General features: G+C 39.7%; 5 protein-coding genes across 10 annotated transcripts; all 5 read left to right on the forward strand.

The window, feature by feature from the left end:
* The first annotated feature begins 300,693 nt into the window (after positions 1-300,693).
* LOC137498948 (UDP-glucosyltransferase 2-like) lies at positions 300,694-351,210 on the forward strand. The gene is made up of 5 exons (XM_068226829.1): positions 300,694-300,851; positions 328,999-329,211; positions 334,764-334,945; positions 341,048-341,510; positions 351,157-351,210. The coding sequence occupies exons 2-5, from the start codon at positions 329,038-329,040 to the stop codon at positions 351,208-351,210; spliced, it is 873 nt and encodes a 290-aa protein (XP_068082930.1). The 5' UTR covers positions 300,694-300,851; positions 328,999-329,037.
* A 3,610-nt stretch (positions 351,211-354,820) lies between these two features.
* On the forward strand, positions 354,821-379,987 carry LOC137498894 (UDP-glycosyltransferase UGT5-like). Its single transcript, XM_068226634.1, has 3 exons — positions 354,821-355,037; positions 370,834-371,053; positions 379,449-379,987. The coding sequence occupies exons 1-3, from the start codon at positions 354,866-354,868 to the stop codon at positions 379,735-379,737; spliced, it is 681 nt and encodes a 226-aa protein (XP_068082735.1). The 5' UTR covers positions 354,821-354,865; the 3' UTR covers positions 379,738-379,987.
* Positions 379,988-439,730: 59,743 nt separating this feature from the next.
* On the forward strand, positions 439,731-801,587 carry LOC137498893 (UDP-glycosyltransferase UGT5-like). Of its 4 annotated transcripts, none has more exons than XM_068226630.1 (7): positions 439,731-439,847; positions 657,174-657,386; positions 674,959-675,140; positions 706,088-706,550; positions 718,716-718,938; positions 740,273-740,492; positions 798,933-801,587. In XM_068226630.1, exons 2-7 carry the CDS (start codon positions 657,213-657,215, stop codon positions 799,219-799,221), a joined length of 1,551 nt encoding a protein of 516 aa, XP_068082731.1. In that variant the 5' UTR covers positions 439,731-439,847; positions 657,174-657,212; the 3' UTR covers positions 799,222-801,587. The 4 variants fall into 4 exon arrangements, with proteins under 4 accessions (XP_068082731.1, XP_068082732.1, XP_068082729.1 ...); XM_068226631.1 differs by lacking the exon at positions 439,731-439,847 and adding an exon at positions 582,683-582,781; XM_068226628.1 differs by lacking the exon at positions 439,731-439,847 and adding an exon at positions 628,067-628,192.
* LOC136866741 (UDP-glucosyltransferase 2) lies at positions 458,067-581,378 on the forward strand. Of its 2 annotated transcripts, none has more exons than XM_067143850.2 (6): positions 458,067-458,243; positions 470,618-470,799; positions 494,849-495,311; positions 550,715-550,937; positions 556,614-556,833; positions 578,898-581,378. In XM_067143850.2, the coding sequence occupies exons 1-6, from the start codon at positions 458,070-458,072 to the stop codon at positions 579,184-579,186; spliced, it is 1,551 nt and encodes a 516-aa protein (XP_066999951.2). In that variant the 5' UTR covers positions 458,067-458,069; the 3' UTR covers positions 579,187-581,378. The 2 variants fall into 2 exon arrangements, with proteins under 2 accessions (XP_066999951.2, XP_068082734.1); XM_068226633.1 differs by having other exon boundaries at positions 556,647-556,833.
* Positions 801,588-808,815: 7,228 nt separating the features above from the next.
* Positions 808,816-974,487, forward strand: LOC136866144 (UDP-glycosyltransferase UGT5). Of its 2 annotated transcripts, none has more exons than XM_068226636.1 (7): positions 808,816-808,932; positions 825,929-826,141; positions 838,150-838,331; positions 894,881-895,343; positions 926,494-926,716; positions 943,757-943,976; positions 972,593-974,487. In XM_068226636.1, exons 2-7 carry the CDS (start codon positions 825,968-825,970, stop codon positions 972,879-972,881), a joined length of 1,551 nt encoding a protein of 516 aa, XP_068082737.1. In that variant the 5' UTR covers positions 808,816-808,932; positions 825,929-825,967; the 3' UTR covers positions 972,882-974,487. The 2 variants fall into 2 exon arrangements, with proteins under 2 accessions (XP_068082737.1, XP_068082736.1); XM_068226635.1 differs by lacking the exon at positions 808,816-808,932 and adding an exon at positions 822,176-822,396.
* Positions 974,488-1,047,058: the final 72,571 nt, after the last annotated feature.

A 1,047,058-nucleotide genomic window follows, 5' to 3' on the forward strand; every position in this document is an offset into this window, starting at 1 on the left:
TTAAATACTTGAAAAATTATTTTATCCTACTAAGCCTAGAGGGAAAGACGATAAACTTTTGTATATTTTAAGTTGAAATCGGCCTACTCGTTCAATATTTATAGGCGTAAAATTCGAGTTTAATTCATTTTGAAACTGACAATAAGTTTAGTTGAGGAAGTGAAATTTCAAGATATAAGAATCTTCCATTTCACACACGATTACAAACAAGGGTTCCACATACACAGCGATTACAAATTGAAGCAGTTACGGTTCAAGAAAGGAAAGCCGAAAATTACAAGCCTGAAAACACTGCCTTACAAATGAAATAAAAAATCTTCAATAATTTCATGACTGTCCAACCACCATTCCCCCAGAAAAACTAAAGGACATACAATATGGGAGTTATTACCGATGTCCCGTTACTGTGGGGCAAGGTTTCGTTACAAAAACTTTCGAACTTACCGACCATTCAGCCAGCTGCATTGTTATAGTTTTCTTACTATTACTAATGGGCTGACTTGATGAATTTAACTTATACATTTAAGACGAACACAAATAACCAGCCCCCGAGCCATAGACATTAACCAAATAAGTTAAAATCCCCAACCCGACCGGGAATCGAACCCAGGGCCCGCCGAAACGAAGGCCACTACGCAGACCACCCAGCCAAGGAGCTGGGAAAAGGTTTCTTTTGTCATCATCGTCACCCAAACTGAACAAGAGAATGACAACAATGACGACGAAACGATTGACTGTGAAACTTATTTTTCTAGGGCTGTTACCAAGTCCCCGTGGACGCCACTTAGTACGAATTTAGCCCAGTTTTACGGCCGGATGCTTTTCCTGGTGCCAAAAGTCTGTGGAGGGATGTATTTAATCTTGCATGTTTCTGTGGCGGTTAAGAAGAACAAGACCGCCAATCCCAGCGTTAGAAGAAGAGGAATTAACCAGATAAAATTAAAATTCCGACCTAGCTGGGAATTGAACCCGGGGCCCTTTAAAATGGAGGCTACTACGCTGACCATTCAGCCAAGGAGCCAGACTCATGATTGACTACAAATAAGTAACATAAAGTGATTTTTTATAGTAGAATATTATCTGAAAATCCACAGCCAGTTTCCAGTCATTTGACCGGGTCAGGAATGGAATGAATGAAGCCCCCATCTAGCGGCGAGGAATTGTGCCGGCTGCAATAATTAATGAATGACAGATGAAATGAAATGAATACTGCAGATTGTTGCTAGAAGGAAAGATGACAGGGAAAACCGGAGTACCCGGAGAAAAACCTGTCCCGCCACCGCTTTGTCCAGCACAAATCTCACATGGAGTGACCGGGACTTGAACCACGGAACCCAGCGGTGAGAGGCCGGCGCGCTGCCGCCTGAGCCACGGAGGCTTATCAGAATATGATCTGATTGGAGGAAACCTATGTTGTAGCTTCCTAATTTGTTCATTAAAGATATCCAGCCATCGAAAATATTTTTAAAAACTGTAGAATGCAGCTAATATAAACTGATTCCAGTGTACATTTTCTGAATAAATGTTTTAATATGAAAAATTACGTAACATTTCTAAGCCTATTTTTGATGGATTCGCACGATTGAAACAGGAAAGAGTCCTAAAGTACCGGCCGGCTTGCAGTACAAGCTGTTCTGGTTCTCGTTTTACGTGCTGAATTGCAGTAACTTACAGGTGGCATATGAAGGATGCTACATTCCCACGTGTCATACTTTGAGTGTTTCGTTCAGCGTTCAGTCTTGTGTGAGATGTGAGTGTTGTACTTTGGCTGGCTTACGATCGCGCGCGAAAAGATATTTTCAAGCCCTTGGTACTCCATTTCCAGGTCGACTGTTGATTTTGTTTTAATATTGATACGTGTTATATGTATTCTTTAAGGATCTAGCTATTTGCTTTACGTCGCACCGACACAGATAGGTCTTACGGCGACGGTGAGATAGGAAAGGCCTAGGAATGGGAAAGAAGCGGCCGTGTCCTTAATTAAGGTACAGCCCCAACATTTGCCTGGTGTGAAAATGGGAAACTACGGAAAACCATCTTCAGGGCTGCCGACAGTGGGGCTCGAACCCACTATCCCCCGATTACTGGATACTGGCCGCATTTAAGCGACTGCAGCTATCGAGCTCGGTTCATTAAGGATCTATAGCTTGTAAAATTTTCTTGGCATCGTCTGTTAAACAACAATCAGTCGGAGAAGTTCCTTCGCTTGAGTTTTGTACTCAACCGGCCACCCATATGTCTTCCAGTACCGGCCAATAGGACTTTTAAAGAAACAAAATGATATCCGTCTGCCTCTGTGGTGTAGTGGTTAGTGTGATTAGCTGCCACCCCCGGAGAGAGGTTTCGATTTCCGGCTCTGCCCCGAAATTTGAAAAGTGGCACGAGGGCTGTAACGGGGTTCACTCAGCCTAGGGAGGTCGAATGAGTAGAGATGGGTTCGATTCCCACCTCAGCCATCCTGGAAGAGGTTTTCCGTGATTTACCACTTCTCCTCCAAGCAAATGCCGGGATGATACCTAACGTAAGTCCACGGCCGCTTCCTTTCCTCTTCCTTGTCTATCCCTTCCAATCTTCCCATCCCCCAACAAGAGCCGTGTTCAGCCCAGTAGGTGAGGCCGTCTGGACGAGGTACTGGTCATCCTCCCCAGTTGTATTCCCAGATCCAGTGTCTCACTCTCCAAGACACTGCCCTTGAGGCGGTAGAGGTGGGATCCCTCGCTGAGTCCGAAGGAAAAACCAACCATGGAGGGTAAACAAATTAAGAAAGAAGAAAGAAGAACGAACCCACTATCTCCCGGATGCAAGCTCACAGCCGCGTGCCCCCAACTACACGGCCAACTCGCCCGGTACAGTGAGAACTAAGCCACGTACAGATTTAGCGACAGCGTTTCACAAAGCCCATTTAAATCAACCGCGAAGCGATCTAATTAGCTAACCCCAGCAGCTGATAAAATGAATTATGTTTTCATATTATTTGTCAGTAAGACAAGCCCTCTAATGCGCTTATACCCCGGGTCACGTTGCTTCTCACCATTCTGTATACAGTACTACAGCCACACAGATCATCAGACTGACTTCACATTCATTTAGGACACGGAACTCTAGACAACGATGTCTATGGCGTACATCTACAGGTGCGTCCACACCAAGATATTTACGTTAACTTTGTTAATAAACACTGTTAACCAACAATGTTCATGGACATTTTTGAATGTTAATATACGAAATAGCGTGATCGTTAACTTTTCGAGCATATTGATAAAACCGGGCGAGTTGGCCGTGTGGTGAGGGGTGCGCAGCTGTTAGCTTGCATCCGAGAGATAGTGGGTTCGAACCCCACTGTCGGCAGCCCTGAAGACGGTTTTCTGTGGTTTCCCATTTTCACGCCAGGCAAATGCTCTGATTGTACCTTAATTAAGGCCACAACCGCTTCCTTCCCACTCCTATGCGTTTCCTCTCCCATCGTCGCCATAAGACCTATCTGTGTTGGTGCGACGCAAAGCCAATTGTAAATAAAAAGTTGTGAAAGAAAAATCTTCAGCATTCCGAATGAAATTTTTCATTAACTTTTTGTGTTTTCGTTAAGATTTCGGTTCACACATGTGCAAGGACGCAATTAGAACACGCAACTTCGTAGCGCGGAATACGATGCTCTCTTATTTTTTTCTAAAAAATGACTCTCAGATCGCAAGCAAAAGTTATAATATACCGTGTTTTTAAAATTCTGTATGATATTGTTTTAGGTGTATCCCAATGTAGTTTAATTTCAGCTTCGCTCCTCGCTGAATAAGCTAACCTTCCACAATCACTTGTACATCATCAAAATAATACTATCTTTAGTAGGTTAAATGATTTTCTTTATTTCGTACCTTTACAAATTCCTTGAGATTGTTTTGTAAAGCTTCAAACACCTCAGACACATGACTGAAATTGCTTGTTTTGGGACTCTAGACAAATATATAAGTGAAATGTCAGAGTCACCAGTTGCTAGGAATCTTGAAGTTATACCTATAGAAAAAGTAGTCTGTCATTAATGGAACAGGCTTTCGGGAAATCTGTATCATTTCTTGCAATTTCTGTCCCCAATAACCGCCGACAAGAACTGGAAGTCATGTTGGGAAATTCTCAAGAAAATTTGGAAAGCCTGCTGCATCATGAATCAAAAGTTCAAGTGTTCTCTCTAATTTTAATTCTAAACGCCTTTCCAATATTTATCTTTGCCAGACTTTGCATGTATTTTCTTCTTCCTGACTCTATGGATCGTAACTTCACAAACAACTTTTCTGGTGAGGACAAAAGTTTAACAAAAGTTTAACAAAAGTTTAACAAAAGTTTAACAAAAGTTTAACAAAAGTTCGTTAACTAGGTTGAGAAATGTTTTCAACTTTGGTGTGGAGCAGGCATCACAAAGATACAACAAACAATCTGGTACTCCTTTAGGTTTGAATGTCGCATTGAGTGGCTCAGACAGTAGATTGGCGACCTTCTGAGCCTCAGTTGGCGCGTTTGATTTCGGCTCATCCTAGTAATATTTGACTGTGCTCAAGCACGTCAGCATCTTGTCAGAAGATTTACCAACGCAGAGATAAATATTTTCAGAGCAAAATTAAGATACATCGGTGTCTCCGAAAAGAGTAAAAGTAGCTGGCGAGACGAGATGCCATTATTATTATTATTACTATTCCTGATTAAATGCCGGAGACGGTAGTGCATTAGCCTTATGAGCCAAAGTTGACTGGTTGGATCCCGGATAAGTGCGGTGATTTTTGAAGGTGCTAATATATATTTGCTCAGATATTTTTACCAGCAAGTAACATAACTACTGGCAGAGTGAAAGTAGTTACGGGACCATAAAACCTGTTATATTATTAGCCTATTTTATAGGTTATTAGATTAATAAAATAAGTTTATGGGAACAACAGTTTGTAGCTAGACAGCGCGGTCTCCCCATCATCCTGTTGTACAGGCGAGCAGTTCTCTGCACTGACATTTTTCAAGTACACGCGTATCCCATTCTTCTCGCTTCGGCACGGGAGTCTGAGATGAGTATCTCGCTATCCACGGTCAACTCGGCATGAATGGGCTTCCTTTCTGGCGTCGACTCTCTCCATCGAGCTCCAATGACGCGTATCCTCGTGCCTTACGAGTGAATGGTGAACGGGTTCCGTTCCAAGTCAGCTGGGTATATAATCTGACCAGCCAGAGAGTCCAGCATCATTGTCAACGCACAGCCTAACACAACCCACATCAACATGTACAAGTTGGTAAGTAGCTTTTGTACCCAAACTACAGCTACAAGCTTAAATTTTAAAACTATACCAACTATCCATTTGCATTTTGAGCTTAAAAATACTATTACAGGAATCAATCAATCAATCAATCAATCAATCAATCAATCAATCAATCAATCAATCAATCAATCAATCAATCAATCAATCAATCACCACTGATATGCATTTAGGACACTCGCCCAGGTGGCAGATTTCCTATCAGTTGTTTACCTAACCTTTTAAATAATTTCAGAGAATGTGGCAATCTATCGATTTCTCATGATTTGGATATATATATATAAACAAATCCGCGGAGCAACAGCCCATTAAGACCCTTGTCCTGTCAAGGCGACTGCTGCCCAGCCAATCACCTGCACATACTGCAGTGCCACGTGTTCAGGGTGACATCTTCTTCTATATTGGTCGCCATCCTTGACCGGGTCCACTGTTTCTCGTATCAATTGAAACACTTGACTGACCGGGAATCGAACCCCATACTGTGGGTAAGAGGCAGACAAGCCAACAGTACAACACAGGACTGACTTTGCATAATATTAATAATAATAATATGAAGCCTTACGAATTGGCTGTGCGGTAGGGGTCGTGTAGATGTAAACTTGCTTTCAGGATATGGTGGGTTCGAAATAGAGGCGTGCATAGAGCGTAAATGAGTCTAAAAGCCATACGCCTGTATGAGCCTGAGACTGGGACTCGTCCAAATGAATCGACTCATTTGAGCCGATAGTGAGGTGACCACTACTCAAAATGTTTTCATTCCGTACCCTGAAGGGGTACGGCGGGCCTTCTAGAAGATTACGCCCTCTCCCAGGCCAAAGAGATTTCAAGAGGTGATTCGAAGTGCGGAGGAGATGAGGGCTTGGCGGGCGTGGTCTATAAATGGATCTGTCCCGGAAAACCGTTCTGAGGGCAGCCGGCGGTGGGAAACAGCCCCTCCGTCTTCCGAATTCAGAGCTGCAAGGCTAGTAAAACCAGTCGCTGTTGAGCCGGAGCCCACTTTGCTCGGTATAGTGAGACTACGTGAGTTTGAGCATCTTTGAACCGTGTCTGATCCTTCCGAGCTCATAAATAGTTTGAGCTATGCTTATTTGCTACGTATTATCTGACACTGTACGACTCTTTGGCTGAATAGACAGCGTACTGGCCTTCGGTTCAGAGGGTGCCGGGGTCGATTCGCGGACTGGTCGGGGATTTTAACCTTAATTGGTTAATTCCACTGGTTCGGGGGCTGGGTGTTTGTCTGTCCCCAACATCCCTGCAACTCACGCACCACACATTACACTATCGTCCACCACAATAACACGCTGTTACCTACACATCGCAGATGCCGCCCACCCTCATCGGAGGGTCAGCCTTCAAGGGCTGCACTCGGCTAGAAATAGCCACATGAAATTAATTTAAAAATCTGACACTAATAAACAAACAACGAAGTTCAAATAGCTCACTGCATTAGTTCCATTTTATTACTGTAAATCTAACAGTGCTAGCCTCAACCGCTACCCGTTCAACGCCACGTCTCTTTGTCTATTTACCCACCGCGTTTTGTACGGTATATTTTTTTAAAAAATATTTTGTGTTCATATATAAATATTTTTATTTACCAATATTCCGTAAATGACCGTGTTTTTGATAGTGCCTAAAAGTGTGCGATATAATATTAGATAGTATTAAAGCGAAAAATCGAAACCAATTTTTGCCACTTCAGTGTCGACATAAATAATTTTTATCACTCAGTTGCCAACAGCGCACGTATCTTCGAGCTTGATGAGTCCCACACGTGACGCTTTCTCTGACTTGGCTCAATCCCATTTCAAGCTCATTCGCCCCAGTCAGTCCAACGTGCTCGAGTCTATGACTTTATTTTGACAAACCGAGCTCAGTTAAGCCCAATAGGCTCTGAGCCTGTTAACAACTCTGTGGGCGTCAAAGTCCATGCTAGTCTCATGAGCATGAGCTTGTTTGAGCTTCCTTGGTTAGACAGGCAGTAGGCCTATTTGAGCCGCGGACCTCTTCCGGCTCTTTGGACGCAGAATATTGTTTTCTGTTCTTTCACAGTTTCACTACAGGGAAATGCCAGGACTGTTGAATTTTGTGCCGGCAGTTGTTTAACATGCCCAGTTCTACGGGGTTGTGAATTTCAAACACCTTCAGAACCCGTTGCCCTCGTCTGAGGTCGAAGACATTATCATGGGAAGAGGAGGACGACAGTTAAGCGGTTGCCGCACTAAGGTATCTTTAGTGTCTGTACTCCGAATTTCAGAAACAGGATCGTGGGTTCAAACCCGGCAGATGTAGTCAGTTTTTCGAAAGGCGGAATAAAGTCCCTTCGGAACTCCATGTTGTGCGATGATGGTTTGTAGAAGATCTCTGGTAGCACATCTGGAGTCTGCGCAAAAAAATGAATGAACGCTCAGATATAGGTCGTCCAACAGAGATCTGTTTCTCCGCCGTCTGGTAGAATAAAAATAATGTCAAAATTGACGCGCAATCAGCTTAGAAGGCGTTAAACCAAAATGCCTACAACGGTTAACTGAGGCTATAGATTTTTATTTATTTATTTATTTATTTCATTTATTTATTTATTTACACGATTGTTCCACTTAAGGAGAGCGATTGAACTCGAATACATGATGTCATCTTCGGGCGTTTTTCCTCTTCCCTTCCCAAAATCTCGTCATCCTCTCTGATTCTCCCTCTTCCGCTCCTCTGTCCACATTTTCCCAGATTGTCGTGATATTCTTGACTCAAATTTTACATTTGTGATTTGATTTCGACACTCAGTACGTTTCTCGAGATTCACTATGTTGATTTGTTGGAACTCCCTCTGAACCTCTTTTAGCCATTCCGTACCACGCTTACTCTTTGTTACGGTATTGAATAGTTTCTTTGCCGTTCTGGAGTTGTCCATTCTGTAAGTGTGTGCGTAAAACATTGCTAGACGTTTTCTGATTTCATAGAGGTCGTTCTGCGCTCTCTTCATCCAGAAGCCGTTTGCCTTGACTTGCCCCATAAATCTTCTGAAGAATTGTTCGTTCTTCTTTTTATATGTCCTTAATTTTAGAATGACCGTTGATCATCATCGTTTCAGCTGCATAGGTTGCTCCTGAAAAAATACTGTTTTATAGTGCTGTAAATGTATATCTATCGAAATTCTTTTCTTGTTGTAGTGAGCCCACGTTAGCTTGTAGGTCTTCTGTAGCTTGGTGATTCTTTGTTCATTGGCGATCCGGTATAGACCAGAGAACTGTACATTTTCACCAAGGTATTCAAAATGACTTACTTGTGAGATTTTACCATATTGTGAGATTAAAGGGGATTTATTTTCTGGCCGTCTTTCCATATACTGGGTTTTCTCATAAGAGATTTGTAGTCAGGTTTTATTCCGCCAAAGCGAGACACTTGACTATAATTCGGTTCTCTTTTTCCTGTCCTAGGACAATATTGAAAAGGATAGGAGATAGTTCGACCCCTTGTCGGACTCCAGTTTTTATTTCAAAATGCTCCGATATTTCGCCCATGAATTTCACTTTGGACACTGTTCCTGTAAGTGTCTCTTCAATGATGCTTCGAGTCTCTCTGTCTATCCCGAATTCATCCATGATTTTGAAGAGAATTTCACGGTCTACTGAGTCATATGCCTTTCTGAAGTCGATAAATGTAATTACTGTGTTTCTGCATTTCCTCATTTGTAGAATCGTCTTCAATCTCCAGATCTGTTCAGCACAAGATCGCCCTTTCCTGATCCGGCTGGGTAGTCTCCAATTAGTGAATTTGCTTGCAGTTCTATTCTGTTTAAAAGTGCTTTGGAAAGGATTTTGTAAGCAACCAGGAGCAAGGAGATTCTGTAATTGTTTATGCCCGTATTATCACTCTTTTTGTTAAGGGATGAATTAGAGCACATTTCCAGTCATCTGTCGTCCATATGTCTGAAATTATGTTACGAAGTTTCTGCGTTAGTGTAGGATCATTTAGTTTCCGAAATTCAGCAATGATCCCACCTTCTCCTGGTGCTTTGTTGCTTTTAAGTTGCTTGATGATCTCTGCTATTTCTTTGAGGTCGGGGACTTTTGAGTCCGAGTGTGTGAACACTGGAGGGGTGAAGATAAGTTTTTCTTCGGTTGGTTCGCAGTTGAGAAGGGATTTGAAGTATTGGGCTAAGATTTTGCAGTTATTTTTTGTATTGGTTTTCATTGAACCGTCGGGTTTTTGAAGCACACTCTGGGCACTTCACATCCCTGTAGATTCTCTCTAAACGTGTTGTAGAAACATCTTGAATTATTTTTCGTGAAATCCTGTTGCATTTCGCGGAGTAGGATGATATCATATCCTTGTTTTCCTTTCCTAATTGTTTTTGGGCATGTTTTTGAATTTGACGGAAGTTCTCACAATATTACTCGGAATTGTGACTGCTACACTTCTTCCACGCAGTTATGTGGTTGTCAGTAGCCTGATCGCAAATTCCCTTCCACCAGCCATGTTTTCTGGTGCGAGAGGGTTGTCCTAGTTCCGTGACTTCCTGAATTCTCTTTGTTATTTTCAGCCAGTCTGTTGATTTCTCCTGATTAATTTGCATGAACATTTATTCTTTGTTTAGTATCAATTATTCTAGATCAGGTTTAATCTTTTTAGGTTTGCCTTTTTGTCTTCTATTGGGTTGGAATTTCATCTTTATTTGGAAAAGATAATAGTCCGATTCAAAGGCTCCTTTGCGAGCTCTAACATTAAGAAATTATTTTGTTGTGTTCTTTGAAATAGCGACATGGACAATTTGGTATTCACCCTGTCGAAGACTGGGGGATCTCCACGTTGCTAATTTTTGTGAAGGTTTCTGAAATTGAATACACATGATTTTAAGTTCGAAGTTTCTGCAAAAGTCACTTAATTGTTCACCATTCTTGTCGGTACGCCTGTGCTATATATGGGTCCCTGTGGTATCTCTCGAATTTTCTTTCTTTACCTAGCTAGCTGTGCGTTAAAATCGCCTAATAAGATTTTCACATGATGCCTTGGTATTTTGTTCCTTCTTTCTTCTAGAGTTCCCAGAAATTTTCCACAGTTTCAGGGTCAGTCTTGTTGTGCTGATTTGTGGGGGCGTGCACGTTGATTACTGTGTAAGCTTTATTAGCTGTTTTAAAGAAAAGCAGAGAGATTCTTTTGTTGGGAGATGTAAATGACTGAGTTTAGTACGGAATGGTGTATGGCGAATCTGGTTCCAAGGTGAGGTAGTTTGTCTCTAACTTTTATGGCAGGTTTGGCCTTGTAGATACTGAAATTTTCTGTATCAAAGTGTCCTTCATCCGTGAATCGCGTCTCTTGGAGTGCGGAGATTTTTAGTCAAAGCTTTCCAGGATGTTGTTGAGTTGTTTTAATTTGCCTGTTTTAGTGAGGGTGTTCACATTAATTGTGCCAATAAAGTTTTTGCGTCTAGTTTTAAGAGTATGACAAAGTCTTGAGAAGCTCCTATTCTTCTCCGCATGTTATCCCTGATCCCCCAGAATCCGATGATCACGTAAAGAAAGTCTGTCGACTGGTGCCTCGGGTAGTGATTCTAAGATTGTCTCTTCCATCATGCGCTCAAGTTGAGTTTCGGTTTTTGTGGTGATCTCAGTACCACTGGTGTACGACTCGACTTTGAGTTCGAGAAGATTTTAGTGCAGCCGCCTCTACTGGAGGATCAGACGCTGACCACTTCGGCGCTTGTTACAAGTCAGACGCAATGTGAATTTTGCAGGATGTTATGCTTCATCCACCAGTTCTGCCGTACCGAGACCTACTCTCTCCCCCTTCACTACCGTTGAGGTCTTCACCGTAACCCCGGCAAGGGTCCATTACATGGGACTACCAGCCGGGTCAGCTGGGCCAAGGTTTTTTAAAGAGGTGTTTGTTGCTCCTCTATCACTCTCACTTTGCCCTGACTTATGACAGGCAGAGCCTGGCTTCCCAGACATTGGGCCTACGTTGGTGGGGTTATTATTATTATTATTATTATTATTATTATTATTATTATTATTATTATTATTATTATTATTATTATTATTATATCTAAAAAGCCTTAGAATTATGCTATAGGAATCCTACAAACGTTGTTCAGCTTATATTCCACACAAAGTTTTGTGTTCACATTCTCAGGAACATCCGTAACCATTCCAGTTTTTTTTAACAAAAGCTCTCGTCACTACAGAGAATGTTGATTACACCAGTAGAATTTCAACCTTTTTCTTGTTTATTTCAACGACAAATTCTTCCTGACCTTTTCCCAATTTATGTGGGTAGGCACTTGTTGCAAGTTTGGCCCATATTTACGATCGAATGCCCTTTCTCACGTCAACCATAAGTAGAGGAATGTATTCACTATCGTGTGTTTCTGTGGTGTGTTGTGTGTGTATGAAGGGGATTTTGTTAAGACGAAAACAAACACCCAATCCCCGAACCAGAGTAATTTACCATACGCTGTTATAATCTTCAGCCCAGGCGCTAGTCGAACCCAGATTCCTCTGAATTTAAGGCCAGTATGCTGACCATTTAACTCAAGAAGCTGGATGTTTATTTTAACGACATAAACCTGAATAACTAGCAAACCAAGCCCTCTGAAAGCTGAACAACATCATCCCAACATTGATTGAATTAATGTTCATGTCTGCAGGTTGTCTTCGCCCTGCTGGTCGCCACTGTGGCCGGTGGTTATATTCCTGCTCCAGCTCCAGTGGCACACGCTGTTCCAGTTGTTCCAGCTCCAGTAGCTCACGCTGTACCAGTAGCACCCGCCAAGACCAGTGTGTTCGGCTACACCGTGGACGTGGTCCAGCACGCCCCCACTGAAGTCAGGGTGTCCGTACCAGTTGTTCCCGCTCCTCCCCCTCACCCTGCTCCTGCACCCGCCCCTGTCTACTATACTGTCGCTGCCCCTGCGCACGGTCATCCTGCAGGACCTCTGCCCTGAAGATCAAGTTGTTGGATATGACCTAATCGCTCCTTTTCTGTGAATAATGATCCTTTGTTATATTTTGTTGATATTTAACGTGATGATATTTTGTTGGTAATAAAATGGATTTTGCAATAAAACTTCTGAGCATTGTGTGATTGATATTCCTATTCTCGGTACCCGTTTGTTTCATTTCGGAATTTTACTAGTCACTTAGTTCACTGAGTGGTTCCATTTTTTTTTTTTTTTTTTTTTTTTTGCTAGTTGCTTTACGTCGCACCGACACAGGTAGGTCTTATGGCGACGATAGGACAGGAAAGGCCTAGGAATGGGAAGGAAGCGGCCGTGGCCTTAATTAAGATTCAGCCTCAGCATTTGCCTGGTGTGAAAATGGGAAACCATGGAAAACCATCTTCAGGGCTGCCGACAGTGGGGTTCGAACCCACTATCTCCCGGATGCGAGCTCACAGCTGCGCGCTCCTAACCGCACGGCCAACTCGCCCGATAGTGGTTCCTTTGACACCGTAGATGTCGTAACCATAAAAACAAACAGATACATTAATATCCTAGTGACAAATGAGAAACCTCACTCTTGTGTACACTAACTGCACTAAACAATTCCAGACTGGAGGTAGGAGTATTTGGCGAGACATGGAAACGAAAAATTCGGGAATATACCGGTACTTCTCGTGAAATTGCTTTACCTCCCAGAATAATCTATGGGCACAGGTTCTTCATATTTTGCTCGAGGCATAAGGCGAAATTTCTCTCTTATTACAAAAATGCAGATTAAATCAAGAAGTTGAATGTTTAAACTACAATATGTCGGAAACATCTGTTTAAATCGCGGAACTAATAGCTAGTTAAACGCGTTAAGTGCGGCAACAGTTACAATTTCAAATAGGTCACGCTTTACCAGTTCTGTTCTGTTCTAGAAGCGCGTTTCTTTGGAAAGAAACTAACATTGTAACGTAAAAATGCATGGTACATTTGTAAACAATATAGTTTAGTGCCCATTGTATCACTTGGGTACTTAATTTTTAATTCAGGTAAACTACATTTACACTATCCAGTACTTTCTGTTGATACGATCTACCATGTCACTCAGTACTTCATAAAAATCAACATCACCTGCACTTTCTCATGGTGAATACACTGAGAAAATTCTCGTCCTAATTCCTCCAACCGCTGTATTTATCCACATCATTCCCTCATTTACGTGCCTAACATAAACTATGTTACGTGCAATGGTGCTCCTAATAAACTCACCTACCCCACATTCTGGCCTTCCCCTTTTCGTACTTGTTAAGAACACTTCACTATCTCCTCTGTCTTCAACTACTGTAGTTAACTCCTCTTACTCGAATACCATTTTTTAACTCCTAACACGTACAGACGCATCCTCCTTGCTAACTCAACTAGTTCTACATTTTATTTCCATTAGCCCCATCAATATTGACAGCACCCAGTCGAATTCATTCCACTTCGTTCGCCAAGTTATTTCCAATAATAACAATCATCATCATCATCATTAGTGTTCTGTCCTAGGGCAGGCCTTCACATGGCAGCCCTCCATGCAATCCTGTCACCTGCTACCCTCTTCGTTTTCTCATAATCGGCACCTATCCTTACACTATCAACTATCTGCTATCTTCTGTGTCCTCTTCTTCTTCTTCCATTGACCACTCCTTCCACAGCATCCATTAGTAAAGCATCTCTTCTTATCCGATGTCCAAGTTTCTTCCTGATTACCTTTAATATTTCATTCTTGTCTCCCACTCTTCTCAGCACCTCTTCATTTCTCACTTTCTCTACCCATTTTATCCCCTCCACCCTCCTCCAAATCCACATCTCAAATGCTTCCACTCTTATTTCTTCCCCCTTCATCAGTGTCCATGTCTCAGCTCCGTATAGTACAGCGCTCCATTTAAAATATTTCGCCATTTTTCTTCCTCCGGTCCCTGTTCGTGCACCCACAAAGGAGCCTCCCCTTCTTCTTCTTATAATAATAATAATAACAATAATAATAATAATAATAATAATAATAATTAATAATAATAATATAAGAAGAAGAAGAATAAAAATCTCTTCAGTGCGTCAAACTGAACTTTTTTATTGACAATTTTTATTTTATTACAATCTTCTTCTCCTACTTCTCATGCGGAGGTTGCTGGGCAGCATGAAAATAAGTCAATAGTATTCTTTTGGCAACCAGTTGTTGAATAGTTTTGAATGGTCTTCCTTCCTTTATGTTATCCAGGAGCGTTGTTCTAGGTCTTCCTCTAGGAAATGTTCCAATCACATTGCCTTCTAGTAAGGGGGCGCACCAACTGGAGTGTCTTACCAGGTGGCCTACGAGTTGGTTTCTTCTCTTCTCAATGGACTCCATAAGATGGCAGTTCTCCAAAAATAAGCATACGGTGCAAAACCCCGAGTTTTGCATGGACAATCATAAAATTGAAACAGTAAAAACTATCAAAATCTTAGGAGTTATGTTCGATACAACGTTAAGTTGGATACCTCACCTGAGAAACATTATAGATCATTGCTTACGAAGACTAAAGATAATGAAGATACTGGCAGCAAGAACGGGGAGGGGGGGGGGTCAGACCAACGGGTGCTAATGAACACGTACACAGCCATTAGTAGGGCTAAATACTACGGCAGCATTGTATACAATTCAGCAAGAATATCTTCACTCAGAAGCCTTGATTCCATCCAGTCGACAGTTCTTCAAATTGCTCTAGGAGCCTTCCGCACCAGTCCAGTAGCCAGTATTAAAATAGAAGCAAGTGAACTACCACTCACAATTAGGAATAGACAACAAAGTTTGACTTACGCTCGCAAGGTAGCAGCTATGACTGAATCATGCATTAAGTTGTATGTTCTGCCTAATAAACACCAAGGTATAAACATTAGGTCAGGGTAAAAACAACCACCTTTCAACGTCAGAATAGCCAAGTTTCTTGAAAAATTAAATCTTAATATCCCTCCAGTACTCCCCTCAGGCCATTGTCGTAATTTCTCACCATGGGAAATTACCCTTCGAACAATTACATTTGAAATAAACAACAGTGTCGACGACCAAACTGACAAATCTCAATTCCGTCAATTATTTCTCGAAATTTCTAATAGATGCCCAAAGCACAGTACAATCTATACTGATGGATCAAAATGTGAGGAAGGAAATGGTTGCAGGGTTATATATAATTATATATCCTAAACATACCATGCTATACCGATTGCCTCACTACTATAGAGCCTTCTCTAATGAGCTCGGTGCAATAAAGCAAGCCGTTTGGAAAACCAACACCAACAAAAACTCCTTCATAATTTTCTCTGATACAAAAAGTGCATTAAAATCAATAAAGAGTCCATCATCGAAACACATTTTTTTACAAGAAATACAACTGTAGTTTAACAAAATCATGAACAAAGGCAAACAAGCCATCCTGGTGTGGATACCCCCACACAGAGGTAATGGCATTGAATCCGCTGATTAGGCAGCTAAAGAAGCTACAATTACTACCGTGTTATGCCGTGTGGCCTCTGGAGAGACCTGGTACAGGTCTTTTGATTTGACTCCCGTAGGCGACCTGCGCGTCGTGATGAGAATGAAATAATGATAAAGACGGCACATACACTTAGACCGCGTGCCAGCGGAATTAACCAATTATGGTTAAAATTCCCGACCCTGCCGGGAATCTAACCCTGGACCGCTGTGACCAAAGGCCAGCACGCTAACCATATAGCCATGGAGCTGGACACAGTACTGATCTGCAATTAGTGCAGTCACCCAGGTGGCAGATTCCTTATCTGTTGTTTTCCTAGCCTTGTCTTGAATGATTTCAAAGAAATTGGAATTTTATTGAACATTTCCCTTGGTAAGTTATTCCAATCCCTGTCTCCACATTCTATAAACGAACATTTTCCCCGATTTGTCCTCTTGAATTCCAACTTTGTCTTCATATTTTGATCTTTCCTACTTTTAAAGACAACACTCAAACTTATTCGTCTACTGATGTCATTCCACGCCATCTCTCCGCTGACAGCTCGGAACATACCACTTAGTCGAGCAGCTCGTCTTCTTTCTCCCAAGTCTCCCCAGCCCAAATTTTGCAACATTTTTGTAACACTACTCTTTTGTCGGAAATCACCCAGAACTAATCGAGCCTATTTTCTTGGGATATTTTCCAGTTCTTGAATCAAGTAAGGGAAAGGGGGCGGGGGGGGGGAAAGATGGGGACGCTAAGAAAAAAGTAGTTCAGGTGCATTATACATGTTGATAATATATTCACAAATAGGTCCTTTTTGTTGCGTCACTATCTGTTTCTTATAGTGCACCAACATATTTTTTGATAAGTCAAACACAAAAACTCCACACACAAAAAATCGTGCATACTACCAATGTCCCGTCTTTCCCCACATATGGGGCAAGACGGGGTGGAGGTTTCTTTGCCTCCATGGTGCTACCACTGGCCTGGAAAATTGAATTTTTCAGTAAAAATTATACTTAAATTTGAATCTATTCCCATAACCTTGAATTACTAATATTAACGTAAAGTATTACACCATAATAAACCATCATAAGGCTCGTAGATAGCATAATGAGCAAGAATGCAATTTAAATTCATTTTTATGGTAAAAATATATGGATTTTAAATGGCCTATTTTTTTTCATATGACCTCCTGAGAGGCCGTGTGCAGGACTTTAAAGTCGACTCCTGTGGGCGACCTGCGCGTCGGGATGAGAGATGGAATGGATGAAGATGAATGAAACTAGGCAAGGGTTTCGAAGGAAGTGGCCGTGGACTGTCAGAAGGTACCGTCCCAGCATTGGACTGGTGTTGAAAACGGGAAACCACGGAAAACCATTTCAAGGACAGCCGACGGTGGGACTGTAAACGAGAATTCAATATCTGATCCATGATCTTGCCCACAACTGAAAGTAAGTTGCTTCCTTGGTAATTTCTTCACCTTGTTTTGTTTTTTTCTCGAAGAGTGGGACAATATCTGCTGGTTTCAATCTGATGACAGCTAATGGAAGGAACAAAAAACAGAAAAACTATTTAGCAACAAGTGGCATTATTTCCTGGGCTGCATCACTTCTCTAATTAACCTTTAAATGTCAGACAGCTCATAACATAAATCTACTTGTCTACTTTTGGAAAAGGCTACACTAATATCAAACTGAAATAAAGTAGGTACCATACCTTACATGAACACACACATACTGGAAGTGCAAAATCTGTAGGTAAGCTTCTCTTATTCACTTTAATTCTCTATTTAGTACTTCTTAAGGCAAACACGTTGAAGAAGGCCTGATTTCATTGGAAAGGTTTTGGAGAAGAAGTGGGTTTTCTTGTCTTTATTTGCTCTGTCTATCATTACATTCAACACAGACTATCTACTGAGAATGTGACTAGATAAGTATGACTTTCTGTTCATTGACATCTTAACTTTAAGAAAATCCTATTCTAATAACTATAAACTGTTACCTTGTACATCTGATATTGCCCAAGATTTGCTGAAGGCTTAAGTGTTGCCATTAACATGTGTAATTCTTAGAACAAACATATGTCAGAAGAGTTCTGGCATAAGAATACAACTGAAGATTGTGATGTCAGATCATATCTCCCAAATGAGTACAATGGGTTGATTGAAGTACAATGCAGTCATGAAAACTAAAGACAGTACCGTATTCACTTGTATTGGCCCACAGCAAGTGTTACCCACATGCTGTAGGGGAAGTGGTGTCAGGTCTATAGCTCAGATACTTTCCAGCAGAAGAAATATGACCTATAATAGTTCAGTCAGTACATTATTCGATGCCAAATGGGAAGGTTGCGGATAAATATTCATAATATTTCTTTTACACTCATCACAACTTTTCCTTAATAATTTATTTATTTATTTAGATTATGGCCCATACAATCAAGATGAGTACAGTAATAAATTATATACATATTTACTTACAAGAAAACAATGAACAAGGAAAGACTCCTTACAACTGAATGTCAATACCATTGATCCACTGTATTGCTTCTGGAGTTGCCATCAGAAAATCCGGTTTGCTGCCTGTGTATGCCCACATTTCACATTCTCTGACAATGTGGTATATGGTTTGTCATACAGCTCCCCAGACATACACGGGTGTCGGCAACTTGTTCTATTTAAACAACATGTCTTTGCATCTGACATGGCCTGTTCTTATTCTGTTCAGAACAGACCATGTTTTACGTAGTAGCTGGAATCCATTTGGAAGTTTGGCATTCGAGAACATACTGTGCTGCTTTCCATCGTCTTTTCACTCTGTAGTTGGGTTGTAGCCTCTAACAACCATGTCTAAGGCGTTACGTAAAGTTGGATGGAATGAACGTAATCTGTTTTGGTTTATAGTTTGTAGATCTTCATGTACAAGTAGATTGGGGTTCCGTAAGATTTTAATAAATTCCTTGATGAGAGCACCAATATACTGTATAGCTGGTATTGTAAATTTACTCATTTGGGACAAATATTTCTGGTTCCCTATGGTAATCAACATCTATATCATCATCCATAATAATGTTACTCAATTTGGAGTCAGAAGAAGTTCTGGTAATCTGGACGAGTTAATACAAGAGGGCAACGAACAGAAGTTCTCTCTCCTCTACCATTCATGTAGCACAGTCCTTCCATACATGTTAAAATGATCTTCAGAATTAAGGCGGAGCTCTAATCATACAAAAATAAGAAATAAATAGATATCACAGTTTCAATGACTATAAATAGTTGAAGATTAAATTATTCGTCTTCTACTTGAGTACACGTACAAGCACAAATTGATGCTTAAACACTTTGAATATTATTGGAATTATCATTAACATGTCTTTTTCCCTTGACACTCATCCCAAAGTTTAATTCCACGCTTCTCAGTGAAGTTTCTTAGTTGCTGATGGTGGCACTCACAAACAATGGGGTTGTTGGAGATGTCAAGTATCCTAAGGTAACGTAGGCCTCTAAATACCTCTACATCAATTTCGTTGATCAGATTGCCATGAAGACGAATATCCTCCAAATGAGGTGTTCCTTGGAATACTTCAACATCCAAACTTGTGATGTTGTTATCCCCAATCTCGAGGCGTTTTAGTGATTCTGATTTGAGGAAGGATTTCCCAGCTGGTAAACTAATCTTGTTTCCATTCAGCTGAAGATATTCCAGCTCTTCATTATCCTGGAATGAATTGGCATCGACAGAAGTAATTGCATTATAGGAACAGGATAACTGGACTAGTTTCTTTAGGTAACTTATGGCTCTAACATTTATTTTCTGAAGATTATTACCATTTATTACTAATGATTGCAGGGAAGGCATGCGTTTAAACATAACGTCAGGAAGCCTAGTGATGTTACAGAAATTCATTGACAATAGAGAAAGCTTTGTAATATTCAGAAAAGGAGTCATATATGGAATTCTAAGAGGATTAAAATCTAAAATTAGTGATTCTATATTTTGGGGGAAAATATTTTCTGGTATATTCTTTAACTGGGTATCATATATTCCCACTATTTTTAAATTATTAAGCCCTTTAAATGCATTAGGCTCAAGTTCGTTCAAGGGAGCATGGTTAATTAGAAGGAAATTTAATGAGGATAAGCCTTGGAAAGCATTGTTTCTCAAAACATCAGTGTCAACCATGGCTATGTATAGGCCTGTAGTATTTGTAGGTAATGAGAACAGTATTTCAGCCAGTGATCCATTGCTGCAGGACACCATATGCTGTCTATCGCATATACAGCTCTCTGGACAGGATGCTCCATGAATGATTTCTGCCATTAGAAGTACCATCGCCAGAGGAAATGCTATGTGGTAGACTCTACAATCCTATAACAGAGAGAAAGTAAGGAAATATATTACCAACATAGTTCATTTTCCAAAGTGAACAGTCAACAAATAACCCACAAATACAAAGAGAAATACAAGAACAAGCTGCAACAAACTTAGTTAAAATAGAAGTGTGGTAGTTCTTGCTTGTGCAGCGTGGGCTGCAAGCTCCGGGTGACGTTCAAGTAGTTGGGTGTGGCGAAGGCAAGCACGTCACATCATTCTGTGTGTATATTGCACCGTTTGGTTTATTAATGTTCCCGCGGTGACTTCCTCTTTTGCGCCGCTTTGGAGCATTAATTAAATATTCACCTGTTAAAATATTGCTCCGGCTACGAAATTCACAACATAGGGTCAGGAATCATACCTAGACTCTGTATTATATCATTTATGGATAATTTACATGAAAATAGGGATATCATGTATGAACAAGAGCAATAAAGATAATGTGCATATTCGTTTCTCAGGGTAAATTACTTCCATTATATTCCCATATACTCTAGATGAGTCGTAGGTTCCGTTGAAGAGCAGCTATATGTTCAATCAGTCATTCAGTTCTCATACATTTAAGTAATTGCCTGATCAACGCTTAATATTCGGCATAAACAAATTCAATTGATCCATATATTATCTTATTACTACGTACAATAAGTTACTTTAAGAATAGAAACGCAATAGTAATACTATATCTAGTTTATCAGCATGCTAATATATTATAAAGTGGAATCTCAGTACATCTATCGGCAATAAAGAAAAGAAAGTCGTACGAAATTACAAAGATCATTCTTAAATTCTTGACTTCTGAGATAAACATAGTTGAAAAATCTTTAAATTACCATTATATTTGTTTACATTTACGTTAACCTTCAATAATATATCATATTTTCAGTATTTAAGCTGATTTATGGGAAAAGGTAAGGACCAAAACTTTATTCATCAACGGGGAGTGGAATATCTTCCTGTTATTGCCGTTTGGGACTGTCTTTGGGGCATCATTTGGGTTTTCATCTTTCCTTTTGGTCTATTTGTCTGAATTTATTTGGATACTTGTTTGGATTCTCACTTCTGACTCATCACGTCACGAGATAAGTATTACGTTTGTTTAAATCTGGGTTAAAAAAAACACCAATACAGTTATTAACATTCCTATCATAGCTAAAATTGAGTAAATTAAAACTGTACACCATCATATGTACATAATAAACCAAATGTCCTTTACAGAGTGCCATAGATATAATAGTATATCAGTCTAACCTGCGAAAATCGTGCTGCGTGAATTCCTAATCATATGCCAACGTATTTACTTATATTCTCAAATATCTTTTCGCTGTGCCAAGATTTTGTCAAAGAAAACCGTTCTTCATATTAGCGTTGACGCGCTGAACTTCTCAAATATATATACATGCGAGACTCCATTTTATTATTGTATATTTACATTATGTAACGTATAATAAACAAGTAACCTATCAATACCTTCAGCTTGAAAATCACTACGAAACATATCATGTTTGGCTCAAGTCATACACTCAACTTAACATGGCCTGAATCCTTCACTTGCAGTGCTAATTCTAATATAAATATTACATGTAACACAGGAACTCGCAATTCAATCAGCTATCCCTTACTCATGCGACGAACAGAAAACGTATCTCTTCATAATAACAACATCTTGCCATACTATTATTCCATTTCCTTTATATACCTCCATATTTAAAAACATAATCACTTAACTCCATTTAAATAACCTCTGTGTTACGGTAGAAATACTTAATAGCCTGAATATTCTTTTACACACTGCAACTCCGTAATATTTCAACATTTCCTTACAATACAATTATCGTACTGGCCATGACTTCAACTCATATTGACCTCAAATATTAGGTTACGTCTCGTATCTCGCATGCATTCTCTACAACCACAACTGTTTTAACGTTCCACGGTCTGCTCGTATGGATTGGCACTAAACATGCACAAATGCTCAATCTGATCTTGTTTCCATTAACCTAAAATTATCTCATAAGCATCTTAGTTATACTGCAGAAATTGGCACATATCATCGGTTAATAATTGGCATTTATACTCTAATATCTGTTCATTGGCACTAAATCTCTTACTTCTAGCACTCCTGCACACATACGAAATATTTTTCATCAACTAATCTCAAATTCAATACGATGCAACTCATAATACTTATCTCGTAACGGGATGTTGCTGCTGGATTCCTCCTGGTCTAGGACATCTTGGAATAGGCAGCCATCGCAGTCCAAAGGTTACGTCATCTGCGGCTCCGGCTGGGAATCTTGGCTTGAGCTATTTTCATCTTGAGCAATCAATCCATCTGTTTAGGCTGACTCCATCTTGTCACCAGTTCTCATGAAATGACAAAACAACAAATACATGGTAGAATGCATATTTCACTGGTGATCAGTAGGTTATTCAATACGTATTAATTGCCTTGTGGTTCTCCTATTGGTCGTAAGTTTCTTAATTTGATAATTTCTTTAACTCGGCCTACTTTTCGTTAATTCTTTATCCTAAACAGATATTGTTTCCCACTTGGAAACAATAAATTATGCCTTCCTTAGCATAAATTGGCCGCTATAATATTGATTTCGGCAATGTTCGACTCGGCTGTAGTCTCTTTTTGCTTCTGAATTTGGCTGTTGCAATAATAAATATTCTTCTTCAAATCTTCGTTTTTCCTGCCGATATTTTGCAGTTAAAGTCTTCAACGATGTCTGTATATTATTACTTTAATATTTAATGTTGCGCTAATCTTTTTCTTCTCCTTCAGTAGGTTGTGCTGATCCTCTTCAACTCGTAACTTTTCTCAAGGTAGTCAAGAATCGGTTCAATTCAATTTTTTTTATGATCCTTCATTATTTAATCTTGAAACTCTTTTCTTTGCGACCGGTCGATATCGATTTACTATATCTCTATTCTGTGCATTTGCACATTGCCTGAAGCTATTGTACGCCATATTTGTCCACTGTTTCCATGACATTTACGGACGCAAATGTAACGTAATGGTATAATATATACAGGGTCATCCGTTTGGGATGTCAGAAAAGTTAAACGCTATACACAAGAAACTATGCACATTTATTGCTTGTTAACGGTACATACAAGTTAAGGGGAGTCTGGAGTTTGTGTCACAGCACATTAGCACTCAACATGTCCACAATTGCGCATGCGGCACAAACGATACCTCGAATCCATGTTGCGCCACGTGGCACGCAGTATTTCTGGAGTGATTTGCTGAAAGGCCGCTGTAATCTCCCTCCGTATGTCAGCCAGATTCTGTGGTCTTCGTGCGTACACTGTCGACTTGACGTAGCCCCATACAAAAAAATCTGGAGGGGTTAGGTCAGGTCTATTAGAAGGCCATGGGATAGGTCCACCACGACCGCACCAGCGATCGTTGAATATGAGGTTTAATTGTTCCCTCACTATGATAGCCCAATGCGCTGGAGCACCTTCCTCTTGATAGATAATGGTGTCCAGTATCCCATCTTGCTGTAATTGAGGGACCTCATACTGCTCGATCATGTCAAGATAATTGACGGCACGAACAGTCTCTTCCGCAAAAAAGAATGGTCCGTAGACTTTCTCAGAGGTCACACCGCACCACACATTCACTTTAGGGCTGGCTCTTTCGAGTTCGTATGAGACATGTGCATTTTCTGTTTCCCAAATGATGCAGTTATGCGTGTTGACTCGGCCACTCACATGGAATGTGGCTTCGTCCGTGAACATCCATCGTTTTGACCATTGATTGTCACCTTCCTCCAGCTCACACATCATCGTAACAAAATTGAGTCGAGCTCCGTAATTCAGCTGTGTCAATGCTTGCATGCGCTGCATACGGGATGGATGCATGTGAAGATAACGGCTAACAATCCTGTGACATGTTGTGTATGGTGTATTCTACTCTGCTGATAAGCGGCTGAGTGACTTTCGTGGACTCTGCGTCAGGGCTTGTCGAATATCCTCCTCCTTGTCGCTATGACGCCCCGTGTGAGGCATCTGTAATCCATTTTCCAAAAACATGTTGTACCATTCAACAATGTCCCGATGTGATGGGACATGCCTAACGTTGTACTGACGTCTGAAAGCTCGCTGGGTCTCCACTACACTCGAAAATTTGGCATACCATACGACACACTGAGCGCGTTGTTGTGTTGTAACGACCATCTTCACTCAACTCTGTATCAACAATGAGCACTGAGCGCGCGCGCTAACTTGTACCGCCTCTGTACCTGACATCTGGTGATTGCACTATGAACTACACTGCTGAATTGTCTCGCGGAAGTCATTGTTGCAAAGAGAGTCATTGTTAACTCCCATCATTGTCACGTACATTACAGAAAATTGCATAGATATATATGCATTAACACAATAGATATAATGTTATACTTTTCTGACATCACAAACGGATGACCCTGTATATGGAGATCACCGCCGTCTCAATCCTATATACTGCTTGCTCTATGGTATGCGGTTAACATGCTTCTCAGCGTGAGCTCTTAGTGTTACGGACCTCGGCTAGCAGCGCCAGCTAACGCACCCAACTTATCTCCGCATCCACGTTGTTGTGTTCCAGTGCGTTTGCATCGAGCATTTATGTATGTGTCTCTGGTTGTAAAATGATTAATTGTTGCGTTCCTCTCTGTATATCAAAGCAGGAAATCCAAATTCTTCAGGAGTGAGGATTCATGTTATCTCCCCAGTAAAGAACTTGGGGAAAATTGGCTTAACGCTATATCAAAACAAGGATCAACCAAGGGTATCAGAGGATTCCATCCGATTATTCTCGTGTGTGTAGACTGAATTTTAGAGATGGAGTATGGAGATAAAATATAAAACTAGAAGAAAATGTATTGATGCCAGAGAGCGTGCCAAGTCGGTCTTCGAATTATCTCCATCACGTGCACACCAGAAAAATAGCTCCACGAATGACTAGACAGCGACAAGATATTTCTTCGGAAGAAATCTGTGATGCAACAAGCTCTTCAACCGCAGGGAATACATTGGATGACGAGTACGAAATTCATGTGAACAACGATGTATCAATCCAAGTCAATATTCCTACGAGTAATTGATCGTCTGAATAAAGTAAAGGAAGCAGCCAAATACAAAGGAAAACCGACCGCCTTTTTAAATGAAATTCATAATTTTCGAAAGACAAAATCCGGGCAGTTAGAACAAATCACGCGGTACTATGTGGCGTGGGGAATAGTATCCAAAACGGTTACGAATATGGCAGGATCCTGGTCTAGTGTCCTTTTAGTTCAGAAATGATGACTGTAATGCCTTTCGGCAATACAATCCAGACTGTGTGCATTTCTATTAAAAACGTGAAAAACTGAAGTGTCTGACTAATGAGATGGCAGATGCTGTCTCGCTAACTGTAGTGGAATGTGTGTCTTATCTGTTACAAAATCGGTTATTTTATGTTCTCACTAGATGATTTTCTGGAGGCGCAATAGAAGTTATATTTAGTTCAGTGAGATTGGGTGGTGGATTTTTTCTTTCATTTTTTTTTGCTATTTGTTTTACGTCGCACCGACACAGGTAGGTCTTATGATGACGAAGGGATAGGAAATGCCTAGGAGTGGGAAGGAAGCGGCCGTGGCCTTAATTAAGGTACAGCCCCAGCATTTGCCTGTTGTGAAAATGGGAAACCATGGAAAACCATTTTCAGGGCTACTGACAGTGAGGTTCGAACCCACTATCTCCCGAATACTGGACACTGGCCGCACTTAAGCGACTGAAGCTATCGAGCTCGGTAGGTGGTGGATTTAATGACATGACGAACGCACGCATTATGTGCTGTAAAACGTATCCTCAAATCTGGTCATGAACAAAGGGTCAGTGAAATAGTGATAGAATTATTATTATTATTATTATTATTATTATTATTATTATTATTATTATTATTATTATTATTATTATTATTATTAATATTATTATTATTATTTGCGTCCACTGCAGGTAAATAACAGTAAGAAAAGGACTGAAAAGGTGCTCCGTTACTCGTGTCGAGAAAATTCTGAACTTTGTATGTACCATGCAGCATGGGATGATCCTAATATATTTACTGTAACTGGTAAGATTTTATGTATTTTACGTTTCTATATCTTAAGCCAAGCGCAAATGTGAAATGTTAATTTCTGTATATGCATTATCTTCTCAATTAGTTACATGTCAAGGATTAGTTTTCATTTTATATTGGCGTTACGGACCAACTCTCATTTAACCAACATGTGCTCTGGGTGCAGTAAGTGCTGCCATCTGCAATGTCGTTGTAAACGTAATTCTCGCGGCACTGAGCAGGCAGTATATAGAGATTGAGACGGCGGTGATGGAGACACGTAGCAGGGACAGCACATGGGCATGCCGGTCGAGCGACACCCATACACTTGACGCCGTACACGACGACTTATGATCAAGTAAAAATGTGTACCAGCTGCTGGAGGGAGTGGTTGTTGTGGGAGTTCCACTCCGGGACATAGTGAACCTGATTTACTTATAAGCTGAAGAATATTTGAGTATAATCAATTGGTGGACTTACAGGACTTGGTTTGTCATATATTTCTGCGCTTAGACTGCTTGACTTTTGGATAGTTTTCCTTTAAGACTGAAAGTTATCTTTCAACTAAAGCTGAATCATAGTGCTTATCTTGCCGGACTCTTGTGTAAGAATACAGTTTTGTTCCTTTTCGTTCTGATTATGTGCTAGAAAGAATGATCTAAGTTAATTCCAGCACAAATACTCTTGTAAGTTATGGTTAAAGTGATTTCTCCGTTGGAAGAAATGTAACGTGATTGTATCACTAATGTTTACCTGTTCAATAAACGTTTGTATTTGAACTGTAATACATAACAGAAAGCATCATAAAAAGGCGAACTAGACACCCAGAATAAGACACAATTAATGACTAAAAACCCAAGAAATACATATAACTGCTAGTAGAAATATTTTAAAAGTATACCATCGGAAATTGAAACCACTCCTGAACCAATAAGCCTGTTGGACTATACCTCGATACAAACTAACTTATCACTCTCATATAACCTCAGAAAGAGAGATGGTATTCCAGTACTGCTAAGAAGCGCAATACTTAGTATGCTACATACATACATATATCATCATTACAAACCGTTATGTCTTTCAGCGTTCAGTCTACAGGCCTCTGTGAATTTACCAAACGTGGCCACAATCCTCTATTTGCGACTTGTGCTGTGGTCTCATTTATTTCTGTACCTCTTATCTTTAAATCGTTCGAAACTGAGTCTAACCAACATCGTCTTGGCCTCCCTCTACTTATCTTACCCACCATAACATAGTCCATTATTCTCCTAGGTAACCTATCGTCCTCCATTCGCCTCAAATGACTCACCACATCAGCAGGTTTATGCGTACAGCTTCATCCATCGAGTTCATTCCTAACTTAGTCTTTATCTCCTCATTCCAAGTACCCCCTGCCGTTGTTATTACCTGTTTGTACCAGCGAACATTCTCGCTACTTTCATGTCTGTTACTTCTAACTTGACTTGACTTAATTCCAGTTGTTCCTTGTGGAACATAGGGCATCAACAAAGCATCTCCATCTGATCCTGTTGCCAACCAACCTCTTCACTCCTCTCCAGGTCTTGCCTTGTTCCATTGCCACCATGTATACAGATCTTCGCCACGTTTGCTTCGGCCTTCCTCCTTTTACCCTGCTGGTTCCAATCCAGTGCCTCTCTCTCAATGGCTTCATTCCTTTCCTCAAAGTATGCCCTATCCATTTCCATTTCCGCCGCTTTATCTGTATGGCCATCTCGGTTTCACCCGTCCTTCCCCATAGTTCATGACTGGAGATTACTTCCGGCCAGTAGATGTTTAGAATCTTCCTTAAACAGCGGTTGACAAAGGTTTTCAACGTGGAGGTAATCACTTTAGTCACTTTTCTAGGTCTCGGGCTCATATAGTAGAACAGCCTTGACATTACTTCGGAAAATGCGAAGTTTGGTCCTGACAGATATTTTGTTGTTCTTCCATACCGGATAGAGCCGAACAAAGGCACCATTTGCTTTTTGTGTACGTTGAGAGACATCCTGTACCGCTCTTGCATCTTTGGTAACTACACTGCCTAAATGAGAAGCTTATTTCCAAAAGGTACCAAATCCAAAAAATAAAATTTTACAGGAGAGGAAAAACGCTCAGAGTTTAAAATTTCAACTGAAAATTTATTTGACACTTATATTGTGTTCAGATAGAATAAATGCATTTTTATACAAATTATTTCTGTTGAAGCTTTTTCTGTTTAGGAAATATTCAAAGAAAATGATGGATTTGGTACTTCTTGGCTCTGAAACTCTAACTATCTTCACCTGAAAGACATAATTTTCACTGCAGTCATCAGCATTTTTTATAAAACTGACCGTATTTAGTTATAAAATAGTCAGATTTAAGGTATTTACAGTGAAGGCATAGATTATTTAAATAATATTAAATAAAACAATGAAAATGCAAAGTACCAGTTTTGAACTAAAGAAATTCTCTTTCTTCCCCTTAGCAGCATTCTCAATTTTCCTTCCACTGACATTCAGGAGGCTTCAAAATGTATCCCTACACACACTGACAACACTACTATCACTTCTAGCTTTATATTTAATCGTCATTTTCGTCGAAACACGCGTACATTGTGTTCTTTTGATTAGGCCTGTGCCTTTCTGGTGATACAACGAAGCAATAATTTTTTTTTGAGAAACAGCATCTTTATTCTCCCAGAAGGCACCATGAAACGCTACTATTTCTTGTTCTGTTGAATCACGGGCTCTACAAAACTCACCGACATTGTGGAAACAAGCAACACTCGCTTTAGTCTCGTACTTTTGCACTTTCGCACGCGTCTTCTTCCATTTATCTGGAGCTAACACCCTCTTCCTTGCTTTATTTACTTCTTCAGGAGTATCACAGTACTCATCTGAGATATCTGATTCCATACGTTTGAAAAACAAATAGCGCAGAGTAACAAAACCATCTTCGTAAGAAAACTGTCACTTCACGTCATGTGAACATAGCGCGGCCATTTTGCTGCTGTTCACGTGACCCAGAAATGGCCTCTCATTGGCTGCATGGATACGGTACGTATTGGCACATTTAGGCCACATGATTTGATACTTATTGGCATCAAACGCGATTTTTAATTCCCTGTTTGATATGGATTTAGGTCGTTTTGGCTATTTCTTTTTCTTTCATACGATGGAGCTACCTACCAACGTACGTTTTCCATCATAATCTCAATTTTGATTTTTTTGGAGTTTTCACAAATAGGTGAAACTATCCACATCCTCTTTAGGTTCATCACTGAAGACAAATGGGTCTAGTTTGTTGGTGTTAGTCGTTAGCGCCTTGGTCTTCTTTGAGTTGACCTTTAGTCCCACCTTTTTTCCTTCTTTTACCAAGTCTTCAATCTTTGATTGCATTTCACGATATGCCTCAGACAGGAGACACACATCATCAGCGAAGTCTAGGTCTTCCAGCCTATTAACCAATCCCCTCTGGATACCACCTTTCACATTTCGCGTTACTTTCTACATTACCGCATCAATCACCACCAGGAACATGGCTGGCGACAGGATACAACTTTGACTTACTCCTGAACGTACAGATATAGGCTCAGATGCACGTCCCTCATGAATGTCTCTGCATGTATAATCACGGTTGTTTCGTGAATGAGGTTGGTAATTTGTGATGGCACTCCATACCGCTTCACTTCCTTCCACATAGCTTCTCTGTTGATCGAATCAAAAGCTTTTTCGAAGCGCATGAACACAGCATAGAAGCGAGATGACCACTCAGCACACTGCTCCAGAATTATCCTCAAGGTGTTTATTTGGTCTACACACGAGCGAGGCGATCGAAAGCCTGCCTGTTCCCGTCGGAGCCTCAACTTGATATACGACTTAATTCTGTTCAGCAGAACCCTTGTGAATACTTTGCTAGGAATTGACAGAAGCGTAATACCCCTCCAGTTGTTACAGTTTGACGTATCACCCTTCTTTGGAAACTTCACCAACAACCCATACCTCCAATCTGTCGGCATTTCTCCATTAACCCATATCTTCTCAAACAGCGGCTGCAACATATTGGCAGTGGTATCCATATCAACCTTCATGACTTTTGCTGGAATATTGTTAACTCCTGCAAACTTACCAATATGTAACTCTCTCAGTACACGCTTGATTTCCTCCACTGTTGGAATGCAGATTTTAATCACTTCTAACTTATGAATAAAGTATCCTAATTCCACTCAGCTTTCGCTCCGTAAAGCAAAGTTGGTCTGAAAACAGACCGGTGTAAAAGTAGTTTAGTATAGTTGCCCGCAGAGAGCGGAACGAGTTAGACGTGCCTGTTTTGTCTTACGTACAACAAAAACACCACAGTGATCAGTGCACTTTTACCAGCAAGTCTTGGTAATATTTTCTGTGATTAGTTTTTTTTTTTGAATTAGTAAATTGTTCAGTTTGAAAGTAATCATGCAAAGCATTCGTAAAAATACACTGAAATGCAGTTTCCAGCGGAATGATACAAGGCCAACAGCAGCGGAAATTGCCGAACGAAAAAATCAGGAATTATTTCACAAAATGCGGGAATGATAAAGATATTTATGATGCATCGTGGCCTCAGTTCTACCGTCTACCAGTCCCCAATGGTATCCGACAAATAAAAATTCAGTTAGAACAGCAAATTCCATCCTTCGTAACCATAGAGGGGTACAGAGGACAAGTAACATATGAGGGGCAAGAAAAAACCTGTACTATAAGCAACGACCCGGATCACCTGCGTATTGACTGTCCCCGCCGAGCGGGCTAAGTTTTGAGACAGCCGACATCACTTGCCACACTATTTCGCCCCTGTGTCCCCACAACAACAGCAACCACTCTCCAATCTGACTTACAATTGACGAGTGGAGCCTTTCCTTCACTCGTAAACAGGTCTAACACAGATGACCTCGCCGCACTGGACTCTCAACTGCAATCTGTTGTAAACACCTTATTTGCTGGGGAACAACTTGACCCTGAGAGCGAAACGGCTGTTCATGTGTCAACAGATGATATGCACACGCTCACCACATCAGAGCCGGCTCCAAGTCATGTAACACAACACACTAAAGACCAGCACATGGATGTTACAGAGCAACCAGATACACAACTGAAACCAGATCATTCCACAATACAGGATGATCCCATTAAAATTGAAAATAGTGCCCAGTTTAAGTAAATAGCACGTCACACACAAGAAAATTAAATTGGCGGAGGAAGTTAACACCCCCACGATCGATACACCAGCTGATATATCAGAAAATTCCGATAGCTCTCTAACAACCAAAACACGTAAATGCCAATCGCAGCAAGTTAGTTCTAAAGACCCGCGGTTGTTTAAGGGAAACCAAACTTGCGGGAATCGAAATAAATCTAGTTCCACCAAAAGCCATTCGACCAAGAACAAGCAAGCATTGCAGCGTAAAGAGAAGATCGGTAATTGAAGAATTGGATACAGCTCATAGTTGCCAATTTACAGAATAATCTCCTTTCAACTCATCACAGTCACACTATGTTTCGGATCTACCGCGTGTTCACACTTTTTAGTCTCCTGGCCATTGTGTTTAAGCACCAGCACTCCACCTAGACCGATTCACCTTTTCATCCTGACGTTACCCATGCACATAGCACATGTGGCACCTACTTTCCAGAGATGATTCTGCATACGTTGCTACGGCAAACATCTGTGGCATTTTCACTAACACGAAATGGGCACTCATTAAGAAGTATATTGGAGACAATGACATTGATATTTTATTTCTCCAAGAAGTGTGTACCTACAATTTATATATATTAAGCCCATACGAATACAGTCTAACGCATTTTAGGGATTGGATTCGGTGACTCCCTTGTGTACAGGGTTTCACCAACAGAGCCAGTGTCAAACAAGGACTACTCTTAACGAAAAATGAGTTGTACGCAACAGTGAATTCCGTAACTACTATTCTCGTTACAATCACCACCGCCGCCAGTACCAGCAGAAGTAATATCGCCCTGACAAACATCACACAAATTCATCTGTCTGCAACTATGTGTACTTTTGAAGATATACCACCATCTATATCACGCCATCTACTCATTCCTCCTCCGCCAGCAGACAGAGACTCCAGCAGAGTACAATATAAACGCATTCATCCTCAACAGTCCCCGTAAAACGAACCTCCTGTAAGGAAGTTAGCTGTCGACACCACTCCAGCAGATTTCAACCGCGAATCACCAGCAGCTAATGACATTACTGCAGCAGCAGGCTCCAACCCAGGCTCGCAGCCAATGGACGCAGCAGCAATCAACACCGCTTCAGCCACCGAATTTCCTCCTCGGTTAAAAGCAGCCCGCGTAATAAATAATATCCCATCCATCCAACAACGCCTTCAAGGAACCCGGAGCTTCCTACTACGGAACCTAGTCCCCGAATTCGTACCCTCTCAGGCAATCTTTCGTGCCCTTCGTTGTTTCAGTATGAAACGAGAGGAGATTGCCAACATTCGACCAACCTCAAATGGTTACATTATCAAAATCAATGGTGAGGAGGCGGCCCACAAGTTGGTCAATTCCATAGGTGCCACTCAACTAGGTTCATCTACCCCTTTTCAACAGCTTTCACAATCCCGCACCAAAATTCTTCCAGCACCCCCCAACACAGTCCCTTTAGCTGCGTGATCAGAGGAGTCGACCCGGACCTCACCGATGATGTCATTCTTTATGAATTAAATGCGGAGAACCTCCCTGCACGGAAGGTATTCCGAATAAGAAACGCGTCCGGGCCGACCTTCACGGTCCGCATTTTGCTTCCAACAACTCAGACGTTGACCACCTGTTGAAATATAGAATTTCAATATTCAAACAGCACTACAGAGTTGAACCATCAATGGCCCCTCCACCCCAACCAATTCGCTGTGAGCAGTGTGTATTGCACCCGACGGGGGCATGATCCAAGGATCTCTGGTCAAGACTGGTCATCTAAATTGCAGACGAAATGCTATTTTGAGGAAATAAATCTTGAAATTAATAAATATGAACATCACTGAGACAGATGAAGAAAGTGTTTAAAATTCATTCTATAAATTTAGTATTTGCGATCTATTGTGCAACTTTTTCCTTTGGACAGCGGTGATCCCGCGGAAGAGTGAATCCTGTGACGTCATTGGTATGGCTGTGCCTGTGGTTCACCACGACGCAACTTGGGAGAAGTTATCCCCACCTCACGTTCAAGAAAAGGGGGAGAGGCGAACTTTTTCGAAGCGAAATATGAGAGCCATCTTTAAATCAGGTTGGCCAACTTGATTGTCTACGCTGTGAAAATTAATAAAATCTAAATTCTGGCGTCGCTTTTCGATCCAGAAGAGATAGTTATTGTACCGGGCGGTACACCTCCACGCCGCTTATTTAAACGTTGCGCCAGTTGAAACTCCCCTACTGGACGAAGTCTGAACTTTGTCTTATGTGTTAATTTTCAAGTTACCCTGAAGATGCCACTACTTGGAAATTTTGAAGTTTCTGAACTGTGTTGTTTTCGATGTATTTTTGTTTTGTTTGCAGTAAGAAGTGTGAACATTCTCTTCTAGAGGACACTACTAAAGAACTACAACGGTGCACCCTAGTGCGAAGTGAAAGAACTGTTTTTTTTGAGAAAATTTAATTTCAAAAGTTCTTTCTTTGCTAAATTTCTTTCAGTCATTGGTTAAGTTGGCAATATTAACCCTTTCTTTCCCCTTGTTCTGAATTTAGCCAATCCCGAATTTCTCGAATTAATTTTCCACCAATAATATGTTTCTTCTTCTTCGTATTGTGTAGGGGGTTTCTTGGTGAACCAATAAAATCCTTGTGGGAGGGTGTTCTCATTCCAAAACGCCTCGAACTTTCCACGAGAGTATATAAACTGCTGATTTTCGGGTCTCGGTGCCACTTCAGTACCATCTTTCAGTGTGTAAAGTACATAGCAGGGGGCGGGAAGCGCCTCTTTCTTCGGGGAGCAGTTCAACACCAAGGTAATGGCCTTTTAATAACTTCTTTTCTTGCTAGCTCAGCAGTTTAACTCTCGGGGCGGGTCCGAAGCGTTTCTACCATGTAACTTTCCCTAAAATGTAAAGACTCTTAGCCTCTATTCTCTTTCAAAACTACATATTGGGATAGAGAGTGCTTAACCCTCTCGATCTCCCACTCATATTGCATTGAGGTGAACTTATTTTCACAACCGTTTCTTCCCTTCTAATATAACGTAAATTGTTTCCTTCTAAAAGTCACCTTTTTAGTATGGGATTAGCCCTTGCATTAACGGCCTAGTGCCAAGTAGGTTTTAAACAAATGTATTAGGAGTGCAGATCGCCTCCTCTCAATTGTTATTTTAGAGGTCAGGTAATTAACCTTTTTCTCACTTAATAGACCTCAGTAGGTTGGGTATGTAACCCCTGTGTATATGTCCTTAGAGGACAACTTGAAGGTGGAGTTTGGTGTGGCCTTTGATAGGCTTAAAGTTGAGAGCGAGTGGCTCTTTTTCGAAAATTGAGTATTGTATGCCTCGAGGAGGCTTTACTGTGTAATTTGGAGCAAGTGCTCCTGGGCTTGATTGGGGTCTTCTGCCCCTTTGTTGAATTCTGTATATCGTAAAGTTGGGCTAATTGCTCTGAATTGTGTGTCTGGCTCTCGGAGCCCAAAATCCTGTAATTGTACATTCTCGATTAGTGGTTTTGCTACTCTGTACCTGCCATTATTGTTATTTCTTGTTTTTAGCTAAGAAAATATAACCTTGTTAAATTTTAAATTCACTTTAATTTCGTAGCCTGAGACCTGTTCACCCCCGGCACCTTCTTTTACCTCTAACTACCACGGAAAACTCCGTAACAAGTGGTAGCAGAGCGTGGTTGAATGGGTCTCAATTTAGCCCCTTTTGACGGCTAAACATTGTTTTGATTCGAACTAACAATTTTCTCAGTTGCAGGAATTTTTAAATTTTCCTTTTTCAAAATTGTTCTGTCATCATGCCCGGCCCTCGCGATGTTCTCCATCTTAACTATTTGCGCAAGGAGGAGTTGATCTATGAATTGACTATTAGAAATGTGCAATCTGGAGGCACGGTTGCGGTAGACACAAACAAGCATAGAGAGTCCCTTGATTTGCCCATTTCCATCCCCACTTTGGGAGAGAAAGAAATTGACGACTCTCTTTCCACGATCATCGAGAATATTAATGGGCTAGCATCTGTAGTTAGTTTTTTTTGACGAAAATGATCCTTCTCCTAATCAAATTAAGCGGGTGCAAGCCAGGCTATTTCATTTTTCAAATAGAGTTAACGATCTGTTGTCTCTGAAGTTGAATGACGTTCAGAGGAAGGAAGCTAGTACGGTGCTTGAAAATATTTCTGAATTATCTAATAAGGTAACTCAATTGTTAACTGGGGAAGTTCCTCCCAAAATCGATCAACCCACCACGGTGAATGTAGGTAGTGAGGAAGAGCCTCCTAAGGGAGAAGTCAATAGGATAACCGTTGGAGCTCAAACGATCTCTGCCCCATTGGACAACGAGTCTGAACGCTGTGCATCGTTGAATAATGTACGTTCTGAATTAACTTCTTTGCCACTGAAACCTTTACCTACTATGTCACCTGGGTTCAGCAGCTTGCCTCATCCATTGGCAATGTTGCTCAGAGATATCTCGAAGTTTTCGGTTAACACTACCAGTGAAGTTATTTCTTTCTTAAGGTTTTTAGTTGAATTTCAGGATCATGCCCTTGTTTTTTCTCTTTCTCCATGTCAGATTTTGCAAATCATCTATCCCTATGCAATAGGTATTCTCTCAGACAAAATAGTAAGAGCCATTGCCGAGAAATCATCTATTGAAGACCTCCACGCCCACTTGCTAGCTAACTTCATCCCGGCTAGGGCAAGGTCATCTCTGATTCAGAAGTACTATTATCGAGTACAGAGATTGGATGAAAATCTGGCTGATTTTATACAAGACATTAAGTTTTATACTAGGGTTTTTGCTCTTCATTTTCCTGAAGATCAGATTGTACAGGCTATTGTAGAAGGAATTTCACCATCCTATAGGTCATACTTGTGTTTCGCGGCGTGCCTGCAAACCTTCTCTGAACTTGAAGCATTGGCCGTCTCAGCGGAAGGAGTTAGATACGCCGATTCCTTGCGTGTCGCGAAAGAACCCCCTCCTTCGTTTAGTAATACTCGGCCTCCACCTCACCGATCAGTCACACCTCGTAAATGTTACGCTTGCGGGTCGCCTGACCATCTTCGGAACAAGTGTCCATTGATCAAATCTAGTAGGGCAAATAATGGAGCTGGCTCATCACAAGGCTGTTTTAAATGTGGGGCTTTCTCACATATTGCCAAGAATTGCCCAAATTCAAATAGCACCCCCTCCTGCTCAACTTCTGGTGCAAATTCTACCTATGTCACTAATAATAAGTGACTAGCGGCTTCGGCTGAGTCGACTAATCCATCTTTCCGAGGCTCAGCCCCTGGTAAACAGATCGAAACTTCAGGGAACGTTCAATCTGCAAATGCAACTTTTGAATGCCCCAAAGAGTGTCTTAGGATTGCGGCGGATACCCCCGCACTGGTCCCCTTTCTCAAAATTGAGTTAAATAATGAGCCTATAACAGCCCTATTAGATTCAGGCAGTGTTTGTTCGATTATTTCGGCTGAATGGTATGCAAAATTGAAATCTGTTTGTAAACTTCCTGACTATTGTTCCTCTTCGATCCAATATGTTTCGGCTAATCCATCTCCCTTAGAAATTCTAGGTTCTTTACAGGTCAAAATTCGTATTTTTAAATTTACATGGAAAATCAAACTGTTTGTGGCTAAGCACTTGTCTTGCCCCATCATATTGGGAGCGGACTTCATTTCTCACACTGGTCTTGTGCTCGATCTTCAGAGTAAGTCGTGCACATTCAAATTTGCTTCCAATTATAAAATCCCCTTGTTAAAATGTAATTCTGCGTCATGTTCATCTATTTCGCCTACCCAGGATGAGATGTTGTTAGACCTTAGACATCTACCTGAGGAGCAGGCTGATAGTATTCGTAAGTTGTGTCAGTCGTTTCCAGAGGTGTTCTCTGATACTCTTGGTGTTACTGACCTTATCGAATACAAAATTGAGTACGGATTCGATTCCTGTCCGTTTTCCACCTTATATACTATCTCCACCTAAAATGAAGGCTCTGAAAGAAATCATCGATCAGATGTTGAAGGATGGTATTATTAAGCCCTCTAAGTCGGCGTATTCTTCGCCTATTATTCTAGTCCCGAAACCCCAAGGGGGCTTCAGGCCTGTCATTGATTATAGGGCTCTCAATCGGAAGGTGGTGTTACAATCTGTGCCCCTTCCCGACCTTCATTCTTGTTTTTCATGGTTCCGTAAGGCCATGTTCTTCACCATCTTGGATTTGAATCAGGCCTACAATCAAATTCCCCTTGCCGAAGAGTCTAAACATCTTACAGCGTTTGCCACGGATTGGAATTTGTATGAATACAACCGCGTGCCTTTCGGGCTCCCCACGGGAGCAGCTGTACTCACTAGGCTGCTAGATAGGGTCTTCTCCGACATCAAATTTGAGTACTTGTATCACTACTTGGATGATGTCGTCGTATTTTCGGAGACCTTTGAAGAACATCTAGATCATCTGCGAGAAGTTCTCAATCGCCTCGTAAGGCTGGGTTAACTGTCAAGTTGTCCAATGTTGCCTTTGCTAAGCCCTCTATGTCATTCCTAGGGCATATTGTGGTACCTGATGGTGTTGCCGTCGATCATTCTAGAACACAGGCCATCCGTGATTTTAAACCTCCCTAGGACATTAAAGGTATCGCCAGGTTCATTGGCATGGTGAATTTCTTCAGGAAGTTTATTCCTAACTTCGCTAATAGAGCGGCGCCCTTAAACCTTCTTCGTAGGAAAGGCATCAAATTCGAGTGGGGACCTTCTCAACAAGCCGCTTTTGAAGATCTTAAATTAGCTCTCTGTAATGCCCCTGTCCTTGCTATGCCTGATTTCTCAAAGAAATTCATCGTCCAAACTGACGCGTCGTCGTCAGCAGTAGCTGCAGTCCTTCTTCAAGAGACTGAACTAGGGAGGCGACACATCGCCTATGCATCTAGGACTCTATCGGCTCAAGAAGCAAAGTATTCCATATATGAGCTCGAATGTTTGGCAGTCTTATTTGCCTTAGAAAAGTTCCGTCTCTATCTGGAACATGTCAAATTCGACCTGGAGACAGATAATCAAGCCTTAAGCTGGGTCTTAGGTAGGCCGCGTCGTACTGGTCGTATAGCCCGTTGGGCCACCCGAATCTCTGCCTTCCAATTCGATGTCAGGCATATCAGAGGTACCGAAAATGTTGTCACTGATGGACTCAGCCGTATGTTTTCCAACGACGTTGAGAACCATGAACCGGTGGATAGTTCATCTCCTCCCGAGTCCATGCTATCTGATGTTAATGTCATCTTAACAGATGCTCCCATGCTCTTTAGGGATACCGAGAAATACCAACGTGAAGATCCGACGCTGGCTCCGATAATGGAAACCCTTTCTTCTGGGGAACATGTTGTCCCTTATGTTTTGAGGAATGGTGTTTTATGTTGCCCATCGAGGCATGATAAGATGATGAAAGTTGTCGTTCCAGCTGTTCTTGTGCCTATGATCTTCAAGTATTATCATGAGACTCCATTAGGAGGGCATCTAGGCATCTTTAAAACTCGTGAGAAGATTCGTGAAATGTTCATCTGCGAGGGTATGGACGGTGAAATCCGTGAACTAGTAAAGGCTTGTAAATCCTGTTTGCTTAGTAAACCAACCATGTCCACCAAGGTAGGCCTTTTGTCTTCTCATCAAGCGTCGCGCCCCATGGAACGCCTGTATATTGATTATGTAGGACCCTTCCCCCAGTCGAAGGGAAATGCCAACAAGTTCATCTTTGTATGCGTAGATGGTTTTACAAGATTTTCCTGGTTATTTCCGACTAAGCTGGCTACCGCTCAGTCCACCATTACTTGTTTAAATTCTATCTTTGCTTCTTTTGGTCCGTGTCAATATATTGTATCTGATAATGATAAGGCTTTCACATCTAATTTATTTCGTGAATTCTGCTTTGACCTATCCATATCTCATGTGACGACTTCTGCTTATTACCCTCAACCATCTCTGGCTGAACGGGTTAATCGTAATCTCAGGTCCGCGCTTATTGCCTATCATCATGAAGATCATTCTAGATGGGACACGTCCCTGCATTGGTTAGCTTTTGCTTGGAATTCGGCGGTTCATGAATCACATACATTTACTCCAGCGTCTTTGATGTTCAAGTTTGTTCCCAACACGCCGCTCTCTAACCTCTGGTCTCTGAGTGACATTCTACCCGAGACAATAGACCCGGACAATATTAATGATCTTTGGAAGAAGCCTAAAGCCAATCTTAAAGTGTCTCATGAAAAGGTTAGGGAAAGATATGATCGTGGACGGAGACCCACCAATTTGAAGGAAGGTGACCAGGTGATGGTCAGGAACTTTGTTCCCGCGGGCAAGCTTGCCCCCAAATTTCATGGGCCGTGTATCATTCTCGATTTCCTTACGCCGGTTACGTTGTTATTAAGTAATCCAGCCACCGAGAGGATATTTAGGGTTCACCTGTCACAGGTGAAACCGGTGTAATTTCTGTGTTAACTTGCTTCATATTATTTTGAAAGAAATAGGAAGGTTATATATTTTTTTTCTCTGAGAGGTTTCACTTTTAGGCCTTCTGCCCTTGTAATCTGTTTCCTTTAAGCGTAATTATTTTTTGTAAACCTTCCCCGATCAGTTGAACTGCCATCCTGTCCTTGCCACGGCCATTACCACGCTCCCGTCTCCTGCTCCCCACACACTGTGGCTTATAAAATGCCATGGATATCTGCACGCCGCTGGCCCCTCAACCTCTCCACAAAGCCTATGCCCTCAAAAATGATGATGGTCCAACAAAATTCTGCCGCCTAGCTTTAATGTATCAGTGCCCCCGCAGCTGCGCGGCGCCGTGCCGCGACTGGGATAGAGGAAGGGCCCCCTCTACTCCAGCGAGGACGACAGGTGCACGGCGAGCCGGAGCCCTCCTCCCGGCCAAGGCTGATGTGCGGCGCACAACCTGTAACTGGCCCGCGACCTGCATGTTCACCGCGGGCGCGGCGTGCTTCAACACCACTGCTCCCCTCATAGTGCGGGCGAGCGGTATCTCAGGGTACTTGAGGGGTCCGAGCGGCCGCCTTTGGACGCAAGCTGCAACGGCCGGTCTGGCCATCCAACTTAATCAACATCGAAATATTTAATCAACTACATGGACATTTACTATCAGCAATTACTACACTTGGGAATTCAACAGCAATATTTGGTGGACTTTGAAAATTTTGCTTCACTTTCAAGTATTAAAAGTTTTTCTTCTGAATTCAACTTCTACAAACATAAAGACATTACTTCAGCAGTTACTACGAGAATTTTTGAAACTGGATCAAATCAAATTTTCACTATTTTGATAAATGCTTCTGCAATTAATCTCCATAGCAACATCATAACTTGGACCTTGTTTTCAAACAAAAGTTTATGTTCTTCCGTGTTACCCCCTTGGAGGAACTTTTGGGGGGGGAGGTCTGTACCGGGCGGTACACCTCCACGCCGCTTATTTAAACTTTGCGCCAGTTGAAACTCCCCTGCTGGACGAAGTCTGAACTTTGTCTTATGTGTTAATTTTCAAGTTACCCTGAAGATGCCACTACTTGGAAATTTTGAAGTTTCTGAACTGTGTTGTTTTCGATGTATTTTTGTTTTGTTTGTAGTAAGAAGTGTGAACATTCTCTTCTAGAGGACACTACTGAAGAACTACAACGGTGCACCCTAGTGCGAAGTGAAAGAACTGTTTTTTTTTTTGAGAAAATTTAATTTCAAAAGTTTGTTCTTTGCTAAATTTCTTTCAGTCATTGTTTAAGTTGGCAATATTAACCCTTCCTTTCCCCTTGTTTTGAATTTAGCCAATCCCGAATTTCTCGAATTAATTTTCCACCAATAATATGTTTCTTCTTCGTATTGTGTAGGGGGTTTCTTGGTGAACCAATAAAATCCTTGTGGGAGGGTGTTCTCATTCCAAAAACGCCTCGAACTTTCCGCGAGAGTATATAAACTGCTGATTTTCGGGTCTCGGTGTCACTTCAGTACCATCTTTCAGTGTGTAAAGTACATAGCAGGGGGCGGGAAGCGCCTCTTTCTTCGGGGAGCAGTTCAACACCAAGGTAATGGCCTTTTAATAACTTCTTTTCTTGCTAGCTCAGCAGTTTAACTCTCGGGGCGGGTCCGAAGCATTTCTACCATGTAACTTTCCCTAAAATGTAAAGACTCTTAGCCTCTATTCTCTTTCAAAACTACATATTGGGATAGAGAGTGCTTAACCCTCTCGATCTCCCACTCATATTGCATTGAGGTGAACTTATTTTCACAACCGTTTCTTCCCTTCTAATGTAACGTAAATTGTTTCCTTCTAAAAGTCACCTTTTTAGTATGGGATTAGCCCTTGCATTAACGGCCTAGTGCCAAGTAGGTTTTAAACAAATGTATTAGGAGTGCAGATCGCCTCCTCTCAATTGTTATTTTAGAGGTCAGGTAATTAACCTTTTTCTCACTTAATAGACCTCAGTAGGTTGGGTATGTAACCCCTGTGTATATGTCCTTAGAGGACAACTTGAAGGTGGAGTTTGGTGTGGCCTTTGATAGGCTTAAAGTTGAGAGCGAGTGGCTCTTTTTCGAAAATTGAGTGTTGTATGCCTCGAGGAGGCTTTACTGTGTAATTTGGAGCAAGTGCTCCTGGGCTTGATTGGGGTCTTCTGCCCCTTTGTTGAATTCTGTATATCGTAAAGTTGGGCTAATTGCTCTGAATGGTGTGTCTGGCTCTCGGAGCCCAAATCCTGTAATTGTACATTCTCGATTAATGGTTTTGCTACTCTGTACCTGCCATTATTGTTATTTCTTGTTTTTTGCTAAGAAAATATAACCTTGTTAAATTTTAAATTCACTTTAATTTCGTAGCCTGAGACCTGTTCACCCCCCGCACCTTCTTTTACCTCTAACTACCACGGAAAACACCGTAACAGTTATAATATGGGCATTTATTTAGAGCGTGTAATGTTGTTTTTGCTGATAACTTATGGATGGAGAAATAATATTTGGTTATATAAGCGTGGAAAAATACCAGGAGCCATCTGGTAATTGTTAAGACTATTAAGTCTATTAAGTCTATTATGGATCTGGTACCCCCACCCTCTCATGTGTAGCGGTGAATAGCCTTATGCTTGAAGAATGTATCCGTAACTGCTAAACCCATACCAGAACAGAAGTCCATCAAACGCTTCGCATTCCTATTGGCTTCCATATCTTCCCCACACTTACCAGTCACCCTTTCGTATCCTTCAGTTCTATTTCCAACTCTCGCACTGAAATCACCCATTGGCACTATCATATCCTTGCTGTTTACCCTGACTTCGATGTCACTCAGTGCTTCGTAAAACCTGTAAACTTCATTCTCATCTGCACACTCACATTGCCGTAGCCGTGTTGAAACACAGGATCCCATGAGATCTCCAAAGTTAAGCAACATTGGGAGAGGTCAGGAGTTGGATGGGTTGCCACGCGCTGTTGGTGAGGGGTAGGGTAATGGAGGAGCGGAAAGGAACTGGCCTTCCTACCGCACGTAAACTCCGGCTCAGGAGCACCTCTGCGGAGGTTCGGACCTGCCTTCGGGCAGAATAACCCTTACCTACACTCACATGGTGAATACACTGAGATAATTCTCGTCTTAATTCCTCCAACTGCCAAATCTTTCCACATCATTCGTCCATTTACCTGCCTAGCAGAAACTATGGAGCGTGCAATTGTATTCCTGATGAACAGTCCTACCCCATACTCTGCCCTTCCCTTTATAATCTCCTATCTCTTCCTCGCTATCTCCCCATATCCGAATATCACTTACTCCTAGCACATCCATATGCATCCTCTTTGCCGACTCAGCCAGTTCTACTTTCTTTCTTCCATAAGCCCCATTAATATTGATAGCTCAACATCGAATTCCATTTCGTTGGCCAAGTTGTTTCCAAGGAGTCCCTCACCTGTTAAATGGGAGTGGGACTCCATTACTCCCATAGGTCCGAGGCTTGCTTAAAATGTTCTGAGCTCGTAAAATCCGTGATGCAGGATGCTACCCTACTTATACATAATTCAAGTGAGGATCTCTTCTCTAACCGGTTAGGGACCACAGGTGGATTGTATAGACCTAGCCGCCTGAGCACAAGGAGGGCCATGACTCACAGTATGTCCGAGATGCCCACTCCCATTCCGTAGCAACTGATGTCCAAACTCTCAGGACCACTTACTAAGTCACCCAGCCATTGCCCTTGGTCCACGAACTAGGACGTGACTACAGTAACCCACACCATGCTAAACGAAGAATATCCTGAAGATCAGTGATCAAGAGTTTTCACATACAGCTCACAAACAGATGACAGAGGAGCAGGCACTGGAGTTTTCTGCCAATTATTCTCACAGTATGCTCCAGTAGATAGATATCGCAACAACTTTGATTGAGAAATAGAAGCCGTCCATCTTGCCCTACAAAATCTCATTCACAGAGTCAATTTATTTGAAAAAGCAGTCCTTCTCACAGATTCACTAGCTGCCATACAAGTGGTATCCTCAGATATCTAATCCCATTCATCAAGAATTCATGGCATTAAACATTTACAGGATGAGGCATGGAAAATTCCTCTTTTGAAAATGCAATAAAACACACTACATATTTCATTCAACTTATTGTTATTTTATGCCTACACACAACATTAGAAATTTGAATTTACACAGTTTTAAACACAATGTCTGTTAAATGTTGCCCTACATTGCCAATACACTGATTCAGTCGGTGTCTTCCTACAAGGATGTAGAAGTAGACAGGAGTGAAATACCAGAATACTTTTATCTAAATAACTAAGTCGGAGGTATGAGGTCAGGAATTATACACGATGAGAAACGCATGGTTGTTTGGAATCGACCCCTTGGTCATGGGTCAGACACCACTATTGATCTAACGAGGAAGGTAATGAACCAGTGGAGGACTGGTAGACCATTGGTAACGATATAAAATTTTACGTTTTAATCTTCTATATATATAAAGTAGCTTGTCCTGACTGACTGACTGACTGACTGACTGACTGACTGACTGACTGACTGACTGACTGACTGACTGACTGACTGACTGACTGACTGACTGATTCATCATCGCCGAGCCAAAACTGATGGACATAAAGAAATGAAATTTTGGGGATATATTCATATTATAATGTAGGTGCTCGCTGAGAGGATTTTTGGATATTCCGTCGCTAAGGGGGTGAAAAGGGGGGTGAAATTTTAAAATGAGTGTGTCTATATCTCAAAACTTTAAAAGTTTGCAGATGTGAAAATTGGTATTTAGAATCTTCTTTAAAAATAAGGAAACACGTATTTTTTTGTTTTCAGACAATCCCAATAGGAGGGGTGAAAAAGGGTGAAAAATGGGTTGAATGCCTTTAATCAGGATACCGCTACTTATATCTCAGAAACTGAAGATATTACAGACCTCAAAATTGGTACTTTCGATCGCTGTCAAAAATAAAGAAACACGTATATTTTTGTTTTTGGAAAATCCAATTAATGCGAGGGTGAAAGGGGGGTGAATTTTTAAAATGAGTGCATCTATATCTCAAAAGTTTTAAAGTTTAGAGATGTAAAAATTGGTATTTAGAATCTTCATTAAAAATAAAGGAACACGTACTTTTTTGTTTTCGGAAAATCCCAATAGGAGGCGTAAAAAGGGGTGAAAAATGGGTTGAATGCCTTTAAAGAGAATACTTATATCTCAGAAACTGAAGATATTACAGACCTCAAAATTGGTACTTTTGACCGCTTTCAAAAATAAAGTAACACATATTTTTTTGATTTTGGAAAATCCAATTATTGCGAGGGTGAAAAGGGGGGTGAATTTTTAGAATGAGTGCATCTATATCTCAAAAGATTTAAAGTTTAGAGATGTAAAAATTGGTATTTTGAATCTTCATTATAAATCAAGGAACACGTAGTTTTTGTTTTCGGAAAATCCCAATAGGAGGGGTGAAAAGGGGGTGAAAATTGGGTTGAATGCCTTTAAAGAGAATACTTATATCTTAGAAACTTAATATATTACAGGCCTGAAAATTGGTATTTGGGATCTACTTTAAAAATAAAGAAACAGGTATTTTGTCGTTTTGGGAAAATCCAAATAATGGGGGGGGGGGGTGAAATGGGGGATGAAATTTTTAAAATGAGTGTATCTATATCTCAAAACTTTTAAAGTTTATATATGTAAAATTTGGTATTTAGAATCTCCTTTAAAAATAAAGAAACACGTATTTCTTTGTTTTCTCTAAATCCCAATAGGAGGGGTGTAAAAGGGTGAATAATGGGTTGAATGCCTTTAATGAGGATACATATATCTCAGAAACTGAAGATATTACAGAACTGAAAATTTGTAAACGGGATCTCCTTTAAAAATAAATAAACACGTATATTTTTGATTTTGGAAAATTCAATTCATGGCGGTTAAACAGGAGTGGCAAATTGGGGTGAATTTTTTGAAAGACTATATCTACAGAATATCTGGGAAGCGTAAAATGTTACAGACATAAAAAGTGGGTATTTGGAATCTCCTCTAAGTGTAAAGAAACATAGGTGATTTGTCTTTGGAAACTCCACTTAAGGGGAACTAAAAATGGGTGAAATTTTAAAATGAGAATTTATACAGTATATCTCAAAAAACTTAACATGTTACAGAAGTGATAAATGGTAATTTTTTAATTCTATTAAAAATAAAGAAACGTGTATTTTTAGTTTTCGGAAATAACACTTGGGAAGTGGGGGGGGGGGGGTAAAAGTGACTGAAAATGGTGTTGAATTCTTTTAATTAGGCTACTGATATCTCAAAAATGAAGATGTTACACACGTGAAATTTGATTTTTGCAATCTGCTTTAAACGTAAACAAACACGTATTCTCGGAAAAGGGGGTTTGGGGGTTAAAGGATTGAAAAAATAATTGACTTAATTGCATGAGAATACATACATCTAATAAAAACTAAAGTTGTTACAGACGTGAAATTTGGTATTTTGATCTCTTTTAAAAACAAAGAAAAGCGCGTTTTGGGGGGGGGGAAACAATCTTGGGGGGGGGAGTGAAAAGGAGCTGAATTCCTTTCATGAGGACACATAAATCAAAAACTAAAGAGGTTAGAGTGGTGATAATTGGTATTTAGAAGATCCTTTACTATTAAAGGAACAAGTATTTTTTGCCTTAATATCACTTTGTGAGGGGGGGGGGGGAAGTGTGAAAGGAAGTTAAAAAAAGTGAATTATTTTTAAGGGGATACTTATATCTCAAAACTGAAGGTAATAAACGTGAACATTGGTATTTGGACTCTCCTTTAAACATAAAGAAACACACCTTCTTTTAATTTTTTGGGGGGTGGGGGTAAATAAACTTAACGGCGGTGGGGTGTAAAAGGCGGTGTGACCAATTGATTTTACTGTTCATAATGTACTTATAAGGAGCCTCCGTTGCTCAGGCGGCAGAGCGCCGGCCTCTCACAGCTGGGTTCCGTGTTTCAAATCCCGGTCACTCCATGTGACATTCGCGCTGGACAAAATGGCGGCGGGACAGGTTTTTCTCCGGATACTCCGGCTTTCCCTGTCATCATTCATTCCAGCCACACTGTCCAATATTTCGTTTCATTTGTCACTCATCGATCATTGCCCCAGAGGGGAGCTTCGGCAGCCGTCACAATTCATATTGTCGCCGCTAGATGGGGCTTTATTCATTTCATCCCTGATCCTGTCGAATGATAGGAAACAGGCTGTTGACTTTCGATGTACTTATTCTGATCATAAACCGATCATTTTTAATCTTTCCTGGGTTCTTTTTCAACAGCCATCTTTTCCTTCGGAGAACGTTCTTAGATTAGAGTAGATTCTCCTGGCATATAAATAAAAATTTAAACACATTTGAAATAAACGATAGGAATGATATTGACCGTCATATTGTTCACCTCTATAATAAGGTCACTAATACACGGAGGTATGTCATTCGTATCGATAGAAATCCCGCACACTTGCCTACGCGCGACAATGGTGCTGGTCACATTGTCAACAATGACAATGGCAGCAGATGTAATTTACCGCCAAGTAGCGGTCTTGCATATTGCTGTGGGGTCCAGAACATATAATAATAATAATAATAATAATAATAATAATAATAATAATAATAATAATAATAATAACAATAATAATAATAATAATAGTAATAATAATAATAATAATAATAATAATAATAATAATAATAATGTTCTGGACCGTCGTCACATGTGCGGACCACGCTGGAAACGGGTCCTGGACGGCTAATGACTAAGAATGCAGTTCGGCCACGGGTTCAGTAGGCTACCGCCAAGGCACCCAAGACGACACCACGACAGATCCCCTGAAGGATTTCATCCATATTAAATATGCTTATAGGAAAAGATGGCAAAGATTTAGGGACCCAACTAACTGGGTGGAATACCTGGACCTAGCCCGGGAAGTACGAAATCGTTTGCTGGAAAGAAAGATTGAAAAATGGGAGGAAACTTGCCGTAATCTATTAGAAAACGAGTCAGATCGCGAATTTTGGCGGATTCTCGCAGAAAACGGGTCAGATCGCGAATTTCGGCGGATTATATATCTAAAACAATAAGCATTCAATTATAAATTTCAGTATAATACCGTAGCGAAGCACGGGTATCTTGCTAGTCTATATATATAAAATAGCTTGTCCTGACTGACTGACTGACTCACTGACTGACTGATTCATCATCGCCGAGCCAAAACTACTGGATATAAAGAAATGAAATTTTGAGCATAGATTCATATTAAGATGTAGGTGCTCGCTAAGAAAGGATTTTTGGATATTCCTTTGCTAAGGGGATGAAAAGGGGGTTGGAATTTTAAAATGAGTGTATCTATATCTCAAAACTTTGAAAGTTTACAGATGTAAAAATTGGTATTTAGAATCTCCTTTAAAAATAAGGAAATACGTATTTTTTGTTTTCAGAAAATCCCAATAGGAGGGGTGAAAAACGGTAAAAAAAAGGATGTTGGATGCCTTTAATCAGAATACCGGTACTTATATCTCAGAAACTGAAGATATTACAGACCTGAAAATTGGTACTGAACCGACTTACTCTTCACTGTGATGTCAGTCTCTCTTCCAATCAACAACACGCCGGCGTTCAAGAAAATCCCCAGCTAGCTATGCCACACAACTCAGGGATTATCCTATTTAAAACTAAAATGTTGTATTTTCCTTTTTTAACGTGAATCCGACTGAGATACGCACCTCGAATATATCCGTCATGTTTGCCTGACTAACAGGTCAATAATTCAAAATACGATCAATCTTAAATTCCATTATTTCCATATGAAATTAACTTAAATTATTCTTATATCCTATAAATAATATTAATAAGTTAAATTCTTAAATACTAATTTTATTCAAAAATTATTTTTGTATTAATAAGCTGTTATTTAAATGATTCTTATGTACATGTAGGTATCTCATCAAAAATAAAAAAATAAATATTGACTTGAAGATATTACTCTCATTATTGGTTTACATTTCATTCACATTATTAGTATTTTTTTAACATCCACGGTCTCGTCTATTCTGATAATCAATTGTGAAGTGGAATCGGGAAACGGTACAAGTGCCATAAAATGAAAAATGCGGTTTTTTCACTAAAATTGATCTATGTGCCGTTGCCAATAATATGGAAAAGGATGTAAGTTGAACCAACCTCCCTTTTGTAGTTCAAACTCTTTCCGAAGGATAGAGCCTGATACAAGTCCAACGGCATTTTTGTAGGGAGTGATACAAGTGCCAGCCAGAAATTGTCACGAAAGCCACGGCAGCTGGGTTGTAACCAATCTTCTTAGAATAGTTGCTTACTTCCTTCTTGATTTCCTCAAAACGAGCCTCACTGTAAGGGGGGTTAGTAGAGACCATTTTTGTTAACATCTACAATCAGCTGCTTGACACCCAGGGTGAAAGCAAACAGAGCATATTCACGGGTTTGACCGTTCTTCGAGATACAAGTTTCGAATTCACCCATACCAGCTGCTACAATCAGTGCAGCACCGTCAGCCTACGAAGTATCCGTAATCACGTTCTTGATGAAATCTCTGTGTCCAGGAGCGACAATAATTGTAACATAATATTTACTAGTTTCGAACTTCCACAGAGCAATATCGATTGTAATACCACGTTCACGCTCAGCCTTCAGTTGTCCAACACCCAGGCATATTTGAAGGAACCTTTGTGTAAGAAATGTTATGAATGAACAATATTAGACCTACTTCGCTGTCTCATATATTTGTCATCAGTTGCATAATATAGTACGTTCTTTAATAAATGCCGTTCAGTGCAATAATATTCATTGTCGATATCGTGCTCCGTGCTCCTCACACTTGTATCACTTTCTAAAGACATTTCGCATGGCACCTATATCCTTCCCGAAAACTGTACATTTGTTGCACTTCTGTGTCTCAATGAGCAGGACTGTACTACACTGTTCTATATCATTATCTTTCTTTTAACCTAAATGATACCTTGAAATTGTCAAAATGTAGTAAAACATACCAGTTTCAACGTAATATAGTTTTCTTTAATTTCCCACGATTTTATTTTTTTTATTTTTTTATTTTGGCATATATATCGCCCCCCAGCTCCACTCCAGAATTATCTTCCTCAATTTCTCTGGGGAATTATATTATTTCAGGAAGCTCTCCTGACCTGACATGGATTACCTCCTATATCTCCTCAGTCTCATATATAAAAGAATTAAAATGATCAGTCCACTAAACTACCATAAAAATAATTCTATGATTCCTTTGGCTACTTCAAAATTAATGAACTGTTATATTAAGAATGAACTAACATGAAATTATCTGAGAATAGAACTCTCAAATTCTCCTTAAATATCAAATTCTAACTTGTTATTAAGTTTTATCAAGACTTTGAATGATTACATAATATTATGTTCTACATATGTACGTAATTATTAAAAGGTTTGTTCGGCCTTGTATTTAAAGAATGCTTCTTTTTGGTGTCTCATCCTAACATTATTTCATTTTTGTAACTGTATCATTAATAACGTAGATGGAGTAAGCAATGTTTCACATGTGTAGCTTTCAATTGCTACCTAGGCTGATATACCAATGAACATAAAAAAAAAAATATATATATATATACCTATATATGTTTGATCATACTTGGACATATACAAAATATTCCCTAAGAAATATGTAATAATTGTTCAATAAAATCTCAACAAGTTTATGTCTAGGTCAAATAAAGGTCGAAATGCTTTATAAATCCAATCATTGAGTGCTAATGGTCAAGGGCTACCGTTGATGAAACTTTCACACTCGCAAATAGCAATAACATAACAGTATGAAGACACTACTGTCAATGATTTACTGTTCCCACTTAAGTCATTTTAAATATTGAGTAACATGTAAAATTTTCTTAGAAAATGCCGTCATTATACTCTACTATAGGTTATCTAGGGTTATTTTTGAGGATCGTACGTTATTACCAATCTGCAAGTTCACTAACCAAATGTCAATAACTCAAATAATAAGACAAGCCATGTTACATATCCCTATATGCGTCAAATATATCCTGATCCATAGCTGCTTGAAATAAACGGACATCAATTCCTTATTCGTCGTCGTATTAATCACAATTCCACGCCTAATATCTCGATGCATATATTATTTATAACATTGACAAGTCTTACCTCAATATTCCCGACGTATATGAGCTCACCGTAAATATAAACATCATTAATTCTTTTCAAAGTACCGCTCAATTCACTACTTTCAATATCTCATCAGAATTCACATTATATGGATCAACAACTATCATTTATATAGACGCATACTTCTCTCATTAAAGTATGAAGATACTAGGCCTGCACCAATTTACATTAGGTAAAAGTTGACGTCGTATCCGTACGTTAACCTATAATTCAATATACTATATATTCTCGTTTGAAATATCTCATTTCACATTATGTACGGCAATATTCTTTGAAAGAAAACTAAACATTGCAAGCAAAGCACATCATTTGCGAGTGTTATCTTTCCTACACATGGGAGTGTTTATTAGTTTTGGAAGATTACCTAAATCCATCAGTTAAACATCAACATTGGTACATTCGCGCTGAAACTCGATATTGAGATCACCTCTCGAAGATATATATCGACCTAGCTCTCGTACAATCACCATCGACAACTTGATATCACCATATAACTACAATTTAAGAAAAGAAATTTGTGAAACTTAACTTAATCCATCTGCGTTTCTGGACTGGGATGGCTGCTTCCTGGTTCTCCTAGGACGTTCATCTCCGGGTTATCGCTGCATCATGACCGGGCTGCGGCCACGATCCTCGGGTCCGTAGGAATGGTTGGCGGGTTACCGTCAGACTCTCGTCCCATCTTCAGTTTAGCCGGTCATCACGTAGCTCTCGAAGACATGCATAGAACACATATTTGAAGACATCATTAGCTTCCTTAAACTATACTTAAGTTGAGCAGAGTAGGTTATGTAACAAACGTCAATATTATAATTTGAATGATCTTAAGAGGTATCTTAAGTGTTGCTGTGTCTTCACTAGACACATTAATTGATCGATTTTCGCTAGTTTATTCGGAACCTGCGCTCCACTATTTTCTTTGTTTATTCCCTTTTTTTTTTTTTTTTTTTTTTTGATACTCTGCTTGAGATTTCCGTTACGACTACGAAAAATATATTCTTCTGTTCTAGCTGCCTATCAATTCATACGTAAATCTCCTCCTGGCGACTTCATGCGATGTTCACCCGTTCTTATTGTTGTTTCTTCCAATTAAAAGTCACTGCATTCATTTAAATCACGGCCATTTGGATTCCACATGTCTGCACTTTCTTCTAAGATATTCATGGCCTATTTAATTCTGCACGCCTGTATATTACAAGTCGTATTTTCTGCCGCATGATTTCCGACACTTTATCGCTATTCACGGTAAAACGGCGATTTTAATATCGCGATTCTAAATGACCAGGGCAATGAAATGGTACAGTACTTTTGATCTCTTTTAAAAATAAAGAAACACATATTTTTTTGTTTTTGAAAAATCCAATTAATGGGAGGGTGAAAAGGGGGGTGAATTTTTAAAAACAGTGCATCTATATCTCAAAACTTTTAAAGTTTACAGATATAAAAATAGGTATTTAGAATCTCCATTAAAAATAAAGAAACAGTTTTTTTTTGTTTTCGGAAAATCCCAATAGGAGGGGTGAAAAGGGGTGAAAATGGATTGAATGCCTTTAATGAGGATACTTATATCTCAGAAACTGAAGATATTACAGACCTGAAAATTGGTACCTTTGATCTCTTTTAAAAATAAAGAAACACGTATTTTCTTGTTTTTGGAAAATCTAAATAATGGGGGTGAAAAGGGGGGGGTGAATTTTTAAAATGAGTGTATCTATATCTCTAAACTTTTAAAGTTTATAGACGTAAAATATGGTATTTAGAATCTCCTTTAAAAATAAAGATACACGTGTTTTATTTTTTGTTTTCGGAAAATCCCGATAGGAAGGGTGGAAAAGGGTGAAAAAGAGGTTGAATGCCTTTAACGAGGCTACTTATTTTTCAGAACCTAAAGATATTACAGACCTGAAAATTGGTATTGGGGATCCACTTTAAAAATAAGGAAACACGTATATTTTCGTTTTTGAAAAATCCGTATAATGGGGGGTGAAAAGGGGGGTGAATTTTTAAAATGATTGTGTCTATATCTTAAAACTTTAAAAGGTTACAGATGTAAAAATTGGTATTTAGAATCTCCTTTAAAAGTAAAGGAATAAGTATTTTTTCGTTTTCTGTAAATCCCAATAGGAGGGGTGTAAAGGGGTGAATAGTGGGTTGAATGCCTTTAATGAGGATACATATATCTCAGAAACTGAATATATTACAGAACTAAAAATTTGTATATGGGATCTCCTTTAAAAATAAAGAAACGCGTATTCTCGGAAAATCCAATGAAAGGGGCGGGGGGGAAGAATTCTAAAATTAATTGACTTAATTGTATGAGAATACATACATCTAATAAAAACTAAAGTTGTTACGGACGTGAAAATTGGTATTTTGATCTCCTTTAAAAACAAAGAAATACGCGTTTTGTGGGGGAAACCATCTTGGGGGCCGGGAGTGGTAAGGAGTTGAATTCCTTTCATGAGGACACATAAATCAAAAACTGAAGAAGTTAGAGTCGTGATAATTGTTATTTAGAAGATCCTTTACTATTAAAGAAACAAGTATTTTTTGCCGGAAAATGCACTTAAGGGGGAGGGGGTGGGAGAAGTGTGAAAGGAAGTAAAAGAAGCGAATTATTTTTATGGGGATACTTATATCTCAAAACTCAAGGTAATAGACGTGAACATTGGGGTTTGGAATCTCCTTTAAACATAAAGAAACACTCCTTCTTTAATTTTTTTTTTGGGGGGGGGGTAAATAAACTTAACGGCGGTGGGGTGTAAAAGGAGGTGAGACCAATTGATTTTGCTGTTCATAATGTACTTATAAGGAGCCTCCGTTGCTCAGGCGGCAGCGCGCCGGCCTCTCACAGCTGGGTTCCGTGGTTCGAATCCCGGTCACTCCATGTGACATTCGTGCTGGACAAAACGGAGGCGGGACAGGTTTTTCTCCGGATACTTCGCTTTTCCCTGTCATCATTCATTCCAGCAACACTGTCCAATATTTCATTTCATTTGTCATTCATCGATCATTGCCCCAGAGGAGTTCTTTGGCAGCCGGCACAATTCCTACTGTCGCCGCTAGATGGGGCTTTATTCATTCCATTCCTGACCCTGTCGAATGACTGGAAACAGGCTGTATATTTTTGATGTACTTATTCTGATCATAAACCGATCTTTTTAATCTTTCCTGGGTTCGTTTTCAACAGCCAACTTTTCCTTCGGAGAACGTTCTTATATTACAGTAGATTCTCCTGGCATATGAATAAAAATTTAAACACATTTGGAATAAACGATAGGAATGAGATTGACCGTCCAATTGTTCACCTCTATAAAAAGGTCAATAATGCACGGAAGTATGTCATTCGTATCGTCAGAAATCCCGCACACTTGCCTACGCGCGACATTGGTGCTGGTCACATTCTCAACAATAACAATGGCAGCAGATGTATTTTACCGCCAAGTAGCGGTCTTGCATCTTGCTGTGGGGTCCAGAACATCTATAATAATAATAATAATAATAATAATAATAATAATAATAATAATAATAATAATAATAATAATAATAATGTTAATAATGTTCTGGACCGTCGTCAAATGTGCGGACCGCGGTGGAAACGGGTCCTGGACGTTTAATGACTAAGAATGCAGTCTGGCCGCGGGTTCAGTACCGCCAAGGCACCCAAGACGACACCACGCCGGATCTCCTCAAGGATTTGTTCCATATTAAAAATGCTTATAAGAAAAGATGGCAAAGATTTAGGGACCCGACTCACAAGGTGGAATACCTGGACCTAGCCTGCGAAGTACGATATCGATTGCTGGAAATAAAGATTGGAAAATGGGAGGAAACTTGCCATAATCTATTAGAAAACGAGTCAGATCGCGAATTTTGGCGGATTCTCGCAGAAAACGATTCAGATCGCGAATTTCGGCTGATTGTATATCTAAAACAACATTCAATTATAAATTTCAGTATAATACCGTAGCGAAGCACGGGTATATTGCTAGTTTAATAATAATAATGATAGTACATGGCCTGTGGAAAGGCTTGGTGGTGACCTAATGGGAATCAAATGCATTGCGATGACGTCATAAACACCCATTCCCCAATCCAGGGGAATTAGAGTACGAGTAAGCTGATTGTAAGGAAACTCAGCAATTTGTCTGCGTACTTCAGTTGCGAGAGTGGTTTATGCAGTACCTGTTTCATTATACACGGTTCAGTCATTTTACAATAGCAACCCCACATTATCAGTCATGTTGTACACTGTAGGCTAATTTAAAATGAACTAAAATTCTCCCAGAATAATAATATTACTGAAAAACAAAATAAACGGTTGGTAAGATGTCTTGCACTTGCAGCAACAAACACATGACACCGCAGTACATGAGTGTCAGTTCGGAGTCTTCCCGAGAACTTCGAGTCTTTGAGCTCTCTCTCCCCCTCGTTAGCAGTGGCGAACTGACAGAGCAAGGTTTTGCACATCTACCCCTCGGCCCCCGCACCTAACTTATCGGACATTCAGCAGCAAGCCACGCGAGGTGGGTCGAGGGAAGCGGGACGCAGCGCCTGGGCTGTAATATCAGTCTCCGATGCCTTGAACTGAGAAATACGAGCGACATTTTTCACAAAACTTTCAATTTTTGTAAATGGAACTATGAGTCAGATGCTTACATTACAATACGCTTTAGATTTCCATCATTCTCATTTGAGTTTTGGGCTTCAGCGAGAGCCTTGGTAGCTCGTGGTATACGCCACTGATTAAGAGGATGAGATGAGAGAAGGATGCCAAAGGGGATGACGGAGGCACAGAGCCTGTTCAGAATCTACCCGCTGCAATAGGTGTGGTGGTCCTCACCGCCACACGGATTGTAAGATGCCTCGGGACCAGGCAAAGTGTGCCAACTGCCATGGCAGCCGTGCCGCATCGTTTCCTGGCTGCTCATTCATTAAAAGGGCAATTAAGGCGCACTATAAACAAGCACGCCACCTAACACACTCCAAGACACCCCCGACCCACCCTACAAACAAATGCAATTCTCTACACACTCCTATTAAACCCAAAGACTTTAATATTACTTATCTATACTCGTAGAGCGTACTGATGCTATGCGGAATATTGAACAATTTCGCGCATCGCCATGTTGTGGGCGCTTCAGCTTCGAATGCATGGCTAGCTCGTGGTAATGTTTACAGTCCCTTGCATGTTTCCGAATTACATTGTCTGTTAGTAGATCTGTTATAGTATTATACTGTACTAGCAAATGTACCCGTGCTTCGCTACGGTATTCTACACTGTATACGGATATCGAAGTAAATTACTGTGCATGCAGTAAATAATTCTTTTAAATGCATATCTCTTAGCGTTATCTGAGGAACAGTATGGGGAGGTCCCCATACCTTGTTTCCAATGCAAAGTGCGAATTGCGGAATTGTGATGATAACGGCAGGCTCACAATCGAGTTCGTAAGTTTACATTATAATGACAGGCCTCATTGCCTAATGCGGAGTCACAATCGTTTTGGATAGGTTTCAATACAATCGCAGGCCCCATTTCCTACTTCCAAACAGATTACACTTGAGGAGCTTTCATTATAATGACAGGGAACTTCCCTACTGCCAGTAAAAATTGAGTTGTGCTGTTATCATTATTAAAACAGGCCACTTTTCCTAATGCTAGCCAGCTTACTGCCAGTCACACCGAGTTGGTGATTTTCCATTAAAAGAGCAACCCACCACGCCTAAAGCCACTCACATTAATTTTAGATGGGTAGATTTGCTCATAATGTCGGGCACCCTTCCCAACAGCCAAACACAATCGGGTAGGGGAGTTTTGAACAAACTTGCATGCTCCCTTGGCTTCTGCAAGTGAAATAGAGAAGGGAATTATGATTTACAATGGTGGGCCCTCCTTACTAATGCCACTTACACAGGAGTTGGAAAAGGACTTTATGCCTAGTGCCAGTCAAAGTCGATGAGGGTAGTACTGATTACAATAGCAGACACACCCTTTCTTGATCGCTAGAAATCGACATCATTATACATATATCGACATACAAAAGTATATGCACGTTTAAAATATTGCAAACATTCATGTACAAATAAACTGCTGCTAAATGGTACGTCATATCGACAAACGGATTGTACCATAAGACGCCGTATTTAGTGGTCAAAATGGATGGTCCTATGATATTTTCCCGTATCTCATCTATTCATGCGTCAGGCTGAATTAGAAACGTTGAATAGGGTGAAGTTTGGGTAAGATTGTCTCAAAGTTCATTACTTTCGGATAATTATATGACAGATACAAACACAGCATTTGGCTCACATATGGCTACAGAGTGGGCCAAAGATAATGTAGAATTTGATGATTCTATCTTTCCTATAAGTGATTCAAAGTATGAATTATGCGTGTAAAAAGTGCAAACTTTACTTACAATTGAGAAATAGAGATAAATCTAACATGTAAGGGATAGTGATACGACAAAAAGTCATAGGACCGAAGTTGTAGATCACTCCCAATTGAACGGAGATTGTGCCACCCGTTATGTGATAGGACTTCCCGAAGGTCTGCATCATCATTAGAATTGCCTCGATATTTCGATATTCTTCGGAGATAAAAAGTGGAAAATTTTAAGATCTTGGAAATTTTCCGTCGGCTACAGGCTAAAAGATATAATTTTGCCCAATTTCAATTTTCTGGCTCGTCTGGCAGGTTGTGCCGCATTCTTGATTTTGGGAGAGGGCGATAAAAATGAGGACTTTCAGGAAACTAAAGCCAAAAAATATGCAGATGGTCATCATTACTCTTTAAACGGATATCTGTACGAATATTTCAAAAAATAGTCAATGTACAGACACACGGTCATTATGATTTTATTTATATAGATAGATAAGGAATCTGCTCCACGTACAAAACCGACCGTTCATGATATCTCCCTTATTAATCCTCCTATCGAAACGAAGGACATGAGAACCAAGTTTTAGAAATTGATTTGCATTAATATATATAGTAGTTTTCAAGTTATAAGAACTCAGAAAAACAAGCAAGCAGAAAAACCGACAAACCGACAGAGACCAAAACTTAAAAAAAAAAAAAAAAAAAAAAAAATGCGGATGGTCATTATTACATCTGAAACGGATAACTGTTGGGAAATTTCGCCAAAATAATCACTGTAAAGGCACACGGTGGTTACGATGTTATTTATATAGATGTGACGGAGTGATAATATATTGTCAAATATTTACAAGAAATGTAGGGGCGTATACACTACCGGTACGGTAGATAAATTGATCGGCGATATTAAAGGGAAGTCCGTTAGCCCTTACGTGTTGAATGGAAAGATTTTCAGGAGGGTGAATTCGTGGGCAGCCTTTATTTGTACAGATCGCTATCAGAAGGGATCTGGTATTTCTTTTCACATGTGAGTAGAAATTGAACTGTTATAAAATGACATTCATTTACCATAATTGAAAACTAGACAGGTTGCAGAAAGGTTGATTCAGAGAAAGTATTGTCATGAAATTTAGAATGTTTAGGCCTTTTCTTCTTTGCCATTTTCTTAGATAGCAGTTTAGAACTTTTCTTTTGCTACTTGCCTTACCTCGCACCGACACAGATAGGTCTTATGGCTACGATGGGATAGTAAATACGTAGGAAAAGGAAGGAAGAAGCAATGACATTAATTAAGGTACAGCCCCAGCATTTGCCTGGTGTGAAAGCGGGAAACCACACAAAACCATCTTGACGACTGCAGTCAGTTGGGTTCGAACCCACTATCTCTCGGATGCAAGCTCACAGCTGCGCGCCCCTAACTGTTAAGAACTAAACAACTGTTCTGGAAAAGCATACATATTTTTCACACAGACTGTGTGCCGGTATTACAAATTTGATAAACCTGAGTCTAGAATATGTAAGATATTATTGATAAAGCTTGATAAAACCCTTTTAATATTAGAGTAAGGTATTGTTTCAAATTATCTGGAAAAATTATTTATTGGTATCGTATGCCTTATGTTCTCGATTTTTGCACATTTGCTTTATAATAAAAGAATACAGTTGTTAATACGCTATTGCAAAGGAACCTGACAATATAAAGTATAAACAAAACTCATTACAATCTTGTTAATTCTAGAAAACTCTAATCAAAATAACTGTTTAACTATGATATTGATAATTTGCAAGTGCATTACATTCAACTTCATTTATTTTCTTTCTGGTGTAAATCGTGATGCTCATATTAGAGAAATAGTTAGAACTCACTTTCAGTTTTTATTTGTGCCCAGGTAATGTTAATTCAGTTTGAGATTTTTTCCAAGTTGCTTTACGTCGCACCGACACAGATAGGTCCTATGGCGACAGTGGGACAGGAAATGGCTAGGAGTGGGAAGGAAGCAGCCGTGGCCTTGATTAGGGTGCAGCCCCAGCATTTGCCTGGTGAGAAAGTGGGAAACAACGGAAAACAATTCGCAGGACTGCCGACAGTGGGGTTCGAGCCGATTATCCCCCGAATACTGGATACTCGCTGCACTTAAGCGACTGCAGCTATCGATCTCGGTAGTTTGAGTTTGTAAAAGCAGTAATATTTAAGATGATGATATTATGAGGAAGGCGTTACATCTTAAATTATAACATTCTTACTTCAGCCTAAACTACTCGGAGAAAAGAGACTAATCCTAGACATTCATTTTATTTTAAGAAATAAACAATAGGGACAGGCTAGCACCAGTGTAGCGAATGTCAGACAGCATTCAGTTAAGTCCAAATCGCACAGAAATGATCATTACAGTTCTACTCATCCAATTACGTTATTTCATATCCAAGACAAACCAAACCAAACTACATGGCACAACAAGCCCGAAAGGCCATGGCCTACGAAGCGACCGCTGCTCAGCCCGAAGGCCTGCGGATTACAAGGTGTCACGTGGTCAGCACGACGAATTTTCTCAGCCAATTTCGCACCTTCAGATAGCTCCGCAGTAATCACGTAGGCTGAGTGGACCTCGAACCAAACCTCATATCCAGGTAAAAATTTCTGACCTGGCCGGGGATTGAATCCGGGCCCTCCGGGTAAGAGGGACGCACGCTACCCCTGCACCGCGGGGCCGGCATTTCATAACCTGAAAACGATAAAAATATATCTGATTTTTTAGAAAGATTTCTGCATTCATGTAATGTTTAAACGATCTGTTTACAGAAATGAGTAAAATTTGTTCTAATGACTTATCATAGAGGAATGATAAGTCACGGAAAAATTTTGTTTCATAGGTTTTCTCTTGGTTGATATTGCTAATTCTTGCTATCAGTACAGGAGTTTTTAAATGTTTAATTAAATATTGTGTTCTCCAGTCCGCTGATAGGTACTTTTATCTCACGATCTGTAAACATACTTAAGTTGTAGACTGCTGTCAGTTGAACACGTCTTCGTATTTTCAATAAAGCTAATGTGTAAAACCTAGGTTTCCGTTACATGTATCTGTTCCGAATGTTCAAACATATCAGTTACAAACATGGCCCTTATATTAAAGTGTGCAATATGTTCATTTTTGAGGTACCGCTGGGCCTATATACTGTCTTCTTCTGTTTTCGGAGACTGAATCTCAAATATTTGTTTTCTTGTTTCGTTTCTGCCAACTAAGGACCACGTCATTTCAACTGTTTCCCTTGAGCTTTAATGTTGGCCCAGTACTCCTTCATTCGTATACGGTGTTGCTCCTTTTGTTCTTCCGTCCATGCCTTTCCAGTTTTCATCTTCGGCTTTGGTAGGAAACTCTGATGTTCTTGGAGTTTTTTCTTAAGTGGGACACGCTCCTGGATATCTTCAAATGAGATCCCAATCTCCTGCAGATCTTTCTGTACCTCACTGAACCATGCCCCCTTTGCCTTTTTCTCTTTGTTTATTTATATATATATATTTGTCAGTAGTGTATTTTTCAGTCTTCTTATTCATTCTGCTAAAGTTCTTTGTTTCATGGCAATCCAAAGGATTTGTTTCAATTGTTCAATACAGTGCAAAACGTGTTCAGTTTTTATACATAAGTACCTTTCGATCTTACCACAGACTTGATATTATATATACTTATTGAGTGTGTACGCGGTAGTCGGCGTAGGCTGTCATTAATTTGCTAGAGCGGGTGTTTTCGTATGTGCGAATTGTAAGTTAATGCAAGAATTCCCTACTACGATCTCCTCGCCAAGCCTAGAAGCGCCCACAACATGGCGGTGCACGCATGGAAATAACTGCCCCAGTCACGCGCTTCTGCGCAGCCAGCCGCGTAGGTCCTTGATTAAACCTACTCTCATCCGACAATAGACCACCCCCACGTACCCAACACAACGACCAACAGACCTAATCCCCCACTCCCACACCTACCCCAGGCAAGAAACAAACCTCCTGCCAAGCAAAAACCAATGTTCTCACTTCCTAACCTGCCAAACTTCTAGCCTTAACGTCCAGAACCAAAACAATGGCACTCCCACTAATCAGCACTTATCACCACCACTACTGAAGCACTGGAAACCAACAGGACACGGAGGTATGGTGCAACGCACATGCCAAAATCATGCTACTTTCAAAATTCCTTATCCATACTCACTCTAATTACTAACCACAGTTTATTAAATGTGTAGTCCCTGAAAAAATACAGATAAATGCCCTGTTACCAACTTGAGGTAACAATCGGGAGTGGTCAGTAGTTGGATGGGTTACCATAACAACACTAGCACATATCTGCAACATTAAATCTGTGTCAGCCATACTTTCTAACCAATGAATGCCCGAACGACCCATTTAAATATACCAAATAAAAATGGTATCCAATAAATAGTAACAAACTCATTAATTTCAGTACCAACTTTAAATTTAATTATATCTCAGTATTACACACCAATCTAGTTCTCATTAACAACAATTTAATTCGCTACAATTACTAAATACTTATTACTTCCCTAATTAAGGAGAACACATTAACGCTCTTACCTATGCAATATAGAAAGTAATGAACAACAAAACTAACAAAACAAAACAAAACAAAATTAAACTCCTAATCGGAGAACAGATAGTCTGGTTAACACGGCATACAATAAAGCTGCGGCAAAAAGGTAACACGGCATAAAGAAACGAAATACCTTTCGGCAATACAAAATTGGCACACCATCCACACCATGGGAAGGTTAGTAGCCTTCCCGTCATCCTGTCTGGGTCAGCAAAACCTGTCTATTCCCTTCCCCCTCCTACGCCACGCATCTGAGTAAGCAGCCACTGTCATTGAGCCATATTACAATATGCTCCACCTGTCTGCTCTCTCATTATCGTGACCTATCCTACTGTCCCCAGTTTGCTGATACAAACACACCGTTTCTTCAGTCTGCTGAGTTCGTGCTTACCTAAGTTACAACACTCACTATTTTGAATGATCATGTTCAACTGCCTCACAACAAATAAATCTACACACACCATGTCTTTACTTTTGATATATCTCAAATGACTTATCCGATCTCGTCTTCCGCTTTGAAACATAAATTTTTGACCGCACTTAAATTATTCAAATTCCTTCCCGTAAACCATTCCTTAGTCACCCGCCCAATAATTTTCCGCTCATCCCCCTGTTTAAGCAATTCTTGCTCCCGAACACTCAATAGCTTAACTGTCACAATCTCTGCTGCTTTGCATTCACCTACCAAGTGTAGGTCATTATACACATTCCCACGTAATATACACCGTAACTTGTCTGCACTTCTTGTCCACCCCTTATGTCTATACACCCCCAAAACCCACCACTATAAACATCTTCTCTCTGTTCTATCTACGTAATTAAGGTTTATCCTTGCGACTTGAATAACTTTATTATCTAAATAAACTAAGTCATCCTCTCTCTCTGCACTCCTCCAACTGACGCTGTCTTTGGATATCCTTAATCCGCCCTAAAATCGCTCTCTGTCTGCTATTCCTCTTTCTATTCCAAACTACCTTCCAGATGTAATCCACACCAATCCTATCTACATACTAGTTTTTGTCAGCCAGCACCCCGTACACATATTTTTCAGCTGTTACTGGTACGCCACTTGCAGTACAAAATCCCCTTCCCCTCTTTTCAGACGCATCCGGTAGTTTAGTGCCCTCTTTACGTATTTCACTTCTATATATTCCCCAGACATTAATATCGCTCCGGCATTCCCAGTACAATGCGGTAATTGCATTACCGTTTTACTAAATCTAAAGATAATTTGCTTTAACATTTCTCTTTTGTCGTCTAAACCCCATAATGTCGCTCAATACAGTACTCTGTTTAACACTTACGTCTTTAACATCAACCTTTTTATATTATAATTTACACCCGGGAACTTTGACTTTAGAATATTGACAACCGAAAGAGCTGCGTCCCTTTCTATTTCGCCCTCTTAATTTGGTTCTCCCACCCTCCTCTCCTGTTTATAATCCCTCCAAGATATTTCAATTTACTTACTTCTTCAATCCTCTCTCCCTGAACCACCCATTTCATTTCATTCCTCCTCCTCTTATTCTTACTCACGACCATAACCTTCGTTTTGTTTCCATTAATTTACAGGGACTACCTTCTTGCGTATTCCTCAACCATATTAAGACGTTTCTACAGAAACCCCGCCCTTAGAGCTAGAAGTTTCACATCATCGGCAAATATCAAATCTGGGACCTCCAACCCGTTTACTGCCGGCGCCGCCCAGTTATTTTAGTGACCTTATATAGAATGGCATTACTAAATAATAGAAATAAAATCGGTGATAATTTGCATCCCTGCTTAAGCCCCACTTTACATTCTATCTGACTGCTCACCAAAATTTCCTCCAATCTAATACAATAATATACCTGCTCGTATAACGCTTGGATAGCTCGAATGATCTTCCTTGAAACTCCCACCTTCCCTAGTTTTTATTTTAACGCTCTTCTACTTACCGTATCGAACGCCTTTTCAAAATCTATGACCGCTAGATACACTTTACCCCCTTTCTTATCCAAATATATTTCCAGGATCATTTTTACTGTCATTATACTAACTATCGCCCTTCTGTCATTTCTTAAACCACCTTTAAAAATTGTCAAATTATCAGTATCGACTGCTTTTACGCCCAGTCTCTTAATCTGTTCGCTAATACTCCTGCATAAACCTTACTCAATGAGTCCAGTAATGTAATTCCTAAACAATTCCTTGGTAGATTTTTGTTACCCTTCTTTTTATAAAATGTGCATATTATCCCTACTTCCCACTCTTTTGGACACCTTCCCCCTCCCTCGAAGACCCTGTCGAAAAGTTTAACTATGTCCTGTATCATCTGCCCGTACTTACCTATTTCCTTCCAGAAAACATTGCTAATACCCCTAAGATTACCTATCACCCTTATCACTTCCTCTCTTGAAATTTCTTTGTCAAGTTCATGTATCCGAACCTCTATGACTCTCCCGAAGGCCATTTCACTCTTCCCCTGATTCCTTTTTTCCTCCCATCCTAATAATTCCCGAAAATAGTCCACCCATTGATCGGAATAATACTCGGTTTATGAGCCCATTTCCCCCTTACTAATTTCATTTATTCTGTCTCACAATCTCTCAGTTTGATTCAACTTACACTCCCTATTTATTAACTTGGATTTTTCCCTCATCCAAAGTTTCTTCCTCTCGGCAATTTTCAGCTTGTATTCTTTTCTTAAATTACAGAACGTTTCTCTTTCTATACGCTTTCCAATCTTTCTGAATTCTTTTAGTGACTTCATGACTAACTTCCTTAATTCTTTACACTCCTTGTTGTACCAACCTTCTTCCCCCTCTTTTTCCTTCACGTGACTCTATCCTCTGTGCTACACTTTTAATTGGATGTTCAATTAATTCTAACGCCCTGTCAATCTTCTCTTAAAGCCTCCTCCAAACCACACCTAATTAATTCCAGCTCATTTTCTGTAAGGGTCTCTAATTCCTGTTTTCCTTTTCCGTCCACCTATGTTTAATATAACACTATCCCTTCTCGACACACCACCTTTCCTACCACCTCTACTTCTCCCTCGCATCTTTCTATCATCACCCAGGCCAGCCCATGATATGATTCCGCCCAGTCAAATACCTCCATCTCCTGAATTCTCTCTAACATGTCTTCCGAGCTCATTACTAAGTCAATAACACTCCCACTTTGTGCTGCAATGAATGTCAGCTTCCCCCCACCTATCTCGTTCCCATAAGCCATTCCAAATATAAAATTACCCTGAGGCGTATAATTCCAGTAGTTTTGACCCGTAACCACTCCTCTCTTTATCTGCACTTCGTCTTCCTCCCCTCATTTTCATCTCGTCCTCTTTGCTGTATAGAGGGCACAGTTCACCTATTTCAGCGTTCCAGTCACTAAATAGCAACATTCCGTCTTAATAAAATTTTCCTCCTAGGATACTTGTTTCCGATAATAATTCCTCAAAAAATCGTTAGCGTAAGCAGAGTTCTGAGGATGACAATGTGCAAAAACCATACATATCTTCTTTTCTCCCCCTTGTACCTTCCCCATACTAAACCTAATCCAAAATACCTCATCCACCTGAGTTTCAATGTCCTCTACTAGCTCACTAATCCCTTTTTATTAATAACACTATCCCTTCCGGCGTTCTACCCTGCTGTGCTCTTTTCTTCTGGACTTATACTTGACGTCATACCCTTTCCATTTTATCCCCTTTCCAAATTCAAGCCTCGCCTCTGAAAGCGCCACAGTGTCAAAGCTTTCAACCATTTTTATAACCACCTCATTACCTAGCTTGTTTAATAATCCTGCAATATTTACGAACCCTATCCTCCAATCTAGCTACAACTTACCATCCCGCCCCTCCCCATTTCCTCCCCTATTTGTACTTCTCGTTATCAGGGCCCTATCTCCTTCTACTTCCAAGCCTTTCTTTTGTAATTTGGAGCGTTCTTTGTCCTTCTTATGCTCAACAGCTTTACTTTCCCCCCCATAAATCACTTAAAGTCAAACTTCTCCCTTTTTTCAGGGCTTCTCGCCCTTTCATTTCATCGCGTGCACTTTTTTTTACTTTGCGCTTGTCCACTTACTGTTGAACTTTCCGATTATTGAGATTCTCCTTCTGACAGCACTTGCTGACTCCTCGCTTCTGCACCTACACTGCACTGTGTACTGACCCGTGGCGTGCGTTCCTCTCTTACCATGCTGCCCCACACCGCTTGCTCAGCAACCCACCTGTCGTCTTGCCTTGGTTCCATAATTTCTTCTTGCTCTAGCTTTTTATATATCTGTTGCAGCTTTGCCACCGGCCACCATCTCACCAATCTACCGTTGGATACCACCAGCTGTTGGCCCCTGATATGCGCCCTTATTCCTTGGTGTCTTGCTCTCATTAGATGCCTCCTTAATGCCTCTCCATGTCTCTTTTCACCCATATGTTTCGCCTTGTAGATTACCCGCGTTCCTCACGACAATTTCCGTCAAAAAATTAGATAGCAACTTCACATTGACTGGCGTATTCCCTCTCACTTTTCCCACCCTTCCAGCATCGTCTATATCCACTTCACTAAAGTTCATCTTGTTCTGTATAACTTCAACCACCTTTTATATGTCTACTTTGGTTTCTTTTACATTTTCCTTTACTGCATAAATGAATATGCATGTCTTCATAAGCTCCTGACAGCTGATTGCGTCTTCTTTCTTCGATTTCCCCACCTCATTTTTCAAATTTTTACCTTTCTCTTTCAATTTCACGATTTCATCCTCATTACTTCCCGCTTTAGCCATATTCTCCTCCGTTATCTCCTGTATCCATCTCTTCATATCTTCAAATTCCTTGGTCTGGTCCTGGATTAACTCCCTTATCTGTTCTATTGGACAGACTTCCTTCACCATATCTTTCACCACCTCTTTAATAATCTTACAACCATCCCGCCCCTCCCCATTTCCTCCCCTATTCTTACTTCTCGTTATCAGGGCGCTATCTCCTTCTACTTCCAAGTCTTTCTTTTGTAATTTGGAGCTTCTTTGTCCTTATCCTCAACAGCTTTACTTTTCCCCCATCAATCACTTTAACTCAAACTCAATACTCATATTTCCACTAGTATTTGGGCTGGGGTTTAGTTCCACGCCCCCAATAACTAGCAGCGCAGTTACCACAGCTGCAACCAGACCATCTCTCCCATCTTTCTCAAATCTCCCTTACACTCCACTCTTTCAGTTGTTTTCTTCTTCATTTGCCATTGCCATCTTCCTATCGCGGCCCGGTACTGTTCCACTCCAACCATTACTCGGCTCTCTCCACTCAGCACGTCCGCTTCCGTTGCTTGCATGAGTTAGACTGTACTTCCTTAACTAGTTTTCATCTAAATTCATTTTTATATAACTAGACTGGGTAAGGAGCGGCTAGACTGCACCGGTACCTGTAATTAATTTAAACTCCCCCACCCCGCAGGCTTAAATTATTAACTGACAATTAGTATCCAATTAGGCACTATCCGGCAGAGCTCTGTGACGTCGGTGGTTTCAGATTGGGCTTCGGCTTAAAGGTGGCCACGGATGGTCCGTAGTTCGACGGCTCTGCACTCCGACCGTCCAACCGAACAGAGGAGGGATGGCCACTGTTCTACCGTCACTACGTCTCTGCATTCGGGAGAAGGAGAGGGACCATTCCCCACCGTCGGCTGTCTTGAGAATGGTTTTCTATGGTTTTCCATTCTCCTGTACAAAGGCGAATACCGGCGCAGTTCCTAGTATAGGCCACGGCCGCCAAACTCCTCACCTTCTCCGCACATCTCCTTCATTGTAACAAATCTCCCGGCCTGGGAGATGGCGTCACCGTCTTCGAGATCCGTCGCCCACTTCAAGGGAGGAATGAAAATAGTAGTAGTAGTAGTAGTAGTAGTAGTAGTAGCAGTAGTAGCTCCGTGAGCTGTGAGTAAAATGGCTACCAACAAGTTGTCCAGCGATGAATTTTGGGAGGTTTTGCGAATCAGAAATTGAAGACGTGATACAGAAGCAGAAAGGTATAATTTAAAATTAATTTCAGGTATGTACAATTTAGTATGTATATTTTGTTTCTTCGCAAATATCGTCAACTTGGTTGTGTTACTACCACTAGGTCTCTCACCCTATCACAAAAGTGTACATGTTATGATTTTGTACGTATTACAAGTTATGAAGAAAAAAAGCCAACTAGAATGTGTAAAATCTGTTCAGTTACAGGAAAAAAGAACGCCGTTCTTCCGGTACGAAAAGGGAGGAACGTAGGGCAGCCGTTGTGATACCATCATTTCGGGTATGTGACATGATGAATCAGAACTGATGCTTGGACGGGGAAAATAGCCGATTTTTCAAAACTTCGGAGCAAATTTCCGTGCTAGGGATTGGGGCTTGCAATTGTTCCCCATGAACGAGGAATTCCCAGTAAGCGCGAGTCATAAGCTCGCGTTGATTACGTCCCTGCCCTTTGTACACACCGCCCGTCGCTACTACCGATTGAATGATTTAGTGAGGTCTTCGGACCGGTGCGCGGGATCTGCTTCGCGCAGTTTCCGATGTGTCTGGAAAGATGACCAAACTTGATTATTTAGAGGAAGTAAAAGTCGTAACAAGGTTTCCGTAGGTGAACCTGCGGAAGGATCATTACCGAAATTGTTTTTAACAAAAAAACATTTCGAGAAGGAGGAGTCGGACGGCCCCGCGCGGTCCTCTCCTCCGGCGAGGCTCCTTCGAGGAGCGAGACTCCTACCGAGCCCGCTGTTGCGAGCTCAGGCGAGTCCTGTTCGTACTGTGTAAGCGGCGGCCCCGGCCGTCGCCGACAGGGGGAGTGTCGCGGTCCGCGTCTCCCACCACGCAGACGTTCGGCATTGGGTACCTACCTCCTCGCTCAGTGGAGGGTACCCGTCGCGGCCTCGGCCCGGCGGGAAGGTTTTAAATGAACGCCACGCCCATGCTCGAAACACTTCTTAGCTCTGTGACGAGAAACCCATGATTATTTTGTCATTTACTCATAAATTGTACTTGTATGCGCTATAATGTCACTAAAACTTGCAACCCGGTCTGTATTCAAACAAAACGAGACCAGAATCTTTTAAATCGGTCTACACGTTCACTCGGTGGCGCTGCGAAGTGTACTGAGTGCTCAAAACACGAGGCCTCCCAAGAGGAAAGGTTACTTCACCTCACTAAGGGCCGTTTTCCCCAAATGAGTTTAAACTAAGTTTATTTTAATCTGGTTTAACTCTGAGTTTAAACTAACATTCATTTTCCCCATATTGGTTTAAACTTTGTATCAAGTTTAAGCCTGGCTCAGAGTTAAACCTTCTATATTGTTGGTTTAAACTGCTGTTTATATTCAACCTTCTTGACATTTTATTAACGTATCTGTGATTTTCCTAATAGAAGGGTTAGTTTTGACTACCAGTACTGCAGCTCTTTAATGAAAAACGTACTAAAATTATAACCTAGTATTAGCATTAGAAAAATGGGAGAATTTATTGAAGTCTTTGGTTAAATAGGAAATAATTTTGATGTGCAAGAGAGGTTAAGAAGCTGCGTTCCAACAAAAGTTTACAATCTTGGAAAATCGGATGTAACGGAGTTCTTTGATGGATTTATAATTCATAAGCGAACAGCAAGGATTGTCTAGTATCGAAGAAGGATTCATTTAAAACGTCAACTGCACGAAATAATGCTATTTCGCTAGAAGCAATGATTCTGGTTGCTTTAAGATATGATACAGCAGGCATTTTTTTCATTAACAACGGGGACCACAGACCTTAAATTGCAGTATCCTTATAATATTATATACTGTAAAATACTGTTGGTGGTATGAATACTGTAATGTGAAGCATAAAAATATTCGTACATAAATCGTGTCCGCGCTTCATTCGGTACCTGGTGGCTGTGGTCGCTAAAGCGTTAAGTCAGCATCGTCCGAATTCGTAAAAAAACGGTTCGAATCCAATTTGTCGAAAATATTTTTACCATCAGAATGTTGACCGGCACGGTAGGAGAGGCGGTGGTATACAATTTCTTAAGTGTAAGAAAGGGCCAAGAGCCCTAACTTCGCCACAGAAAATAAAGGCTTTATCTATCTATCTATCTATCTATCTATCTATCTATCTATATTTATAGGATCAGAAAAACAATAAAGTGTTTCATGCTTGCTAGTAAATTTGTAATAGAATAAATTTAGTTAAGAATGTTTCATCGTATCTATTGCCAGCATACCAGCAATAGAAATATTAATGCTATAGGGAGAAGAGTATTATGCATACAGTACGACATATCGCGAACTTGGTTACGTTATAAACGAATGTGGAATCAAGTAATACATCTCCAAATAATACATCCTCAGTGGTCTGTCTGCTGGATCCAAGGTTTGTGAGATTGATCCCGGCCGAGGGCGATGGATTTTGATAGGAGATAGATCCCGAGCATGCTTGGAATTTGTTTACTTGATATTCACATAAATGTTGATTTTCTGAGGAAAGGAATACCGTAGGCCTATTGCTGAAAGACCAGGATTTTAATATTTCAACGTTCCCGTGTGTTCCGTAAGACAATACAGACATCAAAAGACACGTATTAGGCCCAAGGTACTTGTTTATGGTAAAGCATGACAGATAAAAATAAGAAATAAAAGTGCGTTCCAATAAATTGTAGACAGCAATAGGTAAAATTATATGACACAACACTTCGCACAAATGTAAACAATTTATTTATCAGTAAAGCTAATATCCCGCCGGATTTGTTCATTATTCACTACGTACGATAGCATTAATTCGCCACAAACAGCTGATATTATTACAAAAATGTCGGTCATTGAATTACTTGGCTCTGATTGGCCAATTCCAATCGACCATGCCTTCGACTATTCCTTCAGTGCAGCCAACGTTAGCGCCAACGACAGCTCGCCCGTTTAAACTAAACGAGTGTCAGAAATTGGTGGAGAAAATGGACGCAACTTTAAACTAGGTACTAAAGTTAAACGGGTTTAATTTATACCAGGTTTAACTCGATTTGGAGAAAATGGCCCTAAATGTATTGTTGTGGCATTTAGCGGAAGTTTTGAGTTACCTAGTGCAAACAGAATATGGAAGGTATCACTTATGGTTTACCAGAAACAGCCTGTGATAGACAGACTGATTTTCGTTATTCCAAATTTCCGTGCATGCTGCGAAGTGAGACTTTATCACGTCAAAATTGAAGAGGTCCGACAGTACGCAGAATGAGTATATCGCTAAAAGAAAGATAGGGGCCACGAAGGGCGTGAAAATGAAAGACAACCTTGACTTCACAAACCTCATACCACGGGGTGCAAGATTTGGTCGAGGAAGATTGGATAGGAGAAATGAAAATGAGGAGCTGGCATAAGTAAGTGGAAGGGATCTCGGTTGCGTGGTCCTCAATCTAAGCTCCCATGTTGTGAGCTTTCGGGGAATTTACCCATTTTAGTCGTTTCTTTGGACAAGCACGGGATGTCGTGGATGCTGTATACCACTCCAAACAACAAGAGGGGTGAGGTACCGACAGAGCGCTAGAGTATATAGTAGTCATTACTTTATCCCTTATTTTACCGTTAACTTGGGCCGATGACCTATTTGTTAGGCCCTTTATACAACACGCATCATTTGTCGTTAATTTATTTAATTGATATGGATTTCGGGTTGGATTCTGGAATAGGATTGAATAATTATACAGACTGAAATTATTTATCAAGATCAGTATGGACATCATCAGTCTGACCCCTTGGGGAAATGTTCATTGTAACAGCTCATTTCAATCAGTCACTACTGATCTGCATTTAGGACAGTCGCCCAGGTGGCAGATTCTCTGTCTGTTGTTTTCCTAGCCTTTTCTTAAATGATCGCTAAGAAATTGGAAATGCATTGAATATCTCCCTTGATAAGTTTTTCCAATCCCTAACTCCCCTTCCTATAAACGAATATTTGCCTTACGAATACAGCCATTGGTTGAGAGGGCACTGGATTAGATTCTAAATCGCGCAGGCGATTTTGGCTACCACGTGTAAATTCATCCAACTCGGGGACTGGATATTTTATTAGTCTTAATACACATCTTCTCATTTCCAAACAATACACCATACAACCAACCACCACCGGAACATGCAGTAACGAATACATTCCTCCACATAAGGCTGGCGTCAGGAAACGCATCCGGCTGTAAAACTGGAGTGAATAATAATAATAATAATAATAATAATAATAATAATAATAATAATAATTGTTGTATGTCCGGCTCTCCCTTCTCGCTCCACCAGCCAGCTGCACGCGCGCCTGTGTATCATTCTGCTAGCTTCGACGCGCAGCCCTCAGTGCGCGTGCCTGACCATCGAGTGTACTATAAATAGGAGCTCCCTGCCTGCTTACTTGCCCACTTGCCCTGGTGTCCAGCTCCAGAATACACCCTACGTCGAGCACGGAGGCTACTCCTCTTGAAAATGTGCTTCGACCAGGTGGACTGAATTTCTGGCAGTACGAGGTTTCACCTCTGGTCACCGCTCCCTTACCTGTTTCCGCTGCCTATGTTCCGTAATTCTTTGACAAGCCGTTTTCATTCCCTAAGTTATGCAAGCTCCCTTAGTTTCGCTAGGTGGAATTTCTTCAATCAATTGAACTTGCTTTTTAGGAATTCAGGCACTTCAACAAACAAGGACTCTCAAAGACATTTATGTTAGTGTGCCAGATAGTTCTCGACTATCAACGTGTCAATTCACAAAGACTATCTTTTCAAGATAGAAGTGTATATAAAGACTGTAAACCTGTACATATTGTATAAAGACAGACTTTTCTCAAGATTCAATATTCCTTTTTGCTTCAAAATAAATTTCAATTATTTGTGTAAATATCATAAAGTGAAGCAATAAAAGTTGTGTTCTGTAAACTTCAACCTTGGTTACAACAATAATAATAATAATAATAATAATATAACATAAATTTCGTCGGCCCCGTGAAGAAAGTCATTGATACAAATCATCCCTAACCGAAATGAGTCGTCAGTAATAGTTAGGACGTTTAGAATTTACTAACCCTCTAAAGCCCGAATTTCTTATAGTATTTCATTTTTAATGAAAGACATGCAGTGTACAAAAACAGAAATATCAGCGGAATCGATGGCTTAGACGGAAATGTGCTAGTCTTCCGAATCCATGTTGGTAGCTTTGATCCTAGCTCAGTTCAGAGGTATTTGATGGTTCTCGAATACGTCACCTTCATGTCGATAGATTTAATGGCACGTGAAATAACTCCTTCAGGACAAGATTACAGTATCGCCGCGTATCCGGAAACCGAAAAAATTATAATTATTATTATTGGGAAAATGAGCTTGAATTTATGTGTAAGATAAGAAGTAGGAACAGAATCTACTTTTTCCAAACATACAGCTCAACATTGGTCATAATAGGCCTATTGTTTGGTACTGCATTCCAACAGTACGTAGCCTATGTTAATGCTGTAGTTTTATATAGTTAAACTGTTTTCAACATGGATTCTGTTTTTTACGTGATCAAAATAATTGGTTGTGATTCAATTTCGTTTCACATTCACGCACAACAATTATTAATTGCCATATTATTGTTAATATTCATCCTGCTCTTTGGTTCAGTGGTAAACGTTTTGGGCTTCGGTTCATAAGGCCCCGGTCTCGATTCCCGACCGAGCCGAGGATTTCAGTAGCGTTTCATTCTTAATTGATGGACGAAGACGAATGATGAATAACTATGCTTGATAACTGATGTTTCGTAGGCTAATCGATCGTTTATGAACCTACACTCGTCTTTTAGAACTCTGCATACTTCCGCTTTGCAGAAAAATCGAGTAAGAGATCGGTTTGCAACGTCCTCAATGCAATCAGCAGATGGGATCGCCTGATATGCCGGCAACAAGCTGAACACACCGGTAATTAAGATTGCATCTTAACCCCATGGCACAACAGCCCCAAAGAGCCATAGTCTACCAAGCGACCGCTGCTCAGCCCGAAAGCCTGCAGCTTACGAGGTGTCGTGTGGTCGGCACGACGAATCCTCTCGGCCGTTATTCTTGCCTTTTTGGCTCTCTAGATCGGGGCGACCGTTTCACCGTCAGATACCTCCTCAATTGTAATCACGAAGGCTGAGTACATATTGATCCAGTCCTCAGATTCAGATAAAATCGCTGACCTGATCGGAAATCGAACCTGGAGCCTCCGGATAAGAGGCAGGAAAGCTATCCCTACACTGGGGGGCCGGCGGCGCTTCTTACTCTACCGATTATTATTTTGTTTTGTACAGCACACTGTGGTAGCTTTTACAACTCTGCTCCTGCGTAATCTTCTGTTTTCTCGACAACATAAATCCAGTTTTTTGTTCACGTATGCTTTGTAAATTTCTCTTTTAATTTATGTAAGCAGTTTCATGAACTAAATAATTCTGCTTCCAAACATGCATAATACCGCCATTCCGTTAGAAATTGAAATTTTAAACAAGTCGCATACAGCTCACATTAAGGTCTAAGGTTCTATTTGAAATAAATCCATTATTTTACAAAATTATTATTTTCGTAATAATAAGTATGGATTGGTTTAACGTCCCATAACAATAAAATTATTATTATTACACTAGAGGATCCGGGCTGCTCCGCAGCATTCGTTATAAATAGGTCAGATACCTGTTCTTGATACGTCTGTCGTAGTCATATTGTATTGTCTGTCCTTTTCAATGGTTTTATGAACATTTAATAAGAAGCGCGTTATGCTATGCCACAGTTCGTAGTCAGATTTCATCCATTCTGACGTCGTCATGCCGTCTATTTGGTAAAAAATCTATCCATATATTCCCTTTTTTATCCTGCAGTTCTTGATGTAAAGCTAGTTATTGTGTCATAGAAGGCAATGCTATTTTAATCGCAGTTCTTCTATACAGAACTGCTATTTTGTGAGCTCCTAGGTCAGTCTCGGAGGAGCGTTTTTTGCTAGGCAGAGAATGGTTTTACGATACACAGCCTTCACTCTTTCTAGCGTAGCCAGGTTATCCTGCGATAGGTGTTCCAAGGTAATGTTTAAGGCGTATGTTATGATGAGATCTGTTTGAACGTAGACTTTTTTGTCTGAGCAGCATGTAGGTTAAGGAACGCTCCGCCATCTGTTGAAAATATTTGGAAGCTGGGAAAGGTTAGAGAATCAAAGCGTATCTAGCAGGGAGTAGTATTCTTCCGTGACAGAGGAACTACATACTCTCTGGCTTGACATGTAAGTAATCAAACATTGCTGCTTGCAATGACATTTCTAAGGATGGATATCACAAATACTCGCATCATAATATTAATGTTAGTTTCTTAGCAACGTATTAAAGTACAGAATGTGTTGCGGGTTAAGGTAAGCCTTCGCCTGCGATTATTGGAGCGATCATTTAATGATTTTATTTTATTATTCCTCATAGTTGACTGAACTTAGAGACCTATCAGTGTCCCATGATTCACCGGCAGGTAATTCCGGAGAGATTAAAACAAAAATGAAGCAAATCGGTCCAGTAGAACAGACGTACGGATTTGCCAAAGCTGCTTGTAATAAACTCAAACCCAAACCCCATGGCGCAACACCCCCGAAGTGCCTTGGCCTGCCAAGCGACCGCTGCTCGGCCCGAAGGCCTGCAGATTACGAGGAGTCGTGTGATCAGCACGACGGATCCTCTCGGCCGTTATTCTTGGCTTTCTAGACCGGGACCGCCATCTCACCGTCAGATAGCTCCTCAATTGTTATCAAGTAGGCTGAGTAGACCTCAAACCAGCACTCACATGCAGGTAAAAATCACTGACCTGGCCAGGAATCGAACCCGGGGCCTCCGGGTAAGAGGCAGGCACGCTACCCCTACACCGCGGGGCCGGCCTTTTGATATAATAATAATAATAATAATAATAATAATAATAATAATGATAATGATGTCACCACCAATTATACCTCCAACTACGCAATTTGTGTACTCTATCAAAACTACCCAATCAGTAGAAATTTAGAAGGCAATTCTAAGCAGGATATTGCTAAGGCACGAACATGCTGATGAGTAGAGCCCGGATTTCCATGCAAATGCATGTTTTTAAATAAGCTGGTTACAATTCTCAAACTTTACAAATATTCGTTTTATGGCTTAACGATTCCAAATAACCGTTCTTTTTCCGTGCATGTTTGCATGTTTTGGCCTTTTTAGGACAAAATTCATGCATAATGCATATTTTGAAGATTTTGGATTTAATAGCGAATATTTGGAGGTTTAATATTGCATAAAATGACTTTTCTTGTGACTTCGGAGCATATATAATGCTAACTTGCATGATTGTGCATTTTAGGAATGTTGGTTTGCAGAATTTGGGGCCTTTTTTCCACGTTATACAGAATGTCTATAACTGAGAAACGGAGAGAATGTATTCCTGGCATCCTACATGACAACCAAAATTAGCACATAATCCAATTAACCAAACACTTTCTTATCTGCTGCTTGAGTAAACAATGACGTAAGCCGGAAGGCCCCACGTCGATCTATGTAATTCTTGGGATTAAATTGTCCCAATTATACATTGTTATTAATTCGGCTAATAAATTGTGCATTTCTCAATGACGCTCATTTTTTCGTCTATGTTGGACGAACAAAATAAAACTTGTACCGCATTTCTGTGACGCTGCGTTACTGAGCTAGCAGCTGGTTTTGCACTAAACCCTCTTCCGCTCTAATCGTGGATTTTCCTACCGGGAACTCTCACTCGTCACTTTGTTATCGCAGCAGGCAATTGAGGAGATTCAAATGTGTTTGCCATCATCGCACGGAGAAGTATAGCTGCGGCAGCTAGATATAAGTTGAAAAAAGTGGTCCGTTCAAATCCTGATTTTGATTTGTCAAGCTTATATAAGACGTATTGTAGTGAAAATGCAAAAGAAGTACAATTTGGCCTCACTTTGTCCCAAATGTCTTCAATTAGCTATGCACTGTCACTTCTTGTGACGTAGAACTTCTGTGCTTAAGGATGTGCTAACAGATAAACGGACAAGCTTAAATCAAGGCAATTTGGAGAGATTAGTTGTACAAATGTTTCAAAAGGAAGTGAATTTTGATTGTGCATATTTCCAGTTTATCGTGCATGTTTTGCTATATGATAGTGCATGAATGCATGCATATTTTGAGATTTGATAGTGCATGGAAATCCGGGCTCTACTGATGAGAAATAAATTACGAATACATTGCTTAATAGACACATTTCCAGCCAAAGTAGCACCAAAACATCTCACTTTATACGATTCAGTATTCAGTTTACTAAAATTGTTTCCATGATATTATTATAGAAATAGGATCAAAGCGGTGTCTTCAAAATAGAACACTGGGCCTTAATTTGTTAGTAAGAAAGGCACGAATCTAGAACAATATATCATGTTATTGCTCTATAAGGTAGTAACGTAGACTATACAAAAGAAGCTGAAACTTACTGTCCTGGAGAACATGATCTCTTTCCAGTACTGAAGCGTGTAATGTTAGTTCTACGACTACTATGGTATTAAGCTATGCATGTATATTTAGCGTAAGTTATGGTTTATCAAACTGTGGGAGAAAAAAAGGCTGGCATTGGCCTATATATCGCTTCACAATCACCTTTGTCGTCATTGTATATGGGATGCAGTCTACGCTTCGTCGCTCACATGGCTGCTGCGATTTCCGTTCAGTAAATAATGACATGTTCCGCAACTGACCTTACTTTAATTCCTCTTGCTCAATAGCAGAAGTCCTGGACTGACAAAGGGAGGGGGATATAAATAACGGAAATAGAGCAGCATTGTACGGTTCATTTTTAATGAATCCTAGGAGGCCAGTTGCTAGCAAATGGCTGCCTTATGGTTGCTTTTACTGTGTAGTACCCGCCTGCTGCTATTTCGTGACGAATGCGGTATGTCAGCGTCTGTCTTTCAACCAGGCCAAAGGATATTGTACAGTACTGTAGCTTCCTTCGAGTCTCATATATATCAATCAATCTTCCCAGCCCAAACTTTGCAACATTTTTGTAACGCTACTCTTTTGTCGGAAATCACCCAGAACAAATCGAACTGCTTTTCTTTGGATTTTTTCCAGTTCTTGAATCAGATAATCCTGGTGAGGGTCCCATACACTGGAACCACACTCTAGTTGGGGTCTTACCAGGGACTTATATGCCCTCTCCTTTGCATCCTTACTACAACCCCTAAACACCCTCATAACCATATGCAGAGATCTGTACCCTTTATTTACAACCCCATTTATGTGATTACCCCAATGAAGATATTTCCTTATATTAACACCTAGATACTTACGTACAATGATCTCCAAAAGGATTAAAACTCAGAGGACTTTTCCTATTTGAAAAACTCACAACCTGACTTTTAACCCCGTTTATCAACATACCATTGTGTGCTGTCCATCTCACAACATTATCGAGGTCACGTTGCAGTTGCTCACAATCTTGTAACTTATTTATTACTCTATACAGAATAACATCATCTGCAAAAAGCCTTACCTCTGATTCCACTTCTTTACTCATATTATTTATATATATAAGAAAATATAAAGGTCCAATAATACTGCCCAGAGGAATTCCCTTCTTAATTGTTACAGGGTCAGATAAAGCTTCGCCTACTCTAATTCTCTGAGATCTATTTTCTAGAAATATAGCAACCCGTTCAGTCACTCCTTTGTCAGGTCCAATTGCACTCATTTTTGCCAGTAGTCTCCCATGATCCACACTATCAAATGCTTTAGGTCAATCGCAATACAATCCATTTGACCTCCTGAATCCAAGATATCTGATATATCTTGCTGGAATCCTACAAGTTGAGCTTCAGTGGAATAACCTTTCCTACAACCGAACTGCCTTCTATCGAACCAGTTATTAATTTCACAAACATGTCTAATATAATCAGAAAGAATGCCTTCCTGTATACTTCGAGTTGACACCGTACAGGCGACCTGCGCGTCTGTGAAGATTGGGCCCAAACTAGAATACATTCCAGTGATGTGGACGGCATACATGCCCAGTCCCCGAGCTATCAGAATTAAACAATGAAGATAAAATCCCGGACGCAGACGGGAGTCGAACCCGGAACCGACTGGACCAAAGATAATCTCGCTAACTATTTAGCCATAAAACCAAACCAAACACCGTGGCGCATCAGCGCCAAAGGGCCTTAGCCTATCAAGCGACTGCTGCTCAGCCCTAAGGACTGCAGATTACGAGGTGTCGTGTGGTCTGGACGACGAACCCTCTCGGCCGTTATTCTTGGTTTTCTAGACCGTTGCCGCTATCTCACCGTCAGATAGCTCCTCAATTGTATTCACATAGGCTGAGTGGACCTCGAACCAGTCCTCCGATCCAGGTAAAAATTCCTGTCCTGGCCGGGAATCGATCCTGGGCCCTCCGGGTAAGAGGCAGCCACGCTACCCCTACACTGCGGGGCTAGCATTTAGCCATCAGCCGGACAATAATAATAATAATAATAATAATAATAATAATAATAATAATAATAATAATAATAATAATAATAATAATAATAATAATAATAATAATACAGATATTCAGGAATATAATAAATATTAGGGAAGTAATAAAATACATTACTTATATTACATTGCATTACATACTATCCTCAGGTAGTGTTCTTCTTCTTCTTCTTCTTCTTCTTCTTCCACCGCTTTTTTTCCCCACATCTGTGGGGTTGCGGGTGCGATCTATGTCACACGTGTGGATTTGGTCCTGGTTTACAGCCTGATGCCCTTCCTGGCGCCCACCCTATGTAGAGGGATGTAATCAATATTGTGTGTTTCTGTGGTGGTTGATACTGTAGTGTTTTGTCTGATTACAATCGAGTAACTATCTGACGGTGAGATAGCGACCCCGGTCTAGAAAGGAAATACAAGATTCGTCGTGCGAACCACACAACACCTCGTAATCTGCAGATCATCAGACTGAGCAGCGCTCGCTGTTCTGTTGCACCATGGGTTTTATTTCCCTATCCCTCATATGCGCTATGTAAAAGTATTATTATTGTAAAGTATCGGTTCGATTTGATAGTGGCAGTGCCAAAAGAAGTGATGCATCAATTGCTGTCGTTTGCAACATCATCAAAAAATTAGGAGGCCATACGGACTGTCGCTTATGAATCGAAGCCAATTTGATAACTGTCTCATTTTCACACCAGGCAAATGCCGGGGCTGTACCTTAATTAAGGCCACGGCCGCTTCCTTACAATTCTTAGGCCTTTCCTATCCCATCGTCGCCATAACACATATCTGTGTTCGGTGCGACGTAAAACAAAATAGCAAAAAAAATTGATAACTGTCTGTCAATGAGCGGCAGGCCATGAAAAATAATTTATTTATTTATTTATTTATTCATTTATTTATTTATTTATTTATTTATTTATTTATTAATGTCTTTATTTGTGGCGAAGTTAGGGCTCTTGGCCCTCTCTTACACTTAACCACATTATGCGGCTATATACTGAATCCAAACTTAATATTCTAACTTAACACAGTGTATATAATATAATAGTAAAGTAGTATAATGGGACAGTTCGGCCGCCTCCGCCGCCGCACGCCTCCTCCTCCGCCGCCTCCTCCGCCGCCGCCGCCCGCGGGAAATTTGAATTTTGGCGGGAAATTTGAATTTTGGCGGGAGATTTGAATTTGTAAACAAAGCCACGTGCTTTTTGACAGCTGTCATCGACAACAACGCATCGCTAACCTCACTGCTGCCATCTTGACGGGCCTAAACCTCAGTAGTGCCAACTTAACCTAACTAGCATGAGGTAAACAAAGCCACGTGCTTTTTGACAGACAACAACGCATCGCTAACCTCAGTACTGCCATCTTGACGGGTCTAAACCTCAGTAGTGCCACGCTTTGAAACATGGCAATTCATACTGCTGCTCTGTTCCCAAGACTTTTAAGAATAGCTAATCCTAATACTGCTCTTAACGACGTCGAGCTAAGGATTGATTACGTGACCGTGACGTCACGACCACGTGCTCTTGTTTGGTAAACATAGCCACGTGCTTTTTTGACAGCTGTCTTCTTGACGAACCCTAACCTCACTTTGAAGGGCAATAGAGCGTCGCTAACCTCACTGCTGCCATCTTGACGGCGGTAAACCTCAAGGCTGCCACCTTATGCATGTTATAGCGCGGAATTTAAAATCCAACAACGGAACATTGCTAACCTCACTCTTGCCATCTTTACGGCGGTAAACCTCAAGGGCTGCCACCTTATGCATGTTGTAGCGCGGAATTTAAAATCCAACAACAGAACATTGCTAACCTCACTCTTGCCATCTTGAAAAGTTCAGTGTTCCAAACACTAGTTCGAAAAACGTTAACTCATCGCACCTCGGGGATTTTATTAGGTAAGACGTAACCCCTAGGTTCCATTCCTTGTTCTGAACATAAAACCATTTACCAATAAAGATTAATTTTCTACACTTAACAAAGTACAAGCGTTCTTGCTGATAGCGATCGATGAGGTTGTTGCACCTTTAGCCCTTTAGCCCTTTAGCCTATTAGCCCTTTAGCCCTTTAGCCCATTAGCCCTTTAGCCAAGGAATGTGCGGTAAACTAATCTTCTTAGAACAAAGATATCCCCTGACATGTTCTAAACACATGTTGTATCGAGTACAGTGTTTGGTTCTACTTATTGCGTGTTCTAAATACTTCAATCAATGTTTCGATCACATGATAAAGTTAACAGCATAGAGTGCAGTTTTCGATTCCAGCCTTGTTACGTTTCTTCTGTGATTTGCAAGTCTAAACATGCATAATGACGTCATCACTGCAGCACGCGCTTACTCTAGCTATCCCGATGCAGGTTTAAACTCGTTCGATAGAGCTATGCCTTGACATAAGAGGAGGCCTTAACAGCTTATGAAAAAGCACGTCGAATTTTTCAAATTACCTGCCACCACATTTCAAAGGTATGAGGTTTAGTGCTGTAAAGATACCTGCACGATGCAAAGCTAACTTTCTTCATCAGAGCAGCTACCATCTTGTGTGAGCACCTCTAGGCCGTATCATAAGCAGCTGTGTATAGTCACCGTCTTGTCACTGCTACCTTGCGCAAGCACCCCTAGGGCGTCTCATAAGAGCAGCAGCCATCTTGTGCAAGCGCTCTTAAGCTGTCTCATAAGAAGCTATGTATAGCCGTAGAATTAGATAGCTGCCAATGCCAAAGGGCCTAAGTAGGGATCGAACCGTCGATCTCATCATTAGACTATGTTTTTCTTATGCTCCTGATACTGCAAACCTAGGTATCAGGTAGAAAAATTTTATCCGTTTTCGAGATATTTAACATTTTGCATTTAAGCCCTAAATTTAATGAATCGAACCTGCACGGCACGTTATACTCTCTACCATAGCTAGATCTGATCATGTTACGAAGACTTGCTTCAATACAAGCTAAAACAGAGTGAATGCCATAGGGCCTAAGTAGGAACCGAACCGTCGATCTCATCATTAGACTTATGCTATCATGTTCCTCGTACTGCGAACCGAGGTATTGGGCGGAAAAATTTTGTCCGTTTTGCTCTACGATGCACCGTTTTCGAGATATTTAACATTTTGCATTTAAGCCCCAAATTTAATGAATCGAACTAGCATGACACGTTAGCCTCTAAGCTAAGAGCAGCAGCCATCTTGCGCAAGTACCCTTAAGGCGTCTCATAAGGAGTCGTGTATAGCCGCCATCTTGCGTCCGCCATTTTGCGCAAGCATCCTTAGGGCGTCTCTAGTCATCTTGTGCAAGGACCCTTAAGCCGCCTCATAAGAGCAACCGCCATCTTGCGCAAGCATCCCTAGGGCATCTCATAAGGAGCCATGTATAACCGCCATCTTGCGCAAGCATCCCAAGGGAGTCTATGTATAGCGGCCATCTTGCATAAGCACCTTTAAGGAGTCATGTATAGCCACCATCTTGTGCAATTAGCGCCGAGAGATGGCTGCTGTAGAATTTTTCTTTTTAAATTATCCGCCACCATATTTCAACTAAAGAGTGTAGCACTGAGGTTTGCGATGTAAGATGGCGGATGACAGCTGACAAAAAAGCGCGTGAGTTTGTTTACTAAACAAGAGCACATGGAATTTGCCGCCACCACACAGATGGCAGCACGGTGCTCTCTTGATTAAAGATGGCGGATGACGGCTAACAGAACTTTTCAAATTGCCCGCTACTACATAGAGGACAGCACGGTGCTCTGTAGATTAAAGATGGTGGATGACAGGTGATGAAATTGCCCGCATGATAGCAGCACAGTGCTCTATTGATTAAAGATGGTGGATGACAGCTGTCATAAAAAGCACGTGGCTTTGTTTACTAAACAAGAGCACATAGATTTTTTTCAAATTGCCGCCACCACATTTCAAAGGTATCTAGCTAAAGAGCGCAGCACTGAGGTTTGTGATGCAAGATGGCGGATGACAGCTGTCAGAAAAAAGCACGTGAGTTTGTTTCCGAACAAGAGCATGTAGAATTTTTCAAATTGCCGCCACCACATAGAGGGCAGCACGGTGCTCTCATGATTAAAGATGGCTGCTTGTCGAAAAGCATTTTTCAAATTATCCGCCACCACATTTCAAAGGTAAGTAGCTAAAGAGGGCACCACTGTGCTCTATAGATTAAAGATGGTGGATGACAGCTGTCAAAAAAGCACGTGGATTTGTTTATCTCACGCTAGTGAGGTTAAGTTGGTAGCACTAAGGTTTAGGCTCGTTAAGATGGCAGCACTGCGGATGACAGCTGTGACGAATTTACATCTACTACGATAAAGAGGGCAGCACTGTGCTCTATAGATTAAAGATGGCGGATGACAGCTGTCAAGAAAGCACATGGCTTTGTTTCCAAACAAGAGCACGTAGAATTTGCCGCCACCACATTTCAAAGGTAAGTAGCTAAAGAGGGCAGCACGGTGCTCTATAGATTAAAGATGGCGGATGACAGCTGTCAAAAAAGCACGTGAGTTTGTTTCCAAACAAGAGCATGTAGAATTTTTCAAATTGCCGCCACCACATAGAGGGCAGCACGGTGCTCTCATGATTAAAGATGGCTGCTTGTCGAAAATCATTTTTCAAATTATCCGCCACCACATTTCAAAGGTAAGTAGCTAAAGAGGGCAGCACTGTGCTCTATAGATTAAAGATGGCGGATGGCAGCTATCAAAAAAGCATGTGGCTGTCAAAAAGCACGTGGATTTGTTTATCTCGAGCTAGTGAGGTTAAGTTGGTAGCACTAAGGTTTAGGCCCGTCAAGATGGCAGCACTGCCGATGACAGGTGACGAATTTTACATCTACTACGATAAAGAGGGCAGCACAGTGCACTGTGGTTTAAAGATGGCGGATGACAGCTGTCAAAAAAGCACGTGGCTGTCAAAAAAGCACGTGGCTTTGTTTACCACGCGCCAGGTTAAGTTGGTAGCACTAAGGTTTAGACCCGTCAAGATGACAGCACTGCCGATGACAGGTGATGAAAGAGGGCAGCACAGTGCTCAAAGATGGCGGATGACAGCTGTCAAAAAGGGGCATAGGTTTGTAAAGCATTTAGAATTTGCCGCCACCACATAGAGGGCAGCACTGCTTAAAGATGGCGGATGACAGCTGTCAAAGGTAAGTAGCTAAAGAGGGCAGCACGGTGCTCTCTGGATTAAAGATGGCGGATGACAGCTGTCAAAAAAGCACGTGGCTGTCAAAAAAGCACGTGGCTTTGTTTACCACGCGCCAGGTTAAGTTGGTAGCACTAAGGTTTAGACCCGTCAAGATGACAGCACTGCCGATGACAGGTGATGAAAGAGGGCAGCACAGTGCTCAACGATGGCGGATGACAGCTGTCAAAAAGGGGCATAGGTTTGTAAAGCATTTAGAATTTGCCGCCACCACATAGAGGGCAGCACTGCTTAAAGATGGCGGATGACAGCTGTCAAAGGTAAGTAGCTAAAGAGGGCAGCACGGTGCTCTCTGGATTAAAGATGGCGGATGACAGCTGTCAAAAATGCACGTGGCTGTCAAAAAGCACGTGGCTTTGTTTACCTCATGCTAGTTAGGTTAAGTTGGTACCACTAAGGTTTAGGCCCGTCAAGATGGCAGTACTGAGGTTAGCGATGCGTTGTTGTCTGTCAAAAAGCACGTGGCTTTGTTTACAAATCTGTTGAAAAGCACGTGGCTGTCAAAAAGCACGTGGCTTTGTTTACCTCATGCTAGTGAGGTTAAGTTGGTACCACTAAGGTTTAGGCCCGTCAAGATGGCAGTACTGAGGTTAGCGATGCGTTGTTGTCTGTCAAAAAGCACGTGGCTTTGTTTACAAATCTGTCAAAAAGCACGTGGCTGTCAAAAAACACGTGGATTTGTTTACCTCGCGCTAGTGAGGTTAAGTTGGCACTACTGAGGTTTAGACCCGTCAAGATGGCAGTACTGAGGTTAGCGATGCGTTGTTGTCTGTCAAAAAGCACGTGGCTGTCAAAAAGCACGTGGCTTTGTTTACCTCATGCTAGTTAGGTTAAGTTGGCACTACTGAGGTTTAGGCCCGTCAAGATGGCAGCAGTGAGGTTAGCGATGCGTTGTTGTCGATGACAGCTGTCAAAAAGCACGTGGCTTTGTTTACAAATTCAAATCTCCCGCCAAAATTCAAATTTCCCGCCTAAATTCAAATTTCCCGCGGGCGGCGGCGGAGGAGGAGGCGTGCGGCGGCGGAGGCGGCCGAACTGTCCCATTATACTACTTAGTAATATAACTTAATATAGTCTAAAACTAAAAGATTACATCATAAGTCTAAAATTAGTTACATAAAAGTACGCATTAATCAGTTAAGTTTCGATTCCACGTGGTTGTGCAAGAAAAGTGATAACATGAACTCTCAAATGTTTAATGTTCTCTGCCGCATTATACTGTAATTTGCCACCAAATCTCAGCCCTGATGTCGAGACAGCATGACTGCTGAGAGATAAGATTTAATGACTGATAAGAGGAGGTGCTAATATACTGTAAGTACTTTTGTGTTAAGACAATGCCGAACCGGACGGCTGTCGGACAACTTACGGTTCAGAGTGCCCCATTCACTTATTTTTTAATAGAGAAACCAAACAAATGTTCAGTGCTCCACATGGCCCTTGTAATAATAATAATAATAATAATAATAATAATAATAATAATAATAATGTTATTTGCTGTACGTCCCACTAACTAATTTTTAAGGTTTTCGTTGATGCCGAGGTGCCGGAATTAAGTCCCGCAGGAGTTCTTTTACGTGCCAGTAAATATATCGACACGAGGCTGACGTATTGGAGCATTTTCAAATACCACCGGACTGAGCCAGGATCGAACCTGCCAAGTTGGGGTCAGAAGGCCAGCGCCTCAACCGTCTGAGCTACTCAGCCCGGCATGGCCCTTTTAAAATACCCTTACATTCTAATGCAGGGTGCATTTATATTCCTATTATACACTGTTAGGGCTTATAGAGGGGCTCTAGTAGATGTTGTTTGAGTCATCAGTCCATAGACTGGTTTAATGCAACTCTCCATGCCACCCTCTCCTGTGCTAACCTTTTCATTTCTACGTAACTATCGCATCCTAATCTGCTGTAATCTGCTTGTATGCCGGGCTGAGTAGCTCAGAGTGTGGAGGTGCTGGCCTTCTGACTCCAACTTGGCAGGTTCGATCCTGGCTCAGTCCAGAGGCATTTGAAGGTGCTCAAATACGTCAGCCTCGTGTCGGTATATTTGCTGGCACGTAAAAGAACTCCTGGGGGACTAAATTCCGGCACCTCAGCCTCTCCGAAAACCATGGGACATAAAGCAATTGACATTATTATTAATCTGCTTGTCATATCGGGTTACCCCTACCGTTCTTACCGCCTACATTTCTTTCAAAAAACATCTGAACAAGTCCTGGGTGTCCTAAGATGTGTCCTATAATTCTATCTCTTTTTCTCGTCAAAGGCCAACGGCCGTAGCCGTGTTGAAACACCGGATCCCGTGAGATATCCGAAGTTAAGCAACATTGGGCGTGGTCAGGAGTTGGATGGGTTGCCAGGCGCTGTTGGTGGGGGGGGGGGTAAGGGAATGGAGGAGCGGAAAGGAACTGGCCACCCTACCGCACGTAAACTCCGGCTCAGGAATACCTCTGCGGAGGTTCGGACCTGCCTTCGGGCAGAATAACCCTTACCTTACCTTCTCGTCAAATGTAGACGAATCGATCTCCTCTCACAAATTCGATTCAGTATCTCTTCATTTGTGATTCGATTTATCCATGTCACCTTCAGCATTCTTCTGTAACACCACATTTCAAAAGCTGCTATTCTCTTCCTTTCTGAGCTAGTTATCGTCCATGTTTCACCATCGTACAATGCCACGCCCCAGATGAAAGTCATCAAAAGCATCTTCCTAATTCCTATAGCAGTGTTTGAAGTGAGCTTATTTCTTTTCTTAAGAAATCTCTTCCTTGTTTGTGCTATCGAGTAGATAACATTCTGAATAGAAACCTATGTCCGAACAAGTCCCATGTCTTCGGACACTCCCGGCAGTAAAAGCCATGAAAATAAATAAATAAATAAATAAATAAATAAATAAATAAATAAATAAATAAATAAATAAATACTTCTTCTTCTTCTTCTTCTTCTACAGCTTTCCCCATACCTTGTGCGGTCGCGAACCGTGTAGCATAATGTGGATTTGGCGCTGTTTTACGGCCGGATGCCCTTCCTGACGTCAACCCTATGTGGTGGGTTGTAATCACTATTTCGTGTTCCCTCGTGTTTCTGTGGTAGATGGTAGTGTGGTGTGTTGTCTGAATATGAAGATGAAAGTGTTGCAACAAACACGAACAGCTAGTCTCCAGGAGAAGAATTGATCAGACGCAATTAAAATCTCCGACCCGGCCGGGAATTGAACGCAGGACCCTCTGAACCGGAGGTCTCAACGGTGACCATTCAACCAAGGAGTCGGACAGGTAGTGGTGTTATTAGTTCCATAAATTCCTCTTTGTCCCTGAACGGTCCTGATTCAACCGAATCAGAACCAGTTGGTGATGCATCGACATGCAGCGCTGGGCGGAAGTGCGACAACATGAATACTATCTGATACCGAGCGAGTTCTGGTATGTTTGAAATCTATTTCAAACATTTATAACCGCTTCTTCTCCCATAGTCATCAACATGCAGTCAATAACAACATAGGTAACTTCGTTACCATCCGAAAATTTTCAATTAGTATTCAATTAAAACACTTAAAGATTTCTTTCCTAACCGGGCGAGTTGGCCGTGCGCGTAGAGGCGCGCGGCTGTGAGCTTGCATCCGGGAGATAGTAGGTTCGAATCCCACTATCGGCAGCCCTGAAAATGGTTTTCCGTGGTTTCCCATTTTCACACCAGGCAAATGCTGGGGCTGTACCTTAATTAAGGCCACGGCCGCTTCCTTCCAACTCCTTGTCCTTTCCTATCCCATCGTCGCCATAAGACCTATCTGTGTCGGTGCGACGTAAAGCCCCTAGCAAAAAAAAAAGATGTCTTTCTTTGTCCGACTCATTGGCTGAATGGTCAGCGTTGAGGCGTTCGGTTCAGAGGGTCCCAGGTTCGATCTCGGCCGAGTCGGGGATTTTAATCGTGTTTGATTAATTCTTCTCTCGGAGACTGATTATTTGTGTTTTTCCCAACACTTTCCTCTTCATATTCAGACAACACACTACACTACTAACCACCATAGAAACACGCAATAGTGATTAGATCCTTCCATATAAAGTTGGCGTCAGGAAGGGCATCCGGCCGTAAAACAGGGACAAATCCACAAGTGCGGAGCACTTCGCAACCGCGACCCCACACGTGTGAGAAAAGCGGTAGAAGGAGAAGAAGAATAGGGAGAAGAAGACGATTTCTTTATTTCTTTCTTTCTTTACTTATTTCTTAATCCGTTTACCATCCAGGGATAGTTTTTTCCTCGGACTCAACGAGGGACTCCACCTCTACCGCCTCAAGGGCTGGAGCGTGAGACTTTGGGTCGCGGGGATACAACTGGAAAGAAGGACCATTGTCTCGCTCAGACGTCCTCACCCGCTATGCTGAACAGGGGCTATGTGGAGGGATGGGAAGATTGGATGGGATAGACAAGGAAGAGGGAAGGAAGCGGCCGTGGCTTAAGTTATGTACCATCCCGGCATTTGCCTGGAGGAGAAGTGGGAAACCACGGAAAACTACTTCGAGGATGGCTATGGTGGGAATCGAACCCACATCTACTCAGTTGTCCTTCCGAGGCTGAGTGGACCCTGTTCCAGCCCTCTTACCACTTTTCAAATTTCGTGGCAGTGCCGGGATTCCAACCCGGGCCTCCAGGGGTGGCAGCTAATCACGCTAACCACTATACCACAGAGGCAAATCAATCAATCAATCAGTCAATCAATCAATCAATCAATCAATCAATCAATCAATCAATCAATCAATCAATCAATCAATCAATCAATCAATCAATCAAGTGCGTTATTTCATTCCCACACCTCATAGAGGGGTGGGTGGACCGTCAGCTTTACGTGTAGCTCTTGGGCCATGGAGTGAGGAAGGAGAGCTGTGATGATGAAATACTTCAAGTTTGGTGTATGTATTGTACACACAATAAACTGAACTGAATAGGATAGAAAATACCTGACCGGCGCTGAGAGATAACCGCGGCAACAGGACGGACCCCAAGGGAGGCCCGCAGAACACCTCACCCAGGACAGAGACCCCACCAAACACCCCGTTTATTGATCAAATTGCATGGTACAGTGTTTACGTAATACAATGTTGGCATACAGACATGGGTAAATAAACAAACAAACAGAGAGAAGTGGTTGGCCTTGAACTTGCTTAGTCCTGATATGTAAACCAACAACAAGCCCTGAGGTCAATAACCAAGCTGTACTCTTAAATAAGGCTCTATAAGAAGGGTATGCTTAGCCGCCATTTTGGTTCATACATGCGCAATGGGCCATGTGATCAAATTCTATTTCCTCCTACGAGCGCTCGCTTCGTCACACTGAACGTGTTGCTTTTAATCACCGCGTGCATGGACAGAATAGTGCTATATTTGTGTGGATATTTCTTCTTTTTTTTTACAATTTGTTTTACGTCACACCGACACAGATAAGTCTTATGGTGACGATGGGATGGGAAATGCCTAGGAGTGGGAAGGAAGCGGCTGTGGCCTTAATTAAGGTACAGCCCCAGCATCTGCCTGGTGTGAAAATGGGAAACCACGGAAAAACATCTTCAGGGCTGCCTACAGTGGGGTTCGAACCCACTATCTCTGGATACTGGCCGCACTTAGGCGACTGCAGCTATCGAGCTTGGTGTAGATATTTCTTACATAATGTTCTGAACCTAATTGTCGTAATGTCTGTACTGATGGATACAAGTTGTTTGGATTCCCTTCTGATCTGCATTATGCCTCCACTGCCCCTGCTACACATTCTACCTCAACTGTTGACTTAAACGTGGATCCAGCTCCCACTGACATTACTACACCCCTTAATTCAGTCACTTTTATCATTCAATATTCAGTTCTGCCCCCCAAGTCCGGCAACAGGAGTTCAACATCCAAACACCACAGTTACAATATTTGTCAAAACTAACTTAATACGACAGAAATAATTTGTTTAACATTGGTGGTAGTACAACAAATGCATTATTGAAAACCAAGATCTGTGGTAGGCCTAAATGCAGACAGGTTTTAAACTATGAGCTTTCTGACTCAAGCTCTGAAACATTCGTATGAAATTAATTTATAATTGTGAGGTCTTCTATAGGGACTATAAGCATTATATAATGCAAAATGGTGCAAATCTTGTAACGGAGAAAATTTTGAATGATAAATGTACCAGTACATGTTCTCCAACGTGCTGTAATTTAAAAGAAAAAATGCTAGGCACTTCTTCAAAATTCGATCCTATGCTGCTGTGGACTTTAACAAGAATGTACGGAAACGAGGTAAAATGTATGAGACTGTTTCGGAAAAGAAGAGAAAAATATAAACACGGAATTAAATGTTACGTTTTGTAAAGACTGTAATAAAAGGGGACTGTAAATTTGTAAAAGATTAGCCTACTTACCATATCATTTATTTTTTTAAATGTGCTGCCTGAGCAAGTTAAGCAATGTTGCAATCCTTTGAAGTTTAAAAAGATGAGTCGTTTTGATAAATCATACTACTGGGCGCGCAGCTGTGAGCTTGCATTCGGGAGATAGTGGGTTCGAACTCCACTGTCGGCAGCCCTGAAGATGGTTTTTCGTGGTTTCCCACTTTCATACCAAGCAAATGCTGAGGCTATAGCTTAATTCAGGCCATGACCACTTTCTTCCCACGCCTAGCCCTTTCCTTTCCTATCGCGGCCATAACACTTATCTCTGTCGGTGCGACGTGAAGCAGATTGTGTAAAAAACAAAACAAAAAACAAACAATGTTGCCATTGATGCTTTCACGGCCATTACTTATAGACATGATATAGGTTTTGGGCTTTTGCCGTATCAAGAAAATAAGGTCATCAGAAGAAAATCTCGATTGTCCACGAGAGAGGCTTCTTAAACAACGAGCTTTTGAATTTAGGCGTTACAATAGAAGTGGAAATGGTTACGTTCATTCGTCACCAAATGGCCCCCGGATGGGGTACAGCACTTGCGTTCGAAGCGGAAGCTGACGGAACCATCAGAGTCAGTCTAAGAGGGTCATAGTGGTGGGGACGGAGCGGAGCGGAGCAGTTGTTGTGACGTCATCACCCGGTAGTACCGAGTAAACTACCGAGTGAATGTAATGTGGCGGCACGTTTAAATACGTTATTGGTATGGCAACGTAAATTCAATGCCTTTTCTCACAACATAACCATTTTGCTGAATACAGCAATGTTGCTTTCTGCTGGAGAAGCCGACCTGCTCATTTCATCCTTGTGATGCCTCTTGATATAATCCCACAAATTTGATATGCCACCACCCGTCGCGTAAATGCGGCCGCAAAATTTGCATTTTGCTTATTTTTATCACCAGTAATTTCAAAGAATTGCCATGCATCAGATGGTTTTCGTGGCATGTGTGGGACAATATTCTGTAAAAATTTATGCAATTCCTTAAATTTTCTAAAACATGAATACCATCTCAAAATGGGATTAAATATAAAACTAATGTCACAATTATTATCTACTATGCTTTGCATTATCTACAGAACACAACAAGCGGAGGAAATATAGCGCAAATTAAGAAACACAGACTGAATACAGGCATAATACTCTTACAAGGGGTGGCCACGACGTTCGGATCACGGAGTATCTTCAAACTTTGTACACATTTAGTAGTCCATTAGGACAAGATAATGTGCAAGTAGTAAGGTGTACTACTAAGGCGTTCTCGAGAAAATCTCAAGATAAATTTTCGCGTCGAATATGTACCGGTGCGTTGCGATCATGAGCGCGAAACGGTGGTGATCGAGTGGTTAACGTGCAAGTCCCGTAGACGCTGGCTCGCTGGATCGAGTCCCGCTTGTCGTTTTGTTTTTCAACACTGGTCAAATTCTTTCATATACATTACAATACAAAGTTAATATACTGAAAAAAGGTATATTTGCATGAACTTTTATTGGATTTCCAATGTTATTTGGCTCTTTACTAATGTTTATCATTACAAAAAATATCTTTCTTTCTTAATCTGCTTACCCTCCAGGGTCGGTTTTTCCCTCGGACTCAGCGAGGAATCCCACGTCTACCGCCTCAAGGGCGGTGTCCTGGAGCGCGGGAGTTTGGGTCGGGTATACAACTGGGTAGGATGACCAGTACCTCGCCCAGGCGACCTCACCTGCCATGCTGAACAGGAGCCTTGTGGAGAGATGGGAATATTGGAAGCGATAGGCAAGGAAGAGGGAAGGAAGTGGCCGTGGCCTTACATTAGGTAGGGGCCTACATCCCGGCATTTACCCGGAGGAGAAAGAAATGGGAATCTATGGAAAATCATTTCGAGGATGGCTGAGGAGGGAATCGAACCCTCATATACTCAGTTGACATCCCGAGGCTGAGTGGACCCCGTTCCTGCCCTTGTACCACTTTTCAAATTTCGTGGCAGGGCCGGGAATCAAACCCGGGCATCTGGGGGTGGCAGCCAATCGCACTAACCACTCCACGACAGAGGTGGACTACAAAAAAATATATAATATATAATTATCAACAAGTAAACGGCCCAATGCATAAAGTATTCCTGAAAATGTATGCCTGTCGTGATTTGTGAAATCCCTCATACCTGACAGTGAAATAGAGTAAGGTACCCGGAACTGCTTTGCACCTGGACGCTCTGACCTGCAATATATATGAAAGAATATGACCAGTGTTGAATAACAAAAAGTGAAAAGCGAGACTCGATCCAGTGATCCAGCGATTACGGAGCTTGAACGCTAACCACCCTACCGTCGCCACCTCGTGCTCGTGACCGCAACGCACCGGTACACATTCGACGCGAAAATTCTCATGCGATTTTCTTGAAAACGCCTGAATAGTACGCCTTACTATTTGCACATTATCTTGCCCTAATAGACTACTAAAAGTGTACAAAATTTGAAGATGATCCGTGATCTCAAAGTCGTGGACACCCCTTGTTAAACACGTGTCGTGCGCTACACTGTAGCGATGGGCATTCCGAATGAAAACTATCGAATTATTCGATAGTCTCAAACTACCGTTTCATTCGATAGTTTTCAACAACATTCGATGTTTCATTCGATCTATATGATACTGAATTCTCCTGGAGTAGTTGCTCCCACTTCGCTCAAAACGATAGTACGTAAGTCAAATATTAAGGAAACGACAGGAACCAATGCAATAGTACGATGTATTACGGTCTAGGAGAGCAACTATCGCGCGCGTATTTTAAACATAATCCAATGATGGTCCGTAAATATTATTCCCTCCATTACATGGGCAAAAAAAAAAAAAAAAAGTGCAGTTCAGCAGAATTCTGGAAGAAACACAAATCTGCCATGGAACTCTTATACACATTGTCACAGAAATATCTCACAGTTCCTGCAACATCTGTTCCAGCAGGAATAATATTTTCGAAAGCTGGGCAGATGAGTGAAAGAAGAAACAGGCTGAAAGCAAAACATTTAGATCTTTTAATATTCCTGAACAAAAATCTTTGGTTATAGGAAGACAGTGGTAGCCTAAGTGTCTGATTAATTATACTGCAAGTTTAACATGTTGTTTTAGTTATCCTAACCTGTTCTATGTGCACAGAATGAAAACATTTGATCTAGCTACTTTATGTACTTTTTACCATGACATATTATTAGCGACTGCACATATAAATGCTTATTTCTCTATTACATGTGTGTTTCATTTAGTTCGCGGTTTGGTTGTATTTTTTCATGTTAAAGTGCAGTTTTTAAAATATTATGTAAGTATCTGAAAATCTATAACAGCTTTGAAGAGAGCTATGTTTAACGGCTGTTTGCACATGTATATTGTTTGACATGATACCAGTTAAATAAATAAAAATGTATTTTACTGTACGTCCTCCTACGAAGAGAGATTGCCTAACCTAAAACTGACCAAGTGCACCATTAAATATTTCATATTAAAATAAGTAGGCCTACGTGGTCCCAGTGTCCATAATGTTATTAATGAGTATTCTATAAATTGTTTCTAATGATTAGAACAAATCTAGTGGGAGCCGAAATTGCAAGGATCAGAGTAAATATAAGACCGTATACTGTAAAAAGCGTGCATATTGCAGTAATTAGTAACTACCGTAACGAATGTCAGCAATTCGGAAACCGAATGAAAACTATGGAATAAAAACATTCGGTTGTGCTCCTGGACTATCGTTTAACAATCGATAGCAGGAAACATTCGATATGCCCAGCACTAATACACTGTGCTCTGGTCCTCCGCGAGTACTTGCAGCTGTAAGCGGAGAGGGTCGGTGGTGCGCTCTACCGCTACAACCGGATTACTCATCGGTAGGGCCAAGGCCAACTAGATATACAGGCCATAAGGCTCCCCCTCCACTTCGGGCGCTACGTCACACTAGTCGCCAGCCGCTTCACTTCTCGCCAGTGACTTATAAGCTGATCTGAACTTCGCAGCAGTGAGGCTATCGATGGTGTTGAATGATTTAAACGTGTGTGAACATTGTGAATTATGGCCACGTCGTGTTGTATACCTGGTTGTAGAATAAACTACAGTTCAAAACAGCCTAATATTTCAGTGTTTAAATTTCCTACTGGCGTGTTTCGGAAACAAAAGTGGATCATAGCTATCCATCGAACCGAATTCATCCCTTCAGCAAGCTCAGTTGTGTGCATAAAACACTTCGACGAAGTTTCGTAATTAGGGACGATTCCGTTAAAAGACCTGATGAGTCTCTTTTAACTGTATAACCTAACCATTTAAAACTCTCAAACGATGCTATTCCTAAGTTTTAAAATGTGCCTGCCTATCTGTATAAAAAATCTTCCAACAACGAGCAAAAATCCTATTCAAAGACAAGAAGAAATTGAAAAACGGGAAGAGGAAGGAAAGAAAGAAAGCTGAGGAAGAATATGACAGGATCAAGGACTTCGACGACGTTCAGGGTAATTTCAGTATTAAACGCAAATTAGATTTGGACAAAGTTTCCGTCAACGTTAACAGCCAAAGTCTGTATTTTCAAAATGTATGTGACTGAGCAAAATATTCCGAAAATTGGTACTTCCTTAACATTAAACGAGGCTCTTGATTTTAAATCCATTAAACATGATATTTTCATGAGTTATAACCCTGATATACGTGCATTAGGTGATGGGGGCAAGATATTAAAATGGTCAAATTAGAAAAGTATTTATAACTTCCTGTTTAGACCTGCTCGTAACTCAAAAGTGACTGTCCACGATAAAATAGAATCTGTACACAAAATCATCATCATCATCATCTGTTTACCCTCCAGGTTCGGCTTTTCCCTCGGACTCAGCGAGGGATCCCACCTCTACCGCCTCAAGGGCAGTGTCCTGGAGCTTCAGACTCTTGGTCGGGAGATACAACTGGGGAGAATGACCAGTACCTCGCCCAGGCGGCTTCACCTGCTATGCTGAACAGGGGCCTTGTGGAGGGATGGGAAGATTGGAAGGGATAGACAAGGAAGAGGGAAGGAAGCGGCCGTGGCCTTAAGTTAGGTACCATCCCGGCATTCGCCTGGAGGAGAAGTGGGAAACCACGGAAAACCACTTCGAGGATGGCTGCGGTGGGAATCGAACCCACCTCTACTCAGTTGACCTCCCGAGTGGACCCCGTTCCAGCCCTCGTACCACTTTTCAAATTTTCGTGGCATAGCCGGGAATCGAACCCGGACCTCCGGGGGTGGCAGCTAATCACGCTAACCACTACACCACAGAGGCGGACATCTGTACACAAAATAATCGATGAAATTGAAAGTGAAGTTAATGAGTGTATCATTACTGATAAATTATATTTTTTTTAAGGAACAGTTAAATATAGCCTTTGCAAAGAAAGTATCTTACTCCTGTATTCTAATAACATGGTTCACTTCAATATTTTTCGCATTTCCTGGGGCGTAAAAGAAGATAAGACAGTCAACGTTTCTTACAATGCCCCACTTGGTTATTCACAGTCTTTTACTGCAAAACTAGGCACGGGGAATTCGGGTATTTATGATTCACATTGGAATTACTTGAAAAAAGAAACTAAAATTGTTAAAGGAGCATGACATATTTTGTAACTTGTTGAATGGAGTCTACATAAAACGTGAGCTGAACTATAAAGGAGGAAAGGTTTTATTTTTGTTTTTGCTAGTGGCTTTACGTCGCACCGACACAGATAGGTCTTATGGCGACGATGGGATAGGAGAGGCATAACAGCTGGAGGGAAGCGGCCGTGGCCTTAATTAAGGTACAGCCCCAGCATTTGCCTGGTGTGAAAATGGGGAAACTACGGAAAACCTTCTTCAGGGCTGCCGACAGTGGGATTCGAACCCACTATCTCCCGATGCACGTTCACAGCCGCACGGCCAGATCGCCCGCTAGGAGGAAAGGTAGAGGGAGTTGCTTTTAGTAGTAAAAGCGGAGAAAATAACACTACATTAGCTACAACTGCACAAACTTTTATGTTGTCATCCAGTCTTTAAAAAAATAAAGACGTTGTTGATTTGTTTCCATGTAAGAACCTAATATGACATTTCTTAGAAGAACTAACTTTGCAAGTCTTTAAAGTATTAACAGATAGTCTTATAGCTTATAAGGTAGCATGCATAATTTCTAATAATAACAGGAAAATGTTTGAAAAGCTGTGCAAAAGCAATTTACAAACCACTTTTCAAAATCCATTTGACGAAACACACACACACACAAAATTGTTTGATACTGGTCATTTATTTAAAATCTTAATAAATAACTGGCTTAATCAAGCTGACAACTTATCCTGACTTTGACAAATGTCTGAGTCTATCTAGTGCGGCCTTGGCTTGCTCCTGCCCTGTATAAAAAGGTGTCGTACCAGACTCTTTTAGAGCTACAAAATGTAAACCTGTATACTAATGTTTTTACATGAGGATTCTCAGAGAAAAATTCTGACTTCGCTTGTCAACAATGTTCTGGAAAACGAAACTGTTTAAACATGCTGTGATTAAATAAATAGTTTTAAACATTTCGTTGACAGATGTATATACATCTTTTGTAATATATTATTGAATAACAATAGAAAAGTTACCGTAGATAAACTCATCACTGAGAAGAAGAAATCCTCAGGAAAATAAAAATGTACAAACTGAAACCTTAGGAATTCTTAGGTAAGTTTTAAGTTGCAGCTTAATTTCTAAGAAAGGTTTCAGGACTTTTGTTGTGAATTGCCATCATGCATTTTCCTAGTAACATTAAAACTTTTTGTATACGTATTATGCGTTCTAATCTTTTAAAGATACCGTGTTGAGTTACAAGTGACAGATGTCATCATAATTTTACGTAAAGAAATGTACATGTACTGCCCTTCCAGTTTTCTCCCCGCATAAAACTCGTGTAGTATACAAGCCTAAGTAAAGCCACAATTGAAGGAGTGTTCAATTTTATCGTTAAGGTAAAATAAATGAACAATATCATGGTGAAAGTGAGAGCGGGCCCTACACTGCCATGATGAACGCCAGCCACTAGTGTGACGTCACGCTCCGAGCCTTGTGGCCTGTCTATCTAGTGTGGCCTTGTTTCATCGGTATTACTCGCTCCGTCCCCACCTCTAGAGGGTCACATAACGTGTACGTAACATATCGTCGTTGCCGGGACAAAACCTCCTATGTGAAATATTTTAGCTTAGAACTTTGGCCGGTAAGGTTCTGTCATGTAAGGTGCAATATTGTGTGAATGTTGCCAAGGCATTCTCGTTCTTCATAGTGTATGTGCTACGGGTCAGTATACCTACAAAAATATTATCACATAGGAAGTTTTGTCCCGGGAACGACGATGTGACATAGACAGGCGTATGACATTGACACAAGCCTGGAATGAAACATCTGGCGATGAGGAACGTACGAATTTGGAAAACACCGAGACGAAATAAGAATAGTGAAGGGACAGGGAAGGGAACTACCTACATAAATCCTTAATGGCTGGCAACCAGGTATTACTTAATTGATAGCTGGTGTCCCTGTTGAAATTGTTAGGATTTCTACGTATTTCTACAGCTTCCCGTATAATCCTGGACCTGTAGTGTCTAGTGTGGGTAAGAGCTCGAATATCTTGGAACACGACATCATGACCCGACGATAGAGCTGGTTGAGACGAGTCTTACGTTGATGTTCCTTGATACGGTTACCGATGGACCGGCATGTTTGGCTGATGTGTACCTTACCGCAAGTACAGGGAATTTCGTATATCCCAGGACAAATTGTCCCCACTTTTACATCATTTACTTTACATTCAGTCGGTTTTCAAATATTCAGGATTCGCAATCTTATTTCTTACATTTTATGACGAGATAACCAAGGCCACATTCCAACTCCGATCGGTAGAAGTTACTCTTCTTTCAGGATCGTCACCCTCAGTCCGGGGGACCCTGTCAGCCATTAGGAAGTAAGGAGATTAGAATGAAAGGGGTATTAATCAGGCATTAGAGAACACTTTACAATGCAAAACTATTTTATTAAAGTAAAACAATCATTCATACTAAACATAATCAACAAATAATATACATTCACTCTTTGTAAAGCAGCAGTATCCAACAACATGGTGTTCAGGGCAGAGGCCCTTCAGGGTGACCGTGAGCAGGGGCGGCGACAGCATAGTAGATGGGGGCGGGAGCGGGGGCAGGATGAGGGGGAGGAGCGGGGACTACGGGTACGGATACCCTGACTTCAGTGGGGGCGTGCTGGACCACGTCCACGGTGTAGCCGAACACACTGGTCTTGGCGGGTGCCACTGGTACAGCGTGAGCCACTGGAGCTGGAACCACTGGAACAGCGTGTGCCACTGGAGCTGGAGCTGGGATGTAACCAGCAGAGACGGCGGCTACCAGCAGGACGAAAACAACCTGCAAAGTTATTATCACAATTCATGCTTCATATGTTAAGTTTCCTTTGAAGGGCATCGTTATCAACAACCTTCTATGCATAATGCATGTGAATTTAGCCCGGCAATCTTAATTGCTAAGATTTCTGTCATGGTGTAAATAATTAGGGAAGGAAGTGGCCATAACTATCCAATCATTATTATTATGTCCGCCTTCATGGCTAAATGGTTAACGTGCTGGCCTTTGGTCCAAGAGGTTCCCGGTTCGACTCCCGACCCGGTTGGTGATTTTTAACCTTAACCGGTTAATTCCGATAGTTTGGGCACTGGACGTACGTGTCGTCTTCGCCATACGAATTAATTATAGATAGGCCCCAGTTTTCATAGACGTGCAGGTCGCCTATTAGGCGTCAACTCGAAAGACCTGCACCAGGCCTCTCCGGAGACCACATGCTATTATTATTATTATTATTATTATTATTATTATTATTATTATTATTATTATTCTTTAATAGTAACATAAAGGTCTGGGTTTCAGTGATCTGAAACTAGTAGTTGTTTAAGAATCGTTAGTACAGCTGAACAATATAAGCATCGATATGAAGTGCATGGTGATGTAAATAAAAAATATTGAAATTGATAAAGCAGCACAGCGTGCCGTCATTACTACTGAATTCAGAAGTCAGATGGATTCATATCCCACCAACCATCCTTAATATAATTTTCCGTGTAAATTCTGGGAGGGTGCTTTCTAAAAGATTACGGTATCTCTGCACAATATCAGTCAACTGTCCGACTCGTTGGCTGAATGGTCAGCGTACTGGCCTTCGGTTCAGAGGGTCCCGGGTTCGATTCCCGGCCGGGTCGGGGATTTTAACCTTAATTGGCTAATTCCAATGGCCCGGGGGCTGGGTGTTTGTGATGTCCCCAACATCCCTGCAACTCACACACCACACATAACACTATCCTCCACCACACTAACACGCAGTTACCTATACATGGCAGATGCCGCCCACCCTCATCGGAGGGTCTGCCTTACAAGGGCTGCAATCGGCTACTAATAGCCACACGAAATTATTATTATTATCAGTCAACTAATCCCCACTAATATGTATTTAGGGCTGCCCCCCAGGCGGTAGATTCCTTCTCATATGCTTACTGTACATAGTCTTAAATTATTTCAGAGAACTTTGAGATTTGATGAACATCTGCCTTGGTAAATTACTCCAGCCCTTAACTCGTCTTACTACACATGAATATTTGCCCCAGTTTGTCCTATTAAAATATTCATATCACTATCTTTCCTACTTTTAAAATCTTAATTCAAGTTTATTCGTCTACTAATGTCATTCCACACAATCTCTCCACTAATAGCTAGGAACATAACATACTGCTTAGTCGACCAGCTCGTCTACCTACTCCTAAGTTCTCCCAGCCCAAAGTTTGCAAGATTTTCATAACACTACTCTTTCGTCGGAAATCATCCAGAACAAATCGTGCTGCTGACCTTTGAATATGTTCCAGTTTTTGAATCAACTAATCCTCGTAAGTGTCCCATATATTGGAACCAGAATATAATTGTGGCCTTAACCAGTGATTGTCCGACTCGTTGGCTGAATGGTCAGCGTACTGGCTTTCGGTTCAGAGGGTGCCGGGTTCGATTCCCGGCCGGGACGGGATTTTAACCTTCACTGGTTAATTACAATGGCCCGGGGGCTGGGTGTTTGTGCTGTTTCCAACATCCCTGCAATTCACCCACCACACATAACACTGTCCTCCACCACGATAACACGCAGTTACCTACACATGGCAGATGCCGCCCACCCTCATCGGAGGGTCTGCCTTACAAGGGCTGCACTCGGCTAGAAATAGCCACACGAAATTATTATTATCATACCAGTGATTTATACGGCTTCTCCTTTAAATTCTTACTACAGCCAAACTAACCGCATGGCGCACCAACCCCGGAATGCCATGGCCTACCAAGTAACCACTGCTCAGTCCGAAGAAGGCCTGGAGATTATGAGGTATCGTGTGGTCAGCACGACGTATCATCTCGGCCGTTATTCTTGGCTCTCTGGACCGGAACCGCTATCTCACCGTCACATAGCCCCTCAATTGTAATTACGTAGGCAGAGTGGACCTCGAACCAGCCCTCAGGTGCAGGTCAAAATCCCTGACCTGTCCAGGAATCGAATCCGGGTGTCCGGGTAAGAGGGAGGAACTCTACCCCAACACCACGGGGCTGGCACATCCTTACTACAACACCCATAAATACCCTCGTAACCATAATAATAATAATAATAATAATAATAATAATAATAATAATAATAATAATAATAATAATAATAATAATGGCTTTACGTCCCTATAACAACATTTTTATGATTTTCGGAAATGCCGAGGTGCCGGAATTTAGTCCCGCAGAAGTTTTCTTTCGTGTCTGTAAATCTACCGACACGAGACTGACGTATTTGAGCACCTTCAAATACCACCAGACTGAGCCAAGATCGAACCTGCCAAGTTGGGGTCAGAAGGCCAGCGCCTCAAGCCAAGCCACTCAGCCCGGCACTATATGAAGAGATTCGTAACTTTTATTCACAATCTTGTTAGTGTGGTTTCCCCAATGAAGATATTTTCTTATATTAACACGTAGGTACTAACAGTTCGATGAAGTTCCAACTTTTCTGAAATCATTTAAGAAAAGACTGATGATGATGATGATGATGCTTGTTGTTTTAAGGGGCCTAACATCGAGGTCAAGAAAAGACTAGTTAAACAACTGATATGGAATATGTCCCCTGGGTGATAGCCCTAAATGCAGACCAGTCGTAAACACATTTAAAGAATTGAACGACTGAATGAATGAATGAATGAAAAATCCCCATTTGGTACTTTCACTCTATCAACACAGTAATTTAAACTGAAAGGACTTTCCTCTTCGTGAGATTTACGACGACTCGACTCTTCACCCCATTTGCCATCATACCATCATACCATTGATCGCTGTCCATCTCATACTGGCTACGTCTTTTTACAGTCGCTCAGATAACCACCTCTGTGTTGTAGTGGTTAGTGTGATTAGCTGCAACCCCCGGAGGGCCGGGTTCGATCCTCATCTCAGCCATCCTCGAAGTGGTTTTCCATGGTTTCCCACTTCTGTTCCAGGCAAATGCCGGGATGGTACCTAACTTACAACCCTGGTCTCTTCCTTCCTCTTCCTTGTCTACGGCTTACAATCTTCCCTTCCCCCTACATGGGCCCTGTTCAGCATAGCGGGTGAGGCCACCTGGGTGAGGTACTGGTCCTCCTTCCCAGTTGTATCTCCCAACCCAAAGTCTCAAGCTCCACGACACTACCCTTGAGACGGTAGTGATGGGATCCCTTGCTGAGACCCAGTGGAAAACCAATCCTGGAGGATAAACCCATTAAAAAAGAAGGAAAGAAAGAGTGCGTCGTATTATATGCTCCTGGCTTTTAATATTTTATCAGAATTAATTTTAATTATTATCAAAATATAATTCAAAATCATATAGGTATAAACCTTTTGGATACCAACAACGAACAGTATATCCATCGATTGAATTATTTTTGGAAAAATGTACTTGCGGTGAACTTACTCAATACCTTATATCCACCGAGAATCGAAACCAGTCCTCGGAGGACGGCACCGCCTAGCGCTAACCGTTACACTATGGAGGTGGTTGCAAGAGGACTAAACTGACTACTTACCAGCTTGTACATGTTGGTGTGTGTACTGACGAATGTGCTGGACACTCGGTCATGTTAGGTTATATAGCTAGCAGACCAGGAACGGTATCCATTCACTTCACGAAGACACGCGCCATTAGAACGGTCAGCGCGAGTGAGCGGTAGAACACGACCCATTCATTCTACTGCAGTCTCGACCCTGAATTACCAGATATTCATCTCACTTACCGCTACGCTACTGTACAATATCAAGGATTTCATAAATGAAAGATTAAGAAGTCCGTGTAAAACCCATTCCCAGGAAAAAGGTGATGGTAGCGGTGATTATTGTTTCACGACTATTACTAGGCAACCACTGAGTGAGTTAGCTGCTTGGTACGAGCCACATTGCTGTAAATAATAATGTTATTGATGTTATACCCCGCTAACTACATTTACAGTTTTCAGAGATGCCGAGGTGTCGGAATTTTGTCCCGCAGGAGTTCTTCAACGTGCCTGGAACGAACCTGCTAAGTTGTGCTCAGAAGGCCAGCGCTGTACCGTCTGAGCTACTTAGCCTGGCACATTGTTGTAAAATGAGGGTTTAAACACCATTTTCCCCTGTGGGTAGGGGCGGTAGAATTACAGCCACGGTATCTCCAGCCTGTCGTAAGAGACGACTAAACGCGGCCTTAGGGGCACTTAACTTGAGGGAGCTGGTTGGCGACCACGGAGCCCTTAGCAGAGTCCTAGCATTAGTTCCACTTCCTTGTGCCAGGCTCCTCACCTTCATCTATCCTTTCCGACCTTCCTTGGTCATCTCTTGTTATTCTCCCACCTGACGGTATTACGTGCGGAGGCCTAGGGCGTCTTTCATTTTCAAACCCTTCGAAGCCCTTGTCTTTCTTTGGCCGATACGTTCATTTTTCGAAGTGTCGGACCCCTTCAATTTCTTCTCTTTGAACAGTGTTAATAGAGGATGGTCGCCTAGTGGTACTTCCTCTTAAAATCAATAAACACCACCCCGACCACCACCACCTTTGAACACTGTTATCGATAGCCCCAAAGATTCCAATTTCATACCAGGCAAATACTGGGGCTGTACCTTAATTAAAGCCGTGGCGAATTCTTACCCGATTCTAGCTTTTTCCTATCCCACCTTTCTCAGTTACTGCGATGTTAAACCATCAGCAAAATAAAAACAATAACAACAATTACGCAACCATCCCTTCTTAACATTAATCAGAGGAAAAGTTGAAGAGTTCCGATATTTCAAAGAATGAGGACATCGATAAGGCCTCGAAGACCTTGTAGGACTAAAACTGTCATCGGAAAGACATCAAGCTTAATTCAGTAGGGTCAGAAGAGAACAAGTGTTCCGGGCTGTGTACCTCAGACGGTAGAGTCCTGGCGTTCTGAGCCCAATTCAGCGGGTTCGATCCCGGCTCAGTCCGTTGGTGTTTCAATGTGCTCAGATAAGCCAGCCTGGTTTCGGTAGATTTAATGGCAGCGTCTCTAAAACCATAAAAAACTGTTAATGGGATGTAAAACAAATTATGTATTATTATTATTATTATTATTATTATTATTATTATTATTATTATTATTTGCATACATAAACCAAACCCAATGGCGCAACAGCCCCAAAGGACAATGGCCTACCAAGCGACCGCTGCTCAGGCCGAAGACCTGCAAATTACGAGGTGTGTATGGTCAGCACAACAAATCATCCCGGCCGTTATTCTTGGCTTTCCAGACCGGGTCCTCTATCTCACTGACAGATAGCTCCTCAATTGTAATCACATAGGCTGAGTGGATCTCGGACCAGCCTTCATACCAAGGTAAAAATCCCTGACTTCGCCATGCTATCCGTACACGGCGGGGTCGGCAAATTACATACAAGATACAGTATTATGCTTCATTATATCAAATGCTAACTTCCATCATTTATCTTGTTATCCTATGATTCTACTTGTTGAATAAAAACACTTGGAAGTCAGCAAAATTTCACACTCTGACGTAGAACTGTGGTCGCCAACATAAATCCTACCTGCTGCACTGCTATTCTATGTCCGTCCCTACTCACTGAACCTACTACTTACATCCAAAATCATTCGTAAGGCAATAGAAATCGCTAAACACCCCAAATTATCTCATATGGTTACGAGGGCACTAAGGAGTTGCAGTAAGGATGCAAACGAGTGGGTGTAAATGTCTTTGGCAAGACCCGAAAAGAGTATGGTTCAAGTGTATGGGACCCACGCCAGGATTACTTGATACGAGTACTTGGAAAGATCCAAAGTGTATTAATATCACTCATAATTAGTAGCGTGCCTAAACTTTTAACATTACGCGAACCGAAATAAAATTAGCACACGTGTTTCCTGTGTAAGAATGAGGATCAAAATATCAGCCATCGAGTAACTCGATGTATCAGCTGTTAAAACTGCTGCCAAACATATTTTTTAACGGGCAGAAGTCAATTAGATACGCCCATTCAAAACAAATCCCAATCTTTGACATGCAGTCTTCACAAACTATCCACTTCATAGCCGTATCGATGTTATAATCTAATGGTTTCGTAAGAAAATATTTTCCACCTAATCGATACCTTTCTTTGTTTCGCCTTTGGCAAATATAATATCATTAAGAAACAGGACATGTTTCGATCGCTTTGCGATCATCATCAGCTGCATATACAAAGGCTTAGATGAAAAGCATAATGCAAGCACATAGTTAAAACTTTGTTGACTTTAAAACTAATGTTAGTAAAGGACGTATGGGTTGGAGGGGGTGGGGGGGGGGTAATGTGCGACTGGAGGGACGGTTGTTACAAGGCAGTTAATTTAAAATAAATTAAAATCTACTATCTTATGAGCTAAAATGTCTTTGGTATCATTTTAAGTTCCGAAGGCTTAATAAAATCACTTATTGTTTAAATACTAGAAACTGGTGTTGTTATCTTGAAGAAATGTTTTCATTGAAATGTGCTTCTTCTTTACTTAGTTTTCTTCCTCGTCACTTTGTTCGTTCATAATCTGTTTACCCTCCAGGGTCGGTTTTTCCCTCGGACTCAGCGAGGGATCCCACCTCTACCGCCTCAAGGGCAGTGTCCTGGAGATTCAGACTTTGGGTCGGGGATACAACTGGGGAGAATGACCAGTAACTCGCCCAGGCGGCCTCACCTGCTATGCTGAACAGGGGCCTAGTGGAGGGATGGGAAGATTGGATGGGACAGGCAAGGAAGAGGGAAGGAAGCGACCGTGGCCTTCAGTTAGGTACCATCCCGGCATTTGCCTGGAGGAGAAGTGGGAAACCACGGAAAACCACTTCCGGGATGGCTGAGGTGGGAATCGAACCCACCTCTACTCAGTTGACCTCCTGAGGCTGAGTGTACCCCGTTCCAGTCCTCGTACCACTTTTCAAATTTCGTGGCAGAGCCGGGAATCGAACCCGGACCTCTGGGGGTGGCAGCTAATCACGCTAACCACTACACCACAGAGGCTCGTCACTTTGTACTGTACTAAAACGGTTGTTACTCTTGTTTGTCCTTTTTTTAAGTTGAAAGGGTGTATTCGCTGTTGGTTGAATTAAGAATTGAAATCATATACATGTCAGGTTGGATAGCTTGTTGTACCATCCCTGTCAAATTCACTTTCTTTACGTGATTACGGGTATGGGTCTGTTTCTACTGTCCTCGACAAGAGGATCAACCTTTTTAGTACAGTATAAAATGACGAGGAAGAAAACTAGAAGTCAAGTAAAGGAGAAGCACATTTCAATAAAAACCACCTCTTCAAATTAACAACACCAGTTTCTAGTATTTAAAAAATAAGTGATTTTATGAATCCTACGGGACTTAAAATGTTACCAAAGACATTTTAGGTCATAAGATAGTAGATTTTAATTTATTTTAAATTAACTCCCTTGTAACAACCGTCCCTCCAGTCGCACATTACCCCCCCCCCTCCACCCCTCCAACCCATACGTCCTTTACTAACATTAGTTTTAAAGTCAACAAAGTTTTAACTACGTGCTTGATTTACGTTTTTTATCTAAGCCTTTGTATATGAAGCTGATGATGATCGCAAAGCGGTCGAAACGTGTCTTGTTATTTTTAATGATATTATAAATTCCCAAAGGGAAAGCAAAGACAGGTATTGATTAGAAGGAAAATATTTTCTTACGAAGCCATTAGATGCAGTCTTCACTAAATCAGAAGCCTGACTTATGCCCATTCAAAACTATTCGGTCGGCCTACGCGTACAATGCATTAAGGTATGGGGGAAAACGAAAATGGCTAAAATCATGAGTTACGCTCCTTAAAAAAAAAAAAAAGGTTCTTATATTCCGAGCCGTTAGAGAACAGATGGTATGGGATGACATTAGTAGACGAATAAGCTGGAGTGGAGTTTTTAAAGTAGGAAAGATCATAATACGAAGATAAAAGTGGAATACAAGAGAAAACATTGCAGCAAATTCTCGTTTATAGGAAGTGGAATCAGGGATTGGAATAATTTACTAAGGGAGACGTTTGGTAAATTTATAACTTTTTGGAAATCATTTAAGGAAAGACAAACAACTGGTAGAGAATCTGTCACTTGGGCAGACAAGTGGTGATTGATTGATTGATTGATTGATTGATTGATTGATCGATTGACTGATTGATTGATTTATTGATTGACTGATTGATTGATTGATTGATTGATTGATTGATTGATTGATTGATTGATTGATTGATTGATTGATTGATTGATTGATTGATTGATTGATTGATTGATTGATTGATTGATTGATTGATTGATTGATTGATTGATTGATTGATTGATTTGATCTTTCTCTTTGAATCTAGAGGCCATGGAATGTACAGTACTTCTGACAGGATCTATCTGTCTTGAATCTAGTTGCTATGGTCTGACAATTGCCGTTGATTGGTAAAAGCGATAAAGTCAGCCCTTCGGTGAACGAACAGTCTTTCCCAAAGTCAAAAAGTCACTCAATTGGTAGTCATTAAGATAATGAGCTATAAAAATGCTGACGCATTGTTAAATAGCTGATTGATAATAATGTAACTTATGATACATCATAAATGCATTGGGAAATAAGTTTATGGACGTATGATAATCTTCATATGCGGTAAATTAATGATGTTTATTTAATGTGAGTAGGAAGTCGGAAAATATGAAATATTGCGACTCATCCCAGACAGGTCGACGGATGGTGTTCTGGTACAATATTTTGACTTTGGTTGAAGAGAGAGACACGCCAGATAGTAAATTTCATTCAGTTGTATTTACTTGTGATCGATGATAACTGTTACGGAGATATCCGTGGTAGGTAGAGGTGAAAGAAGGTGCGGGTGTGAATGGGTTTCAAGCTACGAATTTAACGTGCAATGTAAAATTAATTTAAAATTTAACTAGGTTATATTTTCTTTTCAAAAAACAAGAGATAACAATCATAACAGGTACAGAGTAGCAAAAAAGTAGGTACAATATTACTGGATTCGGGCTCAGTGCCCTTACTTCATAACTCTTGGGCAATCAGCCCCGCCTTACTCCAAAAAAAAATTAGCCAAGGGGCAGAAAGCCCCATTCATGCCCAGGAGCACTGGCTCCAAACATTACACATAAAGCCTGCACGAGGCATACAGAAACAAATTTCAAAGAGCGATCCGCTCTCAAAATTGTAAGCCTATCACAAGGCCACACCAAACTCTACCTTCAAGCTGTCCTCTAAGGACGTATTCACAGGGGTAAAATACCCAACCTACTGAGGTCTATTACATGAAAAGAAGGTTGATTACATGACCTCTAAAATAACAATTTGAGAGGAGGCGAACTTGCACTCCTAATACACTTTGTTTTTAAAACCTAATCTGGCTCTGGGCCGCTAACGCAAGGGCTAATCCCATACTACAGAGGTGACTTAGAGAAGAACACTTTACATTACATAAACGAAGAATAGTTTGAAAAAAATAAGTTCACCTCAAAACAAATGTGAGTGGGAGCTCGAGAGGGTTAGCACTCTCTATCCCAATATGTAGCTTTACAAGAAAAAGATGAAAAGAGTAATTACATTTTAGGAAAAGGTTACATGATGGAAATGCTTCGAACCCGCCGCGAGTGTTAAACTGCCAACCTAGCAAGAAAAGAAGTTATTAATAGGCCATTACCTGGTGTTGAACGGCTGAAGAAGAAAGAGGCGCTTCCCGCCTCCTGCTATGTACTTAATACACTGAAAGATGGAACAGAAGTGGCCCGGAGACCCTAAAATCAGCAGTTTATATACTCTCGCGGAAGTTTCTAGGCGTTAGGGGAATGAAAACACCCGCCCACAATGTTTTTATTGGATAGGACCCCGCAATCGATTCAAGTTGGGGGAAGATACATCTGATTGGATAGAAATTAATTTAAGAAATTCGGGATTGGCTACATGCAAAACAAGGGGAAAGAGAGGGGTATACAGCCAACTTAAACAATAACAGAAAGAAATTTAGCAAAGAACAAACATTTGAAATAAAAATTTCTTCAACAAAATAGTTCTTTGACTCCGCACTAGGTTGCACTATTGTTGATCTTCAGTAGTGTCCTCTAGAAGAGAAAGTTCACACTTCTTACTTCAAGCTAAACAAAAACACATCAAAAGTGACACAGTTCAAAAACTCAAAATTTTCCACGTGGTGACATCTTCTGAGAAAGTAGAGAATTAATAGAATAGATAAAGTTCAACCTTCCTCCAGAAGAGGAGTTTCAACTGGCGCAACTTTTAAATAAACGGTGTAGAGGTGTACCGCCCGGTACAATAACTACAATAGGAGACAACATTTGTAGTAGTGGGCGACTGTCAGGCCATAAATAAAATGGAATGAATAAGAACCGATCAACATGTTTTGTCTCTACCGATGACATGTTTTTACTTCTTATTAATTTACTTGGTTGGTCGCCTGGCTGCACGGGTAGCTAATTGTATATAGCCCGAGCGCATGTTTCAATGTTGGTGGTTTCGTTCACGACGTAACTTCTGTCCTAATTCTGTACGTCAGGGGTAAAGTATCGTCACTGTATTTACAGGAGAGCAGAAAGAAGCTGCTGAGGAGCTTATTTTGTAGGGCAGGTTGACTGGACAGTTCTGATCATGTTAAAATATCGTAAGAGAACGGCAGACCACATAAGGTTGAACTGTTACCATTGTTTATCGCTGGTATCTCCTTGCACATACGATAGTTTCACGTAACTTCTCTTCGTTCCTGCGAAACACACAGTGCCGTACCCACGAAAAGGCAGGTCCCAAACAGGTCACATACGATAAAAACCTAAAAATAATTGTTCTTGCATTTACGATCCAGAATTGTCCTGTGACAGGGATGGCGAACCTATGACACACGTGTCATTAGCCGACACGCGAACACGACTTCCATGGCTCGCCCCACAACACGCTAACATATTTGAATGTTTTAACATGTAATAAATAGGTCAAAATCTACAAACATAGCATATTTTAACATTTCGCTTTAATAAAGAAGTATGTCACAATTTATGGTATGGCCATATTTTAAATTTTTTTTTCTCGTCTAACTCATCAATTGCCACCAATGTTTTTTCTGTTCGCTCCTTAACAATTTGTATATTCACTTCATTCTAATCCTGTCTTTGTTCCCTCGAAAATCTTCATTTACGCCCTCGACTTGCTCCTTGATATCCACAATTCTAGCGCCATGGTTATCTGCGTGATTCTTGACCTGCTTCATATCCTCTCTAACCTTATCGATTTCCCTTTTGACGCTCTCGATTTCGCTATTAATGTGAGTTACATCTTGTCCAATGCTGGTCTCAACCTGATTCAATCGCTCAACTTTATTTTCGACTACGGTATAACCCCGCAGTTGGTCGAGCCTAACGGAAGAACGCGGATGGTCGAGGGTGAGCGCTCCGCTCACTGGAACGTAGTAGTGTACAGTTCAGTGGTTCTGAAGTCAAGGAAGATAATTCAGTTAGGTAGTGACTAATCCCCCTCATTCCAGATATTCCAACCAACACGTCACTACCAGCAGTTTACGGCCATTTACAGCAAAATTAATTTGAAAGTAAGAGCTGCTCTCACCCATCGACCAACGGTGGGTTAAGCTCCGAAACGGCATCTGTTTTGTTGCTTAATTCCCCCTTCTCGCACTGTTGGTGGACCGCCTGAATTTTTCCCGCTAGGTCACTGCATTTTCCTCAATTATCTTATTTGTCTCGGTACGGTTGTCTTCTAAATTAACCTCTTAAGTTCGTTCATTTGTCCTCAAAGTTCTTCAACTGTTCTTTGTATCCACAATCCCCTGCTTAATTTCACACTCAAGTGTCTTTATAACCTCGTTAGTTTGCGGGATCGTTCCCTTTATACTGTTCATCCCCTCACTAGTCTGCGCACTACTCTGCTCCATCTTATCCTCATGTGTTTTTAAATTGTCCTCCATACTGTTCGTCATCTCCTCCATCAAAGCCCTTATGGCCGCAATATCCATATCGAAATTCTCTAAGGTGAAACTGGACCATCCTTCGCTAACATCGGTGCCAACAATCCTCAACATCACATCCAAATTGGATGTTATTATTTTAACTTTACTTTCTTTCAACTTCATAAGAAATGTTAAATCAAATATGCAAATTAAGTCACCAAACGGCTGCACTTGAAGCTGCCTAACTACTTTTCTTAATCGGGATTTTCATAGATTTCAAACGTGACAATGGAAAATTTTGAAACTACGATTATGATAATAGCCCCTAAATTTATTTAATAAAGTTGCCGGTCAACCTACAACATCAATTGGGTTCGATTTTAATACCTACACAAGTGGTCTAATGCCAGTAAACTAACCCATGCCTTCAGCATTGAGGTCCATAAAAACAACAGACTTATCAGATTCTCAAACTGAATCCAAGCCAATAACTTACACTTACTGCCATTTTAAAAAAAGAGAAGCAGGCGTGAGGTTGGCCCTCCTCAAGCACGATTATCATAAAATTATGGAAATATTTCCTAATAGCAGGTTGCTTTGTGACAAGACACGCACCACTGGATAATATCCCTGAATAGTTTTGCCTTAAGAGAAACCATTATTTACACTTAACCTCACTTGTGGGAAAGTCGTTTTATTGTTTCCCGGGCTTCGAACACATCCCCTTTAACATTGGACACACCCCTGCTTAAGTTACCGTCATGGCTTCACCCAACTCACTGGACCAGGACTATGTTCTCATTCGTAATAACATTTAAACTTCTGCCTTAATGTGTCACTTATTTTTGTTAATATGGATAGGCATAACGTTACTTTTGGTTGCAGCTTAAGTACACCGATCCGGTAATTATATTATACCATTCACCCAGGGAACAGCTCCACTATGGTTATTACCAGTTCTGAGTTCTCTAAATTGAACGTATGCTCCTGCGTCAATACGTGGGCCATGCATACGAAAAACGCACATATCGCATGTGTTGAATGGTATGACTCAATATGTACAATAATAACACTGTGAACATATTTATTTAATAATATGCATAGAGCTGGGTACGAAGCAAGGGAGTCCGTTAGCCGGCGATATAGGCGAGCAACAGCTTAAACATTTTCCAGTAAACACCGTGCTGTTTGAATTCAAAGCGAGTCGCTGCCTTGGTAACTACGCACTCCAACCCCGTTCCATCTTTGAAATTCAAACGCCTCGAGCTTGGCGGAGGTTAGATTCGAGTATAGGAAACCCCTCAACAGCACTTCAGGATGACCAACTTCGACGTTGCTAGACTGGGACCTCAGCATTTACATACCTATTTTCGCCACTAAGCTACAATTCCACAGGCCCGAACTGCATAACTCTTGCATACGTATTTATCAGTCACTTATATGTGAGAACAATGTCTACTTGTGCTATATCAGAGTAGTATTATTTGAATGGAAAGTCGTTGGGCCGAACCAGAGTCCGTTACAGGCAACCTCAAATGTTTGCCGGGGGGTACACCTGCTGACACAAAGAGATAGTGAGTTTATTTAAAGACCTGTGGTGGGGGGAAGCAGCCCCATTCTTCTGTTGTACTTGGTGAGAACTGCTTTGTGCGCGAGTGATGAACGTTCTTTTTACCGACTAAAAACGGTTACAAGCCATGTGCGCGTTGATATTTAATCTCGAGCCGAAGTTTACAGGATAATTATTATATCCTAATATTTGATTCAAATACAATCGATAGACCAAGTGCGGTTTGGTACCGCGGATTTAATAACTCTGTTTATCCGAGAGTAATGTTTGCTCGTGACCCGCGGATGAGATAAATGTACATTCCGAACAGTGGCCAATATCTCATATCGGTAGGCGATCGCGAAATATATGTGCATCGTGTGCGCTCCGCTTATTTATTACCGCTGCGAAGGACTTAAGTTGATTGGGCTCAGTCCCTTGATTTAATGACGCCCCAGTTGGACTAACACTGGAGCGTAGGGTGCGCGAATTACAGTCTAGCATTACAGTCAACTTTGTGTACTCGTACACGCAAAGCGGTGAAGAAGTGATCATAATTCAAATATTCTACAGACTTCCAGGGACGTAAAGAAGACATCATGGCTGTACGTGGAGTCGACGCCAAAACCAATCAACCTCGGCTCACCGTCATCACGATGAGCTAAGCAGCGGAGACAGTGTGACCATGTGGGCCGTGGTGAATGGCACCTAATTGCACAAGATATGTACGAGAAACTATTTCTAGGCATGTTCCGATAAAATCTAATACATAAGGTCTGGGAATTTTACATTATGCTATTTAAATTAAATGTCAGCCACTTAGGCTGGAGATTTGTTTTAATTCAATTAACGTCAAATTTTGGCTAAGGCTGGGATGCATGTATTCAGCCCAGGCTATTTGTATATATATATATATATATATATATTAGTCAGATGGGATCTAAGGATGTTAGGAATTACGTCGTAATTGAATTTTGCTAGTGTGGTATTTTCTGTGTAATGATACACATATACAAGGCGAGTACAAGAAACGAATTTTTAACATCGTTGCGGATTGTTGAAAAATATTATATTACAGAGATTAGACCGAGTTGTACCATTACTTATTGAACTATATCATGACTTCACGTGTGCGGAATATTGAGCATTAATCACTGAGGCTATTCCCAATTTACTGGGCAATATTTCATTTAGAGTTATTCGGGTAAAAGTCCTTATTTTCTAACAGGTTATACGCCTTCTGCGTTGGTTATATTTACGGCAGTTTACAGTATAAATTCAATCAGGTATTTTCTATGCATGCGGAATGTACGATTTCAGATGGCACTAGCGCGGCAGTGACAATGTGTACTTCGTTAGGATATTAGAGGCTCATTTAACTTAGCAAGAAGGCGAGTCTGGGAAACTGGCATGGGATTGAACCAATGGTATGTGTTGTGAAAGGCTTGGAATGCGGGAGGGATGATTTTCGGGCCAAGTATATGTGATTAGGCGAGATATGCCTTGTTATTAATGGGAGCTGTGTCTGAACATGAAATAATTAGTTGGCAGTAAAGTTGGAAAGAATGCCTCGGTCGAACGGAGAAAGGAATGAATATTTGTTACCTCCCGAGGAGATGTTGTACGGGCACTGCCTTGCCCCATTGAGCTTCACTGAAAGTAAGAGTGCTCAGCTAACAGAGCTGTTTGTTCCCCTCATGGCCAGAGAATCCCGTTAAGTCTCCTAGACTACGACCTCTCTTGTCTGCGAATATTTGTTTTCATTATTACAGCTGTCCGACTGGAGACACGGAAATATGTGAGACCAATTGTGTCTGCTTGCAGACGCATAACCAACGCAGCCTGCAGATGTCGTGTTTGACCCCCTATGTCTTTAATTTATATAATGTGTTGTACACATATATTTTTCCTTTTTCCTATCCCACAGCTGTGTATTGTCGTGATCTTTGTGATTTCGAGGTCATGTGTTGTTTAATTTGGGTTTATCAGCTCGTTAGCTGAATTTTATTAATAACCAGTTCTGCCTGGTATATGTTTTGTATGAGCACGGGATCATGGTAGCTTCAGTGCTAGTTTTAAGCTAGAATAGGGAACCACCTTATGCCATAGTGATCTTTTTACACTGACTGACTGACAGTGACAATGCAACACCAAGGAGGAGTGGTTCGAAAGGGATGAAAGTTGGGAAAAAAACAGAGACGGCACGGATGAATAATTGATGTTTATTTCAAACCGATATGCAGGTTACACAATGCGCACGGCATCGACTCAGTAGGATGTAGGACCACCGCGAGCGGCGATGCACGCACAGAGTCAATAAGAGTGCGGATGGTGTCCTGAGGGATGGTTCTCCATTCTCTGTCAACCATTTGCCACAGTTGGTCGTCCGTACGAGGCTGGGGCAGAGTTTGCAAACGGCGTCCAATGAGATCCCACACGTGTTCGATTGGTGAGAGATCCGGAGAATACGCTGGCCACGGAACCATCTGTACACCTCGTAGAGCCTGTTGGGAGATGCGAGCAGTGTGTGGGCGGGCATTCTCCTGCTGAAACAGAGCATTGGGCAGCCCCTGAAGGTACGGGAGTGCCAGCGGCCGCAGCACATGCTGCACGTAGCGGTGGGCATTTAACGTGCCTTCAATACGCACTAGAGGTAACGTGGAATTATACGCAATAGCACCCCAAACCATGATGCCGCGTTGTCTAGCGGTAGGGCGCTCCACAGTTACTGCCGGATTTGACCTTTCTCCACGCCGACGCCACACTCGTCTGCGGTGACTATCACTGACAGAACAGAAGCGTGACTCATCGGAGAACACGACGTTCCGCCATTCCCTCATCCAAGTCGCTCTAGCCCGGCACCATGCCAGGCGTGCACGTCTATGCTGTGGAGTCAATAGTAGTCTTCTGAGCGGACGCCGGGAGTGCAGGCCTCCTTCAACCAATCGACGGGAAATTGTTCTGGTCGATATTGGAACAGCCAGGGTGTCTTGCACATGCTGAAGAATGGCGGTTGACGTGGCGTGCGGGGCTGCCACCGCTTGGCGGCGGATGCGCCGATCCTCGCGTGCTGACGTCACTCGGGCTGCGCCTGGACCCCTCGCACGTGCCACATGTCCCTGCGCCAACCATCTTCGCCACAGGCGCTGCACCGTGGACACATCCCTATGGGTATCGGCTGCGATTTGACGAAGCGACCAACCTGCCCTTCTCAGCCCGATCACCATACCCCTCGTGAAGTCGTCTGTCTGCTGGAAATGCCTCCGTTGACGGCGGCCTGGCATTCTTAGCTATACACGTGGCCTGTGGCACACGACAACACGTTCTACAATGACTGTCAGCTGAGAAATCACGGTACGAAGTGGGCCATTCGCCAACGCCGTGTCCCATTTATCGTTCGCTACGTGCGCAGCACAGCGGCGCATTTCACATCATGAGCATACCTCAGTGACGTCAGTCTACCCTGCAATTGGCATAAAGTTCTGACCACTCCTTCTTGGTGTTGCATTTGCTCTGTCAGTCAGTGTACGTATATCCGCAATAGCCGGAATGTAAATATTGTGTTATAGCTATTGTTCCAATGTATTAGCTTTTCCCGGTTCGTAATATGAACGATTTGCTTCATCGATGCCCACGGGCAAATATGGATGTCCGTACTTATCTAGTGAAATTACCTATATTATTACGTATCAACGTTTTTCCCTTGTAAATTAATATTGTAATTTAATTTTTGATTGAGGATCGTTGCCCGCATGTGTTTACCTTATGTTATTTTTCAGTGTAAAGTATTTCAATCACGCGTACATCGCAATTTACGACTATTTGAGGTCGACTTTAGTAATTTAATTTGAGATTTCATATTAGCATGGACTATGTTTATGTTTTAATGGATACAATAAATCCATCTTATCCCTCATTTTATGTTCTTATTTCAAGATATGTAACCATTTTTCCTGTCAATATACTCTTTAGAATAAGCTTAGTTAGAGTCTTGCTTTGCCCAGTTATCGAACGATTACTACGCGCTCTCCACCCCCCTGAGATCGAAAGACGGGATATGGTGCAATACAATGCTTAGGAAAATGCCGCTATTGACCATCACATTGGCAAAAACATAACAATGCCACGTGAATTCGATACCTGTGAAGAAAATGCCTCACAAAAATGCCAAAAATGCCAAAAATTGCCAAAAATTGCCCCACGCGGATTGCCAAATATTCACCTGCCCCCTACCAATATGGTCTCCGTCGTTAAATATACAGGGTCACTTACAGGTTAAAATCAAGTGGGCATCAAATTTAAAAATAACCTAGCGGCATAAAGGGTAGGAGAAAACGGGTGTGTAACAATAATATAATGAGAACAGGATTTTTAATGTTTAAAACAAATCGATGGGGTTTATTGAATCCTGATGAATATTATGAAGAATGATACACATATACAAGGCGAGTACAAGAAACGAATTTTTTACATCGTTGCGGATTGTCGAAAAAATATTATATTACAGAGATTAGACCGAGTTGTACCATTACTTATTGAACTATATCATGACTTCACGTGTGCGGAATATTGAGCATTAATCACTGAAGCTATTCCCAATTTTACTGGGCAGACAAAATCATAATACTCAAATGTAAGCAAATCTGAGTGCCACCTGAATTAACAAAAATTGATTTCCCAATGGAATAACTTTACATACTATAATACAAACAATACTAGCTTCAAAGGTCTTGGTTTCGGATCAAACCCTCACCCATATACACAAATTCGCCGCACCAATGGTAAACATAATTGACGACGCTGAATGACATCATAACACAACACACAATACACAATTAGCAAATTTATATATACAATACATGTGAAACACTAGTAATCTGTCCCAACATTGTGAGACTGCTGCACACAAACCCCGATTACTAGTGTTTCACATGTATTGTATATATAAATTGCTAATTGTGTATTGTGTATTGTGTTGTGTTGTCATTCAGCGTCATGACGTCTCCAGGGATCCTGGAAACCCTACCAATGATTTTATATGCAAGAACTAAATACAAAACAGAAAACTGGGCCGCATATTCCGAAGTCTATCTAAATAATCTGAGGAAATAAGTCAATAAGGACGTCCCGCAGGAACGAAAAAGCCAGGCGGGCTAAAAGTTCACGATGACGTCGAAGGCACACACAAAAAAAGTACTCTACAAGAGGCTCACTCGTAAGCACGGTCCACCAAGTCTGTCGAGCCTCCTAACAGGAGACGTGACGGCGGAACATCTTACAACTGTCAACGGGAGAACACTCGTCCCTTTATAATATCACTTTAACAACAAGTCGCAACATAAAATAACTTCCTATTACGGTGAGGTGATTCATAATCCATTTCTCAATTCATAAGCCTCCGTTATGTGTACCACCACAATCTACTTCAGAAAAAAACACACTGTGAGTCCTGACTTCAAAACATCCTAACTTCGTCGTTTGACGCAAGTGTTTGTACTTCCTTTACCTACGCACATAATTTTACACTCAGCTGGTCCGATAGTAATCAAACAAACGCAGAAATCTAAATATTAAAACCCCGGCTAATATTATTATTTATTATTATCATGGATCCTTAAAAATAGCCCTAATCTCTACCCGTCTACGCGACTTACATGATCATTAATCCGTAACTTATACTTAAGTCATGACGGCAGAAACACGTACGTTAATTAAAAAAAAGCTCAATGATAATTTCACGCGATTCAAATTGTAATGGGCCCTATAGTTATCGAAACACATGTTAAATAAACACAATAAAAATGAAAATAGTCCCTAGCTAAATATTTCATTGGTGGTCATGGTTCGGTTCTTTGGGCGATTCTCAATGCTGCATTTATTCTTTCACAGATTTCATGTACACTAATTCTACTCAGCATACATGATAGGACCGCCAGTTAAATACCAGCTCCCACCTACATCATCTATCCCAAAACTAATACAAGTAATCATTATACTGAAAACAACTACAGAGAGAAAAAACCAAATAAAATGAAATGAAAAGCAAATTTCCCCACAAATAAATCTACCCATATTTACAAGATAAGTTACTCTGACTTGTTACAAAAATCTGTGTGCCGTGTCTTGGCATATTTACAATTAAATAAACTAAAATCCCGGTCAGTTAATAGCCACAGCTTTGTAAAGAATTATCCATACCCCATTTATGTCATGCATACATGAATGGTATTATTCAGCCTTATTGTCCCTGGATAACACCTTGGTCAGCTAGGATGGCCCATCCCGTGGATTTAGTGCTGGTTCATGTCCGTGTTCCTCGTGGTGTAGGGGTTGCGTGTCTGCCTCTTACCCGGAGGCCCAGGGTTCGATTCCCGGCCAGGTCAGGGATTTTTACTTGGACCTGAGGGCTGGTTCGAGGTCCAATCAGCCTACGTGATTAGAATTGAGGAGCTATCTGACGGTGAGATGGCGGCTCCGGGCTAGGAAGCCAAGAATAACGGTCGAGAGGATTCGTCGTGCTGACCACACGACACCTCGTAATCTGCAGGCCTTCAGGCTGAGCAGCGGTCGCTTGGTAGGCCAAGGCCCTTCAAGGGCTGTAGTGCCATGGGGTTTGGTTTGGTTCATGTCCGTGTTGATGACCGTTGATTTAATCTGCTGGTTGCGATGGTTAACATCCATCGTCCTTGCCACTGGAAATCTTCAGTTATCTAGGCACAGATACACACACTTTTAATACTCGATCCGTTCGTCAGTGTCACCGCGCACAAACCGACCCGATCTCTGATGCATTCGTCCCGGAATTAAAGAAAATCAAAACAGGGTATTTCGGCATTTTCCGTGCAAATTATTCACTACTCGACTCCGAGTTAAACCCTGTATATAGACCGTAGCAGTGCTTGCATTATTACACGTCCCCCTTTTGTTCTCTCGGGTGACCGTCGTACTAATAATACTAACAAGTTTGTATGTATGTTCAGTCCGTCTGCGATTCCGCTGGGGGGATCCTCAACAGCTCTGCCATCAGCTGTCATAGGTGGCCTAGGCATCACTGAAGTTACGTACTATGGAAATGAGGAGTGAGATAGTTTCCCGTTGCTTTCCTCAACTAGCCAGAGTTGCTATTAGATATCAGTCTGCCAAGCCCACTGAAATGCATACACCAACCGACCCTATGAGCAACATTTTCACACCATGCACAGCAGGGGACTGGCTGCATTAGGATTGGCATTACTAGCATCGCTGATACCTCAGTCACTTTCATATTGTCAAAACCAAGGATAAGACGGAGACAGATCTATGAAAGTAACAAAATTGCTCTAGCCTATACCAGAAGACACAGTGCACTGTAAACACTAGGTCCTGCCAGCAAAGGCATATTAACAAGTTTACGATTTGAATTTTATGTTCAAGACTCGTCAGTTAAATTACGCACTTGATTTATCTCGCGTATTAATCCACTTTACACTCCACTCGAATTAAGCTGTTTTACCTATTTGATGTTTTAACAGTTCACAAGGCAAAAGAAGTCGGAGCTCGATCTGAACACACATCTGTCTCTCACGAGAAGATACCACGAGAAGAAACCACCGACTGCCCGGGGATGACGCTTCTACAGCCTTATATGAACTAAGATATTTTCCCTCTCAAAATTCATATACAGCCTGCCTACGGTGTATCTGCGGCATCATAGTGCGACAACCAGGTGACCAGTAATCATATAATATAAATGAGACATACCGGTGCGAAATCCGATCGTGTAAACTCTAGTAATAAGTATATTTCTCCAACTTCCCCTTCGCTCACAGGATTCCCCTTGTCAAGTGGGTGTGTAGACATAGAACACATGGCGCCAGTAACTTTACGTTGTTACGTAACCATCTATTCCTTCTTTTAGCAGTGGATTATTACCACAGAGGACGTCATACAGTCTTAATAAATTACCAAATCACGACCAGCTCTTTCGAATCATAATTCGGTGCCGTATTATAAATTTAAATAACTCTTTCATTATAGAGGACGAAGTTGGTCATGCTGAATTAAAAATGGCTCCCATTTTTTATGCTAAAAATGTACCTCTCCCACTCGGCAACAACCTGCGGTGTGGATGACTTCTCCTTATTTTCAGCTTCGAGATTCCCTCGCTCTTCCATACCCGTGGCGTCCCAAGCTTCGAGTTTCCGTGAACTCGCTACCATACAAAGAAATGCGCGTCCTCGTTGATCACCAGTCCTTGGTTCATGTCCCTGTCTGGTATGATACCAACCATTACCTTTGCTTAGTTAAAATTTTAGTCACCTTTCTTTTCTTTGCAGAACAACTACTACTCAGGTGAGTATTACTCGCGGGCACGGCACCACTGCTACTGGTCCTCGGCTGAGGTTTGTTTCCATGCATTGGTAGACTTAATTCAGGATATTTTGGTGCGTTCATTTCAAGTTTTGATTCTAAAAGCCTCCACATTATTGCATGAAGCTAACTGAAGAACAATACACTTTACTAATATTAATCAATGGAGTAAATATTACAGGACTCTTTCGGAGAACAAACCACGTATGAATTGTCTGAGCTGAAAAAGAGACTGACGTATACTCTAACAATAAAATGTGTATTGGCATTATACTGTAGATGTGAGGATTTGTGTTTGGGAAGGAAAACTTCCATTTTAAAGCCCACTAACCTTATAAAATAAACCCCTGCTGGGTAAGTATTGGGCCGGGATTTCAATCGTATGCCACCGCATTTACTCGCCGATGGGTATCTGTTGGCCGTTTCAACTTCACTTTCCATTGTAGTAAATGGCAGCGATATCATATGTTCTCCTCTTTGCTTTCTTCAAGTCTACTGGATTCTTCACTGGGCAATCTTTAGAAATGCGAGTTTGCCTAATCGATGCTGCACCTCTGCTTCCCAACACCTTCAAGGGTGCCGAAGGAGAAATTACAGTGAAAGGATTGCAAAGTAAGAGCGTAGCGGCAACTGTCTGGTTTTAGCTCGGAAGTTATGTATCAGATGTAACATAGAAGCAAATATCTTCCCGTACTTCTCCTCATCCTCGTCTGCTAACTCTTCATCAGATCCCTCACGAACATCAGGAGGCTCTGTATATTTCTAAACCTTCTTCTATTTCTAATCTATGATTTCTTACACACAAACTGAAAATAATGAAAATATTTTTAATGAATAGAAAACGTACCCATATTGGACTAGCGTTACTATAGATCTAAAGAACTCGTATCAGCCAGTTAATAAGTTCTAGTTGAAACTTCTATTTTATTTTTGCAAGTTGCTTTCCGTTGCACCGTCTTATGGCGACGATGGGACAGGAAAGGGCTAAGAATGGCCTTAGCGATCAGTGGCCTTAATTAAGGAACAGTCCTAGCATTTGCCTCGTGTGGAAATAGGAAAACACGGAAAACCATCTTCAGGGCTGCCGACAGTGAGGCTCGAATGCACTGTCTCCCGAATAGTGAATACTGACCGCACTTACGCGACTGTAGCTATCGAGGTTGGTCTAGTTGATACTAACAATACTAATCTCTTAAGATCTCTCAAGGCCACTGGTTTCTTTACTGGACAATCTTTAGGGATGAGAGTTTGCCTATTTTAGCCTGCACCATCGCTTCCCAATTCCTTCAGGAGTGCCAAAAAATATAGTAATAAACAAGGGTAATAATGAGATAGCTTTTCTTCTGCTTCAAGTTTGCTATATATAAACAACACGCACATCATCAACAATCACTGGCAAACGTTAAAATAACAAGGATGTAACTGTTGCTACTTGGTACAGTTGCACAAAACTTCAGTAGGTTTCAATAGGGAGCGTGCACGGCCGCTCTTAGCGCCTCTAGCGGAAGAAATCGGTAACATTTGGTGATCTTGTCTTGAGCGGTCAGTCCAGGCTGTGTAACTGTGGGTGTGAAATTGTGGTAGTAGTAGTGTATAAAAATGGCTAAATCAAATAGAAACTGTTGTGCAGTGAACTGCCACAACACACAAAGAAACGCGCATGGAAAAGGAATTACATTTCACACATTTCCTGGTCGTCCATAGGAATCGGACAGATGCAGGAAGTGGATTTCGGCTGTGGGAAGGGTAAAGCAAGTACAGTAGGCTATCTAATTTCATTTGTGACGTAAATCACACATTTCATATCACACATTTCAAAGATACCAGGTATGCCAAGTCAAGAACACGTTCATTTAAGTACACTTTGAAATATTACATTTCATTTCAATTGTGCATTACAGCAGATTCGTATGTTTACATTCATGTCGTTCCCAGTGCACATGTCTTGACTACGCCGAATAATAATAATAATAATAATAATAATAATAATAATAATAATAATAATATTAATAATAATAATAATAATAATAATCATCATCATCATCATCATAATCATAATAATAAATGTTTTATTGCATTTCAGTGCAGATAGAACTCCATCGGAACCCACCAAATGCTCCGTCATTTGCAGTGAACATTTTGTTGGAGGAAAGCACAGTAATATTGAAAATCATCCATCATATATACCATCTGTGTTTCATGAGAGCTATAAGAAGAAACCGAAAAGAAAATTTGATATATCCTGGTTTTACGAGTATACGAATGAAATGCTCAAATATACATACGTCTTCTAATCAGGAAACTCATGAATTTATTGCTAAAAATGAGTGTGAAAAACTACATAAGTCGGTGCAAGCAGCATTTGAGATTGAAGCAATGACTTTCGAATGCACTTGTGTTTTTAGTGGGAATGATGTAGGTACACAGTACAACTCAAGCACAGTACCTCTAAGTATTTCGGAAAAGATGGATAAAAGTTGTGGTCCCAACACCCCCTCTGGACATATGCGGAGGATTTCATGGATACCAGAGCATTAAAATTGAGAACCAGTTGAAGGATTTCACAAGTGTTTCATTTGAAACATTCACTTTTTTACTTTATTTCTTTGTTTCTAAAACCAAACCAAACAAAACCACATGGCACTACAGCCCTTGAAGGGCCTTGGCCTACCAAGCGACCGCTGCTCAGCCCGAAGGCCTGCAGATTAAGAGGTGTCGTGTGGTCAGCACGACGAATCCCCTCGGTCGTTATTCTTGGCTCTGTAGACCGCGGCCGCTATCTCACCGTCAGATAGCTCCTCAATTCTAATCACGTAGGCTGAGTGGACCTTTGTTTCTAAAGTGTCTATAAATATAAGTAATAATGATGTTTGTTTAATGAAAATGAAATTGGACCTTTGCTTCCTTGGCAGTCATATTTGGTGTACATCGGACTACTGCTGTGCGATTATTTTTTACTGCTCTCCGAATAGTCGAGAAACGCACTTCTAATTTTATTTTCTGGCCTAGCAAACTACCCGTGCAAAATACTTTGCCTCGCGCTTTTGAAACATATTATCCTGACGCACGAGTTTTAATAGATTGCAGAAACGCCAGCAAGAATAGATGAGAGATGTTACATGTATTCTTCGTACAAGTCATGTTATACATTTAAATTTTTATTAGCTGTGGCCCCGAACGGAACTATTGTTTTTGTTTCCGCTTGTTATGGTGGAAGAACTAGTGATACTTTTATTGTTAACAATTCAGGCTTCCTCAATCTTTTGAGTGAAGGGGACATTATATTAGCCGACAAGGGATTCCCAGGTTTTAAAACACAGTCACCTCATTCTTTACTTGTTATGCCGCCTTTTCTTCACAAGGGGAGATTTACAGAAGATGAAGTGTTACAAACTCAGAGTGTAGCAAGTGTACGAATTCATGTTGAAAGATGCATACAGAGGGTGAACATTTTCAAAATCTTGAAAAATATTCCGTATATCAGCGACATTGTTTACGTAGCTTGTGTGCGAGAAAATTTCTTGCCACCAACAATAAATAACGTAGAACTGTAACCCCTGGATATAATCCACTCGTATAAATCTATCTTATCAGAACTTCGCTTAGCAACATTACGTGTTATCTACTTATTCCAACTGAATTCCTGTTTATTTGCTTACCGGAAGCTTCCTGTCAATAGCCTGTCAAAAGCACAGTCAATTACACCGAAAATCTTTCTCCCGAAATTTGAGTTTTCACGGATTGATAGATACGAGGTAGTTACAATATTGTTATTAACTTCGTCCAGTGACAACAATATCAGGTTTAAATGTATTTTTATATGTACAGCATTGCAACTTCCATAGCATTACTTCATATTTATCTTGACGACAAAATGCAACGATACTTTTTGCCGTAACTATGAAGCAAGTCTCCAGCGGAACGCACTCTCACCGTATTAATTCTCGGAACTCCGCCAGAGCGCTCTGTTACTAGTACCGTGCACGCTCTCTATACCAGTTATACCACGAAAAATGTAAATTGATCTACGAAATAAGAAAAAGCAACTATCTTGTAGACTAAACATTTGGTCATTCTGGTACAGAATAAGTTTGTTTTATCCTGCTATAGACAATTATTCAAGAAAAATGACATTTGTGGACAATGTAGACTTGGTGAATTTTCTTCTTTGTTTTTCACTACATACAGCATTTAGAGCACAATTAAGTTCAATTAAACACACTCTGACCCATAATGTAGTTTCAACTGGTACTGAAGCTTACAGGAGTTTTGTGCAACTGTACCAAGTAGCAACAGTTACTTCTTTGCTATTTTAACGTTTGCTAGTGGTTGTTGATGTTGTGCGTGTTGCTTACATATAACAAACTTGAAGCGCAAGAGAAGCTATCATAATTATCCATGTTTATTATTATGAAAATGCAATAACCAAACAAACCAAATAGGCAAAAACCATATTGTTAAAACATGCACCTTGCCTTATTTACATTATTATCTTAGTTACTTTACAAACAAGTGCATTTGTAGAACAGAACAGAAATTAACGGGTAAAGCGTGACCTACTTTAATTCATAATAGTTTTCGCATTTAACTCGTTAAACTAGATATCAGTTCCATGATTTGTACAGATTTTTACGAAATATTATGCTTTATAATCTGCATTTTTGCAACAAGAGAGAAATTTCTGATTATGTCGTTCGTGAGCAAAATATGAAGAACCTGTGCCCATGGATTTATCTGGAACTTGAATCAACTTCACAAAAGGTGTATTACCGAATTTTGCGTTTCCGCGACTCGCCTAAAACCCCTGCCTCTAGTAATTTGGAATTGCTTAATGCAGTTGGTTCACAAGAATGAAGTTTCCCCTTGATCATCACGATATTAATTTGTCTGTTTGTTTTTATAGTTACGACTTCTACGGTATCAAAGGAACCACTCAGTGAACTAACACATTAGTACATTCCAGGTGTGAAATAAATGGGTATAGTGAGTAGGAAATCAATCACACAACGATCAGAGGTTTCATTGTAAATCCATTTTATTACCAACAAAATATTATCACGTTAAATATAACAAAGGATCATTATTCACAGAAAAGGAGCGATTAGGTCATATCCAACAACTTGATCTTCAGGGCAGAGGTCCGGCAGGATGACCGTGAGCAGGGGCAGCGACAGCATAGTAGATGGGGGCGGGTGCGGGAGCAGGGTGAGGGGGAGGAGCGGGAACAACTGGTACGGACACCCTCACTTCAGTGGGGGCGTGCTGGACCACGTCCACGGTGTAGCCGAACACACTGGTCTTGGCGGGTGCCACTGGTACAGCGTGAGCTACTGGAGCGTGGACTGGAGCTGGGACCACTGGAACAGCGTGTGCCACTGGAGCTGGAGCTGGGATGTAACCAGCAGATACGGCGGCTACCAGCAGGGCGAAGACAACCTGCAGACATTAATTCAATCAATATTATTTGAACTTCGTTGTTTGTTTATTAGTGTCGGATTTTATGTAACAAATAAATATAGCTCGTAAACATAGCCCATCTGCCAGTAAGCCTGCCTTCATGAGCTTGGTAGGATCAGACACGGCTCAAAGATTCTCAAGCTCACGTAATCACACTAGACCCGAGGCCCACGAGAAATACAAGCCGTGGCGCGCACGTCACGCATTGAACACCTCGTGACTTTGCCGGTTTGCCTAGACCTAGAGAATACATCCCGAGGCTGACGTGAGAGACTATAGTAGCGTGGTAAATATAATATGTTTCAGACGCATTTCAACCTATGAAAAGTACACTATTCAATTACAGATCAAATGAAACGTAGCGTTTCTTAATATCCTTGGTTGAACAAAAACTAAAAATCTTACTGCAATAAAGATATGCACACTCATAGAAAGCAAATATTGCTAATGTAACTGGTTAATGTACAAGTATATTTACAATAACAATCATGTTAGAAATCTTATTGAATCCAGAATTAAAGGTATTAGAAGTTACTTACTGTACAACTATTTTTAAATTACATGTTTAGACTTACAGTTGTTCCACTCCATATCTGGCTTCAACATCATACATAATTCGTAAGTTTTTCTACCTTTCTGGAAGTCCTTGGAACAACACGATTTATCACTCGACTTCTTCTCAAAATTATTGAATTTTGTTTGCACAGAGAGACACCCTTTCAAGTTCGTTTAGCAGTGTATTGTTAAGAGAACACTTACGTTCAGCTTATTTATGTCTGATTTCTCTAACTTTGTCATGCTTATCTTTTGAGCAACAAAGAACTGTTTTTCAGTAAAATGGCGTAAAATGCTGTACGGAATCTTTCACAAGTGAAAAGACTGTATGCCACACCAATCCAACTGTAAATACAACTCCCTCAGATGGCAAAGTTAATACACCCCTATCCAGTTCCTTAACAAAATGATATGATGAATCCACTTTAATTTCTTTACTTAGGTAAACCCACTACATATATCACAATTACAAAATTTTAACCTTTCTAGTGTACCAGCTAATAATTATAATTTAGTTTCTGTAAGGTAGGAGGATGCGATAAAAGCATTAAATCACATTTTCGAAGTGTGTTGTATGTGGGGACTCACTAAACAAATAAACAAGATGCTACTATCATGGTTCTGTTGCCATACTCTCCTTTATGAGGCCTGCGACACATTACATTGTTCAGCAGTAAGAACAATAAATTATTCATTCTCATTATAACTGGAAAGTGTTTGTAAAATTTGGATAGCACTCAACCTTATCCCTAATAGTAGGCACTATTTCTCCCTTTTCCACCTGTGACTTAATACTTTCTAAAGCGTTTATAGGGTTCAACGTCTTAATGTGCTTTAAGGGAGAATTTACAATAAATGTCAAATCTTCAAGTATAGGGATGAAGGAAGTAACAGAAGGCATTCCCCTCTCAAATACCAGGAGACAAATAAGTAAATCTCCTCATGCTTAAACATCACAGTCCGCTCTTTGAAATAAACTTGTCGGTGTCCTAGAAACAAACCAGTGTCATTTAGACACTTCACGGAATCCTCTGCAAGGTATATTTCATTGGATTCGATACTATTCGGAATAGCTGTTGTAAGATTATCCTCTTCTACACCAGCAAGACGTCTTACTTTAGGAGTTGACTTCGAACAATATGAAGGTGTATTCGTAAAAGAGTTGGCACAGCATTTTCGGTAAGTTTCGGAATTATTCTAGCGAAATCTTTCAATTCCTCCTTAACCGTAACCTTATCTACTAGAATTATGTACGACACATCAAAATGTTTTATGTATACTGTACCTTATTAACGTGTTTTTCAGTTTAGAAAAATCCGTCTGTATGTGACGAAGCCATAGATTACGGCGGCTTTCATCCGTCGGTAAATAAATGGTCCCTGATTTTTTCAGTTTCTGTGTTATAATTCGACTGCTGGTCGACACTACAGTGACGAGGCATTTTCAAGTTTTCACATATCTGCAAATAACTAGGATATTAATGTATTACCTCTAAATCAACAGCACTTAAGTTGTAATTTATCCAACATTTTAGGAACTCGTGTATTGCAACTTAACATTGCAGAATGGAGAGAACGTTGCGATTACATAACATTTTTGTTGATAAGTATTTACTTAAACATCCATATACAATACTTCCAATGTATGGAACTGTCGCATAACACCTATATATTCGACATAAACACAAAATCTCCTTAACGTACTTCCATAAATCACAATAAAGTAGCAATAACACCGTAAGACCATATGTGCTAACCGGCTTTACTACGCCAGTCCTCGGACTGGTCTAATCACGTGACTTCACCGGGCCATGGCCTGTCTTTCTCATAGGGCTTGCATTAGACCAGAGGTGCTCAGATGGGCGCCCGTTGAGGCTACCCCACTGCGGCCGGGCTGGCGTGACGTAAATGCGGGCAGCTTACGTAGCATGCATACGTCACAGTGAAGCGAGAGAGCGAACATACTTTGCATGGGCGTTCGATTGTGATTATGAAGCTCTCCTCCACTACTCATCGAAATGCTGAATGGGGTACAGTGTTTGAAATAAAACTCTACAATCGCAACAAATCAAAACGACCTTTTCAAAATATTTCGGTTTGATTTATACTGCACTCGATATTTTTATATATTTATTAATCCAAAGAAAACTGACACATTATCATTTTTGTGTTACAATTCACACAAGTACAGGTTTTAAGCGTACAAGCTACGATTTACGATTACTTGGGTGGGATAGATAGTATTTTCATTTAAAAATTAAAATTCTTGTTATTCATTAAGAAAAAAGTAATATAATTACGTAATTCAATAATGATTTTGCACAGTGTTGTAGTGTTGTGTGACTTTCACTGTTCAATTAATTTCTGAAAATGTATTTAAAATTTAAAAGGCGTCCGATGATAGCTAGCCTCTAAATGGGGAGAAGGAGTTTCATTACGAGTGAAGACATAGATATTTACTATCCAATAAAGTACAACAACAACAACAACAACAGCGTAAATATATCTACCAAATAGATAAGTGTATGCCTACAAATAAGTACACTCATTGATTTTATTCCCGGTAAGATGATTTGATTGTCGGTGAGTTTATCAGATTTTTTAAACCCAAACAACCACAAGCCACAGCTTACGCACGTTAACTCCGTATTTTATTAGAACTGTATCTAAACCACCTCTTAAGATGCAATAGTGTAAATTGTAACTAATTACGTACATTATAAAAATATTTGAGGTTATAGGCCAAACCCTTTATTGTATCCGGTCAAAATACATAAACTACAATGGACAAAAAATAACTTATTTCTTACAACGTAAATTGAAAATCAGGCAGATTCCTGCCCTCTTTCTTTCATTATTTTCTGCCTCCATTTCAAACTCGAGTATCGCAGCAGTGGTCGAGAGTGATTGGGAGGACTTCGCCCAACATTCACGGCCTGTGAAGTAGCCACGCCACTGTGGTTGAATACCATACGCTGCGCTCATCGCCTACCAGCCCGCCCACTTACAGTGTTGGGCACCTGCGGTACGGCATGCCCAGAGTGAGCACCTCTGCATTAAGGCGGCCATACACGAGCCGGATTTCCTCAAGGTTCGGCCTGAACAGTCCAATCCGTGAGGAATTCCTCGACGTGCGGGGTGGCGTCCTTGAGGCCGCGCTGGGTACAAAAGATCAAAAAATCCCAAACAAAATTCAATTCTTTTCCGCCTTGAGGCCAAGCAGGCCGGATTTTCCCAGTCTCTTGCTGCGTGTATGTGTTGACGGCAGTAGGTCTTGAGGATTTGTGAAGTGAAGTGATTCTCGGGAGTGTCTAGAGAACTTTTAACAGAATTTATACACATATACCAAAATGAACCTTTCTTGTGGCAAGTGAGTTCAAAAAATTACCATGATGAAAAATATTTGCAACACCACGTGAACAACCAACCACCACCAGTCAACCTGGAGTTGAACCTTGAGAAAATCCCCAAGGCCTTTTCCTTGAGGATTTCCTTGAGAATATCCTCTCCGTGTGTGGACGAGGGTTCGGTTGAGGAAATCCCAAGTAAATCCCGGAGGCTTTTTCCTTGAGGATTTCCTGTACGTGTATGGCTAGCTTTAGAACGAGCAAAGTGGGCTCCGGCTCAACAGTGGCTAATTTTACTAGCCTTGCAGCTCTGAATACGAGAGGCAGAGGAGCTGGTCACCATCGTCGGCTGCCCTGGGAAAGGTTTTCCGGGACAGATCCTCATATAAGCCACAGCCGCCAACCCCTCACCTACTTCGCACCTCAAATCAACGCTTCAAATCTCCTTGGCCTGAGGGAGGGCGTAACCCTCTAGGAGGTCTGCCGTTCCTCTTTAGGATACAGAATGAAAACATTTTGAGTAGAAGTCGTCTCACTATCGGCTCAAATTTGTTTGGGCGAGTCCCAGTCTCAGGTTCATGCAGGCAGTTACACGACCCCTACCGCACAGCCAACTAGTTCTGCTTTTTATTATTATTATTATTATTATTATTATTATTATTATTATTATTATTATTATTATTATTATTGTTATTAGTAGTAGTAGTAGTAGTATTATCCATTATACAACGTCAATCTTGTATTGTACTCTTAGCTAGCCTGCCTCTTACCCGCAGGACTGGGGTTCGATTCCCGGTCAGTCCAGTGTGTCAATTCTAATACGGGAAGCAAAGAGCCATGCAATATGGCAGAAGAAGCCACCCTGATCCACGTGACACTGCACTATGTGTAGACCATTGGCTGGGCAGCAGTCGCATTGACAGGCCCAGAGCCTTAATGGACTGTTGCTCCGCGGGTTTGTTTATTCTATATACAGTATATAAAAATCATGAAAAATCCATAAAATTCCAAATTCTATGTAATTATTTAAGAAACTGGTATGGAATCTGCCATCTGGGTGACTGTCCTAAATGCAGATCAGTCGTGATTGATTGATTGATTGATTGATTGGTTGGTTGGTTGATTGATTGATTGATTGATTGATTGATTGATTGATTGATTGATTGATTGATTGATTGATTGATTGATTGATTGATTGATTGATTGATTGATTGATTGATTGATTGATTGATTGATTGATTGACCCCGAAAAAATGTTTAATCTCAAAATACACATAGATATTTGGTATGGTCTTAAAAATCCAGCTTGTAGCTGTAGTTAAAATACAAAAAGCTACTTACCAACTTGTACATGTTGATGTGGGTTGTGTTAGGCTGTACGATGACAATGATGTTGAACTCGCTGGCTTGTTAGATTATATACCCAGTGGACTAGGAACAAAACCCGTTCGCCATTCACTCATAAGACACGAGGATACGCGTCATTGGTGCTCGAAGGAGAGAGTGAACGCCAAAACGTAGCCCATTCATTGCCGAGTTGACCGTGGATAGCAAGATATTCATCTCAGCTCCCTGATAGAAATGAGAAGCATAGGATACCCGTGTATTTGAATAATATCAGTCCAGATAATTGCTCGCCTTTACATCAGGATGATGGTGAGACCGCGCTGTCCAGCTACAAACTATTTTTATTAATCTAATGATCTACGAAAACCCTAATAATAAGTGGCCTGTCGCAGCAATACTGCGAAAAGGAAACTAAAAATAAAACTGATGCCCCAAGATAATTAAATACCAATTTTGTCAAAACTTTGACCCTGTGCCCTTTTAATGGTCATTGCGGAAGCAAGACATAATGGAAATTGCCTCGTTTTAAATTTGTAAGGCAGATTATTGTCAGTAGACACCTAATCAATCGTAGGTGGATAAATCACCTGATTTTTAAATCACCTGTAATGATTTCTAATTTTATAATATTATCATGCATTTCTCTATCATTACTAAACCAAAGGCCGTGTGCATATTTCTTATAAGCATTACAGTTGCACCAACGTTCAGTTTTAGTACACGTAGGTGCATTCCAGATGGCATAATGCAGTATGCTGCTTACGAAATTTGTCAGCATCACCATCTGACAACAGATTATCGACACTCTTCTGTTCCTTAAAATGTCCTATGATTAGGTCAAGAACGCCTTTATGCTATTGTAGTCATCATTGAAGGGATTCAAAACTGCTCTGTTATAAGCTGAAGATTTGAATTCTATACAACAGAAAACGTGACTTACCAATGAATCGTTACGAAGTCATAGGGAACCCTTATTGTATCATTTCGTATTTCACTTTTAATTTCATTATTTTCTAATTGTAGTAGCCATGCCGCAAATTCCTTTCTGGAAGGCTTTGCACGTTTACTTGTTTTTAAGTGCAATACTTTAATGTTTGGCAAGATTAGAAAATTCTGGATACACGCCTTAATTACCTGATCTCTCTCACATATAGATACCACAGGAAGAACTTGGTGACAACCCCCCCCCCCCCCCAAATATAACAATCTTACCACCCATTTCTTTTTCGTACCTCATAAAATCCTTTAGTAGGCGATCAATGCAATTTACTGCTAATGCAGGAATCATCTAAGCTTAATGAATAATGATAACGAAGATTTTCGCAAAACGTCTGCTTCTGAGCTGTTCCATTTAATACACAAAACTTAACTTTATGTTACTAAAACAATCAAACCAATTTGTGAATTGTCTTAGCATCTGGCAATAAAAAAAGCTGCAATTTCTTTCCATGCAGCAGCGGTTGTAATCTCAACTCTACTTGAATAAACATATGTTTCCCGCAGACTCCTAGAGATTCTAAAAATTATAGTTCTGACTTAATTTCATAGAGCCATGTATCGGACTAACACGGAAAGAATCTGCATAAATAACTTTCATAGGGGCATCTACGAGTGAATCCAATTAACTGAAACGAACAAAGCGTGGTATTATTCGAATAAATGTCTATTTTACGCAAGTAAGAGTCTTAATGAAATAAAAATATTGTTCTAGTAATCTTGAGATAGAAATCTTTCTTTTGGTGTACAATACATAGGCGTTATTATTGTGGTTTTGGCACAATATTGTCTTCAAATTATATATACCTACTAGCAAGATACTCGTGCTTCGCTACGGTATTCTACTGAAATTTATAATTGAATGCTTAAAATTTTATATATAATCTACCAAAATTCGCGATCTGAGGGCAAAGTTCCTCGAATTTTTCAATCTTTCTTTCCATAAATCGATTTCGTACTTCCCGGGCTAGTTCCAGGTATTTCACCCAGTCAGTTGGGTCCCTAAATCTTTGCCATCTTTTCCTATAAGCATTTTTAATAAGGATGAAATCCTTGAGGAGATCCAGCGTGGTGTCGTCTTGGGTGCCATGGCGGTACTGAACCCGCGGCCGGACTGCATTCGTAGTTATTACCCGGCCAGGACCCGTTTCCAGTGAGGTCCGTACATTTTGACGCCGGTCCAGAATATTATTGTTATTAGGGTGGGTGTTATTAGTTGAATTTAGGTTATTATTATTATTATTATTATTATTATTATTATTGTTCCGGGGTTTCCTGTGGAACGCAGAGGTGAAAGAAGGTGCCGGGGTGAATGGGTATAACTACAATGTCAAGAATTGAATTTAAAACGTAAACTGAAGGTTATATTTTCAAAACACAAAATTTAACAATTTTACAAGTACAAGTAGCAATCATTAAACAAGTCTAGGAAAGACAATTGGTGGTATAAACAGATCATGGGCTTCAAGCCCTCACTTTACTTTTCCTGAGCTCCTAGCTCAAACTTACAAAAGAGCACAAATTGCACAGGGCAGAAATCCCCTAATTCAAAAAGCACTTGCTCCCAAAATTACAACATCTAGCCTTCAAGAGACATTCATTAATCTTACAAAAACTTTGCAAAAGAGCTAACAACCTCTCAGTTTTCAAAGCCTACTCAAGGCAACATCAACTTACTAATTCTGGCCTCTGAAGGCACAACTTACAATAGGGAAATGATTATACAGGGGTATTTAATACCCAACCTACCGGGCCTTCATGTAAAAGGAATAACGGATAAATAAATGGCCCGAACAACAAAATGAATGGAGGCGTATACTAACACTCCTAGATATGAACACTTAAAACCTAAAGGGCACTAGGCTGATGAAACAGGGGCTATTCCCAAACTATGGAGGTGACCCGTATAAGAATAAATTTAAACATTACGGAAAGGAAGAAAACTAGTTACAAAACGTAGTCACCTCAAACCAAGATGAAGGGGAGCTCGAGAGGGTACATCACTCTCTATACCCGATTTACAGTTAAATATTTTATGAAGTTATTATATTAGCCGGCAGAAAGTTACATGTTGAGGAAAGAAGTTTACATGGCTAACGATTTCTGACCTTTCCCTCCGGTTAAACTGCGGAGCTAGCAAGAAATAAAGATGTTATGTGGCCATTACCTTGTCGATGTACTGCTGCCTGATGAAAGAGGCCGCCCGCCTCCTGCTCTGACACACACACTCAGTAAGATGACGATCGATTGGCCAAGAAACGTGAAAATCCGCAGTTTCTAAAACCTCGGAGAAAGTTCGAGACCATTTTAGATTAAACTAGCCACACCCTCTCATGTTTATTGGTCAATTTAAAGTTACACTCAAAATCGAAGAAGAAGAAGAAGAAGAAGAAGAAGAAGAAGAAGATTTCATTGGTAGAAAATTAGTTACAGAAATTAGGGATTGGCTAGATTCAAAACTGGCGAATGGAAATATTGCCAACCCAAAAATAAATGAACATCAATCAGTAAAAAAACCTATGAATACAAAATTTCTTTGAATTATTTCTTATACCTACCACCAGGGTGCAAATGATAGTTTTTTGGTAGTGTCATCTATGGGAGAATGTCCAAACTTCTTGTTGAATGGAGAACAAAACAAGTAGAAATTCACACAGTTCTGGAAACTTCACAATAACAAAATTAAATCGGATTTTAGTGGTGACATCTTCTGAGTAAAGTTCTAAGTTGGTGTAGTTTCAGTTTCACTGTTTCACCAATAGAGGAGTTCTTTTAGGCGCTAATTTTGAATGCGCGGCATAGAGGTGTACCTCCCGGTACAGACCTCCACCCCCGCACCAAGTGTCCTTCCTAGGGGTGACACAGAAGAATTCTTAACATTTCTTTCCAGTTGAAGAAAATTTTCTTTTTTAAGTAAATAGTTGAAAACATGTTTAACATCAGTTTTAGAGTGTCCTTGTAGTCATAGAAAGTTAAATACATGTGAATATTTTTGACGGCAAGACCTGCCGCCGCTGCCGATACCCAGTTGAGGTCGCCCGGACCCCTCAAATACCCTCAGATACACCTCTCCCGCCACCATGAGAGGGGTAGTCGTGGTGATGGTCGCCGTAGATTAGAAGTATATATACAGTCCCCAGATGAGTTGGCGGTAGGGGCACCGCACTTCAGCCTTTGCCGGGAGATGGACTCCGGAATCCCGTTCACAAGAGGACTTCACGGGAGTGGAGTGGGCCCGTACCAAACTTCAATTGCAGTACGGCGGCGAACGGCTGAGGGGGAACTGAAACAGGAAAATCTCGGCGACAGAGAAGTGTTGTTGGAGACTAGAGATCAGAGGGTACGATCTTTATTGGAGATGCTGAGGGGCGGGCGGCGTGGAAGGTGCTTGTATACCAATGGTGTGGATAAGCAGGAGACGGGGGCTTGGTAACAGCAGGAAAACCAGAGGGGAAGTTCGTACATACAGATCATATACAAAATATAATGGCATAATCGGGGCAGAAGGCCACGAGAGATTATTTAAAAATATATAACACTCAAATTCCTGCTAAATTTTAGACGCTATGAATATGGAAAAAACAAATTATAAAGGTTTAATCCGTGAGAGGTGGACTCTAAAGATCTTCTCTGTTGCTGGATTACTTACTAATAAAGCAACAGGAGTCAAAAAATCCAATATATGCACGGCCCCTGAAATCTGGGGGCAAGCTTGCCCGCGGGAAAAAAGTTTCTAACCATGACTTGATCTCCCACTTTTAAATTGGTGGGTCTCCGTCCACGATCATATCTTTCCCTGACCTTTTCATGAGAAGCTTTCAGGTTGTGCTTAGCTTTTTTCCATAGATCTCTAACATTATCGGGATCTATTGTCTGTGGAAGGATATCATTAATTGACCAAAGGTTAGAGAGCGGCGTGTTAGGCACAAATTTAAACATCAGAGAAGCTGGAGTTAACATATGGGACTCATGAACTGCCGAATTCAAAGCAAAGGCCAACCAATGCAGGGACGTATCTCACCTGGAATTAACTTCATGATGAAATGCAATGAGAGCCGATCTCAGATTACGATTGACCCGCTCCGCCAGAGATGGTTGAGGATAATACGCCGAAGTAGTTACACGTGAAATGGACAGATCAAAACAGAATTTACGGAAGAGGTTGGAGGTAGAAGCTTTAGAATTATCAGAAACTATATATTGACAAGGACCAAAAGAAGCAAATATGGTATTTAAACAAAAAATGGTGGACTGAGCGGTTGCCAGCTTAGTCGAAAATAACCAGGAAAATCTTGTGAAACCATCTACACACACCAGAATGAATTTGTTGGCGTTCCCCTTTGATTGGGGGAAGGGTCCGACGTAGTCTACATACAGGCGCTCAATGGGGTGGGACGCTTGATGAGACGATAGTAGACCTAGCTTAGTGACAAGGTGGGCTTACTAAGCAAGCAAGATTTACAAGCTTTTACAATTCTCGAATTTCACCGTCCATACCTTTCCAAACGAACATCTTTCGGATCTCTTCTAGAGTTCTGAATATGCCTAAATGGGTTCTCATGATAGTACTCGAAGATCATAGGTACAAAAACAGCTGGAACCACAACTTTCCTCTTTTGGTCATGCCTCGACGGGCAACACAAAACCCCGTTCCTCAATACATAAGGGACGACATGTTCCCCAGAAGAAAGGGTTTCAATAATAGGGGCCAGCACGGGATCTTCACGTTGCTATTTTTCAATATCACTGAACAACATGGGAGCATCCGTTAGAATGGCATTAACACGCGAATGTATGGGCGCGGGAAGAAAGGAACTATCTTCCTGTTCGGAGGTCTCCACATCGTGAGCAAACATGCGGCTTAGTCCATCCGCAACAACATTTTCCGATCCTCTGATATGCCTAACATCAAACTGGAAGGCAGAAATAATGATGGCCCAGCGGGCTAAACGACCAGTACGATGAGGCCTAGCTAAAACCCAACTTAAGGCTTGGTTATCTGTTTCCAGGTCGAACTTGACATGTTCCAGATAGAGGCGGAACTTCTCTAATGCAAATGACTGCCAAACTCAAAGTTCATAGATAGAATATTTGGCCTCTTGAGCCGATAATGTCCTAGATGCATAGGCGATGGCTCGCCTTCGGAGTTCAGTTTCTTGAAGAAGCACAGCAGCCACTGCCGACGACGAGGCGTCGGTTTGAACGATGAATTTCTTTGAGAAATCAGGCATAGCAAGGACAGGGGCGTTGCAAAGAGCTAATTTCAGGTCTTCAAAAGCGGCTTGTTGAGATGCACCCCACTCAAATTTGACGCCTTTCCTACGGAGTAAGTTCAAGGGCGCCGCTTTGTTAGCGATGTTGCGAATAAATTTCCTGAAGAAATTCACCATGCCGATGAACCTGGCAATACCTTTAATGTTCTTAGGTGGTTTGAAATTACTGATGGCCTGTGTTCTTGAATGATCGATCGAAACACCATCGGGTGACACAATATGCCCTAGGAATGATATGGAAGGTTTAGCAAAAGCTACCTTAGTTAACTTCACAGTCAACCCTGACTTACGAAAGCGATTATGAACCTTTTTAGATGATCAAGGTGTTCTTCAAAGGTCTCAGAAAATACGACGACATCATCAAGGTAATGGTACAAGTATTCAAATTTGATGTCAGATAAGACCCCATCTAGCAGTCTCGTGAGCACGGCTGCCCCCGTGGGGAGCCCGAAAGGCACGCGGTTGTACTCATACATGTTGCAATCCGTGGCAAAAGCTGTTAGATGTTTTGATTATTCGGCCAGAGTGATCTGATTGTATGCTTCGTTAAGGTCTAAGATGGCGAAGAACTTAGCTCTCCGAAACCAAGAAAAACAAGAGTGAAGGTCCGGATGAGGCACAGATTGTAACACCACCTTCCGATTTAACGCCCTATAGTCAGTGACAAGCCTGAAGCCACCTTGGGATTTCAGCACCAGGAAAATGGGCGATGAATACGCCGACTTGAAAGGTGGAATAATACCATCCTCTAACATCTGATCGATGATCTCCTTGAGAGACTTCATTTTAGGAGGAGATAACCTATAAGGTGGAAATCTGACCGGGATCGAATCCGTAACCTCAATCTTGTATTCAATAAGGTCAGTAACACCAAGAGTATCGGAAAATACATCCGGAAATGACTGACACAACTTACGAATCCTATCAGCCTGCTCCTCAGGTAGATGTGTAAGGTCTAACAACATCTCATCCTGGGTAGGCGTAACAGATGAACATGACACAGAATTACACTTAAGCAAAGGAATTTTACAGTTACTAGCAAATTTGAAAGTGCACGACTTGCTCTGAATGTCGAGCACTAGACCAGTATGAGACATGAAGTCTGCTCCTAATATTATGGGGCAAGAAAAAAGTGCTTAGCCACAAACAATTTAACTTTCCAGGTGAACGTTGAAGGTTGAGTCAAATGTTCCACCTTTACAATACCAAGATTCTTTATTAACTAATTATTTACATGAATTTTTTAAATATATCGGGACATGTTTTGTCTAACTTGTAGACATCATCAGCCGTAAAAACCTTTGAGAAAAAGCTACAAGGACAACGACAAAGTAACACATTAAAATAATTCTGAAGACCGAATATGTCATTTAAAATGGTGAAGAATTCAGAACAGTTCTGAGCATAGCACTTGAGAATACTGTTGACATTAAAATTAAAATTGTCCACATGGGATGATTCAGTAAAAACTTTGCGTTAAAATTCTTCCTTTTGTGTGCTGTGTTAACATATAATATTCTGTTATGCCGTGAAGGCTTGATGATTCCAGTAGGACAACAACGATGTGTAAGAATCTAGCGAGCGGATGTTAAAGCCGTCTTATTGGTATAATGTTGACATTTCTTGTTGAGAAGTTAGGTGGAATATTTGAACGTGATAACGTAATGTAGAATGTGCAGTAGAGGGCGCTAGAACAAGAATAATGGCTGTTGTTAGTATTGAAATAGGCAAGTTTTTGTGTCTTGAGATGTAAAGTAATGAAAGAATGAAAAATAAGAAGTGCGGCACATCTGATTCTTACGTTCTTGCTTGTCCGACAGCGACTAGTTCAGTGTGGATGACTATGGCTGACTAAGAGCGAGCTATGGATGTCGTGTGGGAAGGGAGCTGGTATGAGGGGAAATTAGGGGAAGGTTGGGATTAGTAGGCGGGGAGCTGTCACGTGGATGCTTGTTAGTGGGTTTGTCAAAGTAAGAACTATTGAGCAATGCCTCGAAAATTACGTTCGCAGTTTCTGAAATTTCATTCAAATTGTGAATAGAGTTGCATTTATGATCTATATTAATATAGATGTTTTCCAAAACATTGAGCAAAGTGCTTTTATTATGAAAATAAAGAATTTTTAAGTCCTGTTCTATGGAAGTGAAGGAATGATTAGACTCTGTCATATGAGTGCTCATGGCGGAGTACCTTCTGTGTTTAGCGGCATTGATATGTTCCTTATATCTGACTGAAAAGCCTCTTCCGGTTTGCCCAATGTAGCTCGCGGAACATTGGTTGCATTTTAACTTATATACGCCTGACCTATTATATTTATTCATAGTGTTGTTAATTTTATATTGGTTGTAAAAGAGATTAGTATTATTGTTGACTGTTTTAAAAGCAATTTGATCTTATGCTTCTTGAGGGTGTTGGTGATATCGTAAATCTTACTATTATTATAAGTGAATGTGGCGTATTTGTATGATTTTCTTTTTGTTTCTCTAAGCAAAGTTGAACTGGATTTGTTAGTAACTTTATTGATTATCCTGTCATGCTAAAACCATTTTTACTCGCTATTAAGCGGATCAAGTCAAGTTCTTTTTACGATTAACATTAGATAAAGGGACGTGAAGAGCTCTGTGGATTAAACTATAGAATGTTGCTCTTTTTTGAGATTCCGGATGCATTGAGTATTGCCGAGTAGTATTAATAGTTTGGGTGGGCTTCCTGAATATGGTATAAAAGAATTTGTTAGAGCTCGTGTTAATGGTAACATCTAAGAAGTTTAATGAATTATTGACTCCCGCTTCGGAAGTAAATTTGATCCATGGATCGACTGCATTCAACTGTTCAAGAACGATATCGCCGTTGGAGACGTTATGATCTATTAAAGTAAATGTATCATCAACAAAGCGTGTCCATAATACGATACCTTTAACTTTGTTAAGAATTTTGGAATTTTCCAAGTGGTCTAAATAAATTTCTGCCATTATTCCTGAAGCCGGGGAACCCATAGGAAGACTATCCTGCTTATAAATTTCTCCATTAAAAGTAAAATAGTTGTTGGAAGTTACAAATTCTAAAATATTTAAAAATTCTTCTATTTCTTGTATGCTTAATTTTCTGTGTTTTAGAAAATTGTCTTTGATGATCTTTAAAGTTTTCTTGACCGGTATATTGGAGTACATGGTTTTTTTATGTCAAATGAGTTCATTTTTTGTTGTGGCTGTAATTCTAGGTTTTAGTCAAATTACAAAATTCTATAGAATTTTTGATGGAGTTGGGATTTTCAAATTTGTAGTATTTCTTCAAGAAGTTATGAATAAACTTGGAAGTTTTGTAAGTCGGGCTGTTCCTGTAGTTAACTATGGGTCTTATGGGAATATCTATTTTGTGGACTTTAGGTAATGCTTTAGCTCTGGGGATACTGGGATTCATATTGATGAGTTTTTGAGAATCATGTTCAGTAAGAATGAAGGACGTTTGTTTCAATAATTGTTTGAAGTTCTTTTGAATATTGTTGGTAGGATCTTTTTTTATCAGTTAAAACAATTATCGGAGAAGAAGTTTTCAGTTTTTTGCACGTAAGTTTCTTTGTTCATAATAACTGTGTCATTGCCTTTGTCCGCTTTCGTGACTATTAGATCATTTTCGTTATCTTCTTTTTTAACCAGTCTATGGCTTTTTTGGGAAATAAAGGAGCTGTAGATTTGTTGACTTCAATTAAATTAGAAAGTTTTTTACGAATATTCAGTCTAATTTCTGTTTGGCTGTCAATTGGTAATTTTTGTATGGCGTTTTCAGTTTCAGCAGTGATAGCAATGGCATCTTTCAATTTAAAGGCAGTAGCCAATTGAATTTAGGGCCCTTCTCTAAAAATTTCGATATCCGAAGCGCTAAGTTGGGTATCAGAAAGATTTATAACCGGGTCATGGAACTTCACGTCTCCCGAGTCGGATTCGTTGATGTGCCTATTGTATGAAAGGAAGTTTTTATTGTGACTATTATTACGCAAGAGTGTGTTGTATTTGTTGTCTATAATGAAGTTTATTTTATGTAATTTCCAGGTGTATTTAGAAATCCGAATTTTGGCAAAGATGAAACCTAAAATTTCTAAAGGAGAGGAATTAGCCGAAATGCATTGAACCGAAGATGAACAATAATCAAGAAATTTACACACAGACCTTAATTTTGAATACCATTCAGCCGAAATTATAGAACAAACACTCCCAGGGTCTAATAGAGCCGTGACCGGTTCATTGTTCAACTCAATTTTGAGAAAAGGTACAAGTGCGGTGGTCTCCACCGCAATTCTAAGACATTCTTTAGGGCATTCAAATGCGGGGTTAGAAGAACTGCTACCGTGTTCCGAGCTTTCGGTGGTTTTAACGAGGGCTGAGCCTAGGGAAGATGAATTTGCCGACTCAGCCAATGACACTAGTCACTTTCGATTATTAGAGTTCGCGGGGGTTGCACCAGAAGTTGAGCAGGAGGGGGTGCTATTGGCATTAGGGCAATTCTTGGCGAGGTGATTAAAGGAGCCACACTCAAAACATCCTTGTGATGACCCTGCTCCATTCTTGGTCTGACTGGATTTTATTACTGGGCACTTGTTACGAAGATGATCCGTAGACCCACAAGCATAGAATTTTCGGGTGGTGAATGTTCGGCGAGGTTGAGGCCGAAAATTATTAGAAGACAGAGGGGGCTCCTTAGCGACTCGTAAGGTGTCGGCATACCGCACTCCTTTGGCTGAGACAGCCACAGCCTCTAATTCAGCAAAGGTTTGAGGACGCGATGCGAAACACAGATATGACCTATTGGTTGTGGAAATACCTTCAACAATGGCCTGCACGATTTGATCTTCAGGGAAATGAAGAGCGAATACTCTGGTGTAGAACTTAATGTCCTGGATGAAGTGTGCGAGATTTTCATCCAGTCGCTGTACCCTGTAATAGTACTTTTGAATTAGGGAAGACATGGCTCGAGCCGGAATGAAATTAGCCAGCAGATGGGCGTGGAAGTCTTCTATAGAAGGTTGTTCAGCTATTGCTCTGACTATTTTGTCCGAGAGGACACCTATGGAATAAGGGTAAATATTTTGAAGAATTTGAGAAGGAGAGCGAAAAAACACTAGATCGTGATCTTGGAATTCAACTTAAAACCTTAAAAATGAAATAAAACTTTAGTGGAATTAATAGAAAACTTAGAGATTCCTCTAAGCAACATAGCCAAAGGATGGGGCAGACTACTGACATAATAGGTAACGGCCTAGGGGATGAAGAAGCTTCAGACACAGCCTTATTTAAAAAGAATGGTAGAATGGATGTACGACGATCAGGCTCATTTCCTACTGGGACAGATGTTTGTTGAGTTGCCGCAGATTTTCTACCTTCTTCGCCCTTGGAAGAATTCTCCGCATTCACCAAGTTTATCGCAGGGGCTTGGTCGGTTTTGGGAGTAGCTGCCCCAGTCAACAATTGAAGAACTTTATTTGACATTTCAGACAGGTTTTCAACAAGGTTACTAGCCTCCTTGGCATGGTCTTCTTTTACTTTGAGAGACAATAGGTCCCTAACCCTATTATAAAAATGGAACAATCTAGCCTGTACTCTTTTAAGTTGGTTAGCCGAAGGATCACTCACTTCAAAAAACTAAGTACAGATGCTAGCTCGGTGGTGCTGTCGGTGATAGTGGAGAGAGCCTCATCAAAACCCTTCTCTCCCAAAGTTGGGATACTAATTGGTAATTCTAATGACTTTTAAAGCTTGGTGGTATCTGCCGCAACCGTGCCTCCAGATTGAACATTCCTGATAAGTAATTCACAAATTATATCCTCCTTGCACAAGTAGCAGGGATAGAGGACTTCGCGAGGGCCAGACTAGATTAAGGAAAATTTACAAATTTAGAAACTTTCCAGCGACCGGGAAAATTCTTAGAGTTCTAAACGGATACTATGATTAGCCGTCAAAAAGGGCTTAATTGAGACCCATTCAACCACGCTCTGCTACCACTTGTTCGGGGGTCTCCCGTGGAACGCAGAGGTGAAAGAAGGTGCCAAGGGGAATGGGTCTAACTACAATGTCAAGAATTGAATTTAAAACGTAAACTGAAGGTTATATTTTCACTGACTTAGCAAATGTCATGGGATAGTCATCTAATAGTGTGTGGGGCCTTCTCTGACCCTGCGAACTGCAGTGAGACGCCGTGGAAGTGAGTCGACAACTCCCTGGTAGTCCTTTGGACACAGCTGACACCAAATCGTTTGCAGGATCCATGGCACGGAGCAGGCGTTCCAGGACATCCCAGATATGCTCGGTAGGGTTCATATCGAGGCTACTGGGTGGCCATGACAGTCGTTGGACCTCCGCTGCATGTTCCTGGAACTATTCCCGGGCGACGTGGGAGCGATGTGACGGCGCGTTATCATCTTGAAACACCGCGGAACCGTCCGGGCGCTGGAGGGCCAAAAATGGGTGGAGATGGTCTCCGAGCAACTCAACATACCGCGTACCATTCCAAGTCTCTTCCAGAACATTCTGTACCAGGGAAATGCACCCCAGACCATAACAGAGACACCAGCGCCCTGGACCACACCTTCGAGGCAGGCGGGATCCATCGCTTCATGTGGTCCGCGCCATAACGGTACCTCCCATCGGCACGGTGCAGTTGAAATCGTGATTTGTCCGACCATATCACGTTACGCCATTGTTCCAGTATACATCTCTGGTGACTGGCGACAAATGCGCGTCGTTTTGCCCGGTGACGTTGGGTTAACAGTGGCACCCATGTGCGGCGCCGGCTCCCATACCCCATAGAACACATGTTCCTACGGATTGTCCGCTGGGAGACGTGTCTAGCACGGCCTGTGTTGAAGTGAGCCGTGATTTGTTACACGTTTGCCCGTCTGTCACTATTGACAATCCGTCTCAGATGTCACCGGTCACGGTCATCGAGGGTGGCTGGACGGCCAGTCGTTCGTCTGTTATGGACGGTGACACCCGCATTCAACCATTCACGATACACCCTGGACACGGTTGATCGTGTGAAGCCGAATTCCCGCACCACTTTCGAAATCGCACTTCCCATCCGTCGGGCACCGACCACCATACCCCGTTCGAACGGTGTCAGCTCACAACGACGTTCCATGTTACACCTGTCACGTGCACAGCCACTGCTCACAAGGTATCCTATACAACTGCTGCTGGCGCAGGGGGCGTGTGGTGCGCAGACAACACACCGGCGCATCAGTGCTCCGCTATCCCATGACATTTGCTCAGTCAGTGTATATAAACGTTAGCTGTTAGCTGTTGAAGTGTCAAGATGGCCGCTGGAGGAGACACGCGCAAGCTTAGTGCTGCTGCAGTTTGTGTTGTTTGTGTGGTAATAATCAGAATTGTTGCGCTTTACGGGTCTCTGCACGGGTCTGTTCGAGTTAAGGAATCGGTGTGTGCAAGTGAAAAAGTGAGTTCTCCTTTTGCATGGCTACTAGCAGAGAGAAACTACTACATTCCGGCGTTCTCTCTGACTGGATGCGCCATTTTCTAGACTTATAGGCGCCTCCCTACTAGCTCGGAGCCGAACAAGCCTAGGCCTGGTCGCTCAGCGATTAGGGGCTTGCTTTGCCTCCTACTACTGGCTGGAGATGTCCTCTTAAACCCCGGTCCCACCACCTGTGAAATGAAAACAGACATAAACATCTATTGTTAGAATGTGCAAAGCCTAAACAATAAGTTGTCTGATTGTGAACTATCCCTGCCAGACTTAAGAGAAGTTGACGTGATCGGACTTACTGAAACATGGCTCTCTTGGGCTAGTGACAGTGAACTACCACTCAGTGCTAATTACAGCATATTCCGTCGTGATCGCGCTACTCTAGGTGGTGGAGTGTTGCTAGCAGTGAACAGTGTTTTACCATGTAAACGAAGGACAGATCTCGAACGGAACTGTGAGTTAGTGTGGGTGGAGCTACTCTTTCCTCGACGCCCTGTACTTGTGGGATGTTACTACAGACCACCAAACAGCCCATTCAGTGACCTTGAACAGTGCCTGGACTCAGTCATTGCAACTCTCCCTCATGGTGAAGCAATTTTAATGGGCGACTTTAACTTGTCTATAAAGTGGTCTTCTCCAACTACCGGACTGTCAGCTAACAACTGTGACACATACTTTATAGACAGTTTTATTAATGGCCTCGGACTGAAACAGTTTAATATGTACCCAACCCGTGGGCCCAACACCCTGGACTTCATACTCTCCTCATTACAACTTAAAACAATAACCCCAGGCAGAAACGTTTTCCTGTGCGACCACTAGTCCCTCGATGCTACATTCCTCCTTCCCCACCCCTTCTCAAAGCCTCACAGCAGGACATCCTACCGCCCTACCTACATCTGGCGCCGTGCCGACTGGCCTGCAATGTGTCGTGCCCTGGAATGCCTTCCCTGGAGTCTGCTCGAAATAGCTGATATCGAATCGGCTCTTGACCTGCTGTACGACTGGCTGCTAGCTGCAATTAAAGACTTCGTACCTGCACAACGGGATACTACTAGCAAACAACACTGGATATCACAAGAGACCAGACTGATACTATTTAATAAGAGGAGAGCTTGGCGCCTGTGGAAAGACTTCCCTAACCCACACACTCACAATACCTTTGTTAAAATCCGCCGCCACGCGAGGTCTATGGTCAGAAGAGACTACAAAACTCACGTAGACACTGTCACTGAAAACGTCCGCAGCAATCCCAAGCGCTACTGGAGTCTCATCAACACACGGAGAAGGACGGAACGGATTCCTGTCAGCGTGAACCACAACGATGCAACAGCAGATGGCGCCGATCGCAATGAACTGTTCAACAGGTATTTCTTCTCCAACTTCTCCCCTCCCTTACAAAACCAACCGCTCCCTCCCGTTGGTACAGCTTCAAACAGAACCCTATCAAGCATAACTACCACACCAAGTGAAGTTCATAACCTTCTTCAAACTCTTCGTACCAACAAAGCTACCGGTGCCGACACTATAGGTCCTCTTTTCCTAAAAAATACTGCCAGCACTCTTTGCGTCCCTCTCTCTAAATTATTTAACAGATGATTTGCCGCGGGCTATTTTCCTCTTACCTGGAAACAGGCAAATATTGTTCCACTTCTCAAATCAGGCAACAAATCTAATGTTTCATCTTACCGACCAATCTCTATTCTCCCCACACTATCCTTTATTTATGAAAAAATTATACACCAGCGTCTCCTCGCATTTACTTTGCCGTATATCTCAACCAAGCAGCATGGTTTTCTACCAGGTGGTTCTTGTCTAACAAACCTGGCCACTCTGCATAGCTTTGCATCACACGCCATTGCAGCTAAATCACAGCTGGATATCTGCTACGTAGACATTTCGAAAGCTTTCGATTCTGTTGACCATACTCTGTTCCTCCATAAACTCTCCGAACGATTTAATATACATGGCAGTCTACTGACCCTTCTTGCTGGCTTCCTACATAACCGTTGGCAGAGAGTGGTAATATCAGGCACTTCATCCTCATGGTTACCAGTCACCTCCGGTGTCCCACAAGGCAGTACTCTTGGCTCCTTGCGGTTTTCTTTGTTTATGGACGATCTGCCGTCCGAACACAACAAAACAGCGAATACCCTACTCTTTGCTGACGACTGCAAGATATTTAGGGAGATCAGGAATCCAGCAGATGCAGCTCTGCTACAGTCATCGCTTAATGCCCTCTCGAACTGGTGCCGTACTTGGAAACTTATCCCCAATCCTCAAAAATGCAGCTACATGACCATAACACTGCGTAAATCTCCTCTACCGACATCATATTACCTACTCGACAAGCCCATCACCGTGGTTACGCAACAGCGTGACCTAGGTGTAATATTCGATACAAAATTACAATTTAAGACCCATATAGAAACATATACAACCAAGGCTATGAAATTACTAGGCATTCTCTATCGCTTCACAGAAATTTCTGACCCCGTTGCTCTTCGTCACTTCTTCCTCACGATCGTTCAACCTCTCTTAAACTACTGCTCTCCGATTTGGACAACAGCCGCCCCCTCCAATACCAAGCAGTTAGACAGAGCAGTGTCCTTCTTTGCTGCAATTGTAAGGAACAGAAACCCCAAGCTCAGAAATCTGTGTACGCAGCAGGTATTAATGGCAATTAATGTGTCACCGCTGCACATCAAGCGACAGGTAGCTGACCTGAGTTTCCTCCACGAGATCTTAAATGGACATTACCGCTCGGAACATCTTGTTTCTCTCTTCTCCCTCCGCGTTCCTTCCCGCTTCACCAGAACCATACATTCCCCACACTCAGCACTCAATACTTCAACGATCTTTCCTAATCCGCCTTCCAACACTCTTTAACAATATTAATAGGAGACAAGAGCTTGATATAGCATCAAATAAAAGTGTATTCGAGAGGTGTGTAAATAGTATCTTAAAGATAAGTTGATGTGAAGGGATTATACCGCCATCTTGACCCACGACGACTTGGCTATGAACATGGACATTCTCATGGTTTTCGATTTGGACAGTTATTAGTAGGCTGTGTACCTGATCTTGTTATATTTTATGTTTGTTATATTTTATTATGAAAGTTTACGTTTGTTAAATAGTCTGTTGACAGTGCAAGTGAAATTTGCTCAGTGTAGCTGTATCTTGTGCTTCGTGAATAAATAAATAAATAAATAAATAAATAAATAAATAAATAAATAAATAAATAAATAAATAAATAAATAAATAAATAGCCTATTACATCTCTTCGCGGTTTTTCTAATGGGCTTTGCAAGACGCTCTTACTAAATCTGCACGTGGCTTAGTTCTCATTGTCGATAAATGGTTTCAACCCCGTCAGATGTAATCCGATGTTTGAAGGGCAGAGAAAAGTCCAATCGCGGCATATAAACTATATTTTTTTCTTTTTTCCTTTCTCTTTTTTTAGTCCGATTACCATTGAGGTTTGGTTTTTCCCTCTGGCTCGGCGAGGGATCCCACCTCTACCGCCTCAACGGCAGTGTCCTGGAGCGTGAGACATTTGGTCGGGGATACAACTGGGATAAGGACCAGTACCTCGCCAAGGCAGCCTGCCCTGCTATACTGAACAGGGGCCTTGTGGGGGTGGGAAAATTGGAAGAGATAAATCAGGAAGAGGGAAGAAAGCGGCCTTGAACACAAGTTACGTATCATCCCAGCATTTGCCTGCAGAAGAAGCGGGAAACCACCGAAAACCGCTTCGAGGATGGCTGAGGTGGGAATCGAACACCCTCTACTCATTTGACTTCCCGAAGCTGAGTGGACCAAGTTAGAGTCCTCGTGTATCACTTTTCAAATTTCGTGGCAGAGCCGGTAATCCAACCCGGGACTCCGGGGGTGGCAGCAAATCACACTAACACTCGCTGCGTCCGAGGGAAAAACCGACCCTGGAGGGAAAACATATTACGAACGAACGAATGTAATATTGTGAGAAAACCGCAATACTAACGCCTATGTATCATACATCGAAAGAGAGGTATCCATCTCAGGATTACTAGAAAAATATCATTTATTTCATTGTCCTTTATTTGCGTATACTAGTCATTTATTCGATTAATACGATGCCTACGTCGTTGTAGTTAAATACGCCGACAGATCGCCCTAAGAAAGTTGTCTCTGCTGATCTTTTCTATGCCAGCCCGATAGAGCGTTCTGTATAAATTGTCTATGCAGATCCTTCCATGTTGATCCAAAAGGAGGCTATCTATCTATCTATTTATCTATCTATCTATCAATCAAAGCTTTCATTCCCCACCGCAAATGGGTATGTAGGATCACCTTGGCCGCATCTGTAGTCGAATCTGTAGTGCTGTTTGAATATTGAAACTCCATATTTGAATAGGTAGTCGACGTCGAATGCGGTTGGAAACAAACCGCGGACCTTGAAAGTAGGCCCGGGCGCGTTTCTCATTCGGAATACCAACCGTTCAGGTACATAATAATAATGTTATTTGCTTTACGTCCCACTAAATACTTTTTAAGGTCTTCGGAGACGCCGAGGTGCCGGAATTTAGTCCCGCAGGAGTTCTTTTACGTGCCAGTAAATCTACCGACACGGGGCTGTCGTATTTGAGCACCTTCAAATACCACCGGACTGAGCCAGGATCGAACCTGCCAAGTTGGGGTTAGAAGGCCAGCGCCTTAACCGTCTGAGCCACTCAGCCCGGCACCGTTCAGGTACGTTCTCCACATTTAATTCGTAAAGAATGACATCATCGGTGAGGTCGTTGTTGACCCCCCTGATCAGGCAAGTTAAGGTACTGTGCCTGGGGGATGGTGGAGGAATTTTGGTGTGGGGTTGTGAAAGCTATTGAAAGGGGGTGGATGAACCTAGTTGAGTGGCTCCTATAGATTTGACCTACTTCTGGGCCACCTTCTTGCCATAGAATCATATAATTAAAGTTGTAGGGGTCCGCTGTCTGTAATTCCTTTTGTTTTGCCAAATTTTCAGATATCTATCCGTTTTAGGTCAACTCAAGACCAAATCGGTGGTTTTTACTTTTCGTGTCTGTTTGTTTGTCTGTTCCACCATCACGTCGAAACGGCTGGATAGATCTCAACCAAACTTCATATTTAGAGTATACTCATCCCGGGGAAGGTTTCGATATGCATATCATTTTAAAATCTTTCAAAAGACGGGGGTTTTATAGGAAAACCACAACGGTTTTCCTCCATTTTCAATCATACTACTGGTTTTCTGTGAACTCTGTGGAGCGTATGTGAAAGGTTTCTTTATTATACACAACTTTTGTTATTTTCATGATTTACCTTACTCTTCAAATGACGGAGAAATTTACTATTTTCTGCCGATACCATGCTCTGCATTGAGTGACCGACAGACCGACAACGAAAATATGGGTTACCATGGCAACGTCTCTGACTGCTTGCCAGCAGGGAAGTAACGTATTGCCACTTTCCTCATCATTCCTTTAAATTCGTGGTTGTTCCTTGGGTAGAAAGCAAGAGAGTCATCAATCGGCAATTCTGCGGGATATTGGCGGAATATCATTGGAGGTTATAACCGTCCTCGAATAGCTTAAGTAATAACACAAATATTCATCCCATCCTCGAATAGCTTAAGTAATAACACAAATATTCATCTTCTTATCTGATTACCTAAGAATCCATAACTCACAGCGGCATAGTTTATTGAGAAACATTTGATTTTTCAATACATTCACTTGGTATTTACATATTTGTCGTCATCCGGATGTCCTGAGTTATAATCCATTTTCTATTAATTTCAAATTACTAAACTGTATTATTTTCTTCCTTTATTACCACGTATGTATGCGAGTGCTAATCCCGAATGCTGGACACTCTTTTCTTTGAGGAAATATTCTAAGCTATGCAAATGTATATCTTTTGGTCCAGGAAAATTCCGAAATATGGATGCAATTTTAACGACGGTGCAGACCTTCGTTTCGGGGTAATTGGTGGCTAATCAGTAAGTCGTATCACAAGTCAGAAAGCAAATGGCGTTTCATTTTGGAGAGATCTACAACTTTTGTCCTATGACTTTTCGTCGTATTTCTATCCCTAATACGTTAAATACAGCTGTATTTCTCGATTTCAAGTTGATTTTGTACTTTTACACGTATATGTTATCATTTGGCACACTTATAGGAAAAGTAGAATAATGACATTCGGCACGCACATTGACATGAACATTGGCCATGTTATAGCCAAATTTTATGATTCTAGCTGTCATGTGAGTATCAAAAATATAAAGTAGTATGTGAAAACTGTACAAAATTTCACCCTATTCAATGACTCTAACTCAATCCAACCCATAAATATAGGAGATACGAGAAGATGTCATAGGACCAACCATGTAGAGCACTGAAAGGGACGTCTGATGGTGAAGTCCGTTTGTAGATACATCGTACAGTTTCAAAGCAGTAACTATCGAAATAAAGGTCTGCACTTCTAGAGTGTGTCGGTACATTGACAATTTTGGCGAAATTTCCGTACAGTTATCCGTTTCAGGTGTAATAATGACCATCCGCATCTATTCAGTTTTGGTGTCTGTCAGTTTGTCTATAACTTGGAAACTACTGGATATATTTCCACCAAACTTGTCCTTTGGTAGGTTTTAGGGCAAATATTGTTTCTAAATCCCTGAATTGACTGGGGGATTATACGAAACTGAAACCGTGATTTTGCATTCCCTCAAAATATACACAACCAGACTTAATGTAAATTTACCTGCCTTAATGGAAGTTAATTTCTAAGTATTTTTTTCTCATGTGCATCATTTCAATACGAGGATTAATAAGGAAGATATCATTAACGGACCGTTTTCCGGTACAAGTCCCACCGGACTTAACTCAAGAGCGGGTGCGTGTAAAGCGTATTTTTTACAACTTGAAAACTACTGAAGATATTTGAGTCAAACTTTACATTAACATCCACCTGTCCAACGGTAGGTGTTAATCGTCAATAACATTTCATGTTCCCGGAATGGACTGGCGGTTTATAGGGAACCGAAATGGTGATTTTACTCTTACACAGTATATACAGTACAAGACCAACCTGACTGCAAATCGACCAAACTTGGTGGAAATACATTTCTAAAACTTTTTTCATGTGCATTTTTTCGACAGGAGGAATAATAAGAGAAATATCATAAACGGTCCGTTTTTCATTTAAGTCCAGAGGATATAGCCCAAAAGGTGTTGTACGTGGAGCAAGTTCCTTATCTATCTATGTAAATAAAATCGTAACGACTGTGTACCTGTACATTGACTATTTTGGCGAAATTTTTGTACAGCTACACGTTTAAGGGGGTAATAATGACCATCTACATATTTTTTGGTTTAGTTTCTTGAAAGTCGTAATTTTTACACTCCTCACCGAAAACCCAGATTGCGGCATAATCTGCCAGTCGAATAAGGATATTGAAATTTGGCAAAATTATACGTTTTAGCCTGTAACGGACGAAAAACTTCCAAGTTCTTTAAATTTTTCCCTTTTTATCCCGAAGAATATCGAAATATGGAGGCAATTCTAATGATGGTGCAGACCTTCGGGAAGTATTATCACATAACGGATGGCACAATCCCCGTTAAATTTTGAGCGATCTATAAACTTGGTCTTACGACTTTTTGTCGTATTTCTATTCCTTTTACGTTTGATTTTTGTCTATTTCTCGATGTTAAGTAAATTTGGACTTTTCACATACATAATCCATACCTTCCATCACTTATAGGAAAGATAGAATCATCAAATTCTACACGAAAATTGGTCCACCCAGTAGCCATATGTGAGCCAAATGCTATGTATGTAACTGTCACTTAATTATCCGAAAAGCAATGCAATGTGAGATAATCTTACACAAATTTTACCCTATTCCACGTTTCTAATTCAATCTGACCCATAATAGATGAGATATCATTAGACTAGCAATTTAGGCCGCTAAATCCGGCGTCTTATGGTACAATCCTTTCTCGATATGATGTACCGTTTAGCAGCACTTAATCTGTAAATGAAGGTCTGCAATATTGTAATCAAGCACATACTTTCGTATGTCGAACTATATATATTCACTGATGTCGATTTTTTAGCGTTCAAGGAAGGGTGTGTCTGCTATTGTAATCAGTACTCCCCACACCGACTTTGACTGGCAGTAGGAATGGGGTCCTTCTCCAATTCGTGTGTAACTGGCATTAATAAGGCAGGCCTACCATGGTAATGAATAATTCACTTCTCGATTTGACTTGCAGAAGGCAAGGGAGCATGCAGTTTTGTTCAAAACTCCCGTTACCCGATTGTGTTTGGGTGTAGGCAAGCGTTCCCGCAGTTATAAACAGATGTACCCATCTAAAATGTGACTGGCATTAGGCATACTGCCTGCTATTTTGATGGAAACTCATCAACTTGGTGTGACTGTCAGTAAGCTGGCTGGCAGTTGGAAAAGGGGCCTGTCATTATAATGATAACTGCACAACTCAATTTTGACTGGTTGTAGGGAAGTTTCCTGCCATTATAATAAAAACTCCTCAATTTTTAATATGTCTGGAAGTAGGAAAGGGGGCTGCCACTGTAACGGAAACTCCCCAAATCGATTGTGACCGCGCGGTAGGCAATGGGGCCTGAAATTATAATGTAAACTTCCCAACTCGATTGTGAATGACTGTAGGCAAGTGAGCCTACCGTTATCATCACAAATTCGTAACAAGCACTTTACATTGGAAACAACGTGTTTCTCGGAAAACGCTAAGAGACATGCTATTTTAAAACAATCTTATTTACTACATGTACAGTATTTACTTCAATATTCGTATACAATGCAGAATACCGTAGCGAAACACGAGTACATTTGCTAGTTTGAAAATATAAACATTTGAAGTTGGTCGAATGTCGGCAATCTCCTCTCGTTTCATTAAGGGTACGGAAGATGGTCTAAGAAGATCAGAATTCGGGGGCTGCGTTCCGGAGGAGGAAGATAATGGCCCCTTGTGGGCGTTGTTGGATGGATAGGATATTATTTATTAGGTGGGGTGTTTTTGAATGAATGTCAATCACACAGCGCTCAGAAGTTTCATTGCAATTCCATTTTATTACCAACAAAATATCATCACGTTAAATATCAACAAAATATAACAAAGGGTCATTATTCACAGAAAAGGAGCGATTAGGTCATATCCAACAACTTGATCATCAGGGCAGAGGTCCGGCAGGATGACCGTGAGCAGGGGCAGCGACAGTATAGTAGACAGGGGCGGGTGCGGGAGCAGGGTGAGGGGGAGGAGCGGGAACAACTGGTACGGACACCCTCACTTCAGTGGGGGCGTGCTGGACCACGTCCACGGTGTAGCCGAACACACTGGTCTTGGCGGGGGCCACTGGTACAGCGTGAGCTACTGGAGCGTGGACTGGAGCTGGGACCACTGGAACAGCGTGTGCCACTGGAGCTGGAGCTGGGATGTAACCAGCAGATACGGCGGCTACCAGCAGGGCGAAGACAACCTGCAGACATTAATTCAATCAATATTGGGATGATGTTGTTTAGCTTTCAGATGGCTTGGTTTGCTAGTTATTCAAGTGTATGTCGTTAAAATAAACATCCAGCTCCTTGAGTTAAAGGTTAGCGTACTGGCCTTCAGTTCAGATGCATCTGGGTTCGATTACCGACCGGGCTGAGGATTAAAGCAGCGTATGGTAAATTCCACTGGCTCCCTTTCATATACACACAACACACCACAGGAACACACGATAGTGAATACATTTCTCCACATAAGTTTGGCATGAGAAAGGGCATCCGGTCGTAAAAATTAGCCAAACCGGTATCAAGTGCATACCCAAATAAGTTGGGGAAAGGTCAGGAAGAAGTTGTCGTTGAAATAAACAAGAAATAGTTGAAATTCTATTGGGGTAATCAGCATTCTTTGCAGAGACGAGGGCTTTTGTTAAAACTAATGTAATGTTTATAGGTGTTCCTGAAAATGTGAAACACAAAACTTTATGCAGAATATAAGCTGAACAACTCCTGTAGGATTCCTATAGCATATATCAAAGGCTTATTTAGATATAATAATAATAATAATAATAATAATAATAATAATAATAATAATAATAATAATAATAATAATAATAATAATAATCCTTTGGCCTTGGTTAACCGTTGTAGGCATTTTGATTTAACGCCATTTAAGCTGATTGCGTATCAATTTCGACATTTTTTATTCTACCAGATGTCAGAGAAACATATCTCTGCTGGGCGACCTATGGCTGACTGTTCATTCATTTCGTTGGGTGGACTCCAGATGTGTTACCAGAGATCTTTTGCAAGCCAACATCCTACAACATGGATTTCCGAAGGGACTTAATCCCGCCTTTCAAAAATTCGACTATATCTTCTGGATTTGAACCCAGGATCCTGTTTCTGTACCCCGAAGTACATAAACTAAAGCTACCTTAGTGCCGCAGCCGCTTAATTGCCGTCCTTCTATTCCCAGGATCATGTGTTCGATCTCAGATGAGATCAACGGGTTTTGAAGGTGTTTGAAATTGAGAACTCCGTAGGATTGGGCATGTTAAACAACTGTCGGGACAAATTTCTACAGCCCTGACATTTGCCTGTAGTGAAACTGAGAAAGAACAGAAAACCATATTCTGCATCCAATGAGCCGGAATAGGTCCGCGGCCTGTCTAACCAAGGAAGCTCAAACAAACTCATGAGTCCAGGATGGGCTTTGACGGCCAAAGAGTTATTAACAGGCTCAGAGACTATTGGACTTAACTGAGCTTGGTTTGCCAAAATAAACTCACAGACATGACCACGTTGGACTGCTGGGACGACTGAGCTTGGAATGGGATTGAGCCAAGACGGAGAAAACGTCAAGATGTGACTCGTCAAGCTCGAAGATAGATGCGCTGTTCCCAACTGAGTGGTAATAATGATTAATATCGATACTGAAGTGGCAAAAATGAATTTAGATTTTTCGCTTTAATGCTATTTAATATTGTATCGCACACTACTATCAACACCATGGTCATTTACGTTACATTGGTAAATAAGAATATTATATTTACATATAAACATGAAATGATAATAAAAACATACTGTACACAAAAGGCAGTGTAAAAATAGACATAATATGTCGTGGAGATGCGGCGTTGAACGGTAACGATTAGGTTAGCACTGTTAGATTTACAGTGATAAAATAGAACTAAGGTACTGAGATACAGTATATGGACTTCATTGTTTGTTTATTAGTGTCGGTTTACCGGAACAGAGCCATTTATACGCCACGGCCGCTAACCCCTCCTCTCCTCCGCACTTCAAATCACCTCTTCAAATCTCTTTAGCCTGGAAGGGGGCGTAACCCTCTAGGAGGCCCGCCGTTCAAATGAGTCGATTTATTTGGACGAGTCCCTGTCTCAGGCTCATACAGGCGTATGGTTTTTAGACTCGTTTAGACTCTATGCACGCCACTATTTCGAGTCCACCATATCCTGAATGGAAGCTTACATGACCCCTACCGCACAGCTATTTCGTTCGGTCTCATATTGAAAATGAAAGCCGACAACCTGTTTTCCAGTCAATGACCGGGTCAGGGATGGGATGAACGAAGCCCCGAACTTGCGGCGAGGATATGAATTGTGCCGGCTGCCGAGGCCAGTCGCACTCCTCTGGGGCAATGGTTAATGACTGACAGATGAAATGAAATGATAGTGGAGAGTGTTGCTGAATGAAAGATGACAGGGAAAACCGGAGTACCCGGACAAAAACCTGTCCCGCCTCCGCTTTGTCCAGCAAAAATCTCATATGTAGTGGCCGGAATTTGAACCACGGTATCCAACGGTGAGAGGCCGGCGTGCTGCAGCCCGAGCCACAGAGACTCATTCGGCTTCATATTACTACTATACAAAGTCAGTTCTGTATTGTACAGTTGGCTTGCCTGCCTCTTACCCGCAGAACAGGGGTTCGATTCCCGGTCAGTCCAGTGTTTCAATTCTGATACGAGAAGCAGTAGACCCGGTCAAGAATGTCAAGCAGTATAGCAGAAGATGTCACCCTGAGCACGTGACACTGCAGTATGTGCAAACCTACTGGCTGGGCAGCAGTCGTCTTGACAGGCCAACGATCTTAATGGGCTGTTGCTGCGCGGGTTAGTTTATATATATATAGGTGTATGCCCAAACCATGAGAAATCGATAGAATGCCACATTCTTTGAAATTATTTAAGAAAAGAGTAGGGTAACAACTGATAGCAAATCTGCCAGCTGGGTGATTGCCCTAAATGCAGATCAATAGTGATTGATTGATTGATTGATTGATTGATTGATTGATTGATTGATTGATTGATTGATTGATTGATTGATTGATTGATTGATTGATTGATTGATTGATTGATTGATTGATTGATTGATTGATTGATTGATTGATTGATTGATTGATTGATTTATCTCGGAAAAATTATGTTTAAGCTTAAAATACAAATGGATAGTTTGTATAGTTTTAAAAATCCGCCTTGTAGCTGTAGTTAAAATACAAAAGCTACTTACCAACTTGTACATATTGATGTGGGTTGTGTTAGGCTGTGCGTTGACAATGATGCTGGATTCTCTGGCTGGTCAGATTATATACCCAGCTGACTTGGAACGGAACCCGTTCACCATTCACTCGTAAGGCACAACGATACGCGCCATTGGAGCTCGATGGAGAGAGTCAACACCAGAAGGAAGCCAATTCATTGCCGAGTTGACCGTGGATAGCGAGATACTCATCTCAGACTCCGAGGTAGAAGCGAGAAGAATGGGATACACGTGTACTTGAAAAATATCAGTGCAGAGAACTGCTCGCCTGTACATCAGGATGGTGGGCAGACCGCGCTGTCTAGCTACAAACTGTTGTTTCCCATAAACTTATTTTATTAATCTAATAACCTATAAAATAGGCTAATAATATTACAGGTTTTATGGTCCCGTAACTACTTTCACTCTGCCAGTAGTTATGTTACTTGCCGGTAAAAATATTTGAGCAAATATATATGAGCACCTTCAAAAATCACCGCACTTATCCGGGATCCAACCAGTCAACTTTGGCTCGGAAGGCTAATGCACTACCATCTCCGGCATTTAACCTGGAATAATAATAATAATAATAATAATAATAATAATAATAATAATAATAATAATAATAATAATAATAATAATAATAATAATAATATATATATATATATATTATATATATAATATAATATATTATATTATATATATTATTATTATTATTACCTTCGAATATTACTAGGATGAGCCGAAATAAAACCCGCCAACCCAGGCTCAGAAAGTCGCCAATCTACTGTCCGAGCCACTGAATGTGACATTCAAACCTAAAGGAGTACCAGATTGTTTGTTTTATCGTTGTTATGGCTAGTCCACACCAAAGTCAATAAACAATGTTAATGAAAGCCTTTCTCAACAGAGTTAACAAACGTTTGTTAAACTTCTTCAACATTATGTCCTCACCAGAAAACTTGTCTTTGAGGTTACGATGCATAGGGCAGGAAGAAGTGGCAAAGAAAAATATGGGAGAGGCATTTAGAATTAAGTTTGGAGAGAACACTTATGTTTTAACTTTTAATTTACTATGCAGCGGGCTTTCAAAATATTCTTGAGAATACCCCAACATAACTTCCAGTTCTTGTTGAAAGTAATTGGGACAGAAATCCCAAGAAATTATACAGATTCCCGAAAGCCGGTTACATTTTTATAGGTATAGGCCTAATTTCAAGATTCCTAGCAACTGGTGATTCGGACATGCCACTTATATATTTGTCTACAGTGTCAAAACAAGCAATTTCAGTCATGTGTCTGAGGTGTTTGAAGTTTTATACAACAATGTCAAGGAATTTGTAAAGGTACTAAATAAAGAAAGGCCGCCTCTGTGGTGTAGTGGTTAGCGTGATTAGCTGCCACCCCCGGAGGTCCGGGTTCGATTCCCGGCTCTGCCACGAAATTTGAAAAGTGGTACGAGGGCTGGAACGGGGTCCACTCAGCCTCGGGAGGTCAACTGAGTAGAGGTGGGTTTGATTCCCACCTCAGCCATCCTGGAAGCGGTTTTCCGTGGTTTCCCACTTCTCCTCCAGGCAAATGCCGGGATGGTACCTAACTTAAGGCCACGGTCGCTTCCTTCCCTCTTCCTTGTCTATCCCTTCCAATCTTCCCCATCCCCCGCAAGGCCCCTGTTCAGCATAGCAGGTGAGGCCTCCTGGGCGAGGTACTGGTCATTCTCCCCGGTTGTATCCCCGGACCAAGAGTCTGAAGCTCCAGGACACTGCCCTTGAGGCAGTAGAGGTGGGATCCCTCGCTGAGTCAGAGGGAAAAACCGAACCTGGAGGGTAAACAGATGATGATGACTAAATAAAGAAAATCTTCATTTAACCTAGTTAAGAGTATTATTTCGATGATATAGGCCTAAAAGTGATTATGAAAGGTTAGGTTATTCAGCGAGGAGCAAAGCTGGAAATGGCACTACATTAGAATACAGGTAAAACAATATCATGCAGAATTTTAAATATACTGCCGATTAGAACTTTCGCTTGCGATTTGATAGTCAAATTTTAGATAAAATAAGAAAGCATCGTATTCCGCGCTGCGAAGTTGCGTGTTCTGATTGCTTCCTTGCACATGTGCGAACCGAAATCTTAACGAAAACACGAAAAGTTAATTAAAAGTTTCATTCACAAAAGTTGAACATATTTTGTTTATCAATATGCTCGAAAAGTTAACGATCACGCTATTTCGTATATTAACAGTCAAACATATCCATGAACACTGTTGGTTAACAGTGTTTATTAACAAAGTTAGTGAAAACATCTTGGTGTGGACGCACCTTTAGATGTACCTGCATCGCAGACATCATGGTCTAGAGTTCCGTGTCCTAAATGAATGTGAAGTCAGTCTGATGATCAGTGTGGCTGTAGTACTGTATACAGAATGGTGAGAAGCAACGTGATCCGGGGTATATGAGCATTAGAGAGATGGTCTTACTGACAAATAATATGAAAACATAATTCATTTTATCAGCTGCTGAAGTTAGCTAATGAGATCACTTCACGGTTGTTTTTAAATGGTCTTTGCGAAACGCTGTTGATAAATCTGCACATGGCTTAGTTCCCACTGTGGATAAGTGGTGTCAAACCTGACATAGGTAACCGGATGTCTGAAGTGTGCAGAAAAGTCCAACCGCGGCATATAAACGATCTCTGATAAGACATTTGTTATTTTTCTTTCTTTCGTAATTCGTTTACCTTCCAGGGTTGGATATTTCCTCGGACTAAGCGAAGGATCCCACCTCTGCTGCCTCAGGGCAGTGTCCTGGAGCATGAGACATTTGGTCAGGGTACACCTGGGGAATAAGACCAGTACCTAGCCCACGCGACCTCATCTGTTATTCTGAACAGGGACCTTGTGGAGGATTAGAAGATTGGAAGGGATAGGCAAGGAAAAGGGAAATAAGCTGCCTTGGCCGTACCATCTCAGCATTTTCTTGGGGAAGAAGTGGGTGGGGGAACCACGGAAAATCATTTCGAGGATGGCTGAGGTGGGAATTGAACCTCTCTACTCAGTTGACCTCCCGAGGCTGAGTCAACCCCATTCCAGTCCTCGTGCCACTTTTCAAATTTCGTGGCAGAGCCGGTAATCCGGATGTGGCAGGTAATCACACTAACATTTGCTTTTTATCTGAAAAATTTAATAAAAACCAATTTTCAGCCATAGATCTCCCAACAGATCTCCATTTGTCTGCCATCTGGGAGAACAACATGGAACGTCGAAATTGACATGCAGATGGTTTAAATGGCATCAAGTGAAATGCTTACAACATTGCAGCTAAACCAATATGATTATTTATTTATTTATTTATTTATTTATTTATTTATTTATTTATTTATTTATTTATTTATTTATTTATGTAAAAGAGCTCTGGTGACACATTTGGTGTTTACCCGACAAAGTTCATTAAATCTCAGCCATAGACGCCCAAGAGAGTTTCGGTTTACTCGATCTGCCATCTAGTGGACCTAGAATAAACCGGAACGTCGAAATTGACGAGCAGACAGCCAGATGGCGTCAAATTGAAATGTCTGCATCCGGTAGCTGAGGCCACACGATTATTTATTTATTTATTTATTTATTTATTTATTTATTTATTTATTTATTTATTTATTTATTTATTTATTTATTTATTTATTTATTTATTTATTTATTTATTTATTGCTTCGTCGTAGTTTTAGAAAGCAACATATGCAATTTACAGTATTTATATAAGATACTTGGATAGGTACACTGCAACCCTCAATAGGAAGTATGTGCTTGAGAGGCACGCATGCATTTTTACTTTGTTATATTGGCAATATTGTTTTCGCTATTGGCGGGAACACCCCCGTAGCTTCATACAACTTCCCGGTCAGTCTTGTGGTGTGAGCCATTATTCATAATCACATTATGTGTTGAGTAATAACTGTGTTCTCGAATGTCACGGTGTCTGAGAGGTTCACACTTCCATTGCCGCACGTTTCGTTGCGTGTCTAATAGACACGTATTTCCATAAGTGCTACTTTTATTTCTGGTAAGTAGAACTACAATGCAACTATTTACCTTTTCTTTTAGAGATTATAATACGTTATAATTGCTGTAATATGTATTATATAGAAGGAATGGAGCAGATTCCGTCTACAACACGCAAAAGAAGATCTGAACTCTTGAGAGGGGATGATTCAAAATTCAAGGCCAAACTTGCTAGGATGTGGAAAGAAGAAGATGGAGAGGAAATGGATTTAGAGGAATTATTTTCTGACGATTCCGATTGTGATCCTTCATATTATTCAGAAAAAAAAGCCTGTAGTTCTTCCTCTGATGAAGAAGAATCTGTTGCATATGATATTTCCTGGACATTTGACGAAGAAAGTAACATTATTTCCACTCCTGTTTACAAAGGAAAAAACGGATTTTGTTAGGAATCAAAACAGACATATAAAGCTAGACGGGTCTCTCGCGATAGCATAATCTGGGAATACCGGGAATAACAAGGGTTGTTAGAAATTTATGTTATACTCCCATGATAGAAGATATTATTGGGCTTCGATTTTTGATGATGAAATGATACAACTGAATATGAAATGGACAAGTGTGAAATTGGAGCAGTACACAAACACGGTTGAGGTGCATCAGCAGAGTAATTACAGATCTACTGATTTGTATGAAACAAAAGTACTTATGGCTCTTTGAATGCTAACCTCCATCTGTAAGTCTGGGCACGAAGATATGTTGTAATTGTTCTCTACTGATTATATTGGAAGACCTATATTTAGAGCTGCAGCGTCAGTAAAGCGGTTCAAAATCATGTTACTCCGTTTGCGATTTGATGATCTTGAAACAAGGGAACTGCGGAAGAAAGAACACCAATCGGCACTAATTTCTGACATTTTCCCCCGATTTATTAATAGCTGTCAAAAATGATACTCCATTAGAGAATATGCTTGTATAGATGAAATGCTCACACCGTTTCGTGACAGACGTGCCTTCAAAGTTGTTATGCCCAAGAAGCCTGCCAAATGTGGTATAAAAGTCTTGTGTCTAACATCGTATGTATACAGCGCCTACATATACCAGGTGGCTCCCGGACGCCGTACTTTCTACTTATAAATGTCCGGTATGCATAAGAGATGTGTGGAGGTGTCTACCAACTGATTTTAACAGGGGAACTACTGCCAGCGGGCAGGTTACGTCAGAATATGAAGAGATAAGAAACAGAGTCACACTCGCAGCATGTTACTCAGCGCTGCCGGTCGAATGCATCCCTTGCATTCGTAAACATCGTTTTCGACCGCATAGTTCTAGGCTGGTGTATGGTACAGCCGCACTATATTTGCTGTCTGCATATCGGCAATGGCTAGTGTGATCAGCAGCGGTGAATACATAGACATTATTTTAAGCTGGACAACCTGGTCGGAATGCAACAGAAGCTCCAAACAGACGTACGCTTTCTACACACATATTTCGCCGAACAGTATTCGTTTTAGTTCCATGCAATCATCTTTTTTATTGAGTTGAATGTCTACACGTGTCTAAATTAATAAGTTATTAGATTTCATTTACAGCATCTTTGGCGTGTCTACAAACAGTAGCGGCGATTAGGGGGTGGGGTGAGGAGGGACAATCGCTCCCACCCGCACTTCGTAGAGTAAATATGACATTTATTCCATTTTAGCAAGCTGGAACTAGGAATTATTTTTAAAAAGCTATTTGTACAAGCCTTGTTGTCTTATATGCTAAATCTTTCCTTTATTGTATAGCGTTACGGCAAGTAGTGGAAACGTTGCATGTGCTGTGAGGAAGGGTAGTAGGGGTACACATTTTTGCCGAGGTCGTGGCCACGGAGTTATAATTCACCCGCTTGCCGCGCGCATTCGTTAGTCTGGCAATCTCTTTATTGTCTGTTAGTTTCTTAGTGTGTATTCAAATACTAAATGATTATTAATTGCATAATCATGCCGTACACCTATGTAATTGTACAGGACGATCTGGCCGTGGGGTTCCGGGCGCGCAGTTGTGAGCTTGCACTCGAGGGATAGTGGTTTCGAATCCCATTGTCGACACCACTGAAGATGGTTTTCCGTGGTATCCCATTTCCATACCAGGCAAACGCTGAGGCTGTACCTTAATTAAGGCCACGGTTGCTTCCTTCCCATAAGTTCTATCTGTATCGGTGCGACATAAAGTCAATTGTAAAAACAGATATATTTAATTGTACTTGTAATTTCAACGCGAGAGAATACCAACTTTACATTCATCGGACTAAATTATTTCGTTTGTTTTATGCTTTTTTATAAGTAAATGTAATTAATCAGCCCCGTGGATTAGGCTTATTCGTAATAATAGTTTTTTTGAGATTTTGATTCAATGCTGTATAATAAAATTTTCACCAGGTCTCACAAACATACTACGGGGCATTTACTTAATAAATAACATAACACAAAGAAATAACTTAGGAACGTTGGTATTATCTCCTGTTGAAATACGAATACAACTGAATATATTTTTTTTTCAATTGGCTTTACGTCTCACCGACATAGATAGGATTTATGGCGACGATGAGACAAAAAAGGGCTACGCGTGAAAAGGAAGCGACCGTGGCCTTAAATAAGGTACAGCCTCAGCACTTGCCTGGTGTGAAAATGGGAAACCACGGACAACCATCTTCAGGGTTGCTGACAGTGGGATTCGAAACTACTATCCCCCGAGAGCAAACTCAGAGCTGCACGCCCGTAACCCCACCGCCTCCTCGCCCGGTATAATTACATAGAAGTACGGCATGATTATTCAATTCAAAATAATTTAGTATTTGAATAGTCACTAAGAAACTAACAGACAGTAAAGAGACTGCCAGGCTGTTGAGTGCGCGCGACAAGTGGGTGAATTATAACTCAGTGGCCACGACCTCGGCAAACAATATATACCCCTACTACCCTTCCTCACAGCACAGGCAAAGTCTCCATTATTTGCCGTAGTGCTATACAAATTGGTTAGCGGCAACGAACAGCATTTTGTGCGTATTTCCGTCAATAATTATGTTAATAATTAAAGAAAATAAACAAAGGAATTAGCAGATAAGATAACAAGGTTTGTATAAACAGCTTTTTAAAATAATTCCTAGTTCCAGCTGGCTAAAGTGGAATGAAAATGTAATGTGTACTCCACAAAGTGGCGGTGGGGGGAGGGGGAGCGACTGTCCCTCCTCGCCACACCCCCTAATCGCCGCTACTGTTTGTAGACACGCCAAAGGTGTAGAAAAGGAAATCTAATAATGTGTTTATTATACACGTGTAGACATTCCACTCGATGGAAGATTTGCATGTATGAAACAAAAACTAATACTATTCGGTGAAGTACGTATGTAGAAGGCATACGTCTGTTTGGAGCTTCTGTTGCATTCCGACCAGGTTGTCCAGATTAAAATAATGTCTGTGTATTCACCGCTGCTGATCACACTAGCTACTGCCGATATGCAGACAGCAAATATAGTGCGGTTATAGCATACACCAGCCTAGAACTATGCGGTCGAAAACGATGTTTACTAACGCAAGGGGTGCATTCGACCGGCAGCGCTGAGTAACATGCTGCGAGTGTGACTCTGTTTCTTATCTCTTCATATTCTGCCGTAACCTGCCCGCTGGCAGTAGTTCCCCTGTTAAAATCAGTTGGTAGACACCCAACACATCACTTATGCATGCGGGACATTTATAAGTAGAAAGTACGGCGTCCGTGAGCTACCTGGTATAATGGTAAGGGATTTGACGGTGTTATACTGAACAATGAAGACAGACAAGTTAGTGTTCCTATGCTATCAGCTGTCCGAATAGTGCAACCAATAGTAAATAGTAACAGGAGTGTAACAGGTGACAATCGGTTTTCATCCGTAGAACTCGTCAGACAATTTACTTGCTATTATTTCTAAGAAAAGAGAAAGCAGGGAAGAGTGGGAATGGTACGTCAGGCAAGGTTTTTGTTGGTAAGGTGGTGTTAAGGCGTGGTGTTAAGGGTCAGAAGAAAACCAATTAGGCGGAATAAGAAAGAAAGAGCCTATATGTAAAACCTGACAAGACAACGTCAGAGCAAGGGATAAACATACGTAGATACACTGAAAAAAATAGAAATTCCCAATGAACTCTTGCCTTCAAAGAAATGGATTCAATGGTTAAATCACTCTACTGTCAGTAGTACCAAAAAAAAGAAGAAAGCAGTACTACTAATATCCAGTATGCATTTCTCATAAAGAGTTGAAGTGACGGGGAAAGCTGAAATGGTAGCCTTCTATATAACAGCACCAAGGGTGTCGTAGACACGCTCGACCATAATATGTACAAACTATCCATCTAATAGAAAATTAAGACGCTGGCCTCCAGCAGTGTTTACATTACTAAACTTAAATACAGTGAACAGCTGCATTCTCTACTTCTGCTTTAGAAACACAAAACGTTTCTCCAGGTACGGATTCGTCAAAGAACTGTCTGTAAATCTAATGAAACCTCATCGTGAAAATAGGCTGCTTATCTTCAATTTGGGGACAGACTTTAGGATTATACTTCACAATGTCCTTGAAAATACTCATAGGAGAAGGAAGATGCTTTTTTTTTTGCTAGTTGTTTTACGTCGCACTGACACAGATAGATCTCATGGCGACGATGGGACAGGGAAGGACTAGGAGTGGTAAGGAAGCGGCCGTGGCCTTAATTAAGGTACAGCACCAGCATTTGCCTGGTGTGAAAATGGGAAACCACGGAAAACTATTTTCAGGGCTGCCGACAGTGGGATTCGAACCTACTATCTCCCGAATACTGGATACTGGCCGCACTTAAGCGACTGCAGCTATCGAGCTCGGTAGAAGGAAGATGAACAAAGGCTAGTGAAGAGTGACAAATTAGAAAGAAAGAGGAAGTGCATTCTTTGTCCTTACCAGAACAACAGAACAACATATACAGTAAGTGCGTGAGTTGGGATAGGCCTGTATGCTTGGAATGCTTCTGAAAAACGTGTGTTGAGTGTTTGATGGAAGAACTAAAGCAATTGTGAACTTAAGTGTTTGAGGAATGAACTAAAACAATTGTGAATTTAAAGCCTGTCCCTAACATTCCTTTACATAATTCTGGTAGGTTTCCCAAAGGTCCACTGTAATGAATATTCATGAAAGTATGAGGTCTAAGTGTTGGAATCTTTGATCAATAGGAATTTTTAGTGAAATATTATTCACATTTTCACTGTACTAATAAATAAATGCACCACATTGCCAGAAAATCAATTGATGTATGGTTTTTTGCGCAACCGTTTCTGTCAGACATTTGTATTTTCAGTTAAGTAATTAAAATCATACCTATTATTGAAGGGTAATTGGGGACAGTTCCTGTTGCTTATCACTTTAAAGAAATACATTGTTTGTTGGCTTTCTTAACAGCCATTCACTTCCGCGCAAGTCACTGTAAATGTACCGTGTTGTACCACTTCACTGAAGATCAAATCAGATCATGACCCACACGACGAAACATAACATTAAATTTTAGGAAATAACGGACATATTCGTGCTCTTACACAAAAGATAAGGCTAGTTTACACATGACGACTATTGTTGAATGTTGGTGAATATAAAAACAGTGAACGGCTTGTCTATGGCTTCGACGGTTACATACCAGTTCCATCCGGAGTACAAGCATTTAAGATAGCAAGTAAAAATTCTGCTGGATAAAATGAAGGCGAGTCGTAATATCTTGGTACTCCTGCCCCTTTTTCTTCAGTCTTTTGTCTCCTCGTCGGAAGTAGAGATCACGCATATGGTGGGAATGAAGTCGATTAGATTAGCGCTATCACACTTCTGATATAACATATTGTGATTTATGCATGTCATTGTGACGTACATTTAATTCGCACTTCAAGGACACACGCAACTCCTATCTTATATCGTTCCCAATGATATTAGTGCCGATTCATTTCACGTACTCATGTATCGGTAACTAATATAGCTCTATTCAATAATTGTTATCTAACATGAAAGTCACGACCATACGGTTCTCAATGGTCAATGTCGCGATCTTCTGTTCACAGTGTCCCGAATTCGATTCCCGGTTGCTTAGAAGATTTTAGCCGTGTCTAGTTGATCTGACTCGGAGACTGGAGCCTTTTTTTTTTTTTTTTTTTGCCAGTTGCTTTACGTCGCACCGACACAGATAGGTCTTATGGCGACGATGGGACGGGAAAGGGCTAGGAGTGGGAAGGAAGCGGCCGTGGCCTTAATTAAGGTACAGCCCCAGCATTTGCCTGGTGTGAAAATGGGAAACCACGGAAAACCATCTTCAGGGCTGCCGACAGTGGGGTTCGAACCTACTATCTCCCGAATACTGGATACTGCGGAGACTGGAGCTTTCAATTTATTTAGACATAGGGTTGACATCAGAAAAGATATCCGACCGTACGAAAATAGGGCCAAGACCATATGTGCAACACAGTCACGACAAATTCCCGTTGTCTGTTGTCCATCTCACGATATTGTCGAGGTCTCTTTTGCAGTCGCTCACAATACTTTTACTTATTTACTATTCTATACAGTATACCGTCATACGTAACAAGCCTTATCTACCGACCTCGATAGCTGCAGTCGCTTAAGTGCGGTCAGTATCCAGTATTCGGGAGATAGTAGGTTCGAACCCCACTGTCGGCAGCCCTGAAGATGGTTTTCCGTGGTTTCCCATTTTCACACCAGGCAAATGCTGGGGCTGCACCTTAATTAAGGCCACGGCCGCTTCCTTCCCACTCCTAGCCCTTCCCTGTCCCATCGTCGCCATAAGACCTAACTGTGTCGGCGCGACGTAAAGCAACTAGCAAAAAAAAAAAAGCCTTATCTGTAATTCTAGTTCTTTACTCATACCATTAATATACATCATGCTTCATCTACTCTAATTCAATGAGTTCTACTTTTCAAACATATAGCCACCCCTTCAACCATTTTTATCTAGTCCATTAGCACTCATTTTCGTCAATAGTCTCCCACGGTTTACTCCATCAAAAGCCTTGAATAGATCAATAGCGATACAATTCATTCGATCTCCTGAATCTAACATATATGCTAAATCTTTCTGGAATACTACAAGTCGAGCCTCACTGGAATAACTCTTCCCAAACCCTGACTGCCTTCTATCAAACAAGTTAGTAATTTCGCCAACATGTCTAACTATCAGAAAGAGTTTACAAGCAACAAATGTCAAACTGACTAGTCAGCAGTTATCCGCCTTATGTTTCTTTATCACCTTTTCCTTTCTAGATGGAGGTTACTATAGCAACTCTCCATTCATTTAGTATAGCTCCTTCATAGAAATAGTAATCAAATACGTATTTCAGATACGGCACTCAATCAAACCCATTGCCTTTAGAAACCCTATCAATCCCAGCTGTTCTTCCAGCTTTCAACCCTTTTAAATTTCAGTACTTCACCAGTATTTTAGTCACCTCCTTAAACCAACATTATCCTTATAACCTACTAACTTTACAGACTGCTGACTGAATACTTTTGCACCGAGAGAGACACTTCCCTCGTTCATTAATTATTTCTGAAATGTCCTTCCTGAAACCTGCTTTTGCCTTAAAGTATCTAGATATATCCTTCCATTTTTCCCTAAAATTCATACGACTATACACTTCGTATAGGATAACAGGACAAAAGTTCAGTACTTGATATATCCAAGGATATCCTGTATTTAAATAATAATAATAATAATAATAATAATAATAATAATAATAATAATAATAATAATAATAATAATAATAATTACCGAGCTCGATAGCTGCAGTCGATTAAGTGCGGCCAGTATCCAGTATTCGGGAGATAGTAGGTTCGAACCCCACTGTCGGCAGCCCTGAAAATGGTTTTCCGTGGTTTCCCATTTTCACACCAGGCAAATCCTGGGGCTGTACCTTAATTAAGGCCACGGCCGCTTCCTTCCCACTCCTAGCCCTTCCCTGTCCCACCGTCGCCATAAGACCTATCTGAGTCGGTGCGACGTAAAGCAACTGGCAAAAAAATTAAATAAAATAATAATAATAATAATAATAATAATAATAATATGAAGGACATATTATTTTCTGTGTGAAGCTGAAACAAAGCGGGTTAGGGTTCAGAAGAATCAGAAGAAGAAGCTACCGGTTGAGAGGCAGTGGTTATATACGTAGGTACAGTAGTGTTAACCTCCACTCACTGCCGTCTTACTACTGATTTGGCGAGACGAGTTCTAGACACGAAGAACACCCGGCAGAATAGAGGCAAAACTGGAGCGAAAGTCACTAGCGGTCATTTGTGACAACGCTGAATTGGATCATCTGATAATCTTTGGTGCGGTTAGATAAGAGTCGGAATGTCTTCAGGTAATAAGTTTGTTGTGTCCGTCATAGACCGTGACTGGTGACTTGCTATTTACAAAGAAGAGTCTACTGTCCGCTCCGCAAATCATTTCACCGGTTCACGCGCCATACACAACGGATAACCCATTTAGGGCCACACTGTATGGCAAAGTCGTCACTGCATTATCGCGTTCTAATTTCGTGTCGAAAGTCGATATGAGGTCCGCCTCTGTGGTATAGTTGTTAGTGTGATTAGCTGCCATCCTCAGAGGCCTGGGTTCGATTCCCGGCTCTGCCTCGAAATTTGGAATGGGGTCCACTCGGCCTCGAGAGCCACCCTGGAAGTGGTTTTCTGTGGTTTCCCACTTCTCCTCCAGGCAAATGCCGCGATCGTACCTACTGTAACTTAAGGCCACGGCCACTTCCTTGCCTCTTCCTTGTCTATCCCTTCCAATCTTCCCATACCCCCACGGAGCCCCTCTTCAGCCTAGCAAGTGAGGCCTCCTGGACGAGGTACTGGTCATTCTGCCCACTTGTATTCCCCGACCCAATGTGTCACGCTCCAGGACACTGCCCTTGAGGCGGTAGAGGTGGGATCTCTCGCTGAGTCCGAGAGTGAAAACAACCCTGGAGGGTAAAGAAAGAAAGAAAGAAAGAAAGAAAGAAAGAAAGAAAGGTCGATATGAGGCATTGGGAATTCAACGGACGAATTGAACAAATGCATGGTTTGAGGGGGAAGAAATAGAATCATGTTATTTCACTCAGAGCCTCCGTGGCTCAGGCCGCAGCTCGCCGGCCGCTCATCGTTGGGTGTTCAAATCGCGGTCACTCCATGTGGTATTGTGCTGGACAAAGCGGAGGCGAGGCAGGTTTTTATCTGGGTACTACGGTTTTCCCTGTCATCTTTCATTCCACCAACACTCTCCTATGCCATTTCATTTAACCTGTCAGCCATTAATCATTGCCGCAAAGGAGTGCTCAAGGTTCGGAAGCCGGCACAATTCCTATCCTCGCCACTAGATGGGGCTTCATTTATTCCATTCCTGACCCGATCGAACGACTGTAAATAGGCTGTGGATTTTCATGTTTTATTAGGCCACTTCAATCGTGCGAATTCATCAAAAACAGACTTAGAAATGTTACGTACTTTATCAGATTAAAATATTTATTCAGAAAACGTGCACTTGAATCAATTTACATTAGCTGAATACTACAGTTTTCAAAAAATATTTTCAAGGGCTGAATATATATAACGAAGAAATTAGGAACCTACAACACGGGTTTTCCCCAATCTGTATATATGATATATAAAATAAGAGTTTTGTCTGTACATTGCTCAGAATTTGAAAAGAATGGTATTTCTGTATCGGTCATATCCACAGTAACAAGGAAATGCACTTTTTCTTTTCCGTAATGTCTGTCTGTCTGTCTGTCTGTCTGTCTGTCTGTCTGTCTGTCTGTCTGTCTGTCTGTCTGTCTGTCTGTCTGTCTGTCTGTATGTATGTATGTATGTATGTATGTATGTATGTATGTATGTATGTATGTATGTATGTATGTATGTATGTATGTATGTACACGCATCACTAGAAAACGGCTAATGAGAATTTAATGAAAATCGTTACGCAAAGTAGGGGAATACGTCGCTACAGTCTAGGCCAGGGATGGCGAACCTATGCCACGCGTGTCACTAGGTGACACGCGAACACGATTTCGGTGGCACGCCCCATGAACATAATAATATTTTATATATACGTCTTGTACTACAGACAATGCATATCTTATAGTGTTTGTAAGAAATAAATATCGAAAATCTAAATCCTAGTTCCATTCAGACGTGCAATATGGCAACACGGCTACACTGATAGGTCCGAAAGTCAAGTGAGCTAGTGTCGTTTTCTGGTGGTTTTGTATACGGGCATCACAAACATGTTTTCGGTGCCGAAAAGAACAGAAACTTAACAAAGGTGGTGACCGTATATTTCAAGAACTCTGGCCAAGAGAATTCGGCCTGTTAAAGAGGTGTGTTGCCTGTGTTCGAAAACAATAATTGTATCCCCCACATTTAATGTAAAGCGCAATTTCGAGACTGGTCATTCAAATGTTTGTAGCATTTCAAACGAAGAAAGAAGAGAGTTCGTTTCACAAAATATCGAACATTACACAAAGCGAACTAGTTCTTTTGTATCATCTTTCCGGCCAAGGAATAATATCAGTGCGGCTGTTTCTATCTGTCTCACTGCATAGTACAGCATGCATGGGAAACCGATTTCTGATGGTGAGTTGTTGAAAGAAAGTTTCATATTGACGTTCGACACATTATTTCAAAACTTCCCTAACAAACAAATAATAATTAACAGAAATAAAGGAATGCCAGCCAGCTGAACTGCTGTCAAGGATAGAAAAATAAAAATGAGTGAAGAAGTTTCGGAGCAGTTGAAAGCTAATTTGGTTAACTCCCACATGTATGTTTTGATGAAATCATGAATGTGACCTTACAAACAAGGATAGCCGGTTTTTTTTAAGATATCCTCATGGAAATGTGATGAGGGAGAAATTAGTTTAATTGTGAGCGTACAAACTACAACCTGCAATGGAGAAAGTGAAGTCCATTCGCAATATTAGTAATTTTGATTTTTATATCTAATAATATTTTTTTTACAATTTGTTTTACGTCACACCGACACAGATACGTCTTGTGGCGACGATGGGACAGGCTTACGAGTGGGAAGGAAACCGCCGTGGCCATAATTGAGGTACAGCCCCACGGAACATGCAATCAAATGTACCTACAAGATATATGTATAATAAATAAATAAATAAATAAATAAATAAATAAATAAATAAAATATTATGAAACATAATCGGGAATTTATAAAGGAAGTCGCCGGGGAGGGCGGGGGGTTGTAGGTTGTAGATATCCCCTAGTGGAAAACAACAAGTGGCACAGTCAACAGATGAGAATAATAAACCAGACTTAAAATGGCACACTAGTTGGAAAAGGTTCGCCATCCCTGGTCTAGGCTATAAATAATTTTATTTACGCTGATAGAAATGGTAGTTTAGGGTAAGGCCTAAAATTTAATTTTCAAATATTTATGTTATTAGTGGTCCTATCTTAATGAAAATTGGTATTCAAAGCCGACGAATAAGTCGCTATAATCTAAGCTATAAATAATTTTATTCACGCTGAGTGAAATGGTAGTTTAGGGGAAGGCCTAATATTTATTTCTCAAATATTTAAATTATTAGTGGTCGTATCGATAAATACCACATAACCAAAGTTATATGGAATTAAATTTCCGACCATTTATGTCTTATACATTTTTACCGTACCGACTGTGGTAACACAGATATTTATGGATTGTAATTTTGTTGCTGAGTCCATATCAACGCCGAGCGACGAGAAAATGGGTTAACAGAAATTAATGAAAATCGGTATATAGAGTCGGGGAATGAGAAATAACAGTCTAAGCTATAAATAAATGTATTCACCCTGGATGAAATTGTAGTTTAGGAGAAGGTGCCTAAAATGTAATTTTAAATACCCATGTTGTTGGTGCTATCGAAAAGTATTACATAACAAAAGTTATAGGGAATACAATTTCCGATCGTATATGTTTTAATCAGTTTTACCGTACCGACTATGGACTACGGTAAGAGTGGTGTTTCAGAGTCGGAAGAAAACTAAATGTGAAGACCTACAATATCAAAAACGCATAGCATTGATCAACAATAACATTACATTGACCATTGTTTGATGTGATGTTCTTTGTCTCTTTTGCTGCCTCTCAACTCCGATAGATGCGATTACTGCTGCGTACCGAGTATAACAGATTAGCGGGAAATAGCTGGAGAGTGTACGTAACACACAGGTTCATCATAGTATTCCAGTTATTCGATCCCTACTCTGACGCGCTGTTTTGAATGAGCAGTGTGTATACTTAAGGCAGAGGCTCACTTAGTAGTACTACTACTAGTAGTAGTAGTATGGCCTGGTATAGAATAACAATTTAGGCCTATTCCAAATTATAGCACCACAATTCACTAAATTCGATCCTGAAAAGAATCGTTTCTTAATTAAAGCTTATTCTTCTTTACTTTTATTAAATTCTACATTCATTTTATTCCAAATTAACACTGAAGAGTGGGTTTCTCCTCTGGCTTGGAGGAAAATTTGCCTCCAAGTCAGATAGATTTTTCCGCCGTCAGTGTAGTGAATTAAGATTTTCCGACTCATCGGGTACTCCTAGGAAACAGATTAGTAGAAGGACATAGTTTATGCCGTGGAAGTTTCCACTATTCGACCCCGTTCCTGCCGAAAAAAGACGAAGGATGTTCACGGATCACGGCTATCTGCGGCTTTGATCATTCCAGCTCTGGAACTTTGAACTATTTGATCGGAGGCGCAGTACTGTTCGTTAAAAGTGAGAAAATGTGCGGTTTTTCATTTGATCGAGTATTTTATATGATATCATTGCTTTTAATCGCTACTTTCCTACCGACGTTTTTGTAATGACCTACGTTGACTTCAGTTAGGAAAACCACAAGGTCAGTCTCTCTGAGAATCCAATCGCGTAGCGAAACACGGGTACATCAGCTAGTTCTGTTATAAAACTAGGCTAAATTCGTACTGAGTGCCGTCCACGGGTACTTGGGAACAGCCGTTTGAAAAGAAGATTTACAGTCAATCGTGTCGTCGCCACTGTTGTCGTTCTCTTGTTCAGTTTGGGCGATGGTGATGTCAAAAGAAATCTTTTGCCCAGCTCCTTGGCTGGATGGTTGGCGAAGTGGCCTTCGTTTCGGTGGGCCCCGGGTTCGATTCATGGCCGGTTCAGGGATTTTAACTCATCTGGTTAATTTCTCTGGCTCGGGGACTGGGTGTTTGTGTTCATCTTGAATGTATAAGTTAAATTCATCAAGTCAATCCATTAGCAATAATAAGAAAAATGCAACATTGTAGCTGGCTGCATGATCGATAAGTCCGAAAGTTTTTTTAACGAAACCTTGCCCCACAGTAACGGGACATAGGCAATAACTCCCTTATTATACGTCCTTTAGTTTTGCTGGGGGTATGTTGATTGGACAGTCTTGAAACGTTTGGAGCTTTATTATTTGTAAGCCACAGTTTCTCTGGCTTGTAATTTTTGGCTTTCCTTTCATGAACCGTAACTGCTTTTTTTCTTTAATTTCAATTTGTAATCATTGTGTATGTGGAACCCTTGTTTGTAATCGTATGTGAAATGGAAGATTCTTATATCTTAAAACTTCACTTCATCAACTTATTATCAGATTCAAAAGCATTTAAACTCGAATTTTACGCCTATAAATATTGAACGAGTAGGCCGATATCAATTCGAAATACACCAAAGTTTACCTGCTTTCCCTCTAGGCTATTTAGCATTTAATATTTAATAACTTGTTTTTTTATCTTCTACAGACGAACCTCAATTTTAAGGACACCTACAATGAAACCTTGCTATCTGATCGTAACCCAATTTTAACACGAAATAGCCCCAAATGTTCTTAAGAAGCTTCTGAAATTATAGAGGTTTTCTTTTTTTTAAATACAAAGTTATGAGTTTAGAGAAGATGCATCGTCTCAGTACCGGTAACTCTAATGAAATTATACTAAACGTCCTTACAAGCGTTCTGTTTAGTGATTTTAAGGGAATGATTATGGAAAACTTGAATCTATGCGTTGATTTTATACCGAATTTTACCTGATGGAGAAAGTATACTCGCCGTTCCGTTTACACAACGATTTCGGGCAGCCCCCCAGAATGCTGCGTTGCCACAAACGGTTCTGACACAACACTATACTCAATACTGCTCTTAATAATAATAATAATAATAATAATAATAATAATAATAATAATAATAATAATAATAATAATAATAATCCGCCTCTGTGTTGTAGTGGTTAGTGTGACTAGCTGCCACCCCTGGAGGTCCGGGTTCGAATCCAGATTTGATAAGTCGGTGATTTGACCATGTAAATGTCAATTCCGGCCCTTCGTGTGGTACACCATTGTAAAACTCTGAGACCGAGACTATGATACCGCAACGGTTGCCCTACAAAGAACAACCCTTTAAAAAAGTGATTCGAAGTCAAAATTGCGAGATAATTTCTAAATTTGCTTCACATCGACTTGTGAATGTAAATTCCGACTCATGGTGTATCTATCATTTAACAGAACATTTTTCGCCGCTTGTACAATTGCAGCAGACTAAGGGCAATTAGCGCAGTGTTTACACGGTATTCGAAATTTTAAGAATTATCAAATGTATGGTACTGAAACATTTGCTCGGGCAACGTTCTCTGTTACTACAATCCGTAAGGTCGTGAGAGGTGGCAACAGGATACTTTGTAGGGAATGTAAAGACGCTAATGTTCTGTCAATGTTTTCTTTTAAATATTAGTTTATTTAGAATAGAATAGAATAGAATAGAATAGAATAGAATAGAATAGAATAGAATAGAATAGAATAGAATGCTCCCATCCCCTAAACCCAGATCACTTGAAACTTGGGAGAGGGCGTTCATTTATTGCAATCAATTTTTGTTTGTGCATGCATTTGACTTTTCTTGTTTCAGTTTCTTTACTATTAATACATTATTTACCGAGCTCGATAGCTGCAGTCGCTTAAGTGCGGCCAGTATCCAGTAATCGGGAGATCGTGGGTTCGAGCCCCACTGTCGGCAGCCCTGAAGATGGTTTTCCGTGGTTTCCCATTTTCACACCAGGCAAATGCCGGGGCTGTACCTTAATTAAGGCCACGGCCGCTCCCTTCCACTTCCTAGGCCTTTCCTATCCCCTCGTCGCCATAAGACGTATCTGTGTCGGCGCGACGTAAAACAAATAGCAAAAAAAAAAATTAATACATTAAATTATACTTAAATCTAATAGTGTCTCTTGCCTGTTCTACTATTTCTTTTTTTACAATTGGTTTTACGTCGCACCGACACAGATAGGTATTCTAGTGACGAAGGGATAGGAAAGGGTTAGGAGTGGGAAGGAATCTGCTGTGCCCTTAATTAAGGTGTGAAAATGAGAAAACAAGGAAAACCATCTCCAGGGCTTCTGGCAGTGGAGTTTGAACCCACTTCTAAAAGTTATTACTTTTGCCTTCTTTTTTTTTCGATATCATAAAATGTTATATACTCTAGGACAAGCATGTATCCTACCCTTAATTGGTTAAGTTAGTGCTAGTTTTGTTTCCTGTAATTTTCTTTTGCATTATATATCTTAGAGTACAGAAAAATGCTAATGCTTTTCCTGGTGCATCCACTCTTTATTTAATAATAGTACTTTATATTCACCACCCAGATATTTAACCCTAAGTGAATCAATCTTCTTATATGCTCTAGAAGGATGAGCCTCTACCATTGACTCTCCACAAATACACAGCTATTTTTGATGGCAGGGTGAGAGTTCGTCTTAAAAATTGGCAAAACAAACAAAATTACAGACAGCGGACCCCGTACAACTTTATTTATATAGATGAAGTAATCAAATTCGTCGAGCAACCACTTTTACAAAGAGACAAGCTGTACCAGCGTGAGTGAATTTACTAGAGACTTTTCTCCTGAATACACATATTTGCATGAAACAAGTGAAAGATTTGTATATGAGCTATGTAATCGCCAATAACCGACTGTCCCAGACCGGTCAATTACAAGAGTTCTGTTACAGTACGTGGGGGCACAAGAAAAACAGCAATAATAATAATAATAATAATAATAATAATAATAATAATAATAATAATAATAATAATAATAATAAGAATCCGCCTCTGTGTTGTAGTGTTTAGTGTGACTAGCTGCCACCCCTGGAGGTCCGGGTTCGCATCCAGGCTCTGCTACGAATTTTGAGAAGCGTTACGAGGGCTGAAACGGGTCCACTCAGCCTCGGGAGGTCAACTGAGTAGAAGGGGGTGGGGGTCGATTCCCACTTCATTAAATAATAATCCGCCTCTGTGATGTAGTGGTTAGTGTGACTAGCTGCCACACCTCTAGGTCCGGGTTCGAATCCCGGCTCTGCCACGTTATTTGAGAAGTAGTACGAGGGCTGGAACGTGTCCACTCAGTCTCGGGAGGTCAACTGAGTAGGGGCGGGGGTCGATTCCCACCTCAGCCATCCTCGAAGTGGTTTTCCGTGGTTTCCCACTTCTCCTACAGGCAAATGCAGGAATGGTACCTAACTTAAGGCCATGGCCGCTTCCTTCCCTCTTCCTTGTCTATCCCTTTACACATTCCCATCCCTCGCCCCCCCCCTTCCCCCCACACAATGCCCCTGTTCAGCATAGCAGGTGTCTCGCGCTCCTTGAGGCGGTAGAGGTGAGATCCCTGGCTGAGTACGAGGTAGAAACCAAACCTGGACGATAAACAGTTTAAGAAAGGAGAAGGAATAATAGTGTTATTGGCTTTATGTCCCACTACCTACTTTTACGGTTTTCGGAGATGCCGAGGTGCCGGAATTTAGTCCCGTATGGATTATTTTACATGTCAATGAATCTACGGAAACGAGGCTCACGCAAGGAAACAGAAAATATTTCTATTCACTCTCCCGGTCATTTTACTAGTAACAGAGCTGTGCTTTGCATTCGCATGGACGAATATTCGCCAGGTACAAAGTAGGCTTTAGAATAATTATGCCGTCGTCGTTAATTGTTGCATATCAATACGGAGGACGTGAGTAGCGTAGCAGCTTAGTTGCTAGCTATCTGCCCGGATTGCTGAGATTCGATCCCGATCGATCTCGGGTTGGAATTTTCACATGGAAAGCCACATGACATCAGGAAGGGCATCGGTCTCAAATCCCCGGCCCAAATCAAGATGAGCCTGGGTGGCTCCAACGGCGCCCGAAATAACTGGGATAAGCTGAAGATGGTTTTGTGCGGCTCCGGTTTTGAATGGTCAATGCACTGAGCTTCAGTTCAGAGGGCCCTGGGTTCAATTCCAGACCGGGCTGGGGATATTAACCATTTCAAAAACGTGTCATTAATTCCGCTTGCCTGGGGGCTGGGTATTGGGGTCCGCCTTAATTCACATATTCTTTTACATACAATATATCACACTAAACAGCATCACAGAAACACGCAGGGTTGGCGTCTGTAAAGACAATCGACCGTAAAAATTGACTAAAATTCCTACAAACTACCGACTCCACGTAACATGGAAAAGGTATAATATGAAGAATTGTTAAATATGAAAACAGTGAACGGAGTGTCTATGTCTTCGACGGTTAGATATCAGTCCCATCCCGAGTACAAGCATCATTAACAGCAAGTGAAAATTATGCTGGATAAAATGAAGACGAGTCGGAATAATTTGGTACACCTTCCCGTTTTACTTCAGTCTTCGGTCTCCTCGCCGGAAGTAGAGATCGCGCTACACAAAGAACCTTCTATAAATAATACTTACTGGAGCATTATCACTCGACCTTACATATGGTTGGAAAGAAGTCGATTAGATTAGCGCTATCACACTTCTGATATAATATGCTGTGATTTCTGCATGTCATTGTGACTTACATTTAACTCGCACTTCGAGGAAAAACGCAACTCTTACCTTTTATCGTTCCAAATAATATTAGAGCTGATTCATTTCGCGCACTCACGTATTAATAACTAATATAACTTTATTCAAGAATCGTTATCTAACATGCAAGTCACGACCATACGGTTCTCAATGGTCAATGTCGCGATCTTCGGTTCACAGTGTCCCGGATTCGATTCCCGACTGAGTATATGATTTTAGCCGTGTCTAGTTGATTCCTCTGACTCGGTGAATGGAAATTTCAGTTTATTTCCACATAGGGTTGAGGTCAGAAGAGATATCCGACCGTATAAAAACAAACGTTTCACACAGTCACGACCACTTCCCGTTGTCAGCTGTGAGCTCGCAGCCGGGAGATGGTGGGTACAAACTCCATTCTTGGCAGCTCTGTAGATAGTTTTCCTTGGTTTCCCATTTTCTCACCAGGCAAATGTTGGGGTTGTGCCTTAAGTAAGGCAATGGCCACTTCCTTGCCCTTTCCTATCCTTTCATCGCCATAAGACCTATCTATGTCGGTGTGACGCAAAGCACCTTAAAATAAAAGGTTATTTATACCTTCTGTAAATCATGACATATAAACACTTCCCTTGTTCATTAATTATCTCTGAAATGTCCTTCCTGAAGCCTGCTTTTGCCTTAAAGTACCTATACATATCCTTCCATTTTCCACTAAAATTCATGCGACTATAAACTTTGTATAGGATGACAACATAAAGGACTAAAGTTCAGTACTTGATGTATCCAAGGATAACCTGTATTTAAATAATTATAATAGTAACAACAATAATAATAATAATAATAATAATAATAATAATAATAATAATAATAATAATAATAATAATAATAATAATAATAATAATAATGGACATATTATTTTCTGCGTGAAACTGAAACAAAGCGAAAAAGTAATACTGTTAACTTAGGGTTTAGAAGATTCAGAAGTAGAAACCACAGGATGAGAGCAGTGGTTATTCAGGTACACTAGTGTCAACCTGTACTCACTGCCGTCTTACGACTGATTTGGCGAGACGAGTTCTAGACACGAAGAGCTACAGGCAGAATTGAGGCAAAACTAGAGCGAAAGTCACCAGCAGCCGTTTGTGACAACTTGGATCATCTGATAATCTTTGGTGCGGTTAGGTAAGAGTCAGAATGTCTTCACGTAATAAGTTTGTTGTGTCTGACACAAAAGGACGAGTCTACTGTCCACTCCGGAAAGCAGTTTCTCGGTTCTAGTGCCATACACCTCGAAGACCCCATTCGGGTCTTACTGTATAGCCAAAGTTTCACTACATTTTCGCGTTTTAATTTCGTGTTGAAAATCGATATGAGGTATCAAATACAAAGGGCGAATTCAACAAATGCATGCTTGGAGGAAAAAATAGAATCATGTTATTTCAATTGGAGCCTCCATGACTCAGGCGGCAACACACCAGCCTCCCTTCGCTGGGTTCCGTGGTTCAAATCACGGTCTCTCCATGTGACATTATACTAGACAAAACGGAGGCGGGACTGGTTTTTCTCCGGGTACTCCGGTTTTCCCTGTGGCATTTCATTCCAGAAACACTCCGCAATGTCATTTAAAATCTCCTGTCAGTCATTAATCATAGCCACAGGGGAGTGCGACAGACTTCGGCAGCGAGCACAAATCCTATCCTCGCCGCTAGATGGGGCTTTGTTCAGTCCATTCCTGACCCGGTCGAACGACTGGAAACAGGCTGAGGATTTTCATGTTTCATTATTTCAGTCGTGCGAATTCAGCAAAAACGGACTTAGAAATATTTCGTACTCTCTCAAATTAAAATATTTATTCAGAAAACGTACAGCGGAATCAATTTCTATTAGCTACATTCTACAGATTTTAAAAAATATTTTCAAGGGTTGAATGTCTATAGTGAACAAATTAGTAAGCTACAACACAGGTTTTCTCAAATCAGATATTATTCTACACTGACTGACAGAGCAAATGCAACACCAAGAAGGAGTGGTCAGAATTTTATGCCAATTGCAGGGTAGACTGACGTCACTGAGGTATGCTCATGATGTGAAATGCGCCGCTGTGCTGCGCACGTAGCAAACGATAAATGGGACACGGCGTTAGCGAATGGCCCACTTCGTACCGTGATTTCTCAGACGACAGTCATTGTAGAACGTGTTGTCGTGTGCCACAGGACACGTGTATAGCTAAGAATGCCAGGCCGCCGTCAACGGAGGCATTTCCAGAAGACAGACGACTTTACGAGGGGTATGGTGATCGGGCTGAGAAGGGCAGGTTGGTCGCTTCGTCAAATCGATACCCATAGGGATGTGTCCACGGTGCAGCAACTGTGGCGAAGATGGTTGGCGCAGGGACATGTGGCACGTGCGAGGGGTCCAGGCGCAGCCCGAGTGACGTCAGCACGCGAGGATCGGCGCATCCGCCGCCAAGCGGTGGCAGCCCCGCACGCCACGTCAACCGCCATTCTTCAGCATGTGCAAGACACCCTGGCTGTTCCAATATCGACCAGAACAATTTCCCGTCGATTGGTTGAAGGAGGCCTGCACTCCCGGCGTCCGCTCAGAAGACTACCATTGACTCCACAGCATAGACGTGCACGCCTGGCATGGTGCCGGGCTAGAGCGACTTGGATGAGGGAATGGCGGAACGTCGTGTTCTCCGATGAGTCACGCTTCTGTTCTGTCAGTGATAGTCACCGCAGACGAGTGTGGCGTCGGCGTGGAGAAAGGTCAAATCCGGCAGTAACTGTGGAGCGCCCTACCGCTAGACAACGCGGCATCATGGTTTGGGGCGCTATTGCGTTTGATTCCACGTCACCTCTAGTGCGTATTCAAGGCACGTTAAATGCCCACCGCTACGTGCAGCATGTGCTGCGGCCGGTGGCACTCCCGTACCTTCAGGGGCTGCCCAATGCTCTGTTTCAGCAGGATAATGCCCGCCCACACACTGCTCGCATCTCCCAACAGGCTCTACGAGGTGTACAGATGCTTCCGTGGCCAGCGTACTCTCCGGATCTCTCACCAATCGAACACGTGTGGGATCTCATTGGACGCCGTTTGCAAACTCTGCCCCAGCCTCGTACGGACGACCAACTGTGGCAAATGGTTGACAGAGAATGGAGAACCATCCCTCAGGACACCATCCGCACTCTTATTGACTCTGTACCTCGACGTGTTTCTGCGTGCATCGCCGCTCGCGGTGGTCCTACATCCTACTGAGTCGATGCCGTGCGCATTGTGTAACCTGCATATCGGTTTGAAATAAACATCAATTATTCGTCCGTGCCGTCTCTGTTTTTTCCCCAACTTTCATCCCTTTCGAACCACTCCTTCTTGGTGTTGCTTTTGCTCTGTCAGTCAGTGTATTATAAAAATCGTAGTATGTTACTTGTTTGTAGTCATTCATGCGTCGGACTCATGGGCTGAATGGTCAGCGTAGTGGCCTCAGCTTCAAAGGGCCCCGGATTCGATTCCCGGGCAGGTCGGGGATTTTAATTTTGTCTGGTTAATTCCTCTTCCTCTAACGCGGGGGTTGGCGTTCTTGTTCGTCTTAACCGGCACAGAAACATGCAAGATTGAATACATCCCTCCACAGACGGTTGGCGCTAGGAACAGCATCCGGCCGTGAAACTGGGCTAAAGTCGTATTAAGTGCCGTCCATGGGTACTTGGAAAAAGCCCAGGAAAAGGAATATTCACAGTAAATCGTGTCGTCGTTCTCTTGTTCAGTTTGGGCGCCGATGATGCCAAATTTTTTTTTTTTTGCTAGGGGCTTTACGTCGCACCGACACAGATAGGTCTTATGGCGACGATGGGATAGGAATGGCCTAGGAGTTGGAAGGAAGCGGCCGTGGCCTTAATTAAGGTACAGCCCCAGCATTTGCCTGGTGTGAAAATGGGAAACCACGGAAAACCATCTTCAGGGCTGCCGACAGTGGGATTCGAACCCCCTATCTCCCGGATGCAAGTTCACAGCCGCGCGCCTCTACGCGCACGGCCAACTCGCCCGGTATGATGCCAAAAGAAACCTTTTGTCCGTCTCCTTGGCTGGACGGTCAGATTAGTGACCTTCTGTTCGGAGGGCCCCGGATTCGATTCCCGGCCTGGTCGGGAATTTTAACTTCATCTGGTTAATTTTTCTGGCTCGCGGGCTGGGCCTTTATGTTCGTCTTTAATGTATTAGTTAAATACAGCAAGTCAATCCATAATTAATAAGAAAAATACAACATTGTAGCTGGCTGCATGATTGATAAGTACGAAAGTATTTTTTTTTACATTTTTTAACGAAACCTTGCCTCTGTGGTGTAGTGGTTAGCGTGATTAGCTGCCACTCCCGGAGGCCCGGGTTCGATTCCCGGCTCTGCCACGAAATTTGAAAAGTGGTATGAGGGCTGGAACGGGGTCCACTCAGCCTCGGGAGGTCAACTGAGTAGAGGTGGGTTCGATTCCCACCTCAGCCATCCTGGAGGTGGTTTTCCGTGGTTTCCCACTTCTCCTCCAGGCGAATGCCGGGATGGTACCTAACTTAAGGCCACGGCCGCTTCCTTCCCTCTTCCTTGCCTATCCCTTCCAATCTTCCCATCCCTCCACAAGGCCCCTGTTCAGTATAGCAGGTGAGGCCGCCTGGCGAGGTACTGGTCATACTCCCCAGTTGTATCCCCCGACCAAGAGTGTGAAGCTCCAGGACACTGCCCTTGAGGCGGTAGAGGTGGGATCCCTCGCTGAGTCCGAGGGAAAAACCAAACTTGGAGGGTAAACAGATGATGATGATGATGAACAAAACCTTGCCTCACAGTAAAGGGACATCGGTAATAACTCGCATATTGCATGTCCTTTAGTTTTGCTAGGGGGTATGGTGATTGGACGGGCATGCAATTTTTGCTGATTATTTTTCATTTGTAAGGCAGAGTTTTTCAGGCGTGTACACTTGTAATTTTCGGCGTTCCTCTCTTGAACTGCAACTGGTTTTTTTAAACAAATTTCTAATTGTAATCGTTGTGTATGTGGAACCCTTGTTTGTAATCTTGTGTGAAGTGGAAGATTTTTATATCTTAAAATTTCACTTCCTCAACTAAACTATCAGATTCAAAATCATTTAAACTCGAATTTTACGTTGTCTGCCTCTGTGGTGTAGTGGTTAGTGTGATTAGCTGCCACCCCCGGAGGCCCGGGTTCGATTCCCGGCTCTGCCTAGAAATTTTAATAGTGGTACGAGGGCTGGAACGGTGTCCACTCAGCCTCGGAAGGTCAACTGAGTAGAGGTGGGTTCGATTCCCACCTCAGACATCCTGGAAGTGGTTTTCCGTGGTTTCCCACTTCTCCTCCAGGCAAATGCCGGGATGGTACCTAACTTAAGGCCACGGACGCTTCCTTCCCTCTTCCTTGTCTATCCCTTCCAATCTTTCCATTCTCCGCAAGGCCCCTATTTAGCATAGCAGGTGAGGCCGCCAGGCCGAGGTACTGGTCATCTTCCCCAGTTGTATCCCCGACCCAGGGTCTGAAGCTGTAGGACACTGACCTTGAAGCGGTAGAGGTGGGATCCCTCGCTGAGTCCGAGGGAAAATCTGACCCTAGGGGGTAAACCGATAAAGAAGAAGAATTTTTCGTCCATAAATATTGAACGAGTAGGCAGATATCAACTTAAAATACTCTATTATCTCCTTTCTTTCTAGGTTTAGTAGCATAGAATAATTTTTCATGTATATAATTCTTCAGATATTTCGACGGGATCGGAAAATAACTTGTTTTTCTACCTTCTACGGATGAACCTCCATTTTAAGAACACCTACAATGAAACAGTGCTACCTGATCGTAACCCAGTTTTAACACGAAATAACCCCAAGTGTTGTTAAGAAGCTTCTAAAATCATAAAGCTTTTCTTCCTTAATAAAAGTCAGTTTAGTGAAGAGGAATTTTCTCAGTACCGGGAACTGTAGGAAGTTATACTCATCATCGTTACAAGCGTTACACAAGATTGACGAAGTGCTACATCCCAAGCCAAAAGAGAGATTGTCACGTGATCCTCGTCTTTTGGGTCTGACTTTCTTTCCATACGTACAATCTGTCACGGATAGAATTGGCAATATTCTCAGAAAGTGAAATATCAAGACCATATTTAAGCCCAATATCATCATAGGCAATTGTTTGCGATCTGTCAAAGATCCCATTGGTTTAAACTGCGCTGGAATATATATGATTCCTTGCTCCTGTGGATCGGTTTATGTTGGCCACACGTGTAGGAAGGTAGCAACAAGGCTTAAAGAACATCGCAGGCATTTACGTCTTTGCCGGCCAGAGAAGTCTGCTGTGGCAGAACATGTCATACATAATGACCATCAAATAATTTTTGATGCAATTTCTATAATTTATAAAGAGAAATATTTTATTCCTAGAATCATTCGTGAGGCGATAAAAATTGCCAAACGCGCGAATAATTTTAACAAAGGTGACCGCTATATACTGAGTAGATCATGGCTACCCTCCATAGTTAGCTCGTCAACATCTTTCTCCGCGACTTTGGAGGCCCTGGAATGAACTATATTTCTAACAAGGTCTCTCCATCTCGAGTCTGGTTACTATGGAGTGACAGTTGCCATTATGCTTTGTTACTGCTCTGAAGACGATCGTGGTCGCAGGATCGAAACGCGTCAGCTGATAATTGTACACGACCTAATATCCCCAAATAATTATCATAATGTCATTTAGTGGTCGTGAAAGTCTACGTATTAAGGTCAGTTTAGTGTTTTTGTAAAGAACGATTTTGGAAAATTTGGATCACGCGTTGATTTTATACCGAATTTTACCTGATAGAGAACACAGCGATGTCGGACTGGCCCCCAGAGTGTTGTGTTGCCCCAAACACACCACTATACTCCACCGGGCGAGTTAGCAGTGCGGTTAGGGGCGTGCAGCTGTGAGCTTGCATCCGGGAGATAGTGGGTACGAATCCCACTGTCGGCAGCACTGAAGATGGTTTTCCGTGGTTTCCATTTTCGAACCCATTCTCTCCGGAATACTGGGTACTAGTCGCTCTTAAGCGACTGCAGCTAACGAGCTCGGTCAGCCAAGTTTTCGTTTATATGATGGATTAGCTGTCGCTTCTAGTGAACTCGCTCTAGTACATCCACTTTGGTCCTCTTTTCCCGAACGTCACCAGCACCACCTCTTAAAGACTTATAATCTTTTTACGTCACCTTTGTTCAAGGTCCAGGTTTCGCCACAATATATAGCAAATGGCCACACGTATGTATTTACAAGCATTTTTCTTAAACTGTGAGACATGTTCCGGGCGTAGAGCTAACCACTCTACCCTACCGAGTGCCGAGGTGACGGATGGTGGAAGCCTTACCTGCCACCCCTCCAAGGGCCTTCATGGCCTGTATGGAGATGACTTTGATTTCTTGCTTTGCATTTGAGAGACATGTTGCGATGACACATCAGAGACTGTTTATCACGAAATGCCCGTTTCACCATGGGTATGCGACTACTGATTTCAGTTTCGTAATAAAGATCCTCTGTTATAATCTATCCAAGGTATTGAAACGGTTTACAGGGCCTATGACCTTAGATGTTAGACCCCTTTTAACAACAAGCATTATCATCATCAAGCAAAACGGTTTACTTGTTATGCTACATCTTTATTATGGTAACATGCAGCATCAATGGGTGTTTACTTATCGTCAATTTTTTTGCCGTTTTGAGATTTTCATACCAAAGTCCACTTGTATTTATTTCTGCACCCCCCCCCCTCCCGAATTGGAGGCTACGGAAAAGGCATAGCGTACATGAAAAGTGTTAGTGACAGGTACAAAGGTAGAGTAAAATATGTTGTTTATAAAGAATAAGCACACCATGTTATACCTACTACTCAGTAAGATTCGTAGCAATCAATATTTTGAAACCCAAAGGAACTACTTATAGGACAAAGATATAGCTAATAAAAACTATTGTTAACGAGTCTTCCAGGGCCGCTAACCAAATGTCCTTAATTAATTGGTTATACAAATTAAATATCTTACAAAATTTGTGAAATATGTGAGTAGTGGTGCCTCTTTCTCCTATCATCAATCCTGATCTCTATGGAGTGGAGGGATATATTTCTCATTTTCAAGGAGTTCTGTCGGGCCACATTCCCGTGATGTTCACGCAAACAGACATAAATCAAACTGAACCCACCTTCGACTTTTGTATACATAATTCGATATAAAAACGAAGTAGAGACAAAACTTTTAAGTGTATGGAAAACATTGTAATTTTATTAATTCAGTTAGTAAGGATAACCAATCAAGAGCTTTGATGCACGATACAATTCGCCGGTTATAAGAACATTTCACAAATCTATTCATCAGACGATAAAATACTTTGCAGTTGAAAAGTAATTGTACCTCTCTCTCTTTGAATGTGTTCCGGTGAGTGTGTGATCGTGCTAAGAACATAAAAAGTTAATGGTAGCAGTCTGACCCTGGTCCATGGAGTATATATTGTAGGTAACTCGAGGTACTGTCACATTCAGTCACTGCAAGACAAAACACAAACACACCAACATGTACAAACTGGTGAGTATTACAGAACAATATGGCACATCTTAAGAAATTTACTGTCCCGATACGACAGTTTATCATAAATCATAATCATAATCACCTTTCTTGAAGGGTTGTGTATCTTAGCTGGTTCGAAGCTTGTATTCTAAGCCGAAGATTGTTAGTTCGAAACCTGGCACAGTCGGTCGACTTTTAAATGCGAAAGATCCATGTCATACATTTAAGTAAGGATTTCATGGCACAATGTCGATAGTATTCTGATATTCTTAATACCTATATAATTTATATCTTGGAGAGGAACAATGTCCGATCTGGAAGATTATAATTTCGTTCTGCTTGTAACTATGAGTATTCCTTTCGTTTAAAAGTCATAGATATTTGTTCTTGAATAGATTAATAACTCATTTTCGAATTTACTGCGCTTTTTCCTACTTAATACATTGGATATAGAAAACGCATGCACCCGAGGTAACTATAGAGGCGCTAGTTCAGGGGGTTAGGCGTTTACATTTTGCTTGGAAGAGCCAAGGTTTTATTCTCCTTTAAAGGCAAGATTTTAGGATCAGTCTGCTATAATCCACGTTGCTCCGGATCTAGTTAACCACTAGTAACTGGGACCTTACCTCCTTCAAGCGTGTTATTTCAGGGTATACGTTGATAGAGACCTGTGAGTAAATCAATATTGATTATGCAATGGCTACTACATCAATGTTCACGGCTCTATGAAAAAACTTGACATGGAGTTTTCTATACGTACAGTATTTCACGTTACATGATAGCGAATTGCTCAGTATATGTTAGAGGAATGATGGTCTAGAGCAGGGATGGCTAACCTTCACCGACTAGCGTGTCAATTCAGGTCTTGTTCATTACTTCTTACTCTCTTGTGTGCCATGGGTTATTTTTCTATAAAATTATCTTGAAAACCCTCGTCTAACGTCATTAAGGTATTAGATTAAATTACATGCAAATCAATTTGACTGAAAGTTTCATGATTTTTTAAGTTGCACCACCAATCACTATTGATCGACAACACCACCTAACGATAGTAAAGAAAATCGACAACACGTCAAAGCAAAAACTAATTCGATAACGTGAATAGCTTTCGAGTGGCTGAATTTCAAAGATCGTGGTAGTAGTATTACTAACAGCGGCACTCTGGCGCACGCCGCGTGGTAGTAATATTACTACCGGCGGGCGCATAGAGATGATCACGACCACTAGATGGGCTAGTCTGTACCTTGAAGATACTGTCTATCGGGTGTTAATCGTGCCTGATGATGTATTAAAATACATGGCCTGAATTCGTCGGGGTTTACGCCTCCTATGCAATTTTGAACTTTGAAAAATTAACGCCGCTGCCCTTAGAAACAGTAGGGATACGGTCAAAAACACCTAGATCTGTCTAGTCTATGTATGTACGTATATTTAATATCTGTAGAGAGGTACGGTCTGTCTTCGTAGATAGGTGTATCATGAGGAATTAGTCTCAATGGACAGGAGTCTGTTTTGGACGGCTCGTAGCACCCTGATGTAAATCATGGAGACATGATTCGCAACCGTTCATAAAGACGGGCCTTCGTCCACCTCTAAATAATGGCACGATGATGATCCACCCCTGCCAAGCGCTGGACGGGGAGATCCCATCAATCTGCAATCAAGACAATGTACTGTAAAACCTCCCTGAATATTCTTGTGTCTTATAATATAATGTATGCTATCCACTTACTCAGTTGTGTTCTGTTGTTCACAGGTAGTCGCTGCCCTCTTGGTCGTCGCCGTGTCGGCTGGCTACATCCCCGCTCACGCTCCTGAGCCAGTTCACCCCGCTCCAGTAGCCTCCTCCAAGACCAACGTGTTCAGCTATGAGGTGAACGTGGCTCCTCAGTATGAAGTAGTCCACGCCCCTGCTCCAGCCCCTGTACATCACGCCCCGGCCCCCGTGCTCGTAGCCGCTCCAGCTCCTGTACATTACGAACCGGCTCCCGTGCTCGTAGCCGCTCCAGCTCCTGTGCATCATGCCCCCGCCCCCGCACCTCATGCCGTAGTCTACGCCGCTCCTGCTCCAGTCCATGGACACGGGCCGGCTCCTGGACCCTACGGACTTCCTTAAAATCGCATCTCCAGCTGACACATTCCTCGTCATTGCAAATGTTGTTAATTTTATTGTTGTGTATTAAGATTGTTATGTATGTGTGTTATTTGTGCTTGAATGTAATAAATATTATCCGCATCTGAAAAGTGTGCTTTAAAATTTATCTTCATATAACCGTACTAACGTGTAAGGCAATGTCATCGTTAGCACTTAGCAGTATATTGGACCATGAAATAATATAGTACATTGTAGTAAGCAGTTTGGCCTACGCTGAAGACTTGGTCTTAATGACAGATTGTGCCGAAAGCCTGCAGTCTAATATCTTGGAACTTGAAAATAGGTGCAATGAGTATGGTATGAAAATTAGCTTTTTGAAGACTAAATTGATGTCAGTAGGTAAGAAACTCAACAGAATTGAATGTCAGATAGGTGACACAAAGCTAGAACAGGTAGATAATTTCAAGTATTTAGGTGTGTGTTCTCCCAGGATGGTAATATAGTAAGTGAGATTGAGTCAAGGTGCAGTAAAGCTAATGCAGTGAGCTCGCAGTTCCGATCAACAGTATTCTGTAAGAAGGAAGTCAGCTCCCAGACGAAACTATATTTACATCGGTCTGTTTTCAGACCAACTTTGCTTTACGAGAGCGAAAGCTGGGTAGACTCAGGATATATTATTCATAAGTTAGAAGTAACAGACATGAAAGCAGAGAGAATATTTTCTGGTACAAACAGGTGGGAACAATGGCAGGAGGGTACTCGGAGTGATGAGATAAAGGCTAATTTCGGAATGAACTCGATGGATGAAGTTGTACACATAAACCGGCTTCGGTGGTGGAGTCATGTGAAATGAATGGAGGAGGATAGGTTATCTAGGAGAATAATGGGTATGGAGGGTATAAGAAGTAGAGGTAGACCAAGACGACGATGGTTATATTCAGTTTCTAACGATTTAAAGATAAGAGGTATAGAACTAAATGAGGCCACAGCACTAGTTGCAATAGTGGATCGTGGCGATGTTGAGTAAATTCACAGAGCCTTGCAGACTGAACGCTGAAAGGCATAACAGTCTATAATGATAATGTATGTATGTATGTATTGAACTCTTTGGTCCATATTGAGGGATACCTACCTTTCTTACCTATCAGCAAAGTTCATGAGATCTGTCTCTTGGGTCGTATCGGGTTCTTCGTCACTTCCTGAGGTAAAGGTAGGGTTCAGTAATTCTAATCTATCTACTGGAATGAAAGGTCTATTTAAGAGATTCCTATTTATTCAGGAAAATTCTGAAGCAATCTGATATGTCAACGGGGTCATAGAAGTCAATTGTGTCTACTGGACACCACAATCATTTTTACATAAAGGTCAGAACACTGGTGTGAGGCTTTAACGTAACTGCCTGATGGGCATTCTTACTAGAAACCATTGTCTCAATTATTAATTATTTAAGAAAGGAAAGTCTGGAAATCCTTAAATTCGGCTTCCATGTGAGACCACATGTACCATCATAGTGATTCGTTATGGTCCAGCCCTCGTAACACGAGCTCTGGACTCTGGGTATAATTAAGGCAGTCCAATTGGTGTGTGCCACACAGTGGTTCTACGGCATGGACCCTTAATTGAATCGATGTGACCTGCATCTATGTCATGGACCGACATCTAATCTTCTAAGTTACTTTAAAGTCATTGTGGATGAAGACCGCAAGGAAATGAGGCTACAATGGCATATGGCCCTAATCTAAGTCACTGAGGTTGATGACCCCCTGACCATCCAAGTTTCTAGGCTGAAGGCTAAACACAATTAAGTTACATCGGTTGATGACCAAAGTTTCCACTTTACTATCCCCAGCACATTCACTGCTCAGTCAATCAAAGTTCAATAATTACAACAATAGCAATGCTCACAAACTGTGTGGCAGTAGAATAGAATAGAATAGAATAGAATACTCCCATCCTCCAATTCCGGATCGCCTAGAGCTGGGGAGAGAGCATTCGTTTATTGCAATTCCTTGAATTATGATACATGACTTACAATACCCTCTTACAATTGTTGGCTGTTACTATACTGAATATGAATTATTTTGTCCTAGACATTAACAATATTATATAGTCTAGGACAACATGTATCTTCCCTACCTTATCTTACTAACTGAACGAATTATTATTTATTACGTTATAACATTAAAAGAAAAGTTAGAATCAAAATGACAAATTTACATTGAATATATACTACATCTAACCTAAATCTGTCTGGTCACGACATCCCCCCTGGTGAGGAACTCCTACCACCCTTCCCAGGGATGTCACGACCAGACCCGTCTCATGAGGCTCCGAAATCGAAACCTCGTAGACCCCTTAAGTTGTCGATATTGTTTCCTCACCACTCCTTCGTGTGACAGCCCACATGTGTGCGGATGACCTAGCTCAACATGTAGGCTGCCTCGCCTGCATTCCACTGCCGAGACGGAATCCATACTCGGCTCATATTTCGCTGACTGATTGTCAACTTGTTTTCTCTGGTTTAATACTGTTCACACCTTACTCTAATCTACACGTGCAGAAGTACTGAGTCAACACTATGCTTGAGATAGGTGGGCCTATCTCCTCCTCTCCCAACTCTACTATACTACAGCAGCCAAAACCAACTAACAATCCCAGAGCAAACTAAAAACAGGCTAACAAACAACCTCATTGTAAGGAAGTGTGTGGCAGTAAAATCCATTTCCTTCGGATATGTCCCCTTAATCGTTACTTTACATTTAAATATTCCCCAGAAAACAAACTAAAAATTTCCAGAATGCATCTCCACGTTATTCGCTTGATTAAAGTTATTTCAAAATGCGGTTTCACTGAATTTAATAATTAAATAAATTTAAATGGTCTAACAAAATGTTAAAGAACAGTAAATTTTATCTCCGCGGACTCTGGTTTCTTCACAAATTCCTACGCAGCTGTGATGTGAATTCAATCTTGTGATATTTATCTGGCTGGAAAAGAATTGTTACATAATTCATGTCCAGTTATATATCTTCTCTCATGATTTCACACTTTAAAATCTAATCTAGTTCTAACCGTTATTAACACTTGGGTATCCTAATAATTTACGTACAAACCAAATAACTCGCCATATAATTACGATGTCATCTCTCGTCATACCATTTATGAATTTTGCACACACCTCACAGACAAACCAATCGTCACAACCATCGCTCTATATTTTGGACAACCCTGAATTTAGTTACTCTGTTCCTTAGACTCAAAGTTCGTGGTTTCAAATGTTCATTACGTCCCCAATTACAGTATTTCACAATACTCAGATCATTACCGGCTATGAATTTCAACTAAATCCAGCATTTTAACGTTTTCCCCGGCCGAGAATACAGTACAATCTCAATTCCACGCCTGTCCCGTTATCACAGCTGAGGCCTCTCGTCCCCAAGTTCGCTTGGCAGTAACATGAAACACCTGGTTTGTTCCAGTTGACTGGCTTCTCAAAATCACCTTTTAAACTCTGCCGACACAATTAAACAAATACGATATTCTAACCAACAAAATGCACAGATTATGCTTCAAGATGCCCACACTAATTATACGCGTCGCCAATTAATACCGCTATGGATTTCTATGAATTTCTTTCCATTCCCAACATTATAAAATATACCTCGGGCTATCGTGTCCCGGCTTCAATGACAGGACTCTAACCTGATTCGCACATCTCATCTCAACTCATATAAAACATTCCTCGGGCTTCCATGTCCCGGCTTCAATGACAGGACCAACCTGATTCACAAATCTCATATCAACAAAACTAACCTCTGTTTCCCAGCTCCACAATTATCATCGACAAAGAACTGGAATAAAATCCTTACTAGAAATCTCCACGCCTAATATCGCACAATGCATTAATCATGAATAACTTCGCATAAAGGATATCGTATTTAATAACTTGATTTTTACGAGAAAATGACTGAAACATTCTACTAGATCTTTTATTGTCAGTCAGACACACTTTAAATTGGGCCTAGAAAAACGTTTCTCTCCGTGACCAAATTCATCACCCTAGGTTCTCACCCGACAGCGCGCTTCCACTCGATTGAAAATGAGTGACCATGGATTTCTATATTATTAACTCAAATTGCAGTCAGGAAAAATTTTACGTCGAATGAACATCTTAATTTAACATCACAAAATATAGGCAGTACACTCTCACGGATGACGATCTACATTGGACGTGATATCACTTCGAAACCCTATTCAATAACTTTTACAACATTATACGGCACTCGCAAGACTTCAAAAATTTACCCAAGCGAAAAATAAAACAAATGACTCTTTTAGTCGTATTCTCACATTTACAAAACTTAGTAGGGGTGACCACTGCGTCGTATATCCCCATTCAAATACACTTTTAGAGATCATGGGACAAGATATAAGAGGTAGTAAGATGGAAAGTCACCTACCTCATGTAGTCACACCATTGTTCGTCATAGGGCTCACCTGCGACCCTGGCATTTTATTTAGCCATTTTTACATTCATGGCTGTACAGATCATTATGTTTCTTCAGGTTTCCTGGAATAAAGCATAAAAAAAAGAAAATACCCTTCACTTGTTTGCTGAGCGCACACGATGGACTATAATTATTTTCGCACACGAATTACTTAATCACATTAGAATTTATTCAGTACTTTGACCGTCCTATCTGGTACATTTATTTCACTCAAGAAAACTATCTCCTCATGGAGTCAAGACCTAGCCATAATGGCTAAAATCTGCAGTTGAACTCAGTCTACTTTCGTTGTTTGATTTCGCAGAGCAGCTCAACAATTTTTCGTCCGCTTTGTATCACAAATGCCGGAGAAGGAGACTTCGTCATGGCGTCCCTTCATATTTATAGCAGTTACCCCCTCTCTTCGGATATCTCCCTTCGCCGCCAAGAAAATTTCTATAGATTTTCTGACTTAACTAAACTGTAATTTCAAGAGTTTTGAAAGTGACTACATGCTTGCTACATTTCCGGCGGTAGTGTTCATGGACATTTAAAATGTATACGGGTTCGATTTGTGAGACGATTGACCTCCTTTGATAGGCACTATATTTTTTTGACTTGGCTTGGATCACGCCATGTACACGCGCTTTGAAATAGTTCACAAAAATGACTTGAGATTCTTCCGCCGTCGACACGTGTGGCTGACGTCACGTACCCCAGAGCGTGGGACCGAAGGTAATCACCCCCTCGTCACGTGTCAGATCCATGCTATCAAGAATCCAACTTTTAATTTAATTGTTAATTTATTCATAATGTTCTTAGGGCACAAAGGTCATGGGTTCAGTATGTATGTATGAAGTTCAGTTTTCTTATATTTATTGACACTGCTGATGAGATGATAATGCTTGTTGTTTAAAGTGGCATAACGTCTAGGTCACCGGCCTCATTTATCGACACGAACATGCTTGGAAGACAGTCATAAAACTATCGTTTTTAGGGAGAAAACATCGGAGTTTTCAGCCTTCCTTGACATCCTCCGTGGGGCGCAACAATCGATAGGCACTGTTTCTAGCATCATGGTTAATACTTTAATAATGTCAGAGAGAGTAAAAGAAAAAACAAAATACAATCAACATATTCAAATCTCAAAAAAGTTTTCATAACTCACTATATTCTCAATTTCACCGTCCCGTTGATCTATAAGATCAAACTAATTGCCCACAAGTAAGGGTGTTTAAACATGCCTTTACTAGTTTTTATATCTACCACTCCGATCGGTCCATCTTTTCCCGGATGAGTTTTGGTCACAACAGCCATCTAACATTGACGTAGGGAGGTTGTATCATCCTTCAGCAACACGATTTCGCCCACTTGAAGATTGGTCTGGACAGATTTCCACTGAAAGCGTTGTTGAAGTCTATGGAGATAATCAGTGGACCAACGCTTCCATATCTGGTTCAAGAAGTGTTACTATTTTTCCCACCTGCACAGACAGCTTAGGTGAACATCATTCAGATCACACTGAGGGAAAACTAACAAAGGAGGACCAATTAAAAATGACCAGGAATGGGAGTTTGAGAGTCATTAGAATCATTTTATAATAAATAGTTAAAGGTCTTCAGTTCAAATAAGTTTCAGTCTGACGAAGTAAAGTTGATAATTCTTCATATGTGAGCATAGTAGTACCTACTGACCGTCGTGCACTATCCTCTTTAACTATCGGTACATCAAGTGATCCAGGTCCTAGTTATCTAACGGATTCTGAAGAGTGCATTGTTGCAATATTTTCTTATACACTCGTGTTATTATGAATTAACCAGAAATTTGAATTAACACGATGCGCGACGGACTGCAAGCAATAGTCGTTGTGAATTGCGCTAAAAATGTCTCGATAGTCCAGGCAATAGAGACCATACAGGGATCTCACCTAGAAAAAATCATGGTAGTTCTGTAAATTGGCTTACATTATCTATTTTGGGTCGGTGAGTTGGAATGTTGGTTATTTCTGGTCTTCGGGAAGTAAGTTTGTATTAAAAACTTGCCTCGATTTGCAGTCATAAAAATTCTAGAACCCTACCCAGTCGTCTTTTAAACATTACCAAAGAATCAACTGTGTACATTTAAAGAGCGATGCACTGCAATGGACAAATCAAATTGTATTAAATGTAAAATTTAACAGAATGCTGATTGAGTAAAACGTTTCGAACAATGCAATAGATCTTCATTGTGTTGATTGAGTAGTCAGTCAATTGTCCATCACTACTTTCTTCAGCTTTAACGGGTATCTCTGAGATCTCAAGAGACACTCGGACTCATTTTGCGTTTTGGTCGGAAGATTTCCATCGTCACATATTTTTTGAAATAAAAATTCCCACCCGTATCCCACTGAGATTTGAACCTCTTCTAAAACTTAATTATTTTATTTTAGTCCCTCCCTGTGTTGTGCATCATTAAAGGGCAGGCCAGAGAACAATGTCGGTTCCTTTTTTCTTTGCAGTTTGTATTTTCTTGGATACTAAATACTTCTTCTGTCCAGTTCTTATCAACATTTCCGGAAACTTAATGAATTCTGATGGACAAAATTAGGCAAACACCATAATTTCAAAATAAATGAAATTGATATATTTCCATAAGTTCTGACTTTAAGACCCAGAGCACTCTTTGTTTCTGCATTACATGGATGGACACTGTATATTTTGACTGAGTTTCATCTTAATCAGGAGCCATCAACTTAGTGTACTCTGGCGTAGACTTGTCACTCGCTTCTCCGGGACTATCCTTCAAACGGCAAGTGTACGGCAGGGGAAGGAGGAATTAATTACTTGATAACAGCGTCTTTCCGCCAGGCAGTCAACGATTGAATCGGTACCGTAATTTTATCAGATAAAACTACAGCAAATATGTTTTACTTCAAAGAATAGAATATTACATTGATCTTCATTTTGAAAAATCAAAACATTATATTCGTATTAGAATGGTTTAGGACGAGGTAGCCTTTTTTGTTTTATAGTTATTGTGAGAGTGGAAACACTGAAATGCTCTGTGTCGTAATACTCTATCTTTAAAAACCGAACTCGAAAGTATGCTTGGGCCGTGTTATTCTTCTGTTCAGCACTCTGCCTGAATGATCAGCGTAGTGGCCTTCTGTAAGAAGGAACTGAGTTCGATTCCCAGCGATTTCGGGGATTTTAATCCTAAATGGTTCATTCCGTTGGCTCGGAGAATGGGTCTTTTTGCTATTCCCAACATCCCTGTAATTCACAGACCATACACAACACTGCTCTCCACTACGGTATATGCCACCCATCCTGACCAAAGGGCTGCACCAGGTCATTAGGCATATCTCATAGTTATCGATGTCCCAGTAACACAAACCTGCCACGATGCACGACACTGAATGAGATCTCTCTGCCCGCATATAAAAACATCCCTGCTCAGTCGTCGTCGCGGTGCCCAAAATAAAATATCATACCAGTTGACGATGACTGGTCTAAATTGAATTAAAAAATTCTGCAGGGGACATTTTGTCAGCGGCTTTACTTCACACTAGCATACAAGTTTAGACGACACTGGTTCAGAAAATTGCCAGAAATGGGAAAGTATTTTATTTATTTTATTTATTTTCATTTCAATATAGGCACCTGAGCCAAGGCTCTACTTGGTGCAATACAAATAAATGACAATGGCAGCTATATTCACAATCTGATTACAAAAAAAAAATACAGTAAGTATATAATTTAACATGGTGTAAGAGATGAGATAGGACAAAGCTTCCTAGCTGTGATGTTGAATAAATGCAAATGAAAACCTACAACCTGTTCTCCAGTCAATAGCCGGGTCAGGGATGGAATGAAAAATGAAGCCCCATCTTGCGGCGAGGATAGGAATTGTGCCGGCTGCCGAGGCCTGTCGTAATCCTCTGGATCAATGATTAATGAATGATAGATGTAACGAGATGTTAATGGAGAGTGTTGCGGGAATGAATTATGACAGGGAAAACCGGCGTACGCGGAGAAAAACCTGTCCCGCCTCCGCTTTGTCCAGCATAAATCTCACATGGAGTGACCGGAATTTGAACCACGGAACCCAGCGGTGAGAGTCCAACCCGATGCCGCCTGAGCCACGGTGGTTGTTAGCTGTGGTGTTAATTAATGTAAATACCGAGCGAGTTGGCCGTGCGCTTAGGGACGCTCAATTGTGAGCTTGCATCCGGGAGATAGTGGGTTCGAACACCTCTGTCGGCAGCCCTGAAGATAGTTTTCCGTTGTTTCCTATTTTTACACCATGAAAATGCTGGGTCTGTATCTTAATTAAGGCCACGGCCGCTTCCTTCCCATTCCTAGGCTTTTCCTGTCCCATCGTCACCATAAGACCTATCTGTGTCGGTGCGACGTAAAACAAATGGCAAAAAAAATGTACAATCTCCTGGTATTTGTCTGGTGTGAAGAGTACAAAAACATTGAAAATATTTTCCAAGGTTTCTGACAGAAGGATTCCATCCCACTAAATACCGAAGGCAACCTCACACATACAAAACCATACCGCGCAGGTAACTCACCCAATAAGTGGCTTTCTTAGCAAGTACCTAAAAAAATGTAAGATAGGCTATTCGCAATGAATTATGAAGTGATTCGTGACATTAAAAATCAACGACGGACACTACAGCCCGTTTATTATAAGGCCAGAAAATCTCGTCCACCGAAAATATATTGGGAATGCAGGAAAGTTCGCACAAAGGAATGTAGAGCTCGTTCTATTATTACTGGAGGGAATGAAGACGTTTTGGTATTGCAGGTCACGGTCCAGTCACCGGTTAAGTGACACCATCTATATATATATATAAAATCAGAGTTTTGTCTGTACATTGCTCAAAATTCGAAAATAATGGTATTTCTGTATCAGTCATGTCCATAGTAACAAGGAAATGCATTTTTTAAATTTTCGGTAATGTCTGTCTGTCTGTCTGTCTGTCTGTCTGTCTGTCTGTCTGTCTGTCTGTCTGTCTGTCTGTCTGTCTGTCTGTCTGTCTGTCTCTCTGTCTGTCTGTACACGCATCACGAGAAAACGGCTGAAGAGAATTTAATGAAAATCGGTATGTAAAGTCCGGGAAAAAGTCGCTACAATCTAGGCCATAAATAATCTTTTTCACGCTGAGAGAAATGGCAGTTTAGGGGAAGGCCTAAAACTTAATTCTCAAATACACTGACTGACAGAGCAAATGCAACACCAAGAAGGAGTGGTCAGAACTTTATGCCAATTGCTGGGTAGACTGACGTCACTGAGGTATGCTCATGATGTGAAATGCGCCGCTGTGCTGCGCACGTAGCGAACGATAAATGGGACACGGCGTTGGCGAATGGCCCACTTCGTACCGTGATTTCTCAGCCGACAGTCATTGTAGAACGTGTTGTCGTGTGCCACAGGACACGTGTATAGCTAAGAATGCCAGGCCGCCGTCAACGGAGGCATTTCCAGCAGACAGACGACTTTACGAGGGGTATGGTGATCGGGCTGAGAAGGGCAGGTTGGTCGCTTCGTCAAATCGCAGCCGATACCCATAGGGATGTGTCCACGGTGTAGCGCCTGTGGCGAAGATGGTTGGTGCAGGGACATGTGGCACGTGCGAGGGGTCCAGGCGCAGCCCGAGTGACGTCAGCACGCGAGGATCGGCGCATCCGCCGCCAAGCGGTGGCAGCCCCGCACGCCACGTCAACCGCCATTCTTCAGCATGTGCAAGACACCCTGGCTGTTCCAATATCGACCAGAACAATTTCCCGTCGATTGGTTGAAGGAGGCCTGCACTCCCGGCGTCCGCTCAGAAGACTACCATTGACTCCACAGCATAGACGTGCACGCCTGGCATGGTGCCGGGCTAGAGCGACTTGGATGAGGGAATGGCGGAACGTCGTGTTCTCCGATGAGTCACGCTTCTGTTCTGTCAGTGCTAGTCACCGCAGACGAGTGTGGCGTCGGCGTGGAGAAAGGTCAAATCCGGCAGTAACTGTGGAGCGCCCTACCGCTAGACAACGCGGCATCATGGTTTGGGGCGCTATTGCGTATGATTCCACGTCACCTCTAGTGCGTATTCAAGGCACGTTAAATGCCCACCGCTACGTGCAGCATGTGCTGCGGCCGGTGGCACTCCTGTACCTTCAGGGGCTGCCCAATGCTCTGTTTCAGCAGGATAATGCCCGCCCACACACTGCTCGCACCTCCCAACAGGCTCTGCGAGGTGTACAGATGCTTCCGTGGCCAGCGTACTCTCCGGATCTCTCACCAATCGAACACGTGTGGGATCTCATTGGACGCCGTTTGCAAACTCTGCCCCAGCCTCGTACGGACGACCAACTGTGGCAAATGGTTGACAGAGAATGGAGAACCATCCCTCAGGACACCATCCACACTCTTATTGACTCTGTACCTCGACGTGTTTCTGCGTGCATCGCCGCTCGCGGTGGTCCTACATCCTACTGAGTCGATGCCGTGCGCATTGTGTAACCTGCATATCGGTTTGAAATAAACATCAATTATTCGTCCGTTCCGTCTCTGTTTTTTCCCCAACTTTCATCTCTTTCGAACCACTCCTTCTTGGTGTTGCATTTGCTCTGTCAGTCAGTGTATTTATATTATTAGTGGTCCTATCTTAATGAAAACCGCTATGTAAAGTTCTAAAATAAGTTGCTACAATATAAACTATAAATAATCGTATTTACTCTGAAAGAAATGGTAGTTTAAGGAAAGGCCTAAAATTTAATTCTCAAATATTTGTTATTAGTTGCCCCATCGTAAATAAAATTGGTACGCAAAGTCGGGGAATAAGTCGCTACAATGTAGGCCATAAATAGCTTTATTCACGCTGAGCGAAATGGTAGTTTAGGAGAAGGCCCAAAATTTAATTCTTGAATATTTGTGTTATTAGTGGTCTTATGGACAATTACTATATAAATAAAGTTACATAGTATTGCATTTCCGATCATTTATGTCTTATACATTTTGACCGTATCGGCTATGATAACGGTGATATTCATGAATATTGATTTGTGTTGCTAAGATCATATCAGCGCCGTCACAAGAAAATGGGTAAACAGAATTTAATGAAAATCGGTATGTAAAGTCGGGGATTAAGGAATTACAGTCTACGCTATAATTCATTTTATAAGACGGCCTTATATTACAGAGTCGAAAGAAAACTGAATGTGAAGGCCTACAATACAGAAAGCTCATAACATTGGTCAACAATAACATTACATTGACCATTGTTTGTTGTGATTTGCTTTGTGTCTCTGTTGCCATTCATCTCCGATAGATGGGATTACTGCCGTATACCGAGTCTTTTTAAGTTTGCTCTACGCCGCGCCGACATAGATAGGACTCATGACGACGATGGGATACGAAGGGGCTAGGAGTGGGAAGGAAGCAGCCCCTACGTTAATTACGTTACAGCCGTAGCATTTTCCTGGTGTAAAAAAATTGGAGACCATGGAAAACTATCTTCAGGGCTGTCGACAGTGGAGTTCGAACCCACTACCTCCCGGATCCAAGCTCACAGCTATGCGCCCCTAACAGCACAGCCAACTCACCCGGTCGTACCGAGTATAACAGCCTGCCTGAAAATTGGCGGGAAGTAGCTGGGGAGTTAGATAAACTTCTGTTACTACTTATACGTAACAAAGTGGTTCATCATAGCATTCGAGCTATTCAATTCCTACTCTGAGGCACTGATTGGAATGAGCAGTGTGCATATTTAACGGAATAATGGCAGAGAACTGTTCACGGCTGTCTGCGGGCTGGTCATTGCAGCACTGGAACTTTGGACTGTTAGATCGGCACCGTAGTACTGTTCGTTAAAAGTGAGAAAATGTGCGGTTTATTAATTTGATCGAGTATTTTATATAGCATTGCTTTTAATCACTACATTCCTTCTGATGACTTCAGGTAGGAAAACCACAAATACAGTCTTTCTGAGAATTCCGTAGCAAAGCCCGGGTACATCAGCTAGTTATGAATAAAACAGATTCCTCATCGTTGAAATACTATTCAAACCGGAAAAAAGAACTTTATAAGTTCCCTCAACTCTAAATATCAAAACAATATCATTTTATGTTATAGATCATGTTACTAATCAATAAGACCATTTATTTTGGTAGCGATGGAAGAGTAATTCAATCGACTAGCTCTGGCTACGCCCCTTCACTTCTGATTTGCAGTGTTACGTTTATGGTCACAGAGAATCGTTCATATATTAACCTTTAAGAAAATCAATTGGCACGTACGGGAAAAGAGACAGTCAAACAAGTATTCTTACGTACAGTATACAATAAATTATTGCAAAGCTTTTAGGATGTGTTAACAAAAACACGTGTTTCCAATCCATTTACCTGAAAGTGCACCTTTGATTTATAGATTCATAAGTATAGACATTTCAAAGCCGATCGAATCATTTTCATTTCCCTGTGTAGACGTATATATACCAGGAAGCCGAGGAGTATATCCTTTTACAACATTGGTCGCTGCAGTTACTACTGGGCCTTCCACATCTGGTAAGTTGTGACTGAATACTCAGATTATGTTCCAAGTAGAATTTCTTGGATTAATATATGAATAACATCCACAATGCATGGTGGTCATTGATTAGGTGTGGATCGTTTCCAAAGCAGCAAGTAACATTATCTTTATAATAATTTTAACACGTGGCAAATACAGTCCCTGGTGGGTCGTGGCTTGTCAAACCGCCTGCTGCCCAACCAGCAGATATTGAAGAGCCTCTTGGTAAGCGTGGTGACATGCTCAGTAGTATAGCTTGAATTTCATCAACATATCCGCTGTCTCTCGTATCCACAGCTTCTCACTTGGTCTCGCGAATCTGGGCGAAACCCATTCCAGCATTCAGTCCAGAAATATATTTCCTGGACTGGTCGGATTCGTACTGTACCTTTCCAAGGCATCAGTACATGAACCAGTTACCATTGTTCATAAATATGACGTTAGAATGGAGCACCATCGGTGAGCCTCGAACTCAGCCCGGTTGTCGAAGCTTCACCCTCCCCTACTAGAATAATTCGCTAGCCGAGCCGGTATCGCATTTTCGGGTCTGTGGACTGTCCGATGGGCGGTAAGTTCTTTAGTAATAGTCTCTATAGTAGGGGGGAAAGTTAATTATGAGAGGAATACCATTTCATTACTAATGAGAAGAGAGACAATATCTTGTATAACAAATTTTACTTATACTAGTGAAACACATTATCTACATGAGTATGCCATACAAACACCTTACATATAGTAACTTGGGTGATCTTGACGTTCAAATGTTCGGTAGTCTTTTTCTACACTTCATTATACGTTTAAATATTCAAACTTAAGAAGGCGTTCCCTCTCGAACTATTACACTACCTCAGACTTAGAGAGGCGTTTTCTCTCAAATTATTTCACTCTACGCTTATATTACATCACACACATATTTAATCATTATGGACACACCCCGCTGTAAATCTGTTTACCTGCCAAGAATTAATATATTCAATTTGCATCAAATTATGATATAAGTTTGCTAGTATCGTATGAACTGAAATAGGCAATTTACACTCCCAATCCTTTGAAAGTCGCGTTACAACCCTTCCTTAAGTTAAACGTTGCCAAATATGCAGTATAATAAACACGCTCATTTCATTAGGATTTTATCGACACATATATCAGGACATTATTTACTCAACGATGTTACCTATGGACAAGCATTTAGCGACTTCAATACCAAAACATTATATACATATCATTATAACACTTCATGCAAGAAAAGGACAAGAATATATACATTTCACATGCACACAATGGATTACAGGTGGCCTTATTCACCTGCCGCTTGTGACAGTAAGCTTTACTGTCTCCTGCAATGAACTCAGGACCTTCTGAGACTGGGTATATCTGACCTGGAATTCCCTACACGCTGTGAATAATTAAAGAAATAAATTGGAGGGGTCCTTCATTTAATGCTCATCTGGAATCACCGCGACGTTGATAATACTTAAATCCATGCACGTAATCGTAGCACCGAGAGGCACGAAATAGCTGCTTGTATCTGTTTACTTTCAGTGTAGAAAACACTTTTCTTCGTCCCTACAGCCAGGCTCGTAAATCTATTCAACTGATGGCCTTCCAAGACCCATTTCTAAAGGGCGGGCGCTGGGCCGCCTTCATACAATGACTTCGCGGTAAACGACCTTGCTTTCTTTTCCTCGAGCCACAATGGTCTCACATTCAATATCGGCTATGTCCGTCCGTAATTAACATATTCACAACACGAGATCCACTTCGTGTACATTACTAAAGAGTTCCAAGGGAACTTCACATTTTCATTTCACACTATATATTATGGCTACAGCCTGTTCACCCATTTCATTTCTCCTCTCGGTACATTGACTACGATGCAGATTTATTGATGATCTCCTGCCACCAGGGCCCAAATTAACTTGCGCATTCGCGAACTAATTAGCGATGTAAGATACCCACTGTCTCGATGCCTTGTTCCAGGTGCCTTAGTTACTAATTAGGAGGGATCTCTACCAGGTGAAGCGCACCAAAAAAATGAATCACTGAAAAATATTGATGACTCGTATATGCTATGGAAAGACGATAACTGGAGTCATTTTTACAGAATATTTAAGCCTTCTCTACTTGACAGCGCTTCACACTTAATTAAGCCAAGGTCCTTATAATTACGTCATGCATTATCGAACCCTTATACAAGGATGGAAGTAAAATATGGTCGTCCCAAAACCATGATGAAAGTATTCTATAAAAGACTCAAATAAAAATGAAATTATAATTATTATCCCTCTGAAATGGCGTGCTTGGAGTCTACGTTACATCTATTTTGCTAGTTGTTTTTTACGTCGCACCGACACAGATAGGTCTTACGGCGACGATGGGACAGGAAAGGTCTAGGAGTGGGAAGGAATCGGCCGTGGCCTTAATTAAGGTACAGCCCCAGCATTTGCCTGGTGTGAAAATGGGAAACCACGGAAAACCATATTCAGGGCTGCCGATAGTGGGATTCGAACCTACTATCTCCCGGATGCAAGCTCACAGCCGCGTGCCTCTACGCGCACGGCCAACTCGCCCGGTACGTTACATCTAAGTGAAAAATCTACATATTTACAATGGGACACGACCTTCAAAGATATAATTACTTGGAAATGTACTCAGCCTTCTGGATACCACGTTCACAGCTTTACAGGAGGGCATTCCATGGGCTTAGGCTGCTTGCATCACGTCATCGGCGATGTGAAGACCCATGATGACTTCCTGGCAGGTCATACACATGACAGCGACGTTCCAGACGTTCTCAGCTACCAGGCGAAATTCCGGCAAACAGCTAGATGACTCGTTCACTCCGGTACACAGGCAAAATTCTGGCATTCAGCTGGACGTCGGCGTTCACTCCGGCGTTCTCGTAGACATGTAAATGAGGGGATATTGTCTCAAGTGAATGCGTTAGTTTGTTACACACCACAATTTGAACATATGGTTGGATTTGCTCAATAGCACGAGCATTCCAACCCAATGTCGGTAATGTCCCAGAAGCCCGACATTAATCCCTTCTCATTTATCTATTCTTCTTTTAGGCAGCGATTATAGGCCCAGAAATTTCACTAGTTTCCCTAGAAACGACAGTGGTTAGGCCACTAATGTATTAGCATTCTCGTATTCATGATACTAGTTCAGGCCTGTTCTAATGCACTTAGCCGTGAGTCGAGCTCTCAACTGCACTACGGATTACTTTAACGTGGCGCTGTCCTCAATTAGGTCTACACTGAGCCGTTCACTGACTTTCTTGGTAATTCATATTGATATCAAGCACGTTCGCTCCACCCACTTCGCTAAGTACGTCCCTATATATGTTAACTGAGCCGTATTAATTTAGACACATAGGAGGCTCGATGTACGACCTTTTCTACACACGGACATCGGTTATTACGGTTTCGTACCGTTCCTATTTATTAATTTGAGGCACACTGTACACGCTAACATCTCACTCAGAGGGTGATTATTTCCACATACTCACAGACTTTGATGAATCACTGTATTACACTGCTCAAATTACAAGATTATTTCTTCACAAACGACTCACACACAAACCACGACGAAATACTACCGTACTGGCGCTACACTGAAAATGCACTTGGTAGTGTCTCCTTCTCAGCTCTTGAATATATAGGCGCGCTACGCTAGAGACCCGAATGCTGAGGGTGGGAGAAAAAATGCAATCCTTTCTCACACGTTGGTCCGTTAATACGCAACGTATAGTGACGAACAGGATATCAAAATGTTGCTCCTGTATTCCCATCTCCACTGAGTGACTGTTTTTGAAATAGCTTCGTAGATTCTCAAGCAATCTCAAAAGCGTCCTTTAGTCTCTGGCGGTGAATGATGACGAGCACAGGGGATTCCTTGTGTTCGCTGTCACGGTTAGGGTCCAACATCTGTTAGTCATTAAGACGCGCCCTTGTTTACAGCGTAGTTACCGCTCTGTCAGTTAAGTAGAGCACTTTCCGGTCTCATAATTATGCGTAAAATTCCCTGATTCAAATGAATGTTTGCGCTTAATTATCCATTGGGTATTTTGCGATTTATAAAAATTAACAGAAATAAAACAGCTGAACGCGATAAGTTGGCAGTGGTGGATGAGCGAGGAAAACAGGGTATAATGTTAGTTTTCACGTTGGATATACTCTCTGGGCTCAGCTAGTGACCTAGATTCTCTGTCACGTGATAACGCGTCTCTTTCATCTCGCTCGTGGTTGGAGTGAGAAAACTTCCAGTACAAGCGCTCTTGCACCGCCTTGCGCTAATTACCAGCAACTAGAGCTCGGTCGCGCGACTCTGGATACTGCAAATCGAGTCCTGGTGCGGGCAGAAAAATTCTAACTTGGGCAGTTTTTATCGCAGAATGACGCGGAAAACGGCATATTTCATCTCCTGGATATCATGACATACCATAGGTGATGTTGTGAACGGTCACAGTACCCACGAACACTGGGTAAGAGGCAAGTACCCAAAACCGAAGGCTGGCAACTTGTGTTAATTTAATTGACAAAATGTTAATCGACTGTCGAAGTTAAGGCCGTATATAACTGCAGATGGCAGGGGTGAAACTTACTGTTACGCAATATTTGCATAACAGCCGCCAGGCGGATGGTGACCTTAAGTGGAAGAGCCCACGATTAGTCCTTTATTAACAAACAAATTACACAGCTAATTACTTAGCATAACTTGATAATTATACAAGGCGTTACAACCCATTGAATTTGTAATTGTCTGCCGGGATGACTGTTGTTCAGAAAGAAGACTTGCAGATACTAGAGACCCACTTGTTCAACGTGTAGACATCTTCAGCCTATTCTCCTCCGTTTGTTCCACGAGGCAGAGTGAACACTCACTCCACAATTAGAATGACTGTTCGGGAATCGACTGCGGAGACTCCAGGTAAGAGGCGGGTTCACTACCCCAACACCATGAGGCTGTCACGTGTTATTGATACCATACCTAGGAAAAATGTTCGCAGTCTCATTTTTTTCGAAGCAAGGTACACTTCTCGGACAAATTTCTAAGTCTGTTCCGACCGGTGACCCATCTCCAGTTTACTTAAGAACATTTGTTACAATTCGTCCTCTGGAGCCTCTGGAGTAGACGCCAGCCTTATCTATACAACAAGACTTTTATTGCCTGCGGTTCAACTCTGCCCTAGCTGGTTTGTTTGTACAGTCATTCCAAATAGCAGAACTTTCCTTGCCTGCGGTTCAACTCTCCTTATGGTTTGGTTGTAAAGTCATTTCAGATAACAAGTCTATTCTTGCCTGCGGGTCAACTCTCTCCTTATGGTTTGGTTGTACAGTCATTTCAGAAAACAAGGCTATTCTTGCCTGCGGTTCAAACTCTCCCATCGCTGGTTTGGTTGTACAGTCATGTCAGATAACAAGTCTATTCTTGCCTGCGGTTGAACTCTCTCCTTATGGTTTGGTTGTACAGTCATTTCAGATAACAAGTCTATTCTTGCCTGCGGTTCAACTCTCTCCTTATGGTTCGGTTGTACAGTCATTTCAGATAACAAGGCTATTCTCGCCTGCGGTTCAACTCTCCCTTTGCTGGTTTGGTTGCACAGTCATTTCAGATAACAAGGCTTTTCTTGCCTGCGGTTCAACTCTCTCCTTATGGTTTGGTTGTACATTCATTCCAGATAACAAGTCTATTCTTGCCTGCGGTTCAACTCTCTCCTTATGGTTTGGTTGTACAGTCATTTCAGATAACAAGGCTATTCTTGCCTGCGGTTCAACTCTCTCCTTATGGTTTGGTTGTACAGTCATTTCAGATAACAAGGCTATTCTTGCCTGCGGTTCAACTCTCCCCTCGTTGGTTTGGTTGTACAGTCATGTCAGATAACAAGTCTATTCTTGCCTGCGGTTCAACTCTCTCCTTATGGTTTGGTTGTACAGTCATTTCAGATAACAAGTCTATTCTTGCCTGCGGTTCAACTCTCTCCTTATGGTTTGGTTGTACAGTCATTTCAGATAACAAGTCTATTCTTGCCTGCGGTTCAACTCTCTCCTTATGGTTTGGTTGTACAGTCATTTCAGATAACAAGGCTATTCTCGCCTGCGGTTCAACACTCCCTTTGCTGGTTTGGTTGCACAGTCATTCCAGATAACAAGGCTTATCTTGCCTGCGGTTCAACTCTCTCCTTATGGTTTGGTTGTACAGTCATTCCAGATAACAAGTCTATTCTTGCCTGCGGTTCAACTCTCTCCTTATGGTTTGGTTGTACAGTCATTTCAGATAACAAGGCTATTCTTGCCTGCGGATCAACTCTCCCTTTGCTGGTTTGTTTGTACAGTCATTCCAAATATCAAATATTTTCTTGTTTGCGGTTCAACTCTTCCCTCGCTGGTTTGTACAGTCGTTTCAGATAACAAGGCTAATCTTGCCTGCGGTTCAACTCTCTCCTTATGGTTTGGTTGTACAGTCATTTCAGATAACAAGTCTATTCTTGCCTGCGGTTCAACTCTCTCCTTGTGGTTTGGTTGTACAGTCATTTCAGATAACAAGGATATTCTCGCCAGCGGTTCAGCTCTCCCCTCGCTGGTTTGGTTGTACAGTCATTTCAGATAACAAGGCTATTCTTGCCTGCGGATCAACTCTCCCTTTGCTGGTTTGGTTGCACAGTCATTCCAGATAACAAGGCTTTTCTTGCCTGCGGTTCAACTCTCTCCTCATGGTTTGGTTGTACAGTCATTCCAGATAACAAGTCTATTCTTGCCTGCGGTTCAACTCTCTCCTTATGCTTTGGTTGTACAGTCATTTCAGATAACAAGGCTATTCTTGCCTGCGGTTCAACTCTCCCCTCGCTGGTTTGGTTGTACAGTCATTTCAGATAACAAGGCTATTCTTGCCTGCGGATCAACTCTCCCTTTGCTGGTTTGTTTGTACAGTCATTCCAAATATCAAATATTTTCTTGTTTGCGGTTCAACTCTTCCCTCGCTGGTTTGTACAGTCGTTTCAGATAACAAGGCTAATCTTGCCTGCGGTTCAACTCTCTCCTTATGGTTTGGTTGTACAGTCATTTCAGATAACAAGGCTATTCTTGCCTACGGTTCAACTCTCCCCTCGCTGGTTTGGTTGTACAGTCATTTCAGATAACAAGGCTATTTTTGCCAGCGGTTCAACTCTCCCCTAGCTGGTTTGTTTGTACAGTCATTCCAGACAACAAGGCTATTCTTGCCTGCGGTTCAACTCTTCCCTCGCTGGTTTGTTTGTACAGTCATTCCAGACAGCAAGGCTTTTCTTGCGTGCGGTTCAATTCTCCCCTCGCTGCTTTGGTTGTACAGTCATTCCAGATAACAAGGCGTTTTTTGCCTGCGGTTCAACTCTCCCCTCACTGGTTTGGTTGTACAGTCATTCCAGATAACAAGGTTTTTCTTGCCTGCGGTTCAACTCTCCCCTCGCTGGTTTGGTTGTACAGTCTTTCCAGATAACAAGGCTTTTCTTGCCTGCGGTTCAACTCTCCCCTCGCTGGTTTGTTTGTACAGTCATTCCAGATAACAAGGCTGTTCTTGCTTGCGGTTCAACTCTCTTCTCATTGGAATGGTTGCACAGTCATTCCAGACAGCAAGGCTTTTCTTGCTTGCGGTTCAACTCTCCCCTGGATGGCTTGTTTGTACAGTCATTCCAGATAACAAGGCTTTTCTTGCCTGCGGTTCAACTCTCCCCTCGCCGTCTTGTTTGTACAGTCATTCCAGATAAGAAGGCTTTTCTTGCCTGCGGTTCAACTCTCCCCTCGCTGGTTTGGTTGTACAGTCATTCCAGATAACAAGGCGTTTTTTGCCTGCGGTTCAACCCGCCCCTCGCCGGCTTGTTTGTACAGTCATTCCAGATAACAAGGCTTTTCTTGCCTGTGGTTCAACTCTCCCCTGGCTGGTTTGTTTGTACAGTCATTCCAGACAACAAGGCTTTTCTTGCTTGCGGTTCAACTCTCCCCTCGTTGGTTTGTTTGTACAGTCATTCCAGATAAGAAGGCTTTTCTTGCCTGCGGTTCAACTCTCCCCTCGCCGGCTTGTTTGTACAGTCATTCCAGATAACAAGGCTTTTCTTGCCTGTGGTTCAACTCTCTCCTGGCTGGTTTGTTTGTACAGTCTTTCCAGATAACAAGGCTGTTGTTGCTTGCGGTTCAACTCTCTTCTCATTGGAATGGTTGCACAGTCATTCCAGACAGCAAGGCTTTTCTTGCTTGCGGTTCAACTCTCCCCTCGCTGGCTTGTTTGTACAGTCATTCCAGATAACAAGGCTTTTCTTGCCTGCGGTTCAACTCTCCCCTCGCCGTCTTGTTTGTACAGTCATTCCAGATAACAAGGCTTTTCTTGCCTGCGGTTCAACTCTCCCCTCGCTGGTTTGGTTGTACAGTCATTCCAGATAACAAGGCGTTTTTTGCCTGCGATTCAACTCTCCCCTCGCCGGCTTGTTTGTACAGTCATTCCAGATAACAAGGCTTTTCTTGCCTGTGGTTCAACTCTCCCCTGGCTGGTTTGTTTGTACAGTCATTCCAGACAACAAGGCTTTTCTTGCTTGCTGTTCAATTCTCCCCTCGTTGGCTTGTTTGTACAGTCATTCCAGATAAGAAGGCTTTTCTTGCCTGCGGTTCAACTCTCCCCTCGCCGGCTTGTTTGTACAGTCATTCCAGATAACAAGGCTTTTCTTGCCGGTGGTTCAACTCTCCCCTGGCTGATTTGTTTGTACAGTCATTCCAGATAACAAGGCTTTTCTTGCCTGTGGTCCAACTCTCCCCTCGTTGGTTTGTTTGTACAGTCATTCCAGATAACAAGGCTTTTCTTGCCTCAGAGTCCTGCAGTCTGACCCACCGCGCAGCACTTAAAACCCACGGGCTCCGGCAGCCCAGCCCGTGCAGTGCCGTTCTCTTCTGACGCGGCAGCGTACTGACCCACAGCACTGGGCTCATACGACCCACCGCAGTCCACCGCACTGGGCGGGCTCAGTGCAATAACCTTGAGTACTTCTCCACAATAACATGCGCGCCGTGCACAACGAAATGTTCACGTCACATTACTATTCGGATCATTCACTCTACGATTTCCCGTGCGCTAATAACATACTTTAAAGTAGGCTAATCGCATTTCGAAATTAAACGGTAGAGATTTCTCCTGCACTGTAAAAATAATAATAATACTAATAATACTAATAATAATAATAATAATAAGAAGAAGAATAATAATAATAATAATAAGAAGAAGAAGAAGAAGAATAAGAATATGAATAATAATAATAATAATAATAATAACTGTACCGGCTGGTACACCTCTACGCCACACATTTGAATTTTTGCCTTAAAGTACTTCTCTGCAGGAGAAACTCTGAACTTTAAAAACTGGATCAACTCATAAGTTTCTCAGAAGATGTCACTACCGTAAATTTTGTGATTACGAAGTTGTTAATACTGTGTGGATTTTAACTTGTTTTGTTTTCCATTGATCAAGAAGTGTGAACATTCTCTTATAAATGTCTCTACCAAAAAACTTTGTTTATGCGCCCTGGTGCGGAGTGAAGGAACTTTTTTGAAGAATTTTTTTATTCATAAGTTTGTTCTTTACTAAATTTCGTTCTTTCATTTGTGGGTTGGCAATATTAATATTTTCTTTCCGCCCGTTTTGAACTTAGCCAATCCAGAATTTCTGTAATTAATTTTTAACCAATCGTGTCTTTCTTCTTCGATTTTGATGTGTAACTGGAAGCTACCCAATAAATTGTGTGGGTGTGGCTGTTTTATTCATGAAAGGTCTCGAACTTTACTCGAGGGTAAAAAAACTGCTGATTTTCTTGTCTCTCGGCCACTCGAACAACATCTAGCATAGTGTATGGAAGTGTAGCAGGAGCCGGGTAGCGCCTCTTTCATCCGGAAGCAGCTCTTCAACAAGGTAATGGCCACTTAACATCTTTATTTCTTGCTAGCTCAGCAGTTTAATCCGCGGGGAAGGTCAGAAACCTTTGCTATGTAATAAACATGTAATCTCTCATCGTTTTTGTAAAACTTCAAATATCTTTAACTGTAATTCGGGGATAGAGAGTGCTTTACCCTCTCGAGCTCCCCTTCATACTAGTTGAGGTGACTACGTTTTGTAACTGGTTTTCTTCCTTTCTGTAATGTCTTAAATTTTTCTATACGAGTCACCTCCATAGTTTGGGAATAGCTCCTGTTTCGTCGGCTTAGTGCCTCTTAGGTTTTAAAAGGCTTCGTGTAGGAGTGCAAGCAACGCCTCCATTCATCTTGGTATTTTGGGCCATTTACTTAATCTGTTTTTTTTTCCACTGAGGCCCAGTAGGTTGGGTACGAGATACCCCCGTTTCATTTGATCTAAGCTGTGCCTTGATGGCAATTTAGTGTAAAGCCGGGTATTACCTTTAACAGGCTTGGAAAACTGAGAGCTGGTCAGCTCTTTGGTATTGGAAATGTGCCTCGATCATCGTAAGCTCTATATCATAAAAAGACAAATTCAGCCCAACTCCTTTAATCTATACTAATATAATAAGAAGAGAGCAAGAATTGTGTTAGTTTGTGTATATCTGGAGGGTAATCTCAAAAACTACTGGAGCGATTCTAAAAATTATTTTTCTAATGTAAATATACATTATCCCTGAGAGACATGGGCTGTATTTTATTTTCAAAACAATTCGAGGTGGGGGAGACGTGGGAGATATAAAAATAATAGGCTAATATAGGCGAAATATCGAATTTGTCTTGCAAGGACGAGACTAAGCTCATTTTAAGCCCCTTGACCAAAAGAACAAATCTCGGTAAGCCCTACGGGCCAAAAAAACCTAAAACCTACCGTTATGGAGATATTGGCACCACACTACTCCTGCTCTCGGAATTGGATAAGGAAATGAACTGCCGTAACCATGGCAACGCCAGCTCCAGGATTCTACAGCAACAAGATTATGCGTGTACGTTTGGGCATAGCTGCCAACCAAAATTTGTACACATAATTCCTGAGCATATGTACAATATATCTCGAAAACTTAACGTGTTACAGACGTGAAGTGGTATTTATAATCTCTTTTAAAGCTAAAGAGATATGTATTATTTTGTTTTCGGAAAAGACACTTAAGGAGGGGCGGGGGGAAGGACTGAAATGTGAGCTGGCGAGAATTCTACAGTATATCTCAAACACTTAACACGTTACAGGTGTGAAAATTGATATTTTTAATATTTTAAAATTTTAAAAACTAAAAACAGGTATTATTTTCTTTTTCGAAAAACCACTTAACGTGGGTGGGGACTGAAAAGGGGGGTTGAATAAATTTTATTAGGGTACTGATATCTCAAAAACTGAAGTTGTTACAGACATAAAAATTGGTATTTAGAGTCTCCTTTAAGAAGGAAGATATACGTATTCTTTTGGTTTTGGAAAATCCAGTTTAGGGGCGATGATAGGACTGAAATATTAGTTGAATTATTTGTATGAGGATACTTATATCTAAAAACCTAAATATGTTGCAGACGTGAAAATGGGTATTTGAAATCACCTTTAAAAATTAAAAAAGCACTCATTTTGGGGGGGTAAAATTAACTTCGGAGAGGGGGCGTTGAAATAGGTTTTGAATTATTTTCATGAGGATACAAATATCTCAAGAACTGAAGATGTTACAGTCGTGATGATTGGTATTTTGGCAGCTCCTTTATCAATAAACACGTATTTTTTTGGTTTTCAGAAAAACCACTTAAGGGACGGAAAATGATTAAAAAAGCAGGTGAATTTTTTAAATGAGTACCTGTATATCTACAGTGTATGTCAAAAGCTTTACATATTACAGACATTGAACTTGGTACATGGAATGTCCTTTAAAAATAAATAAACATATGACTCTTTTTGTTTTCGGAAAACCCACATAGGTGGCGGTGGAGGAAGGGCTGATAAAGGGGTTGAATTCTTTTTATGCGGATACATATATCTCAAAACCTGAAGATGTTACAGATGTGGAAATATGTATTTGTAATCTCCTTTAAACATATAGAATCCTTTTTTTTTTCTTGAGAGAAGACGTTCTCGCGTGTACAGTTCTATGTCACATGGTCAACTCAGCCCCAAAGGGCAATACCACACACTTGGTTTACAAAGAGTTTCAGGGGTAAATGAAACTCAGTTTTTCAGTGAGGTTTTATACTTCAGGGATTTTCAGGTAATGTCTTAGTACAGTACCGAGGAACGATTACTTTTATTAAATTACGAAATCTACGCGAGAAGCCGCGGGTAACTGCTGCTGTGTACATAAAGTTCACTGCACATCGTACAGCACACAAAATTAACGTCTTTCCCATCACCGTCAACTGCAGGCTTGAATACCATCCAAATACGACTTTTAAGTTAGGATCCGGTTCAGAAGTCTTGTATTGTGCGGTTTTTAGTTCGTTTGTTCCTTCCTTTCTTTTTTTTACTTCACGAGATAGACAGAGAAGTTAAACAGAAAACCACAGCAAATTTGATCGGCTCTACTCGACCATAATGCAACGCACTCCGCTGACACGCAGTACACTGTACACATTGAAGCAGTCAGCCCATAGAACTACCACAGCGCTGTCCTTGGCTCACCGCGTACGAATGACATAGCGCTGGCCCAGACCGGTCCGTGCTAAGGCTCTATAAGATGGGTATGCTTAGCCGCCATTTTGGTTCATACATGTGCAATGGGCCATGTGATCAAACTCTAGTTTCTCCTACGTGCGCTCGCTTCGTCACATCGAACGTATTGCTTTAATCACCACGTGCAGGGACAGAATACTGCTATATCTGAGTGGATATTTATTACATAATGGTGGGTTGTTCTGCACCTAATTGCAGTAATATCTGTACTCGGGACAGGTAGTTTAGATTCCTTTCTGGTCTGCATTATGTCTCCACTGTCTCTGCTACACCTTCTACTTCAACTGTTGACTTAAACCTGCATCCAGTTCCCACTGATATTATAGACTACAGCCCTTAATTCAGTCACATTGATAATTCAATATTCAGTTCTGCCCCCAAAGTCCGGCAACAGGAGTTCAACATTCTAACACCACAATTACAATATTTGTCAAAACTAACTTCATATGACAGAAATAATTTGTTTAACGTTGGTGGCATTACAGCACATGCATTATCGAAAACCAAGATCTGTGGTAGGCCTATAAGTTATGCAGACAGAACTATGAGCTTTCTGACTCAAGCTCCGAAACATTCGTATTTTTTATTTGGCTGGTCTAAAGAAACCCAATTGTGAAGTTATGAAATTAATTTGCAACTATGAGCTCTTTATAGGGACTATAAGCATTATATAATGCAAAGTGGTGCTAATCTTGTACAGGAAATAATTGTGAATGATAAATGTACCAGTACATGTTCTCCAACGTGCTGTAATTGAAAAGAAAAATTGTTAGTTCTTCAAAATTCGATCCTATGCTGTTGTGGACTTTAATAAGAATGTACGTAATGGAATATTATTGTTTTGTAAATATTGTAATAAAAGGTCGTTTATAGGAAGGGGAGTTAGGGATTGGAAAAACTTACCAAGGAAGATGTTCAATAAATTTACAATTTCTTTGCAATCGTTTACAAAAAGGCTAGGAAAACAACAGATAGGGAATCTGTTACCTGAGCGACTGCCCAAAATGCAGATCAGTATTGATTGATTGATTGATTGATTGATTGATTGATTGATTGATTTATTGATTGATTGATTGATTGATTGATTGATTGATTGATTGATTGATTGATTGATTGATTGATTGATTGATTGATTGATTGATTGATTGATTGATTGATTGATTGATTGATTGATTGATTGATTGATTGATTGATTGATTGATTGATTGATTGATTGATTGATTGATTGATTGATTGATTGATTGATTGATTGATTGATTGATTGATTGAATCCCAGTTATTTGGGTGTGCTCGTCTTCGTACATCACATTTCAGCGTTATTTTTGTTCGAAGAATATTTTTCTTATTATTTCGACAACATTGAAAATAGCGCTGAATCAATTTTACGCAAGTGTGAAATACCGATCATATGCTATCAAAATCTCATATCACAATTTATATATCTTCGACACTGACCAATTACCACGTCAGGTTCCACGATTTAAGAATGACAGTAGCCTATATCAATACCACGGTGTACCTCATTTCATTTGACGGTACCGCAGCGCATAGCTTACGAACAGCTTATCCTACTTATCGATAATATAATAATAACAAAAACCGATTTATTAGTAATCTATTTTTCTAATATTTCTCCAGTAAGAGTACATGCCTCGTTTGTTTGTTTATTAAAAGGCAAATTATCAACGACCTTGCTTTTACAATCACCGTACAAGTAAAAATTACACAATAATCAACGAAGTATACTAATATTTATGTTGAATAACCGTTTGAGTAATACTGAGAATGAGTATTTTTACAATATGTTAGTTTAGTATTACTTTCTAGCGTGGGGAACAGTAAAAAAGAGGGATATACAAGGCTGAGGTGGTCAACTGCCTTACCAACGCAATGCAGGAATGAACCATAATGGCGGGCGAGCATACCTAGTCTTTAGAGAGCCCTAGTCCGTGCGATGACGTCATGGGCTTCTTATGTTCGAGCCTTTCAAAGCCCATTGCAGCCTACTGCCGAAGCAGCTCATAGCCTGGGCCTGTCTGCAGGACTCTGTCTTGGCTGTGGTTCAACTCTCCCCTAGCTGGTTTGTTTGTACAGTCATTCCAGACTACAAGGCTTTTCTTGCCTGCGGTTCAACTCTCCCTTCGCTGCTTTGTTTGTACAGTCATTCCAGATAGCATATAGTCGGACGTTTTCCTTCTAGCTCCTCATCCACGACACCCTGTAGGTGAAGATGGCAGAATACATCCACGGTATACCCTGCCTGTCGTAAGAGGCGGCTAGAAAGCAACCAGGGGCTCTCAACTTGGGAACGTGGGTTGATGCCCATGTTTACTTGTGTCACATTCCACACTTTCATCTTCCCTCTCTATCCTTCCTTGTTCAACTCTTCCGATCCCGGCGGTTTTAGGCTTGCGAGGCCTAGAAATTCTTCCATTTTAATGACTCTCACGGCCCTTCTCTTTCCTTTGGGGATACCTTCATTTTTCCCCTGACGAGTGTTAAAAGAAGATCGTTGTTCAGTTGTACTTTCTATTATAACTATAATCACCACCTCCCCATCCTCGTGTATTCTCAGCCACATTTATCATCATGGCCACGTTATTTCTAGAAATGGAATGACTAAATAGAGAACCTTGACGCAAATAATAGCACCATCTCCAGATCAAAAATAATTATCTTCACCGATGTGAATTCTTACTGGTGCTCCATATTCCAGGATTGACCTCACTCACTGCATCGCCTTGATACTTTGCAGTAGTTACATTCATCACAAGGTGCAATTATTATTTGTACGTTTCAGTAATAATACGCTTCCAACATGAATGTTTCATTTTTTGCTATTTTTACGGAAAATTCTAGATATACACGTGCCACATTTAACAAATTTGTCGAATCCTATACTATAAAGAAAATTACTATAACTTTCTTTCCCGCCTAATTTCTTTCTTATTTTACAATTGGCTTTCCGTCGCACCGACACAGATAGGTCTTATGGCGACGATGGGATAGGCAAAGCCTAGTATTCGGAAGGAAGTGGCCGTGGCCGTGGCCTTCATTAAGGTACAGCCCCAGCACTTGCCTGGTGTGAAAATGGGAAACTACGGAAAACCATCTTCAGGCCTAACGACAGTGGGGTTCGAAACCATTATCTCCCGGATGCAAGCTCGCAGCTGCGTGGCCTTAAACGTACGTCCAGCTCGCCCGATGCCTAATTTCTTACGAGACTAAATATTCGTCTAACAATCTTCACCGAGCTCGATAGCTGCAGTCGCTTAAGTGCGGCCAGTATACGGTATTCGGGAGAGAGTGAGTTCGAACCCCACTGTCGGCAACCCTGAAGATGGTTTTCCGTAGTTTCCCATTTCCTTCCCAATCCTAGCCCTTTCTTATCCCATCGTCGCCATAAGACCTATATATGTCGGTGTGACGTAAAATAACTTTAAGAAAGAACATTATCTTCACTTTGTTGTCCGTTAACTTTAGTCATAACTTACTCGGTGATGAAATAGGAAGCTCTTTGCCCGCTTTTGCACTGGATAGTTCTCACTCACGTTTAATAATCTTCTGTATCATTCCTTGCAGGACAATGTTACTTGCTCCAGTACCACACCAAGTATAATGAAGTCACGCAGGTACACACAATAATAATTGTCCTAAGGTTACATTCCAGTACAAGATATATCGGGATAATCAAAGCACTGCCACCACCATACATAACTAAGCTTCTCGGAGGAGTGACAGGTAAAGGTAAACCTCGGCACTAAGTGGAATAGAGTGGATAGCTCTATACTCGCCTGTCTATGCCCGAAGGAATGAAACTGGTATTCATTTATGGTAAGGATGAGTGAAACTCATGGCTATGTTTCTCACCAAAATTGTATAATTCATTTTTAAATGTTTAGACTCCTGGTGTTAAGTCGAATCCACGTCTTTACAGGTAGATAGAGCTGCCTTTATCGCCTCGGCTAGGTCACCCCTATTGTGATCGTTAATTTGCATTCATTGGTGGTCAATCTGCGGTATATCGGTGTAATTCCAGTAAGTGTAAGGAGATAGTTTTCTAAAATTTTAAATACAGTACTCTTTCTTGAAATAAGTTAGGTGCTCTTTGAATAACGAGTATATCAAATAGTATTTTAGTACTGTTAGTGGCTTTATGGATGAAGCTATGCGTACTGCGTACCCACCGGCTTTGGCCGTGTGGCTACTGAGACGAATGGAAAAGCTAGTAGAATGATGGGCAGGGCCTTGGAGGGAAAGATAAATTAGAAGGAGATATTATTGTTAATTATTTAATTATAAGAGGTTTGAAAATAAACGAGGGGTACTTTTTGATAAGTTTTGTTACGAGATATTGACCTGAAGATATTATATATGTGTGGTTTCTTTAAAGTGTAATGGTTTAAAATGAGATTATGTATTTTAATTCCTCGCTTGGCTTATAGTGCCTAAACCACTGGACCAGTTGAGATGAAACGTGGTATAAATCCGACCCTTGGCTGAATGGTTAGCGTGCTTGCCTTTGGTCACAGGGGTCCGGGGTTCGATTCACGGCATGGTCGGAAATTTTAACCATCATCGTTTAATTCCACTGGCACGGGGCTGGATGCACGTGTCGTCTTCATCACCATTTCATCCTCATCACGACGCGCAGGTTGCCTACTGGCGTCAGATCAAAAGCTCGGCACCTGGCGAGCCGAACATATCCTCGGACACTCCCGGCACTAAAAACGATACGCCATTTAATTTGGGTATACATATACAGTATTTCAAATACTTTTTTCTACAATTGGATTCACGTCGCACCAACACAGATAGGTCTTACGGCGACGATGGGATAGGAAAGGGCTAGGCTTGGAAAGGAAGCGGTCGTGGCCTTAATTAAGGTACAGTCGCAGCATTTGCCTGGTGTGAAAACGGGAAACCACGGAAAAACTATCTTCTGGACTGCCGACAGTGGGGTTCGAACCCACTATCTCCCGAATACTGGATACTGCCCGCACTTAAGCGACTGCAGCTATCGAGCTCGGTCCTCAGATATTTAGTTCAAATACAAGTGTATTCTAATTTTTCTATAATTAATGTTTCCTGCATGGCAGCCTTAATTACGGAACTTGTGCACATTTTACCCGCTAAAGAAACAAAATAATGGACATATGGTTTGCATCTTCACCAACTAAAGTCTTGCATATGCACTTACATATTTAATTTTCTACAAAAATGGCATATGCATTTTTTGTAACTGTAATAGATTTTCAGAAAAGTATGTGTGTATTTTCCAGAGCAACCGCCGGTCGAGCGCTGTTCTTGGTAGGTTCTGTTGATTCAAACTGGACACCAGATTATGCGAAGTTTCCTGCTTAAAAATTTCACGTCAAGGAAGGGTGCAAACTGAAGCCAATGTCATCGCACACTATCAGCTCGTCAACGACGGGTTATTCTGCAAGTTAAGTCAATAAATTTCAGGTTCAAATCAATGGTATCTTAGTTTTGGATTCACCCTGTATTTAGACAAAATTTGCAGGGATTTTGTGCAATATTTTTCCTGATATTTTACCAATTATTTATTCTTAAATAGCATTATGCCACAAAGTATCAAATGATATTAACATACTTTAAGAGAAATGGTGATGCTGAAACCGTTGTCACTTAGTACGATGGGCAGAAAGGTAATAGGTACCATATGTAAATAGGAAGCCAAGAACAAAATGAGGTATTAAATGGAATTCTTTTACGTGAGCACATCTATATATTAAAAAAAATTATGAAAACTAAAGTCAGTCAGTCCGGCCATTCTATCCGGTCGATTTCCTTCATTTTTGTTTTGACTTAAAGGTATTCATGCACAAATTTGTCAGCAGGTACTATAAATCACTTAACTTCCACCTTCCTCAAATTATTTCATTTTTTGAATTTTTTGTATCTTTGAAGCAATCATATCTTCGGTTCTAATTGAGGTACGGAGTTCATTTTAGCCCAAGAACACTCGGTGGATCAGGTTCTTTCATTTCAGCTCTTAACTATTCAAATTGGTTCATTCTGAGCAAAGTTATGAGTGCACATTAAATTTGACGTCTCATTTCTTCAACATTTTTTCTTATTGAACCAATCATATCTTTCGTTCTAATTGAGGTACGCAGTTCGTTTTGGTCTAAAAACGCTCAGTGGATCAAGCGCTTTCTTTTGAGGTAATAACTACTTACATTGGTGGATTATGAGAACAGTTATGAGTACATTTGTCTCCATGACGAAGATCTTTGGAAGACTTATTAATAGTTCGGCACGTAGTGTTGTTCCAAGGAACGTTTAATTCAATTTCTTTGTGTAATGTATTTTCAAGTGTTTTCTTGCACAATATTACATTCTATTACCACAGCAGATCATGTGCTTTATTTCATTAAGTCGAAACTTTGCAAATACATCCGTGAGGATAGTAACGAACAACAGCATACATTGTACATTGTGGACGGAGCCAGCGGTAAACTGCTAGTTATTATAAAAATTAATCCCAGAGAATTTTGTCCTATCTTCGGATTACTTTTCTGTTCCAAGTGAATCGACCCCTTTGAGTTTTCGAGAACTACCATGTCATTTGTGTGTAGATGTGATGTGAAATCGATACCACGACCTACAGTATGCCTTCAATTGATCCACCAGGCCGGGGGGATATTTGGCTGTGAAATAAAATTTAAAATTCTAATGTTCCTTTCTACAGTGAAGTGTGAAATATGACACATCACTCTCCGTATACAGCATTGAGCTAGGAAGTGTTTTCGGTTGATCATAAATGATTGCATGAGCGTTTCTTGCCCACAAGGATGACAAAAGGTAGCCTATATGAAAGACAATTGCCTTTGATCGAGAATTTAAAATGTCAGTATATTTATAGAATTCAATCTCAACTCTTCGTGTCTGAAAAGTCGCAGACATGGATGGCTTCAGAAACTCAGATGCAAATATCTGAAATATGGCGGATGAGAATATATGAAGTGAGGAATTCTGAAAAAAAAGACAATATCCAGGAAATGGTTGAAAAGAAATACGATATGAATGAGGGAACTTGTTCAAAGGATGAATTGAAATTGGGTGTAGCGCCTGTGAGGTAAGTAACTCGCGCAACAGGGGTCAACGACCTACTTTAAAACAAACCGACATAGAGTACTCCCTGCATTTTAGACAGCTGAGGGTAATGGCTCCGGTTTCCCTTCTAGAGTCGGCCGATCGCTGCCTTGGACTTGTTCCCAACCACTAGCCCGCCACTGGCCCTACATTTATCAATAGACCAGAGATCCAAAATTTCGTTCTGGTTACTGATTGGTTATAAGCAATCACATACTCAAGCATGCGCACTACTGTACACTTATACTTTGCGTTATTCATTGCGAGCTAATTTAAATCTGTAGCTCATGTGATCTCTATTATTATTATCATATTCAAATAGTTATTTACATGATTAATTAATTTTTATCCTAGTTACACGACAGTTGATATACAAGCATGATATTATAGAGGTCAGTAGCGTAACAAGGATCGTCCCATGGGAGGGAGAGGGGGCTGGTTATACTTACAAAATGATGATAGAACACAAAGAAGGTGCTTGCGAGCAGTGTTGCCAACTTAGCGGATTTTCCGCTAAATTTGGCGGAATTAGAAGACTGTCGGGGGAGAAATATATCATTTAGCGAACAGCGGATTTTTTGGCGGAATTCTAGATTTATTATAGCGAATTTAGTAGTTTATCCATTTTACGTTTTTTTTTTTTTAATTTGTACTCCAGTCTGTCTCCAAGCTATTCTGTATTTCTTATCAGGAGCTACCAGTAACATGAGGAAAACATGTTATTTTGATTTGATGTTATGAGATCATGGTATCATAAATATGTAATGCGTGGGAAAAGGGTACTTTTCTCTTAGCTGACGAATGACGACAGATAATGAAACTGTGAGAGAGTATGCTATGAAGAAGACCGTTTAATGAACTGGCTTGTTTTGTTTTTTCTTTACGTCGCACCGACACATACAGGTTTTATGGAGACGATGGGATAGGAAAGGCCTGGGAATTGGAAGGAAGCGGCCGTGGCCTTAATTCAGCCACAGCTCCGGCATTTGCCTGGTGTGAAAATGGGAAACCACGGAAAACCATCTTCAGGGCTGCCGACAGTGGGGCTCGAACCCACTATCTCCCGATTACTGGATACTTAAGTGACTGCAGCTATCGAGTTCGGTGAACTGGCCTGTTTTGTGTGTGGCCCTTGAGGTAGCGGATTCTCCTAGTTTGCACCCGGCACTAAAAAAAAAAAAAAAAAAAAAAAAAACCTACAAGTTTTAGCTCGTCGGCAGGGGGTTAATCCCAGTGAAACTCACAGTTCAGTTGAGTACAGACATTTATTATTATTACTAGCGAATGTACCCGTGCTTCGCTACGGTATTCTACAATGTATTCGAATATCGAAGTAAATAAGATTGTTTTAAAATTGCTTGTCTCGTAGCGTTATCCGAGAAAGAGCATGGGGAGGTCCCCGTACGTTGTTTCCAATGTAAAGTGTTTGTTACGGATTTGTGATATAACGGCAGGCTCACTTGCCTACTGCCATTCACAATCGAGTTGGGAAGTTTACATTATAATTGCAGGCCCCATTGCCTACTACGCGGACAGAATCGATTTGGGGAGTTTCCGTTAAAATGGCAGCCCCCCTTTCCTACTTCCAGACAGATTACAGTTGAGGAGTTTCTATTATAATGGCAGGCAATTACCCTACTATCACTCGAAATTGAGTTGTGCAGTTATCATTATAATGCCAGGCCCATTTTCCTACTGCCAGCCAACTTACTGCCAGTCACACCAAGTTGGTGAGTTTCCATCAAAATAGCAGGCCACTATGCTTAATGCCAGTCACATTTTAGATGAGGACATTTCTTTATAATGGCGGGCACCCTTGCCTACTGTCAAACACAATCGGGTAGGGGAGTTTTAAACAAAACTGCATGCTCACTTGCCTTCTGCAAGTCACATCGAGAAGGGAACTATTCATTACAATTGTAGGCCTTCCTTACACAGGAGTTGGAGAAGGAACCCTTTCCTACTGCCAGTCAAAGTCGGTGTGGGGAGTACTGATTACAATAGCAGACCACTCGATCGCTAAAAATCGACATCAGTGAATATATATAGATCGACATACGAAAGTATATGCGTGTTTACAATATTGAAGACCTTCATTTACAGATTAACTGCTACTAAACGTACGTCATATCGACAAAGGATTATACCATAAGACACGCCGGATGTAGTGGCCTAAATGGCTGGTCCTATGATATGTCATCTATTCTTGGGTCAGATTGAGTTAGAAACGTGGAACAGGGTAAAGGTTTTGTAAGATTATCTCACATTACATTAATTTTCGGATAATTATGTGACAGCTACATACATAGCATTTGGCTCACATATGGCTACTGAGTGGGCCAAGAGTTTGATGATTCTGTATTTGATATAAGTAATTGAAAGAATGAATTATGCATGTGAAAATTCCAAATTGACTTAACATCGATTAATAGAGAAAAATCAAACGTAAAAGGGATACAGATACGGCAAAATGTCATAAGACCAAGGTTGTAGATCGTTCCAAATAGAACGGAGATTGTGCAATCCGTTATGTCTATTCCGAAGGTGTGCACCATCATTAAAACTGCCTGCATATTTCGATATTCTTCGGGGATAAAAAGTGAAAAATTTAATGATCTTGGATGTTTTCCGTTCGTTACAGGCGAAAACGTATAATTTTGTCAAATTTCAATTATCTTCTTTTTCTTCTGGCAGATTATGCCGCAATCTGGATTTTGGGCGAGGCGGGTAAAAATTAGGACTTCCAGGTAACTTAACCAAAAATTATGCAGATGGTCATTATTACCCCTTAAACGGAAAGCTGTACGAAAATTTTGCCAAAATAGTCAGTGTAGAGGCACACAGTCGTTACGATTTGATTTATATAGATAAGGAATCTGCTCCATGTAAAACACCTTTTGGGCTATGTCCGCTGGACTTAACATGCAAAACTGACCATTCATGATATCTCCCTTATTAATCCTCCTGACGAAAAAATGCACATGAAAAAAAGGGTTTAGAGGTGGAATTCTATCACGTTTGGTCGATTTCGTCAATTTGGTCTTGTTCTGTGTATATTGTGGAAGAGTAAAATAACCATTTCGGTTCCCTATTGTGCCCTTTTCAAGGCAACAATTGCGGTGGATTTCTTCCTTCTTCTGTGCGCCGGCTGCTCCTGTAATAAATGACATTTTAATGATACTCACCGCTGCATGTAGACTCTTCTTCCTCAGTCGTGGACCGTCCGGATATCCCCGAAGATAGGCCACCCGTCGATCAGGGAGTGAGGAAATGAAAAGTAGGGGTAAACTAACTATAAATGACGGTACCCAAAGACTGAATTAAAATTTAAATGACAAACTGATTTATTGAATAAAGTGCAAAGTGCCAAAAATGAAAGTAAACTAAACTGGTGAAAAATGTAAACAAAGTGTAAATAAATAGAAGTTCAAAAAAGAAAATTAAAGATCTGCCTTACAATAACACAAATGTCTGCCTAATAAAATTGACTGAGGGTCAACCAAAATAATTATGTTCCAGATTATGTTGACACTGTCTTCAAGACGATGACGTGAATAAATTAAAAACTCTGGTCAGAAAATATCATCACATTTGAAGTACAGAATTGTATTACGTAGAAAATGTCACTCAAAAATAAATTAATGTAGTCGAATAATTAATTAATTAATTAATTACGTCATCAAATCAACACTGACTCAGAGGTGTTTATCAAATCTTTAAAACATGTGGCTAGTTGGGAAAACACCCAGCTTTAAAATAATCATGGACTGCACTAACCAAGTGTAACAAATAAGGAATAATTCAAAGAAAACAGCCATGAACATCGTACTTCATTTACCAGGTAACCACTGCCATATTCAAACACCTCGTGATTAAACCAAAGAAATTATTGAAACATGAACCTGAGTGTTACAACCACTCATCTAATTATTTAAACTTCACCTGCATGACTGTGATAGCCTGGACTTTTTTTTAAATATAACTAATCATTAGGCCAAGTGCCTCATGTTTACATTTCAAATGAAAGCGATCCTTGTACATTAAAATTTACTTAATTTGCCGCTGACTGTATTTCATTACGGATTCATTATTTGTGGTACCACTATTAGATGGAGGCAGATGCCATCTTATTTACCTCATTCATTTGCGGCAATTTCTATACACCTGGTTTATTAAAGATCGCTTCATTTCCTAATTAAAATGTAGTGGATTTTAAAGGTTTGGTAATTACTGAATGCCTGGTATGAGCATACCACTACTATGGTTTTGACTGTGACCTAATCGATGATCCGTTGTCCTAACACATGAAATCTTATTTACATAATTAAATCTGCTCATGGAGAAACACTGCTCCAACAAAGAAAAACACAGAAATCAAACTAGCCTAACTACACCTATCTATTTACATCAAATCAAATATAAATAATTCACATACGATCACATCCTACCAATAAACGCTAATAAAAGGTACACTCAGAAAGAATAACAAAACAAAACTAGATCCCAACATCGCTGCCTATTGAAAATTAAAGGATGAAATGCGCAAAAATGTCGGAGTCTACAAAGAAAAATTTACCCCGCTACGAGTAGCAAAAAAAAAATATTGTGAATTTGACGGCAATCTCTAACCTCAGACGACAAATGTCTGGCCATGATACTATCTAACCTTTATGGACAATAATCACTGCTATTCCATGTCATCCATGACACTACATGACTATAAAAAAAGAAAACACATTGACTCGTCGCTCTGCTCACATGTATTACGGCTAGCATAAACTGGCCTGTTTGCCGAACATCTACTTCCCTGGAATTATTTGACACAAATACAGGCTTCTGCCTACAATCATAACCCATGTCGCAACATATTTAACACTCTTGGTTAAATTATTCATCTCTCAATTCTATTTACTCATCATTAATCTCGACGTAGTACTTCATAATACTGCCTCGCTCGTATCCGGCGGGCGAAATATCTGTCGTGCACATTTCTATTTCTTACGACAGTTCATGACATGGTCCAAAATATCACATTTCCATTATCAACGTAGATCATCAGGGATATTGTTCATTTAGCTCGATCTCTCGGTCATTCTCTGCTTCACATATCACAAAATATCAGAGCTGACTCATCAATGGCTTCCTGGCACTCACTGTTTCTTAATTAAAAAAAAAGAGACGAGATTGCCTCTCAAAACACGGCTATTGAAAGATGTGTAACCGCAACTACACAGAAATAAATACTCGCGTCCACCAAAATCGTCGCAAAATACACGGTATAAGAACTGCCAGAAACGGTCATCTGAAGGATGATTCCAAAACATAAAACAAGCTGAATGCGCAAAATAGCAAAATAAGCATTAATATCAACTAGGCAGCGTCTACAAGATCACAAATCCAACAGAAATATCACTCAAAACCAATGATATAATAACATGATAATTATTATTATTATAATTATAAATCGGCATTACACTCATTGAGATCAAATAATATAGCATCCTAAATTGTCAAAGTGACATACTACAGAATAATCCATAACAATACGCAAACACATCTACATAAAGGATGTGCGCAAATGACCCTAGCTGATAGTGCAACATTATTATTATTATTATTATTATTATTATTATTATTATTATTATTATTATTATTATTATTATTATTATTATTATTATTATTATTATATTATCATAATGATTATTAAAATGTGAATTCTTTACAATCCTACCTAACAGTCTAAGCTACATTGATCATCGATTAGGCACGGTCCTACATATTTATTTACATTATTTATTGATGCTCATACCTGGGTGATGGAGGCATGTTGGCTCACCCTCCGGGCCCCGTCATGGTGAATTAGAATTCCATCTTGAAGCTGATGTGGTATTCCAAATTTTCACACACGCAAATTTGACACATTTTTATCATGCCGTTACACACGCTTACATTAACATAAACACTCGCATTTCTCGCACTCCAGTGAAGATTAGACGTTAGCAGTGCACGGACTCCTGACGTGAAGACGGAAGTTCCTCTCCGCTACCTGGCTGAAAAAATCACCTGCTGGTCTGCACACCGCTCTCTCAGCCTTTGTTTACATACAGCTTACCGATCGTTCACCCCTTCGGACCATAACAGTTTGCTCAAGGTCTTTACCACTGCGGCCTTCATTAAAGAAAAGTCATTCTCCTCCCTGTCTGCCTTAACTAGTTTCTCCCCGCAAACATCTCGCTTGCCAAAACAGCTCATTATAAGTGGTACAAGCAAGCTAAAGTACAGTTTCCAATGATGTGGAGAAATTTATGCTGATCGTCCTCCCAAAATGAAGAATAAAATAGCTTTCAAACAAATGTCAAACTACACGTGGATTAGAAAGGTTTTATGCAGCTACGCTGAAAAACATGGCCTTGTCCCTCTCGATTCGTAATGTGAGTTCATTTAAGCCAAGTGTTGAAAGTGTAGCTATTGCCTGTCATCTCTGCATAAAATTCAAAGCAAAGTAAAGTTTCTTAAAGTGTTCATTTCTAAAATGTTACTCTCCCAAGTGAAATACATGGCTCACTCGGAATGCCAACAAGTGTCTCTGATCGCTTTCTTACCAGCCAAAAGTAAAGCTCAAAGCTGACTAACTGAATTAGCTGACATACTCTAAACACACTGAAGATTCAACTAACCCACGAATACAGGATACACAGTGAAACACAGAGTCACACCGTCACACACTGTCACTGCCTCTGTCACTGAGAACGCAGATTCAACTACCCTGCTCGCTGGTTATGTAATGAGTTCTCCCCCCACCTTGAAAATAGTTCTGTAGAAGGGATGTGGCGTAGTGATCTAGCCCTTGGGAGCGCTTTATCCTACATCCGTAGGTTAAAGTTTCAAAATTTATGTACAATATCTTCCTAATTTCGGTCTGACTTACTTGTTATATTGCGCCGTGGGAAACGATCACAGGATAATCCACACGACGACGCGCGTCACCGGCGTTATTTCCTTCCAGCGAATGGCTCCTTCCCGCCATGACACTTCATTTCCTGGGCGATACTACACTTCCGTGTGAAGTTAAAATTTTATTAATTAGCCAATAATTAACCACACCTTCGCACTGATAAATTTTCCAATATTATTAGGAAGTCAGGACACTGTTTTTCACCATTACACCGGGCTTCAGATAGCGAAATACTGACTGTAGATTCCCGCTATGACAGGACATTCAAATTTAGAATTTTGTGATTGGCTGAGACTTTCGCGCTCTTCGCAGAGTGGATGCTTCCATTTCCTCCCGAGGGTTGGTGGGTGCTATCGTTGTCTCTTTGTCCTCCAAAGTAGGTCAGGCCTCAACGCGTGATTTTCTCGTGGGAAACAAGTAGAAAGTCGCCACTCCTAGGCGGTACCATAAAATTTATTGGATGCAGTACTCAGGGCGGTTTACTAGTTGCTCGTGCTCTAAGAAGAGTTTCGTGGATTTTCCTTGGCGACAGCCTGGCGCCAGAAAGTTCCTTTGTGACTGCTAGATTCACAGCCTACTGTAGTATCCCAATATGCGAAATATTCAACTTTTAATTTGTAAATTAATTACGTAAATTCGCTTATGGGTGCACTATAAACCGCCAGTCCATTCCGGAACATGAAATGTTATTTAAGTTTAAAACCTACCTTTGGACAGGTGGATGCTAAATACAAAGTTTGGTTCGAATGTCTTCAGTAGTTTTCAAGTTGTAAGGAATACGCTTTACACGCACCCACTCGTGAGTTAAGTCCGATGGGACTTGTACAGAAAAACGGTCCGTTAATGATATCTCCCTTATTAATCCTCGTATCGAAATGATGCACATGAGGAAAAAATTAGAAATTAATTTCTACCTAGGTAGGTAGATTTCCATTAAGTTTGGTTGTGTATATTTTGTGGAAGTGCAAAATCACTGTTTCGGTTTCGTATAAACCCCCAGTCAGTTCAGGGATTTAGAAACAATATTTGCCCAAAACCTATCAAGGACAGTTGTATTCTAAATGTGAGTCTTGGTGGAAATACATCCAGTAGTTTGTAGCACTCGAGTATATACGGCGTAATTAAGGAAGAAAATAATACAGTTAAGAAGGTTGAAAGTAATAGAAAATGGATTATAATTGAAGACAGCCGGATAACGACAAATATGTAAATGCCAAGTGAATGTATTGGAAAATCAAATGCCCCTCAATAAATTATGCTAGTGTGAGTTAAGGATATAATAAAGCGGTAACAGAGGAGAAATTTAGGTCCAGTGATTCTTAGGTAAAAAATAATATTAAGATGACCAATGGTGTTATTACCTAATCTATTCGAGGGCGGTTATAACATCCAACGATATTCCGCCAATATCCCGCAGATAGGCCGATTGACGCCTCTCTTGCCTTCTACCCAAAGAACAACCACGAACTTAAAAGCATGATGAGGAAAATGGCAATACGTTACTTCCCTGCTGGCATGCAGTCAGAGACGTTGCCATGGTAACTTGTAGGTTCGTTGTCGGTCTGTCGGTCACTCAGTGCAGAGCATGATACCAGCGGAAAATTGTAAATTTCTCCGTCATGTGAAGAGTAAGGTAAATTATGAACATAACGAAAGTTGTTTATAATGAAGAGACGTTTCACGTACGGTAAACTAAGTTTACAGAAAATCAATAGTATAAGAGAAAATGGAGGAAAACCATTCGGGTTTTCCTATAAACCCCCCGTCTATTCAGGAATTTTAAAATAATATGCATATCGAAACCTTTTCCGGGATGAGTATACTCTAAATATGAAGTTTGGTTAAGATCTATCCAGCCGTTTCGAATTGATGGTGGAAAAACCATTCAGGTTTTCCAATAAACCCCCGTGTATTCAAAGATTTTAAAATGACGTGCATATCGAAACCTTCCCCGGGATGAGTGTACTCCAAATATGAAGTTTGGTTGTGATCTATCCAGCCGTTTCGACGTGATGGTGGAAAAAACATTCTGGTTTTCTTATAAACCCCCGTGTATTCAAAGATTTTAAAATGATATGCATATCGAAACCTTTCCCGGGATGAGTATACTCTAAATATGAAGTTTGGTTGAGATCTATCCAGCCGTTTCGACGTGATGGTGGAAAAACCATTCTGGTTTTCCTATAAACCCCCCTGTATTCAAATATTTTAAAACGATATGCATATCGAAACCTTCCCCGGGATGAGTATACTCTAAATATGAAGTTCGGTTGAGATCTATCCAGCCGTTTCGACGTGATGGTGGAACAGACAGACAGACATACAGACAATCAGACAAACAGACACGAAACGTAGAAACCACTGATTCGGTCTTGAGTTGACCTAAAACGGATAAATATCTGAAAAATTGGCAAAACAGAAGAAATTACAGACAGCGGACCCCCTACAATTTTATTTATATAGATTATTATTATTATTATTATTATTATTATTATTATTATTATTATTATTATTATTATTATTATTATTATTATTATTATTATTACTAGCGAATGTACCCGTGCTTCGCTACGGTATTCTACATTGTATTCGAATATCGAAGTAAATAGTGTACATGCAGTAAATAAGATTGTTTTAAAATTGCACGTCTCGTAGCGTTATCCGAGAAAGAGCATGGGGAGGTCCCCGTACGTTGTTTCCAATGTAAAGTGTTTGTTATGGATTTGTGATATAACGGCAGGCTCACTTGCCTACTGCCATTCACAGTCGAGTGGGCAAGTTTACATTATAACTGCGGGCCCCATTGCCTACTAAGCGGACAGAATCGATTTGGGGAGTTTTCGTTAAAATGGCAGCCCCCTTTCCTACTTCCAGACAGATTACAGATTACAGTTGAGGAGTTTTTATGATAATGGCAGGCAATTACCCTACTATCACTCGAAATTGAGTTGTGCAGTTATCATTATAATGCCAGGCCCATTTTCCTACTGCCAGCCAGCTTACCGCCAGTCACACCAAATTGGTGAGTTTCCATCAAAATAGCAGGCCACTATGCCTAATGCCAGTCACATTTTAGATGAGGACATTTCTTTATAATGGCGGGCACCCTTGCCTACTGCCAAACACAATCGGGTAGGGAAGTTTTAAACAAAACTACTTCTGCAAGTCAAATCGAGAAGTGAACTATTCATTACGTTTGTAGGCCTTCCTTACTAATGACAGTTACACAGGAGTTGGAGAAGGAACCCTTTCATACTGCCAGTCAAAGTCGGTGTGGGGAGTACTGATTACAATAGCAGACCCACCCTTTCTCGATCGCTACAAATCGACATCAATGAATATATATAGACCGACATACGAAAGTATATGCGTGTTTACAATATTGAAGACCTTCATTTACAGATTAACTGCTACTAAACGTACATCATATCGACAAAGGATTATACCATAAAACACGCCGGATTTAGTGGCCTAAATGGCTGGTCCTATGATATGTCATCTATTCTTGGGTCAGATTCAGTTAGAAACGTGGAACAGAGTAACGTTCTTGTAAGATTATCTCACATTACATTACTTTTCGGATAATTATGTGACAGCTACATACATAGCATTTGGCTCATATATGGCTACTGGGTGGGCCAATTTTCGTGAAGAGTTTGATGGTTCTGTATTTCATATAAGTAATCGAATGTATGAATTATGCATGTGAAAATTCCAAACTGACTTAACATCGATTAATAGAGAAAAATCAAACGTAAAAGGGATACAGATACGGCAAAATGTCATAAGACCAAGGTTGTAGATCATTCCAAATTGAACGGAGATTGTGCGATCCGTTATGTGATCGGAATTTCCGAAGGTCTGCACCATAATTATAATTGCCTGCATATTTCGATATTCTTCGGGGATAAAAAGTGAAAAATTTAATGATCATGGATGTTTTCCGTTCGTTACAGGCTAAAACGCATAATATTGTCAAATTTCAATTATCTTCTTTTACTTCTGGCAGATTATGCCGCAATCTGGATTTTGGGCGAGGCGGGTTAAAATTAGGACTTTCAGGAAACTAAACCAAAAATTATGCAGATTGTCATTATTACCCCTTAAATGGAAAGCTGTACGAAAATTTCGCCAAAATAGTCAGTGTAGAGGCACACAGTCGTTACGATTTGATTTATATAGATAAGGAATCTGCTCCATGTAAAACACCTTTTGGGCTATGTCCGCTGGACTTAACCTGCAAAACTGACCATTCATGATATCTCACTTATTAATCCTCCTGACGAAAAAATGCACATGAAGAAAAGGTTTTGAGGTGGAATTTCATCATGTTTGGTCGATTTCCAGTCAGGTTGGTCTTGGAAGAGTAAAATCACCATTTCGGTTCCCTATAAACCACCAATCCATTCCGGAACATGAAATGTTATTTACATTAAAAACCTACCTTTGGACAGGTGGATGCTAGATATAAATTTTGGTTCGAATGTCTTCAGTAGTTTTCAAGTTGTAAGGAATACGCTTTACACGCACCCGCTCGTGAGTTAAGTCCGATGGGACTTGTACAGAAAAACGGTCCGTTAATGATATCTCTCTTATATCCTCGTATCCAAATGATGCACATGAGAAAAAAGGTTTAGAAATTTATTTCTACCAAGGCAGGTAGATTTAAATTAACGTTGGTTGTGTATATTTTGTGGAAGTGCAAAATCATTGTTTCGGTTTCGTATAAACCCCCAGTCAGTTCAGGGATTTAGAAAAAATATTTGCCCTATATTCTATCAAGGACAGGTGTATTCTAAATATGAGTCTTGGTGGAAATACATCTAGTAGCTTGTAGCACTCGCGTACATACGGCGTAATTAAGGAAGAAAATAATACAGTTAGGAAAGTTGAAAGTAATAGCAAGTGGATTATAACTGAGGACAGTCGGATAACGACAAATATGTAAATGCCAAGTGAATGTATTGGAAAATCAAATGCCCCTCAATAAATTATGCTAGTGTGAGTTATGGATATAATAAAGCGGTAACAGAGGAGAAATTTAGGTCCATTGATTCCTAGGTAAACAAATAAAAAGAAGATGACTAATGGTGTTCTTACTTAATCTATTCGAGAGCGGTTATAACATCCAACGATATTCCGCCAATATCGCGCAGATAGGCCGATTGACGCCTCTCTTGCCTTCTACCTAAGGAACAACCACGAATTTAAAAGCATGATGAGGAAAATGGCGATACGTTACTTTCCTGCTGGCATGCAGTCAGAGACGTTGCCATGGTAACTTGTAGGTTCGTTGTCGGTCTGTCGGTCACTCAATGCAGAGCATGATACCAGCGGAAAATTGTAAATTTCTCCGTCATGTGAAGAGTAAGATAAATTATGAACATAACGAAAGTTGTTTATAATGAAGAGACGTTTCACGTACGGTAAACGAAGTTTAAGAAAATTAATAGTATAAGAGAAAATGGAGGAAAACCATTCTGGTTTTCCTATAAACCCCCCGTCTATTCAAAGATTTTAAAATGATATGCATTACGAAACCTTCCCCGGTATGAGTGTACTCTAAATATGAAGTTTGGTTGAGATCTATCTAGCCGTTTCGACGTGATGGTGGAAAAACCATTCTGGTTTTCCTATAAACCCCCCGTGTATTCAAAGATTTGAAAATGATATGCATATCGCAACCTTCCCCGGGATGAGTATACTCTAAATATGAAGCTTGGTTGAGATCTATCCAGCCGTTTCGACGTGATGGTGGAACAGACAAACAGACAGACAAACAAACAGACAAACAAACAGACACGAAACGTAAAAACCACCGATTCGGTCTTGAGTTGACCTAAAACGGATAAATATCTGAAAAATTGGCAAAACAAAAGAAATTACAGACAGCGGACCCCTACAATTTTATTTATATTGATTATTATTATTATTATTATTATTATTATTACTATTATTATTACTAGCGAATGTACCCGTGCTTCGCTACGGCATTCTATATTGTATTCGAATATCGAAGTAAATAGTGTACATGCAGTAAATAAGATTGTTTTAATATTGCATGTCTCTTAGCGTTATCCGAGAAAGAGCATGGGGAGGTCCCCGTACGTTGTTTCCAATGTTAAGTGTTTGTTACGGATCTGTGATATAACGGCAGGCTCACTTGCCTACTGCCATTCACAATCGAGTTGGGAAGTTTACATTATAATTGCAGGCCCCATTGCCTACTAAGCGGACAGAATCGATTTGGGGAGTTTTCGTTAAAATGGCAGCCCCCTTTCCTACTTCCAGACAGATTACAGATTACACCAAGTTGGTGAGTTTCCATCAAAATAGCAGGCCACTATGCCTAATGCCAGTCACATTTTAGATGAGGACATTTCTTTATAATGGCGGGCACCCTTGCCTACTGCCGTACACAATTGGGTAGGAGAGTTTTACACAAAACTGCATGCTCACGTGCCTGCTGCAAGTCAAATCGAGAAGTGAACTATTCATTACAATTTTAGGCCTTCCTTACTAATGACAGTTACACAAGAGTTGGAAAAGGAACCCTTTCCTACTGCCATTCAAAGTCGATGTGGGGAGTACTGATTACAATAGCAGAGCCACCCTTTCTCGATCGCTACAAATCGACTTCAGTGAATATATATAGATCGACATATGAAAGTATATGCGTGTTTACAATATTGAAGACCTTCATTTACAGATTAACTGCTACTAAACGTACGTCATATCGACAAAGGATTATACCATAAGACACGCCGGATGTAGTGGCCTAAATGGCTGGTCCTATGATATGTCATCTATTCTTGGGTCAGATTGAGTTAGAAACGTGGAACAGGGTAAAGGTTTTGTAAGATTATCTCACATTACATTACTTTTCGGATAATTATGTGACAGCTACATACATAGCATTTGGCTCACATATGGCTACTGAGTGGGCCAAGAGTTTGATGATTCTGTATTTGATATAAGTAATTGAAAGAATGAATTATGCATGTGAAAATTCCAAACTGACTTAACATCGATTAATAGAGAAAAATCAAACGTAAAAGGGATACAGATACGGCAAAATGTCATAAGACCAAGGTTGTAGATCATTCCAAATAGAACGGAGATTGTGCAATCCGTTATGTCTATTCCGAAGGTGTGCACCATCATTAAAACTGCCTGCATATTTCGATATTCTTCGGGGATAAAAAGTTAAAGATTTAATTATCTTGGTAGTTTTACGTTCATTACAGGCCAAAACGTATAATTTTGTCAAATTTCAATTATCTTCTTTTTCTTCTGGCAGATTATGCCGCAATATTGATTTTGGGCGAGGAGGGTAAAAATTAGAACTTTCAGGAAACTAAACCAAAAAATTATGCAGATGGTCATTATTACCCCTTAAACGGAAAGCTATTCGAAAATTTCGCCAAAATAGTCAGTGTAGAGGCACACAGTCGTTACGATTTGATTTATATAGATAAGGAATCTGCTCCATGTAAAACACCTTTTGGGCTATGTCCGCTGGACTTAACCTGCAAAACTGACCATTCATGATATCTCCCTTATTAATCCTCCTGACGAAAAAATGCACATGAAAAAAAGGTTTAGAGGTGGAATTCCATCACGTTTGGTCGATTTCCAGTCAGGTTGGTCTTGTTCTGTATATATTGTGGAAGAGTAAAATCACCATTTCGGTTCCCTATAAACCGCCAGTCCATTCCGGAACATGAAATGTTATTTACGTTTAAAACCTACGTTTGGACAGGTGGATGCTAAATATAAATTTTGGTTCGAAAGTCTTCAGTAGTTTTCAAGTTGTAAGGAATACGCTTTACACGCACCCGCTCGTGAGTTAAGTCCGATGGGACTTGTACAGAAAAACGGTCCGTTAATGATATCTCCCTTATTAATCCTCGTATCGAAATGATGCACATGAGGAAAAAGGTATAGAAATTAATTTCTACCAAGGTAGGTAGACTTCCATTAAGTTTGGTTGTGTATATTTTGTGGAAGTACAAAATCACTGTTTCGGTTTTGTATAAACCCCCAGTCAGTTCAGGGATTTAGAAACAATATTTGCCCTAAAACCTATCAAGGACAGGTGTATTCTAAATACGAATCTTCGTGGAAATGCCTCCAGTAGTTTCTAGCACTCACGTACGTACGGCGTAAGTAAGGAAGAAAATAATACAGTTAAGAAAGTTGAAACTAATAGAAAATGGATTATAACTGAGGACAGCCGGATAACGACAAATATGTAAATGCCAAGTGAATGTATTGGAAAATCAAATGCCCCTCAATAAATTATGCTAGTGTGAGTTATAGATATAATAAAGCGGTAACAGAGGAGAAATTTAGGTCTAGTGATTCTTAGGTAAACAAATAAGAAGATGACTAATGGTGTTATTACTTAATCTATTCGAGGGCGGTTATAACCTCCAACGATATTCCGCCAATATCCCGCAGATGGGCCGATTGACGCCTCTTTTGCCATCTACCCAAGGAACAACCACGAATTTAAAAGCATGATGAGGAAAATGGCAATACGTTACTTCCCTACTGGCATGCATTCAGAGACGTTGCCATGGTAACCTGTAGGTTCGTTGTCGGTCTGTCGGTCACTAAATGCAGAGCATGTTACCAGCAGAAAATTGTAAATTTCTCCGTCATGTGAAGAGTAAGATAAATTATGAACATAACAAAAGTTGTTTATAATGAAGAGACGTTTCACGTACGGTAAACGAAGTTTACAGAAAATCAATAGTATAAGAGAAAATGGAGGAAAACCATTCTGGTTTCCTATAAACACCCCGTCTATTCAAAGATTTTAAAATGATATGCAAATCGGAACCTTCCCCGGGATGAGTATACTCTAAATATGAAATTTGGTTGAGATCTATCCAGCCGTTTCGACGTGATGGTGGAAAACCATTCTGGTTTCCCTATAAACCCCCCGTGTATTCAAAGATTTTAAAATGATATGCATATCGAAACCTTCCTCGGGAGGAGTATACTCTAAATATGAAGTTTGGTTGAGATCTATCCAGCCGTTTCGACGTGATGGTGGAAAAACCATTCTGGTTTTCCTATAAACCCCCGTGTATTCAAAGATTTTAAAATGATATGCATATCGAAACCTTTCCCGGGAGGAGTATACTCTAAATATAAAGTTTGGTTGAGATCTATCCAGCCGTTTCGACGTGATGGTGGAAAAACCATTCTGGTTTTCCTATAAACCCCCCTGTATTCAAAGATTTTAAAATGATATTCATATCTAAACCTTCCCCGGGATGAGTATACTCTAAATATGAAGTTTGGTTGAGATCTATCCAGCCGTTTCGACGTGATGGTGGAACAGACAAACAGACAGACAAACAAACAGACACGAACAATTTTATTTATATAGATTCTTTGAGATCGGATTTCTTGGCGGAATTTTAGCGGATTTTTAGTAGTATTTAGCGGATCTTGAAAATATAAGTTGGCAACGCTGCTTGCGAGTGTGTGGTGTGCACATGCATGAGTGTCTCTATATGGACACAGGTACAAGTGAATTATGTTCACAGAGCTCGATAGCTGCAGTTGTTTAAGTGCGGCCAGTATCCAGTATTCGGGAGATAGTAGGTTCGAACCCCACTGACGGCAGCCCTGAAGATGGTTTTCCGTATTTTCCCCATTTTCACACCAGGCATATGCTGGGGCTGTACCTTAATTCAGGCCACGGCCGCTTCCTTTCCACTCCTAGCCCTTCCCTGTCCCATCGTCGCCATAAGACCTATCTGTGTCGGTGCGACGTAAAACGACTAGCAAAAAAATAAAAATAAAAGAATTATGTTGATATTCAGATTGTAGTACCAGTACACTACAAACTCTTACGCTAAAATACATAACGAGAACAATACGATCAAAGTCAACAGTTTTACAGCGAATTTTATGATCAGATTACAATCTAAAGTCCAACTTTCGAGGCTTCTTAAAGAGTGTAGATTCAAGGGATCTGTTGCTTTTACAATTTCGTCCCTGTGAATGTTCAAAAGAGCCAACCCATTGAGTCGACTTTCACTTGTTTATTGTCAGTTACCATTCATTTTCTTTCGCAATAATTCCATCGGGGGGGGGTCTAACCCCCCAGTAGCTCCGCCTTGGCTACGCCCCTTATTTGAACATTTCTTTCTTTTGATTTGTAAAAGATCTTACGTGATAAACGGACTTCAGAACAAATATTGTAAAATTAGTACATTAGATAAGGGAAGATAATTTTTCGCATTTAAAGCACCAGAACCTAGTTGCTGATTTCTCAGTTTGCTATGCGTCACACCGACACTGATAGGTTTTATGGTTTTACGGTGATGATGGGATAGGAAAGGGCTAGGAGTGGGAAAGAAGCGGCCTTGTCATTATTTAAGGTACAGCCCCAGCATTTTCCTGGTCTGAAAATTGGAAACCACAGAAAAACATCTTCAAGGCTGTCTACAGCGGGATTCAAACCCGCTATCTCCGTAATGCAATCTCACAGCTGCACGACTCTAACTGCACGGTCAGTGTTGTCCGACTCCGTGGATGAATGGCCAGCGCTAAGGCGTTTGGTCCAGAGGAGTCCCGGGTTCGATTACCGGCTGGGTCGGAGATTTTAATCGCGTCTGATAAATTCTTACAGCTTGGGGACTGGGATTTTTGTTTGTCCCAACACTTTCGTCTTCATATTCAGATAACACATCACGACAGAAACACGCAATAGTAATTATATCCCTCCATACAGGGTGGGCGTCAGGAAGGGCATCCGGCGGTAAAAACAGGGCCAAATCCACATGTGCGACAAGTTCGCACCCGCGACCTGACAGGTTTGGGAAAAGCGGTAGTAGTAGAAGCAGAAAAAGAAGAAGAAGATCGTTGTAAATGTTATATTTCTGTTTTCAGTTCATTTTTACTGTACTCACATTTGATTTGTATTTTTGATACTAAATGACAACATCAACAATCAGGAATAATTTTTGATTCGTCCTCATTAATATTGATACTCAACAGTACGTACTTTAATACTTACAGTTTTCAATTTCTAATTTTCAGTTACAACATGATCACATAACAGCGAGACTTGTGCTGAACATCCTCCTGTGGGTGGGGGCGGTAGAATAACACCCACGGTATCCCCGGCCTGTCGTGAGAGGCGACTAAAAGAAGCCCCAGGGGCTCCGAACTTTGGAGCGTGGTTTGGTGACCACGGAGCCCTTAGCTCAGTTCTGGCATTGCTTCCACTTACTTGTGCCAGGCTCCTCGTTTTGCATCTCTTCTATCCGACCTCCCTTGGTCAACACTTGTTCTTTTCCGACCCTGACGGTGTTAGGTTTCCGAGGCCTAGGGAGCATTTCATTTCCACATCCTTCTGGCTCTTGTTCTTCTTTGGCCTATCTCTTCATTTTTCGAAGTGTCGGACCCCTCCCATTATTTCTCTCTGATTAGTGTTGTATAGAGAATGGTTGCCTATTGTACTTCCTCTTAAAACAATAATCACCGGGCGAGTTGGCCGTGCGCGTAGAGGCGCGCGGCTGTGAGCTTGCATCCGGGAGATAGTAGGTTCGAATCCCACTATCGGCAGCCTTGAAGATGGTTTTCCGTGGTTTCCCATTTTCACACCAGGCAAATGCTGGGGCTGTACCTTAATTAAGGCCACGACCGCTTCCTTCCAACTCCTAGGCCTTTCCCATCCCATCGTCGCCATAAGACCTATCTGTGTCGGTGCGACGTAAAGCCCCTAGCAAAAAAAAAAATCACCACCATCAGCACCACCATCTGCTGAACATTCCCACAAGGAAACTCTCAGTGTTACGGACGATTCATCTATCAAGCTTCCGGTTCTCCTGCTGAAATTTTCTTCATTTCCCTCCGAACATTATTACAGCGTACCGAGTCTGAAGGGCGCTTAAGGCTAATATGTAATGAAGCGCTTGGATTTCATTTCTTCACTATTAAAAAAAAAAATGCTTGCCGTGACGAACCAGGATGTTCTTACTGTAGTCTTAAGTGTCTGAAACAAAAAGAATATTGCTGTCATTTGAGTTTAACATAAGGATCTGAAACATAAATTGAAATTTGTTTGTTTGTTTGTTTGTTTCTTTCTTTCTTTCTTAATTTGCCTACCCTCCAGGGTTGGCTTTTCCCTCAGACTCAGTGAGAGATCCCACCTCTACCGCCTCAAGGGCAGTGTTCTGGAGCGTGAGACAATGGTTCAGGGGATACAACTGGGGAGTATGACCAGTACCTCGCCCAGGCGGCCTCACCTGCTATGCTGAACAGGGGCTTTGGTGGGGGATGGGAAGATTGGAAGGGATAGACAAGGAAGAGGGAAGGAAGTGGCCGTGGCCTTAAGTTAGGTACTATCCCGGCATTTGCCTGAAGGAGAAGTGGGAAACCACGGAAAACTACTTCCAGGATGGCTGAGGCGGGAATCGAACCCACCTCTACTCAGTTGACCTCCCGAGGCTGAGTGCACCCCGTTCCAGCCCTCACGTCACTTTTCAGATTTCATGGCAGAGCCGCGAATCGACCCCGGCTCTCTGGGGGTGGTAGCTAATCACACTAACCACTACACCACAGAGGAGGACAGTTGAAATTTCAAAATTAGTAAATTAAATTTAAATAATTATTTGTACACTGTATTTTATGAGTACGCATCAGGAAAATGGAATGGAAGGATTATCATCCATTGTATTTTTCAAAGTAGTCAAATATGATGGTCCTTATTAAACATCACTGTGAGGAATACATTAGTAAATTAATTGTGGTAATTTTCCGTTAATATGCAATTGTAAGAATGTTCATGGTTCGGATCGGTTATCATATTAAACTATGAAAAAACCAAACCCCATGACACTACAGCCCTTGAAGGGCCTTGGCCAACCAAGCGACCGCTGCTCAGCCCGAAGGCCTGCAGATTACGAGGTGTCGTGTGGTCAGCACGACGAATCCTCTCGGCCGTTATTCTTGGCTTTCGAGACCGGGGCCGCTATCTCACCGTCAGATAGCTCCTCAATTCTAATCACGTAGGCTGAGTGGACCTCGAACCAGCCCTCAGGTCCAGGTAAAAATCCCTGACCTGGCCGGGAATCGAACCCGGAGCCCCCGGCTAAGAGGCAGGCGCGCTACCCCTACACCACCTGGCCGGCTATTAAACTATAAGCTTTATCTTTTTATATATTATTATTATTATTAATATTATTATTATTATTATTATTATTATTATTATTATTAATATTGCCCGCCGCGTGGCCATGATCGTTAAGGCGTTGAAGTCTAAACAGTGTGACACCGTGGTTGCCTAGTTCGATTTCACTTGGTCGAAACAATTTGCACCATCAGGATGTTGGCCGGTAGGGTAGGGGAGGTGGCAGTAAACAATTTCTAATCACTGGATTCCGTGCCAAAAGCCAGTATGGAATTCCAAACCTCTCCGCAGTGCTCATATGGAGTGAGGGCATATATGACGCTGTTGATAGTGATTCGTCTGTCGGATGGGGATGTTAAGCCTTGAGCAGATCCCTTGGTGCTATTCGACATGAGTGGGCTATATGACGGCACCGGGCTTCACCCTCTCCCTTCCTATTATATATCACGTCATACATTTCATCTCATTAACTCCTCTCATGAAGTTGACGTCAGCAAGGGCATCCGGTCATAAAAACCCAACACGACAGATTCATCTCACCTCATACCCGACTCCGTAGAGAAACGGGACGAGGGTTGGACAAACAAAAATTATTATTATTTTTATTATTATTATTATTATTATTATTATTATTATTATTATTATTATTATGCCTTGATAAGGCGTCTAGTTTGTGTGGTCTGACATGCTGGTTAGCCGGCTCGAGGCCCGTTGGTCGGACAGATATAGTAAGTCATTCTCTCTTGCCTACCAACTTCTCTTCAGTTTTCTGTCTTCCATGCTGGACGATGATTTCATCTTTCCCCACGATCCTTGCAATACTTGACCGAATCTCTTTTGGAATTCTTGAATTAACCATTCTTTCTCTCAGAGCAAGTACAATCAGGGCGAATACAAAGCTGTATCTTGTGCTTCGTGAATAAATAAATAAATAAATAAATAATAATCGTATGGCCTCAGCTACCGTGTGCAGACATTTCAATTTAACGCCATCTGGCTGTCTGCTCGTCAATTTCGACGTTCCGTTTTACTCTAGACCCACTAGATGGCAGACAGAGTAAACCGGGTCTCTCTTGGGCGTCTATGGCTGAGAATTTAATGAATTTTGTCGAGTAAACACCAAATGTATCACCAGAGATCTTTTACATGCCGACATCGTACGATATGGAGTGTCGAATGGACTTTTTCCCGCCCTTCAAAAATCCAACTACCTCTGCCGGGTTTGTACCCGCTATCTTGGGATCCGGGCCGACACTCTACCACGGATCCGCAGAGGCAGATATATTTATTATTATTTATGTTCAACGCAGGTCGTGGTGTTTGGCTATCTTGCAAACGTGGAGGCCTTTCATGTCACAATATGACACAATAGTAATGTCTTTCATGAATACATTTAGAGTTTCACCAACAGCATTCTTTCACGTTGGCAAGAACTCACGAGGGATTTCCTATTTATTCTTCCTAAGAGTACTAGGCAATGTCAATCCATTTCTTAATAAAGAACTCTTATTATTTCCTACCGTACATTTGTTCAGGTTATTACGTACGGAACCAGCTCCGAATTCTTGTTATCGTTTCGTGTGTGTTATTTTAAAGGATGTTATTTATGTACCAAATATAACTCAACAGTTATTCATTTTACATAGCTGAATGCATTGCCGGATTAAATCTTATATGCGCCCGTAGGCAATTGAGCTCTTCGGGACCCATTGACAAGTAACTCGTACCAAGTACTTGATTTCGTCCCCAAATTTTAATAAAATAGGTAACAAAGCCAGACATTATCAAATAATTAAGTTTGTATTACATTTCAAATACTTTAGATGAAAACAATATTACATAATAATAATAATAATAATAATAATAATAATAACATGGTTCAGCCTCAGTGGCTCAGACGGCAGAGCGTCGGCCTCTCACCGCTGGATACCGTAGTTCAAATCCCGGTCACTCCATGTGAGATTTGTACTGAACAAAGCGGAGGCGGGACAGGTTTTTCTCCGGGTACTCCGGTTTTCCTTGTCATCTTTCATTCCAGCAATGCTTCTCCATTCTCATTTCATAGCATCTATCAGTCATTAATATAAATCACTTTGGGAGTGGCGACCCCATCGTACTAACAGCCTATATCTTTTTCATTCATTACATCCCTGACCCGGTCAAAGCCTGGAAAACAGGTTGTAGTTTTTTATTTTCAATAACATGGTTCAGCAATATAATACAGCACTACAAAACAGAAAAGAACATGTTAAATCTAGACAAACTAATCACTTTAAAAATTCTCTTTCCTCACTCTTTGAAATGAAATCATTCAAATTATCTCGAAAGATTGTTTTGATTCCAAGGTTTCATATTAGGTAGAAATAATGGCAAGAATATTTAGTCGTCCTCATGCCACTGAAGTTCGATGATAACCCTTAAGTAGTTTTAATTGAAAAATGTTTTTTCAGCAGAAGCCTTTATCATGAGACTCCTATAAATCCTCAATGCTGCCATGATATTTGGAAATATTGATTGCACTTTGTTTTAAATTGTGATGCTGTATGACACCGAAGGAAAACTGGTCGCTCGGAGCGTCCGTTTGTGTTAACTATGGTGACAGGTGTCAGCTGCAAGCTTCTTACCCTTCATATCCACACTACATGAACCTTACCCTTCATATCCACACTACACGAACCTTACTCTTCATATCCACACTACATGAACCTTTCCCTTCATATCCACACTACATGAACCTTTCCCTTCATATCCACACTACATGAACCTTTCCCTTCATATCCACACTACATGAATCTTTCCCTTCATATCCACACTACATGAACCTTGCCCTTCATATCCACACTACAAGAACCTTACCCTTCATATCCACACTACATGAACTGTATGAAAGACAAGTGCTATTCGCACGACAATCATAACTTTAAAGAAAATTAGCTCAATCCTGAAAGTGTATGACAACTTTCTGAAAATAAAACTAAATAATTAATGCAGTAGAGTCTTGCTCAACCGACCTTCGCTTATCCGACATTCCGTATTATCCGGCACTGGTAGATTTAATTTGAACTTTTGGTGGAGACTAAATTCTGGGACACCCGGTGTGGAGGGTGCGACCATGGGACAAGCACTGGTCTGACTGCTGGCGGTAGGAATGTTTTCTCAAGGAGAGGTGCAGCGAGTCTTCAGTCATTGTTCAGTGTAGTATTGGTTATGTGCAGATGTTATAGTTTTCGTATCCTCTATGCGTATGGCGAGTAAATGGAAGAAAGTGATTGTTTCTATGGAAAACAAGCTGAGTGCGTTAAAGAAACTGGACAAAGGGGAAACTCTTCAAACAGTGGTTTCAGGTTATGGTGTAGGAAGTGTTACAGCGGAGACTGGGAAACAAAGAGGGAAGAAATTTAAAATTGGTGCTCTACCAGAGCAACAAGCGATGCACTGAAAATCAGAAAAACAATGAAAGAGCCTGCCAGTATCTGGCCCCATTCTGCAAGAAAAGGCGGTGTATTTCCAGAAGGAGTTTAATGAAGTTGACTCTACTTTTATCGCCAGTGCTGGTTGGCTTGATCGGTGGAGAAATTGTACGGCATTAGGCAGCTTAATATCTGTGCAGAAAAACTGTCAACTAAATCTGACGAGATTGTGAAATTCAAAAAGGAATTTCAAGAAACATTTCTTGCTGAAGGATTAACCGGTGATCAGATTTTAAAATATTTCTTGCTGAAGGATTAACCGGTGATCAGAGTTTTAATTTTGATGATACAGGGCTAAATTTCAAGATGCTGCCGTCAAAAAACTCTCGCAGCCCAAGCCGAGACGTCTGCACCTGGCTACAAGCCTAGTAAGGAAAGAGTTATTGTTCTTGCCTGTAGTAAAGTTACTGGAAACTTAAAAGCAAAATTGCTTATGATCGGTAAAGCAAAGAAGCCTAGGGCATTTAAAACATTTCTGTTAATATTCTTCCAGTCCATTAAACGAATAAGAAGGCTGCCTGGATGTCTGTCATCATCTTTAAAGACTGTTTTTTACACAGTTTGTTCCAGATGTATAAAGATTTCTAGCTTCAAACAATTTCCCTATAAAATCTCTTCTTCTACTAGACAATATTCCATCACACCCAAATGAAGAGAAACTTAGAAGTGGGGACATCAAAGTCATGTTCCTCCCTCCTAACGTGACTTCATTATGCCAGCCAATGGACCAAGGTGTGCTGGAAACATTGAAGAAAAAATATCGGCGGAAACTCCTTTCATCCCTGATAGAGAAAATGGACAATGGCAACGACATGATAGAAAACTGGATAGCGCAGTCTTGGGAAGAAGTTGAAATAACGACATTAGCAAAGTCTTGGAACATATGGTTGAGTGAGGTTGAACATCGATAGGAGGTGGGACAAGAAGACATGGAAAACATTGTTCACTTACTGAATTACATATCCTGGATGTGAGGATGCTACGTCTCAAGATGTGAGTAAGTGGTGTGCACAAGAACAGCTGTTTGAAATATCTGACCCTGACATTATTGACTTTGTGAATGCTAACGAAAATGAGTATGATGAAGAAGAAGAAGAGCGAGACATTGCAGAACAAAAGGAGAAAACGATGACTCACAGTGAAGGATTAAGTGCATTGGAAATGGCATTAACCTACGTTGAGCAACGGGGGTGTTGATTTTCCGTCGATGGCGGAATCTCGCAGCAAGAAACCTGCTGAGTAGCAGATATTGTTGACAAATTTCTTTGTTAATATATATGGAACATTTTCGTTCAATACTGCATGTACTATACAATTGAATTGATAATTCAATAAATAGAGTATCGTAAAACATGGCATTGTTTTGGTAATACGGTATAGCCTTTCTCTTTGTTTTAGTTCATTTTCGAAGTTATTCTGTACTATCCGACATTTTCGGTGATCTGGCGTGTTCCAGGTCCCATGTAGTTTCGATAGTCCAGACTCTACCGTAAACATAAAATAATAAAGGATATTTAAATTAAAATGTCCTCATTCTTCCCCAAACTCTTGAGGTTGTTGAAAATGACAGAGAATACCTGTCAATACCTCCGAAAACAAAAAGAAATAAGTACAGAACTGATTTTGATAAGTGAATTTATAGCTAATACTTAACGGGAAATTACAGAATAATAAGTCTTTTGAAGGTAGTTCGCGGATAACCCAATTAAATACTATTTCATTTCACTCACCGAACGTCTCATCGTTGTAACTAGCATTATTATTATTATTATTATTATTATTATTATTATTATTATTATTATTATTATTATTATTATTATTTTGTACTTGTTGTTGTTGTTGTTGTTGTTGTTGTTGTTACGGGGTTTCTGTGTATGTAGGAAACAAACGACAGGGCCTAGGTATCTAGACAAAAACCACACAAAAATTTTAAATTTAGGATATATTTTCTGACTGTTTTCTTTTCTTAATAAGAGAAAATAACAAGCTAAGATTCAGAGCTCAACAATCGTTAATCTTAAAAAGGATAGAAGTAGCTCCCATTTTACAATTCAAGACTTTTAAATCTTCACAGTACCAACAGGTCCACACAAATCTTTGGCTTAATACAGAGGCTTAGACGTCAAATAATGATATCACCCTACAGAGGGAAATTTATATTTTAACTTCGGTTTAACACGAATAAGAAGCTAGTCTAAAACAAGGTTACATATAAAGGAGGCCTCGAACCCTGAACTACGGTTCAATATTCCGCATGATTTCACGTTCAATTTCACTATCTTTTAGTTAATTTGACACCCGCTGGCCTTTCTCAATAGGGAAACAACAACAGAATATATGGATCGGAAGGATCTCCAGAGAAACAAGAGCCGAAACTCATCCTAGGCGGCATAGAAAGGGAAAAATAAGAGGTTAATAGAAAAGTTGAGAAGAGAATGGAATGGGGTGCCGAAGTCACTCAAGCAATCTCGTGACATCACTTCCCATAAACCCCAATGGGTAGATGGCTCGCTGACACAGAGGATAAAGCATACTGCAGTGGTGACTAAGACAAGAAAGAAACGTAAACAGTAAAACACAAAATACAGTATATAATTTAGAACTTGGACTTACTTAGTCACCAGAAAGCAAAGTAAATGAGGAAAGCGGGGGTGCAGACTCATTTATCCTTAAATTACAAGGTATTTACAAGGGGGATTACACTCCGTCCGCAGAAAGCCTGGAAATCTACACGATACGAAACTAAATTAAAATTAGGGAGCCCTACATTTAAAAGTAAGGTAATCGCAGCACGCCCTAATAGTTACACGTTAGAGGAAATGCTGGTGTCATCCGTTGCCACACACAGTTAAATTCAAAGATTAGGTCAAGTACAACTGCCTATCTTACGTGCAGCGCCGGCCAGTCCGTCATCGCCGGGGAAGAGAACCCTACTTGTTGCTGCAGAGTTCAAGATCCAGATCTCTACATATTACAAGTTTACAGTTTTTATATGGTCGAGCTGGGCGCTGATTGGTTGATTTGAAATGAACATCCATAAACTTAGTGGCAACTTAGAAATAAATGACTTAAGCTTTCCCTTTGTGCCAAACACTAAACAGAAGCAATTCTCAACTAAGCTGTCGACAGAGGGGTTCGAACCCGCTATCTCTAGAATACCGGCCAGTATCCAGTATTCGGGAGATAGTGGGTTCGAACCCCACTGTCGGCAGCCCTGAAGATGGTTTTCTGTGGTTTCCCATTTTCACACCAGGCTAATGCTGGGGCTGTACCTTAATTAAGGCCACGGCCGCTTCCTTCCCAGTCCTAGCACTTTCCTGTCCCTCTGTTGCCGTAAGACCTATTCGTGTCGGTGCGACGTAAAGCCAATAGCAACTAAGCTGTACACAATCAAGTCCCTAGGGGGCATTCAAAATCAAAAGCAGTGACATCTTTTAATAAACATGAAAATTAGTTGTAAGTACTGTTCATTCAGTTCAGCCTGTCTCCGACAGACTTCACTGCCTTCAAGCGTTAGAAGTGTTGCCTATCACTAGGAAGAGGCCTTATTACTGCTCTATAATAATAATAATAATAATAATAATAATAATAATAATAATAATAATAATAATAATAATAATAATAATAATAATATTTTCTTCCCTTTTCAGGTTACTCTTAAAGAAGTAAATGAATACCGCTGCAGATATGTATCACTTCATATTTCTCCTCATAATTGCAAGAGGAACAGCAGGCTCTCTTACGCTACCGCATTTCACTGGTCTGACATCACAATCCACCGAAGCTGATTTGAAGCAAATGGCAGCACACATCAATGCAGCATTTGACGTTCATTTAAAAAATTATACTGTCCGTTTGACCATTGTTGTAGAACATTCTACAAGTGCCTTCGTGTATGAAAGCGTCTTCAAACACGTTACTTCACAAACTGCTGTTACCTTAATCTGTTATCCAGCAAAATTATTAGAACACAATTTATCAACTTACAAGGATTTCAACAAGCCAAGTGATGGTTTCATCCTTATTCTCCATCGTGCCAATATTAATCACTTCCAGGAGGTCATGAAATACATCAAACACACCTCTCTTTGGAATAATTATGCGCGAATTATCCTAGCATTTACTTGTATTGTAACAACAAATTTACCAGCCAAAATATTTTTCGATAACTGTTGGAGAGAAAAGATTCTTAACATAATAATATTATTATTTCAAAATGAGAATGTTTGTAAAAGAGGAGTTCACAGATGCAGATCCGCTCTGATGTTGAAAGTTCTCGGTTTCAATCCATTCCGTACACCAAAAAACTCAAGCTCTGTATTTGATATATCTTCTACCTGACTAGCAAGTGCTCACGCAACTTTTCCGGATAAGACGAGAGATTTGAACGGATATGCTCTACGAGCAAGTGTTGTGCCTATCCCTCATAAAGTAGTCCTACAGTCCTCCTCCCGTAGTACCGAAGTTTACACTGGTCCTGATGGAGAGATGTTCAAGGCTTTGTGTAAGTATATGAATGCTAGATTCGTATTTAAAACCAATCAAGGGCATCGTGGATTTATGGACCTAAATACTAGTACAAACACAGATCCATACGGTAGCGTAGCCCGGGGACTTGTTGACATCGTAGCTAGTTCAAGACACATATCTGACAAATGGAGAGATCTCATCACTCATACGTACCCACATGCAAGAAATGACTTGTGCGTGATTGTTCCCACTGCAGATAAATATCCACAGTATTTGCAAATATTTCTACCGTTCACTCCAGAAACTTGGGCTGCTATATTAAGTGCTTTGCCATTCTCCGTGATATGCTGGAGAATGTTGTTACTTAAAGATAAACAGAGGAATAATCACAGTATGAGCGACATATTTAGCTCTTTTCTTGGTATAAGCTTACCAACTCTACCTGTAAAACTCCCTCATCGACTTTTCTTCCTGTTTTGGGTACTATATAGTCTTGTAATAACAAGTCTTTTCCAAGGTTCCTTTACAAGCTACTTGGCTGTTACTAAGAATCTTCCAAATATTGATACTTTAAAGGAACTGGATCAGCTTGGATTTAGTATATTGCTAGTACCAACATTAAAAACTTATTTATCATCACAAGACGAAGAAGATATCATACACAAACTATTACCGAAGTTTATTTTGCTTGACAAGAGGCCAACGGAAGGTCTAATTAATAAGATACAAAAATCTAACCATTTGGCTACAGTTGTTGATGAAAGCTCTGCCATGTACACCATTAGATCCAAAAAGCATACTGAAAATGGAAATCCTCTATTACACTTGGTACACGAATGTATGTTTCCAAATTTCGTTGTTTATTATGTGACCAAAGATTCGCCATTCCTACCACGATTCAATATCCTCATCCTTAAGATGATTGAAGCTGGGTTGATGACGTACTGGACTAAGTTACAAGAGCATGGAAGTATGATCAAACAATTGTTTTTCCCCATACAACTAAAACACTCTTCTCCGCCGCCAATATCGCTCACAATATCACATTTGCAGACACCATTTCATTTTCTTCTAATCGGAATACTTGCAAGTTTTTCTGTTTTCTTAGCAGAAATCATAACTAAGTGTTTGGTGGGGAAGAAGCCAGTTCTTGATTGAAAAGATTACTTTGTGAAGATCAGAAATCAGGACAACTTCCTGTAAAGCACCTTTTAATCGCGCTCTATTTTCCTTAGGAAACGACACATCAAGCAATTCAGGTCAACGTCATTTAATAATAATAATAATAATAATAATAATAATAATAATAATTTTACGGAGTTTTCGTGGCTCGCAGAGGAATAAAAGGCGCCTGGTTTGAATGGCTGGACAAGGAAATACTTAGAGCAGTTTTAACATAACAAATTTGGAAGTTTTATTTCTTTCCTTTTTTAAAAAAATTGAGAGATACAAATTTTGAATGAATAACAAACATTAGAACAGGTTATTAACGAGCTTTTGAGTTCTAACAATATCGGAGACTTACAAGTCCGAATATCACCTAAAATACTTGCGATAATTATAAGTTTGTTACAGTTACATAGATAAGAGCAACATTGTTCCGGACAGGTTCAATAATTTAAAGGAGGAACATTTTCTCCTAGCAGTTACGTTACCAGGATTCTGAGCTCCAAAGTATCATAGTCTATCCTCGAAGAGGCAATAAGTTTCTTTTGATAAACTTAAATTACACTAGGCAACCCATCGGGTGACCCCACTTTAAATTGTTCGTACACAGTTGCGCCATGGAGGGCCTATCAATTACTCCGCAATAACATGAATTGCTGATCGCAAAACATAACCAAAACCAAGAAATAGTTACCATAAGGATAACGCCGAATAAGCGTAAATAGTAAAAAGGGAAGTTGCGCTTAAACGGCCTAAAACAAAAGGCAAGGAGGCGAAACAGTGCACTGCTTATATAAATTGATAAAATCCAAAGTGGTCTTATCGTCCAACGATACAGAGCCTAATTCTATACTAGCAGGGGTGATTAAAGGAGGGACATTTAAAGCCGAAACAAGATTTACAAAATGCTGGGGTGGAAAACTTTAGTCACCCAATGCAAAGGTTGAATGGGATACGACAGGATGTCATCAGTCTCCGTTCCCTTACATTATATACTGTATTTCTCAGTAGGGAACAGAACAGAGTCCTCAGACTTCGCCGATAATCCTACATTTAAACAACCAGTTAAAAAAACGGCATAAACCTTCCCCTCAAACTACCCGCAGGAGCTATCACATGTCGAAGTAAATTCTGTCATTACCTTGTGTCACTGGATGTTCTTCAAGCAGGCCTCGCCTCTGCCTCCTAGGCTTCCGTCAAGTCGCATTCCTAAGCACTGGAGCAAATCAGAAAAGCGGGTCCTAAAATGCCTTGTATTTATAGTTCCGTAAGGGGCAGCCTCCAGAACACTTTGTTGATAGGTTGGATTCCTGCACACACCCCCGGTCTTAATTGCCTAGAGAACATACTTACCGGTTTCTGATAAGTAGTTTACAATCGACCAGCTGACGTGTACTTCGGCACATAAAAAAGAAAATCCTCAGGAAAAGGCTTATCAACTCCTAGAATAAACATTACTCTATCAATTAGTTAGGTTTTAGTCCGGGAGCGGGATCTAAAAAATCGATTGTAGAGCCATCGAACTGTAGAAGACGAAATTCTTTGGTTCTTTACAAGTTCAAGTCCATTGTCATAGATGGCCATAAAGGTTTAAATAGCCGGAGAAGTTGTTCCCCTGGTACAACAATAATAATATACTCACCATCATTGTTACAACGTGTAAATGTTTTATGTTACTTACGAGCTGAGGATGAGCTAGGAGTATCCAGCAGGTCAATACAAAGGATCCTGTAGGAGAGGAGATGGCACCCATACAAGGCGCACGTACATCAGCAACTCTATGGAGATGAGTTTGATCGCAGGGTAACATATTGCCGAAAAATGGTTGAGGCATTACAGCAAGATGCACAATTTTTCAGAAATGTCCTGTAGAGCGATGAAAGGTACTTTTCGAATGATTCCATCATCAATAAACACAGTCTCCAATATTGGGCTCCAGCAAAGCACCACTGGGTTCAAGCAAAGCATATGCAACTTCAGTGGAGGGTTAATGTGCAATGCAGTATTCTGGGAGACTGCATAATTGGGCCTGATTTTATATCCCCTAGGCTCACCGGTTGGCGCTATCTGGAATTGTTAGAGACCGGTTTGTCTTTAGAAAACCTTCTAGAAGATATTCCATTGCAGCTGGTACTGCAACATTGTTTTCAGCATGATAGTGCACCACCACTGAGCCAGAAAAATGCTGAACAATATTTCAACTAGTTCGTGAGCCTTGTACTGCAGTAACACCTGAAATGTTGGGACGTGTCCATACAGACACTGTGAGACGTATGTGGTAACATTGCTGTTATTCGTTTCACAACATCTGAAACTCAGCACGTTGGCGCTCCTTCGAAGACAAGTGATTAGACATCCCATGCATCACTATTGCATTCGGGACATATGTAAGAAGAAAGCACGGTAGTAGCGGGCCGCCTGGTGTATATTGCGCTTCAATGTTTTGAGTACCAACACAAATTGCCGGCTCTCACAAACAACATGTGTCATACAACTTTGACACTCTACTCCTTCATGCACTGACACTAACAGAGGCACATTATCTTCCACAAACACACACTGCTGGAGTATGCATTGAAACTAGGCCACAGATTACTGCAAGTTGCCACGAGACGTAGAATACCAAGTATAGGGTCTCCCGTATAAAGTAAGACCGTCCAAGCGGCGTTTTTTACTCTCCGATACGTAAGCTATAGTATTGGAGGCGTGCGCATAGTTGTTGACATGCGCGGTCACGAGCAGTTTTAAAAGAGAAAAAGCTAGATTACCTTGGTGCGAATCTTGAACAGTCACCGAATAAATCACCCACAAAATTAGCGCTACAATTAACGGTTTCGGTTTCTTCTGCACACTCCGTTACACATCAAACTATACAGCTTTATACGGGCTCATTGTTTAGAACCTGCTGATCCAACCACAAGAGGGAGATATTGTGAGTGGCATCTTGCACCATTAAATGATCGTTTATTCGACCCACAGCTTATGTTCTTTTCGGATGAGGCCTGGTTTCATCCTAATGGTCATGTGAACAGTCATAAATCTCGCCATTGGTGTGCAGAAAATCATAATGGTGTTTATGAAGTCCCTCATTATGATAGGAAAATTGGTGTTTGGTGCGCTGTTAATGCAAAACCAATAATTAAGCCCGTTTATTCAAGACGACAGTAAACGAAGAGAGAGAGACCAAGATGACATTTTGACGTCGTTCTCCCATCAGTTAACGGAAGAAGAAAAATGGCATGGGTGGTTTCAACAAGATATTTTTTGTTTTCGCTATTTGCTTTACGTCGCACAGGCCGTGGCCTTAATTAAGGTACATCCCCAGCATTTGCCTGGTGTGAAAATGGGAAACCACGGAAAGCCATCTTCAGGGCTTCCACTATCTCCCGGATCCAAGCTCACAGCTCCGCGGCCATAACTGCACGATCAACTTGTCCGGTCAACAAGGTTCAGCCCCTGCTCATACAACAGAAGGTTCCCTTCTTAAAATCTCGGAAGTGTTTGCAGACAGAGTGATCAGTACTGGTCTATTTACCCCTCGCTCCCCAGATCTAAAACGGTGTGATTTTTACTTGTTGGATAAACTGAAGGAAAAATGCATCAAACAAATCCTAACACATTGAAGGAACTGAAAGAAAACATTACGAGTGAAATCAGAAGGGGCAGAAGTCACTCACATCAGCCAGAATGTGGTTACCAGTTACAATGCCTGTATAACCCAGGAAGGATGTCACTTCCAGCATTTTATATAAGATTGTATACGCACTTCAAGCACGGCGGCCGCGCGCGACTAAGTTCGGCTGAGACAACTGGCGTAGCGCAGAGTACAAAAACTGTGCATTCGGTCTTAGTTTATATGGGGGACCCTGTATATACTGGATCAGTACACTATCGTAAGAGTTGTGTAAGTATTTTAAGTAGTGCCAAAGGTTCAAAAGTAAAATGCTTCTAAGAAACTTTTTCGCTGGACCATGCCCTTTGGACGTATACACATTGCACCCAAACTGCCTTAGGCGATATGGTGGAATATTTAGTTCATAAATATATGGATAGAAACGAAGCAGCATTCGACAATTCTAGCAAGGACTGCAGAACTTGCCACAGCCCACCGACGTAGAAAATGTAATCCATAATAGCAGATTTTATTTTATTTTTTATTTTTGCTAGTTGCTTTACGTCGCACCGACACAGATAGGTCTTATGGCGACGATGGGACAGGAAAGGTCTAGGAGTGGCAAGGAAGCGGCCGTGGCCTTAATTAAGGTACAGCCCCAGCATTTGCCTGGTGTGAAAATGGGAAACCACGGAAAACCATTTTCAGGGCTGCCGACAGTGGGGTTCGAACCTACTATCTCCCGAATACTGGATACTGGCCGCACTTAAGCGACTGCAGCTATCGAGCTCGGTCATAATAGCAGAGTTAGAGCACGATTGGTTGGAGGGTTGTTAAGCAATTATGTCATGAATGCACTTAGCAAATTATTTATGAAAATTCTGGCCAACAGGTTACGGCCGTTTCTGGCAACCATCATTCAGCTAGGGCAGACGTGTGGCATTCCGAACAAGAAAATCACTTTTAATCTCCAAGCAATTAGAGATGTTATATTATTATGTTAACTGTGAGCACTCGCCGCTACACCCCGAAAACTGAAACTTTATCAATTTTCCACACATCTTTGTTCGACAGAGAAACCTGAGATGAGCGACTTGGAAAGAGGATAGCCGATATCCTCTGAATTAGATGGGTAGACGCGGTAGGATAATAGCTCAACCAATCAAATTGTTCCATTTTCAAGCACCGAATTCTCCCGCTGAGAATATTTAGTCTATCTCGGGAGTTTGTGAAATGTTGCACGCCAACTGGGCTTCTAATGACTGTGTCAGGGTGAATATAATTTTAGTGGGCTCATTTAAATTAATTACAACCAAATTGAAATACAGTCATTGTGTGCGACTGATCACATGTTGTAGGCATGGATAAAAACGGAAGTCATAAAGTGCCGCCATAAAACATATGCCTGACGTTTATTTTAATCGAGTCCACGCCAAGTGAATCACACAAAACAGTACGATCGTATACTTACTTTCAGCTCAGTACCGTGATACCTGAAAAATTGAGAACAACGGATATATGCTAATGACTTGTCGAAGTACGGGTAGCTACGAAGTCGGACCGAAGATTTATAACAGAGGGGTGAACCGAAACCTCAGTCAGTCAATGTGCAGTCAGTGCAGTCAATCAGTCAGCCTGCTTCAGTACGAGATGCCGTGTGGGTGTAATGTATTCCTTTGAGTCCAACCGACTAGAGTGAATGCCAGACGACCGACTATTCAGGACTTACATCAATCTAATTTGGAAATATAAGTGAATACTCACAAACTATATTTGTTCACTTTCAGTTGGGATAATAGGCTTTAAGTAGATGACATCCTTAGCTTAATAATGCGCCATTGCCTAGGACAATGTACGATCTCATAATACAATATGCAAAGTACATAACCGAGATAAAAGTAGCCAGTTCGTTCTAAAGACAGTTTAGTTGGAGAGGCTAAGTTTAGCAGGGACATATTCTTATCAGGTAGTAGAGGGAATATTTTGGTAAATAACTACCTCTTTAGTATTCACCATTCTCCAAGTTCGCCAGCCTGTCCTTGAGCTCATTATGAACACCCCGTTAATCTGACAGACAGAGGACATTGAACGAGAGGGAAAGGTTATGAACAAGTGCTAGCCAACCTTCTAGAACAGGTGTCCCGCGGACCGAGATTTTAAAGGTCCACTCCTTTTCCCGCAGAGTTGACCGGCTGATAGGAAATTATGTAACTGTAGGACAACTTCACACCACCATAATAGAGTGAGATTATCACCGGGAGTGTGTTAGGTTAACTATTAGTATTAGAGCATCGGATTAATATGAAGAAGAGTGTTACACGTGTGTAAAAATAAAGAGTGTGTTATCAGTGTATAATGAATTTTCCAATTTGGGTATAAACCAACCTTCACCGTGACATGGCTTAAAACCCTAGAAGGTGCCGCCAGGAAAGCATGACATAGCCTGATAACGCAGCTTGGATGATGTGTGCCATATCTATGAAATGTTGTTTTAATTCATCTGTAAATAATGAACTACATCCGTGACCACGCTGTCATCCAATGTATAAAATTATGTCAATTTTTAATCTTATTTTTTAGGAAGAACAGCTAAGATCGCCTTAAAAGTAAATGTTATGTCACGTACCATAAATTACGGGCATGTCCTGAATTAATGTTGAGGGCTCAGCATTAAGTCATTATCTGCTTAACCTGTATGATTTCATTACATTCAGGTTTTGTGTTATCTACTGTGTCGCTTAATAATCTAAAATTATATCTACCGTATTCCTAATTTCAAAGCCATATGAATAAAATAATAAGAAATAAAATAATAATAATAATAATAATATATTTTATTGCGAATGAAATTTTGGAGTGTTGAGTCGTGACGATAATAATAATTGTCATGAAATTTTGGTGAAGTGATTAACAATAACCATGTATGCAATTTCATGAAGTCAGTTAATAATAATAATAATAATAATAATAATAATAATAATAATAATAATAATAATAATAATAATAATACGATTGAGACTTACATGGGTTATTTAGCCAACTCTAAGTTAGGCGATTTACGAAGTATTCAACATAACGACAATATGGGGATCTTGATATCCATGGAAGAATCTGTTATTGATAGCCATAAGCCAATAAAGTAATGGGGAACTTCATAGAAATAATTGATAAATGTTTTGCGTTGTTTACGTAACAGTGAGTTAATTAATACAGTGCCGACAGGATGGATAGAAGTGAGCTGAGGTCCGAATAAAACGAAAAATATCCAGCAATAAGCAAATTTTGTCCAACAATGAGAAAGTAATAAGACCCCACAAGAGGAGGAAACTGTTACGTTGAGGTACCAGTGAAAAATTCTAGATTAACAAGTGACCTGCTACGCACCGTTATGAGAGCAAATGTCTACGAGTAAGGATGGAAAGAATATAAATAAAGCTCCGAGGATTTAATAAGAGAGAGACAGAAATTAGAATCTACGTTGAAAATAAGAGATGAAATAAAGAGAGAAAAGACGCTTTGTGATTGTGAAAGGCAGATTATTGCTTTAAATGCTCTGATACAGGTTATGAAGACCGTCATAATCACAACATCCAGACGCACTGGGAATGTTCAGTTGATATTTAGTTGATTCCAGTTTGCTATTTGCTTTACGTCGCACCGACACAGATAGGTCTTATGGGAGAGAAAAGGCCTGGGAACTGGAAGGAAGCGGCCGTGGCCTTGGTTAAGGTACAGCCCCTGCATTTGCCTGGTGTGAAAATGGGAAACCACGGAAAACCATCTTCAGGGCTGCCGACAGTGCGGCTCGAACCCACTATCTCCCGATTACTGGATACTGGCTGCACTTAAGCGACTGCAGCTATCGAGCTCGGTAGTTGATTCCAGATTGTGCCCCCTGATATGAAGCAGAGTTAAATGATACCCAATTATTTTATAGATTAAAATTACATCTATGGATAATATTAATGATAATAACATTAATAATAGTAATCAAATGATAAATACCTAACACGGTAACATTTTGCTACGAAGGTTAAATAATAACATTTATGTCCATGATATTTGCTTGACCTTTCATTTGTAATTTCATCAAGGAAGAATAATTCTAGGATATCTTACGAGAATCATACAGCCGGATGTATTTTCGTGAGGTAGGTTTTATGCCTATTTATTTCAATCTGACTCTTTGGATGATAAAGTTAAGCGACATTTCATACTAGTTTAAATTGTTACCGTGACCATGATATGAGATAATTGGATTTGGCCACACACCGTCCACCATAGCCACTGTGACGAGTGAAATCATCAGAATATTTTTATTAATACTCAGTCATTTGAATGACAGGTGCGGTCAGCATCTTAGAAGTAAATAATAGTCAGATTGGTACGTGATCGTATTGCTATGAGATATGATATGGGGTCTTCTCTTTCAGGAGTGTATTTATATGGTAGAATTAGGATAACAGAGGCTTAGCTGATTCTTTCTCGTGTCATTTAGTTTGTTTTATAGTCAACGTGGGAGGATTCACCCACACTGTAATGTAAGTATGAGGTCAGTAACCTTAAGGAAGGAAAGCAGCTTGGTTACCCCTTTTAAAAACAACATTTCGCTTACAGGTTCCATGCAAATTGCAACTGAATAACTAACTACTGAACAGACCTCTGTAAAATGTAAATAAATAAGTCTGCGAATGTAAAACCTTATTCTTTAAGGCATTTCTTTATCTGCGAGTCATGCAGACCCGATAGGGTAAAAAATTTGAGTGTATAAAATGCTAATTTGTAAATATTAGGTAGGTCTGTTCAGCTGATCTAAAGGAATAATGAATAATAAGTTGACCCACAGAATACATGTATACAACACAATCATCATAAGTGTTCATAAGTGTTTACAAATTGCTCATACACTAATCATACAGGCTATGTTAGCTCGTATTCAGTTCATATCCAACTCAGGTCAATTATGTAATGTAATAAGTTGATGTAATTTTGTTTGCGTATCCATCCGATACCATGTCATATGTTCGTTCATGCTAATTTAGATAATAGAAATATAACAGGGAGCAGTAAACTCCCAAATTGATGTGTGTTCTCAGGAAATACCTGTTAATTATTGGAGCAATTAATTTATATAATTCAGTGTAATTTTATATTATTATTTTAATTTTGGTTACTTTCAACTTAATTAGATACTACTTTAACACTGCTCAGAGTTACCTTATGTAATGATTATTTCCATTTAAAAATGAAAGTTAACTAAGGTTACCTTCAATCATTTAATCTATATGGAACACCTTAGGTGTCCTCAATCAATTTCAAATTAGTTAATTGTTTTAATTGATGGTGATATGTTAAGAGTATTTAGTTAAGATATTTACGGAGAATTGTTGCTTACGGCGTAACCTAACTATCGGTTCTTTTTCTACAATTTGAGTAAATTTAATGATTTTGTTGTCTCCTTAAACTTTTGGAATTTAATTGATTTCACAATTATAATAAAATCAATTAGTTAAAATGTAATCTTGCCCACTTACATTTAGTAACGATAGTATCCGTAGTACTTAATTTCCTTATGTACCTATTTAGAAGAATCTCGAACTGATGGCGCTCCAAGCAGATGAGAGTCTCAGAGCGGTAAGTATATTTTATTACAGAGCGCCGTGGAAGAACTCGAGACCAGATTACCGCCGCTTCAACGTTTCCAAGGGTACAATACAGTCTTCCTCTTCCCCCACTCCGTTTCGATTTGTCCAGGCATCAGACGAGTCTGTCCAATCACGAGCGAGAGATTTCCCGTGCTATGGTACCCATGTAGCTGCTTTCCGACCACACCCCAAGCAATCAATTTTGGATCCGTATTGCAACGTTTCCACCCCACGCCATTTGCCGTATAGAACCAAATGACTGCATGATAATCCCTAAAAAATCGGGATACCGCCATATAGCACCATACGCCAAAGCGCCTGATGAAAAGGGACCTTTTTAGTCTAGAGTCAAATGCCACCTCATCAGGAAGGAACAACAAAAAAATTTTCACAATGATGGGTGAGCAAATGCTCTTCCGACCGTGCAAGGGTCTACTGCACCCTTCCATTCCATAGAATCAAACCACCGACCTCCCAAGGCCATGGAGCGTTCGCGGCAGAAGATCAAAGAAAATAACTCATAACTAGCTTAAAGGCATAAATGAACGGAAGGAAACCTGGGATACAATGTTATTTGGCAAAATGACAGGCAGACAAAAGTTTAAATACCTATTTATTGAGCCTTGATAAATCAAATTATTTAAAGGTTGATCCTGAATATTTATAGTATATCAATGTTGAATATGCAATGTCCAATGGACTAAATACAAATTGTAAAGTGTCAAAAATTTTATTTCTCCTTTACCTCTTTCTTCTTCCCGACATGATGATAAATATTACATTATAATTTGTATAACATACTTTAAAAAATTCAGAAATATCCTTATAAATGCGACGGTTATCATTAATAACTTTCTTCACTATCAGAAGAAGCAATTATTTATACAACAAATTAAATTGAAGATAACTTGAAGTGGTCATCTAGCTAAATTAATTATATAACAAAAATAAACAAAGAATAAATGAATGCTAGTCGATATTATCCTAATCAAAATAAAATGACTGATTTCGGGTCCAGAAATCGAACCCACATCCCAATGAATCCAATGACAAAAATTACGAAAATAAAACTCGATTTGTCATCCACATAAAGAGTGAAACACGACTAAAAGAATGTATAAAAAAGGAAAATATGTACACATAATATGAAAAGAAACAATAACAATATACACATGCAATTGGCTGTATATAAAAAAAATATGTGACAACAAAAATCCATGGTTGCCTCAGAACTCGAACCGATGGTATCCAAGATGGCATCGACAAACGGGACAAAAAACTGCCTTTCTTAATTAAACATAGGGTCAACAAATAAATGATAATACTGGCGTTCCAGTTAGTTAAATATTATTATAAGATCATACATGGAAAATTAAAAGAATCCTTTAAACAATAATCGGTGTCGCACTGCCTTCATTCTAAGTGGAATAGCTCGAACAATACAGCATACAGTAATCCTCTACAAGGGGCAAGCCCTCTTCACTCTCCCCTGGGATCGTAAATATCCGGACGTCAAAGCCCTAGCAAATAATGGCCCGGTGTGGCAAAAATATCCTTTCAACATCTCAAGGTGAAAGCAAATCGTTTCCCTTGGAACACATATTTGTTAAATAATCTTATTTCATTATATATTCTCATATCATATTTCCAAAGCTCCACTGGCTTATAAATTCACTGTCCTGCCACAATTCTATAATACAATAATATTCCACTGTTCATTTTCTCATATTCACATCTTTCAACTTAGAATGACCGGCTTCGATTCCATCCGATTACAGAATACAGCCTAGGTTTTTCCTACATTTTAAAATTAAATCAATGAAATCAAATATGGATTTTAAACATATCCATAATGTTATTCTCATATATAGAAAGGGAAATATTCGACATTAAAGGAAAACGCTAATCTCAATAGGAGGGCGTCTGTTCGATGTCTAGGCATGTCACAAGTTACGCATATAATTAATACAGCCATCTACAAATATTTTATCATGCAAATTACGTGAAAATAAGAGTGCCTTGCTATCCTGATGTTAACAGTCGATAATCCATTTTTACAAGCATAATCACCATGCATTATCATAATAAGCTTGGATATCACGTAAATAAATTATATAAAATTACGGCTTGGCTCAGTGCCAAAACAAATCTACTTTCTATTACTTTTACCTAATCTAAGCACTCTCAAACTAACTAATATTTTATCATCACGTCAAATATATACATTACGTAAATTATATATATATATATATATATATTTAGATTCATGGAGTAGACTATTAATTCCATGAAATTAACATAAATGAATATGAAGACCACTCATAAGTTCTCTCTCTAATTAAAAAAATACCTGCAATTTACATGTCTAACCTAATTTACGTGATCCGCATAATGAATAACCGCGTATTTATTAAAAAAATATTTCATTTTAGTACTTATCATCATGTCGTAACAATCCAAGGTTCGGGTCCCGGGTAAGACCCTCATCTTCATCTTTTAAGCTTCCATGGAGTTGACGTTGGTCACGGGTTCATGTCCGTTGCTACTCCCGCCGAGCACGTTCATAATCCAATGGTTATCTTCTACACTTATAAGAGTTTTTATGAGATTAAGACTTGTTGCGTCACTTTAACACAAAAAATACAATTATTACACTATAATGAAATTAATACTTGTTGCATCACTTAAAAAGTTACAATTATACCGTTCTTGCGATCACATAACTTCAACTTTTTTTAAATACTATTGTTTGTAGACAATTACAATATTCTCGAAGATATAAACTGTACATTTAAGGTCTGAAACACTAAATAGATCAGAACACCATCAAACCGTAGTTCTGCTTTGGATCCTTCGCGTGAAGTGGATACTGTTGTCATCATCGCGATTCCTTTTATAAACTTTCCCCCTTCCATGCAAGAGACAGTGGATAATCCCCACTACTTTTTTTAATTAATAGTTCCATGTGTCGTATGACATCGGTAATACACTCAAACGTGTGACTCAGATTCTTAAGTAGTCTGGTTATGCGCGGAACCTGAATTGTTCGGCCATTTATTTAAAATTAATTATCAAAATAATGCCCCTACAATGTCCTCCATGAGGGTGCTGCGTACAAGGGACGCTTAGCGTGTTATATAATGCAACGATTGCGTATTCTTTCACACGTTAATATATTATAAAGAATTGGAATTTTGGCAGATGTCTATAATGAAATCATATAACATCCCGAGGTTTCCCATATTAAATATTATGCATGTCTCGAAATCTCATCATACAAATGCAACTCGCGAGCTGGCAACATCGTGTTCGGCCATTTTTTCAACGGGTGAAGGTATCATTATCGATTTTTCTGGCTTGACATTTTCTTCTCTCTCTCTCTCTATCTGTGTATTCTTTTAGTTAAGACGGAGTAGCGTTTAGCAGGCTACAAAGGTTGTGTAAGCATGTGCAATCTAATGCAACTTTTTGTAACAAGTACGAGGAAGCTTTACAAAGGTTTTTCACTGCCAAATAATTAATAAATAAATATGTACATGACCGATAAGGTCACAGTATCTAGCTACAGGGCTTACTTCAGGATATCCATCTCCCACACATGAATTCCCCGTATTATTCACTAAAACTTTCCCTGGATGTTTTTTTCCAAACCTGGAAACAGCTGTGTGTTTCCCAACTGCCTGTACAAAACAAACTACTTGTGTGTAATATGGAGACTTTACAGCTTCAAATATGACTACATTAATACACCAATAAAATAATAATAGCCGGGCTGAGTGGCTCAGACGGTTAAGGCGCTGGCCTTCTGACCCCAACTTGGCAGGTTCGATCCTGGCTCAGTCCGGTGGTATTTGAAGGTGCTCAAATGCCAGCCTCGTGTCGGTAGATTTACTGGCACGTAAAAGAACTCCTGCGGGATTAAATTCCGGCACCTCGGCGTCTCCAAAAACCGTAAAAGTGTAGTTAGTGGGACGTAAAACAAATAACATTATTATTAAAATAATAATAAGAATAAGTTGTGATAAGTACAGTGCGGGAGTGTGATATGTGTACCATTAAAACATTGTACACTGTAAGCGAAATTACGTAATTAAACTTAGTAATATTGGTATGTATGTTGAAACGTGCTATATATTTAATTTAGAATAAATAATATACAGGCACGTACTTACCTTAATTTATTAATTTAATTCATAGTACGTACCCTTCAAACGTCAATATAATGCTACAGCAGATGACCACGTGAAAAGTTGCGCCACAGAAATAATCTAATTTTTTCACGCTAGCCGGGCTGAGTAGCTCAGACGTTTGAGGCGCTGGACTTCTGAACCCAACTTGGCAGGTCCTATCCTGGCTCAGTCCGGTGGTATTTGAAGGTGCTTAAATACGCCAGCCTCGTGTCGGTAGATTTACTGTCACGTAAAAGAACTCCCGCAAGACAAAATTCCGGCATCTCGGCACCTTCGAAAACCGTAACAGTGGTTAGTAGGACGTAAGCAAATAACATTATTAATTATTATTTTTCGCGCCACTTTCAGATGGCACAACTTTTCTCTCCTCCGCTGTGTTCACGATGGCAGTTTTAACATTTCAAGTAACTTGGAAGTTGCGTGACTGTTTAAACGCAGCCACTCAACATTTCTTGAATTAATGGAAGTTGTATGGCATTTTAGTTGCATCGTCGACTAGTACCTTAACATATACATTTATTAAATCTATCAAATGAGGGCCTGAGGAAGGCAAGAATCAGCAAATGCTCAAATTAAGGAGGGGAGTTGGTGATGGAGCAGCCGTACATTAAGGAAGCCGCACGGAGCTATAGAGAGGTCTGAACTAGATTAGAACCCGGAAGGTGCACGGAGAAGTGGTCGTTCGAGGAAGATGTGGAGGAGAACTCTTGATGAAGGAGCCATGGAAGCAGGGAAATCCTGGAGTGAAGGAAAGAAGCCCGGCTGCCATTAGGACCGGATAGAGAGTCTTCACTGCTACCCTGTCTATGCGGTATTTAAATGAGCAATCTTTGACACACCAAAACATGAACTAAATATTCGAACGTTCATCTAATTTTGATATGAATGGATAAAGCACTCCTACTGAAGTCGTTGTACCAAATCTTATTCAGATCGGAGACCTACAGTTGGAAGAGTTTCCTTGTCAGTGAGGTAGTTGCTAACACAGAACATGATACATGGACTCACCTGCTCTATTCGAATCGGTGTCGATGTCCACAATCATACCCCACAGATCCTGCAGAACTACACTCCACTGATTTGTGACGAACCCAAGTAAGCCAGGCCGTCTCATCCAGCGCAATATAAGCACAGCAACAAACACGGCTATCAAAATAAGACAAACACGAGCAACAAAAACATCTGATACAATCTAACACAAGGATGAAAGTCCAGTTGGAACATAAAGCTCTGTCAAACACAACCTGAACTGGAAACTGAACGCACACCTTTCAATACTGAAGGGGTTAAAATGATAACAAAGGCCAGGATACTAGTAAAATCAGGAGAGGGTTGAGTCACAAGTATTCAACCATCGAGCCAGAGCGTTATTCAAGACCCTACGACCATTCGCACGCAATGGGCCGGTGAAATCTAAGGTGAAGCCACAAATCTTATGGATATAAAAATGACGAGGTTACGGGATCAAGAAAGCATGAATACAAATGGAACACCAATTAAAGAAGCTGCCACTTTGACAAACTCATCAAAAGCAAAACCATAACGTCCCTCAAGGGAGGAAACATACAAGCCATACAACGCAAGAGACCCGCGGGTACTAGGTGGTAGGGCAGGAGATAGACATTGGAGACCCTCTCCCCACCTCCATTGAATTTATTATGTGAAGAGACATGTATACCCTCATGGCGGTGCTGTTAACTTACACATCTATGACGCTAAATATACATGGCATAAAAACTGCAAGCAAACAGTCGCTTCTAAGACAATATAGGGTATTTGTTGAGCACATCCACCGGGTATGTGCGGTTTTTAACATACCTATAATAAAAACACAAATACCTTACGCCTTAGTACATGAATTATATTTCTTCATGACGTGTGAAGGAGCACCTATGGATAGAAATTATGCAGCCTTTACACCAAAACAAAAGTAATATAATTTTCTGTCCGCAAAATGAATCGTCATACATGTTGAAACACTGCCCTCAAGCACACACAATTTGAAAATAAGTACTTCGTGTATAGAACTATATCTATATCTGCTTGAAGCATTCGTTATATGGAGCTTACAAGGTTTGATGTGGTTTGGGCATCAATTTTCGAAAATTCCTTTCTCAGATGATCGATAAAATATTATTTTAATGAGCATGATCGCTTCTATACTCTCCGTTTCAACAACGCCCACAGGTTTTGCTATGGGATTGAGGTCTGAAGACTGTGCAAGCGTTGGAAGTTGCTCGAGAACATTATACAGCAGCCATTTTTGTTATAAGAGCAGTATACTTCGGATCGTTGTCTTCTTGAAAACCAAACTAGTCTTCAAGATTTAATTTCGCAACAATGGCCAGCAAATTATCACGGTGTATGTTCTTATATTCTATGGCACTCATATCATCTTCAACAACAACCAGTTCCCCCAGACAGTGTAGCTCATGCATCCTGACACCTTGACATGACCTTCGTCATGCTTCACAATTGGTACAATGTTCTTAGCGTCAAATTCTAAATGTGGTTTACGCCACACATACCTTCTCCCATCAGATCCAAAAAAGTTGAACTTGTTCTCATCCGAGAATATAACCTTCTTCCAGTATTCCACGTGTTTGTTGTGATATTCGTGAGCAAACTCCAGTCTTTTCACCCAATTACGCTGGTTATGAATGCTTTTTGTCACTCTGCCTGTTAATCTAGCTCGGTGACTGTATTTCCTTATGGTTTGAGGTGTTGCTTCCTTGCCTGTTGCTGTTGCGAGCATTCGGGCGCTCACGCTTGAGTTCTTGCGCGCTTGTTGTACTACATATCGCGAATCTCGGTAAGTTAGAGCTCTAGGAATTCCTGACCTTCGCATATTCGCCGTAGATCTTCTTCGTTTTTATTTGTTCACAACATCCTGGACAGCAGCTTGCGAGATGTTCAATTCTTAGCAATGTTTCGGTAATGGAAATTTAGTATAAGTATCTATATTTTCTCCAGATTTACAGTTTTCCAACCTTAATCTTCACAGAGAAAATAGCAAGAATTCAAAACCAAAAAAGACAAAAGACATAAAACATTGAAAGTTACAAATAAACCCTAATAAGCAAGCCTCCTCGGCAAAACGGAAAAATGTACAACCTAGTAGAGTTATAAAAAAACGCAGCAACAAGACATTTAAAGTTACCAATAAACCCTAATAAACAATCCTCCTCGGCATAACTGCAAAATGTACAACCTTTTGAAGTTATACAAAACATAACAACAAAGCAAAGAATAATAACTTGCTTCTCAAATCCTGGTTGAATCAGCAAGTTTTAATCTACTTCCATTCTACACTCCCCCGCCACGAGCTAGAGCTCAGCAATACGTTGTCCTTGAATCATACTGCATTACTTCTCTACAAAGCTGCCCGCTCCATGCCGCGACCTACCACACCGTACTAAGATCTTGATGATTCACACTTTTCATTCCTATAATCTTCTGAACCTTCTGCCTTAATTCTGTTTTACTTTTTACTTACAACCTAGAAACCCAGTATAGACAATGCAAGATATTTAAACATACAAAACCAGTCTCCCAGATTCTTACATACACACTCTCCTAATTATTTAATTTCATTTCCAATTTTCTCATTAGCCTACTTACACGACCACTTCATTTAATTTTTTACACATAACTTATTACAATACGTAAATACCAATTCATATTCCCTACCCTAATCCATTCTTTAATCACCCACACAATAATTTTCTTATCATTACTCTGTTATAAAGTTCTTGCTAACCTACACTCTAAAATTTTCACTGTCACTTTTTATTTTCCTTTGCATCACCTTAGCAAGTGTAGATATTTAGTACTTCCCCATATAATAAACATAATGAATTTTCTTTATTTCTAATCCCCCTTATTTTTATATAAGCACAAAATCCACCACAGTAACCCTTCTCTCACAGTTGAATCCACATTGCCGATATTTATACTTGACTAATCTTATTAAATATACTTAGGGATGCTCTCTTCCTACATTCCTCCATCTGTCGTTGCAGTTGAATGTAATTAACACTCACTAAAATCGATCTCCAACTTCTGCTACCCCTTTTAATCCAAACCACATGCCATATGTGTCCCATACCCAACCTTTCCACATACCGGTACATTTTGATCTTCGCCAGAAAGCCCCACAATGCTTACTTTTCAGCTGTTGCTTTAACCCCTTCCATCTCTTTAATCTCATCCAGTAATTAAGTACGCTCATCACACATTCAATTTCTATATACTCTCCACAAATTGCTATCGCCTCCGCATTTGCTGTACACTGCGGGAGTCACATCGACGTCTTAATAAATTTAGAAGTAATCTGGTTTAACATATCTCTTCCATCTTCCAGACCCCATAGTTCAACTCCATACAGTACTCTGCTCAACACTACTGTCTTGAACACTATCCTTTGGATACTATATTTTGTACCCGGGTACTTTGTCTGCAAAATCTTAACTGACAGAAGCACCATCCCCTTCCATTTTGCTCTCTTATTTTAATCCTCCCATTCCCTTTTTTGTTTATAAGCGCTCCTAGATATTCCAGCTTTTCGACCTGTTCAATCATCTCCCCCTGGACCACCCATTTCCTCTCCTGGTTTCTCGACCTGTTCTTTTGAACTACCAACACCTTCGATTTATTACATTTAATTTTCAGGGACCACTTCCTTGCATATTCGGAAAACGCACTTGAACTTCTCTGTAAACCCCACCCTGTCAAGGTCATTAATATCACATCATCAACAAAAATCAATCCCTGGATCTCTATATCGTTTACGACCGGAGATGCCCAGTTATTCCCTCCGTCACTTTTCAAAATGTAATTTACCAATAATAGAAATGAAATTGGCGATAGTTTACAGCCCTGCTGTAGTCCCATTTTACATTCAATCAAATCACTTACTAAATTGTCTTCCAATTTAATACAACAATAGACTTTATCGTATATAGCCTCAATAGCTCGGAAAATATTTCCTGAAACCCCCACTCTTCCTAATTTTCTACTAACGGGCTTCTACTCACTGTATGGAAAGCTTTTTCAAAATCGATGGCAGCTAGATATACTTCACCTCCTTACTTATTCAGATATTTATCTAGGATCCTCTTGACTGTCATTATATTATCTGTAGTCCTTCTACCCTTTCTAATACCACCCCGAAAAATTGACGGTATCGATCACTCTCTCAGTCTGTTCGCTATTACACCTGTATAAATCTTACTCAAGGAGTCCACTAAAGTTATACCTCTATAATTGCTCGGGAGATTCCTCTCACCTTTCCTTTTATAGATTGGCAAATGATCCCAGTTCGCCATACTTTTGTAAATCTACCACCCTCGAAAATCTTGTTGAATAATTTTACTACGCCCTCTAGCATCTGACTATATTTAGCTATTTCTTTCTAAAGAATTTATTGGTACCATTGCTTCCACCAGCCGACCTACTGTTAAATTTTCATTTCACTCCTTCTGAAAATTCTTTATCAAGCTCATATATCAGTATATCCCTCTCTGTATGACATTCTCTCCCTGTATCTTTCCATCTATCCTTCCCTCCTAATAATTCTTGGAAGTAGTCCACCCATGAATCATGGTCGATTTTCGGTTTGTCAACCCTCTTCCCCCTTATTAACTTTGTCCGACACCTTTTCAGGTTGCTTCATCCTATACTCCCTGTTTATTGTCTCTACTTGTTCCCTCATCCGAAATTTCTTCCTCTCAGCAACTTTAAGCTTGTATTATTTTCTTAATTTACAAAAATCTTCTCTTCTTGCACTCCCTCCGTGCTTTCTATATTCTTTTAGAGACCTCATGGCTCTTTTCCTCATTTCCTCACGCTCTTTATTGTACCACCCTTCTTTCCCTCCCATCTTTATTTTCACACATCTAGCTGCCCGAGCTACCATCTTAATTGAGTATTCAATTAATTCCAGCGCCTTGTCAACATTGTCTCCTCTCGATGCTACCTCCAATCCACATTTCATTAATTGCAGTTCATTTTTCTATAAAAGAATCTAAATCCCGCTTTACATTTTCTGCCCATTTATATTTAATAATATATTCTACCCTTTTGAACATTCCTCCTTTTCTCTCCTTCCTTTCCCACTCTCTCCCTTCTTTCCATCTTCACCCAATCCGGGGCATGGTGGGACTCAACCCGGTCCCCTATTTCTATCCTCTTAATTATCTCTAACATGTCTACCGATCTAAATACCAAATCTATAACACTTCTACACTGCGATGTAATATACGTCAGCTTCCCTGTCCTATCCCCTTCCCACCAGCCATTCAAAATATAAAATTTTCCCGCGGCATATAATTCTAGGAGTTTTAACCCATAAATATTCCTTCCTTTATCTTCGATACATCTTCTTCCCCTCATCATCAGCTTATCGTCCTTGCTGTATGTTGGACAAAGATCGCCTATCCTAGCGTTCCAATCACAGAATAGCAAAATTCCAACTTCTTCATATTTCCTCCTTTACATTTTCTGCCGATTCATATTTAATACACCTTCTACCCTTTTCAACACTCCTCTTTTTCTCTCATTCCTTTTCTTCTCTCTCACTTCTTTCCATCTTCACCCAAACCGGGGTATGATGGGACTCAACCCGGTCCCTTATTTCTATCCTCTTAATTCTCTCTAACAAGTCTACCGAGCTAATTACCAAATCTATAACACTTCCAATTATAAGTCCTCAAAAAATTAATTAGCGTATGTGGATCCCTAGGGATGACTGTATAGAAAAGCCAAGCATACCTTCTTTTCTCTCCCTTTCTCATTCCCCATATTCAACCTGACCCAGACTACCTCTTCATCTCATTTTCAATGTCTTCATTTAATTCATTCATTCATTTATTGAAACAACTATATCCTCCGGCGTTCTGCCCTTCGGCAACTCTTTTCTTTTCGATTTGTACTTAACCACAAGCCCCCTCCACGTTAACACTTACCCTTTTTCTAACCACGTCTCTAGAAGCGCCACAATGTCCAAACTTTCTACTAATATTATTACTTTTTTATTACCCACCTTACTTAACAATCCTTCAATATTTTCAAATCCTATCTTCCAATCTAGTTATAACCTAACCTCCCCTGCATCACCACTTCCTACCTTGTTTTTACTCTCCTCTGCCCTATTACTTGATTTATTTCTCAATATTATGGCCCACTCACTATCCACTTCCATTCCATCTTTTTTGGACATTTTGAGGCGCTCTTTGTCCGCGTTATCCTCTACACCTTTAATTTTCTTTCCCCATAGGTCCCTTCAACTTAGGCTCCATTTGCTCAAGGCCTCTCTTCCTTTCGTTTCTCCTCGCGCACCTTCACCTTTACCATGCACGTCCACAGTGTTGACGGAACTTGCAGATTCCTCAGTTTCTCCCTCCACCAACACCTGCTGAATTCTCGTTTCCGTTCCTGACCTCTGCCATGCGCCCACCTCTTGCCTCGTCAAGTCCCTCCGCTCGCTCGGCGACCTTTCTACCACCTTGCCTCGTCACCAAGCACTATTCTTGTTTAATCTTCTCATCCATTTCCTGAAACTTAGCCACTGACCATGTTCTCACCCATCTACCATTTGCCACAATCAGCTGTTGGCCCCTGATCTACGCTCTCAGTCCTTTGTGTCTGGCTTTCACTAGATGTCTCCTTAAAATTTTCAAGCACTTGCTACCTTCACTCCACAATTCTCTTTTCACCCAAACTTTCTCGCTTTGTAAATTCCCACCGTTCCTGACCACAATATCGGCCATCAAGGTAGATAACAACCTGGCCTTAATTGCCCTATGACGTATCACTTTGCCTACCCTTTCTACATCGTCAATGTCAACTTCACTGAAGTTAACTTTCATTTTGCTTAGTATTACCTCCACCAATTTATATACTATGTCCACTTTATGTTCTTTCGCTCCCTCCTGGACACCAAGTATAAGTATACATTTCCTCGTACGTTCCTGGCTACAGATAGCTTCCTCTTCCTTCAATTTAACCATCTCCTCTTCCAGATGTTTTACCTTCTTCCTCAATAGCACAATTTCTTCCTTATTAATTCCCACCTTGGACATTGTCTCACCTATTTTTTTGGATCCACCTCTTCATGACATCAAACTCTTTTGATTGATCCTGTATTATTTCCTTGATTTGGTCATTTGGCAAGTTTCTTTACCCCACCTCCTTAACCACTTCCTTAATGGCTTCGATGTCATTCCAACTGATAGTTCCACGTGTATTCGGACGGGAATTCAATTCCAAGCCACAAATAACTAGTAGCACTGCCACCACGGCCGCCACCAAAACCACCTCACTAATACTTCCAAAATCACCCTTGCACACCATTCCCTTTGTTATTATTCTCTTCAAACTCCTCTGCCATCTTCCAATTGCGGCTCGATATTGCTCCTCAGAAATCATGTGTCGGCACTCGCCACTCAGCACATTCGTTTTCACTGCTTGCTTAGGCTAGACTGGGTAACGGAAGTTCCTCTTGCCACAAGGAAACTACTTTTTTCCCTTACAATAGTCTTCAACTCACCCGATCGACGTCGCATTCCTGTCCACTATTACTTCCAGGCACTAATACTGACTATTATACTAGATACACGATGAATTATTTGCTTTCAGTCGTACTACTCCTACTACTACTACTACTACTACTACTAAAAGGTTTTCATTCCTCCCCTGAAGTGGGAGACGGACCTCTTAGACGGTGACACCGTCTCTCAAGCCGGGAGATTTGTTACGGTGAAGGAGATGCTCGGAGAAGCTGAGGGGTTTGGTGGCTGTGGCCTATACTGGGAACTGTCCCAGCATTTGCCTTAATGCAGGAGAACCGAAAACTACGGAAACCATTTCCAGGCAGCCGACGATTGGGGCCAGCCGTGAAGTCCAGCCCCGCCCCGTCTCCCGATTGCAGAGGCGTAGAGCCACGGTAAAACCGTGGGCACCCCTCCTCTGCTCGGCTGGCTGGTCAGAGTGCAGAGCTGTTAGACCAGCCGTGCCCACAAATTGGTATAGACCCACTCTGCATCTACCGACCGTTCAGCCGTCAGTTGGCAGCGTTTACGTACCATACATGACTACGATCTAATTGTATGGAAACTTTTTGTGTGCCGTTAAACAATGCTTTGTTATAAACCAGGGAGTATAGTAAGTGGACCCACTGTACGTCGCAACAAATTACGCCGAAATGTAGTGCACGGGTAGTGTTAGTATAAATCGCTTGCCGATAGTTCTCCTTTGTGTCCGTTTGAAACCGTACATGTATGAATACTTATTTCACCCACTGTATGTTGCACACCCTTCTACATTAAGGTCAATATCGCCTACTTGGACTCTTAGCAAATTCAGGAGGAATCAGCATACGTATTCATTATTTACTAATGTTGTAAACATCTATGCAACATGAGGTTCAAAGGTGGCAATTATATACGACAGAAAACCTCCCACTTAATATCAAAGAGGCCATATGAAGCCTGGAGGTGATTTTAATGCACAATTATCACCCCAAAGCCAAACAAGACAGCTCCATACTTGCCCCGCTATCTGGTGTAATATAATGGTTACTTCTAAAAGACACATGGGAAATGTAGCAGGGTAAACGAATTATTACTACACAGATTATAATTATGTTAGCGGGAAATTAAAAATGTAGTGGTGGTGATGGTAGTGGTGGTGGTTGTGGCGGTGGTGATTATTGTTTTAGGAGGAGGTTCAACTAGGCAACCGTCCTCTCTTGACACTAATCAGGGGGAAAACTGAAAGGGATCCAGTACTTCGAAAAATAAAGATATCGGTCGAAGGAAAACAAGGGCTACAAAGGGCGTGAAAATTAAACACTCCCAAGGCCTCGTAAACCTAATACCGTCGGGGTCGGAAAGGAACAAATGTTGACCGGGGGAAATCGAATAGGAGAGACGAGAGTGAGGAGCCTGACAAGTAGCTAGGAGCACTGCCAGCTATGGGCCTCTTGGTCGTAACCCGCGCTCCCATATTAAGAGCCCGTGAGGCCCCTTTCAGCCACCTCTTATGACGACGGGCAGGGGATGTTATTATACCACACCAACACAGGGCTAGGAATTAAAAGACCAGGTGAGGGAAGTTTCCAAACCTTCGGTCGTATATCTTCATAATGCAGCGAAATATGGAGGTTAAATTATTTTATTTTGAAGAATATTGACTTACAAGCAATATTTTCCACTGAATGGCAAAAATGGAAACGATATATACCCCGGTATAGGGATACTCTTGATTGGTGGTTGACAATCGTTAAACCTTGTACGATATGACTGTTGAAGACTGCCGTGCTGAGAGGAGAAGGCAGTTCAACTAAACGACAGAATTTCTTATAAATATTTGAGACAGTTACTTACGGAGGATCCTACAAACTCTGATATACATCGAGAAATAAAGGAAAGCAACAGCTCAGCTACCAATGATACAGCGAAAAGAAACGGAATATCTGAAAATTCAACCATAAGATCATCAACATTTTGCCAGAGAGTCCTTTTACTCCCTAAAATTACTTGAAAAAGAGGATGCCATCTTATTGGAACAGCTAACCGACACATGACGGATAGCCATGAAATACTAAAAGAAACCGCGGAGATCATTTCTCAGTCCTTGTACAAAACTCTCCTAACACCGTATATTACCATAAATTATTTACTTTGATGATATAAGAGGAAATAATTCTGCTTAGAGACAAGAAGGCTTGATTCAAGCCATCACCACAGAAGAAATCCATCAATCAATACAGGAAAACGCACCGAATATCTTCTGGGCCCAATGGTTTGCGGTAGGCATTCTGCATTACATTTTGGACCATTATTAAAGATGATATTGTTACACCATTGAATGATGCCTGTTGTTCAGGAAGAACAATTATAAGTTATTAACTGTGTGAAAAAAAAACAAATGCGTTTATTGAGGACGCAACATTTAAACACCAGTCAGATGTAGTACCAGGAAGATGTATAATAAAGTCTACAAGTGTCATTCGAGAGTTCACTGGTCAACAGTAAGGGGAAACTGTTAATATAATGAGATTTAGACCACGCATTTGACAGAGTAAACCACAAATATATAATTGAAGCTTTCACAGCTCTTGGCTTTGGCACGCATTTTACTACCCTCATGGGTAAAATTCTTAACGGAGGATGTTCGAAGGTGAACGTAAATGGTTATTAAACAAGGCTTATCTACATTCAAAGGGGAGTAGGACATGGGTGTCTGCTGTCTATGCTGTTCTTTTATGTCGTCCTAGAATCCCTGGTTAGCAATATACAACAAATTTCCGGTACCGAGAATCTAAATATTTTCGCTGATACAGATGACGTCATTCTATCAGTAGATCTAGTCCTCAAGGAAAATGATGGTAAAGAGAGATATTGCGGTACACATGTGAACCCAAAAAAGACACAGGCCATGCAGATTCGGAAGATGAACCGTGCCCAGGGGATTCTTGCGGAGTGTATTATATTTCCTCCAGATCTGTACAGATTCTGAACCTATGTAGCAAATAGAAATACAAATAGAAGAACAAGGCTGAAACATTAAAACAAAAACAAACAACGGCAACATGGCAATAATGCAATATAAGTTTAACAACTTCTTCAAGCTACTTGCTGGGTGAGTGTTCGCACGTGTTACTCTATCTCTCCTGACCTAGCATAAAACACCGTGTATGCTACTACCTCCTCCACGGGAACACATGCGCTCACCATCTCCCTTCCCCTCACACTGTTAGCCAGTAGTGGGGAAAACCTCCATTGTCCTGCACTGAGTCGAGTGATATTCTTCACCTTGCATGCGTCAGGATTACCCACTACCTAGTTCATTGTCTCTCTCCACCGGACGCACCTGAGATTTAGCTTTCAATGTGGCTGTACACCTACTCCTAATTCTGTTCAAAACCTACATAAATTTCCCGGACACATCCATTCTGTCACTAACCAATTTAAAAGCTCATCTCCATTACACGGTTGATCAATCAACTTCAACTGATGCTCAGACATAAATATACGTCTCTCAACAACTGTTTCCTTACATACTGTCAATAAATGAAAATCCTCTCTCTCATCACCATATAATATAAACATCGTATTTACTTTTAACTTAGTCCAACCTCTATTCATATATATTCCTGAAAACCACCATATTAAGCCTCTTCTCACCGCCCTGTTCACATTTTCGACTTTCATATTCATTACCTGGTTTACCGTCATGGATATCATTAGGGTAGCTCTCTTCCTGCATTCGGCTTCGAGCTCTTGTTCTGCAATATCTCTTGCCCTCTTAGTCACATGTTTTCAATAAACCCCCATCTCCTCTCCCATTCAGTATTATGATACTCACCTAAACCCAGTCGATCTAAAGCACTCTTCACCTTTTCAACCCAATAATCACCATAATTGCTCTTCATTTGAAACTGGTAAGCCGACTGCGGAATTAGGCCTCCTTCTCACAACCTGCACCAGTAACTCAGCACTATTTTTAAAATGTCAATCTTGGTATACTCTTTACACATAACACTTGCTCCTGCACTCGCGGCACACAATGGCAACCCCATAAAAATCTTGCTGAACTTACTCCCTGTCGGCTATAATATCCCACATTCTTTCTCCATCCCCCAAAACTCAGAAGCACACAGCATTAAATACGGTTCTTTGAATATAATGATCTACACCCCGAAATTTATTTTCAAACATCCTAATTACTGAGAGTGCAGCTTGGCCCTTCCATATGACCCACCTAATTTCCTCAACCTTTTCTGCTTATCATCACCCACAGATATCTAACCTTATCCACCACCTCTATTTCTTCCCCATTTATTGTCCATTCCATCCCCGGTTTCTTTTTGTTCCCTTTCCTACAACCTTAGTCTGGTCAATGTTGATCTTCAAAGACCATTTCTTCGCAAAACTGAAAACCTCGTTCAAGCTCTTTTGCAGGCCCCCAGCTGTCAACGCCAACAATAATACATCATCAGCAAAAATCAACCGTGGAATTTCTCGTACCCTTAGAACAGGACCGATGCAATTCCCCTCCCCACCGCTACGCAAAATAATCGTTAATAAACAATAGTAAATAAAATTGGCGACAATTTACACCCCTGTTTCAGCCCAACTTACGATTCAATCAATCCCCTAACGACCCCCTAATGCTACAATAAACTTTTTCATATATGCTTTTAATCGCTCTTCTCATCTTCACCCCAACCACTACCCTCCCCAGTCTTTCAAACACGGCCTCCCCCTCTCACTGTACTCTCACTGTATCGAACGCCTTCTGAAAGTCTATAGCTGCTATAAACAGTTTGGAACCTTCTTTTCGAACTAATTTATCTGTTATTGTCTTCACAGTCAGTGAATTATCTGACGTCCTCCCTTTTTAAAGCCACTCTGAAATATTGATAAAATAGTCTTCCGTTCACTTCCTCAACATAATAGACAAAATTCCCGCGTACACCTTGCTCAGGGAGTCCATCAGGGTTATGCCTGTATACTAACTGGGGTTTGGCCTCTCTCCTTTGATTTTATAGATAGGTCATACGATATCCTTCTGCCATTTTTCGGAGATTTCGCCTCTTCGAATACCTTGTTTAGAAATGTAACCAAATACTCCCTCATCTGTCTATTTTTTCTACTTCTTTCCAATAAACATTTCTTATCCCAATTCCCCACTTAGAGTCCTGTCCTTTAATTTACTTATCACTTACACCACCACCTCACCTGTTGTTCTTTTATCCAACTCTTGACTACTTCTCTCTCTCCCCCTTGAAACCTCATAGCCTTCTTCTGTCCATACCCACACTTCTTTCTCACCTAATAGTTCCTGGAAGTACTTCACCCATGTACCATACTCAATTTTAGGTTTTGATGCGTTGCTTGCACCCTTGTTAATTTTATTAACTCTCATCCATACCTTGTCTCCTTCCCTGTCTTTACACTCCCTGGTTAACGCTTACGTTTGTGTCTTCCGCCATGCCTTTATCCCTTCTACTAACATTTTCTTAAATTATTTTCTTAACCTGCAAAACTGTTCCCTTAAACCCCTCCATCCATTATTCCTGTACTCATTTAGAGCTCTCATCACTAACTTCATCTTCTCCTTACACTCTTTATCGTACCATCCCTCTCCCTCTTCCCTAATCGTCTTCCTGCATGCTTTTTCCACCAGCACTCCCCAAATAGGATATTCCAGTAACTCTAAAACCATATCAATATTATTGTCCTCTACTGCTACTTCGATCCCTCTCCTAATAATCTGAAATTCCTTATATTCAAGGTAGTTGTTTAACTTCGATTTGCCCTCCTCTGTCCAAATATACTTGGGAACTCTGCGACCTTTTTCATTCCCTTCTCTTTCTAATCCCCTCTCCTCCACTATCCCTCTCCTATTCACGATAACATATACCGCGGAATGATGTGATTCCACCCAATCAACTCCCTCTGAAACTTATTCTTATTCTTACTTACGCTTATTCTATCTAACATAGCTTCCGAACTAATTGCCAAATCAATAATACTTCTTCCGTCATTCATAATATATGTCATTTTTCCTTCCCTCTCACCCTTCCACCACCCATTCAGAATGTACAAGTTGCTAACCTCACATAATTCTAGAAACTTCTGCCCGTATCAGTTCCTCCCCTTTATCTTTACTTCTCCTACATCCCATCTTTACTCCCTATTTTCGGCGTTCCAGTCCCCTAACAAAATTAATCCATCCTCTTCGTTCTTCCCGCTAATGGTATTTATTTCCTCCATCAATCCTTCAAGAAAAAATCATTCGCATATATCGAGCCCCTCGGTGGATTGTATATAAAACCTAATCTCTCCTCCCGCCAAGTTAAACCAACCCACATTACATCTTCCATCTCACTCTCTATTTCTACAATTCGACCACTTGACTGTTCTTTAACTAATGCCGATATACCGTCTAGATTTCTTCCCCTCCTTCCCAGCTTCTTCCTCGTTATATTCCTTACCAAGAATCTTACAGCTTAATTACTACCCCCTTCAAAATTTACAAAGCCTATCTTCCACCCTAGTTACCTGCTACTCTCTCTGGACCACCGTTTCTCACCCTTATTTCTATTTGCATCCGCTATGTTAGTCGTTTCGCTTCTAGTTCTCCTCATTCCTTCTCTTTCCTCACTGCTTCCTTTTTTGGACGTCTTAGAAAATTCTTTGACCCCTCTCCTCCTGCTCTCTGTTTTTCTTCGCCCACAAATCATTTAGACTTACACTTCTAACCCTGCTCATTACCCCTCTCCGGCTTCCACCACCACAGCACTTTCCTGTGTCACTCTGCTGCCCCCACCTTTCGCCGCACGTTGATCAGCCTCTTCCTCTCATCTCCGGTCTTCTCTGCTGTCTCTCCTCTCTTCACACTAGACCTTACTCCTCTCCTCTCCATCAGTCATTATCGCGTCATCACCAGCCGGACCTCCTCGTCTCTTCTAACATCTCCCGCTACCGTTTGCATAACAGCCTGTAGACAGTTTTTGTCCATTTCCTGCAACTTATCAGCCGACCATTCTCTTGACTATCTTCCGTTCCCCACCACCAACTGTTGGCCCCTAATAAACGCTATCAGCTCTCCACATATGACTTCTTATCACTTTAAAATCTCTGTTCGCTTCACTGCCTATATCCTGTTTCATCCATACCTTATCTTCCTTTAGGTTCCTTAGAACAATGGCTGTCATCAGGGTAGATATTAATGTAAGCTTAATTGGCGTGCCACTTTTCCCTTTCACTCTTCCCACTCATTGGACCTCATCAGTATCCACCTCAATAAAGTGTATCTTCATTCTGTTCTGTACCATCTCAACCACTTGATAAAGTAGTGTCACCTTATCGTCTTTCGCAGCTTCTTCTACTCCATACACAAAAATATTCTTCTTCATTCGTTCCTGGTTTCCAACCGCTACTTCTCTCTTCAGTTTCGCCGCCTACCCCTCGAGCAACTGAACTTTCTTTCGTATTTCTTCCACCTCCGCCTCGTTACACTCCACTCTTTCTTTTACCTCTTCCACGTCCGTCGTAATGACTGCCCTAAGTCCTTTAGCTCCTTGGAATGATCTCTTACCATTTCCTTTAATTGGTCTACCGGACACGTCTTCTTTCCAGGGCACCTATTGGACCAAGCCCGAGCGCTACCTTCACTACCACCATCCCTGCCATCCTCCCCATTTTCTCTCCCTTCATCCTCATAAACAGTTCCGTTTTCTTCTTCCTCCTGCACTGCCAACTTCCATTCCTCACTCGATAAAGTTCCAATGTAATCCCCATACTTCAGCACTCACTCAGCACATCCGCTAACACTGCTTACTCAATCGAGACTGCTCTTCCGGTGTGTGTAACATTAACACAGAAATTACAATTTTAGGAATAACCAAACTTCTTTAACAGTACGCACAAGATGATCAAAACGAACTGAGCCGATGCTCTGAATTCAGTGTAAGAAATTAAATACACATCTTTCCTGCTGGAACGAAGAATAGTATACTTGAATGTGTACAGTCTAAGTAAAATTCAGTATCCCAGTCAAACCATTCCCATGCCTTGCCAAGCATTATTGGTAAACGAACATTATTCTGCTGTTGGTTGGTTCATTTCTAATAGATAGAAAATACGTCTTGCAAGAATCATCTTCCACAAACCACAGGGTGAGATGGAACTAATCGACGTCGAAAATAACTCGAAAACCCCATTCCTAAGAAGAACCTAGAGCTGCAAGGATTAGGGTATCATGAATCGAAAAATTTCCTCAAGAGATGGCGTAGTCTCCAACAGTGCATAAGCACATCAGCTTAATAAGATATCCATTTATAACAATTGTATACTTCCTCAACAGTGTTTATCCCCTAAAATTATGAAAGCAATACTGATAATCCACTGAAATCGGATATGCCGGAATATCTCAAATTGAATTCTTCCAGTCACAGCAAAATAAATATGGCATAATACCGACAGTCAGCAGACTTCAGAATGTTCCTATGATGGAGACAGATGTATGCACCAACTGTTAACATAAAGACTTACACAGACCTACGACCAAAATGGAACAAATTTAAACATGTGCTGCAATGCATCATCATTATATACCCTAACACTTATATCACACCATAATGGGTGATCCGCCCTACATTTAGCCTACAACCAACTCAATAGAACGGTGTCGTAGAGTTATCCTATGGTTGCTATGTGGACTGCGTACTGAAATCTTCTGCGCCTTGTTTTGAACTCGAAGGACTGCCCGAAATAGGTGACTATATTTTAATGTGTCTTCAGTGTCCTAAAAGCAGATGATATGTAGAGCAGCTAAATAGTGTTCTGTAGGTGTTAAGTGTTAGAAGTTCCAAGTGTAAATTATTTTAACTAAGGCTGAAGGCGAACAGTAAAAACAAAATTCTTAGACAACTTGATAAATGTTATTGAGGTGAACATTCAAATCTATAAAAATGTAAAACGGGGGAAATCATAAAGACGTATATAACTGCCATAATCATCCAGTTTAAAACCATGTTTATCATCTATCTTTACATAATTATCTGTGTAAATAAAACAAGACGGAATACAATTCTAAAAAGAAGATGGAATACAAAAACTGAGAGAAATAATGAGTGTCATGTGCCTCTTGACAGGCCTAACCAGTGCGTTCATTTCCCCTGGAAATGTCCTAGTATTCACATGGCATTGATTTAGAAGTACCTTAACTTTATCAAGCCTTCTACAATGCCTCCACATAAAATCAATTTGAAAATTGTAATTATTATTTTTAAAGGAAATTTGTACCTGAGTTCTAGCCTAGTAAATTGTAGTCTCATGATCGTAGGTAGCCCGATGGAAAGATCATAATGAATAAAGGAAAAGGTAATATTGTTTCTCTGTCAAGAATAAATCTAATATCTACTAATCCTAATCAACCTCAATGATGCGTTCACAGATTCTGCTGATAGTTGCCTTTGTGATGACGATAAATTAAGTCAAGTACGAGTGTCGACTTCTTAATAAAAGTGAGGTTTACCTTTTATACCCTAAAACTATTCACCCATGAGCAAATGTACGTGACATTACACCGCATGAAGACTCCACCCCATGTCTTGGTGGAGACGATGTGACATCAAAAGTAAACTTACTCAACTGCCGAAGTCTTCAATAAAAATTCATGAAAATTATATTTAGGACAAAAATGAATCGTAAATATTATAGACAGTTTCCGAAACTCTCACTCTCCCATGTAATTTCTTCACCTCCACTGTGTGTGCCTAGAGTATGACATGTGTATGCAGCATTCCACTAAAGAAGTGACCACAATACTTTCAGTAATACCGCAGACGTCAACAAGTTCTTTGGCCCACGTAATATGTTATAGTTTTGCTCGAAAATGAGTTCCTCAGCTATCCGCCCCAAAACGCGCCATCAAAATCATTTTATTTTCGTCCGTACACTTTCCACCTGAGCGGAAGAAGCGTTATGTATTTCTTGTCAACAAAAATAAAGAGATAGAATGGGATTTGATAATAAATGCCAGTTGTACAGTTATCACAATTATCTAATTTGACACAAACAATTTATTACGTATACGGATCTGTGAGCCAATATGTTAATGCTCCTCAGTATGGGATAGTGAAGGCTCCGTGGCTCAGACGGAAGCGCGCTGTTCCCTCACCGCTGGATACCGTGGTTCAAATCCTGGTCAGTCCATGTGGAATTTGTGGTGAGAAAAGCGGAGGCGGGACAGGTTTTCTCCGGGTACACCGGGTTTTCCCTGTCATCTCTCATCCCAGCAACACTAACCATTATCATTTCATTTCACCTGTCAGTCATTAATCATTTCCCCAGAGGAGTGCGACAGGCTTCGGCAGCTGGCACAATTCCTATTGTCACCGCAAGATGGGGGCTTCATTCATTCCATCCCTGACCCAGTCATTGGCTGGAAAACAGGTTGTAGGTTTTCATTTTCAGTATGGAATTGTGTGAAAACTCATAATGGTGTCCACTTTTTGGTATTTGAACGTATGTTGGGTATTCAGCCCGAAGGCTGGTTTCATCCTGTACAGCTCCACCAACAGCTGTCATACATAGCCTACGTGTTACTGAAGAGGCATACTAGGGAAATGAGGAGTGAGGTAGTTTCCCGTTGCTTTCCTCACCGAGCTAGGAGTTGCTGTTACATATCAGTCTGCCAAGCCCACTGAAATGCATGCACCAACTGACCCTATGAGCGATATTTTCACACCATTTATAAGAGGGACTGGCTGCATAAGGAACGGTATTACCAGAATCGCTCATACCTTGGTCATTTTCATATTGTCAAAGCCAAGGATGAGACTGAGACAGGTCAATGAAAGTAACAAATTTATTATAGCCCATATCAGAAGACAAAGCGCACTGTAAACACTAAATCCCTCCAGCAAAGGCATCTTTTGGTGTATATAAACTTAATTTCTGATGCAGGATGCTCTGAATAAAAGTCAGCTGGTAGATTCCACACATGTACGGATTTTTCTAAAGCTTTGAATTCCATACATGAAGCTTTGTTTACTACATTTCCAGCGTATGGAAACATTTTAAAAAGGTTTAGATTTACCGTATGAATTACGATATGCGTTTAAAAATAAAAGTACCTATCTCCAGTCCTTTCAATTCTTAATAAAGTGTCCCACACGGGTCTCTGTCGAGCTCAGTCCTCTTTACAGTGTTCACAGATACATTTGCTTATTAGGAACTACCTTTAATTTAAAACTCTTCCAAGTAGTAGGTAAGGAGATGGATGCTATCATAATAATAAAAATGAAAATCCACAGCCTGTTTACAGTCATTCGACTGGGTCAGGAATGGAATGAATGAATCCCCTATCTGGTGACGAGGATGGAATTTTCCGGCTGCCGAAACCTGTCGCCCTCCTCTGGTGCAATGATTAATGAATGAGAGATGAAATGATACTGGAGAGTGTTGCTGGAATGAAGTATGACAGGGAAAACCGGCTTACCTGGAGAAAAACCTGCTCCGCCTCCGCTTTGTCCAGCACAAAGTTCACATGGAGCGACCGGGATTTGAACCATGGAACCCAGCGGTGAGAGGCTGGCACGCTGCCGCTTGAGCCACGGAGGCTGCTATCATAATAATAACTAGCATTTACCCGCGGCTTCACCCGCTTTATTAATTCAACAGCTAGATGTTTTAACAATATTATTAACACAGTTTTAACATAAATTGCATTAATTACATTATTTCTTAAAATATTTTTACATCAAATGTCTAAAGTATACTGGGTTGGTGGATGGTACAAATGATATTAAAACAATACAACAGAGCTTCCGGATGAACTATATTATTTTTTGTCCTTCCATTTGGAGCTAAGTTGTATCGTGTGTTTGTTTTTCCACCCACGTACTATTGACCATAAGAGAAGTGCCGTTTCCGATGATCAAGTCCTACAAATTCAAGCGATCGCCCTTGTGCCTTGTTGATGCAGATATCTAAACTGAAACAAATGGGGGAACGGCAGATGTGTAAATTGAAACGGGATATCCGAAGTGATCATTTGAATCCGAGGAATTAATACCCACCCGCGGGATGTCCAGTCATGATGGTGTCTTTAATAATATTCGGCATCAGTTTCTTGACTGAGAGTCATATTACGTTACAGAGGGAAGGAGGATTCATATTCCTGAGAAGGATAATCGGTGCCACAATCATCCACTCCAAGATGTTGGAGGGTACTCAAGGTGAGACCAAGTTGTTCAGAAGCTTTGTCGTGTAGTTGACAGCCTAATCTGTATTACATCTTGTGTCAATACACTTGACAATTTGTAGAACACCGGGTAATTCTTGTAAAAGTAACTTGTTGATGACGTTGACAAATTCATTCCTTGGAGCAAAAATTGCTCTTTGACACAGCCATGTGTGATCGGTGAAATGCTGTACCGCCGGGCTGAGTGGCTCAGACGGTTAAGGCGCTGGCCTACTGGCCCCAACTTGGTAGGTTCGATCCTGGCTCAGTCCGGTGGTATTTGAAAGTGCTCAAATACGTCAGCCTCGTGTCGGTAGCTTTACTGGCACTTAAAATAACTCCTGCGGGACAAAATTCCAGCACCTCGGCGTCTCCGAAAACCGTAAAACCGAAATGCTGTACCCACCTATGACAAACGTTTCCGAACTCTGCGTACCGTAGATTTGGCTGGGCATCGCACACATACACACATATTATGGACTTGATTTGGCTTCTCGTGTCGGGGAACGAAGGTGGCTTCATACGCCATGGACTTAAAATGGCTCCTTCACTTGCCTTACCTTTCTTATGTACGTTGCCTAGCGACAGTAAATCTATGCATTTAATCCTGGTGGCAGCACGTTGCATTGCCATATGCCAACACACGTTTTCGGAAAGTAAAAGTCCGGCTTCGATGCTCATTCACACCTCCTTCCATCTACCTATGTTAAACATTTCATGTCTCTACGTGCACACACACATAGAGAGAGAGAGAGCGACTGTTTATCTGACATCAGCAAGTACATAAAGGGCAGGCATGTTTCGAATTGTCAAAACAAAGCCAGTTGGTGTGTGAACATATGATCAGGTGACAGAGAGATTGTGCGTGGCGATTGACGTTTTAAAAGGTGAAAAGTTAGATTCTTGTCTTAAGGAATGCCAGCCGTATGCTCAGCGTATGGCTGCACTAATCGGAGTAAGGTGTTGCGTTTATGTGGTGATTGATAATGTTCCCTTTCTGCGAATTATGAAAAGGCGGTCATGGGGTGCAAAAATGCCACAACTCAAAAAAACACGAAATCGGATTTATTGCAGACTGCAGCATATTTCGTAAGGTTTTTTTTATTATTATAGACTGCAGATTACCAAGATAGTACAGCATAATATATTTTTTTAAAAGCATTGCAGCAATAGTGACACGTCCCAAAACATCTAAGTCATGACTTCGGCAAGGGGAATGAAGGAGCAATTTTTAAATAACATTTTTTACCAACTGAACTCCTATCGAGCCGTTTAGTACCGCTTGCTCTTTATTCCATAAAATAATCGTAAGACTTCTTCATTTCACTACCAAGGGACACTTTGTAGAGCTACTCATTTAACTCAGAACTTGATTTTTGAATAGTGATACTGTTGCTGCCCATGAGTGAAGTGAGGATTTCTTGGTACCTGTTCGCCATTTTTGTTGCAATCTGATTTTGATTGTGCCGGGCTGAGTGGTTCAGATGGCCGAGGGGATGGCCTTCTGACCCCAACTTGGCAGGTTCGACCCTAGCTCAGTCCATTTGTATTTGAAGATGCTAAAATACGCCAGCCTCGTGTCAATAGATTTACTGACAGGCAACAGAACCCCTATGGGACTAAATTCCGGCACCTCGGCGTTTCCGAAACCGTAAAAGTAGTTAGTGAGACGTAAAAAAATTATTATTATTATTATTGTTGTTTTTGGTAGGGATTCGTAGAAGTTTGATATTCAGATTCTTACTTTGTTTTCTCCATATTGGTCCTAAAGACTATGTGTCACTCTCTATACCAGGCCTTTCCAACTCGAGCACTTAGTGCTGGGGCGCACCAGCGCTGCACTCAGCAGCACCGTTCCACTCCTTCCCCAACTACTCCACGCAGTACATTGCATTTTACATCAAGAACAATTATGTGCAAAAATCTTTCGCAACTTTAAATCTGTTATGGATACTCTGTCAAAATGTGTAAATTTCTGCAGAAAGCAAGGTTTGAACCATCGGCAATTCAAATGATTTTTAAAATATATCGAGACAGAATGTAGCGATAATCCCTGTTGTTGTATTGTGCCCTGGTTAAGTTGCGCGAAAGTGCTAGCAACCTTCTTTGCAATAATTGAAGAAATTTCTCTGTTCACACGGATGAAAGATTCTCCACAACCAACTTTGCGCAATAAACAATGGGTAGCTGACCTTATTTCCTTGGCGGACATAACGTCTTATTTAAATTATTTAAATATTTCATTGCAAGGGAGAAACACAATGATGAGCACCATATGTGATAGAATTAAGATTTTCAACATGCAGAGTTTGTTATGGAAAAGACATCTTGAAGCCGAAAATTTTGACAATTTTACTTCATTAAAATCATTACATTTGTTTACTTACGAAAATCTTGGAGACTATCAGACGTCGTTACAGACTTTGCACGATGAATTCAATGCCCGATTCAAAGAAATGAATGATATGGCACCTCAACTTGAAATAGTTATGACCCCATTTTCAGCGCGTCCTGAAAAATCGCCATCATATTTCCAAACGGAGATGATAAAACTACAGTGCAAAGCAATCCTAAAAGACAGGAACTACAACGGTGATTTAATTTCATTTTACAAAGGTGTTCATCCACAAGAATTTCCCAGACTTCATGCTTTTGCCTTAAAATTTACGTCAATATTTGGTACAACTTATGCATGCGAACAGATGTTTTCAATTCTTAAGTTAAATAAATGTAGAACTAGGACTCCTCTGTCTGATGCTGTCTTAGAGACTGTACTTAGAATTTCTACTGCCAACTCGATTGTAAATATCGGTTATTAGTTGCCGCAAAAACGATGTCAACCATCGACTTAAGCGCTACATGTACATTAAGGCAAACGCAATGTATGCACAGAATAAATTGTTTGTTTATGTGTTTACACAATAGTCATAAATAATATGGTTATCATAAGCTGCACGCTGACTTGACGACCTGTGGTTCTGCCTCTGCTACTTCCCCTGCTTCCCCCACCACGTCTACGGTGCTATAGCACAGCATCGGGGCCGGCCGGGGCCGGCCGGGGCCGTGAGAGCACCTCAGTTAGAATCGTTTGCTCTATAGCTTGCGCTTGTGCATTGGTTTTATGATGGACTATTTCAGTGAAACGTACAACAAGCATGGTAAGTACAGTATTAAATACAGTATTTTACTGTTATTTGTGAAATTTATGAAGTGTTTATTGTACATGTCAGTGTATTAATAATTAAAATTAGGTTACACTTCATAATGGACAACTTCCGAGATCATATTCCAGCTAGAAATACCAGTACGATACGGCAATGGGAAAAAGTTATGTCACCTGCATTATAATAAATCATTACGTTAAACAATTGTAGTGGTACGCAGAGGGGTGCAATACACTTTAATATATTTTCAGAATGAGGTGGGTTTTATTTTATTTTTTAATGTCCCACTAACACTTCGTAGGTTTCGGCAACGGGAGGATGGGAAAGGGCTAGTTTTGGGAAGGTAAGCGGTCGTGGCCTTAATTAAGTTACAGCCCCAGCATTTGCCTGTGTGAAAACGGGTAACCAATTCGCACTCTATTATTATTAATGCTCCAAGCTTTCGGCTAACGGTCTTCAATTTTGCACCCGTGATTTTACAATCCATATTTTCAAAATTTTTCGTCATTCGAGGGCCACATCCTCGTGCTTATGTCACCACTGACAAAATGGCGGACATTAGTTCAATTAGCTTCAGCCGGGCAGCGCTTCCCGCTCTGTCAGCTCGTTCCATGCACTGCAGGAAGATATAGCCTATTTCACTTCATTTCCAACTTCCAGTTTTTAAGAGAGGGGTTACCCGCCATTTTGCCTGTCTCTAACTGGTTCATTGACGCGGTTTGGTAATAACATGTAGAGCACTTCAATGAGAAAAATCACGCACGTGTGGAGAAAGATACTACAGCCTTTTAAGTTGTGCTATAATTTGTGAATTTTCTTCTTGCTGTACTTTCTAAGATGTTACGCTTTTCGTTACTTACGGCTGCAATTTTATTTACTTTCTCAGACTATCCGTGCAACAACCTGTGCTCGTTGGTTGCGGCGTAGGATATGTCTATGGCTGTCGTAAGAGGCCACTAAAAGGGGTATCCCTAGGATCTGAACTTGAGACCGCAGTGCCCCTAGACATGCCGGACAAAGCTTCCATGTACTTCTACCAGCTTCACCACATTCATCATTCTAACGGACCTCACCTAGTCAACCCTTGTAGTCTTCTCATCGACAGTATTTAGGTTGCGAGACCTAGCCAAACTTTTAATTTCCATAGCTCCCTAAACACAATATATATGCCCATTTCTTACTCTCATCCGACCGCAACGTTGTTAGGTTTGTGAGACTTAGCGAGTGGACTTGGCCCGGTTTTACTACCGAATGCCCTTCATAACACTAACCCTTTGTAGAAGGATGTACTGAATAATAACGTGTTTCTGCAGTGGCCGGCAGTGTGCTGTGCTGTGTGTGTAATTTGAAGTCTGAAACAGAACCCCATGAACTAAATAATACTATTATTGTTTTTGTGTCCCAATAACTACTATTAAAGTTTTCGGAGACGCCGAGGTGGCGTAATTTTGTCCCGCAGCAGTTGTTTTAGGTGTCAGTAAATCTACCGCCTTGAGGCTTCGTATCTGAGCACATTGAAATTTCGCTTTTACTGTTTGGGCTACTCATTTCGACGCACAGCTTAAAGCAGTTACGCTGGTTACTCAGTCATAAACTGCTCATCTCATTGGTATTATTAAATTACATGTATTCATTATTATTATTTGATCTGTTATGCACTGCTCATATCTTGGTTTTCTCTTCTATATTAATCCCTTAACAGTCCTTTTAATGCGACGCATCACAAATCGCCCTATTGATTGATTGATTGATTGATTGATTGATTGATTGATTGATTGATTGATTGATTGATTGATTGATTGATTGATTGATTGATTGATTGATTGATTGATTGATTGATTGATTGATTGATTGATTGATTGATTGATTGATTGATTGATTGATTGATTGATTGATTGATTTAATATAGCTTTATTTATGCATTTTCACTCGTTACGCTTTCTCAAAAACCATATTCCAGAACAATGCTACTTCTCCAGATCCTGTCTAGATAGATCACAGAAAATAAGTGTTTGTTTACCTATATTTTTCATGTCGTTGTGAAAACACATCTTTAGATCTCTCCGTTCCGTGTATTTCGCCACACATCCCCCATACACTAACAAACACTTTCGGATATCACGGACAGATTGAATATGGCTCCTGGTGTCTGAGACAGAAAATGGCTTCCTACACCATGGACTTAAGACAGCTCCTTGACTTGTATTACCTATCATACGTACGTTGTCTAGCCACAGCAAATCTATGCATTCAATCTTGGTGACAGAACGTTGGATTGTCATATCCCATCACGTGTTTTTCAATGGTTTTTCGTTCATAACTCACCAATGAAAGCGAAAATAAAAAATCCGGCTTCGAGGTGCATTCGGATCCCCTTTTATCTACCTATGTTCAAAATTTCGAATCTCGGTGTGCTGTAAATTTTTCTGGGCATCGCACATACACACACGCACACACACAAAACGCAAACATTTCTCTTTTGTTATAAATAGACTAACAAATGTACCCGTGCTTCGCTACGGTATTCTACAATGTATACGGATATCGAAGTAAATGCTGTACATGAAGTGAATAAGAATTTTTTAATTGGATGTCTCTTGGCGTTATCCGAGAAAAAGCATAGGGAGGTCCGCAGACGTTGTTCCCAGTGTAAAGTGCGAGTTGCAGAGTTGTGGTGATAATGACCGGCCCATTGTCTGCCGCAATTCACTATGCGTAACGTCAGTCACATTTTGATGGGTAAATTTGTTTATAATCGGGGGCACCTATACCTAATGATAAAGAGAATCAGGTAAAAGAATTTTAAATAAATGCACGCTCCCTTGCCTTCTGCTAGTGAAATCAAGAAGGGAATTATACATTACAATGGTGCACAGGCGTTGGAGAAGGACCCAGTTCCTATTGCTAGTTAAAGTCGATGTGAGGAGTACTGATTACAGCAGCAGACGCCCTCCTGCTGACAGTCACTATTGTTTGTAAAGTATTAATTACAATGTAAGATACACCCCTTTCTATATCGCTACAAATCGACTTAAATTAATAAATGTAGATCGACATACGGAAGTATATGCATGTTCACCTTCATTTACAGAATAACTGCTGCTAAACTGTGCATTCATATTGAAAAACGGATTGTATGAAAAGACGCCTCTGGCCTCATTTAGCGATCTAAACGGCTGGCCCTATGATATTTCCTCGTACCTCATCTGTTTAAAGACAAGATTATTTTAGAAAAGGTGAATAGGTTTTCACACAGTGAATTACTTTTCAGATACTTATGCGACAGCTTCAAACAGAGAATTAGGCTGGGTGGGCCAATATTCGTGTAGAATTTGACGATTCCATCTTTCCAATAAGTGAATCAAACCATCAATTACACGTGTACAAAGTGCAAAATTTAGATAAATCCAGAAATAGAGCCAAATTTAACATAAGGGATAGAGATACGACAAAAAGTCTTAGGACCAAAGTTGTAGATCACTCCAAATTGAACCGAGACTGTGCCATTCGTTTTGTGATACGACTTACCGTTTAGCCACCAAATACCCCGAAAGGAAGGTCTGCACCGTCATTAAAATTGCCTCCATATTTCGATATTTTCCGGGAGTAAAAAATAAAATGTTTAAACATCTCGTAAATTTTCCGTCGGTTACAGGCTGAAAGCTATAATTTTGCCAAATTTCAATTTTCTAACTCGTCTGGGAGATTGTGCTGCCATCATGATATGGGGGAGGGGGTAAAAAATTAGGACTTTCAGGAAACTTTTAAGCCCATGAAACCTATAGGTTATCGTTCTGGATAAATATCACCGACTGTGTTCTTATGCAGATTTGAAACTCCCAGCGTGTCCCTCTCAGAGAATTTTTGAGAATTTTAGATTTTTCTAGGGATCCTGAAGTCATCAGGTTGTCTGGTACCAAGTTTTAAGTTTCTAGGATGCCTAGAATGGTCTCATTAATTCACGTCTGTTTTCATTTTTATGCCTTAATTTTTGAGAATTTTAGATTTTTCTAGGGATCCTGAAGTCATCAGGTTGTCTGGTAGATCGCGTCAAACTGACTTCTATTTATTAATATGGATTATATTTCACCCGCTTCCGTAGTGGTTCTAGGAGCGTCTTACTCCCACAGTATGTTTTCCAGGTAGTAAGTCATACTTGAAAGTCATACTGGAACATACACACGTCTATTATCTTGGGCATTTTTGACAATTTATTTCTTCACCCTTTCTCACCCCCTATGCCAAAGGGGGCTGTAGTTGGACTTTAAAAATCCGGAATGTTACTATTCATCTCAGCGACTCGGAAAACTATGGATTAGGCAGTATATTCGATTATTATTATATCTCACTACCCCTCACCCCTAAAGGGGGTTAAACTTTGAGTTTCAAAAAATCGGGAGTGTTACTATTCATCTCAGCGACCCCGAAAACTATGGCTTGGACACTATTTTCAATAATTTTTAAATGTTAACCCCCCTCACCCCCAACCAGAAAGGGGGATGAACTTGGACTTATAAAATATCCGGGGTCTCACCATTCATCTCAGCGACCCCGACAACTATGGATTCAACATTACTTTCGTTTATTTTCATATATCACTCTCCCATTGCCAACCACCACGAAGGGGGCTGAACTTTAAACAATTCCGGAGTGCCATGATTCAAAACAGCGACCCCGAAAAGTATGGATTCGACACTACTACACACGCCCCCGCCCCTAATGTTTCCTGGGGTGTATTACCCCCACGTGGTTTGTCTCCTGATACTAAAATTCCGGAGTGTCATTATTCATCTCAGCGACCCCGAAGACAGTATTTTCTCTTATTTCTATATATCACTCCCGCATCCCCCCCCCCCCCTAACGAAGATGGCTGAACTTGGACATTAAACAATTCCGGAGTGTTGCTATTCATTTCAGCGAGCCCGAAAAGTATTGACTCAACACTACTTTCAATGATATTTATATCTCACCCCCTCGACACCCCCAACCCTAAGCGTTCCTGGGGTGTCCTACACACACGTGGTTTATCTTCTGATACTAAAAATCCGAAGTGTACAATTCACCTCAGCGACCCCGAAAACTATGTATTTGGCACTATTTTCGATTAATTTTATATATCACTTCCCCCCCTCGCCCCCCACGCCAAAGGGGGATGAACTTAGACTTATAAAATATCCGGAGTCTCACTATTCATCTCAGCGAACCAGACAACTATGGATTCGACACTCTTTTCGATTACTTTTATATATCACTCTCCCATCGTCCCCTATCACGAAGGGGGCCGAACTTGGACTTTAAAAAATTCCGGAGTGTGACTATTCATCTCAGCGACCACGAAAAGTATGGATTCAACACTACTTTTGGTGATTTTTGTATCTCAGCCCCCTTGCCCCCGCTTCTCCTAAGGTTTCTTGGGGTGTATTACCCCCACGTGGTTTGTCTCCTGATACTAAAAATCCGGAGCGTACAATTCACCTCGGCGACCCCGAAAACTATGTATTCGACACTATTTCCGTTTAATTTTATATATCACTCCCCACCGCGCCCCCACCCCAAAGAGGGATGAACTTGGACTTTAAAAAATCCGGAGTGTCACTATTCATCTCAGCGACCCCGAAAAGTATGGATTCGACACTATTTTCGTTAATTTGTATATCTGACCCCCCTTGCCCCCCCCCTAAAGTTTCCTGGGCTGTCTTATCCCCACGTGGTTTGTCTCCTGATACTAAAAATCCGGAGTGTACAATTCTCATCGACGACCCCGAAAACTATGTATTCGACACTGTTTTCGTTTAATTTTATATATCAGTCCCCCCTCACCCCCACCCAAATGGGAGCAGAAATTTGACTTTTAAAAAATCGGGAGTGTCACTATTCACCTCAGCGACCCACAAAAACTATGGATTTGACCCTATTTTCGATTATTTTCTTACCTTACCCCCCCTAACCCCCCAATCCTAAGGAGGCTAGAGGTGGTTTACCCCCACAGTGCTCGTCTCCGGATAGCAAATAATAAGTGTTCAAAATTTGATTGAAATTGCTCCAGTGGTTCAAGAGGAGATGTGTCATTTACACACATACATACATACATACATACATACATTTTTATATATAGTAATAAGATATAGATAATGTTAATAACAATCGTATGGCCTCAGTTACTGTGTTGGCGATATTTTCATTTTACACCATATAAAGCTGTCTGTGTGACAACTTCGATGCTGCGTTTTACTCTACCAGATGGCAAAAGAATCGGACTGTTGCGGGATCTAGGGATGAGGTTCTTAATTAACTGTGTCAGGTAAATACCAAATGTGCCACCAGAGAGCTTTTACATGAAGTCTGAATGGACAACTTTTTCGGACAACAAATATTCGACTACCACTGCCTGATTTGAACCCGCGACATTGTTTTAAGAGGAAGTTGAACTAGGTAACCTCCCTATTAACACTAATCAGAGGGGGTTCAAAAACGGAAGTTATCGGCCAATGAAAGACAAGGACCACGAACGAAAGATTCCCTAGGATTCGCAAACCAAGAGAGGTCAGACAGGTTAGATGAAGGTGAGGATCCTGACACAAGTAACGGGAAGCAATGCCAGAACTCAGCTAAGGGCTCCGTGGTCACCAACCCACGCTCCCAAGTTGGGAGTCCTGGAGCGACATCGGGAGGTTGACAGTCTACCACTGCTGTGCAGAGCGGTTGCCTATTGGCAGGCTGAGTAATAGAAACAATGGCAATAGTATTTGGACAGAGTTCAAACTTATCTCGCCAGTAAAAGACAAAGGCAGAGGTAGTCCGAGTTTTGAAGGGCGGAAGAAAGTCCATTCGACTCTCCATCTAGTACGATGTCGGCATATAAAAGATCTCTGGTGACACAATTGGTGTTAACCCGACAAAATTCCTTAAATTTCAGCCACAGACGCCCAAATGTGTTTCGTTTTGATCTGTCTGCCATCTAGTAGGCCTAGAATAAAATGGAACGTCGAAATTGACAAGCATACAGCCATACGGCGACAATTTAAAATGTCTGCACACGGTAGCTGAGGCCATACGATTATTATTATTATTATTATTATTATTATTATTATTATTATTATTATTATTATTATTATTATTATTATTTATATCAGTGTAACAGGCGGTCACTCGTTGTCCTTCTGTTCCCAAGATAGCAGATTCGATACCAGATGATAAATAATATCGCGAACCACATCTGAAACATATTTTCCTACTAGTGCTTAATCATACAAAATACGAGGTATTTTCGCAGTGATTTTATATACTTCTAACAATAATTTTTACGTTAAACTGCATAATTTCATGATAACCTGCGTTAATTTTGGAATGAGAGATAAACACTTTTCCGTAAATAAAGAACATGTTCTACTGCATCATACGCGACTCTAACTTTCATCAAATTCGCCAGGTATTTTCCGCGCGTCAGCGATCCCCATGGTGTTCAGGTAGCGTATCTGCCTCTTACTCGTAGATTCTGGGTTCTACACGTGGCCACTCTAAGGATTTTAATCCGGACTGAAGGCTGGAAAGGGGTTCACACAGCCTTGCAAGACCAACTAACGAGCTGTTTAATACGAGAGACCGAGCTCGATAGCTGCAGTCGCTTAAGTGCGGCCAGTATCCATTAATCGGGAGATAGTGGGTTCGAGCTCCACTGTCGGCAGCCCTGAAGATGGTTTTCCATGGTTTCCTATTTTCACACAAGGCAAATGCCGGGGCTGTACCTTAATTAAGGCCACGGCCGCTTCCTTCCAATTCCTAGGCCTTTCCTATCCCATCGTCGCCATAAGACATATTGTGTCGGTGCGACATAAAGCAAATAGCAAAAAAATAAATACGAGAGACAGTGAACCCGGTCAAGAAAGTCAGGTAATTCGGCTATGGATGTGATCACGCTTACCATGCGGTACTGTAGCATCTTCAGACCATCTTATTAGACAGCAGTCGTCTTGGGTACCGTCTTGCGCGTCACACTACCCTTCAACTTAAAAATCAATAAACCTTTTCATGCCCATAAAAACGACTTCTCAAAATTAGTCGGTAAGCTGCTTCCAAATTGGAAAATAACGTTAAATGTTTACATAAAACAGGCAGTAAAGGATATCAAAGAGGAATTTGGAAAGGGAATCACAGTCCAAGGAGAGGAAATCAAAACCTTGAGATTTACCGATGATATTGTTATTTTATCTGAGACTGCAGAAGATCTCGAGAAGCTGCTGAATGGTATGGACGAAGTCTTGGGTAAGGACTACAAGATGAAAATAAATAAGTCCAAAACAAAAGTAATGGAGTGGAGTCGAACGAAGGCAGGTGTTGCAGGAAATATTAAATTAGGAAATGAAGTCTTAAAGGAAGTAGATGAATACTGTTACTTGGGTAGTAAAATAACTAACGATGGCAGAAGTAAGGGGGACATAAAATGCAGATTAGCACAAGCAAGGAAGAGCTTTCTTAAGGAAAGAAATTTGCTCACTTCAAACATTGATATAGGAATTAGAAGGATGTTTTTGAAGACTTTCGTGTGGAGCGTGGCATTGTATGGAAGTGAAACATGGACGATAAATAGCTCAGAACGAAAGAGAATAGAAGTTTTTGAAATGTGGTGTTACAGAAGAATGTTGAGGGTGAGATGGATAGATCGAATCACAAATGAATAGATACTGAATCGAATTGGCTAGAGGAGATCGATTTGGCTAAATTTGACGAGAAGAAGAGATAGAATGATAGGACACACATTGTAAGACACCCAGGACTTGTTCAGTTGGTTTTTGAAGGAAGTGTAGGTGGTAAGAACGGTAGGGGTAGACCAAGGTATGAATATGACAAGCAGATTAGAGCAGCTGTAGGATGCAGTAGTTATGTAGAAATGAAAAGGTTAGCACAGGATAGGGTGGCATGGAAGCTGCATAAAACCAGTCTGTGGACTGATGACTCAAACAACAACAACAACAACAACAACGTTAAAAATCTCCTGAATGGCAAGAAATTTTAGAATTTGATTTACAGATTAAGGTCAAGTCAACAGGATGTGAAATCGCAATAAAATAGCTGGATTAATTGATTAATTTCTTAGCCCATAAGATATCAACATCAAAAATACGAATTATGTATCTTTCCGTGAATCACGTACTTGGTGGTGGCTGTGAATGTGGTGATTATTGTTTGAAGAGGAAGTACAACTGCACAAACACCCTTTTGTAATACCAGCCACAGAAAGAGTGTATGAGATCCGATTCTTCGAAAAATGAGGGTATCGGCAATAGAAGGCGATAGACCATAAAGAGTGGGAGATTGAAAGTCTCCGAACCTAATAGGGTTAGAACCTGAAGAGAACAAAGATTTAGCACAGAATTTCTGATATGAAAGTGGAAAATTGGGGAGACTAGAAACAATGCCACATCTAAGTAGGGCTCTGCAGTCATCAAACCACGATCCCAAGCAGGGTGCTTATGAGGCGTCCTTTACGATAGAATGAATTCTACCACCCCTCACCATAAAGGGCTCTTAAACTGGCTAGACCTAAAATGTTACCTCGTATAGGCCCCACTTATTTTATTAAACAGGGCTGCTCTCTGCACTGGTATCGTTACTTGACTGGAACGCGTTGTTGTTGTAAGACACAGAACATGTTTATTATCTTCTGGAGGGTCGTACATTATCTTATCTCTGGCCGATAAGGAACCACCTTGTTCTAGAGGTCCAGATATGGTTGACTAGTCCCACCAGTGTACAAAAGACCTCGGTTGACGCATACGTCATACACGTGATCGTTAACTATAGAAGTTGATATTTTACATCAGTGTGAATTAGACACCATCGCCCCAAGGAGCAATATCCGGGTGGCGTGCTGCTGCGACGTAGTATCGTACCCCTTTCAGATTACCAAGAACGTACGTAAATCCTTGGCTAACTTGGACTCAGAGAAAAAACACCAGCAGACTTCACTTCCTCAAAAATCTAAAGGATAAGGTAATACGCATACTGTTGACTAGTCCCACCAGTGTACAAAAGACCTCGGTTGACGCATACGTCATACACGTGATCGTTAACTATAGAAGTTGATATTTTACATCAGTGTGAATTAGACACCATCGCCCCAAGGAGCAATATCCGGGTGGCGTGCTGCTGCGACGTAGTATCGTACCCCTTTCAGATTACCAAGAACGTACGTAAATCCTTGGCTAACTTGGACTCAGAGAAAAAACACCAGCAGACTTCACTTCCTCAAAAATCTAAAGGATAAGGTAATACGCATACTAAATTGCGATAAATATTTTCTTAATAACAATAACATTGATGATGATATTAATTTTATTTATTCTATCGCTTTTTTCCACACCATGGTGGGGCCACGGGTGCGAGTTCGATCACACGTGTGGACATGGCCAAGTTATGAAGTTCCTAGGGGAGGGATATTCTCGTTATTACGTATTTCTGTGGTGGTTGGTAGGTTAGTGTGTTGTTTGTCAAAAAAGATGTGTATCTTAAGATAAAATCCAGCTCCCAGTTGCCAAACCAGAGGAATTAAATAGACGTGGCTAACACACGGCTGGAATTCGAACGTGAGACATTCTGAAAGGAAGGCCGTTAACGCTGGCAGTAGTATAATTGGATGGTTCTGCCGCAACCGCCGCCGCAGTGCTGCCAACTTAACCTTACTAGCGCAAAATTTGAATTGGTAAACAAAGCCACGTCCTTTTTTTGACAGCCACGTGCTTTTTGACAGACAACAACGCATCGCTAACCTCACTGCTGCCATCTTGACGGGCCTAAACCTCAGTGCTACCAACTTAACATAACTAGCGCGAGATTTGAATCGGTAAACAAATCCACGTGCTTTTTTTTTGACAACCACGTGCTTTTTGACATCTATAATCGACGACAACGCATCGCTAACTTCAGCGCTACCATCTTGACGGGCCTAAACCTTAGTGGTGCCAACTTAACCTCACTAGCGCGAGATTTGAATCGGTAAACAAACCCACGTGCTTTTTTGACAGCTGTCATCCGCCATCTTTAATCAACAGAGCACCGTGCTACCCTCTTTAGCTACATATCTTTGAAATGTGGTGGCGGATAATTTGAAAAATGCTTTTTGATAGCAGCCATCTTTAATCGACAGAGCACCGTGCTGCACTCTTTAGTTGAAATGTGGTGGCAGGCAATTCCACGTGACAGCAGTCATCTTTAATCAAGAGAGCACCGTGCTGCCCTCTTTAGTTGAAATGTTGTGGCGGCAACTTGAAAACTTCTACGTGCTATGGTTTGGAAACAAAACCACGTGCTTGCTTGACAGTTACCATCCGACGTCTTTAATCTAGGGAGCACCGTGCTGCACTCTTTAGTTGAAATGTGGTGGCGGCAATTTGAAAAATTCCACGTGCTCTTGTTTGGAAACAATGCCACATGCTTTTCTGACAGCTACCATCCGCCATCTTTAATCAAGAGAGCACCGTGCTGTACTCTCTAGTTGAAATGTGGTGGCGGCAAATTCGAAGTGCTTAACAAACTCACGTGCTTTTTTGACAGCTGTCATCCGCCATCTTTAATCAAGAGAACACAGTGCTGCACTCTTTAGCTACATATCTTTGAAATGTGGTGGCGGCAATTTGAAAAATTCTACTCGCTCTTGTTTGGAAAGAAACCCACGTGCTTTTTTGACAGCTGTCATCCGCCATCGTTAATCAACAGAGCACCGTGCTGCCCTCTTTAGCTACAAACCTTTAACATGTGGTGGCGGACAATGTTAAAATTCATTTTGACAGCAACAGTCTTTAATCAACAGAGCACCGTGCTGCTATCTTTATCGTAGTAGTAGACAATTTCTACGTCACAGCTGTCATCCGCAATCTTGCATCGCAAACCTCAGTGCCGCACTCTTTAGCTACTACCTTTGAAATATGGTGGTAGATAATTAAAAAAAATTCTACAGCAACCATCTCTCGACGCTAATTGCACAAGATGGTGGCTATACGTGACTCCTTAAGGGCGCTTACGCAAGATGGCTGCTATACATAGGTCCTTATGAGACTCCCTTGGGATGCTTGCGCAAGATGGCGGCTATACATGGCTCCTTATGAGACGCCTTAAGGGTGTTTGCGCAAGATAGCGGTTGCTCTTATAACACGGCTTAAGAGTGCTAGCAAGATGGCGGACAGAAGTTGGAGGCTATACACGGCTCCTTATGAGACGCCTTAAGGGCGCTTGTACAAGATGGCCGCTGCTCTTATGAAGAAAGCTGGTTTAGAGGCTAACGTGCCGTGCTAGTTCGATTCAATAAATTTGGGGCTTAAATGCAAAATGTTAAATATCTCGAAAACGGTGCATCGTAGAGCAAAACGGAGAATTTTTTTGCCTAACACGTAGGTTCGCAGTATCAGGAACATGATAGCGTAAGAAAAACATAGTCTAATGATAAGATCAACGGTTCGGTTCCTACTTAGGCCAATTGGCATTTGCTCTGTTTTAGCTTGTACTGAAGCAAGTTTTTGTAACATGATCAGGTCTAGCTTTGGTAGAGAGTATAAGGTGCCGTGCCAGTTCGATTCATTAAATTTGGGGCTTAAATACATTTTGTTAAATAACTCGAAAACGGTGCATCGTAGAGCAAAACGGACAATTTTTTTCTGCCTAATACCTCGGTTCCCAGTATCAGGAACATGATAGCATAAGAAAAACATAGTCTAATGATGAGATCAACGGTTCGGTTCCTACTTAGGCCCTTTGAAATTTGCTCTGTTTTAGCTTGTATTGAAGCAAGTTTTTGTAACATGATCAGGTCTAGCTATGGTAGAGAGTATAACGTACCGTGCTGATTCGATTCATTAAAATTGGGGCTTAAATGCAAAATGTTAAATATATCGTAAACGGTGCATCGTAGAGCAAAACGGACAAAATTTTTCTCCCTAATACCCAGGTTCGCGGTATTAGAAACATGATAGCATAAGAAAAAAGTAGTTTAATGATGAGATCAACGGTTCGGTTCCTACTTAGACCCTTTGACATTGACGGCTATCTAACTCTACAAGATGGCGGCTATACATAGTTTCTTATGAGACATTTTAAGGGTGCTTGCACAAGATGGCTTGAGACGTCTTAGGGATGCTTGCGCAAGATGACGGACACAAAATGGCGGCTATACACAGCTCCTTATGAGACAGCCTAGGGGTGCTCGCACAATATAGCGGCTACTCTTATGAAGAAAGCTAGCTTAGAGGCTACTGAGCAAGATGGCGGCTGCTGTTATGCATACGGTGGAGAGCAATTTGAAATTATACGTGCTCTTGTTTGTAAACTTCCACGTGCTTTTTTTACAGCCTTCATCTTTCATCAACAGAGCATCGTGCATTTATCTAGCACTAAACCTCATACCTTTGAAATGTGGTGGTGGGTAATTTGAAAAATTCTTTGTGCTTTTTCTTGACAGCAGCTATCTTTAAAGAATAGCGGCTATATATAAGCTGTTAAGGCCTCCTCTTATGTCAAGGCATAGCTCTATCGAACAAGTTTAAACCTGCATCACGAAGGCAGGAGTGTGGAGCGATAACATTATTATGCATGTTTAGACTTGCAAATCACAAAAGAAGTGATTGAAACATAACAAGACTAGAATCGAACACTGCACGCGATGTCGTTAACTTCATGATGTGATCGGAACATTGATTGAAGTGTTTAGAACACTAAATCAGTGATCAAGACTAAAATAGTACACTGTACTCGATACAACATGTGTTTAGAACATGTCAGCGGATACCTTTGTTCTAAGATTAGATCACCGCACATTCCTTGTAGGGTTAAAGGGCTAATAGGCTAATTGGCTAAAGGGCTAAATTGCAAAAGGCTAAAGGGCTAATGGGCAAAAGATCTAAAGGGTTAATGGGCTAAAGGGCTAATGGGCTAGGGTGCATCTCCTCTCTTTATCCGGGCTTGAGACCGGCTCTACAACCAGAGGCGGAGTTAACACCCTAAGGGAGGGAGAATGCTGGAAAATAATATACACGAATATAGCTACTCGATCGACTATATACTACAGAAGGATGACATAGGTGAGGGTAAGCGCTGGGATTGTAGGAAGGCGTTTAAGCTGTTGTACTGCCGAGAGAGAGCTGTTACTTATTAATACCTACACGACGTAATTCATGCTCTATTTCAAAAATATCTGCTTTGTACTGTATGTAACCAGCATCATGATAGGCTCTTAGCAGTTTTAAACGTTTGACGAGTACGTTGGCATCTTTACAGTATCTTATATCTACATAGGGTAACAGAGGCTTGTTGTCAACTTTGAGTCTATATGCAGACAGTTGATGTGTAGGGACTTGTTTTGATATAATACGTGCTTCGGCAGTAGCGTTTCTAGGTACAAACTTAACTTGTTTCGATAGCAATGAAGCGTTGAAATTTTCTTTATCTTGCATCGCTTCTTGAGATGTTTGCACTGCGCCAGAACGTGTAGTAGGCTTAGGAAATGAAGTAAAATCATCAAGCTCTAATGGCAATGAAACATTAAGATTTCCTTCTTCTTCTACTTTTCCTTTACAACTGTTTTGATCAACATCATTATCCTTATTATCATAATCATGATCTGGCCTCTCTTTATCTTGAAGTTTATGCTTAGTAACAGAACTTGTAGCAGACCTAGACAACAAGGGAGAATTAAAAATCTCTCGCAGAGGTGTACTTTTTAAAAATAAATCAGTGTTCGCTTGAATACGGTCGAGCTCTTTGTATTTTGTTCTCGATGAAGCTACATTACACGCGGCTTCATGACGTTGAGCGTTGTATGCGTTCTTGAACTCTCTTCTACAATGTTTGCATTGAAAAATTGTCCTACATGATATCTCATGACGTCTCTTGTGATAGCTTCGGGAAAATGCTTTTCCACACTCTTTGCAAATATACCTAGAAATAAGTTTTTCCATGACGGACTTTTATCTTCTGCTAACAGATTCTTCTTTAAATCTACTCGACACTTGTTACTCTCTAGTTCGATGATGCGAACAGCTTAGCGATTAACAGTAAACTAACACAAAAGCGTATAACCAATGTAGCAACAGTAAGGTTTAAGCCCGTCAAGATAGCAGCAGTGAGGTTAGCGATGTTCTGTTGTTGGATTTTAAATTCCGCGCTACGACATCCATAAGGTGGCAGCCTTGAGGTTTAGCGCCGTAAAGATGGCAACAGTGAGGTTAGCGATGTTCTGTTGCTGGATTTTAAATTCCGCGCAACGAAATGCATAAGGTGGCACCCTTGAAGTTTAGCGCCGTAAAGATGGCAAAATTGACGTTAGCGACGCTCTATTGTCCTTCAAAGTGAGGTTAGGGTCCGTCAAGATGACAGCTGTCAAAAAAGCACGTGGCTTTTTTACCAACAAGTGCACGTTGTCGTGACGTCACGGTCACGTGATCAATTCTAAGCACTACGTCGTTAAGAGCAGCCTTACAGTAGGATTAGCTATGCTTAAACATCTTGGGAACAGAGCAGCAGTAAGAATAGGTATGTTTAAAAGCGTGTACACATTATTTATTGATTTTGCATGCATCGACTCTCGTACTAAACTTCTCCCGCTAGATTGTGCTGCTATCTTAGCATAACCTATACGCATAAATTTAAAGCATAAAGAGTAGCCATGTTTAAAAGCGTGTACGCATCACCTATTGATTTTGCATACATCGACTCTCGTACTAAACTTCTAGCATAACCTATACGCATGAACTTAATGTACAAAGAATAGCCATATTTCAAAGCGTGTACACATCACCTATCGATTTTGCATGCATCAACTATCGTACTAAACTTCTTCCGCTAGATTGTACTACTATCTTAGCATAACCTATACGCATGAACTTAAAGTACAAAGAATAGCCATGTTTCAAAGCGTGTACACACATCCCCTACCGATTTTTCATACATCGACTATCGTACTAAACTTCCTTCGCTATATTGTACTGCTATCTTAGCATAACCTATACGCATGAACTTAAAGTACAAAGAATAACCATGTTTCAAAGCGTGTACACATTACCTATTGATTTTACATAAATCGACTATCATACTAAACTTTTTTCACTAGATTGTGCTAAATCGTATAAGTGTGCTGTTATCTTAGCATAAGCTATACGTACGAACTTAAAGCAGAAAGAATAACGATGTTTAACAGCGTGTACACATCACCTATTGATTTTGCATGCATCGACTATTTTTTTCCGCTAGAGTGTACAACGATCGCAATTGTGTGCTACTAACCTATGTACATAAATTTAAAGCGCAAAGAATAGCTATGTTCTAAAGCGTGTACACATCACCTATCGATTTTGCATGCATCGACTTTCGTACTAAACTTCTTCCGCTAGCTTAGCATAACCTATATGCATGAACTTAAAGCACAAAAAATAGCTATTTTTAAAAGCGTTTACACATTACCTATCGATTTTGCATGCATCGACTATCGTACTAAACTTCTCCCGCTGGATTGTGCTAAAATCGTATAAGTGTACTGCTATCTTTGCATGACTTATATGAGCGAACTTAAAGCACAAAGAATAGCTATGTTTAAAAATCTTGTGAACATAGCAGCAGTAAGAATAGCAAGGTTTGAAAGCGTGTACACATCACCTCTCAATAATGCATGCATCGAAGATTGTACTAAACTTATTCCGCTAGAATGTACAAGGTTCACATGTGTTTGTGCTGCTATTTTAGCATGACCTATGCGCATGAACTTAAAATACAAAGAACAGCGATGTTTAAAAATCTTGCGAATATAGCAGCGGTAAGAATAGCAAGGTTTAAAAGCGTGTACACATTACCTTTTGATAATGCATGGATCTTTTAATAGAGTGTGCGACCATCGCTTGTACGTGTACTGCTATCTTACATACCGTATGTGCATGTACATAAAGCATAAAGAATAACTATGAGTAAAAATCTTGCGAACATAGCAAAGTTTTAACTACGTAATCGTGGACTATGAACTTCGTGTGCTGACATAGCATGCCACGTGACGGTGACGTCACGACCACGTGCACTTGTTGGTAAACAAAGCCACGTGCTTTTTTCAAAGCTGTCATCTTGACGGACCCTAACCTCACTTTGAAGGACAATAGGGCGTCCATAACCTCACTGTTGCCATCTTTACGGCGCTAAACCTCAAGGCTGCTACCTTATGCATGTCTTAGCGCGGAATTTAAAATCCAACAACAGAACATCGCTAACCTCACTGCTGCTATCTTGATGGGCTTAAACCTTACTGTTGCTACCTTGGTTATACGCTTTTGTGTTAGTTTAGTGTTAATTGCTAAGCTGTTCGCATCATCGAACTAGAGAGTAACAAGTGTCAAGTATATTTAAAGAAGAATCTGTTGGCAGAAGATAAAAGTCCATCATGGAAATATCTATTTCTAGGTATATTTGCAAAGAGTGTGGAAAAGCATTTTTCCCGACGCTATCACAAGAGACGTCATGAGATATCATGTAGGACAATTTTTCAATGCAAACATTGTAGAAGAGAGTTCAAGAACGCATACAACGCTCAACGTCATGAAGCCGTGTGTAATGTAGCTTCATCGAGAACAACATACAAAGAGCTCGTCCGTATTCAAGCGAACACTGATTTATTTTTAAAAAGTACACCTCTGCGAGAGATTTTTAATTCTCCCTTGTTGTCTAGGTCTGCTACAAGTTCTGTTACTAAGCATAAACTTCAAGATAAAGAGAGGCCAGATCATGATTATGATAATAAGGATAATGATGTTGATCAAAACAGTTGTAAAGGAAAAGTAGAAGAAGAAGGAAATCTTAATGTTTCATTGTCATTAGAGCCTGATGATATTACTTCATTTCCTAAGCCTACTACACGTTCTGTCGCAGTGCAAACATCTCAAGAAGCGATGCAAGGTAAAGAAGAAAATTTCAACGCTTCATTGCTATCGAAACAAGTTAAGTTTGTACCTAGAAACGCTACTGCCGAATCACGTATTACATCAAAACAAGTCCCTACACATCAACTGTCTGCATATAGACTCAAAGTTGACAACAAGCCTCTGTTACCCTATGTAGATATAAGATACTGTAAAGATGCTAACGTACTCGTCAAACGTTTAAAACTGCTAAGAGCCTATCATGATGCTGGTTACATACAGTACAAAGCAGATATTTTTGAAATAGAGCATGAATTACGTCGTGTAGGTATTAATAAGTAACAGCTCTCTCTCGGCAGTACAACAGCTTAAACGCCTTCCTACAATCCCAGCGCTTACCCTCACCTATGTCATCCTTCTGTAGTATATAGTCGATCGAGTAGCTATATTCGTGTATATTATTTTCCAGCATTCTCCCTCCCTTAGGGTGTTAACTCCGCCTCTGGTTGTAGAGCCGGTCTCAAGCCCGGATAAAGAGAGGAGATGCACCCTAGCCCATTAGCCCTTTAGCCCATTAACCCTTTAGATCTTTTGCCCATTAGCCCTTTAGCCTTTTGCAATTTAGCCCTTTAGCCAATTAGCCTATTAGCCCTTTAACCCTACAAGGAATGTGCGGTGATCTAATCTTAGAACAAAGGTATCCGCTGACATGTTCTAAACACATGTTGTATCGAGTACAGTGTTCTATTTTAGTCTTGATCACTGATTTAGTGTTCTAAACACTTCAATCAATGTTCCGATCACATCATGAAGTTAACGACATCGAGTGCAGTGTTCGATTCTAGTCTTGTTATGTTTCAATCACTTCTTTTGTGATTTGCAAGTCTAAACATGCATAATAATGTTATCGCCGCTCACTCCTGCCTTCGTGATGCAGGTTTAAACTTGTTCGATAGAGCTATGTCTTGACATAAGAGTAGGCCTTAACAGCTTATGTATAGCCTTTATTGTTTAAAGATAGCTGCTGGCAAGGAAAAGCACATAGAATTTTTAAATTTCCCACCAGCACATTTCAAAGGTATGAGGTTTAGTGCTGTAAAGATACCTGCACGATGCTCTGTTGATTAAAGATGAGGGCTGTAAAGAAATAGCACGTGAAATTTTACAAACAAGACCACGTATAATTTTAAATTGCTCTCCACCGTATGCATAACAGCAGCTGCCATCTTGCGCAGTAGCCTCTAAGCTAGCTTTCTTCATAAGAGTAGCCGCTATCTTGTGCGAGCACCCCTAGGCTGTCTCATAAGGAGCTGCGTATAGCCGCCATTCTGTGTCCGTCATCTTGCGCAAGCATCCCTAGGACGTCTCAAGCCATCTTGTGCAAGCACCCTTAAGCTGTCTCATAAGAAGCTATGTATGGCCACAATCTTGAAGAGTTAGATAGCCGTCAATGTCAAAGGGTCTAAGTAGGAACCGAACCGTTGATCTCATCATTAAACTACTTTCTTCTTATGCTATCATGTTTCTAATACCGCGAACCTGGGTATTAGGCAGAAAAATTTTGTCCGCTTTGCCTACGATGCACCGTTTTCGAGATATTTAACATTTTGCATTTAAGCCCCAATTTTAATGAATCGAATCAGCACGGTACGTTATACTCTCTACCATAGCTAGACCTGATCATGTTACAAAAACTTGCTTCAATACAAGCTAAAACAGAGCAAATGCCAAAGGGCCTAAGTAGGAAACGAACCGTTGATCTCATCATTAAACTATGTTTTTCTTATGCTATCATGTTCCTGATACTGGGAACCGGGGTATTAGGCAGAAAAAATTGTCCGTTTTGCTCTACGATGCACCGTTTTCGAGATATTTAACAAAATGCATTTAAGCCCCAAATTTAATAAATCGAACTGGCACGGCACGTTATACTCTCTACCATAGCTAGACCTGATCATGTTACAAAAACTTGCTTCAGTACAAGACAAAAGAGAGCAAATGCCAAAGGGCCTAAGTAGGAACCGAACCGTTGATCTCATCATTAGACTATGTTTTTCTTATGCTATCATGTTCCTGATACTGCGAACCTACGTGTTAGGCGGAAATAATTTGTCCGTTTTGCTCTACGATGCACCGTTTTCGAGATATTTAACATTTTGCATTTAAGCCACAAATTTAATGAATCGAACTAGCACGGCACGTTAGCCTCTAAGCTAGCTTTCTTCGTAAGATCAGCGGCCATCTTGTACAAGCGCCCTTAAGGCGTCTCATAAGGAGCCGTGTATAGCCTCCATCTTGTGTCCGCCATCTTGCGCAAGCATCCTTAGGGCATCTCAAGCCATCTTGTGCAAGCACCCTTAAGCCGTCTGATAAGAGCAACCGCTATCTTGCGCAAGCACCCTTAAGGCGTCTCATAAGGAGCCATGTATAGCCACCATCTTGCGCAAGCATCTCAAGGGAGTCTCATAAGAACCTATGTATAGCAGCCATCTTGCGTAAGCGCCCTTAAGGAGTCATGTATAGCCACCATCTTGTGCAATTAGCGTCGAGAGATGGTTGCTGTAGAATTTTTTTAAAAATTATCTACCACCATATTTCAAAGGTAGTAGCTAAAGAGATCGGCACTGAGGTTTGCGATGCAAGATGGCGGATGACAGCTGTGACGTAGAAATTGTCTACTACTACGATAAAGATAGCAGCACGGTGCTCTGTTGAGTAAAGACGGTTGCTGTCAAAAAGAATTTTAACATTGTCCGCCACCACATGTTAAATGTTTGTAGCTAAAGAGGGCAGCACGGTGCTCTGTTGATTATAGATGGCGGATGACAGCTGTCAAAAAAGCACGTGGGTTTGTTTCCAAACAAGAACGAGTAGATGTTTTCAAATTGCCGCCACCACATTTCAATTAAAGAGGGCAGCGCGGTGCTCTCTTGATTAAAGATGACTGCTGTCACGTGGAATTGCCTCCCACCACATTTCAGCTAAAGAGTGCAGCACGGTGCTCTGTCGATTAAAGATGGCTGCTATCAAAAAGCATTTTTCAAATTATCCTCCACCACATTTCAAAGATATGTAGCTAAAGAGGGCAGCACGGTGCTCTGTTGATTAAAGATGGCGGATGACAGCTGTCAAAAAAGCACGTGGATTTGTTTACCGATTCAAATCTCGCGCTAGTGAGGTTAAGTTGGCACCACTAATGTTTAGATCCGTCAAGATGGTTGCGCTAAAGTTAGCGATGCGTTGTTGTCGATTATAGATGTCAAAAAGCACGTGGTTGTCAAAAAAGCACGTGGATTTTTTTACCGATTCAAATCTCGCGCTAGTTAGGTTAAGTTGGTAGCACTGAGGTTTTGGCCCGTCAAGATGGCAGCAGTGAGGTTAGCGATGCGTTGTTGTTGTCTGTCTAAAAAAGCACGTGGCTTTGTTTACCAATTCAAATTTCGCGCTAGTAAGGTTAAGTTGGCAGCACTCGAAGAAGCCCCCTGGCTGCGGTGGAGGAGGCCCCTGGGAGGCCTCCCAGTGCGGTGGCGGTGGAGGAGGCCCCTGGGAGCACTGCGGCGGCGGTGGCGGCAGAACCATCCAATTATACTACTGCTGGCCATTCAGCCAAGGAGTCAGGCAATAATAATAATAATAATAATAATAATAATAATAATAATAATAATAATAATAATAATAATAATAATAATAATAATAATAATAATAGTTATTATAATATAATTATTATAATAATTATTATTATATCGGTTGGTACACCTATACGCCGCACATTTGAATTTTCCGCCTTAAAGTTCTCATCTACAGTTGAAACTCTGAACTTTGAAACTGAATTAATTCAACCGTTTATCTGAAGATGTCACCGTGTAAATTTCGAATTGTTTTTGTTTTCTAATTATCAAGAAGTGTGGACATTCTCTCACAGATGTCTCTACCAAAAACTATGATCATGCACCCCGGCGCGAAGTGAAGGAACTTTTCTTGAAGATATTTTGTATTCATAAGTTTGTTCTTTACTAAATGTTGTTCTTTCATTTGTGGGTTGGCAATATTAATCTTTCTTTCCGCCAGTTTTGAAATTAGCCAATCGTAAATTTCTGTCATTAATTTTCAGCCAATGGCGTCTTTCTTTACCAATGTCGATGTGTAACTGTAAGCTACCCAATAAACGACTGTGGGTGTGTCTTAATCATTCATTAAAGGTCTCGAATCTTCCCCGGGAGTATAAAAAGTGCTGATTTTCCTGGCTCTCCGCCACTCGTACAACATCTAGCTTAGTGTATGGAAGAATAGCAGGAGGCGGGAAGTGCCTCTTTCATCAGTCAGCAGCCCTTCAAAAAGCTAATGGCCGTTTAACATCTTTAATTTCTTGCCAGATCAGCAGTTTAATCCTTGGGGAAGGTCCGAAACCGTTTTGATGTAACCTATACCATTTCGATGTAAAATTTTCATGTTACTTTGACTGTAAATCGGGGATAGAGAGTGCCTTACCCTCTCGAGCTCCCCTGCATTTTGATCTGAGGTGACTACGTTTTCATAACCGATTTTCTTCTCTTTCCTAATGTATTAAAATTTTCTTATACGAGTAGCCTCCCTAGTGTGGGAATAGCCCCTGTTGAATTGGCCTAGCGCCCCTTGGGTTTTTAACAAACTTTCATGTAGAAGTGCAAGTACTCGCCTCCATTCATCTGTGTATTTTGGGTCTTTAACTCCCGTTTTGTTTTCCTTCCTGCGAAGGCCCCGTAGATTGGGTACGAGATACCCCTGTTGATATTTGTAAGTTCTGTCTTGATGGCAGTTAATTGTAAAGTCTGGTATTGCCTTTAATAGGCTTGAAAGATTGAGAGCGTGTCAGCTCTTTCTGGTATGTTGAAAGGTGCCTCTAGGAGGCTTGACATTACTAGGTGGGAGCAAGTGCTCCATGGAATTAGGGGTTTTCTGCCCTTTGGTATTTTGTGGTTGTGAGCTGAGAGCTCAAGGATTGTGAAATTGGGGCTCGAAGCCCAGGATTTGTAAGGACTCCTTAACTTGTGCTTTCGTTTGTAAAGTTATAATTGTTCCTGATTTTCTTCATTGTTATTTCACCTAGTGAAAATTTGTTAAATCTTGTTGTCTATTGAAAATATAACCTTTATTTAAATTTTTAATTCATCTTTCGGACTTGTAGTTAGAGCCATTCCAGCCCGCACCTTCTTTCACCTCTGCTGATCCACCAAAACACGGTAATAATAATAATAATAATAATAATAATAATAATAATAATAATAATAATAATAATAAATCGTTATACCTTTTAACGTCCCTCCAATTGCTATACTAAATTTTTAGAAACGCTGAGAAGTCTGCGAATAACCGATTTCAAACCAGATTACATTTACAGTACTTGATCCATCTAATTCGAGGTCATCCCTGTAGCCACTTACCAAATGGTGGTTTAACTTCTAGCGCTTTTGTGATCAGAGCTTCATCTCTGCAATGAAAATATTCTAGACAACATATTCACCGGATTCTTACAATATCGGGATTTTGGTGTACATTTCCAATAATTATCGATTCTTTATTACTCTCCAAATACCGCTCCCATTCGTAAGGCTATTTTTATCCACAACTCTGTTTTCAAAACTGTAAAATATTGTCGTAAATTTCTTACCCAGTGGCCATGTTTGGGCACCTTGGGTTAACTTAGGAAGGATGATGATTTTGTAGTATTTTGATTTAGTGTTCCTTAATAATAATAATAATAATAATAATAATAATAATAATAATAATAATAATAATAATAACAGCTTCCGATGAACTTACGAGATGCTGAAGAGCCAGATTCGCCTTTAATAAGCTAATAATTTATTCATGCGGGTGTCTACTAAGCCCCGATTCACTATGACATGGCGTAATGTTGAAGCCCTGACCTTAGAAGATAACATCAACCCAGCAGGGATACCCAGCCAGACGCTTTATTTTATTTTTTTTTTTTTAAGCATCTGCCCTCTGAAGAGTCCTGGTGCAGGTCTTTCGAGTTGACACCCTACAGGCGTCGTGTGCGTGTGAGAATGGGGCCCTGCAAATATGATGAATTCTAATGCTGAAGACGGCACACACATCCAGTCTCCAAGCCACTGGAACTAACCAATGAAGGTTAAAATCCCCGACACGGCCGAAAATCGAACCCGAGACCCCTGGGCCAAAGGCCAGCGCGCTAACCATTTAGCCAAGGATCCGGACAGCCAACCGCTTATTCTTGCAGACTTACGTCGCATCGACAGTGTGGTTCGAACCCACCATCTCCCGGATGCAAGCTCACAGCTGCGCACCCCTAACCGCACGGTCAACTCGCCCGGTTCGCAAAAATTACTTATTCCTCAGGTTTCTACTAGAATTTACTGCATTTAATTACTTTTTGTTGATTAAAGAGACGTGATAGCAGAGTTCTGTTGTAACAGGGTTCTCGCCAAGGTGGTCGTGTTTCAAATTCTAGACTGTGAATGTGAGGTTGTTGAAATTTAAGTTTTTGTACCGTTGCTTCAGATTACACGTAAAATTGGAGATCACGTAAAACTATAACCCACCTAACTTCTTCTATAAAAAATAGTAAAACATATAAAACTATTACGAAAATTGTACAAGTTCTTATTCTTTAGTACTGATTGTATTATCGATTACCTGAAAAAAATATGGCTTCCTTCTTAATAAAAACAAAACAGATAAAAGAAACATCGACCGTCAGAGGTTAGAGGAGAACGTCTGGCAGACAATGCTTGCAATGCTGGCTAATGAAATACCCATACACGCAGCTGATTTTGTTTATTTGTCATTCAGCGACGAATTTCCAAAATTATAGAAGTTGGAATGGTATTCGTTGCTGTTTATTAATATTAAAATTTTGTTTTCGTCTCCCCTTGTACGCAAATAGTGAGCCTGTTCCTATCATTGCTTTAAAATGGACGATAACGTGGAAACGTGTAGGTATTTAGTTGTGGGCTGGTGAATTTTTTCTTAGAACATTCTAGCAGTGTCGTGCACTGAACCACATCTACCCAGCGCTGCTGGGGTAAAGAGCTTCCATACATATATTTCCACCATAGTACATACCATCGGTTAGGTAATAAAGATAACAGGCCACTACTTCCCCCTATGTCTAAATTTACAATCTATATAAGTCTACTCTGCAGCATCCCACACATGCGCGGATATCCATCACCACATGTAAGATGCTACCTTAACTACAATCTACACTAACATCCTAAGTATTCTACTTTAAAAAAAGCAATGCAAAAAGCAAAGTCACCTCCGTACAGGCTATGAAGGCCCTTGGAGGAGTGGAAGGAAAAGGCTTCCACCATTGTTAACCTCGGCACGTGATGGGGTAGAGTGGTTAGCCTACGCCCGGCCGCCTTTGGCCCCAATAATTAACCTGGTACTCATTTTTGGTGTAGGCTGATTGAACCTAAGGGCCATATGCACCTCCGGAATTGAAAGTCTCGTTTCTTAAATTTTACGACTTCCTGACGGGGATTCGAACCCACGCCTTTACCGCCTCGGCCAGGCAGCCCCTAAGTATTCTATTGCCTAAAGTATAGAACTTCGTATTAACATTTTCTAATTATTCCTTAGAACGTTTTTTGTAATGTTCAAAAAATTTCGAACATCTAAGCCAAGCCAAGTACAGCTGTCTCGACAATCCGTTCCCACTACTTCAGTTTAACTTCTCCAGCGAGCTGGGATTCCTTGCCAGAGCGATAGAGAGCTACCTCCAGCGAAATGTAAGGTCGCTTGGGTGACGCATGCACTTGAAGCTTCCTTGAGGCGAAGCTGTGGTCCCTCCCCCGACAGCAGTTTACGGCGACAGGCCAGCTAGCTTAGGTAAAGTAATGTCAGTTTTAAGACTTGACACTCGAAGTCTTCAGCGTCACACACGTATAGACTGCAAGAAAAATATCAGCATCTTAACAGTATAGCCACTTGCACATCGTCTTGCTAATAAAAATGGAGCCAGTATATGAAATCAATTGTAATATAGAAGAATATATTTTATTCTTAGGTTTAGGCATGTATACAGTCTCTTTGAGCAGTTCATTCACGGTACATGTAGAGTATGTGTTGCGATAGCCGCAGAAAAATACTTAGGTTGCGCAGCATGAACACAGAGTTAAGTGCGAATGGTTGTCTGTGATGGTGGTATATAGTGAATTTCTGTAGTGTTCCTCTTGGATTATGGTGAAGGTTTCGCGAGTTCTGTGGCATTCCTCATGAATATAACGTGTGTTATACGTCGTGACAAATATTTTCCCTCGTTTGTCGTTGATGCACGCACTCCCAGTATGCGAGTGAAACTATAAAACTTCAACGACGGTAAAATAACAGTTAAATTTTGCTGATTAGTTTAGATTAGGCTTTTTAAGTTCATTCGTTCGTAATCTGTTTACCCTCCAGGGTCGGTTTTTCCCTCGGACTCAGCGAGGGATCCCACCTCTACCGCTTCAAGGGCAGTGTCCTGGAGCTTCAGACTCTGAGTCTGGGGATACAACTGGGGAGGATGACCAGTACCTCACCCAGACGTCCTCACCTGATACGCTGAACTGGGGCCTTGTGAGGGATGGGAAGTTTGGAAGGTATAGACAAGAAAGATGCAAGGAAGCGGCCGTGGTCTTAAGTTAGGTACCATTCAAGCAATTAGCCTGAAGGAGAAGTGGGAAACCACGGAGAAAACACTTCCAGGATGGCTGAGGAGGGAATCGAACCCTTCTCTACTCAGTTGACCTCCCGAGGCTGAGTGGACTCCGTTCCACTTTTCAAATTTCGTGACAGAAGCGGGAATCAAACCCGGGCCTCTGGGGGTGGCAGCTAATCACACTAACTACTACACCACAGAGGCAGACAGGCTTTTTAAGTAAAAATCAAATAGTTAGTCCCAGTGTAGTTTTGTAAAAACCATGACTGTACTTTCACGAAGCGTCACCGAATGAAACTGTAAGTACATTGTCTAAAATCTGCTCTATATTAAGTTATGTTGGTGTCGTCACTGCCGTGAATATCAATTTGAAAGTATGTGCGAGCGTGTGGTTGAAAATATTCTGAAAGTTCATTGGCAGGTAGACCTTTCCACGAAAAATGTAGCCTCATAAAATAGTACTGTTAACTTTAGAGAGTGTAGTGGGGCTACGATTGATTGTATTTAAAAAGAAAAACTTTTTAAAGCTGGGGTAATGCTTATGTTCACCGTACGACACTGCACTTTATACTGGATAATTCGTATACACATAATTTGAGGAGGTTTTTAGCGGCTTAAGCAGCGTTAATCTGAGTCAGAGAAATGCTTTTCCTGAACCTAGAGCAAAATATCTATCCTTTAAAATATTTTTTTTTACTGTCATTCTGAGCGAACTTTTAAAATTACAGTAGGTATTTGGTTTCTCAGATTCATTTGTAGAACGTTTTGTGCTATGCATTTCTAAAGCATATACAGTAGTTTGTGAATATTTCTAACGGTTCAGGCAGCTTAAGCTGAGAAAGTGCTCGTGCAAAATTACTCTCTTCGAGCCGTTTCACATAAACGTTTTCGGCGTAAGTTCCTTTCATTGATGTTCAATATCATAAATAAAATAATAGACTAAATTTCTGAAGGCCTATGTCTGACGGGACGGGCATTGTTTGCTTTTCTAAAAAACAAAAGGCTTAACCTACTTCAATGAAACTTCTTGAGTGGTTACATAAAGCCGTAGGAAGACTTTTAGATACATCAAACTGTAATACGCCGTCTTAAACAAAATTGCAGAGGCTCCACAATATTTTATTCGTTTTGAAAGAGATTTTTTCGCTTTTCACAGAAAAATAACGCTAAACCAACCAAACATTATTGTTTTATTTTTATGTTCTTTCTTTCTTAATCTGTTTACCCTCCAGGCTTGGTTTTCCCCTCGGAATTAGCAGGGAACCCACCTCCACCGCTTCAATGGCAGTGTCCTGGAGCATGAGACATTGGGAAGGAGGACCAGTACCTCGCCAAGGTGCCCTCACCTGCTATGTTGAACAGATAGCTTGTTGGGGGGATGGGAAGATTGAAAGGGATAGACAAAGGAAGAGGGAAGGAAGCGGCCGTGACCTTAAATTAGGTACCATCCCGGCATTTACATGGAGGAGAAGTGGGAAACCGCGGAAAACCACTTCGAGGATGGCTGAGGTGGGAATCGAATCCCCCTCTACTCAGTTGACCTCCCGAGGCAAAGTGGACCCCGTTTCAGCCCTCGTACCACTTTTCAAGTTTCGTGGCAGAGCCGGGAATCGAACATAGGCCTCCGGGTGTGGCAGCTAATCACACGAAACACTACACCACAGAGGGGGACGTAGGTAATTGTAAATAATATTCTTTCAAGGTCCGCTTCTGCTGTGTTGTGGTTAGCGTGATTAGCTGGTACCGCCGGAGGCCCGGGTTCGATTCCCGGCTCTGCTACGAAATTTTTAAAGTAGTATGAGGGCTGGAAACGGTTCTACTCAGCATTGGGAGGTCAACTAAGTAGAAGTAGTTTCGATTTCTACCTCAACCATCGTCGAAATTGTTTTCCGTGGTTTCCCACTTCTCCTCTAGGCAAATACCGGGATGCTACCTAACTTAAGGCCACGGCCGCTTCCTTCCCTCTCCCTTGTCCATCCCTTCCAACATTTCCATCCCTCGACAAGGCCATTCATCAGCGTAGCAGGTGAGGTCACCTGGGCGAAGTATTGGTCCTCCTTTCCCGTCGTATCCCCCGATCCAAAGACTCACGCTCCAGGACACTGCCCTTGAGGCGGTAGAAGTGAGATATCTCGCTGATTGCGAGGGGAAAACCAACCCTGGAGGGTAAACTGATCAAGAATAAAGAAAAAAGAATACTTTTCGCAATGATAGAAATTGGAAAACAGCCAAATAACATTGGATTTTCAAATAAAAGTTCATGAAAATACATGTATATATTTTCTTTATATTACCTTTGAATTGTAATCTATATGACCAGTGTTGAAAAAAAAAAAGAAGGACCGAGCTCGATAGCTGCAGTCGCTTAAGTGCGGCCAGTATCCAGTATTCGGGAGACAGTAGGTTCTAACCCCACTGTCGGCAGCTCTGAAAAAGGTTTTCCGTGGTTTCCCATTTTCACACCAGGCAAATGCTGGGGCTGTACCTTAATTAAGGCCCCGGCCGCTTCCTTCCCAATCCTAACCCTTCCCTGACCCATCGTCGCCATAAGACCTATCTGTGTCGGTGCGACGTAAAGCAACTAGCAAAAAAAAAAAAAGAAAAAGAAAAAAAAGGCTATAAGTGGGATTCGATCCAGCCATTACGGAGGTTGAACGCTAACCAATCGACAGCCACGATCTCGTGCTGATGATCGCAACGCACCGGTACATATTCGACGCGAAAATTTCGCTTGCAACTTTTTCGGGAACGCCTGAGTAGTATGCCTTACTACTTGCACATTAAGTTGTCCTAATGGATTACTAAAAGTTTACAAAATTTGAAGGCAATCCGTGATCCGAACGTCGTGCCTCCCCTTGTAAGCATACTGTATCTGCATTCAATCTGTGCTCACAAAATTTGCGTCTATATAGGCCTATCCTCCGCTTGTTGTAATAATAATGTTTTTGGCTTTACGTCTCACTAACTACTTTAATGGTTTTCGGAGACAACGAGGTGCCGAAATTTAGTCCAGCAGGAGTTCTTTTACACGCAAGTAAATCTACCGAGACGAAGCTGACGAATTTGAGCACCTTCAAATACCACCAGACTGAGCCAGGATCGAACCTGCCACGTGGGGGTAGGACGGTTGGCACCGCAACCGTTTCAGCCACTCAGTATGTTTTGTAGATAATGAAAAATATATTAGATAATAACTGTGGCACTAGTTTGATATTTAATCCCATTTTAGATGGTATTCAGGTTTTTAGAATATTTAAAGGAATTTAAATACAGTACTTTCATTTATCTGTCTCTGCTTATCCTTGGCTTTGGCAATATGAAAGTGACTGAGGTACGAGCGATGCTAGTAATGCCATTCCTTCTGCAGCCAGTCCCTGCTATGAATGGTGTAAAAATGTTGCTCATAGGGTCGGTTGGTGCATTCATTTCAGTGGGCTTGGCAGACTGATGTGTATCAGCAACTTCTGGCTCGGTGAGGAAAGCAACGGGAAACTACCTCAGTCCTCATTTCCCTAGTACGCCTCTTCAGTGATGCCTAGGCCATCTATGGCAGCTGATGGCAGAGCTGTTGAGGATTCAACCAGCCTTAAGGCTGAAGACAGAACATACACTTTTACAGAAATTTGTCCCACAAATGCCACAAACCCGTCTGATGCATGGCAGTTCTTTTAAATTACCGATGATAAAAAAACAGCAAAATGCAAATTTTGTGGCCGCATATACGCGATGGGTCGAGGCGTATCAAATTTGTGGGATTATATCAAGAGGCATCACAAGGATGAAATGAGCAGGTCAGCTTCTCCAGCAGAAATCAATATTGCTATATTAAGGAAAACAGTTATGTTGTGAAAAAAGGGCAAAGAATAGATGGGTGGAATACCTGTACGTTTTCATACCAATATCTTGTTTAAACGTGCCGCTTATAGTGCATTCTCCCGGTAGTTCACTCGGTACAACCGGGTGATGATATCACAAATGCTGGCTGATCAACCTGAGCCCTAGCCCTCATCTGCAGACTCTTTCTTGTGTAGATTTGGTTCACACATGCACAAAACGGGAGATTTAGACATTGGCGAAACTAGCCCCTGCGATGGAAATACACCAAGGCATATCGCACCGAGTCCGAGATCTGTTTCAAATGCAAATTTGTCGTCTGAGAAACGTGTTATACTGGCTAATGAAATTAGCCAATATCCTATTACATCATATTTAGTGTGGTGTAGTTAAAACTAAATCTGTCGTATGCAGTGTTCCAATATACAGGGTGTTAGGTGTATACGTGCAGATATTAAGCTAGTCGGCTAAGAAAAATACATCTCATAATATATGCTATGTACTTTTTACCTTGTCCTATTAGTTTGCCCATAACTGAGCCAAATATTTCAGGACCTAATGTGTTTTGAACGGCCGTAGCAGGATACGCCGGTGATGTCATTCTGTCCACGCGTAGCGGAAGTACAGTAGCCGAGTATAGGGCTTGTTGAACCTGTTTCTTATCGCAGGCCAACACATGTTGTTGTGCACTTCCCCTAAAGGCTTGGCAAGTAGAAGAGGATGACTCACGTGCCAGGTCACTTGCTGTACTCGAAAACCGGTGTAGGGTACTCTGTGTGAAAAGTATACAGAATCCTTACAGTGACGTCGAAGATCCGTACAAGCACATACGTGCGAATCAAGTGTTGTGTATTTGTGTACGATTTTTAAGACGTCAATGGCATTACTCAGTGATCCAAACTGACAAAATGAAAGGAAATGGTTAATAAGTAAATGAAATATGGGCGCAACATTTCTGTGCTGTTATTGCGACAGTCTACGATGAATTTCTGACAATAGACAATGCGGGTTGTCTATGCTTATTCATAAACTTTTTAGGTCATTGAAAGGACGGTGGACACTGAAAGAAAAGGCTATAAGTATTCAGTGAAATTGTTATTAATGAGACAAATTTCAAAAACCGTAGTTGCATCCATCGTGAACATTGCTCGAAGGAAAAAGACCTACTGTGGAATTGCCGCCGGGCATTTCTAATAGAAGGCTTATTCTTCTTTTTCCTAATCTGTTTACCCTCCAGGGTTGGTTTTTCATGGGACTCAGCAAGGGATCCCACCTCTACCGCCTCAAGGGTAGTGTCCTGGAGCGTGAGACATTGGATCGGGGATACAACTGGGGAGAATGACCAGTACCTCACCCAGGCGGCCTCACCTGCTATGCTGAACAGGGGCCTTGCGGGGGTATGGGAAGATTGGAAAGGATAGACAAGGAAGAGGGAAGGAAGCGGCCGTGGCCTTAAGTTAGGTACCATCCCGGCATTTGCCTGGAGAAGGGGGAACTACGGGAAACAACTTTCAGGATGGCTGAGTTGGGAATCGGACCACCTCTACTCATTTGACCTCCCGAGGCTAAGTGGACCCCGTTCCAGCCCTCGTACCACTTTTCAAATTTCTTGTCAGAGCTGGAAATCGAACCCGAGCTTCGGGGGTGGCAGCTAATCACACTAACCACTGCACCACAGAGGCGGACGGAAGGCTTATTACTGAACAGTAAGTACCGATAGGTAAAATGATGACTGTAATGGACCCGTTTAATTAGAACTTCCGTAAAAATAATATTACTACTACTACTACTGCTACTACTACTACTACTACTACTACTAATAATAATAATAATAATAATAATATCTTTACGTTCCACTAACTAATTTGCACGGTTGTCGGAGACGCTGAAATGCCAGAATTTTTTATCGCAGTATTTTTTAATGCAAATAAATCTACAGACACGAGACTGACGTATTTGAGCACCTTCAAATACCACCGGACTGAGCCAAGACCAAGCCTCCCAAGTTGGGTTCAGAAGGCCAGCACTTTACGCAGTGCTGCACCAATCATCTTGCCGGGCTGAGTGGCTCAGACGGTTGAGGCACTGACCTTCTGAGTCCAGTCTTGACAAGGTGCTCAAATACGTCAGCCTTGTGTCAGTAGATTTACTGGTACGTGAAGAACTCCTATGGTACTAAATTCCTGCAAATCCGCGTCTCCGAAAACCGTGAAAAGTAGTTAGTGGGACGTAAAGCCAATGACATTATTATCATCATCTTACGTGCACAGTTCATAGGGGTATCTTACCTGGAGTTCCTCATAGGTACGTTATTAGAGCTTTCAGAGGACGCTCCGTTTCGACTACGTCGAAACATGTGGTTTTTACACGATGGTCCACCACCTGATATAAGCCGCTTACTGCGTGATCATTTGGATCAGTCCTTTGGTCTATGGCGAATAGGACGACATGGACCCATCAATTGGCCCGCCAGATCTCCAATGGATATTACGGAAGACTGGATTCGGAGAAGTGATTTTCTTTTGTTAGTTGCTTTACGTCGCACCAACACAGAGAGGTCTTATGGCGACAATCGGACAAGAAAGGCCTAGGAATGGTAAGAAAGTGGTCGTGGCCTTAATTAAGGTTCAACCCCCGCAATGCCTGGTGTGAACTTGGGAAACCACGGAAAACCATCTTCAGGGCTGCCGACATTGGGGTTCGAAGCCCCAATCTCCCGGATGCGAGCTCACAGCTGTGCGCTCCTAACCGTATGGCCAACTCGCCGGGTACGGAGAAGTGAAGCCTGCAGAGTAGTCCAGGGAGGTCACTTGAACAATTGCTACGTGTTTCACATTGGTATGTCAGATGTTACACCATTTCTGCAGCGTATTGAGTTGGGAGTTCAGTTCTCAATCGATGTAGTATTTTGAGTCTCGATAGTTCGATATTCTCATAAATCCGAGCAGAAAAATTGAAGTACCGGTAACAAAAATTATAAATCTAGAGTTTCAGTTCGCGATTGCCTTGTACGTGGCGCAAGCTGAACACAACACACGGAAGACGTGCTTGTTAAAACGCTAGATATTGACCTTGAACACAGCATGGCAGTTCTTCATTCTACACTGTACTGGTTTGGGTACATTGCGTGTGTGTGTCTGTCGATGTGCATGTTTGATGTTTATACACAAAACCTGTTTGTCACACTTTGTCCTCTAGTGCTGACTGACACCTGACTCATCGCAAAGAGACCTGGTTCTGGTCTTACGCATACTATCCTGTAGTAAACTACTGCGAGCGATGTAGGCACGGGTGAAGTACATTTCATCTTGTTTCCTCCTACACCACGCAGATTTTACTATTTTCTTCCCTGCCTTTCAGCTCCTAATGACTTGTTAATAATAATACCGGTAATGTTATTTGCTTTACGTCCCACTAACTACTCTTACTGTTTCTGGAGGCGCTGAGGTGCTGTAATTTAGTCTCGCAGGAGTTCTTTTTACGCGCCAGTAAATCTACCGACACGAGGCTGACTTATTTGAGCATCTTCGAATACCATCGGACTGAGCCAAGATCGAGCCTGCCAAGTTGGGGTCAGAAGGCCAGCGCCTCAACCGTCTGAGCCACTCTGCCCGGCAGCAAAAAATATTATTATTATTATTATTATTATTATTATTATTATTATTATTATTATTACCGGGCGAGTTGGCCGTGCGGTTAGAGACGCATGGCTGAGATCTTGCATCCCGGAGATAATGGGTTCGAATCCCACTCTCGGCAGCCCAGAAGATGGTTTTCCGTGGTTTCCCATTTTCACACCAGGCAAATGCTAGGGCTGTACGTTAATTAAGGCCACGGCCGCCTCCTTCCAACTCCTAGGCCTTTGCTATCCCATCGTCCTATAAGACCTATCTAGGTTTTATGGCGACAGATATAACTAAGGACTAGGATCGGGAAGGAAGCAACCGTGGTCTTAATTAAGGTACAGCCCTAGCATTTTCCTGGTGTGAACATGAAAATCCACGGAAAATCATCTTTAAAGCTGCCGACAGAGGGATTCGAAGCCAGTACATCCCGAATATTGGATACTGTTCGAACTTTAGCGACTGCTACTATCAAGCTCGGTGATGATTTAAGAGTGGATTTCTGCCGCTGGTTAATTGATCAAGCTCTCAATCCAGAATTTCTGTCAAGTGTATTAGTGACACATGAGGCAATTTTTATAGAAGGAGTGTTTAATATTTAGTATACCAAGGCAACCTCTAGCACCGGCTCTCAATTAATATCTGGATGGATGCAGTGGGAAGTCTGTCTCTTTGACCAATCGTCTTTTTATTAGCGTTATTTTGCTTTACGTCCCACATACTATTTATACCGTTTTCTGAGACGCTGAGGTGACGAAATTTCATATCGCAGGAGTTCATTTACGTGCCAGTATTTCTACGACACGAGACTGACGTATGTGTGCCCCATCAAATATCATCAGACTGAGCCAAGATTGAACCTGCCAAGTTGGAGGTCGGAAGATAAGGACCTCAACGGTCTCAGACACTCAGACCGGTACCAATCACCTTACTTGCATAAATTTGATCGGTGTAGCTTTCCTTATGGTGACGATGGGACGGGAAAGGAAGCGATCGTGGCATTCATGACGTTACAGCCCCAGCATTTGCCTGGTGTGAACATGGAAAACCACGGTAAACCACCTTTAGGGCTGCCGACAGAGGGGTTGGAACCCACTATATCCCACTCGTGAGCTGTGGAATATCCCCATTCAATAGGACAAGGCAGTTTCCAGCACCGGTTCTAATTAATATCAGGATGGGTGTAGTTGGAGGTCGGTTACATCTTTTTATTAATGTTATCTTGCTCCTGTACAGTAGATACAGTACGTTACTGGAGCTTTCAGAGGACGTGTCGCTTCGACTACGCCGAACCACGTGGATTTTACACGATGGTGCAGACATTTCCTCAACGGTAGACAGGACGATGTGGAACTATCAATTGGCCAGCCTTTATTCCAGTGGATTGTTATGCCTGGGGGGACATGAGAAACAAAGTATACCGAACTGAGGTAACCACTTCGGATGACCTCCGTGAACGTATGTTTAAGCACCAGAGGATATTCTGAACCACAGTGGTGTCTTGGCTCGAATGACAAGTTGCTTTACGTCGCACCGACACAGATAGGTATTATAGCGATGACGGGGCAGGTAAGGGTTATGAGTGGGAAGGAAGCAACCATGGCCTTAATTAAGGTACAGCCCCAGCATTTGCCTCGTGTGAAAATGGGAAACCACGGAAAACCATCTTCAGGGCTACCGACAGTGGGGTACGAACCCACTATCTCCCGAATACTGGATACTGGTAGCACTTAAGCGACTGCAGCTATCGAGCTCGGTGTACCAGTAAATATACCGACACGAGGCTGACGTATTTGAGCACCTTCAAATACCACTGCACGGGGCCAGGTTCGAACATGCGAAGTTGGAGTCAAAAGGCTGGCACCTCAACCGTTTTAGCCACTCAACCAGGCAGGAAGCACGAAATGTAGGTACGTTTAATTTACCTAGTTGTATAATATGTCCATTTTTCGTTTGAAACAAAACGTTCGATGTGCTTCGATAATTCAATTCTGATTCTACTCATATGGATATCCTATGCCATGCATTTGTTCGTTGGCGCAAGGAACTGTCTTCCTTCTTCTACCTTTACGCAATGCACAACGGGGATCGTACCGCATTTCACGTCCCGGCGTGCGTATCCCAACCAATAATTATATCACACGCTCGTACAGGTCGCGCACCGGCACAGGTTTTCAGGTCATTTCCATACTCACTAGACCACAGGGCTGACGACCACAGATATCCCTATCCCCTAAAGGACGTAACAGCAAATGAACCAGTATTAACGCTGAGAATTCAATACATCTCCAGGGTCCGAAACCGATAACTAGTGTTGTCTGAAACCCCTAAGACGGAAACTAAATACTAACAACAACAAACCAGTCTGGCGATAATGTAACGTAACATGTTGTAGACTGGTAGCCTTCAGCTGTTACCGTAGGTCAGTTGCTCGTAAACATAAAACCAGTTTGGCAAGTATATTACGTAACATCTCGTGGCATGGAATAGGGAGCGCTCAGCTGTCACAGTAGCACATTTGCTCTTAAACATAAACAGAACAGAAACCAGTTTGGCAGGGATGGCGCGTGACTTGCCTGTTATCAAAGGAAAGCTATTCATTCACCAGAACAAGGCATACTACCTATTCTAAAAACATCGTACCCCTTTGCTCTCGAAAATAACTTCCGAGGATTACTAAAAGTTTGATATATAGTGGTTCGTCACATCGTTCTCTATTGCTACAATAAATATCTGCACGTATACACCTAACATCCTGTATATGGTATTCCAACGAAGAGGCATATAAGGAATATCACAAATGTACAGTACTCCTAGATATTATTAACCTGTAGGCGACGTACGCAAAATTGGTAGTTATTCTAAAACACTGAATTCTGTGAGTAATATTCTAAACATACAACTTTTCGCAACTGTCCCTAAATGAAAAGACAAGGATAACCCCCCTCCCCCGCAATGGAATTTTTGCAAAAAGAAAATAAAAGCAGAAACTGGAGTGAGCAATAAAAAAAGTAAACATTCAGAGACATAATTGTAGAACTAACAGATCTGTAATTCACTTGTATCAGTGTCCTTATAATGACAAGACATACGTGCGCCTTCACTACGTTCTACCATCATTTTGTAACTACACCCCCTCCCCTCATCAGCCGATCCTGGCTGCGCTACTGATCCTAGCAAGCGGTGTATGCAGAATATAAGTACTTGCGAGGATGTGACTCAAGTAATATGTGTTTCTGTTTTCCGTTCATATTATTCGGACTTGACTAGGACGAAATCTGGAGTAACAGGTCTCAAAAACATGAAAGAAAAAATTTCCTCCCATCATATCAATTCATGCATTGAATCTAGTGAGTGCTGACTCAATCGGATTCCGCTTATCGCCAATAGATTAACAAACATAACGATGCCTTTGCTGGCGAGATGTAGTGTTTACACTGCACTATGTCTTCTGGTATGGGCTAGAATAAATTTGTTACTTTCATTGACCTGTCTCAGTCTCATCCTTGGCTTTAACAATGTGAAAGTGACCGTGGTATGAGCGTTCCTTATGCAGCCAGTCCCTGTTATGAATGGTGTGAAAATATCGCCCATAGGGTCGGTTGGTGCATGCATTTCAGTTGGCATGGCAGACTGATGTGTAATAGCAACTTCTGACTCAGTGAGGAAAGCAACGGGACACTACCTCACTCCTCATTTCGCTAGCTGTTTTGCTTTACGTCGTACCGATACAGATATTTCTTACGGCGACGATGGGATAGGAAAGGCCTAGGAATTGGAAAGAAGCGGCCGTGGCCTTAATTAAGGTACAGCCCCGGCATTTGCCTGGTGTGAAAATGGAAACCACGGAAAACCATCTTCAGGGCTGCCGACAGTGGGGCTCGAACCAACTATCTCCCGATTTCTGGATACTGGCTGCACTTAAGCGACTGCAGCTCGGTCATTTCCCTAGTATGCCTCTTCAGTGACACCTAGGCTCTCTATGACAGCTGTTGGTGGAGTTGCAGAGGATCAAACCGGCCTTTGGGCTGAATATCCAACATACATACAACGATCAGGTTAGCGGAAAAAACGGAGCGTGAGTGTGTTTATTTGTGTGTATTTAGGCTAGTAAGAATATAAATTTGTAAAAAAGTTGTCCCCCTCTGCCAGTTCCCCGCGGCAGCCGCTACTGATTAAATTAATTAAATGTATATTTAAAATAAGTAAATTCACCATAAGTTAGTATGAAATAAAATAGAGTACGCAACAGCCATTAAAGTGAGAAGTTTACGTTCATCGTTTCGCAGTTCCACTCTCGGACGTAAATATCTCAATCGTGCCGTAAAAGTTCACTTTCCGTGGCTGTTGCTTGTTATTCATCCCCTAACTGCTTAAGGACTCCCATGAAAGTAACTCTTCTCTTTTTCAGAGGCACTCTCGCCATATAAGAAACAGTGAAGAATCCGAAATGTTCCTCCTTCACTTGCTGATCATCCTCCTCTGCTGGCATGCTGATGGTGCTCGCATTCTCGGCATTTTCCCCACACCATCTGTAAGCCACCAGATGCCCCTGCAGGTCATCATGAAAACACTTGTTGCAAGAGGACATCAGGTCACCGTTGTTAGCCCCAGTCCACTCACGGTAAGCTACTTACGTAATTTTTGGAGCTTCTCTTGCTGAATGTTATATCTTGTCATTTTCAAATACCTTACTGAGTGAGTGCCAAGTATTTTCATATTAACAGAAAATCCTGTGCTGTATTATTTTCACAACAGTGTACCACATTATGGCTTTGGATCAAATTAATCCATCCAATTTTTAACTACCGAGCTTGCATTTGGGAGATGGTCAAGTTCGAATACCACCGTCGGCAGTCGTAGTTTCTCTTTTCACGCCAGGAAAATGTTGGGGCTGTATCTAATTAAGGTTACCTTCCCTTAACTTGCCGGCTACACTTATTTTCCGACAGTTAGTTTGATACGAGGCACTGCGAGCCTCAAGGACGAATTCAACATGGGTTGTTACCATTTTTATTTCCACCAGGAATGTTAGGGAAGCCACTGCACAGTTCCATTTTTTATTTCGATCTTCCTTGCTATAGAAAACGAACCTTGCAACAATGAGGGGTTCAGGTTGGAGCGACAGGACAGCGCACCAGAAAGGCGAACGCCACATCCTCCAACATATTGTGTTCCTGTAGCGAGGCAATACTTGCCACTAGAGTGAACTTCACAACCCAGGAGGTGTTCCCGATCAGTAGCGATGACTGCATAACCCCCCCCCCCCCACACACACACACACAAATTTTGTGGAGTAAACATAACATTTAATCCCATTTTAGCCGCCCGAAAGTAGAAATTACATGAACTATTACAAGCCCTGTTGTCTTATCAGCTAATTATTTACTTTAATTTCTTTAATTATTAGCAACATTCTTAGCGGAAATATACACAAAATGTCGTTCGTCGTGACTAACCGATTCGCACAGCGCCACAGCCACTAATGGAGACTTTCGCAGCAGCGTGTAGCATGTGCTGTGAGGAAGGGTAGTAGGGGTATATTTTTGTCAAGGTCATCGACACTGACGTATGATTCACCCGCTTGCCGTGCGCAATTCGTCAGTCTGGCATTCCCTGTACTGTCTGTTAGTTTGTTAGTGTGAGTCATATACTAAATGATTTTTTAATTGCATAATCACGCCATACTTCTATTTAGCTTTTGTACATGTGTAATTATTGTACATTAGGTGAAAGTTTTATTGCATAGTAATTGAATCAAGAACTAAAAAAAGCATTATTACCTCAGTAAAGTTGGTAGACTGTCAAACTTTAGGCTATCTCTCTGTCGAAATTCGCTCAGAGAGCATCAAAAACTTACCATTTTTTAGCTATTTCTTTCAGTATTGATGTATACTCTCCCTAGCCCCCACTCCCCCCGCTATATCCCACAAATCGGGTATTTTTTGTTGTCCTCAATTTCTGTGGCCCCACCCCCCACCCCTTCTAATTCCCAATCGCCACTACGGTTCCCGCTGCTCCGTAGTTTTGTGTGCACTTTCACGTATCAGATACAAGAATTTGTTTGTGTTTAGTTATGGACAGTAAATTTGTGGAGGGTACCCTAAGAAGAGGACTTCAAAACCGAACAAGTGGATTAGAAAGGTTTAGAAGAAGAATATAAATGAAGGGAAAGAGTACACCTCTCGAAACACGAAACGAAGCCGATCTAACTTTTGCAGCTGTGGTGGCTTGGAAACGGTGGGTCGTAACAATATTGAATGCATTTCCAACAACTTCTGGTCTTCGGGAGATTACAATCTCCAAAAAACATACGGTACTTATCTAAATGTGTGGAAAAAACGGACGTGAAACGAACTTTCGTTACAGGAAGGTCAAACCAAACGTAACGCCATATTCGCTACAAGTTACACATTAATATAGAAAGTGTTGTCGTGTGCCGCATTGCATTCTATAACATTCACGGTAGCAATCCTGTGCTAGGCAAAACAAAATCAATAGTCACAGTAGAAAAAGCATTTCCGGGGAAAACACGAGCCCGTAAACAAAATTGACGATGAACGGGGAACGAATATAGATCTTCATATTAAGTTTTTGCCTGTTCTTTCAAGCCACTACAGTCGGGCAAAGAGTCCATTCATAAAACACCCCCCTATAGTGCTCAATCTGAATAATCCCTATGTACTCTATGTGCAATTGCTGAAAGAAAATAACCCAGGAATTTCATTGTTTTCACACATTTTTATCGTGACAGGTTCAATATCAATTTTAATACCGGGTTTACACCTTCCAGAAGCGATGGAATACAGTATTTATATTATAAACCTAAAAAACAGGGGTCAACAGAATTCTAAAATAATAACTTGCAACTTGTACGATGAAATCAATACATCTATTAAAATATAAATTCTGAAGAAAAAATTAGCAGACAAGCAGTTGCACTTGACTTGCGCAAATGCTGCGCAGTGTCTCATTAAATCTCTTTGTAACAACAATCTAGATGAATTCGTGTTGGGTACGACAGCCAGCATAATGAACGGCCCTAGTGATGTTAAGCCTTCCTTGCTGGAAACTCTTAAAACATATGTCGACATATGGTATAGCAGCACTTGTAACAATTATGGTAAACTTAGTAATGAAATGTCCAGGCACTGAAGTTATAATAGAATTTTCCCCGTTGAAGAACATGAGTATAAAAACTCCATTGACTCCAAACATTGATGTCTTTAACCTACATGGACGAGCTTCAGTTTCGTGTAGACTGCTTGATAAGAGATATCCACAGCATGATTCGGAAGGTATTGTTACGATTAAACTCCTGCGTTACAAACGCAGCTAATCGCTGCAAGTCACTGTCTTGTGTGTACCAGTGTACGGATTGCTCCATCTGTCACACTATAAGACTTGTTATACTCGAAGATCCAGCCAAACATTTCCGCAAGCAAATATAGATTCTTACAAAATACAATTGCATCTAAATCACGCGACACTTTGAAGCACATAGACACTGACAGAACATCACCATATCAATACATATAACTAAATAAATTGTTTTTCGAGGAATACCAATAGGTTCACCGTTTAGAATTACAAAAAAACTTTCCTAACCTAAGACTTATTCTCAGATGATATATGCACACTACTGTTTTTGTCGGAATATTCACAATGTATATTCCTAATCCACTTCTCTCTTAGTGTTTTATTCTTTAGAAAACTTTCGATTTAAATTCGGTTCACACCACGATCAAAACAAACACATTCTCACATTACAGCATTTAACCACAGATCCTATGTGACCACCGACCCATATGAATACACTCACACTATTTCTATTTACACATCCAACAGTTTGGTCTTTGACTTCCAAATACTCCTGATGAATATTCCTAATCGATTTCTCCCGTAAAGATCTGTCTTTAGGGAATTTAATAGTTGAAGTATCCGCAGCGGTATAATTCGATCTACAACTACGAACGCAGCAGGAACGAGCCATTTCGTGAAATTTTACAGCACGGCAATATAAATATGATCATACAATAGAAATACCATCATATACACTCCTAACAAAACACCATACTAATACACCGTTATATATTACTATTTCACCAAATACATACCTCATACTTCGATGAATCGATCAAAATAACACTTCTTAACACAATATAAACACAGATATGGACCAACCACATGTCTCAAACGTTCACCCACGGAGGCGCCATTTTACTCCCAATCGATAGTAGCATTAAGGTCTAATATATTTTAGTCGGTCTTGGTTAAACATAGTGATGGGCAGCGCTCTCGCTCGAGACTCTCGAACTGACGTTACAGATCTCGAGACCCTCGCGAGAATCTTGAGACCGACTCTCCTGTACTGCAATCTGTGCGACGCCCGGATAACTACGAGTGTAATCTTGATAGTATATCATCAGCAGTTCTCATACGCAAAAGTGTGCCGATAAATTTTGTCATAAGCCTAGGAAAATACTGCATATTGAACTACAGTATGAGCCCCTTAATGCCATTAACGAAAGTTAAAAAATAAGAAAATCAGTATCCTAAACTGTTCACAATTTACTTGAGGTGGGCATCTTAACTGAATAAGCCTGAATAATTTGTGAATAATTGTAGATAGGATGTACACCTACCTAGAAACTAAAGGCGTGCATTATTCGAACTAGAGGCAGCGAAAGATGTGCTTTGCTGCATACACAACATCCATTACACATGAGTGAGACGTGTAACCTAAAATGCCCGAATTTGCACCAATTCTTTCGACAGGGATGATGGGCAACATTCTCGAGACTGATTTTCCTGTGCTGCAAGCTGTGCGATGTTCCGATAACTACAAGTGTAAGCTTGATAGTATATCATCAGCAGTTTTTACGTGGAAACGTGTGTGCCGATACATTTGTCGAAAATCTAAAAGTTTCATACCATTAACGAAAGTGAAAAGAGAATGTTAATATCTTAAGCGGTTCACGAGTAATTTCAGGTGGACATCTTAGCTTAATAACCCTTACAATGTGTGAATAACTCTAAACAGACTGTACACTCACCTGGATATCTCGCAATTGTTGTCGCCAGTGTAGTTTCTTGTGATGCGGACCGAGCCGGAGGTGTTCTGCGACGATTCTCCTTCATTGATATTGTGTGTTTTTCAGTGCCGGATCATCACAGAAGTATTTCTCTCGACGGATTTTACTTCTTTTGAACAAACAACGCAGCGGACTGTGCTATGGACCATCTATTCAAAATAGCCTATTTCCACGACTTACGTTGGGTTTCGGACATCGTCTTCAAGTTGTCGCGTACAATTAGACACAATTACACATTGCACCGTCATATACCGAAGTACGTAATTATGATGCTAATGTTCTATAACACTGTAAGGATTTTTTTTTTTTGCTAGTGGCTTTACGTCGCACCGACACAGGTAGGTCTTATGGCGACGAAAGGAATTATTTCCTTTGTTACCAAAATATTGGTGAACACAAGCAGTGGTCATATGCTACTGAATGTAGGGTCTGATAACGATGTACACTTACCTATCGAAAGAATTGTAGCATACTAACGCATCTTAGATTACACGTTCCACTCATGCGTAACGGTGGTTGCATATGCAGCAAGGCGCATCTTGCCCCGTCTCGAGTTCGAATAAAGCACGCCTCTAGTATCCAGGTAGGAGTATTTACAGTAGCCGTCAGTTTCTGTACTTATTCTCATTCGTGTACTTACCGCTGTATAAAATGCCAGAAAGCGTATCTTTTATGCAATTGTGTTATACTGTGTCCAAATAGACCTCGCCAGAAATGAAAAAGAAATGAACGCCCTAGTCGCTTGTTGACACGTATTTAAGGAATGGGGAAGGCCCGTGATTGGCTATTCGCATACTCGGCACGAACAACTTCACGTCCGACTACCTGTAGGCCTACGACACGCTGCATGCCACACAATGTGGAGACAACACTCTCGAAATCTCTCGAAATTTCTCGCAAGAAATAGTGCCTCCAGTCTCGAGAAATCTCGAGACCTCGTCTCAGACTGCCCATCACTAGTTAAACGCTCTAAGCCCCACTGGGTTTCTGCCCTGTATGTATGTATGTATGTATGTATGTATGTATGTATGTATGTACTTACGTTTGTATTTCTATTTACATATTTGGATGCGTTTTCCAGGTTCCTCTCACAAATTACACCGATGTCGATATATCACATTCCTATGAGCTTTTCCGCTCACGCTTCGACTTCGCAAGTATGTCAGCCATGTCCGGAAAAGAATACATGTATACTGTGTCCATGTATACCGTCGAGCTATGCGATAAACAATTGTCATCAAAGTCTGTCCAAGACTTTATCAGGTAAATATATAATTTGTCACAAGCATCATTTTATTATTATTACTATTATTATTATTATTATTATTATTATTATTATTATTATTATTATTATTATTATTATTATTTATGTTGTTAAATAGCACTTTTAGAGAGCACTTTAAATCAATCGTTCAATTCTTGCTATGGACCTTCTTCCTCTACGCCCACATCTGTTTTATTCGTTCTGACCTTTTCCGGAGCTATTCTATGTTATGTGGATGCTTTCTTTTTCTTTCTTGTTCATCCCTGAAGATCACATTTGAAGTTTGTCCCTAAATAACTTCCTATTATGTTTATCCTTAATGTCAACGTTTGCTTCATTGAGATCATTTAATATCCGTGCAAACCATGCTGGTTATACTTTAAGCTTTATGATTTTACCAGCAATTGTACCCCTTCTTCTAAGGGGAATGCTCAGTGGATTGCATGTTTCTTTCTGGAATTCATGAGAATTAACATGGCTCTATTCACACGTTTAATGAGACGTGTTAAAAATGATATTTTGCTACGAAAGAGCGTGGCAGTGACGTGAAATATGATGAAGCTGAACGAAGTCGAGAAAGAGAATGAGGACGATTTCCGAATTTGTTGCATGATTGGTCAGAAGTTGCGAAATTCTCCATGTTTCCCAGGTTGCATATTGTATCTCTGACCATTGGCGTGGCGCTCTGACGTTGATAATACTGTAGTTTCTTAGTTTTTAATTTTTTAAATATACACTATTTATTACCATAACTACATACTACAAATATCGATACCAGATGTTGTCTAGGTTAGAGAAAAGGAGTAATAGGATATAAAACTTGGAGAAAATATTGAACAAACAACACTAGTTAAGGAGTTTAATATTCATGAATCAATCACTGGCCGCCACATACGGTACTACTCTCTCCCTAGTGACAACGTGGATAAATCTAGTTGGGAAGCGCACTGTGCGACCAGAGCGTGTAATCCGCTTGCTGGATTGATGGCTATTTCCAGGGTTGATCATAGAGCTGGGTTGCACTGGCGTTGAGGACTTGGGTGGTGCAGGTGCCACGTTGTGCAGCAGAAAGGCTGCATTTTTGTCTCCTAATAATTCCGTAAGTAACTTTTTTGCCTTGCGGGTCTCTGTCTCTTCGAATTCTGCGATAAGATGTGTTTTCAAGTCAATATACGGTGTAGTCGATAAAGGTTTGGTTATGTAGTTGGATATTAATAGTGCAATTTCACTGTCGAGAGATCCTAAGATATAATGATATTTGGTTACCTCTTTTGTTATGTTTGCGGTGACAAACTGGAATTCAACTTTCAACCAAACTACGTATTTGGAAACTACTCACTCAGGATTGTGTTATGTGGTGCATACCACCAAAACGGTGGTATTTTTAACGCTACCCGCGAAACTTCTACGCCGGCCCTCGTTCCGTTGCTTACGGTTGGATTGGACATGTGTGAATACAATTGCGGCCGTTGTAATTGATTATGTACTGACGTTACCGTTGTTCGATCACGTCGTGTTCACCAGATGTAGTTTTTGGTTTCTAAATATACAATATTTATTACTATAACGACATAGTACAAAGACCGCTACCAGATGTTGGCTAGGTTAGAGCAAAAGAGTAACAGAATATAAAACTCTTAGAAAATACGGTACAAACAACACTAGCCAAGGAGTTTATTACTTCTCGAATCAATCACTGGCTACCACAAGACCTCCCTTAATATCTGATATGTCAAAAAGGGTAAAATGGCTCTATAATGTTTTCCCATTAGCCACCTTGAAGTGATATGCATGTCCTGTCCCTCGGGACTAAGACTAAACATCCAATTTTTCGTAATCATGTGCGTCATTATTCGTCGTACGATAAATACGTATATTGCATAACGGAAATAACTTATTCTTAAACGATTGTTATATACAGTCTCTTGACATACATAATGTTAACAACAATATAATCTTCCTCTAAATACTAACTCCATGTGATTAACATGGCATCATATGCACCTAATAACACAATCCTGAGTGAGTAGATTCCAAATACGTAGTTTGGTTGAAATAAGTCCAGCAGTTTTCCACTTTTAGGAAACAGGCACCAAAGGGAAAAGTCTATCTCATGTTTCCTCAGTGTTCAGTTACATTAGGTGGGTTTAATTTTCAAGCTGAGTGAAATATCATGCATCCTCTGAATTTTTCCTGTGATGGATCCTTCAAATAACCGTGTGTCTGCGAGGCTGACCGTTACTGGCTGCAGAGCATGATGCCCATAAAAAATAATAACTTTCTCCGTCATTTGAAGAATAAGCGAAATTATGCACATGACGAAAAGAGAAAACTTAAAAAAACTCTTCTGATCTCCCTATAAATCTCCATTATATTGGCTGATTTTTTTATGATATGCATATAGAGACCTGTTCCTGGATGTGTAGGCTATAAATATGAAGTTTGGTAGAAATATTATCAATAGTGTAAGAGAAAATTGATAAAAACTTCTACTTTCCCTACAAACCCCCAGTATATTCCGTGATTATTAAATGATGTGCATAAAAAACCTACTTCTCTATGAGTAGACTCTAAATATGTAGTTTTGCCGATATATAATTGATAGTGTTCAAAAACTCCTGTGATCTTCCTATAAACCCCCAGTCTATTCAGTAATTCAGCATATCAAACCTGTTCCTCGATGAGTAAACTCTAAATATGAAGTTTGGTCGAGATATCATAATTAGTGTAAGAGAAAATTTGAAAAAAAAAAAAACTCTTCTAATCTTCCTATAGACCCCCATTCCATTCAGTGATTTTAAATTATATGCATATCAAAACCTGTTTCTGAGTGAGTAGATTCTAAATTTGAATTTTGGTCGAGATATAATCAGTAGTGTAAGTAAAAAGTGAAAAAAAATATTCAGGTCTTCCTATAAACCCCCAGTGTGTTCAGTGATTCTTAAATGATATTCATATCGAAACCTGCTCCTGGATGAGTAGATTCTAAACATGAAGGTTTGGTCGAGATCTATTCAGCCGTTTACCCATGATGGTGAAACAAACAGACAAAGAAACACGAAACCTAAAAACTACTAATACGATATTGAGCTGATCCAAAACGGATAAATATATCAAAGTATGGCGAAATAAATGACATTACAGATAGCGGATCCCCTAAAAATTTACTTATCAAAGCAGTTACAGTAACGTATGCTGTCTAGTTTTCTTAAATGTTTATAAGGCTTGGCCGTTAACCGTTTTGTTACTCTGTGGGCAGAAGATAATGACATATTAGCTTGAACGGCGAGACTCGACAGGGACTTTGTTGAAGTTCTTCCTAAGAGAGCTCCTATTTCATCAAGAATTTCCTCTGTAAAAACATTCGTCTCCTGTTTGTTTTCATTAAATTTCGTATCGTATTCCTATGGGGAGGGAGGATGGCAGAATATTTGCAAATGAATCGAAAGTGGCACTCGAACAGAATACTGCTTTGCATAGCACAACACAATGAATACAAGCTGTTCTACAGTATAACTCATTAAACTTTCTTGAATTCATGCAGAAACTACGCTATTTAAAAGCTAACACAATGAGTATAGCCTCCCATCAATACCACAGATATTAAACCAAACTATTGCTTTGAAGATACGAGACTTAAGGCTTAATCGTTACTGCATTTGATCATATTAGCCAGGCATGAAGCAATATAGCCCTCGGCAAATGAATTACCCCGCCGTGCCTTTACGTGTTGATCCCCGGACATTCGACCAGAGATAGAAAAGATAGCTACCCTGTAAAATAGCATGATGAAAGAATTCTATCGTTGAAAGAAAAATTTCTATGATGAAGGAAAGAGCAAACAATTGTAATGAAAATGTATACCAATATTTACTTGAATAGTTCATGCACCTCATAACCTATTAAACTGAACACATTTATTACACAATAACAGGCAATGAGTTCCCTAGCTACATGAAAGTACATCTCGATCATGGCATGTTTGATTGGTATTTCCAAATAACAGGCAATAAGTTGCCTGCTGTATTTGCATGGCCTCCTGTCAAGAAATACAGACGGACTTTCCAAGGTTTATAGAGGTTTAAGAAGGTGCCGGGGTGAATTTGTGGACAGAGAAAAGATCAATGCATTTTTTTTTTGAAATTGTGAAATTTTATTTCTTTCCTTTCCTTCTGAGTTTAAAGTTTGATAGATAATAGATAAGACACTATGTACAATACATAAGATTTTATATAAGATATAAACACCATGTTAACACACTATGTACAGTCACAGGATAAAGATTTAAGTGAATGTTGCCTGAACGCTAATTGAAATGTTTGATGTCTGATAACATCTATTAATCGTACTCGAAGGATATCATAAAACCTCTTGATGTTACTATAGTCGTAGTTGTAGTTTTCTTAGTTGAAGTCTTCTTTACGAAAGACACATCAACAGATTGTGGAATTGAAACAGGTGTGAGTTATATTGTAGCCAAGCCCTTGGTTCATGCTATTTTAAAAAACGGGCTGTTGTTGACTGGCGATCTAATTTGTACGCTGGTTCAGAGAATAAGCGAATAATAAGGATGGGTAGATCAACGATAGTTATATGTTTTCGAGGTGTGATGTCGGCCCCTGTCTTGATGTTGGTCGAATGGGAAACTCACGAAATACTAAGTTTTAGACGGACGAATGATATCTACTGAGGAAATGTAGTTGTTAGTGTCTACAACACACGAAGTACGAGAGCAGTAACTGTCAGTCGAGCTGGCGACAAGAATGACACGATCTTGTCACATACAACACAAGGAGACATTCTAACAACTTCATTTCCTCAGTGGATATAATTCTTTCGTCAAAAAAGTTAGTACTTCGTGAGTCTCCCATTCCACCAACATCAAGACAGTGGCCGATACCTCACCTCGAACACATAACTATCGTTGATCTACCTATCCTTATTATTCGCTTATTCTCTGAAACATTACAGCGTACAAATTAGATCGCCAGTCAACAATAGCCCGTTTTCTTAAATAGCATGAACCAAGGGCTTGGCTACAATATAACTCACAGCTGTTTCAATTCCACAATCTGCTGATGTGCCTTTTGTAAAGAAGACTTCAACTTAGAAAAATACGACTAGGACTATAGTAACATCAAGAGGTTTTATGATATCCTTCGAGTACGATTAATAGATGTTATCAGACATCAAATCTTGTAATTAGCGTTCAGACAACTTCCACTTAAATCTTGATCCTGTGACTGTACATAATGTCTGAACATGGTATTTATATTTTATATCAAGTGTTAATATATTGTACATAGTGTCTTAACGTGGTGTTTATTTTGTATCAAGTGTTAATGTATTCTTTAAACGTCAAACATTGTTTCATAAGACAGAGTGTGCCTAACCATAGGATAATTATTTTAATAGGTGCCAACACCAGATATTTTAAGAATTATTTCAAAGACTTTTTCAAGAACTCCATTAAATCTTGTTTACTTGTCAGTAAAGGACTGTCATATTACATTTTTAACTCATACTACTATTTTAGTTATAAGAGTGTTTAATACGAATGTATCGGGATCCCGATGACAATTGATTTTGAGGCTGAGAGATAGGCTGACGATGCCTACAACAAGGACGAAACATGTCCCAATTTAAGTGTCATGCTTAAGTTAAAAAACACTCTCACGAATGTATTGTATTGAATAAGTTGACCACTCCAATAAACTTAATAGTTTCAAATTAATATACAATTTTGAATACGGACCAACCACGACGTTTATTACACGCAACATACTATTTAACAGAGCAGCTCGTCTCCTTTCTCCCAAGTCTTCCCAGCCCAAACTTTGCAACATTTTTGTAATGCTACTTTTTTGTCAGAAATCACCCAGAAAAAATTGAGCTGCTTTTCTTTGGAGTTTTTCCGGTTCTTGAATCTAGTGATCCTGGCGTGGGTCCCATACACTGCAACCAAACTCTAGTTGGAGTCTCGCCAGAGACTTTTATGCCCTCTTCTTTACATCCTTACAACTCTTTGAAAACATTTAAATATTCCCTTTCTTAACTACACAACAGACTTAAAAATTTAAGTAAACTTTTATCTCTTACAGGACCAACAACGAGACATTTGATATGGTGATTTACGAGCCTCATGCATTCCAGTGTTTCTATGGTCTTTATCACAAAGTGGGGTCCCCTCCCCTCGTCAGTATCGTCACATTGGGATCTAATAGTCCTACCCTGTGGGCGATTGGAAATCCTGATCATCCAGCGTACAGTCCTGACTGGTCTAACCCATTCTCGGACCACATGAATTTTTGGGAGAGAATGTACAGCACTTATTTTAAATTATGGATAAACTATTTCTGGATCTACGAAATGATGCCAGCTCAAGAAAAGGTCATGAGGAAGCACTTCGGCTCAGCACCTCCCCCAGTAGTTGAGACTGAGAGAAATAAGAGTCTTCTTCTCGTCTACAACCACTGGACCTTGGATTATCCTCGCCCACTACTGCCCAATGTGGTACCGATCACAGGATTACATTTAAAACCATCAACTAACCCATTACCACAGGTAAGAATTGATGACATTTATAGTATGACTTTGGACAAGTGATTAGGTATTCTACATTCTGGGATGTGGTATCGAACCATGCCTATACTATAGTTTGGATTCCATGCATTTGTCCCACCGTTATGATCAAGATATAACGTCATGTGAAAGTAAAAGTGGGGCCGATAACCTTTGATGTTAGGCCCCTTAAAACAACATGCATCATCATCAAAAGAGCCGGTAGTAGACTTACATGATCGACTTGCGAGAATTTTCATTGTCATGTATTTTAGCACTGACGCCAAGGTCTAGGGGTAGTATGCCTGCCTCTCAATCAGAGGGCCCCTGTTTGATTTCCGGCAAGGTCAGGAATTTTTACCTAGACCTGAAGGTTGGTTTGAGGCTTACTCTGCCTACGTGATTAAATTTGAGGAGCTATCTGACAGTGAGATGGCCACACCGGTTAAGAAAACCAAGAATAACATCCGAGAGGATTCGTCGCACGGACCATTCGTCACCTCATAATCTGCAGGCTTTGAGGCTGAGTAGGGGTCGCTTGGTAGTCCAAGATCCTTCAGGGCTGTACTGCCATGGGGTTTGTTTGTTTTATGTATTTTAGCATGAGTAGTGCTGAATAAACAGATGTATTCAAGTCCTCTCTACTGTCCATTGTTGTTTAGGTTACTGAGTGTGGAGACAAGTCTATTTATGGTCTTCATGTCTTACCGTGAAAGGTAGACTATAATCTTTGAACATTGTTTTGAGACTTGCTTGTTTATACAAATTACTGTAGTGAATGGAGAACCCAGCCATAGATGCCAGATGTACCAAGTTTGAAAGGGCTTATCACTCGTGTCGTAGTATCTATTCATCTAAGTGCCTCTCCAAGAACCTCAAACTCAAACACTACAACTCGGTAGTCAAACCATCTGTTCTGTATGCTTCTCAGTACCTTGTAATGGCTAGGAAGGGCCCACTCAGAAAGCTGGAGTTAAAAGAGAGGAAGAACCTGAGGAAGATATTAGGACCAATCAGAGAGGAAGGAGGCACTTACAGAATCCACCATAATTATGAACTGTATGAACACCAGGAGGACATCGTCACCTCTATAAGGAAAAGGCGCGTGACCTTTTATGGACACTTGGCCCGTCTGGATTCCAAAAGACTCACCAACAGGATATTCACAGTAACAGGAAGAGGCAAAGCTTCTAAGAACAAATGGATCACGTCAATTAAGTCAGATATGGAACAACTAGATATACCACCGGGACAAACTCATGACCGACTACTATTCCGTCAAGCCATCCGACACGGAGTTTTCCCAACGTCCCTTACAAGTAAGAAGACTACAGGAACTAAGTGGACCGAGGAGACAAAGCTGGCTCATAGTCAGCAAATGAAGGAGTATTGGAAGAAGAAGAAGAAGAAGAAAGCAACAACTTTACCCAAGAGTAGATACGAGCCCCGTGGTCCTCAGTAAGCCTAAACGACAAAGAATAATAATAATAATAATGATTGATGAGGAGGAATTTTTGTAACTCAATGGTTACATTGTATCTAGGGATGGGTCCAGTTAATTCATTTGCTTGAACTAGTTCATTAGATACACTTCATAGCCTAGAGTTGTTCAAATGAACTAGTTCAAATGAACGAAGTAGTTCACGAGGTGATGTCATAGAAACAGCCCTCGCGGCACTTCGTTCAAATGAACGAACAGAAAACAAGTACACAATGCCACCGCCAGTCTGCCTATGTGAAGAAGTGGTATCTACGAGAGATGGAGGGACAGATAAACTTTCTAATTTTGTATAACTCCTCCCCCGGTTGAGAAGTGTGAGAGATATGCTGTCACGTGACCATTAACACGGCATGCCATTGGCCATTCGTGTGCAAGCTTATTTGTCGTTCAAATGAACGAGGTAGTTCATTTGTGCTGTCCTCATGGAAACAACTCTCGCGGCACTTCGTTCAATGAACGATGTCGTTCAAATGAACAAAGTAGTTTATTATGAGCATCTTAGCAACAGCATAGCGGCGCGGGCTAGTACGTATATTTTACAATAGATGGTGCTTGCTTAAGCCTTCGTCCTCCCTTAATATGAACGACAAACCATATTGTCTTCGACCGCACCCCAGCTCTTACGCTATTTATTTAAAACTTGGCGGTTCGAGGGCGTATGAATCAGCTGTTTGGGTTTCAAAGGGATGAAGATATTTACCGTTTGTATCCATGGGAAAACATTTCTATTAGATGATAATTGTCCTTTTTAGCTGTTAAAGAGTTGGGGAAGACGAATCCTTGGAAACGTCCTGTTAATAAGGAATGTTCCTGAATAACTAATATTACAGTACATTGCTAGATATAAGACTTTTCAAGTGTTTGCTCTATAAAACCAGTGTTTTTCCTTATGCCTGACACTACACTAATCAGAGTAGGATGTGCCAGGCCCTACCCACTGACGGTAGGATGTAAGCAGGTGAATTTATCAGAAGCCCGTTAACTTTTGATATGCTCTATTGGTGTGTAAAATCTAATTTCCTTAATATTTCCATTAATATTACATTGTAATGATTGAAATTACCGATATGAACTTTTATAGTTTTCTGTCGATCACCACCTAATTTTAACCACTACTACATGCGGTCATCTCATTTTAGACATCATTATACATGGGACAGGACAGTTAGTGACTGAGAATAGGAATCGTCTCACAGCAAAAAGGGTTGAGCAGCTATTATTTCAGAACAGTAATATCTGAACTGTTTAACGGCCCCCATTTATTGTTATGGTTTCCATGAACGTCTAGGTGCCGCAATTCTATCCCGCAGGATAGAATCTTCTGACAAGAGGCTGTCGTATTTGGGCACCTTAAAATTAATGAGCGTTTTCTATGTTGTATGAACAATTTTAACATATCGTCGTTGCCGCGACAAAACCTCCTATGAGAAATATTTTAGCTTAGAACTTTGGCCGGTAAGGTTCTGTCATCTAAGGTGCAATATTGTGTGACAGTTGTCAAGGCATTCTCGCTCTTCATAACGTGTGTGCTGCGGGTCAGTATATCTCCAAACATATTAACACATAGGGGGTTTTGTCCCGGCAACGACGATATGTTGTTATTTTTAGTTGATTATTCTTTTACGCCAATACACTCATCTTAAGATAACCTCTGCGTACTGAATACAGTACCGTAGTCTCGTGTCGGTTACCATGTGATAACATGATTTTGCTACTCCGCTCCAAGTGCGTGTGATTTCGTTGTGCCTCATGTTGATGACATTGATTATTTTGTGTGTAGACAACGTATTTATTTACCAGTGCCCGTGTATAATTCCCACAACGCTTACAGTACGTAAGATCCAGACTGTAAACACATTTCTATTTTTTTCGCAATGTTTTAAGATGTTAACCAGCGACAATATCAGCCCATTGTGTGTATTGTGGAGTGTGGACCGTATCTATATAAATAAAGTTGTAGGGTGTCCGCTGTCTGTAATTTCCTTTGTTTTGCCAATTTTTCAGATATTTTTCCGTTTTAGGTCAACTGAAGACCGAATCGATGGTTTTTATTTTTCGTCTCTGTTTGTCTCTTCCAAGATCACGTCGAAACGGCTGGATAGATCTCAACCAAACTTCATACTTAGAGTATACTCATCCCGGAGAAGGTTTCGATATGCATATCATTTTAAAATCTTTGAATAGACGGGGGTTTATAGAAAAATTAGAACGGTTTTCCTCCATTTTCTCTTATACTATTGATTTTCTGTAAACTCCGTGGACGGTACGTGAAACATCTCTTCATTATAAACAACTTTCGTTATAAGAAGATGTACAATATTATAGGGAAGGATCCACCTTTCAATACTCCGTAGTAAAAAGTAGTTACAACCTGTTTATTGGGACCGGTTTCAACACATTTCAAGTGTCATCATCAGCCAATTAGCGAAGATTGGCTGATGATGACACTTGAAATGTGTTGAAACCGGTCCCAATAAACAGGTTGTAACTACTTTTTACTACGGAGTATTGAAAGGTGGATCCTTCCCTATAATATTGTACATCTTCTTATTTCTCTATTCAATACGGAACAATCATGAAGTTTTTAACTTTAAACTTTCGTTATGTTCATAATTTACCTTACTCTTCACATTACGGAGATATTTACTATTTTCTGCGGTTATCATGCTCTGCATTGAGTGACCGACAGACCGACAACGAACCTACAGGTTACCATGGCAACGTCTCTGAGTGAATGCCAGCAGGGATGTAACGTATTGCCATTTTTCTCATCACTCTTTTAAATTCGTGGTTGTTCCTTGGGTAGAAGGCAAGAGAGGCATCAATCGGCCTATCTGCGGGATATTGGCGGAATATCGTTGGAGGTGATAACCGAAATCGAATAGATTAAGTAATAACACCATTAGTCATCTTCAAATCTGTTTACCTAAGAATCACTGCGCCTAAATTTCTCCATTGTTACCGCTTTATTATATCCATAACTCACACCAGCATAATTGTCCGACTCGTTGGCTGAATGGTCAGCGTACTGGCCTTCGGTTCAGAGGGTCCCGGGTTCGATTCCCGGCCGGGTCGGGGACTTTAACTTTAATTGGTTAATTCCAATGGCTCGGGGACTGGGTGTTGGTGCTGTCCCCAACGTCCCTGCAATTCACACACCACACATAACACTATTCTCCACCACAATAACACGCAGTTACCTACACATGGCAGATGCCGCCCGCCCTCAATGGAGGGTCTGCCTTACAAGGGCTGCACGCGGCTAGAAATAGCCACACGAAACTAAATTAATTAACCAGCATAATTTATTGGGGGGCATTTGATTTTCCAATACTTTCACTTGGCATTTACATATTTGTCGTTATCCGGCTGTCCTCAGTTATAATCCATTTTCTATTACTTTCAACTTTCTTAACTCTATTATTTTCTTCCTTAATTACTACGATATACGCGAATACTAGAATCTACTGGATATATTTCCACCAAACTACATATTTAGAATCCAACTGTCCTTGGGTAGGTTTTAGGGCGAATATTGTTTCTAAATCCCCGAAATGACTGAGAGTTTATACGAAATCGAAACCGTGATTTTGCAGTTCCACAAAATATACACAGCTTAACTTAATGGAAATCTACCTGCCTTAATGGAAATTAAATTCTAATTTTTTTCTCATGTGCATCATTTCGATACGAGGATTAATAAGGGAGATATCATTAACAGAGCGTTTTTCGGTGCAAGTCCCATCGGACTTAACTCAAGAGCGGGTGCCTGTAAAGCGTATTCCTTGCAACTTGAAAACTACTGAAGATATTCGAACCAAATTTTATATTTAGCATCCACCTGTCTAAAGGTAGGTTTTAAAGGTTAATAACATTTCATGTTCCCGGAATGGACTGGTGGTTTATAGGGAACCGAAATGGTGATTTTACTCTTCTACAATATATACAAGATCAAACTGACTGGAAATCGACCAAACGTGATGGAATTCCATCTCTGAAACATTTTTCATGTGCATTTTTCGTCAGGAGGATTAATAAGGGAGATATCATGAATGGTCAGTTTTGCAGGTTAAGTCCAGCGGACATAGCCCAAAAAGTCGTTGTACGTGGAGCAGATTCCATATCTATCTATATAAATAAAATCATAACGACTGCGTACCTCTACATTGACTATTTTGGCGAAATTGTCGCACAGCTACCCGTTTAAGGGGTAATAATGACCATTTGCATATTTTTGGTTTAGTTTCCTGAAAGTCCTAATTTTTACCCTCCTCGCCCAAAATTCAGATTGCGGCATAATCTACCAGACGAGAAAGAAAATGGAAATTTGACAAAATCATACGTTTTAGCCTGTAACGGACGGAAAACTTCCAAGATCTTTAAATTTTTCACTTTTTATCCCCGAAGAATACGGAAATATGGAGGCAATTTTAATGATGGCGCACACCTTCGGGAAGTCCTATCACATAACGGATTGCCCAATCTCCGTTCAATTTGGAATGATCTACAACCTTGGTCTTATGACTTTTTGACGTATCTGTATCCCTTTTACGCTTCTCTATTAATTGATGTTAAGTAAATTTGGACTTTTCACATGCGTAATTCATACTTTCAGTCACTTATAGGAAAATTGGCCCACCCGGCAGCCATATGTGAGCAAAACGCTACGTATGTAGCTGTCACATTATTATCCGAAAAGTAATGCAATGTGAGATAATCTTACAAAAACTTTACCATGTTCAACCTTTCTAACTCAATCTGACCCAAGAATAGATGAGATATCATAGGAACAGCCATTTAGGCCACTAAATCCGGCGTCTTATGGTACAATCCTTTGTCGATATGACGTACGTTTGGCAGCAGTTAATCTGTAAATGAAGGTCTGCAATATTGTAAATACGCATATACTTTCGTATGGCAATCACTGATGTCGATTTGCAGCGATAGAGAAAGGGTGTGTCTTCTATTGTAATCAGTACTCCCCACACCGACTTTGACTGGCAGTAGGAATGGTGTCCTTCTTCAACTAATGTGTAACTGGCATTAGTAAGGAAGGCCTACCATTGTAACGAATAGTTCACTTCTCGATTTGACTTGCAGAAGGCAAGAGGGCATGCCGTTTTGTGTAAAACTCCCCTACCCGGTTGTGTTTGGCAGTATTCAAGGGTGCCAGCAATTATAAACAAATGTCATCATCTTAAATGTGACTGGCGTTAGTGGCCTGCTATTTTGATGGAAACTCACTAACTTGGTGTGACTGGCAGTAAGCTGGCTGGCTGTAGGAAAAGGGGCCTGGCATTATAATGATAACTGCACAACTCAATTTCGACTGATAGTAGGGCAGTTGCCTGCCATTATAATAGAAACTCCTCAACTGTTATCTGTCTGGAAGTAGGAAAGGGGGCTGCCATTGTAACGAAAACTCCAAAAATCGATTGTGACCGCGCAGTAGGCAATGGGGACTGCAATTATAATGTAAACTTCCCAACTCTATTGTGAATGGCAGTAGGCAAGTGACCCTACCGTTATCATCACAAATCCGTAACAAACACTTTACATTGGAAAGAGCGTATAGGGACCTTCCCATGCTGTTTCTCAGATAACGCTAAGAGACATGTAATTTTGAAACAATCTTATTTACTGCGTGTACAGTATTTACTTCGATATTCGAATACAATGTAGAATACCGTAACGAAGCACGGGTATATTTGCTAGTCTTGCATAAGACTGGACTTGAACAAACATGAGCTGAGTTATAGTTAGCAGCAAATACAGTAGTGACAATACGCGACACTCTGCGAGGTATCGAGGGACAGTTATTAGAGCTCTTTGGCCTGAGAACTACTGATTCTCTCATAAGAGCACGTGTAGGCCTATTTGTGTGTGAAGTTTTTGGTGTTATTTATGCGTTGTCAGTGAGATGGCATAATTAAATAGTAGCGTGTGTCATTCCTTGATATCTCCTCTCAACATGAGGGGAAAGGTATGTGCTGTGTTTGGCTGCAGTAACTATGAAATAGAGAAGAATGTGCGGTCTTTCTTCTGTTTCCGTCGTGACAAGAAAATGTAATATTGTGTTTGCATATATATTCTTCCAGTGACAAAGAGAATTTTATAGTGATTCATAATCTTCTGACCTCCACGACCCATATTTTAACTGGCTTAAAATGTAATATGCATATTTTATTGTATAGTGCAGCAGTTAACCTTCAATACCGATGTGTTGTTGTAGGTGTGAGCTGTGGGTTTGATTTAATTCAGGAAAATACATATGCATATGAGTGTGGCTGGTTGTGTTCCAAGTTACCCCGTTCGGAATGCCGTAATGCGTTGTCAAGCACTGAAGGAAATATGGGTGATTTAAGAACTGTACATATTTTGTTGAAACAATATTTTGATGCAAATTTGCTTTACCCTAATATAATGGCATTATGGCAAGTATTGCTTATAGGGAAAGTCTAAATGTTTTTGAGGATAAATTTATAGATTTTCTTTCTGTTAGTAGGCTTCAAGTTAAAAGGAAAATTGTCCAGCTCTTAAATTTAAATTCAGTAAATCATGTGTGTAAGGAATGTGCCGATATCTTTGTTGATAAGTGTTTTAATATGATGATACAATGCTTTTAAATGAGAAAAAAGAAAAATCTAGCCGTGAACGTTCAGGCAGGAATTCTAAAGCTAAGAAAGTAATGCATAAATGAAAGATCAAGCCCTTTCACAGCAGTCCATTTCACATCTTGATTATATGTCTAATTTCAGTCTTTAAATAATAACCTGTTAAATAATTCTTCATTCATTTATCCAGAATTGCTTTAGCAACTTTGAAGTTAATATCTTAGTAACACTTTCTTCCTAGACATAATTTATTTCTCCATTTTCGTATATACATTTCCAGTGATATTTGAATTTAGCGCGAATTTTCAGGTCAAGCCACTAGGAGCGCCACTTGCGACTTGTCTCCCATTTTAACAAGGCTAAATCCGGAAGTGTCGCGTATTGTCTCTACTGTATTTGCTAGCAGAGCAGGCAATTACATACGACATTCTGCGAACTTGGAATTTGATTGTCGTCTTTCGGAGATCCTAGCACGAAAAGAAAACAAGTACCCAATGCACAGCACCGCCGCCAGTTGAGAAGTGTGAAAGGAGATGTGCTTTCATGTGATCATTAACACGGCATGCCATTGGCCATTTATGTGCGAGCTTATTTTGTCGTTCAAATGAACGAGGTAGTTCATTTGTGCTGTCTTCATGGAAACAACTCTCGCGGCACTTCGTTCAATGAACGAAGACGTTCAAATGAACGAGGCGCGAGCTATACGTACATTTTACAATAGATGGTGCTTGCTAAGGTCTTCTTCCTCTAACATGCTCTATGCTCGCATGAACGACCCGTTCAAAATATTTGAACGAACTCGTACCAGTTCAAATAAAAGAGTCGTTCAAATGAACTAGTTAGTTCATGAACGACCCAACTCCTAATTGTATCCATATACACTGTGTGAAATTAATAGGTGATTTAATTCATAATCGAATTATAGCAAAATGATTGAGAATCTAAATTTTCAAAAAGCCACTAGCAGCACACCTCATTATGAGAGTTAGGATATGATACTAACGTGCATGTATTTTCTGCAAAATGTACGTTAAAATAGCATAGGATTTCTTTCTATTCCACAGTCCCCAAATGAGAACGTTATTTTTTTAGTTAAATGAATATGCAGTGACAAAATTAGTGAATAATATGTTTGGTGTCAAATGAAAGAAATCAACAAATGGCATCAACTTTTCATTTTAAAAATAATTTGGGCTTAAAAGTGTTAAACAAGCCAGAAAAGCAATGAGCCTCTCCTAATTGCTGCTTTACTTCTTACATAGTAAAAGGTGCATACACTTCCTTAACGATGGCCTCGCACTCGGTATGGGCGCCTGAAAATTTTGACTCGAAACATGATTATATTAGTTTTGAGGAGCAGCCATTTTCACGGACACTGATTTTTTTTAACCCGCGAGGATACGCGCGCAGACTTGTGACGTGAGGGCGCACACGTGGTCTTAAAAAATCACAATTATGCTTACATGAAATATCACCTTAAAATGGACTGAATATTGATTTGTTGTTTTGTGTAATGTTTTTGTTTTGTTTTTAGACATCTTTTGATGCCTTTATCATATGTTACTGCATCATACCTTTTTTTATTTGACATACAATACACAGTGTTTGATCCTTTTCCAAAATCTGTACAGATATTCAAGAAGAGAATAAACAACAACAGAGATAATAAATTAAATGTTAGAGGGCATTCGACCAGTGCAGGATATTGTAAATAATAAATGTGTGTGATTAAATTAATTCCATCCCCTGGTCTAAGGAGTTTGGACAGCCCAAGTAGGGGACTGCCTGTAGGGGTGAAGTACAGTGGGGACTTCGAGGGCCCTGGGACCGCTACGGTAGCTGTGAAGGCCCTTCAGGAACTCTGAAAAGTGGTGGCAAAAGGGGCTCTGGTTAAGACGCAGCAGGTCGTTATGCTACTTAGGTTCCAAAATGGGTAAAATATAAATATGTGAATAAATTCAGTGTTCATTTTAATCTTATACCAGTTGTATAGTATTATTAGAAGTAATTTCACATACCGTACTGTATATGAGTTGACTATGTTTGTAAGATATTATAAGTAGAATTTTGTAAACAATATAAATTTATTAATGATGATGTGTGTGTTTAATAGAAAAAATTATTAGCGTAAATTGTATAATATTGTATTCTAGGAAAATTTTCTTCGTCTCCTGTTAATTTAAAATTTAGTGCTTGACAATAATGTATTTTAGTGTACCATTTGCCACCGAGGTAGACACCTCATTTGCAAATAAAGAGATTTTGATTTGATTTTGACATCATTTAATAAAGTAACATAAGCAACATTTGTACACAAAACTAAATTAACCATCTTATATAAATTGAACTCTTCCTGAAATTAAAATGGACATAAGAAATGAAGTATATATTTAAAAAGCTGCTACATAAAACTAAAATTCTCTAGACCAGATAATTAAATGTCTTTACATAGTACAGTACAAGGTAACGTGCCATCAAGATATTAACAAAGGAATAACTGAAAACTCCTCTTAGTGCTCTTCTTCGAGGTTCCATGTGCACAGTCCAGAAAAGAAAATACTGTATGTTCCCTGCAAATGTAATTTGAACAGCGCACACACGCTGTTTTGGTCTTTCTCTTCTTTTTTCTCCCACAGTAAGCATACATTCCTCGAAAATGCAGTTGTCTCTAAGCTAGTCTTGGCTCATTACTGATCCCTAGAAATTCCTGAAACCTCATTCTGATGCTCAGGGTAATGCATGCCAGTGATGTGTGATAGATACTTCATGTATTCTCTGGACAATCCTATAGAAAGTGTCTTCAGAAACTGCCCTCAGTTCAATCTGTCGACTTTACTTCGGAGAATCATGCAACTGTCTATGCCACCAATATTTAGAAGGGAGTAGAACAGAGTCAGTGTCAAATGGTTGCAGACTATTGAAACAGAGTAATTGCCCTTTAACTCATCCACCTTATGTAAGGTTATAAAATGTCATAATGTCAGGCTTATTGGCATCTCCTGATGAGGAATCAGTTGCATCATCTCATTTCATGGAAGAGTATAACAAGACAACCTTGTTCTTTTTGGGGACATATGTCTGGCCATGTTGAATACACCGGTTCTCGTCCGATCTCCACAGTTAAGCAACATTGGGCGTGGTCAGTACCTAGGATGACCGCTTGGGAACACAACATGCCGTTGGCTCATTCCCTCTCCCCATGGTGTAGGGGTGTAGGGGTAGCGTGCCTGCCTCTCACCCGAAGGCCCCGGACTCGATTCCCGGCCAAGTCAGGGATTTTTCTCTCGACCTGATGGCTGGTTCGAGGTCCACTCAGTCTACGTGATTAGAATTGAGGAGCTATCTGACGGTGAGATGGCGGCCCCGGTCTAGAAAGCCCAGAATAACGGCCGAAAGGATGAGTCGTGCTGACCACATGGCCCCTCGTAATCTTCAGGCCTTCGGGCTGAGCAGCGGTCGCTGGGCAAGCCACAGCCCTTTCAAGGGCGTTAAGTGCCGTGGGGGGGGACAAGTCAAGAAACACTACACTAATTAATCACACAAGATACTTATCTATAATTTCTAAAATGCAGTTTAATAAACTTATCCTTTAAAAATAAGCTCATAGATGTTTCTTCAAAGTATTTTTCAAGAAGATCATATATGTAAAAAGAGTTATTATTATTATTATTATTATTATTATTATTATTATTATTATTATTATTATTATTATTATTATTATTATTATTATTATTATTATTATTGTATGTACGTACGAATGTACGAAAGCACGTATGTTGATTATTCATTCCAACGGCTGGTTTGATCCTCAACAGCACTGCCATCATATGTCATACATGGTCTAAGCATCATTGTAGAGGAGTGAGGTAGTTTCCCATTGCTTTCCCCACTGAGCCAGCCATTGCTTTTAAATATATCAGTCTGCCAAGGCCACTGAAATGCATGCACCAATGCATGGCGGCCCCGGTCTAGAAAGCCCAGAATAACGGCCGAAAGGATGAGTCGTGCTGACCACATGGCCCCTCGTAATCTTCAGGCCTTCGGGCTGAGCAGCGGTCGCTGGGCAAGCCACAGCCCTTTCAAGGGCGTTAAGTGCCGTGGGGGGGGAGAAGTCAAGAAACACTACACTAATTAATCACACAAAATACTTATCTATAATTTCTAAAATGCAGTTTAATAAACTTATCCTTTAAAAATAAGCTCATAGATGTTTCTTCAAAGTATTTTTCAAGAAGATCATATATGTAAAAAGATTTATTATTATTATTATTATTATTATTATTATTATTATTATTATTATTATTATTATTATTGTATGTACGTACGAATGTACGAAAGCACGTATGTTGATTATTCATTCCAACGGCTGGTTTGATCCTCAACAGCACTGCCATCATATGTCATACATGGTCTAAGCATCATTGTAGAGGAGTGAGGTAGTTTCCCATTGCTTTCCCCACTGAGCCAGCCATTGCTTTTAAATATATCAGTCTGCCAAGGCCACTGACATGCATGCACCAATTTACCCTGTGAATAACAATTTCACACCGTTCGTAATAGAGACTGGCTGCAATGGCATTAATATCATCGCCCATATCTCAGTCACCTTCATACTGTCAAAGCCAAGGATGAGACTGAGAGAGGTCAATGAAGATATCATGTATCATCCTGCCCATACTGTCTCATCCTTGACTTTGACAATAAGGATTGACTGAGGATGGAGCAATGCTGGTAATGCCATTCCCTATTCAACCAGTCATTGTTATGAATGGCGTGGAAGTATCACACATAGGATCGGCTGATGTGTGCACTTCAGTGAGCTTAGCAGAATGATATGCAATAGCACCTTCTGGCTCATTGAGGAAATCAACTGGAAAATACTTCACTCTTCATACCGGCATTCCTAGAATGCCTAGGCTAACTACAACAGCTGATGGTGGAGCTAAACATTTATAAATTTTCCTTGTTCTGTTCATAGAAATGTATGTACGGTATTTGAAGGAAGTATACAAAGGGAGTAGTGACTGTTGCATGATTTTATTAGTGGTTAATCAGTATCTTCTGTCTATATCAGGATCATTCAAAACTAGATTAATCAAAATGTCGCATTTTCTAATATTAACTTTTCGCTATTGAAATGATACATACATGTAAGTTACCTAATTCTTTATTTTTTCATTTCATGTCTGTAGAAAATTAAACAATTTATAGATGAAGCCAAGGAAGGAGTAATCTACTTTAGTATGGGATCCAATGTAAGGAGTGACAGACTATCAAAAAATAAAATTGCTGCTATTTTGGAAGCATTTTCCGAAATACCTCAACGAGTGATATGGAAATGGGAGTCAGATTCTCTTCCTGGTCAGCCAGCAAATGTGATGGTAGCCAAATGGCTGCCACAACAGGACATCTTAGGTAGGTAAGGTATGATAGGAGTTGAGAAATAATTAGCTTTACTATTACATACATCGTAATGAATTTCAAACAAGTGACAAAAATAACAAACAAATAAGAGCTCCCTGGAAGAAGTCCTTAGTTTTCAGGTCCAGAAAAATGTAGTATGGGTCTGATTCTTTAACTCTTTGTACGGTACTTGCCATGTTTGGTTATAAACATATTTGAGGTTAGGGATACACCCAAAGGCTAAGGCTGAACTCCCTCGAAGATAGGCTTCATTTTGAAGCCCACAACACAAATAGAGTGGGTCTGGTTCTTTACCCCTTTGTTTCATCCTTCTCCATCATTGCCAAGCTTGATTACATTTAGCAAATCTAAGCCAAATCTACACATGAAGGACCCCAGAGGAATGAATGATAAAGGCTTTCACCATTTGAAACATCAGAACTAAATGGAATAGAGTCATTAGCTCTTTGTCTGTCTACCTTTGCCAGGAATTAATCTGACTTATTCCTGGTGTAGATTGAAGACTGTAGGGTGAAGGACCCTCAAGGCTATGTGCCTTTCTAGAAAAGTTTCATTCCTAGACATTCTTAAACTCTTTTTTGAAATGATCCCCTTATTTTGCCCAGGTGAACTATGCACACCTTTCAATCAATTAATACTGATCTGCATAAAGGGCAGTGGCCCAGGTGGCAAATTTCCTATCTGTTGTTTTCCTAGCCTTTTCTTAAATGATTTTAAAGACATTCGAATGTTACTGAACATCGCCCTTGGTAAGGTATTCCAATCCTGAACTCACCTTCGTATAAAAAAAATTGTCTCAATTTGTCCTCTTGAATTCCAAATTTATATTCATATTGTGATCTTTCCTACTTTTAAAACCACCACTCTAATTTATTCATCTATTAGTCATTCCACGCCATCGCTTCGCTGACAGCTCGGAACATACCACTTAGCCGAGCAGCTTGTTTTCTTCCTCCCAAGTCTTTCCAGCCCAAACTTTACAACATGTTTGTAATGCTACTCTTTTTTTTTCTTTTTTTTGTAAATTTCCTAGAAGGAACCGAGCTACTTATCTTCGTATTTTTCCAGTTCTGGAATCAAGTAATCTTGATGAGGGCCCCATACACTGGAACCATACTCTAGTTGCAGAGATCTGTACCCTTTATTTAAAATCCCATTTATGTCATTACCCCCAAAGAAGATGTTTACTTATATTAACACCCAGGTACTTACAGTGATCCCCATAAGGACCTTTCAACCCATCAATGCACTAATTATGAGAGGACTTTTCCTAATTGTGAAACTCACAATCTGACTTTTAACCACGTTTATCAGCAAACTATCGCCTGCTGTCCATCTCACAACATTATCGAGGTAATTTTGCAGTTGCTCACAATCTTGTAACTTATTTATCACTCTAAACAGAATATCATAATCTGCAAAAAGCTTTATCTCTGATTCCACTTCTTTACTCATGTTACTTTTGTATATAAGAAAACATAAATATTCAATAATACTGCCATTATGAATTCCCCTCTTAGTACAGCGTCAGATAAAGCTTCGCCTTCTCTAATTCTCTGATATATATTTTCTAGAAATATAGAAACCCCAGTCAGTCACTCTTTTGTCTAGTCCAATTGCACTAATTTTTGCCAGTAGTCTCGCATGATCCACCCTATCACATGCTTTAGACTGGTCAAACGCGATACAGTCCATTTGACCTCCTGAATCCAAGATGTCTTGCTGGAATCCTATTAGTTGAGCCTCAGTGGAATAACCTCTCCTAAACCCGAACTGCCTTCTACCTAACCAGCTATTAATTTCGCAAACATGTCTAATATAATCATACAGAATGCTTTCCGAAAGCTTACATGCAACGCACGTCAAACTTACTGGCCTGTAATTTTCAGCTTTATGTCTATCACCCTTTCCTTTATACACAGGGGCTACTATAGCAACTCTCAATTCATTTGGTATAGCCCCTTAATGCAAAAAATAATCAAAAGTACTTCATATATAGTAAAACTAAAGTCATCACCGTACAGGCCATAAAGGTCCTTGGAGGGGTGGAAGGTAAAGGCTTCCACTATTCGTAACCTCGGTACGTGATGTGGTAGGGTGGTTAGCTGTACGCCCGGCCGCCTTTCCCCCCTGGAATTAACCTGGTACTCGTTTCTGGTGTAGGATGAGTGAACCTCAGGGCCATAGGCACCTCCGGAAGTGGAAATCTCGTTTCTTATATTTTACGACTTCCTGACGGGGATTCGAACCCACGTCCTTCCGGGCGAACCGAGCACGCCTTTACCACCTCGGCCAGGCAGCCCCTACTTCAGATCTAGTACTATGTCCCAACCCATTGTCTTTAGTATAGGCCCAGAAATCTCACCAATCCCAGCCGCTTTTCTAGTTTTCAACTTTTGTATCTTATCGTAAATGTCATTGTTATCATACGTATATTTTAATACTTCTTTAGCGTTAGTCGCCTCCTCTGTCTGGACATTATCCTTGTAACCAACAATCTTTACATACTGCTGACTGAATACTTCTTTCTGCCTTTTGAAGATCCTCACATACACACTCCCATTGTTCATTAATGATTCCTATAATTTCTTCTTGGAACCTGTTTCTGCCTTAAAGTACCAATACATATCTTCCATTTTTCACTAAAATTGATATGACTGCCAATTATGCTTGCCATCATGTTATCCTTAGTTGACTTCTTTGCTAGATTCAATTTCCTATTAAGTTCCTTTAGTTTCTCCTTACTTCCACAGCCATGTCTAAATTGTATTTATTTCCAATCTGCACCTCCTTCTTAGACTTTTTTTCTCTGTTACAATAAAATGGGTCTTTACCATTCCTTGCCAACTTTAAAGGTACAAACCTGTTTTCAGAATCCTCAACAATTGCTTTAAACCCATCCCACCGGGCGAGATGGCCGTGTGGCTCGAGGCGTGCGGCTGTAAGCTTGCATCCGGGAGATAGCAGGTTCGAATCCCACTGTCGACAGCCCTGAAGATGTTTCCCTTGGTTTCCCTTTTTAACACCAAGCAAATACTGGGGCTGTACCTTAATTAAGTCCAAGGCCGCTTCCTTCCAACCCCTAGGCATTTCCTATCCCATCGTCGCCATGAGACCTATCTGTGTCGGTGCGAAATAAAGCCACTAGCAAGAAAAGAAACCATCCCAGAGTCTCTTTATATTTTTCATCATCATCATCATCTGTTTACCCTCCAGATTCGGCTTTTCCCTCGGACTCAGCGAGGGATCTCACCTCTACCGCCTCAGGGGCAGTGTCCTGGAGCTTCAGACTGTTGGTCGGGGCTACAACTGGGGAGAATGAACAGTACCTCGCCCAGGCGGCCTCACCTGCTATGCTGAAGAGGGGCCTTGCGGGGGATGGGAAGATTGGAAGGGATGGACAAGGAAGAGGGCAGGAAGCGGCCGTGGCCTTAAGTTAGGTACCATCCCGGCATTTGCCTGGAGGAGAAGTGATAAACCACGGAAAACCACTTCCAGGATGGCTGAGGTGGGAATCGAACCCACCTCTACTCAATTGACCTCCCGAGGCTGAGTGGACCCCGTTCCAGCCCTCGTACCACTTTTCAAATTTTCGTGGCAGAGCCGGGAGTCGAACCCGGGCCTCCGGGGGTGGCAGCTAATCACACTAACCACTTCACCACAGAGGCGGACTTGTTTACATTTTTACTTATCGTTTTTCCACCGATCATAGTTACTTTTTAAAAACTCCCTCATGCCTGGTTTATCAGCCATATGGTACTGCCTAACCGTCCTACTATTGGGACCTTCCTTTCTAGCGAATTTATTTTTAACTACGACAAAACAGCTTCGTGATTTCCCTTTCCCACCTTTTATCTTCCTCCTACCTCCACACTTCTCAGCAACAGTTCCCTGTTCCTCATCTTCCTTCTGTTATTCTACCTGCAGTGGCTCGTACCAATTTCTAACAGACATCTGTCCTGAATTCTGATCCTGAATCGAGCCCTTAGCCTTCAATCTCCTTCACCTTAGAACATTAGACCACCTATCTTCTACAATTCCCCCTTTCCTTCCCATCCCTATTTTACACATACTGTATCCTGTACATTATTTGAGGGAGATCTACCTTCCTTCCTTCCTTCCTTCCTTCCTTCCTTCCTTCCTTCCTGTCTTCTGAGAACATCCTAATTATCTCCCTCGAATTCTCCGAAAACTTTCCCACGTTTCCTGCATCAGTATACAATTCAGAGAGAAATACACGCGCCGAAAGGCCGGATTGTAAAAAGTTCTAGAATCGCTACTAAGCACATCTGTAGAGAAATCAAATGAGCTTGAGGACTTTTTCTCAGGAAGGACAAATTAACGAACAATTGCGCCAAAAGGAAGACAACTTGCTTTTGAAGTGTGGACTAGCTGGTGTGATGGTCTAAAATGAATTAATAGAAAGAAGAGAATTATTTACTGAAGATCTGAAACGAGCCCAAACCAAAGTAACAAAATTGAAGGCAATTTTAAAGAACCACGAGGACATTTTTTTCTAAATGTCAAAAACAATGTTTGCTAAAGGGAAATTGCACAAACTGATCACCTGAAAATGTAGCCAAAGCAGTTACAGTTCATGGAGATATTATCATTACACTACTCCGCTCTAGGAATTGAAGAAATGACCAGCCGTAACCATGGCAACGTCAGCTCAAGTATATGAATGGTAATTTTAAAAAGATGTAGTGATGAGCTTTGACGAGGTGAAAGTTAAATCTGATATATGCTACGATAGTGTCGAAGATGTATTCAGAAGGTCTCATGTAAATGTGCAGGTTATTATAATAAGAAGTCTAACTGGTAAATGGAAACAGGCTGTTTACTATCAGTTCGACCAGACCGTCACTACTGATTTATTTTATGAAACGGTAAAACTTGTTGTCCGCCTCTGTGGTGTAGTGGTTAGCGTGATTAGCTGCCACCCCCGGAGGCCCGGGTTCGATTCCCGGCTCTGCCACGAAATTTGAAAAGTGGTATGAGGCGAGTTCGATTCCCGCCTCAGCCATCCTGGAAGTGGTTTTCCGTGGTTTCCCACTTCTCCTCCAGGCGAATGCCGGGATGGTACCTAACTTAAGGCCACAGCCACTTCCTTCCCTCTTCCTTGCCTATCCCTTCCAATCTTCCCATCCCTCCACAAGGCCCCTGTTCAGCATAGCAGGTGAGGCCGCCTGGGCGAGGTACTGGTCATACTCCCCAGTTGTATCCCTCGACCAAGAGTCTGAAGCTCCAGGACACTGCCCTTGAGGCGGTAGAGGTGGGATCCCTCGCTAAGTCCGCGGGAAAAACCGAACCTGGAGGGTAAACAGATGATGATGATGATGATGAAATCTTGTTGAGGGAACAGGATTTCGCCTAAGGGCTTTTGTGATTCATATGGATGATTCTAATCAAAAGTTAAGCATCGACCTGGGAGTAAGTCCAGAGAAGTCTTCCATTACAAATCCATGTCCTGATGAACGTGTAAGATGGGCGTTTGATGACGTTTCTCACATCCTTAATAAGAAATCATCTGTTAGACCAAGTATACACGCTTGCATCTGAAAAAACGGTTACCAAAGGCATTTCTGAAGACTTAGTACAGTACCAGAAAATTGGGGACCTAAAATTCACTCACAAAATATGACCACCCCCTGCCCACAACTGCTACCCAGAGAATAAAGTCCCTATTACTGAGCAAAAGTGCATATGGCGTAATTAAAGCTGTAAATTGCAACAGGGACGAATGTGAAACATTAACTGTAGATTTCCTCGACCAAGTACACTGTGCTGTTTTTCATGACACCATAGAATCAGTCGAAACTAACTTGGAAATTTTTGATTCAAAGTATGAAGACTTTAACCCTCAAGCACACGCGCCAGATCTTAGGACGCAGACACACGCGTGGGGGTATATTCCACCCCACATATGATTGTATTGCAAAATATGACTTACTGTATTAGTTGGAGATTTTAAGATAGTTAATGTAAGAATTACTGTTTCTGCGGGGATCCAGCCGTAAAGGTACAAGAGCGGGGAGAGTACAGGAAAGTTATTTGCACATTTCACTAGGAAACAAAATGACCTGGGGTGGATTCCACCCCATGCGCGTGTGTTTCAAGGTTAATTGTATAGCTGACTATATTAATACATCAGTTTATTGAGCAGCACAATCTCGAAGATTGCTTACATAATAAGATTTTATTGAACATGTTGACGGGGTATTTTGCATACCGAGTTAAGAAAAAAGGAATCACCACTAGCTTCATCTACGAATGAAAAACTGGAAAATGCGTTAATATTAGGAACTCTGAATGGATCTCGACTTTGTCTACAGAAGGCCTAATGAATCCATCTCCACAATGGTACGACATTGTTTGCGAACTAGAAAAAGATTTTCAAAGGTTCCGCGGAAATGGTTTGAAGATGCTTGTTGTTTAAAGGGGCCTAACATCAAAGGTCATCGGCCCGGAAATGGTTTGGGAAGTGCCCAAGAGTGATGAAAGAACTGATAGATATCATCAGACCTAAGTATAGTGAAGTCGAAGTCGACGACTTCACTGATATGTGTTTTGTGAGGACTCGTTCATTTATTAGAATGAGAGAACTGAATAAAAAGAGAGCACTCAAGGGGTCAGTGAATGAAAGCTTGACTACGGGTGCGCATGCTGACGCTGCACGGAAAAAATTGAAGAAGATTAACAAAATCAATATTAATATTATTTCATTACGTAGATTTATTATTATTATTATTATTATTAACAAACTGAACTCTTAATTTTTGTTTTGAAATATTTTTTGATTGTAAACTACAGCCTTAATATAATAATAATAATAATAATAATAATAATAATAATAATAATAATAATCGTATGGCCTCAGCTACCGTGTGCAGACATTTCGATTTGACGCCATCTGGCTGTCTGCTCGTCAATTTCGACGTTCCGTTTTACTCTAGGCCCACTAGATGGCAGACCGAGTAAACCGAAACTCTCTTGGGCGTCTATGGCTGAGATTGTATGAATTTTGTCGGGTAAATAGCAAATGTATCACCAGAGATCTTTTACATGCCGACATCGTACGACATGGAGTGTCGAATGGACTTTTTTCCGCCCTTCAAAAATCCGACTACCTCTACCACGGATCCACAGAGGCAGCTAGCCTCAATATACTTAATATACGTTTGGGAAACAGGGCTCCATACTGTGCTGGATATTCATTATTATTATTATTATTATTATTATTATTATTATTATTATTATTATTATTATTATTATTATTATTATTATTATTATTATTATTATATATTTTTGCTAGTAATAAAAAAACAATAATGTTAGTACAGTACTTAATATTTTCAGGATAAGTAACAACATGCAATATTTAATCTTGTGTATTTTATTTAGACTATTTTCGGTTATTATAATGTCTTGATTGTTAAGCTTTATTTATTAGGGATGGGCGCGACTGAAGCCTGGAATCGAGAGCGTCGACTCCATCGACTCCGAACACCGGTCTCGGTTCGCAGGAAGCCTCTCGACTCCAAGTTAACTTAATGCGCATTGCGGGGCCGCACGGTCGCTTCGCATGAAGCCTCGCGACTCCAAGCGAACTTGACTCTCATTGCGGGGCCGCTTGCGTGTCGAGGCGCGGAAAATAACGTGAAATATCATACATGTTGCTGCTCATTTGCCCATTGTTTTTTTTTTTTTAAGAGTATTGTAGAGTGAAGTACGATATCGTTAACGAAGACGACGAGCGTAATGGTGTTGAAATAAAATTAAACGTGTCATGTCAGAAAGTATCGGCATAGCAGACCACGGACATTTAATTTCACGTCTTTATTTGTCGTGATCAGGAAATTGATGTCTGCCTCTGTGGTGTAGTGGTTAGCGTGATTAGCTGCCACTCCCGGAGGCCCGGGTTCGATTCCCGGCTCTGCCACGAAATTTGAAAAGTGGTACGAGGGCTGGAACGGGGTCCACTCAGCCTCGGGAGGTCAACTGAGTAGAGGTGGGTTCGATTCCCACCTCAGCCATACTGGAAGTGGTTTTCCGTGGTTCCCGACTCCTCCTCCAGGCGAATGCCGGGATGGTACCTAACTTAAGGCCACGGCCGCTTCCTTCCCTCTTCCTTGCCTATCCCTTCCAATCTTCCCATCCCTCCACAAGGCCCCTGTTCAGCATATCAGGTGAGGCCGCCTGGGCGAGGTACTGGTCATACTCCCCAGTTGTATCTCCCGACCAAGAGTCTGAAGCTCCAGGACACTGCCCTTGAGGCGGTAGAGGTGGGATCCCTCGCTAAGTCCGAGGGAAAAACCGAACCTGGAGGGTAAACAGATGATGATGATGACATGAACGGTACTCCGGCTTTCCCTGTCATCTTCCATTCTAGCAACACTCTCCAACGTTATTTCATTTTATCTGTCAGTCATTCATTATTGCCCCAGAGAAGTGCGACAGGCCTCGGCAACCGGTACAATTCCTATCCTCGCCGCAGGATGGGAGCTTAATTCATTCCATTTTTGACCCGGTCACTGACTGGAAAACAGGTTGTAGGTTATCATTATAACTCAAGGACCAAGTTAAGTCTTGTTGCATTGTTATTATTATTATTATTATTATTATTATTATTAGTAGTAGTAGTAGTAGTAGTAGTAGTAGTAGTAGTAGTAGTATGCATAAAAGCCCTTTTTCGCGACAGCCCTGGTAGGCCTTGGCGTACCAAGTGACCTCTGGCCAGCTCGAAAGCCAGTAGATTGCGAGGTGACGTGTGTTCAGCACGACGAATCCTCTCGACCGTTATTCTTAGCTTTCCAGACCCGATCTCTACTTCAACGTGATCACGAAACCTGAGATACAGGTAAAAATCCCTGACCTGGCCGCAATCGATCCCGGGGCCTCCCTACACTGCGGAGGCGGCTATTACGACGCACAATGTTTGGTAAAATATTTGTTGTAAAATCAGACTCTAAGCACTCGCTTCTTTATTTTTTTTTTATGCCCCAGGCTAGGCGTATTAATCATTTACAATTAAAAAATCTACCCTGGCCGAGAACCGAATCCGGGACCACCGGATGACAGGCGTACGCGTTGCTCCTTACACCGCGGAGCTGAACTGCTTGAAATCAATATTGGGGATTATGTAAACGTATGTCCGCCTCTGTGGTGTAGTGGTTAGCGTGATTAGCTGCCACCCCCGGAGGCCCGGGTTCGATTCCCGGCTCTGCCACGAAATTTGAAAAGTGGTACGAGGGCTGGAACGGGGTCCACTCAGCCTCGGGAGGTCAACTGAGTAGAGTGGTTTTCCGTGGTTTCCCACTTCTCCTCCAGGCGAATGCCGGAATGGTACCTAACTTAAGGCCACGGCCGCTTCCTTCCCTCTTCCTTGCCTATCCCTTCCAATCTTCCCATCCATCCACAAGGCCCCTGTTCAGCATAGCAAGTGAGGCCGCCTGGGCGAGGTACTGGTCATACTCCCCAGTTGTATCCCCCGACCAAGAGTCTGAAGCTCCAGGACACTACCCTTGAGGTGGTAGAGGTGGGATCCCTTGCTAAGTCCGAGGGAAAAAACCGAACCTGGAGGGTAAACAGATGATGATGATGATGATGATGTAAACGTATACTGTCAGATTATTATTGCCACTACAATTATCGTCATCATCGTCGCCAAAATAGACCTACAACATTAAGACTAACGATGATAAAATCCAGAAACAATATTTAATGCTTGCCGGATGATTATTAAATCATCTTGTATTCATCGTATCACGAGTTACACAGGGAGAAACGTGGAACTATAATTCCAAGCAGTTCCGACAATAGTTGATAGATGGCGTTACTGCATCAGTGGAGTTGACACTGGAGTCGAGAGTGTCGGTTCCAGAGGTAGCAGTCTCGACTCTTCGCGACTCCGTTCGCAGCCCATCCCTATTATTTATTTAATCCGTACGTGTATAGGCTACTTACTTTAAATTCTTTCAAGTAATTGGGAACTGTAAGTACTAAAATTTCCGGTGTATTGGAACATATAAAAATCATTTTAAAACTATTCTGGCTTTTAAAATTGGTTTGCAATATTTAAGATAGCACACAAACAAAATAATAAAAATAATAGTTTGTGCAATATTTTAGTGGTTTTCGTGTGAAAATATTATATTAAAATGTAAACATATTTGTGATAAGGAAGATAAGCGGGGCGCTCGGCACACTGATTTGCAGTAAGTTACAGCGCATGGCATGCTAGAGTCCGCTGATGTCACACGCTCCTGGCCGGCTGCACGTGACACCTACCGTCTCTCTTTAGCTACCGTGGCTACAAGCACCATGTGCCATTCTTACGTGATCGGGTACACTGCGATTCATGTGCCTCTGTTGGTGGGGATTTTGTTTCCTTTTATCTCCGAGACTGCTCTGGTCTGGACACTTGGAGTTGTTTTGTTGTTATTCATTTGCAACAGTCCGCAATCTATATAAATAAAGTTGTAGGCGGTCCGCTGTCCGTAAGTCATTTTGTTTTGCCAATTTTTCAGATATTTATCCGTTTTAGGTCAACTCAAGACCGAATCGGTGGTTTTCACTTTTCGTGCCTGTTTGTCTGTTTGTCCCTTCCACCATCACGTCGAAACGGCTGGATAGATCTCAACCAAACTTCATATTTAGAGTATACTCATCCCGGGGAAGGTTTCGATATGCGTAACATTTTAAAATCTTTGAATAGACGGGGGTTTATGGGAAAACCAGAACGGTTTTCCTCCATTTTCTCTTATACTATTGATTTTCTGTAAGCTCCGTGGACGGTAAGTGAAACGTCTCTTCACTATAAACAACTTTCGTTATGTTCATAATTTACCTTACTCTTCACATGACGGAGAAATTTACTGTTTTCTGCAGGTATCATGCTCTGCATTGAGTGACCGACAGACCGACAACGAACCTACAGGTTACCGGTAACGTCTCTGACTGCTTGCCAGCAGGGTACTAACGTATTGCCATTTTCCTCATCGTGCTTTTAAATTCGTGGTTGTTCCTTGAGTAGACTGCGAGGGAGGCGTCAATTGGCCTATCTGCGGGATATTGGCGGAATATCGTTCGAGGTTATAGCCGCCCACGAATAGATTAAGTAATAACACCATTAGTCATCTTCTTATCTGTTTACCTAAGAATCAATGCGCCTAGATTTCTACTCTTTTACCGCTTTATTATATCCATAACTCACCCCAGCATAATTTATTGAGGGGCCTTTTGATTTTCCAATACATTCACTTGGCATTTACATATTTGTCGTTATCCAGCTGTCCTCAGTTATAATCCACTTTCTATTAATTTTAACTTTCTTAACTGTATTATTTCCTTCCTTAACTACTCCGTATGTACGCGAGTACAAGAATCTACTGGATATATTTCCACCAAACTACATATTTAGAATCCACCTGTCCTTGGGTAGGTTTTAGGGCAAATATTGTTTATAAATCCCCGAACTGACTGGGGGTTTATACGAAACCAAAACCGTGATTTAGCACTCCCACAAAATATACACAGCTTAACTTAATGGAAAACTACCAGCCTTAATGGAAATTAATTTCTAAACATTTTTTCTCGTGTGCATCATTTCGATACAAGGATTAATAAGGGAGATATCATTAACGGACCGTTTTCCATCGGACTTAACGCAAGTGCGGGTGCGTGTATAGCGTATTTCTTACAACTTGAAAACTACTGAAGATATTCGAACCAAACTTTATATTTAGCATCCACCTATCTAAAGGTAGGTTTTAAAGGTCAATAACATTTCATGTTCCCGGAATGGGCTGGTGGTTTATAGGGAACCGAAATGGTGATTTTACAATTCCGCAATATATACAGTACAAGACCAACTGGAAATCGACCAAACTTGATGGAATTCCGTCTCTAAAACTTTTTTTTTCATGTTCATTTTTACGTCAGGAGGATTAATGAGAGAGCTATCATGAATGGTCAGTTTTGCAGGTTAAGTCCAGCGGACATAGCCCAAAAGGTGTTGTACGCGGAGCATATTCCTTATCTGTCTATATAAATAAAATCGTAACGACTGTGTGCCTGTACATTGACTACTTTGGCGAAATTTTTGCACAGCTACCCTTTTAAGGGGTAATAATGACATCTTTTTTGGTTTAGTTTCCTGAAAGTCCTAATTTTTACCCTCCTCGCCCAAAATCCAGATTGCGGCATAATCTGCCAGACGAGAAAGAAAATGGAAATTTGACAAAATTATACGTTTTAGCCTGTAACGGACGGAAAACTTCCAAGATCTTTAAATTTTTCACTTTTTATCCCCGAAGAATACCGAAATATGGAGGCAATTTTAATGATGGTGCACACCTTCGGAAAGTCCTATCACATAACGGATTGCCCAATCTCCGTTGAATTTGGAATGATCTACAACCTTGGTCTTATGCCTTTTCGACGTATCTGTATCCCTTTTACGTTTCTCTATTAATCGATGTTAAGTAAATTTGGACTTTTCACATGCGTAATTCATACTTTCAATCAATTACAGGAAATATAGAATCATCAAAATCTTCACGAAAATTTGCCCACCCAGTAGCCATATGTGAGCCAAATGCTATGTATATAGCTGTCACATAACTATCCGAAAAGTAATGCAACGTGAGATAATCTTACAAAAACTTTACCCTGTTCAACGTTTCTAACTCAACCTCACCCATGAATAGATGAGATATCATAGGACCAGCCATTTAGGCCACTAAATCCGGCGTCTTATGGTACAATCCTTTGTCGATATGACGTACGTTTAGCAGCAGTTAATCTGTAAATGAAGGTCTGCAATATTGTAAACATGCATATACTTTCGTATGTCGATCTATATATATTCACTGATGTCGATTTGTAGCAATCGAGAAAGGGTGTGTCTGCTATTCTAATCAGTACTCTCCACACCGACTTTGACTGGCAGTAGGAATGGGTCCTTCTCCAACTAATGTGTAACTGGCAGTAGTAAGGAAGACGTACCATTGTAATGAATAGTTCACTTCTCGATTTGACTTGCAGAAGGCAAGGGAGCATGCAGTTTTATTTGAATCTCCCCTACACGATTGTGTATGGCAGTAGGCAAGGGTGCCCGCAATTATAAACAAATATCCTCATCTAAAATGTGACTGGCATTAGGCATAGTGGCCTGCTATTTTGATGGAAACTCACCAACTTGGTGTGCCTGGCAGTAAGCTGGCTGGCAGTAGGAAAAGAGGCCTGTCATTATAATGATAACTGCACAACTCAATTTCGACTGATAGTAGGGTAGTTGCCTGCAATTAAAATAAAAACTCCTCAACTGCTATCCGTCTGGAAGTAGGAAAGGAGGGCTCCCATTGTAACGAAAACTCCCCAAATCGATTGTGACCGCGCAGTAGGCAATGGGGCCTGCGATTATAATGTAAACTTCCCAACTCTATTGTGAATGGCAGTAGGCAAGTGAGCCTGCCGTTATATCACAAATCCGTAACAAACACTTTACATTGGAAACAGCGTATTTATTTACTGCATGTACAGTATTTACTTCGATATTCGAATACAATGTAGAATACCTTAGCGAAGCACGGGTACATTTGCTAGTATCCAATAGATTGGTACATTCATTCTGAATCACCCTGCATTACTGACTAAATGCTATTACGGAACAGATAAAAATTGAAATTAAGATACAGAGTTGATCCGTAACTCAGTTCTGCATAATTATGTTTTATACATAAATTTTTGACCCAGCAAAATATAACTTAAAAACATGTTAATTAAACCTCATTTGTATATAAAGGAATGAATACATAATTTGTTGTTGTACGTATTCGTTTTCATTAAATCCGGTTTACTTGTATGTAATGAAGTTAAAATAATGTCGCCGGCATATGCATTTCCTCTGATCAAAACACAGGCGAGTTCTAAACGTGATACTTTAGAGTCATCTCTGTTGGCGATGGGACTTTGGCTGCAGATGTCGGAGGGATGTGGTGCAAATGCAATTACGAAACAAATAAAAATTGAAAAAAAGATATAGAGTTGATCCGTAATACGGCGAAAGTTGTAAAGTGTGACCACGCATCTTTAACTTAAAGAGAAAGAATAAACTGCCAACTTTCATTCAATACACTTGTTTTGCACATAGCAGAGTTCAAATAATGTCGGACACGTATGAAATTCCTCATGTCACCGAAATACGGAAGAGTTACAAATGCAAACATTAAAGTCGGCTTTGTTAGCAACGGAACTTAAGCTGCAGATATCGGAGGTGTGTGGTGTAGTGGCATACCAAGGATCATGGGAAATGACAGTGTGGCATAAAATTAAGGAAGAAAGATTACAAGACATGTGTTCGGGACATAGAACATGCTTCCGTTTTAACTATAAGCAAGTTATTTAAATGAGAGATATTAAAATGATGCCGAGTGATGCTGAGTGATAAAAGCTACAGTTCTATTAGCAGAAATTATACACTTTTAGTCGGTCATCAAGAACAGAAAGAGGAAACGCTACACACTGGATGAGAAAGTAAAATGTATGCAAGGAATGGACCATAATCTTTATAAAATTAAAACTGAAATAGCTGGAGATTAATGAATTGCTCATACCTTACTTTGCACAGTCATTAGTAAAAGAAATGTTGTTTTACATGAATTTTTAGAAACTGAATGCGAAATCAACAATGTTGATTAGTAATGTTGCAAACCTAACATATTAAGGAATTTAACAATACAAATTTTGTTGTTAACTTTCACTTCCTTATTATTATTATTATTATTATTATTATTATTATTGTTGTTGTCCGCCTCTGTGGTTTAGTGGTTAGCGTGATTAGCTGCCACCCCCGGAGGTCCAGGTTCGATTCCCGGCTCTGCCACGAAATTTGAAAAGTGGTACGAGGGCTGGAACGGGGTCCACTCAGCCTCCGGAGGTCAACTGAGTAGAGGTGGGTTCGATTCCCACCTCAACCATCCTGGAAGTGGTTTTCCGCGGTTTCCCATTTCTCCTCCAGGCAAATGCCGGGATGGTACCTAACTGAAGGCCACGGCCGCTTCCTTCCCTCTTCTTTGCTTGTCCCATCCAATCTTCCCATCCCTCCACTAGGCCCCTGTTCAGCATAGCTGTTGAGGCCGCCTGGGCGAGTTACTGGTCATTCTCCCCAGTTGTATCCCCCGACCCAAAGTCTGAAGCTCCAGGACACTGCCCTTGAGGCGGTAGAGGTGGGATCCCTCGCTGTGTCCGAGGGAAAAACCGACCCTGGAGGGTAAGCAGTTTACGATTATTATTATTATTATTATTATTATTATTATTATTATTATTATTATTATTATTATTATTATTATTATTATTATTATTATTATTATTATTATTATTATTTATATAATTATTTATTTAATATTATTCCTGAAAATAGAAAAAATTCAGTAATTATATAACATAATACCTAAACCCGATTTGTAATTATCCTTAATTATACGTAAAATCTGCTCTTCGCCTTTATATACAGTACATTGACTTCTGTTAACTGTATTTTATATAGCTCAGAATTTAAAGAGTAATGTTGATTGAAAGTTTTCCTAGAGTTTCTTCTAAATCAATATAAATAAGAAAAATATAGAGTTGGAAGAACTCTAACAGGAAAGAGAAAATTAAAGGAGTCTTGTGAAAACAAATAAAGGATAAAAGGAGGCTGAGCCAATCTTAAGAAATCTCAGCCCACACCTAAATATGTATATTGAATACAAAGATGTAATCTCACATTTATTTTATCTTTCAGCACATCCCAAAATCCGTGCTTTCATTTTCCAAGGTGGGCTTCAAAGTCTTCAAGAAGCTACGTATAATGCTATACCATTAATTGGAATTCCCTTCTTCTCTGACCAAGCTTACAATCTCAAATATATAGAAACGAAAGGCATTGGAGTCAAAATAGAGTTTGGTGACTTATCGAAAGAAACGCTACTTGATGCGCTGAAGAAGGTTCTCCATGATCCAAGGTAAAATATATTATTTTATAGACATACTAGGTATTAAGAATTTTTCTAGTTTACTGGTGCTCCCTTTAAAATACGGTAGTTTGTTACTTAATGCAATTCATTATTATTAATATTTTCTTAGTCTCTTTCTATTCTTGTATTTTGCCCTCCGAAACATATTAGAATTATCATCCAGTACCACTCAACACTGCAAAAGGTCAAACATAATTCATTCATCTTTGAACTGACTTTGAAATATGAGAATCTAATGTGGATGGACTCTGGATACCTTGTCAAGGTAACAAACATAAAATTAGGGAGAATAATAGTCTCTACATATAGGAACCATGGCAAGTGGGTATGTGTAATGAATAGCCTACATAAGGTTAGTGACCACATTATATGAAGCCATGCGTTGGAACTGACGTAGGTGGGAGAATCATGTGAGGCAACTCTATGAAAGTAGATGACATAGGAGACTAATAAAATTAATCATACAAATTAAGAGAAGCAAGGGGAAGCCTAGAATTTTCTATATTGAATGATTTCAAGGTTAGGGAGTATGACAGGATAAGAAACAGCATTGGTAGCTGTGACTAAAGGACTAGAGCAGCTCAGGCCATCTTGCTCTCCTGCACTCTGAACATTGCAAGATACAACAGCCTAGAGTAAAATTGAAAATTATTGGTTAAATGGGGTGAAGTGATACAGTTCCATCTCAAATTAGTTATATTCCTGAGCAAAGTATAGGTTTTCAAATACTGTAGCTCATGCAACAAAAATGTGGATCTACCGAGCTCGATAGCTATTCGGGAGATAGTGGGTTTGAACCCCACTGTCGGCAGCCCTGAAGATGGTATTCCGTGGTTTCCCATTTTCATACCAGGCAAATGCTAGGGCTGTACCTTAATTAAGGCCACGGTTGCTTCCTTTTATAACACACTAGAAAATGGTATCTGTCACACTGTCCCCCACATTCGCAATCTAAGGTCGTATCATATAATTTCTTACTTGTACACACTTTAAAGTGAAATGCATGCAACGCAAAACGAGTAATTGTGGGTCTCAAATCATAGCTCGTACTTTTCCATTCGTTTGATGTCATAGCCTACGCGACATAGGAGTCTATAAGAATGTTCCTCTTCTTTTCATACACTGTCTGCAAGAGAGTGTTGTATTGCTGTGTGTATGCCAATGTTATTACATATCTTAATTCCTCATTGAAGAAAGGCTCCCTTGTCATCCCGTAAACCAATCTTGGCAGTGAATATTTTGATACACAAACGACTCACTTTCAGTAAATGGATTTTACTTGTTCCAGTTTTACATGGTCACTCTCCATTAGATATCCCCACGTGAGTTCTAGACCATAGGCTACGATTGGGGCTATCTTTAGTCTGAAAAGCGTAATTGTAGTCTCTGTGATCTTGCCGCGGTGGGGACGCTTGCGTGCCTCAATGAAGCAGATAACCGAGCTGCAGGTGCAACCATATCGGACGGATATCTGTCGAGAGACCAGACTAACGAATGGTTCATTGAAAAGGGGGGGGGGGGGGGTTGTAGTAGCATTTCGGAAGTTACGAGGGTGACAGTGTAGATGATTTATTATACTGATATGGTCTTGTAATAATACTCAACATTGTTTAGCTGTGTTGACACTGCTACACTGCTGAAAGCAACGGGAACCTACAGTCGTAACTAACTCCCGAGGGCATGCAGCTCTCTCTGTACTGATGTACTGATGATGGCTTCCTCCCGGGCAAAATATTCCGGAGATAAATTAGTCCCCCATTCGGATCTCCGGGTGGGGACTACACAAGAGGGGGCGATCATCAGGAAGATGGATGCTGACATTCTGCGAGTCGGAGCGTGGAATGTTACAAGTTTCAATTGTTGTGGTAGGTTAGAGAATCTGAAAAGGGAGATGGATAGACTAAAGTTAGATGTAGTTGGCTTAAGTGAAGTACGTTGGCAGGAAGAACAGGATTTTTGGTCAGGCGACTACAGAATTATCAATACAAAATCAAACATGATAAATACAGGAGTTGCTTTAATAGTGAATAAGAAAATAGGATAGTGAGTAAGCTACTATGACCAGCATAGTGAAAGGATTATTGTCGTCAAGATAGACACCAAAACAATGCCCACCACAATAGTGCAGGTCTATATGCCCACTAGTTCAGCAGGTGATGAAGAAATTGAAAGAAAATATGAAGAGATAGAAGATTTAATACAATATGTAAAAGGTGACAGAATCTAATTGTGATGGAAGACTGGAATGCAGTGGTAGGCCAAGGAAGATGGTAATGCAGTAGGAGAATTTGGATTTGTACAAAGGAATGAATGAGCTAAGTCGGCTGCTTGAATTCTGCACCAAAAAAATTGAATTCTTGCTAATACTTGGTTCAAAGATCACAAAAGATGGCTGTATACGTCGACGAGGTCTGGAGACAATGGAATGTATCAAATAGACTTTATTATGATTAGGAATAGATTTAGAAACCAGGTGTTGGATTGCAAAACTTTTTTCAGGAGCAGACGTGAACTCTGCCCACAACTAGTTGGTCATGAAATGCCTCCTGAAGTTGAAGAAATTGAAGAAAGGAAGGAATGCAAGAAGGTGGGATCTAGACACGTTGAAGGAAAAGTGTGTGAAGGACTGTTTCAAGCAAAATGTTTCACGAGGACTAAATGAAAATACCGAAGGAAGCACAATAGAGGAAGAATGGACAGTCGTGACGAATGAGGTATCTAGGACTGCTGAAGAAGTGAGAGGAAGAAAGGAAAGATCACTTAAGAATCAACGGATAACTCAGGATATACTAGACCTGATTTATGAACGACGTAAGTAGAAAAATACAAAAAATGAAGAGGGCAAAAAGGAATATTGGCGATTAAAGAATGAAGTGGATAGAAGGCGCAGGACAGATTAAGGAATAAGGAGAAGTGCAAGGATGTTGAAGGTTGTATGGTCCTAGCAAAGGTAGACGCTACGTACAAGAAAATCAAGGAAACCTTTGGAGAAAGAAAAACTAAGTGTGTGAATATTAAAAGCTCAGATGGAAAACCACTTCTAGGGAAAGATGACAAGGCAGGAAGAGGGCAGGGACATATCCAACAGTTGTATCAAGGTAAAGATGTAGATCAGAGGCAGCCAAACAGCGCTCCGGGCGCGCTTGCACTCCGGCTGCACGCCGGTGTGCTTTCGGCGCAGACGACCTTGCAGTGATGGTGGGGAAGACTATATGTCTGTCTCTCAGCTCGTATTCTTCAAGTGCCGGTACGCGGATAACCACGCGAACAAAATGTACATGTTTCGGACAACCAACACATTGGAAGAACAGTTGTTTGTTTACATTACGTCTGGTGCGAAGGCGATCCCAACTTGACTCGGTCCAACGCGCTGGCAGTCAGGGCAGGCAGCCCCACCACGAAAAGCAGAAATCAGCTTGCCGGAGTGCGGCGCAGCGCAGCTGGCACGCCAAGCGTGCAAAGGCTGGATGCCCCTGATGTAGATGATATGGTTCTGGAACAAGAAGAGGCTGTTCATGCTGACGAAACGGGGGACCCAATTTTGAGGTCAGAATTTAAGAGAGCTCTGACAGACCTAAATAGCAACAAGGCACCTGAAACTGATAACATTCCCTTTGAATTACTGACTGAGGAGAAACCAGCATGGCGAGGTTATTCCATTTAGTGTGTAAGATGTATGAGACAGGAGATATGCCACCCGATTTTCGGCAGAATGTTATTATACCTATTCCCAAGAAGGTCGGTGCTGACAAGTGTAAAAACTACCGCACCATTAGTTTAGTATCTCACACCTGCAAAATTCTTTAACATATATTATTTACAGAACAATGGAAATACAAGTTGAAACTGAATTGCGAGAAGATCAATTTGGCTTCCGGAGAAATGTTGGAACACGTGAAGTAATCCTGACTTTACGTCTGATCTTAGAGGATCGCATTAAGAAGACAAATCCACATACATGGCGTTCGTAGATCAAGAAAAGGAATTCGATAATGGTGATTGGACCAAGCTGTTTGAGATTCTGATGGTGATCGGAATCAAATACCGAGAACGAAGGATTATCTACAATATGCATTAAAATCAGTCTGCAGTGATAAGAATCGAGGGCAGAAACTTAGTAGTAGTGCTAAGTGAAGAAAGAAGCCCACATCAGATGGTCATCAGTATGGAGATGGAGTCCTTGGTTCCAACATCATCATTTGGAGTCAACGTAACCTTCCAAAATACCCAGAGTGCTGGACGTAGGCCATCCGTAACTCAGAATGGAATATGGCTAAGTTCTTGTCTTATCACAAACAGTATGTAGAGAAAGTGGTCTCACCGACTTGTAAATATTTGTACATAATTGTAGTATTAAATACTGAATTGCTGCCTGTATCTTCAATTAGCTTGAAGTTAGACCACAGTTCACTTTGCATATTTATTCGAGTGTCTTATAGGAAAATAGGTAGATACCATTTGTGTAAACATAGCCATCGCATCAATTTAGTGTGTTTCTCTTTAGTGTGATTTGCGATATTATGTACGGGATCATTTGTGCTTGTGGTATTTGAGTCATCAACTTCGGTGGGGAGTTAGAAAGGCATTCACTTTTATTTTGTTGAGCTTGCATGCTTGCATGGATTTCCAGTTCCATGTGTGAAGAAGATGCTGCTGATGCTTGTTGTTTTAAGGGGCCTAACATCGAAGGTCATCGGCCCCTTGTGAAGAAGACGTCCATCTACCTATTGAACTTTGAACTCATGACCCCTTAAGTGAATAGATAGGGCCATAGTCCGCTGTGGTTTCCTGTTGTAATATTCAGGTGGTTAGAATGTCTTTTATAGAGGGTACTTTTGGTTTTGTTGTGTGACATAAAATTGTGAAACCTTGTTGGACATTGTATCGTTCAGTTTCATGACCCATGGACCTAATTAAGAGAACGAGAGAATGGGGTATAATCATTTGCTACCAGCATGTCAACAAATGTGATGTGATGTTAGATAACGATGATGTTATGCCAGTAAATTAGCTGCATGTCAATCAATCAATCAATCAATCAATCAATCAATCAATCAATCAATCAATCAATCAATCAATCAATCAATCAATCAATCAATCAATCAATCAATCAATCAATCAATCAATCAATCAATCAATCAATCAATCAATCAATCAATCAATCATCAGTGACCTGCATTTAGGGCTATTGCCCAAGTGGCAGATTCCCTGTCAATGTTTTGTCTCATATTTACATTTATTTACAATTGTTTACCTAGATTTTTCTTAAATATTTTCAACAAGCTTGGAAATGCTTCGAACACTTCCCTTGATAATTTATTCCATCACCATCGATCCATTCCATCCCTATCACCAACCCCTTCACACGTCTCAACTACCATAAAAAATTCTGAGCCTCGAAATTTTGAATATCCCTTTCGATATGTCCGTAATGATTCCATTTTTTCCCCACTTTCACAAAAGTGCACCATTCTCATGTTTCCCCTACTCCAATATGGAGCTCTACCAATATCATGCTGCACCATCTTGGGGGCCATAGAAGACCTCATTTCCACACATATCTCCCTGATGTGTTTTAGCCCAAGGGTAGATTGTCTGAGGCAGCAACCAGCTGGAGAGCTATAATGCCCAATCCAGTTGTGAATAGGCAAAGGAATTTTTCAGCTATTGGCACACAGCCTGATAGAAGAAGAGCGAAAGGGATTTTCTCCCTTGCCCCAGTGCCGAAGAGCCTGGGTGAAGAGGGGCGAGACACTGTTCTCAGGCTCAGTTAAGAGCGGTCTGATGTGTAATTATATCACGGTTCATTTGTGAGAACTTACCTATTGTTATTAGGCATCGTATGAGGAATAATAAGGTCATTCATAGTAGACCCACAATTTTATTAGGAAGTATTTTCGGATTTGGAGATTGTGAGTTATGATCCATCAGTAGGAGAGTTTAACACCCATCTGCTCTTAGTGGGGGGCATTGCCTGTACATGTGCTTCTCTCTACTCCAGGTTTCAGTGATTATACATTTTGTGTTTTTCATTTGCTACATCAATGTGTTAAGATTCTTGTATATTGTGTGTTGTCCATGAGTTTTGACTCACATGTCTGGTTGCAGGCTAAGTTCCCATCCTCGATGTATTTTGACTGGATTCACTTATCAGATTCAGTGCTATTTTGGTGATTTGAGTTATACTTGTGCTCTCACTTCAGGATTTTGTGTTATTTGTGTTATTCAACCCAATACACAGGATTTAAGTAAATGTGTGCAGTGTCCCACTTTATTTATGTGTTTAATATTCATAGATTATCAAGGCAACCTGAACTATAAGATGAGTGCTCACTTACTAATCCATTCAAAATAACGAACTTTAGGGACTATTGTAGTCAATTTGAAGAGATTTGAGTTTCCCAGTGTTTTCTCTCTTTCGAGAGTTTTTTCTTTTTTTCATGCTGTTCGAGATCATCTTGAAAGCTCAGTCATGACTGTTCCCTATCAATTTGCGAGAGGTCTAAATTTGGAGGATTGGTAAAATATTTCCGAAGAGGTTGCTTGTGACGGAATTAATTGTACTTTACGAGGCCTTAGAAATTTTGAACGTATTATTGTTTATGTAAAAGAGAAAGTATTTAGTTCTTAGAGCAACAAATGAAACTAACGTGACTCTAAAAGCTTGAAATATTGAAAAGAAATGGCTCAACGCATATTTTACAGTAATTTTTATCCCTTACATGGTAGTTCACATTTTATACATGTATGTACCTTCTTATCCCGTCCAGTAATGTATACAAATTTATACTGAGCCCTTTGCTGTACGTACCACTCCTGAGGAATCAGCTAGGCGCATTTACAACACGATCGGGTGCAATATTGATATTGAAATAATATGCATATAAACATGATTCTTACCTACCTTTTTTGCATTTTCTGTGTATGATTTCCTGATTTTAGATCATTAAATGATGTCCAACATTCTTCCAAAATAATCTGATAACCCTAATTTTAATTCTAGCATACTGCTGCTTATATGCATATGTATTTTCAGAAGAACATCAGCAAGACGCTGTGTGTGACCACAAGGACCCTGGATTTTACAAAAAAAGCTAGTAGGCATAATGTTACTATTTGGAAAAGATAAATAAATAATTTGTATATTCATGTGAGGCTGAGTAGTTCGGACGGAAGAGTGCTGTACTTCTGATCGCAAGTTGGCACATTCAGTCCGGTGGTATCTGAAGGTGCTCAAACATGCTAACCTTGTGTCAGTAGAGGTACTGTCACATAAAAGAATGTCTTTAGGACAAGATTCGTAATAGAAAATATATGTGTTTTATCTCCTGAAGATGCAGAGCAATGTCTCTGTGAAACATAAAGAAACACTCTGTTTTCTTTGACATGGCAAAATCAAAAAATTATTAATATTATTATTATTATTATTATTATTATTATTATTATTATTATTATTATTATTATTATTATTATTTACACCGGGCGAGTTGGCCGTGCGGTTAGGGGCACGCAGCTGTGAGCTTGCATCCTAGAGATAGTGGGATCGATCCCCACTGTCGGCAGAACTGAAGGTTTTTCTGTATTTTCCCAATTTCAAACCAGACAAATGCTGAGGCTGTACCTTAATTAAGGCCACGGCTGCTTCCTTCCCACTCCCAGCCCTCCAAACCGATCGTCGCCATAAAATATGTCTGTGTCGGTGCGAGTAAAACCAATAGCAATTATTATTATTATTATTATGATTATGATTATTATTATTATTATTATTATTATTATTATTATTATTATTATTATTATTATTATTATTATTATTATTATTATATGGTGAAATACGTTCAAAAAGGAGGATCATTATTTATTAAACGACATGTTATCTATGATCGTGCCTGGACTGAAAGGGTCACAGTTCATGTCATATCGTAATAGTTTCCAGTTTCATTATTTATTGAATAACAATTTCCTACTAAAAATATGACTTGATTACTTTTTAATTATAATAATAATGTTATTGACTTTACATCCCATTAACTGCTTTACGGTTTTCGGAGGCACCGAGATGCCGGAATTTACTACCGCAGGAGTTATTTTATGTACCAGTAAATCTACCGACACGAGGCTGACATATTTGAGCACCTTCAAATACCATTGGAATGAGCCAGGATCAAACCTGCCAAGTCGCGGTCAGAAGGCCAGTGCCTGAACCGTCTAAACCACTCAGCCCAGCTGATTACATTTCCTTGTAGGCTTTTCATTTCATTTTTACAGAATGTTACCTACTACCACCCATTATCTGCATCCATGAAGACTAATTATGGCACTAATATTTCTTGTTTATAAGTACCGTACACACCTTATGCACTAATATTAAATTTCTGTTCCACAGCTATCGCGAAAAAATGCGGCAATTATCTGCCGTGTTCAGAGACGAGGTACCATTCTCCTTGAACAGAGCCATCTGGTGGATTGAATACGTCCTTCGACACAACGGTGCCCCTCATTTGAGGAGTGCAGCATTGGATCTTTACTTGTATCAGTATTTATTATTAGATGTTATTGCTGCCATACTTCTTGGTTTGGCAGTTGTGTTTGTTATTGCTTATTATATTCTAAAACTGGTGTTCTCTTATGTAAGACGAAGTAAGCTAGTATCATTTGTAAAGAAGACTCAGTGACACTGAAACCTAGTATTTATAAATACTGTATTATATTTTCATACTGATGTACGAAAATTACTTTCAAGAGAGAACTCGAGTTTTCTAAGAGATCAACTGCTGTTCTGTCTAGTGCTTTAGATGGACAAAACATGACCTGATGTTATCTAGGGTGGTTAAACTCCCAAATTATGTAAATATTGCACCTTAAATAATACATTTTGTAACTGTCTACTCCATTTCTAGCACGTCACTATAGACAATATTCCTATTTTCCTGTAAGTGTATTTATTGTAGATTTGTAAGAAAACATGTTTCAGTAAATTGACTGACTTTATACCTATGTCTCCCATCATATACCCGTTATTAACTCTTAACCAATGTAATTTCGGTACGGACTGGATTTTCTTTTCTATGTTATTTACGTTTCACTTTTTATCGGTTGTTATTCAAATGTTATAGAAATAGCTACGAAGTGATACAAACTAATTTCACAGAGTGTTCTAGACGAAGACATTACTGTACTGTGTTTTAATTTCTCTCTGTTGAAGATTTAGAGTCTGTAATTTGTTCGAAATTCCTGTTGCACTTTCTGAACTCCTGTGATAAAACAAAACAAAAACACCAACAACAAAAATGCTACTTATTACAAAGAACTTAGATAATGTCAACACATTTCGTTGACTCGTGGAGCAACAAACTTCAATCTTGTTCTCTTCAGGTACGGTATGCACGGTAAATCTTCTAGTCCAGCTGTCCATCAATAGTCATTATAAAGTGGACAGTGTGTCCAATTATCCAGAGTGTAGAATTGTGTTTTGTCCTTGGGGTAAGGAGGTAATCTGGTCTTATGTATTGGTCCTCTCCATTGATTGTGAAATTAATTTGTTGAAGAAATGCTTTTGCTTGCATATGCATCGGTCTGACCCTCAGACAAGTAGTCAGTCTGTGAAGTATTGAGTCACCTTAAGTACACTATGAGCAGAAGTCCGAATAAGCCATTCGTATTCGAATAGGCGATCCTTTCTTGGTACAATGTCATGGACTACCATATACCATGTCGATCGCACTTTAGCAGGGAGGTGAGGAGCACTGTTTTTCCAAAGTTGTTGATAGTCGGTGTTTGAAGGGATTTGTTGAAATAAACGCATGTATGGTGTAGGTGTTAGACGAAATAAATCAATGTTAATATTAATTGAACTTCTGGTACAAACTTGCCTTCCGTCAAATAGCACCATTCTTGCAAATAAATGCAGAGATACTTCAGGTCAGGCGGGACAATCCAAAGATCAGGTGGATTGCGTAAGTCCATCACAGTAGACCAGTGTTTCAACCAAGCAGATGAGAAGCTCCCGCGGTTCATTTCTATTTTTCTTCCACGACTCAAGAAGAGGGCTTGCCATTTAATGATGATGTTTCCAACCTAAGTCCACCAGCTGTTGGCTGAAGATGCAAGGTAGTTATCGGTTCTCAGAAGATATTTCCATGCCAAATGTACCAGGAACTAGCACATATTATCTGTCTAGCAAACGTTACAGGCAGTGGTAGTACTTGTGCAAGATACCAGCATTGTGATAGCAGGTATGTGTGGACAGTCCAGATCCTTTGGATTAGAGAGAGATCTCGGCAGTTGAGTTTTTTTGCATAGACTTTTATATTGTTGACAACAGGTCCCCAGTTTTGTTGATTCATGTCACTGGTCTCTCGAGCATAATATATTCCAAATATCTTGTGTCTTTCTACCGTTTGTAGGGATGGAATGCTCAGTCTCCTAAGGGAATCACTTTGGATGTACAATAGTTGATAGAAAACCCAGATACTGCAATGAACTGTGCAAGAGCATTTCCATGTGGAGTACATCGTTATTCGATGTTAATATTACACTGACGTCACCCGCATAAGCAGCTACCTCGATCTTTGCACTTCCTTGTGTTATTCCTCCTATTTCCTTATGCAACTTGCAAATGAGAGGATTTATGGCCAAGGTAAACCGCACCAACGAAGCCGGACATCCTTGTTTTACTGACCTCTTAATGGGAATGGTTTTAGTGTGAAAGCCATTAATTTGCAAAATCGCAAATACGTTTGTGTATAGACACTGAATTTAAGAGATAAAACATTTTAGCAGATACTGATGATTCACACTGTCAAATGCACGTTGATAGTCTAAGGACACTAGTAAACTCTGTGAATGATTGCGTTCGGTTGACGCCACGTAATCACGCAGCGAATAGGTAACATAAAAATGTGTTCGTCCAGGCACTCCGCAGTGTTGTGCAGGGTGAATGATGGATGATAATAATGGCGTAGTCTGTTAACTAGAATTCTGGCTAATATTTTGTAGTCATAAGTAAGAAGGGTGACTGTACGATAGTCGTTGACAGTGGTAGCTGTAGAGAACTACTTTATCAGTATAACTAGCGAATGTACCCGTGCTTCGCTACGGTATTCTACATTGTATTCGAATATCGAAGTAAATAGTGTGCATGCAGTAAATAAGATTGTTTTAAAATTGCATGTCTCTTAGCGTTATCCGAGAAAGAGCATGGGGAGGTCCCCGTACGTTGTTTCCAATGTAAAGTGTTTGTTATGGATTTGTGATATAACGGCAGGCTCACTTGCCTACTGCCATTCACAATCGAGTTGGGAAGTTTACATTATAATTGCAGGCCCCATTGCCTACTATGCGGAGAGAATCGATTTGGGGAGTTTTCGTTAAAATGGCAGCCCCCCTTTCCTACTTCCACACAGATTACAGTTTTTATTATAATGGCAGGCAATTACCCTACTATCACTCGAAATTGAGTTGTGCAGTTATCATTATAATGCCAGGCCCATTTTCCTACTTCCAGCCAGCTTACTGCCAGTCACACCAAGTTGGTGAGTTTCCATCAAAATAGCAGGCCACTATGCCTAATGCCAGTCACATTTCAGATGAGGACATTTCTTTATAATGGCGGACACCCTTGCCTACTGCCAAACACAATCGGGTAGGGGAGTTTTTAACAAAACTGCATGCTCACTTGCCTTCTGCAAGTCAAATCGAGAAGTGAACTATTCATTACAATTGTAGACCTTCCTTACTAATGACATTACACAGGAGTTGGAGAAGGAACCCTTTCATACTGCCAGTCAAAGTCGGTGTGGGGAGTACTGATTACAATAGCAGACCCACCCTTTCTCGATCGCTACAAATCGACATAAGTGAATATATATAGATCGACATACGAAAGTATATGCGTGTTTACAATATTGAATATTGAAGACCTTCATTTACAGATTAACTGCTACTAAACGTACGTCATATCGACAAAGGATTATACCATAAGACACGCCGGATTTAGTGGCCTAAATGGCTGGTCCTATGATATGTCATCTATTCTTGGGTCAGATTGAGTTAGAAGCGTGGAACAGGGTAACGTTCTTGTAAGATTATCTCACATTACATTACTTTTCGGATACATACATAGCATTTGGCTCATATATGGCTACTGGGTGGGCCAATTTCCGTGAAGAGTTTGATGATTCTATATTTCATATAAGTAATCGAAGGTGTGAATTATGCATGTGAAAATTCCAAATTGACTTAACATCCATTAATAGAGAAAAATCAAACGTAAAAGGGATACAGATACGGCAAAAAGTCATAAGACCAAGGTTGTAGATCATTCCAAATTGAACGGAGATTGTGCAATCTGTTATGTGATAGGAATTTCCGAAGGTCTGCACCATCATTAAAATTGCCTGCATATTTCGATATTCTTCGGGGATAAAAAGTGAAAAATTTAATGATCTTGGATATTTTCCGTTCGTTACAGGCTAAAACGTATAATTTTGTCAAATTTCAATTATCTTCTTTTTCTTCTGGCAGATTATGCCGCAGTCTGGATTTTGGGCGAGGCGGGTAAAAATTAGGACTTTCAGGAAACTAAACCAAAAATTATGCAGATGGTCATTATTACCCCTTAAACGGAAAGCTGTACGAAAATTTCGCCAAAATAGTCAGTGTAGAGGCACACAGTCGTTACGATTTGATTTATATAGATAAGGAATCTGCTCCATGTAAAACACCTTTTTGGCTATGTCCGCTGGACTTAACCTGCAAAACTGACCATTCATGCTATCTCCCTTATTAATCCTCCTGACGAAACAATGCACATGAAAAAAAGGTTTAGAGGTGGAATTCCATCACGTTTGGTCGATTTCCAGTCAGGTTGGTCTTGTTCTGTATATATTGTGGAAGAGTAAAATCACCATTTGTGTTCCCTATAAACCGCCAGTCCATTCCGGAACATGAAATGTTATTTACGTTTAAAACCTACCTTTGGACAGGTGGATGCTAAATATGAATTTTGGTTCGAATGTCTTCAGTAGTTTTCAAGTTGTAAGGAATACGCTTTACACGCACCCGCTGGTGAGTTAAGTCCGATGGGACTTGTACAAAAAAACGGTCCGTTAATGATATCTCCCTTATTAATCCTCGTATCGAAATGATCCACATGAGAAAAAAGGTTTAGAAATTAATTTCTACCAAGGCAGGTAGATTTAAATCAACGTTGGTTGTGTATATTTTGTGGAAATGCAAAATCACTGTTTCGGTTTCGTATAAACCCCCAGTCAGTTCAGGGATTTAGAAACAATATTTGCCCTAAAACCTATCAAGGACAGGTGTATTCTAAATATGAGTATGGGTGGAAATACATCCAGTAGTTTGAAGCACTCGCGTACATACGGCGTAATTAAGGAAGAAAATAATACAGTTAAGAAAGTTGAAAGTAATAGAAAATGGATTATAACTGAGGACAGCCGGATAACGACAAATATGTAAATACCAAGCTAATGTATTGGAAAATCAAATGCCCCTCAATAAATTATGCTAGTGTGAGTTATGGATATAATAAAGCGGTAACAGAGGAGAAATTTAGGTCCATTGATTCCTAGGTAAACAAAAAATAAGAATATGACTAATGGTGTTATTACTTAATCTATTCGAAGGCGGTTATAACATCCAACGATATTCCGCCAATATCCCGAAGATAGGCCGATTGAAGCCTCTCTTGCCTTCTACCCAAGGAACAACCACGAATTTAAAAGCATGATGAGGAAAATGGCAATACGTTACTTCCCTGCTGGCATGCAGTCATAGACGTTGCCATGGTAACCTGTAGGTTCGTTGTCGGTCTGTCGGTCACTCAATGCAGAGCATGGTACCAGCAGAAAATTGTAAATTTCTCCGTCATGTAAAGAGTAAGGTAAATTATGAACATAACGAAAGTTGTTTATAATGAAGAGACGTTTCACGTACGGTAAACGAAGTTTACAGAAAATCAATAGTATAAGAGAAAATGGAGGAAAACCATTGTGGGTTTCCTATAAAACCCCGTCTATTCAAAGATTTTAAAATGATATGCATATTGAAACCTTCCCCGGGATGAGTATACTCTAAATATGAAGTTTAGTTGAGATCTATCGAGCCGTTTCGACGTGATGGTGGAAAAACCATTCTGGTTTTCCTATAAACCCCCGTCTATTCAAAGATTTTAAAATGATATGCATATCGAAACCTTTCCCGGGATGAGTATACTCTAAATATGAAATTTGGTTGACATCTATCCCGCCGTTTCGACGTGATGGTGGAAAAACCATTCTGGTTTTCCTATAAACCCCCGTGTATTCAAAGATTTTAAAATGATATGCATATCGAATGCTTCCACGGGAGGAGTATACTCTAAATATGAAGTTTGGTTGAGATCTATCGAGACGTTTCGACGTGATGGTGGAAAAACCATTCTGGTTTTCCTATAAATCCCCCGTGTATTCAAAGATTTTAAAATGATATGCATATCGCAACCTTCCCCGGGATGAGTATACTCTAAATATGAAGTTTGGTTGAGATCTATCCAGCCGTTTCGACGTGATAGTGGAACAGACAAACAGACAAACAAACAGACACGAACAATTTTATGTATATAGATAGATGACGGATAAGCATGAGCACGTTGAAAAGTGCAGATTTCCACTTCGAGATTGATATCTCCTAAACGGTTTATGATATTAAGAAGGGTTTGCGCCATCAGACGCCTCATTATTCGCTCTACATGTTTGTTTCTAAACCATTTCCTAGTATCTCCCATATTAAGGGGGTAAATTGAGTTCAAATTCTGAATAGGGTGAAATTTGGGTACATTTTTAACATTTTACATTACATTTTGCCTACTTATGTATAAGCTAGAATCATGAAATTTGGTACACATATGTCCCTTAATCGTGCCAATGTGCGCACACAACGTGATGATCCTATCATTCTTATAAGTGTGTCAAACAATAAAATATACTTGTAAAAATCACCAAATTTACGAACAATCCAGAAATACGGCCAAATTTAACGTATAAGGGAGAGAGATACGACAAAATGTCACAGGACCAAAGTTGTAGATCACTCCGAATTGAAGGGACATTGTGTCATCCGTTTTGTGATACGACTTACCGTTTAGCCAAAAAATAGCTCAAAAGGAATGTCTGCGCAGTCATTAAAATTGCCTCCATATTTCGATATCTTTGGGGTTAAAAAGTGAAAAATTTGAACACATTGGAATTTTCCCGTCGGTTAGGGACCAAAAGCTATAATTTCACCAAATTTCAATTGTCTACCTCGTCTCGCAGGTTGTGCCGCCATCTTGATTTGGGGGGATGGGGGATAAAAATGAGGAAATTCCCGAAAATTTTTAAACCCACGGAACCTATAGGTTATCGTTTTGGATATACTATACGACTGTGTTCTTATGCTGAGCCCAAAATTTGAGCCCCCCCAGCGTGCCCCCTTCACGGAATTTTGAGAATTTCCGATTTTTCTAGGGATCCTGGGGTCATCAGTTTCCCTCGTACCAAGTTTCAAATTTCTGAGATTTCTGGAAGTGCCTCATTAATTCACGTCTTTTTTCATTTTTAAATATTTATATATACATCGCTCCAGCCCGACTTGCTTTTATATATATAGATAGATGACGGATAAGCATGAGCACGTTGAAAATTGCAGACTTCCACTTCGAGATTCATATCTCCTGAACGGTTTATGATATTAAGAAACGGTTTGCGCCATCAGACGGCTCATTTATCGCTCTACATGTTTGTTTCTAAACCATTTCCTAGTATCTCCCATATTAAGGGGATAAATTGAGTTCAAATTTTGAATAGGGTGAAATTTGGGTGCATTTTTAACATTTTACATTACATTTTGCCTACTTAAGTATAAGCTAGAATCATGAAATTTGGTACACATGTGTCCCTTAATCGTGCCAATGTGCGCACACAACGTGATGATCCTATCATTCTTATAAGTGTGTCAAACAACAAAATATACTTGTAAAAAATCACCAAATTTACGAACAATCCAGAAATACGGCCAAATTTAACGTATAAGAGAGAGAGATACGACAAAATGTCACAGGACCAAAGTTGTAGATCACTCCGAATTGAAGAGACATTGTGTCATCCGTTTTGTGATACGACTTACCGTTTAGCCAAAAAATAGCTCAAAAGGAATGTCTGCGCAGTCATTAAAATTGCCTCCATATTTCGATATCTTTGGGGTTAAAAAGTGAAAAATTTGAACACATTGGAATTTTCCCGTCGGTTAGGGACCAAAAGCTATAATTTCACCAAATTTCAATTGTCTACCTCGTCTCGCAGGTTGTGCCGCCATCTTGATTTGGGGGGATGGGGGATAAAAATGAGGAAATTCCCGAAAATTTTTAAGCCCACGGAACCTATAGGTTATCGTTTTGGATATACTATACGACTGTGTTCTTATGCTGAGCCCAAAATTTGAGCCCCCCCCCAGCGTGCCCCCTTCAGGGAATTTTGAGAATTTCCGATTTTTCTAGGGATCCTGGGGTCATCAGTTTCCCTCGTACCAAGTTTCAAATTTCTGAGATTTCTGGAAGTGCCTCATTAATTCACGTCTTTTTTCATTTTTAAATATTTATATATACATCGCTCCAGCCCGACTTGCTTTTATATATATAGATAGATGACGGATAAGCATGAGCACGTTGAAAATTGCAGACTTCCACTTCGAGATTCATATCTCCTGAACGGTTTATGATATTAAGAAACGGTTTGCGCCATCAGACGGCTCATTTATCGCTCTACATGTTTGTTTCTAAACCATTTCCTAGTATCTCCCATATTAAGGGGATAAATTGAGTTCAAATTTTGAATAGGGTGAAATTTGTGTGCATTTTTAACATTTTACATTACATTTTGCCTACTTAAGTATAAGCTAGAATCATGAAATTTGGTACACATGTGTCCCTTAATCGTGCCAATGTGCGCACACAACGTGATGATCCTATCATTCTTATAAGTGTGTCAAACAACAAAAGATACTTGTAAAAAATCACCAAATTTACGAACAATCCAGAAATACGGCCAAATTTAACGTATAAGAGAGAGAGATACGACAAAATGTCACAGGACCAAAGTTGTAGATCACTCCGAATTGAAGTGACATTGTGTCATCCGTTTTGTGATGCGACTTACCGTTTAGCCAAAAAATAGCTCAAAAGGAATGTCTGCGCAGTCATTAAAATTGCCTCCATATTTCGATATCTTTGGGGTTAAAAAGTGAAAAATTTGAACACATTGGAATTTTCCCGTCGGTTAGGGACCAAAAGCTATAATTTCACCAAATTTCAATTGTCTACCTCGTCTCGCAGGTTGTGCCGCCATCTTGATTTGGGGGGATGGGGGATAAAAATGAGGAAATTCCCGAAAATTTTTAAGCCCACGGAACCTATAGGTTATCGTTTTGGATATACTATACGACTGTGTTCTTATGCTGAGCCCAAAATTTGAGCCCCCCCCAGCGTGCCCCCTTCAGGGAATTTTGAGAATTTCCGATTTTTCTAGGGATCCTGGGGTCATCAGTTTCCCTCGTACCAAGTTTCAAATTTCTGAGATTTCTGGAAGTGCCTCATTAATTCACGTCTTTTTTCATTTTTAAATATTTATATATACATCGCTCCAGCCCGACTTGCTTTTATATATATAGATGACGGATAAGCATGAGCACGTTGAAAATTGCAGACTTCCACTTCGAGATTCATATCTCCTGAACGGTTTATGATATTAAGAAACGGTTTGCGCCATCAGACGGCTCATTTATCGCTCTACATGTTTGTTTCTAAACCATTTCCTAGTATCTCCCATATTAAGGGGATAAATTGAGTTCAAATTTTGAATAGGGTGAAATTTGGGTGCATTTTTAACATTTTACATTACATTTTGCCTACTTAAGTATAAGCTAGAATCATGAAATTTGGTACACATGTGTCCCTTAATCGTGCCAATGTGCGCACACAACGTGATGATCCTATCATTCTTATAAGTGTGTCAAACAATAAAATATACTTGTAAAAAATCACCAAATTTACGAACAATCCAGAAATACGGCCAAATTTAACGTATAAGAGAGAGAGATACGACAAAATGTCACAGGACCAAAGTTGTAGATCACTCCGAATTGAAGGGACATTGTGTCATCCGTTTTGTGATACGACTTACCGTTTAGCCAAAAAATAGCTCAAAAGGAATGTCTGCGCAGTCATTAAAATTGCCTCCATATTTCGATATCTTTGGGGTTAAAAAGTGAAAAATTTGAACACATTGGAATTTTCCCGTCGGTTAGGGACCAAAAGCTATAATTTCACCAAATTTCAATTGTCTACCTCGTCTCGCAGGTTGTGCCGCCATCTTGATTTGGGGGGATGGGGGATAAAAATGAGGAAATTCCCGAAAATTTTTAAGCCCACGGAACCTATAGGTTATCGTTTTGGATATACTATACGACTGTGTTCTTATGCTGAGCCCAAAATTTGAGCCCCCCCAGCGTGCCCCCTTCACGGAATTTTGAGAATTTCCGATTTTTCTAGGGATCCTGGGGTCATCAGTTTCCCTCGTACCAAGTTTCAAATTTCTGAGATTTCTGGAAGTGCCTCATTAATTCACGTCTTTTTTCATTTTTAAATATTTATATATACATCGCTCCAGCCCGACTTGCTTTTATATATATAGATGACGGATAAGCATGAGCACGTTGAAAATTGCAGACTTCCACTTCGAGATTCATATCTCCTGAACGGCTTATGATATTAAGAAACGGTTTGCGCCATCAGACGGCCCATTTATCGCTCTACATGTTTGTTTCTAAACAATTTCCTAGTATCTCCCATATTAAGGGGGTAAATTGAGTTCAAATTTTGAATAGGGTGAAATTTGTGTGCATTTTTAACATTTTACATTACATTTTGCCTACTTATGTATAAGCTAGAATCATGAAATTTGGTACACATATGTCCCTTAATCGTGCCAATGTGCGCACACAACGTGATGATCCTATCATTCTTATAAGTGTGTCAAACAGTAAAATATACTTGTAAAAATCACCAAATTTACGAACAATCCAGAAATACGGCCAAATTTAACGTATAAGGGAGAGAGATACGACAAAATGTCACAGGACCAAAGTTGTAGATCACTCCGAATTGAAGCGACATTGTGTCATCCGTTTTGTGATACGACTTACCGTTTAGCCAAAAAATAGCTCAAAAGGAATGTCTGCGCAGTCATTAAAATTGCCTCCATATTTCGATATCTTTGGGGTTAAAAAGTGAAAAATTTGAACACATTGGAATTTTCCCGTCGGTTAGGGACCAAAAGCTATAATTTCACCAAATTTCAATTGTCTACCTCGTCTCGCATTTTGTGCCGCCATCTTGATTTGGGGGGATGGGGGATAAAAATGAGGAAATTCCCGAAAATTTTTAAGCCCACGGAACCTATAGGTTATCGTTTTGGATATACTATACGACTGTGTTCTTATGCTGAGCCCAAAATTTGAGCCCCCCCAGCGTTCCCCCTTCAGGGAATTTTGAGAATTTCCGATTTTTCTAGGGATCCTGGGGTCATCAGTTTCCCTCGTACCAAGTTTCAAATTTCTGAGATTTCTGGAAGTGCCTCATTAATTCACGTCTTTTTTCATTTTTAAATATTTATATATACATCGCTCCAGCCCGACTTGCTTTTATATATATAGATAGATGACGGATAAGCATGAGCACGTTGAAAATTGCAGACTTCCACTTCGAGATTCATATCTCCTGAACGGTTTATGATATTAAGAAACGGTTTGCGCCATCAGACGGCTCATTTATCGCTCTACATGTTTGTTTCTAAACCATTTCCTAGTATCTCCCATATTAAGGGGATAAATTGAGTTCAAATTTTGAATAGGGTGAAATTTGTGTGCATTTTTAACATTTTACATTACATTTTGCCTACTTAAGTATAAGCTAGAATCATGAAATTTGGTACACATGTGTCCCTTAATCGTGCCAATGTGCGCACACAACGTGATGATCCTATCATTCTTATAAGTGTGTCAAACAACAAAAGATACTTGTAAAAAATCACCAAATTTACGAACAATCCAGAAATACGGCCAAATTTAACGTATAAGAGAGAGAGATACGACAAAATGTCACAGGACCAAAGTTGTAGATCACTCCGAATTGAAGTGACATTGTGTCATCCGTTTTGTGATACGACTTACCGTTTAGCCAAAAAATAGCTCAAAAGGAATGTCTGCGCAGTCATTAAAATTGCCTCCATATTTCGATATCTTTGGGGTTAAAAAGTGAAAAATTTGAACACATTGGAATTTTCCCGTCGGTTAGGGACCAAAAGCTATAATTTCACCAAATTTCAATTGTCTACCTCGTCTCGCAGGTTGTGCCGCCATCTTGATTTGGGGGGATGGGGGATAAAAATGAGGAAATTCCCGAAAATTTTTAAGCCCACGGAACCTATAGGTTATCGTTTTGGATATACTATACGACTGTGTTCTTATGCTGAGCCCAAAATTTGAGCCCCCCCCCAGCGTGCCCCCTTCAGGGAATTTTGAGAATTTCCGATTTTTCTAGGGATCCTGGGGTCATCAGTTTCCCTCGTACCAAGTTTCAAATTTCTGAGATTTCTGGAAGTGCCTCATTAATTCACGTCTTTTTTCATTTTTAAATATTTATATATACATCGCTCCAGCCCGACTTGCTTTTATATATATAGATGACGGATAAGCATGAGCACGTTGAAAATTGCAGACTTCCACTTCGAGATTCATATCTCCTGAACGGTTTATGATATTAAGAAACGGTTTGCGCCATCAGACGGCTCATTTATCGCTCTACATGTTTGTTTCTAAACCATTTCCTAGTATCTCCCATATTAAGGGGATAAATTGAGTTCAAATTTTGAATAGGGTGAAATTTGGGTGCATTTTTAACATTTTACATTACATTTTGCCTACTTAAGTATAAGCTAGAATCATGAAATTTGGTACACATGTGTCCCTTAATCGTGCCAATGTGCGCACACAACGTGATGATCCTATCATTCTTATAAGTGTGTCAAACAATAAAATATACTTGTAAAAAATCACCAAATTTACGAACAATCCAGAAATACGGCCAAATTTAACGTATAAGAGAGAGAGATACGACAAAATGTCACAGGACCAAAGTTGTAGATCACTCCGAATTGAAGGGACATTGTGTCATCCGTTTTGTGATACGACTTACCGTTTAGCCAAAAAATAGCTCAAAAGGAATGTCTGCGCAGTCATTAAAATTGCCTCCATATTTCGATATCTTTGGGGTTAAAAAGTGAAAAATTTGAACACATTGGAATTTTCCCGTCGGTTAGGGACCAAAAGCTATAATTTCACCAAATTTCAATTGTCTACCTCGTCTCGCAGGTTGTGCCGCCATCTTGATTTGGGGGGATGGGGGATAAAAATGAGGAAATTCCCGAAAATTTTTAAGCCCACGGAACCTATAGGTTATCGTTTTGGATATACTATACGACTGTGTTCTTATGCTGAGCCCAAAATTTGAGCCCCCCCAGCGTGCCCCCTTCACGGAATTTTGAGAATTTCCGATTTTTCTAGGGATCCTGGGGTCATCAGTTTCCCTCGTACCAAGTTTCAAATTTCTGAGATTTCTGGAAGTGCCTCATTAATTCACGTCTTTTTTCATTTTTAAATATTTATATATACATCGCTCCAGCCCGACTTGCTTTTATATATATAGATGACGGATAAGCATGAGCACGTTGAAAATTGCAGACTTCCACTTCGAGATTCATATCTCCTGAACGGCTTATGATATTAAGAAACGGTTTGCGCCATCAGACGGCCCATTTATCGCTCTACATGTTTGTTTCTGAACAATTTCCTAGTATCTCCCATATTAAGGGGGTAAATTGAGTTCAAATTTTGAATAGGGTGAAATTTGTGTGCATTTTTAACATTTTACATTACATTTTGCCTACTTATGTATAAGCTAGAATCATGAAATTTGGTACACATATGTCCCTTAATCGTGCCAATGTGCGCACACAACGTGATGATCCTATCATTCTTATAAGTGTGTCAAACAGTAAAATATACTTGTAAAAATCACCAAATTTACGAACAATCCAGAAATACGGCCAAATTTAACGTATAAGGGAGAGAGATACGACAAAATGTCACAGGACCAAAGTTGTAGATCACTCCGAATTGAAGCGACATTGTGTCATCCGTTTTGTGATACGACTTACCGTTTAGCCAAAAAATAGCTCAAAAGGAATGTCTGCGCAGTCATTAAAATTGCCTCCATATTTCGATATCTTTGGGGTTAAAAAGTGAAAAATTTGAACACATTGGAATTTTCCCGTCGGTTAGGGACCAAAAGCTATAATTTCACCAAATTTCAATTGTCTACCTCGTCTCGCATTTTGTGCCGCCATCTTGATTTGGGGGGATGGGGGATAAAAATGAGGAAATTCCCGAAAATTTTTAAGCCCACGGAACCTATAGGTTATCGTTTTGGATATACTATACGACTGTGTTCTTATGCTGAGCCCAAAATTTGAGCCCCCCCAGCGTTCCCCCTTCAGGGAATTTTGAGAATTTCCGATTTTTCTAGGGATCCTGGGGTCATCAGTTTCCCTCGTACCAAGTTTCAAATTTCTGAGATTTCTGGAAGTGCCTCATTAATTCACGTCTTTTTTCATTTTTAAATATTTATATATACATCGCTCCAGCCCGACTTGCTTTTATATATATAGATAGATGACGGATAAGCATGAGCACGTTGAAAATTGCAGACTTCCACTTCGAGATTCATATCTCCTGAACGGTTTATGATATTAAGAAACGGTTTGCGCCATCAGACGGCTCATTTATCGCTCTACATGTTTGTTTCTAAACCATTTCCTAGTATCTCCCATATTAAGGGGATAAATTGAGTTCAAATTTTGAATAGGGTGAAATTTGGGTGCATTTTTAACATTTTACATTACATTTTGCCTACTTAAGTATAAGCTAGAATCATGAAATTTGGTACACATGTGTCCCTTGATCGTGCCAATGTGCGCACACAACGTGATGATCCTATCATTCTTATAAGTGTGTCAAACAATAAAATATACTTGTAAAAAATCACCAAATTTACGAACAATCCAGAAATACGGCCAAATTTAACGTATAAGGGAGAGAGATACGACAAAATGTCACAGGACCAAAGTTGTAGATCACTCCGAATTGAAGGGACATTGTGTCATCCGTTTTGTGATACGACTTACCGTTTAGCCAAAAAATAGCTCAAAAGGAATGTCTGCGCAGTCATTAAAATTGCCTCCATATTTCGATATCTTTGGGGTTAAAAAGTGAAAAATTTGAACACATTGGAATTTTCCCGTCGGTTAGGGACCAAAAGCTATAATTTCACCAAATTTCAATTGTCTACCTCGTCTCGCAGGTTGTGCCGCCATCTTGATTTGGGGGGATGGGGGATAAAAATGAGGAAATTCCCGAAAATTTTTAAGCCCACGGAACCTATAGGTTATCGTTTTGGATATACTATACGACTGTGTTCTTATGCTGAGAACAAAATTTGAGCCCCCCCAGCGTGCCCCCTTCACGGAATTTTGAGAATTTCCGATTTTTCTAGGGATCCTGGGGTCATCAGTTTCCCTCGTACCAAGTTTCAAATTTCTGAGATTTCTGGAAGTGCCTCATTAATTCACGTCTTTTTTCATTTTTAAATATTTATATATACATCGCTCCAGCCCGACTTGCTTTTATATATATAGATGACGGATAAGCATGAGCACGTTGAAAATTGCAGACTTCCACTTCGAGATTCATATCTCCTGAACGGTTTATGATATTAAGAAACGGTTTGCGCCATCAGACGGCTCATTTATCGCTCTACATGTTTGTTTCTAAACCATTTCCTAGTATCTCCCATATTAAGGGGATAAATTGAGTTCAAATTTTGAATAGGGTGAAATTTGTGTGCATTTTTAACATTTTACATTACATTTTGCCTACTTAAGTATAAGCTAGAATCATGAAATTTGGTACACATGTGTCCCTTAATCGTGCCAATGTGCGCACACAACGTGATGATCCTATCATTCTTATAAGTGTGTCAAACAATAAAATATACTTGTAAAAAATCACCAAATTTACGAACAATCCAGAAATACGGCCAAATTTAACGTATAAGGGAGAGAGATACGACAAAATGTCACAGGACCAAAGTTGTAGATCACTCCGAATTGAGGAGACATTGTGTCATCCGTTTTGTGATACGACTTACCGTTTAGCCAAAAAATAGCTCAAAAGGAATGTCTGCGCAGTCATTAAAATTGCCTCCATATTTCGATATCTTTGGGGTTAAAAAGTGAAAAATTTGAACACATTGGAATTTTCCCGTCGGTTAGGGACCAAAAGCTATAATTTCACCAAATTTCAATTGTCTACCTCGTCTCGCAGGTTGTGCCGCCATCTTGATTTGGGGGGATGGGGGATAAAAATGAGGAAATTCCCGAAAATTTTTAAGCCCACGGAACCTATAGGTTATCGTTTTGGATATACTATACGACTGTGTTCTTATGCTGAGCCCAAAATTTGAGCCCCCCCAGCGTGCCCCCTTCAGGGAATTTTGAGAATTTCCGATTTTTCTAGGGATCCTGGGGTCATCAGTTTCCCTCGTACCAAGTTTCAAATTTCTGAGATTTTTGGAAGTGCCTCATTAATTCACGTCTTTTTTCATTTTTAAATATTTATATATACATCGCTCCAGCCCGACTTGCTTTTATATATATAGATGACGGATAAGCATGAGCACGTTGAAAATTGCAGACTTCCACTTCGAGATTCATATCTCCTGAACGGTTTATGATATTAAGAAACGGTTTGCGCCATCAGACGGCTCATTTATCGCTCTACATGTTTGTTTCTAAACCATTTCCTAGTATCTCCCATATTAAGGGGATAAATTGAGTTCAAATTTTGAATAGGGTGAAATTTGTGTGCATTTTTAACATTTTACATTACATTTTGCCTACTTAAGTATAAGCTAGAATCATGAAATTTGGTACACATGTGTCCCTTAATCGTGCCAATGTGCGCACACAACGTGATGATCCTATCATTCTTATAAGTGTGTCAAACAATAAAATATACTTGTAAAAAATCACCAAATTTACGAACAATCCAGAAATACGGCCAAATTTAACGTATAAGGGAGAGAGATACGACAAAATGTCACAGGACCAAAGTTGTAGATCACTCCGAATTGAGGAGACATTGTGTCATCCGTTTTGTGATACGACTTACCGTTTAGCCAAAAAATAGCTCAAAAGGAATGTCTGCGCAGTCATTAAAATTGCCTCCATATTTCGATATCTTTGGGGTTAAAAAGTGAAAAATTTGAACACATTGGAATATTCCCGTCGGTTAGGGACCAAAAGCTATAATTTCACCAAATTTCAATTGTCTACCTCGTCTCGCAGGTTGTGCCGCCATCTTGATTTGGGGGGATGGGGGATAAAAATGAGGAAATTCCCGAAACTTTTTAAGCCCACGGAACCTATAGGTTATCGTTTTGGATATACTATACGACTGTGTTCTTATGCTGAGCCCAAAATTTGAGCCCCCCCAGCGTTCCCCCTTCAGGGAATTTTGAGAATTTCCGATTTTGCTAGGGATCCTGGGGTCATCAGTTTCCCTCGTACCAAGTTTCAAATTTCTGAGATTTCTGGAAGTGCCTCATTAATTCACGTCTTTTTTCATTTTTAAATATTTATATATACATCGCTCCAGCCCGACTTGCTTTTATATATATAGATAGATGACGGATAAGCATGAGCACGTTGAAAATTGCAGACTTCCACTTCGAGATTCATATCTCCTGAACGGTTTATGATATTAAGAAACGGTTTGCGCCATCAGACGGCTCATTTATCGCTCTACATGTTTGTTTCTAAACCATTTCCTAGTATCTCCCATATTAAGGGGATAAATTGAGTTCAAATTTTGAATAGGGTGAAATTTGGGTGCATTTTTAACATTTTACATTACATTTTGCCTACTTAAGTATAAGCTAGAATCATGAAATTTGGTACACATGTGTCCCTTAATCGTGCCAATGTGCGCACACAACGTGATGATCCTATCATTCTTATAAGTGTGTCAAACAATAAAATATACTTGTAAAAAATCACCAAATTTACGAACAATCCAGAAATACGGCCAAATTTAACGTATAAGGGAGAGAGATACGACAAAATGTCACAGGACCAAAGTTGTAGATCACTCCGAATTGAGGAGACATTGTGTCATCCGTTTTGTGATACGACTTACCGTTTAGCCAAAAAATAGCTCAAAAGGAATGTCTGCGCAGTCATTAAAATTGCCTCCATATTTCGATATCTTTGGGGTTAAAAAGTGAAAAATTTGAACACATTGGAATTTTCCCGTCGGTTAGGGACCAAAAGCTATAATTTCACCAAATTTCAATTGTCTACCTCGTCTCGCAGGTTGTGCCGCCATCTTGATTTGGGGGGATGGGGGATAAAAATGAGGAAATTCCCGAAACTTTTTAAGCCCATGGAACCTATAGGTTATCGTTTTGGATATACTATACGACTGTGTTCTTATGCTGAGCCCAAAATTTGAGCCCCCCCAGCGTGCCCCCTTCACGGAATTTTGAGAATTTCCGATTTTTCTAGGGATCCTGGGGTCATCAGTTTCCCTCGTACCAAGTTTCAATTTCTGAGATTTCTGGAAGTGCCTCATTAATTCTCGTCTTTTTTCATTTTTAAATATTTATATATACATCGCTCCAGCCCGACTTGCTTTTATATATATAGATGACGGATAAGCATGAGCACGTTGAAAATTGCAGACTTCCACTTCGAGATTCATATCTCCTGAACGGTTTATGATATTAAGAAACAGTTTGCGCCATCAGCCGGCTCATTTATCGCTCTACATGTTTGTTTCTAAACCATTTCCTAGTATCTCCCATATTAAGGGGGTAAATTGAGTTCAAATTTTGAATAGGGTGAAATTTGGGTGCATTTTTAACATTTTACATTACATTTTGCCTACTTATGTATAAGCTAGAATCATGAAATTTGGTACACATATGTCCCTTAATCGTGCCAATGTGCACACACAACGTGATGATCCTATCATTCTTATAAGTGTGTCAAACAATAAAATATACTTGTAAAAATCACCAAATTTACGAACAATCCAGAAATACGGCCAAATTTAACGTATAAGGGAGAGAGATACGACAAAATGTCACAGGCCCAAAGTTGTAGATCACTCCGAATTGAAGCGACATTGTGTCATCCGTTTTGTGATACGACTTACCGTTTAGCCAAAAAATAGCTCAAAAGGAATGTCTGCGCAGTCATTAAAATTGCCTCCATATTTCGATATCTTTGGGGTTAAAAAATGAAAAATTTGAACACATTGGAATTTTCCCGTCGGTTAGGGACCAAAAGCTATAATTTCACCAAATTTCAATTGTCTACCTCGTCTCGCAGGTTGTGCCGCCATCTTGATTTGGGGGGATGGGGGATAAAAATGAGGAAATTCCCGAAAATTTTTAAGCCCACGGAACCTATAGGTTATCGTTTTGGATATACTATACGACTGTGTTCTTATGCTGAGCCCAAAATTTGAGCCCCCCAGCGTGCCCCCTTCACGTAATTTTGAGAATTTCCGATTTTTCTAGGGATCCTGGGGTCATCAGTTTCCCTCGTACCAAGTTTCAAATTTCTCAGATTTCTGGAAGTGCCTCATTAATTCACGTCTTTTTTCATTTTTAAATATTTATATATACATCGCTCCAGCCCGACTTGCTTTTATATATATAGACAATCCCTCGACTATGTTATTCACAAAGTTGTTTCCTTCGTAAAACAGTGTTCAGGACCTCCAAAATGGCGTCTGCATGGAGGGAAGGGTACCTGTCCGTAAAACTTGGCCCAAGATGGCGATTGTGTAGTTAGGCTCCTCCAAAAATGGCGTCTGTGAGAAGGGAAGTTCATCCATCCGTAAAATGGAGCCCAAGATGGCGACTATGTAGTTAGATCCCACCATAGTGGCGACAGGAAAGACATCTGTCCGTAAAACTAGGTTCTGTGTAGTTAGGCCCCTCCAAAATGGCAACGAGAAGGGCATCTTACCGTAAAACTAGGTCATGTGTAGTTAGGCCCCTCTAAAATGGTGACGGGTATGGTATCTGACCGTAAAACTGGCCCCTGTGTAGTTAGACCCCTACAAGATGGCGTTAAGAAGGGCACCTGGCCATAAAACTAGGCTAGGCCGTATGTGTCTCCTCTGGTGGGAGGATCAAAATGCCGACGAGAATGACATCTGACCGTAAAACTAGACCCAAGATGGCGACGGTGTAATTAGGCCCCTCCAAAATGGCACCGGGAAGGTCATATGACCGTAAAATTAGGCTCTGTGTAGTTAGGCCCCTCCATAAGGATAGGTATGCTCTCTTATGCGAATCCTCATTGCCCTACTACTCAAGATGGCGTCGGCAAAATCCTCGAATCCCCATTGTCTTACAACTCAAGATGGGGTCGGGAAGGGCGACTGGCCGTCAAAGTGAAGTTACGCCCCTCATAAAGTTAGGCTTGCTCTCTTACGCGAATCCCCATTGCCCTCCTACTCAAGATGGCGTCGTGAGAATCCCCATTGCAATACTGATCAAGATAGCTTCAGGAAGGTTATCTGGCCGTAAAAGTGAGGTTAGGCACCTCCAAGATGGCTACTGATGGCGTCGGGAAAGGCATCTGACCGTAAAAGTGAGGTTAGGCCCCTCCAAGGTAGCGACTGTGAGGTTAGGCCTGCTCTCTTATACAAAATCGGCGAATCGACATTGCACTACTACTCAAATAGGGGTCAATTACCTCGGGCGAGAACCCGCATAGGTACACTAGTAGGGGTCAATGATCTCGTGGGAAAATGCTGATTCAGCACCCATTGTTTTAGAATCCGCCTTGTTGCACTACTCACTATAAGTCCGAAATTAATTCACGGAATAGGCCTATTTCATGTCTGATGAAGGTCGAGTTGAATGGCAACAGAGAATAGTAAATCGTGTAACTTACTAGCCTGAAGGAAGTGATGGTTAGTAGGTGGGGTATAAATAAGACCAAATTATGCAAAATTTATTTTTAACATTTATTTATTTTGCCAATCTAAATATAAGAGTACCGTAAAATAAGGTAGTATTGGTCGGATTTTTAATATTACTGAACACAGGTGATTAAATACGATATGTGACATTCTGAAAGTGTGACACAGTCGGAATTTCCCTTAGTAGTTGTAACGCAAATCTTAATTTTTAGCAATTGTTCGAAAGGTCCATAATTGCTCAATTTAAGTGTCCGATATAACCCCACGAAATAAGATTTTACTATCTTGCGACTGCTTCAGCACGCTGTCTTTTGACCTCCTCACTCAGTCATATACTTAGAACATTGGAGTTTTGAAGCAGGAATACCCTGGCAATAAAAGTTCTTTATACGACAATAAACAATGGCGATATTTGTAGCACTACTATGCAACACTAGGACGTGCAGTAGACAGCAGTGTATGTTAAAAACGCAGACAGAAAACAGCATGGAAGAAATAGCCGCTGGGATATGGCACTGCCGACTTGAAATATGAAAAGTAACGTTCTTGTCCGAAATAACCTCCGTGTCCGATATTTTTCCACTTTACGGTACTCTAAAATTTGCAACAACAGTGCAACTTTGTAATTGAAACATGAAAGTTCAATTTTCATTTTGAAAGATACTACTATTTGAATAGAATTGGTGGAAATATGTTCAGATAAGTTGTACAGGGTATTTGTATGTTCTACATAAAGGGACAATGTGTGAAAATTACCTGGTCTATCCAATTCTCTAGAAATCATATACCAACCAATTTCCCACATTTGCAATATTCTTCTAGTGGTTTTTTTTTTTTTTTTTTTTTTTTTTTTTTTTTTTTTTTTTTTTTTTTTTTTTTTACAAGCATGGGTACTTCATTACTTCTTCAATTAGTTGCTCAAGAGCAATTTTTAAATAACCAAATACTGGGCTGAATGAGAGATATTAACACGAGTTTTAAGTATAGTGGGAAATGAGTAACAAGGAATGACATCTCGCAGCTATAGAGTCCAGTGCTATGCCCGTTCAGCACGACGTTTTCCAAATATAGCCGAGTATCATACACTCCGCGACGTACCTAACGTAGCGTACGGAACTCTGTGTGGCCAGTCACGTTGTCAACAAAGGAAACTATTTTTTCTGTTCACATAGCGACCTTCGAGTACGTAGCGCTCTGTGTGGCTGCACCTGACCCTTGTCTCAAAACGTACTGGCAGTACGACAGTCATTCTGCCACCTGTTTAGGGAACTTGATATCTTGATTCAAAATAAATTTTAAACAATTAATGCCAGCGTGTGTACAGCGATCAAGTGATTAAAATAATTCAAAAATGTACTAACATAGCAACGGATTTTTCAAAGGTTTTACAGTCTCCTTTTTGAACACCCATGACATGAAAAACGAGATAATTGCAGCTTGTTTAAGATTACTCACTGTCATGAAATATCCTTAAACTATTATAATGTTCATATTATACCCACTAGTCTATATAAATAAAATCATAACTACCGTGTGTCTGTACATTGACTATTTTGGCGAAATTTCCGTACAGTTATCCGTTTCATGTGTAATAATGACCATCTGAATATTTTTATCTTTGGTGTATGTTTGTTTGTCTGTCTGTCTGTCTGTCTGTCTATAACATGAAAACTACTGGATATATTTCTACCAGACTTCATATTTGGAATCCACCTGTCCTTGGGTAGGGTTTAGGGCAAATATTGTTTCTAAATCGCTGAATTCACTGGGGGTTTACACGAAACCGAAACAGTGAATTTGCACTCCCACAAAATATACACAACCAAACTTAATGTAAATCTACCTGCCTTAATGGAAATCAATTTCTAAACCCAGTCAAATTTATAAATGACGCCGATATTATGATTAGGGGAGCATTAAAGGAAATTTTGCAACTTCCCATGGATGTCCCGAATGGCACGGATGGCACAATCTCCGTTCAATTTGGAGTGATCTACATCTTTGGTCCTAAGACATTTTGTCGTATCTCTCTTCCGTATACGTTAGATTTGGCTGTATCTGTGGAGTGTTCGAAAATTTGGTGATTTTTACATAATATATCATTGTTTGACACACTTACAGGAAAGATAGAGTGAAGTTTGGTGCGCACATTGGTACTATCCAAGGCCATGTGTCGACCAAATTTCACGATTCTAGCTTATACATGAGTACGCAAAAATAATGTAAAGATTTAAAAATGTACCCAAATTTTACCCTATTCAAAATTTGGAAATCAATTTAACCCTTAGATTTGGGAGATACAAGAAATTGGTTTAGAAACAAACATGTAGAAAGATAAAAGGGTCGTCTGATGGTGCAAATTGTTCGTTAATTTGATGTACTGTTTAAGAGTAGTGAATCTCGAAGTGGAGGTCTGCACTTTTAAATGTGCTCATGCTTATCCGTCATCTACACAAAAATAAAATCGTAAAGACCGTGTGTCTGTACGTTGACTATTTTGGCGAAATTTCCGTACAGTTATCTGATTCAGGTGTAATAATGACCATCTGAATACTTTTTACATTTGGTGTGTGTTTGTCTGTTTGTTTGCTTGTCTGTTTGCCTGTTATTCTGTTTTTCTATAACATGAAAATTACTGGATATATTTCTAGGAAACTTCATATTTAGAATCCACCTGTTCTTGGGTAGGTTTTAGAGCCAATATTGTTTCTAAATCTCTGAACTGACTGGGGGTTTATACGAAACCGAAACCGTCATTTTGAACTTCCACACAATATACACAACCAAAATGGAAATCTACCTGCCTCAATGGAAATCAATTTCTAAACCATTAGCAAAAAAACCTTTTTTATTATCCGCATCATTTTTATACGAGGATTAATAATGGAGATATCATTTAACGGACCATTTTACGGTACCACCGGACTTAACTCATGAGCGGGTGCGTGTAAAGCGTATTTCTTATAAAATGAAAACTACTGGAGTTATTTCAACCCAACTTCATATTTAGCATCCACCTGTCCATAGGTAAGTTTATAGGTCCGTACCATGTCAAATTTTTTAATGGACTGGGAGTTTATAGGGAACCGAAACAGTGATTTTACTCTGTCACAATATACACAAGACCAGCCTGGCTGGAAAGCGACCAACCTTGATGGCTATTCATTTCGAAAAATTCTTTCTCATGCGCAGTTTTTCGATTGGAGGATTAATAATGGAGATATCATGAATGGTTGGTTTTGCAGACTATGTACAGCGCACATAGCCCAAAAGGTTTTATACATAGAGCAGATTTTATATATATAGATAAAATCGTAACGACCGTGTGTCTGTACATTGACTATTTTGGCGAAATTTTCGTACAGTTATCCGTTTCAAGTGTAATAATGACCATCTGCATATTTGCTAGCTTTAGTTTCCTGAAATTAATCATTTTAACCCCTCCCCCAAAGCAAGATTGAGGCACAATCTGCCAGACGAGCTAGAAAATTGAAATTTGGCAAAATTTTATGTCTTAGCCTGTAATCGACGGAAAACTTCCAAGATCTTTAAATTTTTCACTTTTTATCCTCGAATAATATCGAAATATCGAGGCAATTCTGATGACGGTGCAGACCTTCGTTTTGAGGTATTTCGTGGCTAAACGGTAAGTCGTATCACAGAACTGATGGCACAATCTCAGTTCAATTTGGAGTGATCTACAACTTTGGACCTATAACGTTTCATCGTATCTCTATTACTTATACGTTAGATTTGTCTCTATTTCTCGATTATACTTACATTTTGCTCTTTGTACACGTATAATCACTTATACGAAAGGTAGAATCATTTAATTCTACATGAACATTGACCTACCCAGTATCCATACGTGAGCAAAATTCTATGTTTGTAGCTGTCATATTAGTACCAAAAGTAATGTCCTGTGAAAAAAACTTACCTACCCAAATATCACCCTATTCAACGTTCCTAACACAATTTTACCAATACATAGAGGAAACAGGAGAAAATATCTTAGGACCAGCCTTTTAGACCGCTAAATGGGGCGTCTGACGGTACAATCCGTTAGTCGATATGATGTGTCGTTTAGCAGCAGTTAATCTGTAAATGAAGGGTTGCCATATTGTAAACATGCATATACAGTACCGGTTCTTCGTATGCCAATCTATATATATTCTTTGAAGTCGATTTGTAGCGATGTAGAAAGGGTGTGTTTGCCATTATAATTAATATTTTACATCGATAGCGACTCTCAGCAGGAGGGCGTCTGCCATTGTAATCATTACTCTCCACATCGACTTTGACTGACAGTAGGAATGGGATCCTTCTCCAACTCCTTTGTAACTAGCATTAGTAAGGAGGGACTACCATTGTAATTAATAATTCCCTTCTCGATTTGACTGGCAGAAGTCAAGGGAGACTGCAATTTTATTCAAAACTCCCCTAACCGATTTTGTTTGGGAGTAGGCAAGTGTGACCGCCATTATAAACAAATTTACCCATCTAAAATGTGACTGGCATTAGACATAGTGGCCTTGTTATTATAATGGAAACTCACCAACTCGGTGTGACTGTCATTCAGAAAAAGGGCCTGTCATTTTAATGATAACAGCACAACTCAATTTTGACTGGCAGTAAAAAAATCTCCTCAATTGTAATCTGTCTCGAAGTAGGAAATGGCACCTGCCATTGCAACGAAAACTCCCCAAATAGATTTTGACCGCGCAGTAGGTAATGAGGCCGCCCATTACAATGAAAAGGTACCTACTCGATTGTGAATGTCACTAGGCAAGTGAGCCTGCCGTTATCATCACAACTCCGCAACTCGTACTTTACATTAGAAACAACGTATGGGAACCTGTGCCAGCTGTTTCTGGATAACGCTAAGAGACAAACAATTTTAAAAATATCTTATTCACTGCATTTACAGTACAGTAATTTACTTCGATATCCGTATACAATGTAGAATACCGTAGCGAAGCACGGGTACATTTGCTAGTAATTTATAATAAGCCAAAAATAAACCTAATCTATAATATTTGCATTACCTAATTCGCATTGCTACGACAAAGTGGACGGGTATTCATCATTGTCTCCACTCACAGTATCCAGAACAGAATCAGAAGCTAAGTTCACGATGAACTGATCGATGATTTAGTAAGTTAATTGATTTCGTTTCTAGTGGTGGAAATCCTCTGTTTTTCTCGCGTGCTGTCATGCATCTGTTCACCATTCAGTAGTAATTGAACGTACGGTATCTTGAAATATTTCCTTTTTTTTCCTCGTAACACGTGTCGCATGACAAATTTTATTTTCCTTTTTCGTACGTTGTCTTTTACTTGCGCTCATATAAGCTTGAATAGGTCAGCCAAAGAGAGAGAGAGAGCTCATCCCATTTAATAACAGCTAGTGTAATGTTATTGTGAGTCAGTTTTATGGGCTAAGACATTGCAGTTTCAGCTCATTTATTTATTTATTTATTTATTTATTTATTTATTTATTTATTTATTTATTTATTTATTTATTTATTTATTTATTTATTTATTTATTTATTTATTTATTTATTTATTTATTTATTTATTTTATTTATTTTCAGAATTTGCTTTACGTCGCGCCGACATAGATAGGGGACAAGAAAGAGCTACGAGTGGGAAGGAATCGACCGTGGCCTTGATTAAGGTACAGCCCCAGCATTTTCCTGTCGTGAACATGGGGAACAACGAAACACCACCTTCAGGGCTGCCGACATTGGAGTTCCAACCCACAATCTCCCGGATACAGGCTGACAGTGCGGCCACTCGCTCGGTTATTAACATATTTTCCGGCTCGGTGATTTTAGGGCATCCGAGGCCAAAGAGGGTTTCATTTCCACTTCACTTCATGACTCCCTTTTCTCGTATTTTCTTCTCATTTCCATGGTTATCTTTATTATTTTCTTGATCAATATGGGCTGATGACCTCATGGTTTTGTACCTTATAAAACACTCACAAACATGAACACCACAATCGCCATTTAACACGTTATCGTGACGAACGAACAATATTTGAATATCAGTGATGTGCGTGTCGTTGATCTAAAAATCTAAATCTTTGTTTTCATCGCCCGTGCGGTCAGAATCGTGTGACATAAATCATCGAAAATTGTAGTTTCTGTAACTTTGATAAGGTACAGGTTTTAGACGAAAAATTGGAAATGTGTGAAACACCGCCCACCTGGTGGCCGAGGCATTAAGTTTATGTGGGCTGACACTATGGTGAGTCACGTTAGTGGAAAAAGAAATCACCATCAGAATGTTGGCTGGCAGCGTAGGAGAAGTGATGGTGTACAATTTACAATCACTAGATTGTGTGTCAAAAGCATGGATTCAATTCCAGACCTCTCCGCAGTGGGCATATGACGCTGTTGATGGTGATTCTTCCTTCGGATGACGACGTTAAGACTTGAGCTCCCTTGTTGGTATTCGATAGGAGTGCGCTATGTGCCGGCACCAGATTTAACCCTCTCTCTTCTTCCTGTCATATATTACGTCACTCGTTTCATCTCATTAACTCCTCTGAGGAGGTTGACGTCACTTCCTATCACCCCCTGTTAAGTGTCTTCTCCTAAAACGAAAACGTACAGGTTCCTGTATTTTTAAAGGACCTTCCAAATACCAAGTTTCTTGTAGATATACCGGTACTCATTTTAAAAATTCACCCCCTTTACCAATTTCTTTTCAGCCCCGGAACTGGATTTTCCGAAAAACAAAAAACACGTGTTTCATTATTTTTAAAGGAGATACAAATACCAGTTTCCATATCTGTACATCTGTAACACCTTCAGTTTTTTAAATAAATGAATAATCATACGAATAATTCAACTTCTTCTTCTTCACTTCTCTCCACCCCTTTCCGCCGTAAGTGCACTTACCGAAAAATATGTGTTTTTTTTTATTTTGAAAGGAAATTCAAAATACCAACTTTCACGTCTGTAGCAGCTTCAGTTTTTAAAATAAAGTATCCTCATAAACATATTTCAACTCCTTACTTACTTATTTTCAACCCCACACCCCTTACGTCCATTTTTCGAAAAACAAATGCGTGTTTCTTCATCCTTAAGGGAAATTCCGAACACCAATTTTCACGTCTGTAACATCTTCAGTTTTTGATGTATAAGTGTACTCATAAAAGTAATTCAACTCCAATTTCACCCCCCTTCCTACCCGTTAAATTGATTCCCCCCTTCCCCAAAATTACGCGTTTCTTCATTTTTAAAAGAGATTCCGAATACCAGTTTTCACGTCTTTAACATATTTAGTTTTTCAGATATAAGTATCCTCACACAGAGAATTCAACTAATTTTTCAGTTCATTCACACCCCCCTTTAATGGTTTTTTCCGAAGACAAAAGAACACGTGTTTCCTTACTTTGAAAGAAGATTCCAAATACAAATGTTCAAGCCTCTAACATGTTCAGTTTTGAGATATACAGTAAGTATCCTCATAAAAAAATCATCTCCTTTTTCACCCAAGCCCGTTAATCCCCCCTCCAAAAATGCGTGTTTATTTATTTTTTAAGGTGATTCCAAATACAAATGTTCACGTGTGAAACCTTAAGTTTTTGAAATATAAACATCTTCATAAAAATAATTACATTTTTCATCTTCTTTCACCGCCTCCCTTAAGTGAATTTTCCGGGAAAACCTGTTTCTTTATTTAAAAAGGAACTTCCAAATGCCAATTATCAGTTTTGAGATATATGTATCCCCATAAAAAGGAATTAAATTTCACCGCCCCCGCCCACCAGTTTATTTCTCCACCCCCACTCAAAATGCGTGTTTCTTTATTTTTAAAGGAAATTCCAAATACTAATTTTCACGTCCGTAACATCTTTACTTTTTGAGATATACTGTAAGTATCCTCATACAAAGAATTCAAGTAATTTTTCAATTAAATCGCACCCCCCCTTAAGTGGATTTTCCAAAGACAAAAGATTACGTATTTCTTTACTTTGAAAGAAAATTCCAAATACAAATTTTCATGTCTGTAACATCTTCAGTTTTTGAGATAGAAGTATCCTAATGAAAAGAATTCAACTCCTTTTTCACTCCGCCCCCGCCCGTTAATTAGTTTCTCCCCAACCAAAATAAGCGTATTTATTTTTAAAGGAGATTCCAAATACCAATGTCCATATTTGTAACCTTCAGTTATGAGATATAAGTTTCTCCAGAAAATAATTCAATTCTTTACTTCCTTTCAAACTCCCTAGTCAAGTGAATTTTCCAAAAACAAACAGTACTCGTTTCTTAAAAGAGCTTCCAAATACCAATTATCACGACTGTAACATCTTCAGTTTTGGAGATATATGTATCCTCGTAAAAGGAATTCATCTCCGTTTTCATCCGCCCCCCCCCCTCTCCACACACACACCAAGTTGATTCTCCCACCAAATACGTGTTTCTTTGTTTTTAAAGGAGATTCCAAATACCAGTTTTCACGTTTAAAAAACCTTTAGATTTTTTGGCGTATATGTATATTGTCATACAAATAATTCATCTAATATTTCAATTCTTTCACCTCCCCCAGCCCCCAACTCCCGTTAAGGGTTTTTCCGAAAACCGAAGAATGCGTGTTTCCTTATTTTTAAAGGAGATTCCAAATACCAATGTGCATGTCTGCAACATGTTAAGTTTCTGCGATATACTGTAGGTACGCTAATTTTAAAATGTCACCCCCTTTTTTCAGTTCCACTTAACTGGATTTTCCGAAAAAATATTTTTTTTTTTTTTTTACTTTTGCAGGAAATTCCAAATACCAGTTTTCAAATCTGTAATATGTTACGTGTCTGAAATAATTTGCAGATATAGTTTTTTTTAAATTCACCCCATTTTTCACTCCTGGTCACCCCCTATTCTTCGGATTATCCAAAAACGCAAAAATACATGTTTCTTTATTTTCAAAGGAGATCCCAAATTTCAATTTTCATGTCTGTAACATCTTCAGTTTTTGAGATATCTCCTCATTAAAGGTGTTCAACCAGTTTTTCCCCTTTTTCCACCCCTCTTAATGGGATTTTTAGAAAACAAAAATATACGTGTTTCTTTATTTTTAAAGGAGATTCCATATACCAATGTTTACGTCTGTAAACTTTTAAGTTTTTGAGATATAGATATTGTCATTTTAAAAATTCACCCCCTTTTCACCCCCTTAGCGCCGGAATATCCAAAAATCATCTCTTAGCGGGCACCTACATGTTAATATGAATGTATCCCCAAAATTTCATTTCTTTATGTCTAGTAGTTTTGGCTCGGCGATGATGAGTCAGTCAGTCAGTCAGTCAGGACAAGTTATTTTATACATATAGATTTGTTCGATGTCCAGGTAACGCCACAATATAATTATCTTAACTGGCTTCTCGTATGTATTCACGATATTTCTCCTTAAACTGAAGGATATGTTGTGTTGGTATATCAGAGACGGTTTGCCCGAAATGTCCGTTTCACCACGACTATGCGACTTCTAATTTCAATTTGGTAAAGCAAGATCTCCTGTCAGAGCCTGCCCAAGGTATGTAAGCTGTTTCACTTGTGTGAGACAAAAAATTGAAATGTATGGACAAAAGTGTAATTGTATTTATATAATTAGTAGGCATAAGGATAATAACTCAACAGCGCTGATGCAAGATACAGTTCGCCGGTTAGAAAACTATTTCACAAATCTATCTATCAGGCGATAAAATACTTTGCAGTTTGAAAGTAAATGTACCTCTCTCTTTCTGTGAATGTGTTCCGGTGAGTGTGTGATCGTGCTAAAACATAAAGCGTTATTGGTATCAGTCTGACCCTGGTCCATGGAATATATACTGCAGGTAACTAGAGGAACTGTCACATTCAGTCAGCGCAAGACAAACGCATACACTCCAACATGTACAAGCTGGTGAGTATTACAGAGTAATGTAAGTTTACCACCTCTCGATACGACGGCCTATCAGGTATATTTCTTGAAAGGAACATCTGGTTTGACCCCGCAAGATTTTAAGATAAACTTTTTTTCTGCTTAATAAATTGGAAACAGAAAAAGTGACCACCCAAGTTAACTATAAACACGCTAGTTCAGAGGGTTTCGCCACAATTTACAATAACTTCGTCTGTCTGTCTGTCTGTCTGTCTGTCTGTCTGTCTGTCTGTCTGTCTGTCTGTCTGTCTGTCTGTCTGTCTGTCTGTCTGTCTGTCTGTCTGTGTACGTGTGCTCGGCGCGCAGAGATCTGAAATTTTGAACCCAGGTAGATGGAAAGGGATTCGAATGCTCCTCGAAGCCGGAATTTTCATTTTCGCTTTCGTAGGTGAGTTATGAATGAGAAACCGATAAAAAAACGTGTATTGGGATATGACAATCCAACGTGCTGTCACCAAGGTTAAATGTATTGCTTCACTGTCGCTAGGCAACGTATATAAGATAGGTAGAGAACACAAGTCAAGGAGCCATTTTAAGTTGATGGTATCCGGAAGTGTGTGTGTGTGTGTGTGTGTGTGTGTGTGTGTGTGTGTGTGTGTGTGTGTGTGTGTGTGTGTGTGTGTGTGTGTGTGTGTGTGTGTGTGTGTGTTCGATGCCCAGGCAAATCTACGGCACACAGAGATCGCCAGCACCACATCTCAAAGGCTTCTTATCTTTGTATGTACCTTTGTTCAATGTCCAGGTATCGCCACAATATATCTCAAATAGTCTCTCGTAAGTCTTCACGAGATTTCTCCTTAAACTGAAGGATATGTTGTGAAGACCTGTTTCCATTAATTGTTTATATTACTTTCAATCGTTTTAATATATTTATTTATTTATTTATTATTTATTCTAAATTCATTTCATTCTCTAAAATGTCAGAAAATACGAGGATTTTACTCTACCAGCAATAAAACGTGAACCGTATTTTCTTTCTACTAACTCAAACTTATATTTTATTATTTTATACTTTATTCAGAGAAAAACATATATCATTGGATAGATAAACAAGGAATGGTAAACCGAGCGAGCTGGCCGTGCGGTTAAGTGATCGTATCTGTGAGATTGCATTCGGGAGATGGTGGATTCGAACTTCACTGTCGGCAGCTCTGAAGATGGTTTTCCGTGGTTTACCATTTTCACACCTGGCAAATGCTGGGGTTGTACATTAATTAAGGTTACGGCCGCGTCCTTAGAAATCCTATCCCTTTCTTATTTCATCGTCGCCATAAGACCTATCTGTATCGGTGTGACGTAAAGCCAATTTTGTAAATAAAATAAAAAGGCATATTAATACAATATAACAGTCAGGATGGCATTTTAAGTCCGTTCTGTCCGCGATATCCCGAATTGTTTGCCTGTGTGTATGTGTGCGATGTCCAGCCAAACCTACGGGGCGTAGAGAAATGAAATGTTTAACACACCTGGCACAACATTTTACCGGTCACTCATGGCTGTGTCAAAGAGCTATTTTTGCTCTAAGAAAAGAAACATCAAGCAACTTTTACTGTTTAATAACATTTAACGCGGCGAAGCCGTAGGCAGATGCTAGGAAATAATAAGCGGAAGGTTGCTAAATGGAAACCTGGCACAGGCGATCATCATTTAAAGGGATGGCATGCGAAAGATCCATGTCAGTAGAGTTCCTAACATGTTTAAGAAAAGTCTCCATGACAACATTTCGATAGTATTCTGGCATTCATAATACCTGTATAATTTGAGGGAACGATGAACATACACCAATTTACTTATATCTTCGAAAGGATTAATGTCCGATGGTCAAGATTATAATCTAATTCTGCTTGTAATTATGGGGATTTCCTCGGTTTACTTTCTCTCTTTCTTTCTTAATCTGTTTACCCTCCACGGTTGGTTTATCCCTCGCACCGCCTCAAGGGCAGTGTTCTGGAGCGAGAGACTTCGGGTCGGGGGATAGGGCCTATAACTGAAGAGGAGGACCAGTACGTCGCCCAGGCGGCCTCACCTGCTATGCTGAACAGGGGCCTTGTGGGCGGGATGAGAAGATTGGAGGGGATAGATAAGAAAGAGGAAAGGAAGTGGCCGTGGACTTAAGTTAGGTGCCATCCCGGCATATGCCTAGAGAAGAAGCGGGAAACCATGGAAAAACATTTCGAGGATGACTGAGGTGGGAATCGAACCCTCCTCTACTCAGTTGACTTTCCGAGGCTGAATGAACCCCATTACAGCCCACGTACTTTTTTCAATTTTCGTGGCATAGCAGGGAATCGAAACCGGACCTCCGGGGGTGGTAGCTAATCACACTAACCACTACACCACAAAAGCGGACTTTCTTCCGTTTAGAGGTTCTAAAACCTTGTTCTTGAATAGATAAACTTATTTTCGAATTTAGTGATTTTTTCTTGGTTAATAAATTGTAAACAGAAAAAGTGTCCACCCAAGTTAAGTATTGACGCGCTAGTTCAGAGGGTTAGGCTTTTATTTTTATTTTTTCCCGGGAGGGGCAATGTTAGACCCCCATTTAGTAGCAACATTTTTAAGATAAACTGCTATATTCCACGTTGCACCTGATCCTGTTAACCACTATTACCGGGGACCTTCCTTCTTCAAAGGTGTTATATCGGAGTACGGTGTAGGTAAACTGACCAGACGTCCCTGATTCGGCGGGACAATTCCGCTTTCAGGCATTCTGTCCCGATGTCCCCTGGAAAACTCTGGGAACGCTTAAATGTCCCGCTTTGCAGATTGACAATTTTAAACATCGCACTTCAGTAGAAACTGGTAAAAAGTTGTTTATCTATATCGATTCATTATTCACGATATCGATACTCGAAACTTCCGAACTTCCGTTCCTCGTTCAGACTTCACTTCCTGGCTTGATGTGGTGTGGTTTGTAACGTTTGGTTTGTTTTCTGTGATTGCACAATGCCTAAACGCAAATGCATATTTCATACGGATTTGTAAAATAAATTCCCATTTATTAAGAGAACAATATCCGACAGTGATGTTCGATGTCAGTCTTGTGGGGCGACATTTAGCGTTGCAAACATTTGCAATCTACCAAACATAATTCTGCTGAAAGTACTGCAAGTCCAAGCAAAGCATTGACGAGTTTTTTCAATAGTCTTTTCAAGAATTTCGAAATCACAGCTGCTGAAGGAGCCTGGGCTTACCATGCACCTAAAGAAAATTAAGCCTTTCGCTCATGTGACTGAGCTTCGAAACTTCTCCAAACAAGTTTCGAGCCCAAATTCAGATGTGCACGAACAAAATGTGAATGTGTAATTACTAAAGTGTTTGCCCCCTTATCTGAGCAACAAGTCAAACAACAACTCGGACAGGCACATTGCTTTACACTGCTAACGGATGCCTCGAACCACGGGAATGTTAAAGTGTTCCCGGTTGTTGTTCTGTTCTATGACCCCTATGAGGTCTTCAAGTGAAACTGCTGGACCTTCAATCTCAACCCGATGAAACATCAGAAATTGTTGTGAAATACTTGGAAGAAGTGCAAGTAAAATCATCGGGTTTTGTGGTGATAATACAAACAGTAATTTTGGATGGTCAGCAAGGAAAGGACTTAACAGTACTTTAAGTAAACTGAACAGTTTTGGGGGCAGGTATAGGATGTGGTGCTCATATCATACATAATGTTGTGATTGTTTACCTACTGATGTACAGAACATAATTGTTAAGGTGTACTCCCACTTTTATATCTACACAGTCAGAGTCGAAGAGTTGAAAGAGTTCTGTGATTTTGTGGAAATTGAGTATAAACAAGTCCTTGGGTATAGCAAAACAAGGTGGTTAGCACTCATGCCGGCAGTGAAGAGAATGCTTGACATGTACCAAGGACTGAAATCATACTTCTTAAGTCAAAAAAATGTCCGGTTTCCTTGAGACGTTTCTTTGAAGATCCTATCTCAGAGGTGTGGTTAAATTTGGTCTTCACACAAGCCAGTTCTTTCCACAAAGTAGTATTGAAAATTGAAGGTGAGCTAATTTCTGCAACAGAGGTTGTGGAAGTCATCAGTGAGCTAAAAGACAATCTTTCAGATAAGTTGTCTCATAAGTTTTTACCACATAAGGTAAGAGTTCTTGTTGGTGTGCTTGATGATGAAGGATTAACAAGTAGGAAGAATGTTGAAAAAGGGGCAGGAAATTTTTATGAGACCTCTATAGAGTATTTACACCAATGGTCTGGTCATTTTAAAGACATGAACAATTTCCAATGGGTATCACTAAAAACTGTTCCTGAATGATCTGATGCGGAAAAATGTTGTGATTTTGTGGCAAGTAAAGGATTTTTTGACAGTGGGAATGGATCAGAACTATATGATGTCCGACTCGTTGGCTGAACGGTCAGCGTACTGGCCTTCGGTTCCGAGGGTCCCGGGTTCGATTCCCGGCCGGGTCGGGGATTTTAACCTTAATTGGTTAATTCCAATGGCACGGGGGCTGGGTGTATGTGTTGTCTTCATCATCATTTGATCCTCATCATGACGCGCAGGTCGCCTACGGGTGTCAAATAGAAAGACCTGCACCTGGCGAGCCGAACCCGTTCTGGGATATCCCGGCACTAAAAGTCATACGACATTTCATTTCAGAACTATAAGATCAATTTTCCTGCTTAAACAAATATGCCACTGCAGAGAAAATATCCCATTGGAATGATGCAGAAATTTCAGTAAGCAAAAGGTGAACGGAGGTTTTTCTTCACTTCAAGGAAAACAATATAAAACACAGTCAACTCTGAATCGTGGCACGGTGTATTTTTTCTCTTCCCGGAACTAATGCTTCAGTTGAAAGAGTTTTCTCTCAAATGAACAAACAAACTGTGGACATCTGAAAACTCTCACCTAAAACTTTCTACTCATACGGCTTTGTTAAAGATCAAGTTTAACTTTCCGCAGAATTGTTTAGAGTTTCATGAGTTTTTGAAATCGTCACCACAGTTGTTACAGCTAATTATGTCCTCTGAGAAGTACGAGTAACACTGGAATGTATCACAAGGGAAGGTATTGTATTATAATTTTATCTTAAAATTTGTAGTGGAGAAATATTGCAATACCAACTTTAACGCGTAAAAAGTATCTGTGTCAAAATTTGACCTCCCGTTTATGTGTAGGTTGTCGGAATCAGTCTGTCCCGCTTTGAGCAATGGAAAAAATGGTCAGTTTATGTATAGGCTGATAGAGACCTGTGAATGAATCAACAATAATAGTGTAATCGCTAATGTATAAAAGTAACCGGTGCTATCGTCGGGCTCCATGGCTAAGTCGTTAGCGACCTGGCCTTTGGCCACAGGGGTCCTGGCTTCTATTCCCGACAGGGTTGGCAATTTTAACGATGATTGGTTAATTCCGCTGACACGGGGGTGGGTGTATGTGTCGTCTTCATCATCATTTCATCATTACGACGCGCAGGATGCCTACGGGTGTCAAATAAAAAGACCTGCATTTGGCGAGACGAACTTATCCCCGGACACTTCCGGAACTAAAAAGCCATACGCCATTTCATACCGGTTCTACCACATAAACTTGAAATGTTAAGTTATATCATAACGAATTAGTCAGTATGTTAGAGGAATGTTGGACTAGCACATATTATGAATGTACGGTGACGTCAACAATGCAAAGGTAATGCGGAGTATCGCAGAGTTCTGTCGACTGCATAAGTTTCCGAATATCTTACTGTGTAACCTGCTCTGATATAGTTGAATGCTCTTGTTGGGCCTTAAAATTGGACTAGACTGGTTCTTGAATTATCACTTCTGTAATTGATAGTGATCTATGTAATACACAGTTCAAAAAATTAAGGAAACATGTTTTTGAACATATGCCATGCTCCACAAAACAATACCTCACACCCAGGTATATTACCAGCTAAGCCTTTATTGTTTACCATTGAAGTATACAAAAGAACATCGATGGATTCGCGTTCATTTTCAGAACACAATGGGAAATGTCCAAATAGGGGCTAAAACAAAGTGATAACGGTCCTCCAGGGTGGATTTTTATCACAGTTGGAGTGCTTCAGTATGGTGTATGTTCTCCATGAGCATTTATCACAGCTTGGCACCTACGTGACATGCTCCGTATAAGTCAACGGAGGTCACGTTGCGGTATCAGGTCCCCCAGAGACTCTAGGACGTCTTGGAGAGTCTGTGGTGGAACAGAACGCCCACGAACACTTCTGTCAAGCCTATCCCGCACATGATGGGATTAAGGTCGGGACTCACTGCAGACCATTCCATCTCTTGAATGTCCAGCTCTCTCAAGACAGCTCTGGTGATGCGCGCTACATGAGGCCTGGCATTTTCATGCATGAGTACGAATTCAGGGCCAACACCGTATGCAGCAACCAACACATGCTGTAGCAGTATCTGCTCGATGTACCCCGCAGCGGTAAGATTACCGCGGACGACGAAAAGATCCGTACGGCCATCAATACTGATGCCACCCCACACCATCACAGAACCTTGCCAAATCGGTCGCCTTCTTGGACGACATTTAACATATCCTATTCACCACGGCGTCTCCATACACGTTGACGTCCATCACGCTGTGTCAGGGGATATCTGGACTCATCTGTGAAAAACACAGGTCTCCATTAGCGAAGTTGCCAGTTGACGTGGGAACGAGAAAACAGAATGCGAGCTGCGCGATGTTGCTGCGTTAAACGGGGCACTCGAACAGGACGTCTGGGTCGTAAGGCCACTTCTCTTAATCTGTTCCTTATTGTCTGGTCAGACACCGTGACTCCAGTGACCCTCCTGAGGTTTTGTTGCAGTTCTCTGGCGGTTGCTGAACGACGCCGCAACACACATATGGTCAGATATCGGTCATCCTGTGGGGTTGTCGTGCGTCCACAACCTTGTCCAACACTCCTTGTGAACTGGCCTGTCTCATTGTAGGGATCCCACAAGCCTTGAATAACTAACTGAGAGAAAATGAGATCCACAGCAACACGACGAAAAGTCCATCCTTCCTGGAACAATTGAATGGCCCTTGCGACTTGAACATCGTTAAGATGTGCCATGGGATGTGCTGGTTTAAGTACAACGTGCTCCAATGACCGCAGTAGTCTGTGTACCTCACAACAACACTCGGAAACACCGCTATTCACTTTGTATTGAGGGGTCACCTGACATTTTAATGCATGGCTACGCCTACAGATAGAGTATAAGTTCGATTTGACATACCCTGAGTATCTAAGGTCTCAACGTATGCTGTACGACTATTGGAAACCCATCTACCAAATTAACGTTCACATACCAGACATTACAAAACATGTTCTCCTAATTTTTTGAACTGTATATAAGGCCAGAAGGATAACTGACTGACTCACCGACTGACATTTATGTTTGCCCACTTCCAGATGAGATAGAAACTTGAAATTTGGCAGACTCATAGCTATTAGCCTGTAATCGAAGGAATAACAGCGAAACGTTCAAATTCTATATTTTTACTGCCACCCCGAAGACAAAATGTCGGACACAATCTCCCAGATGTGCTACAAAATTTAAAATTGTTTAAATTGTAGCTTTGGCTTAAAACCGTCGGAGAAATTACAAAAAGTTTCAATGTTTAACTTTTTACCTCCGAAAAAGCTGCCTCTGTGGATCCGTGGTAGAGTGTCGGCCTCCGGATCCCAAGATAGCGGGTTCAAACCCGGCAGAGGTAGTCGGAGTTTTGAAGGGCGGAAAAAAGTCCAATCGACACTCCATGTCGTACGATGTCGGCATGTAAAAGATCTCTGGTGATACATTTGGTATTTACCCGACAAAATTAATTAAATCTCAGCCATAGACGCCCAAGAGAGATCCGGTTTACTCTAGGTCCGCTAGATGGCAGACAGAGTAAACCGGAACGTCGAAATTGACGAGCAGACAGCCAGATGGCGTCAAATCGAAATGTCTGCAAACGGTAGCTGAGGCCATACGATTATTATTATTATTATTATTATTATTATTATTATTATTATTATTGTTATTATTATTATTATTACCTCCGAAAAACATTAAAATGTGGAGGCAATTTTCATGACAGTGCATATCTTCGTTTCGAGGCATTTTATGGCTAAACGGTAAGTCGTATAACTAAATGGACAGCAGTCAGCGCCCAGTTTGAGGAGATCTATAACTTTGGTCCTATGACTTTTAGCCATATCTCCATCCCTTTTTCCTTAGATAGGACTGCATATTTCGATTTTAGGTCAATTTTGTACATTTTCCACAAGTAAATTTGCTGTTTGATACACTTATAAGACAAATAGAATCATTACATTCTGCAGGCGCACAGGCACGTTCATGATCCACACGCGAGGCAAACTGCATGATTGTAGCTGGCACGTAAATATGGGTAAACGAATGGAACATGTGGAAGCTGTACTGAAATGTCAGCTTAATCTATGTTTCTAACTCAACCCCAAAGTGTACCCGAGGGAGATACGACAAAACTTCAAAGAATCAAAATTGCAGATCCTTTCATCCTTGATATACCTGACAAGTTTCAAAACTGTAGCTCGTCGTTAGGTAGAAAAATTAATTCCTCAACTTGTAAAAAAGAAAGTACGCAATTTGCCCTGGATCAATACATTTACCTCTATCTATGGTATGAATAGTAGAAATACGGGAAAATGTCCGGGACCAAACATGCAGGCCAGTAAAATAGACGTCGGATCTCGCAAACTGCTTGTCGATAGCGTGCCGTAGCACCAACTTCGATGGGCCCTCCAATTTTGAATAATGTTTTTCTTTATCTTTACAATTTGCTTCACGTCGCACCGACACAGGTAGGTCTTACGGCGACGATGGAAATAGAAAGGGCTAGTAGTGGGAAGGAAACGACCGTGGCTTTAATTAAGGTACAGCCCCAGTATTTGTTTGGTGTGAAAATGGGAAACCAAGGAAAACCATCTTCAAGGCTGCCGACAGCGGGGTTTGAACCCACTGTCACCCGAATGCAAGCTGATAGCTACGTGACCCAAAACGCGCGGCTTCTTGGTCGATTTGAAGAATGTAGCTGTGCATTCGATGTGAAAAATTATTTAGGAATCTGTGAAAAATGTAGAATATCAACAGTGGAATGACATTATTTAAAGCCCACTTCTAGTGAAGAGCCACTGGAGGTCTGGGGGCGAAGCCCCCAACGAGCAAATGTGAGTATCAGATATAAAACGGAAAACTGTCATGGTACATGGACAACTTTGGCTTTCGGTAACGGAAGTATTAGTAATGTTAATAGTAATATTGTTTCTGTTTTTACGTCCCACTAACTACTTTTACGGTTTTCGGAGACGCTGAGGTGCCGGAATTTTGTCCCCAGGAGTTCGTTTATGTTAAAGTAAATATACCGACACGGGACTCACGTATTTGAGCAACTTCAAGTATCAACGGACTGAGCCAGGATCGAACCAGAAAACTTGGGCTCAGATGAAAGCCAACGCCTTAACCTCTACCCAGTGGAAGCATTACTATCACAATGTGCAAAGAAGACGTTTAAGAATTTTAGAAAATTTGCCAACAAGTGAGCATGAAATGTTTCAATTGAACTCCTTTCCGATACGGCCTTAACGACCTTAACTGAGAGGGCACCAACTGTGTAAGGCTACATTATTTGCGAGATATGTGAATGCGACAGGGCAAACACCAAAGTATGGTCCTGGAATTCTACGAGAAATCTTAGGAAGGTTATGACGTCATTTGTAGAAATCACGGAAAATTTCTGAATTCCTTTAAGCAACATGCCTAAATGATAAGGTAAACTGCTAAAGCCCGATGATATGACCGGAGAGAGTGGCGGAGGTTGAGGGGTCCGTAAGCGGCATTACTAATGAAAAACGGAGGAAAATGTTGTTGTGGATTACCAACGGGGTTTACAACTGGTTCGGATTTCACTCGACCGATTTCCCACTATCGGAAGATTTATTAGGGTCCTCTTCCGTACTGACATTTAATGGGACAGCATAGTCACTCTTTCCACTCGCAGACTCAAACGACAATTGATAAACTTTATTAGACAGCTCGTAAATATGTTGAGCCAAGGAGTTAGCCATACTTGAATTTTCATCAGTGAGGTTAAGAGACAATAGATCCCCCTCTCTGTTGTAAAAGTGAAACAGCCTAGCTCTAACACGTTTAAGTTGCTTACCGGAGGGTTCACCTCCTTCAAAAAAACTCAGAAGAGAAGCGAGGTCAGCAGTATTGGTGGAGATCGTGGATAAAGCGTCACCAACTTCCTCCTCTCCATGAACAGAAATAATAATAGGTAATTCTAAGGAGTCCTTTAACTTGGACGCGTCTGTTGCAACCGTGCTACCAGACTGAACCTTTCTAATAGCTAATTCATAAACAAGTTCTTCCTTGCGCAAGTACCAAGGAGCAAGAACCTCTCTAGGACCAGACATAATGAACAAAATTTCACAAAATTTTGAAAAATCGGAAAACCGAAAAATTCCTAGTGTTTAAATCCGAATTTTAAAGAAAGCCTTAAAAAGGGGCTTTGTCCAGGCCCATTCAACCACGCTCTGTTACCACTTGTTACGGGTATGTCGTGGATCACAGAGGAGTAATAATGGGCGGACAAGGAATTAACTAGAGCATAAGATAATGAAATACCAAATTTTCTTCCTTTCCTTTTTTGAATTTAAAGTCTGATAAACAGAGCATCCGAATGAACGATAACAACTTATAATGAGTTCGTCAGCTCTCAGAGGCATATATTTCTTACAGCGCATAAGGTTATACCTGACAATCTTCAAATAAGGTTGTAACTTTTTTTTGATGATAATAATAAATAATAATAAAATCATGAATAAAAATATATAAATAAAATTACTCAAAAACTTAATAAAATTAATAAGCATAATTAACCGAAATGTCCGTAGTATGGGCGCCAGAGTTCACCAGAATGGATCCCTCGAATTTAGATAAGAGCATGATAAACTTTATATCCCAGGGCGTGTACATAATGCTGCGTACTGGTACATCTGCTGCAGGCCTTACCTAACCTCCTGAAAACGACTAATTGGGTAGGAACTGCACCTAGGTTCATCAATAACACTGATTCTAAAATAGCTAACTATATTCTGAACAAATTCCGTGCATGAGCACCTCATCAACATACAACATTATACATATAATACACACATAAAATATTGCTGGAAGACTCCATATTTACAACAACAACAATAATGAAAACCGTGGGAAAACGAAAGCGAGAACTAAGCTACCATTTGTAGATGGTCCGATGAACAATGTACATGTATGAAGATAAACACCCTTCACTGTCTCTATATCAATTCGATTTACCGATTCTCATAATCGGCAGTTATCACATCACACAGATACCGTACCTTGTACTACTGTGTTCACATATTTTAACACTTGTTGTAAAGATATATACACACGTCTGTCGATCCTCAACATATAAATTTATGGAAAGTCTGAGATAGCTTTCACCAACATATAATGCTAGGCCGCCACAAGTGCTACAATACTTAATGCGCAAGCACTCTCCACAATCAGTCACTTTCCACAAACATAACAAGACTACGCTCCACGAACGTTTTAAGTCCAGTCCATTGCAGCCGTGTCACTCCAGTACCGTGTATCAGCACCACTTCCTTCCCGTACAGTTCGTCAGTTGTAGTTGTAGTTGTAGTTATCTTCCTTCTCGTTCCTTTACAATCACCTCTACAATCACCCTTACAATGTTTTTTCATAATCTCACTGGTTGTCGCCGTATGATCAACCTTTATAGACATCAACATCCCCCTCCTCTCAGATGATACGTCTGGATTGGTGCTTGCCAGCCAATCATGAGTGAACCTCTTCTTTCTCCCAAGTTATAAACAAACACTCGGGAGTTTTACATGAATCACCAAACTTTCCTACTACAACAACAAGCTCATCTCATCAGGCTGGGATATATACATGACTCATGAATTTCCCTGGTACAACAACAAGCACTGGGGTAGCCATATGACTCATTCAAATTACCAGAGTTATTACAGCAATGTTTTCCCACTCGTGCAAAACAAATTACTCATACCTACATATGTGGATATCTTCCAGCTTACCAATATAAATGGCAAAGTATACAAATGAAATAATAATAATAATAATAATAATAAAAATAGAATACTGACAATAATATCTCTAACTTCTACATATAATTCTGGGGTGTGATATGTGTACTATCACAAGGTATTTACAGTCACTTAGCCCTGTTAATTGTACATGATTAATATCCCCGGCCTGGGGACTGGGTGTTTGTGTCGTCCTTAACGTTCCTTCCCTCACATTCAACACTTTACACTTCCGCAATTTCCAAATACACGCAGGTTCGTAACATACGGTGCAGATCTGTTTAGGTCGATGCCCCGAATAAATAGCATTAACAAATACTTAATATAATATAATATAATATAGGTAGGTAAGGGTTGCTCTGCCCGAAGGCAGGTCCGAACCTCCACAGAGGTGTTCCTGAGCCGGAGTTTACGTGCGGTAGGGTGGCCAGTTCCTTTCCGCTCCTCCATTCCCTTACCCCCACCAACAGCGCGTGGCAACCCATCCAACTCCTGACCACGCCCAATGTTGCTTAACTTCGGAGATCTCACGGGATCCGGTGTTTCAACACGGCTGCGGCCGTTGGCAATATAATATAATATAATATAATAGAATAGAATAATTCCGCTACAGAAGGCCACTATTTGACTGCATGCGTCAAATTTCTATATGTGCAGATCAATGTAGAAAAAAAGCCTATATTAACCTCCAGAGAAAAAATAAGACAATCCAAATAACTGCTCGTGTTCATATACAGATCCACGAATCAGCCCCCCTTATGTGTGGGTGGAAGGGTGGTTAGAATAACACTTACGGTATCCTCTAGGTGTCGAAACGGGCGACTAAAAGGGGCCTCGGAGGCTCTTAAATTTTGAGCGTGTGTTGGCGACCACGGGGCTCTGAGCTGACTCCTCGCATTACTTCCACTTGTGCAAGGCTTCTCACTTTCATCTATCCCATCCAACCTGCCATGGTCAATTCTTGTTGTTTTCTGATCCGGACGGTATTAGATGTCAAGGCCTAGGGAGTTTTACATTTTATGTTAAGCCCCTGTAACAACAAGCATCATCATCATCTTCATCATCTAGTCTTTCATTTTCACGCCCTTCGTGGCTTTTGCCTTTCTTTGGCCGATATCTTCATTTTATCGTAGTGTCGGACCCCTTTAATATTTTCCCCTCTGATTAGCTAGGAATGTGGAATAATGGGTATAGCTAAGCAGTTAGGAATTTTATAGAGAGCCGATAGTGCCATGAGTGTGTGAATAATTGACAGGCCTTGGGGACAGTGATAAATGAATTATAAGAACCTGTGATCCTCCACTAGTCATAGCCGTCTAGACTAAGGAATTGTCTGATGAGATAAATAGAGCCCTACGGAGTGTTAAAATATTAGCCTATGAGCCAGTGCAATCAACCGCTGTTAAAAATCCGATATCGGAGCGTTAGCTAACACCTTGTTAAGTTTTTAACTTTTCTTTTTTTGCTAGTTGCTTTACGTCGCACCGACACAGATAGGTCTTATGGCGACGATGGGACAGGAAAGGGCTGGGAGTGGGAAGGAAGCGGCCGTGGCCTTAATTAAGGTACAGCCCCAGCATTTGCCTGGTGTGAAAATGGGAAACCACGGAAAACCATCTTCAGGGCTGCCGACAGTGGGGTTCGAACCTACTATCTCCCGAATACTGGATACTGGCCGCACTTAAGCGACTGCAGCTATCGAGCTCGGTCAGTTTTTAAGATGGCGTAATGGATATCGCGTTTCACAGAACATTATAACAAGATCGTTAACTAACGCGGCGTTAACGGGAACGATCGAGTCAGCAGTCTGTAGCATTAACATTATTTTGCTCTTCTGAAATGTGCCGGGCGTAATGTTATTCATGTCACCGTTCTCCTGCGCATCCTTTGCGTGCAATAAGAGGTTCCATTTGAAATACCTGTAAGACAACCTAAAAAAAAAGTACAAAAACAAAAAATTATTCGAAGAAAGAGTTGGAGTGGTACAAGACCGGAGGTGGAATATTTATTCTACCTTGAAACAGATGACTTCGAAAATTATTGCATTAATCGGCGATGAAGTTGAGCTTCTTCGTAATGACGTCGACTTGTGGTGTAGAATATCACGGAGGATTTTAAGCTAAATTTTATTTAAACTGGACAGATCATTAATAACTACAGTAGCACAATCATATTAGAAATTAAGCCTAAAAGGTTATACATGGTGTAGGCTACATGTGATTATTATCCCCCTTCCTTAGAATTTATATTTCAATACAAAATGTATTGTTTGCTACATGTTAATAAGTTAAAAGAATATCAGTACAATACCTATCTCTCTTGTATGAAATGATGCTTTGTTTTTAAAGATATATCTTTCATCTTACCATTCAGAGGTTTTTAAGCTGAATTATACGTGGTGTAGGCTACATGTGATCATAATCCATCTTCCTTTGAATTTATATTTCAGTACAAAATGTAGGCCTAGTGTTTGTTATATGTTAATAAGTTACTGGAATATCAGTATAATACCTATATCTTTTCTATGAAGTGATGCTTTGGTTTTAAAGCATCCTTGTTATTGTGTGAGATATCTCTTCCATATCATTCAGAGGTTTTTAAGCTGGATTTTATTAACTGGACACATAATTAATAATTACAGTAGCACAATCATATTAGAAATTAGTCCTACCAGGTTATACATTGTGTAGGCTACATGTGATTAAGATCGCCTTCCTTTTTTAATTGAGATAACGTATACTGCTCCAAAAACGACATCTCTGTTAGTTCAGGTATGTAATTTCTTCTCCGTGATACTTACTGTCTCTCAGCATTTTTAAGGTAATCTAAATAGAGCACCTGAGCTCCGAACACAAAATCTCTTCCAGTCACTTTTGTTTTACACGACGTTAAGCAGCTTAACGTGACGGCAGTGCTACGCTAAATTAGCAGATAGTTTAACAGCGCGTTAGCGTTAACGAAGGTTGATGAAACAGCCATTCTGTTAACTATCCCGTTAAAGCATTTTAACGTGTCGTTAAATCCTTAACGGAGTGTTATGAATAGTGAGAGAATGCAGCCTAGATTCACAGACAGTGAATATCAGCATGCATGAGAGAGGATGATTGTGGAATGATTGGGTTATATGTGTCATTTTGTTTTTCTTGTGTGTCTACATATGAGACTGACATGATTTTTAATATTTTAATAGGATGTCAAGCTGGATTATGTTACATAAATACATAGACTAGCAATAAAAAACAAATAAGTATTGGAAGGTGGGATTCTCCATTCAACCTAACCGTAGTTGATTTTACATGTTGTGCGCGCTATGTGTCATTTAATAGTATGCTTTATGTTGTAAATATGTGTTACCTTGCTGAGTTTAAATCCACATGTGATGTGAATTTTGAACAATTTGTTGTGTGTAATGATAATGCGATTCACTGATTATTATTAAGTCAAGTATAAGTTAGTTAATTATATCCTCTAAACATTTACGTAAAGTTCGGTTAGTATTTCACCACAGTGTCTGTAGACATGAAATTAGCTACTCATACCTCAGCAATATAATACAAGAACTCGTGATTAAAATATGAGTGCCGTCTGATTAAATTCAAGATATCTATTTATTTAAATTCATGAACGTTTCACCGTTATATTAATATGATGGAGAATTCTTAGACATCTTTTGACGTAGTGTAAATTTAATCGTTTATTTCCGAGTGTAGTGATTTAATTTATTGTAACTTATTCGTTTGATTCATGTTTATTCTATTTCAAAAAAATAGTATGTAAATTAACCGATTGTTACCCATTATTATGTAGATAGCTTCAAACGTTATCAATGACGGTCTGTTGAGGTATATGTTCCCCAAAATCTTGTTAGGGGATAACTTTAAACATTTTCCGCCGGGAGAGCGTAAACCGCACACCACTGTGGTCGCGAGCTAGTCGGTACATCACCAGATTGTTGGTGGCAAAATGGGGAAAATGTATGAATATGTTTCATAGGTTATTAGTACATACACATCCGGACTCTACTGATAATGTATGCTATCCACTCACTCAGTTGTGTTCTGTTGTTCACAGGTAGTCGCTGCCCTCTTGGTCGCCGCCGTGTCGGCTGGCTACATCCCCGCTCACGCTCCTGAGCCGGTTCACCCCGCTCCAGTAGCCTCCTCCAAGACCAACGTCTTCAGCTATGAGGTGAACGTGGCTCCTCAGTATGAAGTAGTCCACGCCCCTGTCCCAGCCCCTGTACATCACGCCCCGGCTCCCGTGCTCGTAGCTGCTCCAGCTCATGTACATTACGCCCCGGCCCCCGTGCTCGTAGCCGCTCCAGCTCCTGTACATCATGCCCCCGCCCCCGCCCCCGCACCTCATGCCGTAGTCTACGCCGCTCCTGCTCCAGTCCATGGACACGGAACAACTCCTGGTCCCTACTGACTTCCTTAAAATCGCATTCTCAGCTTACATATTCCTCGTCATTGTGAATGTTGTTAATTTTATTATTGTGTGTTGAGATTGTTATGTATGTGTGTTATATGTGCTTGAATGTAATAAATATTCTTCGTATCTAGAAATTAATGTATTAATTTATTTATTTTCATATAGCCGTATTAACGCATAAGATACCGTAACGTTAACTCTTAGCTCCTCCGCGCACGGGTCGACTGTTTTCTAGTTTGAAACCGATTGCATATACAACCGTCTGGTGACCCTTCACATGTAGGAGAGTGGGTCGACAGAAACGGGTCAGTTATGAAATCAGTTTCCAACTGGTCAGGAGTAATCGTCCTTGCAGGGTAGTGAAACGGTTTCAGTTGCACGGTTGCATTGTAGAATTATTGTTGAAGACGTGTTATTACAGTGTTGTTATAGATTATTTTCTTGACATTTTGAAGCGAGTGCTATTTGTCGATATTCAAAATGAATGATCAGCCGTGGAATATAAAATTCGCTGGAGAGGGAATCACGTGAAGTGCTATATAATTTTATTCTCCCTAGGTACTCTAGAAAAGACATTACTACGAAACTGTCGACTGATCCAGATTCAGTCGCGTTCGTGTGTGGACGGAGAACATCAATCGATTGCAAATCGGCTGCAGAACAGTTTTATATGCAACCATTGCTTAACAGTCGCCCTGTGTGCGGTCAAGACCAACTACAACTTATCAGACCTTAATGCAGAATCCAACATGGCAGAAACATTAGGCCACTTTTTGTTGTGAGACGCAACTGGATATTAATCCCTAATAATACAATTAACGCCGATAACGTTCATAATCTTCGTAAATAAGAATTAGTATATGAGATATTAATCATATTTCCATAGTTAGAAAACGCGAAACTGTTTAAAATAATATATCAAAATCTAAACAAGTATTCGACCAACTTACACAACTCCACACCAGTACATTTTAGAATGACAAAATGTAAGTAATATTCGTTGGTAAAACAACAACGCACAACATATTACAAGAAAAACACAAAACATCCATAATAGTGAAATGACATACCGTACTCAGTAAATAAGATATTCAGCAACCAAGACGACTTGAAATATGCACATGACTCACTAGCATAACCCTACAACTCGTGCACTTGAAAATGACAAAATTTAACCAACATTCGTTCGTAAACGACATCAGTTCACAACATATTACAAGAAAAACATAAATTACACAGGACAGTGAAGTAACATTCTCAACAAACACAAATTCAACAGCCTAGTCCTACCTGAAATACGTATACACCTAAAGGTGTATTTCAAAGAAAATCAGGTTATTTTCAACGACACCACTCAAGATTAGAGACAGAAGTATAACTAAACTGACACATTACCGTTTAAAGAGGATTTACTGCTATGTTTAAACAATTTGTATCCCTTTGCTTTTTTTTTTTACTATTTGCTTTACGTCGCACCGACACAGACATCACTACAGGAACGTAGATTCTTATGGCGATGATGGGATAGGAAAGGCCTAGGAGTTGAAAGGAAGCGACCGTGGCCTTAATTAAGGTACAGCCCCAGCATTTGTCTGGTGTGAAAATGGGAAATCACGGAAAACCATCTTCAAGGCTGCCGACAGTGGGATTCGAACCCACTATATCCCGGATGTAAGCTCATAGCTGCGCGTCCCTAACCACACGGCCAACTCGCCCGGTCCCCTTGCTTTTTGCCTTGGTTCTTTATTTAAAGCATCACAGGTACTTCTTTTGAAGTTTCTTCGCAAGTTCTTTTGAAACAGTTCTTTCCTCAAGAGCGTTACTATAATCATCGATAAAAACATTTGCTAACAACTTAATGTACATTTTAATCATCGTTTTGAACTTCACACCGCACTGACACCCATCATTAAGGTTACGTACACTACTCTCAATTAACTGAAATCCTAACACTGCCAGTGCCTGTCTTTGATTCTGTAATTTAAGAAATTCTGGTTCGTAACTGTCACTAATTAACACATGGAAAAGTCTGAACATGTTACAACACAAGGACATGACCATCAATGATGGACACTTCAAACCACCTATGTTCACTACCCACAAACAATTTATTTTCTGCCTGTAACATTTTAATGCAGACATCAGACATAATATTTCAATCAGTTGCAAACTGGTGTAGACCAAAATCTGCAGTATTTCAAGGGGAACTGTGATGTGAACTACTTCTTCTAATGCAGTCTCTAACTCATCTAAATTACCAATAATTAAACCATTGCTATTGTTATAGACATTACGGGCTAAGTTTTTCAAAGAAAATTCACCAAGTTTTGCAGACCTCAACTTCAATACACCTAACATTTTCAGCTTTCTTTCAGACTCAAGGATTTGTTTCACAGAAAAATTGTAAGTGCAACCACTCAATCTTCTGCAGGCACCAAATCTTCCCTCTAAACTGTCTGTCTGCAATTGGCAGTAAGCACATAAGACCAGTGGTACTTACTAAAAATATTTTTACATAGTTCTACCACTGTGGTAAGTTTGTGTGTCAAAGCAGTGTATGTTTCACTTGTCAATCTTTCTTCTGTTTGTGACATGTGCCACATGTCTGTATGCTTTTAAACATAAGGAATGAATGTTTCACGTCATCAGGCCCAGTAATTGGACTACCATCTTCATTTCTGGTAGGCTATATTTACTTTTCATGAGATGCTGTACATTGAAGACTGACCATCACTTATGAATTAATTTTAGAAACTGGATTTTGCCATCAGAAACATCTACACCTTGATTTTTAAGCAATTCCAAACCAGCAACATTCTTAGGATCAACGATTTGTACTGTTAATGATACATACTGTGCCTCTATTGGTGCTGGATACAGAACCTTCCTTGATAAATTTGAAGTCATTTTAGCAAAAATCCCTTCTCTGAATGAAACAACTCTTTAAGGTCTGAAAATTTGGCTTCAGTAGTCGTAAATTTACAGAGTGACTCCGTACCAACATCAACATTGACCACTTCACTTAAAACAACAAAATGTCTTATCAACGTTTGGTATAATAAGAGAATGTCGCAGCACATATCAGTAGTTTTGGAGAGTATCATATTTGATTAGTTATGCAGTGCTCTAACTGTTCCAGGACAAATTTTATTTTACTAGTTCTCTCTGCATTAAACTGAGAGTATAACTCAAGTGCATTTTTCAAAAGAGATTGTTTATCAGTGAGACCTATATGATCAACAGAATAGCTTGTGGGATTACTTACCAAAGTGTGAAAATTCATCCACCTGTAACATTTAAGGTCTTCACAACCATCAGATTCCATTATAAACCTAAAATATTCTGTAGGCAAACACACATTTGCACCGCAAATGGACTTTAAATCTTAACACTCACTGAAACGGATGGAACGTTAATAAGTGACTCATCATCCACCTTCACAAACATCACGTAATATTCATTCACTATTACAGTGAATGGTTTAACGCATTATTTCTGAACTTCACAGATGAATGAGGTAAAACCTGTAATTTGGTTACTTTCACACCACTTACTGAAATAAGCTCTAAATACTAAAAAACATCACTAACACATTAAAAATAATTAGATAACCAATAAAAGACCAACAAAAGGAAACTGGAACACTATTTAACACACAAAGATATTCGGTGGATAATTAAATCGCGAATTCCAGCAGGAAGCCAACCTCAACCAACCACACACGTGCGCGGCAAGAAACAAACTGAATGTAAACATGGCCCCACACACCGGCTACACGTGGCCCAATGTGGCGGCCATTTTGTGACGTATCGATGTATGCATTCAGGTCTGTTAATCTTGTAGTTTGGCTTGGTGCGGTTATAAGTAATATATCGGCCGATTCAATATACAGGTAACTATGAAATAATATATTACACTAGCTGATGTGTCCGTGCTTCGCTACGGGATCCTCAGAAAGCTGTTAGGGTTAAGAAGAAGTACCTCGGCACATAAAGTGATTATGGAGAGATAAGTCAGCCTGCAACAATGGGTGGAAATTGGATTTCAAAGACGTCTAGAGACAATTTGATGCAGCCTACAGAATGACGGTGCAACAAGGTAGTCCAGGTGGAAAAAGAGTTCAATTTTTGCCACGGAAAAGAACTGAAAGAGGGTTCTAACGTCATCACAAACCTTACGGATATCCTGAAGAAGAAATTCCCCGAGATTAGTGAATTTGCAAATAGCTTCGTGAGAAGCCAGTAGCGCAGCCAGGATCGCCCGATGGTGGTGCTGGTGGAGGGGGGTAGTTACAAAATGATGGTAGAACGCAATGGAGGTGCATGGATGACTTGTCATTTATAAGGACACTGATACAAGTAAATTACAGATCTGTTGGTTCTACAATTATGTTTCTGAGTGTTTATTTATTGTCGGTTTCTGTTATTTTATTTTTGTAAAAGTTCCATGGGGGAGATGTAACCCCCCAGTAACTCCCGTCGCTACATCCCTGTGAGAAGCCGTTCTTTTATTCGAATGAACGCTTTAAACAAAAGTAAGGCATTAAGGAGACCGAGTTTAAGTTAATACAATACCGATAAGGAGAGAAGAAAAGCAAAGCAATTCCACTAATGCTTACATAAGTATGTTTGATAATATTTGTTTTAAATATCAGCATTATTCTTTGTGCATAACACCCCTGTTAATTTTTATAAGAAGCAGTTCATTATGTTATATATGAAACCAGTGCTAACAGCAGGCCTATTATACAGGTTCATTCATCTGGATAGACTATCTAATGTTAACGTGGAATTTGTCAGTTCTTTGTCACTTGGAGAACATTTACTGTTCGTGTTATGGGAAGTTACAGTTTCCTAACATTTGCTGTTTGTGTTGTTGATAGTGAATACAATGTCCTAATATCGTTTGAAACAATGGATACCGAGCTCGATAGCTGCAGTCGCTTAAGTGCGGCCAGTATCCCGTATTCGGGAGATAGTAGGTTCGAACCCCACTGTCGGCAGCCCTGAAAATGGTTTTCCGTATTTTCTCATTTTCACACCAGGCAAATGCTGGGGATGTACCTTAATTAATGCCACGGCCGCTTCCTTCCCACACCTAGCCCTTTCCTTTCCCATTGTCGCCATAAGACGTATCTATGTCGGTGCGATGTAAAGCAACTAGCAAAAAGAAACAATGGACATACTTCTTGCAGTCATCAAGCTTTAATATTCGAGTCTGTAACCTTTAGAGCCACCTGTTATTGTTGTTATAGGTGTTGGGAACATGAACATATGGAATGGCCATTCCATTGCGATCACAGTCTTAGCATTGTTACAACCTTTTATACAGACCGTCTAAATATGTCAGGAACGCTGCCTGATCCACATTGTATTTGAACTCATATTATTACTCCAATGTGTCCGGCTCCATGGCTAAATGGTTAGCGTGCTGGCCTTTGGTCACAGGGGTCCCGGGTTCGATTCCCGGCAGGGTCGGGAATTTTAACCATCATTGGTTAATTTCGCTGGCACGGGGCTGGGTGTATGTGTCGTCTTCATCATCATTTCATCCTCATCAAGACGCGCAGGTCGCCTACGGGAGTCAAATCAAAAGACCTGCACCTGGCGAGCCGAATATGTCCTCGGACACTCCCGACACTAAAAGCCATACGCCATTTCATTTCATTTACTCCAATGTAATAGTGGAATGCCTTGTCTGAGGTGAGATCACAATATCAATAAAGTCCTCTTTATCTCTTACTTGTGGCTAAAACAGAATCCGCACACAGATGACAAGGCGCTAAGGGTTCCGATGACGTCACCGGCGGCTAAGTGTGGTGAAGAGTCCTGCCCTTGATCCCTACCTCTTACTTTAACTACCTTGACTGAAATATCCGGAACACTCGAGACAATCATGTGATTGTTTTAAATTATTCTTCTTTCTTCGTTAGGCCCGTTTACAGAGCGCGTTGGAACTTGTTAGCTTGATGATGTTTTCCTTTCTTCTTCTCCTCCCAAAATCTCTACATGAACTCACTATGCTGTTTCTTGCGTTCTTCCGTCCATTGCTTCCCTGTGGTTCTTTTAGCCTTTTCTGTGAACGTGTGCTTTGCAATCAGATTCCCAAAAGCCTTGCGATTCTTGATGATATCTTCTGTGATATTCATTTCTTTTAAGTCCTGTTTTATTTCCTCTAACCAGCTTATTTTGACCTTCTTTGATTTAATTATACCAAGCAGTTTTTTTCTTTTTGCATATCTAGTGTCGTCCATTCTACAGATGTGGCCATAGAATTTCAATCGTCTCCTGCGTACGGTATCGGTGAACTTGTCAATTGCTTTGTACAAATCTACAGTTTTCCTTTTGATCCATATACCATTTACATGAACCGGGCCATATATTTTCCTAAGAATTTTTCGTTCTTGTTTTTCAATTTCATCAATTTTAGAGTGGCCTCCTAGGGATGTGGTTTCTGAGGCATACAAAGCTTCCGGAAGAACAACAGTCTTGTAATGCCGCAGTTATTATTATTATTATTATTATTATTATTATTATTATTATTATTATTATTATTATTATTACTAAATCTGCTTAGTCTTTCACCGAGGAACTTCGCAGAAAGCAAATTTCTTTCATGAGAACGTTCGAATCGTCAACAACTGATGAGCGAGTTCGGTAGACAATAATTCATCTGGTATTCTTCCGAAAGACGTACCGCAGCTGAAAATACGTCATCACTTTTTTCTGCAAGAGTAGCGGGTTGTAAACACCCAAATTTGTGGAGAACTGATGGTAAACTTGTAAATCTGATTTTCAGGTGGCTAAGAAAAATACCCAAGTCTTCGTAAAATAACTTTTTTTCAATATGTTTTACGTCGCACCAACATAGATAGGTCTTATGGCGACTTAGACGTACCTTAATTTTATTATGCCTTCTACAATACCTCAACATAAAATCATTTTGAAAATCGGAATATTTCTTATGTTTAAAGGAAATGTGAATTTCAGTTCTAGCCTAGTAAATTGTGTTCACATGATGGTAGGATCATAATGAATAGGGGAAAAGGTAATAAATACTGTATCACTGTCAAGAATAATAGTAAGGATTGAGAAGGTCTAAAGAGCTTAAATGATTTTTATTATTTGCAATCGATGAAATTAAATTATGGATTTCGTTCTGGGAACTTAATTTTTGAAATAATAATGTTATTGGCTTTACATCCCCACTAACTACCTTTACCGTTTTCGGAGACACCGAGGTGCCGGAATGTAGTCTCGCAGGAGTTCATTTACGTGCCAGTCAATCTACCGACACGAAGCTGACGTATTTGAGCACCTTAAAATTCCACATAACTAAGCCAGGATCAAACCTGCCAAGTTGGAGTCAGAAGGCCAGCGCCTCAACCGTCTGAGCGACTCAGCCCGGCTCTGTCAAGATAACACTAATATCTACTGATTCTGATCATCCTCAATGACGCGTTCACCGTTTCCGCTGACACATGGGAGGCTAGGGGTACCAGATCCATAATAGATTATATCTTAACAGACTTTGAATTCAGGAAATCTGTTAGGAATGTACGAGTGTTCCTGGGATTTTTCGATGATACAGACCACTATCTGATCTGTAGTGAACTAAGTATCTCTAGGCCTAGGGTAGAGAAAGTGAAATCTGTCTGCAAACGAATAAGGGTAGAAAATCTCCAGGACGAGGAAATTAGACAGACGTACATGGATATGATTAGTGAGAAGTTTCGAACAGTAGACAGTAAGCACGTTCAGGATATAGAAAGTGAATGGTGACATACAGGGATGCTGTAGTAGAAAAAGCAAGGGAATGCCTAGGAACAACTGTGTGTAAAGATGGGAAAAGGCGAACATTTTGGTGGAATGATGAAGTGAGAGCAGCCTGTAAACGTAAAAAGAAGGCTTATCAGAAATGGCTCCAAACAAGGGCCGAGGCAGACAGGGATTGGTACGTAGATGAAAGAAACAGAGCAAAACAAATAGTTGTTGAATCCAAAAAGAAGTCATGGGAAGATTTTGGTAATAACCTGGAAAGGCTAGGTCAAGCAGCAGGGAAGCCTTTCTGGACAGTAATAAAGAATTTTAGGAAGGGAGGGAAAAGGGAAATGAACAGTGTTTTGAGTAATTCAGCTGAACACATAACAGATCCCAGGGAATCACTGGACAGGTGGAGGGAATATTTTGAACATCTTCTCAATGTAAAAGGAAATCATCATGGTGGTGTTGCAAACAGCCAAGCTCATGGAGAGGAGGAAAATGATTTTGGTGAAATTATGCCTGAGGAAGTGGAAAGAATAGTAAATAAACTCCATTGTCATAAGGCAGCAGGAATAGATGAAATTAGGCCTGAAATGGTGAAGTATAGTGGGAAGGCAGGGATGAAATGGCTTCATAGAGTAGTAAAATTAGCGTGGAGTGTTGGTAAGGTACCTTCAGATTGCACAAAAGCAGTAATTGCACCTATCTATAAGCAAGGGAACAGGAAGGATTGCAACAACTATCGAGGTATCTCATTGGTTAGTATACCAGGCAAAGTATTCACTGGCATCTTGGAAGGGAGGGTGCGATCAGTCGTTGAGAGGAAGTTGGATGAAAACCAGTGTGGTTTCAGACCACAGAGAGGCTGTCAGGATCAGATTTTTAGTATGCGCCAGGTAATTGAAAACTGCTACGAGAGGAATAGGCAGTTGTGTTTATGTTTCGTAGATCTAGAGAAAGCATATGACAGGTTACCGAGGGAAAAGATGTTCGCCATACTGGGGGACTATGGAATTAAAGGTAGATTATTAAAATCAATCAAAGGCATTTATGTTGACAATATTGGGCTTCAGTGAGAATTGTTGGTAGAATGAGTTCTTGGTTCAGGGTACTTACAGGAGTTAGACAAGGCTGTAATCTTTCACCTTTGCTGTTCGTAGTCTACATGGATCATCTGCTGAAAGGTATAAAATGGCAGGGAGGGATTCAGTTAGGTGGAAATGTAGTAAGCAGTTTGGCCTATGCTGACGACTTGGTCTTAATGGCAGACTGTGCCGAAAGTCTTCAGTCTAATATCTTGGAACTTGAAAATAGGTACAATGAGTATGGTATGAAAATTAGCCTCTCGAAGACTAAATTGATGTCAGTAGGTAAGAAATTCAACAGAATTGAATGTCATATTGGTGATACAAAGCTAGAACAGGTCGATAATTTCAAGTATTTAGGTTGTGTGTTCTCCCAGGATGGTAATATATTAAGTGAGATTGAATCAAGGTGTAGTAAAGCTAATGCAGTGAGCTCGCAGTTGCGATCAACAGTATTCTGTAGAAGGAAGTCAGCTCCCAGACGAAGCTATCTTTACATCGGTCTGTTTTCAGACCAACTTTGCTTTACGGGAGTGAAAGCTGGGTGGACTCAGGATATCTTATTCATAAGTTAGAAGTAACAGACATGAAAGTAGCAAGAATGATTGTTGGTATAAACAGGTGGGAACAATGGCAGGAGGGTACTCGGAATGAGGAGATAAAGGCTAATTTAGGAATGAACTCGATGGATGAAGCTGTACGCATAAAGCGGCTTCGGCGGTGGGGTCATGTGAGGCGAATGGAGGAGGATAGGTTACCTAGGAGAATAATGGACTCTGTTATGGAGGGTAAGAGAAGTAGAGGGAGACCAAGACGACGATGGTTAGACTCGGTTTCTAACGATTTAAAGATAAGAGGTATAGAACTAAATGAGGCCACAACACTAGTTGCAAATCGAGGATTGTGGCGACGTTTAGTAAATTCTCAGTGGCTTGCAGACTGAACGCTGAAAGGCATAACAGTCTATAATGATAATGTATGTATGTATGAGCAAGTGTAAGTAACATTAAATCGCATGAAGACTCCATCACACGTGTCGGTTGAGACGACGCGAACATCAAAAGGAACGCTACTCATCTGCCGACGCCTTCAATGAAAATGAAAATGATATTCAGGACAAAAAATAACCGCAAATATCATAGACAGTTTCTGAAACACACTCTCCCTTGCCTCCACTGTGTGTGCCCAGAGTTTGATGTAGCCTATGTATGTAGCCTTCTATTAAAGAAGTGACTACAATACTTTCAGCTATACCGCAGACATCAACAAGTTGTGTGGCCCAGGTAATATATTTGAGTTTTGCTCAAAGAATGAGCCCCTCAGACATTCGTCCAAAAAAGTGCCAATAAAATCATTTCATTTTGTCCGGTAATTTTCCACATAATTTGAAGAAGTGTTATGTAATGCCTGTTAACCAAACGAAAGTGATAGAATAGGATTTGATAATACATGACAGTTGGAATGTTATCACTGTTATCTCATGTGAGACAGACAATTTATTACGTATACGGATCTGTGAGCCAATATGTTCATGTACCTCAGTATGGGATTTTGCGAAAACTTATAATAGTGTCCACCTTTTGGTATTCATGAACTTAATTTCTGATGCAGGATACTCTGAATGAAAGTCAGCAGCTAGATACCCCACATGTACAGATTTCTCCAAAGCTTTGAATTCCATACATGAAGCTTCGTTTACTACATTTCCAGAGTATGGACACATTTTAAAAAGGTTTATATTCATCTCATGAATAAGGATATGTGCTTTAAAATAAAACGAACTATCATCCAGTCCTTTTAATTCTTAATAAAATGTCCCACACGGATTTCTTTACAGTGTTCACAGATACATTTGCTCCTTCTACCTTTAATTTAAAACTCTTCCGAGTGGTAGGAAATGGGTAGGATAAAATAATAATAATAATAATAATAATAATAATAATAATAATAATAATAATAATAATAATAATAATAATAATAATAATCTTATGGCCTCACTTACAGTGTTGGCGATATTTTCATTTGACACTATATAAGCTGCCTGTGGGGCAATTTCGATGTTGCGTTTTACTCTACCAGATGGCAGAGAAACCGGACTGCTGTGGTATCTAGGAATGAGGTTCCTAATTGATTGTGTCAGGTAAATACCAAATGTGTCACCAGAGAGCTTTTACGAACGTACATATCAACATGCAGTCCGAATGGACATTTTTTAGCACATCAAATATTGGACTACCTCTGCCCTATTTGATACCCACGACATTGGGATCGGGAGGTGGTTATGGTGTTGTTGGTGGTGGTGGTGATTATTGTTTTAAGAGAAAGTAGACCTAGGCAACCTCCCTATTAACACTAATCAGAGGGAAAAAAGGAAGTAGTCCGACAATGACAATGGTATCTGGAAGCAGTTAAAATTAGTCTCGCCGGGTGGAGAGAAAAATTGCCTAAGTATAGTACTTCTATGTATTCCAGTTATTATTATTATTATTATTATTATTATTATTATTATTATTATTATCAGTTAAGAGGTGGTCAGTCGTTGTCCTTCTTTTCCCGAGATAGCGGGTTCGATTCCAGTTGATAAATAATATCGTGAGCCACGTCTAAAATATATATTACTACTAGGGCATAATCAAACAAAATATTTTCGTAGTGATTTTATTCACTTCTAACAACAACTTCTACGATAAACTGCATAATTACACGATAACCTGAACTAATTTTGGAATGAGGGATAAACGCTTTCCCGCAAATAAAGAATGTGTACTACTGTAGAATATTATTTGAGACACGAAATATCATCAAATTCGCCAGATTTTTTAGCGCGTCAGTAAACCCAGTGGCGTTTAAGAAGCTTGCCTGCCTCTTACCCGTAGGTTCTGGGTTTAACACGTGGCTAGTCGAAGGATTTTAATTCCGGACTGAGGGCTGGAACGGGGTTTACGCAGCCTTGCAAGACCAACTGACGACCTGTTTAATATGAGAAACATTGGATCCGGTCAAGAAAGCCAGAAAGTTCAGCTATGGATGTCATGACGCTTGTCATGTGGCAAACTGGCATCTGCAGACCATCTCGCTGGACATCAGTCGTCTTGGGCGACCAAGGTCCTAATAGGCTTTTACACTGTCTTGTGCGTCACACTATTTGCAACTTAAAAATCAATAAACTTTTCCATGGCCTTAAAAACAACTTCTCAAAATTAGTCGGTAAGCTGCTTCCGGATTGAAAAATAACGTTAAAAGTCTCCTAACGGCAAGAAATTATAGAATTTTACTTATAGATGAATTTCAAGTCAACTTGTTGTACAAATCCCAATGAAATAGCCGGATTAATTGGTTATAGCCTATAAGATGTCAAAATAAAAAAAATACGAATATTGTATCTCTCTGTGAATCACGTAGCCTACTTGGTGGTGGCTGTGAATGTGGTGATAATTATTTTAAGAGGAAGTCCAACTGCACAAACACCCTTTCGTCATATCAGTCACAGGATGAATGTATGAGGTCCGATTGTTCCAAGAATGAGAATATTGGCAATAGAATGCGAAAGGCCATGAAGAGCGGGAAATTGAAAGACTCCAAAACTAATAGGGTTGGAATCTGAAGAAAGCAAGGGTTCAGCAGGGAATTTCCGCTAGGAAAGAGCAAAAGTGGGGAGACTAGAAGCAAAGCCACATCCAGGTAGGGCCCTGTGGTCGTCAACCCACGATCCCAAGCGGGGAGCCTATGAGGAGCCCCCTTCAGGCCTCTCTTTCTACAGGATTTATTCTACCACACTCCAACCTAAAGGGCTCTTAAAATTGCTAGACTCAAAATGTTACCATGTGTGCTTGCTTACGAAACAGGGCTGCTGACTGCACTGGTATCGTTACTCGTAAGACACAGAATATCTTTGTTATCTTCTGGAAGGTCGTAAATTATCTTATCTACTGTGACCAATAAAGAATCATCTTCTTCAAGAGGTCCAGACATGGTTTACTTTCCCACCAATATAAAAGACCTTGCTTGACGCATACGTCTTGCACGTGGTCGTTAATTATATAAGTTGATATTTAACATCAGTGTGAATTAGACACCATCGCCCTACAGAGCAACATCCGTGTGGCGTTCGCCTTCGACTGACATAGTATCGTATCCTTGTCGGACTAGCAAGAACATACGTAAATCCTTGGCTTACTTGGACTATGTGAATTTACACCAGCAAACTTCACTTCCTCAGAAACCTAAAGATTAAAGTAATACGCTTACTAAGGTATGAAAAATATTTTATTAGTAACAATAATATTGATTATGATAATGAAGATTATTATGGTGGTGATTACGCTATTTGTTTTACTCTTTCTATCGCTTTTCCCCATACCATGGTGGGGCCACGGGTGCGAATTCGATCACGCGTGTGGACATGGCCCATTTATAAAGATATCGTTCCAGGGGGAGGGATGTTCTGGTTATTGTGTATTTCTTTGTTGGTTGGTAGTACAATGTGTTGTTTGTGAATGAAGAGATAAACTCCAGCCCCCAGTTGCCAAGACAGAGGAATTAACTAGAAGTGGCTAACACCCAGCCGGAAATAGAACCTGACACCCTCTGAACCGAATGCCGTTAACACTCGAGGATTTTGAAAGTAATAATAATAATATATATTTTAACATCCCTCCAATTGCTATACCGCACTAAATGTTAAGAGAGCCTGCCAATAACCGATTCCAAATCAGATTACATTTATTGGATCCGTCTAATTGGAGATCATACTCCTACCACCTGATGCTTTACCTGCTAGCGCTTTTCTGATAAAAGGTTCATCTCAGCGATGAATATATATATATACTAAACAATGTATTCACAGGACTCTTAAAATGTCGGGCTTGCTGTAAATTTTACGCAATCCTCTATTCTTTATTACCCTCGAAATACCGCCTACATTGATAGGGCCAAAAGAATTTCCACAACTCTGTTTTCAAAACTGGAAAGCCTTATCGTAAATTTCATACCCAGTGTCCATGTTTGTAGTATTTTACTTTTGTGTTATTTGATAGGAATTATTATTATTATTAGTAGTAGTAGTAGTAGTAGTAGTAGTAGTAGTAGTAGTGTTACGAGCCTCCGTGGCTCAGGTGGCAGTGCGCCGGCCTCTCACCACTGGGTTCCGTTGTTCAAATCCCGGTCACACCACTGTGATTAAACCATTAATTAAAAATGAGACTGAATTAAAATATTCATGAAATAAAATACCCAATCGTCGGACTATGTAGTCTCTCCTTGTACTTACTTGATTAGTCACACATACAATTGTTGATGGCGCCAGCTACAAATAAATGTGACGAAAAAAGGATGAGAATCTTGAATATCTCTAGGGTGTCAGGTAATAAGCTTACTTTGACAGCATACCATTTATAGGTTCTGGGAAAAGGACTTTGTCGTTTGGTTTCCCAATAAAAATTTGAGGTTATCTGATCTATCATTGAAATAGAACAATTAACTGTATTTGATACTAAACAAATTATATTCCTTAAATTTATAATTTAAATGAAGACGTTTGCTGCCATCATTCAGATGATAACATAAAATTCTGACATTACAACTGAAAGAAACTCTAGCCATTAAATTTGAAATCTTCTTGACCGGACATTTAAAAGTTGTACAAAAATGTATCCCTCACTGTTACACTCGACTGTACCTTGAACACTTTGAGTGTTATTACGACGTATTCCTTTGAATTGGTATCAGCTGTAGGTATCTCAAACCTAATTCGGTGAAGTATCCTTTTAGTTTCACAAACCAGATATAGCACGGATTGAAATTATATTCACACTTCACAATCAGTTCACTGATAACTGTTAGTCTGCATAACGACGACTCAGTATTAGACTGTCGCCGAACTAACTCAAGAACTCGACCGAACAGATACACGAAACACACTCCGAACATATAATTCATTTGGTCACTGACAATTACGTATCCATATCACTGCTCTATCTTCAGTTGACTGACTGACCAACTGTGGCCTCACTCTCCATACGACTATCTCACTGTTCACCATCCGTCTCCTTCCAATTGACCAATTGACTTCAATTGACTAGCCGCTATAGGATACACCTCTATATATAGACACTAGTTGTCACACCCAGGTCACCTCTCAAAGAGTATATGGTGTCACTCCCACCCAGCTCTCAAGTGTTACAGACTGTGATGAAATAATCTCAGACAAATTAAGAACTCCCTAAATATTATCTCGCCGTTCTAAATGCACACAATGACAGAGCGATGACTCGACAATTATTGTAACAGTATTGCACCATTTGTTGAAATGCTTTAAAGGTTTAACAAAATATATCCGTATCTGATATTAGGCAGCAACTTTCACTCTACATAAGTTTAATGCTAACACACACACACACACACACACATATATATATATATATATATACATAATACATGAAATACAATAAAGCAAGCGATAATTAATAAATACATACTGAAATAAGTTTACAGAATTAAATAAAACAATAATAATAGTTACATTAACAGTAATAATAATAATACAAATATAATAATAATAATAATAATAATAATAATAATAATAATAATAATAATAATAATACAGATACAATAATAATAATAACACAGATAAATATTTGTAACAGGATTTGAACCGCTACAAATCGCCTCTCTCATAAATAAATGGAAGAACAAAGAATCGATTGATTTATGAACAACTTAATAAATAACACTGAAATTGACACATACAAACACTTTTAAATTATACAACATTTTTTTACATATCAATACATTTTATAAAATGTCACTTATATAAGAACTTTTCTCGCACATTGTCATCATAGATGACTGTTAAGTGTCCTGTTTTCTCCTTCGCATATAACTCACAACAATATAGCACTTATTTTTCCACGTACTGGAGTTCAGTGCACCAATACACTTGGCATTAAATTTGAAATCCTCTTGACCGGACATTTAAAAGTTGTACAAGAAGTTTATCCCGCACTGTTACACTTGACTGTGCCTTGAACACTGAGTGTTATTACGACGTATTCCTTTGAATTGGTATCAGCTGTAGGTATCTCAAACCTAATTTGGTGAAGTATCCTTTTAGTTTCACAAACCAGATATAGCATGGATTGAAATTATATTCACACTTCACAATCAGTTCACTGATAACTGTTAGTCTGCATAACGACTACTCAATATTAGACTGTCGCCGAATTAACACAAGAACTGGACCGAACAGATACACGAAACACACTCCGAACATACAATCCATTTGGTCACTGATGATTACGTATCCATATCACTGCTCTATCTTCAACTGACTGACTGGCCAACTGTGGCCTCACTCTCCATACGATTGACTATCTCACTGTTCACCGTCCGTCTCCTTCCAATTGACTAATTGTCTCCAGTGGACTAGCCGCTATAGGATACACTACTATATATAGACACTAGTTGTCACACCCAGGTCATCTCTCAAAGAGTACATAATGTCACTCCCACCTAGCTCTCAGGTGTTACAGACTGTGATGAAATAGCCTCAGGCAAAGTAGGAACTCCCTGAATATTATCTCATCGTTCTAAATGCATACAATGCCAGAACAATGACTCGACAGTTACTGTAACAGTATTGCAGCATATGTTGCAATGTTTGAACAGTTTAACAAAATATATCCATATCTGATATTAGGCAGCAACTCTCACTCTACATATAATTTAATGCTAACTTATATATATATATATATATATATTACAGAATTGAATCAAACAATAATAATAATAATAATAATAGTTACCATAATAGTTATAATAACAATACAAATAAATTAATAATAATACACATAAATATTTGTAACGGGTTTTGAACAGTTACACCATGTGAGATTTGTGCTGGAAAAAGCGGAGGTGGGACAGGTTTTTCTAAGGGTACTCAGGTCTTCCCTGTCATATTTCATTCCAGCAATACTCTCCTATATCGTCTCATTTAGTCTGCCATTCATTAATCATTGCCCCAGAGGAGTGCGACAGGCTTTGGCAGTCGGCACAATTCCTATCCTCGCCCCTAGATGGGGGCTCCATTCATTCCATTCCTGACCCGGTCGAATGACTGGAAACTGGCTGTGGATTTTCATTATTATTATTATTATTATTATTATTTTTATTATTATTATTATTATTATTATTATTATTATTAGGGAGAATCTTAGCCGATAAATATACTGAACACGCTGACTAGATGGCTCCCGGCATAAGCCAAAGGCCTTTTAGAAGGGTTGATGTGTGGGTAATGGTCTAGGCAAATGAAACACTAACCGGTCAAAAACATAAAATGCAGAAGGCATTACATTACAGGTACTTACCGATCTCCCAAGGACACGGGAGGATAGAGCAGTGTGGAAAACTCCATCAAAATTAGCCATCCAGCCAATACATTAACGTTCACGATATCACTTTAGAAGGCCGGCAGCGATATACATGGGTGTTTACCTAAGTCGTGGTGAGGTGGTTACTTAGGTGTGCACGGAGAGCTGACCAGGGTGGGAGAGACCGAAAGGTTGAATCTGGATGGCTGAGAGGTCTTTACTTGGAAGGTTAGTCTGTAGATTAATTGGAAGAGTTGGGTGCGATAAGTAACCGTGACAGGCTTGGTTACACAAATAAATGACGATGATGATGATAATAATAATAATAATAATAATAATAATAATAATAATAATAATAATAATAATAATAATAATTTTAAACACAATAAAAGGACATTTAAGGTTCAACAAAACATCGCTTAAAGCTAATGCTGGAAGTTGCGGTGGCTATGGGCTCATACAGGTGCTACGAAGTTTCTTTTAACTGCTATGAGGCTCTCAAGGGTGCTTCTTTCAGGCACTACGGGGCCTTATGAGAGCTAGAGAGCTTTGTTTGGGCTCTTCGGGTTCAATTGAAACACTTAACTTCCCGACTCGACCGAGTACTGAACCTTGGTAAAAGTGGGAGTGAAGGCGCAGGTGGAGGATGTAGCTGAGATGGAGGTAGAGGCAGGGATGGAGGCGAAGTTGGAGGTGGAGGTGGTAGCTGAGGTGGAAGTACAGGCGGAGGTAGAGTTAAGAGTTGGATGTAGTGGGGGAGACAGGCTGCATTTGATTCTTAACGCTCAGAATCAACTCCTCGGTGATGATTTGTCCTGCTGCGCTTAACTCCGAGTTGACCTTTACGTGTTTTGTTTTTGCTGACTGGAATACTCAATTTCTGATTATAACTTTCGAGCTTATAGTTTTGAACTCTACAGAATTTAGCAGCCTACCGTAATGATTACATCACTCAGAGAGTAAAATCTTGTGTTTAGAACACACTCGAAATTTTAATCTACTGGGACAGCTAAGACAAGATGGTGTGGGGTGCAAAGCTCTACAAGATAAGTTTTCGACATGTTGGTAAGGTAATCGTAACTGTAACATTTTGAAGGTACATATGTGTAAGCCAAGCAGGTCGTTAAAAAGGTATAAACTGCTATTAACACCACTGCGAGCGTTGTAGCGCCGACTTAAATAAGTGTAGTAAGTCCTCTGCTACCCTCTGTGAGGACTCCAACATCAACCGATCAAAGCTTACAAGTTCAACTACACTGACTGACAGAGCAAATGCAGCACCACGAAGGAGTGGTCAGAACTTTATGCCAATTGCAGGGTAGACTGACGTCACTGAGGTATGCTCATGATGTGAAATGCGCCGCTGTGCTGCGCACGTAGCGAACGATAAATGGGACACGGCGTTGGCGAATGGCCCACTTCGTACCGTGATTTCTCAGCCGACAGTCATTGTAGAACGTGTTGTCGTGTGCCACAGGACACGTGTATAGCTAAGAATGCCAGGCCGCCGTCAACGGAGGCATTTCCAGCAGACAGACGACTTTAAGAGGGGTATGGTGATCGGGCTGAGAAGGGCAGGTTGGTCGCTTCGTCAAATCGCAGCCGATACCCATAGGGATGTGTCCACGTTGCAGCGCCTGTGGCGAAGATGGTTGGCGCAGGGACATGTGGCACGTGCGAGGGGTCCAGGCGCAGCCCGAGTGACGTCAGCACGCGAGGATCGGCGCATCCGCCGCCAAGCGGTGGCAGCCCCGCACGCCACGTCAACCGCCATTCTTCAGCATGTGCAAGACACCCTGGCTGTTCCAATATCGACCAGAACAATTTCCCGTCGATTGGTTGAAGGAGGCCTGCACTTCCGGCGTCCGCTCAGAAGACTACCATTGACTCCACAACATAGACGTGCACGCCTGGCATGGTGCCGGGCTAGAGCGACTTGGATGAGGGAATGGCGGAACGTCGTGTTCTCCGATGAGTCATGCTTCTGTTCTGTCAGTGATAGTCACCGCAGACGAGTGTGGCGTCGGCGTGGAGAAAGGTCAAATCCGGCAGTAACTGTGGAGCGCCCTACCGCTAGACAACGCGGCATCATGGTTTGGAGCGCTATTGCGTATGATTCCACGTCACCTCTAGTGCGTATTCAAGGCACGTTAAATGCCCACCGCTACGTGCAGCATGTGCTGCGGCCGGTGGCACTCCCGTACCTTCAGGGGCTGCCCAATGCTCTGTTTCAGCAGGATAATGCCCGCCCACCCACACACTGCTCGCATCTCCCAACAGGCTCTACGAGGTGTACAGATGCTTCCGTGGCCAGCGTACTCTCCAGATCTCTCACCAATCGAACACGTGTGGGATCTCATTGGACGCCGTTTGCAAACTCTGCCCCAGCCTCGTACGGACGACCAACTGTGGCAAATGGTTGGCAGAGAATGGAGAACCATCCCTCAGGACACCATCCGCACTCTTATTGACTCTGTACCTCGACGTGTTTCTGCGTGCATCGCCGCTCGAGGTGGTCCTACATCCTACTGAGTCGATGCCGTGCGCATTGTGTAACCTGCATATCGGTTTGAAATAAACATCAATTATTCGTCCGTGCCGTCTCTGTTTTTTCCCCAACTTTCATCCCTTTCGAACCACTCCTTCTTGGTGTTGCATTTGCTCTGTCATTCAGTGTAAATTAACTACAATACTATAAACTCTCATCATTGACATACTAACGAGTTTTTCAAGTTCGGATTACGAGTATGCCTCTGAGGTCTACTCTCTATTCGTAAAGAGCACCACGCAGTGTAGTTAAGTTTAGAAGAGCATGCATTAGCATGTGTGATGATAATATGATACTCGACTCATCGAAGCACAATCGAATCTTAATTTCTAAAAAATCTAGGTAGATGAAGGTGTAAAACGTAGATAAACATGTAGGGTCAGCTGTGAAAATGTACCTGGCTACACGTTACAATTCATTAAGGGAGGTGAATGACAGTGATCGAAGTTTTACCAAATGAGAGGTGTGAGAAATGAACTTCAACAGAACGGAGGTTTTATACACTGACTGACAGAGCAAATGCAACACCAAGAAGGAGTGGTCAGAACTTTATGCCAATTGCAGGGTAGACTGACGTCACTGAGGTATGCTCATGATGTGAAATGCGCCGCTGTGCTGCGCACGTAGCGAACGATAAATGGGACACGGCGTTGGCGAATGGCCCACTTCGTACCGTGATTTCTCAGTCGACAGTCATTGTAGAACGTGTTGTCGTGTGCCACAGGACACGTGTATAGCTAAGAATGCCAGGCCGCCGTCAACGGAGGCATTTCCAGCAGACAGACGACTTTACGAGGGGTATGGTGATCGGGCTGAGAAGGGCAGGTTGATCGCTTCGTCAAATCGCAGCCGATACCCATAGGGATGTGTCCACGGTGCAGCGCCTGTGGCGAAGATGGTTGGCGCTGGGACATGTGGCACGTGCGAGGGGTACAGGCGCAGCCCGAGTGACGTCAGCACGCGAGGATCGGCGCATCCGCCGCCAAGCGGTGGCAGCCCCGCACGCCACGTCAACCGCCATTCTTCAGCATGTGCAAGACACCCTGGCTGTTCCAATATCGACCAGAACAATTTCCCGTCGATTGGTTGAAGGAGGCCTGCACTCCCGGCGGCCGCTCAGAAGACTACCATTGACTCCACAGCATAGACGTGCACGCCTGGCATGGTGCCGGGCTGGAGCGACTTGGATGAGGGAATGGCGGAACGTCGTGTTCTCCGATGAGTCACGCTTCTGTTCTGTCAGTGATAGTCACCGCAGACGAGTGTGGCGTCGGCGTGGAGAAAGGTCAAATCCGGCAGTAATTGTGGAGCGCCCTACCGCTAGACAACGCGGCATCATGGTTTGGGGCGCTATTGCGTATGATTCCACGTCACCTCTAGTGCGTATTCAAGGCACGTTAAATGCCCACCGCTACGTGCAGCATGTGCTGCGGCCGGTGGCACTCCCGTACCTTCAGGGGCTGCCCAATGCTCTGTTTCAGCAGGATAATGCCCGCCCACACACTGCTCGCATCTCCCAACAGGCTCTACGAGGTGTACAGATGCTTCCGTGGCCAGCGTACTCTCCGGATCTCTCACCAATCGAACACGTGTGGGATCTCATTTGGACGCCGTTTGCAAACTCTGCCCCAGCCTCGTACGGACGACCAACTGTGGCAAATGGTTGACAGAGAATGGAGAACCATCCCTCAGGACACCATCCGCACTCTTATTGACTCTGTACCTCGACGTGTTTCTGCGTGCATCGCCGCTCGTGGTGGTCCTACATCCTACTGAGTCGATGCCGTGCGCATTGTGTAACCTGCATATCGGTTTGAAATAAACATCAATTATTCGTCGGTGCCGTCTCTGTTTTTCCCCAACTTTCATCCGTTTCGAACCACTCCTTCTTGGTGTTGCATTTGCTCTGTCAGTCAGTGTATTTTGCACATCTCATACGCTTACATATGCAGATTAGCGAACAAAAGAATGCTGCCACTCCTTGCTAAAGTTAGACATACGTTGAGTGGTGAGAAAATGAAGCCCGCAATGCAAGGTTACGGAACGCGCTAGTGTGGGAGCGGTAGAAGAGATAATCTACGATAACCCTTGTCTATCATACCTGGTGACTAAAAGAGGACCTCAAATGCTCTTAACTTGAGAGGGTTAAGTCCGTTACTACAGTTCTTTTAGCCGAGTCCTGGCATCGTTTTACATGCGTATAGAACCAAGCTCTGCATTCGAGAAACGCATGGGTTCGAACCCCTCCCTTATAGTGAACAGATCTGAAGATATTTTAACACTAAGCAAATGCCGGGGTTGTATCGATTACAAGGGTTACCTGTAGAAAGAAAAAAATACTATTTAAAAAATTAATGTAGTACATTACCGGTACTGTATATATTACAGTAGAAGTGTTTACTAATAGTAATAAACTACGTGCGATGATAACATGATGCTCTACTTATAGGAGCACAATCGACCCTTAATTTCTAAAAAAATAAAATAAAGTAGTTAGATTGAGGAGAAAACGGTAGATAAAGATTTAGGATAGGCCATGCGATCAATTTTAATAATAATAATGTTATCTGTTTTACGTCCCACTAACTACTCTTTTACGGTTTTCGGAGACGCCGCGATAAATTTTAAGCGATAGGTAACTAATTTTGGACTGATATATAAAACGTTTAAATGTAGGGATAGTTTTACTACCTATCAAATTTTGCATAAAATAACATATAAACTAAGAGTAGATATAAAATTGGTTGTTTTTTAGACATACCTACACCACATTTTGCAAATATACGGATAAAGGGTAGAAACATTAATTAAAGATGTAGGGTAGGTAAAACGAAACGTTTTAAGTTAAAATACAGATTTCTACGACTATTGGTTTGGGAGATAATAAGCTTTCAATTTAATTTATGATTTTACCCCCACGTATCTTTTACTCTAAAATTAATTTCAAGTATAATCCGAGAGAGTATTTTAACGTTGGAGGTTAATTTTGCCCCGACATTTTCAAAATAAACAGTCTGGGGTGGGTTGATATAGGCTATATCACCTGTTAAATAATTATATTTGAGGAATATTAAGCTAAAGAGCAGTTTTCTACTACTACCCGTCCAGGGGATAATGAATTTTTAAATTAAGAGATATTTTCGCTCCCAACCTATGTTTTTAGCCCAAAAGAATTGAATGTACCATCCGAGACCTTTTTTAACGTTGAAAGTAATTTTTATCCCGAGATTTTTGAAAGGGAATACTTGTGGGTGAGTTGATACATAGCAACTGTTAAAAGATTATTTTTGATTAATTTTAAGCTCAAAAACAGTTTGATACGACTAACAGTTTGGGAGAAAATGATTTTCAGTTATGGGATGTTTTCACCCCCAACGTATTTTTCATTCCACAAGTAACTTGAAACATAATCCGAGACTGATTTTTAACGTTGGAGATTATTTTTATCCCTAAATTTTGAAAAGAAGCAGTGAGGGGTGAGTTGAGATAAATAATAAACTTTTAATTTAATGGATGATTTTACCCCCACGTATCTTTTACTTTAAAATTTAATTTAAAGTATAATCCGAGAGATTATTTTAACATATAGCCCGACATTTTCAAAAGAAACAGTCTGAGCTCAGAAACAGTTTTCTAGGACCATCGGTTTGAGGCTGATGACCTCGATGTTACAACTTTTCTACTGTGTTGAGGTTACAAATTAATTTGATAACATTATGCTCATAGAATTAAGGAAAGACTTACCTTACTAGCTGTGAAGTGTTTTATTTTTATATTTTTAGTAGCGTTGCACTAGCAGACGTAAAAGCGGGCGACTTGGCCATGCGGTTTGAGGCGCGAGGCTGTGACTTGCATCTGGGAAATAGTGGGTTCGAATCCCACAGTCGGCAGCCATGAAGATGGTTTTCCGTGGTTTCCTACTTTTACACCAGGCAACTGTACCTTAATTAAGGCCACGGCCGCTTCCTTCCAACTCCTGGGCCATTCCAATCCCATCGTCGCCATAAGACCTATCTGTGTCGGTGCGACGTAAAGCCATTAGCAAAATGAAAATTAGACGTAAGCCCAGCTAACGGAGTCTGACCCGAACAATGAGCAATGGGTATCCAGGCATCCGGAAAATCTGTTTGTGTTTCAACATTTTTGATCATACTTTTGCGGGAATAATGTTATATGGATTTTCGAAATAGGTTGTGTACCGCTAATAACGGCTATTTATTGCATTAAATATCACGGATGCGGTTTCGATTCGTCAGCTGTACCTGAATAACTTGTTTTCTCCGCGCACGAGTTTACTTCATTTCTATTTGTTTTTGACTTAGTAGATTAAGGAGACAAAGCTATTTATACAGACCAGTAGTTGTAGAATGAAATGAGGAAAGAGAATCTACACGTTTTATTTATTCTTCGATAACATTGTTCGCTTGTTTTAAATTATTTCATTGGTAATAAATCTACATAATTTGAAAACTGACTAATTAATTTTCTTTTCAAAAGTTGGTTACTCTTCAATTATGTTGGATCTTTCTGAACATGTTAATTTAAGTAATTTCTTGAGCATGTCTTGTTTCTTTCTGAGCATGTTTATTGAGAATGCAGATTTGAGCATTGGTCTAATATTAACTTAGAAGTGTCCTGTGATGGCAGTAGGTGGTGCGATTTCCTTTTATTTAATTTGTTGTTGTAACTTAACTTTTAAAGCACTATCTTTTTTAATAAACAATTTTTAATCGGTCGAAAGTAACTGGAGGTTGATTTGGTTAGATGAAAGGTCCATTCGATGGCTGTACTATACCCTGCGTTCGTATTTATATCGGTGGACAAACTTAATTAAATGTAAATTTGGAGTTCAACTGCGAAAGCCAGATTTTCCACGGGTTAAGTAGATTAATCAGCAGTCTTGATTTGGAATCTAATTTTCCGACTTTCAGGATTTTCGTGCTTTCTATATGGTCTTGCCGTACCCACATTTCAATCTTATACTTAAGAATTTGCAATGGATTAATGTATACTTTTCTAGCTATTTTAAAGCACCATTTATCGAGTGACTTAATTTTGTTTCAGTGCCAGTGTTTTATATATCTCTTTCATTTAAAGTAACAGAAAGCAAAGATATCTCCGTACAGACCATGAAGGCCCTTGGAGGAGTGGAAGGTAAAGACTTACACTATTTGTAATCTCGGCGCTTGGTGGGGTAGAATGGTTAGCTCTACGCCCGGCCGCCGTTGTCCTCAGAAATTAATCTAGTACTCCTTTTTGGTGTAGGCTGAGTGAACCTCAGGGCCATGTACACCTCCGGAAGTGGAAATCTCATTTTTTAAATCACTTAAAGTAAATCCATTTCAGTTCAATAAATATCATAAACATATTTTTTTTTCCTTCCTTACTTCTTTCTTTCCTTCTTAATCCGTTCACCATCCAGGGTTGGTTTTTCCCTCGGACTCAGCGAGGTATCCCACATCTACCGCCTCAAGGGCGGTGTCCTGAGCCGTGAGACTTTGGGTCGGGGATACAACTGAGGAGGACAAGTACTCGCCCAGGCGGCCTAACCTGCTACGCTCAACAGGGGCCTTGTGGGCGAGGGAATTGAAAGGGATAGACAAGAGGGAAGGAAGCGGCCGTGGTCTTAAATTAGGCACTATCCGGGAGTTAGTAGGTTCGAATCCCACTATCGGCAGCCCTAAAAATGGTTTTCCGTGGTTTCCCATTTTCACACGAGGCAAATGCTGGGGCTGTACCTTAATTAAGGCCACGGCCGCTTCCTTCCAACTCCTAGGCCTTTCCTATCCCATCGTCGCCATAAGACCTATCTGTGTCGGTGCGACGTAAAGCCCCTAGCAAAAAAAAATTAGGCACTATCTCGGCATTTGGCTGGAGGAGAAGTGGGAAACCACGGAAAACCACTTCGAGGGGGGGGGGGGTGAGGTGGGAATCTTTTTTTTTTTGCTAGGGGCTTTACGTCGCACCGACATAGATAGGTCTTATGGCGACGATGAAATAGGAAAGGCCTAGCAGTTGGAAGGAAGCGGCCGTGGCCTAAATTAAGGTACAGCCCCAGCATTTGCCTGGTGTGAAAATGGGAAACCACGGAAAATCATCTTCAGGGCTGCCGATAGTGGGATTCGAACCTACTATCTCCCGGATGCAAGCTCACAGCTGCGCGCCTCTACTACGCGCACGGCCAACTTGCCCGGTGGGGTGGGAATCGAACCTTCCTCTACTCAGTTGACCTCCCTAGGCTAAGTGATCCCCGTTCCATTCCTCGTATCACTTTTCACATTTCGTGGCAGATCCTGTAATCGAACCCGTGCCTTCGGGGATAGCAGCTAATCACACTAAACACTACATCATAGAGGCGGGCAAGCATTTATTTTGCCAATCAGTTCAAGTAGTTATGCCTTCTTCTGAACCCTGTCGACTGGTCGGCGAAGTGGCAAATGGTCCGTTACAGTCCCAAGATTTCAAGAGTTGGGCTGGCTGAGTGACTCAGACGGTTGAGGTGCTGGCGTTCCGACCGCAACTAGACAGGTTCGATCCTGACTCAGTCCCGTCGTATTTCAAGGTGCTCAAATACGTCAGCATCGTGTCGGTAGATTTACTGACACGTAAAAGGACTCCTGCGAGACTAAATTGCGGCACCTCGGCATCTCCGAAAACCGTAAGAGCAGTTAGTGGGACTTAAAGCCAATAACATTATTATTGTTTCCAAGTGTTGAATGTTGCCACCGGAGCAGCTGTGACAAAAGACCGTCGATCATAAGATCGATGTATGTATGTATGTATGTATGTATGTATGTATGTATGTATGTATGTATGTATGTATGTATGTATGTATGTATGTATGTATGTATGTATTGCCCCATTATTACTAGTCAGCAGCTGGAGAACACTGAGACACCTCAGGGGTGCTCAGTTCGTAAATAGGACGCACAGCATTGGAAAATGAACTTAAATTGTGGCATATAATAAAGAAAATGCGGAGTAAAATATATGGCATGGTTTATTAACAAAAAATATAATCTCAGATTGTCATCCTTCAGAACTATGATAGTGGAAATGATCGCTAATAAAATTAAAAATGCAGCTCTTGATGTACAAACAAAATGATCAAATGGGGTGGTACATGATTTCTTGCCCTATCTTGCCCTAACAAATCACAATTACATATTAATTTCGATAATTATTTTCAGGTCAACAGATTTCACTTAGTTCACTGAAAGCTCTGGATTCAGATGATTCAATCTGAAATATTAGAAAAAAAATTAAATTTTGTACGATAATCACATTAAGTTTTCAATTATCTACCCAAAGTTTACCTTTTTACCATTACATAATTTGATGCTATAATTTCTCTTTAAAACTTAATCGACTCAACGAAATAATAATCTGTTCAATTACCAGTCGCTTACTGGATTAGCGAAATTAAATAAATATCTAAAGCCTGGAAATATCGTGATGTCCGTTTTAAATGGTCTGCCTAACTTAAAGTTTAATTTCTGAAATGCCACATCACAAATCCTGGATGCGAATATCAAAGAAAGTAACATTGCCCACATAGTATAACAACATTTGAGACAAAAGATAAAAGTTGAACTCAAAAATACCATAACCATGATTATAATACTAAGTCATACTAATATGTATACAATATTTTACAATATCCACACATTTGGCTACACAGAAGATGATCATAGGGTCAGGATATCATCGAGTAATTCTAGGAAAGCTGAGTGTACCTTACAGTTTCTAGTATTCAATCAGATGACCTGGAAAGTCCTCGAACATTCGGGAAAGGTCTCGAATTCGGGCAAAGCCCCGAATATTGTTCCAGAACCACCGTGAGTTAACGTGAACATTACAGTTACAAATTACAGAGAACTCGGAATAGAACGTAATTAGACATAACTCATCGAAGACGTAGTCAAACTCAAACATACGTAGATTCATCATCCTAAATCACGCAAATATTCACCATATTACACTACCCAATTATTACTTGCCTCAGTAATCATCTTCTATAATCATGGCGTGACTCTATTCTCGAAGAACTACATAAATTATTCACTACAATTTAATCTATCTCGAAGACAAAATTATCACATTAATAATAGTGAAACCTCTAATAATGACCCATATTATACGACGATACATTTGTGATCCGCCCCGGGATCTCACAAATTCATTACAATAGCATCACGCAACAAGTCCTACGCGTATATAATTCTCGAAGATCCAATCCACCTACCGGTTCTCGAGTCTCGATTTAACTATCTCTATTCCGCACTTACATACACGGGTTCTGATTCAAAGTGACGGAATCATTTTTAAAGACTTAAGTTCAAATATCACACAATCATGTTCCAACGGATACCGTATACAAGTATATTCCGCTTCTGTGCGACGACTGTACATCCAGTAAAATCTAATCTACGTATTCGAATGTTCTACCATCATTTTCCACCAATCGTAGCTATAATAAATTTATAAGATGAAACCATGAGAATTACTACTGCCTGATACACCGAGCATAATTCACAAATCACGTGTACCATTCAATATCACATTATGCCTATCTAACGGAGATAAATATGTGAAGATCATCTATTGGCACTACAATATGGCAAAGTACTACAACTACACAACTGCGACAGACTGTAAGACCATTTACCAGTTATAACCACATAACTATCCCACTACAGAACAGATTGTATTATACAATTGTGTCGACTTAGCTTTATGATGTCTTCATGATGCTGGACAGCTGGTCGTCCTCAATAGTACAATCATATGTGCCTTTCTCTCAACCCATCGCTGCCAGCTACGGTCACATAGTTTAAGCCTCCATCTCAGCACCCACACACACAGCGTTAGGTAACATCATCATGATGATATTCATAACTATCCTCTTCTTGGATTTCAAGCTGAAACTGGTACAGTAAAAAATAATAAATTTGTTGCACCAACAATTCCTGGAAATATTGTCCAAATACTAAACAATGTAGGCAGCTCAAATTATCTTGACGTCTGTTGTATTATGTGCGTTGACAAACAGAATATTTCAAATGATATATTTCTGGGATATCCAACTAGGTTAAATCAAAGTTCGACTTCCACAGATCAATCCTCAGGTATAGCCGTCCGCTATCGAACCAAGTCCTTGTCTGAATGGCGTGTCGAACACGGCTCACGTACGGCAATTCACACACTGACACAGTAACCTACTTTTTCCCTATCAGCTGGCGAGCTAGAGTCCTGAAGCTTTGCGCACGCGTGCTTGGACCGGAAATCTCGTCAAATTCACAACTGTAAGAATTTCCCACATTGGTTTTACTCGTAAGATAATATTCAGAAATGTTATCATTATTATCATTATTATAATTGTTATTGTTGGAATACACATTACCTTTCCAGCACGCTGTTTAATAGTATCACAAGTCGTTCACATAGTTGGCTACAACCGGTGTTGATCTACAGGTTTATCGTACGCTAGCGAGGCTTTCTTTCTTTCATAGACGGGTTCATTCCTACCCGCCGACACCAGTATAAAGTCTTATTACTTAAACAACTTATTAGAAGAGTACTAAGTCCACAGGTGAGGTCAATGTGAATGCAAAGAGTACTAACTCCAAGATATACCACTCAGTTCATATATTCGAGCCAGCCGGCCTATCGAAACTGTCACAGTATGTATGTATGTATGTATGTATGTATGTATGTATGTATGTATGTATGTATGTATGTATGTATGTATGTATGTATGTATGTATGTATGTATGTATGTATGTATGTATGTATGTATGTATGTATGTATGTAATAAAACAAAAAGACTACGCCTAACTTATTTCTATTGTAGACTTCTTACATTGTAATATAATCCTAAAAGATACTTACGTTAAATAGTCCGTACACATTGATTAGTGGAGCAAATATTAGATCCAGTTCATTTCTAAAAAATGGTGCGGTTAGGAGCGTGCAGCTGTGAGCTCGCATCCGGGAGATAGTGGGTTCGAACCCCACTGTCGGCAGCCCTGAAGATGGTTTTCCGTGGTTTCCCTTTTTCACACCAGACAAATGCTGGGGATGTACCTTAATTAAGGCCACTGGCGCTTCCTTCCTATTCCTAGGCATTTCCTGTCCCATCGTCCATAAGACCTCTCTGTGTCGGTGCGACGTAAAGCAACTAGCAAAAATAAAAAAATAATCTCTTGTGTTAATAACATTTAATAAAAACACTTTTCTCATTTATGGACTTACCATTTCCCATTTTAAAGTAAACATTTACGCTTTTTTTGCTAGTGGCTTTACGTCGCACCGAGACACATAGGTCTTATGGCGACATTTACACTATTATAATGCAATTTTGTTTTATTACGGTGTTATTACGTTTAGTATCTTTTATAGTGAAATCACATTCTGCAAAGGCTATTGGAGACGGGTTCAATAAAGAAAATGGGAAGGGACCACCTTATTTCACTCCCTAAAGAAAAAAATACGGACTGAAGGGGCCCGCTTCACTTTCTGAGTCCCAGGCCCGGTGGGGGGCATGGGATATAGCATGTGTCTACATGCGTAGTGTGCGATAATAACGATGAATTATCTCAAGGGAATTAAAACCAAGTCACGGCGAGGAAAAGACGATGAAGATTTCCTACCCCTCCATCAATTAGGGTACCAAGTAATGCAACAAAATTATCATCAGAAGATAGAATATGAAACACACTCAGGAATCGCACATAAATCTCTTGAGACTGGAATAGAGCAACGGACCGAGCAAGTCGCTGCGCGGTTTGCGTCACGCAGCTTTCAGCTTGCATTAGGGAGATGCTGGGTTAGAACCCCACTGTCGGCAGCCCTGAAGATAGTTTACTTTCGTTTCCAATGCTGGAGCTATACCTTAATTAATGGCACGGTCACTTCCTTCCAAATCCTAGCCCTTTCCCATGCCATCGTTGGTGTGACGCAAAGGAAAGTGTTAAAATAAAAAGAGCAATGGTCTAACGATGGAGGTCAAATAGTAATTAATGCAATTATGAACCAGCACAAGTAAACAGAAGAATTGCCAGCCTCAACTGAGAGATCTAGTTTATAATGGACTGGACTGTTGAGATCATATATGAAGGATACTGTTGTTCAGGTGTTTTTGTTTTATATGATTACATGCTTAAAGTATTTTATTTCTTACTGTGACGTAGTTGGCTTATTCCCATACTCAAAGCAAGAAAATGACACTTTAGCGTATTGTAACTACTTTCCTAATTTTTTATAATTATTCATAATTAAATGAATTAAATTCAAATTTAAAATAAGTGAATTCGCCATAGTATGAAATTTTAAAATGTACACAACAGCCACTAAAGTGATAAGTTTACGTTACTTGTTTCGAAATTCGTCCTCGCCTCGGCTCGGTCATAAACATCTCACTCGCGACGTAAGAGATCACTTTCCGTGGCTGTTGTAGAAAAGAACTCTTTTCATCGTTACATATTGATTCCGTAACTGCTCAAGGATTCCCATGAAAACAATTATTCTCTTTTCAGGAATAGTGAAGAATCCGACATGCTTCTTCTTCACTTGCTGATCATCCTCCTCTGCTGGCATGCTGATGCTGCTCGCATTCTCGGCATCTTCCCCACAGCATCTATAAGCCACCAGCTGCCCATGCAGGCCATTATGAAGGCACTTGCTGCAAGAGGACATCAGGTCACTGTCATTAGCCCCAATCCACTTCCGGTAAGCTCCCTATGTAATGTTTGCAGACTCTCTGCCTGAATGTTACTGTACCACTTGTCCTTGACAAATACCTTAAGCTTTTACCCTTTTGAACGCTAAGTATCTTCAAATTAACAGAAAATTCTCAGGTATTATTTTCGAAACAGTACACCTCGTTATGGCTTTGGATCAAATGAATCCATCCACTTTTTAACTCGCATTTGGGAGATGGTGGAGTTTGAATACCATCGTCGGCAGCCGTAGTTTCTCATTTTCACACACTTAATTACCTTATCGTCCTGACCCTTTTCTGTCCATGTGTCGCAGAAAACATTCGATAATGTGGGTTTTTTGCTATATTTTCTTTACGTCGCACCGATACAGATAGGTCTTATGACGACGATGGGATAGGAAAGGCCTAGGAATAGGAAGGAAGTGGCCGTGGCCTTAATTAAGGTACAGCTCCAGCATTTGCCTGGTGTGAAAATGGGAAACCACTGAAAACCATCTTCAGGGCTACCGACAGTGGGATTCGAACCCACTATCTCCCGGATGCAAGCTCACAGCTGCGCGATAATGTGTTAGTGGAACGTTAAACCACCAGCAGAAAAATTTAAAAACATCCTTCGCATATCCTTAAATATCGTAGCACGTGATTATGTAGCTCCTTTTAAACATAAAGAGACCTGTGACACACATATATCGTACTGTCCATGCATGTATCTTTGTACAGACCTACTCGTTTCCTCGTTTGTTAGTAATTTTGAAGATTATAGTAGACCTACTGTAATAGTTATTTGCGATTCATTCATATCGTAAATAACTGTCATAGTAGAATACGAGGCAGATAAGTCGTGAAACGAGACCGTAGGCCAACTTTCATAACCCATCGTGTATTGTAATATGATGTTACGATAGGCCTCTGCATATCGTACAATATATATCTAATTACTTTGAAGAAAAATGGATTTAAATACAGTATTATTATTTTGTGGTTTTATTAGATTGAGCGTCAGATATGCTACACGTCCACCAATGTGGCTACCTCACATTAATTCATGGCTGCATTTGTTTTTGACAAACATTTAGATATGAGGCGCTCTGAGCCATAAGGGCGAACTCAACATGGGTTGCTTCTTTCTTTATTTCCACTAGGAATTGTAGGAAAGTCATTGCACAGTCCCATATGTTTACGTTTCTGAGTTCGTTCTTCATTCCTTCTCAACTTGCTCGCTAGTCGACACGTGCTCTTCGGCCCTCTCGGAGATTAGCTCTTCAGATACGAACTGTATTCGAATTGTGGCGAAGCTATCGAGAGCTTGGTTCTATTTTTTATTTCAAGATGACAAAAATTGGTCACCGGAGGAAACAAAACTGTTAACTGAAATGTATGAAAGTCGAGAAATTTTGTGGAAAGTGAAATGTACCGATTAGCGTGACAGAGTGAAGAAACAAAACTTTATAAGAAATAGGAGTGAAATTTTCGTGTTCCGGAGCTGAAGTTCAAAGGAAACTTCACAACTTGAGGAATCATGTGTCTGTGTCTGTCTGTTAGATGTAAGACTGTTTAATTAAAATGAATTAAGAGTAAATTGTTAGTTTACATTTTACTAGCTGATGTACGCGAGCTTCGCTACGGGATTTTCAGAAAGACTGACTTTGTGGTTTTCCTAACTGAAGTCAACATAGGTCATTACAAAAACGTCAGTAGGACTGCAGCGATTAAAAGCAATGTTATCACATAAAATACTCGATCAAATGAAAAACTGCGATGCCAATCTAACAGTCCAAAGTTCCATAGCCGAAATGACCAGGCCACAGACAGCCGAGAACACTTCTCTGCCATTATTCCGTTAAATATGCACACTTCTCATTTCAATCAGTGCCTCAGTGTAGGGATTGAATTGCTCGAATGTTATGATGAACCAGTGTGTTACATGCCAGTAGTATTAGAAAATTTATGAAACAGAGGAATGACATGCTAAAGAAGAAAGTTACCTAACTCCTCAGCTACTTCCCGCCAATATTTAGGTAGACTGTTACGCTCGTACGACTGAGCGAATTGGCCGTGTGGTTAGGGGTGCGCAGCTGTGAGCTTGCATCCGGGAGATAATGGATTTGAATCCCACTATCGGCAGCCCTGAAGATGTTATTCCGTGGATTCCCTCCCACTTTCACACCAGGCAAATGCTGGAGCTGTACCTTAATTAAGGCCAAGGCTGCTTCCTTCACACTCATAGCCCTTTCCTATCTCATTGTCGCCATAAGACCTGACTGTGTCGGTGCGAAGTAAGAAAAATTTTAAAAAAATACTCGGTAGGCAGCAGTAATCCTATTTATCGGAGATGAGTGGCAACATAAGACAAAGCACATCACAACAAACAATGGTCAATGTAATGTTATTGTTGATCAATTTTATGAGCTTTCTATATCGTAGGCCTTCACATTTAGTTTTCTTTCGACTCTGTGATGTTAGGGCGTCTTATAAAATTATTTACATACCGATTTTTATTAAATCCTGTTCACCCATTTTCGTGTGGCTTGGCGCTGATAAGGACTTAGTAACAAAAATCTAAATTCATGAATATCTCTGATCATAGCCAGTATGGTAACAATGTATAAGACTTAAATGATCGGAAAGATTATAGCGACTTATTCTCCGACTTTGCATACCGATCTTCATTAAGATAGGACCACTAATAACATATATATTTGAGAATGCCATTGTAGGCCTTCCCCCAAACTATCATTTTCTCAGCGTGAATACAATTATTTATGGCCTAGATTGTAGCGACTTATTACTCGACTTCCCCTACCGATTTTCGTTAAGATACGACCATTAATAACAAATATTTGAAAATTAGATTTTAGGCCTTCCCCTAAACTACCATTTCACTCAGCATGAGTAAAATTATTTATAGCCTAGATTATATCGACTTATTCTGCGACTTTGTATAATGATTTCCATTAAGATATGACCACTAATAACATAAAATATTTGAGAATAAAATGTTAGGCCTTCCCCTAAACTACCATTTCAGTCAGCATGAATAAAATTATTTATGGCCTAGATTGTAGCGACTTATTACCCGACTTTGTATACCGATTTTTATTAAATTATCTTCAGCCGTTTTCTCGTGATGCGTATACATACATACAGACAGACAGACAGACAGACAGACAGACAGACAGATAGACAGACAGACATTACGGAAAAGTAAAAAAGTGCATTTCCTTGTTACTGTGGGCACGACTGATACTGAAATATCATCCTTTTTTTTAATTCTGAGCAATGTACGGACAAAACTCTTATTTTATTTTTATATATATATATATATATATATATATATATATATATATATATATATATACTAGAGTCTCGTTAATCTGAACCCCGTTAATCCGAAATTCCTGTTAATCCGAACTAAAATATTCAATTTTTAAAAAATTCTCCTTATTGAAATGAAAAAAACTTATTATAGAATGAGGATTTACTTGCATTTTATTAGTCATATTTTACAAGAATAACTTAATGTTATGTAAGGAGACAAGTGTAACCTAGTTTTAGTCGTTTTCTCCTCTACGGGTTCTTAACTACCCTACTGTAATTTTTTACGGTTTTATTAATGCAACTGCTAAAGAATGGACATTTAAAATTACAGTATGCACTGTATTGTAGAAACTATTTTCCTCACACGGTTGAGGCGCTGGCCTTCTGACCCCAACTTGGCAGGTTCGATCCTGGCTCAGTCCGGTGGTATGTGAAGGTGCTCAAATACGTCAGCCTCGTGTAATAGATTTACTGGCACTTAAAAGAAATCCTGCGGGAGAAAATCCTAGCACCTAGGCGTCTCCGGAAACCGTAAAAGTAGCTAGCGGGACGTAAAACAATAACATTATTATTAGAAGATATTCTCCGGTTAATCCGAAAATTTCGTCATCCGAATAGACTCCGGTCCCAATTAGTTCGGATTAACGAGACTCTACTGTATATATATATATAATCACAGCAATTTGCATGGAAATAAATATATTATAATGGTTGTAGCCTGGTTATTATTATAACAAGTATATAATATAATGCATATCTACAATATTTAAATTAATCAATAATATGAAGCTCTCTATTGTTTAAGGTATCTCAATAATTGAAAAAATGAAAACAGGAAAAGCAGTAGCGGGATAGATGACAATTACCAAAGTAGATTTCTTTTTACAGAGAATAATCACAGCTGCTGCAACTTGTCAGTAGTAGTGTGATGACATTTCGACTACTCTCCACTCTCTGCAGGTGCACAAGTGGACAGGGTGTGACGAGAACTTGTGAAAGCTATCTTGGCGAGGGACTCCCGGGTACTCTCGATAGTTATTAGGGCCGAAATTAACTCTCAAATGGACAACAACCTGAGAGTGGATATAGAAAATTACTTTCCCAGTTAATCTCAAATGGAAACCTACCCTTAGAGCGAACTCCACAACCCCGTGCCGTACGTGTTCCCGATGTTTCGTATTTAAGTACCGTATTTTGTGCGCGTTCACGTGTCAGTAACGAGAAATTGTTCGTGTTTGTGTTTATTTATGGACAGTGAAGTTTAGGAGGGTGACCAGGAAGAGGCCTTCAAAATCCAACCAGTGGATTAGAACAGGTTCGAAGAAGAATATCATTTTTAATTAATTTAGTTTATTAAACACAATGTGTACAATCAAGTTTTTCACCACTCTGTCATTTCTGTGATTAAAGATTGAGGTCTGTTTACACATTCCACTAAATGGTATTTAGAGCATGGATTATTGCATTTCTTGCAGACGCAATCCTCCTTGGGTTCATGGAATGCCTCATTCTGGCAGATCCTTCCATGAAACCCATGGATAGCGAATCGTGTATATAGATGTCGAAGCTTGGAATTCGGACCCTTCCAAATTTCTGACTTCATTACATTAGTCTCCATTATTTCTTGGGGTATCTCGTCGGCTTTTTTACGTCTCTCCTCGATGATAGTTTTATATGCATGAGTTTCCGGTAGACCAAAAATGTGCTTTATGTCTTCCATGAAGAATGTTTCCTGCGCTATTTTATAGGCGTAGCTATTTCTTGAGAATTTTGAAATTGAGAGAGGTCTCTTAATAAATTTCGCTTTGATGCTTTCTAGCTTCCTAAGATTGTTCACCGACAAGTAAGGCCAAATTAATTGAATACCATATGTGGCAGTCGGCATAACTTTAATTTTGAATAGTTTCATTGCTGTTGATAGGGATAGGATTTGGAGTTTGGAGATGTCGTATGAGACTTTCGTTGCTGCCGTAGCTCGTTCCTGTACATGTAGGGAGAAAGCAGCTCCAATAGATTGTAATACGACACCCAGGTATTTGAAGTTGGATACGAATTCTAAAGGTTCTTCTCCACATTTTAGTTAGTCCATATTAGATATCCTTCCTCCCCTTCTAAATTTCATAGCCTTTGTGTTGGAACTATTTACTTCCATAGAATTATCTTTCACCCATACCCTAATGTTCTCCATAGCTGTTTGTAGGTTTTCACGGTATCTTGAATGGATGACCATGTCATCCGCATACATAAGCAGTTTGACTGATCTTGAGTCTATAGATTGCTCAATATCTGAGGTTATCACGTTGAAGAGAACTGGACTCATATGATCCCCTTGTAGAACACCCTTTGTTTGAGTGATACTCCTCAACGTGGTGATGCCATCATAGATTGTTACATAATTCAGGTTTAAAATCGATTTCAATGTTTCTAATTCACTATTGGAAGTGCCTAATATGTTTTCCAACTTATGGATAAGTATCCTTCTGTTAATACTGTCAAACGGCTTAGAATAGTCTATATAGATTGCAAACAGCGGTCTACCAGGTTGCGCTAAGGTCGTTATTATTTCTTACACAAGATCCTGCACAGCCTGGAGAGTTGATTTTCCGGGGTAAAGCCGTATTGATTCGATGGTATGTTAGCACGTCGACTTTGTTCCATCCGCCTTAGAAGGAGTTTAGAGAAGGTTTTGAACATTACATTTTCCAGGACAATTCCCCTGTAAGAGATTGGATCCTCCTTCTTCCTTTTTCCTTTGTATATCACAATTATGAGGTCTTCCTCCATTGATCTGGAATTGTCTTACGTTTTAGGCATTCACTGAATAGGCAAGTTAGCGGTTCTAGCAGGTCATGGAGTGTCTCTTTTAAATGTTCTATGTAAATCCCATCAGGTCCAGACGATTTGTTATTTTTCCCATTGCTTATAAGTTGGCTGACCTCCCCTGTTGTGATTGGGCACGTATCCTGGATGTTTGTCAGTTGCAGAGTGAAGCCGTTTGTCCTTATGTTCGATTCTCCAAGAAGATGACGAAAATGTGACTCCCACTGCGACATGTTTACAAGAGGAGTTGATGCCTGTTTCTTTGAGTACTTTAAGATTTTATAAGGCTTCGCTTCTGCCTCGGATAATAACTTCTGTTCTATAGATAAATCATAATTTGTTTTCTTTTTCTTTAGTAGAGTTCTAGCGCGTCCATACCATATACCCTAGCAGTGTGAAGTAAATGTAACGTTGATTGCCTCATGATGTAACATTCCTTATCAAACCATGGCTTTGTAGTGCGATCAAATGAAGGTAATACAGTGGAAGCGAGCGAAGAAGAATATAAATGAAGGGAAGGAACGCATCTCTCGAAACACGAATCGAAGTCGATCTGCCCGTTGTATTGGTTAACCTTGCACCTGTGGCTGCTTTGACATGGTAGTACGTAACAATACTGAATGTTTTTTCAACAACTTCTGGTCTTCAGGAGATTATAACCTCCAACACGCATACGGTACTTATCTAAATGTGTGGAAAGTACCGACATGAAACGAACGTACGTTACATAAAAGTCAAATCAAACGTTACGCCGCATTCGCTGCAAGTTACAAATTAAAGTGTTGACATGTGCCGCATCACGTTCTATAATACACACGGTATCAGTAAAAAACGCGTTCGTCCTATGCTGAGCAAAGTGCAATCAACAGACACAGTAGACAAAAGACTTCAGGGGAAAACACGAGCCTGTAAATAAAACTGACGATGACCTGGAGACGAAGGTAGATCTTCACATTAAGTCTTTGCTTGTTCTCTCAAGGCAGTACAGGCGGGCAAATAGTCCATTCAGAAAACACTCCCCTGTCGTGCTCAGTCTGAACACTCCCTATGAACTCTATGTGCAATGGCTGAACGAAAATTACACAGGACTTTAAACTGTTTTCAAACATTTTTATCGTGACAGATTGAATACCAATTTTTACATTGGGTTTACACCTTCCAGAAGCGATGGAATAGATATTTATATTAAAAACCTAAAGAACAGGAGTCAACTGAATTATGAGAAAAGTATCTTGCAACTTGTACGATGAAATCGATCCTTCTATTGAAAATACAAATGACAGTGGTCAACAGAATTCTGAAGATACTGAAAAAAATTAGAAATAGGCAATCAGTTACACTTGACTCGCGCAAGAGCCTCACAGGGTCTTATTAAATCTGTTTCCAACAACCATCTGGACAAATTAGTGTTCGCCTTGATTTGACCTTCAGCAGGCCTTTCCAATATGAAAACTAAAAACTGGGATCCATTTTTTAAAACGGAAGCTTTGGGCCTACAATTTCAGCATTCACAACATTAAGGTTGGGGAGGCAACCATGAATGTATGGGACGAAACAGTTGAAGAACGCGGTTCGTGTGAGATTATAAGTGGTTTGACTCATTAATTATTGTCAAATGTAGATGATAAGTGTAAAACGGTTGTGATGATTTCATTCATATGCAGAGTGAAGAAGCATTACTTCGAGATACCCACCGTCTGAAAGTGATTTTGGCCACACTGAGAAAGCAAGAGGACACGCTAATGTGTATTCTAAACAACAACATTCATCATTCATTGAGAAATGTTGAAAGAAACACCCGTTTAAAGCAATTCAGAAAAATTACTTTGCTTTCCAAAAATGCGTCACAGAAGCGCCACTGATAGGGTGTAAAATTAGAGAGAGGAAAAGGTGAACACAATAAACATAAAAAGTTATTTTACATCCATAAGCTTTACGACAAAGATGGTGCAAAAGTGAAAGTGAAACTTGAGGAGGGAAGAGGGTGTTATTATGACTCTCGGAAGTTCGATTTGGGGAAGGAGCCCTTAGCCCACTGTACAATTCGCCAAACCCTGTACAACTGGCAAAACTGAAAGATGTGCAGGCTCTTCTACTGTAAGTCCCGTTACTATGGAAAATATTACTGAAAAACATCTTGAAGAATCAACGATCTACATCTGACGCGGCAGCCCCGGGTAATTTCGAACAAGAAGACGATCAGTCGGATTAAGAATGAACTTTACTTTCCAACCGTCTTGTGTTTCCTGTATTAGTGAAGTCAAGGGTTACAAATATAAATAAATAAATAAATAAATAAATAAATAAATAAATAAATAAATAAATAAATAAATAAATAAATAAATAAATAAATAAATAAAATGGTGAAACCTTAAAAACTACCTAATGCAGTTTTTCATCGTATTGCCATTTCACAAATACTGCACGAGTTTTTCTCACAACAAGCAGTTGGTGAGTTCGCCGTTGTGGCTCACAGTTCCTCATATTTACGGTATCTTGGTTACGTAAGCTGACAGTGCTGAAAAGTAAGATATTAAACATTATTTTTCTCTTGAGATTTTCGATACAGAATTCTACATCGCATGTGCTTAGAACACTAAGAATATTTTTAAAGTTATCTTCCGAATTTTAATTAAACAACACTTCAATATTAGTTGGTGATAAGGCGACTTATTGAAATATTTAAAAATACAGTATTGTGTTATTCGAACATGTACATGTTTATCTGACAACCATTTGGAAGGACTAAAAGAACATTTCTAGTCCTTAAGACTCCTAAAAATATCAGACTGATAGTAGTGGGACCATTTCCTCCACAGCATTCTAAAAAATAAGTGTCCTTGTTATATTTACAACAGCACCAGTACGAAATTCTCTCCTGTAGTAGGAGAATTCATCCGACTATGAATAAATAGTAAACGTTAGAAGTAATTAACCTAACTTAATTGCGAGTGTAATTTCTTCACAAGAACAAGCGAAAAAATAAAATAACTGAATTTAGTTCAAAGAATAAATTAAGCTGTGTCGCTGGCACGGAACGGGCTTTTTGGATACGTCTGTTTAGTAGGACTCGGAATTATGTTAAGTAAAAATTGCTAAGTATATACATATGGGATAAAAATATCAAAATATGGAGTAAATTACGAACTCATTCTTTTCAAAAGAGCAAAATAATGCAAAGAATATCTGTATCAAATGTTCATGGTTAGAACATGCTTAAACATGAAAGCTGCAGAAACACGAAATCTACAGGGAAAAATAATTTGAAGCCGAAAACAAGAATTGAAACTTTGTGATATGGGTCATAGTCGACTGCGGAACAGCCAGCAAGAAAGAAAAATCTACATTGAGCAGAACTTGTTTCCCAAACGTATAGAAATATCAGAATTCAGCTTTGAAATATTGATGATAGTAAATCAAAAGTTAAGAATAATAATTTTGAACCCGTAAAATATTGAAATTAAGTGTATAATTATGTAAGAATATGAACTATACCTAGAAATAAGGTCAAATAAGGACAAATATGAAAAATAAAATAATTTTTAATCATTGCCAATATCCTAATTCGTAAACATGACAAAATGTTAACTGTAGCAAATGAAAAAGCAAATATGTATTTACATAGAAAACCCAGCCTAATGTTGGACAGAGACCGCCACACCCACCAGTACAGCATCCGGAACGTCCACATCCATAGTCGATTCGGATCGACTCAGTAGGACGGGGTTCACTTCCACTAGGACGCATTTTTTTGCACTGGGAATTGAATTCACTTAAAAATTCAGAGTCAGAATTACCTGATTTGTTGGCTGGTTGTGCTGATGCAATGGATACTGGTACCTGACCTCTTTGAAGTAATGCGGCAGATGCTCCTTGCATCTCTGTTGAGTAGGTGTTGACAGGTTGTTGAGTCGACAGAAGTTGCATGGTGGCCGTGCTCGCTTATCCGTGCGCTGTGTTATGTCATTCCGGTACCCCCTTTCTTATTAGCATTAATGAGTAGCAACTTTTTTTTGATTCACAATGATTTTCTGTTCATCATGTCACTTGGGCGTGTAATTGTTGAACACATGAGCATTAGAAGGGTCGGCAGAGTTCGGCTTTCTTGTGTTCCCTGCATTTTCTGGTGCGTTCAGTCCCCTTCCTAGCTGACTTTTCGTGCGTTTCTTGATCCGTTCTATCGGTCTGAGCATATTTCCTAAGTTTCGACTTGGGTGAATCGGCCATTGTAATGTGATGTTGAACAAAATTTCCGTTTCGTCCTTCCCAGCACTCTCACAGAAATATCTGATTAAATATGTAATTCCTTACAGTATGGCGCGTACCCGCATGATGTGGAAAATGGCCCTGGTACGTCCATTTGCAAAGACTCAGACCCCAATAGACGCCGGTGGCTACGGAACCATTAACACAATTTCGACAGTAGCTAAACGACTAGAGTACATTGTTTACAATCAAATCAAAACCTATGTGGGTGAAAGCAATACTCTAGACTCATTTCAATCAGGCAATCACAGCACATGTACTGCCTTGCTTACAGTGAGTGATGACATAAGACAAACCATAGACGAAAGACATACAACACTAACGGTCCTTCTCGTCTTCAGCAAGGCATTCGATTCTGCAGACCATGATTTGTTACTGTCAGAACTCTGCCTATTAGCTTTCTCAAATAGCACCCTGAATTGGATGGATTCCTTTTTACATCGTCGGCAGAAATGTGTTACAAACAAAGGTGGCCGATATTCCTCGCGGCGGACCGTGGAAACAGGAGTTCTTCAAGGTCCTACCCAAGCGCCCCTTTCTTTTTTTTTTTTTACTGCATATCGGCGATCTATCTAAATCACATCACATATCCGCAGACAACGTACAACTTTTCATTCATTGTAGATCGGATGACAGTTTAGAAACGACAGAGAAATTAAATTTAGATCTCGAATCAGTTAACAAATGGATAGTAAAGCATGGACTGTCTCTCAACCCTGACAAATCCCAAACACTCCTTATAGTCAATCAAAGACTATTATCCGAAGCAGATCGTACAACTGTGCCAGTAATACGGATAGGGAACAAACTCATACCTTACAGTCAAACAGTAGAAAGTCTTGGGATCACTCCTTGGCTGAATGATCAGCGTTTACACCTTCGGTATAGAGGGCCCCGGGTTCGATTCCCGACCAGGTCGGGGATTTAAATTGCGTGTGATTAATCTTTCTGGTTCGGGGATTGGGTGTTTGTGTTTGCTCAACATTCTCCTCTTTGTATTCAGACAACACACCACACTACCAACCACCACAGAAACACTCAACAGTGATTACTTCCCTCCACACAAGGTTGGCGTCAGGAATGGCACCCGACCGTAAAACATGGCCAAATCCACATGTGCGACACAGTTCACACCCACGACCACACACGTGTGGGGGAAAGCAGTAAAAGAAGAAGAAGAAGACTCTAGATGAACAACTATCATGGTCCGCACATAAGACATCAACGTGCAGGCGAGTATTTGTCTCATTGCATAGGCCCACCCTCAGCAAGTTCAAATTTATGTTTCTCTTTAAACTCAAAAAGATTTTGGGATTTCTGCAAATGACGAATGAGAAATAACATGCTATTTCTTTCATAATGATAAACAATTAAAAGTTCAAGGCCTTTGGCCAACTATTGATCCCGCTTATTTCTGTTACATCCCCGCGCTATAGTGACATCTTAGGTTCTAGTGAGCAAGATTAAATGCATTGAGGCTTCAAGATCTTATTGTCATTTATTTTGTTCTGTAAAATGTTGATTCGTGAATTTCAGTCCAACTTTTCCATGTTTTGGATAAATAAACATATTTTACCCACTAATTCAAATAGTTCTCATTGGTACTTATTGTGTGTTCTCAGATTCCTGCCCTTAGTATTAAAGAACCAGATAGTTAGTTTGAGAGGCTCATTTCGGATGTTCCACCATCCCTACCTACGAGCCTAGCCAGGCGCAATTTAGAACAAGTGATTGGGTACAATTAATATATAAACATTTGAAATGGCACATTTTTATACGTAAAATTCATTTGTTTTATTTTCCGAATTATTGATTTCAGTTTTGATTTAATGGATTTAAATTTCAAAAATCCATATGTGCTATAAAAATTTGTCATGTGCTTTTCAAGGTGGGATGGTTGAACACCCTACCCCTCCTTTGGTATTGCCTTGTATGTATTTATGTTTATGCACCTACAGTATTTGGATGTGTATTTCAGGATCCTCCCACTAATTACACCGATGTCGATTTATCATTTTCCTATGAATATTTTCACTCACGCTTCGACTTTGCAAGATTGCCAATCATGACTGGAGAAGAATTTGTCATTGCTGTATCCACATATGCCATCGATCTATGTGATGCACAATTGTCATCAAAACCTCTCCAGGACTTTATCAGGTAAATAAATAATTTATCATAAGCATATACAGTAATTATTATTTGTATGTATGGTGGTGGTTATTGCTGGTGGATGGTGAGGACGTTAAAATTTTGAGCAGACCCATTGGTGTTATTTGCTAGGAGTAGGCTGTGTGCCGATACTGGTATTCGCCCTCTCCTTACCTCATTAACATCATCATCATCATCCCAAATCCAGACGTGTAGACCATCCATGGGCGTCAAATAGAACGACTTGCACCAGACGAGTCGAACATGTCCTTGGACACTCCCAGCACTAAAAGCCATGCAATCTATATAAATAAAGTTGTAGGGGGTCCGCTGTCTCTAATTTCGTTTGTTTTGCAAATTTTTCATATATTTATCCGATATAGGTCAACTCAAGACCGTATCAGTGGTTTTTAGTTTTCGTGTCTGTTTGTCTGTTTGTTTATTCCACCATCACAGCGAAACGGCTGGATAGATCTCAACCAAACATCATATACAGAGTATACTGGTCCAGGGGAAGGTTTAGGTATGAATATGATTTGGAAATCACTTAACAGAGTGGGGATTTATACGGAAACCACAACAGTTTTCTTCAATTTTCTCTTATACTATTGATTTTATGTAAAATCCGTGGACTACATGTGAAACGTCCCTTCATTTTAAACAGCGTTTGTTTGAGTATAATTTCGCTTACTCTTCAAATAACGGAGGAAATTAGTACTTTGTGCGGATTTCATGCTCTGCATTGAGTGGGCGACAGACCGACAACGAACCTACCGATTACCATGGTAACGTATATGGCTGCTTGCCAGCAGTGAAGTAACATAGGTTAATGTAATTTTCTTCAAAATTCCTGTAAACTCGTGGTTGTTCTTTGCATAGAAGACGAGAGAGACGTCATGCTGCCATTCTGAGGAATATTTGTTGAATACCGTTGGAGGTTACAATCGTCGTCGAATAGCTTTAAAGGGGCTGTTAACATTTGAATAGTACAGCGGAGTGTAGCCCAAGATTTCAAACCATAATGTGTTTTCTGGCATTTGCTATAAATGTTACTGTTTTTCTCTTCTACTTCTGTTTTAAGCTTTTTTTTGCCTCTGTCTTGCCTCTTTAGATTTAAGTGATAACACCGTAAGTCATTCTCGAGTGTGCCGTAATTTAGTCATGCAGAAGTTCTTTTACGTGCCAGTAAATCTACCGACACGAGGCTGACGTATTTGAGCACCTTCAAATACCACCGGTCTGAGCCAGGATCGGACCTGTCAAGTTGGGGTCAGAAGGCCTGCGCCTCAACCGTCTCAGCCACTCATACCGGCAATTTTATGATTCCAGCTGCTGCATAAGTATCTAAAAAGGAATGTAATGTGTGAAAACTGTACCCAGATTTCACCCTATTTAATGCTTCTAATTCAATCTAACTCATCAATAAATGTCATAGGACCAACCATGTAGAACACTAAAGGGACGTTTGATGACGGAATCCGTTTGTTGATATGACCTACCGTTTAAAAGCAGTAAATCTCGAAATGATGGTCTGCACTTACAAACGTGCTCATGCTTATGTATAAATAAAATTCTAGGGGGTCCGCTACCTGAAACTTCGTTTGATTTACCAATTGTTCAGATATTTATCTGATTTAGGTCGACTCTAGGCCGTATCAGTGGTTTTAAGCTTTCGTGTCTTTGTCTGTTTGTCCGTCTGTTCCTCCATCACGGCGAAACGACTGGATAGATCTCGACCAAAATTCACATATAGAGTGTACTGATCCAGGGGAAGGTTTAGATATGCATATGGTTTAAAATCACTGAATAGAATGGGGGTTTATAGGGAAACAACAACAGTTTCCTTCCATTTTCTCTTATACTACTCACTTTCTTTAAAATCCGTGGACTACATGCGAAACATCCCTTATACGTTACGTCCCTTTGTTATATACCGTACATTATTTCGCTTGGTCACTGCGCACTCTTTCCTTTGAGTGAGTATTCCAGGCTGTTCAAATGTATTACTATTAGTCCCCGAAAAATATCGAAATATGGAGGCAATTTCCTCGACGGTTCAGACCTTCGTTTCGTGGTAACTGCTTTCTAAACCATAAGTCATTTCACAAAACAGATTAAATAATCACTGCTCGATTTGGAGAGATCTTCAACTTTGGTGCTATGCCTTATTGTCGTATCTCGATTCTTTATATTTAGGATAGCGCAGCATGTCTCGGTTACAGTTAAATATCTCCAACTCGACTGGGACTATCGTTAGGAAAGGGGGCAAGACATTGCAATGAAAACTACCCATCTCTATTACGAATGGCAGATGGTAAGTGAGCCTGCTGTTATTGTACAAACTCCCAAACTCGATTGTGAATGACAGGAGGAAATGTGATCTCCCATTATATTCTAAACTTCCCCAACTTGCACCTTACATGGGAAACAACGTATGGGGGCTTGCCCGTTTTATTTCTCGGATATCGCTATGAGACATGCAATTTAATATAATCTTACTCACTGCGTGTGCAGTGACTTACGTAGAACTCCGTATATAAGGTATTGTGACCGTTCGTGGACGCGCCTGGTTCGAAGATAATAATAAACTTTTAAATGTGCTCAGCTAGAATTCAGTGATTCGCATGATCTTCACTCTAGGGCATGGCCCATTGACGAGAAAGCGGTCACATCCTATCAATACTTAATCAAATAATGGTCCTATATCTTATTTCCATATACTAGGTTCTCACTTAAATTAGGCATGAAATTAAAAAAATCGCAATAAGAAATAAATTTTATTAACTGAATATAATCAAAACAAGCTGAATAAGCCAACATCATTGAAAAATATTCATATGCACTCCTTATCAAGCCATGTCAGAAATCAAGTCCTTCTTGAAATTATTCACCATTAAATTCAAACGTTATCTTCACTCGTAACACTTGATACTTCATTAAAATAATCATTAAACATATTGGAAAATTAGTAGATTAAGCCTTATTTCCCCTCAACTTGTTTGTTCTTTCATTATCTCACTTGTTAGACGCACCCTGTCCTCCCTGCTCTACCTATTCCTGTTTGTTTCATCTTGTAAATACCCAGCTAACTAACAATAACTTAAATTTCCCAACGGTCTTTGATAGACACAGAAACCATATCAAATAAATGACAATAATATTATCGTCCCACAATCGGGTAACTGTATGCCATCATCCATTCAAACGCACCGCATACCTGCATCTGAAATAAAATACTAACTACCGACATATGAAATGAATTAACGTCAGAAGGTCTGCGCCGCGTCTGCACCTCTCCATCATGCTGAAAATTATGCTACTGCATAAAATTACTACCACAAGCAATGCTACAAGTATCAACATACGCTCACAGGTGACAATGATCTCAAAATTCTAATTACCGTTCGAGTAACTTGTCGAAGATCCTACCTATATATCCACTTAACTATCCCGCTACTTCTGATAAATCATAACTTAAATCATGACAGTTCATATGCTCAACAAATCCCTTCGAATGCATTCAATCAGCGTTAAATATATCGCTCTTTTATCTGACACTAAAATACGCGGTGGATATACCATTCACTAACACCATCCTATCATATTGATCATCTCGAAGAATCAACTTACCAATGCAATAAATAATTCAATAAATCTCATTCGCTAATTGTATCACACCAAATTATAACTTGAGATGATCCTACATTCCTTATACCATCACAATATGCACCGCATAAAAGAATCATTTCCTAAATAAACAAACATAGGCAGACGAAGAACTTCAATATCATACATACGAACATTACATCGTTTCTACAGAATGAACACGTAACAGCACTCCGCGGAACCACTTATATAAAAGGATCACAACATTGATTACATCACACACACGAACATCAGAGGAAACTTACCTGTAACACTCAAGATATCAAACATTCACCTTCACGATTGTTCTATTAGCACAGGAGCAACGCAAGGAAAAGATCGCGCCTAACTCTAATATTTACAGACGGCGAACAAAATTCTAACATATACGCGGTCGGTTAACACATCATTAAATTAATACCATTGACACGTTAGGTTATCCAAGTTATTTCCACCTGTGTGACATTAATATCTACAACTACTATAAGCATCTACAAGTAAAGCAAGGAGGGACAAAATACGTCTACTCATCATTAGAAGATCCAATCTTCATTCCATCATGAGGTAGTGGTGTTCAGGTCATTTGTTCATGTCATTTCGTCTATTTCAGTAGAGCTCGGATCCATCAGGGACCATTCCAATTTAAGCACACATTTCCTCTTTATTTCTTTCTTGATTCATAACTGTGGATAACATTGCCGGCTCCAACCCTGAAACTTGTACAAGAGATATTAACAAGAGTTCACACGGATTTTATAATTCCACCTTCATGAATGAACACTAGCCTGCATAAATCAATGATATATGACGTTGTTAACATTGAATGCTGTTTAGCCTTTCAATTGAGCAAGTTTCCTCAACTTTTATGCGTATACCAGAGCTATGCTCACTATTTTGCTTCCTAACTGATTCCTTCATGCAAGTATTGTCAGAAAAAACAAAATTTTATCTCCATTATTTTACAATAATAAATGATTCGCTCTTTACGATCCACAGAGCTAACATATTACACCTTCACTACACCTGATTTTGACATCTGAGGAACTTGTCACCGCAAACACTCCTTCTCAACCACAGAAATTCATAAAGGAACACATCCTACAATTGTTTATTCTTCTAAACATGTAATACGTCACACCATACGCCTTCTGGATGGTCAACCAAGTATGATTCCAAGTTATTCCATGGCCTCCTTTGACGTCTTCCGGGCTAAATACAATATCTGGCCTTTCCTCTTCACAGCTGTTAATGTAATTATTCTTTATCAATATCTGCTTGTACCTGAACTGTTCTTTGTTCGATATACTGTATACCACGGGGTTCTGAGCTTAATCTTCCGATTTCCGACCACAAGATTACCATAGATTTGCGAGTTGTATCGGCTCTCGTATATTATGAACACATAAATTAGCCGTACATCAACGATTTACATTACTTCCATGCTGTTCACATGAATCTGTTTAACTTATGACCTTCAATGACTCCTTGACATGCGATTACCTGTCATTGAAAGGTCATAATATAATACCGCAGCGAAGCACGGGTACATTTGCTAGTAATTAAAATGAACATTTCAGTACAGATACCACAATGACGTGACTTAAAAGACAGAGAATATAGTTGGGACTGTTGCTGATGATATTACACAGTCTTAAATGTAACAAACCAAAAATAACCTACATATTAACCCATTTATGCCCGTAACTATTTTTGTCGCTAATTTTGATCATTTATGCTTTTATTTTTTATAAGTCTCAAACATAACAATTAGTACAAATTTTACATTACTGCATATTCTGTATGGTGAAAATACCATGGGTCAAAGAAGACTGAGTGGGGATGACCTCTTATGTATTCGTAGTTGTGATCAAGTTTTTATGGTTAATTATTTTTGATACGTGACAAATCTTAATGAAATTTAATATATTCTTATTCGTGATCATCTGCGAAGATTCTCCGATGCTGTTGACCGACTCGGTGATATGGAAGTGCCGATAAACAACGACCTTCTATCGATAATGTTACTCTACCCTTTGCCGGCGAGTTTTAATAATATAGGATTGGCCATTAGGCATGTTAGCCAAATTATATGAATCCAGCTGTCACATGAGTATCAAAAAAATAAATATAATCTTACTCACTGCCTTTAGAGCAATTTACGGAGAAATCCATATGCTTTGTAGAATTACCGTAGCGAAGCACGGGTTCATTTGCTAGTATACATTAAAGACATATGAACCTTCATGTGGATGACTTAAAATGTATGTATCTTGCAAACAGTTGAAATTTGTAACGATTAAGAACAAGCAGGCTTAGAGAAGGCCGGTCCATTGTTGATCAAATTAACACACTAAGGCTAATCACTGGACATCTTTGTTTACACTTTTCGTTGTTTTTTAAAAGGCCATTGATTCTGTCAACCAGAGAAAAATGTGGAGGTCTATGGAAAAGTTTTGAATCCCACAGGCAATGTACGATGGATATATTTACCACAATTTCACCGAAATTTGCACGATGTTTGGCTGTCCTCATCAGTGTACTCGAATCTAGTCTTGTCCAATCCCGTAAATTCCCCAGCCAAGAGTGTTTCCTTCTACCGTGAACTCTACGACCATCAATAATTTTAGTAGGATGTACTTATCATTCCTCATAATACTCCCCAAGGTAGGTTGCCTTTCTTTTCTTGATTGTACACACCAACATTCATTCCCTCCTCATGCACCTGAGTACGACAGCATTCGAGACGTGGTCAGTCCACGAGATCTGTAACATCCTTCAGAAAACCCACGTCCTGAAAGCATTTATTCTCCTAATAGCGTTATATTTCAGAGTCCGTGTTTCAATGTTGTACAGAAGCAACATAGAGTCTGACAAAGTTATGACGTGTCTACAAGCTGAGGCTTCTGTCACACAGTAGATTCCTTATTTTTCTAAAGCTACCACAAGCCATTTCTATTCGTACACGGATCTCTAAATCTGGGTCCAAGTCCTCAGTAATCCAGTTGCCAAGGTACATAAACTTCCGCGCTTGTTCAACTTGTTCTCCATAAATGTTCATGGGAATGTGTGTGTTACAAGTTCTAGTAATGGCCTTCAAATTTTCTTCTCGGTGTTAGTTTTGAGTCCAAGTTTCTCCCCTTTGGCTACGAAGACCTTCAGTACTATCAGCCAAGATGACAGTATCACCTGCATACCTCAGATTGTTGATCAGCCTACCGTTGACATTTACTCCACCTTCCACTTCTTGAAGAGAGTCTCCATTCCAATAAATATACCTTTGATAATTACAATTCAGCCTTGTCAATACTTAGAGTTATCTAATTACTTATTTTTATCACCTCATACACCGTACATGTTTCAAGGACCTTGTCTTATTCCTCAGCGGTTTTTTCTCACTGCCAATTATCTCTTATTCCTCTTATTCCTCCAAAGTTCTAAACATCTCTTAATAGAAATCTAATATGCCATAATTAAAATAAAACAGATAATAAATGCCATAAAAGAACACTAAAATTACACTATTCTATTTACAATTTTCTTAAAATGTCCTCATTTTCTATTACCTATCACTATTACCGATCACTATCTTGACAACAACGGAGGTCGAGGGCAAGTGAATGCACTAAATTTTAAGTAGAACAACTGACAGGGTGACTCTGACAATAAGTATAATCTCGCATTGAATGTGAGTGATGTTAATATTTTCGATAAGGTTTCAGATTTGGGTATCAAAATAATCATCGTCCATTTTGTAAATGGAGGAGAAAGATAGTGATGCTGATTCGGTGTTCTAACGCCAGGCATGTTACCCAATGCTAAGGTCAAGGCTAATTATGTTTATATACGGATAACAGCACACGGTATTCAGTAAGTAAACTGGAAATTTCTCAGAGTAAACTAGAATATTATATTAGGGATGGATTTTTAGACAGGCTTTCCTTTCTTATAGATTTCATTTGAGTGAAGAGCTACAGCTCTGGGAATTTTCGAGGACAGAAAGTAATACCAATAAAATTTAAATGACGTGATCTCTGAAATGGAAGATATTACAAAAATGTTATGAGACATTAATTTTAATAAATTGACTGTGTACCGCGAGGTTCACCCACCACGTTCATTCAAATGAAGCGCCTTGAAAAATGCCATCTGATATACGAAGGTTGCAACATCGTGTGCAATAAGTTTAGACTTTTCTTCACAGATGTCTCTACAAAGAAAACCTATGTTACGCCCTCCAGTGTGAAGAGAAACTGTTAAAAACCTAAGGTTTACTACACTGAGTTGATCATTCTTTGTTTTTGGTGTATTACAGTTTGCTACACTTCTATATTTTCCCGCCAACTTGAGATGTTGGCCAACAGAAAATTTTGTGTATTTAATTTTCAACCAATAATCGTTTTTCTTGTATATATTTAATTATCAAATAAAATTTGGAGGCTTGTTGGGATTTAGCCCAGATCTCTCTAGAATCTTCCTCTCGGGTATAAAAGTTGGCACTTTTTCGCGCCACCTTGTCTTATTGATCGTCCAGTCTACTGAGTGTGTGTTAATAGAGGAGGCAGGGGCGTCTCGCCCATCATCGAGTCTTCCAGATGATTAAGGTAATGGCAGCCACTTTATAACTATGTGATAGCCTCTGAAAACTAGTTCGAGGGGAAGGTTTCCAATCTTTAATAATGTAACATTAAATTTCCTATCTTCAATAATGTAAATTTCATCTTATCATGTACATTTTAAAACTAGCCTAAGAAACTCAGCCGTAATTCGGAAATAGAGAGTATGACACCCCCTCGAGTTCCCTATCAACTTGACTTTAAGGTGATTATGACTTCGTAACCATTTACTGTCTGTAGCTTTTGTAACTTAAATGTTCTCCATCTAGTCACCTCAGTAGTATAGGCTTAGCCTCTGTAACTTCGGGCCTGAAGCCTAAATAGGGTTTTAATCTTTTTAGTGAATATTTCAAGGAGTACAAGTGTCCGCCTCGCATCATTTGGATTTTTGGGCCAGTAACTTTAACCTGTGTTTATTCCTCTCCCACAAAGTCCCGGTAGAATGGGTAATCGATACCCTGTAAAGTTCAAATTCATTCTTTTATGTTAAGAGGTTGGACTGTAGAGTGTCTAAGACAATGAATACAATGTTTGAGTTGTAAAATGTAGGTTGTGCCTTTGATAGGCCTGGACCTTTTCTGGAACTAGGTTTCCAAGTGTAATATTTTAATAGAGTAAAGACGCTCCTTCCTTGTAATAGTTAAATGCTGCCTTTCAAAGGCCGGTATGGTCTCCTAGATAATTTTGTGGAGCAAATGGTGTTCTTGAAACCTTGTACATTTTGGATACTCTCTAAAAGAAATTGGGAGGATCGTCTCCTTGACTGTTTTTGAAAGAAGCCGCAGCGCTCATTGGAAAATGAATAATTAGTGAGCTCAAGCTCAATGCTGTTGTCATTCGACTTTCTAAATATTGTTCACTTAGCTTGTAAGTAAAATTTGGTACCTGAATTTTGTAAATTGTTTTTCCTGAAAAGAGGAAAAAGAAGGAGAAAGAAATATAACCAGAAATTTAAAGTTTTAAAACAATCTTCTGATTGTTCTATCTTGACCCATTTATGCCCGCATCTTCTTTCACCTCTGTAAACCACGGAAATCCTATATCAGATTGTATTCTTAAGTAATAGACAAGGAGGACTTTTAAGAAATTTGTTAATAGAATAGTGTTGCTTTAGTGTTCTTTTATGGCATTTATGATCTATTTTATTTTAATTATGACACATACCGGTATTAGATATCTATTAATAGATGTTTAGAACGTTGGTGTTTGATATGCATTAATAAGTAAAAAGGTCCTAGAGATATTTGGTAGTGAGAAAAAACCGCTGAGGAAGAGGACAGTACAGTCCTCGAAACATGTACGGTATATAAGGTGATAAAAATAAACAATTAAATAACTCTAAGTATTGACAAGACTGAATTGTAGTTATCAAAGGTATATTTATTGAAATGGAGATTGTAGTCAATACAGACCATTATACAATCAAACCAAAATGGTTAAGTTTATAAACTCTTGAAGAGCATCCCGGAATATCTGCTCAGAGCACGGATTAAAAAGCAGGGGAGATAATACTACAAATATTATTTTAAAACTCCATTTTCCATTCAATTTTTGACATCACAAACATGTATTCTAACATACCAGTAACATAAACTATTCGTCTCATTGAAAAAATCTTAATACACATAGAAAACTGAGTAAAATGGAAATAACCATTTCGTGATTCTCCTTATTTTTTAAAGAAAATACTATTATCAACAATATGGCCTCCTCGTGGGTTTCCCTGTTTCCGTCCTTTTATCCAATATTTATCTTGACAATCAATCAATCAATCAATCAATCAATCAATCAATCAATCAATAAATAAATAAATAAATAAATAAATCACTACTGATCCGCATTTAGGGCAGTCGCCCAGGAGGCAGATTCCCTATCTGTTGTTTTCCTAGCTTTTTCTTGAATGATTTTAAAGAAATTGGAAATACATTGAATATCACCCTTGGTAAGTTGTTCCAATGCCTAACTCCCCTTCCCATAAATGAACATTTGCCCCAATTTATCCTCTTTAATTCCAACTTTATCTTCATACTGTGATCTTTCCTACTTTTAAAGACACCACTCAAACGTATTCGTCTACAAATGTCATTCCACGCCATCTCCCTACTGACAGCTCGGAACATACCACTTAGTCGAGCAGCTCATATTATTTTTCTCAAGTCTTCCCAGTGCAAACTTTGCAAAATTTTTGTAAAGCTACTCTTTTGTTCGAAATCACCCAGAACAAATTGGGCTGCTTTTTCTTTGGATTTTTTTACATTTCTTGATTCAAGTAATCATGGTGAGGGTCCCATACACTGGAACCGTACTCTATTTGGGGTCTTACCAGAGACTTGTATACTCTCTCACTTACATCCTTACTACAACCCTTAAACACCCTATAACAATGTGCAGAGATATGTGCTCTTAATTACAATCCAATTTATGTGATTTCCGCAATGAAGATCTATCCTATATCAACACCTAGGTATTTACAGTGATCCCCATGAGGAATTGTTTACCCCATCAACGCAGTAATTAAAACTGAGAGGACTTTTCCTGTTTTTGAAACTCACAACCTGACTCTGAAGCCCGTTTATCACCCTACCATTGCCTGCTGTCCATCTCAGAACATTATCAAGGTTATTTTGCAGTTGCTCCCAATCTTGTTACTTATTTATTTACTCTATACAGAATAACATCATTTGCAAAAAGCCTTATCTCTAATTCAACTTGTATATACAGTATATATCAGAAAACATAAAGGACCAATAAAACTGCCTTGAGGATTCCCTTCTTAACTATTAGCCTACAGGGTTAGATAAAGTTTTGCCTGCTCTAATTCTCTAAGATCCTTTTTCTAGACTTCAATCATTCATTAGATCTGTACCGGTACTCTTTATTTACAATCCAATTTTCTAAACCAATTGCACTTTTTTTACCAGTAGTCTCCCATGATCCACCCTATCAAATATTTTTTTAAAGTAATCTGAAGATCTTTTGCCACTACTTTTACCTTATGTTAGGAACCTGCCTGTAAGTGTAAATGCGGAAGTGTAGAGTGTTGAATGTGAGGAAAGGAAGGTTAAGTACGACACAAACACCCAGTCCCCAGGCCAGGGATATTAATCATTTACAATTAAAATCCCCTGACCCCAGTGGGATTCGAACCCGGGGCCGCCGGTTGACAGACGGACCCGTTGCCCCCCACACCGCGGGGCTGGACTATCAAATGCCTTAGACAGGCCAATCGCGATAAAGTCCTTTTGACCTCCTGAATCCAAGATATCTGCTATATCTTGCTGGAATCCCACAAGTTGAGCTTCAGTGGAATAACCTTTCCTAACCCCGAAATACCTTCTGTCGAACCAGTTATTGATATCGTAAACATGCCTAATATAATCAGAAATAATGCGTTCCCAAAGCTAACATGCAATGCATGTTAAACTGACTGGCCTGTAAGTTTCAATTTTATGTCTATCACTCTTTCCTTTATACACAGGGGCTACTATATCAACTCTCCATTCATTTGGTATAGCTCCTTCATGCAAACATTAATAAAATAAGTACTTCAGATATGGTACTACATCCCAACCCATTGTATTTAGTATATTCCCAGAAATCGTATCAATTCCAGCCGCTTTTCTAGTTTTCAACTTTTGTATCTTATTGTAAATGTCACTGTTATCATAGGTAAGTTTTAATAGTTTTTTAGCATTAGTCACCTCCTCTATCTGGACATTACCGTTGTAACCAACAATCTTTTCATACTGCTGACTGAATACTTCTGTCTTTTGAAGATCCTCACATACACAATTATTAATATACTAAAATTATTAATAACACTCAAGGCATTATTTTCCGGATGGGATACTGTACCCGTACAGTCGGAGGCATGAGTCTTGGCACTCAGGGCCTTTCACAGATCCTTTTACTAACGAGAACAGTCTGAAATTTATGAATGCCACAGCTAGTCAAAGGTGCAACAATGCTGATTAAACGAGGTCTCATATGATAAACATCCAATATGACGTGAAACATGGTTGTCGTTGGAAACCTATAGGGCGATCATTGTTCAACATAGTGGATTTAGTCTACTTGCTTGTTGTTTTAAGGGGCCTAACATCGAAGGTCATCGGCCCCTGGATTTAGTCTAATAGAATGAATAAATCCGATGATTTTTCATACGATGGCCTATTGTGAACTTATTCTGGTACTATTTTGGTATATCGGTTGTATCCAATCATGACTGTCACTCCCGATTTTACATATTCGTGGTATTCAGAACATATTATATACTAATGGATGAAATAATATTATCCATGATCATATATATCTATTCTACACAGAAAATAACTGAGATATTCAGGTCGGTCACGTTTTTTAATTCAATAAATCCCTGTGCTATTACAGTTCATAAATTTCCTGATCTTGATTTAGACTTTGCTGTTAGATACAATTATTATGCAAAATTATTGAAGACGGCACACAGTTAAAGTAATGGTCGCACTAAGGCGGTTGCTTTGAGTTCAGTTAAATCACTGTTTCTGATGTATACCCTATAGGTTTATATATGCACTCTATTTATACTTATTTCGTGGTTAGTTTGTGTTTCATATTATAATTTTATTTTATTTAAATTTAATTTAATTATAGATAAACAACAAGTAGGGAAAACTGCAAACAAATTGTCATTACTAACGTATATTTGTACTTAAGATTTAATGTGCTGTTCGTACTGATTGCCACAACTAATCTCTTATCGAACATATACATATATATACATATCATGCCTTACTTTCCACGATTTTCTTTTTATATGTCAATTGCTTTAACTGCAGTTTAAGACTAGATTCTTTTGTAGATAATATTTCTTAATTTATTTCATGTTTCTGTATTTCTACTTTTATTTTATTCATTTTTAGATATTAGGTATTTTAGGTCATAAGTCCACTTCGAACTTGAAAAAAGTATTAATATGCTGTAAATTCCGAGTGCTGCTTTACTTCTTAGTAATGCTGTATATTTTTATTTTTAGGTATGAATTTCTTTCTGGCGTCTGTTATTTTTAATTATTAATGTATAGTGACTCAGCCACCTGTAATTGGGGAAACATTTCTGTTTGAAAAAATGAAATGGTGTATGGCTTTTAGTGCCGGGAGATCGCAGGACGGGTTCGGCTCGCCAGATGCAGGTCTTTTCACTTGACTCCCGTAGGCGACCTGCACGTCGTGATGAGGATGAAATGATGATGAAGACAACAAATACACCCAGCCCCCGTGCCAGGGAAATTAACCAGTGATGGTTAAAATTCCCGACCCTGCCGGGAATCAAACCCGAGACCCCTGTGACCAAAGGCCAGCACGCTAACCATTTAGCCATGGAGCCGGACAACATTTCTGTTGATGTTATGAAATAAATAAACCAATAAACTTCGACGAAACTAAATAATATTATTAAGTTGAAGGCTTAAAGAGAAAAATGATATGAATAGAAATTAATTACTCTGACAATGTCCAAGCCCGTAATTGAAATTATCATTCAAGTTACTCCCGTAAAATAAGGGGTAGTGATTATTAATATGCGCCTTTTTTCAACGTAATGCAGTGGAAAATCAATTGCATTGTTTGGCAAGTATCATTGTTTTGTTACACTAACACTAGTTTACATCAGTCTTTAATTTGCTTTCTACCGAGCTCGGTAGCTGCAGTCGCTTAAGTGCGGCTAGTATCCAGTATTCGGGAGGTAGTAGGTACGAATCCCACAGTCGGCAGCCCTGAAGATAGTTTTCCGTGGTTTCCCATTTTCACATTAGGCAAACCTTAATTAATTCCACGGCCGCTTCCTTTCAACTCCTAGCCCTTACCTGTCCCATCGTCGCCATATGTAATATCTGTGTGGGTGCGACGTAAAGCAATTTGTGTGTGTAATTTGCTTTCTTCCAGCTCCTAAGATGTATCATGACCCATATGTCGGATAATATTTGTTGAAATTCGGAAAAAGAGGTATTGTAATTTTAGTATATAAACATTGCCTACTTCAGATTTTGAAATTATTCTGTTATGTACCTCATTTACCAATACTAATTTCCAAGTCAATTGTTATAAACTCTCCATTATTCAGATTTGTTCCCGTAACAAGGTAGACCATGAGTTGCTCCTATCCAAACTTTATCACCTAGGGTTCTCATACAGTACTCTGTGATGGTTGGGAGCTTATTTACACGAACGTCAACAACGTGTCATCAATCAAGGTACATTTTCTTCGGGGCAATATGTGAAAAGAGGTGTCCCACAAGGGTCAACCCTTGCTCCTTTGCTATTTCCTGTCTATATCAACGACCTAGCTAAACAGCTGTCACATTGTAAACGTCACATCTACGCTGACGACGTACAATTGTACATCCATGCAAAACAACAGACGTTTCGACAGCAATCGAGCAAATTTACATGGATCTAGAGGCCATAAGTAAAAGGTCTTCCCAGCATGGACTTATTTTGAACCCTAAAAAGTCCCAAACTATAGTAATTGCCCACCCAAGACTTATTTCCAGTAATTACCGCATGTCCATCCCTGACGTACAACTTCAAAATCAAGCTTTGCCCTTTTGCAAGAGCGTAAAAATCTCGGAGTAACCATTGACCAGCACCTCTCATGGACGGATCAGATAATATCTGTGAGTCGACGAGTTTTTGCTACGTTATACACATTAAACAATTTCAAATTTACTTTCCGTTCAGTTTAAAGAAGAAACTAGTTGAAACCCTCGTTCTTCCAATATTCGATTATTGTGACGTAGCTTACAAAGATGTGAAAACCGAGCTTCGAGATAAACTACAAAGTGCACAGAATGCATGTGTAAGATTTATATGTAATCTGAAATTTTCAGATCATGTTACCCAGTCTTACGTCGATCTCGGATGGCTACGCCTTGAAGACAGACGCAAGCTGCATACCCTGACTTCATTGCACCGAATCCTTACCTTACAATCCCCATCTTACCTGTATGAACGATTTCATAGCCTTTCTGAACACCATGAAAAAAACACCAGAGCGCTGAGCTCGACATTGCTCGCTATTCCTAAGCATTAATCCTCAACCTACAACAATTCCTTCACTGTTGTGGCCAGCCGTGAATGGAACTTCCTTCCGCAGGAGGTCAGAGGGATATCAAACCATGGAAGATTTAAAAATATGTGTTCGAAATATCTCTATGAAACGAGCTCGTAGTGCGACAGTCTTCTTCTTCTTCTTCTTCTTCTTCTTCTTCGTTTCTTCCTCTCCTCATCCTCCTCATGGACCTCCGTCTTCTTCTCCTTCTTCGTTTTTCTCCTCATGGTTATTATTATTATTATTATTATTATTATTATTATTATTATTATTATTATTATTATTATTATTATTATTATTCAATAGTGTTAGAAAGTACTCGGCTGTGGTTTTCCTGCATAGTTATCCTTATCCCTATCCCCATTTTGCAATGTTTTTCAATCACACTAAACACACGAAAACTGTAACATTCGTCAATGTGATATAGATCTGGAATTGGACAAATTAATTGTAAATATTAGTAGGTTTATCTATATTATTATTATTATTATTGAAATTGTACTTCGTTGTATGTTAATTTCTTCGTAGGAAGCAAAATGTTATATTGTGTATTATAATAGTTATTTTTATGTACAGCAGGATAGCATAGTACCATAGTAATTTGTTTCAGTCTCTTTTTTCATTTATTCAGTATTTTATACATTTTTATGTTATTTATGTATTTCACTCTCTTTTTTCATTTATTTAGTATTTTTTATATGTTTTTGTTATTTATGTATTTCACTGGTTAAGTGTAAGGTAGGGACGCGTGTCCCTAACTTTGCCAGTTAAAATAAACCATTTCTCTCTATCTATCTATCTACCTAACAAACGTAGCGATGGTAATCAACTAATGTGCCATATTCAGCAGAGACACGGGATTAATAAGTAAATGACTCTACTGTAACAAGGCTGTCCAGCATTTCCACTATATACTGGAAGCACAACACTGCCCCATATATATAGACCACAAGCCTTTGACAACAACACAGCTAACAGTTCCCTGTAATAGGCCGGCCATGTTATCTGACGCGCTGAAAGCTTCTTGCTGAAAAATATTAGGGGCTGCCAATGGTATCCAACTTTCTGTTGCAAACATGCTTCAACTTGAGCATTTGATGCATTGGTACAGAAACCTAGAGGCACATCTAGCGATGGAAGTGAGTGGTTTGCGCTAGGCTTTCTTTGCATTCGTGAAAAGCACGTTGCAATTCTGGAGTCCAGGGGACAGGTTTAGAACCCTTAAGCTTAGAATTGGCTAGGACATTCACCAACGGCGCCTGCAATTCAGCCGCATGTGGTAGGAAACGTCTATAGAAGTTGGCCATGCCCAAGAACCGGCGGAGGTCTTGAACAGTCTTCGGTAGAGGATATGCCAGGAGAGACTGGATTCTCTCTGGTGGAGGTTTTGTACCGTCCTTTGAGAGCCGATAGCCCAAGAAGGTTACCTCACTTGCACCTAATACGCACTTGGATGGATTTATGACTACACCGTAGTCAACTAATCTCTGGAAAAGTACTGTACGCGGAGATGTGTTTCATAACACGTTGGATCCCAGGCGGGCGAGTAATGGAGTGAAAGTCAGCGAGCAACATGCTAAAAGGTGAGTCGGTGGATACTGCAGCAGTATTTACACTGGCCTGTTCGATAGAGGCTATAGATGCCTTAACGTGTAGGCCGGTGGTACCGTCGAGGAGACATCTGTTACGGCAGTCAGGGAGTAAGTTATAGTAAGCCAGAAAATCAGAACCAATGATGGCTGTACTAACATCAGCAATGACAAATTGCCAGCGAAAGTCACGACGTAAACTAAGGTTGAGGTTCATGGGAAGGCTACCATACGTCCTGATTGTACTACCGTTTGCAGCTCATACCCAGAAGGTTTGCAAGTGCTTCCCAGAAACTTAGGCGGTAAACAGCAAAGGTCAGACCCGGTGTCAATCAGAAATTTTGCTTTTGTAATTCTGATTAAAAAATGAACAGACGGCGGCCCGATGTAGAACAGACAGTTGCCATCTTCACTGACTGTTCGTTCCGTTTTCCGCCTGCCAGGAACAAGGACTAGTACATTTTATAGCTTTATCTTGGAACTTTTTGTGGTACCAACAAAGCCGACCCTGTGGTGTAAGGGAACAGTCGTGGATTTTAGATCTCCTCTTAATGTGATTCCTGCCTCGGGGCTGGTTACGGTCCAGGGCATCGACTTTACGTGTCAATTCCTCCATCTGGGCAGCTGTAGCATGTACGGCCAGGTGGCTATATAGTGGTATGACAGTAGGTGAAAGTTCCAATATCTTGTCTGCGAGCGGGTATATCAGCTAGAGGCATTAACTGGGCCTTTAATATAACCTGCAAGTGCTGTGGTAGTCGACGCATGAAAAGGTGTTTTAATACACTTTCGTTATGAAGTGAGCTATCGGCTAATGACTTTAAGTGACGTAAAAACCGTGATGATTTCCTATCACCGAGTTTTTCGTCACCAAGAAGTTGGCGAACTCGCTGCTCTTCGGATACGAAAAGGCGACAAACTAATTCAGATTTTAGTTTTTCGTAACTTCTACCTCGGCTATGACCTTGGTGTTAAGCTGTGAAATTACATTATCAAATTTAGTCTGGTCGGCCGTAATGCCTGGGAGCCTGAACTGATTCTCAACTATGGCGAACCAAACAATTGGTCTGTCATACCAAAACGGTGGTAATTTGGCAGAGATTTTGGCAACTTGGCCGAGGCTGTTAGACGTAGCGAATAAGTTGTTGGAGTTGGTTCTGTAAGTTGTTATTTTGTTCTTCTAAAGCTTTTAATCGATCCTCCGCCATAATCAAGATGGTACACAACACGGGGGTGGGGGTGGGGGAACAAAGAATTCTGAAAATACCGGACAAGATTACAGAGAAGTAGTCAGAGGTACGACGTGTAGTTGTGTTTGTAAGTGAATGAAGATGTGTGAGGATGAGCAACACAAGCACAAATTTACAAATAGCTTGAGACAACCTTATAGGTTAGCTGGAAAGTAAATATTATGCAGGTAAGCCTAGCATATGATAAGAGATTCATAAACATATACGATAAACTATGATAAGTTAACAAAATAATATTACAGAGATTATACATTGATTGTGGTTTTATATGAAGATATTGAGCATAAACCATGGGTTCCAATGTCCATTTTAAGTCTTGAGGAATGTCCATATAATGCAATTGTATGTTATACCCGTAATGTAACTTAAAAAACACTAAAAGGGATGATTACGATTTATTAAAAAAGTACAACAATTCAATCAGTTGTAATGCATGAGAAGTAGGCTATTCTGAAGTATTTGTACATGTTTGAACAGCCAATAAGGTAGGCCTATAGGAGTAGTCTATATCTTAGGCCTTAATTAGCAAAAAGAGAAAGAAAGTAAAATTGCACAAAAGATTGCTGGATTACGTACATCAATTTAACACCAAGACTGTAATTTATTCTGGTTAGAAAACTAGGTAGGTACTGTCCATTGTATAGATTTCTTTATAATATTCGTACAACTTCACAACGAATTTATGTTGTGCATAATTTTGCAATATTTCGGAACAAGTATAACATAGGTTATATACATACAAGTTTTTAGATGAAATGTTGCGTTCTCGAAGAGTAGCAGATGTGGCGTGCAGTTGCCAAGTGCGGATTGAAGCGATGAGTATCACCGACGATCGCTAGGACTCTGACAACTGTTTTTGTCGTTTGTCGAATTGGTTTCATACTCGGTAAACCTGGTAGTTCCAATGAAGTAAACAGTCTAATGCCTCTTTGAAATAAAGTATGGTAACATACCGTAATCTGTGGTGATGCATGTGGGCCAAGATACTGTAGGTTATGGTACGAGCTTGTTCTCTATACACGGGGTCACCATTTATGGAGTCTTGGTTGTAGGCGGCTCCATATCGTTTCCATAAATAAATCAGCCCTCGTGGATAACAGGTTTATTTACACACAGTCACCACATAAAGTTTTAGTGCTCTTTTGCGCATAGGATACATTGATTATACCAACGAGACACAAAGAGACGTGATGCTCACGCTCATACACACTCGACGCCGCCGTATGACTAGAGCTGGGAACGGAGCTGTTGCTCCTATGATTGCAATCGGTAGTGCGAGTGCAGCGCTCCCTCCGGTATTCTCCGGTAGTCAACTGTTGCTTGGAAACCAATCGGAGGTTTCGGAGGGCGAGCGGAGGACGGAGCAACAGTACTGAATGTGTGCTCGCTTGCACTTCCAGTAGTGGAGCGCAACATATGTGGTAGCGACGTAGTAAATACTGCTTTATAAGTATGAAGAAGGCGAATATATGAAATATATACATTCGCATTTATCGTTAACGTTTAATTATATATATATCCGATAAAAGCCCATGCAAATAGAATAGACCTTTTTCATTATATTACCTTTGAAGTGTAATATATATGATAGACTATAAGAGCTCTCGTACGTCCCCGCGGTGTTGGGGCCAACACGCCCGCTTATCGCGCGGCGGCCCCGGGTTCGATTCCGGGCCGGTATTTTTTTAATTGTAGTGAATACTATTCCAGTCCTGCGGACTGGGTGTTTGTGACGTCCTTAATCTTCCTTTCCTCACACACAACATTCCACAGTACCGCCATTCCAATTACACGCAGGTTCATACAATATGGTGCCTGTAGGGGCAAAAGATCCGCATGGGTCGACGCCCCGAACAAATAGCATTTGGAAGAAAATAACCAGTGTTGAAAAACAACGCGAGAAGCGGGACTCGATTCAATAAACCAGCGCTTTCGGAGCTTGAACGCTAACCACTCGCCCACCGCCGTTTCGTGCTCGTGAACCCAAAGCACCGGTACATATTCGACGCGAAAGGTTATCTTGCGATTTTCTCGAGAACGTGATCCGAACGTCATGGTCTCCCCTTTTAAGTGTATTGTAGGCCTACCTGTATTCAGTCTGTGCGTATTAAATTTGCGTCTATATTTCCTCTGTTTGTTGTGTTGTGTAGGTAATGCAAAGTATATTAGAAAATAATTGTGGTATTGGTTTGATATTTAATCCCGTTTTTAGATGTTATTCGTGTTTTGGAATATTTAAAGGCATTTAATAAATTTGTACAGAAATTTGTACCACAAACGCCACGAAGGCCGTCTGATGCATGGCATTTCTTTGAAATTACCGATGATAAACATTAGCAAAATGCACAATTTGCGGCCGCAATTACGCGACGGGTGGTAGTCGGCTTCAGCAGAAGAAAACAACATTGCTGTATTAAGCGAAACAGTTATGTTGTGAGAAAAGGGCATTGAATATACGGGTGAAATACCTTTACGTTGTCATGCCGCTACAGTACATTCAATCGGTAGTTTACTCGGTATAACCGGATGATGACGTCACAACAACTGCACCACTCCGTCCCAGCCACTAGCCAGCGCTCTACCGTCTGAACTACTCAGCCCGGTACAGCATATAAACAATTCCAATCACTTCATTCTCTTCAGTAATAAATGATCTTTCTTTCTTTCTTTCTTAATCTGCTTACCCTCCAGGGTTGGTTTTTCCCTCGGACTCATCGAGGGATCCCACCTCTACCGCCTCAAGGGCAGTGTCCTGGAGCTTCAGACTCTGGGTCGTGGGATACAACTGGGGAGGATGACCAGTACCTCGCCAGGCGGCCTCACCTGCTATGCTGAACAGGGGCCTTACGGGGGGATGGGAAGATCGGAAGGGATAGACAAGGAAGAGGGAAGGAAGCGGCCGTGGCCTTAACTTAGGTATCATCCTGGCATTTGCCTGGAGGCGAACTGGGAAACCACGTCCAGGATGGCTGAGGTGGAAATCGAACCCACCTCTACTCAGTTGACCTCCCGAGGCTGAGCGGACCCCGTTCCAGCCCTCGTACCAATTTTCACATTTCGTGGCAGACCCGGGAATCGAACCCGGGCCTCCAGGGGGTGGCAGCTAATCACACTAACCACTACACCACAGAGGCGGACGCAAACTGAATTTCAACAGATCAAAATCTGTTATTCACAGCGTAACAAAATAATGACGCAATCTTGAAACGACTGCAGCATTTAAATGACAAACGTAGAAAGACACATGCATCTGTGGAATTGATACTGAAGCCTAAATTGTAATTCCAGCCAAGATCACCATTACTACATTGTTCACATTAAAGTATTTGAATTTTCCGCCAGTGAATTCAATCGGAGGACTATCGGAGGTCTCCAGAGGAAGAGCGAAAACAATTGCTCCGCTCCGCTCCTACCGTTCTCAGCTCTAGGCAGTCTGTCTTCGTCTTAGCTATGTCATGTTCCACAGTTTCATCTGAGATTGCATCGGTTCGTCATTGGACGTAGAGCTGGGAACGGATCAGTTGCTCCTATGATTGCAATCGGTAGTGCGAGTGCAGCGCTCCCTCCTGTATTCTTTGGTAGTAAACTGATGCTTGGAAACCAATCGCTGGTTCGGTCGGCGAGCGGAGGACGGAGGAACAGTATTGAATGCGTGCTTCCTTGCCGTTCCATCCGTGGTGCGCAACGGATGTGGTAGCGACATGGTAAATACTGCTTTATACGTATGACGAAGGCGAATATATGAAATACATACATTCTCATTTATCGTTCGTGTTTCATTTGTCGATTACTTTTGTAACAATTTGATTTACGTCATGCCGTCTTATGGCGACGATATGATAGGAACGATTAAGGAGGGCAATTTCTAGACGTGAAAATGGAAAACGACGTAAAACCATCTTCAGGGCTGCCGACAGTGGGGTCCGAACCCACTTTCAACCGGGAGATAGTGGGTTCGAATCCCACTGTCGGCAGCCCTGAAGTTGGTTTTCCGTGCTTTCCCATTTTCACACCAGGCATATGCTGGGGATGTACCTTAGTTAAGGCCACGGGCGCTTCCTTCCCATTCCCAGACCTTCCCTATCCCATCGTCGCCATAAGACCTATCTGTGTCGGTGCGACGTAAAACAAAACAGAAAAGTATCCCCGACCGAAAGTCTCACGCTCCAGGACACTGTCCTTGAGGCGGTATAGGTGGAATCCTCTCTGCGAACGAGGGAACACCCAACCCTGGAGGGTAAATTGATAGAAAGATTTTTTTTTTTTTTTTTTTGCTACTTGCTTTACGTCGCACCGACACAGATAGGTCTTATGGCGACGATGGGACAGGAAAGGGCTAGGAGTGGGAAGGAAGCGGCTGTGGCCTTAATTAAGGTACAGCCCCAGCATTTGCCTGGTGTGAAAATGGGAAACCACAGAAAACCATTTTCAGGGCTGCCGACAGTGGGGTTCGAACCTACTATCTCCCGAATACTGGATACTGCCCGCACTTAAGCGACTTCAGCTATCGAGCTCGGTCTTATTATTATTATTATTATTATTATTATTATTATTATTATTATTATTATTATTATTGTACTCCCATATCCACTTCTGTGGTTTTCTGCGACGTTAAGGTGCCGGTATTTTGTCCCACAGGAGTTCTTTCATGTGCCGGTACACCTGCCGACATGCGACTCTCGTATGTCAGCATCTTCAAGTACCGCCGAGCAAAGTCGGAATTGAAACCGCAGACTTGAGCTCAGAACGCCAGAGCTCTACCGTCTGAACTACTCAGCCCGGTACAGCATATAACCAATACCAATCAGTTCGTACTCTTCATTAAAAAAATGAAATGGCGTATGGCTTTTAGTACCGGGAGTGTCCGAGGACAAGTTCGGCTCACCAGATGCAGGTCTTTTGATTTGACACCCTTGGGCGACCTAGCGTCATGATGAGGATGAAATGATTATGAAGACGACACATACAGCCAGCTCCAGTACCAGCGAAATTAACCAATTAAAATTAAAATTCCCGATTCTGCTGGGAATCGAACCTGGGACCCCTGGGACCAAAGGCCAGCACGATAACCATTTAGTCATGGAGCCGGACGTACTCTTCCGTCATAAATGAGCTACACGTATAACACAATGTAAGAATATCGTATATAATACATGTTTACATGCACTGGAATATACTTATTGCTTAAACTGTTTTACTATTAATAATATTGTAAATGCATTTGCAATGGTATTATATGTGCCAATATTCAATCTACAGTATTCTATCCACCTGCACCTATTGCAAACTGAATGTCAGCAGATCAAAATCTGTTGTTCATAGCGTAACAAATAATGCGGCTATCTTGAAACGACTACAGCATTTGAATGACAAACGTGGGGGAACACATGCATCTGTGGAATTAGTAATGAAATTTAAATTGTAATTCCTCCTAAGATCACCGTTACAACATTGCCCACATTAAAGCATTTGAATTTTCCGCCCGTGAATTCAATCGGAGGACTACCGGAGGTCTCCGGAGGACGAGCGAAAACAACTGCTCCGCTCCGCTCCTACCGTTCCCAGCTCTACGTATGACTCTAGTTCAAGCAGCTATACACCCTGACGCAATGTTGCATCATGCACGAGGGTGCGTTCTGTATGTGGGGCGAGTTCATTATTCCCGATGCCGCCACAGCAGTAGACCTACTAGATATTATGATGGAAAATAAATATTTATCTAGTTTACACTTAAGCCATTTCACAACATTGGTTTTATCAACAAATAGACCTGGGCAAGTTTCACTGCTCCTCAAAAGTTTATATTACTCTTTGAAAATATTCCAGTATTGCCTTTCTTAACTTAAGAACTTAAGTTAACTATTATCTGTTATAGGACCAACAACGAGACTTTTGATATGGTGATTTATGAGCCTCTTACGTACCAGTGCTACTTTGGTCTCTATCACAAAGTGGGGTCCCCTCCTCTTGTCGGTGTCTTATCCTTGGGATCTCCCAGCCCTACCCTGTGGGCGATTGGAAATCCTGATCATCCAGCGTTCAGTCCTCACTGGATTAACCCATTTTCAGACCACATGACTTTCTGGGAGAGAATGTACAGCACTTCGTCTAAATTGTGGATGAACTATTACATGAACTATGAAGTGATGCCAGCACAAGAAAAGGTCATGAGGAAGCACTTCGGCTCAGCACCTCCTCCAGTAGCTGAGACCGAGAGGAATAAGAGTCTTCTTCTCGTCTACAACCATTGGTCCTTGGATTATCCTCGGCCACTTCTGCCTAATGTGGTGCAGATCACAGGATTACATTTAAAACAATCAACTAGCCCATTACCTCAGGTAAGAATTGATGACATTTAAGGTATGACTTTGGACAAGTGATTAGGTATTCTATATTCTGGGACATGGTATATGAGTTTTAACATCAGTGGCTTCTCACTAAGGTAGTCCTAGCTTGAATCCTGGCCACTGATTATGTATTGTTAATTAAAAGCACTGTTCCTATATTGTAGTTCAGATTCCATGTAATGTCCCATGGCTATGATCAAGATATTCTGTAATGTCATGTAAAAGTAAACGTTTCCTTTCAGGGCTGATAAAAAATTTACATGATTGACTTGCAGGAACTTTGATTGTTATGAATTTTAGCGCTGGCCTAGCTGTCTAGCGGTAGCATGCCTGCCTCTCACCCAGAGGCCCCAGGTTTGATTCGCAAACAGATCAGTGATTTTCACCTGGACCTGAGGGTTGGTTCGAGGTCTACTTAACTTTCATGATTACAATTGAAGAGTTATCTGACAGTGAGATGGCGTCCCCTGTTAAGAAAACCGAAAATAACGGTCGAGAGGATTTGTCGCACTAACCATGTGTCACATCGTAATCTGCAAGCCTTCGGGCTGAGCGGCCGTCGCTTGGTAGGCCAAGACAAGGGTGTATACAAGGAAGGGCCCAAGGGGGCCTGGTCCCCCTCCCCCGAAATAATGAATATTTTAAAAAATGAGTACCGTAATCTGAATTAGTTTAATGTATCATGCGCGAAGGCATCGCCTACTTTTCCGTGTAGGTGAGGGGAGTGGGGTGGAAGTGGTGTGAAGTTCGTGTCAGTGATCACTGACAATTTCACTTAACACCGGAAGCTCCCGCTCGGCTATCTGCGCGTGCGCGGACAACTGAACTACATCAGTCGCCGCCAGAGGCCAGCACAACAACAGGGCGCCAGAGGTGTGATGAACAGTTCAGTGGCAATCACTGGTTGTTGTTTACGTTTGTTCGACATCTGTTGTACTGAAGTATGGTGCTGTTTTATGTGTTCATGATTACGTACTTTATCAATATACTGAAGTTGGCCGTAAGTGAACCGCAATCGTAATGAAGAGGCAAGCTTCCATTAAAAACGTTTTCGCCAAAAATCAAGTGTCAATAAGCCTGTTGGCGATAGTCCTGAAGTCGGTAGTGTTAAGCAAACCCTACACGGTCAGTAATACTGTCAGTACCGATAAATATTGACAGTAATACTGATCGCGTGTGGACTGGAATGATGGAATGAAGGCCAGTACTGAAGCAGATCCGGATTTCCTGATCTGCGAGCGTCAGTACTGTAGAGTGGTGGGGATACTGACAGTTATACTGACCGTGTGAGTGCGTTCGTCATTATTTCTGTCAGTATCAACGGAGCAGCGGTGGACGACAAATGCGTTTCTCACCAAGGCCAAGTAGAGGTGCTTGTGGAACCGTCAAGTAGGCCTATTGCAAAAGTTTATCGAGCTATATGAAACGCTGCCAGAATAAACGTAGGTACTTAACACAATACTTTACATGTTTCCACAACTGCTGTACTGATGGAAACTGGTGACATTATAGCAGAAAACTTTAAATCTTCAAAATTTATACCAGTTGTAAGATACCTCACTGTCACCGCTAATCTCTCTGCCACCGATAAACAGCACCGCATGTTTGTATTTTGCCTTATTACAAAAGGCTCTACCAATCTTCAAAATTTATACCAGTTGCAAGATACCTCACTGTCACCGCTAATCTCTCTGCCACCGATAAACCGCACCGCATGTTTGTATTTTGCCTTATTACAAAAGGCTCTACCAATCTTCAAAATTTATACCAGTTGCAAGATACCTCACTGTCACCGCTAATCTCTCTGCCACCGATAAACCGCACCGCATGTTTGTATTTTGCCTTATTACAAAAGGTTCTACCATTCGTAGTAATTTCGAAAAAGTACCCTCACACATTCGGAGATAGTTCTGATAATCTTCTGCTTCGGTATATTGTGTTTCCCTCAACACTTCATATGAGAATACTTTTCTCTTTTCCTAAGCCAATCTTTAACCCATCGTTTACGTTTAAAACTGCGTTTCGTGCAGTACTAATATGATAGCTACAAAATGCCCGTCTTTTACGATCCATTTTGATAGAATACCGCAATTTCATGTTATAAATCTCATTCAGTACTGACTGTTATTGACTTTATTTGTAAAGTGAGAATGCCGCAATGGTAAGCTAGTGCACTGGTACTGACCAAAATATTGACAGTAATAATGATCGTGTAAGGTCGCTACAATACTGATGCGTACTGTCAGTATTATTGACTCAGTATTACTGATCAGTATTACTGACCATGTAGGGTCTGCTTTAGAATGGACAAAGTGCAAAGTTGCTGGTAGAACTGCTTCTTGTGATGTCGCTACTTCGAGCTCAATTAATGTAGTTCCGGTTATGGAGAATAATAGGCCTAACCAAATAAGGGAATATAATTATGATATTGGAAATTATTGTCAAAACAAATCCGCCCAGTCTTTCACAAACGAAAAAAAAAACCTTTTTGTTAGAAAATGTTTGGAAACCTCAGCCTGGATACAAATTTTCCTTCATTACTAGTTCAAATCATACTAGATCTTTTCAAGTGAAGTGGCTAGAAGAAATTACGTGCTTAGCTTATTCAGAGGAAAAATCTGGAACTTTCTGCAAGTACTGCGTGTTATTTTCCAATACCGAAAATGTAGGGAAAGGAGATCACCAAGTAGCAGGGGCGTTGGTCACTTAGGCTTTTACCAATCTTATAAAAGGCAAGGAAATGTTTAGCAAACATGAAAACTTATTCTATCATAAGAAATATGTTTTGATCGTTGAAAATACAAAAGGTATAGTTAAGAAAAAGGCTGAAAGTATTATCAAATCAAATAAATGCCCGAAGAAGACTAGATATTGAGAATAATAGAAAATAATATTGACGGAGTTATGGTAGTGAGGGTAGTAGTAGTTGTTGTTGTTGTTGTTGCGAAGTTAGGTAAGGTTGGTAGGGGCGATTTCTGGTATGGGGGCACCGGGAGGATGGGGACGCGATAAGGGTCGGCTGTTAATTGGTTCAGGATGAATGGGGGGGGGGTTGGCACCACTGCGTAGGTTTTATTATGGATGTTTGCTCCGGTGGTGAACAGGCGGCGTTGGGCTTCGTCTCCTTCTAGTTGGACTAAAATGTGAGTAGATGGTGCTGCGGTCTGGCCGTCCTGTAGTCTGAAGGCGTTAATAACTGGAACGTTGGCTGCTTGGAGGTCTTCATATATGTGGTCTTCGGAAATGTTGAGTTCCACACCAGGGATGAGGCAGTAGGTCATGATGAGGGGAGGCGACTGCCAACTAGGCGTCTGCCTGTTTATGTTTATATTGGGCCGACTGAGTAGCAGATTAAAGGTGATGGCCACCCAGCCGAAAAAGTTCGGGCGTGTTGTTATGCGTTTTCGCTCCTCGTGACACACTTGAAAAACACGAGTAAACTATAGAGACGTATGTTCGCACTGTTCACAATGTTGTAACTTAATTTTAAGAACTCCTATGGCTAGGCAATTAGCGTTTTCATTGGTATTACATTCCTGCTACTCTTTGCCGTGGTGATTTTTAAGTTAATTTTCTCTCCACAAAGTAATTATTCCAAAGAAGGCAAATGAATTGATGTTTAGTAAGTATTGATGTATTTGGCAAAAGACATCAATTGACTGCTGGTAGTAATGATGCTCTTCAAGAACTCTGAAGCGGACAACACATCGATACTGTATTTTTTTCGTCCGGGGTGAAGCCTCATCTATAACTCGCACCTCGCCGAGCCCAAAGCACAAAGGCTGACACCACAATTGGAAGTCGGCTATATTCACTTACGTCCTCGATCCACACCAACCTGGTCTTTTCGAAAATGGCATCACCACTGCACTTCTCTAGACCGGACTACATATACACTTCGCGTCGTCCCGCCCTGCTGATGGACCCAGCGCCTGCTCTGTCTACAACTGCTACACCGCCGTTAACATCGTCTTATTCTTCCATCGTCCCAGCTACCACCACCACTACCACCGCACCTATCACCACTACCGTCTTTGTTTCCGCCGTCTCTACCGTTCCTGTCACCACTACCATCCCGTCTCATCCATTCCCTATCATGACGTTTCCTCCTCCTCCAATTCAACACCAAGTTCAACGGTCCGACTCACAGCAACTCAGACCACCAACTGATGCAACATCAGCACCACAGTCTCCATCCGCACCAGCACCAGCACCAGCAGCAGCTGCCAGCCAACTGTCATCACCGCCGTCAACCTCATCCACTACTGCTGTCTACAGCTGTGTCGTTCGGGGCGTCGACCCTCTCCTTCCAGCAACAGAAGTTCAACGTCACCTTAGTCATCACGCCATTCCAGTCCGGAAGGCATCCCGCATTTTCAACGCCTATGGCCCCACGTACTTAGTGCGTCTTCAACTATATACTGCAGCAGCCATCGATCAACTCATAGCCAACGGTGCAACCCTCTACGGCCGTCTTCATAAAGTCGAACCTTCTCGTTCTCCTCCCCGCTCTAGATATCCCATACCTACACCACATCGCTACCCCCGGCCAGATCCTCCTTCCTTTCAACCTACACACTCCGTCCGCCCATCTTCTCACCATCTGAATATCTCTTTCCCCCCACCGCCGACTCTTGAACATCTTAGATACTTCACAACCGTCCTCTACCACATCGTCTCAACACTTCACCACCTTACCCTTCCCAGCGATTTCCAAACCGCCACTCTTGTGTAAATCTTCACTTTTCCCATCTTCCTTAAAACTTCACGCCTAATGCCCATCTCTCCCTACCCAAGAGACCCGTATCATTTCTCCTCCATAAACACGCATCTTCCATCATCCACCTTACCCATATCACACTTCACACTGTTCTCTTCACTGCTCATGGCCCGAGAGAGGGCGTAACCCTCTAGGGGGCCCGTCCCGCCCGAAAGGGCGGGGAATTAAAACGTCTCAAGAAGAATAAGAAGAAGAAGAAGAAGAAGATGCTCTTCAATACTAGCGCTAATTATGTGCACTATTTTCTGCTACGTAGTTGAATTCCTGTAAGGGCAACAGATAGCAGGCACATACTTACCCCAACACCCCCGATAACACGACCTGAGAGAGTGGCATATTGCGCATGCGTAAACCACGGATATCTGTTTCTGCGATATCCTGGTCTTGTCTACGTGCCGGCCGATGTCCCCTCGCACCTCGCCATTCCCTTCGCCAAGGTACGGACGGAGAGATAGCCTTCCAAGGGGGTTCATTCTAGACAAGTATCCAGCCACGGAACGTGCCCAGTTCACATGAATTGAAAGACAGTACGAGTATATTACGGATAGATGGGCTAAGCAAGAGCTTCGAGATTGACAAGGGAGTTGTGAATCTTAAGTAGTTAAGTACAATTTGATACAAACTGGAGGTTCATTGCTCCATTGCGCTATACCAGAAACCGCCACTGATCGCAACCATAGAAATAACTTTCTCTAGCCTAAGAAGACTGAAGACTTACTTCAGGAACAGCACATCTGAAAGCAGACTTAACCATAGAGTTAGTAAATGAAACACTAGAGGTAGCATTGGCACCACCGTTTACGAGAGAAACAGTGTAGCGAGCGGAGCATGTTGAAATCGTAGCTGTTTGGCAAAAAGCTCATTCCACCGTACTCATCAGTGTAAATCGGGGCCTTTTAAAACTGTGTGGATGTGCATATCGTTTAAAATTCTTACATTTAAATATTCTCAGATACTACATTATACTTGTGATGCTTCTCTCCAGTAAAAAAGAAAGCCCAAAAAGCACGTATACAGGATTAAATACGTAATAAAAGAGGACGGTGTTCAGGTGCAGTTAAGTAACAAAAATCAATTTACTGTTCATATTAAGTCTTGTTAACAATATACGTTTAGAAGGAGGGCTCGTATATTTCGCTATTTTTTGTGTAAATGACCAGAAATTTGGTATAATTCTGCCCAACGACCGGAAATGTCCTCCCTCGTACGAAGCGCATGAGCGAGATTTAAGGCCTAAAAACGTTGGCGCGATTTTGGGGTAAAGTAGACAAAATATTACCATCGCCGGTTTAGACCCTAGCTTTCTGAGCCCAAATTGGCAGGTTCGAGCCTGGGTCAGTCCGGTGATACTTGAAGGTGCTCAAATAAGTCAGTCTCTTTTAAATATATAGATATAGCGGCACATCAAGGAACTCCCGTAGGAAAAAAATCTGACATCCCAGCGTCTCCGAAAACCGTGCAAGTTCGTAGTGGGACGTAAAGCCATTTTTATTATTATTATCACCACTATTATTATTATTATTATTATTATTACTGTTGATGTTTTCTAAACGTGATTAAAAGTGAAAATATGTCACTCGGTTGTGGTTTCGGCCTATTATGGAGTTTTTATTTAGCTTTTCCTGAAATGTATGATTTGATTTAAGATTTTAACTCGTAAAATTATTTTCGTTAATGGGAGAGTGGTAAATTATATGATTGAAGAGAATTGAAAAAATACTTACAATATTTTTGACAATTTGATTTACATCATACCGCCACAGAGAGGCCTTACGGCGATGATGGGTTGGGAAAGGGAAGGAAGCGCACGTAGGCTTAATTGAGGTACAGCCCCAGCATTTTCCTGGTGTGAAAATGGGAAACCACGGTAAACCATCTTCGGGGCTGCCGACAGTGGGGTTTGAACCCACCATTTCCCGAAAGCAAGCTTACAGCTGCGTGGCCGTAACTGCACCGCCAACTCGTTCAGTCAATAATACATTATGCTTGTATATAGTCCTATGTGACATTTAAAGGAATTGACGAAAGTAAAGGAATCAGATGTTCACACGGTGTGGCACATCTAGTCTCTAAATTGTAAAATGTGGTAAGCTATGAATGGGGACTGCTACACGTATTGTAGGCCTATGAAGGGAAAGCAACAAACTGTATATACAGATATTCAATAGCTTTGAATAGACCTACTATAAATACACACAAAAAGTGAAAAACGGACCACAATTCCAGGCTATCATGCACATCTTTCCTTATTTTCTTTTGTGTACCAATTTGTTTTACGTCGCACCGACACACAAAGGTCTTACGATGACTACAGGACAGGAAAGGGCTAGGAGTGGGAAGAAAACGACTTTGGCCTTAATTAAGGTACAGCTCCAGAATTCGCCTGATGTGAGAATTGGAAACCATCTTCAGGGCTGCGGACAGTGGGGTTCAAACCCACTATGTCCTGAATGTAAACTGACAGCTATGTGACCTAAAGCCTGCAGCCACTCGCTCGGTATCATGCACATGGCCATTCAGTGAAAGGAAAATATCATCCCTTATATTTCGTAAAATATTAATTTCAGTCTTCAAGGTAAGATCCAAAGAATCTCATTCACGCCGACAGGGGAATCAGTCGCGAAGTCAGCCCAAGTAGGCCAATTCACATGACAATGAGTGTCATGCAATATATTATTGTATACGTACGGAAATGAATTTCAAGGAAAATGCCTGTGAAATGATATGCTATGGCCCTTTGTGAACCTCTCTACGCAGCCATAAGCTGCACAGGAGACTGACATTTTCCTTCAAAGAAGTATATAAAAAAAAGTAATCGCCGCGTAAGGAAATGCCCCAGAAAGTAAATATCGCCGCCCGATGCTCTTCTTTTCTCTTTTTTGTAATGGCTGATCACTGCTGCCAACCTGCCTGGTTACATATTAAAATCACCAAACATAACCATAACAAACTAACCTCAATGTAAACACCGATAATGAATGTTTCCCTACCCTAGTAAATGCTAGAAGTTAAGATGAAATAAATCAAGATATTCATAATTAAGTCGGTTTCCACGCTCAATGAGGAATTAAGGAAATAAACACACTTTCTCACTCAAATTACTGTTACATATATCTGTCTTTATTTTGATATACAGTAGGCGCACTATAACCATATTCTTGAAAAGAGGGGCGTGTTAAACGATACAATTTATTTAATAAGTCTTTGCAGTGTGATTTTCGAAAGTTTAAGACATCCAATGACTTCCATTTCTTTTGCGCGAACATTTCCATCTCTCTTCATTACCGGTAACCAGTAAGGAGAGAGATTACTGGGCATATTTTCAGCCTGCAGGCTGGTTATATCTTCAATCTTATCAGGAAACATATAGGAATACTAATGTGCCAAGCTCCGTGAACGGAAATTAGGTCAGCTTTCAAGTTCACTGCGGATTTGAAAATAATAACGTAATAAGTTCTACTGCCAAAATTTCGTCCCACAAGAGTTATTTCATGTACCGGTAGATCTAGACATGACACTGGCGTATTTGAGCACTTTCAAATACCGCCGGACTCGAACCCACCATATAAGAACACTAATGTGCCAAGCTACGTGAACGGAAATTGGGTCAGCTTTCAAGCTCACTGCATAATTGTATATTACTTCTACTATCTACTTCTATCGTTTTCATATACGCCGAGGTGCCAGTATTTCGTCCCGCAAGAGTTCTTTATGTACCGGTAGATCTAGACATGAGGCTGGCGTATTTGAGCACTTTAAAATACCGCCTAACTCGAGTCCGCCAACCTGAGCTAGTCATACATTCTCTCCTTCACTTGCTTAAATTAATTTTAAACATTTCCTGCCTTTATTCTGATGTACGCATTACTATAACTGCATTCTTAAAGGAAGGGGGGAGGGAATATAGATTGTATAATTCATTGCGATTTCTGCAAGTTCAAAGACTTACCACATAAGACATGCCTGTCCTTCCTTTTAATAATAATGCTAACAGCTTTACATCCCACTAAGTACCTTTACGGTTTTCGGCATTTGAAACATATTTTCAGCTTACAAGTCGGTGTATCTCAAGCTTACAACATTACTGAAACCAATGTACAGGAGCACTATGAGTCAAACAACATTACCAGATTTTTACATATACATTGGCTTAAATCACATGAAGACAGGTTGTGAGGCAAGAATGGGATAGGAAAGAGGGCTAAGATTTAAAACGTTTAAAATGTACATAAGCGTACAGACACAGCACTAGCGAGAAATGAAAATGACGGGCGAAAAAAAACTTCAGACCTGCCGAGTGTGGGGTTCAAATCCATCACCATCTCCTGAAACCAAGCTCACAGCAATGTGATCAAACTGCACAGCCAGTTCACTCAGTTTCCTATGACGCGTAATAGGTCTACCACATGGGCGACCCACTTACTATATATGGATCTTCAATTCTTCAATTATACCTGTATGCAAAAACATTATGCACCTTAGTAAAAGGTACTTCCCTAGTTGGTTCTCTGATTGGTGCACGTATAACAAATATGTTTGGGAAGAAATACTTTTATTTTATATTTATTTATATCATAAAGAAGTCATGTTGTCATAGCAAAAAGAATATGCAACAAAAAAAATGAATCCAAAGAGATAAACATTATTTACTGTATTAAATATTAGCTTATTTACATGTTAAGCGATATGTAGTAGTAATAATAATAATAACAACAAACATGTGCAATATGGAAAAACGAAATAAATACAAGTAAATATAATTTACAACATTTAGAGCCATTCCATGGTCACTGAATTACAAAGCAGGGGTATGAATAAACAAACATAATAAACATGAATACTAATATTTAAAAAGCAAAAAGCAAAGTCATCTCCGTACAAACCATGAAAGCCATTGGAAGGGTGGAAGGTGAAGGCTTCCACTATCCATAACGTTGGCACTTGGTGGGGTGGAGTTGTTAGCTCTACGCATGACCGCCCTTGCCCCCTAGTAGTTAACCTGGTACTCATTTATCATACGCAAAACATTCCTTCCAAATTACGTTAAACCCCTGTCACTCATTATTATTATTATTATTATTATTATTATTAATAAATTGCAAATGGGAAATATCCCAGTGGCAACGGTCACTTACAGTAATGTAATAATAAAGTAAAGTTAACATAATTACCTAACAACAACAAACAAACAAGCAAGAACAAGAGTACAAGAAGCAGATATATGGAAGGAAAATATTACAAGCATTACTGCTAGTTTAATATTCTAAATCGAGCAACATCATATACAAATTCACACACAACTTAAGTATTTATAGTGCTTAACAATATGGCTTACAATTTTATAGATTGACCTTACTACTAGCTTAACATTATAAGTGATAATAAAGTGAAGTTAAACCGTACTTACCCTACAACAACAACATTACAACAAGCAAGAAATACTACTAATTTAACTTTCTAAATCCAGTGTCATTATATACATATTCGCACATAACTTAAGTATTTCCAGTACTTAACACTACAAATTACAATACCACAGATTGAACTTGCTACTAGCTTAACACTACAAGTGATGATAAAGTTAAAACATACTACCCAACAACTACAACAACTCAAGTACAAAAAGGAATTCCATAAAAAGTATTACAAGAAATACTACTAGTCATTCTAAATCCAGCATCATGTACAGTTTCATACACAATTTAATTATTTCCAATACTTGACACTATGGCTTACAAAACTATAGATTGAGCTTACTACTAGCTTAAGGTTACAAATGATAATAAAATAAAGTTAAAAACATTTTTAATTAACCAAGAACAACAACAATTACAAAAACATGAGTACAGCAAGCAATTTCCTGGAAAGAGAATACCACAAGAAAAAACCTCCCAGTTTCACAATCGAAACCAAGCAGAAAATCACAAATTCAGTGCCCATAAATTACAACTTTTACTTTTCACTTTACACAAACACTAATGGTCTTCTTAAATGACTTGATACCAGAAGGGAATCTATCAAAGACTGCTGCAGGTAATTTATTCCAATCCCTTACGGTCCTGTTGACGAAGGGAAACTTGCCTACATCAGTATGCTGGTTTTTATGCTTATGATAATTTCTCGATAAGTATGAGGGAGGTCCCAACCTATTCCTAATACAACTCCAAGCAGCCCTTTCCGTATAGCTCTTATAAAGACCACACAGGCGAGCTCTAGTTCTTCTAGATTCAAGACTTTCCCAATTAATGGTATTCCTCCTATTCCCAGTTACAAAACGCATCGCTCTTCTTTGAACTTTCTCTAGGGAATTTATTAAACCCATCCTGTACGCATCCCAGCATGCAGATCCATATTCGAGAATGGGTCTTACGAAGCATTTATAAGGTTTATTTAAACCTACTAGGGTGGTAACACATAAATAAGAATTCCAATGAAAGTATTTTCCTTCTGCGCCTTCATGTCAGACAGAGTTTTTAAAAAAACAATTTTTTTCACTATAATATGATTTATCTATAGAGCGAAACCGCTAAGCAGTGTGCGTCTCATAGCTATCGAGATGGAATTGGTAATGTACTATGTATCTGCAGAGCCTATGTACAAGACTTTTTACAATTACCTCTAAAGTGACATTTCAGCTGTGTGACAACGCTAAAAAGACTATGGACTTTGAGATTGGCATTCCTGAAGAGGGTTTCCTGCACTTTCCCATTTTCACACATTGATTCAAGAGTCTGTATTGGCTTGTGACAAAACCACTGTATTCTTCCGAAAACCACTGATAGGGACAAGTTTGGCTGTGATCCACCGAAAACAAATTATAATGACCGGTTAGGTTGTGATCCACCGAAAACCACTGATTGTCGCAGGGTTAGGTTAGGTTCGACAGGATTTGTACTTGAGCGACTGTTGTCACTGAAAGCACTGTCGTGACGACTGAAGGCAATAAACATAAAACTGAATCCATTGGTCTACAAAGTTTTCATTCAGTAGATACGCTAGGAACTGGCGAACCAACACCGTACATACTAAGTTTACAGGAATCAACAAAACAGGATATTAATTCGTGGTACTCACTGTTCTTTAAAGAGAAGAGATATCCAGTCAACAATAGCTGCAGTGAACGTGGTTTTTCACTATTATTGCCCGACCCCATGGCTAAATGGATAGCGTGCTGGCCTTTGGTCACAGGATGCGGGTTCGATTCCCGACAGGGTCACGAATTTGAACCACCGTTGGTTAATTTCTTTGGCACGGGGGCTGGGTGTATGTCGGCTTCATCAACATTTCACTATTATTGTGTAAAATATAAACTTACTAGTTTTGACAAGTACAGTCTGTTCAACAGTGACTCATGAATGATGACGGGCAGGATGTCCAACCTCACTAATCTATGTTCCAGACTATTTCTACTTAAAAAATTGTATATGTCCTCTAATGTGATTTTGCAATTTTTGCTGAATATTTATGTGGCTGAAATGAAGGTGGATAAGCTACATGATCTCCTTTTTTATAGGAGGAAGGTATCGTGGAAATGAAACTCAATTTCGGTTTCATTTACATTACAGTTTCTCTAAGATATGTTGATAGTAATTCAGTCATGTACGACGACGATGTATTTCATGGTAAAGACAGCTGCCTCTGTGGATCAGTGGTAGAGTGACGGCCTCCGGATCCCAAGATAGCGGGTTCAAACCCGGCAGAGGTAGTCGGATTTTTGAAGGGCGGAAAAAAGTCCATTCGACACTCCATGCCGTACGATGTCAGCATGTAAAAGATCTCTGGTGACACATTTGGTGTTTACCCGATAAAATTAATTAAATCTCAGCCATAGACGCCGAAGAGAGTTTCGGTTTACTCGGTCTGCCATCTAGTGGGCCTAGACTAAAACGGAACGTCAAAATTGACGAGCAGACAGCCAGATGGCGTCAACTTGAAATGTCTGCACACGGTAACTGAGTCCATACGATTATTATTATTGTCATTATTATTATTATTATTATTATTATTATTATTATTATTATTATTATTATTATTATGGTAAAGACGAATTACTTTGCAATGCTATCTGTCTTAATGGTAATGTACTATGTACCTGTACTAATGTTGGCTACTGAGTGCATCATTCGAAGCAGTGTATCGATTCATTCAAGTGTCCGAGTGAATCGATTCACAGGAACGGCAAGATCACGGCACACAAATCATGCACAATCACGGCTCAGTGAGCCACATGACACACACGGCTCCTTATCGGCACAATGGACACTGGCGGGGAGCCGAGCTTCCGTTGCAGCGAGACACAGTGAATCATGGCACACTGAAAGAATCGTACGCAGTCACGGATCAGTGAGACACAATACACACACGGTTCATTATCGGTACACTGGACATTGGCGGGGAGCCGAACTTCCTCTGAAGCAATACATACAGAGTCATGATACCGTACACTGAAAAATCATATGCTACAATGGACTCTCGAGCTCAGCTCATTTGAAAATAATACCCACTCGCATTCACTGTCCTCTTCTTACAGGGAGTTTTAAATAATAGATGGATTTATTTGCAGTGTTAAAAGGATAGTCAGAACATAATTCCGAAGTACCTAGCTTGTAAGTAGGTAGGCAATTAGGTTATTCTAATTACCGTATTAGTTTAATCAATCAGTAATTTTGTAACTAGTTGACGTTCGACAATTACTTAAACACAGCTCTCTAGCCTCCACGCCTGGCTGAGTGGCTCAGACGGTTGAGGTGCTGGCCTTCTGAACCCAACTTGGCAGGGCCGAGCTCAGTGCGATGGCATTTGAAGGTGTCAGCCTCGTGTCAGTAGATTTACTGGCACATAAAAGAGCTCCTGCAGGACTAAATTCCAGCACGTCGACATCTCAAAAAAAACATAAAAGTTGTTAGTGGGACATAAAGCCAATAACATTATTATTTAGCCTACCTATGACTATGAGTTATGCTCATGACCACTCGAAATTGTCTCAGTTTGTATGTCGCATAATTGCACAATGCTTCAATAATCGAATCACCAGGTTACCGGTATACGTGGACAGTGAGTATGTAAGTAGACTGATGCAATAGCTTAAATAAATGATGTTTAATCAGAAAACCAGTGGGCTACTGTACATATCGCGTAGCCTATACAAAATATGACGATTTTTAAAAAGCCTCTGCTGATAGAAAAAGACACTTTCAAAGATGACCGAGTTAGTTGGCCGACTCGACAATCTTCTTCTCAGTGTGTTTCACTTCATTTCTCCACATTTCTGCTGTCACCTGTAAGATATATTGAATTATAACAACCTGACAAGTATATTATAAACTCCACTTGCCTATATCCAATACATAACATTTTCACTTGGCCTACCTGATCAAGAGATTCTTCCCACACAGCTGTAGCTCTGTCCAATCCGTGATCAGGTCTTGAAGCCACTGTTTTGTTATAATACTGTTTTGACACAGACCATGCAAATTCGATGGCATTGAAAAATGAGTGGTATGGAGGAAGTCGTAGGACAGTATGGCCTTCACTGTGCAGCATCACGTCAACAATGTACCTGGTTTTAAAAAACAGAGAAATATTGTTATGCATACATGAAAGTCAACAACATGAATGTAAAAAACATTATCTAAACTTATGTTTAGGTGCTTCTGTACCTCTTTAAGTGACTTCGATTCATATTACACAACCTTTGCCGCTCATCTTTTGTAGCATAATCTTGATTTCTCTTCAAGTTTGTAGCAAATATCAAATCAGCACCTGTAAGAATTTTAAGTTTTAGTATGAAGTTATTTCTTCTAAAAAAAAGTATTCCCTAAAAATATGAGATCACCCCTCTTCAAGGATAGACCTATTAATTGATAAATAAATGTGATTTCTGTTGAATGATACACAAAGATGTCTGATTTTAAGTGAAACCAACTACTGTGTAGCAAAGTCACCTGATGATAAAATCAATGAATTACTACTTACACTACTTTATCCTAACATCTCTCATGAATGTATTTCTATTAGTAGGCCTATATCTGGATTAGAAGTCCACGATCACTTGCATTAAAGATATAAGTATAAACACCCATTTCAATACCTTAGAACAAATGTAATTGCTGCGAACACTGCACCTATATCAGGCAGTAAGAAATAAGAAGCTTGGAAGGTGTTCAACAGTCAGGTATCAAGCACTGACTCAGGTGGAGATTGTCGAATGCAGAATAAACATAATAAATAGGCCTGCAATACAAGTAATTTTCTGATACAAATATCCAGTAATATTATATGAAAATACACTGGGGAAGTTTTGATTGAAGTACCTCTCTAAGGTTAATCATTGGCCTAAAGTGAATACCTACAAGTCTTTTTAATAACCAAGAGATCCCTTGAGAGTGGAGAAGTCAAAATCAAAAACCACGTACAGAACCCAATGAGCGGTAAGTTATAATGCCACTACCGATCTCGTGCCAGTCAATTTCAATCAATCGGTTACCACTGATCTGCACTTAGGACAGTCGCCCAGGTGGAAGATGTAGTTTCAGAGATAGACCTAGTCTTTTCTTCAATAATTGCAAAGAATTTGGTAATTTATTGAAATCTCCCTTGGTAAATTAGCCCAATCCCTAACTCCCTTCTTAAAAAAAAAATATTTGCTCCGCTTTTCATCCTCAACTTTATAATTGTACTGTGATCTTACCTACTTCTAAAATACCACTGAAACGTATTCGTCTACCAATGTCATTCCACACCACCTCTCCACCGACAGCTCGTAACACACCACTTAGTCCAGCAACTCGTCTCCTTTCACCCAAGTCTTCCCAGCCCAAACTCGACAAAATTTTTGTAACGCTACTCTTTTGTCAGAAATCACCCACAACAAATCGTGCTTCTTTCTTTTGAACTTTTCCAGTTCTCAAATCAAGTAATCCTAGTGAGGGTCTCATACACAGGAACTGTACTCAAGTTGGGGTCTTATCAGAGACTTACGTGTCCTCCCCCTTTACATCCGTACTACAAACCCTAAATACCCTCATAACTATGTAAATAGAGATCACCTCACTATAATAAAATGAAGTAAAATAAAGTAAGAACATACCGGGTACAAAGCCATCTTTCGTTCCAGTATAAACAATAACCAGTCTTCCTCCCTCAGACACAGGTCAACGAATTACTCCTTGAACATCATGTCCAGATTTGTGTGGTTTATTCCAGGAGTATGTGGGTGATCCTGAAAGAAAAATGCACATTTGAAACCAAAGATACCTGATGAAGATAAATTATTCTAAGATTTTTAAATAAAATATAATATATAACATATATATTCACCACTACCCTGTAAGAATACACACACAGAAATATATTACATACACATATACCGTAAGTCAACAGGAATACACAAAGGTTAAGTCTACAAACCGTATCGAAGTCGACACAAGACATGGTATAGGCCTACATGATTAGGTTAGGTTAGGTTCAGAATGAAATACTGCTCCATTTGAACTGATTGTCATTATGTCAGAAACTTATCATAGAAACAAGATAAAAACGAACACTTACCCCAGTTAATAATGAAACTCTTGCCATTAGCTTCGTATCACCGCGACTGATACCTTCTTCGTCGTAGTTCGTGTTTCAATTGCTCATAGCAATGTACAAGCATTTCTTGACCTGATGTTTGTAAAGGACGTAACCTTGCTTTCCTTTTCGGAGGAGTTCTTGCAGATTTTTCTTCCTTCTTAGACATCCCAATCGAATTCTGTTCTATAAGTATGGGACGAAATAGGAACGTAATTAATAAAATGTTGTGCTCATCATTTCACACAAACTATGTTATTAAATGCATTATCCGAACATGCCACAATTCTACTTACCTGGTATTAGCCAAATAGATTTACAATCCCACAGAAAAAGAAAATATGCTTTAAATATTCTCGCAAATGTATCATTAGTGACTTTAACACCAATGCGGTGGCAACACCCAATTCACGCTATAAAACAGTGATTGAACGTTGCCAACGTGCCAGATTAACGGTAAATGTAAGACGTTGTATCGGCAAGTAGGGTCCCTAAACTGGATGGTTACGGACACTGAAAAAGACCCAACAGCAAGAAAAGTAGCTATAAATCAATACTTTAATATTACAGGGGAGAAAGGGTAAGGTTGCACCCTTAGGGTACGTCCTTTCACGGGGACGACTTTTTATACTTCAGTTTATCGGGAAGCTCCAATAGTGACAGTGCCAAGCAATCCAGATTTTGCCAAACAGCGTGCTCGTTCAACTTCGCACGCGACTGCTGCGCCAATGCTACCTATAGTGTTTCATTTACTAACTCTATGGGCTTAACGGGCTTGCTTTACTCTCTATCTACAGAGATATTATAGTTAGTGACGAAGAAGTTCTTAATAAGTTTGCAAGTGTACCAAGAAACCTGGACTTTGTTTTGTAACCATTGGTGTACTGTGTGTATTTATGAATCAGCCCAAATCAATGTTTCCTTTTTTCCTTTCTAAAGTGTTTGAAATCGTCTGACCTCTTAAAATTACTTAACCTAAGCTTACATTAATCTTACCTCCCCCCCCCACAAAAAATATTCTATATTCGCCACTGGGCCAAGGTCCTTCAGGCTGTAGTGCCATGTGGTTTGTTTGTCGTATGTATTTTAGCATTGATAGGACTGAATAAACAGACGTATTTAATTTCCCTCCACTGTCCATTATAGTTCAAGTTACTGAGTTCGAAGCAAGCTATTTACCGTCTACATGTCATACAGTGATATGTAGGCTATAATCTTTACATGCTGTGTTGAAACTTGCTTCTTTATACAAATTATTGTAGTGAATGGATACTTTGTAAAATTCTCAAATAAATGTAATGTTTCAAAAATTTTCATAGTGTGTAATTAAAACCAGTTAGGATTTGTACATTTCCATTTGGCAACAATGTGCAACGGAATGAAGGTGTTATGTCAGTTGTTTAAATTCCTTTCCAGGCTCAGTTTGCATGAAGTAGCACAGATTTTGGCAGAGGATGGTAGTATTTTATAGGATACCTATAATAACACTTTTATCACCTGATTTCTTACTACGAATGAGAACAGTGGTGATGAGGATGATGAATATTTTGATTGCCTTTCTAGAAAGGTTGGAAAGAAAAAGAGTTAGAAATGGCTGTGGAAGTAAGGAGAAATTGAAGGAACTTGCTAGGGAATTGAATCTAGCAAAGAGATCAGCTAAGGATAACATGATGGTAAGCATAACTGGCAGTCATGCAAATTTTAGTGAAAAAGAGAAGGGTATGTACAGGTAATTTAAGGCAGAAACAGGTTACAAGAAGGACATTCCAGGAATCATTAATGAACAAGGGTAGTGTGTATGCGAGGATCTTCAAAAGGTAGAAGTATTCAGTCAGCAGTTTGTAAAGATTGTTGGTTACAAGAATAATGTCGAGATAGAGGAGGTGACTAACACTAAAGACGTATTACAATTTACCTATGATAACAATGACATTTACAATAAGATACAAAAGTGGAAAACTAGAAAAACAGCTGGAATTGATAAGGTTTCTGGGGATATACTAAAGACAATGCGATAGGAAATAGTATCATATTTGATGTAGGTACTGTAACCGTCCGTAGTCCGTGGATATTGAGAGTTCGTAGATGTTTTGAATAGGCCTCGGCCGGAGTCAACGGTGATACATGAGTTTCCACTCAAGGCATGGATATTCGGGGAGCATCGATGAGGTTCTATTTATATTTAACGCAAGGCCCTTATTGTCGTAACAAGTAATCGTTCAATTAACTATGTAAGGCTATAAAATATTTCTAAACTAAATAAAGAAGGATATCAAAAATGTTGGTTTCTTGGAAGGATATTCCTAATTTAATGAAGTCATAGTAATTAGAACTAAATGACAATAATATTTACATCGAAGCGTGATTGGAGAATGTGAAAATAAAATGAAATCAAATTCTTTGTTGGCTAATACCATTACAATTAATCACATCATTAACAATTAATTTTAAATTCAACATCCGATCATGATGAAATCAAACATGGAACTTGCTGAAGGCTTAGTGTCATTCAGAAAATTATTCCATTATCATTAACTGTCCGCCCGTTATAGAAATAAAATGAAAATCTTAAACGTCTCACTTATTTTTATCGTTCATTGGTCCAAGATTTCATCTTTCGATACCCTATCATACTTATAATTTTTTTTTCATAAATTGCCTAAGTGCTTATCAACTTGAGTTTCCTAATAATAGCCCATCATCAACGTGGCCATCCTTAAATAAGTGATCACACATTATTTAAAGACATTATAACTGGATTTAACAATAATTCAATCGAATAGAAACAGCATCTCCTAGGAACTCATGTCCGCCACCTGAAATACACAATATCTAGCTAATACCATCATAATCAACAAAAATCTAGAGATGATTAACGGCATCTGGTCTCGCCGGAACTGTCCTCCTGAAAAATCGTGAAGATCTATCATCTACAAAGCAACTACTCATATAGATACAACTTACACTACGCCAGGTGATAACAACTTGTTTAGATATGATGTTCCACTATATCCATGTCAGCGTTATTTAATGTCGAAGACCTCCTATCAGTGATTATCCGTTCAAAATATTCAGTATCCGCACCGCATCATGCCGCAAAATAATGTCTTGATGATCGTACATCTATCTACATTTATGACCTTCGAAAATGTTACACGAAAAACATTAATGACAGCCTTGCTGCTTGTCTATCTCTGGATTCTCTTAATTTGCATGATGAACACTTAAATCCATTTCCCAATCCTAGATTCATTGAAAATCTCGAAGATTACTTATTATATTATCGTAATACCTATTCTCAACAAATCATTTACCATAATAACTTCATTTCGCTTTATCGACGACCCTATAATTTGTCATTCACCATAATTCAAGCGCACCATGCTTATTCACAATTATTTATCCCAAGAAATTCATTAGCATCTTATCCGAAGAATTATTATCATCATTACAAGACATGTCACAATCATCACGGCACTAATTTCACGAAATACTCACAACTGTACAACGTACGCACATATGAAAATCATCACACAAGAAGACCTCTTAAAATAGACATTAAACTATATCACCTCACAAAAATATCTACGCAATCCTAGTATGATCCAAAATTATGAAGAAAACGTCTCTTTACATTCACGATAATTACATAGAAATCCCGGGGTAACTCGCGATAAAATGCGTATTCTACAAGTTGAATCTCGCACGGGACAGATGACCTCAATACCTTCACATTAAACTTAAGTGTAATTACGAGTATCACTGGGCGCTTGCGACGATCACATTAGGTCACTCAAGCTGTGTCAATTAATGTCACCTCATGATAAAATTATATAAAATCTACTCTACTACTATGCGTTCTACAAGATAGAATAAAGAAAGATGATATCTTGGGTAGAAGATCACGTAACACTGCTCTCATCTCTCCAGTCACTCGGTCTCAATTTGGCTTTCACTTTATAGCATCATTCCGGGCCTGTCAGGACACTAATCCCGTTACGCCCACATGTTAACTCTCATCATTACATTGCAGGAATAATCTTCAATCATTGTGAGCAATCGGACCTGAAACTTGTATAGACAGAATTAGTACAATGATATAGGCGTTATATAATATTTCACTATTAGCCCAAGACACTCGCCTTGTTTTAATAACAAATATTGAATCTCGTTAATTTATACAATACTAGCTGTAGTACCTGGCGTTGCCCGGATAGTTTCTGAATATTTACCTTTAAGATTTGCATTACCAGTTAGTTATGTGTGAAGTGAATTTTTATAGAATTCCTTTTCGACTTGCAGATTGATATATTACGATCTATTATCTAATTTTAGAATTATTTACATGTATTTTATTTCAAGTTTTAGATTATATAATTTTCGAGGAAAATTTCGTCCTTATGGAAGCTCGAATCGATTGGGAAGTATTTGATCCGGTTAAAAATGAATAAGAGATAACTAAATGTACTCGTATTTAGCCGTCGCACTATAGATACGATGTACAGGATTTCAACTGTCAGTTAGACTGCCCCCTCTCCCCCCCACCACCACCACTAAGTGATAAAAAATCTTGATTGTCACCATTCATCCCAGTGACCCTAAAAACTGTAGATTCGACACTGTTTTCGATTATTTTTATATTTCACTCCCCCCTCACCCTCGCCCCAAAGGGGGGTTGAACATTAACTTTTAAAAATTCGGAGTGTCACTATTCATTTCAGCGACCACGAAAACTATGGATTCGATAATATTCTAGATTATTTTTATACCATCCCCCTCGCCCCATGCCCATAAGGGTGCTAGGGGTGTCTTACCTCCGCGCGGTTTGTCTCCTGATACTAATTGATACGTGTACCAAGTTTGGTGAAATTGCTCCAGTGGTTTAGGAGGAGATGTGTCATTTACACATCCACACACACCCACCCACGCACACACATGCATCAATTTTATGTATAAGAAGAAGAAGATAAGATTTTTATATAGTTTTTTGATTATTTTTATATCTCACCCCTCCACCCCCCACTTGGACTTGTAAAAAATGCGGAGTATTACTAATCATCCCAGAGACCCTGAGATCTATAGATTCGAAACTGTTTTTAATTATTTCTATATCTCACCCCTCCCCCCTTCGCTCCCCACCTAAAAGGGGGACTTTAAAAAATTCTGGCGTATTACTTTACAACTCAGCAACCCCGAAAACTATGATTTCGAAACTATTCCTGATTATTTTTATAACTAACCCCCTGACCCCCTCTCGTAAGGGCGCTAGGGATGGCTTACCCCCACAGTGCTCGTACCCCGATACTAAGTAATACGTGTACCAAGTTTGGTTGAAATTACTCCAGTGGTTTAGGAGGACATGTATCATGTACACACACACATACATCCATTTTTATATATAGTAAGATTTTTATACTTCACCCCCTTTCCATCCCCGACCAAAGGAGTCCTATGAGTGCCTTACACAACAGTATATTTTTTCAGACAGTAAGTCTTATGTGTACAAGTTTTGGTTGGCAGTTATGCCCAAATGCACATGCATAATCTCGCTGATCTAGAATCCTGGAGCTGACGTTGCCGTGGTTACGGCAGTTCATTTCTTTTATCCGATTCCTAGAGCAGGGTTAGTGTGGTGCCAATATCTCCGAAACGGTTGGTTTTAGGGCTTTAAAACATGGATTTCGGGCCCGTAGGGCCTACCAAATTTTGTTCTTTGCGTCAAGAGGATTAAATTGAGCTTTGTCTCGTCCTTATACGACAAATTCGATATTTTGCCCATATTAGCCTATTATTTTTATATCTCCCCCCCCCCGTCCCCCCACCTCGAATTGTTTTGAAAATAAAATACAGCCCATGTTACTCACTGGCAGTATAGCTTTCTATAGGTTGAATAATTTTTCAAAATCGGTTCAGTAGTTTTTGAGTCTATTCGTTACAAACAAACAAATTTTTCCTCTTTATAATAGACAGATTAGATCTCCCTAATATGTCTTTCATGTGTTTTCTTTAAAATTCTACAACTCTAAATAGCTTCATCTTAATGAGTGTTAATAGCTTTTATGTCGATCTTCAATCTCATTCTTTTTTCTACAATCCAATTGTTCATAAAACAAAAGTCCACTAAAAAGTTGTTACATTAACAATATTGGTCTGCGTTTCATATCTTCTGCTAAGTTCGTTAGTTTACAATTTCTTCCATATATTTTTGACATTTGAGGAATAAACTCTGTGATAACGTCATCTCTTCTAATAAGGAATTTATACAAAGGAACACTTCACTTGTATACAATCGATTATCTCTTCCGTGCCTTCTTGATCATTGAACTTATAACCTTAAATCATGGCCTCCGCCGCGTTATTGCTGAACCTAAATGTCACATGGTAAACTTGCTTCTTCTCGCTGCTGAAAATGTAAACTTTACTTACTAGCCTTTGCTTATATATTAAATGACATTTTATGACTGTAAGCGGTGTTCTGAGCTTATAAATCTCCGTCCTCATTTTGTATCCATCCAATTTCTTATTTAAATGGGCGAGTTATTCCGGCTATCAGACACAATTAGACGTATGACAACTGAACCTGTAGCTCCTGGATGTATTTTTCCGAGTAATTTCCGTTGATCTCTTCCTTAGCATAACCTTCAATGGCTCTACAACTGACTCACATGCCATTGAACGGTTATAGTACCGGTACGTATTTGATTATTGTTTACATGAAGGAGCTATACCGGTACCGAATGAATGGAGAGTAGCTGTTGTAGCCCCTGTGTATAAACGAAAGGGTGATATCGACATAAAGCTAAAAATTACAGGCCAGTGCGTTTGACATGCAAAGCATGTAAGCTTTGGGAAAGCATTCTTTCAGATTATATTATCCCACTATCGGCAGCCCTGAAGATGGTTTTCCGTGGTTTCCCATTTTCCCACCAGGCAAATGCTGGGGCTGTACCTTAATTAAGGCCACGGCCGCTTCCTTCCAACTCCTAGGCCTTTCCTATCCCATCGTCGCCATAAGACCTATCTGTGTCGGTGCGACGTAAAGCCCATAGCAAAAAAAACCAATGGGAAAGCTACCGTAATCATGGACAACGTGACTATATCAATAAAGCACAAATATTTTTTTACAGAAAACTACTTCATAACCTCTAAAATATCCAACTAATAAAATACAAAGAGACCTAAAAACCACGTTTTGCTTAATGACCTTGAAAAATCCAAAATGATTATTATGAATCCTAAGCTTTCCACAGCAAAAACGCTACCCAAGATCCATAAAGCCGATATCCTCACACAGCTGAAGAAACAATAGACACGATCGTAAGAACGGGACTGTTAACTTTAAGGTCAGGTCGTTTCGAGAGTACAACCGCTTAATATGTTTGAAAAGTGTCTTCACGTTTATTTTTCATTTTTTACTTATCAGCCCAAGTTTCTCATACAACCTCATTTTTTCCATTACAGATTGGAACTCGTTGACAGTTTCCACGATGGTCACATACAGTTTACCATACATCTGTTATCTTCTCTAACACAGCTTTTCAATTTTTCGCTGCACTACTGACTATTTAAAATAAGGCAAACACACCTAGCCAATACAGGAAACAATCATTGAGAACGAGGACCGCTAAAATTGAGATCAGGCCCTTCGAGGCTGATACTGTCCTAAAATTTGAAATTCATTGGCGGTTTTCCATCACGTGTCACATATATTTCACCTGGCACGTGTTTCCTCTCAAACTTAGATTCTCAAGCTTTTCGCTCCCCTCTTAACTATTCGTGGTGATGGTGACTCTCAAAGACAGACTGTCAATTCCGAATTTTTAACACAGTGATTTCATCCTGTTTTTAATTATATCACCATGACGAATATAAGAAGAAATGTCAGGACTCCTTGAGTACAAGAGCGCCCCGCCAGACAGCGCTAGAGTGGGGAAGCTCCAGAGTACAGATCAGCTGGTCTTAGAAATGATGCCAGAGGAAACATATTACTCCGTAACTGATAAGTTTGCACTATATTTTAAGAGAAATGAGAGGTTATAATTAAAATACCACGGCAGGGTACAATGGAAAACATCATACATGGAAATAAGAGCTACGACCTTCATTACATGTTGCTGAAAGGACAGGTTACTGGAGTGTATATATACAGATAAATAGCATATAACTCCCCGCATATTAAAACAAATATCCATGAACTACTTAAAGGTTACCCACTCAATTTATTATGTCGCCGAAAAGACGGAATTTCTCGGTGAATTTATTCTCAACAATAAACTCTCTAAAATGAATTCATTGCTGTATCGGTACTTCATTCCAGCAGAAGATTTCACCTGGCATATCTTAAGCATGGTGTCGATTATTATCTTGTTATATTGTTTGTTATCTTTATAATTAAATGCCTGTGCATTTCTAAGCTGCTTCTCCAGCAAATTATTTCTCAATTTTGCTGAGTTAAGACTAGATCTAGCTCAAATTAAATTTCGGTTAGCATTTTTAGACGTCTTTATAGTGATGACATTATCTTTTCGGCATCAGAAAGTACACTAGAATGACCCAAATTTTGATCAACATTAGTCCGGCTCCATGGGTAAATGGTTAGCATGCTGACCTTTGGACACAGGGATCCCGGGTTCGATTCCTGGCAGGGTCTGGAATTTTAACCATAATTGGTTAATTCCGCTAGCTCGGGGGCTGGCTGTATGAGTCGTCTTCATCATCATTTCATCCTCATCACGACGCGCATGTCACCTACGCGAGTCATATCGAAAGACCTGCATCTGGCGAGCCGAACTTGTCCTCGGTCACTCCCGGCACTAAAAGCCATACGCCATTTCTTTCTAATCAACATTAGACTGGCCTTTTAATTCTCCACTCTCTCCTGCACTCCCGTCTTCAATCTTCTTTCTTCTTTTCCTGATGGTGTCTAGGTTCTTTTCAGTGTTGGGAGTTTCATGGGACTTAATCTCACTTGAAAGGTATTTCGGAAAATTAGGAAAAATGTGAGGCACTGCTCCTGGACGTTATTTCCATCTCACGCGAGAGATATCCACTTTTTCACTATTCACTATAAAATTATCTGATTGTACTATCAAATAATCAGAGAAATGAACATGACAGATTCTGCTATTACACGTTAACTCAGTATCCTCGTATCCAGTATATTCCTCATGATATCACACTGCAGAAGTTTTAGACTAGTCCACAATCTCACTATAAACACTCATTGTTCGTTTCCCTCTTATCTCATTTCTTTTCATTCTTTTCTTCATATGTTTTTAACACACTTTTTACCGTGCCTTTAATTATGTAAAAATGTTAGATTTTTTCACTGAAGATGTCTCAAATGAGTTATTACTCCATCTAATGATGGAAACGTGTACGGTATATATTGACTTGTTCTTTATTTCCGTCATGTCTTTTTTTGTTTTCCACTTGTTTCTTCATTGTTGTAACACATTTTTAGCTTCTATTATGTAAATAAATTTAACCCCCTTTTTATTCACCGAAGATGGCTCAAACGATTCGAAACATTTTTGACTTTTATTACTCCATTTAATGATGGAGTTACGTATTGAATAGGAGGACATATTACATTTTCCTTTGTAAAGTAAAAAGAAATGCAGCTAGTTTTGTTCTGGGTGATAACATGTTCCAAAATTCCAGTTCCGCTGAGATAACATGTTCCAGAAAGATTTTATGTTTATAACATGTTCTAAAACTCACAAAGCATAATATTACTGAACGAATGTTTCGCTAGAAGGCACCAGATATTTTGACGGGTTAAGTCAATCTGCGCAATCTGTCGAAGGGGTGGGATTTCTTGAGAACCATTTATGTGCAGTCTATCGCCATGCGCCTCTGACCACACAGCCACATGTCGCGTAGTATACTACGCCGACAGTTGAATATAATGGGTGTGGAAAAGACTGGAAACGCCTCCACTGATAGCTGCGACGCGACGATTTAGATCCATTACTACCGATAAAAGTGTACCATACAGAAATAGGACAAGACTGAATCTAGGAAGCATTTTATAGGTACCGGTATAGTTGGGGACAAAACATGACGACCTCAGTTCCTGGAAGCGAGCTGAAAGCCAGCCCTGCTGAATTAACGAGTTCTAAGTGATCCTTGTTTGTATTTGGAGAGGCTGCCAAACCACTTTCTCCCTCATTCTCTGTAGTATTTACCCTTTCTTCGTGTAGAGTGCAGTAGCCGATTTGGCAACTCTGGCTGCAGTAGAGGTAGTAAATACTATAAGTCGCTAATAAACACAGAGCTGCCGCTGGAAAGTAGTGGTGTGAGGCGAGGTCGTCATGATTTGTCCCCAAATATAACCGGGATTCACCCTTTTCACTAGACCTTCCATTATTCTTTACTGAATGTAGTAAATAAACAATAATAAATGCAGTAGATTCAAAAAGTCAAAATGTGGACGTACAGAAATAATGATAGGGTTTGAACGTAGCTGTATGTTTGCATTCGAGAGATCGTGGGTTCGAACTTCAATGTCGAGAGCCAAGAAGGTCTTCCGTGGTTTATCATTTCTACACCAGGAAAATGCCGGGACAGTATCTTAATTAAGGCCACGACCGCTTCCTTCCCACTCCTCGCACTCGTCGCAAAGAGACCCTTCTGTGTCGGTGCGACGTAAAGCCAATTAAAAAAAGAATAATCAAATATAAAATCAGTAAACATAAGATGCAATGGCAAGACTACAAATTGTTATAAATACCTTTTATCGTGAAAATCAGGTCTCGAAATAATACACAAAACAAATAAATTCAAACAATTTTCCGCACTATATGCGTAACCAACTTCTATTTCACTAGACAATCGAACACTAAAATCACATTTAGTGATCATTAAATCAAGAAAGAGAAGGCAACACAAAATATCACACACTGGAACATGACCATATATTTTAGGAAAACTTTTTCAGTATGATTGTTACAAAAAAATGAATATCTGTTTCTCTGTGATAAGTTGTGGTGATTGAGATGACTGGGTTTCGCCTGTGGATGTGTTGGGTATAATGCCAATGAATGTTGAAACTAGAGAATCTCCCAGACCTCTATTCAAGACTTTAAACATCCTCTCATTACTCTGCATCTATATATTTGAAAGTATTTTGCTTTAAAAAGAATTTAATGAATAAAGACAGTTCCCTAAAAATGAATAGTTGTATTCATGACCATAACACAAGGCACAAACGAAACATTCATATCTTACATGCATAATACAAGTATACTCTATATTAAAAAAGGAACATTTCACATATGGATTATATTATACAATAAACTACCACAGGACATCAAATTTGCCCCCAAAATAAATTAAAAAGCACTTTAAAGATTATTAAAGGCATATCTGGCATACCATCATGTTTATTCTGTGTAGGAATATCTAAACAGTTCATAAAATTTATTACATGCTGTAATTACAAGATTAGATTATAAAATGAACATAGCAATTTTTTACAGCCTACAGAATGATTGATATGTTCATAATGATTTATTTGTTGTTTATAACAATTTATTTGTTTTGTATCATATAGCTTTAAGACATATCCATTATCAAAATGTACTTTGTATACATGTATTTAATTTGATGTAAGAATAAATATACTATACTACTGTAGATGTGTGAATTCAAGAAGATCGAGTTGATTTTGTGGCTGCATCAAGAAGAATGAACTCGCCCTACATACAGAACCCACTCTTGTGCACGATGCAACATTGCATCAGGGTATAGCTTGCTAAACTAGCGTCATTCAGCTGCGTGGAGTGAGCACGAGCATCACGCCTGTTTGTGTCTTGTTGGTGTAACCAGTGTAACCTATCTCACATGCAAAGGTGTACTAAAACTGTGCGTGGTGTAAATAAATCTTATTATCCATGAGGGCTGGTTTATTTATGAACGATGTGGAGCCGCCTACAACCAAGACTCCTCAATTTCTTTTGCCTCTCTCTGTCCATATGTGTAGCTGTCATGCATTGTTGACAGAGGCATTCAAAGGGAAGGAGAACTATTGCCAATACCATTTTTTTCCTCTTTCATTCACCCATACATGTACAATATTCTCATTTATTCTAACAACCCCTCCCATATAGGTATTCTACAGTATGGCTCAGGAGGATTTATTAATCAGAACATATTTCTTGCTTTCCTGGCTGTATTATCTTTCACTGATAACTAGGGCTGTACCAGCTTCAGTAGAAGCAAAGTTAACAATGTTATTATCATCATAACAGATCAGGGTGATGCCATTTCAGTTGCTGTTACTTGTCAAATAAGTCCTCATGGTTTCTTCTTGAGAAGATGCTCATCAAATATTGCAAAGTTTGCACTGGGAAGACTTGGGTGTAAGAAGACAAGCTGTTCGACTAAGTGGTACTGGTATGTTCCAAGCTGTCAATGGAGAGATAGCATGGATGACATTAGTAGACGAATAATTTTGAGTGGTGCCCCTAATAGTAGGAAAGATCACAATATAAAGATAAAGTTGGAATTCAAGAGGACAAATTGAGGCAAATATTTGTTTTTAGGAAGGGTTGTTAGGGATTGGAATAACCAAGGGAGATGTACAATAAATTTCCAATTTCTTTGCAATCATTTAAGAAAAGGCTAGGAAAACAACAGATAGACTACATGCCACATGGGCGACTGCTGTAAATGCAGATCAGTACTCACTGAGCTGAGCATCAATATAAAAGACACTGAAGGAGGAGCAGTAGACACAGAATTGGGGTAGATAAACACATCAGATGAAGTCAGTAATGATATTTCTACCTCAACAATGCCTTGTGAATTGAGCTTCTACTTAATCTCCTCTTAGTACTGTTCCTGCTTTTAAAACCCAACAAAGGGCTACAACAAAGAAGTTGTCCATGAAGAAGAGGAAAACACTGCACTTGATCAGTAAAGATATTCCAGCACACCAGGAGCAACAGTATGAATAACCTAAATGGCTCCAAGGGAGCAATGATGATAAAGTAATAGACATGTTTCATGATTATACAAATCCGTAATATACTGATCGAAAGGGTGAGCCAAACCTGAAATTTGAAACCTGATTAGTGATATTACTGGTTAGTGATTATTGTTCATTACCTTAACAAAGAATATACTGGAAATAGAGTCCTGATTAACACAATAAGGCCATTAATGGTGCAATGTCCAGGAACTGATTCTCAAAGATCTTGAGATATTTACACTTTAGTGATAATAGTGGTCATGATAAGAATAACCATTACACTAAAGTTGCCCCATTATGGAAACTCTTGAACAAAAAAGGCTTGAGCATTTCCCTGGAGAAATGAATATGCTTTTGGTTGAATCCATGATTACTTATTTTAGTCGGCATGGCAGTAAACAGCCTATGCATGGTGCCTATGCACATGCCTGGGTTACCTCATGCAAGCAGATATCTATATGGAGACAATACTGGATTATGTATCCTAATGTTGAAGTTGGAGGATAAGATAGGAAAAATTACCAAAGAAGGAATAGAGTATTTTCTTTGATAATTTCTTTTTGACTAGCATAAACATTCTTGATAACCTGATGGAAATAGGTTTCAAAGCAACAGGTATGATTAGATCTCATCAATCCAAAAATGTCCCTCTAATTGATGAGCATCTTCTCAAGAAGAAACCATGAGGACTTATTTGACAAGTAACAGCAACTGAAATGGCATCACCCTGATCTGTTATGATGATAATAACATTGTTAACTTTGCTTCTACTGAAGCTGGTACAGCCCTAGTTATCAGTGAAAGATAATACAGCCAGGAAAGCAAGAAATATGTTCTGATTAATAAATCCTCCTGAGCCATACTGTAGAATACCTATATGGGAGGGGTTGTTAGAATAAATGAGAATATTGTACATGTATGGGTGAATGAAAGAGGTAAAAAATGGTATTGGCAATAGTTCTCCTTCCCTTTGAATGCCTCTGTCAACAATGCATGACAGCTACACATATGGACAGAGAGAGGCAAAAGAAATTGAGGAGTCTTGGTTGTAGGCGGCTCCACATCGTTCATAAATAAACCAGCCCTCATGGATAATAAGATTTATTTACACCACGCACAGTTTTAGTACACCTTTGCATGTGAGATAGGTTACACTGGTTACACCAACAAGACACAAACAGGCGTGATGCTCGTGCTCACTCCACGCAGCTGAATGACGCTAGTTTAGCAAGCTATACCCTGATGCAATGTTGCATCGTGCACAAGAGTGGGTTCTGTATGTAGGGCGAGTTCATTCTTCTTGATGCAGCCACAAAATCAACTCGATCTTCTTGAATTCACACATCTACAGTAGTATAGTATATTTATTCTTACATCAAATTAAATACATGTATACAAAGTACATTTTGATAATGGATATGTCTTAAAGCTATATGATACAAAACAAATAAATTGTTATAAACAACAAATAAATCATTATGAACATATCAATCATTCTGTAGGCTGTAAAAAATTGCTATGTTCATTTTATAATCTAATCTTGTAATTACAGCATGTAATAAATTTTATGAACTGTTTAGATATTCCTACACAGAATAAACATGATGGTATGCCAGATATGCCTTTAATGATCTTTAAAGTGCTTTTTAATTTATTTTGGGGGCAAATTTGATGTCCTGTGGTAGTTTATTGTATAATATAATCCATATGTGAAATGTTCCTTTTTTAATATAGAGTATACTTGTATTATGCATGTAAGATATGAATGTTTCGTTTGTGCCTTGTGTTATGGTCATGAATACAACTATTCATTTTTAGGGAACTGTCTTTATTCATTAAATTCTTTTTAAAGCAAAATACTTTCAAATATATAGATGCAGAGTAATGAGAGGATGTTTAAAGTCTTGAATAGAGGTCTGGGAGATTCTCTAGTTTCAACATTCATCATAATTCTAAGTGCTCTCTTTTGAATCCTGACAGTACTTAAAACATCTTGCTACATCCCCCAAAATATTATACAATACTAGCTGATGTACCCGTGCTTTGCTACAGAATTGTACACTGTACACAGAATTTTAGGTTAAGTAGTGTACACATTGTATGTAAGATTGTATTAAATTGTATAGCTATTAACATTATTCCAGAAACACAATGGGGAAGTCACCATACGTCTTTTCTCATGTGAAGACTGGGTTAGGAAATTTTCATTGTAGTGGCAGACCTCATTGCCTACTGTACTATCAGTCACAATCAAGTTGGGCAGTTTTCATTGTAATGGCAGACACACTCCACCTGCCTTTTTACATCCACCAAACTGAAATCAACATAGGTCATTACAATAACGTCAGTAGCAATGACGCAATTAAAATCAATGTTATCGTATGAAATAGTCGATCAAATGACAAACTGCACATTTTCTCACTTTTAACGAACAGTGCTAGGCTGCCAATCTAACAGTCCAAAGTTCCTGAGCTGGAATAACCACCCTGCAGATAGCCATGAACACTCCTCTGCCATTATTCTGTTAAGTGTGCGCACTGCTCATTCCAATCAGTGCCTCAGAGTAGTTATTGAATAGATGGAATACTGTGATGAACCAGTGTGTTACGTATCAGTAGAATCAGAAAATTTGTGACCCTGAAAAATGGAATACTAAAGAAGAAAGTTATTTAATTCCCCAGCTACTTTCTGCCTATGTTCAAGCAGGCTGTTATACTCAGTACGCAGCAATAATCCCATCTATCAGAGATGAGTGGCAGCAGAAGAGAATGCACATCACAACAAACGACGGTCAATGTAATGTTATTGTTGATCAAGGCTTTCAATTTTTTAGGCCTTCACATTTAGTTTTCTTCCAACTCTGTGATATTAAGGCATCTAATGTAAATGAAGTCCCCCTTTCTTTCAAGAATACCTCTTGTCTTATTCTCCAAGCAATTATTCCTTCATGATTTTCTCTCAATTTCACAATCACCTTGTTGATATGTACCGATGACCATGCGTTTTTACACCCTAAGACAATCATGGCCGGGCTGAGTGGGTCAGACGGTTGAGGCGCTGGCCTTCTGACCCCAACTTGGCAGATTCCGTCCTGGCTCAGTCCGGTGGTATTTGAAGATGCTCAAATACGTCAGACTCGTGTCGGTAGATTTACTGGCACGTAAAAGAACTCATGCGGGACAAAATTCCGGCACCTCAGCGTCCCTGAAAACCGTAAAAGTGTAGTTAGGGGGACGTAAAGCAAATAACATTATTATTAAGACAATCATGACAAAAATCATCACTAGTTAACATGAGTGAACAATATTTCCATGTCAGCAGTGAGGAGGACTAAGCAACAAAAGTCTAAATTCATGAATTCCCTTGTCTTAGTCACCCTCTGTGAGTGAGGGCGGTAAAATAACACCCAAGGTATGCCCTGCCTGTTGTAAGAGGCGACTAAACTGTGCCCCGGGGGGTTCTGAACATGGGAGGAGGGGTTGGTGACCACTGGGTCCTTAGCTGAGTCGTGGAATCACTTCCACTTACTTGTGCCAGCCTCCTCACTTTCATCTATCCTATCCTATTCTATACTATCCAACCTCTCTTGGTCAACCCTTGTTCTTTTCTGACCCCAACAGTATTACGCATGGAGGCCTAGGAAGTCTTTCATTTTCACACCATTCGTGGCCTTTATCTTTCTTAGGCCGATACCCTCATTTCTCATCAAGCAACCGCTCATTAAGTGAAGTGTTTTCACCACCATAGTGTTTTCAGCTACCTCCAGAACTACCTTCAATGTGCATCTGTTGGTATGCCTTTCACCATTGTGAGAGCTGTAGATAAGAGAGACATGGATTTCATCAGTTTTGATGGTGAGAACCATTTGATTGTCATTAATAAGAAGCAATCTCAATGTGGACAGTACCAAAAAAATAAAGCAACGAGGTTGATTTGCAACAAATGTAAAATTGTGCTTCAATTTTTTGCTTTCCTAAATAGAAAATAAGCAACCAAAGAACTTGAACTCAACTCTGTATATTGTGGACAATTTAAAGATAAAAATTTCATTGTTCCGTATTGAAAGTATTAACGTTAAAAATTAAATAATTGAAAAAGAGGTTCAACCTATTCAATACATAAAAGAAAGGAATGTAGTGATTAAATTCTTATTTAATAGTGATTAGAAATGGGACCGGTTTCGTCCCTAGTCCAGGTCATCGTCAGCCGTTCAAAACATAAAAAACAAGAAAAACAATGCATATGAAAAAGAATAAGTGAACTCTGGATCGGTATAAGATGAAATATAAATTGATGATGGGGGTAGAAATTGTGAGTCACTTGAAATAAAACAGTAAGAGCTCTAGCATTATTATAGTGATAAAGTAGTGAAAACCTATTGAAATAGCTTAATTTTGTGTATATCTGATTCATTTAGTGCTGTTTATATAGTGGTGTTTAGTGCTTGTTGGTAGAAATTGGGAGTAGTAATAATTATTTAAATTTTGTAACAAGTAATTCAGTTGGTCTTCAGTAAATTACGTTTTCTAGGTTAAGTAGGCTAGCTAGGTGCACCTTGTTTCGAATTTAGGTTTAGGTAATACTTTAGGTAACAATATTAACTTTAAAAATATTTGTAAATACCGGTATCTGTAGGTTCGTTGGTTGTACTTACAAAGGCAGATTATCATAAGGAATAGTATCGTAACTTCTGCAGCAACTTCTCCGGTATTTCGTATAGGTATACGTTCAAACTATCGCGAAGGTAATAATTTACTACATTAAAAAACACGATACGCCTGTAAAATTCCATTTAAAAAGAAGTTAAAGAGATTACACGGTAATAGTTAACAGTCGTATTGTTATTGATTATTGTCACTCCTCATATTCAAATATTGCATTGTTGGCTACAGTCGTGAACAAAGGGTGTAGTGTAGTCAAGTAAATATAAATAAAAATCAGCTGACCTTGTATTCCATTCATTTGTACTTCTGAGTAGGTAGTTAGTATCCGTAATTTATATTTCGCTCCCTCGATCTTTCAGTATTTATGAGCGGTTAGCTAATAACTTAATAATAAAGTTCATATATCCCAGTAATTGCAGTTCAAGTCCCTGGAGTAATAGTAGTAGTACAGTAGTTTTGACAGAAATATTTGAGAAATTATTGTAGACAACCTCGTATTTTTCAGTAGGCGTAATTAAGGACACTTTTTTTTTCTCCGTCCCGTGGAGTAGGGAAAATAATAGTAATCCACCAGCTGTAATAATCACATAACCACATTTCAGTAGAATGGCAGTGAAGATAAGATATAATATATTAGATAGTATCTTGCCAGTTATATTCGTGTTTTTCTTCGTGTACGACAATCCTTTTGATACTTAAGCATTTAACCAAACGCAGTATAGTGTAGTGTAGATACATTGTAGTATAGATACAGTACGGTACATTTAGATAATGCCGTATCTTGCCTGCTATATTCGTGTGTTATCTTTCGTGTGTATCTATTAGACCCTAATACTAATAATAATTTGTCTAAGCATTTAGCTTCGTTGGTAATCTTTGAGTACAGTAGTTCTTGCAAATTTCATTTCTGTTGTGCTTAGTAGTGACATACGGTACGGTACCGGTATCGTAATTAGGATACGTCTGAAAGTAGTTTAAAATTACTGTAGTGTACTGTACAGTAGTATACGAGTAATATCCTATTAGAATTTAGTGTGCTTATTTTATTATTGTAAAATATTTGTGTAGTACTGGTGTAGTAGAGGTATCCGTAGAAACTCTTACTAAAATATTGTTGAAATTAGGATAGGCTTAATTGCAGTTTGGAATTGTGTAGTTCTTGTGTATTACTTTCGATATTCAGTAATTAACAGCAGTTTTTATCCTGTTAGGGGTTGTAGGATAAAAAAATAGAGCACGACTAAGTAGTATTGTAGTGTAGTCGTATATTAATTACCTTATTGTTGTGTACTATCCCAGACAATATATCCCTCCGTCCATTTATTTTTTTTGCAAATAAGTTACTTCATCTTTTTTAATTTATAATTTTTCCCCCGTAAAGAATGGCTAAGGAGCGCGAGTGTGCTTATTGTGGTTGTGGTGAGGCATTGAGGGGTATGAGGGAGGAGTTGGAAAGTTTGAGGGAGATAATTAGGATTCTCCCAGAAGACAGGAAGGAAGATAGGACTCCCTCAAACAATGTACAGGTTACAGTAGGTGTACAAGAGGGAGGGGAAGGAAAGGGAGGAGTTGTAGAAGACAGGTGGTCTAATGTTCTAAGGGGAAGGAGATTGCAGGCCAAGGGCTCTATTCAGGATCAGAATTCAGGACAGGTGTCTGTGCGAAATCGGTATGAGTCACTCCAGGTAGAACAACAGAGGGAAGATGAGGGACAGGGAACTGTTGCTGAGATGCATGGAAGTAGGAGGAAGGGAAAAGGTAGGACAGGGAAATGTAGAGTAGAGGATAGGAAAAGACAGGTGGAACAGGGTCATGGGAAGGAGAAAAGGGAGGAGGAACTAGCTTCTGCAGCTATCAGGAAAGATAGGGCTGACCAGGAGGGGAGGGGATCAAATGAGGTGGGTAGGGTTGAGGCTCTGATCATGGGGGATTCCATCGTTAGACACGTGGGGAAAGTGTGTGGAGGAAAGGGAACCAGGGTAGAATGTTATCCAGGAATTAGGTTGAGGCAGATGTTGAGGAAAGTAGAAGAGAGGGAGGAGGGGAAGGAGAAGGTGGTAGTGTTTCACGTTGGTACCAACAACGTAAGGCAAGCTGATATAAGTACCAACATAGTTGGAGATGTGTGGGATCTGGTAAATGCAGCACGGGTGAAGTTTAAGAAAGCGGAGATTGTTATTAGTGGAATACTGTGTAGGAGGGATACTGACTGGAGGGTGATTGGGGATTTAAATCAGACTATCGAGTGGGTATGTGGGAAACTGGGAGTGAAATTTCTAGATCCTAATGGGTGGGTAGGAGATAGGGATCTGCGCTCGGATGGCCTTCATTTAAACCGCAGTGGTACGTATAAGTTAGGAAATTTGTTTGGAAGGGTAATAGGGAGGTACATTCAGGGAAACGGGATGGCCTAGGGAGCGGTGATAAGGGAACAGGAAACTGGAAATCAAGCAGGGATGACATAAAATTGTTAGTGCTGAACTGTAGAAGTATTGTAAAGAAAGGAATAGAATTAAGTAATTTAATAGATATACATTTACCAGATATTGTAATAGGAGTTGAATCATGGCTGAGAAATGATATAATGGATGCAGAAATTTTCTCACGACACTGGAGTGTGTATCGTAGAGATAGGATAGGAAAGGTGGGAGGGGGAGTTTTCATTCTGGTGAAAGAAGAATTTGTAAGCTACGAAAAGGTTAAAGATGAGACACATGAAATTCTAGGTGTAAGGCTCATTTCTAAAGATAATAGGCAACTTGATATATTTGGAGTGTACAGATCGGGAAAGGGTAGCACTGATGTGGATTTGGAATTATTTGATAGGATAGTCAGCTATGTGGGAAACGACATGGAAAGAAATGTGATTGTAGCGGGAGATCTGAATTTGCCAGATGTAAATTGGGAAGGAAATGCGAACGACAGGAAGCATGACCAACAAATGGCAAATAAGTTAATATGGGAAGGACAGCTAATTCAGAAAGTGATGGAACCAACCAGAGGGAAAAATATCCTGGATGTAGTGCTGATAAAACCAGATGAGCTCTATAGGGAAACTGAAGTAATAGATGGTATTAGTGATCATGAAGCTGTTTTTGTGGTAGTTAAAAATAAATGCGATAGAAAGGAAGGTCTTAAAAGTAGGACTGTTAGGCAGTACCATATGGCTGATAAAGCAGGTATGAGGCAGTTTCTAAAAAGTAACTATGATCGGTGGAAAACGGTAAAAAAAATGTAAACAGACTCTGGGATGGGTTTAAAGAAACTGTTGAGGAATGCGAAAACAGGTTTGTACCTTTAAGGGTGGTAAGGAATGGTAAAGACCCACCTTATTATAATAGAGAAATAAAGAGACTAAGAAGGAGGTTCAGACTGGAAAGAAATAGAGTTAGAAATGGCTGTGGAAGTAAGGAGAAATTGAAGGAACTTACTAGAAAATTGAATCTAGCAAAGAAGACAGCTAAGGATAACATGATGGCAAGCATAATTGGCAGTCATACAAATTTTAGTGAAAAATGGAAGGGTATGTATAGGTATTTTAAGGCAGAAACAGGTTCCAAGAAGGACATTCCAGGAATAATTAATGAACAAGGGGAGTGTGTATGTGAGGATCTTCAAAAGGCAGAAGTATTCAGTCAGCAGTATGTAAAGATTGTTGGTTACAAGGATAATGTCGAGATAGAGGAAGAGACTAAGGCCAAAGAAGTAATAAAATTTACATATGATAACAATGACATTTACAATAAGATACAAAAGTTGAAAACTAGAAAAGCGGCTGGAATTGATAAGATTTCTGGGGATATACTAAAGACAATGGGTTGGAATGTAGTACCATATCTGAAGTACTTATTTGATTATTGTTTGGTCGAAGGAGCTATACCAGATGAATGGAGAGTTGCTATAGTAGCCCCTGTGTATAAAGGAAAGGGTGATAGACATAAAGCTGAAAATTACAGGCCAGTAAGTTTGACATGCATTGTATGTAAGCTTTGGGAAGGCATTCTTTCTGATTATATTAGACATGTTTGTGAAATTAATAACTGGCTCGATAGAAGGCAATTCGGTTTTAGGAAAGGTTATTCCACTGAAGCTCAACTTGTAGGATTCCAGCAAGATATAGCAGATATCTTGGATTCTGGAGGTCAAATGGACTGTATCGCGATTGACATGTCTAAAGCATTTGATAGGGTGGATCATGGGAGACTACTGGCAAAAATGAGTGCAATTGGACTAGACAAAAGAGTGACTGAATGGGTTGCTATATTTCTAGAAAATAGATCTCAGAGAGTTAGAGTAGGTGAAGCTTTGTCTGACCCTGTAATAGTTGAGAGGGGAGTTCCTCAGGGCAGTGTTATCGGACCTTTATGTTTTCTTATATATATAAATGATATGAGTAAAGGAGTGGAATCGGAGGTAAGGCTTTTTGCGGATGATGTTATTCTCTATAGAGTGATAAATAAGTTACAAGATTGTGAGCAACTGCAACGTGACCTCGAAAATGTTGTGAGATGGACAGCAGGCAATGGTATGTTGATAAACGGGGCTAAAAGTCAGGTTGTGAGTTTCACAAATAGGAAAAGTCCTCTCAGTTTTAATTACTGCGTTGATGGGGTGAAAGTTCCTTTTGGGGATCATTGTAAGTATCTAGGTGTTAATATAAGGAAAGATCTTCACTGGGGTAATCACATAAATGGGATTGTAAATAAAGGGTACCGATCTCTACACATGGTTATGAGGGTGTTTAGGGGTTGTAGTAAGGATGTAAAGGAGAGTGCATATAAGTCTCTGGTAAGACCCCAACTAGAGTATGGTTCCAGTGTATGGGATCCTCACCAGGATTACCTGATTCAAGAACTGGAAAAAATCCAAAGAAAAGCAGCTCGATTTGTTCTGGGTGATTTCCGACAAAAGAGTAGCGTTACAAAAATGTTGCAATGTTTGGGTTGGGAAGAATTGAGAGAAAGAAGAAGAGCTGCTCGACTAAGTGGTATGTTCCGAGCTGTCAGCGGAGAGATGGCGTGGAATGACATTAGTAGACGAATAAGTTTGAATGGCGTTTATAAAAGTAGGAAAGATCACGATATGAAGATAAAGTTGGAATTCAAGAGGACAAACTGGGGCAAATATTCATTTATAGGAAGGGGAGTTAGGGATTGGAATAACTTACCAAGGGAGATGTTCAATAAATTTCCAATTTCTTTGAAATCATTTCGGAAAAGGCTAGGAAAGCAACAGATAGGGAATCTGCCACCTGGGCGACTGCCCTAAATGCAGATCAGTATTGATTGATTGATATGAAAGGTAGTACGGCACACGCAATGATAAGTAAAGTCTCTCAATGTTTATGAATAGTGGAGAACGGTCAAATGGGTCAGCTTTCACACTCTGTCAGGCACAAAGTCACAACACTATCGAACAACATATGAAGATCCATAAATATTTTGAAGTCGCAGACGAATAGATTTACAGAAGCAAACCGCCAGCTCTCGGTGATCAGCGCGGCACATCCAAGGTCATGCGCTGTGGTCTCGAACGCCAAAGTAGAATGGAGAATATCCTGAAGGTCCAGTATTTGCCTGGGTTGCGGGAAGTTAAGTACGTATATATAGAAATATACAACGCAATTCAGTATAATTGAATGAGTAATTGTGCTCCTGCTGAGTTCTTGGAAAACAGATGACTTGAAAAAACAATTGTAAATAGAAAAAATGTAGTAAAAAGCGCAATATCGGAAAACGAATGAAAACATATATGCACAGTGCGCTATTATTTAAATTGAAAAAATTTAGGTCATGATTGAAGTAGTCGAAGTTGGCGCAAGACAAGATTTAAAATTTGAATGAGGAGAACCGAAATGAAGGTAGTGGTTTTTTAATAGAAAAGGTAGAATAAATTAATACCGGTAGATGAAGAGTGATAGTGAAATAAGAGAAGAATAAAGGAAATTGAAGATAAATGGTATTGAAGAAGGATAAGATAGGGAAATGAAAGAGAGGGGTAGTTTAGGGTGGGTTAGGAGGGTGGGTTATTGGAGGTAGAAAATGTGGGTGGGAACTTTGTAAGGCATGGAAAATAGAATTGGGGTTTTGGAATTTGGAATTTTTGAGAAGAAGAATTAGGAAGTCGAAAAGGATGTTGGGTTTTTCAGAAATGTCGTTTAAATTGAAATTAGGGTTGAAGTACTGGTCAAGGTGGATAAAGCAATTTTCAGTTATGTTTAAGAGGGGGCCTTTGTTAATGATCTTAAGTACACTGACTGACAGAGCAAATGCAACACCAAGAAGGAGTGGTCAGAACTTTATGCCAATTGCAGGGTAGACTGACGTCACTGAGGTATGCTCATGATGTGAAATGCGCCGCTGTGCTGCGCACGTAGCGAACGATAAATGGGACAAGGCGTTGGCGAATGGCCCACTTCGTACCGTGATTTCTCAGCCGACAGTTATTGTAGAACGTGTTGTCGTGTGCCACAGGACACGTGTATAGCTAAGAATGCCAGGCCGCCGTCAACGGAGGCATTTCCAGCAGACAGAGGACTTTACGAGGGGTATGGTGATCGGGCTGAGAAGGGCAGGTTGATCGCTTCGTCAAATCGCAGCCGATACCCATAGGGATGTGTCCACGTGCAGCGCCTGTGGCGAAGATGGTTGGCGCAGGGACATGTGGCACGTGCGAGGGGTCCAGGCGCAGCCCGAGTGACGTCAGCACGCGAGGATCGGCGCATCCGCCGCCAATCGGTGGCAGCCCCGCACGCCACGTCAACCGCCATTCTTCAGCATGTGCAAGACACCCTGGCTGTTCCAATATCGACCAGAACAATTTCCCGTCGATTGGTTGAAGGAGGCCTGCACTCCCGGCGTCCGCTCAGAAGACTACCATTGACTCCACAGCATAGACGTGCACGCCTGGCATGGTGCCGGGCTAGAGCGACTTGGATGAGGGAATGGCGGAACGTCGTGTTCTCCGATGAGTCACGCTTCTGTTCTGTCAGTGATAGTCACCGCAGACGAGTGTGGCGTCGGCGTGGAGAAAGGTCAAATCCGACAGTAACTGTGGAGCGCCCTACCGCTAGACAACGCGGCATTATGGTATGGGGCGCTATTGCGTATGATTCCACGTCACCTCTAGTGCGTATTCAAGGCACGTTAAATGCCCACCGCTACGTGCAGCATGTGCTGCGGCCGGTGGCACTCCCGTACCTTCAGGGGCTGCCCAATGCTCTGTTTCAGCAGGATAATGCCCGCCCACACACTGCTCGCATCTCCCAACAGCTCTAGGAGGTGTACAGATGCTTCCGTGGCCAGCGTACTCTCCGGATCTCTCACCAATCGAACACGTGTGGGATCTCATTGGACGCCGTTTGCAAACTCTGCCCCACCCTCGTACGGACGACCAACTGTGGCAAATGGTTGACAGAAAATGGAGAACCATCCCTCAGGACACCATCCGCACTCTTATTGACTCTGTACCTCGACGTGTTTCTGCGTGCATCGCCGCTCGCGGTGGTCCTACATCCTACTGAGTCGATGCCGTGCGCATTGTGTAACCTGCATATCAGTTTGAAATAAACATCAATTATTCGTCCGTGCCGTCTCTGTTTTTTTCCCCAACTTTCATCCCTTTCGAACCACTCCTTTTTGGTGTTGCATTTGCTCTGTCAGTCAGTGTATTTTCATGTCATTTTCAATACTGGTGAAACTATGCTTTGAGTCTTGTATGTGCTGTCCTATGGCAGAGAATCTGTTGTATTTAATGGCGTTGACATGTTCAGAGTACCTGATATTGAAGTTGCGGCCAGTTTGTCCGACGTAGGAGGAATTACAGTTGTTGCATTTGAATCTGTATACACCAGATTTAGAAAAAGCATTAGATTTATTTAGAGATTTAGAGTTGTGTAAGATATCAAGATTTCTGTTGTTGTTTTTAAAAAACATTAGTTATTTTATAAGCATCATGAGTGAAAGTGAAGGTGGAAAAAGCAGTTGGTTTTATTGTGTCTTTAGATAAAGTGGTTTTTGGACGGTGTTTGAATTTGTTGATGATGCGGTTTATGAAGGAGTTGTTAAAGCCATTGAATTTAGCGATGTTGCGGATGGTGTTTAATTCGTTATTTAAATCTTTTTTGGACATAGGGGTGTTGAAGGCACGAAAAATTAAGCTGTTATAAGTAGCACGTTTATGAGCTTTAGGGTGCGAAGAATCTTGTCGTATTGTGGTTGTTGTTTGGGTTGGTTTTCTGAAAATTTTGTAAGATAAAGAAGAAGGATGTCTAGTGATAGTTAGGTCTAGAAAATTAAGAGTTTGGTTGAGTTCTGATTCGAGGGTGAATTTATTGTTAGAGTCTAAGTTGTTGAGGTGAAGAAGTGTAGAGGCTGCGTTGGTTGATTCTTCATTTAAGATTACTAATGTGTCGTCGACATATCTGGCCCAGAAGAGGATGTTGGAGAAATTATTATTATTATTAATTTTTGTGTTTTCTAAGAAGTCGAGGTAAATTTCAGCAAGAATGCCAGAGGCTGGTGAGCCCATAGCCAAGCCATCTTGTTGATAAATGGTATTGTCAAAGGTAAAATAATTATTGTTGAGAACTAATTTTAAAATAGACATGAAGTCTTGAATTTCAAGTTTACTTAGGTTACTGAATTTGTTTAGGTTGTTGTTTATAATGGGGAATAATTTTGAAATTGGAATACTAGGCTACATGTTTATAATGTCAAAAGAATGCAGAGAGAAATTTGGTTGGATTTCAAAATTCTTTAATTTGTTGATTAGATCAGAAGTGTTTTTGATAGATTTGTTAGATAAAAATCGATAATTTTTTAGTAAAAATGCTTGGATGAATTTAGAAGTGTTGTATAGGGGACTGGGTCTGTAATTGATAATAGGACGGATGGGAATGTTAGTTTTGTGAATTTTAGGGAGGGCTTTGGCAGTGGGTAGTCCTGGGTTCATGATTATTAATTTAGTTTTTTCTTGATCTGTGAGGAGAAAGGAAGCGTTTTTTAAAGTATGTTTGAGTAGGCGTTGGATTTTTGTGGTTGGGTCTTTTTTACTATAGAAAAAGAAGGGTCAATGAAAAAATCTTGGTTTTATCTAAGTAGTCAGTTTTTCCATTATGACAGTAGTGTTGCCTTTATCAGATTTGGTGTAATGAGATTATTGTCATTGATTTTCTTTTTAAGATCTGAAATGATTTTATTATCATTAATTAAATTATTAATATTATTATTATTAAGAGATATGTTTTTGTTATTGTTAATGAAGATTTTTTCGAGTTTTCTTTTTACTTCATATCTGATTTCATCTTGTTTATCTATTGGCATTTTGTTAATGGCTATTTCAGATTCAATAATTAAATTGGTGTTGAGATTGGGCCAATTGTGTTTGAGGCCCTTCGAAAGAATTGAGTTTTCAACATCACTCAGAGTTGTTTTAGATAGATTTACAATGGGAGTATGGAATTGTTCAATAGTTTTGGAGGGTGTGTTGAGGTTCTTAAACTGAAATTTATGTGAAGAAGAGTTGTTCTTAAGAATTTTGAGTTTTTCTCTAGGGCTTGTTGTTTAATTGACAGTACATGAGATAATTTATTGTCTACTTGAGTTAGGAAGAGATTCCATTGTACACTCGGGATAAGATTAGCAATTTCTAGATGTGTTTCGTATAATCTGTTGTTTAAAAATGATTTTTTTCTTGTATAAGAAACGGATTTCGTTTTTTAACCACATTTTGTTGGTTATTCTTTGGGTTTTGAACATGTGAGGAGAAGAAATGTTTTTCCTGGTACAACTTTGAAGAAATTTGGGGGTAAGATTGTAGGATATGCCTTGTTTCAGGAAGTCGATGTCTTTTCCTAATTTAGCAATCTTGATCTTAAGGCCCCTGTAAGAGAAGGCTTTTTGTTTAGCTTGGTTAGCTTGTGCATTTAAAGATAAAAATTTCATTGTTCCGTATTGAAAGTATTAACGTTAAAAATTAAATAATTGAAACAAAAATCCACTACCATCATTTCGGTTCTCCTCATTCAAATTTTAACTCTTGTCTTGCGCCAACTTCGACTACTTCAATCATGACCTAAAATTTTTCAATTTAAAAAATAGCGCGCTGTGCATATATGTTTTCATTTGTTTTCCGATATTGCGCTTTTTACTACATTTTTTCCTCTTTACAATTGCTTTTTCAAGTCAACTGTTTTCCAAGAACTCAGCAGGAGCACAATTACTCATTCAATTATACTGAATTGCGTTGTATATTTCTATATATACGTACTTAACTTCCCGCAACCCAGGCAAATACTGGACCTTCAGGATATTCTCCATTCTACTTTGGCGTTCGAGACCACAGCGCATGACCTTGGATGTGCCGCGCTGATCACCGAGAGCTGGCGGTTTGCTTCTGTAAATCTATTCGTCTGCGACTTCAAAATATTTATGGATCTTCATATGTTGTTCGATAGTGTTGTGACTTTGTGCCTGACAGAGTGTGAAAGCTGAACCCTTTGACCGTTCTCCACTGTTCATAAACATTGAGAGATTTTACTTATCATTGCGTGTGCCGTACTGCGCCCTCCTTGTTTTATTCCGCATGGAGTCCCACTGTTGGGTGGCGCTGCCCCATAGATTAGCACTGGGAGCACTCTACACCCAGGGTCTTGACGGGTTCTTTTATTGTTGTGGGGCTATTTCGGGATCACAGGACTTTGTATGTGCCTCAGCTAGCTAATATGTTCCAGTGAACAAAAATAGCATCAACAGTGGAAAATTGGATTCGGAATCCTATCGGGCGGCTCATTTTCAAATTACTATATTAATGTTTCTAAGCCAATCGCTGTTGTGCTTGCATTACACCTACTTTCATAATTTATGACACGCTCGTAATAATCGAGACTTTGTCTTGATTTGAAATTGATTATACCAAATATGATCTTGGAATTTGAATTAATTTCATAAGTAAGGCCATAAATATCCATTTTATAATGAAAAGACGGAGATATTCTGGATCGGATTATATTTATTAATTTAAATAATCCTATTAGTTAAGACGAAACCAAAGTATAACCTAAATTAAAACTACTACCGAAGAACAAATTGGTAATGACATAAATTAGCTGTCGTAATTAAATTAATTTATACCCGATTCAACATAATGCAGTGATTTCAAATTGATCGTTCCTCATTTGTAATGGCTATTTGAGATTCCGAACTTTAATCTATATTTATTCATTAACGTGCCTAAACCTGAAAAATTACCATAATGACTGTATTCTTTCTATTACTCCACAAGTTTAGGTATTCCTTTTCCTTCAATTTGATTTGATGTCAGATTTTCAAAAGGAGAATTTCGTTCATGTCAAATTCAGCTGAAAATAATGTCTTTTTATATGTGATGCCTAACCTAATTAAAATAATCATCACCACCATAACTAACTCGTACGTCCTGATGAGGTTCGCCTCAACGCGACAATAATTACATGTCCACCCTCGCGCATATCTTCGAGGATCATGTTACCTTAATGTTAATGCATAAAATAAATAATCAAAAAATAATATACATAAAGACAAGAATATATACACTTAAATGTTAATAAAACCACATACGACATCTCTACTACAGCTACTAAACTACCATGTCCATGAAGTAAACATCTAACTTATTAATATCACGTCATATATCCTCGAAGCTGTACGCGTGGTAAGCTTTATGCACGCCTCGATCACGTCGCCGTCATACCGACTAAAAACCCTAATGATTGACGTAGATTTTGAATATGACATCCGAAACGTAACGATAATCGATAGGACAATTGTGGCCAACATCTCATTGCAATTAATAATTATCCGCCTTAACATCTTAGCCTACACTTACATAACAATATTACGATCCCAGCATTCACTCATGTAAGAGCATTATAACCTTGACATCGTCTTATTCTAGGGCATTACAATTTCAGCATTCGCTTATATACAAGTGATACACCTCCTTTTGCTTTATCTAATTTCACACTGGCATAAAGCAATTAAATAATACGTTCCATGCGGCGATATCAAGATAAACCTTCATTATCACCTCCCGTCTTATTAAATAATCCACAACACAACACTTTTCATTATTTCAACCACTAAATTATATGTGAGCTAACCCACACACCGATGGCACATCACGATATCTTCCCCACGTTTTATTATTCATCATCATAATAACTATTACCACCACATGCACTTAATACATTTGAATTATTCATCAACACAATGACCACCATCACCGCCGGTACTTAATATATCTGACACTCACACCATTATTATTATTATTATTATTATTATTATTATTATCTCACGTTGATTCACACCAGTGTCATTACTCACAACATTACTACATTTGTACCACTTACCTGCAATACCAAGGTTAGCTTCGCGATAAATATGCTGATTCTATGTTGATGTTGTAACATATGTATACATAGGCTCACGTTTTCCAGTAATTATGGCACTGTAATATAATATAAACGATATCGAAGTCATCCACTGACATAACCGTTCATTCTCTCGCATGGTATCGTATCATTTCGAATGCCGAGTCGCCTAACGCGTATAATAATTCCTATATTCCAAATAACATAATATCATGCCGCTCGAGATGTAATTACTATTACGTTTTGGCGAACTACTTCAGGACATGTATTACATATATACTACTACCTACATTAAATAAACTAGTAACTAAAATAAAATACAGATGAATGTTGCATCAAATAAAATGCCCACAATAAAAAGACATCACTATAATGGAAAGCAGTTACTGACTTGAATAGCCAGGGTTATATGAATCACTGGCTTAAGTTATCCATCCCGGTAATCACATCATTATTTCAGCTGGACCCGCTTATACATAATTTAGCACTCCATATTCTCCTTTAATTTAGTACTTCCTTTTAGACTCATGCTGATTACACCTGAAAGAGGATAATATTAGTTCTTTGACAACACAGAGCCACTAGTAAATCAATCACGCATATACTTTCAGTTATACGAAGTTATTTACGATACGGACAATCTCTATTATATATCGTATTGTTCCTTCTGTAATGGCTTGGCCTTTATACAGTCATAAACGTATCACCGTTATTTTAAGCCTGGTGCATTCGCTTAACTGCATATATATAATCCCTATTAATTTCCTTTGCATACAATTTCTAATTTTCACATATCATTTTTATACCACCATCACATTGACAATAATAATTAACAAGAATACTTTTACGATTTTACACAAGTCATAGAATAACAAAATTAGCTACTAGATATGGAACTCTATCTTACCTGCTTACTTACATCTACTGACATATAGATGTCGCCACCGTTCTTTTTAGCAAATATCGATATTTTGTACTCCGTATCATTACTCTATGTGTTAAATCTTTGGTTTCATCTTGTTTCATACATTATACATTTTACATTTGACTTAATTCTAACATTATTTACATATATATACGCGTTTTCTCCGCTTAGAGATGAAAGTAAAGTCCTTTCTTCACAATCACTTCATTGCGTATTCGACATTTATAAACCAGTATTCGCCTAAACTGCTCCGGCGCCATATTTCTGGACCTCGCGCTAGTTGCTTTTTTTCGCGCTGTAGCATATGTCACACATGAAAACGGCACATTGACCCCCGCGGCCACCGAATAAAAATTATGCAAGTAATTTTTATTTTTGTTAGGTATTTTCCTGATGTGTCGTTTTCGTATTCTTATGTCCATCTTTCTTTTTGGCTTATCGTATCAATCGTAGTGCGATCTCCTAGTTAGACTTCACCTTCTTCCTTGGTTTCATTGCTGTCCGACAAATCTGCATCAAATTCTATTTTCGGTGTTTCCTCGCATGGTTCGCTAGTTCGGCTCTCTTCTTCTTTCCAAGAATAATATCGTTTGAGGTTACTTGCATTATACGTAGCTTCATTGGCACCATCCAAACTTCTTATTCTGTAAGCGTTGTTGTTGTATGTTCTGGTAATAACTTACGGACCATCAAAGAGTGGTGCAAATTTTGCGTAGAATCCGATGGCTGTGTTTGAGCTTTTGGGTTTTCTCACTAACACCAGTTCTCCTTCTTGCAACGGTAAGTGGGATTGTCGATGCCGTACTCCCTTTGCTCGTCTCTCTGCTTGCTTTTTTAAGTTTTCGCCAACTTGACGAATGCGCTCTGTGATCGTTAACCGGTCATCGTGCGGGTAACACAGTATCTCGTCCCATGGTCGACTTGGGTGTCTGTTGCAATGTATCACACTGGGAATACCGCTTGTGGATTCGTGCACGGTATTATTTACGCTACTGAGAATTATGGGGATCACTTTCGCCCACTGCCAATGATGTCTTGAACAATAGATGCGACAAAACTTTGCAATCTCTCGCATTATTCGTTCAGCTGGATTCGCTTGTGGATGTCTGATTGAATTGAATACGTGTCGTATCCCCATGTTATCCAATGCTTTCTGGAATTCTGCTGCCGTGAACTTCGGTCCGTGATCAGTTAGCAGGAATTTTGGTTTTCCTATGTTAACGATGATGTGCCTCTCCAGGCCTCGGATGATGGATTTGGCATTTGCTTTCCTAACGGGACACATGTCAATGAATTTGGAGAATACGTCCATGGCTACGATGATATATTTGTTTCCTTTGGCGGATTTTGGCAAAGGTCCGTACAAATCAACCGCCATTAATTCTAACGGTCCTTTTGGTAGTATTGGGATAGGTGTCTGTTCCATCATGGATGAATTATGCTTTGCTTTTTGGCATGTGTCGCAGGTTCTCAAAATCTTCCATATGTCATTCTTCATTTTATTCCATGTAAAGGTTTCGCGCATGGTCGCATGCACCTTTTCAACTCCTGCATGTCCGGTATGTCGATGTGTTAACCACACCATATCTTTATGATATTCCTTTGGCAATACTATTCTTGCTTTGGTGTGTTCTTGATCGATGTATCGACATAGGTATCCCTTTTCCATCGTGTACCAATCTAGTTCTTTATTTGGCATTGGATTCCGTTGACATTCATCTCCAGAGCTCCGCTCCAGTCGATTGACGATCTCCCCAAGGCAAGGATCTCTCCTTTGTGCTATGCTCAATTCTTTGAGTTTATCCATAATATCCTTGTCTTTAGGATCGGTTTCCAGATTGTAGATCTCGACCATCTCGTCACACGGATTTCGACTCAATATGTCAGCTAGGACGTTCGACTTTCCATCACAATGTTCAATATTGATATTGAATTGTTGTACAAACAGTATCCACCGCGAAATCCTCTCGCTGGATAGAGTAGATTTGAGCATGAATGTCAACGCCTTGTGATCGGTTCGGATTACGATTGGGTATCCGTAGATGGTTTTACGCCACTGCTGTAGTGCTTGTACTATCGAGAGCATTTCTAATTCAGTGATGGTGTAGTTCACTTCGTGTGGTCGCAGTTTTCTGCTGTAGAATGACAAGTAATTTTTTTATTATTCTCAGCGTCCTTCTCTTGATATAGGATTGCTCCTATGCCCGTCAACGAAGCATCTGTCTGGATTATGAAGACAAGTTTGAAGTTCGGGTATCCCAGTTTGATCGAGTTATTCAGCAGCTCCTTGACGTCCATGAAAGCTGCTTCGCATTCGTCGTCCCATTTCCATTTGTTATTCTTTTTAAGCAAGTCGTATATGGTGCCATGACTTTTGCGTATCCCGGACAATGATCTGCGAAGAATTGAGAATTGACATATGCCAATGAATTGGCGCACGTGCTTTATTTTGGTGGGCCTTGGGAAGTTGCTAATCGCCTGAATCTTCGTTGGATTCGGTCTCACTCCCTCGCCATCAATTACGTGACCGACGAAAAGTATCTCAGATTGGCAAAATCTGGACTTGTCAAGATTAATTTTGAAACCAGCAGTGGATAGGTTGTCTAACAATTTCTCCAGTTTGATTAGATGTTCTTCAAAACTGTTTGTGGCCAATATGAGGTCATCTACATAGCGGATGCAGAAACTTTTAACTTCTGAAGTCAAATTTTCGTCTAAAGCTCTGATCAACGCGCAACCTGCGGTCTTAATTCCAAAGGGCAGCGACTGAATACGTACATGTGGTTGTTAAACATGAAGCCAGTGAGCAGTCTTGACTTGTATTCTAGTGAAACGTGATGGTACGAAGACGTGAAGTCCATATTCGTGAAATATCGATTACCTTGAAATGATCGAGTGATCTCCTTGATATTCGGAACCTGATCATTCTCGGGCACTATGCTATCGTTTATGGCCCTTGCATCCATGCATATCCTCAAGGATCCGTTGGGCTTCCTTACTACCACCAGTGGATTTACGAATGGAGTAGGTCTCTTTGTTATTATCTGGTTTTCTTCCATTTCCTCGATGATTTTGGCTACTTCGTTGAAATATTTGTGTGGGATCGGATACGGTTTTTTCTTAAATGGACACCAGTCAGTCACCTTCAACTTATACTCGTAGTTCGGTATTCGTCCTGGTTTTGTATCAAACACACTTTGGTAATAACATAACAGTTTCCATAACTGTTCCTTTTCTTCTCGAGAGCATATTGTTTCCTCTACCTTTTTCAAAATATTGTCATTGGAGATATCGTTTTTCTTTTCCTCATCTTTCACTTTCTCTCCTGGATACCACAAATTATTTGTTTTCCCCACAAATTCTTTATCTTTCCTCGTTCTCGACGTTTCGTTGAATTCATAACCGTAACTGCATATCTCTGCACTTTTATCATTATTAAACGAAGCGTCGACCATCTTCCCTATTATTTCCGTGTTCTCGTTTCCACGGCGAAATCGAACTTCTTCTTTGCTCATATCAATGATACCTCCGTACATTCTCATGAAATCCGCCCCCAAGATTAAGTTGTACTGTATATTGTTCATTACCAAAAATATGTGCGAATAATCGACGTCATTTATTGTTATGTCCAGATAGGTTTGAATTTTGCATACCATGCTACGATGGGGAATGATTCCTCTGACTTTGACGTTGGATATCGGGATAACTGGTGTTTCTCCCCTCCTTTGTATTTCTTGAAATAGAGCTTTTGATATGACCGATACGGTCGCTCCTGTGTCCAATAAACAACGTACCCGTAGATCCATGACCTTAACCACGATAATGGGTAGCCTGTGTGTGACGTTACTTTTCACACTGGTGGCTTCTTCTAAGAGTTCCTCTGGATGCATGTCCCATGACTCGATATTGGTAATCACTCATTTGAACTCAACATCATCGTACCATTCACCAATCTCGTCTGTCGTTATTGTGTCGGAGTTTTTTTTCTTAGCCTCTCATTCGGCTCGTAAGCTGAGGCTTTCGGGTTCAGTCTCATTTTCTCCTCTTGTTCGCGGCGGTACTCCTGGTATTCCAAGCTTTCTGCTCCTGTGCAGTTCGGGTCTGCGTCCTGTTCTTGAATTGCGCGTTCCCATTTGCTGCGCTCTTCCGTGTTCCGGCGCAGTTCTTCGACGTATTTGCGTTTGTCCATCTCTCGGTCAGGCAAATCTCTTCGGTCTCTGTAAAATTGGTCCCTCGCGTGTCGCGTGTCTCTGGATTCACGTCTGTAGTATGGTCGACCTCTTTCTCTCGGAAAGTATCTCGAGTCGTTTCTCTCGACCTGTCGTTCTTGAAAACGTACTTTCCTCCCTCTATCAGAGTCGTACATTTTTCGGTCATTTTTATCGAAAAAACAAAGCACTCTTGACAAGAAGTGGAATAACTTAATAAAAGCTCCCCACAATACTCCAAACACGCAGAATCACGCGGAATCGAACGTTTTTCACCCGCCGGTAGTGAACCTCAGTCAAGTTGACTTTGATCCTAAGGACCTCAAGATATTAAATAAGGGACCAAAACACAACAACACAACTGGGACACGTCCTTCAACCACGACGATTTAATCATTACGTTGGCTGAATCTGAATTAGGGGTTAATAGGTTACCTACAGACGTTCAAAATGAGGTCAGATATGAAGTTAAGCGAAAGTTACTTTCATCTTTCGATCAGAAACATACCGGTTCTGGCAAACCCAATAAAGAACAAGTCACCAACATACGCAATCTCAAAAAGAAAATTAAACGATTTAATAGTAACTAAAGCAGATAAAGGTAATGCTACTGTAGTTATGGAGAAAAGTGACTACGTAAACAAAGCACAATTCTTCTTTACTAACAATAACTTTAACGCAGTAAAAAAGACCCTACAAAGAGAGCTGAAAGCTTTAATTAAGAACTTTTTATTTTTGTTTAATGACGTAGAAAAATCAAAACTGATCATCATGAATCCCAAGTTACTTACGGCGAAAGCGTTACCGAAGATTCACAAGGCGGATATCCCCATAAGGCCCGTTATTAACTTCAGAAGTAGTCCGACGTACAAAATATCCCAATTTATTCACAATTTTCTTAAAACACATTATTCTTTTCAAGCTAACACGTCAGTTAAAAATTCCCTGGAATTCTGCAATAGAATAAAAAATCTCACGTTACCGAAACATTACACCCTTCACTCCTTTGACATAGTAAATATTTACGCGAATGTACCCGTCAATAAAACCATCGAAATAGTAAAAAACAATATTTCCATATTCAGTAAACTGACTATAGGGGAGATAGAAGAGTTTATTCAGATTCTCAAGTTTACATTAAATAATGGCTTCTTTTTTTAATAACATCATATACCAACAGAAGGGGCTTCCTATGGGGTCACCGGCCTCGGGAATCCTCGCTGATATTTACGTAGATTTCCTCGAATACGCTCACATTATAGGTAAAATTAATGGGATCAAACATTGGACTCGGTATGTGGATGATACTTTTATTATCCTGGATTCTCACATTACTGACAGCAACACCGTTCTTGAATTACTTAATAACCTGGATCCACACATAAAGTTTACGATAGAATCCGAGAACAACAATTCCCTTAATTATCTCGATTTAACTATTACTCGCAATCAGAATAAAACCATTTCTTTTAATATTTACAGGAAGCCCACTCACACAATAAACACAATCCACCAAACTTCTCTACACCCAGGGACACAGAAGAAGACAGCTTACAATAGTATGATTTTCAGAGCTCTTAATGTTCCCTTATCCCGTAAGAATTTTAGAAAGGAAATCAACACCATTTATGCAATAGCCGAAGGTAATGGTTTCAGTAAAGCTTTCGTGAATAAAATTCTCAATAAATTTAGAAATAAACCCAAGACCACCTTAGAAAAACAATCTTCCCATAAAGAGAAGTTCACCACATTTACCTTTAATAATAATAATAATAATAATATATCCTATTTCAAACATCTTTAAAAAGCACAAGTTAAAAGTAGCTTTCAAGACCGTTCACACCAATACAAAAATGTTTTTTTTAATTCTCATACTGTCAACAGCAAAAAAATTTCTAACTCTGGAATATACAAATTAAAATGACAATCATGTCTTTCAACGTATATTGGGCAAACAGGCCGCAGTTTCAATGTAAGATACTCCGAACATCTTAATGCCCTAAAGTATAATCGCTACTCAGCCATGAGCGAACATTGTAGAGAGAAAAATCATAAATACACAACAATTGATCAAGACTTAAAGATCCTGCATTACGAACAGAAAGGTCCCTTACTTAATATACTAGAGAATATATATATAGATATCGGCCAATATAACAATCCCGTCTATAACTTAAATGAAATCAACGAAAAGAAAAATATTTTATTGGAAACCTTTGTCCCGCTCATCTGCGAACAGTTCATTAATAAAAAAGAGTTTCACTACCGACATTCTAGAACAAGACCCGCCCTTCCATCAACACCCTCCTTCCGCGAATCACAACGTCCCTCCCTCCCTGCCCCTCCCCCTCAATTACCCCTCCCAACCACATCGACACAGATACACAGTAAGCCACACACAGGCTTAGTTGTCAATGTGACTTGAGACCGACGAGGTCATCTCCATTTGAGACGACAACTTTTAGTTACAAGTAAGTCATATGAGTTTTCTTTTTGTACATCATTTCAACTTGTTCTTCATCCACTCATATATTCCTTTTTTCTCATTACAGATGTTATACACGTCTTATTCGTAGTATTGACGGTCTCACTACACTCCTCAGCATAGTGTTTTTATTTAACAGTCAGCAAGATCTATTAGACGAGAGGACTTTGTACCTCAATGTGTTTTTAACTCACTAATCATGATCACTGTCACTTCACATCATTACGATTTTTAATTTGTTTGTATATTGTGTAATCATTGTTTTACTACTGAAGATGGCCTTGAGATTAGGCTGAAACATGTATAGACTTTGCTTCATCTAACAGATGACTTGACTTGTATTGAAAGGAGGATTTTATAAATATTTTCTTTTGTAAAGTGATAACCGTCAATACGGAATGAGATTCATAACTTGCAATTATAAGGTTAATGCCAATGACATCATTTGGACAACTATTCATTGGCAACTCATGTCCAAATTTGATGATTCATTTGGCCATCCAGATCATCAGACTAGTACTTTCTGTGGGTTTACTTAGAGGAAAGTATGTACGTCACAAGACTCAAAATGATTGCTGAACTTGAAGAAAATTTCCTGCTGACAATTGTGGACATTTCAGCCAATATGGAGAGTATGATTACAAGAGTCAGAGAAAACTCTTGGAGATGGTACCCATCTAAAAGATGTGGCATTCAAGCGATGAACAGTACCTCATGTGAACTACATGTTTTGGTTATGAATCATGAGTAGTAGTCAGAGATTATGAATTATAAGCCCATATCTATTCCTCTATTTTGGTATGGGTAACAAGAAAATTGTTACATTCAATTGACGTGTCTCAGTCTCATCCTTTACTTTGACAATAAGGAGTGACTGAGGTTTGAGTAATGCTAGTACTGTCATTCCTTATTCAGCCAGTCCCTCTTAAGAATGGCATGAAAGTGTCACTCATAGGATTGGCTGATGTGTGCAGTTCAGTGAGCTCAGCAGAATGATATGTATTATCATCTTCTAGCTCAATGAGGAAAGCAACAGGAAAATACTTCACTCTTCATATTCCTAGAATGCCCCTTCGACACCTAGACTAACTCCAACAGCTGATGGTGGAGCTAAACAGTTAGAAATTGTCCTTGTTATGTTCATAGAAATTTATGTACTTGACTGAAGTGTATAGAGAGTGTTACATGTTTTTAAGTGGTTAATCAGTATATTTTGTCCATACCAGGTTCATTCAAAACTAGATTAAGCCAAAAAGTAATGTGTCAGTGTATTACCTAAGTTAATGTCACATTTTCTGTATTAATTTTTCTCTATTGAAATGTTCCATATATTTAAGTTACCAGTACCTAAATAATTGTGTTTCATTTCATGTCTGTAGAAAATTAAACAATTTATAGATGAAGCCAAGGAAGGAGTCATCTACTTTAGCATGGGATCCAATGTAAGGAGTGACAGACTATCAAAAACTAAAATTGCTGCTATCTTGGAAGTATTTTCCGAATTACCTCAACGAGTGATATGGAAATGGGAGTCAGATTCTCTTCCTGGTCAGCCAGCAAATGTGATGATAGCCAAATGGCTGCCGCAACAGGACATCTTAGGTAAGGTATGATGGGCTAGTTAACAATAATAATTAGCTTTACTATTACTTTCATTATAATAAAATACAAATAAGTGACAAAATAACAAACAAATAAGAGCTCCCTGGAAGGAGGCCTTAGTTTTTAGGTCCAGAACAAAAGTAGTTTGAGTCTAATTATTTACCTCTCTGTTTCAAATTCTCTGTACTTGCCATTGCTAATTATACTGGTATTTATATTTAAGGTTAGGGATAGGGCTGGGAGCAGGGTAGTAACACTGCTGAGTAATCTGGTGGTAGTGGTAGAGTGCACCACCGATCACTCCCCTTTCAACTGCAAGTACTCGTAGAGGTGTAGTTGTAGTGCATGACAAATGTTTAAAGAGTACTGTACCTGCATTCGATCTGTGCTTTCAATCACTCAGCCACTACTGATCTGCGTTTAGGGAAGTCACCCAGATGGCAGATTCCTTATCTGTTGTTTTCCTAGCCTATTCTTATATGATTTCAAAGAAATTGGAAATTTATTGAACATCTCCCTTGGTAAGTTATTCCAATCCCTAATTCCCCTTCCTATAAATGAATATTTGCCCCAGTTCGTCCCCTTGAATTCTAACTTTATCTTCATATTGTGAACTTTTCTACTTTTAAAAACATCACTCAAACTTATTCGTCTACTACTGTTATTCCACGCCATCTCTCCAGTGACAGCTGAAAACATACCACTTAGTCGAGTAGCTTGTCTCCCTTCTCTCAAGTCTTCTCGCTCAAACCGCTATATCTTGCTGGAATCCTTCAAGTTGAGGTTCAGTGGAATAACCTTTTCTAAACCTGAACTGCCTTCTATCGAATCAGTTATCCATGAAATTAGTGTCTTGGTGGATGCAAACTGTATGGCAGTGCGGATAATTTTGCCAATAATTTCTAAAATAATAATGAAGTTTAGTGATTTTCGTTCAGGTACACTTTCATTCTTATTTGGAGTTAGGTGACCCTTGATAGTAGTATGGGAGAATGCTGATGTATAAAGAGCCTTGAGGCCATAACCTATTATAGACCACGGCCACCAACCACTCAACTTTTCCGAGCATCTCCTTCACCACCTCCCGGCCTGAGAGACGGCGTCACCATCTAAGACGCCTGTCTCCCTCTTCAGGGGAGGAATGAAAACATTTTAGTAGCAGCATAAAGCCATAAATCTCACCTAAGCCTAACTGGCTTCTGTCCACAATTAATTGAAGGAAGGAACAAAGGACATTACGTTGGTTGTTGTCCCAAGAGGAAATCCCTCATAAACCTATGACTGTAGGGGTTCTGGAGCCTGATATCAGGCCTATTGTATTATGTTAACAGATCTATCCTCTTAAATACCTTGGGTTTAATATACTGTAGTTCAATATTTACAATATCCATGGATAAGCATTCACGGATACGAACGAAGGAAGTGCAAATGCGGATGATATTTTGTATACCTGCGCAGGCCTCTACCAATAAGTACTAAACACCAATATATAAATAGCAGTAAATGGATCACACACATACAAAATTAAGCAATTTCAATAGGTTTTAACTACTTTATCACTACAATAATGCATGAGCACCCTCAATAGCACAAGCATGTCCAACAATGGACTGAACACATCCAACAATGGACTTGAATTTGTATCTATATTTCCTCTTCTTGTTGTGTTTTGTAGATAAGGTAAAGTATATTAGATAATAATTGTGGTAACTTAATAGTTTGATATTTAATTCAATTTTTAGATGGTATTTATGTTCATAGAATATTTAAAGGGATTTAAATAAAGTTTTACAGAAATTTGTACCACAAATGCCATGAAAACTGTCATAACACTATCCTCCACCACAATAACATGCAGTTACCTACACATGGCAGATGCTGCCCACCCTCATCGGAGAGTCTGCCATATAAGGGCTGCACTCAGCTAGAAATAGCCACACAAAATTAAATTAAAAATGAAAACCGTCTGATGCGTGGCAGTTCTTTGAAATGACTGACTTAAAAAATCAGCAAAATGCAAGTTTTGTGGCTGCATTTACGCGACGGGTGGTGGCATATCCACACCGCTCTATCCCCACTAATAGTTAGGGATACACCCAAAGGCTAAGGTTGAACTCCCTGGAAGAAAGGCTCCATTTTTAAGGCCAGCAATTAATCTGGTGCTTATTCTGGTGTAGACTGAAGGAACCTCAAGGCTATGTGCCTTTCTGGAAGTGAAAGTTTCATTTTTAGACATTCTTAAAATCTTTATGGAAATGATGCCATGTTATTTTCCAGGAGAACCATGCACACCTTTCTTAAGCTGCCTTTTTTGATGATACTAATTTGAATTAAATTGGACGACTGGTCCAACAGCACTGAAGCCAGAAGACATACCTAAATGTCCACTGGTTGAAGAGGCAGAAAAATCAACATCCACTGCTTTGTGGTTAGGCTAAGGATGATCTCTCTGGAAGAAAGTCAGCAAGTCTGCAGGATGTCAGAAGGTTAATGAAGGGTTAATAACCCATATGAGAGGCACAGCCACAAGGATCCTGGCATAGAATACATCTCCCTGGCATAAATTAAGTAGATCAAATTAGATGTACCAGTAACAATAGCCTACTTGGTAACCATAATAGTTGAGATGTTAAGTATCTGTGGTCTGACACAGTCGTTAGCCTCTTTGAGTCCTTATCAAAAGAATTTTGGCTGGCAGTGTAGGAGAGGTGGTGGTATACAATTCCTAACCATTAGCTTGCTTGCCAAAAGCCTGGTTTCAACTCCAAACCTCTCCACAGTGTTTGTGTGAAGTGAAGTTATCAAACATAAAATATTTGTAAAAATATTATTTAACACACACACACATTAAAAAGCTTCCTTAATAATGCTTACCTACGTAGCATTAATAGTTGTTATGTTCCAGAAGCACTTTAATAAATTTGTATTAAAATCCATCATTGATCTCATTAATTAACTCAAAATAAAACAATTAATATTTTTAAGATATTTTAAGATTTTAACTAGTTAAGATTTTAGTTTAAGTTATTACATCTTACAATATGAGAAATCTTCTTTTATGATGTCAAGTTCGCTGATGAAGAAAGTGGCCCATCTCTCGAAACATGTACGAATAATAATTGTGTAAACTAACAAATTTTACAAGTAATGACAGGGCGGACCCAGCAAGTACCTACAGTATTTTTAATGAGTTTGCATGCTTATTGTTTAAACTGTTCCTATCGGTAACTTTTTTTATTCAAACAATTAAACACCAGCAGAGGTGGTTCATTGTCAAGTAAGCGATCCTCTGCAAGTACATCCCACCTTTGATGATTTATATTTTTCACCTTCATGGTTTGTTTAAGCTGGTCTTTATAACATCTCAAATGGGCGCCTTGGGGTCTTGTGCCAGAACAAAGTTCACCATAAAGGATTTGCTAAACAAGCCTAGTATTACTTATAGTATGTGCATGCCCTGTCCATCTAAGATGTTGATGAACAATGATGGTTTCCTCATGAAGTGCAGTCAAATGAAGTCAGATGATGCAGGAAATACTGTATTAGATTAGGAAATAAAATCTTACAGGAAGTAGATGAATATTGTTACTTAGATAGTAAAATAACTATCAATAGCAGAAGTAAGGAGGGAATCTGAAATATTTGTTCTGAATGAGTACATTTATAATACCAATATAAGTGGTCCGTTATTGGACATTATAAATTTTTCAGCTAACTCATTCCTGGTTGCCAGCATTTTGCCCCCGTGTGCTAGGCTGGGCTCATCAGTTGGTACCTAGAACTCCTACCAAGATGCATGGCTAGTGCATACCGTGGAGGCCACTGCATAGGCTAATTGTAGCCACCGGCAGTGCCAATGCACTATGAGAGACTTTGTCTCATTACCAAAAATTAATGCCTGCTTGGATATCAGATGATATAGATGTTGATTCGCATAGGGAGTGGCCTCCACGGTATCCACTAGCCATGCATCTTGGTAGGTGTGCTAGGTACCAACTGATGAGCCCAGCCTAGCACACGGGGGCAAAACGCTGGAAACCAGGAATGAGTTAGCTGAAAAATTTATAATGTCCAATAACGGACCACTTAGATTGGTATTATAAATTTACTCATTCAGAACAAATATTTCAGATTCCCTATGGGAGCCAACATCTATATGATGTGATGGCCAAGCAGGCATCAATTTTTGGTAATGAGACAAAGTCTCTCATAGTGCATTGGCACTGCCGGTGGCTACAATTAGCCTACGCAGTGGACTCCATGGTATGCACTAGCCATGCATCATCTTGGTAGGTGAGCTAAGTACCAACTGATGAGCCCAGCCTAGCACATGGGGGCAAAACGTTGGCAACCAGGAATGAGTTAGCTGAAAAATTTATAATGTTCAATAACGGACCACTTACATTGGTATTATAAATATACTCATTCGGAACAAATATTTCAGATTCCCTATAGGAATCAACATTTATATAATCTGATGGCCAAGCAGGCATCAATTTTTGGTAATGAGACAAAGTCTCTCATGGTGCATTGGCACTGCCGGTGGATACAATTAGTGTACGCAGTGGCCTCCACGGTATGCACTAGCCATGCGTCTTGGTAGGTGTGCTAGATACCAACTGATGAGCCCAGCCTAGCACACGGGCGCAAAACGCTGGCAACCAGGAATGAGTTAGCTGAAAAATTTATAATGTCCAATAACGGACCACTTATATTGGTATTACATACCACTTAGTCGAGCCGCTCGTCTTCCTTCTCCCAGTTCTACCCAGCCCAAATTTTGAGACATTTTTCCAACACTACTCTTTTGTTAGAAATCGCCCAGAACAAATCGAGCTGCTTTTCTTTGGATTTTTTCCAGTTCTTGAATCAGGTAATCCTGGTGAGGGTCCCATGCACTGGAACCATACTCTAGTTGGGGTCTTACCAGTGACTTATATGCCCTCTCCTTTATATCCTTACTACAACCCCTAAACACCCTCATAACCATTTGCAGAGATCTGTACCCTTTATTTACAATCCCATTTATGTGATTACCCCAATGAAAATATTTCCTTATATTAACACCTATATACTTACAATGATCCCCAAAAGGAACTTTCACCCCATCAACACAGTAATTAAAACTGAAAGGACTTCTCCTAATTTTTAAACTCAAAACCTGACTTTGAAACCCATTTATCAACATAGCCTGCTGTCCATCTTACAACATTATCGAGGTATGATGGCTCCGAACCGACTGAGCATTGCTTAACATTGACCTGGTAGGTCACACACAGGAGAGCACTACTGGACCTACATGCACACCATCTCCCTGAATATAAATCACTTATTATGGTTCCACTGTTCTACATGTCCTCTGATTTTGGCGTGTTTCAGACCATTGCTTCTGAGTGTTTCACTTTTTTTTTTTTTTTTTTTTTTTCCAAAGAGCAGTGTAGTTCAGAATTTAAAGAGAAATGTTGAATTAAAATTTTCCCATAGTTTCTTCTAAATCAACATAAATAAGAACAAAATAGAGAGAGAAGAACTCTAATGGGGCAGAAAAAATTTAAAGGAGTCTTACAAAAACAAATAGAGAATGAAAGGGTGCTCACTCAATCTCAAGAAACCTCAGATCACACACAAATGTGTATACTGAATATAAACATGTAATTTCATATTCTATCCTTTCAGCACATCCCAATATCCGTGCTTTCATTTTCCAAGGTGGGCTTCAAAGTCTTCAAGAAGCTACATATAATGCTGTACCATTAGTTGGAATTCCCATCTTCTCTGACCAAGCTTACAATGTCAAATATATTGAAACAATAGGCATTGGAGTTAAATTAGAGATTGATGACTTATCGAAAGAAACACTACATGAAGCTCTGAAGAAGGTTCTTCATGATCCAAGGTAAGATATTATTTTATTGACACACTAGGTGTTAAGAATATTTCTAATTTACTGATGCTCTCTGCAAAATACAGTAACACTGTTATCTCGTGCTGTTAATAATTATCCTCATAGTAGTTTCTTTTCCATTTTTGTGTTTTGCCCTTTGGAACATATTAGATTATCACCCAGTATCATTCAACAATTCACAAGGTCAAACATAATTCACTTGTCTTTATGCTGACTTTGAAATATTAGAATGAAAGGTGTGTGGACTCTGAATATCCTGTCAAGGTAACAAATGTGAAATTAGGGAGAATAATTGCCCCCACATATAGGAACCATGACAAGTGCATATCTGTAATGAATTGCCTACATAATGTTAGTGACCACATTATATGAAGTTGTGCATTGGAACTGACTTAGGCCAATAACCTTTGATGTTAGGCCCCTTTAAACAACAACCAACAACCAGCAAGCAAGGAACTGACTTAGGTGGGAGAGTCATATGAGAGTAGATGACAATAGGGGACTAATAAAACTAGCCAAACAGGTTTGAGAAGCAAGAGGGAGCCTAGAAGATTCTATATTTAATTGTTTCAAGGTACGGAATATAACAAGACAGGAAACTGCATTGGCAGCTGTGACTAAAGAAGTATGGAGCAGCTCAGGCCATCCATAAGACTCTTGCATTCTGAACACTGAAAGATGTAACAGCCTATAATAAAATTCAAAAGTACTGGTAAAATGGGGTGAAGTGATACAGTTTCAAACTCAAATTGGTTGTATTCCCGGAAAAAGTTTAGGTTTACAAATACTGTACCCACCTCATGCAACAAAAATGTGGATCTTAACTTGCAGTTTCTTCATGTAGGTACCTATAACAACATGTTGTAGCTGTGCATCTATTTTAAATTTGTTTATGATATTTTAAAGTTGATGTTACACTCCACCTCATCACTGGGCAGAGAATGACACATAAGTTCAATTTCATGTGTTACCGGTACCTCAAATTTTTATTGAATCTCTTCAAAAATTTTAGATCTGAAAATGAGAAATCTGATATTTAAAAAGGTTATGTTACTCCAGCAGTTGAAGTTTTTATGTGTGAATATCATTTTCTGAAAAATGAGCATTTAACATTCATCCCAAATGAGGCACTGCAATAAGCATAAACCAGAATAAAAAATTAAATGTAATATAAAAAGTAAACACTGAGAAAATACAAGAACTTTTTAGGTGTTGTTTTAGTCATCGTGCTATTGCAATTGAAGCACATTTTCTCTGGCATTTCCAGTTTCAAACAATGTTGTAACACTGATATCATTGCCTGCCTCTGTAGCATTATTAGCTGCCATTCTTGGGAGGCCCATGTTCTCTTCCCAGTATGCCAGATATTTAATAATTGCAGGAGGGCTTGTATGTGGTTTAAACGTTACATGCAGCTACCTCCCTTGGAGATGTGCCTGAAAAGAGCTGCACAACCTCAGAATGAGGACATGAGTTTAGTTTAGTTTAGTTTTGTTAAGTTTACTGATATCAATATCTGGCCAAATAAAAATATCTCCATGTTTCCAGTATGGTTCCAGAGCAGAAGAGACAAATCACATAACAACAATGGTCAATGTATTGTTATTGTTGATCAGCTTTATGAGCTTTATGTATGGTAGACCTTCACATTTAGATTTCTTACAACTCTGTGATGTTAGGGCATCTAATGTAAAGGGAGTCCTTCCTTCGTTTATGACTCCTTCTTCAAACAATTGTATCTTTACGATGTTTTTATAACCAATTTTCTTTGTGGATATGGACTGATGACCACACTGTTTGAAGCCTTAAGATAATTAAGACAAAAGTCATCATGAGTTAACACGATTAAAGAATATTTCCATGTTAGCAATGCTTGGCATTGACATAGACTAAGGAACAAAGGTCTAAATTCTATTATCATTGTTGGTACGCTATGGTAAAACTGTATAAGAAATAATGATCAGTTCTTGTATTCTCTATGACTTTTGTCATGTAGGCCTACTACTTTTCAATAGGACCAATAATAGGTATTACCGGGCGAGTTGGCCGTGCGCGTAGAGGCGCACGGCTGTAAGCTTGCATCCGGGAGATAGTAGGTTCGAATCCCACTATCGGCAGCCCTGAAGATGGTTTTCCGTGGTTTCCCATTTTCACACCAGGCAAATGCTGGGGCTGTACCTTAATTAAGGCCACGGCCACTTCCTTCCAACTCCTAGGCCTTTCCTATCCCATCGTCGCCATAAGACCTATCTGTGTCGGTGCGACGTAAAGCCCCTAGCAAAAAAAAAAAATAATAGGTATTTAAATATTAAGTTTCAGGCACCTTCCCCTGAACTACCCTTTCATCCACCATGAATAAAATGATTTACAGCCTAGACTGTAATACCTTATTCCCAGACATTTATATACGATACTGATTTTCATTGAATTCTCTTCACTGATTTTCTCGTAGTTTAGTATCGATACGGACTTAGCAAAAGAAATGAAATTTATTAATATCTTTCTTATCATAGCCAGTACGATATAAATGTATAGGACATCATTAATAGTGTTACGGGGTTACCCGTGGACCAGCAGAGGTGAAAGAAGGTGCCAAGTGAATGGGCCTAACTATAAAATCAAAGTTAATTTAAAACTGTAACAAAGATTTTATATAGGCCTATATATAAATATATATTTTTTAATTTCAAAAATCAACAAACAACAATGTAACAGGTACCAGTAGCAATAAACAAGTCTAGGAAAGACAAGATTGGTGGTATAAACAGATCTTGGGCTTCAAGCCCTCACTTTACAATTACTGAACTACACGCTCAAATTTACAAAGATCACAACTTTACTTAAGGGCAGAAATCCCCTAATACATGGAGCCCTTGCTAAAGCAATTACAATATCAGGCCTCCCAGAGGCACTTTTACAACCCTAGAAAAAGAGCTAATGTGCTCTCAGTTCTCAAGCCTACTCAAGGCAATATCAGAAAATTACAATTACTTGCCATCAAGGCACAACTTACAAAATTTGAAACAGGGGTATCTACTGTAGTACCCAACCTATTGGGCCATAGTAAAAAAGAACAGGTTAAGTAAATGGCTCGAAACACAAAAAGAATGGAGGCGTGTATCTGCACTCCAAGATATGAAGTCTGAAAACCTAAGGGGCACTAGGCTGATGAAACAGGGGCTATTCCCAAACTATGGAGGTGATTCGTATAAGAATAATTTAAGACATTATGGAAAGGAAGAAAACCAGTTACAAAACGTAGTCACCTCAAACGAATATGAACGGGAGCTCGAGAGGGTACATCACTCTATATCCCAGAATTACAGTTAGAGATTTTATGAAATTTTTACATTAGCCGGCAGAACTTACATTTTAGAGAAGTTGGTTACATAGTTAAGGTTTCAGACCTTTCCCTCAGGTTAAACTGCAGAGCTAGCAAAAAAGTAAGATGTTAGATGGCCATTACCTTGCTGAAGAACTGCTGCCTGATGAAAGAGGTGCCTCCCGCCTCCTGCCTGACACACACACTAAGATGACGATCAATTGGCCAAGAGAGGAGAAAATCTGCAGTTTATAATCCCTCGGGGAAAGTTTGAGACCTTTCACGAATAAACCAGCCCCACCCTCTCAATTTTATAGGTCCATTCAAAAGTTACACTCAGAATCGAAGAAGAAATACGGATTGGTTGGAAATTAATTACAAAAATTAGGGATTGGCTGGATTCAAAACTGGTGGAAAGAAAAGGTAAATAATGCCAACCCAAAAATAAATGAACAACAATTAGTAAAACAAAACTTATGTATACAAAACTTCTTCAAAAAAGTTCTTTCACTTCGCACCAGGGTGCATGATCATAGTTTTCTAGCAGTGACATCTATGAGAGAATATCCAAACTTCTTGATGAACGGAAAACAAAAACAAGTTGAAATTCACACAGTACTGGAACTTCACAATAACAAAATTACGTCAAATTACAGTAGTGACATCTGAGTAACGGTTTAAGTAGGTCTAGTTTCAAGTTCACTGTTCCTCCTGTAGAGGAGTTCTTTTAGACACAAGATTTAAATGTGTGGCATTGGGGTGTACCTCACAGTACAAATAGGAAATTTAATTTTATATAACTTTAGTTATGTAGTATTTATCTGTAGGAGCAGTATTAACATAAAAATTTGAGAATTAAAATTTAGGCCTTCCCTTAAACTACCATTTTGCTCAGTGTGAATAAAATTATTTATAGCCTAGATTTCAGTGCCTTATTCCATGACTTTACACACTGATTTTCGTTCAATCCTCTTCAACCATTTTCTCATGATGTGCATACAGAAAGACAGGCAGAGATGACAGAAAGTTAAAAAAGTGCATTTACTTCTTACTGTGGACACAGTCAATACAGGAATACCATTCTTCTCAAATTCTGATCAATGTACAGATAAATCTCTTAATTTTTATATATAGATTATGATGTTTTCTACTTTTTAAAGCTCTACTCAATCTTATTTGTCTACTAATGTCATTCCACACCATCTCTCAGTTGACAACATAGGACATACTGCTTAGCCAAACAGCTCATCTCCTTTCCCCCAAGTCTTCCCAGCCCAGAGTTTGCAACATTTTCATAACGCTATTATTTTGCTGGAAAGCACCCAGAACAAATTGACTTGCTTTCCTTTGAATTTTCTCCAATTCTCGTATCAAGGAATCCTGATGAGGTTCCCATACACTGGAACCATACTTTAGTTGGGGTTTTACCAGAGACTTACATGCCCTTTCCTTTACATCCATACAACAACCCCTGAAAGTCCTCATAACTATGATCAGAGATCTGTACCCTTTATTTACAATCCTGTGTATGTGTTTATGCCAAGAAGATCTTTTCTTATATTAACACTTAGGTACTTACGGTGATCTCCATAGGAAACTTTCACGCCATCAGTGCAATAATTAAAACTGAGGGGACTTCTCGTACTAGTGAAATTCACAACCTGACTTTTAACCCTGTTTATCATCGTATCATTGTCTGTTGTCCATCTTATAAGATTGTAACTTATTTATTACTCTGTACAGTATGTTAGATATAGACATGTGTTCCACGTGCCTCAGATTTCTGGAGCAGATCAATACTGAAAATTGTGGCATTAAGAAAGCTCAACATTTTTTGTCAAAAGAATATAATTTTAGAGCAAATTGTTTCTCTTCACTGCTGAAGGTAAAACAAGATAATCTTCTTTTCTTGACTGCCAAAGGAATTTACCCTTGCCAAAAATACCTGATCAGAGTGTCTATTACAGTAGGCAGTTATACTTAGCGTTATATAATTTTGCTATTGTAGTAGATTCCCCTAAATCAAGGTTAACCACTAATAATGTCTTCATGTACACTTGGCTTGAAAATTAAAGTAAGAAGGGATCAAGTGAAATATGTTCAGCTCTCTACCACTATTTGTGTCATACAGACATGAGCAATGTAATTTTTTAAAATATCAGTTGCCAATGGGTGCCACGGGCAAAATAAGAACACAATAGTTGTCTCAAGCTGTGTCACTGGATGTTCAAACATCCGCCAGACATAAGCAAAATAGTTATTTATCCCATTACTGGACATTCATTCATGCCTTCCATTAGAGTGTTTGGGTTCATCAAAAGTTAACTGCAGAAACAAGAAATGATAATTCAGCAATCAGAGTACCATAGTATCTTGAGCTGCTTGACAAATGTGGCTGTGCCTATTAATGAAAAGAAACTGGAAGATGTATGGCAAGTCCTGGAGGGAGCATAACTCCCTGTCATAGTACATGACATTACTCAGGGGAATCAGGTGAAGAAGAATACCTAGCAGTAGATGATGAAAACATTGTTTCATGTATGATATTCTAAGTGCATGGCAGATTGTCAAATGTTACACCATGTACATTCAGGAATAAAAAACAAAAATGAAAATTGAATACACAATTTTATGTTCATCTCATATCCTCTCCTCATGTAGCACCTTGTTGATTGAAACCTGTCCATGTCCTTTTCAATAGCATGCAAAAGTGGCCATTTGCAAAATGAGATGCAAAACTAAGTCAACTTTTTATTTTTTTATTATATATTGCATGCATTGAAGCCTCTGTGGCTTAGGTGGCAGCATGCTGGCCTCTCACCGGTGGATTCCATGGCTCAAATCCCGCTCAATTCATGTGAAATTTGTGCTGGACAAAGTGGAGGCGGGACAGGTTTATCTCCGTGTATTCCGGTTTTCCCTGTCATCTTTCATTCCAACAACACTCTCCAATATCATTCCATTTCATCTGTCAGTCATTAATCATTGCCCCAGAGGAGTGTGACAGGGTTCGGCAGCTGGCACAATTCCTATCCCGCCGCTAGATGGGGGCTTTATTCATCCCATTCCTGATCCAGTCGAATGACTGGAAACAGGCTGTGGATTTTCGTTGCATGTATTGAGGTCATGGGTTTACGGCAATAGCTAAAGGCTTTTATAGTAATCTATACTTATTTATATGATATACAGTGTAGGATAGTTTGTATTTACCAAGTAAAAAATTTTTCCACTTTTTCTCAAAACCAGTTACGGAGAACAGCCATAATTTTGCAAACATGTCTACTGACCAGTAGAAATTACTTCAACTGAAAAGATTTCAAACTGTCCCTACTTGAAGAGTCCAGTTACAACCCTACTCTTATAACTTTTAGATGTTTTCCATTTACTAGACTCAGTATCCCCAAGCACTTGTTGTACAACTATCTGCCTTAACAGCTGAGTACAATATTAACTTGACTGCACATTATGTCCCAGTAACAAAAATGATTACTTTTACAATAATTAAACAACTAGTACAACACAATCTCGTCTCAAAAAATACCACAACAGGATGTAAATGGATCAGAGGATCTGAAGGAAATAGGCCTTACAACAGAAGACACCACAAATAAGATAAAATTGAATACAAAACTCAAGAATACAAACCTCCGCTTTACCCTTACACAAAACAAACCAACAACATGCACATTTTCAACTGAGGAAAGGGCACAAAGATCAGAGCATCTGAAGAAGTACTGGGAAGACCGCAAAGCCCGAACAATCCCTTCAAAGAGACCTGAACGACGGACTGACTAAAGTGATCCTATGTGGTCATAAAAGAAGAAGAAGAAGAATTAAACAAATATTAATATAATTATATCTAAAATCTTAACCCATTTACAATATTGAAATAAAATCATAAAACACAGAATATTAAGATATAAGATCTACTATTGAAGAAATATTTAAGGAATAATGTATATGGAATAAGTTGTTGCATTATAGCCTAATTTGTAACATTTTACATGTTACTATGTATATTTATCATGGAGGTATGAAGTAACCTTTTATTTTTCTTAGCCTCCATATCTTCAGTGTCTAAACCATGGGAGGTATTTATCACTATCATTCTTTATTGTTTGATGAGCTCATTCTCAAATATTACACGGTTTTAATTCCAGTTGTTAGAAATGCTAATTCTAAAATTATACAATTATGATCAGGGTTGGGAAGTAATTGAGTAAAAGTAATTGAATTACGTGTAACGATTACTTTCTTAGTAATTTTTATTTGTAATTTTTACATACACAAAATGTAATTTTTACTTGTAATTTAATAATGAAAATAAAATCATAATCGTTGCATTTTAGTAATCGTTACATTCTAGTAATCGATGTACATCACATTGAGATGCTGGCAACTTCGGAGCCCCAGCACTCGCAAAGAGTCACACCCAGGGTACAATTTCTACACTGACTCTATATGTCGTCCCACACTTTTGCATCTAGGCGACACATATACACTTCCAATTGAAGCCATTTCCATTTCCGTGATATAACGTGCACTCACTCATTTACTCGCAGGTTCTTGTGGTTAGGGGTTGAGATTTTGGTAATTGTGTACTACATTGTCGAGACGGTGGTAGTGGCGATTATTGTTTTAAGAGGAAATACAACTGGGCAACCATCCTCTATTAACACTTCAAAACTGAAGGTATCAGCAAAAGAAAGGTGGGGCCACACAGGGCACAGAAATGAAAGACTCCCTAGGCATAAAAAACCTAATACTATAGAGGCCGGGAAAGAACAAGAGTTGGCCAAGATTAGATAGAAAAGATGAAAGCGGGCGAGTTGGCCGTGCGGTTAGGGGCGCACAGCTGTGAGCTTGCATCCGGGAGATAGTGGGTTCGAAGCCCATTGTCGGCAGCCCTGAAGATGGTTTTCTGTATTTTCCCATTTTCACACCAGGCAAATGCTGGGACTGTACCTTAATTAAGGACACGGCTGCTTCCTACCCGTTCCTGGGCTTTTCCTATCCCATCATCGCCATAAGACTCTGTGTTGGTGTGATGTAAAGAAAATAGCAAAAGAAAGATGAAATCGAGGGCACTGACACAAGTAAGTGGAAGCAATGACAGGGTCAGCTAGCAGAACTATGGTTGCCAACATTTGGTCTCCTTTCCAGTTGCTTCCAACGACAGGCAGGGAATACTGTGGATGTTATTCTACCTCACCCCACCCAGAGAGGTTACGTGGTTGAGAATGGAGCAGGAATAAACATGTGATGGCAAAGGGGTTTTGGCATATCCATTCTCCTATTTGAACAAATATTTTGAATTAGTTATCCTGAAAATAATGAAAACTTGAAAGTGGCATTCAAATTTTGCTTTGGGACCAGTCATTTTGAACATCGGATTAAGTCTTGCCTAGTGATGGTAGCTACTTAATGTCTCTATGCTAAATAACACAAAATGGAGTAATGCATTTTCCCTTGCAAACTTTGGTATCAATCCATTCCCATGTGAAAAAAAGTCAATGATTCCCTGAAGACTTTAGTTCTATAAATTAATTGTAATTGTAATTCTAATTGTTTTTTGAAAAATTACTTAGTAAATTGAGTAATTTTTTGTCAGGTAACTGTAATTGAGCCCAATTACTTTTACTCTGTACATTTTCCACTGCTGATTATGACCTAAATTCCATAAAATATGGTAGCAACAAAATGTTATAAATTATATGATTTCAATTAGAGTTACTAGATGCCTGGAAAATTCTGGACATGCCCTCCTACATTTTAAACTCCTGTCTGCCATTTAGGAGAAATTTCTGTCCTCCATTTCTTTTCGAAATTAAAAATGTACAAGATCAGTGGTTTAAAATATGTCCCAATCAAGAAAGAATGAACAATTTCAGAATAAATAAAGGATTTTTCAGGTAGTGAAAATGGGCGCAGGTGGTTAACATTGGTGGTCATGGTCAATAATGTCATCTTATCATGATCGCTGGTGGTGGTATATTATCATTGAGGCATGAGGCACTTGAAGTGACTCAAATGAGAGAGGAGAGTAAAGCATTGTTTTTGGTTTATTTGCTGTTCATTGTTTGAAGTGATTGGTTGTTCAGAGCCATGCTGTATTGTAATTTGTAATACTATTTTCCCTCAACACATTTATTCTTCTACGGTATGCAGCAATGCTGAAGAAGAAATATAAATTTAGTGATAATTCAGCTAATATATACATTTTTTTTAATGGGGAGAAATGAACATGAAGATGATTGTCTACTTTGTCATGACAATATAAAGGAGCTCGAGAAAGTGAAACAGTCTATAATTGACATTACTGGTATTTTAAATAATGTATGCTGTGTTTCATACCTAAGTTTTGTCAGAGGGCCAGTGTCATGGCAACATAGTAATTGTAATGCCATTGGGAGATTTTTATGAAATTAATCAATAACGTTTATTCTAGAAGAAGCAGAAGTTGGATAATAACAATACTACTCATGAAACGTGATGGGTTACCAAAACTTCTGTCGTATTACATCCCCTTAAATAGTACTGATGTGGTAGTTATGTTTTCTACCCTTCTTTCTTTTTTTATTATTAAAAAGTAGGCAGTCCAATATGAAATCATTTCAAGACTTTGGACATCTGGCGACTGTGACATGATTGCGAGGATGACAAAGACATATTAAGCAGCTATGGTACATCATTTTCATCAGCGAGGATGTGAGTACTAATTTTGAAGATGGAGAAGCTACAGTGGAAAATAGCAGGTTTGAGATCATCTTCTAGCAAAGCCCATGCTTCAGCTGTAGTTTGCTAGCGGAAGAGGAGTACATAATAGAAGTAGTTTTGGGAAGGTTCGCTGTAGCCGAGAGTGGGTTTTTTGAAATAAAGGGGTAGATTAATTATTTTTGGGTGAACTCTATCAAAGCAATGAGGTAGATGCCAAAATTTACAAAGAAATTGAGACAGTTGATAGTTACAGTATCAGATATCACTCGCTCAAGACCAAGTGCGATGAAGTTGTGAGAGCAAGAGTGGAGAGTGGAAATATGGCGTCATCTGTGCGTTCATCGTCTGAGAAACAGAGATCTATACAGTTTTCTAAACTTGAATTAGTGAAGTTTAGCGCTGATATGTCTGAGTGGCATCTTGAGCACAGTTTTCAGGCATCGATGGTGACTCTGCTCTTTCTAAGGAAGAAAAGTTTCAGTATTTGATCCAATCAGCTGTTCCTAGGTCTAGAGCTTGAGCTCTGTGGGTGATAATTCCTCCCCCAGCACATAATTAAGATAAGAATGTCAAGGCACTCAAAAATAGGTTTGGTCAGAAAGATTTGCTGTGTAAATGTTGTACTAGGGAGCTGCTTAAGTTGATTTAGGATAGAGAAATGAAACTTAGCATCCTCTATGATAAAATTTAGACCTAGTTGAGATCTTTAGAAAGTCTGGGGATTTCGTCTCAGAACACCATCATTCTATTCCATTAGTGGAGTCTTACTTGTCGGTGAAGGTACTCAGGATGTGGCAGTGAACTAATTTGGACCACGGTGCTTCCTTAAAACTGAAAAGGAAAATTTCATAGATTTTTTGAGGCAGGAGGTAGAGGCAGAAGAAAGGGTGCAAATTGCAAGTCTTGGAGGTATGTCAACCAGAAATAGAGGTGTAAGCAAGCTAGGGTATTCTCCCAACAAGTCAGAACATAGCCCTACTGCAATACACCTGGCAAAAGAAAGCCTAAATGAGACCTGTGCATTTTCACAACTAAGTACTTTTTATTTTCCACCTCGTCGATACATTAGTTGCTTAAGGCAACTTATTGGTTAAAAGTGGTTCACATTTCGTATATTATTAACATCTTCAGCCACATAACATTGTTTAGATGAAAAATTCATATATTGACAAAGTATCAATGCTTTGTGAGAAAGTGTTCTTAAAATTAGCATAAGAAGATTAAGTGACAATATTAAAAACAAAATACTCAAGAAAAAATACACTTAAGAAAATGGAAATTGCAACACCATGAAGGCATTGGTAGTTTGTGTTGATTTTCAAGATATGGAACGATGCCATGTAGGTATATAAACGATCAAAGTTTCAGACCCATTGGATTGTTGCTACAGGTCTCCCCACGTGATTGGTCGCGGAGGAATCGACTCCAGTATACGGACTCTGGTCTAGCGTAGTTGACTTGAAGTCTGTGGAGTGAAGTGTTCCCCGTCAAACATGCCTCGACAACAGAGAAGAGTACGCTATCAACAACTGTTGCCATTTTAGAGGGCTCGGATAATTGGGCTGTGTGTGGCTGGATTATCGCTAAGGACTGTCGCTGCACGTGTTGGCCAACAGGCATCTACGGTACAACGTGTATGGCAGCAGTGATCAAATGAAGGTACCCACACTCGTAGACCTGGTACAGGCCCAGCGCGACAGACAACTGTGAGAGAGGATCGCCGCATCATTTGGATGGCCCGGATTGAACCCCATGCAACAGCAGCGCAAATTCGAGCAGCTGTGGCACCCCACGTTACACAACAAATAGTTGGTAATTGCCTGCGTGCAGCTGGCTTATGAGCCTGTGTCCCTGCAAAAGGTGTTCCATTGACCCCACAACAGCGACGTGTAAGGATGGCCTGGTGTCGAGAAAGATCGACGTCGGTCGACGAATGGCATAGGGTCGTCTTTAGTGATGAATCGTGCTTCTGTCTTGCCCGCAGTGATCGCCGGAATCGTGTGCGCAGACGTACCGGGGAGAGGGGCCGCCCAGATCTTATTGTCGAGAGGCACACAGGGCCAACACTAAGCATTATGGTCTGGGGAGCTATTGGCTTTAATGTGAAATCACAATTAGTGCTTGTTGAGGGCACTATGATTGCTTGACAGTACGTTGATAGGGTACTCAATCCAGTGGTTATCCCTATGATGGTGAACATTGCTAATGGGTACTTTCAGCAGGACAATGCCTGGGTTCACACTGCACGCATCTCTTGAGAAGCTCTCCACGACATCACAACCTTAGAATGGCCCGCCAGATCCCTGGACCTCAGTCCTATTGAGCATGTGTGGGATATGATGGGTCGACAACTGGCCAACCGTCCTCAGCCACCCACAACTCTGGAACAACTGACCCGTGCAGTGCAGCAGCAAGCATGGGCCAAAATTCCTCAGGAAGCAATCCAGGGCCTTATTGACTCCATGCCTCGATAAATTCATGAATGTATTGCAGCTCGTGGTGGGCACATCCTGTATTGATTGTTGTCCAAACTTGCGGTCAGAGGGACCTGAAAGTGTGATCATCGAAGCACAACCAAACACTTGTCCTGCATGTTCAATTGCAGCAATGTAGCACCACTCCTTCTGGGTGCTGCAATTTCCATTTTCTTCAGTGTATATAAATAAATATATAAATATAAATAAATATTATCACAATGACCATTCAAAAACTTTGTGTCTGAAACTATTATTCACCTTGGTGCTGTTTTTATAGAAAAACATTTACTACTGTTGTTAAGACGAAGATTCAGTAATAGTTTCAGACACCAAGTTTTTGAATGGACATTGTGATAATTTTAAATGTTCATGTTATCACATTTTTGAAGTGCTTTAATGTTGTTTTTTAGATGTATTGTAATTTGGTTTTTAGACTACTGTAATTTTAATTCTGACTATTGTCTTTTAATATGTTTATGACTGTTCATGAACATCATTTTAAGGTTAAAATTAATGGCTGAAGATGCTCTTTATAAGAGCGAAACATGTCCCTTAGAAGAATTAATTGTATGAAAATGTAAACACCAATAAAGGTGATTTGTATTGAATAGGTGGATAGAAATACTTCTTATTATAATTGCTGTGAATGTCCTAAGGTACCGTCCAGTTTCTTTCTTACTAGGACATTCAAGAAAGGAAGGCATCCGTCCGACTCCATCTCCATAGTGAATTAAATGATGTTGCTGATTTAGGTGTCAACATGTCTAATATAATCAGAAAGAATGCTTTCCCAAAGCTTACATGCAATTCATATCAAACTGACTGGCCTGTCCTTTCCTTTATACACAGAGGCTACTATAGCAACTCTCCATTCATTTAGTATAGCTCCTTCATGCAAACAATAATCAAGTACTTCAGGTATGGTAATATATCCCAACTCATTGTCTTATGTATATCCCCAGAAATATTATCAATTCCAGCTGCTTTTCTAGTTTTCAACTTTTGTATCTTAACTTATTGTAAATGTCGTTGTTATCATAGGTAAATTTTAATACATCTTTAATACTAGTCACCTCCTCTATCTGGACATTATTCTTGTAACTGACAAGCTTTACATACTCCTGACTGAATACTTCTGCCTTTTGAAGTTCCTCGCATACACACTCCACTTGTTCATTAATGATTCCTGGAATGTCCTCCTTGGAAGCTGTTTCTGCCTTAAAGTACCTATATATACCCCTCCATTTTTCACTAAAATTGTATGGCTGCCAAGTATGCTTGCCATTATGTTACCCTTAGCTGACTTCTTTGCTAGATTCAATTTCCTAGCAAGTTCCTTCAATTTCTCCTTACTTCCACAGTCATTTCTAACTCTATTTCTTTCCAACCTGCACCTCTTTCTTAGTTTCTTCACTTATCTGTTATAATATAGCGGGTCTTTACCATTCCTTACCACCTTTACATTCCTCAACAAACCCATCCCAGAGTCTGTTTACATTTTTATTTACCATTTTCTTCCAATCATAGTTACTTTTTTAAACTCCCCCATGCCTGTTTTATCAGCCATATGGTACTGCCTAATAGTCCTGTGCCGTATGCTTTAGATAATTCTCCCGCCCCCTTTGGGCTTTGTTGGCTGCCTGGTTGCGCCCTTAAGATTGACGTTGGTTTTTCAATTTATTATTATTTTTCTATGTTCGGCCTTTTATGGATTATTATTTATGTATCTTGGCATGTATTTCTAAAGGTTGATATTCTCCCTTCCTACTTCCGCCGCGCTTGCATGTTACTTGGCAACGTGCCTTCCCCACTTTTCCAGCCAATTGGGCTGGCCTTGCTCCCCTCCCTCCCGTCTGCCGCTCGCATGCTTGTCGAGCTACGGACAGGGGTTGGTACTTGCCTGATCAGTGGCGGCGTGTGTATAAAACGTCTGGGGGTTCACTGCTGTGGAAAATAACGTGTTCAGATTATTATTGTTACTTGATGTTTACATAGATGTAAAATAGTGACATTGCTTGATTAGAAACAGGACTTTGCTTTGCAGAGACACGGCTACAGCTGGAAGAAGTTACCAAAACAATGAAGAATGAAAGAGAATATGAGGTGCAATTACTTAAATCTGATCCAATTTCCCCTGATTTTGAAGACGTTGTTTACGTAGGAATAACTTCTTCAAGAACGTGTTAGGCAGACTACTGTTATTTATGTGTTGACGTATTTTGCTGTTTACTTTTCATAAAACACGTATTACTAATGAAAAGTTTCATTTAATTACATAAACTTAGGCTACTTACGCCTATTGATGCTATAAAAACCGTAGTTAGCAAAATATTCTGGCCCATTGCGGTTAATTACATCAGAATGGCAAAATCGCCAAATTAAATTCCCTTCAAAACCTACCACATAGGCAAATTTTAACGGCACGCTCTGACAATGCTTCGGCTAATTTCGGAACCGCTCGATGTAACTCGTGTCTATCGCTGGTCCAGTTGCCAGCGATTCCTGGGCTATGTTTTCCCTGCTTCTCATAACCCCTCGCCTTGCGCACCCTCCTTACGTCTCATGGCCCCGCCCGTTCAGTCCTGAAATTGAACCTCTTCACTGGTTCTGGAGAGCAACCGAGTGTTGATATAAAATATACCGCTACGCGCGCTGATATACAGAACAAATTTAAGGAATAGGCTCTCATAAATAATTTTACCTAGGCTTATATATTTCTAGGGGTTTCACTGAACCACTGAACATATAGAATGCGCCGCCACTGTGCCTGATAGCCAGCGGCCGGAGATATTCTCGGTGCCTTGAGTGACAGCAGCTGGTTCCACTGGGGTCTCGTACCCTTCCTTGTCCATGGTGTGGAGATAAGCACTAACTAACTAAATAAAATTGGAGTATTAGCGCGGGGTAGAACAAAGGGAGGATCTCACTATTGGGTTTCTGAAATATTCAGTCATACGACATGATTGTAATCCAGTGCCTTTTAATGTAATTGTATACGTGCAGGCAGCTTGGAAATTAGCTGCCACCTCCATCGCCATTGGTTAAAGATAATGAATTGAAGCTAGTTTTTTTTCTCTGCTATTGTATGCACTGGGTGCTTTTTAAACGGAGGGCAGTTTTGAAACATTGAATTTGTTTTTAATGTTCTGGCTGAGGTGTTATATTAAACCTTTGGGGCTCAATGCCCAGTATTTAATGTACTTCTTTCACAGCCTGAGGCTGTCTTGCGATTTAAACTATATTGTACGTGTTAATACGCTAAAGGAAAACCCACTAAGGGGATTTGTATTCATAATAAATGTGGTCATTTTCCGAAAGCAATGTTATCTTGAAACAGGCCCAAGGCCGTATGCTTTTCCTTCTTCCCTTCTTCTGTGGGAATGTTTGTAAACCTACGCAGGGTACAAGTCCTACTTTTAAGACTTTCCTTTCTATCACATTTATTTTTAACTATGACAAAATCAGCTCCATGATCACTAATACCGCCTATTACTGCAGTTCCTCAGAGGGTGGGAGTATTCCCATGAGAGAAAAGAAGACCATGAAATTTCATTATTTGGCCTAAAATGGAATTGCAATGAAGACGCTTTGAGCCTCCACTTGGATTGGTAGGAAAAATGCACTCAGGCCAGCATGGTCACAGAACAATCTGTGCTATCTTGTTGCAGCACATTTTAAACCCTATTGCTTTTAGCTCACCAGCCACAATTTTCATAAAGTCAATGATTCAAGATTTGTGGGAGGAAAAGGTTGACTGGGAGTGATCCTCAGAAGAATCTTTGAGAACTGGGTACAAAGCAGTCTGATGTTGAAGTAGGTTTTTATACCTATGATGCCAAGATTAGAGCTGTTGGGTGCAGTTATTGGAGCTCAATTGCTGAAATCCATCATAGATGATCTGACAATCTGACAAGAGTTAATGGGCCCTCAGTGATATGATTTGCAAGAAGAAATGTTGAAGAGATCTCTGGTGATGATTGACAACATTTGAGAACTGAGACATGATTGGATGTAGAAACCTTTTCAGAGTTTTGAAAGGACCATCCCATCAAGGGGACCATCCCCTTGATGGGATGGTTAATCTGGTTTTGGAACAACCGTCAAATTAAGAATAATAGACGCAAAGGAAGTCTGTGTTGAAGTTGGCACAAGAAGATGCCTTCTCCTCCTCCAAAGATGAGAGACTTCATGGACTACAAACACATGTTGATTCTCTTGGTGTGATTCTCTTCAGATCAAGATAACTAACCAATCTGATGAATTTTTGTTTGATTTCTACAGTTTTGTCTCATGACAGTCCAATTGCTATCAAATTTGCATGTAACTTGCACAAGAATAACAACCATATCGGAACCCAAACACTGTTGGTTGAAGTCAAATAGATGAGGATTCTGAAAGGGAGGCTGTTGACTCGTTGAGTGGTGAGGAAATGCGTCGTCTGCAACTGGTACAGTGCTGATCACTTTTATGAGGAGTCACCTCCTCTGACCTTACAGCGTGTTCAAGATTAATTCATTTTCCAAATCACTGGTGTGAGTGTGGCTGGTCTATTAATTTTGTGGAATGGGCAGAAAATCTGGATTGCATCTTCACTTGTTCTGTGTACAGAACTCTACACTTGTAGATGGTGGAAGGATTATCAACAGATGCATTTATCCAGACTCTGGCACAGATTCATTGCAAGATGAGGATGCCTTGATATGATCTTCAATGACAATGGGACCAATTTGAGGGGTGCATATAAGGTTTTTCAGTCTTTAGATTGGGAAAATTTCTAGGAGTACAGTAGTGTCAAATAGATTGATTGGAGATTTAATCCCCTCCTGTGAGTTGGTGGGGAAGTCATTGAAAGCAGCTAATTGGAGTTGTTTGTTAAGAAGTTACATTTAATTGGAGTCATGAAGGATCTGATGAGAAGAATTGTTGGCAAATCAGTGATAGATGCTGAGGAGTTGAGGACCATTCTCTGCAAGGTAGAAGCTCAGGTGAACTCGAGGCCACTAACCAATATGTCAGAGAGTAATGAGGATCTTTTGCCACTGACGCCTCAATGTTCCTTCGAGATGTTCAGCAGATTGATATCCTGGACTGCAATCCCGATCTGGTGTTGTGTCCATGCCAAGTGAACACAATTTACGAGGAACATAGGGACAATCACTTCAAACCAAATTAAACAATAGGTCACTACATCTGATGACAAGGAATGATGGGCGCCCACAGGATCTTTTCCACGGTGGGGGTGACACACTTTAAAAACCAATATAATGTCAGCAACTTATAATGGTTTACAGAAATGTCCAGTTATAACAGATGCTAGATGACTGTCAGTAAGTTCAGTTTATGAAATAATCTGGTATGATATTAAACAACTGAACATCAACCTTTTTAAAATTCTGGGGGGCAAGCGCCCATGCAAGGAATACTTATTCAAGTTATGAACGTTCCCCTTTAGCTGCATACAAACCATTATCTATATTATTATTCAGCAAGTCATAATTTATAAATCAAGTGGCTCAACTATACAGATGGGGAATGCCAACTCCCAGATCAACTCAGGAACATTTGGTTGCTGTAGGAGTGACAACATGTTTCAGCAACATTCGAAACAATTTTGACGTAACATTCGGTTTCAGTTTTGGATGTGTTGTCAGACTTCATCAATGTTTTAGACTTGAATTTTAATTTGAGACATACCAGATAGTTTTCTTTATTATTTTGTGTATGTGAGCATATGTTTCCCAATTGGACCATGGCTGAAGATGACCCAATGTATATGGGGTTGAAACTAGTACCAATTATATAGGACACTATATTAAGCTAATGGTATTGAATAGGTGGATCCTTCTTTACCCTTTGATATTCAGTAACCTGAATTGGAGGCTTCATTACAGGAAAACCTTGCATGACCAATTAAGGAAGGGATTCAACTCTGAGTACTTAGGACAGTTGACTTGGAACAAGAGGAGACCCATTCATGAACCTTCTTATCCTATCCAGTGATGTGTACAAATTTAAACTGATCCCTTTAATGAGCGTACCACCCCTGAGGAGGCAGCCAGGTGCATTTATGGCAGGATAAGGTGCAGTGTTTAGTATTAAAATATGTATATAACATGATTCTTACCTACCTATTTTTGCATTTTCTCTGAATGATTTTATGATTTTAGAACATTAACTTATATCCTACATTCTTCAAAAATGATCATAGAACCCTAATTTGAATTCTATCAAATTGCTGCTTATATAGGTAAGTTACATATTTTCGTCCTGAATTTTACAAAAACACAAGTACTGTAGCCATAATATTATAATTTGAAAAAAAATAATGTGTATGTTCATACCAGGCAGAGTAGCTCAGATGGAAGATGTCTATGTGAAACATAAAGAATTTCTCTTTTTTCTTTCTTTGACATGGCAAAATCCCAAAAGATAATAATAATAATAATAATAATAATAATAATAATAATAATAATAATAATAATAATAATAATAATAATAATAATAATAATAATAATAATAATAATAATAATAATAATAATAATAATAATAATAATAATAATAATAATAATAATAATAATAATAATAATAATATGTCCAAGTAAGAAAGGGTGCAAACATAGACTCAGACCACTATCTGACATGAGTCATACTACAGTTGATACCCCAAAGGTTCAGAAGAAGGAAGCAAATAATTCCGAAATTTGATACTAGTCGGATCCAGCCGTCTCTCACCAAAGAATTAGAGAAAAAGCAGTCCAACAATTGGCAGCAACGCAAGACCAAACTAATTGGAACAGCACAAACACTGATTCCTCTGCAGAAAAGAAACAAAACACCCTTGGTGGAACACAGACTGTGAACAAGCCATCCAATCCCGGCAGAATGCATACAATAAGTGGAACAGCAAAAAGACCGATAAGAATCACAAAATGTTTTTGGCAGTCAGGAAAGAGGCTGCGAAATTAATCCGACGGACCAAAAGGAAATTCGAGAAAGATCAACTACTAGAAATTGAAAAGGACTTCGAAAAAAACCACACACGAAATTTCTACAAGAACTTCAAAACAAAGCTAACAGGGTATCAGCCACAAAACCTTTGCTTTAAGAAAGTAAATGGGCAATTTGCACTGAACAATCAAGAAAACTGCACCGAACTTGCAAGGTATTTTGAAGAACTGCTTAACTGCCCAGAGCCAACACAAAGATTTCCACCGCAGGAACCTGACTTCACAAACCCAAATTCAGTTCCACCGGATGAAGAAGAAATTACCAGACAGATAAAACGACTTAAAATGAATAAAGCTGCAGGTGAGGATGGGATCACAGCAGAAATTCTCAAATCAGCAGGCCCAAATACTATAAAAGAATTCACCGGTATCATCCAAGAGATTTGGGAAACAGAAAAAATTCCAGAAGATTGGAAAAGTGCACTAATTCATCCTTTACATAAGAAAGGAGACAGAACAGACTTAAATAACTACAGAGGAATCACATTGGTATCTGTTGCCTACAAAATTGTATCTCAGTGCCTTCTCGACAGAGCCCAACAGCAACTAGAACCAAAAATTGGAGAATATCAAGCAGGTTTCAGACCAGGCCGTTCATGTCCAGAGCAAATTTTGAACCTAAAGTTAATCCTAAGGCATCAGAGAATTTGTAGCAAATAAGTAGTTTGTACTTTTGTTGATTTCAAAAAGGCCTATGATTCAGTTGATCATCAATCACTGTTTCAGATATTAAAAGAACAGGGTCTAGACCAGAAAACACTCGCAATTGTAAAAGAGACATTGACAGACACAAAATCTAAGGTTAAATTCATGGGGGAAATCTCAGATCCTTTTCCGATCAAAACAGGAGTAAGACAGGGATATGGGCTCTCTCCACTACTCTTCAACTGCGTCCTTGAAAAAGTAATACAGGAATGGCACAAACAGAAGTCTGTCCTCAAGATTGACCAACCAATCACTCTTGGTAGGGGCAAATTAGCAGTAGACTGCCTGGCATTTGCAGACGATCTGGCAATCTTAACTCATGATGTTTCAACAGCCATAAACCAGATCGAACTCCTGAAAGAAACAGCGGAAAAAGTCGGCCTCCAAATATCGTTTGAAAAAACTGAATACATGACCTACAGCAAAGAAGCCCCTAAATTCATGGAGACAAAATATGGCAAAATAAAACGGGTCCAGCAATTCAAATATCTCGGTGAAATAATTCAGGAGAATGGAATGGAAACAAAAGCCAATGAAGTTAGATGCCAAAAAATGGAAACTGCGTATAGACTCACCCAAAATATCTATAACAAAAAGTGTCTCTCCAAGCATGCAAAACTAAGACACTATAATACAGTTATAAAACCAGAATGCCTCTATGGATCAGAGACACTAATTTTGAACAGGAAAACTGATCTAGAAAATATTCAGAAAAAGGAACGCAAGATCATTAGAAAAATTTTAGGCCCAAAACTCGTAGATGAACAGTACCGCCTTAGAGGGAAACAGGAAATCAAACAGTTTTCTAACATTCACAGCGACATCAGAAAACAAAGATTAAGATTCTTTGGACATATAAAAAGGATGAACCCAGATAGACTTACCAAGCAAATAGTTGAATTTTATGAAAACCGAAGTAAAGCCAAAACGGACACAATAAAATGGATTGGCGAAATTAAAACAGGTCTCAAACTGGCAGGAATTACACCTGAAGACATCCAAAGCCGGGTTATCTTCAGAACCAAAGTTCATAAGTGGAAAGTTGACCAAGAGGAAAAACCAAAGAAGAAGACCGGAACAACATGGTCTCAAGAGAGAAAAGAAGCACACAGCAAATGAATGAAGGAAGTGTGGGCACAAAGAAAGGCAAATGCCTGTCTCTAAGTACTTTGCGTAGTCCTAATGGGCTCATTCACAAAATTTATAAATTTATAATAATAATAATAATAATAATAATAATAATAATAATAATAATAATAATAATAATAATAATAATAATAATAATAATAATAATATCTGCATCTTTGAAGACTGATTATGGCACTAAGACTAAACTTAAATTACTATTCCACAGGTATCGCAATAAAATGCAGCAAATATCTGCCGTGTACAGAGAGGAGGTACCAGTCTCCTTGGATAGAACCATTATTATTATTATTATTATTATTATTATTATTATTATTATTATTATTATTATTATTATTATTATTATTATTATTATTATTATTATTATTATTATTATTATTATTATTATTATTGCTATTTATGATACAGTGAAATGTATTCAAACAGGAGGATCATTATTTATTAAATGGCACCTTTCTTGGATTGTGATCAAACTGAAAGGGTCACAGTTCTTGTCTTATTCTATTAGTTTCCAATTTCATTTGTTAAGTAACATTTTCCCACTAAAATATGACTTTTATTAATTTTTCACTGTAGGTTTTTCATTTCCTTTCTGCAGAATGTTACACACTACTACCTAATATCTGCATCTTTGAAGACTGATTATGGCACTAAGACTAAAGTTAAATTACTATTCCACAGGTATCGCAATAAAATGCAGCAAGTATCTGCCGTGTACAGAGAGGAGGTGCCAGTCTCCTTGGACAGAGCCATCTGGTGGATCGAATACGTGCTTCGACACAAAGGTGCCCATCATTTGAGGAGTGCAGCATTGGATCTTCACTTATATCAATACTTATTATTAGATGTTATCGCTGCCATACTTCTTGCTTTGACAGTTGTTTTTATTATTGCTTATTATATTCTAAAACTGTTGTTCTCTTATGTAAGACGAAGTAAGCTAGTATCATTTGTAAAGAAAAATCAGTGACACTGAAACTTAAAGCTTGTCCAATACGAGAAGGGTTTTGACATTGGTGCACTACGATCGCTCCGTCAGCTGTTATTTATCCTCACATTTTCATGTAATGCAGTTGCCTTTCTGGTTGCAATACAAGTGTATATTGTGTTATCTGCACACCTAGTTTACTATTATTAACTCTTATTGTTTTTAAGTATTTAAGTATTATTGTTGTTATTCCCGTTTATTTGTGTGTTATAAGTATTACGCTAGTGTTTTAATCAGTTCAGTTTAATATTTTGGTTATAATGTCAAGTATGGTCATTGTTTTGTTATTTATATTCGATAGAAGGTCTCTGAATTTCAGTTCCTGTTTTGTTTAGAGCTGACCAGGTTTAGAAGTTGGTGGTAGGGGTGGTTGTGGTGATGGTGGAGGTGATTATTTTAAGAGGAAGTACATCTAGACAACCATCCTCTATATACTAACTTTAACCTGGGAGATAAAAATAGAGGAGATCCAACACTTCAAAAAATAAAGGTATCGGCCAAAGAAAGACAAGGACCACGAAGGGCGTGGAAATGAAAGACTCCCAAGAATTCGCAAACCTAATGCCATCGGGGTCAGAATAGAACAAGAGTTGACCAAGGAAGGTCGAATAGGATAGATGAAAGTGAGGAGCCTGGCACAAATAAGTGGAAGCAATACCAAGACTCAACTAAGGGCTCCGTGGTTGCCAACCCACACTCGCAAATTAAGAGCCCCTGGAGCCACTTTTAGTCGCCTCTTACGACAAGCAGGGGATATCGTGGATGTTATTTTACCACCCCCACCCACAGGGGGAGTTTAGAAGTAGGTTAATATCTGCAATTATTTACTGCTGTCATTCCATGCAAAACATGGACCATGAGAAATAAAGATGTTAGTAGAATCCAGTCAGCAGAAATGAGATTTATCTGTAGCATGATTGGTAAAACACAGAGGGACAGAGACCGTAGTGAGGAAATTCGCAAGCAGGCTCAAGTTGTAAGACTGCAGGACAGAATAACAGCACAGCGACTGAGATGGTATGGACAAATGCGACTCATGGGGGATAACATATTACCATAACAAATGTATGATCTAAAACTTGAAGACAAAAGACCAAGAGGGTGACCAAGACTCAGGTACAAGGACATGGTGAAGATTGACATTGAACAGCGAGGACATACTTTGGAAAGCATCAAAGAAGGAGAAAAGTTCAGAGACAGGAACTGGTGGAGATGCCTCGTTCACCGAACCATCGCTTAAGATGGAACGACGTAGGATATGTATGCATTCCATGCATACTAAGCTTGTCATTACAATGCTTGCATGTATTTTAGGAATGTTATGATTGCATTATAATGCCTTTCTTGAGGGTCTGTTTTCTTTGACCAGATGGAATTTTCCAGCTAATATTACACACCCTCCTATACAGTATTGGATTATATAGCAATATCATTACAGTACGGTTAATAATAGCTATAAAAATGTGGCTTTTAGTGCCGGGATATGTCCGGGCACTTCAGCTTGCCAGGTGCAGGTCTTTTGATTTGATGTCCGTAGGCGACCTGCGTGTCGTGGTGAGGATGAAATGATGATGAAGATGACACATACACCCTGTCCCCGTGCCAGGGGAATTAACTAATTATTGTTGAAATTCCCAACCCTGCCAGGAATCGAACCTGGGACCCCTGTGACCAAAGGCCAGCAAGCTGACCATTTAGCCATGAAGCATGATATAATAGCTATGAATGCATGCTATCGGTTGGCCTAACATTTGAATTTCGTAGCTTAGGGGATATAAGAAGAGCAAACAGAGTTTCAGTACGAAAAATGACAAAGAAATAGACTACCAATTTGGAGACTTGAAACGCAATGTGCTATTATTCTCGCAGTAGTTCTCTTCATGGCTGCACCTGTTAAAACCCGCCTCTTATTGGACAAGCTTTAGTATTTATAAATATCATATTACACTTTCAGATTGATGCATGAAAATTACTTTTAAAAGGGATCTTGAGCTTTTAAGAGATCAACTGCTGTTTCTTTTAGTGCCTTAGATGGATAAAACATGGCCTGATGTTACCTACAGCAGTGAAACTCCCAAATTGTGTAAATATTGCAACTTAAATAGTTTAGTTAATTTTGTAACTGTTCACTCCACTTTTATTACATCATTAGAGACAATTTTCCTATTTTCATGTAAGAGTATTTATTGTACATTAAACAAACTCTTTATTTGTAAGAAAACATGTTTCAATAAATGATTTTATACCCGTGTGTCCCACCATATACCTTAGAGATAGAATGCTGGAATATGCAACAGTTGCCATAGGGTGAGATTTTGTATAGACCTACACTAATTTTTCAAGAATGGACCTTAAATCAAATTAAGTATTGTACGTAGGCTGAACAACAAAGACTGAGGCTGATTTTTTCCTGTAGCTTCCGTGATAGTTTCCTATCCGTAACAAAAATACTTGAAACAGAGCAGGTTTTTATGTATAATAATGTAGGTGGCAGCACTCTCGTATCGGTAGTTTGGTAGTAATGCTCTACTATGTAGATGTTACGTGCAAAATACTTGAAACAGAGCAGGTTTTTATGTATAATAATGTAGGTGATGCGAGAGGAGCATTACTGCGCAATCAAATTCTGTTTTCATTTAAACCATACAGCCACTGAAATTTACGAAAAGCAGAAGCAAGCACATGGTGAAGATGCAGTACCTCGTGCAACAGTATTTAGGATGTTCAAGGACTTCAAAGAAGGCTGACTTGTCTGTGTTAAGCAAGGTGGGCTTGTATGGAGTGGGTATGTATGAAACTGGGAATAAAATTTCTAGACCCTAATGGGTGGGTAGGAGATAGGGATCTGCGCTCAGATGGCCTTCACTTAAACCGCAGTGGTACGTATAAGTTAGGAAATTTGTTTAGAAGGGTAATAGGGAGGTACATTCAGGGAAACGGGGTTGCGCTGGCGTAGCCAAGGGGGGTGGGGGCAGTGGGGCCGCGCCCCCCCCCCCAAATATTTCCTGAAACTAGAGCGATGATCAGCCGTTGTTTTACGTACGGTACGAACAACTTAAAAACGTACGCCGAAGTGTTAAGTTAACGTAGCAACAAGAATCTACTAGCAGGGCTCAATAGGGCCATACATAATTCTCCATATTTGTACTGCTTGAATGAAAGGAAGACACTTAGGATTGCGATGTGCAGGGATATTTCCCTGTAGAGGCCTCAGTATTGAGAATGTAACCGTGTGTTGACAAATGTCAAGACATGAAGAAAGGGGCAATTAGCAAGGGATTACTCAGTAGGGGGCCGGAACGTGACCAACGAGATAACGGGGGGCCACGTCCAGAAACAGTTGCAAGCTTACAACATCGTGTCAGCTTTTGCATATCGGTTCCAGGAAACAACAATGTCCTAGGTATTCTCAGGTTGTACCGTGGTTAAGAGATGTGCTGCGTTTAAGTTGCAGCGCTGGGAAGACTGTGACAGGATTGTGAGCTGCACGTTTGTTCCTCATTTTGTGCCATATAAGTAACCTTTTTTGAAGAGGGACCGTTTTGTCACTGAGAAGCCAACACCACGTGCATCCTCGGTAAGTTATGAAAAAGTTTTTTTACTTTTAAAATAGCAAGACAATCGCGGAGTCGTGCCTAAGTTCAATAGGTGGGCCTATATATTTTGTCAAATACCCGGGGACTGATTTAACCTCATATGGCACCATCAAAAGTGCGGGTAACTATTTTGTAATTGGCGGGTGTGATAACTCAGTTCCAATGGTTCTATCTTCTCATCAGGACGGCCCAGGCTTGAATCCCAGTCGATACATGAAACATTTTTAAAATGGGAATTCACGTTCTATTGATACGGATTCTACTTAAAACACAGATCCCATCCCTTACGTTTCCTTACACTTTTGAGCCAGAACCGCATCATTTATGGTGGCGTATTTTGAATCTCCAACCATTCTTCGGACTTACCTTGTACCTTAAATGGTGAGTGGATGCAGTGGCGTACCCACAAAATAATTTCAGTGGGTGGGGTGTAAGTCCAGGCCAGTAGTGTGGATAAAACTATTCCTTGGAAGGGGGTGTGAAAAGATTTTTTATGTTTATATTTAGAATTTGCTTTACGTCGCACCATAGGTCTTATGGCGAGGATGGAAAAGGAATGGGCTGAGAGTGGGAAGAAGCAGCCATGGCCTTAATTAAGGTACAGCCCCAGCATTTGCCTGGTGTGAAAATGGAAAACGTCAGAACACCATCTTTAGGACTGCCGATAGTGGTGTTTGAACCCACTATCTTCCGAATGCAAGCACACAGCTGTGCGCCCCTAACCGCACGGCCAACTCGCCCGGTGAATATAAAAAGAAAGCTGGTCCTACCGAGTGCGGTGACGGATATTCAGTAAATATTGTTGGTTTTGATTGTTACCATGTACAATCATAGCTTCTGAACTCTTAACATACACCGGCTGCATTATTGAAACTGTTCGTAAAATTGAAAATATCGTTCTTCGTTTGTGAGGAAGTAGAATCTTTATTTAATTTGTCTTCTTAAAAAAAGGAACCACTTTGGTACTACACTCCGTGAAGGTGACTACCTTCCAGGCCGTAGATATTTCGATTACGGGAGACTCAAGGAAAACTCTACTGCACCCAAAAACAAGCCTGTATCCTCCCGATCTCATGGCTTTCTTAACTCTGTCAGTGCCGGGAATCGAATGCAGAATGCCTTAAGTCAAATTCGAAAATAAGGAGACCTAAAAGTAACCAGCCGGCCCCACGGTGTAGGGGTAGCGTGCCTGCCTCTTACCGGAGGCCCCGGGTTCGATTCCCGGCCAGGTCAAGGACTTTTACCTGGATCTGAGGGCTGGTTCGAGGTACACTCAGCCCACGTGTTTATAATTGAGGAGCTATCTGACGGTGAGATGGTGGCCCCGGTCTAGAAAGCCAAGAATAACGGTGGAGAGGATTCGTCGTGCTGACTACACGACACCTCGTAATCTGCAGGCCTCCGGGCTGGACAGCCGTCGCTTGGTAGACGATGGCGCTTCGGGGCTGTTACGTCATGGAGTTTGGTTTGGAAAAGTGAACAGAGAAGGAAGCGACGCCCCTGCAAGGCTCCTTAGCTTCCAGCTAGCTCCTCTGTCCGGCCACGTGCATTTAGGACAGTAAGAAAACGTACGCCTTAATAAATGCTCCTCATAAAACTTTTTAAAAATGCTAACTGCATCTATTTATAACAATAATCACAAACGCCTTCTTTTCATGTGGCTCAGTTGGTTGTGTCTCTGTCCTTCTGAGTCCGAGTTCGCAGGTTCAAATCCCGGCGTGGATCGGTAACCTTTAAAACGGTGTTGAAATGGCAACAGCTCAGTGCCGTTGGTTTCTGACACGTTAATAAAAATTATACATATTAGCGTCACAAAACTCTAACTTTATACTACTATATTCTGTATCCCAGGCTTGCGAGGAAAGTAATTAACAATTTACTTTACGTCGCACCGACACAGATAGGTCTTATGGCGACGGTGGGATAGGAAAGGCTTAGGAGTGGGAAGGAAGCGGCCGTGGTCTTAATTAATGTACAGCTCCAGCATTTGCCTGGTGTGAAAATTGGAAACCACGGGAAACCATTTTCAGGGCTGCCGACAGTGGGGTTCGAATCCACTATCTCCCGGATGCAAGCTCACAGCTGCGTGGCCCTAACCGCGTTGGAAACTAATAGGACAAGGTAAACCCTACATAGCATAGGTTGTAACGAGTGTTTTTCTTTACCAACTAACAAAATATCTATACCCATACGCTTTACATTATTTATTTATTTATTTATTTATTTATTTATTTACGTATTTATTTATTTATTTATTTATTTATTTATTTATTTATTTATTTATTTATTTATTTATTTATTTATTTATTTATTTATTTATTTATTTATTTATTTATTTATGTATTTATTTATTTGTTTGTTTGTTTGTTTGTTTATTTATTTATTTATTTATTTATTTATTTATTTATTTATTTATTTATTTATTTATTTATTTATTTATTTATTTATTTATTTATTTATTTATTTATTTATTTATTTATTTATTTATTAGTGCCTTCAGTACAGTGGCGAAGTTAGGGCTCCAGGCCCTCTCGTACACTCAACCACATACTAATCAGAATCTTAAATAAAGTACTGAGATACTTAAAATAGTTAAAACTACATAAATTAATAGAATTGAAAATACATTTAAATAAATTACTAAATTAATATTAGAACTAATTAATATTAAAAACTCTTAAAAATGGCTAATCCTCAGGAACGCACACATTCATAGGCCTACTTCAACCATTCAGTCAGCTGTCCTCGACAGGTAGTCTCAGCAGGTGACCTTAAGTCGTGATTTAAAAAAGCTAGTTTCTCTGACCTGAACTGGCAGGGAATTACATAATCTGGCGACAGTCACCACAAATTGTCTATTAATTTTATTTGTGCGGTGCAGTGAAATAGAAAGAATGAATCTAGAACGTGAATTTAAGTTGAGAAATGATGATAAAAAGATGAATTTAGAAGAAATATACATTGGCTGACTTTCAGCTACCACTCTGATCACCGTCGTTAAAAGTAGCTGCGGACGTTTATCAGACATCAGCCATGAGACAGCCTGATAGTATGGGGTGATATGAACATCGTACCCGATATTGTAAATAAATCGCAGGCAGGAATTCAGTGCTCGTTGAAGTTTAAGTGTTTCTTCTCTCGTCATGTCAACTAAAACAACGTCACAATAATCAAGAATAGGGAGAATGAGTGTCTGTATTCGTTTGGCCTGTAGCTCAAATGGAAATACATCCCTCTGCCGTTTAACAGGGTGAAGAACTCCAAAAATCTTTTTACGTATTTGTTTCGTATGATCAGACCAATCAGCTGCTTCATTCATCATTACGCCGGGATTTTAAACCGTTTTACTGTAGGGAATAATTCAGTAGGATAGGCGGGATTGCGACATTGTTTGAGCAGCTCAGTAATTTTCGTGATCCAATTATAATTGTCTGAGTTTTTTTCCAGTTTAGTATAAGGGAGCTTCGTTATGCATATACAGTACACTGAGTCGTCGGAGGTCCCTGTTAATATCTTGTCTTGCAGTGTCGATGTATTTGAAGATCGTCAGCACAGAGGTCACAGATGGTATGTCATTGATAAAAATACAGAAAATTAGGGGCGGTAGAATACTGCCCTGTGGGGCAACACTAAGTTTCATTTTCCATTCAGAGGCCTTGTCGTTTACTGTTACACGCTGTTGACGGTTACTCAAATAAGAACTAAAAACCTTAAGCACAGCCAGGTCGAAATTTAGCAGTTCCATTTTCTTTATCATAGTCGGAATTACTGTAGTGTCAAAGGCGCTACTGAAGTCAAGAAGGATAAGTATGGTGAGCAGTCGTTTGTCCATAGCGTTTCTAATGTCTTCAGTAACCTTCAAAAGTGCTGTCACGGTACTGTGACCCTTCTCAAATCCAGATTGGAAAGGGTACAAAAGAGCATTTTTATTTAGGTATTCCAGAACTTCCTCGTATACTAAACGTTCAAAGTCTTTAGAAAGCGCAGGGAGTACGGACATAGGACGATAGTCAGAGGGTGATTGTGGGTCTAAACTCTTAGGTACCGATATAATATTGGCTGTTTTCCAGACAGTAGGGAAAGTTCCGTTTAGTAAACAGTAGTTCTCTATGTGCGTCAGTATAGGCGAGATAGCACCCATAATGTTATGTGTAAAAGTAATAGGAATATCAACTAGGGCCTACACCTGTAGTCTTTGATTTAATCGAGTACAAAGCCTTTTAACCTGAATTTCTGTGACACTGTGAAATGTGAATGGTGGATTGGCTGGAGGAGAGGGCGGTGAGTCGGTGCAGTTGATTTGGGTAGGTTGAGTATTTATTCTACTATAATTGTTCAGTTTGTCAAATGGAATGTCAGGAGTTGTCTGCCTCTGTTGATGTTTTCCTATTCCCAGAGCTCTAAGCTGGTCCCGTGCGCGATTAGAATTTAAATTGTTAGCTAAATTCCGAAAATATATACATTTTTAAAAATTTCTGATTAACTGCTTTGTGCGATTTCTTAAGATGCGGTTAGATTCGAATTCTGTGTCATCTAGGGTTTGTTTATCATGTCGAAATAACGAGTCACGGTGGACCATCATTCTCTTGCCTTCATCATCTAGACATGGACAAGAAGGACGAGGAACGTCTATTCGACGCGTGTGTGTGTGTGTGTGTGTATATATATCTTTGCCGCATTATTTGTATAAAATGTCACTTCTTTATTGCTTGTCACATGACCATTATTATAATAACATTACCGTATTTATTCTAAACCAGAATATTGCATCCTTACTCAAACTGTTTCTTCTTGCATTCATTTCACTTGTACTCGAAATATATGAAATGCTGCAGTTATGTTGGGATGGGAGTAACAGTGATAGCCGGGGATGGGGGGGGGGGGGGGTTGTCGCCCAAGAAGTCCAGACACCCCAGGAGTTTTAACGAATGTACTTTTATTGAGCATTTTATATATAATGTACATTAATATTAGCTTACGGAGTCCGACTCATTGGCTGAATGATCAGTGTTGAGGCCTTCGGTTAAGACGGTCCCGGGTTCGATTCTCGGCTGGGTCGGGGATTTTAATCGCGTCTGATTAATTCTTCTGGCTGGGAACTAGGTGTTTGTTCCAACATATTCATATTCAGACAACATACTACACCACCAACCACCAAAGAAACACACAACACTGATTACACCCCTCTATATAGGGTTGGCGTCGGGAAGGACATCCGGCCGTAAAACAGGGCCAAATCCACATGTGCGACACAGTTAGCACCCGCGACCCCACAGATGTGGGAAAAGCGTGGGAAGAAGAAGAAGAAGAAGAAGAAGATTACTATTAGCTTCCGGAATCCGCACGAATCCACCACTCTTACTTGGATCCAAGGACACCCATTTGCTTTTTCGGTATTCTACACCACCTAAACTATGGAAGTTTGCACACCTATCAAAATAAAATTCTGGATTAATGCCCCCCCCCCAAACTGAAATCCTGGCTACGCTACTGCGGGGTTGTCTAGGGAGCGTTGGTGAGGGTACAGAGATCTGGAAGTCAAGTAGGGATGACATAAAAATGTTAGTGATGAACTATAGAAGTATTGTAAAGAAAGTAATAGAATTACGTAATTTAATAGATATATATTTACCAGATATTGTAATAGGAGTTGAATCATGGCTAAGAAATGATATAATGGATGCAGGAAATTATCTCACGGAACTGGAGTGTGTATCGTAGAGATAGGATAGGAATGGTAGGAGCGGGAGTATTCATTCTGGTGAAAGAATGTAAGCTACAAAAAAGTTAAAGATGGGAAACATGAAATTCTAGGTGTAAGGCTCATTTCTAAAGCTAATAGGCAACTTGATGTCTTTGGAGTGTACAGACTGGGAAAGGGTAGCACTGACACGGATTCAGAATTATTTGATAAGATAATCAGCTATGTGGGAAACGACATGGAAAGGAATGTGATTGTCGTGGGGGATCTCAATTTACCAAATGTCAATTGGGAAAGAAATGCAAACGACAGAAAGCATGACCAACAAATGGCACATAGGCTAATATGGGAAGGACAGCTGATTCAGAATGTGAGAGAACCAACTAGAGGGAAAAATATCCTGGACGTGGTGCTGATAAAACCAGATGAGCTCTATAGAGAAAACGAAGTAATAGATGGTATTAGTGATCATAAAACTGTTTTTGTCGTAGTTAAGAATAAATGTGATAGAAAGGAAGGTTTTAAAAGTAGGACTATTAGGCAGTACTATATGGCTGATAAAGCAGACATGAGACAGTTTTTGAAAAGTACTTATGAACCGTGGAAAATGGTAAATGAGAATGTAAACAGACTCTGGGATGGGTTTAAAGAAATTGTTGAGGAATGTGAAAACAGGTTTCTACCTTTAAAGGTGGTAAGGAATGATAAAGACCCACCTTATTATAATAGAGAAATAAAGAGACTAAGTGGGAGGTGCAGATTGGAAAGAAATAGAGTTAGAAATGGCTGTGGAAGTAAGGAGAAATTAAAGGAACTTACTAGGAAGTTGAATCTAGCAAAGAAGGCAGCCAAGGATAACATGATGACAAGCATAATTGGCAGTCATACAAATTTTAGTGAAAAATGGATGGGTATATATGGGTACTTTAAGGCAGAAACAGGTTCCAAAAAGGACATTTCAGGAATCATTAATGAACAAGGAGAGTATGTATGTGAGGATCTTCAAAAGGCAGAAGTATTCAGTCAGCAGTACATAAAGATTGTTGGTTACAAGGGAAATGTCCAGATAGAGGAGGTGACTAATGCTAAAGAAGTATTAAAATTTACATATGATAATAATGATATTTACAATAAGATACAAAAGTCGAAAACTAGAAAAGCAGCTGGAATTGATAAGATTTCTTGGGTTATACTAAAGACAATGGGTTGGAATATAGTACCATATCTGAAGTACTTATTTGATTTTTGTTTGATTGAAGGAGCTATACCAAATGAATGAAGAGTTGCTATAGTAGCCCCTGTGTATAAAGGAAGGAGTGATAGACATAAAGCTGAAAATTACAGGCCATTAAGTTTGACATGCATTGCATGTAAGCTTTGGGAAGGCATTCTTTCTGATTACATTAAACATGATTGCGAAATTAATAACTGGTTCGATAGAAGGCAATTTCATTTCAGGAAAGGTTATTCCAGTGAAGCTCAACTTGTAGGATTCCAGCAAGATATAGCAGATATTTTGGATTCTGGAGGACAAATGGACTGTATCACGATTGACCTGTCCAAAGCATTTGATAGGGTGGATCATGGGCGACTATTGGCAAAAATGAGTGCAATTGGACTAGACAAATGTGTGACTGAATGGGTTGCTATATTTCTAGAAAATAGATCTCAGAGAATTAGAGTAAGCAAAGCTTTATCTGACCCTGTAATAATTAAGAGGGGAATTCCTCAAGACAGTATTATTGGACCTTGATGTTTCCTATATATATAAATGATTTGAGTAAAGGAGTGGTATCAGAGGTAAGGCTTTTTGCAGATGATGTTATTCTCTATAGAGTAATAAATAAGTTACAAGGTTATAAGCAACTGCAAAATGACCTCGATAATGTTGTGAGATAATAATAATAATAATAATAATAATAATAATAATAATAATAATAATAATAATAATAATAATAATAATAATAATAATAATAATAATAATAATAATAATAATAATAATAATTTCGTGTGGCTATTTCTAGCCAAGTGCAGCCCTTGTAAGGCAGACCCTCCAATGAGGGTGGCCGGCATCTGCCATTTTTAGGTAACTGCGTGTTATTGTGATGGAGGATAGTGTTATGTGTTGTGTGTGAGTTGCAGGGATGTTGGGGGAGCACAAACATCCAGCCCCTGGGTCACTGGAATTAACCAATGAAGGTTAAAATCCCAGACCAGGCCGGGAATCGAACCCGGGACCCTCTGAATCGAAGGCCTGTACACTGACCATTCAGCCAACCAGCCTAAAGTTAGGTCAGGGCCCTAAGATTTATTTTCGGCTGATGATGCTTACGACTGTTAAGCGAAACATGTCCCATCTTACAACGCCTGTTGTAATGTTTATTTCCTAAATATAAGGAAAGATAAGTATTGGAAAAGTGGTGTTAACTATTATTCTTGTTTTAATGAGTGGTATGTTCCGAGCTGTCAGCGGAGAAATGGCGTGGAATGACATTAGTAGACGAATAAGTTTGAGTGGCGTCTTTAAAAGTAGGAAAGATCACAATATGAAGATGAAGTTGAAATACAAGAGGACAAATTGGGGTAAATATTAATTTTTAGGAAGAGGAGTTAGGGATTGGAATAACTTACCAAGGGACATGTTTAATAAATTTCCAATGTCATATAAATCATTTAAGAAAAGGCTAGGAAAACAACAAATAGGGAATCTGTCACCTGGGCGACTGCTCTAAATGCAGATCAGTATTGATTGATTGATATGGCTTTTACTGTGACTGAAGTCAACATCAACACAGCTGCTGTAATTTTGCGTAAGGATCGGTGGATAATATTACGTACGTTAACCTCAGTGAAGTGTTGAGAATTTCATATGGCAGTGTCTTTACGATTATGCACGACCACCTCCATATGACCTGAGTTTGTGCCCATTGGGTGCTACATCTGTTGACTCTCGAACAAAATGCTGTGCGAATGGAGACAAGCCATGAGGCGCTGCGTCTCTTTGCTGATGGAGGGGATGCGTTTTTGAAATCGATTATCACCGGTGATGAGTCATGGCTGCATCATTATGATCCTGAAGGGAAACAACCCAGCACAGTGTGGAAATCGCCAGATTCTCCAACATCAAAAAAGGCAAAAGTTGCTCCATCTGCAGGGAAAATGATGGTGATCACATTTTTTGACTGTAATGGATTGATTTACCAGCATGCAGTTCCGCCTCACACTATTGTTACAGCAGCATACTACACGTCAGTGTTGGCTACACTGAGGAAGCACATTGCAAAGAAACGACCAGAGCTTTCTCGGACTGGGTGGCGACTTTATCATGACAATGCACAGCCTCACGTCGCAAATCAAGCCTTGCAGTTTCTGGCTCGATTCAACATTACCTGTGTACCGCATCCACCTTATAGCCCTGATCTTGCACCCTGCGGTTCTTTTTATTCCCATCACTAAAGGCAAAGCTTAGGGGCATTCGATTTGAAAGCTCTGAATCAGTGCTCAAGAAAAGTGTGGCGATTCTGAAGGACCTGACAAAGAATGGTCTGCAGCATGTGTTCAAGGACTGGCAGAGACGCTATAAAAAGTGCATTGAAGTAGGAGGGAACTGCTTTGAAAAAGATCATTTAAACATTGAAATGGAGTAATAAGCATCTGTGAAAAAAATCACTCTCAGTCTTTGTTGATCAACCCTCGTACTTGTGTCCTGATATTTCTTTTATCTATGCTGCTTTTACTCCTACAGTTAGCAGTGGCGGCTCGTGGATATGAGCAGTGGGGGGCGCGCCTTAGTTTCATAATTCCATAATATATCTCAAGTTCTTCAAACCATGTCATCAAGATACACACTTCGAACACTATACGGTGCAATGCATATGCAATTATTATTATTATTATTATTATTATTATTATTATTATTATTATTATTATTATTATTATTATTACTATTATGCGTGAATGGTCCCTTTTGGAACACACGAAGCTATATTTATGATATGATTTTCATCTGTTGACTAAAGATCCTCTTCCTTTCTTACGTCCACTTGGTACCTGCTCTTTTTGGTACTTCATTCTCTGGAGTAACTTCCCACGTGTCAATTTTCTTTCTATATATGTTTTGATTCAAAATGTCTTCGGGTTGAATTTGTGCGTTCTTCATGTCCGCTTTTGTTTGTATAATAATAATAATAATAATAATAATAATAATAATAATAATAATAATAATAATAATAATAATAATAATAATAATAATAATAATATTATTAACATTTGCCTGTTCTTGTCCACGATCGAATTATGTGTACGAATAGTTCCGCTGTAGTGATCACTCAAACAAGACAGGACATTGACTTTACCAAGCATTTCAAAGTCCATGGTACTATTGATATCACCCCTGTGGTGATCCATTTATCTCCTTTCCTAGAACGGGAGAATAGCAGGCAAGGAATGCAGTAAAAGGTTTCTGAGATATCACTTCCACATATCCGCGCGTTCTTGTTATATACGTCAGGAGAATTAATTTGTCTTTGGACAGCTCTATTTTCATTTTCCTTGGTCTCCGGTCTTTTCGACGAGAAGTCTGGTGTCGGCCTACCACACTCCTTCAGTTCGACTTTCTTCTCGATAGAAAGAGAAGAAAACGTTAGTTCTTTAATATGTTCGATGGTAATCATACTGTACGAAATTCAAACATAACACTACGCCTACATATAAATCACAAACTTTCTCCTAATTTCACCTCGTCACAGTCACCTTACGAGATCATTCATCAACACACAGCTAAACATCGCGCTCTCCAGTGAGTATGGCCAACATGAGTCAAGTGCGAGGAGACAGTAGTTACAGTCGTTACTCGTTAGTTAATAATCCTAAAAACTACAAGACTATTTTAAATATATACCGGTACATTTAACTCAGGTAAGTGCCTCAGTAAAATAGTTCCTAGTTTTAGGAGAGAAATGGCACAAACTGACCCCTGTTAAATAGAAATCAAGTCAGCAATGTTTCGGGTAGGTTGGCTGCAACCATGGGCCGCGGCAGAAACGCGCCGGAATCTCCGTTAGAACAGCACATCTCTACCGTGCCTCTGATTGGCTCCCTCAAGGCCAGTCGAGCGAGACTCGGAGTATTTGGTCCGCTCTGAGAGAGCGCCCTCCTGCGCCGGGCCAGCAGCGCATCGGGCCGTAGTACAGTACAGCTCGCGCCCTTGATAATAATAGTAAAATATTTCGCTTGTTAACTTTTAAGATTAAAATTCCCTAATTTAATGGAACCCCGTGGGGGGCGCGCGCCTTAGCGCCTCCCAAACGAGCCGCCACTGACAGTTAGGTAAATATTTAATAATATTATTTGTTTTATGTCCCACAAGCAGCTTTTACGATTCTGAAAGACTCCAAGTTGCCGAAATTGTGTCTCGTAGCTGTTTTTTTACAGTACTTGCCGGTAAATCTACCTATCACCATGCTGGCGTATTTGAGTACCGGTACCTTCAATTACCAATGAACGGAGCTGGGGTCGATCACGCAAACCCAACGCTCTACTCTCTGAGCAACTCCGACCGGTTAGACGACATTTTTTATTGGTTAGCATGGAATTCATTCTCCACATTCTGTTACTTCCTGATTTCAGTTTATCCTACCATCATCATCATCATCATCTGTTTACCCTCCAGGTTCGGTTTTTCCCTCGGACTTAGCGAGGGATCCCACCTCTACCGCCTCAAGGGCAGTGTCCTGGAGCTTCAGACTCTTGGTCGGGGGATACAACTGGGGAGTATGACCAGTACCTCGCCCAGGCGGCCTCACCTGCTATGCTGAACAGGGGCCTTGTGGAGGGATGGGAAGATTGGAAGGGATAGGCAAGGAAGAGGGAAGGAAGCGGCCGTGGCCTTAAGTTAGGTACCATCCCGGCATTCGCCTGGAGGAGAAGTGGGAAACCACGGAAAACCACTTCCAGGATGGCTGAGGTGGGAATCGAACCCACCTCTACTCAGTTAACCTCCCGAGGCTGAGTGGACCCCGTTCCAGCCCTCATACTACTTTTCAAATTTCGTGGCAGAGCCGGGAATCGAACCCGGGCCTCCGGGGGTGGCAGCTAATCACGCTAACCACTACACCACAGAGGCGGACTTATCCTACCAAATCATCAATAAAATATGTTATACGCTCACTGTCAAAAAATTCGAGGTCCACTCAGCCTACGTGATTACAATATTGAAAAGCTACCTGATGGTGAAATGGTGGCCCTGATCTAGAAAGCCAAGAATAGCGACCGAGAGGATTCGTCGCGCTGACCACGTGTCGCTTCGTAATCTGCAGATCTTCAGGTTGAGCGGAGGTCGCTTGATAGGCCATCAGGGCTGTTGCAGCATGGGGTTAGGTTTGGTTTGTCCGCTGCCAACAAATAAAAACAAGAAGATTTTTTTGTTTTTTTGCTAGTTGCTTTACGTCGCACCGACACAGATAGGCCTGGATACTGGATACTGGATACTGGCCGCACTTAAGCGACAGCAGCTATCGAGCTCGGTAAACAAGAAGTTGAGGACCTAGAAGGAGTGATGGAAATGACAATTATGAAACTGTACGTGTGAATGTATTGCGATGGTTAAATGTCAGATTAAACGGGAAATGGAGATATCAGTATGGGCGTACTGCTAGTTTCATGTCACAGGGCGAGTTGGCCGTGCGCGTAGAGGCGCGCGGCTGTGAGCTTGCATCCGGGAGATAGTAGGTTCGAATCCCACTATCGGCAGCCCTGAAGATCGTTTTCCGTGGTTTCCTATTTTCACACCAGGCAAATGCTAGGGCTGTACCTTAATTAAGGCCACGGCCGCTTCCTTCCAACTCCTAGGCCTTTCCTATCCCATCGTCGCCATAAGACCTATCCGTGTCGGTGCGACGTAAAACCGCTAGCAAAAAAAAAAGTTTCATGTCGGAAGGAAGTGTCATACCCTCGGGTTTGGATAGGCCTGCATAGCCTACACCGAAAGAAGGTTGAGTTCACAGAATCTGTCTTGCGTCATAACATTTCGTAGCTAGTTCCTCATAAGTTTCAGTTTCGAAAATGTCCACCTCTGTGGCTAAATGGTTAGTATACTGGCCTTTGGTACAGGGGGTCCCGAGTTCGATTCCCGGCCGGGTTAATTACAATTGGTTAACTCCAATAACTCGGGGGCTCGTTGTGTGTGCCGTCTTCAGCATTAGAATCCATCAGAGGTAGGCTAGGGCCCCATCCTCACAGACGCGCAGGTTGCCTTATGTCGTCAACTCGAAAGACCTTCACCAGGCCTGTTCGGAAGCCACACACCATTATATGAGTCGTATAGTTGCAAAAAGGGCCTTCTCCAAAATTTATGATTTTTTGAGTTAGTGATACTAGCTTGCATGAAAATCAGCATGGATTATGTTGCAAAATGCACACACTTCAACGTAATTGCATAATAAAAATTGGAGTATGTTCCGAAAAGTCCCTTATCCGACATTCTGTTTGTTCCAAAAGGTTCGTTATCCAATTTTTTTCCAAAATGGTCCTTTTCCCTGGTTAATGCGGTAGCTGTTATTGAAGTGTGTTCAAAAAACATTCTCCTTTCTAATTTTAGCTGACTGTAGATTACTGAGTGTTATTTCAATATTATTTGTCCCTAGAAAGCAGTATTCTATGAAAGTGCCTAAATATTTATCGACATGGATGTAAATAGTAATATACTGGTCCAGCAACCAGAAAGGGGAAGAAAAAGAACCAAAGATCCAAGTAATTGCGAAAAATACAGGAAATTGTTGTACAGGTAAGAGCTCCGGTACTATTTATGTGTAACGAAATACCAATAGCTTATCTAAATAGTCCTTATGTTCATTACTTAAACTTTAATTTTCAAAACACATATTTGTTTTTCAGAATTGAGCATTAGTTTACGGATGGCGTTAAAGAGTTTTCCGTTGACATTTCTGGATATCTTATTTTTACATTACAGGTATTCTTCTAAAGGATGTGCTGTTCAACCATGTTGTGGTCATGATTCACATGCTTTCAAGTGTTCAAAACTTTCGAGAAGAGTCTAGAGTAATAAATAAAATACAGGATTGTGAGTGACTGTAAAGATACATCTACAATGTTGTGAGATGGACAGCAGACAGTGGTATGTTGGGTAACGAGGTGAAAAGCCAGGCTGAAAGTTTCGTCAAGTCCTCTGCACTTTAATTACAGTGTTGAATTTATCTTCCCAGTTGCGGGTCACTCTTTTATTTCAACGGACCGATTATTCGCTCGCATAGAGGAAGTTATTAGGAAAGTAAACCTAACAGACCAGCATGATATGAAGAAATATTTTCTTATCATGGTAATTTGTTCACATTTGGTTCAGATTTAGTGCCAGTGTACGATTGGAAGTGTCATATATGTGCAAGATTGAAAGTACCAGGCTCTTAGCATTTTTAACTCCAATCATTAAAATGGTCATCAAAAGGTGTGCTAATAACCTAATGAATGGAGAAACATTCTACAGGACTGGATATGGTGTATTCAAAAGACTTTTTAAGAAAGGAAAAGTAGCTACAAACATCACCCCAGAAACCCTGTCAATTGGAAAACTTGTCAAAGTAGATAAGCTGAAGGATATTTCAGACTTTCTGAGGAAACATTGTGAAGGCGATCGTATGAATGTAGAGAGACTCCGATTTAATGAAAAGTCAAGAGAAATTGAGGAATGGAGAACATTTTGAAGTACCTCGTGCTGACGTTGTTTTATGTGAAAATATTCAAGAAGAATTTACGAATATAAGATATTATCATACTTTTCGTCTTCTAAGTACTTGAATATTAATTAAATATGCTTGATAATAATGATTACATATATTTTATTATTGTTCCATTAGTGACCATATCCACAGTTGATTGTTTAAAAACTTCCTTACGACACAGGAGTGTTCCAAAAGAGACCTTACGCATTTTAAAATCAATATTTTATAAAAGTACTAGAAATAAATTATTTTAATGTAGGAGAGTTCGTGCAGAATGGAAAATGGTTTCACAGCCCTTTGGAATACCAAATCCAAGCTGGTGAGGTTAGAAATACTGGCTAATGGTCCCCCTTACTGCCATGCAAGATAATTTAGCAACCAGCCTTCATAGGTGTTCCCAATAGCGATGGGTCGAACGTCTCCGTCAGGTTTCTGAAGGGCAATTATAATGGCCCCATAAAAATTTGGGCACACTTCAGAACTGAGTTTTCCTCTTAAAATGAAATTGTATAATTTTGTGATAGATTGGAGAAGTCTCCTCCCGGCATGTCCAGCTGATTTAGAGGTAAGATCTTTTAGATGTTGAGGACTCATACCGTCAATTCCCGAAGCAGAACCGCTCGGGAACGTCTTTATTCCTTCAAGCAAAAATTCCGGTGTCATGCTGAGATAATTATTACTAAGATCGGGAGGATCAGGGAACGACAATGGGCTTGACGGCGCAGGACATTTATCTCCCAAAGATTCGAAAGTGGTACGGGTGCGTTCTGCTATCTCATATTCTGACGAAAGGACCCTAATCGCTCCCCGAATATCCCCATCAGCTACTTTGTTTTCTATACAACGAACTTTAAGAGGCACAGTGTTCTTTATAGACACGGGTTGTGGTAGTTGGAATTCTCGTAGATGTTCTTTTATTTTATAAACTAGTGAAGTAGCGTTTCCATTAGATTTCTCGGGGACACGAAGAGCATTGTATACAAAAGGCATTAGATCCTGCCAGCATTCCAAAGAGTTCTGAGAAATACATTTGTCAATCAACTATTGGCAGAAATTCCATGTTGCATGCAGTACAAGATAGAATTTCTGAACTTCATGCTTTCCTATGGCAAGCGTACAGATACCTTTCTAACCTGTGTGTCGGGTCTCATATTATTTCGTCACAGTCTGGGATACAGCAAGGTGATCCAACAGGACCATTACTTTTCAGTCTTGCATTCCAGCCTGTCATCACAGACTTGAAAAGTCCTCTTAACTTATTTTATTTGGATGATGGAACCGTCGGCGGTGATCCTGATACGGTTCTTATGGATCTAAAGAAAATTGTCATTGCTTGTAAAAACATCGGTTTGGAAGTAAATCCACATAAATTTGAAACCTACTTCTGTTCCACGAGGGATCAGACAACAGTTTCTGCATTTCAAGGCATTGTTCCCCGTATTCACGTTACAACAAATTCCAGTCTATCCTTGCTTGTATCACCATTTACAGTTGAGGAAATTGCAGAGTGGAAGCTAACAGAATTAATGAGGTTGTATGATGGTCTATGAGTGATCAATTCTCACATGGCATACTTCCTATTGAAAAACTGTATTTTTATTCCAAAATTGAATTACTTTCTACGGACCACACCTCTATGGTTTTGTTCGTTCCTTGCTCAAGCTGATGATTTGAAAAGAAGTTTCCTCAAGTCTCTACTAAATATACCATTTGAGGAAAATATCTGGATCATGGCGAGTTTACCAATAAGATTTGAAGGCCTTGGAATTTGTAGATATTACTAGAACCCGGATTTTTATGCAGTAATAGGTTAGAATGCAAACTTACTGAAGCGAGTTGCAAGTATAGTCTACCTACTCAACCGATGTGCTATGGGGATTGCATAGACATTAGGGGTAAGATCCATCAAAACCCCTGTAATTTATGTTACTCTTACTACGCTATGGCAGAGCGGGTGGCCGACACTTCCTACCAACCAAATTAGTTTGCAATCTAACCTATTACTGCATAAAAATCCGGGCTTTAAGTGATTATATTCCCGTTTTTCTTGCTTCCGCTCATGGAGTATCTGACTTTATCAATCTCTGTTTCCTAATTGCGGTGATGATGTCGAGATATGGCATATGACTGGCGCAAGATATCACTGGAATGTCATGACCAATAACTTGAGCCCTCCAGCATCCCTGGATTCACAAAGAAGTTGGGATATGATCAACACTTGTCGAATTTTTGATTCTTGGATTCTGTCGTGTCCAACAGAAATTGATTGAGCACGACATCTCGCTCTTCAGGAAAAAGAAATAGGCTCATGACTTAAGACTTCTCCGTCGGCCAATGTGGGCACACTTATGGATAAACACGTCGTTTAAAATCGCAGTCGGCTTACGTCATGGTTGCAAAATATACCAGTCACATGAGTGCATATGTGGAGCAGAAGTCAACGTTTATAGCCGTCATGCTTTAAGTTGCCCTAAGGGTGCTGGTTGATTTTCAAGACACTGTTCAATTAATGACATTATCAAAAGAGCTTTTACATCTATCGATGTTCCTTCTGTCCATAACCGAGTGGAATTAGTCACACAGACAGAAAACACAGTGATGGTCTGACTTTAGTCCCATGGAACAAAGGCAGAGCTCTCCTGTGGGATGCCACATGTGTCGATATTTAGCACCATCTTATTTGCCTCACACTTGCAAGGCTGCTGGTTTCGCTGCGGATTTGGCCGTACGCAATAAAAGGGTGAAATACAGAGCAATAATGGACAACTATGTCTTTGTGGAAGTCGCAGTTGAAACGATGGTGACGTAGTATCAAGGGGCTACAAGTCTGAATTCAGATATTGACAAACAATTGTCTGCAATCACTGGAGACTCTCCTTCAACAGAATTCCTGAGGCAGCGGATATGAATTTCTATCGAGCGAAGAAATGCTGCCAGCGTTATGGGCACGTTTCCACTGGACGAAGTCTTTTTTTATCTTACACCTTAGACTTTCGAGCTGGAGCGAGGCTTTAGAAAAATGATAGTTGAAATATTATTTCGTAATTATATAAATGAATGTAATTACTGTTAGTTCATAATTTAATTTGTTAAAGAACATCAGAAAGTAACTTTCAAATGCAGTGCTATAGTTCTGTTTGTTGAATATTTATTTATCTTCATGAATTCATCATCATCATCATCTGTTTACCCTCCAGGTTCGGTTTTTCCCTCGGTCTTGCGAGGGATCCCACCTCTACCACCTCAAGGGCAGTGTCCTGGAGCTTCAGACTCTTGGTCGGGGGATACAACTGGGGAGTATGACCAGTACCTCGCCCAGGCGGCCTCACCTGCTGTGCTGAACAGGGGCCTTGTGGAGGGATGGAAAGATTGGAAGGGATAGGCAAGGAAGAGGGAAGGAAGCGGCCGTGGCCTTAAGTTAGGTACCATCCCGGCATTCGCCTGGAGAAGAAGTGGGAAACCACGGAAAACCACTTCCAGGATGGCTGAGATGGGAATCGAACCCACCTCTACTCAGTTGACCTCCCGAGGCTGAGTGGACCCCGTTCCAGCCCTCGTACCACTTTTCAAATTTCGTGGCAGAGCCGGGAATCGAACCCGGGCCTCCGGGGGTGGCAGCTAATCACGCTAACCACTACACCACAGAGGCGGACATCTTCATGAATTATTAAGTATTACTTATTGGCTGTATTTGGCATGATATTCATTTCATATACAACGGCGATTTTCATCTGTGTCAGAGAAGGCGACAACTTTATTTTATGGTTCTACACCGAGAGAGAGAGAGAAGGAGAGCCCCACTGTCGGCAGCCCTGAAGATGGTTTTCCGTGGTTTCCTATTTTCCCACCAGGCAAATTCTTGGGCTGTAACTTAATTAAGGCCACGGCCGCTTCCTTCCCACTCCTAGTCTCTTCCTATCCCACCATCGCCATAAGACATATCTGCATCGGTGCGATGTAAAACACCAGCAAAAAAAAAAAAAAACACGATAAAATCGAAAGAAATGCAGCTTGGTTTGTTCTGGGTGATTTCCGACAAAAGATTAGCATTACGAAAGTATTCCAAAGTTTGGACTGGGAAGACTTGGGAGAAAGGAGGCGATCTGCTCGACCAAGTATGTTCCGAGCTGTCAGTGGAGAGATGGCGTGAAATGGCATTAGTAGACAAATAAGTTGAGTGGTGTCTTTAATAGTAGGTAAGGTCACAATATGAATATAAAGTTGGAATTCAAGACGACAAATTGGGGCAAATATTCGTTTATAGGAAGGGGAGTTAGGGAATGGAATAACTTACCAAGGGTGATGTTCACTAAATTTTCAGTTTCTTTAAAATCATTCAAGAAAAGGCTAGGAAAACAACAGATAGGGACTCTGTCACTTGGGCGACTGCCCTAAATACATGTCAGTATTGATTGATTGATTGATTGATTGATTGATTGATTGATTGATTGATTGATTGATTGATTGATTGATTGATTGATTGATTGATTGATTGATTGATTGATTGATTGATTGATTGATTGATTGATTGATTGATTGATTGATTGAAGCGACAAATGAATTTGGATATATCCTCCGTTAGAAGCCCGTGATCAATTCGGACATATCCTTAGGTACAATGTAGGGATGGATTAATTCAGACGTACCCTTCGTTAGAAACTTGGAATCAATTAGATAAATCTTTCGCTAGTAGCCCCGAATCAGTTTGGACATACCCTTGGTCAGAAGCCAGGAATCATTCGGATCAAACATAGGGGCAGATAAATGTGTTTTATACTTGGTGCACAATACAGTATTTTCTTGGGGTGGTCTGTCATGGCGGAGCGATAATTTTAGTTGGGTACCTTACCCCTTGGTTCGAATATCAGGCCACTGTGACATATGAATGCTCAACATATCTGGCAATAGTACGATAAAATCGCTCGGCCTCATGTGGATCCGGAATGCAGTCCTTATCAATACTCCGTCAAGTACTGATAATGCTCTCTAACGCGTCCACCCAGATTTATGTTATCCGTGACCCCCTTACTACTACTGTACGTTGACTGCGTGACGCTCAACATGTGCTCGATAACACCAGTGCCTTCGCTTTGGCCGTAAGCCCCGAGGCGAGGTTTAGAAAATGAAAGTCATGCGATCAAGAAGGGAAAAAAAAGAAGAAGGAAAACAACATCTAATACAGTAGGCTTCGGCTTAACAGCGGCTAACTTTGGCTCGCCTTGCAGCTGTACATTGCCGGCCCCATAGTGTAGGTGTTGCGTGCTTGCTTCTTACCCGGCGGCCCCTGGTTCGATTCTCAGACAGGTCAGCGATTTTTGCCTTGACCTGAGGACTGGTTCGAGGTCCACGCAGCCTACGTAATTAGGATTGAGGAGCTATCTGACGGTGAGTTAGCGGCCGGCTGTCCTGAGAATGGCGAATGCTGGGACAGATTATTTTAAGGCAACGGCCGCCTTCTCCACAGCACGAACCACCATTGCAAATCTCCCTAGGCTGAGAGAAGAACCCTCTAAGAAACCCATTGTCCCCCTTTAGGTACGGAATAAAAACCTTTGTAGTTAGTTAATCAGTCCGCCTCTGTGGTGTAATGGTCAGTGTGATTAGCTGCCACCCCCGGAGGCCCGGGTTCGATTCCCGACTCTGCCACGAAATTTGAAAAGTGGTACGAGGGCTGGAACGGGGTCCACTCAGCCTCGGGAGGTCAACTGAGTAGAGTGGGTTCGATTCCCACCTCAACCATCCTGGAAGTGGTTTTCCGTTGTTTCCCACTTCTCCTCCAGGCAAATGCCGGGATGATACCTAAGGCCACGGCCGCTTCCTTCCCTCTTCCTTGTCTATCCCTCCCAATCTTCCCACCCCCCACCAAGGCCCCTGTTCAGCATAGCAGGTGAGGCCGCCTGGGCGAGGTACTGGTCATTCTCCCCTGTTGTATCCCCCGACCCAATGTCTCACACTCCAGGACACTGCCATTGAGGTGGTAGATGTGGGATCCCTCGCTGAGTCCGAGGGAAAAGCCAATCCTGGAGGGTAAACAGATTAAGAAGGAGAAGAAGTTAATTAATCATAAAATGTATCTTAATGGTAGATTAAAGGAACACAATATTAATACTGAAACTAATCACAGCAATTTACAGCGCAATATCCATTTTTTTAAATGTTCAACACAAAACAACTACTGTATAATATGTATTTTTCAATTCACCTTGATATGACTTGGAATTTCCGTATGTCAAATTATGTCCGAAATGGACCATTGCTTCCTAACGCTTGACTTCTTGTCAGCGCGTGAACTTAATAAGTGCTACCTGAGTGATCCAATACCTGTTAAATAATATGAATACGTTTTAGTGAGTTGATGGAATCTTCCCGCTCCCGTATTCTAGTCAGAGTCGCTTGACGCCATAGTGGAAGTATGAGAGTTACCGGGTATCTCAAAATGTTTTGGCAGTACAATAGCAATTCTACCTTCTCTATATGGAACTTTATATTTTATTTGAACGTAAACTTTAAACAATTAATGCCGGCCTGTGTACAGCGATTAAAATAATACAAAGTGTATTAGTTAAATGAGATAATAACTGCTATATCAAAGGTCTTATAACCTTGTTTTTGAACACCCTTGCAGCTTGTTTAAGATTAATCACATTCATAAAACATCCTTAAACAATAATAATGTTCGTATTATAACCATTAGTCACTCCCCTGTGGGTGGGGACGGTAGAATAACAGTCACGGTATCACCAGCCTGTCGTAAGAGGCGACTGAAAGGGACCCCAGGGGATCTTAACTTTGGAGCGTGGGTTGGCGACCACGGGCCCTTAGGTGAGTCCTGACAAGGCTTCCTACTTGTACCAGGCTTCTCACTTTCATCTATCCTATCCGACCTCCCTTGGTCAACTCTTGTTTTATTCCGACCCCGACGGCATTAGGTTTGCGAATTCTAGGGAGTCTTTCTCTCCACGCCCTTCGTGGCCCTTGTATTTCTTTGCCCGATACCTTAATTTAGTTTTTGAAGTATCGGATCCCTTCCAGTTCTTCTCGCTGATTAGTGTCATATGGAGGATGGTTGCCTAGTTGTACTTCCTCTAAAACCAATAATCACCACCACCACCTCCATTTCTCCACTAGTCATTCATAGCTGTCTCTGTGGATCAGTGGTAGAGTGTTGGCTTCCGGATCCCATGGTAGTGGGTTCAAACCCGGCAGAGGAAGTCGGATGTTTGAAGGGAGGAAAATAATCCATTCGACACTCCATGTCGTACGAGATCTCTAGGGACACATTTGGTGTTTATCCGACAACATTAATTAAATCTCTGCCATAGACGCCCAAGAGAGATTCTGTTTACTCTGTCTGCCATCTAGTTAGCCTAGGGTAAAAGTGAACGTCGAAACTGACGAGCAGACAGCCAGATAGTGATGGGTCGCGTGATGCAAAGCTCTCGAGGCATTCTGAGCAAGCGATGCAGTACGTGCCTCATAATGCTATCTCGTTATTGTATAGTGACGTCAGGCGCATGAGCTCTTTGTCTCGAGGCAGTGCTGGGAAAAGTATCGAGAGCTCTCGATACATTTCGAGCAACTGATGCAGTCCATGACTCGTGATCCTTTCTCAAAGTTGAATCGGGACATCATGCTCATGCGGTATGCTATCCCTCAACTACAGCATACTTCGCCTGCTGATTAACTAATGACGTCTCCGAAAACCTAATGTGTAGTTAGTGGGACGTAAAGCAAAAACATTATTGTAACAACTAATGACGATACGCCCTCTCCTTTATAATCTACTCGCAGTCAACTTACCTACCTGTACTTCCTGCATTTTGCGTATTCACCGTCCACATCCACGGCAAAATGGTTAGCGTGCTGGCGTTTGGTCCAAGGGCCTCCGGGTTCGATTCTCATTTCTTTTACGACGCATCGAGTTGTGTAATAATTTGAACAGAAAGGAAAATATATCGGTAATGGCATAAAGATACTGGTACATGTGTGCATGTATGTGAAAAGGGACTCGTTCTCGGGTTATGTCTCCTTCTGGACTATCGATACTTTTATATAAGTATGGTAACAAACAAAGGATCATTCAAGAGCAGCTACAATATTATCAGACCTGAAGGCACATATACAGGATGAAGCCGAACTCCATCAACAAACTTTCGGAAATTGTTCAGGGAAACCTGTGTATATTGGTACAAGGAACCCGCGGTCTCCGGTGGCTCGTTATAGAGTAGAACCGGTAATTATCATCATCATCATCATCTGTTTACCCTCCAGGGTCGGCTTTTCCCTCGGACGCAGCGAGGGATTCCACCTCTACCGCCTCAAGGGCAGTGTCCGGGAGCTTCAGACTCTTGGTCGGGGATACAACTGGGGAGAATGACCAGTACCTCGCCCAGGCGGCCTCACCTGCTTTTTTTGAACAGCGGCCTTGTGGATGGATGGGAAGATTGGAAGGGATAGGCAAGGAAGAGGGAAGGAAGCGGCCGTGGCCTTATGTTAGGTACCATCCCGGCATTCGCCTGGAGGAGAAGTGGGAAACCGCGGAAAACCACTTCGGGATGGCTGAGGTGGGAATCGAACCCACCTCTACTCAGTTGACCTCCCGAGGCTGAGTGGACCCCGTTCCAGCCCTCATACCACTTTTCAAATTTCGTGGCAGAGCCGGGAATCGAACCCGGGCCTCCGGGGGTGGCAGCTAATCACGCTAACCACTACACCACAGAGGCGGACACCGGTAATTATAATATGATTTATTCGGTTTTATTACCGCAAACAACCTTATTTCTGTGAAAATACCTTCACAAGAGAGAAAACGCCTGCAATATTCAATAACCAAAACGTACAACACAAAACAGAGAGTAATACGATAACCCTCTCTCGAATCTCGTACATTTTTATCACAGTGTGTTCAATATCGTCTGTCAGTGTACCTACTGTTTTAAAGGTAACAATTCCATGTCGTTGGCTTCCAGCACGTCAAAGAAATCCTGTGGGACATAATTCCCACACCCCGCCGTCTGTCAAGAACTGGCATTTAGGACGGATGTAAAACAAATAACATTATTATGAGTACTTTTTTCAGTGCAATACAGATACTAAGATTTATTTAGTTTAATTTCCGGGTTGAACCGTGTTGTAGTTGTCTGCATATCACGTACAGTTTGCCGACGTTTCGAATACATTGCAGTATTCTTTTTCAAGGCGACTGAAATACCCCTACTACTCGATCCGAGGTAATCAGTCTCCCAGGCAGCAATTTACACTACTAGAGTGGTCCTGACCTTGGCCTTTTTATATCCTAGCCTTTCTGGCTGACGTAAGCCCTGGCTATCTCGTGAGCGTTTTGGAAGGTATGTGTCACAGCCAGGTAGTGGGGGCTTGCCCGCGCTGTTATGTAATGGGGTTTCGGGCCGAGTGTTTATGTTGTGGTCTGTATGTCTTAAACTGTGAATGATAGACATCCAAGAATTACTGATTTTATATCCTTCTTCTAAATTTATGTTGTTCGGATGTTTCTTGATTTCGATAGCTTCGCGGATTTTCCTTTCCAGATTCCAAGGAATAGCTGCTAGGATTTTTGTCTTATCAAATGATATTCCGTGCCTTGTTTCGTAGGAATGCTTGGCTACCGCTGAAATATCTGTGTTTTGGTTCTTGGTGCGACGGATATGTTATTTTAGGCGGGTGGAGATCAGACGTTTTGTTTCACCAACATAACAAGCTCCGCAGCTACATTCAATGTGATATACTCCAGGAGCCTGTAATTCTATTGTGTCTTTTACTGGCGGTAGATAACGGGCTAGCTTTTGGTGAGGTTTATAGATGGTTTTTATGTCGTATTTGTCCAGTATCTTGCCGATCCTGTCTGTAGTATTTTTAATGTATGGCAGTATCGCTGTTTTCGGGCGGGTCGGTTCTTCTTTCCCGTTGTTTTCTCTTACGGTGGCCTTTTCTTCGTTCTCTTCTGATTTTTAAGGACTCGTTGGATGTTATTGAGCGAGTAGCCATTTTTCCTTAGGGTTCCCGTGAGATGTTCTTTCTCTTCCTCGAGGTGCTCTGCGTCTGATATCGCTATGGCCCTGTTCACCAGTGATGTTAGGGCAGCCTGCTTTTGTGATGGGTGATGATGAGACGAGGCGTGTAGGTACCTATCTGTAGGTTTCCTGTATACTGCGTGACTTACAGTCCCATTGGAGTTGCGCTTTACTAGGACATCCATGAACGGTAGTTTTCCGTCTACTTCGATTTCCATGGTGAACTGAATATTTGCGTGAATAGAGTTGAGATGGTCGAGAAATAGCTGTAGGTTATTGCTCCCGTGAGGCCAGATTACTCCGGGAGTTCTACGAACAGACAGAAGGAGCCGCGATGGGGTCGCCACTCTCTCCAATAATAGCAAACATGTATATGGAACTCTTCGAACAGAAAGCCTTAGCCACATCCACCCTGAAACCAAAATGTTTTCTCCGTTTCGTGGACGACTCATTCGTAATCTAGCCTCACGGGAGCAATAACCTACAGTTATTTCTCGACCATCTCAACTCTATTCACGCAAATATTCAGTTCACCATGGAAATCGAAGTAGACGGAAAACTACCGTTCATGGATGTCCTAGTAAAGCGCAACTCCAATGGGATTCTGAGTCACGCAGTATACAGGAAACCCACACACACAGATAGGTACCTACACGCCTCGTCACATCATCACCCATCACAAAAGCAGGCTGTCCTAACATCACTGGTGAACAGGGCCATAGCGATATCAAACGCAGAGCACCTCAAGGAAGAGAAAGAACACCTCACGAGAACCCTAAGGAAAAATGACTACTCGCTCAATAACATCCGACGAGTCCTTAAAAAATGAGAAGAGAAAGAAAAAAGGCCTCCGTAAGAGAAAACAACGGGAAAGAAGAACCGACCCGCCCGAAAACAGCGATACTGCCATACATTAAAAGTACTACAGACAGGATCGGCAAGATACTGGACAAATACGACATAAAAACCATCTATAAACCTCACCGAAAGCTAGCACGTTATCTATCACTAGTAAAAGACACAACAGAATTACAGGCTCCTGGAGTTTATCACATTGAATGTAGCTGCGGAGCTTGTTATGTTGGTGAAACAAAACGTCTGATCTCCACCCGCCTAAAATAACATATCCGTCGCACCAAGAACCAAAACACAGATATTTCAGCGGTAGCCAAGCATTCCTACGAAACAAGGCACGGAATATCAGTTGATAAGACAAAAATCCTAGCAGCTATCCCTTGGAATCTGGAAAGGAAAATCCCCGAGGCTATCGAAATCAAGAAACATCCGAACAACATAAATTTAGAAGAAGGATATAAAATCAGTAATTCTTGGATGCCTATCATTCATAGTTTAAGACATACAGACCACAACATAAACACTCGGCCCGAAACCCCATTACATAACAGCGCGGGCAAGCCCCCACTACCTGGCTGTCACGCATACCTTCCAGAACACTCACGAGACAGCCAGGGCTTACGTCAGCCAGAAAGGCTAGGATATAAAAAGGCCAAGGTCAGGGCCACTCTAGTAGTGTAATTTCTGCCTGGGAGACTGATTACCTCGGATCGAGTAGGGGTATTTCAGTCGCCTTGACAAAGAATACTGCAATGTATTCGAAACGTCGGCAAACTGTACGTGATGTGCGCACAAGTACAACACGGTTCAACCCGGAAATTAAATTAAGTAATAGGCATGTTTCTTTCTCCATTTAATGGGAGCATTTCCTCAGCTACAGTTTTCACTTGGTTAGTTATCGTCCCCAATTTGTCACTGAGTTGTGTTTTCGATCTCTCCATATATATTTTATTATTTATTAAATAACTAGGATCATAATTTCTTCGCCTAGTGGACTGAGATTTTTTTGTATTAAAGTATTCTCAAAACCTGAAGTTTGGGTGATCCACTTCAAAGTAATAACTCAAAAGGTTTATGAACCAAACTGACAGCTTTATTTTCACCAATTTATCTTGGCATACAACGGTTAATTACATCTTTATTGAGGAGCTGACTTTTGTAAACAAATTTAGGCTACAGCTAAATACTCTATAATATATAAAAAGTGGGCGTGTACATCATGAAAGAAAACAACGTGAATTTAACAAATGTATATCTTTACAAAACCAAACATTTACAATCAAATTTATGAATTGAAACTGCTCCAATAAATGACAGGAGTTTCCCGAGAACGCACCTCAGTTTGGGAGTTTACCCCTCTCTGTTATATTACCGTTATCTAAATCAACATAAAAATACATATGGTCTCAACTGGCCTTTCATGACCTGGTATCGTATGGATACAGTATTGAAACAACATTGTATAAATTGATTACATTACATAATCGACTTGAGTTGGATATAAACTGAATACGAGCTAACTATAGCCTGTATGATTTTCATATGAGCAAGTTGTAAACACTTATGAGCACTTATGATCACTGTGTTGTATACATGGATTCTGTGGGTCAAATACTGTTTTTTTATATCAGCCAAACAGACCTGCCTATCATTTACACATTAGCTTTTTACACACTCAATTTTGTTAACCCGATCGGGTCTGCTGGATTCGCAGATATTTTACCCCAGTTACTAAGAAAATGCCTTAAAATTTATTGTTTTACATTTGCAGTCTTATTTATTTACATTTTACAGAGGTCTGCTCAGTGATTTAATTATTCAGTTGCAATTTACTTGGATACTGTAAGCGAAACGTTGTTTTAAAAGAAGTAACCAAGCTGTCTTCCTCCCCTAAGGTTACTGACCTTACATTTACAATACAGTGTGAGTGAATCCTCACACGTTGATCATAAAACAAACTAAATGACACGAGAAAGAATCAGCTAAGCACCTTTTACCCTAATTCTACCATCCAAATACTGCACACTCCTGAAAGGGAAGACACCCTACCATATCTAAGCTATACTATTTACTCAAAGCAATACAGTCACTTACCAATCTGACCGTTATTTACTTCTAAGATGCTGAACGCACCTGACATTCAAATGACTGAATATTACTAAATGTTCTGATGATTGTATCCGTCACAATGGCCCTAGTAATATCTCACCGCGGACGGTGTGTGGCCAAGTCCAATAATCTCATATCATGGTCACCATAACAGCTTAAACAGTTTGAAATGTCGCTTAACTTTATCATCAAAAGAGTCAGATCGAAATAAATAGGCATGCAACCTGCTTCACGAAAATAAATCCGGTTGTAAGATATTCATAAAATATCCTATAATTATTCTTCCTAGATTAAATTACAAACGAAAGGTCGAGCAAAATCATAGACATAAATATTATTATTTTACCTTCTTAGAAAAATGTTACAGTGCCAGATATTTATCATTTGATTGTTATTATTGTTATCATTAATATTATTACTATCCACTGGTGCAATTTTAATGTATAAAATAGTTGGATATCAATTTAACTCTGCTTCATATCAGAGGATACAATCTAGAATCAACTAAGCATAAACTAACTATTCCCAGTGCGTCTGGATGTTGTGATTATGACGGTCATCAAAACCTGTGTCCGAGCATTTATAAGTAGGCATCTGACTTTGTCCATCACAAAGCATCTTGTCCCTATTTATTTCATCTCTTATTTTAACCTAAAATATAATTTCTACTTCCCTGTTATAATTTCCTCGGAGCTTTATTTGTATTATTCCCATTCTTACTCGTAATATTTTCCTCCTCTTGCGGGGTTTTATTAGTTTCTCATCGAGGGACAAGATCGTCTTATTGTTCGATATTTTCATTTATATCAGACCTCAACTCACTTCTACCTGTCCTTTAGGTACGGTATCAATTAACTCACTGTTTACGTAAACAACATCAAAGCATTATTCATTTATTTCTTACAAGTTCCCGATTATGTTGTTGCCGTATGACTATCAATAATAGATCCTTCCATGGACATCAATATCCTCATATTCTGACATTATGTTGACAACTTCGTAAACCTCATAATTTACAATTGGCTAAATAAATAACTCGTGCAAATCACAACATTATTATTATTATTATTATTATTATTATTATTATTATTATTATTATTATTATTATTATTATTATTATTATTATTATTATTATTATTATTATTACGGCTTACCCGTGGAACGCAGAGGTGAAAGAAGGTGCCGGGATGAATGGGTCTAACTACAAAGTCAAGAATAGAGTTTAAAACTTTAACTGAAGGTTATATTTTCAAAAAACAACAAATTTAACAACTTTTCACTTAGTGAGATAACAATGATATATCAGGTACTTTTACAAAGTTTAGACCAGACGAAAAAGTCCAAAATTTAGTGACTTCAGTAATCTGGGCTTCCAGCCCCTCGCTTCATAATTCTTGAGCACTCAGCTCAAATTTACAAAAGAGCACAAATTTGTTCAAAGGGCAGAAAACCCCTAATACACGGAGCACTTGCTCCAACAATGACAATCTCAGGCCTGCCAGAGGCACTTTCACAACACTTCAAAAAGAGCTAACGTGCTCTCAGTTCACAAGCCTACTCAAGGCAATACCAAAAATATCTTACACCTTTTGGCCTTCGATGGCCCAACTTACAAATTGAAACTGGGGTATCTCGTACCCAACCTATAGGGCCTTCGTGTAAACAGAAATAACAGTGAAATAAATGGCCCGAACACAAAATGAAAGGAGGCGAATACCTGCACTCCTAGATATGAAGTCTTAAAACCTAAGCGGCACTAGGCCGATGAAACAGAGGCTATTCCCAAACTATGGAGGTGACTCGTATAAGAATAAATTAAGACTTTACGGAAAGGAAGAAAACCAGTTACAAAACGTAGTCACCTCAAACCAATATGAAGGGGAGCTCGAGAGGGTACATCACTCTTTATCCCCGATTTACAGTTAAAGATTTTGTGAAGTTATTACATAAGCCGGCAGAAGTTACATTTTCAGAAAAATAGGTTACATAGTTAAGGTTTCGGACCTCTCCCTCGGGTTAAACTGCAGAGATAGCAAGAAATAAAGATGTTAAGTGGCCATTACCTGGTCGGTGTACTGCTGCCTGTGAAAGAGGCGCCTCTCGCCTCCTGCTTGACACACACACTAGTTCAGATGACGATCAATTGGCCAAGAGACGAGGAAATCCGCAGTTTATAAACCCTCGGGGAAAGTTCGAGACCTTTCACGAATAAACCAGCCACACCCTCTCAATTTTATTGGACAGTTTCAAAGTTACACTCAAAATCGAAGAAGAAGAAGAAGAAGAAGAAGATGGCGATTGGTAGAAAATTAATTACAGAAATTTGGGATTGGCTAGATTCAAAACTGGCGGAAAGAAAAGATAAATATTGCCAACCCTAAAATAAATGAGCATCATTTAGTGAAAAAACTTCTTCAAAAAATGTCTTTCACTTCGCACCCAAGGCCCTACACCTCTGGCTGCGCAGTAGCGTGTGACTGGGGAAGGGCTGTCCATGCGCGTATCGCCATGTTGCGGGCACTCCACAGTTAGCCGAGGAGACCGTAGTACGGGATTCATGCATTAACTTACATTACGCACGAATGAAAACACCTGTCGACAGGTTATTTTTTTCATTTCTATGATACAGGATAACACGGTAGGAACAGATGTTCATCAGATACATCCAAAATAAAATGTTAAAAAGGCGCCGCATTAGAAAGCAGAAGATCCGTACGGAAATTCTCGTCAGTTCGCAAACCAAAACTATTGCACTAATTTTTAATTAAAAGCCTCGCAAACGTTATACAGCTCAATAATCCTGAGGTCTGAATAGTACAAGTGGACCGTGAAGTGTGAAAGTCTGTGTGTTCCTTCACATTAATCTCCCGGTAAGCGTCTAATACTATTGCATTCCAAGTATCATGGAAACTTAGCCATTCCTAGGTCCTAATTCATTAATAATACAGGGCACAGCCTACACCGACTAACGCGAATACACGCAATAAATATACCGTACAAGAATCAAGACGTTAATAACACGAAAATGATATTTATGCATACAAACTAAACACATTTGCATTGTTATTGAACTAATCTCCACAAATAGTTTGGATAGCTAGCCTATAAGTAACAGGCGTAATAAAACAACATTTAGAAAGCCGGATAAGACTACTTCAAGATACACTACTAATGATAGTAAATATATACTTGGGTAGATAAACAAATATATTAAATTTAGAGAACACTCTCTAGAAACAGAAAAACATTGTATACCCGTACATTAAATTAACAATCTTTAAAAAAGAACATGTATCTAACATTAGGCCTAGTATAATGATCATGTTTTTAAATTAAAAGCCTCGCAAAAGTTATGCAGCTCAATAATCCTGAGGTCTGAATAGTACAAGTGGACCGTGAAGTGTGAAAGTCTGTGTGTTCCTTCACATTAATCTCCCGGTAAGCGTGCTGGTGCTACTCTACCTCATAATTCTAAATGTCTCTTAACAATGAAAACAATACCTAGCTTAGTTTGAGTTTCTCTGAATTAAATATATTTTTAGTAGTTGGTTAGGTTTAAGGGAGGAAAAATATATCATTTAGGATGCAACATTCCCTCTCATACTATTCTCATCTTAAATACCAATATTAGGCCTACTGATTTTATAAACTCGAACTGAAAGGAGATTTTCTGAGCACAGATTAAAATTGAAAATGTATTCTAACTTTTCTATCACAGGAGCATTATGATTCATAAACGGAAGAAGAAAAAAGGAGATTGAATATAAATCATAGATGAATATAACAGTTAAACAGGTAGTTTGATTAGTGTTTTCTAGTGCAAAGTAGGAGTCAGCCTAGTCAAACTTCTCTGGAACAGCATATTTAACAATTCTTTTATTATAAAGGAGATGTGAAAACACGGATAACGGTATTAATACATAATTTTTCTGATAATTTTTAATAATTTGAAGCCATATTTTGACCTAAAAATAGATATTTTATCAAGCTTTATCAATCATATTTTCCGGATTCTAGGCCCGTGTTTATCGAAATTTTACTAAGAATACATAGTCTGTAAGAACAAAATGTGCGCTTTTCTCAGAATAGATGTTTAGTTCATAAGAACTGTCCCTAATGAAATGAAAAACGCCCAGAAGAAGAAGAAGCAGCCTAAACATTGAGAATGCCACGTCCATACATCCCCGAATCAACCACTGTATAGTCCATTCCCGATTATGGCAATTTTATAACATTTCAATTTCTACTCACTTGTGAAAAGAAATACCATATCCTGATAGCGATTTGCACCATTGAAAGCTGCATAAGAGGTCACCATCGTTAATAGTTCTCCACTCCGCACTTAGGCGTATGGCTTAACTTAGGCTTATTTTCCTTTAATATCGTCGATCAATGTAAGCTCGCACTTATCGCTAAAAATAGTTGCCAGTCCTATAAATTATCACATAACACAACCACAGATCCTCTAACCGATATGAATAACCATGAAAAACGCACAAAGAACTGTAAACATCTCCACGTGTTAACCATGCATTCGAAATTGAAGTACCCGCAACATGGCGATGCGCGAAGATGTTCAATTCTCCGCATAGCACCAGCGCGCTCTGTGAGTCTAGATAAGTAATATTAAAGTCTTTGTTCGCACCATGGTGCATGACCATAGTTTTAGCAGTGACACCAATGAGAGAATGTCCAAACTTCTTGACGAATGGAAAACAAGAACAAGCAGAAATACAGTCAGTTCAGGAAACTTCACAATAACAAAATGATATCAGATTTTAGTTTCCGACTCGTTGGCTGAATGGTCAGCGTACTGGCCTTCGGTTCAGAGGGTCCCGGCTTCGATTCCCGGCCGGGTCTGGGATTTTAACCTTCATTGGTTAATTCCAGTGGCCCGTTAGTGCTGAAATCCGATTTGTTACTTCAGTAATGGCGAAAGTCCGAAAATAATGTTATTCTCTAATACGGGAATCAATCTAGAAGTAAATGGCAAAGGTGATTTAAGTGATTTCTGTCCATGTTAATTTTTATCCTTATACTATGAGTTACAGTACATTGCAAGTATATAAAATATGCCACTTTCAAATTAGCTTTTGAACCGCAAATTTTTACAGCCACAAAAATGTCACTATTTTTCACGAATAATGTTACTATGATGGCTTCCACACGTGGTGCTTTCTTGATTCGCGATCACGAATAACAAACAATCGGCTTTTAGTACCAGCTGATGCACAATGACTGGTTGAGTTGCATGCGGTACTGAATCGTGACGACACAGCCCGCCGCTAACGTCAGAGGACGTTTTACGCGCATCGCGGAAAGGGATTTTTAAATATTTTTGAAATGGTGGATAACAAGTAAACTTACCACAATGCAATATGTCTATGCACAATTTCATTCGTGTACTTTACACAAAAAGAAAACTTTTGAAAATTACGCATGTTCCCTATTTCAATAGACGTTGAAATCTTAATTTTAATTTCGTTTTGGCCTGTGTTATGTGCCGATTTCGCATGGGTGTTTTCAACTGCGTGGTCCTCAGAATAAGCAGCCGGTGTGGTTACTCATAAAGTCCCTCCCGCCCGTCTATGAAGTTGTGAGCTGTGCTCCTTCCCCTATGGTGCTGTATGCCCCACCACTGCCGTACTGTGGAAAACGCGCCGAGCCTATCAGCTGATCAATTGAGGCGAGCTAAGAGAATATTACGAGCTATACTTGTGAGTGTAATGCATGAGGATTGGGAGCATTCTTTGGATAATTTTGACTGTTGAAAGACAGACTTTTATATCTAAGTATACTGCACGTCTGTTCTCTAAATTTATCGCATCAGAAATTACATAAACAGATGTTTTTAAGATAATGAGACCTCATAGTTTAGGATAGGTATGTTATCTTCACGTGATGAGTAATGTAAATTCAAAGGACATGATACTCCTCGTAGTATTTATTCATTGAATTGTTATCAGTAGTATAAGTGGATGGTCCTAGAACCACCGCCACCACTGGCCCTCGGGAGAGGCCTCCACCGCATTGACATCTGGCAAGGTCATTGCTATGCTGGCTAAGACTGCATGCTTAACCTCACATCCGCCATCTTGGAGGGCTTAACCTTACTTTTACGCGTAAGAGAGCAAGCCTAACCTCATGCAGGGGCCTAACTCCAGATTTATGGCCAGATGCCCTTCCCGACGCCAATTGCACAAAATGGCGGCTATACACAGCTCCTTATGAGACGGCTTAGGGGCACTTGCGCATGATGGCTGCTGCTCTTAGGAGAAGGCCAAGGGCGCTTGCGCAAGATGGCGGCTATCCAATTGCACACGATGGCTGCTATACATAGGCACTTACGAGACAGCCAAGGGCGCTTGAGCAAGATGCCGGCTATGGGTGATTGCACAAGATGGCAGCTATACATGGGCTCTTATGGAGAAAGATGCCGGCCATAGGTGATTGTACAAGATGGCAGCGATGCATGGGCCCTTATGGAAAAAGATGACGACCAAGGGCGCTTGCGCAAGATGGCGGCTATGCACAAGCTTATATGGAGAAAGCTAGCTTAGAGGCTACTGAGCAAGATGGCGGCTGCTCTTATGAGACGGCTTATAAGGGCGCTTGCGCAAGATGGAGCCTATACATAGGCTCTTATGAGACGGCCATAGGTGATTGCACAAGATGGCGACTATACATGGGCTCTTGTGGAGAAAGATGATGGCCAAGGACGCTTGCGCAAGATGGTGGCTATACACAGGCTTATATGGAGAAAGCTTGCTTACAGGCTACTGTGCAAGATGGCGGCCATACACAGGCTCTTATGTGGCTAACTCCTAGAACGTGGGTCAGAAGTTACTGTGCAAGATGGTGGCTGCTCTTAGGATTTGATTTTTTTAAAGTGGTGTTTTTTGGATATTTGGGATGTTGTTTTCATCTTGTGAAATTTTCATGGTAATATCTTTTCTAGAAGTGGCTGAAAAAATTATGAACTGAAAAATGGGGTTGAAAAAAATTTTGAAATTAAAAATTTAATTTCTACCCAATCATTTCACTCAAATACAAAATTCTAATTCCCAAAACTAACATATGTTTGTAAATTACGCACAAAACACTTCATAGTGATATGTCGATTGATCTTGGGAGAAAGGTGCACTTTTGTTACAATAGATTTTCTAAAAATTATATCAACTTTTTGACCACACTGTATAGTATTTCTAACTGTAATAAAGCATTTAGACTCACGAATACTTTTTTATTACATATTCAAAATATGAAAATTCTGTCTTGAAAAACAAGCCTACAGTGATTTTTTAAACAAACACTGAATTATTGTTGACATCCCCCCTTAAGGGCGCTTGCGCAAGATGGTGGCTATACATACGCTCTTATGGAGAAAGCTAGCCCAGGGGGCTACTGCACAAGATAGCAGCTATACATAGGCTCTTATGGCCTCTTTCTCCTCCGAAGGGACACAGCCGCCCTCCTCCTCCTCATCCGTATAGCGAAAGGGCACCTCTTCCTAGCAAAAGGGCAAATGGACAAAAAGAACACCTCCTCTTCATCTGTAGGGCGAAAGGAGAAAAGGGTTACTCTTTCTGGCAAAAGGGCTCCTTGGCAAAAGGGCACCTCCTCCTAGCAAAAGGGCAAATGTGTAAAAAGAACACTTCCTCCTCATCTGTAGGGCAAGACGGCAAAAGGACAAAAGGGCATCTCCTCCTAGCAAAAGGGCAAAAGGGCACCTCCTGTTAACAAAAAGGCAAATGGGCAAAAAGAACACTTCTTCCTTATCTGTAGGGCAAAAGGGCTACTCTGCCTGGCAAAAGGGCACCTCCTCCTAGCAAAAGGGCAAAAGAGCAAAAGGGCACTTCCTCTTAGCAAAATGGCAAATGGGCAAAAAGGAAACTTCCTCCTCATCTGTAGAGCAAATGGGGTACTCTTCCTGGCAAAAGGGTAAAAGGGTTCCTCCTCCTACTAAAATGGCTCTTCCTTATCTGTATGGTAAAAGAGCTCTTTCTCCTGGCAAAAGGCCTAAAGCGCTCCTCTTCCCCGCAAAAGAACTCCTCCTCCTGGCAAAAGGGCAAAAGGACTCTTTCTTACAGTTACTGAGGTTAGCTCTATCCCTTCTCTTACAGACAGATGCTTTCCTGAATTGAACGTTACATTACAAACAAATATACTTACGTTAAGTAGCGTTGTCCTCGTCGCATAAGTTTTTCGATTGAGGAGAAAGCGGTAGGAGGGGGAGGCGGTAAGGAGAAGGTAATACTTTTTTCAGAATGCAAAAACATTGTAGGATAAGCAAATGCTGTATTCGACAAGACAAAACAGGGTCAATCTAGTTACAGAATTCAATTGTAAAAATATAGAATTGACATGCTGTATGTCTTTATCCGACAAGACAAAACATGTTGACTATTAAACAGAAATATTTTATCGCTACTACATTATAAGATTCATCTCTCTGTTGATACAATCGCACTCTTATGCAATCAGCGCGCACACATAGAATGGCAAATGTTGTATATCTCCATCCGACATACTTATTCTTAATCACTGCAGATAAAATTATTTTAATACTTTGCAGGGTATACCTTTGTCTTAAGGAGATAAGTTTTGCGGGATTCGAAAACATGCAACAGCAAAAAAATGTATAGATTTCGAACTCTGATTTAGTTAGAATAGAACAACCTAGATTCAAACCCTGTTCTCCTATCGCAAACACGGAGAGTGAAATTAAACAGAACGCTAGTGCTATAAGGAATACACTGTTTACATTTAAGTCCCTAGCACTCGAACAAATTGTCGGATAAACTTGAAATTTCATTTCGGAAACATATTATTTCAATCTGTTGGCATAGGTTACAAGCATGTAGCTTGTGCAGGAGAGGGCTACTACGCAAGATGACTGAAAAATTCTGAGCCGAAAAAACTCGTGCTACACACATGATAGGGAATGGAACCCAGGGGTCACGTCTTATCCCAAGGGCAAAAGGACAAAAGGACTCCCCCTTCTCCTCTTCCTCCTCCTCCTGACCACATCATCATCCTCCTGCTAGGGATAACGGGATAATGGGCTAAATGGATAATGGACAAAAGGGCTCCTCCTCTTCATACCACGCCCTCCTCCTCCTCCTAGGGATAAGTAGCTAACGGGCTAATGGGCTAAGGGCTAAAGGTAAAAAGGGCTCCTCCTCCTCCTTCTCTACCTTACCGCGACCTACTCCTCCCAGAAGGAGCTAGTTGAAGTTGGCACATTTTTGACAGCAGCAACACCCTCATCGACTGTTATCTGCAAGAACGTTTCTACTTTGTTATATGTAGCAAATTAATCTCTATTAGTAAATGGTTTATCTCTTCTAACTTCATACTCGCGACGATGTGTAACTTCTATTGTTCATGATCAATGACTATTTACAATGTATCTTACAGTAGTGTAATCTATTCGTGTTGTGCATATCTGCGGTTAATCTTCAATAAACAACTGCATTGAATGATCTATCAGACTCGTGGGTTTGTTATAGTCCTTCTACTATGAGTAGTTACAACCTAAACTGCTTAACATTTGTATTATTACTACAAGTACGCGTAAAACTGATAACTGTCCCGTCTTAAAAACGAAAAGGTTACCGTGCTAATGATTATGAACTAAAACTTCGTGTTCAGAACCGAAGAAATTCATGCCACACATAACAGGGAATGAGGCCCAAGAATTACCTAATGAATAAAATCCCCGACCTATTAGTGGTGAACTGAGTTGCGTTTTTTCTAACAGAAATCAGTATCTGCTTGATAGTTTTCAGTTTTTGGAACACTGAACTTTTCAAGATGGCAGCAGTGAGGTTAGCGATGTTCTGTTGTTGGATTTTAAATTCCGCGCCACGACGTGCATATGAGGTTTAGCACCGTGAAGATGGCAGCAGTGAGGTTAGCGATGCTCTATTGTCCTTTAAAGTGAGGTATGGTTCGTCAAATGACAGCTGTCAAAAAGCACGCGGCTTTGTTTACAAACAAGAGCACGTGGTCGTGATGTCACGGTCACGTGGTATACTGGGTCATCACCCAAAGATCAAAATCCACGCCCATGTGGTTAGAACTCGTCAAAAGCATGTCGATTTTAAATCCTCCATCTTGCGCAAGCGCCCTCGTCCGTCATCTTTTTCCATAAGGGTCCATTTATAGCTGCCATCTTTTGCAATCACTTATGGCCGGCATCTTTCTCCATAAGAACCTATGTATAGCAGCCATCTTGCGCAATTGCTCATAGCTGTCATCTTTCTCCATAGGAGCCCATGTATAGCCGCCATCTTTTGCAATCACTCATAGCTGGCATCTAGCGCAAGCACCCTTGGCCGTCTCATAACAGCCTATGTATATAAGCCATCGTGTGCAATTAGATAGCCGCCATCTTGCGCAAGCGCCCTTGGTCGTCTCGTGACAGCCTATGTATAGCAGCCATCTTGCGCAAGCGCCCTTAAGCCGTCTCGTAAGAGCCTATGTATACCCGCCAACTTGTAGAATTCTTGTGCAAGCGCCCTTAAGCCGTCTCATAAGAGTCTATGTATAGCCGCCACCTTGTAGAATTCTTGCGCAAGCGCATTTGGCCGTCTCGTTAGAGCAGCAATCACCTTGCGAAAGCGCCCTTAAGCCGTCTCATTAGAGCCTATGTCTAACAGCCATCTTGTGCAATTAGATAGCAGACATCTTGCGCAAGCGCCCTTAAGCCGCCTCATAAGAGCAGCCGCTAATCTCCATTCCCCTACTACTCAAAATAACGTCTCTTAAATATCCATTTCCCTACTATTCAAGATGGCGTCGGGAAAGGCATCTGGCAGTAAAACTGAGGTTAGGCCCCTCCAAGATAAGCGGCTCTGAGGTTAGGCTTGCTGTCTTACGTGTAAAACGTTAGGTTAAGCCCCTCCAAGATGGCGGATGTGAGGTTAAGCTCACGCTCTTAGGTGTCAAGAAGGGCATCTGGCCGTAAAACTGAGGTTAGGCCCATCCATGAGGTTAGGCTTGCTCTCTTACGCGTAAAAAGTTAAGCCCTCCAAGATGGCGGACGTGAGGTTAAGCATGCAGTCTTAGCCATCATAGCAATGACCTTCCCAGAGGTCAATGCGGTGGAGGCCTCTCCCGTGGACCTGTGGTGGCGGTGGTTCCAGAACAATCCACTCATACTACTGCTATCATAGAGCACTTCTTTTGGAAATGTAATTTGTTGCGAGTTTAAATGCAATGTGTGAAAGTTCGCTGTTGCCACAATGCTAAGAACTTATGTTCAATCACTACTGATCTCCATATAGGACAGTCGCCCAGGTGGAAGATTCCCTATCTGTTATTTCATAACAGTTTCTTAAATGATTGCAAGGAAATTGGAAATTCATCGACATCTCCCTTGGTGAGTTACTCCGATCCCTAACTCTCCTTCCTATAAACGAATATTTGCCACAATTTGTCGTTTTGAATTCCAACATTACTTTCATATCGTGATCTTTCCTACTTTTAAAGACAGCACTAAAACTTGTGCGATCCACGGTGAAAATACAACCATACAAATAAATATACACTAATATTTCCTTTTTCTTCATATGAGAGCAGGTTACCTTTATGAAAAACGAAAATTCCAACCGAAAATGTACCTGCTACGAATAATACAGTAGTATGTTTTCCCGAGCTGAGGGTGTGTTTGCTTTTGACTTTTTTGTAACACAGATTTATAGCAGGTCGTTTTATTTTTGATACAGATCAAGCATAAAAGTAATATAAATGCTTGGTAACCACGTGAACCTTCACGTGGTTATTTCTTGGGTTAATAATGTGGTGTACGCTCTGCCTTTTCTCCCCAAAATTAATGCGAGTAAAAGCAAAACCCAGTCTATAAATGTAGAACTAAATGCAGTTCATACAACGTAACCGTCTGTTAAACGAGTTTTGCATTTTTATACGTTCATTTTAAAGTGTTAAAATTAAACTGTTGGTTGTAGATAACATTTAGTTGTTAGAAGAAATGCAACTGAATAATTTAGGAATATTTCCTTGGCAATTTCTGTGAATTTGGGAAATAACAAGCAGTTCTTCCTGGTCAGTGGATTATTATTTGGGAAAACATGGGCTATTCCTAAACCATAAAAAATGATCCAAATGTCTGTTTGGAAGAGAGATTATCAAGAACGTCCTAAGAGGATAGTGCCAGAAGTGTCAAGAAAAACCAAGAAACCTACTCCTTTTATGGCTATCTAGAGATATATCTCCATATTTTCATTAATGCATAATAATTATTTGTTGGGTATATTTGCGAGTAAAACCCTCAAACTATGACCGCGTGGATCACTCTTCAAACCTACTTCTCCTAAAATTACATGGACCTAACTTACGATATATGACGCGATTACAGGTATTCATGATCTCTCCTGTTATATTAATGAAACATTTGTAAATATTTCGCAATTGCAAGTTACAGGCGTATCATGTCCTTGCATTGCACGGGTCGGACGGAAGAAACATTTCTCCTCTTTGTGTGACGTCATCAGAGCTACCGTACGGCCTGTAGATCACGAAAGCAGTGGCCCCACATACGGGCCCGGCAACGAGCATAGTGATTCACTTCATAGCCAGTTTATTACATGGCGCATGCGCTGTGAATCGTATACGTAGCTGTTTGCCGTGAAATATTCTTTGGTAGGCGCTATTGGAAACGCTTTTGGTGGCAAAATGACTGTGGTAATAGCGTTTATTTCACAGAGTGAAGAACAATTAGATTGATCTTTCTGGATTAGGACAGAATATTGTTGTAGCCTATCACTGACGATTCATTTTTTTTTTACAAATATTTCGGCTCTCGTTCTTTTAGTGAAAAGAAAGTGACATTGTAACTGCATAGAGTTTCCTCTTCATAGCCAGTCTATTACATAGGCTGGTGCATACACCGTGATTTGTGTACATAGCAGCTTCTTGTGGAACATTCTTTGGCTGGTGATACTGGAAGCATCTTTGGTGGTGAAGTGACTGTGTTTGTAGTGTTTATTTCAAATGAGTGAAAAACGTTAGGGCGATATTGCTGCAGAGTGGTAGAAAATCGTTTTATTATTGAAAAGTGACATTGTAACAGTGGGGAGACCAGTGCCGGCGATTCCAAAATTAACGTTTCTTCATAAGGAAAAGGGCAGAGATTGTTTTTTTGTCATTTTAATGTGAATCAATACGAGAAAAGTAATTGGCTAGCTGGAACTCGCCATTTTAAATTATTTTGTTGCCCATACTTATTATTTTGTAATGAACAAAATGGAGCAGGAAAGATCGCAAAATCATTTACATTCGTTTGTTCAGCTTACGTGCTTCGAAAGTGTTCGCATTGATAATTAACAGGATTAACAATTGAAAACTGATGTGGTGCGTCACAATAAAAATGTCAAGGACCGAGAAATATTAAAGCGCCTAATCGACGCATGGTGCAGTATGGCAGAAAATCGTTTTATTATTGAAAAGAGTGACATGGTCTTTAACATGCAAGAATTGCCTTTCAGAGGACACGACGAAAGTGAAGGTTCATTCAACAAAGGTAATTACGCATAACTTTTAAATATGTTGAGCAGCTATAACACCATTCTTAAAGAACATCTAGAGAATTCTTCAACTTTTCAGGGAGCATCAAACGGGATTCAAAACGACTTGATTACTGCTATCAGTAGCGTGTTAATGGAAACCATATGGAATAAGATTTCAATGGCCCAACATGTAACAATTATTTTAGATAAAACTTCCCATATTAGCAACTCACAATTCTCCACCACCCTCAGATATATTCATCATCAGACAGCGTAGGTTCAAGAAATGTTTATTCCCTTCCTTGACGTGAGTCCAGATAGATGCCATAATGGCTTACTTAAACATGTAATGGACGTAGTGACTTCCTATAACATCAGAGAAATATTGGTTGCCCAGACATGCGACGGTGCTGACGTTATGGCTGGTAAACTAAATGGACTAAAAAAGAAAGTTCAAGAAACGTACCCTATAGCTCTCTTTGTTCACTGTTTCAGTCAGGTTCTAAATCTGGTCTTATCTCAGTCAGCTATTAGTATTAATGAGTGCCGTACCTTTTTCCAAACTCTCAATGGTCTAAACAGCTTCTTCTCTAAGTCTTTAAAACGTACCCATGCTCGTACCGATTATACCAACAAGAATATTCCAGGAAATGCACCAACTAGATGGAATTTCTCTTCTGGAGTAATAAATGTTGTTAAATAGAACCGTGAATTGTTGGTGGACATCTTTCAATGTTTGCGAGACAACTCATCAGACTGGAAAAATGAAACTCTAGCCCTTGTACGTGGATATTTGTCTTTCTTTTCAGAGTTTGGGGCCAAATTCCTTCTTTGTGTTTTATCATATATCTATTCATATACTGACATTCTATATAACATTCTTCAGACAAAGCATTTGGACATACTGTGTTGTACAGAGAAGGTGAACGGAACAAAGTATATTATTTAGAATGAAAGAGAGATTTGAAAAATGTTTGTAATAGTATCGAATACGAAGAATGTTACTAAAGAGAAAACGCCTGGACGGTGATATCGTGAAATATAGGAGAATATATTTTGAAGTAATATACAATGTAACAAATCACACTAAAGATAGGTTTGAGAACTTGCCGCAACTGGCATTTATTTCATTACTTGATCCAACCAAATTTGAAGTTTAATTACTGCGTTGATGGGGTGAAAGTTCCCTTTGGGGATCATTGTAAATACCTAGGTATAAATATAAGGAAAGATCTTCATTGGGGTAATCACATAAATATGATTGTAAATAAAGGGTACATATCTCTGCACATGGTTATGAGAGTATTTAGGGGTTGTAGTAAGGATGTAAAGGAGAGAGCACATTTTTCTCTGGTGAGACCTCAACTTGAGTATGGTTCCAGTGTATGGGACCCTTACCAGGATTACTTGATTCAGGAACTGGAAAAAATCCAAAGAAAAGCAGCTCGATTTGTTCTGGGCGATTTCCGACAAAAGAGTAGCGTTACAAAAATGTTGCGAAGTTTGGGCTGGGAAGACTTGGTAGAAAGGAGACGAGCTGCTCAACCAAGTGGTATGTTCCGAGCTGTCAGTGGAGAGATGGCGTGGGAGGACATCAGTAGACGAATAAGTTTGGATGGTGTCTTTAAAAGTAGGAAAGATCACAATATGAAGATAAATTTGGAATTCAAGAGGACAAATTGGGGCAAATATTCGTTTATAGGAAGGGGAGTTAGGGATTGGAATAACTTACCAAAGGAGATGTTCAATAAATTTCCAATTTCTTTGCAATCATCTAAGAAAAGGCTAGGAAAACAACAGATAGGGAATCTGCCACCTGGGCGACTGTCCTAAATGCAGATCAGTTGTGATTGATTGATACAAATAAAATTTTCCTAATCCCACTCCAGAGACGCAGAAAATGAAACACGATTCAATGTTTGATATTGTTCGACTAAAAAATGAACTGAGAGTCTTATATTCAACGGGAGAGTTTAGTGGCAAATACACCCACGAACTGGCAACACATATACAATTGAAACAACTCCACACGCTATTTGCTGACCTAGGCTACATGCATTGACATTACTTGCCCTTCGTCGCCATAAGACCTATCTGTGTCGGTGCGACGTAAAGCCCCTAGCAAAAAAGAAAAAAAAAATTACTTGCCTTGACCATACCAAGCTCATCTGCAACAGCCGAAAGGTCATTTTCTGCCCTTAAACGGATCAAATCATTCCAAAGGTCAACACAAGGACAACAAATATTGAGTAGCCGTGTACTAATGTCCACGGAGAAGAAGTTGAGAGAAATCCAAAAATCGATAACATTCCACAGCGATGTCATTGAGAAGTTTTCCAAACAAGAACGCAGAATGGAGTTCTCATTCATGTAAGTAATGTAATTGTTTATTTTACTCATTTGTTACCAAAATCGGCATGGCACTGGTTTGATCTCAGAAATCATCAATTACATTCAACTAAAAATTTCCAATTATTAAACCAAGAATGGAAAATTGTTCAACACTTTGATATTATAGAAACAGACTTTCAACGTATTAGGTCGTGTTGCGTACAAACATCTCTTCAACACGTACTACATGTACGCAACAAGACCTAATATGTTGAAAGTCTGTTTCGATTACAATGCTGTCGTGAAAATTCAATATTCACTAAGATATAATTTTTGTTTTTTCATTTATTTTTCAATGGTGTTTACTGCTATTATGTTAATACCTATACAGTAATTACACTTCTAATTCTATAGTAATCGTCAGGGTCCATGGCTAAATGGTTAGCGTACTGGCCTTTGGTCACAGGAGTCCCTGATTTGATTCCCGGCATGGTCTGGAATCTTAAATATAAATGATTAATTCGTCTGGTACGGGGACTCAGTGTATGTGTCGTCTTCAGACTCATTTCATCCTAGTCACGATGCGCAGGTCTCCCGCGGGAGTCAAATCAAAAGACCTGGACCTAGCGAGCCGAAGTCCTGGAACACATCCCGGCACTAAAAGACATACGCCATTTCATTTTCTTACTTCTAATTCTGAGTGGGCTATGAATTTAAATATTGAAACCAGTAGTTTGGCCAGTGATTTAACGCAATGAAATAAGATAAATGTAAGCACAAAAGGTTCATGGGGCCAAAGGTTTATTCTTGCTTACAGAGCAAGGAGTAGGGGGTGGGTTATAAAATACGGTACTACGATACTACAAATATGCTCAGGTAATACTTGAACGGTCGCTAAGTAGCATGGAAACATGAACAGCCTACCCTGTTGCAGAAGGCACCGCACGCCTCTGCCATGTATTGAACTCGAAACAATGCCCGTGGTAGGTGACAGTGTTTCAATGTGTCTTCTGTGTCCCAAAAGGAAGAGGTGATTGGGATAATGTGTAGAGCAGCTAAATAGTGTTCTGTAGGTGTTAAGTGTTAGAAGTGCCAAGTGTAAATTATTCCAACTGACGCTGAAGATGAACGTTCCAAAATGAATTTTTAGATAACTTGATAAGTGTTATTCAAATGGTCGTTCAAATTTATAAAAATGTTAATCGGAGGGGGAGGGGGTTTGAATCATATCATTCATACCTCATAAAGACTTATATCATTGCCATAATCACCCTCATCGAAACTATGTTGATTACCTATCATCACCTGTGTAACTAAAATAACACGGAATAAAAATTGTAAAAAGAAGATGGAATAACAGAACTGAGAGAAAATATTAGGGTCATGTGCCTCTTGACAGGTCCAGGCTGGGCGTTCAAAGATTTGTTCGTGTTGACATAGATTGACTTAGAAGTACCTTAACTTTATTTTGCCTTCTGCAATACCTCAACAACAAAATCAATTTGAAAATTGAAATAATTTTTATGTTTAAAGGAAATGTGAAGTTCAGTTCTAGCCTAGTAAATTGTGTTCGCATTATGGTAGGATCATAATGAATAGGCGAAAAGGTAATATTGTATCTTTGTCAATAATAATAATAATAATAATAATAATAATAATAATAATAATAATAATAATAATAATAATAATTTGGCCGTGTATTTGACCTCCCCTCCCCCTTATACAACTTGCTATGTATATTTTAATGGGTTTCAACTCACTACTGTGTTAATTCCCCCCTTTGAGTTATGCCCTCGGGCAAATAGTAATAAAGCATTCCCAAATTATGGCCCCAGGATAAAGGAGTTTATCCGCCTTGGGAGCGATCTGACCTGTACTTGCCTCCCTTTTGGTTTCCCCTCCCTTGCCCCTGTGGAAGCACCATGCCCTGCGGCGCAGCCTATTATATGTGTGTCGCTTTGCGTAACGTGGCCTTGCATCATCGCTACTCTCGGTGAGGCCGTGCGGGCTCGCTGGGAGTAATCATTCGTTTCTTGCTCTGTCACCTGAGCACTTCACGGCTCCGTCTTCAAACCTAGGACCGCTAGGGGTATGGGAGGTAAGCATCTAAGTCTTGATTAGACTCACGCATGATGGGAGGACATTCCTTCGCTTGTAAGCCACTGAAAGGCGCTAACTGACGTTTTAAGGCATTATGAGTGCCAAGCTGCTTTCGGTGTTCATCTATCTTGTTAAATAAACTTTGTCAAGCTGATTGCCTACGGGTATTAGGTTTTTTCGCCCTCTGGGTGGTATCTTATCATCGTGTAGTCTAGATCCTATGGGGCCGCACCTTCTTATAGTTTTGCCAGTGATAATTAACGGTACAATAATAATAATAACGATTGAGAAAGGCCTAAGGAGCTTATATGATTTTTAACATTTGCAATCTATGAAATTAAATTATGGTTTCCTTCTGGGAACTTAATTTTTGAAATAATAATGTTATTGGCTTTACATCCCACTAACTTCTTTTACGGTTTTTGGAGACGCCGAGGTGCCGGAACTTAGTTTCCCAGGAGTACTTTTATGTGCCAGGCAATCTACCTACACGAGGCTGACGTATTTGAGCACCTTCAAATTTCACATAACTGAGCCAGGATCAAACCTGCCAAGTTGTAGTCAGAAGACCAGTGCCTCAAGCCGCTGAGTCACTCAGCCCGGCTCTGCTAAGATAAAACTAATATCTACTGAATTTTGATCATCCTCAATGACGCGTCACCGTTTCCGCTGATAGCTGCCTGTGTGATGACCATAAATTTAAGTCTAAGAATGGCATTCTTATTAAAATTGAAGTGTTCTTTTAATACCTAAAAACTATTCACCCAGAGCAAGTGTAGGTAAGGTAAGGGTTATTCTGCCCGAAGGCAGGTCCGAACCTCCGCAGAGGTGTTCCTGAGCCGGAGTTTACGTGCGGGAGGGTGGCTAGTTCCCTTCCGCTCCTCTATTCTCTTACCCCCCCCCCCCCCAACAGCGCGTTGCAACCCTACCAACTCCTGACCACGCCCAATGTTGCTTAACTTCGGAGATCTCACGGGATCCGGTGTTTCAACACGGCTACGGCCGTTGACAAAGCAAGTGTAAGTAACGTTAAATCGTATGAAGACTCCATCGCATGTCTCGATTGAAACGACGCGAACATTAACGACGTCTTCAATGAAAATTAAAATGATATTCAGGACAAAATATAACCGCAAATATCATAGACAGTTTCTGAAACACTCACTCTCCCTTGCCACCACTGTGTGTGCCCAGAGTTTGATATAGCCTATGTATGCAGCCTTCTACTAAGGAAGTGACTACAATACTTTCAGCTATACCGCATACATCAACAAGTAATCGTTTGACCCAGGTAATATACTTGAGTTTTGCTCAAAGAACGAGCTCCTCAGCTATCCGTCCCAAAAAGTGCCAACAATATCATTTCATTTTCGTCCGGTAATTTTCCACATGTCCGCCTCTGTGGTATAGTGGTTAGCGTGATTAGCTCCCACCCCATGAGGCCCGAGTTCGATTCCCGGCTCTGCCACGAAAATTTGAAAAGTGGTACGAGGGCTGGATAGGGGTCCACTCAGCCTCGGGAGGTTAACTGAGTAGAGGTGGGTTCGATTCCCACCTCAACCATCCTGGAAGTGGTTTTCCATGGTTTCCCCCTCCTCCTCCAGGCAAATGCCGGGATGGTACCTAACTTAAGGCCACGGCCGCTTCCTTTCCTCTTCCTTGCCTGTCCCTTCCAATCTTCCCATCCTCCCCACCAGGCCCCTATTCAGCATAGCAGGTGAGGCCGCCTGGGCGAGGTACTGGTCATACTCCCCAGTTGTATCCCCCGACCAAGAGTCAGAAGCTCCAGGACACTGCCCTTGAGGCGGTAGAGGTGGGATCCCTCGCTAAGTCCGAGGGAAAACCGAACCTGGAGGGTAAACAGGTGATGATGATGATGAATTTTACATATAATTGGAAGAAGTGTTATGTAAGACATGTTAACAAGACGAGAGTGTTAGAATGGGATTTGATAATACATGCCATTTGTAATGTTATCAATATTATCTCATGTGATACAAACAATTTATTACGTATATGGATCTGTGAGCCAATATGTTCATGTACCTCAGTATGGAGTTGTGCGAAAACTTATAATAGTGTCCAATTTTAATATTCATGAACATTATTTCTGATGCAGGATGCTCTGAATAAAAGTCAGCAGGTAGATGCCTCACATGTACGGATTTCTCCAAAGCTTTGAATTCCATACATGAAGCTTCGTTTACTACATTTCCAGCGTATGGAAACATTTTAAAAAGGTTTTTTTTTTGTTTTGTTTTGTTAGGGGCTTTACGTCGCACCGACACAGAGAGGTCTTATGGCGACGATGGGATAGAAAAGGCCTAGGAGTTGGAAGGAAGCGGCCGTGGCCTTAATTAAGGTACAGCCCCAGCATTTGCCTGGTGTGAAAATGGGAAACCACGGAAAACCATTCTCAGGGCTGCCGATAGTGCGATTCGAACCTACTATCTCCCGGATGCAAGCTCACAGCCGCGCGCCTCTACACGCACGGCCAACTCGCCCGGTTTAAAAAGGTATAGATTCATCTTATGAATAAGAATATACGCTTTAAAATAAAACGAACTATCATCCAGTCCTTTTAATTCTTAATAAAGTGTACCACACGGATTTCTTTACAGTGTTCACAGATACATTTGCTTCTTAGGAACTACCTTTAATTTAAAACTCTCCCGAGGGGCAGGAAAGGAGTTGGATAAAATAATAATAATAATAATAATAATAATAATAATAATAATAATAATAATAATAATAATAATAATAATAATAATCGTATGGCCTCACTTACAGTATTGGCGATATTTTCATTTGAAACCATATAAGCTGCCTGTGGGACAATTTTAATGTTGCGTTTTACTCTACCAGATGGCAGAGAAACCGGACTGCTGTGGTATCTAGAAATGAGGTTCTTAATTGATTGTTAAGTAAATAACAAATGTGTCACCAGAGAGTTTTTACGAACGTACGTGTCAACATGCAGTCCGAATTGACATTTTTAGCACATCAAATATTGGACTGCCTCTGCCCGATTTGATACACACGACATTGGGATCGGGAGGTGGTGATGGTGTTGTTGGTGGTGGTGATTATTGTTTGAAGAGGAAGTAGACCTAGGCAACCTCCCTATTAACACTAACCAGAGGGAAAAAAGGAAGTAGTCCGACAATAATAACGGTATCTGGAAGGAGTTCAAACTAGTCTCGCCGGATGGAGAGAAAGATTGCCTAAGTATAGTACTTCTATGTACTCCAGTTATTATTATTATTATTATTATTATTATTATTATTATTATTATTATTATTATTATTATTATTATTGATATCAGTGTAAGAGATGGTCAGTCGTTATCCTTCTTCTCTCAAGATAGCGGGTTCGATTCCAGATGATAAATAATATCGCGAACCACGTCTAAAATATGTATTACTAGTAGGGCTTAATCAAACAAAATATTTTCGTAGTGATTTTATTCACTTCTAACATTAACTTCTACGATAAACTGCATAATTACACGATAACCTGCACTTATTTTGGAATGAGGGATAAACGTTTTCCCGCAAATAAAGAATGTGTACTACTGTATTATTTGAGACAGGAAATTTCATCAAATTCGCCAGATTTTTTTCGCGCCAGCCAACCCAGTGGTGTTTAAAGTAGCTTGTTTGCCTCTTACCCGGAAGTTCTGGGTTTGACACGTGGCCAGTCGAAGGATTTTAATTCCAGACTGAGGGCTGGAACGGGGTTTACGCAGCCTTGCAAGACCAACTGACGAGCTGTTTAGTACGAGAGACAGTGGATCCGGTCAAGAGAGCCAGGAGGTACAGCTATGGATGTCATGACGCTTGTCATATGGCAACCTAGCATGTGCAGACCATCTCGCTGGACATCAGTCGTCTTGGGCGACCAAAGTCCTTATAGGCTGTTGCACTGTCTTGTGCGTCAGACTATTCTTCAACTTAAATATCAATAAACTTTTCCATGCCCTTAAAAACAACTTCTCAAAATTAGTCGGTAAGCTACTTCCAGATTGAAAAATAACGTTAAAAGTCTCCTAACGGCAACAGATTATAGAATTTGATTTACACATGAATTTCAAGTTAACTTGATCTGTAAATCCCAATTAAATAGCCGGATTAATTGGTTAATTTCTTAGCCTATAAGATGTCAAAATAAAAATACGAATATTGTATCTCTTTGTGAATGACGTACTTGGTGGTGGCTGTAAATGTAGTGATACTTATAGGAAGTCCAACTGCACAAACACCCTTTCGCAATACCAGTCACAGGATGCATGTATGAGGTCCGATTGTTCCAAGAATGAGGATATCGCCAATAGAAAGAGAAAGGCCATGAAGCGCGGGAAATTTAAAGACTCCAAACCTAATAGGGTTGGAATCTGAAGAGAGCAATCGTTCAGTAAGGAATTTCTGCTAGGAAAGAGCAAAAGTGGGGAGACTAGAAGCCATGCCACATTCAGCTAGGGCCCTGTGGTCGTCAACCCACGATCCCAAGAGGGAAGTCTATGAGGAGCCCTCCTTCAAGCGACTCTTACGACAGGATTTATTCTACCTCCCTCCAACATAAAGGGCTCTTAAACTTGCTAGACCGAAAATGTTACCATGTGTACTTGTTTTACTAAAGAGGGCTGCTTACTGCACTGGTATCGTTACTTGCAAGACGCAGAATATCTTTGTTATCTTCTGGAAGGTCGCAAATTATCTTATCTACTGTGACCAATAAAGAATCATCTTCTTCCAGAGGTCCAGATATGGTGTACTGTTCCCACCTGTATAAAAGACCTTACTTGACGCATACGTCTTGCACGTGGTCATTAATTACAGAAGTTGACACTTCACATCAGTGTGAATTAGACACCATCGCTCTCCAAAGCACTGTTCGTGTGGCGTGCATAGTATCGTGTCCTTGTCAGACTAGCAAGAACATAACGTAAATCCTTGGCTAACTTGGACTAAGAGAATTTACTCCAGCAATCTTCACTTCCTCAGAAACCGAAAGTTTAAAGTAATACGCATACTAAGGTAAGAAAAATATTTTCTTAGTAACAATATATTTTCAATTAAATTTTCAACTCATATCTCCCCCTATTATGAACTTCTCTCCTGGTTAAAAATCGATAAACTACGACATCTTCACGTTGCTACTCTCGTATTTCGTCTGCTGATTGAATCTAAACCCCAGTATTTATCCTCAAAGTTTAATTTCCTCTCCTCCTCTCATGAACACAACACACGATCGACTACGACACTCTCAGTTCCTGGGCATCGCTCATCTTCATTTAACCGCTCCTTTCAAGTGTCTGGTGCAAGGCTATGGAATTCCCTTCCAGTTAGTGTTAGGAATTGCACTTCCTTAGCTTCTTTCAAGCGGTCTTGCCGAGATTACCTATTAAATGTATAACCAGCTTGTATGAATGGCAGTATGAATGGAAGAATGAATGAGGTTAGGATTTATATTTTGTTAAATTATTTCATTATTCTGTTTTATAAAGTTTATTAGATTGGTTAAGTGTAAGAGAGGGCCGTGAGCCTTAACTTCGCCACAAATGAAGGCATGAAATAAATAAACAAATAAATAAATAAATAAATAAATAAATAAATAAATAAATAAATAATGATTATGCTATTTGTTTTACTTTTTCCATCGCTTTTCCCCACACCATGGTGGGGCCACAGGTGCGAATACGATCACGCGTGTGGACATGGCCCATTTATAATGATAACGTTCCTAGGGGAGGGATGTTCTCATTATTGCGTATTTCTGTGTTGGGTGATAGTGCAGTGTGTTGTTTATGAATGATGAGGTGTATATTAAGTTAAACTCCAGCACTCAGTTGCCGAGCCAGAGGAATTAACCAGAAGTGGATAACACCCTGCCGGAAATAGAACCTGACACCCTCTGAGCCGAATGCCGTTAACGCTGACCATTCAGCCAAGGATTTGGATGATAATAACAATAATAATAATAATAAAAGCGTTATACATTTTAACGTCCCTCCAATTGCTATATCGCACTAAATTTTAAGAGACGCCGACACTCTGCCAATAACCGATTCCAAATCAGATTGCATTTACTGGATCCATCCAATTCGAGATCATCCTCTTACTACGTGACGGTTTAACTGCTAACGCTTTCTCATAAGCGTTTCATCTCGGCGATGAATATCTATATACTAAACAATGTAGTCACAGGACTCTTACAAAGTTATTACTATCGAAGTACCGCTTCCAGTGAAAGGACCAAAAGAATTTCCACAACTCTGTTTTCGAAACTGGAAAGCCTTGTCGTAAATTCCATACCCAGTGTCTATGTTTGTAGTATTTTACTTTTGTGTTACTTGATAGGAATTATTATTATTATTATTATTATTATTATTATTATTATTATTATTATTAGGGAGAATCTTAGCCGATAAATCTACTGAATACGGTGACTAGATGGCTCCCGGTATAAGCCAAAGGCTTCTTAGAAGGGTTGATGAGTGGGTAATGGTCTAGAGAAATGAAACATTAACCGGTCAAAGACGTAGAATGCAGCAGGCATTACATTACAGGTACTTATTGATCTCTCAAAGACATGGGAGAGGGTAGTGTGGAAAATTGCATCAAAATTAGCCAACCAGGCAATACCTGAACGTTAACGATATCATTTTAGAAGGCCGGCAGCGATATACATGGGTGTTTACCTAAGTCGTGGTGAGGTGGTTACTTCCGTGTGCCCGGGGACCTGACCAGGGTCGCAGAGACCGGCAGATTGAATCTGGAGGGCTGGGTGGTCTGTAGTTGGAAGGTTATTCTGTAGATTAATTGGAAGAGTGGGGTTGGATGTGTAACCGTGACTTGCTTGATTATACAAATAAATAAATAAATAAATAAATAAATAAATAAATAAATAATAATAATAATAATAAAAATAATAATAATAATAATGAAATTTAAACACAATGAAAGGACATTTAAGGTTCAACAAAACATCGCAGCACTTAAGTAAACAAACATGCCAGGAAACATGACAACTACAGAATTGATGTTGAAAACGGCATGGAACCCTGAAAGGTAAAGGAACGTAGCATTTTGCGAAGAAGAAAACATAGAGGGTAATTGCCCTTGGATCACACACATTTATTTCAATGGGAAACAAATCAAATATTCAAAACGAAACGAAACAAATCAAAAAATCAAATATAAAGATCTTTATAAAGGGAAATTAAAAGGTTGTTCAGCATGCCTGTAAACATGCGCATTACGTTAAAAGGAATTGAATCACTTAATTTGAATTGAAAGGAAATTATCCAACAATACATTATGATAAAATGAGGGCTAATCCCCATCTACACAAAGTAGAAATAAGACCAAACACAGAGATACAGAAACATTGCATCACTACCCAAAACACTTCAGGTAATGAGCACAGATTTTCAGTACTTATGTAAGGTGACACAGAAATATGGGGAGGCAAAACCTGAGGGATAATTACAAGTTACAAAGTTAAAGAGGTACTACATCTTAGCTGAAAAGCTAAGTCATTTCAAAAAATTTAGCGGTGAACGTAAGACTCGAGGATATACTCCTCTCGCGCAAAAAAAAAATAAATTATTACATTTAAATTAAGTTATAAACCGAAATAAAAATAGAACCAGTGCTTACGCTGCGCCGGGTTTTCCCACGAGGGGACACAAGGAGGAACACGTCCGCTCACTAAGATGGTCAAATGATCAAAGACACAGATCCTATAATGCTCCTTCAAAGGAGCAATGTAAGAGCGAGAAACAGGAATTGGTGCAACCACCAAAGAGAACCAATCAGAATGTAGAATTTCCCTTCGACTTTCAAATTCACTAATGATATTAGCTCTTATTTTCTTCAATCAACAGTCTCTTCGTCCTTGCTGACACAGTAATAATAAATGTTCGAGAATAATCTTCGTTTACGCAACAGGAAACGCGCTTCCAGAACTGCGCATGTAGGTACAAGAAACGAAAATATTAAATAATAAATGATAATTTTTATACAATACGTAAGAGTTTCTAAAACAGAATTTAAAATGATCCAAAATTCCAAATGGAATAACATCTTATCAACAGAAGTAATATTAAATTAAGATGTATCAATATATTCCCACTGCTGTCTTTATACCGCCACATCCACCACCTCACAAACTCCAGCTATGTTCGATAACTGACAAAAAAATTCAGGTTAATTGAAGGGTTTGCCTCGATTGCGCTCGTGAATGATCGGCTGTTGAGAGTGGTCTTGCATTACTGTAGTGATAAAATAGTTAAAACCTATTGAAATTGTTTAATTTTGTGTGTGTGTGATCCATTTGGTGCCATATATATATTGGTGTTTAGTGCGAGTTGGTAGAAATTGGGAGAAGTGATATTTATTTTAATTTTATAACAAGTAATTCAGTTGGTGTTCACTAGAGTAGGTTTCTAGGTTGAGTAGGCTAGCTAGGTGTACCTTGTTTCTAATTTAGGTTTAGCAAATACTTTATGTAATAATATTTACATTTTTTCAATAATATATTTAAAAATCAAAGGCAGATTATCATATGAGTTGTAACTTACGCAAATTTTCCGGTATTTCGTATAGATATCCGTTCAAAAGATCACGAAGTTAACAATTTATTCAATTAAATAACACGATACGCCTGTAAATTTCGATTTAAAAAGAAGTTAAGAGAATACACTGTATTTTACTGGATAATTACTCAACAGTTTTGTTGACGAATGTTGCACTCCGACAAGATCAAAGAGTACATGCACTTTGCACTTGTGTAAACAAATACAAAAATCAGCTGATTACTGTATTCTGATAATTTGTAGTCTAATTTGTAGGCCAAAAGCAATCTAAAAATTGAAGAAAAATTAATATATCAAATAATTTGGTACTATCGGTTATGTTCCTTCCCTTGTACTTTGGACCTTCCTTTATGCATCGAGTAAAAGTTAATAATCAAATTCCTATATCCTATTAATATTGTAGTCCAAGCCCCCGGCGTAGTTTTGACAGAAATTATTGTAGACATCCTCTTATTTTTCGACATTTAAGGGAACTTTTATTCTCCGTTCCGCGTAGTAGGGAAAATAATAGTCATTCACCAGCTGTAAAAGTCATATAAGCACATTTCAGTTGAGAATTGTAGTGTAGATACGGTGTATATATATAGTACAGTATCTTGCCTGCTATATTCGTGTGTACCTTTGTGTGTGTATCCATTAGAGCATAGTAAGGTAAAATAGTACTATTAATAATCAGCCTGTGCATTTAGCTTTGTTGGTAATCTTTAAGTAGCTCTTGCAAATTTCAAAAGTGCAATTTTCATTTCTGTTTGTGCTTAGTAGTAACATATTGTAATTGAGAAACGTCTGAATGCAGCTTAAAATTATTGTAGTACACTGTCGTATATGAGAAATGTCTTGTTAGAAATTAATGAGGTTATTCTATTATTATAAAGTATTTGTGTAGTATAGTAGAAGTATCAGTAGAAACTCTCTTACTAGAACTCTGTTGTTGTAATTAGGATAGGCTTAATTGCAGTTTAGAATTCTGCAGTTATTGGGCATTCCTTTCGGTATGCAGGCATTAACGGCAGTTTTTATCTTGTTAGGGTGTTGTAGGATAATATAGAGTACGACTAAGTAGTATTGTAGTGTAGTAGTATATTAACTACATTACTGTCGTCTGATTTTTGCGTACTATACTAGACAATATTACTTCCCTTTCATTTCATTTTGCACATGAAAGTTACTTTATTTTTCCATCTATTTTCAATTTTCCATAAAGAATGACTAAGGAATGCAAGTTACCGAGCTCGATAGCTGCAGTCGCTTAAGTGCGGCCAGTATCCAGTATTCAGGAGACAGTGGGTTCGAACCCCACTGTCGGCAGCCCTGAAGATGGTTTTCCGTGGTTTCCCATTTTCACACCAGGCAAATGCTGGGGCTGTACCCTAAATTAAGGCCACGGCAGCTTCCTTCCCATTCCTAGCCCTTTCCTGTCCCATCGTCGCCACAAGACCTATCTGTGTCGGTGCGACGTAAAGCAACTTGCAAAAAAAAAAAAAAAAAAAAAAAAAAAAAGACTGCAAGTGTAGGAATTGTGGGAGTGGCCAGGCATTAAGGAGTATGAGGGAGGAATTAGGGGGTTTGAGGGAGATAATTATGCCCAGAAGGACGGTAGGCCTCCCTCAAACAATGTACGGGATACAGTAGGTGTAAAAGAGGGACGGGAACGAAAGTGGGGAATGGTAGAAAACAGGTGATCTAATGTTTTAAGGGGAAGGAGATTGCAGGCTAAGGGCTCTATTCAAGGCCAGAATTCAATACAGGTGTCTGTGAGAAATCGGTACGAGTCATTGCAGGTAGAACAACACAGGGAAGGTGAGGAACAGGGAACTGCAGATGAGATGTGTGGAATTAGGAGGGAGGGAAAAGGTAGGAAATGTAGAGTGAAGGATAGGAAAAGACAGATGGAACAGGGCCATGGGAGGGAGAAAATGGAGGAGGAAGTAGCTTCTGCAGCTGTCAGGAAAGACAAGACTGACCAGGAAGGGGTGGGGATAAAATGAGGTGGGTAGGGGTAGAGTTGAGACTCTGGTTATAGGGGATAGATATTTGGGGAAAGTGTGTGGAGGAAAGGAAACCAGGGTAGAGTGTTATCCAAGGATTATGTTGAGGCAGATATTGAGGAAAGTAGAAGAGAAGGAGGAGGGGAAGTAGAAGGTGGTAGTGTTTCAGGTTGGTACCAACAACGTAAGGCAAGCAGGTATAAGTACCAACATAGCTGGAGATGTGTGGGTTCTGGTAAATGCAGCGCGGGTGAGGTTTAAGGAGTGTTCTAGGGAGCAGTGATACGGGTACAGGGATCTGGAAGTCAAGTAGGGATGACATAAAATGTTAGTGTTGAAATGTAGAAGTATTGTAAAGAAAGAAATAGAATTAAGTAATTTACTAGATATATACTTATTAGATATTGTAATAGGAGTAGAATCATGGCTGAGAAATGATATAATGGATGCAGAAATTTTGTCATGGAAGTGGAGTATGTATAGTAGAGATAGAATAGGAATGGGAGGAGATGGAGTATTCATTCTGGTGAAAGAAGAATTTGTAAGCTACGAAAAAGTTAAGATGATGAATATGAAATTTTAGGTGTAAGGCTAATTTCGAAATATAATAGACAACTTGATGTCTTTGGAGTGTATAGACCACGAAAGGGGAGTACTGAAGCTGATTCAGAATTATTTGATAAGATAATCAGCTATGTGGGAAGCGACATGGAAAGGAATGTGATTGTAACAGGAGATCTCAATTTACCAAATGTAAATTGGGAAGACAATGCGAACGACAGGAGGCATGACCAACAAACGGTAAATAAGTTAATATGGGAAGGACAACTGATTCAGAAAGTGATGGAACCAAATAGAGGGAAGAATATCCTGGACTCGGTACTTGTAAAACCAGATGAGCTCTATAGAACAACCAAATTAACAGATGGTATTAGTGATCATGAAGCTCTTTTGTAGTAGTTAAAAATAAATGTGATAGAAAGGATGGTATTAAGAGTGGTATTATTAGGCAGTACCATATGACTGATAAAGCAGGCATGAGGGAGTTATTAAAATGTACCGGTAACTATGATCAGTGGTAAACGATAATTAAAAAGGTAAACAGACTTTGAGATGGGTTTAAAGCAATTGTTGAGGAATGTGAAATCAGGTTTTTACCTTTAAACGTGGTAAGGAATAGTAAAGACCTAAATCATTATAATAGAGAAATAAAGAGACTAAGAAGGAGGTTCAGATTGGAAAGAAATAGTGTTAGGAATGGTGGCGGATGTTATGAGAAATTGAAGGAACTTACTAGGAAACTGAATCTGTCAAAGAAGTCAGCTAAGGCTAGCACGATGGCAAGCATAATTGACAGTCACACAAATTCCAGTGAAAAATGGAAGGATATGTATATGTACTTTAAGTCAGAAACAGATTCCAAGAAGGATATTCCAGGAATCATTAGTGAAGTCCGACTCGTTGGCTGAACGGTCAGCGTACTGGCCTTCGGTTCAGAGGGTCCCGGGTTCGATTCTCGGCCGGGTCGGGGATTTTAACCTTAATTGGTTGATTCCAATGGCCCGGGGGCTGGGTGTATGTGTTGTCTTCATCATCATTTCATCTTCATCACGACGCGCAGGCCGCCTAAAGGCGTCGAATAGAAAGACCTGCACCTGGCGAGCCGAGCCCGTCCTGGGATATCCCGGCACTAAAAGCCATACGACATTTCATTTCATTAGTGAACAAGGGTAGAGTGCATGTGACACAGAAGAATTCAGTCAACAGTATGCAAAGATTGTTGGTTGTAATGGTAATGCCCATATAGATGAGGTCACTATTGCTAAAGAAGTATTAAAATTTGCAAATGATAAGAACGAGATTTACAATAAGGTAGAAAAGTTGAAAACTAGAAAAGCGACTGGAATTGTTAAGATATATAGGAATATACTAAAGACAATGAGTTGGGATATAGTACCATATCTGAAGTACTTGTACGACTATTCACCATGAAGGAGCTATACCAAATGAATGGTGAGTTACTCTAGTAGCTCCTGTGTATAAAGGAAAGGGTGATAGACGTAAAGCTGAAAATTAAAGGCCAGTAAGTCTGACATACGTAGCCTGTAAGCTTTGGGAAGGCATTCTTTCTTATTATATTGTAACAGTAAATGTGGTACTTCGGTAGAGATGAAACGCAGGGCGTGTACCATTCGTTGAAGTGCATACAGAGGGAGAGGGTTTGTTTAAATAAATCTTTAAAAAAAATCCAGAGTTTATTAAGAAATTGAAAGTAATGTCACCTCTGTACAGCGGATACAGTAGAAAATGTTCCTCGTCCTATTGCTGGCGATGTCCTTGGATTCCGGCAGCTCCATTTTCCATATCAGCGAACCACCATTCGTCCCCCGATGGAAGTTCTAGAAAATCCATTCGATGTCTTGAAGATCCATGCGACGTTAATGAATGGCGTTGAGGTAGTCCTTGTGAATGGTGAACATGAATGAACATCGTTAAGCCCTGGGGCGAGTTAATGTAAAGGCTGCTTCTGCACAGATGAGAGGAACGTTTATAAATGGTTTTAACGAAGTTCAAACACAAAATGTATCTTTATCACACGGTGAAATGTCACTCAATTTTGTCCCGTGTTAAGTGAAAGAATGCCACTAGACTCGAATAAGCATGTAAGTTAATACTCATAAAATAAAAGTCCACTCGAAACTTATCGTCGAGTTTAACAGAGTCACTTAAAGTTTGTGGCACTTGGTACAACGTAAGGTAATGCCGCATGACAGTTCTTTGAAGCACTGTTCAACATAATTCATTGAAAATAAAGATGTTCCACTCGTGAATTAAAACTCATTCACGTATTGAAAATAACATGAAATCAAAAGACGAAATTAATCGAGTATTGACAGTCCTTGGTTCGACTGTTCGTAAACTGAATGTTCGCAGAATTGAAATGTGCTGTTTATTAGAATTGAAATGCACTGTTCACACATGCACAGTTCACAGTTCATGACCTAAAATATTGACACAGTTCATGGAATGGTAAATTAAATTTGGATTCAAACACAGTCTTATAACTCGAAGTATTTAGTACTCGGTAAGGAGCAATCAGTTCTAAGTGCTGTCTATAGCATAAAACTTCAATTTCGAGCACTCGAAAACGTTTGCGAGTCTTAGACACTCGTATAGAGTAACAGTCAATAGATAATGTCCAGACGATACACAATTCATCTCACGTCCTATTGGAGTAAAAAGTTGTCACAGTATAAAGAAATCTGCATAAGTCCATATTCAACACGATTAGGTTAAAGTCCACGGACTTGAAACTTAATAGCGGCTTCACGCTCGATCACGGTGCCCGCGAACCGACTGTGCGAACACTACAGTCTAGCGTGCACATAGATACTCCGGCCACACACTGGCATCACACTCTGGCAACATGCTGTAACACACTGCAGCGCACTGCAGCACACTCTAACATGCTGGAACACACACTGGTCTGCTGAGCGAAGCAGTACGTATTTATATCTGATCCGGGCCTCCACCCCTTGTTCCATAACTTTATCGTCCCTCACGTGAAATTCAGCAGGAACATAGCTAAGGGATCAAGTTATATGGTGATGTTGTTCAATTTGTTCAATTATTACCGTGGGAAAAGTTATTACCCGTCGAAACTCGAAGAACATTCTACATCAGTCTAGGCTCTGTAGTGCGGCGAGGCATGCTGTGACGTCACCCGCTCACTACGTCACACGCGCACAGCTGTTGCTCGCCGTCCAGTCAGTCCTTCGTAAGCGGCCCGGAGCGCAACACGTAAGTTTTAAAATTTCTATGACGGGGACTTAGTTTGTACCGCCGTTACCGGTACAATATTAGACATGTTTTCGAAATAAATGATTGGTTCATCAGAAGGTAGACCGGGTTTAGGAGAGGTTATTCCACTGAAGCTCAGCCTGTAAGGTTCCAGCAAGGAATAGCAGATATATTTAGGGTGGATCATGGAAGGCTACTGGACAAAAATGAGTGCAATTGGACTAGACAAAAGAGTGACTGAATGGGTGGCTATATTTCTAGAAATAGATCTTAGAGGAGTAGGTGAAGTTTTATCTGACCCTGTAATAATGAAGGGGGGATTTCCTCAAGACAGTATTATTGGACATTTATGTTTTCTTATATTTATATATAAATGATATGAGTAAGCAGGTGGATTCAGATATACGGCTTTCTGCAGATGATGTTATTCTGTATAGAGTAATAAATAAATAAATAAATAAATTACAAGATTGTGAGGAACTGCAAAATGACCTCGACTATGTTGTGAGACGGACAGCAGGCAATGTTATGATTATAAACGGGGTTAAAATCCAGATTGTGAGTTTCACAAATAGGAAAAGTCCTCTCAGTTTTAATTACTGCGTTGATGGGGTGAACGTTCCTTATGGGGATCACTGTAAGTACCTAGGTGTTAAAATAAGGAAAGATCTTCAGTGGGGTAATCACATAAATGGAATTGTAAATAAAGGGTAGAGATCTTTGGACATTGTTTGAGGGTGTTTAGGGTTTGTTGTAAGGATGTAAAGTAGAGGGCATATAAGTCTCTAGTAAGACTCGAACTAGGTTATCGTTCCAGTGTATGGGGCCCTCACCAGGATTACTTGATCCATAAACTGGAAAAATCCAAAGAAAAGCAGCTCAAGTTTTTTCTGGATGATTTCCGACAAAAGTGTTGCAAAGTTTAGGCTGGGAAGACTTGGGAGAAAGAAGACGAGCTGCTGAACTAAGTGGTATGTTCCGAGCTGTCAGCGGAGAGATGGCGTGGAATGACATTAGTAGACAAAAATGTTTGTGTTGTGTCTTTTAAAGTAGTAAAGATCGCAATAAGAATATAAAGTTGTAATTCAAGAGGACTAATTGGGAAAATATTCGTTTATATTGACGGGGGTTAAAGATTGGAATAACTTACAAAGGGTGATGTTCAATGAATTTTCAATTTCTTTAAATCATTTAAGAAAAGGCTAGGAAAACAACAGATAGGGAATCTGCCACCTGGGCGACTGCCCTAAATGCATATCAGTATTGATTGATTGAATTTTGATGCCATTCACTCTAGCAACGTCAATATGCATCCATTTACTTTCCTTTCCTTTATGTAGCTGTTGACACCAGCCGTATGCCAGCAGACTCCCCATACACGTTGAGTCCAACCATGTAAATGCAAGAACATTCCGTCAGCTCCGATCCAATTATTGGACCGTTGCGACCAAGGAGTATAGTGCAGCATCCAGGCGAGCATAATAGTATGTCCAAAGATGATCGTAAAATTTGCAACAACTGCAACACAACAGATACGCAGCATAAAAGCGGAATAGAACAGACAAGACAAGGCCAGCATCCAACAATTTTAAAGTGTTTTGACGAAGACAAACTATGATATCCAAGGTTTTTTATTGTTACAATAAGGAAGCAAGCATCACCCAACCGGTTGTTTCAGTATGTGCTCCTTTCAGAGACTCCCTACCATACTCGCGATACCGTTAAACCCATGGTGAACATTATTTTATTAATTTAGAAAAAAGGACCAACAATAGAACATGAAAATCTACAGGAGTTTACCCCAGAACCTCAAAGTTACAGTTACAGTTTACTAAGTAGTGACCATTAAAATACAGTCTTCCCTGACCTAATAATTAACACAGAAAATCCCATTATATTACAAAATACCTGAAGATGATACCTAATATAATCACTAATTGCAATTACAATTCCTATTCCTTAACTTACTGATACTAAACACACACAAAGGTTTATAAACACAGGGACAACACCTATGTGGGCTCGCCAGCCATTTAATTAATATAGATATTTCTTACAACTAAGATATAAATGGTCACAGATAATGGAATTCACACCACCAATACCAATAACTAGGTTACCTTCATCTGAAATAAATGCACTCTACTGATCCTCTTCCTTTCAGGATAACTCACCAATACATATTGCGCAGGGACCTCGAAACCTGGGGACTAACTTACAAATAACATTGTCTGCAGCACTACTTACAGTATGAGTTTTAATAATTAATAGATTTATTGCAGCCAATGGCCAATAAATACATATACAAATTAATTTTCTTCCCTATATCTCACTATAGATTTTGTCCATTTCAAGCAGTCCTGTAGGTAATATCTCCCACATTGTGTACCACAAAGTTCACAAAAGCAGTGTTCATCCGGTGAGTGAAAGGACTTTATTTTACATATACGATGATGAAATCCATGCACAGTAAACCCAGTCACTGTGTGTCTAAGGGCGTAGTTGGTTTGAGTCCATTCCTTATTTATCATTGCGTCGGTGCAATAAAATTCCTCCCAGATATTTGCCCTTTTCTCCTTCCTATCATTTAGGTATATTTCTGAAGCTTTGGTTGTTGGTAGATGCAATCTTAATTTAAGATCCTCGATGAAGAAAGTTTCCTTTGTAAGTTCATAAACTAACCTTGTAGTAGTCAATTTTGAGACGGTTAGTGTCCTTTACAAGAAACTGGCTTTTACACGATCTAATGTTTCGAGGTCTCTCGATGTAAGGTGTGTCCAAATTAAATGTATGCCGTATGTTACGATCGGTGATATCTAGTAGACGGGTAAGGACAGTTACTCCGTTACTTATCACGAACGGTAGTCTTTCAAATTCATAGAGTTTCAGTCAGTGGCAAAGCAGTACTTAGATTCCTCAGCAAGATGTATCTAATAATATGCCTGATTCAAATCTAAAGTTGTAAGAATTTTGGCATTAGCAAACCAAGGAAGACAAGAGTGAAGATCGGGAAGGGAAACAGACTTAAGGTCAAATATCCTGTTCAACAATCGATATTCAACGACCAGGCGGTTTAGGGACAAGAAACATGGGAGAATAATAAGCAGATTTGGAGTGACGTATTACACCGTCAGCAAGCATTTGGTCAATAATGGCCTTAAAGGCTTTCATTTTAGGTGGAGGCAGGCGGTACGGAGGAGGACGAAGAGGAATGTTGCGGGTCACTTCAATTGTGTACTCTAAAACATTAATTACACCTAACTTGTCACTAAATACATCTGTATATTTATCGCAAAGATTCTTGAGGCTGTTGGCCTGATCATAAGGCAAATGATCAAAATCAAAAGCTTTGGGATCATCAGTGTCTTCAGGAATAGCATGTTCGAAGTGAGCAAATTTATTTTCTTAACGAAGGCCTTTCTGCTTGTGCTAGCCTGCATTTTATGTCTTCCTTACTTCTGTCATTGTTAGTTATTTTACTACCCAAGTAACAATATTTATTAATATTTCCTGCATCACCTGACTTCATACGACTGCACTCCATTACTTTTGTTTTGGACTTATTTTCATCTCGTACTCCGCAGTCAAGACTCCATCCATACCATTCAGCAACTTCCCCAGATCTACTGGAGTCTCAAATAAAATAATATCATCTGCAAATCTCGAGGTTTTGATTTCCTTTCCTTGGATTGTGATTCCCTTTCCAAATTCTTCTTTCTTTTCCCTTTCTGCCTGTTCTATATAAACATTGAAAAAGCGGGGGGGGGGGGGAACTACAGCCTTGCCTCACCCGTTTCTGGATTGCTGCTCCTTTTTCATAGCCCCCGATTCTTATCACTGCAGACTGATTTTTATGTAGAATGTAGATAATTCTTCTATCTCGGTAACTGATCCCGATCAGCTTCAGAATCTCAAATAGCTTGGTCCAATCAACATTGTCAAATGCCTTTTCTAGATTTATGAACGCCACGTACGTAGGCTTTACCTTCTTAATTCGATTCTTTAAGATCAGACGTAAAGTCAGGATTGCTTCACGTATTCCTACATTTCTTCTGAAGCCAAAGTGATCTTCTCCCAACTCAGTTTCAATTTGTCTTTCCATTCTTCTGTAAATAATACGTGTTAGAAATTTTCAAGCGTGAGATACAAAACTAATGATGTGGTAGTTTTCACAGTTGTCAGCACCGGCTTGCTTGGGAATAGGTATAACAACATTGTGCCAAAAATCGGATGGCACTTCTCCTGCCGCATACATCTTGCACACTAAATGGAATAACCTCGCCATGCTGGTTTCTCCTAAAGCAATCAGTAATTCAGAGGAAACATCATCAATTCCAGGTATTTAGTTCCTATTTAGGTCTCTCAAAGCTCTGTCGAATTCTGACCTCAAAATTGTGCCTCCCATTTCATCAGTATCAACAGGCTCTTTTGTTGCAGAACCATGACATCTACGTCCTTAACTTGATACAACTGTTGGATATGTTCCTGCCATCCTTCTGCCTTGTCTCATTTCCCTAGAAGTGGTTTTCTACCCGAGCTCTTAATATTCGTGTATCTAGTTTTCCTTTCTCCAAAAGTTTCATTGATTTTTCTGTATGCAACATCCACCTTTAATAGGACCACACAACTTTCAACATCCTTGCATTTCTCCTTCAGCCATACCCTTCAAATTCCCCTTCATCGTACCACTAAATTTAACAAATCCTTTGTTTGCACTGCATCACGTATCTTTAACGTCTTTAATCTTCACCGTTTCGCAAGTAACACTAACTGTACCCAACTAAAGCAGTTCTTAACATCTATCTTTCTGGAGGAGTACGCAAGAGGCTGAGATCAGGCATTCTTGTGTCGAACAATCAGGAATATGTATATTTCGAAGAAAATTGTTTCTCTGCTTTAGCTTTATATTCTTTAAACCCATGTAGTCCAAAATAACAGAAGGGCTTAATGATTTACTTTCTTACTTATTATATAATGTATGTCTTAACCTTACTGGATTTGGTATCTGTATTTTCATTTTTATTAAGTTTCTTGTTTAGTTTAATACTTTAATATTATAAAAATGTAGTTACTGTTTTCATAAATCTGCATTGTATTATAAGAAGACGCTGCATAAAGGGGCTTTTCAGTCTCAGTGGCATGTAAATCATGATCAATAAATTCAAATTCAATTCAAATTCAATTCTTCCTTAGCTGTCCTGCACTTCCAATCCACTTCATTACTTAATCGCCTGTATTCTTTTCTGGCTCCTTCATTTTTTGCATTCTTGTATTTTCTTCGTTCATAGATCAGGTGTAGTATCTCTTTTGTTATCCACTGACTCTTTGTTGATCTTTCCTTTCTTCCTAACATCTCTTCAACTGCCCTACTGACCTTATTCTTCATGAGTGTCCATTCCTCTTCGACTGTGTTTCCTTCAGCCTTTCCATTTAGTCCTTGTGCAACATGTTCCTTGAAACAATCCTTCACACTCTTTTCCTTCAACTTGTCTAAATCAATCTCACTGGATTCCTTCCATTCTTCAATTTCTTCGACTTCAGATAGGATTTCATGACAAACAAGTTGTATTCAGATTCGATGTCTGCTCCTGCGAAACTTTTGCAATCCAACACCAGGTTTCAGAATCTCTGCCTAATCATAATGAAGTCTATTTGATATCTTCCAGTGTCTCCCGATCTCGTCCATGTGTATAGCAGTCGTTTGTGGTGTTTGAACCAAGTAATAGCAAGGACTAAATTGTGATTGGTACAGAATTCAGCCAGCCGACTTCTTCTTTCGTTCCTTTGTCCAATCCGGATTCTCCTACTGTATTACCTCCTCTTCCTTGACCTATCACTGAATTCCAGACTCCCATTACAATCAGATTCTCGTCACCTTTTCCATATTGTATTAAATCTTCTATCTCTTCATATATACTTTCGATTTCTTCATCATCTGCTGAACTAGTAGGCATATAGACCTGCACTATTGTAGTGGTCATTGGTTTGGTGTCTATCTTGACAACAATAATCCTTTCACTATGCTGGCCACAGTAGCTTGCCCGCTGTCCTATTTCCTTATTCGTTATTAAACCAATTCCTACATTTCCTCGGTTTGATTTTGTGTTGATAATTCTGTAGTCGCCTTATCAAAAATCCTGCTCTTCCTGCCAACGTACTTCACTTATACCAACTACATCTAACTTTAGTCTATCCACCTCCCTTTTCAGATTCTCTAACCTACCACAACGATTCAAACTTCTAACATTCCACGCTCCGACTCGCAAATTATTAGTATATATCTTCCTGATGTTCGCCCCCTCCGGATGGGGGACTATTTTACCTCCGGAATATTTTACCCTGGAGGAAGCCATATCAGTACATCATTCATACAGAGAGAACTGTACTTCCTCAGGAGTTAGTTACGGCTGTAGTTCCCTGTTGTTTTCAGCCTGCAGCAGTATCAACACACCTAAGCCATGTTGAGTATAATTACAAGGCCATATCAGTCAATCATCTTGACTGCCGCCCTTGTAACTTCCGAAAGCCTGCTACGCCCCTTTTGATGAACCATTCGTTAGTCTGGTCTCTGGACAGATACCATCTAATATGGTTGCACCTGCGGCTCGGCTATCTGCTTCATTGGGAGGCGAAAACCTCCCCACCGCGGTATAGTTGAGCACCTTCAAATACCACCAGAATGAGCCGGAATCGGACCGACCATCTTGGGCTCAGAAGGCTAGTGCTTCCATCGTTTGAACCACTCAGACCGCAATAACATTAATTCTCTATACAGCACAATTGAGCTGTTTGGATCAGCCCCAGCAACCTTCTACGACGTGGAAGAAATTTATGGTTATACCAAATGCACCTCGAGGAACAACATGCACGGATATAAAATGTATCCATTTATTAAAGTAACCAAGTGTACTAATCCAAGCGCTGATTGGATGTTGAGCGTGTCACGTGGCCAGCGTTCTGGCTTCTGATTTGCTGTTAGGCTGACGTCACAGTGTAGGAAATTTGAAATTCTTGTCGCAGCGATTTGAGAATTGGGAGTGGTTATTTTGTTGTGCCGGTTAAGAGTGCGTGCTTAACCTCATTAGCTAGCACTATCTACGTGTACAAGCTCCTTACAGGCTTGGATTCGGCTCCAGTCTTATCCTTACAGGTTTGCCACCTTATGATCGAAGTTCGATGGCCATAAGAGTGCAAATTTAACCTTACATATTTAACATTACTAGACAACATGACAGCTATAATGGTTCTGATGGGGAAGGTTTCAGGGCGACCTCAGAGGCTTGAAGCTGAGCTTGGAATTCTGAACAAGATGGTACTTATACATCGCTTTTATGAGACTATGGAGGTGACGTAAGGGCTAATACGTATACATTGTTTATATAGGACTAATTCTGGAAGGCTACTTCATGGCCTCGGAACTGAGCTTCGAATTCTGAACAAGATGGCAAATATGCATTGTTCTTATGAATCTAGGGAGGTGGTGAGGTGTAAATACGTATGTATTGATGGAGGATTACCTCAGGACTTTGGAGCTAAGCTTGACATTCTGAACAAGATGACAACTATACATTGTTCTCATGGGATTAAAAAGATGGTGTAAGGGCAAATACGTATGCATTGTTTATACAGGACTAACTCTGGAGGGTGAGCTCAGGCTCTCAGAACATAGCTTAGAATTCTGAACAACATATGACTTATGGGATTAGGGAGGTGGTATAAGAGCTAATACGTATGCATTTTTATATAGGACTAGCTCAGGAGGGCGATCTCAGGTCCTCGGAGCTGACCGTGGAATTCTCCACAAAATGACTACTATGCATTGTTCTTATGGGACTAGGTAGGTGGTGTAAGGGCTAATAATTTTACGTTGTTCATGTAGGACTAACTCGGGCTGGTGACCTCAGTACCTCGGAGGTGAGCTTGGAATTCTGGACAAGAAGGCGATCATACATTGTTATTATGAGACTAGGGATCTGGTGTAACGTCTAATACATATTCATTGCTGGAGAGCTACTTCAGGAACTCGGAGCTGAGCTTGGAACAAGATGACAACTATACATTGTTCTCATGGGATTAGAGGGTAGTGTAAGGGCTAATATGTTTTGCATTGCTTACATAGGACTAACCTTGTAAGGCGACCTCAGGGGCTCGTAACTGAGCATGGAATTCGTACAAGGTGGCGACTATACATTGTTATTATGGGACTAGGGAGGTGGTGTAAGGGGAAATACGTATTCATTTCTTATAGAGGACTAACTCTGTAGGGCGACCTCAGGGAATCGGAGTTGAACTTGGAACTCTGAACAAGATGACGACTATACATTTTCTCATGGGACTAGGGAGCTGGCGCAAGGTCTAATGCGTATACATTACTCTTATGGGCGACTAACTCTTCAGAGCAACCTTAGGACCTCACAACTTGTTACTTCTTTGAGTGCTACGGGGCATCTTTCGGGCATTGTAGTACCTGTATAACAGAGCTTCTTTTCTGATTTATAGGAACTTTCTTCGGTGCAATGGGACTTCTTTTGTACATTATAAAACCTCTTTTGGGCATTATAGAACTTCCTATGGGCATTATCGGTCCTGCTTGAGTGCCATAAGACACCTTGTAGGTGTTACGGAGCATCTTATGAGCACCTTTGGGTTAGGGTGGAGGTAGGTGGTGTGAGTTGCCAATTTTTATTTTTGCTTATACTGTAAGGTCACGCTAGAATTTGCGGTGGCTATGGGCTCATATGGGTGCTACGAAGTTTCTTTCAGCTTCTATGAGGCTCTCAGGGGTGCTTCTTTCGGGCACTACGGGGCCTTATCAGAGCTAGGGAGCTTTCTTTGGGCGCTTTGGGTTCAATTCAAACACTTAACTTCCCAACCCGACCGAGTACTGAACCTTGGTAAAGGTGGGAGTGAAGGCGGAGATGGAGGATGTAGCTGAGATGGAGAATGTAGCTGAGATGGAGGTAGAGGCAAAGATGGAGGTGGAGATGGTAGCTGAGATGGAAGTACAGGCGGAGGTAGAGTTAAGAGTGGGATGTAGAGGGGGAGACAGGCTGTTTGTTTCTTAACGCTCATAATCAACTCTTCGATGATGATTTGGCCTGCTGCACTTAACTCCGAGTTGACCTTTACATGTTTTGTTTTTGCTGACTGGAATACTCAATTTTTAATTTTTAACTTTCGAGCTTATACTTTTGAACTCTACAGAATTTAGCAGCCTACCGTAATGTTTACATCACTCAGAGAGTAAAATCTTTTGTTTAGAACACACTCGAAATATTGATCTTCAGAGACAGCTAAGACAAGATGGTGTTGGGGACAAAGCTCTACAGGATAGGTTTTCGTCATGTTGGTAAGGTAATCGTAACGGTAACATTTTGAAGGCATATATTTGTAAGCCAAAAAGGTTGTTAAAATACTGTATATAAACTGTTATTAACACCACTGCTAGCGTTCTAGCCCCGACTTAAATAACTGTAGTAAGTCCTCTACTACCCTCTGTGAGGACTCCAACATCAACCGATCAAAGCTTACATATCTTACAAAATGTGGACAAGCTCAACTAAACTACAATACTGTACGTAAAATCTCATCATTGACATACTAACTACTTTTTCAAATTCGGATTACGAGTATGCCTCTGAGGTCTACTCTCCCTTCGTAAAGAGCGCCACGCAATATAGTTAAGTTTGGAAGAGCATGCGTTACCATGTGTGGTGATAATATTATACCCGACTCATCGAAGCACAATCGAATCTTAATTTCTAAAAATCTACATATATGAAGGTCTAAAATGTAGATAAACATGTAGGGTCAGCTATGCAAATGTACCGGTTACATGCAGAACGGAGGTTTTATATTTTGCACATCGTATACACTTACATATGCAGATCAGCGAATAAGAGAATGCTGCCACTCCCTGCTAAAGTAGTGAGTGGTGAGAATGCGAGTGGTGAGAAAATGAAACCCACAATGCAAGGTTACGGAACGCGCTAGTGTGGGAGCGGTAGAAGATATAATCTACGATAACCCTTGTCTATCATACGAAGTGACTAAAAGAGGACCTCAAATGCTCTTAATTTGGAAGGCTTAAGTCGGTTACTACAGTTCTTTCAGCTGATTCATGGCAATGTGTTTTACATGCCTATAGAACCAAGCTCTGCATTCGGGAAACGCATGGGTTCGAACCTCTCCCTTATCGTCAACAGCTCTGAAGATATGTTTATACCAGGCAAATGCCGGGTTGTATCGATTACAGGGGTTACCTGTTGAAAGAAAAAGTTCTATGTAAAAACATCAATGTAGTACATTACTGAATATATTACAGCAGAAGTGTTTACTAATAGTAATAAACTACGTGCGATAATAACATGATGCTCTAATTATAGGAGCATAATCGAACATAATTTCTAAAAAAATAAAATAAAATAGGTAGACTGAGGAGAAAATGGTAGATAACAGTTTAGGATAGGCCATGCGATTAATAATAAGCTATAGGTAACTAATTTTTGGCTGATATGTAAAATTTTAAAGTGTGGAGATAGTTTTACTACCTATCAAATTTTGCATAAAATAACATAAATTAAGAATAGATATAAAAATTGTTATTTTTTAGACAAACCTACACCACAGTTTTGAAAATATACGGATAAAGGGTAGAAACGTTTATTAAACTCCTCCTCTGTGTTGTAGTGGTTAGTGTGATTAGCTGTCACCCCGGGAGGCCCGGGTTCGATTACCGGCTCTGCCACGAAATTTGAAAAGTGGTACGAGGGCTGGAACGGAGTCCACTCAGCCTATGGAGGTCAACTGAGCAGAGGAACGTTCGATTCCCAACTCAGCCCTCCTCGAAGAGGTTTTCCGTGGTTTCCACTTCTCCTCCAGGCAAATGCCGAGATAGTACTTAATTCAAGGCCATGGCCGCTTCCTTCCTTCTTCCTTGTCTATCCCTTCCAATTCCTCCCCTCCAATACTTCTCATCGGTGTTTACCATCTCGGACTTTAATTATAATATCGATAACATGGACTTGGATGAGATTCCTGTATTACCAACTATGGATGTGCTCAATACTACTTCTATATCAGGGGAGGAGGTAAAAATAGTCATTAATGGAAAACTAAAACCCAAACAGGCTAGCGGTCCAGATAACATCCCACCTTATATAATTAAAAGATGTGCAGAAATACTGGTTCCGCAGCTAACCTTCATTTTCAACCTTTCATTAAAAAAGACTTGCTCCCCTGAAAGGTGGAAGATATCAAAAATTACACCAGTTCCAAAGGCAGGCATTCACGAAAATGTATCTAACTACCGCCCTGTTTACATTATTGACGCCTTTGCAAAAGTATATGAACATATACTATATTTTAAGATCTATAATCATATTAAGGCAGGTATTTCAGAATTTCAGCATGGATTTTTACCTAATAGATCTGTTATTACAAATCTTGTAGTATTCACTCAGACACTGTATGATGTATTGGATAACAACGGAAGAACGGATGTTGTCTATACAGATTTCGAAAAAGCATTCGACAAGGTACATCATAAAATTCTTGTCCAAAAAACGCACCAGTTTGGGTTCTCGAAACCACTACTTCGAATGTTATGTACTTACTTGAAAGATCGACGTCAGTTTGTGTCTTTTATAAGCGACATCTCAGACAACTTCATTAGTTACTCCGGTGTTCCTCAAGGATCTAATTTGGGTCCCCTTCTATTTTTAATTTTGATTAACGACTTGCCGAATAATCTTCATCATGCTAGTTGTTTGCTGTTTGCTGACGATGTAAAACTATTTAAAGTTATACACAACAAGAAGGATGAGGTTGACCTACAGCAGGACATTGATCGTGTTGTACAATGGTGGGATATGAATCGTATGTCTCTTAATGTGAAGAAATGTAAATCGGTAACTTTTACCAGAAAAAAAGAAAGGTACGATTGCGGCGTACTATATAAAAGATAGGATTAATATTTGATGAAAAATTAACATTCAACGCCCATATTACAAAAATAACGAACGATGCCTGCCGTATGCTTCGGTTTATAATAAGGAGTTCTAAATTATTTACTCAATCATCGGTTGTTATTCAGTTATTTACTAGCCTTGTTAGGAGTAAATTAGAATATGCTTCTGTAATTTGGGACCCGTGTTCTAAAGAACAAATGCATGCTATTGAAGTTGTTCAAAAGAAGATTTTGCGGTATCTGTATTATAAAACAAGTAAGACATTTTGCCCTTTTGATACATCAACATGGTATTTAAGAAGTAACTTTAACCTCACGTCGTTGCGCAACAGAAGAATCATTATTTCTCTAAAAACGATAAATAAAATCCTAAGAAATAAATTTAATTCCATAGAACTGCTCAATTTTATCTCCTTTCATGTTCCATGAGCTGGAGCTCGCATGAACACAGTATTTCAAGTTCCAAGATCTAGAACATCTCATCACTTGAACTCGCCATTTATTAAAATGCTACGATTTTACAACACATTTTCTGCAGGAATAGACTTATTTTCAGAATCACACACTGTCATGAATACACATTTAAAGGACTGTGTTTCTGATTTCTAATTTATTAATTCAGATTCCTTTTTCTATATAATATTTGCTCTATAACGTATTTATTATTATAGTCACTTACTACTCTAGTTATATCCTTGTTTCAATTCCGGTATTTTTCATACTGTAGAAATAATCTTTGATGTACTCTGGGTTGTCATTTTCTCTGTAGGCCTATATGTGTTTTCAATTCATTCTTCTTCCTCGCCTTTATTATATTCAGCATTATTATTATTATGTATTATCTTTACTTACATGTATGGATTATAAGTACTGTTGGGTTAAGAAGGTACTGTATTGGGCCTACTGCCTGTGTACTTTCAAAAAGATAAATAAATACATTTCTGAAAAAAGTTGTAATCAGTGTTAAATTTAATTTTTGTGATAATAACATTTAATAAAAAACACTTTTCTCATTTATGGACTTACCATTGCCTATTTTAAAGTAAACATTTGAGCCAGAGGTACTCCTGAAGCCTGTGGTAATATGATGGGGAGGGCCCACGTAAAATAAACGGTGGTTGGTACGCGTGGATGTTAACGGGGTGGAAGGAGTACCTTTGGTTGTAGGGCTGTTTTGTCTTAAGTTATATAAAAAAAACCAAGGCATCACTGGAATATATGTTTAATTGATTGTACAGTTGAAGGTGTGACGTAAAACTACCTCTGCCTACAATATTTATCCATGTATACAGGTGAAAAGTTATTTGTTGCCTAATGGCAACAGTATGCAGTAGAGGGTTAAATTCAATTTTTGTGATAATAACATTTAATAAAAAACACTTTTCTCATTTATGGACTTACCATTGCCTATTTTAAAGTAAACATTTACGCAATTATAATGAAGTTTTGGTTTATTATGGTGTTACTATGTGTAGTATGTTTTATAGTGAAATCACATTCTGCAAAGGCCATTGGAGACGGATTCAATAAATAAAATGGGAAGGAACCATCTTTCTCTCGCAAAAAATACGGAATGAAGGGGCCCGCTTCACATTCTGAATCCCCCGGCCCGGTGGGGGTCATGGGAGGTACCATGTGTCTACATGCGTAGTGTGCGATAAGAACAATAGTAACGATGAATTATCTCAAGGGCATTAAAATCGAATTAACGCGAGAAAAAACGATGAATATTTCCTACCCCTCCATCAATTAGGGCGCCAAGTAATGCAACAAAATTATCATCAGAAGATAGAATATGAAACACACTCAGGAATCGCACATAAATCTCTCGAGACTGGAAAAGAGCAACGGACCGAGCAAGTCACTGCGCGGTTTGCGTCACGCAGCTTTCAGCTTACATTAGGGAGATGCTGGGTTAGAACCCCTCTGACGGCAGCCCTGAAGATAGTTTTCCATCGATTCCGATGCTGGAACTACTCCTTAATTAAGGCCACACTCACTTCCTACCAAATACTAGCCCTTTCTCATGCCATAGTCGGGGTGACGCAAAGAAAAGTGTTAAAATAAAAAGAGCAATGGTCTAACGATGGAGATCAAATAGTAATTAATGTAATTATGAACCGGCACAAGTAAACAGAGGAATTGCCAGCCTCAACTGAGAGATCTAGTTTCTACTGGACTGGACTGTTGAGATCATATATGATAGATACTGTTGTTCAGGTGTTTTTGTTTTATATGATTACATGCTTAAAGTATTTTATTTCTTACTGTGACTTAATTGGCTTATTCCCGTACCAAAATGAGGAAAATGACACTTTAGCGTATTGTAATTACTTTCCGCATTGATTTGTAATTATTGATAATTAAATGAATTAAATTTAAATTTAAAATAAGTGAATTCGCCATAGTATAAAATTTTAAAATATACACAACAGCCACTAAAGTGATAATTTTACGTTACTTGTTTCGAAATTCGTCCTCGCTTCGGCTCTGTCATAATCATCTCACTCGTGACGTAAGAGATCACTTGCCGTGGCTGTTGCATAAAAAACGATTTTCATCATTACATATTGATTCCGTAACTGCTCAAGGATTCCCATGAAAACAATTATTCTCTTTTCAGAGGTGCTCCCACCACATCAGGAATAGTGAAGAATCCAACATGCTCCTTCTTCACTTGCTGATCATCCTCCTCTGCTGGCATGCTGATGGTGCTCGCATTCTCGGCATCTTCCCCACACCATCTATAAGCCACCAGCTGCCCATGCAGGCCATTATGAAGGCACTTGCTGCAAGAGGACATCAGGTCACTGTCATTAGCCCCAATCCACTTCCGGTAAGCTCCATATGTAATGTTTGCAGACTATCTGCCTGAATGTTACTGTACCTCTTGTCCTTGACAAATACCTTAAGCTTTTACCCTTTTGAATGCTAAGTATCTTCAAATTAACAGAAAATTCTCAGGTATTATTTTCGAAACAGTACACCTCGTTGTGGCTTTGGATCAAATGAATCCATCCACTTTTTAACTCTCTTTTGGGAGATGGTGGAGTTTGAACACCATCGTCGGCAGCCCTAGTTTCTCATTTTCACACACTTAATTACCTTATCGTCCTGACACTTTTCTGTCCATGTGTCGCAGAAAACATTAGATAATGTGTTAGTGGAACGTTAAACCACCAGCTGAAAAAATTTTAAAAAACACCCTACGCATATCCTTAAATACCGTATCACGTGATTATGAAGCCCCTTTATATACATAAAGAGACCTGTGACACTCATACATCGTACTGTCCATTCATGTATCTTTGTATAGGCCTACTCGTTTCCTCGTTTGTTAGTACAATCAATCAATCAATACTGATCTGCATTTAGGGCAGTCGCCCAGGTGGCAGATTCCCTATCTGTTGCTTTCCTAGCCTTTTCCGAAATGATTTCAAAGAAATTGGAAATTTATTGAACGTCTCCCTTGGTAAGTTATTCCAATCCCTAACTCCCCTTCCTATAAATGAATATTTGCCCCAGTTTGTCCTCTTGAATTCCAACTTTATCTTCATATCGTGATCTTTCCTACTTTTATAAACGCCATTCAAACCTATTCGTCTACTAATGTCATTCCACGCCATCTCTCCGCTGACAGCTCGGAACATACCACTTAGTCGAGCAGCTCTTCTTCTTTCTCTCAATTCTTCCCAACCCAAACATTGCAACATTTTTGTAATGCTACTCTTTTGTCGGAAATCACCCAGAACAAATCGAACTGCTTTTCTTTGGATTTTTTCCAGTTCTTGAATCAGGTAATCCTGGTGAGGGTCCCATACACTGGAACCATACTCTAGTTGGGGTCTTACCAGAGACTTATATGCACTCTCCTTTACATCCTTACTACAACCCCTAAACACCCTCATAACCATGTGTAGAGATCGGTACCCTTTATTTACAATCCCATTTATGTGATTACCCCAGTGAAGATCTTTCCTTATATTAACACCTAGATACTTACAATGATCCCCAAAAGGAACTTTCACCCCATCAACGCAGTAATTAAAACTGAGAGGACTTTTCCTATTTGTGAAACTCACAACCTGACTTTTAGCCCCGTTTATCAACATACCATTGCCTGCTGTCCATCTCACAACATTTTCGAGGTCACGTTGCAGTTGCTCACAATCTTGTAACTTATTTATCACTCTATAGAGAATAACATCATCCGCAAAAAGCCTTACCTCCGATTCCACTCCTTTACTCATATCATTTATATATATATAAGAAAACATAAAGGTCCGATAACACTGCCCTGAGGAACTCCCCTCTCAACTATTACAGGGTCAGACAAAGCTTCACCTACTCTAACTCTCTGAGATCTATTTTCTAGAAATATAGCAACCCATTCAGTCACTCTTTTGTCTAGTCCAATTGCACTCATTTTTGCCAGTAGTCTCCCATGATCCACCCTATCAAATGCTTTAGACATGTCAATCGCGATACAGTCCATTTGACCTCCAGAATCCAAGATATCTGCTATATCTTGCTGGAATCCTACAAGTTGAGCTTCAGTGGAATAACCTTTCCTAAAACCGAATTGCCTTCTATCGAACCAGTTATTAATTTCACAAACATGTCTAATATAATCAGAAAGAATGCATTCCCAAAGCTTACATACAATGCATGTCAAACTTACTGGCCTGTAATTTTCAGCTTTATGTCTATCACCCTTTCCTTTATACACAGGGGCTACTATAGCAACTCTCCATTCATCTGGTATAGCTCCTTCGACCAAACAATAATCAAATAAGTACTTCAGATACGGTACTAAATTCCAACCCATTGTCTTTAGTATATCCCCAGAAATCTGATCAATTCCAGCCGCTTTTCTAGTTTTCAACTTTTGTATCTTATTGTGAATGTCATTGTATTCATATGTAAATTTTATTACTTCTTTGGCCTTAGTCTCTTCCTCTATCTCGACATTATCCTTTTAACCAACAATCTTTACATACTGCTGACTGAATACTTCTGCCTTTTGAAGATCCTCACATACACACTCCCCTTGTTCATTAATTATTCCTGGAATGTCCTTCTTGGAACCTGTTTCTGCCTTAAAATACCTATACATACCCTTCCATTTTTCACTAAAATTTGTATGACTGCCAATTATGCTTGCCATCATGTTATCCTTAGCTGTCTTCTTTGCTAGATTCAATTTTCTAGTAAGTTCCTTCAATTTCTCCTTACTTCCACAGCCATTTCTAACTCTATTTCTTTCCAGTCTGCACCTCCTTCTTAGTCTCTTTATTTCTCTATTATAATAAGGTGGGTCTTTACCATTCCTTATCACCCTTAAAGGTACAAACCTGTTTTCGCATTCCTCAACAATTTCTTTAAACCCATCCCAGAGTCTGTTTACATTTTTATTTACCGTTTTCCACCGATCATAGTTACTTTTTAGAAACTGCCTCATACCTGCTTTATCAGCCATATGGTACTGCCTAACAGTCCTACTTTTAAGACCTTCCTTTCTATCGCATTTATTTTTAACTACCACAAAAACAGCTTCGTGATCACTAATACCATCTATTACTTCAGTTTCCCTATAGAGCTCATCTGGTTTTATCAGCACCACATCCAGGATATTTTTCCCTCTGGTTGGTTCCATCACTTTCTGAATTAGCTGTCCTTCCCATATTAACTTATTTGCCATTTGTTGGTCATGCTTCCTGTCGTTCGCATTTCCTTCCCAATTTACATCTGGCAAATTCAGATCTCCCGCTACAATCACATTTCTTTCCATGTCGTTTCCCACATAGCTGACTATCCTATCAAATAATTCCGAATCCGCATCAGTGCTACCCTTTCCCGATCTGTACACTCCAAATATATCAAGTTGCCTATTATCTTTAGAAATGAGTCTTACACCTAGAATTTCATGTGTCTCATCTTTAACTTTTTCGTAGCTTACAAATTCTTCTTTCACCAGAATGAAAACTCCCCCTCCCACCTTTCCTATCCTATCTCTACGATACACACTCCAGTGCCGTGAGAATATTTCTGCATCCATTATATCATTTCTCAGCCATGATTCAACTCCTATTACAATATCTGGTAAATATATATCTATTAAATTACTTAATTCTATTCCTTTCTTTACAATACTTCTACAGTTCAGCACTAACAATTTTATGTCATCCCTGCTTGATTTCCAGTTCCCTGTTCCCTTATCACCGCTCCCTAGGCCATCCCGTTTCCCTGAATGTACCTCCCTATTACCCTTCCAAACAAATTTCCTAACTTATACGTACCACTGCGGTTAACTCCCAGTTTCCCACATACCCACTCCATAGTCTGATTTAAATCCCCAATCACCCTCCAGTCAGTATCCCTCCTACACAGTATTCCACTAATAACAATCTCCGCTTTCTTATACTTCACCCGTGCTGCATTTACCAGATCCCACACATCTCCAACTATGTTGGTACTTATATCGGCTTGCCTTACGTTGTTGGTACCAACGTGAAACACTACCACCTTCTCCTTCCCCTCCTCCCTCTCTTCTACTTTCCTCAACATCTGCCTCAACCTAATTCCTGGATAACATTCTACCCTGGTTCCCTTTCCTCCACACACTTTCCCCACGTGTCTAACGATGGAATCCCCCATGACCAGAGCCTCAACCCTACCCACCTCATTTGATCCCCTCCCCTCCTGGTCAGCCCTATCTTTCCTGATAGCTGCAGAAGCTAGTTCCTCCTCCCTTTTCTCCTTCCCATGACCCTGTTCCACCTGTCTTTTCCTATCCTCTACTCTACATTTCCCTGTCCTACCTTTTCCCTTCCTCCTACTTCCATGCATCTCAGCAACAGTTCCCTGTCCCTCATCTTCCCTCTGTTGTTCTACCTGAAGTGACTCGTACCGATTTCGCACAGACACCTGTCCTGAATTCTGATCCTGAATAGAGCCCTTGGCCTGCAATCTCCTTCCCCTTAGAACATTAGACCACCTGTCTTCTACAACTCCTCCCTTTCCTTCCCCTCCCTCTTGTACACCTACTGTAACCTGTACATTGTTTGAGGGAGTCCTATCTTCCTTCCTGTCTTCTGTGAGAATCCTAATTATCTCCCTCAAACTTTCCAACTCTTCCCTCATACCCCTCAATGCCTCACCACAACAACAATAAGCACACTCGCGCTCCTTAGCCATTCTTTACGGGGGAAAAATTATAAATTAAAAAAATGAAGTAACTTATTTGCAAAAAAATAAATGAACGGAGGGATATATTGTCTGGGATAGTACACAACAATAAGGTAATTACTATACGACTACACTACAATACTACTTAGTCGTGCTCTATTTTTTTAAATCCTACAACCCCTAACAGGATAAAAACTGCTGTTAATTACTGAATATCGAAAGTAATACACAAGAACTACACAATTCCAAACTGCAATTAAGCCTATCCTAATTTCAACGATATTTTAGTAAGAGTTTCTACGGATACCTCTACTACACCAGTACTACACAAATATTTTACAATAATAAAATAAGCACACTAAATTCTAATAGGATATTACTCGTATACTACTGTACAGTACACTACAGTAATTTTTAAACTACTTCAGACGTATCCTAATTACGATACCGGTACCGTACCGTATGTCACTACTAAGCACAACAGAAATGAAATTTGCAAGAACTACTGTACTCAAAGATTACCAACGAAGCTAAATGCTTAGACAAATTATTATTAGTATTAGGGTCTAATAGATACACACGAAAGATAACACACGAATATAGCAGGCAAGATACGGCACTATCTAAATGTACCGTACTGTATCTATACTACAATATATCTATACTACACTATACTGCGTTTGGTTAAATGCTTAATTATCAAAAGGATTGCCGTACACGAAGAAAAACACGAATATAACTGGCAAGATACTATCTAATATATTATACCTTATCTTCACTACAATTCTACTGAAATGTGGTTATGTGATTATTACAGCTGGTGGATTACTATTATTTTCCCTACTCCACGGGACGGAGAAAAAAAAAGTGTCCTTAATTACGCCTACTGAAAAATACGAGGTTGTCTACAATAATTTCTCAAATATTTCTGTCAAAACTACTACTACTATTACTCCAGAGACTTGAACTGCAATTACTGGGATATATGAACTTCATTATTATTAGCTAACCGCTCATAAATACTGAAAGATCGAGGGAGCGAAATATAAATTACGGATACTAACTACCTACTCAGAAGTACAAATGAATGGAATACAAGGTCAGCTGATTTTTATTTATATTTACTTGACTACACTACACCCTTTGTTCACGACTGTAGCCAACAATGCAATATTTGAATATGAGGAGCGACAATAATCAATAACAATGCGACTGTTAACTATTACCGTGTAATCTCTTTAACTTCTTTTTAAATGGAAGTTTACAGGCGTATCGTGTTTTTTAATGTAGTAAATTATTACCTTCGCGATAGTTTGAACGTATATCTATACGAAATACCGGAGAAGTTGCTGCAGAAGTTACGATACCATTCCCTATGATAATCCGCCCTTGTAAGTACAACCAACGAACCTACAGATACCGGTATTTACAAATATTTTTAAAGTTAATATTGTTACCTAAAGTATTACCTAAACCTAAATTCGAAACAAGGTGCACCTAGCTAGCCTACTTAACCTAGAAAACGTAATTTACTGAAGACCAACTGAATTACTTGTTACAAAATTTAAATAATTATTACTACTCCCAATTTCTACCAACAAGCACTAAACACCACTATATAAACAGCACTAAATGAATCAGATATACACAAAATTAAGCTATTTCAATAGGTTTTCACTATTTTATCACTACAATAATGCAAGAGCTCTCTCAACAGCCAACCGTTCTCAAGCGCATCCCTAAGTAATTTTGAAGCTTATAGTAGGCCTACTGTAATAGTTATTTAAGATTCATTCATATCCTAAATAGTTGTCATATTAGAATACGAGGCAGATAAGTCGTGAAACGAGACCGTAGGTCAAGTTTCATAACCCATCGAGTATTGTAATATGATGTTACGTAGGCCTATGCATATCGTACAACATAAGGTAAATCCGGGATAGATGCCGCTCCAGTACAGATGACGCACACACTGTAGGCAGAAGTTCCCATCGTTAGAGCTAGATGGTAGTGTGTATGGTTTTACAGTTCTAAGGAAGAACTACTGTCCGTGGGTGTGATGAAAGTTGCTCGTATATTATGCCAATTATAGCCAATATCTTGCGGAGGATACATGTTTCCTCCTGACAAACTTTTTCCTTGTGTTCATTTATTGTATATTAAATTGGCTTCAAATGCTTAAATCAGCCGGTTTTTTAGTACAGCAGAAGTCAGAAGCATAACTCTAATTGATAGTAAGCTTATTTTCGGCCACCGAGCTCGATAGCTGTAGTCGCTTAAGTGCGGCCAGTATCCAGTATTCGGGAGATAGTAGGTTCGAATCGCACTGTCGGCAGCCCTGAAAATGGTTTTCCGTGGTTTCCCATTTTCACACCAGGCAAATGCTGGGGCTGTACCTTAATTAAGGCCACGGCCGCTTCCTTCCCACTACTAGCCCTCCCCTGTCCCATCGTCGCCATAAGACCTATCTGTGTCGGTGCGACGTAATGCAACTAGCAAATATATATATATTCGGCCTTATTGGTCTTGAGGTACGACAACGGGAGAGTGCGGCCTCTCTACCTGATAGTTGGGAGAATTGCCGCATAGCAATGCAGTAGAGATGCCTCATTATTAGATTCTAAAAGCGATCTGGAGACATTCAATTCTATTCGGAGGGTACCGGTATTTTATTAGAATATTTTATTGCCTCACGATTCTTAAAATACGTAGTTTAATTTTATTGTATATACAATTATATTATTTTCAGAAATAAAAATGTGAATCGCCTGATAAAATGACACCACCAAACATACTCCAGAAGATAATCCCGATATCAAAACTGCCCAAATCAACGTCATGAGACACAAACTCAACTAAATCCTTACTGACAGATGCTGCAAATATTGACAAGAAGTGTCAGAAACGAAATGAAAAGGAATTTAAGGAAAGAAAGCCAAAAAAGGCGAAATCAACCTCCTCTGTCGTTGCACGAGACAGGATCAGTGAAAAGGACCATCTGAGCAAATGGAAAGAGCCCAATAAATTCAGAAAGGAACCGCTGCTGTGAATGTTGGAAAAATAAGTTTCTTTTCTAACTACAAAAAAAGATTACTTGATCCAGGAATCTTGCTCTACATTAAACAACAGGTATGCAGATGGTGGTAGGAAAACTGCTGGGGAACAAAGTGCTAAGAAACAATCTGTATAAATTGGTGCATTGTAAGAGGATAAATATAAAACTTTGATTCAAGAATCATCCAGAGCTAAATTAGATTTTACAAGATAATTGTCAAATTGTTTCCAACACCTTTCTGAAGCATATTTTTGAAAGGGACTAAATGACTGTGGCAGGACAGAAATAAATTTGTGATTATCTTCATGTTTTCTTTAGAAATAACAGAAGAAACCATTGCACATGCACATTCATAGAAATGTAATTTAAAACATGATTAATCTAATGTTGTGAATTATGAGTTAGATTATTTTATCACTGAAAGATGAATTGATATAGATATAATTGTCTTATAGTATGTTCTAATGTTCAGTTATATTAAAGTTGAAGGAATTAGCTTAAATTTGATTTTGGTCTTGATTATTTTACTCGCAGCATCTCTCCCGACCAAAGTCGGCATTTATACCGGGTTTCAGGGGGAGACACCGCTGATGCAACAATTTCTTCGTTCCTTCCTTTCTCCCATTTATTTTCAATTACCAATGTTATTACTCATTTATGATCTAATGTAAATATTTTCAAATTACGCTCTATCAATTTTCAACTATTTTTAAATCTACGGATATATAACAAAAAATACAAAAAGTCCGGCAACTGTACCGGAATTACCTTATATTTAATTACTTTAAAGGAAAATGGATTTAAATATTGTTTTGTGGTTTTATTAGGTTTAGCGTCTGATATGCTATACGTCCACCAATATGGCTACTTAACATTAATTCATGGCTGAATTTGTTATTGCAGATATTTAGATATGAGGCGCTACGACCCATAAGGGCGAACTCAACATGGGTTGCTTCTTTTCTTTTTCCACCAGGAATTTCAGGAAAGTCATTCCATAGTCCCATATGTTTACTTTTTATAGTTCGTCCTTCCTTCCTACAGAAAACGAACCTTGCAACAATGAGGAGCTGCGATTTGAGCGACAGGAGAGCGGACCAGGAGGGCGAACGGCACAACTTCCACCAATACTGTATTTCTGTAGCGAGACAATACTTGCCGTTAGAGCGAACTCCACAACCCAGTACGTGTTCCCGATGGTTCGTATTTAAGTACCACATTTTGTGCGCGTTCCCGTGTCTGTAACGAGAAATTGTTCATGTTTGTGTTTATTTATGGACAGTGAAGTTTAGGAGGGTTACCAAGAAGAGGCCTTCAAAATCCATCCAGTATATTAGAACAGGTTCGAAGAAGAATATAAATGAAGGCAAGGAACACATCTCTCGAAACACGAAACGAAGTCGATCTGCCCGTTGTATTGGCTAACCTTGCACCTGTGGCTGCTTTGACATGGTCGTACGTTACAATACTGAATGCATTTTCAACAACTTCTGGTCTTCAGGAGATTATAATCGCCAACACACATACGGTACTTATCTAAATGTGTGGGAAGTACCGACGTGAAACGAACTTACGTTACAGGAAGGCCAAACGAAACGTTACGCCGCATTCACTGCAAGTTACAAATTAATACAGAAAGTGTTGACATGTGCCGCATCACGTTCTATAACACTCACGGTATCAGTAAAAAAACCGCGTTCGTCCTATGCTGGGTAAAGTGCAACCAACAGGCACAATAGACAAAAGACTTCAGGGCAAAACACGAGCCTGTAAGTAAAACTGACGATGAACTGGGGACGAAGGTAGATCTTCACATTAAGCCTTTGCTTGTTCTCTCAAGCCAGTACAGGCGGGCAAATAGTCCGTTCAGAAAACACTCTCCTGTCGTGCTCAGTCTGAACACTCCCTATGAACTCTATGTGCAATGGGTGAACGAAAGTTACACAGGACCTTAACGTTTTCAAACATTTTTATGGTGACAGATTCAATACTAATTTTAACATTGGGTTTACACCTTCCAGAAGCGATGGAATAGATATTTATATTAAAAACCTAAAGAACAGGAGTCAACTGAATTATGAAAAAATTAGCTTGCAACTTGTACGATGAAATCGATACTTCTGTTCAAAATATAAATGATAGTGGTCAACAGAATTCTGAAGAAATTGAACAAATTAGAAACAGACAAGCAGTTACACTTGACTCGCGCAAAAGCCTTACAGGGTCTTATTAAATCTGTTTCCAACAACCATCTAGTGGAATTAGTGTTCGCCTTGATTTGACCTTCAGCAGGCCTTTCCAACACGAAAACTAAAACCTGGAATCCAATTTTAAAAACGGGAGCTTTGGACCTACAATTTCAGCATTCACAACATTAAGGTTGGGGAAGCAACCATGAATTTATGGGACGAAAGAGTTGAAGAACGCGGTTCGTGTGAGATTATAAGTTGTTTAACTCATTACTTGTCAAATGTAGATGATAAGTATAAAACGGTTGTGATGTTTTCATTCATATACAGAGTGAAGAAATTCAGCATTACTTCAGTATACCCAAATCTGAAAGTTATTGTGGCCACACTGAGAAAGCAATACAAGCTAATGTGTATTCTAAACAACAATATTCATCATTCATTGAGAAATGTCTCAAGGAACACCCGTTTAAAGCAATTCAGAAAAATTACTTTGCTTTACAAAAATGTGTCACAGAAGCACCACTGAAAGGATGTAAAATTAGAGAGAGGAAAAGGTGAACATAATAAATATTAAAAAGTTATTTTATATCCATAAGCTTTACTATAAAGGTGGTGCAAAAGTTAAATTGAAACTTGAGGAAGGAAACTTGAAACTTGAGGAGGGAAGAGGGTGTTATTATGACTCTCGGAAGTTCAATTTTGGGAAGGAGGCCTTAGCCCACTGTACGATTCGCCAACTGGCAAAACTGAAAGATGTGCAGGTTCGTCTACTGTAAGTCCCGTTACTATGGAGAATATTACTGAAAAACATCTTAAATAATCAACGATCTACATCTGATGCAGCAGCCCCGAGTAATTTCGAACAAAGATGACGATCAGTCGTATTAAAAATGAAATTTACTTTCAAACCGTCTTGTGTTTCCTGTATTTGTAAAGTTGAGGGTTACAAATGAAAATAAATAAATAAATAAATAAATAAATGGTGAAACCTTTAAAAACTACCTAATGCAGTTTTTCACCCTATTGCCATTTCATAAATACCGCACGAGTCTTTCTCACAACAAGCAATTGTTGATTTCGCCGTTGTGGCTCGCAGTGCCTCACATTTACGGCACTTTCGTGACGTAAGCTGACACTGCTGAAAAATAAGACATTAAACATTCTTTTCTCTTGAGATTTTCGATACAGAATTCTACATCGCATGTGCTTAGAACACTAGGAATATCTTTAAAGTTATCTTCCTAATTTTAATTGAACAACACTTCAATGTTAGTCGGTGATAAGGTGAATTATTGAAATATTTAAAAATACAGTATTATGTTATTCGAAAAAATACATATTAATCTGACAACCATTTGGACGGACTAATGGAAAATTTCTAGTCCTTAAGACTCCTAAAAATATCAGATTGATAGTAGTGGGACCGTTTCCTCCACAGACTTCTAAAGAATAAGATTCCTTGTTAGGCCTATATTTACAAAAGCACCAGTATGAAAATCTCTCCTTAGTGGGAGAATTCAGCCGATTACGAATAAATCGTAAATGTTAGAAGTAATTAACCTAACTTAATTGCAAGTGTGATTTCTTCACAAGAACAAGCAAAGAAATAAAAGAGCTGAGTTTAGTTCAAAGACGAAACTTTAAGCTGTGTCACTGGCACGGAACGGGTATTTTGGATAAGTATATACATATGGGATAAAAAAATCAAAATATGGAATAAATTATGAACTCGTTTTAAAAATGAGCGAAATAATGCAATGTATATCTGCATCAAATTTTCATGCTTAGAAAAATAATATATTTAAAGATATGTTGCTTAATCATGAAAGCTACAGAAACACGAAATCCTCAGGGAAAAAGAATTTGAAGCCGAAAAACAAGAATTGAACCTTTCAGATATGGGTCATAGTCGATTGAGGAACAGCCAGTAAGAAAGAAAAATATACATTGAGCAGAACTTGTTTCACAAATGTATAGAAATATCAGAATTTAGCTTTGAAATATTGATGCTAGTAAATTAAATGTTAAATTATTTTCTAATAAGAATAATTTTGAACCCATAAAATATTGAAATTAAATGTTTAATACCTAGAAATAAGGTCAAATAAGGACTAAATGGAAAATAAAATATATTTTTAATCATTGCCAATACCCTAATTCGTAAACATGACAAAATTTTAACTGTAGCAAATGAAAAAGCAAATATGCATTTACATAGAAAACCCAGCCTAATGCTGGACAGAGACGGCCACACCCACCAGTACAGCATCCGGAACGTCCACATCCATAGTCGATTCGGATCGATCGACCGTAGCAGAGGTACTCGGTTGCATGGCGGCCGTGATCGCTTATCCGTGCGCTGTTTTCTGTCATTCCGGTACCCCCTTTCTTATTAGCATTAATGAGTAGCAACTTTTTTGGATTCACAATGATATCTTTTCTGTCCATCATGTCACTTGGGCGTGTAATTGTTGAACATACGAGCAGCAGAAGGGTCGATAGAGTTCAGCTTTCTTGTGTTCCCTGCATTTTCTGGTGCGTTCAGTCCCCCTCCTAGCTGACGTTTCGTGCGTTTCTGGATCCGTTCTATCGGTCTAAGTATGTTTCCTCAGTTTCGCTTTGGGTGAATCGGCCACTGTAACGCGATGTTGAGCAAAATTTCCATTAGAATTTGTTTCCTCGTTCTCAACACTCTCACGGAAACATCTGATTAAATATGTAATTCCTTACAGTATGGCGCGTATCCCATGATGTGGAAAATGGCCCTGGTACGTCCACTTGCAAAGACTCAGACCCCAATAGACGCCGGTGGCTACGGATCCATTAACACAATTTCGACAGTAGCTAAAGGACTAGAGTACATTGTTTACAATCAAATCAAAACCTATGTGGGTGAAAGCAATACTGTAGACTCATTTCAATCAGGCTTTCTCGGCAATCACAGCACATGTACTGCCTTACTTACAGTGAGTGATGACATAAGACAAGCGATGCACGAAAGACATACAACACTAATGGTCCTTCTCGTCTTCAGCAAGGCATTCGATTCTGTAGACTATGATTTGTTACTGTCAGAACTTTACTTATTAGATTTCTCAAATAGCACCCTGAACTGGATGGATTCCTTTTTACATGGTCGGCAGCAAACAGAGGTGGCCAATATTCCTCGTGGCGGACCGTGGAAACAGCAGTTCCTCAATGTCCTACCCAAGCGCCCCTGGTTTTTCCACTGCATATCAGTGATCTATCTAAATCACATCACATATGCGCAGACAACGTGCAACTGTACATTCATTGTATATCGGATGACAGTTTAGAAACGACGGAAAAAATTAAATTTAGATCTCGAATCAGTTAACAGGTTCATGTTTGTGGGTTACTGTAGTCACGTCCTAGTTCGTGAACCATGGGCAACGGCTGAGTGGCCTAGTAAGTGGTCCTGAGAGTCGGGATACCAGTTGCTATGGAATGGGAGTGGGCATCTCGGACATATTCTGAGTCGTGGCCCTCCTTGTGCTCAGGCGGCTAGGACTACACAATCCACCGGTGGTCCATAACCCGTTAGAGGAGAGATCCTCACTTGGACTATGTGCAAGTAGGGCAGCATCCTGCTTCATGAATTTACCGAGCTCAGAACACTTTAAGCAAGCCTCGGACCTATGGGTGTAATGGAGTCCCACTCCCATTTGACAGGCGAGGGACTCCTTGGAAACAACTTGGCGAACGAAATGGAATTCGATGGGGAGCTATCAATATTAATGGGGCTTATGGAAAAAAGAAGGTAGAACTTGCTGAGTCAGGAAAGAGGATGCATCTGGATGTGCTAGGAGTAAGTGATATTCGGGTAAGGGGAGATAAGGAGGAAGAGATAGGAGATTATAAAGTGTACTTGACGGGTGTTAGAAAGGGAAGGGCAGAGTCTGGGGTAGGGCTCTTTATCAGGAATACCATTGCACGCAACATAGTTTCTGTTAGGCACGTAAGTGAGCGAATGATGTGGGTAGATTTGTCAGTGGGAGGAATTAGGACAAGAATTGTGTCCGTATATTCACCATGTGAGGGTGCAGATGAGGATGAAGTTGACAAGTTTTATGAAGCATTGAGTGACATCGTGGTCAGGAACAGCAGCAAGTATAGAATAGTGCTAATGGGCGATTTCAATGCGAGGGTTGGGAATAGAACTGAAGGATACGAAAGGGTGATTGGTAAATGTGGGGAAGATATGGAAGCTAATGGGAATGGGAAGCGTTTGCTTGACTTCTGTGCTAGTATGGCTTTAGCATTTAATAATACATTCTTCAAGCATAAGGCTATTCACCGCTACACATGGGAGGCTAGGGGTACCAGATCCATAATAGACTATATCTTAACAGACTTTGAATTCAGGAAATCTTTTAGGAATGTACGAGTTTTTCGGGGATTTTTCGATGATACAGACCATTATCTGATCTGTACTGAACTAAGTATCTCTAGGCCTAGGGTAGAGAAAGTGAAATCTGTCTGCAAACGAATAAGGGTAGAAAATCTCCAGGACGAGGAAATTAGACAGAAGTACATGGATATGATTAGTGAGAATTTTCGAACAGTAGACAGTAAGCAGGTTCAGGATATAGAAAGTGAATGGGTGGCATACAGGGATGTTGTAGTAGAAACAGCAAGGGAATGCCTAGGAACAACTGTATGTAAAGATGGGAAAAGGCGAACATCTTGGTGGAATTATGAAGTGAGAGCAGCCTGTAAACGTAAAAAGAAGGCTTATCAGAAATGGCTCCAAACAAGGGCCGAGGCAGACAGGGATTTGTACGTAGATGAAAGAAACAGAGCGAAACAAATAGTTGTTGAATCCAAAAAGAAGTCATGGGAAGATTTTGGTAATAACCTGGAAAGGCTAGGTCAAGCAGCAGGGAAACCTTTCTGGACAGTAATAAAGAATCTTAGGAAGGGAGGGAAAAAGGAAATGAACAGTGTTTTGAGTAATTCAGGTGAACTCATAACAGATCACAGGCAATCACTGGAGAGGTGGAGGGAATATTTTGAACATCTTCTCAATGTAAAAGGAAATCATCATGGTGGTGTTGCAAACAGTCAAGCTCATGGGGAGGAGGAAAATGATGTTGGTGAAATTATGCTTGAGGAAGTGGAAAGGATAGTAAATAAACTCCATTGTCATAAGGCAGCAGGAACAGATGAAATTAGACCTGAAATGGTGAAGTATAGTGGGAAGGCAGGGATGAAATGGCTTCATAGAGTAGTCAAATTAGCGTGGAGTGTTGGTAAGGTACCTTCAGATTGGACAAAAGCAGTAATTGCACCTATCTATAAGCAAGGGAACAGGAAGGATTGCAACAACTATCGAGGTATCTCATTGATTAGTATACCAGGCAAAGTATTCACAGGCATCTTGGAAGGGAGGGTGCGATCAGTCGTTGAGAGGAAGTTGGATGAAAACCAGTGTGGTTTCAGACCACAGAGAGGCTGTCAGGATCAGATTTTCAGTATGCGCCAGGTAATTGAAAAATGCTACGAGAGGAATAGGCAGTTGTGTTTATGTTTCGTAGATCTAGAGAAAGCATATGACAGGGTGCCGAGGGAAAAGATGTTCGCTATACTGGGGGACTATGGAATTAAAGGTAGATTATTAAAATCAATCAAAGGCATTTATGTTGACAATTGGGCTTCAGTGAGAATTGATGGTAGAATAAGTTCATGGTTCAGGGTACTTACAGGAGTTAGACAAGGCTGTAATCTTTCACCTTTGCTGTTTGTAGTTTATATGGATCATATGCTGAAAGGTATAAAATGGCAGGGAGGGATTCAGTTAGGTGGAAATGTAGTAAGCAGCCTGGCCTATGCTGACGACTTGGTCTTAATGGCAGACTGTGCCGAAAGCCTGCAGTCTAACATCTTGGAACTTGAAAATAGGTGCAATGAGTATGGTATGAAAATTAGCCTCTCGAAGACTAAATTGATGTCAGTAGGTAAGAAATCCAACAGAATTGAATGTCAGATTGGTGATACAAAGCTAGAACAGGTCGATAATTTCAAGTATTTAGGTTGTGTGTTTTCCCAGGATGGTAATATAGTAAGTGATATTGAATCAAGGTGTAGTAAAGCTAATGCAGTAAGCTCGCAGTTGCGATCAGCAGTATTCTGTAAGAAGGAAGTCAGCTCCCAGACGAAACTGTCTTTACATCGGTCTGTTTTCAGACCAACTTTGCTTTATGGGAGCGAAAGCTGGGTGGACTCAGGATATATTATTCATAAGTTAGAAGTAACAGACATGAAAGTAGCAAGAATGATTGCTGGTACAAACAGATGGGAACAATGGCAGGAGGGAACTCGGAATGAGGAGATAAAGGCTAATTTAGGAATGAACTCGATGGATGAAGCTGTACGCATAAACCGGCTTCGGTGGTGGGGTCATGTGAGGCGAATGGAGGAGGATAGGTTACCTAGGAGAATAATGGACTCTGTTATGGAGGGTAAGAGAAGTACAGGGAGACCAAGACGACGATGGTTAGACCCTGTTTCTAACGATTTAAAGATAAGAGGTATAGAACTAAATGAGGCCACAACACCAGTTGCAAATCGAGGATTGTGGCGACGTTTAGTAAATTCTCAGGGGCTTGCAGACTGAACGCTGAAAGGCATAACAGTCTACAATGATAATGTATGTAATGTATGTAATGTAACAACTGGATAGTACAGCATGGACTGTCTCACAACCCTGACAAATCCCAAACACTCCTTATAGTCAATTCAAGACTATTATCCGAACCAGACCGTACAACTCTTCCAGTAATACGGATACAGAACAAACTCATACCTTACAGTCAAACAGTAGAAAGACTTGGGATCACTCCTTGGCTGAATGGTCAGCGTTGATACCTTCGGTTCAGAGGGCCACGGGTTCGATTCCCGGCCGGGTCGGGATTTAAATCGCGTGATTAATCTTTCTGGTTCGGGGACTGGGTGTTTGTGTTTGCTCAACACTCTCCTCTTCATATTCAGACAACACAACACACCACACTACCAACCACCAGAGAAACACTCAATAATGATTACATCCCTCCACACAGGGTTGCGTCAGGAAGGGCATCCGACCGTAAAACTTGGCCAAATCCACATGTGCGACACAGTTCACCTCCACGACCACACACTTGTGGGGGAAAGCAGTAAAAGAAGAAGAAGACTCTAGATGAACAACTATCATGGTCCGCGCATAACGTGCACGCGAGTACTCGGGGCATTGCATAGGCCCACCCTCAGCAAGTTCAAATTTATGTTTCCCTTTAAACTCTAAAATATGTTGGGACTTCTGTAAATGACGAATGAGATGTTACATGCTATTTCTTTCATAATGATAAATAATTAAAAGTTCAAGGCCTTTGGCCAACTATTGATCCCGCTTATCTGATTACATCCCCGCGCTATAGTAGCATCTTAGGTTCTAGTGAGTAAGGTTAAATTCATTGAGGCTTCAAGATCCTATTGTCATTTATTTTGTTCTGTAAAGTGTTGATTTGTGAATTCCGGTCCAACTTTTCTATGTTTTGGATAAATAAACATATTTACCCACTAATTAAAATAGTTCTCATTCGTACTTACTGTAAGTTCTCAGATTCCTGTCCTTAATATTTAAGAACCAGATAGTTTGAGAGGCTCATTTCGGATGTTCCACCATCCCTACCGACGAGCGTAGCCAGGCGAAATTTAGAACAAGTGATTGGGTACAATTAATAAATAAACATTTGAAATGGCACCGTTGTATAGCTAAAATTCATTTGTTTTATTTTTCGAATTATTGATTTCATAAGAGTTTTGATTTAATGGATTGAAGTTTCGAAAATCCATATGTGCTATAAAAATTTGTCTAGTACTTTTCGAGGTGGGATGGTTGAACACCCTACCCCTCCTTTGGTATTGCTTTGTATGTATTTATGTTTATGTACCTATTTGGATGTGTATTTCAGGATCCTCCCACTAATTACACCGATGTCGATTTATCATTTACCTATGAACATCTTCACTCACACTTCGACTTTGCAAGATTGCCATTCATGACTGGAGAAGAATTTGTCATTGCTATATGCACACATGCCATCAAGCTATGTGATGCACAATTGTCATCTAAATCTCTCCAGGACTTTATGAGGTAAATAAATAATTTATCATAAGCATATACAGTAATGATTATTTGTATGTATGGTGCTGGTTATTTCTGGTTGATGGTGAGGACGTTAAAGCTTTGACCAGACCCATTGGTGTTATCTGCTAGGAGTAGGCTGTGTGCCGACACCGGTATTCACCCTCTCCTTACATCATTAACATCATCATCATCCCAAATCCAGACGTGCAGACCACCCATGAGCGTCAAATAGAAAGACTTGCACCAGACGAGTCGAACATGTCCTCGGATACTCCCAGCATTAAAAGCCATGCAATAAATAAAATAAACATATCAATACAGATACCACAATGACGTGACTTATAAGACACAGAATGTAACCAGGACTGTTGCTGATGATATTCCACAGTCTTAAAAGTAACAAACCAAAAACAACCTACCTATTAACCAATTTAGGCCCATAACTATTTTTGTCGCTAATTTTGATCATTTACGATGGTTTTTTTTTTTTTGTATAAGTCTCAAACATAACAATTAGTACAAATTTTACATTACTGCATATTCAGTATAGTGAAAATACCATGGGTCAAAGAAGACTCAGTGGGGATGACCTCTTATGTAGTTGAGATCAAGTTTTTATGGTTAATTATTTTTATACATGACAAATTTTAATCAAATTTAATATATCCTTATCTATTAAAGTCACAAATAACAGATATTGCTCAGAGTTCACTTGTTCTGAATTAGTTCTGAAAATTATTTCACATTCACTGTTTACACTTTTTTTTTTTTTTTTTGTATCACAATACACGGGTATTACATATGATGGAAGGCTGCAAATATTTGTCATGCAATGGAACAGAGCAATTTTCGCAGACTTTCACCGTTTTATTGGAATATTGGGCACATCTTCTGCGCGGCTGATCAGTGAAAATAATATGTTAGGCTGCATGGACCCGGGTAGAATCCTCAATTCTCCTCCTACACTGAAAATGATGATTAGGGCCGGGACTCCGACACGATTTACAATAGATTGTTAGGAAGACTCGGGGTACGTGTCTCCGAAACCCAAAATCCCTAATGTATATATCCTGTTTGTCCTTTCCTTTATGGATTCTGGTGCATTGATACCCCCCTTGGATCTTCGTGTATCTGTAAAGGCAGTCTCTTCGTCTGCCGAAGGAACTGCGAAGCATGGAGATATATTTCAAGAGTTTCATTCACACCGCTGATAATTTCTGCAGAGGCTTAACAGCCCACGACTCAAACGACCTGCGTCGTTGCATTCCTCTTCTCCAGTGTCACCATCCGTGTCAACTCCCTGATCATCTGGAGGCGAGATGTAGATATCGATATCACCCGAAATATATTCCTAGTCTAGCAATGCTATTACTTCGTGAGTCAATAGGCTACTGTAAACAATAATAGAAATGGATTGGAATTAAGTCAGTAAATGAGGTACGGTATGTAAGAGATGATATATTCGGAATGACTATGATATTTTTTTGACTAGGAATTCCCAAATTCAGCAGTGTTCATAGAAATCGGCCCCAGGGGCTCTGAACTTTGGAGCGTGGGTTGGCGACCACGGGGCCCTTAGCTGAGTCCTGGCATTGCTTCCACTTACTTGTGCCAGGCTCCTCACTTTCATCTGTCCTATCCGACCGCGCTTGGTCAACTCTTGTTCTTTTCTGACCCCGACGCTATTAGGTTTGCGAGGGCTAGGGAGTCTTTCATTTTCACGCCCTTCGTGGCCCTTGTCTTTCTTTGACCGATACCTTCATTTTTCGAAGTGTCGGATCCCTTCCATTTTTTCATCTGATTAGTGTTATATAGAGGATGGTTGCCTAGTTGTACTTCCTCTTAAAACAATAATCACCACCACCACCACCACTCATAGAAATCGTATTCCTAAAAAAATAATTGTTCCAATCTTACATAAATGCAGCAATATTGTATCTTACATAAATGCAGCAATTGTGTAATAATGATATGGCCTGATGAGAATACATGATATCCTTAAATCCCCAATTTCGGTAAAAAGTTATTTTTTATTATCCTGCCCACTGGGTCGTTTCCGACCTATCCATAATTTGGCCAGTTATAGCCACTAAACCACGAGATATGAAATAAATTTTAATTATGCTAAATATCTCAGCCGGCCCCGTGGTGTAGGGGAGCGTTCCTGCCTGTTACCCGGAGGCTTCGGGTTCGATTCCCGGTCAGGTCAGGGATTTTTACCTGGACCTGAGGGCTGGTTCGAGGTCCACTCAGCCTACGTGATTAGAATTGAGGAGCTATCTGACGGTGAGATAGCGACCCCGGTCTAGAAAGCCAAGAATAACGGTCGAGAGGATTCGTCGTGCTGACCACACGACACCTCGTAATCTGCAGGCCTTCAGGCTGAGCAGCGGTCGCTTGGTAGCCCAAGGCCCTTCAAGGGCTGTAGTGCCATAAGGGGGGGGAGGTAATAATCTCAGCAATATTCAAATGCAAAACACGCTTTTTAATTATAGGTAAATGACTTAGACAAGTTCAGCTGTACTTACACTTTTCTGAAGCTCAACATGCTGGCTGCAGAAGACTCCTCGACTCACCAACGCATTCCCCGTCTAGGTCAAGAATGCAAATTGCCTACAGTTTACGAAGGGTGGCAATGCGTGAAGTGTATTATAGAGAGTAGAGTAGACTGGATAACAAACGTGAAGAATTCCTAATATCATTTACAACGGGTCGTTTTCGACCCAGTGGGTATTAATGGGTTTATTCGTCTGAAATATATGGATTTAGTAATGGAAACTAGGTGTTTCTTAATTTCATATTCATGTTCCTCATGCACTTGACTTCTGACCCCTTTGTATTTCTATATCGAATATGTTTTGACATGTGGTTATTCTGAGAAAGTGCGTTGATAGCAGCATTTTATCATTTTATTTCTTGGGCAATACCTTGTCTATAAAGTAGCTTTTCAGACTCTTTGGAATATCTACTTCATTTCCATCAGATGAGGAGCCAATGATCAGAAAGTATACTTCAACTAGCAATTCATCCAGAAAAATACAAGTCATTGTGTTAAGTGTAGTAACGTACAGGACTTCTTCTCATATGTTCAAGGAAACTAGCTCATCATTGAGATGATTGTTTTATAGTGAGTACTTCATATTCCTAGCCTTTTTTCTGAATTATTGGGGTCGGCACTTTATATGGATTCGCCCCAGTTTTATGGCCTTCCTGATGCCAACTCTGTGTGGATTGATGTACAGTTCAAAGCTCACTTAATTCCCACACCAAGGAACGTGATATCTAACTTCGTAAGAAATATTGCGACATAACTTCCAGAGCACATCTGCCGCTAATTCAAGACGTGCAGCTCAATAATTATGTTTCCACTTAAAGGATAATTATCAAGTTTGTACGCCTAAATAGTGCCGAGTCGAAAAGTCTGTACCAGGTAGCTAAGGCATTATTATTATTATTATTATTATTATTATTATTATTATTATTATTATTATTATTATTATTATTATTAACCTAACTATGATGCTTTAAAATTCAAACAGGATGGCTGAGCTAACGACGTTGTTTCTGTTTAGAAACCGTATCGAGCAACGACTTCAACGCTTAAATTCACTGTGAACTCAAGGCCGCCATTTGTTTGTCATTGGTTTTATAGTAAAAATCAGTTTGGGATTAATCGGCACATCTATTGGAACGTCCTGTGTGAAATATGTTATACTTTATCATGAGCTCCAAACAGGTCTTGTTACGGATTAAAAATAAAGTAGCTACTCACAGTAACGATAAGTTATATTAAATAATTTCTAGTACATTTGAGGTATTCATAATCATAATTCATAACTGTACATAAAAGACTACACTAAGATTGCAACTTGCAACCGGGGCCGGGTGTTGTTAAGTATGATTCAAATCGAGCCTCCCTCTGGTGCTGCCATCTGGTGTTATTTGGTGTTTTGTCCTTGACTGTGTTCAGCCATATCTGTACAGTTCAGTGTGTGCCAATCACTTGACCTGTTCAGATGTATTCATTGTGTTAATCTTGTTCTTCTCGTGTGTTCAACAAAACTGCACTTCAAATTAACGGGCGTCGTGTTTCACTTTGCAATCCACAGTCTTATTAATAGGTTATGGGCACACTATCGCATGTGAGAAAGTGGAATAGTAGAAAGACGCGATAGTGTGGAACTTCCTGTAACGTGGCGAGAAGGTAGGAGAAATAGCGTCGTGTGCGATAATGCGAATCGAAATGCTTTCAAAGGACAGTTACGATACGTGGAAAATTCACATGAAAGCGTTACTCGTTAAAAATGGTGCTTGGAACTACGTGAATGGTGCAAACGTGAGGCCCGAGGCAAGTGCAGCAAATGCTGTGGCAGTGACGGTGTGAGAATCGAGAGATAACAGGGCTATGCCAGATATACGGTACTTCTGGGAATCTCTTCAATCGAATTGAAACAGGTGAAAAATTGTACGACGTCGAGATAACTTTGAAGGAATGTGGAAAGTGTCTACAAGCCCAAAGCCCTGGAAGAAAAGCTTACCTACTGAGAAAACACTTGAACGTGTTCGACGACATTCGTGATCATCTGCGAAGATCCTCCGATGCTGTTGACCGACTCAGTGATATGGAAGTACCGATAAACAACGACCTTCTTTCGATAATGTTAATCTACCCTTTTCTGGAAAGTTTTCATAGTTTTCGTATCACGATCTAGTCACGCAACAAATTCCCGAGTCCCGAAACATTGCGCATAAAATAGTTGAGGAAAGTGACGCACGATCGAGTAATTAACAAATTCATGCGCAAAACGTGATATTGTTGCAAAAACAGAACAGTCAGAATTATGGCAAATCAGATGCATCGAATAAGCATGACGGTAACACATTCAGGTGTTTGAAGTGCAGAAAACTGGGTCAAAAAGCAGCGAATTGGCGATCGAAAGTAAAAAGTCACCAAAACAAAAGCAAGACGGAAAACACATCGCTGGACGCTTCGCCAGTTTCGAGTGCGTGTCATGAAGCAATTCATTCGACCGACAAGAAACTGTGAGATAGTGGGTGTACCGCACACATGGCCAACGATATTGACAGTTTTAAGTGCACTGAATCGAACATTATTATGTGAAACGTTGAACTTGACGAATTCCAGCTCCATGAAAATTAGTGCCAAAGGCATTTCGCAGTTGGTGACACGAATGAACGAACGTGATAAGACAGTTGACTTGAGCGAACTTCTACACGTACCAGTTTTACGAACCAATATTCTGTCAGTCGCGAGGATTGTTGACAAGGGTTATCGTGTGACAGTCGATGAACAAAAGGCTGAAGTTATATCAACAAAAATGAAAACAGCGTAGTTTTGCATGCGGATCTGGTTGACGGACTATACTTTGTGGGTGATTCACGTGTGATCAAGCCGCAGAAAGCTGGTCTGGCAAGCTGTGAAGACAGGATATCTTTGATGGGCTGGCGCAGGAAGATGGGTCATCTGAACGTCAAGATTTTTTAGATTCGGAGATAAATCACATAGTGCAAGGACTTGAAATTATTATCTGTGCACTTTTCCTGGATAGATATACACCCTAGAACTCAAATTGTAGGATTCCAGCAAGTTATAGCAGATATTTTGGATTCAGGAGGTCAAATGGACTGTATCCCGATTGATAGGGTAGATCATGGGAGTCTGCTGGCAAAAATGAGTGCAATTGGACTAGACAAAAAAGTGACTGAATGGGTTGCTATATTTTTAGAAAATATATCTCAGAGAATTAGAGTAGCTTTATCTGACCTTGTAATAATTAAGAGGGGAATTCACTCGAGGCAGTATTATTGGCCCTTTATGTTTACTTATATTTATATAAATTATATGAGTAAAATAGTGGAATCAGAGGTAAGGCTATTTGCGGATGATGTTGTTCTGTACTGAGTAATAAACAAGTTACAAAATTGTGAGCAACTGAAAAATGACCTCGACAATATTGTGAAATGGATAGTATGGTATGATGATAAACTGGGTTCAAAGTCAGGTTGTGAGTTTCACAAATAGGAAAAGTTCTCTCAGTTTTAATTACTGCATTGATGGGGTGAAAGTATGTTGGGGATGATTGTAAGTATCTGGGTGTTAATATAAGGAAAGATCTTCATTTGGGTAATCACAAAATGGGATTGTAAATAAAGTATACAGATCTCTACACATGGTTACGAGGGTGTTTAAGGGGTTGTAGTAAGGATATAAAGGAGAGGGCATGTAAGTCCCTGGTAAGAACCCAACTAGAGTATGGTTCCAGTGTACGGGACCTTCATCAGGATTACTTGATTCAAAAACTTTAAAAAATCCAAAGAAAAGCAGCTCGATTTGTTCTGGGTAAATTCCGACAAAGGAGTAGCGTTACAAAAATGTTGCAAAATTTGGGCTGGGAAGAAGTGGGAAAAATAAGACGAGCTGCTCGACTAAGTATTATGTTCCGAGCTCTCAGCAGAGAAATGGCGTGGAATGACATTAGTAAACGAATAAGTTTGAGTGGCGTCTTTAAAAGTAGAAAAGATCAGATATGAAAATAATTTTGGAATTCAAGAGGACAAATTGAATCAAATATTAATTTATAGGAAGGGGAGTTAGGAATTGGAATAGCTTACCAAGGAATATGTTCAATTAATGTCCAATGCCATTGACATCATTTCAGAAAAGGCTACGAAGACAACCGATAGGGAATCTGCCACATGTGTGGGTGGGTGGATGGATGGATGGATGGATGGATGGACGGACGAACGGACGGACGGATGGCAACCTTATCAATACGTGTAGCACTCGTGATGAGTTACAGTTGGTCAGTACATGTTTCGGCTTGTTTCAGGCATTTACAATGGTGAAGAATAACCATCTCCTTATAAACTAAAAAGACATTCATAACATCTGTATAAGTAAAGTTGTAGGGGGTCCGCTATCTGCAATTTTGTTTGTTTTGCCAATTTTCAGATATGTTTCCATTTTAGGTCAACTCAAGGTCGTATTCGTGGTTTTTATTTTTCGTGTCTGTTCGTTCCACCATCAAGGCAAAACGGCGGTATAGATCTCGACCAAACTTCACATTTAGAGTATACTCGTCCCGTGGAAGGTTTTGATAAGCATGTGATTTAAAAATCTCTGAATAGATGGCGATTTAACGGGAAAACCAGAACAGTTTTCTCCTACTTTCTCTTATACTATTGATTTTATGTAAAATCCGTGGACTATAAGTGAAACATCTTTTTTATTATAAACAACTTTTTTCATGTACATAAGTTCGCTTACTCTTCAAATGACGGAGAAAATTACTACCGTATTTTCTGCGGGTCTCATGCTCTGCATAGAGTCACCGACAGACTGACAGATCGACAACTAACCTGTAGGTTACCATGGCAACATCTCTGACTGCTTGCCAGCAGGGAAGTAACGTATTGCCGTTTTCGTCATCATTCCTGTGAACTCGATGGTGTTCCTTGGGCAGAAAGAAGAGAGGCATCAGTAGGCCATTCTGCGGGATACTGGTGGAATACCGGTGGAGGTTACAATCTTCCTCGAAATAGCACTAAGGGGCGTTGTTAAAATTCTAACAGAACCAATGAGTGCAGCACATTATTTCACACCGTAAGGGGTTTCCAGGCATTTGCTGTAATTTTTTTTTTTTGTATTTCTACTCTACTTCTGTTTTCTGCTTTAATTTCTTGCCTCTGCCTTGTCTCATTAGGCTAAAGTAAAAAAACCTTAAGTTATCTTATTATCAGTTTACCCATGAATACCTGCGCCTAAATTTCTCCCCTGTCACTGCCTTCAAAACCGTAGCTCATATCATCACAATTTATTGAGGATCATTAAATTTTGCCAATACATCCGCTTGGTATTTGCCGGTATTTACTTGTCCTATAGGGCTTTCCTCAGTTATAATCCTATGTTCTATTAATTTCAACTTCCTTATCAGCTGTATTACTTTCTTCCTTAATCCGTATCTATGTGAGTGCTAATCCGGAAACCTGAACACTCTTTTCTTTGAGGGAAAATTCCAAGCTGTTGAAATCTATAACTTTTGGCCCCGGAAAATATCGAACTGTGAATGCATTTTTAATGACGGTGCGGACCTTCGTTTCGTGACTAAACGGTAAGTCGTATCATGAAACAGATAGTACAATCGCCTTTCAGTTCGGAGAGATCTACAACTTCCGTCCTGTGACTTTTTGTCGTATACCTGTCCCTTATACGTTAAATAGAGCTGTATTTCTCGATTTTAATTTTGTACTTTTTACGTGTACATGTTATCATTTGACACACTTACAGGAATGATAGAATCATTATATTCGCGACGCACATTGACACGTCCAGTGGCCACATGTTAGCCAAATTTTATGAATCCAGCTGCCATATGAGTATCAAAAAATTAATATAATCTTACTCACTGCCTTTAGAGTAATTTACGGAGAAATCCATATAAATTGTAGAATTAACGTAGCGAAACACGGGTAATTTGTTAGTATAGATTACAAACATATGAACCTTCATGACGATGACTAAAAATAAATGTCTCTTGCAAACAGTTGAAATTTGTAGCGATTAAGAACAGTAGGGGAACAAAGAGAGTTCTAAATCGCTGAGTCAGCACTATTTCTGCCGACGACATCAAGGTCATTTACCCCGGCCAATGTCACTGACCCCAGTCACGTGACCGTGACGTCATCAGCACGTGCTCTTGTTTGTAAACAAAGCCACGTGCTTTTTTGACAGCTGTCATCCGCCATCGTGCATCACTAATCTCAGTGCTGCCATCTTGACGGGGCTCAACCTCACTGTTGTCACCTTTGGCACGTAGTAGCGGGCAATTCAAAATCCACGTGCTTTTTGACAGCTGTCTTCGCTAATCTCAGTTGTGGCATCTTGACGGAGCAAAATCCTCTTACCTTAGGCACGTGGGCGCGTGAAATTTGAAATTCCACGGCTCTTATCTTAGACTAACCTAAGTAGATTGTTATGCTTTATTGACTTCGGGGGGTACATTGGGGGGGGTTAAAGAGGTAGTCCTCTTTCCCCTATCTCCCCTTATCAAAATTATGGGACGGGTGAGTGAGAGATGTGCTCTCTCTCTCTCTCTCTCTCTCTCTCTCCCTAGAGGTCCACTGGCGTAGCGATGTCTCCTCTACCAAAAAATATTGCCCTGGGGCCAGGGCACGGCCGCCTCTTACGAGGCAAGCAAGGACACATTGTCTTACACTCATATTTATACCTACGTTAAGTGAGGTGGGAGAAAATGCTTAGATCAACATGTGCGCGTGCACCTCCTGCTATCTACCCAAACCAGGAAATGAGTCATCACTATTTCTGCTGAGTCAGCACCCTAGGTCTAGTAGTGTAGCAATACAGGTTCCAATGCAAGGTCATTGACCCCAAGTATAGTAGGTGAGCAATTTCGATTTGCGGATTTTGCATAAGAGAGCAAGCCTAACCTTAGAGTCACCATCTTGATGGGCGTAAGCTCACTTCAACAGCTAGTTGCCCTTCCCGACGCCTAAGAGAGCAAGCCTAACCTCACATCCACTATATTTAAGGGCTATCCTTAGTTTTACGGAAAGATGCCCTTCCCGACGCCAATTGCACAAGATGGTGGCCATACACAACTCCTTACGAGACGGCCTGGGGGCGCTTGCACAAGATGGCTGCTATACATAGTCTCTTATGGGACTCCCCAGGGACGCTTGCGCAAGATGGCTGCTGCTCTTATGAGACGGCTTAAGGGCGCTTGCGCACGATGACGGCTATACATAGGCTCTTATGAGACGGCTATAGGCGATTGCACAAGATGGCGGCTATACATGGGCTCTTATGAGACGGCTATGTGCGATTGTGCAAGATGGCGGCTATACATAGGCTCTTATGAGAAGGCCATGGGCGATTACACAAAATGGCGGCTATACATGAGCTCTTATGAGACGGCCAAGGGCGCTTGTGCAAGATGGCGGCTATACATATGCTCTTATGAGACAGCCATGGGCGATTACACAAGATGGCGGCTATACATGAGCGCTTATGGGACGGCCAAGGGCGCTTGTGCAAGATGGCGGCTGCTCTTATGGAGAAAGCTGACTGAGAGGGCTACAGCACAAAATGGCGGATATACATAACCTCTTATGGCCTCTTCCTCCTCCGATGGGACACAGCCGGCCCCTCCTCTTCCGTATAGCAAAAGGGAACCTCCTCCTAGCAAAAGGGCAAATGGGCAAAAAGAACACTTCCTCCATATCGGTAGGGCAAAAAGGCAAAACAGCTACTCTTCCGGGCAAAAGGGCACCTCCTCCTAGCAAAAGGGCAAACGGGCACCTCCTTCTAGCAAAAGGGCAAATGGGCAAATGGGCAAAAAGAACACTTGTGTGCCGGCACCAGGTTTGAGATGCACGAGTCTCGGAGCAAGAAATACCGTGGGTGTTATTCTTGTGTTTGCAATCTCTTACAAAAACGTTGTTGTTCGATTCGCTGGGGGACAATGTTAGTAAATAATATTTTAGAATGTGCTTCAAGCAAACTCAAGCTGGTGGAGTTGTGTGTATGCTGCAGCGAGACTACACCCGCTTATCAATTGGAATGTCACACGCAACCCTTTTCGCTGAGTTCGAAGTCCATCGCTCGCTCGCCAACTGTGGAATGTTGCACGCAGCACTTTTTGCTGAGTTCAAAGCCCATCGCTCGCTCGCCAACTTTATCATAAAAAATTACTCACCGGTAGCTCACTCAGTCGCTAACACAAAACCCTTGAGACTCATACTAAGCGCATAGCTCAGAACCCAAGGATCGCTAGGCAGGGAACACCGTCGTCCGAGCCCAGCTCAAGGCCCGCGGATCGCTCCCCAACTACAGCTCGACACAAGCAATGCTTAGACTCAGCTCACGGCCCCGTTGATGTCAACTTAGCGTAATTGTTTCGCTTAGACTCAGCTCAGGGTCCCGTCGTCGTCAACTTAACTCGTTTGTTTTGCTTAGACTCAGCTCACGGCCCCATCGTTGACAACTCACCATGTTTGTTTCGCTTAGACTCAGCTCAGGGTCCCGAGTGTCTCCCTGTTAAGTGCTCTTCTCTTAGACTAGGCAGGGGATACTGACACGGGGAGGAAGGGCTAGGAAAAGGGCCTTAGTCTACTGCTTACGCTGAAGGCCTGTGCTTTATTAGTTTTTAACTATACCGACCGCTTCTTGTAAAGACACTTAGCTGCGTAAACTTTTGTTACAACTGTACTGCACTTCCTGCTTTTGTTCACTAGCAGCATGTCCACAGTCCACCGGATGTAGTCTTGCGTGTAAGACGCATAACAGTTGCATGCCCGTATGTGTAAAGTGCTGATGTTATAACATCGCGTGTGTATCTAAACAAATAACCAATTTACTGTATTCCCTCACTTTCAACGAAGCTGACCATCGTGATTCATATCTGCTGGAAAAAGTAAGTTTTATTCTTTGAATATTCTTAGAATATTATTATTATTATTATTATTATTATTATTATTATTATTATTATTATTATTATTATTATTATTATTATTATCGATTTTTATATATATTTACGATTTCTTTTTTCTTTGTTTTTTAGAAAATCATCATCTGCTGTAAACATTATTCCAGTGAGCATTCTTCAGTTTTGCACGTGCATATCTTAAGGTTAGCCTGCTGTAAAACTGTTGGTTAGTGCTTGCATTTTTTTAAAAGCAACTTTACTAGCTGAGAAAGTTCTGCGAGCTGCATGTATTTTAGCTCAGTATAGAAGGCTAGGCTAGCTGTTGACGATTCGGCTAACTAGTCCTTTCCTATCCAATCATCACTATGTGCAAGACAAGTGCTTCTACGCTAGCTGTTGATGATCTGCGAGCTGCATGTACTTTAGCTCGGTGAATAAAGCTAGGCTAGCTCTTGAAGAACCGACTAAGCTTCGGGCCCTTTCCTATCCTATCATCACTATGTGCAACGCAAGTGCTAACTTTACTTTACGCTGCTTCACCTTTTCTAGCCTATCTTTCAAGCTACAGACATAAATTACATTTTTTGTTTTTTTTTTACATCAAGAATTATTATCGTCGTCATCGTCATTCATCCGTGTCGCAGTTTTCAGTCTTCAACGTGCACATCTTAAGGTATGTTATGATCTTTTTATCGATCTCATATGTTTATATTTTTTTAAACATTCGAAAAAATAGTATTTCGCTTTTTTGTAGAAAAATCAAACGGATTCACCAGGCGGCTCAGCAATCTTCAGTGATTTAAAGGGATTAAAATTCTGGGGAAGAATTTTATGCGTCTGTGAGGACTTACAAGTTTTTCTACCCAGTGTGCTAACAGACTTAGAAATAGAAGAACTAAATCAGCAATCTGTTTGTCAAAACTTATCATTAGTTTTGTTGGAGCGTAATTATGACCATGAATTGGGAAACTATACATACATGTATTTCATCGCGTGTTCTAGGCGGCATTATACGAAATTCATTAAATATTTTAGATCCAAATTCTTTCTTACTCTCTTGCTATGATGTTTTCGAAGACAAGTCAGTTCTTGCTGTCTATGCATACGGCGCTTAAACTAAAGGCTAGTCTTGCTTGTTCCTTCATTCTTTTCAAAGATAATCAGGAAATTCATGAAACATTTTACATTTCTTCTAAAATGACGAAACTTTTATGTTCAGACAATATTTCGGTATGGTTTCGCAAACACATCGTCGACACATTGCTAGCTTAAGTTCAAAAGTTTGAAGAAGGAGCAAGGAACAAGCACTTGAAAGTATTTGTATCTTCAAATTAAAGTGTGCAAATTAGACCCTTTCAACTTAGGTAGGCGACACATTCAACTTCCTCCAGCGATTGTAAATAAGAAAGCAGTGAACAATATTGAGAATAACGATGACTATTGCTTTCTGTGGTGCAACGCCATGGTGTTAAAACCAACACGTAATCATTCAAGAACTTCTCAGTATAAGGATATGTTTAGTCAGCTGCAAGAGTCATTAAATTTTGAAGGTGTTTATTTTCCTATGGATTTAGCAAACATTTCTACGTTTGAAAAAACAACCCAAATTTTTCATTTTCTGTATACGGTGTCGACGGAGACCGTATTGTAGAGCCACTTTACTCCGCTTCTTCTCCCAAACAACGTCATCATCCTTTATATGTTTGCAATGAAAACACAAGCCACTGCTGCTTGATATCTAATCTTACTCGTCTGTTAAGTTCTCAGCTTTCATCACACAATGGGAAAAAGTATATATGCGAGCGATGCTTGCAATACTTTGCCACTGAAATTATGTTAGCTACACATATCAATGATTGTGCAAGACATCCTGCCGTAAAACTTGTACTGCCAACCACAGAAAATGCAGAAATGAAGTTTGAGAATTATTATCGACAGGAACTTGTTCCCTCCGCGGTTTGTGCAGATTTTGAATGTTTTACTGTATCTTTTGATCGTTGCCAACCTGACATGAGCGAACCCTTCACTAATTACGTGCAAAAGCACACTCCATTTTTAGTAGCTTAAAAAAAAGTTGTTTGTTCGTACGATGCATCACTATCTTTCTTTAGAATGTATCGAGGCGAAAACTGTATAGCATGATTGCTGAAAGAATTAGAACAGTTACAGAACGCGTTCATAGGCTTATTTCGCTACCAGTGCCCTTTCAAATGACATTAAATGAAATGATTTTGCATGATGAAACTGATGAATATCACATCTGTAAACAGCCGATTATTTTCCCTCAGATTAATGTTAGAGATCATTGTCACTTTACTGCGAAATATCGCGGACCTGCACATGATTCTTGCAATCTTTAATATCATGTACCTAAATTTATTCCATGCTTCTTCCATAACTTGTCTGGCTATGACAGTCACTATATCGTTCGTGAATTTGCACAATTATATTGTACAAAGTTCACTGCGATTGCGCAAAATCATGGACGCGTTATTTCATTCAGTTAACATGTAGGCGATATTAGCATTCGCTTTCTAGATTCGTATAATTTATGAATTTTTCACTTGATACACTTGTAAATGGGCTTCCCAGTGACGACTTGAAATACATTCGAGAGTATTTTTCAGATACTGAACTATTTAAACTTTGTATAAGGAAAGGTGTTCTGCCCTATGACTACATTCAGAGCTTTCAAGCATTAAAAGAAACAAAATCACCTCCTCAGTCTGCATTTACAAGTGTGTTAAGTGAATGTAGCACGCCGTCACTCAGCTCATCGTCATACGATAAGCATACGGTATGTATTTCCGATGAAGACTATTTGTATGCCTGCCAGGTGTGGTCAACGCTTCAGCTACAGACTTTAGGAGAATATGCAGACTTGTATTTGAAGGTAGATACACTTTTACTCTGTGATGTGTTTGAGAAGTTTCGTAAAATGTGTTTAACTATTTACGGATTGCACCCTTGCTATTACTACACAACACCTGGTCTGTCATGGGATGCAATGCTCAAGTGTACCGGTGTTCAACTTGATCTTCTAACGGATGTCGACATGCTTTTGAGTTTTGAACGCGGCATTCGCGGCGGACTAGTTTCGGTTGTCAACAGGCATGCTATCGCAAATAATCCCTACCTCGAGAACTATAATTCCGAGAAAGAAGATTCTTATCTGATGTATTTCGATGTCAATAATCTGTATGGGTGAGCCATGTCACAGCCATTATCGTGTAAAGATTTTGTATGGCTAACAGAAACTGAAATTCAACATTTTCATGTTTTTGAGGCTGCTAAAGATCCTCATCGCGGCTACGTGTTGGAAGCTTCTCTTGCATACCGTTCTCATCTGCACGATTCACATCTGACCTTCTTTTTTGCGTTAAAAAATGATTACCCCTAATGTTACATCGAAACATACGAAACTCCTAGCCACTCCTTTTCCGAAAAAGCGCTATGTTATCCACATAAAATGTCTTGTACAATGTCTCGAATACGGCTTATTGTTAGAGTGTATTCATCGTATCGTTGCGTTTAAGCAGGAAGCATGGCTTAAACCGTACATGGATTTAAATACTGAACATCGTCAACGTGCTACAACAACATTTGGGAGTACGTTTTTCAAACTGATGAATAACTCGATCTATGGCAAAAGCATGGAAAATGTACGCAACCATCGCGACATTCATTTAATTAATCAATGGGATGGCCGGTATGGCACACGCAAGTGTATCTCAAAACCAAATTTCAAAGCCTATCATGTTATTGATCGTTACCGTATTTCTGTTGAAATGAAAAAACAGAGATTGTCTATGCGAAGCCAATTTATTTAGGAATGGCTATAGTTGATTTTTCAAAGTTTTCATTATGGATTTGCAAAGCAATAGTTTTCTGATCTTACACTTATGTATACGGATACAGATAGTTTCATTTATCATATTCGGGAGACGGACGTCTGCGATGTGATGCGAAACCATTCGCAATTCTTTAACATTTCTTCCTTTTCACCTAGTTATCCATTCAACATTCGACCATAAAACAAGAAAATCATAGCGCTTATGAAAGATGAATGCGGCATGAATATCATGACTGAGTTTATTGGTTTAGCACCATAAATGGATGCCTATGACACTCAAAATTCACAATCTGTTAAAGAAGCAAAAGGCGTACGTTCATGCGTCGTTAGCCGTTTACATCTTCAACACTATCTCGATGTACTCACCTCTGCCGCTTTCTGTATGCATAAAAGGATTCAATCACGTAAACATCATGTGTATACGATCGAACAAAATAAATGTTCATTGCTTCCTTTCGATGACAAACGTGTATGGGATAGTGGTTCCCTTACCCGTGTTCCATGGGGTACAGCATCAACTAAAACCTGTATATACAAGAATTGCATTAAGAAGGGGAAAGGTACACGGACATGATAAGATAAAACTTGTACATACCAAAATTGCATTATCAATTACGAAGGGGAGAAGTACCCGAACATCAAGCAGAAATCACTACAGCAAACGACTCGTGATAAAACATGTACATAAAGGATGTAAAAAATAATGTAGAATTGACATATTCTTTTATTTTAGATTGGGTATTACCCTCTCCTCCGCCCGCTCCCTCTTCTTCTTTGCAAGATAAAGTTTGGTTAAATACTACATCACTCTAGGAAGAATAAGTATGTCAAGAAAGAAGGTGTTCAAAAAAGCAAATTCGTAAGTATGTCATCGTCTCAGCTTGCTAAAAGAAGAGCAGCTCAATAAGTATGTTGAGAAGGGAATTTTTTCTACAAAGGTATCTCTCTGAACAGCGTTCTGTTGTTCGATTCTAGATTTTTCTACAAAAGTATCTCATGCAATGGAGTAAAACTGTTCTGATCACTTGTTTTGGGTAACGACATGTGATTCTAGTCTTTATCACTTATTTAGTGTTCTCGACACTTGTTGTAGGTAACGTCATCAACTGTAGTATGTGATTCTAGTTTTAATATGTTTATAGTGTTCTCAACACTCACGACATTGACTATAGTATGCGATTCTTGTCATGATATGTTCTAAACACAGCAATAGATGTTCTTAACAGCAGCTTCGTAAGTATGTGAACAAGTCTAAACATGCACAACTATGATGACGTCATCGCTGCTGGTTATAAACCCGAGCATAATCTTGCCTTCGCGATGCATTTTTAAACTTGTTTGATAGAGATATGCCTTAAGAGGAGAAGGAGCAGGAGGAGGAGGAGGAGGAGGAGGAAGTCATAACAGCCTATGTATAGCCGCCATCTTGTGTAGTAGCCTCTAAGCTAGCTTTCTTCATAAGAGCCTATGTATAGCTGCCATCTTGTGAAGTAACCTCTAAGCTAGCTTTCACCATAAGAGGCAGTGTATAGCCGCCATCTTGCACAATAGCCTCTAAACTAGCATTCTCCATATAAGCCTGTGTATAGCCGCCATATTGTGCAATCGCCCATGGTCGTCTCATAACAACCTATGTATAGCCGCCGTCACGCGCAATGTTGAGAAGAGCAGCTTGCTTTATAACTATGATCGTAGTAAGTTGTGAAGGGCAGCTTGCTTGCTTGCGGCGTGGCTAAGTCCCGCGCTATAAAGTTTACTTCTGTCAAGACAGCAGTAAGCCATGTGCATGTATTTAAAGATAGGGGCTGACAGCTGTCAAAAACACGTGGAATTTTTAAAATTGCCCGCCACCACATGTCAAAGGTTTCATCCATGAGTTTTAGTGCCGTTAAGATGGCAGCACAGAGGTTAGCGATGTAAGATGGCGGAAGACAGCTGTCAGAAAAGAACGTAGATTTTTCAAATTGCCCGCCACCACGTGTCAAAGGTGGTAGCTATGAAGTTTAGTGGCGTAAAGATGGCAGCACTGAGGTTAGCGATGCAAGCGGATGACAGCTGTCCAAAACATTTTCACACTGCACGCCACCGGGAGCCAAAGGTGTATGTATAGCACCCGTCTTGCGCAAGTGCCCTTAAGCCGTCTCATAAGAGCAGCCGCCATCTTGCGCAGTAGCCTCTAAGCCAGATTTCTCCATATAAGCCTGTGTATAGCGACCATCTTGCGCAGGCGTCCTTAGGGTGTCTCATAAGAGCCTATGTATAGCAGCCATCTTGCGCAAGCGCGCTTAAGCCGTCTCATAAGAGCAGCAGCCATCTTGCGCAAGCGTCCCTAGGGAGTCTCATAAGAGACTATATATAGCAGCCATCTTGCGCAAGAGCCCATAGGCCGTCTCATAAGGAGTTGTTTATAGCCACCATCTTGTGCATTTTGCGTTGGGAAGGGCATCTTTCCGTTGAAATAGGGACAGCCCCTTGAAGATGGCGGGTGTGAGGTTAGGCTTGCTCTCTTAAGCGTCGGGAAGGGCAACTAGCCGTTAAAGTGAGGTTACTCCCCTCAAGATGGCGACTCTAAGGTTAGGCTCGCTCTCTTATGCATAATCCGCAAATCGACATTGTTCACCTACTATACTAGAGGTCAGTGACCTTGCATTGGAACCTGTATTGCTACACTACTAGACCTCGGGTGCTGATTCACCAGAAAAAGTGATGACTCATTTCCTGATTTGGGTAGATAGCAGGAGGTGCGCACGCACATGTTGATCTAAACATTCTCTCCCACCTCACTTAACATATGTATAAATACGAGTGTAAGACAACGTGTCCTTGCTTGCCTCGTAAGAGGCAGCCGTGCCCTGGCCCCAGGGCAATATTTTTTGTAGAGAGACATCGCTACGGTGGTGGACCTCTAGGGTCCACTCTCACTCACCCGTCCCTTATTTTTGGTAATGGGAGGTAGAGGAAAGAGGATTACCTCTTTAAACTCCCCCCCATCCTCCCCCGTAGTCAATAAAGCATAACCATTTACTTAGGTTAGCCTAAGATAAGAGCCGTGGAATTTCAAATTTCACGCACGCACGTGCCTAAGGTGGCATCCATAAGGATTTTACTCCATCAACATGCCACCACTGAGGTTAGCGAAGACAGCTGTCAAAAAGCACGTGGATTTTGAATTGCCCGCTACCACGTATCAAAGGTGGCAACAGTGAGGTTTAGCCCCGTCAGGATGGCAGCACTGAGGTTAGTGATGCAAAATGGCGGATGACACCTGTCAAAAAAGCACGTGGCTTTGTTTACAAACGAGAGCACGTGGTGGTGACGTCACGGTCACGTGACTGGGGTCAATGACCTTGGCCGGGGTCAATGACCTCGGGTGCTGACGCAGCAGAAAATGCTGACGTCATTTCCGGCGCTGACATTACGGTTACGTGAGTGGGGTCAATGACTTTGGTCGGGGTCAATGACCTTGATGACATCAGCAGAAAAATGCTGACTCAGGGATTTAGAACTCTCTTTGCTCCCCTACTAAGAACAAGCAGGCTTCAGAAGAGGCCGGGCCATTGTTGATCAAATTAACACACGAAGGCTAATCACTGGACATCTTTGTTTACATCTTTCATTGTTTTTGAAAAGGCCTTTGATTCTGTCAACCTGAAGAAAATGTGGAGGGCTAAGGAAAAGTTTTGAATCCCACAGGCAATGTACGATGGATATGTTTGCCACAATCTCACTGAAATTTTCACGATGTTTGGCTGTCCTCATCAGTCTACTTGAGTCTAGTCTTGTCTAATCCCGTAAATTCCTGTTTCCCTCGACAGTGAATTCTACGACCATCAATAATTTAAGTAGGATGTACTTTTACATTCCTCATAATACGCCCAAGGAAGGTTGTCTTTCTTTTCTTAATTGTACACGCCAACATTCATTTCCTCCTCATGCGTCTGAGTACGACAGCATTCGAGACGTGGTCAGTCCACGAGATCGGCAACATCCTGCAGAAAATCCACGTCCTGAACCTAATGGTGTTATATTTCAGAGTCCATATTTCAATGTTGTACAGAAGCAACATAGAGTCTGACAAAGTTACAAGCTGAGGCTTCTGTCACACAGTAGATTCCTTATTTTTCTAAAGCTACCACAAGCCATTTCTATTCGTACAAGGATCTCTAAATCTGGGCCCACGTCCTCAGTAATCCAGCTGCCAAGGTACATAAACTTCTGCGCTTGCTCAACTTGTTCTCCATAAACGTTCATAAGAATGTGTGTTTTACAAGTTCTAGTAATGGCCTTCACATTTTTCTTGTTGGTGTTAGTTTTGAGTCCAAGGTTACCCCTTTTGCTACGATTATGTCTACCAGTCACTGAAGAACTTCAGCACTATCAGCCAAGATGACAGTATCATCTGCATATCTCAGATTGTTGATCAGCCTACCGTTGACATTTACATCTTCTGCTTCTTGAAGACAATCTCCATTCCAATAAATATAGGCCTACCTTTGATAGTTACAATTCAGCCTTGTCAATACTTGGAGTTATCTAATTAAATATTTTTATCACTTCTTTTGAGAACCATACTGTCCTCTTCCTGAGTGGTTTTTTCCTCACTACCAATTATCACTTGGATCCCTTTAAGCCTACTTATTATTACGCATCAAACACCAAAGTTCTAACCATCTGTTAATAGAAATCTAATATGTGAATTATTAAAATAAAATAGATTATAAATATCATAAAAGAACACTACAACTACACTATTCTATTTACAGTTTTCTTAAAACGTCCTCATTGTCTATTACCTATCACTATTACTGATCACTATCTTGACAAACAACGGAAACCGAGGGCAAGTGAATGCACTAAATTTTAAGTGGAACAACTGACTGAGTGACTCTCACAATGTGTATAGAAGTAAGTTATTCCTTTCATAATCATACATTATAGATGAGTGATGTTAATATATTTCGTTAGGTTTCAGATCTGTGTGTCAAAATCATTGTCCATTTTGCAAATAGAGGAAAAAGATCCTGATATCAGTGTTCTAATGTCAGATATGTTACCTGATGCTAAGGTCAAGGCTAATTATGTTTATATACGGATAACGGCATATGGTATTCCGTAAGTCAACTGGAAATTTCTCAGAGTAAACTAGAATACCGGTATACTATTAGGAATGGATTTTTAGACAGGCTTTTCTTTCTTATAGTTTAGGTTGCAGTAAAGACGTGATCTCTGAAATGGAAGATATTACAGAAATGTTATGAGACACTAATTCTAACAGATTGATTGTATTCTTAAGTAATAGGCAAGGAGGACTAATAGACATTTGTAAATAGAATAGTGTAGTTTCAGTGTTCTTTTATGACATTTACGATCTATTTATATTTTAATTATGGCACATATTAGATGCCTATTAAGAGATGTTTAGAACGTTGGTGTTTGATGTGCATAAATAAGTAAAGAGGTCCGAGAGATATTTGGTAGTGAGAAAAAACTGCTGAGGAAGAGCACAAAGTCCCCGAAACATGCACGGTGTATGAGGTGATAATAATCAATTAAATAAGTATTGACAAGGTTGAATTGTAATTACCAAAGGTATATTTATTGGAACCGAATAGAGATTGCAGTCAATACGGAACAATATAAAATCAAACCACAATGGTTAAGTTTATAAACTATTGAAGGGCATCTCGGAATATATGCTGAGAGTACAGATTAAACAGCAGGGGATATAATACTAAAATTATTAGTTTAAAACTCCATTTTCCATTCATTCTTTTGGCATCACGAACATGTATTCTAACACACCAATAACCTAAATTTTCGTCAGATTGAAAACATTTCGCGATTTTCTTTTTTTTTTTTTTTGAAAAAAATTTCTTTCTGTAATACTATTTATCAACAATATGTCCTTCTCATGGGTTATGCTGTTTCTGGCCTTTTACTGAATATTTATCTTGACAATCAATCAAAAATTCGCTACGGATTTGCATTCAGGGCAGTCGCCTAGGTGGCAGATTCCCTATCAGTTGTTTTCCTAGCCTTTTCTTGAATGATTTCCAGAAAATTGGAAATTTATTTAATATCTCCCTTGCTAAGTTATTCCAATCCCTAACTCCCATTCCCATAAATGAATATTTGTCCCAATTTATCCTCTTTAATTCCAACTTTATCCTCTTATTGTGATCTTTCCTACATTTAAAAGACACCACTCAAATTTATTCGTCTACTCATGTACTTGGACGCCATCTCCCCACTGACAGCTTGGAACATACCGTACCACATATTACTAGTCGTCCATTTCATGACCGTATCGATGAGTATAATCAAGAAGTTAATATAAAGAACCACCTAATCGATACTTTATTTTTTGCCTCAGGCAGAACATGTTTCGACCACTTAGTAGTCATCTTCAGCTGTATAAAGAAACTGTGCTTACTTTTGCAAGTTTCAGCTTCAGATTCAGATAGATGTTCATACTATTTCCTGCTTGGTTAACCATCATTGGTTAATTTTGCTGGCACGAGGGCTGGGTGTATGGGTCGTCTTCATCATCATTTCATCTTCATCACAACGCGCAGGTCGCCTATGAGAGTCAAATCAAAAGACCTGCACCTGGCAAGCTCAACATGTCCTCGGACACTCCTGGCACTAAAAGCTGTACGCCATTTCATTTCATCTGGTAAGTATATATCTACTAAATGAATTCAGTTCCTTTCATTACAATACTTCTACAGTTGAGCACTAACATTTTTATGTCATCCCTACTTGACTTCCTTTTTACAGTACCCTTATCACTGCTCCCTAGGCCACCCCGTTTCCCAGAATGTACCTATCTATAACCTTCTAAACAAATGTCCTAACTTATATGTACCACCGCAGTTTAAGTGAAGGCCATCTGAGCGCAGATCCCTATCTCCTACCCACGCATTAGGATCTAGAAATCTCACTCCAAGTATCTCACATACCCACTCGAAGTCTCATTTACATCCCCAATCACCTTCCAGTCAGTATTCCACTGATAACAATCTCTGTTTCCTTAAACTCCACCCGTGCTGCATTTATCAGATCCCACACATCCCCAACTATTTTGGTACTTATACCTGCTACGTTGTTGGTACCAATGTGAAACACTACCACCTTCTCAATTCCCTCTTCCTTCTCTTCGACTTTCCCCAACATCTGCCTCAACCTCATTCCTGGATAACACTCTACCCTGGTTCCCTTTCCTCCACACACTTTCCCCAGATGTCTAACCATGGAATCCCCCATGATCAGAGCCTCAACTCTACCCACCACACTTGATCCCCTCCTCTCCTGGTCAGCCCTATCTTCTCTTCACTGCTGCAGAAGCTATTTCCTCCTCCTTTCTCTCCCTCCCATGACACTGTTCCACTCGTCTTTTCCTATCCACTACTCCATATTTCCCTTTCCTACATTTTCCTTTCCTCCTGCTTCCACACTTCTCAGCAACAGCTCCCCGTTCCTCATCTGTCGTCAGTTGTTCTACTTGCAGTGACTCATACCAATTTGAATGTATTGATTTCTCACAGACACATGTCCTGAATTCTGATCCTGAATAGAGCCTTTAGCCTGCAATCTCCTTCCCCTTAAAACATTAGGCCACCTGTCTTCTACAATTCCCCCTTTCCTTCCCATCCTTGTTTTACACTTACTGTATCCTGTACATTTTTTGAGGGCAGCCAACTTCCTTCCTGTCATATGAGAGAATGCTAATTATCTCCCTCAAAATCTCCAACTCCTCCTTTGTACCCCTTAATGCCTGACCACACCCACAGTTCCTACACTTGCACTCCTTAGTCGCTCTTTACGGAAAAATGAGAAGAAAAGGAAAAATAAAATAATTTATTCTGTGCAAAATAAAAATGAAAGGAAATAAATATTGTCTAGGGTAGTTCACAAAGATCACACAACAACAGGGTAATTCATATAAGCTACTACTACACTACAATACTACTTAGCTGTATGAATTTCTTATCTACAACACCCTAACAGAAAGAAAATTGCTGTTAATTACTGAAAACTGAAAGTAATACACAAGCATTAGGCCTACACAATTCTAAACTGCAGTTAAATATACCCTAATTACTATAACAGAATTCTAGTAAGAGAGTAGAGTTAATACATATATCACTGATATTACAGATACTATACTACAGTAATATTTCACACTGATAGAATAAACACACTTATTTCTTATAAGATACTATAGTACAATAATTATAATTTTAAACTATGTTCAGATACTACAATATACTACAATACCATAATTTTAAACTACATTCAGATGTATTCTAATTACAACAGGTTATTTTTAAATACAAACAGAAATGGAAATTACAATTAAAGTTTGAAATTTGCAAGACTATTCAAAATAATGGAATAAGCACTCTAAATTCTAATAAGTTACTACAATACATTAAGTTACAACAATTTTTAAACAATATTCAGACATATCCTAATTACAACACTATAGGTTGAACTTACTACTAGCTTAACACTACACCGGGCGAGTTGGCCGTGCATGTAGAGGCGCGCGGCTGTGAGCTTGCATCCGGGAGATAGTAGGTTCGAATCCCACTATCAGCAGCCCTGAAAATGGTTTTCCGTGGTTTTCCATTTTCACACCAGGCAAATGCTGGAGCTGTACCTTAATTAAGGCCATGGCCGCTTCCTTCCAACTCCTAGGCCTTTCCTATCCCATCGTCGCCATAAGACCTATCTGTGTCGGCGCGACGTAAAGCCCCTAGCAAAAAAACAAAAAAAAAAAGCTTAACACTACAGGTGATAATAAAGTAAAGTTAAAACATAACTACCCAACAACTACAACAACTCGAGCACAAAAGGCAATTCCATGGAAAAATTTTTTACAAGAAATAATACTAGTTTAACATTCTAACTCCAGCATCATGTACAATTTCATACACAACTTAATTACTTCCAATATTTAGCACTATGGCTTACAAAACTATAGGTTGAGCTTAAGGTTACAAGTTATAATAAAGTAAGGTTAAAACATAATTACCCAACAGCTACCTCAACAACAAGAGTACAACAAGCAATTTCATGGAAAGCAAATATTACAAGATATACTACTAGTTTAATTTTCTAAATCCAGCATCATCATATACAGATTCACACACAACTTAAGTATTTCCTGTACTTAACACTACAGCTTACAGTAGGCTACTATAGGTTGAGCTTACTACTAGCTTAACACTACAAGTGATAATAAAGTAAACTTCAAAAATAACTACCCAACAACAACTGGAGTACAACAAGTGATTCCACGGAAAAAGATATCACTTGAAATACAACTAGTTTAACTTTCTAAATCCAGCATTATCGTATAAAATTTCACACACAACTTACGTATTTCCAATGCTTAAGATTATGGCTTACAGTATTATAGGTTGAGCTTACTACTAGCTTTTTTCTTTAAAAACAATGCTATTTGTTTGGGGCATTGACCTAGGAAGATCTTTTGCTCCTACTTGCACCATATGTGAGGAACCTGCATGTATTTTGTAAATGGCAGAAGTGTAAAGTGTTGAATATGAGGAAAGGAATGTTAAGGATGACACAAACAACATTACAATGTTAATAAATTAATGTTAAGAACATAATTACCCTACAAGAACAACAACAGTACAACAAGCAAATACCTGGAAAGAAAATATTAAAAGAAATACTATCCCTGGAGGCCCGGGGTCAATTCCTGGCTCCGCCACAAAATTTGAAAAGTGGTATGGTTCTGGAAATGGTTCACTCAGCCTCACGAGGTCAACTGAGTAGAGATGGGTTTGATTCCTTCCTCAGTCATCCTCCAAGTGGTTTTCTGTGGTTTCCCACTTCTCATCCAGGCAAATGCCAGGATGGTGCCTAACTTAAGACCACGGCCGCTTCATTCCCATCTCCCTACAAGGCCTCTGTTCAACATAGCAGGTGTGGCCACCTGGGCAAGATACTGGTCCTCCTCCCCAGATATATCCTCGACCAAAATTCGGACACTCCAGGACACTGCCCTTGAGATGGTAGAGGTGGGTTCCTTCGCTGAGCCCAAAGGAAAAAAAAAACCCTGGAGGTTGGAAGGATTAAGAAAGAAAGAAAGAAAGAAAGAAAGAAAGAAAGAATTCATAAAATAAAACCAAGTCCTCCACTTCCCTTACTAAGGAAACAAAAGCAAAATGAAATACTCACTTTCACCTATAATAACAAACTAATTTTTCATATCACCACACTATTTAAAAAGCAAAATTTTACCATAGCTTTCAAAACTCAGAATACTAACTCCAACATCTTTTATAAGACATTTACAGTCAACAAGAATAGCATAAATTTCAATTGAGATCAATTCATATGTTTATAAACTCAAGTGTCAACACTGCACTTCAAGCTACATTGACAAACTGGTAGAAATTTCAATATCCATTATCAGGAACATGTTAATACTAAAAAGTGCAATCGATTTTCAGCTTCAAATGAACATGTCAGATTTCTGTCATGAATTTGCATCCATTGACAATGATTATTATTTATTTAGTCTGATCCAGGACACCCTAGATTTGCCATAAGACACAGAATAATACACAATAACAATTTTCAGGGAAGATAAAAAGATTAATGTTTAAAAAAATGATAGGTTACAATTAACCATGTTAAATGGCATGAACTCCATATAAATGGTGACAAAGAATCGAAACGGAGTACTTGATGAGTGAGACGACTATCTCATCTTGTAGGCTTCTCGCTAGTTTATATTTTTGTCGCCATGTGACGAAAGATTTGGGAATTGTTCCCCTCGCGCCAAAGAAAAGTCCAGTCACCGTAATTTTCTTAAGGTTATACGACTCAAGAAAGAAAGGGATGGTTGGATTATAGATATCCTTTTTCTCATTGTCTATGTCAGTCGGCTGAGAGGCTGAAGATTCAAAGCGTACCGTAGGATCAATAATTTCTGCTTCGTTCCTCCGTCTGTCAATCGCTATAATATCAATCCTGCGAGTGCTGCCTCCTTCGGCGAGGCAGTGGACTTCTTCGTACACTTCTAGATTTTTGAGATGAAGAGCATTAGCAATCAGGTTTCTGATGATGTTATGGCGTTTGATCCTAAGCAGTTCTCCTTGAGGGCAACTCCCCAGCACATGTGGTAAAGTTTCATACTCACTGCAGTGTCTGCAGTGGCCTGTGCTGGTAGAATGTCCCGGCAGAGTACGTACTGGTGCAACCATCGCTGTCATCTTCAACATCTCCCTCCATTCCAAACAAGTTAAACCATCTCTTCCGGTAACCCAAGAATTAGCAGCAGGAACTTGAGCAAATAACTCAACACCTCTTCCTTTTTGTGGATATGCACACCAAGCTTCAAATTCGCGTGTTCTAAGTATATCGCGCAGTTGTCTAACAGATTTCGTTGATGTCTCTTCATTGAGTTGTAGTTCAGATAGGCAGCGAGTTTTTATTGCTGTGAAATTTCGAACAGCATTTACGTGCGAATCATTCATAGCTTCTAGCTTAAGATTGATGTTCAGCTGTTGAAGGTACGCTTCCCAAGTAGCGCGCATTAGTGCTAACCCTTTACATTTGTGGCTCGAATATATCATACTTGTCGGTGTGTCACTCGGAAGTTGTAGAATTTCTTTAAGTGCGCTTCTGATCATGTTGTCGGCTTTTAACAGACTTGATTTGGGAATTTTCTCAACCGAAACAGTCTGGAAGGGGTATATCAGTGTAGGGCCAATAAACTGATTTATTACAGTCAATTTTTGATGCGGTTGGAGTAAGTGAGTCCTGGTAATCTGATCTAAGTTAGCTTTCAATTTTTCAAGTACCTGATGTTCATTGAAGACTAAAGTCTGTCTGAAAGTTGCCCCTAAATATTTTATTTCTTCACTATCATTTATACTTCTAATGTTTCCAGAGACCGTCACGATATCGTCAGAATGAAGTTTACCATTTTCTATAATAATGGCATTTGATTTGTCTGCATTTATATGCAAACCTATTTCTTGAAGCAGATTTATGACAGAAGTGACTAGGATTGAAGCTGCTGCTTGATCTTTAGCTATGATCACCAGATCGTCGGCAAAGCATAGGGATGTTAAAGGTACAGTGTTAGGACTCAATTGAAAACCATACATTTCTGATACTTTGATGTCTGTGAGTTCATCAAGGATGTGGTTTATACCCCAGTTAAATAAGAAAGGTGAAATGGGATCTCATTGCATCACTCCACATTTGATGTTTATCTTATCTGTATGACCACGAGCAGTTTGAACTTGTGTTGTGTTTTCTGTGAGAAGGTTGACTAGTAACTTCTTAATGGATATGGGTAGTATAGAGTTCTCTATTGTCACCTTTAAGTGATTGTGTCCAATACTATCGAACGCTTTGCTGATGTCGAGGAATACTACGCAGCCTGAAATCTTTTTCATTACAGCTGTTCGTAAAATGCCATCAACAATATTCACGTTAATGAAAGAGCCAGGGGTCATGACAAAACCTCTTTGGAACTGGTTCAAAGGGATGTATTCCCTTACAATTTTATCAAGGATCTTACTTAATATGCGCCGAATAATGGAGCAAATACTAATCGGTCTCCATTTGGACAGAGCATTCTCTTCACCGCCTTTATGTATAAGAACAGTTCTCGCTGCCTTAAGAACCTCAGGAATGAGCCCACTTTCAAATATTCTTCTGATGATATGGGCTAAAATATTAGCAGCAAGTGGATCATAAACAGATTTCAATAAAACCTTATCCGGACCTGGGCTAGTGTCAATTGCTATGCTCTTGATAATAGAGAAAATTAACTCTTGAGATATTGAAATTGTATCATCTAAGGTTTCATTTGTATAATCGATATAGGAGTCTCTCATGCAATCATTAGGAGTTTCAAATCTGTTCCTAAAATATCCTTCAACAACATCTTTCTCTAGTTTCAAATTATTAGTTCTTTTGCCACTTAAAATTTTTCTAATTGCTTTCCTCCTTTGGTAAAAATATTCATATTGAGTCACTTCATACTCGAATTTAGCCTTCCGACGTTCACGATCATTCTTAGAGGATCTCTGTGGGTTACTGGAGGTTTTATACTGTCGGTTGTTATTTTTGTAAGTGCCACGTTTACGAGCTTCAATATATCTAGTAACTGGACTCTTTGGACCTGGCAGTAGGTCTGTAGCTGTGGCAAGGAAGTTTACAAAATTAGTGACTTGTTCATTGAATTCAGCATCACTCAGTTCATGTTGAAAGATATCTAGCCATTTACTCAGTTCGTCGTGGTAAGGTTTATTTTTTTGCTCTCTTTGATCAGAGGTTATTTCCAACTTCGTTGACTGACCATTTTTACTAGAAATAGGAATAGGATCTGAAGGTGGAATTTTAGACTGGCTAGGTGTAGTCATAGATGGATTCAACAAGCAAGCTCTGTATTGCTCTGGGTGTGATTTACTTATATGTATCGTAAGGCCTTTATACATTTGCCCGCAAAATTGACATTGTGTTTTGTTATGAGTGGTACTCTTATTGGTGTCATTTGCAGCCATAGTACAGGATGTATAACCTCGATAATATAGTTACAGATTATATTTGTCAATGATGATAATTTATTAGGCCCATAGACATTATTACTATGAAACTGTAGAATATATCAGAAAGTAGGGATGTGCAAATTATTTCGTCTTGTAAATGCAAACCATGAATTGAGCGTATTATAGTGGGATATTTAAAGAGAGTTAAAGATGGCAAGAAGAGAGACAAATTTCTGAGTATCTATAAAATTATTTTCATCTATTTAGATCAAAGGATTAATCCCATTTTCAATGTAAGTGAAATTGCTCAGCATACTAACATTTTTTTCGAGACATTAATAATCCTTCTTGATAAAACATTAAGTCACAACTCTTCCATCATTTCATAAAAGTTCTCCCTCTCGCGATTTCCTCTTCCTCCACCTTGCTGCGATCAACAGCTGACCTGCTTGGCAGTCTACCAGTTTCATGTTTTTGCTAAGTTTCTTTTGTTTTGTGTGTTGACAATGAAGACATATTGTTTTTAATATCATTTCTTTCTAATTGTCGAATTCCTTACTTTTCTACTGCATGGTATTTCTGATGCTATTGATACTTTTCAAAAAGACCTTTTCTTTATGATTTTTGGTTTTGATTTTTGATTCTTTTTATAACTGTTAGGCTCTTCAATCTGCTGAAACTACCTTTGTTTAAATAAATTTATAAACCATGAGTACCTGAAAGACAAACCATACAGTAACAGTATTACACCTGAAAAAGAAACAACACAATTAAAATAGAAGACATGTTTTGTTCTTGAAGGAACATCAGATTCTATCAAATCACACTGAAATATTTCAAAATAAACAGTTAGGTATATCTTTGTTTAAATACTGGAACTTTTCTTAATGATGCTCTCATTTGTCTCTACTCCAGCTGTTACTGCATTAACTAAGATTATTACAAAAAAGTTGAAACCTTTCAATATCCTTTCTTATGGACTTTTAGTGTGATGTTTTCTAGAGCATTTCTATAAACATATTATTATTATTATTATTATTATTATTATTATTATTATTATTATTATTATTATTATTATTATTATTCAATGCTGAAGTAGGCCCAATAGGTCTGAAACACACATCTCTAACATGTTTTTAATCAACATTCTCATCAAGGCAATTATGGTTCAATATTTAAGGTACTGACCAAGGTAGACAACTGAGATTACATATTTCTTCGCTCTATGGACAGCGAAATGAGAAGTGTATGATGAAGTGCATTGTATCACGGCAGATGGTTCAAATAAGCATGAGGATATTATTGCTGTCAGCCTCAAGGAAAAGAACTGTCTTCTATTAGATCCCACAGTATGCTTTGAGAAGAGCACATAGCAGGAATCACTGGTGGACGAGGAGGAGAAAGTTGCTTGTTGCCCATGTATTCCTCGCTTAAATGAGAGCTATAATACTATTGGATATACACGGGAAGTGAAGGGTCTTCTCTTTGAAGCCAGAGGAAACTGCTTTAAGGATACAAGCTCTTTCCGCAAGAAGCTGGGATTAACAGTGTATGATCTACGTTATCTATCCCTTATGGTTCTGAAGGATCCTTTGTCCATTTTATCTATACATTTGTATTTTTGTTGGCTGTCATTCAGTTTTTGTTTTCTTTTTAATATTTCGACATTTCAGGATCGATACCTTATCAATGTTTATAAAGTACATTTTTTCCAATGAAAATATATATCAGTATTGTCTTCCGGATCCATGCGATCATCTGCAAGTGTGGCTAGACGCCTCTATTTGAAAATATATATAAATTAGACTTGGAAATCAACTGCCATATTTGCTGCAAGTTATCAACCTTATAGTAGAGTAATTGCTATGATATATGGCAGTACTAGATATTATGATGGAAATTAAATATTTACCTAGTTTACACTTACCCCATTTCACCTTGTTGGTTTTATCAATAAATAGACCTGGGCAAGTTTCACTTGACTGCTCCTTAAAAGTTTATGTTAATCTTTGAAAAGATTCCAGTATTCCCTTTCTTAACTACACAACAGAGAACTTAAGAACTTAAGTTAACTTTTATCTGTTATAGGACCAACAACGAGATGTTTGATATGGTGATTTATGAGCCTCATGCGTACCAGTGCTACTATGGTCTTTATCACAAAATGGGATCCCCACCTCTTGTCGGTGTCTTCTCCTTGGGATCTCTCAGCCCTACCCTGTGGGCGATTGGAAATCCTGATCATCCAGCATTCAGTCCTGACTGGGCTAACCCATTCTCGGACCACATGACTTTCTGGGAGAGAATGTACAGCACTTTGTCTAAATTGTGGATGAACTATTACTGGAACTACGAAGTGATACCAGCACAAGAAAAGGTCATGAGGAAGTACTTCGGCTCAGCACCTCCTCCAGTAGCTGAGACCGAGAGGAATAAGAGTCTCCTCCTCGTTTACAACCATTGGTCCTTGGATTATCCTCGGCCACTTCTGCCTAATGTGGTGCCGATCACAGGATTACATTTACAACAATCAACTAGCCCACTACCACAGGTAAGAAAGTAAGGACAATTGGTTTGATATTCTATATTCTGGGACATGGTATCTGAGTTATAACATCAGTGGCTTCTAAGGCAGTCTTGGTTTGAATCCTGTATTTTAATTAAAAAGCCCTGTTCCTAAATTGTAGTTCAGATTCCATGTAATGTCCCATGGCTATGATCAAGATATTCTGTATGTTATGTAAAAGGGCTGATAGGAGACTTAAATGATTGACTTGCAGGAACTTTCATTGTTATGTGTTTTAGCGCTGGCCCAGTCGTCTAGGGGTAGCGTACCTGCCTCTCACCCAGAGACCCTGGGTTTGATTCCCAAACAGATCAGGGATTTTTACCTGGACCTGAGGGTTAATTCGAGGTCTACTTAACTTTTATTATTACAATTGAGGAGCTACTGTATCTGACAGTGAGATGACGACCTGGTTAAGAAAAAAAAATAACAGTCGAGAGGATTCATTGCAGTAACCATGTGTCACCTTGTAATCTGCAGGTCTTCGGGCTGAGCGGTGGTCGCCTGGTAGACCAAGGTCCTTCAGGGCTGTAGTGTCATGGGGTTTGTTTGTCGTATGTATTTTAGCATTGATTGTGCTGAATAAACAGATGTATATACTTCCCTCCACTGTCCATTGTGGTTCAAGTTACTGAGTTGGAAGCAAGCCTATTTACAGTCCACATGTCTTACAGTGATATGTAGGCTATAATCTTAATACACTGTGTTGAAACTTGCTTCTTTATAAAAATAATTTTAGTGAATGGATACTTTGTAAAATTATCAAATAAATGTAATGTTTCAACATTGTTCATAGTGTGTAATTAAAACCAGTTAGAATTTGTACATTTCCATTTGGCAACAATATGCAACAGTAGGAAGGTGTTATGTCAGTTGTTTTGTTACCTCTCCAGGCTCAGGTTTGCATGAAGTAGCACAGATTTTGGCAGAGGGTGGTAGTATCTTAGAAGGTACAATAATTCATTCACCACCTGATTTCTTAATACGAATGAGAACAGTGGTGATGACGATAATAATGATTTTGATTGCTTTTCTAGTAAGGTTGGAAAGAAATAGAGTTAGAAACGGCTATGGAAATAAGGAGAACTTGAAGGAACTTCCTAGGAAATTGAATCTAGCAAAGAGGTCAACTAATGATAACATGATGGCCATCATAACTGGCAGTTATGCAAAGTTTAGTGAAAAATAGAAGGGAATGTATACATAATTAAAGGCATAAAAAGGTTCCAAGAAGGACATTCTATGAATCATTAATGAGCAAGGGGAGTGTGTATGCAAGGATTTTCAAAAGGTAGAAGTATTTAGTCAGCAGTATGTAAAGATTGTAGGTTACAAGGTTAATGCCCAGATAGAGGAGGTGACTAATACTAAAGAAGTATTAAAATTTACCTATGATAACGACATTTACAATGAGACACAAAAGTGGAAAACTAGAAGAGCAGCTGGAATTGATAAGATTTCTAGGGATATATTAAAGACAATGGGTTGCAATATACAAGTAGTACCATATCTGAAGTAGGTACGTATTTGATTATTGTTTGCATGTAGGAGCTATACCAAATGAATGGAGAGTTGCTGTAGTAGCCTCTGTGTATAAAGGAAGGAATGATAGATATAGAGCTGAAAATTACAGGCCAGTCTGTTTGACATGCATTGCATGTAAGCTTTGGGAAATCATTCTTTCAGATTATACTAGACATGTGTGCAAAATTAATAACTGGTTTGATAGAAGAGAGTTCGTGTTTAAAAAGGTTATTCTTCTGAAGCTCAACTTGTAGGATACCATCCAGATATAGCAGATATCTTGGATTCAGTAGGTCAAATGGACTGTATCGCGATTGTCCTCTCTAAGGAATTTGTTAGGGTGGATCATGCGACACTACTGGCAAAAATGATTGCAATTGGACTAGACAAAAAAGTGACTGAATGGGTGGCTATATTTCTAGAAAATAAATCGCAGACATTTAGAGTAGGTGAAGCTTTATCTGACCCTGTAATAATTAAGAGAGGAATAAGGTACAAGATCGTGAGCAACTGCCAAATGATCTCGACAATGTTATGAAATGGACAGTAGGCAACGGTATAGTGATAAACGGGGTTAAAATTCAGGTTGTGAATTTCAAGTCCTCTCAGTTTTAATTACTGCATTGATGGGGTGAAAGTTCCTTATGGGAATCATTGTAAGTACCTAGGTGTTAATATAAGGATATATCTTCATTTGTGTAATCACATAAATGAGATTGTAAATAAAGGGTACAGATCTCTGCACATGGTTATGAGGGTATTTAGGGTTTACAGTAAGGATGTAAAGGAAGGAACATATAAGTCTCTGGTAAGACCCCAACTAGAGAAAGGTTCCATTTTATGGGACCCCCACCAGAATTACTTGAGTCAAGAACTGGAAGAAATCCAAGGAAATGCAGTACAAGATATTCGAATAATTCTGCATTGACAGTTTTCACTTTACAAAGGAAACTATAATATGTCCTTCTATTCAGTACATAACAACTAATATCTTGTAATGGAAATGCCATCCAGGCAGGCAAGAAAGGCAAACTTTATTGTAATCTCAAAATAAAGGTTGCCTAATTGGGGCAAGGCACATTTTTTTAAAAAAAAGCTTGATCAATAACTTAACCCCCAATTTTTTTAAATCACCAGGGAAACTCATAGGAACACAGCGAAAACTTGTGCGACTCTGCTTAGAACCGATCAAATTTGGATTAAAAACGAAATAAAATTCCTCTATAAAAAGAAATCTTTTTTGAACCACAAACTATATGAAACTCATTCAGAAGTTCCACTCTTCTTTGCCCCCTCGAATGGAGATCCTTTCAATTACACGTCACTAACAAACTTAATCATACTTTGTTAAAGAAACAAAACACGCTTGACAAAAAATGGAATGCTCTTTCAAATACAACACTTAGCAAACATCATACACCAAAGAGCATAAAACCAAACAAATTTCACCAACCTGTAGTGAACATAAGTAAAATCAATCTCGATGTCAACGGTCTCGAAGTGCTAAAGCAAGGTACTTAAACATAATTGGGGCAATCCTTCTAGGTGTGATAGGAAAGGGCTAGGAGTTGAAAGGAAGCTTGCTTTTTGCTACTTGCTTTACGTCGCACCAACACAGATAGGTTTCATGGCGACGATGGGACAGGAAAGGCTTAGGAATGGGAAGGAAGTGGCCGTGGCCTTAATTAAGGTACAACCCCAACATTTGCCTGGTGTGAATATGACAAACCATGGAAAACCATCTTCAGGACTGCCGACAGAGAGGTTCGAACCCACTATCTCCCGGATGCAAGCTCACAGCTGCACGCCCCTAACAGCATGGCCAACTCGTCCGGTAGGAAGGAAGTGACCGTGGCAATTAAGGATCAGCCACAGCATTTGCCTGGTGTGAAAATGGGAAACCGCGGAATACCATCGTTGGGGCTTCCAACAGTGGTGTTCGAACCCACTATACCCCGAATGCAAGCTCACACCTAGACGACCCTAACCGCACGGCCAACTTGTTGGGTAATTTATTTTCCACGCCATACCAGACAACCCACAATATTACCAACAATTTGCTTCCTTGAAAAATGCTGGGCTGAGTGGCTCAGACGGTTGAGGCGCTGGCCTTCTGACCCCAACTTGGCAGTATCAATCCTGGCTCAGACCGATGGTATTTGAAGGTGTTCAAATACGTCAGCCTCGTATCGGTAAATTTACTGACACGTAAAAGAACTCCTATGGGACTAAATTCTGGCACCGTAGTGTCTCTGAAAACTGTAAAAGTGTAGTTTGTGGAACATAAAGCCAATAACATTATTATAATTATTATTATTCAATGAAAAACAGGATGGCAAAATTTCAATTCAAGTGAAGCAAAAGTAACTGTGCCAGGCCGAATGGCTCAGACGGTTGAGGCGCTGGCCTTCTGACCGCAACGTGGCAGGTTCTATCCTGGCTCAGTCCAATGGTATTTTTATAATCATCTTCACAATTCTCCTTGTTGATATGTACAGATGACCATGTGTTTTTACACCTTAAGGTAATCATGACAAAAATCATCACTAGTTAACATGAGTGAGCAATATTTCCATGTCAGCAATGAGAAGGACTAAGCAACAAAAGTCTAAATTCATGAATTCCTTTGTCATAGTCATTCCGCTGTGGGTGAGGGCGGTAGAATAACACCCAAGGTATCCCCTGCCTGTCATAAGAGGCGACTAAAATGTGCCCCGGGTGGCTCTGAACTTGGGAGCATGGGTTGGCAAGCACTGGGTCCTTAGCTGAGTCCTTACTTGTGCTAGCCTCCTCACTTTCATCTATCCTATTCTATACTATCTGACCTCCCTTGGTCAACTCTTATTATTTTCTGACCCCCAACAGTATTACGCAGCAGGCCTAGGGAGTCTTTCATTTTCACGCCCTTCGTAGCCCTTATCTTTTTTAGGCTGATACCTTCATTTCTCATCAAATAACTGTCCATTAAGTGGAGTGTTTTCACCACCATAGTATTTTAAGCTACCTACAGAGATACCTCCAGTGTGCATCTATTGGTAGGACTTTGACCATTGTGAGAGCTGTAGATAAGAGAGACATGGATTTCATCAGTTTTGATGGTAAGAATCATTTGATTGTCACTAATAAGAAACAATCTCAGTGTGGGCAGTACAAAAAAAAAAAAAAAAAAACAGTTGATTTGCAACAAATGCAAAACTGTGCTACAATTTCTTGCTTTCTTAAATAGAAAATAAGCAACCAAAAGAACTTGAACTCTGTATATTGTGCACAATACAAAATAATGTGAGTTTGGTACGTGGTAAATGTGAATTACCTTTTGACTCTTCATTATATTGTTTTCATAGAAATGTAGCAAGTTTCAATATTAATTTATGTTACATTATTACTCAAAGTGGTGGTGGTGATTATTGTTTTAAGAGGAAGTACAACTAGGCAACCATCCTCTATATAACACTAATCAGAGAGAAAAAATGGAAGTTCAGTCATTCCTTAATTCAGAAATTTTTAATGTAATTTAGTTACAATGCACATATATTTTCTGCAAAACTAACATTAAAATACCGGGCGAGTTGGCAGTGTGGTTAGGAGTGCGCAGCTGTGAGCTTGCATCCGGGAGATAGGGGGTTCAAAATCCACTGTCAGCAGCCCTGAAGATGGTTTTCCGTGGTTTCCCATTTTCACACCAGGCAAATGCTGGGGTTGTACCCTAATTAAGGCCACAGCCGCCTACAGTACTGCCCCCATTTTTCCCGAGCTAAGCCCAGCCATCGAGCGAGGAATCCCAAGGTGGACCGTTCGATCGTTGGCTATCACTTTCTAGAGGCATTTAAGGGTTGTTAAGGATTGATGACCAAGCAGGATAAAAAGAAATATTAAAACAACACTCTGACATTTATTCACATAAGCAGACAAACAAATGAAATATTCTTGCTAGTTTCTTTCTAATACAACAGAGAACTTTCATAATATTGGATTTCTTCCTCGATTTAGAGTGATGCGTGTTCATATCTCCAGCCTTACTGTGCTGTAATGAAACCACAGAAGTAATTAGGCCACTTGCCTTTTCAAACCAAACATTTGACTGAAAGAATTAAATAAATTAACGTGTGTTCAAAGCTTTACCAATTTAAAGTAGTCTCAACACGTGGTTTTAAGATGTATGCAACTGAATTTGTCATTTACAGTATTTAATATTGGTCAATGACACTAACATGAACTTCAGTAGAAATGAAAATTGTTTCCAAAATTCTCAAAAATTAATTAATCATTATTCTGATTATTATTATTATTATTATTATTTTCTTATCATCCAATTAACCTGTTTCATAGTCACATGATCGTGTTCTTATTAATTCTCCACTGCATCATTTACCTAATGATCGTCATTAGCATTTCAGAGTAATGATTTTTAATTAATTATTAATGACTTATTTTCACAATGTTTCAAAGTAATCATGCGGCTAACGAATTTCTACCTCTGATCTTTGCATTTCATTTCTATTCAAATTAATCTTAAAGTATTTCAGATTTTTAGAAATTTACATTACCAACGTGTGAGCTAGTTAAATAAAATTTATTTACAAATCGAGTGCCTTCATAAAGTAACGAGATGATCTTTCCTTTTAAATCTCGCTAATTAAGAAAATAAATTCCTTCCTAGTCTTCCTTGACTTAACTTAATTAAACTTTCCCTTAAGGGCATGAAATTATTTCTTAAGGCGACACACAACGATGAGTATGATCTGCGTCACTGCAAGTGCGTGACCAGATCAAAATTAAATGAAATCAACATGGCACAATAGAAATATACACATTTACACACACACACACACACACACACACTAGGGAAACACGTTTTTATGTACACTATTTACATCGAATCCTGATTTGGCAAATTTATTCATGATTTTTATTGGTGGTCGGGACGCGTAATGTCTAGCAGAAATAATCCGTGTACTGAAATTCTCCTACATTAATGGTGGCTAGTGATCGAAGTCATGGGTATCACTTGATAGAAACACATTTCACATATCAACGCAAGATCATCTAATTCATGAAATTATAATGGAAGATTCTAGTAAAATCCATAAGCACTACCATCATGTGGGCTACAGGTTGAATTTACCGCAAGCGTGAGCCTTACTTGTCATATTTTTACTTCCTACTTGTGAAATACACTCGCAACACGTGCTCCAATAATTATAATCCATCTTGCGCTCCCAATACACAAGAATAAATCAAATATCACCATTAATTCATCAATTGCTCAATTATACAACAAATATCCCTCAGGATAGGCCATATTCCAGACCCTTCATGAACAGAGCACATTCCATCACACATTTAGGAACTCTACAGTAGTTTTATGGCTCACGAGCGTTTACTTCTGTTTTACCCGATCTTTAGTCAATATTATTATTATTTAAGTGATTATTACATCTACTGATCCTCATGGAATATCGTAAAATTAGATGACTTCATCATAAAAACAACAAGTGATCTTAAAAGACACTAGGTTCGACCCTATTCACTCAAAATGTACACGCAAATTTTCCGTCCGGTAGCTTTCAATATTACAAGGAAAGTAGATTTATCGTGTGGTCAGTGATTATTAAACATAAAGCTCCTTAAGCATGTGAAATCATTCAAAGACAACCTACATGTCTACTCTAATAGATTCCAAAATTTCATTCACACGTACCTAGTCTACCACGACACCTTAAGAAGTAGGAAAAATGAAATATTTCTAACTACAGCAATCTAATAGATCTACGACTTAAGAAGAAAGACCTCTAGTTGTACAAAAGGTAAGACAGATAAATTAAATTAAAAGGTACTCAAGTTTTGTGAAGTTCGATTCCCGTCGACATTCAGTTATTTCAGCATACTCCGGCCAGTCTCCTTCCAATTACCAGAGACGCCTTACATTTTTACAGCTCCATGGAGGCTCTGCAACAGGTGTTCCTCGATGAAATTGCGTTGCCGGTGGTTGCGGAATTCTTCATCTTGAGATGTTCAATTCTAAGACGTCTTCCGTAGATTGCTGGTCACAAGCTGTAACTGAGATGACAAAATTAAGTATTTTGCACAAGCACACGCAGAATATAAACAGCTCGTCTACACTGTCACACTTAACTTGGCTCCTAGGCGTTTTTATTCCACAGAATTCACTAATTATCAGACTAAATTCTGGTAGAACGGGCGTCGACTTGACTTGAAAATTTTCTTTCCACGTGGTCCGGTAACGTGATGTCTCACACAGCGAAGAATATATTCAGAGAGCTCTAGAACAAGAGAACAAGAGAGCGATTCACTCGAAGCAAGGCCTTTTATCTAATTAGCCAGGGAGGCGTGTTCTTCAGCGAGAAAGGCAATTGGCTGATGGTCTCCTTTAATTTGCGCAGACTATTCCAGAAACAAGCTGGGTTGTGCGCGTGCGAAGGCAGTCACGTGGTTCGATCTGACCTTGGCATAGTCTCGCGGTGTATCTCACCCCTCTGAACGACAAAAAAAAACTCGTTCTCGGCTCGCCACTACTTCCCAGATGACGTGCTGCGGTTTTAAGCAGACAATAAAACTTTTGCTTTCCACTTGTTAAAATATTCGTAATATCGCCAATTTTAACGGGGACAGTACTTCCAACTCCTAGGCCTTTCCTATCCCATCATCGCCATAAGACCTATCTGTGTCGGTGCGACGTAAAGCCACTAGAAAAGAAAAATAACATAGGGCTTTTTTTCTATTCTACAGTTATAAATCTCGTACATGAATACTGTTAAGAACTAACCCCACCTGTTCAATCAAATTGTTTCCAAATGGGAACATGCTTATAGTTTTACCTAAATGTACATACAGTGACAACATTTGCAAATAATAATATGTTTGGTGTCAAATGAAAGAAATCAACAAATGGCATCAGCGTTCCATTTAAAATAATAATTTGGGCTTAAAAGGGCTAACCAAGCCGAAAAAGCAATGTGCCTCTCCTAATTGCTGCTTTACTTCTTGTGTAGTAAAAGGTTCAAACACTTCTGTAAAACCAGCCTTGCATTTAGTATGGATGCATGAACATTTTGGTTCAAAACATGCTAATATTTGTTTTGAGGAGCAGCCATTTCCATGGACACTGTGATTTTCTTTAATATTTGATAGGCCCACACTCCCTCATGTACAGAGATTTCAATATCTCTGGATGTTAGTGCAGTACTTTTAAAGAATTAGATCCTCACTTTCAAAGAACTCACACTTATTTCAGCAGATTTATGGCATGGTAATGCCAAATGTTTTGTTATGCTAAGTAGCATCACCATGTGCCAACACTGAAATTTCACACTAGACATCACTGTCTGAATTTGTCTTTTTGATAATGAATATATTCCTACTTTCCTGTTTAAATATTGTTTTCTCTTGTTTAGCATAAAATGCACATTTAATCCTGTTGATGGTTACAGACTGCATGTAGTGAGCATGCCATGGTAACTACCCGACGAAAATTCTTAGTCTCTATGTTGCGGGGGAGGGTGGAAGTAGAATACATCCACAGTTTCCCCTGCCAGTCATAAAAGGCAACCCGGGGGCCTTTATCTTGGAAGTGTGGGTTGACAGCAATGGGTCCTCTACCTGAGTCCAGCATTGCTTCTCTGACTTGTGTCAGGCTCTTTGCCTTCATCTTCCCTATTTAACCTACCTTGGTCAGCTCTTGTTCTTTTCCAACCCTGATGGTATTAGGTTTGCAAAGCCTAGGGAGTCTTTCATTTCTTGCATTTTTTGTGGCTCTTTCCTTTCTTTTGCCAATACCTTTATTCTCTGAAGTTTTGTATCTCTTCCATTTTCCTTCTGAGTACCAGTGTTAATAACAGGTAGTTGCCCAGTTCTACTTCCTCCTTAAATAATAATCACCACCACTACTCTATGACCAAAGACCATATAACACAATCAGTTGGTGGTATTTTGTACAGACTAGCAGTGATTATACAGATCAGGTCTCATTCTTTTGCTGTGTTAGGAATAAGAGGGAAGTATGAAGTTTACAGTCTGCAGAGGAAGATATTTGGGCATCCTACTGTACTCGTAAATTTCAGGAGGACACATATTGTGAAAGGAGAATATCTGGTCAGCCTAATTGTACAGTACTAGAATATAGCATCTGCTCGAATATTTGTTTTTCCATGATTTTGAGATGGTTGATAGTAAGCTACACACAATGTGGACATGTAATCCATCATTCTGTTTAAATTGAATAAACACAAAACCTACTAATCCATTTTTAATCAAACTTGATAATACTGAAAGTACCAGCAGCAATATTAAGAATTTTCTGCACTTTGTTTTATCTCAGTCTGTCAAGTATGAGCTGAGAAATTACACGTTTAACTTCGTAAATATCATCCCTTGACCATAAAGAAACAACAAAGAGTTTGGGGACATCTCTCATGGGCAACAGATACCATGCATGCGTTCACTCTACATATCTCATCAGTCATCACTTATACATCACTATGTGACCAAAAAGTTGACTTTGATGGTTTCTTGTTAACAACAGAAGTTGTGCTTTGGTATTCTCACTTCTACCAACAAATCAACAGAGGCTAGTATGTTACAAAATTACTACTGTACTGAAAAAAAAAAAATATTAAATGAATTCTGACAAAAGATTCCAGTGTTTGTCAGTTCTATAACTGGCACAAAATTATTTTTCCATGTGTGCAAAGCCACAGGCAAAAGCTAGCTCAAAGTATGGATCTAACTACCTTTTCCCGAATTTGAATAACCTGTTTGTGTGACAATGGACAGCTCTTTTCCATACTTCATGCTAAGAAGCATTAAGAGCATTAACAAACTCATGCACTAAAGTGGCACATTTATCTATTGCTTTATGGTGCATGATGTTACACTGTCTGATAGGCCAAGAAACACTACACTAACTAATTACACAAAGTAGTTACCTATCATATCCAAAATGCTGTTTAATAAACACATCCTTTAAAAATAAGCTAACAAATAGGTGCTTCGTCATGCTATCTTTAAAGATTATGAGCATGAAAAGATTTACAAATATTATTTTTCTTGTATGTATGTATGTATGTATGTATGTATGTATGTATGTATGTATGTATGTATGTATGTATGTAGATTATTCATTCCAAAGGCTGGTTTGATCCTCAACAGCACTGCCATCAGATATCACACATCACCTAGGCGTCACTGTAGAGGAATGAGGTAGTTTCCCATTGCTTTCCTCACTAAGACAGCCATTGCTGTTACTTATCAATCTGCCAAGGTCACAGAAATCCATGCACCAATTGACCTTATGATTTATGAGTAAAATTTTCACACAATTCTTAACAGGGACTGGCTGCAATGGCATCAATAGCATCGCCCATACCTTAGTCACTTTCATACAGTCAAAGCCAAGAATGAGACTGAGGACAATGAAAGTAACAAATCTCATCTAGCCTATAACAGAAGACATAGTGCACTGTAAACACTAGTGGTATCAAGTTTAGCCTCTATGGACTGCATGATAATAACCAATTTCATTTCAGTATCTAGAACTTGTTCTTCTCACAGCTTTGACATGCTCCCAGTATTTCTTGAGCCTATCAGCCAGTACCTTCTTGTGCTATTTGGGTAGAGCTCCTCTCTGTCTTTTGGTACTTTTTAATCTTTACATTAGTGCCAACGACAACATTTGGACAACTATTCCCTGGCAACTCGTGTCCACATTTGATGATTCAGTTGGCCATCCAGATCATCAGACCTAACACTCTCCGTAGGTTTACTTAGAGGAAAGTATGTACGTCACAAGACTCCAAATGATAACTGAACTTGAAGAAAATTTCCTCCTGACAATAGTGGACATTTCAGCCAATATGGAGAGTATGACTACAAGAGCCAGAGAAAACTCTTGGAGATGGTACCCATCTAGAAAATGTGGCATTCAAGTGATGAAGTACCTCATGTGAACTACAGGTTTTGGTTATGAATCATGAGTAGTAGTCAGAGATTATGAATTATAAGCCCATATCTATTCCTCTCTTCTGGTATGGGTAATAAGAAAATTGTTGCATTAATTGACCTGTCTCAGTCTCATCCTTGACTTTGACAATAAGGAGTGACTGAGGTTTGAGTAATGCTAGTAATGTCATTCCTTATTCAGCCAGTCCCTGTTAAGAATGGCGTGAAAGTGTCAATCGTAGGATCGGCTAATGTGTTCACTTCAGTGAGCTCAGCAGAATGATATGTATTATCATCTTCTGGCTCACTGAGGAAAGCAACAGGAAAATATTTTACTCTTCATATTCCTAGAATGTCCCTTCAGTGACACCTAAGCTAACTGCAACAGCTGATGGTGGAGCTAAATATTTAGAAATTGTCCTTGTTCTGTTCATAGATGTTTACATACTTGATTGAAGTGTACAGAGTGTGTTGCATGTTTTTAAGTGGTTAATCAGTATATTTTGTCCATACCAGGTTCATTCAAAACTATATTAAGCCAAAAAGTAATATGTCAGTGTATTACCTAAGTTAATGTCACATTTTCTGTATTAATTTTTCACTATTGAAATGTTCCATATATTTAAGTTACCAGTACCTAAATAATTGTGTTTCCTTTCATGCCTGTAGAAAATTAAACAATTTATAGATGAAGCCAAGGAAGGAGTCATCTACTTTAGTATGGGATCCAATGTAAGGAGTGACGAACTATCAAAAACTAAAATTGCTGCTATCTTGGAAGTATTTTCCGAAATACCTCAACGAGTGATATGGAAATGGGAGTCAGATTCCCTTCCTGGTCAGCCAGCAAATGTGATGATAGCCAAATGGCTGCCTCAACAGGACATCTTGGGTAAGGTATGATGGGCTAGTTAACAATAATAATTAGCTTTACTATTACTTTCATTATAATGAAATGAAAATAAGTGACAAAATAACAAACAAATAAGAGCTCCCTGGAAGAAGGCCTTAGTTTTTAGGTCCAGAACAAAAGTAGTTTGGGTCTAATTCCATAACTCTCTGTTTCAAGTTCTCTGTACTTGCCATTTCTAATTATACTGGTATATATATTTAAGGTTAGGGATAGGGCTGGGACCAGGGCAAGTAACACCGCTCAGTAATCTGGTGGTAGTGGTAGAGTGCACCACCGATCCCTCCGCTTTCAACTGCAAGTACTCGTGGAGGTGTAGCGCATGGCACATGTTTAAGAGTACTGTACCTGTATTCGATCAGTGCATTCAATCACTCATTCACTACTGATCTGCATTTGGGAAGTCACCCAGATGGCAGATTCCCTATCTGTTGTTTTCCTAGCCTATTCTTATATGATTTCAAAGAAAATGGAAATTTATTGAACATCTCCCTTGGTAAGTTATTCCAATTCCTAACTCCCCTTCCTATAAATTAATATTTGCCCCAGTTTGTCCTTTTGAATTCCAACTTAATCTTCATATTGTGATCTTTCCTACTTTTAAAGACACCACTCAAACTTATTCTTCTACTATTGTTATACTACGCCATCTCCCCACAGACAGCTGAAAATATACAACTTAGTAGAACAGCTTGTCTCCTTTCTCCCAAGTCTTCCAAGCCCAAACTTTGCAACATTTTTGTAACACTTCCGTACTCTTTTGTCGGAAATCACCCAGAATAAATCGAGCTGCTTTTCTTTGAATTTTCTCCAGTTTTTGAATCACGTAATCCTGGTGAGGGTCCCATACACCGGACCTTACTCTAGTTGGGGTCTTACCAGAGACTTATATGTCCTCTCTTTATATCCTTACTACAACTGCTTAACACCCTCATAACCATTTAAGAGATCTGTACCCTTTATTTACAATCTCATTTATGTGATTACCTCAATGCAGTGATAAGGAACTTTCACTCCATCAACGCTGTAACTAAAACTGAGAGGACTTTTCCTATTTGTGAAACTCATAACCTGACTTTTAACCCTGTTTATCATCATACCATTGCCTGCTGTCCTTCTCACATCATTATCAAGGTCATTTTGTAGTTGCTCACTATCTTGTTACTTATTTATTTCTCTACACAGAATAACATCATCTGCAAAAAGCCTTATCTTTGATTCCACTTCTTTACTCATGTCATTTATATATATAAAAAAACATAAAGGTCCAATAATACTGCCTTGAGTAATTCCCCTCTTAATTATTACAGGCCTGCTCTAATTCTCTGAGATCTATTTTCTAGAAATATAGCAACCCATTTAGTCACTCTTTTGTCTAGTCCAATTGCACTCATTTTTGCCTGTAGTCTCGCGTAATCCACCATATTAAACGCTTTAGAAAAGTCAATCACGATACAGCCCACTACTTGACCTCCTGAATCCAAGATATCTGATATAACTTGCTGGAATCCTACAAGTTGAGGTTCAGTGGAATAACCTTTCCTAAACCTGAAGCAATCCTGACTTTACGTCTGATCTTAGAGGATCGAATCAAGAAGGACAAGTCCACGTACATGGCATTCGTAGATCTAGAAAAGGCATTCGATAATGTTGATTGGACCAAGCTATTTAAGATTCTGAAGATGATTGGGATCAGATATCAAGATCAAAGAATTATCTACAATCTGTAAAAAAAGTGATAAGAATCGAAGGCTTGAAAAAGAATCAGCAATCCAGAAAGGAGTGAGGCAAGGCTGCAGTTTGTCCCCCTTCCTTTTCAATGTTTACATAGAACAGGCAGTAAAGGAAATCAAAGAGGAATTTGGAAAGGGAATCACAGTCCAAGGAGAGGAAATCAAAACCTTGAGATTTGCCAATGATATTGTTATTTTACCTGAGACTGCAGAAGTTTTAGTAATACAATTAATAATTTTTTGCCATGAAATAAATTTATGTCTAATTTATTGTCATTTATGCAGATGTTTACTGATTAAATATGACCGGGAGTTATAGGTCGGAGTTACGTACAATCGATCTTTTTTAAGCCATGATTTGAGAGTGCTAACCCGTTTTAGAAATTCATCTAAGATAATATTGGTGAATATTGGAAGTAAGTAGGTATTTAATCAAATAATAATAATAATAATAATAATAATAATAATAATAATAATAATAATAATAATAATACAACACAACACAATTCACTTGACTGTTCTGATCTCTATTTATTATATTTCATTTTATTTAAATATACCACCTTTGTGTAATTTAATTAGATTAGCTCACTGTAGTTAGATTATTTCATTCACATAATTATTAATTTTTCATAAGGTAATTAGATTAACTCACTTTAGTTAGGTTATCTCGTTCACATAATTATTAATTTTTTCATAAGGTGGCAACGAGAACTAATGAGTTACTCTCCTCTGACAGTACCGGACATTCGTTCCCAGCCACAATCCTTTTCAAGGCCTCACTCACCCCACCACTCTCCACAAACAGAACACGACCTTGTGACAACTGTCCACTGACCCCTTCTGGAATTACCCCCCTTCCTTCTCACTCAACTAGTGACCTGCTCCTAGCTAAAGTTTCCTCTTTCCCTAAAGTCTCCATATAGCTCATCTAAATGTACATTCATTGTCTGCCCATTTCCACGAACTTAAAGAACTTGTCCCGGACGTATTTGATGTTTGCCTTCTCACTGAAACCTGGCTTCATGATCTGATCCCTTCGAAGACTTTCAACATACCTGGCTACTGTTTACTTCAGAACGACAGAGCTGTTAAGAGGGGAGGAGGTGTAGCAGTGATAGTCAAAACCAGTTTAAAGCCTAGGATAATTGCATGTTCAGATAACGAATACAATAGACATCCGGAGTTCCTGCTCTTGGAAATAATCATAGCCCATCAGAAATGTGCTGTCTGTGTGGTGTATAAGCCACCTGTGATTGGACATATGGAGGACGTAGAGAATGCATTGTTACGCGTACTCCTGCAATATGAACATGTAATTGTCATGGGCGACTTAAACACAGACACCGGAAACAACAATGCCGAATGTCGGCAGCTTTTAAGCATGACTACATCTTGCGATATGAGCATTTTGCAAACACTCCCTATTCACCACACCGCCACGTCACACACAACTATCGACTTAATGATTGTCAAGAATACAAACAAAGTACTACAACACAGACAGACATCTGTACCAGGAATTTCAGCTCATGACCTAATATACATATCCTACTCCTTAAAGACATGAAAGACAAAACCAAGGACTATTACCAGTGGCGGCTCGTAGACATCATCCTTAGTTTCATAATTCCACAAATATCTCAAGTTCTTCAAACCATGTTATCAAGATACACACTTCGAACACTTACGGTAGCGATGCATATGCAATTATTTTGATTATTATCATTATCATTATTATTATTATTATTATTATTATTTGCCTTTTCTTGTCCATGAGCGAATTATGTTTAGGAATAGTTTCACTGTAGTGATCACTTAAACAAGACACGACATTGACTTTACCAAGCATTTCAAAGTCCATGGTACTATTGATATCACCCCTGTTTGTTTGTCCAACCCTTGTCCCGTTTCCCTACGGGGTCAGGTATGAGGTGAGATGAATTTGTCGTGGCGGTTTTTTTATGACCGGATGCCCTTCCTGACGTCAACCTCATCAGAGGAGTTAATGAGAGATGAAATGAATGACGTGATATATGATAGTAGGGAGAGGGTGAAACCCGGTGCCGGCACATAGCCTACTCCTGTCGAATAGCACCAAGGGGTCTGCTCAAGTCTTAACGTCCCCATCCGACGGACGAATCACCATCAACAGCGTCTATGCCCTCACTCCATATGAGCACTGCGGAGAGGTTTGGAATTTAATCCAGGCTTTTGGCACGCAATCTAGTGATTAGAAATTGTATACCACCACCTCCCCTACCCTGCCGGCCAACATTCTGATGGTGAAAATTTTTTCGACCAACGGGACTCGAACCGGCTAACCTCGGTGTTAGAACGTTTTTAGACTTCAGCGCCTTAACGATCATGGCCACCAGGCGGGCTTATTGATATCACCCCTATGGTGATCCATTTATCTCCTTTCCTAGAAGGGGAGAATAGCATGCAAGGAAAGCAGTAAAAGGTTTCTGAGATATCACTTCCACATATCCGCGGGTTCTTGTTATATACGTCAGAAGAATTAATTTGTCTTTGGAAAACCCTATTTTCATTTTTCTTGGTCTCTGGTGTTTTCAACGAGAAATCTGGTGTCCGTCTACCACATTCATTCAGTTTGACTTTCTTCTCGATAGAAAGAGAAGAAAACGTTAGCAGATCTTTAATATGTTCCACGGTAATCATACTGTATGAAGTGCAAACATAACACTATGCCTACATATAAATCACAACCTTTCTCCTAATTTCACCTTGTCACAGTCACCTCACGAGATCATTCATCAACACACAGCTAAACATCGCGCTCTCCAGTGAGTATCGCCAATATGAATCAAGTGCGAGGAGACAGTAGTTACAGTCGTTACTCGTTTCGTTAGTTAATAATCCTAAAAATTACAAGACTGTTTTAAATATATACCAGCACATTTAACTCAGGTAAGTGCCTCAGTAAAATAGTTCCTAGTTTTAGGAGAGAAATGGCACAAACTGACCCCTGTTAAATAGAAATCAAATCACCAATGTTTCGGGTAGGTTGGCTGCAATGATAGGCCGTGGCAGAAACGCGCCGGAATTCCCGTTAGAACAGCACATCTCTACTGTGCCACTGATTGGCTCCCTCAAGGCCAGTCAAGTGAGACTCGGAGTATTTGGTCCACTATGAGAGAGCGCCCTCCTGCGCAGGGCCAGCAGCGCATTGGGCCACAGTACAGTACAACTCACGCCCTTGATAATAATCTTATAGTAAAATATTTCGCTTGTTATTTAAATCTAAGAATTTCATTTTTGTCCGTATTGAACTGAGAATGGACGATAGGAAACTTAAAACGGTCCACCTTTTCAATACAAAATTGTTACAGTTTATTACAACATATATTTACATTTGGAACTAGTTTCGATGCTGTTTGGCGTCATCTTCAGTGGACCGTTTTAAGTTTCCTATCTTCCATTTCACTTGTTAACATTTAAGATTAAAATTCCCGAATTTAATGGAACCCTGTGGGGGGCGCGCGCCTTAGCGCCTCCCAAACGAGCCGCCACTGACTATTACATTCAGAGATCTCTCTAAAATTGACTACAGTATGTTCACTGAGGACACACTAGATGTTCCATGGCACCATATACTGACAGTTGACGACATTGACATTAAAGTAAACATATTTAACGAATATCTGACAGCGCTCTATGATTGAGACGCCCAGCCGAAAACAGTATGAGTAACGTGAGCCCCAGCACCGTGGCTAAACTTAGAGCTAAAGGAGTTAATGGCAAGACGAGGTGCTGCACATAAAAAGTTTAAGTGACAACCGACACAAGACAATTTTGACGCATTTAAACACCTATGAAATAAAATATCGCAGGCAGTATGCAACACTAGAATTAGACATGCACATACCATGCTAAAACAAAATACTAGGCCTGCTATGGCTTGGAAAGAACTAAGACACATGGGAATAGGTAAACAAAGAGACGATCATCCTATTGACATATCCCTGGACTCCCTGAATACATATTTTACCACTCCCGGACATACCATTGTCTGAGAAAGGAAACATAGAACACTATACAGCAATTACAACTCCCCTGCACCTGACAGAGAAAAATTCTACCTATCACATGTGACACCCTCGCAAGTTAAATAAGCCATATTTAGAATAAAATCGAAGTCCAAAGGGATAGACAACATAGAAATAGAACTTATTAAGACAATAATTGACATAATTTTACCTACTATAACTCGCATATTTAACCACTCACTAATGACTGGCACGTATCCCTCCTTATGGAAAGCTGCCGTTGTCGTCCCACTCGCTAAAAAATCACCGCCTGAAGATGTAACCGACTATAGACCTGTGAGTATATTATCGGTCCTTTCAAAAGCCCTAGAAATCATTGTACACCAACAAGTCTCCAACTACTTGCAAATACACAATATTCTTGACGAACACCAGTCTGGTTTTCGACGTAACCACAGCACTGCACTACTTAAGGTTACAGACGACATTCGCAATGCAATGGACAAAAGACAAGTTACCATACTAGCTCTTCTTGACTTCTCTAAAGCTTTTGACTCTGTTGACATAGACATACTCCTTTCCAAACTATTTAAACTCCAGTTCTCGACAAACAGTCTTCAGTGGATGAACTCATACCTCCGCGGTCGTCTGCAGTGTGTAAGAAATAACAATAATGAATATTCATCTTGGCGATCCGTAGAGGTTGGTGTTCCACAGGGGTCTGTCCTAGGTCTGCTTCTATTTTCTGTGTATATCAATGATATTATGTCGTCGGTAAACAGCTGCAGACACCACATGTACGCTGACGATATACAATTATACTTGCACTGTGAACCGGAAAGACTAACCGATGAAATTAAAAATTTCAATAGAGACTTACAAGAAATCTGTAACTGGACTGACGTGCATGGACTTAGATTAAATAACGTAAAATCTCAAGCTATAATAATTTCACATCCTCGGCTTTGTTCAAATTCACTTTACCAAAACTCTACCTACAAAATTTACCCATTGATTTCAGTGAATCTGTCAAAGATCTCAGTGTTATGATAGACGAACGTCTTTCTTGGAAACAGCAGGTTACTAGCATCTCCAGGAAAGTATTTGCGACACTTGACTCACTTAGAAGATTCCACAACATATTTTCTCGAGTATTAAAAGAACGCCTCATTTGCACTCTGGTATTACCTCATTTCGACTACTGTGATGCCGTATACAACGACCTGACTGCTACTCTTAACGACAAACTACAACGCGCACAAAACGCCTGTGTTTGCTATATATGTGACCTACGTTACTTTGACCACGTTACACCTGCCTACGATGAACTCGGTTGGCTAAAACTCAAACAGCGCCATAATCATCATGCTTTATGCCTTCTTCGTCGAATACTCTCCTCATGCTCACCTCCCTACTTGTACAGTCAATTTCACCACCTCTTATCCAATCACAGTTTTGGAACTCGGTCAAAATCTGATACACTCTTATCTATTCCACCTCACCGCTCCACACGATACACAAACTCATTTGTTATTTCTTCGGCACGACAATGGAATGCACTACCCGTTTCTGTCAAAGGAGCCTCACCTGCTAGTTTTAGGCAATTTTGTCACCGCTACCTACTAAGTAATGCTATGGAAATATTGTAGATTTAGCCTTCCTCAACTATAGACTTTATATAATCCCACTGTTATTACCAAGGATAATAGAAATTAGCTAATCATGTCATAATTGTGTAAATAATCATCATCATCAACACCATCATCATCATTCTCTTATTTTTTCCTATTTTTAGTTTTTATTTCTTATCATAATATTGTATTGTTTAGTAGTTGCAAGATGTTTTGATTGTAAATGTATTTATTTCAATTTTGCACATGTAAAAACAGTATTTTCTGGTTAGATAGAAGAGAGGGCCTAATGGCCTTAATCTTGCCAGACAAAATAAATCCATTGTATTGTATTGTATTATATTGTATTGTAAGATTTTGAGAAGTTGCTGAATGGTATGGATGAAATCTTGGGTAAGGAGTACAAGATGAAAATAAATAAGTCCAAAACAAAAGTAATGGTGTGCAGTCGAACGAAGGCAGGTGATGCAGGAAATATTAGATTTGGAAATGAAGTCTTAAAAGAAGTAGATGAATATTGTTACTTGGGTAGTAAAATAACTAACGATGGCAGAAGTAAGGAGGACATAAAATGCAGACTAGCACAAGCAAGGAAAAACTTCCTTAAGAAAAGAAATTTGCTCACCTCAAACATTGATATAGGAATTAGAAAGATGTTTCTGAAGACTTTCATTTTGCGCATGGCATTGTTTGGAAGTGAAACATGGACGATAACTGGCTCAGAAAGAAAGAGAATAGAAGCTTTTGAAATGTGGTCTTACAAAAGAATGTTGAGGGTGAGATGGATAGATCAAATCACGAATGAAGAGATACTGAATGGAATTGGTGAGAGGAGATCGATTTGGCTAAATTTGATGAGAAGAAGAGATAGAATGATAGGGCACACATCTTAAGACACCCAGGAATTGTTCAGTTGGTTTTTGAAGGAAGTGTAGGTGGTAAGAACGGCAGGGGTAGACGAAGGTATGAATATAACAAGCAGATTAGAGCAGATGTAGGATGCAATAGTTATGTAGAAATGAAAAGGTTAGCACATGATAGGGTGGCATGGAGGGCTGCATTAAACCAGTCTATGGACTGATGACTCAAACAACAACAAACCTGAACTGCTTTCTATCGAACCAGTTATCTGTGAAGTTAGTGTCTTGGTGGATGCAAACTGCATGGCAGTGCGGATAATTTTCCCAATAATTGATTTTATTGATTTTCACTCAAGTACACTGTTATTTTTGTTTGGAGTTAGGTTACCCTTGATAGTGGTATGAGAGAATGCTGATGTATAAAGAGCTTTGAGGCCATAAAGCCCATCAGTAGACGCAGAGTATGTCTCGGCCTATAAGTGCAACGTCTAATCCGTGGTCCAATAGCTGTGTACTCTGACCGGCCAACTGAGCAGACGAGGGGTGGCGACGGCTCTACTGTGACTCTACACGTCTGCATTCGGGAGATGGAACAGGGCTGGACCTTACAGCTGGCCCCAACCGTTGGCTGTCCTGAGAATGGTTTTCCATGTTCCATTCTCCTGCACTAAGGTGAATCCTCAGACAGTTCCTAGATAGGGCACGGCCACCAATCCCTCATCTTTTCCGAGCATCTCCTTCACCGCCTCCCGGCCTGAGAGACGGCGTCACCATCTAAGACGCCTGTCTCCCTCTTCAGGGGAAGAATGAAAACATTTTAGTAGCTTCTGGCTTCTGTCCACAATTAATTGAAGGAAGGAACAAAGGTCAATACGTTGGTTGTTGTCCCAAGAGGAAATCCCTCATAAACCTATGACTGTAGGGGTTCTGGAGCCTGATATCAGGCCTATTGTATTATGTTAACAGATCTATCCTCTTAAATAACTTGGGATTAAAATAGTGTAGTTAAATATTTACAATATCCATAGATAAGCATTCACGGATGTGAATGCGGCTCTGGATGAAGGAAGTGCGAATGCGGATGATATTTTGTATACCTGTGCAGGCCTCTACCAATAAGCACTAAACACCAATATATAAATAGCAGTAAATGGATCACACACATACAAAATTAAACAATTTAAATAGGTTTTAACTACTTTATCACTACAATAATGCAAGAGCACTCTCAACAGCCGACCATTCACAAGCACGTCCAATAATGGACTCAAATTTGCATCTATATTTCCTCCGCTTGTTGTGTTTTTTAGATAATATTAGATAATATTAGATTATAATTATGGTAATAGTTTGATATTTAATTCCATTTTTAGATGGTATTTATGTTTTTAGAATATTTAAAGGGATTTAAATACATTTTTTAGCAAAATTTGTACCACAAATGCCATGAAAACCATCTGATGCATGACAGTTCTTTGAAATAACTGATTTCAAAATTCAGCAAAATGCAAGTTTTACGGCTGCATTTACGCGACGGGTGATGGCATATCCGCACCGCTCCATCCCCACCAATAGTTAGGGATACACCCAAAGGCTAAGGTTGAACTCCCTGGAAGAAAGGCTCCATTTTTAAGTCTAGCAATTAATATGGTACTTATTCTGGTGTAGATTAAAGGAACCTCAAGGCTATGTGCCTTTTCAGAAGTGAATGTTTCATTTTTAGACATTCTTAAACTCATTATGGAAATGATGCCCATGTTTTTTCTAGGTAAATCATGCATACCTTTGCTAAGCTGACAACTGGTTCAAACAGCACTGAAGCCAGATGACATATCTAAATGTCCAATGGTTGAGGAGGCAGAAGAATCAACAAATACTGCTTTGTGCTTAGGCTAAAGGGTGATCTCTCTGGAAGAAAGTCAGCAAGTCTGGAGGATGTCAGGAGACCCCTACCAGCCTCACTTATTGAAGGGCTAATAACCCACATAAGAGGCACAGCCACAAGGATCCTGGCATAGAATACATATCCCTGGCATAAATTAAGTAGATCAAATTAGATGTAACAATAGCCTACTTGGTGACCATAATAGTAAAGATGTTAAGTATCTGCGGTCTGACAAAGTGGTTAGCCTCTTTGAGTACTTACCATCAGAATTTTGGCCAGCAGGGTAGGAGAGGTGGTGGTATAAAATTCCTAACCATTAGCTTGCTTGCCAAAAACCTGGTTTCAACTCCAAACCTCTCCACAGTGTTTGTGTGAAGTGAAGTTATCAAACATAAAATATTTGTAAAAATATTATTTAACACACACACATTACAACGTTTCCTTAAAAATGCTTATCTAAGTAGCATTAATAGTTGTTATGTTTGCATCTGGAAGCACTTTAAAAAATTTGTATTAAAAACCATCATTGATCTTGTTGATTAACTCAAAATAAAACAATTAATACTTTTATGACTTTTTAAGATTTCAACTAGTTACGTTTTTACTGTAAGTTTACGTTAATAGATCTTATAATATGAAGAATCTTGTTTTATGATGTCAAGTTTGCTGATGAAGAAAGTGCCCCATCTCTTGAAAAGCATACGAATAATAATAATTGTGTAAACTAACGAATTTTATAACAAGTATTGACAGGACGGACCCAACAAGTACCTGTAGTATTTTTCATGAGTTTGCATGTTTCTCGTTTAAACTGTTCCTTACATGTAATAAATATCATTTTTGGTCCGTATTGATGATATTTGATTGAAATAATAACATTAAGTTATTTATTAGACCACCTAATCAATACAAAATCGTCTTGGATGATTTACATAAATTTGTTAACTAATAGTGGTACATGTTTCACCTTCCCTGAAGGCATCATCAGCCATAGTCTTAACCTTAAATTTAAAATAAGCGTCTAAATAACATGTAGTAATGAAATGAATTTTAAAATCTTGAAGAGATTTGAAGTAAAATAACATTAAAAATAACAATGATGGTTTAAAAATACAATGTGATGAGATATAATAGTGGAAGTATTAACAAAATTAACATTAGAAGGCTGCTAAAATAAGTGCAATGCATAAAACAACAGATTGTTATACAACAAGTAGTAAGATTACATAAAAAGAAAGTTGATAGTCTGGCGGTTATAATTAGACGATGGCAAAAAATCGTATATAATCAAAGTAAAGAAGAGAGAATGTACCATTATTAGTTAACAAATTTGTGTAAATCATCCAAGACGATTTTGTATTGATTAGGTGGTCTAATAAATAACTTAATGTTATTATTTCAATTAAACTGTTCCTATCGGTAACTTTTTCTGTTCAAACAATTAAACACCAGCAGAGATAATTCAGTGTCAAGTAAGTGATCCTCAGCAAGTACATCCCACCTTTGATGATTTACGTTTTTCACCTTCATGGTTTGTTTAAGCTGGTCTTTATAACATCTCAAAAGGGCGCCTTAGAGTCTTGTGCCAGAACAAAGTTCACCATAAAGGATTTGCTAAGCAAGCCTAGTATCGCTTATAGGACGTCCATCTAAGATGATGATGAACAGTGATGGTTTCCTCATGAATTGCAGTCAAATGAAGTCAGTTGATGCAGGAAATACTGTATTAGATTAGGAAATAAAGTCTTACAGGAAGTAGATGAATATTGTTACTTAGATAATACAATAACTATCAATAGCAGAAATAAGAAGGGCATAAAATGCATACTAGCAACAAATAAAGAAGGCCTTCTTAAGGAAACAAATTTGCTACTTCAAACATTGATTTAGGAATTAGAAAAATGCGTTTGACGACTTTCATCTGGAGCGTAAGGCTAAATGGTTAGCGTGCTGGCCTTTGGCCACAGGGGTCCCGGGTTCGATTCCCGGCAGGGTCGGGAATTTTAACCTTAATTGGTTAATTTCACTGGCACGGGGGCTGGGTGTATGTGTCGTCTTCATCATCATTTCATCCTCATCATGACGCGCAGGTCGCCTACGGTTGTCAAATCAAAAGACCTGCATCTGGCGAGCCGAACTTGTCCTCGGACACTCCCGGCACTAAAAGCCATACGCCATTTCATTTTTTTTATCTGGAGCGTGACATTGTTTGGAAATGAAATATGAACAATATCTAGTTCAGAAAAGAAGAGAATAGAAGCTTTTGAAATATGGTGTTACAGAAGAATGCTGAAGGTAAGATGGACAGATTGAATCATGAATGGAGAGATACTGAAGAGAATTTGTGCTTCCCAGTTTCATCAGAAGGGCAGGCTTCAACACTCATTGATGAGCCACTTTGACATGTCTTCAGAGTACATTAACCCTGAATATCTTCCATCGAGAATATGTGTAGGAGAAGACTTGATTTTAAGAGTCAGTGGTGGCTCAGACCTGATTGGTTCAGATTAGGGAAACAAAGCTTGCCACATTCTGAATAATCTGTCTCACCAGAGCTGGACACATAAAGGAGGAAGATAGCAGTTTTCACAACAATGATGCTGGTAATTTCACAATTGAAAAGGCCTAAAGAGTTTGAATGTTTTAAACTTTTTTCAATTGATGAAATTAACTTATGGTTTCCTTCTAGGAATTAGAGTTCTGATATCATAGCCAAAGACAAGCATTTATAGAAGTGGAGGTACGTGTTTCCCCTAGTGCACCCTTGCTGCATTATTCTACATAGGAGGCTTGCTCTGGTGTCTCAACAGCGCACTAGCCATCAGCAACTTAGAAAGGTGTGGCAATTCAACTGAAGAGCCCACAGTCAGAATGATGATAGAAAAATATGTCCCATACAGATGACACAACAGTAAACCTATACAGATACATTTTGTGCCACATCCCTATGACCAAAGAAAAGATGCTAAAGTGTTTAATGTGACTGCCATGGACTATCAGTTTTGGAGGGAAATACTGAATTGCTCTTTTCACATGTGCAGTATACAGAGCAATCCACTTGGAACTGGTTGATTTCATGAGTACCAGTGCTTTCTTTTCATCTTTCTGATTTTTCATTGCTTGACGTGGACATATTCCTGTGGTCTATACAGAGAATGGGACAAGTTTTACAGGAGCATTTAATGCATTGAAGGAAATTTTCTGAGAAAAAGTTAAAAATGAGATCTTGATGAAAGAGATCACATGAAAGTTCATCTCTCCCACAGCTGCCTGGTGGGAGGGACTGTGGGAGCATCTCGTAAGAGAAGTGAAAGCTCTGCTCAGGCGCCATCTCTGGAGTGGAAGACTACTTAGTAAACATGAACTTTTGATACTGTTATTGAGAAGAGTATGACCAGGAGGTGGTGTTGCTTACAACAAGACTACTGAGAAAAAAGCCAAGAGAAAAGGTCAGGCAAGAATACTTGGGAATGGTCTTCAACAGGGAACAAAGGATATCTAAAAAACTGAATGTTAGTGATGCTGTTATCAAACACTCTGACAATGTAAAGAGGGTTAGCTGGCCTCTAGGATTATTAGTAAAGATAATTCGGGGTCTAGATAGTGTCACATGAGTAGCACATTTAAAAACATAAAGGGAGAGGTCACATGTCCAATTCCAAAGGCTGTATCCACTTCAGCTTTGTAGAAGAAATGACAGTATGAAACGGTTGTGGAGAAGAATGTTTATTCAGGGAACCTCAATCCCAAGGAGGCAAAGTCTTCAAAGAAGGGTTGCAGAGTTAAAGTACCTCATCGATTCAATATGTAAAATGATGTTTGGTGTATATAACTTGTGTTTGTGTTTCTAAATGTGTTTCTTGTGTTTTCGGAGGTCTAAGTAAACTGCTTTGTAATTTTAAGTGTATGAACATTGAACATTGCACGAAAGGTGGGAGTATGTCGGAAATTATCAAAAAGTTAACTTTGCATGAACGTCTATGTTCCTTGCTTGCTACAAACACCATGTGCCATTCTTACGTGATCGATACACTGTTGGTGGGGATTTTGTTTCCTTGTATCTCAGGGACTGCTGTGGTCTGGACGCTTGGGGTTGTTTTGATGTTATTCATTTGCAACAGTCTGCATTACCTAATACCGGTAGTTTGTTACATTCGATCTGAATCACCTTGTATTACTGATTACTGGAGATTTATGGATTGCTCATACCTTACTTTGCACAGTCATTAGTAAAATAAATGCTGTTTTACATGAATTTTTAGAAATTGGCTGCAAAATAAATAACGTTGCAAACCTAATATATTAAAGACCGACCTCGATAGCTGCAGTCGCTTAAGTGTGGCCGGTATCCAGTATTTGGGAGATAGTAGGTTCAAACCCCACTGTCGGCACCCCTGAAGATGGTTTTCCGTGGTTTCCCATTTTCACACCAGGCAAATGCTGGGGCTGTACCTTAATTAAGGCCACAGCCGCTTCCCTCCCATTCCTAGTCCTTCCCTGTCCCATCATCACCATAAGACCTATCCGTGTCAGTGCGACATAAAGCAAATAGCAAAAATATATATATATTAAAGAATTTAACAGTACAAATCTCGTCACTAACTTTTATCTCTGAAATAACATATCTTTAATCTCATTCCTGAAAATAGAGAAAATTACTGGTATTCCAATAATTATAACATAATAGCTAAACCTGATTTGTAAGTAATTCTTAGTTATACATAAAATCAGCTCTTCACCTTGATGCATGAGGGGGGATCAAATATAAACAGGAATTTAGTTTTTACTTAAATTCATTTATTGTAAAACACAAGGCAATTACAGTTTATTTTTCCACATAGTTTTCTGCTTTGTAAATGCATTTGTACTAGCGTATGGGCAGCTTTTTGATGCCCTCATCATAAAAAGAACAGGGTCGTATCACTAGCCAGTTGCGCACAAAGTCTTTCACACTCTCGTCATTTTCAAATCGTTGCCCTCTTAGAGCTTTTTTAAGCGGTCCAAACAAATGGAAATCGCAGAGCAATAAGTCTGGACTGTAAGGAGGATAATCAAGTGTGGTCCAGTGCATTTCCTGTAGCCTGGAGGCAGTTAGAGCTGCGGTACAGGACCACGCATTTTTGTGGAGGAAGATGACCTGTCGAATCAGTTGGTCTCGTCTTTTGCAGAGATATGCAACCCTCGCCTAATTCAACAGCTCTCAGTAGTAAGCAGCATTGATTGTGCGTTGCTCATGCAAAAAAATCAATCAGCAAAATGCCTTGCCGATCAAAAGAAACAGTTGCAAGGACCTTTCCAGCTGACAGTCGAGTCTTAGCTTTCACTGGTGCTGCCTCCCCTTCCCTCCGCCACACCTTTCTGGCTTGCCTGGATTCAGGAGTGCAGTGGTGGACCTGTGTTTCATTGCAGGTGACAATCTGACTAAAAAAATGCATCACCTTAGATAGAGAGATAAGAAATGGGTGAGCCCTGTCTTCGCAGAGCTCCACACGTAGGTCTATGAAGACCCTTTGTGCCCCTTAAACAGGTTTGCCTAGTCCAGCCCTAGTACTCTTATAAAGGATACCAGTGTCCAGATATTGGCATTCCTGATGTCTTCCAGGCTCACAAAATGTGAGCCAAGGTATCGATGTCTAGTGCTAGCAAGAGCCTCGCACTGACATAACACATGCGCAGAGGTCTCTTCCTCCTTACCGCATCTTCTACACATCAGATCCTGAGTGATTTTTATGATGTGTAGAAGGTATTGTGGCCTGTTAACAGTCCAACTACCATTCTCATTCTGGTCCTATTCAAATTCATTAGGACCTTTTTATAACTTTGGCTAGGCCCTTTGATAAGTTCACGTGCCTGCCTTGCTATAGTTAACCTCTTCCAAATATCTAAGTGAGACTGGTTTGTCCATTGGGATATTATCAGTCTCACGCTTCGGAGTGACACTCCCAGGAAAGGCTCTGGTCCTGTGAAAGAACCTTTTGAGCCTTGTTTCGCTAGTTTGTCAGCTTCTTCATTTCCAGTGATACCTGTGTGCCCAGGGACCCATAATAGGGTAACTGAGCTAAATTCACACAGCTGATCTAACATCCTTTGGCATTCACATACCAGTTTTGATGTTGTTTTAACTGCACAAAGTGCTTTTAGTGCTGCCTGGCTATCACTACAAATAGTGATGTGTCTTCTGTGTCCAGGCATATTCCATATATATACAGCACAGGCTAGTATTGCATATACTTCAGCCTGGAAAACAGTAGCATATTTACCCATAGGAAGGGAGAGCCTTGTCTTAGGCCCCCATACCCCGGCGCCTGTGCCCGTCTCTGTCCGCGAGCCATCTGTGTACCATGTACAGCCCCCAGACTTAAGACGGGCCCCAGCATCCGCGGCCCACTCCTCCCTTGTGGGTATCACCACTGTAAATTTATAATCCAAATTAAAGCTAGGCTTCATCAGATCCCCAATCATCATTGTCATAGGGCAAGTCTGGTGAAGCCTTGTAAGAATAGAGGCATGACCTTTATTCGGGTTTTTGAAGGACCATCCTCCGAGTGACCAGAGGCGATAGGCACTCATTCCCGCTATTGCCTTAACATATAAATGTAAGGGGGGAAAACCTAGGATGGCCTCCATTGCACATAATGGTGTAGTATCCAGTGCCCCTGTTATTCCTAGACACGCAAGTCTTTGGACACTGTTTAACTTGGTGGTCACAGTTTTACTCTCCGAACCTGGCCACCAGACTAAAGATGCATAGGTGATCGTGGGCCGTTCAGTAGAGATATAGAGCCACTGGACCACCTTAGATCTTAGGCCCCAAGTCTTCCCGATGGCCCTGCGACAGGCCCACATAATCTTGCGAGCCTTATCCACCTTATAATCTATATGTTTCTTCCAGCTCAGTCTTGCCTCAAGGATTACCCCTAGGTACTTAACTGAGGTTGTCTTAGCTAGTTTTTTCCCAAATAGGAAAGGCTCTGACAGTCCGTCTAGCCTCCTCCTCTTGGTAAATACCACGAGCTCCGTCTTATCGGGGTTAACCGACAAGTCTGTCTCGTGGCACCATCTTTCCACCCTACGTAGAGAGCTCTGTACGAGCTCGGAAACCGTGCTGGGGAAATTTCCTACCGCCATCAGCCTTATGTCGTCTGCATAGCCTTGGGCGTATATTCCTCCAATATTTAACCTGGTAAGTAGTTCATCCACTACCAGACACCTTAATGTTGGTGATAATACTCCTCCCTGTGGACACCCCCTGTCTATATTAGCTCTCAACATTACAGCGTTGAGGGTAAACAGAACTTGACGGCCCTGCAGTGAGGCCATAATCCATTTTATGAGCATACTGCTCACTCCTCTTCTCTCTAGACTACGTTCTATGGAGCCCAAAGATGTATAATTAAGGCCCCTTCTATATCTAGGAATACAACCATAGCAAGTTGTTGCTGATCCAAGGCACTCTCCAGCCTACAGACTAGCTGGTGTAGTGCCGTCTCAACCGACTTCCCTGGTTGATATGCACGTTGATGAGAATGCAGGGGAAAGTCTCTTAATACTTTCTCCCTGATGTGTCTATCCACCAGTCTTTCCAAGGTCTTAAGTAGAAAAGACGTTAGACTAATGGGTCTATAATCCTTAGGTCTAGTATATGAAGACCTTCCGGGTTTAGGTATATACACCACCTTCACCTGACGCCGCAAGGAGTACACATACCCCATAGTGAGACAGGCTCTAAATATTCTGACCAGGTATGGTATGAGGACCCCCCCCCCCCACTTCTTGAAGAAGTGCCAGGAAGATCCCATCCACCCCTGGGCTTTTGTAAGGGGCAAAGGATTCTAATGCCCACTTGACCCTTCTTGGGGTAACAATCTCTGCGGCTTCCTTCCAGCCACTTTTATCGGGTCTGAAGGATCCGCTCGATTCTACCTCACTATTCGTGACTACTGAACCTGGAAAGTGGGCATCAAGCAGTAAGTTCAGGGTCTCCCTCTCTGTGGATGTATATCCACCCGAAGGAGACTCCAGTGAGCCCAGCCTTGCCCTTCTATCCAAGGTTAAAATTTTATGAAGCCTTGCCGCTTCATGTTGACTTTCAGTGGAGTCACAAAACTGTCTCCAAGATTTCCTAGAAGCCTTTTTGGCTTCTGACTTGTACCTTCTTTGTGATTCTTTGTAAGAATCTAGGCTTTCTTGATCCTGAAGTTCCCTGTATTTATTCCAGAGCCTTCGTGTATTTCTCCTCAGGTGTTCAAGATAACTATTCCACTTGAAACTTCCTGTTACTCTTTTTGCCTTAACGATAGGGCAGTTTAATTCATAAGAGATAGCCAGTGTCCATGTGAGAAAACTCACACTGAGCTCCAGCTCCTCTTTATTTTTAATTATATTTGAGGGTCCTCCCTCCAGTCCCCTCCTTACATCCTCCCTAAAAGACGTCCAATCGGTTCATCTAGGGTTTCTATAAGATGGGACCTCGAGGGAGCCCTCTATATAAAACACAATGTGTCTATGATCTGACAAGGAAGGCTCCAAAGAAACCTTCCAGTCTTTAAATTCCTGTATGATTCCCATGGAACCCAGGGTAAGATCTATGATCCCCTCACTCCTATTATTAATGAAGGTAGGAGTATCACCAATATTCATGATCTCAAGATCAGTTGTACATAGAAATTCTATGAGGTGCTCTCCCCTTCAGTTTGTATATTTACTTCCCCAAATGCTGTGATGAGCATTGGCGTCGCATCCTACTATGAGGTTTAATCCTTGTTTCCTACAGTATATCACCAGTATCTTGAACTCCTCCAGCGGGGGTGGAGATTCAGAGTCTCCTGGGAAATATGCAGAGCAGACTCTCTTGTAGGAAAGAAGTTTATCCATGCCCACAACTATTTATGCATCACCTTCTTCCACAAACCTTGCTGTAAGCCTCTGACAGACCTCCAAACGTCTCAACTTCAGATTTACAGTCAGAAGGCAAGGGACCCATCTGTAACACACTTTACGGAACTGTAGGGTGTTTGTGATGATTGCTTGATAGCTCCTGTAACTGATTTCAACTTATTCTGCAATTTCTGATACTCTCCCCCATCGATCGTCATCAATAATATCTTTAACCGCACGAATATTTTCATCTGTAATGCTGGTCTGAGGATGGTGATCATGTTGCTGATTTTCCACATGTTCTCGTCCTTCCTTGGACTTTTTATGCCAGGCAAGCACACACGCCCTTGACAATGTTTGATCACCAAACTATGCAGTTAATCTCCAGCAAATTTCCGCCACTACAACTCCTTCACGAGCAAGAAATTTTATAATTATGCGTTGCGCAGTGGAAGGGTGCACCTGTTGCTCCGACATCAAGATCGTTACTGACGAAATGGTGGAAAATATCTAACAGCATGCTCTCCCTACTCCTAATGGTCCCACCTAACCATAGCAGAAGCATGGGGCCAGTCCTACCAATTTTTGATGTTCAGGGAAAAAAATCTCATTTATATTTGATTGATAAATTTAACACTGGTAAACTGTATTTCATATACACTGCTGTTTGGAGAAAGCGAAACACCAAAACCGAGAGCTGTGATCACAATGCAACTTATTCCACAGGTTAGGGACATGACAAAACACAAATTATTACAATTACAGACCTGTACATGCACGTTGACTGTGGAACCTTAGTATGGCATAGCACCAACATACAATGCAATCAGAGCTGCTAGATGTCACGGCACAGAATCAAAAAGCACCTGAATATGCTGCTGGAGAACGCTCTGCCATGTGGTTTGTAGGCATGTCCACAAATCATCAACAGTGGCTGCAGGAAGACCTGAACGAAAAAGGTGCCGACCGACCATATCCCAGACATGTTCAATGGGCGACATGTGAGGCGAGCTAAATGGGCACGCCAGGGAAGCAGTGGTACCCGTTGTTCTTCGAAGAAGGCTTGCACATTCCTCGCCAGATGTGACCAGGTATTGTCCTGCTGGAATATGACACATGAAACGGCCTACAGGAAGGGCAGTGCCTCGGGCTGTAAAAGCTCCCTGATATAGCCAGTAGCTGTTTAGATTACCCTCAAGATGTAGGAGGCAAAATTGCATGTTATAGACAATGATGCCCCAAACCATCACACTTAGCATTTGTCCGCTGTGCCGCTTAACAATACAGTCTGCCAAATTGCGTTCATCACGGCAGTGTCTAACGCGTATGCGGCCATCACTGTAGAATAAATTGAAGTGGGACTTATCCGAAAACACTACATTTTGCCACTCAGAATGCCAATATCAGTGTTCACATGCCCATTGCGTTAGTAGTTGCTGCTCAATGGAAGCTGATGCAATGGCATGTGTGCCACCAGTCTAGGCCTCAGAAGACAGCATCGAACCATCGATGTAGACATGTCCACACCCGTTGCTGTGCTCCAACAATGAGCCAACACTGCTGAAGAAACTGTTCTGTCCATTACGGCCAAGCGGACAAGATGGTGGTCATCTCGCACTGTGGTCACATTATGTCGTCCAGTATCCTGTAGACGGTATTTACAGTCCTGTTCTCTCTACTGGTTGCACATATGCCTCACTGCTGAAGCAGCATGCCCTGTATGAGCAACAATGACATGGAACAACAGACCCACCTCCCGGAGCCCAATCATACCGCCCTGTTTGAATGCACTCACGTGCTGATATCCATCCTGTGATATCGGCAAGGCATAGTGGCACTTGGGTACATGTTTCCACTTTGTATGATGGCTCCACACCGACTGAGCATTGTGTAACATTGACCTGGATGGTCACACACAAGAGAGCACTGCTGGACCTACGTGCATGCCATCTTCCTGAATTAATATCACTTAATATGGTTCCACTGTTCTACGCATCCTCTGATTTTGGTGTGTTTCGGAGCATTGCTTCTGAGTGTATCACTTTCTTTTTTTTTTTCTTTCCTTTTTTTTTCCAAAGAGCAGTGTAGTTCAGAATTTAAAGAGAAATGTTGGATGAAAGTTTAGTTTCTTCTAAATCAAAATAAATAAGAAAAAATTAGAGAGAGAAGAACTCTAATTGTAAAGAGAAAATTAAAGGAGTCTTACAGAAACAAATAAAGAATGAAAGGGTGCTCACCCAGTCTCAAGAAACCTCAGATCACACACAAATGTGTATACCAAATATAAAGATGTAATTTCATATTTATTTTATCTTTTCAGCACATTCCAATATCCGTGCTTTCATTTTCCAATGTGGGCTTCAAAGTCTTCAAGAAGCTACATATAATGCTGTACCATTAGTTGGAATTCCCATCTTCTCTGACCAAGCTTACAATGCCAAATACATTGAAACAATAGGCATCGGAGTCAAATTAGAGTTTGATGACTTATCGAAAGAAACACTACTTGAAGCTCTGAAGAAGGTTCTTCATGATCCAAGGTAAGATATTATGTTATAGACACACTAGGTGTTAAGAAGATTTCTAGTTCACTGATGCTCTCTGCCAAATACAGTAGCACCATAGTTTGAAGTTTGTTATCTCGTGCTGTTAATAATTATTCTCATAGTATTTTCTTTTCCATTTTTGTGTTTTGCCCTTTGAAACATATTAGATTATCACCCAGTATCATTCAACACTGCACAAGGTCAAACATCATTCACTCATCTCTATGCTAACTTTGAAATATTAGAATGAAAGGTGTGTGGACTCTGAATATCCTGTCAAGGTAACAAATGTGAAATTAGGGATATTAATTGCCTCTACATATAGGAACCATGACAAGTGGGTATCTGTAACAAATAGCGTACATAATGTTAGTGATCACATTATATGAAGTTGTGCATTGGAACTGACTTAGGCCAATAACCTTTGATGTTAGGCCCCTTTAAACAACAACCAACAACCAGCAAGCAAGGAACTGACTTAGGTGGGAGAGTCTTATGAGAGTAGATGACAATGGGGGACTAACAAAACTAGCCAAACAGGTTTGAGAAGCAAGAGGGAGGCTAGAAGTTTCTATATTTAATTGTTTCCAAGTAAGAGATATAACAAGACAAGAAACTGCATTAGCAGCTGTGACTAAAGAAGTATGGAGGAGCTCAGGCCATCAATAAGACTCTTGCATTCTGAACACTGAAAGATATAACAGCCTATAATAAAATTGAAAAGTACTGGTAAAATGGGGTGAAGTGATACAGTTTCAAACTCAAATTGGTTGTATTCCTGAAAAAAGTATAGGTTTACAAATACTGTACCTCATGCAAGAAAAATGTGGATCTTAATTTGCAGTTTCTTCATGTATAACAACATTTTGTGGCTATGCATCTATTTTAAATTTGTTTATGATATTCATCACTGGGTGGAGAATGACACCTAGATTCAATTTCATGTGTTACGGTACCTCAAATTTTTATTGAATTTCTTCAAAAATTTTAGATCTGAAAATAAGAAATCTGATGGTATTTAAAAAGGTTATGTTACCCCCGCAGTTGAAGTTTTTATGTGTGAATGTCATTTTCTGAAAAATGAGCATTTAATATTCATCCAAAATGAGGCACTGGAATGAGCATGAACCAGAATAGAAAATTAAGTGTAATATAAAATGTAAACACTGAGAAAATACAAGAACTTTTTAGGTGTTGTTTTAGTCATTGCACTATTGCAATTGAAGCACATTTTCTCTGGCATTTCCAGTTTCAAACAATGTTGTAACACTGATATCATTGCCTGCCTCTGTAGCACTATTAGGTGCCGTTCTCAGGAGGCCTGGGTTCGATTCCCAGTATGCCGAAATTTAATAATGACAGGAGGACTTGTATGGGGTTTAAACAGTACATGCAGCTTACCTCCATTGGAGATGTGCCTGAAAAGAGCTGCACAGCCTCAGAATGAGGACATGAGTTTAGCTTAGTTAAGTTTACTGATATCAATATCTGGCCAAATAAAAATATCCCCATGGTTCCAGTATGCTTTCGGAGAAGAAGAGACAAATCACATCACAACAATGGTCAATGTATTGTTAATGTTAATCAGCTTTATGAGCTTTTGGTATGGTAGACCTTCACATTTAGATTTCTTCCAACTCTCTGCTGTTAGGGCATCTAATGTAAAGGGAGTCCTTCCTTCTTTCATGACTACCTCTTCAAGCGATCATATCTTTACGATTTTTTATAATCAAATTTCCTTGTGGATATGGACCGATGACCATGCTGCTTGAAATCTTAAGATAATCATGACAAAAGTCATGATGAGTTAACACGATTAAAGAATATTTCCATGTTAGCAAAGCTTGGCATTGACATAGACTAAAGAACAAAGGTCTAAATTCATAAATTCTGTTATCATAGTTGGTATGGTAAAACTGTATAATAACTGAGCTCAATAGCTGCAGTCGCTTAAGTGCGGCCAGTATCCAGTAATCGGGAGATAGTGGGTTCGAGCCCCCACTGTCGAAAACCCTGGAGATGGTTTTCCATGGTTTCCCATTTTCAATGCAGACAAATGCCGGGGATGTACCTTAATTAAGGCCACGGCTGCTTCATTCCAATTCCTAGGCCTTTCCTATCCCATTGTCGCCATGAGACATATCTGCATCGGTGCGACGTGAACCAAATAGCAAAAAAAAAAAAAATTAAAAAAGTACAATATATATATATATAAGAAATAAATCATCAGATCTTGTATTCTCTATAACTTTTGTCATTTACTACATTTCGATAGGACCAATTAAGTTTTAGGCACCTTCCCCTGAACTACCATTTCATTCAGCATGAATAAAATTATTTAGAGCCAAGACTGTAGTACCTTATTCCCAGACATTTACATACTGATTTTCATTGAATTCTGTTCACAAATTTTCTCGTAGTTTGGTATTAATATGGACTTAGCAAAAAAAAGAAATTCATTAATATCTTTCTTATCATAGCCAGTATGATATAAATGTATTGGACATAATTAATAGGAAATTTAATTTTATATAACTTTAGTTCTATAGTATTTATAACATAAAAATTTGAATATTAAAATTTAGCCCTTCCCTTAAACTACCATTTTACTCAGCGTGAATAAAATTATTTATAGCCTAGATTTTATTGTCTTATTCCATGACTTTACACACTGATTTTCATTCAGTCCTCTTCAACCATTTTCTCGTGATGCGCATACAGACAGACAGGCAGAGATGACGGAAAGTATAAAAAGTGCATTTCCTTGTTACTGTGGACACAATAAATACAGAAATACCATTCTTCTCAAATTCTGAGCAAAGTACAGACAAAACTCTTAATTTTTATATCAAGATTATGTTTTCTACTTTTTAAAGCTCTACTCAGTCTTATTTGTCTACTAATGCCATTCCATGCCATCTCTCAGTTGACAACATAGGACTTACTGCTTAGCCAAACAGCTCATCTCCTTTCCCCCCAAGTCTTCCCAGTCCAGAATTTGCAACATTTTCATAATGTTACCCTTTTGCTGGAAATCATCCAGAACAAATTGACTTGCTTTCCCTTGGATTTTCTCCAGTTCTCATATCAAGGAATCCTGATGAGGTTCCCGTACACTGGAACCATACTCTAGTTGGGGTTTTACCACAGACTTATATGCCCTTTCCTTTACATCCATACAACAACCCCTGAAAATCCTCATAACTATGATTAGAGAACTGTACCTTTTATTTACAATCCTGTGTATGTGTTTACCCCAATGAAGATCATTCCTTACATTAACACCTAGGTACTTACGGTGATCTCCATAAGAAACTTTCACCCCATCAGTGCAATAATTAAAACTGAGGGGACTTTGTACTAGTAAAACTCACAACCTGACTTTTAACCCTGTTTATCATCATACCATTGTCTATTGTCCATCTCATAAGATTGTAACTTATTTATTACTTTATACAGGATGTTAGATATAGACATTTGTTCCATGTGCCTCAGATTTCTGGAGCCGATCAATACTGAAAATTGTGGCATTAGGAAAGCTCAACTTTCTTTGTCAAAAGAGACTTTATAATTTTAGAGCAAATTGTTTCTCTGCTGAAGGAAAAACGAGAAAATCTTCTGACAGTGTTTCTTGACTGCCAAAAGAATTTACCCTTGCCAAAAATACCTGATCAGAGTGTCTGTTACAGTAGGCAGTTATACTTAGCATTATATAATTTTGCTATTGTAGTAGATTCCCCTAAATCAAGGTTAACCACCAATACGGTCTTCATGTACACTTGGCTTGAAAATTAAAGTAAGAAGGGATCAAGTGAAATATGTTCAGCTCTCTACCACCATTTGTGTCATACAGACATGAACATGTAAATTTATTTAAATATCAGTTGCCAATGGGTGCCATGGGCAAAATAAGAACACAATAGTTGTCTCAAGCTGTCACTGGATGTTCAAACATGCACCAGACATAAACAAAATAGTTATTTATCCCAAACTGCACATTCATTCATGCCTCCCATTAGAGTGTTTGGGTTCAACGAAAGGCAACTGCAGAAACGAGAAATGATAATTCAGCCATCAGAGTACCATAGTATCTTGAGCTGCTTGGCAAATATGGCCGTGCCTATTAATGAAAAACTGGAAGATGTATGGTGAGTCCTGGAGGGAGCATAACTCCCTGTCATGGTACATGACATTACTCAGGGGAATCAGGTGAAGAAGAATACCTAGCAGTAGATGATGAAAATGTTGTTCCAGGTATGATATACTAAGTGCTTGGCAGATTGTCAGATGTTACCATGTACGCTCAGGAATATAAAACAAAAACAAAAATGAAAATTGAATACACAATTTTATGTTCATCTCATATCCTCTCCTCATGTGTGAAAACTGTCCATGTCCATTACAATTGCATGCAAAAGTGGCCATTTGCAAAATGAGACGCAAAACCAAGTCAAATTTTTATTTTTATTGCTAGCAAGATACCCGTGATTTGCTACAGTATTATACTGAAATGTATAATTCAATGCTTAACATTTTACATATAATCTGCCGAAATTCATGATCTGACTCGTTTTCTTGGAGAATCTGCCAAAATTCGTGATCTGACTCATTTTCTGAGAAATTACGACAAAGTTCCTCCTATTTTTCAATCTTTCCTTCCAGCAATCGATTTCGTACTTCCCAGGCTAGGTCCAGGTATTTTGCCCAGTCAGTTGGGTCCCCAAATCTTTGCCATCTTTTCCTATAAACATTGTTAATATGGATCAAATCCTTGAGGAGATCCGGCGTGGTGTCGCCTTGAGTGCCTTGGCGATACTGAACCGGCAGCCGGACTGCATTCGTAGTCATTACCCGGCCAGGACCCATTTCCAGTGCGGTTGGTACATTTGGATGAGGTCCAGAACATTATTATTATTATTATTATTATTATTGATATTCCGGACCCCGCAACATGATGCAAGACCGCTACTTGGCAGTAAATTACATCTGCTACCATTGTCATTGCTGACAATGTGATCAGCACCATTGTCGCACGTAGGTAAGTGTGCGGGATTTCTGGTGATATGAATTATATACTTCCGTGCATTATGACCTTATTATAGAGGTGAACAATAGCATGGTCAAACTTATTCCTATCGTTTATTTCACATGTGTTTAAATTTTCATTCGTATGCCAGGAGAATCTACTGTAAACTAACTTTAAGTTTTCCAAAGGAAAAGATGGCTCTTAAAAATGAACCCCGGAAAGATTTAAAATGATCGGTTTATGATCAGAATCAAGTACATTATGAACATTAAAATCAATTGGTCTCAACTTCTTTTCCTTTTTCACCCCACCAACGTTAAGTTGATTTACCCCCCTCCCCCACCCCCAAAAAAATGAAGGCATGTTTCTTTATGTTCAAAGGAGATTCCAAATACCAATGTTCACATCTGTTACCCTCAGTTTTCAGATATAAGTATCCCCATAAAAAGAATTCCCTTTTTTTCACTTCCTTTCACAGCCCCCGTTAAGTGAATTTTCCGAAAAAAATACTTGTTTCTTTATTAGTTATGGATCTTCTAAATACCAATTATGACGATTGTAACACCTTCAGTTTTTGAGATGTGTCATAAAAGGAATTCAACTTCTTTTCACCCCCACCCCCCATGATGATGTTCCCCCAAAAATGCATTTTTCTTTGTTTGTAAAGGAGATCGAAAAACCAGTCTTCACATCTGTAACAACTTTAGTTTTTATTAGATGTAAGTACCCCCATACAATTAATTCAATTAATTTTCAATTCTTTCCCCTCCCTTCATTGGATTTCCAGAAATCAAAGGAATATATTACATGTTTCTTTGCTTTTAAAGCAGATTCCAAATAGCAATTTTCACATCTGCAACACCTTTCATTTTTGAGATAATAGTAATTTCATACATAATTCAACTAATTTTTCAATTTCCCACCCCTTAAGTGGATTTCCAAAAACAAAACATACATGTTACTTTACTTTAAAGGAAATTCCAAACACCAATTTTCACGTCTATAACATCTTCAGTTTTTGAAATATCAGTAGGCCTATCCTAATAAAGTAATTCAACCCCATTTTCAGTTATTTTTACCCTCACCCCAAGTGGTTTTTCCAAAAACAAAAAATACATGTTTCTTTAGTTTTAATAGAGATTAAAAATACCATTTTCACTTCTGTAACATGTTAAGTTTTTGAGATTTACTTTAGACATGCTCATTTTAAAATGCTCTTTTTAGTTCCCCTTAAGTGTAGTTTCCGAAAACAAATCGCCTGTGTTACATTACTTTTACAGGAGTTTCCAAATACCAATTTTTATGTCTGTAACATTTTACATTTCTGAGATATACTGTAGATATAGTCTTTCTAAAAATTCACCCCATTTGTCACTCCTGTTTAACCCCCATTAATTGGATTTTCCAAAAACAAAAGATATGTGTAACTTTATTTTTAAAAGAGTTTCCAAGTACTAATTTTCAGTTCTGTAATATCTTCAGTTTCTGAGATATAAGTATCCTCATTAAAGGCATTCAATCCATTTTTCATCCTTTTTCACCCCTCCTAGTGGGATTTTTGGAAAACAAAAGAAAATATGAGTTTCTTTTAAAGGGGATTCTAAATACCAATTTTTACATCTGTAAACTTTTAGTGCTTTGAGATATAGATACACTCATTTTAAAAATTCACCCCCCTTCACCCCTTTAGCAATGGAATATCCAAAAATCCTCCCTTAGCGAGCACTTACATTGTAATATAAAAGTATTCTCAAAATTTAATTTCTTTATGTCCAGTAGTTTTGGCTCGGCGATGATGAATCTGTCAGTCAGTCAGGACATGTTCTTTTATATATATATATATATATATATATATATATAGATTGATGCATTGAAGTCTCTGCAGCTTATGTGGCAGCACACTGACCTCTCACCACTGGATTCCGTAGTTCAAATCCCGGCCACTCCATGTGATATTTGTGCTGCACAAAGCGGAGGCGGGACAAGATATTCTCCGGGTACTCCGGTTTTGCCTGTCATCTTTCATTCCAGCAACACTCTCCAATATCATTTCATTTCATCTGTCAGTCATTAATCATTGCCCCATAGGAGTGTGACAGGCTTCAGCAGCTGGCACAATTTCTATCCTCGCCGCTAGATGGGGGCTTTATTCATCCCATTCCTGACCCGGTCGAATGACTGGAAACAGGCTGTGGATTTTCATTGCATGCATTGAGGTCATGGCTTTTTATGTCAATAGCTCAAGGGTTTAATACTAATCCATTGTTATTTATATGATATACAGTGTAGGATAGTTTGTATTTACCAAGTAAAAACTGTTTTTCCACTTTTTCTCGAAACCAGTTATGAAGGACATCCACAATTTTGCAAACATGTCTACTGACCAGTAGAGATTACTTCAACTGAAGAGATTTCGAACTGTCCCTACTTGAAGAGTCCAGTTACAACTCTACTCTTATAACTTTTAGATGTTTTCCATTTACTGGACTCCATGTCCCCGAGCACTTGTTGTACCACTACCTGCTTTAACAGCTGAGTACAATTATTAACTTGACTGCACATTATGTCCCAGTAACAGAATGATTACTTTTACAGTTATTAAACAAATATTAATATAATTATATCTAAAATCATAACCCATTTACAATATTGAAATAAAATCATAAAACACAAAATATGAAGATAAAAGATAGGTATATAGATAGATAATGCCTTTATTGGTGGCAAAGTTAGGGCTCAAGGCCCTCTCTTACACTTAACCACTAGACGAGTATACATGTACATAACTTATACAGTACTTACAAATAAAACAAATAATATTAATTGCAAAAACAATAGTAATAATATTAAAAATGACAACAAAAGAATCCTTAATTTTAAAATACACAAAGTAAAATACACTGCAATAATCCGTTCATTCATCCCATTCATTCTTTTATTCACTCAACAATTATCCAGCAAGTCAGCAGGATCTACTCAACAAATACTCGCGGCACGCCACTTTAAACTTGCGATGAGAGGGATTGTCCCTAATGTTCGCAGGTAGCAAATTCCATGCCCTGGACGCAGAGATTATAAAGGAGCGGTTGTAAGCAGCAGTGTGGTTTACAGGTATGGTAAGAGAGGAGCCAGATCTCGTATTGTGGTCATGATATGAAGAGAGGTAAGAAAAAGGTGAAGAAAGATAGTGAGGAGTATTAGTGGAAAGTATTTTGTGCAGAAGTGATAACATGTGAAATTCACGGCGCTGGTGCACTCGAAGCCACGACAATTCCTTATAATATGGTGATATGTGAGCATCATATCGCAGATTAAATATATATCTTACGCAGCTATTGAGGCTCCGGTCGAGTTTCTTGTTACTGTTGTAGGTAATTTCAGTCAACACAGTGTCACAATTGTCAAGTATAGGTAGGATAAGAGAGTAATTAGTTGTACTTTAAGTCGAACCGAGAATGCATTGCAGAATCGCTTCAGAGGATATAAGCATTTTTGTACTTTATTACATGTGCTTATCACCTGTTGAATCCAATTTAGGGTCTCAGTCATAATAATTCCTAAGTTAGTTACTGAAGTAGAGTAGGGTATGATTTTATTGTTTAAAATTATTGGAGAGATGTCCCGTTGCTTAAGTGAATATAGGTTTTTACTGGTACCAATAATAACAACTTGAGTTTTATTCGGGTTTATTAGTAAACTGTTATCATTTGCGTAAGATATATTATTAAATAAATATGTAAGGAATAATATATATGGAATAAGTTGTTGCATTATAGCCTAATTTGTAACATTTTACATGTTACTATGTATATGTACCATGTAGGTATGAACATAGACTGTAAAAAAAGTGACCAGATTTCTTTTTTGAGGAGTGTAGTTAGCACATTTTCCACAGAAGAGTATATGGTGTAAACTATTATTTTTCTTAGCCTCCATCTTCAGTGTATAAACCATGGGAGGTATTTATCACTATCATTATTGTTTGATGAGCTCATTCTCAAATATTACATGGTTTTAATTCCAGTTGTTAGAAATGCTAATTCTAAAATTATAAAATTATGATCAGAGTTGGGAAGTAATTGCGTAAAAGTAATTGAATTAAGTGTGACGATTACTTTCTTAGTAATTTTTATTTGTAATTGTTACATACACAAAATGTAATTTTTACTTGTAACTTAGAAATGAAAATAAAATTCTAATTGTTGCATTTCAGTAATCGTTACATTTTAGTAATTGATGTACATCGCATCAAGATGCTGGCAACTTCGGAGCCCCAGCACTCGCAAGGAGTCGTGCCCAGGGTACAATTTCTACACTGACTCTATATGTCGTCCCACACTTTTGCATCTAGGTGACACATATGCACTTCCAGTTCAAGCCATTTCCATTTCCAGGATATGACGTGCACTCATTCATTTACTCGCAGGTTCTTGTGGTTACTGGTTGAGATTTTGCTAATTGTGTACTACATTGAAGAGACGGTGGTAGTGATGAATATTGTTTTAAGAGGAAATGAAACTGGGCAACCATCTTCTATTAACACTTCAAAACTGAGGGTATCAGCAAAAGGAAGGTAGGGCCACACAGGGCATGGAAATGAAAGACTCCCTAGGCCTAAAATACCTAATACCATAGAAGTCAGGAAAGAACAAGAGTTGACCAAGGTCAGAAGATGAAACCAGGCGAGTTGGCCATGCTGTTAGGGGCACGCAGCTGTGAGCTTGCATCCGAGAGACAATGGGTTCGAATCCCACTGTTGGCAGCCCTGAGGATGGTTTTCTGTAGTTTCCCATTTTCACACCAGGCAAATGCTGGGGCTGTACCTTAATTAACCCTCTACTGCATACTGTTGCCATTAGGCAACAAATAACTTTTCACCTGTATACATGGATAAATATTGTAGGCAGAGGTAGTTTTACGTCACACCTTCAACTGTACAATCAATTAAACATATATTCCAGTGATGCCTTGTTTTTTTTTACATAACTTAAGACAAAACAGCCCTACAACCAAAGGTACTCCTTCCACCCCGTCAACATCCACGCGTACCAACCACCGTTTATTTTATGTGGGCCCTCCCCATCATATTACCACAGGCTTCAGGAGTACCTCTGGCTCAACCTCAACCTCAAAGACATTACTGACCTACGGTCATGCAAGTATACTTGCGCCCTGCAATACGTACCCATGGCCAGTAGGCAGTAATGTTCGGTCTTTGAATGTTAAAAGCTTAGCGTAAAATCGTGAAAAATCGTATATATATTCCAATATGGCGATCCACATCACATACGAGTGTTAAGCTATTAGGCCCAGTCAAGAATTGCTGGTACATCTAAAACGCTGAGCGTATGTTGAACATTAAAGCTTGAAATTTTCTTCACCAAACGGAAACGAAAAATAATTCATGCAGTAGAGGGTTAAGGCCACGGCTGCTTTCTACCCATTCCTGGGCTTTTCCTATCCCATCGTCGCCATAAGACCATCTTGCAAGCTGTCCACTTCATGGCCGTATCGATGAGTTTAATCAACAAATTAATCTAAAAAGCCACCTAATCGATACTTTATTTCTTTTGCCTTTGGCAAACTTAAAAATACATTAACAAACACAGTACATGTTTCGACCACTTAGTGGTCATCTTCAGCTGTATATAAAAAATCTTAGATGATAACATTTAAAAGCAAGCACATTGGATCTTAAAAACTATATCCCATGGGAATCCAAAAACTATTGTTCTAGATGCTTTAAATGAATTGGAAGGTGGGGGGGGGGGGTTGGGGGTAAGGAGATTTATGTGAATGATACTTAAATTACAGCATCGTTTACAATTGTGTTTAAAAAACTTAAATGTTGAAAAACATATTTAAAATATTTAAAAGCGTCTATGGTAAAATTCTTTTTGATAAAATTAGGTGGCGTGAATAAAAAGTTCGTGTTTGTAAAAATCTTCAGGCATTTGTGAGAAAATAATAACTTAATTAAAATTCGCGTCTGTGGTGCTGTTAAACACTTTGTTTTTAATAAACACACTTTAAAATATTCTAGAGTGTCTATGGTAAGGTACTTATTCAAAAACACTTGTGCTTGAATGAAAGTTTATGTCAGATGCACCAGTCTTCAGGTATTTATTGTTTATATTTAATAACTTCTTTGAGTGATATTCTTGTGGTTAAAAGGCCGTGTTGACTGTTTAACTTCCGAGAATTGCTCTTCGGAATGTGATAAAAGAAAGAAATTGTGTTAGTCGTTTAACTTGTTAAAACCCTGTGGTGGCTTCTGTTATACAAAATGGCGATCTGATTCGGGCAGCTTGCCTCGCGATCTGTAACCAGCAGGAGATCGTAATATATTAAAATATAACATATGATAAAAGTAAAAAGCTCCGAATTCTAAATAGATAGCGGGAAGATATTTGTATTCAAGATTGCGTGGCCTTGACTTACCTTATCTGGCAAATGTTTAATCCGCGTTGCCTTGGAGAACTGCCTTCGTGCACGCTAGTGTGATAGCGGTGTGACATGGTCTGATTGTTCGTGGAATATTCCGGAGAAAGGGGAAGTAGAGTTGTGTCGTCCTCTAGTGCGTCTTGTGAGGGGGGAGGGATTACTGGTTGTGTTTCAGTGACGTCGTGTTCGAGTATTTCATTTGTTTGTCTTGTTTGTTTACTGTTTACCATTTCCACGTATTTACTGAATTGTTCGTATAGGAGGTTTTTTTCGTTCGTTTCGTTTAGATTCCGTTCCCTGTTCTCTAGTTTATCGAGAGTAATGTGGATGTTTTCTAGGTTATTCATTAAACTTCCTTTGTTAATCCTTCTGATAATTTGGAGATCTTGTCTGATGTTAGTGAAATTGTGATTTGCCTCCTTCATATGAGCTCCCATAGCAGAGTATCTTCTATATTTCTCTGCATTAACATGTTCCTGATATCTAATTAAAAAGCTCCTCCCAGATTGCCCCACGTATGTTTTTTTTTTTTTTTTTTTTTTTTTTTGCACTGGGTACATGTCAATCTGTAAATGCCAGATTCCTGGAATTCGTCATCTTTAAGTTTATTGACTTTATTGTGATTAAAAAATCTGTGTTTTGTATTGTTGTTGGTTGAGAAAGCTATTTTGGTATTGTGCTTCTTAAACAAATTCGTGATTTCATAAATCCTCGGGTTGTTAAAGGTGAATTTGACGTATTTCTTTGCATTTTCCGACTGTTGCTTTAGTTTAATTTGTTGTTGATATTTGCACTTAGTAATGATTTTGTTAATAAATTTCAAACTGAAACCGTTATGTAAGGCTTGTTGACGAATGAAAGATAGTTCCTTCTTTCTGTCCGTATCTGTTAACGGGATTTCAAAGGCCCTGTTGACGAAACTGTAGTAGGCGGATTTCTTTTGTGAAGTGGGATGTGAAGAATCGCTTTTAATTGTAGTCGGTGTAAAAGTGGGTTTTCTGTGTATTTTAAACTGGAAATGATTGTTTATCCGAATTGTTTGAATATCTAGAAAATTGAGTATACCTTCTTCTTCTTCTTCCCCTGTAAATTTAATATTTGGGTCTAAAGTATTCAAGGTATTTAGAATACTTTGACTGTCATTAAGTTCTTTGTTTATAATGACAAAAGTATCGTCAACAAAGCGTACCCAGAAATCTAGTCCTTTAATGTGGCCTACTATCTGAGTGTATTCCAAGTGATCGAGGTAGGCCTATATGTTAGCTAAAATTCCGGAGGCCGGTGCTCCCATAGGTAGTCCGTCTTGCTGATAAATTTTATTATTAAAAGAAAAGAAATTATGGTTCAATACGAATACCAGGATAGTTATGAAGTTTTCTATTTCAGGTTTACTGATGCGTTTATGGTCTAATAAATTAGTTTTTATAATCTTGATAGTGTCTTTTATAGGAATGTTCGTATACATGTCTTTAATGTCGAAAGAACTTGTTACGTGAGAATAAGTTAATCTGAAATCTTTAGCGGCCTTACAAAACTCTTTAGAGTTTTTTATCGAGGTTTTGGTATAAAAAACATAGTTTTGGGACAAAAACTTATGGATAAATTGAGAGGCTTTGTACGTAGGACTTTTCCGAAAATTAATTACTGGTCTAATAGGTACGTCCTTTTTATGTAATTTAGGCATAGCTCTTGCCTTAGGAAGTCCAGGGTTCATATTTATGAGTTTATGGACTTCTTGGTCATTTAAAAGGAAGGTGCATTGCTTCAGTATTCCTTTCAAATTCCTTTGGATTTTTAGGGTGGGGTCTTTCTCAATTACCTTAAACTTGTTACTATTGAAAAAAGTTTCTGTTTTCTTAATGTATTCGGTTTCATTTAATATTACCACTGTTCCTCCTTTGTCGGCTTTTGTTATAACTACGTCATATTGCCTAATTTTACGCTGAAGATCCTTCTCAACTTTTGAAATGGTGGAATTAGTTAATAATCCTTTAATTACGGAGGGAATCTTTTTCTTCGCTTCTTACCGTACATCATTTTGAATGTCGACTGGAAGAGTTTGTATGGCCGTTTCTGTTTCTGCTAACTTTTGTATTAATTCTAGTTTGTTGTTGATACTTTGCCAATTATGATTTGGACCTTTGCCTAATATTTGTAGTTCTTGTTCTGTAAAAGTCGTGTCAGACAAATTTTTACAGGGGGTGGATTCCCATGGGATATAGTTTTTAAGATCCAATGTGCTTGCTTTTAAATGTTATCATCTAAGATTTTTTATATACAGCTGAAGATGACCACTAAGTGGTCGAAACATGTACTGTGTTTGTTAATGTATTTTTAAGTTTGCCAAAGGCAAAAGAAATAAAGTATCGATTAGGTGGCTTTTTAGATTAATTTGTTGATTTGTTGATAAGACCATCTGTCGGTGCGACATAAAGCAAATAGCAAAAGAAAGATGAAATCGAGGGCACTGACACAAGTAAGTGGATGAAATGAGAGGCTCAGCTAGTGGAACCATGGTTGCCAACCCTTTGTCTCCCTTTCAGTTGCTTCTTATGACAGGCAGGGAATACTGTGGATGTTATTCTACCTCACCCCACCCAGAGGGGTTACGTGGTCGAGAATGGATCCTGAATAAACATGTGATGGCAAAGGGTTTATGACATATCCATTCCCCTATTTGAACAAATATTTTGATTTAGTTATCCTGAAAATAATGAAAACTCGAAAGTGACACTCAAATTTTGCTTTGGGACCAATCATTTTGAAAGTCTAATTAAGTCTCGCCTAGTGATGGTAGCTACTTAATGTCTCTATGCTAAATAACACAAAACATCAGCTGTCTTACAGGCTGGGCACCCCAACTAAAATTTGTTTTTGTATAAACCCTTACACTTTCTGAAAAAAGTAAAAGAATGAATAACACTTCAATTTCCCTTTAATGAAACAAATATCTTTAGTTGACACTTTGAAGAATAAACTATTATTTTTCCTTTTTTTTCCCCCCTTATTCACCCCATTTTTTTAAAACTTGAAACTGGGGTGTATAGGGACAATGCGAAGAAAGCATAAGAGTGACCCTCATTAAAAACCCATTTACCTGTGGATGCTGAAATAGTGGAAAAGGCAGTTTTCAAAGTGAAAAGTGGCATGTCAGTACATTCAGCAGCAGAGAAATTCAACTTTTGTAAATCAGCTTAACAAAGATATGTTGCTAACACAGATTGAGCCGTAGCATCTATGAAGAAGAAAGGTGGGCAGACAAGTTTATCACAAGATTTAGATTAGGAATTGGTAGAGTGTATTCTGACATGTTGTAGAACAAGGAATAGAGGGAGGAAGCTGGATGAAAGTGAAGTTTTTATGTGATCAAGGTGTGGAAAATGTCTTTGTAGGAAAGGTACTGAAAGTGATAAACCCAGGATGGAATAGGGACAGCCCTTTAAAATAATATATCTAGTTCTACAACTACAGGATAATATTCTGTCTGTATAAAATATAAACATGTGAGTTCCTTTTTAACAGAAAAATACCCTTATTAAAATTAACTATTTCCTTCAAAAGTTACTAAGTAAAAACCAAAAGAACTGTCCCTATTCACCCCATTTTACAGTAATGCATTTTTCATTGCAAACTTTGGTATCAATCCATCCCTATGTGAAAAAGATGTCAATGATTCCCTGAAGACTTGCATTCTGTAAATTAATTGTAATTGTAATTCTGATTAAATTTTGAAAACTTAATTAGTAAATTGAGTAACTTTTTGTCAGGTAACTGTAATTGAGCCCAATTACTTTTACTTTGTACTTTTTCCATCACTGATTATGACCTACATTCCATAAAATATGGCAGCAATGAACTGTTATAAATTATATGATTTGAATTAGAGTTACTAGACACCTGGAAAATTCTGGACATGCCCTCCTACAATTTAAACTTCTGTCTGGCATTTGGGAGAAACTTCTTGAAATGACTAAATGTCTGCCCTCCATCTTTTGTTTAGAAATTAAAAATGTTCAAGATCAATTGTTTAAAATATGTCCCAATCAAGAAAGAATGAACAATTTCAGAATAAGTAAAGGATCTTTCAGGTAGTGAAAATGGCCGCAGGTGGTTAACATTGGTGGGCATTATCAGTAATGTCGTCTCATCATGATCGCTGGTGGTGGGGTTCGAGGCATTTGAAGTGACTCAAATGAGAGAGGAGGGCAAAGCATTGTTTTGGGTTTATTTGGTGCTCATTGTTTGAAGTGTTTGGTTGTTTGGAGCCATGCTGTATTGTAATTTTTAATACTAATTTTCTCAACACATTTATTCTTCAATGCAGCAATGCTGAGGAGGAAATATAAATTTAATGATAATTCAGCTAGTAAATACAAATCTTTTAAAATTGGGAGAAATTAACATAAAGATGATTGTCTAAATTGTCATGACAATATAAAGGAGCTTGAAAAAGAGAAACAGTCTATAATTGACATTACTGGTATTTTAAATAATGTATGCTCTGTTTCATGGCTAAGTTATAGTCAGAGGGCCAGTATCATGGTGAGATAGTAATTGTAATGCCACTGGCAGATTGTTATGAAATTAATCAGTAACATTTACTCTAGAAGAAGCAGAAGTGATGGCTACTCTTTGCTTATGTTGGATAATAACAATACTACTTGTGAAACTTCTGGTGTATTTCATCTTTTTAAGCAATACTGATGTATTAGTTATTTCTTCTACCCCTCTTTCTTTTTTTATTATTAAAAAGTAAGCAGTCCAATATGAAATTATTTCAATTTTTTGGACACCTGGCGACTGTAACAGTATTGCGGGATGACAAAAGATGTATTAAGCAGCTATAGTATATCGTTTTCATCAACGAGGATGTGAGTACTAATTTTGAAGATGGATAAGCTAGCAGTGGCTTGTTTAAGGAAAATAGCAGGTTTGAGATCATCTTTTAGCAAAGCCCATGCTTCAGCTTGTAGTTTGCTAGCAGAAGAGGAATACATAATAGAAGTGGTTTTGGGAAGGTTCTCTGTAGCCGAGAGTGGGTTTTTAAAAATAAAGGGGTAGATGAAATTTTTTGGGTGAACTCTATCAAAGCAACCAGGTAGATGCCGAAATTGATAAAGAAATTGAGATGATTGATAGTTACAGTATGAGATATCACTCACTCAAGACCAAGTGTGATGAAATTGTGAGAGCAAGAGTGGAGAGTGTAAATATGGGGTCATCTGCACATTCAGCATCTGAGAAACAGAGATCTATACAGTTTTCTAAACTTGAATTAGTGAAGTTTAGCACTGATGTGTCTGAGTGGCGTTTTGAGCACAGTTTTCAGGCATTGATGGTGACTCTGCTCTTTCCAAGGAAGAAAAGTTTCAATACTTGATCCAATCAACTGTTCCTAGGTCTAGAGCTCGAGCTTTGTGGGTGATAATTCCTCCCCCAGCACATAATTATAAGACTGTTGAGGCACTCAAAAATAGTTTTGGTCAGAAAGATTGCTGTGCAAATTTCAATCAATCAGTCAATACTGATCTGCATTTATGGCAGTCACCCAGGTGGCAGATTCCCTATCTGTTGCTTTCCTAGCCTTTTCCTAAATGATTTCAAAGAAATTGGAAATTTATTGAACATCTCCCTTTGTAAGTTATTCCAATCCCTAACTCCCCTTCCTATAAATGAATATTTGCCCCAGTTTGTCCTCTTGAATTCCAACTTTATCTTCATATTGTGATCTTTCCTACTTTTATAAACGCCATTCAAACTTATTCGTCTACTAATATCATTCCATGCCATCTCTCCGCTGACAGCTCGGAACATACCACTTAGATGATATAGATGTTGATTCCCATAGGAAATCTGAAATATTTGTCCTGAATGAGCAAATTTATAATACCAATATAAATGGTCCGTTATTGGACATTATAAATTTTCCAGCTAGCTCATTCTTGGTTGCCAGCGTTTCGCCCTCGTGTGCTAGGGTGGGCTCATCAGTTGGTACCTAGCACACCTACCAATACGCTGGCTAGTGCATACCGTGGAGGCCACCGCGTAGGCTAACTGGAGCCACCGGCAGTGCCAATGCACTAAGAGACCTTGTCTCATCACTAAAAATTGATGCCTGCTTGGCCATCAGATGATATAGATGTTGATTCCCATAGGGAATCTGAAATATTTGTCCTGAATGAGCAAATTTATAATACCAATATAAATGGTCCGTTATTGGACATTATAAATTTTCCAGCTAGCTCATTCTTGGTTGCCAGCGTTTCGCCCTCGTGTGCTAGGGTGGGCTCATCAGTTGGTACCTAGCACACCTACCAATACGCTGGCTAGTGCATACCGTGGAGGCCACCGCGTTGGCTAACTGGAGCCACCGGCAGTGCCAATGCACTAAGAGACCTTGTCTCATCACTAAAAATTGATGCCTGCTTGGCCATCAGATGATATAGATGTTGATTCCCATAGGGAATCTGAAATATTTGTCCTGAATGAGCAAATTTATAATACCAATATAAATGGTCCGTTATTGGACATTATAAATTTTCCAGCTAGCTCATTCTTGGTTGCCAGCGTTTTGCCCTCGTGTGCTAGGGTGGGCTCATCAGTTGGTACCTAGCACACCTACCAATACGCTGGCTAGTGCATACCGTGGAGGCCACCGCGTAGGCTAACGGACCATTTATATTGGTATTATAAATTTGCTCATTCAGGACAAATATTTCAGATTCCCTATGGGAATCAACATCTATATCATCTGATGGCCAAGCAGGCATCAATTTTTAGTGATGAGACAAGGTCTCTTAGTGCATTGGCACTGCCGGTGGCTCCAGTTAGCCTACGCGGTGGCCTCCACGGTATGCACTAGCCAGCGTATTGGTAGGTGTGCTAGGTACCAACTGATGAGCCCACCCTAGCACACGAGGGCGAAACGCTGGCAACCAAGAATGAGCTAGCTGGAAAATTTATAATGTCCAATAACGGACCATTTATATTGGTATTATAAATTTGCTCATTCAGGACAAATATTTCAGATTCCCTTTGGGAATCAACATCTATATCATCTGATGGCCAAGCAGGCATCAATTTTTAGTGATGAGACAAGGTCTCTTAGTGCATTGGCACTGCCGGTGGCTCCAGTTAGCCTACGCGGTGGCCTCCACGGTATGCACTAGCCAGCGTATTGGTAGGTGTGCTAGGTACCAACTGATGAGCCCACCCTAGCACACGAGGGCGAAACGCTGGCAACCAAGAATGAGCTAGCTGGAAAATTTATAATGTCCAATAACGGACCATTTATATTGGTATTATAAATTTGCTCATTCAGGACAAATATTTCAGATTCCCTATGGGAATCAACATCTATATCATCTGATGGCCAAGCAGGCATCAATTTTTAGTGATGAGACAAGGTCTCTTAGTGCATTGGCACTGCCGGTGGCTCCAGTTAGCCTACGCGGTGGCCTCCACGGTATGCACTAGCCAGCGTATTGGTAGGTGTGCTAGGTACCAACTGATGAGCCCACCCTAGCACACGAGGGCGAAACGCTGGCAACCAAGAATGAGCTAGCTGGAAAATTTATAATGTCCAATAACGGACCATTTATATTGGTATTACATACCACTTAGTCGAGCAGCTCTTCTTCTTTCTCTCCATTCTTCCCAACCCAAACATTGCAACATTTTTGTAACGCTACTCTTTTGTCGGAAATCACCCAGAACAAGTCAAGCTGCTTTTCTTTGGATTTTTTCCAGTTCTTGAATCAGGTAATCCTGGTGAGGGTCCCATACACTGGAACCATACTCTAGTTGGGGTCTTACCAGAGACTTATATGCACTCTCCTTTACATCCTTACTAGAACCCCTAAACACCCTCATAACCATGTGCAGAGATCTGTACCCTTTATTTACAATCCCATTTATGTGATTACCCCAATGAAGATCTTTTTCTTATATTAACACCTAGATACTTACAATGATCCCCAAAAGGAACTTTCACTCCATCAACGCAGTAATTAAAACTGAGAGGACTTTTCCTGTTTGCGAAACTCACAACCTGACTTTTAACCCTGTTTATCAACATACCATTGCCTGCTGTCCATCTCACAACATTTTCGAGGTCACGTTGCAGTTGCTCACAATCTTGTAACTTATTTATCACTCTATACTAGGGAGCTGCTTAAGTTGATTCAGGATAGAGAAATGAAGGTTAGCATCCTGTATGATAAAATTGAGATCTTTGGAAAGTCTGGGGATTTTGTCTGAGAAGGCCATCATTCTATTCCCGTTAGTAGTGTCTTGTTTGCTGGTGAGGTAATCACGGTATGGTAGTGAACTAATTTGGACCCCGATGTGTCCTTAAAACTGAAAAGGAAAATTTGATAGATTTTTTGAGGCAGGAGGTAGAGGCAGAAGAAAGGGTACAGAATGCAAGTCAGTCAATTGGAGGTATGTCAACCAGAAATAAAGGTGTAAGTAAGTTAGGGTATTCTCCCCACAAGTCAGAACATACACCTGGCAAAAGTAAGCCTGAATGAGACCTGTACATTTTGCGATGGACAGCAGAATTCCACCGTGCAGCAAGAGGCTACGAACTAGATATTTAGGGAAAAGAGAGACATATTGGCTACAATGGGGTGGTGTTTTGGTTGCATGAGAGATGGTCACAATGTGAGAGGTTGTAGGGCAAAATGTGTTTCTTGTAAGGGATGTCACATTTCACTAATGTGTCCAAAAACCGACTGTAAAGGAAGAAGAGGTTCACCAGACAAATGGAAGAAAATTGATTTATCGGTGATGTTGACAGAGATGTTTTTGAGTTTCCTTTCTGAGCCTGTTTAATGCAGGCGATGAGCTTGTTTGCACAAAATGACAACAAAGTGAAGAAAAGACTGATGGTGGATATTGAAACACATCATTCATACATTCACAAGCAACTGATGGAAGACGTGAAAGATACAGCCAAAGCCCAAATGGAAGCTCTTTATTCAGTGTTTGGTAGGTAGAAATCCTACTTGATGTCCCATAAGATATAAAAGGTTAGGTTAACAGGCCTGAAGAGGAATTCTGCGTGTACTCTGAGCATACTGGTTTTTGATTGCATCAATGATGATGTGCCAGTGGTTGAAATATATTCTACCTTGCAGCATCAGATTGATGAGAGAGGTCTTGAAGTAGCACCTGATTATGAAGGCCAAGTGGATGTGCTTAGCAGAGAAGATGTGGCTGGAAAAATTTGGAAGAAAGACAAATTGGAAGTGCTGCCATCTGGAGTCATAGTATTGGGTACTTGCTTTGGCTGATGTTTAATTGGACACAATAATGCATGAGTACCAGTGGAGTACAATGGCCAATCTATTGGGACCTTTCTAATGATATGAGTGTCTCGCAACAGATGTTGCTGATTTGTGAAAACTGGAGGTCATCAGAATCTGCAAACCCTTTGTGAAAAAGACCAAGGCAGAGCATAGAGAGACAACAATGCAAAATTTTGCAGAAACTGTTTCATTTTTTGAAGGAAGATATGTGTTTAGACTTCCTTTCTGAGATATCACTGAAGAACTTCCCACTAATCGAGGGCTGGCAAAAAACGTCTTGTTAGTACAAGCAAGAGAATGAACAATTCTGGAAGTCTCATGAACAAGTACAATGCTGTTTCTCAGGAGTGGCGGAGACCAAACGTTATTGAGGATATGGATGATAAGCTTATCAGTCACTTCCTTCTGCACAGGCCGGTCTTAAGGGAAGATGGAAAGACTAAAGTTCTCCCAGTGTTTGACATGTCTGTGAAAATGGTGGAGTACCGTACCCTTCTCTCAATGAATGTTTGGAGGAAAGCCTGAATCATTGAGTTGATATCCAATAGTTTGTTGAGATTCTGAGAATAGGCCAAAGGTGAGTTGACACATATTGAAAAGGCCTTTCTTTAGATCATGATACATCCTGTGGATAGGAAGTATCCAAAGTTTCCCTGCTGGGATTTAGAACGGAAACACATGATTATGTTCCAACACAGGAGAGTTGCTTTCAGCATTTCTTGTAATCCTTTTCCTCTTAGCTGTACTAAACCTTCAGCTCAGCAAGGATTTTGTTGATCTAAGCCCGGAGCAAGTTGGATGACTGAGTGTACTTCGAGACAGTTTTTACGCAAATAATTTGGTTACGAGGTCTACATGTTGTTTGAGGTTGCTGAGTTAATGAAGATTTATATTGATGTGATTGCTAGACGAGGATTAAACAATCAGTCAATCAGTTACTACTGATCTGCATTTAGGGCAGTCGCCCAGGTGGCATACCGTATTCTCTATTTGTTGTTTTTCTAGTCTTATCTTGAATTATTTCAAAGCAATTGGAAATTTATTGAACATCGCCCTTGGTAAGTTACTCCAATCCCTAACTCCTCTTTCAATAAATGAAAATTTGCCCAAATTTGTCCTCTTGAATTCTAACTTTATCTTCATATCATGATCTTACCTACTTTTAAAGATACAACTCAAACTTATTTGTCTACTAATGTCATTCCACACCATCCCTCCACTGACAACTTGGAACATACAACTTAGTCAAGCAGCTCATCCCCTTTCTCCCAACTCTTCCCAGACCAAACTTTGCAACATTTTTGTAACGCTATTCTTTTGTCAGAAATTACCCAGAACCAATCGAGCTGCTTTTCTTTGGTTTTTCCAGTTCTTGAATCAGGTAATCCTGGTTAGGGTCCCATACACTGGAACCATACATAAGCTGGGGTCTTCCAAGAGACTTAAATGCCGTCTTCTGTACATCCTTACTACAACACCAAAATACCCTCATAACCATATGCAGAGATCTGTTCTCTTTATTTACAATCCCATTTATGTGATTACCCCAATGAAGATCTTTCCTTATATTAACACTTAGGTACTTACAATGATCCCCACCTCATATTCACCTCATCAACACAGTAATTAAGACTGAAAGGATATTTCCTATTGGTGAAATTCACAATTTGACTTTTAACCCTGTTTACCATCATACCATTGCCTACTGTCCATCTCACAACATTATCAAGGTCATTTTGCAGTTGCTCACAAATTTTAACTTATTTATTACTGTAAACAGAGTAACATCATCTGCAAAAAAAGCCTTATCTCTGATTCAACTTCCTTACTCATATCATTTATATATAAGAAAACATAAAGGTCCAATAATACTGCCTTGAAGAATTCCCCTCTTAATTATTACAGTGTCAGATAAAGCTTTCCCTTCTCTAATTATCTGAGATCTATTTTCTAGAAAAATAGCCACTTATTCAGTCACTCTTCTGCCTAGTCCAATTGCACACATTTTTGCCAGTAGTCTCCCATGACCTTCCCTATCAAATGCCTTAAATAGATCAATCACAATGCAGTCCATTTAACCTGCTGAATCCATGATATCTGCTATATCTTTTTTTTTTTTTTTGCTAGGGGCTTTACGTCGCACCGACACAGATAGGTCTTATGGCGACGATAGGATAGGAAAGGCCTAGGAGCTGGAAGGAAGCAGCCGTGGCCTTAATTAAGGTACAGCCCCAGCATTTGCCTGGTGTGAAAATGGGAAACCACGGAAAACCATTTTCAGGGCTGCCGATAGTGGGATTCGAACCTACTATCTCCCGGATGCAAGCTCACAGCTGCGCGCCTCTACACGCACGGCCAACTCGCCCGGTCTGCTATATCTTGCTGGAATCGTACAAGTTGAGCATTGGTGGAATAACCTTTCATAAACCCAAACTGCATTCTATCATACCAGTTATTAATTTTGCAAACATGTCTAATATATATACATGATACAGGCTTTTGGGCTTATGCCGTGTCAAGAAATTAAGGTGAAATTTGTTACGTTTTGCAGAGAACTTTGCCGTGCATCATCAGAAGAAAATCTTGACTGTCCACGAGAAAGGCTTCTCAAACAATGAGGTTTGAATTTAGACGTTATAATAGAAGAGGAAATCTTACATTCATTCATCACCAGATGGTCACCCGGACGCGGTACAATGCTAGCGTTCGTGGCGGGAGCTGACAGAACCATTAGAATCAGTCTCAGAGGATCACATGACATAACAGGTGTACGCACATATGAAGGTATGACAATGACACAAGCCTGAAACATATGGTGATGAGGAACAAACGAATTTGGAAAACACCAAAATAAAATAACAATAGTCAAGGGACAGGGAAGGGAACTACCTACGTACTGTAAATCCTTAATGGCTGCAACCAGGTATTACTTAATTGATAGAGAGTGTCCCTGTTAAAATTGTTAGATTAAAATTGTTAGAATTTCTTCGTATTTCCACAGCTTCCCCTATAATTATGGACCTGTAGTGTAGGTAAGAGCTCGAGCATCTTAAAACATGATAACTTGACCCGCCGATAGAGCGTGCTCAGCTGTTGCTAATTTGTCTGGCTGGTTCCGACGAATATTACGTTTATGTTCCTTGGTACGAGTACAAATGGACCAGCATGTTTAGCCAATGTATACCTTACAGGAAGTACAGGGAATTTCATATATCCCAGGATGTAAAAGTGGGGACAATTTGTCCTTGGTTTTACCCAGACTCAGCAATTTTAGTGATGGTACTAAACATGGTTTTTATATTGAGTTTGCGGAGGACCTTGACAATTCGATCTATGGTGTTGTGAATGTAAGGCAGATAGGCAGTTCCCTTCACTTCTTCCTTCTGTGAGCTTTGCTTGGTCGTTTCTCTGGGATGCAGGGCTCTGTGAATCTGCAAATTGCTGTAACCATTACACTTGAATGTGACTTTGAGTGTGTCCATCTCCACCTGGATATTTAAAGGCTCTTGGTGAGTGTCGTGAGAATGCCTTATTTTTGTGCTGGATGTGTGGTGAGAATCTGCTTGAATATAGCGATTTTTGTGGGTAGGTTCATGATAGACGGTAATGTCTAATATAATCACAAAGTATGCTTTCGCAAAGCTTGCATGTAATTCATGTCAAAATGACTTGCCTGTAATTTTCAGTTTTGTGTCTATACATAGAGGCTACTATAGCAACTCTTCATTTAGTATAGCTCCTTCATGCAAACAATATTCAAATAATTACTTCAGATATGGTATATCTCAACCCATTGTCTTATGTATATCCCCAGAAATCTTATCAATTCTAGCTGCTTTTCTAGTTTTCAACTTTTGTATCTTAAATTATTGTAAATATCATTGTTATCATAGATAAATTTGAATACAATTTTAGTAGTGTCTTTAAGTCGCACCGACACAGATAGGTCTTATGGCGACAATGGGATAGGAAAGGCCTAGGAGTTGGAAGTGGGCGTGGCCTTAATTAAAGTACAGCCCAAGCATTTGCCTGGTGTGAAAATGGGAAACCACGGAAAACCATCTTCAGGGCTGCTGACAGTGGTATTCGAACCCACAATTTCCCGGATGCATACTCACAGCCGCGCACATTTAACCGCATGCCCAACTTGCCCGGTTTCCTCTGGTTGGATATTATCCTTGTAACCAACAATCTTTACATACTGCTGACTGAATACTTCTGCCTTTTGAAGATCCTCGCATACACACTCCCTTTGTTCATTAATGATTCCTCGAATGTCCTCCTTGGAACCTGTTTCTACCTTAAAGTACTTATATATAACCTTCAATTTTTCACTAAAATTGTATGACTGCCAATTATGCTTGCCATTATGTTATCCTTAGCTGACTTCTTTTTCTCGATTCAATTTCCTAGTAAGTTCCTTCAATTTCTCCTTATTTCCACAGCCATTTCTAACTGTATTTCTTTCTAACCTGCACCTCTTTCTTAGTTTCTTCACTTCTCCGTTATAATATAGCAGGTCTATACCATTCCTTACTGCCTTTATATTCCTAAACAAACCCATCACAGAGTGTGTTTATATTTTTATTTACCATTTACCGCTGATCATAGTTACTTTTTTTAAACTCCCTCAGGCCTGTTTTATCAGCCATATGATACTGCCTAATAGTCCTACTTTTAAGGCCTTCCTTTCTATCACATTTATTTTTAACTATGACAAATTCTGCTCCGTATTCACTAATGCCACCCATTACTTCGGTTTCTCGTAGGATGGGAGTATTCCCATGAGAGAAAAGAAGACCATGAAAGTTCATTACTTGGCCTAAAATGAAATTGCAAGGAAGATATTTTGAGCCTTGACTTGGATTGGTAGGAGAAATGGACTCAGGGCAGCATGGTCACAAAACAATCTGTGCTACCCTTGTTGCAGCACATTTTTGACCCCATTGCTTTTAGCTCACCAGCCACAATTTTCATCAAGTCAATGATTCAAGATTTGTCAGAGGGAAAGGTTGACTGGGAATGATCCTCAGAAGAATCTTTAAGAACTGGGTACAAAGCATTCTGACGTTGAAGTAGGTTTCTATACCTACGATGCCAAGATTAGAGCTGTTGGGTGCAGTTATTGGAGCTCGATTGCTGAAATCCGTCATAGATGATCTTAGATATTCTGAGTAGGGAATTCGATCCTGGCCCTTATTTCTAATCCTGGGATTTTGGGATTACACTTGGTCAGTCCTGGGATCCCAGGATTATCCTGGGATTGAAGGTTACAAATAAAAAATAGGAACATCTTACAGAAATCAGCTGTTTAATTAGCGAATCGAAATTTAGACAAAATCAACATATTTTACGGTATACACCTAGCTAATGCACCGGTAATCATTCTAATTAATCAGACTTAGGGTCAGACTAACCAGACTTAAAATCACTCAGTCCCTATGTTAAAATTATTATTTTCCAAGGATCAGTGAGATCTCTTGAAATTTACATAAATTAAAAAACCTTATGTAACAAACTATGCAAATAAACTTTGGAAATTAACTACAATATCTCTGAACATAGACTGAATAGACGACTTTCGGGTAACAACATAATAAGTAGATAATAATAATAATAATAATAATAATAATAATAATAATAATAATAATAATAATAATAATAATAATAATAATGGTATGGCCTCAGCTATCGCATGCAGACATTTAAATTTGACACCATCTGGATGTCTGCTCGTCAATTTCGACGTTCCGTTTACTCTAGGCCCACTAGATGGCAGACTGAGTAAACCTAAACTCTCTTGGGCGTAGAAAGTTTCTTAGCAAAAAGTATTTAAAAACAACATTAATCAGTCACATTTCATATTTCTTGTAACTATAAAGAAAACTAATTTAATAGGAACATTCTAATTTGAATTGGGAAAATATGATCTGAGAAATAACAATGCATCCAGTGTCTCATCATCAAGCCCGCTTCTCAATTTGTTAAGAAAGCGCGTTCAGGTTCGATGGAATATGCAGGAATCGTTAGTAAATACTTATAAGCCTGCTCTAGGTTATAGCTCCGAGTAGAATTTGAAGACCCATATAGGTTCATTTCCTTCTTAACAATTCTGGAAAATTTGTTTTCATTTAATGCTTCAGGAGACGTAATTTTCACGCTGTTTTCTATTTCCAGCTGAAGCTTTTCTTTGAGCGTCAAATCACATTTTTCTGTACTTGTAGGCTCGACTTGCATATTTTGTTCTTCCTCTTCATCATTCCTTTTACCATTTAATCTCTCAATTAAAGAAACAATCTGTTTTTTTATTAGAACTTTGCTCGGACTTTATTTCATCTTTGAACGCCAAAGCCACATTGTCACTATAAGGATTTTTTAGGTAGCATAATACGCCACTCAATTCTTTCTTCGTCGATATTTCATGCGCTTTTGTAAATGTATTTTGAATTTAGAAGTCAACTCAGAGTTATTGTCGTTTAACTGCTTAAAAAGAAACTTATGGGCAGCATCAGCTGTGCATAAATTCACTTCAGTGCGACAGAGTGTTTCTATGGTTAATTGATTGGAACCAAGGCTTCAATGATTTCATCGGTGAACTCGAAATCAGACTCTTGCAACTGCACTGGATTATTCAAACGCACTGAGAGTTTTGCTTCACGCAGTCTATTTTGCAAATTTTTAAAAATGATGTCAAATCCCGAAAATCCCGGGATCCCCAAAATTTAATCCTGAAAACTTCGGGATTGAAAAGCGGCCAGGATCCCCTAATTCTGAGATTCTTACCTATGCTTGGTGTGATTCGAGCATGGTTTTGGTATGGATTAAGCACAAGGAAGACTGGAGTGTATTTGTACGAAGATGTACCAAGGAGGTATGAGAACTTTCCTCTGACATGGACTGGTCCACATTCCAGAATCACTCAATCCTTCAAGAGGTTGTACTATTGAGCAATTTGTGAGACTGAAATGGTGGATGGGCCATAATTGGTTCAAATCTGACAAGAGTCAATGGCCTCTCAGTGATATGATTTGCAAGGAATTAGAAATCGAAGAAGAAATGTTAATGAGATCTCTGGTGATGATTGACAACATTTGAGAACTGAGACATGACTGGCTGTACAAAACTTTTCAGAGATTTGACTGGACTGTCCCTTTGATGGGATGGTTAATCAGGTTCTGGAACAACTGTCAAAGTGGGAATAGTCGACTCAAAGGAAGTCTGTGTTGAGGTTGACCCAAGAAGATGCTTTCTCTTTCTTAAAAGATGAGAGACTTCATGGACTACATCCATATGTTGATTTTCTTGGTGTGATTCACTTCAGATCAAGATAACTAATCAACTTGATAAATTTTTTTTAAATTTCTGGCAGTTTTATCTCATGACTGTCCAATTGCTATCAAATTTGCATGTAACTTGCACAAGAATAACAACCATATTGGAACCCAAACACTGTTGGGTGAAGTCAAAGAGAAGATGTGGATTCTGAAAGTTGACTCTTCGACTGGTGAGGAAATGTGTCATATGCAACCAGCACATTAGTGATCACTTTTATGAGGAGTTACTTCCTCTGACCTTATAGCGTGTTCAAGAATCATTCATTTTTGAAATCACTGGAGTGTGTATGGCTGGTCCATTAATTTTTATGGAATGGGCAGGAAATCTGGATAGCATCTTCACTTGTTCTGTGTACAGAGCTCTACACTTGGAGATAGTGGAAGGATTGCCAACAGATGCATTTATCCAGGCTCTGCACAGATTCATCGCAAGATGAGAGCGCCTTGATATGATCTTCAGCGCCGATGCGACCAATCTGAGGGGTGCATATATGGTTTTTCAGTCTTTAGATTGGAAAAATTTCCAGGAGTACAGCAGTGTCAAATGGATTGACTGGAGATTTAATCCCCCTTCTGTGAGTTGGTGGGGAAGTCATTGAGAGCAGCTAATTGGAGTCGTTTGTTAAGAAGTTACATTTAATTGGAGTTATGAAGAATATGATGAGAAGAACTGTTGGCAAATCAGCGATGGATGCTGGGGAGTTGAGGGGAATTCTCTGCGAGGTAGAAGCTCAGGTCAACTTGAGGCCACTAACCAATACGTCGGAGAGTAATAAGGATCATTTGCCACTGACGCCTCAATGTTCCTTCGAGATGTTCCGCAGCTTGATACCCTGGACTGCGATGCAGATCTGGTGTTGGTGTCCATACCAAATGCACACAATTTACGAGGAACATAGGGACATTCACTTCAAATCAAATTAAACAATAGATCACTACATCTGATCATGAAGAATACTAATAATAATAATTTTGTGTGGCTGTTTCTAGCCGAGTGCAGCCCTTGTAAGGCAGACCCTCCGATGAGGGTGAGCGGCATCTGCCATGTGAAGGTAACTGCGTGTTATTGTGGTGGAGGATAGTGTTATGTGTGGTGTGTGAGTTGCAGGGATGTTGGGGACAACACAAACACCAAGCCCCCGGGCCATTGGAATTAACCAATGAAGGTTAAAATCCCCGACCCAGCCAGGAATCAAACCCGTGACCCTCTGAACCGAAGGCCATTACGCTGACCATTCAGTGAACGAGTCGGACACAAAGAATACTTATTCAAGTTATGAATGTTCCCCTTCAAGCTACATAAAACCATTACTCATATTACTATTCAACAGACATCTATATATATATGTACTAGCAAGATACCCGTGCTTCGCTACGGTATTATACTGAAATTTAGAATTGAATGCTTATTGTTTTATATATAATCCGCCGAAATTCGCGATCTGACTCGTTTTCTGAGAGAATCCGCCAAAATTCGTGATCTGACTCGTTTTCTAATAGATTATGGCAAGTATCCTCCCATTTTTCAATTTTTCTTTCCAGCAATCGATTTCGTACTTCCCGAGCTAAATAGAGGTATTCCACCCGGTCAGTTGGTTCCCTAAATCTTTGCCATCTTTTCCTATAAGCATTTTTAATATGGATCACATATGGATCACATCCTTCAGGAGATCCAGCGTGGTGTCGTCTTGGGTGCCTTGGCGATACTGAATCCGCGGCCGGACTGCAATCGTAGTCATTACCCGTCCAGGACCCGTTTCCAGCGCGGTCCGCACATTTGACGACGGTCCAGAACATTATTATTATTATTATTATTATTATTATTATTATTATTATTATTATTATTATTATTATTATTATTATTATTATTATTATTATAGATTTCTGGACCCCACAGCAAGATGCAAGACCGCTACTTGCCGGTAAATTACATCTGCTGCCATTGTCATTGTTGAGAATGTGACCAGCACCATTGTCGCGCGTAGGCAAGTGTGCGGGATTTTTGGCCATACGAATGACATACTTCCGTGCATTATTGACCTTATTATGGAGGTGAAAAATTGGACGGTCAATCTCATTCCTATCATTTATTTCAAATGTGTTTAAATTTTTATTTATATGCCAGGAGAATCTACTGTAATCTAAGAACGTTCTGCGAAGGAAAATATGGCTCTTGAAAACGAACCCAGGAAAGATTAAAAATGATCAGTTTATGATCAGAATAAGTACATCGAAAATCTACAGCCTGTTTCCAGTCATTCGACAGGATCAGGATTGGAATGAATAAAGCCCCCATCTAGCGGCGACAATAGGAATTGTGCCGGTAGCCGAAACCTGTCGCACTCCTCTGCGGCAATGATTAGTGGATGACAAATGAAATGAAATGATATTGGACAGTGTTGCTGGAATGAATGATGACAGGGAAAACCGGAGTATCGCGAGAAAAACCTGTCCCGCCTCCGTTTTGTCCAGCACGAATGTCACATGGAGAGAACCGGATTTGAACCACGGAACCCAGCTGTGAGAGGCCGGCGCGCTGCCGCCTGAGCAACGGAGGCTCCTTATAAATACATTATGAACAGTAAAATCAATTGGTCTCACCTCCTTTTACACCCCCACCGCCGTAAAGTTTATTTACCTCCCCCCCAAAAAAACTTAAAGAAGGCGTGTTTCTTTATGTTTAAAGGAGATTCCAAACACCATGGTTTACGTCTATTACCTTCAGTTTTGAGATTAAAATAATTCACTTTTTCACTTTCACACTCCTCCCCCCCCCCCCTCCAAGTGAATTTTCCGGCAAGAAATACTTGTTCCTTTAATAGTAAAGGATCTTCTAAATACCAATCATCACGACTGTAACTCTGTAACTTCTTCAGTTTTTGATTTATTTGTCCTCATGAAAGGAATTCAACTCCTTTTCACTCCCGCCTCCCAAGATGATTTGCCCCCCAAAAGACGTTTTTCTTTGTTTGTAAAGGTGATCCAAATACCAATTTATACGTCTGTAGGCCTTAACAACTTTCATTTTTAATAGATGTAAGTATTCTCATACAATTAAGTCAATTAATTTTTCAATTCTTTCACCTCCCCCCCTCCATGCCTCCTTCATTGGATTTTCCAAGAATACGTGTTTCTTTATTTTAAAGCAGATTCCAAGTATCAAATTTCACGTCTGTAACATCTTCATTTTTGAGATAACTGTAGCCTAATTAAAAGAATTCAACACCATTTTCAGTCACTATTACCCCCCCCCCCTCCACCCAAGTGGTATTTCCGAAAACTAAAAATACACGTTTCTTTATTTTTAATAGAGATAAAAAATAACATTTTTCACTTCTGTAACATGTTCAGTTTTTTTGAGATATACTGTATAAATTCTCATTTTAAAATTTCACCCACTTTTTAGTTCCCCTTAAGAGGAGTTTCCAAAAACAAATCACCTATGTTTCGTTACATTTACAGGGGATTCCAAATACCACTTTTTACGTCTGTAACATTCTACGTTTCTCTGATATTCTGTAGGTATAGTCTTTCAAAAAATTCACCCCAATAAGTCACTCCTGTTTAACCGCCATTAATTGGAATTTCCAAAAAACAAAAAATACGTGTTTCCTTATTTTTAAAGGAGATCTCATATACAAATTTTCAGTTCTGTAATATCTTCAGTTTCTGAGATATATATATCCTCATTAAAGGCATTCAACCCATTATTCACCCTTTTACACCCCTCCTATTCGGATTTACAGAAAACAAAAAATACGTGTTCCTTTATTTTTAAATGAGATTCTAAATATCAATTTTTACATGTGCAAACTTTTAAACTTTTGATATATAGATACACTCATTTTATAAATTCACCCACCTTTTCCCCCTCCCATTAACTGGATTTTCCAAAAACAAAGAAAATACCTGTTTCTTTATTTTTAAAAGAGATCAAAAAATTTTCAGGTCTGTAATTTCTACAGTTTATGAGATATAATTACCAGTATCCTTATTAAAGGCATTCAACCCCTTTTTTCACCCTTTTTCACCCGTCCTATTGGGATTTGTCTGGAAAAAAATATGTGTTTCTTTATTTTTAATGATGATTCTAAATACCAAATTTTACATCAGTAAACTTTCAAAGTTTGGAGATATAGACACACTCATTTTAAAAATTCACCCCCTTTTCACTCCCCGATTAATTGGATCTCCCAAAAACAAAAATATAGGTGTTTCTTTATTTTAAAAGGAGATCCAAAGCACCAATTTTCAGGTCTGTAATATCTTCAGTTTCTGAGATATATGTATCCTCATTAAATGCGTTCAACACTTTTTCACCCCCTTTCCACCCCTCCTATTGGGATTTTCCGAAAACAAACAAAATACGTGTTTCTTTATTTTTAATGAAGATTCTAAATACCAATTTTTACATCTGTAAACTTTCAAAGTTTTGTGATATAGATACCCTCTTTTTAAAAATTCACCCTCATTTTCCCCCTCCCACTAATTGGATTTTCCAAAAACAAAAAAATACGTGTTTCTTTATTTTTAAAAGAGATCAAAAGTACCAATTCTCAGGTCTGTAATATCTTCAGTTTCTGATATATAAGTACCGGTATCCTGATTAAAGGCATTCAACCCCGTTTTCACCCTTTTTCACCCGTCCTATTGGGATTTTCTGAAAACAAAAAAATACGTGTTTCCTTATTTTCAAAGGAGATTCTAAATACCAATTTTTACACTTGTAAACTTTTAAAGTTTTGAGATATAGGTGCACTCATTTTAAAATTTCACCCCCCTTTTCACCCCCTTAGCGACAAAATATCCAAAAACCCTCTCTTAGCGAGCACCTACATCTTAATATGAATGTATCCCCAAAATTTCATTTCATTATGTCCAGTAGTTTTGGCTCGGCGATGATGAATCAGTCAGTCAGTCAGGACAAGCTATTTTATATCTATACTAGCAAAGTACCCGTGCTTCGCTACGGTATTATACTGAAATTTATAATTGAATGCTTATTGTTTTAGATATATAATCCGCCGAAATTCGCGATCTGACACGTTTTCAGCGAGAATCCACAAAAATTCCCGATCTGACTCGTTTTCTATTAGATTACGGCTGGTTTCCTCCCATTTTTCAATCTTCCTTTCCAGCAATCGTTTTCGTACTTCCCGGGCTAGGCTCAGGTATTCTTCCCGGTCAGTTGGGTCCGTAAATCTTTGCCATACCGTATTTTCCTATAATCATTTTTAATCTGGATAAAATCCTTCAGGAGATCCGGCGTGGTGTCATATTGGGTGCCTTGGCGGCACTGAACCCGCGGCCGGACTGCATTCTTAGTCATTACCCTTCCAGGAGCCGTTTCCAGCGCGGTTCGCATATTTGACGACGGTCCGGAACATTATTATTAATATTATTATTATTATTATTATTATTAATGTTATTCTTATTCTTATTCTTATCATTATTATTACTATTATGTGTTGCTGGGATGAATGATGACAGGGAAACCGGAGTATCCGGAGAACAAACCTGTCCCGCCTCCGTTTTGTCCAGCACGAATGTCACATGGAGTGACCGGGATTTGAACCACGGAACCCAGCTGTGACAGGCCGGCGCGCTGCCGCCTGAGCAACGGAGGATCCTTATAAGTACATTAAGAACAGTAAAATCAATTGGTCTCACCTCCTTTTACACCCCACCGCCGTTAGTTTTTACTGCCAACCCCCCCCCCCCCAAAAAAATTAAAAGAAGGCGTGTTTATTTATGTTTTACGGAGATTCCAAACACCTATGTTCACGTCTATTACCTTCAGTTTTGAGATATAAGTATCCCCATAAATATAATTTACTTTTGTCACTTCATTTCAAACTACTCCCCCCCCTTAAGTGAATTTTCCCGCAAAACATACTTGTTTCTTTAATAGGATAGGATCTTCTAAATACCAACTATCACGACTCTAACTTCTTCACTTTTTTATTTATGTGTCCTCATGAAAGGAATTCAACTCCTTTACACTCCCGCCCCCCAAGATGCTTTCTCCCCCAAAACGCGTTTTTCTTTGTTTTTAAAGGAGATCCAAATACGAATTTTCACGTCTGTAACAACTTTAGTTTTTATTAGATGTATATATTCTCATACAATTAAAGTCGATTAATTTTTCAATTCTTTCACCCCCTCCCCCCGCTTCATTGGATTTTCCGAGAATACGTGTTTCTTTACTTTTAAAGCAGATTGCAAATATCAAATTTCACGTCTGTAACATCTTCATTTTTAAGATATCAGTAGCCTAATTAAAATAATGCAACACCATTTTCAGTCACTTTCACCCCCCCTCCACCCAAGTGGTATTTCCGAAAATTAAAAATACACGTTTCCTTGTGTTTAATAGAGATAAAAATACCATTTTCACTTCTGTAACATGTTAAGTTTTTTTAGATATACTGTAAAAATTCTCATTTTAAAATTTCACCCCTTTTGGGTTCCCCTTAAGTGGAGTTTCTAAAAACAAATCACCTATGTTTCTTTACATTTACAGGAGATTCCAAACACCCACTTTTTACGTCTGTAACATTTTACGTTTCCAAGATAATCTTTCGAAAAATTCTCCCCAATTTGTCACTTCTGTTTAACCGCCATTAATAGGATTTTCCAAAAACTAAAAAAATACGTGTTTCTTTATTTTTAAAGGAGATCTCATATACAAATTTTCAGTTCTGTAATATCTTCCGTTTTTGAGATATATGTATCCTCATTAAGGCATTCAACCCATTTTTTACCCTTTTACACCCCTCCTATTGGGATTTACAGGAAACAAAAAAAATACGTGTTCCTTTATTTTTAGAGGAGATTCTAACTACCAATTTCTACATCTGTAAATTTTAAAGTTTTAAGATGTTTTAAAAAAGTTTTAAAGTTTTAAAAAATTCACCCCCCTTTTCACCCCTCAATATTTGGATTTTCCAAAAACGAAAAAATACGTGTTTCTTTACATTTAAAGTAGATCCCAAATACCAATTTTCAGGTCTGTAATATCTTCAGGTTCTGAAATATAAGTAGCCTCATTAAAGGCATTCAACCCATTATTCACCCTTTTACACTCTTCCTGTTGGGATTTTCCGAAAACAAAAGAATACGTGTTTCTTTATTTTTAAAGGAGATTCTAAATACCAATTTTTACATCTATAAACTGTAACAGTTTTGAGATATAGACACACTCATTTTAAAAATCACCCCCTTTTCACCCCCCATTAATTGGATTTTCCAAAAACAAAAAAAACACGTGTTTCTTTATTTTTAAAGGAGATCCCAAACACCAATTTTCAGGTCTGTAATATCTTCAGTTTCTGAAATATATGTAGCCTCATCAAAGGCATTCAACCCCTTTTCACCCCTTTTCACCCCTCCTATTGCGATTTTCCGAAAACAAAAGATACGTGTTTCTTTATGTTTAATGAAGATTCCAAATACCAATTTTTACATCTGCAAACTTTAAAAGTTTGGAGATATAGATTCACTCATTTTAAAAATTCACCCCCTTTTCACCCTCCCATTAATTGGATTTTCCAAAAACAAAAAAATACGTGTTTCTTTATTTTTAAAAGAGATCAAGAGTACCAATTTTCAGGTCTGTAATATCTTCAGTTTCTGAGATATAAGTACTGGTGTACTGATTAAGGGCATTCAACCCATTTTCCCGATTTTCACCCCTTTTCACCCCTCCTATTGGGATTTTCTGAAAACAAAAAAATACGTGTTTCCTTATTTTTAAAGATGATTCTAAATACCAATTTTTACATCTGTAAACTTTTAAACATTCGAGATATAGACACACTCATTTTAAAATTTCACCCCTCTTTTCACCCCCTTAGCGAAGGAATATCCAAAAATCCTCTCTTAGCGAGCACCTACATCTTAATATGAATATATCCCCAAAATTTCATTTCGTTACGTCCAGTAGTTTTGGCTCTGCGATGATGAATCAGTCAGTCAGTCAGTCAGGACAAGCTACTTTATATAGATATATCTGATTCATCATCGCCGAGCCAAAACTACTGGACATAAAGAAATGAAATTTTGGAGATATATTCATATTAAGATGTAGGTGCTCGCTAAGAGAGGATTTTTGGATATTCCGTCGCTAAGGGGGTGAAAAGGGGGATGAAATTTTAAAATGAGTGTGTCTATATCTCAAAACTTTAAAAGTTTACAGATGTGAAAATTGGTATTTAGAATCTTCTTTAAAAATAAGGAAACACGTATTTTTTTGTTTTGAGACAATCCCAATAGGAGGGGCACAAAACGGTGAAAAAGGGGTTGAATGCCTTTAATCGGGATACCGGTACTTATATCTCAGAAACTGAAGATATTACAAACATGAAAATTGGTACTTTTGATCTCTTTTAAAAATAAAGAAACACGTATTTTTTTGTTTGGGGGAAATCCAATTAATGGGAGGGTGAAAAGGGGGTGAATTTTTAAAATGAGTCTATCTATATCTCAAAACTTTTAAAGTTTAAAGATGTAAAAATTGGCATTTAGAATCTCCTTTAAAAATAAACACGTATTTTTTTGTTTTCGGAAAATCCCAATTGAAAGGGTGGAAAAGGGTGAAAAAGCGGTTGAATGCCTTTAATGAGGCTACTTATATTTCAGAACCTGAAGATATTACAGACCTGAAAATTGGTATTTGGGATTTACTTTAAAAATAAAGAAACAGGTATTTTTTTGATTTTGGAAAATCCAAATAATGGAGGGTGAAAAGGGGGGTGAATTTTTAAAATGAGTGTGTCTACATCTTAAAACTTTAAATACAGATGTAAAAAAATGGTATTTAGAATCTTCTTTAAAAATACAAGAACACGTAATTTTTGCTTTCTTTAAATCCCAATAGGAGGGGTGTAAATGGGTGAATAATGGGATGAATGCCTTTAATGAGGATACATATATCTCAGAAACTGAAAATATTATGGAACTGAAAATTTGTATATGGGAGCTCCTTTAAAAATAAGGAACGTATTTTTTTGTTTTTGGAAAATCCAATTAATGGGGGTTAAACAGGAGTGACAAACTGGGGTGAATTTTTTGAAAGACTATATCTACAGAATATCTGAGAAACGTAAAATGTTATAGACGTAAAAAGTGGGTATTTGGAATCTCCTGTAAATGTAAAGAAAGATAGGTGATTTGTTTTCGGAAACTCCACGTAAGGGGAAATAAAAAGGGGTGAAATTTTAAAAAGCGAATTTCTACAGTATATCTCAAAAACTTAACATGTTACAGAAGTGAAAAATGGTATTTTTATCTCTATTAAAAATAAAGAAACGTGTATTTTCAGCTTTCGGAAATACCACTTGGGTGGAAAGGGGGGGGGGGTAAAAGTGACTGGTGTTGAATTCTTTTAATTAGGCTACTGATATCTCAAAAATGAAGATATTACAGACGTGAAATCTGCTTTGGAATCTGCTTTAAAAGTAAAGAAACACGTATTCTCGGAAAATCCAATGAAGGGGGGTGGGGAGGTGAAAGAATTGAAAAATTAATTGAATTAATTGTATGAGAATACATACATCTAATAGAAACTAAAGTTGTTACGGACGTGAAAATTGGTATTTGAATTTCCTTAAACAAAGAAAAACGCGTTTGGGGGGCGGGAGTGAAAAGGAATTGAATTCCTTTCATGAAGACACATAAATCAAAAACTGAAGAAGTTAGAGTCGTGATAATTACTATTTAGAAGATCCTTTACTATTAAGGAAACAAGTATATTTTGCCGGAAAATTCACTTACGGGGGGGGGGGGAGGGGAGTGTGAAAGGAAGTGAAAATAAAGTGGATTATTTTTATGGGGATACTTACATCTCAAAACTGAATGTAACAGATGTGAACATTGGTGTTTGGAATATCTTTTAAACATAAAGAAACACGTCTTCTATTTTTTGGGGGGGGGGGGGGGTGTAAATAAACTTAACGACGGTGGGGTGTAAAAGGAGGTCAGATTCAATTGATTTTACTGTTCATAATGTACTTAAGGAGCCTCCGTTGCTCAGGCGGCAGCGCGCCCGCCTCTCGCAGCTGGGTTCCGTGGTTCAAATCCCGGTCACTCCATGTGACATTCGTGCTGGACAAAACGGAGGCGGGACAGGTTTTTCTCCGGATACTTCGATTTTCTCTCTCATCATTCATTCCAGCAACACTGTCCAATATTTCATTTCATTTGTCATTCAACGATCATTGCCCCAGAGGTGTGCTTCGGCAGCCGGCACAACTCCTATTGTCGCTGCTAGATGGGGCTTTATTCATTCCATTCCTGACCCTGTCGAATGACTGGAAACAGGCTATATAGTTTCGATGTACTTATTCTGATCATAAACCGATCATTTTTAATCTTTCCTGGGCTGGTTTTCAACAGCCATCTTTTCCTTCGGAGAACGTTCTTAGATTACAGTAGATCCTCCTGGCATGTAAATAAAAATTTAAACACATTTGAAATAAACGATAGGAATGAGATGGACCGTCAAATTGTTCACCTCTATAATAAGGTCAACAATGCACGGAAGTATGTCATTGGTATCGCCAGAAATCCCGCACACTTGCCTACGCACGACGATGGTGCTGGTCACATTGTAACAATGACACTGGCAGCAGATGTAATTTACCGCCAAGTAGCGATCTTGCAGCTTGCTGTGGGGTTCAGAACATATTTTAATAATAATAATAATAATAATAATAATAATAATAATAATAATAATAATAATGTTCTGGACCGTTGTCAAATGTGCGGACCCTCATGGAAAATGGTCCTGGACAGGTAATGACTAAGAATGCAGTCCGGCCGCGGGTTCAGTACCGCCAAGGCACCTAAGACGACACCACACCGGATCTCCTGAAGGATTTGATCCATATTAAAAACGCTTATAGGAAAAGATGGCAAAGATTTAGGGATCCAACTGACGGGGTGAAATATCTGGACCTAGCCCGGGAAGTACGAAATCGATTGCTGGAAAGAAAGATTGAAAAATGTGAGGAAACATACCGTAATCTATTAGAAAGCGAGTCAGATCGCGAATTTTGGCGGATTCTCGCAGAAAACGAGTCAGATCGCGAATTCCGGCGGATTATACACTGACTGACAGAGCAAATGCAACACCAAGAAGGAGTGGTCAGAACTTTATGCCAATTGCAGGGTAGACTGACGTCACTGAGGTATGCTCATGATGTGAAATGCGCCGCTGTGCTGCGCACGTAGCGAACGATAAATGGGACACGGCGTTGGCGAATGGCCCACTTCGTACCGTGATTTCTCAGCCGACAGTCATTGTAGAACGTGTTGTCGTGTGCCACAGGACACGTGTATAGCTAAGAATGCCAGGCCGCCGTCAACGGAGGCATTTCCAGCAGACAGACGACTTTACGAGGGGTATGGTGATCGGGCTGAGAAGGGCAGGTTGGTCGCTTCGTCAAATCGCAGCCGATACCCATAGGGATGTGTCCACGGTGCAGCGCCTGTGGCGAAGATGGTTGGCGCAGGGACATGTGGCACGTGCGAGGGGTCCAGGCGCAGCCCGAGTGACGTCAGCACGCGAGGATCGGCGCATCCGCCGCCAAGCAGTGGCAGCCCCGCACGCCACGTCAACCGCCATTCTTCAGCATGTGCAAGACACCCTGGCTGTTCCAATATCGACCAGAACAATTTCCCGTCGATTGGTTGAAGGAGGCCTGCACTCCCGGCGTCCGCTTAGAAGACTACCATTGACTCCACAGCATAGACGTGCACGCCTGGCATGGTGCCGGGCTAGAGCGACTTGGATGAGGGAATGGCGGAACGTCGTGTTCTCCGATGAGTCACGCTTCTGTTCTGTCAGTGATAGTCACCGCAGACGAGTGTGGCGTCGGCGTGGAGAAAGGTCAAATCCGGCAGTAACTGTGGAGCGCCCTACCGCTAGACAACGCGGCATCATCGTTTGGGGCGCTATTGCGTATGATTCCACGTCACCTCTAATGCGTATTCAAGGCACGTTAAATGCCCACCGCTACGTGCAGCATGTGCTGCGGCCGGTGGCACTCCCGTACCTTCAGGGGCTGCCCAATGCTCTGTTTCAGCAGGATAATGCCCGCCCACACACTGCTCGCATCTCCCAACAGGCTCTACGAGGTGTACAGATGCTTCCGTGGCCAGCGTACTCTCCGGATCTCTCACCAATCGAACACGTGTGGGATCTCATTGGACTCCGTTTGCAAACTCTGCCCCAGCCTCGTACGGACGACCAACTGTGGCAAATGGTTGACAGAGAATGGAGAACCATCCCTCAGGACACCATCCGCACTCTTATTGACTCTGTACCTCGACGTGTTTCTGCGTGCATCGCCGCTCGCGGTGGTCCTACATCCTACTGAGTCGATGCCGTGCGCATTGTGTAACCTGCATATCGGTTTGAAATAAACACCAATTATTCGTCCGTGCCGTCTCTGTTTTTTTCCCAACTTTCATCCCTTTCGAACCACTCCTTCTTGGTGTTGCATTTGCTCTGTCAGTCAGTGTATATCTAAAACAATTAGCATTCAATTATAAATTTCAGTATAATACCGTAGCGAAGCACGGGTATCTTGCTAGTGTAGATATAAAATAACTTGTCCTGACTGACTGACTGACTGACTGACTGATTCATCATCGCCGAGCCAAAACTACTGGACATAAAGAAATGAAATTTTGTGGATACATTCATATTAAGATGTAGGTGCTCGCTAAGAGAGGATTTTTGGATATTCCATCGCTAAGGGGGTGAAAAGGGGGTTGAAATTTTAAAATGAGTGTATCTGTATCTCAAAACTTTAAAAGTTTACAGATGTAAAAATTCGTATTTAGGATCATCTTTAAAAATAAGGAAACACGTAATTTTTTGTTTTAAGAAAATTCCAATAGGAGGGGTGAAAATCGGTGAAAAAGGGGTTGAATGCCTTTAATCAGGATACCGGTACTTATATCTCAGAAACTGAAGATATTACAGACCTAAAAATTGGTACACTTGATCTCTTGTAAAAATAAAGAAACACGTAGTTTTTGTTTTTGGAAAATCCAATTAATGGGAGGGTGAAACGGGGGTGAATTTTTAAAATGAGTGAATCTATATCTCCAAACTTTTAAAGTATGCAGATGTTAAAATTGGTATTTAGAATCTTCATTAAACATAAAGAAACACGTATTTTTTTGTTTTCGAAAAATCGCAATAGGAGGGGTGAAAAGGGGTGAAAAAGGGGTTGAAAGCCTTTGATGAGGCTACTTATATTTCAGAAACTGAAGATATTACAGACCTGAATATTGGTGTTTGGGATCTCCTTTAAAAATAAAGAAACACGTATTTTTTTTGGAAAATCCAATTAATTGGGGGGGGGGCGGGTGAAAAAGGGGTGATTTTTTAAAATGAGTGTATCTATATCACAAAACTGTTACAGTTTATAGATGCAAAAATTGGTATTTAGAATCTCCTTTAAAAATAAAGAAACACGTATTCTTTTGTTTTCGGAAAATCCCAATAGGAAGGGTGTAAAAGGGTGAATAATGGGTTGAATGCCTTTAATGAGTCTACTTATATTTCAGAACCTGAAGATATTACAGACCTGAAAATTGGTATTTGGGATCTACTTTAAATGTAAAGAAACACGTACTTTTTTTGGAAAATCCAAATATTGAGGGGTGAAAAGGGGGGTGAATTTTTTAAAATGAATGTGTTTACATCTTAAAACTTTAAAATTTACAGATTTTAAAATTGGTAGTTAGAATCTCCTCTAAAAATAAAGGAACACGTATTTTTTTGTTTCCTGTAAATCCCAATAGGAGGGGTGTAAAAGGGTGAAAAATGGGTTGAATGCCTTTAATGAGGATACATATATCTCAGAAACAGAAGATATTACAGAACTGAATATTTGTATATGGGATCTCCTTTAAAAATTAAGATACATGCATTTTTTTAGTTTTTGGAAAATCCTATTAATGGCGGTTAAACAGAAGTGACAAAGTGGGGTGAATTTTTGAAAGATTATCTTGGAAACGTAAAATGTTACAGACGTAAAAAGTGGGTGTTAGGAATCTCATGTAAATGTAAAGAAACATAGGTGATTTGTCTTTGGAAACTCCACTTAAGGGGAACCCAAAAGGGGTGAAAATTTAAAATGAGAATTTTTACAGTGTATCTAAAAAACTTAACATGTTACAGAAGTGAAAAATGGTATTTTTATCTCTATTAAACATAAAGAAACGTGTATTTTTAATTTTCGGAAATACCACTTGGGTGGAGGGGGGGTGAAAGTGACTGAAAATGGTGTTGAATTCTTTTAATTAGGCTACTGATATCTTAAAAATGAAGATGTTACAGACGTGAAATTTGATATTTGCAATCTGCTTTAAAAGTAAAGAAACACGTATTCTCGGAAAATCCAATGAAGCGGGGGGAGGGGGGTGAAAGAATTGAAAAATTAATTGACTTTAATTGTATGAGAATATATACATCTAATAAAAACTAAAGTTGTTACAGACGTGAACATTCGTATTTGGATCTCCTTTAAAAACAAAGAAAAACGCGTTTTGGGGGGGAAACCATCTTGGGGGGCGGTAGTGTAAAGGAGTTGAATTCCTTTCATGAGGACACATAAATAAAAAAGTGAAGAAGTTAGAGTCGTGATAATTGGTATTTAGAAGATCCTTCACTATTAAAGAAACAAGTACTTTTTGCGGAAAAGTTCACTTAGGGGGGGGGGGGGGGGAGTAGTTTGAAATGAAGTGACAAAAGTAAATTATATTTATGGGGATACTTATATCTCAAAACTGAAGGTAATAGACGTGAACATTGGTGTTTGGAATCTCCCTTAAACATAAAGAAACACGCCTTCTTTTAATTTTTTTTGGGGGGGGTTGGCAGTAAAAACTAACGGCGGTGGGGTGTAAAAAGAGGTGAGACCAATTGATTTTACTGTTCTTAATGTACTTATAAGGATCCTCCGTTGCTCAGGCGGCAGCGCGCCGGCCTCTCACAGCTGGGTTCCGTGGTTCAAATCCCGGTCACTCCATGTGACATTCATGCTGGACAAAACAGAGGCGGGACAGGTTTTTCTCCGGATACTCCGGTTTTCCCTGTCACCATTCATCCCAGCAACACATAATAGTAATAATAATAATAAGAAGAAGAATAACATTCATAATAATAATAATAATAATAATAATAATGTTCCGGACCGTCGTCAAATGTGCGGACCACGCTGGGAACGGCTCCTGGACGGGTAATGACTAAGAATGCAGTCCGGCCGCGGGTTCAGTGCCGCCAAGGCACCCAATATGACACCACGCCGGATCTCCTGAAGGATTTTATCCAGATTAAAAATGATTACAGGAAAATACGGTATGGCAAAGATTTACGGACCCAACTGACCGGGAATAATACCTGAGCCTAGCCCGGGAAGTACGAAATCGATTGCTGGAAAGGAAGATTGAAAAATGGGAGGAAACGTGCCGTAATCTAATAGAAAACGAGTCAGATCGGGAATTTTGGTGGATTCTCGCTGAAAACGTGTCAGATCGCGAATTTCGGCGGATTATATAAAACAATAAGGATTCAATTATAAATTTCAGTATAATACCGTAGCGAAGCACGGGTACCTTGATAGTAATTTATAAATCAAGTGGCTCAACTATACAGATCAGGAATGCCAACTCCCAGATCAACTCAGGAACATTTGGTTGCTGTAGGAGTGACGACATGTTTCGGCACCAGCCACAGCAGTTTTGATGTGTCATTTGGTTTCAATTTTGGATGTGTTATCGGACTTCATCAATGTTTTATACTTGAATTTTAAATTGAGACATACCAGATTGTTTTCTTTATTATTAGGTATGTGAACATATGTTTTCCAATTGGATCGTGGATGAAGATGACCCAATGTATATGGGGTTGAAACTAGTACCAGTTATATAGGACAGTATATTAAGCTAATGGTAATGAATAGGTGGATCCTTCTCTACACTTTGATAGTCAGTAACCTGAATTGGAGGCTTCAAAACAGGACAACCTTGCATGAACAACTAAGGAAGAGATTTCACTCTGAGTACTTAGGACAGTTGACTTCGAACAAGAGGAGACCCACTCATGAGCCGAAAGTTGCAGAAATTGTGTTGGTTGTTGCCGCTAATATGAAGAGGCCAGAATGGTTGCTTGCTATTTTTGAAGAACTCATCTCAGGGAAGGATGGAAATACTCAGGTGCCAAGACTGCTTACCCCCACTGGTGGAATTGTCAGACTTCTGCAGCAAATCTACCCATTAGAGCTTCACTTGTCTGATCCTGAACAAGCTGCCAACAAAAAGGACTTGGTTTGTGGACCAACAGTGATGCCAACATCCCCAAAGATGTCAGGCCACTTAGTCAAGCTGCCGAAGAAACTCACTTTGTGTAAAAGTTTGTCTAAAGTACAGAATTTAGGTTAGGGAGCATGAAAATTTCCCTTTTAAGATATTTTTGTGTAATATTCAACATTTTGAAAATTAGGCGGGAGGATGTCATGTCAAGTTATAGTTAGAGGGCCAGTGTTATAGCATCTCTTTTTTTTTTTGCTAGGGGCTTTACGTCGCACCGACACAGATAGGTCTTATGGCGACGATGGGATAGGAAAGGCCTAGGAGTTGGAAGGAAGCGGCCATGGCCTTAATTAAGGTACAGCCCCAGCATTTGCCTGGTGTAAAAATGGGAAACCACGGAAAACCATTTTCAGGGCTGCCGATAGTGGGATTCGAACCTACTATCTCCCGGATGCAAGCTCACAGCCGCGCGCCTCTACACGCACGGCCAACTTGCCCGGTGTTATAGCATCATAGTAACTGTAACACCATTGATAGATGATAATGAAATTAATCAGTAACTTTTACTCTAGGAGAAGCAGAAGTGAGGCAAGTCTTTGCTTATGTTGGATAATAACAATACTACTAGTGAAACTAATTGGGTTACCAAAACTTCTGGTGTATTATGTCTCATTAAATAAAACTGATGTGGCAGTTTTTTAGTATATCCCCCTCTTTTTATCAAGAAGTAAGCAGTATAATTTGAAATCATTTCAACATTCTGGACACACTCTTTTATCAGAAACTAGCTGATGTAGCCGTCCTTTGCTATGGGATTCTCAGAAAAACTGTCTTTGTGGTTTTCCTAACATACTTAGGCCATTACAAAAACGTCAGTAGGAATGTTGGGATTAAAAGCAATGTTATCATATAAAATACTCGATCAAATGAAAAACCGCACATATTCTCACTTTAACGAACAGTACTACGATACAGATCTAACAGTCCAAATTTCCAGAGCTGGAATGACCAGACCGCAGACAGCCGTGAACACTCCTCTGCCACTGTTCCATTAAATATGCTAGTGATGTGCGCGAGTGATGCCTGGAATCGCGGTACTCGACTCTTTCGAGTCCAGGCTCGGGCTCGTTTCGCTTGCGAAGACTCGATGACAGCATGACGTCACACGTTCACTCTCTCGCCCGCTCTTGGATGGATGGTACATGTGTACAAGTGGTCGCCGAGGTTTTATGGGATTGCGATAGACCGGTACGATATAAATATTCTTAATGAGTGAGCAAAATAAATAATCTGAATTTGTTGATGACTTGTGAAAGATAATACTACAACTATATACGCATAATAAAGTATGAAGATATCCGTTCATAGCGTCTCTCACCCACTCCACTGAATATGAACTATATTCTAATAATGATAGCATAGCTTATCTGGCCTTGTCCGACTCGTTGGCTGAATGGTCAGAGTACTGGCCTTCGGTTCAGAGGGCCCCGGTTTCGATTCCCGGCCGGGTCGGGGATTTTAACCTTCATTGGTTAATTCCAATGGCCCGGGGGCTGGGTATTTGTGTTGTCCCCAACATCCCTGCAACTCACACACCACACATAACACTATCCTCCACCACCATAACACGCAGTTACCTACACATGGCAGATGCCGCCCACCCTCATCGGAGGGCCTGTCTTACAAGGGCTGTACTCGGCTAGAAATAGCCATACGAAATTATTATTATTATTATTATTATTATTATTATTATTATTATTATTATTATTATTATTATTATTTAAAATCACTGTCACGGTGTCCGGCTCCATGGCTAAATGGTTAGAGTGTTGGCCTTTGGTTACAGGGGTCCCTGGTTCGATTCCCGGCAGAGTCGGGAATTTTAACCATCATTGGTTAATTTCCCAGGCACGATGGCTGGGTGTATGTGTTGCTTCATCATCATTTCATCCTCACCACGACGCGCAGGTCGCCTACGGGAGTCAAATCAAAAGACCTGCACGTGGCGACCCGAACCCGTCTTGGGATCTGCCGGCACTGAAAGCCTTACGCCATTTCATTTTTTTTTTCACTGTCACGGTATGCCTACAATCTTCCGATAGGACAGGTGAATAGTTTATACTTATATCATACTTTCGGCAGATATAATGTAGGGTATTAAGATTAGGCGTCCAGAATGTGATGTATGTACACGAAGCAAATAAGACAGAACGTCATTCTGTTCTAGCTAAACAATGAACAAAATACACCCTCCGTTTTGACGTTTATCAATGCAACACATGACTGCAAAGGAACAAAACTGAGTGTAGTCTTTAGAAGTTGAGCGAAATTCGAAGAATAGCGGCGGGATGTAAGCAGTTATTTTTTTTTTTTTTTTTTTGCTATTTGATTTACGTCGCACCGACAGAGATAGGTCTTACAATGACGATGGGATAGGAAAGGCCTAGGAAGTGGACGGGACGGAAGCGGCTGTGGCCTTAATTAAGGTACAGCCCCGGCATTTGCCTGGTGTGAAAATGGGAACTCACGGAAAGCCATCTTCAGTGGGATTCGAATCCACTATATCCCGGATGCAAGCCCACAGCCGCGCGCCCCTAACCGTACTGCGTGTTTCTGTGGTGATTTGTAGTGTAGTTTGCTGTGTGAATATGAAGAGGAGAGTGTTGGGACGGACGCAGATACCCAGTCCCCGAGCCAGGAGAATTATTCAGAAGCGATTAAAATCCCCGTACCGGCCGGGAATCGAACCCGGGACGCTCTGATCCGAAGGCCAGTACTCTGACCATTCAGCCAACGAGTTGGACAATAACAATAAGTGATACTACAGCACATGCATGTTTCTGAACGCCCTACACATGTATCTTTGCAATAAATTCTCTGGCAGTAATATTGTCATTATTTCGCACAATATTATTACACGTTTTCCTACAAAGATGTCGCGGGAATAATATTTCATAGCTATCAACAAATCCCTGGTGACTAATTCCAAGCTGCACAATAATAATAATAATAATAATAATAATAATAATAATAATAGAACGCTGCCGTTATCGACATTAGAAAAGGTCCCCACCACAGTGTGGAAATTGTCCCCATCCCACGCTCATCTTCGGTCATACATGTCTATCTTTCAAGTTGACGGTTTGTTAGTAAGTCATAAATATTTTGCCTATGATGATAATAATTATCGTAACAATCAATCTGTTGACGACCGATGTCTCAATAAAACCAATCATCAGCAGCAAACATATTGCAATCCACATAACAAAAACATTCTGTGGGTGACCCTGAATGCTGTGCAATCCAGTACAATAGATTATAGTTCTAAGATATGTCCACAGATAGCGACACTAGTATGCTTGGACTCGAGTCTGGAGTCGAGTATACCGATTCTAAGAGCACATTACTCGATTCTACTCGATTCCGTCGCTAGCCCATCACTAGTATCTACTATAACTGGTAAGATTTTATATATTTTACGTTTCTATATATTAAGCCAAGTTAAAATGTGAAATGTATTTTTATTTATGTGCATTATCTTCTCACTTAGTAACATGTTAAGGAATATGTTTCATTTTATATTGGTGTTATGAGCAAACTCTCATTTAACCAACATGTGCTCTGGGTGCGGTAAGTGCTGCCATCTGCAATGTCGCTGTAAACGCAATTCTCGCGGCACGGAGCAGGCAGTATATAGAGATTGAGACGGCGGTGGCATATTTTAGTGATGGGCTAGCGACGGAATCGAGTAGAATCGAGTAATGTGCTCTTAGAATCGGTATACTCGACTCCAGACTCGAGTCCAAGCATACTAGTGTCGCTATCTGTGGACATATCTTAGAACTATAATCTATTGTACTGGACTGCACGGCATTCAGGGTCACCCATAGAATGTTTTTGTTATGTGGATTGCAATATGTTTGCTGCTGATGATTGGTTTTATTGAGACATCGGTCGTCAACAGTTTGATTGTTACGATAATTATTATCATCATAGGCAAAATATTTATGACTTACTAACAAACCGTCAACTTGAAAGATAGACATGTATGACCGAAGATGAGCGTGGGATGGGGACAATTTCCACACTGTGGTAGGGACCTTTTCTAATGTCGATAACGGCAGCGTTCTATTATTATTATTATTATTATTATTATTATTATTATTATTATTATTATTATTATTATTGTGCAGCTTGGAATTAGTCACCAGGGATTTGTTGATAGCTATGAAATATTATTCCCGCGACATCTTTGTAGGAAAACGTGTAATAATATTGTGCGAAATAATGACAATATTACTGCCAGAGAATTTATTGCAAAGATACATGTGTAGGGCGTTCAGAAACATGCATTTGCTGTAGTATCACTTATTGTTATTGTCCAACTCGTTGGCTGAATGGTCAGAGTACTGGCCTTCGGATCAGAGCGTCCCGGGTTCGATTCCCGGCCGGTTCGGGGATTTTAATCGCTTCTGAATAATTCTCCTGGCTCGGGGACTGGGTATCTGCGTCCGTCCCAACACTCTCCTTTTCATATTCACACAGCAAACTACACTACAAATCACCACAGAAACACGCAGTACGGTTAGGGGCGCGCGGCTGTGGGCTTGCATCCGGGATATAGTGGATTCGAATCCCACTGAAGATGGCTTTCCGTGAGTTCCCATTTTCACACCAGGCAAATGCCGGGGCTGTACCTTAATTAAGGCCACAGCCGCTTCCGTCCCGTCCACTTCCTAGGCCTTTCCTATCCCATCGTCATTGTAAGACCTATCTCTGTCGGTGCGACGTAAATCAAATAGCAAAAAAAAAAAAAAAAAAAGTACTGCTTACATCCCGCCGCTATTCTTCGAATTTCGCTCAACTTCTAAAGACTACACTCAGTTTTGTTCCTTTGCAGTCATGTGTTGCATTGATAAACGTCAAAACGGAGGGTGTATTTTGTTCATTGTTTAGCTAGAACAGAATGACGTTCTGTCTTATTTGCTTCGTGTACATACATCACATTCTGGACGCCTAATCTTAATACCCTACATTATATCTGCCGAAAGTATGATATAAGTATAAACTATTCACCTGTCCTATCGGAAGATTGTAGGCATACCGTGACAGTGAAAAAAAAAAATGAAATGGCGTAAGGCTTTTAGTGCCGGCAGATCCCAAGACGGGTTCGGGTCGCCACGTGAAGGTCTTTTGATTTGACTCCCGTAGGCGACCTGCGCGTCGTGGTGAGGATGAAATGATGATGAAGCAACACATACACCCAGCCATCGTGCCTGGGAAATTAACCAATGATGGTTAAAATTCCCGACTCTGCCGGGAATCGAACCAGGGACCCCTGTAACCAAAGGCCAACACTCTAACCATTTAGCCATGGAGCCGGACACCGTGACAGTGATTTTAAATAATAATAATAATAATAATAATAATAATAATAATAATAATAATAATAATAATAATAATAATAATTTCGTATGGCTATTTCTAGCCGAGTACAGCCCTTGTAAGACAGGCCCTCCGATGAGGGTGGGCGGCATCTGCCATGTGTAGGTAACTGCGTGTTATGGTGGTGGAGGATAGTGTTATGTGTGGTGTGTGAGTTGCAGGGATGTTGGGGACAACACAAATACCCAGCCCCCGGGCCATTGGAATTAACCAATGAAGGTTAAAATCCCCGACCCGGCCGGGAATCGAAACCGGGGCCCTCTGAACCGAAGGCCAGTACTCTGACCATTCAGCCAACGAGTCGGACAAGGCCAGATAAGCTATGCTATCATTATTAGAATATAGTTCATATTCAGTGGAGTGGGTGAGAGACGCTATGAACGGATATCTTCATACTTTATTATGCGTATATAGTTGTAGTATTATCTTTCACAAGTCATCAACAAATTCAGATTATTTATTTTGCTCACTCATTAAGAATATTTATATCGTACCGGTCTATCGCAATCCCATAAAACCTCGGCGACCACTTGTACACATGTACCATCCATCCAAGAGCGGGCGAGAGAGTGAACGTGTGACGTCATGCTGTCATCGAGTCTTCGCAAGCGAAACGAGCCCGAGCCTGGACTCGAAAGAGTCGAGTACCGCGATTCCAGGCATCACTCGCGCACATCACTAGTAGATACATTAGGATCATCCCACTGGTGCATGGTGCATACAAATTTCAGAATTTTCTCGACCCGAGTAACGGAGCATCTTTTCAGTCCTTTTCTTACTGTTACTTACCAGCAGTGGACGCAAAAATATTTCTATCACTATTACGCTGACCCTTTGTTCATGACCAGTTTTCAGGATACGTTTTATAGCACATAATGCAGTGCATGCGTTCGTCATGTCATTAAATCCACCACCCAATCTCACTGAACTAAATAGAGCTTCTATTGCGTCTCCGGAAAATAATCTAGTGAGGACATAAAATAACCGATTTTGTAACAGATAAGACACACATTCCACTATAGATTTCACAGTTAGTGAGACAGCATCTGTCGTCTCATTAGTCAGACACTTCAGTTATTCACGTTTTGATTCCAACCGAATTATTTTAACGTACTCGATGAAATCATCATTCAACCATTGTAAGTATTTTATCTGCTGGTGAATAGAAATGCACACAAGTTGGATTGTTTTGCCGAAAGGCATTACAGTAATCATTTCTGAACTAAAAGGGATAGATCGGAGACTTCTAAGCTTTTAACGGGGAAGTAGGCAGCAGGACTAGGGAACTTCTTTGAAAGTCAGATTACAAGAAAACACAATAGTTTATTCACGAGAGCAGGAGGTTTTACAATATCTGTGCTGCATACACCTTCAACATTGACCACGCAAATGAACTTGTCACTGGTTCGGTCGTAGAGGAGCCGTACCTAATTAGCCATATAATCGGCAATCACTCTCTGTTGGTCTGAGAGTTTTCTGTACATTCAGCTCTAGGTATTTCCTTCACTAATTGGGAAATCTCGACAAACACTATCAACATTTTCCATTTAGGCTACCTGTCGAGAGTACTTTGTGACGAAGCTGACACTAGACCAGGAGTCCTGCCATATTCGTAACTGTTTGGGATACTATTCCCCATGCCACATAGTACGCGTGATTTATTCTGACTGCCCGGATATTGTCTTGCGAAAATTATGGATTTCATTTTTAAAAACAGTCGTTTTCTTTTATATTTGGCTGCTTCCTTTACTTTATTCAGACGATCAATTTCTGGATTGTCTTCGAATTGTTTCTGTAGTCTTAACTTCATTAACTTCATCAGCTGTTATCGCAATCTCAGAATTCTTGATCGGAACCTCTAATGTCTGATTTTCTGATCACAGCTATCGTTCTTACTCGTTGGAATGTTGACTTGGACTGAACTTACAGCGTTGTTCAAATGAATTTCCTACTCGTCATCCAACGTATTTCCTGCGGTTGAAGAGCTTGTTTCATTACAGATATCTTCCGAAGAAATATCTTGTCGCTGTCTGGTCTTTCATGGAGCTAATTTTTCTGGTTTGAAGGTAATGGGGATAATTCGAAGACCGACTAGGCACGCTCTCTGGCTTGAATATATTTTTCATTTAATTTTATCTTTCATCTCCATCTCTAAAATTCAGGCTACAAACACGAGAAGAATCAAATGGATTACCCTTGGTTGATCCTTGCCTTGATATAGCGTTAAGCCAATTTTCCCAAAGTTCTTTACTTAGGGGGATAACAGGAAACTTCACACTTGAAGAATTTTGGATTTGATATACAGAGAGGATTTACATTAAGGAGTGAGGGTAATTGTTTGTACCTATTCAATACTACAATAGGTGGGAACAATTACCCTCACTCTTTAATGTAAATCTGGATTCAATACTGACTAAAAATGAATTTTTTGACATTAAATACAGAGAGGAACACGACAATCATTTTACAACCAGAGACACACACATAAATGCTCGATGCAAACGCACTGGAACACAGTAACGTGGGTACGGAGATAAGTTGGGTGCGTTAGCTGGCGCCCCTAGCGTAGGTTCGTGACACTAAGAGCTCACGCTGAGAAGCATGTTAACCGCATAGCATAGAGCAGGCAGTATTGCCCCCGTTTTGCCGGGCAGCCCAGCCGGTAAGCAAAAGTCCCAGAGGCGGAACGTTCGCTTACAGGCAACGCTAAATTATAGAGGACAGGGACAACCTAAGGACTGACGACAAATGAAAACACTAAAAAGAAATGGGTTTTAACATTTATTAAATAAAATATCAGCACTTTCCAAATTCTATTAATATTTTCAAAATCTTGAATAAAAATATTTAGCTCTTCCCTGCTGGAATTCACCCACAGTTCTTCATTAAATTGCATTCTGCAAAGATACGAGACTGGGTCTTAATAAATCGTATTAGGAAATTAATTAAATTATTATCTGAGAAAATCCTATCTCAAAATATCAAAAATCTGATTTTTCAAATTATTATTTAAATTAACAATACTCTGCGATTCATTTTGCAATGAGTCAAATTTATACCTCACACGAAAAATCAAATAAATCATTTCTATTAATTAAATATTATCCTAATTAATTATTTAAGCTTTAAATTATATAATTAAATTATTTTGAAATCCAATATCCAACTCATTAGATTTTACTCTTGTCAATTGACCTAGTGTTGTGCACAACTCACAATAAAGACTTAAAATTCTCGCATTGTAAAGTTAAACATTTTACATTTTGTGAGCTTAGTTCATTGACGCGATCCTTGCTTAAGTATTTTCCTTCAAAGCAAAGATCTTAATCTATCTTATTCCGTCATAAAATTGCTTAAAGATTTATAATTGAGCCAAATATGCTCGCCACAACACAACAAAAAAAAAAAAAAAAACGAAACTTTACGCGCTCAGCGTACACATATCATAACGAAATATAACCATGAAAATCACATTTATAAACAAAATCAGTCATTCATCCACCTCACATTCAAGCTTTGGTCCACGGTAATATTATAAAATAGATTTATCGAATCCTATCTCTTGATTTTTAATTTTAAATTTTATTTGAAATATGAGAGTTTCTCCCGATGACAATATCAGACAAGGGCTACCATTACGATCGTCTGACGTGTGATTGTAACAGGATTATCACTTTTCCAATGAAATAGATTCCACAACGATGTTCCAGGATAATTTTACAGTAGAAATCATCACTAAAAATTCCATAGAATTGCCTACAGTCATAGATAAATAAGCATTCGCGCATACGGTCTATGAGTCACGACTACGTTATTTTTAATCTCCTATGATCTCAAATTATCGATCAATATGTGCTGCATAAGAAGAAATTATGTTCAAAGACACACTCTCTTCCTTAACTGACTCATGTAATGGACACACAAATAAAATCCTATCTTAAGATCCATTTACAAGTCTCAAAAAATACCAATAACAGTAAATGCAAAATTTGTGGACATTCAAGCCACGACCAATATTCCAGGCCAACATCTACTTCCATATAGCACACATTAATCATTTATAAGCACAGTAATAATTACACTCATGACCTTTAAACATTCTATTAGACCGTAATAATGTCAATTATTATTATTATTATTATTATTATTATTATTATTATTATTATACGCGCGTGGTCGCGTCATCGTAGGCTATGGTTTAATGAAATCATAGATGACTCTATCCTATCTAGAATCTATGGTAAACCACAAAACATCAAGGAAAAATCCTAAATTCACAGAACACGTCGATATTCTGTCCCAAATAATTCAAAATTTATTCCATCATTATTTTATAAATTAATAACTGTTATCGCGTGGGTCAAATATTTTTAACACTTTCCTCGACTTATCATGGGACAGTGTGAACATGTCACGAAGCACTCACTCAAATAGAACAAATTATAGGTCCCAAATACACTCTCACACACATCAAATCTACCAACACCAGTGAAAGAAGAGTGAAATTCTTAACTACAAAAACTATTAGAAATGATCTCAAATATTCAAGCAAGGACTACGTCTACATAATTATTACAACAGAAAATAGAGAAAAGTATAATTTAAAATCTTAGCTGTAGTAGACTTGGCTTCTGGACTCGGTTGATGATCAGTGAATATTTAACCAAACTCCGTCTCCGATATTATTCTCTCCCGGGCTGAATTATGCCTCACATTTTAATTACACATGGCTGCAGCAGGCGAGGACTTAGGACAATTACACACTCCGTCGTAATGCTGAAGTTCCATTCTTCCGAAATATTTCAGGACTGCTAGGGATCTTCCGTCTTCTGGTGAAAGCTGAAACTAAAAGGTCTGTTTTAGAAATAGTTCCCAACACACACTCGATTCTCCAAGCTGGCACAGTTTTACCTACTTGTAATTTTTCTCAAATTTATAAAATTAAGGAAATCTGAACTGCTGCGTTTCCAATATTTCTGTATCTCAAAATTTCCTCAGAAGCAGAAAAAGATATCGTCTTTCATCAAATGAATGCTTGTAATGTTCAACGTCGGATATGCCGTCTCCAATAACACATGTGCTCTAAGCAATTATTCCCGTAGACAACTGAAGACACTCAAAAAGCAAAAGCAAAAGAGCAAATGAGCAAATGAACAAATGAGCAAATGAGAGAGATTTCCCCAGATACATGGGTATTTATTTCTTCAAGACGAGGTGTGTTTGTTAATTGGGTTTTATTGGCTGAGATTTAGCGATCGGGCTAACCTTGCGATCCAATTGGTTAAATATCGTGACGTCAAAATCTCAAAGTATTGATCACTTTTAGTCTGGTAGAGTTCATGTCCACGTGCTACTCATCTGGTGTCTTCAAGAAGGCACAAAAAAAAAAACCCAGACTCGCTTACACGGCACGGGGAAAACCTGTTTTACTACGGGCTAGCAGACAGTGCAGAGTTGAAATCTCCTTCCTGGATGATAATTTTATGCATTGTTCCACCCCAGTAATAAAATATTCTTTCCTTACAAACCAATAACCAATTTTCAAGGGTGCAGTATATAGGATTGAGACGGCGGTGAAATATACACACTGCTCATTCCAATCAGTGCCTCAGGGTAGGGACTGAATAGCTCGAATGCTATGATGAACCAGTTTGTTACGTACCACTAGTATCAGCAAATGTATGAAACAGAGGAATGGCGTGCTTAAGATGAAAGTTATCTAACTCCCCAGCTACTTCCCGCCAATATTCAGGCAGGCTGTTATACTCGGTATGACCGGACGAGTTGGCTGTGTGGTTAGGGGCGCACAGCTGTGACTTTGCATCCGGGAGGTAGTGGGTTTGAAAACCACTGTCGACAGCTCTGAACGTGGTTTTCCGTGGTCTCCTATTTTCACACCAGGCAAATGCTGGGGCTGTACTGTAATTAACTCCAGGGCTGCTTCCTTTCCACTCCTAGCCCTTTCCTATCCCATCGTCGCCATAGTACTTACAGTATCTATGTTGGTGTGACGTAAAGTTAATTTTAAAAAATACTCGGTATACAGCAATAATCCCATCTATCGGACATGAATGGCAACAGAACACACAAAGCACATCACAACAAACAATGGTCAATGTAATGTTATTGTTGTTCAATGTTATGAGCTTTCTGTATTGTAGGCCTTCACATTTAGTTTACTTTCGACTCTGTGATATTAGGGCGTCTTACAAAATTATTTAGAGCATAGAGTGTAGGCCTAGTTCCTTATTCCCCGACTTTAAATAATGATTTTCATTCAATTCTGTTTACCCATTTTCTCGTGACTTGGCGCTGATATGGACTTGGCAACAAAAAATCCAAAGTCATGAATATCTATGTTATCACAGCCGGTACGGTAAAAAATGTGTAAGATATAAATGATTGGAAATTTAATACTATATAACTTTAGTCATGTAGTATTTGTCGATAGGACCACTAATAACACAAATATTTGAGAATTAAATTTCAAGCGTTCCTCTAAACTACCATTCCATTCAGCGTGAATACAATTATTTATGACCTAGATTGTAGCAACTCATGTCCCAACTTTGCATACCGATTTTCATTAAGATAGGACAACTAATAACATAAACATTTGAGAATTTAAGTTTAGGCCTTCCCCTAAACTACCATTTCACTTAGCGTGAATAAAATTGTTTATAGCCTAGATAGCGACTTATTCCCCGACTTTGCATACCAACTTTTATTAAGATAGGACGACTAATAACATTAATATTTGAAAATTAAAATTTGAGGCCTTCCCCTAAAGTACGGTACCATTTCTATCAGTGTGAATAAAATTATTTATGGCTTAGATTGTAGCGACTTATTCCCCGACTTCGCATACCGATTTTCATTAAGTTCCCTTTAGCCGTTTTCTAGTGATGCGTATACATACGGACATACAGACAGACAGACAGACAGACAGACAGACAGACAGACAGACAGACAGACAGATATTACGGAAAAGTAAAGAGTGCATTTTCTTGTTACTGTGACATGACCGATACAGAAATACCATTCTTTTCAAATTCTGAGCTATGTACAGATAAAACTCTTATTTTATATATATAGATATCATTTACTTCTGCATAAACAAAGCAAATGCTATATTGTGCTAGGGAGGAGGGGTATGACTTAGAAGTGGACAATTTTTTGAAAGTGGCTATCTCAGTATATGATCAGTGTTTACAGTATTTAAAGAAATTGATTGTGTCCCTTTCAGAATTTAAGTGCTTTGAGTGTAAGATTATAAGGTGCAAGATGCATATAAACAATGTTTAGAAGTGTATTGAGTTTCAAATGAAAAAGATTTTGAGATTAATGACTTAAAGTGCTGTGATCAACTATGTAATGTAAACCAACTTCTTAAACAGAAAGGTCCAAGCCTCAATGAAATGTCAACCAGTGAGAAACGGATAAGATAATTCAGTGATACCATTCTTAAAATCTGCCATTTTGAACTATACCTGCACATAAAATGAATGAAGAGAGAAATTTTTAATTGATTTCAGCTAAATGGACACATGAGAGAAATAGATTATAGGAGTAGGCCCTATATATATATTGGAAAGGTATAGTTTTCATAAAATACAGTTTCAAAGACTTAACTTAAATTGCTACATATTTTGAAAAAATCAGTAACTCTCTGAAATATAAATGATATTTTTCAGTGGATAACCAGTAGGCATGAATAAGAATGTCAGTGAGGCAATGCATCATGCAGTTTTATGAAAGAAACTAGTCACTGGGAATATAAATTCTGACATGATACTGTATATGCTTTTGGGCTTAAGCTGTGTCAAGAAAATAAGGTGAAAACCTTTCTCGTGGACAGTCAAGATTTTCTTCTGAAGACACAGAGCACAGTTCTCTGTGAAACATAAAGAATTTCACCTTATTTTCTTGACACGGCATAAGCCCCTATACAGTATCATGTCTATAAATGCGGGCCATGAAAGCGTCAATGGCAACAATATAAATTCTGTTCAAAATAAGTATCATGTCTGAATACCGTGAATGAATTAATTTGAGTTAACTAGCCTTTATAAAAGTAGTGTTAAAAATTGTTCTATTCATACCAGGCAGAGTACTCAGAAGGAAAGATGTCCGTGTGAAACATAAAGAATTTCTCTTTTTTCTTTCTTTGACATGGCAAAATCCCAAAAGATTATAATGTCTATCATTATTATTATTATTCATGCTATTTATGATATGGTGAAATATATCAAACAGGAGGATCATTATTTATTTATTAAACGGCACCTATCTTGGATTGTGATCGAACTGAAAGGGTCACAGTTCTTGTCTTATACTATTAGTTTCCAATGTCATTTATTAAATAACATTTTCCCACTAAAATATGACCTTGATTAATTTTTCACTGTAAGTTTTTCATTTCTTTTCTGCAGAATGTTACCCACTACTACCTAATATCTGCATCTTTGAAGACTGATTATGGCACTAAGATTTCTTGTTCATAAGTACACACCATATGGACTAAAATTAAATTACTATTCCACAGGTATCGCAATAAAATGCAGCAAGTATCTGCCATGTACAGAGAGGAGGTACCAGTCTCCTTGGACAGAGCCATCTGGTGGATCGAATACGTGCTTCGACACAAAGGTGCCCCTCATTTGAGGAGTGCAGCATTGGATCTTTACTTGTATCAGTACTTATTATTAGACGTTATCGCTGCCATACTTCTTGCTTTGACAGTTGTTTTTATTATTGCTTATTATATTCTAAAACTGTTGTTCTCTTATGTAAGTCAAAGTAAGCTAGTATCATTTGTAAAGAAGAATCAGTGACACTGAAACTTAAAACTTGTCCAATACGAGAAGGGTTTTGATATTTGTGCACTGCGATCGCTCCGTCAGCTGTTATTTATCCTCACATTTCCATGTAATTCAGTTGACTTTCTGGCTGCAATAGAAGTGTATATTGTGTTATCTGCGCCCCTATTTTCCTATTATTATCTCTTATTGTTTTTAATTATTTAAGTATTATTATTGTTATTCCCATTTATGTGTGTGTTATAAGTATTACGCTAGTGTTTTAATCAGTTCAGTTTAATATTTTGGTTATTATGTCAAGTATGGTCATTTTTCATTATTTATATTCGATAGAAGGTCTCTGAATTTCAGTTCATTCTTTCTTTTTAAAGGTGACCAGGTTTAGAAGTCGGTGGTAGTGGTGATGGTGATGGTGGTTGTGGTGGTAATTGTGGTGGTGGTGTGGTGGTGGAGGTGATTATTTTAAGAGGAAGTACATCTAGACAACCATCCTCTATATACTAACTTTAACCTGAGAGAAAAAATAGAAGGGATCGGACACTTCAAAAAATTGAAGGTATTGGCCAAAGAATGACCAGGGCCACGAAGGACGTGGAAATGAAAGACTCCCTAGAATTGGCAAACCTAATGCCGTTGGGGTCGGAATAAAACAAGAGTTGACCATGGGAGGTCAGATAGGATAGATGAAAGTGAGGAGCCTGGCACTAGTAATTGGAAGCAATACTAAGACTCAGCTCAGGGCCCCGAGGTCACCAACCCACACTCCCAAGTTAAGAGCCCCTGGAGCCACTTTTAGTAGCCTCTTACTACAGGCAGGGGATATCATGGATATCATGGTAAAAACCACCCCCCACCCACAGGGAGAGTTTAGAAGTAGATTAATATCTATGATTATTTAGTCCCATTCCACGCATACTAAGCCTACATGTATTGCAGCTTGTCATTACAATGCTTGCATGTAGTTTAGGAATGTTATGATATCATTATAATGCCTTTCTTAAGGGTCTGTTTTCTTTACCAGATGGAATTTTCCATCTAATAATACACACCCTCCTATACAGTATTTGAATTATATAGCAATATCATTACAGTACGGTTAATATTAGCTATTAAAATGCTGGGATATGTCCGAGTACTTCAGCTCGCCAGGTGCAGGTTTTTTGATTTGACGCCTGTATGCCGCCTGCGCATCATGGTGAGGATGAAATGATGATGAAGATGAGGCATACACCTAGTCCCCATGCCAGAGGAATTAACTAATTTTGGTAAAAATTCCCAACCCTGCAGGGAATCGAACCTGGGACCCCTGTGACCAAAGGCCAGCACGCTAACCATTTAACCATGGAGCAGGACATAATAGCTACGAATGCATGCTATTGGTTGTGAACATTAAAACAAGAATAATAGTTAACACCACCTTTCCAATACTTATCTCTCCTATATTTAGGAAATAAACATTACAACAGGCGTTGTAAGATGGAACATGTTTCGCTTAACAGTAGTAAGCATCATCAGCCGAAAATAAATCTTAGCCTAAAGTTAGGTCAGGGCCCTGAACCTAGTGTCCTTAACATATATGGCGCCCTAAGAATCAACATTTATATTTATAAAATGAAAATAGGCTATTTGATTCTTAGGGTGCCATATATGTTAAGGACACTAGGTTCAGGGCCCTGACCTAACTTTAGGCTAAGATTTATTTTCGGCTGATGATGCTTACTACTGTTAAGCGAAACATGTCCCATCTTACAACGCCTGTTGTAATGTTTATTTCCTAAATATAGGAAAGATAAGTATTGGAAAGGTGGTGTTAACTATTATTCTTGTTTTAATGTTCATATCTGATGTCCAATACGGTCTACAATGAGATTTATTACTTGTAATGCTATTGGTTGGTCGAACATTTGAATTTCATAGCTTAGGAGATATAAGAAATGCAGACAGAGTTTCATTACGAAAACTGACAACGAAATACCAATTTGGAGACTCGAAACGCAATGTGCCATTATTCTCGCAGTAGTTCTCTTCACGGTTGCATCTGTTAAAACCCGCCTCTTATTGGACATTTATAAATATCATATTATACTTTCAGACTGATGTATGAAAACTACTTTCAAAAGAGATCTTGAGCTTTTAAGAGATCAACTGCTGTTCCTTTTAGTGCTTTAGATGGACAAAACATGGCCTGATGTTATCTAGAGTAGTGAAACTCCCAAATTGTGTAAATATTGCAACTTAAATAGTTTAGTTAATTTTATAACTGTTCACTCTGCTTTTTATCATATCATTAGAGACAATTTTCCTATTTTCCTGTAAAAGTATTTTTTGTAGATTAAACAAATTCTTTATTTGTAAGAAAACATGTTTCAATAAATGGATTAATTTTATACCTGTGTGTCGCATCATTTACCTATGCTGGAATATACAACAGTCTGTAAGGTTTATGCATGCCACCATAGGGTGACATTTTGTACAGGCCTACACTAATTTTTCAAGAATGGACCTTAAATCAAATTAAGTATTGTACATAGGCTGATCAACAGAGACTGAGGCGGATGGATATTTTCCTGTAGCTTCCGTGATAGTTTCCTAACTGTAACATAAATATTTGAAAAAGAGTGGGTTTTATGTTATAATGTCTGTAGGCAGCAGCACTCTTGTATCGGTAGGTTGGTAAAAAAAAAAGTTATGCTCTACTGTGTAGACACTATGGGCATTTCACATACCAGACAATGGAGGTGAAGTGAGGGGAGCAGTACAGCGCAATCAAATTCTGTTTTTGTTTAAATCATACAGCCACTGAAACTTACGAAAACCTGAAGCAAGCGTATGGTAAAGATGCAGTACCTCGTGCAACAGTATTTAGGTGGTTCAAGGACTTCAAAGAAGGCCGACTTGTCTGTGTTAAGCAAGATGGGCCTGGTGTTTCGGCTTCTGCTCTGACTGAAGTCAATATCATCACAGCTGCTGTGATTGTCCGTGAGGATTGGAGGATAACATTACGTAACCTCAGTGAAGTGTTGAGAATTTCATATGGCAGTGTCTTTACGATTATGCACGATCATCTCCATTTGACCGCAGTATGTGCCTATCGGGTGCCACGTCTGTTGACTCCCGAACAAAAGGCTGTGCGAATGGAGACAAGCGGTGAGGTGCTGCGTCTCTTTGCTGGTGGAGGGGATGCGTTCTTGAAATCGATTATCACCGGTGATGAGTCATGGTTGCGTCATGATGATTCTGAAGGAAAACAAGCCAGCACAGTGTGAAAATCGCCAGGTTCTCCAACACCGAAAAAGGCAAAAGTGATGTTGATCACATTTTTTGACTGTAATGGATTGATTTACCAGCATGCAGTTACCTCTCACACTACTGTTACAGTAGCATACAACACGTCAGTATTGGCTACACTGAGGAAGCACATTGCAAAGAAATGACCCAAGCTTTCTCGGACTGGGTGGCGACTTCACCATGACAATGCATGGCCTCACGTTGCAAATCAAGTCAGCAGTTTCTGGCTCGATTCAACATTACTTGTAGGATTCCAACAAGAAATAACAGATATCCTGGATTCAGGAGGTCAGTTGGACTGTATCATGATTGACCTATCAAAGGCATTCCATAGGGTAGATCATGGAAGACTACTGGCAAAAATGAGTGCAATTGGACTTGACAAATGTGTGACTGAATGGGTGGCTATGTTTCTAGAAAATAGAACTCAGAGAATTAGACTAGGTGAAGATTTATCTGTAATAATTAAGAGGGGAATTCCTCAAGGCAGTATTATTGGACCTTTATGTTTTCTTATGTAAATCAAACTCAGAGAATTAGACTAGGTGATTTATCTGTAATAATTAAGAGGGGAATTCCTCAAGGCAGTGTTATTGGACCTTATGTTTTCTTGTGTAAATCAATGATATGTGTAAAGAAGTGGAATCAGAGATAAGGCTTTTTGCAGATGATGTTATTCCGTACACACTAATAAGTTACAAGATAGTGAGCAACTGCAACATGACCTCGATAACGTTGTGAGAAGGACAGTAGGTAATGGTATGATGAAAAACAGGGTTTAAAGTCAGGTTATGAGTTTCACAAATAGGAAAAGTCCTCTCAGTTTTAATTACTGTGTTGATGGGGTGAAAGTTCCTTTTCGGGATCATTGTAAGTACCTAGGTCTTATTATATGGAAAGATCTTCATTTGCGTAATCACATAAATATGATTGTAAATAAATATACACTAATATTTCCTTTTTCTTCATATGAGAGCAGGTTACCTTTATGAAAAACGAAATTCCAACCGAAAATGTACCTGCTACGAATAATACAGTAGTATGTTTTTCCCGAGCTGAGGGTGTGCTTGCTTTTGACTTTTTTTGTAACACAGATTTATAGCAGGTTGTTTTATTTTTGATACAGATCAAGCATAAAAATAATATAAATGGTTGGTAACCACGTGAACCTTCACATGGTTACTTCTTGGGTTAATAATGTGGTGTACGCTCTGCCTTTTCTCCCCAAAATTACTGCGAGTAAAAGCAAAACCCAGTCTATAAATCTAGAACTAAATGCAGCTCATACAACGTAAACGTCTGTTAAACGAGTTTTGCATTTTTATACATTCATTTTAAAGTGTTAAAATTAAACTATTGGTTGTAGATAACATTTAGTTGTTAGAAGAAATGCAGCTGAATAATTAAGGAATTATTCCTTGGCAATTTCTGTGAATTTGGGAAATAACTAGCAGTTCTTCCTGGTCAGTGGATTATTATTTGGGAAAGCATGGGCTATTCCTAAACAAAAAAAAAATTATCCAAATCTTTGTTTGGAAGAGAGATTGTCAAGAACGTCTTAAGAGGATAGTGCCAGAAGTGTCAAGTAAAACCAAGAAACCTACTCCATTTATGGCTATCTAGAGATATATCTCCATATTTTCATTAATGCATATTAATTATTTGTTGGGTATACTTGCGAGGAAAACCCTGAAACTATGACCGCGTGGATCACTCTTCAAACCTACTTCTCCCAAAATTACATGGACCTAACTTACGATATATGATGCGATTACAGGTATTCATGATCTCTCCTGTTATATTAATGTAACATTTGTAAATATTTCGCAATTACAAGTTACAGGCGTACCATGTCCTTGCATTGCACGGGTCGGACGGAAGAAACAGTTCTCCTCTTTGCGTGACGTCATCAGAGCTACAGTACGACCTGTACATCATGAAGGCAGTGGCCCCACATACGGGCCCCACAACGAGTATAGTGATCCACTTCATAGCCTGTATATTACATAGGCTCGCGCATGTGCTGTGATTCGTATATGTAGCTGTTTGCCGTGAAATATTCTTTGGTAGGCGCTATTGGAAGCGCTTTTGGTGGCAAAATGACTGTGGATATAGAGTTTATTTCAACAGAGTGAAGAACAATTAGGTTGATCTTGCTGGATTAGGACAGGATATCGTTGTAGCCTATCACTGACAATTCTTTTTTTACAAATATTGCAGCTCTCGTTCTTTTAGTGAAAAGAAAGTGACATTGTAACAGCATAGAGTTTCCTCTTCATAGCCAGTCTATTACATAGGCTGGTGCATACACCGTGATTTGTGTACATAGCAGCTTCTTGTGGAACATTCTTTGGCTGGTGATACTGGAAGCATCTTTGGTGGTGAAGTGACTGTGTTTGTAGTGTTTATTTCAAATGAGTGAAAAACATTAGGGTGATATTGCTGCAGTATGGCAGAAAATCGTTTTATTATTGAATAGAGTGACATTGTAACAGTGGGGAGACCAGTGCCGGCGATTCGAAAATTAAAGTTCCTTCATAAGGAAAAGGGCAGAGATTGTTTACGTCATTTTAATGTGAATCAATACTAGAAAAGTAATTGGCTAGCTGGAAATTGACATTTTAAATGATTTTGTTGCCCATACTTATTATTTTGTAATGAACAAAATGGAACAGGAAATATCGCAAAATCATTAACATTCGTTTGTTCAGCTTACGTGCTTCGAAAGTGTTCGCATTGATACTTAACAGGATTAACAATTGAAAACTGATGTGGTGCGTCACAGTATAAATGTCAAGAACCGAGAAATATTAAAGCCCCTAATCGATGCATGTTGCAGTATGGCAGAAAATCGTTTTATTATTGAAAAGAGTGACATGGTCTTTAACATGCAAGAATTGCCTTTCAGTGGACACGACGAAAGTGAAGGTTCATTCAACAATGGTAATTACGCATAACTTTTAAATATGTTGAGCAGCTATAACACCATTCTTAAAGAACATCTAGAGACTTCAACTTTTCAAGGAGAATCAAACGGGATTCAAAACGACTTGATTACTGCTATCAGTAGCGTGTTGATGGAAACCATATGGAATAAGATTTCAATGGCCCAACATGTAACAACTATTTTAGATAAAACTTCCCGTATTAGCAACAAATCACAATTGTCCACCACCCTCAGATATGTTCATCACCAGACAGCGTAGGTTCAAGAAATGTTTATTTCCTTCCTCGACGTGAGTCAAGATAGATCCCATAATGGCTTACTTAATCATGTAATGGACGTAGTGACTTCCTATAACATCAGAGAAATATTGGTTGCCCAGACATACGCTGGTGCTGAAGTTATGGCTGGTAAACTAAATGGACTAAAAAAGAAAGTTCAAGAAACATACCCTAGAGCTCTCTTTATTCACTGTTTCAGTCAGGTTCTAAATCTGGTCTTATCTCAGTCAGCTATTAGTATTAATGAGTGCCGTACCTTTTTCCAAACTCTCAATGGTCTAAGTAGCTTCTTCTCTAAGTCTTTAAAGCATATCCATGCTCGTACCGATTATACCAACAATAATATTCCAGGAAATGCACCAACAAGATGGAATTTCTCTTCTGGAGTAATAAATGTTGTTAAATAGAACCATGAATTATTGGTGGACATCTTTCAATGTATACAAGACAACTCATCAGACTGGGAAAATGAAACTCTAGCCCTTGTACGTGGATATTTGTCTTTCTTTTCGGATTTTGAAGCCAAATTCCTTCTTTGTGTTTTATCAAATATCTATTCATATACTGACATTCTATATAACATTCTTTAGACAAAGCATTGGGACATACTGTGTTGTACAGAAAAGGTGAACGGAACAAAGTGTATTATTTAGAATGAAAGAGAGAGATTTGAAAAATGTTTGTAATAGTGTCTAATACGAAGAATGTTACGAAAGAGAAAACGCCCGGACAAAGATATCGTGAAATATAGGAGAATATATTTTGAGTAATATACAATGTAACAAATCACACTAAAGATAGGTTTGGGAACTTGCCGCAACTGGAATTTCTTTCATTACTTGATCCAACCAAATTTGAAGTTTACAAATAAAATTTTCTAATCGCACTCTAGAGACGCAGAAAATGAAACACAATTCAATGTTTTGATATTGTTCGACTCAAAAATGAACTGAGAATCTTGTATTCAACGGGGGAGTTTAGTGGCAAATACACCCACGAACTGGCAACACATATACAATTGAAACAGCTCCACACGCTATTTGCTGACCTAGGCTACATGAATTGACATTACTTGCCTTGACCATACCAAGCTCATCTGCAACAGCCAAAAAGTCATTTTCTGCATTTAAACGGATCAAATCATTCCAAAAGTCAACACAAGGACAACAAATATTGAGTAGCCTTGCAGTGATGTCCGTTGAGAAGAAGTTGAGAGAAGTCCAAAAATTGATAACATTCCACACCGATGTCATTGAGAAGTTTTCCAAACAAGAACGCAGAATGGAGTTCTCATTCAAGTAAATAATGTAAAATGTTTTACTCATTTGTTACCAAAATCAGCATGGCCCTGGTTTGATGTCAGAAACCATCAATTACATTCAACTGAAAATTTCCAAAACCAAGAATGGAAAAATTGTTCAACACTTTGATATAATTTTTTTTATTTTCATTTATTTTTCAATGGTGTTTACTGCTATTATGTTAATACCTATACAGTAAGAACACTTCATTCTATAGTAATCGTCTGGCTCCATGGCTAAATGGTTAGCGTACTGGCCTTTAGTCGCAGGAGTCCCTGGTTTGATTCCCGGCACGGTCCGGGATTTTAAATTTAATTGATTAATTCCTCTGGCACGGGGACTGAGCGTATGTGTCGTCTTCAGCATCATTTCATCCTAGTCACGACGCGCAGGTCTCCCACGGGGTTCAATCAAAAGACCTGGACCTGGCGAGCCGAAGTCCTCGGACACATCCCGACACTAAAAGTCATACACCATTTCATTTTCTTACTTCTAATTCAGAGTGGACTATGAATTTAAATATTGAAACCAGTAGTTTGGCCAGTGATTCAATGCAATGAAATTAGATAAATGTATGTAAGCACAAAAGGTTCAGGGGACCAAAGGTTTATTCTTGCTAACAGAACGAGGAGTAGGGGGTGGGTTATAAAATACGGTACTACAATACTACAAATATGCTCAGGTAATACTTGAACGGTCGCTAAGTAGCATGGAAACATGAACAGCCTACCCTGTTGCAGAAGGCGCCGCACGCCTCTGCCATGTATTGAACTCGAAACAATGCCCGTGGTAGGTGACAGTGTTTCAATGTGTCTTCTGTGTCCCAAAAGGAAGAGGTGATTGGGATAATGTGTAGAGCAGCTAAATAGTGTTCTGTAGGTGTTAAGTGTTAGAAGTGCCAAGTGTAAATTATTCCAACTGACGCTGAATTTGAACATTCCAAAATGAATTTTTAGATAACTTGATAAGTGTTATTCAAATGGTCGTTCAAATTTATAAAAATGTTAATCGGAGGGGGAGGGGGGGTTTGAATCATACCATTCATACCTCATAAAGATATCATTGCCATAATCACCCTCATCGAAACTATGTTGATTACCTATCATCACATAATTACCTGTGTAACTAAAATAACACGGAAAAAAATTATAAAAAGAAGATGGAATACCAGAACTGAGAGAAAGTATTAGGGTCATGTGCCTCTTGACACGCCGAGCCTGGGCGTCCTTAAGATTTGTTCGTATTGACATAGATTGACTAAGAAGTACCTTAACTTTATTTTGCCTTCTGTAATACCTCAACAATAAAATCAATTTAAAAATTGAAATAATTTTTATGTTTAAAGGAAATGTGAACTTCAGTTCTAGCCTAGTAAATTGTGTTCGCATGATGGTAGGATCATAATGAATAGGCAAAAAGGTAATATTGTATCTCTGTCAATAATAATAATAATAATAATAATAATAATAATAATAATAATAATAATAATAATAATAATTGAGCCGTGTATTTGATTTCCCCTCCCCCTTATACAACTTGCTATGTGTATTTTAATGGGTTTCAACTCATATTTTATTTACTACTGTGTTATTTCGCCCCTTTGAGTTATGCCCTCGGGCAAATAGTAATAAAGCATTCCCAAATTATGGCCCCCAGGGTAAAGGAGTTTATCCGCCCTGGGAGCGATCTGACTTGAACTTGTCTCCCTTTTGGTTTCCCCTCCCGTGCCCCCCGGCGCAATCGGTGTGTGTCGCTTTGCTTCACGTGGCCTTGCGTCATCGCTTCTCTCGGCGAGGCCGTGCGGGCTCGCTGGGAGTAGTCATCCGTTTCCTGCTCTGTCACCTGAGCACTTCACGGCTCCGTCTTCAAACATAGGACCGCTCTTTGCATAGGACCGCTAGGGGTATGGGAGGTAAGCTTCTAGGTCTTGATTAGACTCACGCATGATGGGAGGACATTCCTTCGCTTGTAAGCTACTTGATAGGCGCTAAATGACGTTTTAAGGCATTATAAGTGCCAAGCTGCTTAAAATCTAACATATTTGAATCAGAATTTGTAAAGTTATGTGTGAACATTTGGGTCTGTTTACTGCAGCTTAAAAGAACTTATTGGGAGTTTGTGCCTTTAGTACATGTAAATATAGATGTTGCCATTTGCTTTACGTCGCACCGACACAGATAGGTCTTATGGCGACGATGGGACAGGGAAGGGCTAGAAGTGGGAAGGAAGCGGCCGTGGCCTTAATTAAGGTACAGCCCCAGCATTTGCCTGGTGTGAAAATGGGACACCACGGAAAACCATCTTCAGGGCCGCCGACAGTGGGGTTCGAACCTACTATCTCCCGAATACTGGATACTGGCCGCACTTAAGCGACTGCAGCTATCGAGCTCGGTAGTATAAATGTTGAGTAATGTATTCAACTTCTTTAGAAGCCTTAGGCGCCTAGACACGTCTTTTCATGAAAGTTATACGGTGCTTGAGACCTCCTAGCGTATTGTATATTAGGGGTATTTTTGCGCTCCCCCTTGAGTAATTTGAAATGGCGATTAATCGCTAAGCTGGATCTAGAATTATTTATTGTGTTTTAGTTCTCTGGTGTTAAATTGTGAACAGGGCTGGTCCCCTGTGAATTAGTATAGGGCACAAGTCAACGTAACCTTAGTGATGTTGATATTTCATCTTCCTTACTCTTTTCGGTGTTCATCTATCTTGTAAAATAAACATTGTCAAGCTGATTGCCTACAGGTATTAAGCGTTTTCGCCCTCTGGGTGCTTTCCTATCCTCGTGTAGTCTAGATCCTATGGGGTCGCACCTTCTTATGGTTTTGCCAGTGATAATTAACGGTACAATAAAAATAATAATAATAATAATAATAATAATAATAATAATAATAATAATAACGATTGAAAAGACCTAAAGAGCTTAAATGATTGTTAACATTTGCAATCTATGAAATTAAATTATGGTTTCCTTCTGAGAACTTAATTTTTGAAATAATAATGTTATTGGCTTTACATCCCACTAACTACTTTTACGGTTTCTGGAGACGCCGAGGTGCCGGAACTTAGTCTCCCAAGAGTTCTTTTACGTGCCAGGCAATCTACCTACACGAGGCTGACGTATTTGAGCACCTTCAAATTTCACATAACTGAGCCAGGATCAAACCTGCCAAGTTCTAGTCAGAAGGGCTGTGCCTCAACCCTCTGAGCCACTCAGCCCGGCTCTGCCAAGATAAAACTAATATCTACTGATTTTGATCATCCTCAATGACTCGTTCACCGTTTTCGCTGATAGCTGTCTGTGTGATGACCATAAATTAAGTCCAAGGATGACATTCTTATCAAAATTGAAGTGTTCTGTTTATACCTAAAAACTATTCACCCATGAGCAGGTGCAAGTAACGTAAATCGTATGAAGACTCCATCGCATGTCTCGGTTGAGACGAAGCGAACATTAAAACGAAATCTTGTCACCTGCCGACGTCTTCAATGAAAATTAAAATGGCATTCAGGAAAAATAACCGCAGTTATCATAGACAGTTTCTGAAACACTCACTCTCCCTTGCCTCCACTGTGTGTGCCCAGAGTTTGATATAGCCTATGTATGCAGCCTTCTACTAAAGAAGTAACTACAATACTTTCAGCTATACCGCAGACATCAACAAGTCGTTTGATCCAGGTAATATATTTGAGTTTTGCTCAAAGAATGAGCTCCTCAGCTATTCGTCCCAAAAAGTGCCAACAATACCATTTTCGTCCTGTAATTTTACATATAAATGGAAGAAGTGTTATATAAGACATGTTAACAAAACGAGAGTGTTAGAATGGGATTTGATAATACATGCCAGTAGGAATGTTATCACTATTATCTCATGTAATACAGACAATTTATTACGTACACAGATCTGTGAGCCAATATGTTCATGTACCTCAGTATGGAGTTGTGCGAAAACTTATAATAGTGTCCAATTTTAGTATTCATGAACTTCATTTCTGATGCAGGATGCTCTGAATAAAAGTCAGCAGGTAGATGCCTCACATGTACGGATTTCTCCAAAGCTTTGAATTCCATACATGAAGCTTCGTTTACTCCATTTCCAGCGTATGGAAACATTTTAAAAAGGTTTAGATTCATCTTATGAATAAGGATATGCGCTTTAAAATAAAACGAACTATCATCCAGTCCTTTTAATTCTTAATAAAGTGTCCCACACGGATTTCTTTCCAGTGTTCACAGATACATTTGCTCCTTAGGTACTACCTTTCATTTAAAACTCTTCCTAGTGGCAGGAAAGTAGTTGGATAAAATAATAATAATAATAATAATAATAATAATAATAATAATAATAATAATAATCTTACAGTGTTGGTAATATTTTCATTTGAAACCATATAAGCTGCCTGTGGGACAATTTTAATGTTGCGTTTTACTCTACTATATGGCAGAGAAACCGGACTGCTGTGGTATCTAAGAATGAGGTTCTTAATTGATTGTGTCAGGTTAATACCAAATGTGTCACCAGAGAGTTTTTACGAACGTACGTGTCAACATGCAGTCCGAATTGACATTTTTTAGCACATCAAATATTGGACTGCCTCTGGCCGATTTGATACCCACGACACTGAGATCGGGAGGTGGTGATGGTGTTGTTGGTGGTGATTATTGTTTTCAGAGGAAGTAGACCTAGGCAACCTCCCTATTAACACTAACCAGGGGGAAAAAAGGAAGTAGTCCGACAATGATAACAGTATCTGGAAGGAGTTCGAACTAGTCTCGCCGGATGGAGAGAAAGATTGCCTAAGTATAGTACTTCTATGTATTCCAGGTATTATTATTATTATTATTATTATTATTGATATCAGTGTAAGAGGTGGTCAGTCGTTGTCCTTCTTCTCCCAAGATAGCGGGTTCGATTCCAGATGATAAATAATATCGCGAACCGCGTCTAAATATGTATTACTACTAGGGCTTAATAAAACAAAATATTTTCGTAGTGATTTTATTCACTTCTAATAATAACTTCTACGTAAAACTGCATAATTACATGATAACCTGCACTTATTTTGGAATGGGAGATAAACGCTTTCCCGCAAATAAAGAATGTGTACTTCTGTATTATTTGAGACAGGAAATTTCATCAAATTCGCCAGATTTTCTTCGCGCGCCAGCCAACCCAGTGGTATTTAAAGTAGCTTGTTTGCCTCTTACCTGGAAGTTGTGGGTTTGACACGTGGCTAGTCGAAGGATTTTAATTCCGGACTGAGGGCTGGAACAGGGTTTACGCAGCCTTGCAAGACCAACGGACGACCTGTTTAATACGAGAGACAGTGGAACCGGTCAAGAGAGCCAGGAAGTACAGCTATGGATGTCATGACGCTTGTCATATGGGCAACCTAGCATCTGCAGACCATCTCGCTATACTTCAGTCGTCTTGGGCGACCAAAGTCCTTATAGGCTGTTGCACTGTTCTTCAACTTAAAAATCAATAAACGTTTCCATGCCCTTAAAAACAACTTCTCAAAATTAGTCGGTAAGCTGCTTCCAGATTGGAAAATAACTTTAAAAGTCTCCTAACAGCAAGTAATTATAAAATTTGATTTACAGATGAATTTCAACTTAAATTCTTGTGTAAATCCCAATGAAATAGCCGGATTAATTGGTTAATTTCTTAGCCTATGAGAAGTCAAAATCAAAAATACGAACAGTGTATCTGTCTGTGAATCACGGACTTCGTGGTGGCAGTGAATGTGGTGATAATTGTTTTTAGAGGAAGTCCAACTGCACAAACACCCTTTTGTAATACCAGTCACAGGATGAATGTATGAGGTCCGATTGTTCCAAAAATGAGAATATCGGCAATAGAAAGCGAAAGGCCATGAAGCGCGGGAAATTTAAAGACTCGAAACCTAATAGGGTTGGAATCTGAAGAGAGCAAGGGTTCAGCAGGGAATTTCTGCTAGGAAAGAGTAAAAGTGGGGAGACTAGAAGTAGTGCCGCATCCAGCTAGGGCCCTGTGGTTGTCAACCCACGATCCCAAGCGGGGAGCCCATGAGGAGCCCCCTCCCCCCTTCAGGTGCCTCTTACGACAGGATTTATACTTAAACTTCGAAAGAAAAATACTAAACCAAACCCCATGGCACTACAGCCCTTGAAGATCCTTGGCCTACCAAGCGACCGCTGCTTAGCGCGAAGGCCTACAGATTACGAGGTGTCGTGTGGTCAGCACGACGAATCCTCGCGGCCGTTTTTCTTGGCTTTCTAGACCGGGGTCGCTATCTCGCCGTTAGATAGCTCCTCAATTCTAATCACGGAGGCTGAGTGGACCTCGAACCAGCCCTCAGGTCGAGGTAAAAGTCCCTGACCTGCCCCGGAATCGAACCCGGGGCCTCCGGGTAAGAGGCAGGCACGCTGCCCCTACACCACGGGGCCGGCTGCTCTTAAACTTGCTAGACCTAAATGTTACCATGTGTACTTGTTTTACTAAATAGGGCTGCTCACTGCACTGGTATCGTTACTTGTAAGACACAGAACACATTTGTTATCTTCTGGAAGGTGGCAAATTATCTTATCTACTATGACCAATGACGAATCATCTTCTTCAAGAGGTCCAGATATGGTGTATTGATCCGACCTGTATAAAAGACCTTGCTTGACGCATACGTCTTGCCGTGATCGTTAATTATAGATGTGATATTTCACATCAGTGTGAATTAGACACCTTCGCACTCCAGAGCAATATCCGTGTGGCGTGCGACTTCGACTGACGTAGTATCGTATCCTTGTCAGACTAGCAAGAACATACGCAAATCCTTGGCAAACCTGGTCTAAAGAATTTACACCAGCAAACTTCACTTCCTCAGAAACCTAAAGATTAAAGTAATACGCATACTAAGGTATGAAAAACATTTTCTTAGTAACAATAATATTGATTCTGATGATGATAATGAAGGTTATGATGGTGATGATTATGCTATTTGTTTTAAGTCTTCTATCGCTTTTCACCGCACCACCGTGGGGCCACGGGTGCGAATTCGATCACACATGTGATCATGGCCCATTTATATAATGATAACGACCTAGGGGAGGAAAGTTCTCGTTATTGCGTATGTCTGTGTTGGTTGATAGTGCGGTGTGTTGTTTGTGAATGAAGAGGTGTATATTAAGATAAACTCCAGTCCCCAGTTGCCGAGCCAGAGGAATTAACCAGAAGTGGCTAACACACAGCTAGAAGTAGAACCTGACACCCTCTGAACCGAATGCCGTTAACGCTGAGCGTTCACTCATGGATTTGGATAATAATAATAATAATAATAATAATAATAATAATAATAATAATAATAATAATAATAATAATAATAATAAAAGCGTTATACATTTTAACGTCCCTCCAATTGCTATACCGTGCTAAATTTTAAGAGACGCCGAATGTCTTCCAATAATCGATTCCAAATCAGATTACACTTACTGGATCCATCTAATTCGAGATCATCCCCTTACTGCTAGCGCTTTTCTGATAAGAGTTTCATCTCAGCGATTAATATATATATACTAAACAATGTGGTCACAGGACTCTTACAGTGTCGGGCTTGGTGTACATTTCATGCAATTCTCCATTCTTTATTACTCTCGAAGTTCCTCTTCCACTGATAGGACCAAAGGAATTTCCAGAACTCTGTTTTCAAAACTGGAAAGCCTTGTCGTAAATTTTATACCCAGGGTTCATGTTTGTAGTATTTTACTTTTGTGTTACTTGATAGGAATTATTATTATTATTATTATTATTATTATTATTATTATTATTATTATTATTATTAGGGAGAATCTTAGCCGATAAATCTACTGAACACGGTGACTAGATGGCTCCCAGTATAAGCCAAAGGCATCTTAGAAGGGTTGATGAGTGGGTAATGGTCTAGGCAAATGAAACACTAACCGATCAAAGACATAGAATGCAGAAGGCATTACATACAGATACTTATCGACCTCCCAAGGACGTAGGATAGGGTTGTGTGGAAAACTGCATCAAAATTAGCCAACCAGGCAATAACTGGACGTTCACGATATCGCTTTAGAAGGCCGGCAGCGATATGCATGGGTGTTTACCTAAGTCGTGGTGAAGTGGTTACTTAGGTGTGCACGGAGATCTGACCAGGGTCGGAAAGACCGGCAGGTTGAATCTGGAGGGCTGGGCGGTTTGTAGTTGGAATGTTAGTCTGTAGATTAATTGGAAGAATGGGGTGGGATATGTAACGGTGACTGGATTGGAGAAACCGGCACGTTGAATCTGGAGTGCTGGGCGGTTTGTAGTTGGAAGGTTAGTCGTTAGATTAATTGGAAGAATGGGGGGGGGGGATATGTAACCGTGACTTGCTTCATTACACAAATAATAATAATAATAATAATAATAATAATAATAATAATAATAATAATAATAATAATAATAATAATAATAATAATAATAATAATAATTGAGAAAGCCTGAAAAGCTTAAATGATTTTTAACATTTGCAATCTATGAAATTATATGATGGTTTCCTTCTGGGAACTTAATTTTTGAAATAATAATGTTATTGGCTTTACATCCCACTAACTACTTTTACGGTTTCTGGAGACGCCGAGGTGCCGGAACGTAGTCTCCCAGGAGTTCTTTTACGTGCCAGGCAATCTACTTACACGAGGCTGACGTATTTGAGCACCTTCAAATTTCACATAACTGAGCCAGGATCAAACCTGCCAAGTTGTAGTCAGGAGGCCAGTGCCTGAACCTTCTTTGCCACTCAGCTCGGCTCTGCCAAGATAAAACTAATATCTACTGATTTTGATCATCCTCAATGACTCGTTCACCGTTTCCGCTGATAGCTGTCTGTGTGATGACCATAAAATAAGTCCAAGGATGACATTCTTATCAAAATTGAAGTGTTCTGTTTATACCTAAAAACCATTCACCCATGAGCAAGTGTAAGTAACGTTAAATCGTATGAAGACTCCATCGCATGTCTCGGTTGAGACGACGCGAACATTAAAAGGAAAGCTTGTCACCTGCCGACGTCTTCAATGAAAATTAAAATGACATTCAGGAAAAATAACAGCAAATATCATAGACAGTTTCTGAAACACTCACTCTCCCTTGCCTCCACTGTGTGTGCCCAGAGTTTGATATACTGTAGCCTATGTATGCAGCCTTCTACTAAAGAAGAGACTACAATACTTTCAGCTATACCGCAGTCATCAACAAGTCGTTTGACCCGGGTAATATACTTGAGTTTTGCTCAAAAAATGAGCTCCTCAGCTATTCGTCCCAAAAAGTGCCAACAATACCATTTTCGTCCTGTAATTTTACACATAATTGGAAGGAGTGTTATGTAAGACCTGTTAACAAAACGAGAGTGTTAGAATGGGATTTGATAATACATGCCAGTTGGAATGTTATCGCTATTATCTCATGTGATACAGACAATTTATTACGTACACGGATCTGTGAGCCAATATGTTCATGTACCTCAGTATGGTGTTGTGCGAAAACTTATAATAGTGTCCAATTTTAGTATTCATGAACTTCATTTCTGATGCAGGATGCTCTGAATAAAAGTCAGCAGGTAGATGCCTCACATGTACGGATTTCTCCAAAGCTTTGAATTCCATACATGAAGCTTCGTTTACTCCATTTCCAGCGTATGGAAACATTTTAAATAGGTTTAGATTCATCTTATGAATAAGGATATGCGCTTTAAAATAAAACGAACTATCATCCAGTCCTTTTAATTCTTAATAAAGTGTCCCACACGGATTTCTTTCCAGTGTTCACAGATACATTTGCTCCTTATGAACTACCTTTAATTTAAAACTCTTCCTAGTGGCAGGAAAGTAGTTGGATAAAATAATAATAATAATAATAATAATACCGGGCGAGTTGGCCGTGCGCGTAGAGGCGCGCGGCTGTGAGCTTGCATCCGGGAGATAGTAGGTTCGAATCCCACTATCGGCAGCCCTGAAGATGGTTTTCTGTGGTTTCCCATTTTCACATCAGGCAAATGCTGGGGCTGCACCTTAATTAAGGCCACGGCCGCTTCCTTCCAACTCCTAGGCCTTTCCTATCCCATCGTCGCCATAAGACCTATCTGTGTCGGTGCGACGTAAAGCCCCTAGCAAAATAATAATAATAATAATAATAATAATAATAATAATAATAATAATAATAATAATAATAATAATAATAATAATAATAATAATAATAATCTTACAGTGTTGGCAATATTTTCATTTGAAACCATATAAGCTGCCTGTGGGACAATTTTAATGTTGTGTTTTACTCTACTAGATGGCAGAGAAACCGGACTGCTGTGGTATCTAGGAATGAGGTTCTTAATTGATTGTGTCAGGTTAATACCAAATGTGTCACTAGAGAGTTTTTACGAACGTACGTGTCAACATGCAGTCCAATTTGACATTTTTAGCACATCAAATATTGGACTACCTCTGGCCGATTTGATACCCACGACACTGGGATCGGGAGGTGGTGATGGTGTTGTTGGTGGTGGTGATTATTGTTTTAAGAGGAAGTAGACCTAGGCAACCTCCCTAACACTAACCAGAGGGAAAAAAGGAAGTAGTCCGACAATGAAAACGGTATCTGGAAGGAGTTCAAACTAGTCTCGCCGGACGGAGAGAAAGATTGCCCAAGTATAGTACGTCTATGTATTCCAGTTATTATTATTATTATTATTATTATTATTATTATTATTATTATTATTATTATTATTATTATTGATATCAGTGTAAGAGGTGGTCAGTCGTTGTCCTTCTTCTCCCAAGATAGCGGGTTCGATTCCAGATGATAAACAATGTCGCGAACCACGTCTAGAAGAATCGTCTAGATTCAAAGCCCTCTATGGCAAGCTTTTCAAATTTTACAGGAGAAGGCAAAACATGTTACACTATGATATAATACATTTATAAACACAAAACTTATGAAAACCTTACGTCATCCTAAACTAAATTGATTGAGCCATAGTATTCGTAGGTAGTAATCATATTTTGAACATAATAATTAATGATAAAATCGTATAGGGGGTTTTGCAACTAATTTTCTTGCATAGTGGGTTTTGAAATTAGTAATGGCGAATGTTGCATAAAATAGTGGATTTTGTACCTAACCGGAAAATGATCACACACCTAAGTTTTGCAGAACTTCTAGTGCGTGTATTGATCCTTCATTTTGCAAACAACTCATAAAATTATTTTATCTCAGAAATAGCAACATTTTCACTGAAAATTTGCACAAAATGATAGTACTGGTAAACAAATTTAAAATTTGCATACAAAGTTTAAATATGCAGAGCTTCCTCTTCCAGTGGTTCACATACTAAGTCCTCTCCCTGAAGATCAACCTCTGGAGCTTCAAATAGATAAATCTGGAGGTTTTCTAACTCTTTCCACTGCGGTCCATAATGTTTCGATAGAAGTTGGTGGATGTCATTTATCTTTGCAGCACTTAAATACCTTCCTGATGTCACAGTCGTAGGAAGGATGTCGGAAGCCTTGAGTCCATTCTTAGTAATGTACTTTCGTACACCTATATTAACTCGGTAATTCGGTTCTCCTTGTAATTTAATGTTTCCTTTGGTTTTGAATAGTATAAACCTCTTGCACGAGTTGAAGCTGACATGCCAAGTTCCAACACTCTTGAATACTCGCTTTGCTTCGCTTTTCCAGTCATAAACACATACGCCATTATCACCAAACTTGTGAAGCTTTCCATGATTCTGTACAATTTCTTCATAGTCCTTTGGTTCCACAATGACTTCTTTTTTCCTCACTTCCTTCTCCACTCTTGCAAACACCCTGTCGGGAGGAATGAACGAATGTCTAACTACAGGAAATATGAATTGTACACTTTGTACTGAAGCAGAAGCATCGCAGGACAGCCACTTAGTTGCCATACAAATCATAGTGCAATTTTTGTTCTGCCCACCGCAACCATCTGCGACGAGCCTTACAGTGTGTACGCCATTCATAGATGTGCTGCACAAAGTGTGATAAACAGCACTTGCTATTTCATTTGAGCTTTTGGGGTACTCATTCTCTGTCCAGCAGTATGAGTGTACATTGTCATCGTGAAGTTTTGTTTTGGAATGACCCCGTACTACCGCAAAATGATATAAATTCAGCTGTCTACTAAAGTAGGCAGACTGGTCTGGAACCTTTGGCAGAGGAAAATTTTTCTCACAGTCATATGAAAAAGTAAGAACATTAAGTTCATCCTGTCTTAAAATATCAAAAATGCTTTGTATTTCAGTCGATGAACTCGTTTTTCAGTTATTAATTGCTGCCTGATTTTAAAGTTCTTTTCCACCTTCAATCGTTCTCCTATTTCAATGCACTTTGAGCAAGCATCTACCCTTGGGGTACCAAATCCGATATTATAATTAGTGTTAAAAATATTTCTAAAAAAGCATTCCTTTACTTTAAGCACACTTTGCTGATTGTAAATCCACCACAGTTTCTTTATGTTCAGTTCTGGAGGAAAGTGCACCCGGATGCTCTTTGATCTACAATAATGACTTTCTTTTGCTGTGATTGACTCGATAAATGTCCTTACAGCTTTTCTTTTTTCTGAATTAATTTTACCTCTCCTATCTCCACCTCTATTCTCCACAGGAATTTTACCACCCGAAATGTGTGATCTTTTCAGTACACCCTGTACTCTGTCTTTCTTCAGACCTAGGCATTTTAAAAATGTTTCTCTGCAAACAGGAATTAGGGATCCAGTTAATGAATCGCGTATGTGGTAATTGTAGTTTACATTTCTCCTTGTTCCTTTGGTTTTCTTTGCTTTGACCACAGTACAGTGTTTGAGAATGAAATAATCCTGTTGAATTTTATTTCGGGAACTGTAATATACCTCGTGAAATTTCTTCATGTCATGCAATCGTACCTGAGTGCACTTGAGCTTTGTCGAACTGTGTCCACATGTTGGCGGTTCGGGAAGACCCTTGGCAGAATACCTTTCTCTCTTCTTTACGTTCCGCTTCCACGTTTCTGGCTGCCTAACTCGTTTCCTTGATTCATGAGGAGCCACTTTAGAAGCATACTGATTGTGGTCCGGCATTATATACATAAAAAAAACTTACTCACAAACTCACTTTAAAATCGTTCAGTTTAATCTTGTTATCAACACAAAACCAGCTTTGTAAATGAACAAGATGCCAATTATTGGCTCTAATCGCTTCCGTCACAAACCTCGTGACTACTTTTATACTCGCTCATTGGCTATCTATCTATAGCGGCTTTTGAACCTAAGTGTATATATTAATAGTGGGTTTTGAACCTCACTCCAATTTTTAAATGTGTAAAACTAGTGGAAAACAGTGGATTTTGCAATATCGAAAAAACGTTGCCATAGAGTGTTTTGAATCTAGACGATTCAAAATATGTATTACTACAAGGGCTTAATAAAACAAAATATTTTCGTAGTGATTTTATTCACTTCTAATAATAACTTCTACGTAAAACTGCATAATTACACGATAACCTGCACTTATTTTGGAATGGGAGATAAACGCTTTCCCGCAAATAAAGAATGTGTACTTCGGTGTTATTTGAGACAGGAAATTTCATCAAATTTGCCAGATTTTCTTCGCGCACCAGCCAACCCAGTGGTGTTTAAAGTAGCTTGTTTGCCTCTTACCTGGAAGTTGTGGGTTTGACACGTGGCTAGTCGAAGGATTTTAATTCCGGACTGAGGGCTGGAACAGGGTTTACGCAGCCTTGCAAGACCAACGGACGACCTGTTTAATACGAGAGACAGTGGAACCGGTCAAGAGAGCCAGGAAGTACAGCTATGGATGTCATGACGCTTGTCATATGGGCAACCTAGCATCTGCAGACCATCTCGCTGTACTTCAGTCGTCTTGGGCGACCAAAGTCCTTATAGGCTGTTGCACTGTTCTTCAACTTAAAATTCAATAAACGTTTCCATGCCCTTAAAAACACATCTCAAAATTAGTCGGTAAGCTGCTTCCAGATTGGAAAATAACTTTAAAAGTCTCCTAACAGCAAGTAATTATAAAATTTGATTTACAGATGAATTTCAACTTAAATTCTTGTGTAAATCCCAATGAAATAGCCGGATTAATTGGTTAATTTCTTAGCCTATGAGAAGTCAAAATCAAAAATACGAACAGTGTATCTGTCTGTGAATCACGGACTTCGTGGTGGCAGTGAATGTGGTGATAATTGTTTTTAGAGGAAGTCCAACTGCACAAACACCCTTTTGTAATACCAGTCACAGGACGAATGTATGAGGTCCGATTGTTCCAAGAATGAGAATATCGGCAATAGAAAGCGAAAGGCCATGAAGCGCGGGAAATTTAAAGACTCGAAACCTAATAGGGTTGGAATCTGAAGAGAGCAAGGGTTCAGCAGGGAATTTCTGCTAGGAAAGAGTAAAAGTGGGGAGACTAGAAGTAGTGCCGCATCCAGCTAGGGCCCTGTGGTTGTCAACCCACGATCCCAAGCGGGGAGCTTATGAGGAGCCCCCTCCCCACCTTCAGGTGTCTCTTACGACAGGATTTATACTTAAACTTCGAAAGAAAAATACTAAACCAAACCCCATGGCACTACAGCCCTTGAAGGTCCTTGGCCTACCAAGCGACCGCTGCTTAGCGCGAAGGCCTACAGATTACGAGGTGTCGTGTGGTCAGCACAACGAATCCTCGCGGCCGTTATTCTTGGCTTTCTAGACCGGGGTCGCTATCTCGCCGTCAGATAGCTCCACAATTCTAATCACGTAGGCTGAGTGGACCTCGAACCAGCCCTCAGGTCGAGGTAAAACTCCCTGACCTGCCCCGGAATCGAACCCGGGGCCTCCGGGTAAGAGGCAGGCACGCTGCCCCTACACCACGGGGCCGGCTGCTCTTAAACTTGCTAGACCTAAATGTTACCATGTGTACTTGTTTTACTAAACAGGGCTGCTCACTGCACTGGTATCGTTACTTGTAAGACACAGAACACATTTGTTATCTTCTGGAAGGTGGCAAATTATCTTATCTACTATGACCAATGACGAATCATCTTCTTCAAGAGGTCCAGATATGGTGTATTGATCCGACCTGTATAAAAGACCTTGCTTGACGCATACGTCTTGCCGTGATCATTAATAATAGATGTGATGAAATTTCACATCAGTGTGAATTAGACACCATCGCACTCCAGAGCAATATCCGTGTGGCGTGCGACTTCGACTGACGTAGTATCGTATCCTTGTCAGACTAGCAAGAACATACGCAAATCCTTGGCAAACCTGGTCTAAAGAATTTACACCAGCAAACTTCACTTCCTCAGAAACCTAAAGATTAAAGTAATACGCATACTAAGGTATGAAAAACATTTTCTTAGTAACAATAATATTGATTATGATGATGATAATGAAAGTTATGATGGTGATGATTATGCTATTTGTTTTAAGTTTTCTATCGCTTTTCACCGCACCACCGTGGGGCCACGGGTGCGAATTCGATAACACATGTGATCATGGCCCATTTATATAATGATAACGACCTAGGGGAGGGAAGTTCTCGTTATTGCGTATGTCTGTGTTGGTTGATAGTGCGGTGTGTTGTTTGTGAATGAAGAGGTGTATATTAAGATAAACTCCAGTCCCCAGTTGCCGAGCCAGAGGAATTAACCAGAAGTGGCTAACACACAGCTAGAAGTAGAACCTGACACCCTCTGAACCGAATGCCGTTAACGCTGAGCGTTCACTCATGGATTTGGATAATAATAATAATAATAATAATAATAATAATAATAATAATAATAATAATAATAATAATAATAATAATAATAATAATAATAATAATAATAAAAGCGTTATACATTTTAACGTCCCTCCAATTGCTATACCGTGCTAAATTTTAAGAGACGCCGAAAGTCTTCCAATAATCGATTCCAAATCAGATTACATTTACTGGATCCATCTAATTCGAGATCATCCCCTTACTGCTAGCGCTTTTCTGATAAGAGTTTCATCTCAGCGATTAATATATATATACTAAACAATGTGGTCACAGGACTCTTACAGTGTCGGGCTTGGTGTACATTTCATGCAATTCTCCATTCTTTATTACTCTCGAAGTTCCTCTTCCACTGATAGGACCAAAGGAATTTCCAGAACTCTGTTTTCAAAACTGGAACGCCTTGTCGTAAATTTTATACCCAGTGTTCATGTTTGTAGACTTTTTTCCTTTTGTGTTACTTGATAGGAATTATTATTATTATTATTATTATTATTATTATTATTATTATTATTATTATTATTATTATTATTATTATTATTATACACGGTGACTAGATGGCTCCCAGTATAAGCCAAAGGCATCTTAGAATGTTTGATGAGTTGATAATGGTCTAGGCAAATGAAACACTAACCGATCAAAGACATAGAATGCAGAAAGCATTACATTACAGATACTTATCGATCTCCCAAGGACGTAGGATAGGGTTGTGTGGAAAACTGCATCAAAATTAGCCACCCAGGCAATACCTGGACGTTCACGATATCACTTTAGAAGGCCGGCAGCGATATTCATGGGTGGTTACTTAGGTGTGCACGGAGATCTGACCAGGGTCGGATAGACCGGCAGGTTGAATCTGGAGGGCTGGGCGGTTTGTAGTTGGAAGGTTAGTCGTTAGATTAATTGGAAGAATGGGCTGGGATATGTAACCGTGACTTGCTTCATTACACAAATAATAATAATAATAATAATAATAATAATAATAATAATAATAATAATAATAATAATAATAATAATAATAATAATAAATGTAAACACAACAAAAGGAAATTTAAGGCTCAACAAAACATCGCAGTACGAAACGTAAACAAACAAGTTGGGGAACATGACAACTACAGAATGGATGTGGAAAACGGCATGGAACCCTGAGAGGAAATGGAACGTAGCCCTTTGCGAAGAAAGAAAACGTAGAAGGAAATTGCCCTTCGATCATACACATTTATTTTAATAGGAAGCAAATAAGAATTTCAAAACAAACAGGAACGAATCGAAACACAAAATAGATCTTTATAAAGGGAAATTGAAAGGTTGTACAACATGCCTGTGGACATGCGCATTACGTTAAAAGAAATTTAATCACTTAATTAGAACTGAAAGAAAATTATACAACAATACATAATGATAAAAAGAGGGCTAATCCCAATCTACGGATGGATGGATGGATGGATGGATGGATGGATGGATGGATGGATGGATCTTTTTAAAGTAAACACTTACGCAATTATAATTCAATTTTGTTTTATTATGGTGTTATTATGTGTAGTATGTTTTATGGTGAAATCACATTCTGCAAAGGCCATTGGAGACGGGTTCAGTAAAGGAAATGGGAAGCAGTCAGCAGTTCAACTAAAAGTGTTATTTCCAATTCCAGTTGGTTTACAATTTTATATTACTAGATTTTAATAACAAATTTTAATTGTTAAATTTTTGGAAACGTTTTATGCGTTTGCCAGGCCTTTGTAACGTAATTTATAATAATAAAATAGGCCACGCCTAACTGATTTCTGTTGTAGACTTCTTACATTGGAGTATAATCCTAAAAGAGATACACTTACGTTAAATAGTCCGTACACATTGATTAGTGGATACAATGTTAGATCCAGTTCATTTCTCAAAAATGCTGTAATCAGTGTTTAATTTAATTTTTTGTGATAACATTTTAAAAAACCACTTTTCACGTTTATGCCCTTTTAAGGTAAATACTTACGCAATTATAATTCAATTTTGTTTAATCGGGGTGTTATTATGTGTAGTATGTTTTATAGTGAAATCACATTCTGCAAAGGCCTTTGGAGACGAGTTCAGTAAAGAAAATGGGAAGGATCCACCTTCTTTCTCTCCTTAAAAAAAAACGTAATGATGGGGCCCGCTTCAGATTCTGAATCCCAGGCCCGGTGGGGGCCATGAGAGTTAGCATGTGTCTACATGCGTAGTGTGCGATGATGCCGGTGAATTATCTCAAGGGCATTAAAATCGAATCATCTCGAGGAAAAGACGATGAAGGTTTCCCACCCCTCCTTCAGTTAGGTTACCAGGTAATGCAACAAAATTATCATCAGAAGATCGAATATGAAACACACTCAGGAATCGCATATAAATCTCTCACGCAGCTTTCAGCTTGCATTAGGGAGATGCTAGGTTAGGACCCCACTGTCGGCAGCCCTGAAGATAGTTGTCCGTCGTTTCCAATGCTGCAGCTATACCTTAATTAAGGACACGGTCACTTCCTTCCAAATCCTAGCCCTTTCCCATCCCATCGTCGGTGTGACGCAAAGAAAATTGTTAAAATAGAAAGAGCAATGGTATATCGATGGAGGTCAGACAGTAATTATTAACCGGCACAAGTAAACAGAGGAAATGCCAGCCTCAACTGAGAGATCTAGTTTCTACTGGACTGGACTGTTGAGATCATATATGATAGATGGTTCAGGTGATTTTGTTTTAAATGACTCTGATTACATGCATAAAGTACTTTATTTCTTACTGTGACGTAATTGGCTTATTCCCGTACTCATAGGAGGAAAATGACACTTTAGCGTATTGTAATTGCTTACCTCATTGGTTTATAATTATTTATAATTAAATGAATTAAATTTAAAATAACTGAATTCGCCATAGTATGAAATTTTAAAATGTACACAACAGCCACTAAAGTGATAATTTTACGTTACTTGTTTCGAAATTCGTCCTCGCCTCGGCTCGGTCATAAACATCTCACTCGTGACGTAAGAGATCACTTGCCGTGGCTGTTGTATAAAAAACTATTTTCATCGTTACATATTGATTCCGTAACTGCTCTAGGACTCCCATGAAATGAATTATTCTCTTTTCAGAGGTGCTCCCACCACATCAGGAATAGTGAAGAATCCGACATGCTTCTTCTTCACTTGCTGATCATCCTCCTCTGCTGGCATGCTGATGGTGCTCGCATTCTCGGCGTCTTCCCCACACCATCTATAAGCCACCAGCTGCCCATGCAGGCCATTATGAAGGCACTTGCTGCAAGAGGACATCAGGTCACTGTCATTAGCCCCAATCCACTTCCGGTAAGCTCCCTATGTAATGTTTGGAGACTCTCTGGCTGAATGTTACTGTACCTCTTGTCCTTGACAAAGACCTTGAGCTTTTACCCTTTTGAGTACTAAGTATCTTCAAATTAACAGAAAATTCTAAGCTATTATTTTCAGAACAATGTACCTCGTTATTGCTTTGGGTCAAATGAATCCATCCCCTTTTTATCTCGCATTTGGGAGATGGTGGAGTTTGAATACCACCGTCGGCATCCATAGTATCTCATTTTCGCACAATTAAAGCCACATCATTTACCTTCTCGTCCGAACCCTTTTCTGTCCATGTGTCGCAGAAAAAATTCGATAATGTGTTAGTGGAACGTTAAACCACCAGCAGAAATATCAAAAAACACTCTTTGCATATCCTTAAATACCGTATCGCGTGATTATGTAGCTTCTCTTTAAACATAAAGGGCCGATTGCAGAAACGGTATTTAGACGATGTCTACGGTTAAACAATGCCTAAGCATGGCTGCCGCATTGCAGAGACGTAATTTATCACTTAGACACTGTCTAAAACGGATGTTCAACCGGTCATGTTTAAACACTGCCGAGAGCACTGTTTAACCTCAAATGAGAGGAGTGAATCACAATCAGAGGTTATGTACCATGAAATATGTAATTTGTATTATCATATTGAGACGATTCCGGGAAGAAAGGTTAGTCCGACGGCCTCTCTGTGGGTCGCCCGCTGCTAAATCGCAACAATTCGTTTTACATGCACGGGAGATAATCATAAAATAAGGTTTCGCTTTACGAGACACTTGTTTCTTGAGACTGACAAAGTGACAGTCCGGTATGCTAAATCGCAACAATTCGTTTTACATGCACGGGAGATAATCATAAAATAAGGTTTCGCTTTACGAGACACTTGTTTCTTGAGACTGACAAAGTGACAGTCCGGTAACTCAACTTGAATACAATTCTTGGCAATCGATATATTTTATTATTATGTACATGGGTAATTTCCATGGACTTATAGGTCACTTCGACTACATACACATCAGAATTACGAGTCCCGATCATCTGAGGGCTGTCACATACATCAACCGGGAGGGATTCACTTATATTTACTGCCAAGTACACACACATAATAGTGAAAACTAAAAAGTAGGTTTATGGGATTTTTATATATATATAATCGTATAAGTTTTCGGCAACTAGACCCTATCAGGTAGGAAAAGGCAAGTGGTGGTGATTATCGTTTAAAGAGGACTGGGGAAGAAGAGCCGTGGCCATAATAACAGCCCTAGTATTTGCCTGGTGTAAAAATAGGGAAACTACGGAAAACAATATTGAGGGCTGCCGATGATGCGTTTCGAACCTGCGATCTCCAGAATGCAAGCTACATCTATATAGCCGGTACAACACACTCGGTTACACATTACTATTGCTTCATCTTCCCTTCGCCGAAGCTACCGTATTTATCAGTAGATTACACTCACTGTAACAACGCTATAATGAAAGCTACACTTCCAAGTACGGTGGCGTGTCGCTTTAGTGTCGATAATATGAGATTTAATTTCCACTGAAAGCGATACTCCTATCTGTGGGCAAGTCATGCTCAGCCATATTTCAGTAACGTGTAGGCAAACAAACAGCTGACTGGCGTTCGGCGCGCGAACCAACGAATTACATTAGTTGCGACAAGCAAAGAGTCGCATGAAAGATACTTCTGTCTCCATTTTCAAACCAAATTGAGGCTTTAAGGGATGTCTAGTTAGTCCTAAACATCGACTGAACATTGTTTATGCAATGGAAGATCGTGAACGATTTAGACGTTGTTTAGGTAGACGATGTCTACGGCTTAAAACTAGTCATCGTTTCTGCAATCGGCCCAAAGAGACGTGTGATACACATATATCGTACTGTCCATTCATGTATCTTTGTATAGGCCTAATCGTCTCCTCGTTTGTTAGTAATTTTTAAGCTTACAGTAGGCCTACTGTAATAGTTATTTACGATTCATTCATATCGTAAATAACAATCATATTAGAACACGAGGCAGAAAAGTCGTGAAACGAGACCGTAGGCCAAGTTTCATAACCCATCGAGTATTGTAATATGATGTTACGATAGGCCTATGCATATCGTACAACATGTATCTAATTACTTTGAAGGAAATGGATTTAAATATTATTTTGTGGTTTTATTAGATTGAGCGACTGATATGCTATACGTCCACCAATGTGGCTACTTAACATTAATTCATGGCTGCATTTGTTTTTGGTAGATATTTAGATACGAGGCGCTGCGAGCCTTAAGGGCGAACTCAACATGGGCTGCCTTTTTTTTTTTTCCACCAGGAATTTCAGGAAAGTCATTGCACAGTCCCATATGTTTACTTTTTCGAGTTCATCCCTCCTTCCTACAGAAAATGAACCTTGCAACTATGAGGGGCTCCGGTTGGAGCGACAGGAGAGCGGACCAGAAGGGCGAACGCTACAGCTCCCACCATATTGTATTTCTGTAGTGAGACAATACTTGCCGTTAGAGCGAACTCCACAACCCAGTACGTGTCCCCGATGGTTCGTACTTAAGTACCGTATTTTGTGCGCGTTCACGTGTCAGTGACGAGATATTGTTCGTGTTTGTGTTTAATTGTGGACAGTGAAGTTTAGGAGGGTTACCAGGAAGAGGCCTTCAAAATCCAACCAGTGGATTAGAACAGGTTCGAAGAAGAATATAAATGAAGGGAAGGAACGCATCTCTCGAAACACGAAACGAAGTCGATCTGCCCGTTGTATTGGTTAACCTTGCACCTGTGGCTGCTTTGACATGGTGGTACATAACAATGCTGAATGCATTTTCAACTTCTGGTCTTCAGGAGATGAAATGAAATGAAATTGCGTATGGCTTTTAGTGCCGGAATATTCCAGGACGGGTTCGGCTCGCCAGATGCAGGTCTTTCTATATGTCGCCTGTAGGCAACCTGCGCGTCGTGATGAGAATGAAATGATGATGAAGACAACACATACACCCAGCCTCCGTGCCATTGGAATGAACCAATTAAGGTTAAAATTCCCGACCCGGCCGGTAATCGAACCCGGGACCATCTGAACCGCTGACCGTTCAGCCAACGAGTCGGAATTCAGGAGATTATAATCGCCAACACGCATACGGTACTTATCCAAATGTGTGAGAAGTGCCGACGTGAAACGAACTTTTACAGGAAAGTCAAATCAAACGTTACGCCGCATTCGCTGCAAGTTACTAATTAAAGTGTTGAAATGCGCCGCATCACGTTCTATAACACTCACGGTATCAGTAAAACGCGTTCGTCCTATGCTGGGTAAAGTGCAACCAACAGACACAATAGACAAAAGACTTCAGGGCAAAACACGAGCCTGTAAGTAAAACTGACGATGAACTGGGGACGAAGGTAGATCTTCACATTAAGCCTTTGCTTGTTCTCACAAGCCAGTACAGGCAGGCAAATAGTCCATTCAGAAAACACTCTCCTGTCGTGCTCAGTCTGAACACTCCCTATGAACTCTATGTGCAATTGCTGAACGAAAATTACACAGGACTTTAAACTGTCTTCAAACATTTTTATCGTGACAGATTCAATACCAATTTTAACATTGGGTTTACACCTTCCAGAAGCGATGGAATAGATATTTATATTAAAAACCTAAAGAACAGGGGTCAACTGAATTATGAGAAAAGTATCTTGCAACTTGTACGATGAAATCGATACTTCTATTGAAAATGTAAATGACAGTGGTCAACAGAATTCTGAAGAAATTGAAAAAAAAAATTGAAGCAGACAAGCAGTTACACTTGACTCGCGCAAAAGTCTCGCAGGGTCTCATTAAATCTGTTTCTAATAACCATCTAGATGAATTAGTGTTCGCCTTGATTTGACCTTCAGCAGGCCTTTCCAACATGAAAACTAAAAACTGGGATACATTTTTTTAAAACGGAAGCTTTGGGCCTACAATTTCAGCATTCACAACATTAAGGTTGGGGAGGCAACCATGAATGTATGGGACGAAACAGTTGAAGAACGCGGTTCGTGTGAGATTATAAGTGGTTTGGCTCATTAATTATTGTCAAATGTAGATGATAAGTGTAAAACGGTTGTGATGATTTCATTCATATGCAGAGTGAAGAAGCATTACTTCGAGATACCCACCGTCTGAAAGTGATTTTGGCCACACTGAGAAAGCAATAGGACACGCTAATGTGTATTCTAAACAACAATATGCATAATTCATTGAGAAATGTTGAAAGAAACACCCGTTTAAAGCAATTCAAAAATATTACTTTGCTTTACAAAAAATGTGTCACAGAAGCACCACTGAAAGGATGTAAAATTAGAGAGGGGAAAATAATAAACACCATAAAAAAGGTTAATGTTACATCCATAAGATTTACGACAAAGATGGTGCAAAAGTGAAAGTGAAACTTGAGGAGGGAAGAGGGTGTTATTATGACTCTCGGAAGTTCAATCTTGGGAAGGAGCCCTTAGCCCACTGTACGATTCGCCAAACCCTGTACAATTGGCAAAACTGAAAGATGTGCAGGTCTTCTACTGTACGTCCCGTTACTATGGAGAGCATTACTGAAAAACATCTTGAAGAATCAACGATCTACATCTGACGCAGCAGCCCCGGGTAATTAAGAACAATATGACGATCATTCGGATTAAGAATGTGTCTTGTGTTTCCTGTATTTGTAAATTCAAGGGTTAAAAACGCAAATGAATAAATAAATAAATAAATAAATAAATAAATAAATAAATAAATGGTGAAACCTTGAAAACTACCTAATGCAATTTTTCACCCAATTGCCATTTCATAAATACCGTACGAGTTTTTCTCACAACAAGCAATTGTTGAGTTCACCGTTGTGGCTCGCAGCGCCTAATATTTACGGTATCTTGGTTACGTAAGGTGACACGGCTGAAAGGTAAGACATTAACCCTTCTTTTTCTGTTCAGATTTTAGCTACAGAATTCTACATCGCATATGCTTAGAACACTAGGAATATCTTTAAAGTTGTCTTCCGAATTTTCATTAAACAAGACTTCAATATTAATCGGTGATAAGGAGAATTATTTATATATTTAAAAATACAGTATTAGGTTATTCGAACAAATAGATGTTTATCTGACAACCATTTGGACGGACTAAGAAAATATTTCTAGTTTTTAAGACTCCTAAAAATATAACAGATTGATAGTGGTGGGACCGTTTCCTCAACAGCATTCTAAAGAGTAAGTTTCCTTATTATATTTACAACAGCGCCAGTACAAAATCCTCTCCTGTAGTGGGAGAATTCATCCGACTGTGAATAAATCGTAAAAGTTAGAAGTAATTAACCTAAATTGCGAGTGTGATTTCTTCACAAGAACAAGCGAAGAAAAAAAATAACTGATTTTAGTTCAAAGAAGAAAATTTAAGCTGTGTCGCTGGCATGGAACGGGCTTTTTGGATACGTCTGTTTTGTAGGACTAGGATTTATATTAAGTAAATATGGCTATGTATATACATATAGGATAAAAAATCAAAATATGGAGTAAATTATGAACTCGTTTAAAGAAAGCGAAATAATGCAATGAATAACTGTATCAAATGTTCATGCTTAGAAAAAGAATACATTTAAAGATAAGTTACTTAAACATGAAAGCTACAGAAACACGAAATACACAGGGAAAGAATATGAAGCCGAAAAACAAGAATTGAAACTTTCTGATATGGGTCATAGTCGCTTCAGGAACAGCCAGCAAGAAAGAAAAATGTACAATGAGCAGAATTTGTTTCCCAAATGTATAGAAACATCAGCATTTAACTTTGAAATATTGATGCTAGTAAATTAAATGTGAAATTAGTTTCTAATAAGAATAATTTTGAACCCATAATATATTGAAATTAAATGTTCCAATTACGTAATTTGAAATTTGTAATTTATTTGCTGAACATAACAGGCTTCCGCCCAAATACATGTTCCCATTCAAATAAAATTATAAATTAAATAAAATAAAATAAAATAAAATAAAATAAAATAAAATAAAATAAAGTAAAATAAAATAAAATAAAAAATAAAATAAAATAAAAAATAAAATAAAATTCTAAATCCACTATGTGGACACTCACATGGGCGGGAGACCGAGCCACATGTAAGTGCCACCCTATACTATGTGAACACTCACATGGACGGAAAACCGTCCTTAATGTGAGTTCCACCCCTATAGCTCTAAATATCTTAATTTAATATTGTGACCCCTCACACAGGCGGTAACCAATCCACATGTGAGGCGCCACACCTATAACTACTGACCAGGAATGGTGCAGTTGGCAGAGTTGGATCCTCACCATTCCATTTGGAGGCAGGTCACACGGGTGCTGGCACCCAGTTCCACATGTATCCCGCCTCTCTCTCTCTCTCTCTCTCTCTCTCTCTCTACTTTCTCAACCTCTATTTATTCATACTTGTCAACCACACTAGGAATATGACCGCCCTATCCCTCCCTCTTATGACACCCCCCCTTCTTACAAACAACAATAAAATCCTAATAAATGCAATAGCTTATTAAATGATACCTCACACCAGCGGATTACCAGACCCCATGTGAGGTGCGATCCCTAAAACTACTGCCCGTCCGTGCCGTAATAATAATAATAATAATACTTAATAAAGAGAAATTAAAACTAGACAGTATAATAATAATAATAATAATAATAATAATAATAATAATAATAATAATAATAATAATAATAATAATAATAATAATAACTGTTACAATTAAATATAATGAAACTAATGATAATAAGTGAATACCCTACAATCCGTCCTAAGTAAATCTAATCTAGTCTTTCTTAATCCTTACATTCTACACCCAGCATTTATACCAGTTCGTTGCTGCAAAATCCGCCGACATCACATTTCAACATCTTCGGCACATGTCCTTGTCTGCTCACCTACTGAGTTCGCATTTCTTGTCCACTGACCTACTTACTAGTGGCTGAATTCCAGTGCAATGTTCGTCAACAGTTACATAATAACCTGCAGTATCACGATTGATAAGGCCTCCTACTGTTACAAAATCTAGACAGCTCCCTATCGTAATTCATTACACTCACTTTACATCCTTTACACATCCATTCATTCATCCTATGTCTCTTCCTCTTTCATCTTTCTCTCACAAGACTTTTTAATCGCACATAAGTACCTGTTCAACTTTCCTCTATCTTCCCATTGCTAAATAATCCACCTTATAATATTCTGCTCTAATAATTCACGATGTTTGGCACTCAATAAATTATTCCTTACCTTACTCGTTTCTTTACAACTACCGATTAAGTGAAAATCGTCACTTACTTCCCCAGATAGTACACATACTCTCTTATCTCTACCCTTTAACCAACCCTTATTCTTGTGTAGTCCCATCAACCACCATAGCAACCCACCCCTGTTTAACCTATCAACATATCAAATATTTATGCCAGTTACTTCCACTACTTTATTATCAACACTAAGGGAACTTCTTACCCTAATTTCTTCTAATAATTTCTGCCGATGCATATCTGTAATCCTCCTCGAAAGCACCTTCAGCCCTCTGACATATGACTTCGTCCACACTTCCGCCACATGTACCCAAAGCCTATCTTCTCCAAGTATCCTTTAATTTTTTCTAGCCACCATCCCTTATACATGATCTTCAGTTGTTGCTTGTACGCGGCTTGCAACACTCTCCTGCCTTCTTATCTTTTCAAAGGCATCCAATATTTAACTATTCCTTTTACACACTCAACTTCCGTATCTTCCCCACACATTAATTCAACCCCTGCATTCGCTGTGCACTGAGGGAGCCGCAGCACCGACTTACCAAAATTACTAATAAGTTGTCTTAATTCCAATATTTTTCATCCAACCCACACTTCTGCCCCATACATTACCCTACCGCATACAACCGATATTAAAACTAACCTGAAATGTTTATAGCTAATACCCGAAAATTTAGCCAACAAGTTTTTGACTGAGGGTAGGGCAGCCATCACCTTGCTTCTCGCTCTTCTAATTTGATCTTCCCAAGTCCCTTTTCTGTTAATAATCACTCCTAAATATTCCAACTTAATTACTTGTTCTAACCTATCCCCCTGCACCATCCAATTCCCATCTTTCTTCCTTCCTTTGTATGCCTGCGCAACTAGCACTTTAGATTTGTTCCCGTTAATATTCAAGGCCCAATTCTTTGCGATATCTGACACCGCATTTAAGCTCTTCTGCAACCCACCTGCAGTTAGAGCCATCAATATCACATCATCTGCAAAGATCAAACCCGGTATCTCCAACCCATTAATCTCCAGCATGGCCCAGTTGTTCCCCCCGTGTCCATCCAAGATATCGTTAATAAATAAAATAAACAATAACGGTGATAATTTCCACCTTTGCTTTAAACCCACCTTAGACTCTATGGGTCTGCTCAACCTGTCGTCTCCCAATTTTACACAGCACCTGACCACCTTACATATCGCCTCCACTTCCTGTATCATCTTTTCCGAGACCCCAACCTACCCTATTTTTCTAATAGAGCCCCTCTATTTACCTTATCAAAAGCCTTTTCAATGTCAATTGCCGCTACATACACCTTACCTCTTGACAAGCTCATATATTTCTCTAAAACCGTCTTCACTATCATTATATTGTCCACTGTTCTTTTCTTTTGTCTAAATCCCCCTTGATAATCTGACAGTACTTCGTTTCTTTCGGCCCATTCACTTAACCTGTTCGCTAACACCCCTGTAAAAATTTTACTTAAGGAATCTAACAGAGATTTACCTCTATAATTATTCATACTGTTTTTGCTACCCTTTCCCTTATATATTGGACATACAATTCATGTTTCCAACTCCTTAGGGTAGATAGATAGATAAGGAATGGATGAGCCCTGCCTCTTAGTGCCCCTTAAACGGGTTCGCCTCGTCCAGCCCTAGTGCTCCTATAAAGATTACCAGTGTCCGGATGTTGGCATTCCAGATGTCTTCCAGGTTCACAAAGTATGAGCCAAGATATCGATGTCTAGGGCTTGTAAGAGCCTCACACTCACACAACACATGCGCGGAGGTCTCTTCCTCCCTACCGCATCTTCTACACATCGGATCTTGACTGAATTTCATGATATGTAGGTGTCTCTCTAAGGTAATGTGGCCTGTCTACAGTTCAACTACCATTCATATTCTGGTCCTATTCAAATTTATTAGGACCTTCTTATATCTTTAGCTGGGCCCTTCGATAAGTTCACGTGCCTGCCTTGCTGTGGTCAACCTCTTCCAAATGCCTAAGTGAGACTGGTTTGTCCACTGGGATATTACCAGTTTCACACTTCGGAGTGATACTCCCAGGAAGGGCTCTGATCCTATGAAAGGACCTTTTGAGCCTTGTTTCGCTAGTTTGTCAGCTTCTTCATTTCCACTTATTCCTCTGTGCCAAGGAACCCATAACAGGGTAACTGGGCTAAGTTCACACAGCTTATCTAACATCCTTTGGCACTCCCATACCATTTTGGATGTTGTTCTAGCTGCACATAGTGCTTTTAACGCTACCTGGCTGTCGCTGCAAATGGCGATGCATCTTCTACGCCCAGACATGTTCCATACATGTACAGCACAGGCCAGTATTTCATATACTTCGCCCCGGAAAGCAGTAGCATATTTACCCATGGGAAGGGAGAGCCTTGTCTTAGGCCCCCAGACAATGGCGCCCGTGCCCGTCTCCGTCCGCGAGCCCTCTGTGTACCATGTAGAGCCCAGAGACCTAAGACGGGTCCCAGCATCCGTGACCCACTCCTCTCTTGTGGGTATCACCACTGTGAACTTAAAGTTCAGATTAAAACTCGGTTTCATCAGGTCCCCGATCATCATTGTCGTAGACCAGGTCTGGTGAAGCCTTGTAGGAATAGAAGCATGACTTCAATTCGGATTCTTGAAAGACCATCCTCCGAGTGACCAGAGGCAGTAAGCACTCATTCTCGCAATCTCCTTAACATATAAATGTAAGGGGGAATGCATAGGATGGCCTCCATTGCACATAATGGTGTAGTGTCCAGTGCCCCTGTTATTCCTAGACACGCAAGTCTTTGGACACGGTTTAACTAGGTGGTCACAGTTTTACTCTCAGAACCTGGCCACCAGACTAAAGATGCGTAGGTGATCGTGGGCCGTACAATAGAAATATAAAGCCATTGGACCACTCTTGGTCCTAGGCCCCAAGTCTTACCGACGGCCCTGCGACAGGCCCACAAAATCTTGTGAGCCTTATCCACCTTATGGTCTATATGTTTTTCCAACTCAGTCTTGCCTCGAGGATTACACGTAGGTATTTAACTGAGGTTGTCTTAACTATTTTTTTTCCTAAATAGGAGTGGCTCTGACAGTCCGTCTAGCCTCCTCCTCCTCTTGGTAAACACCACGAGCTCCGTCTTGTTGGGATCGACCGACAAGTTCGTATCGTGGCACCAACTTTCCATCCGCGTAGGGAGCTCTGTACGAGCTCCGGAACCGTACTGGGTAAATTTCCTACCGCCATCAGGCTAACGTCCTCTGCATAGCCTTGGGCATAAATTCCTCCAACATTGAACCTGGTAAGTAGTTCATCCACTACCAGGCACCATAATGTTGGTGATAATACTCCTCCCTGTGGACACCCCCTGTCTACATTACCTCTCAACAGTACTGCGTTGAGGGTAAACATAACTTGACGGACCTGCAGAGAGGCCATAATCCATCTTATGAATACCTACTCACGCCTCTTCTCTCTAGACTAAGTTTTATGGAGCCCAAAGATGTGTAGTTAAAGGCCCCTTCTATGTCTAGGAATACCACCATAGCAAGTTGTTGCTGCTCCAAAGCGCTCTCCAGCCTGAAAACAAGCTGGTGTAGTGCCGTCTCAACTAACTTCCCTGACTGGTAGTATGTTGATGAGAATGCAGGGGACAATATCTTAATACTTTCTCCCTGATATGTCTATCCACCAGTCTTTCCAAAGTCTTAGCAAGAAAAGACGTTAGACTAATAGGTCTGTAATTCTTAGGTCTAGTATATGACGACCTTCCGTGTTTAGGTATATATACTACCTTCGCCTGATGCCACAAGGAGTACATGTACCCCCATGGTGAGACAGGCTTAAAAATTCTGACCAGGTATGGTATAAGGACCACTCCAGCTTCCTGAAGAAGCGCTGGGAAGATCCCATCCATTCCTGAACTTTTATAAGGGGCAAAATATTCTAATGCCCACTTCACCCTTCTTTGGGTAATAATCTCAACGGCTTCCTTACAACCACTTATATCGGGTCGGAAGGATCCGCTCGATTCTACTTCGTGACTACTGAACCTGGAAAGTGGGCATCAAGCAATAAGCTCATGGTCTCCTCCTCTGCGAATGTATATCCATCCGAGGGAGACCCCAATGAGCCCAGCCTTGCCCTTCCATCCAAAGTTAGAATTTTATGAAGTCTTGCCGCTTCATGTTGACTCTCAATGGAGTCGCAAAACTGTCTCCAGGATTTCCTAGAAGCCTTTCTTACTTCTGACTTGTATTTTTTCCGTGATTCTTTGTAAGAATCTAGACTTTCTTGGTCTGGAAGGTCCCTGTATTTGTTCCAGAGCCTTCGTGTGTTTCTCCTCAGGTGTTCCAGATAACTTTTCCACTTGAAGCTTCCTGTTATTCTTTTTGCCTTAACAACTGGGCAGTTTAATTCATAAAAGATAACTAGTGTCTGTGTGAGAAAACTCACACTTAGTTCCAGCTCCTCCTTATTCTTGATTATATTTGAGGGTCCTCCTTACAGTCCCCTCCTCAAATCGTCCCTTAAAGTTTTGATTTTATGGATTGAAGTTTCGAAAACCCATATGTGCTATAAAAAAATTGTCAAGTACTTTTCGAGGTGGGACGGTTGAACACCCTATCCTCCCCCCCCCCCTTGGTATTGCCTTATATGTATTTATGTTTATGTACCTATTTGGATGTGTATTTCAGGATCCTCCCACTAATTACACTGATGTCGATATATCATTTTCCTATGAACATTTTCGCTCACGCTTCGACTTCGCAAGATTGCCAATCATGACTGGATTAGAATTTGTCAGTGCTGTGTACACATATCTCAGCGATCTATGTGATGCACAATTGTCATCAAAATCTCTCCAGGACTTTATCAGGTAAATAAATAATTTATCATAAGCATATACAGTAATTATTATTTGTATGTATGGTGGTGGTTATTGCTGGTTGATGGTGAGAACGTTAAACTTTGAGTAGATCCATTGGTGTTGTTTGCTAGGAGTAGGCTGTGTGCCGATACTGGTATTCACCCTCTCCTTACCTCATTAACATCATCATCATTATTCCAAAATCAGACGTACAGACCACCCATGAGCGTCAAATAGAAAGACTTGCACCAGACGAGTCGAACATGTCCTCGGATACTCCCAGCATTAAAAGCAATGCAATAAATAAAATAAACATTCCAATACAGATACCACAATGACGTGACTTATAAGACATAGAATGTAGCCGGGACCGTTGCTGATGATATTCCACAGTCTTAAAAGTAACAAACCAAAAACAACCTACCTATTAACCCATTTAGGCCCGTAACTATTATTGTCGCTAATTTTGATCATTTATGTTTTTTGTATAAGTCTCAAAGATAACAATTAGTACAAATTTTACATTACTGCATATTCAGTATGGTGAAAATACCATGGGTCAACGAATACTCAGTGGTGATGACCTCTTATGTAGTTGAGATCAAGTTTCTATGGGTAATTATTTTTGATACATGACAAATCTTAATCAAATTTAATATATCCTTATCTATTAAAGTCACAAATAACAGATATTGCTCAGAGTTCACTTGCTCTGAATTAGTTCTAAAAATTGTTTCACATTCACTGTTTACACTTTTTTAAGGTTTCACAATACACGGGTATTACATATGATGGAAGGCTGCAAAACATTTGTCATGTAATGGAACAGAGCAGTTTTCGCAGACCTTCACCGTTTTGTTGGAAAACTGGGCACATCTTGTGCGCGGCTGTTGAAAATGAAAATCCACAGCCTGTTTCCAGTCATTCGAGAGGGTCAGAAATGGAATGAATGAGCCCTAATCTAGCGGCGAGTATAGGAATTGTGCCGGCTGCAGAAGCCTGTTGCACTCCTCTGGGGCACTGATAAACGAATGATAGATGCAACGAAATGACATTGGAGACTGTTTCTGGAATGAAAGAAGACAGGGAAAACCGGATTACTTGGAGGAAAACCTGCCCGCCTCCGCTATGTCTAGCATAAATCTCACATGGAGTGACCGGGATTTGAACCGCGGAACCCAGCGGTGAGAGACCGGCGCACTGCCGCCTGAGCCACGGAGGCTTCCTGCGCGGCTGATCAGTGAAAATAATATGTTGGGCTGCATGGATCCGGGCAGGATCCTCAATTCTCCTCCTACAATGAAAATGATGATTAGGGCCGGGACTCCGACACGATTTACAATACATTGTTAGGAAGACTCGGGGTACGTGTCTCCGAAATCCAAAATCCCTAATTTACATATCTGTTTGTCCTTTCCTGTTTGGATTCTGGTGCATTGATACCCCCTTGGATCTTCGTGTATCTGTAAAGGCAGGCTCTTCGTCTGCCGAAGAAGCTGCGAAGCATGGAGGAATATTTCAAGAGTTTCATTCATACCGCTGATAATTTCTGCAGAGGCTTCCAACAGCCCACGACTCAAACGATCTGCGTCGTTGCATTCGTCTTCTCCAGTGTCACCATATGTGTCAACTCCCTGATCATCTGGAGGCGAGATGTAGATATCAATATCACCCGAAATATATTCCGATTCTAGCAGTGCTATTACTTCGTGAGTCGATAGGCCACTGTAAACAATAAAAAACGGATTGGAATTAGGTCAGTAAATACGGTATGGTATGTAATCTATGATATATTCGGAATGGCTTTCAAGCTACTCCGTGACTACGATATTTTTTGACTAGGAATTCCCAAATTCAGCAGTGTTCATGGAAATCGTATTCCTAAAATATTAACTGTTCCAATCTTACATAAATGCAGCAATTGTATCTTACATAAATGCAGCAATTGTGTAATAATGATATGGCCTGGTGAGAGTACATGATATCCATAAAACCCCAATTTCGGCGAAAGGTTAGTTTTTATTATCCTGCCACTGGGTCGTTTCCGACCCATCCATAATTTGGCCAGTTATAGCCACTAAACCACAAGATGTGAAATAAATTTTAATTATGCTGAATAATCTCAGCAGTATTCAAATGCTAAACACACTTTTTAATTATAGGTATAAGACTTAGACAAGTGCAGCTGTACTTACATTTTTCTGAAGTTCGACATGCTGGCTGCAGAAGACTCCTCGACTCACCAACACATTTCCACGTCTAGGTCAAGAATGCAAATTGCCTACAGTTTACGAAGGGTGGCAATGCATGAAGTGTATTATAGAGAGCAGAGTAGACTGGATAACAAACGTGAAGAATTGTTAGAGAATTCCTAATATCATTTTAAAGTCAATGGGTCGTTTTCGACTCAGAGGGCATTAATGGGTTTATTCGTCTGAAATATATGGAATTAGTAATGGAAACTAGGCATTTCTTAATTTCATTTTCATGTTCCTCATGCACTTGGCTTCTGACCTCTTTGTATTCCAATATCGAATATGTTTTGACATGTGGTTATTCTGAGAAAGTGCGTTAATAGCAGCAATTTATGATTTTATTTCTTGGGCAATACCATGTCTATAAAGTAGCTTTTCAGACTCTATGGAATACCTAGTTCTTTTCCATCAGAAGAGGAGCCACTGATCAGAAAGTAGATTTCAACTAGCAATTCATAAAGAATACAATTGATTGTGCTGAGTGTAGTAACACACAGGGCAAAGAATGTCAAAGAGAAATCCACTTCTCCACATATTTTTAAGGAAACTAGCTCATCATCGAGATGATTGTTTTATGGCGAGTAATTCCTATTCCTAGCCTTTTTCTGAATTATTGTGGTCGACACTTGTTATGGATTCGCCCCAGTTTTATGGCCTTCCTGATGCCAACTCTGTGTGGATTGATGTACAGTTCAAAGCTCACTTAATTCCCATACTAAGGAATGTGACACCTAACTTCCTAAGAAATATTGCGACATAACTTTCAGAGCACATCTGCCGCTAATTCAAGAAGTACAGTTCAATAATTATGTTTCCACTTAAAGGATAATTATCAAGTTTGTACGCCTAAATAGTGCCCAGTCGAAAAGTCTGTACTAGGTAGCTAAGGCATTATTATTATTATTATTATTATTATTATTATTATTATTATTATTATTATTATTATTATTATTATTATTATTATTATTATTATTATTATTATTAACATAATCATGATGCTTTAAAATTCAAACAGGATGGCTGAGCTAAGGACGTTGTTTCTGTTTAGAAACCTTATCGAGCAACGACTTCAACACTTAAATTCACTGTGAACTCAAGGCCGCGATTTGTTTGTCATTGGTTTTATAGTAAAAATCAGTTTGGGATTAAACGGCACGTCTATTAGAACGTCCTGTGTGAAATATGTTATACTTCATCATGAGCTCCAAACAGGTTTTATTACGGATTAAGAATAAAGTAGCTACTCACAGTAACGATAAGTTATATTAACTTACATAATTTCTAGTAAATTCGAGATATTCATAATCATAATTCATAACTGTACATAAAAGACTGCAATAAGATTGCAACTTGCAACCGGGATCGGGTATTGTTAAGTATGATTCAAATCGAGCCTCCCTCTGGTGCTGCCATCTGGTGTTATTTGGTGTTTTGTCCTTGACTGTGTTCAGCCATATCTGTACAGTTCAGTGTGTGCCAATCACTTGACCTGTTCAGATGCATTCATTGTGTTAATCTTGTTCTTCTCGTGTGTTCAACAAAACTGCACTTCAAATTAACGGGCGTCGTGTTTCACTTCGCAATCCACAGTCTTATTAATAGGTTATGGGCACACTATCGCATGTGAGAAAGTGGAATAGTAGAAAGACGCGATAGTGTGGAACTTCCTGTAACGTGGCTAGAAGGTAGGAGGAATGGCGTCGTGTGCGATAATGCGAATCGAAATGCTTTCAAAAGACAGTTACGATACGTGGAAAATTCACATGAAAGCGTTACTCGTTAAAAATGGTGCGTGGAACTATGTGAATGGTGCAAACGTGAAGCCCGAGGCAAGTGCAGCAAATGCTGTGGCAGTGACGGAGTGAGAATCGAGAAATAACAGGGCTATGTCAGATATACGGTACTTCTGGGAATCTCTTCACTCGAATTGAAACAGGTGAAAAATTGTACGACGTCGAGATAACTTTGGAGGAATGTAGAAAGTGTATACAAGCCCAAAGCCTTGAAAGAAAAGCTTACCTACTGAGAAAACACTTGAACGTGGGCGACGACATTCGTGATCATCTGCGAAGATCCTCCGATGCTGTTGACCGACTCAGTGATATGGAAGTGCCGATAAACAACGACCTTCGTTCAATAATGTTACTCTACCATTTGCCGGCAAGTTTTCATAATTTTCGTATCACGATCTAGTCACGCAACGAATTCCCGAGTCTCGAAACATTGCGCATAAAATAGTTGAGGAATGTGACGCACTATCGAGATAATGACAAATTCATGCGCAGAACGCGATATTGGTGCAAAAACAGAACAGTCAGAACTATGGCAAATCAGATGCATCGAATAAGCATGATGGTGTGACACATTCAGGTGTTTGAAGTGCAGAAAGCCGGGTCAAAAAGCAGCGAATTGGCGATCGAAAGTGAAAACTCACCAAAACAAAAGCAAGACGGAAAACACATCGCTGGACCAGTTTCGAGTGTGTGTCATGAAGCAAATCATCCGACCGACAAGAAACTATGAGACAGTGGGTGTACCGCACACACAGCCAAGGATATTGACAGTTTTAAGTGCATTGAATCGAATATTATTATGTGAAACGTTGAACTTGTCGAACTCCAACTCCATGAAAATTAGTACCAAAGGCATTTCGCACTTGGTGACACGAATGAACGAACGTGATAAGACAGTTGACTTGGGCGAACTTCTACACGTACAAGATTTACGAACCAGTCTTCTGTCAGTCGCGAGGATTGTTGACAAGGGTTATCGTGTGACAGTCGATGAACAAAAGGCTGAAGTTATCAACAAAAATGAAAACAGTGTAGTTTCGCATGCGGATCTGGTTGACGGACTCTACTTTGTGAGTGATTCACGTGTGATCAAGCCGCAGAAAGCTGGTCTGGCAAGCTGTGAAGACAGGATATCTTTGATGGGCTGGCGCAGGAAGATGGGACATCTGAATGTCAAGATTTTTTAGAATCGGCGATAAATCACACAGTGCAAGGACTTGAAATTAGTGACATTAACTCGGTCATCGAACGTGAGGTTTGATTTCAGGGGAAAATGACACGTCAGTAGTTTCCTCAATCGTTTTGTGGTAAATTTGCTCCTGGTGAACTCATGAAAGTTCTATCAAATGGTCATGCCAGATACTTCGTTACATTCATCAATGACTCTATACGCTGGAGTGAAGTTCATTTTCTATGAAACAAAAGTGAATTCGTTGATAAATTCCAGTCCTTCAAAACCATTATTGAGAGGGAGTTCAACAATAATATATTGTTCCTGCAATCTGATAATTGAACGGAGTTGAAAGCAGTGTGACGAATTTTTGAAGAGCTCCGGCATTAAAGGGCGATTTACAATCCCAAAAACCCTGATCAGATTCCAATAGCCGAGTGGAAAATCCCGGACCTTAGATGAAATGGCACGGTGTCTATTGATCCAGGCTAACCTCCCACGTTCGTTCTGCGCAGAAGCAGTGTCACCTGCAAATTATTTCAGGAATCGCTGCCCTACAGATGCTTTGGATGGAAACACACCCTTTGAAGTATGTATGGGAGAAAAACCATATATGGGGAACTTTCAGGAATGTGGTTCATTGGTCTGCTGTTTACATCGAACCAAGAGTACAGGCAAGTTTGAGCCACATGCACAAAACGGCGTGTTCTTTGGCTTTGCTGCAGATTCCAAGGCCTTCAGATTTTGGATTCCTGAGGAGCAACGGGTGGAGATTTCACGCGACGTTCATTTTCTAAAAGAGCTTCCAAAAAGGCTGGTCGTCGTTATGAAGATTTTCACCCAGAACAGATGACAGATATTGCTGAGACCGTTGACTGACGAGAGAGCAGAAGAACATGTGTCGACGGAATAACATTTGAGGTTAAGGTGAACTAGGATGACTCCATCAACGTTCAAATTCAGCAACATGACATACAACTGAACTTCAGAGATTCAGAGGATGAACCGTACTTCTTCGGCTTCGAGGTGGATCCACATTCAGTTGAAGTTACAACGTCGATGAAGCCCAAGCCAGGTAGGCCTTAAATGGTTCTCATGGGAAAACCAAACAGACCAAGGAAGCACCAGGTTACTGAAGAGGAATTGACTGGAATTTACAGATCATCCACATGTTGCATGCATAGCTTAAGTTCCCATTGTCCTCTCTCTGTGTCCCGATTAAGAAAAGTGGATGCAGGCACTAGTCAACTTCCGTAAAACAAGAAACCAGAAAGCAACAGAAATGAAAAGGTGCAGGGAGACCAACAAAGAAGTTGAGAAGAAAGTGTGGAGTGATAAATAATTGTCTACAGACTAACTGGCAAACCAAGTAGGAGCAGCAAGAGTCAGTAACAGCAAAGAAGTATATGCCATTATGACAAAGCTTCCTAGGAGGAACTTTTTGGGAAGAGACCAGTCAGAGACGCAAACAGAGTAGACTTGACATATGAGGCACTGGAATTGGATATACGTAGACATTACTTCATAGAAGTACTCAATAATTGCAGTGAGATAACAAGAACTGAATAAGGTGAAACCATTTTGGAGGATCCAGATATCTCGGTAGTACCACCAACACGACAGGAGATAGCACAAGCTTGAGACAAATTAACGATGGCAAAGCACCCAGTTTAGATAGCATAATTCCAGAAGCACTAAATGTAGATCCACATTTAACAGCAGAAATCATGGAGCCACTTCTAATAGTCATATGGTATTAAAAACACCTTTCTGAGGAATAGAAGAAGGAAGTCCTCATTGAGATACTGAAGAAGGGTAATCTCTCAGATTGTAATAACTGAAGGAGAATAACGTTGCTCTCATGCGGGAGAAAAGTCATATCAAGAGTCATACTGAACAGAATAAACAGTGCTGTTGGTAGGAGATTCCACCAAGAACAAGCAGTTACATTATAATAAGGTGAAAGGCTCATTTTAAGATAATACGCAACTTGAAGACTTTGGAGTGTACAGACCGGGAAAGGGTAGCGCTGGCACGGATTCAGAATTATTTGATAAGATAATCAGCTATGTGAGAAACAACATGGAAAAGAATGTGATTGTAGAATGTGGATTGCGACGCCCGTTAATCTAAAGTGCAAGTTTATTGAACACACGAGAAAAACAAGATTAACACAATAAATACATCTGAACAGGTCAAGTGACTGGCACACACTGAACTGTACAAATATGGCTGAACATATCAAGGACAAAACACCAAATAACACCAGATGGCAGCACCAGAGGACGGCTCGATTTGAATCATACAAATGACAATTGGGAAAGAAATGCGAACGACAGAAAGCATGAGCAACAAATGGCAAATAAGATAATATGGGAAGTACATCTGATGCTGAAAGTGATGGAACCAACTAGAGGAAAATATCCTGGACGTGGTGCTGATAAGACCAGATGAGTATTATAGAGAAACCGAAGTAATAGATGGTATTAACCATAAAGAAGCTGTTCTTGTCGTAGTTACAAATAAATGTGATAGAAAGGAAGGTTTAAAAAGTAGGACTATTAGGCAGTACCATATGGCTGATAAAGCAGGCATGAGGCAGATTGTAAAAAGTAATTATGATCGGTGGAAAATGGTAAATAAGAATGTAAACAGACTCTGGGATGGCTTTAAAGAAATTGTTGAGGAATGTGAAAACAGGTTTCTACCTTTAAAGGTAGTAAGAAATGGTAAAGACCAACCCTATTACAATAGAGAAAAAAAGATACTAAGAAGGAGGTGAAGATTGGAAATAGAGCTAGATATGGCTGTGGAAGTAAGGAGAAATTGAAGGAATTTACTAGGAAATTGAATCTAGCAAAGAAGGCTGCTAAGGATAATATGTTGGCAAGCATAATTAGCAGATACACAAATTTCAGTGAAAATGGAAGGGTATGTATACGTATTTTAAGGCAGAAACAGGTTCCAAGAAGGACATTCCAGGAATAATTAATGAACAAGGTGAGGGGGTAGGTGAGGATCTTCAAAAGGCAGAAGTATTCAGTCAGCAGTATGTAAAGATTGTTGGTTACGAGGATATTGTCCAGATAAAGGAGGTGACTAATGCTAAAGAAGTATTGAACTTTACATATGATAACAATGATATATACAATAAGATACAAAAGTTGAAAACTATAAAAGCAGCTGGAAATGATAAGATTTCTGGGGATATACTAAAGACAATAGGTTGAGATATAGTACCATATCAGAAGTACTTATTTGATTATTGAAGGAGCTATACCAAATGAATGGAGAGTTGCTATAGTAGCACCTGTGTATAAAAGAAAGGGTGATAGACATAAAGCTGAAAATGACAGGCCAGTATGTTTGACATGCGTTGAATGTAAGCTTTGTGGAGGCATTCTTTCTAATTACATTAGACATGTTTGCAAAATGAATAACTGGTTCAATAGAAGGCTGTTCGGTTTTAGAAAAAGCTATTCCACTGAAGCTCAACTTGTAGGATTCCAGCAAGATTGCTATATCTTGGATTCAGGAGGTCAAATGGACCGTATCGCGATTGACCTATCTAAAGCATTTGAAAGGGTGGATCATGGGAGTCTACAGGCAAAAGTGAGTGCAATTGGACTAGACAAAAGAGTGACTGAATGGGTTGCTATATTTCTAGAAAATAGATCTCAGAGAATTAGAGTAGGTGAAGCTTTATCTGACCTTGTAATAATTAAGAGGGGAATACGCGAGGCAGTATAATTGGACCTTTCTGTTTACTTATATATACATAAATGATATGAGTAAATGAGTGGAATCGGAAGTAAGGCTTTTTGAGGACGACGTTGTTCTGTACAGAGTAATAAACCATTTAGAAGATTGTCAGCAACTGCAAAATGACCTCTATAATGTTGTGAGATGGGCGGTGGCCAATGGTATGATTATAAACTGGGTCAAAAGTCAGGTTGTGAGTTTCACTAATAGGAAAATTCCTCTCAGTTTTAATTACTGCGTTGATGGGGTAAAAGTTATCTTGGGGATCACTGTAAGTATCTGGGTATTAATATAAGGAAAGATCTTCTTTGGGGTAATCACATAAATGGGATTGTAAATAAAAGATACAGATATCTGCACATGGTTATGAGTGTGTTTAGGGGTTGTAGTAAGGATGTAAAAGAGAAGGCATGTAAGTCTCTGGTAAGACCCCAACTGGAGTATGGTTCTAGTGTATGGGACATTCACCAGGATTACTTGAATCAAGAACTGTAAAAAATCCAAAAAAAGCTCGATTTGTTCTGGGTAATTTCCGACAAAAGAGTAGTGTTACAAAAATATTGCAAAGCTTGGGCTGAGAAGAAGTGGGAGAAAGAAAACGAGTTGCTCAACTAAGTGGTATGTTCCGAGCTCTCAGCAGGGGAATGGCATGAAATGACATTAGTAAACGAATAAGTTTGAGTGACGTCCTTAAAAGTAGGAAAGATAAAAATATGAAGGTAACGTTTGAATTCAAGAGGACAGATTGGGGCAAGTATACATTTATAGGAAGGGGAGTTAGGGATTGGAATAATGTACCAAGAGAGATGTTCAATAAATTTTCAATGTCAATGAAATCACTTAAGAAAAGGCTAGGAAAACAACAGATGGGGAATCTGGCACCAGGGCGACTACCCTAAATCCAGATCAGGATGGATGGATGGACGGACGGACAGACGGACGGATGGATGGGTGGATGGTGAGTTACAGTTGGTCAGTACGTGTTTTGCCTTGTTTCAGGCAATTACAATGGTAAAGAATAACCATCCCCTTTGAATCTAAAAAGACATACAGAATATGAAAACTTACTGACAGAGCAAATGCAACACCAAGAAGGAGTGGTTCGAAAGGGATGAAAGTTGGGGAAAAAACAGAGACGGCACGGACGAATAATTGATGTTTATTTCAAACCGATATGCAGGTTACACAATGCGCACGGCATCGACTCACTAGGATGTAGGACCACCGCGAGCGGCGATGCACGCAGAAACACGTCGAGGTACAGAGTCAATAAGAGTGCGGATGGTGTCCTGAGGGATGGTTCTCCATTCTCTGCCAACCATTTGCCACAGTTGGTCGTCCGTACGAGGCTGGGGCAGAGTTTGCAAACGTCGTCCAATGAGATCCCACACGTGTTCGATTGGTGAGAGATCCGGAGAGTACGCTGGCCACGGAAGCATCTGTACACCTCGTAGAGCCTGTTGGGAGATGCGAGCAGTGTGTGGGCGGGCATTATCCTGCTGAAACAGAGCATTGGGCAGCCCCTGAAGGTACGGGAGTGCCACCGGCCGCAGCACATGCTGCACGTAGCGGTGGGCATTTAACGTGCCTTGAATACGCACTAGAGGTGACGTGGAATCATACGCAATAGCGCCCCAAACCATGATGCCGCGTTGTCTAGCGGTAGGGCGCTCCACAGTTACTGCCGGATTTGACCTTTCTCCACGCCGACGCCACACTCGTCTGCGGTGACTATCACTGACAGAACAGAAGCGTGATTCATCGGAGAACACGACGTTCCGCCATTCCCTCATCCAAGTCGCTCTAGGCCGGCACCATGCCAGGCGTGCACGTCTATGCTGTGGAGTCAATGGTAGTCTTCTGAGCGGACGCCGGGAGTGCAGGCCTCCTTCAACCAATCGACGGGAAAGGGAAATTGTTCTGGTCGATATTGGAACAGCCAGGGTGTCTTGCACATGCTGAAGAATGGCGGTTGACGTGGCGCGCGGGGCTGCCACCGCTTGGCGGCGGATGCGCCGATCCTCGCGTGCTGACGTCACTCGGGCTGCGCCTGGACCCCTCGCACGTGCCACATGTCCCTGCGCCAACCATCTTCGCCACAGGCGCTGCACCGTGGACACATCCCTATGGGTATCGGCTGCGATTTGACGAAGCGACCAACCTGCCCTTCTCAGCCCGATCACCAAACCCCTCGTAAAGTCGTCTGTCTGCTGGAAATGCCTCCGTTGACGGCGGCCTGGCATTCATAGCTATACACGTGTCCTGTGGCACACGACAACACGTTCTACAATGACTGTCGGCTGAGAAATCACGGTACGAAGTGGGCCATTCGCCAACGCCGTGTCCCATTTATCGTTCGCTACGTGCGCAGCACAGCGGCGCATTTCACATCATGAGCATACCTCAGTGACGTCAGTCTACCCTGCAATTGGCATAAAGTTCTGACCACTCCTTCTTGGTGTTGCAATTGCTCTGTCAGTCAGTGTATATAAATAAAGTTGTTGGGGGTTCGCTATCTGCAATTTTGTTTGTTTTGCCATTTTTTCAATTCTGTATCCATTTTAGGTCAACTCAAGGCCATACCACTGGTTTTTACTTTTCGTGTCTGTTTGTTTGTTCCACCATCAAGGCCAAACCGCTGTATAGATCTCGACCAAACGTCATATTTAACTCATCCCGTGGAAGGTTTTGATTAGCATATGATTTAAGAATCTATGAATAGACGGGGATTTATACGAAAACCGGAACAATTTTCTCCGATTTTCTCTTATACTATTGATTTTATGTAAAATCCGTGGATTATATATGATATAGTTTTATTATAAACATTTTTTGTTATGTACGTAAGTTCTATACTCTTCAAATGACGGAAAGAATTACTATTTTCTGCAGGTCTCATGCTCTGCATTTAGTGACCAACAGACCGACAACGAACCTATAGGTTACCATGGCAACATCTCTGACTGCTTGCCAGCAGTGAAGTAACGTATTGCCATTTTCGTCATCATTCCTGTAAACTCGATGGTGTTCCTTGGGCAGAAACAAGAGAGGCATAAATCGGCCACTCTGCGGAATACTGGTGGAATACTGTTGGAGGTTACAATCGTCCTTGAAATAGCACTAAGGGGCGCTGTTATTATTTTAACAGAACCACGGAATGTAGCACATTATTTCACACCGTGAGGTGTTTTCACTCATTTGCTGTTATTTTCGGTGTATTTCTACTCTACTTCTGTTTTCTGCTTTAATTTCTGCCTCTGCCTTTCCTCTTTAGGCTAAAGTAATAACACCTTAAGTTATCTTCTTATCTGTTTACCTATGAATCCCTGCGCCTAAATTCCTCCTCTGTCACCGCTTTCTTATATCCGTAGCTCATGCCATCACAATTTATTGAGGATCATTAAATTTTGCCAATACATCCGCTTGGTATTTACCGGTACTTACTTGTCCTATAGTGCTTTCCTCAGTTATAATCCTTTCTATTAATTTCAACTTCCTTATCAGCTGTATTATTTTCTTCCTTAATTACTCCGTATGTATGCGAGTGCTAATTCCGACACCTGAACACTCTTTTCTTTGAGGAAAAATTCCAAGCTGTTGAAGTGTATAACTTTTGGCCACGGAGAATATCGAAGTGTGAATGCATTTTTAATGACGGTGCAGACCTTCGTTTCGTGCCTAAACGGTAAGTCGTACCATGAAACAGATAGCACAATCGTCTTTCAATTTGTAGAGATCTACAACTTCGGTCCTATGACTTCTTGTCGTATACTTATAGCTTATAGGTTAAATAGAGCTGTATTTCTTGATTTTAAGTTAATTTTATACTTTTTACACGTACATGTTATCATTTGACACACTTATAGGAATGATAGAATCATCGCATTCGGCACACACATTGACAGGTCCAGTGGCCATATGTTAGCCAAATTTTATGAATCCAGCTGCCACATGAGTATCAAAAAAGAATATAATCTTACTCACTGCCTTTAGAGTAATTTACGGAGAAATCCATATACATTGTAGAATTAACGTAGCGAAACACGGGTACATTTGATAGTATAGATTAAAATCATATGAACCTTCATGACGATGACTTAAAATAAATGTCTCTTGCAAACAGTTGAAATTTGTAACGATTAAGAACCACGTGCGAAAGGTCTATGTGTAGCACCCATCTTGCGCAAGCGCCCTTAAGCCGTCTCATAAGAGCAGCCGCCATTTTGTGCAGTAATCTCTAAGCTAGCTTTCTCCATATAAGCCTGTGTACATATAGCCGCCATATTGCGCAAGCGTTCCTAGCGGTCTCATAAGGGCCTATGTATAGCAGCCATCTTGCGCAAGCGCCCTTAAGCCGTCTCATAAGAGCAGCAGCCATCTTGCGTCTCATAAGGGCCTATGTATAGCAGCCACCTTGCGCAAGCGTCCCTACGGCGTCTCATAAGAGAATATGTATAGCAGCCATCTTGCGCAAGCGCCCCTAGTCCGCCTTATAAGGAGTTGTGTATAGCCGTCATTTTGTGAAATTGGCGTTGGGAAGGGCAACTTGCCGTAAAACTAAGGATAGCTCCTTCAAGATGGCGGATGTGAGTTTAGGCTCGCTCTCTTAGGCGTCGGGAAGTGCAACTAGCCCTTAAAGTGAGATTACGCCGATCAATATGGCGACTGTAAGGTTAGGCTCGCTATGTTATGCAAAATCCGCAAATCGACATTGCTCACCTACTGGACTAGGGGTCAATGACCTTGCGTTGGAACCTGCATTGCTACACTACTAGACCTCGGATGCTGACTCAGGAGAAAAAATGATGACTCATTTCCGAATTTGGATAGATAGCAGAAGGTGAGCGCGCACATGTTGACCTAAGCATTCTCTCCCACCCCACTTAACATAGGTATAAATACGAGTATACGACAATATGTCCTTGCTTGCCTCGTAAGAGGCGGCCGTGCCCTGGCCCCAGGGCAATATTTTTTTTTTGTAGAGGGGACATCGCTACGCCGGTGGACCTCTAGGAAGAGAGAGAGAGAGAGAGAGAGAGAGCACATCTCTCACTCACCCGTCCCTTATTTTTGGTAAGGGGAGGTAGGGGAAAGAGGACTACCTCTTTAAACCTCCCTATACTCGCTGAAGTCAATAAAGCATAACTATTTACTTAGGTTAGCCTAAGACAAGCGCCATGGAATTTCAAATTTCGCGCGCCCACATTCCTAGGGTCGCATCCAGGAGGATTTTGCTCCGTCAAGATGCCAGCACTGTGGTTAGCGAAGACAGCTGTCAAAAAGCACGTGTCTTTGTTTAAAAACAAGATCACGTGGTGATGACGTCACGGTCACGTGACTGGGATCAATGACCTTGGCCTGGGTCGATGACCTCGAGTGCTGACGCAGCAGAAAAAGGCTGACGTCATTTCCGGCGATGACGTGACGGTCACGTGACCGGGTCAATGACCTTGATGGCGTCAGCAGAAACTGCTGACCTAGCGATTTAGAACTCTCTTTGCTCCCCTACTAAGAACAAGCAGGCTTCAGAGAGGGCTGGGCCATTGTAGATCAAATTACCACACTAAGGCTAATCACTGGACATCTTTGTTTACACTTTTGATAAGGTCTTTGATTCTTTCAACCAGAAGAAAATGTGGAGGGCTAAGGAAAAGTTTTTAATCCCACAGGCAATATACGATGGATATGTTTGCCACAATCTCACTGAAATTTGCATGATGTTTGGCTGTACTCAGCAGTCTTCTTGAATCTAGTCTTGTCCAATCCCGTAAATTCCTCAGCCAAGAGTGTTTACTTCGACCATGAACTCCACGACCATCAATAATTTTAGTAGGATGTACTTCTTGTTGTAAACAAGGATAAGGTTTACCAGAACACAACTTATTTATTTGCTTCACATATAAATTTACAGGAATAAACATAAAATGTCTTGAAGCAAAGTGGATAATTACGCTTGAGAGAGTTTCTGTCACTATTCACTATGTACACTTTGAATGTATTTACAATAGCTTCTATCTTGAAAAGATAGTTCGTAGGAATGTTCAGTTCGTGATAGTCGAAAACTATCAGTTTCACTAGCATTTATTAGCTAATAGAGTTCCTTCTGACGTGAAGAGTCTGAGTTCATGAGCTTGCACAGAAAGGAAGCTAAGTTCACAATTAGAGAATCTAATTTGTGTGTCGGAGCCTGAGTGAGATTGGGGATGTGTAGAGTACAGCATCGGGGCTCGAGTGGAATGAAGGAACGGGAAATTGGAGCAGTGACCTGAGGTGAAACCTCATACTACCAGAATTCAGTCCACCTGGTCGAGACACATTTTTAAGAGGAGTAGAATCCGTGTTCGACGTACAGTGTATTCTGGAGCAGGACACCGGGGAGAATCCTGGAGAGTGACAGGCAGGGAGCTCCTTTTATAGTGCACTCGACGGTACAGGCACGCGCACTGAAGGCTGCGCGTCGAGTCTCGAAATATACACGCTGGCGTGCGTGCGACAGGCAGGCGCTGAGCGGAGAGAGCGGAGGACATACAACACCCTCCCCTCCTAAATACGCCGATACGGCGTGAAGCGGCGGCGGCGCTGGCGGCGGCTGCGATGCTGGGCAGGAGCTTCTGACGTCACTGTTGTATTGTCCGGAGCTGTGACTGGGCGGAGTGGCGCTGCATCGTCCTGAAAGGAACCCATGGTTATTAAATGGTCTAAAGCTCGTTCAGCAATAGATTTATGTGGCTTAACAAGAGAATCAATAGCCGGATATGGACGGTAGCGCAGGCGTATCTGGTCCTGGTGGCGGCAAATGTTTTTCTCAGCAGTCTGAATCTCGTAGAGACGATGGCCCAAAGATCTGCGGATGGTACCAGGTAACCAGAGCGGGTTAGACTTGAATGTCCTGATGTAGACTCTGTCGTTGACGGTGAACTTCGTTGGCGATGTCTTAGGCTGAGCCGGCAGAGGCTGCAACAGAGAAAGTAAAGTTCTGTGAGGTCGTCCATGGAGCTTTTGTGCGGGAGTGATATTATCAGCGCCGGGCAGAGTTCTGTAGTTGCTTAAAAGTTGTAGCAATGCTTGGTCTTTAGTTAAGCCTGAAGAGACAGCTTTTTTCATACTTTTCTTGAATGTTTGTACAAAGCGTTCAGCTTCACCATTAGATTGAGGGTGAAAACGCGGTGCTAGAATATGGCGAATTCCATTATGTGTACAGAAGTTCTTAAAAGCAGTAGCTGTAAATTGCGGTCCATTGTCAGAAATGAGTACTTGAGTAATCCTTCAGTTGTAAATATTTTCTGAAGAGCACGAATGGTAGCTTCTGTAGTAGTAGTCGAATGCATATCCACTACATAGGGAAAGTTCGATAGAGAATCTATGACGATGAGCCACATGAAATTGAGGAAAGGACCTGTGAAATCGATGTGAACTCGTTCCCATGGAGAAGTAGCAGGAGGCGATGAAGCTAGATCAGAAGACGGGGCGTTCTGATTAATATGACATTGTTCACAATGGCGGATGAGCTTTTCGATGGCTGCATCAATACCAGGCCAGTAGCAGTGTTGACGTGCCAGTTGCTTAGTGCGGGATATGCCCCAATGACTTTGGTGTAACAAGTCGAGAACTTGTTTCCGTAGACTAAGTGGGATAACCACTCGGAAGGTGGTGCCGGTTTCCAGGAGTATAACTCCGGCACGAGTCGTAAGACGATGCTGAATACGATGATAAGGCGCAAGGTGGGCAGGAAGTTTGTTCTGAAGAGGCCAACCGTTGCGGATGTAAGTACGTACTGTAGCAAGTGTACTGTCCTTATCCGTAGCTTTAGCAATGCAGGTAGCGTCAATAGGAAAGCTGGATACGGTGTCTTCGAGTTCTATGTCTAACTGAAGACATTCGGATTCTTGAGAATCGAAGGCGGTATCAGGACCTACTGGTAAGCGAGAGAGGGCATCAGCATTACAATGCTGGGATGTGGCACGATAGGAGATCTGATAGGAATAATCAGAAAGGAACATGGACCATCGTTGAAGCTTTCTGAGGGAATGCTCAGGGATCTTATTACCAGGATGGAATAAGTGTACTAGAGGCTCGTGATCAGTAATGATCAGGAAATGGTTGCCATAGAGATATTCAATGAAGCGGCGAATACCAAAGATGATGGCTAAAGCTTCTTTTTCTATCTGGGAGTACCGACGTTGATGCTCATTAAGTGTCTTCGAAGCGAAGGCGATGGGACGTTCTTGTCCGTGACGATCCTTCTGGGAGAGAACGGCACCGACGCCGTAATCTGATGCGTCCGTAGCTAGCGTGATGAGTTTGCCAGGCTGAAAATGAGTGAGTTTAACAGCTTGAACAAGGGCTTTGTTGATCGTTTGCCAGGCCTGTTGGCATTGCGGAGACCACTGAAATTTAACACCTTTTTTGCGTAGGGCGTTTAATGGAGCTGCAACTGAAGCGAAGCGGGGAATGAACTTGTTATAGTAGTTCGCTTTGCCTAGGAAGGATTGGAGCTGCTTGATGTTCTGTGGTACAGGCATGTTTACAATTGCCGAGACATTCCGTTCACTAGGTTGAATTACGTTTTTATCAAGGATGTGTCCCAGATAGTGAACTTGCGGCTGAAAGAAAGTGCATTTAGCGAGATTCGCTCGTAGGCCATTGTCTTTCAACTTCGTGAGAAGGAGGCGCAGATTATGGAGATGTTCTTGGTGATCTTTGCCGGTCACAATAATATCATCGGGGTAGTTAGCACAACCGGGAATGGAGGCGGTGAGTTGAGCTAAATAGCGTTGAAAAATAGCAGCTGAGGAAGAGACGCCGAACGGGAGACGCTGGAGCTGGAGTAGTCCGATAGGAGTGTTGAGTGTGAGAAATTGTTTGGATTCTTCGTCTAAAAGTAGCTGTAGATAGGCTTCTTTAAGATCCACTCTAGAGAAGAATTGTCCACCAGCAAGACGACAGAATAAGTCCTCTGGACGGGGAATTGGAAAAACATCTGTGTCGATTTGTGAGTTGATCGTAGATCGGAAATCACCACAAGGTCGTACGTTGCCATCAGGTTTCTTGATAACAACTAGTGGAGTGGCCCAGTGACTGGAATTGACTGGGACCACAATTCCAGCTTCTACCCATCTTTCTAACTCCTTAGTGACCTGGTCTTGAAGTGCTAGGGGTACTGGACGTGCTTTGTAAAAGCGTGGCTTAGCTCCTGATTTCAGCTGTATGTGAGCTGTATAGTTTCTGGCGGTTCCGAGTGTAGAGTCGAAGACTTTAGGAAACTGCTCGAGAAGAGCCGTAATATCAAAAGTAGGTTGCAAGGTAGATACTACGTTGATATTGTCATGAATCTGGAAGCCGAATAAATTAAAGAGATCCATGCCCATAATGTTCGATGCGGTGTAGTTGTTGACTACGAGCAGTGGAATGACCTTCTGAATTCCTTTATAACTGGCTGGAAGCGTGACTTTGCCTTTAATGTCAATCTTCCGTTTGTTAAATGTAACAAGCTGGATGTCAGCTGGAGAGCATGAAGGTGAACCTAAGTCGTGATATTTAGCCAGGTTAATGATAGAAACAGGTGATCCAGTGTCAAAGTGAAAATCGATAGAGCGATCAGAGAATGATAGAGGAACGATGATCTTGTGAGAATTCTTTGTAGGAAGAATAAGATTTATCTGATCAACTTCCATGTCCTGTCGGGGCTGTATACGTTTCGGGCGCGCTGCAGGAGTCTTAGCAGGGCGGAGCGAACTCTGACATACAGTCTTGATGTGTCCTACTTTATTACATCTTTCACAAGTGGCTTTGAAAAAACGACATGCACGTCGTTCATGATGCTTGAAACATCCTCTGCAGGAAGGCAGGAGTTGCGACTTGCTCTTAGAAGTGGGCTTCCTTGTAGAAGAACGAGAGGGAACCGGGCGAGAATGCTTGACAGAGAGAGACTTGGCTGCGCGGTTCAAGGTAGCAGATGACTGGCGGGCTGGGGTAGAGACTTGAGCGACTTCGTGTTTAGAAGCTATTTCTGCGGCAGTTTTGGTAGTAAGTTCGTATACCGTAGCAATACGCTGGACGTCTTCTAAAGAAGGGTTACTCTTCTTGACAGCGTCAAAACGAACTTTGTCCTCAGGAGTATGCAGAATGACCATATCCCGAATGAGGGAATCGGTATAGGGCGTACCACAACCGTCCTTGGCACATAGAAACTGGCAGGGTTTAGCTAGACCTCTTAATTCTGCTATCCACTCAGCATGAGTCTGATGCGGTTGCTTTCTGCTCTGAAAATTTTTTAGCGAGCGGCCACTATGTGTGGGGCTTTAGCATAGTGTTCGGTGATACGGGCCAAGAGCTGTGCGAACGGCACTTCAGAGAGTTGCTCCTCTGGACTTAATTTTTGTAGTAATTCGCACGTAGCATTGCCAGCCGAACTGAGAAAAAAGAGCACGTTGGCGCTTGTCATCCGTGACGGAATAGCATATAAAATGCTGCTGTAGGCGGGATAAATAGACTGACCATTCTTCCTTAGCCGGATCAAAAGCAGAGAACGGAGGAATTGCAGAGGGCTGTGTAGAAACAGAAAGAGCTTGAATAGCCGTGAGCAATGCTGCTTGTTGTTGCTGTTGGAGAGCCTGCAATACGGCAGCGAGTTGTTCGGCTGTAGCCATGTTGAGATGCCGAAGAGAAAAGAACTTGTGGAACAGCGTGTACTGAGCTGGCTGGAGGCGAGACCTTCACAGGAACAGCTGGGAGTGTGTGAGAGAGCAACAAGCGAAGCGTGCCTGACAGGGGCTGCGAGCGAGAGAGAGAGAGAGAGAGCCTTGGAATGTCGGCTGACTGTCCGTAGTTCGAAAGAGGCTAATAGGTGCACTGTAGAAAAGGCTAACTGCTGGTAGAGTCCGTACAGGTTCCAATGTGGAGTGGTGATAGTTACGGAGTATATTGTCACTTTGCCAATTAGTTGACGATACACTGTAAGAATTTCTTTGTCGCGAATGAGTTGACGAAATAATGTAAGCAGTTTTGTACCTCGTTGCGAATGAGTGGACGACACACTGACCACTGTTGTACTTCGTCGCCAATGAGTTGGTGACAGATTGCGCACAGTTTTGTACCTCGTCGTGAATGAGTTGGTGGCAGATTGCACGTAGTTTTTTACCTCGTCGCCAATGAGTTGTGTTGTAAACAAGGATAAGGTTTACCAGAACACAACTTATTTATTTGCTTCACATATAAATTTACAGGAATAAACATAAAATGTCTTGAAGCAAAGTGGATAATTACGCTTGAGAGAGTTTCTGTCACTATTCACTATGTACACTTTGAATGTATTTACAATAGCTTCTATCTTGAAAAGATAGTTCGTAGGAATGTTCAGTTCGTGATAGTCGAAAACTATCAGTTTCACTAGCATTTATTAGCTAATAGAGTTCCTTCTGACGTGAAGAGTCTGAGTTCATGAGCTTGCACAGAAAGGAAGCTAAGTTCACAATTAGAGAATCTAATTTGTGTGTCGGAGCCTGAGTGAGATTGGGGATGTGTAGAGTACAGCATCGGGGCTCGAGTGGAATGAAGGAACGGGAAATTGGAGCAGTGACCTGAGGTGAAACCTCATACTACCAGAATTCAGTCCACCTGGTCGAGACACATTTTTAAGAGGAGTAGAATCCGTGTTCGACGTACAGTGTATTCTGGAGCAGGACACCGGGGAGAATCCTGGAGAGTGACAGGCAGGGAGCTCCTTTTATAGTGCACTCGACGGTACAGGCACGCGCACTGAAGGCTGCGCGTCGAGTCTCGAAATATACACGCTGGCGTGCGTGCGACAGGCAGGCGCTGAGCGGAGAGAGCGGAGGACATACAACACCCTCCCCTCCTAAATACGCCGATACGGCGTGAAGCGGCGGCGGCGCTGGCGGCGGCTGCGATGCTGGGCAGGAGCTTCTGACGTCACTGTTGTATTGTCCGGAGCTGTGACTGGGCGGAGTGGCGCTGCATCGTCCTGAAAGGAACCCATGGTTATTAAATGGTCTAAAGCTCGTTCAGCAATAGATTTATGTGGCTTAACAAGAGAATCAATAGCCGGATATGGACGGTAGCGCAGGCGTATCTGGTCCTGGTGGCGGCAAATGTTTTTCTCAGCAGTCTGAATCTCGTAGAGACGATGGCCCAAAGATCTGCGGATGGTACCAGGTAACCAGAGCGGGTTAGACTTGAATGTCCTGATGTAGACTCTGTCGTTGACGGTGAACTTCGTTGGCGATGTCTTAGGCTGAGCCGGCAGAGGCTGCAACAGAGAAAGTAAAGTTCTGTGAGGTCGTCCATGGAGCTTTTGTGCGGGAGTGATATTATCAGCGCCGGGCAGAGTTCTGTAGTTGCTTAAAAGTTGTAGCAATGCTTGGTCTTTAGTTAAGCCTGAAGAGACAGCTTTTTTCATACTTTTCTTGAATGTTTGTACAAAGCGTTCAGCTTCACCATTAGATTGAGGGTGAAAACGCGGTGCTAGAATATGGCGAATTCCATTATGTGTACAGAAGTTCTTAAAAGCAGTAGCTGTAAATTGCGGTCCATTGTCAGAAATGAGTACTTGAGTAATCCTTCAGTTGTAAATATTTTCTGAAGAGCACGAATGGTAGCTTCTGTAGTAGTAGTCGAATGCATATCCACTACATAGGGAAAGTTCGATAGAGAATCTATGACGATGAGCCACATGAAATTGAGGAAAGGACCTGTGAAATCGATGTGAACTCGTTCCCATGGAGAAGTAGCAGGAGGCGATGAAGCTAGATCAGAAGACGGGGCGTTCTGATTAATATGACATTGTTCACAATGGCGGATGAGCTTTTCGATGGCTGCATCAATACCAGGCCAGTAGCAGTGTTGACGTGCCAGTTGCTTAGTGCGGGATATGCCCCAATGACTTTGGTGTAACAAGTCGAGAACTTGTTTCCGTAGACTAAGTGGGATAACCACTCGGAAGGTGGTGCCGGTTTCCAGGAGTATAACTCCGGCACGAGTCGTAAGACGATGCTGAATACGATGATAAGGCGCAAGGTGGGCAGGAAGTTTGTTCTGAAGAGGCCAACCGTTGCGGATGTAAGTACGTACTGTAGCAAGTGTACTGTCCTTATCCGTAGCTTTAGCAATGCAGGTAGCGTCAATAGGAAAGCTGGATACGGTGTCTTCGAGTTCTATGTCTAACTGAAGACATTCGGATTCTTGAGAATCGAAGGCGGTATCAGGACCTACTGGTAAGCGAGAGAGGGCATCAGCATTACAATGCTGGGATGTGGCACGATAGGAGATCTGATAGGAATAATCAGAAAGGAACATGGACCATCGTTGAAGCTTTCTGAGGGAATGCTCAGGGATCTTATTACCAGGATGGAATAAGTGTACTAGAGGCTCGTGATCAGTAATGATCAGGAAATGGTTGCCATAGAGATATTCAATGAAGCGGCGAATACCAAAGATGATGGCTAAAGCTTCTTTTTCTATCTGGGAGTACCGACGTTGATGCTCATTAAGTGTCTTCGAAGCGAAGGCGATGGGACGTTCTTGTCCGTGACGATCCTTCTGGGAGAGAACGGCACCGACGCCGTAATCTGATGCGTCCGTAGCTAGCGTGATGAGTTTGCCAGGCTGAAAATGAGTGAGTTTAACAGCTTGAACAAGGGCTTTGTTGATCGTTTGCCAGGCCTGTTGGCATTGCGGAGACCACTGAAATTTAACACCTTTTTTGCGTAGGGCGTTTAATGGAGCTGCAACTGAAGCGAAGCGGGGAATGAACTTGTTATAGTAGTTCGCTTTGCCTAGGAAGGATTGGAGCTGCTTGATGTTCTGTGGTACAGGCATGTTTACAATTGCCGAGACATTCCGTTCACTAGGTTGAATTACGTTTTTATCAAGGATGTGTCCCAGATAGTGAACTTGCGGCTGAAAGAAAGTGCATTTAGCGAGATTCGCTCGTAGGCCATTGTCTTTCAACTTCGTGAGAAGGAGGCGCAGATTATGGAGATGTTCTTGGTGATCTTTGCCGGTCACAATAATATCATCGGGGTAGTTAGCACAACCGGGAATGGAGGCGGTGAGTTGAGCTAAATAGCGTTGAAAAATAGCAGCTGAGGAAGAGACGCCGAACGGGAGACGCTGGAGCTGGAGTAGTCCGATAGGAGTGTTGAGTGTGAGAAATTGTTTGGATTCTTCGTCTAAAAGTAGCTGTAGATAGGCTTCTTTAAGATCCACTCTAGAGAAGAATTGTCCACCAGCAAGACGACAGAATAAGTCCTCTGGACGGGGAATTGGAAAAACATCTGTGTCGATTTGTGAGTTGATCGTAGATCGGAAATCACCACAAGGTCGTACGTTGCCATCAGGTTTCTTGATAACAACTAGTGGAGTGGCCCAGTGACTGGAATTGACTGGGACCACAATTCCAGCTTCTACCCATCTTTCTAACTCCTTAGTGACCTGGTCTTGAAGTGCTAGGGGTACTGGACGTGCTTTGTAAAAGCGTGGCTTAGCTCCTGATTTCAGCTGTATGTGAGCTGTATAGTTTCTGGCGGTTCCGAGTGTAGAGTCGAAGACTTTAGGAAACTGCTCGAGAAGAGCCGTAATATCAAAAGTAGGTTGCAAGGTAGATACTACGTTGATATTGTCATGAATCTGGAAGCCGAATAAATTAAAGAGATCCATGCCCATAATGTTCGATGCGGTGTAGTTGTTGACTACGAGCAGTGGAATGACCTTCTGAATTCCTTTATAACTGGCTGGAAGCGTGACTTTGCCTTTAATGTCAATCTTCCGTTTGTTAAATGTAACAAGCTGGATGTCAGCTGGAGAGCATGAAGGTGAACCTAAGTCGTGATATTTAGCCAGGTTAATGATAGAAACAGGTGATCCAGTGTCAAAGTGAAAATCGATAGAGCGATCAGAGAATGATAGAGGAACGATGATCTTGTGAGAATTCTTTGTAGGAAGAATAAGATTTATCTGATCAACTTCCATGTCCTGTCGGGGCTGTATACGTTTCGGGCGCGCTGCAGGAGTCTTAGCAGGGCGGAGCGAACTCTGACATACAGTCTTGATGTGTCCTACTTTATTACATCTTTCACAAGTGGCTTTGAAAAAACGACATGCACGTCGTTCATGATGCTTGAAACATCCTCTGCAGGAAGGCAGGAGTTGCGACTTGCTCTTAGAAGTGGGCTTCCTTGTAGAAGAACGAGAGGGAACCGGGCGAGAATGCTTGACAGAGAGAGACTTGGCTGCGCGGTTCAAGGTAGCAGATGACTGGCGGGCTGGGGTAGAGACTTGAGCGACTTCGTGTTTAGAAGCTATTTCTGCGGCAGTTTTGGTAGTAAGTTCGTATACCGTAGCAATACGCTGGACGTCTTCTAAAGAAGGGTTACTCTTCTTGACAGCGTCAAAACGAACTTTGTCCTCAGGAGTATGCAGAATGACCATATCCCGAATGAGGGAATCGGTATAGGGCGTACCACAACCGTCCTTGGCACATAGAAACTGGCAGGGTTTAGCTAGACCTCTTAATTCTGCTATCCACTCAGCATGAGTCTGATGCGGTTGCTTTCTGCTCTGAAAATTTTTTAGCGAGCGGCCACTATGTGTGGGGCTTTAGCATAGTGTTCGGTGATACGGGCCAAGAGCTGTGCGAACGGCACTTCAGAGAGTTGCTCCTCTGGACTTAATTTTTGTAGTAATTCGCACGTAGCATTGCCAGCCGAACTGAGAAAAAAGAGCACGTTGGCGCTTGTCATCCGTGACGGAATAGCATATAAAATGCTGCTGTAGGCGGGATAAATAGACTGACCATTCTTCCTTAGCCGGATCAAAAGCAGAGAACGGAGGAATTGCAGAGGGCTGTGTAGAAACAGAAAGAGCTTGAATAGCCGTGAGCAATGCTGCTTGTTGTTGCTGTTGGAGAGCCTGCAATACGGCAGCGAGTTGTTCGGCTGTAGCCATGTTGAGATGCCGAAGAGAAAAGAACTTGTGGAACAGCGTGTACTGAGCTGGCTGGAGGCGAGACCTTCACAGGAACAGCTGGGAGTGTGTGAGAGAGCAACAAGCGAAGCGTGCCTGACAGGGGCTGCGAGCGAGAGAGAGAGAGAGAGAGCCTTGGAATGTCGGCTGACTGTCCGTAGTTCGAAGGAGGCTAATAGGTGCACTGTAGAAAAGGCTAACTGCTGGTAGAGTCCGTACAGGTTCCAATGTGGAGTGGTGATAGTTACGGAGTATATTGTCACTTTGCCAATTAGTTGACGATACACTGTAAGAATTTCTTTGTCGCGAATGAGTTGACGAAATAATGTAAGCAGTTTTGTACCTCGTTGCGAATGAGTGGACGACACACTGACCACTGTTGTACTTCGTCGCCAATGAGTTGGTGACAGATTGCGCACAGTTTTGTACCTCGTCGTGAATGAGTTGGTGGCAGATTGCACGTAGTTTTTTACCTCGTCGCCAATGAGTTGTGTTGTAAACAAGGATAAGGTTTACCAGAACACAACTTATTTATTTGCTTCACATATAAATTTACAGGAATAAACATAAAATGTCTTGAAGCAAAGTGGATAATTACGCTTGAGAGAGTTTCTGTCACTATTCACTATGTACACTTTGAATGTATTTACAATAGCTTCTATCTTGAAAAGATAGTTCGTAGGAATGTTCAGTTCGTGATAGTCGAAAACTATCAGTTTCACTAGCATTTATTAGCTAATAGAGTTCCTTCTGACGTGAAGAGTCTGAGTTCATGAGCTTGCACAGAAAGGAAGCTAAGTTCACAATTAGAGAATCTAATTTGTGTGTCGGAGCCTGAGTGAGATTGGGGATGTGTAGAGTACAGCATCGGGGCTCGAGTGGAATGAAGGAACGGGAAATTGGAGCAGTGACCTGAGGTGAAACCTCATACTACCAGAATTCAGTCCACCTGGTCGAGACACATTTTTAAGAGGAGTAGCCTCCGTGTTCGACGTACAGTGTATTCTGGAGCAGGACACCGGGGAGAATCCTGGAGAGTGACAGGCAGGGAGCTCCTTTTATAGTGCACTCGACGGTACAGGCACGCGCACTGAAGGCTGCGCGTCGAGTCTCGAAATATACACGCTGGCGTGCGTGCGGCAGGCAGGCGCTGAGCGGAGAGAGCGGAGGACATACATTTCTCATTCCTCATAATACGCCCAAGGTAGGTTGTACACACCAACATTCATTTCCTCCTCATGCGCCTGAGTACGACAGCATTCGAGACGGGGTCAGTCCACGAGATCGGTAAAATTCTTCAGAAAACCCACGTCGTGAAGGCACTTATTTTCCTAGTGGTGTTTTATTTCAGAGTCCATGTTTCAATGTTGTACAGAAGCAACATAGAATCTGACGAAGTTATGACGTGTCTACAAGCTGAGGCTTCTGTGACAGTAGATTCCTTATTTTCCTAAAGCTACCACAAGCCAATTCTATTCGTACAAGGATCTCTAAATCTGGGTCCATGTCCTCAGTAATCCAGCTGCCAAGGTTCATAAACTTCCGCACTTGCTCAACTTGTTCTCCATAAATGTTCATAAGAATGTGTGTGTTACACGTTCTAGTAATGGCCCTCACATTTTTCTTGTCGGTGTTAGTTTTGAGTCCAAGTTTATCCCCTTTTGCTACGATTATGTCTACCAGTCGCCGAAGACCTTCAGTACTATCAGCCAAGATGACAGTATCACCAGCACACCTCAGATTGTTGATCAGCCTACCGTTGGCATTTACTCCATCTTCTGCTTCTTGACGAGAATATCCATTCCAATAAATATAGGCCTACCTTTGATAGTTACAATTCAGCCTTGTCAATACTTGGAGTTATCTAATTAAATATTTTTATCACCTCATACACCGTACATGTTTTGAGGACCATACTGTCCTCTTCCTCAGCGGTTTCTTTCTCACTACCAATTATCTCTTGGATCTCATTACTTATCATTACACATCAAACACCAAAGTTCTAAACATCTCTTAATAGAAATCTAATATGTGACATTATTCAAATAAAATAGGTCATAAATATCATAAAAGAACACTAAAACTACACTATTCTATTTACAGTTTTCTCAAAATGACCTCATTGTCTATTACCTACCACTATTACCGATCACTTTTTTTTTGCTATTTGCTTTACGTCGCACTGACACAGATAGGTTTTATGGCGACGATGGGATAGGAAAGGCTTAGGAGTTGGAGGGAAGCGGCCGTGGCCTTAATTATGGTACAGCCCCGGCATTTTCCTGGTGTGAAAATGGGAAACCACGGAAAACCATCTTCAAGGCTGCCGACAGAGGGACTCGAACCCACTATCTCCCGATTACTGGATACTGGCCGCACTTAAGCGACTGCAGCTATCGAGCTCGGTTACCGATCACTATCTTGACAAACAACGGAAGTCGAGGGCAAGTGAATACACTGAATTTTAAGTAGAACAACTGACAGAGTGACTCTCACAATGTATTGTACCGGTTACGACCTGTACATGCCGTATTTTTTACTATTAATTGTACTTAATCATCACGCAAGACATTCAGAGCGAACCTCGTTTGTTTACGTTCGGAGAAGCAAGCAGGCGAGCCAACGACAGCTGTGTGTGTGACGTAGCTGCAGGGACAATATAGACTACCCGCCTGACGCCACGTGTAGCCTGCATGGCGTGGTATGTTCTGGATATGAAGGTCACGCCTTCGCGAACATTCGATGTGGAAAAATTTTAAAACTCCAATAATAGTAATCGCAGTGACTTCAGCGATACGTCATTTTGCAGAGGATAACATAAATATCTCAAGTTATGAATCTCAAGAAAATCGGTCGAGGGATTCATGAGATAGTCCGCTTCAAAGGGATCACGTTATCTGATGACGTAGAAGCCCCAAACTGAATATAAGCTGAGCTCACTAGAACCGATCGCACAGTCATAGCTGGGTGTCCAATCTGACTCTCCATGCTGCTGTGTTCGTCGAAGTACCGACAGAGTCTAACTTCGAATATTCCAAGTCTTCATGTGGGACTTAAACTTTGACAGGCATGCTGAACTTATAATTTGTGCGCGTGTTAAAATATAAAAAGTAACAAAGTCTTTATGATGGACATTGAGTCTATTAGTCGAAGCTGAATATAGAATTGTTGCGCGTGTTGAAGATCAAATTTTTGAAAGTCTTTTTAGTAGACTTGGATTGTATCCGTCAAGTTGAACTTATCATCTGTGCGCGTGTTTGAACTTTCATTATGACAAGTCGTGTATTGGACTTAGGTGACAACAGTCAAGTCGAAATTATATTCTGTCCGCATGTAGAGACTTCTCAATACAATTTACTTTCGTTCTTGTGGAACTGAGTTTATTACCACGTTACCTGTGTGAAACTTAGTCTCTGAACAAACATTATTAATTACAATGTGACACTACTGCAATATACTAGGAACTGTGATATTTCTTTTTAAGTCTCAGTCAACAGAATTTAATCTCTGAACACAACAAGGGTGTTTATGAAAGTGTTCGAACGTTCACATGAATGTTAATGCAAGTAATTATCATAATCGTGTGCTACGACATCAGTGTTTCACTCCGAATTCAAACTGTGTGACGAGTGATTTCCCCGCAACATCGTCGGGGGTCGTCGGAGAACGTCGTAGAGCCTCGGAGACCGTCCAGAACGTCGAAAGTTCGAGACTCAAACCCATATCAAACAACCTAGCTGTTCCGGCCTTATCTTAGTGATATATTGGCAACTTCCAGAACGTGTTTCAGCCCTGTTCAGCCCGGTAAACTGGGAGCACGGGTCATCAAAAGACGATGTTGAAGACAGCCATTATCAACATTAAGGTGATGTGACTTTGAAATGCATTTTCTGAATAAAAAACTAGTATTCAATCTATTTAAATTTTTTCTTGTAGATAGGACCCTGCCTCCTGTACCAAGCCCTAGCTAGAAACCACCCAGAATTGCCCTGAGACCTACTTCCTGCTTTAAAATTAGTTCATAAAGTCGGGCTATTTTACTGGTACAGTATTTAGAAGTATTCCTTTCATAATCATGCATTATAGGTGACTGATGTTAATATATTTGATTGGGTTTCAGATTTGGGTGTCAAAATAATCATCGTTCATTTTGCAAATAGAGGAGAAAGATAGTGATTCTGATATCAGTGTTCTAATGACAGACATGTTACCCGATGCTAAGGTCAAGGCTAATTGTGTTTTTATACGGATAACAGCATACGGTATTCCATAAGTCAACTGGAAATTTCTCAGAGTAAACTAGAATATTCTATTAGGGATGGATTTTTAGACAGGCTTTTCCTTCTTATAGTTTAGGTTGCAGTAAAGACGTAATCTCTGAAATGGAAGATGTTACAAAAATGTTATGAGACAGGTGTATTCTTAAGTAATAGACAAGGAGGACTAATAGAAATTTGTAAATAGAATAGTGTAGGTAGTTTCAGTGTTCTTTTAAGACATTCACGATCTATTTATATTTTAATTATGACACATATTAGATGTCTATTAAGAGATGTTTAGAACGTTGGTGTTTGATGTGTATTAATTAAAGAAGTTTGAGAGGTATTTGGTAGTGAGGAAAAACGCTGAGGAAGGGGACAGTAAAGTTCCCGAAACATGCACGGTGTATGAGGTGATAAAAATAATCAGTTAAATAAATTTAAGTATTGACAAGGTTGAATTGTAATCACCAAAGGTATATTTATTGGAATAGAGATTGTAGTCAATAAGGGACAATGTAAAATCAAACCACAATGGTTAAGTTTATAAACCTTTGAAGGGCATCTTGGAATATCTGCTGAGAGCACAGATTAAACAGCAGGGGAGGTAATACTAGAAATATTAGTTTAAAATCCCATTTTCCATTCATTCTTTTGACATCATGAACATGTATTCTAACACACCAGTAACCTAAATTTTCATCACATTTTTTTTTGCTAGGGGCTTTACGTCGCATCGACACAGATAGGTATTATGGCGACGATGGGATAGGAAAGGCCTAGGAGTTGGAAGGAAGCGGCCGTGGCCTTAATTAAGGTACAGCTCCAGCATTTGCCTGGTGTGAAAATGGGAAACCACGGAAAACCATCTTCAGGGCAGCCGATAGTGGGATTCGAACCTACTATCTCCCGGATGCAAGCTCACAGCCCCGCGCCTCTACGCACACGGCCAACTCAACCGGTTTTCGTCACATTGAAAACATGTTAATACTCATAGAAAGCTGAGCAAAATGGAAATCAACGATTTCGTGATTCTCTTTTTTTTTATTTTTGGAAAAAAAATTCTTCCTGTAATACTATTTATCAACAATATGTCCTTCTCGTGGGTTACGCTGTTTATGGCCTTTTATTGAATATTTATCTTGACAATCAATCAAAAATTCACTACTGATCTGCATTTAGGGCTATCGCCCAGGTGGCAGATTCACTATCTGGTGTTTTCCTGGCCTTTTCTTGAATGATTTCCAATGCTAATTAGAATGCTAATTTATTCCAATCCCTAACTCCCATTCCCATAAATGAATATTTGTCCCAATTTGTCCTCTTTAATTCCAACTTTATCCTCATATTGTGATCTTTCCTACTTTTAAAGACGCCACTCAAACTTATTCGTCTACTCATGTCATTGCACGCCATCTCGCCAATGACAGCTCGGAACATATCACTTAGTCGAGCAGCTCTTCTTCTTTTTCCCAAGTCTTCCCAGCCCAAACTTTGCAACACTCTTCTAACGCTACTCTTTTGTTGGAAATCACCCAGAATAAATCGAGCTGCTTTCCTTTGGATTTTTTACAGTTCTTGAATCAAGTAATCATGGGGAGGGTCCGATACGCTGGTACCGTACTCTATTTGGGGTTTTACCAGAGACTTATATGGCCTCTCCCGTACATGCTTACTACAAACCCTAAACACCCTCATAACAATGTGCAGAGATCTGTACCCTTTATTACAATCCCATTTATGTGAATGTCCCAATGAAGATCTTTCCTTGTATTAACACCCAGGTACCTACAGTATTGATGGGCAACGCTCTCGCTCGAGACTTTCGAGACTGACGTCACAGATCTCGAGACTCTCGCGAGAATCTCAAGTACGATCCTCCTGTAATGCAAACTGTGCAACGTATCAGGAACTACGACTGTAAACTTGATAGTAGGCCCTATATCACTGGCAGTTATTGCATGAAATAACGTTCTTATATGAAAACGTGTGAGCCAATACATTTTGCCAAAATCCTCAACTATGAACCTCTTAATACCATTAACGATAGTGAAAACCGAATGGCAGTATCTTAAACTGTACACAGCTCATTTGCTGTGGATATCTTAGCTGAATAACCCTGCATAATTTGTGAATAACTGTAGATAGGATGTACACCTACTTGGATACTAGAGGCATGCATTATTCGAACTTGAGACGGGGAAGATGTTCTTTGCTACATATGCAACCACCATTACACATGAGTGGAACGTGTTATCTAAAATGCCCGACTTTGCTCCGATTCTTTCAGCAGGGGTGATGGGCAACGCCCTCGAGACCGATTTTCGTGTGCTGCGAGGTGTGCGACGCGACGTCCCAGTAACTACGAGTGTAAGCTTGATAGTTATCACCAGCAGTTCTCATATGGAAACGTGTGTGATGATAAATTTTGTCAAAAGCATAGGAAAGCACTGCATATTGAACAATGAGCTCCTTAATACCATTAACGAAAGTGGAAACAGAATGCCAGTATCTTAAACTGTTCACGAGTTATTTCAGATGGACTTCTTAGCTGAATAACCAGTATAATTTGTTAATAACTGTTATTAGGATGCCTCACAATCGTTGTCGTCAGGATAGCTTCTTTTAATTCAGACCGGGCCGGAGGTGTTCTATGACTATTCCTCTTCACTTATATTAGGTATGTGTTTTTAAGTGTCGGATAATCCCAGAAGTATGTCTGCCGACGTACTTTACTTTGTTTGAATAAACAACACAGCGGGCTGTGCTATGTGGTATCTCTTCAAAATAACCGATATACACGACTTACGTTGCATTTCGGACATCGTCTTCAAGTTGTTGCGTACAACTAGACACAATTACACATTGCAATGTCATATACAGAAGTACCTTCTTATTATTATTATTATTATTATTATTATTATTATTATTATTATTATTATTATTATTATTATTATTATTATTATTATTATTATTATTATTGTTGTTGTTATTATTATTAACAAATACATCGCAAATGGGAAATATCCCGGTGGCAATGGTCACTTACAGTAGTGTAATAATAATCAGCATACTGATGTGGGCAAGTTTACTTTTGTAAACAGGACCATCAAGGATTGGAATAAATTACCTGCAGCAGTGTTTGATAGATTCTCTTCCGGAATCAAATCGTTTAAGATGATGATTAGTGCTAGTGTAAAGTGAAAAGTACAAGCTGTAAACGACGGACACTGAATTTGTGATTTTCTGCTGGATTAAGAATGTTAAGCTAGTAGTACATCTTCTAATACTTTCTCTCCATGGAATTGCTTGTTGTACTCTTGTTGTTGTAGTTGTTGGGTAGTTATGTTTTAACTTTAATATCAGTTGTAGTGTTAAGCTATTAGGAAGTTCAACCTATAGTATTGTAAGCCATAGTGTTAAGTAAGAGAAATACTTAAGTTGTGTGTGAATTTGTGTATAATGATGCTGGATTTAGAAAGTTAAACATATTTTCTTTCGTTGTTGTTGTTGTTGTTATAGTTGTAGGGTAATAATGGTTTAGCTTCTCTTCATTATCACTTGCAATGTTAAGCTAGTAGAAAGCTCAACCTATAATATTATAAGCGGTGGTGTTAAGCACTGGAAATACTGATTTTTATGACGATGCTGGATTTAGAATGTTAACTTAGTAGTCATGCCTTTGCTGACGAGATGTAGTGTTTACAGTGCACTATGTCTTCTGGTATGTGCTATATCAAATTTTTTACTTTCATTGACCTGTCACAGTCTCATCCTTGGCTTTGACAATATGAAAGTGACTGAGGTATGAGTGATGCTAGTAATACCATTCCTTATGCAGTCAGTCCCTGTTATGAATGGTGTGAAAATATCGCTCATAGGGTCAGTTGGTGCATACATTTCAGTGGGCTTGGCAGACTGATATGTAAAATCAACTGCTGGCTCAGTGAGGAAAGCAACGGGAAACTACCTCACTCCTCGTTTCCCTAGTACGCCTCTTCAGTGACGCCTAGGCTATTTATGACAGCTGTTGGCGAAGCTGCAGAGGATCAAACCAGCCTTCGGGCTGATTACCCAACATACATACAACTTAGTAGTACTTCTTGTAATATTTCCTTTCCATGGTATTGCTAAATACGGAATTTGTTTATGATGATGCTGAATTTGGAATGTTAAATTAGTAGTACATCTTGTAATATTTCCTTTCCGTGGAATTGCTGGTTGTTGTTGTTGTTGTAGGATAATTATGCTAACTTTACATATGACGTGAATACTCTATCTATAACATTGTAAGGAATTATTTCCTTTGTCACCAAAATATCGGTAAACACAAGCAGTGGTCATAACGTGATATTGAATGTGGGGGGTCTGATAACGATGTACACCTATCTGTCGAAAGAAATGGAGCAAACTGAAGCATTTTAGATTACACATTCTACTCATGCGTAATGGTGTTTGCATATGCAGCAAGGCGCATCTTGCCTCGTATCGAGTTCGAATAATGCACGCCTCTAGTATCCAGGTACGTGTACCTACAGAAGCCGTCAGGTTCTGTACTTAAACCACTCATTCGTGTACCTACCAGTGCATACAATGTCAGAATGCGTATCCTTTATAATTATGTTATACTACGTCAAAATAGACCTCGGTAGAAATGAACGCCCTAGTCGCTTGTTGACACGTATTTACAAAATGGAGAAGGCCCGTGGTTGGCTACTCGCATACTCGGCACAAAGAACATTCAGCTCCGACTGCCTGTAGGGCTACGACACGCTGCTCGCCGCACAATGCGGGGACAACGCTCTCGAGATCTCTCGAAATTTCTCGCGAGAAATAGTGCCTGCGCTAGTCTCGAGAAATCCCGAGAGACCTAGTCTCAGACTGCCCATCACTAACCTACAGTGATCCCTATAAGGAATTTTTCACCCCATCGACGCAGTAATTAAAACTGAGAGGACTTTTCCTATTTGTGAAACTCAAAACCTGACTTTTAACCCTATTTATCACCATACCATTGCCTGCTGTCCATGTCACAACATTATCGAGGTCATTTTGCAGTTACTCACCATCTTTTTACTTATTTATTCTAATTCTATGAGATCTACCTTCTAGAAATATAGCAACCAATTCAGTAACTATTTTGTTTAGACCAATTCCACTGATTTTTGCCAGCAGTCTCCCATGATCCACCCTATCAAATATCTTAGACAGGTCAATCGCGATACAATCCAACTGACCTCCTGAATCCAAGAAATCTGCTATATCTTGCCGGATTCCTACACGTTAAGCTTCAGTGGAATAACCTTTCCTAATCCCGAAATGACTTCTGTCGAACTAGTTATTAATTTTGCAAACATGTCTAATATAACCAGAAAGAATGCTTTCCCAAAGCTTACATGCAATGCATGTCAAACTGACTGGCCTGCAATTTTCAGCTTTGACAAAACCAAATAATATTATTAAGTTGAATGCTAAAAGAGAAACATGATAAGAATAGGAATTAATTACTCTTACAATGTCCAAGCCCATAATTGAAATTATCATTCAAGTTACTCCCGTAAAATAAAGGGTTATGTTTATTAAAATGCGCCTTTTACAACTTAATGCAATGGAAAATCAATTGCAATGTTTGCCAAGTATCATTGTTCTGTTACACGAGCACTAGTTTACATCAGTATTTAATTTTTTTATTATTAACAAATATACTGCTAATGGGAAATATCCTGGTGGCAATGGTCACTTACAGTAATGTAACAATAAAATATAGTTAACATAATTACCTAACAACAATAAATACACAAACAAACAAGCAAGCAACAAGAGTAGAACAAGCCAATCCATGGAAAGAAAATGTTACAAGAATTACTACTAGTTTAACATTCTAAATCCAGCTTCATCATACACAAATTCACACACAACTTAAGTATTTCCTGTGCTTAAAACTATGCTTACGATACTATAGGTTGACCTTACTACTAGCTTAACATTATAAGTGATAATAAAGTGAAGTTAAATCATAATTACCCTACAACAACAACAACAACAACAACAACAACAACAAGAGTACAACAAGCAAGAATTACTACTAGTTTAACATTCTAAATCCAGCATCATCATACACAAATTCACACACAACTTAAGTATTTCCTGTGCTTAAAACTATGCTTACGATACTATAGGTTGACCTTACTACTAGCTTAACATTATAAGTGATAATAAAGTGAAGTTAAATCATAATTACCCTACAACAACAACAACAACAAGAGTCCAACAAGCAAGAAATACTACTAGTTTAACATTCTAAATCCAGCATCATCATACACAAATTCACACACAACTTAAGTATTTCCTGTGCTTAAAACTATGCTTACGATACTATAGGTTGACCTTACTACTAGCTTAACATTATAAGTGATAATAAAGTGAAGTTAAATCATAATTACCCTACAACAACAACAACAACAAGAGTCCAACAAGCAAGAAATACTACTAGTTTAACTTTCTAAATTCAGCATCATCATACACAAATTCACACACAACTTAAGTATTTCCTGTGCTTAAAACTATGCTTACGATACTATAGTTTGACCTTACTACTAGCTTAACATTATAAGTGATAATAAAGTGAAGTTAAATCATAATTACCCTACAACAACAACAACAACAACAACAACAACAACAAGAGTACAACAAGCAAGAAATACTACTAGTTTAACTTTCTAAATTCAGCATCATCATACACAAATTCACACACAACTTAAGTATTTCCTGTGCTTAAAACTATGCTTACGATACTATAGTTTGACCTTACTACTAGCTTAACATTATAAGTGATAATAAAGTGAAGTTAAATCATAATTACCCTACAACAACAACAACAACAACAACAACAACAACAAGAGTACAACAAGCAAGAAATACTACTAGTTTAACTTTCTAAATCCAGCGTCATTATATACAAATTCGCACACAACTTAAGTATTTCCAGTACCGGTACTTAACACTATGAATTAAAATATCAGTCAATCATTTACTACTGATCTGCATTTAGAGAAGTCGCACAGGTGGCAGATGCCCTACATGTAAGTTTCTCGAATCCCTAACTCACCTTCCTATAGACAAATATTTACACCTGATGTCCACGCCATCTCTTCACTGACAGCTCGGAACATACCACTTAGTCAAGCAGCTCATTTCTTTCTCCCAAGTCTTCCCAGCCCCAATATTGCCCCAATATGTTTGTAACGCTACTCTTCTGTCGAAAATCACCCAGAGCAAATTGAGCTGCTCTTCTTTGGGTTTTTTCCACTTTTTAAGCAAGTAATAATGGCGAGGGTCCCATACACTGTGAAGAAAACTAGGAAAGGCCAGAGAGGTTTCCAAAGTTTTACGGGAAATCAGAAAAGTAAGGGGTCAGCAGTCACAAAATTTATTTTAATATTTGAGAAATGAACAATAAACAATTTGAATGATTTGAACAATGGCTAATAATCAGGCAGCGTGCACATGTCCCTGAGCCAAAGACGGCCACCGGCTGTGCAAATAAATGTAAATATAAATAAGACTGGTGTCTTATTGAAGTTGACAAAATTCAGAACATCTAAAAAAATTATATTAACCAGAAGGCCGGTCCAAGCCAGACCAATATTGAAATTCGATAGCGAGATTAGATATTAAAGACACAAAAAATGACAAAGTTGAAAAAACGGTCTCCAAGACCAATAGATTAACAAATACTTTAAATTTGATAAGAGAACTTGAAACAAGACTTTGCAGCACTAAACTCTCCACCGGGGTGATAACAATTGAAAGAAATGGTTTTCAAACATTAAACTGGAAAATAAATAGTCCAACATTGCAGTGCTATAGATAAATCTTCGAAGGCTAACCAGTTGAGCAAAAATGTCGTCTTCCAGAAACAGACATGCTGACAAAAACGTAGATTAAAATATTCATAAGATTAATGCACAAATTTGTGCAGAATGCAAAGTCCAGGCTGTCATTAGTAGAATTCAGTAAGAAAATAGAAGTGCCAGCCGAGCCAGATGCTGAAGTGTCGAAAGCGCTCAACTTGACATGGTTTACTTCAAACAGGCGAGCAAGACCCAAGTCAACGGCCTCAGGCAAAGCGAAGTGAAATGTATGTTATCAAAGTGTCGCCTCCAGTTCCCGGTGGAATATCTGCCTGGGCGATAAGTCAGCATACAAGCTGCCGCAAAGCGGCAGTCATGATGAGATGCTCGTTCAGAGTGAGGAGCCGAATCCTGGAGAACATGATGAGGGGCAGTCGTTAAGAAGCACTGCAGAACGTTCCAAACCCGACATAAAGTAGTGCTGTAAGACTAACGGTAGTAATTACTAAAAAGTACATTAAAAACCTTATCGGGCCGATGACCTCGATGTTAGGCCCCTTTAAACAACAAGCATCATCATCAAAAACCTTATTAAAAAACAAATTAACGAGAAAAATGAAGTCCAGAAAGAATATCAATAACTTCCAATTAATTAATAATATAACAAAGGCAAAAAGCAAATAACAGAAATGAGCAATGAAAAAGTAGAAAGACGTGGAAGAATACATTCTCGGTACCAACTGGATATAAAGTTGCCGGTGACGCAAAAGGTCATGTCAAGGTGATGTAACCAGTCAACAGGCAAGAAAAAATTATGCAAGTCAGCGGAGCAAGAGAAAGAAAATAGGCAAGCAGTATTCCTCTAACCTGTGACATGATTGCATGTTGAAGGGAACTTATAATAAATTAACGAAAAGTAACCAAACCTAAAGCAATTAAGGTAAGAGCAACATCTATAACATAAATTCAGACAAGTAAGAGAGGTACCGAAAATAGTAAAAATTGCCAATAAACCGTACCGTACGTTCATGAGTGTACGAACCATACTGGGGGAAGGGCAAAAAACAAAAAAATATTCTTTCAGGACTTACAATAATAAAGATTACAAATTAATCAAGAAATATCAAGAGGGAGGGGACATACGATGTAATGGGTCTAATAAAGAATCCGCCACTAGTGCGGATCTTTACCACCCGAATCCTCTTATCCTGCCCAGGGAAAATTTGAAACCACTCTACCCAATGGCCAAACTAAAGAAGGACTCGGATCCCGGAGAAGAACCAAGTCGCCTTCTTTCATGTTGGATTGTTCAAACTTCCATTTACTCCTTACCTGAAGCTGCCCCTGGTATTCCAGGCGCCAACGCTGCCAGAACCTATTGCGAGCAGACTCTACCTTCTTCCAAAAAATTGGCAAAGATAAATCAAGTCTCCGGAGCAGCGCCGGAGGAGAGGAGGCCATGGATTGCCCTATCAAAAAATGTGAAGGGTTAAGTGGAAGATCTTGACGATTCTGAGACAAAGGCGTAAGTGGCCTAGAATGTATTACGACTTCAATCAAAACAAGGAGGAAATTAAATTCTTCATAAGAAAGGAAGGATAAATTTAAAGTTCTCTTTAAGTGACATTTAAGACGTTTGACACAAGATTCCATCGGCCTCCATGGTGGGACCCACAGGGAGGGATAGGCCTAAAATTCCACTTAAATCCTTTTAAATAGGAGAAATTTTGGATTTCTTGCTGAGCTGAGGAAGAGGCAATAGCTCGCTTCAATTCTTCCGAAGCTCCACAAAATGTTTTAACGTTATCAGAAAAAACGTAAGAAACCTAAAGCAATTAAGGTAAGGGCAACATCTGTAACATAAATTCAGACAAGTAGGAGAGGTACCGAAAACAGTGAAAATTGCCAATAAATCGTACATTCATAAGCGCATAACCACACTGGAACCATGATCTAGTTGGGGGTCTTACCAGAGACTTATATGCCCTCTCTGTTACATCCTTACTGCAACCCCTAAATACCCACATAAAAATGTGCAGAGATCTGTACCCTTCATTAACAATCATATTTATGTGATCACCCCAATGAAGATCTTTCCTTATATTAACAACTAGGTACTTGCAGTGATCCCCTAAAGGAACTGTCACCCCATCAATGCAGTAATTAAAACTGAGAGGAATTTCCCTATTTGTGAAACTCATAACCTGACATTTAACCCAGTTTATCATCATACCATTGCCAACTGTCCATCTCACAACGTTATCGAGGTCATTTTGCAGTTGCTCACCATCTTGTAACATATTTATTACTCTGTATAGAATAACATCATTTGCAAACAGCCTTAGCTCTGATTCCACTTCTTTACACCTATCATTGATATATACTGTATAAGAAAACATAAAGGTCCAATAATACTGCCTTGAGGGATTCCCCTCTTAATTATTACAGGGACAGATAAGGCTTTGCCTACTCTAATTCACTGTATTCTATTTTCTAGAAATAGCCACCCATTCAGTCCTCTTTTTTCTAGTCCAATTGCACTCATTTTTGCCACTAGTCTCCCATGATCTAGCTTATCAAATGCCTTAGATTGTTCAATTGCAATACAGTCTATTTGACCTCCTGAATCCAGAATATCTGCTATATCTTGCTGGAATCCTACAAGTTGAGATTCAGTGGAATAACATTTTCTAAACCCAAACTGGCTTCTCTCAAACTAGTTACAAATTTCACAATCATGTTTAGTATAATGAGAAATAATGCTTTCCCAAAGCTTACATTCAATGCATGAAAACTGACTGGCCTGTAATTTTCAGCTTTATGTCTATCACCCTTTCCTTTATTCACCAGGGCTACTATAGCAACTCTCCTTTCATTTGGTATAGCTCCTTCATGCATACAATAAACAAATAAGTAAATCCGACAGGGTACTATATCCTAACCCATTGCCTTTTGTATATCCCCAGAAATCCTATCAATTCCAGCTGCTTTTCTAGTTTTCAACTTTTGAATCTTATTGTTAACTAGCAAATGTACCCGTGCTTCGCTACGGTATTCAGCACTGTATACGAATATTGAAGTAAATACTGTACATGCAGTAAATAAGATTGTTTTAAAATAGCACGTCTCTTAGCGTTATCCGAGAAACACCATGGAGAGGTCCCCATACGTTGTTTCCAATGTAAAGTGCTTGTTACGGATTTGTGATGATAACGGCAGGCTCACTTGCCTACTGCCATTCACAATCGAGTTGGGAAGTTTACATTATAATTGCAGGCCCCATTGCCTACTGCGCGGTCACAATCGATTTGGGGAGTTTCCGTTACAATGGCAGCCCCCTTTTCCTACTTCCAGACATATTACAAATTGAGGAGTTTTTATTATAATGGCAGGAAACTTCCCTACAACCAGTCAAAATTGAGTTGTGCAGTTATCATTATAATGACAGGCCCCTATTCTAACTGCCAGCCAGCTTCCTGCCAGTCACACCAAGTTGGTGAGTTTCCATCAAAATAGCAGGCTAGTATGCCTAATGCCAGTCACATTTTAGATGAGTACATCTGTTTATAACTGCGGGAACGTTTGCCTACAGCCAAACACAATCGGGTAAGGGGAGTTTTGAACAAAACTGCATGCTCCCTTGCCTTCTGCAAGTCAAATCGAGAAGTGAATTATTTATTACAATAGTAGGCCTGCCTTATTAATGCCAGTTACACAGGAATTGGAGAAGGAGCCCATTCCTACTGCCAGTCAAAGTCGGTGTGGGGAGTATTGATTACAATAGCAGACACACCCTTTCTCGATCGCTACAAAATCGACCTCATTGAATATATATAGATCGACATACGAAAGTATGTGCTTGTTTACAATATTGCAGACCTTCATTTACAGATTAACTGCTGCTAAACGGTACATCATATCGAGAAAGGATTGTACCATAAGACGCCGGATTTAGCGGCCTAAATTGCTGGTCTTATGATATCTCATCTATTCATGGGTCAGATTGAGTTAGAAACGTGGAATAGGGTAAAATTTGTGTAAGATTATCTCACATTGCATTGCTTTTCGGATAATTAAGTGACAGCTACATACATAGCATTTGGCTCACATATGGCTACTGGGTGGACCAATTTTTGTGTAGAGTTTGATGATTCTTTCTTTCCTATAAGTGATGGAAGGTGTGGATTATGTATGTGAAAAGTCCAAATTTACTTAACATCGAGAAATAGAGAAAAATCAAACGTAAAAGGGATAGAAATACGACAAAAATCGTTAGACCAAGGTTGTAGATCACTCCGAATTGAACGGGTATTGTGCCATCCGTTATGTGATAATACTTCCCGAAGGTATGCACCATCATTAAATTGCCTCCATATTTCGATATTCTTCGGGATAAAAAGGGAAAAATTTAAAGATCTTGGAAGTTTTCCGTCCGTTACAGGCTAAAATGTATAATTTTGCCAAATTTCAATATCCTTCTTCGACTGGCAGATTATGCCGCAATCTGGGTTTTCGGTGAGGAGTGTAAAAATTAGGACTTTCAAGAAACTAAACCAAAAAATATTCAGATGGTCATTATTACCCCTTAAACGTGTAGCTGTACGAAAATTTCGCCAAAATAGTCAATGTACAGGCACACAGTCGTTACGATTTTATTTACATAGATAGATAAGTAACCTGCTCCACGTACAACACCTTTTAGGCTGTATCCGCTGGACTTAACCTAAAAAACGGACCGTTTATGATATCTCCCTTATTAATCCTCCTGTCGAAAAAATGCACATGAAAAAAGTTTTAGAGATGGAATTCCATCACGTTTGGTCGATTTCCAGACAGGTTGGTCATGTACTGTACATATTGTGTAAGAGTAAAATCATCATTTCCGTTCCCTATAAACCGCCAGTCCATTCCGGGAACATGAAATGTTATTGGCGATTAACACCTACCGTTGGACAGGTGGATGTTAATGTAAAGTTTGACTCAAATATCTTCAGTAGTTTTCAAGTTGTAAAAATACGCTTTACACGCACCCGGTCTTGAGTTAAGTCCGTTGGGACTTGTACCGGAAAACGGTCCGTTAATTATATCTCCCTTATTAATCCTCGTATTGAAATGATGCACATGAGGAAAAGGGCTTAGAAATTAATTTCCATTAAGGCAGGTAAATTTACATTAAGTTTGGTTGTGCATATTTTGTGGGAATGCAAAATCACGGTTTCAGTTTCGTATAATCCCCCAGTCAATTCAGGGATTTAGAAACAATATTTGCCCTAAAACCTACCAAAGGACAGGTGGATTCTAAATATCAAGTTTAGTGGAAATATATCCAGTAGTTTCCAAGTTATAGACAAACAGACAAACAAACAAACAAACAAACAGACAGACAGACACCAAAACTGAATATATGCAGATGGTCATTATTACACCTGAAACGGATAACTGTACGGAAATTTCGCCAAAATTGTCAATGTGCAGACACACTCTAGAAGTGCAGACCTTTATTTCGATAGTTACTGCTTTGAAACTGTACGACGTATCTACAAACGGACTTCACCATCAGACGCCCCTTTCAGTGCTCTACATGGTTGGTCCTATGACATCTTCTCGTAACTCTTATATTTATGGGTTAGACTGAGTTAGAGTCATTGAATGGGGTTAAATTTTGTACAGTTTTCACATACTACTTTATACTTTTGATACTCATGTGACAGCTAGATTCATAAAATTTGGCTATAACATGGCCAATGGTCATGTCAATGTGCGTGCCGAATGTCATGATTCTACCTTTCCTATAAGTGTGCCAAATGATAACATACCGTATATGTGTAAAAGTACAAAATCAACTTGAAATCGAGAAATACAGCTGTATTTAACGTATTAGGGATAGAAATACGACGAAAAGTCATAGGACAAAAGTTGTAGATCTCCCCAAAATGAAACGCCATTTGCTTTCTGATTTGTGATACGACTTATTGATTAGCCACCAATTACCCCGAAACGAAGGTCTGCACAGTCTTTAAAATTGCATGCATATTTGGGAATTTTCCTGGGCCAAAAGTTACACATTTGCATAGCTTAGAATATTTCCTCAAAGAAAAGAGTGTCCAGCATTCTGGATTAGCACTCGCATACATACGTGGTAATTAAGGAAGAAAATAATACAGTTTAGTAAGTTGAAATTAATAGAAAATGGATTATAACTGAGGACATCCGGATGACGACAAATATGTAAATACCAAGTGAATGTATTGGAGAATCAAATGCTCCTCAATACATTATGCCGGTGTGAGTTATGTATACAAGAAAGCGGTAATCGGAGAGAAATTTAGGCACAGTGATTCTTAGATAATCAGATAAGAAGATTAATATTTGTGTTATTACTTAAGCTATTCGAGGACGGTTATAACCTCCAATGATATTCCACCAATATCCCGCAGAATGGCCGATTGGCGACTCTCTTGCTTTCTACCCAAGGAACAACCACGAATTTAAAGGGATGATGAGGGAAATGGCAATACGTTACTTCCCTGCTGGCAAGCAGTCAGAGACGTTGCCATGGTAACTCATATATTCGTTGTCGGTCTGTCGGTCACTCAATGCAGAGCATGGTATCGGCAGGAAATAGTAAATTTCTCTGTCATTTGAAGAGTAAGGTAAATTATGAACATAACGAAAGTTGTTTGTAATGAAGAGACCTTTCACATACTGTCCACAGAGTTTACAGAAAATCAATAGTAAAAGAGAAAATGGAGGAAAACCGTTGTGGTTTTCTTTTAAACCCCCGTCTTTTCAAAGATTTTAAAATGATATGCATATCGAAACCTTCCCCGGGATGAGTATACTCTAAATATGAAGTTTGGTTGAGATCTATCCAGCCGTTTCGACGTGATGGTGGAACAGACAAACAGACAAACAGACACGAAAAGTAAAAACCACCGATTCGGTCTTGAGTTGACCTAAAACGGATAAATATCTGAAAATTTGGCAAAACAAAAGGAATTACAGACAGCGGACTCCCTACAACTTTATTTATAAGATGCCGTTGTTATCATTGGCAAATTTTAATACTTCTTTAGTATTAGTCACCTCTTTTATCTGGACATAGTATCCTTGTAATCAAAAATCTTTACATACTGCTGACTGAAAACTTCTGCCTTTTGAAGATACTTGCATACACACTCCCTTTGTTCATTAATGATTCCTGAAATGTCCTTCTTGGTACCTGTTTCTGCCTTAAAGTACCTTCCCTTCCATTTTTCACTAAAATTTGTATGACCACCAATTATGCTTGCCATCACATAATCCTTAACTGACTTCTTTGCTAGATTCAATTTCCTAGTAAGTTCCTTCAATTTCTCCTTACTTCCACAGTCATTTCTCACTCTATTTCTTTCCAACCTGCACCTCCTTATTAGTCTCTTTAATTCTCTGTTATAATATAGTGGATCTTTACCATTCCTTACCATCTTTAAAGTTAAAAACCTATTTTCACATTCTTCAAGAGTTGCTTCTCATGCCAGTTTTATCAGCCATATTGTACTGCTTAATAGTTGTAATTTTAATACCTTCCTTTCTTTCACATTTATTTTTAACTACGACAAAAACAGCTTCGTGGTCACTAATAACATCTAACACTGCGGTTTCTCTATAGAGCTCATCTGGTTTTACCAGCGCCACATCCAGGATACTAACTCTTAACTCTAGTTGGTTCCATCACTTTCTGAATCAGCTGCCCTTCCCATATTAACTTATTTGCCATTTGTTGTTCATGCTTCCTGTCATCCACAATACCATCCCAATTGACATTTGGTAAATTGAGACCATCTGCTACTATCACATTCCTTTCCATATCGTTTTCAACATAGCTGGTTATCTTATCAAATAATTCTGAATCAGCATCACCGCTACCCTCTCCCGGTCTGTACACTCCAAAGACATCAAGTTGCCTATTTTCTTTAGAGATAAGCCTTACACCTAGAATTTCATGTTTGTAATCTTTAACTTTTTCGTAGCTTAAAATTCTTCTTTCACCAGAATGAATACTCCCCCTCCTACCATTCCTATTCTACCTCTACAATACACACTCCCCTTCCGAGAGAATATTTCTGCATCCATTATACCATTTCTCAGCCATGATACAATTCCTATTACAATATCTGGTAAGTAGTCCGGCTGCATGGCTAAATGGTTAGCATGCTGACCTTTGGCCACGGGAGTCCCAGGTTCGATTCCCGGTAGGGTCAGGAATTTTAACCATCATTGCTTAATTTCGCTGGCACGAAGGCTGGGTGTATGCATCGTCTTCATCATGACGCGCAGGTCGCCTACGGAAGTCAGATCAAAAGACCTGCACCTGGCGAGCCGAACATGTCCTCGGACACTCCCGGCACTAAAAGCTATAGCCATTTCATTTCAGCTGGTAAGTATATATCTACTAAATGAATTCAGTTCCTTTCATTACAATACTTCTACAGTTGAGCACTAATATTTTTATGACACCCCTACATGACTTCCCTTTCCCAGTACCCTTTCACTGCTCCCTTGGCCACCCCGTTTCCCTGAATGTACCTATGTATAACCCTTCTAAACAAATTTCCTAACTTATATGTACCACTGCGGTTTAAGTGAAAGCCATCTGAGTGCAGATCCCTATCTCCTACCCTCCCATTAGGATCTAGAAATCTCACTCCGAGTTTCCCACATACCCACTCGAAGTCTCATTTAAATCCCCAATCACCTTCCAGTCAGTATTCCACTGATAACAATCTCTGCTTCCTTAAACATCACCCGTGCTGCATTTATCAGATCCCACACATCCCTAACTATGTTGGTACTTATACCTGCTTGTCTTACGTTGTTGGTACCAACGTGAAACACTACCACCTTCTCATTTCCCTCTTCCATCTCTTCGACTTTCCCCAACATCTGCCTCAACCTCATTCCTGGATAACACTCTACCCTGGTTCCCTTTCCTCCACACACTTTCCCCACATGTCTAACCATGGAATCCCCCATGACCAGAGCCTCAACTCTACCCACCACACTTGATCCCCTCTGCTCCTGGTCAAATCAAATCAAATCAAATCAAAATCTCTTTATTTGCAAATGAGGTGTCTACCTCGGTGGCAAATGGTACACTAAAATACATTATTGTTAAGCATTAAATTTTAAATTAACAAGAGACAAAGAAAATTTTCCTAGAATACAATATTATACAATTTACGCTAATAATTTGTCCTATTAAACACATACATCATCCTTAATAAATTTATATTGTTTACAAAATTCTACTTATAATATCTGACAAACATAGTCAACTCATATACAGTATGTGAAATTACTTCTAATAATAATATACAACTGGTATAAGATTAAAATTAATATTGAATTTATTTACATATTTATATTTTACCCATTTTGGAACCTAAGTAGCATAACGACCTGCTGCGTCTTAACCAGAGCCCCTTTTGTTACCACTTTTCAGAGTTCCTGAAGGGCCTTCACAGCTACCGTAGCGGTCCCAGGGCCCTCGAAGTCCCCACTGTACTTCACCCCTACAGGCAGTCCCCTACTTGGGCTGTCCAAACTCCATAGACCAGGGGATGGAATTAATTTAATCACACACATTTTTTATTTACAATATCCTGCACTGGTCGAATGCCCTCTAACAGTTCATTTATTTTCTCTGTTGTTGTTTATTCTCTTCTTGAATATCTGTACAGATTATGGAAAAGGATCAAACACTACCCCTGGTAAACTGTTCCACTCCTTCACGCCCTTCCCAATGAATGAAAATTTACCCCAATCGCTTCTGCTAAAATTCCTTCTAATTTTGTACTTGTGGTCAGTTCTACCAATATAATTATTTTCCAACTGAAGCCTCTCACGGATATCTCTCCATGCTTCTTCTCCTGTATAGGCTCTATATAATCCTATAAGTCTAGTTTTCTCCCTTCTCTTACTTAAAGGTTCCCAACCAAGTTCCTTTAACATTTCTGATACACTACTCTTTCTCCTGAAATCCCCTGTTACAAACCTTGCTGCTTTCCTCTGCACACCATCTAGTTCTTTTATTAGGTATTCTTGGTGAGGATCCCAAACACTGTTTGCATATTCCAATAATGGACGAACCATACTTAAGTAACTTTTCTCTTTTAATTCTTTGTTGCATCCTTTAAGTAGCCTCATTATGACATGTAACGATCTGTATGCTTTCCCAACAAGGTCATCAATATGACCCTTCCAGTGCAAATTACTTTCAAATCTCACACCTAAGTATTTGCACTTGCCATCTTTAGGGATAACTACCTCATCCAAAGTATATTCAAATTCAGTTTTAAAGCTCCAGTTTGTAAATATTGTAACAGTTGATTTGCCTCCATTAACCTTCATATTATTTTCTTCAACCCATTCTTGGATACTCTCAATGTCCCTTTGTAATTCTGAGCAATCCTCAATGTTATTTATTTCTCTATAAACAATTATGTCACCTGCATACAATCTTATTTTCGATGTTATATTGTTCCCTAAATCATTTGCGTATATTAAGAAAAGTAACGGACCGATTATGCTACCCTGTGCAATTCCCTTCCAAACTTTCTCTTCCTGTGATATATAATTTCCTACTTTGACTTTCTGAACCCTTGAATTTAGAAATGTTCTTATCCAACGTATAACCCTTACGTCCAGTCCTATTCCCTCCAATTTCTTTAATAATATTCCATGTTCCACTCTATCAAAGGCTTTGGAAAGATCTATGGCTATGCAATCTAACTGGCCTCCTGAATCCAATTGATCTGATATGTCCTGCTGAAATCCCATCAGTTGTGCCTGACAAGAAAATTTCTTTCTAAATCCATACTGGCTCCTCATGAACCAATTTTTATCATCACATATCCCTCTGATGTACTTTGCTATTAAACTCTCCAGTATTTTACAAACTATACTGGTCAGGCTGATTGGTCTGTAGTTCTCTGGTTTCCTTTTATCACCCTTTCCTTTATAAATTGGTATTATTATAGATTCCTTCCATTCCTTTGGTATTACACTATTATTTATGACATAGTCAAAGAGAAATTTTAAATAAGGCACTATATACCACCCCATCGTCTTTAATACCTCCCCAGTAATTTGATCACTTCCTGCTGCTTTTCCATGCTGAAGCAGTTGGATTTCTCTGAAAATATCTTCATTTGTGAATGAGAAGCTTCTTGTTTCCCTATGTGTCTCTCCCTCTCTATCTTCTGTTATGGTTTCCAAGTCCTGACAATCTTCTACTGAATCTCTGAATTCCCTACTGAAGAGGTTTGCTTTCTCAGTATCTGTTAAATAGTGTTCACCCCCTTCTCCCACCATTGTAGGAATTTGGATTCCTTTTACTTTTTGATTCCTAATATATGAATACAGCTTTTTCCATTTCCCTTTGTGGTCATTACCCTCTTGAAGAATGCCATTCATATAATTCTCTTTTGTTTCCTTTTTCACTCTATTCAGTTCCCTCATTAGCTGTTTTCTAGTTTCTCTATTCTCCCTACCCTCTTTGATTTTCCTGTTTACTATTCTACATTTTCTTTTTAATTTTCGTATTTCCCTTGTATAATAAACAGGGTCTGATGTCATTTTACCCTTCTTAACAGGTACAAATCTCTTCTCTCCTTCCCAAATGATTCCTTTAAATTTAGCCCAAAGTGTATCCACATTACTCCCTTCACTTATCCAACAACTGAATTGTGATTTAAGGTAAGTCCCAAATTCATCAACTTAAGTTTTTCTGTATAATTTCTTGTCTTGTGTGACCCTCTTATTAAGCCTTTTTGGTACCAGTCCTACATCCATTATTACAGCCTTATGGTCACCTATTCCTTCAATTACCTCAGTTTTATCAACAATTTCCCATGGTTTAACCAAGAATACATCTAGTAAGTTATTGAGACAAGTTGGTTCTTGTACTACTTGTGTAAATCCTCCCTCCCAAATTAACTTATTTGCCAGTTTCTGTTCATGGGCTTCACTTGCAGCTCCATTCCATTCAACTTCAGGCAAGTTTAGATCTCCCCCAATTATTACCATATCATTATTATTGTTTTTATGAGTATAATCTATTATTTTCTCAAATATTTCCATGTCTCTTTCCTCTCTTCCAGGCCTGTATGTTCCTATAATTCCCACCTCCTTCATATTATCACAAACTAATTTTATCCCTAATATTTCATCCCTTTCATCGGTAAACCATTCATGTGAACAATTAGTTTCCTTCACCAGAATAAACACCCCCCTCCCTTTTTATCTCCTCGGTCTCTACGATAGACTGTGTACCCTTCTGGAAATACTTCTCTATTACCCACCCCTTCTCTCAACCATGATTCTACTCCTATCACCACATCAGTCTCATAAGATTCCATCAATGTACCGAATTTTAATTGTTTATTTACTACACTCTGACAGTTTACCAAGAGCAATCTCAGACCTCCTTCCCTAAAACTTGACTGTTGCAATTGGGTAACGTTTAACTCATGAGTTGAGAACGTCCCTGGAACCCAGATCCTTGTACATAGATCTTGATTTAAGGGTCTGGGTTTTCTGGCAAGTTTCCCTGTATGTGCCAGTTTAGTGGTATGGGTTTTCTTAAGTACAGATTTGTTTGCAAATCTCTGTTGATAATTGTAGCAATTTGTCTACAGAGATTTGCTTTTCCATTACCATTCAGATGTAACCCATGCCTAGTAAACATTTACCTGCCAAGACCTAAAGTATCTACTACATAGAAATTTCTAAAACTCTTACATAATCTCTTGATTTTTATATTTACATCATGTACAGCTTTGTTCACACATGAGTCCTCTAAAAGGTCATACCTAGGTGGCACATTAACTACAATTACTTTTGAGTCAGGTAGTTTGGAAATCTTACCTCTGAGAGTCATAATTAGTACCTCACCTTCATTTGCAGCAATGTCATTTGTACCACTCACAATTACACATAATTGTCCTTCTCTAACACAGGATCACAACTTGAAAGGACGTCTTCAGTTTTGGCACCTGGTTTTATTAGTCCTAAAACCTCAGTTTCTGGATTCTGCAGCTCATCCTTGATGCCTTCTGCCATACCCCGCCCTTGACTGTCTGCGTAGAGATGAATCTTTGGCGATCTTGACTTTCGGTTGGTTTTCTTCTTCTGTAGGTTACCTCCACTGGATTTAAAATTATTTGGAAAACTTGGTATGTCTTCTTCTGGAACTTGCTGAAGTAACTGAAATCCATTTTGGCACTGCAAAGAGTTTTTTCCCGGTTTTAAGTTGTACGTAGTTTCTCCCATATGTTTAACATTAGGCCTAAAATGGCTACGCGTCACTTCCGTCCACGGCGATCTTTCTTCTCCAATGTCTTCTTTATCTTCCAGTTTCTTTATTCTGTCCTTTAAGCTTTCATTTTCATGTTTCAGAGCGCATAAATCTTCTTGTAGCACTCCTAAAATCTTAATTATAGTTTCATATGTCTCTCTTTCTTGTTGTTCTGCCTCACTATCGGTTTGTTTACACTCGGGACACAGCCACCGCCACTCACTTTCTTCAATATCAGTCCTATTTACAATATTTGCACAACGAAAATGGTACCATTCATCACACTTACGACATAGAATCCCATTTTTAACTACTCTTCTGCATTTGCCACATTTTTCACTGCATCTTACACCATTATCTACTACGGATATCACAGACTCACACACAGTAGTCGCCATCTTACTAGTAGTACTACTACTAGCCCTATCTTCTCTTCACTGCTGCAGAAGCTACTTCCTCCTCCCTTGTCTCCCTCGCATGACACTGTTCGACTTGTCTTTTCCTATCCACTACTCCACATTTCCCTTTCCTACCTTCTCCCTTCCTCCTACTTCCACACTTCTCAGCAACAGTTCCCTGTTCCTCATCTTTCGTCAGTTGTTCTACTTGCAGTGACTCATACCGATTTGAATGTACCGATTTCTCACAGACATCTGTCCTGAATTCCGATCCTGAATAGAGCCTTTAGCCTGCAATCTCCTTCCCCTTAAAACATTAGGCCACCTGTCTTCTACAATTCCCCCTTTCCTTCCCATTCGTCTTTTACACCTACTGTATCCTGTACATTTTTGAGGGAGGCCAACTTTCCTTCCTGTCGTCTGAGAGAATCCTAATTATCTCCCTCAAACTCTCCAACACCTCCCTCATACTCCTTAATGCCTGGCACACCCACAGTTCCTACACTTGCACTCCTTAGTCACTCTTCATGGAATACTGAGTAGAAAAGGAAAAATAATATAACTTATTCTGTGCAAAATAAAAATGAAAGGAAATAAATATTGTCTATAAAAAAGGAAGGGAAAGAAATGTTGTCTAGGGTAGTTCAGAAAGATCACACAACAACAAGGTAATTCGTATAAGCTACTAGTACACTACAATATTACTTAGTTGTACGATTTTTTTTCTACAACATCCTAACAGAATGAAAATTGCTGTTAATTAAAGAAAACTGAAAGTAATACACAAGCGTTAGGCCTACACAATTCTAAACTGCAATTAAATATACCCTAATTACTACAACAGAATTCTAGTAAGAGAGTTAATACAGGTATCACTGATATTACAGATACTATACTACACTAATATTTCACACTGATAGAAAAAACACACTTATTTCTTATAAGATACTATAGTATATTACAATAATTTTAAACTATGTTCAGAAACTACAATATACTACAATAATTTTAAACTACATTCAGATGTATTCTAATTACAAAAGGTTATTTTTTAGCACAAACAGAAACGGAAATTACAATGAAAGTTTGAAATTTGCAAGACTACTCAAAATAATGGAATAAGCACTCTAAATTCTAGTAAGTTACTACAATACCTTACAACAATTTTTAAATTACATTCAGACATATCCTAATTACAATACTATAGGTTGAACTTACAACTAGCTTAACACTACAAGTGATAATAAAGTGAAGTTAAAACATAACTACCCAGCAACTACAACAACTCGAGCACAAAAGGCAATTCCATGGGAAAAAATTATTACAAGAAATACTACTAGTTTAACATTCTAAATCCAGCATCATGTACAATTTCATACACAACTTAATTACTTCAAATATTTAACACTATGGCTTACAAAACTATAGGTTAAGCTTACTACTGGCTTAACGTTACAAGTTATAATAAAGTAAGGTTAAAACATAATTACCCAACAACAACTACTTCAACAACAAGAGTACAACAAGCAATTCCATGGCAAGCATTTGTTACAAGAAATACTACTATTTTAATTTTCTAAATCCAGCATCATCATATATAAATTCACACACAACTTAAGCATTTCCAGTACTTAACACTACGGCTAACAATACTATAGGTTGAGCTTACTACTAGCTTAACACTATAAGTGATAATAAAGTAAACATCAAAAATAACTACCCAACAACAACTGGAGTACAAGCGATTCCATGGAAAAAAAATATCACTTGAAATACTACTAGTTTAACTTTCTAAATCCAGCATTATCGTATAAAATTTCATACACAACTTACATATTTCCAGTGCTTAACACTACGGCTTACAGTATTATAGAATAAGAGCTTACTACTAGCTTTTTTTCTTTAAAAAAATAAAAATGCTATTTGTTTGGGGCGTCGACCTAGGAAGATCTTTTGCACCTACTTGTGAGGATTCCGTGTATTTTGTAAATGGCAGAAGTGTAAAGTGTTGAATATGAGGAAAGGAACGTTAAGGATGACACAAACAACATTAAAATGTTAATAAATTAATGTTAAGAACATAATTACCCTACAAGAACAACAACAGTACAACAAACTAATCCCTGGAAAAAGAAAACATTACAAGAAATACTACCCCTGGAGGCCCAGAATCGATTTCCGGCTCAGCCACGAAATTTGAAAAGTCGTATGGGTCTGGAAATGGTCCACTCAGCCTCAGGAGGTCAACTGAGTAGAGGTGGGTTCGATTCCCTCCTCAGCCATCCTCCAAGTGGTTTTCCGTGGTTTCCCGCTTCTCCTCCAGGCACATGCCAGGATGGTGCCTAACTTAAGACCACGGCCGCTTCCTTCTCATCCCCCCCACAAGGCCTCTGTTCAACATAGCAGATGAGACCACCTGGGCAAGGTAGTGGTCCTCCTCCCCAGTTATATCCTCGACCAAAATTTGGACGCTCCAGGACACTGCCTTTGAGATGGTAGAGATGGGATCCTTCACTGAGCCCAAAGGAAAAACAAACCCTGGAGGTTGGAAAGATTAAGAAAGAAAGAAAGAAAGAAAGAAAGAAAGAAAGAAAGAAAGAATTCATAAAATAAAATTAAATCCTCCACTTCCCTTACTAAGGAACCAAACACAAAAAGAAATACTCTTTCACTTATACCGTAAACTAATTTTTCATATCACCACACTATTTAAAAAGCAAAATTTTACCATAACTTTCAAAACTCAGAATACTAACTCCAACATCTTTTATAACACACGTACAGTCAACAAGAATAGCATATATTCCAACTGAGATCAATTCATATGTTTATAAACTCAAGTGTCAACACTGCACTTCAAGCTACATTGACAAACTGGTAGAAATTTCAATATCCGTTATCAGGAACATGTTAATGCTAAAAAGTGCAATCGATTTTCAGCTTCGAATGAACATGTCAGATTTCCATCATGAATTCGCATCCATTGACAATGATCAATTAATTCTCCATAGAGAAATTAAGGACAAATTTCTGAGCATCTATGAAAATATTTTCATCTATTTAGATCAAAGGATTAATCCTATTTTCAATGTAAGTGAAATTGCTCAGCACACTAACATTTTTTCGAGACATTAATAATCCTTCATGATAAAACATTAAGTCACCACTCTTCCCGTCATTTCATAAAATTTCTTCCTCTCGCGATTTCCTCTTCCTCCACCTTGCTGCGATCAACAGTTGACCTGCTTGGCAGTCTATCATTTTCATGTTTTTGCTATGTTTCTTTTGTTTTGTGTGTTGACAATGACAACATAGTTTTTAATTTCATTTCTTTCTAATTGTCGAATTCCTTACTTTTCTAGTGCGTGATATTTCTGATGCTGTTGATACTTTTCAACAAGACCTCAAGAATAAGTGTTTTCTTTATAGGCCCTACATCCTTATTTATGATTTTTGGTATTGTGTTTTTATATTATGACAAGTTGAAACATTCTTTTTATAACTGTTAGGCTGAAACTAACTTTGTTTATATAAATTTATAAACCCTGAGTACCTGAAAGACAAAATATACAGTAACAGTATCACACCTGAAAAAGAAACAACATAATTAAAATAGAAGACATGTTTTGTTATTGAAGGAATATCATCAGATTCTATCAAACCACATTGAAATATTTTGAAATAAATAGTTAGGTTTATTCCTGTTTAAATACTCGAACTTCAAATCTGGAACTTTTCTTAATGATGCTCTCTTTTGTCTCTACTCCAGCTTTTACTGCATTAACTGAGTTGAAACTGAAAAGAGATGGCTTAAGATTATTACAAAAAGTTGAAACCTTTCAATATCCTTTCTTATGGACTTTTAGTGTGATGTTTTCTTGAGCATTTCTATAAACTTTATATTATTATTATTCAAGGCTGAAGTAGGCCCAATAGGTCTGAAACACACATCTCTAACGTGGTTTTAATCAACATTCTAATCAAGGCAATTATGGTTCAACATTTAATGTACTGACCAAGGTAGACAACTGAAATTACATATTTCCTTGCTCTATGGACAGCAAAATGGGAAGTGTATGATGAAGTGCATTGTATCGCGGAAGATGGTTCAAATAAGCGTGAGGATATTATTGCTATCAGCCTCAAGGAAAAGAACTGTCTTCTATTAGATCCCACAGTATGCTTTGAAATGAGCACACAGCAGGAATCACTGGTGGACGAGGAGAAGAAAGTTGCTTGTTGCCCATGTATTCCTCGCTTAAGTGAGAGCTATAATACTATTGGATATACACGGGAAGTGAAGTGTCTTCTCTTTGAGGCCAGAGGAAACTGCTTTAAGGGTACAAGCTCCTTCCGCAAGAAGCTCGGATTAACAGTGAATGATCTACATTTTATCTATACATTTGTATTTTTGTTAGCTGTCATTCAGTTTTTAGTTTTCTTTTTAATCATCATCATCATCATCATCATCATCATCATCATCGTCATCATCATCATTTCCCTTTATCCAGCTATAGCCGGGTAGGGGCAAATATGGTTCCTCTCCACTTTCTTCGATCTTTCCACCACTCCTCCTCCAACACTGTGTCCCAGTCCAGGTTCCTTTCTATAATGCTGCGTTGGATGGTATCCTTCCATCTCAATCGTGGTCGTCCACGGCCTCTCCTTCCTTGGATTTGCATTTCCATCACCTTTTTTGGCATTCTTTCGTCGCTCATTCGCTTTATGTGCCCAAACCATCTCAGTCGGCTCTTCTCTATTCTATCATTCATTTTTCTTTTTAATATTTCGATATTTCAGGATCGATACCTTATCATTGTTTACAAAGTTCATTTTTTCCAATGAAAATATGATTCAGTTTTGTCTTCCAGATCCATGCAATCATCTGCAAGTGTGGCTAGATGCTTCTATTTTGGACTTGGAAATCAACCGCCATATATGCTGCAAGTTATCAGCCTCATAGTAGAGTAATTGCTACGATAGATGGCAGAAAATAAGTGTAGAAAAGAGTAAAACTCTTGTTATGACTAGAGGGGAGAAAGAAGGGAAAGATCAGATTAGACTTGCAGACAAGCCCCTGGAACTAGTGGAAACCTTTAAATACCTGGGGAGTGAATTAATGGAGAATGCTCCACTGGATGCTGAGATTAGTAAAAGGATTCAAACTGGAAGTTGTTTCTATCATAGTGTAAGAAACATGTTATGGGACAAAGATATGCCAACAGAAGCAAAGGATAATATGTACAAGATGTATTACGTACCCATAACAACTTACGGAGCAGAAACTTGGACAATGACAAGAGGATAAAAGTCGAATACAGGCAGCCGAAATGAAGTTCTTGAGGAGTATGATACAGAAGAGTAGAAGAGACAAAATAAGGAATAAGAAAATCCGGGAAGAAATTGGAGTGGAAAAAATGAATGATAGAATAGAGAAGAGCCGACTAAGATGGTTTGGGCACATAAAGCAAATGAGCGACAAAAGAATACCAAAAAAGGTGATGGAAATGCAAATCCAAGGAAGAAGAGGCCGTGGACGACAACGATTGAGATGGAAGGATACCATCCAACGCAGTTAACACTTACCCCATTTCACCTTGTTGGTTTTATCAATAAGCAGACCTGGACAAGTTTCACTTGACTGCTCCTTAAAAGTTTATGTTACTCTTTGAAAAGATTCCAGTATTCCCTTTCTTAAGTACACAACAGAGAACTTAAGAACTTAAGTTAACTTTTATGTGTTATAGGACCAACAACGAGACATTTGATATGATGATATATGAACCTCATACGTACCAGTGCTACTATGGTCTTTATCACAAAGTGGGGTCCCCTCCTCTTGTCGGTGTCTTCTCCCAGGGATCTCCCAGCCCTACCCTGTGGACGATTGGAAATCCTGATCATCCAGCATTCAGTCCTGACTGGGCTAACCCATTCTCGGACCACATGACTTTCTGGGAGAGAATGTACAGCACTTTGTCTAAATTGTGGATGAACTATTACTGGAACTACGAAGTGATACCAGCACAAGAAAAGGTCATGAGGAAGTACTTCGGCTCAGCACCTCCTCCAGTAGCTGAGACCGATAGGAATAAGAGTCTCCTCCTCGTTTACAACCATTGGTCCTTGGATTATCCTCGGCCACTTCTGCCTAATGTGGTGCCGATCACAGGATTACATTTACAACAATCAACTAGCCCACTACCTCAGGTAAGAAAGTAAGGACAATTGGTTTGATATTCTATATTCTGGGACATGGTATCTGAGTTATAACATCAGTGGCTTCTAAGGCAGTCTTGGTTTGAATCCTGGCCTCTGATTATGTATTTTAATTAAAAAGCCTTTCCTATTTTATAGTTCAGGTTCCATGTAATGCAGCATTCCTATGATCAAGTTATTCTGTATGTTATGTAAAAGTTTCCTTACAGGGCTGATAGGAAACTTACATGATTGACTTGCAGAAACTTTCATTGTTATGTATTTTAGCACTGTCCAAGCTGTCTAGGGGTACCATGCCTGCCTCTCACCCAGAGGCCCCAGTTTTGATTCCCAAGCAGATCAGGGATTTTTACCTGGACCTGAGGGTTAATTCGAGGTCTGCTTAACTTTCATGATTACAATTGAGGAGCTACTGTATCTGACAGTGAGATGGCGAACTGGTTAAGAAAATAAAAAATAACCGTCGAGAGGATTCGTCGCAGTAACCATGTGTCACGTCGTAATCTGCAGGTCTTCGGGCTGTGCGGTGGTCGCTTGCTAGGCCAAGGTCCTTCAGGGCTGTAGTGCCATGGGGTTTGTTTGTTGTATATACTGTATTTTAGCTTTGGTAGTGCTGAATAAACAGATGTGTTTACTTCTTTCCACTGTCCATTGTAGTTCAAGTTACTGAGTTGGAAGCAAGCCTATTTAGAGTCCACATGTCTTACAGTGATATGTAGGCTATAATCTTAATATGCTGTGTTGAAACTTGTTTATTTATACAAATTATTTTAGTGAATGGATACTTTGTAAAATTATCAAATAAATGTAATGTTTCAACATTGTTCATATTGTGTAATTAAAACCAGTTAGAATTTGTACATTTCTATTTGGCAACAATGTGCAATGGTAAGAAGGTGTTATGTCAGTTGTTTCGTTACCTTTCCAGGCTCAGTTTGCATGAAGTAGCAGAGATTTTGGTAGAGGATGGTAGTATTTTAGAAGGTACAATAAATCATTCACCAACTGATTTCTTAATGCAAATGAGAACAGTGGTGATGAGGATGATAATGATTTTGACTGCTCTTCTAGTAAGGTTGGAAAGAAACAGGGTTAAAAATGGCTGTGGAAATAAGGAGAAATTGAAGGAACTTCCTAGGAAATTGAATCTAGTAAAGAGGTCAGCTAAGGATAATTATGATGGCAATCATAAATGCCAGTCATGCCAATTTTAGTGAAAAATAGAAGGGTATGTACAGGTACTTTAAGGCAGAAAAAGGTTGCAAGAAGGACATTCTAGGAATCATTAATGAAAAAGGGGAGTGTGTATGTGAGGATTTTCAAAAGACAGAAGTATTCTGTCAGCAGTATGTAAAGATTGTTGATTACAAGATTAATGTCCAGATAGAAGGGTGACTAATACCAAGCACAGTAGAGACAATACATGACTATTCCGGATTTAGCCTTGTTAAAACATGAGACAAGTCGCAATTGGCGCTCCTAGTGGCTTGACCTGAAAATTTGCGCTAAATTCAAATATCAATGGAAATGTATATATGGAAATGGATAAATAAATTACGTCTAGAAAGAAAGTGTTACTAAGATATTAACTTCAAAGTTGCTAATGCAATTCTGGATAAATGAATGAAGAATTATTTAACAGGTTATCATTTAAAGACTGAAATTAGACATATAATCAAGATGTGAAATGTACTGCTGTGAAAGGGCTTGATCTTTCATTTATGCATTACTTTTTTAGTTTTAGAATTCCTGCCTGAACGTTCACGGCTAGATTTTACTTTTTTCTCGTTTAAAAATATTGTATCATCATATTAAAACACTTGTCAACAAATATCGGCACATTCCTTACACACATGATTCAATGAATTTACATTTAAGAGGTGGACAATTTTGCTTTTACTGTATCTTGAAGCCTACTAACAGAAAGAAAATCTATAAATTTAGCCTCAAAAACATTCAAACTTTTCCTATAAGCAATACTTGTCATAATGCTATTACATTAGTGTAAAGCAAATTTGCATCATCATATTGTTTCAACGAAATTTCTTAAATCACCTATATTTTTTCAGTGCTTGACAACGCATTATGCCATTCCAAATGGGGTAACTTGGAACACAACCTGCCACACTCATATGCATATGTATTTTCCTGAATTAAATCAAACCCACAGATTACACCTACAACAACACATAGTTGTTGGAGGTTAACTGCTGCACTATACAATAATATAAGGTTATTATATTTTAAGCCTGTTAAAATATGGGTCAAGCAGGTCAGAAGATTATGAAGTACTATAAAAATCTCTGTCACTGGAAGAATATATATGCAAACACAATATTACTTTCATTTTCTTGTCACGAGGGGAATGGAAGAAAGACTGCGCATTCTTCTCTACTTCATAGTTACCGCAGCCAAACACAGCATATGTCTTTCCCCTCATGTTGAGAGGAGATATCAAGGAATGATACACACTACTATTTAATTATCCCAACTCACTGAAAATGCATAAATAACACCAGAAACTTCACACCTAATTACACGTGCTCTTATGACAGAATCAGTAGTTCTCAGGTCCATCCGCTAGAGAGGGCTCTAATAGCTGTCCCTCGATATCTTGCTGAGTGTTGTGTATTGCCTCTACTGTATTTGCTAATAATAAAGAAGTATCAAAATTTATGTATGATAACTACAGCATTTAAAATAAGATACAAAAGTGGAAAACTAGAAGAGCAGCTGGAAATGATAAGATTTCTGGGGATATACTAAAGGCAATGGGTTGCGATATACGAGTAGTACCTTATCTGAAGTAGGAAGTATTTGATTATTGATTGCATGAAGGAGCTATACCAAATGAATGGAGAGGTGCTGTAGTAGCCTCTGTGTATAAAAGAAAGGGTGATAGACATAGAGCTGAAAATTACAGTCCAGTCAGTTTTACATGCATTGCATGTAAGCTTTGGGAAAGCATTCTTTCAGATTATATTAGACATGTTTGCAAAATTAACAACTGGTTTTATACAAGGCAGTTCGGGTTTAGAAAGGTTATTCTACTGACGCTCAACTTGTAGGATACCATCAAGATATAGCAGATATCTTGCATTCAGGAGATCAAATGGACTGTATCATGATTGACCTCTCTAAGGCATTTGATATGGTGGATCATGGGAGACTACTGGCAAAAATGATTGCAATTGGGCTAGACAAAAGGGTGACTGAATGCGTGGCTACATTTCTAGAAAATATATCGCAGACAATTAGAGTAGGCGAGACTTTATCTGACCCTATAATAATAAAGAGAGGAATTCCATAAGGCAGTATTTTTGGACCTTGATATTTTCTTATGTATATAAATGATATGAGTAAAGAAGTGGAATCAGAGATAAGGCTTTTTGCAGATCTTGTTATTCTGAATAGAGTAATAAATAAGTTACAAGATTGTGAGCAACTGCCAAATGACCTCAATAATGTTAATGAGATGGACGGTAGGTGATAGTATGGTGATAAACGGAGTTAATAGTCAGGTTGTGAATTTCAAGCAAGTCCTCTCATTTTTAATCACTGCATTGATGGGGTGAAAATTCCTTATGGGAATCGTTGTAAGTACCTAGGTGTTAATATAAGGAAATATCTTGATTTGTGTAATCACATAAATGAGATTATAAATAAAGGGTAGAGATCTCTGCACATGGTTATGAGGGTATTTAGGGTTATCGCGTACTTTCAAGGAGGTATAGCACGATAGTATTTGCACGACCCAGGGCAGTAAGAACAGGGAAATTCCCAATAGAAGGTCGTAGCAACACGTGGAAGATTACTAGAGCCCACCGAGGACAGGTGGAAAAAGAAAAAATAAATTACCAGAAAATAAAATGAATTATTACTGACTAAAATAAAAACAACGATTTGAAAGAAATTAGGAATTTAATTGGAAAAGAAACGTTTAAAAGTCTTTCATTAAGATAATTCTTTTAAAAAAATTAAAGATAAAATGTGGCGAGATCGCCCTTTTAAAAAGGTAAAAAGTAAGAAAACCCTTAAACAGACCTTGGGATCCCATAACTACAGCTAGTAAATTACAGTAAATTAATGCAGCAAAAGGTAAAACTTGACTGCAGCACGAGAGGAGAAAACGGTTCCTTATGAGACAATCACTGGTTATAGAAGAGTAAACTCCAAGCAATATCTCCTCAGAATAAGTTCCATCAAGGGCAAACAGAGAAATAGAATTAATTCACAAATTAAGAATTAGCAAGAACGAAACGTGAAAGGAAATAAACATTAAACTCTTAACACGGATCCCGCGGTTGACTCAGCAGTCTTCACGATCATCCAAATCAATCAACATCATATCCTTGTCAACCCCAAATAATACTCACGACAGACAACGAGAGTCAGCTGTTAGCTCGTAACAGAGAGCTCCCATCACAGTTATGTTTACAAGTGCAGTCATAGTAACCGGGTCACATGACCCAAGGCAAATGGCTGCCCATCAACAACCAAGGAAGTCAAATGAACCATTTTCTTCTCACTAACTAACCTTTTTCCAGAATGAACTGCTAACATACACAAAAATCGAAAACAATAAGAATAAACCCACCCATAATATAAGGCTTGAAAAATACTATTTAGATGCCACAGTCAATAACATCAGATTTTAGCAGTTACATTTCATTTGAATTTTAAGATGAAAAGTACAACATAACTCGTTTTGAAATAATTAATAGGCGTAAACATAGCCAACATTTTACATTAAAGAAAACCCCAATAACTTAAATTATATCGTTATTACGAAGTGTAACATCATGTCGAAACATATTCAAATGTAAATCCTTGGTTATAGAAAGATCATGCACGATATAATTTAGAATTTTCCCGCTTCGAAGGACCAAAACAATTCGACTTTCAGTTAGCATGCATTTCTTGAGATGAATCCAGACCCCAGATCAAGACTTTAGGGTTATCAATACTCGCAGTCTCGCCGAACATATAATAAAGAAAACAAAAGGAAATGCAGACATTTTGGTTCTCGCCGGATGGCGAGTAATTCACCCAGTGTCGAACACCATGACTCCTGCTTCTTCTTCACTTAATTTTCAATATCCTTTTTCACCAGCAGCGATGAGATCCAGTCTTTTAGTCTTGTCTTGTCTTGTCTTGCGGATATTTATTTGGTATTCAATAAATTCTTTCCCAGTCACGAGACCATTAATATATTACACTTATATCACAAAAGCACACGATTACATCACTAATGCCCGATTTTAGCATGATCACACGTAGATAGATGCACTTAAAGAAGCAATATTATATCGGGTATAAGTAGGTTCATGGAAGTATTACATTCGGTACTGAGCAGAGACACAAATAACTTAGTAAGCTGGAATAGGAGTAACGTGTTACACTGTACAAGATCGGAAAGTAATAAAAACCTTGATACAGTATCCACTCACCAGGAACATATAGAAGTGCCACCTCACAAACGCGTCGGAACAAAACAACTGAAAAACTAGATCATAATTCCAATTTGATGTGAGTGTTATCAAGGTATTCGTTTAAAATAGTAATGATCGTAGGCGAAGGTTGATGCAACAAAACTGAAAGTCGTGTAGGGAAAGGTACGTGAACTTTAAGTAATTTCTGCATTAAAATGGCCTGGTGATGTGCATATTGGGGGCAATGAAAAAACAAGTGATCACTATCGCCCTGAGATTCTCCGCAGGAACAAGTTGGGTCGTTCGTAATGTGAAATTGAGTTAAATATACTGGGGTTAAGGCATGATTAAAACGTAGTCGGATGATATTGGTAATGTGACGTCGTGTATACGTACCATTTGCAAACCACGGCAGTTTGGGAATACTCGGTTGAATTTGATAGTAATGTTGGCCTTTCGTACGAGCAGATAATCGCCATTGTGTGCACCATGTGTGTTGAGCTGCAGTTTTGATATGTGGAAAGAAGTCGGGAATCGGAATTTTGATTTGTAATATATTCGCGGTATCTGCACTGGCGTCTTTCGCTGCTATATCCGCCATATCGTTGCCTACGTGCCGATTTTGCCCTTTAATCCATATTAGCGTTATAACAAAACCGGATGTTTCAAGTCGAAATAGAAGAGACTTAACTTCGTAGACATATGTATTTGTATGAGGGGCGAGTGATTGCAGAGCTTGTAAAACACTTTGAGAATCGCTGAATATATTTATTTTTTTGGATTGCAACTGTTGAACATATACGAGGGCTTGGTATATGGCATATAATTCTGCTGTAAAGATAGTTAAATTATTAGATAACGGATATTTAAAGCTAGTGTGTAGTTGTGGAACGTAAAATGCTGCTCCGACTCCAGTATTTGATTTTGACCCATCGGTAAATAGGTGGTAATCTGATGAGGTTATGGGACTTTTAAATTTCTTATGAGCGTATAATGTGGGATAAGGTGCAGACATTGATTGGTTTGATGCATCAGAAGGGGCAATGATAATAGAAGGACGGAATGTTTGAATATCATAGTGGTATGAAAACGTATTAACGCGTGGTGTACGAAGTATAGTCTCAGTAAGATGGTGGATTTCAGCATAAGCTATATATATGGCGGGATACCGATGATTGGGAGGAGGACGCTGTTGATAATATTCATATAATAATTGTAATTTAGGGACAATAAGGGAGTTCGTTCTACTAATATGTTTAAGTAGGAATTTTTTGGAAAGTTTTATCCTGCGAATATACAGTGGTTCTTCCGTAGTTTCTACTAATAAAGCGTTAGTTGGTGTTGTGCGGAGGGCACCCACACTGATACGTAGTGCTGAAAATTGGAGACGATCCAAAGCTAATAAACTATGTTTAGAGGTTAAACCAATAATGTGGGCGCTATAATCAAGTATGGACCAAATGGTTGCATGATACAGCTGTAGTGCTGACAAGGGGTCAGCACCCCATGCACGTTTCGTTACCGTTCGTAAGATGGTGATATAACGATCAGATTTCCTAATAAGATGCCGTATATGAGTTTGCCATGTGAGTTTTTGATCGATATATATTCCTAAATATAAGTATTGTGAAACCAAGGGAATGCTATAAGTATCAAAGTAAATAGGGCTTTTATCAAAGGTTCGTTTATGTGTAAAGATCATCGCTGCACATTTATGTATAGAAAGTGAAAGTCCATGGGCCGTTAGCCACTGAAAAACTAAACTTAAAACCCGAGATATTGTGGCTCGACAACGGTCAATATGGGAGTCAGAACAATAAATAACATAATCATCCGCGTAAGCTAGAATTCGAGCATGTGGAATCACAAGAGATTCGAGCTCTTTCATGTAAAGGGCAAACAAAATTCCACTGAGTATCGAACCCTGTGGTAAACCTTGTGATGTGTAACGGCTATCAATTGTGTCTTGGGGAGATTTAATAGTTAACCGGCGGTTAGTAAATAGTTGATTTAAAATAGAAAGGAATTGGATGGGGAATCCAGCACTAAATAATTTCTCCCAGAGGATATGCAATAACACAGCATCGTAGGCACCTTTAATATCCAAAAAAACTGCCACGATAGATTGTTTTCGCCATATTGCTAATAAGATGTCGAGTAAGAAAATAATGATAGGGTCATGTGTACTATTACCACGTCGAAAGGCGAACTGATACTTGGGTAATGGCGAGTGATATTCCAATACCCACGCCATTCGTTTCATAAGGATTTTACAAAAAGACTGCGTATACACGATCCCAGAACTATGCCTCGGAAATTTTCAGGTTCGGAAGGTCGTTTTGTTGGTTTCAAAATGGGTGTGATGAAAAACTCGTTCCATGATGCTGGTACATGTAATGTCTCTAAAATACTATTATAATATTTGAGTAAATAAATTTGGACATGGGAGGGTAAGGCCTTGAGCATTTGATAAGTAATTGCATCAGGTCCTGGTGATGAGCTAATAACGGAACATAATACAGAGTGTAATTCATTATATGTAATTAGATTCAAAAGGGAAAAAAAAGAGTAAGAATTATTCTGTGAGGTGGGTAGAAAGAATGGATTTACTGTAACAGGGGCAAGGGTGCATAAAAAATGTTCTAGAACTTGTCGTGGATAAGCAGAAGAAGTTTGGTATTGGAAAGTTCTCGTGATCATGTGGATCACGTTCCAAAACTTCGTTGCAGGAAGTTGTGGAGTTAATTGAGAAATAAAAGATTGCCAAGCTTTTCGTTTTTTTGCATTAAAGACGAGCTTTGTTTTCGCAATATGATTTCGCAATTGAAAATAATGCTGCTGCGTCATTGATTGGCGATATTGTTTGAATAATTGTTTGCGCTTATGAATAAGATCGTGACATTCTTTATCCCACCATTTTAGTTCATATTCCTGTGGATGGGTCGTCACGTTTAATGGTCGACACGGATGAAATACACTGACTGACAGAGCAAATGCAACACCAAGAAGGAGTGGTCAGAACTTTATGCCAATTGCAGGGTAGACTGATGTCCCTGAGGTATGCTCATGATGTGAAATGCGCCGCTGTGCTGCGCACGTAGCGAACGATAAATGGGACACGGCGTTGGCGAATGGCCCACTTCGTACCGTGATTTCTCAGCCGACAGTCATTGTAGAACGTGTTGTCGTGTGCCACAGGACACGTGTATAGCTAAGAATGCCAGGCCGCCGTCAACGGAGGCATTTCCAGCAGACAGACGACTTTACGAGGGGTATGGTGATCGGGCTGAGAAGGGCAGGTTGGTCGCTTCGTCAAATCGCAGCCGATACCCATAGGGATGTGTCCACGGTGCAGCGCCTGTGGCGAAGATGGTTGGCGCAGGGACATGTGGCACGTGCGAGGGGTCCAGGCGCAGCCCGAGTGACGTCAGCACGCGAGGATCGGCGCATCCGCCGCCAAGCGGTGGCAGCCCCGCACGCCACGTCAACCGCCATTCTTCAGCATGTGCAAGACACCCTGGCTGTTCCAATATCGACCAGAACAATTTCCCGTCGATTGGTTGAAGGAGGCCTGCACTCCCGGCGTCCGCTCAGAAGACTACCATTGACTCCACAGCATAGACGTGCACGCCTGGCATGGTGCCGGGCTAGAGCGACTTGGATGAGGGAATGGCGGAACGTCGTGTTCTCCGATGAGTCATGCTTCTGTTCTGTCAGTGGTAGTCACCGCAGACGAGTGTGGCGTCGGCGTGGAGAAAGGTCAAATCCGGCAGTAACTGTGGAGCGCCCTACCGCTAGACAACGCGGCATCATGGTTTGGGGCGCTATTGCGTATGATTCCACGTCACCTCTAGTGCGTATTCAAGGCACGTTAAATGCCCTCCGCTACGTGCAGCATGTGCTGCGGCCGGTGGCACTCCTGTACCTTCAGGGGCTGCCCAATGCTCTGTTTCAGCAGGATAATGCCCGCCCACACACTGCTCGCATCTCCCAACAGGCTCTACGAGGTGTACAGATGCTTCCGTGGCCAGCGTACTCTCCGGATCTCTCACCAATCGAACACGTGTGGGATCTCATTGGACGCCGTTTGCAAACTCTGCCCCAGCCTCGTACGGACGACCAACTGTGGCAAATGGTTGACAGAGAATGGAGAACCATCCCTCAGGACACCATCCGCACTCTTATTGACTCTGTACCTCGACGTGTTTTTGCGTGCATCGCCGCTCGCGGTGGTCCTACATCCTACTGAGTCGATGCCGTGCGCATTGTGTAACCTGCATATCGGTTTGAAATACACATCAATTATTCGTCCGTGCCGTCTCTGTTTTTCCCCCAACTTTCATCCCTTTCGAACCACTCCTTCTTGGTGTTGCATTTGCTCTGTCAGTCAGTGTATGTTTAAATATTGGGTTAAATAAGGGAGTAAGAGGGAAAAGGAAAGAAGGGACTTGTGTTTCTGCTGCAAAATATAATTGAGGTATGATTGATAGTTAGAAACATTGAAATTTCTATAAGATCGGACGTTACTTATAAAGGAGGGTGTCTAAAACTGGGAATGTGGTGGGTGAATACCATATGTGATGAGAATTGGGAAGTGGTCACTAGTGTGAGTATCAGATAATGTATGCCAGGTGGTGACAGGGGCCATAGTTGTGCGGCAGAAAGTAAGGTCTACTGCGCTGGATGGAGATCCAGGTGGAGTTAAACGGGTCGGGGAGCCGTCATTTAAAAGGAACAAATTCTGATGAGTTGAAGTAGTAAGTAAATTATAACCTTTGATTGTATCCACCATACATCCCCATTCAGTGTGGTGGCAATTAAAATCACCAAGAAGGAAAAGATGTTGAAATGTGTCAATTGTTGAAAAAAATGCATCCATTGATTCTGAGTAATGTAAATGTGGGGAGGGCAATAGATGTTTATGAAACAAGTTTTATGGTGTACTATACCTACAGCATAAGTGTGCGGGATGATATATTGTAAAGAGAAATGTGTAACTGATAAGGAAGTATGAACACATGTGGCAAATCCATCAAAGCCGTTACCATCATGTCGGAAAACTTGATAACCTCGTAATCGAAAAATGAAATGCGGTTGAAACCACGTTTCTTGTAAGCAGATAAATTGAGCTCGTGTTTCATTCAGCAATATTTGTAACTCATGTCTTTTAGAGGCGGCACTTCGACAATTCCACTGGAGTAAAGAAATCATGCTAGTATGTTCATGATAGAGTCTCGTAGCTTATATAATACATGGTGAAGTTGAGGCTCATGACCCATACTTTGGATTAACATTACCAGCAATTGCTGGATTTCTTGTTGAAGGCGTTCCTTGGAAGGAGGATAATGTATATCTTGAGAGGTTGCGGAGGGTTGCTGCCTAGCAGATGTGGGCGCACTTGAGGGATATGCTAGTTGCAGAGGTTGTTGCATAGCACTCGTTGACGGGATCGAATGTACTGGAACCGAAGGTTCGTTTCGCAGAATGGCCATGTATCCTTGTCGGTCGAAACCGGGTTCAGGTGTAGGAGGGGGAGATTGCATGATTACTTGGGTGAACTTACGCTTACGCGGGTTTGGAATCGAAGGGGATTGGGGATTCGACGATAGAGGAGGGAACTGAAGTTCTTGTTGCTCGGAATGATAAATTGGAAGGGCGATTCGGGCTTTAGCTTCGGGAAAAGATATGTGTTCAGTACTCATTAATTTTTTAATGGTGACCTGATACTTATGTTCAGGACAAATTGAAGAACCTGTGACATGGTTTTTCTTACAATACGCACATTGTGTAAACTGCTCAGTACACGCCTGGGTTTCATGTTGTTGCGCACATTTCCCACAACGAGCGTTTTTCGCTTGACATTGTCGAATTGTATGCCCATAGCGCTGGCATTTGCGACAGCGAATGGGTGAAAAGATGTAAGGTTCAACTTCCATGTACACCTTATATAAGGCGACATGGGAGGGTAATGTTTGTGATCTGAAAACAATTTTTACTGAACCCGTAGGAAGGAATTGGGTTTCTCCATCTTGAATTGCACGGCGATTAAGTCCTTGCACGCTTTTAACTGGTGCCTCGGATTCCAGGTACTGTAAGATGTCATCATTCGATAAAATTTTTTCAGCGCCGAATAATGCCTACTCTTAACACTTGTGAGGATGGAATGTAAGCTTTAATTTTGAGGGTTTCAAGCATAGGATTACTCAAAAATGCGTTTGCTTGAGAAGCCGTATGGAAAGTAACTTGTAGTCGATTACGTCCTTTACGTTGGATCGATTTGACATTGAGTTAATTTCATAAAATCGGCGACCAAGTGCCATAGGGTGTAGATTGCCGATGTTTTGCTCGTTTATAGATTCAACAAATACAAAGAAAGGTCCATGATGAAAGCGATTATAATATTCCGGGGTAGAAGCCACTTGGGACGCCTCGGATTGATTGTTAGATTGTTCGGAATTAGAACGGTCTACCACTTCCGTATTACGCCTCTGTACATCAGACTCAGTTGACTGAGAACCTTGCTGTCGTGTCGTATTACTAGATGAATTAGTTATGGGTTCCTCTTCCATAGGTACGACAATTTCACGCTCCACTCGTAAGGAATTCCCGGTTACCGCCGACGTTCCTCCACTGTCGGTCTCCATTGCTTGTCACTCCCGCACCACACTTGAACGAAAACACAAGTGATTATCACTACCGCGCACCACTGACTCGCACAAGGAGAGTAGTGTACCGTACCACTATCACTGCGTGACTGGAATCTTTTAGTCAACAACCTTCAACAAGGACTCCAATAATCAAAACAAAGACCGGTCGGTGTACATAGATATCCACGGAGGTCGGAGATCACGAGAACAAGTTGAGTACGGAGAATGCCGCTAGATGGCAGACCGATGCAGATAGCGTGTCTCACACCAGGATATGGCTCCCGTAAATCACGCAGATCTCAAGAGATTGCGGGCACATGCAAAATCTAAAGCGATGTTCCATTACAATCAACGGGGCATGACGTTGTTGGAAAGTTGACTTTGATTAGATGAGTCCATCCCCAGGTACTCAGATTCCTTTAAACTCTTCAAATACCGTCAGAGGGTTTGTATTAAGAATGTAAAGGAGGGATTATATAAGTCTCTGGTAAGACCCCAACTAGAGAATGGTTCCATTTTATGGGACCCCCACCAGAATTACTTGATTCAAGAACTGGAGGAAATCCAAGCAAATGCAGTACAAGATATTCGAATAATTCCCTATTGACGGTTTACACTTTATAAAGGAAAATATAACATGGCCTCCTATTCAGTACATAACATAACTAATATCTTGTAATGGAAATGCCATCCAGGCAGACAAGAAAGGCAACTTTTATTGAAATCTCAAAATAAAGGGTAAGACATGTTTTTTGAAAAAATGCTTGATCAATAACTTAACCCCCAAATTTTTTAATTCACCAGGGAAACTATAGGAACATAGCAAAAACTAATGCGGATCTGCTTAAAACCGATCAAATTTGGAATAAAGATGAAATCAGCAAAGGTAGCTGTGTTTGGTGATAGCCAAGGAAGGGGAATTGCGGGAATGATAAACCACGAGAATAATAGCAGCAACCGGAGAAATATATCCAGGAGCTTCTAATCAGCAGTGTCCTGGAAAACGTAGAAGAAGCAACTAGGAACTTAGGGAGCGACGATGTAGTACTTATCATCGGTGGGACGAACAACGTAGCTCACAACGACGCCAAGAATGTAAGATCACAACTTAAACATACACTAGGGAAGCTGACCCAAACTAACGTCGTTGTAGTGAACGTGCCCCACAGGCATGACTTGAGTAGAGACTCGTGTGTGAACATTGAAGTGGACAAGGTCAATACAGATATTGTTAAAATTTGTAAACCATTTCGGAATACTCAGGTTATTAAATGCAGCAGTTTTGAGAGATACTGTTATACAAAACATGGCCTCCATCTAAACAATTCAGGTAAACGAAAGATAGCATATATTGTTCTATTAATCTTAAGATATATACCGGTACTGTAAAACAGGCAACTCCCTTGAGTTATAATACTGACCAGGAAAACTAGTAGAAAGAGCCAGCTGTACTTCAAGCTGGCTCAGGCAACTAGAAAATGAAACTCAGGAAAGTACGGAATTTCAAGTTACCCAATTGCAACAGTCAAGTTTTAGGGAGGAAGGGGGTCTCAGATTACTCTTGGTAAACTGTCAAAGTATAGTAAATAAGCAATTAAAATTCGGTACATTGATGGAATCTTATGAGATTGATGTGGTGATAGGAGTGGAATCGTGGTTGAGAGAAGGGGTGGGTAATAGAGAAGTATTTCCAGAAGGGTACACAGTCTACCGTTGAGACTGAGGAGATAAAAAGGGAGGGGGGGGGTGTTTATTCTGATGAAGGAAACTTATTGTTCACATGAATGGTTTACCGATGAAAGGGATGAAATATTAGGAATAAAATTAGTTTGTGATAATATGAAGGAGGTAGGAATTATAGGAACATACAGGCCTGGAAGAGAGGAAAGAGACATGGAAATATTTGAGAAAATAATAGATTATACTCATAAAAACAATAATAATGATATGGTAATAATTGGAGGAGATCTAAACTTGCCTGAAGTTAAATGGAATGGAGCTGCTAGTGAAGCCAGTGAACAGAAACTGGCAAATAAGTTAATTTGGGGGCGAGGATTTATACAATTAGTACAAGAACCAACTCGTCTCAAAAACTTACTAGATGTATTCTTGGTTAAACCATGGGAAATTGTTGATAAAACTGAGGTAATTGAAGGAATAGGTGACCATAAGGCTGTAATAATGGATGTAGAACTGGTACCAAAAAGGCTTAATAAGAGGGTCACACAAGACAAGAAATTGTACAGAAAAACTAAAGTTGATGAATTTGGGACTTACCTTAAATCATAATTCAGTTGTTGGATAAGTGAAGGGAGTAATGTGGATACACTTTGAGCTAAATTTAAAGGAATCATTTGGGAAGAGAGAAGGGTCAAATGACCTCAGAACCTGTTTATTATACAAGGGAAATAAGAAAATTAAAAAGAAAATGTAGAATAGTAAACAGGAGAATCAAAGAGGGTAGGGAGAATAGAGAAACTAGAAAACAGCTAATGAGGGAACTGAATAGACTGAAAAAGGAAGCAAAAGAGAAATATACGAATGGCATACTTCAAGAGGGCAATGACCACAAAGGGAAATGGAAAAAGCTGTATTCATATATCAGGATTCAAAAAGGAAAAGGAATCCAAATTTGTACAATGGTGGGAGAAGGGGGTGAACACTATTTAACAGATAATGAAAAAGCAAACCTCTTTAGTGGGAATTCACGAGATTCAGTAGATGATTGTCAGGAGTTGGAAACCAAAACAGAAGATAGAAAGGGAGAGACACAGAAGGAAACAAGAAGCTTCTCATTCACAAAAGAAGATATTTTCAGAGAAATCCAACTGCTTCAGCAAGGAAAAGCACCAGGAAGTGATCAAATTACTGGGGAGCTGTCAAAGACAATGGGGTGGTACATAGTGCCTTATTTAAAATTTCTCTTTGACTATGTCTTAAATAATAGTGTAATATCAAAGGAATGGAAGGAATCTATAATAATAGCAATTTATAAAGGAAAGGGTGATAAAAGGAAACCAGAGAACTACAGACCAATCAGTCTGACCAGTATAGTTTGTAAAATACTGGAGAGTTTAATAGCAAAGCACATCAGAGGGATATGTGATGATAAAAATTGGTTCATGAGGAGCCAATATGGATTTAGAAAGAAATTTTCTTGTCAAGCACAACTGGTGGGATTTCAGCAGGACATATCAAATCAATTGGATTCAGGAGGCCAGTTAGATTGCATAGCCATAGATCTTTCCAAAGCCTTTGATAGAGTGGAACATGGAATATTATTAAAGAAATTGGAGGGAATAGGACTGGACGTAAGGGTTACACGTTGGATAAAAAGATTTCTAAATTCAAGGGTTCAGAAAGTCAAAGTAGGAAATAATGCATCGCAAGAAGAGAAAGTTCGGAAGGGAATTGCACAGGGTAGTATAATCGGTCTTTTAATTTTCTTAATATACGCAAATGATTTAGGGAACAATATAACATCAAAAATAAGATTGTGTGCAGATGACATAATTGTTTATAGGGAAATAAATAACATTGAGGATTGTTCAGAATTACAAAGAGACCTTGAAAGTATCCAACAATGGGTTGAAGAAAATAATATGAATGTTAATGGAGGCAAATCAACTGTTACAACTTTTACAAACAGGAGCTTTAAAACTGAATTTGAATATACTTTGGATGAGGTAGTTATCCCAAAAGATGGCAAGTGCAAATACTTAGGTATGAGATTTGAAAGTAATTTGCACTGGAAGGGTCATGTTGATGACATTGTTGGGAAAGCATACAGATCGTTACATGTCATAATGAGGCTACTTAAAGGATGCAATAAAGAATTAAAAGAAAAAACTTACTTAAGAATGGTTCGTCCATTATTGGAATATGCAAACAGTGTTTGGGATCCTCACCAAGAATACCTAATAAAAGAAATAGATAGTGTGCAGAGGAAAGCAGCAAGATTTGTAACAGGGGATTTCAGGAGAAAGAGTAGTGTATCAGAAATGTTAAAGGAACTTGGGTGGGAAACTTTAAGTAAGAGAAGGGAGAAACCTAGACTTATAGGATTATATAGAGCCTATACAGGAGAAGAAGCATGGGGAGATATCCGTGAGAGGTTCAGTTGGAAAATAGTTATATCGGCAGGACAGACCACAGATATAAAATTAGAAGGAATTTTAGCAGAAGCCACTGGGGTAAATTTTCATTCATTGGGAAGGGTATGAAGGAGTGGAACAGTTTACCAGGGGTAGTGTTTGATCCTTTTCCAAAATCTGTACAGATATTCAAGAAGAGAATAAACAACAACAGAGAAAATAAATGAAATGTTAGAGGGCATTCGACCAGTCTAGGTTAATGTAAATAAAAAATGTGTGTGAATAAATTAATTCCATCCCATGGTCTAAGGAGTTTGGACAGCAAAAGTAGGAGACTGCCAGTAGGGGTGAAGTACAGTGGGGACTTCGAGGGCCCTGGGACCGCTAGGGTTGCTGTGAAGGCCCTTCAGGAACTCTGAAAAGTGGTGGCAAAAGGGGCTCTGGTTAAGACACAGCAGGTCGTTATGCTACTTAGGTTCTAGAATGGGTAAAAAAAAAGTAAATAAATGCAATGTAAAGTTTAATCTTATACCAGTTGTATAGTATCATTTGAAGTAATTCCACATACTGTATATCAGTTGACTATATTTATAAGTAGTACAGGAGATATTATATGTAGAACTAGCAAGATACCCGTGCTTCGCTACGGTATTATACTGAAATTTATAATTGAATGCTTATTGTTTTAGATATATAATCCGCCGAAATTCGCGATCTGACTCGTTTTCTGCGAGAATCCGCCAAAATTCGCGACCTGACTCGTTTTCTAATAGATTATGGCAAGTTTCCTCCCATTTTTCAATCTTTCTTTCCAGCAATCGATTTCGTACTTCCCGGGCTAGGTCCAGGTATTCCACCCAGTTAGTTGGGTCCCTAAATCTTTGCCATCTTTCCCTATAAGCATTTTTAATATGGTTCAAATCCTTCAGGGGATCTGTCGTGGTGTCGTTTTGAGTGCCTTGGCGGTAGCCTACTGAACCCGCGGCCGGACTGCATTCTTCGTCATTAGCCGTCCAGGACCCGTTTCCAGCGTGGTCCGCACATGTGACGACGGTCCAGAACATTATTATTATTATTATTATTATTATTATTATTATTATTATTATTATTATTATTATTATTATTATTATTATTATTATTATTATTATTATTATTATTATTATTATTATTATTATTATATATTCTGGACCCCACAGCAATATGCAGGACCGCTACTTGGCGGTAAATTACATCTGCTGCCATTGTCATTGCTGACAATGTGACCAGCACCATTGTTGCGCGTAGGCAAGTGTGCGGAATTTCTGGCGATACGAATGACATACCTCCGTGTATTATTGACCTTGTTATAGAGGTGAACAATTTGACGGCCAATCTCATTCCTATCGTTTATTTCAAATGTGTTTAAATTTTTATTTATATGCCAGGAGAATCTACTCTAATCTAAGAACGTTCTCCGAAGGAAAATATGACTGTTGAAAAAGAACCCAGGAAAGATTAAAAATGATCGGTTTATGATCAGAATAAGTACATCGCAAGTATACAGCCTGTTTCCTATCATTCGACTGGATCAGGGATGGAATGAATAAAGCCCCATGTAGCGGCGACGATAGGAATTGTGCCGGCTGCCGAAGCTCCCCTCTGGGGCAATGATCGATGAGTGACAAATGAAATGAAATATTGGACAGTGTTGCTGGAATGAATGATGACAGGGAAAGCCGGAGTATCCGGAGAAAAACCTGTCCCGCCTCCATTTTGTCCAGCACGAATGTCACATGGAGTGACCGGGATTTGAAACACGGAACCCAGCTGTGAGAGGCCGGTGCGCTGCCGCCTGAGCAACGCAGGCTCCTTATAAGTACATTATGATCAGTAAAATCAATTGGTCTCACCTCCTTTTACACCCCACCGCCGTTAAGTTTATTTACCCCCCCCCCGCAAAAAATTAAAAGAAGGCGTGTTTATTTATGTTTAAAGGAGATTCAAAATACCAATGTTCACGTTGATTACCTTCAGTTTTGAGTTATAAGTATCCCCTTAAAAATAATTCACTTTTTTAACTTCCTTTCACACTCCTCCCCCCCCCTCCCTCACAAAGTGATATTAAGGCAAAAAGTACTTGTTCTATTAATAGTAAAGGATCTTCTAAATACCAATTATCACCACTCTAACCTCTTCAGTTTTTTATTTATGTGTTCTCATGAAAGGAATTCAACTCCTTTTCACTCCCCCCCCCCCGCAAGATTGTTTCCCCCCAAAACGCGCTTTTCTTTGTTTTTAAATGAGATCAAAATACCAATTTTCACGTCTGTAACAACTTTAGTTTTTATTAGATGTATGTATTCTCATGCAATTAAGTCAACTAATTTTTTCAATCCTTTAACCCTCCAAACCCCCTTCATTGGATTTTCCGAGAATACATGTTTGTTTACTTTTAAAGCAGTTTCCAAAAATAAAATTTCACGTGTGTAACATCTTCATATTTTACATATCAGTAGCCTAATTAAAAGTATTCAACACCATTTTCAGTCACTACCCCCCCCCCCCTCCCCACTACCCAAGTTGTATTTCCGAAAACTAAAAATACACTTTTCTTTATTTTTAATAGAATAAAAAAATTACCATTTTTCACTTCTGTAACACGTTAAGTTTTTTGAAATATACTGTAGAAATTCTCATTTTAAAATTTCACCCCTTTTTAGTTCCCCTTAAGTGGAGTTTCCAAAGACAAATCACCTATGTTTCTTTACACTTACAGGAGATTCCAAATGCCCACTTTTTACGTCTGTAACATTTTACGCTTCTCAGATATTCTGTAGATATAGTCTTTCAAAAAATTTACCCCATTTCGCCACTCCTGTTTAACCGCCATTAATTGAATTTTCCAAAAGCAAAACTATACTTGTTTCTATATTTTTAAAGGAGATCCCATTTACAAATTTTAAGTTCTGTAATATCTTCAGTTTCGGAGATATATGTATCCTCATTACAGGCATTCAACCCATTATTCACCCTTTTACACCCCTCTAATTGGGATTTAGAGAAAACAAAGAAATACCTGTTCCTTTATTTTTAAGGGAGATTCTAAACACCAATTTTTACATCTGTAAACGTTTAAAGTTTTAAGATGTAGACACACTCATTTTAAAAATTCACCCCCCCCCCCTTTTCAACCCCCATTATTTGGATTTTCCAAAAACGAAAAAATACCTGTTTCTTTATTTTTAAAGTAGATCCCAAATACCAATTTTCAGGTCTGTAATATCTTCAGGTTCTGAAATATAAGTAGCCTCATTAAAGGCATTCAACCTATTTTTCACCCTTTTTCACCCTTCCTATTAGGATTTTCCGAAAACAATAAAGTACGTGTTTCTCTATTTTTAAAGGAGATTTCTAAATACCAAATTTTACATCTATAAACTTTAAAAGTTTTGAGATATAGATACACTCATTTTAAAAATTTCATCCCCCTTTTCATCCCCCATTATTTGGATTTTCCCTAAACGAAAAAATACCTGTTTCTTTATTTTTAAAGTAGATCCCAAATACCAATTTTCAGGTCTGTAATACATTCAGTTTCTAAGATATAAGTATTCTCTTTAAAGGCATTCAACCCATTTTTCACCCCTCCTATTGGGATTTTCTGAAAACAAAAAAATACGTGTTCCTTTATTTTTAATGAAGATTCTAAATACCAATTTTTACATTTCCAACTTTAAAACTTTTGAGATATAGATGCACTCATTTTAAAAATTCACCCCCCTTTTCACCCTCGCATTAATTGGATTTTCCAAAAACAAAAAAATATGTGTTTCTTTATTTTTGAAAGCGATCAAAAGTACCAATTTTGAGGTCTGTAATATCTTCAGTTTCTGAGATATATGTATTCTATTTAAAGGCATTCAACCCATTTTTCACCCCTTTTCACCCCTCCAATTGCGATTTTCCGAAAACAAAAAAATACGTGTTCCTTTATTTTTAATGAAGATTCTAAATACCAATTTTTACATCTCTAAAATTTAAAACTTTTGAGATATAGATGCACTCATTTTAAAAATTCACCCCCCTTTCACCCTCGCATTAATTGGATTTTCCAAAAACAAAAACATATGTGTTTCTTTATTTTTCACAGCGATCAAAAGTACCAATTTTGAGGTCTGTAATATCTTCAGTTTCTGAGATATAAGTAGTGTATCCTGATTAAAGGCATTCAACCGCTTTTTCACCCTTTTTCACCCCTCCTATTGGGATTGTCTGAAAACAAAAAAATTCGTGTTTCCTTATTTTTAAAGAAGATTCTAAATACCAATTTTCACATCTGTAAACTTTTAAAGTTTTGAGATATAGACACACTCATTTTAAAATTTCACCCCCCTTTTCACCCCCTTAGCGACGGAATATCCAAAAATCCTCTCTTAGCGAGCACCTACATCTTAATATGAATATATCCCCAAAATTTCATTTCTTTATGTCCGGTAGTTTTGGCTCGGCGATGATGAATCAGTCAGTCAGTCAGTCAGTCAGTCAGGACAAGCTACTTTATATATATAGATAAACCTGGTTACTTCTTGTCTGTAATAGTTTTTTCTCCTCCTCCCAATTCTAATTCCCAATCACCACTACTATTCGTTATATTCTGAGTGCCAGTAGAAATTAAAGAGGCTGAGTTTGAATGGGCTCTCATATTTATTTTGGAATTTTTGAAATTAGTTGATCACAAATATCATACAAAGTCTTCATATAGGCTAACCTGTGTTTGATCTTTTAGGCATTGTAAATCTGAACAGAGATCTTTCGAAACATTACAACTTCACAGAATAACGATACACTTCAGGAATTACAATGCTGTGACTGTTACCTGGCCGAAATACTCGGTTGTGGTGGAACAGTGTTCCACAGAGCTGAGGCTGTTATCGCGACAGAACATTCATTCCGATAGAACACTGCTCCACAGAATAACACAATGGAACATATTAGGAAGCACGCTATCAGTGTTACCTCAACAGAACTCTCGTTGAGATGGAACAGTGTTCAGCAGAGCTAAGACCGTTATCTCGACAGAACATTCATTACGGAGGAACAGTGTTTCACAGAATAAAATGACGAAACGCAATCGTGCTAAATCGTAATGAACTAAAATAACTTCAGTAATTATCAAGTAATGTAGAATGACAAAATGACTAATGAAATAATGAAGGGTTGAGGAAGAATTGCTACCTGTTACAAATATAACAGGGTAAATTGAGTACCATGTTATTCTGGTAAAATATTAGCAGGCTGGAACACTTATTATCTTAACTGTTACGTTAAATACCGTCCATCTCTAACAAAAATATTGCAAAGTTTGCACTGGGAAGACTTGGGTGTAAGAAGACAAACTGTTCGACTAAGTGGTATTGGTATGTTCCAAGCTGTCAATGGAGAGATAGCATGGATGACATTAGTAGACGAATAATTTTGAGTGGTGTCCATAAAAGTAGGAAAGATCACAATATAAAGATAAAGTTGGAATTCAAGAGGACAAATTGAGGCAAATATTTGTTTTTAGGAAGGGTTGTTAGGGATAGGAATAACTTACCAAGGGAGATGTTCAATAAATTTCCAATTTCTTTGCAATCATTTAAGAAAAGGCTAGGAAAACAACAGATAGACTACATGCCACATGGGCGACTGCTGTAAATGCAGATCAGTACTCACTGAGCTGAGCATCAATATAAAAGACACTGAAGGAGGAGCAGTAGACACAGAATTGGGGTAAATAAACACATCAGATGAAGTCTTACTTACCTACTCCTTGATGCTACGGTCCTTGCAGAACCTTGGTCTCTGCAACAATCTTCTTCCAAAGCTCTCTGTCGATTGCCTTGGTCCTCCATCTCCGGACTCCCATGGTACGTAGATCAGCCTCCACCTCTTCTATCCATCGCTTTCTTGGTCTACCTCTACATCGTCTTCCACCTGGATGCCCCTCCAGCACTTTCTTAGGTTCTCTTGTAGTCTCCATTCGATGGACATGTCCTAGCCAACGCACTCTAGCAGTCTTCATCAAAGATACTATATCCTGCTCTTGGTACAGGTCTCTAAGCTCCTGATTAGATCTAATACACCATCCCAGTTCAGTTTTAACTGGCCCAAAAATCTTCCTCAATACCTTTCTTTCCTATGTCATTAACCTATATTCTTCTGTTTTATTTAATACCCAGGTCTCAGCTCCATATGTAACCACTGGTCTAATGACAGTCTTATAAATGGTCAACTTAGCTTTCCTGGATATTTGTTTATTTCTTAATGTTGGAATTAAGACAGCATAGCATCGATTTCCTGCAGCCAGTCTAGAGTTCTTTTTTGTTTTTTTGTTTCATTTTGTGAAGTAATCAGAGAGCCTAGATATCTAAATTCCTGTACCCCTTCAAAACACTTTTCTCCACACCTAAGTGCATTTGGAGGTTGACTAGATCTGGAACTCACTAGGAACTTAGTTTTGTTGTTATTCACTACCAGGACAATTTGCTGTGCTCCCCTCTCCAATTCTTCATAGGTTTCAAGAAGGGCATTCTTTGTACAAGAAATAATGGCCACATCATCTGCATATGCCAATATTTGAATTAGTCTATGATATATGTTCCTTTCACGATTTGCAGTGATGGTACGCACAGCTGTTTCTAAAGCAATATTGAAGAGGACAGCAGACATTGGATCTCCTTGCCTCAAATCCAGTAATGAAGTCAGTAATGATATTTCTACCCCAACAATGCCTTGTGAATTGAGCTTCTACTTAATCTCCTCTTAGTACTGTTCCTGCTTTTGAGATCCAACAAAGGGCTACAACAAAGAAGTTGTCCATGAAGAAGAGGAAAACACTGCACTGGATCAGTGAAGATACTCCAGCATACCAGGAGCAAGAGTATGAATAACCTAAATGGCTCCAAGGGAGCAATGATGGACCAGTAGAGGTTTTAAACTCTTTTATGATGATAAAGTACCACAATAGACATGTTTCATGATTATACAAATCCCTAACATACTGATCAAAAGGGTGAGCCAAACCTGAAACTTGAAACCTGATTAGTGATATTACTGGTTAGTGATTATTGTTCATTCCCTTAATAAAGAATATACTGGAAATAGAGTCCTGATTAACACAATAAGGCCATTAATGGTGCAATGTCCAGGAACTGATTCTCAAAGATCTTGAGATATTTACACTTTAGTGATAATAGTGGTCATGATAAGACTAACCATTACACTAAAGTTGCCCCATTATGGAAACTCTTGAATAAAAAAGGCTTGAGCATTTTCCTGGAGAAATGAATATGCTTTTGGTTGAATCCATGATTACTTATTTTAGTCAGCATGACAGTAAACAGCATATGCATGGTGCCTATGCACATGACTGGGTTACCTCATGCAAGCAGATATCTATATGGAGACAATGCTGGATTATGTATCCTAATGCTGGAGTTGGAGTATATGATGGAAAAATGACCAAAGAAAGAATACAGTATTTTCTTTGATCATTTCTTTTTGACTAGCATAAACATTGTTCGTAACCTTAAGGAAAGAGGTTTCAAAGCAACAGGTATGATTAGATCTCATCAATCTAAAACTGTCCCTCTAATTGATGAGCATCTTCTCAAGAAGAAACCAAGAGGAGTCATTTGACCAAGTAACAGCAACTGAAATGGCATCGCCCTGATCTGTTATGATGATAATAACATTGTTAACTTTGCTTCTACTCAAGCTGGTACAGTGCCAGTTATCAGATAAAGATAATACAGCCAGGCAAGCAAGTAATATGTTCTGATAATTAAACCCTCCTGAGCCATATTGTAGAATACTTATATGGGAGGGGTTGATAGAATAAATGAGAATATTGTAAATGTATGGGTGAATGAAAGAGGTAAAAAATGGTATTGGCAATAGCTCTCCTTCCCTCTGAATGCCTCTGTCAACAATGCATGACAGCTACACATATGGACAGAGAGAAGCAAAAGAAATCAACTCGATCTTCTTGAATTCACACATATACAGTAGTATAGTATATTTATTCTTCCATCAAATCAAATACATGTATACAAAGTACATTTTGATATTGGATATGTCTTAAAGTTATATGATACAAAGAGGCTGCATCAGTAGATGCAGACTGGGTTGTTGTCCCATATGCTCTGTACTCTGACCGGCCAACCGAGCAGAGGAAAGTTGGCAACGGCTCTACCATGGCTCTATGCCTCTGCGTTCGGGAGACGGGTCTGGGACACAGTGCCGGATTTCATGCCTGGTGCCACCCGTCGGCTGTCCTGAGAATGGTTTTCTGTGGTTTTCCATTCTCCTGTATTAAGGCAAATGCTGGGACAGTTCGTAGTATAGGCCACGGCCGCCTACCCCCTCACCTTCTCCGAACATCTCCTTCACTGTAACAAATCTCCCAGCCTGAGAGACGGCGTCACCGTCTAAGAGGCCCGCCTCCCCCTTCGGGGGAGGAATGAAAACGTTCAGTAGTAGTAGTAGATACAAAGAAATTGTTATACACAACAAATAAATCATTATGAACAAGAATTCTGTATAACAAATCACTATGTTCATTTTATAATCTAATCTTGTAATTACAGCATTTAATAAACTTTATGACCTGTTTAGATATTCCTCCACAGAATAAATACAATGGTATGCTAGATATGCCTTTAATAATCTTTCAAGTGTTTTTTATTTTATTTTGGAGGCAAATTTGATGTCCTGTGGTAGTATATTGTATAATATAATCCATACGTGAAATGTTCCTTTTTCGATATAGAGTCTACTTGTGTTATGCATGTAAGATATGAATGTTTCATTTGTGCCTTGTGTTATGCTCATGAATACATATATTCATTTTTAGGGAACTGTCTTTATTCATTAGATTCTTTAAAAAAAAAAAAACAGAATACTTTCAAAGATATAGATGCAGAGTAATGAGAGGATGTTTAAAGTCTTCAATAGAGGTCTGGAAGATTCTCTAGTTTCAACATTCATGATAATTCTAAGTGCTCTTTTTTGAATCCTGACAGTACTTAAAACATCTTGCTACATACCCTAAATATTATACAATACTAGCTGATGTACCCATGCTTTGCTATGGAATTCTACAATGTATACAGAATTCTAGGTAAAGTAGTGTACACGTTGTGGGTAAGATTGTATTAAATTGTATAGCTCTTAACGTTACCCCAGAAACACGATGGGGAAGTCGCCATACGCCTTTTCTCATGTGAAGACTGGGTTAGGGAATTTTCATTGTAGTGGCAGACCCTCTTGCCTACAACACTATCAGTCACAATCAAGTTGGGCAGTTTTCATTGTAATGGCAGGCACACTCCACCTGCCTTTTTACATCCTCCCAACTGAAATCAACATAGGTCATTACAATAACGTCAGTAGGAATGTCGCGATTGAAATTAATGTTATCATATGAAATGCTGTACTCGATCAAATGAAAAACTGCACAGTCCAAAGTTCCTAAGCTAGAATAACCAGGCTGCAGACAGCCATGAACACTCCTCTGCCATTATTCTGTTAAGTGTGCACACTGTTCATTCCAATCAATGTCTCAGAGAAGCTATCAAATAGCTGGAATACTGTGATGAGCCAGTGTGTTACTTATCAGTAGAATCAGAAAATTTGTGAACCAAAAGAATGGCAAGCTGAAGAAGAAAGTTATTTAATTCCCCAGCTACTTACTGCCAATATTCAGGCAGGCTGTTATACTCGGTACGCAGCAGTAATCCCATATATTGGAGATGAGTGGCAGCTGAAGAGAAAGCACTTCACAACAAACAACGGTCAATGTAATGCTACTGTTGATCAAAGCTTTCAATTTTGTACGCGTTCATATTTAGTTTTCTCCCAACTCTGTGATATTAAGACATTTAATGTAAAGGAAGTCCCCCTTTCTTTCATGAATCCCTCTTGTCTTATTTTCCAAGTGATTATTCCTTTATGGTTTTCTCTCATTTTTATAATCATCTTCACAATTTTCCTTGTTGATATGTACCGATGACCATGCGTTTTTACACCTTAAGACAATCATGACAAAAATCATCACCAGTTAACATGAGTGAACAATATTTCCATGTCAGCATTGAGAAGGACTAAGCAACAAAAGTCTAAATTAATCTAAATTCATGAATTCCTTTGTCATAGTCATCCCCCTGTGGGTGAGAGCAGTAGAATGACACCAAAGGTACCTCCTGCCTGTCTTAAGAGGCAACTAAAATGTGCACCGGGGGGCTCTGAACTTGGGAGCATGGGTTGGCGAGCACTGGGTCCTTAGCTGAATCCTGGCATTGCTTCCACTTACTTGTGCCAGCCTCCTCACTTTCTTCTACCCTATCCTATTCTGTCCCATCCAACCTCCCATGGTCAACACTTGTTCTTTTCTGACTCCAACAGTATTACGCATGGATGCCTAGGGTATCTTTCATTTTCATGCCCTTCGTGGCCCTTGTCTTTCTTAGGCCGATGCCTTCATTTCTCATCAAATAACTGCTCATTAAGTTGAGTGTTTTCACCACCATAGTATTTTAAGCTACCTACAGAACTACCTTCTATGTGCCTTTCACCATTGTGAGAGCTGCAGATAAGAGAGACATGGATTTCATCAGTTTTGATTATGAAAACCATTTGGTTGTCATTAATAAGAAACAATATCAATGTAGGCAGTACAAAAAGAAAAAATAGTAAGATTGATTTGCAAAAAAAATAAAATTGTGGTACTTTTCCTTTTTTTGCTTTGTTAAATAGAAAATAAGCAACCAATATAACTTGAACTCAAATCTGTATATTGTGAACAATGCAAAATAATGTGAGTTTGATATGTGGTAAATGTGAATTATCTTTCGACTTTTCATCATATTGTTTCCATAGAAATGTAGCAAGTTTCAATATTAATTTATGTTACATTATTACTCTAAGTTCAGTCATTTCTTAATTCAGAAATTTTTTCATGTAATTTAGTTACAATGTGCATGTATTTTCTGCAAAACTAACATTAAAATAACATAGTGCTGTTTTTCTATTCGACAGTTATATATCTCATTTATGAATACTAATAAGAACTAACCCCACCGGTTCAATCAAATTGTTTCCAAATGGGAACATGCTTATAGTTTTACCTAAATGTATATACAGTGACAAAATTTGCAAATAATAATAAGTTTGGTGTCAAATGAAAGAAATCAACAAATGGCATCAACATTCCATTCAAAATAATAATTTGGGCTTGAAAGGGCTAACCAAGCTGAAAAAGCAATGTGCCTCTCCTAATTGCTGCATTACCATACTTCTTGCATAGTAAAAGGTGCAAACACTTCTGTAAACAATAGCCTTGCATTTAGGATGGATGCATGAACATTTTGGCTTGAAACACGCTAATATTTGTTTTGAGGAGCAGCCATTTCCACGGACAATGTGATTTTCTTTAATTATTTGATAGGCCCAAACTCCCTCACGTACAGAAATTTCAATATCTCTGGTTGTTAGTGCAGTACTTTTAAAGAATGAGATCACTTTCAAAGAACTCACACTTATTTCAGCAGATTTATGGCATGAAAATGCCAAATGTTTTGTTATGCTAAGTAGCATCACCATGTGCCAACACTGAAATTTCCCCTACATATTTCACACGAGACATCACTGTCCGAATTTGTCTTTTTGTTAATCAATATTTTCCTACTTTCCTATTTAAATATTGTTTTTTCTTGTTTAGCAAAAATGCACATTTAATACTGTTGATGGTTACAGACTGCATGTAATGAGCATGCCATGGTAGCTACCCAACGAAACTGATGGTAACGGAAGTTGGAAACAAAACTAAAGAATTTGAGACATGCGGAAGTGTTGCCAACCTAAGTTTGTGAAAATTCTTAGTCTCTAAGTTGGTGGGGGTGGGCAGTAGAATACATCCACAGTTTCCCCTGCCAGTCATCAAAGGCAACCCAGGGGCTTTTATCTTGGAAGTGTGGGTTGGCACCAATGGGTCCTCTAGCTGAGTCCAGCATTGCTTCTCTGACTTGTGTCAGGCTCTTTGCTTTCATCTTTCCTATTTAACCTACCTTGGTCAGCTCTTGTTCTTTTCCAACCCTGAGGGTATTAGGTTTGCAAAGCCTAGGGAATCTTTCATTCCTTACATTCTTTGTGGCTCTTTCCTTTCTTTTGGCAATACCTTCATTCTTTGAAATTTTGGATCTCTTCCATTTTCCTTCTCAGTTCCAGTGTTAATAACAGATAGTTGCCCAGTTGTACTTCCTCCTTAAATAATAATCACCACCACCACCGTTTAACACAATCAGTTGGTGATTTGTACAGACTAGCAGTGAATATACAGAATAGGTCTCATTCTTTTGATGTGTTATGAAAAAGAGGGAAGTATGAAGTTTACAGTCTGCAGAGGAAGATATTTGGGCATCGTACTGTACTCGCAAATTTCAGGAGGACACACATTGCAAAAGGAGGACGTCTGGTCAGCCTAATCGTACAGTACTAGAATATAGCATCTGCTCGTATATTTGTTTTTCCGTGATTTTGAAAGTGTTGATAGTAAGCTGAACACAATGTGCACATATAATCCATCATTCTGTTTGAATTGAATAAACACAAAACCTACTAATCCATTTTTAATCAAACTTGATAATATTGAAAGTACCAGCAGCAATATTAAGAATTTCTGCACCTTGTTTTATCTCAGTCTGTAAAGTAGGAGCTGAGAAATTACATGTTTAACTTCGTAAATATCATCCCTTCACCATAGAGAAACAACAAAGAGTTTGGGGACATCTCTCATGGGCAACAGATACCATGCATGTCTCATCAGTCACCACTCACACATCACCATGTGACCAGAAAGTTCACTTTGATGGTTTCTTGTTAACAACAGAAGTTTTGCTTTGGTATTCTCACTTCTACCAACAAATCAACAGAAGCTATTAAGTTACAAAATTACTACTATACTGAAAAAAATATTAAATTCATTTTGACAAAAGATTCCAGTGTTTGTCAGTTCTATAACTGGCACATAATTACTTTTCCGTGTGGTGCAAAGCCACAGGCAAAAGCTAGTTCAAAGTATGGATCTAACTACCTTTTCTTGAATTTGAATAACCTGTTTGTGTGACAATGGACAGCACTTTTCCATACTTCATGCTTAGGAAGCATTAAGAGCGTTAACAAACTCACACACTAAAGTGGCACATTAATTTATTGCTTTATAGTGCATGACGTTACACTGTCTGATAGACCAAGAACCACTACGCTAACTAATTATACAAAGTAGTTACCTATCATTTTCAAAATGCAATTTAATAAATACATCCTTTAAAAATAAGCTAATAAATAGGTGCTTCGTCATGGTATCTTTAAAGAAGATTATAAGCATGAAAAGATTTTTTTTATTATTTGCATGTATGTACGTACGTACGTACGTATGAACATATGCATGTATGTTGATTATTAATTCCAAAGGCTGGTTTGATCCTCAACAGTCACTGCCATCAGATGTCATACATGGCCTAGGCATCACCGTAGAGGAATGAGGTAGTTTCCCATTGCTTTCCTCACTGAGACAGCCATTGCTGTTACTTATCAATCTGCCAAGGTGACAGAAATGCATGCACCAATAATTGACCTTATGAGTAACATTTTCACACAATTCTCAACAGGGACTGGCTGCAATGGCATTAATAGCATCGCCCATACCTGAGTCACTTTCATAGTGTCAAAGCCAAGAATGAGACTAAGACAGGACAATGAAAGTAACAAATCTCATCTGGCATATAACAGAAGACATAGTGCACTGTATACACTAGTGGTATCAAGTTTAGCCTCTATGGACTGCATGATAATAACCAATTTCATTTCAGTATCTAGATCTTGTTCTTCTCACAGCTTTGACATCCTCCCAGTATTTCTTGAGCCTATCAGCCAGTACCTTCTTGTGCTATTTGGGTAGAGCTCCTTTCTGTCTTTTGGTACTTTTAAAGATTATAACATTAATGCCAATGACAACATTTGGACAATTATTCCCTGGCAACTCGTGTCCACATTTGATGATTCAGTTGGCCATCCAGATCATCAGACCTAATACTTTCCGTAGGTTTACTTAGAGGAAAGTATGTACATCACAAGACTCAAAGTGATTGCTGAACTTGAAGAAAATTTCCTCCTGACAATAGTGGACATTCCAGCCAATATGGAGAGTATGACTACAAGAGCCAGAGAAAACTCTTGGAGATGGTATCCATCTAGAAAATGTGGCATTCAAGTGATGAACAGTACCTCATGTGAACTACATGTTTTGGTTATGAATTATGAGTAGTAGTCAGAGATTATGAATTATAAGTCCATATCTGTTCCTCTCTTCTGGTATGGGTAATAAGAAAATTGTTGCATTAATTGACCTGTCTCAGTCTCATCCCTGACTTTGACAATAAGGAGTGACTGAGGTTTGAGTAATGCTAGTAATGTCATTCCTTATTCAGCCAGTCCCTGTTAAGAATGGTGTGAAAGTGTCACCCATAGGATTGGCTGATGTGTGCACTTCAGTGAGCTCAGCAGAATGATATGTATTATCATCTTCTGGCTCAATGAGGAAAGCAACAGGAAAGTACTTCACTCTTCATATTCCTATAATGCCCCTTCAGTGACACCTAGGCTAACTCCAACAGCTGATGGTGGAGCTAAACAGTTTGAAATTGTCCTTGTTCTGTTCATAGAAATGTTCATACTTGACTGAAGTGTACAGAGAGTGTTACATGTTTTAAAGTAGTTAATCAGTATATTTTGTCCATTCCAGGAGCATTCAAAACTAGATTAAGCCAAAAAGTAATGTGTCAGTGTATTACCTAAGTTAATGTCACATTTTCTATATTAATTTTTCACTATTGAAATGTTCCATATATTTAAGTTACCTAAATAATTGTGTTTCATTCCATGTCTGCAGAAAATTAAACAATTTATAGATGAAGCCAAGGAAGGAGTCATCTACTTTAGTATGGGATCCAATGTAAGGAGTGACAGACTATCAAAAACTAAAATTGCTGCTATCTTGGAAGCATTTTCCGAAATACCTCAACGAGTGATATGGAAATGGGAGTCAGATTCCCTTCCTGGTCAGCCAGCAAATGTGATGATAGCCAAATGGCTGCCTCAACAGGACATCTTAGGTAAGGTATGATGGGCTAGTTAACAATAATAATTAGCTTTTACTATTACTTTCATTATAATGAAATACAAACAAGTGACAAAATAACAAACAAATAAGAGCTCCCTGGAAGAAGGCCTTTGTTTTTAGGTCCAGAACAAAAAGTAGTTTGGGTCTAATTCTTTAACTCTCTGTTTCAAGTTCTCTGTACTTGCCATGTTTAATTATACCAGTATTTATATTTAAGATTAGGGATAGGGGTGGGAGCAGGGCAAGTAACACCGCTGAGTAATCTGGTGGTAGTGGTAGAGTGCACCACCGATCACTCCGCTTTCAACTGTAAGTACTCGTGGAGGTGTAGCGCATGACACATGTCTGTACCTGTACCTGTATTTGATCTGTACTTTCAATCACTCAATCTCTACTGATCTGCATTTAGGAAAGTCGGCCAGGTGGCAGATTCCCTATCTGTTGTTTTCCTAGCCTATTCTTATATGATTTCAAAGAAATTGAAAAGTTATTGAACATCTCCCTTGGTAAGTTATTCAAATGCCTAACTCCTCTTCCTATAAATGAATACTTGCCCCAGTTTGTCCCCTTGAATTCCAACTTTATCTTCATACTGTGATCTTTTCTAATTTTAAAGACACCACTCAAACTTATTCTTCTACTACTATTATTCGACGCCATCTCTCCAGTGACAGCTGAAAACATACCACTTAGTCGAGCAGCTTGTCTCCCTTCTCCCAAGTCTTCCCAACCCAAACTTTGCACCATTTTTGTAACACTACTCTTTTGTCGGAAATTACCCAGAACAAATTCAGCTGCTTTTCTTTGAATTCTTTCCATGTAAACCTGGTCCAGCTCCCATACACTGGACCATACTCTAGTTAGGGTCTTACCAGACACTTATATGCCCTCTCTTTACATCCTTACAACAACAACTAAACACCCTCATAACCATTTGCAGAGATCTGTAACCTTAATTTACAATCCCATTTATGTGATTACCCCAATGCAGTGATAAGGAACTTTCACCCCATCAATGCTGTAACTAAAACTGAGAGGACTTTTCCTATTTGTGAAACTCACAACCTGACTTTTAACCCCAGGTCATCATACAATTGCCTGCTGTCCTTCTCACAACATTATCAAGGTCATTTTGCAGTTGCTCACAATCTTGTTATGGTATTTATTACTCTATACAGAATAACATCATCTGCAAAAGCCTTATCTCTGATTCCACTTCTTTACTCATGTCAATTATATATATAAGAAAACATAAAGGTCCAATAATACTGCCTTGAGTAATTCCTCTCTTAATTATTATAGGCCTACTCTAGTACTCTGAGATCTATTTTCTAGAAATATAGCAACCCAATTAGTCTCTCTTGTGTCTAGTCCAATTTCACTCATTTTTGCCTGTAGTCTCCCATAATCCACCCTATTAAATGATTTGGAAAGGTCAATCACAATACAGTCCACTTGACCTCCTGAATCCAAGATATCTGCTATACCTTGCTGTAATCCTACAAGTTGAGGTTCAGTGGAATAACCTTTCCTAAACCTGAACTGCCTTCTATCGAACCAGTTATCCATGAAGTTAGTGTCTTGGCGGATACAAACTGTATGGCAATGCAGATGATTTTGCCAATAATTTCTAAATAATGAAGTTTATTGATTTTCACTCAGGTACACTATTATTTTTGTGACCCTTGATAGTAGTTTGGGAGAATGCTGATGTATAAAGAGCCTTGAGGCCATAAAGCTGAGTGTGTCTCGGCCTATAAGTGCCAACGGCTGATCCGTTGTCCAATAGCTCTGCACTCTGACCGGCCAACTGAGCAGACGAGGGGTGGCAATGGCTCTACCGTGACTCTACGCCTCTGCATTCAGGAGACGGGACAGGGCTGGACCTTACAGCTGACCTCAAACATCGGCTGTCCTGAGAATGGTTTTCCATGGTTTTCCATTCTCCTGCACTAAGGCAAATGGCAAGACAGTTCCTAGTATAGGCCACGACCACCAACCCCAAGAGAATATCCCTCATAAACCTGTGACTGTAGGGGTCCTGGTGCCAGGTATCAGGCCTATTGTATTATGTTAACAGATCTATCCTTTTAAATACCTTGGGTTTAATATACTATAGTTAAATATTTACACTATCCATGGATAAGCATTTGTGGATGCAGATGCGGGTGCGGATGAAGGAAGTGCAAATTGCGGATGATATTTTGTATACCAGCGCAGGCCTCTACCAATAAGTAGATAGATAGATAGATATTTATTTCAATAATTAATTCCAATGAGCCAAAGGCTCATACAGAGGAATTGTACAATGAATAATATATTCAATGGCGGATCTACAAACTCTGAATACTTACAATGATATAATCAGGTGATTTAAACAGTAAAAGTAGAGACATCAATACAGAAAGTGTAAAAAAAAAAAAAAAGTACTAAACACCAATAAAAAAAAGCAGTAAATGGATCACAAACACACAAAATTAAGCAATTTCAATAGGTTTTAACTACTTTATCATTATGATAATGCAAGGGCACTCTCAACAGCTGACCATTCACAAGCTCGTCCAACAATGGAACTGAGCACATCCAACAATGGACTCGAATTTGCGTCTATATTTCCTCCGCTTGTTGTGTTTTGTAGATAATGTAAAATATATTAGATAATAATTGTGGTAATAGTTTGATATTTCATTCAATTTTTAGATGGTATTTATGTTTTTAGAATATTTAAAGGGATTTAAATAAATTTTTACAGAAATTTGTACCACAAATGCCATGAAAATAGTCCGGTGTATGGCAGTTCTTTGAAATTACTGATTTTAAAAATCATCTAAATGCGAGTTTTACGGCTGCATTTACGCGACGGGTGGTGGCATATCCGCACTGGTCCATCCCCACCAATAGTTAGGGATACACCCAAAGGCTAAGGTTGAACTCCCTGGAAGAAAGGCTCCTTTTTTTAAGCCCAGCAATTAATATAGTACTTATTCTAGTGTAGACTGAAGGAACCTCAAGGCTATATGCCTTTCCAGAAGTGAAAGTTTCATTTTTAGAGATTCTTAAACTCTTTATTGAAATGATGCCCATGTTTTTTCCAGGTGAACCATGCACACCTTTGCTAAGCTGCCTTTTTTGATGAAACTAATTTGAATTAAATTGGACAACTGGTCCAACAGCACTGAAGCCAGATGACATATCTAAATGTCCAATGGTTGAGGAGGCAGAAGAATCAACATCCACTGCTTTGTGCTTAGGCTAAGGGTGAATTCTCTGGAGGAAAGTCAGCAAGTCTGGAGGATGTCAGGAAGCCCTTACCAGCCTGACTTATTGAAGGGGTAATAACCCACATGAGAGGCATAACCACAAGGATCCTGGCACAGAATACATCTCTCTGGCATAAATTAAGTAGATCAAGTTAAATGTAACAATATCCTGCTTGGTGACCATAATAGTTAAGACTAGCTGATGTACCCGTGCTTTGCTACGGGATTCTCAGAAAGACAGACCTTGTGGTTTTCCTACTAACTGAAGTAAAGTAAACAAAGGCCATTACAAAAACATCAGTAGGAAAGTAGCGTTATTATAACAATAATAATAATAATTTCGTGTGGCTATATCAAGCCAGGTGCAGCTTTTATAAGGCAGACCCTCCGATGTTGGTGGGCGGTATCTGTCATGTGTAGGTAACTGCGTGTTATTGTGGTGGAGGATAGTGTTATGTGTGGTGTGTCAGTTGCAGGGATGTTGGGGACAGCACGAACACCCAGTCCGCGAGCCAAGGGAATTTACCACTTAAGGTTAAAATCTCCGACCCGGCCGGGAATCAAACCTGGGACCTCTGGACCAAAGGCTAACACACTATCCATTTAGTCATAGAGCTGGACAATGTCATCATACAGAATACTCGATCAAATGAAAAACTGCACATTTTCACACTTTTAACGAACAGTAGGCCTACTACGGTGCCGATCGAACAGTTCAAAGTTCCAGAGCTGGAATGACCAGGCCGCAGACAGCCGTGAACACTCCTCTGCCATAATTCTCTTAAATATGCGAACTGCTCATTCCAATCGTGCCTCAGAGTAGGGATTTAATAGCTTGAATGCTATGATGAACCTGTGTGTTAAGTACCAGTAGTATCAGAAAATTTATGAGCCAGAGAAGTAGTATGCTAAAGAAGAAAGTTATGTAACTCCCCAGCTACTTCCCGCCAATATTCAGCCAAGCTGTTACACTCGGTACAGCTGGGCGAGTTGGCCGGGTGGTTAGGGGCGCGCAGCTGTGAGCTTGCATCCGGTGGATTCGAACCCCACTGTCAGCAACCCTGAAGATGGTATTCTGTGGTTTCCCATTTTCACACCAGGCAAATGCTGGGGCTGTATCTTAATTACGGCCAAGGCCGCTTCCTTCACACTCCTAGCCCTTTCCTAACCCATCGTCACCATAAGACCTATCTGTGTCGGTGCGGCTAAGGCAAATTTTAAAAAAATACTATGTACACAGTAGTAATCTTAACTAAGATGAGTAGCAAGAGAAGACACAAAGCCCACCTCAACAAACAATGGTCAATGTAATGTTATTGTTGATCAATGTTACGCGCTTTCAGTATTGTAGGCCTTCACATTTAGTTTTCTTCTGACTCTGAAATACCACTCTTATCATAGTCGGTATGGTAAAATTGAATAAAACATAAATGGTCGGAAATTGTATTCTCTATAACTTTTTTATGTAGTACTTTTTGATAGGACCAATAACATAGGTATTTAAAAATTAAATTTTAGGCACCTTTCCCTAAACGACAATTTCATACAGGGCGAATAAAACTGTTTATAGTTTAGACTGTAGTTTCTTACTCCCCAACTCTATGTACTGACTTTCATTAAATTCTGTTGTCCCATTTTCTCGTGGCTCAGCGTTGATATGGACTTGGCAACAAAAATACAAACTCATGAATATGTGTGTTATCAAAGCCGATGTGGTAACAATGTATGACATAAATGACTGGAAATTTAATTCTATATGACTTTAGTTATGTAGTATTTATTGATAGGACCACTAATAATATAAATATCTGAGAATTAAATGTTAGGCCTTCCCCTAAACTACCATTTCACTCAGCGTGAGTAAAATGATGTACTGTATAGCTTAGATTGTAGTGGCTCATTCCCCGACTTCACATACCGATTTTCATTAAATTTTCTTCAGCTGTTTTCTCGTGATGCATGGGCATACATACATACATACAGACAGACAGACAGACAGAAATTATGGAAAAGTAAAAAGTGCATTTCCTTGTTACAGTGGACATGACCGATACAGAAATACCATCCTTTTAAAATTCTGAGCAATGTACAGACAAAACTCTTATTTTATATATACAGATGTTAAGTATCTGCAGTCTGACAGAGTGGTTAGCCTCTTTGGGTACTTACCATCAGAATTTTGGCTGGCAGGGTAGGAGAGGTGGTGGTACCCTATACAATTTCTAATCATTAGCTTGCTTGCCAAAAGCCTGGTTTCAACTCCAAACCTCTCCACAGTGTTTGTGTGAAGTGAAGTTATCAAACAAAATATTCTTAAAAATATTATTTAACACACACACAATACAAAGTTACCTTAAAAATGCTTACCTAAGTAGCATTAATATTTGTTATGTTTGTATCTATTTGTATAAAAAACCATCATTGATCTTGTTGATTAACTCAAAATAAAACAATTAATATTTTTATGATTTTTTAAGATTTTAACTAGTTACGTTTATACTGTAAGTTTACGTTAATAGATCTTATAATATGAGGAATCTTGTTTTATGATGTCAAGTTCACTGATGAAGAAAGTGGGTCATCTCTCAAAACACGTACAAATAATAATAATTGTGTAAACTAACGAATTTTATAAGAAGTATATACTGGGCGGCACAAACAAGTACATGTAGTATTTTTCATGAGTTTGCATGCTCGTGGTTTAAACTGTTCCTTTCAGTAACTTTTTTGTTCAAACAATTAAACACCGGCAGAAATGGTTCAGTGTCAAATAAGTGATCCTCAGCAAGTACATCCCACCTTTGATGATTTATATTTTTCAGCTTCATGGTTTGATTAAGCTGGTCTTTATAACATCTCAAAATGGCGCCTTGGGGTCTTGTGCCAGAACAAAGTTCACCATAAACGATTTGCTAAGCAAGCCTAGCATTCCTTATAGGATGTGCATGCCTTGTCCATCTAAGATGATGATGATGAACCATGATGGATTCCTCATGAAGTGCAGTCAAATGAAGTCAGGTGATGCAGGAAATACTGTATTACATTAGGAAATGAAGTCGTGGAAGTAGATGAATATTGTTACTTAGATAGTAGAATAACTAATAATAGAAGAAGTAAGGAGGGCATAAACTGCACACTAGGAACGTGTGAATAAGGCCTTTCTTAAGAAAAGAAATTTGCTACTTCAAACACTGGTTTAGGAATTTAAAAATTGTGTTTGAAGACTTTCATCTGGAGCGTGACATTGTACGGAAATGAATATGGACAATATTTAGCTCAGAAGAGAAGCAAATAGAAGCTTTTGAAATACGGTGTAACAGAAGAATGCTGAAGCTAAAATGAAATGTTGTATGGCTTTGTTGTATGGCTTTTAGTGCCAGGATATCCCAGGCGGGATTCGGCTCGCCAGGTGCAGGACTTTTTATTTGACTCCCGTAGGCGACCTGCACGTCGTGATGAGGATGAAGTTATGATGAAGACAACACCTACACCCAGCCCCTGTGCCAGGGAAATTAAACAATGATGGTTAAAATGCCCAACCCTGATGGGAATTGAACCCGGGACCCCTGTAACCAAAGGCCAGCACACTAAACATTTAGCCATAGAGCCGGACAATGCTGAAGGTAAGATGGATAGACTGAATCATGAATGGAGAGATACTGAAGATAATTTGTGCTTCCCAGTTTCATCAGAAGGGCAGGCTTCAAAACTCATTGAGGAGCCTCCTTGACACATCTTCAGAGTACATTAACCCTGAATATCTTCCATCAAGAAAATGTGGAGGAGAAGACTTCTTAAGTGTCAGTGGTGGCTCAGACCTGATTGGTTCAGATTAGGAAAACAAAGCTTGCCACAATCTCAATAGTCTGTCTCACCTGAACTGGACACAGAAAGGAGGAGGATAGCAGTTTTCACAGCAATGATGCTGGAAATTTCACAATTGAAAAGGCCTAAAGAGTTTGAAAGTTTTAAACATTTTTCAATTTATGAAGTTAACTTATGGTTTCCTTCTGGCAATTAGAGTTCTGATATAATAGCCAAAGGCAGGCATTTATAGAAATGGAGGTATGTGTTTCCTCTAGTGCACCGTCACTGCATTGTCCTACATAGGAGGCTTGCTGAGGTGTCTCAACAGCGCATTAGCCACCAGCAACTTAGAAAGGTGTGGCAATCCAACTGATGAGCCCACAGTCAGAATGATGATAGGAAAATATGTCCCATACAGATGACACAACATTAAACCTATACAGATACCTTTTGTGCCACATCCCTATGACCAAAGAAGAGATGCTAAAATGTTTAATGTGACTGCCATGGACTATCAGGTTTGGAGGGAAATGCTGGATTGCTCTTTTCACATTTGCAGTATACAGAGCAATCCACTTGGAACTGGTTGATTCCATGAGTACCAGTGCTTGCTTTTCATCTCTCTGATGTTTCATTGCTTGACGTGGACATATTCCTGTGGTCTATACAGAGAATGGGACAAGTTTTACAGGAGCATTTAATGCATTGAAGGAAATTTTCTGAGAAAAAGTTAAAAATGAGATCTCGTTGAAAGAGATCACATGAAAGTTCATCTCTTCCACAGCTGCCTGGTGGGAGGGATTGTGGGAGCATCTCATAAGAGTAGTGAAAGCTCTGCTCAGGTGCCATCTCTGTTGATACCAACAACGTAAGGCAAGCTGATATAAGTACCAACATAGTTGGAAATGTGTAGGATCTGGTAAATGCAGCAAGGGTGAAGTTTAAGAAAGCGGAGATTGTTATTAGTGGAATACTGTGTAGGAGGGATACTGACTGGAGGGTGATTGGGAATTTAAATGAGACTATGGAGTGGGTATGTGGGACACTAGGAGTGAAATTTCTAGTTCCTAATGGGTGGGTAGGAGATAGGGATCTGCGCTCAGATGGCCTTCACTTAAACTGCAGTGATACCATGGGCACCCGCAAGGGGGGGCAAGGGGGGGCAAGGGGGGGCGCTTTCCCCCCCCCTGGAATTCTAAAAAAGATGATGTTCAATTGTTTAATATCATACCAGATTATTTCATAAACTGAACTTACTGACAGTCATCTAGCATCTGTTATATTCGCAAATTTCTGTAAACAATTTAATGTTGCTGACGTTATATTGGTATTTATATTCAAGAAAATTGTTAATGTGCCCCCCCTTGGAAAAGATCCTGCGGGCGCCCATGAGTGATACGTATAAGTTAGGAAATTTGTTTGGAAGGGTAATAGGGAGGTACATTCAGGGAAATGGGGTGGCCTAGAGAGCGGTGCTAAGGGAACAGGGAACTGGAAATCAAGTAGGGATGACATACAATTGTTAGTGTTGAACTGTAGAAGTATTGTAAAGAAAGGAATATAATTAAGTATTGTAATGGGAGTTGAATCATGGCTGAGAAATGATATAATGGATGCAGAAATTTTCTCACGGGACTGGAGTGTGTATCGTAGAGATAGGATAGGAATGGTGGGAGGGGGAGTATTCATTCTGGTGAAAGAAGAATTTGTATGCTATGAAAAAGTTAAAGATTACACACATGAAATTCTAGGTGTAAAGCTCATTTCTAAAGATAATAGGCAACTTGATATATTTGGAGTGTACAGAGCGGGAAAGAGTAGCACTGACACGGATTCCACTGAAGCTCAACTTGTAGGATTCCAGCAAGATATAGCAGATATCTTGGATTCAGGAGGTCAAATGGACTGTATCGCGATTGACCTGTCTAAAGCATTTGATAGGGTGGATCATGAGAGACTACTGGCAAAAATGAGTGCAGTTGGACTAGACAAAAGAGTGACTGAATGGGTTGCTATATTTCTAGGTAATAGATCTCAGAGAATTAGAGTAGGTGAAGCTTTATCTGACCCTGTGATAAATAAGAGGGGAATTCCTCAAGGCAGTATTATCGGACCTTTATGTTTTCTTATACATATAAATGATATGAGTAAAGGAGTGGAATCAGAGGTAAGGCTTTTTGCGGATGATATTATTCTCTATAGAGTAATAAATAAGTTACAAGATTGTGAGCAACTGCAACGTGACCTCGAAAATGTTGTGAGATGGACAGCAGGCAATGGTATGTTGATAAACGGGGTTAAAAGTCAGGTTGTGAGTTTCACAAATAGGAAAATTCCTCTCAGTTTTAATTACTGTGTTGATGGGGTGAAAGTTCCTTTTAGGGATCATTGTAAGTATCTAGGTGTTAATATAAGGAAAGATCTTCTTTTGGGGTAATCACATAATTGGGATTGTAAATAAAGGGTACAGATCTCTGCACATGATTATGAGGGTGTTTAGGGGTTGTAGTAAGGATGTAAAGGAGAGGGCATATAAGTCTCTGGTAAGACCCCAACTAGAGTATGGTTCCAGTGTATGGGACCCTCACCAGGATTACCTGATTCAAGAACTGGAAAAATCCAAAGAAACGCAGCTCGATTTGTTCTGGGTGATTTCCGACAAAAGAGTAGCGTTACAAAAATGTTGCAAAGTTTGGGCTGGGTAGAATTGAGAGAAAGAAGGAGAGCTGCTCGACTAAGTGGTATGTTCTGAGCTGTCAGCGGAGAGATGGCGTGGAATGACATTAGTAGAGGAATAAGTTTGAGTGGCGTTTATAAAACTAGGAAAGATCACAATATGATGATAAAGTTGGAATTCAAGAGGACAAACTGGGGCAAATATTAATTTATAGGAAGGGGATTTAGGGATTGGAATAACTTACCAAGGGAGATGTTCAATAAATTTCTAATTTCTTTGAAATCATTTAGGAAAAGGCTAGAAAAACAACAGATAGGGAATCTGCCACCTGGGCGACTGCCCTAAATGCAGATCAGTATTGATTGATTGATTGATTGATTGAAGTGCAACACTACTCAGTGAACATGAACTTGAGGCTGCTCACAGGTAAACTGTTACCATTAAGTCCTTCAACCTTTCTGAAATAACATTACTAGTCATGAGGTTACTGATTTTGATACTGTTGTTGAGAATTGTATGAACAGGAGGTGGTGTTGCTTACAACAAGATTAATGAGGAAAAAGCCGATAGAAGAGGTCAGGCAAGAATACTTGGGAATGGTCTTCAACAGGGATCAAAGAATATGTATAAAACTGAATGTTAGTGATGCTATTATCGAGCACTCTGACAATGTAAAGAGGGTTAGCTGGCCTCTAGGATTATTAGTACCAATAATCCGGGGTCTAGATAGTGTCTCAAGAGTAGCACATATAAAAAAAACAAAGGGAGAGGTCACTTGTCCAGTTACAAAGGCTGTATCCACTTCGGCTTTGCAGAAGAAATGACAATATGAAATGATTGTGGAGAAGAATGTTGATTCTGGGAACCTCAATCTCAAGGAGGTAATGTCTTCAAAGAAGGGTTGCAGAGTTATATTACCTCATCGATTCAAAATGTAAAACAATGTTTGGTGCATATAATTTGTGTTTTGTGTTTCTTGTGTTTCAGTAGGTCTAAGTAAATATCTTTGCAATTGTAAGTGTATGAACATTGGACATACGAAAGGTGGGAGTATGTCGGAAATTATCAAAGAGTTAACTTTGCATGAACATCTATGTTCCTTGCTTGCTACAAGGAACATGCGTCTTTTTTATGTGTTTGGACACAATATGATTCATGCACCCCTGTTGTTTGGGATTTTGTTTCCTTGTATCTCAAGGACTGCTGTGGTCTGGACGCTTGGGATTGTTTTGTTATTATTCAAAATCAAATCAAAAAACAAAATCTCTTTATTTGCAAATAAGATGTCTACCTTGGTGGCAAATGGTACACTAAAATACATTATTGTCAAGCACTAAATATTAAATTAACAAGAGAATAAAATTTTCCTATAATACAACATCATATAATTTACGCCAACAATTTTTTCTCTTTCATTCGCAATGGTCTGCAATACCTAGTAGTTTGTTACATTCGTTCTGAATCACCTTGTATTGCTGATTAAATGCTATTATGAAACAAATAAAAATTGAAATTAAGTTATAGAATTGAGACTGGTTTATATGTAAGTCAGTTCTGTGTAATTCTGTTTTATAAATACATTTCTGTAGGTCCCAGCAAAATATAACTTAAAAACATGTTAATTAAGCCTCACTTGTACATAACTCATTTATAAATAGTTTGGTGTTATACTGGTACATAATTATTTTCATTAAGTGCAATTTATTTTTACATAATAGAATTAAAATAATGTCACTGATGTATCCATTTCCTCTGATCAAATCACAGGCGAGTTCGAAACATGATACACTAGAATCAGTTTTGTTGGCGGTGGGACTTTAGCTGCAGATGTCAGAGGGATGTGTTTTGGTACTGGGATGAAGATCATGAGAGTGTGTCTTTTAACTAAAAGCGAAAGAATAACCAGACACCTTTCATAGAACTCAGTTAATTTGCACATAGCAAAGTTCAAATAATGCCGTAGACATATAAATTTCCTGATGTTACCAAGATGCAGGAGAGTTACAAATGCAATCATTAAAATCGGCATTGTTAGCAACGGGACTTCAGCTGCAGGTATTGGAGGTGTGTAGTGCAGTGGTATACCAAGGATCATGGGAAGTGACCACATGGCATAAAATTCAAGCAGAAAGATTATGCAACATGTGTTTGAGATTAAGAACATGCTTCGTTTTAACTGTGAGCAAGTTATTTAAATGAGAGACATTAAACTGATGCTGATAGCTGACATTTGCCATACAGAGTAACAAAACCTGTAGTTTTCTTAGTAGAAATTATACATTCTTCAGTTGGCCATCAAGAACAAAAAGAGGGAAAGTTACACTCTGGATGAGAAAGTAAAATTTATACAAGAAGTGGACAATAATCCACATAAAACTAAAATTGAAATAGCTGGAGATTTAGGAATTGCTTATACCTTACTGTGCACAGTCATTATTAAAATAGGTGCTGTTTTACAAGAAATCTTAGAAATTGGATGCAGAAACAATAATGCTGATTATCAGTAATAGTGTTGCAAACCTCATACATTAGTGAATTTAACAGTGCAAATTTTGTTATTAACTTTTATCTCTGAAATAACCTATCTTTAATCTTATTCCTGAAAACAAAGAAAATTATTTCAATAATTATAACATAATAGTTCGTCGCCATAAGACTTATCTGTGTCGGTGCGACGTAAAGCCCCTAGCAAAAAAAAAAAAAAAAAAAAAAAAAAACATAATAGCTAAACCTGATTTGTAAGTAATTCTTAGTTATACATAAAATCAGCTTTTCACCTTGATATATGAGGGGGGATCAAATATAAATAGGATTTTATTTTTTATTTAAATTCATTTATTGAAAAACACAAGGCAAATTACAATTAATTTTTGCACATAGTTTCCTGCTTTGGAAATGCATTTGATGCATGCTTTTTGATGCCCCCATCATAAAAAGAGCAGGGTCGTGTCACCAGCCAGTTGTGCACAAAGTCTTCCACTCTCTCGTCATCTTCAAATCGTTGCCCTCCTAGAGCTTCTTTAACCCTCTTAGTGCCAGGCCTGGGTGCTCACAGTATGCCAAGAGTGCCAGACAGATTTAGATAATTTTGCAGGTTCTCACTCTTGGGACTAAATAGTTCACAAATGTTATAATTATGACTTGAAATTTTTATTGAATGTTAACAAGAATACACTCTTATTGCTGAACTAAATTAAAGCACTAAAATGCCCTTGGGTATTTCGAAAAAAAAAAAATTCCAAACAATTTTCAAACACCAAAATTTAAAAATCAGAAACAAAACAGAAAAAAACAGAAAATTTAACTCAACGATATATATTGATGACTTCTTTGCAATGTCCTATTTCAGATGAATAAACATGTAAAGTTTCACATTTTTATCTTGAGGTCATGATTGGGACAAGTTGGTGGAGGAAGAATGGTACAAGGACAGGATGAGATGGAGGAGGCTCATATACCACACCCGTGAAACTGGAGATGGTTTAGGATGATGATGAGTATTATAAGAGTTATGTACAGTGGTATCATAATATACAATTAGCATGGCCAACAATGGGATCGAACCTGGCACATGGGTTGTAGTCAGGGTGACCAGATGGTGATAGATTATCATTGTTCACAAGATGAAAGAATCTCAAGATCAATTGGAATCTGTTTCTTGAGAACATATTTCCAAACCATGGAATATAATGGGAGTTCTTTACCCAATAAGAAAATATGCTCGGCCTTCTAGCTATACCCATTTCGAACAAAACAGCAATGAAAGCCTTCATTTCAATCAATGTAACGGGGCGCCACTGCTGTGTTCTGGCATGTTGTGACAGGTAATGATTTCTCGTATCTGTTTGTTTCTGTAGTTGCGAGGTTCCATAACTGAGCCGTGAAAAATAAAATACGCTATAGGTTTGCGTCTGACGAAGGGGCATGTCTCGGACCAGGAGTATCATAATAATCACGTGAGGGTTGGTATTTTGCATCTTGACCTAATTGAATTCCACGGAAAACATGAAATTTTTGCTGTTGGGTATTGTTACAGCCATCATCATCAGTACAGTCACTCAGATGGTCATTACCACTTTCAATGTGTACGGTACACTCGGACAATGAGCACGTGGTTGAGCGTTTACAGAAAACTCGCCGTTATCACTCCAAATAACACTTTCACTTCCCCCTTCCTCACTTGTTGGAGGAGTGAATTCCTTATCTGAGTCTTCATCATCCCCTACTTTACTAAAAATTATTAAGATATACAGCCAGTTTGTCATCGTTAACAAAATAACTTCTCCCGCTAGTCACCATTTTACTCACGCGGCATGGAGATCATACGTCGTAGACGAACACGGACTTTAGAAATTCAATGCATCATAACGAATGAATTTACGCACTATCTAGCAACGTAGTTAAAATCTAATGACAATTCTCTATGGACTGGACACATAAAATGTTGCAATCTAATGGCCCAAGTGGTACAAACTCGTATAGAATTGCGCGCTATGCATTTTACGCGTATATACGAAACAACGATATATCGTTGTCTGGCTCTCTACGGGTTAAGTGGTCCGAACAAAATGGAAATCACAGGGCAATAAGTCTGGACTGTAAGGAGGATGATCAAGTGTAGTCCAGTATATTTCTTGTAGCTTGGAGACAGTTAGAGCTGCAGTATAGGGCCACGCATTGTCGTGGAGGAGGATGACTTGTCGAATTGGTTGATCTCGTCCTTTGCGGAGATAATCAACCCTTGCCTTGTTCAACAGCTCTCAGTACTAAGCAGCATTGATTGTGTGTCACTCATGCAAAAAATCAATCAGCAAAATGCCTCGCCGACAAAAAAAGAATGGTTGCAAGGACCTTCCCAGCTGACAGTCAAGTCTTAGTTTTCACTGGTGTTGCCTCCCCTTTCCTCTGCCACTCCTTACTGGCTTGTTTGGATTCAGGAGTGTAGTAGTGGACCTATGATACATTGCAGGTGATGATCTGACTAAAAAATACATCACCTTCTTCCACAAACCTTGCCGTAAGCCTCTGACAATCCTCCAAACATCTCAACTTCAGATTTTCCGTAAAAAGGTGAGGGACCCATCTGGAACACACTTTACAGAACTGTATGTCACTTGTGATGATTGCTTGATAGCTCCCATAACTGATTCCGACTTGTTTTGCAATTTCTGATACTCTCGCCCGTTGATCGTCGTCAATAATGTCTTTAACCGCACGAATATTTTCGTCTGCAATGCTGGTCCAAGAATGGCGATTGTGTTGCTGATTTTCCACACGTTCTTGTCCTTCATAGAACTTTTTTTTTTTGGCCAGACAAGCACATGCGTCCTTGATATTGTTTTATTACTGAACTCTGCAGTTAATCTCTGGCAAAATTTTGCCGCTGTATCTCCTCCACGAGCAAGAAATTTTTATAATTATGCGTTGCGCAGTGGAGGGTGCATCTGTTGCTCTGACATCGCAAACATTACTGACAAAGCAACAGGAAATATCTAACAGCATGCTCTCCCCACTCGTAACAGTCCCACCTAAGCATAGCAGAAGCGTGGGGCCAGTCCTACCAACTGCTGATGTTCAGGAACAAAAATTCTGTTTATATTTGACTGACCTTCGTGCATGTAAATCTGGTAAACTGTATTTCATATACACTGCTGTTTGGAGAAAGTGAAACACCAATACCGAGAGCTGTGATCACAATGCAATTTATTCCACAGATTAGGGATATGACAAGACACAAATGATTACAATTACAGACCTGTACATGCACAGTGACTGTGGAACCTCAGTATGGCATAGCACCACTATGCACTGCAATCAGAGCTGCTAGACATCGTGGTACAGAATCAAAGAGCACCTGAATATGCTGCTGGAGAATGTTCTGCCACATGGTTTGTAGGCACGTCTACAAATCATCAACAGTGGCTGCAGGAGGACCTGAATGAAAAAGGTGTCAACCGACCATATGCCAGACATATTCAATGCGTGACATGTCAGGTGAACGGGCAGGCCAAGGAAGCAGTGGTACCCGTTGTTCTTCGAAGAAGGCTTGCACATTCCTCGCCACATGTGACCAGCCATTGTCCTGCTGGAATATGGTGTGTGAAATGGCCTGCATGAAGGGCAGTGCCTCAGGCTGTAAAAGCTCCCTGATGTAGCCAGTAGCTTTTTAGATTGCCCTCAAGATTTAGGAGGCAAAATCACATGTTATAGACTATGATGCCCCAAACCATCACACTTAGCATTTGTCCGCTGTGCCGCTTAACAATACAGTCTGCCTAATACGTTCATCGCGGCAGTGTCTAACGCATATGCGGCCATCACTGTAGAATAAGTTGAAGTGGGACTCATCCGAAAACACTACATTTTGCCACTCAGAATGCCAATATCAGTGTTCACATGCCCGTTGCATTAGTAGTTGCTGCTCAATGGAAGCTGATGCAATGGCATGTGTGCTACCAGTCCAGGCCTCAGAAGACAGCATCGAACCATCGATGTAGACATGTCCACACCCGTTGCTGTGCTCCAATGTTGAGCCAACACTGCTGACGAAGCTGTTCTGTCCATTACGGCCAAGCGGACAAGATGGTGGTCATCTCGCACTGAGGTCACATTATGTCGTCCAGTATCCTGTAGATGGTGTTTACAGTCCTGTTCTCTCTACTGGTTGCACATACGCCTCACTGCTGAAGCAGCACGCCCTGTATGAGCAACAATGACATGGAACAACAGACCCATCTCCCGGAGTCCAATCATAACGCCCTGTTTGAATGCACTCACATGCTGATATTCCATCCTGTGATATCAGCGAGGCATAGTGACACTTGGGTACATGTTTCCACTTTGTATGATGGCTCCACACTGACTGAGCATTGCATAACATTGACCTGGATGGTCACACACAGGAGAGCACTGCTGGACCTATGTGCATGCCATCTCCCTGAATTTAAATCACTTATTATGGTTCTACTGTTCTACGCATCCTCTGATTTTGGCGTGTTTCAGACCATTGCTTTTGACTGTTTCACTTTCTTCCAAAGAGCAATGTGGATCAGAATTTAAAGAGAATTTTTGAATGAAAATTTTCCCATAGTTTCTTCTAAATCAACATAAATAAGAACAAAATAGAGAGAGAAGAATTCTAATGGGAAAGAGAAAATTAAACTACGTAGTCTTACAGAAACAAATAAAGAATGAAGGGTACTCACCCAATCTCAAGAAACCTCAGATCACACACAAATGTGTATACCGAATATAAAGATGTAATTTCATATTTATTCTATCCTTTCAGCACATCCCAATGTCCGTGCTTTCATTTTCCAAGGTGGGCTTCAAAGTCTTCAAGAAGCTACATATAATGCTGTACCATTAGTTGGAATTCCCATCTTCGCTGACCAAGCTTACGATGTCAAATATATTGAAACAATAGGCATTGGAGTCAAATTAGCAATTGATGACTTATCGAAAGAAACACTACTTGAAGCTCTGAAGAAGGTTCTTCATGATCCAAGGTAAGATATTATTTTATAGACACACTAGATGTTAAGAAGATTTCTAGTTTACTGATGCTCCCTGCAAAATACAGTAACACCATAGTTTGAAGTTTGTTATCTTGTTCTGTTAATAATTATTCTTTTCCATTTTTGTGTTTTACCCTTTGAAACATATTAGATTATCACCCAGTATCACTCAATACTGCACAAGGTCAAACATCATTCACTTGTCTTTATGCTGAATTTGAAATATTAGAATGAAAGATGTGTGGACTCTGAATATCCTGTCAAAGTAATAAATGTGAAATTAGGGAGAATAATTGCCTCTACATATAGGAACCATGACAAGTGGGTATCTGTAACGAATAGCCTACATAATGTTAGTGATCACATTATATGAAGTTGTGCATTGGAACTGACTTAGGTGGGAGAGTCATATGAGAGTAGATGACAATAGGGGACTAATAAAACTAGCCATACAAGTTAGAGAAGCAAGAGGGAGCCTAGAAGATTCTATATTTAATTGTTTCAAGGTACGAGATAAGACAAGCCAAGAAACTGCATTGGCAGCTGTGACTAAAGAAGTATGGAGGAGCTCAGGCCATCCATAAGACTCTGGCATTCTGAACACTGAAAGATGTAACAGCCTATAATAAAATTGAAAATTACTGGTAAAATGGGGTGAAGTGATACAGTTTCAAACTCAAATTGGTTGTATTCCCGGAAAAAGTATAGGTTTACAAATACTGTACCCACTTCATGCAACAAAAATGTGGATCTTAATTTGCAGTTTGTTCATGTATAACAACATTTTGTGGCTATGCAACTATTTTAAATTTGTTTATGATATTCTAAACTTGATGTTACACTCCACTTCATCACTGGGTGGAGAATGACATCTAGATTCAATTTCATGTGTTACCTGAAATTTTTATTGAATTTCTTCAAAACTATTATCTGAAAATGAGAAATCTAATACCGGTATTTAAAAAGGTTTTGTTACCCCAGCAGTTGAAGTTTTTATGTGTGAATATCATTTTCTGAAAAACGAGCATTTAATAATCATCCCCAATGGGGCACTGCAATGAGCATGAACCAGAATAGAAATTAAATGTAATATAAAATTTAAACACTGAGAAAATACAAGAACTTTTTAGGTGTTGTTTTAGTCATTGCGCTATTGCAATTGAAGCACATTTTCTCTGGCATTTCTAGTTTCAAACAATGTTGTAACACTGATATCATTGCCTGCCCCTGTAGCACTATTAGCTGCCATTCTCAGGAGACCCGGGTTCGATTCCCAGTATGCCAACATTTAATAATGGCAAGAGGGCTTGTATGTGGTTTAAACGGTACATGCAGCTTACCTCCATTGGAGATGTGCCTGAAAAGAGCTGCACAACCTCAGAATGAGGACATGAGTTTAGTTTAAGTTTACTGATATCAATATCTGGCCAAATAAATATATCCCCATGGTTCCAGTATGGTTTCGGAGCAGAAGAGACGAATCACATCACAACAATGGTCAATGTATTGTTAATGTTGATCAGCTTTATGAGCTTTTGGTATGGTAGACCTTCACATTTAGATTTCTTCCAACTCTCTGCTGTTAGGGCATCTAATGTAAAGGGAGTCCTTTCTTCTTTCATGGCTCCCTCTTCAAGCAATCATATCTTTACGATTTTATTCAAATTTCCTTTCAATGACCATGCTGCTTGAAACCTTAAGATAATCATGACAAAAGTCATCATGAGTTAACACGATTCAAGAATATTTCCATGTTAGCAATGCTTGGCATTGGCATAGACTAAGGAACAAAAGTCTAAATTCATAAATTCTATTACCATAGTTGGTATGTTGAACTGTATAAGAAATAAATGATCAGATCTTGTATTCTCTATAACTTTTGTCATGTACTACTTTTCGATAGGACCAATAATAGGTATTAAAAAATATTAAGTTTCAGGCACCTTCCCCTGAACTACCGTTTCATCCAGCATGAATAAAATTATTTACAGCCTAGACTGTAGTACCTTATTCCCAGACATTTACATACTGATTATCATTGAATTCTGTTCACCGATTTTCTCATAGTTTGGTATCGATATGGACTTGGCAACAAAACATGAAATTCATTAATATCTTTCCCTTGGATTTTCTTGAATTATCGTATCAAGGAATCCTGATGAGGTCGCATACACTGGAACCATACTCTAGATGGGGTTTTACCACAGACTTACATGCCCTTTCCTTTACATCCATACAACAACCCCTGAAAGTCCTCATAACTATGATCAAAGATCTGTACATTTTATTTACAATCCTGTTTATGTGTTTACCCCAATGAAGATCATTCCTTATATTAACACATAATTAATAGGAAATTTAATTTTATATAACTTTAGTTCTGTATTATTTATCTGTAGGAAAACTAATAACATAAACATTTTAGAATTAAAATTTAGCCCTCCCCTTAAACTACCATTTTGCTCAGTGTGAATAAAATTATTTATAGCCTAGATTTTATTGCCTTATTCCATGACTTTACACACTGATTTTAATTCAATCCTCTTCAACCATTTTCTCATGATGTACATACAGACAGCCAGGCATGCAGGCAGAGATGATGGAAAGTTTAAAAGTGCATTTCCTTGTTACTGTGGACACAATCAATACAGAAATACCATTCTTCTCAAATTCTGAGCAATGTACAGACAAAACTCTTAATTTTTATATTAAGATTTTGTTTTCTATGTTTTTAAAGCTCTACTCAGTCGTATTTGTCTACTAATGCAATTCCATGCCATCTCTCAGTTGACAACATACGACATACTGCTTAGCCAAACAGCTCATCTCCTTTTCCCTAAGTCTTCCCAGTCCAGAATTTGCAACATTTTCATAATGCTACCCTTTTGCTGGAAATCACCCAGAACAAATTGACTTGCTTTCCCTTGGATTTTCTCCAGTTCTCATATCAAGGAATCCTGATGAGGTTCCCATACGCTGGAACCATACTCTAGTTGGGGTTTTACCACAGACTTATATGCCCTTTCCTTTACATCCATACAACAACCCCTGAAAATCCTCATAACTATGATTTTGTTTACAATCCTGTTTATGTGTTTACCCCAATGAAGATCATTCCTTATATTAACACTTAGGTACTTACGGTGATCTCCATAAGAAACTTTCACCCCATCAGTGCAATAATTAAAACCGAGGGGACTTCTCGTACTAGTGAAACTCACAACCTGACTTTTTTATCATCATACCATTGTCTGTTGTCCATCTCATTAGATTGTAACTTATTTATTACTCTACTAGCAAGATACCCGTGCTTTGCTACGGTACCGTACCGTATTATACAGAAATTTATAATTGAATGCTTATTGTTTTAGATATGTAATCCGCCGGAATTCGCGATCTGACTCGTTTTCTGCGAGAATCTGCCAAAATTCGCGATCTGACTCGTTTTATTATAGATTACGGCAAGTTTCCTCCCATTTTTCAATCTTTCTTTCCAGCAATCGATTTTGTACTTCCTGGGCTAGTTCCAGGTATTCCACCCGGTCAGTTGGGTCCCTAAATCTTTGCCATCTTTTCCTATTAACATTTTAAATATGGATTAAATCCTTCAGGAGATCAGGCGTGATGTTGCCTTGGGTGCCTTGGCAGCACTGAAGCTGCAGCTGGACTGCATTCTTAGTCATTACCCATCCAGGTCCCGTTTCCAGCGCGGCCCGCACATTTGACGACGGTCCAGAACAACATGTTTATTATTATTATTATTATTATTATTATTATTATTATTATTATTATTATTATTATTATTATTATTATTTTTATTATAGATGTTCTGGTCCCCACAGTAAGATGCAAGACTGCCACTTGCCGGTAAATTACATCTACTGCCACTGTCATTGTTAACAATGTGACCAGCACCATTATCGCACGTAGGCAAGTGTTCGAGATTTCTGGCGATACGAATAACATACTTCCGTGCATTATTGACCTTATTATAGCAGTGAACAATTTGACGGTCAATCTCATTCCTATCGTTTATTTCAAATGTCTTTAAATTTTTATTTATATGCCAGGAGAATCTACTGTAATTTAAGAATGTCCTCCGAAGGAAAAGATGGCTGTTGAAAACAAACCAGGAAAGATTAAAAATGATCGGTTTATGATCAGAATAAGTACATCAAAAATATACAGCCTGTTTCCAGTCATTCGACAGGGTCAGGAATGGAATGAATAAAGCCCCATCTAGCGGCGACAATAGGAACTGTCCCGGCTGCCGAAGGACTCCTCTGGGGCAATGATCGTTGAATGACAAATGAAATGAAATATTGGACAGTGTTGCTGGAATGAATGATGACAGGGAAAACCGGAGTATCCGGAGAAAAACCTGTCCCGCCTTGGTTTTGTCCAGCATGAATGTCACATGGAGTGACCGGGATTTGAACCACGGAACCCAGCTGTGAGAGACCAGCGCGCTGCCGCCTGAGCAATGGAGGCCCCTTATAAGTACATAATGAACAGTAAAATCAATTGGTCTCACCTCCTTTTACACCCCACCGCCGTTAAGTTTATTTACCCCCCCCCCCCCCCACCGAAAAAATTAAAAAATTAAATTAAAAATGAAAAGTTAAACACATTTGAAAGAATTAAAGGAGATTCCAAACACCAATGTTCACATCTATTACCTTCAGTTTTGAGATATAAGTATCCCCATAAAAATAATTCACTTTCTTTCACTTCCTTTCACACTTCTCCCCCCCCCCAAGTGAATTGTCCGGCAAAAAATACTTGTTTCTTTAATAGTAAAGGATCTTCTAAATACCAATTATCATGACTCTAACATCTTCAGTTTTCGATTTATGTATCCTCATGAAAGGAATTCAACTTCTTTTCACTCCCGCCCCCCCAAGATGGTATCCCCAAAAAAACGCATTTTTCTTTGTTTTTAAAGGAGATCCAAATACCAATTTTCACATCTGTAACAACTTTAGTCTTAATTAGATGTATGTATTCTCATACAATTAATTCAATTAATTTTTCAATTCTTTCACCCCCCCCGCTTCATTGGATTTTTCGAGAATACGTGTTTCTTTACTTTTAAAGCAGATTCCAAATATCAAATTTCACATCTGTAACATCTTCATTTTTGAGATATCAGTAGCCTAATTAAAATAATTCTACACCATTTTCAGTCATGTTTACCCCCGACCACCCAAGTGGTATTTCCGAAAACTAAAAATATGTTTTTTATTTTTTATAGAGAGTAGAAAAATACCATTTTTCACTTCTGTAACATGTTAAGCTTTTTGAGATATAATGTAGAAATTCTCATTTTAAAATTTCATACCTTTTCTAGTTCCCCTTAAGTGGAGTTTCCAAAAACAAATCACCTATGTTTCTTTACATTTACAGGAGATTCCATATACCCACTTTTTACATCTGTAACATTTTACGTTTCTCAGATATTCTGTAGACATAGTCTTTCAAAAAATTCACCCTAATTTGTCACTCCTGTTTAACCACCATTAATTGGATTTTCTAAAAACAAAAAAATATGTGTTTCTTTATTTTTAGAGATGATCCCATACAAAAATTTTCATTTCTGTAATATCTTCAGTTTCTGAGATATATGTATCCTCAGTAAAGGCATTCAACCCATTATTCACACTTTTACACCCCTCCTACTGGGATTTACAGGAAAAAAAATGTGTTCTTTTATTATTAAAGGAGATTCTAAATACCAATTTTTACATCCGTAAACTTTTAAAGTTTTAAGATGTAGACACACTCATTTTAAAAATTCACCCCCCTTTTCACCCCCCATTATTTGGATTTAACAAAAACGAAAAAGTACCTGTTTCTTTATTTTTAAAGTAGATCCCAAACACCAATTTTCAGGTTTGTAATATCTTCAGTTTCTGAGATGTAAGTATCGGTATCCTGATTAAAGACATTCAACCAATTCTTCACCCTTTTTCACCTCTCCTATTGGGGTTTTCTGAAAACAAAAAAATACATGTTTCCTTATTTTTAAAGAAGATTCTAAATACCAATTTTTACATCTGTAAACTTTTAAAGTTTTGAGATATAGATACACTCATTTTAAAATTTCACCCCACTTTTCACCCCCTTAGCGAGGGAATATCCAAAAATCCTCTCTTAATGAGCACCTACATCTTAATATGAATGTATCCCCAAAATTTCATTTCTTTATGTCCAGTAGTTTTGGCTCGGCGATGATGAATCAGTCAGTCAGTCAGTCAGTCAGTCAGTCAGTCAGTCAGTCAGTCAGTCAGTCAGTCAGTCAGTCAGTCAGTCAGTCAGTCAGGACAAGTTATTTTATATATATAGATACAGAATGTTAGATATAGACATTTGTTCCATGTGCCTCAGATTTCTGGAGCCAATCAGTATTGACAATTGTGGCATTAAGAAAGCTCAACTTTCTTTCTCAAAAGAGACTTTATAATTTTAGAACAAATTGTTTCTCTTCACTGCTGAAGGAAAAACAAGAAAATCTTCTGACAGTGTGTTTTGACTGCCAAAAGAATTTACCCTTTGCCAAAAATACCTGATCAGAGTGTCTATTACAGTAGGCAGTTATACTTAGCATTATATAATTTTAGTATTGTAGTAGATTCCCCTAAATCAAGGTTAACCACCAATAATGTCTTCATGTACACTTGGCTTAAAAATTAAAGTAAGAAGGGATCAAGTGAAATATGTTCAGCTCTCTACCACCATTTGTGTCATACAGACATGAGCATGTAAATTTATTTAAATATCAGTTGCCAATGGGTGACCTGGGCAAAATAAGAACACAATAGTTGTCTCAAAGTTCCTCCTATTTTTCAATCTTTCCTTTCAGCAATCGATTTCGTACTTCCCAGGCTAGGTCCAGGTATTTCACCCGGTCAGTTGAGTCCCTAAATCCTTGCCATCTTTTCCTATAAACATTGTTAATATGGATCAAATCCTTGAGGAGATCCGGCGTGGTGTTGTCCTGGGTGCCTTGGCGGTACCGAACCCGCAACCGGATGTCACTGGATGTTGAAACATGCACCAGACATAAACAAAATAGTTATTTATCCCAAACTGCACATTCATTCATGCCTCCCATTAGAGTGTTTGGGTTCAACGAAAGGCAACTGCAGAAATGAGAAATGATAATTCAGCCATCAGAGTACCAATAATAATAAAGTTATTGGCTTTACGTCCCACTAACTACCTTTATGGTTTTCGGAGACGCCGAGGTGCCGGAATTTAGTCCCTTAGGAGTTCTTTTACGTGCCAGTAAATCTACTGACACGAGGCTGACGTATTTGAGCACCTTCAAATACCACCGGACTGAGCCAGAATCGAACCTGCCAAGTTGGGGTCAGAAGGCCAGCGCCTCAACCGCCTGAGCCACTCAGCCGAGCCATCAGAGTACCATAGTATCTTGAGCTGCTTGACAAACATGGCTGTGCCTATTAATGAAAAGAAACTGGAAGGTGTATGGCGAGTCCTGGAGGGAGCATAACTCCCTGTCATGGTACATGACATTACTCAGGGGAATCAGGTGAAGAAGAATACCTAGCAGTAGATGATGAAAATGTTGTTCCAGGTATGATATACTAAGTGCTTGGCAAATTGTCACATGTTACACCATGTACGTTCAGGAACATAAAACAAAAACAAAAATGAAAAATGAATACACAATTTTATGTTCATCTCATAGCCTCTCCTCATGATTGAAAACTGTCCATGTCCATTACAATTGCATGCAAAAGTAGCCATTTGCAAAATGAGACGCAAAACCAAGTCAACATTTTATTTTTATTACTAGCAAGATACCCGTGCTTTGCTACAGTATTATACTGAAATGTATAATTGAATGCTTAACATTTTATATATAATCTGCCGAAATTCACGATCTGACTTGTTTTCTTGGAGAATCTGCCAAAATTCGCGATCTCACTCATTTTCTGAGAGATTACGGCAAAGTTCCTCCTATTTTTCAATCTTTCCTTCCAGCAATCGATTTTGTACTTCCCAGGCTAGGTCCAGATATTTTGCCCGGTCAGTTGGGTCCCTAAATCTTTGCCATCTTTTCCTATAAACATTGTTAATATGGATCAAATCTTTGAGGAGATCCCGCGTGGTGTCGTCTTGGGTGCCTTGCTGGTACTGAACCCGTGGCCGGACTGCATTCGTAATCATTACCCGGCAAGGACCCGTTTCCAGTGCGGTCCGTACATTTGGACGACGGTCCAGAACATCATTATTATTATTATTATTATTATTATTATTATTATTATTATTATTATTATTATTATTATTATTATTATTATTATTATTATTATTATTATTATTATTATTATTATTCCGGACCCCGCAACATGATGCAAGACCGCTACTTTGCAGTAAATTACATCTGCTGTCATTGTCATTGCTGACAAAGTGATCAGCACCATTGTCACACGTAGGCAAGTGCGCGGGATTTCTGGCGATACGAATTATATACTTCCGTGTATTATGACATAGAGGTGAACAAAAGCACAGTCAAACTCACTCCTATCGTTTATTTCACATGTGTTTAAATTTTCATTCGTATGCCAGGAGAATCTACTGTAATCTAACTTTAAGTTTTCCAAAGGAAAATATGGCTCTTAAAAACGAACCCAGGAAAGATTAAAAATGATCGGTTTCTGATCAGAATCAAGTACATTATGAACATTAAAATCAATTGATCTCGACTCCTTTTTCACCCCACCACTGTTAAGTTGATTTACCCCCCCTCCCCAACCAAAAAAAATGAAGGCGTGTCTCTTGATGTTTAAAGGAGATTCCAAATACCAATGTTCACATCTGTTACCTTCAGTTTTGTGATATAAGTATCCCCATAAAAAGAATTCCCTTTTTTCACTTTGTACCCAATGCATTTCTTGGACGTGTTCCAAAATGGCGCCTACGGAAGGTAGAGACCACCCAAGACACAGGAATATATAGCAAGATGTCGACGTTTTAAGCATATTAGAAGGCCATGACTGATTCGGAACTACGATGTTACGAAGGCAATGTGCGACAGAGTAGAATCGACTGAATTGGTTTTCTTAAAAAAAAATAAGAAGTATCGAAGGGATTATTAGAAAAACTGACTTGAAAATTTAATCTCGCAAGGACAAGGGGTGATTGATATTGCTCTGAAGAGTTAAGAATATTGAACAATTTCTAACGCGGATATTAAGCTGAAACGACATTAATATCGAAGAGAAGAGCGTATTAATATATAAAATACAGTGAGGAGGATAAGAACCCAGCGAATTTTGAAAACTTCGTTCAGATATATATGCTGATCATCTGAAAGCATAAGATCTGGTGATACACGAGAGCAGAAACTGGAACTGCAACTGGAGAAAATAATAGCGTAGATACTATAAATAGAGAAACAATCATTCCCAAAATCAAATAAGCTAACTCCGTATATTTCAAAAAGACGAGGCGATTTACCACATACGCAGACCTCAAGAATTAAAAAAAAAAAATCTACAGAAGAAAGCTAGAATATATAGATATCAACAGAAATTTTAAGATATCAGAAATCCAAAATGAATATGTATTTTTCAGAAATATTCGATATTGCCTACAGTACTTCTGAGAAAACGATGGCTTACTAAACCGGCATGGACCAACCTGGAGAGAGATGTCATCCTGGCAGTTAAGACAACCCGACACGAGAGATGGAGGTCACGCAACCAGAGCCACTTGAGATGAAGGATCCGACCAGTCGTCGAACCAAGACCTAAGATCCAGCCATGGAGCAGACGGAGAGGAGCAACTAAGGCCCGAGATGTCGAATGACGAGCTAAGTGGTAGTAATAAGTAGAATAGTTCTTTATTTAACGTATTCATGGTATGTGCTGTAGAACTGAATAGCCCAAGCATGAAATAATTAAGTGTGCAAATGATATAAGGAAGTGAAGTGCGATATATTTAAGATGCTATTAATATATTAAGTCAATATGGAATTAAGACGATATCTCATGATATACTGGTTAAGTATTATTGTATAATTTCAATTTCAATCAATGAGCCTACGTTATAATACAAGGCCTGGAAATAGAGCCCGTGAAACGCTATGGAATTGGTTACGCTGAAGTTCAATGCCGGGCCACTAGGATCGCTATCTTGCCCCCTGTCTACCAGGCTCGCGCCTTTAAACGTGTTCATTAACTGAGTTGGTTGTGAATGTATTATGTATTCGTCTGATGTTGAGCATTCGCAGTTCCAGTCATGGTTTATTCACGAGAAATTAAAGGTAGTGGAATTTCGTTTCACAAGTTTCCAGTGAATGTTCAATGTTCGAAACATTATACAGAGGAAGTATTACGCATGAGATACGACTTCCAGCTGATCGAAGTAGGCCTCTGTTCCTAAGTTTTGATCCGAGTTACGTCATAAGAATCGGGCGATCCCAAAATTTGTCACTGGACTTTTTTTAAACTATGCTACCGTGACCGGCAAGCATTTGAGAGGTATCTTCAAAATCAGAAATCTTAAATTAGGAAACCAACGAGGAAAATAATTTGCCCAACAAATTTCACGATAATGAATGTAGCAAGAGCTAAAAATATTGCATTTTACCCTGAAACAATCTCTGGTTTGTAAAGTATGGAGGTGGTTTTGTCCCGAGAGCATAAAATACAGTTTAAAATAAGCCATTTGTTTTATGGAGCATTTTATTAAATTGTTCAATGCGCATAACGTCTCCAACACCTTACATGGGACATATTCAGGAACGAGAACAAACGAGCATCTTTTAACCGGACGAGTTGGTCGTACGGTTAGGGGCGCACGGCCGTGAGCTTGCATCCGGGAGATAGTGGGTTCGAATCCCACTGTCGGCAGCCCTGAAGGTGGTTTTCCGTTGTTTCCTATTTTGACACCAGGCAAATGCTGGGGCTGTACCTTAATTAAGGCCACGGCCGCTTCCTTCCAACTCCTAGGCCTTTCCTATCCCATCGTCGCCATAATACCTATCTGTGTCGGTGCGATGTAAAGTCACTAGCAAAAAAAAAGCATATTTTAGTACTGAAGATGAACTCCTCAGTTGGTTAATTAATGATTTCCTGTCATATATTAAGAAACTTAAAATGGATTCAGAGAAAGTAGAAAAGAATCATGAGAGAAATGTATCAGGCATAGATCTTGACTACCCAGTCCACTGTGGCCTGCGTAAAATACCTCATAAGTATACATTTGCATCATGCATTGATGAGGAACCTAACGAAATATGACATCGAGCTCTTCTTCAGCTACCTAAGACGCCAAGCGGAATACAATGACATTATGGTTCGTGTGGCAAAAGAAAAAACAGACTGTAAAGGCTGTTTAGAACATATCTGTTCTCCAGCTACTCAAAGTCCAACATTGTGTCTTATTCGTTTTCAAGATCGAGGAGCCCTCAGATACCGAAAATCGTCTGTGGCACTTCTGCAGTGAACGACGCAATTTGTCACTTCCGCTACGCAGTACTTGTCCCGAAGAGAGTTACTAAAAGGTGTACCGGTACGTTTATTTGTTTCGAAAGACATGTTCAACAGTGAAATTAAGTGTGGAAAGTGTAAAGGCGACAAACCACCTCTTTTTCTACTATGAAAATTTCTGAGACCTCTGTTAGACAACATTGCTTTGAGCCACTCAAGTAGAAGAGATAAAGTTTTGAAACTTGATAAGAAGCCCCTCAGAAGGAAAGTTTTGAAATTTCAATGACATATCCAAGCCAATGCAGCACCGCTCTATAAATAAAGTACTGTCAATACTCGCAAAAACATTCAGTTCTTTTTATTTAGGATATACTTTACTTATTGACATATACGGCCATGCGAATACAAGGGGGCAAGACCGCAATCCTAGCGGCTGAATGGTGAACTAGGAAGCAACCCGTTTCCACGAGTGCATTTCAAGGCTTTGTATCATAGCCTAGGCAACGTTTCAAAGAGTGCCAGTTAGTTTAAAAGAGCTATGACTGATATAGTGCTATTGCTATCCAAACCTAGATTACGTCATAGTAGGACGCGTATTTGGAAGTGTTTAATTAAAGTCAACATATTCTTTGCTGTATGGTAATGTATGAGGAACAGATACCGTATGTGGGGTTATGTGCCGTATTTACGATAAGTTGAGTATTAAGAAAGGAATTCTGCGTGAAACGAACGTGATGTCTCAACGTATTAGATGATTATTGGAGGTTATATGCATTATATATGAATGTTAAGTGAGTTGAATATGAGTGGAAATGAAGGTTATTGAGGATAATATGGAAGTGTTTGTTATGATTTAATTGAAATATTGCGCAGAATGGTAAGTAATGAGACATGTGTGAAATGAATAATACGCGATATATGGATGGAAACAAAGCAATTACTGAAAGGAAACATACCCCAGGGAAAACTTATAGCAAGGTATGGATGGTTCAGTTATATGTATTTAGCTGAGTATTGAGAATGATTTGGCAGTAGCACTGCCTTCGTGATGTCCAGGCCGTATTGTAACTAGCGCGGGAAAGCAATCAGCTGATCGTTAGTGGGGAAGTTTAGCACATGAGTTAGTAGAGTTAAACATAGTTTTTCGCAGTTTTATTGAAACTTTTAACGATGGCTGCATGTTCACTCAGATATATGTGAGAATGAGTCGTCATCGACTGCATTATTAAGTGGAAAGTCGTTAATTAGTGAAGAAAACTTAGTGTGAGCGTGTATTTATGTGAAGCTATAGGTTGAGAAGATCGTTCTTCGGTGTTTTAATTTTGTAGTTTATTTGTGTAAAGTTATATTTATAGTGTAAAATTAATTGAGTTTCTGCATTCTGTGTTTTATTATTAACCACGAATTGTATATACTTGAATTAAGATGATCAGTGAGGGAAATCACCATGCCTTAGAGTTGCTGTGTGCCCGGCTGCAAAGCCAATTATAAACAAGGAGAGTACACTCCGGTATTTGTGTTTCCTTTTGATGAAGAACTAGTTTAGTTATGGAAGAAGGCTATTCCGAGGGAGAATTTAATAGTTAATCAAAACACAGTTGTGTGTATCAAGCACTTTCCTGAAAATCACATCCTGAGAGAAATGAGTGTGTCACGTCCAGATGGTGAGGTAAATTTTTTTATTATGTCATAAACATGGGTCCCATTAGGTAGGTCCTGTATTTTTATGTAATCAGACCTATGGCTTATCTGAATTTGTATTTGAAAATGCAAGTCTTATTTATGAGTATCACCGAGCTCGATAGCTGCAGTCGCTTAAGTGCGGCCAGTATCCAGTATTCGGGAGACAGTGGGTTCGAACCCCACTGTTGGCAGCCCTGAAGATGGTTTTCCGTGGTTTCCCATTTTCACGCCAGGCAAATGCTGGGGCTGTACCTTAATTAAGGCCACGGCCACTTCCTTCCCATTCCTAGACCTTCCTGTCCTATCGTCGCCGTAAGACCTATCTGTGTCGGCGCGACGAGAAGCAAATAGCAACAACAACAAAAAAAGAGTATCAAACAGCAGTGTGATTTATGTAAATTTTATCTTCTGACAGATTCAGATCTTATATATGAATTATCTCCAGAAGTAAGATATCTGAATTTCCTAAATCGAGGGGGCTTAAAGTATCCATCAGACATGTCAATAGAACTTAAAATTGAGGTGTACAAAGTATCTTGTGTGTTAGTGTCAGATACATATAAGATGGTATTTCTAAATTCAGACAATCCTAAGTGTGTCACAAAATCCTTGGCTTTGGAGTCAATGCAGTTGGCAGATTCCCTAGTCATTTGTGACTGCGGGAAGAAATTGGAAGACCTGGTCGGACAGTGTATATATATTCGGGTAAATATGTTTTTAAATAATTTTTCCAAAATTCACACCGACTTGTGTATTCAACAAAGTGCTTCAAAGAGAGCAGACCTACTCCTTACTGGTGTAACTTCCTGTAAGAGGTCCAGGAAAGCTGCAGTGTTCATGAAGTGGAAACAGTGAGGTACAGAAATAATTTATATTTGTAATAAATAGTATGGTAATTGGCTGCATGTTTTCTGTCAGTGTGTATGATGTGAGTGTTCCAGTTGACCAGAAAATGGATAAAATCGCAAGAATATTTCTCAAAATGTTAGGCTGTACTCACGCAAACGAACGTATATACGCGAGAAATAGAACGTTACGGAGAAGAATATGCATTGTATGTCAGAATTAACAAATATTTGACGATAGGTTTTGGTTTTATAAGGTGTTAACATTTCTTTAAGTAATTTAAACGAGTGTGTTATTCAAGCGGAGCGTATGCGTATCGCTTTCAAGTTCCCCCCAAAGCGTGACGTCATCAGAGGTACAGTACGGCCTGGACATTACGAAGGCAGTGGCAGTAGTAATAACTGGTAATGGTTAGATTTATATGTGTTGTGTCGTATTCTCCATGAATATAGATCGTATAAAAGATAAGATTATTATATAACCAGAGTGATAATATAATAATGAGATATCATACTGCAGGTACTTGCACACATGTTTATATGGCAGAAGCTTATCGGCTATGTGCACATTGAACTGTGTTACGTTAAATAAGGAATTATATAGCTAGAGTAGGGAAATAATATGATATATATATACGGAATATCGTTTATATTTTTCTTAAATTGAAACACTATAAAAGTGAGTAATAGGCTAGGAGCCGTGATTTGAATGGCAGTAGGACCAAGTAACTTAGCACGTCAGTCGATTTCTTGTTTTCTTTATTTTATCCGATACCAACGAATTCAGATCACTATTATCAGAACTCAGATAATACAGACTATGCAGATTGTTTTTAATTTAGGTCATTTTTATTATAATTCAGGTCATTATTATTATAATATGATTACTATTATCGTTGTGATTATTATGACAGTGAATTTTTGACGTCATAAATGATATAAATACTTGGTAAAACCATGAACTTTGACAATAATCAGATAATTAAGCTATATTTGTGCACGCAAGTAGCACGGTTTAATTTTTGCATGGAAGATTTAGGCAAAATTTGATTTCACTTCAGGAATATCTAGTTCAAAATGTTGTAATAAGCAAACATAAGCTAAATATAAGCCAGCGCTGACTTAAAGAATTAATTCACATATGAGAATCTTTGTTTTTGAGATATTAATTGGAAGTTCATGAACATATTTAGGTACTTTACCATTTCTTTCGCGATTTTATTAATTTGATAAATACGCATCTTAATTATTTTTATAATTCAGTGAGTTATTATTCGTAGTATTAGATTATAGTCATACTTAGCATGTAAGATATTTTCTGAGCGGATTTGCGTTGGAAGTCGTTGATCGAAGTTTGTATTTGCGGACTTTGCGATTTGGTGATGACATACGAATTTCAGAACTGCATTTGGAACTAGTATCTTTCTCTGAACTTACGTAAAATTGAACTTATAGAAAAATTAAACATTTTTCTTAAAATATGGATACCCTGAGACGAAATATGACTAGCTGGAGAAATAACTGTAGTTTACCTTAACCCGTAGGGTGCAACTTCCTTTCACACCCCCCGTTAAGTGAATTTTCCGAAAAAAATACTTGTTTATTAGTTAAGGATTTTCTAAATACCAATTATCACGATTGTAACATCTTCAATTTTTTACATGTTTCTTTACTTTTAAAGCAGATTCCAAATACAAATTTTCACATCTGCAACGTCTTTCATTTTTGAGATAATAGTATTTTCATACAAATAATTCAACTAATTTTTCAATTCCCCACCCCTTAAGTGGATTTCCAAAACCAAAAAATACATGTTTCTTTAGTTTTAATAGAGATTAAAAATGCCATTTTTCACTTCTGTAACATGTTAAGTTTTTGAGATTTACTTTAGACATGCTCATTTTAAAATTTCACCCTCTTTTTAGTTCCCCATTAAATGGAGTTTCCGAAAACAAATCACCTGTGTTACATTACTTTTGCAGGAGATTCCAAATACTAGTGATGTGCGCGAGTGATGCCTAGAATCGCGGTACTCGACTCTTACGAGTCCAAGCTCGGGCTCGTTTCGTTTGCGAAGACTCGATGACAGCATGACGTCACACGTTCGCTCTCTCGCCCGCTGTTGGATGGATGGAGCATATGTACAAGTGGTCGCCGAGGTTTTATGGGATTGCGATAGACCGGTACGATATAAATATTCTAAATGAGTGAGCAAAATAAATAATCTGAATTTTATGATGGCTTGCGAAAGATAATACTACAACTATATACGCTGAAAATATCCGTTCACGGCGTCTCTCACCCACTCCACTGAATAGCCCTATATTCTAATAATGATAGCATAGCTTATCTGGCCTTCAGCCCAACTTGGCAGGTTCGATATTGGTTTAGTCCGGTGGTATTTGAAGGTGCTCAGATACGTCAGCCTCATGTCGGTAGAATTCCTTGCACATGAAAGAACTCCTGGGTGACTAAATTCCTTCACCTCGGTATCTCCGAAAACCATAAAAATGTACGTAGTTGGACGTAAAACTCATAACATTATTATTATTATTATTATTATTATTATTATTATTATTATTATTATTATTATTATTATTATTATTATTATTATTATTATTATTTAAAATCACTGTCACGGTATCCGGCTCCATGGCTAAATTGTTAGAGTGTTGGTCTTTGGTCACAGGGGCCCGGGTTCGATTCCCGGTAGGGTCGGGAATTTTAACCATCATTTCATCCTCATCACGACGCGCAGGTCGCCTACGGGAGTCAAATCAAAAGACCTGCACCTAGCGAGCCGAACCCGACTTGGGATCTCCCTGCACTAAAAGCCGTACGCCATTTCATTTTTCTCACTGTCACGGTATGCCTACAATCGTCCGAGGGGACAGATGAATAGTTTATACTTGCATCTTACTTTCGGCAGATATAATGTAGGGTATTAAGATTACGCGTCCAGAATGTGATGTATGTACAGGAAGCAAATCATCAGACAGATCGTCATTCTGTTCTAGCTAAACAATGAACGCAATGAACAAAATACACCCTCCGTTTTGACGTTTATCATTGCAACACATGACTGTGCAAAGGAACAAAACCGAGTGTAGTCTTTAGAAGTTGAGCGAAGGTCGAAGAATAGCGGCGGGATGTAAGCAGTACTTTTTTGTTTGCACCGACACAGATGGGTCTTACGGCGACGATGGGATAGGAGAGGCCTAGGAAGTGGAAAGAAGCGGCTGTGGCCTTAATTATGGTACAGCCCCGTTATTTGCCTGGTGTGAAAATGGGAACTCACGGAAAGCCATCTTCAGGGCTGCCGACAGTGGGATTCGAACCCATTATCTCCCGGATGCAAGCTCACAGCCGCGCGCCCCTAACCGAACTGCGTGTTTCTGTGGTGATTTGTAGTGTAGTGTGTTGTGTGAATGTGAAGAGGAGAGTGTTGGGACGGACACAAATACCCAGTCCCCGACCCAGGAGAATTAATCAGAAGCGATTAAAATCCCCGAACCGGTCGGGAATCGAACCCGGGACCCTCTGATCCGAAGGCCAGTACTCTGACCATTCAACCAACGAGTTGGACAATAACAATAAGTGACACTACAGCACATATATGTTTCTGAACCCCCTACACATGTACCTTTGCAATAAATTCTCTGGCAGTAATATTGTCATTATTTCGCACAATATTATTGCACGTTTTCCTACAAGGACGTCGCGGGAATAATATTTCATAGCTATCATCAAATCCCTGGTGGCTACTTCCAGGCTGAATAATAATAATAATAATAATAATAATAATAATAATAATAATAGAACGCTGTCCTTATCGACATTAGAAAAGGTCTCCACCACAGTGTGAAAATTGTCCCCATCCCACGCTCATCTTCGGTCCTACGTGTCTATCTTTCAAGTTGACGGTTTGTTAGTAAGCCATAAATATGTTGTCTTTGATGATAATAATTATCATAACAATCAAATTATTGACGACCGATGACTCAATAAAACCAATCATCAGCAGCAAACATGCTGCAATCCACATCACAAAAATATTCTGTGGGTGACCCTGGATGCCGTGCAATCCAGTACAATAGATTATAGTCCTAAGACATGTCCACAGTGTTAGACTTTCCTAAATTGCTGACTTGATTTACAAATATTATATTATATAAAACTGCATTTAACTTGAAGAATCTGAATATCTGCATTAAAAATGGAAATTATGAAAATTAACATTCATTAAATAAAATACACACTTGTCGGACCTTGGACTCACACTTACTTGTTACCTGCTTACTTACACATACGTTATTTGAAGGGCGCCAGCTGCCACTCAGTGCAGCAATAATAGAATGAGACTCTTGACTATCTCTAGGGTGTGGGGTAATAAGCTTACTTTTGACAACATACCATATAAGTTCTGGGAAAAGGAGATTCGCGTTCGGTTTCCCCATTAATTTTGAGGTTAAGATATTTTACTGTAATTGAAATAAAACTATGAATTCGTTTGATAGAACAAAATATATTCTTTAAATAATATATAAAAAATAGTGAGTCTTGTTGCGATAAAACAGATGAGAATGTGAAATTATGACATTGCAACTGAAAGAAACTAGGCATGAATTTGAATTCTTCTTGACCGGACATTTAACAATTTATACGAAATATTTCCCTCACTGATTCACTTGACTGTACCTTCAACACTTTTAGTGTAATTACGACGTATTCCTTTGATCTGGTGTTTACTGTAGATGTGTCACGCCTAACTTGGTGATACATCCTAGTGACTGCTTCTTCTCCATATCATCTGACTTCTTTGTCAATATGGTATTACCTCTTGGCAGGTCCAGGTTTGCCCTCTCTGACTTCATGGTAAGCCCTTGCGTCCGTGTCTTCAACTAAGTGACGGACCAACCTTTTGGTCTCACTTTCTCAATGACCAATAATTAATGGCTCACTGAGTCTTCACCATCTCTCGTTCACACTTGTTGACTGACCAACTAAGGCCTCTTGATCTAGTAGACTTCTTCACTGTACTGCTTCCGTTTAAGTAATGACTGACGCTACAATATGCACCCACCTTTTATAGATGTTAGTTGACACAGCTACGTAATCTCCAGAAATAACAATGACATACTCCCACAACGCGGCAAATATTACATACAGTTGTGAAATCCCCCGGGGCGGCTGAGTCCGTGAGCGCATTGCTAAATAAATACGATGACGTAGCCATGGCGCGGCGATGACTTGGCAGAATCGCCACTAATCTTGCACAATGTCCCAACGTCACATCCAATCTCTGATATATACAACAATTCTCACTGTACAGGTATTGAGTGTTATTCTACACATACGTAAATATGCATACATATAAGTACAATCTTGCAAGCAACAGGCATTGCAAAATAGAATTGAATAAGACTGATAATTACAATAATAGTAATAATATCACAGATAAAATAATAATAATACTGACATAATAATAATAATAATAATAATAATAATAAAATACAGATAAGATAATAAAAATACAGATATCATCTTGTAACGGGATTTGAACCGTTACAACAGATAGCGACACTAGTATGCTTGGACTCGAGTCTGGAGTCGAGTATAACGATTCTGAGAGCACATTACTCGATTCTACTCGATTCCGTCGCTAGCCCATCACTACCAAATACCAATTTTTATGTCTAACATTTTACGTTTCTGAGATATACTGTAGATATAGTCTTTCTAAAAATTCACCCCATTTGTCACTCCTGTTTAACCCCCATTAACTGGATTTTCCAAAAACAAAAGATATGTGTTACTTTATTTTTAAAAGAGTTTCCAAGTACTCATTTTCAGTTCTGTAATATCTTCAGTTTCTGAGATATAAGTATCCTCATTAAAGGCATTCAATCCATTTTTCACCCTTTTTTACCCCTACTAGTGGGATTGTTGGAAAACAAAAAAATATGTGTTTCTTTATTTTTAAAGGAGATTCTAAATACCAATTTTTACATCTGTAAACTTTTAAAGTTTTGAGATATAGATACACTCATTTTAAAAATTCACCCCCCCCCTTTCACCCGTTTAGCAATGGAATATCCAAAAATCCTCCCTTAGTGAGCACCTACATTGTAATATAAAAGTATCCTCAAAATTTCATTTCTTTATGTCCAGTAGTTTTGGCTCGGCGATGATGAATCAGTCAGTCAGTCAGTCAGTCAGTCAGTCAGTCAGTCAGTCAGCCAGTCAGGACATGTTCTTTTATATACAGTATATATAGATTGCATGCATTGAAGCCTCTGTGGCTTAGGTGGCAGCACACTGACCTCTCACCGCTGGATTCCGTAGTTCAAATCCCGGTCACTCCATGTGATATCTGTGCTGCACAAAGCGGAGGTGGGTCAAGATTTTCTCCGTGTACCCCGTTTTTCCTGTCATCATTCATTCCAGCAACACTCTCCAATATCATTTCATTTCATCTGTCAGTCATTAATCATTGCCCCATAAGAGAGTGACAGGCTTCGGCAGCTGGCACAGTTCCTATCCTCGCCGCTAGATGGAGGCTTTATTCATCCCGTTCCTGACCTGGTCGAATGACTGGAAACAGGCTGTGGATTTTCATTGCATGCATTGAGGTCACGGCTTTTTATGTCAATAGCTCAAGGGTTTTATACTAATCCATACTTATTTATATGATATACTGTGTAGGATAGTTTGTATTTACCAAGTAAAAACTGTTTTTCCACTTTTTCTTGCAACCGGTTATGGAGGACACCCACAATTTTGCGAACATGTCTACTGACCAGTAGAGATTACTTCAACTGAAAAGATTTCAAACTGTCCCTACTTGAAGAGTGCAGTTACAACCCTACTCTTATAACTTTTAGATGTTTTCCATTTACTGGACTCCATGTCCCCGAGCACTTGTTGTACCGCTACCTGCTTTAACAGCTGAGTACAATTATTAATTTGACTGCACATTATGTCCCAGTAATAGAATGATTACTTTTACAATAATTAAACAAATATTAATATAATTATATCTAAAATCTTAACCCATTTACAATATTGAAATAAAATCATAAAACACAGAATATGAAGATATAAGATATACTAGCAAATGTACCCGTGCTTTGCTACGGTATTCTACATTGTATACAGATATCGACGTAAAGACTGTGCGTGCAATAAATGAGATTGTTTTAAAATTGCATGTCTCTTAGCCTTATCCGAGAAATAGCATGGGGAGGTCCCCGTATGTTGTTTCCAATGTAAAGTGAGGGTTGCGGAGTTGTGATGATAACGGCAGGCTCACTTGCCTACTGCCATTCACAATCGAGTTGGCAAGTTTACATTATAATTGCAGGCCCCATTTCCTACTGCTCGGTCACAATCGATTTGGAGAGTTTTAGTTACAACGGCAGACACATTTCCTACTTTCAGACAGATTACAGTTGAGGAGTTTTTATTATAATAGCAGGCAACTTCCCTACCACCAGTCAAAATTGAGTTGTGCAGTTATCATTATAATGACAGGCCCTTTTTACTGCTTCCAGCCAGCTTACTGCCAGTCACACAGAATTAGTGAGTTTCCATGAAAATAGCAGGCCACTATGCCTAATGCTAGTCAAATTTTAGATTGGAACATTTGTTTATAATGGCAGGCACCCTGGCCTACAGCCAAACACAATAGGGTAGGGGACTTTCGAACAAAACTGCATGATCCCTTGCCTTCTGCAAGACAAAACGAGAAGTGAATTATTCATTAAAATGGTAGGCCCTCATTACTAATGCCAGTTACACAGGAGTTGGAGAAGAACCCCATTCCTACTGTTAGCAGTCAAAGTTGGTGTAAGTAGTACTGATTACAATAGCAGACACACCCTTTCTCGATCGCTACAAATCGACATCAATGAATATATATAGATGGACATATGAAAGTACAGTATATGCATGTTTACAATATTGCAGAACTTCATTTACAGATTAACTCCTGCTAAATGGTACGTCATATTGACAAAGGATTGTACTGTAAGACGCAGTATTTAGCGATCTAAATGGCTGGTCCTATGATATTTTCTTGCATCACATCTATTCATGGGTCAGATTGAGTCAGAAATGTTGAATAGGTTGAAATTTGAGTAAGATTATCTTACATTGCATTACTTTTTGGATACTTATGTGACATAGCATTTGGCTCACATGTGGGTACTGGGTGGGCCAATGTTCGTGTAGAGTTTTATCATACTATCTTTCCTGTAAGTGATTGAAAGTATGAATTATATAGGTAAAGAGTCCAAATTTACTTAAAATCGAGAAATAGAGACGAATCTAACGTATAAACGATACAGATATGACAAAAAGTCATAAGACCAAGGTTGAAGATCACTCCTAATTCAACGAAGATTGTGCCATCCGTTATGTGATAGGACTTCCCGTTTATCCCATGAAATACCTCGAAATGAAGGTCTGCACCATCATTAAAATTACTTCCATATTCGATATTCTTTGGGGATAAAAAATGAAAAATTAAAGATCTGTGAAGTTTTTTGTTCGTTACAGGCTGAAACGTATAATTTTGCCAAATTTCAATTTTCTTGCTTGTCTGGCAGATTATGCTGCAATCTGGATTTTGGGTGAGGGGATAAAAATTATGACTTTCAGGAAATTAAACCAAAAAATATGCAGACGATCATTATTACCCCTGAAATGGGTATCTGTATGAAAATTTCACCAAAATAGTCAATGTACAGGCACACACAGTCGTGACGATTTTATTTATATAGATAGATAAGGAATCTGCTCCACATACAACACATTTTGGCTACGTCCGCTGGACTTAACCTGCAAAACCAACCGTTCATGATATCTCACTTATTAATCCTCCTGTCGAAAAATTCACATGAGAACAAAAGTTTTAGAAATGGATTTCCATTAAGGATTGTAGATTTTTATTAATTTCGGATATGCATATTTTGAGGAAGTGCAAAATCATGGTGCCGGTTTTGGATAAACCCCCAGTAAATTTAGGTATTCAGAAATAATATTGGCCCTAAAACCTACACAAGGACAGCTGGATTCTAAATATCAAGTTTGGTAGAAATATATTAAGTAGTTTTCAAGTTATAAAAATCATACAATCAAACCGACAAACAGACACCAAAGTTAAGAAATATGCAGGTGGTCATTATTATAACTGAAACGGATAACTGTACAGAAATTCCGCCAAAATAGCCAATGCGATTATATTTATATAGATGACAGATAAGCATGGGCACGTTTGAAAGTGCAAACCTTCATTTCGAGATTTACTGCTCCTAAACGGTACATCATACCAACAAACAGTTTGCACCCTCAGATGTCCCTTTTATCGCTCTACATGTTTGGTGTTAAAACATTTTCTCGTATCTCACATATTTATGAGTTTGATTGAGTTACGATATTTGAATGGGGTGAAATTTGGGTACATTTTCATCATTTTACATTATTTTTCACATACTTATGTGGAAGCTAGAATCATGAAATTGGGTTCGCATAGAGCCATTGGTCGTGTGAATGTGCGTGCCAAATTCGATGACTCTACCTTTCCTATAAGTGTGTCAAACTAAGTAATACACGTGTAAAAAGCACAAAATTTACGAACCATTGAAATATACAGCCAAATCTACCCTATAAGGGAGAGAGAGAGAGAGACGACAAAATATCACAGGACCAAAGTTGTAGATCACTCGAAATTGAACGGAGATCGTGCCATCCGTTTTGTGATAGGACTTACCGTTTAGCTGCGAAATACCTCGAAACAAAGGTCTGCACCGTCACTAAAATGCCTACATTTCGATATTATTCGGCATAAAAAGTGAAATATTTAAAGATCGTGGAAGTTTTCCATAGGTTACCGGCTAAAACGTATAAATTTCCTTAATTTCAATTTTTCATCTCGTGTGGCAGATTGTAAGGCAATCTTGATTTTGGGCGAGAGGGGGGGATGTAATTTAGGACTTCCAGGAAACTATAGCTTAAAAATATGCAGTTTTGATGTGTCATTTGGTTTCAATTTTCGATGTGTTATCGGACTTCATCAATGTTTTATACTTGAATACTTGTTTTCTTTATTATTAGGTGTATGTGAACATATGTTTTCCAATTGGATCGTGGCTGAAGATGACCCAATGTATATGGGGTTGAAACTAGTACCAATTATATAGGACAGCATATTAAGCTAATGGTAATGAATAGGTGGATCCTTCTCTACCCTTTGATAATCAGTAACCTGAATTGGAGGCTTTATTACAGGACAACCTTGCATGACCAACTAAGGAAGAGATTTCACTCTGAGAACTTAGGACAGTTGACTTCGAACAAGAGGAGACCCACTCATGAGCTGAAAGTGGCAGAAATTGTGTTGGTTGGTACCGCTAATATGAAGAGGCCAGAACGGCTGCTTGCTATTGTTGAAGAACTCATCTCAGCGAAGGATGGAAATTCTCGGGTCCTAAGACCGCTTACCCCCACTGGTGGAATTGTCAGACTTCTGCAGCAAATCTACCCATTAGAGCTTCACTTGTCTGATCCTGAACAAGCTGCCAACAAAAAGGACTTGGTTTGTGGACCAACAGTGATGCCAACATCCCCAAAGATGTCAGGTCACTTAGTCAAGCTGCCGAAGAAACTCATTTTGTGTAAAAGTTTGTCTAATGTACAGAATTTAGGTTAGGGAGCATGAAAATTTCCCTTTTAAGATTTTTTTGTGTAATATTCAACATTTTGAAAATTAGGTGGGAGGATGTCATGTCAAGTTATTGTTAGAGGGCCAGTGTTATAGCATCATAGTAATTGTAACACCATTGATAGATGATAATGAAATTAATCAGTAACTTTTAGTCTAGGAGAAGCAGAAGTGAGGCAAGTCTTTGCTTATGTTGGATAATAACAATACTACTAATGAAACTAATTGGGTTACCAAAACTTCTGGTGTATTATGTCTCATTAAATAAAACTGATGTGGCAGTTTTTTAGTCTATCCCTCACTTTTTTATCAAGAAGTAAGCAGTATAATTTGAAATCATTTCAACATTCTGGATACACTCTTTTATCAGAAACTAGCTGATATACCCGTCCTTCGCTACGGGATTCTCAGAAAGACTGTCTTTGTGGTTTTCCTAACATACTTAGGCCATTACAAAAACATCAGTAGGAATGTTGGGATTAAAAGCAATGTTATCATATAAAATACTCGATCAAATGAAAAACCGCACATATTCTCACTTTAGCGAACAGTACTACGATACCGATCTAACAGTCCAAATTTCCAGTGCTGAAATGACTAGGCTGCAGACAGCCGTGAACACTCCTCTGCCATTGTTCCATTAAATATACACACTGCTCCTTCCAATAACTGCCTCAGGGTAGGGACTCAATAGCTCGAATGCTATGATGAACCAGTTTGTTACGTACCCGTAGTATCAGAAAATGTATGAACCTTTTTTGCTAATTGCTTTACGTCGCACCGACACAGATAGGTCTTATGACGACGATGGGACAGGGAAGGGCTAGGAGTTGGAAGGAAGCGGCCGTGGCCTTAATTAAGGTACAGCCCCACCATTTGCCTGGTGTGAAAATGGGAAACCATGGAAAACCATTTTCAGGGCTGCCGACAGTGGGGTTCGAACCTACTATCTCCCGAATACAATGTATGAACCAGAGGAATGGCGTGCTTAAGATGAAAGTTATCTAACTCCCCAGCTACTTCCCGCCAATATTCAGGCAGGCTATTATACTCTGTACGACCGGACGAGTTGGCCGTGTGGTTAGGGGCGCACAGCTGTGACTTTGCATCCGGGAGGTAGTGGGTTTGAAAACTACAAAAACAGCCCTGAACGTGGTTTTCCGTGGTCTCCTATTTTCACACCAGGCAAATGCTGGGGCTGTACCGTAATTAACTCCAGGGCCGCTTCCTTTCCACTCCTAGCCCTTTCCTATCCCATCGTCACCATAGTACCTGCAGTATCTGTGTTGGTGTGACGTAAAGATAATTTTAAAAAATACTCGGTATACAGCAGTAATCCCATCTATCGGACATGAATGTCAACAGAACACACAAAGCACATAATAACAAACCATGGTCAATGTAATGTTATTGTTGTTCAATGTTATGAGCTTTCTGTATTGTAGGCCTTCACATTTAGTTTTCTTTCGACTCTGTGATATTAAGGCGTTTTACGAAATTATTTATAGCGTAGAATGTAGGCCTAGTTCCTTATTCCCCGACTTTAAGTAATGATTTTCATTCAATTCTGTTTACCCATTTTCTCGTGACTTGGTGCTGATATGGACTTAGCAACAAAAAATCCAAATTCATGAATATCTATGTTATCACAGCCGGAACGGTAAAAAATTTATAAGACATAAATGATTGGAATTTTAATACTATACAACTTTAGTCATGTAGTATTTGTCGATAGGACCACTAATAACACAAATATTTGAGAATTAAATTTCAAGCCTTCCTCTAAACTACCATTCCATTCAGCGTGAATACAATTATTTATGACCTAGATTGTAGCGGCTTATGTCCTAACTTTTCATACCGATTTTCATTAAGATAGGACAACTAATAACATAAACATTTGAGAATTTAAGTTTAGGCCTTCCCCTAAACTACCATTTCACTTAGCGTGAATAGAATTGTTTATACCCTAGATAGCGACTTATTCCCCGACTTTGCATACCAACTTTTATTAAGATAGGACGACTAATAACGTGAATATTTGAAAATTAAAATTTGAGGCCTTCCCCTAAACTACCATTTCTATCAGTGTGAAAAAAAATTATTTATTGCTTAGATTGTAGCGACTTATTCCCCGACTTCGCATACCAATTTTCATTAAGTTCCCTTTAGCCGTTTTCTAGTGATACTTATACAGACAGACAGACAGACAGACAGACAGACAGACAGACAGACAGACAGACAGACAGACAGACAGACAGACAGACAGACAGACATTCCGGAAAAGTAAAGAGTGCATTTTCTTGTTACTGTGGACATGACCGGTACAGAAATACCATTCTTTTTAAATTCTGAGCTATGTACAGACAAAACTCTTATTTTATATATATAGATGTAATTTACTTCTACATAAACAAAGCAAATGCTATATTGTGCTAGGGAGGAGGGGTATGACTTAGAAGTGGACAGTTTTATGAAAGTGGCTGTCTCAGTATATGATCAGTGTTTACAGTAACTTATTTAAAGAAATTGATTGTGTCCCTTTCAGAATTTAAGTGCTTTGAATGTAAGATTTTAAGATGCAAGGTGCATGTAAACAATGTTTAGAAGTGTGTTGAGTTTCAAATGAAAAAGATTTTGAGATTAATGACTTAAAGTGCTGTGATCAACTATGTAATGTAAACCAATTTCTTAAACAGAAAGGTCCAAGCCTCAATGAAATGTCAACCAGTGAGAAACGGATAAGATAATTCAGTGATACCATTCTTAAAATCTGCCATTTTAAACTATACCTGCACATAAAATGAATGAAGAGAGAAATTTTTAATTGATTTCAGCTAAATGGACACATGAGAGAAATAGATTATAGGTGTAGGCCCTATATACATATATATATTGGAAAGGTATAGTTTTCGTAAAATACAGTTTCAAAGACTTAACTTAAATTGCTACATATTTTGAAAAAATCAGTAACTCTCTGAAATATAAATGATATTTTTCAGTGGATAACCAATAGGCATGAATAAGAATGTCAGTGAGGCAATGCATCATGCAGTTTTATGAAAGAAACTAGTCACTGGGAATATAAATTCTGACATGATACTGTATATGCTTTTGGGCTTATGCCGAGTCAAGAAAATAAGGTGAAAGCCTTTCTCGTGGACAGTCGAGATTTTCTTCTGATGACACAGAGCACAGTTCTCTGTGAAACATAAAGAATTTCACCTTATTTTCTTGACACGGCATAAGCCCAAATGTCTATACAGTATCATGTCTATAAATGCGGGCCATGAAAGCGTCAATGGCAACAATATAAATTCTGTTCAAAATAAGTATCATGTCTGAATACCGTGAATGAATTAATTTGAGTTAACTAGCCTTTATAAAAGTAGTGTTAAAAATTGTTCTATTCATACCAGGCAGAGTACTCAGAAGGAAGATGTCCCTGTGAAACATAAAGAATTTCTCTTTTTTCTTTCTTTGACATGGCAAAATCCCAAAAGATTATAATGTCTATCATTATTATTATTATTATTATTATTATTATTATTATTATTATTATTATTATTCATGCTATTTATGATATGGTGAAATATATCAAACAGGAGGATCATTATTTATTTATTAAACGGCACCTATCTTGGATTGTGTTCGAACTGAAAGGGTCACAGTTCTTGTTTTATTCTATTAGTTTCCAATTTCATTTATTAAATAACATTTTCCCACTAAAATATGACTTTGATTAATTTTTCACTGTAAGTTTTTCATGTCTTTTCTGCAGAATGTTACCCACTACTTCCTAATATCTGCATCTTTGAAGACTGATTATGGCACTAAGATTTCTTGTTCATAAGTACACAAAACATGGATTAAAATTAAATTACTATTCCACAGGTATCGCAATAAAATGCAGCAAGTATCTGCCGTGTACAGAGAGGAGGTACCAGTCTCCTTGGACAGAGCCATCTGGTGGATTGAATACGTGCTTCGACACAAAGGTGCCCCTCATTTGAGGAGTGCAGCATTGGATCTTTACTTGTATCAGTACTTATTATTAGACGTTATCGCTGCCATACTTCTTGCTTTGACAGTTGTTTTTATTATTGCTTATTATATTCTAAAACTGTTGTTCTCTTATGTAAGTCAAAGTAAGCTAGTATCATTTGTAAAGAAGAATCAGTGACACTGAAACTTAAAACTTGTCCAATACGAGAAGGGTTTTGATATTTGTGCACTGTGATCGCTCCGTCAGCTGTTATTTATCCTCACATTTCCATGTAATTTAGTTGCCTTTCTGGTCGCAATAGAAGTGTATATTGTGTAATCTGTGCCCCTATTTTCCTATTATTATCTCTTATTGTTTTTAAGTATTTAAGTATTATTATTCCTGTTTATTTGTGTGTTATAAGTATTACGCTAGTGTTTTAATCAGTTCAGTTTAATTTTTTGGTTATAATGTCAAGTATGGTTATTTTTTCATTATTTATATTTGATAGGAGGTCTCTGAATTTCAGTTCATTCTTTTTAGAGGTGACCAGGTTTTGAAGTTGGTGGTGGTGATGGTGGTGTGGTGGTGGAGGTGATTATTTTAAGAGGAAGTACATCTAGATCACCATCCTCTATATACTAACTTTAACCTGAGAGAAAAAAATAGAAGGGTCGCCAGCCTACACTCCCAAGTTAAGAGCCCCTGGAGCCACTTTTAGTCGCCACTTACTACAGGCAGGGGATATCATGGATATCATGGTAAAAACCACCCCCCGCCCACAGGGAGAGTTTAGAAGTAGATTAATATCTATGATTATTTACTCCTGTCATTCCACGCATACTAAGCCTACATGTATTGCAGCTTGTCATTACAATGCTTGCATGTAGTTTAGGAATGTTATGATATCGTAATGCCTTTCTTGAGGGTCTGTTTTCTTTACCAGATGGAATTTTCCAGCTAATAATACACACCCTCCTATACAGTATTTGTATTATATAGCAATATCATTACAGTACGGTTAATAATAGCTATAAATATGCCGGGATATGTCCGAGTACTTCAGCTCGCCAGGTGCAGGTCTTTTGATTTGACGCCTGTAGGTGGCCCGCGCATCGTGGTGAGGATGAAATGATGATGAAGACGACACATACACCTAGTCCCCGTGCCAGAGGAATTAAATAATTTTGGTTAAAATTCCCAACCCTGCAGGGAATCGAACCTGGGACCCCTGTGACCAAAGGCCAGCATGCTAACCATTTAACCATGGAGCAGGACATAATAGCTACGAATGCATGCTATTGGTTGGTCGAACATTTGAATTTCTTAGCTTAGGATATATAAGGAGTGCAGACAGAGTTTCATTATGAAAACTGACGAAGAAATACCAATTTGGAGACTCGAAACGCAATGTGCCATTATTCTCGCAGTAGTTCTCTTCACGGTTGCACCTGTTAAAACCTGCTTCTTATTGGACAAGCCGTAGTATTTATAAATATCATATTATACTTTCAGACTGATGTATGAAAACTACTTTCAAAAGAGATCTTGAGCTTTTAAGAGATCAGCTGCTGTTCCTTTTAGTGCTTTAGATGGACAAAACATGGCTTGATGTTATCTAGAGTAGTGAAACTCCCAAATTGTGTAAATATTGCAACTTAAATAGTTTAGTTAATTTTATAACTGTTCACTCTGCTTTTTATCATATCATTAGAGACAATTTTCCTATTTTCCTGTAAAAGTATTTTTTGTAGATTAAACAAACTCTTTATTTGTAAGAAAACATGTTTCAATAAATGGATTAATTTTATACCTGTGTGTCCCACCATTTACCTATGCTGGAATATACAACAATCTGTAAGGTTTATGCATGCTGCCATAGGGTGACATTTTGTATAGGCCTACACTAATTTTTCAAGAATGGACCTTAAATCAAATTAAGTATTGTACATAGGCTGATCAACAGAGACTGGGGCAGATATTTTCCTGTAGCTTCCGTGATAGTTTCCTAACTGTAACATAAATATTTGAAAAAGAGTGGGTTTTATGTATAATGTCTGTAAGCAGCAGCACTCTCGTATCGGTAGGTTGGTAAAAAAAAAAAAAAAAAAAGTTATGCTCTACTGTGTAGACACTACGTGCACTTCGCATACCAGACAATGGAGGTGAAGTGAGGGGACCAGTACAGCGCAATCAAATTCTGTTTTTGTTTAAATCATACAGCCACTGAAACTTACGAAAACCTGAAGCAAGCGTATGGTAAAGATGCAGTACCTCATGCAACAGTGTTTAGCTGGTTCAAGGACTTCAAAGAAGGCCGACTTGTCTGTGTTAAGCAAGGTGGGCCTGGTGTTTCGGCTTCTGCTCTGACTGAAGTCAATATCATCACAGCTGCTGTGATTGTCCGTGAGGATCGGAGGATAACATTACGTATCCTCAGTGAAGTCTTGAGAATTTCATATGGCAGTGTCTTTACGATTATGCACGATCATCTCCATTTGACCGCAGTATGTGCCTATCGGGTGCCACGTCTGTTGACTCCCGAACAAAAGGCTGTGTGAATGGAGACAAGTGGTGAGGTGCTGCGTCTCTTTGCTGGTGGAGGGGATGCGTTCTTGAAATCGCTTATCACCGGTGATGAGTCATGGTTGCATCATTATGATTCTGACGGAAAACAAGCCAGCACAGTGTGGAAATCACCAGGTTATCCAACACCGAAAACGGCAAAAGTTGTTCCATCTGCATGGAAAGTGATGTTGATCACATTTTTTGACTGTAATGGATTGATTTACCAGCATGCAGTTACCTCTCACACTACTGTTACAGCAGCATACAACATGTCGGTATTGGCTACACTGAGGAAGCACATTGCAAAGAAACGACCCAAGCTTTCTCGAACTGGGTGGCGACTTCACCATGACAATGCATGGCCTCACGTCGCAAATCAAGTCAGCAGTTTCTGGCTCGATTCAACATTACTTGTAGGATTCTAACAAGATATAGTAGATATCCTGGATTCAGGAGGTCAATTGGACTGTATCACGATTGATCTATCTAAGACATTTCATAGATTAGGTCATGGGAGACTACTGGCAAAAATGAGTGCAATTGAACTTGACAAAAGTGACTGAATGGGTGGCTATGTTTCTAGAAAATAGAACTCAGAGAATTAGACTAGGTGAAGATTTATAATAATTAAGAGGGAAAATCCTCAAGGCAGTATTATTAGACCTTTATGTTTTCTTAAGTAAATCAATGATATGTGTAAAGAAGTGGAATAAGGGGTAAGGCTTTTTGCAGATGATGTTATTCCGTACACACTAATAAGTTACAAGATAGTGAGCAACTGCAACATGACCTCGATAATGTTGTGAGAAGGACAGTAGGCAATGGTATGATGAAAAACGGGGTTTAAAGTCAGATTATGAGTTTCACAAATAGGAAAAGTTCTCTCAGTTTTAATTACTGCGTTGATGGGGTGAAAGTTCCTTTTCGGGTCTTAATATACGGAAAGATCTTCATTTGCGTAATCACATAAATATGATTGTAAATAAAGGGTGCAGATCTCTGCATACGGTTATGAAGGTATTTAGGAGTTGTAGTAAGGATGTAAAGGAGAGGGCATATAAGTCTCTGGTAAGACCCCAACTAGAATATGGTTCCAGTGTATCGGACACTCACCACGATTACTTGATTCAAGAATTGGAAAAAATCCAAAGAAAAGCAGCTCGATTTGTTCTGGGTGATTTCCGACAAAAGAGTAGCATTACAAAAATATTACAAAGTTTGGACTGGGAAGACTTTGGAGAAAGGAGATGAGCTGGTCGACTAAGTGGTATGTTCCCAGCTGTCAGTTGAAAGATGGTGTGGAATGACATCAGTAGACGAATAAATTTGAGTGGTGTCTTTAAAAGTAGGAAAGATCACAATATGAAGATAAAGTTGGATTTCAAGAGGAGATATTGAGGCATAGTTTATTGGAAGGGGAGTTAGGGATTTGAATAACTTACCAGGAGAGATGTTCAATCAATTTCCAATTTCTTTGAAATCATTTAAGAAAAGGCTAGGAAAACAACAGATAGGGAATCTGCCACCAGGGCGACTGCCCTAAATGCAGATCAGTAGTGACTGATTGATAATCTGTGTACCGCATCCACCTTATAGCCCCGATCTTGCACCCTGTGAGTTTTTTTATTCCCATCACTAAAGGCAAAGCTTAGGGGCATTTGATTTGAGAAGTCTGAAGCAGTGCCCAAGAAAATTGAGGCGATTCTCAAGTACCTGGCAAAGAATGGTCTGCAGCATGTGTTCAAGGACTGGCAAAGACGCTATAAAAAGTGCATTGAAGTAGGAGGGGACTGCTTTGGAAAAGATCATTCAAACATTGAAATGGAGTAATAAATATCTGTGAAAAAAAATCAGTATCAGTCTTTGTTGATTAGCCCTAGTATTTGTGTCCAGATATTCCTTTTACCTATGCTACTTTCACTCCTACAATTAGGTGAATATTTAATAATATTATTTGTTTTATGTCCCACAAGCAGCTTTTATGATTATGGAAGACGCCAGGTTGCCGAAATTATGTATTGTAGGAATGTTTTTACAGTACTTGCCAGTACTTGAGTACCTTCAATTACTGCTGAACGAAGCTGGGATCGAACACATAAACCCAACGTTCTACTGTCTGAGCAGCTCACACCAGTTAGATGACATTTTTTATTGGTTAGCATGGAATTCATTCTCCACATTCTGTTACTTCCTTATTTCAGTTTATCCTACCAAATCATCAATAAAATATGTTATACACCCACTGTCAAAAATCGAGGTCCACTCAGCCTACATGATTACAAGATGGTGAGATGGCGGACTGATCTAGAAAGCCAATAATAGCGGCCGAGAGGATTCGTCGCGCTGACCACGTGTCGCTTCGCAATCTGCAGATCTTCAGGTGGAGCAGCGGTCACTTGGTAGGTCATCAGGGCTACTGCAGCATGGGGTTTGATTTGGTTTGTCCACTGCCAAAACATAAAAACAAGAAGTTGAGAACCTAGAAGGAGTGATGGAAATGAAAATTATGAAACTGTACATGTGAATGTATTGCGATGATTAAATGTCAGATTAAACAGGAAACGGAGATATTAGTGTGGGAATACTGCTGGTCCCACGTCGATAGGAAGTGGCATACCCTTAGCTTTGGAGAGGCCTGCATAGCCTAATACGAAAGAAGGCTGAGTTCACAGAATTTGTCTTGGGTCATAACATTTCGTAGCTAGTTCTTTATAAGTTTCAGTTTCGAAAATGTCCACCTCTATGGCTAAATGGTTAGCATACTGGCCTTTGGTCCAGGGGGTCCCGGGTTCGATTTCCGGCCGGGTTAATTACAATTGGTTAATTCCAATAAATCGGGGGCTGGTTGTGTGTGCCGTCTTCAACATTAGAATCATCATAGGCAGGCTAGGGCCCCATACTGACAGGCGCGCAGGTTGCCTTATTGCGTCAATTCGAAAGACCTTCACCAGGCCTTTTGGAAGCCACACACCATTTTATGAGTCGTATAGTTCCAAAAAGGGCCTTCTCCGAAATTTATGATTTTTTTGAGTTAGTGATACTAGCTTGCATGAAAATCAGCATGGATTATGTTGCAAAATGCACCCATTTCAACGTAATTGCTTAATAAAAATCGGAGTTAGTTGCAAAAAGTCCCTTATCCGATATTCTGTTTGTTCCAAAAAGGTCCTTATCCAGTTTGTTCCAAATGGTCCTTTTCCCTGATTAAGGCAACTGGGAAGTGTGAAAGGATCAAAAAATGCATTTTTGGTTTTTTATTTTATTAAATTCTCCTAAGTTTTCTGAACAAAATGATATGCATTTTAATTTTTTTTGTGCATATTTAGATGTTAAAAAATATTTAAAAGGACTGCTCATCTCTGTAAGTTGAGTCATGCCACGCCCCTTTGCACTCCGATCTTCATTTCTCCTTCCCCTGTGGTGATAAAATTTTCTAGTAAATTTTCTTGAATTTGTTTTTATGTTAGCTAGTCTGCTGTAGTCTGGGTATGCGCTGCCATGTCTCCTTTTGTTTTGTGTTGTGTTTGAATGAGTAAACAAGTTGGTCCATTTGAAGTTATAAAAGTTATTTTGTTGCACGTTGGTTTCATCTTCACACTATAAGTGGTGTTATAAAACAGTGATAATGCCTAGAGTCGGTAGTGTGTACAAAAAATGTAAATTCCAAGGGAATAAATACACTAAAGTAAACAATTGCGAACCTCTAGTTGATTCTAACCTGCAAGAACAAAGTAGTCAAAGTGATAATGTAGGCCTAAATATTTCAAGCTGTTTGAGTAGGAAATTGACATATTTGGGTGAACAAATTGTTGACAGTGATTCTGTAAATAGTTTTGGTAAGGGTAATATTATTGTTAATGTACAGTTATTATCAGAATTCATTAGCAATAACACCTATTGTAAATACTGTAAATGTGAAGACTCTTTGTTTATTACTGAAGATACTAGTGTTAGGAAAGGACTTTCTTCTAAACTGGTAATTATTGTCATAATTGTAACATAAATAAATCAACTAGGACTTCAGGAAAAACTTCAGATAGATATTATAATATAAATTTAAGAATGGTGTATGGCATGTGCTGCATAGGCAAAGAGCAGAAATCTGCCTAGAGCCTCTGTGCAGTGTTAGACTTACCCCCTCCACCTAATAAATTTAGTAATTACTATGGGATTAAAAAAACATCTGCATGAAGTGAGAAATGAAACAGTGAGAACTGCAGCAACAGAAGCTATCCAAGAAAACAATGGTGATAGTGACATTACTGTGGGATTAGATGGGACATGACAGATGAGAGGCCACACCTCCTCTCATGGAGAAGTTGCTGTCACATCTAGTGACACAGGTAAGGTATTGGACTTAGAAATTCTCACAAAGTACTGCAGAGCGTGCAGGTTAAACATCAAGGACAACAAATGTGTAAAGAACTCTGAAGGCTCCAGTGGGGGGTATGGAAACAGCTGATGCTAAAGAACTCTTCCTTCGATCAGTTGATGAGAGAGGAGTGCGGTATGTGAATTACCTAGGAGATGGGGATTCTAAAGGATAGTCAGTGATGCACAGCCTTATGGCCCTAATATAAGTATAGGGAAACTTGAATGTGTAGGGCATGTGCAGAAAAGAATGGGTGCCAGACTTGGGAGACTAAAAAAAAGACTTGAAGGGTAAAGTGTTGCATGACAAAAAGAAACAAATAGGGGGTGCTGGTATGTTAACTGATTCAGAAATAGACTTGGTTTGGATTCCATGTAAACCTGAAGAACCTTAGGCTATGATCATGATATTTATAGTGATGCGTAACTACAAGCTTCCTTTGCTTGCATTTGTTAAGAAACGCTTTAAATGAAAATATTCTTTATGAACAATATTCATCCATGAAGTAATAATTCAGTCAATGAATAATAATACGGTCGCACAGTTAGTCAGTCAAGCAGTTGATTTAGGCATCAACCACAGATATATTAGTCAGAGGCGTAGCCGAGGGGGGATTTTCTGAGGGGTCAGAACCCCCGCCCCCCTGTGGAATTTGTATAAAAAGAAACAGAAACTGACAATAAACAAGTGCAATTCGACTCAAATGGTCGGCTCTTTTGAATATTCATAGAGAAAAAATTGTAAAACCAACAGATCTCTTGAATCTATTTTCTAAGAAGCCTTGAAAGTTGAATTTTCGATTGTAATCTGAACATACCATCCGCCGTAAAGCTGTTTACTTTGATCATATTGTTCTTGTTTTGTATTTAAAGTAAGATTTTGTAATATACCGGTACTGAAATCTGAATATCAACATAATTTACTTGTATCAGTGTTCTAATGACTCTCGCGCCTGCCAGCACCACACACGCACAAGCACCTTCATTAAGTTCTATCATCAATTTGTAACCATAACCTCCAACCCCGCCCCCCGCTCGGTCGATCCTGGTTACACTACTCATTAGGGCTGACTTCGTTTCTGATGGTAGAAAATGGAACAAGAATGAAAAATGATGAATGAAGATTTCTCTTGTAGACATTTAAATAAGAAAGATGAAGACAAATACAGTACTCTGGCAGCCTAAGAGCTTTGGAAGAAAAATGTGGCAATGAGAACTCGAAAAGAACAGACTTGAGTAAGAAGGCCAGTTACAACTAATGTCACTAAAGCTCAGAATCCCAGATTAGAAACCAGACAGTGACTCTCTTGTTTACACGTTATGACAGTAACTAATGCTTCCGCTGGGCAGAGTGGCACAGACGGTTAAAGTGTTTGTTTTCTGAACCCAAGTTGTCAGGTTCGATCCTGGCTCAATCCGGCGGTACTTGAAGGTGCTCAAATACGTCAGCCCCGTGTCGGTAGATTTACTAGAACGTAAAAGAACTCCTGCTGGACAAAATTCCGGCACCTCGGTGTCTCCGAAAACCGTAAAGTAGTAGTTAGTAGGACGCAAAAACAATAACATTATTAACATTACTAATGCTTCCGTTACATGAATGTAATTAATACGGTTAATGGTGTATACACGCCGGAGCCTAGTGAAGAAAACAACGGAAAACGGCGCATTTACGGAAGCGTAACACTTACACAGCTTTTACGAACGAGTTTAATTCTACTCACTTAACAATCACTTTTTAGTATTTAATTACTTACCTCATATTAGCATGGGGCCGATGACCTTCGATGTTAGGCCCCTTTAAACAACAAGCATCATCATCATCATCATCATCATATTAGCATAATATATACTTACAAGTAAAAAATAAGGGGATTAAACATGTTTAAAATGTCGCATGTTGACTGCATTCAGTGGTCTTAAGAAATGAATGACCGGGCGAGTTGGCCGTGCGCGTAGAGGCGCGCGGCTGTGAGCTTGCATCCGGGAGATAGTAGGTTCGAATCTCACTATCGGTAGCCCTGAAAATGGTTTTCCGTGTTTTCCCATTTTCACACCAGGCAAATGCTGGGGCTGTACCTTAATTAAGGCCACGGCCGCTTCCTTCCAACTCCTAGGCCTTTCCTATCCCATCGTCGCCATAAGACCTATCTGTGTCGGTGCGACGTAAAGCACCTAGCAAAAAAAAAAGAAATGAATGCCTCTGCGAATCGAACTCGGGCCGACACATTGCTTACTCTTGTCTAATAGCATCAAGAGGTCTGCGCAAGTGTTTACTTCTCCATTTAACGGACAATCACCACAACAGCGTGTTATGCCCTGAGCGCTGCTATTATTATTATTATTATTATTATTATTATTATTATTATTATTATTATTATTATTATTATTATTATTCCCCTACAAGACTCCCCAGTTCAGCTTAACAGGCAAGGCCGCGGTGTAGTGGTGATTAGCAGTCTCCGGGAAAACCAACCCTATTGAGAAAACGGATTAAGAAAGTACGGTAAGTAAGAAAGAATATTATTATTATTATTATTATTATTATTATTATTATTATTATTATTATTATTATTATTATTATTATTATTATTATTATTATTCACTATGGACGCTTCCTTCCCTATTCCTTAACTATCCCTTCTGATCGTCTCGTCCGCATACATAACCTCAGTTCAACTTAACGGGTGAGGCCTGGTTTGATGACTACGGGGCGCATGTGATTTAACGAACCGTAAACAAATGTTTTCTGGCAACATGTTCTTCCTATCATTTTTATTCTCTTCTTTTATACACCAGAACGAGATATTTTTCATGCTTTATTCTACTGAGGCAGAAGAATAACACCCGCGGTATCCCCTTGCCTCTGGTAAGAGGCGACTAAAAGGGGTACCCTAGTGACCGTAGGGTGATCCGACCACTGTGGTTAGGGGGCGTTAGAATATAACTACGATATCCCCTTGCCTTCTGAAGGAGTCGACTAAAAGAGATCCTCTAAGGCGTCTCAACTCGGGAGCGTGGTTGATAACAGTTTTATACAGTTCTAATGTCACTTTCTCTTTTGCTTACTCGATGATTTAACGAACTGTAAAAGTAATGTTCTTTGGCAAGATGCTCTTCCTATAATTTTTTTTCTCCTCTTTTATACGTCAGAATAAGATCATTTTTCAAACATTATTCTACTGATGTAGTAGAATGACACTCGTGGTATTCCCTTGCCTCTTGTAAGAGACGACTAAAGGGGGTCCCCTAGGGACTCTCAAACTTAGGAGCGCGGGGTTGGCAACTATAGGGTGATCCGACCGCTGTGGATTGGGGCGTTAGAATAACACTACGGTACGGGGCGATGCACGCAGAAACACGTCGAGGTACAGAGTCAATAAGAGTGCGGATGGTGTCCTGTGGGATGGTTCTCCATTCTCTGTCAACCATTTGCCACAGTTGGTCGTCCGTACGAGGCTGGGGCAGAGTTTGCAAACGGCGTCCAATGAGATCCCACACGTGTTCGATTGGTGAGAGATCCGGAGAGTACGCTGGCCACGGAAGCATCTGTACACCTCGTAGAGCCTGTTGGGAGATGCGAGCAGTGTGTGGGCGGGCATTATCCTGCTGAAACAGAGCATTGGGCAGCCCCTGAAGGTACGGGAGTGCCACCGGCCGCAGCACATGCTGCACGTAGCGGTGGGCATTTAACGTGCCTTGAATACGCACTAGAGGTGACGTGGAATCATACGCAATAGCGCCCCAAACCATGATGCCGCGTTGTCTAGCGGTAGGGCGCTCCACAGTTACTGCCGGATTTGACCTTTCTCCACGCCGACGCCACACTCGTCTGCGGTGACTATCACTGACAGAACAGAAGCGTGACTCATCGGAGAACACGACGTTCCGCCATTCCCTCATCCAAGTCGCTCTAGCCCGGCACCATGCCAGACGTGCACGTCTATGCTGTGGAGTCAATGGTAGTCTTCTGAGCGGACGCCGGGAGTGCAGGCCTCCTTCAACCAATCGACGGGAAATTGTTCTGGTCGATATTGGAACAGCACGTGCTGAAGAATGGCGGTTGACGTGGCGTGTGGGGCTGCCACCGCTTGGCGGCGGATGCGCCGATCCTCGCGTGCTGACGTCACTCGGGCTGCGCCTGGACCCCTCGCACGTGCCACATGTCCCTGCGCCAACCATCTTCGCCACAGGCGCTGCACCGTGGACACATCCCTATGGGTATCGGCTGCGATTTGACGAAGCGACCAACCTGCCCTTCTCAGCCCGATCACCATACCCCTCGTAAAGTCGTCTGTCTGCTGGAAATGCCTCCGTTGACGGCGGCCTGGCATTCTTAGCTATACACGTGTCCTGTGGCACACGACAACACGTTCTACAATGACTGTCGGCTGAGAAATCACGGTACGAAGTGGGCCATTCGCCAACGCCGTGTCCCATTTATCGTTCGCTACGTGCGCAGCACAGCGGCGCATTTCACATCATGAGCATACCTCAGTGACGTCAGTCTACCCTGCAATTGAGTGGCTCAGTGCCATAGGTGCCTAACCCACAAATTTAAAAAATACCGTTAATGTGCTATAATGGACTCCTAATAGTTGCCTCTATCAGGACCAGACTTGCCTACTACATTCCAGTAGCTTGATTGGTGCTGCCACCTGCAATTATGTTAGGCAACTTCTATAACCTTCAGTTCCTTTAGTGCCAGCTGTGCCTATCCAACATCAAGATGGCTGAAGAGAGCTGGATTGTGAAAATGCTCCTGGAGGATAATTACGATGGCAGCGGCAAGGACCAAGGTTATGAGCATAACTATGCTGATTTCAAATCCTCAGGTAATTTAGAATAGGTACACATATTGATAATGTTAGGTAATAAGTTGAATGGTTTGTGATTAATAGGGAAAACATGTAGTTGGTTAGGCATTTCTAGCTCTGACTGAAGTAAATGAAATTGTATTGTGCTTAGGCATAACTGATTGATACTTTAATGGTGATTATGTTATGTATTAAATTTGGTACTATTTCTAACATAATGAGTAACTGAAGAGGATAAGTTCTGGCTATAAAAATATTAATATGAGTAATTCAGAAAGTCCATTATAAATATGATGTTGGTTAGGCAAGTCTGGCTCTGATCTACCGATGCATTTTCAGATGCAGGAAGAAAAGATGGGCCTACAGCTGTTACATCTGTATGTGATTCTATTTCACAAACCTCAGGTAAAATTTCTTTATAACTGTTAGGTTCAGAAATATATGATAGATTTTATATGAAATAGTTTTTAATCATACCTTACAATGAAACTATAAGTGCAGTGGAGATAATGTTCTAGAGACCTGTTGTTGACAGTTAATGTAACTTGGTTACAGGTAACTCAGAACCACAAGGAGCTGCATCTGAAGCAGAAGTATCTCATAACATAATTCCTGAAATGCCAAACATGACACCGAATGAAGATAGGAATGATCAAATAGAAAATGTGGACTTACCTAGAAGAAGGAAAAGACCAAAGCAGCCAGAAAATCATAAGAAATATATTGGGAAGTACAAACGTAACCATGGTGAGGAATATGTATCCGTTACTGGAAAGTTAGTACCAAGAAAACAGTGTTCCTTGGATTCATGTGGTTGCCAGCTACAGTGTGATAAACTTATTTCTTCAGGTAGACGACAGCAAATTTTTGATGGTTTCTACCGAATGCATTGGTCTCTAAAAAATGCATTTATCAGTGGGCAAGTTGAAGTAAGAGACATCAAGAGACAATATACTAAGAAAGTGGTATCTCGAAGAAGCAAAACTAGAGTGTATAGACTCCAGGATGAGAAGGGTGAGGATAAGATAGTGTGTAAGAAATTTTTTCAAGGTACATTAGCAATTTGTGATGGTACAATTACTAATGCTCTTAAAAGGAAACAAGCCAGTGGTACACCGGAAAGTGATAAAAGAGGAAAACATGTGCCACACAACAAAACCAGCCCTGGTGATGAAAAGAGAGTTTGTGACTTTGTAAATAAATTCCCAACTTACGAGAGTCACTATTGTCGTCGAGACAGTTCTCGTAAATATTTATCCCCAGATCTGAATATGGCTATCATGTTTAAGCTGTACAAAGAAGAATGTTCCAATCATGGACACAAAGCTGTGTCACTTTACATGTTTCGCCACATTTTCAATACAAAGTTTAATTTACACTTCAAGCAACCAAAAAAAGACACGTGCAACACATGTGATGAACTTCAAGCTAAGATGATTGGATTATCAGATGGTCTTGAAAAGCAGAAGCTACTTGAGCTACATGAACTTCACCTGCGGAAGGCAGTTGGCATCCGGGATTTAAAAAAGAATGATATTGAGGAAGCTCGTGCCTCTAACGGTAGGAAACAAGTTCTTGTATTTGATCTTCAGAAAACTCTCCCTACTCCATTATTAACAACAGGAGTAGCCTACTATAAACGGCAGCTGTGGGTGTATAACCTTGGAGTCCATGACGAGCTTACCAACTGTGGACACATGTATGTTTGGGGAGAACATATTGCTTCTCGTGGTCCTCAAGAAATTGCTTCATGTCTTTTATACCACATCAGAAACTGTCTTCCATCAACAACAAGGGAGATTGTACTGTACAGTGACAGTTGTGGTGGTCAAAACCGCAATATCAAAATGGTTCTGATGCTACATTATATCATTGAAACTTCAGAAAACATTGAAGTGATCCACCAGAAGTTCTTTTTACCTGGGCATAGTTTTTCCACTTGTGATCAAGACTTTGGAATTATAGAAAGGGAAAAGAAATATCATCCTCACATTTTTCATCCAGAAGATTGGTGTGATGTTGTAGAGAAGGCTAAGAAGCAACGACCAAGATTTGTTGTTCATAAAATGACTAGTGATCTGTTCTGCAGCACAAAGGCTATGGAAGAAAGTATTACTAACAGGAAAGTAAGTACACACAAGGAAAAAGTGGAATGGTTGAAGATACGGTGGCTTAAGATACAGAGAGAGTACCCAAAGACCCTGTTTTATAGCTACAACAGCCATGAAGATGGGATATTCCAGACAGTTGATCTCTCAAAGAAATCTGTTCGAGGCCGACCCATCCGCCAGTTACCAAGTTCTCTAGAGCTCCTCTACCCCACAGGCAGGAAAATATCAAAAGAGAAATTAAAAGATTTACTGGATCTGATGAAATATATTCCACCACAACACCACCATTTCTACAGATCACTTCAGGAACAAGAAGAAAGTGAAGTAGACGAAGATTGAAAACAATAAGGAGATACCGTAGATTATGTATTGTCAAGAGCAGATTCAAATATTATTAATTTCTGTCATTTAAATTCCTTTAGAGGTAAAGACTGAACTTATTTCAATAGTTCCTGCTGAAAATGAGCATTAAAAAGTTCCTTATATATAAGTCCATTGTTGCCTAACCAGCAATTTTGTTTGTGAAGTGTGTTCTAGTTCAGCGCCAAATTTGCCTATAAGTTTGTGGTTTAATTTGGTTGGGAATAATTAGTGCCAATTTTTTTATTGTTATGTATGTGAAAAAACCATATTTGTACTAAGTAATGCAATAAAAAGTAATATTTAAGATGCACTTGTCATTTTTCAATCGCAGTCTAACTTTAACCTAAAATATCTCAAAATGAAGTAAATGTGGGTTAGGCAACTATGGCAATGAGCCACTCAATTGGCATAAAGTTCTGACCACTCCTTCTTGGTGTTGCATTTGCTCTGTCAGTCAGTGTATAAAAGCAAGTCGGGCTGGAGCGATGTAAATATAAATATTTAAAAATGAAAAAAGACGTGAATTAATGAGGCACTTCCAGAAATCTCAGAAATTTGAAACTTGGTACGGGAGTAGCTGATGACCCCAAGGTATGGCCAGAAAGTGCGTCTTATCGTACAATCCGTTTTTCGATTTGATGTACCGTTTAACAGCAGTTATTCTTTAAATGATGGTTAACATCCTTATACTTCCGTATGACGACTATATTCTTTTATTGACGTCGATTTGTAGCAATCTAGAAAGTGTTTGTCTGCCATTGGTATTAAATACATTGCAAATCGGTAGTGACTGTCAGAAGGAGGGCTTCTGCTATTGTTTTCAGTCCTCCCCACATCGACTTTGACAGGCAATAAGAATGGGGTCGTCCTCCATCTCTTGTGCACTATTTTAATGCATAATTCCCTTCTCGATTCGACTAGCAGAACTCTAGGGACCGTGTCTTCCATTATAAACAAATTGACCCTTCTAAAGTGTAACTGACGATAGGCATAGTGGCCTGCTATTATAATGGAATCTCACCAACTCGGTGTGACTGGCAGGAAGCTGACTGGCATTAGAAAATGCGTCTGGCATTATAAAGATAAGAACGCAACTCACTTTTGACTGGCAGTAAGGAAAGTCCTAGCAAATATAACAAAAGTTCCTCAACTGTAATCTATCTGAAAGTAGGAATTGGGGTCTGCCATTGTAATGAAACCTCCCCAAATCTATTTTGGCCGCGCACTAGGCAATGGGGTCTGCCATGAAATGAAAATTACCTTCTTCGTTGTGAATTGCAGTAAAGAAGTGGACTTGCCGTTATCATCGCAATTTCGCAAATCACACTTTCATTGGGAACAACGTTGTGGATTTCACAATACTGATTCTCGGATAAAGCCAAGACAAACCCAATTTAAAAATCTTATTCACTTCATGTGCACTAATTTACTTCGATATCCGTTTACAATGTAGAGTACCATAGCGAAGCACGGGTACATTTGCTAGTGCTTCATAAAACTTGTCAACTTCATCCTCATCTGCACCCTCACATGGTGAATACACTGAGACAATTATCGTCCTAATTCCTCCAACTGGCAAATCTACTCACATCATTCTCTCATTTACGTGCCTAACAGAAACTATGTTGCATGCAATGGTATTCCTGATATACAGTCCTACTCCATACTCTGCCCTTCCCTTTTTAACACCCGTCAAGTACACTTCTATCTCCTCCTCGTTATCTCCCCTTACCCGAGTATCACTTACTCCTAGCACATCCAGATGCATCCTCTTAGCTGACAGCCAGTTCTACTTTCTTTTTTTCCGTAAGCACCATTAATATTGATAGCTCCCCATCGAATTCCATTTAGTTTGCCAAGTTGTTTCCAAGGAGTCCCTTGACAAGAGTCCCTTGCCTGTCAAATAGGAGTGGGACTCCGTTACTCCCATAGGTCCGAGGCTTACTTAAAATGTTCTGAGCTCGGTAAATTCGTGAAGCAGGATGATACCCTACTTACACATAGTCCAAGTGAGGATCTCTCCTCTAACGGGTTATGGACCAGCGGTGAATTGTATAGTCCTAGCAGCCTGAGCACAAGGAGGGCCATGACTCAGAATATGTCCGAGGTGCCCAATCCCATTCCATAGCAACTGGTATCCCGACTCTCAGGACCACTTATTAGGCCACTCAGCCGTTGCCTATGGTTCATGAACTAGGACGTGACTACAGCAACCCACACCATGCACCATGTCACAGTCCATGAAAATCTTGCATTAATTTAACACCCCTTTCAGCACAGTCATTCGCACCTTTCAACTCCATAACTATCCTTTGAGCTTCTAAATATGAAGTTTTGCTCGTCCATGTCGAAAGACATTCTTGAATAAAACTAGTGTCTATCTTCAGGCAAGAGAATAGAATTCTGCTTTTGGTTGACACAAAGTCTTCTATATTTTCCACTGAAATGAAGACAAGATTGAATTAGAAGATGCATATTAACAAATTAATATAAATTAATAAACTTGTCATATAATTGTTTATCCATATCTCCACAAAGAGGAATTTATCCCTGTTTCGTGTGTAGATTCTCTCTGGCTAAATTTGCTTCCATTTTAATTTTGATTTGTACGTCTCTATCATCGAAGAGTGATTTGACAGACAATTCATCTGATAAATACCACATATGATGACTAAATTTCTTTAGAGCTGCTTTTGAAATTGTGGAAACTATCCTTACAAATGGTTTTTGAAATTTTAAGAAACGGAGATTTTGATAAGGAGCTTTTACAGCCTCACTGCATTTATGCCACGGTTTGACATAAATAGTTACAATGAACAGAGAGACATCTCTTAAGGCATTTTCGTTTACACTGGATAGTTTAAGTTGCGATCTTAGCAGAAACATTTGAAAACAATAAGCAGCTCTTTCCATCCATCGAGCTTGATGCATCGCCCCAGGAGGGCGTATTTTTTTATTTGTTTCCAGAGTGTCCTCCTAAGAACATTAGAGAGAGCTCTATGAGTTCACGATAGTTACCTCTCAGTGTTTCTTTATATAATTCACTTTCATAAAAGTCTAATATATATTTAATTTCCCACTCACTAATAACATTTGCACATTTTCTTTGCCTCTTTGAAAATTATCGTTAACGCATTCCCAGCTTTTTCTAAAATATTTTAAAAGTTGTACGTCAGGACTGTTTGTTACATCACGTACTTTACATTTCAATACGTATCGTAAAATAAGTTTATATATGTGATGATGACACGGAAGAAACAACAAAACTCTGTCCAGTTTTTGTTCAACTAAGACGCATGCTCCAATGAAACGTCTAGTGTTTGGTGCAGTTGTGTCACAGCAGAGAATTTGTACATTGCCTTCTATACCCCAGTATGTTAATGCGTTCCAAACAGCGTTCACTTGCTCTTTATCAGAATAATTCCGTAATTTTGGCACCCCAATGATCTGCTCACTGTCTCCGAATACAACAACAATTGGAAACCTTTCCTCCTTTGCAGTGGCGTATTCTGGTATGAAGACGTGGGCTACCACTAGACTTAGGTTACCCCTTTTCGATAGTTGGTTTAGGGAACGTCAAGCCTTAAGCGTTTTGAGCTGTAGCCAATAGCCAACGGAGAAGCCTGCTGTGTTATCAAGGCTGCTTCACAAGCTACTGCTCTGGCCTCTGCCACTGCCAATACTCAACACCTGATCAAGCGAGTTGGTAGCCTAAGGTTTAGCAAATTGCAGTCCAGCTTTGAGGCTAAATGGATAGAATGCTTGCCTTACTTCCGACGCGACGTCCCCGGTTCAATTTTCTGAATCAACCCCTCATACTGTTAATTCCCCTGGCTTGGGGACTGGGTGTTTATGACGCCTTCGCCATTCATTTTATCCTTATTAGGTCACCACCAAGCCTATACAGATGACATGCATTATTATTATTATTATTATTATTATTATTATTATTATTATTATTATTATCATCATTAATAACATCATCGTCATAATCGTTAAATAACAATGTTGAATTTTACAGCGGTCGTACCCATCGTTCACTGGTTAATTATCTTCCTCGGAAGATCAGTGGTGGTGTCCAACCCATGATCACGGGTTCGAGTCCAACCAACAAAAGAGAACACTAAACCTGAACGACTGCATTTCATTTTTGCAGATCTACCTATAAAAATAAAACTATATTACTCCTACAACAGCAGGCCTGCAGTGTCTTCCTAAAACGATGTAGAAGCAAACGGGAGTGAAATGCCAGTACTCCGTTATCTATATAATTAAGTCAGAAGGATGAGGTGAGGAAGTATATACGATGCGTAACGCATGGTTGATAGTTAGCATTGGCGATCTGACGGACCGAAGCCTAGGACACCTATCCTCCGCCGGTCCCCGCTACTTTCCGATATACAGCAGCAAGCCGCGTGAGGCGAGTCGAGGGTAGAGGGGCGAAAATCTGGGCTGCAATATCAGTCTCCGAAGCCTTGTTCTCAGAAATACGTGCGACGTCCTTTTCTCAATTGCTTTCACGGTTTGCAAATGGAACAATGTGTCAGATGCTTACAATATAATGTGCTTTAGATTTTCCTCGCATTTGAGGTTTGGGCTTCACTGATAGCCTTGGTAGCCCTCAGTATACGCCACTGCTCCTTTGGGTCCCTGACATTCAGTGCAGACAACAGTTTGCCATCTTAATGAACAGTAAAAATGTCAGGCATATCATTCTTGTTGTTAGTTTCACAAAATAATAGGAAAAGTCCTCTCAGTTTTAATTACTGCGTTGATGGGGTGAAAGTTCCTTTTGGGGATCATTGGGTATCTAGGTGTTAATATAAGGAAAGATCTTCATTGGGGTAATCACATAAATGGGATTGTAAATAAAGAGTACAGATCTCTGCACATGGTTATGAGGGTGTTTAGGGGTTGTTGTAAGGATGTAAAGGAGAGGGCATATAAGTCTCTGGTAAGACCCCAACTAGAGTGTAGTTCCAGTGTATGGGACCCTCACCAGGATTACCTGATTTAAGAACTGGAAAAAAATCCAAAGAAAAGCAGCTTGATTTGTTCTGGATGATTTCCGACAAAAGAGTAGCGTTACAAAAATGTTCCAATGTTTGGGTTGGAAAGAATTGAGAGAAAGAAGAAGAGCTGCTCGACTAAGTGGTATGTTCCGAGCTGTCAGCGGAGAGATGGCGTGGAATGACATTAGTAGACGAATAAGTTTGAATGGCGTTTATAAAAGTAGGAAAGATCACAATATGAAGATAAAGTTGGAATTCAAGAGGACAAACTGGGGCAAATATTCATTTATAGGAAGGGGAGTTAGGGATTGGAATAACTTACCAAGGGAGTTGTTCAATAAATTTCCAATTTCTTTGAAATCATTTAGGAAAAGGCTAGGAAAGCAACAGATAGGGAATCTGCCACCTTGGCGACTGCCCTAAATGCAGATCAGTATTGATTGATTGATTCTTGAAAGCAGATTTATTTGTTTCGAAACGTTCTCTTCTTCTGTTTGATTCTATGAATAGAATATTGATTAATAGAGAGTTCTTCGGTATTGTGGCCACGTGCCTCTGCTGACGCCTGAAGAACGTATACACCTTTCAACTCCATAACTCTCCTTTGAGCTTCTAAATATAAAGTTTCGCTCGTCCATTGAAAAATGACAGGGAAAACTGGAGTACCCGGAGGAAAAACCTGTCCTGCCTCCGCTTTGTCTCATTTCAGTGCATATATGAACTGCAAGAATGTTATTACTTCGTTATAATGGCTTTGTTGAATGCCTCTTATGCGTTACGATAGATGGTATTTTCTTCATCTAATATTGTACGCCCTCCTATATTTGTATTTTATAGCAATATAATTACGCTATGGCCAATAACAGCTAAGAATACATTCTGTCGGATGATGGAATATGTAAATTTTATAGCAGAGAGAAGCGGTAAAAGAGTTTAATTAAGAAAACTAACGCAGAAGTTCCATTTGGAGATTCATTGACAAAGCGGCTGATAGATATCTAGCAACGCAGTTCGCTATTGTTTTCGTAGTAGTTCTCGTCACGGCCGCATCTGTCAGAATCCTCCTGCTTCATTTCTACTCCAGTGAAAGTCCAGTAATTTACACGGTCAAACACAGTGAACTACTTAACGCTGACAACTAAACAGCAAGAGCTCAACAGTGCTAACCACAGGACATTACTCCTCACCACAACGACCATTAACACTGTTCCAATTACACTCTCATCACTGTTCCGCACACAGACTCCAAAACAGTCTACAGTCCACGGTAGCACACACACAGTACTCCAAGGCAGTACGCAGATCCTATTCCGTAGGCCTACTCCATTCTCCAACACGACGATACTCTGACACCGATGGTACACTGACGGCAGCCATCACTATCACCCCAGTCCAACTACTGAAAGCCAACGCTCCGACATAACAATAACTCGTTCAGACTTCGGTGGGACACTAGCGACAGGGACGACTGAACTCTAGCACTCACATATTGTTTGTGTCTAGCCTCCTTTTTATATCCTGGTGATAAGGAACTGGAATATTCGGTACTCGGCTAGAGACGGAACATTCTCGTTGCGCCTTCCCGAAAGCGCACGAGAAAACCAGACAATATATTAAAATTATAAAATCCTTTTAATAACAACCACCTACTCAATACAATACATTACTCATTGAATTATAAAATAATCATGAGGTGTCTTAAATAATGGAACATGTTTCGTTCGACATAGCGAACATCATCAGCCTTAATTTACAAAGATTAGGTCAGGGCCCTGAGCTGAATGATAAAAATTGTTAAAAGAGTGACAATGCCATAATGAAAAGTAAAATGATAACATTAGACTTGAAATTGTAACAGTATGTACAGATTAACAGCAAGTATTTGTAGTGGAATACATTGAACGATGGTAGTCTGTAAAGTTAAAACAAACATGAGGTTGTTAAAGTAAAAAGATATATAGTGGATCTTAAAATATATGTCAATGCGTGAAGCGTGGATTAATTATTGACTATGGAGTTCTTAAATTGAGCAAAACAAAAGTTGAAATAGAGTTTATTGAATAGTACGAGTCAAACTGAACCAGTTAAAAGGCGCATGGCGACGAAACTAAGGTTAAAATGACGTGAACTTCAGTAGTTAGGAATTCTGTAGGAGAGCCAACACAATGCCAGAAGGAAATACAAGTTGAACTAGTCCGTATTTACACGCTAGCAGTAAAATTAATCGTATACAACGTAGGACAGCAATGTGGACTCGTTAAAGAGTAACTATAAACTTGAAAGTAGGGAGAGTTCCAGCAAACCAGAGATGGATGGAGCAGATTATGGCACAATTGGAGTTAGAAATCCTTGGGACTAGTGTGAGGTGTTCGCTAACGTTGGCTGCGTGAATCAAACTGGCGAGTAACCTTATTGCGCACGGAAAAACCAGACAATATATTAAAATTATAAAATCCTTTTAATAACAACCACTTACTCAATACAATACATTACTTTTAACAATTACATGTAAAACCAGACAAAGTGAACAATACTGGGAGAGGCCGGCCGTACCCTCCAGGCCGGCTGGTACATCCCTGGTGTAACTCAATAATCACTCCAGGAAATGCCGAAGAGAGCTATTAAAAATCTGGCATGTAACATTGCCCCCCTTTGAAAGCTGATCGTCCCGTTCAGTTAGCTTCTCAGTTGTTCCTCGGTATGGCGCCAATCGGTCCTGATGCATCACCTTCATAGTGCATTTTGGCCTCCGTTGTATCCGATGGATGACATAATTGAATCCTATCAGAATGCGGTAAGGGCCTTTTCACGTCCTTGGAAAATTGAGAGACAAGCATCACTTAAGTTATACAAGACACAAGCTTTTAGAATTTTGAGGACTAAATGACCAGCAAAGATTTAAAGCAATTGGATTAAGTAAATCGAAAAGGTAAACTCGTGCATTGATTAGTTCATTGGTTCCCTCTTCCACAACCTAACGCGGGCTACCTTCGGGAAGCGCGTCGCACATCCAGCCCCCGTACCAGCGAAATTAACCAATGGTGGTTAAAATTCCCGACCCTTCCGGGAATCGATCCCGGGACCCCTGATTCCAGAGGCCAGCACGCTAACTATTTAGCCATGAAGCCGGACTCTGGAGTGATGAGAAATAGTAATGACGAAAGGTATTTTTTAATAATTGGAGGTGGCCCGAAGTTCGAGGGATGTGGATACTTGACGGTCTACCTTTTTTATTTCTCCTTAGATCCATAACGTGAAGCGGTACATCTGTATCAAGGGTGTATTTAAATTCTGCAATTCAAAATCCTTTGTACCGCTGCAATTTGATTCGTAACCACATCACAGTATGCACTCCCTATTCTTTGTCGGTTTAGTGAGGTTTTTTTTTTTGAAAATATGAATAAGAGTAAAAAATAATAATTCTATCCCATCTCAGTAACATTCATTGGCACCTTTCCCCTCACAGGACGTACAAAATTATACGTCTCTGGGTACCATTATATCAAATGGATTGTGCTTCCTAGCATGGTCCACATCACACTCAAGATGGGTATGACCAGGTAATATAAACATTTGATCTACAGGGTGTATCAGAAGTATACCGACAAAAAATCAGGGATACATTTCGTGTTATGTTAAGAACTCGCAAGTGCAACGCTCATCCTAATTGTCATATTGATGTTCCGGTTTTGTGCACCGCAAGTATAGGAATAAGTTTCGAAAAACACACGAAACATTTTTAACAACAGTGGAAACCTGCAATGAGTTAAACAGTACATATCATGTGTTGACAAAACAAAATAATCCTAATAATATGTGAAACATATCATGTTTTGGCAAACCATAAACTGTAATGCTCAAACATATCATTACTTGCCATTGCCATTTATTCCGTTACTATAATAAGTAGATATATTATCTTTTGGTGGAAGATAGAACACATGAAATACAAACCAGCATCTGGCAAAACTAAAAAAATAGCATATTTTTGATATATCTATTTTTGCTTTTCACCCCAGGATATTTATAAGTTATGTGAAGTTTCCTATTATTTTCTTTAAAATGTAGGTGCACTTTCATGTGGGTATTGTAAACTTGCAACATGAGTCAACGGGTAAACTCTTGAATTATTTTTCTTAATTTTGGTCTTTCTCTTTTCCAATTTTTGCTTACCCCAGGGGTTTGCGGGGCTCCTCAATAACAAAAGGGCGTAGTAGCTGTGTGGAACTAGAGATGTCAGTAAATTTCAAGTCTACTTGGACATGTATATAACTAAATACTTCAAGTTTTACAAAATTTCAATTTTTAAGAAGTAGAAAGTATTACCAAGTGTTCTCTCTTCGACAAGTTTCATAATTCGTAACCCTGCTTACTCGATTTTTAAACGTTTTGAGTGCTGTTCTTCCCTTGTGTGGAGTCTTTCTTCTGCTGGTTTTGGGTTATGTTCTAGCTTTCCGCAGTTCCTCCCGTCTTCCCTGAGCTTTTACACTATAGTCTCCGTTTTCAGTCATTTCGCTAGATGGGTCAGCTGGGATGAAAGTTAGCAGATTGTCATGACTGGACTCTGAAGCGGTGCTAGGTGTTGTTGGCAGTGGCCCTACACCTTTATCAGCGAATCAGAGGACAAGATGGAATACACTGACTGAGCAAATGTCATGGGATAGCGGAGCACTGACGCACAGGTGTGTTGTCTGCGCACCACACGCCCCCTGTGCCAGCGGCAGTTGTGTAGGAGACCTTGTGAACAGCGACTGTGCATGTGACAGGTGTAACATGGAACGTCGTCGTGAGCTGACACCGTTCGAACGGGGTATGGTGGTCGGTGCCCGACGGATGAGAAGTGCGATTTCGAAAGTGGTGCGGGAATTCTGCTTCACACGATCAACCGTGTCCAGCGTGTATCGTGAATGGTTGAATGCGGGTGTCACCGTCCACAATAGACGAACGACCGGCCGTCCAGCCACCCTCGATGACCATGACCGGAGACATCTGAGACGGATTGTCAGTAGTGACAGACGGGCAACCGTGCAACAAATCACGGCTCAATTCAACACAGGCCGTGCTAGACACGTCTCCCAGTGGACAACCCGTAGGAACATGGGTTCTATGGGGTATGGGAGCCGGCCCCACACACGGTTGCCACTGTTAACCCAACGTCATCGGGCAGAACGACGCGCATTTATCGCCAGTCACCAGGATGGACACTGGAACAATGGCGTAAAGTGATATGGTCGGACGAATCACTATTTCAACTGCACCATGCCGATGGGAGGCATCGTGTATGGCGCAGACCACATGAAGCGATGGATCCCGCCTGCCTCGAAGGTGTGGTCCAGGGCGCTGGTGTCTCTGTTATGGTCTGGGGTGCATTTTCCTGGTATGGAATGGGCCCCCAAGTTGTTCTGGAAGAGACTTTGAATGGTACACGGTATGTTGAGCTGCTCGGAGACCATCTCCACCCATTTTTGGCCTTCCAGCACCCAGACGGTTCTGCGGTGTTTCAAGATGATAGCGCGCCGCCACATCGCTCCCACGTCTCCCAGGAATGGTTCCAGGAACATGCAGCGGAGGTCCAACTACTGCCATGGCCACCCAGGAGCCCCGATATGAACCCTATCGAGCATATTTGAGATGTCCTGGAACGCAGGCTCCGTGCCATGGATCCTGCACCTACGAACAGACCAGCATTGGCGGCCGCTCTGCAAACGATTCTGTGTCAGCTACGTCCAGAGGACTACCAGAGACTTGTCGACTCACTTCCACGGTGTCTCACTGCAGTTCGCAGGGCCAGAGGAGGCCCCACACGCTATTAGGTGACTATCCCATGACATTTGCAAAGTCAGTGTACTTCGATCCTCAATGGGCGTTCCAGTTGAGAATGGCATCAAGATGACAGCGTTGTTTCGTGTGCCCCTTCCTCACAAATGTATATATCGTTCTGAGCCCTGGCTCAATTTTAAGATGGGAAGGATGTGACCTGTGCTCAGAATGCATTTAATTCAGTTACTTAATTGCTTACTTAACCGCAACTTGAATAACATCAATCTTTAATATCATCTAAATTGTAATCATCAGCACTTGCGAGACACTCTTTACCACACGTGTCGGTATTTCTGGGACTTGCTTGAGTTGCACAAGACACAAGCTTCTAGAAGTTGGTGGACTAAACGACCAGCAAAGATTTAAGGTGATTGGATTAAATAAATCGAAAAGGTGAACTCGTGAGTTCATTGGATTTCTTACTGCTGTGGTGTTTTCTGTCTCGGAGCCCAGCGCGGGCTACTTTCGGGAAGCGCGGCACAGAGTAGCTTTATCCTGTCTTCGAGATCATGTAGAGCGGACGTGTCATCCGTGAGCTCTGTGCTCCGTAGGGAGTTCTGGCTTCTTTTGAGGTAAGGAAATCTTAAATATCCTAACGTAATTTCATTTAACGAGCGCCTCTGTGGTGTACAAGATAGCGTAATTCGCTACCACCCCAAGACGCCCGGGTTCGATTCCCGGCTCCGCCACGAAATTTGATAAGTCGTACAAGGGCTGGAACGGGGTCCACTCAGCCTCGGGAGGTCAACTAAGTAGAGGTGGGTTAGATTTACACATCAGTCATCCTCGAGTGGTTTTCCATGGTTTCCTACTTCTCTTCCAGGCAAATGCCGGGATGGTACATAACTTAAGGTCACGGCTGCTTCCTTCCCTCTTCCTTCTCTATCCCTTCCAATATTCCCATCCTCCTACCAGGCCCCTGTTCAGCATAGCAGATGAGGCGCCTGAGCGAGGTACTGGTTCTCGTCCCCAGTTGTATTTCCCAACTCAAAGTCTCACGCTCCAGGACACTGCCCTTGAGGCAGTAGAGGTGGGTTTACTCACTGGGTGCGCGGGAAAATCCAACTCTGGAGGGTAAACAGATTAAGAAAGAAAGAAAAGTCATTTAACTTAATTTCATTTTTAAATTGTCAGCCTATTGGAGTTACAGCTGAACCAAGATGAATTCACGATGGTGTAATAGTGTTTTAGATCCATCATCACTTTTTCACAAGACAAGCTTTTCTAACAGTTTCTGTACCTTAAAATTAAATTGTTCATTAAGCGACCTATGTAATTCTGTTCTAACTAATTTTAAAATGCTTCTCTATGACCTGTATTTTTCTTTAGTGAAGGCGTTCACTTCACATTTTCTACTTGTATTCGATTAAGTATATTTTCATTAAATATCGATCCACTCTGCAGAGTGGACCAGTTAGTTTTCACATCCTAAGTTTAGTTTTATTTTGTGTCTTTCTTTCTTAATCCGTTTACCCTCCAGGGTTAGTTTTTCCCTCAGACTCAGCGAGGGATCCCACCTCTACCGCCTCAAGGGCAGTGTCCTGGAGGGCAGACTTTGGGTTGGTGTGTACAGCTGGGGGAGGAGGGCCAGTACCGCGCCCAGGCTGCCTCACCTTCTCTGCTGAACAAGGGTCTTGTGGGAGGATGGCAATATTCGAAGGAATAGACAAGGAAGAGGAAGGAAGCGGCCGTAGCCTTAAGTTAGGTATCATCCCGGCATTTGCCTGGAGGGAAAGTGGGAAACCGAGGAAAACCACTGAGGGTATGGCTGAACAGGGAATCGAAGCCCCCTCTACTCAGTTGACCTCCCGAGGCTGAGTGGACCCCATTCCAGCATTCCTACCACTTTTCAAATTTCGTGACAGACCCGGGAAGCGAACTCCGGCCTCCCGGGCTGGCAGCTAACCACACTAACCACTACACCACTGAGGACGTTTTGTGTTTATATTAATATAAATTACTTTTCATCAAGACTAGCATCGGTAAGATAATCGTAAGAATGTTTGTAACTTAGTTCTTACATTGTTCACATTTCTCTTTTCATATTTACATAAGTATTTTTTATTTCTTATGATTTGTTTTCTATAATAAAAAGGAGTTAACAAAATTATTTATTTGAAATTCAGTTCACGAAAGTTTATGATCCCACATTTCGTAGGATCCATTCCGCTGTCCACATCCTTGATCTTTATTTGTTGTCTGTTTTATCTTGTTTTATCTGGATTTTTGCTTGTTCGAAATTTAATTACTGTTTTATGTTGCTGTTAAGCGCTCTAAATTTACACAAAACAGAATTCGTTTATGATATTTCTTTTCAGTTTCGACTTGGTTAATGTATTTCTGTTAGGTTCTTCACTCTGTGGAAACTAATTTATAGGGGCGTAGCCAAGTGGGGGTTACTGGGGGTTAGAACCCCCACCATGGAATTGTTATAAATGAAAATAAGCAGAAACTGACAATAAACAAGTGAAAGTCGCTCAAAGTGTTGGTTCTTTTGAATATTCATAGGGATAAAATTGTAAATCCAACAGATCTCTTAATCTATTTTCCAAGAAACCTTGAAACTTTGATTTTAGATTGTAAACTGAACATACCATTCGGCATAAAACTATTTACTTTGATCATATTGTTCTTGTTCTGTACTTTAATGTAAGACTTTGTAGTGTGAAGTGTACCGGTACTGCAGTCTGAATTATCAAAATCATTTACTTGTATCTGTGTCCTTACGACACTCATGTATGCGTGCACCACACACGCACAAGCACCTTCATTATGTTCTATCAACATTTTGTAATCAAAATCTCCCCCTCCCCCAACGGTCGATCATGGCTAAGCCACTGCTGGGTAATGATGTTCTAAAGAGACACGTAGAAAAAATACCGTAAATAATTCTTTCTTTCTTTCTTTATTTCTTTCTTTCTTTCTTTCTTTCTTTCTTTCTTTCTTTCTTTCTTTCTTTACCCTCCAGGGTTGGCTTTTCCCTTGGACTCAGCGAGGGATTTCGCCTGTACCGCCTCAAGGGCAGTGTCCTGGAGGGTGAGACTTTGGGTCGGGTGATACAGCTGGGGAGCCCAGACAGCATCCGAGTAGTTTCAACTCTCTTTGGATTTCTTGAATCTCTCACACAGAGCACCACGCCCTATCTCACGCTCCCAATCTCCCTCGCGCACTTTGACTTCAGTTGGCGCCTTTTTTCTATCGATTCCAAGATATTGTATGTGATTCATTAAATGTTGGATTTTCTTTATCATGAACGATACGGTTCATATGTATACATAAAAGAACTTGTCCTGACTGACTGACTGACTGACTGACTGACTGACTGACTGACTGACTGACTGACTGACTGACTGACTGACTGACTGACTGACTGACTGACTGACTGACTGACTGACTGACTGACTGATTCATCATCGCGCAGCCAAAACTACTGGACATAAAGAGATGTAATTTTGAGGATACATTTATATTACAATGTAGGTGCTCACTAAGGGAGGATTTTTAGATATTCCGTCACTAAGAGGGTGAAAAGGGGGTTCAGTTATAAAATGAGTGTAACTATATCTCAGAAACTTAACAGTTTAAAGACGTAAAAATGGTATTTGGAATCTTTTTTTTATTTAAAAAAAAAAGTAAACACGTATCTTTTGTTTTCGGTAAATCCTCTAAAGGGGGGATGGAAAAGGGGAAAATGGGGTTGAATACCTTTTATGAGGATACTAATATCTCAAAAACTGAAGATGTCACAGTCATAAAATTTAGTATTTTGAATCTCCTTTAAAAATAAGGAAACACGTACATTTTTTCAAAAATCTAGGCCTACTTAAGAAGGGGTAAATAGGAGTGACAAATGGGGTGAATCTTTAAAATAAGGATATCTGCAATATACGGTATGTCAAAAACGTAACGTGTTACAGACGTGAAAATTTCTATATGAAATCTCCTGTTAAAGTAAAGGAACACGCATAATTTGTTTTCTGAAAATCTTCATAAGGGAAAGTGTTGAAGGGCTGAATTTTTAAAATGAGCATATCTACAGTATATCTCAAAACTTAATATATTACAGACGTCAAAATTTGTATTTTTATCTCTTTTGAAAACAAAGTAACACATATCTTTTGTTTTCGGAACAAATACATAAGGTTTTGTAAAAATGATTGAAAAAGGGGGTTGAATTATTTTTATTTGGATACTGGTATCTCCAAAACTGAAAATATTAAAGGCATGAAAATTGGTATTTGGAATGTTCTTTAAAAGTAAAGAAACATATATTTTTTGTTTTCGGAAAATTCGTTTAAGGGGGTTGTAAAGAGGACTGAAGACGGGGTTGAATTCTTTTGACGAGGATACTTATATCTCAAAAACATAAGTTGTTACAGATATGAAAATTTGTATTTGGAATCTTCTTTAAGAATAAAGAAAAACGTATTTTTTGTTTTCAGAAAATCCATTTAAGGGTGTCGGGTGGGTGAAAAGAAGTGAAGAAAGTGATAAATTGTTTTTATGAGGATATTTATATATATCAAATATTGAAGATGTTACAGACGAGAAAATTGGTATTTGGTATCTCCTGAAAAATTAAATGAACACGCATAATTTAATTTCAGAAAATCCACTTAAGGAGAAGTGTTTAAGGGGTGAATTTTAAAATGAGCATACCTAGAGTATATCTCAAAAACGTAACATAGTACAGACGTTATAATTGGTATTTTATTCTCTTTTTAAAATAAAGTAACACGCATTTTTTGCTTCGGGAAAAAACACTTAAGTGGTGCGGGTTGTAAAAAGGACTGAAAAAGGGGTTGAATTATTTTTATGAGGATACTTATATCCAGGGCTTTTTTGTGGCGGAACGCACCGGAACGGCGTTCCAGAACCTCTTCGTGGATACAAATTTCTAAAAAATATTTAGAGTTCAAATATGATTTTTTTCAGGTTAAGGAATTTTAAAAATATATTTTTACTGTTCCCGCGCTAAATGACCTTAATTGAAAAGGAAATATCGCATTTCGCCTTGTTATTTCGAGAATCGAAATCAATCGAAATCGAAAACATTCTTCCTGTTTGCGAGCAGCATGGATATACGGTATTCGTTCTGGTTCTACCTTTGCTCACTTTGTAGCTCTTTTGTATATTGGTCCCAGTTTTAGTTACGTTTCATCTGGATTGCCCTCAATATAGAGTAATGTTGTTCGTTGTTTTAGATAATTCCCTGTATTTGTTGCATTCTCAGCCGTAGTTTGTACTACTTCTTACGCGGCAATAGACATAACCTAAATCTGTCGACCACGAGGCGAGAATGAAAAGAATTTCAGAATATTTTTGTGTGCCTACCACCAAACGCAAAAATCGCCCAAGCAGTTCGTCAGTCCATCAAGCTAGAGTATCATCAAACTCAAGTGTGGAACTTGAAGTAACAGATGTGTCGACGAGTTCCATAACGGTCTGTAAAGTTCAAAGTGAATTTCAAAGTCTGTGGGCTAGTTGTTGGACTGTAGAACAAAATAACGATTTTGTAAAGAAAAACGATTGGTTGTATTTTCATGACGACAGGTTAGGTTGCTTATTGTGAAAAAATGTTGGAAGTTTAGATGTACAGAAGAATGTGGGTATGCGACTATCAAAAGAGTGGATAAACTGTGAAATTGTGCCTTATGGAGAAAATCGTAAACAGAATCTAATATCTCTCAGGAAAAAGATTTTTGGCCACAAAGAAAGTGCTGGACATAAAAGTGCTAATAAAATAACTAAAGAAGGGAAGAAAGAAAAACTTGAGACAGTATGTTTTAAGTCATTAGAAAGAAAAAAGGAAATTACTTGTAAAGTATTTCGCACTGCTTATAAGTTGGCAAAAAGGAATAAGTCTTTCTACAATTTTGAAACTGAAATTGGTTTACAAGAATTGAAGGGGACTGATATGGGGAGAATTTTGCATTCAAGAAATGCCTGTATAAATACAGTATACCACATAGGCAGTAAAATGAGAACAAGATTGACAAAAGTAAAAACAAAGTAACACATATCTTTTGTTTTCGAAAAAATAATTAAGGTTGTGTAAAAATTACTGAATAAGGGGATTGAATTATTTTTTTAATTGGATACTGGTATCTCCAAAACTGAAGATATTACAGCCATGGAAATTTATATTTGGAATCTCCCTTAAAAATAAAGAAACACCTATTCATTTGTTTTCGGAAAATCCAATTAATAGGGCGATAAATGAATTGAAAAATGGGTTGAATTCTTTGTTTGACGATATGTATATCTCGCAAACGAAGGATGATACGGACGAGAAAATTGGTATGTGGAATCCCCTTTAAAAATAAAGACACGCGTATTTTGTCGAGGGTGAGGGGTTGGAATCAACTTAAGGGGGTGTAAAAGAAGTTGAATGTTTTTTATGAGTATAAAAATAAAAAGTGAAATTAAAACAATACACCCCTAAGGGGGTTTTTACTGGAGAGTGAGGAATGATGAGAAAAATACGCATTTATATCAAAACGTTTGAATTATGAAGTTAAATTTTCAAATGGTATCCTAGCTGTTAAATAACAGAAGGTTTGAAACAAATTTAACAGCTCAGAAAGTTAAATGGGGGTTATGATCCGAAAACAAATATATTCATTCCTTCCTCCGAAACAGTTTAACACACGAAGACATAATTCCCAATAGCGGTAATATTTTAAACCCTAGGTGTGAAATAGGAAATATGTTTCAACTTTCCACCCCTAAAGTGTTAAATAAGGTGAGCTCCGTAAACGAAATTATTCATCCCTCCAAAACTGTTTGACGTACAAAGTTGTAATTTTACGAAAATGGTCTTCTTTTATGTCCTAGGTGTAAAATACCGTATACTTCAAAATATTCCTCCCGTAAGGTGTTTAGATGGTGGCTGACTCTCAGAAACACAATATCCATTCTTTCAAAACCGTTTCGGACACGAACTTAATTTTTTTATGAAGGGTGGTCTTCTATACCCTAGATGTTAATTAATATTTAAAAACATTCACCCCTTAAACAAGTATTTATTCCCCAGTTACTGTTCGACGGGCAAAATGAAAATTTCACAGGTTGCTCGCTTTTACATCCTAGATGTAAAATAAGATAGGGTTTTAAATATTCAAATCCTTCCGTATGGGGTTCAAATGAGTGTTAGATCAGAAAATAAATAATCATTCCCCCAAAACTGTTTGAAGTACGAACTGAGGGCGTATTTGCAGGCTCAGCTGACAGTGAACTCTCCAAAATGTAAAATTTTGAATAATAACTTTCAGTTTAAAATCGTAGCGAAGCACGGATATCTTGCTATTAAACACATAAGTTATTCATGTCCATGTTGTTATTGTAATGATGTAGAAATAACATCACTTCATTTCGACCCTTCTTCCCAGTCAACTCTGTGTAGGAATAGATGTTACACTCACCAGTTGAGAATGTATTGCACCATTCTGTTCATGGTCGAAGAACATTGATATACTGATAATTATGGTAATCATATGAGACCACAAAGAAAGGACATTAGATGGCATTTTATTGTGCAATAGTACCTAAAATTGCGCGCTTTTCAAGAGAACTTAGCGTCAGAAGCGAGCTGAAGTTCCCAGGATGATCATTAAAATTTATTATCCCAAGCGAACCTCTTGACTTACAGCGTGGGACGCGAGCAACTGCGTGAGAACCGCGAAGACGCCTAACTTGGAGGGAAACAAATTTATTCGATATCTCCGCCCACAAGACGAATAGAGACATTTGAATACAAGAATCGGAAGGAGCATATTTATCTACAAATTTTGATAAGCTACATGACACTAGTTTTAATCACAATGAAGAAATGAATAATTATGCTAAATACCGTGGGAGAATTCTCATCTCCGCGGGCACGCCTACGAGGGCCCACACACGACGAGCTCTTTATCGTGGGTTCACTATCGTTAATATATACGGCCGGCAAGTGCGCGAGCGTCATTCTCTGTGTGTATCGCTGTTAGGAAGGTGTCTGTCACATGGCGACTCAGTGAAGGGAAGATGACCTTTGTCTACGAGCATTTCAGTTAGAGTCCACATTGTTCTAGTAATTTGTAAGTAACAACCATTTGTGATATAAATAAGAACTTTGTACAGCAAATATTGAACTGATTTTCTTTGAGAACATTTCTGTACTAGTAATTTGTTCACGCAAAGTCGCATAGCATAATCTGATGCTAATATTGTCCTAAACTAATGTTGCATGTTAGTGTACGCTCGGAAAGTTGGTGTTAATTCAATTCGGTCAGAATAAATATCGGTCAAGAACAAATAAAATTGCTGTTGAGAATGGTTCGACTAAAGATAGGGCTAGGAGTGAGTCAAGATATTACAAGATTAAAATATAGGCAAGAGGGGAGACCTAGGCATCGAAATAAGAACACATCGTAATATGGTTTTTCCTTGCAGTTTCTCTTACGTCACGTGTCTACCAGATGCTGCACATACATCACGCTGAGGCAGAAATTTCGAGGGGAGCAACAAAGCATCCTTCACGGCGTCGAGGTACGAGCGTGGACCACCAGCAACGTCCAGTCAACACACCGATCACATCGAGGAGGCGGCAAACCACTCACCTGAACGAGTTGCAGTTGAACGTCGTAGCAGACCAGGATGTCACCACTCACCCAACCCCACCTGCTGTTGCCTGCCCACAACGTTAATATGATGGCTTAAATTAACATGTCCGTAGGAGAACTGTTCACATGCTATCACAAGACACAGGTCAGACCACTCTATCTTAGCATGCAGCAGATAGCATAATGGAAGGATCATAATAAAGGAAAGCAGGCCTTTCGCCTATGTGTAAATAGAAAAGGTGTCCGAGGGCCCATGTATATAGAATTAATGCCCAGGACTCAATGCTTGTAGGATAGTTAATGTTTGCATACTGTTGTTTCTCATTTTACATTGTTAGTGTCACAACTTGATATACAATGTTTCAATGTATGGAAATTAGGGTCGTGTACATTCATCTATCCAAGACTTACACAGTCTCGAATGATTATAGGCAGGACAAGATGTTTAGGAACTAGCTAGATGCATGGAGCATGATAGATTGTCATGTTTATTGGGAGATGAAGGAAAGCATAAGATCTTCTGTATTTCTTTAATGCACTCGGAATAACGTACTAAATTGAGCTGGTCATGAACTAAGAAGCCCATAGAAAATGAGGAATATGTTTGATAGGCCAAGAGTCAAGAGATAAGGCCCATAATAGCTTGACGAATGCAGGTCTTTGTAATCTGATAGTTCTATGTGCCAGTAAGAGCACCAGTGTGGATTTGAATAAATGTACCCGTTGTATTTGAGTGATAAGTAGAATAAAGTGCTAAACATTGCACTATATTGGGACCTTCCCCACCATCCCCCATAGCTCATGGGACCATGTGAACTACATAAATGTAACCCTGTCGGGTCACGAACACATGGGACCATGCTCCATAGAAGGCGACAGTCAAGGGACCTTTTCGGCCTAGTGACAATGTCGCCTCAACGGGATTTCATATAATTAATCCACTCACGTGAGACGACAAATGCCCTTCACGGCACAGCGAGGTCACCGCTACTCTCCCGTTCCTAAGATCTGAACTAGGCCTTTCGAGGGCGCAGTGCGTTCGCGGCGATAAAAAATACATCTCACAATTAACTTAAAGGCATACAATGAACGGAAGAGGTTATGGATGCTAAATTTCAACTAAGATAGGCACAGATAACTTTCTATAAAATTTTACTTGGCGCTCGTTGAAACATATACAATGTTTCTACAACCTTGTTAGATTAAAATTTAACAAATACAAAACACTCGTTAAGCAACGGAAAGACCGTGCTGCCATTCAAATCAGCTTTCTGATCCACATTCCAAAAAGTCTATGTGGGTTACAAATGTTCGCTGTTGAAATGTGATTATACAAGAAATCATACCTTTATAGATCAACAACTTGAGTGTTACCTCCCTCTCCATTTTAATATGTCCAGGAGGATGATATTTCTTATTAACAATTCACATTCTTACATTGGTTTTTGTAGTCTATCGATCCGCTGAACTGTTGAGTACGACAGATAAAATCATAATAACCCTCACATATTTACAGTTATAAGCTATGACCCTCCAAATGCAAGTATTCCACGGGATTAAACCCCATATTACATACTTTAAAAATTCATTTTACACTGAAAAATTTCGTCTTAGAGTGGCCGCCTAACTTAAATTTACCGCAACAGAATATAGATAAAAATAAATCAAATGGGAAAATAATGAGCAACTGCTCCGGTAATTCAATACAATCCCACAAATATTACACATGAATCCGATTAAGGTGGTTATGAATCTCTCATTTACTGAACTAAACTATACACATAATCATGATCGAAACTCGTCATTTACAGCAACTATCAATGGAGTTTCACGAAGTCTAGCTTCAAATAGAACACTAATTAACTAAACACATGTTCACACCCTGAAAAGAAACACACATTATACACATGCACAAGAAAACAACGGCTGTATTTTGTTCCATAAAATCCGCTGCTTGTGTGACTTGCCGTTCTCATTCTGCTCCCGAGATTCGAACCAGAGACGTGTGGCCGCCTCCATCAGGGACGCTGAAATCAAGCCCTAGCTATCGTATCAAGTGATGTAGCAGTCAAATGTTTCTACATTGCTTTGGTCCCGGCTTGTGGCGGGTGTGGTAATTACGTAAAATATTCTGTCTTTATTTTCACAGAAGAACGCAACGTTTGAAAGAGTCCAATATCTTGGTCGGATGGCTCGCTCAGCTGGCTTTTCTCACAAGGACTCTCCCCACACTGAGGCAGTAGACCATTCGACACACTCATTAGAGGAAGTCAATGGGTCAATAAATTCATACAATTGTACTAATGCATTGTATTCATGCTCAAATCAGCTCGTATGTTCTTCATGTCCAAGGATTATCTCTCAAATTAAGCAGCTATATCATGTCAAAACTCCTTCAACTTTCCGGAGGTCTGGAGTTCAGCAAACGCTCTCATCACCGTAAGATTCACCACACCTCCACCAGCACACAACCAAATAACAATGTTCACTAATTCTCTGACCAATGAGGCGAGAGTGTGTACCTGACATCAATTAACATTATGCTCAAATATATCGGCATATAATATCCGACCAAATTAATAAAAATAATAATAATAAAATAAAAATAAAATATTAAAAATTACCAAACAATAAATAGGCCTTCACATATGGAGCCTAACTAGTGTATGGGAGGGCGGATATTCGAACCTCATCACAGAACTCTTCACACAACATCCATATACAGCCCCAACCTTACTCTAACATGCAACTCAATCTACTGATTGATATTTTAAAAGAAAGTGCTGCAGCTATCCCACACTTATATATTTTCAGGCACTTGGCGAGGTTCCTATCATCCGACAATCCTAATTCTTTTATTCACTCACTCAGATGAAGTCTGCATCATCAACCTGCCGAAATTCATATTTATCTTCCCCCCTTTCCTTGACAGCACTCGCAAACACAAATACAATAACATGCTCATGCAGTAACTAAAAGGGGTCCCCAAATTACATACAACATCTCCTAGTTCATTTCCTTCCCCTATACTCTCAAGTTAGATAGACTGAAAAGGGACTCATCTGACCACTCTAAGCGAACTAGCCAATAAATTTAATATTATAATTATCTTACCCTATCTTTACATTGTTTTATATTTACAAGGTGGGGAATACTAGCATTGGAAAATCATAGCTCAGTACTCAACAGTTTGGTGCATCCCGCATTGTCCGGGCCTCCAGGTACTCGTCGATGGCTCTTACTCCATGGCGCTGGCTCGTGCAGTCCTGGGTTCTAGATGTTCCTCGACGGCTCTTGAGTAATCCATAGTACTGGTATTGGAATCACTGGAAAATATATTTCACACAGATTTTACACAATTTCTTCCCCACACGCCACGGTCAAAACTTCCCTTCTCCTTTGTCTGACACATGAAAGTTACGTGTGGATAATTCTAACGGATGAATCAGCTAGTCTACTTCACTTTTATAAGCTAAGACGGACATTCACGGTACTCTCACTGCAATAGTTCATCACCTCAGATTGCTGTGACGTTAGCTAACTCTATTTATCATGATATCCTGTCTAGTTCGTCTTATTCTGCATTTCTATCACTTCCCCGTCATTCAGTGCTATAATTTTGTCCTGACTTCTGTTCATAATCTAACGTGGATTTTGATAGTACTTTTTCACACGTTTACTTTTAAAAATAAAGGATTGAAAATATTAAAATCAGATGCCTCGAACTTGGTCCCTCTCACTGCTACTGGAAATTAGTTCGAAATTAGCGTTCTCCGTCCGGAGTTTGTTACTACATAGTGTAATAATTACACTGTCACAATGTACGACGTAATTTTGCGTAATTACTGGCTGCTTCGCGGCCGATATGTCATGCACACAGCACTATCGTCCCATTACTTTATCGAAACTGCACAAGGGAAATTATATGAGTTACACTCCCGTTTTTGTTCACTTTTTACAATACAAAGGAATGGCAATTCCGCTCACTAACCGGCCGTCGTTTCACCCCGGAGACTGCTTCTGGACTGCTCGCCACCCTCGGAAGTGCGTACATATATGGTCAGACTCGGAGTGGGGGTGGTTCCACGGACCTCGTCCCCACCCTAATTTTCAAATTTCCTGAATCGTAAGGTTTGTGAAGATTAGCTACGCGCCGGATTGTATGGCCCTGGAGATCGCAAGTACTCAATGTTACGCGGAACTCAAAACGATCAGTGGTTTTGTTGTAATTTATCTGTATAAAATCGGAGTGAGGGAGGGAACACCCATTGGCATCTGGATTCCCAGTTAGCGTGAGGACGCCAAGCCACTTACGTAATCTCATTTAGACGCACTTTCATAGACGACATTCTTTTACCTCGGTTTATAATTTTGCCATTCATCCAATATTCTTCTAATTATTCTGACATGTGCTTCCTGGTTAAATTAAACGTTATTAGGCCGGAAACACCTCTGAAATCACCCGCTCACATTGGCTCTACTGTGAGTTGGCATTTGTTTTCAAGGCGGAGTCATCAAAAGCTGTATTCTTCTTCGCCTTCCTTCTTGACGCGCGCTCAGTTCGGGGGTTTTCTGAGCCATCAACTGCGTGCTCTAGGCGCCGCTGAGGCGAGAAGGATTGCGCAATATGATGCAACCACCAGCATCCTCACAAAGGAAACTTCAAGCCTACTTCTTTCCCAAATATATAAATCGAAATCAATATCCACTGTGACGATACGGTCACAATATGGAATGAATAGACATGTGATAATTACATGGAAATTATATAATTAGAGGGCACCACGAAGCGTAGATCAAGGGCTAGAATGCGAGTGATAGTCTTCACTTGGGTCTGTTTTCCAGTTGTCAGACGCGTAATTTATGGCTGCAAAAACATGGCCGCTCAGTTTATACAAAAGCCGAGACGTGTTAAAAGAAAAAAGGGGGAGGTCGTTCTGACGTCACGACAGGGAAGTCTGCATTTGTGGAACAATACGGTTTCTGTCAAGGAAAGTAAAGTGCGTTGACCTAGTTGTACTGCTGTTTGGAAGATAAATTTATACACGACTGCATGTGTCATTTAAAGGTGTGCGTAACTATTCATAATATGTCTGCAGAGTGTAAATAATGTGTTTCTTATCATATTATAAGTTCTGTTGTCGCAGGATTCGGTATAGTCCTGAGTTCGATTCCCAGACGACGAATTGTGTACTGCATGTTTAGCTTTAGAGTCTATATTAATCACGAGTCCTGCGGCATAGATTCGTTTTAGGAATAGGTTATGTTGTTTGTAGATATGGTTTGGTTACGTGGTAACTTACAGTTTGATTTATTTTCTTTTTGAGGGAGCCATTATGCTGGCTGTTGCTGTATCGATGGGATATGATGCTCGGAATCTCCTACAATAGGCTGCGAACTCCAGGCGGTGTTCCTCTCTACTTCACAAATTTGTATATGTCAACCTAGCCAATTATATAAATTTCACTTATAAAATTTTGTTAATATCCGATTTACAACTATTATAGTAATAACAATTTCATTTTTAAACGAACCAGTAGCTCATCTATAATTTCTTATTTGGCTTGTGTTAACTTATATCCTGTGCGTATATTCCTCTTCATTTTTTGTTATAGTGACCCATATTCACCCAACTTTCCCTGTTGACGACTGTGTTACGCCGAGCTGAAGAAGAGGTTATTAACGGACAAGTAAGCTATGTGCCAAACGGCACTTACCACTTGGTGAGTGTATTGTCCACAATAATGGACTTGGTCAGATCTCAGCACTTGCTTGACGGCGACCATGGGCATTATAGGGCATAGTATGTATCCCTAAAATATACAGCCATAGCTGCCTCGCATAAAACATTTCTGCTATCGGAATATGAGGATATGAAATGTTTAGTATTTATTCAAAAACTATTGCTTATGAGAGGCCCAGTTCACTTCCTCCTTCTTTCACTAAAAGTTCACTTTCCTTCATAGATGTATAAAACATTTTAGCCTTATATTATGTCAATTTAATTCAGCTTCTAGTTCTTTCCTAACCCACATCGAAACGTGGACGCCCAAGGATAGTTAACATTTGTATTATAGAAACGTTAAACATATTCATATTTGACAGCTGGACTGGCAGCTGGTGGGGGTTTTTCTTCGAAGTCATGCAACACTCTGGTTCATATTTTGCAAAACGTGACATCCACATTTTGTGAATTCTTGGATCAGCACACATTTATCGTGTTTTCGTTTGCGTTTTCCATTATTTGTGACGCGGTATGGTAATGATGAAATAATTACGTAACTGAACATTGATTTCATCAGTAATGCCGGCGGCCACCTCGACGTTCATGTGATAAGAAGCCTGCAGTTCGCCACTATTTCCCCTTTGTAATCCCACGTAAGGATATAAGGCTTCCTGACAATGAACTCGTTCAAATTTTCCACATTTCATCTGAAATAATGTAATAAAATAACCAGTATATCTATATAAATAAAATCGTAACGACCGTGTGTCTGTACATTGACTATTTAGGCGAATTTTTCCTACAGTTATCCATTTCAGGTGTAATCATAACCATCTACATATTTTTTAGCTTTGGTGTCTGTCTGTTTGTTGTTTGTTTGTCTGTTTGAGTTCTTATAACTTGAAAACTACTGGATATATTTCTACCAAATTTGATATTTGGAATCCACCTGTCCTTATGTAGGTTTAAGGCCAACATTATTTCTGAAAAGTCCCTATCTAAATTTACTGGGGTTTTATCCGAAACCGAAACCATGAGTTTGCACTGCCACAAAATATGCACATTGAAAACTAATGGAAATCAATTTCTAAATTTTTTCTCATGTGCGTCATTTTGATGGATTTCGAAGACGATATTAACGGACGGCTTTTCAGCGCAAGTCCCAACGGACTTAACTCGAAAGCGGGGTGTGTAAATCTTATTTCTTATAACTTGAAAATTGCTGAAGATATTTCAACCAAACTTTATATTTTGTATCCACCTGTCCAAATGTAGGTGTTAAGGTCTACACCATTTCAAATTCCCGGAATGGACTGGGATTTTATAGGGAACCGAAACAGTGATTTTACTCTCCCACAATATATACAAGACCAACCTGACTGGAAATCGACCAACCTTGATGGAAATCCATTTCTAAAACTTTTTCTCATGTGCACTTTTTCCACATGAGGATTAATAAGGGAGAAATCATAAACGGTCCGTTTTGCAGGCTAAGACCAGCGGACATACCCCAAAAGGTGTTGTACGTTGAGCAGATTCCTTATCTATCTAAATAATAAAATCGTAACGCCCGTGTGTCTGTACATTGACTATTTTCGGGAAATCTTCGTACAGCTATCCGTTTAAGGGGTAATAATGGCCATCTGCATGTTCTTTAGCTTTAAGATCTCCACGCACCAAGGCGAGACACGGGAAGCGTACAGTGACTCCATATGTACAGTGTAGCCAACGAGTGCTTCATTCTGATTGGCTCCACCATGTTTTAGCCAAATGTCCCGTCAGCTGATTTAAACGTATGTGTTCCGCACAGGGTGAGATCACTTTATGCAATTTCAGGTATTGTTTTAATTTTAATATTACGGAAAATACGTTTTTATTAAACACGGGGGATTATTTAATATTATTAGTTTCGAAATGTGTGTGAATTTACGTATTTCTGAGGTCTGAGATTTGAACAAAATTACGCCAGGCTGTTGTCCTTATGGGCTCAGAAACAGATCTGGAAAGGGTTTTTAAATGAAATTAGATAACTGCATTTTTTCAGCTCTGAAAGTAGCACGTTATAAGACGCTCCCTGCAATGAGTAGAGTTGTCTCATGTTTTATAATGATAACAATAATAACAAAATGGGTTCGGGATTTTATGGAGGGCAAGGCAGTAAATGTCAGATTTCTCCGTTAATATTCACCGTATCGTAAACCTGTACATAACGAAAGTTGTTTAGAATAAGTTATAACTTCCCATCTTTTACGTTTCGTGCGATTTTACCGTCTAAGAAAAAAAAACAGATTTTCACGGTTATATTATTTTTCACAAATTCCCAAATATCCCCGAAAATATATGTTTTTGCTAAAACTTGTACATAACAAAAGTTGCAGGAAAGGCCACTCCCGATCATTTATGACTCATTCATTTCCACCGTATGAGATGATGATTGACATATTCTCGAATTCAAACTTTTATGGCTATTCACCTCTTAAAGGACGTGGTTATAAGTCCCGCCTAGCATCAAGTTGAGTTTTCCCTTACATTATATTGATAATAATAACAGTCCAACTCCGTAAGCTTACTGCCCTTAGGCTGAGAGGGTCCCGGGGCCGGGTAGGATATTTTAATAGCTTGGGCTTGGGGACTGGGTGCTTTTGTTTGTCCCAACACTCTCCTCTTCATATTCAGACAACACACACAAACCACCGCAGAAGCATGCAATAGCGATTACATCCCTCCATATAGAACTGTCGTCTGGAAGGGCATCCGGTCGTTAAACGGGGGGAAACGCACATGTGTGACGCAGTTCTCACCTACAACACCACAGTTGTAGGAAGAGCAGTAGAAAAAGAAGACGGTAATGATAACAGTAATAACAATGTATTAGCAAAACCGATAGTAGCAAATATAATGTTTAAAATACAGGGGATATCTACCAGTACTAACCGAACCGGTGCACAGAATTTGTCGCACATTACGGGGTTCGAACTGCGGGTGGTCGGTAACTGAGTCCTGAATTCATGTACTCACAAATATGGAACTAGTTAATACAATTTTGTCTACCCATCGGTTAACTGCTTGTTTTCATCGAGCAACAAGTAGTATTCTCTCAAACTATATTGTATAGTGATACCAATATTCAATTGCTCATTGAGGAAATCAAACAATAGCGGTCATTAACAGAGCACTGTACACAACTACCCCGAAACCATGGCAGTTACTTGTTTTCACCCTAAAAAGTAGCAGCTTTTCGTTACTACTGTGTTTATATTAGTACGGTACCATGAGTAGAATAGTACAGTACCGGGTATATTATGTTAACTTGTATTATGTTAACATACATATTTAACCGTCCGTATAAATCCGTGGATATTGAGGGTTCGTAGATGTGAATATGCCTTGGCCAGAGTCAACGGTGATACATGAGTTTCCACTCAAGGCATGGACATTCGGTGAGCATCGATGAGGTTCTATTTATATTTAACGCAGGGCCCTTATTGTCGTAACAAGTAATCGTTCAACTAACCATGTAAGGCTAAAATATTTTTCAATTAAATAAAGAAAGATATCAAAATGTTAGTTTCTTGGAAGGATCTTCCCAATTTAATGAAATCATTGTAACTAGAACTAAATAACAATAATATTTACATCGCAATATGATTGGAGAATATTAAAATAAATATTAAATCAAACTCTTTGTTTTCTGATGCCATTACAATTAATCACGTCATAAAATTTAATTTAAAATTGAACATCCTATCATGATAAAATCAAACATGGAACTTGCTGAAGGCTTAGTGTCACTCATAAAATTGTTCCATTGTCATAAGGGGACGGATTTCTATGACAAGTCATATTTCTTCACTTAATATGATATCTTATAGTCTTGTATTTTCAACACGTTTCCAAGCATGATAATCAACATTAAACAGGTTATATTGGACATATAAATGCATATTTAGGCTTTCTTAAGTTTTATGGCATATTTTGAACAAAATATCATTATAACGGCATATTTTGGTAATTTTCATTTGAATTTCGTTTTATAAAATTCAGAATAAGCTCTAGAAATTATTTTTCAGGATAGACTGGAATATACTACTGAAGAACCATTCTAAAGTATTGCATGGAGGTATTGTTTGCTAGCTGGGTCAATTCCTGGAAACCGGGCTATTGTTTACACGGAAGCAGAGGTAATTCTGAAGTTATTTGTCATTGTTCTTATCTCTCTTCTTCGCCTTTCCCTCTTCCACCTTCAACACACTGAATGACCTTGGTCATTAGGGAGCTTCAGTCATTCAGTTCCTTTCAATATGCATAAAACAAAAGTCTCAATTTGTGGGAAGTTGCGAAGTTTTGTTCACGAGTTCGGTGAAAACATATTCAGTACATATTCTGTAAATTGTTTGAGGTAAAAGTTACTGGCGAAAAACGCTTCTATGTGCAACAACACTGTAATACTGTAAAACATAAGAATTGTGTAACTAGATATTCTGCATTCAAAAATAGGCAACATCTGCTATTCGAAACGCCGACATCAAGTTCACAGTGTTCACAATTTTCACAAGATCTCTGCATGATGACGGTTTCGTCTAATATTCCTTTAAAGAATCCTAATAGGCGAAGCTTCAGACAGTTTCTTGAAAAATATACAAAGCATCCTGTTCCCAACGAATCTACTCTCAGGAAGGACTATCTGACCCCTTGTTATGAAGAGGTGTTGGATATAATAAGGTGTGGCGTGGGAGACAGTAAGATATGGGTTTCAATAGACGAGACCACAGATGTGGATGGAAGATATGTAGCAAATGTGATCGTTGGCACGCTGAAGGAAGACCGTCCTGGAGATACGTTCCTCCTGACATGTTAAGTGCTAAAGAAGACGAAGAGGTAATTGCAGTTCTCTTCGACAATTCAATGAATCTGTTGTGGCCAAACGGGGCAAAGAGAGAGCAATTTTTTCTATTTGTAAGTGACGCTGCTCCGTATATGGTGAAGGCAGCCAAGCGACTTAAAATGCTATACCCGAAAATCATACATGTGACATGTCTTGCAAATGCCTTGCATAGGGCAGCTGAAGAAGTTAGAAGTAGCTACCCTTAAGTTCATAAATTAATATCGAACTGTTAGAAAGTGTTTGTCAAAGCTCCACTTCGCGTTCCGAAATTTCAAGGAGAAGCACCTTCACTACCCCTACCTCACTAGCCAGTTATAACGCGATGGGGGACTTGGCTTGATGCCGCAGTGTACTATTGCAACAACTTAGATGACGTGGATCGTGAAGGATCGTGAAGGTTTTTGATACTAAAGAATCGTCCTCCATAAAAAAACTCAAGATTTATTTTCAAGCACTACATTAAAAGTGGACCTGGCTTACATAAAGTCCAATTTTAATTCTTCATCTGGAGTAATCACGCAACTGGAAGTTTCAGGTGCAGAACTAAGCGATGCACTGGATGTTGTATTGAATAGGAATTAAAGCATGCGAAAGGAACAATAGCATCTAGGGTGTGTAGAAAATTAGAAAATGTACTGAAAAAAATAGCGGACATGTGTACCTGCGTGGATAAGTGACATTCCCAGGAATTTTCTCCAAGTGATTTTACTCTATGCAAGTACGCTCCCGTTACATCATGTGATGTCGAAAGAAGTTTTTCTCGCTACAAGACGATACTCAGCGACAATACGAGGGGATTCTCATTCAACAATATTAAGATGCATGTGGTCATAAATTGCAACAATTCTGATAATGGAGACTAGATCAGGTATGAAAGTTTCATTCAAATAACATATGTTTTGTGTATAAATTAAAACTGATTGAATATTGAACAGTGAAAGTAACTGTAGTGTTTATGTCTTCCACAGAGTCCGTCCTTGCCTAGGAGTATGCAGTGTAACCTTAACGAGTTCATGAAATATTCATCATTTTAGTTGATTTTGGGTTAAAGATTTCGAAGAATTAAAACTTTTTAAACTTTAAATTTGTTACGGAGTTATCCGTGGAATGCAGAGGTGAAAGAAGGTGCGGGCTGGAATGGATCTAACTACAAGTCCGAAAGATGAATTAAAATTTCAATAAAGGTTATATTTTCAATAGACAACAAGATTTAACAAATTTTCACTATGTGAAATAACAATAAAAGAAAAACACAGGTACAATGATAACTTTACAAGTGACAGCACCAGTTTTAGGGGATCATTACAAGATCTAGGCTACGAGCCCTAAGTTATATAACTCCTGAGCTCTCAGCTCACAACCACAATTTACCAAAGGGCAGAAAACCCCTAATTACATGGAGCACTTTTTCCCACCTAGTAATGTCAAGCCTCCTAGAGGCACCTTTCAAAAATACCAGAAAGAGCTGACCCGCTCTCAAACTTTCAAGCCTATTAAAGGCAATACTAGACTTTTACACATGATTGCCATGAAGCTACAACTTATAATGAAACAGGGGTATCTAGTACTCAGCCTACTGGGCCTAAATAGAAAATTAAGAGGTTAACTTAAATGGCCCTAAACGCAAAAAGTATGGAGGCGTGTACTTGCACTCCTACATGAATACTTGTTAAAACCTAATGGGCACTAGGCCGATTAAGCAGGGGCTATTCCCACACTAGGGAGGTGACTCGTATAAGAAAATTTTAATACATTAAGAGTAAGAAATCGGTTATGAAAACGAAGTCACCTCAAATCAAAACTGAAGGGGAGCTCGAGAGGGTAAAGCACTCTCTATCCCCGATTTACAGTTAAAGTAATAAGAAATTTTTACATAAGCCGGCACTAAGTTACATTTTTAGAGAGGTAGGTTACATTGAAAATGTTTCGGACCTTCCCCGAGGGCTAAACTGCTGAGCTAGCAAGAAATAAAGATGTCAAAAGTCCATTACGTTTGTTGATGAGCTGCTGCCCGAAGGAAGAGGCGCTACCCGCCCCCTGCTATACTTCCATATACTAAGCTAGATGTTGCTGAAGTGGCCGAGACACAAGAAAATCAGCAGTTTTTATACACTCGGGGAAGATTCGAGACCTTTCGTGAATAATTAAGACACACCCACAGGCGTTTATTGTCTAACTGAAATTTACACATCAAAATTTGGGAAAGAAGGACACAATTGGCTGAAAATTATTGACAGAAATTATTGATTGGCTAACTTCAAAACTGGCGGAAAGAAAAGATTTATATTGCCAACCCACAAATGAAAGAACAAAATTTAGTTATAGGATAAGTTATGAGTATAAAATATCTTCAAGAAAAGTTCCATCACTTCGCACCAGGGTGCATGATCATAGTTTTTGGTAGCGACATCCGTGAGAGAATGTCCACACTTCTTGATAATTAGTAAACAAAAACAATTCGAAATTGACAAAGTGACATCTTCTGAGAAACTATTGAGATAATTCAGTTTTTAAAGTTCCGAGTTTCTGCTGTAGCGGGGTACTTTAAGGCGGAAAATTCAAATGTGCGGCATAGAGGTGTACCAACCGGTACAAAATTAATTGCAGCCTGTAGCAATCGTAATAAAAGTGTTTCTATGTAACGTAGATGCTAATCATTAAGTCATATTTTGAATTTTATAGGTCATATTTTTATGTTTTTTAGGTCATAAATGCAAACATACACTGACTGACAGAGCAAATGCAACACCAAGAAGGAGTGGTCAGAACTTTATGCCAATTGCAGGGTAGACTGACGTCACTGAGGTATGCTCATGATGTGAAATGCGCCGCTGTGCTGCGCACGTAGCGAACGATAAATGGGACACGGCGTTGGCGAATGGCCCACTTCGTACCGTGATTTCTCAGCCGACAGTCATTGTAAAACGTGTTGTCATGTGCCACAGGACACGTGTATAGCTAAGAATGCCAGGCCGCCGTCAACGGAGGCATTTCCAGCAGACAGACGACTTTACGAGGGGTATGGTGATCAGGCTGAGAAGGGCAGGTTGGTCGCTTCGTCAAATCGCAGCCGATACCCATAGGGATGTGTCCACGGTGCAGCGCCTGTGGCGAAGATGGTTGGCGCAGGGACATGTGGCACGTGCGAGGGGTCCAGGCGCAGCCCGAGTGACGTCAGCACGCGAGGATCGGCGCATCCGCCGCCAAGCGGTGGCAGCCCCGCACGCCACGTCAACCGCCATTCTTCAGCATGTGCAAGACACCCTGGCTGTTCCAATATCGACCAGAACAATTTCCCGTCGATTGGTTGAAGGAGGCCTGCACTCCCGGCGTCCGCTCAGAAGACTACCATTGACTCCACAGCATAGACGTGCACGCCTGGCATGGTGCCGGGCTAGAGCGACTTGGATGAGGGAATGGCGGAACGTCGTGTTCTCCGATGAGTCACGCTTCTGTTCTGTCAGTGATAGTCACCGCAGACGAGTGTGGCGTCGGCGTGGAGAAAGGTCAAATCCGGCAGTAACTGTGGAGCGCCCTACCGCTAGACAACGTGGCATCATGGTTTGGGGCGCTATTGCGTATGATTCCACGTCACCTCTAGTGCGTATTCAAGGCACGTTAAATGCCCACCGCTACGTGCAGCATGTGCTGCGGCCGGTGGCACTCCCGTACCTTCAGGGGCTGCCCAATGCTCTGTTTCAGCAGGATAATGCCCGCCCACACACTGCTCGCATCTCCCAACAGGCTCTACGAGGTGTACAGATGCTTCCGTGGCCAGCGTACTCTCCGGATCTCTCACCAATCGAACACGTGTGGGATCTCATTGGACGCCATTTGCAAACTCTGCCCCAGCCTCGTACGGACGACCAACTGTGGCAAATGGTTGACAGAGAATGGAGAATCATCCCTCAGGACACCATCCGCACTCTTACTGACTCTGTACCTCGACGTGTTTCTGCGTGCATCGCCGCTCGCGGTTGTCCTACATCCTACTGAGTCGATGCCGTGCGCATTGTGTAACCTGCATATCGGTTTGAAATAAACATCAATTATTCGTCCGTGCCGTCTCTGTTTTTTCCCCAACTTTCATCCCTTTTGAACCACTCCTTCTTGGTGTTGCATTTACTCTGTCAGTCAGTGTATTTCATACATTTTAGGTCATAGAAATCCGCCCCCTAATTATCATTAATTGTCCGCCCGTTATATAAAATAAAATGAAAATCTTAAATGTCTCACTTATTTCTATCGTTCATCGATCCAAGATTTCATCTTTCGATACCCTATCATTATTATCATCCTTCTCATAAATTGCCTAAGTGCTAATCAAAATCAACTTGAGTTTCCTAATAATAACTTATCATCAACGTGGTCATCCTTAAATAAGCGATCATACATTATTTAAAGACATTATAAATGCACAATATCTAGCTAATGCCATCATAATCAACAAAGATCTAGAAATGATTAAACAACATCTGGCCTCGCCGGAACTGTCTTCCTGAAAGAAAATCGTGAAGATCTACTATCTACAAAGATCCATGCTACAAGCAAGTACTCAAATGAATACAACGTACACTAAGCCAGGTGACAATAACTTGCTTAATATGACGTTCCACTACATCCATGTCAGTGTTATTTAATGTCGAAGACCTCCAATCTATGATCAGCAGTTCAAAATATTCAGTATCCGTACCGCATCATACCGCAAATTAATGTCTTGATGATCGTACATCAATCCACACAATCAATCCAAACACTTCGGACAGGTTACACGAAAAACATTTTAATGACAACCTTACTGCTTGTCTATCTCCGGATTCTCTTAATTTGCATGATGAAACTTATATCCACTTCTCAATCCTAGATTCATTGGAAATCTCGAAGATTATTTATTACACTTTCGTAATCTCTATTCTCAACAAATAATTTACTATAGTAACCTCATTTCACCATCCAAACACTTTATCGACGACCCTACCATTTGTCATTCACCATACTTTCAAGCGCACCATGCTTACTCACAATTATTTATCCCAAGAAATTCACAAGCATCTTTCCGAAGAACTATTACCATCATTACAAGACATGTCACAATCTTCACGGCACCAATCTCACGAACTACTCGCAATTGTACAACGTACGCACGTATGAAAATTATCACACAATAAGACCTTTTTTTTTTAAATAGACATTAAATCATATCACCTCATGAAAATATTTACGCAGTATTAGTATAATTCAAAATTATGAAGAGAACATCTCTTTACATTCACGATAATTATAAGGAAATCCCGGGTAACTCACGATAAAATGCCTATTCTACAAGTTAAATCTCGCACGGGACAAACGACCTCAATACCTTCACATTAAACTTAATTGTAATTACGAGTATCACTGGGCGCTTGCGACGATCGCATTAGGTCACTCAAACTGTTTCAATTAATATCACTTCACGATAAAATGAAATAAAATCTACTCTACTACTATGCGTTATATAGTATAGAATAGGGAAATATGATATCTTGGGTACTTATCATCACCGAGCTCGATAGCTGCAGTCGCTTAAGTGCGGCCAGTATCCAGTATTCGGGTGATAGTAGGTTCGAACCCCACTGTCGGCAGCCCTGAAGATGGTTTTCCGTGGTTTCCCATTTTCACACCAGGCAAATGCTGGGGCTGTACCTTAATTAAGGCCACAGCCGCTTCCTTCCTACTCCTCGCCCTTATCCCATCGTCGCCATAAGACCTATCTGTGTCAGTGCGACGTAAAAACAACTAGCAAAAAAAAAAAAAGGTACTTATCATTGAAGATCACGTAACACTGCTCTCATCTCTCCATTTCATCAGTCTCAGTTTGGCATTCATTTTAGCATCGTTCCGGGCCTGTCAGGACGCTAATCCTTTTACGCCCACATGTTGACTTTCATAATTTCATTGCAGGAACAATCTTCGATCATTATGAGCAAACGGACCTGAAACTTGTATGGACAGAATTAGTACAATGATATAGGTGTTATGTAATATTTCACTATTAGCCCAAAACACTCATCTTGTTTTAACAATAAATATTGAATTGTTATTTAATACAATATTAAATCTCCCTAATATCTTTTTCAATGTGTTTCCTTTAAATTCTACTACTCCAAATAGCTTCTTCTTAATGCGTGTTAATAGTTCTTATGTCGACCTTCAATCTCAGTTTTTAGCTCTTTATTTTCTACACGACAATTGTTCATAAAACAAAAGTGCATTAAAAAGTGTTACATTAATAATATTGGTCCGCGTTTCATATCTTCTGCTAAGCTCGTTAGTTTATAACTTCTTTTCCATATGTTTTTGACATTTGAGGAATAAACTCTGTGAAAACGTCATCTCTTCTAATTAGGAGGTTATACAAAGCTTGGCATACAAGGAATACAAAGCCTGCTCACTTGCAGTGCTGTCTTCAGAAACAGTGTCCGCCTGGCAGTGCGCGTCTTGACCGCTGCAGCGCTAGTATACCACCTCACATCAGCACTCAGTAGCATTGCTAACCGGAGATAAAACCTGCACAAATTTACCTCTACACTATACTTCCTGTATATTATATACGTTACTGAGCAGAATGAAGTAGAAAATAATAAATGTTCACCTTTTACCCCTAGGAGTTCAATTCAGTTGTGGATTTTCATTTCAGATAACAAATATAACTGTCGAAATTTATGTCTGGCATTTAAAAGGATATAAGGTCTGCACTATATATTTTTACTACCGCACCGTAGATTTTTAGTGAAAAGGAACTACTTTAACTATTTTCCTTGATATTTTCTTCTCATAAATTGTTTTACTTCTCGAGAAGTATTCTCGGCGATACTCACTCATCTGTCATGCCATTTTAGTGACAGAGGGGTGCAGAAACTTGTGCAGTATTATTCTGCTTAGTTCCTCAGAATGATCACTTTTCCCACACTGTAGAATAGGATGTTTAGCAACACGTGGCAACAGTATTTCGGTTAATGTTTGTGCTATTTTTGGACTGCTCAGCGTTACCGATAACATTTCATCTCTTACTTGCCCCAGTTTCATCAGCAGTGAAACAAAACTTGGTTTTGGATACCTGAGACGTGAGACCACCTCTGTCTTTGATTTTTATTAATGACCTTAGTGGAGATGGGCTCTGGATACTACTAATTTTATCAACACGCTCTGGACATGGCATGTGGTCTTCGACAACTCTTTCCAAACACCTTCCAATATATGCCATTTCAGCACTCGACGGAGCGGTCACTAGGGTTCCATAACTTATCCTTGGTACCACTTACACAATAGAATAAGGAAATTATTATCATCAGAACAGAAGCAATAATAATAAGTAACCTAATTTTTGCCATCACATGGTCTGCGTATTTCCTGTACCATACCTCGTCTGCTTATTGCTTTAATCCATAATTCCCTAGTTGGCTCTTGGCAAGGGAATTCATGGAAACTAATTCCAGGAACTTTATTTCTAGAGCCTTGTTTACAACACGGTACGCAACATCATTGTACACCATTGTAATATGATTGACGTATTTTAACAATACTCTTTTCCCATTTGGTCAGTGTGTAAATTAAGCCGAAAGTGCCAGGTTCCAATTCATCCTCAGTTTACAAGAGTTTACCCATTTCACATCGGATGGTAAAATCATATTCTGCGGCGTTTGCAGCAAAGAGGTGAGGGAAACTTGTTTTATATTTCTCCCTAACGAATTATAATCAATTTAGCAAAATCAACACGGTGTTTTAAATAATGCATATTAAGATACGTAAAACTGCAGCTGCCTAAAAATATTGTAGAGCCTATTTGAGAGTCTGTTTTAGGCAGCCAAAATAACATTTTAGCACCTAAAAATCCGAGGTCTAGTAATCACTATATCAAATTCCTGTGGTGGTTGGAAGTGCAGTGTGTTGTCTGAATATGAAAGGTAAAGTGTTGGAACAAACACAAACACTAGTCCCCAAGCCAGAAGAATTAATTAGACGTGATTATAATCACCCATCCGGCCGGCAATCGAATCCGGGACCTTCTGAACCGAAGGCATCAACGCTGACCATTCAGCCAAGAATTCGGACAAAACAAAATCATTATTGAGTTTCATTATTTCTATCAATATTAGCATTCAACTTTCGTAGTAAACGTCACCAGTAAGCATACAACGTGTAGAAATACCGCCAACCGAGGTGCTCATGTGAGGTTGAATTGCAGCGCCTCTAGCGGCAAATATAGCATCCACAGGGCGGACAGCTATGAGTGACTATTGGGCAGGCTTTGTATTCCGTGTAGGTTAAGTACAAAGGAACACTTCAAGATTTGTTTGTCTTCATGACGTATACAATCGATTACCTCTTCAGCGCCTTCTTGATCATTGAACTTAAAACGTTAAATCATGGCCTCCGCCGCGTTATCGCTGGACCTAAATGTCATAAAAATATGGTAGACTTGCTTCTTTCTGCCGTTGAAAATGTAAACTTTACTTGCTAGCCTTTGCTTATCTATTAAATGACATTTCATGACTGTAAATACCCGATGACCACAGGGTTCTGAGCTTATGAATCTTCGTCCTCATTTTGTATCCATCCAATTTCTTATTTGAATGAGCGAGTTATTCCGGCTATTACATACAATTATACGTATGACAGCTGGACCTGTAGCTGCTGGACGTATTTTCCGAGTAATTTCCGTTGATCTCTTCCTTAGCATAACCTTCAATGGCTCAACAACTGATTCACATGCCATTGAACGGTTATAATATGGAGCTACGTAATACAATTGTATCTACCGATGGGTTAACTAAGCATATTATTTTCTATCTTCTGCGTGTGTTATGATAATATACATACCGACAAGTCATAAATAAAAAGAACATTTCTCTGTATAGTTTGATGATACTGCGTTGTATATTCTGATATGCAAAAACCCATGTAACCTGGAATTTGGAAATGTTATTTTTAAATTGTAAATGTGGGCTGTCTTTACAGTCATCACATACATTATTTAAGACAATGTCTATACTATTTTATGCCACATGTATTAATATAAGTGTTATTACAGGCCTAGCTACCTACACAAATTTTCTAACCTCTTCAATAAGTGTGACTTGTAGGCCTATATTACGTATCAGTCTAAATTTTGAAGTCTTAACGTCAGGTAGTCATACTCTGAATATAACAAATACTGATAGGCCTATATACACACGACATAAACAAAATAGATAACATCTTAAAACATTGAACTAGTATATTCTTTATTGAAACAACAATAATAATATCACTCTCCTTTATCTATCAGCTGATTGAGTACTTGGCTGGACTGGACTTGGCCACACTGTGCATATAGAGTCACTGTAGGGAAGCGGGAGCGGGAGCGGGAGCGGGAGCGGGAGCGGGAGCGAAACCTACAATCTCGCGGTCGCTGCTAAGTTCGCCCTTGTCTTCACACCGAAGCGGGAAACAGTAGCTGAAATGGATTCGGCTAATGAGGAAGTGCTTCTGCTTCTAGCAGTTGCTGAGGTTGATGACCGCAGATTCATATTATTAATTACTAATACTTTATTTAGCTTATCCCAGTTATTTCTGGAGTTTTTATTGTGACCCTGGGTTGTCCAGCAATGAAAATGCTTTAATAGGTAAACCCTTCTTTCTCAAAAACATTTTAGTTTCAGGCACAAGAACAAACGCGCGTGATCTCAGTGGAGGGGAGCCACAGTATAATGGCATGTCGGGAATAAGCAGCGAATGAAATACTGTAGAAAAATCATAGTAAATTTGCGAAAAGAAAAATCCAAATAACATAACGCTCGGATTTAACGGAGCCTCAGATTTCCGAGACTCTGGCTACTTGAGATTCCTATTCTACAATTGGTCACAATTTTCGGGTCGAATTCACAACAGTTGGCGCTATTGTGCAAGATGTTTGCCAAGTTATTTGTGACAGAATGCAAGGGATATATATCAATCAATCAATACTGATCTGCATTTAGGGCAGTCGCCCAGGTGGCAGATTCCCTATCTGTTGCTTTCCTAGCCTTTTCCGAAATGATTTCAAAGAAATTGGAAATTTATTGAACATCTCCCTTGGTAAGTTATTCCAATCCCTAACTCCCCTTCCTATAAATGAATATTTGCCCCAGTTTGTCCTCTTGAATTCCAACTTTATCTTCATATCGTGATCTTTCCTACTTTTATAAACGCCATTCAAACCTATTCGTCTACTAGTGTCATTCCACGCCATCTCTCCGCTGACAGCTCGGAACATACCACTTAGTCGAGCAGCTCTTCTTCTTTCTCTCAATTCTTCCCAACCCAAACATTGCAACATTTTTGTAACGCTACTCTTTTGATCTACAAAAATATGGATATAATCAGCTCAAGGATATTATAGGGTGTGATAATTCCCAAACTGTTTTGGTAGTATCGATTGAAAGCACGTTACTATAAAATGTCTGAGGAACAGTGGATCAAATTATTTTTGTGACCTGAAAATTTCTCTATTGTACTTTTATCCATTGTTGGTCTAGATTGAAAGTTCCTATGTGTGGATATCGGAGGGTGCGAAAAAAAACAGTGGTGGTGGTGGTATTTTCCAGAACTCTGTAATAGGACAGCGGTTAGAAGCGGGTGCTCTTGGTGTGCCGAAAGACAAAAGTCTTCCTGGACAGAATGTGCCTGCTCCTTAATATTTTATAATCGGTGATACGCGTTTCCCCTGAAAGGGTACTTAATGGGATCATTTCCATACAGGCAAGCAAAGGAGATGAGCGCAAAGAAAATGACAACTATCGACTGTGTAGAGCAAGAAGGGAATTTATTACAGACCCATGGAAGTTAAATGGACACAACTAACCCTATCAATAGAATAACGTGCGTTCTGCACAACTACCTGACAGAAAATTACGAAGATTAAGATCCACCGGAATCAGAACTCGGAGCCTTTGAAAATGTTGACAGTGATGCACGACGAGCACCCGCTGTAGCTTTCGCTGATCGTGAGAAATTTGTGGAGTACTTTGGCATGCATAACAACAGTTTTAGCATACATATTACATGTATCTGGATGTCTACGAATGGAGAAATGTGTGCAAAACAAGTCACAAACAGACAGTGATAATTAAAAAATTGATACCAGTATATGCAGTTCTTTTCCTATTCATCCCACAATATATTTTTCTTCCTTACATTCTTATGGTCTTCAATTACTCATGTCGTAAAGCATCCTAATGCACTCTATCAACAGTTCAGTCGCCACTGTCATTGTTAACAATAAACGCGGGACGCGGAAAAACGCCATGTAGGCGGGAGAGTGACGCTCCGATGCGAGAAGATTCATATCCCGCTGTACTCATACTAGTTAGCGACGGGATCGCTCCCGCTCCCGCGCCCCGCGTTGGTGTGTGCAGACCTTTAGTTTCCGGAAAGTTCTAATTTTTACCCACCTTCCCAAAAATCAAGATCGCAGCACAACCTGCCGGACGAACTAGAAAATTGAAATTTGGCAAAATTATTCGTTTTAGCATGTAACCGACGGAAAAATTTCCAAGATTTTTTTTTTTTTTAAATCCCCGAAGAATATCGAAATACGGAGGCAATTTTAATGACGGTGCAGACCTTCGTTTCGAGGTACTTTGTGGCTAAGTCCTATCACAAAACGTATAGCACAGTCTCGGTTCAATTTGGAGTGATCTACAACTTTGGTCCTATGACCTCTCGTCGTATCTCTATCCCTTACACGTTAGATTTGTCTCTATTTCTCGATTGTACGTAAGTTCTGCAAATTTTACACACATAATTCAGATTTTGAATCACTTATAGGAAAGATAGAATCATCAAATTCTGCACGGACATTGGCCCACCCGATATCCATATGTGAGCCAAATGCTATGCTTGTAGTTCTCACATAATTATCCGAAAAGTAATACACTGTGAGACAATCGACCCAAATTTCACCTTGTTCAACATATTTAACTCAATCTGACCCATAAATAGATGAGATACAAGAAAATATCAGAGGACCAGCCATTTAGAGCGCTAAATACCTCATCTTATGGTGCAATCCGTTTGTCGATATGACGTACCGTTTAGCAGCAGTTAATCTATAAATGAAGGTCTGTAATATTTTAAACATGCATATACTTTGATACGTCAATCGATGTATATTCAGTGATGTCGATTTGTAGCGATCGGAAAAGGCTGTGCCTGCTATTGTAATCAGTACTCCCCACATCGACTTTGACTGGCAGCAGGAATGGGGTCCTTCTCCAACTCCTGTGTAACTGCCATTAGTAAGGAGGGCCTATTATTGTAATGAATAATTCCCCTCTCGATTTGACTTGCAGAAGGCAAGGGATCACGCAATTTTTTTCAAAACTCTAGGTAAGGTCGCCCGCTATTATAAACAAATGTACCCCTCTGAAATGTGACTGGCATTTGGCATAGTGGCCTACTTTTTAATGGAAACTCACCCACTCGGTGTGACTCGCTGTAAGCTGGCTTGCAGTAGGAAAAGGGGCCTGTCATTATGATAACAGCACAATTCAATTTTGATTGGCATTGGGGAAGTTACCTGCCATTCTAATAAAAGCTCCTCAACTGTAATCTGTCTGGAAGTAGGAGAGGGGTGCTGCCATTGTAACGAAAACTCCTCAAATCGATTGTGACGGCGCAGTAGGCAATGGGGCCTGCTATTTTAATGTAAACTTCCCACCTCGATTTTGAATGGCAGTAGGCAAGTGAGCCTGTTGTTATCATCACAACTTCGCAACTCACACTTTACATTGGAAACAACGTATGGGGATCTGCCCATGATGTTTTAATATGAATAGTAATTATCAATAAAATAAAAAGTGTAGGATCATGGAAGAAAATTATTTGTTCTATTAACGGAGAGGCACATGAAATTAAAAAATTAAATAATTAAATTAATTAAATGACATTTTAAAAATCTTATTCACTGCATGTACAGTAATTTACTTCGATATCCGTATACAATGTAGAATACCGTAGCGAAGCACGGTTTCATTTGCTAGTATAAATAAAATAATATTGAAGAGCAGCAATCGAATAAATACAGAAAAACAAAAGACAATACTCACTCGATAATAAAACACGGAGGAATGAGGTTTGTTGCCTCCTCTAACCCATTTCTACGTCTCTGCGAAAGACATAAAGATAGCATAAAGACATAAAGATAGACATATAGCATAAGATACCATAAAGACATAAAATAGAACCAGCTAGGTATTGTACCCTTTAAAAGGTCTTCCTTTTTTTTGAGCTCCGGCGGAGGCAAACACTTGTAGACTCGTATTCGAACGTATTCTTCGATTATGGATTCTTCTAGTCATTTCGTCGAATGATCGACGGAGTACGAAAGAAGATATTAATATTTCAAATAAAAGATGAGGATTGTATGACTTAGATTTATTAAGGAATAAAGAAAGATAGTAAAGAAATCGTATCCAATTAATGAACTCAGCGAAATTTTAATTATACTGTATTATGAAAACAAGAGAAAAATAGATAAATAAATAAATAAATAAATAAATAAATAAATAAATAAAAAATAAACAAATTAACTACTATCTGAAAATGAATAAATACATTGATTCCCTTGTACACTTATTTTATGGCCTTCTGAGTTGATCTTGCCTTTAAACCATTGTTAATAATTAAAGAATAAAAAATGAAGTCATGCTTAAAGTGAGCCAGTAGGTCGAACTGTTTTAACTCATGAAAGCTTAGTCTCTCGCAACCGATCTCCAAACGGGCCTTTAATGTAAAGTTTTCCATCGATTGAATACCAACGCAGGGTGCCATAGAAGCACTGTATGGACCATTCGTTTGAGAACAAATGACCTCCAGTCCAACTTGGATCAGTTGTAAACTACCAAATTTGATGAAGTCGAATTAGCTCATTGACAAATCATAGCGCTCAAAATTCACTTTTAGTAATTGATAAAAGTAAAGGCGTGATTGCATCTCTTGAATGAAAATTAATACTTTAACTGAAAATGCTTAATTAAGCTCACGAATAAACTGTTTAACTGAACAAGCAAACAATGAAGACATATTTTACGTTAATCTCAAATAAAATTTTACTTAAATACATTTATTTTTAATTAGTTTTCAGATGAACTCCTACTACGAATAAAAAAGTGAAAATGCCTAACTGAGCACGTAATTATATTGAAGGAAATTGAACACTGAGACGACAAGTTAGTGGTGCATTTAGTTGACATAGTCTGAAAAGAAAATTTCCGTATTTATTTGTCTTGTTGCCTTAACGTTCCGTAAAACAAAGAAACACAACTTGAAGTAAATCTATGACATGTGGATTCTTACTAAATATATCATATACTGTACATATAAATGTTATTGGAGAAGTCTTCCACGTGAACAGTGGGAAGTTTCTTCCGAAGAGGCGGAGCAAAGCTCTATGCGAAATGTAAAGAATTTCGCCTTGCTTTCTTGACACGGCATAAGCCCAAACGCCTATATCATGTCTATAAATATATCAGCTTCACTGATAACGATCCCAGCTGGCACTCAAGAACAAACGCTACTCAAAACCACAGACAGTTACATAACACTATCCGACAATAAACATGAAGTAACGACAGTCAAAACTTCCTATGACCTACAAATGTAAGAAAAGTAAATACACTGATTACTTGAATAACTGCAGATGAGTGGTTAAAACAACTGTCTCTTATGGGGGTTCATTGTGGTGGAGCTATGTACCTCTAGTCATGGTTACGCAGCACTGATCGGAATGCGTACCCCCATTTAGATCTACGCAGCTCGTGCTGAATTATATTGGTGGTTCTGGTTTGTGACGCCCAATTCATTGCAGTAAGTGTAACAGACAAATCTAAATTCGTATTAAACACGGGAAGTGCCACCTCAGTTCGTGTGCATCCGACTTCCACAAACGCAGAAACGACTTACTCCATGTCCTAACAGCTTTAAAGTTTCCGAAAAGAATAGTACAGGTAAACATACATTTCTATTTGTAAAACACCGATTTAACGGTACTTTGAAAATATAAATAACTGACTTGCTCAAAAAACAACAGTTAATGTTACAAAAGCAGGCTTTCTTATGCTTATCGAAAAAAATGTTGATCTAGTATTGACACACTCATATTTACACAGGTCCGAGACGTGCATACATATTTGGGAGACGGCTTTCTTAGCGGAGGATGGCATCATCTGATAATACTAACGTTCTTGTTTTCATTTTCATGACTACCTAACTCCGAAGAATTGACTATCATTACGGAGAAACATATTCGAGATTACTTTTAAAATGTTCATCCAGTTACTGATGTAATTAATTTACGGCTTGTCTCGTCTTGCCAGCGGTATTACGAAGGATGAAAGACTATCTACTAAGACGTTTGTCGAAAGGAGGTCAGTTTAAACCCTTGCAATAATTCTCGGCCACAGTGTTATCCAATAGAAAGATGCCGACCAGGGGCAATAACATTTTAATACAAACCGTCAAGCCAAGTCATTCCATTCACATCAAACAAGACAAGGTCGTCGCAAAGAAGGTGTGATTCTCAGTCCGCTTGGGGAGGAAGAGTCCACGATTCCAAGAATTGGAACGTCACCCCAAGAAGACAAGGAATGACGTTATGCTGGACAAACGCCACAGGGAAACGTTCGCAACAAAGGATGGAAGCACAAAGTAATAATAACATACAGCATCTCAGCAATATAACTCACCAGAACACAAGTAGAAGCAAGAAACTGCACTGAAAACCCACACCATTTAAGAAATATTTTAAAAACCACACTGTAATTAAAATATAAGGGATAGATAACATTACATATAAATTCTGAATGAATTCACTTGGTAAATAAATGGAAATTTGAAAATATAAGCAATAAAATCTCTGCAAAATAAATAAATAAATAAATAAATAAATAAATAAATAAATAAATAAATATAGACATTTTAAATATATCTTCTCCATTAACAAATAGAAATGGTGCATCGTTACCTAACTTTGACTTAACCAAGTTTGACAATTCATTAATTTAATAAAATTTTAATGTGGAATGAAAAATTAGTATGAAAAACCGTGAGTGGCTTTTGACGATCTCTAGAGGAGACATCACACACCCGAAATATGCTCGGAAGCATAGTTCCAAAATTATCATCACACGAAATTAAAACCTAAGAAAAATATTTAACACATAACCAGACCAAACTTAAGAAAAGAGCAGGCACAAATAATTAAAACTTAAATCCCAAATAAAATCCAACGGATAGTAAATAAACAAAATTATAATTCATAGTCAATGAAAAAGAGAACAGGACAGGTCAGGTAACCCAAGGCGTCAATACACACAAAGAGAGTCAAACACGATCTCCCCGCGCGATCAAAACAATAATCACAACATTAGCAACGCCACGTAAGAAGAAGAAGAATCCCCAAGATAAAAACAACAATGACACAGTTATTTAATCGGGTGAGGCAGAGATAAGATAAAGCAACAATGCGAAGTTTAGATGAGAATTACAACGGTTAGAAACTCTCCACTAAGGATTGTACAAAACCCCACGAAATAATATATATTTAGTGAACGTCATTAGAATATTACAATTTAAAAAATATATAAGCCTGAAATAAAACCTACTAATATGAAGTATAAATAAATGGATAATACGTAAACACATAATTTAAAATATTTACGTATGGAAACAGTAATATTTTGTAGTGGTCGTGACATTCGAAGTAAATGAACGTTTTTAATACGGTATAATAAGAATGAATAAGAATTTTATCAAGCATGAACTAACAAATAATAAAATAATATAAACCTTATGTTACTTAGGGCTAAATTACCAAAGCGAATTTAACTTTTATGAAGTACAAAATAATAATAATAATAATAATAATAATAATAATAATAATAATAATAATAATAATAATAATAATAAGCCGCCTCTGTGGTGTAGTGGTTAGCGTGATTAGCTGCCACCCCCGGAGGTCCGGGTTCGATTCCCGGCTCTGCCACGAAATTTGAAAAGTGGTACGAGGGCTGGAACGGGGTCCACTCAGCCTCGGGAGGTCAACTGAGTAGTGGTTTCCTGGAAGTGGTTTTCCGTGGTTTCCCACTTCACCTCCAGGCGAATGCCGGGATGGTACCTAACTTAAGGCCACGGCCGCTTCCTTCCCTCATCCTTGCCTATCCCATCCAATCTTCCCATCCCCCTACTAGGCCCCTGTTCACCATAGCAGGTGAGGCCGCCTGGGCGAGGTACTGGTCATACTCCCCAGTTGTATCCCCCGACCAAGAGTCTGAAGCTCCAGGACACTGCCCTTGAGGCGGTAGAGGTGGTATCCCTTGCTGAGTCCGAGGGAAAAGCCGAACCTGGAGGGTAAACAGATGATGATGATGATGATAATAATAATAATAATAACAATAATGTATATTAAGTAAGAAGGGAAAAGGTGAGAAATTGTGATTACGCAACGCATAGGTTACGGGGTCGAAACAAACGTAATTAATATGAATAAACACAAACGGAATGACGAAATGAAAACTAGCACGGACATCGGGTAAGGATTGCCATAAAAACAAACTACAATAAAAACTAAATAGCTATAACACACGCACCAACGAAAATATTACTGTACAAGAATGAAAATAAACCAGAGAGGGAAAATAAAATTCGGAAATGCAAAAGAAATTCAAGGTTACCGATCAACAATGGGCATATTATTAAAATGGTACCAACATGGAGTACAAACGATGAAAATGAGTAGAACACCAATGCAGAAATCTCACCACAAGAAGCACAAAAGAATTAAACGAAAAATCAAAGTAATATTACATGACCAAAAGAAAATATTAAGATGTAGTACTTAGATATATAATGAGACATCCCATAGCAACTTACCGGTAACAACCTAGGCCTATGCACTGGTAACACACAAAAAGAAGCGTTTAAACTAATTAAAAATCTTACATACTAAGATTACAATAAAAATATACAAAACTAATAAATTAATCCCTAAACGGGATATTATACTACATTTCATCCGATTCCAGTCGGGTAGCCTTTCATTTTAGCAGAGTAAATTGGAGACATGGCCACCAGCGTCTTTTCACGCTGAGTCTCAACAGCAGGCAGCCTGTTTCCAAAGTAGCTCGCGCGAGCGGTAGTGTCTGGGGATAGTTGTGCGCTCTGGAGGTAAGAATCCGTACACAAGACTAGTAACACTGTTCTCAGACAGATGGCGTCGAAGTTCGCTTAGCCGTCACACACACACACACACATACACACACACACACACACATATACGACAACGCGGAGGAATGTTTCAGAATTACTCGATGACGATATGCCATAACAGTCTCATATGAAATGAATAGAAGAAACGTTGACAAATGTCCAATGCCAATCAATCAATCACTACAGATCTGCATTTAGGGCAGTCTCCCAGGTGGCAGATTCCCTATATGTTGTTTCTCTAACCTTTTCTTAAATGATCACAAAGAAATTGGAAATTTATTGAACATCTCCCTTTGTAAGTTATTCCAATCCGTAACTCCCCTACCTATAAACGAATATTTGCCCCATTTGTCCTCTTGCATTCCAGCTTTATCTTCATATTGTGATCTATCCTACTTTTAAAGACATCACTCAAACATATTCGTCTACTGATGACATTACATACCATCTCTCCACTGACAGCTCGGAACATACCACTTAGTCGAGCAGCTCGTCTCCATTCTCCCAAGTCTTCCCACCCCACATTGCAACATTTTTTTAACGCTACTCTTTTGTCGGAAATCACCCAGAACAAATCGAGTTGCCTTTCTTGGATTCTTTTTAGTTCTTGAATCAAGGAATACTGGTGAGTGTCCCATACACTGGAACCATACTCTAGTTGGGGTCTTACCAGAAACTGATATGCCCTCTCCTTTACATCGTTACTACAACCCCTAAATACCCTCATAACCATGTATAGAGATCTGTACCATTCATTAACAATAATATTTATGTGAATACCCCAATGAAGATCTTTCGTTATATTAAGACCTAGGTACTTACAATGATCTCCAAAGGGAACTTTCACCCCATCAACGCAGTAATTAAAACTGAGAGGACTTTACCAATTTGTGAAACTCACAACCTGACTTTTAACCCCGTTTATCAACATACCATTGCCTACTGTCCATCTCACAACATTATCGAAGTCATTTTGCAGTTGCTCACAATCTTGTAAATTATTTATTACTCTGTACTGAATAACATCATCTGCAAAAAGCCTTATCTCTGATTCCACTTCTTTACACATAAGACAACATAAAGGTCCAATAATACTGCCTTGAGGAATTTCCCTCTTAATTATTACAGGGACAGATAAATCTTCGCCTACTCCAATTCTCTGAGATCCGTTTTATAGAAACAGAGCCACATATTCAGTCCCTCTTTTGTCAAGTCCAATTGCACTCATTTTTGCCAGTAGTCTATCATGATCTACCCTATCTAATGCCTTAGACATGTCAATCACGATACAGTTAATTTGACGTCCTGAATCCAGGATATCTGCTATATCTTTCTGGAATCCTACAAGTTGAGCTTCTGTGGAATAACCTTTCCTAAACCCAAACTGCCTTCTGTCAAAACAGTTATTAATTTCCAAAACATGTCTTATATAATCATAAAGAATGCTTTCCCAAAGCTTACATGCAATGCATGTCAAACTTCCTGGCCTGTAATTTTCAGCTTTATGTCTATCACCCTTTCCTTTATATACAGGGGCTACTATAGCAACTCTCCACTCATTTGGTATAGTTCCTTCATGCAAACAATAATCAAATAAGTACTTCAGATATGGTACTATATCCCAACCCATTGTCTTTAGTATATCCCCCGAAACCTTATCAATTCCAGCTGATTTTCTAGTTTTCAACTTGTATATCTTACTGTAAATATCATTGCTGTCATAGGTAAATTTTAATACTTCTTCAGTATTAGTCACCTCCTCTACCTGGATATTATCCTTGTAACCAACAATCTTTACATACTGCTGACTGAATACTTACGCCTTTTGAAGATCCTCGCATACACACTCCAGTAGTTCATTAATGATTCCTGGATCGTCCTTCTTGGAACCTATTTCTGTGTTAAAGTACCTATATATACTCTTCTATTTTTCACTAAAATGTGTATGGCCGCCAATTATGCTTGCCATCGTGTTATCCTTAGCTGACTTCTTTGCTAGATTCAATTTCCAAGTAAGTTCCTTCAGTTTCTCTTAACTTCTACAGCCATTTCTAACTCTATTTCTTTCGAACTTGCACCTCCTTGTTAATCTCTTTACTTCTCTGTTATAATATAGTGGATTTTTACCATTCCTTACCACTTTTAAAGGTACAAACCTATTTTCACATTCCTCAACAATTGCTTTAAACTCATCCCAGCGTCTGTTTACATTTTTATTTACCGTTTTCCATCGATCATAGTTACTTTTTTTAAACTCCCTCATGCCTGTTTTATCAGCCATATTGTGCCATATCAAATGTGCCACAAGAGTACCATGTGTAATATTGTGTAATACTGTGGACTCATTGATAAAAGGGAGGCCTGGTGTAAGAGGAAGTGGTGTGACGCAAGCTCTCGGGAGCGCGTGGCATTAGGAATATGTCATTATCTTCCATGGTAACAGCGAGCAGACTGTATATTTCATATGAGTCAGTTGGGAATATTACTAGGTCGTTTGAGAGCGGCAGATTCGAAAGAGACCAATCACAAGCTTGGAAGCGAAATTGCGGATTGTAGGGATCTACAGAACAAACGAATTCAGACCTACCAACTTCGATTTCTACAGTGCTACACCATCATTGGTTTCACTAGGCAATCTGTTATAAAGCCATACTCCACGTTTTTGATATGTGAAAGAAGTAAATCATGTATTTAAATCTACCTGTACACAGAAAGAGTAATTCATTTCGATCTAATGAAGTAATAAATATATTTTTATTGAGTCTGCGCTTTCTACCTAGTAGGCGGCTGGGCCATTGCGTCATCGTATCGGTGGAGATCCCCGAGGTATTACTAATACAGGAAGTCTTGTGAGTGCGTGAGGTTTGAGGCAATCGGACATTCATTCGTCTCTGAATTGTTGGACTGCGCAGGTTGGAACTTCTTATACCAAGCACATGTTGAATTGTGGTAACATTAACAGTGACGATTTTCTTTACCAAGTATATTGTGAAATGTGAGACGTTATTTAATAAATAATTTGCATCATCTATGTGCAAGTGATATATTAATCACGGGAGTTTACAATACAATTTACAAAGCAATTTACCTTTGCTATGTATCATTATGTATTACATTGCAGTATGCCAGAGTGCGGTTTTGGCACGGGGCTAATGATTAAGACGGTATTTGTTATCAATATATCAAAGACGTGTACTCAGTTTGCATTCGCGTAGTGCAAAAACTGTAATCGGTACGCGTTCCGCGATCGCGAAGACCGTGTGCGTACCGTTATTTACCGTTCGGTATAAATTAATGGTGTGTGTGCGGGAACACCATATTTCAAAGACGGCGATGGAAGAAATAAGGAACAGCAGTGTATTTTGTAACGCCATGCAGTGTGTTGCAATGATGGCGTAATTTATGCAGACACAGCGGCCTGGGGACCATGATGAAAGCTGAGTCGACACCAGTTAAGTTTATCATCAATTATAAGTATGCTTAGATAGAAGAATTAGCCTAGTTCGATCCTAATGTAGTTTAACTGTAAATGCCAGTCTTTTTGTGGCTGAGCTATTTTTTTATTATTGTAAAGTAATGTTATGCTCCAGGGGAAATGCATGTTCGAACCCTGAAGTTTTATTATTATTATTTTTCCTTTTTATTAGATGGAAAAGAGGGAAATTATTAGGTGTAGATAGGGGTATGTGTTTGTCATGATGTTACTGTGTATTCCAATTGATGTTACGAGATGTAGACTCTTTCATTAAGGAGGCTGCACAGCCTAAAGTTTGTATGGGAACAAATTTCAGTAGGGAACAGTTTGTTTGTTTGAACGCATGAAGCATGACTTACAGGAGAGTGCATGGCAGATGTATCCAGCTTGAAAGTGCATCGTTGTGTTAGTGTCTTTCAGATAGGCAAAGAGGACCAGCTAATTGTGAATGTGATGTGTTATAATATGAGAAAAAGGCAAGAGTAGCCTGATAAATTGAGATTTAGATAGATGTGTGTTAAGACAGGACGGAGGAGTCTGCAAAGTATTATAATGGGGAAATGTAATGGTGTTAGCTGCGTAATGAGTGAAAGGCTTGATTTGCCTAGACTGTTCTTTGATACTATCAGAGTCGAACTCTTGTACTACGAGGTGTTAGGTCGGATGTGCCGTGTGTTATATATAGTAGATGTGTTGAATCAAATGTGTAATTAAGGCCGTAGTAATGCGTACTGAAGAGCATAGAGTTTAGTTCGAGGCCTATTGATTGTATAATGAACAGAGCAGTGATTTGCGGCGTTAATATGTTCCCCAGTATGTTAGAATCCCTCAGGCAAGAATTAAGAATCCAGTTAGCTGATGTCAGCTGGAGAATTTATTAGAAGATTTATGCTACGACGTGCAAGGTGATATGTTTACCCTCAACATGATTAACTGAGTCAGGATTTCCATGTGTTTATAATAAGAAGAAGTTTAGCATTTCATATAAATTGTTATAATAAGAAGAAGTTTAGCATTTCATATAAATTGTATTTCAGATACGCGGGCACACAGTGATATTCTTACCATTTTTTTCTTTGCATGATATTTATAGGTTTTTTGAAGTGTTTCATTTATATTGAATTGTGTCATATATCTTATTGGTGTTCATGTCATTGTCATCGTTGTTAAAGACTTGTTTCTTACATATGAGCCCGTAGCTCACTTTGTTGGTAAGTCGGCTTTCTAGCCGTCCAACTTGTAACAGAACGGTCTGTTTGTAAAATCAGTGTAGACTTAAGTTAGGAACCCCTGGAACAATGAATTGTTTATAATTGTTGTAAATATAACTTGTAATATGGATCGGATCTAGTATAATTCTTTTCTGTCGCGGTATGTCTTATAAAACGTCAGGATTTATTAAGATAAATTTAACTGTGTCGACTCGAAACGAAGTGTATACTTTTCTCCAGATTTATTTTGTAAATATTTTATATTAATACTTGATATTGCCCGTCCTTTCATGTATTGTGTTAGTAATATGTTATCCATGTGCACGGCACATATTCGTGATTTTGGCATTTTTTAGCCATTTTCATTCGTTTCATTTATTAATTTGTATACTATGCGAATTATCCATAATGTTCTTAGACAATAAATCTATCTTACCCGTATTTTGCATTTTATTCACGGAATTATGTTACTGTTTCCTTCACATACTCATGGTATATTTATCCTGAGATTTTTATTTATTTTAGCCCTGGTCTTATTTTTGTGAACCGAACACGCAGCTCTCCGACGGCGCCGGTAGACTATTTTAGGACGGGAACGGTACAATATGGTAATGTCTAATAGTCCTAATTTTAACACCTTCCTTTCTTTCACTGTTATTTTTAACTACGAGAAAAACAGCTTCGTGATGACTAATACAAATTGCTTCTTTTCCTCTATAGAGCTCATCTGGTTTTACCAGCACCACAAAGCATTTAAGGTTAGGTGTGTCGTACAGTCACGTAATTTGAAGTATACGGCTTCTCGATTAGAGTCTGATCCAGAGTAATATTTCGTTACTGTAATGACTTAACATCAGCCCCGCCTGAAGAAAGGCACTCTACTGCTAATAATAAGAGTTGGCGTCTGACATTTCTTAAAGGGAGGTCCGTTTACTGCCTGCCGAGGCGGGATAAAGGGAGTGGCTGTGTGGTTGCCATGGAAATAACACTTCAGGGCAGCTCGTCTTGCTGGGAGTTGCCAAACCTCTCACTGTCACTGATAAGAACCTGATTGTTTGTATAAGAGTGATCGCAAATGGGACGACACCACCTGGCCAGGTAGTCTGCAACAGATCACAGCGGCCAGAATGAAGGAGGATACAAGTGAGCCGGAAGCGAGGGGTAAGAGCATGTAGAAAGGAATGCTGGAATGTGGCAACATCGTGAAATGGCACGTGCAGTGCTCCTCCCTCCAACCTTACCTTCAGACACCAACTCTTATTATTAGCAGTATAGGGGTTCAAGAGGTAGTATATGGAGTTCAGTAACATGCACTTGAATCGATACAGCATAACGCTGAACACAGTAGCGTCCAATTTGCATTGTATAATTCACGAGGTAAATTCAATCGTATAGGGATCACAGTAGTAGCAACAAATGTCTATCCACAATTTCGAGTACGTTCAAACCATTCAACCAGAAATAACTTTAGGAACATTCTTACTTGGCAGTGGATATCATCGAAAGCGCAAACACGGGGCATAGACTACGAACTGTTCAACGTGCAGGAATATGGTGTACAAACAATGGCCAGCAAACACAACGCACAACGCACCAGGTGGTAAACAGTCACATCATTTGCGAGGATTCAGCACCAAATGTTGAGCTCCAGTGACATCGGTGTGATGTACCAGTCCAGCTCTACGTCTTACAACGGCAGCTTCTGGATGGAGAATGTGCGCACAAGCTGCAACATGAACAAGGCAGCAGAAAGCGAGGGACCAAGTACAATTCACATACAATAAAGTTCAATCAATCAATACTGACCTGCATTTAGGGCAGTCGCCCAGGTGGCAGAGATTCCCTATCTGTTGCCTTCCTAGCCTTTTCCTAAATGATTTCAAAGAAATTGGAAATTTATTGAACGTCTCCCTTGGTAAGTTATTCCAATCCCTAACTCCCCTTCCTATAAAAGAATATTTGCCCCAGTTTGTCCTCTTGAATTCCAACTTTATCTTCATATTGTGATCTTTCCAGTGGCGGCTCGTGAAAAAATCGTCCTACGTGCTACAAAAAACAAGCTAAATACGCTGTTTTAAATCTGCATATTGCCATGATGAACAACGCTTACTTCAAACTTGGTAATACTACTACTACTACTACTACTACTACTACTACTACTAATAATAATAATAATAATAATAATAATAATAATAATAATAATAATAATAATAATAATACAACTTTTCTCACAATGTATTACTCAGAACAAACAGAAACAACATTAATTTGGAAGCAGATGAATTCTTCGACAACTGTCTACGAGATAAATAATTCATTGAAGAAATATTGTTTTTACTAACCTAATGGCGCAACTTACATCAGTGCAAATAGAATCGTGGGAATATAGATCCCTACTAAGAACACTAATTTAATTTCACTTTATATACACTGCAGTGGATAAATAATTTGATAAATCTTCGTATAAACTTTAGCACTAACACAATGACAGGAAAAACACGCACCAGTAATATAACCGCGAGATTAAAAACCGCACAGAGCAACTGAAAGAGCTGCCAGCTGATTCATTGAGACCTCCCCTATTACCAGAGTAAATGTCCGGCTCCATGGCTAAATGGTTAGCGCGCTGGCCTTTGGTCACAGGGATCCCGGGTTCGATTCCCGGCAGGGTCTGGAATTTTAACCAGCATTGGGTGTACGTGTTGTCGTCATCATCATTTCATCCTCATCACGACTCGCAGGTCGCCTACGGGAGTCACATCAAAAGATCTGCATCTGGCGAGTCGAACATGTCCTCGGATACTTCCGGCACTAAAAGCCATACGCTATTTCATTTCACCAGAGTAAATTACATTGTAATGCGGGATAACATTTAGGGTCAGTCAAAGATTCTTTGACTCACCTACGAATCCCTTATTTTCGACACAAAAGGAAGATGGATATTTTAATAAGCATGTGTGAGATAGATTGCCTCCACGTTCAACATAAGCACGGCCGACTGGATCCCTCGCTGCGCTCCGGGTAGCAGGAGACATCGAGTAATTCTACCCCCTTGCGGGAGAGGAAGTAACTATCAACGGGATCAGTGGAAGCTGATCCCGGTTTGCGGTATACTCCGCCGGCTAGGGGGAGTGTTGCAAGCTTGGCTGCGCCTGCGTATTGCTTCCTTCAGGCTACAGGCAAGGGCTCACTTCACATGAGCACGAGCCTTGTTCCCCGGGAGAACGGCGCTAGGTGTTCGACAGATCTCGTCCTGATTTTCACAAAACACAAATTCATATCGTACTCAAAACAACGAAAAGGCACCAGGATAATTGTACTGTACATAAATAATATTCCTTACAGTTCCAAGCTACGTGCTGGAGCCCGGTAGCACGTACTGACCGGCCGCCACTGGATCTTTCCTACTTTTATAAACGCCATTCAAACTTTTTCGTCTACTAATGTCATTCCACGCCATCTCTCCGCTGACAGCTCGGAACATACCACTTAGTCGAGCAGCTCTTCTTCTTTCTCTCAGTTCTTCCCAGCCTTTGCAACATTTTTGTAACGCTACCCTTTTGTCGGAAATCACCCAGAACAAATCGAGCTGCTTTTCTTTGGATTTTTTCCAGTTCTTGAATCAGGTAATCCTGGTGAGGGTCCCATACACTGGAACCATACTCTAGTTGGGGTCTTACCGGAGACCTATATGCTCTCTCCTTTACATCCTTACTACAACCCCTAAACACCCTCATAACCATGTTCAGAGATCTGTACCCTTTATTTACAATCATATTTATGTGATTACCCCAATGAAGATCTTTCCTTATATTAACACCTAGATACTTACAATGATCCCCAATAGGAACTTTCACCCCATCAACGCAGTAATTAAAACTGAGAGGACTTTTCCTATTTGTGAAACTCACAATCTGACTTTTAACCCCGTTCATCAACATACCATTGCCTGCTGTCCATCTCACAACATTTTCGAGGTCACGTTGCAGTTGCTCACAATCTTGTAACTTATTTATCACTCTATATAGAATAACATCATCCGCAAAAACCCTTACCTCCGATTCCACTCCTTTACTCATACCATTTATATATATATAAGAAAACATCAAGGTCCGATAATACTGCCTTGAGGAATTCCCCTCTTAATTATTACAGGGTGAGATAAAGCTTCACCTACTCTAATTCTCTGAGATCTATTTTCTAATATAGCAACGCATTCAATCACTCTTTTGTCTAGTCCAATTGCACTCATTTTTGCCAGTAGTCTCCCATGATACACCCTATCAAATGCTTTAGACAGGTCAATCGCGATACAGTCCATTTGACCTCCAGAATCCAAGATATCTGCTATATCTTGCTGGAATCCTACAAGTTGAGCTTCAGTGGAATAACCTTTCCTAAAACCGAATTGCCTTTTATCGAACTAGTTATTAATTTCACAAACATGTCTAATATAATCAGAAAGAATGCCTTGCCAAAGCTTACATGCAATGCATATCAAACTTACTGGCCTGTAATTTTCAGCTTTATGTCTATCACCCTTTCCTTTATACACAGGGGCTACTATAGCAACTCTCCATTCATCTGGTATAGCTCCTCCGACCAAACAATAATCAAATAAGTACTTCAGATATGGTACGATATCCCAACCCATTGTCTTTAGTATATCCCCAGAAATCTGATCAATTCCCGCCGCTTTTCTAGTTTTCAACTTTTGTAACTTTTTGTAAATGTCATTGTTATCATATGTAAATTTTATTATTTCTTTGGCCGTAGTCTCCTCCTCTATCTCGACATTATCCTTGTAACTAACAATCTTTACCACAATGGTCCTGACACACATTAGGGAATCTGTTAATTTCGAAACGGGTTTCCAGGACCCCTTCGTAATAAGATTTCAGAAAATTCACGGGGCAATAGTAAGTGTAATACACTTGCAGTGACATGAGATATAATCTCTAAGTTTTCCATGCACACAGCACAGTAAGGTACTTTAAATTTCGCCAAGGGTTACCATAACAGGTACTGACATTCTAAAATATCACAATGTGTGATAAAGAGTACTTAACATTCTCTTAGTGACATAGAAGTAATTAAGCCTTCAAGGAAATACACATGAAAAATGTACATTAAATGGCATACATATTAACCCGTACACATGGGTTTTACTTTCACACATTACATTAAATACCAACCTAAGCGGACTTCACTTGACTGAGGTGAACTCTTCGAATTCTTTTGGAATGGGGGTCATTCATCAAAACAGAAACAGGGGTCAAAAATTCAAGAAGGGTACAAGGACATTGAAATCGGGGAGCCAGCTTACGGGTAAAATTATCAACCGCCTTACTCTGGTAATGAACCTTGACAAAGGCTTAATCACCAACAGGCAGATCGGTAGGTCGATGACCTTTATTGTATTGTTTTTCAACTTTAGCTCATGAAACTTTTAGTCTATCTTTAGCCTTTTTCCACACTCTTCGAATCTCCTCAGATCCTTTTTCTCAGGAAGTAATTCATCAATTTTCAGAAGATTAGATATAGGGAAAAATGGAGTGAAGGCGAATATGAGAGACATAGGGGTTTGCATATGAGATTCATGGACAGCGGAATTTAATGCGAAAGTATCCAGTGTAAGGGAGAATCCCAATTTTGGTGATCTTTGTGATGAAAGGCGATCAATGCAGACTTAAGGTTTTGATTCACTCTCTGAGCATAGGATGGAGCAGGATGGTAGGGTCGTAGGGTGACGTAGTGACATTGGAGATAGACAAATCAAAACAGAATTTTTGGAATAAATTACAAGAGAAATGTTTAGCATTACCCGTTATCAAAAACTTAGGTGGGCCAAAGGAACATAAGATTGAATTTAATTGATTACGGTAGGAGCATTAACTGAACGAGTCGAGAAGGTCCAAGAAAAAACGAAGGAACAACCACGAGTTTACAGGAATTATGCGAAAATGGCAATACGTTATTTTCCTGCTGACAAGCAGTCAGAGACGTGGCCATTGTAACCTGTAGGTTCGTTGTCGGTCTGTCGGTCACTCAATGCAGAGCATGAGACCCGCAGAACATAATAACTTTCTCCGTCATTTGAAGAATAAGCTAAATTATGAACATAACAAAAGTTGTTTACAATGGGGTGACGTGTCACATATAGTCCACGGATTTTACAGACAATCAATATTACACGAGAAAATGAAAGAAAACTGTTCAGGCTTTCATATAAAACCCCGTCTATTCAGAGATTTTTAAATTATATGCATATCAAAACTTTCCCCGGAATGAGTATACTCTAAATATGAAGTTTGGTCGAGGTCTATCAAGCCGTTTCGCCTTGATGGTGGAACAAACTGACACGAAAAATGAAAACCAATGATACTGTCTTGAGTTGACCTAAAACGGATAAATATCTGAAAAATTGAAAAAACAAACGAAATTTCAGACAGCGGACCCCCTATTACTTTATTTCTATAGATGTGTACATAGCCGGCCCCGCGGTGTAGGTGTAGCGCGCCTGCTCCGGGTTCGATTCCCGGCCAGGTCAGGGATTGTTACCTCTACCTGAGGGCTGTCCACTCAGATCCACTGCCGAGAGGATTCGTCGTGCTGACCACACGACACCTCGTAATCTGCAGACCTTCAGGTTGAGCAGCGGTCGCTTGGTAGGCCATGGCCCTTCGGGGCTGTTTGGGCTATGGGGTTTGGTTTTTTTGATGCGTATATGCAATATGATAAATAAATAACCTTAAGACCTCGTGTACTACTAAAGAGGGCTGCTCACTGCACTGGAATAGTTATTTGATTTAATGATTGTTATTCGAAGCCACCCGACAAGTCCTCACTTACTTGACTAACTTCTCACTGCTTGACCCTTACCAATCTGGTTTCAATAAAGGACACAGCACAACGACTGCCCTACTGAAAGTAACTGATGATATCCGACAGGCAATGGACACTCGACAAGTGACTGTACTGGTTCTACTTGATTTTTCTAGTGCTTTTGATACTGTTGTTCCTCAACTGCTACTTTCAAAATTGGATTCATTAAATTTCAGCAAGACGGCAATAAACTTTTTCAGTTCGTACCTCAAAAATCGCCGTCAGTGTGTCAAAGTAAATAATAGCAGATCTGAGTGGCTTAACAAAC

The sequence above is a fragment of the Anabrus simplex genome, chromosome 3, assembly GCF_040414725.1.
Source record: "Anabrus simplex isolate iqAnaSimp1 chromosome 3, ASM4041472v1, whole genome shotgun sequence".
NCBI lineage: Eukaryota > Metazoa > Arthropoda > Insecta > Orthoptera > Tettigoniidae > Anabrus > Anabrus simplex.

Bases quoted from the DNA above. Each gene is read 5' to 3' on its own strand.
- LOC137498948 (XM_068226829.1), top strand. From the start codon at position 329,038: ATGTTCCTCCTTCACTTGCTGATCATCCTCCTCTGCTGGCATGCTGAT. The intron at 329,212-334,763 runs GTAAGCTACTTA...TGCGTTTTCCAG, and splicing joins TTAGCCCCAGTCCACTCACG to GTTCCTCTCACAAATTACAC. The intron at 341,511-351,156 runs GTAAGAATTGAT...TTTTGTTTTTAG, and splicing joins CAACTAACCCATTACCACAG to ACATCTTTTGATGCCTTTAT.
- LOC137498894 (XM_068226634.1), top strand. From the start codon at position 354,866: ATGGGATCCAATGTAAGGAGTGACAGACTATCAAAAAATAAAATTGCT. The intron at 355,038-370,833 runs GTAGGTAAGGTA...TTTATCTTTCAG, and splicing joins GCCACAACAGGACATCTTAG to CACATCCCAAAATCCGTGCT. The intron at 371,054-379,448 runs GTAAAATATATT...TCTGTTCCACAG, and splicing joins AAGGTTCTCCATGATCCAAG to CTATCGCGAAAAAATGCGGC.
- LOC136866741 (XM_067143850.2), top strand. From the start codon at position 458,070: ATGCTTCTTCTTCACTTGCTGATCATCCTCCTCTGCTGGCATGCTGAT. The intron at 495,312-550,714 runs GTAAGAATTGAT...TCATGTCTGTAG, and splicing joins CAACTAGCCCATTACCTCAG to AAAATTAAACAATTTATAGA. The intron at 556,834-578,897 runs GTAAGATATTAT...ACTATTCCACAG, and splicing joins AAGGTTCTTCATGATCCAAG to GTATCGCAATAAAATGCAGC.
- LOC137498893 (XM_068226630.1), top strand. From the start codon at position 657,213: ATGCTCCTTCTTCACTTGCTGATCATCCTCCTCTGCTGGCATGCTGAT. The intron at 718,939-740,272 runs GTAAGGTATGAT...TTATCTTTTCAG, and splicing joins GCCTCAACAGGACATCTTGG to CACATTCCAATATCCGTGCT. The intron at 740,493-798,932 runs GTAAGATATTAT...ACTATTCCACAG, and splicing joins AAGGTTCTTCATGATCCAAG to GTATCGCAATAAAATGCAGC.
- LOC136866144 (XM_068226636.1), top strand. From the start codon at position 825,968: ATGCTTCTTCTTCACTTGCTGATCATCCTCCTCTGCTGGCATGCTGAT. The intron at 926,717-943,756 runs GTAAGGTATGAT...CTATCCTTTCAG, and splicing joins GCCTCAACAGGACATCTTAG to CACATCCCAATGTCCGTGCT. The intron at 943,977-972,592 runs GTAAGATATTAT...ACTATTCCACAG, and splicing joins AAGGTTCTTCATGATCCAAG to GTATCGCAATAAAATGCAGC.